Source organism: Manis pentadactyla, chromosome 4, assembly GCF_030020395.1.
Source record: "Manis pentadactyla isolate mManPen7 chromosome 4, mManPen7.hap1, whole genome shotgun sequence".
In the NCBI taxonomy this organism is placed as follows: domain Eukaryota; kingdom Metazoa; phylum Chordata; class Mammalia; order Pholidota; family Manidae; genus Manis; species Manis pentadactyla.
Window position 1 is genome coordinate 157037939 of NC_080022.1, and position 1129284 is coordinate 158167222.

At 38.8% G+C, this 1129284-nt stretch overlaps 12 protein-coding genes, 4 long non-coding RNA genes, 6 other non-coding genes and 4 pseudogenes across 48 annotated transcripts; 8 read left to right on the plus strand and 18 right to left on the minus strand.

The window, feature by feature from the left end:
- Window positions 1-1814: 1814 nt before the first annotated feature.
- Window positions 1815-63125, minus strand: CLTC (clathrin heavy chain). 2 transcript variants are annotated; one of them, XM_036879935.2, is made up of 33 exons: window positions 62669-63125; window positions 41833-42040; window positions 38952-39220; window positions 38239-38400; window positions 36134-36247; window positions 35532-35705; window positions 32198-32395; window positions 31246-31446; window positions 29004-29156; window positions 28418-28540; window positions 27429-27566; window positions 27021-27185; window positions 26689-26869; window positions 25192-25355; window positions 20558-20683; window positions 19487-19629; window positions 17533-17767; window positions 15277-15399; window positions 14462-14607; window positions 14045-14228; window positions 13651-13843; window positions 13052-13209; window positions 12684-12848; window positions 12451-12558; window positions 12200-12367; window positions 11934-12083; window positions 11711-11842; window positions 11035-11145; window positions 9926-10096; window positions 9344-9565; window positions 8069-8089; window positions 4354-4429; window positions 1815-2901 (listed from the first exon to the last, which is right to left on the minus strand). In XM_036879935.2, the coding sequence occupies exons 1-33, from the start codon at window positions 62708-62710 to the stop codon at window positions 2777-2779; spliced, it is 5049 nt and encodes a 1682-aa protein (XP_036735830.1). In that variant the 5' UTR covers window positions 62711-63125; the 3' UTR covers window positions 1815-2776. The 2 variants fall into 2 exon arrangements, with proteins under 2 accessions (XP_036735830.1, XP_036735831.1); XM_036879936.2 differs by lacking the exon at window positions 8069-8089 and having other exon boundaries at window positions 1860-2901; window positions 62669-63121.
- Window positions 63126-71349: 8224 nt separating this feature from the next.
- DHX40 (DEAH-box helicase 40) lies at window positions 71350-127224 on the minus strand. 2 transcript variants are annotated; one of them, XM_036879707.2, is made up of 18 exons: window positions 127045-127224; window positions 126051-126218; window positions 124865-125010; window positions 123271-123390; window positions 122853-123080; window positions 122571-122637; window positions 121500-121631; window positions 112323-112422; window positions 110475-110561; window positions 110161-110343; window positions 107495-107575; window positions 106719-106876; window positions 85702-85816; window positions 85084-85192; window positions 84314-84408; window positions 74097-74166; window positions 73600-73828; window positions 71350-72635 (listed from the first exon to the last, which is right to left on the minus strand). In XM_036879707.2, exons 1-18 carry the CDS (start codon window positions 127154-127156, stop codon window positions 72496-72498), a joined length of 2340 nt encoding a protein of 779 aa, XP_036735602.2. In that variant the 5' UTR covers window positions 127157-127224; the 3' UTR covers window positions 71350-72495. The 2 variants fall into 2 exon arrangements, with proteins under 2 accessions (XP_036735602.2, XP_036735603.2); XM_036879708.2 differs by lacking the exon at window positions 121500-121631.
- A 136432-nt stretch (window positions 127225-263656) lies between these two features.
- Window positions 263657-321508, minus strand: YPEL2 (yippee like 2). 3 transcript variants are annotated; one of them, XM_036879527.2, is made up of 5 exons: window positions 321343-321508; window positions 302654-302975; window positions 273105-273148; window positions 272017-272125; window positions 263657-268331 (listed from the first exon to the last, which is right to left on the minus strand). In XM_036879527.2, the coding sequence occupies exons 2-5, from the start codon at window positions 302768-302770 to the stop codon at window positions 268242-268244; spliced, it is 360 nt and encodes a 119-aa protein (XP_036735422.1). In that variant the 5' UTR covers window positions 302771-302975; window positions 321343-321508; the 3' UTR covers window positions 263657-268241. The 3 variants fall into 3 exon arrangements, with proteins under 3 accessions (XP_036735422.1, XP_036735423.1, XP_036735424.1); XM_036879528.2 differs by lacking the exon at window positions 321343-321508 and adding an exon at window positions 320764-320986; XM_036879529.2 differs by lacking the exon at window positions 321343-321508 and adding an exon at window positions 320437-320755.
- LOC130683551 (uncharacterized) lies at window positions 276526-299296 on the minus strand. Its single transcript, XR_008997318.1, has 3 exons — window positions 299196-299296; window positions 297376-297475; window positions 276526-278453 (listed from the first exon to the last, which is right to left on the minus strand). It is a non-coding gene; the product is annotated as an uncharacterized LOC130683551 (long non-coding RNA).
- A 68-nt stretch (window positions 321509-321576) lies between the features above and the next one.
- LOC118909378 (uncharacterized) lies at window positions 321577-326811 on the plus strand. 5 transcript variants are annotated; one of them, XR_008997315.1, is made up of 5 exons: window positions 321577-321797; window positions 322982-323056; window positions 323232-323439; window positions 324023-324044; window positions 324874-326811. It is a non-coding gene; the product is annotated as an uncharacterized LOC118909378 (long non-coding RNA). The 5 variants fall into 5 exon arrangements; XR_008997314.1 differs by having other exon boundaries at window positions 323232-323432; window positions 323945-324044; XR_005023603.2 differs by lacking the exon at window positions 324023-324044 and having other exon boundaries at window positions 323232-323432.
- Window positions 326812-356460: 29649 nt separating this feature from the next.
- On the plus strand, window positions 356461-368932 carry LOC130683550 (uncharacterized). Its single transcript, XR_008997317.1, has 4 exons — window positions 356461-359139; window positions 362557-362624; window positions 365075-365176; window positions 367444-368932. It is a non-coding gene; the product is annotated as an uncharacterized LOC130683550 (long non-coding RNA).
- On the minus strand, window positions 364495-422191 carry GDPD1 (glycerophosphodiester phosphodiesterase domain containing 1). The gene is made up of 10 exons (XM_036879793.2): window positions 421933-422191; window positions 404033-404075; window positions 392437-392572; window positions 390147-390192; window positions 384842-384960; window positions 384240-384329; window positions 374771-374904; window positions 371133-371192; window positions 367136-367187; window positions 364495-366736 (listed from the first exon to the last, which is right to left on the minus strand). The coding sequence occupies exons 1-10, from the start codon at window positions 422072-422074 to the stop codon at window positions 366614-366616; spliced, it is 945 nt and encodes a 314-aa protein (XP_036735688.1). The 5' UTR covers window positions 422075-422191; the 3' UTR covers window positions 364495-366613.
- Window positions 422192-425188: 2997 nt separating this feature from the next.
- On the minus strand, window positions 425189-433488 carry SMG8 (SMG8 nonsense mediated mRNA decay factor). The gene is made up of 4 exons (XM_036879790.2): window positions 431693-433488; window positions 431009-431154; window positions 429875-430747; window positions 425189-429460 (listed from the first exon to the last, which is right to left on the minus strand). The coding sequence occupies exons 1-4, from the start codon at window positions 433440-433442 to the stop codon at window positions 429263-429265; spliced, it is 2967 nt and encodes a 988-aa protein (XP_036735685.1). The 5' UTR covers window positions 433443-433488; the 3' UTR covers window positions 425189-429262.
- A 2317-nt stretch (window positions 433489-435805) lies between these two features.
- On the minus strand, window positions 435806-462598 carry PRR11 (proline rich 11). 2 transcript variants are annotated; one of them, XM_036879925.2, is made up of 10 exons: window positions 462500-462598; window positions 449037-449169; window positions 445560-445710; window positions 445208-445330; window positions 442393-442656; window positions 441347-441442; window positions 440892-441004; window positions 440017-440076; window positions 439832-439928; window positions 435806-438194 (listed from the first exon to the last, which is right to left on the minus strand). In XM_036879925.2, exons 2-10 carry the CDS (start codon window positions 449162-449164, stop codon window positions 438126-438128), a joined length of 1101 nt encoding a protein of 366 aa, XP_036735820.2. In that variant the 5' UTR covers window positions 449165-449169; window positions 462500-462598; the 3' UTR covers window positions 435806-438125. The 2 variants fall into 2 exon arrangements, with proteins under 2 accessions (XP_036735820.2, XP_036735818.2); XM_036879923.2 differs by lacking the exon at window positions 462500-462598 and adding an exon at window positions 462350-462484.
- A 412-nt stretch (window positions 462599-463010) lies between these two features.
- Window positions 463011-492375, plus strand: SKA2 (spindle and kinetochore associated complex subunit 2). Of its 9 annotated transcripts, XR_008997325.1 has the most exons (7): window positions 463011-463152; window positions 472823-473064; window positions 473428-473474; window positions 478933-479019; window positions 479815-479871; window positions 486321-486497; window positions 490196-492375. XR_008997325.1 is itself a non-coding variant. In XM_057501311.1 (5 exons), the coding sequence occupies exons 1-5, from the start codon at window positions 463120-463122 to the stop codon at window positions 490262-490264; spliced, it is 405 nt and encodes a 134-aa protein (XP_057357294.1). In that variant the 5' UTR covers window positions 463011-463119; the 3' UTR covers window positions 490265-492375. The 9 variants fall into 9 exon arrangements, 2 of the variants coding, with proteins under 2 accessions (XP_057357294.1, XP_036735641.1); XR_008997327.1 differs by lacking the exon at window positions 473428-473474; XR_008997328.1 differs by lacking the exon at window positions 472823-473064.
- A 2315-nt stretch (window positions 492376-494690) lies between these two features.
- Window positions 494691-655249, plus strand: TRIM37 (tripartite motif containing 37). 2 transcript variants are annotated; one of them, XM_036879657.2, is made up of 25 exons: window positions 494693-495098; window positions 496739-496840; window positions 506871-506911; window positions 516396-516512; window positions 518547-518634; window positions 521153-521275; window positions 522620-522743; window positions 523541-523608; window positions 528053-528177; window positions 531047-531097; window positions 532659-532740; window positions 538033-538109; window positions 565135-565314; window positions 568765-568879; window positions 569778-569996; window positions 570983-571119; window positions 583175-583260; window positions 605602-605796; window positions 612395-612703; window positions 618313-618441; window positions 618796-618985; window positions 620805-620923; window positions 641235-641345; window positions 642687-642765; window positions 654969-655249. In XM_036879657.2, exons 1-25 carry the CDS (start codon window positions 495078-495080, stop codon window positions 654970-654972), a joined length of 2892 nt encoding a protein of 963 aa, XP_036735552.1. In that variant the 5' UTR covers window positions 494693-495077; the 3' UTR covers window positions 654973-655249. The 2 variants fall into 2 exon arrangements, with proteins under 2 accessions (XP_036735553.1, XP_036735552.1); XM_036879658.2 differs by lacking the exons at window positions 612395-612703; window positions 654969-655249 and having other exon boundaries at window positions 494691-495098; window positions 642687-643941.
- Window positions 572244-572352, minus strand: LOC118909455 (U6 spliceosomal RNA). Its single transcript, XR_005023657.2, has one exon. It is a non-coding gene; the product is annotated as a U6 spliceosomal RNA (small nuclear RNA).
- Window positions 655250-655401: 152 nt separating the features above from the next.
- On the minus strand, window positions 655402-868277 carry PPM1E (protein phosphatase, Mg2+/Mn2+ dependent 1E). The gene is made up of 7 exons (XM_036879659.2): window positions 867610-868277; window positions 675573-675691; window positions 669363-669562; window positions 666021-666209; window positions 663554-663697; window positions 663223-663316; window positions 655402-657871 (listed from the first exon to the last, which is right to left on the minus strand). Exons 1-7 carry the CDS (start codon window positions 868086-868088, stop codon window positions 656799-656801), a joined length of 2298 nt encoding a protein of 765 aa, XP_036735554.2. The 5' UTR covers window positions 868089-868277; the 3' UTR covers window positions 655402-656798.
- Window positions 788111-789080, plus strand: LOC118909398 (interferon-inducible double-stranded RNA-dependent protein kinase activator A-like; annotated as a pseudogene).
- Window positions 868278-885548: 17271 nt separating the features above from the next.
- LOC118909380 (uncharacterized) lies at window positions 885549-904236 on the minus strand. 2 transcript variants are annotated; one of them, XR_005023604.2, is made up of 6 exons: window positions 904149-904230; window positions 897242-897373; window positions 892197-892263; window positions 891366-891426; window positions 886910-886970; window positions 885549-885936 (listed from the first exon to the last, which is right to left on the minus strand). It is a non-coding gene; the product is annotated as an uncharacterized LOC118909380 (long non-coding RNA). The 2 variants fall into 2 exon arrangements; XR_008997333.1 differs by lacking the exon at window positions 897242-897373 and having other exon boundaries at window positions 904149-904236.
- Window positions 904237-905502: 1266 nt separating this feature from the next.
- On the plus strand, window positions 905503-905662 carry LOC118909465 (U1 spliceosomal RNA). Its single transcript, XR_005023666.2, has one exon. It is a non-coding gene; the product is annotated as a U1 spliceosomal RNA (small nuclear RNA).
- An 805-nt stretch (window positions 905663-906467) lies between these two features.
- LOC130683734 (U1 spliceosomal RNA) lies at window positions 906468-906627 on the plus strand. The gene has a single exon (XR_008997610.1). It is a non-coding gene; the product is annotated as a U1 spliceosomal RNA (small nuclear RNA).
- Window positions 906628-906800: 173 nt separating this feature from the next.
- LOC118909265 (DNA ligase 3-like) lies at window positions 906801-925308 on the plus strand (annotated as a pseudogene).
- A 2457-nt stretch (window positions 925309-927765) lies between these two features.
- LOC130678843 (leucine-rich repeat-containing protein 37A2-like) lies at window positions 927766-973927 on the minus strand. Of its 5 annotated transcripts, XM_057501304.1 has the most exons (16): window positions 972619-973927; window positions 971570-972180; window positions 969146-969217; window positions 962114-962185; window positions 959118-959189; window positions 958262-958342; window positions 956528-956599; window positions 955885-955959; window positions 953691-953809; window positions 951498-951641; window positions 949954-950252; window positions 949477-949581; window positions 945499-945545; window positions 944121-944169; window positions 943930-944039; window positions 942932-943820 (listed from the first exon to the last, which is right to left on the minus strand). In XM_057501304.1, exons 1-16 carry the CDS (start codon window positions 972925-972927, stop codon window positions 943691-943693), a joined length of 2367 nt encoding a protein of 788 aa, XP_057357287.1. In that variant the 5' UTR covers window positions 972928-973927; the 3' UTR covers window positions 942932-943690. The 5 variants fall into 5 exon arrangements, with proteins under 5 accessions (XP_057357285.1, XP_057357284.1, XP_057357283.1 ...); XM_057501302.1 differs by lacking the exons at window positions 942932-943820; window positions 955885-955959; window positions 956528-956599; ... (4 more) ...; window positions 971570-972180; window positions 972619-973927 and adding an exon at window positions 927766-930500 and having other exon boundaries at window positions 943888-944039; window positions 949954-951641; window positions 953691-953803; XM_057501301.1 differs by lacking the exons at window positions 942932-943820; window positions 955885-955959; window positions 956528-956599; ... (4 more) ...; window positions 971570-972180; window positions 972619-973927 and adding an exon at window positions 927766-931984 and having other exon boundaries at window positions 943888-944039; window positions 949954-951641; window positions 953691-953803.
- A 5944-nt stretch (window positions 973928-979871) lies between these two features.
- Window positions 979872-980212, minus strand: LOC118909343 (60S ribosomal protein L39-like; annotated as a pseudogene).
- Window positions 980213-982471: 2259 nt separating this feature from the next.
- Window positions 982472-1004184, minus strand: LOC130683552 (septin-4). Of its 4 annotated transcripts, XM_057501296.1 has the most exons (14): window positions 1002591-1004184; window positions 1001892-1001936; window positions 1000680-1000687; window positions 988163-988441; window positions 987707-987800; window positions 987195-987281; window positions 986555-986678; window positions 984190-984324; window positions 983960-984077; window positions 983770-983871; window positions 983477-983573; window positions 983221-983383; window positions 982955-983054; window positions 982472-982696 (listed from the first exon to the last, which is right to left on the minus strand). In XM_057501296.1, exons 1-14 carry the CDS (start codon window positions 1004167-1004169, stop codon window positions 982637-982639), a joined length of 2991 nt encoding a protein of 996 aa, XP_057357279.1. In that variant the 5' UTR covers window positions 1004170-1004184; the 3' UTR covers window positions 982472-982636. The 4 variants fall into 4 exon arrangements, with proteins under 4 accessions (XP_057357279.1, XP_057357282.1, XP_057357280.1 ...); XM_057501299.1 differs by lacking the exons at window positions 1000680-1000687; window positions 1001892-1001936; window positions 1002591-1004184 and adding an exon at window positions 993260-993502; XM_057501297.1 differs by lacking the exons at window positions 1000680-1000687; window positions 1001892-1001936; window positions 1002591-1004184 and adding an exon at window positions 993260-993411 and having other exon boundaries at window positions 982955-983004.
- Window positions 1004185-1017349: 13165 nt separating this feature from the next.
- TEX14 (testis expressed 14, intercellular bridge forming factor) lies at window positions 1017350-1112650 on the minus strand. The gene is made up of 33 exons (XM_057501283.1): window positions 1112343-1112650; window positions 1101373-1101509; window positions 1068702-1068816; window positions 1065664-1065829; window positions 1064717-1064853; window positions 1061468-1061549; window positions 1060480-1060610; window positions 1059247-1059360; window positions 1058237-1058360; window positions 1056969-1057147; window positions 1052290-1052441; window positions 1051859-1052049; window positions 1051306-1051456; window positions 1048112-1049028; window positions 1045196-1045302; window positions 1042570-1042695; window positions 1042271-1042359; window positions 1040990-1041253; window positions 1040131-1040231; window positions 1038507-1038629; window positions 1036746-1036812; window positions 1034487-1034568; window positions 1032236-1032298; window positions 1031615-1031742; window positions 1030823-1031028; window positions 1029714-1029810; window positions 1028133-1028207; window positions 1025460-1025537; window positions 1024583-1024682; window positions 1021467-1021559; window positions 1019477-1019586; window positions 1018154-1018205; window positions 1017350-1017701 (listed from the first exon to the last, which is right to left on the minus strand). Exons 1-33 carry the CDS (start codon window positions 1112393-1112395, stop codon window positions 1017665-1017667), a joined length of 4647 nt encoding a protein of 1548 aa, XP_057357266.1. The 5' UTR covers window positions 1112396-1112650; the 3' UTR covers window positions 1017350-1017664.
- LOC118909450 (small nucleolar RNA U3) lies at window positions 1069556-1069770 on the minus strand. The gene has a single exon (XR_005023654.2). It is a non-coding gene; the product is annotated as a small nucleolar RNA U3 (small nucleolar RNA).
- Window positions 1082862-1083054, minus strand: LOC118909452 (small nucleolar RNA U3; annotated as a pseudogene).
- A 7556-nt stretch (window positions 1112651-1120206) lies between the features above and the next one.
- LOC118909464 (U1 spliceosomal RNA) lies at window positions 1120207-1120366 on the minus strand. The gene has a single exon (XR_005023665.2). It is a non-coding gene; the product is annotated as a U1 spliceosomal RNA (small nuclear RNA).
- Window positions 1120367-1121947: 1581 nt separating this feature from the next.
- On the minus strand, window positions 1121948-1122111 carry LOC118909459 (U1 spliceosomal RNA). The gene has a single exon (XR_005023660.2). It is a non-coding gene; the product is annotated as a U1 spliceosomal RNA (small nuclear RNA).
- Between the last annotated feature and the right edge of the window lie 7173 nt (window positions 1122112-1129284).

Sequence of the window (1129284 nt, forward strand, 5' to 3'; positions counted from 1 at the left end):
AAAGACCCAAAGTAAAGATAGACCAACGGATTTTAAATATAACAATACAAAAGTTCACTTTCATGGCTTCAGATTCAACATTTCAACTAACAACAAATATCTGTAAAAGCTATTAAAATACTCATTTTCTATTACATATCTGCGTGAGACCAGATTTTCTTCACTTAAACAACAGATTGAATGTACAGATAGGAGAATCCAGCAGTCTTCTGTTAAGACAAACTGTAGAGACTTGTAAAAAATAGTACAATGCCACTCTTCTCACTTCTGTTCTAGAAGGATAATTTATAATTGTTTATGTTAACATGCACTGAGTTTGTTAGTTATGTTTAAATGGAATAGTGATTTTCAAAAAGTGTTTTAACCACTAATACAGTAAATATCAATAGATACAACACCCTCTCTGTCAGCTAAAGCTCTGTGGGATCCTAAGTATTTAAGAGTATAAAAAGATCCTAAAAGTTTGAGGACCATTAGAGTGATAATGTCAACATGATTGAATCAATTACTGAAAAGTCAAGCAGGCCTAGTTGGAGGTCATCAGTCTCTTGCTATTGTACTAATGCCTGTGTTGAAACAGATGTCAACAAGTAGATTTTTTTGACAATGACTACAGTTGGATCCTAGGGAGGAAGATCATTTTAAGGCATGTTTACCTCCTGAAGTTTCCCATTAATCCCTTCTTCCATCCTGTTTAAGTCACATTTAGAGTTGTAAGAACTCTTAGGACCCTTATTTTCTGTTTTTAGTTCCTTTTCCTGGGCCATCATCCTCTTCAGAATATGTTAGGGAAGAGCTAGACATTTTGTGAGAAACATACTCCCTCATAGTGTTAACATGCACATGAGGAAATAAGCTCAGAAGTTTCAGCTTGCTAAGATTTAAACCTAAGTCATATACTACAGCAGTTTCTACTACAACCCATTATTTATGGTTTAAGTGGCAATTTAGTACCACAGGACACAGCACCAGACTAAAGCTTTTGTTTAAAAACAACAACAACAACAACACTGAAGTATGCCATAAGAGAAGGGTCCAGGGGAACAAATCTTGACTCTGAGAACAAGCTCCCAGACCATTACTATTCTCTCGATTTTGAGAATGATGAAGAAAGGGGGCAGAGATGCAGCAGAAACACAAGTACATCCAGAGCCTGAACAGCCAGATGTTTTCACTATGACAAATCAAAAAAGGAAAAGGGATTTTCCAGCTAATACTATAATTTCCTTTGTGAGAATAAGAGGATTGGGTGGTTAAAAGTGGGGAAGGGTAGGAGTTCTAAATTTTTTTAAAATGCTCCTGAGGAGCATCATCTGCCTGATGTTCAAGAAAAATACAAGGCTAGGTCTAACTAGGATTAATAGTGAAATGAACTTTAACATTCTTGGCCATGAACAAAAAAGAGATTCAAACACTGGTTAAAAACATCAACTACCCATAATTTGGGGAATCTTACAATTCGTGGAAAGGAACAGCATGGTAACTACATGCTTATACACTTGATGTCAAGTTAATATAATTTCACATCCATGATCTGGTTCAGTCAAGTTAATATAATTTCACATCCATGATCTGGTTCATTTAAGTGAAATGCTTTGATAAAACTTCAAGTGTCACTTGATTAAATGACAGAGATAGCCAAAATGTAGTCCACTTTAATATTGACTGGTTCTTTGGACACTGCATGTGCCTTATCAACTACAGGAATGCTCATGATGTAATACAATGTTTTCACATGTCCCAGTCCTCATTTCACTCTGCTCTCACTGCCTCCCCGTACAGACTCAGCATCCAGTATGAAACTACCACAACCATGGTTCTTAATTTGAGTTATTTAATTAAAACTGCCATTCTACATGTTATTTCCACAGTCCAGTAATTTATTTTAAATTTGAATAATTTCAAATTCCACAAACAAAACTGAAGAACAGCAATATTTTGTTTGAATTCTCTCTTCTGTACACTCAGTGATCTAAAACACCACAATATCCAACATACACAAACCTCAGGGAAGGGTTAGTAAATACACACAGATTGGAATTATGGTGCTCTTTTGTTCCTGAATGGAATGTCCCACAGAAAAAGCACAGGATACATACAGCACAACATAAGGGCACCTGTTACATATGAAGTGAGCAAAAACACACTAGCATTTTCTATATGCATAATGAGGAAACCTGCATAGGTTAGAGGGCCTTATATGCTCATTTAAAAGTCAGGCAAGTTGTCTAATACATTTTCAAATAATTTGGAGAGCACTGCAATCCAATGTAGGATATGCTGATTAGTGTTGTCTTTGTTGGTTGGCATTGACTTCCAGGGTCTTACATGGTCACATACCGAAATTTTTACTTTAGCTTTTCTTTGAATAAGAGATTTAAATGCATTTAGACAATACATATTGTAAGCTGTTTACATACACTAAATTTAAGAGATTCAATATTAGAGTTTTTTTTCTTTAAACACTACAGAGTGCAAATCAGGTTCTTCACAACAGATTGAATAGTAAGCAGTTCTTCAAAGAATGAGGGGGAAGAATAAAAGCCCAAGTGAATAAAACATTGAAACTATTCCCCTTGGAAAATAAACTCTAAAATGATGCGGAATGTGAAATAAGCTTTTAACATAAGTGATCCAAGTTTATAGTTAGAAACAAAAAGTAGTCCTTCATGAAATAAAGGTTACAAGAACATGTGCCTGTTTTCCTGTTATAAACTGAGAAGTGGGTAGAGATGTTTCAGTACGAAAATATGCGACGACAGATCTGCTCTCTGCCTCACATGCTGTACCCAAAGCCAGGCTGTGGCTGCCCATAGGGTGGTGCAGTATACCCATAGCCAAAAGGTGCCTGGGGAGGGACTGCAACACTGGGTCCTGCCGTCAGCATCAACTGGGGCTGACCTAAAGAAGAAAAACAGGAAGGGGCAGGGATGGGGGTTGAGGGGGAAGGAGATGGGAGAAACTGTTAGCACTGTAGAACTATCACACTCTACTCACCCCTAGTCCAGCCACACAATCCCAACTCAGAATGCATACTTTGTGGAGGTAATTTTAGCTGGCACAATTTTGGCATGACAGCCACCCTAAGAAGGGTCCTGCCTAAAAAGCCAATGGTTAGGGTAGAAGGCCAGAAGTGTAACAGGAGTCATGTTACTTTGTATCATATAAAGCAATATGCACATGCCTGCTCGACATGATGTATCAGGCAAGAAATCTGCCAGTAAGCTTATCACCATATGGTAATTTGCATATTTTATTGGGTGACAATATAATTCACATAGGAAAGTTTAATTTTTTAATGGACATGGTTTTAAAATAATTGTACTTTTAAAGTTAGATTTAAATTTCTGATTTAAATGTCTAAATGGTAATGAAACCTAACACATTTCCAGCAGAGTCCAGTACTAATTAAGAGAAGGCAATAAAAAATAAGACATTCAAATATGCATTAGGTATGAAATATGTTAGAGCATACCTCTTTCAAATACTATATTAACACTTACAAAATTTATATAGTTGTTGACCACATATAGAAAACAACCTGCAGAAAATCTGACTTTGAAGTTTAGAGGGAGAAAACCCGTAACACTTCTCCCCACACTCATCAAAATAAGTACCCTTAATCTCCCACTAGGTATCTAGAGCAAGATTTCTCCCAGCTAACTTGTGTCTCCTTTTTGTTAACAACCAAAATTGTCTTTAGTAAACAAATTCTTTTTGGAAGACAGCAGTTTATTAAAAAATCACTTCTAATCTTGATATTGACATCTTGAAATTCCAACCCCATTTTCAACTGCTAAACACCCTGAAGGCAGGGCAAAATTTAGTAGGTGCCCCAAATTATTACATCCACCTTGTTTTTGTCCCTACTATTCATCTCAAATATGTTGAAAAATTTGCTGCCATCTCTAACAATCTACTTTATCTTCCCCAACTGCCTCAAAACTACCCTGTTCTCTGAAGTCCCAAAGTCCTTTTTCCCTATGGTAAGAGGGAAATAATCCCATAATAGATTTGTAAATTATCATTTCCTTTAACAGGCTGAGACATATAATGGTCATAATTTTATGCCCTCCTCCAATAAATACTTGGTTATAACTTTCAAATTCATTGTTCAAATGAATCTGTTCACCAAGAGGGAAAATGGAAAGGGGAAGTGGTTCAGACATCCATATGTAAGAAGAAACTGCCTTAAATGTCCACAGAGAGTTTCAAGATTCTCTCTGCGAAGTTCTCAAATGGAAACTCTACCCAGTTCTCTAGCCCATTTAGAATCTAAAGAGAGGATGTAGAATCCCGAAAGAATGAAATGCTTGTCTACTCTATTTCTATGAGGTTAGAAAGAGAGATTACCATAAACAATAGGTTGTGTCTCTGTAGCTTGTTCTTCTTCTTTTCTCAGTGATTCCGAAGCATCTAACTTATCCACCTGGAGAAAAACAGGTAATGTTAATTAGCACCTCAAAAGTATTATAAACCTAGGTTTATGGCAGAAAGTGGAAAAGCCTTAGAATATTAAATTTTGTCAAAATAAAACAGACTAGAAAGAACATTCTCAGGCCCCCTCAAATTCAATGGCAATGTTCAGACTTCAAGGTGATTTTTAGCAGTCATTATAAACCCTCGGGAAGGAGGGATTTATAAATGCCATAAAAGCTCACGCCAGGCTAAAACTGGGCATGCTAGGATGCAGCCAGCCTGAGGGAGGGAGGTAACGAGAAGGAACCACTTTTTCAAAAATTTAAACCCTATCAAAGACAGTAATAATGAATTCATGACTTGGAAAGATTTCCCTCCCCAAAGAAAATGGTATTCAAAAAAGTGAAATGAGTCTGACTGGAAAAGTACTTGTGCAGAATAAGTTATTTTTGACAACTGTGCGTAGCTTCTACTGATACTGGTTACAAATACAGACTGAAGTTTTAAGACTCAAGTGGCTCCATATTCAATCTTTTTATATTAAAGGCAGGCTCAATGTTTTAATGTTCTGGTCTCTAGGAAGTAACTAGGAATGCCTGGTTTTGCCCCAACTTCTTTGGGGAAGAAATTTTTTGCTATAATTAAGCCAAAGAAGTAAATGGCTATTATACGCTAGCTACTCTGAATAAAGTGACTAGTATCAGACAGAAATAATACTGAAGAGGTGTTCAAATGTATTAGTGAAAGAAAGGAACTACAATACACAGGTCCTCCCACTAACGAGCTGTATGACCTTGGCAAACCAATGCACTGATTAAATTTCCTTGCCTATATAATGAGACACTTGAACGAGAATCTGCAAAGTTCCTTCTGGGACTAACATGATTTGATTTTGGAATTCTGTGAAGAATTGGGGAGAAATAATGTTAGGACACTGGATTAGGGAATGTCCACCATACAATTCCCAGTTGCCTTTTATACTATGTTCGTCTTTTAAGCTATATTTAAAAGTTGGTATCTTAACCTGAGCCTTATAGTTGGTCTATCATCATAAAGTAAAACTTTAAATCTTGATGTTTTTTATTACTAGTGGTTTTCAAAGTCATAACTGTGGTGGGTGACATGGGGTCACAGTGCAGGAAGGAACTTTTTATGAATGTTAACTACATATTCTTCAGAAAGGCAAACAGAGAAAAATCACTCACAAATGCAGATTTTAGTGAAAAAGCTACAAAGGTTAAAGCAGCCTCTAGTTTCCTCTAGTTTTCCAGACATAAACTACTTAAAACACTACTTAAAATAATGTGTTTGAGTCTTCACATAGGCCATTAAGGTTAGGACAATATTTTGTACACATTTTAATTATTTCATATTAAATTTCATAAATAATGGGTCTAATTCATCCCAGTCTGATAAGGAACAAAATTTGAGAAAAGCTGAGCAGACCCTAGACACCTTTAGATAAAATGTTCTTTTTTTTTTCACCCTAGGAAGATAGGTTAGTCTGCTTCTGTATACTATCTTCCTCTTTTATAGCCTACATGTTAATGTATTACAAATTACCCCAGTACAAAGTAAAAACTACTATGGAGTATAAGTACCATGAGAAATACCCAATGTTTGGCATCCAAACTTAAAAATTATCACAGCTGTATATATGTTAAAGCACAGTTTGTGCCATCAATGGTCAGATAAGGTTTTGAAACTTAAACAGTATCCAAGGGTGAGCCAAAGAGGTTATACAAAAAGAAAAAAAAACGATGGGTGTAAATTAATAACTTCTAAGTCATCAGAAGAAGAAAAAATGAAAACAAAAAGACCACCACAGCATAATACACTTCTAGACTTTCAAGGAAAAGAATCTAAAATGAACACATGTTTCAAAGTTCATGTCTGAGTCAAATGTTGAAGACAGAAGCCCTATTCTAGAAGTACAGTGAAGACTTAGAAGAGCTAGCACCACCACAATGCCCAGGCATTGACATGCGCAGGTTGGGCATAGGGGAAAAGAAAAACTCCAAAGGATTACTAGCATCAAGCTAAGCAAAAAAAAAACAGTTTTGATTTTTCTATATACTGGGACAGCCTCTGGCACAGCAACATACAATTTTTGTTTCCACTGACCCAATTTAGATTTCTCAAAAAGGAAAAGCAGAGAAGGCTTTTATGAACACAGGCTTTTGTTAAGAGCTGTAACAAAAGTTTCTGATCCTTGGATTTAAAAAGAAAAATTACTGTTAAGTGTTTGTCACTGAGTTCAGTTCCACCTGTACTATTGAAAATTCTCTATAATGTAAAAGGCTTTTCCACAAAGACTGCAATATGCTGCAGAGGAAAAGTTAACATGCAGTCAGTTATTTTGGTGTATGTGTGCATGAAAAAAAGGCAAAAGTACTGAAGCAGGAAGTGAGATCTGAAGATGACCGTTGTTCTACAGGCTCTCAAGAAACACACACAGCCCACAGCAATGCTTTAGGAGTTTCAAAAGTAGTATGACATAATTGCAATGACTACTGTACATGCTTGATTTAAAACAATGCATAACACTGCAGTTCAATTACCTGTTTTTCACACACACGCTTTCTAACTGCCTTGCTTACTAGCTGCTGAAGGGCCTCACACACAATGCATTTTACTCAGGTTTGCCCTAAGTTCCAATGGTGACTCCAGTTTGGTTCAACATTAATTCCAAGGCACTGTTGCCCACCCAGATTCTTTTAAATTTGTTTCCACTCTCCTTTACCTTCCCACCCTTTTCTTACCACAATTTGATACCAGACATAAGTTTGTTTCACTTATACTGAGATGAAGACAAGCCAATGAAGGAAGCAGCAACCAAAAGGTGCCTAAATTTGACCTTGGACAAGCCAATGGATGAGTAAGAGAGCAAATTTTAGGTAGCTTCAGAGGTGTGCTTATTAAAGAAAGTAGAAGTTAATATTGCTCCATTATATACAGAAATAATCCATGTTGCTTAGAGGTAATTACAGCAAGCTACTCTCATGATTTAGAAAGTTTTGATTCCTCTTGAAAATGGACTAGCACCATAAGAACTGGACACCTGGAGAAACATGAGGAAAGTCTCTTCGGAAGCAGCTAGTATCTCTTGTATCTACTTTCAGCAAAAAATTAGTAAGAATCAAGAGATCAGAAACTGGATCACAGTCCTTCAATACCCAAAAAAAAAAAAACCAAAAAGCCGTTTAGGGCATGTATATACAAATATAAATACAACAACTGTCAGGCAAGCTCATAAAATAAAACCAGAGGCTGTTTAAATTTATTTAGCATATTAAGAAAATCCTATTATGGTCCAGATACCCTGACAGGGAAGAGAAATTTCCTGAAACTTTGGAATTAATATGGAAACTCACCATGCTCAGTTTTTAATAATACATTTAAGAGAGACTGTGAACCAACTACTGATTAGCCTCCTGCCCTTCCTAAAGCCTAATAGCTGATTAGTAGCAAACATCTACTAATGTCCTACAGCTCTATTATAGTTATGTTTCAAGGGACTTGCAGAGGCTTTAGTGAAAATTTATTGGGAGGAAAAAGCAGCAGCAGCGTAGAAAAGGAAGGAAAAAAATCATGCAAATCCTTAGACTTAGTCCTCCAGACTTAAAGATGGAAAAGAATCAACTTTCACCTTTTCCTTTATTGCATCAACCTGCAAAGGAATTCAGAAGGTGCAGCTTAGAAAAAAAATCAAATTCCATATTGAGCATAAAAAGGTAGAATCAGCAACAAAGATTTAGGGGAGAAACATCTAACCACTAAAAAAGGCATGAGAAAAGGGAAAATAAAGGGTATACTGAAAGCAAAATCCAGAGTTTTTTAAACTTCAGAGCTTATTGCAGAAGAATATATGCTAGAGTCAGTGTGAAAGAAAGCAGCTTAATCACTAGTAGAATTTACAGCACTTTGGTTAACAGTAGCTTGGAGCCAGGTCTCACAAGTTGGCATTATGCAGGAGAAAAGAAGCTTTCTCATCTATGGCTAAGATAAGGCAACTGTTTTTTCTCTTACACTGGACTTTAAGCAATTTTTACAAAGAAATGCTAATTCTTAAAAAATAATTTAACACAATCATATCTAATTAGATGGTAGCCTAAGGAAATACTCAGTAAATTGGGGGTTTTTAGTAGTCCTTTCCCCCTTTACTCAGGCATGTTGAAGATATCAGATGTCAAACTCTGATTTTAATAAACATGTTTTGCTTTGACAAAATGGATCCTTTAGGACCATTTAAAAATGATCTATACCAAGAAAGCTAGTAACTGTTTTAAGAATCAGCTCAGTAAAAAAATACTCTGACATCAAGAAGGGACACTATGATAAATAAATGAATTTTGTAAGAGGATTATAACCTCAACTTGTTTAATTCACTTTTAGGAAATGTTATTCATTGTTAACCTTCCATGGTATTTTTCGATTAGGGGGTTAAACTATCAGAAATATTGAGAAGATTAATAGGATGTTAAGAACATAGGTGCAGCTTCCCTAGGGGAAAACCGCCACACTTACTAAAGCCAAGAACAACCAAATTAAAGGGAATCTACACTACTAAGTTATGGACATCTGAGTTAGGAGAACTGACTTGAGGAAGATGTTAATTTGGAAAAAAAAAATTTTTTTTTTATTCAAACGTTTCAAAAAAAACAAATATACAATACAGAATTACTACTGTTCATCCTCAAAAACACATTACATTGAGGGTAAAGAATTCTGACAAGTTATGTTTGAGTTTCCCTTTCCATTCAGTGTCACTGTCAGATATTAATAATTCCTAGAAACAGGAATATTTTATTATCAACTAAATGACTTATTTCTACTAGAGAAGAAGCATTTGAAATTTTAAGTCTGCACATGGAATGTTACATATCTGCCAGACAGCTCTGAATACACCCAGAAGCAGCATCACCTTTGTCAAGTATTCCTTCATGACCTGGATGAAATAGGGCATGGCAAAATCCATGATGTTGTGCCTCCACGCCGTCTCCAGGACGACATCTGGTCTCAAAAGATCATAACAGGTAAAGAGACAAGCTCCAAAGCACTCTCTTTTTTCTTCCTGCAAAAACCACTGTAGGAGTTCTTCCGCCAACTCAGTATCTTTAGATTCAGAGGCATACTGCATTGCATCCTATTCAAAGGAAAGGGTGAAGGCCAAACATTAAATTCAAATACACTGGACTTACAAACCAAGTAATACAATGGGGAAAAAAACCCTCCTAGTTACATCACTTAAAGATTTGTTGAAAGAAAAGGAAAACAGACAGGGGAAAGCATTTTTTTCTAAAAGAGATGCTTGACATGAACATAAGACAGCCTCTAGAATCAAGAAATTGCCTCAACTGCCATCTCACATGGGAGCTTAAAGGCAATTCTCATACTCAAAACACTAGTATTTTTATAGACCACACAACTTGAAATATACCATTTTAGGTTTAACACAGACCATCTAGTACTCGGTTTAACAGCCCCACCCCCCAACTTTATCCACCTTGTACAGGCTATCTTTCTTGCACAGCTCAACACTCTGTTTCCAGCGATTGTTGCCTTTGAAGAGATAAGCAGCAATTCTTCTGAACTCAATGAGTTCATGTTTTTCCAAACGCTGAGCAAGTGAGATATTGTCAAAGTTGTCATAAGCATCTATAGATGTTCTGAGAGCCTAAAAAAGGGTGGAGTGGGGAGAGAAGGCATCCAAATGCCAGATTAGTGTTTTTTAGCTTAAAATTTATGTTCCATCATTCTTAATCAATGAGTCATTACTGCATATGACTGACTGCATATGACATGATCAATATATTGGTATGATACATATGTATGTGACTTGAACAACGGGCCATTATTATAATACGACAGCCTTGATTCAAGCCTCAATCCACAAAGTTACAACGTGCGTAAGTATCAGAGTTCTTCAATCTACATGCATAACGATTAAGTCATCAAAGGTACTGTAAAATATTTAAAGGTGCAATTTTCTTGAAGGTTTTCAGTATCAAAGACTAACTTGAATGGTTATGAAATTGGGAGGATATCTAATTTGGAGATTTTATGTCCTAGGGGAACTATACAACTCAACATGATATTCAGTCATACAGATAAACATGGGATCTAAGCCTAAAAGAAAATCATGACAGTAGGAGAAAGAAAAATGGCAACTAGCTTAACTTTGTAAGGCTAATTAATTTTGTTTTTTAGAAATCCTTCACAAGGGATAGTTTACTAAAAAAAAAAAAAAAAAAAAAGATACTTATATGGTATAGGACAAGAAAAGCAGTAAATATGCACAGTTAATACCAATTAAGTTTTATGAATCAGTGAAGAGATCAAAGACTTTTTCAACCCTACTTACTAGGTATTTAGAGATAAGGCAGCCATGATACTTTATCTAAAACATTAACCTAGACAAGAGCTAAGCAAAATTCTATAAACTTGGTACTTAATCAGAGTTCAGATTTATCAATCTGAAAACCTCACTGAATTTAGATCCTATGCTTTACAATCCTAAGGGATAATGGGCTTTTTCACTCCAAAACATACCAACTTTACAATCCAATCATAACCTCAGTTTTGAGAATAGAAGCAAAAACCAAAAGGTTTTACCTGATAATCTTCTTCTGTAATAAAGAGGTTGTTCAGTGATTCATTCACAGATTTGTTGTTGTGGTTCTGAACTGAACGCAAATATGGTTTCACCAGTGGTAGCTGTTTAACCTTTAAAATAGAGAGTTTGATACTTAGTCTATAGGCACACACCTGACCATCATCTACATTTGCCCTCTTACAGCACTAAATTATGTTTTCTACCTTTATCTTGCATCTACCTACCACTTCAGCATTTTATTAAAAATAATAAAAATAATAATAATAAGGGAGAAATGTGGGATTCACATATAAATCAAGTAAAAAATCAAACGAAAAATCATATTTGACCTGATTGTTTATAGTTCATAATGCGTGATCAAAACTGAAAGTTTCTGTGATATGACTGCCCTTGCACTGTTCACCATGTAAGAACTTGTGCATTATGCTTCAGAAGATTGGAGACTGTTGAGAATTAGGCTTCGGGTTGATTAATGATTGTGCATTGAGTCCCCTATACAGAATTTTATTGTTGTTAACAACCATTTGATCAATAAATATGAGAGATGCCCTCTCAAAAAAAAATAAAAATAAAATAGAGAGTTTGTTGCGAATGTACCACGTCGTTAAAGTTCCATGGACAAAGGTTATCCCAGTATGTCTTAATTCCCTGCTATGAAGTTTTAAAAATTATTACCTTGCTGAAATAATTGACTGCACGAGTATGATCCAACCGTGGAGACAGCACCATCAGCAAATCATTTAACAACAGGGGCTTGAATTCTAGGTAAAACTGTATCGCTCTGTAGTATAGTTCCACATTGGCAACCTAAAATGGGAAAAACCCATAGAGAAGTCAGACCTATTTCCTAATGAGCTTTCTCCTTCCAACATCTTTGTCTTCTGAAGAAGGTGCACACCTTGGTAATGATATCTTTGAACTGCCCTTCTTTCCATGCATCAGTTGGATGATTCATCATGGTGATTATGGCATTATCATATTCTTCATACTTGTCATACAAAAACACCAATTCTGCCCAAAGATGAGCTTGTTCTGCAGCTCTTAGCACCTGTGTAAGGAAGATTTAGACATGGATCTCTAATTCTACCTAATAGCATAAAAAAACAAGATATTTTGTATTCCTTTTAGCAATAGGATTGCCTCACAATGTTAAAGGGTGGTTACCTTAGGAATATTAACTCTGGACCAGAACAGCTCCAGGTGCTCTCTCATTTTCTGTGGCTTAAATTTAGAATACAGAATAGCTAATTCGGTAAACATTCCCATATGAGCTCGCTCAAGTCCCAGTGCTGCTTCCAACATGGTTATCAGTTCTTCAAAATATCCACGATCCTAAATAAGGGAAATATGCAATTAAAGATAAGAGTATCTGCAGCAAAAGACCTCAATTACTACTGTAGACTCCTGGTCATTACCTGATAGTAGTTAATCAGTTCCTCCAATTCATCCGCATGTACTACAATATGAAGCCCACACATCTGAGCAAGACGGAACTCTTTCCCATCTACACAGGCAAAGCAGACCTATAATAAAAATTTTGATTATGTGAACTCAAATGTAAACATGGATGGTTACTTCAATTCATCAGTTTAAAGAGCATTCCTACATAGCATCTTAATTCTTCACTCGAAACTGGTGTTTAGATTACCTCTTTCCATGTTCGAGTACTGTTAGCTTTCCTAGCTCCATCAACAGCTGCCTGATATTCACCCAGGTGAACCAGGGTAGATGCCAAGCGTCCAAAATTAGAAACATTATTGTACAACAGCTTAGCTGCGTCATACATTTTTTCATCATAACAACGGTCACCAACCTGGAAAAAAAAAAGACAATCCATTTTCAGTAGGCCTAAACACAATCCTCCCTCCAAATTCACAACTCAATTTAATACTGAGAAACAGTAGTTTTCTTGTAAGAATTTTCTTAGAAATCTTCAGTTGTGATCCTACTAAGCTAATAAAATTGTTCAACTACTGATTTTTACATTCTTGAAAAAAATCTGAACAGGAAACCCACTTGTTGGATATGAGCATTATTTGGCCCATTGATGAACTCTTCTAACTCTGCAAGGCGGTTTGTTTTAGCCAGTGCAAATATCAATTCTGTCTCCACATAGGACTCACGAGCCTTCTTACGGGCCATCTGCAAGTACTTCACTAGTTCTTCCCAGTTTCCTAAGCATAGAAAAAAAAAATTATATATATCCAAACACCAACATCTTCAATGAAAGCTGCTATTAATGTCCTTTTCAAGTAAACATCATAGAGAACAAATATAAACAGTGACATGCATCTAAAATAGCAAAATTTCTATTATGTTTCTGTATTACTGACCAAATAGTGAATTATTTTTCCTTAAAATTGTAAGCTTAGAGCTCAATTGGAATTTTACAAGATTTCAAAACAAAAAAAATTAATCTTCTCCAGGGACTTTTAAGTTCACAAAATGTAGCCTCTCTCTATCTGGACCAGATGGATGCCTACATATTTTCATAAATAATGACTCAGTATTTAACTCCTACACAATTCAGAATAGACAGATACGTTAATATTAGCCTGTTCATAGCTTAGGTATATTTTCTGAGGTTGCAAATACATAAAAGTAAGAAGTCCTACCACTAGTATTGGCAGCCTGAACGACTTCCATGTAGGATGAAGGATCATCTGCTTTGATGTAAGAATCAATGGCTTCTTTGACCATTCCCTTCTGCAACTGGGCTTTTGCAAGCTGACTCCAAACAGCAGGTTCATTGCAGCGTTCAGCAAACTCATATGCCCGATCCAAGTTTCCAATATGTTCAATCAAGACCTAGCCAACCAATTTCCAAATGAGGGTTACAGTAAAATGACTCTTACAATTACAATAGTAACTAAATTTAAACAATCAGGATTTTACTGCTTTTCTTTGCCACAGCAATCAGTTTTGCCCATCCTAATAGGGTAATGCATACACTGATTCATGAGAAGGCATTACATTTTATAAATCAATGTAAGTAATCTGAAGATTTACCTGCACTGCTGAAGTATTGACATCAAATTTCCGGAAAATGGCAAATGCTTCCTCAAACAGTTCATTGCAGATGGCAATATTGGCAATGTCTGGGGCATCATAATTATCCAGGCGGTTAATGTACTCCATAACACGTGTACGGTCAGCCTTGATTGCAGTAAGAATGAGGAGGTTCTGCAGGTTCCTTTAAGAAAAAAAGACTTGAATGTACCATTTTAAAATTTATTAGTCCTAAAGAATAAACAGTGCGGCTATAAAGAGTTTTGTCTTAGGAGGAAGGGTGAGAAGAAGAGAGTATCAGAAGAGTGAGAATTCAGACAATATTCTCTTATCTTTGTCCCTTTGTTCCTCCCTAGACTGACAGGCCATAATTAAAGACTGAATACGAATAGCCAATGGACCACTCTCATAGCATACCTGTGTTCACTGAATACAGAGTTATCAAGGACAATTTTCTCCAGTAGCTCAATGAGTTCATTAGGAAGGTCTGCAGTCATAAAAGCTTTGACAGTTACTGACACCTCCTCAGGGTCCTGAGTCTCAGACAAGGCTGTCTGTACAACCTGCAGAGGACATATAGGGAATAAAGGTGGGTTTGAAGATATTATCTAATAAATTGGCCTCTCAGTAGAAAACGTGAAAAAAGTAGAAAAGAATGGAAGAAAAGTTATCTTTAAATTTACCACCCAAAAGTCTTTCTACATAAAATCCAAGTATTCCCATACCATGTGTACTTCCATCCTCTTGAAAAATCATCACCCTAATTATATTTCTATCTTCTCCCTGATTAAAACATTATGCATAATAACCACTCCTTATTATCATTTTTGGCTACATATAACTCAACTACATAGATGTGGCATTATATACTCAGTAATTTCTCTATTTCTGGCTATTTGCAAAGTTCCCAGATGCTGCAATGAGTATTTTTTTCCAGGAAGCTTTCTATCTATTTGGGAATTTTTCTCAGAAATGCTTCCCAGGAGAGGAATGAAAAATTATAGCCTTTAGTTTATTCTCCATCAGAAGAATTTATGAACCATTATAACACCCTTCAATTTTTATGGCTTTAAAAAATATTTTTAATTCATGATATATTTTTTAGTATAATTTTACTTTTCATTTTACTGACTTCTCTCACTGTTAAGTATGATCCATTTGAGTATATGAAGAGGGAAAAGGTTTTATTCGTAGTTTAAAAAGATGAACCAAAACACATCTTCCAATTTTACCTGGTCAATCAGGGGCCTCCTGTAAGGATTGCTTTCCAGCAGCACACTACCCCACAATTCTGGATCCTTTCGGCGTACCAGATAGCGGGAAAGACTTTTGAAGAGGGAATTCTCATTGCAAACCTAAATATGATATTAAAGATTAATTTCAAGGTAAAAAGTAGACTTTTTACAGACTGACTTTACTTTTAAAGGTATTTGTTGCAATTTATACACTATTTACTGTTTTATAGGAAAAAAAATTCATTACTTTTTATATATAATCTTGAATAGGTCACAATCAAGTTTTTCTTATTTAAATTCAACATGTAATTATCAACTAGAGTGGAAAAATTGCTATAAAGGACATTATTGGGTAAACTGACAAAAATGGAATAAAACAGATTTCTAAAAGTATTCTATCAGTGCCAAACTGACTGAAGTTGATATCTATAATGTGGTTATTAAGGAGAATATTCTTATTCTTAGGTAATACACACTAAGGAGGTTTAAGGTCATGATTTATGTAACTTATTTTTATATGGTTAAAAAGTTATATGTGTGATAGTGTGTATATGCATGTATGTATGAAACAGCTGTATGAGAACACAAGTGATAAATCTAGTGAGGTAAAAATGTTGATAGCTGAATATAACTCATGCATATATGGTCAATTAATATATGATAAAGGATCTGTGAATATACAATGGAAAAAAGACAGCCTCTTCAATAAATGGTTCTGGGACAACTGTATATAATGTATATAATGCAACTGGATTACTAACTCCATATACAAAATAAACTGGAAATGGATTAAAGACCTAAATATAGGACATGAAACTATAAAACTCTTAGAAGAAAAGATAGGCAAAAATCTCTTGCACATAAGCATGAGCAATTTTTTTCTGGATGCACCTCCCCAGGCAAGGGAAACAAAATAAAAAATGAACAAGAGGGACTACATCCAACTAAAAAGCTTCTGTACAGCAAAGGACACCATCAATAAAACAAAAAGGAAACCTATAGTATGGGAAAATATATTCATAAATGATTTATCTGAGAAGGGGTCAACATCCAGAATATATAAAAGAACACATATGCCTCAACAACCCCCCCACCAATACAAATAACCTTATTAAAAAACAGGCAGAGGACTGAACAGACATTTCTCCATAGAAGAAATACAGATTGCCAACAGGCACATGAAAGATGCTCCATGTCACTAATCATCAAGAAAATGCAAATCAAAACCACAGTGAGGTATCACCCCACACAAGTTAGAATAGCAAGAAATAACAAGTGTTGCCAAGGTGAGAAAAGGGAACCCTCCTACACTGTTGGTGGGAAGGTAAATTGGTACAGCTGCTGTGGAAAGTAGTGTGGTGATTCCTAAATAAACTAAAAATAGAAATACCACATGTCCCAGTAACTCCAATTCTAGAAATTTACTGGAAGAAGACAAAAATCTCTGATTTGAAAAGACATATGCACCCCTAATATTTATTGCCACATTATTTACAATAGCCAAGATATGGAAGCAATTCAAGCGTCCATCAACAGATGAATGAATCAAGAGTCAGTACATCCGCTATGGAATATTATTCAGCCATAAAAAGAAAGAAGTCCTGCCATTTGCAACAACATAGATGGACCTAGAGGGTATTATGCTCAGTGAAAAAAGCCAGGTGGAGAAAGACAAATACCATATAATTCACTTATTTGTGTAATCTAAAAACAAAACAAAGTGAACAAAGAGCAGCAGACTCACAGACACTGAGAAGTGACTGTTAGGTACCATGGGGGAAGGGTGGGGATAAAGGGTCACAAAAATTCTCAATCATAATGGAAGCTGGTCATGGGGATGGAAGGGCAACCTGGAGAATATAGTCAATGATTCAACATCTTTGTATCTTGACAGATGGTAACTATGCTAGCTGGGGAGAGGATTTAATAATGTGTATAACTGTTGAAACACTGTGTTGATACTTGAAACCAATGTAATACTGTGTATCAAATATACTTCAATAAAAAAATACACTAAAAAAATAAATAACCTATAAAAAAAAGTTGAATATAGACTTGATCTACTATTTTGACAGTATGACTTTGAGTTCATAATTATTGGCAAATGAAGTTTTTAAAAAACCATGTGTCTTCCAAAAAATGCTGTTTTACCTAAAACCAATTTGAAACTCTCAAAGTTCATTAATGTAACATCACATAACAGGTTTTAAAATATGTAGCCTTCTCTCTACATGTTCAGCTAGCAGTACTCACATTAATAAGTTCCAAATCACACTGACCACGTTCATAAGCAACACAGGCCAGGTGTGGATCTCTCTTCTCACAATACTTTCCAACAACACGACTGTCATAATAAGGATTTTCACGAAGAAATCTCTCGGGGTTGTTATTACTGTCTATGTAGATTTTGGCTAATGCATTGTGAGTAGCAGGCTCCTCACAGCCTTCATGAATTCTGGCCTCTAGCCAAGGCAGAAGCAGTTTTAATCTAGTAAAAAAAAAAAAAAAAAAAGGGCCATATATACACACACTGTATTGTAAGTAATGGACTCTTGACATGCTAACTATATAAGTTAAGTAATTTATGGTCTATAATGTGCTTTCCTATGCATTATTTTGAATTCTCAACAACCCTGTCACAAATTGGGAAATTAAGATTCAGAGAGGGTTAAATGATTCACCCAAGGGTGCATAAAAGATATATATGACTATCTTTATAGTCTCCTTTATATTACCTAGACAGGATATAGAAAGAAGACATTATAGATTCACAGAATGTTCTTTTTTACACTGGACAAAATAGACTTCAGGGTAAATTTTACTTAAGGGTAGAATGGCAATTTGGTATGAGAATACAAGCCAGATTATCTGGGGTTCCTTTCAATTTTAACAAAATTAACATACAACATTACCTACAACCAAAGGAAGCAGTACAACAAATACTGGGAACAAAATCTGGTAGCTTTAGAAGCTCTGGGTTTAATAATTCCACCAAGTATATTTACTCTACCAAGAGTCATGGTTTCACTAAGGTACTATAGCTTGTGTTCTAATGGTCCTGATGACAAAAACTCTTTTACCATTGTTTAAATATAAAAAGCACACAGAAAAAAAAATAGTAGACCATTATTTTGGCTATCAAATTCATGTGGTTATAACACACTCCCACTATGGTAAAGGTGCTTAACTTTTCTATTAATAAAGGCAAAAATCAAGCTCCAAGAAACGTGCAAGCTGAGCAGGTATGCTATATCAACTGAAAGAATAAAGATTAGCTAAGGCATATCTAGACTAGTGACTTACATGTGAATCTAATTTACTACAATATAATTTGTCACTGTAAGACCAAATCATCTAACTATAACCATTTGGCTATTTGCCTGGAATATAAAGCAAACAAGATTGTTTTCAGATATTCTTAAGACTCAACTGACACCACTTTCTCAATGTTAAATTGTTATGACCTACAATCAGTTCAAACTAGTTTTTCCATGTTTGAAACATTCAAACACCAATTTTATGAATGCGAACAGCAGGACACCTACACCAACTCAGGTTAAAATTAAACCACATAAGCTTTCTTGATTTTTTTTTATAATTAAAGTAACTTCCCACTGTTACACCAACCCACCAACCTCATTTACTACATCAGTACTTTCTAAACACTAGTTCATCGAAGTGTCCCAGCTAAAAAAGACTGAATAGTATGAAGAACTAGAAGCACTTACACTATATTCTCCTCTATTGCAAATTCATACTATCATATTAAGGTTTCAATTAAAAATCAGTTTGACCTGTAGTTACACAGAAAACTCTTTCTCTCATTATACTCAAGAATTTATCAAAGAATTAGTTACTAAATATGGTGGTATCATACCTAATTAAAAGGAAGCTTGTCATACAGTTTACATTAAAAACATATACAAAGTCAAACTGCATAGCTATATGTAGCTGTACTTCTAAACAGGGAAAAAAGTTAATAAGGTTAACAGATTTTCTATTTGACAACTGTAATACTTCAGAAAACAGATTTTTTTTTTCAGCACTACAGCTAGCTTCACTTCTAAATTAGCTGTCTCGAGGGAATTATGGACTGTGTGTTACTGAGTAGCTTTTAGGTTAACTGACAGGTTATATTTTGATCTACGACCATGCTGAGAGAGACTACTAGTTTATCCCAGGTATGAAGGTTAAAATGGTACTATACCTGTTTCTTTTTTCAACCTCAGCAACAAGCTCGTCAGTAGAGAATTGACCTCTTACAACCAGAATCAAGTTTTTAATGACATCTTCGGAGCAATCAACATCAAGTAATCCTCCAATAACCACAGGAAGTCGACTTGGATTCACCTTTGTTTAAAAAACACAGAAGACACTGAGAAGTGACTGGTGGTTACCACTGGGGAGGGGTTGAGGTGGGTGGGTGGGGAAGGTGAGGGGGATAAAGGTGCATAAAAATTCTCAATCATAATATAAGTTGGTCATGAGGTTGGTGGTATAGCACAGAGAATATACAATCGTTCTGTAACATCTTCCTATGATGAAAGATAGTAACTGCACTAGTAGGGGTGAGGATTTAATAATATATGTAACTGCTGAACCACTGTGTTGTACACTTGAAACCAATATAAGATTTTGTATCAATAAGACTCCAATAACAAAATAGAATGCCATTTTATTACTAATAAGAAAGGGAAAAAGGAGTTTTAAAAAATAAAACTCATATCCCTCTTGTAAGCCAAGTTTTCAAATTCAGTAATAAACTGAGTCTAAATATGCAACTAGACAGAATTCAACAGGAAATCTGCCTTGGTTAATTAATTACCTCAGCATTTCTCCAAAGGATAAATAAGTCCAAAGAAGCTAAAGTCATGGAATGACTATGAAAAACTATAAATAAAAAGGGCTCAGTTACAGCAAAACTGTCTATTTCTGGAATCAGAAGGTAAAGTTTCTAATATTTATATTTAAGATGGTTTTAAAACTATTTTGGTATCTCTGACCTCTGCATGGATCCCTTGGGGCTATCAAGCAAGTAGGATGTAGACCACCTAACTTTTTCAACTAAGTCAATTCTGTTCTGTTTTACATACTTAGCATGCATGTAAAATTTTAATCTAAGAAAGGATTCTGCTAAAAAAAGACACGTGAATGTGAAGTTACTGTAGCAGACCACTCTTACTGAGCAAAGAGTTTCAAAAGGATGAAGATCTACAAGAGTATAAGAAGTAAAATCTAAAATACGATTCTATTTTTAAGTTATCTATGTATTACTTACCTTCTGTACATAAATCTCTATATACTTCTGAAGATTATTTCTATATAAATAGAGCACCAAATCATGGACAAAGTCAAATCGATCACACACAATGATAAGCGGTAACTGATCTGTTAGCTTTGCTTCCTGAAAAAAGAACAAATGGATGTCTTAATTTTCTCCTGTGCGATATCATATCTATGTAAAATATGAAAACCTGTTCTACACTGGTGGGAGAGGTTCACATAAACTTGGCTCTCCTCTTGAAAAAAATGTCCCAGGAGCTGGAGAGTGACCATCCCCATTTTCAGCAAATTTTACAAAGCAATACTTTGATTCACAGCAAAATACCAGGTTCTTCTCCCCGCCCCCACCCTTTACCAAAAAAAAGTATATAAATTAAGATTTGTGAGCCACCAGTGATACTCAAGATATAAAATCATCACACTAGGCCTTTCATTAATAACAACACTTCAACTGAATTTGGAATTTATTTAAGAACTACAGTCACACAAAAACTCACATTTGTTTCAGTCTAATGACTTAATTTGTATGCCTCCCCCATTCCAATCTATATGGTCAGCCTTTAACACTCCATAACAATAAAGGCTGCAAGGCACAGCATGATGGGGACAGCTATGATAAATACACCACATGCTGCTGTAATAAGAAAAAGGTTAAAAAAAAAAAGCACTTAAAGAAAAGACATCTTAAAATTGCCAAATGCTTTTACCATTACAAGTACCAAACTATGATCCTTATAGATTGACAGAGATGTTACAGACAAGTGGGTAAGACCTGCACTGGGCATTTACCTGATACATGTCCTGTTATATTCCACAGACATAAGGTACAGCACAAAAAACAACAGTTTCCATCAGGAATTCATTTATACACAGACATTTCCTCAATAAAAAATTCCTCTATGATAAGTTTACTAAGGAAGTATAACTAAGCAGGATATGGCCTTTCCCAATGACAGCCACTGAGAACATTATTTCAAGGTTACAATAAAATGGTTTGCTAAGTCTAGCACATTTCAGTCACCCAATTATAAATAATTCCAAGATTAGTTTACAAAGTGTTCATAGAACACCAAACTAAATCTGAGGGTCATGAGAAATCTTGAATAAAATATCAAAATGGCTGTAAATCTGAAGTGGAAGTCCAGTTACAGATTTTTCACATTAAGGAAAGTCTAAAGCAAGTATTATTTACCACCATGGTAACTGTGCTAACAGCTGCGATCACTTCTAGAAAGAATGTTTGATCTACCTATGCAAGAGATTTCAGTCAGCCAAGTTTTTCCTTACTAAATAAATATCAAAGATGTAGTGGATCAATACACTAATCTTCTCTATTCTGTTTAATATACATATTCAACATTACATACTTTATTTTAACATTTAGGGAGACACCACACTTCCAGGTAATCGAGATTACTTGGTTATTCCATTCTCATGCATGTATGTTTAAGATCTCTGCTGGCGAAGACAATTATATTGTATTCCCAAAGGAAAAGGAAATTTAAGATTGAAAAAGCAGACACAAACTAGGATACTTTCTTGACTGCCTAAATTTGCACATGATTTCATACATGGAAATAATGCTATTCATATTTAAATTATTAACTAAAAGGTTACCCTCCAGCTACTATGGTTAAAGGTTTTAACATCAAAACTCAAAGTCATACAAACACTTTCACAGGTTTTCTTAAACATGAAGTTATTCATTTAACTCTTCTTTACTGAGTACCTATGTACCAGACACTGTTCTAATGCGCTGGAGATAGAGCAGGGATCAAAGTACGCATTGCTTCAAGAGACTTGCGTTCTAGTGTGAAGGGACAATGTCTAATAGTGGTTAAGTGCTACAAAGAAAATAAGGATATGGAGGAGGTGAGGATGGGATTGGATAGGTTTTATTTTAGATAGGGTATTTTGAGATGTCCCTTCCCATGACATTTGCTCAGAAATCTGAAAGAAAAGCTAAAGGAGCAGATCATGAAGGTCTGAGAGAAAAGTGGAAAAAGGCATAAGCAAAGGCCCTCTGCAGGAGAGGGATTGTGGAGTTCCGGGAATAGCAAGCAGGCCAGTGCCTCTGAAGCAAAACCAGTTAAGGAAGAATGATACAAAATAAGATAAAAGGTGGCATGGGTTCGAAGAAGTTTCATGCTTTCTACGGAGCAATAGTCCCACAGGGTTAGGGCACAAGCCAAATGCTGCCAATAAAACCATTGCATCTTGCTCACAGGCTACATCCTTTCTCACAGAAGAAATTATATTCACCAATCTGTCTTCTTGTGGCTCGCATATACCTGGCACTTGAATCTTCAAGATTAGATTCAAAGAAATATATTTCTTATCATCATCAAGTTCACATACAACACTAGTCAATCATCATACAGCTAGTATCTCCAAAATAGCAATGATGACATTGAGCATGCAGCTATGTACTCCTACAGGTAAGGAAAGTAAATGGTCTAGAATGCTCATTCACACAACTGGGGTGAAGGCTGACTACAACAGGAACATCTTATACTGTGAGCTTGCATCTCAGATTATTTAAAGATAAGACACTAGGGTTTACCTCTAACTCAGGCTGGAATTAAAATTCCTTCAAGGAGTCAGAAATAACTTAGACCAGGAAAGAAATAAAACGTGCCTATTAGAAAACATATGTAGGCCAACTCAAGTTTATTTCCAAAGTTTACCAATACAGTTTATTAACAACATTTATCACTTGATAACACAGCATGTGGTTGAAGAAACAGGCTGAAGCACTTTAGTTAATTTACCTAACAGCTAGCCACATACTGAAAAACAAACAATAGTTAATAATAGAAAGAAATGGAATTTGAACCAGATCTGACTGGTTCAAAAGCCCAAAATCTACATCTACTCCCTCCTCTATCAAGCTTGCACCTAATTCACAAGTATGGAAGAGGAATAATCATCTAATGAAGATTTCATGGGCTAATGACCTAAGGCTGCATCATCCTAGGATCAAGAAGATTTTTTTGGGAGCTCAAGAACATCATAATTAGGGGAAAACAGTTAATTTAGTCCTGCTTAACATATACATAACTCAAGTATTAAAACTCAATACTACGCTGATGGACAGTGACTGCAATGGGTTATGTTGGGGGAACTTGATAATATGGGTGAATGTAGTAACCACAACGTTGCTCATGTGAAACCTTTGTAAGAATGTCTATCAGTGATACCTTAATTTTAAAAAAAGCTACAGAAATTATAACTGAAGCAAAAAGCTGAGAGCTTAATAACAACATAAAGAAATCAGTGTAAGAATCCGGTAGTATTTTTAAAAAAAGGAAACGGTATTGATACTCAGAGGAACTGAACTGGTGTTGTGGGTATACCAGTCAAGCATACAGCAAGCATCAAATCTTTCTTATTTAGAGGTTCTGATGCCAGAAAGTCTTGGGTTCAAACCCATCGCTCTAGCCAGCCTACTCAGAATGTTCATGATGGCCCAGACATTTTAAAGTTATACTTTTATGGATATGGAAAGTTTAGCTTTTAATCTAAGATACAAAGCATCTTCAGCACTTTCAACACTTCATTACACTAAAACCCTGAAGGCGTTAACTATTTAATCTAGAGCCTAGGTAGTTAAGTTCTTCAAAGGAACAATCAGCTAATACAACTATAGATTATCTAAAAATGATGGCCATTAAGAGGTAGGATAAGCCTATTTTTTTCCTACAGAATTACATAATAAACATTTTGGTTTTAGTTCCAAAGACAAAAAATACTAAAGTACTATATCTCTGGAATAATTTCATATATATATATATATATATATATATATATATATATATATGTAAAATATATAATATATAAAATATTTGGCAGGGTAATCTGAATGTTCTTTGGTATTCTTGATTTTTATAGACAACTGCCAACTTTAAAGTTTTATTTCTTCACAATGTAACTAATAGGTATGAGAAAAAAGCTAAAGTTAACAAAAAAATGAACTGTCCTTATGTATGATTTAAAGAGCTACATGCTTTAAGCCATCACTTCTTCATTCCAACACAGGCAGTTCTTATTTCTCTATAAATTCATGTGTCACAAAGCTGAGGGTTTTTTTTGTTTGTTTGATCTTACTTCCAATTTGTGAATTATATATGATTAACATTTAGTTGCTTGAGTCAAGCTAATCTGATAATTTATGTCTTTTAAACAACAGACCCCTTTGCATATAGTAGATGTTCCTTAGGAGTTGATACTGAGGGCAAGCTTATCTTAATATTCAAAAGGTGCCTGTTGTACACCTGAAGTCGAATAATTTGTATATCAACTATATTTCAATTAAAAAAAGAGCCTAAATGACACTGAGAATATAATGACTTTTCAAAATTAAAATGAAAGAAAGGAAATTTCTTTGAAATAGTGCTATTTTTTTTCTTATTTTAAACAACAGATGGTCATTCTTAAGTATTACTTACCAATTTCCTTATTTCACAGGAAACCAGAGTATTAAATTTGGAAGAAATAATTCAGCACACAATTGAGAATGCTAAGAATCTCACATTTAAGGGAAAAAAGAATTTTAAAACTATGACCAACCCCTTGTAGAACTGCTGATCCTCAACCCAACCAGAAAATGCATTACCCAAAACCACTTACCTTGAGAAAATTCTTGACCCGCTCAGGATCATAGCAGTTGCTTTCTCTGCAGATTCTTTCAACTTCTTTGATCTGCCCAGTCTTGCAAGCTGCCTGAATATATTTAAAGTGCACATCTGGGTCCTGGCTGAAGTTAACAATGGATCCCAGAAAATAGAAGAGACCTTAAAGAAACAAATAATTGAAATTAAACATAGGTGCACCTTTGAGAATGACAGAGCTGAAAAATCTTCAAACAATTAAAAAACACTGTTAATTATACCACAATAAAAAAAAAACATTGTTACACTAAATACTCCCATATAAAAACTGGTTGCTCAAATGTTCAGTTAAGAATAGAAATTAACCCAGTAATTCAGGGTTCAATAAATGGATTTGCACTTTAATCTGTACAGAACAGAAAACTCAGTGCAATGTTTCTAGTAGTTGAGAAATAGTTTAGAAGGCAGCTACTTAATACAAAGCTAATTATCACACCATATTCCATGAGAAATTTTACATGAAGTTCCTTATAGCAGGTGTTTTTTCCACATACAATAGGAAAAATACAAAAGTCATCTGAAGAGAATTTAATGCAGTGCTATCCAACAGAACTTTTGCAATAACAAAAATGTTCTGTATCTGCGCTATCCAATACAGCAGCCACTAAACCACACGTGTGGCTACTGAGCACTTGAAATGTGGCTAGTATGACTGAAGCACCAAATTTTAGTCATATTCAATTTTAATTACTTTAAATATACATACATAACTACATGTGGCTATTGGGTACTGTACTGAATAGTATAAATTTAGTGCATAGTTAATATAGAGTAACTAAGAAAATTAAGAAAACTAGTAGAAATCTCTTATTCCTTCTGGCTAGAACAATACTACAAAAAGGAGGAAGAAAAGGTAATTGGGGACTGGAAGTTTTGCTAATGAAACTAAGAGTCATCCAACAATGATTACATTAGTACTTAGTATGGCACTGATTATCAGCTGAGGTTAATTTTCTTCCCCAGAGGCATTTGGCAATGTCTGGAGACATTTTTGATGGTCACAATTGGTGGAGCTGATGCTACTGTCATCTAGTGTGGGTAGAAGGTAGGGATGCTGCTAAGTAGCTTGCATGAACAACAACCTACCGTTTCCCTTCACCCCCAAGCAAATCACCCAGCCCAAAATATCTGTAGTACTGAGGTTGAGAAAACCTCAGTCACAGAATGTCCTTGGCTAGGAACATTTGCCATTTTAAGAGTCACACAAAGTAAACATGGAATCATCTTATTCCTGACCATTAGTACTTTTGTCATATATAATGACACAGCTACTGCAGTGAACAGTCTTATTCCCTAGTCTAAAACCTCACATAACAGATGCTTGGCAACATTTACTAATAGAACTTTAGCTGTTCCATAAAATTAAGCATGTAGAAAGAATTTCCAATAACCTAGTCATCATAATAAACCTCTTAGCTATCTTTAGTAATTAAAAACAAAACAAATTCCTAATTACCTTCAAAACTCTTGAAAGATTCAAAAAGCTCAATCAGAGACTGAGTTGATAGTTGTTCGTGATACTTAGAAGCCACCTGAACACAGATTTGCAGATTCTGACGAATATTGGCAGACAGCATGGCCCTGAGGCATTCTAGGGAGTCTTCTACTGATAAGGACCCAAAGTAATTCACTAACCACTAGAGGACAAAATAAATACATAAATAAATAAGTGAAATAATGATGAACCTAATGGTGGTATGAAATTACTATCTTCAGTACCACAAACACATTTTCAGTATATCAATTAATCACAATTAACAATAGCTGTTAGGTAAGAGACTAAAATACCTCAGGGTTAAGAAGATGGGTGTGAACAACTGCACGCTTTATATCATATAAATCAGTGAAGTGTTCTAATGCACGCTGCAGTAGGCCAGCCTTTTCACACAGCTGAGCAATATGAGCCCGGTCATAATGTGTGAACATCTGATTTCCTAGGATAGCATCTGCAACCTATAAAACCACAAATAGGATCAGTTTATTTTACCATCCCATTTATATCAGTAATTCCATATCCAGGTTACATATAAGATTTAACAGTGAACTGTTTAAGTAGAGAAAATGCAAAGGAATGTTTGCTACACTTTCTTCAATGAGGAACAGGCATCTCAGTAGCTTCAAATAACAATCCAAGCAGCTCTGTATAAGTACTAAAACAGTCTTGAAGACATGCCTAAAAAGTATGAAAACACGTACCTGAGGTGCATGCATTAGGTTCATCTCAAGTAACCGTGTCTGTAAAGGACCTTCAGATGGGCGATTATTCTTCAGGGCATCAAGCAAAAATGCAGTACATTGCTGAATTAGATTGTATTCCATAAAGACATCCACAATCTGCAAGAAAAAAGAACGAAAGGAAATTGTTGAGGCATTTAAAAATTGCTTTATAATGCTGATGAGCATAGTAAATGAAATTAAACATCTCTTTCTTTACATAAAAAACTTGCCAGACCAAATCCTCAGATTTAAAAACACTACTTGGACAACATAACTCCATAATTTAAGAATAAGTTTTCTGTAACAACTTTCTACGTTGAGAGATAGTAACCACACTAGAAACCAATGTAAGATTGTTTATCAGTGATGCTCCAATAAAAGAGTATATCAATGATGCTTCAATAAAAAAGTGTATCCATGATGCTTCAATTTAAAAAAAAGTATATAAATGATGCTTCAATAAAAAAAAGTAAGTTTTTGGCTTCTGCAGTTACTTTCAGTTCTGGTAAAAACAACTGCAAAATACTTCAAGACACCATGTAATAGCAAAATACAACCAAACAAATAGATTTAAAATTTTGATGAAACTATTAAAAATATACAAAAACATAAATATAAAGGAGTCTGTGACTCCCAATACCTACATGTATCTCTTCCTTCTCCCCTCACCCAGTGGCAGCATTATCCCTTGTGTTTTCCTATCCCCTTATATCTTTCTTATTTTTAATGCATATACATCTCTAAACAAGATGGTTTGTTTTGCATGTTTTAAAACTGTGTAAAAGTGGTGGCTTCCTGTCCATTCTCCTGCAACTTGCATTTCTGTAAGCTACTTAAGGTTTATCCATGTAATTTAGATAGATACAACACTAATTTCTACGAACTGAAAGGTTAACCCTTTTTTCTCCAAAGTTGTTGAAACTCAGATCTCCCCTATTCTTCTACAGAATATATTTTAATGCCTTTACCTGTGTGATATCAGCAAGAGGTTCTTCATCCTGAACTAACATTTGAGCAAACTGCTGTCCCTGATCTGGACTGATACGCATGACATTTCTCAGCAGAAAGATCCAGTCTGGAGTATATCCAACCTACAAATAAAAGAAATTTAAACTCCGCTGCAAAGATTCATTTTTATATCATTTAAAGGCTTCTACAACAGAATATTGCTAATATAAAACTACAGGTAGAAGTACCAATTCATTTTCTACTTAAGTAGATACCTTAGTGATAACATATTTCAATGAGGGAGAATTTTTGTAACTAGTTTAATTCACTTTTGATGCATGTCCATTTCAAAATGTTTGTTTTAAGAGATTAAACACGCTCCTCCCACTTTAAATTGTGATAAGCCATGCAAGAGTAACTGTCCCCATACTTTAAAAGGTGTAATTCTTTATGTGAAAGCTAAAATAAGGTTTTTATACTTTCCCAAGTATATAATAATTTAGGGAATCCACCATTAAAGTCACTATATAGTGAGTTATTATCAGCTAAATTCTTCCTTAATGTCTTAATGAAGTTATGTTGATAATTTTTTTTCACTGAACTCACTTTTTTAGCATATAAAACAATCTTCTGGACTTGACCTGTTTCTGCAAAGCACTGAATGACTTTATTTGGGACATTAGCCCTTAGGTACACGCTAAGTGCCAATGTAGGGTCCACAGATTTCACAAGGTCACCCAGTTCTTCAGAACATTCCAGCTGTCCAAAGGAAAAAGAGATTTAGTAATCCATGAGCTGTTTTATAAATGAGTAGTCGATACTACTTCCACTATAAAAAACTAATATGACAGGTACTTAGTAACTCAGTTGTCCCAGAATATATTATAAATATGCAAGGGTTGTGATTAGCAAAGACTCTTGATCTTGTATTCATAGTAATGTCTCAGCAGAATTCTCTACCTATCTTAAACAAAGATAAAAAGCCCACCAGAACTTCATGTTTATACACACTGTCAACTACCATGTTAGAAGACATTTAAACAGCAGAGCTTGTACTTCTAACCATATACAGATATCAGACACACATGGTGCCAACTTTTCAAAAACAATACAAATTTAATATAATGTTATCAAATGAAAATTTGAAATTTAAGGAACCAAATGAGGCTTACTGTAAGGACCATTATTAAAATTAGGGTATAATCTGTATGCCAGAAAAATCTAAGATTCATTATCCTCTCAACTTTTGGATTTAAAGTTGTATATCAGGACCCTCTAATTTCACAAGGTCAAGCAGACAAAAATCTAGAATTTTTAGGTGGCATATAAGCAGATATTCTCCTCTGTACTACTGAACCTACCTTACTCAGCTGCCCATCTGGAAAGCAGCTTCCCTCAGAGTTCTGCATTACGTACTAGTTTATATTCTACTTTTAATGGCTATGTCAGAGAATAGCACTTATTATTGGTAGTCAGTACTGAGAAGCAAAAAGTCTGATTAGTCTGTACCTGTTAACTGAACATGCTAACTAAAAAAGAGTCGACCAGTGTTCCTTTTACCACAAACGGATCCCATATGACCATTCACAAAAAATGGTAATGATACCCAAAAACGTTTCACACAGTTATATAGGTCAGTTACCCCAGCTATTTCCACCCTCCCTTATTTAAATAATTAGGACAGACCTCAAATACTCGCTGGTGTAGCTAGTAATTATTCTTCAGCAGACTCCTGTCCAAGCATCCTAACTATGAAGTACTATTCTCCAGTATCCTACAAAATTGCCAGAAGCTGGGTCAAGAAACAAGGACTTATAATTAGTAATGTAAAAATATTACCAATACATACTAAAGCTGAAAGACCTAACATTAAAAGTTATTCACTAATCAGAGTGCTTTGAACAGTATCGCCTCAGTTCTTGACAGTGGCATAAGACATGGCACCTCAGCATTGCCACTTTGTGGAGAAAGGCTTGTTATGGTGGTAGGAAAGGAATAATAACACTAATGAACTTTTAAGACTTGTTAATTGCTTTACAAATAATCAAGTTTTGCCATAATGTGCTCCAGAAAACCATAGTACCATTAGATGTTCTATGTAAAAAGAAATTAATTAGGTACTGAATGAATACAAAAGCATAGGAAAATCCTACAGTGAAGAAGTCTGGTAACAGCTTTTAAATGTTTTTATTTAAATAAATTTAAAGAAACTACTTAAATATTTTTCCATGTAATGCCAATTAAGATTCTATGAAATCACTTTGGAAATTACATCACTGCTAATTATAGACAGCCCTGCTGGGTGGTTAACACTGCTAAGACCCAACATTTTATTTAACAGTTTCCCTTGCATATCCAAAGATCGTTACTAGAAGCAAATAACACAATTTTAATGATACTTGGAGAGTTCTAAAAGAAAAGTTACAATATTTGTATGGTTGAAACTATGTGCCTATTGAGTGTGGGATGTGGGAGATAGGAATATATTCTTATGTCCAAATAAGTGTTACACATCTTGACAAATATAAATGCATACTGAAGTAGGCATCTTGTATTAAGCTTTTCTTAAAGCAAAAGGACAGCAATTTGCTTCCAGGTTACCCCGGTATCTTGGATTCTATTTAAAAAACTAAACAAAGATATCCTATACCTCAACCTACCATAAAAAAAGTAATTCATATTTGCAAAAGGAATTAAGTTTATGGATCTCATGCACTGTCTATTCTTGTTTGGTTCCTATAAGCAATAAATGGATGGAGAAGTTTTGGTGCAGACTAGAAGTTTTTTACTTGTTACCACGGTATTTAATGTAATCAAAGCGAAAGTATGTTAACACAAGTTAAGGTACCTTATCTTCTTTCAGCCATTTCTCCAAAAGCTGTTTCCGCCCTTGCTGAAGCACAGGCCTACACAGTTCTAAAGATTCATATTTGTTTAGCTGGCCCTGGTCCAAAAGGATTCCAAAGTATTGGAGGAGAGGAGAAGTTTGACCTGGCTGGGCTGGGACACTCTGGAACCGACGGATGGTGTCTGGGGTACGAAGGATTCCCTTTAAGAAAGAAAAATTGTTGAAGATTCCTTTCAAAGGTGATCCAACATCACATCAATAATTCCATGGGTTTCTTAGGTCAATCTTGAAAGAAAGATTACATTTACTAATACCAAATTTCAAATCTTCAATATACTGAACAGTAAAGATTCAGTCAATGTCTGTCATATCCCTGGCTCAATGTTAAGAAATTATTCAGAATCAGAATTACACCAACCTAATTACAACGCCACTGTGTAAGAAAATAAACATATCATAAAGTAGAGATAGCTATTTTTCCAGGTTCACATTAAGTGCAAATTTCATGATACTTGTTAGGATATAAGGTGTGAAGTCAGTCCAACATAACACAAGGGTGATGAGAATAAATTCACCTCAATTTCAGACAATGCCTCCTACCATAAACTGAAAAGGATCTGTTTAATCTTCACCTTTTGGAAATAAAATCAGTAGGATGAGGTGAAACAGTATTACAACTAAGTAACTAAACATTATTCCATCTATATAAATCATAGCATGCTAAACCTACATATCCTTCTAAAAAAGCTAACCAAATCTAGAGCACAGAAAAGTAATTAACCAAATCTAGAGGCACTGCCAAAGTAATTCTAGTCATATTCTACTACAGAAAACTATAAACTAAAAAAGATTAGTTTCTCTGTAGAGAGCTTGTTCCACTTCTGACAGTATCAGAAATAGAGCAAATTAAAATTAATCCAATCATGGCAACTTCATTTTCATAGCTATTTACCTTTGGTGCATTAGCAGCCACCTTTGCTGCCTCTGAATAATTTCCCTGGGCAAAAAGAGCATTAAATTTCCGGGCAAAAAGTTCTTCAGCACCAGCTAAGTTGTTACGTACAGCCATTCTCAGAGCCAAATCAGGATTTTGTAGAACATTAGTAATATAAGGAATTATGTTTTCTTCTTCCACACATACTGATAGAACCTGCAATTTAAAGATTAATGAATAGCTACAAATATTCATTTGAATATCAGTGATACCAAGTCTGTTTAGAGCCTATTACTACTGAGTCACAAAGGTAATAAAATTGTGATAGCTGTTCTCTATTGTCAGGAAAAAAAGATAAGAGAAAAAAGAAGAGTCCAGCAAAGAGAAGACTAATGGGTGGCAAGCCATTTGGGGGTCCCTAAAATATGGCTATTCTCTAATATATAAACTCCCTACACTTCACTGTCCAAACTCTAATTGCTTTGCTACCATCCATCCACTCTAAACATGGTAAAAATCAAAGATTAAGGCTCACATTTAATTGAGCTCTGGAGGACAATTTCATTCGGTTTACAGATTTTGGGGAAACAAAATCTTGACAACCTATAGAAAATGACTCTGAAGAAGCTATGGTATCTAAATGGGTTCTAGGGCTTGCCTTGAAGAAGTTTAAGGTACATATATTTCTTTTAACTCTAAGATATTTTTTTTCCACAAGGATTTTTCAGTAATTTTCTTTAATTACATTTACATTCCTAGAGGCCAGATTATATACCCAATAAGGGGTAGGGCCACTGAATCCTCATGCTGCTAATATAATGCAAGGCATAAAGCAGGTGATTAAATGTAGCATTGGCAAAGAGCACCTTCTAATTGCTTCTATTTGGAGAACAGTTATCCACCTTTAGTCTTCTTTAAGTCACTGCCACAGAATGCTGTCCTATGTGCCTAAAAGCTGAACTAATGTCACTTGCTACAGTGAAAGGGAATGCTTCCCTACTTATGCGTCCATTTCTCTCTCCAACACCAGAGATGGTTATACACCCCAGCTTACAAACTATTTATATTACCCGTACTTCTCATGCTATTACAATTTTTTGTTTGTTTCTCAGTCACTATTCCACATAAGGAAAGAGACTTAACTTTAATTGTGTGTAGTTAGCACTGGGCAGTGTCTAGCACAACGAAATGCTTAATATTTGTTAAATAAATAAACATGGGAAATTCCTGTCCCAAGATCAGAAAGAACTTGAGAACTCAATAACCAAATAGGTAATTGTCTATCCTGCCTGTCCTATGTAGTCCTTTTGAAGAAAATGAAAAAATCTTAACCTCCAAAATTCTTTCATTTCCACAGGTCAGATTCCCATCCCCAAGCCTTGCATTGTATCCTGTATACGCAATGTGTCACTTTACTTCATATTAAGACATACCTTTTAAAGGAAGCAAGCAATTACTTTCTTTATAGTTATTTATATTCCTGACCCAACCTTTAATTGTTGATTTGCCTAGGAAAATGAACAAATCCAGTTCCAACTACACTTTCTGAACTTCCTAATGATTGCTACCTTTATCTTTCCCAAACATCAAATCCAGTTTCATCATTAACCAGCTTTCAGACCACCCTAGCAAATTTCTAGCAACCAGTACTTAATATTTACAGGGGACAGAGAAGATTCCTATATCTTCTAAAGTACTCAGTTCTGCCAAGTCCAAAATTTAAGTTAGGTATTAGCAGTAGTATCTTGATTGTGATTTTTTTAACCAAAAAAAGTCACACACTCATTCTTTCAGTCATATGTCCAGCTGTAGTTGGCTTTGATCAAAAGAGCAAAGAAAAGCCCTGAGACCTAAGGTAACTGTAAACACTTATCTCCTTACTCAAAGCAGCCAGCATAGAAAATGTGTAGGGTAAGGGAAGAAGAACAATCAGTGTTCTAATGAATCAGTTATGAATATCAAATATATATGGTGAAATTATTTAAGACACTTCAGCTTAAGTGTTACCTCAAAAACGTAAGCACAGTAACAGAATAAAAAGGTCTCTGGCTTAACTTCATGATAATAAAATTATCACTAACGTAGTTCACAAAAAGTTCAATTCATTATTGATTTTTCCAAGAGGCACATGCAACTGAATAAATGAAAACTACTGAACTTTTTTTTGATATTGTTAATGTACAATTACTTGAACATCACAGTTACTAGACTCCCCCTATTATCAAGTCCCCCCACATACCCCATTACAGTCACTGTCCATCAGTGTAGTAAGATGCTATAGAATCATTACTTGTCTTCTCTATATATACTGCCTTTCCTGTGTCCCCCACCTCCACTACATTATGTGTGCTAATTGTAATGCCCTGGAAAACTACTGAATTTTTAAAGTCACTTTTGTGCCAGACACTGACTGGTGTAGAGACAGAACAAAGAAAAGCTCCTTTCCTAATGAAGAACAGGGGCTGAAGCAGTTAAACAAGCAATTGTAATCCATTGTGATAAGTGCTATGAGGCGGGCCACCTCAATTCTAGCAGCATAAAGCAGAAGCACCTAAACCAGGTGTAGAGTTGAGGTTAGGTGGACAGGTAAGGAGAGGCTCCCTTTCCCTAGAGTACTTGCCTCTTCATATACATACCATTTTCCAGAAATTAATAGAGCAAAGAAGAAAAATCCCTATCTACTTCCTTTGCTTACTATCAGGAAAAAATACTAATCTGGAGGAAAACTAGTAAAAGGCAACACCAGTAACAGTATTGTTTTTTGAAATTTTAATGATTTTTCAGAAAATAAGATATTCCTGGTAAAATATTTTTAATTACATTAAATACTAAGAAAACACAGGAAAAGCATCACTTGTTAGGTGAGATGAGGTTTGTCAAATGTGACAAACCCAGAACAGGTTAGTATTTTCTCTGCCTAATTGGATTAACTTTCCAGGTATGCTACAATAGCTACTGTAAGATACCACCTACCAACATTAAATATTTACTAATAAAGAGTTAGGAAAAGAGATGTAGGAAGAATTCTTTTCCTTGTAGTTGATAATCTGTCTTAGAGATCATAAGAAGAAAACCCCTATGTTCAAGGGTATAAAAAGAATACAAACATGACCTTAATAGTTTCTTTGCATGGAGAGTCATTCCTTTTGACAATAAAGACACATAAACACAACTCTGGGTGACTATACAGCAAATGATTTCTCTGGGACAGGATCAGAGAGATTCTGTATAGCATGTTTCTGTATTTTGGGGCATATATCATTTTCTGACATCCAAACTATTTACTTTTGGGAAAAAAAAAGTTAATGGTAATAAGTGTTATCTTATTTCTTAACTTTCAAGGTTTCCTTACTTGTCCCTTTCTGTTTACTCCAATTATTCCAGCGGTGGCTTCATGAGGTGCAGTAACAAAGATTGTTTCTCCACTGATTCTGTTCATGTAGATGCAGGTACCAGTCTCAAGATCATAGAGGTGGATATAACCATACTTAGTAATCAAGAATACTACATCATGCTTTTCACTGATCTGTATAAAGAAAATCAACACTTTAGTAAAATAATAAATCCACAAACAGAAAATTTAGTCCAATTGCATGTTAGAGATGGTGAAATTCTAGAACTTTGACAAGAGGCTTATATAGAAAATTAAAAGCTAATGTTTATGGTTTCCTCATTCTTACATCACATTTAAATGCGGGATTATCCCAAGCTTTACATAAAACACAAATATATGAATAAAATGTGTAAGCTAAAAAACATAATTTTGAACTCAGGGTAACCCTGTTTATACATTACATGAAAGTTTGAGTATTATTTTATAAAGTTTCACTAATGAATTTTTTTTTAAATAAAGGGTATTCTATGCACAAATTATATTGACTGTGAGTAGCAGTTTGGGGTTAATTTTTTTTAAGAGGAGGGATTTTAAAAGTCCATTTGTTTTGCTTAAAATACCTGCATTGCAACAGGGAAGTCATTTTGTGCTTCTGGAGGAAAGAAAACATCTACTGCCTTCTTTGGAAAGGGCTGGTTCCCCGTAGGTGGTGTGCCAACTTCAATGATATGTAACTATTCAAAAGAAAATAAAACATATAAATCTAGATCTTTTACATTTGATCATACAGCTTTATTTATAGTCCCAAACTGGGATCAACCAAAATGTCCTACAACAGGTGAACATTAAACTATAGTACAACCATACCACAGGATACTCAGTAATAAAAAGAACTCATATGGACATTATGCTGAGTGGGGGAAAAAAAACTAATCTCAAAAGGTCACATACTATGATTCCATTTATATAGTATTCTTGAAATGACAAAATTATAGAAATGGAGAGTAAATTAGTGGTTGTCAGGGATTAAAGACAATGGGGAAGACAGAGCGGGTATAACTATAAAGGGGTAACACGGGGGAATCTCTGTGGTGATGAACTAATGGTGCATATCTTGAAACTACTTGTGATAAAATGACAGACATGTCAATTATAAACTTAGTATTTCCAAATAGAAACCCAACTTAAGTTGTTAAATTCTTCTCTGACAGCACATCTACCCAAACACAGATGGAAAGTACACACCTAAGCTGAATTGTCTCTCTAATCACATACACCTCATAAACTGCATGAGAACATTTTGGTTTAATTATCCGCTCCTAAACACCAGCCAGGCAAGACAAAGTAAATAATGTCAATGAAAGAGTAGTATTTATATTTTGCTTAATTACGTCAGGAATGGACTCGGACAAAAAAATAATTCAGTTTTCAGGATATATATACCTGATCAAACTTAGAGGGTTCCCACAATTATTTAGGATGACTAGCCATACTGAAAAAATTATGGGTTCCTTCAAAAGCCATGGCAGACTACAAAAGATTTAGCCTACTGTACCAAGTAGGTCCAACAAACTGTAACAGTTCTTCAGATACTACAAAAACGTTATTTTTTTGAAAGATCCTATTGGAAAAAAACTGTCTCAGCCTTATGTCTTAACAATAACCTCTAGTTTCTAAAACCTATGTGTGTTTTTGTTTAAAGTCTATCAATTCAGATCTAAATATCAGCATTTTCTGTCCTTGTCATGTTGAGAGGTTGGAGGATCATTCCTTGGTTCAGTGAAATTTTAGCAGCATTGTAACTCTCTGTGCATATGCTCCCTCCCTGTTGAAAGGCTATAAGACCATCATAGTTTAAGCAATTTCTATCTTAATTTTTTTCACTACTTACCATGGAAAAATATTAAGACTTCAGAGATTTTACTCTGGCAGTGAGAAGAGCAGTCACACTGAGTTTCCAGGGACACCAGTGCTAACTGTGGCATCCAGCAGTGCAGTCAGAACAGCAGCGGAGTCCTCAGAGCCGGGGCAGGGCTTTTGGCTGGAGCCTGGCTGCTGTACATTCTCCCTTATTCTTCCTCATTTTCCACACTTGGTTCTAAACCTTCCTACCTACTGTAAACTATTCATTATCCTTTCACTAAATTTTTAATGTTCTGATCAACCAGACCTTGTTTCTGTTGTCTGCAACGATGAACCCTAACGTACAAGATCCTTCACTTTGTCCAGGTGATTCCAATGTACAGCTGGGGTTGAGAAGCTCTGACTTGAGGGAGTGTTACTCAAATTGTGGTTCACATTCTATCTAGTCACTTATGGTATTTAAAATTCAGATTATGAGCTCCATTTATTGAACCAGATGCTTTAGATGTAAGACACACAAATGCAGACTTCGGCAACCTTAGTGATTCTTATGCACAATAAAGTTGAAAAATATAAAATTAAGGCATTTGGTAAAAGCAATCAAAATAGTCTTATTCTAAACAGCTGATACAAAAAAGTTGTTAAAGAACATTACTCACTTTTAGACAACTATCACAAGAGAACATTGTTTTAGACAAGAATCACTAGAAGCAGAATTAAAACAAACTAAGTCACCACAAATCTGAATGTTAAAAACAAATCAACAAGAAAAGGAAAAGACTATTTTGAAATGAGGTGACTGATTTATAGGAAACAGTCAAAACAAATTCTCATTAAAATAATTTCCAAAGCCAAAACTCACCTTCCCTCCAGCTTGACCCCGTACTGCAAAACAAAATAATGTTGATTCTTCTGCATTTCCTTCCATTTTAAACTGTGCGAAGCTAGCTGCATGTCCTTCAATGGGCTGAGACACTTTCCTATCTACAGAATATAACTGCATAGCTCCCACCACACGATTTTGCTACAAAGGATCAAAGAGAATAAAGTTTGGGGACCCAGTGAACCAAATAACCCCAAATTAGTTAACTAGTAGAATTATTAGAATGCCTTCTCATCTTCAGCAGGATTTATAATTGTTATTTAGTTTTCAATGGAGAAGTGATACCTCTTAATTTAAAATTTAGCTCCAAACATTAGTAAATGTTAACATGAATGTTTAAAATGCACCTCATATACAACCATCTCTTTATTATCTTAAAAAAAAAGATAATAGAAATACTCATTCTATAGTAAATATTCACAACAAATTCCAAATCATTCATACAGGAACTCAATATCCACTTGACCTGCAAATAAGATCTAAAAACCCTTGGTAAGAGTACTCTGAAACTGTATGTCGGTATAAAGGCATTAGGCCAGCAATCTTTATTTCTTAAAAAAAGAAAAAAAGGTTTTCCAAAATAAGTCAGATTCAACAGGTCTGAGCATGTAAGATCTAATTTCAAAAAAACTGCATGCTGGGTACATTAGCTCTCTAGACCTTTTCTTTATTAAAAACTAGAAATACATTACCTGTGCAGATATGCCAGTCAGAAGTAACCACTTTTGCTTCGCATCTGTACGATAATTGATAATCTGGCACCCTGCAAGGCTAGAATGGCGATCAAACATTTTCACTGGCTGAGATTCTCCTTCCATACTCCAATGATATACTGCATTATCCGTAACAAGAGCAACTGTATTCAAAGAGATCCATTTCCAGAAGGTGACATCATCAGTCATGGTATGGGCTTTCATTTTACTTTTCATTTCAATGTTGAATATCTGAAGAGTTTTCCCAGCTAAAAACACAATTAAGAATTATGAATCACTAAGAAAGCAAAGTTCAGGAAAAATTAATATTTATCCTAGATAGCTAGACTAGCTCTGTAAGATCTGTAACTTCTAAATAAAATGGTTCTATCATGGGACTAATAACCAACTACAGAAGTCACAGTGATACAGCAATCACTGAAGAGAGAGCTGAGACTGAGCAAATAACTTACAGCTACATCTGAAGCAAAAGCCATATTACCTCTAATAAAGACATTTGAAACATATAGAATGATGTCCACAGAACTCTAAATCCCAAATTTAAAAGAGTCTAAAGAACAGCTCATGTAACAATGATGGGAAACATTTATACTTGTAATTAAGAATGCTTACACATGAACTAAGTTACCTACAGGTAGGAAGAACAAAGCAAATCTGATACAAACATGGGGAAAATGTCTACTTTTAATAGACAGTCATCCCCCATCCACCTAATTTTGTGGAAACTGCATTCTGGAAGAGGATTCACTCCGCCTTGTATCTCTAACACATAAGAGAAAGCGCATGCTATATTTAATTGGTTTAAAATACAAAAGGAAAGGTACAGGTGTTGGGGAGAAGGAGAAGGGGACCAAGGAGGACAGTTTCAGGTACAGTTAATCTACTAGAGGTAAGAACAAAGTTCAAGCTTCATCCAGTCAAGACAGCAAACATTTAATAAAAGAAGGGTAAGGTTTGCCTTGAGTGTTCAGAGTTCAGCAAAGGCTTGTACTTATAATGTGAAATCCATCACAGTCTGAAAAGTGACTTGATTTAAATTAAAAGAGGTCAAAACCCAACACTACCACTAGATTATCCAATCCAGATCCATTTTTGGAAACTACAGAAAACTCCATTCCTGAGCCACAGAGAATATGGCTCCTGAAGAACAAAAATTGTAAGATGATATGTGGGAGGACTGGGGGTGATGGGACAGGACACAAAACATACAGCTTTGTACTATGACCCTTCTTACCACATATGTAAAAACTTCTTCCATAAAACAAAGAATATTATTCCCATTCCACACAATATTTAAACCACAACCAGACTTGAACAATTGTGAGAGTTACAGTCCTGTTTATAAAAAGAAGCCAAGGGGTTTAAAACTGGCTTCAGAGGGAAGCAGTATTTGGGAATAACTTCCTTTCCTTTGCTGCCTTCCCCAACCCCTAGTTAATTAGACTTTTATTCTTTTAACATATAAAGGGTTGGCATGTATGTAGGTAGGGTGGTTTGGGGAGGTGGACAAGGGATGACATATAGGCACAAATCTATAATGTTATTATTGTACAATGCCCTGAAAAGCTTTCTCAATTTATTCTTTTTATAGAACAGGACAATAACTAATACAATCTAATTTAAGATAACTCACCATCTGCACACATAAGAAAGCATTAAGAAATGTGATAAGATAACAATAACATTAAAAATAGAAAAGAATTTTGAAAAAATAAAACGATGGCCTTTAATAGGTGTGAAAGTTGCTACACAGCTGAATTTAAATTATTTATAAAGAGGCTGAAGAGAGCTTAATACCTTAAAGTGTAACATTTATTGTTTAATAGAAAGCTTACTGCCACACACCATATGGTCCTAGGTGAAAGCTGGAACATCCTTCCTTGAGATGAGGTCAACTCCTACATTAGATATGTAATGGTGACTTATTTCTTTGACTATGCATGCCCTCCCCCCACCCCTTCATTTACTCTCAACCAGTATTATTACTAAGTACAAAATTTATATCATGTAATGAGAAGTCAATTTAAAAACTTCAGAACCTCTAACAACTCACCCACAAAATTTATCAATAAATTTCTAGGAATCTGAACACTTCCTCCTATTATATCAAGAAAAACAACAACGAAAAAATAGGCAATGAAATGCCTTTTCTAGAATGAACCAGACTGCAACCTAGCCCTCTTAAAAACTTGTTTTAAAGAGTCATTTACATTCTAAGTTCAAAGGGAAAAAATTAATATAGGCTCCCAGATAGTGAGGTCCTTTAAACTCTGTTTAGATTGATAGAGTTTATTCAGACTGACTTTTTAATTGTCACAATAGGGAACAGTACAACCAGCATCCTTGAGTCCAAAACTTTAATACCCACCTACATGTACACACACTTTTAACAATCAGTGTAAATTCAAGCCATTTTTAGAACTTGATTATCTAAATGAAATAAAAATCTTAAGTATTAAAAAAGCACGACAAGTCTATTGTAACAAAATTCTGCAGTGTTCATGTGCTAATATTAATAAAGTATATTTTATTCCAGAATATGAATTCCAAATTCCTTGTCTTCTGGTATGGAGTTATGTTTTTAGCAGTCTTATCACACTGTAAGTATAAATTTAACTTCATTTCATCTAAAATTTAAAATTCTTCCAAGTTGATCTATGCTGAGTAGAAAGACATTTCACAGAAGCATGCCATGAAGTCATGAAAGTAGTTAAAATCAAATCCACTAATAGCTTTAACTTTGCAGATCCATACAACCAATTTAATCGATACCAAAAAGGTAGATCCTAATTACTGTATTTAAATAAATTTTATATAGAAAGAGTTTTAAGAAAAAAAAACACCATAATCTTTTTATTACCTTTCAGTGCTATTACTTTGCTAGCTGGATTCATGATGGCGCTGTCTGCTGAAATTGGTCTTCGAATTGGATTACTTGGGTCATTCATGTCAATAATTACCACTTGGGCCTGCTCTCCTACTTTCTCTCTAATGCAGATGAATTTGTCCGACTCCATAGTCAGGGTACTAAAGCCAATATTTGCTGGGTTTATACCCAGATTCTGGAGCTAGGGGAAAAAACAAAGAACATTAATAAGCCATGTTACAAAATGAATTACAAAGACCTGATATTCATGTATTGTCACCATTACAAATCTTCATTCAACCATTAATGCTTCAAGGTCAACAGTGCACCTCCATTACATTGATTCAAGCGGACCTTCTGTTCTTCCAACAATTGTTTTGTTATAACCTTGTAGTTATAACTATAGATGTATAATCCTGTGGTTGTAAATAAGAGGCAGAACAAACAGATATAAAGATAAAGTACAGGTGAGAGCTAGAATTTTTGTTTCATGGGATGAGGTCATCAATGTTTCTTGTTTTAAGATCTTTAAACTATTGGATCTGTCCTCCCTTATCTCCTTTAACATTTAGTAGTTCTTCACATGCATTGAGGCTTCAGGAATCTAAAAATTAAGTTGTAGCATAAAAAGACAGATTTACAATTTCAGAGTTCTTTAGAGCTAAAGGAACTTGGACTCGCAAGAGCAGATAGGCAAGTAAACAAAGTTACAGTACTTTGCAAAAAGTGCCAAAACAAAGGTTTTAAGAGACTTTGTCAAAGAAGACCCACAGCTAAGGGAATGGGTTCGAGGGAGGTAGACTAGGGAAGGCTCAACAGATGGATGAACAAAGCTAAGGCCCATTGATGTGAAAGTGTGGTCTGCTATGGGAATATGAGCTATGAAAGGCTTGCAGAGTAGAGAGTAAGGTTATAGAGACAAGCAAAGGTCAGACTGACATGCTAAAGGTAGACCAGATAGAATCTTAAATTTATTCTATAGGCAAAGGCAGATACTTAATAATAAGGAAAATAATGGAATCAGATTTCCTTGGTGCACTGAAAAGATAGCGAAGTATTTGCTAAACAAAGAGAGGATCTAAGGATAGGGGGTCTTTGAAAACCAGTTAAGTATTTAAGAACAAAAAGCACTTGTTAGGAGAACTAAAACAGAGTGAGTCACATTAATACCCTGGGCTACTTAATTTAGTATTAACAGTTTAAGTCCCAATGAAAGGGGATCTTTTAGTATCTTTCCACTAATTCGAGAAAATATTCTAGGAAAGCCTAGAACTAAAAATGTAAAAGCAACAAGTTGCCTTATGAACTACTCTGTAAATTAAGAATTCCAAGTTTCTAAGTCACTAGTAAGCAATTCACCTAAGGCAATTTTGAGGCTTGATTAGCCTTGGCCAGACTCGTTTTTTTTTCCTTCCTTCAATGTATAATAAATTTACACACACAAAAATACAAACAAAAATGAAAACCACAGAAAAAAAAATCAAGTCTTCCTCCTGCCCTTGCAGCCCCCTCAGATATTCAATGTCCCTCCCCAGGAACCACCACCGTCACTATTCTCTTTATGGACTGGTTGAGTCAAGTTAATTGTACTTTATCTAAGTTCTTTTGTCAACCTCTTCTGTTTGACAAATAGATAGTGCTTAACTACAACTAGGCCAGGAATATGAACAAGATACAACATAAGATCAAGAGACTACATTTTACTTTCACTTTCCTCTTTATACCTCATTGACTGCAGGCACAACTAGTTATAAAGTGTAGTTACAGTAATCTAGTCACTGAATACCAGGGCAAGGAGTCAAGCAACTGTCTTAACTATTAATACAAACATAGAAATAAAGTAGAATGTTAACTAGCAGTTACAACCTCAAGTATACACAAGGCAAATACACAAGCTATGAGATATAATGAATTTGGCTACAATAAAACTTATTTTAATTTGTTCCTGTAAATTTTACAGTACTTTTAGTTCTAGAATTAATGGAGGAAGATTAATGCAGGAAGGTCCCCAGTAACATAGAATAGGGCTGTGGGAGTCTTCAGGGAGGCCTTATACAAACCAAGTTGTCTAGTTTCAGGGGTGGTGTATACATTTATTTTTCTGATTAGATGGTCCTCATATTTTCATAAATTTAATCCATAGTTACGTTCCCAATAGTTGGAAAAAATATTCCAGTAGCTCCTACAGCTATATATATAAAAGCAACAAATTATCTTCTGAACTACTCTTAAAGAATTCTAGTAGTATTTCCAAGTCACTACTATGCATTCACCTAAGGCAATTTTGAGTTTCAATTGTCACAGCTTAAAAGTTCTACAGTGTTTGAAAAAGAGTAAAAATAAATAGTGTTAGTCAAATAAATAAGTCAAACTAACTGACCCCACAAGTGATTCTAATAGATTCCTTTTTACCACTTTAACTTCAAAGGCAGGTACAAGACTAGAAGAAAAGACACTATTAGAAAAGACGGCGAAGAGGAAGAAAAAAGCAAAGTCAAGAAACCTGTTTCTTATATCTGGCTAGAATCCCCAGATAAATGCAGTAAGAAAAGCATGCAGTTAGCACTGACCGTCTGCAGCTCAAGGCTGTTTTTTCTACGCTGAGTAGAAAGACATTTCACAGAAACATGCCAAGTAAAAGTCATGAAAGTAGTTGAAATCAAATTTACTAAAATAGCTTTAACTTTGCAGATCCATGCAATTTAATCAATACTAAAAAAGGTAGATCCTAATCATTGTATTTGAATACATTCCAACTTCAAAGTTGGAGTAACTTGCAGAAAAAGCAAATATTTGGTTAAAAATGGGTGGAGTTCCTGCTTTCTTGGCAATCTATGTAATCCTTACATTCTTTTTCCATTAAATACAATCTCTGAAAAAAGCTATGCGTATATATCTTTGATCTCTATCAAGAATGTACTATTCAAAATACACCATGTGAAATATATACCTTTATTTAAAAAACACAAAATTAAACAAAAGGAAAGTGGCAAACTCTTACCAATTCCACATGTTCAAATATTTCAAAAAGCATACTTGTGATGCCCAGACACACAACTAAACAAGAAACTGCTCCTTCCTAAAGTCTCTCCCATTATTAGAATAAGTGACAGAACTTCAAGTGACCTGATCAGTTAACAGAAAGCTACATTTGCTTGCACCTCTTCAAAAAAAAAAAAAAAATCAGTAAGATTTTTTTCTCATTGGTAATACTTTTCAATGAGAATGCTAAGAGCATTCACCAATTTTCCCATATTTTCCTAAGACATGTTCAAAAGGGCAACATTCCAAAACACACAGTGAAAAGGCAAGTCACCATCATTAATCACAATTCTGGTTTAGGTGCATTCTTAGAACAGGATCATAAAAAAGGGTTATCATGTTAGATAACTAAATCCAGTAACATCTGTATAGATTAAAACTCTAAAAATGCAACATATATGCGAAGGGGATTAACAGGTACAAATTTCCAGTTATAAAAGAAGTTATGGGGATGGAAAGTACCACATAGGAAATAGTCAATAATATTATATAACTTTGTATGGTGATAGATGATAACTACACATACTGTATTGAGCATTTCATGACATACATAATTGTGGAATCACTACATTGTACATGTACAATAATGTATTGTATGTCAACTATAACTGAAAATTTTTTTAATTCAATATGTTTTAAAATGGGCTTCATTTTCAAAATAACACATACTAGCCATAAAATATTTTTTAGTTTTTTAAAATTGAGATACATAAAATAAAATGCACCAATATTAGTGTACAGCTTGATGAATTTTGACATGGATATATACACACATATAACCATCACCCTCGTCAAGGTACTAAACTTCCTAATTTTCTTCCCCTTCACTTATTTCACCCATTCTCACCCCTCCTCCCCAGTTCTATGGTAACCACCAGTCTGTTCTCAGGGTTTAAGAGTCTACTGCAGCTTTGTTCGTTTTGTTTTTTAGATTTCATATGTAAGTGAAATCACATGGTATTTGTCTTTATCTAACTTACTTCACTTAGTATAATACCCTCTAGGTCCATCCATGTTGTGCAAATGGCAATATTTCATTCTTTCCTATGTCTGAGTGATATTCCATTGTATATATCTACCACATCATCTTTATTCATCTACCAATGGACATTTAGGTCATTTCTCATATTCTGACTATTTTAAATAATGTTGCAATAAACACAGGAGTGCACATATACTTTCAGATTAGTGATTTTGTTTTCTTCAGCTAAGTTCCCAGAAGTGGAACTGCTGGGTTATATGATCTATTTCTAGTTTTTTGAGAAACCTCCATATTGCTTTCCATAGTGGCTTCATCAATTTGCAATCCCAACAGCAGTATATGAGGGCTCTCTTTTCGCCACATCCTCATCAACATTTCTTGTTTCTTGTCTTGTTATGTTAGCCATTCCGAATGGTGTGAGGTGATATCTTACCCTGGTAGAATGTTGCTACTGTTGAAGTGAGGTATATTCTATTTTGAGATATGCTTGGAAGTTTCTTTAATAAAGTTTTTTTTAATTTCAAAGAACTTTTATTTTGCTGTTATAAAAGAAGAAGAATATAGGGTCAATAAACTTAGGTCCAGGAAAACTGTTTTGTTTTGTTTTTAATAGTTACATGCATATGGTAATGTATTTAAACTGTACCATGCAAAGTTACCAAGTCCGTTTCCAGTAATACCACTCTCCCCCAGCAATTAAGAGATTCTTTTCCATCTCAGCTATCCGATGCATATAAAAGCACATATGTATACATTTCCATCTTTTTTGAAAACAGTGGCACATGCACAAAAGCATATAAATTGTAAGCTGCTCCCCCAAACTTTGTGATTCATTTGGTTTCTAGGCTAGATTTGGGACACTGGTCTGCAAGTGGCACTACTATTGGATTTGATACTTAAGCTTAGTTTAGATTCCAAAAAGAAGGTAGATTCACTGTTCATCAGCCAACCCAAAAGTCTGAAGTGCCCTGCAGTTACATGTTATCAAAGATACAAAAATGTTTCCTTTTTTTCCTTTCCTCCCACCTCACCCCAATCTGGATTAACATGCCTGGTGAAAAAAATTGAGAAATAGTATTTCAGAATGAGAGAATATAGAATATTCTTCCTTCAAGTAACCAATTACTGTACAAATTTTTAACTTTCAACATAAAGTACAAACGCCACCCAGAATTCATTAGTTCTGTGGATTTCTCGTAAGAGCCCAAATTCATTTAGTCTGTTTGCCATGTAAATTAAATAATCATGGGTCAATCAGTTATCTCTGTGTATCTGTTTCCTCATTTGAAACATCTGAGATGATAGTACTTTACCCCATAACTGTGAGGATTTAATGTGCAGTGCTTACAACAATGGCCCACACATAGTAAAGGCCAAAATACAATAGATACTATTAGTACATGAAACACATCAGTACTCAGGCCAGCTCCAGGTTAATTTTTTTGTATTTGCATTTTATTATCTGTTTAATTCAGCTGACCTAAACGGTTGAAACTCTGGGTGTGAATTTCTTTTGAAAACTGATAATAGATTAGTGGTTTCTCAATGCGTAACTTGCTCAGACACTGTGAAATGCTTTTTTTTTTTTTTTAAGAAAGGGAAATTACACTTAGAATTTTCCATTTTTCTCTTTAATTTGCCTGAGTAAAGTTAGGTAGAGACCAGAATCCTTGAAACTATGTAGTATTTTCACGTTAGATTACTCTATCTTAATTCCAACTTCTTTAAGGGCATTGTGCAACAGTACTGCTAAGGCTTTCTAACAAAACTTGACAGATTTGCCTCAACACCATTGCTGAGGGAGTAAGTAAGGATAGCTAGTGCAAATAGATGGCATAAAGGTATCATCAAAAATTCTCTTTGCTCCGAAGAGCTCAAGATTAAGAAATAGAAGATAAAATGAAAAGCGGACCCAGCATTTCTCTCCTCAATGTCCAGAAGAGTTGAAGCCATGTGGTTCAAAGACAGGCATATACACACACATTCTATACTACCTTTCCAAAACCAAGGTTTCCTCATGATTCCTAATCTGCCCATGCCTCACAATTCCAGTCAACTTACCCAACTAAACCTTAGCTCCTCAAATAAAATAACTTTCTTAAAGGTTGAAAGCCTCTTCCATCTCTGATCTTCAATACGCCTAACTAAAATTATAGAGGCCAGAATCATCTTACACATAAAGACAACATTCCTTTTACTGTAGCTATACTGTTAATTACCTTTCAGGACAATTAAAGTTTAAAAGAGATATATGAAATCTAGGAATCCACACTAACATCAATAAAAAATATAAATAATAAAAAACACACAGCTATTCCTCACATAAGAAAGCAAACAGAAATGGTTGAAGACTGATGAATGTTTTAAAAGTCACTATTTTGCAATCACCATAACAATTCAGGCAAGAATTATCAGTGGATACTAAAATTCATGAGCTGAAATTTTCAGAACAAATATTTACAAAGTCTCAAAGCATCTCCCCATAAGATACTTATTACAAAGGGAAAGGGAGTTTTAGAGTAAAAAAACCTGTCAGACACAATCTTCATCAAGTGATCAAACTTAACATAACTAGCAGGGGGTCTACTGACCCATTGTGCTTCTGACACAGTGTAGTACAAAGTACTGCCAAAAATATATAACCTGAATCTAATCACTATGACACATCTGATAAACCCAAATTAAGAAACATTCCACAAAGTAAATGATCTGTACTCTTCAAAAATACCTATGTCTTGAAGAACAAATAGAGTTCCAGCTTTAAAAACCTATATAGAGGCAGGACCACTCAATGCAACTCATGATACTGGGTTTTCTTTAGATAAAGAAAATCACTGGGACAATGGATGAAATCTGAATAAAGCCTGAGATTAGATAACAACACTGTCAAAATCAATTTCCTTACTTTGATAACTGAAGTGTGGCTATAAGACCATTTTGTTTTTCTAAGTAAATACACACTAGAATATGCAGTGGTAAAGAGTATCATGTCTGCAAATTATTTTCAAACAGTTCAATAAAAAATGTTTATAGAGACAAAAGAAGATAAACCAAATAAAATAAAAATTAAGAACTGATGAATCTTGGTAAAGGGTATATTTGGGAATTTTTTTGCTCCTTTCTTCCAACTTTTCTGTAAATCTGAAACTATAAAGCTAAAATATTTTTTAAAAGAAACTTGAAACATTAACTGAAAACAATATGTAGAACTGTGAATTACCTGTACTGTAATGACTTATTTATGTTCAATGTTCAGGACTTTCTATATGGACAGAAACCACTGTCACCTCCCGCTCTCAGCAGAGAATATTAGATAAGGACACATAACAGTTTGGGGAACTTTCATACAAATGCAGGATCAGAAATACTTGTCTAATATATTTCCATGACACATTTCCAGTCTTACCACTGAAAGTAAGAACAACAATGGAAAATAAGTTTTGCATGCAGAAAAATTTTCAAAGTATTGCTTAGATCCTGATTCAAACAACCAAATTACATTTGGGGATGATCAGAGAAATCTAAATATGGGCTGGTTTTCAGATATTGAGAGACTGTTAAATATTAGGAGGCTATAATGATATCATGATTATAAGAAAATTTATTTTCTAAAGATGCACACTGAAATATTTTGAGTGAAAATGTCATGATAGCCTGAATTTCTTTAATATGTTTAAAAGAAACAAAGTAAATACAGCAAAACATTACTAAAAATCTAGACGATTGGGTACATGGCTCTCCCCAGACCTATGAAAGCTTGCAAATTTTTTAAGCTTTTTTAAAAGGGATTTATCTCCACTCTTCTATAGTTCATGGAGCTTGAAAATTAAATTGTAAGGATTAGACTTTGGCAATTTACCTGTAGGGCAGGCAGGAAGGAAGAATACAACTTCAAAAGGTCAAGATGAAAATCAAGCCAGTCAGAGTGACAAAATTGCAGCACAGGCATTCATGTTCCATAAAGGAGCTCTCCATCGGATGTCTGCCCAGTCAGTAATGAGAGGCTTGCTGCACTATCCAGGCCACAGGCAGTTATTTAATTTTGTTAAATAAAAACTTAGTCCTTCAGTCACACTAGTCACATTTCAAGTATTCAACAACTACATGTGACTACTCCACTGGAAGGCACAGAATGTAGAACATTTATATTACTGCACAGTTTTATTGGGAGCACTGTTTTCAGGTGCTTTTCTTGGGAGTCCAACAAGAAAAGGAAAACTGTAACATTCAACTCTGGCAAAATATGAAGAGCTGGTAAAGAGATACCCTCATCTTATACAAGGATTTCACACACCCACGACAAGGAAAAGCAGGGAAAAAAATAGAACTTTCAAGTTTTAGAATCCAGATATCTGCAAGAGGTTTGGAGGGGGAAAAAAAAATTCTGCAAAGTTCAATGCCAGCAAAGTGAGGGCCTAAGGAAAAACTCCTCAATCGGGATGCCTCTTTCCCCTCAAGAAATTACTAAACATTCAAACAGCTAAGGCCCTCAGTTACAAGCAACTGAGAAGGGCTGAGAAGGACTGAGACTGTGCAAGATGTAATAAGATGCAATTTATTCAAAGAACATGAGAAAAGAGAGGCCCATATTGTGTGCCTGGTAAACTGCCCCGCCTCGATTTCTAAGATGTTCATCAATATCATAAAGCTTTCGGGTAAAGAGCACATAACTGCATGACGAATTCACAAATTCAAAGGGAGTAAGTGTGAAAGAGATTGCATTAAAATCAAAGTAATAAGGCTAAAAAATTTTAACTTCATCAATGTTATATTCAGAAATCTAAAAGCTAAAATGCTCATCAGTTTTTTAACACTTTAAGGCTTTGTTTTTCTTGTCTTGGTTTTTAAACTGTACTTAATTTTATTGTAAATGCGGCAAACAGAAAGAAGAAAGTGTCCATCCTTGCCTGAGGGCGAGCAAGGCATGCCTAGGTGCTGCATGAAAGGTTCAAGTGATTTGACACACATCAAGCACTTAAAACAGTGTGGGGATATATATTAGGGATTTTTGTCCTTTTACAGTTATCTTGCTCTGGGACTATGGTATCATGACATACACTGTTCTAAAACAGATTGGTTCTGATGTCATACTACCAACATTATAGAGTCACACCTATGGTTAGTCAATGTGCTTTGTTCTAAATATGTTACAAAGACAGCTAGGAAACGTGTATGGAAACCCAGTGATGGTGAGTCAGCACCTTATTAGAATACATTAGTGATCAAACTATGAAAATAATTGTTAAAGGGACCAAATGGACTATGGACATATTTAATCCAGTAGTATACACTTAATAAAAAGGGCAGAATATGCTCACAGAGTACAACCAAGTAAAATCACAAGCCCAATTCTTTGACTAGCTAAATAAAAGATTCTCCATTAGCATATCTCTATCTCAGCCATCAATTACAATTGTGTTTGTGTTGACAAACGTCATGTAATTAAAGGAGTAATAGGTTTGCTTTAAACTTACCAATTTCAACGAGCAGTTCCCACATTTGATCAAATAGGAATATGCACTGGAAACAGCCTTCTTTATAAGCATACCCGGGGAGTTTGCTTATTAATGAATGAGTAGTAAATGCAGAACAGAATTCATTTAACAGCTTTATCAGCTGAAAACCAAAATACATTAAAAAGTGTTTACGACAGCGTTAGTAAGACTTACATTTCACAATTAGTGCTTGGCTTTACAATTTCCAGATCCTTCCTCCTTCTTTCATCTGAATAGTTAGAATGTAAAGGAGTACGTACAAACTGCTGTATTTTGGATGAGACTACTTTGTAACATGCTCTATGTACAGTCCTGTTTATGCTAACTTTTCTGTAAATGAATCTTCTTTGATAAAGACTTAATAGGTGTTACCACTACAGAGTTAAGAAGTCAAAAATTTTAGAGAGACCTAATGCTTGGATTATCATCCAGTACAGATATTTTTAAGTAAGTGCCAAGTGCCTAAGATTTAGTTAACTTCCTATCCTAAGTATTTCACTCAGCATGATTTCCTTTAAAAGTTCCAAAACATTTTCTATCTTCACTAGTATCAATCATGGTGAATAAACTGCTGACAGCAGTCACTTCACCACCAAGCCCTTCCAGGAAACTAGCAGAATGTCAAGAAATGCAGTTGCTGTCTTCTACAGGAAATGAAGCAAAATGCTTAGAATGCAGCATTCCTTTAGTTCTTCCATCAACAGGATACCAGCCATTGTTTTCTGTATGCTCTACATTTCAAGCAACAAATAAAAATGCCTTTAACCCTTGCTGACCCCATACTTTAGCACACAGATTTGTTTCTGTCTATGTTAGCCTTTGAGGCAATCGCTTTCTCTTAAGAGAATTTTTGTTTGACTCTGGTCACCCACTCCAAAATTGTTAATACATCCAGGAAGGAACCATAGATGGTGACAGTGACTCTATTTATTAGCTTTGGTAAACTATCAGAAGACTCAAAGAGAACTTTTCCTACTGATAGCCAACTACTGCCTGGAAAATTTAAAAACCTTAAATTTGACCCATTCTTAAATACAGGTATGTTTTATGCCTCAAATTTTGCAGATGGCACTGACTCCCCAAGGTATGCCCTTTTCTGTATAAATGCCATTCAGGTGGCACAGAACTGAATGCTACCAAAGCTGAAACTGATTATAAGTATGTGTGTGTATTAGAGATAAGGAACATGTGGCAGAATGCAGAATTTATCCAAACATTCTTTCAAAGAACTAGAAATGAGGCTCACTTTGAGGGTTCAAGATTGTAATAAATACTTGGTGCTGACTTAACAAATACCTTCAAAGGATGACCTGAATGTCCAACAAGGACTTAATTTCCTGGAATGAAAAACTAAAACATCTGCTCTGTTTCCTTACTATCAAAATTCTAAGGTCTCAAAGAAACTTTCCAACGACTTCACAAAATGTATTTTTAAGTGGAAGCCCAGTGATTCACCTCAACCCCATCACTGCTGCATACCCATTTTCCTACTCTCTACTGACAGACTTAATAGGAAATTAGACATTATGCTGTATCACTCATTTTTCTGGTTGGATAAATCATTTAAAATATGATCAGAACCCACGTGCTACAAGTTATAAGACCAGAAACATTTTATTTTACATTTGAATCACTGGAATATTTCCATGTAAACCTAAATATCAGTTGAGTGAATGAAATAACTAATACTCAGCACAAAGACTTACAGGCTATCTCAAAATCATCCAATATTAACAAGTTCAGGGAGTTCAAAACAACATTAAAATAACTAAATGACTAAGATTTATTTTTTTATTAACACCTATTAAGTGTTATGTATGAAATTTTAATATCAATTCAATATTTAAAACCCGTTAAATACAAGTTTTGTGTGAAATTTTTCCTCTGTTCATGTGAAACTATAAACCCGTCATTACTACTGAGGTAACAACCTATAGAAGACAAAAACCGGGTTTTAGGCTCAGAGGATACTGAGGGCACAATTTGAGTTCATATCCTCTAAAAAAGAAGAAAAGAACTTTCTTCTTTCTTCAAAACCCTATAGATGCTACTTCACTGTTTTGACATTCAGCATTAAAAACTAAGACCGCCTTGATTATTTGGTCAGGGAAAGAGTATGACCTGGATGTTTGTAGGTGCCTTTTTTTTTTTTTAACACACGATACTGAAACTTCAGGCCTATCTTAAAACACTGAACCTATTTTAATGTTGCTGCTTCTTTTTTGTCTGGAAAAGCTTTCTTCCATTGTCTAAAAAAGAGCTGCTACTCCAATTATTTGGGTTTCTATAATCCTTAGATTTGTAATCTGTTCTGTCACATCTCATGTTTGTGATTTCTCTCTAAATTCAAAATCTTCCAAGGATAACCCCTTCAAGCTGGCCTTCCACACTGCTGATTTCCACAAGGGCAATTCTGTTAATTGCCCTCAGGATCAACTACTTCTCTACATATTCTGTTACTGTAACACTATCTCCATGAGTCTTTCTGTTCTGTATATCAAGTTGTTTTCTATGCCACAGATGATGCCAACATTTTTCTAAAGTTTTCTTCCATTTCTAGTAGAAAAAAAAACTTTTAAGTATTTCCTCAGGTTTCTTCCTAGTTCTGGAATATTTTTTCCCAATAATCAGACATTTGAGAACTTACTGAGCAGCTACTGTATGCCAGATACTATGCTAATACACAAATAATTCTACAGTAAATTGTAAAGAAATATGATCTCTTCTACTCAGTGCCTAAAGGCACACAGCAATTACAATGGTGCCATAAGGATACAAGGATGCATGCCTAGCCCAGATGTATGCAGGGGTATACCTGGTGTCCCAGAAGAAATGGAAATGCAATATAAAGCAAGACACATAATTTAAGGGAGGGCAGGGCTACAAAGCTTAGAAGAGAACACAGAAAACTAAAAATACCACGTATGCCCAAATAGGGTATTCATTTTCCCAAGGAGACTACTCCCAGACACCCAAAAAAGCTTTTGACAAGCACTGGAGAGAATGTGGAAAAATCAAAACTCTCATACATTGCTGGTAGGGACATAAAATGGTGCAGCTGCTGTACCAAACAGTCGTGCAGTCCCTCAAAAAGTTACTATAGTATTCCCATTTGACCCAGCAATTCCACTTCTAGTATACATCCAGAAGAACTGAAACAGGTGTTCAAACTATAACTTGTACATTCACGTTCATAGCAGCACTACTTACAACAGCCAAGAGGTATAAAGCAACCCAAATGTCCTTCAGTTGATGAAAGGACAAATAAAATGCAGCATTACCATGCAATGGAATGTTATTCATCCATAAAGGAATAAAGTACTGATTCATGCTACAACACAGATGACCCTCAAACATTATTAGCTTAGTGAAAGAAGTTAGACACAAAAAATCAGGTATTTTATGATTCCTTTTCAAGGAATAGATAAATCCACAGATAGAAAGCATATTAGTGACTGCCAGGGGATGGAAGGAGAGGGGAAGGACGGACTGCTTAATGGATACAGGGTTTCCTTTGGAAAAGGAATGCAGATGGTTTGGGGGTGATGAAAATGTTTTGGAACTAGACACAGGTGATGTCGCACAACATTGTGAATGTACTAAATACTACTAAATTGTTCACTTTATAATGGCTAATTCTAAGTTACATGAATTTTATCTCAACTTAAGGCTTTTGGTCCCATTAAAGTATAAACTCTTAGGGATAAAATATGCATAATTATAATTCAAGTAATCATTTGGCTTAGTTTATGCAGGTATTTTAAATTATAAAATAATTTACCTGGAAATGTTTTTCTACACTTCACATTTCAGTAATCATCTTAACTCTTCATAGGCATTTTTTTCTATCAGTCTGCATTAGTACTGCAATGTCATCTTCACTCAAAGTGTTCTTTAAAAAATCCATACGGTATAACGATGGGACTTTTAAAACATGTCTCAAATTTCTATTTGCATACTGAGTTGTTTTTTTCACTTGTTTTTCGATTACGATTTCCAGAAACATATCCCAAATAGATTGCTTTTTGAGGGATATTTAAAATGTTTGCTTATAGCATCCAACAATTCTGTGAGGCTCATACTGAGAGGGCAGTTAATGAGATGTGTTAATATACCTCCTCAATGCAGACGTTTTCAAGCCTTGTGGCAGCCTCCACTGAACAGTGTTACAGTATTCAAAGCAGAAGTAACTTAGGACTCAATAATAAGGAAGCTCAGGAAGGCTTTTAACATAAGGATACTCTTTCCTGAGGAATATCTTAGGAGGAAAAAAAGAAAACTGCCTTTGGTTTGCATAGTTCTGTAGGGCAGAATATAGAGTATTGCAGAAAATGGGGAAAGAGATGGCCTTTTGTAAACTCCCTATAGAATTTTTTCTCTATAATTATTTGTCCTCAAATAATAAGAACTACCCAAAGTCAGCTGTTTGCCAGGCTGAGCATATATGGACAGTCTTTGGTTTCACTCTGTCCGTTTTGGTAGTTTTTAAGCCCTCTCTCTCAGATGAGCAGCTGGTCATAAATAGATTAAAACAACTCTCAACCCAATTCCCATTCTTCATCCACTATGATTCCCACGGTCTCAAAGATGGCTGTCATCAAAAACTGCAATCTCCAGGACATCTAGTGTGCTTCACTATGAGCATTCTTCCCTTTGCTACTCAAGAAATGGATTGGATGTAGAAATAAGAAAGAGGAAGGAGTCTGTTATAATTCCACAATCGCAGCTTCTCTAACTGGGCAGACAGCAGTTTTCTCCTTTCGCATGGCATATACGTTCCACTCAACTGGATGAAAGGAGACCGTCCAGCACAGGGGCTAAGAATTAATTCTTGACTATTTGTATAAGTTAATTAAGTATTATGACATAAACACAAATACATACTACTGTCTATCGTTATAACTGCCAGAAAGTATTGTTTTAATAAATGAGGAAAGCTGAGAAAAGCTAAAAACATAGAACCTGAATTAAACATCTGAGACATTTTCCACAACAGCACACTGTAGAATTAAACTTTTTGTGATGAAATGGTTTTAACATTCAGTTCCTATTCTCTCAGAAGTAAGCTTTAAAATCTGCTTTACTTCAGAACTTAAAGTCCTTATTTATCCAATGATCCAATGATTCAGAAAAGGAAGTACTAATATTACTGGCAGTTCTTGTTCCAGCTGCACAATCCTGCAAGTTTGTAACCATTTTCCTCTCTATGATTATGCTATTCAAATAAAGCAAGGATGTTCTGCTTCCATTTTCTTCCCCTCCCAGACCCCAAGCACAACTGTCTTCCTTGCATTCTATTCAAGTTCTATATTAGTATAAACACAAAAACATGAATAATATAGTAAAGTAGAAAAGCGGGTTCCTGCTTTCACAAGTGGCTTCAGACTAGAATACGTTCACTCGTCATTAAGAAAAAGCCAACAGAGAAGCCTGAAAAGTTCAGCCTCATGACAGGGACATAGACAACCCTGGTTACATGTTAACCTGATCCCAACCATTCTGCAGAATTTTCTAGTGGGAACTTGGATAAGATTAAAAACATCACCAAAATAACTGCTTAAGGCATAGAAAAATCAAATGTTGGTTCACTGGCTCCTGCCTTTCTCATAATATAAAAACTGTTAACCTGAAAACAAACTACTAGTAGAATGTGTATATTAAAGATCACCACAGCACAGATAGAAACTGTGTACTTTGCATCTCAAATTATACAGATCATTCACCAAATAAGGCAGTGTGCCACACTGAAAGAAGAGTGAAAGTCTGACCACCCACTCACTAGCCATGTGGCTCTACAAGTTAACTGCTATGGACTTGTTTCCCCACCTGCAAAATAAGGCTAACACTACCTACCTGAAGGGGTTCCCTTGCTAATTAAATGAGATCATGAATATAAAATATTTGGCAGAGTTTTGGGCACACAGTATGCTCAAATAGCTTTCATGATTCGATTTATACTGATCTTGTAGATTTCAAGATAATTAACATTTGATGACTAGCCATTCCCTATAAACTAAAACAAAGTATCTTAAATTATGTCTTTCATAACACAAAAGAAGAGACACAAAATCCAAATATGACAGATGGGTTTTGCATAATACATTCAGATCCAAACCTGCTGCCATCACCTAGAGTTGACAGCATTAGCCACAAACACTTTGGTAACAGGGAAAAAAAGGCACCTAGAGTTGTAAACTTTGCCATGGTTTACAAGCTGACTTTATCAAGTAGCTTTAGCATGGCATATATGTAAATGAATCTAGGGAAACAGCCTCATTCTAATAAAAAGGAGTAAAATATCAGTTTATGAACTGATTTTCCATCTAAGTAAGAATATTCACCTCAACACTACCATCTTACAGGACATACCTAACAACATAAAAAAGGCCTGATTTGCATTCCATGTGGAGATTTTATCAGATATGATTAGGTTTCTCAAATACATTTGACCAAGGAATACTAATTACAGATGTAGCAATGGTACACAATGAGCACTTACAGGATATAATACAAGGCTAATTAAAAAAATTCTTTCTTTTGGGCAGTTTCAGAGTGGGATCAATTTTGTATCATATGAATATTTGTGCTAAATCCTGCACAATATCAAACATTCAATAACATCCGTAGTTGCAATTATGTATGGTCAGCCTTTGCCACCTAATCAATGCAAGCATGAATGCAAGCAGCAGTCAGTCTTCCCCATGCTGTGCCTAGTCTAACACCATGTTGTGCCTAGTCTAACACGGGTGCTGATATGTAGTAAGTAATCTTAGGTGAGTACCAAATATTTGTAAACCATAAAAATCTAGGCCTGCAAATAAAAAATTGTGTCATCAGTTGAGAGGAACCTGAATAAAAATGTACTGGACAAAAATTACATAGCTTATAAAATATTAATTATGTCCCTAAAGGCCTAGACCAAGGACTGTCACATACATCATCTCAGAGTTTCAGTACTTTGTGAGGCAGTATGACTATTTTACAGAGAAAAACAAAAGAGGTTAGTCTTAACCTGCAGTTCACCAACACAAGCCACATGTAGTACCGAGCGTCTGAAATTGTGGTTATTTTTTTCAAAATTTAGATTAATTAGGAGTAAATAGTAACTGACAATCAGTTCAATTATGGAAAACTTACGCATGTTTGGAATAACCTATGTAGGCAAAGCTGCTTTTCTTTTAACTGTTAATCTTAAACTAAACACAGATCTAATATTTCCAATGAAAACAGGGTAACTGAAATAGATGTACTCTAGGTGTAAAAAAATGTCAGATTTTGAAAATTCAGTACCCCTAAAAAGGAACGCAAAACATTTCACTTGAAAATTTTATACTGATTACATGTTGAAATTAACATGTTGAGTACACTGAATTAAACATTAATTTCACTTGTTTTTTACTTTTAATATGACTAGTGGAAAATGTAAAATTACATATGTGGCTCATATTAATTTTTCTACTGGACAGCACTGATCTCAACAACTTCCAAATCCCTGATATATTCTATCAAATCATTAATCACATTTTAAATCTGCAGAGAAGTCATTTCTCAGGGCAAAGTCCAACAGAAAAAAAACACTAGGATAAGGTATTACTTTTCCAGTTAAGGCCATTCATTCTATTTCTTTGAAACATTTTATGCCAGAAAACACTGTTTCAAATTGTGTTCTGACACTGTATTCTTTCGGGCACTACTTTTGAGTCTCACTTTCTTTAACTGTCTTACAAGGATGTCTGGGGGTAGTTAAGACCTGAAAGCACCCAGCCACACTGATAGGGAGTAACAGGCTCTCACAAGTCTGCTTCTCCCTCCATTCACAGCTACTTACTGTTCATCACCATTTCCCAAAGAGGAGGTAGTCAACTAACACTTTCAACTAATGAATGCTTTAATTTTAACAAAATGTTTAATTTTAACAAAATGCTGTAAACATATAAATAGAGGTGGTGAGCTAAATCTTCCCTCTTACAAAGGACATCATTATGGCCTATAATTGTGCAGTTCAATGTGATAGTCAATAGCCTCATGCAGCTATTTATATTTAAATTAATTAAAAAGAAACAAAAATAAAACCTCAGCTCCTCAGTCAAACCAGCCACATTTCAAGTGTTCAATATCCTTATGGAGCTAGTATAAATTTTAATTATGGAAGAAAGTTATTTTGGACAATAATTCTCAAAAAGCAAAGACCTCTTCAATAACAGTAACAGAAAAAACATCTTATTAATTGTAACTTTAAAATATCACAGGTTAAGTTTCCTAAAATTGTTATGTCATTCCAAACTAAAGTGAAAATGGTTGTGGTTCTACACACACTCAGAGTTCCATGTCTGAAATTATTTCCTAAACAGAGTGAAATCAAGTTCACTAGAACTAGCCACACCCTTTTAAGCTGAGTAAATTGATTAGGAAATTTTTTAAAACATGATACATCTTAAATTTAGGAGCTATTCCCAGGGTAGGAGGTTGCAGCATAGTTCCAGGCAGTATGCCTCTTCCAGGAAGTAAAGCACATAGTGCACCACACTAACACTTAACATTGCTTTCTTTTTGCAAACCACATAATTGTAACAAGAACCTTTACCATTTAACCCAACACCTTCCATGCCTGCTTTTATATATAGATCAAAGGGAAAAGAACACGGTGAATTTTTAACTGCAGACCCAAAGTAACTGGGAATACAGCGTAATGCGTCATTTAGCATAAAGATACTAATGTACCAAGGATTGAGAACTGCATGTAACATTTCATATGTAGCCTAAGATTTGTTTTCAAAATCTGCAACCCTAGGAACGTCTTGTTCAAATAGGCACTCATCTGTTGACTGCTATCAGCCTAAACTAAAAAAGAAAAAAAAAAACCTTCCTAACTTAAAATATTAACATTCATTTGATGTAGCTCTGAGCCTTGATGACAGACCCTCCAACTGGCAAAAGTAGTTATGTGGTGTAAACATAAAATCATTTACAGTTAACCTTTTGAAGCTTTCACAGGTTCCTCAATTCTTGTTACCAATTTTTATCCTAAGTGTTTCAGAAAGTTTTCTGCTACTTAGCAAACTGGCAGGGACTCAGATTTCAAAAACCTAAGATGCCAATCAAAACTATCCTTATTAGTTTTTTAAAAAGGGAAAGGATAAAAATGGTAACTCAGGAGACATGTTATCCTGGAAGAGGTTGGTCATCAGGGCTCTGTGCAATTAATCAGTATCAGCTGGAGTATAGTCACAACAGCAAGCTTAAGTCCAGGCATGGCTATTACTTCAAAAAATGGATAAATGAATTCTTCAAGTATATTTGCAAAGCTGCCTTACACTTTTCAAATTATTTGAGAAGGAAATGGCTTCACTGAAGTATTTGTGGAAACTTTGAACAACTCAGAAACCAGACCCATATTAAATCTGTCTTCAATTAGTGACAAGGTTGAATTCCAATATTTGGGATTATTTAACAATTCTGTCTCCTCTTTAATAGAAATGAAAAGCTATTGCTCAAACCACTAGTCAAGAAATAAGATTAACTGTATTGGCAGGCTATGCCCCAACTTGTAAAGTCAAAAGCAACTCTAGTGTATGATTTTACAAACATTTGTTTGCAGAAAGGTATTTTAGATGCTCTGTAGTGTGAGGACAAGGCTGTGTTTTCCCCTCACCCCCAAGAACATTATTTTCCTGACTCTCCACATGCATTTACATCCCACTTTAACAGAAGTAACCACAGCATTAAAACTCGGACTGAAACAGTAACTTCTTTGTGTTCACTCTGTCACCTAAGATTCTTTTAACCTTTTTGAAACAGTGTCCCATTACTTAAGATGAGTTCTGAAAACGACAGATTGAAGAAAGTGCATTACTTAACTAATTTTTTAAAGTAAAGATTTCTTATTCATTACATTTCAAGACTTAAATGAAAAGAATTTCTGGCTGATTCAAACAAAGGTGGTAATACCTATGAGGAAATATTAACTTATGTTACTGACAGCCTGCATATTAAGCCTTTTTTTTTAAACAGAAATCCGTTACATACATTGTATCAATGGGATAAAGTAAATAAAATGGCCCCAAATGATAAAGCGCCCAATAGGTCACTAACATTAGTGTCGTCAAACCACAGCAACTTTTATCATTATCAAATTAGTCTTTCAGGGGACTGAGTTGAGGCAGGCCTCTGTAAGAAGACATTTGGACATAAAGCAAAGTAACAGGAATAAATTATTTCAGTCAAAGTAAAACCAGAACTGTGAACCAGGAAAATGAGAAGCTCTTCTAGAAGGAGCTTAATTCAGTCAAGCCCTCCAATGATCACCTGCCTGTGTCCGCCACGGGCAAGCTGCCAGATAAGACAGTATGTTGCCTACAGGATAATGCACCATGGGGAAGAACTCCAGAAGCTACTAAAAGGAAGCCAATTACAGACCAAATAACTCTGCGAATCTCAGAGCAGGTGTGCTCTATCCCCAGGGCTCGGTTCAATTCCTCGCAATCCTGAGGAAAGTACTTATGCCAAGCCCATAAACACCAGCTAGACTCCGGTAGACCCCAAGATAACCTCTAGATAATTCTTTTCTACCTCCTGAACCAAAGAAGGGTAAGAGCTGCATCATGCCCAGAGAAATCAAGAAGGGAAACAACAGCGAGTTCCCCTAGGGACCTTGACCTCACGCACTCTGAGATTGACACCGCCCTGAGAAGTACGTTCCCCCATTTTATCCTCCTTCAGTTCCTTCAGTGACCTTAGGTTCCTACTGCCTTAAGGAAGGCAAGAGACAAGTCACCGCCGTTTCCCCCACCCCCAGGGGAAGGTGCCTTTCCCAGTTGAGAGCCGCAGAGTGAGGAAGAAAGAGGGTTGCTCCTCCCCAACCCACCCGCCCAACTCCTGGGTGCAGACACGATGGGGGAAAGGGAAGGGAAGAGCAATGGGAGGTGACAGCCCTGCACTGGCCTAGGGGATGAGAATACTCGCTCCTGGAGAAACGCGGGAGAATTCCCCACCCCCACCCCGCAATCTACCCAAATGAATGAACTGAATAAAACAAGGGAGAGGGAGTTAGAATGTGCCATCCAGGAAGCGAAAACAGAGGCCCTCCAACCCAGGCCTGGCCTCGCTGTCCTTAGCACCCCGACTCTCGTCCTTTCTAGCCAAGCCCCACACCACTTAACCATTTAAGCTTTCCAGGATAGCGCCCACATCCTGCATCTACCCTAGGCACCAATACCCACCCCCCTCCGACAGCTCTTTTTGCTTGGGCCCAGACTCGAGCTTCTTCCCACCATATCCTCCGCATCCCTCACCAGCTCTGGCCCAACCGCACCTGCAGATGCTCCTGAAAACGAATTGGCAGAATCTGGGCCATGGCGCTGTCGGGGGGTACGGTCTCCTCCTGTCACTGGGGCTGCGGGGCAGCGGCTGCCCGGGCTCTCCAAGGGAGAGGAGGAGAAGGGGGTGGGGGGAGGCTGGGCTCAGCAGGGTACTCTCCGGGGACGCAGGAAACTGGCAGGCAGACGAAAGAGCTCGGGTCGGGGGCGGAGGCTCCAGGGTCCAGGAGAGCCGCAATGGCGGAACCGGGCGCAGCGCAGACTCCGGAAACGGCAGAGCCCTGCGGAGGGATCCCGGCGACAGAACTCCGCCCAAGTCACCTCACACCCTCCGCCTTATGTACCCCTCCACGGAGCGCAACGGTGCAGTGGGGCGCAGGAATTCGGGGCGCAGTGCGCTGACATCCTGGATTATTGCTGCGACAACGAGGGTAAATAGACGAATCGGCGGGACTACTTTTTTGGACTCATCACTTTCTCCAAGCTCCCCCCACCATTTTTTCTTTTTCCTTTTTTTTTTTTTTTTTGCATTTTGCCACATCATGCGACTAGGGGAGACCGATGTCATTTCCGTGGACGCTATAGGTCCCACCCACGTACTTCCGGATGCACGTGATGCTGATCGGGAAGGGTCGGCCGTTTGCTGCCAGAATGCGGAGCGAGTTCTAGGGAGATGTGGCGTCTACGGGGAATGAGTGGCTGGCTGTTGGGTTGCCTTGAGGAATAGCGGTGCTGCTGCCTTCCCTGTGAGGCTTGCCTATTTAAACTGAGTCCCTTACGAAGACGTGGCGTGGGCAGACGGGCCCAGCCTCCCGCCCTCTCCGTGACTCAGGGAAACGGCCTCCCTGCAGAGCGCTCTGCTGGCAGCCGGCTGCAGCCCTCCTCCCCTGCCTAGTTGCAGACAGTGGGTGGTTTCTTAATGTCCCAGAGATGGAGTAGGGGATGCAATAAGGTTTAAAATCCTCCCTGCCCTTATGCACGCCCTTCTGACGGTTGGAGAAGCTGACGCTTGGGAATCCAACTAGAACTAGCAGCCTCTTTGGATGTTAGTTAAGTAATTGGCTCAAAAGACAAGCTGGCCTTGTGACAGTTTTTCTTAGGGTTTCAGCGGACATTTTGGCGGACGTGTGTATGGGTCTTCGCTTAGTAATTGGAGTTAAAGAATTTGAGTTATCATAAATATGCTACAGAACTGGACCAAAATTGTAGCAGGATTTTTTTTAGCCACATAAAAAACAATGTATCTCAAAGACTTAGATGATTAGGTTAAGAGTGGTTCGTAAAATTGTAAGGTTCTTCCTCGGTGTGTACACTCTTGGAGAAAGAATTTAATTGAGCGGTATGTTTCAGTGGGACCACCTCAACATTGTAAATTACCAGTGTTTGGGAATGTGAGCGCTTCAAAGCTGGGGAGCATCGTGTCTTCTAACCGCTTTAAGGTATCTACGGTATTATCGATTAATAACCTTCCCGGTACTTCATTCCTAAAATATAAACTGTAATAATATTTCATAGTAGCACAAACAAAAGGATCAAAGAATTTAATTATGTCTTTCACCTTTGAGATTTTTCCAGAAAGATCTTGAAAAAGCCAAGATCTTTACAGAACACTAATTTTTTTTTGTGCCCTTTTCAGTTAAAATAAAACCCTACTAGGTATACAGTAATTTTGGTGTGTTAAGCAGTTCTGCTTAGAGAAGTTTGCTGAATCATTTATATTGCTTTTAATGTTTTTCCCAAAATGTATCACATACTGAGGATGTGAGAAGAATCTTGTCTTGCAAAAACAACCCTTGCCACTTCATAAAAGTGAACATTTATGCTTGGCAAATTTCATTTTCTGTTAGGTCAAACACTTGAAGATGTTCTGTATTCTGCAACATTTGAAATGACCTTTCTAATACGAGTTTAATAGTAGCTGCTTTCAGTCCTTTTTGGAAGTAGACAAATTCTAAGTACTGTTTTATCACAGTAAAAGCAGTAATTGTTTTATTTTATTACAGTAAAATGGAACCTTAATCAGGTTACATTCCCAATCAGAATCTGGGATACAGGAGCTATATCATGAATGGACTTATTTTTAATATATTAGTAACTGTCTTGCATTTTTATACAGACCTGCAATTTTCAATACATTTAGAATTACCAAAGCACTTGATTTAGCTTGGATATATAGTGAAGTAACAAATCAAAAGTACACTGAGTTAGTGATTGCTGTGTCATCACACATAAAAATCTAATGAATGCATTGTGTTCATAAATCACTTAGGAAGAAAAATAGATTACAATAAACCAGCTCATTTTGAACACTATCAATAAATCCAAAATTTTTCAAGAGAAAAAAATGTCCAGATAAACGTTAAAAAAGAAAAAAGAAAGAAACCAAACCTGTGCCTTTTGAAAATCAGTTAATTTTGGCTTAGGTAATAGAGCGTTTTTTGTACTATGCTGTTCTTGATAATGAATGGTGTTGAGACAGGAAAAAAGGTGGTGGAAAAAAGGTGGTCCAATCTTTGGTTTGGAAGCCCCAAAGACAGGCTGAGTGACTATTAACAGTTACCAGAGCAGTAACTAAAGGCTTTGTTTTCAGGCACTACCTTAAGTTAGAGAAGATAACCTTAAAATAAATAAATAAATAAAAGGCTGTTTTTTTTTCTAACTATAACAAAGTCTTTTAATAAGTCTACTGCTATAAATCATCCTCACCTCAGCTTTTAGTTTCAGAAAATGTTTAGTAAGGTAGCCACGTTAATAAAATAAATGATTAAGGTCTTTCAATTTTAAGTTATTTTTATCAGAATGTCCAATGGAAGGTCCTTGCTGAGTCACAGCAAATGCCATTAGCAAAAAGTGCATTGTTATCTGGTATTTTGAGGAGTGCCAGTTTCTCTAAACATGTACAAGAGGCTTTTATTGTGCCCCTAACTATCTTATGCTGGGAACTATGATACATATTACCTCCAATGAGAATGACACCTCAGAAAACTTTTCATTGTAGGATTCCTCTGTAGTTACTCATCTTCAAGCAGCCCCTGAATTAAGGTCCCTGCTTTTGAACTTGACCTTTTAAAAACAGCATGAGCTAGCTCCATGGCAAAAGCCACAAAGTAAAGGCATTTCAAACATTAAGAGATTAATTTTAAAGCAGAACTTTAAACCTAGCCCACTGTACCAATTATTTAAAATTCAGATTTCAATGAAGCCAAGAAGGGTATACTTTAGCAATACCCAAGTAAAATAAGTGGTTTTGCCATTAAAAGAGTAGTTATGAACCATCTCAGCCCCCAGGACCACGGAATACCATCAGGCTTAAATAAAGAGAAGCACATCAAACACCAGTAAGTAGCTCAGTTATCAGTCAGCATACAGTGCCCACTTTATTTGGCCCTATACAAGGCACTGATAACAGACAAAGCTCTCCTGAAAAGATACATTTACAAAGCAAAAACATTTTTCATGGCTTTTAGTATGAAATGTATCTGAACTTACACTCAGTATTGTTCACTGCTCAGGCTTGTCCTAAATCTAATTGATGTAAACAAGTTTTATAATATATCATGGACAGCAATAAAATCTATACTAAATCTTTATTCTGTGTCAGGATTGAGCATGTTCCAAGCGATTGGCCTTGACCAGCACTATGGGAATACAATCTGGAATCAAATTATATAGGCTCCTCCCATGTTTTCTAAAGGTTAAATCAGATCCCAGCACAGGAATGAGACGGCTCATAAGATCACCTTAAAAAGCCATCTCAGGAAAGTGATGCACGGAGCATTGTGGACAGAAAACCTAGAATTATTATAGCCCTGCTGATCAATAGAGAGTCAATTCCACATCACAACATCCTTTTTACATCGAAAAACAAAGAAGTCACAAGAAATGAAAGACCTATAGAATGAAGGGGCAATAGGGTTAGGGTGTGGGAATGACTATCATGGGCTGTTTTTCCTTTTTCCTCCTTTCTAAATCTGTAGAACTGTGTCCCTTTATCGAGAGTTACTACTGTCTCCAATTCAAAGCAAGGTATGGCCCACAAACACATTCTCTCAGGAATCTTAATATCCCTGACACTCCAGGGACACTTCTACCAGGAGCAATGCACATATACAGCCTTGTCATGGTAGTAAATTCTTAGAACAGAATGGCAAAAGACAGCTTTGGTAAACAAAGTTTTGGCTGACTCAATAGTAACAAAGTTTCAAAACAGTATCATATAATTTGGCCAAAAAGTACTTTTCAGTTTGTACAATGAAAATTAAATACTCAGTGTTAAATTTTTTTTGAAAAGGATTTAAAAATAATTTTTATATGGGGAAAGCAATCCTGAATCTTAAAAGCCTCAGGTTCATCACTGTGAAATTACCTGCATATGAAGCCTGATCTAAATATGTACCAAATTTAGGACACAGTAGAAATTATTTTTAAAAAAATACATGAATGTGTCATGACAGACAAAAGTGGATTATGTAACACAAATTTTTAAAAACCTGATTATTTCCTTTCCCTAGTTGCTTGTATTCCAATAATATGAGTTTAATGTTGTACAGTATAAACCATACAAGGCACTGATTATATTTAGTGCATAACACTCCAGAAATGGAAGATATGTAGCATTCATATAAGCCTACTTCATATTTATTGATGTAAGTTTTACCTTCTTTTCTGAGCCAACCCTGTCAGCGCCAAGAGGTATGAAAGGGTCTCTTTAGGTTAGTCAAATACGAAGTTTTCCACAGAGTGAAAATAAAAACTAACCTGATAAAGACAGCCCTTTACTGTCTCTGTATTTTTAGACTATATGACTAAGCCATCATGAAAAGATTATACTCATTACTGAGGCCTTAAAAATTCGCTTTCTTGAAAGGGAACGAACGGAGCCACAGACTGGCCCACAATGGCAGACTAAGAGTGCTGCACACCACAAAAGGAAAGCCAGTCCAAGCCAACTTTCAAATTTTTCTATCTTTAGGAATGAGTGGCAAATTAGTCTTCATTTTACTCAGTTAGTGTGAACTTAAGTCACAGACTAGAAACCGCAAACCCCTTCTCAAGATGGCACTGATGATCTTACCATTGCTTAACTCTGATTCCTCTCCCCAACCACACAAATTCTTTTTTTTGTTCTAGTTCAAGTCCTACTCTTCCTTAAAAACGCAGCTTTTTACCTTACTACGCTGATGGACAGAGACTGTAATGGGGTATGTGGGGGGGACTTGGTGATGGGGGAGTCTAGTAAACATAATGTTCCTCATGTAATTGTAGATTGATACCAAAAAAAAAAAAACAACTCAGCTTCTTAAGCTATTACAACATTCAACATTTATAACATATAACACATTATAACATTTACTAACTGTTGCCACCTATTTAATTCAAGGCCTAGGCTAACTTAATATTGTTAATCACACCTGGAGTTAGAACAATCATTTATAAATACCTATCATATATGAAAAGCCCAAACTGGATGCTAGGCTATATTTTGAATAATCCCATCTCATTCCCTATGTTTTAGCTGAATACCAAGAAATATTAGGTTAAGAAATAGGTAGACTTTATCTGAACAAGTAATATAATACAAGCGAGTTTTGTATACTTTAAGGTTAAAGGAACTGCTAATAAGTAATACAGATTACTTTGAAAATATTTTGATTACAATTTAAATTTACTGATTCCTGACATTACACTCAATCCCATCATCTCTGCTATGAAGAAGAACACAAGTAAAAACTGGAAAAACCTGATATTCCATGAAATTAAGATTTTTTTCTTTCCAACAAAATAATTTGAATTTGAATAGGTATGTGAAAAATAGCTTTCCTGGATTAAAGTATAAGTGGTAAATAAATGAAATCAAAAGGATAATATTTCCTGGCATGTGAAAATTTTATGAAATTCAAATCACATTGTCTATAGTTTTACTGAATTACAACCATGCCCATTTATTTATTTTCTGTGGCTGTTTTTATACTACAATAGCAGAGTAGTTGCAGCAGAGACTATACGATCCGAAAGCCTAAAATATTTCCTATCTGTCCCTAACAGATTCAAATCAGTTACTTTTATTTCCTGTATATAATTTGACCATAAGGAAAAAGACTTGAATATCTAGATATGTAAATTAACATAATATGGAGGCACCTGTTTTTGTCTATAACTGGAAAATGCCTTTGAGGACTACGAAGCCACTGTAAAGACAGTTACTTTACTACATTGCTGTTAGGAATGCAAACTGGTCAACTGTTCTGCAAAACAGCTTAGGAGTTTAGGCATCAGGAGTCTCAGAAATCATTGCTGTAAATAAGTCAACTGTAAGAACATATCATAATTTATTCAGCCACTCCCTATTGATATATATATATATATAGTTTTCAATTTCCTATTAGAGATAATGAAGGATGTAACAATTTTATGAATGCTGTATTTAACATTTTTATGTATTTAACATCAGTCATCAACTGGCTAAATCTATGAAGTCAAATTTTATGTGGAACAGAATGTAGTCTATAATCTCAGGAGTTCCTTGGACATACATCTAAAGGTGAACTTGCTGGGTCACAGGTTGTGCACATCTTCAACTTCACAAGGTATTACCAAAATGTTCTCTAAAATCATAGTAATTTGTTCTATGCCAAGAAAGGCATATTAGTTGTTGCCAATCTGATGGAAAAGAATACCATCTGTTATTTTCAACTGTATTTCCCTAGTTACTAGTAAGATTATTTTCTTATCTTATTGACCATTCATGTTTCCTCTTTTATGAAATGACTGACCATGTACTCTGCCATTTTTCTATGTAACATTGTCTTCATTTGTTTGTGTTTCATTCAGTAGTTTGAAGATGAATCCTCATTCTTTTAAGGACAAAATTCTCTATAACCACCACCTTTCCTCCAAGGCTCCTCCTTCTACCTTCTTAACTAGATCCAGTAATTCCTCTCATACTTCGCTTCCAGTCCTCTCAACAGAGATCAGTTCTTCTTATCAATTCCATTGTCACAATTACCTTAAAGCTGTAATGACATTATTCTCCTCCAAAAATTCATATATAGTACAAAGTAAGTCCAAATTCCATAGTTTGGCTTCCAAAGCCTTCCATATTCTGTCATTAACGTTTTCAGCCTATTATTCTCCTGTATATTCTCTATGCACCAAATAAACTGGACTGTTTGCCACCCTCTCAAGTACCCCCTGGGCTTTCTAATTTTCTGTCTTGATCATTGCTGTTCCTAACACCCATCTGTTTATCAGAAATTCTTCTTCAAGGAAGGCTCTTCCTTACAATATAATGCCAACAAATAAATATAAGAAATAATTAGGAAAAAACCCCACCATTTTGCAACCATAAGATTAAAACTGACTCAGGGAAGAATCATCAGTTGATGATAAATCCAGAGGGTGATAACTTACGAGAAACAGGCTATTTCACAAAATCTCCAAATATCCTTTCCCCAAATTATTTATTTTAAGAGTAATTCAACTGAAGAAATAAAAAAATACCCTAAACAAGTAATCAAAATTAGTATCACCAATAAGGGGCAAATACCATGAACCTCCAGATTTGATGCCTTAGAAAAGATACTGTATCATTTATGCATCCAGTCAAAAATACATAACCATGAGGAAACCCAAATTGAGGACATTTTATAAAATAACTCTCCTGTATTATATAAAAATATCAAATGGAGCTAGAGGGTATTATGCTCAGTGAAATAAGCCAGGTGGACAAAGACAAGTATCAAATGATTTCACTCATCTGTGGAGCATAAGAACAGAAAAAAACTGAAGGAACAAAACAGCAGCAGACTCAGAGAACCCAAGAATGTACTAACAGTTACCAAAGGGAAAAGGACTGGGAAGGATGGGTGAGAAGGGAGGGATAAGAGGGGAAAAGGGGTATTACGATTAGCACACATAATGTAGCAGGGGGGGACATGGGAAAGGCAGTATATACAGAGAAGACAACTAATGATTCTACAGCATCTTACTATGCTCATGGACAGTGACTGTAATGGGGTATGTGGGGGGGACTTGATAATGACGGGGGTCTAGTGACCATTGTGTTTTTCAAGTGACTGTACATTAACCATACCAAAATAAGATAAATAAATAAAATATAAAAAATGTGAAATGTGAAACACAAAGACTGAGGACCTTTCCTAGGTTAAAAGAAATTAGATACAATACATGATTCTTGACTGGATCCTGAACTGGGGGGAAATGCTGTGAAGGGCATTATTGGGACAACTGATGAAATTTGAGTATGGACTACAGATTTAGCATGTGTGCTTAATAAATATTTACTGAAATAAAAGCTTTCATTCTAAGAATCCACATACATGCCCCCACCCCCACCCTCCATCACATTTAAGCAAATGCACTGATACATATACCTGAGAAGAGAAACCGATAGCAGGATTAATGTGCTGAAACAGTGTCTGGAGCACTGAAGATTAAAATGAACAAATTAACAATGCTAGGGACTGTTCAGAGAAACCACCACCACTCACCTTACTTAACAAATACATGAATTTGAGTCCTTGTGAGTTTTCAATAAAGGCTTCAAGTTTCTAATACTGAACAGAAGACTGTTTAGATGCTAAAGGAAATAACTTTATAGTTACCTATAAAAAATTTAGATTCTTAATTTTTTACAAAAAATATCTAAAAACACACATTATACTACCTTTTGAATTTTAATGACACTAAAAGCTTTATTTAACAAACACTGAGTGACTACTATGTGCAAACACTGTGCTAGGTGCCATGAAAGATACAAAGATGAAAAAGACATGGTCCCTGCCCACAAGGAGCGTATAATCTAGTGGAGAAGACAGACAAATACACAAATAACTGGAATACAAGGCAATTAACAACAGAGTGGGCAAATGCTGAGTGTGGCCTGAGTGTGATACTAACTAGCCTCGAGGTTCCAATCTGAAACACTGGTGATGTAGTATTGGCTGCTTCAAAAATCCCATCTCAAGATCAGCATAACAGATGTTTAAACGGTCCTACCCAAGCAGCTGGAGGCAAGAGAGTAGGCCAGATGGAGGGGCTGTTTGAAACACTGTCATACCTACATACATGGTGCTGATAACAAGTATGTAGGGACAGCTAAAAAAAGAACATATATATATATATCATCTGTCCTTTGGTTAATGGCTATAGCTACTGTTTTAAACAATATACTTTTATATAAAAAGGAATTTATATAATCCCAGAAAAATCAATTTAAGGATTAATATTAATTTAACAAAGAATCTTGCCATAGGCAATTTTCTTACTGATTAAGTCTCTTCTCTAAATATCTATAAAGCTCTGTAGCAATTAAATGGTTAGACATCTAAGTATTGCTGAGTAAAAACCTCTTATATTCAGCCTTCCGAAGGAAATGGTTACATACCTGATAACCTGATAAAATACTATTCTAAGAGCAACAAGAAGGCCTTAAAGAGATTTAAGGAAAATAATTTTTAATGCTTCAATGCAAATGGAATACACGCTGATTAAATACAATTCAGTGTTCTTTGAAAATATCTCAATGACAGCATTTGATACCAGTTAAGGCCAGCAAAACTGAATTAAGGAAAATATCACATGTATTGTTTTTCATTGGTTTCATATATTATTACCTATGACTGGCAACCCAACCTGAAAATTCCATTTATTGGTATTGATGAACTTGGATTTGCTTTTAGTTCATATACTAATTAACAGCTGCTGACCACTTCCTCTTGAGAGTGCTGTCTGACATAAGTGGCAAAGTAGAAGCATATTTCCTGGCTGCTTTTCCTACTTCCTGAATTGGAGGGTTCACTGCTTAGCCTGTTTCCTTCAGGGTGTCACTGTGATCTTGGGATCTCTGCTGCTTTCTCTCAAGGAAACGAGCACGTGCATCTGATATGGATTTATCATCATTTCTTCTTTGCATTTTCTTTAGGACTTCTTTTGATATTCCATCTGAAAACATTACAAATTAATACAGTAAAACTTTAGTTTTGAGATTTAGTACTAGAAATTTTAAGAGAGAGATGCTCTGATTTTTCAATGTTAAGGGAAAAACAAAGAAATTAAATTTTTCCCTCTCAAAAGAAATGATACAGTCTACAGTTTAAAATATAAGAGCATGGAGACTTAAGGAATCAGAACAATTGACTCTAATTCAAGCGTGTAGTACAATTACACAATCCAACAAAACATCTAGTGGCTAACATTTCTAAAGACTCTATGATTTTGGTCAAAATTCCCCACCGTTCCGTTCCTCAGTAATGTTAAATAAGGATAATATAATTTGCTCCAACAGTCAGCCTCAAAAGCTTTCCTGAAAAGATTTTTGTATATGTGAGCTGAGAATTAGGCTTTCTGTACTAGTTCAGCACCACATTTCATGGAAAAATATCCTGGAAAAAAAGACCTTCTGAGATAACAATTCACAAATTTTATAAACAAAATAAAAATAGTAATGGACTACTAGGAAGCAGTTTGGCATAATGGTAAGAGTATAGGCCACAAACTCAAGTCCCTTACATTTAAAATCCAGATTCACTAATTACTAACTAAGGGATTTTCAGCAAATTATTATATGCTGCTAAGTATTTCCTCATTTATAAAGTGGGAATATGTACATACCTCATAGGGTTATTATGAAAATTCAATGGGGTAATACTGAACAATTTTCAATTGTTAGCACATGGTAGAAGCTGAATAGACATCACTGTAATTAATAATGGTGTTTGGGGTTAAGGGGAACATGACTTAACTGGAAAGAAAGAAGGACATCAGAAGTCTGAGACATATAACAACTCTTTCTTTCTTAGAAGACAAAGTCACAATCTAAGCCCTGTAAGAATATTTCTGTAATTATATAGAATTTGGTCACTAATGCTCCCTGGACTTGTATCACTGGATCAAACGATTCACTCACCCTTTAGATGCTTTACATTTTCCTTATTTGTCCATCTCCTTCTTGCATCTTCTCTCACTTCACGTCGGGCCACACTGCTCAAATCATGTGCATTAAATTCATGCAACTTGGGTAACAAGTCTCTCACCCATTCATAACGGATTGGACACACAATTCTTGCGTAGACTTTGGTGGTAACTAATACCTCATGAAAAATGATCCATTCAAGTTTGGTTTCTTGTTCATGAAGCTACACAAAAGAATTCATTTAAGGATGGTATCTCAATAATCTGCCTTATTCCACACTGGACCAACCAAAATCTGATGCCCAAACTCTTCTGAATTCCTGTATTCTTTAATCAAACAGGAGGCATAAGCCAACCAGTACCTTTACAGCTTTATGTAATATAGATACACGCTAAACATAACCTCAAAGTGAAAAGTAGAAGACATTTGTATATTACTTATTCCCACACCTTTACAAAATCTGTTCCCTTTATTAAAAGTAAGGTACTTACTGCCGAGGAAGGATGAATGTGAACTGGGCTTCCACGACCATCCATTGTGCAAAACGTTCTCCCAACAGATCTGAAAACCGAAAAACAAAGAATAAAGAGATGAACAGTAAAACAATGAAATAAGTAAAGTACTAGGTCTAACAATGAATTATTATAATATGTTTTACTACAAAGAACGCTAAATGCAGAGGTATAAATGTATTCAAATTGTTACTATAACTTCTCTACCAATTCATCTTAAATTAGTGACATAACTTAAAGAATGATTTCAGTTAAGCATAAACATTTCTGGTTAATAAGTAGTGATATTAACAATATTGTTATATTTCTGCTTTAGTTTCCAAAATGCTTTTATAATAAAGCCTCAAAACAATCTATGAATTTTGAGAGCAAGGCGCTCTATTGAAAGGTCAAAACTGAGAATCAAATAAATTAGCTAGTTTCACAAGGTTACAAAGTGAATAACTGGAGAAAGCAAGTACCAAACATTAGTCTTCTGATTTACAGTATTATTTTTATTATATTATGCTACACTTCTTTTTACAGGTATAAATGATTTTCACTATTCTAAAATCTGACAATTAGAACATTTCATCTATCATTTTTTTCATTCATGTTTTTAATTCCAAATTCTTATCTCTTCTACACTTCCCTACATGTTATTCCAAAAACTTGTCAAAATATTAGTTCAATTACCACAACTGATTTCCTACAGTGCTTTTTATATATTCCTATTATGACCCATAAGAGACTGCATTGTAATAGTTTATATGTCTGCAAAGTATAGTATATATTTGTACAGTACAAACTTTTTTTTAGTTGAATCACTTGGGTTAGTTGCCAATGTTATGCCCCATCATCCCAAATACCTGAGAATGCATTTCCTATCATCAAAAACATTCTCCTATATAACCATAATATGATAGCGAAAACAAGGGAATTAACACTGTTACTAACATCTAATCTTCAAACCCCACTTTAGTTTTACCAAATGTCCTAAAAATATACTTAACAGTAAAAGGATCCAGTTCTGAATCATGACTTGCCTTTTCTTTTCATGTGTCCTTCATTCTGGAATACTCACCCCAAATCTTTCTTTGACCTTCATGATCTTGACACATTTAGGCTACTTATTTTGTACTATGTCCCTCAATTTGAGTTTGTCTGTTTCAGGATGATCAGATTCAGGTTATGCATCTTTGGCAGGGATATCACATAAGTGATGCTGTGCTTTCATTATATCCCATCAGGAAAAATATAATTTCAATTTGTTTCATTACTAATAATATTCACTTTGATTGCTTGATTTAGATAACACTTTCCATGTTTCTCCACTGAAAAGTTACTTTTTCTCTTTGTAATTCACAAGAATTTTTGGAGAGGTGTTCAACTATGTAAATCATTTATCATTAAACTTTAACTTATTTATTTTATGTGATTATAAACCCATTATTTCACATTTTATTCAGTGAATTATGTAATCCATTACCATCATCCTTTATTTTGATGTGCAAAATGTCCCATATTTGATCAGTTGGTGCTGATTTTTAAGCTGGCTCCTGTGTACTTCTGGTATGGCCTCAATCTTTGTTAATCACTCCTTCCTTGCTGGTGAAATGAGATGTTCCAGGCTCATTTTGTACTTCCCAGCCCTAATTCCCCAAAGAGCCCTGACTCCTTTATGTGCAGATGGTTGTTCCAAGTCAAGATCTGGGCACTAAGTATATTCATTGCCATTATGGTGTCATTACTCCCTGTCCATCCTGAAGCTAGGGTTTTTTAATATATAAATATTTGCACATATAAATACTTATTATATTCATATACAGTAACATGTTTTTATTCCTATAACTATGTATCCATCCATCCATCCAACTATAGTTGACCCTTAAACAACACTGTGTGGGTCCACTTAATATGTGGATTTTTTTCAATAGACATAATAGAACAGTTTTTAGAGATTTGCAAAAAGAAAAAACATTTTATTTTCTCTAGCTTACTTTATTGTAAGAATACAGTAGGCACATCACTAATCATCAAGGAAATGCAAATTAAAACCACAATGAGATATCACCTCACATGAGAAAGGATGGCCAGCATCGAAAAGACTAAGAACAACACATGCTGGCGAGGATGAGAAGAAAGGGGAACCTTAATACACTGCTGGTGGGAATGTAAGCTAGTTCAACCGTTGTGGAAAGCAATATGGAGGATCCTCAAAAAACTAAAAATAGCCACCCTCCTTACAGTTTTTCACAAAGTAGAAGAGGAGGGAATACTCCCAAACTCATTCTATGAGGCCAACATCACTCTAACACCAAAACCAGGAAAAGACGCCACAAAGAAAGAAAATTACACACCAATATCCCTGATGAACTTAGATGCAAATACACTCAACAAAATAGTACCAAACTGAATTCAAAAACACATCAAAAAGATCACCCATCATGATCAAGTGGGATTCATCCCAGGGATGCAAGGATGGTACAACATTCAACAATCCATCAACATCATCCACTACAACAACCAAAACCACATGATTATCTCCATAGATGCTGAAAAAGCATTTGACAAAATTCAACATCCATTCATGATAAAAACTGTCAACAAAATGGGTATACAGGGCAAGTACCTCAACATAATAAAGGCTACATATGACAAACCCACAGCCAACATTATTATACTTAACAGTGAGAAGCTGAAAGCTATTCCTTTAAGATTGGGAACAAGACAAGGATGCCCACTCTCCCCACTTTTATTCAACATAGTTCTGGAGGTCCTAGCCACAGCAATCAGACAACACAAAGAAATAAAAGGCATCCAGATAGGCAAGGAAGAAGTCAAACTGTCCCTGTTTGCAGATGACATGATATTGTACATAAAAAACCCTAAGGACTCTTCAACAGATGGTGCTGGCAAAACTGGACAGCTACATGTAGGAGAATGAAACTGGACCATTGTCTAACCCCATATACAAAAGTAAACTCAAAATGGATCAAAGACCTGAATGTAAGTCATGAAACCATTAAACTCTTGGAAGAAAACATAGGCAAAAACCTCTTAGACATAAACATGAGTGACCTCTTCTTGAACATATCTCCCCGGGCAAGGAAAACAACAGCAAAAATGAGTAAGTGGTAATATATTAAGCTGAAAAGCTTCTGTACAGCAAAAGACACCATCAATAGAACAAAAAGGATCCCTACAGTATGGGAGAATATATTTGAAAATGACACATCCAATAAAGGCTTGACGTCCAGAATATATAAAGAGCTCACACGCCTGCAACACATTGCAGCAACATGGATGGAGCTGGAGGGTATTATGCTCAGTGAAACAAGCCAAGCGGAGAAAGAGAAATACCAAATGATTTCACTTATCTGTGGAATATAAGAACAAAGGAAAAACTGAAGGAACAAAACAGCAGCAGAATCACAGAACTCAAGAATGGACTAACAGGTACCAAAGGGAAAGGGAGTGGGGAGGATGGGTGGGTGGGGAGGGATAAGGGGCGGGGAGAAGTAGGGGGGTACTAAGATTAGCATGCATGGGGGGGTGGGAGAAAGGGGAGGGCTGGACAACACGGAGAAGGCAAGTAGTGATTCTACAACATTTTGCTATGCTGATGGACAGTGACTGTAAGGGGGTTTGTGGGGGTTACCTGGTATGGGGGAGAGCCTAGTAAACATAATATTCGTCATGTAAGTGTAGATTAGTGATACCAAAAAAAAAAAGGGGGGGGGCAGTTCCTGTGTGGTAACCTCCAATGAGTTCTACACAAGAGTATAAAGGGCATATAAAAGTGTACGCAAAGGGTCTGTTTGTGTTTATACAGAGGATCAAAGCCTAATTGGGCTACTCCGAAAATGAACTAAGATACGATATGAAAAAGAACTTCCAACATCAGCACTCTCTGGAAGACTCATGCCAGAAGATGATCATCAAAAAACCCCAACAAAGATCCATGCACTGCTACAGCTGTAGATGCACTCATCCCACCAGTTCCTGGACTTGCCATGGGAATGAGGAAGGAGATATCTAAGCTGGCCTGTGCATACAGTAAAACAAATTTGACTGGATCTATACTGTTGGAACCCAATCAAGAATTAGGAGAAGTGCAAATTGTAGCGCTCCAAAATCTTACAACTACAGACTATTTACTGTTAAAAGAACATATGGCATGTGAACAGTCCCCAGGAATGGGTTGTTTTGATTTGTCTGATTTCTCTCAGACTGTTCAAATTCAGTTGGACAATATCCACCATATCATAGATAAGTTTTCACAAATGCCTAAGGTGCCTAACTGGTTTTCTTGGTTTCACTGGAGATGGCTGGTAATTACAGGTATGCTTTGGTTATGTAACTATACTCCTATTATGTTAATGTGTGTGCGCAATTTAAGTAGTAGCTTAAAACCTATACATGCTGAAGTTACTCTACAAGAAGATATGTCAAAGAAATAATCAATCTTCCCATGTTTTCTGCCACCTGCTACTTCTATAGCTTTTCTTCTTCCTTCCTAATTACAACCCTTAAATAGAATTTGTGCCTCATATCAAATTTACGGAGTATCATAATTCTTCCAAGTGGTAAAGACACCTCAAGACAAATGCTGGGCATAGAAGCTACAGGGCATAAATATGCAAAGAAATAAAAAGCTAACCATTTCAAACAATAAGGCTTCTCTCTCACTTACCAACTTTACATTTCCCTGTATGGCCCCGGAAGATGACTGGTTAGCCAGAGACGGGTAAGATTCCTCAAGGGAGGAACAACCTAAGACAGGCACAGTCGCAGGGGGGGTCATCAGGTGAGAAATTGGGGATCAACAGAGGTGAGGCTTAGAACCTCACCCCCCCTGTTCTGAGAGAGATCTTCTGCATACGTGGATGTTTTATTGCCCTTGTCCAGCTTGGATTAACACATAGTCTACAGGCACACACCTGATCATCTACATTTGCTCTCTTACAACACTAAACTATGTTTTCTACCTTTATCTTGTATCTACCTACCACTTCAGCATTTTATTAAAAATAATAATAATAAAGAGGGAAATGTGGTATCCACATATAAATCAAGTATAAAAATCAAATGAGTATTCATATTTGAACTGACTGTTTGTAGTTCATAATGCATGAGCAAAACCGAAGGTTTCTGTGATGGCTGCCCTTGTACTGTTCACCATTTAAGAACTTATTCACTATGTAAGAATTTGTTCTCCATGTAAGAACTTGATTGTTATGCCTCAGAAGACTGGAGACTGACGAAAATTAGGCTTGGGGTGGATTAATGATTGTGCATTGAGCATTGACTCCCCTATACAGAATTTTATTGTTGTTAACAACCATTTGATCAATAAATATGAGAGATGCCCTCACAAAAAAAAAAAAGTACACACTTCCAGTGGTAAAATAATAAGTAACCAGGATGTAATGAATATAGTCAAGATATTATAACAGCTTGGTATGGTGATAGCTGGTACCTAGAATTGTCATGTATATAAATGTTGAATCACTATGTTGTACACCTGAAACTAATGTAATGTAATACTGTGTGTCAACTACCCTTCAATAAAAAATAATTGTGTACAAAAAAAAAAAACCCTAAGGAATCCACTCCAAAACTACTAGATCTAATATCTGAATTCAGCAAAGTTGCAGGATACAAAATTAATACACAGAAATCTGTTGCATTCCTATACACTAAGGATGAACTAGCAGAAAGAGAAATCAGGAAAACAATTCCATTCACAATTGCATAAAATACTGTGGAATAAACTTAACCAAGGAAGTAAAAGACCTATACCCTGAAAACTATGGGACACTCTTAAGAGAAATTAAAGAGGACACTAATAAATGAAAATTCATCCCATGCTCTTGGCTAGGAAGAATTAATATGGTCAAAATGGCCATCCTGTCTAAAGCAATCTACAGATTCAATGCAATCCCTATCAAAATACCTACAGCATTCTTCAATGAACTACAGCAAATAGTTCTAAAATTCATATGGAATGACAAAAGACCCCGAATAGCCAAAGCAATCCTGAGAAGGAAGAATAAAGCAGGCAGAATTACACTCCCTGACTGCAAGCTCTACTACAAAGCCACAGTAATCCAAACAATTTGCTACTGGCACAAGAGCAGACCCATAGACCAGTGGAACAGAATAGAGAGTCCAGATGTAAACTCAAGCATATGTGGTCAATTAATATACAATAAAGGAGTCATGGATATACAATGGGGAAATTACAGCCTCTTCAACAGCTGGTGTTGGCAAAACGGGACAGCTACATGTAAGAGAATGAAACTGGATTATTGTATAACCCCGAACACAAAATTAAACTCAGAATGGATCAAAGACCTGAATGTAAGTCATGAAACCATAAATCTCTTAGAAAAAAACATAGGCAAAAATCTTTTGGACATAAACATGAGCGACTTCTTCATGAACATATCTCCCCAGGCAAGGGAAACAAAAGCAAAAATGAACAAGTGGGACTATATCAAACTAAAAAGCTTCTGTACAGCAAAGGATACCATCTGTAGAACAAACAAAAAGACATCCTACAGTATGGGAGAATATATTCATAAATGACATATTTGATAAGGGGTTGACATCCAAATTATATAAAGAGCTCACGCACCTCAACAAACAAAAAGCAAATAATCCAGTTAAAAAAGAGGCAGAGGAGATGAACAGAACTTCTCCAAAGAAATTCAGATCGCCAACAGACACATGAAAAGATGTTCCACATTGCTAATCATCAGAGAAATGCAAAATAAAACCACAATGAGCTATCACCTCACACCAGTAAGGATCGCCACCATCCAAAAGACTAAGAACAACAAATGCTGGTGAGGATGCAGAGAAAGGGGAACCCTCCTACACTGCTGGTGGGAATGTAAAATAGTTCAACCATTGTGGAAAGCAGTATGAAGGTTCCTCAAAAAACTCAAAACAGAAACACCATTAGACCCAGGAATTCCACTCCTAGGAATTTACCCTAAGAATGCACCAGCCCAGTTTGAAAAAGACAGTTGCACCCCTATGTTTATCGCAGCACTATTTACAATAGCCAAGAAATGGAAGCAACCTAAGTATCCATCAGTAGATGAATGGATAAAGAATATGTGGTACATATACACAATGGAATATTATTCAGCCATAAGAAGAAAACAAATCCTACCATTTGCAACAACATGGATGGAGCTAGAGGGTATTATGCTCAGTGAAATATGCCAGGCAGAGAAAGACAAGTATCAAATGATTTTACTTATCTGTGGAGTATAAGAACAAAGAAAAAACTGAAGGAACAAAACAGCAGCAGACTCACAGAACCCAAGAATGGACTAACAGTTACCAAGGGGAAAGGGACTGGGAAGGATGGGTGGGAAGGGAGGGATAAGGGAGATAAAGGGGCATTACGATTAGCACACATAATGTAGTAGGGGGGACATGGGAATAGCAGTATATACAGAGAAGACAAGTAATGATTCTATAGCATCTTACTACACTGATGGACAGTGACTGTAATGGGGTATGTGGGGGGGACTTGATAATGGGGGGAGTCTAGTAACCATAATGTTGTTCAAGTAATTGTACATTGATGATATCAAAATAAAAAAATAAAAATAAAAATAAAAACTAAAAATAGAAATACCATTTGACCCGGGAATCCCACTTCTTGGAATTTACCCAAAGAATACAACTTCTCAGATTCAAAAAGACATATGCACCCCTGTGTTTACTGCAGCACTATTTAAAGTAGCCAAGATACGGAAGCAACCTAAGTGTCCATCAGTAGATGAATGGATCAAGAAGATGTGGTACATATACAGAATGGAATACTACTTGGTCATAAGAAAGAAACAAATCCTACCATTTGCAACAACATGGATGGAGCTGGAGGACATTATGCTCAGTGAAATAAGCCAGGCGGAGAAAGACAAGTGCCAAATGATTTCCCTAGTTTGTGGAGTATAACAATGAAGCAAAACTGAAGGAATGCACCCCTATGTTTATCGCAGCGCTATTTACAATAGCCCAGTTATGGAAGCAACCTAAGTATCCATCAGTAGATGAATGGATAAAGAAGATGTGGTACATACACAATGGAATATTATTCAGCCATAAGAATAGCAGCAGACTCACAGACTCCAAGAATGACCTAGTGGTTACCAAGGGGGAGTGGTGTGGGAGGGTGGGTGGGGAGGGAGGGAGAAGGGGATTGAGGGGTATCATGTTTAGTACACATGGTGTGGGGGATCACGGGGAGAACAGTGTAGCACAGAGAAGGCACATAGTCGATCTGTGGCATTTTGCTTCAGTGATGGACAGTGACTGCACTGGGGTATGGGTGGGGACTTTATAATATGGGTAAATGTAGTAACCACATTGTTTTTTCATGTGAAACCTTCATAAGAGTGTAAATCAATCATACCTTAATAAAAAATTTAAAAAAAAAGAATACAGTAGGTAATACATACAAAATTTGTGTTAACTGACTGTTTATGTTATTGGTGAGGCTTCCAGTCAACAGTAGACTATTAGTAGTTAAGTTTTAGGGGAGTCAGAAATTACATACAACACCAAAAAGAACCAAATACCCAATTAAAAAATGGGCAAAGGACCTGAATAGACATTTCTCCAAGACATACAGATGGTCAACAGACACATAAAAAGATGCTCAACATCACTCATCATAAGGGAAATGCAAATCAAAACCACAATGAGGTATCATCTCACACCAGTCAGAATGACCACTATCCAGAAGACAAGTGTTGGTGAGGATGTGGAGAAAAGGGAACCCTCCTACCTTGGTGGGAATGCAAATTGGTCAAGCCACTGTGGAAAATAATATGGAGGTTCCTCAAGAAACTAAAAATAGAAATACCATACAATCTAGCAATTCCACTTCTAGAAATGTACCCAAAGAAAATAAAATCACTAATTTGAAAAGATATATGCACACCTGTGTTTACTGCAGCATTATTTACAATAGCCAAGACAGCCAAGAATCAACCCAAGTGGCCTTCAACAGATGAACTGATAAAGAAGATGTAATACAAATACATAAAAGAGTATTACTCAGCCATAAAAATGAAATCTTGCCATTTGCAAGAACATGGGTGGACCTAGAGAGTATCATGCTAAGCAAAATAAGTCGGAGAGAGAAAGAAAAATACCAAATGATTTTACTTGTATGTGGAATCTAAAACACAAAACACACAAACAAAAAAGAAATAGACCCATAAATACTGACAACAGACTGTTGTTTAGGGGAATGGGAGGGGGATGGGAGGATCAGTGAAATAGGTGAAGGGAATAAAGAGGTACAAACTTCAAATTATAAAATAGGAATGGAAGTACAGCATAGAGAATATAACCAATAATATACTGTATTATCTAGGTATGGTAACGGAGTAACTATACTCACCATGGCAAGCATTTAGTAATGTATATAATTACTGAGTCACTATGTTGTACCTCTGAAACCAATATAATATTGCATATCAACTACATTCAATAAAAAAGTTATATGCAGACTTCTGACTGTGTGAGGGTTTGGTGCCCCAATTCCCACATTGTTCAAGGGTCAACTGTATATTAAAAACTGTAAGTTCACAATGATACCCTGAAATTCCAACCCAACAACACAGAGCTCATTCTTATTTTCTACCTTTCAATATTGCTAATTCCCTTCACCATCCTTAATATATTTAATTATGTGATCAATTCCTCTGTATAGTGAATCTCCTATCACCCCCAGTTACCGCTTTCCCTACAAAAATGCCTGCCTCAACTCTGACACTCAACACCAGACAACTCCCATGTGAATCCCTTCCCTATCCTGCCAGAGCTCTGACATTCCACACCAAGCTGCCCTTCCTCAGGGAGGCCATCCTTAGTGTCTTTGGTTTTCACATTCCACACAGAGCCACCCCTCTGCAAGAAAACCTGTATCACTCAACTTAGGCACTGATACCCCATGCTGGACAGTTATCCTACAGACTCCCTCCTATCCCACTTAAGTTCCAATATCCCACTTTACGCACAGCAGCTCCCCCTGTACAAGTGACAATTATGAAAAGGGTTATTGATGTCATCATAATCACAGAGCTTAAATCAAACCATCAATCTTTAAAATTAAGTAGTTCAATATTGTAGTCAAATAGAGTAGTATTTCCATATTCATCTCTCAAACTCACATTGCTTACCTTCGAGCTACATTTTTGAAATAGCCTGCACAAAGACATCTTCGTAGTACTTCATGTTTAGGGCCTTCAAAGGTCTCTCTTGGGAAATCACTTTGCTATAGAAAGAATATATATACAGTTGTAAATTTCACAGACCAATTTGAAATCTTTTATTGTGAAAAAAAATCTACATTTCTAAAGACTTCTGTTTCTGGCAAAATGGAATGAGAGGGACCAGATTTACCCTTGTGATTGAAACAATCAAAAAATGGACAAAACATATTCAGTAGACTTCCAAAACATTGTATATCAAGTGATTTCTGAGAAATAACTGAAAGTAAAGCCAACAATTGCCCCAGCTTAGAGTCAACCTTGAGAGAGATTCCTGACCAAGGCCCAGAAAAGGAAAAAACCCAGGTGGAACCTGGAGAACCCCCTGAGTTAGAGAGAGAGCTGAGTCCAGGAAAACCAAGGTGGCTAAAGTTCACAGGGCAGAGTTCGGAGAGAAGAGTACTGCTTAGAAAGAGAACTCCAGAGATCTGCAGAAGGGTCTCCTCAAGTGTTTAGCTGAGTATTGATTAGCGTGTGAATAAGGAAACTACCCAAGACCAGGAAAAGAATCTACCAAAAGGATAAGAGGTAACAGTGGTTGGTGCTCACACAGGGTTTGGAATGGTGCCTGTTGCTACAAACCAGACTAGAAACATCTCATAATTTGTAAAGTTTGCAGTAGAGTAATCAAAGGGTCTTGCCACAATACTACTCAAGAAAAAAAATATTATAACAATCACCTGTTTAAGCTTCCTGATTAGTTCTCGAAGTTGAGCTTCAACACGAAATGCAGAAAACAAGCACCTCCAATGAATCCAATGTTTTTGGCACCATGAAGCTGGAGCTCCACTGCAAGACAAAAACACTGGTATCTTGAAAATATCTTCATAAGTGAAAGACAATCTAATATTCTCTTTCTATTACAAAACTGGAAACCCATAAGCAATTGTCAGTATTTCCATGAGACCTGCCCAATTACTGAAAAATTAAAGGAATTTGAAAAATTAATTCTTCTGAATGAATTCAAAAATAATTTGTAAATGTATTTCCTTTTATACATATATGCTTTAACAAACACCTAATCATTTTCACATTTAAGCTACTTATACAGAACCAAAATTTCATAAGGTCATTTTCAGGAAAGATTTAGGGAGAGAAGAAAGGAGAGAACTAGTATTATATAATAAATGCCAACTAAGTAACAGTCACCTGACATAGATAAATCTCACAAATGTTCACAAATATACCCTGAGGTCATTCTCATCCCCACTGAACCTTACTGTCTAAGGTCACATAAGTATATACTGGAGCTCTATATCACACTGACACATTTCAGTACACAGAACTACCTCACATACCTTGATTTGCACTGTTCAAAGATAACAGCTAAAGTTGCAAAGTCATTAAATCCTCCTGCTTTAGCTGCCAATTCTCGATGTCTCTGCTCAGCTTCCTTCTGGTACTCTGGATCAACTAAAATGACAATTAGCAAAGCAACTTAGTTCTACAAGGCTATAGGTGTCACACATAAAGTACCCTTTACTTCTAAAAATACCACAGTTAAAAAAAATAATTAAAATAAAAACTTTAAAACCAACCCAATGTTATTTTTAATTTGTTCCATTTTAAGGCAATGCTGTTTACCATCTAAAAAATTTTAATTTAATAACTCTCACTCCACTGTCTGACTTCTAAAGCAGTATTTATACTAGCAGATATTGTATACGGTTTACTATGGCAAGAGTGAGATTACTAAAAATGTTGACAGTATCATTTTATGTTTAAAATCTTTATTCAATGTTAGATCTGAAAATACTAGCCAGTTTTACCAATAAGCATATAATAAACTAAATTAGATGATGTACAATGACTAAGACCAAGCTAGAAAGGACTGCTTAACCTATAAGGACTATAAACGCACTCAGAAGCAGCTAGAAAGCCAATACACATTTTAGGTGTAACAAGATCTCAGGAAGTTAGATGCCCAAAAATGGAAGCTGCATTTTTCAGCAACTGAAGTTCCTGATGATCCAGGTTTAAAATTAAGCCTATATTACTTATGTATATAAGTATGGAATAAGATGGAATAAGGATGGAATAAGAAACTGGTAGTAGTTGTTGCCTCTAGGAATCAGACTTGGGGACATGTTTGGGAGGAAAAGACTTATTTTTCACTTAATTTTTTTTATAGTGTTTGAATTTTTAATTATACACATACGTTGGGAATGATGGTGTTGTAGAGTTAGGTAAAACCTCTCTCCCACAGAGATTATCTATTAAGCGAGTCAATATTGCCAAAGAAATCATTCAAAGTCCTTGGAGATTGACTGAATCTATGGAATTCAGTAAGAACAGCAGAATGCATTGCATTCAAGTTGGAACTACACTCATTCTCCAACAGCTCTGTGTGTGGAAGAACTGTTTCAGAGGACTTGGCAGTCTGAAAGTGTCACCCTTTCCCTCACCCCCAGTTCCTACTCTGAAGGAAAGATCAAGGTTGAACAGCTAATGAATGAAGGAACATCTAATGACAGTGCAGTCCCCCAATCCATTACAGAACTGCAGAAGCTCTGTATTGCATTAGAGCTGTTTCAGTAAGTTCAGTAGCCAAAGGTAGTTCCCACTACTCCCAGTTTCCTAGAGCTATTTCAGGGGTGTGTGTGTGGGGTGTGTGTGTGTGCGCACGCGCGCGCGCGCCACAGAACCCATCTTGCCAGGCTTTGTGCTGTAGATGTACACTGGGAAGTGGTGGTAGCTAAAGCACCATTTCCCATCACCTCCCACCCGGAGTTTCTGCTCCATAAAGAGGACCCAGGAAGGGCATCCAGTGAGGAACAGGTTCCTAATCAACCACTCCTGCACTATAGTAAAGAGGTTCTTCCCAATGGAGGGTGGGACCAAGCACTGTCAGACTGGCAATATTTTGCCTCTTCTAAGGGGCCCAACTTTATTTAGACCAGACTATGGTGCTCCAGGACACTGTGAAAAACAACAGAGCAATCAGCTACCAATCAGCAGAGACTAACACCTTGGTGTATTACCAAGCAACACAGACCGAAAAAATTTGAGGCAGACCAGCCAAAAATTTAATAGATCAGAGAAATTTGCTAAAACCATAGTTGTCCTAATCTTCTGGAAAACTATACAGATGCCCAAGGTTGTACCTTGAGGAAAAAAAGAAGAGGGAATGTCTGAGCCTGTGGTCTTTGGCTGAACATAGGACAAACTCATAAACTCCAACCACACAACACATATCCAACGTAAAGGTTGAAAACATCACTGGCTTAAGGAGCGCAGGTACAATCTCTGACTAATCAGAGGCTGACCGCTAGAGTTGATGTGTATGATAAACAAGATGAAAACTTCACTTAGTGTGGCTCAACTGTCGACATGGGATGGCAGAAGAATCAGCAAAATATAAATCAGGAGGGATTATGAAGAGAAAAAGGAATGAAGAAAAATGAGCAGTCTCAGAGAAAGGTGGGACATGATTAAGCATATCATACCAACATATGCATAATGAGAGTGCAGGAAAAATAGAGAGGCTGAAAAAATTTTGAGGAAATAATGGCTGAAACATCCCAAAACTTGAAAAACATTAATATACACATTTAAGAAGCTTAATGAACTCCAAGATGAAAGGAAAGAGATCTACAGATATGTAACAGTCAAAATATTGAAAGCAGAAAAAAAAAACTTATTGTGTGGATGAAAACCCCAATAAAATTAATAATTGACTTCTCATTAGAAATGATGGGGGCCACAAGATTGTGGGACGATATACAGTACTGAAAGAAAACAGCTGTTCAACTAAGAATCCTATATCCAACAAAAGTACCTTTCAAACTGAAGGCAAAATAAAGACATTCCCAGATAACAAAACCTGAAAGAATTCATTGCTAGCACACCTGCCTTACAAGAAATAATAAAGGTAGTTAGAAAGGAAGTGACACTAGATGGTAATTAGAATGATGCAAAAGAGCACTGGTAAAAATAAACATGTAGGCAAATAAATTTTTTAAAAGAGTATAACGGTTATTTCTTCTATTCTATACCCTTACATGATTTTAAAAGAAAATGCATGAAACATTATCTATAAAAGTGCACTGTTCCACCTATAACATAAAAATGCAATATATTTGCAATAACAACACATATATTATCTACTTTTTAAGAAGGATGCCTATGTCAGAGGCTAAGGAAAATGAACCCAATCCTGAGTTTGACAAAACAACAGAAAAAGGCCACTGCTTCATTTTGTTCTGTAGAATTTAGAAACACTAATAAATCTCTGAGCGACCTTAGTGCTTTGGGGGTAATTCATGTTTCACATTATTAACATCATGGACATCAAGTGCTTTAGAGGCAAGACTTAATAAAAAATTTTTCAACAAATAAAGCACAGACTACAAGGCATATTCCTACTGGCAATTATCTCAATATCGTAAATGATCAGATTGCCCTATGTCCATAAGGCCAAGTATTAGCCTAGTAAGGGGAAGTCTCCCTTTTCTTTGAATACCTATAAATGTAGTTCACTTTCAAAATAATGTTTTGCTAAAGTGTACTGCCAAATAAAGGCCTTCAAGATACCAAAACACCACCTCAAGGACCTGATAAAAAACAAAGAACACATAATTAAAACCTAAGACCTAAACAATCTTGAAGGCTAAAAACCTGAGTCAACAGACCAACCACAGAAGAATTATAAATAAAAATTTAAAAACCAAGTAAATCTTTTCAACAAAAGAAGTGAGAAAAGTAGATAGTCAGAGAAAATAAGTAACCTAGACCTCTATCTCATAACATACACAAAATTTAATTTCAAATAGACCACTATCCTAAAATCAAAAGCTAGACACTGTAAAGATTCTCTGTCAAAATATCAATGAAGATATGAGAGATAAGTATATTTTCATGATCTTGGCATAGGAAAAGATTTCTTCACAAGCAGAAGCAATAAACCACAGAAAACGCAAATAACTGATGTATTAGACTTTATCAAAATTCAAGACCTCTCATCAAAAGACATTTACATTAAGAAAGTAAACAGAAAAGCCACAGACTGGAGAAAAATACGTGCTACTCATATCTAACAACATATCCAGAATAAAAAGAACTCCCAGGGGCGGAGCCAAGATGGCGGCGTGAGTAGGACAGTTGGAAGCTCCTCCCAAAAACATACGTATTTTTGAAAATATAACAAATGCAACTATCCCTAAAAGACAGACCAGAAGATACAGGACAACAGCCAGACTCCATCCACACCTGCGAGAACCCAGCGCCTCGCGAAGGGGGCACGGACCTGCCATAGCAGAGCAGCAGCCTGAGGCTGGCCATACCCACAGCAAGGGAGCTTCCTCCATAGCGGCAGGGCAAGAAACAGAGACCCAGTCTATGCACAACTGCCCAACACAAGCCGCTAGGGGCCGCCATTGTCCCAGTAAAGAAAGGCCAGAAGCAAGTGGAAAGGTTCTTGGTTCTTCCAGCTGACAGATGAGCCAACAGCATACCACTGCATTTATTCACATGAAAAGGCAGAAAAATTTGATCCAGACCAGACTAAACCAGACATCCTCCACATCCTCCCCTGAGAAGGAATCTGGGAAGATAGATTTAACCAATCTTCTTGAAAAAGAATTCAAAATAAAAGACATAACCATGCTGATGAACTTGCAGAAAAATATGCAAGAGCTAAGGAGGGAGAATACAGAAATAAAACAATCTCTGGAGAGACTTCAAAGCAGAATGGACGAGATGCAAGAGACCGTTAATGGACTAGAAATCAGAGAACAGGAAGGCAGAGAAGTTGATGCAGAGAGAGATAAAAGGATCTCCAGGAATGAAACAATATTAAGAGAACTATGTGACCAATCTAAAAGGAACAATATTCGCATTATAGGACTACCAGAAGAAGAAGAGAGAGAAAAAGGGATAGAAAATGTCTTCGAAGAAATAATTGCTGAAAACTTCCCCAAACTTGGGGAGGAAATGGCCTCTCAGACCACGGAAGCACACAGAACTCCCAAGACAAGGGACCCAAGGAAGGCAACACCAAGACACATAATAATTAAAATGGCAAAGATCAAAGACAAGGACAGAGTATTAAAGGCAGCCAGAGAGGAAAAAAAAGGTCACCTACAAAGGAAAACCCATCAGGCTATCATCAGACTTCTCAACAGAAACCTTACAGGCCAGAAGAGAATGGCATGATATATTTAATGCAATGAAACAGAAGGGCCTTGAACCAAGAATACTGTATCCAGCATGATTATCATTTAAATATGAAGGAGGGATTAAACAATTCACAGACAAGCCAAAGTTGAGGGAATTTGCCTCCCACAAACCACCTCTACAGGGAATCTTACAGGGACTGCTCTAGATGGAAGCACTCCGAAAAAGAGCACAGAACAAAACACCCAACATATGAAGAATGGAGGAGGAGGAATAAGAAGGGAGAGAAATAAAGAATCATCAGACAGTGTTTATAATAGCTCAATAAGCGAGTTAAGTTAGACAGTAAGATAGTAAAGAAGCTATCCTTGAACCTCTGATAACCACAAACTTAAAGCCTGCAATGGCAATAAGTACATATCTTTCAATAATCACCCTAAATGTAAATGGAATGAATGCAGCAATCAAAAGACACAGAATAATAGAATGGATAAAAAAGCAAGACCCGTCTATATGCTGCTTATAAGAGACTCACCTCAAACCCAACGACATGCACAGATTAAAAGTCAAGGAATGGAAAAAGATATTTCATGCAAGCAACAGAGAGAAAAAAGCAGGTGTTGCAGTACTAGTATCAGACAAAACAGACTTCAAAACAAAGAAAATAACAAGAGATAAAGAAGGACGTTACATAATGATAAAGGGCTCAGTCCAACAAGAGGATATAACCATTATAAATATATATGCACCCAAAACAGGAGCACCAGCATATGTGAAACAAATACTAACAGAATTAAAGGAGGAAATAGAATGCAATGCATTCATTTTGGGAGACTTCAACACACCACTCACTCCAAAGGACAGATCCACCAGATAGAAAATAAGGACACAGAGGCACTGAACAACACACTAGAACAGATGGACCTAATAGATATCTATAGAACTCTACAGTCAAAAGCAACAGGATACACATTCTTCTCAAGTGCACATGGAACATTCTCCAGGGAACGAAAGACTGAAATCATACCAATGAACTTTTCAGACCACAAAGGTATAAAACTGGAAATAAATTGTACAAAGAAAGCAAAAAGGCTCACAAACACATGGAGGCTTAACAACATGCTCCTAAATAATCAATGGATCAACAACCAAATTAAAATGGAGATCCAGCAATATATGGAAACAAATGACAACAATACAAAGCCCCAAGTTCTGTGGGACACAGTGAAAGCAGTCTTAAGAGGAAAGTATATAGCAATCCAGGCATATTTAAGAAGGAAGAACAATCACAAATGAATAGTCTAATGTCACAATTATTGAATTTGGAAGAAGAATAAATGAGGCCCTAAGTCAGCAGAATGAGGGACATAATAAAGATCAGAGAAGAAATAAATAAAATTGAGAAGAATAAAACAATAGAAAAAATCAATTAAACCAAGAGCTGGTTCTTCAAGAGAATAAACAAAATAGATAAGCTTCTAGCCAAACTCATTAAGAGAAAAAGATAATCAACACACATCAACAGAATCAGAAACGAGAAAGGAAAAATCATGACGGATCCCACAGAAATACAAAGAATTATTAGAGAATACTATGAAAACCTATATGCTAACAAGCTGGGAAACCCAGGAGAAATGGACAACTTCCTAGAAAAATACAACCTTCCAAGAATGACCAAGGAAGTAACAGAAAATCTAAACAGACCAATTACCAGCAACGAAACTGAATCAGTAATCAAAAAACTACCAAAGAACAAAACCCCCGGGCCAGATGGATTTACCTAAGAATTTTATCAGACATGCAGAGAAGACATAATACCCATTCCCCTTAAAGTTTTCCAAAAAACAGAAGAGGAGGGAATACTCGAAAACTCATTCTATGAAGCCAACATCACCCTAATACCAAAACCAGGCAAAGACCCCACCAAAAAAGAAAACTACAGCCCAATATCCCTGATGAACGTAGATGCAAAAATACTCAACAAAATATTAGCAAACCGAATTCAGAAATACATGAAAAGGATCATACACCATGACCAAGTGGGATTCATCCCAGGGATGCAAGGATGATACAACATTTGAAAATTCATCAACATCATCCACCACATCAACAAAAAGAAGGACAAAAACTACATGATCATCTCCATAGATGCTGAAAATACATTCAACAAAATTCAACATCCATTCATGATAAAAACTGTCAACAAAATGGGTATACAGGGCAAGTACCTCAACATAATAAAGGTATTGATATGATAAATCAATATGACAAAACCCACAGCCAACATCATACTGAACAGCAAGAGGTTGAAAGCTTTTCCTCTGAGACCGGGAACAAGACAGGGATGCCCACTATCCCCACTGTTATTCAACATAATACTGGAGGTCCTAGCCACGGCAATTAGACAAAACAAAGAAATACAAGGAATCCAGATTGGTAAAGAAGAAGTTAAACTGTCACTATTTGAAGATGACATGATATTGTACATAAAAAACCCTAAAGACTCCACTCCAAAACTACTAGAACTAATATCAGAATTCAGCAAAGTTGCAGGATACAAAATTAACACACAGAAATCTGTGGCTTTCCTATACACTAACAATGAACTAGTAGAAAGTGAAATCAGGAAAACAATTCCATTCACAATTGCATCAAAAAGAATAAAATATCTAGGAATAAACCTAACCAAGGAAGTGAAAGATCTATATCCTGAAAACTATAAAACACTCTTAAGAGAAATTAAAGAAATCATTAACGAATGGAAACTCATACCATGCTCTTGGCTAGTAAGAATTAATATTGTCAAAATGGCCATCCTGCCCAAAACAATATACAGATTTGATGTAATCCCTATCAAATTACCAACAGCATTCTTCAACGAACTGGAACAAATAGTTCAAAAATTCATATGGAAACAACAAAGACCCCGAATAGTCAAAGCAATCCTGAGAAGGAAGAATAAAGTGGGAGGGATCTCACTCCCCAACTTCAAGCTCTACTACAAAGCCATAGTAATTAAGACAATTTGGTATTGGCACAAGAACAGAGCCACAGACAATGGAACAGAATAGAGACTCCAAACATTAACTCAAACATATATGGTCAATTAATATACGATAAAGGAGCCATGGACATACAATGGGGAAATGACAGTCTCTTCAACAGATGGTGCTGGCAAAACTGGACAACTACATGTAAGAGAATGAAACTGGATCACTGTCTAACCCCATACACAAAAGTAAATTCGAAATGGATCAAAGACTTGAACGTAAGTCATGAAACCATAAAACTCTTAGAAAAAAACATTGATAAAAGTCTCTTAGGAGGGGCGGAAGATGGCGGCGTGAGTAGAGCAGCGGAAATCTCCTCCCAAAACCACATATATCTATGAAAATATAACAAAGACAACCCTTCCTAGAATAAAGACCAGAGGACACAGGACAATATCCAGACCACATCCGCACCTGAGAGAACCCAGCGCCTCGCGAAGGGGGTAAGATACAAGCCCCGGCCCCGCGGGAGCCGAGCGCCCATCCCCCCAGCTCCCGGCGGGAGAAGAGCAGGCAGAGCGGGAGGGAGACGGAGCCCAGGGCTGCTGAACACCCAGCCCCAGCCATCCGGACCAGAGCGCAGACACAGTATGTGCCCAGGGGGCCCTGGATGCTAGAGAAACAGGGCAGCAAGAACAGTGAGCGGACACCGGTGCCCTGGCGCCGGAGGAAACCAGAAAAATGTGTGACCATTTTTTTTTTTTTTTTTTTTTTTGCTGTTTTGTTCTGGCGAGCGCTTTTTTGAAGTCTAAAAGGGATAGGGCCCCCAATACTAGGGAAACAGGGCAGCAAGACTGGTGAGGAGATGCCTGAGGCTGGCGCCGGAGAATAAAGAAAAACGAGCGACCACTTTTTTTTTTTTAATTAAAAAAAAAAATTTTTTTTTTTTTTTGTGGTCATTCTTTTGTTTTGGCAGGTGCTTTTTGGAAGTCTTAAAGGGGCAGGGTGGGACACTTAATCCAGAGGTAGGGAATCCGGGGATCTCTGGGCACCATAACCACTGGGCTGCAGGGAGCAGGGAGGCCCCTTACGGAGATAAATAGCCTCCAGGCCGCTCCCCCTCCAACGCGACTCCACCACTTTGGAGTAGCAGCCCGAGACAGGCCACACCCACAGCAACAGCGGATATAAACTCCATAGCAGCCCGGCAGGAAGCAGAAACCCTGTCTGCGTGCAGCTGCCCAGCACAAGCCACTAGAGGTCGCTGTTCTCCCAGGAGAGGAGGGCCACAAACCAACAAGAAGGGAAGTTCTTCCAGCCGTCACTCGTCCCAGCTCTTCAAACTATTCCTATCACCATGAAAAGGCAAAGCTACAGGCAGACAAAGATCACAGAGACAACAACAGAGAAGGAGACAGACCTAACCAGTCTTCCTGACAAGAATTCACAATAAGAATCATAAACATGCTGACAGAGATGCAGAGAAATACGCAAGAGAAATGGGATGAAGTCGGGAGGGAGATCACAGATTCCAGAAAGGAGATCACAGAAATGAAACAAACTCTGGAAGGGTTTATAAGCAGAATGGATAGGATGCAAGAGGCCATTGATGGAACTGAAACCAGAGAACAGGAACGCATAGAAGCTGACATAGAGAGAGACAAAAGGATCTCCAGGAATGAAACAATGTTAAGGAAACTGTGTGACCAATCCAAAAGGAACAATATCCGTATTATAGGGGTTCCAGAAGAAGAAGAGAGAGGAAAAGAGAAGGAAAGTATCTTAGAAGAAATAATTGCTGAAAACTTCCCCAAACTGGGGGAGGAAATAATCGAACAGACCACGGAAATACACAGAACCCCAAACAGAAAGGATCCAAGGAGGACAACACCAAGACACATAATAATTAAAATGGCAAAGATCAAGGACAAAGAAAGAGTTTTAAAGGCAGCTAGAGAGAAAAAGGTCACCTATAAAGGAAAACCTATCAGGCTAACATCAGACTTCTCGACAGAAACCCTACAGGCCAGAAGAGAATGGCATGATATATTTAATACAATGAAACAGAAGGGCCTTGAACCAAGGATACTGTATCCAGCACGACTATCATTCAAATATGACGGTGGGATTAAACAATTCCCAGACAAACAAAAGCTGAGGGAATTTGCTTCCCACAAACCACCTCTACAGAACATCTTACAGGGACTGCTCTAGATGGGAGCACTCCTAGAAAGAGCACAGCACAAAACACCCAACATATGAAGAATGGAGGAGGAGGAATAAGAAGGGAGAGAAGAAAAGAATCTCCAGACAGTATATATAACAGCTCAATAAGCGAGCTAAGTTAGGCAGTAAGATACTAAAGAGGCTAACCTTGAACCTCTGATAACCACAAACTTAAAGCCTGCAATGGCAATAAGTACATATCTTTCAATAGTCACCCTAAATGTTAATGGGCTGAATGCACCAATCAAAAGACATAGAGTAATATAATGGATAAAAAAGCAAGACCCATCTATATGCTGCTTACAAGAAACTCACCTCAAACCCAAAGACATGTACAGACTAAAAGTCAAGGGATGGAAAAACATACTTCAGGCAAACAACAGCAAGAAGAAAGCAGGGGTTGAAGTACTAATATCAGACAAAATTGACTTCAAAACAAAGAAAATAACAAGAGATAAAGAAGGACACTACATAATGATAAAGGGCTCAGTCTAACAAGAGGATATAACCATTCTAAATATATATGCACCCAACACAGGAGCACCAGCATATGTGAAACAAATACTAACAGAACTAAAGGGGGATATAGACTGCAATGCATTCATTCTAGGAGACTTCAACACACCACTCACCCCAAAGGATAGATCCACCGGGCAGAAAATAAGTAAGGACACGGAAGCACTGAACAACACAGTAGAGCAGATGGACCTAATAGACATCTATAGAACTCTACATCCAAAAGCAACAGGATATACATTCTTCTCAAGTGCACATGGAACATTCTCCAGAATAGACCACATACTAGGCCACAGAAAGAGCCTCAGTAAATTCCAAAAGATTGAAATCCTACCTACCAACTTTTCAGACCACAAAGGCATAAAACTAGAAATAAACTGTACAAATAAAGCAAAGAGGCTCACAAACTCATGGAGGCTTAACAACACGCTCCTAAATAATCAATGGATCAATGACCAAATCAAAATGGAGATCCAGCAATATATGGAAACAAATGACAACAACAACACTAAGCCCCAACTTCTGTGGGACACAGCAAAAGCAGTCTTAAGAGGAAAGTGTACAGCAATCCAAGCATATTTTAAAAAGGGAGAACAATCCCAAATGAATGATCTAATGTCACAATTATCGAAATTGGAAAAAGAAGAACAAATGAGGCCTAAGGTCAGCAGAATGAGGGATATAATAAAGATCAGAGAAGAAATAAATAAAATTGAGAAGAATAAAACAATAGCAAAAATCAATGAAAGCAAGAGCTGGTTCTTTGAGAAAATAAACAAAATAGATAAGCCTCTAGCCAGACTTATTAAGAAGAAAAGAGAGTCAACACAAATCAACAGTATCAGAAACAACAAAAGGAAAAATCACGATGGACCCCACAGAAATACAAAGAATTATTAGAGAATATTATGAAAACCTATATGCTAACAAGCTGGGAAACCTAGGAGAAATGGACAACTTCCTAGAAAAATACAACCTTCTAAGACTCACCCAGAAAGAAACAGAAAATCTAAACAGACCAATTACCAGCAACGAAATTGAAGCGGTAATCAAAAAACGACCAAAGAACAAAACCCCCGGGCCAGATGGATTTACCTCAGAATTTTATCAGACATACACGGAAGTCATAATACTCATTCTCCTTAGAGTTTTCCAAAAAATAGAGGAGGAGGGGATACTCCCAAACTCGTTCTATGAAGCTAACATCACCCTAATACCAAAACCAGGCAAAGACCCCACCAAAAAAGAAAACTACAGCCCAATATCCCTGATGAACGTAGATGCAAAAATACTCAACAAAATATTAGCAAACCGAATTCAAAAATACATCAAAAGGTTCATACACCATGACCAAGTGGGATTCATCCCAGGGATGCAAGGATAGTACAACATTTGAAAGTCCATCAACATCATACACAACATCAACAAAAGGAAAGACAAAAACCACATGATCATCTCCATAGATGCTGAAAAAGCATTTGACAAAGTTCAACATCCATTCATGATAAAAACTCTCAGCAAAATGGGAATAGAGGGCAAGTGCCTCAACATAATAAAGGCCATCTATGATAAACCCACAGCCAACATTATATTGAACAGCGAGAAGATGAAAGCATTTCCTCTGAGATCGGGAACTAGACAGGGATGCCCACTCTCTCCACTGTTATTTAACATAGTACTGGAGGTCCTAGCCACAGCAATCAGACAAAACAAAGAAATACAAGGAATCCAGATTGGTAAAGAAGAAGTTAAACTGTCACTATTTGCAGATGACATGATACTGTACATAAAAAACCCTAAAGACTCCACCCCAAAACTACTAGAACTGATATCGGAATACAGCAAAGTTGCAGGATACAAAATCAACACACAAAAATCTGTGGCTTTCCTATATACTAACAATGAACCAACAGAGAGAGAAATCAGGAAAACAACTCCATTCACAATTGCATCAAAAAAAATAAAATACCTAGGAATAAACCTAACCAAAGAAGTGAAAGACTTATACTCTGAAAACTACAAGTCACTCTTAAGAGAAATTAAAGGGGACACTAACAGATGGAAACTCATCCCATGCTCGTGGCAAGGAAGAATTAATATCGTCAAAATGGCCATCCTGCCCAAAGTAATATACAAATTTGATGCAATCCCTATGAAACTACCAGCAACATTCTTCAATGAACTGGAACAAATAATTCAAAAATTCATATGGAAACAACAAAGACCCCGAATAGCCAAAGCAATCCTGAGAAAGAAGAATAAAGTAGGGGGGATCTCACTCCCCAACTTCAAGCTCTACTATAAAGCCATAGTAATCAAGACAATTTGGTACTGGCACAAGAGCAGAGCCACAGACCAATGGAACAGACTAGAGAATCCAGACATTAACCCAGACATATATGGTCAATTAATATTTGATAAAGGAGCCATGGACATACAATGGCGAAATGACAGTCTCTTCAACAGATGGTGCTGGCAAAACTGGACAGCTACATGTAGGAGAATGAAACTGGACCATTGTCTAACCCCATATACAAAAGTAAACTCAAAATGGATCAAAGACCTGAATGTAAGTCATGAAACCATTAAACTCTTGGAAGAAAACATAGGCAAAAACCTCTTAGACATAAACATGAGTGACCTCTTCTTGAACATATCTCCCCGGGCAAGGAAAACAACAGCAAAAATGAGTAAGTGGTACTATATTAAGCTGAAAAGCTTCTGTACAGCAAAAGACACCATCAATAGAACAAAAAGGAACCCTACAGTATGGGAGAATATATTTGAAAATGACACATCCGATAAAGGCTTGACGTCCAGAATATATAAAGAGCTCACACGCCTCAACAAACAAAAAACAAATAACCCAATTAAAATATGGGCAGAGGAACTGAACAGACAGTTCTCCAAAACAGAAATACAGATGGCCAACAGACACATGAAAAGATGCTCCACATCGCTAATTATCAGAGAAATGCAAATTAAAACTACAATGAGGTATCACCTCACACCAGTAAGGATGGCTGCCATCCAAAAGACAGAGAACAACAAATGTTGGCGAGGCTGTGGAGAAAGGGGAACCCTCCTACACTGCTGGTGGGAATGTAAGTTAGTTCAACCATTGTGGAAAGCAGTATGGAGGTACATCAAAATGCTCAAAACAGACCTACCATTTGACCCAGGAATTGCACTCCTAGGAATTTACCCTAAGAATGCAGCAATCAAGTATGAGAAAGATCAGTGCACCCCTATGTTTATCGCAGCACTATTTACAATAGTCAAGAATTGGAAGCAACCTAAATGTCCATCGATAGATGAATGGATAAAGAAGATGTGGTACATATACACAATGGAATACTACTCAGCCATAAGAAAAGGGCAAATCCAACCATTTGCAGCAACATGGATGGAGCTGGAGGGTGTTATGCTCAGTGAAACAAGCCAAGCGGAGAAAGAGAAATACCAAATGATTTCACTTATCTGTGGAATATAAGAACAAAGGAAAAACTGAAGGAACAAAACAGCAGCAGAATCACAGAACTCAAGAATGGACTAACAGGTACCAAAGGGAAAGGGAGTGGGGAGGATGGGTGGGTGGGGAGGGATAAGGGGCGGGGAGAAGTAGGGGGGTACTAAGATTAGCATGCATGGGGGGGTGGGAGAAAGGGGAGGGCTGGACAACACGGAGAAGGCAAGTAGTGATTCTACAACATTTTGCTATGCTGATGGACAGTGACTGTAAGGGGGTTTGTGGGGGTTACCTGGTATGGGGGAGAGCCTAGTAAACATAATATTCGTCATGCAAGTGTAGATTAGTGATACCAAAAAAAAAAAAAAGGGAGGGGGGGGCAGTTCCTGTGTGGTAACCTCCAATGAGTTCTACACAAGAGTATAAAGGGCATATAAAAGTGTACGCAAAGGGTCTGTTTGTGTTTATACAGAGGATCAAAGCCTAATTGGGCTACCACGAAAATGAACTAAGATACGATATGAAAAAGAACTTCCAACATCAGCACTCTCTGGAAGACTCATGCCAGAAGATGATCATCAAAAAACCCCAACAAAGATCCACGCACTGCTACAGCTGTAGATGCACTCATCCCACCAGTTCCTGGACTTGCCATGGGAATGAGGAAGGAGATATCTAAGCTGGCCTGTGCATACAGTAAAACAAATTTGACTGGATCTATACTGTTGGAACCCAATCAAGAATTAGGAGAAGTGCAAATTGTAGCGCTCCAAAATCTTACAACTACAGACTATTTACTGTTAAAAGAACATAAGGGATGTGAACATTCCCCAGGAATGGGTTGTTTTGATTTGTCTGATTTCTCTCAGACTGTTCAAGTTCAGTTGGACAATATCCACCATATCATAGATAAGTTTTCACAAATGCCTAAGGTGCCTAACTGGTTTTCTTGGTTTCACTGGAGATGGCTGGTAATTACAGGTATGCTTTGGTTATGTAACTATACTCCTATTATGTTAATGTGTGTGCGCAATTTAAGTAGTAGCTTAAAACCTATACATGCTGAAGTTACTCTACAAGAAGATATGTCAATGAAATAATCAATCTTCCCATGTTTTCTGCCACATGCTACTTCTATAGCTTTTCTTCTTCCTTCCTAATTACAACCCTTAAATAGAATTCGTGCCTCATATCAAATTTACGGAGTATCATAATTCTTCCAAGTGGTAAAGATACCTCAAGACAAATGCTGGGCATAGAAGCTACAGGGCATAAATATGCAAAGAAATAAAAAGCTAACCTTTTCAAACAATAAGGCTTCTCTCTCACTTACCAACTTTACATTTCCCTGTATGGCCCCGGAAGATGACTGGTTAGCCAGAGACGGGTAAGATTCCTCAAGGGAGGAACAACCTAAGACAGGCACAGTCGCAGGGGGGTCATCAGGTGAGAAATTGGGGATCAACAGAGGTGAGGCTTAGAACCTCACCCCCCCGTTCTGAGAGAAATCTTCTGCATACGTGGATGTTTTATTGCCCTTGTCCAGCTTGGATTAACACATAGTCTACAGGCACACACCTGATCATCTACATTTGCTCTCTTACAACACTAAACTATGTTTTCTACCTTTATCTTGTATCTACCTACCACTTCAGCATTTTATTAAAAATAATAATAATAAAGAGAGAAATGTGGTATCCACATATAAATCAAGTATAAAAATCAAATGAGTATTCATATTTGAACTGACTGTTTATAGTTCATAATGCATGAGCAAAACCGAAGGTTTCTGTGATGGCTCCCCTTGTACTGTTCACCATGTAAGAACTTATTCACTATGTAAGAATTTGTTCTCCATGTAAGAACTTGTTTGTTATGCCTCAGAAGATTGGAGACTGACGAAAATTAGGCTTGGGGTGGATTAATGATTGTGCATTGAGCATTGACTCACCTATACAGAATTTTATTGTTGTTAACAACCATTTGATCAATAAATATGAGAGATGCCCTCACAAAAAAAAAAAAAAAAAAAAAAGAGTATTCACTTCCAATGGTAAAATAATAAGTAACCGGTATGTAATGAATATAGTCAAGATATTGTAACAGCTTGGTATGGTGATAGCTGGTACCTAGAATTGTCATGTATATAAATGTTGAATCACTATGTTGTACACCTGAAACTAATGTAATGTAATACCGTGTGTTAACTACCCTTCAATAAAAAAATAATTATCTACAAAAAAAAAAAAAAAAAAAAGTCTCTTAGACATAAACATGCGTGACTTCTTCTTGAACATATCTCCCCGAGCAAGGGAAACAAAAGCAACAATAAACAAGTGGGACTATATCAAGCTGAAAAGCTTCTGTACAGCAAAGGACACCATCAACAGAACAAAAAGGTATCCTACAGTATGGGAGAATACATTCATAAATGACAGATCCGATAAAGGGTTGACATCCAAAATACATAAAGAGCTCACACACCTCAACAAACAAAAAGCAAATAATCCAATTTAAAAATGGGCAGAGGAACTGAATAGACAGTTCTCTAAAGAAGAAATTCAGATGGCCAAAAGACACATGAAAAGATGCTCCACATCGCTTGTCATCAGAGAAATGCAAATTAAAACCACAATGAGATATCACCTCACACCAGTAAGGATCGCCACCATCCAAAAGACAAACAACTAGAAATGTTTGTGAGGTTGTGGAGAAAGGGGAACCTTCCTACACTGCTGGTGGGAATGTAAATTAGTTCAACCATTGTGGAAAGCAGTATGGAGGTTCCTCAGAATGCTCAAAATAGAAATACCATTTGACCCAGGAATTCCACTCCTAGGAATTTACCCTAAGAATGCAGCAGCCCAGTTTGAAAAAGACAGATGCACCCCTATGTTTATCGCAGCACTATTTACAATAGCCAACCTAAATGTCCATCAGTAGATGAATGGGTAAAGAAGATGTGATACATATACACAATGGGATACTACTCAGCCATAAGAAAAAAACAGATCCTACCATTCGCAACAACATGGATGGAGCTAGATGGTATTATGCTCAGTGAAATAAGCCAGGCGGAGAAAGACAAGTACCAATTGATTTCACTCATATGTGGAGTTTAAGAACAAAGGAAAACTGACGGAACAAAACAGCAGCAAAATCACAGAACCCAAGAATGGACTAACAGTTACCAAAGGGAAAGGGACTGGTGATGATGGGTGGGAAGGGAGGGATAAGGGCGGGGAAAAAGAAAGGGGGCATCATGATTAGCATGTATAGTGTTGTTGGGGGGTACGGGGAGGGCTGTGCAATACAGAGAAGACAGGTGGTGATTATACAGCATCTTACTACGCTGATGGACAGTGACTGTAGTCGTGTGTGTGTGGGGGTACTTGGTGAGGGGGGGAGCCTGGTAAACATAGTGTTCTTTATGTAATTGTAGATTAATGATAGCAAAAAAAAAAAAAAAAGAACTCCCAGATTCAGTAATTCTTAAAAAATTTAGAACAGCAAAATATCTTAATAGGCACTTCACAAAGGAAGACAGATAAATGGCCAATAATCACATGAAAAAGTGTTCAAAATTACTAGTCTCAGGAAACTGCAAAATAAAACCACAGAGGTATCACTAATACATAACAATGTATAAAATGAAAATGATTGGTAACACTAATGTTGAGGAGGACATGTAGTACAAGCTGTACTCTCCCATACTGCTGATAAGATTTTTAAATGGTACAGCCACTCTGGGAAAAGGGTCAGCAATTTCTTAAAGTTAAACATACACCTACTCAATAATGGAGCAATTTCTTTCTTAGGTATTTATCTAAGAGAAATACCAATAATCATCTACAAAAAACTTGCACAGGCATGTTCAAAATAGCTGTATTCATAAATAGCACCAAACAAGAAACAATTCAAATGTCCACCAGTAGGATAATGGTTAAGTTAATTGTAGTATGCTCATACAATGAATACTATACAACAATAAAAAGAACAAAGCACTAATGCATATAACCACATGGATGAATCTCACATCTTATGTTGACCAAGAAAGACCAAACAGAAAAAGTATCACTATAAAAGGCCAAACAGAAAAAGTATCACTATAATAAAGTACTGTATAAGTCTATGTAATTCTATTTATATGAAGTTTCAGAAGAGGTAAAACCTGAAAAAATCAGCAACGTGGCTGAGTTGGGGGACATGGAATGGCATCTAACTGGGAAGGTGAGGGAATTTTCTGAAGTGATAAAACTGTTCTATATCTTGATAGGGGTGTGGGTTATACAGGTGTATGTATTTCACAAACTGAATTATATATCTAAGATTTACATATTTCACTACATGTAAATTTTACTTCAAAAAAGAAACAAACTAGAAAGAAATACTGAACTCTAGTTATAAAGAGCTGCCTTTTGTGGTGATATAGCTTAGCAGTTTTGAAACTACTTTCGTACATTTGAGGGACAAGGACAACTTGAATATAGACTCTAGACTAGATAGTAGTATTGTATCAATGTTAAATTCCCTAATTTTATAAATGTCTTACAGTTATATAAGAGTTGCCCTTGTTCTTGGTAAATACACAGGTAAATATTTTGTGGTAAGGGAGCACAATGTTTCCAATTTATTCTCAAATGACTCAGAAAAGAACTAAAATGTGTATTTATAAATATATATGTATACATATACATACATATACACATTCATAATATATATATGTGTATATATATATATAGGAAATATAATAAAGCAAATGCAGCAAAATGTTTAAGACTCCTAAAACTAAATAAAAGGTGCACATACAAAGAGGTTCCTTTACTATTCTTTCAACATTTCTATAAATTTGAAATTGCATTACAACAAAAAAGTAAACCAATCTAGACCCAACACAGCCTAGAAAAGGGTACAGCCAGTGAGATAACACACACTCTATGGCTGGTCTTGGCTGCAGACAGAATACATCACACACTCAGAAACATTTTGATAAAAAAAATTATGATCCCCCTAGAAGGAAGCAAAGCTGACATGTAACGAACTAAGTTGTGTCCTATACTGACACATCAAGAAAGGAAAGCAGTTTCAAGACAAAACTATTTTCTAAGAGGTCAAGGGCTGAACTACAACTCCTTTGATTATAGAAAAAAAAAGGGTAATATATTACTATGTACTATAACAAGGCAAAGGTTCACCATACTATTTTCCTTTGCCAGTGCAAGGAAATTAACTCTCAGCCAGGAACTATTTCAAACAACTAAGTTAAAGGATAAGAAAATGTAAAAATTGTTTATCGTCAGTTTCATGTCAGGCTAGGTACAGGGTAACCAAAAAATGCTCAGTGAATTACTGGAGATATATCAAATGGAGATATTCCATGTACATAGATAGGAAGACTCAATACTGCCAAGATGTTAGTTCTTCCCAATTTGATCTATAGATTCAATACAATCCCAATTAAAGTCCCATAAGGTTCTTTTGTGGATATCAACAAACCAGTTCTAAGTATATACAGAAAAGGAAAATATGCAGGATAGAAAAATGGTGTCGAAAGGGAAGAGCATAGTCAGAGAACTCACCCTATTAAACTTCAGGAGTTACTATAAAGCTCCAAAAATAAAGACAGTGTGGTATTGACAGAAGAATAGAAAACTAGGTCAATGGAACAGAATACAGGGCCCAGAAACAGACCCACAAAAATATGGTCAAATGATCTTTGACAATGATAATGATCTTTCTCAGTGAAGAAAGGATGGCCTTTTGAACAAATGGGGCTGGAACAAATGGACATCCAACTCCTAGAAGATAACATAAGGGAAAATCTAGAGAATTTTGGGTATTGGTGATGACTTTTCAGATACAATACCAAAGTCATGACCCAAGAAAGAAATGATTCATAAGCTGGATTTCATTAAAATTAAAAAATTCTGCTCTTTGAAAGACAATCAAGATAATAAGAAAACAAGACACAGATTGGGAGAAAATATTTGCAAAAAATATATCTTATAAAGGACTCTTATCCAAAATATAAAAAGAAACCTTAAAACTCAACATTAAGAAAACAAACAACACAATTAAAAAAGATCTAGACAGACACCTTCCTAAAGAAGATTTACAAATGGGAAGTAAGCATATAAAAAGATGGTTAACATTCCATGTCATCAGGGAACTACAAATTAAAACAATGAGATACTGCCACACACCTATCAGAATGACCAAATCCAAAACAGTAACACACCCAAATGCTGGTGAGGATGTGAGGAGCAACAGGAATTCTCAAAGACTCGTTGCTGGCAGGAATACACTATGGTGCAGACACTTTGGAGGACAGTTTGACAGTTTTTTACAAATCTAAGCATATTCTTATATGCCCTAGCAATGAATTGAAAACCTATGTCCACACAAGAATCTGCACACAGATGTTCAAAGCAGCTTTATTCATAATTGCCAAAACTTGAAAGCAAGCTGTCCTTCAACAGGAGAATGGATAAACAAATTCCACATAATGGAATATTATCCAGCAAAAAAGGAAATAGCTATCATGCCACAAAAAGATATGGAGGAACCTTAAATGTATATTTCTAAGTTAAAGCAGCCAATCTGAAAAGGCTGTATACAGTATGATTCCAAATACATGACTTTCTGGAAAAGACAAAACTATGGAGACAGTAAAACAGTGATGATCGCACAGGGTTTGGAGGACGGAATGTAGGAATAAACAGAGCACAGGAGATGTTTAGAGCACTGAAACTATTTTGTATAACACTGTAATAGTGGTGTTATTACAGATTTGTCAAAACCATAGAATATGCCACACAAACAATGATCCTTTTAATTAATAATAATGTATCAATACTGGCTCATCAATTGCAACAAATGTACCAATGGAAGATGTTCATAATAAGGGAAATCGTGTGTCTGTACTTTCTCTCAATTTTTCTATAAACCTATAATTGTTCTATTAATAAAAAAAGAAAAAAATCATTAACAAACTTCCTACCAGGTCTAATAAAGACGTTTTCCACAGACAACATTGCTGCTATTGGAAGTAGTAGATCTTCACAGTCCAAAGAAGCAGCCTTTATTACTGCACATGTCAGATGTGGAGGGAGAGGAAATTCCACCATAGACAAACCCAATCTGGTCACATGGCCACTCCTTAATAGAAATAAAAAGTTCTTAAATCTTTTTACCTTGGGAAAGTACAAACAAAATGCTCATCATTCAGAATAAGGCAGGTGTAATTTAGATTACTTTAAATCACCTCCTGAAACTCAATTCAAGAAACATAATACACTGTGGTCATTCACAAGACAAACATAAAGATGATAAATTCCTAGCTGTCAAGGGTCAATATATTAAAAAACTAAATGATGAGTCAGAATAAGGTAGTATAATACAAGACACAAAAAGCTAAAGAAGAGGATGTCTTTGAAGAAATGAGAGAATGATAATTATCCAATCTTTCCCCATCATAATCATGAGCATAAGGACTCTGGTTCTCTTACCATTTTGATGTACCCAGCATAATGCCTGGTACTGAAATGGTACTCAGAAATTCTCTGTAAAATAATAACAGTACTAAACAATAATAATTTTATAGTTCAATTTTTAAATTCAGAATTGTGGTGAAGAAAGACTGAGGACAAATTCTAATTTCAGGTAAAACAATCCATTCAACTCCAACAAATCATTTCCTACTGATAAAGGAAAGAACCGTGTTTTTAAAAGATTAGTATCTGTTGTGGTTGGGGGTTTTATTGTTTTTGTTTTTACCTGTCAATAGCATCACACTGGTAAAGTTGTTTAAGAGCTTCCAAAATAAGTCTCTCATTAGGTGGATCCAAGTATGGAAATCTGTATATTTAAATGAGATATGAAATGAGATTCCATTCTTTGAACATGGTAAGATTTTAATATATATAGACTTAAAATTTTCCTAAATGGTTTTCTTCTATTTTTCAAGATCTCATCTTTTTCTTTTATTGAAGTTCATTGACATACAATCTTATAATGGTTTCAAATATACAACACAGAGGTTTAAGTTACCCATATTATTAAATCCCCACCCCCACTAGGGCAGTTACCATCTGCCAACATAGAAAGACGTTACAGAATCACAGATTATATTCTCCATGCTGTACTACCATCCCCGTGACCCACTTATATTATGATTGAGAATTTTTGTGCCCTTTTATCCTCCTCACCCTCCCCACTTACCCATCCCAACCCCTCCCCTACGGCGCCCACCAGTTACTTCTCGTGTCTATGAGTCTACTGCTGTTTTGTTCATTGTGTTTCGTTTTGTTTTTATATTCTGCAAGTAAGTGAAATCATAAATCTTCATCTGTTTTTTAAGCATTTTATGATCATGATCAGCATTCAGCAAAGGAAGTAATTTTTTCTGACTTACACTCTTCTATTTAATTCAACCACTTCTTTTTGATCCCTCTTAGTTGGAACACTCTTGCCATTCCTGTCTATTTATCATAATCCTGTCCCATTCTTCATAGCAAATTCTAGTCCATAATCTTTACTATGAATTTATAAAAGAGTGGAGGAAAATTAAGTGAAAGTTACCAAAAATTAAAAACTGTTTAATAGTACCTCAATATGTTTTTTTAATAAAATGCTAAGTATAGTCAATTAGTATTACCATATATGCTTTATGTATATACATATGTGTATGTACTTAATTTCTCCTGATCTGAAAACAAGTACAATGCCAATTTAACCCCAAAACACTTCAGCATGCAACCCCTGAAAATATGGACGTTCTCTTACATAACCACAATACCATTAATGAACATAAATAAGATAATGTTCACAAAGGATATATAACCAAGTTAAAAAAAAATTTTTTTAATAGGAACAATAATTACTTAACATTATCGGCACTGGGTTTTTATTCCACCTTAAGTCTTGAGATGATAAATCATCTTACTCCAATTTCTCACCTTGAAAAAGGTCCAACAAAGGACAAAAGTCCAACATATTAAACAAAAGTCCACTCCAGGATTGACAGCTCAATTTAAAACAAACAAAAATCTTGTGGATTGTTCTATGGGTTTCCTAAAACTTGTACCAACAAGTACTGCTATCTTCTAGAGCAAGAGTCTGCAAACACTTTCTATAAAGGGCCAGACAGTAAACATTTAAGTTTTGCATGCCATTTGGTCTCTATCACAATTACTCAACTCTGCTGTTATAGCAAAAGCAGCCATACATAAATGAATTGGCATGGCTGTATTCCAATAAAATTTTATTTACAAAAATGGTCAATGAGTCTGGACCATAGTCTGCAAAACCTGTAGCAGAACACTAACAAACTAGTCAGCTTCCTCCTCTATTTAAGAGCAACCCTTTCAGATTTGTAAAAACTACAATTATTTTTCTCCCTTTATTATACCAATTACCAATTCTATCAAGCACTCCTTGTGTTATTTGGTTTCTGAGAGATTCAGCATACCTAATTACCTCTTTTAGAAACACTCTCTTTTTGCCAAAGCCTTCATAAAACATGATATCCAAAACTGAGCTTCAAATATAGAGTGACCAACACAGAATAAAAATGTTGTAATTCAGTCATCTGACCATTGCAGTCTATTAATAGAATAAAAGCATATTTCAGTGGAATTTCTAAAATATTTTTTTAAATAGAATAACTGTAAGCTTATATTATATTTGTGATGATCTGATAATTTCAGATCTTTCCACATGAATTTCCTTAATATGTAACCAAAATACAGGATATAAGAGGTATCCCTTCAGACTTTCACCTTGTTGATTTTTACCCAAGGTTCTGTCCTGTTGAGATCATTCTTAATGTTGGTTTTAATCATCTACTGATTAGATATCAAGACATTTTCCAGCAATCTGATAATTATAACTTCAATATCCTTATTTAATATTTTTATTAAAAATGCTTATCAGGAAAGAGTGAATGTCAGCATACTACCAGTAAAACCTCCATTTAGGCTATGCTAAGCAATTAATTAATACTTTCTGGATTTGGCTATTTGGCAACTACACTCTATTCAGCAGCACTGTCACCTTCTTCTTCACAAAGATGTCAACTGTAATCTTGTTAAATACTATGTTGAAAACAAGAGACATTAGGTTATCAATGAACAAATTCAATAAATTCTTATGGTATACCATTATGTAGATCATCCTGTCTTCAAACTGAAAAGAAAATGGTTTATAATGACATATTCTTTGTGAACCACTTTTATTCATTCTGATTATGATAAATTACTACTAAATTCTCTTAAACCATTTTCCAATAAACTATTGCATAGTTTGCTAAAAATGAGTGTCAAGCTTACTGGACAATTGTTTCAAGAACTTGCCCTATTCTTAAATGGAAAAATCAAGATTTTCTGCGGAATAACCTGGTTCTACCCTAAGAAATTTTTCTTTCTTTCAAGTTGTCTACATACCTTATAACATCATGTATGGCAAGGCACTTTAAGGTCAGAACTACAGATGTCAAACTTGTTCTCTTAATTTCAGGGATCACATGGTCAGGCATACACTGGTTCCAAAAATCTTTACTATAGATTCGAAAGCACTTTCCTGAGGAAGTCCTGCCAGCTCGGCCACTGCGCTGTAATGCCTCACTCCTTTAGAAGAAAAAAAAAAGTCCTCAAAATGTTCTGTGAGTTTCCTAAGTAATTAACTTCCTACCCCAAATGAGCTAGACATTATCTAATCAACTGTTCTTTGAACAAAAAGGCTTGACATAAAGACTTACTTTGAAATCGGAACCACCTCCAGGATGTCCAACCCTAATCTGGGATTGTGATTTAACTGCTTCACAAAGCCACCATCTACCACGTATCTAAGGAGAATCAAGACAAGTTAAGTTTCTAGAAAATAAGGAAAAACTTGTTAATTTTTTACTACGTGGTTCTCCTTTTCTACCAAACTAACTACTACATGACTTAACTTTTATGTTAACTCTAAAACTTGAAAGTTAAGAAATTAGAATCCTCGTACATTGCTGGTGGAAATGCAAAATGGTTCAGCCAGTGTGGAAAGGTTTAAAGGTTCCATAAAACATAAAACACAGAATTACCATATGACACAGAAATTCCATTCTTATAGAATTCCATTCTTATAAGCAAAAGAACTGAAAACAAATACTCAACAATCACAGATGTTATGTTCATGGAAGCACTATTCATAAGCGCCAAAAGGTAGAAACAACCTAAATGTCCGTTAACCATTAAGGGGTGACTGAACAAATGTTGCAATAATGGAATATTATTGAGCCATAAAGGAAATGAAGTACTAATTATGCTATAATGTGAATGAACCTCAAAAACATGCTGAATGAAAGAAACCAGACAGAAAAGATCATAATTTTATGATTCCACTTATATGAAATATCCAGAATAGGATCTCTATTGAAATAGAAAATGTTTCTGTTGTTAGGAGCTGGGTGGACTGGGGAATGGGGAGTAACTTCTTAAAGGCTTTATTTTGGGGTGATGAAAATGTTTCAGAACTAGATAGAGGTGGTGATTGCACAACACTGTAAATGTACTAAATACTACTTAATTGTTCACTTTAAAATATTAATTTTGTGTTATGTGAATTTCTCCTTTAAAAATAATGAACTTGCAAGTCGGCTACAGACCACTCTAACAGGTTCAGAATCTACTCGAATTAGCCTTTAACAACACCATTTTAAGTCAATTAAATGGAGAACAAGTCAGGTAAAAAACTAAGTTAGGAATAGCAGAAAGTCGATCGTTTACTAAGGAAACATTCTGAAACACTATTTAATGGCCTTTTCCTTTGCTGGAAACAGAACATTGCAGAAGTTAATTTAACTAAGGAGAGCTGCTCCACTAAGCCCTCAGCGAAAACACTATTTTTAAAGTAAAGGAGATAAGCAGAGGAAATAAAACTTTCTCTCAGATCAAGGTGAAGAAACATAGGATCTTTGGGATTCCTGTGGCACAGAGACAGACTCAGTTAAGGGCAAAAATTTTATTGGGCAAACAATAAATATCCTAAAGGGATATGGTTGAACATTCTAAAAGAATTTCACATTAGCTATCAATATATACTTGAAATTTCCAGGTGTTTCTCTACTAAATGTACTAAAAAATTTGATGATATCACTGATTACCTTAAAAAAGAAGAGACCTGCTATAATTGATTTCACAAAAAGATGAATAGTGAGAAACCATACCTCAAGATAAACACTTGGATATTCAAAGCTTACTACTCTACCAAGTGGAGCTGCCAGGTGAGAGGGACTATCATATCATCTTTGATATATACTGGAAATAGGAGTATAGAAAAACATGTATGGCTTCCTATTTAACGAAACCTATGACATATTACATATAATAGTAAAGTTGGGAAGAGAAAGCTTGCCAAGTGTAAGTGATTAAAAAGTATGAACAGGAATGCTATATGTACCTCACACTCCATTTCCTATTCAAGGCAATCAATAATTACAAAAATGATAGGTGATTACAAGTAGGTGAGAAGGGAATTAGTGGAAGGCATAGAAAAGCAAACTCAATGCTTTATGATATAAGCTAAGTGGTTTCCTTGGCTTTAAAAGAAAACTTGAAAGTTGTACCTGATTCCATCTATTGTCAAAGATGTTGCAGAAATATTGGTGGATATGACACATTTTCTAATTCCAGGTGGAGGTGGCAAAAATATTCTCCTCTGTTGATCTAAAAATATGTATAAAAAGAAAATGCTAATTTACAGCATGCATTTGCCAAGCTCAAGTTTTGAAAAATTCATTTCTTTTCATTGTTTTCTTCACCTTCTTCAATTCAAAATATTAATAGCAAAAACTATTTTTTCCCACCTTTTACAGTTAAGACTTCTAGGAACAGGGAAAGACAGCATATTATTGCTAAAACAAACCCTACAGCAGAGTCCTTTATGTAGGTCACAGCCCTCTAAGAATATTTAACAACTGTGGACCTCTTCTCCATTAAAAGGCACAAGTGTCTACACACACACACAAAATTTCAAACAATTTGAGGAAGTTCAGGGACTCTCTGAAGTCTACCTATGGACTACAGATTAAGGACCTCTCTCTTCATTAAACACTGATTAGCTAAGCAGTTTTTACTTTTTCAGTTTTCTGCCCAATTCATAACTACCTCTCTATGCACAAGTAACACCCCACTCATTTGCACTACCCACACATTTGGAAGGGTGGGCCCCAGCAGCATCACCTGAGGTATGGTACCTTGCTCCAGGGGCCATAGTTTACGGCACCAAGAATATACATCTCCCCCCAAGCTGGGACAATCTGATTTTCCTGTGAATTTGGAATAAGGTTCAAGAGATGTCCAATTGGAGTAGGCTAGTCTTGTGCAAAGAGGAAAAATAAAGTTGTGAACCATAGGGAAGTGACTAATGTAACTGCAGGAAAAAAATTCTAAAGAGAGAAAAAAAATGAATCAGCCATGAGAGCTGACAAAAGAGTATTTCTCTGAGTTTTCTGACTTCTGAGGACTTAAGAGGCATTGGTGTAAAATAAGTAGAAAGATGGATTTGGCCAGATTTGCTCTCCTGCCAGGTTAAGCAGAGAATAGGATTAAAGAGTTAAGGATGTTTGCAAGTAAATGATTATAGAATGGGCTAGAGGAGATAAGTGAAGCCTGCTAAAGGAAAAGTGTCAACGTATGCTGAAAATTGTTAGGAACAGTACAGTGAGTTGGAAGAAACAGGAAGTAATTATGAGAAAGATGTTTAAAACTGAGATCAGAAATTATGGTAATGACAAAGTCTAGGACATAAGCTTTTGAATGAGTGGCTAAGGTGGGATGAGAAAAAGATTACTCAGGCTCAAAAGGTCACGGAACTTTGAAGCAAGGGATTTTGTGGCTCACCTATTTCAATGACCTCTAAAAATTAGGAGTAACTATTCCAGGGAATACATAAGTCAATCTATTGAGGTATAAAAGAAATTATTAGCTATGAAAGAAATTGTTAGCTTTTCAATTTACGTAACATTCTTTTAAATGTTTAATTTTATATGTGCTTACTATTGTACATTATATATTAGCACAGTAAGTATAAATGTGTACTTTAAAAAGAAAAAATTTTTAAATTCCTGGCTGCATTTGATTTCCATGAGATATGCCCATACTTGTTTAGAAAACTCACATTTTCTATGTGAGCGACCTCAAGTTATTTTCTTCTCAGCAGCCAAGAAAATCTTTTACAAAACCTGTTTTCAAATGAAAATCTTAAAAATCCATGTATTTCTATATTTCGTACTATAAAACATACCAACACTGAACTATTATGAGAAAAGGAGTGACACAGATGAGCACAGTTTTAAAGTCATGGAAATAGGCCAACCACCTCATTTTATAGATGGAAAACAAAAGCCCAGAGAGACCAAGTGGTTTGCCCAAGATTTACATATAGATAGGCAAATTTAAAGCCACACTGAGTAATGTTGCTACTCTCCCATGTCATTCTGAAATTAATTTCGCAAGTAAAAAAGTACTAGAAAGGCAGCTTATAAAAGATACCTGTAGAGAAGTTTTGATACAAATACAAAAATAATTCCAAAAAGATCAATTTCTTTTAGATTTGAAGAATCTGATGAAAAAAGTGTTAAAAATTATTTTTTTGGTATTTCTTAATTTAGGTAGTACATGTTTTTCAGATGATTCAAAGGAGTTACATGCTACTTTGAAGTTCAAATTATAGGTTTGTTTATACATTTATTTATTATCTATTTATTCTACTATAATGTAACTCTATGAAAACAAGGACTTTCTTTTATTCAAGAAATATCCCAGAACCTAGAACAATGCATGGACCATTAAGTGCTCAATGCAGCTGAATGAACTGATAAATTTAAAAATGCATTATGTAAATACACCCTCTGCCTTTAAATAAAATTCCACAACCCTAAAATTTTATATAAATTAGAAATGTCTTCTGAATATATATAACTATAATCAAGTCTGTTTTTTAATCAGCCCATTTCTAAGTACCTAATTTGTTTCAGTCTTCAGTACAAGCAAAATTTCAGTTTCATTTATGACTCTGTCACTATACTCAATTAAAAAGCCCTGAAAATGCTCTTTTGACAACGCTCACGTGTTTCACATTTGCATTCCCCACATACTTTAACACCATATTTCACAAGTGTAAACACATGCTAGTTCTATGTTTGTTTATAAAGGTGTGGAAAAAAGTTAAGTACACATATCCTAAAGCACATTCGTACTCTTTGGGAAGGAAAGGGGAAATTGAATACTTTAAGACATAGCCATTCTACTGATTACCTCCATTCCCTGATTATCCTACCTAACAAAGATTCTGATACACATACCCATCTATCCCTATACCAAGTATAGGTACTAAGATGTTACTAACAGGAGGTGTGGAGTGGCAGCAGGGTGAGGGGGGGCGGCAGTGGCAGAGATTGGCAATAAGGCATAAAAATGTTCCAAAGTCTAACAAGAAATAAGGATACTGAGGAGAGACCACTCAACACTCTTAATGGAGTAATGTTCCTAGATACACATATATGACATATTATATGTTAAGGCTAATTGAAACCTCCTCACAGAATTTCTTGTTCCAAATTCCCCCCAAAAGATCCCCAAACAGAAATATGTCTGATAATATATCTGTGTGTGCATCTAAAAGGAACATAACTTAAAGTAATAAATAGAAACTATTGATCAAAGAGGGAAAAAGATGATTCTGGAGCAGATCAGAGGGATACAACGTTGCTCAGCTCAAACTCTGCCCCTCCCCCAGAAGTCACTTTTCGGCGAGTCAAAACTACCTATAGCATTCTAACTAACACAGTTGAGAGTCAAACTTCTGCCACACAGAAAAGGCTTGCAGTAATTAGTAAATGCAGTTGAAAAAGAAAGTACTTAGAACAAAACTACAAAAATATGGAAGACAGGCAATCCAACATAAGAATAATTGGTACCCCTGAAGTAGGAAAACCAAATATATAAATAGACAAAAGATATTCAAAGATTTAACACAAGAGAATTCCCTAAAATAAAAAATTGAATTTGGAGATCAAAAGAGCATAGCAGAAAAGTTCACCTTGTTTGTGGTGGTGGTTACACAAGTATGTAAAACTCATGGAACTGTTCATAGTTCACTGTATTATACCTATTCACTAAATTATACCTCAATAAAGTTGAATTTTCAAAAGGGTACATTAAATTCCAGGAAATTTTCGTATTCAACACCAAAAAATACCCTAATTAAACTACTGAACTTTAAGGATAAAAGTAGAAAATTTCAGGCAATCAGAAAAAGCAAATCACTTACAAGGAGGGGGAAAAAATCAGGCTGGCCTCAGACTTCTCCGCAGCAACATTCAAAGTCAGAAGACAACTGGACAACGTCTACCAAGTTCTAAGGAAAAGAAAGCATGACCCAAGGACATAAAACCCAGCCAAGATGTAGTTCAAGTATAAAGGCAAAAGCCTCACTTTCTCAAACATAAAAGATAAACAACAACAAAAATACTCCAGAGCCCTTCTATTTAAAAAAATTAACATTCAGCCAATCTAAAATTAGCCAAAAATAAAACCTTAAGAATGGAAAAACTGTGGTAAAAGGATTGATGATGATCACTGAATACACCTGAACAAAGTAAAAATAATTAACAGCAGCCAGATGGGAGAATATAGAAGAGTAAAAAAAGTACTTAAGTCCTTGTCTTTCAAATGAGAAGTTGACAGACAAGATCTCCACTAAAACATGTCCTAATAAGAGGATATTAACTTCAGCTTCTTAGTATTTTCATCTTTTTATGCTTTAAACCAATCTTTTATAAAATATTATCTCGTGGTAAAGAAAGATGTGCTTGAAGTTTAAAATTCCTTCAAATAAAGTACAATTAAATATTTATTAAAAAGCAACTAATAGTATGATCTCCCTTTTAAGACGTATTTCTATCAAACTACCTACTTATCCTTTTAAATGTACATGCACACACACAGATCTGAATAATGTTTTTCTCAATGCTAAAGATGGTTATTTTCTGGATGCAGGAATTTGAGATGATTTTGTACACTGCTTGAGTTCGTTAGAATGAACCTGAAACATTTTCCCCCAGTTGAGTAATTTTTCTTAAGAGAAAACTGGAGCAATTATGCTGAGACACTAACAGTGTGTTAATTCTGCATAGTGGGAAATGGATTCTTTTTGTACTTTTTTTTACTTTAAAAATTTCTACAAAGGGCAAAAAGTAAAACATAAAAGAACATATGTTTATTTAATAGTTCTTTTAAACCATTTTTTGTTTAAAAAAACTAAACAAAACATATTTAAATGTATAAAGAAAAAGTTCAGAACAATATACCTCAAAATATGAACAGTGATTATCACTTAATCATATTGGTGGGATCTGAGTAAGTTTAATTATTTTTCTTACTTTGCTGACTTTATTTTTTTTAAGTATTCTTTTTTTAAGACAGAAGGAAAATTTCCCATTTGGGGAGATTCCACACAGAATAAAAGTTTTTGTGTGAAGCTCACCAGCCTCATTCCCCATATCTTTGATCTTAACATTTAAGGAAATTATCATAGACAAAGTCAAATTCCAGGTACTTGCCATACTGAGGTAGTTCCTGTTTTGCAGGAAGAAGAAAAAAAAATAAAACTATTTTTGACTTTATGGAATAATCTAAATGAGCAGTGTTTCCTCTTTCAAAATGTACACTAATCCAGGGTAAAGCTCCTTTCCTTTTCTTCGTGTATTCTGAAAACACATGTACTGTTATTTCACCCATTACTGAACAAATAGCCAGTTATCAAATGCAGATTATCATGTGACCTCAGGAACATCACCTAGCCTCTATTTATAAAGTAAAGAAGTTTAATTATCCAAAATAAATAAATAAAGGTATATGTGCGTTTTCCTAGAGAAAGAAGGCATGGCTTTTATTACCTTTTTAAAAGAATCTGAGACCTCAAAATCTTCAAAAAAAGGCTACCAAGCACCAAATTAGATAATTACTTCTAGTGCTAAAACTAATTCCATGCAAGTATTTGTCACTTACAAAGTAACAGGTATATTTCATTTTCAAATTTTTGTGGCCTTCAGCTGTCCCTAGATGTGTGACAAACCTGAAGAACTGTAATGCCTTGAACAAAAGGGAGAAGTCAGAAAAGTGAGAAGGTTTCAAAGAAATAAGAATAAGGTTCTAGACATACTGTTGATACCAGACATTAACAAATGTCCAGCAGAAACTAAAAAAATCTAGAACTCAGTTTAACAAATAATTAATTAGGCCTTGTTCAACGTACAGTACTTGCCCTCAAGAAATTCACAATCACAGACAGGGGATGAGATAACCACAACATGAGGCAAAATGTGTTAAGTGCCACAAGAGGTACAGCAAAACATCAGGAGATTCAAAGCCAGTTGTGAGAAGGAAAATCAGTAAAGGCTTTTATGGAATTGGTTGCACTTGTGAAACAAAATAGCAGGATTTCAGCTAGAGGGAAGAATAAAAGCAAAAGGAGGAATTCGAGTTAAAAAACCAGCAAACACAGAGTCAAAAAAAAGGTGTGGGAGGAAAAGCAATCAAAAATGCCTCCCACATTTTGAGCTTGAGAGAACATCACAAAGGATGGGAGTTGGAGTTTGGGGGAGTTTAGCCCAGGGAGCAGCAGGATCATATAACCTTGGCAATAGAGATACCACAGCATCTCATCACAGATGAGAACTTTTTACGTCAATAAGGGAGATATTTTAAAATATCCCTTTAGAACAGTCACCCTAAAGACTAGCCCAGAAATAAGAGCAAATATAAAATATTATCCACCTCAGAATATTTACTTATTCACTAAACCTAGGTATGCATCATTTTTAAACCCTCTTCACTACAGGCTACAAGCAGAGAAACCCTTTCTTTTGTCTGCTCACTCCCAAGTTTAAGTTTTCTGTTTCTAAAGCCCAATAGGAAGTGAAGGAAATAACAATAGTGTCTCTCCCACCACCCACAGTAGCAATAATAAAGAAAACAAGTGCTGTATTGTATTAACCAGTCTTAAAAAGAAAGCACAAGATCTTAAGAACCTGCCACTCTCTCCCTACTTTATCCAACTCCACCTTGCCCATTACTCAGTGACTCATCAGCTCCATCTGAATGCCTCTGTGCAACGTTATAATTATATTACAATTATAATATATACTGTAATAAATATTATTATGCTCATAATAGATCATCAATAACTATCTTTCTGGTGTCCTTTGAACCAGAGGGAAATTAAATAAACAAAACCTTTCAGTAAGGTTCTACTCATAACCAGTTCCACATCTTTACCACTTACATATATACATCAACACAGGAAATCACATACACTGGGAATTAAGGCTGAAAGCATGTTGAAGTCATGCTGAAAGGATAATGAATGCCAGATGATTAAATTGGTACTCAAATTCAGCTGGCAATAGGGAATGGCTAACAGTACCCAATAGGATACTGACATAACCACAGCTGTGCCTCTGAAAGATTACACTTACCACTGCAGATAGGATGGCAAATTAAATCAGGCAAAACAGGTTAGCAGCCTATGTTACCAACTCAGAAAAACAAACTGAGGATCCCAAGAATGACATTGAAAAAAAAAAGCAGAATGATACACAATGGAATACTATTCAGCCAAGAAAGAAACAAACCCTACCATTTGAAACAACATGGGTGGAGCTAGAAGGTATTATGCTCAGTGAAATAAGTCAGGCAGAGAAAGACAAATACCAAATGATTTCACTCATTTGTGGAGTATAACAATGAAGCAAAACTGAAGGAGCAAAACAGCAGCAGACTCACAAACTCCAAGAAGGGGCTAGCAGTTACCAAAGGAGAGGGGTGAGGAAGGGCAGGTGGGGAGGGAGGGAGAAGGGGATTGTGGGGTATCATCATTAGTGTACATGGTGTGTGTGGGGTCACGGGGAAGACAGTGCAGAACAAAGAAGACAAGTAAGGACTCTGTAGCATCTTTCTACACTGATGGACAGTGACCGCAAAGGGGTATGGGGGGAACTCAATAATAAGGGTGCATATAGTAACCACATTGTTTTTCTTGTGAAACCTTCATAAGAGTGTATATCAATGATACTTTAATAAAAAAAGAAAAAGAAAAAAAAGCAGAATGAATGGTCTGGACACAACAAGGAAAAAAGAAAACCTGAGGAGTTTCCACTTGTTAAAGTTGAAGGATTGAGGATGATGCAATGCACAGGCCAGTAAGCCCTGTGAGAAGACCCAGGAGGTCTGGGTGCAGTAGTAAGACTGAACCAGAGACGGCTTCCAGGAGTCCTCTACAGAGAAGTAACAGGGGAGTCAACATCCCAAAGCAGAGAATTCTAAGAAAACAGCAAGCTAAGGATTAAAAACCTTAGGAAACAGTCACATTTAAAGTGAAGAGAGGCTGATGAGGGCAAGAGGGCAGCAGCCATCTAGAAAAGAGCACTCAGGAGAACCAGATAATTAAATACTACCCCAGACAACAGCATTTCAAAAAGACTTAACTAATCACAAAATCGCAATACAAATGAATGCAAAAAAAAGCCATGAGATTTGAGAAATAAGAGGTCACTAGCAACCTTTAATAGTATAAAAACTGGATTGATTTCAGGGTGTTAAGAAGCAACAGCAGATACAGAATATTATTTTCAATGTAGCAGTAAGAATGAAATTACTTACTTTACTGAAATGTAAATATATGCATAAATGTAAATATATATGTATATACAGTGTTAATGGTTAATAACAAGGCAACAATAATTGGTTTTGAATTACCTTATCAGTTACAAAGTAAATTACAAAGGAGTCAGTGGATCAGATCTCCAGAAAACAATGAGAACCTTAAATATCTAATAATAACCCTAGGAATTCTCTTGAAGATATACAATTCTAAGAATAGATTTCAATATTGAGGCAAGGACCAAATATTATCACAAAAGAGATTTCTGGACTAGTATTATCACAAAAGAGCTTTCCAAAATAGTATGTGGTTATGGTTATTTACCAACAAATACACTCCTGAAATTTTTTAAATATAAGAACCACTTACTCAACAAAAACAAAATACCCATAAAATATAAAGATTTAAATGCTTTTTACATTACACTAAATGCTAACCCCAATTAAACTGTAAATATGAAAACTATGGTTAACTTCCCTTTAGTTTTACATATCAAACTCTGTAATAAAATAGCTTTGCAAAACAAATTCTAACCCTCATTCAACATTTTCTATGAACAAATATCAGAACAAGCAGTTTGCACTTGCTCTTTGAATTTACAAAAGAACAGCATTATTCTTGAAAAGCAGACTAACGTGTAGCTACATAAAAAGGAAACAATCCCTTGTGTTCAGTCTCAGACATATCTGTACATATATGATTTCTAGAAATTCTGTGGCAGTTGCAAATTAGATTTGACTTACAGTACTGCTGTCAAATTACAGTCCTCATTTCAAAATATTCAGAACAATATTTTTGTTCTGCTGGGAAAGGACATAGCTCACTCTTAACAATACTAAGGGGGATGTCCAAGGCACTTGGAAAAGTGAATGTGAAAAGAAATCACTTCTCTCAAGGGATGATGATGCTCTTAATGTTCTGTTTCATGTTTTTGGTGTGGGTTACAAAGGTGAATTCAGTTTGTGAAATTCATTGACCTAAACCCTTAGGATCTGTGCACTTTTCTGTACATATGCGATTATTTGATAAAAAGTTTTTTAAATAATCGGTCAAATTTTCTAGTCTAATGAGGAATTACCTGTTGTCATAGATCCATAGCACGGCAATATTAACAAGCCATCTAGAGTGGTATCTTGAACATCATAATCATAATCAACAGATTCTGCCATCTGAAAAAGTAACTCACAACTTTTTTCAATTTCAAACTGACCTGAAATGAGGGAGGGGAATAACAATTGAACAGCAAAATTAATTTAAGAATGGAGAAAAAAAAAGCCTTCTAGATTAAAATCAGTTTTGCATAATGATCTCTCATTTGATCTAAAGTAGATGAACAAGTAAGTTGTACCAAATCTCAACAATAAAAGTAAAAATAGAAGAAACACGTTTCCAAGGAATTAAAATCTCTATGGAATAAAAATGTCTATGATCATTAAGCCTTTCATCTTACTAACACAGTATTTGAGGAAGATTCAGCAAATTTAATCATTAACATAGAGGAATCTAGTCCAGCAGATACTGCCTCTAGGTGTATTTCAAAATAACCTCAAAAAAGCAGAGTCTCACTTCTGAATGTTTCACTTCTGAAATCAGTACAAGGCAGAGTAGGAGGTAAGTGATAAAGTGACTCATTTCTGTTAGTAGGATGCTGCTACTTGAAGAAACACACTAGCCTGGGGTTTAACTATTCTATTTTTGACTTCCAAAAAAGGCTTGCCTATGAGACATGGATTCCACACCTTATGCTATCACACAGTACCATCCCACCACTCAAAGAAAGGAGCTGGTAGGATCTCTTTTGAAATAATGGAATTAATCATTCAGATATAGGACTTTTCAGTGTGGTAACAGCTTTATATAAGATACTAATAAAAATATTAATAGTTTACCATTTAATATCTTTCCAACTAAAAGGTCAGTGTGTGTTACATGTTTGCTAATGAGACTGGTATTTTTTATGGAAGTGTAGAATAGAATTATCTTATGTATCTTACATAAGATGTAATTGCCAAAAATTGTCATATAATCATAAAAAGCTAGGGCAACATGAGTAGAGCTCAGATTTCCCAACAAAGGCAACACTCTTTTGTGATGCCACATTCCCCTCTAATAAATAGTAACATTTTAAAACCTGACACTCAGTGCTCACCAGTCAGAAAAACCAAGATGTCTCCAGCCATTTCACTCAAATGGATATCCATGGTCACTTTAACAATCTAAAGTATGAAACACAAGCATATAAAATGTTAGTGGAAGTATAGTCCCCACCCCCTACCACCTCCCCTTATTCCAAAGAAAAATTAAATTTGGTTCTCAAAAGTCCTAGGATTTATGAGTGCTGCCATTAAAATGGTAGGGAACAAATGAATTATTAAACTACTCAATCAACTAATCATAGATTTAAAAAAGACATAAAGTTGCCAAATAATACCGCTTGAATATATGCAGTGTTTTCTCTGTCTCGTGGGCCAATCAAATTGCAGAATTTTTCCCTGACTGGATAAAGCCTTCCAGGTATATCAAATATTGGACAATTTCCAAAAAATGCAGAGAGCTTGGCTAATTCCATAGTTGCTGACATCACCACGACCTTTAAATGCTCCTTCCTGTTAGGAGACTTCTCCTGAAACAGCTTCTTCAATAAACCGAATAAGATGTCCTAAAAGAAAAGTACATTTCTAGTAAGTACAAGTGTACCTAATAACCAACTTAAATATTTTCATTTCCTAATCAAAGAATTTCTATTTCAATAAATTGAAATGTTTAAGAGGAGGCAATTGTCTATACAGTGAAAAGCTACCCCAAAGAAATAAACTGCCTAAAAATAGCCAATATATTAAAATACTCACTGTAGTTAGAGTTCTCTCATGGGCTTCATCCAAAATAATGACACTGAACTTGGTAAGATTTGGATCTCCCAGAATATGTTTCAGTAAACATCCATCAGTCATATATTTGATTGCAGTTTCCTAATGTTCAAACAGCAGAGTACACTGACTTATACATATAGTATCACAGAAATTCACCCCTGCTTCATGGACTAAATTTCCCCCAAAATGTACTGACCTTCAGCAATCAAACTAATCTGATGAAATAAAAGGGTACATAAAATAGTCTAATACCAAGAATAGTAAATTATGAAACTTGTGACCTGTCCAGAGGCAGTAATAAGGAACTAAGATGGATGTACGGGGAGAAAGCAACAAAAGTGACAAATGAGGAGCTATAGTGAAGACAGCAGAAAGTGGCAACATAATGCAACGGCCTCAGGAGAGAAAGTTGTGGGAAACAACAATGAAATGGGATTCATCTCTCCCCATCAGCCACTATTTTAGAGGACTCAGGAGAAAAGTAGAGGAAATGGTTAGATGTGTGATTTCCTCACTTTCTTCTTCCCTGCCCATTCTATTAAAAAATAGTGTCAGTCAACTAGCATTAGAACAAAGTGAGAGTAAGTCCAAAGGCGGGGAGTTAACAGCAGTGATACCAATAAAACAAGGGAAGAAAAAAAAGAAAGAAAAATCCCCAGCAGTGACCACTAGGAAGACAAAGACAGTACTTGGGGGAGTCATTTTATGCCATAATTGACAGCCATTCCCTATTAGGGACCACAGAAAAATAACAGATTGTTTTATATCTGGCATAGGATCAAGAAAGCCTGGTAGAATGTAAATTGTAACTATTACCTATTAAAAAGAAGGCAATTTAACTTGCTAGCACCATGAATATAGAAGATGCTCAAAATATACTTGCTTACTGACATTATTAATTAAGTTGTCACTTTTCCATCCACTTCAAGAATATAAACCTACCACAAGGATAAACCTTGAAAACATGTTCAATGAAATAAGCCAAACATAAAGGACAGAATATTGTATGATTCCACTTATATAAGGTACTTAGAGCAGGCAAATGCACAAAGACAGAAAGTAGAATCAAACTTACCAGGAGCTGGGAGGAAGAGGGAATAGGAATTTACTGTTTAATAGATAAGGTTAATGTTTGGGATGATGAAAAACTTCTGAAAATAAATAGTGGTGATGGTTACACAACACTGTAAATGTATGTAATGCCACCAAATTGTACACACCTAACAGGTAAATTTTGTTGTGTACAGTTTCCTACAGTTAAAAAGTTTTTAAAAGAATACAAATGAAAGTTACAAATGTCAAGGATTCTTACAGCTAAAAAACATAAAAATAAGAGAGCCCTAAGAAAAATAAACAAGTGTCTCTTACAAAGTAATTGAAAAGGAAGAAAGTTGGATAAATATTGGACCCTTCAGAGCTAAAGGTTAACAATGGGCAACAAAAATTAATTCTAATCTGAGGTTTTCTTTGTTTAAAATATAAATGGAATTTTGAAGTTAAAATCTTTCATAACTTTCCCCACTCTTTCTGTAAGTTTATAGTACTTAAACAAATACCAAGAAAACTTTTGTACCTTAGAGCTGCAGTCATCAAAACGAACTTGGTATCCTACTTTGGATCCCAAAGTGCATTTCATTTCTTCAGCAACCCTCTGAGCAACTGATATAGCAGCTACTTTTCGTGGCTGAGTCACACCAATCATACCATGTTGGGAAAACCCTATCAAAAGCAGAGGTAAAAAACACAACAATATTAACAATTGTTTTCTTCTAGAGCTAAATTGTTTCTGTCAATCAATCCAAACTGTTCAAGTATTTCCACAAGAAAACTACAAATTAATAACTTTTTGTATCACACTGCACCATGGAAATGTAAGTATTAATTAAAAATAAGAATACATATTAACATTCAAAATGAACATATCTTAATGTTTGTTTCCAATTTCAGTGTACAGGTTTTACTCTAAAGAGTAAGCCAAGAATTTTTAATCCCTAGGAATCCATAAAATTCCTACACTTCCTAAAATAGATTTACTTTTGCTACAGAAATTTAAATATAACACCTTTCATAAATTTTATAGGCATTTTTTTTTACCACTTTAATACCTCTGAAAGGAAGATGCTTACAACTGACGGCTTTTTTTCTTTATTAACAATATGTAAAACAGTGGTATTTTACACCTAAAGAGATGGCATCTTGGATTTTATGCAGAATAAGTTAAAATAAGCTAATAAATTTTTGTTGATTTTTATATGAATAATATCCATATAAATACCTCTATATCAAACTTTGATAGAAAGCTTACCATAGCGAAAGGAAAGACACCTTAAGGGTAATTTGGTATCTGGTTTGGTGTTAGCAGAGTCAGGGAATAAAACATTACCTGATAATTCTCTGGAGAAAAAAAACCAAGAAATACTATATCAACAATAGATATCAATATATCCCTTCCTGCTGAAAATTATTTCAGTACCCAATAAACTGCAAGACAATCTTATTTGATAGCAGAGCATCAATATTTACCTATAATTCTATTTGGGATTATTATGGTAATTAAAAATGGAAAAATTGCCCTCTCAACAACTCCTGAATCTGAAATAAGACCATAAAGAAACAGGGAAGATGTATGGAAGGTGTGCCAAGAGAAGAACTGGGACTGTAAAACAAATGGTGGGCATCTGTGCAATACAGTTTGTCCTATAAGCCTTTAAGAAGATATTTTAAAAACTACTCCCAATGCTATCCCAAAACAAAATTACCTGCTTCATATAGATATTTTGGGAGTTGAGTTGTTTTGCCACTTCCTGTATTTCCAGTAACAATAAGGAATGAATTATCCCTCACAGCTTGAATAAGCTTTTTTCTTTGCTTTTGAATAGGAAAAGTTGGAGTAGTTCCTCCCTCCTGTGATGTGCATCCTTTCTCTTCTGCAACAACAGAAAAACAGTTGTGCAATTAAAAGGGCTGTAAAGATATCTGTGACTCAATTTCCCAGAACTGAAAAACGAAGATGATAGAAGTTATGGGGTGGAAGAGATCAATCCATGAATTCTCAGTTAAATCACTTATGCCCAGTTTGTAAGTGAGGCTTCTATAAGCCCATACCAACTCTTCAGTGAAATCTACCAACTTGAGCATTTGCTAAAGTATGACTCAAAGTACTTGCCAAAGTAAGCCTACCATAGGACTACGTATATGTAAGCATACCTATACAGAAGCACAAAACCCAATTTCATTAAATAGACGAAAAACTGTAATACAGCAGAAAACTGTTGAATTAAAGCCACCTGTGTTTGCTTCTGATTCATGGTTCAAGTTAGGTCCCTGTTCAGAGTGACTGATATCCCAGAAGGCCAAGTGGTGGGTAACCATGGAAACTGGCTCCTGGAAACTGGCTCCCTTCATATCGTACCCAAAGGCAGGCTGGCGGCCCGACGAAGGGGGGTGCGGGGGGATGGATGGGTAGAGAACAAAGACTTTATGAACCTGTTTACGAGCAGAATGTGTCTGGGCTTTGGGGTTCACTTTTTTGTCCCCCAGTAGGGTTTTCACCTAACTTGGGTCTGGGACCGCCCCCCTCTACAGCAAAGTGTTCATTGGACGCAAAGTTCGCCTCCGGCTTGGAGGGCGAAAAGAACGCTGCGGCCTCCTCTCCACTCTTCTCTGCCCGCCCAAGGAGGACTTTAATCCCCCTCCCAAAAAACCCGCATGCCGTAACTCCCGCTGGCCTCTGTAGCGTCCCGCGGACCGCACCTCTGTCAGCGGTGGAAACAGCCGAAGGACGCTCTTCCCGGAGGTCTCTTGACCGCTCACCCTCCTCCTGCCGCCTTGGCGCCCTGCCCGCTACGGCGGGAAACCGGGACATAGACCTGGCCCGGAGCGGAGGTGAGCACGTCCACAGATCTTGGAAGATGGGAGGAGAAAGGCGAAGACGCGCCCTGATGACGTCGAGGTGTTTACTTCCGCGCGTGCGACTCAAAGCAAGGGGAGGGGGAGCTGTTACGTGACGTGGCGCGCGGCGGCAGGAAAGCTCGCGGGCCCCCTCGACCCTGCTGAGCCCCCACGCGAGGGTTTCCCGCCATCTGTCGGCGCGCGCTGCGCCTCGAGCGCGAAGGCATCCCCAAGGTGCGGAAAGGCCCTCTCCTCTTTTCTTGTGCCCAAAAGAGCCAGGTGACACGACTTTTCTCAGCTACAGTGGTCACTGCAAACCTATTCTCCCTTCACACACCCAGCGTGATGGGACCCTTTGCCAGAAACTGGAACCCTCCTGGAGTGGCGTTCCTCAACATTCTCGCCTTGCTCATTCTGAAGTGGTATGTTTAAGGCACGCCAACTACTGAGTTGCGTGCCGGACTTAAAGTTCTTTAATGTCCAAAACTTGGGTCCGCACGCTTCTTTCCCCTCAAAGGACCCTGCATTTTCATTTATTTCCATGTTTATTTTCTTCCCCCTTTACCCCGTCTAGACACGAGGGCGGGAACTTTAGAAAACCACGGTATACTCAGAGCCCAGCAAAGTGATTAAAAATGGGCCATCAGTATTTGTTGAACTTGCTGAATATATGAATGAAAGATTAATCTCCGGAGGAATTAAACTCACTTTTAATGGATGTGGATTCCTTGGAAACCACAATAGCTGAAAAGTTAAGCACACATACAATAATCAGGTGGAGAGACTTTTCCAGAAAGGGCACTTTGGGGAGCAGATCTTTGTTATAGAAACTTCCAGTTTTGTAAATAGTGTCAGTTGTAACAAAATGAGTGCAAGAAGATTGTTTCTTGGACTTCCCAACCATTCTTGCTGTTAGAATTAACCAATACTTACTGCCAAAGAAGAAAACCCAAAGTTGTCACTTCACCATTACCTAAAGGCCACTACTCTTATATGACAGGCTTCAAAATACGTCACAGGACTCCAAGATTTTTCTGTGCTCATTAAAAATGTACTTATACTAACTGCTTGTGAGTGGGACTGACATCTCCTAAAATGCAAGTTCATCAGTTTTTGAATGACTCTAAACGAAGTGCAGCTTTCTAACAACTTTGTATCTCCAAAACCAGGGTGCTTATAGAAATTAATCTGGTAACACAAAAGAACATCCCAGATTTCTCTCATCCATTTAAAGAAAATTGCCAACCTTCTGGATTCTGTTAGAAATTTTAAATATTACAGATCAGAAAAACAAAGCAAAAAAATAAAAAATACATTTTTAGCCCAGGCATGGTAAGTACAGAGCAAGGTATTTGAGTACAGGGTAGCTGTATCAGTGACATAATAAAGCCACTTCCGAAGAACAGGAGCAGAATAATTTCAGACCAATAATAGTTACCATTTATTTATTGAGAACTTAATAGTCAAGCATTTAATATAATTCTCTTTCATTTAGTTTTTCACAAAAACCCAGAGAGGTAGGTTATTGTTATCCCTAAATTTTCACATGTGAGAACCAAGGCTCACATACTTGCCCAAGACAACAGAACAAAAAGGTGATAGGACCAGGAATCGAAGCCACACTACTAACCACTGTACTGTAATGGGAGAAGGAATTACCTTCTTTGATAATCAAAATTATCAGTTTTGGTGCCCAATTTATTTTCTTCCAGTGTTTGTAAATCAGGTATTATAGAATGATTTCAGTCTTGAATGAAAACCACCTAATAAGAGTATCCAGCATAAAACCTGCAAACCAAGAGTGAAGAAAAGTAAAAGTGAAAAACTCAAATGTTGTTTTAACATTGTCAGTTTTGAAACCAAGGACATTTAAAATATATTACTATTAATCACCATGTGCTTGAGGCTATTCCAAATTGAAAGATCAACAATTATTTCCTGCCCAGTGAGTTTAGAAATTACAATGGCAAACAAGATACAGAATAAAAATAGAAAATACATTGGTTGAGTCTGTGAAAGAAGGTCAGTGTTCCTAACAACATTGAATCTATTTCCTGCTATCTTTAAGTCACGGGATAAACTGAAAGAAATGACAAAGAAGTGAGAAAAGTATAAATTCCACCCTACTTCTATTACTTCATAAGCAGTCTTTGAAAAGGTTCTTGGATCCAAATAATTTGTTTCTGAGCATCCAAACAACAGGAAGGATGCTCAGTATTAGACATTTATGCAAATAGAATCTAATTTTTAAATCATCTTCAGGAAGAAAGCAAAGAAACAGTGTTTTAATTTAAATGAAATAACTGGAACAGAAAGAAAAATTATCAAATATATTAATACAATAAAATCCAGAAAGCTAAAAATGCCACTAGTAGTGATATGTAGAAAGCTAATCATAACAGGGATTCACAGAAAGAGAATGAACAATGGTGTCACAGTACATGGATTTTTAAAAATTCATGAATTTGACCAAAACAACACTTGTTTTGATAAAGAGAAGCAGAGAGAAGCCAGATTGTAAGTGAGTGGGAAGAGAATTAGGGAGCAAACTGTAAATGTACTTAATGCATTTGGAGATGTCTGCTTAGAATCAACTAAGGTAAATGAAAGGGAGAGAAAAGAATAGCCAGAAAAAGATGCTGGTGCTACAGTGTATGTATGATGATTTTAAAAAGACTTGGTCAGTGAAATTATTGGGGTGTAGTTACAAGGTGTATTTAGGAGAGTTGAAACAGAGGTACTCACGAGGGAGAAAAGTCAAGTGCACATTTTGAGAGATGACGCAAGACTGGAGGAAAGAGAAAAAACTTCTGGTCAAAGTAGGTACTATAAATCTGCATTTGTGGCATATTTGTATCACAAAATATGAATCTGATTGTTTCACTATATTTCCCTGCCCTATTTCTATCTTACTTGTAAACACAGGGCCTTTCTTTCTCCCCAGCCCTCACCTGAGCAGAAACAGAGATCCAAGGACATTGCTGAGCTCAGGGTCAAGACCAGAGCCTCCCGAGCATGCATGAACAACGGGTAATTTCCTCTCTCAGACAGGTAAGACTGGGCCTAGAGAGAGGGCACAGAGAAGGGAGAATGTAATAAGAAATACAGACCTGATATATGGAATTGAAGGCCCTCAAAGTAGGCAAGAGAAAGAGGATCTTTGGTTAGAAATTTCTAATTGAAAGAATTCTTAAAAGAATTCAAGATGAGTCATCCTCAGCTGTTGGTCACTCTTTTAAAAATAAATCAAAACCCATTTGAAAATCCATCAACATCATCCACCACATCAACAAAAAGGACAAAAACCACATGATTATCTCCACACATGCTGAAAAAGCATTTGACAAAATTCAATATCCATTCATGATAAAAACTCTCAACAAAATGAGTATACAGGGCAATTACTCAACATAATAAAGGCCATATATGACAAACCCACAGGCAACATCATACTTAACAGCGAGAAGCTGAAAGCTTTTCCTTTAAAATTGGGAACAAGACAAGGATGCCCACTCTCCACAGTTTTATTCAACATAGTTCTAGAGGTCCTAGCCACAGCAATCAGACAAAACAGAAATAAAAGGCATCCAGATAGGCAAAGAAGTTAAACTGTCACTATTTGGAGATGATATGATATTGTACATAAAAAACCCTAAAGAGGCTGCTCTCTCTCTCTCTCTCTCTCTCTCTCTCTCCCCCCCTCTCTCCCTCTCTCCCTCTCCCTCCCTCTGGGGGCAGCCACTTTCTCTTTCAGATAATAAAATCTCTTGCGTGGAAGAAAAAAAAAGAAAAAAACCCTAAAGACTCCACTCCAAAAGTACTAGATCTAATATCTGAATTCAGCAAAGTTGCAGGATACAAAATTAATACAGAGAAATCTGTTGCATTCCTATACACTAATGATGAACTAGCAGAAAGAGAAATCAGGAAAACAATTTCATTCACAATTGCATCAAAAAGAATAAAATACCTAGGAATAAACTTAACCAAGAAAGTGAAAGACCTATACTCTGAAAACTAAAAGACCCTCATGAGAGAAATTAAAGAAGATACCAATAAATGGAAACTTCCCGTGCTCATGGACAGGAAGAATTAATATTGTCAAAATGGCCATCCTGCCTAAAGCAATCTACAGATTCAATGCAATCCCTATCAAAATACCAACAGCATTCTTCAATGAACTAGAGCAAATAGTTCTAAAATTCATATGGAACCACAAAAGACCCCCAATAGCCAAAGCAATCCTGAGAAGGAAGAATAAAGCAGGGGGGATTATGCTCCCAGACTTCAAGCTCTACTACAAAGCCACATTAATCAAGACAATTTGGTACTGGCACAAGAACAGACCCATAGACCAATGGAACAGACTATAGAGAGCCCAGGTACAAACCCAAGCATATATGGTCAATTAATATACAATAAAGGAGCCATGGACATACAATGGGCAAATGACAGCCTCTTCAACAACTGGAGTTGGCAAAACTGGACAGCTACATTCAAGAGAATAAAACTGGATTATCGTCTAACTCCATACACAAAAGAAAACAAAATGGATCAAAGACATGAATGTATGTCATGAAACCACAAAACTCTTAGAAGAAAACATAGGCAAAAATCTCTTAAATATAAGCATGAGCAACTTTTTTCTGAACCCATCTCCTTAGGCAAGGGAAACAAAATAAAAAGTGAACAAATAGGACTACATCATGCTAAAAAGCTTCTGTATAGCAAAGGTCTCAGCAGAACAAAAAGGCATCCTACAGTATGGGAAAATGTATTTGTAAATGACATCTGACAAGGGGTTAACATCCAAAATACATAAAGAACTCACATTCCTCAACACCCAAAAAGCAAATAACCCTATTAAAAAATGGGTGGAGGATATGAATGGACACTTCTCCAAAGAAGAAATTCAGATGGCCAACAGGCACATGAAAAGATGCTCCACATCTCTATTTATCAGGGAAATGCAAATTAAAACCACAATGAGATATCACCTCACACCAGTTAGGATGGCCAACATAGAAAAGACTAGAAACAACAAATGCTGGCAAGGATGTGGAGAAAGAGGAACCCTCCTACACTGTTGGTGGGAATGTAAAATAGTTCAACCATTGTGGAAAGCAGTATGGAGGTTCCTCAAAAAACTCAAAATAGAAATACCATTTGACCCAGGAATCCCACTCCTAGGAAATTACCCTAAGAATGCAGGATCCCAGTTTCAAAAGACATATGCACCCCTGTGTTTATCACAGCACTTATTTACAATAGCCAAGAAATGGAAGCAACCTAAGTGTCCCATCAGTAGATGAATGGATAAAGAAGATGTGGTACATATACACAATGGAATATTATTCAGCCATAAGAAGAAAACAAATCCTACCATTTGCAACAACATAGATGGAAGTAGAGGGTATTTTGCTCAGTGAAATAAGCCAGGCAGAGAAAAACAAGTACCAAATGATTTCACTCATCTGTGAAGTATAACAACAAAGCAAAAACTGAAGGAACAAAACAGCAGCAGAATCACAGAACCCAAGAATGGACTAACAGTTACCAAAAGGAAAGGGACTGGGGAGAGTGGGTGGGAAGGCAGGGAGAAAGAGAATAAGGGGCATTATGATTAGCACACATAATGTAGGGGATGGGAACGGGTAAACAGTATAGCACAGAGAAGACAAGTTGTGACTCTATAGCATCTTACTATGCTGATGGACAGTGACTGTAATGGGGTATGTGGTGGGGACTTGATAATGGGGGAAATCTAGTAACCACAGTGTTGCTCATGTGATTATATATTAATGATACCAAAAAAAAAAAAAAAGAACAGGAGCTACCTACAAATAAATTAAATTAATCAAAATAAAGAAAAACCAAAACATATTACCAGTTTGTTACTTAGCAGTCCATAGGTAGGTATGGAAAGAAAGATAGAGGTGCTTGTACATTATAAAGGAAATGGAAACATGAAGAAGGACCTCATTACCTAAACCAGGTAGAATCACGCAGAAACACTTGGGAATTTTTCTATGAGTGAAGTGGTGGGGGACCCCACACCACTGTTACATATTCTATTAACATGCCTATAGGATCTCAGATTTGGAAGAAAGTAATTAGATGCCCATATCATAGAACTTAGAGAAGAGTACACTTTTCAGTCCAAAACTAAAAGATGTAATCATCACACTTTCTTTTCTTTCTTTTTAATCTTATGTTTCAGGTGTCCAGATATTAAGATTTGAATTAGTATGACAGGGCTGGTCACCAAGGAGTCATTAAATCATTCATCAATGATATAATTTAATTCAGAGATTAATAAAGATCAAGGCACTTCTAGCCATTGTCAGTGAAATTGATGCTTTATACATATGCATATAATCTTCTATAGATATGTGGAATTCCCATTATTTTATTAATAAAATAGGGCTTCTTTCAAATGAAGACTCAGTGATTACTCTAACTTCTTATTCATTCATTCACATATTCCTTAAGTAGGCATTAGGATGTACAACTCTTATATGTACCCTTTTTAATAGCCATACAAAGGCATAAAAATATGTGTAAGACATGATCACTACCTTCAATAACATTATAGTATTCAAGGAGATAAAATATTTAGAGGGAAAAAACTAGCTAGGGTTATCAGGGGAGGCTTTTTGGAGGTAATAGCATTTGAACTGAGCTTTGAAAGTTGGGAAGATTCCGGTAAATGCCAGGGAAAGATTCTGGGTAGAAGAAATCTCACAAACGCACTAACAGAGTGATCAAGACATTATTAAGTATGGATTGAGAAATTTGCAAAATTAATGTTCTGTCTCTGATGTTGGTCTCTGTAAATCTTTCACTTGCCTGAAGGTGGCAAGCTAGGTTTATTTCAGAAACTTCAGCATCAACATTATTTGAAAGAAAAATGAGAGTACTATTTCTCTGAAAAAAAAAGTGACATTTAACTCATAAAATCAAAGTGAAAAAAGATTGAAAATTACTAAAAATAATGTAAATACTGTGCATATTTGATATTACTTGTTTTAAAGCACATAGATTTTATACTGCAAATATTTTTCATTTTAATATTTTAATTTTTATTGTTCCTGTTTCTCAGTTATAATACAATTTTTTCATTGGAGAAAAATGGGAGGAAAAAAGCAGCTTATACTTTTAAGTATTACCATTAAAATCTGTGATAAGTATTATTTATGTCTTTTTTTGGCAGGGGGGGTGGTGAGCATATTTATTGAGACATAATTTCCAAGTGGTAAAACTCAACCTTTTTAGTGTATAGTTGTGACTTTTATAAATTTTGACAAGTGCATATGGTTTGTAACCACCACTATAATAAAGATAAAAAACAGTTTCATCACTCTAAAAAATTCCCCTGTGCTCCTTTGTGGTCAACCATTTTCTTCACCTCTAGGCTTTGACAACCACTGATTAGTTTTCTGTATCTATAGTTTTGCCTCTTCCAAATGTCATGTAAGTGGAATCATCTGGTATGTACTCTTTTTTTTGTTCTGGCTTCTTTCGTTAAATATAATGAGATATAATTCATGTACAGTTGAATATAGTTGTAGTGTATATCAATAATTCAATCCTTATTAGTGAGTAGTATTACATTGTATGAATGTTACCACAATCATTTACGAATGCATTAGTTGAGGGACATTTATGTTGTTTCTATGCATAAAGTCATTATAAACATTCACATACTGGTTTTTTATTGTACTATTTCATTTCTCTTGGGTAAATACCTAGAAATGGAGTTGCTGTGTCAAATTATAAATGTCTGTTTATAAGAAACTGCTAGAATCTAGAAAAGAAGAATAAATTAAGCCCAAAGTTAGTAGAAGGAGGGACATAATAAAGATCAGAGAAGAAATAAATAAAATAGAGAAGAATAAAACAATAGGGAAAAAAAATCAATGAAACCAGGAGCTGGTTCTTTGAGAAAATAAACAAAATAGATAGACCCCTAATCAGACTTACCAAGAAAAAAAAGAGAGTATATACACACAAACAAAATCAGAAACAAAGAAGGAATAATCACAATGCATACCATAGAAATACAAAGAATTATTAGAAAATACTATGAAAAATTATATACCAATAAACTAGACAACCTAGAAGAAATGGACAACTCCTGAGAAAAAATATAACCTTCCAAGACTGACCCAGGAAGAAACAAAATCTGAACAGACCGATTACCAGCAATGAAATTGAATTGGTAATCAAAAAACTCCCAAAAAACAAAACTCCCAGTCCAGATGGCTTCACAGCTGAATTCTAGGAAACATTTAAAGAAGAGCTAATACCCATCCTTCTTAAAGTATTCCAAAAACTAGAAGAAGAGGGAATACTTCCAAACTCATTCTATGAGGCCAGGTCACTTTAATAAAAAAAGCAAAGACACCACAAAAAAAGAAAATTATAGACCAATATCCCTAATGAACATAGATGCAAAAATCCTCAACAAAATATTAGCAAACTGAATCCAAAAATACATCAAAAAGATTATCCATCATGATCAAGTGGGATTTATTCCATGGATGCAAAGCTGGTACAATATTCTTAAATCAATCAATATCATACACCAAATCAACAAAAAAAATACAAATCACATGATTGTTTCAATGGATGCTGAAAAAGCATTTGACAAAATCCAGCATCCATTCATGATAAAAACTCTCAACAAAATGGGTATAGAGAGTACATACATCAACATAATAAAGGCCATATATGACAAACCCACAGCCAGTATCATACTTAACAGTAAAAAGCTGAAAGCTTTTCCTCTAAGATGAGGAACAAGACAAGGTTGCCCACTCTCACCACTTTTATTCAACATGGTACTGGAGGTCCTAGCCCCTGCAACCAGACAACACAAAAAAACAAAAGGTATCCAAATTGGTAAGAAAGAAGTTAAACTGTCATTATTTGCAGATGACATGATATTATACATATAAAACCCTACAGACTCTACCCAAACACTATGAGAACTAATAATAACTGAATTCAGCAAAGTTGCAGGATACAAAATTAATACACAGAAATCTATTCCATTTGTATAAACTAACAATGAAATAGCAAAGAGAAATCAAGAAAAAAAAACTCCATTTACAACTGCATCAAAAAGAATAGAATGCCTAGGAATAAACCTATTCCATGAAGGGGAAAGACCTGTACTCTGAAAACTATAAGACACTCATGAGATAAATTAAAGAAGGCACCAATAAATGGAAATCTATCCTGTGCTCATGCATAGGAAGAATTAATATTGTCAAAATGGCCATCCTTCCCAAAACAACTTAAATTCAATGCAATCCCTATTAAAATGCCAAGAGCAGTTCTAAAGAACTAGAACAAATAATTCTAAAATTCGTGTGGAACCTTAAAAGACCGCGAATAGCCAAAGCAATCCTTAGAAAGAACAACAAAGCTGAAGGATTACACTCCTTCCTTCAAGCTCTGTTAGAAAGTTACAGTAATCAAAACAATTTGGTACTGGCACAAAAATATATCAATGTAACAGAATAGAAAGCCCAGATATAAACCCATGCATATATGGTCGATTAATATAAAATAAAGGGACCATGAATATACAATGGGGAAAAGACAGGCTCTTCAATAACTGGTGTTGGGAAAACTGGACAGCTACATGTAAGAGAATGAAATTGGATTATTGTCTAACTCCATACACAAAAGTAAACTCAAAGTGGATCAAAGACCTGAATGTAAGTTTTGAAACCATAAAACTCAGAAGAAAACAGAGGCAAATATCTCTTGAGTATAAACATGAGTAACATTTTCCTGAACGCATCTCCTCACTCAAGAGAAACAAAAGCAAAAATGAATAAATGGGACTACATCAAACTAAAAAGCTTCTGTACAGCAAAGGACACCACCTGCAGAACAAAAAAGCATCCTACAGTATAGGATAATATATTCATAAAGGACATATTTGATAATGGATTAGCATCCAAAATATAAAAATCTCACACACCATTGTGAAAAGCAGTATGGAGGTTCCTCAGAATGCTCAAAATAGAAATACCATTTGACCCAGGAATTCCACTTCTAAGAATTTACCCTAAGAATGCAGCAGCCCAGTTTGAAAAAGACAGATGCACCCTGACGTTTATCGCAGCACTATTTACAATAGCCAAGAAATGAAAGCAACCTAAGTGTCCATCAGTAGATGAATGGATAAAGAAGATGTGGTACATATACACAATGGAATATTATTCAGCCATAAGAAGAAAACAAATCCTACCATTTGCAACAACATGGATGGAGCTAGAGGGTATTATGCTCAGTGAAATAAGCCAGGCATAGAAAGACAAGTACCAAATGATTTCACTCACATGTGGAGTATAAGAACAAAGAAAAACTGAAGGAACAAAACAGCAGCAGACTCACAGAACCCAAGAATGGACTAACAGTTACCAAAGGGAAAGGGACTGGGGAGGATGGGTAGGAAGGGAGGGATAAGGGCAGGGAAAAGAAAGGGAGCATTACAATTAGCATGTATAATGTGTGGGTGGGGGGCACGAGGAGGGCCGTACAACACAGAGAAGACAAGTAGTGAGTCTACAGCATCTTACTACGCTGATGGACAATGACTGTAATAGGGTTTGTAGGGGAGAATTGGTGAAGTGGGGAGCCTAGTAAACATAATGTTCTTCATGTAATACACACACACACTCAACAACCCAAAAGCAAATAACATGGCCAACAGGCATAAGAAAAGATGCTCGACATCGCAAATCATCAAGGAAATTCAAATTAAAACCACAATGAGATAACACTTCACACTAGTCAAAATGGCCACTATCCAAAAGACAAGAAAGAACAAATGCTAGTGAGGATGCAGAGAAATGGGAAACCTCCTACACTGTTGGTGGCAATGTAAATTGGTGCAACCGCTGTGGAAAGTAGTATGGAAGTTCCTCAAAAAACTAAAAATAGAAATAACATTTGATCCAGTAATTCCACTCCTAGGAATTTACCTGAAGAAAACAAATTCCCTCATTTGAAAAGATATATGCCCCCCTATGTTTATCACTGCACAATGTGCAATAGCCAAGATAGGGAAGCAACTTAAGTGTCCATCAATAAATGAATGGGTAAAGAAAATGTGGTACATATACACAATGGAATATTATTCAACCGCAAAAAGAAAAGAAATCCTGCCATTTGCACCAACATGGATGGAGTTAGAGGGTATTATGCTCAGTGAAATCAGCCAGGTGGAGAAAGACAAATACCATATGATTTCACTCATTTGTGAAATATAAAAACAAGGCAAGACAGAAGAAACAAAACAGCAGTAGACTAGCACTGAGAAGTGACTAGTGGTTAACAAGGGGGAGGGGTTGGGGCAGGTTTGCAGGAAGGGTGAGGGAGATAAAAGGCCACAAAATTTGCAATCACAGTGTAAGGTGACCATGGGGATGGTAGTGCAGCATGGAGAATATAGTCAATGATTCTGTAACATCTTTCTATGTTGATAGATAGTAACTGCATATAGGGCGAGGATTTAATAATAGGGGTAACTGTTGAACCACTGTGCTGCATATTTGAAACCAATATAAGAATGTATATTCGATACTTCAATTTGAGAAAAGAAAGAAAGGAACTGACAAAATGTTTTCCATAGAGTCTGGATCATTTTGCTTTTCTGCCAGCCATGTATGACAATTTCAGTTATTCCATATCTTTGCTAAGATTGGTATTGTCAGTTTGTTTTTTTGTTTTACCCATTCTAATAAGTAATAGTGGTATGTCATTATGGTTTTAATTTGCATATACCTATGATGATTGGGTTGTGCATCTTTTTGTGTATTTATTTGTAGTCCATATATCTTTTTTGGTGAAATGTCTGTTCAAATCTTTTGCCAATACATATGTGGGACAGAAGGGTTGCTTATTTTTTTATTGTTAAGTCTTGAGAATTTCTTATAGATTCTGGATTCAAATCCATAATCAGATATATGCTTTGCAAATATTTTGGCCCACTCTATGGCTTGTCTTTTAATTCTCTTAATTGTGTCTTTCAAGAAGAAATTCTTAATTCTGATGAAGTCCAATTTATCAACATTTTCTCTTTTTATTGTGCCTTTTGTGGTATCTAGGAAGTCTCCCATAATCCTAAGGTCACAAAGATTTGCTTATATGTGTTTTTCTAGAGTTTTATAGTTTTATGTTTTACATTTAGTTTTTAATCCATTTTGAGTAGGTTTTTGTATATGTTCTTATTTTTAATATAGATGTCCAATTGTTCAAGTACCATTTCCTCATAGTAGAAAATTTTAGCAAAGGCAGGGACTTTTGTTGTTAAATGATACAGTTAAAATCTGTGATAGATCTTGTTTGAGAGTTTTTTCAATTTTTTAAAAAAAGTTTTTAACTTTATTTTCCAAATATTACTACACCCTATTTAAAAAGAGCCATTTGTGTCTTGGTTCTTCCACCTCTCATTTTATTCCATTAGCAGTGTCAGGACCTTAAGGCATTTTTCAAATGATATTATCAATCTCTGCACTATCTAGAGTTACGGGATTTTCAACTGTAGAGACTGCCAGACCCCTTTTAGAGATGAGGAAACTGGGACGATCTTCAGTGACTTGCCCAAGGTGGTACAGCTAGATAGTGGCAGATCAAAGTCCAAGTACAGCTTTCCAAATCTCCAGGCCATTGCTCTTTCCACCAACTATTTATGGAGTCCCTACTGAGTGTGTCACTAACTTTCTCTTTATTAAATATAGATATTTGCTGCAATAGCAAGTTTTTATCTAAAATATCATTTTCATTGCTTTTGCAGCTAGTACATGAAATTTGACTGAGCAAAGTTAAACCCAATTCTTATCAAATACCTTTAAGCTTTATGCAATGCCACTGGGTTTTAAATCTATCATGAAATAAATATACTCACAAAAGAAATACAACCTAACAAAGGAAACAAATCTAATTAGTAATCTAGTGAGTACTAACATACTCTCTAAAAGGTGTCTGGCACTCTCTACAGTTGAAAATCCCGTAACTCTAGATAGCTCAGAGATTGATAATATCATTTGAAAAATGCCTTAAGGTCCTGACACTGCTAATAGAATAAAATGAGAGGTGGAAGAACCAAGACACAAATGGCTCTTTTTAAATAGGGTGTAGTAATATTTGGAAAATAAAGTTTAAAAACTTTTTTTAAAAAATTGAAAAAACTCTCAAACAAGATCTATCACAGATTTTAACTGTATCATTTAACAACAAAAGTCCCTGCCTTTGCTAAAATTTTCTCCTATGAGGAAATGGAGAATTTTAGTTGATAATTCTGACTTTACACATGTAATTTTTACTTTACATTAAATTAGCTACATCTCTCTTCATTCAATTATAAATCAGACAGTCAGACAGAAAATTCATCTTTTTTATTACATGGGACTTTCAGCAACTTGATGGATTAAATCTGAATAGTCCAGTCCTGCCTTATGCAACAACAACATAAATATGCTTGATGAAATATAAAAAAAGAGAAATCCCTAGAGGCCAGAAATGAATAGAGAATGCAAATCTACAGGAAAATTAAAAACTGTTCAAGGTACAAGGAATTCCAATGGAGTAAACATTCCCCACTGGAAATGAGATCACAACAAAAAATTACATATCACATGAAGAAATAAGCCATCATGAGATCAGTTAATCCAACAAACAGGAAAACTATAACCGAAGAACTAGAAATAATAGGAGAATCTAAAAGAAACTGTAAAATAAGTGTAGTTTAAAGCACTGGAAAAGTGAAATCATGGAAACCATAATGAAATGAGATAACATTATAAAAACAAATAGGCATGCTCAGCGAAATAAGCCAATAAGAGAAAGACAACTACCAAATTATTTCGTTCATATGTGGAGTATAAGAACAAAGAAAAACTGAAGGAAGAAAACAGCAGCAGAATCACAGAACCCACGAATGGACTAACAGTTACCAAAGGGAAAGGGACTGGGGAGGATGGGTGGGAAGGGAGGGATAAGGGCGGGAAAAAGAAAGGGGGCATTACGATTAGCATGTACAATGTATGGGGGGTACAGGGCAGGCTCTACAGCACAGAGAAGACAAGTAGTGATTTTACAGCATCTTACTATGCTGATAGACAGTGACTGTGAAGGGGATGTGGGGGGGACTTGGTGAAGGGGGAAGCTTAGTAAACATAATGTTCTTCATGTAATTGTAGATTAATGATACCAAAAAAATAAAACAAATAGGCAAATTTGAAAAAATAATAAAATTGAACATTTAAAAAATTCACTGAAATTAAAAACTCAACAGACAGTATAAAGAAATCAAGAGAAAATAATGAAGTAGAAGACAGAGCTGAGGAAATCACCAGAATGTAGCATATAACAATGAAGAGATGAAAATATGAAAGAAGAATTAAAAGATACAGAGGATAGAATGAGAAGACCCAACACATGTTTAAAGGAGTTCCAGAATGATGGAATAGACAGAATAGGAGAGAAGCAATATTTGAGTAGCTAATCTCTGAGCTCCATATACATAAAAGTAAAAATAATATACCTGAACAGAGTGAAACACAAAACACAGTGGAAAAAGAGGAAATCTTTAAAATAACAAAATAAAAAAGATTTCTTACAAAGGAACAATTCTTATTTTCAGCAGATTTTTCATCAACAAAAATTGAGAAAAGACTGTAGTATGGTAGGCATCACCACATTGTTAAGGGATAAAGATCAAGAAACCTATATTCAAACTGTCATGCAGGAGTGAAACTGAAATCAAGATGTTTTTCAGACAAATAGTAAAATAGTTTACTAGTAATAAATTATTGCTTGTAATATACTCAAATATATACTTCAAGATGAAGGAAATTAAATCCAGGAAAAAGGACTGGTGATAAAGTACCAATTGTGAAGAGAAACGATAGTAAAAAGGCTGGTATATCAAAATTAATACTTAGCATTAAAAAGCAATAATGATAAATATTTCTAAGTTGAGAGGGTTTTTGAAGAACTGAAATCAAATTATTATAATAATATAACTGATGGGAGAAGTGAATCGTCTAAAATTGTGTATTGTTCAAAAGAGGCTGATATCTAAGACCCAGTTGAGTGTGCATGTTATAAATTTAAGGGTAAACATTGAATGAATAAATAGAAAGTTGTATGTAGTTTTAAAAAAGGAAAGTATGTATCTTTATAAATGTAAAAGAGAAGCAAGTTGTTCATTTTACCACTATGAAGAAAATACACTTGACAACCACGAACTTCTCACCAAAGTATCGAAGGAAAAATGGATAAAACAACCTCCCCAAAAATGTTTAAAGTTTATAAATAATTACAGTAAAAAGGTTTCAAAACTGTGTAAGTCTGTAAGAAAATAGCAAGCTTTGTTTTCAATACTTTTCCTATATCACATAAAGCTTTATGTAAATAAACCTGAAACCCCACCTCTTTACCAGAGATTACCTTCTTAATCCCATAGTAAATAAAGGTTTATATTTCTTACTGTATAATGTCCAAGCCAGTAGAGGTGGTGGAAAAATAACTCAATAACTCAGGGAAGTATAGAAAAAAGAAGTGAAGAAAAAGCATAGTAAATAGAAACCAAGATAGTGGAAATAAATTCTACTCTAACCAGTAAAGTTACAAAAGTATGCTTACAACATGATACCACTTAGATAAAAATTAAAACGTATAAAAAAAATAACATTGCTTATGGACACATACCTATGTAGTAAAATTATAGAAACATGGGACACATAATAAGTTGTAGAGACTGGATACCTGTGGTAAGTAGGGAAAGGAATGAAGGAGGGTTGCTTCAACTTTATTAATAATTTTTATTTCTTTTAAAAAAATCAGAAATATATGGCAACATGGTAAGATCTGCTGTTGGATACATAGATGTTTATCATGTTATTTTCTATACTTTTTTCCTGTATATCTGAAATATTATCTCTATATTAAAAACTCCCAAAACATTATCTCAAAGAAAAACCTCAATAAATAAGCCTCTTTGTACAAACAAATAATTAAATACTTACAAACATCTTATCACTGTTTGTAAGGACATTGAAGGAGACTGAAAAGTTGTCTTTTCACATCAACTATAAACAGCACAGCTTATAGGAAAGGGAGTGTACCATACCACATGTTTCCCTGGTTAAGTCTAAAACCTTCTATACTGCTGCAGAGAAGTTGAAGGTAGAAGATCCTTGAGATGCAAGACTATATATTTCTATGTATTATGGTGCATCAAAAGCAGTCCCTTCAATGATGTTCAGTATTTTTTAAAGAAATAGAAGCATACAAAAGGTATACCCTTCCTGTAGTAGCTCTGGTGCTTCCGTGTTTTTGTTTCTCTATCTATAGGTTCAAGGCAATGTGGGTCTTTTGTCATTGGGAGAATTGGATAAATCTTCTCATGAGAGAGAAGACAGAGAATAGAGGAAGAGGCCAAATAAAAAAGAAATGGGATTAAAGTCCTCTAAATGAGAACTGGAATGCACTCTTCTTCAACATAACCCATCTCAAGCTTTCAATAGCAATTTTTGAAAGTCTGAAATTCTATTTTCATAAAGAGCCTCAAGGAGCAGCCTAAAATATGAAAGCACAAATTTCATTTTTTTCTTCTTGACAGTCATAATTTTTTTAAACACTATATATAACATATATAATTAGGGAACATTTGCCATACTCCCTCAAAAATAAATAAGCATTTTGTAAACCCATGTTCTCAGCTGTCTTTCAGAGAAGACAACTTACCTTATCAGGATTCACTCTGAAGGGTCTCTTCCATAGTGCAGAAAAGATGCTCTGTCTGCCATTAAGACAGAGCCATGCAGTGCCCTCCTTCTTCTAGTGAAGCAAGAGGATATAGAGAAAGCCTCTTCAGAGAGAGAAAGGGAGTAGAAGGTGAAGGGGGCCCTGAAAGGGGAAAAAGAAGTTAGACTCCTGCATCCTGTATGCTATTCCTCAGGGCAACTTCTAGAGGAGGAAGGTCCATTAAATGGCATGAGGAGAAAGCTGAAAGTAACAGGGTTCATGCCCTGCTTCTCTATGACTTGGTGCCACATCCAATATGGAAACTGCTCGGCAGTGACAAAGAGAAGTAGAAGTGGCAGATGAGCCTGATGCAGTGGTCCTGGCTCCTATGTGGCCTACTGGGGATGCTGGTGATGGACCACAGAAGTGGCGAAGAGTCCAGTAGAAGCTAAGATGCTGCAGTGTGTAGGGCAAATGACCTAAACCCCAGACCCATGATGATATCAACACACTGCCCAAAGGCCAGGTAAGTCTTGCTGCATCTCAAAGGGGCCCTCAATGGCCACCAGTCCACAGAGACACCATACTGCCACAGGAACAAATTTGCATCCTGAGACCCCAAAGGGATCTGAGGCCTTTCCTCTCCCAACCCCTATGCGGCCACAAATCCTTCCATACAGCCAGACACTATGTTGAAGGGAAGCAAGGTTAAGGGAGAAGAAATGTGAAAGATTTTCCACCTACCCAGAAGAAAATGTATTATTCACAAGTGACTATTTATTTAGACTGAAAGAGACTGTTACCTTGAATTGACAAGCTTGAAGTTCAGGGGGTTTTTTTTAGGGCTTTTTTCCCCTCCCACTATGGAAGCTTGCAAGGAAAATTAGGTCCGTCAAATAAAATAAAGGGCACTATTTCCTTTGCACGGTAGAATTACAGTGGGGGTAAATTTTGACCCCACTATACAAATGTTTATAGATTGTTTTTGTTTTTTCTCCTGATGTTAGTACCCTTTCTCAACTCGCATGTATTACCCCGTTTGAAATGAACTGTTGTCCGCATCGTATTGACCAAGGAGGCTCCAAATGCAGAGACGAGCTTTGTCTATTCTGGAATCAGCAGGTGTAAGGCATGAAGCAAGGGGCAGTGAGGTGAAGAATAGACTCAGTACTTTGTAATCACGAGAAAATGACCCCCAAGCCGTCTGCCCTTCTTTTTAATTTGTTCCTTTCCTCTGGTCTAAATGCACTTACAATTAGAACCATAGAAAGCCACATGCACTGCAACCACCGTTACTCGCCACTGTGACTGTTCCCCTGGGTAACGCTAAACATTTAATAGGCCTGTCCCAGAATCTAATAACAAAAGAAAAACACATGGCAGATCATGATAATGATTTTGTGTCTTTCTGTAATAATGAAAGAAAAACCTGATCCTGCATAATAATCGCTTTGTTATGCATGGAACTTAACTGGCATTTCCTCATGAATTTTAATGTGCCATTCATTTTCTCACTACTGATCCCCACAATTCTTTGTGAGCCTTTGCAGAACATTATTCTCTTGTCTCTTTTTTTTTTTCTTTCAATGATGTAATTATTCTACCTAAACCAAAAGGCTTTAGGATGTTGCCTTTTCACTGTATTGGCCAGAGAACTGGTCTAGGTTGACATTAAATAACCTGGGAAGATCGAGCTGCACACTTAGGATTTCTGCACTTTCCTATATGTGTTTTACTTAATTTTAAAAAGTTTACTTTTTGGTAATTATGTGGAACATCATGCAAACATAAATTTGTGCCTTTTAAAGGAAATCACCATTAGTAGAATTCATGAAGATACATGATTTTGTTCAGTGTTTTAAAAGTTACAAATCATTTGCAACATTTTTCTTCCTATTCCTCTTTAATGGGCATCATTCATATTGAAATTCAGTCCCATACTATTTGTAGACAAGTTATCTCAAAATTACACACAAGTTAGGCTAGTTTTTGAGCAGGATACAAACTATGTCTTACTTATCTTTGTAGTCTCTAAGGTAGCTAGCTCAAGGACTTCCCTCATAAATATTTGTGTAATAAATAAAAGTAAGTTTTGCAGAAAACAAATCAGTGGTTGACAGATCTCAGGGATGGAAGGATGGAATTGCCTGCAAAGGGGGTGTAAGGGAACATTTTACAGTGATGTCAATATTCTACATATTGATTGTGGTGGTGCATTTGTCAAAGATTGTATGTTGAAAATCGATTAATTTTGTTACATGTAAATTAACTGTAAGCTGATTAAAGAAAGGGTCTTGGGATCCTTGTCATGGTTTCCTTATAGGAAATAACTAACAACAAATGCTGTTAACAAATAACTAGGGCATTTTTTATATAATCAAATAACCTGGTTTTAGATTAACCTTGAAAATTTCTAATTTCTTGATTGAATGACCAACACTTTATTAAATACTATCATGTGTCTGGTTCCTATACCAGATGATATATGTTCTTTTAAAAATTCTTGCACCAAAAAGTACTATCAATAAGAATTGTTATTCCTATCTGCTATACCCTAAGGCTCAGAGAGGTTACATAAACTTGTCCAAGACCAGAAATTTTACTTTTTAAAACTCAGTGTATGCATAAAAATAGTTTCACATAGGCTAAACTAAACACTTATTTGTAGTTTATGATTTTTAGGGAGTCAAATGATATTTTCCAAAAAGTACCTACGTTAATAAAAATAAAAATTTTAATTCAGCAAACATTTGCCTATCAGTGACAGGCACTATGCTAGATATTTCAGGGAATGCAATGCTGAAAATATATAAATTTTGCTTTCAAAGTGTATACCATATTACATGTACATGAGATACATGAATAAATAGCAATCATACCAGGCGAAGTGTGGGGCTAGAAAAAGATGAGAAACAATCTTGTGTTTAAGAAGGAGGAAGTATCTTCAACTTCCAAGTTGATTAATTTAAAACATGAAGAAAGAGGCTTTTCAATAATTTTTAGATAAAAAAAAGAAAGGCAAATGCTTTTCTCCTTCCCTTGCTCTATTTATTTAGTCTTAGTTTGAAGCTAATCTACCAACCCAACCAACCTATGAACACGTATAGTTGAATGTAGTCCTTAGACTTTCACGGGGATACTTCTCTTATTTCATTCAGGTCTCTGCTTAGGTTTCTTTCATTGAGAGGCCTTTCCCATTATGCTATCTGAAAGAGTATTTCATCACTCTCTATCCCCTTCACTTTATTTGTCTTTGTATTATTTATTACATTTGATATTATATTAAATATTTCTGGTTTGTTTATTATCTGTCACCTCCAGTAGTACTTAAGCTCCTTGCAGAAGGACCCCTATTTCTTGTTTGCTGTAGTGTCTCCAGTATTATGATAGTGCTTTATACTCTTTGTTCAATGAATGAATGAAATGGTGAATGAATTTTAGATCTTTTTAACCACAATAACTCATCTCCATATCTTTCAGTCTTAACTTGAAGTTCTACCATTTTTTCATCTTATGCTTATTTACTTTGTTAGACATTAATATTTTAACTGTTTTAAAGTAGAAACATACTTCTTTGCAGTAAGACACATGAGAGGAGGGTTTGAACTCTAAAGTATGTCTATGGATTAGTGTAATCTTTCTGAAATTGAATTGTGACAACTTCTCCCTCTTCTCTGTGTCTTAGCCTGAGTTTTCTAGAAAACAAAGCCTGAGACAAAGCTTAGAGAGCTCATTTTCTTTGTGTGTGGGGGGTGGATGAAGAGAGGAGATGAGTGCAATTCCAGGGAAGGAAGAATAAGAAGGAAAGGGCCACAGCTTCTCAAAGAGGCAAAATTCTTGGCCACATGGGACATCTCAGAACAATCTGTTGGAAGACAGGAAAGAAGGGCAAACAATTCACCTCCCATGTATGTCTGACTTGTGTTACCTGGCTTCTCCAAGAAGCCCCAGGGTAGCCAGAGCCTATGTGGGTCCAGGCCGTGACACTAGGTTCCTGAAACTGCTGTTGCAGCCCAGTCATCACCCCCAGGAGGTTGCCTCACCCCCTCCTCATGGTTATAAGGCCCTTGACTCTGCTATCATCTCGTAATACCTCTCTGGTAAGGAAGCATGCCAAGTGGCTAAGCCCCAGGGCAGGTGGAGCCAAGCAGATCAGGGATGACATAAACTCTCAGAAATTATTCAGGGCAATTATTTCTAGACACCAAGGCCCCAGTCATATGTGTGATCTTTAGCTATACCTACCTACTATAGTGTCTTTTCCTACATATATATACAACAACAGTAATAGTATTATACAGAGTAGTAATAGTAGTATAACTCCATTCAGGTTGCTGGACCCAATTCCAATGTGTGTAAGTATGTGAGAGATATTCTTCCCATACATAAGACCAAGCAATTCTCAAACACTAGCAGGGTGTTGGAGAACTCAACTCAATTCTGATGCTATTTGCCCAGAGACAGCACCAGATTCCCCAGGTTAAGGGCTTTGTCCTAAAGACTGCCCTCCACCCCCACTGCAGACACCCGTCACAAGCCCCAGGCTGTTAACCTGTGCTTCTGACCTACCAGCTACAGACTGGAGGTTCCAGTGACCTCCCCATTAGGTTCAATTAATTTGCTAGAGAGGCTCACAGAACTCAGGAAAACACTTACCTATACCAGTTTAATAAAGGATACAAGCTAACAGCCAGATGAAGAGATACACAGGGCAAGGTCCCATGTAAAGGAGCATCTGTCCCCGTGGAGCTTGGCGCCTGGCTTGGAGCTTGGAGGCATTCTGGTTCCCCAATCATAGAAGCTGTCTCCCACAGAAAAGCAGGATCCAAGAGAGGGGCAGAATCTTTTCAGCTTTTTCTGAAGGCTTCATTGCACAGTTATGATTGACTAAATTATTGGCCATTGGCTGATTCAGCCTCCCAGCACCTGCCCTTGGGTGGGGGGTCCAAAGTCTCTCATTAACATGACAAGACATCCATTTCACCTTTAAGACTGCAGTGTTTTCAGGAACAGTGAACGAAGACCAAATATACATGGGAAATATATATCTGGTCATATTAATGACTATATATGTATTTCTTATGACTCATATCACACTGTATCCAAGTGTCCCCTCTTCAGTGGTATTCCAGTCTAAATTCCCTAATTCTGCACCTCATTTCTTCCACATGTCTATTCTGTTCCAAAGTAGTGGATTTTTTTTTAACTTTGAGAAATCTGTTCAGCAATTTGAATGCAGAATTGCATTAAACCCTATGCATGATATAATCTTGAATATTCTATAGATTCTACAGAATCCATCAAAAGATATTTATTAAGCACCTACACTATGTGTTAAGCGCTGTCTAAGCATGAGGATTACCACAGTGACTAAAACAGACAAAAAGTCCTGAATCATGGGGCATACCTCCTAGTGAGGGGAAACAGACAAATCATGGGTAAATATTTGTTATGTTGGATAATGATAAGTATTACAGAAAAATAAAGAAGGGAGAACTTTTTAACTCTTTCACTTTTAACTCAGTGATCTTTTTAACACACAACTATGACAACCTTCAGGGAGAAAGAGAAAGATGGGAATAGGATGTTTAGGGAAGAAGTTCAGTAGGATTGGAACTCTGCATTGGGCCTATGGCCAGGAAGTGAGGAAGCAGCCTGGGGAATGGTAGAGCAGCATGACTTCTTGGCACAAGACACACCGGATAACATCCTTCTCCAAGCAAGTTATAGTGAAGACACATTACACAGAGTATTGTATCCTGTGCAGGGATACAAATGCTGTTAACTCAGCTTTACTCCACAAGCAGATTATATGAAGTACACACTACAGAGAGGGGGCAATTCCTTCTATATAACTGAGATACAGCTGCCTGGTAATTCTGAATTACTCTTCAGGCTGACAAAAAGTACACAAGCTAAAGGACTGAATGCAGTACAGAGAAGCAACACTTTATTCTCCAAGGAGATTTCCTAAAGTACATGTGCACAGAGTTTTATATTCCTTCTCTATGTCAGATACAAATACTTGGATGTGAACCCTCATTTCCATGTAGAGTGCCTGAAATGTCCTTAACCAGGGAAGGAACTCAGAAAATCTAAAAAAGGCCCTGGCCAAGAGAGCTCAGGGGGAGAATTCTCCTGTGGTAAGAATCAGGTTGAAATTAGGTGGAGAAGAAAGACTTTTTAGGGAATCAGACAGCAGTCAGTTACTGATGACGAGCTAGATAGAGACAATCGAAAAATGAGATCTCCAAAGTAAACTCACAATGGATTAAGGACCTAAATATAAGACACGAAACCATAAAACTCTTAGAAGAAAACAGGCAAAAATCTCTTGAACATAAGCATGAGCAATTTTTTCTGGGCATGTCTCGCCAGACAAGGGAAGCAAAAGTAAAAATAAACAAATGGGACTTCATCAAACTAAAAAGCTCTGTATATCAAAGGACCCTTCAACAAAACAAAAAGGCAACCTACAGTATGGGAGATATATTCATAAATGATTTGTCTGATAAAGGCTTAGTATCCAAAATATATAAAGAACTCGTATGACTCAATACCAAAAAACCAAATAACCCAATTAAAAAATGGGCAGAGGAACTAAATGGACATTTCTCCAAAGAATAAATACAAAGGTCAACAGGCACATGAAAAGATGTCCACATCACTAATCATCGGGGAAATACAAATCAAAACCACAATGAGATATCACCTTGCACTAGTTAGAATGGCCATTATTCAAAAGACAAGAAATAACAAGTGTTGGTCAGGAGGTCAAGAAAAGGAAATCCTCCTATACTGTTAGTGGAAATGTTAATTGGTGCAGCACCTATGGAAAGCAGTATGGAGGTTCCTCAAAAAATTCAGGATTTCAAGATAGAAATACCATGCTACCCCTAAGAATTTACTTGAAGAAAACAAAATATCTGATTTGAAAACATACATGCACCCCTATGTTTATTGCTGCATTATTTACAATAGGTAAGATATGGAAGCAACCAAAGCATTCATCAATAGATGAATGAATAAAGAAGATTAATTCTTCTTTACATTCAATACATTTGGTGTACTCAATGGAATATTATTCAGCCATCCTGAAATCCTGCCATTTGTGACAACATGGATGAACTTAGAGGGTATTATGCTAAGTGAAATAAGCCAGGAGAAAGACAAATACCATATGATTTCACTTATATGTGGAATCTGAAAACAAAACAAAATGAACAAAAGAGCAGTAGAGTGATAGACACTGAGAAGTGGTTATCATCGGGGAGGGATTGGCGCAGGGAGTGAAATTGGTGAAGGGGATAAAGAGGCACAAAATCTCATTCATGATATAAATTAGTCACAGGAATGAAAGTACAGCATAGGGAATATAGACAATAATATCATAATATCTTTGCATATTGACAATGGTAACTACACTTATTGTGGTGAGCATTTAGTAATGTACATAATTGTCAAATCACTATGTTGTATACTTGAAACCAAGGTAATAGTGTATATCAATTACATTTCAGTTAAAAAATAAATAAAATTATTCCAAAATAAAAAAGTTTGCTAAAAAGAAGAAAGGGAGGAAGGAGTAGAAGAAGGAGGAGGAAGTGGAGGAGGAAGATGAGAAGAGGAGCAGAGTGATTTGAGAGACAGAGGCACCCAACCTAATCCGGGGGTCAGGGGAGGCTTTCAGGGGAAGTAATGTTTAAGCTGAGAACTGAAAGACAAACAGAAGTAAACCAGATAAAGATATATAGGAAGACAGGCAGAGCCAAGATGGCGGCGTGAGTAGAGCAGCAGAAATCTCCTCCCAAAACCACATACATTTTTGAAAATACAACAAAGACAACTACTCCTAAAAGAGAGACCAGCAGACACAGGACAACAGCCAGACCACATCCACACCTGCGAGAACCCAGCGCCTCACGAAGGGGGTAAGATACAAGCCCCAGCCCGGCGGGACCCAAGCGCCCCCCCACCCCAGCTCCCAGCAGGAGGAGAGGAGTTGGATCAGGGGGGGAGAGGGAGCCCAGGACTGCTGAACACCCAGCCCTAGCCACCCACACCAGAGCGCAGACACACAGTGCATGCGTGCAGTGCTGGAAACTAGGGAAGCAGGACAGTAAAGCCTGTGAGCGGGTCCCCGCAGCTGGCGCCCCAGGGACAAAGAAAAGCGAGTGCTTTTTGAAAGTCTTTAAGGGACAGGGACCCCACACCTGGATGGGAGCATCCCAGGACACTTACCCAGGAGCTGGGAATCTGGGGGAAGTCTGGGCACTCTAACCCCCTGGGCAGCAGGGCAGCTCAGAGGCCCCTCATGGAGATAACAACCTCCTGGCCTTTTCCCCTCAGACATGGCTCCACCATATCGGAGCGGAAGCCTGAGGCAGGCCACGCCCACAGCAACCGCAGAGCTTAACTTCACAGCAGCAGGACAAGAATCAGAAGCCCCGTCTGCACGCAGCTGCCCAGCACAAGCCGCTAGAGGTCGCTGTTCTCCCAGGAGAGGAAGGCCACAAACCAACAAGAAGGGACATTCTCCCAGCCATCACTCATGCCAGCTCTGCAAACTATCTCTTTTGCCATGAAAAGGCAAAATTTGAGGCAGACCAAGATCACAGAGTCAACCCCTGAGAAGGAGATAGACCTAACCAGTCTTCCTGAAAAAGAATTTAAAATAAAAATCATAAACATGCTGACGGAGAAATATACAAGAGCTAAGGGATGACATCCCGAGGGAGATTACAGAAGTGAAACAATCTCTGGAAGGATTTATAAGCAGAATGGATAATATGCAAGAGGACATTGATGGAATAGAAACCAGAGAACAGGAGCGCATAGAAGCTGACACAGAGAGAGATAAAAGGATCTCCAGTAATGAAACAATATTAAGAGAACTGTGTGATCAATCCAAAAGGAACAATATCCACATTATAGGGGTACCAGAAGAAGAAGAGAGAGAAAAAGGGATAGAAAGTGTCTTTGAAGAAATAATTGCCGAAAACTTCCCCAAACTGGGGGAGGAAATAATCGATCAGACCACGGAAGTATACAGAACTCCCAACAGAAGGGAACCAAGGAGGACAACACCAAAACACATAATAATTAAAATGGCAAAGATCAAGAACAAGGACAGAGTTGTAAAGGCAGCTACAGAGAGGAAAAAGGTCACCTAGAAAGGAAAACCCATCAGGTTATCATCAGACTTCTCAACAGAAACCTTACAGGCCAAAAGAGAATGGCATGATATATTTAATGTAATGAAACAGAAGGGCCTTGAACCAAGAATACTGTATCCAGCACGATTATCATTTAAATATGAAGGAGGGATTAAACAATTCCCAGAGAAGCAAAAGTTGAGGGAATTTGCCTCCCACAAACCACCTCTGCAGGATATTTTAGAGGGATTGTTCTAGACGGGAGCACTCCTAAGACTAAACAGATGTCACCAGAGAAAATAAAATCACAGCAAAGAAAGAAGACCAACCAAATACTAACTAAAGGCAAAAAATAAAATCAACTACCCACAAAAAGCAGTTAAAGGAAACACGAAAGAGTACAGAATAAAAGAACCAACATATAAAGAATGGAGGAGGAGGAATAAGAAGGGAGAGAAGAAAAGAATCCCCAGTGTATAAAATAGCTCAATAAGCGAGCTAAGTTAGGAAGTAAGATACTAAAGAAGCTAACCTTGAACCTTTGGTAACCACGAATCTAAAGCCTGCAATGGCAATAAGTACATATCTTTCAATAGTCACCCTAAATGTAAATGGACTGAATGCACCAATCAGAAGACACAGAGTAATAGAATGGATAAAAAAGCAAGACCCATCTATATGCTGCTTACAAGAAACTCACCTCAAACCCAAAGACATGCACAGACTAAAAGTCAAAGGATGGAAAAAGATATTTCATGCAAACAACAGGGAGAAGAAAGCAGGTGTTGCAGTACTAGTATCAGACAAAATAGACTTCAAAACAAAGAAAGGAACAAGAGATAAAGAAGGACATTACATAATGATAAAGGGCTCAGTCCAACAAGAGGATATAACCATTCTAAATATATATGCACCCAACACAGGAGCACCAGCGTATGTGAAACAAATACTAACAGAACTAAAGGAGGAAATGGAATGCAATGCATTCATTTTAGGGGACTTCAACACGCCACTCACCCCAAAGGATAGAGCCACTGGACAGAAAATAAGTAAGGACACGGATGCACTGAACAACACAGTAGAGCAGATGGACCTAATAGACATCTATAGAACCCTACATCCAAAAGCAACAGGATATACATTCTTCTCAAGTGCACATGGAACATTCTCCAGAATAGACCACATACTAGGCCACAGAAAGAGCCTCAGTAAATTCAAAAAGATTGAAATTCTACCAACCAACTTTTCAGACCACAAAGGTATAAAACTAGAAATAATTTGTACAAAGAAAACAAAAAGGCTCACAAACACATGGAGGCTTAACAACATGCTCCTAAATAATCAATGGATCAATGAACAAATTAAAATAGAGATCAGGGAATATGTGAAAACAAATGACAACAACAACACAAAGCCCCAACTTCTGTGGGACGCAGCAAAAGCAGTCTTAAGAGGAAAGCATATAGCAATCCAGGCACACTTAAAGAAGGAAGAACAATCCCAAATGAATGGTCTAACATCACAATTATCGAAACTGGAAAAAGAAGAACAAATGAGGCCTAAACTCAGCAGTAGGAGGGACATAATAAAGATCAGAGAAGAAATAAACAAAATTGAGAAGAATAAACGATAGAAAAAAATCAGTGAAACCAAGAGCTGTTTCTTCGAGAAGATAAACAAAATAGATAAGCCTCTAGCCAAACTTATTATGAGAAAAAGAGAATCAACACACATCAACAGAATCAGAAACGAGAATGGAAAAATCACGACAGACTCCACAGAAATACAAAGAATTATTAAAGAGTACTATGAAAACCTATATGCTAAAAAGTGGAAAACCTAGAAGAAATGGACAACTTCCTAGAAAAATACAACCTTCCAAGACTGACCAAGGAAGAAACACAAAGTTAAAGAAACCAATTATGAGCAAAGAAATTGAAGCAGTAATCAAAAAACTACCCAAGAAAAAACCCTGGGCCAGATGGATTTACCTCGGAATTTTATCAGACATACAGAGAAGACATAATACCCATTCTCCTTAAAGTTTTCCAAAAAATAGAAGAGGAGGGAATACTCTCAAACTCATTCTATGAAGCCAACATCACCCTAATACCAAAACCAGGCAAAGACCCCACCAAAAAAGAAAATTACAGACCAATATCCCTGATGAATGTAGATGCAAAAATACTCAATAAAATATTAGCAAACCGAATTCAAAAATATATCAAAAGGATCACACAACATAACCAAGTGGGATTCATCCCAGGGATGCATGGATGGTACAACATTCGAAAATCCATCAACATCATCCACCACATCAACAAAAAGAAGAACAAAAACCACATTATCATTTCCGTAGATCCTGAAAAAGCATTCAACAAAACTCAACATCCATTCATGATAAAAACTCTCAGCAAAGTGGGTATAAAGGGCAAGTACCTCAACATAATAAAGGCCATATATGATAAACCCACAGCCAACATCATACTGAACAGCAAGAAGCTGAAAGCTTTTCCTCTGAGATTGGGAACAAGACAGGGATGCCCACTCTCCCCACTGTTATTTAACATAGTACTGGAGGTCCTAGCCATGGCAACTAGACGAAACAAAGAAATACAAGGAATCCAGATTGGTAAAGAAGAAGTTAAACTGTCACTATTTGAAGATGACATGATACTGTACATAAAAATCCCTAAAGACTCCACTCCAAAACTACTAGAACTGATATTGGAATACAGCAAAGTTGCAGGATACAAAATTAACACACAGAAATCTGTGGCTTTCCTATACACTAACAATGAACCAATAGAAAGAGAAATTAGGAAAACAATTCCATTCACAATTGCATCAAAAAGAATAAAATACCTAGGAATAAACCTAACCAAGGAAGTGAAAGATCTATACCCTGAAAACTATAAGACACTCTTAAGAGAAATTAAAGAGGACACTAACAAATGGAAACTCATCCCATGCTCTTGGCTAGGAAGAATTAATATAGTCAAAATGGCCATCCTGCCCAAAGCAATAAGCAGATCTGTTGCAATCCCTATCAAATTAACAACAACATTCTTCAACGAACAAATAGTTCAAAAATTCATATGGAAACACCAAAGACCCTGAATAGCCAAAGCAATGCTGAGAAAGAAGAATAAAGTGGGGGAGATCTCATTCCCCAACTTCAAGCTCTACTACAAAGCCATAGTAATCAAGACAATTTGGTACTGGCACAGGAATAGAGCCACAGACCAATGGAACAGATTAGAGACTCCAGACATTAACCCAAACATATATGGTCAATTAATATTCGATACAGGAGCCATGGACATACAATGGGGAAATGACAGTCTCTTCAGCAGATGGTGCTGGCAAAACTGGACAGCTACATGTAAGAGAATGAAACTGGATCACTGTCTAACCCCATACACAAAAGGAAATTCTAAATGGATCAAAGACCTGAATGTAAGCCATGAAACCATAAAACTCCTAGAAAAAAACAGGCAAAAATCTCTTGGACATAAACATGAGCGACTTCTTCATGAACACATCTCCCCGGGCAAGGGAAACAAAAGCAAAAATAAACAAGTGGGACTATATCAAGCTGAAAAGCTTCTGTACAGCAAAGGACACCATCAATAGAACAAAAAGGTACCCTACAGTATGGGAGAATATATTCATAAATGACAGATCCAATAAAGGCTTCACATCCAAAATATATAAAGAGTTCACGCACCTCAACAAACAAAAAGCAAATAATCCAATTAAAAATGGGCAGAGGAACTGAACAGACAGTTCTCCAAAGAAGAAATTCAGATGGCCAACAGACACATGAAAAGATGCTCCACATCACTTGTCATCAAAGAAATGCAAATTAAAACCACAATGAGATATCACCTCACACCAGTAAGGATGGCTACCATCCAAAAGACAAACAACAACAAATGTTGGCGAGGTTGTGGAGAAAGGGGAACCCTCCTACACTGCTGGTGAGAATGTAAATTAGTTCAACCATTGTGGAAAGCAGTATGGAGGTTCCTCAAAATGCTCAAAATAGACTTATCATTTGACTCAGGAATTCCACTTCTAGGAATTTACCCTAAGAATGCAGGAGCCCAGTATGAAAAAGACAGATGCACCCCTATGTTTATCGCAGCACTATTTACAATAGCCAAGAAATGGAAGCAACCTAAGTGTCCATCAGTAGATGAATGGATAAAGAAGATGTGGTACATATACACAATGGAATATTATACAGCCATAAGAAGAAAATGAATCCTACAATTTGCAACAACATAGATGGAGCTAGAGGGTATTATGCTCAGTGAAATAAGCCAAGTGGAGAAAGACAAATACCAAATGATTTCACTCATCTGTGGAGTATAAGAACAAAGGAAAAACTGAAGGAACAAAACAGCAGCAGATTCACAGAACCCAAGAATGGACTAACAGTTACCAAAGGGAAAAAGACTGGGGAGAATGGAAGGGAAGGGAGGGATAAGGGTGGGGAAGAAGAAAGGGGGTATTATGATTAGCATGTGTAATGTGGGGGGTGGGGGAAAGGGGAGGGCTCTTCAACACAGAGAAGACAAGTAGTGATTCTACAACATCTTGCTATGCTGATGGACAGTGACTGTAATGGGGTTTGTTGGGGGGACTTGGTGTAGGGGAGAGCCTAGTAAACATAATGTTCTTCATGTAATTGTAGATTAATGTTAACAAAAAAAGGGGGGGATTACTCCCTGATAGGATAAAATTAACTGCAAATCAATGATTAAGGCATGCTTTACATATCCTTAATTTTGATCTTTTAAAGGGTGTTGGATGATCAGCTATGGAAGTACATTTTTCTGATAATATTTCTTTCTCTTAAAAAAAAAAGCAGTTCCTGTGTGGTGGTCTCCAGTAGGTTCTTCACAATGGTATAAAGGTCATATCAAAGTGTGGGCAAAGGGTTTGTTTGTGTTTATACAGAGGATCAAAGCCTTATTTGGCTACACAGAAAATGAATTAAGATAGGATATGAAGAAGAACTTCCAACATCAACATCCTCTGGAGGAGTCATTCCAGAAGATGATCATCAAAAAACTTCAACAAAGATCCTGGCGCTGTTGCAGTTGTAGCTGCACTCATCCACCAGTTCCTGGACTTGCCATTGGACTGCAGAAGGAGATATCTAAGCTGGCTTGTGCATACTGTAAAACAACAAATTTGACTGGTTCTGTATTGTTGGAACTCAACCAAGAATTAGGAGAAGTGCGAGTTGCAGTGCTTCAAAATTATGCTACTATAGACTATCTGTTGTTAAAAGAACATATGGGATGTGAACAGTTCCCAGGAATGTGTTGTTTTAATTTGTCTGATTTTTCTCAAACTATTCAAATTCAGTTAGACAATATCCATCATATTATTCATAAGTTTTCACAAATGCCTAGGGTACCTAACTGGTTTTCTTGGTTTCACTGGATATGGCTGGTAATTGTAGGTCTGCTTTTGTTATGTAGCTGTATTCCTATTCTGTTAATGTGTGTACACAATTTAATTAGTAGTTTGTTAAAACCTATACATGCTGAAGTTACTCTACAAGAAGATATGTCAAAGAAATAATCAATCTTCCCATGTTTTCTTCCATCTGCTACTTATATAGCTTTTCTTCTTCCTTTCTAATTACAGCCCTTTAGTAGAATTCATGCCTCATATCAAAAATTACCGAGTATCATAATTCTTCCAAGCGGTAAAGATACCTCAAGACAAATGCAGGGCATAGAAACCACAGGGCATAAATCTGCAAAGAAGTAAAAAGCTAACCTTTCCAAAGAATATTGCTTCTCTCTCACTTACCAACTTTACATTTCCCTGTATGGCCCTGGAAGACAGCTGGTTAGCCAGAGATGGGTAAGATTCCTCAAGGGATGAACAACCTAAGACAGGCACAATCGCAGGGGGGCCATCAGGTGAGAAATTGGGGATCAACAGAGGTGAGGCTTAGAACCTCACCCCCCTGTTTTGAGAGAAATCTTCTGCATCCGTGGATGTTTTGTTGCCCTTGTCTAGCTTGGATTAATACTTAGTCTATAGGCACAGACCTGATCATCTACATTGGCCCTTTTACAGCACTAAATTATGCTTTCTATCTTTATCTTGCATCTACCTACCACTTCAGCATTTTATTTAAGAAAAATAAGGGAGAAATGTGAGATTCACATATAAATCAAGTATAAAAATCAAGTGAATAATCATATCTGACTTGATTGTTTATAGTTCATGATGCATGATCAAAACCGAAAGTTTCTGTGATATGACTGCCCTTGCACTGTTCACCATGTAAGAACTTATTCACCATGTAAGAACTTGTTCACCATGTAAGAACTTGTTCATTATGCTTCAGAAGATTGGAGACTGTTTAGAGTTAGGCTTGGGATTGATTAATGATTGTGCATTGAGTCCCCTATATAGAATTTTATTGTTGATAACAGCCATTTGATCAATAAATATGAGAGATGCCCTCTCAAAAAAAAAAAAGACATATAGGAGGAGATGTTCAGAAATCGTATATAGAATGTTTAAAGGGCCAGAAACAAGAGAAAGCATGACAAACTCCAGAAACTGAGTAAAATTCAGTATGGCTGGAAATTAGAATAGAGTTTTGGGGGATGAGAGGAGTGGTGGAAGATAAAGCTAGAGTGGCAGGACACGAAGGACCTTAAAAACCATGTTGAGAAGTTTGCATTCTAGGGCAATTTCAAGATCAAATAAAAATGACCAAAAAACATGTTTTAAAACCTTCCACTTCTAGTAGTCAAAGAAATGGAAATTAAGGTAACTGGATAATACTTTAACATATTTAATTACAAAATATTTTCTAATTATAATATTCTTTGCTGCTGAGGGCATGAAGAGGTAGTTCCTTACACTGTGCTGGTAATAACCATCTTTCTGGAAAGCTATTTGTCAATTTAATAGCTACAAAAGTTTTCATATACCTTTATCCCTTCAGTTCTACTTCTGGGATGTTATTTTAAGAAACTAGTTGGAAACATGTTTTAAAAAAGCATGTTCTTCATCATTGTTTGTAACTATGAAATTATTAATAATCTAGGTGCTACAGAGAAGACAAGTAATGGCTCTATAGCATCTTACTACGCTGATGGACAGTGACTGCAACGTGGTATGTGGGAGGGACTTGATAATATGGGTGAATGTAGTAACCACAATATTGTTCATGTGAAACCTTCATAAGATTGTATATCAATGATACCTTAATTTAAAAAAAGATTGAGAAAAAATTCACAAAAATAGCAAAACAATAATAATCTAGGTGCTAAAAATGGGAACATAAATGATTGTTATAATATGATGAAATATTATGCAAGTATTAAAAATAACATTTACAAAGAATTTTAGAATATTAATGACATATTATAAATATATAATTTGCCAGGCCCAGTGCAAAATGAAAGTGCAGGACCTCTTATTCAAAAATTATTAATTATTCTGAGACAGCAATAGTAGAGCCTTAAACCAAATGTAGGACTCTTCTGAATATGTGTCCCATGTCCTTGAAACTGGACCTGTTAATAGAAAAAAGACTGAAAGAAAATATCCCAAAATGTCAACAGTGATCTTTGGGTTTGGTGATTACTGGTGATTTTTATTTCATGCATTTTATAAATTTTCACAATAGACGAGTATTACTTTTAAAATCAGGGAAAAAAGAGGATGTGTCTTTAATAACAATGAGAAAAGACCCAAATTATACTAAAAGCAGCCACAGTGAGTTCATTCTATTTTGTTTTGCTTTTAGGCTCTTTTAAATATCCATTTTGGGCCACTGGGAATAACAGATACTCTTTTTTTTAAAGATATAATTGATATACACTCTTATGAAGGTTTCATATGAAAAAGCAATGTGGTTACTACATTTACCCATATTATCAAGTCCCCACCCATACCCCAATGCAGTCACTGTCCATCAGTGAAGCAAGTTGCCAGAGATTCACTATGTCCCTTCTCTGTGATACACTGTTCTCCCCATGATCCCCCACACCATATGTAGTAAAAATAATACCCCTCAGTCCCCTTCTCTCTCCCTCCCCACCCGCCCTCCCACATCCCTCCCCTTTGGTAACCACTAGTTCATTCTTGGAGTCTCTGAGTCGGCTGCTATTTTATTCCTTCAGTTTTGCCTCATTGTTATACTCCACAAATGAGGGAAATCATTTGGCATTCGTCTTTCTCCACCTGGCTTATTTCACTGAGCATAATGTCCTCCAGCTCCATCCATATTGTTGCAAATGGTACGATTTGTTTCTTTCTTGTGGCTGAATAGTATTCCATTGTATATATGTACCACATCTTCTTTATCCATTCATCTACTAATGGACACTTAGGTTGCTTCCATATCTTAGCTATTGTAAAAAGTGCTGCAATGAACATAGGGGTGCATATGTCTTTTTTGAATCTGAGAAATTGTATTCTTTGGGTATATTCCAAGGAGTGGGATTCTGGGGTCAAATGGTATTTCTATTTTTAGTTTTTTGAGGGACCTCCCAATTGCTTTCCACAATGGTTGAACTAGCTTACATTTCCACCAGCAGTGTAGGAGGGTTCCCCTTTCTTTGCATCCTCGCAAACATTTGTTGTTCTTAGTCTTTTCAATGCTGGCCATCCTTACTGGTGTGAGGTGATATCTCATTGTGGTTTTAATCTGCATTTCCCTGATGATTAGTGATGTGGAGCATCTTTTCATGTGTCTGTTGGTCATCCGAATTTCCTCTTTGGAGAACCATCTCTTCATATCCTCTGCCCATTTGTTAATCGGGTTATTTGCTTTCTGGGTGCCAAGGTGTGTAAGTTCTTTATATATTTTGGATGTCATCCCCCTGTCAGATATGTCATTTACAAATATATTCTCCCATACTGTAGGATGCCTTTTTTTGTTGTTGATGATGTCTTTTGCCATACAAACCCTTTTTAATGTGATTTAGTCCCATGAGTTCATTTTTGCTTTTGCTTCCCATTCAGCCCTTGCTTTCATTGATTCTTTCTATTGTTTTATTCTTCTGGATTTTATTTATTTCTGCTCTACTCTTTATTATGTCCCTCATTCTACTGACTTTGGGCCTCATTTGTTGTTCTTTTTCTAGTTTCATTAATTGTGCATTTAGACTGCTCATATGGGATTGTTCTTCTTTCTTGAGGTAGGCTGTATTGCAATATACTTTCCTCTTAGCACAGCCTTGGCTGCATCCCACAGATTTTGTGGTGTTGAATTATTGTTGTCATTTGTCTCCATATATTGCTTCATCTCTGTTTTTATTTGTTCATTGATCCATTGGTTATTTAGGAGCATGTTGTAAAGCCTCCATGTGTTTGTGGGATTTTTCATTTTCTTTGCATAATTTATTTCTAGTTTCATAGCTTTGTGATCTGAGAAACTGGTTGGTACAATTTCAATATTTTTGAATTTACTGAGGCTCTTTTTGTGGCCTAGTATATGACCTATTCTTGAAAATGTTCCTTGTGCACTTGAAAAGAATGTGTGTTCTGCTGCTTTTGGGTGTAGAGTTCTGTAGATGTCTGTTAGGTCAATCTGTTCTATTCTGTTGTTCAGTGCCTCTGTGTCCTTACTTGTCTTCTGTCTGGTTGCTCTGTCCTTCAGAGTGAGTGGAGTGTTGAAGTCTCCTAGAATGAATGCATTGCATTCTGTTTCCCCTTTTAATTCTGTTAGTCTTTGGTTCACATATGTGGGTGCTCCTGTGTTGGGAGCATAGATATTTATAATGGTTATATCTTGTTGTTGGATTGACCCCTTTATCATTATGTAATGTCCTTCTTTGTCTCTTGTTACTTTCTGTGTTTTGAAGTCTATTTTGTCTGATACAAGTACTACAATTCCTGCTTTTTTCTCTCTTTTAGTTGCATGAAATATCTTTTTTCCATTCCTTCACTTTTAGTCTGTGTATGTCTTTGGGTTTAAAGTGAGTCTCTTGCAGGCAGCATACAGATGGGTCTTGTTTTTTTATCCATTCAGTGACTCTATGTCTTTTGATTGGTGCATTCCATCCATTTACATTTAGGGTGATTATCGATAGGTATGTACTTATCGCCATTGCAGGCTTTAGATTTGTGGTTACCAAAGGTTCAAGGTTAATTTCCTTACTATCTAAGAGTCTTATTTAACTCACTTAAGATGCTGTTACAAACACAACCTAAAGGTTCTTTTCTTTTTCTCCCCCTTTTTCTTCCTCCTCCATTCTTTATATATTAGGTATCATATTCTGTATTCTTTGTCTATCCCTTGATTGACGTTGGGGATAGTTAATTTAATTTTGCATTTGCTTAGTAATTAGCTGTTCTACTTTCTTCACCGTGGTTTTATTTCCTCTGGTGACAGCTATTAAACCTTAGAAACACTTCCATCTATAGCAGTCTCTCCAAAATAGACTGTAGAGATGGTTTGTGGGAGGTAAATTCTCTCAGCTTTTGCTTATCTGGAAATTGTTTAATCCCTCCTTCAAAATCAAATGATAATCTTGCCAGATAAAGTAATCTTAGTTCCAGGCCCTTCTGCTTCATTGCATTAAACACATCATGCCATTCCCTTCTGGCCTGTAAGGTTTCTCCTGAGAAGTCTGATGTTAGCCTGATGGGCTTTCCTTTGTATGTGATCTTATTTCTCTCTCTGGCTGCCCTTTAATAGTCTGTCCTTATCCTTGATCTTTGCCAATTTTATTACTATATGTCTTGGTGTTGTCTTCCTTGGGTTCCTTGTGTTGGGAGATCTGTGGATCTCCATGGCCTGAGAGACTATCTCCTTCCCCAGACTGGGGAAGTTTTCAGCAACTACCTCCTCAAAGACACTTTCTATCCCTTTCTCTTTCTCTTCTTCTTCTGGTATCCCTATAATGCAAATATTGTTCCACTTGGATTGGTCACACAGTTCTCTCAATATTCTTTCATTCTTAGAGATCCTTTTTTCTCTCTGTGCCTCAGCTTCTTTGTATTCCTCTTCTGTAGTTTCTATTTCATTTATCGTCTCCTCCATTGTATCCAACCTGCTTTTAATACCTTCCATCATGCTCTTCAGCCATTGGATCTCCAACCTGAATTCATTCCTGAGTTCTTGGATGTCTTTCCGTACCTCCATTAGCATGTTGATAATTTTTATTTTGAACTGTCTTTCAGGAAGAGTTGTAAAGTCCATATCATTTAAATCTTTCTCCAGAGTTATATTAATTTTACTCTGGACCAGGTTCTTTTGGCGTTTCATATTTGTATATGGCGCCCTCTAGTGTCCAGAAGCTCTACTATGGAGCTGCTCAGTCCCTGAAGCAATGTCGGGAGTCACAGGGGAGCAATATTGGTGCCTGGGGGGAGGAAAGCTGTTCCCTGCTTCCCGGCTGCTGTGCCTGTCTCCACTGCCTGAACCAGTGGGCCAAGCACACAGGTATAAGCTTTTGTCCCAGAGCAGCCAGATATGGATCCCTGCTTTCCACAATCGGCTGGAATCTCAGTCTCTCCAGGAATTCTGCCTGTATTAGCTTTCCAACCTGATAATCATGTGAGTATCATGAAAGCACCATGAAATATAGGTTTGTGCTCCCAGCGCAGATATCTGGAGTTAAGCAGTCCCAGGCCTCTACTCCCTCCCTGCTCCGTTTCTCTTCCTCCTGCCCATGAGCTGGGTTGGGGGAGGGGCTCGGGTCCTGTGGAGCCACAGCTCTGGTACGTTAACCCTGTTCCATGAGGTCTGCTCTTTTATCCAGGTGTGTGCAGTCTGGCACCGTCCTTGTTCCTGTTGCTCTCTCAGTATTAGTTGTGACAACTATATTTTCTAATTGTATACAGTTTTAGGAGGAAGCCTCTGTCTCTCCTCTCACGCCACCATCTTTAATCCAATCTAACAGATACTCTTTTTAAAGTTTCTAAACTATGTTTTTAAGTCAGTGTAGAGAACAGAGCAGGATATAAAAATGAAATCAGTTCTTTGCTAAGTCAAAAAGCAAGTGAAGCAGAACCACAAATAACACATTTCCACCTATTTTTGTCCCATCTAGAATTAGCTGTTTGGTTGGACATTGTACCTTTACTTGAGTAGTGCAATGCTGGAAACTTCTCCAGTGTCCTTAGATCTGCAGTCATATAATTGGCAGCTGACACTGGCAAAAGAAGGAAAGGCCTGCAGGAGGCCTATTGCATCTTGAGCACTTACTAGTTCAATGAAGGATTTAGCAATATATATATATTTTTAATAAAGGTTGTATCTAGAGGACAATAAAAGACACCTTAAATGAGATATCATTAAGTGAGTTAAAAATCAAACCCAAAATATTTGCAATGCATTCTTTTAGAAGTTACACAGAGAAACCTTAACAGATTGAGTTCTTAATGACTTGTAACTAGCTATTTTGGCACTAATGGCCAAGCAGATCACTTAATACAAAAAGCCCAGTACAAAAGCCAAGGCAAATCACTTAATGCTTTCAGTGCCCCAACAGACAATCAGGCTAAATACAAAGGACTGTCCCTGCAGACCCCTTGGGCACAGCCTTCAAATTTGGGTGTATTCTCTGTGTCGTACAATCAACCAATTTCCCCACTTGTGTAATGTCAAACAGAAGGAATATGAAAAAAGAATGAAAAATGCTTAATTATTTGCCTCCTTTCTCCCATGCTCTATTATTAGTATATCCTGAGAAAAGCCTTTCCGCAGAGTACTTACTGAAGAGAGGGATGCAAACTGAAGAAGCCAAAAGAGCCACTTGTTCCACTTTAGAAAGGAAAAGAGACCTAAAGGGGAAGGTCTTGGGGAGAAAGAGGAGGAGAAGAATTCAAAGTGTCAAAGACAGGAGGGGGGTTGAATAGATTTGAGAAAGAGAAAAGAAAAAGATGTGAGGCTGGTGTTTGAGAAACGTTAGGGAAAGAGAAATGCTCCTGTAGGTATTTAAAAGGTGCTACCAGTGGAGTATTATGGTTACTCTCTCTGTCCACCTTGAAACCTTCAGTAAAAAATTATTACTCACCAATATTTTTGCAGTGGGATGTCTATCATTTGGGTGAGATGACATTGGAGAGTGACCTCCATGGGGAATAAGAAAGGGCTATGGGATGTCAAGTACTTTCATGTTACAGCTTGGAGAGAGGAAAAGGGACTGCTTTCTTTTGCATTCTTTTCTTTTTTTCATAAGTGTAGGGAAGGATAAAAGTTTTCCTGGATTCTGGGTCCCTGGCTGGGTCTAAAAATCAAACTGGCAAAGACAGATTAACAGGAGAAAAGCATGCAAATTTATTTAATGTAAGTTCTATGTGACACAAGAGCCTTCATAAGGAAATAAAGACCAGAAGAAATAATTAGATCTGAGTATATTTATGCTAGGTTTGATGAAGAATAGCAGTTTTGTAGAAATATGATAGGCTAAGGAGTGTGAGGTAAGTGTGGCAAACTGGGGGAAAGTTAGCAAAGCCTGTTTATTAGGATTCTTCTTGGCATCACTCTGTCTTCAGACGTAAGGATGCTCCTTTACTCCAGGTATAGGGAGAGCACCTCTCACATGACAGTTTGTGGCTTTTTTCAGGGGAGAAGAATGAGAAGAAGGCCAGAGTGACTTTATTGCTTCTGCTACTTTTCCAAACTCCTTCAGCTTAAATTATTCAGTATGCCAAGGTGCCACATTTTGGGGTAGCATGTCCTGAATCCCATCACATCATTTTTTGTGTAAAAACAGCAAAGCAAAACATTTCAGACAATTTAATTATAAGCACATTGTGGTTTTATTATACTCTGACTACAAAGGAAAGGCTCCTAGTGGAACAATTCAAGGATTCAGTCTTGGTAGAAATATTTTAAAGGAAAATAGAAAGTTAATCGTTTTTAGGTTGTGTATAAAAGAATGTTCCTTTAAGGGTGCTCCAGTAAGTTAAATGGATGGGTGATTGGTCTTCCCAGAATAAATCCTAATCCAGATAAATTTCAGAAAACTCCTTAAACATTTTATCAGGAATACTGACTTCTTCCCAGTCCAATCTGGGGCAACTTTTCTCTTCTAGCATATTTTTAAAAGACATTTCAATGTACTTCTTCATCTCAATTTTTAGCTGTAAATAGATTCTATTTTCTTACATCAGTCTATATTTCAAACATAGTGATAATTTCTTTTTGTTGTGAAACAAGAGGCTGACATGGAGATCGCGTGAGTTCTAGTTTAAATAGAACTAGCAGGAAAGACTTCTCTGAGGAGTGATATTTAAGTTGAGGAAGTCATATTAGAGGTCTAAAAGAAGACAAAAACTAGTCAAGTGAGATGACAAGGTCCCTCTTATCTGCAGGGTATACATTCCAAGACTCCCAGTGGATGCCTGAAACTATGGATAAAACCAAAACCTATATATACTGCTTTTCCTATACATATGTACCTATGATAAAGTTTAATTTACAAAATAGACACAATAAGAGATTAACAATAATAACAAAATAAAATAGGGCAATTGTAACAAAATACTGTAATAAAAATTATGGGAATGTGGTCTCTCAACATATCTTATTGTACTGTACTCACCCTTCTTGTGATGATGTGAGATGATAAAATGTTCATGATGAGATGAAGCGAGGTGAATGATGTAGGCATTGTGATGTAGTGTTAGGCTACTATTGACCTTCTGAGGATCCATCAGAGGGAGGATCATCTGCTTGCAGACCAAGGTTGACTGGGGGAAACCTAGATCAAGGAAGGTGAAACTGTGGATAAGGGGGGACTATATTGTATCTAAGGAAGGGGACATAGATGATTGGATTCGATTCAAAAGTCTAGAGATGGACTCTAATTGGTCCATTCTGAGCCATATGCCAACCCCTGTGGGTAATGTACTATGAATAAAATGGGAGGAACTAGGATGAGGTGCTAAGAAGAGAAAGGAGATAAGAACTCAAGAAGGGAAGGGGTGGTGACTCTCCTTCACATTTCCATAAAAGAAAGACTTTTGTAGAAATTAATTATCTGAGATTCCCTGAGGGTACCATCCTTTTCTGTACTATCAGGTCAGAGTGACTTCTGTGATTAGAAACATCAGCCACTGGAAACAGCCACTGTGATTAGTAACATCAAACATTGGGGTATATAAATCGCTTATACCCCAGTTTGGTGTTCCTCTGCCACTACTTAATTAAATTACTCTTCTTAAAGAATATCTTTTTCATGAAATGAAACTCCGGATATTGAGAAAATGTGCACTGAGAAAGGGGGTCCAGAGGCTTACACCATCAACTAAGGTCGATATGCTCTCTGTTCTGATGGTGACGGGCTTATGACCCAGGTTCCCACCCTCTGCACTGCTGACTGAGGGAGTCTCTATGGGTGGGTTGGAAGGCCTAGACAAGAGGGAAATCGGGAGAAGCCCTGATTTAGCCTCATGCTAAAACTACATCTTTTTAACAGGTTTTACAAGGAAATCCTCTGTAGATCTGCTTTCCAGTGGGTTAGAATTTGAAGGGGAAGATAGGAGACCACCTGCAGATAGATTTTGATGAGATACATGAAAATCTTGAAACAGAGCTTGATTAGTCCAGACTCAATTATAAAGACAAAAATTCAACTCAAATTAGCTTAAGCAAAAAAATGTGGTGTATCTGCTCACATCCTGGGAATAACAGGAGTACATGTTGAATTAAAAGTTCCTGCCTCTCACTGCCGCTCTCTCCTTGGCAAGGCTTCATTCTCTTCCTTCATATCTTCGTATCTGCATTCTTGGTGCCTTCAGCTTTTCTCCACCTGGTGGGGAAGATGCCACGGCAGCCCCAGACCTGTACCGTAGCACACTACCCACGTCTCTCCAAACTTCTATTCATCATAGCTGAGGGAAGGTCTCTGGTTGGCCATGCTTGTTCGGGTCCTAGCCTCTGAACCAATCACTCCGGCCAGGGGGTGGGAATATAACTGGCCAGATCTTGGTAATGGGCCCTTTGCTGAGGCCGAGGCTGTCCAAGTACTGTGAAACTGGAAATCCTATGAAACTGGAGGAGTTAGTTCCCCAACGCCAAGGATGCTGGAGAGAAAAAAAGGACAAAAACCAGAATGGCAAGGGAAGTTAGGGATAAATTATCTTTATGAGAGCAGCACAAAAGAAGTATATAAATCGCTATACCTCAGTTTGGCGTCCCTCTGTCAGTACTTCATTAAATTACTCTTCTTAAAGAATATCTTTTTTATGAAATGAAACTCAGGATATTGAGAAAATGTAGCAGGACAAGAAATAATCTTGCTCTCCTCCTAAGAGATGTAGAGACGGGCAAGAACAGGAAGTAGGTAACCCACTGAGGTAAAATGGTCATAGAACAAGACAGAGAACTACAGGTGTTGGGACTAAATTTATTTTGGGAAGGTATAGCAAAAGACAGTAGGTTACAGTCCAAGAAAGCATGAGCCCAACACAAAAAAGCTGAAAGATCTCAGATGGCAGATGTTCAACGTTTTTGGCATAGATGATTTTCAAATATTGAGAGTCACCGTCTGTCAGGTATTTAAGCCGGGATTATGGCACATACCTTCAGTCCCTGGTACAATAAGAACAGGGACTGGTAAGAACGAGGCAGGGTCTGTAGGTCTGGGGAGAGTGTGGTTCTCAGCAGGTTTCTAAATCAGAGATTCTGGCACAGGGAACGAAGAGGTTCGTAGTTACGAGACCTGATTACCAGAAAATATGGTCTCAGAGACATATCCGAAGCCCAGTTATTGTAGCATGAAGTCAGAGCTGTCTAGCAGTGAGTGTAACTTGAGTACCAAGTCCCTGAGTGATGGGCAGGAGTGTCTTTCAGAGGCTGAGATTTCTTTTAAAGGGGCCAGATGGTAGGTATCTGTCGGAAGAGGGCAGATATAGAAACTGGGATTTAGGCAGGTTCTGACAGAGGAAAGATTATTTACTATGCAAGTTTAATAGAATGTGTTTTGGTCAGATCAAGTCCCAGGGCTGTATTAAAGTACTACTAGGGAGATATTTTTAAAGAAAGTCCACATCTGATTTGAAGCACCCAGGGTAGTGAAAAGACCATGACCAGCAAATACTAAGTACAATGTTGGGACACATTTAGATAAGAATAATTTGATATTTGTATTTATTCCCAAGATGTGCCTCTCTGTGAAGTCATATGGATAAAGATGAGGCTTCAGTTTCAAGCTGGAAACCTGGCACCATTTACTTACAAATTAAAAATACAAGCAAACCATTTACATATCTCCTAGAAACCAAGGATGTTATACCTCCAGTAATTTGTATAATGCTGTGGGTTGAATATTTTTCTTTTTTAAATTCTAATTAAGCCATCCATCACTTCAAGGTGACAATTTTCTCAAGTATGCTCTTCTTAAAACCATTGAATTTTATTTAGTCTCATACAGCATGAAAAATTTTGACTCCTAGGGGAAAATCTCATGTAAGTGGCCATCTGTTACTTTTGTGGGGGGAAGGTGTGGAGGAGTCTTCTCCCATTGTTTCCTTTCCTTTTGAAAGACATCACTCTCCCACTCCTCTGTATTCTGATGGGTCTGTCAGTTACATGGGTTTATGAACTAGGCTGTCCAATCAAAGTACTTAATTCCCCTAACACACTCTTGGTCCAGGAGGGAGCAAGTGACATAATCTAAATTCTTTCCAAAGATTGATGCAAAAACTGGGGCAGCCAAGAGTTGCACTCTTTTCTTTGGAAGTGCTAGCTGTGACAATAATATAAACATGAGCTCTTTGGTGGCTATCTTTGCTCCCAAATGGAGAAAGCCTGCCGGAAAATGAAGCTCACATAGTGGAAAGCAGAAGCTAAGAGGGAGAGATGCAAGAAGTGGAGAAGGAGAGATCAAATGATGTGATTTGCACACTTAGATCTAGTTATGCTGGAAGCAGGACCCTTACCTTGTAATTCCCATTCATTTTTGGGAGCCTATGCATTCTCTTGGTTGTTTAAATTAGATTGAGTTGAATTTCTGTCACTTACCATCAAAAGGGCCCATACATTAAAAAATCAACAATCCAGCCACATGGAGTGTCGTAACACTATCACTAGCCCTAGTCACCATGTGAATTTTGACCAGAGGTAAGTGTTACTAGTTTTTATTTTATTGAAGGGATATTTGGGAATCAATTTTATGTTAAATAATTTCCACCCTTAACCTCCATTTTCTATTTGTTGAAATTGAATGCAATGAGGGCACATAAAATAAATTGAATTGTAAATGACTTTAATTTTAATTTAGCACCAGGGAACTAATATCAAGCCACAAAACTTTAGACATGAACTTGCTTTTCTGGTCATCTTTGATGGTAAATTTTTGAAAGAATTTAGTGTGTCTATGTAAGGACTGATCTTGCATGGCATTGTAGATTGCTCTCTGTCCTTAGGTTTCTCTGTATCATCGGGCATTTGAAACAATGTATAAAAATCACATCACCAGGGCTCCTGACTGTTGTCTAACATAGTTCCAGCTTTGCTATTGGGAAGTTCGAAGCTGCTCTGACTCTTGATCCTTGCATGGGTTTTTTCCTCCTCTCCGGAAGCTTTGTCTCTGGTGTTCTAAAGTTTCACAATCATGTATCTTGATGTGAGTCTTTCTCTATTTTTTGTGTTGAGTAATCTTTTCATTCTAGAGACTGATTTTGTGTTATGCTGAGAATTTTATTGTATTTCTTTGATAATTTGCTCCTTTCCCTTTTCTCTGTTTTTTGTTTCTTCAACCCATTTCATTAAAAAATATTTATTGGGGATCTACTATATCTGGTTTTGTTCTAGGCAATGAACAAAACATACAAAATCCTTGCCCCAGAGGTTTTTGCACTTTAGGTAGAAAGTGGACATTCTGCAGTGATCCTAAACTATTCCTTTTTTTTCTCTCTTTCCAATTTCCATCCCTTTTTTTGTTTGTTTTTTCTTCTTTCTGGAAGATTCCTTGACTCTATCTTCCAAATCAATTATTAAAATTTTTCCTCCTGCTATAATATTTTCAGTTTCCATGGGCTCTTTATTAATTCATGAGTGCATATCCTCCCTTATCTCTCTGAGAATGTTTTTTAATAGTTTTATTTTTTATGTTTTTCTTTTGCTTCTTGCACTATTTCAATACCTCTGAATGTCTTTGTACTATTTGTTTTGGTCTCTGTTTTTTATAATGAGAACTTTCTTTCTCACCTATTCATATTTAATTTCATAATTGAAACTTATATTTACCTTTTAAGACCAATTATGTGCAGTGACAGCTTAACTTTGATGATTTGGTACTTAACAGATAGCTGCCTTTATTTTAGATGGAATTACATTTTTAACAGAAACCATTCTCATACTTTGCATATACTTCAGTTTTCTAAACAGGAAAGATAATTTGAGGGTTGAATATTTGCCTAATGAGTTCAATGGCACCAATTAAGATAATTTAGGTCAATAGAAAAAATAATTTAATATATGTTTCTCACTTAGCTAATTCACAAATTTAACAATCACTGATCTATTACAGCTATATACCAAAAAAGTCCAAAGTGAATTCAATCTTCTTCTAAGAGAAAAAAAATGCTATAAATTTTATTCAGAAATCATGTTTTAAAACTTCATTAATTATACAAAATAAACTGAAGTGGCTTTATCTATATAGATTTCAAGATTATCTTCTCAGTGTGAATAAAGATTTATTATAATGTTTAATTATAGATATTCACTACTTATATGAAAAGTCAATATTAACATCACTCTCAGGCAGCAGTTAAAATAAAAAGAGAAATTTCACTAGATAGAATATATACTAAAATGAGAATGTTGTAGAATCCAAAGTGTATCTTTTCATAAATATAGATTGTTTAATTCAGAAATTTTCCCTCTGAAGATTTTCAAATTAAATTAACATCTTACTTAAATATGTGAGGACTTACATGTGGAGAAATACATCTTAATGTTGAATTAAATTTAATATGGTATACTGCATTTATAAATGGAATAATTTTAATTGACTAGAAATATAGGTGATGAAGGAAATGATAATATTTATTGGGTGCTTAGCATACTCAAGAAGTCCTTCTAAGCACTTTATATGTTTCTCTCTTTTAATCTTCACAACAACCCTTTGAGGTATGTAGTATCATTATCCCCATTTTATAGGCAAGAGACCAGTAAGTGGTAGAGCTGGGATGGAACTCAGGCAGAGCTCCTGAGCCAGCCCTCTCAATGACAAAATGCCTCCCCTGTGTACAACACTAGTACAGCCGAGAGAATTTAAAGAAATAACAGGCATCATTCCTAACTTAAGTAGTATCTATTAGAGTCCTTTGGTTGCAAGAAACTAAAACTACTTCTGCAACTCAAGCAGAAGGAAGTTTGTTGGAAGTTATGTGATGAGCTTACAGAACCGATAGGAAGGCTGGAAAAGTAGCCTTAGATTCAATCCAGAAATAGAGCAGATCTGGAGGGTCAGGGGCAAGAGCTGCAGGAAAAGCTGTGGCACAGGTGGTCTTGTCAGGATCCCTCCCAACTGGGATGCACAGACTCCCAAACATTTGCAGCCTTTTCCTCCCATAGCATAGGGTAGGAATTATGGGGAGGGAGTGTTCAGTTGGATAGCTTGGCGCAGCTGGACTAGCAAGAGGGTGGGGGCCCGACTGCTATCTCGAGAGACTGTATCCAGTAGAGAAGAGGTTACTGCTATGAGAGCCAGACTTCTGGAATTAATATTAGCTTTAGTGTTTACCTAGTTGGGTGACATTGGTAATTAATCTCTCTGTGGCTTAGTTTGTACTTTTGTAAAATAGAAATAAGAATAATGTTGATCTCTTAGGGATGTTTAAGGAATAAACAAGCTAATATACATCAACCTCTTAAGAAAGTTGAAAATGTTTGCTTTGATTATATACAAAGCTAAGTTTACACATATATTAAGTACCAATTAAATAAAAAGAAGAGGCAAAGCTGTTTTTATTCCCCTTCTATCTCTCAAAACACTTCAAAGCTTTTTAGTGAGAATAAAGATATGCATCAGGAATGCAGCAATACATTGGAAATATTAGTCTTATTATTTTACTATCTGTGCTCACAGTCTTTTATTTTGCTTTCTCTGAATTTGTGATGATTTTGATCTGGGCCCCAACATTGAGAGAATTAGTAAGCTTTTCAGTGATCAAAAAATCTAATGCCAGTGGGAACAATGACAAATAGAACTGTCTCTGGAGGTCACTTTATATGGAGTTCTGTGCTAAAAAATAAAATGGGTCCTATGTATTCCTTTGAGCTGGTCTGAGAAATGTATTTTTCAGAACTAAACTTTTGACAAGTTATAAAATCCTCAATTTGGGCTTATTTAGAGAAAAATAAAAAAGGATATGCATGACTCAGAAATATTCATGTAGTTGTAGGAGGTATAAAAATCTCATTGGTTTAGATTAATGGGCATACTCAATAAGTAAAATTTATTAAAAATTTAGGAATTAAAAGATCTAATAAAGAAAAACACTTTATTATTAAATAAAGGTCTCATTACATTGGATAAGATAGATCTATTTGTAATCAGCAGAATTTCTTACATACTCCTAATTATGAGTATTGTAAAGAATAAGAAATATGAATATGTTTGTTCTAATCTAAGTAATTTAAATATCACCCTTCCAATATAATTTTCTTTAAAGATGGTTCAAGAGTAAGTATTATCCCAGTTTAGGGGAAATGATCACAAATTATAGTGGGGAAATTCATTGTCAAGATTGTTACCTGTGTCAAGAGATGACAAACCATTTTCATGTAGGAGGTCAGCTCCAGCACGTCAGTTGTAACTCCCAGAAGTGCTGGGTAGAGCATCTTGAGAACCCGCTCAGGGTCACTGAGAAAGAGAGTTCAAGTAGTGATTTTTGCTAAAGTGGGGCAGGAAGAAGTGGTACCATCTCTGCCAGAAACTGCTATTTGAGAGCTCAGAAGCCCTACATTAGAACTTACAGAGGGAAAAATGAAATGTAAAGGAAGTAAAAATATGTGCATGAGCCAAGAAAAGAAGCATTTGGAGAGTAAAAAGTGAGGAGCAATGAGAGAGTAGAAAACTGACAAAAAGAGAAAGGTGCAGTAGTTAATTTTGATGTGTAAGGCAAGGAGAAAATTATAAAGATGTTCAAAGTTTCCCTACCAATTGGATAGTGGGCAAAAAACATATTCTTAGGTACTATTATCTTAAAGGACTAATTCTTTCTCTTATTATAAAAGTATTCCATGTTTATTGTCAATTTTCAGAAAATGACAGAAAAAAATATTTTCACTTAAAACGCAGCCACTCTGCAGGCATTAATTTGCATGAGAATATGATTGAGAGAAAAGGAAAGGTGCTGGCGAGGTGGAAGCAGAGTGCTCAGGATGGGAGGAAGGACCTGTGGCTCCAGCATGTTAAACTTGCCACCCAAAAGCCACCAGGAATACACTTGGTGTCAAATAAAGTTAGGTTTGTTTAGAAGCTTGCTGCAGCCAAGCCAAATGCACACTCCAGGATCGGGGGAGGGGGCGGGGGGCGGGGAGTCTGGGTTGAGAACAAGGTGGGAGGGTCTTCTGAGGATCTGGGCTTGTGCTCAGTTTGGGGGGAAGCAAGGACTTGTTCTAGAATGAGTTCTGTCAAGAAGGAGGTATAATGTATGGATGGGTATCTAAATTTATACCTAGGAGGGTAGAGTCACTCACGTAGCTAGGACAGGAGAGTATTTTTGTGATTGTTTAATGTCCTTAGTTCTATGTTCAGTTATGATTACGGTGTGATCTTATTGTCTTATTCCAGCATGGTCACAGAGTTACTTTGTCTGATCATTGTTACTCTGTGAAAACTGTTTATCTTCAATGTTTATTTAAGGCACAGCTATTAACTAACTGAAAGCTATCGCCAGTCAGGGCCTTTTTTGTTTTCACTTTCTCAGTCAGTTATTAATCTTGGATTCTGACTTGTGCTCAAGTTTCCACATGGAACTCTACAAAACCCTGATGACAAAATATGACCAAGAGTATAGAAGAAGGATAGTCCCCTGTCTCTGTGTAGTTGCGATGCTGTTTTCAGAAATGCTCTTGGCCTGATGGGCAGCCTCCTCTCCAGGGCTGTGGTCAGGGGCGAGAGGGAGCTGCTGCCTCCCAGTGGTTTCCCAAGTAATTACACCAGTGGCTGTACAGCCTGCACAGAGGCTTCCGGATAACTTCCAGGAACACCTCCCGCAGGGCAGAAGAGGAAGGCAGATTTGCCTGGGAACAAGAGGCAGTAAAATTTCAGGTATTACTGTTAATGTGATCCAATCAGGACTCCCCACTTGATGAAACCTGGGGAAAATATGGACTACATGAATTTTAGATTTTCAGTGAGAGCGTAATGCTTTTATAACCAGAGAAAGAATAAAATAGAAGAATAAATATTTATGTTGAACTGAGAAAGGACCATGCAGTCTAAAAATGCAGAATAATTAACGATGAGGGGGTTAGAAGATGTTTTAATATCAAGGGTTATATAAATAAAGGTTAAAATTTTGCCTAAGTTGGGGAGGATGTTGAGAAATTGAAACCCTTGTGTTCTGCTGGTGGGAATGTAGATTAATGATACCAACATTAAAAAAATTAAAACAAAATATACATGACATAAAATTTACCATTTCAAGGACATTATGTTTACTAGGCTCTCCCCTTCACCAATGTAAAGTGCTGCAGCTGATGTGGAAAACAGCATGGCAGTTCCTCAAAAAATTAAACAGGATTATCATATGAACCAGGAATTTTACTTAGGTATGTAACCAAAAGAATCAAAAGCAGGGACTCAACCAGGTATTTCTGCCCCAACATTCATAGCAGCATTATTCACAATAGCCAGAAAGTAGAAACAACCCAGATGTATCAACAAATGAATGGATAAACAAAATGTGGCATATAAAGGCAATGGAATATTATTCAGCCTTTAAAAGGAAGGAAATTCTGACCCATGCTACAATATGAATGAAACTTGAGGGTGTTATGCTAAGTGAAATAATCCAGACACAAAAGACAAATATTGTATGATTCCATTTATAGGTGGTACCTAGAGGAGACATTCACAGAGACAGACAATATAAAAGAGGTTACCAGGGACTAAAGCGAATGAGAAATGGGGAGTTATTAATTAATGGGTGCAGAGTTTCTGTTTGGGCTGATGAAAAAGTTCTGAAAATAGCAGTGATAGTTACTCAACACTACACTAGAAATGTACGTAATGTCACTAAATTGTACACTTAAAAATAGTTGAAATGGTAAATTTTATGTCATGTATATTTTGTTTTAATTTTTTTAATGTTGGTATCATTAATCTACAATTACATGAAGGACATTATGTTTACTAGGCTCTCCCCTTCACCAAGTCCCCCCCACATACCCCTTCACAGTCACTGTCCATTAGCATAGTAAGATGCTGTAAAATCACTACTTGTCTTCTCTGTGTTGTACAGCCCTCCCCGTGCCCCCCCCCACACTATACGTGCTAATCATAATGCCCCCTTTCTTTTTCCCTGCCCTTATCCCTCCCTTCCCACCCATCCTCCCCAGTCCCTTTCCCTTTGGTAACTGTTAGTCCATTCTTGGGTTCTGTGATTCTGCTGCTGTTTTGTTCCTTCAGTTTTCCTTTGTTCTTATACTCCACATATGAGTGAAATCATTTGGTACTTGTCTTTCTACACCTGGCTTATTTCACTGAGCATAATACCCCCTAGCTCCATCCATGTTGTTGTAAATGGTAGGATCTGTTTTTTTCTTATGGCTGAATAATATGTCATGTATATTTTAAACTGAAAGAAATTAAAAATTTACATAGGAAAATGGATTTATTATTTTATCTTTAAAGAAAAATGAAATGTTTCTTTTGTTTGCTTTTTAAAAATTGTTTCTTGGACTTTATTGGCTGATTTTTATTACACAAAGAATACATTTTAAGAGCATTGCTATTACATACTTTAAAATAAAGTTTTAATTTTATGACCTTAGGCATAAATTCTTTAAGTTTGTCCCATGACCAGAAGAAATTAAATCAAAGGCTGGAGATTTTCTACCCATCTTTTACAGAAATAGCATTTTAAGTCTTTTCTGCAAATTTTTTTTATATACCAGATAGTTCTTGGTCTAAGGGTAAACAAATATACTATAAGTCAGCAATTCCTAATTAAATTAATAATTTGGATTGACTCAAGATTACTATATTCAACTTTGCTTATAATTAGAGAAAGTAAAGTGGTTTTGTTTAGTAATTTTACTCATTTTCTTAAAATGAATCTTTTCACAAAATTTCATTGGACAAATGTATAATTCTATACTTAAGATTGAAGAGAGAACATAAGATTCTAATATAAATTGTGCTTTTAGAGAAAAGTGAATTACACATTTAGCAAGATATTTCTTTGCCGAAGCCAATCTTTTCTGAAGACTGACATTTCCATTCAGTTGTCACAAATATCTAAATAACTTTTTAACCCAAGGCTTTATTTTAAAGCAATAATTGTAGAATAATTTCTTCCCAGATAAAATTATTTTAAAATAATAGATATGTAAACATTAAAAGCAATTAAAAAGCTTTTAATAATGAAATCTTAAAGTGACAAAACAAAAGGAAAATGAGTTATTTTTCTAGACATCTAAGTGCTTTATAAAAAAGGATTGTTTTGAAATATTTTATTGTCTTGATACAATAATCACAGACTATAGTGCCAGCCTACAAACTCAGAGATAAACCAAATTAAAGATGAAATAGGAAAAAATTTTAAATGTTTCCTATCTAAAATGAGAGAACTGGTGAATGTGAAGTAAAAAGTAATAGCTTTCTGTTCTAGGAGATTTTTTTATATACATGACATACAAATCTTCTAATGAGTTTTGAGTAAAAATTGTTCTTAGCAAAATAGGCTTAAGTGAGCTTCACACCTTTGAAGCATTTTTTTTCAGTATATACAAAAGCAACTCCCTTGATAGCTGTTCCTTCTTAGTCTCTACTGGTTCTTCATTTCTCTGACCTCTGAATGTGGGAGTGTCTCAGGAAACAGCCCTCATATCTCTTCTCTGTCTATATTCATGTTTCATTCAGTTTCACTGCTTTAAATACTGACTATGCACTGATGACTACCAAATACCTATGTCTACGCTCAACTTCTCCCCTGAATGTCTGAGTGTGAGATCTTGGATTACCTAATGGGCATCTCAAACTTAATAATAATAATAAAGGACTGTAATTTTACATCAAACCTCCAGTTGCTGGGACCACAAACCTTGGGAGTGATTCTTGGCCCCTCTCTTTTGCCTATCTCCTCCTCCAAATTCATGAGCAAATCCTATATACTCGATCTTCAAAATATACTCCATAACTGTCTACTTTTCTCCATTTCCACTGCTACCATGCTGCCCTAGCCCCCACCATGTCTCATCTGGATTACTGCATCTCGTAACTGGATGCCCTGCTTCTGCCCTTGCCCCTCTGTTCAACAACCGAATGAGTTCTCTGAAAATGTAAGGTAGTCCATGTCATTAAAAAAAAAAAAAGAGAAGGAGGCGGAGCCAACATGGCGGCGTGAGTAGGACAGTGGGAATCTCCTCCCAAAAACATATATACTTTTGAAAATACAACAAACACAACTAGCCCTAAAAGAGAGACCAGAAGACGCAGGACAGTGGCCAGACTGCAGCTACACCAGCGAGAACCCAGCGACTGGTGAAAGGGGTAAGATACAAGCCCCGGCCCGGCGGGACCCGAGCGCCCCTCCCCCCAGCTCCCGGCGGGAGAACAATAGGCAGAGCGGGAGGGAGAGGGAGCCCAGGACTGCCGAACACCCAGCCCCAGCCATCCGGGCCAGAGCGCAGACACAGTACATGCCCAGGGGGCACTGGATACTGGGGGAACAGGGAGTAAGACCTCTGAGCAGGTGCTGAAGCTGATGCCCCTGTGACAAAGAAAAGCGGGGGCTTTTTGAAAGTCTTAAAGGGACAGGGACTTAACAGCTTGACGGAAACAACCCAGGTCACAGTACAGCAGCTGGAAATTACAGGGAAAACCGGGTGCACTAACCCCCTGGGCAACAGCTCTGAGACCCCTCACGGAGGCAAACAGTCAAGCAGCGCCCCCATCCATTACCCCACCGGGCGCTGCGAAAGCAGAGAAGCAGCCTGAGACAAATTCCGCCCACAGAAAGGGAAATTTCTCCCTTCCAGCCAGGCAAGACACAAAGACCCACTCTACACGCAATTACCCAACACAAGCCACTAGGGGTCACAGTTGCCCCAGTAAAGAAAGGCCAGTAGCAAGTGAAAATTTTGGCCCTCCCAGTTGACAGTCAATAGCACCTGTCAACATGAAAAGGCAAAAAAATATGATCCAGACAAGACTAACCCAGACAGCTTCAGCATCTGCTACATCTTCCCCTGAGAAGGAATCTGGGGAGATAGATTTAGCCAGTCTACCTGAAAAAGAATTCAAAACAAAAGTCATAACCATGCTGATGGACTTGCAGAGAAATATGCAAGAACTAAGGAAGGAGAATTCAGAAATAAAACAAGCTCTGGAAGGACTTCAAAACAGAATGGACGAGATGCAAGAGACCATTAATGGACTAGAAAACAGAGAACAGGAACGCAGAGAAGCTGATGCAGAGAGAGATAAAAGGATCTCCAGGAATGAAAGAATTTTAAGAGAGCTGAGTGATCAATCTAAAAGGAATAATATAAGAATCATAGGCATTCCAGAAGAAGTAGAGAGAGAAAAGGGGATAGAAAATGTCTTTGAAGAAATAATTGCTGAAAATTTCCCCAAACTAGGGGAAGAAATGGCCTCTCAGACCACAGAGGTACACAGAACTCCCATGACAAGGGATCCAAGGAGGGCAACACCAAGACACATAATAATTAAAATGGCAAAGATCAAAGACAAGGACAAAGTATTACAAGCAGCCAGAGAGAAAAAAAAGGTTACCTACAAAGGAAAACCCATCAGGCTATCATCAGACTTCTCAACAGAAACCCTACAGGCCAGAAGAGAATGGCATGATATACTTAATGCAATGAAACAGAAGGGCCTCGAACCAAGACTACTGTATCCAGCACAAATATCATTTAAATATGAAGGAGGGATTAAACAATTCCCAGACAAGCAAAAGTTGAGGGAATTTGCCTCCCACAAACCACCTCTACAGGGCATCCTACAGGGACTGATCTAGATGGGAGCACTCCTAAAAAGAGCACACAACAAAACACCCAACATATGAAGAAGGGAGGAGGAGGAATAAGAAGGGAGAAAAATAAAGAATCATCAGATTGTGTTTATAATAGCTCAACAAGCGAGTTAAGTTAGACAGTAAGACAGTAAAGAAGCTAACCCTAAACCTTTGGTAACCACAAACTTAAAGCCTGCAATGGCAATAAATTCATACCTTTCAATAATCACCCTAAATGTAAATGGACTGAATGCACCAATCAAAAGACACAGAGTAATAGAATGGATAAAAAAGCAAGATCCATCCATATGCTGCTTACAAGAGACTCACCTCAAACCCAAAGACGCGCACAGACTTAAAGTCAAGGGATGGAAAAAGATATTTCAAGCAAACAACAGAGAGAAGAAAGCAGGTGTTGCAATTCTGGTATCAGACAAAACAGACTTCAAAATAAAGAAAGTAACAAAAGACAAAGAAGGACATTACATAATGATAAAGGGCTCAGTCCATCAAGAGGATATAACCATTATAAATATATATGCACCCAATACAGGAGCACCAACATACCTGAAACAAATATTAACAGAACTAAAGGAGGAAATAGAATGCAATGCATTCATTCTAGGAGACTTCAACACACCGCTCACTCCAAAGGACAGATCCACCAGACAGAAAATAAGTAAGGACACAGAGGCACTGAACAACACACTAGAACAGATGGACCTAATAGACATCTACAGAACTCTACATCCAAAAGCAACAGGATACACGTTCTTCTCAAGTGCACATGGAACATTCTCCAGGATAGACCACATACTAGGACACAAAAAGAGCCTCAGTAAATTCCAAAAGATTGAAATCCTACCAACCAACTTTTCAGACCACAAAGGCATTAAACTAGAAATAAACTGTTCAAAGAAAGCAAAAAGGCTCACAAACACATGGAGGCTAAACAACACGCTCCTAAATAATCAATGGATCAATGACCAAATCAAAATGGAGATCCAGCAATATATGGAAACAAATGACAACAACAACACTAAGCCCCAACTTCTGTGGGACGCAGCAAAAGCAGTCTTAAGAGGAAAGTATATAGCACTCCAAGCATATTTAAAAAAGGAAGAGCAATCCCAAATGAACGGTCTAATGTCACAACTATCAAAATTGGAAAAAGAAGAACAAATGAGGCCTAAGGTCAGCAGAAGGAGGGACATAATAAAGATCAGAGAAGAAATAAATAAAATTGAGAAGAATAAAACAATAGCAAAAATCAATGAAACCAAGAGCTGGTTCTTCGAGAAAATAAACAAAATAGATAAGCCTCTAGCCAGACTTATTAAGAGGAAAAGAGAGTCAACACAAATCAACAGTATCAGAAATGAGAAAGGAAAAATCACAACAGATCCCGCAGAAATACAAAGAATTATTAGAGACTACTATGAAAACCTATATGCTAACAAGCTGGGAAACCTAGGAGAAATGGACAACTTCCTAGAAAAATACAACCTTCCAAGACTGACCCAAAAAGAAACAGAAAATCTAAACAGACCAATTACCAGCAACGAAATGGAAGCGGTAATCAAAAAACTACCAAAGAACAAAACCCCCGGGCCAGATGGATTTACCTCGGAATTTTATCAGACATACAGGGAAGACATAATACCCATTCTCCTTAAAGTTTTCCAAGAAATAGAAGAGGAGGGGATACTCCCAAACTCATTCTATGAAGCTAACATCACCCAAATACCAAAACCAGGCAAAGACACCACCAAAAAAGAAAACTACAGACCAATATCCCTGATGAACGTAGACGCAAAAATACTCAACAAAATTTTAGCAAACCGAATTCAAAAATACATCAAAACCATCGTACACCATGACCAAGTGGGATTCATCCCAGGGATGCAAGGATGGCACAACATTCGAAAGTCCATCAATATCATCCACCACATCAACAAAAAGAAAGACAAAAACCACATGATCATCTCCATAGATGCTGAAAAAGCATTTGACAAAGTTCAACATCCATTCATGATAAAAACTCTCAGCAAAATGGGAATAGAGGGCAAGTACCTCAACATAATAAAGGCCATCTATGAAAAATCCACAGCCAACATTATATTGAATAGCGAGAAGCTGAAAGCATTTCCGCTGAGATCGGGAACTAGACAGGGATGCCCACTCTCCCCACTGTTATTTAACATTGTACTAGAGGTCCTAGCCACGGCAATCAGACAAAACAAAAAAATACAAGGAATCCAGATTGGCAAAGAAGAAGTCAAACTGTCACTATTTGCAGATGACATGATACTGTACATAAAAAATCCTAAAGACTCCACCCCAGAACTACTAGAACTGATATCGGAATACAGCAAAGTTGCAGGATACAAAATCAACACACAGAAATCTGTGGCTTTCCTATATACCAACAATGAACCAACAGAAAGAGAAATCAGGAAAACAACTCCATTCACAATTGCATCAAAAAAAATAAAATACCTAGGAATAAACCTAACCAAAGAAGTGAAAGACTTATATTCTGAAAACTACAAGTCACTCTTAAAAGAAATTAAAGGGACACTAACAGATGGAAACGCATCCCATGCTCATGGCTAGGAAGAATTAATATCGTCAAAATGGCCATCCTGCCCAAAGCAATATACAGATTTGATGCAATCCCTATGAAACTACCAGCAACATTCTTCAATGAACTGGAACAAATAATTCAAAAATTCATATGGAAACACCAAAGACCCCGAATAGCCAAAGCAATCCTGAGAAAGAAGAATAAAGTAGGGGGGATCTCACTCCCCAACTTCAAGCTCTATTATAAAGCCATAGTAATCAAGACAATTTGGTACTGGCACAAGAACAGAGCCACAGACCAATGGAACAGACTAGAGAATCCAGACATTAACTCAGACATATATGGTCAATTAATATTTGATAAAGGAGCCATGGACATACAATGGCGAAATGACAGTCTCTTCAACAGATGGTGCTGGCAAAACTGGACAGCTACATGTAGGAGAATGAAACTGGACCATCGTCTAACCCCATATACAAAAGTAAACTCAAAATGGATCAAAGACCTGAATGTAAGTCATGAAACCATTAAACTCTTGGAAGAAAACATAGGCACAAACCTCTTAGACATAAACATGAGTGACCTCTTCTTGAACATATCTCCCCGGGCAAGGAAAACAACAGCAAAAATGAACAAGTGGGACTATATTAAGCTGAAAAGCTTCTGTACAGCAAAAGACACCATCAATAGAACAAAAAGGAACCCTACAGTATGGGAGAATATCTTTGAAAATGACACATCCGATAAAGGCTTGACGTCCAGAATATATAAAGAGCTCACACGCCTCAACAAACAAAAAACAAATAACCCAATTAAAAAATGGGCAAAGGAACTGAACAGACGGTTCTCCAAAAAAGAAATACAGATGGCCAACAGACACATGAAAAGATGCTCCACATCGCTAATTATCAGAGAAATGCAAATTAAAACTACAATGAGGTATCACCTCACACCAGTAAGGATGGCTGCCATCCAAAAGACAAACAACAACAAATGTTGGCGAGGCTGTGGAGAAAGGGGAACCCTCCTACACTGCTGGTGGGAATGTAAGTTAGTTCAACCATTGTGGAAAGCAGTATGGAGGTACATCAAAATGCTCAAAACAGACTTACCATTTGACCCAGGAATTGCACTCCTAGGAATTTACCCTAAGAATGCAGCAATCAAGTATGAGAAAGATCAGTGCACCCCTATGTTTATCGCAGCACTATTTACAATAGCCAAGAATTGGAAGCAACCTAAATGTCCATCGATAGATGAATGGATAAAGAAGATGTGGTACATATACACAATGGAATACTACTCAGCCATAAGAAAAGGGCAAATCCAACCATTTGCAGCAACATGGATGGAGCTGGAGGGTATTTTGCTCAGTGAAACAAGCCAAGCAGAGAAAGAGAAATACCAAATGATTTCACTCATCTGTGGAATATAAGAACAAAGGAAAAACTGAAGGAACAAAACAGCAGCAGAATCACAGAACTCAAGAATGGACTAACAGGTACCAAAGGGAAAGGGACTGGGGAGGATGGGTGGGTAGGGAGGGATAAGGGGGGGAGAAGTAGGGGGGTATTAAGATTAGCATCCATAGCGGGGTGGGAGAAAGGGGAGGGCTGTACAACACAGAGAAGACAAGTAGTGATTCTACAACAGGTTGCTACGCTGATGGACAGTGACTGTAAAGGAGTATATAGGGGGGACCTGGTATAGGGGAGAGCCTAGTAAACAAAGTATTCGTCATGTAAGTGTAGATTAATGATTTAAAAAAAAAAATGCAGTTCCTATGTGGTGACCTCTAATGAGTTCTACACAATGATATAAAGGACATATAAAAGTATAGGCAAAGGGTCTGTTTGTGTTTATACAGAGGATCAAAGCCTAATTTGGCTACCCCGAAAATGAACTAAGATACGATATGAAAAAGAACTTCCAACATCAGCACTCTCGGGAAGACTCATGACAGAAGATGATCAGAAAAAAAAAAACAAAAAACAAAAAACAAAAAACTTCAACAAAGATCCACACACTGTCACAGGTGTAGATGCACTCATCCCACCAGTTCCTGGACTTGCCATGGGAAAGATGAAGGAGATATCTAAGCTGGCCTGTGCATGCAGTAAAACAAAAATAGGACTGGATCTATACTGTTGGAACTCAACCAAGAATTAGGAGAAGTGCAAATTGTAGCACTCCAAAATCTTACAACCACAGACTATTTATCGTTAAAAGAACATATGGGATATGAACAGTCCCCAGGAATGGGGTGTTCTAGTTTATCTGAATTCTCTCAGACTGTTTAAGTTCAGTCGGACAATATCCACCATATCATAGATAAGTTTTCACAAATGCCTAAGGTGCCTAACTGGTTTTCTTGGTTTCACTGGAGATGGCTGGTAATTACAGGTATGCTTTGGTTAGGTAACTATATTCCTATTATGTTAATGTGTGTGCACAATTTAATTAGTCGTTTAAAACCTATCCATGCTGAAGTTACTCTACAAGAAGATATGTCAAAGAAATAATCAATCTTCCCAGGTTTTCTTCTGCCTGCTACTTCTGTAGCTTTTCTTCTTCCTACCTAATCACAACCTTTAAATAGAACTCGTGCCACATGTCGAATTTACCGAGTATCATAATTCTTCCAAGTGGTAAAGACACCTCAAGACAAATGCTGGGCATAGAAGCCACAGGGCATAAATATGCAAAGAAGTAAAAAGCTAACCTTTTCAAACAATAAGGCTTCTCTCTCACTTACCAACTTAACATTTCCCTGTATGGCCCCGGAAGATGACTGGTTAGCCAGAGACGGGTAAGATTCCTCAAGGGAGGAACAACCTAAGACAGGCACAGTCGCAGGGGGCCATCTGGTGAGAAAATGGGGATCAACAGAGGTGAGGCTTAGAACCTCCCCCCTCATGTTCTGAGAGAAATCTTCTGCATACATGGATGTTTATTGCCCTCGTCTAGCGCGGATTAACACATAGTCTACAGGCACACACCTGATCATCTACATTTGCTCTCTTACAACACTAAACTCTGTTTTCTACCTTTATCTCGTATCTACCTACCACTTCAGCATTTTATTAAAAATAATAATAATAGAGAAATGTGGTATCCACATATAAATCAGGTTTAAAAATCAAATGAATATTCATATTTGAACTGACTGTGTATAGTTCATAATGCATGAACAAAACCAAAAGCTTCTGTGATGACTGCCCTTGCACTGTTCACCATGTAACTTATTCACTATGTAAGAATTTGTACTCCATGTAAGAATTTGTTCATTATGCATCAGAAGATTGGAGACTGATGAAAATTGGGCTTGGGGTGGATTAATGATTGTGCATTGAGTATTGACCCCCCTATACAGAGATTTGTTGTGGTTAACAACTATTTGATCAATAAATATGAGAGATGCCCTCACAATATATATATATATATATATATATATATATAAACACACTTCCAATTGTAAAATAAATAAGTAACCGGGATGTAATGTATAGCATAAGGAATATAGTCAAAATATTGTAACAACTTGGTATGGTGATACCTGGTACCTAGAAATATCATGTATATAAATGTTGAGTCGCTGTGTTGTACACCTGAAACTAATGTAATGCAATGCTGTTGTCAACTACCCTTCAATAAAAAATAAAAAAAAAAAAGACTCTCCAATGGAATCCCAGTCCACATTAAGGGAAACCACAAAGCTCAAAGGTTCTCAAAGGCCTGGATGATATGGGCCTACTGTTTCTCTGGCCTCATGTTCTATTCCCACCTCCTTGCTCATCCCACACCCAATACTTTGGTCTCATTTGCTGTGTGGACACATGCCTGTCTCAGGGCCTTTGGACTTACTGTTCCTTCTTCCTGGAACCCCCCCTGCCAATTACTGCATGGCTCAGTCCCTCAACATACCTTAGGTCTCTGCTCAAAGGCACCATATCAGTGATTCCTTCCCTGAGTACCCTGCAACATGTCTTTCCCCTTACCCAGCTTAATATTTTTTTCCCCTACAAAATTTATCACTAACTGACATACAATATCTACATTTTTTCTTTTTTTCTTCTTTTCTTCCCTCTAGAAGATTAAGTTCCAAATACAAGTTTCAGGCCAACAGAGAGTTACCTGTTTTGTTTACTGATACATTTTTGCACTGGAGTAATGACTGGCACACTGAAGTTACTCAATATTGACAGACTGAATGAATATCAGGAGTTTTTTATTTTCAAGTGATAGAAAACCCAGCTTAAATGATCTAAAAAAAGAAAAAAAGATGTACTGGCTTATGTAACTAAGAAGTCCAGGAATATATAGGCATATCTGGAGACAGGGTGGGGGAGGGTAAATGACATTATTAGGACCACAGCTCTCAATGTCTCTGCTTTTCCTCTCTGTGCTGGCTTTATTCTCAGGCATATTTTCACTTCATGGTAGGAAGACAATGACCAGCAGTAGAAGGTTAATATTATTATAGCTCCAAGCCTAAAAAGAAATGGCTTCTCATTCCCATCAGTATAAAGTCCTGGGTCTGACATGCATTGGCTTGGATTGGTCACATGTCCCCTCTCCCCAAACCAATCACTGTGGCTGAGAATGCAGCACTCTGTTTGGCCAGGTGCCATCACATGGCCCTTTCTGGAGCGGAGGGTGGAGACACCAGCACAAAATTCCATGGAAGAAAAGCATGGTGCTGTTAGCAGACTGACAGTCAATGGATGCTGGGTTAGCAAATAATACTGTCCATTACATTACCCATTGCCTAGACCAGGCAGTGTCTGAAATAGCCATATAGCAAAACCGTGATGCTAAGAAGATGGTGGAAGAACCCACTTACCTACTGGCATGGAATCCACAGGGAAGTTGCAGTCTGGTTTTGCTCAGATGGGTCAGCCACAGTGCACTTGCAGTGTTGGCAGTACAACCTAGGGACATGTCAGGATCCTCACAACATGACTCACAACTTCCTGAAAATTTTAAACGTGAGAACAAGACCTGAATATCCAGGATGCTTCTTAAAGTTATTACCATTTTGAGCATAAAATAATTTCCAACTTTAGGTTCCTCCTCAGTAAAATGCAAATAGTAATACCTGCCTCTGAGGGTAACTGTGAAGATTAAATGTGGAACATGAACAAACAGCCTGGGTGTGTTATCGTACTCCCTTGCCCAACTAAGAATGTACATGGACAGCCCAGGGTCTGGTAGCAACCCCAGCTGTGGTTACTGGTGGCTCAAACCCCTCAGAAGTAAAGGTTGTGTCCCACCACCATGTAAGTCACTGAGACCAGTAGAGATGATAGCTAAGGGCAAGTAAATTTAGAGTGGGTGGTAGAGAAGGCAGAAGATGAGTACTGGTTGTGGCCCCAAGACCAACTACAGTGACCAGGGCTAAAATTTATCCTACTGATCTCCTTCTAAGTTTCTCTGCAAGAAGAAAGGCCCACTGGAGCCCCAGAGGAGCTGCTTCTCAAATGTGAAAAGGTTGTAGACTGTAGCAGTCAGTAAGATGCACTGCTTGGATCTCCCTTCAAGAAAGAGTTTCCATCCAGCTGCCAGGAGAGCAATTAGCTGACAGTCTTCAGCTGCGGCATCTTCAGACTATACTTCAGTTTTTCTGTTTTTCCTGCATAGCCCCTAGAGAATAAATGAACACAATGGAAGAACTAGGGCCTATTTCTGCCCAACACATATCTCCTCTAATTGGCAGCCTTTGCTCAGGGCTTCCCATTGAGTTGGCCAAAACTTTGTCAGATCCACATTGTGTTCTGAGTCACTCCTCTTTCAATCCTGTTTCCTCCCCACTTCTCTTTCATGAGTGTCAGATCTGCATCATGGTCCAGAGGCTTTCCCTGTCTAACCCTGCTTCCTCCCACTTTTTTCTATCACAGGTATTTTCACCCAAATCATCAAATCATCTCCTTGCACTCTTAACCTTACCTCAGTATCTGCTTCCTAGAAGACACACTGGCACAGATGGTTATAAGAGATGGCTTCCTCCCCATGTGAGTTTGGGCAAGTAAGTTAAACTCTACGCTTTAGTTTTCTCAGATAAAATGAGGATATTATTACCTCTCTCATTGGGTTTTAGGGATCTTAACTATATAAAATATTTAAGGTTTTTATGAGAATTAGAGAATGCGTGTAAAATGTTTAGCAGACAACCTTAAACATTTGGTAAAAGTTAGCTGTTATGCTAATAGAGGAGATAAGGCAGACTATGAATGGGAATTTTTTAGCTTTCTTTCATCCTGGTGGATATGTTCATTTTTTCCCTGTTACCATTAACATCTTCACCTGCAGTGAGAAAAGAACTATTGGTAATGCCATACCAAGAAGGTAAGAGAAGACTCCAAGTAAAAGCAATAGTAATGGTTTCAATAAATGTGAATTTTAAAAATTGATATATTAATGATAACCAAACTTTGAGATGCAAATTGAATTGTGATTTTATAACTGAATGTAAACCTACATTTCAAAAAACATGAAAAACAGTGTACATTTTCCATGTCTAAAAATCCTGTTACAAGGGTGGGTAATTTATCCTCTTGCAATGAATTTTGATGTAGCATTCACAGGTCCATTATCTTGACACATTTCAGTTTTCAATAATACATGATTTCCTTTTTAAATTAAAACTTTTCATTTGATCTTATTCTTATGTATAAACATTTACACATCTATTTGGCTAAAGTTTTCAGAAAAGTAGAAAGAGGAATACCATTATGAACTTTATCCAAAAGGTTAGAAGAGTGTAACTCAGGAAAAAAATTTTTTTATCAGTCCAGTGGCTATAAATTTACTATGGTAACATTTACACTGACTTTAAGTCACATCTGAACTAAATTTATAGTACAAAGTATTTATTAAAGTACTTATCACTTCCTCTGGGGAGTCCTTTAGCTAGTAGAATTTTAAGACATGTAACCTGAAGGATTTACATAATTATATTCTGTATTTGATAATGGGGAAACCAATCATTTAAGTGCAGTAAGCCATGAGATAGATATAATTGTCCTTTAGAAGAGAAACTGACACCCTTTTATGTTTAATATGGTAATTTTCTGATAACCATGCCATTTTCTGCATCTGTTGCTTTTAAAATTAATTTTGAAGAGGTTTCCTTACTGTAGGTGGACAGTATGAGGATGAAAAATTCTCACCCCATGGAAGCATCCAGAGTACTGCATCTAACCTTTATTAATATAGTCCATTAAGAACCATCCCCCAACTCAGAATAATGAATTCACAAATTTGGATGCACATACTTTCTGAAAAAATATTATTTTTTTGAATTTCTGCCATACAGTCAATTAGAACAAAATGAATGCCTTTTTTCTTTCTTAGAATATCACACTAAATCTGTTTCAACCACTGTTCTAATCTCCTTGATGAACAAATACAATATCATAAAGATATACCTGGTTCAAAATAACAAGGAAACACACTGCCCCCACCCTTCTACTTGAAAAAGACATTAAAGCTTAACATTTATACAGTCTACATATTTCATACCTAGTCATTAGTTGCTACTCCACAAAAGTAAAGCCACCGGCATGTCCTGTAACATTGCTCCCTATTCCGCTTCTCCCTGCAACTGTTTGGAAGCTCTTCCTGTCCCTATACTTGTTTCCAACATTGCACACATTTTTTTCTCATGCTTAAAAATAAATGTCAAGTTCCTGATCTTTTGTTAAAGATTCGTTGCCAAAGATGGTTTCACAGCAGAAGCCTTCCTAGGGAGAGAGTTGGCTCACATTCCTGCTAAGAATGTAACCTGGGAATAATGGAAAAATAATTATAATCAATGTCAGAGAGCATATGAGTTTCCACCGAGAAGCCTGCCACATAAGACCCACACTAATCCTTCCCATCCACTATCTGTCAGTTGACTCAAGCAGACAAATTCCTCATATTTGGATAGATGAAAGCCCAAATCTCTCACATATTTCTCCCACATCTGAGAGATTTCTGAGAGAAACCAGTAAATGCCTTGTATTTCTTAAGCTGAGTTTCCATAAAACTACAGTTACTGTATTTTCATGCCTGTAAATGTGGAGCTGCCTTATTTCTACTTCATCCTTTATCCTGGGTGACCCATAAGGTCAGTCCACAGATAGGGAAAGAAATGAGGCCATTTTAATATATACATTGAAAAAAACACATTTTAAAAGCATTGCACTTTATGTGGATGTGTGGGTCAGCCCACAGTATGTGTCATTTCTAAGACGAATAACACTGAGCTGATTAAAGGAAGTAGAAACACCTGGTGCATATCATTATGGATAAGGTCCTGGGTGGTTTAATTAAGATCTGTAATATTATAAAGTGGCTTTCCAAGTATTTTTCCACTGAGATTATATTTCACTTTACCATCTACCCTGCTTTGCTTCTCTCAAGATATGTGCCATATGGTATGTAATTCTTTAGGAGAGAATTTTCTGTGGAATCTCAGAATACAGGGAAATCAGAGGCAGATAAGAATTTCCTCAAAACCTCTTTGTATTAAACACTTGGAGGTATAAGAGCAATTTATCTCTTTCCTACACAGTGAAAAGATGAAATCCAGCCTCTCTTAAACTGACATTCTTTTATTTTTCTAAACATAACAATCAATAAACACAATAAATATACTGTATGCCTTCTTGTTACACAACTTAGAGTAGACAAAGGGGGGACATTTGGTAGACAAAGGGGGGACATTATTATTAAATATTGGTAGTTCTTGTTTCCAATATTTAGAACATTTTAAGCAAAGACAAAAATGAATTGGAAATGAGGTTGCTGTTTGCTACTATGAAGTTTCATTCACAGATCTAGCTCTAAATTAACAAAGATACAATAAATTGGATGGCTGCTTCTTTGTCTGAAGGCCCCTCTGCTCCTATTGAGACATTCAGTGTAGCTGTCTGAGCATGGAAGTCATATTGTAAAATAGAAATTTTTAAAGAGTTACATATTGACATTATGACTCTCACAGCCATTGCAACCCAGCCCCAACCCCCACTGCTAAAGGTACAAAGATGAAATAACTTTTTCTCTGAAGTTCCTGTGGAGAAAGTGAAGGTTCCTATGGCCAGGATTCTCACCTGACCCTGATCAGCTTGCTCACTACACACGTGGGCAATACGTTGTTATTGACTCTATATAAAGAGCTCCACCCAGTGCTGTGGGCCACACGGTGGCATGGTTGCTGCACAGCTGCAAGGCTACAGGAGAGCAAAGGCTGGAGTGGTGGCAGTGCCAAGGGTATAGTTGGGTATAAATCTTTTCACCCCAAGAACGTTCCAATCATTTTTTCGGTCTCATTGAATCCATAGTGAATGTGTTTGGGTCTGAAACCCATTGGCAAGACAACTGCTTTATCAGCTTTTAAGAAGACTTGCATTTCACTTCTTATTTTTCCTCCAGCATATGTCTGTTAAACCTTACAAAAACTCCAAGTTGATCAATATCTTGAAAATCAACTGGGTGCAATTCTGTAATGTAAAATGAGGCAGAAATGGACATTCTCACACAGCAACTTCAGAGCAGTATGAAAATGAGAACTCAAAGACTTTAAGCATTTTTGACTCAGAAAAAAATAATAGCTGTATTTTCTCTGTAACTGGTTTGATAGACCTAAAAATCTAATTTGCCGATACTGGTCCAATGTATTTTCTGAGGATTGTACGTATATCATCAAAATGCTCCACTATTTGATTTATGAGATAGCCAAATAAGATCATAGGCATTTTCTTTTTCTTGAGTAGGCTCTATTGTGCTTATTAATAAAAACCAAAAACAAAAACAAAACTCACCCACTCCTTCACTCTAAAGGAAGGATCCAATGCCCTACTAAATTGTGTTCTCAAGGTTATTAGTAAGTTGGTTGTTTAGAAATCTGATTGATTTTTCCTTAGGCATAATTGTATTGGTATAAGTGGTAGTTAAATTCCAAGCAAAAACCCCAAATCAGATTGACCTCTAAGTGGCTAGGAGTCAACATTTGTGCTGAGGGTTCTCTATCAACAGCTCTGTGCTCTGGGAGGCTGGGCTACAAGGGATTCATTCACCTGGGTTCTCTTACTGGCTTGCTTTCAGATGGCTTCATCTAACAAGGGATCAGAGATGAGAGAATAAGAGAGGATAGGGTATTTCTTCATCTGTTCCTGTTCTCCTTAGGTGTTGCCAATCTGGCACTGGCTGTGTCCCTCCAAGACTACAGGTCTAGTGGGGTGGCCCCTCCTGCACAGCTCCAGCCCTCACTAAGCTCTGGAAACACCATTCATTCCCTCTCCTTGCCCCTCCTCAACCACTCCGTGTTCTTGCTTGTCTTTGGTATCTCAACATGCTGTGTTGGTTCTTTTAACCTTGCCCACACCTCAGTTAATAATCCCTTCATTAAAATGTCTTCATTCGTACTATTTGAGTGGAATTCCATGTACCTGATCCTGAGAGTGAAGGAAGAAGAAGAAAAACAGTTTCTTATTCCTTTTCTGGGTGTAGAAGTCACTGGCAGTATTTCAGGCAGGATCATTAATGTATCTAACAGGTATTAAATACTCCTCCTACGTGTCATTCATTGTGAACAAAACAGATATAGCCACTCCCTTCAAGGAATTTACTTTCTTAGTTGGAAGGGAAACTTAATAAATACACAGATGAATAAACAAAATAGTTCTGTGTTCTCGGAAACCTATGTAGGAAATAAACAGAGTATGGTGAGAGAGCATCATTGGTTGGCGAGGGCAATTTTGGGTAAGGTGCAAAATTTAAGGGAAGGCCACACTGAGAAGGTAACACTGAACTGAGACCTCAAGGTTGAGAAGGAAACGGCCACTGTACAAAGAGCTGGCAAAGGGTCAGCAAATGCATTCCAGGCAAAAGTAGCTGAAAGTAAAGGTGTGGAGTCGGGGAAAGAGCTTAGTGGGCAAACCAGGACCTATGGCAGCTGTTTGACTTCAGAGGAAAGTAAAGACAGATATTTGCAAGCCACTTGGGGAGCTGAAGAAAGAAAAGTGTGCCTGGAGTAAGGGCCAGGTGGAGAGTAGTCCAGGATGAGGCTGGACAGGTTGCTCAAGAACTCAGATGGGGCCCTATAGGCTGGATGAAGAGGATGGATTTTATTCCACATGTAACAAGAAGCCATAAAGAGTTTTAAAGAGCAAGGTGATGTGATCTGATTTATCCTTTTCAAAGCTCACTCTAGCTGCTGTATGGAGAAGGGCTTCAAGGAGAAACAAGAGAAGAATCTGAATGCTGTTAAAATAATCCCAGCAGAAGGTGACTGTGATTTTTCTAAAGAGGTGGGAGTGCAAATGTAGAAAAGCAGAACTCTTCAAGGTTTTTATCAGAGATATAGCTGATGGGTCTTGATAAGGATTAGGTATGAGGAGAGGCTAGGGGAAGGGAAGAATCAAGGATAACTCCAGGTTTATGGTGTGAGCCACTGACTGGACAGTGGAGCTGTTCATGGAGAGGAGGAAGCCTAGGGAAAGAATTGGCATGGGAAGATTGATAAGATGAGATTGTTTATGAGTCATGCAAGGAGAAATGTCAAGGAGGCAGATGGCTGCTAGAGCCTGGGGCTCAGACGACAGATTTTGAGCTGAGGGATCTCTTTTCCAGTCTCTTTTAATGGTCAAGCAGGTTTCTCAGGCCAACCTGGCTTAGGCCAAAAGGGGTCTATCTCCACCAGGCCTGGATGTACTCGCTAGAACTCTCCTTTGGGTTTAGATGTGATGACTCAGTATAAAGCATTCCTATACCTTGCCTTGTCATTAGTGAACATATTTCCTTTGAAGACCTCACAGAAAGAGATGGCTAGTTGAAAGCCAGATTTAATCATTCTTAGGTCCCTGAGTAAATATCATCATAATCTTGCCTGCAGAGTTCTAGTTTCAACATGACTTAATGGAATATTTAAAGAACAGCCCCCAGAATCCAGTTTGGCTGACATACAGTAATGTTCTTATGGGGAAGCATGTACCCACAGTAAAAGGTTCCAAGGCTTTTCATTCTGGTTGTCATAGCAACAGCAACAAGAGCTCTGGAGGTAGGAAGGAGGAATAGGGAGGAGAGAGGAGAAACCAGAAGCAGTGGTGGCTGTTAGTCTTCGGGAGATAATTGAAGACAGATATTTGTAAGCTGCCTGGAGAACACACCCTGTAAATCCAGGGCAGTCATAAGTACACAGTTTGTAAGTGGACAATTTGTTCATTTTAAGGACCAGAGATACACATGAAAGCTTCATCAGACTCGGGGAATAGAAGTACATCATGCATGTTTTCTCCCTTTTTGCCCATTGCACTGCCTGGGGTTCTATGAACTTGAATGAATGAGCAAATGAGGTCCCCAAAGAAAAATCAGTACTCAACTTATTTTATATGGGTTCTAAAGTTGCTAGGTGGCCAGATCCTTTAGTTAAATATTCTATTTTACATCAAAACCATATTCATATCATGGTCAGTGTATATAGGGTGACAAGCCTGAAAGAAAGACTTGCCCCCAAGCCAAAAGACCAAGTCAGGAAGTCTCACCCCATGGAGTTGATTCTGACAATCATTCCCTAACCATAGATGGGATATTATATAACTATATAGATCCTGTGAGGATCTACTGTAGAACAGATTTTGGATTAGATTCTTGAAGTGATTAAATATTATCTATAAACAGGGTCCTCAGTATATTGAAAGCTGTGATAGTGAGGAAAAGGGATGGTGTGACGACGAATACAGACAAATGGGCAGGGATTCCCATGAACCCTAAAAAACCTGGGGAGTGGAAATTTGTTTAAGGGTGTGAAGTATATCTGGAGCTCACAGATATCTATACATTCAAAAGAGAAAAACCCAATGATGTGTAAATCCCCAGGTAAAATATCCTTCAAGATATCCTTTAATTTGTCTTTACTCTAATTCTGTGCTCACTAACCAGCCAATATTTTAATTACTAATTCTTTTTCCTTTAGATGCTGAAAAGGGTATCCTAGATGAGAAACACAGATATTTAATAACTGGCAAAATATATCCCCTCTCCAAATTACACTGCGAATAAAATTGCAATGCCCATCCAAGATCTCCAGCCCCCCTGATCTGGCCCTTGCTGATTTCTCTGACCTCAACTCGCCTTGCTCTCCCCCTTCACTCTAGGCTCTAGCCACACTGGCCTTCTTTCCATTCCTGAAGCACCCTAAACTTTTTCCTGCCTTCCAGTCTCCCCCTTTCCAGTTCTGCCTTCCAGCAGTGCCCTTCTCCCAGATCTCCCCATGCTAGGTTACTTCCTACCAATCAGGCCTCCTTTCATGTCACCTCCCCACCACACTTTTCCTGATCTCTGTGCCTCTGGCTGCAGCCTTTCCCCTTTTATGTCCCTTTACAGTCACTATCTACCCCTCAGCCTGTGTTATTTATCACTAGACAGTATCTTATTTGTTTACTTACTTAGTATCTGATTCCCAAACTGGAATAAAAGTCCAACACAGCTGCAGCTGCAGCTGCAGCAATGAACACAGAGTAATTCTCGATATTCATTAATTTTTTGTTAAATGTGGGAGAAAACGAAATCTGATTGCTCCAGACTAGAGAGATGGGATACAAAGAGGGAGAGCCATCTGAGGTAAATGGACCCTTCCCTTGTGCCCACACTGTAACTTTCACAAAGCACCATTAAATCACCAGTCATTGCATATACAGTAGATACTTAACAACATGGGGGGAAGGGTTGCTGACCCCTGCAGTCCAAAATGTGCATAAAAGTTCTGACTCCCCTAAAACTTAACTCCTACTGTTTACCAGAATCTAGCGTAAGCCCTTGATTCACACATATTTTAAAGATTGTATGTATTATATTCTGTATTCTTACAATAAAATAAGCTAGAGAAACTCAATTTTTTCAAATTGTCACATATCTCCAAAAAAAATTTCCAATATATTTATTAGAAAAAAATCAATGTATAAAGAGCCACACAGTTCAAACCCATGTTCAAGTGTTAACTATATCTTACTTTTATTTTTGCATGTCCATTTACCCCCAACTCCACTTTAGACTATGAACAACCTAGGGATAAGGACCATCTCGTTCATATTGGCATCTCCAACATCCAAATAAATGTTTGTAAGATCTCTCAAGATGTTGCTGATGGAAATGGGAAGTTCAAAGAAAAATTAGACATTTTCTGTTGGATGAGCTTGGCTTAAGTGGCTAGGCAAGTGCCTGCCAGAACAAGCACTTTCAATAAGAAAACAGAAAGATGTGTATGAGTAGTGGGAGCACCAAAAGGTAGGGTGAGTCCTGTAGCCCTTCTTCCTCTGTTGCCTCCAGTATCACTCCCCAAGGAACCTCCAAAAAGATTCCAGGCAATTCCCCAACCACACTCGTGCCCTGACCTCTTCCGAATGTAGAAATGCTAGCACCACCTCTGTCTATGGAAGTCAGACAGGAGCAGCTTCCACTTGACAAAAGTCCAGGAAGACACTTGTGAAAACAGCCCAGCTGAAGGTAAGGGTGCACAAAGGAGGCCACTAAGGACGAGTGTTCAAAAAGGAGTGGCTGGAAAGGACTGTTTAATGTTTTAAACATTGCCAAGCTGAGTAACATGAGACCAGACTTGTTATTTAGTTCAACTATATATAGTTTGCATCCTGGAATTCACTCCTACTATATATAGTAGAGTTTTATTCATGCACTCGAACTGATTATGTGTGCTGGACTGAAGTATTCCAGTAGTGCCAGAAATGAAGAGAAAATGGAAATCTTCCATGGACCTATGGGTCTGTTCTTTACGCCCACTGCCATTTTCACTAATGCATGGTGGCGGCAGAAAGCTAATTGAGACCAGCCATGGAATAACAGGCTAGAACCTCCCCTGGAAAGAATGCCTCCTTTCATTCTTTTCTTTGTGGAGTATTTATTTATTTAAAGACTTGCTATGGTCATCGTTCAGAAATCATACATATTGAAAGAAGGTTTAAAGGCCCAAATAATTACTCAGCTTTTATAGCAAAAGAGTAACACAAAAATACTTTATTGTCTAACTCAAGAAAGGCATTTCTATTAAACTGGTCATCATTAACTATTTCATAAATTCCAGTCTTCAGGATATAAGCAGTTTTCATTTAAATCTGCTCTTTCTTGATGTAAAAATAGCAATTTTTCTGACCTGCTTTGAAAAGTAAAATGTTCCCTGAATAGCCTATTTCTCAGCCATTTTAATTCAGATATCTCAAATCTTTTTAAAAAGCAACTTGGTAGTCTCCCCAAAATTTGAGATGTCTGGTGGGAGTGAGCACTAAGAGTAAATTCCCTAAGAGATAGGAAGTCTTTCTGAGAGGGTGGGGGTGGTGGACACTTTGCATTTTTACTGCCTGGCATCTAACATCTCTTCCTGACGTGAAACCTGGTTTCAGTCTGAGGGAGTTATTCCTCTCCTTTCAATCTATGATCTATAGATGGAGCACACTTTAATCCTGCTTCCATAGTGGAGCATGTGACCTAGACTAAGCAGATGACAGCATGCTATCTCTCTGGTTACTGTGATTGCTTAGGAGATGGGCACATGATTCAGTAGGCCAATAAAAACCCATATGACCCAATTCTGGGACATTTTTTTTAGAGGGAAAGTGGATTTTCTGTAATTGGTATTGTGATGTTGACAGCCTGTATCTGCCAGGGACCACTGGCCGTGATAGAGCTGAACTGATTCTGAGGAAGTAGAGCTGAGGACTGGATCCTGCTGTTCTCTAGTTTAATGCCTGACTTAAGCTGTGCCTGGACTTTGTGGCTTACCTCAGTCAGTAAATTACCTTTTTTGCTTAGATCCATTTAGGTTGGGTTTTCCCGCATTTGCATCAAACACAGGTAGAGATGGCAGAAAATTTAGTACTTGAGCAAAAGAGGAGAGTAGGTTGAGGTTTCATGGGGCCAGTGGAAGCAATTTTCATGAGGGTCCGCCTGGAAAGGCCTAAATGTAACTTCATAGACCTCACTCTACCGACTGGGGATCCTGATCTTACCAGTAATTTTTATTTTAAGTTAGTATTTCATGACTCAAAAGTCAAAACTAAATACAAAGGTATACGCAAATAGATTCCAGTCCCTTCCTTGCCCTCTCCAGAACTTTTACTTCTTGGGTAACAATATTTATTGTTTTTTGTGTTTATTCTTCCAGTGTTTTCTTTATGCAAATATAATAAAATATGAATATGTTTTATTTCCCCCTTTTTGTTACACAACAGATAGCATGCTTGGCTCTGTTCTACATGCATTTTATTTCTTGAATATATGTTCATTCAAAGAGTGCCCTTCTTTTAAACTCGATAGTGCCTTTGATTATTCCTGGTTGCTTTCCAAGTAATATTTGAAATGGCTCAGAGCTTTACTTAGCATATCCCACCACTTCTCTGCTCTGTTACCCTGGAGACATCTTGGTTTAATACTGAAGAATCCTATTTTACCAGAACTAGAGCCAAAATGAAGGTCCAGCTCTAAACCAAAAAAAAAAAAAACATGTAGAAAGTCTAATCTGAATACTAACAAACAGGCTTGGTTTGTGGGGGGTAGTGGGGTAGAGAAGGAATAGCTATGAAAATAAAAATGCCAAGAAGTCTAAATTTTTAGAAGAAAAAGAGAGATTAGCATTGACAAGTACTTTGACAAATATTCTAGAAAAAGAAATGTATATTGCCACCAAATAATCCATGATTTTGAATAAATGTCAAATTCAGTCCTATTGGTCGAGCAAAACTCTCTGATCAAAGCAATACACTGACCCACATGACCTTAACGTTCATATATATCTTAGTAACCCTTTCAACAGAGAGTGGTTTAAACAGGGCTTTGATGAGGCCTGACAGCCTCAGAACGCAGGCCTGAAAACATGAGATAATTCACTGGGACTATGGGAAATAAAACATTTTCAAACTAACTCTCCACAATGGAAAATCTAAATATAACCTTTTTCTAAAACATTATATTTAGGTTTCCATATGAGAGAAAATGTCTAAAAGAATATGAAGTCAATGAAACAATGGGTTGAAAATGAAAGGCAATCTGCAGATACAGTTTCACTCCAGAGGGATCTGATAATTCACTGCACTCTCTGAGGCATGTGCATAGACTGAGCGCAGTGCTAGGCACACACTGGCTTCTGAATGACTCTTCGTGAGTGAATGAACAGGTGAATGTCAGTGTGCAGTGTGCTCACCGGTGTTTTCTCCTAATACCTGGAGGCAAAACCAACTGCAGATTTAACTTAGTTCACTTGGGTACTTGGAGCAAAAGTTTCTTAGCTATGTTTGGTAGGAAAAAACTACTTTAAGAAAAAGGAATTACCACTGGATCTTATTTTTTAGGTCATTTTTTCTTTTCTCATATTACAAAACTGTGTATTGACATGGCCACTGAAGGCTGTTTTCTCTGGATTGGTTACATTTCAATTGAGTTACATAAACACATTTCCATTTTTATGGGTCTATGCGGGTCTCAAGTAGCAGTAAATGAGTCAGGTGTTTGTTCTTTTATCATTAAAAAAATAGCATTTATTGCCTACTTTCCTTTTGACCTTCTAAAATTCCAATCGGGAAGTTAAAAGAGTCATGAGAAAAAATGTTTTTTTTCAAGTTTGTTATTTGTGTTTTATCAAGATACAAACCCCAATGACTAAATGAAAATTCAAAGCAGATATTCATACAGAAAAGAAGCCTTGTAACAATATACTACAATAGTCCCCTTTATCCACAGAGGGTACCCCAAGACCCCCAGTGGATGCCTGAAACCATGTATAGTACTTAACCCTACATATACAGTTTTTTCCTATACATACATAACCTGTGATAAAGTTTCATTTATAAATTAGGTACAGTAAGAGACTAACAGCAATACCTAATAATAAATAGAACCATTATAACAATATACTGTAACAAAAGTTAGGTGAATGTGGTCTCTCTCAAAATATCCTGTTGTACTGTCCTCACCTTCTTGTGATGATGTGAGATGCTAAAATGCCTGTGTGGTGAAATGAAATGAAGTGAATTACGTAGGCATTGTGATGTAGTTAGTCTAGTATTGACCTGACAATTCGTCAGAAAGAGGATCATCTGCTTCCTGACCACAGTGGTTGGCAGGGAATGACTGAAACTGCAGAAAGCAAAATCATGGATAAGTGGGGAATACTAGATAGTTTCCGTAAAACATAGCCTTAATAATTACGGGTTAAAACTTCATCTTTTCAGTCCTAAAAATGAAATCTTTGTTTGCTGGTCAGGTGATGTTGTGAATACATTTCTAGGTGTTGGGATCGGAGGAAACAATTATTGAACAAACTTTTTCCTCAAATATGTGCTATTATTTTTTAAAGTAAATGTTTTATGCTATTGTCAAATTTCAATAATTTCATTTTGGATGCAATAAAGCAACCAAAGAAAATATATTTTGGAGTTAATGCTATTATTCCAAGAAGGCTCACTTCATAAGAGTTAATTCAGCACTAGACTCACTAGTTATAAATCCTTAGACTCAAAATGTGATTTAGGTCATAGATTTATACTGGTAAAATGAACAAGGTTTCAATTAAAAATCAATAGGTTATGCCTAAGCACCAATTAATTATTGCCTTGGGGTACCTATCATTTCTACCATAAGTAGCCTAATAGAAAACGCTTTACTTTCAAAGTTTTGTTTCTTCACTAACACACCATGTGTGAAAAATACATTCTTGGCACAATATATCATACAGTGGAGTTTGATTACTTACATATGTTCCTGACGTTTACAATACCTGCATTGTCCTCATAAGGTAGCACAGAGTATATGAGGCTACAGACAACAAACAACAGAAAAACAAGTTGGTTCACAATTTAAATAGCCTGGAATGTGTAGCAAAGGAAGAATGGAAGCACTCCTTATTTGTGGCCTTTTTAGAATGTGGTAAACAACTGTGTTTCAGGAATGGGCCACCAACCAAAAATTCTGACAACAATAATAAGACTTGTAGAAGAGAAACTAGTACATTAGATGATTAATCCAAAGAGAAAAATAAAGGAGACAATGAACTCCATAAGAAGATTTGGCCATCAAGAAACCTGAACTTATGTACATTTACCTACTACTAAGTGCCTTTGGTTCTTTTATGATGCAGACGGACAGATCAGTGAAATTAAAAATAAACAACCACAATTACAACCTTGCCTGTTTTTCTTCTCACTTAACAGTTAACTACCCATTACAGAGCTTCCACTTCATCTTTCTTTGCTCAAGGACCTTTGATTCACTGTTACTCTTTACAAACGTAATTGACAATGAAGCTGTTATAAATACCAAATTACTCTTCATGAAATTATCTGCTTTCTAATGACTAAATGTCACCTTTAAGTTCTAAATCCATTTCCCTTATAAAAATGCCTTTATGGAATGAATCACTTTTCTTTCAGGGCTTCTTAGAGCTGAGAATGTCTTATCAGTCATAATTTTAAAAAATAGTATCAGGGTCTATTCTAGGTCTCAAATAATTTTATTGGGCATTTAAGTCATACATTTGTGCCTCTTCTGCATTTGTGTCAAGCCTATATTGTTTGTATTGGACCTGTGGTTTTACAAGGTAGTCAATGAGGGATTAAATTTAATTTAGATCAGGCTTTTGGCCATTGGCTATCATAATGATGCATTTTCTACTATGTGCATGTTTCTATGTATTTTCAGAACACCATGGTTTTGTTGTTTACTTTGTAGCATTTGTCACTCTGTGTCAGTTATCTTGGGGAGTTTTTTAATCCTTCAAACAAGTTTAAATTGCTTACATTTTAAAAATATAATGCATGTATTAAAAAGTAAATGTATACATTATGCCACCTTTGTGGAAAGAGGGAATACCTCCAAACTAAACTCAAGGATACTGGAAATTTCTTTGCCCTAGTTTAATTTACTTGCAGCAGAGAACTCTTTGTCCATGTCTGAAGGCAAAAAAGCAGCTCTAAAGATCAGTATTTCACAGAATTCTATCCAACAAGCTTAAATTGAGTTGCTTTTCTTGAATATTGTTTACATAGTTTAGGTAAAAAAGAAAATAGGAAATGTCTAGAAAAGAGGGATGGGGAAGAAATAAATTCCTGCAATGTTAAGTTCATGTATGTCCCCTCTAATGATTTAAACATTACTCAACACATGTGCTAGTCAGCTCAAGTTGCTAACTGAATATAGGTCCCTGGAGATTAATAAATGTACCTATCACCTTTGAAGAACTGTAGTAACAGATCAGCCATTTCCTCTTCCTGTCCCTGCCTCTCAGTAAGTGACTTCTGTTTCACATTATCCATAGTGGCCAAGTTCAACTTAAGTAAAACATCATGGTTCTTAATGAGAAATTTCAAACACATCTTGCCTTCATAGTTAGCTTTCAGTGAACAGCTAGGCCAGAAGAGCTGCTATGAAAAGGATGTGTTTTCTTTAGTCATTCTTGCACTGAGACTAAAGCACGTTTGGTTAAGGATGCTAAACTGAGACAGTTTCCTTCATAAGAAAAAAAAAAAAGATTAAGAACAGCTTCTGCAGTGTTATTATAATTCAAACTGAAAGCAAATGAATGTTCCACTTGTTAAGCACACACAAAAAAAGAATGAGTATATATTTATTCTGTTTATTTTTCAAGTTATTGCCAAGGAAAGATGATTCTTTACACAACCCTGTTTGGATTGAGTCTTAGGGACAAAAAATTGGATTAAGTAGATTAAGTATTTGTCTTAAGAGGGATGATGCTACAGACCCAAGAGAAGGCTGAGGGGTATTGACAGACTGGTTCGTTGTTCAGACTTGAGGGACTGTCTTTGAACAGAGATACTTTAGGATATGCGGTTTTTTTTAAATGATGAATACCTTCCATACTTCTCTGAAATTTTGCACAGCCAAATTCAGTTATTTTTATTCTCACTCACTCTTGAATGTTGCTCCCCGCTCTTCCTTTGTCTCATTTTACCCTCTCTTTGCTCTTTCTTGCCCTTCTCTGAACACTGTTTATTTACTCAGTGGTGTTCACAGGTTGCCTGTCATGTACCAAGCACATTTCGTAGTCTCAGGCCTTTCCTTTCATCTGCTCCTTATGGGCTCAATGGACTTACTGCCCAGTCCTGTTATTCCAGTATCCCTGTTGCCCTATTCGTCCCTTCTCAAAAGATAAAACGAGGACCTCTAATGCTGAGAACATATCCAATGAGAATGAAAATGAAAACCAGCCAAAGAAAATGACCCCATTTCCCCTACTTATGTTTATGAGGAAATACATGATGTGGGCCTACATCTGTGTTATCTCACTTAGTTTATACAGTTCGTGAGAGAAAGAGATTAGATTCCTGGCCTGTCCACTTATTGTCTGGGTGATCTTGCACAAATTACTTATCCAGATGCCTGAAATCCTTTCTGGAACAAGTCAGTGGTATAAATAAATAAATGATCTTGCTCAGACTTAACTTCCTAATTATACAGGAAAGATAGCTTAGAAGTTTAAGGCATGGGCTCTGGACTTAAATGGACTTGGGTGGGAGTCTGGGACTTTCCACCAACTTGATATAAGGTCTTAGTTTCCTCACCAGGTTGTTGTGAGCACTGAATGAGATAATGCATATAAAGCTTTTAACAGTACCTGGCACTCCATAAATGTTAACTATTATTATCACTGATGCTGTTATTTTTAGTAAGGTTCCATCATGACAATTAAAATCTTGGAGGCTCTATCACTAAGTTAAAAGTGAGCTACCATCTTACAGAAATAACTGATTGTGAAATAAATACATATATATATATATATCTGCCCCCAGTTCCTTGCACAGAGCTACTAAAATGCTTATAAATAGGGGTGGTAGAAGAATCTTTGAACATTTAGTCTTTGACCCCTGTAATGACACAGAGCTCCTAAGATCTTTATAATTTGCTGAGTGATAGAAGCAGCTGAAGCTAATCTAAATCCTTCAGAATTTCCTGGGTGATAGGAGTGTCTTTTGTTCTAATGAGGTGACTCTTGGTGGGTTTCTGGGTGGGGGCTGGTCACCAGAAAGTCCAAGCCATGATTAGAAGCTTAGAAATTTCAGCCCCACCCCCACCCCATTCTCCAGAGAATGGAGAGGGTTCAGAAATGGAATGAATGGTTAATCATGCCTATGTGATGAAGCCTCCATAAAAATCCCAATAATACAGGGTTCAGAGAGCTTCTGAGTTGGTGAACACATCTACATACCCTGGCATGTAGCACACACAATTCCTCAGGGACAGAAGCTCCTGAACTGGAACACTTCTGGACCTTGCCTTATGTATCTCTTCTGTCTGTTCATTCATACCTTTTATTATATCCTTTATAGTAAACCAGTAAACATAAGAAAGTGTTTCCTGACTTCTGTGAGCCATTCTGGCAAATTCTCAAACCCAAGGAAGAGGGCATGAGAACCCTAGTTCATAGCCAGTATTTCAGAAATATAGGTGACAGTCTGGGACTTGGGATCAGTATCTGAAGTGACAGCAGCCTTGCAGGGTTGAGCCCTCAAACTGTGGGATCCAGTCATAACTCCAGGCAGACAGGGTCAGAACAGAACTGAATTGCAGGACACCCAGCTGCTGTTGCAAATTATTGATGTGTGGAGAAATTTATACATTTGGAGTCAGAAGTATTATGGGGTAATAGTGTGAGAATAAGAGTTTTTCCAACTCACCTGTGTTAAAAGAATTCCAAACATATTTAAGTAATATTGACTCTACTTTTACTTATTAACACCCACTTTTTAAATAGATTTATTGTCTTTTCTTATTCTAGAAGTAAAAATACACTTGCTTGCAAGACTTCTATGTTCTTTTAGATTTTTTAAGTATACATGTGTATTTATTTTTACAAAACTAGGGTCACGTACATACTATTTAAAACCTGCCTTTTTCATTTAACAGTACATAATGGACATGTATCCATATAAACAAATATGAGACTCCATCATAATTTCTAATGTCTGTAAAGCACTCTAGCATATGGCTGTATCATCATTTATTTAACCAATTTCCTATTGTTGGGTAATTAGGACATCTGCAGTTTTGCTATTCTAAGCAATAATAAAATAACCAACTATGTATCCATATCTTGTTATCCATAGCTTGTTACCAATTTTTTTCTCTTAGAAAAAAATGTGAAATTTCTTGATTAAGAGTATGTACTTAAAAATAGATATATTTTAGTATACTACCAAACTGATGCTCAGGAAAAGCTGAGGCAATTTACTTGCAACAGTAGTGCATGAGAATGCCTATTTCCACACATCTACACCAACAGTGAGTCTTGGTAAATGTCGTACCTTTGCAAGTCTGACCACACTGGATCAACCAAGGAGTTGGCATATTACCAACTATTACCAACTTGGCCAATCAGCTTCTTTCCAGGGCTTTGAATCTCATCTGTAGCAAAACAGAAATGGAAAAAACTATAGAGGAGTTACTATTCTGGAAGTGCCAGGTTCCATTCTATCTTCTTGCCTTTTTGAACTCTCTTATTATTCAATAAAATTTCCTTTTCCCTAGGTAGCTAGAATTGTTTTTTGTAGCTTGTGACCAACCTGACATATCGTATAGGTTACTGAGTGTACACGTCTGGGGCTCAGTCCTGAAGGAGTCTGGGCAGGAGATGTACATTTGGTAGACACCAATAATACTGTGAACTCCAGAAGAAGTCAAACCTCTAGCTCCTAACCTACTTCTAAGTACAGCACTAATTTCTTTAGAATGAATTTTATTTTAATTTAACTTGCTGTCTTAGGCAGGAAACAGTAAACTAACCATACTGATTGGCTTAAGTATTATAAATATGTTTTGTGATGAAATATATAATTTCATATGTTCATATTTACATGCACACACACACACATACACACATACACACAGAGACACATAGGATAAACATAAAACTGGTGCCGTTTTTAAGGAGAAACATGATAAGCAAACAAAATTTTTGAACTGGAGTGCAGGTTTATCTGGGTCATTTCTTTAAAATTCAAATTAATTTCTCTTAGGCCCACATTCTCATCATTTTGCCTCAGCAAAGAAGACATTTGTTTTTGTTTCATTAAGCTCTTCTCATTTCCAGCCTGAGAACAAAGCCCAGACTCCAAATGTCAGTCCAGAAATGAGTACCAAGCAGTGTTGCATAAAATAATAAATGTATTTATTTTGGTAGCATTTTTGCCATGGAACTACCTGGAATTTAAAGCAAGCTTCCTTGATATTTATGTAGTCATGCCAGTTTCCTTGATATTTATGTACCCAAATGAATAGAGTTCAGGATTATCTATGGCAATTGCTGAATAAAAAGGCCTTTTCTTCAAAAAGATGAAATATTATGAAAGGAGTGTTCTGGTGCTGACTCCAGTAAGCCTGTGGATACATCAAGGGGGCTGGAGGGAGGAGCAGTGGGATGAGGGACAGTCTGCTGTGCTTCTGTCATGACTGAATTTGGATCAAGTTCCCTTAGATGATATAAGAACAGTGCCCAGAACATACAACTGGCCTGAGTTAAACATTTGTTTAAAGAATTCATGATGCTGTTTAAGTAAAAGTTTGCACAAAGTGAAAAACTGATCAATGATGTAAATATTTGCCTATTTGTTTTTATTGATTAGAAAAAGCTAGATCTAGGATTCTTAGAGGTGACCTAAGTCCTTTTCTACACCTCAATTCGTAAGTGGAAATGTGGATATCCAAAGAGGATTAATGACTTTTTCAGATAAAATACTCATGTGTTCAAAAAGTGCAAAACAATTTTATTGTTCTGCATATCCTTAATTTTGGTTCTTATATTTGATCAGTATTTCAGTTACTATTGCTGTATAACAAATTACTCCCAAAACATAGTGGTTTTGCTTGTGATTTTATGAGTCAGGAAATTGGGATCTCTCACCCCGCTGGAGTTAGATGTTGGCTGGGACTGCGGTCATCTGAAGGCGTGATGGGGCCAGACGTCAAGTTGGCTCAGTCCTGTGGCTGGCAGTTGGTGCTGGGTGGTCAGCTGGGAGCACAGCTTGGGCCGTCTCTGGCATTGTTTACACATGGCCTGTCCAGCAGGTGGGCTCTGGGGGGGCCACACTTCCTACACGGTGACTAACTCCCACAGAGCCAGCATCCTAGGAGAACCAGGAGAAAGCTGCAGCACCTTTTATAAGCCAGCATCAGAAGTCATACCATCACTTCCTGTGAATTCTGTGGGGAGGAGTAATCACAAATTCACCCAGATTCAAAAGGCGGATTCATAGAGCCCATCACTTAAAGTCAAGGAATTTGGGGGCCATAACTTTAATTACCATAGCCAGGTTGATAATTTTTGACATAGTCAGCCTACCCTTATAATTTGGTCTTGGGTGCAACTATCGCTAGGTTATGTGTTTAAACTTTTTATTAGAGAGAATTCCAAGCATACATGAAAGCAAACAGAATGGTATAATGAATTCCTGTGTCCCCATTACCCAGTTTCAAAAATTATCAACTCATGGCCAACTTTGTTTCATCTATACCTCCACTGCCTCCCTCCATTTCCAACTCCCATATTATTCTGAAGTAAATCTAAGATATCGTACTGATTTATCTGTAATTTGAATATATCTCAGAAAGTTAAGAATTTTTTTTAAAAGTCCTGATCAATCCAAATGATTAATAATTGCTTAATATCATCAAATACTTAGTTGGCATTTAAATTTTCAACATCTCATTAATGTCATTATTTTATTTAATATGTTTGCATCAGGATCAAAAGAAGAACTGCATATTGCAATGTGTCAATGCATCTTTAAGATCTCTTTAAATTTTAAATTCTCCCGCCATCCCATTTTTCTGCTGCTTGCAATTTATTAGTTGAATAAACTGGGTTGTTTGTCTTATAAAATTTCCCATTATCTGGATTTTGCTGACTGCACCCCTATGATGCAATTTTACCATTTAAAAAAATATCTGTATTTCCTATATATTGGTAGTTAGATAATGATGTTTAACCAGATTCAAGTTTGATTTTTTTGGCAATACTACTGTATAGGTGGTATTGAGTTCTTTCAGCAGGAGGCACATAATATCTGGTTGTTTCTTTAAGACATCAGCAGTCATTGATGCTCAGTGCTTAGACCCATTAATTCATTAAGAATTATAAAATGGTGAGTTTTTATTTTGATTCTTTTCTCACTTGTTATCTAGAAGAATTTCATAAAGAGAAATTTTTCCTTACCTACCACTTGGTTACCTGAGGATATAGTTAGAATAGGAAAAGCAGAATGACAGAATAAACATTTGTTTCATTCCCTTCATTTTCCAGTTTTCAAAATAGTGAGTCACAGATTACTTTAAAAAATCAAATAAGATTTATTTTGGGGAAAAAAAAACACCTTTAGAAGGTATAGTATATAAGCAGTAGTGGGGTTTTTTGGTTTTGTTTTTACATTTTAATGACACTTAAGAATAAAAGGCTAGGGATTCCCAGATTGGCAGTTGTGTACAGCCCCAGAGAACATTCTGCCCAGACAGGAGAATAAAGGAAGATCCTGCGATAGTTCTGGGGAAACAATGGAAGTGACATGTGTGAATATTTGGGAGACATTGCTGATATGTAGATGACAGGGTCATTGAAAGGCTTGGGGAAAAATTGGCTGGGTTCATGGACAAATGGGCAAATGAAGAAACACGGCAACTTCTAACACAGGAAAAAGGAAGATTATACAAGATAAGAGGTGTGGTTGAGAATACTATTTAGTTTGTCTGTCAACAATGTTTGCTTGGCCATAATAATGGTAAACTCGAGTGGCAAAATGCTTAGAAAAAGCCAATAAAGAAAAATACTTCAGAGATGATATTATACCATATCAAAATCCTTTTTGAACTGTTGGTGAATGATAGTAAAAAAACTTTTTCATAGTAGCTGCATTATTTGGTCATAGAAAAATCGTGTAAACACTAACTTTTGATATAACAAAAGGTGTTGATATGCTTATGTAAGGAATGGGATAGGAAAAAGAGAATGGGAAAGGTAGTACAGAGAAGCAAAGCCTTCATCTACTATGGTGGGAAATCAATAGATCATATCTAAATCAATCAGTAAATAAGTTGAATAAAAACATATTTAGAAAATGATGATACATATTAGAAGAAATGGCTTAAAGAGTTGAAGTGATTGATTGCCTGTGGGGGAAAAGAACTGAGAGGTTCTCAGGGACCTCTCAGGACTGATATTTTATTAGAAATCTTTAGGCAATGTTACCTTTTCGTACTATTATATGTGTGTGTGTGTGTGTGTGTGTGTGTGATATAAAAATAGAAATTAACCTAAAAATAAAAGGATAGATAGTTCATGCTATATGAAAAATATAGAAAAAAGAGCTGCAAAGTAAAATTTAAGGTCAGAGAAAAACTACACACAAAAGTATTTCAGCTTGCATTTTATCTGTAGAATTTACAATGGTCTCTTTCGCCCACTTGCAGTGGCTTTCTGCTGCCTTAAAAAAAACCTAGGATCAATACTTTTTCTCTACTTCTACTACCTTCTCAGTCATAATTGCTAGCTTCCACTTCAGTCCTTTGCAGATTATTCAAAATCACTGTATTTTACATCTCATTCCTAACTCTTAACATCTCATCCTAACTCTAAACCTGATTTCATCCCAAATCCTTTTCTGGAAATGGCCTATCAATTGCATTGATATCACTGGATTGCTGCAATCTATTATGGAATAGTGGTTAAGGGCCTGGGGTTCTGGAATCCAACAGATCCAGTTCTGTCCTTGCTGGGCCACCTGTGGGTTAGATGACCTTGGGGAAGTTGCTGTCTTTCCCTCAATGTCTTCATCTGTTCACGGGGATAGTAAGAGTACCTATCTCACAGGTACAAAGGTTAAAGGAGATACTTGTAAACACAGTAAGTCTTCTAAATAGGTATGGTATGACTTATTATTATCAAAGAGCAGATAGGCATGCAGTCAGAGGCATCTCTGCTAATTCTTATCTAGAGAAACTAAGTGCAGTGGTGTTTCTGTGCAGGTGACCAGGACAAGTTCATTTACAGAATGCCTGTGAGAGACTAGCATGTGGTAGGTACTGGAAGTATAAAATGAATAAGACCCATCCCTGCTTTCAAGAGGCCTAAAACTACAGGAGGAAGCAGACATATAATGTGGTAGGTGATAGAATAAAGGTAGACCAGGGAGCATGTTCACCATGACTGACTGACTGGGACCACCACCATTCCCCAGGTGGCAGCAGTTGTTTTGTGCCAGGGCATTTGGGAGGAGGTTGTGGTCTCTTCTCCTAGTGCCACAAAGAAAAACTCTTTTGTTAAGTAGATCCCCTCTCCAATGGTGGGATACAGACATGGAATCTGCTATCACAGTGGCAGGGATGGGTAAGATCTGTTAGGCTTACCATATATTGTATCAGGTATCTCCTTAGCTTCATTCCAAACTGCAGTGGACACATGTATGGTGGCAGCCCTGGGCTGGCCAGGAGAGACAGGGCCAGGAATATACTAATGAAACAAAGTAGCTGCGTAATGAAGGACTAACCTTACCCAAGAGAGGTCTGGCCTTTGCCCTCAGCTATGGACAGGTAATCTCTAGGCCCCTAGAATGTCCTGCCTGTAGGAGTGCTTTTGTTTCCCTGGGGACTCTGGCCATCGGATAGTCTAACAATGTGATTTATGACTGGGGCTTTGGGCCACACCATATCAGGTCCAACCTCCAGAAGGGGCTGGAGACTAAAGGTCAGCCAGGCAGGCAGTATGTGATCAAGCCCCAGGAGGAATTCTGGAGCAAAGGCTTGGGTGAGCTTTTCCTGCTGCCGCGCTCTGAGCGTCTTCACACGCCGTGGCCAGGACTTCTCCCAGGGAGAACACAATCAGAAGCTCCATGTTTGGGCCCCTTCTGCACTCTGCCCTGGCATCTCTTCCTTACTGATTTTAATTTGTGTTCTTTTGCTATAATAAAACTATACTCATAAGTAGAGTACTGCCTGAGCTTTGTGAGTAGTTCTAGCCAATTATAGAACTTGAGGGTGACTGTGAACCCCTGAATTTGTAGCTAACCAGTCTAAAGTGAGGGGATCCTGAGAACTAACAAACTTGTGGTTGGTATGTGAAGTGAAGGTAGTCTTGTGATTGTTCACTCAAAATGTACAGTTAGCTAAACTCATTGCAGTTGCTAAGCACTAGGAGGCTGTCAGGACAGGACAGACCACATGGGAACTGAAAGTCCTTACAGGTGAGTATGAGACCCTGCTTAATTCTCTAGGCTGTGCTGTGGCCCTCTCTCCATGCCTCTAACCACTGTGCAACTGCCTCAGGTTCAGCACCTCTTTCCTGCAGCCCCAAATCTCAGAGACCAATCCTGCCCTTAGATTTTAAAGTCAAAACCTTCATCAACAGATAGTCAGGGTCTCACTAGAAACAAGATAATTAAACAGCTTATTAGAAAGGAGTTTCTACAGAAGAGTGGGTCCCAGCAACCACAAAGGATAGGATATCAAGTCAAGAACAGCAGAGTGAGACTCAAAGACACAAAGGGAGGAAATGGACAGAGAAGATTCTGTAGAGACAGCCATTCTCTACACACAACCAACCAAAAGCGACCTCTCCTTCCTTCCCCTTATCTGCAGGGCTCTCCAGTAACAGACCCAGCTGGAGCTAAGGGACACGGAGGCATGACCTTCAGCCCATGCAGGTCATCCTCCAGGGTAGAGAAGATCAGAAAGCAGATCTGGGATAGATGGAAGATATTCTGCACCTGGGTTAAAATCCTTGCTCTGTACCTACCAGCTGTGTGCTCAACACGTCACATAAGCTCAGTTCCTTCTTTGATAAAACAGAGGGCTTTAGTAAGCAAGAACCAAAGAGAGGTAATGTACATCAAATGCTTGGTGTAGCACCTGGTTCATAGTAAGGACTCAGTGCCCGGCAAACAGTAGTACTAAGGAAGATTGCCTCTCTGCCTCTGCCTTTATGCCTGGCTCTCATAACTAGGCTTCTGACTTGCTTCTGAGATCTAGTTGTCCCCAGTTCTCCATCCAGATCATTGGTAACCGTGGAAACCTGCTGCCTTCATCAGGTCACTAAAGGCAAGTTAGTAACAGCCTGATGACAATGATGGGGAGAGAGGCTGAGAACAAAGCCTTTAGAACCCCGGGTTAGCAAAATCCATGCTCCATAGTTGGGGTTGAATATTTTGACTCCTCAAGAGAGTTGGCACCCTGCTCTACATTAGGGACCCCCTCTCTTAAGCTACAGTATACACAGGACAGAGTGTCTTTATGTGCAGGGCAGAGTTGGAAGTCCCCATGCCACTCTTCCTGCAGTCTTCCAGTGAGCTCTGCATACCTTTCAAGCTCTGCAGGAGCCATTTTGATTGAAAAGCTCTCCATAGCTCTACCTCCGCTTAGGCTTTGGTTAAGGAAACCAGGACTAGATTGACCAGAAGCAGAAAGGACAGATCTACAGTTGTAGAGAAAGGAAGTATATTCATCTTCTAGGCTGCTGTAACAAAGTACCACAAACTGGGTGGCTTCAACAACAGAAATTTATTGTGTCTCAGTTCTGGAAGCTAGAAGTCCTAGTCCAAGGGGTTGGTAGCATTGATTCTTTCTGAAGGCTACATGGAAGATTCTGTTCCCTAGCTTCTGGTGGCTTCCTGGCAATCTTTGGTGCTCCTTGTAGAAGCATCATCCTAATTTCTGCCTTTACCTTCCCATGGCATTCTCCCTGTGTGTGTGTCTCTGTGTCAAATTATTCCTTTTTATAAGGACACCAGTCATATTGGATTAAGGCCATCTTAATGACCTCATCTTAACTAATTACATCTGCAAGAACTCTATTTCCAAATGAGATCACTCTCTGATGTACTGGGACTTAGGACTTCAACATATGAATTTGGAGGATATACTCTTCAACCCATAACAGGGGTATAGGTGGGGAAAGGCCACCCCATGAGACCTGTCCTGGTTCTTAAATACTGACCGTTCTTGAATTTCTTACACTGGGCTACCTTCCTATCAGCAAGCCTCTGATATTCTGAGTGGTGCCTTTTGCCCAGTACCACCTAGTCTTGACCATCTCCATGCTCCCTGTCAGCAACCCAGCCCCCTCTCACCCTTGGGTGCCCATCTCTGTTTCACTGACCTTCCAATGTTAGTTCTGGCTCTCCGAAACAGTTGAGTGTCTTTTTCTTAGAAATGGCCTGACTCTGGGGTGCAGCAAATCCAGGTCTCTTGTTTCTTTAGCTGTGTCCCAGCCTATGCAGGTAGTGTGGCCAAACCCAGCTGTGTCATTACGGAAACCAGCCATGTTTGAAGTTCATGGAAGGGATGACATTTAGATCCAGGCAGACAAGGTTCAGTGCCACGTGGAAGAATTTACAGGTCAGCAGAGTTGTTAGATCTGAGTAGAGTTATAGATAATAGATCTAAGGGAGTTTACTCCTGTCCCCTTGTATGGCTGGCCCAGGCCCACAAACCTGGGTTACAGCCCTATGGAGGTCTGCACAAGTCCTGACCCAGAGTAAAGCAGGAACAGTCTGCTCACTAAGCCACAATTTCTGTATCTGTAAAATGAGATCCATAAAGAAAAATTATCTTACAGGATTTTTGTGAGGATTAAATGAATAATGAATATATAGCCTTAACTCAGTTTCTGGGGTTAAGTAAGCATCTAATGCATGTTAGCTGTGGTGACCACGATGGCCACTTATGGACGACGTTGCCCTTCCACAAAGTTCCATGATGTTGACAACTAGTTTCTGAGGATGACAGATCAGAACTGCTGCTCCCTTCTTCATGAAATTATACAGCCACACAAGATTGCACAAACTCCTGGGAAAATACTGGCTATCCTTAGGGATGTTTCTACACAATAGTATAGCTGGGTTATGATCACTGACCCAGGACAGGAGCTATCAATTTGTAATCTACCCAAATATTTTAAGTATCTTCCTGGGATTCCAGGAATGAGCAGGGAAAGGGTAACAGACATCACTGTCTTTCTCTCCAGAGAGGAGGAATTCTGTGGGTTCCTGAGATTTCTGGAATACTGGGCTCGAACGACGTCCTCTGAGTGCTAACAATTATCCTACACACTTCCTAACTTAGCTCCAAAATACCCACACTCTTTCTAACGAGGTCAGGAGCACCTGATCATTTTGAAAAGATAATTTCCTCAGATGAGAAGTGAACCACATAAGTAGTCATTATGTACATCCCCTTCTGCCCCTGCTCAGAAGCCAAAGTGTGATTTAATGTATTTTGGGAACCAAAGTTCAAAGTGTGAATTTCTTGTGTAGAAAAAAAAAATCTGTCAGAAAGCATTTAGGAAAAGGCCCAGAAGACAGATTAAATATGTTCAAAGATCTGTTCTTTGCTCTCTTTTCTGCTTTCCTTGACAATGTCATTTAAACTCCAGCTTGTGATGGAGGTCACTCCCCTGCTGGTGGCAGCCTTCTTGAGGCCTCCGGCGGGCTGGAGTCTCTGTCTCTGGCGCCCACAGGAAGATCCACCTACAGTATCTTAAAAGCAATAGATCTCAGATGGAAGTGATCATTTCTACTTTTTTCTAGCCAATCCCACCTCCCTACTTCTTGCCCGGGGACACCTTTTTCCTTGAATGCTGCTACTCTGCAGCTGGTCATGTAGGCTTGAAAGTGCTAAGTCAGTGATGCTTAAACTTTTTTGAACTCTCAGACACCTTTGAGATTGGATGGAAGTTATCAACTGTCTCCCCAGAAAAAGAAACATGGCTATTCACACAAATATTTACTCAAAATCTCAGGGGCGGGGTCTTCAGGCTCCCATATCTAAGCAATCTAGATGCCTCTCTTTTATTTCCTAATAATACTTGCTCAAAAACCTTTAGTGGCTCTCTACCTTGAATAAAATGTGTCCATATTCCTTAGTCCGGCATTTAGAGCACACCGTCTGACTGCAGCCCATCTTTCTAAAATCAGTGGGGTAATACATGCAAAGAACAGTACTTGGCACCCAGGGGGCACTGTAGAAGTGTTAGCTATTTTTATGTCCTTTGTTGCAGTCCAAACAATTTCTCACTTGTCTCTACCCTTGCATGTCCTGTGTTTGAGTCCCTATGTGTCTTTTTTTCTCTCCCCATCAGTCATGCACTCCCCGTGTCCCTAAGTCCAGCTTTCTCAGATCACAGTTCCCTTAACTTGAGCCCCCATCCTATGGGAAATTCAACTTCTTCCTCAATATTTCTGAATCTACCCCAGGGCTATTTTACCTCCTCCCAGTTGGGGCTTATCATCTCCTGCTGTGAACCCCTGTCCTGGCTTTTTCTCTGTTGGTTCTGGCTGTTGCACAGTTGTGGCCACTCCCCCCTCACCAGAAGGCTGGGCAGCCCTCTCCAAGACCCCACTAACACCATGTTACTGCATATAACCCAGCAGCCGAGCAATCTTTTTAAAATGAAAGTTAGTTCATGTCACTTGTCTAATCAAACCCTTCATTGCTTCCCAGCATACTTAGAAGAAAATTTAAATCCTTCCCTTAACCAACAAAGTCATAGCTATTTTTATACCCAGGGGCAGATATAAGCTTTGTAGGGCCTGAAATTTATACAGTTTATTTGTTGGGGGAGTAGGCTCTTAAGAAGAAAACAAAATCACAAGTGAAAAATTAAATTGAAAGCACCTGATCAACATGTGCACTCACATTACCAAAACTATATATTTTATCATCATCCTAATAAAAAATGTATTGTTATAGACACACTTCATTATGGAAATTAATCAGTGAAAAACAATTTATTGTTTTATAATTATTTTCTAATTTATAATTAGCATTTTATAACTATCTTATAACTTAATTGTCCTTAGATGAGAATAAATAAATAACTTATGCTAAATCTGTGTCATTGTAGTCTGGACTTAAATGTCTTTGTTAATCCATTTCACATAATACATTCAAAAAGTTCTCTTTTTTCCTTTAAGAAAAATTAAATTGAAAATGAATATTCATTTAGAATTTGTAAAGAAACCACAAGGAATTTCAAATTTACAAAAGCTTACAATCATTACAAATATCACCAAGGTCAGAAAAATAACAGAGTACAATACTTTTATAAATTAGCTGCTTAACACCACTATAATACTTCTCCTATATTTTTTGGCTACAGATTCTTTGTCCCTTCATATAACAACAAATTTTCAAATTATTTTAAATTTAATTTTCTAAGGAGAAGATAGAAAGATAATTTATATTTCATCTACAATGGTTGCTCAGAATTTGATTTTTATGATCTTTTTTATGAAGAAGAGTTTCTTCTGACTTCAAAACAACTTATTTTTATATAAAATTTTAGGACTGTTGTCAAATTTGGCCAAACCTCTATCAAGTTTCTATCATAAATGAGCTATAAGATTTCAGGGCATTTCAGGTTCTCTTGTTAAAAATTAATCATAAGCATTCTTTGGTTTGACAATACTGTCTAACTGGTCTGTTGTTGAAGTCCTTGTTTTAGTGGTAACTTCTAAGTGTTAGGTTACTTTTATTGACATCAATATTTCATATCAAAGAACAGAGAATCATTTTCTGATGGGTTCCCATGATTCCCTCATCTTCATTAACTGGATTATCAAACAGTCTAGGGGTTTATTTATTACATCTAAGTTTTGTCTCCTTTTAACACGTACTATCTGTAGGATCTGAAATTTTTGTTGTTGCTTAATCCACCTCTCAATGTCAGAGTATTTAGTATTGAATTAAGCATTCATCTTTATCTCTTTTGTTTAATATTTTACTAATTTTTAATCTGAAATTTTTTCAGTTTCTTCATAAATAAATGTAAAGATTTCAAAAGATGGTGACTTTCATATCCAAATCAGGAATCTATAACTTCTTACTTATTTATTGAAATGTTGCAAAATGTCATTCCATTGGCTTCATGGTAAATTAACTTCTGATTGCAGTGCATGCTCCTCAGTGTCCCTCTCACTATACTCCCAGCATTTGGCCATTTGGTTCTTTGGACAAGCCAAGGCTGTTCCAGCCTCAGGGCCTTTGCACTAGCTGAACACTCTCCCTGGAATGCTCTTTTTTCCAATCTTCACTTGCCTGGCTCTTGTAATTCAGACTTCAGCATCAGGAGATGTCCTCAGAGAGACCTTCTCTGGCCAACCTGTGCTAAGTAATCACAAACACTATCATGTCAATCTGTTTTAAAGTGTTACAAAGCAATTATTGCTGTCTAATCATTTATTTATTATCTGTTTCCCCCACTAGATTGCAAGCCCATGAGAGTAGAAACTTGATCAATCTTATTCATAATAGCTATTTGTTGAATAATTAATAATTTTTACTGAAAATTTTGGGATAATGGAGGTGTTTAATAGGTACTGCTGTTGCTGTCATTGGCCCCCTCTTAACAAGGGGAATTTAGTTACTGGCCACTTTTCATAACCAACAACCTGCTTCCCTATTGCTGACTGCTCTCTTTTCATAACATCTCATTATCTCCTTACTTCTCTGAGTTCTAAGCACCCCAAGAACTCCCATCCCAGGGCCTGCCCAAAGAAAGTAATATCATTTTACACTAGAACAACCTCTCTATCTCAAGGAATATACCAGGTTATTGGATTCTGCAGGGGAATTCAGCTTCTCTATTTTCCCTCTTTGCCATAGGCCTTGTTTTTCATAAACAAAAGGATTAGCAGTGATTTTTCCTAAAACAAAGAGGAAATCTGTAGCATTTCCCATGATGTGGAACTGTTGTCATCAATTTTTTTCTTTAATACTGGTAGTAATTTTCCCTTTCCATGATACTCTTATTTCTGCACATCCAACTTTCCCCCATCTCTCAATGCCCAAGTAGGAGGGCTAGTATGAGAGTTACCTGTTCCATAAGGCCCTTCTTAACTTTCCCAGTCAGAATAAACCTTTTCCTGAACCACAGCTGTATTTTTACTCTTTTGTCTTTTGTACTGTCTTAGTCCATTTAGGCTGTTACAACAAAAATACCACAGATTGGGTGGCTTAAACAATAGAATTCTATTTCTCACCATTCCGGAGGCTGGGAAGTCCAAGATCAAGGTGCTAACAGATTCAGTGTCTGGTGAGGCTCCTTCTTGGTTTATACATGGCCACCTTCTTGCTGTGTGTTCATATCACGGAAGGGGCAAGAGACCCCTTGAAAAGGGCACTAATCCTGTTCATGAGGGCTCCACCCTCATGACTTAATTGCCTTCCAAAGGCCCCACCTCCTAATATCATCACATTGGGGGTTAGTATTTCAAGATATAAATTTGGGGGAACATAAACATTCATTCTATAACATTTACTGCTTTCTATGCTATATTAATTTCTTTATAAACATGACTTATCTCCCCTATAAAATGTTAAACTCCTTGAGGGTGAATCTGTGTTCAGTTCATCTATATTGCAAATATAGTGACTTGCAAACAGTGGGTGTTGGCTTTAGAGTTCAACCTGGCCATGTGTAAGATTTCAAGGATAGTCCCAAAGTAGTGTTATGATCGTCTCAGCTGACATAGTTTCTACTTACTGGAGAAATTAAATGGAGTGATCTTTGAAAACAGTTTCACTGGTAAGTGTGTCAAGTGGTTTGAGTCTCTCCATTGTTTACTCAATGTTAAGGGATAAAACACCCCTCAGATTGGGGTCAGTTCCAGAGAAGACTTCCTAGTGAACACTTTTTTTAGTATCACTGTAATTTGTTAACAAAGAGGCCTCACTTCATTGTCAAAAATTAATACTAGAGGTAGGGACATCAGAAAATGGATGTACAATGAGAATATCATTAAATATGAAGCAAAACAACATTAATGTACTGGAAAATAGACTACCCAGGTGGATTGCTAAAACAGTAGGTGGATGGAGAGTGAGAACCCAGTATTTTTTCCTGTGTTCAGACAGGGAAACACAAAATAAACAATAATAATGAAGAGGAGGGGGGAAAGAAGAAGTAGTATTTATTTAGCAACTTGTATATTATCTCATTAATCCAGTGAGGTAGATAAAATTATCTTCATTACACAGGTCACTCGATAGAGGTCACTCAGCATAAGTCATGGTGCTGGGACTCAAACCCAGTCCTGTCTATTTCCAGAGCCCAAGTTTTGTTATTGCTGTTGTTTTGACTATGTAAATATTATGTCTATACAGTAATAAATATTTTAAAAGATAGCAAGCAGAATCTTGTAAATGATGGCCATTTTATGATAAAGACTTCTTTGTACTTTTTGTTGATCTGTTTAGAAATTTTGGGCTTGTGTCAACTTTACATTCAGTAAGTGCACATAAAACCATGTAGTTTTCAATGAATTTTCCCAGATAATCAACTATGAAATTTGACAGATGCCATGTGTCATGATGCTGTATCCCCCCCCCCCAATCCATCCTCATTTCAGAACTCTTAGGAATGGCTGAAATTTATCAGAGAAATCCCTACCATTTTGTGATTATAATGTATCCTGTGGTATACTGCCTACTCAGATTCTGCTCTTCAAGACTGTGACCTCATTACCTCACCTGCTGGGAGAGTTGGCTGACAATTCTCAAATGGGTGTCTCTCCAAGAATTGCCCTCCCTGAACTAAAGAACGATGTCTTACCCAAGGTCACGCCCCTCTCCTCGGCGGCAGCCAATGATGTGGGTAGTGCGGGACAGCCAAGTTTTTAGATGCTCAGTGAGCACACTGTGCTAGGAAGGCATGGGCTCCAGGTTCCAAAACAGCTAAAGATAACAGAACAGGGCAAAATCTCTCCCCTCAGTGGTCCCACCAGCAACTGCAGGCATCCCAGAACCCTTACTAAGCCCTCCATAAAGACTGTGCCTGGGGTTGTGAGGACCAGATGTGGGGGTCACCACCAAGGCTGAAGTAGAGGGCCTCACAACTTCAAAGCATTAGGTGATATTGGCTGGAATTGTTTGCCTTCACCTCTAGCTGGAAAAATGGAAGTTGCAGACAGAGGTATTTTTTTTTATGATGTGTGGCTGTGTGCCAGGAACAGTACGATTTAGCCATTAAGATGCAAAACAGCACAGTTTTTACAGGATGTTTTAGGTTTTGTTTTTAGTGTGGCTTTCTTGCTGAGTGCCAGACACTGTGCCAAAAGGTATGCATGCGTTATCTCATTTAATCTTTATAACAGCCCTTTAACACAAGTGTTATATTAACTGATTAAAAAACCTGGACCCACCATAGTAAAAAACATGCAGCAAGTGGAAGCTAGGTCTACCAGGAATTTCAGAGTTTTGACTATTGCTCTCTGCTGACTCCCCATGCGGTTGTAGCCCACCATAATTTTTGCCCCAAAAGCTCGTGTGATGAGCTTAGAAAGATCCAGCTACAGTCTTCCTATCAGCAATGCTTAGCACACTGTTTGCATGAAACTGAATTGAATTAAAAGGTGCTGACGGATCTCTTTAATAATAGATGTCAATGTGATAGACCACAAGCATACTGAAAAAGGCAGAGTCGACTTTTTATCCACACTGTGGAAAAGAACTGAAGTCCCATCCTCACTTGTCAGAGCCTTTTATTTCCTGTAACAAAGCAGAACTCCCCAAATCAGGATCCCACGGTGATGTGTTTTTTTCTCTAACTGAAATCACAAATGAGTCAAATGCTGTCATTGCTGTTTGAGACCAGTGGTTAGGTGGGCACATCTGCCTGCGTGAGCAGCCTCCTTCTGAGCAATTCCCCTGCCGTAAAGGGGTAAGAGAGCCTCAGCTGCCTGCTTTGGCTCCCCACTGTATCTCCAGCTGCTCACACAGTTCTGGCACTTAGGAGGCTTTGGGTAAATCTGTGCTGAAGGTCAATGCACTATTCTGTGGGAAGTCTTGAGGTTTAATTAAATTAAATTTCATTGAACACCCACTGAGCATCAGTACCATGCTAAGTGCTGAGTTACAAAAGTGGATACAAGACAGCTGCAAAATTTGCAGGGCCCAGGGAAAAATGAAAATGAGGGGCACCTGCACCTTGTTCAAAAATTAAAAATTTCAAGACAGTGATAGCAGAGCATTAAACCAAATGTGGAACCCTTCTGAGTCCTGACTGCACAGGTTGCTGGCCCTGGGTGAATTAGAAAGTTTCTGTATCAAAGGGGCTCTCAGCTCAGCAGGCAACACAAACACATGCACAATGATGACTTGGTATGATAACCAGTGTGGAGGGGGAAGGGATGCATGAGGTGTTATGAGAGCAAAGACTAAGGTAGACCTCACATAGATGTTATAATCTCCCTTTTCTTTTCCTAAAATATTTTTACTGGATTGCCTGTTTAACAGCTTTACTGAGATATAATTCACATACCATACAATCGGATTCACCCAGGAAAGTGTGCAGTTCAATAGTTTTTAGTATATTGATGGAGTGCTGCAACCATTACCACAATTTTAGAATGATTTCATCACCCCAAGAAGAAGCCCCATTCCCATGAGCAGCCACTCCCTATTTTCCTCCATCCCTCCCAGCCATAGGCAACCACTGATGTGCTTTCTGTCTTTGTGGATTTGCCCATTGCTGGGAATGAAATCGCTGTGTTATATGGTAACTCTGTGTCACTGAACTTTTTAAATAACAGCTTTATTGAAATATAATTCATATACCATAAAATGTACCCTCTTAAAATGTACATTTCTGTTTTTTACTATATTCACAGAGCTGTACAACCACTGTTACCTAATTCTAGAACACTTTCAACACCCCAAAAAGAAATTTCATACTCTTTTAACAATCACTCCCCATTTCCCCCTCCCTCCATCCCCTGGCATCCACTAATGTGCTTTCTGTCTCTGTGGATTTGCCTGTTGTAGATATTTCATACAAATGGAATCATACAATATGTGGCTTTTGTGTCTGGCTTCTTTCACTTGGCATAATGTTTTCAGGGTTCATCTGTATTGTAGCATGTATATAATCTCCTTTTCATAGATGGACAAACCAAGACTATGGGAAGCTAAATTATTTGCTCAAGGTCACATAGTTGTTAAGTATCAGTATTCTACTTTGCCCAAGACTGTCCTGATTCTGCATTGAACATCTCTTGTCTCAGGAAATCCCTTCACCCTGACTAAACCAGGACTAGTTGGGAATCAGCCTAGTCGGCCTGTGATACAACTGAAATGGCTTTGTGGATAAAGAGGTGAGGTATTCTTCAGGATGATACTAAACCAGCATATCCTAGAACAATGTAGAAAACTTGGACATTATCTCAATATCCCTTTGTGCTTCTTTCATTTACTTATCTAAGCCTCCACTTTAATATTCCCCAACTTGAGGCCTCACCCCCAAGCTATTTTTTCCATAACACTGCACAATTTACTACTTACTATGTTTATAGCTCTCTCTGCCCCACTGGAATATAAGTTCCTTTAGACCAGACATCACTGTTTTGTTCATTTAAGTATCCGAGTTGCCTAAAATAGTGTCTGTCTTATAGTAGGAACTCAGAATTTTTTTGCTGAATAATCCTTATGTGATACCTAAACCTTGCTTCAGGATGTCCAGCTAGCACATCTTAATATCTACCAGATGACTATGAAAATTGGTCACTATAATACTCTTAAAAATCCAAGACATAGAATGAAATACAAGACTTTTTCTCTCCTTTTTAGTTTTAAATCTCCAAACAAGTTGAAAGAATAGTTCAATAAACATTCTAAATCCTTTACATAGATTTATTAAGTATTAACATTTTGCCTCATTTGTCTCTGCGCACACACACACACACACATACACACACACACACACACACCACTATTTTCAAAAAGTAGGATGCAGCCATTATGACACTCCACCCCTAAATGTCTCAATATGGATCTCCTAGAAAAAGGACATTCTACTAAATAACCACAATACCACCAAGAAAATTAACATTCATTCAATAATACAATTTAATATACTATCTATATTCAAATTTCTCCAGTGGTTTTTAAAAATGTCTTTTATAACAGGCTTCCCCCTCTCAACATGGAATCTAATCAAGATTTACACATTTTCTTGGTTGTTATCACCTTACTCTCGTAGTCTAGAAAAATCTCCAACTTCCAGTGTTTTCCGTGATACTGAACTTTTTTAAGATTTCAAGTTGTCTTGCAGGTTTTTCCAAATTCTAGATTTACCTATTTCCTTATGTTGAGATTCACATTAAACATTCCAGCAAGAATTCTGCATAGGGAGTGTTGTGTGTCCTTTAGTACATAAGAGCAGAAAGCCACCCATTGTTTTACCACTGTTGATGCCAAGTTTGATCACTTGGGTAAGATGGCATCTACCATATCTCTCCATGATAAAGACAAAATTTTTCCTTTGGAATTACTAACTGATCTGTGTGGTGTTACTTTGAAACCATGTGATGATCTTGTTCCCCAACATCCTTTCACTCAAGGGCTTCAGCATCCATTAACGATTGTGCCCTGAAGCAATTATCATGTTGGCAGTTGCAAACTCTAATTCTGTAATTTGCCTGTGTTTACTAGCTGGCATGCTTCTGAATCACTGTGAACTCACAGATTTTTTACATTTCATGTAATATGTCATTATCCATTACCATAATTAATTTTTTTTTGATGCTCAAACTGTCTGACATTTGGCAACTGGGAGCTCTTAAAATCCAAGATTTAAAAAGTCTGCATAATAACCTAGTGTATATGTCACAAAACATGATAGTTTGGGGCACCATAAAACTCTAAAATGTGGGCTATATTCATATATTTTTAAATATTTCTTCTATACTTTGTTGGCATAAAATGTTTGCCACCTAAAGCAAGTTTAGAAAGAATTTATTGACAATACTTTTGGTTTTTTTAGAAACTATATTATAGAACATTTTCTTTGCATCTGATATTGATGTATTGGAATAGGACTTCTTCCCAAGAAAACCAGTGAGTTTTGATCTTTGTATATTATTTGAGTTTGTAGCAAGATTTTAAATGTCTTTAACCCAACAGGAAGAGATGGAAGTACAACTGCACTGGAGTCAGAAACTTCATTTCCTAGGCAATGTTGTTGGAGTGTGAGAATAGAGGGAAACTCTAAATAGCCCCAAATAGATAGAATTGTGTTGGGTTGCAAGTAATAGAACGCCAGGCAATAATGACTTTACCCCTGAAGATTATATTTTTTCTCATGAAATATGAAACCCTGAGGTGGTCAGTTCAGTGCTAGTGGAGCTGCTCAGGGACATCATCAAGCCTTCCTCTTTCTTTCCACTCCACCATCCTTAGTGTGTCACTCTTGTACTCCTGGTTAGAAGATGACTACTGAACTTCTAAGGTGTTCGTGTTCTAGGTCAGGAAGAGGGAAGGGATACGGGACAAAACCGCATCAGTCTTCATTGGGAAATGTTCTTAGAAGCCCCAAGCAGATACTTATGTTTACATCTTGTCCAGAATTGGAACATGGTCCCCTTACCTGCGTGGGAGTCTATAGTAAAAGAAAGCAAAGGAGAAGAGGACTACAAATAGCTTTCAGTACCCAATACACAGTGTCTACAGCCATGTAAATAGCTAGGTATCTTTAGTTGATATTTTATAAAAGTGACATCTCAAGAAATCAACATGGCCAAAGTCTGTATGCCTTCCATTCATAAGGAAAAAAATAATTTTTAGTATTTCTATGCACTCTTACTTCATTGAGAATATAAAGATGAAAATTTTATATTGCTTCATTTGTTCTCTTTATATTTTTGAAAGTTCCAACTAGTTAAGTCCTAGGACTCAGAGGACAACTCTAACAGTTTCAAACTCAATTAAAACAGGAACTGAAACACTCCATTGAGATAACTAGCTCGGTCAATGTTCTCCCGTGTAAATAGTTCTCTCTGTGAAAAATTATCCTAAATTAAATTCATATTCAGGCAGCCTTGCCAAACTAACTTCAGTAGTAACTTCAGACCAGCATTATTTCCAATGTTTATAGTAACTTGTTTATGTTTACAGGATAGTTATGGTAGTTTGTATTATGATATAATAGATAATGATACTAGAGATCAATGATTAGAGATAACTGATAATAGAGAGCTATTTTGAGTATCCTACTTACAAATATAAGTTAAAAATCACAGTGATATCACCCTAATTCCTTGTCTTAATAGGTAAAACATAAACATGTAGGTTTCCTTAAGGAAAATTGTTGCATTAGGCTGCAAGCTCTCTTAGAAAGAAAAAAGCTCAGGGATTGGCAAATTATATCCCATGGGCCAAATGTGTACTGCTGCCTATTGTAAATAAAGTCTACTGGAACACGGATGTACCCATTTGTTTATATTATCTAAGGCTGCTTTGCAACACAACTGGTAGAACTAAGTAGTTGTAATGGAGACTGTGTGGCCCTCAAAGCCCAAAATAATTACTATCTGGCCCTTTCTAGAAATAGTTTTATTTATCATTATTAAGCACATATTAGGTGCTCAATAAATGCTTATTGATTTATTGATTTAAGGCTTTCCAGCTGGGTATGAAAATTAACAAATCAACAAATCTAAATACAAAGCATTTTGTCCTTCCCCAATTAACTTGACGTTTTCTTATTTAATTGAGGCTTGCTATTGTTGACTCACAAGGATTGTTAGTGCTTTGATATTCCAGAATGTAAATTGCTCCTGATCCAAGTTTTCAAAGATTTGGCCTTTGGGCTAAATATGTCTCACTCACATGTTTTATTTGGCCCACACAGAGCTGCTGCTATTTGTTTTTAAACTAGCTTTAACTGCCAACATTTAAAAATAAAGAGACTTCACATAATAATCCAAATTTCCAGCTGCTCTTGAAAATTTGAAAGACCAGGCAATGTGGGTACACAATCTGGTTAGGGCCATACCGCCAGGGGATGAGTAGCTGTTGCCACATTAGATGGGGTAAGTGCTCTCCAGTTTACCACAGTCCCCACCACTCCCTACAATCTTATTCCTGGCTGCCCCTTACCATGCCTGTCTGCCTGGCCCTTCTGTAGACATTGTATCCTTACTCTAACAGTGTATCATCTGCTACAAAGGCCCCTCAACTACAACACTAGTCAACAGCTGTACCTTTGCTTCATTTTCCTGGCTTGAAAACACACTGGTACTTCTGAAGACAAAACAGGAAAGAATGATAATGCTATTAAGACCATTACCTTCACCCCAGCTAGAGCACAACTTCATTCTCCCACCCCCTCTTTCCTTTTTCAAACAATCCTAAGGACTCAGCCTGCTTCCCTTTCAGCTATTCATCTTCCTCCACCCACTCCATCTCCTGGACTCTTTTACCTCAAACCCTGGACTGTTGTCTCCCCAACTCCCTGCTTCCTTGCTGCCCTTGAAAACAAACAGCTCAGCCCTTTTTGTTTTTGGAATTTTACCGTTAATCACTACAAGGAAACAGACAGGAAATAACAATAAGGAGGAAATTACATTTTTAAAAGTCTTCTAATTCTTATAGTCATGGTCCCTGATTCCCTTAATGAGGTAGCACCTGGAATTACCCTATTTCATTCTTCCTGTTAGATTCTTATTGCTGGTGGTTTATATATAAAGGGCTTAAAGGTTCTGTAATATCCAAACGGTGCCAAGATTGCCTTGATAGAATAGAAGCCATTAGGTGGCAGCACAGGGCATATCTTTTCAGGTCTTTTTACAACAGGCTGGCACATGTGAGGCACCAAATCGTCCAGGAAGGGTAACTTACTACCTTATCAGGGCAAGTGTTTGGGCTGAGGCCTGTGAGCAGCTGAGAGGTTCCCAGGAGCAATGTGCTGTCACGTAGTGAGGTGTGGAATTCTTGTTCCCTCCTGTGGCTTTCCCTGATAATGCTCATTAGAGTCACAGACTATTGAGGATAGTAAGAATCTTCCAGTCTAATGCCCTGATTTTATAGACAAATAAACCAAAGTCCTGAGGGGCCTGATTTGCCCTCCTATTGACGTCTTTGCAGTTTCACTGACAAATGCCAGCTTATCCTTCTGGTCTGATTCCCCTAGTTAAAAAGTATTTATTCAAGTCTGCTTAGTATAGTTAGAATTTTCATAGTTTCAAAGGTGAAACTAAGAGGTGGTTTTTTGCCTCCAACAGAGTAGGACTTTACACAGGCTTAATGGACACAGGTAAAGAAGTACTTTATTTCTGTTCCACCTACCTACCCCACCTGGGAGAAAAATGAGGCCCCCTAGGCCAGATGGGGAGTTAGCAGCTCTCAGCACTCTATGCAGGGCAGCATGTGCTCCCTTTCCTGGGACCAGCTCGTATGATTGTGGCTCTTTTCAAGAACGGCCTAGCATGACAAAGTTGGGCCAGGTGCAACAAATAGCTCACCAATCATCTCAAATTACATTAAAAAAGCCACTCATATTCCTAGAATTTAAACACAAATTTACACACCTGGGTGGAGCCAAGATGGCGGCATGAGTAGGGCAGGGGAAATCTCCTCCCAAAACCATATATATTTTTGAAAATACAACAAATACAACTATGCATAACAGAGAGACCAGAAGATACAGCACAACAGGCAGACTACATCTACATCTACAAGAACTCAGCATTTCATGAAAAGGGTAAGATACAAGCCACGACTCAGTGGGACCTGAGCGCTCCCTCAACCCAGCTCTCCAGCGGGAGGAAAGGAGTCAGAGTGGGGAGGGAGTGGAAGCACAGGACTGCTAAATAAGCAGCCCTAGTAATCTGCACCGGGAGCACAGACACACATTGCATGGTGAACTGGAAATTAGAGAAATGGAAAAGTAAAATCTGCAAGCAGGTCCCCACAGCCAGCTCCCCTGGGACAAAAGAAAAGCGTGTGCTTTTTGAAAGTCTTAAAGGGACAGGGGCCTCACAGCTGGACGGAATCATCCTGGCATACTCAGCCCAGCAGTTGGGAATCCTAAGGAATTTCAAGTGCCCTAACCTCCTGGGTGGCAATGCAGCTCTGAAGCCCCTCACAGCGATAAGCAGCCTGCCATTCATTCCCCCTGGCCAGCACTGCAAACAAACCTGCTGAACCGCCATAGTGGTGGAGCAGCCAGAGAGCAGCCCTGCCCACAGCAACCACCCAGAGTCTCCTCCCAGCACGCAGCCTCCCGGGCCAGACACTGAGGCTGCCGCCGGTGTGCAGCTGCCCTGCGCAGACAGAGGAAGCTGGGGCAAGGTGCAAAGGGGCACTGTTTTCACAGGAGAGCACACCCTATGCGTCTGCCACTCCCTGCAGGGTTCGGGGCTACCCCGAAGGCAGCCCCACCCATGGCAACTCAGGAAATTAACCCAGAGACTGCTCCCTGTGTGCGGATAACTGGCACAGGCAGTGGAGAAGGGCAAGGTGACCAGCAAGCAGGAAAGGATTTTGTTCTCCCAGCTGAAACACACGCCACCTGCCTACAACTACCTCTATTGCCATAAAAAGGCAGAAGAATCTGGTAGAGTCAAGAATCACCCACACAACCCAGAGAGACGGCCTGGGGAGATAGATATAACCAATCTTCCTGAAAAAGAATTTAAAATAAAGGTCATGACCATGCTGATGGACTTGCAGAGAAATATGCAAGAGCTAAGGGATGAAGTCAGGAGGGAGATTATAGAAATGAAACAATCTCTGGAAGGACTTAAGAGCAGACTGGATGAGGTGCAACAGACTGTTAATGAAATAGAAGTCAGAGAACAGGAATACAGAGAAGCTGAGGCAGAGAGAGATAAAACGATCTCCAGGAATGAAACAATATTAAGAGAACTGTGTGACCAATCCAAACAGAACAATATTTGCATTATAGGGGTACCAGAAGAAGAGAGAGAAAAGGGGATAGAAAGTGTCTTTGAAGAAATAATTGCTGAAAACTTACCCAAACTGGGGGAGGAAATACTCGCTCAGACCGTGAAAGACCACAGATCTCCCAATACAAGGGACCCAAGGAGGACAACACCAAGACATATAATTAAATGGCAAAAATCAAAGACAAGGGCAGAGTATTAAAGGCAACCAGAGAGAGAAAAAGTCACCAACAAAGGAAAACCCATCAGACTTCTCAACAGAAACCTTACAGGCCAGAAGAGAATGGCATGATATATTTAATGCAATGAAACAGAAGGACTTTGAAATAAGAATACTGTATCCAGCACGATTACTATTTAAATATGGAGGAGGGATTAAACAATTCCCAGACAAGCAAAAGTTGAGGGAATTTGTCTCCCACAAACCACCTCTACAAGATATTTTAAAGGGAATGCTCTAGATGGAAGCACTCCTAAGGCTAAATAGATGTCACCAGAGAAAATAAAATCACACCAAAGAAAGCAGACTAACCAAATACTAACTAAAGGCAAAAAATAAAATCAACTATTCGCAAAAGCAGTTGAAGGAAACACAAAAGAGTACAGAATAAAACACCTAACATATAAAGAACGGAGGAGGAAGAATAAGAAGGGAGAGGAATAAAGAATCATCACACTGTGTTTATAATAGCTTAATAAGCAAGTTAAGTTCAATGGTTAGATAGTAAAGAAGCTAACCTTGAACCTTTGGTAACCACGAATCTAAAGCCTGCAATGGCAATAAGTACATATCTTTCAATAATCACTCTAAATGTAAATGGACTGAATGCACCAATCAAAAGACACAGAGTAATAGAATGGATAAAAAAGCAAGACCCGTCTATATGCTGCTTACAAGAGACTCACCTCAAACTGAAAGATATACACAGACTAAAAGTCAAGGGATGGAAAAAGATATTTCATGCGAACAACAAGGAGAAAAAAGCAGGTGTTGCAGTACTTGTATCAGACAAAATAGACTTCAAAACGAAGAAAGTAACAAGAGATAAAGAAGGACATTACATAACGATTAAGGGGGCAGTACAACAGAGGATATAACCATTATAAATATATATGCACCCAATACAGGAGCACCGACATATGTGAAACAAATACTAACAGAATTAAAGGAGGAAATAGAATGCAATGCATTCATTTTGGGAGACTTCAACACACCACTAACTCCAAAGGACAGATCCAGCAGACAGAAAACAAGTAAGGACATAGAGGCACTGAACAACACACTAGAACAGATGGACCTAATAGACATCTACAGAACTCTATACCCAAAAGCAGCAGGATACACATTCTTCTCAAGTGCACATGGAATAGTCTCCAGAATAGACCACATACTAGGCCACAAAAAGAGTCTTGGTAAATTCAAAAAGATTGAAATCCTACCAACCAACTTCTCAGACCACAAAGGTATAAAACTAGAAATAAGTTGTACAAAAAAACCAAAAAGGCTCACAAACACATGGAGGCTTAACAACATGCTCCTAAATAATCAATGGATCAAATTAAAACAGAGATCAAGCAATATATGGAGATAAATGACAACAACAGCACAAAGCCCCAACTTCTGTGGGACGCAGCGAAGGCAGTTCTAAGAGGAAAGTATATAGCAATCCAGGCATACTTAAAGAAGGAAAAACAATCCCAAATGAATAGTCTAAAGTCACCACTATTGAAACTGGAAAAAGAAGAACAAATGAGGCCCTAAATCAGCAGAAGGAGGGACATAATAAAGATCAGAGAAGAAATAAATAAAATTGAGAAGAATAAAACAATAGAAAAAATCAATGAAACCAAGAGATGGTTCTTTGAGAAAATAAACAAAGTAGATAAGCCCCTAGGCAGACTTATTAAGAGAAAAAGAGAATCAACACACCAACAGAATCAGAAACAAGAAAGGAAAAATCACGACGGACCCCACAGAACTACAAAGAATTATTAGAGAATACTATGAAAACCTATACGCTAACAAGCTGGAAAACCTAGAAGAAATGGACAGCTTCCTAGCAAAATACAACCTTCCAAGACTGACCAAAGAAGAAAAAGAAAATCTAAACAGCCCAATTACCAGCAACGAAATTGAATCAGTAATCAAAAAACTACCCAAGAGCAAAACACCCAGGCCAGATGGATTCGCTGCTGAATTTTATCAGACATATAGAGAAGACATAATACCCATTCTCCTTAAAGTTTTCCAAAAAAGAGAAGGGGAAGGTATACTTCCAAACTCATTCTATGAAGCCAGCATCTCTCTAATACCAAAACCAGGCAGAGACCCCACAAAAAAAGAAAATTACAGACCAACATCCCTGATGAACATAGATGCAAAAATACTAAACAAAATATTAGCAAACCAAATTTAAAAATACATCAAGAGGATCATACACTATGATCAAGTGGGATTCATCTCAGGGATGCAAGGATGGTACAACATTTGAAAATCCATCAACATCATCCACCACATCAACACAAAGAAGGACAAAAACCACATGATCATCTCCATAGATGCTGAAAAAGCACTCAACAAAATTCAACATCCATTCATGATAAAACTTCTCAATAAAATGGGTATAGAGGGCAAGTACCTCAACATAATAAAGGCCATATATGACGAACCCACAGCCAACATCATACTTAACAGCGAGAAGCTGAAAGCTTTTCCTCTAAGATTGGAAACAAGACAGGAATGCCCACTCTCCCCACTGTTATTCAACATAGTTCTGGAGGTCCTAGCCATGGCAATCAGACAAAACAAAGAAATACAAGGAATCTAGATTGGTAAAGAAGAAGTTAAACTGTCACTATTTGCAGATGACATGATATTGTACATAATAAAATCTGAAAGACTCCCCTGCAAAATACTACAACTAATATCTGAATTCAGCAAAGTTGTAGGATAAAAATTAATACACAGAAATCTGTTGCTTTCCTATACCCTAATGATGACCTAGCAGAAAGAGAAATCAGGAAAACAATTTCATTCACAATTGCATCAAAAAGAATAAAATACCTAGGAATAAACCTAACCAAGGAAGTGAAAGATCTATACCCTGAAAACTACAAGACACTCTTAAGAGAAATTAAAGAGGACACTAACAAATGGAAATTCATCCAATGCTCTTGGCTAGGAAGAATTAATATTGTCAAAATGACTATCCTGCCTAAAGTAATCTACAGATTCAATGCAATCCCTATGAAAATACCAACAGCATTCTTCAACAAACTGAAACAAATAGTTTTAAAATTCATATGGAACCACAAAAGACCCCGAATAGCCAAAGCAATCCTGGGAAGGAAGAATAAAGGAGGGGGGATCTCATTTCCCAACTTCAAGCTCTACTACAAAGCCACAGTAATCAAGACAATTTGGTACGGGCACAAGAACAGATCCACAGACCAGTGGAACAGAATAGAGAGTCCAGATATTAACCCAAACATATATGGTCAGTTACTATACAATAAAGGAGCCATGGACATACAATGGGGAAATGACAGCCTCTTCAACAGCTGGTGTTGGCAAAACTGGACAGCTACATGTAAGAGAATGAAACTGTATCATTGTCTAACCCCATACACAAAAGTAAATTCGAAATGAATCAAAGACCTGAAAGTAAGTCATGAAACCATAAAACTCTTAGAAAAAACATAGGAAAAAAATCTCTTGGACATAAACATGAGCAACTTCTTCATGAACATATCTCCCCAGGCAAGGGAAACAAAAGCAAAAATGAACAAGTGGGACTATAAGAAGCTGAAAAGCTTCTGTACAGCAAAGGATACCATCAATAGAACAAAAAGGCATCCTACAGTATGGGTGAATATATTCATAAATGACAGATCTGATAAGGGGTTGACATCCAAAATATATAAAGAGCTCACACTCCTCAACAAACAAAAAGCAAATAATCCACTTAAAAAATGGGCACAGGATCTGAACAGACACTTCTCCAAAGAAGAAATTCAGATGGCCAACAGACACATGAAAAGATGCTCCACATCGCTAATCATCAGAGAAATGCAAATTAAAACCACAATGAGATATCACCTCACACCAGTAAGGATCACCACCATCCAAAGGACAAACAACAACAGTTGATGAGGTTGTGGAGAAAGGGGAACCCTCCTACACTGCTGGTGGGAATGTAAATTAGTTCAGCCATTGTGGAAAGCAGTATGGAGGTTCCTCATAAAACTAAAAACAGAAATACCATTTGACCCAGGAATTCCACTGCTAGGAATTTACCCTAAGAATGCTGCAGCCCAGTTTTCAAAAGACATATGCACCCCTATGTTTATTGCAGCACTATTTACAATAGCCAAGAAATGGAAGCAACCTAAGTGTCCGTCAGTAGATGAATGCATAAAGAAGATGTGGTACATATACACAATGGAATATTATTCAGCCATAAGAAGAAAACAAATTCTACCATTTGCAACAACATGGATGGAGCTAGAGGGTATTATGCTCTGTGAAATAAGCCAGGTGAAAAAAGACAAGTATCAAATGATTTCACTCATCTGTGGAGTATAAAACAAAGAAAAAAAATGAAGGAACAAAACAGCAGCAGACTCACAGAAACCAAGAATGGACTGTTACCAAAGGGAAAGGGACTGGGGAGGATGGGTGGGAAGGGAGGGATAAGGGGGGAAAAAGGCGGGGGCATTACTATTAGCAGACATAATGTAATGGTTGGCACAGGGAGGGCTGTACAACGCAGAGAAGACAAGTAGTGATTCTATAGCACCTTACTATACTGATGGAGAGTGACTGTAATGGGGTATGTGGGGGGGACTTGGTGATGGGGGGAGTCTAGTAAACATAATGTTCCTCATGTAATTGTAGATTAATGATACCAAAATGTAAAAAATTATTTTAAGAAAAATCTACACACCTGCACTATAACAAAATCATGCCCTCAGGCTTCCATTTGTTTAGAGGACAGTCTAGTGATAGAAGGGAAAAAGGCCTTATTGGGAGGTAGCATTTGCTTAAAGGAGTCAGGCCTCAGAAGAGGAATTTTCCTGCGAACTACTACCACTCTAAAGTCTTACCTGTTTATGTTGGAGCACCATACTGGGTGTTGTAGGGACTTGCTACTGAATTGTGGTCTTCCAGCCAGCACCAATACCTGGGAGCTGGTTAGAAATGCAGAATCTTGGGCCCAACCCATTCCTGCTAAACCAGCAACTCCATTTAACAAGATCCCCTGTTGATTCTCATGCACGTTGAAGTTTGAGGAGCACTGCCTTAGGATACCCTAGAGAAAAGACCAAAAAAACCCCAGCAATAAACAAACAATACCCCCTTCCTCAAAGTAGTCTCTACCTCAAGGAGCTTATAGACTGGTTAGAAGCATAAACCACACATGCAAAAAACATCACGAAAATGACCATTGAGAAATATGCCATCAATGCCTTGTAGGTTTCCCAAGACATACAAGAACACACATTTTGAAAGGTTGCAAAAAAATGATTATAGTTAAGAATGGTCATACTGGGCAGTCTTCCCATAATTGGTAAGATTTTCATAGGCACATATTAATGGAGAGGGAGAAGACAGGGAAGTGCATTTCAAATGCACAGATCAGGATAAACTTGGGAAATGGTAAAGTACACATTCTAGGCAGTGGCCTACAGATTTTTTATCTTATGCATGTGCCTAGACTTTCACTGGATCCTTCCAGGACATCATATGTTGCTGTGGCTATTTATGCATATAACCATGTTTTATATTTTGGTTTAGCTAATGGTTCTCATGGGAATTCTTCAAATGTGCTCACCAGTATGCAAACTTTTTTCCTTTGGATTCAAACAGGCAGATCCTCACCCATTCCTTTCTTGTGCCATTGGCTGTGATCTCCAGTTCTTTTATAATCTGGCAAAAGGAAGTTCTTACATGTGCACTCTCCTAAACTGCTGGACTTCTAACATAGTGCAAGTCTTCTCTGTAACGCTCTTAAGCAGGTCTCATAAATGACTAGCCTGAATGTTTTCAGTTTCTAGATAAAGTTAATCATCTTTAGGGCCAGGAATGAACATGAAAATCAGGAACTTGCATGTTTTCCGTCTTTAGGTCTAGATTTGTTTTGCAAAGCAAAAGTGATTACATAGAAGATGAAGCCCAGAGTTTCAGTGTTTATTTTCCAAATGAGATGGTGTAATTGTAACCCTCTCCTCTTCACATACGTACCTGATAATCCAGAGTTGTACCCTGATGAAATGGTGGGTGTGAAATGGAGTGCAAGAGCGCCCCCGCTGGATGCCTGAGAGAGAGCACATAAGGAGGACCTGACTCCAGCTTCCAGAAGCTGCACAGGGAACCTGGAGACTCTGCAAGGAAGAAAAATATGATCATTTTGAGGAGATACTACCTTTTACATAATTTTTTAGAATAGTTCCACCGTAAGCTCAGGGGCTCTTCCCCTCCTCTGAGTACTGTTGCAAATTGCTGAAATCAGGATGGAGCTCCCAGTTTGCCCAGGTAAGTATCTGTGCCTTGACTTCCTGGCCTCAAATTCCTTTGCCCAGCAACACTATGGCAAGAAGGGCCTGGATTGCCCAGGAGCAGTGACTGCTCATCTCTTTCGGAGCCTAACAGCAAGCAGCTTGTCACCAGCTGCCTGGGTCACCCAGAAAAACTTCTCATATTCAGAGATAATTTGGGTTGATAGGAATAGCATCAAGGGAAGAGAATGGTGTCACCAAATCAAAACCTGAGCTCCACAAATTAATGTCTTAACTTTGGCTCTGTTTATATTCAGGAGGCCATTGCTCCCAGAGACTATAAATGGAACAGATATTTCACTCCCAGCAACAGCAAATTCCCTTCTCTTAAAGAGGAGTTAACTAGAGACTTGATATGTTAAAGAAAATTCATTGAGAACATCCATCATTGCCTATGAATTTTATAATGTTTATTGTGGAACATTTCTAGGAAATAATGTGGATAAGCTAAAAGAGGGGAGCTACTTGCCTGGCACGAATGCTAGTTATAAAAATGAATCTACACCCATGTTCGTTGCAGCATTATTCACAATAGCTAAAACATAAAAGCAACCCAAAGGTTCACTGACATGACTGATAAACAAAATATGGTATATACACACAATGAAATATTATTCATCCTTAAAAGGGAAGGGCATTCTGATATAAGCTACAATATAAATGAACCTTGAAGACATTATGCTAAAGGAAATCAGCTACTCACAAAAGGACAAATATTGTATGATTCCACTTATGTGAGCTACCTGGAGTAGTCAAGTACATAGAGACAGAAAGTAGAATGGTGGTTGTCAGGTTCTGGGGAAGAGGGGAGAATGGAAGTTAGTGTTTAATGGGTACAGAGTTCCAGTTTAGAAAGATGAAATCAAGTTCTGGAGATGGGTGGTGGTGATGGTTGCACAACAATGGTAAATGTATTTGTTGCCACTGAACTGTATACTTTAAAATGGTTGAAATGGTAACTATATTTTGCCACAATAGGAAAAAAATGTATCTTTCATCCATCAGTCAGAGAGCAAGCCCTTTATTTAAAGGGATCTCAACATCACTGGCTCCAAGATTTCTTGGAAATGTTCAGTATAGTAAAAATAGTTCAATCCCTGATGGAGTTTACTTTTAGACATAAATTCTGAATCATAGAGGTTGACAAAGCTGATCACATATCAATCAACCATGCATAACAGCATGAATCACAACATGGTGACGTATGGTTTACCAGCTAAGCAGTTTTCCTATCTTATAGACCAGGGCTTCTCAAACTTGAATGTGCATTGGAATTACCCAGGCATCTTGTTAAAAATTCAGATTCTGATTCAGTAAGTTTGGGGAGGAACTTGAGATTCTGTTTGTCTAACCAGCTTCCAGGCAATGCTGATTCTGCAGGTCCAGAGACCCCATTTGAAGTAGCAAGAGTGTAGACCTCTCTGCAGTTAAGATACCTGTCCACACCTTGGAGGTAACAGCCCCCTGGTTTAAATGTGAACACAAGCATCTGCAGATTTTAGTAGAAGGAGAGTCTCTGGGTGATATGAATTATTTCTGGGATGATCTTATTTGCTTCTTTCTGCCATCAAAAGTCAGGTCTCAGGGATCTGCAACTCCTTTATCTCCAACCCAAATATGGACAAAGCATAAATAAATCCCTTGCCCTTGAGGTATAGGCCAGATCAGCTGCAATTTCCAATGCTTACAGGAAGGAAGGAGAGAAGATGAGCAGTCCAAACAGAGAGACAGAGAGAAACAGAAGGGAGAATGGGAACAAAGAAAAAAAATCAAAAGCCAAAGACTTCCCTATGAAGTCCTCTATAAGAATCCTCCAGTGGCTCTCTGTGGTGTTCATGCTAAAAGTTCAGACACCGTAGAAGGCTTACAAGGACCTAATAAGGCCCCTGTCTACCTCTCCCAGCTCATCTCTTGCTGTTTCTCTCCATGCTGAGCAACAGTGAACTTATTCTCCCCTGACTTTACAGTTAATTTCTCTTTGATCTGGAATCTCGTCCCCTCACTGTGTCACCTGGCTCATGGTATCTTCTGAAAAAACGTCTTCAGCCATGTTGCTGTCCTCATTTTCTCCTCTCTTTGGGCTGACCTTCTCTGTCTCCAGTTGCACACAGTGCTTACCTGTATCATAGCACTTCACAGTATATTTTAATTGTATTCCTTGTCTATGTTCCCAACTGGAACGTGTGCTCTTGGAGGGATGGGAAGATGTGTTTTGTCCCTCACACAATGTCTAGAATATATGACGTTCTCAAACAGTGTTTGTTGGAAGAATGGGTAAATGCAAAAGAACTGTAACAGTGTATGACATTTGAAGAAGACATTACTTAGTTCCTAAAACACCATGAAGTTGCTCTCAGAATGACTTTACTAAAGGCCAAACATATTGACACTGATTTCTATGTTCCAGCAACTGCTACTGACCTCCCCTATTCTGATAAATTATATTTCCCCAGCTTATTCATTTTATAGTATCTTCTCTGGAAAACCAAAGAAATATACAAAGGGATAACAGTAGTTTTTTAATGGAATTTAGTGGAAGGCTAGAATCTCTTTGAATACTAGTATGCTAGTTGTACTCTTCTTATTGACAATTTGACCCTATGGTAAATATTTTTAAATGCAGGGGCTCCAAATTTGAGATGACTACCAAGCTCCAAATTGGTACATCTAAATGTGTTTCTATAGATTTTTACTTAGGTACTGGCTGCTTTATCCAAAGTACTATACCAGGGGCTGTGGGGATTATCAAATTCATGTCATCAAAAACTTTACCCTTTAGTGGCCTGGTTTGTGTCATTTAATTCCATGGCATCAGCACCTACCTATCCCCTGGCCAATCTTTAGTCCCTATCTCTCTCTCATCAACTCCAGCCAGTGGGGCTTTTCCACCTGTATGTCATGTGGGTATCTAAAGTGCAGTATGTCATTTTCTTTTTTCTTTTTATTTTATTTTGGTATCATTAATGTACAATTAGATGAACAACATTATGGTTACTAGACTCCCCCATTATCAAGTCCCCCCACATACCCCATTACAGTCACTGTCCATCAGCATAATAAGATGCTGTAGAATCACTACTTGTCTTCTCTGTGTTGTACGGCCTTCCCCGTACCCCCACCACATTATGTGTGCTAATCGTAATGCCCCTTTTCCCCCCTTATCCCTCCCTAGTATGTCATTTTCTCTCCTCCAAAACCTGTTCTTCTGTTACCTACCGTGGTTAATGGATCCTTCATTCCTTAGCTGTGCAGGCTGGTGACTTCTAAGTCATTCTTCCTTTCCCTCATCATCTCCCATCAAGCAGTTATCATCTTGTTGATTCAGTCTCTCAATTCTTCCTTGAATGCACTCTGTTCCCTCATCTTCAACCACCAAGACCTTGTCACTTCTCACCTAGATTATTGAAATAACCTTCCTGTTGATTTCTTTGCCTCCAATCCCCACCCTGCCATGCTGACCCCTCAGACTGCTGCCAGAATGTCTTCCTAAAGCCCAAACCTAATACTGTCCCTCCTTTCCTTAAAGTCCTTCAGCAAATCCATTTTATTTATAAAATAAAGTCCAAAGTCCATAGCAAGATCAACAAGGCTCTGTGTGACTTACCTTTTACCCCACTTATCTTTTCAGCCTCCTCTTCTGACACTCTCCCCGCATACCTTAAGATCCCCCCATACCAAACTCCTTACTCCTTCCACACATGCTGGCTCCTCCTTCAGGGATTTTCCAGATACTTGGAAATTTCAGCCTAGTAAACTCCTGTTATCTTCAAGAGCCACTCAAATCCTTCAAGAGTCACATCCTTTGGGACAGCTGCACCTACAAGCACTGAGCACATGTGTCAATTATAGCACCTCTCATGTTGTATTATGATTATCTTTTATGTGCCTCCTCCCTCACTGGACTGAACTCCTGCAATGTAGGGGCCATATCTCACTCTGGTTTGTATCGGCCTGTGACAGAGCACTTGGAGCATATCCCCAAACTTGCCAGAAATGTTCATTGAGTGACTGACCAAATAACTGAGTGAATAAATAATTGGCTGTGATAGGAGTCAGAATAACAAGAGCAGTAAGGCGGGTGCAAATAAACTGCTACTGTAAGGTCTTCGGAGGACTGAGTCACATTTATTTGGGAGACCAAAAAAAAAAGGCTGTGTGATTGATTGCAGTCTTTCAACTTAACCCTATATATCATTTATGCCTTAATGCAAGATTCATTCAGATCCAGGCATGGCCCACTCCTCCAACTTCCACACCAAAATGAAACTAGTTTTACCTTCTATTTCTGGTATAATAGTAAATCTTTAGTTCATTTTAGCTTTGCATATAATAATCTAGTTTCTTATAATAATTTACTTATTATAAGAAAATGGAGATCATTCTTTATTCTAAAAAGGATTTAAGTGGCAGCCTTGTGACTGGTGATGTTTCCACTATAGCTTCCTGTATAGAAGTACGCTTGTTGAATGCAGAAGTAAAAGATTGCTCATGCCCCACTGGTACTTTTGAATTGCTTGGCAAGCACTCATCCCTCTTGAGGACTAGCTGTGGTACTTAGCTGAAGCACTCTCTCTCCACCCTGCATGTTTCACTTCATTTCTGACCATTTTCAACTCCTTTGGGTTATATCTTGTTTCACACAATTATTTTAAACTTAGAACACTGAAGGCTTGTGTATCTTCATGGCCCATAGCTCCTGTAGTGTTGATCTGCCCCAGAGTGGTTAATGTTTAGCCCCTAAACCACAGGCTGAATGTCCTTAAGTCTGAAAGAATAACCAACGCCGGCCAGTGTAGCTTGAGTTTAGTTAGTGACAGGTGCTCTGTGGCTGTCACCTCAGCTATCCTTTTGGTGTCCCTCTCAGCCGCATGTATCCTCCTTGCCACAGAGAGAAAGGGATCACAAAGCAGGAGGATCCAACCCAAGGGCAGTTCCCCAGGGGCCCAGTCATGCAGCAAAGTCTATTAACTTCCAGAAACTTCCTAAGGGCCTGTTGTATATAGGCACCCTGCACAGAATATGGAACCCAAATTTCTGGAATCCCAGGCATGTGTTTGACTCACCAGGTCATAACAGGATGTCTGCATTTTCTGAAGGCTGGACTGTTCCCTCAGAGCAGAATTATCTTTTTATTTATTGCCTTTTCCTCCATCATGGACAGTTATTGGCTGCTGTCCCTTCTCTCTTCCTAATAGGTCCCCAAATTTCTGAGTCTTGTGGAAGGGGCCCAACTTTCCAGGGGTGGGCTCCTCTCAGTTTAAGCCCATCAGCAGATCCTCTCACACTGAGTCCCATCATTACTTTCGGGATGGTCTGTGATCTAAACGGGTCTAATCAGAGTGGATGTTGGGAGTTTGCAGGGAATATTGGGACTTGGACTCTTCTCAGCTGGTGCAGTACGTGTCTTATTCCTGCTGCCATAGTGGAAAGCTTGAAGCTGCCAGGAGAGAAGAGGGGTTGACTCATATGGTGACAGAAGAATGAATCTACCCAAGGGAAGCAGAGCCAAGAAATGGGTCCCTATTGTTTGAGTCCTGGATCAAACTGTGCCTGTATCTCTCATAAGCAGGTATGCTCTCTTCATTGCTTAAGCCTGTTGAGGTTGTTTTATGTCAGCTGGAACATTAAACTTTCTAACTGATAACCCTAGTTAGGTTATAAACTATGTGACTATGGAGCACCCAGCTGTGTCTGGATGATCACTCCTGTCCCCCTGGCACATAATAGACATTATAAGTAAGTTTGGGATGGATACATTTCAGCTGGAAGGAACATCTTCTGTAAACCCCCCTCTACTCATCTGCCTACTAAGGAATCTGGTGTTCTATAAGAAAGTAGTGAAGTAGATCTAGAAGCCAGGAACTACCCCAATACAAGGCTTTTTCTAACCACCAGGAAGTCTCCTAGTAAATATGTTGGGGTCTTTGAGGAGGCTCCAAAATAGTGGCCTCCCCCTTCTCTGCGAGTTTGGAACTAAATTAGAAGATAGCAGTAAGATGATCAAAAATAACCTTTATTACTAATAAAGCTGATACTAGAGAACATGGCTTATATCATCAGACAAATGAGCTTCCCAATACCCAACCTGCTGCTGTAAGGTGATCAGACAGATGACTCTCAGCCATAGGTGGCTGGGCCAGAACAGGCCTCCCCACACCGCCCTGCGCAAGCCCTGTGGACTCAGGAAGACAGGAGGAGAAGGTGGTACCAGGCAGTTCCTCCTTCCAAACTCTCCCATCAGATTAAACCACTTCCTAGGGAAGAATGGGGGTGGAGAGAAGCCTGGAGGGTTACACTAACCTGGCTCCTTTCACAGGGAAGAGCACTGCATGCGAGGGAAGTCAAAAGTCTCCCTAACCTATTTCAAGTGAGATTTGGTCAGATCGCTTGATTCTGCCTTGTTTTTAATCAAAATGGGTTGTTTTTCAAAGTGGTAGCATTTGTTCGCTGTCTGAAATATTCTTAATGGAATAACTCACACCGCAGTAATATCAAGGTCCCAAAGGAGTTAGAGATCTTCATTTAAAATCATGAAAAATTCAAAGAAATGATGGTAAAAATCACACAATCTGGGGCACTAAGGGCAATAATCTTGTGCTCACTCACCACGCCCATCAGAGGCCTTTCAAGAGCACTGAAGTCTCACTTCCCACGCTGCCGATTGTCAGTGTCTTTCTCGATGATCTCAGAGCCACACGGTGCCTATTAGTCACTAGGAAAGCAGAGCCAAAGTTTAACTCCTTGGTGGTGCAGGGAAAAAGGCACTTCAAATTGGATTCCAGGAAATAGAGGCAAATACTAGAAAGGAAGTCTGTTGCCACATTCCCAGTTTGCCCAATGTCAAGGCTGGGGCTCGGAGCACTTTTCAATAACGAATGGTCAGTCTAGCAGTGGGACTGTCTGCATGTGCTTTTGGTTTTACTTACCAAGACACTTTTTCCTGCTTCAGTTACTTATTTTTTTTTAAGGTAAACATTTACCATAGAATCTTCAAGAGTCTTTCCCAAAAAGCCATTGTTTTATAAATTTGAAGTTTGATGGAAAACAAATTACCAGACCAACTGAATTAGCCAACAGTATGTTTAAAATACAACAGGACTTATTAGAAACTGTGGTATTGGCTCTTGAACATGACCAAGCACAGTGAGAACCAGGATGCCCTAAACCCAGCATGGATCTCCTCAGGTCTGTCTGCTAAGACAAAGCTTTGCTCTCATCCTGTGCAGCTCCCGGGTGTTTTTTCTGGAGGCCCTTTAGGTCTGCCTGACCTGGCCTGGGACAGAACCCGAGCTTACAATGGAAACCCATGACATAGCGGATTGAAACAATATGTCCCCATTCTTTCTTCTCAAATGCAAAGCTTTTTTCTCATTTATTACATGCCCCTAATTTTAGCATCAGAAGCTCTCCAATGCCACTTCAGCTATTGATAATTGGCAGTGAGGTTTGCAGTTAACAGCTGCCCAGAATCAATTTCAAAGAACTGCACAGAAAAAAACAACTGCCAAAAAAGCAGATCTGGGGATTATGCAGCTGCTTGCCTGTCCTCCAACCCTTTTCTTACTCCACACATCATCTGTTAGATGAGTCTGAAGCCTGAACCAATTGCCTAAATGCCCCTTCCTGAGTATGTGGTAGATATTTTGAGGAATTCTCAGAATGACTGATGATTGACTGTTGAGTACCAAGAGAAAGGGAAGGGGAGGCTCCAGGAGGAATTGCTGTGTGATCCATAATGAAGAGCGATTTTCCTGCTGACTCATAGTGCCTTTCTAATTTCAGACCAAAGACCCCATGGAGGGATTTGGATAGGAAACTTGGCCTCAGGGAAAAACCACTGAAGTCTGTTGTTCTCCAGAAAGAAGCAATAGGGAATCACCAGCTGTGATGGGCACGTCTCAGTCTCTGCTGGTTTATCGCGTTCATCAGGGAACCTCTGTGAAGCTGAAATTTCCACCTTGCTTTACCCCAAGCCAGTTGGAGACACAACCCAAAGCTTTGGTTAGTCTCTCACAGCTTTGGCTCTGGTTCAGGGTGGAGAGACCCAGTCCTTTCCCCATGACCTCTAAATGACCCTCCCCCAAACTGAAGACTGTAGGTCCTCTAATCACTTGAGAACCAGGAGGCATAAATTTTGAGAGATGCTCTGTCATCTGGGCAGCCTTGAGTGGATTTTTAGCTCCCAGTCTGGTGGGTGGGGCAAGAGACCTTCCAAGGGCGACCTTGGAGGGAGCGCTTGCTAGTGCAAGAGGGCAGGCGAGAAGGGCGGCCAGCGGGAGCCTGGAGCTGCTCAAGCTCCTGGAGCCCCCAGCCTGCTCCCGCAGAGATTTATGGGCCTGCTCTTACCTCGTGAGTCCACATCGAGCTTTTTTAACTCAGCCTCAGCCAAGCAGCTAGCATGGGGCCTGGTGTTCATAGCAGAGACCAAGATAACAGAACCATGGAGATGCCACCCCCGCTTGTGTACTGACCCGGTGGCCAAGGCATCATCCCCTGAGCCGAGGGTGACCTTTGTTCTGTTTTCTCTGTGCAAAATGCCAGGATGCCTCTGCCTCGAGAGGTTGACTCTGTTGTCAGCTGTGGGAGAAAACAGCCAGAGTTGCTATTTACACCCTGAACTGCAAGCTGGATAAAAATAGCATTAGCAGTTTGGTCCAGCTTCAAATCCCACTGCAGAAAAGATTATTTTTGGAAGAGAAGATTTTCCTCCCCACCCACAGATTTGAAAATGGTCACCTCCCTGGAGGAAAAGAGAACCAATCCCACACGAAGGTGAAACATACCCCCGTGCCCCTCCCTGCACTCAGGGAAGCACACCAAGAGCCAGGTGAGCAATGCCTTCCCCTGACACCAGGCCAGGCCGCAGCACAGACCTGCAGATGACCTAGGTCAACGGACAGTGGGGATTAATTCACTTTGCCTACAGCAAGAGGAGGCAGCTGTTGGAACCTGGATGCTGCCCCCGTCCTGTTAGGCTATTTGTTTGCCTTTCAAAAAAGGAAGAATAAAGAATTGACCAAAAAAATACATTAAGACTCAAAAACAATAGCTCAGATTATCTACTAGCTAAGGGCTTGGAGATTACTCTCCAGCCCTCTCAAAATGGGCTATAATATGGCTCAATAATGATGAACAAATCCCCATAAGCCTGGCATGGTACCGCCTCCGTATTTGGGGTCCCCTGACATCTGGGGGCTGAAACTCTTCCCTCATGTACTTGCTAGAGCTTGGGACCTGGTGTCTGGGGTCCCAGGACCTCTTTCAGTTTCAGGAAGTGACCCGTATGACAATCAGTAGAAGGAAAATCCTTCTTTCTTTTCAGCAAAAGGGTATTTTATAGATACATGTAAGTAGGTAGATTATGACACCTGTGTAACCCTACGGAGATGTGCACATGGGATAGTTGCTAGGATATGTGAAAAACTGTGGAGAAAAATATCAGTTCAACAGAGTTATTAAATTCTTCTATCATTTGAAAGTATCCAGGCCACCCAGAACTGAGCCCAATAGGTGCTTAATAAATATTTTTAGGAAGGAAGGGGGAAAAAACCTGTATCCTATCTTCATCCAAACGTCTGTCTTCAGAGATACAGGAACCAAAATGAGTCTTCCACTTGGAGGAGACATACCTCAGCATGCCTAACCACCTGAAAGAGAGGTGACAGGATGGCAGCATACCACTCCAGCTTCTCCGCACCTCCCAGCGGACCACACACTGACCTTGCTCACCCCGACCTCAGTGTGGGTACTGGAGCCACAGTGGAGAGAGGCACCACTGGTCTCCACAGGAGAAACAGAGAAGATGGGGACGAGGCCCAGGCACAGAGGCAGCTCACTGCGGCCCGGCTGTTCCTCCGGCTTCAGACAGACCAGGGTTTTAGTCCTGGCTTTGTCCCCTGCTAGCTGTGTGACCTAGTCACTTTACTTTTCAAATCTCACTTTTTCTCCCTGAAAAGACAGGCAATGAAACCCACCTGTGGGGATTGTTGAGGACTAGCATCTAGCAGCAGCAAATGTAGAACATGTGCTCAGTGCCTGGTGTGCAGGGAGACTAGGAACCCAGCTTCCAGGGGCAGTTCTATTTTTCCTATGGCATAACATTGGCCAGACTTGGGAATCTATCCTGTTTCTCACTGCCAGATGATGGTGAATCTACCAAATGGATGGAGACTTAACTCCCTAGAAATGCAATGTGTTTATAGAAATTACTAAAAACTCTCTCCCACATATCAGGCCCTTGTGCACTATGCCCTGCATTCGCTGTGGACCTTCGCCTCTCTGCTTCCACCTTTCTGTAACACCCACTTCCCCAAGCCTTATCAAGGAGCCAGAAATAGAATCTCCCTACTCTGACATCTCTGCCAAGGGGAGCTCTGGCCAGCTAAGGGCTGGCTCAGCACTGGCTTCTTAGTTCAGGGAGGCCACAGAAATGTAGACCCAGTGCTCCTTTCCAAGTCCTGTTAACTGATGACATTGTGAAGCGGGGAGTCGCTGCTCTGCTGGGTCATAGCTACTTAAGCTATTTGTACTCAGGGCTCTGAGTCTCCCGAGGACCTGGGAAAGAGAGTTGTGTATTCCTTTGACTGGGACTGCTTCAGGTTTCTATTTCCAAAGTTGGGAAATCCAGATAGTGCTGACTCCAGCCCAGGAATAAAATGAGCTCGGGTCTCTCTCGCTGACCTCTTGCCGAGGATAGCAAGCCAAGGCAGCCAGGCTCTCCCCTCCAGCCTAAGTCAGCTTCCTCCTGAGTCAGCTTTCTTCACCTCCCTATTAATAGCCACTGCTTTGGCTGGCTCCACTCACAGTGTGATTACAGTTTAATAAAACATCTCAAATAAGGAAGCAGCAAGGTTCCTGGAGCTGGGTTGATGAAGGCCGGCAGAGCTCATGCTCGGTCCCAGCAGGCAGAGTCTCAGGTTCTACAGAAGGAACAGCTGGGGAGAGTTTGGGGTGACAAAGACAAGTTACTGCTCTGGGGTTTCTGTCTTACTGACTGCCCTTGGTTTAGGGCGGGAGACAAACAATGCAAGCTAACTTTCATTTTATTGGAGCTTTTATTTCCAATATTCCTGGACAGGGCTGAAAAAGTGTGGCTCTTATCCAGTAAGAGTTGTCAGCTACCCTGGATGGAAGTTCTGGTCCAAGCTGGGGTTAGTATCTACTGAAATCACCTTTTCTCCAATGCTGCAGTAGCAAGGTGGCCTATTTAGACAGGCTGGGACTGTCTCAATGGGACAGAGAAGATTGAATCCCAGCCAAAAAAATCTTTTCACACTGCCCTCCTTCCCCTCCTGTCTCTCCCCCAGAAAAGCAGACACACTAAACAATCTTTAGAGTTAGATTCATACTGTTAAGCAATACAGTCGAGTCACCCTGTAATTTGTTCCAGCATTCTTGTTCTCCGTGGGCCCTGGATAGGAAGAACACACAAGGTTAGGAGCCAGACACCTTGGGCTCAAATTCTGACTCAGTCTCTTAGCTGAGAGGGCTCAGTAAATTTATTCTACTTTTCCAAATCTCCATCTTCTCATGTATATAAAAGGAATAATCATCTCTCCTGAAATGTCTTAATGCAAATGACATGAGACAACTTTGGAAAATATGCCCAGTACAGTGCCCAGATATTAGGAGGTGATTAATAAACTGTCATCATTTTCTTTCTAGAAAAATAAAAGGTAGGAAGTGTGAGAGCAAACCAAGGCCACCTGACGCCCTCACATTAGTGGGAAAAAATGACCACATCTCTCTGTGTGCAGACCCAGGACATAAACATCTCTGATAGGAAGGCTCATGGGAACAACAATAACTTTGTTTTCCTTCTCAGATTCATACCATTTAGAAATCCCAAACAGAAGCCCTGTCTGGACGGTGGTGTATCTTGATGAGGCCTTAGTGAGGAGTCTCCTGGCTCCATTTACTGTCCCAAACGACATTTGTCAGAGGCCTCACAGTTCATAAACAAAGGATGGCATCAAGAATAATGGGTAGGCAATGGGTAGGAAGGGCATCCATCTGTTCCACTACTGTGTCCTTATCTACATTTCAAGGTCCCCTTAAAAGAACCGGGTCAACCAGTCCTCAAGAACCATCAGCAAGGCCGAAGGAGAACCAAAATACCATGCAAGCCCTGTTCTTCAATTTGTTAAGAAATAATCTGCCCACCCCACCCCCAATACTTGCTTATAAGATGGCAAACAATTGTCTCTAACCCAGTACCAGCTGGTTTCCCTTAGCCTCTACTTCAAGCCTGGTAACTGGCGGACTTTGCTCTGTCTACAGCTTGCTTCCTTCTTACTTGCCAGCCACCAGCATATAGCTGATGGGAGCCAGCTGGAGTTTCCTGGCAGCACAAAGTGGGGCAAGCCCCAGGATGACCGCCCCACCGTGTTCTGTCCCCAGCCGGGTGCTGACTGGGGCCTGGTGTCAGGGAAGAGAGAGTTAGGGGTAAGTCCAGGTTCATTTTCATAAAAACAGCCCTGAATTCCCTTCACCTCACTGGGTAAAGGAACAGGACTCCCCTGACACCTCTTGGGGAGTGGCCGTTATTTCCCCTTTGAACCTATCCTTGTCATTGACTCCAATCTGATTTTATCTTTATGCAAATGTTGAGGAGGATGAGCACACTCTAGTTTATTTACATGCCACAAAGACCACCCAATAATCAGTCACCTGGACACCACGCACTCCTTCAGTCACTTGACGAATGGTTGTGTCATCCACCTCACACCAGCACTGTTCTAGGTTCTGAATACACATCTGGTAGTAAAACAAAGATGGTCTCTGCCCTAGGGGGAAGTCAGACAATGAATATGAAAATTAATAAATATGCAATTACACATTGAGCAATGTTACTGAGAAAAGTACTCAGCTACAGTAACAGAGAATAATGATGGTGGGGGTGTCTGAGAAGGTCAGTTGAGAGGTCGGAGAAGGCTTCTCTGAGGAGGTGACACTTAAGGATTTGGTGAGATTTCAGCAGCAGTTACCCATGAAAGTCTCCCCTCTTGCTCAGCTAAGTTCCCTTCTCAATGAAAGATTCTCAGTAGAATGATAGGGTACCTCAGCCAGGGATACTGTGAAGAACGTTCTGGGAGAAGGGCCAGGGCTACAAAACCCTTCTTCCAAGTCCCCTGTCATGGACACATTTACTGCTCTTCCCTTTCTCTCCCCGCCCAGCCCCATACCCATCTGTCCTCTGTCCAGGCCCTTTCTGGTGCACTTGTTTCCCTACATGCTCTTCCTCGTTGGTGCCCCCCAGCAGTTCCCTTCACTGTGAGGATATCGCTGTCCCGGGCACAGTCCAGAGAAACCCTTCATGTCTTTGAAAATAGTTTTCTCCAAAGCCCCTATAGTCCTGCCCTTGAATCTCCAGAAGCCATGGAGCTCTGATGTGCTGTACACAAAACTCACCATCCCTGCTGCCCAGCAGGCTAATTACAGAATCTTTTATCACTTTATCTCAGGATTGTTTCCCTAAATTAGCATTAGCTAAGTCGATAGCAACACTATCTACCCCCTGCTTTAAGGAGTTGACCTCTCGATTGTTGTGGAACCAGCACAGACAGACTGGGTTTGAATCCCAGCTCCCAACTTTACCAGCTTTGTGACCTTGAACAAGTCAGAAGGCTTCTCTGGGCCCCAGGTTCCTTATAGGCAAGATGAGAAGGATAATACCTACTCTGCAGAGCTGGTGGAAAAATTAGCTAAGAGACATGCAAGATGGAGGGAATGTAGTAGGTGTACTACAAATGGGAATTATTCTTATTTGTCAGCTACAAAATAGCCTGAATAAAATTTTGGTGGTGCCTCCTTCAAAAAAGCGATGGATTGCTCTGTTAAGAATGATGACGGCCATGTCTCCATTTCACCAACCATTTGGCTGCAGTAGCTCTTTACTCTGTGTATTGCTAAGAGCCAGGTGAAAGGAGGACACTTCAGGACATGGTAAAGGGCACGGATCCCAGAATCTCGGATTGGAAGGAATCCTGAGAAAATTCTAGTCCAACTTTTTGCTATCGGGCAGGACTGAATTGAAAACTCAGACAGATGGGAGTCGTCTTTTCCAATACACAGTTGAGCAGCTGGCACCACATTGCCCCAGCAGTACGGCTTCTGTGATCACACACACACACTTTATCAGAATTCCTTTACTCAGTCACTCAGTCATTACTTCAATAAAGATTTATGGAGCGTTTACCAAGTACTGAGTGACATTCAAGGAACACAGGACATGGAAGCCAAAAAGCAAAGCCCTGCCCCTAATATGTAGAGATTAAAAAAGAAAGAGAGGAAGGGAAGAAGGAAGGAAGAAGAGAAAAAAGTAATATGAAGAAAATAAAACAAGGTAACAGGATAGAAGGATGGGGGACAGGGATAATGAGGTAGAGCAGCCAGAGAAGGCCTCCCTCAGATGACACCTGAGCAGAGAGCTGATGGGTGGGAAGAAGCCCGACATGGGAGGGTGAGGGGAAGAGCCTCCAGAGCAGCTGAGACCTCAATACAAAGTCCCTGAGCAGAAACAAGCTTGGTGCATTCAAGACACAGAAAGGATTTCCTTGTACTTGTGTGTCATGAAGTTGCAGGTGCCAGAATATGCAGTGCCTTGAAGGTTGTATGTTATTCTGATTGTAGCATTTTAAGCAGGGGGACCAGCAAGGTCTGATAAGATCCCTGCTGCTCTTCTTGGGAATGTGCCTGTAAAGGGCAGGAGTGAAAGTAAGGAAGCCAGTTAGGGAGGTTGTTGCAGGAGTCCAGGCAAGGTAGATGGTGGCTTGAACCAGGTTGTAGCCTTGGAGATGGTGAAAACTGGCCAGATTTGAAATGTATTTTTGGGGATAGAGTTAGCAAATGTTGTCTATGGTAGATATAGGGGAAGGGTGATAGAAAGAGGAATCAAAACTGAGTCCTATGCTTTTGAACCTAATAAACTGGGAAGATAGTAGTGCTGTTTAATAGACACAGAAAGGATTTCCTTGTACTTGTGTGTCGTGAATTTGCAGGTGCCACTGTTTTGGAGAAATTACTCATTCCATATCTTTCTTCTCTAGACTGTAAATTTCATGAGGGCAGGCCTCTAACTCTCTTGTTCACTGCTGTATGCTCAGTGTCTGGCAATGCCGGGCTTGCAGAAGCATAAAAGCAGCTACTAATAATTTAATGCTTAGGATATGCACAATTAGTACATGCTGTGCTCCATACTTCTGAAATGCTAACACATCCTCTTACTTTAATCTCTCTGCCCCCTTCTAGCTTCTCTACCTTTCTCTACTCCTTCCTTCCGTAACTGACCGAGTTGGAATTTGATGTCCATCTGATCATGTCATGTGTCTGTTCAAAGTTCTCTTACTTTTTGTTGCTCATGTGTTAAAACCCAAATTCCTGACAAGGCCCTTCAAGACCCGGCCCCACCCACCCAGTGTAGTCTTATCTTCCTCTTCTTTTTATTTCTTTTTATTTTTTATTTCTGTTTTATTTTTAATTTTCTTCACAAAGTGAAATTTTAAAAAATTTATTTTTAATTGAAGTATAGTTGACATACAACATTGTATTAATTTCAGGTATACAAAGTAGAGATTCAAGATTTATGTACATTACAAAATGATTACCACAATTAGTATAGTTATCATCTGTCACCATACAAAGTTGTTAAAATATTATTCACTATATTCCCTGTGTTGTACTTTACAGCCCTATGAATTACTTATTTTATAACTGGAAGTTTGTACTTCTTAATCCCCTTCACCTGTTTCACCCATCTCCCTGCCTACCTCCCCTCTGGCTACCAATAATTTGTTCTCTGTATTGGTTTCTGTTTTCTTTTGCTTATTCATTTGTCTTGTGTTTTAGATATAAGTGAAATCATATAGTATTTTGTCTTTGTCTGACTTTCTTCATTTAGTATATACCTTCTAGAGCCATCCATGTTGTTACAAATGATAAGTTTGTTCCTTTTTATGGCTGAGTAATATTCCATTGTGTATGTATACCACTTCTTTTTTTTTAAATTAAGGTATTATTGATATACACTCTTATGAAGGTTTCACATGAAAAAACAATGTGGTTACTACATTTACCCATATTATCAAGTCCCCACCCATACCCCAATGCAGTCACTGTCCATCAGTGCAGCAAATGCCACAGATCCACTATGTGCCTTCTCTGTGGTACACTGTTCTCCCCGTGATCCCCCACACCATGTGTACTAAATATAATACCCCTCAATCCCCTTCTCCCGCCCTCCCCACCCACCCTCCCACACCCTTCTCCTTTGGTAACCACTAGTTCATTTTTGGAGTCTCTGAGTCTGCTGCTATTTTGTTCCTTCAGTTTTGCTTCGTTGTTATACTCCACAAATGAGGGAAATCATTTGGCACTTGTCTTTCTCTGCCTGGCTTATTTCACTGAGCATAATGTCCTCCAGCTCCATCCATGTTGTTGCAAATGGTAGGATTTGTTTCTTTCTATGGCTGAATAGTATTCCATTGTGTATATGTACCACATCTTCTTCATCCATTCATCTACCAATGAACACTTAGGTTGCTTCCATATCTTGGCTATTGTAAAAAGTGCTGCGATGCATATAGGGGTGCGTATGTCTTATTGAATCTGAGAAGTTGTATTCTTTGGGTAAATTCCAAGGAGTGGGATTCCCGGGTCAAATGGTATGATTATTTTGAGTTTTTTGAGGAACCTCCCTATTGCTTTCCACAATGGTTGAACTAGCTTACATTCCCACCAGCAGTGTAGGAGGGTTCCCCTTTCTCTGCATCCTCACCAGCATTTGTTGTTCTTAGTCTTTTTGATGCTGGCCATCCTTACTGGTGTGAGGTGATATCTCATTGTGGTTTTAATTTGCATTTCCCTGATGATTAAGTGATGTGGAGCATCTTTTCATGTGTCTGTTGGCCATCTGAATTTCTTCTTTGGAGAACTCTCTTCATTTCCTCTGCCCATTTGTTAATTGGGTTATTTGCTTTTTGGTTGTTGAGGCATGTAAGTTCTTTATATATTTTGGATGTTAACCCCTTGTCGGATATGTCATTTACAAATATATTCTCCCATACTGTAGGATGCCTTTTTGTTCTGTTGATGGTGTCCTTTGCTGTACAGAAACTTTTTAGTTTGATGTAGTCCCATGAGTTCATTTTTGCTTTTGTTTCCCTTGCCCGAGGAGATGTGTTCAGGAAGAAGTTGCTCATGCTTATATTTAGGAGATTTTTCCTATTTTATCTTCTAAGAGTTTTATGGTTTCATGACTTACATTAAGGTCTTTGATCCATTTCGAGTTTACTTTTGTGTATGGGGTTAAACAATAATCCAGTTTCATTCTCTTGCATGTAGCTGTCCAGTTTTCCCAACACCAGCTGTTGAAGAGGCTGTCATTTCCCCATTGTATGTCCATGGCTCCTTTATCATATATTAATTGACCATATATGGTTGGGTTTATATCAGGGCTCTGTAGTCGGTTCCATTGGTCTATGAGTCTGTTCTTGTGCCAGTACCAAATTGTCTTGATTACTGTGGCTTTGTAGTAAAGCTTGAAGTTGGGGAGCATAATCACCCCCACTTTATTTTTCCTTCTCAGGATTGCTTTGGCTATTTGGGGTCTTTGACATTCCATATGAATTTTAGAACGATTTTCTCTAGTTCGTTGAAGAATGTTGTTGGTATTTTGATAGGAATTGCATTGAATCTGTAAATTGCTTTAGGCAGGATGGCCATTTTGACAATATTAATTCTTTCTATCCATGAGCATGGGATGTGTTTCCATTTATTGGTATCTTCTTTAATTTCTTTCATGAGTGTCTTGTAGTTTTCAGGGTATAGGTCTTTCACTTCCTTGGTTAGGTTTATTCCTAGGTATTTTATTCTTTTTGATGCATCTTATCTTCCTCTTCTGCTGTTTACCTTAAACCCTGAGTCCCAGGCATTACCAAACATGTGCTCTCTCAAGTTTGAATATGGGAACTGAGTTGTCCTCTCTACCCGGAATGCTTCTTCCTTTTCTCCTCTGTGTAACATGCTTTTCCAAATGCACATGCATGTACAAACACACATGCACGCTATCCATTGGTGAGTCCTCTTTATTCTTTGATACAGCTCCCGAGAAGCCTCCTCTGTGAAATCTTTTCTCACTCTGTCAGATTTAGACACATGTTCCTCCTCTTTGGTGTTGCCCTTCCATACCTCTGATGAAGCACATCACTTCTGTCATTGTAATTTTCTCTGTGCAAACTAACTCTCTTTAAAATGATAAGGTCCGTGAGGGCAGGAACCACAGTTATCTTGTTACTGTTGTATCCCCAGCATATGTACATGTTCAAAAATCATTGTTGAATGAAGAAATGTATGACTTGTTGAAATGAATTGATTTTTGAAGTAGATTTCAAAATCGAGACAACACTGTGTCCTCCCATTTTCCCAGTGTCGGACATCTACCTGGGGATTTGTGCTGCCATGGAGTTGGAGTTGTAGGCAGACTCTATAGGGTTAAGAATGAAGACTCCAGAGTCACATTACCTGGGTGTAAAACTTGGCTCTACAATCTGCTAGCTGTGGGCCCTTAGCATCACCATCTCATGAGGCCGAAGTTTTCTTCACTGTAAAACTGATTCAATAATAGGACCCACCTTATAGGGTCAATGTGAGGACTAGTGAAAAAGGAATACATGGGGCATTTGGTGGCTGGCACAGAGCTAGTGCTCAATACACATGAGCTATTAGTAGGGGCTGTTTTCCTGACAGCTTCACCTCACCCCATTGTGTCACCATCACTTTTTAAGCCAAATGTCTGGAGACTGGTCTCAAACATGGACACTCAATTTCAGCAGGTTTTTCATTTGCCATAGTACTGGGTTACCCTGGATACAGGACCTTAGGGAATGTGGATCCAGATAGTGGCTGAAACCAGGAGCAGCCTTTTCCTTGTAGTCATGATTTATTGCCTAGAAGTCAAAAGTAAGCATTGCCAACCTTTCAGCAGACTACCTGAATTCTTCAAAATTCCCAGCCCTCTGGCCCCTTGCTCTCCCTTGCCTTTGGAAAAAGAGATGTGATTGGTATAGGCAGTTCTGCAATTTCTCCATGGAGGAAAGTATATAGGATGTAGAGACTCTCAGGGGAGTGTATGGGTGTTTTGTTCCTTCTGTTCACTACACAGAGGTGTATTATAAGCAACCTGGGTAAACAGAGCCTCCCAGTGCATGACCCACACACAGGTGGGAGAAATGCCTTCCTTTCGATTCTCACGCAGAAGTCAGGGGCAAATAGTCTCTATTTCAGATCCCAGTTTAGAACATAGATCCTGATTCAAGCAGCCTCTTTTAGAGGTCATAATAGTCTCACTGGAGCCTTGAACTAAATGGCCATGATTATAAACTGCAGGATTATCCTGAAAAATGAGTATGCCAATGAAGTGAATGGGGAGTGACCAAGAAAAGGTCATAATTCCTCAGAAGGGTTCAAAGACTCTTCATGTCAAATCACTTTCTAAGGAACTAACAATTTTGGGTCATGGATGAGATCTTCCTTTAAATGTGAAATTTTCTTTTTTTACATAGGGCTATTTTAGCAATACTATCATCCTAACCATCTTTCTGTGAGAGGTAGCATTTCTGGTTTAAAGGAAAGTAGGTTAGAAAACAGGAGTTAACAAAAAGGTATCTGTTTTATAACCCATGCCCAGAGGAAGTGCATGTTTCCAAATGGATTAATCAGAAAATTTGGCCAAAGGGCATGCTTCCTGCTTAGATGGATGACAAAAAGGACTCGTATTAGAAAGGTTATGAGACCCCACACCTGGGTCCCTCTTCCCAACACCTCCTCTTTCACTACGTTTTTTCATTCTTGGCTTTGTGTTTTCTTATGAAGCAAATATATTTTTGCTTATTATATAAAGTCACTCTTAAATATTCTCTTGGCTCTTTACCTTGTTTGGTCAGATAGGATTTTCTGTACATTTACCCCAAAGGAGGAATGTGGTGTAAAAATGAGAAAAAAAAGAGAGAAAGAGAGAGTATTCCACATCCATCAGAGCAACTAAATTGAAAAATAGACAATTCCAAGTGCTGATAAGGATATGGAGCAAGTGGACCTCTCATGCACTGTTGGTGGGAATGCAAACTGGCATAACCAGTTTGGAAAAGCTGTTGTTAGTTTCTTCTAAATTTAAACATCCACTTGTTATGATCTAACAATCTCATTTCTAGGAACTTACCCAAAAGAAGTGAAAATATATAGGCAATATACACAAAAACCCATCCATAAAGTGTATAGCAGCTTTTTATAATAGCCAGAAACTGGAAACAACACAAATGTCCATCAACTGGCAAGCATACTGTCGTATATCCACACAGTGGAATACTATTCAGCAATAAAAAAGAACGACCTACTGACCCATGCAAAACATGGATGAATCTCTAAACCACTATACTATTATGAAAGCAGCCAGACTCAAAAGGCTACAAATTGTATGGTGTTCTGAAAAATGCAAAACCACAGGAACAGAAACCAATCAGTGGTTGTCAGGGCTGGGGAAAGGAGGAGGGAGTTCATTATGAAAGGCATAGGAAGGAACTTTTGAGGTGATAGAAATAGTCTATATCTTGATTTCGGTGATGGTTAAGTTATATGACTATATACATGTGTCAAAACTCAGAACTGTACATCTAAAAAGGGTGAATTTTCCTATTACATGAGTGACTAACAGTCACCTCACACTCCCTACCACTTGTATTTAGGTTGGATTGATTGAAACCATTTGAGAACCTTCAGAAGATGTACAACACATGCCAGCTTTAGTTTCCTTTCCTGTCTTCTAAACTTCTCTCTCTTCACCTTATTGTTGCCAGTGGACTAAAAATGAACACTAAAGCGATCTTTCCCCCACATACATTCGATAAGTATCACTAGTTTCCTTTTGGTTTGATGTTGAAAGGAATGATTCTTTTGTTGGATTATCCTTACATCCATACGATGATTTGTTCACAAACATTCACTGAGCTGCTCATCCGGCCAGCTGTGAAGAGTCGGGTGCCCACCCTGGAGACAGTCCTAGAGGAGGTAGACAGTGCAACCTGGTTCAGACCACGGCAGAGGCCTGGGTCAGGTGCACCAGGGACCCAATGGAAGAGGGCAGCAAGGGGTCTCTGGGAAGCTTTTATAGAACTATACATTTACCACAAGTAAGTGCTGTGGTAACTCCGACCTTTTCTTTGTTGGGCAACTACCCACTCCACCTTGTTAAGCAAGGGCTCCCCCATGGGACTGAGAAAACTCCCTGAGGACCGGGACCTTGTCTATGTATCCCTTAGCACAATGCCTGGCTCATAGGACTTGTTGAAAGAATGTAGATTATTGTCTTTGGGGATATTTAATATTTGCCAAATATAAAGAAATAGAAAATAAAATATGTTCAGAAAGTGCATACAAAGCAAAAGGATAGTTATAAACAATCCTACTATAATCCTTCTCATCTCCAGTGATTCACATGCATTTTTCCACTTTGAATGACATACATCCATGCCTTGCCTTCCCTGCTACGGAAGCAACAATAATCAACGTGTCTTCAGTTCTGGGGTCCCAGGCTCCATCTGGGCACTTGATGTGCATTATCTCAGTTGGGCCTCACAACAACCTTCTCTTACAGGTGAGTCAGCTGAGCCTCAAAAGATAAGCAACCTATCTACAGTCACACGGCTAACCTGAGCCTGGAAGCCTACTTTTTAATCCTCATGCATCAATTAGTCTCCTGCCCGTGGGCAGAAAAGATGTTTACAGGCATTCTCATGTAGAGAATTCTCATTCTCATGCCTATCTTATCACACTGCTTTTTCACGGTGACTTTCCCTCAGACTAAATCAGGCTAAACTTAAGTCTACCCAAGGCAAGATGAAATATCTGATGCATTGGACACAACAGGTCCAAACCAGTTTATCTCTGTGGTAACTGACCTTTTCTAAGCAAGATAACTGACTACCCATTTCCTCTTGTTAAACAGAAACTTCCAGAAATCCCTCCTACAGCTAGGGCCCCAGGAGGTCAGTGACTCTTCCTTTCCTCAATCCTCCTCCTTCAGATGACAGCATTCTCCCTGGTACTATTTCTTTATAATATTATTGGGATATAAAATGAAATGAAACTTGGGTAGGTCTCATCACCATGGAAACAATGTCAAGCCTGTGTGCCTCCTGAGGTGGGTGATGTCCTGGAAATAGGGGACTGGGCACAGGACAAAGCTAAAACAAGCCCCTGTTAGATTAGTGGCAGTTTTGGCAATAAACATGGCACCTTAACATAGGATTATGTCATTAGCAGCATCAGCCTATATGCTCAATTTTTGACAGAGTGCTGGCTTGGTACAGAACATTCCAGCCAGATGAATGACAGCTCAAATTCTCCTTTTGTGAAGGGACAATTTAAACTCTATTGAGGTGGCTCAAAGAATGTGGTAGGAAGAAAAAAAACTAATAAATTTCAAGAACATTCTGTAGATGAATTTTTGCTTCTGGGAATGGGAAGCCAAAGTTTTCCCAAGAGACTCCATTATTAAAACTATAAATAAAACGTCCCTGATGAACTGCTTGGTTGCTGTGCCTGTGTGGCCTCGCTCTGGAGAAGTGGCTCAGAATCGGAGGAAGGCAGTCCAGGGGAGGCCGAGGTGAGCAAGTCTGAGAGCACTGCCTCCTCCTGTGTGCAGCCTGCACATCGCAACAGGGCACAAGGAGAGCGAGCTTGATTGAAGACCGCTGAAGACGGTTCCTATAAACATTTTTAACAGCATCCAAAATGCAAGGATGTTTTCTTAGCTGACGACCTTTTTTCATTCTATAAACATACACGGTCTCCTCTAGAAGTACCAGCCAAGTAGTGTGATGCAGGCACCACTAACTAGCCTGACTGTCCAGATGCTCGAGGTTCCAGTCCAGTTCTGCTACCTACCAGGCCCAGGACCAAGTGTTGCTGACTCATACACCCCACTGGGTGTCAGTCTCCTTTGCAGATGTGGGTCACAGGATGAATGTTGGATCCTAAATATCCTATGTGTTATCAGTGCTCATCACAGTGAATTCCAATCACTCTGCAAAGAAAAAGACAAGTGACACTTGCTAAGGCCTGTTTTTTATCTAGGCAATGTGCTGGGCACTTTATGGCTATTACTTGATCCTCACAATAACTTATGAGTGGTTGATGTCATCCCTGATTTGTAAGTGATAGGAAGTAGTCCTGAGAATTGCAGAGACCTCCTCACAGTGGCTAATATACAGGCCTGCAGTCAGGCTTTAAGTCCCCATCTGTCCAACTCCAAAGCTAACCTTCTTTCTGCTTTGACCCTGCTAATTTCTGAGCTTGAGATAAAATATCAACATCATTTTAAATCAAAATAAATATAGCTCAATTGTTCTATCATTGTTTCCAAATAATTTCCTAATGCCTTGAAAAGTTCAGCTTCTCTAGCTATTCTGTCATTAAAATGATCCTGTATCACTGGGGAATTAGAAGTATCTTCATGTAGCATGAACTTTGAATTCTTAGCTTATTCTAAGCTAGCCTGTAGAGTTATCCCCAAATAGCCCCACAATGTTGTCATGCGCTGGATACTTCAGTCACTTCTACGTGGGCAAGTTTTTGGATTTTTATCTTTTAAATCTGTCTGAAAAACTGAAAGCAACACTCGTCCCCCCCCCCCAAAATAAGCACAAAATCATAGCACAGCAATCAATAGGCCTGAAATCCTATAAAATGAAGGCATAGTACAACTCAATCCTTACTCAGTTCTAAACTCTTGGTTCCCAATGGAAAAGCCAGGGTTTCCATTCCATAAAAGAAAAATAAAACATGATAGAACAAAATTGCCACGACATTTTGGGTGTGTGCTAGGTCAGATCTGCCAGAAAGTTTCCTATTTGATAGTTATGCCTGTTTCCTGAATGGCAGGCTGGGGCCACAGATAAGGTGTGGGCCTCTGAATCAAAACAAGAGTTAAAAAAATCCCAGATCTTCCATGGGCATGTTATTTATGCCCTTTGAGCCTCAGTTCATTCCCTTATAAAACAGGGATATTTGTTTCATAGGATTGTTGCAAAATGAAACAAATAGTGCATAAAGAGCAAACAGTCCTCTTCATCCCATTTCCAATTCAAAATAGACTTGAGGAATCTGTAATGTTAACAATCATTTTATTACTGACTCCCTACTATGTGCCAGGCCATGGGCCGAGCCTTTCTGTGCATTACCTTTTAACTAAGGGAAACCAGAATTTGAAACCAGGTGCTCTAACTCCAGAGCTTGCCCTGTGCCCTGCTCTAGGTTCTGATTAAAGGACTTATGAGCAATTGCTTCTGCAGGAAACAGCTGCCTGTGAGGGTGGTGGCTGATGTGGCTAGATATTTGGCCAACAATAGGTAGGCTACACATAACCCTTTGTTCTCCTCCTCTGCAGAATTAGCACTACTGATTTTCTGCTCCCTGGGGTTAGTTTCCTGACTAAAATGAAGTACATATTATATGTCAAAAAAAATGCTTGTTGAATAAATAAATGCATATGATGAACTGAGCACTCACAGTGAAACTATTTACTGTACGTTGGAACATTCAGTGCTAACCTCTTCTCCATTCTCCCCTTAGGGATACTAACACGTTAAACAGGTATTTTTTTAAAGCTGTTCATTCTCCACATCCACATTAATGCAATGTTCACCAAGCATTTATTAAGTACTACTATTAATTAAGGGGCCAAGGATTACAAACGCAATCCATTAGAGTATTAAAAAACAACAAAGCCCAGTTTATACTCAGCTATGAAATACACAGTATTTTTCATTAGCATTGATCTTTGTGGCTTTATTTATGTTAATTTTCTAATTTGCATTCCATTCCCCCAACCCTTAATCAACAGTCATAGTGGTGAGACTGGGAAAGTGTCCAGTAGTCACACTAGAACTGAGAAGGCTGGAGGGAGAGGCTGACATTTGGAACACAGTACAGGCAAAGAGCATAGGACTGTGAAGTCAGGCTATGATCCCTGGCCCTGTCACTAGCAATGAAACCTTGCAAAATTCAATTTCATCACCTTCAAAATGGGGGATAATAAGCATTTGTCACTGCGTCCCCACAGGGCAGTGAGGATCTCCTAGGATGATGTGAGGAAGGCTCTCTTTGCAAGGATCTTCAACGAGGTTGTGTAAGCAAAGCACCCAACACGGGCTGGCACAAATCAGACCTTCAGTGAAAACTAGTATTCTCACCTCACTTTCTCCCAGCCTGACCCCCAGGACAGCTGCTGCGGGATAAAAACTTGGAAGGGTGAGGACTCAAGGACTGCTGGTTTGAGACTAGCTGTCTTGGGCACATGTTATCTTTCCTCTCCTCCCGGTCTGCCCAAGAATGAAGTGCCAACAGGTATATCCACTGAAGCAAAACAGGTCACAGGAAGACGATAATACACTCAAGGGCATATCAAAGTTAACTGCATCCAAGCCCAGAAAATTCACAGGAAGTAGAGAAGGTGTTTCCTATTTTTTAGGAAATAGGCTTTTAAAGTATCATCACCAATGTGAAAACACACAAACCTATACACATACTTGTGTGGTTTTAATATCCTTTCTTTGCCATTTAGGTTGTCTATGCAAGGTGGGAGCTCTTTAAGTTATGGAGGCAAGCTTTTGAAAAAGTACTTTAAATTATAGTATAAATTGATGTCTAAGCAAAAATGTTTCATCATTAAATAAAGACACCAGAATATAAAATTGTACTTACAGCGACTAGCTATGCAAGGCTGTGTGCATGTGGGCAATACAGGAGGAAAGGTACTTGGAAAACAAACAGCTGATTTATTAGGATGGTTGAATTGCCTCACCCTGTGCCTGGAACCTAATAGATGTTTAATAAATATTTGTTCAGTGAGCAAAAACAGTTGATTTCCATGTATTATAACTGAATTTTACCTTTCTTTGTTAACCAATTATTCAGAGATAATGCTGCCTCTTTTTGACATAGTTTTATTGTTTTACTTATTTTTTCCCTTCACCTAATGCAATCTTATCTCCAAAGCAATCTAAAAATATGGGGTTTAGTAGACAGAAATAATAAAGTGCATTTCTGATATCTAAAGCCAGGAGCAGCATTTGTAGATAAGCAGGAGACATGATTGTTATTCATTACTGGCCAACTGTCCTTGAAAAAAATAACCCCTCAGGGTCTCAGCTGACAGATCTGTGAATGGGGTTAGACAGATGACCTCCTACAGGCCTTTTAGTTACTTTCAAAGTTCAATGTAAAGATAAAACATGCTGGGTCACTCGCACTGTTCACCATGTAAGAACTTGTTCGTTACGCTTCAGAAGATTGGAGACTGTTGAGAATTAGGCTTGGGGTTGATTAATGATTGTGCATTGAGTCCCCTATACAGAATTTTATTGTTGTTAACAACCATTTGATCAATAAATATGAGAGATGCCCTCTCAAAAAAAAAAAAAAACATGCTGGGTCAATTAAGACATGATCCCTCTAAAGAATTAGTATTTGAAAATTTTATTTTCTCAAATGAGCACCAACACAGATTGGAAACATGACAGAAACAATTCACTTTTCTCTAATACTGAATCACTAGGTACAAATACAGGAAAAAGGTGAAGACGAATTATTTGAAAATAATTATCTTTGTTATTGAAGCAATGTGACCTGAAAAATGCCACTACCACCACCAACAAAAAAGATAAAGAAAGAAAATAACAAAACCCAAACCCAACAAATACCGTTTGTAAACACAAGCACAGACAGACAGATTCTGTACTGAAAGATAGTCTCGCAGGTTGGAAAAGGGAACGGAGTCTTACTTTCACCAAAACGTTATACAAAACAAACGGGCAGACAGAATTTGGTAAAAATACAATAGCTTGTTTCTTCATGGCTTTACCTTTCACTGCTGGCAGATTTCATGACTGTATTTCAATTCAAAAATTAAAGATCTCTTTCCTTTACCTAGACCACTAGCATGTTTTCTCCTTTGAGGCAGACTCTTTTTTAAAATATACAAGTTAATTGTGTTCAAGATTTGATTTCCCAGCCTCTTTCTGAACCTGAGGCAATCTGACCTTAAAAAAAAAAAAAGCTGTTTACCTACAAGGTATGTGTATTATTTTATTCATGCTCTCTCAACCCAAACCAGTTAATAACGTTTAACATGACGTGGCATCTACCACAAGTGGAACCCTGGGAAACATGATGAATGCACACTCACATCTCAGTTAGAAACACAGACTTGGTTCTGCTTGATCTTCCTGAACAACAGATTTCCTTTATAGTCTGTAAAAGCTGAGAACACAAAGAAAACGGAGCCAATCAGCAGCAGCTCCCTGCTCAGGATGACAAAATCCCTATGGTTTGTGCTGCTGGTCCACTTGGAAACAAAACAACCAGAGAGACACAGAAGAAAGACCTTATGTGCCCAAGGTGTAAACTGTAACTGTAGGTATAGTGTCCTCAATTAACAAGAAAACAGGAGGCACAACCCAAAGTGCTTTGTACCACACACACACACACACACAAATACAAAACAAAATCCCAAATTGTTAGAAATTTTCCCACAAGAGGAATCCCTCTAAGTTGTTACTAAATTTTATTTTATTTTATTTTCTAGCCAGTACTGGTGCAAGAAAATATTTCAATTCTTAACCTGGTAATGTACTGCAGAGTCTGTGCCATTGGGGAAAAATGCAGAGAGACATTACTTTATTGCCTCTGTCCAGATTAAAGTGATAGAGATCTTTTTCTAAAAAAAAGAGTACATTGGTGATCACTGTTACTCTTAAAATATATTTCAAGAAATGTGGAGGAAACCATAAAATTAAAAAATGAAAATAAAAAGTGCTCTCAGGGGATCTGAGAAAACAGCACCAAATATATTATTTAAAAAATTAAATATTATTTACAAAAGTATATTTCACAAGCAACTGTTTCCTTTATATATATCCACTGGAAAATCTTTTGATAAAGGGGACACCTCTTTTTCATACACAGACCCACCAGTAAAGATTCATTCTATCCTGTCTCATGATTTCACTACTGTCGCAGGAGTTGAGGCAGCACTCAAGCCCAGCCAACAATCTGTGGGCGTTAAGTTTGGCTATATTTGATTCTTGTCAAGTCAACCCATCAGCAGCCTGAGACGAGTAATATCCCAGGGAACAAGGCCGCCAGGGCCGTATGAGCTCGGGTGGCACAGGGGAGATGGAAATAGTCTGCCCGCTGGACTTCAGCTGAAAATGAAGGCAGCTGCTGGCTGAGGTATAGAACTGCATGCCTTCCCCTTTCTCCCTTTCTCCTTCCAGACTCCCTGCACTCTGTCTAAGCTTTACCACCAAACTCCAATTCCCTGAACCTACCAGGAGTGAGTGGACGAGGTCTTTGGTTATGCTTTGAGTCAATAATTCGGTGAGGAAATTAAAGAATGAACTGAGGCCATGAGTTGATGGGTCTCCGTCACGGGGCGGTGGTCTCTCCAATACTGCTGGATGGTACATACACAAGCCATGAGTGGAGCTCAAGTTATAAGGAGCACTTTTGGTTTCACTGACACAAAGGGAAAGCCTAGTGAATTGTTTTTTTCCTGTAGTTATGGAAAAACCAACATTCTACTCAGATCTCTCCCACCAAGTATGCGCCATGTACCCACCAGATGCTCAATGGAGAGTCATCAGAAAAAAACAGAACCAGGGTCTAACTGGAGCCTGCTCTGATCCATGCAACAATCGGAGGTCCCATCCCCAAGGGACAACAGTGGCACACTGTTCTGCTCCTTGAAAACTGTAGGACACCCATGTCCCATTTCTGTGTCACCACACTCCATTTTTAGTTTTAAAGACAAAACACCTACCCATATTTAACCCCTATTTTCTTCCTACGTAAAGGAGTTTCAATAGCCAGGATATTCCCTGAGCAAAAAGGCTAATCAAAATCCATAAATGAAGGCCACTACCTTCACAGGGGACAGAGAAGGGAACCTCTGATTTCTATGCTGGCAAGCCAGCTTGGGAATGTGAAAGTGGAAAATATTTTTTATCGAAATCTTGGGCCTGGGAGCCAGAAGAACTGTTTCTCTGAGAGTGGAAATGAAATACTTCTTCTGAACCTTAGTCTGCTTTTTAGTAATGTGGAGAGAACAACTTAATCTCCCAGGGCTACTAAAGCACCAAACAAAACTCGATTTCTAAGAATCCTTTTGTCTCACAGAGGCCGTCTACGGGTAAACACAGAACTACCCCGCTTGCAGTCGGGCCTGCTGCCCACCACGGCCAGGCCAAGACCACGCCTAGCTCAGGTCCCCACTCTGCCATCAGTACACAGAGGCGCCACAAGGCATTTTCACCATGGACTCACCCACTGCGGGAATTTGGTTCAATTCTGAAAACGTCCTGGGTTGGCTGCTTGCATCTTGGTTAATCAATTTTATAATGCTTGTCTCCCTGAACTCTTTTATGACTTTTAGAGTGAACTTTCCTATAAATCAGACTACTTGGAACTTGAGATGCTGAGAATTACATAACATAACCTATACATATTTTAACAATAATAATATTTTCAGTCTAAGCAATGAAATTAACTCAGTTAAATGAGTATCAGTCATGCACCGTATACTGGCTGAACTGCTGCAGAACAGACTTCACAGTGTTGACTAAAATGTAATGAATTTTTCTCTTATGAGCCTTATAGGGATTTTTTCTCCATTTCCCAAACAGTGAACTTTGGATGGTGAGGTGTGTGTGGGGGGGGGGGGGTAGGAGGTAATGCTGGAATCTGTAACTTGATGTTTGACACCAAATCTAAGCCCTCCCTAATGCTGGACTGCTCTGACAGCTCTCTCTCAAACATTCAAGTCCAAGGAGAACAGCTAGGGACACGAGGAGTCTAGCAGCCAGGTCATCACTAAAGCTCAAAACCTTCGTACTTTGTTTTCCACAATCTACAGTAAATTGGAGAAAAACACCTAAAACTCTATGTACAAAGAATTGCTGACCTCACTGAAGCCACTGCATACCAGAGAAGATACACCTATCCCACAGTGGGTCAAATCCAAACTATCCCTGGCATCGCCCCACCCCACCCCTTTCCTTGCCACAATGCTCTTCTCTTATTAAGGGTCCAAAACAAAGGTCAGACACTCAGAATTGCTAACTGGTTCTACTTTTTATTTTTTCTGGCCCAATATCTGAGCTGTTTCTGCAGGAGCTCCCAAACAGCAATCCTCTTTGTTCCCTGTTCTGCTCAATTACTGCTTTGATTTGGTTGTTGGTAAAAACTTTTGGGATGTTTGACTCTTGCACCCATTGCAAATGGCCGTCCCCTTTCCTCTCACCTATGGTGGCTGAAGAGGCAAGAAGAATATTACCCAGAGGAGCATGAGGCACCAGAGCCATCAAAACCCATCCGGGCTTTTCCCAAGCCACTCATTGCTTCCAGGATACCCTCCCTCTGAGCCCAGGAGAACCAGGCCCCTGCCCCGCCAGCTGGAATCAGGGCCACTTCTCGCACTCACATGCTGGCCTGGCACATATGGTCAGAGAGAATGCAGTCATGAGGTATTTTTTTTTCTCTTCATTCTTTTAGACAAGTTGATTATTTCAAGCCTAAGTTACTGGGGCTCCAGGAGCAGCACAATTTTGTTCTTACCTCTACCTTCTCATCCCCTGCCCACCCCCAGGATTCTCAAGGTCCCCCCTTTCCCTTTCCCTTTTCCTCACACCCCCATGCTGTGCCACTGTTCTCCTGACAAGAGGCCATCAGGGAGCTCTCACGTGGGCCCTGAGACCCTTATCAAGGTGGGCTGCCGCCATGCGGTCTGTCCTTTCGTTGTTTTGTTTTCAGCCAACACTAGAACAGAGAGAGAAGCCAGGATCAACTCACAAACAGATACAAAGCAAAGAGACAGAGACAGCGATTTAGAGGCCAGTCACCAGAAAGACGGTGTCAGGGAGGGGGAATGCCCCAGATGGCAAGGCCCCTAAATGGATGGAACCGAGGGTTCAGTCACTCCCTCACGCTTGGGTAGAGTTCGGTTGGATGGCATTCACGTGGACACTGGGCTGGACGGATGCACTCCAATCAGTCCCAGCCATTGTCCTTGATCATGTGTGCTAGCTCAATGATGTATTTGCCTTCTTTATATTTCTGGCTGCTTTCAAATGCGTGTTCCTAGAAAACACAAAGAAAAAGAAAATACACTGAATGACCAAAGACAAGCAGCGGACATTTCTGAGACAGGGGCAGAGGTGAAGCCAATTGACAGGCATCAAGACCACTGAAGCCTGGCCCTAGCTTCATCCACACTCACCGAGAGAACTCACCCACTCAAGCACACTATACCCCCTTCACTTAACTACAGCACTAAGGAAACACTGGGACTTTCTCAGGATATACAACAGAATTGAAATATTTTTAAGTTGAAATATTCTGGATTTAAATGTTCTAAATATTTACAATAGAATTTCTTCAGGATCTTTGCTCATTCAAGTCTTTGTCCAAATGTCACCATCTCAGTAGGTCTTTCCCAGCTACTCTACTTAAGGTCCTAACTTCCACCCACCCCCTCTCTGCTTTCTTGTTTTATTTTCCTTCACTGTGCTTATCACTTTCCAGCAAACACTATAACTTGCATATCTGTTTTGTGTATTGTTTACCTCCCACTACTAAAATATAAACTTCCTGGGCAGCAGCGATTTTCATTTGTTCTCTTCACTGCTGTAACCCTAGTGCCCAGCAGACTGGCTGACACACGAGAGGTCTTCAGTATATAACTGCTAGGTGAATGAGTGCCTATGCAGCCTTAGAATCTTAGGGGAACTTGGTTTCGGATACTAACCAGAAATCTGCCCTATGGTTATATCCATAAAGTTTCTTTTGCCATATTTTACACTGTACTTTGTTAGGCTTAGATTCAAGACACTCAGGCAGAGGGGCAAAGTACTGTGAGGCCAGACAGGTCTCCTTTTAATTTCTTAGTGTTTCTATGGCAGATGTGTTGAGCCCATTTTAGTTTTGCTGCCTTTCTCTAGGGAGAAAGGAGCTACATGAATTCCAGGCTGAAGGACCCAGCAGCCCTCAAGCCCCTGCCAGCTTCCAGGCCTCCTGAGAACAACTCAGCAGAAACCACCCAACAGGTTACAGTCCCCAACGTATAGCCCTTATGGGCTCTCCCAGCTAATGAGCCCCACAGAAAGAAGGCCTGCACAGGTGTAGGATCAAAGGATATTTTACTTGCGGACACAGATATGTAAAAGTCCTGGTGTGCCAGCTGAGAAACACTGGTCCTCAGAGTGATGGGAGGGCTAAGCTCGCTGTGCGGAGGATGTGGACGTGAGCTCTTTCTTGAGTCCCCCGAATTAGTCAGTGACTAAATCCCACTCTGCATAGGTTCTGGGCAGCATTAATATGAACTGCATTTTCTGTCCTAGAGCTCAGGGGCTTTGGGTTTCAGAACAAGAGTTCAGACTTGAGTCTCTTGGGGAGAGGGCAATCATGCCACAAAGCAGGGAGAGGAGAAAAGAGAGGAGGGGCACCAACAAAGAAAGTGCCAACACATCACGCACACACAAGAGCCATGGGCTCAGCAGTAATTTCCCTGAAGCCTCATTATTCCTCAGCTCTGTGGGTTGTGTGATGTGCACACAACAGAGGAATGTGGTTCGGGAGTAAGACCTACTGTTCCACAGCAGTTTGCTCAGGGGAAGGGGAGGGAAAAACATAGCCAGGAGAGTGAGTGTATCCCCATTAAACAAACAAATAAAACCAAACAAAAACTAAACAAAAACAGCCCCCGAGCCACAGGGCACTTGCAGAATGTCACAACTGGACTCCAGTGGACAGAGCACGAGATGTGGAGTCTTACATCCCAGACTGAACTCAGCTTCTATTGCAGCCTAGCATTGGAAGTCTCACTTAACCACTCAGCTTCCATTTACAATTTATGAAATTGTAAACTTTTGATTTACAAAACTGGGATAATTACACTTACTTCACAGGGCTACTGTGAGGGGCAGAAGAAATGATGGAATGAAAGACTGGAGCACTGGGCCTGGCATACAGAGGTGATCAGTAATGTGGGGAGACAGACGTTTCTCAGTTTTCCTGTGCACATCACTATACCTTCAGGCTGTTTCATCTGTTTCCTGCTTTCCTCCTTGGTATCAGATTGTAAACACCCTGAGGGCAAGGACTGGATCTCATCCCCCTTTGTATCCAGCACAGACTTTCAATAAAGCTTTAACAAAGAGTGAATCATTTTACCTGAAGTTAGGAGCAAATCCAGCCCACCCAGATTTGCCTTCTGTCCGTAATCCTGCACTTCTTCAATGGAATAAGATGGCAAGAGGTTGAGAAAAAGAGAAGTGGCAGACCATTTCTAGATCATCAAAACCAGAACTGTGGCCCCGGCTTACCCAGAGGAGGCCAGTGACCACAGCGGGGGAGTATAACAGCAGAGGATGGCTTTTCCCACAAGGAACAACCAAGGTGGCCCCAGGGAGCTGTGGCTAAACCATCCTGGCATCATGAAAAACACTGTCCAGGATTTTTCTTTCTACTCCTGAACATGTCAAGGGAGATGTGAAAAAGAGGAATCTAAAAGCAGTGGTATAAGGTTTGTAAGCTGGTGCATTTTTGAACTTTATTTAAATGGAATCATACCTTTATGTCTGGCTTCTTTTGCTCAACATCTTTTTTTTAATAGGCTTCATATTTTTAGAGTTTAAGGTTCACAGAAAAAAGGACCAGAAGTTACAGAGACTTCCCCTACACTCCCTGCTCCCACACATGCAAAACCTCCTGCACCACCCCACTATCAAAATCCTGCAGAGTGGTACATATGTTACAATCAACACACCTATGCTATCACTCTGTGGGCAGTTGTGACTACTGCTGAGCTACCTAACTGTTCGCATGAGCCAGCCCCACACTGTCCCTGTACAACTGACAGGGCAGGGAATTTAGGGCATTTTACATGGAGTAAACTGTCCTCCCAAAGACAGGAGTGCATTTTTTTAATATCCCCACAATGGCAGAGCAGAGCAGAACATTGTGCAACTATGTGCCAACAATAACACAAGTTCATTTTCACTGAACACAGATACCTCCTCACCCTGGCAAAGAACTGCTCACTTTCCTGGGTACTAAGAAGATGTTAAACATATTTTTTGAGTTAAACAATGAAGGAATGAATGTCCAATTGAGAGAGTCCAGCCATGACTACATCGGACAGTGGACATTAAAGACCATAATGTTTGATGGTGCCTAGCACAGGGCCCAGGACCTAAGAGAGGCTCTGTGGACATTCACTGGGGCATCAGAGAGCATGTGCTCTGCGGGCAGAATACCACCTGGTCTCCTTTCCATGGTTTGGCTCTGCAGTGGCTGGGTAACACTGGACATACTACTGACCTACCTAAGCCTCAGTTTCCTCATCCATAACACAGGGATTAAAATATGACATCTTCTAGAGATGCTGTGAAGAAGAAATAAAATAACGTATGCCCAGAACACACAGTAAGTAGTCAGGAAATGCCATGTGCTATTGTTTAATGGAAAGGTAAAGGTAGGAAAGGTAGGTGTGTGTGTGTGTGTGTGTGTGTGTGTGTGTGTGTGTGTGTGTGTGTGTCTGTCTCAGGGGCAGGGGGAAGAAATGTGTAGCAGGAGGGGACTATCATGAAAAGGGAAGAATGAGTGTAGCAGACAGGAGTGTCAGGAACTGCTCTTTGGGCTCAGTTTCCTGTCCTGGTCAAAGACCACAGGCCGTAGAAAGCAAGTGGAAGAACAGCATTCTAGTGTGAGGCCCTCAGCTCCTCTCAGAGCCCTCTCTCTATCCACCAAACTCCTCAGTACTTACATATTTCCAGCCCAGGGTGGTTTTGCAGTTTTCACAGTAAATGTCTGCAACCGCATGCAGTCCCGTTAGCAGAACGCGCTCCTCGGCAGGCCCGCAGCCCACATTAACTCTACGCCAGGGACACAGAGAGAGAACATGTGATGAGTCCCGTGTCCATCATCAGCTGTTCAAGCTAGGCACCGAGCAAAAAATAACTGAGCACGGTTGCCTCAAGGGAAGCCAGCACTACAAAGAGCATCGTTTATAACCGAAAGCAATAACCACCCACAAAAAGGAGCCACGGGGAAACATCTCAGTTAAAATGAATTTAAGACCTGCAAGTTCTGATTCAGTGAGTCTATGAAAAGCCACCTTCATGGTTGAGACGTTGCTTGGAATTTTTCTAATAATGCTTCTTATCTTGGACTACTTAAGGGGATGAACTGACAGCCACAGGCACAGGTCCTCAGGGCTTACAAACTGGATGCAGCCAAAGATGCCCAATGTGACGATGTCCAACACAGCGGCATGGTCTTGTCCTGATCACGAGGATGAGTGAGCCTGGGTATCAAATACACTATCCTCCTTCCCAGATCACGAACTGTCTTAGGCTGGACACGCTAGACCTCTGTTTTCACAGTACATCAGGCTTACCCAGGCAAGAGGCTATAAACTGACGTGAGTGATACTGAGGGCCATGCTGGCCACGGCTGCAGTGGAAGACAGAGATTCCACTACCCGGGCCTGTCCTCCAGCCTGAGCTCCTGCTACAGATCACAGTGTCATTTGTTCGCCTTTTCTCTTCCCCAGTGACACATCTCAGACCGGGTTATGAGGCCCAATGTTGAGGCTCTTTCAGAAGCACTTCAGCTCCTTCCCTATGAGACTACAGCCCTCTGCTGTGCCTACTTCAGGGAATGAATATATTATTTTTAGCCAAAGATGCTGTCCCCCAAGTGCCCCAAAGACTCCTGGCTGCTAACTGCAGAGAGTAATGTTGCATGGGGTTTTTACTGTGGCAGAGAGAGCAGGGTCCATGGTTTAAGGGTTGCTCTTTCACCACCCCTCAAAATGTGCACCAGACAATGGATGTACATTCAGACACTCACACGGAGTTAAAGAGGTATGCTCGTCCTTGACTTCCTTGGAACAACTGAAATGCAAGAAAACAAATTCAGTTAGATACCCACTTCACCCACCCATCTGGGAAACCAGCCCCAAATTACAATAACCATGACTTTCTAGGACTGACACAGCAAAAAGGGAGCACTGGTCCAGTTAACAGTCCAGCTGGCAAACAGCACGGTGGGGTGGGGAAGGCAGAATAAACAGCCACAGAGCTCAGGCCAGACCATTCTTGGCTTGTTTCCTCTAGCGCAGGTGAGCAGATATAAAAAACCCAAACCCAACAATATCATTAAAAACTCCTTCCCTCCTGACATCGGCTGATATAAATAACCCACTTGGGATAATTAATCCCCATCGGCCTTTCCTCTACCCGCTTGATTTTAGCCGTCTGTGCTGGCCTCAGCTTCCCTTGAGTCGGAAACCAGTCAGAGCATCTATGCTTGCCCTCTTGGTCCAACTCTCCAGAAGACAGCATGGAATCCCCAATGCAAGAATAAACCACCAAACCCCTGCTTCTCACTTGTTTTGACTGATAGATCCCAACAGCCACGGCAGCTACAGTCCCCCTGAATGGGAGCACTAGAGCTCTGCTTGGGAGGTGTAAGCAACTCGGTCTCCAGATCACAGGAATGCTGCTTAAGCAGCAATTCCATTTCAACTAACAGCTTAAAGATGAGCTACTTTCTTCCAGCTAGAGGGTGGCAGTCAAGAGGAGAAGCAGGAGCTGGAGCTTACTATGCAGCTGGGTGTCTACTCCATTAACACAGGCCCTGTCCATGCTTTCCTCCTCTGGTTACACGGAAATGTCTGGCTGACATGAGCTGACCATGTTCTGGACTGCTGCCTGCATTTTTAATGTGTTCTGACAATCATACCCTGAATTAAACATCCCAGTCTGCTCTGAAAACCACTCTAACAAAGAAGCAAACAAGGGACTCTTCCCCTGACCTCTGTTACAGGATGGCTGGAGAGATCCTGTGGTGACTGGTTGGTTAATGGATGACCAGGAGTTGGGGAGAACGAGACAGGACACAGATCACTGTACACAAGACAGTCACTGTCCAAAGCACAGGGTTTTAGGGGTCTGTGCCACCAGCCAGGGAGAGAGGCAAAATTCTTGACTTGTAGAAAAACTGCCTTCGGAACAGCTATTGTTGGTTGCTTCCAACATGCAAATGCTCCAGAAGCCTTCGCTCCTGGGCATGCTCACGCACAGATGTTCCCCACTGCTGCTTGGACCTAAACTGGCTTTTCCCTTTGGCTCCTGGAGAACATCGGAGCACCCAGACTAGAACTGAGCATGAATATGCGTGTCGCAGCCTCGAAACCTGGAAGCTGGAGGTCCGTGCCAAGTGTCTGGATGAAACGATGTCCCAGGATGCAGGCCACAGACTCGGCCAGCCTGTTGGTTCAGCCTTGGAGCACCAGACACCAGCCCCAAGCACTGCCACGGGTGGCAAGAGCATCACAAACCGGCCCATCAGCCTCCGCGGTCTCTTCTCTTGCCACTGCCCCACTGTGTCCTCTGCTCTCGTCAGGCTGAACTGCACACGGTTTTTAGAACATGGCTTTCACCAACTTTGCCCAGACATCCCCTCAGACGGGGAGGCCATTCCACCAGACCAGTCCTGAGCCTCAGCTCAGCTGCCTCTCTTTCGTCAGGGTTTCCCTGACCTCCCCAAGAAGAGGCACCTGCTGGCACTGTGTTCTGGACCCTCTTGTTGCCTGAGTGTTCCTTTTTCCTTGCACTTAGCATACCGGACTTACATTGCTTACTGTCTCATCTCTCGCTAGATGGGGAGCTCGCTGAAGGCATGGCCATTTCTCGCTCACTCTCTCAATCCCCAACACAGAGCACGTAAACCTGGCATACAATAGGCACTTACTAAATAGTATTCCACAAGTGCACCACCTCTGGTTTCCTTTCTCCTTAAATGGCTTTATTGATGTAAACTGACATATAATAAACTGTACATATTTAAATTGTACTACTTGATGAGTTTTGAGATCTCTATATACCTGTGAAACCCTCACCACAATCAAGATTATGAACTGTCACAGCCAAGAAGTTTCCTCAGGCCCCTCCCTTCGTCACCCCCTTCCCACTCATCCACAGGCAGCCACTGCTTACTGTCACTACAGTTTCTATTTTCTGTAATTTTTTATAAATGGAATCATACAGGATGTAGTGATTTTTGTCTGGCTTCCTTCACACAGCATGATTCTTCTGAGCTTCATCCATGTTGCTACATGTATTAGTAGTTCATGCCCTTTTTATTGCTGAGTCATATTCCATTCTGTGGATCTATTAGACCTTATTTTTGGTTTGATTTTAGTACTGGATTTCGACTAGTTGACCTACAAGTCCCCTTCCAGCTCCAAAATTATATTCTCTTATGATTCCATGGTCCTACATCACAGGTATCAGGAGCATCATCCTCTAAGAAACATCTGTCAGTATCTTCAAGTTCAATGCACAGAAGTAGGTGGCTATGAGAAAACAAATTCTAGAAGAAAGCAGACAGGAAAATGATAACGACATAACAGAGGATCAACATTTATGACAGGAAGACATCTATTTCTCAGACACTCAGCAGATCCTCTCTCTGCTAGGCACAACTGGGAAAGCAGGGAGAGGGGCAAGCACTGTAAGACTTTTCAGGGCAGTGGTATCCCCTGAATGTATGTAAGACAATCCTCCAAGTACGGAGAAAATACAAGAAATTTATTTATTTTTACCTTTAAAGGAAAAAAAAAGCTTCACTAAACAGTCCATGGACTGCCACTGGGATCTTCCCTGAGGTAGTGTGTCACGTGTGTACAGTCACCCACTGTGTGTGTGTGTGTGTGTGTGTGTGTGTGTGTGTGTGTGTGTGTGTGTGTGTGTGTGTGTGTGTGTGTGGCATGTGGTGGGGTGGCAGGGATAGGTGACAGTAGCACCCTTCTTCTGCCTTTACTTTCAATGTAGGCTGAACACTGTTGTTTCTGTGCTCTAATACGTCAATAATGGAGACTGATCTCATAAAAACAGGATCTTTAAATAGGAAGATCCTTGCCATTTTTTTTATAATGGTCTAGAGTACCACAAAGAGGCCCATTACATCAAAGCACTTAACAATGTAAAGATAAATTATACATTTTTATTTTACAAAAAGAGGAGCATTCCAAACTAGCTGGTCTTTGTGGTAAAAAGTAGCTGGGATAATATGCTACTTTGCAATATTTTCCAAAAAATAAACACACTAAATCTGTCCTTTCAAAGTAAAAGGTGCCATTTTAACGGAGAATGGGAATGTAACTCCTTTTCAAAAGGAACTTGTGTTATGGAAAGAACTCATATTTGGCAATGTTTTCATTTTATATAATCTTTGTGGTTTAAAATTAATTCAAGATGGATGATATTTAGAAGAAAGTACAGGAGAAAAATCTTTAGAACTTTGTGTTAGAAAAGATTTCTTGGATACTACACCAAAAACACAATTTATAAAAGAAAAAAACTGCTAAATTGGACTTCATGAAAATTTTAACTTTTGCTCTGAAAAAGACACTATTAAGAGAATGAAAAGATAAGCCACAGACTGGGAGAAGATGTCTGCAAATCACTTATTTGACAAAGGACTTGTATCTGAAATAGATAAAGAACTCTCAAAACTCAACAAGAAGAAAAAATGTTTTAAATGGGCAGCAGATTTGAACAGACTTCACCAAAGATAAACAGATGGCAGATAGGCACATGAAAAGACATTTGACATCACTAGTCATTACGGGAAATCCAAATTAAAAACAGAATGAGGTATCACTGCACACCTAGGAGAATGGTTAAAATTTTCTTTTTAACAGATAAAACCAACTGCTGTCAAGAAAGTGTAGCAACTGGGACTCAACAGCATAGCACTTTGAACAAGAACGAATTTGGCAGTTTCATTTACCCAAGTGAAATGAAAACCTATGTTCACATAAAACCTGTATGAGAATGTTTTTAACAGCTTTATTCATAATCGTCCAAAACTGGAAACAACCTAAATGTCCCTCAACTGGTGAATGGATAAACAACTGATATATCCATGTAACAGTACTCTGTCATACAAAGGGATAAACAATTAATACACTTAACAACATGGATGAATTTGACATACACTAGGTTAAGAATAAAGATCAGCGGCTGCCAAGGTTATGGATAAGGAGGGAGCTCAAATACAGAGGGAACTGTTCTGTTTTCTTGATCATGGGGGTGGTTACAAGACTGTGTGTTTGTCAAAACTCTTAGGGCTATCTGCCAAAGAGTGAATCTTACCATGTACAATCACAAATAAATATTTAAAAAGCCAACAAAAGTTTCAAAATAATAAGCCATCTCTGAAAATCTCATGTATCTCCACACTGTACTGCTATATTTGTACAATTTTAGGAATTATAAAACAATTTCCTAATCTGTTTAAAAGCATTCCAAACAATGAATTTCAGAGGGGTTTGAAGCCTTGTTAAATTAAAAACACTTCTCTGAAAGTTTGCAAGAGCGCCTGTGAAGTTCAGCAGATACCTGGAAATCTGGAAGCAGATAAACTGAAAAACAGGATTCATGATTTTCATAAGCACAAAGATGCTAATGTTCCATTTAAATCTACCTTTCTTTGTGAGGAGCTCTGCAGCAAGAGACACTATTAAAATGAAGTACTAAAATACACACTCGTAGTACATACTTTGGAATTACTGTACCGGAAAGTGATAAACCAAGATTTTTTTCAAAAAGAACATATTCAATCACATATATACCTTGAATAAAATAAGATTAAAAACAAATTTATAATTGTTTTTTCTTCCATCCTTTAAAATTATATAAATTATTTAAAAAGTTTGATATGTGTTTATAATGTACATAGTACACAGAAGTACACATTAGGAGTATATCCTCAAACATTTTCCTGCCACAGGTGTGTGATTTCAAGAGCTTGGAGCCACTGCTCTGGGGGTTCCAGTCCACTGCAGGGCAGGGCCTAACAATCACTTTCTCTAGCCTCACAGATCAGAATTCCTAGAGAGCAGGGGCGAAGAAGGACGCAGGGCAGAGAAGAGAAGTGCCAGCCAGGCCCAGAGGTGCCGCGCAGGGCCTCTACGGTCCTTCCAGGCCTGTTCCGTGAGAGGGTGCTGGCGGAGGCCCACACTCGGGGAAGGGCCGTCTCGGTGCCAGTATCTCCAGGTACCTCCTGAGCAGCAGTGTCTGTGGACCCATTTCCTCAGCCTGGCACTCGGGACCAGCTGAATTTCCTGGGGCTGAACTCTGGAAGCTCTTCCACTATGGCTTCCACGCTGGGCCCCTGCCAAGTTGACATCTATGATGGGAAAAACAGCCAGGGAGAACAAGAGGCGTCTTGCAAATAGACACAGACAAGAATAGCCCCGGCTGGGTCACTGCATCCTGTGAGGCGCAGCCCAGCCTGGCGCAACCAGGCACAGCCTGGCACTCCCTTGAGTGAGGGTGGTACTGAAGGTGGGGAGGCTGAAAGGAAGTTAAGGAAGCAATTAGAATGAAGCAAGTAGAATTTCAGACCAGGAGATCCCAAACAGACTGTCAGACATATTTGTTTGCTGTCATTACTGCCAGGCAACAAGGCAGCTCTTCTCCACGTTGTGTACCAAACAACACTGGTGTTCAGGACTCCACTGATAGGGTTTCTGTTTTCCGTTTTTGAATTAAACACTTTTCTTCTGTCCTCCAAAGTAATGGTTCCAGGCCCAGCCCTTCTGGACAGCTCAAAGGAACGGAAAGCGCTTTGAGTTTCCTGTTTAGTATCCCAAACCACAGATTTCTGGCCCATTTGAAAGGCTGGAAGGCAGCAATTCCTTTTAAAAGTAGGAGGACCATTGAGAAATGAATACTTTTGTGAGGAGGTGGCAACAGAGCAAACATGTGGGCTCCCTTCCCTCCACAACAGGCGCAGGTCCGCACCCAGGTGCCCCGTTCCTGGAAGGGGCTAGGACAAGAAGTCCAAGCATGAAGCAAAGCCTCTGGAATTGAGACCCCATCGTAGCTACCCCACTAGAAAGTCAACCATTACCAGTGGAGCATATGCCGAGGAGGTGCACAGAGGGATGAGGGAAAGGGGTGTGCCCCGGGCCGCCCAGCTCCACAATCTGGGAGCTGGACACGTGTCTGCGTATGTCAGGACGACCTAGTCTTGGCATCAGAAATCCAGGATCAAACTTCAATTTACTAACTACTGACTTTGGGAGAATTATTTAGCCTCAGCTTCCACATCTTTTATACCTGTAGATAGAAACCATGCCTATTTCATAGGGTTGTTAAGAATGATAAATAAAACAAGGTAAATGAAGTACAGAGTAAAAAAAAAATCAGTTTCCTCTTCCTTCTCTGGCCTTTTCAGGAGCCTGGGGAAGAGAGATGAAAAGGCTGATTCTAACCTACTTGGTTCTTCAAAATCCCTTCCCTTGGCAGCCTTGGCTTCTCCTTTTCACTATTAGGACAAGAGGCAAGTCTTCCACTCTTTGCAACTCAATCTCCACAAAAATGGAGGAATGGAACTGAAACCCCCCAGGATCCTTTTCAGTTATACCATTCTGTGAATCTTTTAAAGCGCTTGCTTCTCCAGCCCGTCATCTATAGGCACATGTTGGTCACACGGGCTTCCAAGAGGCTGACTGCCAGTGTTGAGTCCTGGCTTTACCATATATGAGCTATGTCATTAACATGAGCAAGCCAGTTAACTCCTCTGAGACTCAATTTTCTAATCTGCAAAGTGGGCGCAATAAAATAGTATTCACACTCAAACCAGCTTTGTTTGAGAAATAAATGATAGTGTATATGAAATAAAGTGCTTCATAAACTTCAAGGCATTATATATATTTTGTTGTTAGAATTTGTTTTTATTATATAGCTATAAAAGAACTTAGTGGGACAAACATGAGGTCAAATTTTTTTTTAATGAAATTTAATTTGCATTACCATAAAAGTCATCCTTTTTTTTTATATAGTGTAATTCATGATCTTTGGTGGCTTTTGATAAAGTCACAGGGTGTACAACCATCACCCTATCTAATTCCAGAACATGTGCACATCCAAAAAGAAACCCCACATCATATAGCAGTCTCCTTCCGTTTCTGCTCTCCCTAGCCCCTAGCAACCACAAATCTACTTCAAGGCACTATATACCATCTCAGTGAGACGCTAGCAGAAGTGTCAGGTAGAGATCCAAAGAGTGGACAGTAAAACCCCTACCCTTGGGGTGCTGGCTAAACACCCCCACCTGACACATCTGACGTTCTGCTGGGAGGGTCAGGTCAGCCCTTTTGTTTTCCTCCTTATTTTCTTCATCTATGGTTATGCCTGGTGGAGTTTCCTATTTATAGAGTCAAATAAGCCACAGGTTTCATTCCGAAAAGCTGAAATGCAAGTAAAACAGGACTGGATCCTTTTGGATTTAGACCTTGAGGAAGGTTATGAAAAAGTGGGAAGGGTGATAACAAAGAACAATGAAAATGATGAAAACTTCCAGAATAGAACCTGAGTGCAACTTGAAGAAACTGAATATTTGACTAAGAGGAATGAAAATCACAAAGGTTTCTTCCATCTTCTCTGCAGTAAAAGGGTGGACTTACAAATAGGAAGGACTTGGGTTAATTATAAGGGAAGAATTTCCTGATCTGTACAACTGCCACACTAGGACACAGGTCATAAGACAAGGAAAGAATGGTCATTGGTATGTGTTTTTGGTTTACAAGAGCTTTTACTTACGTGTATAGAAATTCTGAGATGGGTAAAAAACCATGTGTGCTGCCTAGGGGCCGAAGCATGGCCTCCCAGAGCCTTCCTCCCCTGTCTTCGAGCTTTGGAAGGTCTCAATTCACCCTCACATTCCCTAAACAGATGGAGGGAGGGGAGGGGAAGGGACTGGCTCTAGAGGAGGAAATATCTGCTGTGTGGAGTCATGAAATTCCAAGGGCATGGGAGCAGACATAATGCAAACGATACTAGGAACAGAGCGGCAGAAACAAAAGGTGGTAAGGGGCCTGAGTGCTATGTTTTGCTGCTGAAAGGGAGAGAGTCTGGGGTCTAAGTCATTTAATGATCAGACCTTCAAATTCCCTTCCTGGTGATGAACATGAAATGGGCTGCTTTCAGGGATGGACCTAGATAGACGTGGAAAGGAATGGAGAAGGCTCCTGCAGGTGCATCCCTCACGCTGTCCTGTCTGCCTGACGCTCAGCAGGAAGGATGCAGGCTGGGCGAGGTCTTGGGTCCAGCCCTCAGCTGCGTAGGCTTGGCCAAGGCACCTCATCTTCCTGAGCCTCGGCGTCCCATCCACAAAAGGGAGAAACATGATGCCTACCCCACTTGGCCTTATCCCAAAGGATGCTGTGAGTCCGGTGAGTGCCTATAAATAAAGCACGGTGCCTGGCTCATAAGAAGCATTTAATGCAGGTTTATTTCCTTGTGTACCACCACAGGCTTTCAAGATTTAAAATGGGAGCTGCATGACTAGTCTGGGTGGGCTGGATGGTCTTACCAGAGCTTCCCCAGACTCTCCCCCCTACGGCTACAGACCCCCAGCTCCTCTCGCAGCTGTCCTAAGGGCCTCAGCTGTGGCTTGGGGCCATGTGGTTGTTCTCTGCTGAATCAAGAGCAGATAAGGCTCTCTACTCTGTGGCAAAGGGTCAGGACAGTAGACGCCAATGTAAACATGCAGCCAGTGGAAAAACAGATGCTGCCAGCTTTCAACATCCTGCATTCCCTCCTTGCTCTCCATAGAGGAGGCATGGAAAACAGTGGATTCTCCAGAAGGATAAAGACCAGGGGATTCCCATAATAAGACAACCCCTATTCTCTACAAAAGAAAGCCTGACACGTCATCCTCACTATGTCTGCTCAGAGACTAGCTTTTGAGTCGGAGAGTAGAGCGCTGGAATCAGGATGTAATGGCAGGCAGTCGTGTACAGTTGGGACCTCTGCAATTCAGTTCAAATATAAAACAAAAACTTTCATGGGGCTGAGTTATTGGAGCTCAAATTTCTCTCAAAACCATCAGGCCTTCCTTGGAAAACAATTCACTATGAGCTGCTGAAATTAAAAAAGATAATGCAAGTTAATATACTTAGGAAGGACAAACAGCAATTTTCTTGGATTTATGTTTCAGTGTACACTTCTATTTTCAGAGCCAGCTGGGCATTGGCCAATGAAAATGTCCTTACCCTATGTCGCTATCTGTAACGCCAGTGGACGAAACCTACAGATTCTCAAGGCAAGTCTTTCCCTGCAACCAATCCAGGCAAAAAGCCAGAAAAGGCTTCCCTCCAAGACTGAAGCCACATGCTGTGGAAGGGACCACTTTTAACATATTTTCTAACAAGCAATCACTACAGTGAAATTGGAGGGTTTATAGATGAGATTGAAGTGGCTCATTAAATTGGAAATTGTGAAATAACAGTGATGGCAGCTTTTTCATAGTGCTTACTATATATATGCCAGGCAAGATTCAAATTGTTTTATATAAACCAAGTAATGTGGTCTTCCTTCAATCATCTAAGGAGGTAGGTACAATTATCATCCCATTTACATTTACATCCCATTTTACAGATAAGAAAGATAAGGCAAGGAGAGCTGAAGACATATACCCTAGGTCAAACCACCAAAACATGACAGAGACCCAGGTAGTCTGACTTCAAAGTCTTCCAAGTCAAATGAAGACAAGGTAACAAGAGTGCTGTCCAATCCAGGCAAAAAGCCAGAAAAGGCTTCCCTCTAAGACTGAAGCCACATGCTATGGAAGGGACCACTTTTTAACTTATTTTCTAGCAAGTAATCATTACAGTGAAATTGGAGTGAAAAGAAGCCTTACAGAATTAGATACATATACAGGACATGAGAATGTACTAAACACCTTCACATACATTAACTGATTCAACCTCCAAAACAACAGAGGAGGAAACTGAAGCCCAGGGCTGTATGAGTGAACTTCTGCTATTTCACACATCTTGTAAGTCAAGGTCAGAACTTAAACCTATGACTTTTGACTCCAAATCCCTAGATTTTTCTAGAGTGTGTACACTTGGAAAACCTGTCTCTGTTGATAAAAAAGGATGGATCAAGCTGTCAGAACTGATGAAAATCTCTTAGGCTATTCAACTTCCTCTGCACCAATTCCTATTTACTTAGAAACTGCCTAAATTTAATTCTCTCACTCAAGGTTTGCCTTCAATGAAGGTAACACACAGTCCGTCCAAGTTTTCAAGATTATCTGTTTCACTGTAAATGAATTAGAATTCTGGTCTACCAATCAGCTTCCTATGAGTTGTGTTAGGGTGAAATCACTTCACCAGAGCTTGGTGAGAATAGATAGAATTAAATCTGTAAACCTACTGCAGTTTGGGTATAGCAGAGGATCTCAAAACAGAACAAAATGTACATAGGACTTTATCCAGTGTTAATTTCATAGACCAGTGGACTTGAAGGAGCCCCAAAGGTTGACTGTTCACCTGATACATGGCTCTTGTCCACAATTCTACCAAACCTCTGCTTAAATACTTCCAGGACAAGGAACTCACTACCTACCAAAGAAGCCCATCCTACTGGCAGTCACTCTGACAAGTACCAAAATTCCTCATACGAGCTGAACTCATTCACCTGAGAGTTCTCTGAATCCTTCATATATCCTTTAGCACCAAGTAACTCTTCATGTTCTCTCGTCTATATCAAGGTTTCCTTCTGTGGGCTAACCTTCTCCCAGTTTAGCAGCTTTACGAATAAGAATTATGGAGTGGGATGAACTGGATTCAAATCTCAGTTCTGGCATCTTCTCTACTATGTATTCTTGGTTATGTTCAGACTCTCTGTGTCTCAAGCTCTTTATCTGTCCAATGGTATAACACCCACCTCATGGAGAGGAGAGTGCCTGGAAGACAATGAGTCCTCAGTGAATGGTGGCATTCTTCCTTGTTCCTTCAAATTCTGTGTAGCATGGCTTTACCTTCACCAAATTTACCACTACCTCCTAAGCCTGATTTTTCATTTCAGACTAGGTGTTCCCTAAACATTTTCCTCTCCTAGAACTACTAATCAAAGCACAAGGCCTTACTTAAACTATTGGACTTCGGTTGCACATACCACCTAAAGTAGGTTTTGGTTAATGTGTTCTTCCCTGCTGTGGCCGTCGTCCAGCATTAGACTGGTCTCCAGTGAGCATATATGTCTACATTTCACCTCTGCGTTTATATACCTCCAGGGATTGGTTTAGGAGTAGAGTTATAAGAAATAGTTATTAAGGAAGAGACAATATTCCTTAAACGGGTGACGTGGGGCTTAAAGAAATAACCAAAGGGCTCTTACGAAAGAGACATGAGCATAGAAGTGTTAGCTTTGAGCCCAGGGTGCTTGCCGAATGCTGGGCACTGGTGATTCTCCACATTCCCTATAGAAAGAGAATATGGATGGGTCAGAATAACCAGACTCCCGGCCCTGCCAGGCAAGACTAGATCATCTGCCTCCAACTAGCGATCTGTCCTTGGCAGTTGCATCATGTGTGAGATGAGGGAGTTGAGTAAGTTCTCCTACAAGGGTGAACCTTCTGTAAGTCCATATTCTCAAGAGAATAGATGCCTTGCACAATAAGTGAACATCTCTGACTCAGAGTTAGACCTTTTCTCTCAAATTCTTAAACTTCTTGTTTATCTGCATAAAAGGTATTTTCTCCTCATCAACTGACCTATCTTATTTGATAATTCCTCAGTTAAGACTCTCATCCTGAAGAGACAGAGGCTTAAATCCCTTTCATATATTCTGGTGCTCAACCTCCTTCAGTGGCCAAGATAGAAGCCTCAGGCACATAGCGAAGTATCAGGAATCAGACAGTCATCTCCCAGACAAAAGAGTTTTGTGTCCAGCTAAAACAGTCTATGATATTTAAAAAATATGGGGGTAATCTCAATGTCCAATAATAAGGATATGGTCCTAGGAGGAATACTGTGCCTCCATTATTTTAAATCAAGAAGTATTCAGTGAGCAGCTGTGTCCCTGACCTTGGTAGGCACCATGGAATACGCAGTAAGCCAGTTCTGCCCTGAAGGAGCTTACAATCTAGCCAACTAGAAATGGGACTAAAACACAAAAAAGTATGTATAAAACAACATATATCACTGTAAAACATTAAGGGTGTTAAAGAAGGTTTGAGGACATGGATGGGACTAAAGAGGATGAGAACATTCTAGGTGGGCATGTATCAGCAGGGGCTTCCCTTGGAGAGGTCTTAGTACTGCCTGTCCACATCTCCATCTCTTTCCTAGGGAACGAAAATAACACCAAGAGAAGTATACAGCAGTCCCTAGATGTCTGCAACATATAATATGAAAAACATCACTATTTTCTATCTTCCACAGTTTGTCATCTGAGAGCACTGTCTCAAGTATTGATCTGTATTTTATAACAGAGGAAAGACAACAGCCAATGGGGGTGGAGCCACCTCTAGAAGCCTAATCTCATGAAGCCCCATGCCTCTCTTTAGGGAACCTACTTTGTTCTGAAGTATAAGCATTGTCTATTCTGCACACATCTAGTAGAGGGCATTCTTACCACTCCCCAATCCACTAATCTCCGTTCTTGATGGGGGTGGAGAGGATGTAGGATCCTTAACGGCACCAGGCAGCAAATCTGAAAGCAGAACTTGTTAGTTTTTAAACAAGGACCAGCCAGTTGGACCACAGAGTGGGTGTTTCCATGCAGATTCCAGCACTTTCAAGTTGCTCCATAAACTGAACCCAGTCAGGATAGCAAGCCTTGTTTTTTGCAGCCAGCTCTTTGATTAGGTCTAGAAAGGGACTCAATTAGCATCATGGAAACACAGAGCAGATTTCAGAAAGGAAAGGTCAGCTGTAAGCACTAGCATTTGCTATCAGCCATCTGCCAAGCAGGAAATGCTACTCAGATCTATTTTTAATCATCTTCCCTAGGCAAGGGCTCCTGGGAGAATGCAGAGGCCAGGCTTATTCCAAGATACACTTAATTGCTACCTTTCTGTCCACATTTTTAAACAGTTTCTGGATGCTCAAGACCAACTTATACACAGAGGCCCAGGTTTAGAGTTCTGTCACTCTGGTACCTACCTGCAGGGTTACCTTTGGAGAGCATAGATGGGGGTCCTTTTCTTTTTTTTTTTGTGAGGGCATCTCTCATATTTATTGATCAAATGGTTGTTAACAACAATAAAATTCTGTATAGGGGACTCAATGCTCAATGCACAATCATTAATCCACCCCAACCCTAATTCTCGTCAGTCTCCAATCTTCTGAAGCAAAACGAACAAGTTCTTACATGGAGAACAAATTCTTACATAGTGAATAAGTTCTTACATGGTGAACAGTGCAAGGGAAGTCATCACAGAAACTTTCGGTTTTGATCACGCATTATGAACTATAAACAATCAGGTCAAATATGAATATTCGTTTGATTTTTATACTTGATTTATATGTGAATCCCACATTTCTCCCTTATTATTATTATTATTATTTTAATAAAATGCTGAAGTGGTAGGTAGATGCAAGATAAAGGTAGAAAACATAGTTTAGTGCTGTAAAAGAGCAAATGTAGATGATCAGGTGTGTGCCTGTAGACTAAGTGTTAATCCAAGCTAGACAAGAGCAATAAAACATCCACGGATGCAGAAGATTTCTCTCAAAACAGGGGGGGTGAGGTTCTAAGCCTCACTTCTGTTGATCCCCAATTTCTCACCTGATGGCCCCCCTGCGACTGTGCCTGTCTTAGGTTGTTCCTCCCTTGAGGAATCTTAGGGGGTCCTTTTCTTGAGGGAATAACCTGAGACTGTTTGGAATATCGACTCATTCCATGTAACATAATAATCCCTATAACCAGGTTCCAGGTGATTGTTTGGGTCGCACGTGACAGAGAGGAGAAGGTACGGGCACTGAGTCCGGGAGGATGTGCTCATTCCCCAAAGCAGTGAGCCTGGTGGAGCTAACCTAGTCACTCCTATTTTTATTTAAAGTGAAGCTATCACTACTGAAAGGTAACTTAAACCCAGTTTGTCTGGCAGTACGTCATTTGCTACTCAAGCTATGGGCTGGCTGAGAGCAGGTTTCACCCCGATTTCCGGGGACCCAGCCTGTGCTGCGGCTGCTCCATCCACGCACAGGAACATTTTGTCCACTGGCTTCTTCCCCCTACCGACTAGCAGCAGCACTCGTGTCTCCATTCCACCCAGCCCAAGAAATGAAACATCTCTGCGAGGTCTGGACGGGAAGTCTGGCACGGCCACGGCAGATTGTGCAGAAACAGGCCCTGGCTCGGGAGCCCTTGCATTCTCCCAGCCCACACACTGAACACAGTTTCCTTGTCTCTTGACACTTACAAACTTTTAGCCTCCAATTTCCACCCTAAGGTAAAGCCTAAGCACATGTACAACTGTGCCTTAGCCGAGTCAAGCTCTATCTGCCAATAACGGACTGGGGCCAGGCAGCTAGCCATCACTCTGCGCCTGCCCACCCAACAGTACTGCAGAGCTGCAGGACCCACTGGGCCCCACAACAAGAGGCAAAAGGGTCTGCTCCAGGTTCTGCCCACCTATCCGCCCTCCCTCTTCCCCACTCTTGGGAGCTTATGTGTCAGTGCGCAGCCTATGGGAAGCTAAGCCAAAAGGGCACCTTGGCTGTGGAATCTTTGCCTGAGGATGGGAAATAAGAGACTGGGTATTTGGGACAACTTAACACCAGCAGGAGCCCAGCCAGAAGGCCAGGGAGGAAGGAACTGAGTAGGCAGCCATGGGCTTCAAGGGAAATCTAGCTCCCCCGCGGGGGCTGACACCGCCCCCCTCAGTGCCGTAGAACTCTGCTCTACTGAGCTGGGGCACACGTGTTCCTGGGGAAGAAAAAAAATAAAGGCCACTGTACAGGGTCACTCCCCCTGGCCCAGTTGGACCACAGACTACTTAGGCCTTCTGAGCCCCGCTGACTCTTGAGCTCTTCTTTCTGGTTTCAGGAGCAAAGGGAGTTAATCAGTAAACAGCGCAGGACAGAACAGCTCCTCTCACCCTCCTCCACCCTTCCCTGGCTTGCCGCAGCTCTGCGGGTCAGACGATCTATTATATAAAAAAAAAAAAAAGAGGCCATGGGATGCCATGTTTGGTCCAAGCACAAGACCCCCAAAACAGGGGGTTACCTGGAGATTTCAGAGCCTGCCTAGACAGGACCAAGGGAGTGGGCTGGGCAGGGTCCCTCTGCTCATTCAGAGCAGGAAATGGGCCACGCGGTAGAGCGCCAACGGGCGCGGACTGGGGGTCAGGCCTGAAGTCCAGTTCTGGTTCTACCGCTTCCTCACTTTCTTCATCTGAAAGTGGGAACAACAGTAGTACCTCTCCCTGAGTCGGCAGGAGACACAAGATGTGAGGCACGTAAGAAGTGCCCAGCACAGGGCTGGCGTTGGTAGGCGTCCAGGAAGGTGATGACTCTTGTTGCTGTTATCAGAAGGCCTCCACAGAGCTCGTCCCTTTTTCAAACAAATGTTAGTCAAGACCACCCTTTGGGCCTTAGGGAATGGAAAGGACTAGAAGGTAGACAGTGGACAGTAGGGGCATGGTATGTAGCTATATTCAAAACACCAAGAACGTTGGGCCTAGGGTGAGGCAAGCCAGAAAGCTAGGGCACAACATGGAAGCAGGCAGTCGCTCTGGAGCTTCCCCTGCACTGGCGCGGCCCTGAGTGGATGCCTCCTTCAACCTTGTGCCCTGGGTGACTTCCTTCCTCCCCCCGGTCAGGGCCCTGACTCCCAGTCACAGTCAGACCTACAGAACACGAATCTCTGGAAGCAGCTCTTGGTGATCAACTGTATGACCCCAGGTTTTGATGATGTGCTCTCAGATTTGGGGATCAGTGCCCACAAACCCCATTTTCTAATGTCAGTTTCAGCTACTTCCAGGCAGGTCCTTAAACACACAAAGACTGCAGAAGCCACTTACTGACCTTCCCTTTGCCCTGTCCCAAACCCCATGGCTACACCAAAAGCCATCTGAATTCTACAACTCAGTTCTCTCTTTCAGTAGAATAACTCATAAATGTGGGGTTGCAATTGCCAGCTTATGATGACTGAGTGAGTCCCAGAAGCCAGGAGGGTAGTGCAGGAGGGAGCACCTGGTCCTGCCAGCCGGGGAACCAAGGCCCTCGGGAACTCTGAACGATCCTCTTCTCAGACACACGTGTGTTTGGTGCTTGCCAGCGACCCATCTCCTGGTTGCTATTTAGCTGAAGGCATCACCAGGGAGGCAGTGAGTCAGGTTATTAATTATAGCCACTAGCTTAATTTTTGGTGCTTATTAACTTTATACAACATTTGTGTTCACACACAACTCGTGGATATATGATTTATAGGAGCTGGAAAGGAGTTGATTTTTCTAAAATAGGCCATGTTATACTATTCCAGCCCAATCTCAATCACACTCTATCACTCCCTTGCTTAAAACCTTTAAGTGGCCCCCTAGAGCATGCAGAGCTGAGTCTGAACTCCTTCAGCAGGCCTTCTGGGCCTGTGTGATCCACTCCTGCTGACCTCCCACACAACCTCCCCCTGTCTTACCTGTGGGTCCCTAGGCTTAACCTTCTCTAGAAGGTTTCTCTGCCTCTGCTTCAGAAGAGACTCCCCCATCTTGTTCACTTAGTAAACACTCATCCCACCCTCTTTGCTCCCATAGCACCTGGAACTATCACCTACTCAAAGCCTGGTTTCACTACATCTTATAATAATTACCTGTTTGTCTTCCCCACTATATCATAAGCTACTTAAGAGCAAGAATGTTGTGTCTATTTCTGTATCCCCAGCGCCTCATGCAGTAGTAGTCACCATACGTTGGTCAGAGAGGTTATGGGACTTATCCAACAGCACACAAAATAGTGGAAGAGCCAGGCCCAGAGCAGAGGAGGCCTGATCCTTCGTTTAGGACTTTTAAAGTGGTGCCACTGACTCTCCATCCACAGGCCCCCACACTGTAATGAGACAGTGAGAATGTATGTGCACTATCTGGCTTGGTCATCTTCTAACCTTTGGTGGGTGCTAAATGGCTGAGTCTGAAATGTGGCCTATGCAGCTAACTGACAACAGAGTGCCAAGTAGACGTTGTTAATAAGCACAATGCGCCGACTCCTACACTCTCCATACCAAATGGAACCACCATGTTGATGTGGGGTTCCTCCTGAAACCACAGTAACCCTTTTCTCCAACACTCATTTCACAACAGTCATTCCAAATGTATAGCTCGAGGGTGCAGCAAATTATGAACAAAGGCCAAATTGGGCCTCTTACCTGTTTTGTAAATAAAGTTTTACTGGAACACAGCCATGTTCATTTGTTTATGTATTCTCTATGGCTGCCAAGTCGAGCGGTTGCAACGATGTGCCCAGCAAAGCCTACAATATTTACCATCTGGCCTTCAGAAAAAATTCTGCTGAGCCCTGATCTAGCTACAGGAACAGGGGATGAAGACTCCAAACAGCCCTCCCTTCTACCAAGAGATTGGCTGCCCCCACTTTGGAAGTTAGTGGACCAACTGGCTTTTGCATGATGTCATTTCTTCTTTTAGCACTGCACATAGGCCTGGGGTCCAAGAGGAGACTTTGCCTGACAAAGACACCCCGGAACCCGCAACACTGAGCACGTGTGCCTGGCAGGTAAGGGTGCTTGCGAAATGTTTACTGAACAAACAAATGAAGACATGGGATGTCAGCCTGTCAGTACCCTGAACAAAAAATCCATCCTCCCTCCTGTCAGTTTCAAGGTGACTAGTCACACAGGTGCCTGGCAGCAGCCTGCTGACCTAGATTTGTCAGACCTTATCTTATCGGCTTTCCTTCCTTGTGTATTTAACCAGCACCTGCCCCCACAGTGCCTGGGGCAGACCAGCCTGTTGTTTTTAGAGAGAAGGAGACAGACAGGGAGGAGCTTTCCTCCCCCACAGATATATTTTGCTGTTTTTCTTTCTCCTGCTGAGGGAAGATCAAGAAATATGGGGACTTGGAAACCAAGGAGCTCCAGGAAGTGTAGTTTATCTCGCTTCCTCCCTCCTTGGGTTTCCTCAGTGAGGTTGTCTGGGGTGATCTTCAAAGGCCTGCTCAGAGCCCTACCTGTCATCTGGAACATTCTGCCTCCGAAGGGAAGGGGCCAGCTGAGGGCTAAGTCGGGCAGCTTTCAGCAGTAAACAAAGCAGCCACCACCTAATAGTGAGAGGTCTGGTTCTGAGAACAGACATTCCTCCAAAGACACATCAGGGACTGGCGGCTCTCATTCACTGGCCATCCCCAGCGACAGCAGCCACGCTGGTAGTTTTGTAGGCTTGGGGAGCTGGGCTGACACTGCAGGGACGCCAGGGGAAAAGCTGTCCACATTTGGGCATCTCATGAAAATCAGGCAAATTGGATGGAAATGCTGGCTTCTCAGCTGCCCTAAACAAGCCTGGGTACCAGGCTCAGGGCGGAGAGCCCCACTCCTACTGCCACCAGCTGCTCCTTCACACTGTGCGCTTTCCAGTAACCAAAGGGTACTGGGGACAAGCAGGTTGAAGGCAAGGCACACCATTTGCCACTGTGTCCCCAATATCTAACTCGTAAGAGGAGCTCACTAATGTGGAACAAACGATGGGGCTCAATGCAGGAGGTTTCTCTCTGGGATCATTTTTTTTAGCAAGGAAATAAATGCTTTGCTGTCCCCACATTTACCTGTTGGAGTTGTGGATACAGTGAATGTTCTTGGTGGGACCAGCCCAAACAGGGAGTAAAAGGGAGTTTCCTGGGCCCCCAAAGATGGATAATTTCCCTTTTGACAATCATAAGTTGTCCCCTCAAAGATCCAGAGGTGTTGGGGGGAGGGGAAAGCCACCTGTGCTGCCTCTTGACATCACTGTGGTCTCGAGGGGAGTTTATGGACTGATTAGATGCTGTCTATAGCAGCAGCTGGCAGAGACATCCCCTCATCCCCTCCTCTCCTTGCCCCTCTCTGAGTCACTGTCCACACGTAGCAGTAGGCACAGGCCGGGCGGGAGGCAGAGCACTAAAGCTGCCTTGGCTCAGCGGCCCTGACCCCAGAGACAACACCCCGAGTCAACAGGTCAGATCCTCCCCTCAAGAGCTGGCTGAGTCCTTTGGAAACAAAGGTTTAAGAGAATCTTTTCTGGTTTTGTTTTTTAAAGATAAGGAAAAATGGCTTCTTTTGAAAGAACCTCGCCCCACCCCCACCACGAAGCCACGCGGATGAACCCAGCTGACAAGCATTCTCAGCAACTGCTCCAAGGCACCCAGGCCGGAACTCTCTCCAGCTGTTTGCGCTGCTGTTGTCACAGTAGTTTGAAGTCTGTAGGGTCGATGTGTGGGTTTGAGGCAAAACAACCACCTGACAGACAAGAGGGAAAAGAGGCAGGCAAGATTTTTTCCATTTAAATTCTAGACAGGCCTCACTGGCTGTTTGCAGGTAAGGTCCCTGAGAGCAGAGTGAGGGCTGCGGCTCTGACACCTCCACAGACCTGCCACCCCGCTGCAGTTACAAAGAACAAGAGACTCGATGATTAGAGAGGACTCAGAAGACCACTGATGGTAACTGTATAGCTCAAGGGTAATTGCTGACACTCTCAGAAAATGACCGGGTAAATACATTAGGACTGCTATGGGTGTCAGGACCTGCTCATGTCTGAATGCCATGTTCTGTTTGGCTTTGCTTAATGAATATTCATAGATAATGATCAACATTTATTGAGCATTTATTATTTCAGGCACTGTGACAAGTACTGTATATTGAATACCTCTCTCAATTTCCACAAAAATCTCTTAGGCATCCAGTATTAATATTATTCCTATTTTCCCATTGAGGGCATCAAGACACAGAGAGGGTACCTAACTCGCATAACTGCTATGTGAAAAGGCCAGGGTTTGAACCCAGGTTGTCTGGCCCAGAGGTTATATTGTTAACCACTAAATTATGTTGCCTCATATCATCTTTGCTGCTATAATGGCATCAGAAGATGGGGGAGGTAGAAGGAACCTTTAATGACAATCTAATCTAATGGCTCATTTGGATGGATTTCAAAAAAGGAGAGCCAGAGAGAACAGCCTCGCCCAAGATTACACTGGTTGGATACTTTCATTCTGCCGGCTCCCAGCCCTCTCCTCCAGGGCTGCCTCCAGCATTTGCAAGCACCTGCTGTGTGCAAGACAGTAGGCGGGCAGTGTGGCAGGGATGAGGTGGTAAAGTACAACCAAGAGGCACTCAGTTTCTCTGGGCCTTGGTTCCTAATCTGTAAAATGAGGAGTTGACCTACAAAACCCAGGGTCAAAGGCCTTTCTAGTTCTAATGTTCTAAGAGCCTATGACTCTAGGTCATTTAGAATCTTATTAAGAAACAATACAGTTACATATAAAAAGTGGAGGTGACCACAAAAACACAGACCACATTATATAAGACAGTGTTATTAACAGCCAAATGAACAACCAGGCAGTGAGTTCCATGGATACTCAGTGGAGGAACAGAATCCTATAGTCCAGGAAGACATCCTAGAAAATACTTAAACTGGTCTTCAAGAATGGATAGAAATTGAATTGAGAGAAAGGATTCTCCAGGCAAGGGAAGTGCTGGAAAGGAAGATGGGGCAGGGTTTCCCTCCAGCATCACTGAGACACCAGGAAACGGTTGATGCCACAAGGAGCCAGCACAGCTGCAAAACAGGCCGGCTACGGTAAATCGGCAGGCATAGACCGGCTAGGTCTGTACCCCCAGGCTTCTTGGTAGCCTCTATGGCCTTAGGCAAGTCACTTAGTCCCCACCTTGAAGGGATATTGTTAAGTGAAGGAGTAGAGAAATGTCTGAAGAGTTCCTAGCATGTGGTAGATGTTAAATAAATAGCAGTTAATAGCAGCACTGTAGATTTTTCATCTTGTGAATTTTATGGCACAAACACAACCCCATCTGGAACATTCTTCTGCCCTCCATGGTGAGCCTGACATTCGCATGTACCCTCAAGATCACAGGCTCTGTGAGCGCAGGGATCATGCTGGCTTCACCTCCCTATCCCTGGCATCCAGCCTAGGTCCTAGCATATTTGAAACACAAAAAATGTATTTAACTGAACAATCAGTGTATGATGATGGATCCTGGTCAAGCCCCAAATACAAACAGCCAAACCAGCAATGGCGCAGCTTTACCATTCCAGAAACTGCAGGAATGCCAGCACTGAAACACAGCACAAGAGTAAGAGGCCTGCACCTACTTCTTGCTTCCCAGGGAGAACACCCTCTTCAAAGTGTTTCACTAGATTCTGACGAGGAGCACAAGCTTGCAAATCACCAGTGTCCTCTGAAGTGAATGCTGAGACACAAATGTACAAACCAATCTTATGAATGGAACCTTGCAGGCATTTGCAAACCACAAAGTTAATTTCCCAAGTACGCCTCATAGCTCAAGTCAGCATTTCCTTTTGGTATTGAAAGCAACCACATAGAAAGGATCACATTTGAGCAGGTTGGTGCTGCAGCTGCCTGCAGTTTACAGCAAAAAACACAGATGATGCACCAGACTTGGTCCCTGGCAGCTTCTTTGATAATAAATTGGTGAGCAATCAACTTGGGCCCAGATCATTAATTTTCACAGGGAGCAGGAAATTATGGGACAGGTCTGCCTCCCATGCACAGTGTGACTTCCTGAACTCAATTCCTCTTGCTCATGGCTACAAGTGATAAAAAGAGTCTTTTTTAAAACCCTAGAATACTCATATTTCTTTCCTAAGCAATGGTCAACAAGTATTTTCTGAATGATCACCATGTGCCCAAAGAACTTCAGACCACAGACCCTAGTTTCTCCATTTCTAGTCTTCTTTGGCAATTTGCCTACCACACCACGACATTTGACATCTCAAAGCAAACCTCTGGTCACCTCATTTCTTGCTCAAAAATCTTCAATGGCACCCAACTGCCACCAGGATGAAGTCAGAACTTCTATTCTCCCAACAGTCTGGCTTCAGCCTACTCTTCCCGTCTGTTTTCACAGTTCCCCAATATCTAACCCAAACAAATGGTTGCTCTCCACAAGCTTCCTACCTCCACCTCTTTGTTCATGGTGCCCTTTTTAACCAGCCCCTCCCTGTCCATTTCCACATGTCTAGGTTCTTGCTTCTAGGCACATCCCAATGTCACTTCTCCTATCACGTCTTCCCAGAACTTCAGTTTCTAGATAGATGGGCCATAAGGGTTTTTCTGTTCAACAACCCTTTGAGAACCTGATGAATGCTATGGAATTGAACCCTAGGAAAACATACATACACATAGAATTAAACACACAATTTTTTCAGGGATTCCTTGAAGCCAGTCCATAGTCCCCAGATTAAGAACCCCTTATCCAAGTGGTAAAGATACCTCAAGACAAATGCTGGGCATAGAAGCCACAGGACATAAATATGCAAAGAAGTAAAAAGCTAACCTTTTCAAACAATAAGGCTTCTCTCTCACTTACCAACTTAACATTTCCCTGTATGGCCCCGGAAGATGACTGGTTAGCCAGAGACGGGTAAGATTCCTCAAGGGAGGAACAACCTAAGACAGGCACAGTCGCAGGGGGCCATCTGGTGAGAAAATGGGGAGCAGCAGAGGTGAGGCTTAGAACCTCCCCCCTCTGTTCTGAGAGAAATCTTCTGCATACATGGATGTTTATTGCCCTCGTCTAGCTCGGCTTAACACATAGTCTACAGGCACACACCTGATCATCTACATTTGCTCTCTTACAACACTAAACTATGTTTTCTACCTTTATCTCTTATCTACCTACCACTTCAGCATTTTATTAAAAATAATAATAATAGAGAAATGTGGTATCCACATATAAATCAAGTTTAAAAATCAAATGAATATTCATATTTGAACTGACTGTGTATAGTTCATAATGCATGAACAAAACCGAAAGTTTCTGTGATGACTGCCCTTGCACTGTTCACCATGTAACTTATTCACTATGTAAGAATTTGTACTCCATGTAAGAACTTGTTCATTATGCATCAGAAGATTGGAGACTGACGAAAATTAGGCTTGGGGTGGATTAATGATTGTGCATTGAGTATTGACCCCCCTATACAGAAATTTATTGTGGTTAACAACTATTTGATCAATAAATATGAGAGATGCCCTCACAAAATATATATATATATACATATATATATATATATATATAAACACACTTCCAATTGTAAAATAAATAAGTAACCAGGATGTAATGTATAGCATAAGGAATATAGTCAAAATATTGTAACAGCTTGGTATGGTGATACCTGGTACCTAGAATTATCATGTATATAAATGTTGAATCACTGTGTTGTACACCTGAAACTAATGTAATGTAATACTGTGCGTCAATTACCCTTCAATTAAAAAAAAAAAAAAAAAAAAAAAAGAACCCCTTATGTCTCTCTCTACCTTAGAGTACTAATAAAAGTCATTTCCTTAGATATTTACTGAGAATCCAGTCTTTAGGAGCTGTGGGGGGTACCAGAGATACAAAGACGACATCACAATCCTCTACTCAAGTAGTTCTCAGGCTAATGGGAGACACGTGTCACTTCACTGTGAAATCTGCTTTAAGATAAACAGGAGGTGAAACACACACTTCCAGAAGGGAAGACTTAAGAACCTATTATCTCCCCACCTAGAGTTAAACTTCCTCGAGGAAAAATCCTTGAGGGTAGTACCCTAACACCCAGTACAGTGCTCCGCACAAGACACATTTAGTATAAGGGAGAACAGAGCCAGTCAACAAAAGAGCAAGTACAGGCCCAGTGCCTTCTGCCATCACTCTCACACCAGAGGCCTCCGGGAGCCAGTAAGGTGGCCCTGTCTTTGAGTAATTATGCTATACAAATTATCACAGCCTAATTTATGGCTTAGCTCACCCTGAGTTGATTTAACCAGTATCTCTATGGGGGAGGAGACCATAAGGTATTATACTTTACAGGCTCCAAATGGTTTATTTTCACCAAGAAACACTGTGATCTAACCACATTCCTTTGGAAATTTTCTGTATAGACTTGGTTCACCTGTCACCCCTTCCTGGGTGGTCAACAGAAGCTCTTTTGTACCCCTTCAGAATTAACACCTCATTAATAGAAGATGAGGGCTTTCAAAGGTCAAACAGTTGAAGAAAAGAAGTAAGGAATTTTAGGTTGCACATGTTGATTTTCTTTACAAACACTAAACTGACTGAATGTGTTTTCAAACTGGACTTACTGGCTTATGTTAGCACTCTTCCACAATGTAACACTTCTGCTTTTTCTGTACCTCAGAAATTGGGAACCTCTGAATAATGTTTAACAATGTTCTGCAAACACTGCAAAAAAAGCAGAGACACCCACTCTTGTAAGGACATTACATTGTGGTGGTTCTCAAATGGTTCTTTCCTAAAGCCCATCAATCACTCTGGTAAAAGCCTGGGTCCCACTGTGTGAGAAACAAAAAATTCACTTTTCATGATACAGACCATATATAATTTTACATACCTTTTCCCCTCCTGCTAAAATAGAATTTTATTGATGATAGTTTTCTAGAAATCATTGTCATATAACCACTGGGTATCAAAAATCACTCAATTAAAAAAATTAGAATTCAACATCTATTTTGCAAATTAGGCTGACAGAATTATCTTCAAGGGCCACATCTTATTATACATATTCTTTCTGAATTATACTGCTCAATGTAACATAGCAGGCACTAATACAATCTAATACTCACTGTAACACTTCCCCAACACTTAGAGAAAAAGAAAAGTGCATTTTTAGAGATTCTTGTATTTATTTTTCCCACAAAGTTTTCACAACACAAATAATTGCATTAATATTTATGTTAGCTTTATTATATACATAAAGACACTGCGGGTGGGTGGAGTAAGAGAAACAAATTCCTGACAAGTATTGTGGACAGGATGGAGTGGATCTCTGCACCTCACACCAGCATCCCCTCCATGTCCTCCACCTCTAAGCCACTGTGCTGGGGGTGCAAGTCTTCTTGAGAATCACTGATGGAGACCACGGTACTCGGACGCAGAGGGGGACAATGGGGCAGAGGGGGTCTCTCAGCCGCCACTGGATCAGTCCGAACTAGGCTCCCTCCCTGCCACTCCTCTTGGAGCAACGCTGCATCTAATGTCTAGGCAGGAAGGGAAAACCAAACCACCATCACCACCACCGTAAGCCCAGCGGAACCCCAGAGTGAACAAAAAAGACCTCCTAAAAGCTCCCAGCCTCGGCGCCTGGAAACAAGTCAAATGGGAGGTCCTCATCCAGGGTGCAGCTGAGGGGTGTGAGGTAGAGATGCCCGGTACTGGCGCAGTGTAACCCCGGGCTGGTGGTCCCTGGGTCACCTGTGGCCTGTTCCCTCGAGAGGGGCTGAGCTGGATGGTCTGCAATTCTGGGAATTCTGTATTTGTCACCAGAAGATAATCTGACCTGAAGATGTGACAATAATAACTTAAACAGTTTGAGGGTAAGCATGAGATTTCTTCCTTCTCCCTGCACTGGACACCCACCCCACAGCCTCCGACACCTTACCCCTAAGACCCAGCACACTACAGGATGCAACCACAGTCCCCAAAGTGGGTTTGCAAGAGATTAATCCAGTTCACCAGCCCTAAGTGGCTGCTCCACAATGCCCTCGAAGGGTCTGCAGGAGGGAAGCAAGGGAAGAACCACAGACAGAAAATGTTCATGGAACAGCTTTGTGAAGATCCAGGTTCCCATAATAGTATCCACTGAAATGAGCATCAGGTGGTTCTCACTCAGAGCAACTAACTGTTCCAACTGAAAAGCTATCATTATTTTATAACCAAAGTATATTTTTATACTGGGGCTTGCTCCATTAAGGGAGAAACAACAGTATGAGCAATTCTTCATGCCAACTCAAAATACCTCTGCGTGCAAACACTCCACCATTTAGACCACACCACCACCTAAGAAAGAAATTGTAGGATGCCTCAGCATATTCCCTAGATAGTTCTGTCATCAACTCAAAAAGCATCCCTACCCCCAACCATCCTACAGAGCAGATGTTCTTACCTTCCTGCAGACACACGTATCTTTGCTGTTATTTTCTTCTATTGCCTTTTCCTCTTAAATCCAACTCCTGTGCCTTGGGTTCTAAAAGGACACTGTCTTGGCTAAACTAAATCTGCATGGTGTCAGGCAGGACACACTTTTTTTTGTACAGCAAGGCCAAGAGAAGCAAAGGACTACTACATATTTGTATAGAGCTTTGTGATTTGCCAACCACCCACACATCCATGATCTCATCCAGCCTCATGACTACCCAGTGAGGTAAACCTGCTCCCCCCACCCTCAAAACATGCCTACCTCCTAGGACTGTTTCGGGGGTGGCACATAATAAGTGCACAGTAAACGCTAGCTAGTAGCCATTAGACACAGCAAAATATATCTTTTATTGAAGTATAGTTGATTTACAATATAGCAAATATTACCGTACTCATTTTGTTAGTGAGAAACTGAGGCTCAGAGGTTGGACAGCTGATTCCAGGCGACAAGGTCTCTTGGGACTGGGAGCAAGCTGGAAAGGCAGAAAGCCTAGTGCAGGGTTCTTTGCAACACTGTATCAATATAGAGCCTAATCATTCAAAGCTTTACAGCTACACATTTCCATGTAGCCACACTGATGACAGGAAGGGAGCCCAAAGCCCTGATTCTGTCCCCAGTTCTCTGCTGGCCGCATATTCAGAGCTTTAGGCCCTGGACCTTTGTGTTGCCTTCTCCATAATGAAGGCAGGCGTACTTTTTCTTTTTTCTTTTTTTTTTAAAACCAAACAATGGAATGTCAAGCTTCCAGATGAAAGGCTCTATTACAAGTACAAAGTATCATTTAATTACACTGCAGCTCCAGTTATCTGCTTCCCAGCTCCTAACTCCCACTGGGCAGATTCTGAAACTGCATAGGAGATTATGTCAAGAGGGGAGAACAGGAGAAACATTCTCTCCCTGAACTTTCTTAAATGGAAGAGAAAAACAGAATGAAAAGAAAGGCCCATTTTCCAAGGAGGGGGCTGGGGCAATGATCTTTCTGTTAAGCGGACCTGCATAAGAATCTATAGATTATTTAACACCAGGGGTGGTTGTGGAAGGAAATAAAGGAATCTTTGTGCAATGCCAGCCACAGTTCCCTCGCGTTTTCCCGCAGTCAGGCATCTAACCCAACTCTTTAAATCAGCAAGCTCTAATGCACCCCATCTGTGCACTGGTTGCAGCCAGTGAAACTGAAGCCTGTGCTGACTCTGGCTTGGCCTTATAAATGAGACTTCCTGCCCGCAAAGAGGCAGGAAGAAAGACAGGAGGCCAACAAAGTCTATTTTGCTCATCACTTGTCTTCTCCCAAGGCTCAAGCTCCATCCACTTATCATTTACTGAGCTCTTGCCATAGATCAGATCCTGACCCAGAGACACAAAGCTAGTGGGACATGGCCTCAGGTGGAAAACCATGTGTAACAGCTCCTGAGATAGGAAAAAGGGGAAGAAAAAGGGCTGCTCTTGGCGGAGGCACTGAGGCCTGAAACACCTTGTGTGCATTCAGTGGGTGTTGCTTTGTTCCAAGTGGTTGGAACATAAAGCGAGGAATTGGCAGGAGACCTAATCCAGGGGCTAAGCTCTGCCAAATCGTCCAAGGCCCTACATACCAGGCCAAAGAGATAAGACATCAATTTTGAAGGCCATTGTCATCTCCAAATAGTCACTTCTGCCCATCTTACAAGGCCCAGCTCGAATGCCACCTCTCCCGGAAATCCTTCTTGAACACACTCAATTGCTCGCTCTTTTTTGAGCCTCCAATTTCAGTTCATGGACAACTTGTATGAGTCTCAACTTCTCCATTCACATAAAATATGACTAACATCACATACCTTAAAGACTTCTTATGAGGATTCAGTGACAGAACACTTACGAAGTGTCAAATAGCAGTTTTTAGTCATAGAAAGAGCTAAAATACACTTTGTTACTTCAATTTCTTACAATACTTGGCAGTTCTTCCTGGTATTAAAAAGATGTCTTGGTTTCCATTTTCTCTGGAGGCGTCCAGAAGAAACAGGACAATTCACATTTCCCCTCCAAGCTTGCAGGCCCCCTTCCTAAAGCAAAGAGCACTGCTCTCTTCCCCCACTGACACAGCCCCTTTACAACCAAACTTCCAGACTGAAGGGGTTCCCAAAAGATTCAAGAGGAATCAGAGACGAGATGAGTTAATTGACAGAAAAGGAAGCAATATGCTGGCTGGAACATAAATAGCATAAAGGGGCGTGATTAGCAGAAACCTACAGAAGGGAAAGTGGGCTCAAGCTCTGCGGTCACCCTGGGCCCTGAAACAGGCCTAGAAGGAGTGTCCTGTCCTCAGTCCTGACTTGAGAATCCCCGTGCCCAGAGACAAGGCTGTTCAAGTGGCCTTCTTCACTCCTTGTCATGCCAGCCAGCTGGACAGCACCGTTCCAAACTAGCTGGGGCTAGCAAGCTGGAGGCAGGGAGAGTGGTGCCACCTTTCCTAGCAGTTCTTGAAAACAGATCAAGAATGCTTAAAGAAAATATTTTTTGACTTAGTCTGGGTCTGCTTAAAGGTTTGTTTGTTTCTTTTTTTTGACTTTAATGGCATGAAGTCCAGGTTCTGAGGAAGGACGCTTTTTAAGGGGGAAAGTCCCCGGTGACCTTCCTCCTTTCTATGCAGCCTAGTAAAACCTGTTTCTCCTCCCCTGGGAGTTTAGAGCCAGGAGGGAGGAATTCCCCTGAGAATGCTGCCTGAAGGAGCCAGTTCCTGGATTGTGCAACTGGGGTGTTGGGCTTGTTTATTTACTAGTAATCGCTCTGCCCCAAACTTTAGGAAGCAGTTGCCAGGGATCCTCAAAGAGAATTGGGTACAATTCTTTCTTCTGACTATGATCAAACATCATACCATATTTCCTCAGGTAGAAGCCCTAAGGGTCCCCACTGGCCAGTGGGGCAACTCTTCTCCAAGCCACTTTGGCCTCCCCAGGGACCCCCCATTTCAGTGATTCAGCAGTCTGGTGACCTTCTTGGGGGCTTGGGAGGCAATATCCTCTCTCATTTCAGCTAATGATCCCCTCCTACAAGAGATCCTGCCCGTGACCACCTTTCTCAGAACTCACTCTCCGGGCAGGCAGCTCTCTGTGTGGCATTCATCTGCCCACTTACGCCAAGCGAGCCTGGCCAATGTTCAGTCAGCATTCACCACCTACCTTCCAGTCTGGGAGCCATCAGCCCCGCCCCCACAGCTGCCAAAAGGATGGCATCTAATTTCCAAGTTACAAGTTAAATTAGTACACTCTCCCTCTGCCTCAGAGTTATTTCTCAATTGAGTGAGACAGCTATGGGGGTCATCCCTCCCTGTACAAGAGATGGAATACAAATATCCTGGGCTCCTTGGGTGAGCTTGTAAACCTCTTGCAACCTTAGGAGCCAGAAATGCTTTCCTCTGAGGTAGGTAAGAGAGGCCTGCGGGGAACATGTACCTTGGAAATTAGTTCATCATGATTGGCCAAGTGGGCCCTGCAGTGGATGCAGCTGTAAGTCCGGTGGCAGGAGGGCAGATATGCCTGGAAGGTCTTGGATCGCGTCATCTTCACCATTGGTGCTGCTGAGCGTGGGGCGAACTCCGGGGCGGCCCACGAGGCACCCCCACAGGATGGGTCGCACGGGAAGCACCGGAAGACACAGGTGAAGGCCGTGGTTTGGCAGGAGGTGGGTGTGGGGCAGGCTCCACACACTGGTGATGTCTTCAGAGGAGGGGCCCTCAAGCAGAGGTCTCGAGCTGGTTCTCAGCAGCCTGCAGAGCTAAGATAAGGGGAATATCATTAGCTGATGAGGCTGGGCTTCCTGCAAAGCAAGCACAGTCCAACTGCCACCCAAGAGAGAGGGCAACATTTACAGGATAAAATGACCCCTTTCGCAGTTTCTTGCACTGTGCCAAGAACCCCGAATAACAAGAATGAAACCCTTGGAGATTCCAGTAGAGTTGGGAATTCAGTACCAGCTCGCAGCTCTCCGCAGTTACCCTAGACACCCTCCACTGGCACCCAGCGAACTGGCATGATCACCATCCCAGGGAGCCCTAGAAATGGCCAGCCCAGAAAATGGGCTACCCAAGCCCCAGGGAAAGGACTCCTAAGAGCTCCCCTTCTTCCGAGCCAACCAAGATAAATGGCTAAAGGAAAAAGAGAAATTCGGTCTCTAGAGATTCACTGAATCAACAGTCAGACACGGATTCCTTATGTTTCCAGATGGGAGCCCTCCACTTGAAACCACCACCTACACAGGAACAACCCCAACACCACGCTTTGCTTATGGACTAAGCATGGGATAAAAAGGATCAAGTTCCCAATGAGCAGAGTCCCTCATGCCTAGTCTGCTCTTTCGGGAGATGTGTGATTCCCTTTGCAATAACCTGCCCAGAAGTAGATGCTTGGTACTTTTTGGAAGGGGTATCGGGGGAAGCAAGGGAGTGAATGAAACTAATGACAAAATCAGACTCTTGCATCTAAAATGCACAACAGTGAATTTTACCAGAATTTCTCCTCACCCTCAAACTTCCCATAACTCATTCCACAGAACTGAACACTCACTCTCCTGCCATAGCCTCAGCTCTTTTATTCTGTTGGGAACCAAGGACACTGAAAAAGTGGGCTGGCTCCCACGGTATGACCAGGTATAGGTCTGAGGGGAAAGCCCCAAGGTCCAAGTCTCACTCTCCTTCCCTGTGGCTCACCTGCCTGAAGCTTCTGGACCTGCCTAGTCCCTGGCTTCACTAATGGGGGTGGTGTTCCCACCAGCCTACTCCCCAGGAGAGCCAGAGTGTTAATTAACACTGCATCATGCTTTGAAGATAAAATTATTTCGAGACAAGGGAGGAAGACAAACAAAATCAGATCTTCCTTGCTGGATGAGGTCTGGGACCCATCCGGACCCAGCTGGATGTTTAGATGAAGTCTACAAATCATAGGCCTCTTTTTCCTCTAAGCCTCACAGGAACCAAGTCTTCCAATGGGAAACTACCCTCCTCCCTCACATCCTTCCCACTACGGCAGTCACTGAAGTGGGACACTATATCCTCCTGCCCGGCCAATGCCACTAGCCAGGGCTAGGCGGAAGGACAACGGTGGGCCTCAACCTGAGCATCCACCCATGCACAGCACTGAGTCAAGCAGGCTCCACATCCAGGGCGACCAGTTACTCATGAGCTGTCCAACCACTGGAGGCATTCAGACCTACAGGGGCCCAGGCATAATATCTTCCCTGCTCCGTCTCCCATCACTATTTTTAATAAAGATGTGAGATCAGGTTAAACTGAACATTATAGAAATACCCAAAGAATATGGAGGTTAAAATCAATTCCCCCAGCTCTGCCTCAGGGCCACGAGAGGAGATGAGGAAGGAAGACATGTGGGCCCTTGGACCCAGGCCCCTCTGTCTCACCTGAGCAAGCTGGTGGGCGAGGTGAGTGGTCACGACAAAAGCCCATGCAGACCAGTGCTGCAGGATGTTGAAGTGTTACAGGTGGTAAAAGAGCCAAGTACCCCCACGTGGGGCTTCCTGAAATACCCTTGACCTTCCCAATACTTCAGTCTCAGGAAGGTCAGGATTTCCAGGAAAGGAAGAGGCGGTAAGACAGGGTAAGGAATGGTGGAGACAGGCAGGGGAAGCGAGCGGGAGGCTTGCACCAGCCAAGCTTCTGAGGTCCGCAGCCTCAGCGGCTCGGTGGGGAGCACGAGCAACACTGGCCCCATCTGTCTTAGGCAAACACTGAGGAAGAAAAGGAAACAAGGAGCCCTGGCTGCCAGTCTGGGTTACAGAGCAGCCACAGAGTCTGTTTCCTTACACATGCAGATGGCTTCTACATCACGCTTTTCCCCAGAGTAGAATTATTTCTTCTCTCACTTCTCTTCCGTAGGAAACCCTAAAAAAGTTTATAGGCAGGGGTTTCTGGTTATGCTCAGCTTTAGATCTGAATCCCAAAACTTATTCAAAGCTACCTCCTGAAGAATAAGCATTCAGAGTCTGCGTTAAATGTGAGTATGTCACATACAAACACATACCTATGCACACACATTCATCACACACCAAAGCTCTGAACTTAAAAAGACAAGAAGTATGGACTATGTAAGCAATATCCGTGGCTGCCTGGTACTAGAGAAACCCGGGGGCGGCCCTGCCAGCAGGCGCGAGGTCGTGCTGCTCCAAGAAGAAAGGAGAGGAAGGTGGCTTGCTGAAATATGAGCCTTGTTCAAGTGCTACAGAGCAAATAGGAATGAGAAAGGGTAAGTGGAAAGCAAGGTGAAGCAGGATGAAGAGAGGGTCCTTGTGCCTGAGAAGAAAGGAGAAAGCAGGCTGAGTGACAGAAAAAGATGAGAGCGAGGGGCTGAAAAGTCATCTGGTACTGTCTTCCCTTAAGGGGAAATTTCAAAGCTGCTTCTTTGAGCTGATTCTTAGGAAGATAAAATAGGTGCTTTTTGTTGTTGTTTTAAGGAAGAAATTAAGGGTATGGGACTGCAGAACTCACCACATTCTAATTTTTGGACTTTGATACCTGTTAATGGCCACAGGCTCCATGGGGCTTCAGGAGTCCAACTCGCAGAACATACTGTGGAATCTAAATTGATTTCCAACAATAATCAAGTGAGCTCAATATTTAAAAGGCTTGGGGCACGTGTACAAATTAAACACCATTTTATGTGAAGTAATAATCCATCACAGTGGAAATTAAAGAAAGATTTGCTACCACCCCCAGTTGGTTCCTGCTGATCAGCATGGAAAGAAATGATGAGAACTATTATGATTAAAAACAAAGACTTTAGATACACCACTTTGATAGCCAAATGCATGCGGAGCGCACAGCAAACCCACCTCACGGACAGGCCTTTACCCAAGAAGCTGCCACTGCAGCTAGAACTCAAAACAGAGCCTCTAATAAGTCCCCAGGATGGAGGGGCAGGAGGTGCAGCATCTCCGGGGAAGCCACGAAAGAACTCAATGAATGATGTGGGAAACAAGACCGTATTGCCACACACAGAGCCACAAAAACGAGAAGGTGGAACTCACTAGGGGAAGGAACTCCGCCAGCCACAGGGCGGGACCACCCTTGAGTGCCTGCATGGTCCTGTTTTTGTGCAGTGTTTTGGTAGAGGGCAGACAGAGGCTGCCTGGCAAAGAAGTGGATCCTGGAATCACAAAACAGTTCTACTGAGTGACTTCCCAGCTGAGTGACTTTGAGTAAGTTGTTCAGTCACTCTGACTCTCAGCTTCCCCAACTCTAAAAATGCCGACATAGGGTTCTGAGGATTAAATGAGATGATGTCAGCGCATACACAGGGCTGGCACACAATAAATACATGCCAAAATGGTAGCTATTATTATTTTTAGTTGTCAAAAAGATAAAAGGTGACACTGTTGCTTAAAAAAAGAAGAAAAGGAAAAAGACACAGAATTTGCCTGCCACTTCCTTTAGGACCTTCTAGCTTGTCTTCAGACGCCACAAGAGATAGTACTGTTGGGATGACATCTCTCCAAACCTAGAATTCTCTTCCCCGGATTAGACAAGGTGGTGATGATACTGGAGGAACCACACAGGTATTCCCCTAACGGCCACTGAGGTCCTTCTGAGAGGTGGCTTCTCCGGTGGCAATGCTCCCACGGGCCTGAAAGCACTTCTGGGAACACAGCACCTGACTTACATGCAGCCCTGTAGGCCCATGCCTCTTTTCTCCCTTACATCCACTCCACATTTCAGCCAGTCTGTCTATGGGAAAGCAGATCTGACCATGCCACCACTCCATGACTTCAGAAAGGCAATCCCAGGCATTGGTTAAGAAGACGGGTTCTCAGGGTTTCACTGTCAGTTCTATCATTCACTACCTGTGAGATCTTGGGAAAGTTACTTAACCTCTTTGGACCCTGCTTTCCTCATCAAAAAAGCAGGAATAATAATCCCAACTTCATAAGGCTATTATGAAGTTTAACTAAGCTAATACATACAAAGTACCCAAGATATGCACCTGGCATGTAGTAAGTACACAATAAATTCCAAGTGTATAATCACTGACTGTCATCTACCACTGACACCCATGAACGGTTTCTGACCCAGCTCTACCACCTCATACCCTATACTCCATTTTTGAACTCACATTCAAGGGTCTACCATGTGTCAGGAACTCTCGTTAGTGCTCAGATTTGGCAACCAAACTCTTTGTAGTTCCCGCAGCATATTACCCTTGCATTCCATCCCTCCATGGTTCTGTTCATACCATTCCCTTGGCCTGACACACACTTCCCACCTCTCCTCACCAGGCCCTACTTGTCCATTAAGACTCAGCTCAGGTATCACCTCGGCATCGGGCTTAGTGGCTCCTCCTGTGTTCGCCTCTACTTTAACACTTAACCTAGTGACACTGAAAGCATCCTTTTCTGTCCCGGTATCACCTACTAGAGGTAAGCTCCAAGAGTGGGGTTCTCATTTCAGTCATTTTTATACCCCCCCCTGAACTCAATAGCACAGAGCATACAGCAGCGGCATACACACAGATGATCTGAACTCTCTCTGCCTCCCGCTGGGCTGCTGACAGACCAGTCTACCCACCTGAGGGGGAAGCAGACACGACCGAGGCCCTTCCCCAGCACCCCAAGTAATGAGGCAGGAGACAGTTACTCTGGGTCCCCAAGCCCCATGAAACTCCTATTCTCTAGCCCTGCTCAGGTCCTGTGCTGGGATGCCCAGAACTATGGTTCTTCTGGGCTACAGAAGAATTTTTTTTTTTAAGTCCTGAGAGTTGACCAACGGCCTGTCGTTAGCATCATACCCATTCTCTGCATTTGCAGGGTCTAGGCCAGAGCTGCTGCAGTGACAGCTGAACCATTTTCCAGCCTTTCCATCTCTTATTTATTCTAGAAACTCTTAAGAAAGTCTGAAGAAGACTTTATACTACCTATAAGGACAGGAGGGTAGGAGCAAGATCAATAGTCTGTTCCACCTGAGAGAGGAAAGAGAGAGCCCTGACTGGGGGCAATAAATAGGTGGCAGTGGAAAGGGAATAAGTGAGCCATTTCTGGGACTGGGAGATAGAAAGAGAGAGAGAGAAAGTGACTGTGGAAGGTCTCTCTCCCAGGATTATTCTCCTCCTTCCCCAGTCCTCATCTCGCCAGAATCCTGAACCCCTGGACCATGGAGCAGTGAGATCCAGTTTCGCTGGGCTGTCAGACGCGAGAGGCCGATCTAGCCTGCAGGCGAGGAGTGCAGACCTGGAGGGAGAGGGCCTTGGGGTCAGTCTCGGTTCTTCTCCCAAGCGGCATCGCCATCAGCCAAGTTCCCTGAGGAGGAGTAAGACATGTGCGGAGGCACACGAAGGATCAAAGGAGATAACGCAGGTGAAGCATTCAGCCCAGCCCCTGGCACCCGGCCAGTGCTCAGTGGCCCTGACCAGCTATAGTCCCCTTACCCATATGGGAGAGAAAGCATGGGAACCATTTTTATTCTCAAGACCCAGACAAGCAGTGTTCCTGTGTCCCAGGTTGACTCCTTAGGGCTCGAGGTTTAGGGCCTAAATGAATCCACTTAAAGTCACACTGTGGTTTAAGTAGGTTTTTGTGGCTTAGGGGACCTGGGATTCTTGCTATCTCATTGCAAACAACAGACCGCTCCTTTACTAGTGCAACAGGAAAGTTACCTCGGGACTGACTACTAATCCCAGGATGGGGCCACTACTGAAAACTTTAAAACGCCCCTGTTAAAACTGCCACAGAGCTGATGTGCAAGACACACAGGAAAATCAATGTCATTGTTTCAGAGTTACCCACTGCATAGCCCTGGGCCCAGTGGTACTTCGAATCCACCCAAATGATAATAAAAACCAGCTTAGATATTTAAGAAGCCACTCTCTTTCATAAACAAAACCAATCATTCATCTCAACCAGGGAGGGATACAGGACCTAGTCTTGATTTTAGGAAGATGATCTGTCAAATGATAATGCCACATGATCTCTAGGATTCCTTCGGCTCTGAAAGTCCTGATTCTGTGTTGTACTGTCTCTGCCAGCTGAATCACACCCAGAGCGGTGTCCATCAACCAACCTTCATTCTGTTAAGACCTTGATTTCAACAAGGTCACAAAGCATGCCAGCCTCATAGAGCCCACTCAGAGATGGCTGCTGGACAGGTCCTTTGCAACATTTGTTAGCAGAACAATGTGTTTGCCACATGGCCCTTAGTTTAGCGCTCTGCCTGGAGGGGCCCCCATCTGAGGCTTGCATCTGTGAGAACATCTGCAGAGAGAAGCAGCAGTTCCCCTGAACATCCTGAAAACTGGCATGTAATTTATTAGATATTAGATAGAAGTAGCTGTTGCTAGCTGTCTGTGAAGAGATCAGATACTACTTTGGGTTGTTTCCACAACTTCAATCAGAAGTAATGTTAAAAGCCCAAATGATCTGTCTGAAGATTAATTACCAAGGACACTTGGCTTAAGTTCATCCATGTCTTCTTTTTCTTATACAACTCCCAGCTCTAAAAAGATTTAGAGTGTCTTACAAGAACATAAACAATGTAATATTATTAAAATACATTAAGGAGGAGGAATGAAAGTACAAAAGGAGAGTTAGGACATAGAAATGCATGTTAAGTTGCTAAATATTTACAGAATTTCAATTGCTGATTTGGCCTTGAGCTCCCCAGTAAGCAAGGCTGAAGAAAATGTCAGCAGTTGTAAGCAACCCAGTGGACAAGATCCCCAGCACACACCAGTAGTCCCTACCATGTAAGCCTCTTGCAATACTGTTTCTCCGAGGTCCCTTCATGATGAAAACAGACAGCATAACAAACACCACAAGGGCAGTTCAGTAAAAGGGATGCTACCTGGGGTCAAAGCAGGGCAGCCCAAGAACGTGGCTTTCTGATGGTCTGGCTGATTCCAGTGATACAGACTCTCCAGAGGAATGGAAGAACGACAGAGCCTTCTGGCAATGCCCCAAGAATATCAGGCTTTTGAGTAACAAAAATATGGGCAGCCTCCAACATGCCAAGTCCAAACACTAATACTTTTGAATGCTAACACTCTGTGGCCCTGGTGCTGCACTCAGCTCTCTCTTGCGGGCTGCTTTTCCCTGAAACTCTCTCTCTCTCTTTTTTTCCCCCCACTTTTATTCATTTATTTATTTATTATTTTGGTATCATTAATGTACAGTTACATGAGCAACATTGTGGTTATTAGTCCCCCCATCATCAGTCCCCACCACATACCCCATTACAGTCACTGCCCGTCAGTGTTCCGCTGTCCTGAAACTCTCTCTCACGGGCCTCATCCTGCCTCTCCTGGTTCTTCTCTCACTCAGAGCCTCAATCTCCCCAGTGGCTCTTCTTCCACCCCCTGCTCCTTGAAGTCGCTTCCACCACGTGCCTGGTGGCCTGCTCTCCCAGGGCATTCTCACCCACACCCGTCTTCCAAACCCTGCCTCCCACTCCTGAAGCCTGGATCCCTTTCTAAAGGATGCCTCTATCTGGTTCCCAGGAGGGCACTTCTAACTAAACTCATCCAAAGCCAGCACCTTTCCCCTGGCCCTGCTCCTGTCACCTTCGCCCCAGCTCCCTTCCTTGCTCCTGAAGGCCTAGTCGCCAAAGCAGGAAACACTTCCTTCTCTCCACCTCCTGTGTCACATTCACCTGTCCCCTAGCCGGTTCTGCCTGGGCCATCCAGCACCCCGCCACCCTCCTCACAGTCTGGGCCAGCAGCAGGGGCAGGGGGAGCCTATCCTCTCAGCCCCAGTACCAGTTGCCGTGGGTACTTCCTGCACTCCTTCCCTGACTCAGCTCTTACCTCTCCAGCCCACTCTAGAATTCCATTTATGCAACACAATCTGATCACATCTCTCTCATGTTTCAAAACCTGCAGTGGTTTCCTAGCAGCCTACAGGACCAGGTCCAACCCCTCAGGTGGCACCAAGAACCCAGGCCTGGTTCTCCTTATCTTCTCGTCGCCTTCCCATCTCACTCCTAACCTGTTTTCCCAGCACTCCAAGCTTGTCCACTACCTTTTCTCAAGTTGTTTCAGCCTCCTGCAAAGCCTTGACCAGTCTTCTCTGCCTGGCAAATGCCTGCTCATCCCTAACACCCAGCTCAAGTAAGACCTGAAGCAGAGCTGAGGGCCCCCTTCTTCCAGCATGCAAAGCACTCTGAAATGGCACTTTATCACACAGGCGTCTGTCTCCCAGACCAGGAGCATCCTGCAGTCAGAAGTGCAGTCTTTACCCCCTTGTTTTCCCCAGCACTCCTAGTGTCCGGCACACTGGAGAGACCTGATAAATGTTCACTGAGTAAGATGAATGACCATCAGTGAAACTGCTGCTCCGTAAAGCTGATATTTAGTTTCCTTACTTACTTTGCCACTATCCAGCACATTTAAAATATCTAATTCTGTGGGACTCACACAGCATTCATGCTCCACAAAGCTAAAAAGTCAGCAAACAACTGTAACGTCAACTTTTTTGGGCTGGCAGATGGAGTCTCAAAGTCAGCGCTGTGGAGCCATGTCTCCAAGGAGCCACCAGCACAAGTGCATGACGGTGGCACCCTGTCTGATGGCAGGGACAGTTCCCATTCCACCTCCCCTGGCCCTTCACAACACCTGTATACCACCAAGGGTGGTGTCCCAAGGGACCCTCCCTGGGCTGGCACTGGCTTCTGCAACCCCTAGAGAAATCCTCAGACTGCAGCCCAAGAAACTTCTTTCTCTGAGGGTGTTCCCCACAAATCCCCCTGGGCAGTCTGGGATGTGCTGGACAGGATTTAGTCAGAGAAAAATGAAGTGTCAGACTCAGTTCAGGCCAAGAAGAAGAGGGGTCCCTTGACAGTGACTTTACTCCACGTGTGGAAGTCCTCCCGATCTGCCCTTTTCCTCCAACCCCAGGGACTGCCGCCCTCAGTATCAATCCTTTGTTCTATATTTGGCCATGCTCAGAAGATGATTATCCTGGTTAAAACAAAACAAATACATTTTCCCCATGATCTGGGACCTAGAGATGGATCAGGTCCATTCCTCTGCCCCCCAGACAGGGCTACATCTGAACTACAGTGTAAAACAGCCATTTAGAAGATCTATCAAGAAAATGTCTTGGAAAGCTGGGTAACAGATGTGGCCAATCTTCTGAAGTTACTTCACGAGGTGCCCTTACCTTTCTTCAGACCCCACTAAGTCAGTGCCCCATTCCATGCAGGTAGGACTTTTCACTGTTTTAGTTTTACTTTTATTGTGATGATTATTTGATTGTCATTTGTGTTCCATACACCCAAATATTATTTACTGAATAAATGAATGCATTTTGGACTATGGGTACTGTGTGTCCTTTATTTCCCTTTAACTGCTGCTCTTCCAGGGCACAGCCGGGGCCCCAGCTAGTTACAGACCATCCACCCCGGATCTGCCGACACTACTCTGTAGTTCAGCTGTCAGCGTGCCTTTGGCTTTCTCACTTTAATCTCCCAATTCAAACAAATCCAAAACTCTAGACACTGACATCTGTGGCTGGGCTCCTTGCCTTTCCACAATTGGATTTTGAAAATTGAACTTTAAACTCAAGAGGAAGAAAAGGGCAGAGGCACTTCCAAAAGGATGCCTGTATGTCTAAAGTCCCAGCCATCTCCAGCCCAGAGATGGATGTGTTTTGTTCTAAGAATTATTAAATTGTCATCTAATATTGTCATTTATTGAAGGAGAGTTGGCGGGGGGAGAGGCTGATTCTAGAACAAATATCTGGGTTTCTCCTGGTAGGGAAATGGCAGAGAAATTTTTGATAAGAATGACAGCTTCCTCTCCTTTCAGGCCGGGGAGCCATGCACATTGCCAAGGCTGCTTTTTCATAGAAGAAACCTCCACAAAGCTGGTGGTTTATGGGTCAGTCGTCCCACTAGACTGTGAGCCATTCCTGGCTAGAGACACTGTCTGGTTAATCATCCCTCATAACTAGCCCAAAGGCTGGCTCCCAGGAAGAGCCCAGAAAGTGCTGGTTGCAGGAAGGCGGGAAGTAAGGGGAGGAGGGAGGAGCTGTATGAGGGCCCAACTGTCAATAGCCTCCAGTACTCTACAGTTGATTAGTTCTCTGGTATGGGCCAATGAGGGGCCAGGCACGCAATGTGCATTATCTCAGTGAATCCTCACAACCACCCGGAGAGGCAGGCATTATTATGATTACCCCTATTTCAACGATGAAGACAAAGCTCAAGAGAAGTTACTTTGCCCAAGGTCACTCAATTACAAAGTGCCAGAACCAGGATTTGAATCCTGCAAACCAAACCCCTCTTCAACCCAAACAGGCCAGAGTGGGGTGGGAAGATGTGCAGGCTTGGTCCTGCAGCCCACTACAGTGACAAAGAGAGTATCTCCCCAAGTCTCAGTCAACTCATTGTAATGCAAAACAAGGACGTCAAACATCTTAAAACATCTTCAGTTCTCAGGGTTGGCTCAATGCTTCAACTCCTAATTGCAGAAACCTGAGAAAACAAAGAGGGAAGGGAACAAACCCCCTGACCAGAAAGCTGGCTCGGTTCTGGCCACACCCTCCTACTGATGGGACATTTAGCTTTAAGATTGCAGTCATGTGGGGGGATACTTTTTCTTCAAATCCTAAAGGGAACAAATTAAGAGCCACGTAAGCAAAACTAACCAAAAGCTGTATTTAACTTAGGTTTACATAACACACGTTTATACCATTAATACAGCAAATACCAAAAGGAAACACATTTCTACTTTTTGGTCCATTTGGCAGTGGGTCAATTTAGGGAGGGTCCCCAAAAGACAAAGATGACAGGTTAAAAAAAAAGAGAGAGAGAGAGAGAGAGAGGGAGAGAGAGAGAGGGAGGGAGAGAAAGGAGCAGCAAATATAATGGATGACACACACAGGATCAATATAAACAAAAGAGCAAAAGAGAAGGAAGCAGCAAAAATAGCCTAACAGAAAGGAGGCTAAAGGTCAAGGATGCTTAGCAGTTGGTTTCTGCCTCAAAGACGCACTACCTCAGTGGCATCCAGACCTCAGACGTGTGGGGTGGGCTGCATTAGACAAACATGGAAAATATTTTGGGGGGTTATTATTTGCTTGCTTTCATTAGATACCCTATTCTAAAATTTCTGATTTTGTAGACCTTTGGCTGGGCTAGGAATTATTATGGCAGCCAGGTTTAAGAATCCCTAGGGACAGTCTCAGTTCTGAGGATGCTTATCATCTATGCCACCTAGCCATTGTTCACAAGACTTCATCCTCAAGAGTTGTAGTGGGAATGAGAACCACAGTCCACATCCATGTAGTTATCTCATGTGCAGCGATAGTAACTGAAGCAATATCCCAGTATTCTTCCCACATCTCAGGAGCCTGCTGAACATTCCTGTTATACTGCCTTTTCCATTCATATCTCTGTGCCTTTGCACACACTGTTCCCCCTGGAATGTTTCTGTGTGTTTAAAACCTCTTTATTCCTTACAGCCCCATCTCCAACTGCTTCCCCTTCTCTCTGTAATGACTTTAAACTCTTAGTACCTTGTAGTCTGGTTATTGACACAGATGCCTTAATCACTCCTATTGGAACATATGCCCTTCCGAGCAAGGGCCGCATCTTAACTTATCTTTATCTCCCAACGTCTTATTATCTAACCAATGATGATTATTACCCAGGAAAAAACAAAACCAAGGCTAAGCTTCTGCCCCAGGCCTGAGGTTCCTCTTCTCTAGCTCAATATAGGAATCAAAATTTTCCTGACCCAGCCACGATGTATTCCAAGCCTACACTCTCTTGCCCCAGTCACTCCCAACCAGAACACCTGAAAACAGAACAAAACAAATCAGTATTTCCCATAACTAAATTTCACATCAGATAAAATAAAGCCACTTTCTTCAATCCAACCAAACTCAGCCACTGTTCATGTCTTGAAAACCTGTTTGAGCCTAGTGGCTCCCAGCTGCCACCTGGAGAGTCAGAGCCTTCCTTTCCTGTACAAAATAGACAAGAGAACTCCAGACAGTAGAGGTTAATTTCATTCTGGCAGTCTAGTCACATCAAAGCACTACGTCTGGACACATCGTATTCTCAAGACCCCAGGGGAGGGCTGGCTACCCTGAAGCTCAGAGACAGGAGAGCACAGTGCTGCCGACTCACCCAGGCTACAGGAACGCAGGTGGCACTGCCACACCGCAGGGGCAGAATGCTCCTTCGCCCCATCACAGAGAGGAGGTAGGCTCTGCCTAGTACTGAGACATTACTTAGGGCTTTAGCCAGGAGTGGGTATTCCTCCAGAATGTACAGGAGCAGAAAGAGCCCTGGGCCTGAGAAGCAGAAGGTATGGTTTATGGTCTGTGCTTTACCTTTCTTAAGCAAGTTTTCTATGCCTGTTTGAACCTCAATGTTTGTATCTCTGAAAGTGTAACACCACAAATGGATTTTAATACCCAATCCAGCATATATCTAATTAAAAGAGTTATAAATCATTAACTTGAAATTAGAGAGAAAATAAAAATCACAAGGTTAACTAACACCCAAGAAAATTAGGATGCAGAGACCTACAGGCACTAAAGTTAAGCCACAAAGTTGGCTCTGTGCTTCCTGACAGCCAAAGCAAAAAGAGAAACACTGATCATTATAAATTTCTAGTTGTCCACAAGGAAAAAACATACCAGTTCCTCAAGAGAGACAAAATTTTTTCCTGGCACTTGATTCTTAAAGAAATTTCTCCAATTAACTTCTTAAAGAGGACACATTAAGTGAAGTTGTAGCTTAATGCTTCAACAGTATAAACCCTTATAAGAAATGTAGTACTAAGTTATACAAAGGTATTTTGGACAGTGTTCCTCCATTAAAGCAAAATGTAGAACATCGAAGTTCATCTTACTGAAAACAGTTCTGGTGGGGCTGAGATAAAATGATCCAAGTATGCAGCTTTCAGTCGACCCAGCCTAATTCAAGGATAAAACAAAGAATGGTCAGAGGGACATGCAGACAACATGTCCTTGCAAAAGCTTCTATAAATAATACTTCAACATGGGTGTTTAATAAGAGCTGGGCAGCAGTTTGCAATAAGATGGTTTCTAAATTCCTGTCCAGTTCTGAAAGATCTAAGTGACGTTTTGGTCTTCATTTACTTATACAAATATAAGATTTGGTCATTTTTCCCCCCTCTTACTGCCCACTCCCAAATGAATGGATTGGGAATTTCTGCCAGAGAGGGGAGCTCTAACTATTAATGTTAGTGTTGTTATTACCAACGAAAGCCACCAAGTACCTATACGCCAGTCTCTGTGCTTGGTTTCCCCACGCATTCTCTCACGTGAGACTCCCATCAATCCCATGTCATAGTAACTCTGATTAGTCCCAGTTCATATACAAGGAAGAGAGATTTAGAGAATTTTAGCAAATTGCCCAAGGTCATAGAGCTAATTATCCAGATCTTTCTAGGTCCAGAGCCCAGGCTCTTAGTCCTACTTCAGAATGCCTCTAGTATTCATGAAATATAATTACTCATAGAAATGCTTAAGCCTGTCAACAGAAATGTGAGGCCATAATAAGGCTACCGGGGAGGAAAGAGTTGTTCTTAATAACAACAAAATAGCAACAGGGCTTTTAGAGACTTTGTCAACCTATAAAAAGTATAAAAGGATGAAAAATAATGTGAAAGGCAGAAATCCCCAGAGAAATTCCAAGGGAACACTATCCCATCCCAGGAAAAGGTTTCTAGAATGTGGAAGGTTTGTTTCTGTCATTGGGCCTTTCTATTGGTAGTCCCTCTTTCCAGAATGTCTTTTTTCCACATTTTTCATGATTGGCTTCTCTCACTTGGTTCTTACAGAGGTCCTCCCTTGATGGGTCATCTGGAACGGCTTCTCCCCTCTCTGCCCCTCACACTATCTTTAATCCCCTTAGCATAATATTTTTCAAAGCACTTTAATACCATAAAACTTCTTTTCCTCTTCTCTTGAAAATGAAGTTTTTCCTACCCAGAGACTCTAAACGTTGGCTTGCTTTAGTCATTCATTCATTCATTCCAAGATAGAGATTTATCCAGTGCTACTTCATGCCAGGCACTGTCAGCAGAGAGCAAGAGAGAGTTCTCAAAGCTTCCAATCTAGCCATCAAGTAGAAAATGTATTTCCAGATGGTATTAAAGTGCTTTGAAAAATATTATGCTAAGGGGATTAAAGATAGTGTGAGGGGCAGAGAGGGGAGAAGCCGTTCCAGATGACCCATCAAGGGAGGACCTCTGTAAGAACCAAGTGAGAGAAGCCAATCATGAAAAATGTGGAAAAAAGACATTCTGGAAAGAGGGACTACCAATAGAAAGGCCCAATGACAGAAACAAACCTTCCACATTCTAGAAACCTCAGGAAGGCTGGTGTAGTTGGAGCAGATGATAGTAAAAAGACCTGGTGGGATTGGCAGATGAGGTAGGAGAAACTGGGGGAAGGGGATAGGTCTTGCAAGGCCTATAGGGGAAGGAGTTGGATTTTATCTGAGGGCAATGGAAATCCACAGGAAAATTGTAAAACAGGGGAGTAGCATCATCTGATTTACTTTAAACCCTCCAGGGCTATATTCACAGTTCCTATAGGGAAATTCAAGTGGGTGTGGTCTTTAAAGATAAAAGTACAGCACCTTTTGTTAAGGATATTATCACTGAAAACAATCAATTCTAACAAAATACCTTTAGCCTTCACGCCCTGGCTATCCATCATTGGAGGCTAAAGTTAAAAAAGATGCTTCCTTTTCCAGAGCTTTATACTCCTTCACGCTAAAGCGCACAACTCTCAGAGCACCCAGTGCTTTGCCTGACAGACCCTTCGGAAATGCCAAGACAGTTTACAAAAGAAACTGATCCTGATCTTCTATTTGAAACCCACCTGAACATCTCTTTGCTCTGCTTTGCCTGTACTAGGATACCCTATCCTTCGTCATTCTTCTGTTGCTTTCTTTTTCCCATCAGTTCAAAACTAATCCTTCTAAATGTGAGCTGCTTGACCAAACTGAACATTATTAAAGTTAATTCCAACAATCCTACAGTTAGTGTTCCCATGGAAGGCATACCTAATAGGGCAGGAAGGACCACAGGTGAATTTTAATTTGATAATTTAGAGTTCTTTATGAAGCTAAAATTCCGGCTTTGACTCATTCAAGGAAATTTCTTTTACCAGCATGTCTGAACACAATAACTAACAGGGAAACATCCAATGTGTGACTGCATCAGGTGTGTGTACATTTGTGCTTGAAGGCAGAGATAAAGTTAACAGCATCAAACGGGATGACTAACAAGATCCACCTGATCCACCTGCGCACAGGAGCTGTCACCACAGGGAAGAGCCAGAGCTGAGGTAAGCAAGGAGGTAAGTGAAAGCTTGCCTCCTCTTATTAGCAACTGCTGACAGACAAGCCTCTGACGCCCCCACCCCTAGGCAAAAATAAAATCACCAGCCTACCCTTCTCCCAGGCTACACAGCCTGATTACCCAGATATTAATCAAATCAACCTTTTCTGCTGGCCAGCTGTCAATATTCCAGGCGTAATAACTGTGTCACTGCCTCGAAACCATTAAAAGCACTAAAACAGTGAAGATTCACATAATCCGTGAATAGTACAGCAAACTCATCAGCACTATTCACAACTCCAACCCCTTGCACCTAGAAACATCCGGTGGTCCGGAACAATGGACAGCAGCCCTCAAATGGGCTGGGCAGCATGACGTCGGCAAGGAGGCTGTGTCTTTCGGCCAGGGTTTCATGGCAGCCAAAGGCAAACACTGTACCCTTAGACTTTTCAAAGCTTAGGCTAGAGTGACTAGCAGATGAGTGATCTTGGGTTTGCACAGAGGGTGGGTCACATACTAAATTTGCCCACTTAAATTCAGGTTAATGCCTTTCATTGTTCATTGCCCCCAATTCCCATTAGATCATGGTTTCTCATCAACCACCTGCATCACAATCTCATGGTCCACTTATTAAAAATGTGCCCCAATGAGAATAAACATCCCTAGAATGGGCTGGCAAACTGCATTTTAAAAATACTACCCAAGTCTGCACATTTAACTTTAAGGACCTCTGCCTTAGGGCAATGTTCCTTAAATTGTGGGCCATGACATTTTGGCCAAGAAATCAAATGAATGACCAGCAGTTGATTTTATTTTAGTTAAGCAGGAAAAAATATAAAACAGAGTGCACTATAGGTACTAACAGCAGTTATTGTCTTCTGGGACTTAACACAGTTGTGGACCTCTGTGCAATGATGTAAATGTATTCCTTACTGTGAATCCTACTCTGTGAAAACCACTCTCCTAGAGGGAAGAAGGAAAACAGTATTCTTGTGCATAGTGTTTACTTTCTATCTTCCACCCCTAAATCCAAGCTTCTTGATTTTAGTTCAAGCACAAGATATCAAGACAGATCCCAGAAATGCTGTTATGAAATCCTAAAACAATGGACAAAGCCAAACTGAAGAGGGGAATGAGCCTAAGGCCCCCACTCTACTCCTGCCTGAAGCCCTCACGGAGCAGCGGATAAGGGATGGTGCCAAAGGTAAGTTTGCACAATTCTCCTCAGGCTGAACCTATTCCTCAGTCAGGAACTTAAGAGTCGTGTGTATCACAGTTCAGAAGAATTTAAATGGTCCTCATCAGAGGCAAGACTCAGTCTCAGCACTAAGGACTACGGAAAGGAGGGAAGGGATGGACGGAATCAGGTTCCACCTACCTTTGCAGCGCTGTGGCAATGATTAAGTCAAACGAAAGCCACCTAGGGGTGTATCCAAGCCCAGTGCTCACAAGGCCCAGAGTTCTCAGAACCAGGAGACCACTGGAGAGTATCCAGAATGTGTGGTCAAGTCCCACCCCAGAACCAGTGACATGAGTTACTTGGGTAAATCACTTCTCAACCCCCTAGGTGCCTTGAACCACTCCTGTTCTGTGAGCAAGTAGGGTGCAGAGAAGCAGACAGCGTCCCTTCTTGCCCAATGCTGTAGGACAGAGCCCCAACTTGCATATCTTGCTGGACCAGGAGAGAGGAAACAAGGGAGGAAGGAGACGAAAAAAGGATGAGCAACTGTCTTGCCAGCCTTTAGACTCACCACAAGCAAGAACTCTTTGAAAAGAGCCAGAAGACTCCAATACAGCAAGCTGACAAGAGGCCACAAAAACCCCAGCAAAGCCCAGGAGCAGCTTCGCAGGCCATTTGGCAGGACAGGGGGAGGATCAGCTACATGCAGAACTGAGAAAAACAGAGCACACTCACTCACGTGGCTTTTTAAGCTCTTGTTAGCTGAAGTCAGAGGTGGCAGTCTGCTGGGCTGGGTCCAAAAGAACAGGTGGTTCCCCCACACACACCCCAAAGGCAGAAAAGCCACCAGTTGGGTAAAGACACCCAACTGAGGAGTTCAGCGGCCAAGGGGGTTAACTTAAAGCAGTGAGAAGTCGGGGCTGCCCCTCAGCGCCGGTTCCTGGGAGGTGCTCGTTGGAGAGGCCCCAGCATTCCGTCGGGCAGGAGGGAACTCGCGCCCACCCCGTTGGCAAGGACACTGGGGAGGCGCCGGGAAGCGGCCAGGCAGGAACTCGGCTGCGGTTACCTCGGCCCAGGGCCGGCCAAGCGTTCCTGGGAGTTTCGAGGGCGGCTAGTCCCCAAGAGATGGGGGCCCCGAGGGCGGCGCCCCGGGACCCAGTATCTCCAGCGCAGACCCAGCGTCACCGGGTACAGAGAACAGCCAAAGCTTCCACCCTGGCCCTCACGGAGTCCGAACCCGCGGGAACTGTGCTAAGAAAGCAGCAGCGACCGGATCTGCAGGTTCCCCCACCCCAAACCCCCGCCGACCCGCGCAGCCCAGACTTGCCCGGCTCCTTGCACAGGTCCCGCGCTCCCACCCGCGCACCCGTGCCACCTCGGCTCCCTCCTGCGGGCGGCCTCCGGGGCCAGTGTTTGTAAACAAACCGGTCACGTGGCCCTGGCGGCCCGCTCCCCGCCCCCTGCGCCCGGGGACCCCACACCGGACCCCGCCTCGGCTATGCGGGCAGAGGGCGCCGCACGCTCCGCCAAAGCGGGGCCGGAGGGGCCGCGGGACCGGTCCCCAGGGCCGGGTGCCAGGCGCCCGCGCCGACAGCGCACCCACGCCCACGCGCGCCCGAGCCGCGCTGCGCTCCCCCTGGCTCACCCGGCCGCCGGCCGCCGCGTCCGGCCAGCGCAGGGCTCGGCTCCGCGGGGATGCGCAGCTGCGGGAGACCGCCAGGCTGGATCCCGGGCTCCGGGCACGCTCTTAAAGCCACAGTCCCCGCCACCGCCGCCGCCACTCCGCATCCCTCCGGCTCGGGCCGCGGGGGTGCTACCCTGTGATGGACGCGCCCCCGCACCTATCCTCTAGGTTCAGCACATAGCAACACGCTGCGGGTTGGCTCGGCACGGCCGCAGCCCATCCTCCCAGAGCCAACCAGCGAAGGACGGAACTCCGCCCCCCGCTTCCCCTGCCTCCCACCCCCCACCCCTCGGCTCTAGCCGGGCTTGGGTGCGGGGAGAGCCGTCAGCGCTGATTCTGGGGCGGCGAGGCTCTGCCGGCGGCGCCTGGCTAGTGAGGGCAACTGGCCTCAGGAACGGCGAGAAAGGGTAATGAGGGTGGGTGGGCTATCAGCACCTGGAAAGATACTGTTTATTTGGGTTTGGGGTTTGTCCCCAGGTCTAAGCTGGGAGCCGCAGAACCTGGGGTAGGCAAAGGGGAAGATTCATAGGGCTTCTGTTTTAAATGCCAAGTAGTGATTCCCTGCTTACGCCGCAGCCATGCCTACCTAACCCAGAGCCTTACCTGAAGAGGCCCTCCGGACCCGGGGCAGTTGAATTTAATAAAATAGTGCCAGACCCACACGGCCCAGCCAGGCCCTACTCCTAGAAGCAAGGTATTTCCCCTCTTCTGTGCTCTGCTAGTAATTTCCGAGAGTTAAAACTAGAAAAGAGGCCTTAGAGGAATTGAAAGGCGCCCAGCCCCCTAATGCTGCTGATTTTCCTAGGCTTTTAGAGGGGAATGAGGATGGTTAGCCTAGGAAAGTAGTGTTATCAGTGACCGGGGTAGGGGGTACCCCCCGTTCTGAGTCAATAGGGTGGTGCTTTTCAAGGAAGAGAAGATTCAAAAATAAGCCCAGAGCAGTCAGGAAATCCAGGAGGCACCAGGTGGGTGGAGTGGGGGCAGTCTCCCAACAGGAAAGCAGGTCAGTTTGAGAAAGAATGCTGGCAGTGGTCAGGGGAAGAGAGCGGCCCAGCCTTTCCACTGTTCCATGAGGCTCTATAATTCCTCAGAGAACAGAGGGAAACCCCATGTTTTCATTGAAAACTATCTGGATGTGAGATACTTCTGGGGCACCCGCTGACTTCAGCCCTCTTCCATACACTGGTTTGCACATAAATGGGGAATGGTACTGGAGTAGATCCCAGTAGCTCTAAATTCATCTGCAATTCCACCCAGCTGTCGGTAAAATATATTTGATTCAGTCATTATACATTGCATGGTTGGATGTGAATCCAGTCCTAATGTTAGTAAAAACAACAAAAATACCTCAAATACATCAGTCTCCTACATATGTATCAGTCTTGGTGTGAGCAGGAGTACATGTCACTTCACAACTGACACACTTGGTAAGTCTGAAACCGAAAAAAAAATGCTTTTCAGATAAGAAAGAATCATGATCAAGGAAGGTTTAACACACTTAATCCTTAATCTAAGAAGATGTAATGGATTCTTTAGATTGATTAAGAGCTTGAAGTCTAGCCCTGATCTGTCTCTTGAGCAAATTTCTTTGTCTCTCTAGGCCTTGGTTTCCACAGTTTATGACAAAGAAGATTGAAATAGGATAATCTCTAAAGGCCCTTCCAGCTCCAAAATTGTAAGTAGGGCCAGAAAGTCGAATTTGTTACGTTTCGGCAGTATTCTCCTAGTGAATATTTGTGTTGCCACCTCACACCACTCCACACCAGTAGATGCCCCATTAGTTTAGCACCCCAGGATATTGGTATGTTATGTAACAAGATTGGTGGCTACTGTTTCTGTTTAAATAAAAGACGTTATCTAAGGAGGACAAGCCTGATGCTGTGGTTCAGAGGGAAATCTGAGGCCCCCTGCAGGCCTGCTGTGTGTATGCAGGAGATTGGAAGAGGCACCAGGACCGGGACCAGGAGGCTGGAACCAGCCAGCCGGCCAACAAAAAAATGCGACTTAATAAGCTTCATCAGACCTCCTCCCAGCCAGAAGAGCCAAGCATTGTAAGTCGTTAAGCAAGAAGGTAGAAATGAAACAAAGAAGTAGAAGGGACTTATCTTCCTCTCTGAAAGTACTAGCACCTCTAATTGCCCCTCGGGACACATTTACTCAGTGCCTATTATGTGCAGAATTTCCTATCCTGTAAGGCAAAAAAGAGACGGTGAGATGTAGGGAGAGATATAGACAGATTTGTTCAGGTATGATTTGAGGGCTCATTTTTTAAAACTCTTGGAGTAAAAGGAACTTTGAGAGGTTCCCAGCCTCACAGGCAGGTTATCAGCCGGCTTGTCAGTGGCCAATACCCTTCTCCTCAGTGTGAGGCCGAATGCATTCATTCCCAGCCCTCACAACCATACTTGTCCGGCCTGCTCTCTCTCCCATGCCATGTTCCCACTTGTCGCCACATGGCTTTCACTACCCTGTTCACTTCCACGTGCTCGTTACAGCCAACTGCTAGCATTTGGCATGATGATCACGTCTTCCTTTCCTCACCCCGATACTAATCTATCAGCAGGTCCCATCAGCGTTGGTTCTACTTCAAAAACATATATTTGCTCTGAACATTTCTGTCTCTGCTGCCACCACGTTGGAGCCACCAGTATCTCTGGCCCAGAGTAAGCAATAGATCTCCCTGCTTCCAGTCATTCTCTACACAGCAGCTAAATGGTACTGCTTCAAAACAAACTCCTTACGATGACCCATGAGGTCCTACCTACCAGGTCTGCCAACCTCTCTCCTCTTCCCCATTGCTTCTTTGCTCATGCTGCTCCAGGCAAGCTGGCCACCTTTCTGTCTGCAAATACACCAGGCTTAGTCCTGTTAGAGTATTTGTATTTACTGTTCCCTTCAACTAGAGCACTTTGCCCTGTTAAAAGAAAACAGACCTAACATAGGGTCACTTCTAGGTAAAGTCACCAACCTGAGCCTTACTGTCCAACCTAATTGTAGTTTCAGCCTCTCCCAGGAGTGGAATTTTAAGTCAATCAGTTTGGAACTTCCAGTGAGGTAAACTGCATAAGACCTGCTGCTCCTCCTAAGGGAGGGTGACCTTACTGGAAACAATGCTAATCTAGTTTGCTAGTAACTGTTTGCCCCACTTTCCTGTCTATAAAAACCTTCCATTTTGTACAACTCCTCAGAGCATCTCTACTCGCTAGGTGGGATGCTGCCTGATTTGTGAGTCACTTAATAAAATCAATTAGATCTTCAAATTTACTTGACTGAATTTTGTTTTTTAACAGCCCCCAGATGACTGCCTCTCACCACTTAGTTCTCAGGTCAAATGCCTCCTCCAGAGAGGCCTCTGACCACCCAGTCCTACACGCCCCCCTCCCCACCTCAGCATACTCTGTCATACCTTCTCCCATCTTACTTTCTTTAGAACATATATCACTCTCAAAAATTACCTTGTTCATTTATTTCCTTGTTTTTTATCCCATGCAGCTCCAAAATGTAAACCACGGAGCATCAGGGACCTAGTCTGTCTTGCTTCCTGTTGGATCCCCAGTGCCAAGAACAGTGTCTAGCACTTGACCAATATTTGTTGAATAAATAACTGAACAAATGAATGCCTACGCCTCACACCCTTGTCCCAGCAGCCTCTTACTCTTGGGACATTGCTCTCTTTTCTATCCCCCTCCCCTCCTGCTCTGCTCTTCCCTCTACTCCTCACATCTCAAAGCCTTCTGTTTGATGCCTCAGTCCAATGATCAGATCAAATGTCACTTCTTTGGAGGAGTTTTCCCTAATCTCCCCAGAAAAATTACTTTTCCCCTCTTCAGTGCCCTCCATAGCACTTTATTTGTAGCTCTGTTACTTCGCTCAACACTGCCTGCCTATTAAGAGTTACTAGTTACCCATCCTCTCTGCCCATCCCTCCGGGGCTGGAACCTTATCAGATGCCTTTGTATTTTCAGCACCTGACATAGGGTAGGCCTCCCTCAAGGTTTATATCTGAGTTGAATCCAGTAGGGACCCAAGCAGGAATGGATAGGGTCTGTCCTCAAGAGTAAAACTGATCAACAGGCAGCAGTCTAACTTGGTAGCACGACAACATTAAACCTGAAACTTCAGGATATTCTATAATAAAAAGGACAGGCTACATTTTAAAATCACAGTACATGGGAAACTTGCTGACAGCTAAAGGTTATAGGCTCTCACACTACCATGCCACCTGGGAAAACATTCCCCTCTGTCTGTGTGGGCAGGGGGAGTTGCTCCTCCCAGGCCTCACCTCTTTCTCCCTGCTCCCCAACAAGTCAAGTCCCATGACATTACATCACAGAGGAGGCCCTGGTGCCATCTTCCTGCAGACAGATCATGGTAACAGTGCTTTGTGTCTTACGTACAATAAATGCTTTCTCTGATCCTTGTCCAAGTCCCTCATTTTCAGTCATGAAAGTGGCTGATTATGTACTAGTTTAGACTGTAAATGGAAAATGCTGTGCCACTGCCTCCTGAACACAAAAGAGCTGCTATTATTTATTGAGCACATGTTGTGTACAGATAAGTTTCTATTCTACCCAGTTATATTTAATCCTCAAAGCAACCTGCGAGACAGGTATTTTTCCCCATTTTTTAAAGAGCTGTTCGTATGGCATTTGAACCCTGATCTATCTGGTTTCAAAGCCCAGTCATTCTCTTCTATACCATCAAAGAGTAAAAGTGCTTCTCTCTTGTCTTACAAATCTCCCAATCACCTTTACAAGGAAACTCATCGACACATCAAACTGCCCCACAGAGTAAAACCATATGCTAAGGTAAAGGGCCCAGAAACAAGAGTTGTAAGGGCTTAGCGCTTCTATCTTAAGAACAACAATAATGATAATATTTATTAAGTGCCTCCTACGTTATAGGAGCTGGTGTAGACACTTTACATGCATTGTTAAATTTAACCCAATCTTCACAACAACCTTATGAAGAAGATACCACAGGTCTGCATACCTTAACCACAGTTCCAAAATCCAAACAGCTCTGCAAATCAAAAGTAAGTTTGATTTGACACAGCTCACATGGAACAGTAAGAGGGCAATAGTGTTCAATAACTAAAATCTGGAGGGTAGAAAATATTTGAGAGGATACAAGCAATTATATCTTCCTTCCTTTGTTCTCACAAGCTACTAATAGTGCCCTCATTGAATATCTTTTCATTTCTAGTCTTTCCCAGGTGGGTTAGTCTTCTCAATATTTCTCTAATCAACAGATTATATCTCACAGTCAGTTGTAATGCCATTGGGGATATCTCTCTTCTGCACAATTTTAGCTTTCAATAAACGGATGTAATAAAACATAAAAGATTTTCCTATGTGCCATTTAAAGGAAAACAAACATTTGACACAGCTCATTTGATGGCAAACTTCAACTGACCTGAGGTCATTTATAGGTTTTATTGATCCCATCTAGTATATTCATATGTTTCTTATAGGAATATTAATGTTTGAAAGAACTCATACTCCCTAAGGTTTTATGTAATATATAGTATATAAACTTTTAGAAATATATGAAGATAATTCTCCCTTGTACTCATTTCTTTATTTCTAGAAAAATTTAGAAATACATATAGTATATGAAAGCTTCTAGAATCTAAAACATGCCAAGATTTCAAATACTGGCTTGAGTGTGATATTACTATCCCTACTTTACAGACAAATAAATGTAGGTTCAGAGACATAAAGTGATTTTTCCAAGGTCACACAGCTAGTAAATAGTAGAGCTAGGATTGGAAAAATATCTGAAACCATTGGGAAAAAGAATTGGAGCACATATGACGGACAAGGGCTCATTTTTCTGAAGGCAAAGGATATGAAGTGTATGAAGTGACAATTCATGGTAGAAGAAAAAGAAGTAACTTGTAAACATATGAAAAAATAAGCATACTTGAAACAAGAAAAAAATGTAAATTACAATTACAATGATATGCTATTTTTATCTTATCAAATTGGAAGTTGTAAAAAGTTCACTAACATTGTTATTGCAGAAGATGTGCCGAAACAGCCACTCATATGTTGTTTGCCTTAAGATAAGTTGGTGAAATTTCTATGAAGGGCAATTAGGTAAGCTCTCTCAAAATTAGAAATTAATATACTCAAAAATTTCACTTCTAGGAATTTCTCCTTAAGATATACTCGCACACGTACACAAAGATGGATATAAAAGGATATTGTAACATTGTTAGTATCAGCAAAAACTCAAATTCTCTGAGGAATGTAATTTTGGAGTTGATTAAAGCCCAGACATTTTATAACTCTCTAAAACTGATAATGGGGGAATGATTACTTTTTTTCTGTCTAATAGAAGAGAACCTCAGAAGTTATTATTTTTACCCTGAAGGACATTGACCAGTTATGTATCAAAATTAGCAATTTTATTTTAAATTTCTTTTTCTCTACTAACTTTACAATTTCCAATTTTCACATTCTCTTTTGAACCAATGTTATCATCCTGGTGGTTTCTTCATTATGAATTAAAACCTTAATTAAATATGTACTTTCTATGCATTTATATTAGAAATATGCTTTTCATCTTTTGAGACTAATGCTTAGAAATAACCTAAATCCATCAGTGAAGGGCTGGTTGAATAAATTACAATGCCTCTGTACAGAGGAATACTATGCAGTCATTAAAAAGAGGGAGGACTGTATGTCGTTGCTCCATGAGGGCAAGGATCTTTGGTTCCCTAATGAACCTAGGCTCTTAGAATAGTGCCTGGGCACCTAGTAGTCTTAGTTTGCTTCTGACTTTGGTAACCAACAACCCAAAATTATCAGTGGCTTACACAAAAAACATTTCTTCTTCCTTCATGGAAATGAAGGGCAGCTATGGTGGCACTGTTTCAGGCTGAGGGTCACAAGTTGGGTTAGGTGGGCTTCCAGTATCTCTCACTTAGGAACCACTGACTACAAGAAGTACATGGAAACAATTGATGTCTTAAAGCCTTTACCGAGAACAATACACTGTCACGTCTACCTGTAATCCATTGGCCAAAGAGAATCATTTGGCCAAACCCAATGTCAAGAGAGAAGAGAAGTACACTATACCTTCTTTACTGAAAGAGTCTCTGAAGTCACGAGGCAGAGGACAGGATATGCAACTGCAGCCCGAGTAGGGAGCAGTAGTTCAGGCTCTCACAATGCTCAGTAAGTATATGTTGAATGGGTGAATGAAGAGGGAGCAAACTCCAAGAATTACATGGAGGAAAAGGCATGGTGCAGAACAGCTATACAAAGTACTCCAACATTTGTTTTTGAAAATATATTTACATATCATATGTGGACACATATGCTTAAATATGGCTTTACTAACTCTAGGAAAAGGCACAAGAAGCTGGTACCTGTGGTTGCTGCTGGGGAGAAAAACTGGGAGAGTGGGGATTAGGAATGACAGGGAGCTTTACCATTTAGTATCATGTGTATGTATGACCTATTAAAATTTGAATTAAATTCTCTATGGAGGGAATAAGAAGAGCAGTCCAACACTGTTTGACAATAGAGTCTAAACTCTAACACTTTGTGCTATACCTTTGGGCTAAGACATGGAACAAATGCTTCCTTTTGTTCTTAATTCACTGCAAACTGTGCCTGGGTCTCCTTTGTCTCTGGTTCCTGTGATCTTACTTCTAGTACAGCACCAGTTATAACAAAATTCCATGTCGATTTTTAAGTGGCTTAGAGCCACAATGTTCAAACTCAGTGGAAGTCTTCCCATTCCTGGGAAGCCTTGTAGTAGAAGTTTCTGGAAAGAGAGGGGTGAAACTAGTCCATCCTGTCCCCTGCAACTGAATCAACTTTGCTTTCAGCTGTTTTGCTTCTGGGGTTAAATAAAACCATCCTCCTAATAGTAAAATGTGGTGATGACTGTGACTCTCTCATATTAAACTTTGTGATTTTGTAGAGAGCAGTGTAGTCCTTAGCTACCCCGAAAACTTCCAATAAAGTTCCCCTCGGGGAGTAACAAAAAGGAGAATCGAAATGTGATGGAAGAGATTGAGTATCCGCACAAAAGATTCACCTAGTGGGCAAATGGGTAGAGACTTAGGACTGCTTTATCCATTTAGGGATTAGGGTACAATTTCTAAGCAAGCGCTATTGTATTTAATTATATACAATATTGTAGATTGCTATTGTATCCCAAGCTGTAAAATATTCTAGTCTCTGAGAGAATGTATTGTATTATATATTGTCTGAAGAATAGCCTCATTCATTACTGAGGTATCCCAGCAAACAACTGGAATTCTGTAGCTGGAAGCTTGACAGGGGCACCTCATTCTCTGGTTTCCTCTAAGCTTGCAGTTTACAGATTGTATTAGATTATAATATTCATAAAATGGACAAGGGCTTAGCAAGATTCCTGCAAAGAGACAATGAAAAAAGGTAATGCTAATAATGAAAGCAGAGGCAAACAAGAAAATGGGCTGCCGTACTGTTACCTTTAATGTAAGCTGTCAGCCACATTACTTAGTAAAAGCAATAACCTTCGTGTCAGACCTGACACGAAATGATACCAAAAAAATTCAAAATTAGCCACAGATGATTTGAAAAATGAAGTTACAACTTTTAATTTTCCTGTTAGGAACACACAATCAGAAAAGTCTGGAGACCCCTGGTTTGAAAAAGTGATCCCTGAAGAGCAAGAATTTGTCAGGGAATCTCTAATGTGGTCCAGACCCACCCAGAGCCTGGGTTATTTCATTCAGTTTAACTGGTCATCCTAAGGGAGACATAATGATTCCAGCTACTGAAGCTTGATGATACCATCTTTTAAGATCACCCAATTCATTCCTTAGTGACATCATTGATTTTCATGTATAATTTATGGTTCTAATGTGGCTCCCCCTGTTGTCTTTCTTAAAGGTAGAGAATGTACCATCCAGTGTTAATGGCTTGCCATTGCATAATTCAATATTGGACTCTTGGTTAATGTGGGTCCATCCTCAAGAGAGTGCTCACTTCTGAATGTTATGATGAAATGAATTCCTGGATTTGTCAAGGTGATTCCCAGACCGTAGAGGACAGGGACCCTCAGTTTCCCCAGCTGACTTCTCCATCTTGGTACTCTCTTCTGGCAGGCTGTAACCTAAATTCTTCCATCAAAGACCCTGAGAAGCAATACACAATAGGGACCTGGGTCTTGTTTCCAAAAGGAAGTTTGTGGCTCTGAATTGTATTAATTCTGTTGTACACCTAAGGTTATTCTTTTTTTTTTTTTTTTTTCACCTAAGGTTATTCTTGCTCAACAGTTTTTTCTTCTATGGCCTTAGTTTAATTTACTAACTCATAAACTCATTGTTGTTTGGGAGCACCAGTCTCCCAACAAAGGCTCTTCAGGTAACACAATAGTCAAGATAAACCAACTCAGAGCTGAGTTTATGAAGGCTAGAAGCAGCCTTTCTGCTATGCTGGCCTACTACTGAGGCAGAGCACTAAACATTGCACAGCCATCATCTGTCACATTCTCCCCCCCTCTACTGGACTCTTCCTTCTGTGGATAAAACTGAGAGACCCATTTCCTTTAGTCAAATGATGATATCATCAGCTGCCCTAGTAGACTTTTATTTGAGCCTCACTGCCTGATGACGATATTTCAACTCTAGCAATTTCTAGACGTGAGGAGCAGCCCAGCAGAAGAGTATGGTGGGCCCCATGGAATTGGTCTGACTCTGAAGCAATTAGGAAGGCAGTTCTCAGCTTTGGTTGCATATTAGAATCAACTGGAGAGCTTTCTAAACATAGCAACGCCTGTGCCCCACTCCTAGCAACTCTGATTTAATTGGTCTGGGGCAGAACGTGGGCATGGATGCCTTTAAAAGCTCCCCAGGTGATAAGGGCAGTCAGTGATGAAGACCACAGACTTGGCATCTTATATTCAGAGGGAGGATTTGAAGCTGACACGATTCTTTTCTAAGCCTTCTAATCTGAAGCTCCCCTCAGTCATCTCCACACATTCCATTTTGCAATTAGCTCACAGACATATATGCAAAAACTGCAAAAGTAAAAATGTGTTAATGATGCAATGCCATGCTTCACAGTTTGCAAGACATTATCTCATATATTCTTTCATTTGACTCTTAAAATAACCCAGTGAAGAAAACGCATCAGGTATTATTCTCCACAATTTTCTGGTAAGGAAATTGCTATCCTGGGCCAAATGAGGACCCAGACTTCTAGTTTTTTGTTCAACACTCTTTTAATTATGTAATACATATTCTACAGTATCAGTGAATAACCTTGGCTGTCACATATAGGGAGGAAAATTGCACAGAAGTTAAAAGCAAAGATTTTAGCATCAAATGTAAAAATTTGCATTTTAGTTTTGCCACTTGGTAGCTCTATAATCTTGGGCAGATACATAATCTCTTTGAGACTTAATTTTCTTGAGTTTTGAATAGAGAACTAGAAGTAGTACCAATTTCAAAGGGGTATCAGTTACATATAATCGTTGCTATTCTCTTTATATGATCATGCCACATTTGCCTACTTAATAGAATAGGAATAACCTGTAAGAATTGTTTAAATTAGTTGGGTTCCTTTATTCTATTCAGTTTTCTTTGGTATCAATCTTTGCCTTTCTCACCTGATACTGCTGTGTTAGGTGAGGGGCTTGATTGGTTCATGATGGTGGCATTTCTCATTACAGTCACAAATGATTCCTTTCAGATGGGAAATCAGAAGCCCAGGGAAGTCACCACTTTAAAGTCTTTCTTCATTTTACCAAGGCAGTGCTTGGTCAGGTGTATTTTTTTTTTGGTATCATTAATCTACAATTGCATGACAAACATTATGTTTACTAGACTCCCCCCATCACCAAGTCCCCCCCACAAACCCCATTACAGTCACTGTCCATGAGCATCGTAAGATGCTGTAGAATCACTACTTGTCTTCTCTGTGTTGTACAGTCCTCCCCATGCCACCCCCCACATTATACATGCTAATCGTAATGCCCCCTCCCCCGCCCTTATCCCTCCTTCCCACCCATCCTCCCCAGTCCCTTTCCCTTTGGTAACTGTTAGTCCATTCTTGGGTTCTGTGATTGTGCTGCTGTTTTGTTACTTCAGTTTTTCTTTATTCTTATACTCCACAGATGAGTGAAGTCATTTGATACTTGTCTTTCTCCACCTGGCTTATTTCACTGAGCATAATACCATCTAGCTCCATCCATGTTGTTGCAAATGGTAGGATTTGTTTTCTTCTTATGGCTGAATAATATTCCATTGTGTATATGTACCACATATTCTTTATCCATTCATCTACTGATGGACATTTCGGTTGCTTCCATTTCTTGGCTATTGTAAATAGTGCTGCAGTAAACATAAGGGTGCATCTGTCTTTTTCAAACTGGGCTGCTGCATTCTTAGGGTAAATTCCTAGAAGTGGAATTCCTGGGTCAAATGGTATTTCTATTTTGAGCATTTTGAGGAACCTCCATACTGCTTTCCACAATGGTTGAACTAATTTACATTCCCACCAGCAGTGTAGGAGGGTTCCCCTTTCTCCACAACCTCACCAACATTTGTTGTTGTTTGTCTTTTGGATGGTGGCGATCCTTACTGATGTGAGGTGATATCTCATTGTGGTTTTAATTTGCATTTCTCTGATGAGTAGCAATGTGGAGCATCTTTTCATGTGTCTGTTGGCCATCTGAATTTCTTCTTTAGAGAACTGTCTGTTCAGCTCCTCTGCACATTTTTTAATTGGATTATTTGCTTTTTGTTTGTTGAGGTGCATGAGCTTTTTATATTATTTTGGATGTCAACCCTTTATTGAATATGTCATTTATGAATATATTCACCCATACTGTAGGATACCTTTTTGTTGTATTGATGGTGTCCTTTGCCTTACAGAAGCTTTTCAGCTTGATATAGTCCCATTTGTTCATTTTTGCTTTTGTTTCCCTTGCCCAGGGAGATATGTTCATGAAGAAGTCGCTCATGTTTATGTCCAAGAGATTTTTGCCTATGTTTTTTTCTAAGAGTTTTATGGTTTCATAACTAACATTCAGGTCTTCGATCCATTTTGAATTTCCTTTTGTGTATGGGGTTAGATGGTAATTCAGTTTCATTCTCTTACATGTAGCTGTCCAGTTTTGCCAGCACCATCTGTTGAAGAGACTGTCATTTCCCCATTGTATGTCCATGGCTCCTTTATTATATATTAATTGACCATATATGTTTGGGTTAATGTTTGGAGTCTCTATTCTTTTCCACTGGTCTGTAGCTCTGTTCTTGTGCCAGTACCAAATTGTCTTGATTATTGTGGCTTTGTAGTAGAGCTTGAAGTTGGGGAGTGAGATCCCCCCCACTTTATTCTTCCTTCTCTAAATTGCTTTGGCTATTTGGGGTCTTTGGTATTTCCATATGAATGTTTGAACTATTTGTTCCATTTCACTGAAGAATGTTGTTGGTAATTTGATAGGGATTGCATCGAATCTGTATATTGCTTTGGGCAGGATGGCCATTTTGACGATATTAATTCTTCCTAGCCAGGAACATGGGATGAGTTTCCATTTGTTAGTGTCCTCTTTAATTTCTCTTAAGAGTGTCTTTGTCTTGTGGTTTTAAGGGTATAGGTCTTTCACTTCTTTTGTTAGGTTTATTCCTAGGTATTTTATTCTTTTTGATGGAATTGTTTTCCTGATTTCTCTTTCTCCTAGTTCATCATTAGTGTATAGGAAAGCCACAGATTTTTGTGTGTTAATTTTGTATCCTGTAACTTTCCTGTGTTCCGATATTAGTTGTAGTATTTTTGGAGTGGAGTCTTTTGGGCTTTTTATGTACAATGTCATGTCATTTGCAAATAGTGACAGTTTAACTTCTTTACCAATCTGGATTCCTTGTATTTCTTTGTTTTGTCTAATTGCCGTGGCTAGGACCTCCAGTACTATGTTAAATAACAGTGGAGAGAGTGGGCAACCCTGTCTTGTTCCCTATCTCAGAGGAAAAGCTTTCAGCTTCTCACTGTTCAGTATAATGTTGGCTGTGGGTTTATCAGATAAGGCCTTTATTATGTTGAGGTACTTGCTCTCTATACCCATTTTGTTGAGAGTTTTTATCATGAATGGATGTTGAATTTTGTTGAATGCTTTTCCAGTGTCTATGGAGATGATCATGTGGTTTTTGTCCTTCTTTTTGTTGATGTGGTGGATGATGTTGATGGATTTTCGAATATTGTACCATCCTTGCATCCCTGAGATGAATCCCACTTGGTCATGGTGTATGATCCTCTTGATGTATTTTTGAATTCAGTTTGCTAATATTTTGTTGAGTATTTTTGCATCTATGTTCATCAGGGATATTGGTCTGTAGTTTTCTTTTTTGGTGGGGTCTTTGCCTGGTTTTGGTATTAGGGTGATGTTGGCTTCATAGAATGAGTTTGGGAGTATTCCCTCCTCTTCTATTTTTTGGAAAAGTTTAAGGAGAATGGGTATTATGTCTTCTCTGTATGTCTGATAAAATTCCGTGATAAATCCATCTGGCCCAAGGGTTTTGTTCTTGGGTAGTTTTTTGATTACCACTTCAATTTCGTTGCTGGTAATTGGTTTTGTTTAGATTTTCTGTTTCTTCCTTGGTCAGTCTTGGAAGGTTGTATTTTTCTAAGTTGTCCATTTCTTCTAGGTTTTCCAGCTTGTTAGCATATAGGTTTTCATAGTATTCTCTAATAATTCCTTGTATTTCTGTAGGGTCCCTCGTGATTTTTCCTTTCTCATTTCTGATTCTGTTAATGTGTGTTGATTCTCTTTTTCTCTTAATAAGTCTGCCTAGGGGCTTATCTATTTTGTTTATTTTCTCAAAGAACCAGCTCTGGGTTTTATTGATTTTTGCTATTGTTTTATCCTTCTCAATTTTATTTATTTCTTCTCTGATCTTTATTATGTCCCTCCTTTTGCTGACTTTAGGCCTCATTTGTTCTTTTTCCCATTTTGATAATTGCGACATTAGACTACTGATTTGGGATTGTTTTTCCTTCTTCAAATATGCCTGGATTGCTATATACTTTCCTCTTAAGACTGCTTTCACTGCATCCCACAGAAGTTGGGGCTATGTGTTGTTGTCATTTGTTTCCATATATTGCTTGATCTCTATTTTAATTTGGTCGTTGATCCATTGATTATTTAGGATCATGTTGTTAAGCCTCCATGTGTTTGTGAGCCTTTTTGCTTTCTTTGTACAATTTATTTCTAGTTTTATACCTTTGTGGTCTGAAAGTTGGTTGGTAGGATTTCAATCTTTTTGAATTTACCGAGACTCTTTTTGTGGCCTAGTATGTGGTCTATTCTGGAGACTATTCCATGTGCACTTGAGAAGAATGTGTATCCTGTTGCTTTTGACTGTAGAGTTCTATAGATATCTATTAGGTCCATCTGTTCTAGTGTGTTGTTCAGTGCCTCTGTGTCCTTTATTTTCTGTCTGGTGGATCTATCCTTTGGAGTGAGTGGTGTGTTGAAGTCTCCCAAAATGAATGCATTACATTCTTTTTCCTCCTTTAATTCTGTTAGTATTTGTTCCACATATGCTGGTGCCCCTGTAAAGGGTGCACGTATATTTATAATGGTTATATCCTCTTGTTGGACTGAGCCCTTTATCCTTATGTACTGTCCTTCTTTATCTCTTGTTATTTTCTTTGTTTTGAAGTCCATTTGGTCTGATACTAGTACTGTAACACCTTTATTCTCCCTGTTGTTTGCATGAAATATCTTTTTCCATCCCTTGACGTTTAGTCTGTGCATGTCTTTGGGTTTGGGGTGAGCCTCTTTTAAGCAGCATATAAATGGGTCTTGCTTTTTTATCCATTCTATTACTCTGTGTCTTTTGATTGGTGCATTCAGTCCATTTACATTTAGGGTGATTATTGAAAGATATGTACTTATTGCCATTGCAGGCTTTAGATTCGTGGTTACCAAAGGTTCAAGGTTAGCTTCTTTACTATCTTACTGTCTAACTTAACTCACTTACTGAGCTATTATAAACACTGTCTGATGATTCTTTATTTCTCTCCCTTCTTATTCCTCCTCCTCCATTCTTCATATGTTGATGTTTTGTTTTGTGCTTTTTTGTGTTTCCTTTGACTGGTTTTGTGGGTAGTTGATTTTATTTTTTGTATTTAGTTAGTATTTGGTTCATCTGCTTTCTTTGCTGTGATTTTATTTTCTCTGGTGACATCTGTTTAGCCTTTGGAGTGCTCCCATCTAGAGCAGTCCCTCTAAAATACCCTGTAGAGGTGGTTTGTGGAAGGCAAATTCCCTCAACTTTTGCTTGTCTGGGAATTGTTTAATCCCTCCTTCATATTTAAATGATAACTGTGCTGGATACAGTATTCTTGGTTCAAGGCCCTTCTGTTTCATTGCATTAAATATATCATGCCATTCTCTTCTGGCCTGTAAGGTTTCTGTTGAGAAGTCTGATGATAGCCTGATGGGTTTTCCTTTGTAGGTGACCTTTTTCCTCTCTCAAGCTGCCTTTAATACTCTGTCCTTGTCCTTGATCTTTGCCATTTTTATTATTATGTGTCTTGGTGTTGTCCTTTTTGGGTCCCTTCTGTTGGGAGTTCTGTTTGCTTCCGTGGTCTAAGCAACTATTTCCTCCCCCAGTTTGGGGAAGTTTTCAGCAATTATTTCTTCAAAGACACTGTCTATCCCTTTTTCTCTCTCTTCTTCTGGTACCCCTATAATGCGAATATTGTTCTGTTTGGATTGGTCACACAATTGTCTTATTATTCTTTCATTCCTGGAGATCCTTTTATCTCTCTCTGCATCAGCTTCTCTGCGTTTCTGTTCTCTGATTTCTATTCCATTAACGGCCTCTTGCACCTCATCCAGTCTGCTCTTAAGTCCTTACAGAGGTTGTTTTGTTTCTGTATTCTCCCTCTGTACTTACTCCTTTAGCTCTTGCATATTTCTCTGCAGATCCATCAACATGGTTATGACCTTTATTTTGAATTCTTTTTCAGGGAGATTGGTTAGATCTATCTCCCCAAGCCCTCTTTCAGGAGTTGTCTGGACTATTTTGGACTGGACTAAATTCTTCTGCCTTTTAATGGTAATAGAGGTAGCTGTAGGCAGGTTGCACATGTGTCAGCTGGGAGAACAAAGTCCTTTCCTGCTTGCCAGTCACCTTGCCCTTCTCCGCTGCCTGTGTCGGTTACCCGCACTCCTTGAGCAGCCTCCAGATTAATCCCCTAAGCTGCTTTGGTCAGGGTCTCCGTCAGAGTAGCGCAGAGCTCTGTGGAGAGTGACAGGCATTCTAGGAGCACTCTCCCACAAAAGCAGTGCCTCTGCTGGGCAGCTGTGTGCCAGAAGTGGCCTTTGGGTCTGGCCCGGGTGGCTGTGTGCCAGGCTGAGATTCTGAGTGGCTGTTGGTGGTGCGGCTGCTCCTGGCCTGCTCCTCTGCCGCCGCCACCGCCAGCTCCCATGGGCCACACTCGGGCCCCTCTGCCACTGCCGCAGGGACGCGTGGACCACTCCTGTGCCCCTGGGGCGCCACTGCTGCCGGCGCACCTGGGCCACCCCCAGGCCACTTGGTTGCCGCCACCACAGGGTTGTGTGGGCCTCTCCCGGGCCCCTCTGGCACTGCCAGCCTCGGCGCGCGCTGCAGCTCTACCACTACTGGGCCGGTGTGTTGGGGTTCATGCCAGTTTGGGGAATGACTGGCAGGCTGCCTATTGCCATGAGGGCCTTCAGAGCTGCACTGCTGCCCAAGGGGTTAGGTCACCTAGAGTTCCCCGGGATTCCCAGGTGCTGGGTTGAGTGTGCCGGGACGACTTTGTCCAGCTGTGGGGTCCCTGTCCCTTTAAGAGTTGCAAAAAGCACTCAGTTTTCTTTGGTCTCAGGGGCACCAACTGCAGGGACCTGCTTGCAGGTTTTGCTTTTCTGTTTCTCTTATATCCAGCACCCCGTGCACCGTGTGTCTGTGCTCCCAGTGTGGATTTCTAGAGCTGGTTGTTTAGCAGTCCTGGGCTTTCACTCCCTCCCTGCTCTGACTCCTTTCTTCCCGCTGGGGTCTGGGAGAGGGGGGCATTCGGGTCCCGCTAGGCTGTGGCTTGTATCTTACCCCCTTGGTGTGATGCTGCGTTCTCACAGATGTAGGTGTAGCCTGGCTATTGTACTGTATCCACTGGTGTCTCTTTTAGGAATAGTTGTATTTGTTGTATTTTCAAAAATATATATGTTTTTGGGAGGAGATTTCCATTGAACTACTCATGCCGCCATCTTGGCTGCCCCCTCATCTTTTCTTGGGTAGTTTTTTGATTACCAATTCAATTTCTTTGCTGGTAATTGGTCTGTTTAGATTTTCTGTTTCTTCCTTGGTCAGTCTTGGAAGGTTGTATCTTTCTAGGAAGTTGCCCATTTCTTCTAGATTTTCCAGCTTGTTAGCATATAGATTCTCTTAGTATTCTCTAATGATTCTTTGTATTTCTGTGGGGTCCGTCGTGATTTTTCCTTCCTCGCTTCTGACTCTGTTGATGTGTGTAGATTCTCTTTTTTCTCTTAATAAGTCTGCCTAGGGGCTTATCTATTTTGTTTATTTTCTCAAAGAAGCAGCTCTTGGTTTCATTGATTTTTTTTCTATTGTTTTATTCTTCTCAATTTTATTTATTTCTTCTCTGATCTTTATTATGTCCCTCCTTCTGCTGACTTTGGGCTTCATTTGTTCTTCTTTTTCCAGTTTCAATAATTGTGACTTTAGAGTATTCATTTGGGATTGTTCTTCCTTCTTTAAATAGGTCTGGATTTCTATGTACTTTCCTCTTAGAACTGCCTTCCCTGCATCCCACAGAAGTTGGGGCTTTGTACTGTTGTTGTCATTTGTCTCCATATATTGCTTGATCTCTATTTTAATTTGGTCATTGATCCATTGATTATTTAGGAGCATGTTGTTAAGCCTCTATGTGTTTGCAAGCCTTTTTGTTTTCTTTGTACAATTTATTTCTAGTTTTATACCTTTGTGGTCTGAGAAGTTGATTGGTAGAATTTCAATCTTCTTGTATTTACTGAGGCTCTTTTTGTGGCCTACTATGTGGTGTATTCTGGAGAATGTTCCATGTGCACTTGAGAAGAATGTGTATCCTGCTGCTTTTGGGTGTAGAGTTCTTTATATGTGTATTAGGTCCATCTGTTCTAGTGTTGGTCAGGCGTATTTTTTAAAAATTAATAGATTTAAGTTTTTAGAGCAGTTTTAGATTTAAAGGAAAAATCAAGCGAGTACAAAGTTCTCATTGAACCTTGCCTCAGCACCCAGTTTCCCCTATTGACATTTTATATTAATATGGTACATTTATTTTAATTAATGAACCAATAATTTTTCTTTTCTTTTTTCATTAAGATATCATTGACGTACAATCTTATGAAGGTTTCACTTGAGCAACATTGTGGTTACTACATTCACCCATATAATCAAGTACCCCCCACATACCCCATTACAGTCACCGTCCATCAGCATAGTAAAATGGTATGGAGTCACTGTTTGTAATGAACCAATATTGATACTTATTATTAACCAAAATTCCTGGTTATTGAGAGTTCCTTAATGTTTACCGAATGTCCTTTTTCTGTTCCAGAATTTCACCAAGAATACCACCTTACATTTAGTTGTCATGTATCCAAGTTCCTCTTGGCTGAGAGAGTTTCTCAGGCTTTCCTTATTTTTAATGACTTTGACAGTTTTGAGGAGTTCCACTGAAGTATTTGTAGGATACCCCTCTATTGGAATTTGATGTTTTTCTCATGATGAGGCTGGGGTTATGGTTATAAGGCTTGGGGAGGAGGAGCACAGAAATAAAGTGCCATTTTCATCACATATCAAAGGGAAATACTATTGATATGATTTACCAGCTTCGATGTTGCTTATGATCACTGGGGTGAGGTTATGTCTGCTGTCTTTCTCTGCTGTACTCTCCTCTCCATATTGTACTCTTTTGCAGGCAGTCACTATGTACAGCCCACACTGTAGGGAGTTATGCTCCCCTTCTTTAGAATAGAATATCTACATAATTTATTTGGAATTCTTCTGCACAGGAATTGATCAAATGCTTTTGTTTGTAAACCTTTTGCTATTACCACCCACCAAATCAGGACAATTAACCTCTTCGGTGGTGGCCGTAGCCGGTTTTTTCCAGATTAGAACCATAATTTGGTCTAGGGAGACCTCTAGTGGTCCAATGAGGGCATAACCGGCCAACGACGGGTTTTCACCGTACGCCACTGACATTCCTTAAGGTACGGCGGTTCCCAACTAGGGACGATTTTGCCCGCTCAGCCCCAGGGAACATTTGGAAATAATCTGGAGACATTGATACTGGAGATACCACTCTTTCGTTATCGCACTTTGGTGGTGGCGGGGAAGCGGGGGGCGATGTTCCTGATGTCTAATGAGAAGAGGCCAGTAATGCCGCGAACCGTCCTACAATGTACAGGGTTCATACAACAAAGAACTGTTTGAGCAAACATGTCAGTGCTGAGGTTGAGAAGCCCGGGGTCAACAGCTGAGTACAGGTGTATAAAGGTTCCGGCTATGTTCAGAGGAATACCGTTCTAATCGAGGGTGGGACCCTGTTTTGTGCAAGAGGACACATTCTTCAATAAAATGTGCAGCTTAACAGTACTGATTTCAGCAGAGACAGAAGTGGTGAAGTGACTTCTGGGCATGTGCCACATCTATTTAGGCCAACCTTGTGCACGTGCTGTGGAGATTAACAGAAGCAGATGTAAATGGGAAGCCGTTCTGAACAGAAGAGGTGCAGGTACAGAAAGAAACTGGACTGGGGCCAGTGTTTTGAGAGGAAGGAAATGGTCATTTCAGATCATCTTTTCAAAAGTAAGAATGATTCTGAGGGGGAAGAACTGCAGTTAGTTCTGTTACAGTCTGCAGCTATTTTCAATGGCATTCCTGTACATACGTATGTTTATGCTTTTTACAGTCAATGAGTACAGCTGACCCTTGTACAACTCGGGCATTAAGGGCATGGACCCCACCCCCGCTCCTATCCCTGCAGCCAAAAATCTGCTTATAACTTTGACTTCCCCAAAACTTAGCCTACTGTTGACTGGAGGCCTTATCATTAACATAACTGGTTGACTAACACAGGTTTTGTATATTATATATATTATATACTGTATTCTTACAGTAAAGTATGCTAGGGAAAAGAAAATGTTTTTTAAATTGTCACAAATCTCCAAAAAACTTTCCAGTATATTTATCCAAAAAAAATCTGCATGTAAGTGGACCCGTGCTGTTCAAACCTATGTTGTTCAAGGACCAACTGTGCAACTATTTCATACTGTTTTTTTCACTGACTATTGTATCTGAAATATCTTTTCATATTCCTAGAGCCTCCATTATCTTTTTTAATGTCTACATGATATTCCATGCTGTAGGTGAACCATACTGTAGCCATTTTTCCATTATTAGACAACTGTATTGTTTCTCTTTCCTAACTAACATTGCAGTATAGTGGGGTTTTTTTTAAGTATTTTCTTAGGACACCTTTCTAGGAGTCAGATTCTAGGGTCAAAGAGAGTGAACTGTGTATGGCAACATGACCGAGTGGACAGGAACACAGAATTTGGAATTAGACAGCCTGGGTACACATCTTAGTTCTGCCCATTACTACCTATGTGGCTTGAATGATTTGCTTAAACTCTCTGATCCTCCAGGGATTGTGATAACAATTCAGTGAGATCCTGTATGCCAAGCACATGATTTGGAGCTTGGCAAATAGACAATTTGTTCTTCTTTTTCTTGTTTTCCTTGAAAGCTCTGGATACTTTTTGCCATATTGGCTTTCAAACGATTGTACCAACTTGCGATGCCATAGGCCGTGCGAACAGTGGCCAGTTTTTCTATGACCCCACAAATTGTTTTAAAGTTAGCTTAGTTCTTAGGAATAAGTTTAATTAGATAACGTTGCTTTCATGGATGAATTATCTTCCTAAAAGTGCAAATCTGTAGGTAAGGAATATTTTGAGGTCACTTTAACTAGGAAAAAGGGAGAGAGATGGGGTTTTATCACCCCCCCCACCCCCCCGAGAAGTTGCCTTGAGGTGAAGGAATGTACCTGACAGCATGGCAATTATGCAGGGCCTTCAGCTCCACAGCCTTGGCCTTGGATTAGGACTGACTTCCCTGCTAGAGGCCACGGCCCTTGCAGCTACGTTACCACATCCTCCTCTGGTAAACACCTCCGTTTCAGCCCTTCTTATCTCTCCTGGAAGCCGGTGAGGCTTCACTCCTTGCTGGGCCCTTGAGGTCACGCAGAACGGCAATCTTTATTAACTGAGGCTTTCAAGCAGAAAGAATATTCTCTGGCTCTCATTAGACTCTTCTAAGTGCTTTCTCTTAGGATATGTAGGCTATAATATAAAGACAGTAAAATACAAGAGTCAAATTGATAGCCTCTACCTTTGGTTCTGTGTTAAGGGCCAAAAGCCTGGGCTTGAAGTTAAGTCCTCACCACTTCCCGCTCTAGAAGTAGACTGCATTTCAAGGGTGAAGCAAGTCCCAGCTGGGTAGAGAAGTAAAGTAGTATAAAGTGGGTGTGTGTAATTACTTTTTCTTAGTCTCTGTATCTTTGTTCCTGAGACCATCAAATTTACATATACTATGTCTCTTTTTTTCTGAAAAAAATAGAACCACTTTAGAGTGTTTACCATCAGCTTTTTTCTATAAATATGTAATTTATGATTTTAAAAGTGAAGTTTGACTCATAAGGTGTATGCAGTGTTATCTGTTGCCTTTTCTCACTATTATATTATGAAACATCTACCCAGGTTCTCAAAAATACGGTTTTTATTGGTGCCATAAACTCTACCTTATAATTATATATCAGTTAATGATTCCACTATCATCATACATTCTGATCACTTCTAAATTTTCATCATTATGAGTAACTCAATGGTGAGTATCCTTGAACAAGTGATTTTATTCATATCAATTATTCCCCAAGGATAGTGTAATAGCTTGTGGGGGCTACCATAACAAACTACCACAAACTAGGTTGCTTTCAACAACAGAAATTTATTGTCTCACAGTGCTGGAGGCACTTCTGAACAGAAGTTCAGAAGCAAGGGTCAGCAGGGCCACACCCCTTCTGAAAACCGCAGGGGAAACCCTTTCTTGCCTCTTTCATTTTATCTTCTGTTGTTTGCTGGCGATGCTGAGCATCCCTTGGTTTATAGTAACTCATCACATTGTCTGCCTCTATAGCCAAAGACACCATATATCTGTCTCTGCCTTCACATGGCATATTCCTTTCTCATAAGGGCACTAATCACATTGAATTAGTAATCCTTCCTATTCCAGTATGACTTCATCTTAACTAATTACATCTGCAAGGGCCCTATCTCCAAATTAGGTTACATTCCAAGGAAGATGGAGTTAGTACTTCAACATATCACTTGGATAGAAACAATTTAACCCATAACAAATAGATCATATCTTCTTACTATTATCATACATGAATATACATGATCTGTTCATATATGAACATTTTCAAGACTCACTACCTTTTGCCAAATGCTCGTCAGAAGATCATACCAAATTTCTTCTTTATGCAAATGCCTGTTCTTATGATACATTTATTGGCATTAACCATTCTATTTTTTAATCCTAACCAATTTAATAATTAAAAATGTCATCTCATTAATTTAATTTAGCTGCATTAGATCAGTGAGGTTGAACCTTTTTTCATATGCTAGTAGCCATTAGCTATTTGCATTTGTCTTCTTTAAATTATTATGTATTTTGCCTATTTTCTATAATGTCTCTCTGATTGTATAGTCACCTATCACTATCCCATTTATTTTGTTCACCAGTTTTTTCTTGTTAACTTTCAATTTTTATTGATATGTTAAAGTTCATTATTTCTGTTTCCTTTTGTACTTAGTAATCCATTTTTAGAATTAAATATCTAAATATTAAATATTTTATTCTATACTTTATGCTTTTATTTTTTACATATACTTCTTTAAATTCTGGTCTTTATTTTCAGTAAATGGTGTGAGGTAAAGCCCCAATTGTATTTTTATCCAGCTTTCTTCACACAATTGATTATATCATTTCTTTTTTATTGTGATGCCTCCTTTATAAAATATTGATTTACTTAATCTCTTAAAAATCCTATGAGATAGGTAACTATTATTATCCACATTTAACTCCTAAGGAAATAGGCACAGAGAAGTTCGGTAACTTGTCCAAGGTCACACAGCTTGTAAATGGCAGAGAAAGAATCTGAACATAGGCAGTCTGGCTCCAAAGACCTAGTCTTAATTAAATTAGCTAAATTATAAATGGGTTAATATTTGTAAGAAATATAAGACACTGCTTGGCACATAGTAAGCTTTCTATAAATGTTTGTTTAATAAATACAATGAAAATTTCATGGACGTATCTATCCTAAGATCTTTTTCAGGGATACCTATTTATATTCCACTGATTTGTCATGGTTTCTGTTCTAGTTTAGATTATTGACATAGCATTTTAAAATGTCATAGGGCAAGGCCATGCCCACATCCCCTGTTCATTTGTAACAATTTCCTTGTTGTTCTTGCCAGCTCATTCTTCCAGATAGACTTTTGTTACCCATAATTAATTATGAAAATTTTCAAATATAAAGGAAAGTTGAAAGAATTGTACAGTGAACACCTGGATAAACTTTGTTTCAAAACACAAATAAAAGGATAAACAAACCAAAAAAATCCCCTTTGAGGATTTGATGAAAACGAATCCACCCTAAGAGTTAATTACATAGTATCAACATCTTTATCTGAATTAGTATTCTCGTTCAGAAGTATGGTTTATTTCTCCACCTATTCAGGTATTTCTTAGCACTTTTTATTAATATCTGGTTGTTTTGTTATGCATAATTCTTGTTAACATTAATCAGTGATATTTTTCTTTTGAATACTTTGGTGGGAATGGTGCAGAGGAAGGTCTTTTTCTTATGACATTTTCACTGGTTATTGTCAGGCATTGGGGATATAAATTAGTGTAGAAGTGTATAATCTAGTGGAGGGATACACTAGCCCCATAGAGGAATTGTTAATTAATTCACTCATCACAACACCTACTGAGCACATGTCATTGTGTGTATGCCAGGCTCTGAGGACATGTGGATGAATGTGCCCATTTCTTTGTCCTTGGGGTGCTGATAGACTCTTGGGAAAGATAAATAGATGGTCAACGTAATATAAAGCAGGGCAATGAAACACCACAGGAAAGGCTGATCAGCCTCCACCAAGCAGGTAATACTTGGCACACGATACCAGGTGAACAAAAGTTCACCAGGCTAAAGAAGGAGATAGTGCATTCCGTGGAGCAGAAAGAACCTGTGGAAAGGTCTGTCAAGTTGGGGCACTGCTGTGTGAAGTAAATGAAGATTGTTGCCGAGATGTTAAACAGTGCTGTCTGCACAGGGAACAGGGCACTTTTTTGGGGTAGCTGAAATTTTGGGTATTTGGAATGCCAGTGGATTCTGAAAAGGTGGGTAGAGGTATGATGTGTTAAGGAGTTTGAACTTTATCATAAAAGAAATAAGGTAAGCAAAGATTTTGAACCAGGAGCTTTGATCAGAATTAGTTTTTGACACAAATCATCTTGGCCCCCAGGATGGGTGGAATGGGAGAAGGGAAGGCCGGAAAGTGACAGAAGTCAGGTTGTAAAAGGCAGTGCATGCTTTTAGGCAGCTGCCCCTGCCCCTAGGACCTTAGCCTGCAGTCAGTGGAGTGGTGAGATCAAATAAGGAACAAGGTGGTAAAATGCTGTGATGATAACTGGCACAGGTAGTGACACGCCCAACTGTAGGCGTTCAGGGCGGGGAGGTATCACCATGGAGGAGGATAGTCTTGTCCTTGAAGTCCAACCTGGGTAGGAATCCTAGCTCCCCAATTCATCCTCTGTGAACAAATTTCATAGTGCTTTGAGCTTCAATGTCCTGACTTCTAATAAAACAACGTGGCTAATAATACCTAGCTGAATACCTGTTGTGAGGACTAAATGAGAAAAACCTATTCAATGCCAAATATATAGAAAGTGCTCAATAAATGTTATTTCCAACTATGCCAGCTCCTACGTTGATTGAGTTTATAGTTGAGAAATTTGTGTTTTTACTTGTCACTGTTTTCATGCTCTTGTACTTCTCATAATCCTCTACCCATTTCATTTTTCAGGTCTACAATTTTACACTTAAATTATACCTTAAGACAAATTTCTTTGTGTTGTGCCTTCCTTATTTTCCCATTGCATTTTACCTTCTAAATCAATGAGAGCATTCTAGGTGGGGAGGGACCACCCCTCCACCCTGTCCATTTTCTTATCATCACATTTCTTAAGATTTGCCCTGCTTATTCTTTCTACCTGGTTCCAGGGGCAAAGATGTTGACTATAGCACAAACAATTTAGCCTAGAGAGACAATGGCTTATTCATTTTCCTCTTCCTGCTTCTGAAAAAATAATACAGAACAACTCAACAATCTTGGGAGAGTGAGAAATATGAACCCACATCCCCCACTCTTCTACCTTCTTAGCTTTAGGCCCAGAAGTCAACCAACCAACCAATGTCTTTGTCAATAAACTCTCAGTGACTGCAATCAACCCAAAGACTGACATAATGGTCCCCAAACCCATTTTGCAATCTGCAGTTTGTAAATTAGTCAGAGTGCTGATTATCAGGAAACAGGAGGATCTCTTGTTTTCAGACAAAAATTGATTTGTAAGTAGATCCAGAGCTGAAGCTGCACTACAGTAATACATTTATTTAACAAATCTTATTAAGATCTTCTATGTGCCAAGCATTGTCCTCAAGCACTGAGATACAGCAGTAAACAAAGTTCTCACTCTCGTGGAGCTTACATCCTAGTGGGAAAGACAGATAATAAATAAACAAGTTGATACATATAAAACATTTCAGCTGGTGATATGTGCTATGGATAAAAATAAAATGGAGTAGGGGGAAAGGTGATGAGAAGGTATAAAGGGCTATTTTAGATAAGTGAATTTCACTTCTTTTATTTTTCTTTACTTAATTATCAGGACATAAACTGTAAAGTATGTAAAGTTATGGCTATGACCACTTGACGAATTCTCACATACATTCATGCAACCACTGCTCAGGTCAGGAAATGGAACATCTGCAGTGTCCCAGAAGGTTCTTTTTTGCCCCTTCCCAATCAGTGCCTTCCAAGAGCAAACTACGAATCTGAATTCCGTCACCATTGATAAGTTTTACCTGTTCTTGAGCTTCAAATAAATGATAATCCTAAAGGATATATCCATTTGTGGCTTGGCTTCTTCCACCAACATAATGTGTAAGATTAACCCATACTGTTGCAGAGTCTCTGTTCTCTTTATGGCTGTGTAGTATCCCATTTCATGACTAGATCACAATTTATCCATTCTCTTGTTGACATTTGGATTATTTCCAATTTGGGGCTATTATGAACACAGTTGCTATGAATGTTCTTGTCTTCTGGTGGGCATATGCACTCATTTCTCCAGGGTGTATGTATAGGGGTAGAATTGCTGGGTCATGAAGTAATATAAGTTTAGTTTCAGTAATTAATGACACAGTGATTGAACCAATTTACACTCCTGCCAGCAAAGTATGAAAGTTCAAGTTTCTCCACATCCCTGCTACCCCTTGATTGTGTCAGTCTTTTTCATATTAGCCATTCTTTGTGTTTGTTCAGTGGCTTTTAAACAAGACTTAAAGGCACTGTGCTTGGAACACTTTGCCCCTGGAAGAGAAGTACAAAGGCCTTAAGACAGAAGTGTGTCGTCTGAGAAGCAAAGAGGCCAGGGTGGCAGGAGCTGAGTAAGCAATGGGGAGAGAAATAGGATATGAGATCAAAGAAGTGGAGGTGGGGGAAGGATAAAGTAAGCCATCATGAGGCCTGTGGCTTTTATGCTGAAATAGGGAAGAAATCAGTGGAGGGCTCTGAGCAGAGAGCAGATGTGATCCGACTTCAGTTTTCAACTGCAGCACTTTGGCAGCTCTGTTGAGAATAGACGGAAGCAGGCCAGGGGGAGGCAGGGAGAGCTTTTGCAGTGATCCAGGACAGGGATGGTCTGGGCTTGTGTCAGGGTCAGGGTGTTGCGGGATGTTGCGGGAGGAAGTAGAAGGGATCTGACCCTGGGTCCACTGTGAAGGGAGACCTGACAGGGTTCTTTGATGGAATTGAATATAAGAGAGAGAGTGTGTCAAGCATAATTCCAGGTTTTCCACCTTGAGCAGGATGGGATTGAACCCAGGTCTTTTGTACAAATGTTTTGGTATAATTGATCACACACCGAGTCTGGCAGGGAGTGATTACTCCTTCAAACCTCAAGATAGTAACATCAGGTTTAGGAAATAGTCCATGTGACAGTACTTTGCTGGAATAGCCTTGAACCTACTTATACCTGTAATCAAAAAATCATCTCTCCTGGAGGAATTTAAGCCAGTTTACAATTATAACTGACAAAGAGTAGCTTTGTTTAATAATCTCCTCCAAGGGCTCCGTACACTTCACAAATGCCCCATGGCCAGTTGCTTCACCTCAAAAACAAAGGCATTTCAAAAGCAGAGGATTAAGAGGTGTGAAAGAAGCAGGAGAATCTAGGTCAGAAAACGAATGCCTTCTCATAAGAAAATAGCACAAAGCTATCAGCAATGCTTAGTTAAGATAAACAGAGCTCTGAGTCTTACAAAAGTGCTCAGAAATTATCTAAACAGGAAACAAAAGCACTCTTATTTCCCACTGCCAGAGCAAACCTATGGAAATTGCTTAGGGCATCCACAGAATGAAATGAGCCTGGTCAATAAAAAGTTCAAATTAATATTAGATATGCATAACACAGCTGCTTTGCTTTCCCATAAAATTATCCAAAGTGCTGACAAGTCAGTTTTCTTACAAGACACCAAAACTGCACAGGTGACTGCCTTTGCTGCCTTAATAAGGGGGTGTGAAGAGCACATTACAGTTTGTGTCACATACTCTGAAAAAGTAGAATTCAGAAACCTTCAAGTGACAGAAAAGTGTGAATAAATATCAGCAAGCAGTGCTAGGAATGGAAGTGTGAGGAAGTTCCTTCTTTTGCTGGCTTCTCCATGTGACAGCTAATGGCCCACATCTTTTTCACCAGCCAGAACTGAGAATGGAACTTGAGACTGCGATTGGTCCACCAGTACAGAGCCTTAGCCACGTAACAGTCCTGATTAACTGAAGTAACCACTCCTTCATAGAGGGGGTTGGCAAATTAGGACTCATGGGCCAAATCTAGCCTGTTTTTATATGGCCCATGAGTTAAGAATGGTTTTTACATTTTAAGATGGTTGGGGGAAAACAAAAGAATAATAATATTTTGTGATCTGTAAAAATTGCATGAAATGCAAATTTCAATGTTCATAAATAAAATTTTATTCGAACATTTAGTCAGGATCTATGGTTGCTTGTACAGTGTAACAGCAGAGTTGAGTGGTTGTGACAGAGACCCTACAACCTGAAAAGCCTAAAATATTTACTGTCTAGTCCTTTAAAGAAAAAGTTTGCCAACTCCCTGCTTGGTATCACACTGATGTATAAAAGGTAGAAGTAACAGTTGAAGGCACTTATATTTCCAAAATGCAATTGAGGAGGCATCCTGAAAATGGAAAAGCACAGAAACAAAACTAATGCTGCATGTGTTTAGCTTTTACCTGCAGCACTTGGCATTCATTCTTTCCAGGCAGTAGAAAGGAGAATGATCACTTTTCCAAGAAAGGAAAGGGATACTAATCCTTTTAATCAGCTAGAATCAGACACTATTATTGTTTTCTGCCCTTAGATTGTTCTTTTCCATGAAAAGAGTTAGTAAAAGAGAAAAGGGTGCTTAGTGTCAGGTAATACACAAAGGGGACTGTGGTCAACCCACACTGCACTGGATTAAAACTTTCAAAATGAAAGAGCAGAGACCTGCCTGCCTTTTTCACTACTGTATGTCTAGAAACTCCAGTGTGAGCACTCAAATACTTGTTGAGTGAATATAGGATAATAAACTCTTTTCACACACTTATGAAGAAAGTTGGCTACTGTATCTCCTGTTTCCTTCAAGCTTATGGTGTCGAACAAAACAAACCATTGTGGCTTTAATTGCTTTGTCTAGACTGAAGCAGCAACACTTGAGACCTCTGCTCAGCCTCAGCATAAGAGCACTCAGGAATGTAGTGGCCCCTTGTTCCTTCTCTGCTTATGTCAAAGGGCAAGTGTGGTGATGATTTAGTGGAGGCTCCACAGGAAGATTGATTACTGATTCCAGCTTATTGGGTTGTCCAACAGCAGACAGGCCTTGGGCCAGTATGAGTAGAGGCATGTGTACAGCCTTGCTCAACCTCCGTATCACCTCTTCTTGCCGTCAGAGCTCTTTCCTCCTTGAAGTGTTTTTCAAAGACTACAGATGATGTGAGAAGAAAATACTGACCTAAACAAAACAAAACCCAGACTGGAAAGCTCCTGTGTACACAAAGAAAGCTGTTTTGTCATTTACCAAATACTAAAAGAAGTTTGTAGCTGCCTTAGCTATTTTTTCTAATTGCAGATAGGTAATTAGCTAATTTATCTGAATTATTAACCCTAAAGAATGGTGATGATCTCTTCCCAAAAGGGAGAGGTTACATAACTCAGTTTCTCATTTTTTGCTCTTTTCAACTTGAAGTTTTAATGAGGATCTACCCTGTACCTCATATGCATTTTGCCAAGCTGGGAAAAAGGGAGATAGCAGAGGTGAGTAAGCTTCTGCACCCCAGAAGCTCAATATAATGAAAACTGTTTTTGGTACACGACTGCCACACCCCAAGGGAAAGTGAAATTTATATACCCATGCTACACACTGCAGACAAAACAATGTAAGAAATCTCTGCTCTATGGAACAGGATTTACTTTAGATTTATGACAACGAAAATTCCGACCAGAGCACTTTGGAGTTTTTACCCTATCACTTAAGATCTTTTAAAATTGTTGCCTAAGTAGTCTCAAGAGATAAATAGCCACAGGAAAATATTGGCTCTCCAAAATATTAAGTACAAATGCACTACCAGTTAAGAATGAAATTTTCCTTTTGACTGTCATAAAGAAGGAAGGAAATAAATCAAACCTTCAGGTCCTCTCCAAGTTCAGATACTAAATAAGAATCCTTATCGTATATATCATGAATTTTGCCATCGAAAAACCCCAGTTTGGATACTCTGTGATTTACTTGATCATCAGCTTGGGACAATTCTTGGAACTCTCTGAGCTTCTGTCTCTTCCTGACTACCTCACAGGACTTGTACAAGAATCAAAGAAGGTCATGTGTATAAAAATGCCTTATAAATTGTTCCCCCCCAGTTCCTCAAGAGTAGGTTACATCTTATTCCTTATTGAGTCTCCAACCTCTAGGACAGTGCCTAGTACATGGAAGATGCTTAATTTTGATTGAAGGAATACTTAACTATATGAATATCAGTTATGATATAGCAAATTTTACTATTATTTGTGGATTTATAATAGGGTAGTAATGAATATAAGATGGCAATTCTAAGTCTTTCTCTCTAAAATATGGTTTTCCTGATGGCAGGGCCCAACTACCATCACTAGGGCCAGGCCTTATGTTTTATGCACATTAGACACTCCATTTGTGTGTGTTAAACTAAAGAAAACTGAATGTGCACTTTAAGGAAAAAAGTCACTCCATGGCTGATAGTGTTGATGTCTTTTATTTTGAAGATAATTTTACTAACAATATCAGTTGGATATTAATGCAAGTTTTCTCAACAGTTTGCAATGAACGAGCCACATCATTTCTCTCAGGTTTCCTGTGAATAATGACACACATTTGTGAAGCAGATCTCCAGAGTTCCGTGTTATAAAACAGTTCTCAGCAAGAAGTGAAATCTTATAGGAATCAGTCATACTGGCATCTCACTAACTCAGGTTCCAGTTAGTTAAACTAGCCAGGCTATAAAATGACAGATAATCAGGCAAAAGATCAAGTAGGATTGGAGGCTCATGGATAATTTCTAAAGATCAAATGCCCTCAAAACCTCTGGTTTAAAACAAAAAAGTTATTTTCAAAGTGTTTTGTTTTTCTCTAGCTTGTCTATTTATATTATGTTCCCATTTCCTTTGGATTGTTCATCTTTTCCTTCTTCTGTTGCATAAACTGTATGTAAACTGAAGAACTTAATCTTTCAACTCTATGTGCTGCAGTTATTTTTTACAGTCTTTTGGCTTTATAGAGTGTTTTTGGACACAGGAGATTTAAAGTTTTAATAGCTCACTGAGATATAATTCAGATGGAATTCTAGAAGATTTAATTTTTATGTAGTCAAATATATCCAACTTCTCCTTCTTTGCTTTTGAATTTTGTTTTTAGGAAAGATTTTAAAATATCAGATAATACATAAATTTAGCCTTCTTTAAAAAGAGATTTTATTACATATGTGTGTATTATTAAACTTCATTTTTGACGTGTAAATCTTTACTCCATTTGGAATTTATTTTGGAATAAGATTGTGGCAGGGATTCTTCCTTATATTTTATTTCCCTAATGATTAGCCCACGATGTCACAGTACCATACACATAACAATTCCTTTTTCCCACTGGCTTGAAATATTAATTCACATTTGTTTCTAGAACCTATAGTTTTTATTTTTTAATGAAAAATAAGCTTTTAGTATTACAAAATCAGTTATGAGCATTGTAGAAAATTAGAAAATACAAAAACATTTTACTAATACAACCAAAATTACCTTACTGTATATTCTTTAGAGATATTTTTCTATGGGGAGCTACATGGTTATGGAGAGACATATTTCCATATGGATATCATATGGAAAATGAGACTATAGCCTGCTTCAATCTAATGATCTCTATGTTTTCATTTCAATAATTCTTCATGTCATTTAATACCCATATACAAATTTCACCACTCTCAGAATGCCCTTTCCAGATGGTTTACCCAGACCAGGATTTAATCCAGAACCGTGCGTCCCCTAAGTGTCTTCGTCTTGATGAAGTGGAAACACATTGCAGATCTTTCTTGTACAGAAAAGTTGTTGGGGATTCTCCTTCAGTCCTTGAGATTTTGTTCCTAGAGTACATAATGATGTTTCCATTTAGAATTTGATTGACTATGTCAGGAATGTCACAGAAAGTATTTCTACCAAGCCTGGCAGAATTTCAGACTTTACCCTAAACCAAATACCACTTGCATAGGAAAGCAGAGGTCAGGTAGCAAAGTTTAACATTTCAAATAGAATATAGAAGGAAGAGCATGGAAGAAGTGACCTCTATCTGATCTTGCAGAAAGAAGCAATTAACGTCCCAAGATGGAAGTAGGTTACAAGTGAGGCCACAGGATTTCTGTTGGTCAGGGATTGTTCAGGATTTAGTGTTAATAATTAGTGTCAAGAACCCAAAAGAAACATACCAGAAATTCAAAATACAGTAAAGCTCATTAACTTTTACATTCTCCTATGGGAGCTCTTCAAAAGCAATTTGTCTAATTTTATATTTGTTTTACCAGAGCTCATGTTTAGATATTCAAATCAAATCCTTGGTTTTTGAGAAAGTTCTCACAATTAAATAAGGAAGAGGTAAGACAGAACAGTACCATGAAAATCCTTTACAATCCAGTGTTGTAAACTATGTTTTCATTAGTGCCTCAAAATACCGTGAATAGAATACTTTTGGATAATTAAAACAATAGAATAGATTGCAAAATGGTTAAGCTATAGGGCACTATGAATAGTATGAAATCATTTGTGACAAAGATGGTATGATTTGTTTATACTTGAAAATATTCTGAACAAAATTTGTCATCTTTGGGACGTGGAACCAGAGAGATCCATTTCTTACTCTCTACATATATCGATAATTTTTGGATTTTAAAAACAACATTTTTACTCTCTGAAGTTTCCTGAAGATGAGAAGATATATACTAAAAAAGTGGTATGAGTTAGAACACAATTACTAATAGCACACTCATTAGTAAAGTGTAATCATTTTAATGGTGGTATCAGGATAGGACTGACTTAGTGCAACAAAATGACTATTTTATTAGGCTTTTCTCGTAGATGAGAGGTGAACAAAGCAGCAAAGCATAGAGAATTTGAATTGCAAACCAAAGCAGGCATCAAGGAGCTGAAATAGGTTGCTTTCTGCTGTGATGAGGGCTCCCAGTCAGTGGAAGAGCATTAGAGAGTAAATGCTCATCTAGCAGGGATAGAAAGTATTTCTGAGTAGGTAAGTTCAGAATAGATGATCAATGAATGCTAAAATTCTAAAAATGTTAAAAATCTAAAACATTTCCATTCTCTCAAATTCTGTCTAAAGAGAGGTGAAACTAACATTTATCTGCTCAAATTGTTAAGATCTTATTAGGCCTTCTAAATAATTTCAAAAAATTAAAAAATTTTTAATTGTGGTAAAATACACATAACAAAATTTACCATCTTAAACTTTTTTTTTTGGTGGAGTTTTAATAAAATGTCAGTTGGCCAGTTTTACACAGGTAAAACTTTCACGTTTTGTTTTCAAGTGAATGAGGTAGTGAGCTTTGGCAGAAATTACAGGTCCTCTTGAAACCTCTGGGGATGACTCTATAAATGGAAAGCCCTAATTATCCACTACCCCAAATTTATCAAATTAATTTTGAACTTCTTTTAAACCATAGTTTTACTTAATCGATCTTAACCATTTTTAAGTGTACAATTCAGTGGCATCTTACATTCATTCTTTTCTACCTCTACTTCCAGAATTCTTTTCATCTTGCAAAACTGAAACTCTATCTATTAAACAAGAACTCCCCATTTTCCGGTGCCCCAGTCCCTGGCATTCTACCTTTTATTTCTATGAATTTGACTACTCTAGTATTCAAATAGTATTTGAAAGCATATAATATTTTTATTTTTGTGACTGGCTTCTTTCACTTAACATAATATCCTCCAATTTCATCCATGTTGTAGCATATTGCTGAATTTCCTTCCTTTTTAAGATTGGATAATATTCCATTGCATGTACACAGCATTTTGTTTATCCATTCATCTGTAGGTGGACACTTGGACTGCTTCTACCTGTTGACTATTGTGATTCATGCTCTTATGAACATGGGTGTACAAATATCTTGATAAGTCCCTGCTTTCAATTCTTTAGTATATATAACCAGAAATGCAGTTGCTGGATCACAGGGTAATTGTATTTTGTATTTTTTTGAGGAATCACCTTACTACTTTTCCTAGCAGCCACATCATTTTGCATTCCCACCAACAGTGCACAAGGGTTCCAATTTCTCCACAACCTTGACAATACTTGTTATTTTATTTTTTGCTTTTTATAGTAGCCATTCCAATGATTGTGAACTGATTCTAATAACTATTTAAAACAAGTTTTTTAGGAGAAGTTACTCTAAAAACTGATGAATTTAGAAGAAGACACCTTTTTTTCCTGAGTAAAATGTTATCATAGTTCCTCTCAGCATTTTCCACCTGAGCCAAGAGGTATTTTTCTTTTAACATGATATCATTTATCTAAGTTTTTGATAGGTTAGTTTCAAATTGCTGTTGGTGATTAATAGGACCAGGAGTATCCTATTTCATTTTGCAAAACCACCTAAAACTTTATTTCAGAATTCATGCCTAAAAATGATGACTGCAGGAATATACCGAAGTAAAAGGGAAATGAATCATGTACAGAAAAGAAGGGAAGGGAAAGAACCAGTAAAGAGTTATATAACTCATTCTGAACTTTTACCTAAGTTTACAGAATTATAGCGTTGTCATTGGTAAGCTTTAATATTTGACCTCAAAGATCACAGAAGACATAAAAGGTGAAATTCCTGGATTTTTAAAAACTAAAATTTCTTTATTTCATAATATGGTGAAAGCAGTTAGTAAAAGAAAGTGAAAAAATCCTCTGTGTAACACATACAACGTTGGGAGAGGCCTACCACTGATGTATATTAAATATTAATTTGTTTAATCATAAATCTTGTTTGGAAGAGAAAACAATTATGTGTGAGCTAATTTGATTCCTTTAATCACACTCTTCTCCCTAAACTTGCCAACATTTATTATTTTTTGTTTTTTTATAGTAGTCATTCTAATGATTGTGAGCTGGTTCTAATAACTTTTTAAAACAAGTTATCAGGGAGAAGTTATTCTAAAAACTGATGAATTAAAAAAAGACTTTTTTCCCAAGAAAAATGTTATCATAGTTCCTCTCAGCATTTCCCACCTGAGCCAAGAGGTATTTTTCTTCTAAGATATCATTTACCTAAGTTTTTGATAGGTTATCTTCAATATGGTCGCATTTAAGAGGTCTGGTGACGAAGGTTACGGAGAAAGAACCAGCCTGTGACTAGCAGTTGTGTGTTGTAATAACAGCTTTGAATTTAGTCTCTGAAGAACTAGGTTTGTCAATCAGGTTTGTCACCTTACTAGCTGTACAATCTTGTATAAAGTCACTCAACCCATCCAAGCTGCAGTTTCCTCATTTATAAATCAGAGGTAATAGCACCTATTTCACAGGGCTGTGGTGAAGATTATATATGATAATAGCACCTGGCCTACAGAAGATACTGGATAAATGTTAACTTCATTCCTTTTTCCAGAGTAGGGTCAGAGTTGTCTAGTTATTTTGTTGAGATTATAGAATGCACAGTTGAACACTGGGATAGCATTTCTCAAAGTTACTTAAGTCAGAATTTTTAAATATTTTCTCCAGAAATATGTTTCTTTCCCATTCCAGTAAGTGGCTCTACTGCCCAACTATTCAGTTGTATAAGCCAAACCTACCAGTCAACCTAAAATTTTCCCCCTTTCTTCATCCACCAAGTCAATTGCTTCTACCTCCAAAATATATCTCAAATCTAGACACTTTCTTCCATCTGCACTCCCACTGCCATATCTCTACTTCTGTCTGTCCCTTGCCAATCTATTTCTACTCAGCATCAAGAATAAGCTTTAAAAAATATACTGCACATCACTCCTCTGCTTAAAACCCTTTAATGTGTCCTCATCAGAATAAAATGCAAATGCTTTACCTTGGCCTGCTGAAAAGACCCTGAATGATCTGATTCCTGCCTCGCTCTCTAGCCTGACTTTGCATCTCCAGTTTACTTTGCTCCAAGCACACTGCTTTCTTTTCTGTTCCATGAAAACACCAGGTGTTTTCCCACCTTTTTGCACTAGCAATTTCCTCTGCCTCAGACACTCTGCCCTCAGGTTTTCTCTCATAAGGCTGAAATGTCACCTCCTAAGAGAGAACTTCCCTGGTCCCTGCCCTCTAACCGTCTCTCATATCATAATTAGCCATAATTAAATTGCTTCCTTGTTTGCTGTCTGTCTTCTCCCAAAGGCAGAAACTGTGTCTTGTCACCACTATCCCCATAGCACCTTGCCCAGTGACTGGCACACAGGGCACTCAAATATCTGTTGAATGAATAACCAAGTGAAATAATGAAAAGAAAAAGTCTTGAAAGAAGAGAAGAGGCTTGAAAATTTGCATTCTGGCTAGCTTCTCGGGTAAATTGGTCAAGGAACAAGCAGGAGACTATGCACACTCAAATTAGAAAAATTTGAGTATTGTTTAATAAGAAATCATTTTCTAAAGTTATGAAGCCTCAAGCATAGTAAAATGCCCAAGGACTTATGTAGTAACAGAGTTCTTAGCACCTATAAAATGGAGAACTCAGTGGGGAGCTGTTACTGGAACCTAGAAGGAGAGAGTCCTTGAAACAAAGCCACCTTGAAATAAGCTTGTCCTTCAGTCAAGGAACTCAGGGAGCCCAAAGTGACTTTTATAGAGAAGCACCTGAGAAAATCCATACCAACCTTTCTCTCTCTTACCTCTCTGATCTTATACTAGGGCTCTGCACTGGGCAAATTGGAAGGAGAATGGGACTGGGGGTAGGGCTCCGATAACATTTTATCTCCAAGGTTTTATTTCTCCTTTTAGGAAACACTAAGGCATATATAATATTAAGCTGTAAGTTCTGGGTATTAGATTCACAAATGGTTAATATTATTTTTTGTTTTTATCTAAGATTTTTAAATTTCTCAAAAAGGTGGTGGTACAGTTTTCCATCTACTCCCGTGGACAATGGTTTCAGTTACTGAATACTGACCACTGAGCCCATCTCTAGTGCTATCAGTATTGTTTAAGCAATGTCAGAGAACAGTGAATACATTTGACATGTGGGAATTTTCTCTTTGCTAGCTTTTCTTTGGGAAGTTCAATTTTCATAGGTAGGATCATATTACAACCTCCCCTCCTACCTAGTTTTTGATGTTTCTCTCAGCGTTGAATGGTGAACTGGAGATAAATTAGAAAAATTGGTGGCAAGGTTGAGGTTAAGGTTAAGAAGACCATACCAGTTCTAGCCAGATGACCTTGTAAACTCCCTCAATTTCAGTTGTGTCTAAAAAATGGGAATCTGAGAACATCAAGTACTCTACCAGGTTGTTGAAAGAAACACTTGAGAATGTATGTAAAAGTGAATAAAATCTAAATACTTATATAAATGTCACGTATTACCATTATTCAGCAATACCAAACTTTCAAACTCATTGTTACTTGAAGCTTAATTTGAATTTAAACATTTAAGAAGGTTTCTTGTTTTTTTCTTCTCCAGCAATCTATGGCTTGTTTGGTATCAGCCATCTGTAAATCTCCAAGTAGGTATCCTAGGAGTCTAAAAAATAAACATCAGCTTCCTTCTGAGGATTCCAGGTCAGGTTAGATTTCCTCTCTATCCTAGTGCCTCCATGGTCCACAAGCACTTCCTCCTCCAAACTCTCTCATGTTTCCTCAACTTACCCTTCCCATCTCCATTCCCTGCCACACATAACCAGTTCTCCAGCTCTCCCTCTTTGACCCTCATTCCCACTTGTTGTGGACTCCTTGAATTTTGGGGGGACTGAATTTTGTTCCCTTTCAAAATTAATATGTTGAAGCTGTAACTCTCAATGTGACTGTATTTGAAGGTAGAGCCTTTAAGGAAGTAATTAAAGTTAAATGAGGTCATAAGGTAGGGCCTTAAACTGATAAGACTGATGTCCTTTTAAGAAGAACAGACACCAGAAACCTCTCTGTGTATATGCATGTAGAAGCAAGGCCATGTGAAGATAAAGTAAGAAGGTGCCTTCTGCAAGCCAGTAAGAGAGGTCTCACCAGACACCAGCCTTACTGGCATCATGATATTGGACTTAAAGCTTCCAGAACTGAGAAAATAAATGTGTTTAAGCCACCTAGTGTATGGTATTTTGCTATAGCAGCCCAAGTAGACTAATATACCACTTTTAGCTCTTCTATTCTCTTGGAAGTACAAAACATTCCAGTTTTTATATTCCCATCTACCCTAGAGAATAACGAAAAAAGATAGCTCTTCCTTCTCTTCTCTCAGTTACCTACTAACTAGACCACAGACACCAAAGAGGGCAGTTTATATGCCACCAGACACCTAGCTATAAACCAGGTGTCTGGCCTGACAGGCATTCATAAATATTTGTTGAATAAATTACAACACATTCAGTCTTGCAAGAGATCTTTGCTCACATGTCCTCTTTCTCCAATCTCTGGTCTCTCTCTACCATCTTGTTTTCACACATTTACAAACCTCCCCATTCAGAACACAACTCACTTGATAACTGGTGCCTCTTCAAATGTCCTGATTCTCTAATTCCTTTGATTAAGTGGCTGATTTTTATGAGCCTCATTTAGTACCATTAAGTTTTCTTCATCCCTTTGGAATCTGTTATCAATTCCATCAACTATGGAGATAAATAAACTATAGTTAAGGAGGCCTCCTTTTAACCAAATGCAGCCATCCTTTCCCACCCCTTGCCTTCCTGGATCTCAGTGCTCTGTTTTGGACACTGCTAATAACCACCTTTTTCTTAAACTGTCTACTTTCATGAGCTTGAGGACACTAAAGTTCCTACTTCTGTTTCCCGACCACACCTTCTCTGCCTCCTTGGGGCATATTGATACTAAGGCTTAATTCTCTGCTCACTCTTTTTCCCCACTCACTTTCTTCAAGAGTTTTTTTATTTTCTTAATTTAAATGATCAACTCTTCTGTTCTTGATTCTTGAGAAATCACAGCTGACTCGACTGATTTCATTTCAACTGTAGAACCTGAAGCCTCACATGAGCAGTCAGAACAGCTCAGGAGTGCCCCACTATGTTTCTCTAATAAGAACACATTCCCACTGCCTAAAATGGCCATGACAGACTATGACTCTCCTCGGACCTTTTGCATCCCTTTCTCCATTCTCTGTTTTAGCAAAGACCTGGGCTCACCTGTTATGTAAAAAAGTAGAAACTATTGGATGAAAACTCTCTAATCTTCCCACCACCAGAGCTACATGGCCCTGCTTTTATTGCACCTTAATTATTTTCATTTACAATGAAGGGAGAGTCCTTCCCATCAAAAGCCAATCTCTCCATATTTCTAACCCTCTCCTTTTTATTCTTAGTACCCACCAAGCTCTTCCTGCCTCAGGGCCTTAGCATAAACTCTTCCATATGCTTAGAGCACTCTTCTTCCTCCTTTGCATGGTTCATTCCTGTTGCTTTAGATCTCAGGATAAATGCCACCTCCTCAAACAGGCCCACCTTGACCATTTCACCTAAAATAAGCTTGATTTTATTATTTATCTCAGTCCTTCGTTTATGTCCTTCATAATATTTTCTTCAACTTGAAGTTAGCATGTTTATTCCTCTTGTTTGCATTCTCAAATTGAATGTAAGATCCATGAGTCTATACTATGTCTATCTTACCTACCATCATATTTCCAGATTTAACAGCTACAAAGCTACAGGAGGTGCTCAGTAAATATTTACTGCTATGTCAATAATAATATTAGTTTCTTTTTTCCTCCAGAGAGGAAATTCAGTGATAAGAGGATAAGAGAACAAAGAGAAATTTCACTGTATACTCTTTTTATACTCTATGAGCCAGTGAATATATTACTTATTAAAAGATAAATTACATTAAAATTAGAAAAAAGGAGGCAGTTCTATGGTTTCAGTCTAGAGATGACAGTGGCTTGTACTAGGATGGTGGCAGTGGGGTTGGAAAAATAGATTCACTATGTAGGATTTCATGATTATTTGTGTGTGAGGGCCTGAGATATATATAAGAATGTTCTTCACAACATTATTTATAATAAAAATTAGAAACAAATTTCTAATGTCAGGGAAATAGTTAAATTATGGCACATCGACTTGATTAAATAACATCTATCTTTTAAAAATTATTTGTAACATGAGAAAGTGTTCATGTAATATTAAATGGAAAAAAAAAGAAAATGTGAAAGTATATATATGGTATGATCATGACTATATAAAAACCCCAACAACTATGTACTGTAAAAAACAATAGAAGAAAATCGAGCAAAAATTATTAATAAGTAAATGTCTTTGAGCTGTAGATTTATGAATTTTCTAAAAAGGTACAGGTCAATCTCTGGATCACATCTAAACCAAAATCATAATCCCTCTTTCCTGATTTGTTTGGGAAGAGGGAGTGGCTTAGCAGGAAGTCTGGGTTCTTTTGTCAACCCCAAGTTGGAAGTTAAAGGTTTCTCTCTTCAAGAAAGAAACCAAAATTTGGAGAAGAGTCACCTGCAAACCCTGGACATCAAACAGTTCTGCAGTAGCTAAAAAGGTTTTTATTTTTTAATTAATTTTTATTAACTTTGATTAATTAAAATTTATCTTTTAATTGAAGGGAAGTTAGAAAACCTAGACAAATGAAAGTCACTCATAATAATTCTATCATCATTAAAAACCACAATTAACACTTCAGTAGGTACCATTTCACCTTTAAAATGAATATGTATAAATATTTTTGTTTACGCAGTATGCAGCTTTATGGCTTATTGTTTTCACTTAATCTCATATCAGTAGATACAGAACAGTAATATTTTTGTAATGATGTCATTACATGGGCCTACCATAATTTATTTAGCCAGTCCCTTAATGTTGCATATTTAGGTTGCTTCCAGTTTTTCACTCTGCATATGTACCTTTGGGCACTTGTCCTGCTATTTTCTTAGGCTATTATTCCTCACACTGGAATTTCTGAATGAAAAGATACTGTCAAATTGACCCTCAAAGTGTGCAGCTGATTCATATTCTCACCGGCAGGTCCTGCGTGCATCTCCCCAGGCCCCTCACCAACACTTCCACTCTCGCCACCTAAGAGTTGGAAACTGGTATGTCACCCAATATTGTTTTAATTTCTAGGTCTTTGATTAAACATTGTTTGTGGACTGTTTACACTTGCGGATTGCTTGTTTGTATTCTATGCTCCTCCCCACCCAGCCAATTCTTGAAAAGTTTTTGACAAGAAAGGGCCATGAACCCTTGAAGAACTGTTTGAAGTGAAAAGGGCGTAGAGTGAATTAGGAGGAAAAAAGGAAGAAGAGAGGTTCTGCTAAAGCCTGAAGGGGGAAAAAGATCTTAGATCAAAGATTATACAAGCAAAAAAAATTTTTTTTTGCGGAGAACTCCTATTTTAAATCAAACTTTATGTGGAACTCACATATGAAACAGAAGAAAGTAGAGCAGCTCTGGTCAAATTAGGAATGGATAACACACAGCTGTACCTGCTCAGCCTCCTCTTAATGTTAACCATCCCCACTCACCCAGCCAAAGCTTTCTAGGCCCCATCTTACTTTAGGGCTTCAAAAAACTTAATTTTAAAACTTCTGGACAAACAAGAGCAATGCATTTGTATTCTTTATAAACAATATAGTAAGTTAAGCCTTTTTCGATAGAGGTCTCTACTTTTTAAGGAAAAAGGCACATATAAGTGGGAAAGGATGTTGTCAGTCTCACTGTGGTATGAACCATGCTATTCACAACATAGGCTTCTGGCGGCATAGCAACCTATTCAAACTGCAAGTAGAATACTGAGTAGGAAACAAGGTCACCTCTAAGGTGCTAGGTTTGCAAACTCATGCCTATAAAGTACACAAAACTCCTAAATCTATCCCTCCAGACCTACCCTTTTTCATCCAAGGGCTAATATATCCAATGCATAGCAACTCAAATGTCCGTCGTTTCAAACTTTTTGTCCTTTCAAAGAACACCCACAGTCATCTGTTCCCCTCTTTAAGTTCCCCATTTTCTTGCAGCTTTGGAGTTAGTAATGACTTTCCCTTCTTCTTTTAAGCTCATCTAGTCACCAACACTTACTAATTCTTCCCTTACAGAGACACATATATTCATTGTTTCCCTACTTACATTGCCACTACTTTCAACCTCTTTATTTATTTTAAAACTTTTAATGAAGCATAATTTCATCTGGACCCTTATTACTTCATGCCTGGGTTGCTACAGGAGTCTCCCATCCTACAGACTATTGCCAAATTAATTTTTATGTAATCTAATGTCAATTAAATCTGCTTAGCCTTTTGACCTAGTTTCTAGACTGTTCTCTAGTCTAGGCTTGTATATTTATTTCAGATTATAGAACGATCCAACTTTCCAAACCTAAGTGTATTATATCTTCTGATGATGTTTTGGTCCCTGGTCTCAGACTGCTATTTACATTTGCCTTTTGGTCCTGAAATGATTACATCATATTATTGTCACAACTAAGCCTAGCAGTTTTGGTTCTTGTTTTAAGGTCCTGAGTTTAACCATCTACTTATGACCTATGCCTTTCAATTTGGAATAAACTCTTCAACCACGTATTCCTGGCTTTCCTTCAAATGGCACTCTTATCTACAGCAGATTTTCTCTCGATTTTTTTTTAATGCACCTTTCCAGGGCCACCATGTTGCACAGCTCTAAGACTCATTCACATTGTAGTCTATGTTAATGGTTTCCCATATTTGAACATACCATGATTTATGTTTTATGTTCTTTTTTCCCAAACTACTGCAGCATTCTTTCTCCACATTTGATGGCTACTAGATGCCCACCTATGTCAGAGTCCCACCCCAATTTCTAGAAGCAGTCCTGGCCAGAAACGAGAGGCTTAATAGTTCTGGGACTCAGTACCACTTTACCCCTAAAATTAGTCCAGTGTTATCACTCTGTTCTTCAGTTCTATAAATAAGTTTCTTCCCAAGACCTGGGTCCTTCTTCTGGTAGAGAAACTCTTAACTACTTCATGCTGAAACTCCCTCATGCCAACTGGTTGCTGAAATGCCTGCCAACTGCTCTCCACTGCCATGTCCTTGCCTTGCTTTGGCATGCTGACTAGGCCTTGGCTAGATCTGTCAAACCTAGTGCAGCCTCATCCCAGTAGAAGCATCTGAGTCCATCTTTTGACCATTTCTCCAGCCTTCCCCACCACGGCGATCACTGTGCCTAGCAGTAGCTCTAAATGAAAGGGGATTTAACCTCTTTTATTTATTTTAAAATTTTTATTGAAGCATAATTGACGTACACTCAGGAGTATAACTATTCAACCTCTTTTAAAATGTGATGCCCTAAATCAGAAAAGCAGTATTAAGATGTTATCTGACAATGAATATCAACTCTTGTTATAGTTACTATGCTTTTATTAAGTGAATTAAAATCACCTTGACTATGAAGTCATCAAACTTTTAAAACATGACTTTCTATACATTGTTACCATACTGGGTACTTTATGTTCTACTGGTTGATGCAAAATATATGCTGGCTCAATAATACGAACTGCTCTGAACAGATTCTGCTCATAACAATGTAAAATTTGGAAAGAAGAAGTAACAAAAATAATTATATCAATGATGATCAAAATGATCCCGAGCAACTATAACACAAAATTATAGTAAGTGAAAGTGAAAATGACTGACGTAATGGATTACCTGCCTGAGTTATTTGTTCAAATGCCAAGAGGCAACTTCTTTACCATAAAAGTGTTTCTATATTTTATTTTCCTTATGCTGGAGAGAAATCTCAGGTGCAGTTAACTCATATTATTAATTCATCACCTCATTAACTTCTGCAAAAAAAAAAATCTATAAAGCATATTTGGATTAGAGCTGCAAAAGAACAATGAGTAACCTTTATTTCATTCTTGTAAAACTTTATTTCCATTTAAAGAACAAAAAAACCAAATGTTATTTATGTCATTCAGGGACAGGTGGGAGAGTATGATCACCCTTCATCGCTGTTAGCTAGCAAACTCCAAATGACAGATGTCTTCTAGGTAAAAGACACTTATTATTCCAGATTTTATTTACCTCCCAAAGAGATAATGAAAATTAGTCAAAATGATTAAAAACAGATTTGCATGAAATCACCAGGAAAGCTGAGAAAGTGATGTCTAAAGCTTTAGGAAATTCTGTTTCCACTTAATACTCAAAGAATAAATTCTTGAAGATCAGGAACAGATGGTTCATACTCTAAGTATTAGAAACAATGATATGCATTTTCATCAGTTTCATGTGATCAGGAGTATTCAGGATCTTATTTAAAATCTAGATGTATGCCCAAACTGTTAGTCATTGCCAAAAATGGAAAATTTACATTTCTTTAGAGGAAACATAAAAATATGACTGTTTGGCTCTTGTCTTAATTTATAATTAATAAATCCAATTTTAATGTTTACAAAAAACAAAAATACATGGTAGCATAGTTACACACCTGAAAAAGATTCCAAATAAAATGTCCCCATTAACAAGCAACCAAGTAATCTATTTCAGGGTACAGATTTTATTTCTGATCAAGAAATCTTCAGTTAAATCTTTGAGTCTGCCTTCTGTTAATAATGCACAACTTGTCAGATAACTACAGCCCTGATTTCCAAGCTCTCCTTCCACTGTACTTTTTCCCTTTAACTAAGATGTGCCCAGAAACAACAAGACAACTCAGAATAGCTGTAATGGACTTCAATAATTTTCTTTTACTAATTAGTTATCTTATTCCAGTGAAGGCTAATGTCAAATCTATCCAGTAGTCTTTGATTTTAGAATTACTCATAACAGAATACTGCATCATATACAGACATCTTGATCAATAGTCCACTTACATCTCATAACCAGTTATCTTTCTAACCAATATACAAATGTAAAATATGCAATATTGTTTAAAATAAATATACAATATATATTTTCTACATTCTCAGACAGGCTTAAAAATGAGGTAATAAAAACTTAACTGATTAAACCTTTACCATTCTGGAAATGGCTTAGGGGAATGATGGCAAATTTTTTTCCTTAGGTCTTTTCATGTTTTCTTTGACTGTTTTTGAGTATCTCCTTTTTTATGTCGACAAATTATGTAAAAAATCCTTAAGCTTTGTTGGATAGTCTGTCATCACCCCAGTTGCTCCCAAATCAAAAGCTCTTTGATATTCTTGTTCTTCATTTAACACCCAAATATACACCTGAAAGTTAGAAGCATGAGAAGTATAAGAAGTTACTCTTATAATAGCATTGATCAATTACCATCTAAGCACATTTAGAAATAACCTTCTAAACCTGTAATTTTTAAGAAATCACCAAATCCTTTTAAAAAAAATTCTCCCTTACTCATTACATATGCACTATCCCACCCCTCTAGCTTCAGGTATTCTTGCCTATACGTGAGTGGACTTTAGTCACTGAAATGCCAATGCTTTCTTGTTAACTGTAAGGCACACATTAAGGTCTTCATATGTGAACCAGTAAAAACAGCAGCATCAGAGTCAGGGCCAAATTAGGTCAGTTAACAATTCCTGCCCCTTACACTTACTTTAAACTGGTGGCCTACAGCAGTTTACAAAATGCACATCCCAGAAACTTACCTGAATGCCTCGGGCAGTCAGGTGGTCAAACAAAGCTTTTCTCATTAGTAAACTAGAAGAGGAGAGTAGAACAGATTTAGGTACTTCTTAGTCCAAACAAAGACTAGGATTAGATTTTAGTCCTAATTTGGTCAATTCAGAGTTTATATTTCCTTGTTGAATCTAATCCCACTGCTTTAGACTAGAAGCAATGGCCTCAAGTAATAATAGCTGTTGTGGATGCACTTATGTCTTCACTGTTGCACCTGCTTCCACTGATGCTACTCGTTGGTAGACACCCAGAACCTCCTTTCTATTCCTTCTCCCAGTAGGTCCTCAGGAGACCATTCTCAATGGAGAAAAAGATTCCTCCATTTCCCTGCTGGCACCACAATGAGAGTGAAAAAAAGCACTGAGAGGTCTGTGTTCCTAACACTCCAAGTTAAAATAAGGCAGTGAACATGGGTCAAGTTCTATAGCATCATAGTTCATTTCCATAATTAGTCTTCTGTGAAGTATCCTGTGAACTATCTTAGAAGCTTAATGCGCATTAGTTACACTATCCTATATATATAGGAAAAGCACATTTTATTTTATTTCCAAATAGCTGACCTAAAAGTGACCTTTTAGAATACAAATCACTAAAGCAAGGTGGGAACTAATTGTTCTGGAAAGCTATACAAGTTATTTCTATACTGTTTATGTCCATTAGAATGATTAAGTGACAGAAACTAAAAATCATATGCATTTAACACCCATTAAAAATGCATTCTTGAACATAAAATACCCTAAGGAATCCACCCCAAAACTACTACAACTAATAATTTAATTCAGCGGTGGCAGCATACAAAATTGATACACAGAAATCTGTTGCATTTCTATATACTAACAATGAACTAGCAGAAAGAGAAATCAGGAAAATAATTCCATTCACAATTGCATTAAAAAGAATAAAATACCTAGGACTAAATCTAATCAAGGAGGTGAAAGACCTATACCCTGAAAACTACAAGACACTCATGAGAGAAATTAAAGAAGACATAATAAATGGAAATATATCCTGTGCTCATGGATAGGAAGAATTAATATTGTCAAGATGGCCATCTTGTCTAAATCAATCCCTATCAAAATACCAACAGCATTCTTCAACAAGCTAGAACAAATTGTTCTAAAATTCACATGGAACCACAAAAGCCCCTGAATAGTCCAAACAATCCTGACAAGGAAGAATAAAGCTGGGGGGATTATGCTGCCTGACTTCAAGCTCTACTACAAAGCCACAGTAATCAAGACAATTTGGTACTGGCACAAGAACAGACCCATAGACCAATGGAACTGAATAGAGAGCCCAGATAGAAACCCAAGCATATATAGTCAATTAATATATGATAAAGGAGCCAAGGATATACAGTGGGGAAATGACAGCCTCTACAACAGCTGGTGTTGGCAAAACTGGACACCTACATGCAAGAGAACAAAACTGGATTATTCTCTAACTCCATACACAAAAGTAAACACAAAGTGGATCAAAGACCTGAATCTAAGTCAGGAAACCATAAAAGTCAGAAGACAACACAGGCAAAAATCTCCTGAATATAAACATGAGCAACTTCTTCCTGAATGCATCTCCTTGAGCAAGGGAAACCAAAGCAAAAATGAACACATGGGAGTACATCAAACCAAAAAGCTTCTGTACGGCAAAGGACACCATCAACAGAACAAAAAGGCATCCTACAGTATGGGAGAATGTTTTTGTAAATGACATATCTGGCAAGGGGTTAACATCCAAAATATATAAAGAACTCACACGCCTCATCAAACAAAAAGCAAATAACCCGATTAAGAAATGGGCAGAAGATATGAAGACACTTCTCCAAAGAAAAATTCAGATGGCCAACAGACACATGAAAAGATGCTCCACATTGTTAATCATCAGGGAAATGCAAATTAAAACCACAGTGAGATATCACCTCACACCAGTAAGGATCGCCACCATCCAAAAGACAAACAACAACAAATGTTGGCAAGGTTGTGGAGAAAGGAGAACCCTCCTACACTGCTGGTGGGAATGTAAGCTAGTTCAACCATTGTGGAAAGCAGTATGGAGGTTCCTCAAAAAGCTCAAAATAGAAATACCATTTGACCCAGGAATTCCACTCCTAGGAATTTACCCTAAGAATGCACCAGCCCAGTTTGAAAAAGACATATGCACCCCTGTGTCTATCACAGCACTATTTACAATAGCCAAGAAATGGAAGTAACCTAAGTGTCCATCAGTAGATGAATGGATAAAGAAGATGTGGTACATATACACAATGGAATATTATTCAGCCATAAGAAGAAAACAAATCCTACCATTTGCAACAACACGGATGGAGCTAGAGGGTATTATGCTCAGTGAAATAAGCCAGGCAGAGAAAGAGAAATACCAAATGATTTCACTCATCTGTGGAGAATAAGAACAAAGAAAAAAACTGAAGGAACAAAACAGCAGCAGACTCACAGAACCCAAGAATGGACTAACAGTTACCAAAGAGAAAGGGACTGGGGAGGATGGGTGGGAAGGGAGGGATAAGGAAAAAAAGGGGGGGGGCATATTATTAGCAGACATAATGTAGTGGGGGTCACAGGGAGGGCTGTACAACACAGAGAAGACAAGTAGTGATTCTACAGCATCTTACTATGCTGATGGACAGCGACTGTAATGGGGTATGTGGGGGGGACTTAGTGATGGGAGGAGTCTAGTAAACATAATGTTGCTCATGTAACTGTAGATTAATGATACCAAAATAAAAAAAAAGAAGAAGAAAACAAATCCTACCATTTGCAACAACATGCAGGAAACCATAAAACTCAGAAGACAACATGGGTGGAGCTAGAGGGTATTATGCTCAGTGAAATAAGCCTGGCAGAGAAAGACAAGTACCAAATGATTTCTCTCATTTGTGGAGTATAACAACAAAGCAAAACTGAAGGAACAAAACAGCAGCAGACTCACAGACTCTGAGAAGGGACTAGCAGTTACTAAAGGGGAGGGGTGAGGGAGGGTGGGTGGGAAGGGAGGGAGAAGGGGATTGAGGGGCATTATAACTGGCACATACAGTGTGGGGGGATCATGGGGAAGACAGTACAGCACAGAGAAGACAAGTAGTGACTCTGTGGCATCTTACTATGCTGATGGACAGTGACTGCAATGGGGTGTGGGGGGGACTTGATAATATGGATGACTGTTGTAACCACCATGTTTTTCATGTTAAACCTTTACAAGAATGTATTATCAATGATACGTTAATAAAAAAATGCATCCTTGAAAACTATAATTCAAGCCAGGAATAAGGCAAAAAAGAATAAACCCTGTGGCAGTAAGAAAAGGCAAAATTAGTTTTTCAACTCTTTGAAAGAGGAGTTCAATAATAAAAGTTTGTCGTTTAGGACTGGTATTTAAGCATTCAAGGTACTATTTTAAAGCAAAATACAGCATACTAACTTTGTGGTTTTTAACTAAAATTAAACTTAACATGTCTTAGGAATTAAGGCATTTTCTTCCAAGTAGATGCCCACTTGAAAAGTGGGGCTTCCTCTCTACTATCAAGTCTTCATACACATTTTCTGAGACATGTGCCATTTGTCAGTACACAGTCCTATATATACTGTATTGCTGTACACAAGTCTTTTCACCATGTTTTTGACTATAGGCTAAAGGAAACAGCAAATAAGTAGAAGGGAATGGTTATATATCCCGGCTCTGCTACTAAATAGCCAGACAACCCCAGGTAAATCAGGTGCTCAGTTTTCTTCTGAAGTTGGATGAGATTGTCCTCAAGATTCCTCCTGAGGTTTTGTAACTAGAAATTAAACCAGTTCTAAATGATTCATACACATCCACTTAACATAGTAGGTGCTCAACACATCCTTGTTACAAATTACATGTAGAAAGCTTTCTCTAAATTATAAGCATAATATTTAACAGATAATAGCTAAAGCAATAATTTTTATATCAAGAAACTAAAATTCTTACGTATCAGAAAGCCAGATGAGAAATTTCTGACTTCTGGACATGGTGTGTGGTTCTTTCAGCCTATGGCAAAATAAAATTTGAATCATAAATTAGAAACAGAGGAATATATTAGTGTTAGAACATAACAAGTTCAACATCAAAAACAGTGCCTTGCACTGACTATGTGCCCAAAAAATATTTGTAAAAGGACAAAAATAAATTAAAGCCCATTTGGATTCTCTATTTCCATTGATTTAAAGCCAACTTTTTGCTACCACTATTCAAAGACAAAAATAAGTAAATAAAAGTTATCTTTTCAGAGACCCTGGGTGCCTGAGGCTTAATTGTAAGCCCTCTCAAAAAAAAAAAACTTTTTCTCTCTTCTCTTCTTTGGTGAAGCCTCTTTTTTTTCCTTTGTCTGGTATAATTTAGTATATAGTAGATTTAAACACACAACCAAACTTTATGGATTAGAAGATATTTGGGGTAAAAAGGAGACTAAAAAAACTAAAGTTGTGTTTTTTTCTTTCCCTTTCAATATCTGAAGTCCTAGGCCCTGTACTTTTTAATTATCTTTCCTATTTAAATATGTTTTAGACCAAAAAAAAAAGGGAAAGAAAATTAATTTATTAAATATGGTTTAGACCTATGCTGAGTTCCTTCTTTAATCTCTTCGATGCCTAGAGCGATACAACTCCCTGTGTCATTAACTTTGGGTTGTGCCCATAGGAAATCTCCAATTAGAGATTCTATTAGGAAGATTTCTCAGCTTCTAAGTTTAACTATACCTTGTGATTTTTATTCTTCCCAGGTCCTCATTTATTGCTTCCCTTCTAACTCTTAGGGTAATTCTGAGTTTCCACACTTAAGTTCATTTTTTTTCTTTCTGAATAAAATCTTTCTAAATAAAATCCTTTTTTTCCCTAACTCTCTAGTCCAAGTGGGAAGTCCTGGTTGCAATTTCAGGAATCTCATGGATTTAGTATCTCAAATACTAATTACCTTGTTGAACACAAATTATTATGTTTAGGAAGTGCCCACTGTCTTCCCTAAGAAAAATTAAAACACACAAAAACAATATTCTACCTGTTTCTTAATCCATGATCACTTTTTAGAAAAAGGAGTATGAAGATTGCATTTTAATAATATTTGCTTCTAAGTGGAACACATTGATGCAATCTAGAGAGCACAGTAGTCCATTCCAGTCCAGTGGAAAAACTAAGTGCTTTAGGAATACATGGTTAGGAATCGTTTTAATCTAGCAAATAAAAAATGGTTTCTTTGTAGATAAGAAGTGACTTCTGTTGTTTTGTCTGAGAAATAGCTACAAAGACTGCTAATAAATATAATTGGGAATAAATAAAATAAACATACTCATTACTGAGAAACCCAACTTAGAAAACAAGCATGGAACATAGAAGCTGAGTACAAAAGTACTGACTAAATTGTTTATCTTGCCAATATTTTCCAATGACTGCTGCACTAATGTTTGGCTTGATTTTTTTTCTTAAGTTCTATTTGGGGATGAAAAATGTTTTCATACAGGTGAAATCACATTTAAATGACCTCCCCAGAAGCTCCAAATTCCTTTGTCATGATGCAGTTATTATTAAAAATGTACAGTTAGAAATCACATTCTGAGAGTGCAGGATTGTGAGATGAAGCTATCTTTATTTAGTGAAAATGATAAAGATAATTTAACAATAAAAGCTATCATTTATTGCATGACTATTATTTGCCATGAAATGCTAAGTGTTGTTTTTTTTTTGAGAGGGCATCTCTCATATTTATTGATCAAATGGTTGTTAACAACAATAAAATTCTGTATAGGGGACTCAATGCACAATCATTAATCAACCCCAAGCCTAATCCTCAACAGTCTCCAATCTTCTGAAGTATAACGAACAAGTTCTTACATGGTGAACAAATTCTTACATAGTGAATAAGTTCTTACATGGTGAACAGTACAAGGGCAGTCATCACAGAAACTTTCGGTTTTGATCACACATTATGAACTATAAACAATCAGGTCAAATGTGAATATTCGTTTGATTTTTTAACTTAATTTATATGTGAATCCCACATTTCTCCCTTATTATTATTATTATTATTATTTTAAATAAAATGCTGAAGTGGTAGGTAAATGCAAGATAAAGGTAGAAAACATAATTTAGTGCTGTAAGAGGGGAAATGTAGATGATCAGGTGTGTGCCTCTAGACTAAGTATTAATCCAAGCTAGACAAGGGCAACAAAACATCCACGGATGCAGAAGATTTCTCTCAAAACAGGGGGGGTCAGGTTCTAAGCCTCACTTCTGTTGATCCCCAATTTCTCACCTGATGGCCCCCCTGCGACTGTGCCTGTCTTAGGTTGTTCCTCCCTTGAGGAATCTTACCCGTCTCTGGCTAGCCAGTCATCTTCCAGGGCCATACAGGGAAATGTAAAGTTGGTAAGTGAGAGAGAAGCAATATTCTTTGAAAAGGTTAGCTTTTTACTTCTTTGCAGATTTATGCCCTGTGGCTTCTATGCCCAGCATTTGTCTTGAGGTATCTTTACCACTTGGAAGAATTATGATACTCGGTAAATTTGATATGAGGCACAAATTCTACTTAAGGGTTGTAATTAGGAAGGAAGAAGAAAAGCTATAGAAGTAGCAGGCGGAAGAAAACATGGGAAGATTGATTATTTCTTTGACATATCTTCTTATAGTGTAACATAAGCATGTATAGGTTTTAAACGACTAATTAAATTGCGTGCACACATTAACATAATAGGAATACAGCTACATAACCAAAGCAGACCTACAATTACCAGCCATATCCAGTGAAACAAAAAAAACCAGTTAGGCACCCTAGGCATTTGTGAAAACTTATCAATGATATGATGGATATTGTCTAACTGAATTTGAATAGTTTGAGAAAAATTAGACAAATTAAAACAACACATTCCTGGGAACTGTTCACATCCCGTATGTTCTTTTAACAGTAGATAGTCTATAGTCGCAAGATTTTGGAGCGCTGCAACTTGCACTTCTCCTAATTCTTGGTTGAGTTCCAACAGCATAGATCCAGTAAGTGTTTTATATATTTTTATCTTGTACTAAATTAGTGTGTGAAAAGCAAGGCTTTATACCCAGTAGAGAAATTATATTAGTAAAGAAGTATCTTATATAAACTAATACTATCCTTTCCTTTCTATTACCTCCAGAGGTTTTTTTGGTTGTTGTTGTGGTGGTCTAGTGGTTTAGCTTCCTAAATGTATTAATACTAGTGGTGAATTTAAAGCTTAATGGAATTTCAATTGCAAGCTATCAAAGAAATAGAAAGGAAGTTGGAGGGCAATTGCTATTAGGTATTAGAATAAAAGAGTCATTAGCTTCTAAAATTAAGTCCAGTTCTTTTAACCTGACTTCTGAGTACTTCTTTTAACACGCACAGTTACTGTTTCCTGAAATGGGTCCAGATTAAATACTTATAATCCCTTATTCATTTTAGAGGAGGTGTCATAATTATATCAAAAAGCACTGTTAATACAGGTCAGCTGATCAAACACAGAAATAACTATAGCAAGCCATTCTTTATCACTGACAGTGTTATTAATGAGCCTTTATCTTAGTCCTCCTGTAATTGATAATTGATGAAAACAGGGAACCACTTACTTCAATATGATAGAAGGCATTGGGATTTCAAAAAACTGTTCTCGAATGGGCACAAATGGCAAGAGACCAGTGAAGAACAGGCCAAGAACAAGCAAAACACGTTGCACACTGAAGAGTATAGGAATATCTGAGTTCTAAAAGACACAAACAATATTATATGTTACTTTACAGCTGCTTGAATAAAAGAGGATTATTTCACACCCTCAAAATTCCCCAGGACTGCATCTTGACATTTGTTAAAGGTACTCCCTGAATTATCAATATCCATTCCCAAACACACCCCACTTAGAAACGGCGAGTCCTTGACCAGTGGACCGGAATCTACCATGGAGCCCTATATAGTTAATTGATGATATTAAAATTTATCTATTCCCTACTCTCTGCTTTTGCAACACCACTTCTCTCTGTTGGTGATAGTGTGTATCACTAAAGATTAAACATACTGAATCTAATGGAACAAAACAAAGAAATAAAGATATGAAATATTCAATAACCTTACTCCTATTTAAAAAAAGGTAACTATACATCTATACATATATCCATATATATTTAAATCTATATTCAGGTATAGCCATTTAGGTATTCATATTTATAGATATATACTTATATATACATATTTTTCTATTTTGGTATCATTAATCTAGAATTACATGAGCAACATTATGGTTACTCCCATCATCAGGTCTCCCCCACATAGCCCATTACAGTCACTGTCCATCAGCGCAGTAAGATGCTATAGAATCACTACTTGTCTTCTCTGTGTTGTACAGCCCTCCCTGTGACCCCCACTACATTATGTCTGCTAATAATAATTCCCCTTTTTTCCCCTTCTCCCTCCATTCCCAACCATCCTCCCCAGTCCCTTTCCCTTTGGTAACTGTTAGTCCATTCTTGGGTTCTGTGAGTCTGCTGCTATTTTGTTCCTTCAGTTTTTTCTTTGTTCTTATACTCCACAGATGAGTGAAATCATTTGGTACTTGTCTTTCTCCACCTGGCTTATTTCACTGAGCATAATACCCTCTAGCTCCATCCATGTTGTTGCAAATGGTAGGATCTGTTTTCTTCTTATGGCTGAATAATACTCCATTGTGTATATGTACCACATATTCTTTATCCATTCATCTACTGATGGACACTTAGGTTACTTCCATTTCTTGGCTATTGTAAATAGTGCTGCGATAAACATAGGGGTGCATATGCCTTTTTCAAACTGGGCTGGTGCATTCTTAGGGTAAATTCCTAGGAGTGAAATTCCTGGGTCAAATGGTATTTCTACTTTGAGCTTTTTGAGGAACCTCCATACTGCTTTCCACAATGGTTGAACTAACTTACATTCCCACCAGCAGTGTAGGAGGGTTCCCCTTTCCCCACAACCTTGCCAACATTTGTTGTTGTTTGTCTTTTGGATGGTGGCAATCCTTACTGGTGTGAGATGATATCTCATTGTGGTTTTAATTTGCATTTCTTTGATGATTAGTGATGTGGAGCATCTTTTCATGTGCCTGTTGGCCATCTGAATTTCTTCTTTGGAGAAGCATCTGTTCAGATCCTCCACCCATTTTTTAATTGGACTATGTGCTTTTTGTTTGTTGAGATGTGTGAGCTCTTTATATATTTTGTATGTCAACCCTTTATTGGATCTGTCATTTATGAATATGTTCTCCCATACTGTAGGATACCTTTTTGTTCTGTTGATGGTGTCCTTTGCTGTACAGAAGCTTTTCAGCTTCATATAGTCCCACTTGTTCATTTTTGCTTTTGTTTCCCTTGCCCGGGGAGATATGTTCATGAAGAAGTTGCTCCTGTTTATGTCCAAGAGATTTTTGCCTATGTTTTTTTCTAAGAGTTTTATGTATGACCTACATTCAGGTCTTTGATCCATTTCAAATTTACTTGTGTTTATAGGGTTAGACAGTGATCCAGTTTCATTCTCTTACATGTAGCTGACCAGTTTTGCCAAAACCAGCTGTTGAAGAGGCTGTCATTTCCCCATTGTATGTCCATGGCTCCTGTATCGTATATTAATTGACCATATATGTTTGGGTTAATATCTGGACTCTCTATTCTGTTCCACTGGTCTGTGGGTCTTCCTGTGCCAGTACCAAATTGTCTTGATTATTGTGGCTTTGTAGTAGAGCTTGAAGTTGGGAAGTGAGATCCCCCCTGCTTTATTCTTCCTCTCAGGATTGCTTTGGCTATTCAGGGGCTTTTGTGGTTCCATGTGAATTTTAGAACTATTTGTTCCAGTTCGTTGAAGAATGCTTTTGGTATTTTGATAGGAATTGCATTGAATCTGTAGATTGCTTTAGGCAGGATGGCCATTTTAACAATATTAATTCTTCCTAGCAAAGAGAATAGAATGAGTTTCCATTTGTTAGTGTCCTCTTTAATTCTCTTAAGAGTGTCTTGTGATTTTAAGGGTATAGGTCTTCACTTCCTTGGTTAGGTTTATTCCTAGGTATTTTATTCTTTTTGATGCAGTTGCGAATGGAATTGTTTTCCTGATTTCTCTTCCTGCTAGCTCATCATTAGTGTATAGGAAAGCAACAGATTTCTGTGTATTAATTTTGTATCCTGCAACTTTGCCGAATTCCGATATTAGCTCTAGTAGTTTCGGAGTGGAGTCTTTAGGGTTTTTTATGTACAATATCATGTCCTCTGCAAATAGTGACAGTTTGACTTCCTCTTTACCAATCTGGATTCCTTGTATTTCTGTTTTGTCTGATTGCCGTGGCTAGGACCTCCAGTACTATGCTGAATAACAGTGGGGGGAGTAGGCATCCCCATCTTGTTTCCAATCTTAGGAGAAAAGCTTTCAGCTTCTCCCTGTTAAGTATAATGAGGGCTGTTGGTTTGTCATATGTGGCCTTTATTATGTTGAGGTGCTTGCCCTCTATACCCATTTTGTTGAGAGTTTTTATCATGAATGGATGTTGAATTTTGTCAAATGCTTTTTCAGCATCTATGGAGATGATCATGTGGTTTTTGCCCTTCTTTTTGTTAATGTGGTGGATGATGTTGATAGATTTTCGAATGTTGTACCATCCCTGCATCCCTGAGATGAATCCCACTTGGTCATGGTGTATGATCCTCTTGATGTATTTTTGAATTCAGTTTGCTAATATTTTGTTGAGTATTTTTGCATCTGTGTTCATCAAGGATATTTGTCTGTAATTTTCTTTTTTTGTGTGGTCTTTGCCTGTTTTTGGTATTAGAATGATGCTGGCTTCATAGAATGAGTTTGGAAGTATTCCCTCCTCCTTTTTTTTTGGAAAACCTTAAGGAGAATGAGTATTATGTCTTCTCTATTTGTCTGATAAAATTCAGTGGTAATCCATTGGCCTGGGGGTTATGTTCTTGGGTAGTTTTTTGATTACCAATTAAATTTCATTGCTGGTAATTGGTATGTTTAGATTTTCTGTTCTTCCTTGGTCAGTCTTGGAAGGTTGTATTTTTCTAGGAAGTTGTCCATTTCTTCTAGGTTTTCCAGCTGGTTGGCATATAGATTTCCATAGTATCCTCTAATAAGTCCTTGTATTTCTGTGGGGTCCATCATGATTTTTCCTTTCACCTTTCTGATGATGTTTATGTGTGTAGATTCTCTTTTTCTCTTAGTAAGTCTGGCTAGGGGCTTATCTATTTTGTTTATTTTCTCAAAATACCAGCTCTAGGTTTCACTGATTTTTTCTACTATTTTATTCTTCTCAATTTTATTTATTTCTTCTCTGATCTTTATTATGTCCCTCCTTCTGCTGACTTTAGGCCTCATTTGTTCTTCTTTTTCCAGTTTCAATAATTGTGACTTTAGAGTATTCATTTGGGATTGTTCTTCCTTCTTTAAATAGGCTTGGATTGCTATATACTTTCCTCTAGAACTGCCTCTGCTGCTTCCCACAGAAGTTGGGGCTTTGTGCTGTTGTTGTCATTTTTCTCCATATACTGCTTGATCTCTGTTTTAATTTGGTGGTTGATCCACTGATTATTTAGAAGCATGTTGTTAAGCCTCCATGTGTTTGTGAGCCTTTTTGCTTTCTTTGTACAATTTATTTCTAGTTTTATATCTTTGTAGTCTGAGAAGTTGGTTGGTAGAATTTCAATCTTTTTCAATTTACTGAGGCTCTTTTTGTGGCCTAGTATGTGGTCTATTCTGGAAAATGTTCCATGTGTACTTGAGAAGGATGTGTATCCTGCTGCTTTTGGGTGTAGCATTCTGTAGATGTCTGTGAGGTTCACCTGTTCTAGTGTGTTGTTAAGTGCCTCTGTGTCCTTACTTATTTTCTGTCTAGTTGATCTCTCCTTTGGCAGTGAGTGGTGTGCTGAAGTCTCCCAAAATGAATCTATTTACTTATTTAATTCTGTTAGTATTTGTTTCACATATGTCAGTGCTCCTGTATTGGGTGCATATGTATTTATAATGGTTATATCCTCTTGTTGGACTGAGCCCTTTATCATTATGTAATGTCCTTCTTTATCTCTTGTTACTTTCTTTGTTTTGAAGTCTATTTTGTCTGATACAAGTACTGTAACACCTGCTTTTGTCTCCCTATTGTTTGCATGAAATATCTTTTTCCATCCCTTCACTTTTAGTCTATGTATATCTTTGGGTCTGAGGTGAGTCTCTTGTAAACAGCATATAGATGGGTTTTGCTTTTTTATCTATCCTATTACTCTGTGTCTTTTGATTGGTGCATTCAGTCCATTTACATTTAGAGTGATTATTGAAAGATATGTACTTATTGCCATTGCACGCTTTGGATTTGTGGTTACCAAAGGTTCAAAGGTAGCTTCTTTACTAACTAACCATCTAACTTAACTCTCTTATTAAGCTATTATAAACACAGTCTGATGATTCTTTATTTCTCTCCCTTCTTATTCTTCCTCCTCCACTCTTTATATGTTAGGTGTTTTATTCTGTACTCTTTTGTGTCTCCTTTGACTGCTTTTGTGGATAGTTAATTTTATTTTTTGCCTTTAGTTAGTATTTGGTTGGTCTGCTTTCTTTGCTGTGATTTTATTTTCTCTGGTGACACCTATTTAGCCTTAGGAGTGCTTCCATCCTGAGCAGTCCTTTTAAAATATCCTGTAGAGATGGTTTGTGGGAGGTAAATTTCTTCAGCTTTTGCTTGTCTGGAAATTGTTTAATCCCTCCTTCAAATTTAAATGATAATCATGCTGGATACAGTGTTCTTGGTTCAAGGCCCTTCTGTTACATTGCATTAAATATATTATGCTATTGTCTTTTGGCCTGTAAGGTTTCTGTTGAGAAGGCTGATGATAGCCTGATGGGTTTTCCTTTGTAGGTAATCTTTTTTCTCTCTCTGGCTGCCTTTAATACTCTGTCTTTGCCATTTTAATTATTATATGTCTTGGTGTTGCCCTCCTTGGGTCCCTTGTGTTAGGAGATCTGTGGGCTTCCATGGTCTCAGAAACTATTTCCTTCCCCAGCTTGGGGAAGTTTTTAGCAATTGTTTCTTCAAAGATACTTTCTATCCCTTTTTCTCTCTCTTCTTTTTCTGGTTCCCCTATTATGTGCATATTGTTCCATTTGGATTGGTAAACAGTCTCTTAATATTCTTTCATTCCTAGAGATCCTTTTATCTCTGCCTGAGCTTCTCTGTATTCCTGCTCTGATTTCTATTCCATTAACCGTCTGTTGCACCTTGTCCAGTCTGCTCTTAAAATCTTCTATTGAGTGTTTCCTTTCTGTTGTCTCTCCGGACTTCATCCCTTAGCTCTTGCATATTTCTCTGCAGGTCCATCAGCATGGTTATGACTTTTATTTTGAATTCTTTTTCAGGAAGATTGGTTATATCTATCTCACCAGGCCCTCTCTCTGGGGTTGTTTAAGTGATTTTTGACTGTACCAGATTCTTCTGCCTTTTCATGGCGATAGAAGTGATTGCAGGTAGATGTTATGTGTGTCAGCTGGGAGAACAAAGTCCCTTCTTGCTTGTTGGTTGCCCTGCCCCTCTCCGCTGCCTGTGCCGGTTACCCGCACACTGGGAGCAGTCTCTGGGATAATCTCCTGAGCTGCTGTGGGCGGGGTGGCCCTCGGGATAGCTAGTGCACTGCGGGGGATGGCAGCTGTGGTGGGTGTGTTCTCCTGTGAGAACAGCACCCCTTCATGCCTTCTGGACCTTGCTCCGGCTTCTGCTGCCTGTGCCATCTACCCACACACTGGGAGAGTCTCTGGAATAATCCCCTGAGCTGCCATGGGTGGAGCAGCCCTAGGGATAGCCTAGCTCACTGTGGGGGGGTTGCAGCCACCTTGTCAGGTGTGTTCTCCTGTGAGTATGGCACCCCTTCATGCTTTCTGGACCTTGCTCCGGCTTCCACTGCCTGTGCCAGTTACCCGCACACTGTGAGTAATCTCTGGGATAATCTCCTGAGCTGCCATGGTGGGACCACCCTCGGGATAGCCTAGCGCAGTGTGGGAGTCACAGCTGCGCTGGGTGTGTTCTCCTGCGAGAACGGCGCCCCTTCTGGACCTTGCTCTGGCTTCCACTGCCTGTGCCAGTTACCCGCACACTGGGAGCAGTGTCTAGGATAATCTCCTGAGTTGCCATGGGCGGGGTGTCCCTCGGGATAGCCTAGCGCACTGCAGGGGGTGGCAGACATGCCGGGTGTGTCTTCCTGTGAGAACGGAGCCCCTTTGTGCCTTCTGGACCTTGTTCTGTCTGGAACCAACTTCCTCCGTCTGTCCCAGTTAGCTGCACACTGGGGGGAGACTCTGTGTCGTTGCTGTGGGTAGGGCTGTTCTCCGGCTGCTCCACAGCTGTGGCATGTCAGCTGGTTTGCTTGCAGTACTGGCTGGGGGGAATTAATGGCAGGCTGCTTATTGCCGTGAGGGGCTTCGGGGCTGCTTTACCCCCCAGGGGGTTAGGGGGCCTGAAGTTCCTCAAGATTCCCAGCCTGCTGGGCTGAGTGTGATGGGATGATTTTGTCCAGCTGTTGAGCCCTTGTCCCTTTAAGACTTTTAAAAAGCACCCACTTTTCTTTTGTCCCAGGGGAGCTGGTTGTGGGGACCTGCTCGCAGTCTCTGTCTCAGAATTTACTTTTCCATTTCTCTAATATCCAGTACACCATGCAATGTGTGTCTGTGCTCCTGGGGGCAGATCACTAGGGCTGGTTATTTAGTAGTCCTGTGCTTCCACTCCCTCCCTACTCTGACTCTTTTGCTCTTGCCAGTGAGCTGGCATGGAGGGAGTGCTTGGGTCCCACCGGGTCATGGCTTTGTATCTTATCCTTTTCGTGAGATGCTGAATTCTCACAGATGTACATGTAGCCTGGCTGTAGTACTGTATCTTCTGGTCTCTCTTTTAGGAATAGTTGTATTTGTTGTATTTTCAAAAATATATATGGTTTTGGAAGGAGATTTCCGCTGCCCTACTCATGCCGGCATCTTGAGCCCCAATCCTACTTATATATTTTTAAATAGGATATGACAGATACGAATATCTATAAATAGATATTATATTTAAAAATATGAATATAGATATAAATATATACTATTGTAAATATCATCTTTCAGCTATATTAAGCACCAAATATAATATGAGTTTGTAATTTAATCCAAGAATCTAGTCAACCATTTAAAATTTCAATTGGAAAATGTGTTCAAGATCTCAAAACCCTTAGAATACAAGCTTACATATATACTATTTTCATCTTGCAAAACTGAAACTCTACATGTAAGAACTTATTCACTATGTAAGAATTTGTTCACCATGTAAGAACTTGTTCGTTATACTTCAGAAGATTGGAGACTGTTGAGGATTAGGCTTGGGGTTGATTAATGATTGTGCATTGAGTCCCCTATACAGAATTTTATTGTTGTTAACAACCATTTGATCAATAAATATAAGATATGCCCTCTCAAAAAATAAGTAAGTAAATAAATAAATAAATAAATAGGGATAATGACTAATTAAATTGTGGTATCATAGACTATTAAGCAAAACAGAATACTATATTCATAAAAGGATGTGTGAACTGTCAGTTGATTTGCAATGATATCCACTATGTATTTTTACTAAGAAAAGGACAATGCAAAGAAATATATAACTCTCCTTTTATTTTGCAATGAGAAAATCCCCATGTATATATGTTTGTATAATTAAAAGAGTAAGCAGAAGGTTAAAAAAAAAAAACAAAAACTGAAACTCTACACTTAGTAGACAACTACCCACACCACCCACCAACCCCAGGCCCTCTTAGATTTGTCTTTAAAACAAATAAAAATCATGGTAAAACTGAATTTTTCTATACAGCGATAACATACTGAAAAAATTATGCAAAAAATAATTAAAGTATCAACTCTAAATTACCCACTTCTTTATTGTTTGAGTACAAAAATTTAAGAATTTCTTTTCCCCTATGTTCACATGCTGCTTTGTGTTATTTTTGGTTTATTTATATACAGCTGTTTCACCTGCAACACAAAATACAAGTCCCTGAAACACCTTGATTTCTGCAAATTCATACACTAAGAAAAACACCTTATACTAACTGATAAACATGATCCTGGCTTAATTTGATTAATTCTATTTGATAAGGTACGGTAAAGAAAAGCTTAATCTACAGAACTGAAGGACTAAATACTTTCTTTAATTCAAAGTTGTATAATTATCTAACAAAAAACAGACATTAAAAGATAGGAACTATGTTTTGTTTATAATGTATATAATAAAATGTTGGCAAACAGCTGCTATTAGCATGTGAAAATAATAATTCTGTAAGCCAGTCCAATCATTTGAATTTAAGTTGTAGAGTCCATTATCTCTATCACAGTAGCGCCCCTTGCCTGTGGTTTCAGTTATGCGGGTCACCGCAGTCCAGGAGCAGGTGATCCTCCTCCTGACATATCATCAGGAGATCAGTAGTGGCCTAACACTACATCACAATGCCTATGCGTCACTTCACTTCATCTCATCACATGGGCATTTTATCATCTCACATCATCACAAGGAGAGTAAAACAGTACAAAGTATTTTTGAGAGACCACATTCACATGACTTGTATTACAGTATATAATTATTACTATGTATAATAATCATTATTTTATTATATTTGTTTTCATTGTATATATTGTCTATAATATATATAATTATAATATATAATTTTATTATTAGTTATTGCTATTAATCTCCTACTGTACCTCATTTACAAATTAAAGTTTATCACAGGTACATATGTGTAGGAAAAACCACAGTACATACAGGGGTATAGTACTATCTATGGTTTCAGGCACCCACTGTAGGTACTGGAACATATCCTCCTCAGATAAGGGGGGACTGCTATAAATCCATTATCTGTAAGTCCACTATCTCTATTAGTAAACTTCTGGTTAATGGCTTTCATCTGTCTTTGTATCAAAGCTATGAAATAAGTTAATTTTTAAAAATTATTACTGTAATTACATTTATACAACAACAAAGATGGATTATTCTGAATCATTTCTGAAGCTTACCTCTTTGTAGCACTTTTCTACAATTTCATAACTGGCATTACCCCACACCGTTATGTGTTCTCGTCTGTACTGCTTCACCAACTCTGAAACCTACATACAAAAATTCAAAAGTTGATGCATGTGCCTATTTGTAAACCCACTTATATTATTTCACTTAAAAATTGGATTACAATTAACTATCTGCCAGTGAATAGTAAAAATTTTGGAAGAACCGATATACAGACTATTTTATAAAATATAAGAAATTACTTACATTTTACTATTATATGATTTAGTTAATAGAATACAACTATATAGTAATTTGACTTAAACTACAACTACAAAGGAAACAAGTTAAACTAGAAGTTAATAATATTAATGTCAGAACAGTTGGTTCACAGGAGCTCACATTTATCCATGACTGAGACATGACAACTCACTCTGAAAATAGGCTTTCCTATGGTAAAGTGATCTCTTCTACAAGGGCATTATTCAAAACAATACTGATCCTTATAGTATCACATTTCCTTGAGCAATATTAATCTATGCAGTCACCTACTCTAGTTTTATTTAGTTTGTGAAATTGGATGCAACACACCCAGAGGAGGCAATGCCTTAAGTACCTTCTTAATCAGCACATTGTTGTTGACTTTGATATCGATGTTAATGGGAGTGTTAGGAAAGGCCTCAAAAACTTCCTTCAGTAATGGGATTCGGTTATCTTTTCCTTCACATTGGCATGCTGAGAAAGCAAGATTTTTAAAGGTATTTTTAAAAGATAACTTTTACTTTTTTGATGATTAGAAAAGTTATAGTATGTATTCATAGTAGGACATTTATAAAATGATGAAAAGTATAAAGAAAGGAAAAATTATCTAAAATCCAGCAACTTTGTGACCGTTTGGTGTACCTTCTCTACTCTTTTTTTCAATGTGTAATTTTAAAAAGTTGTAATATAGTGTACAATTGATTTTAACCTGATCTTTTTACATAAGTAAAGATAAGTATTGCATGTTATTACAGTATATAAATTATAACTTTTAAATTTGTTCATTAAACTTTTTGAGCTCTTGATTCACATGTAGTTGTAAGAAAAATACAGAGATCTGTGCATCCTTTACCCATATTTCCCAGCGGCAACTCCTTGTAAAACTATTATTACAGTATTATAACCATGATATTACACTGATAGAATCAATTGATCTTATTCTACAATTATTATTTTAAAAGGTTTAAAAATATTCCACTGAGTAGCTATACAACAGTTTAATTATTTTAATTTAATATCCCCCTTGAAGGGTAGCACAGTGCTGCTACAAAATGTGCCACTTAGGCATAAGGATTATTTTGAACTTAAGGAAACTAAGAAGACACAAGAAAAGCGCTCTGCCCTCCCCCATTTGACTAAAAACAAGACTTAAATTTGTACAAAATAATCACAAACAACTCTAGACCCCTATCAGCATCAAAGGAATCTACATAACATGCTACTGAACAGCCTTTATCTTCCATTATTCCCCCATATATTTACATTCCCCAAAATTGTCATCTTAGAAACTTAAAGTCCTTTTCCTTTGCCTTGTCACTTCTCTGAAAATTTGTTTTTTTAAAATGTTATAAAAACTCAAGTTCTAGAGGCTCCTTTGAGTTACTCATCCATGAGTCTCTCCTATGAGACATACATATTAATAAATTTGTTTGTTTTTCTCTTATTAATCTCGTTTCAGAGCACCAGCTGAGTATCTAGAAGGGTAGAAAGAAGAAATTGTTCTCCCTCCTCACATCCTACTAGTGGATATTGAGATTGTTTCTAAAATTTTGCTATGATATCAATGAATTTTTCAGAGATTGAGAATAATATATTCAGGCAAGGGAAATACAGGCTAATTTAGTAATGTGTTGAAGAACTATATCAATGCAGTTATTCAAAGAAAATTGGATCATGAAAAAATCAGAAGAGGATTTGAACGATTCTTTGTATTTCCTGAGGGCTATTTTCTTTATTCTTTCCTTAGTCCCTTTGCCTCTCATCATTTATATACTATACTATGCTATAAAACTATTATATACTATGTAGCTATTATAAAATTTATATGACATATATAACTATTATAAAATCATTTAACTATATACTGTGGAACTACTTTATAATTTTCCCTTCCATCTGAAACTTCAATTCCACTAATCTGTGAATAACAAAATGGTGAAAGACCCTTTATTTTGCCCTTACTAAAAGGCAAATCAAAACACAGAAGCATATCCAAAAAGTAAATTAAATCCATGTCAGAAAATCATTTATAATTAAGACTCATGTGAAAAGCAGCATGTGAATGAAAAAAATTGTTACTGTCTTGTCTCCTCTGTATTCTACTTTTGTTGCCTATTTCCTTCTCCTTGTAATTCAGGTGGGGCTCTGGATCATTCTGATGGGATTGTCAATCATTTGGCTCTGCTTCCCCGGCCACAGAGAGAGCATGTAACCCTTCAAGCATAACAGTATGGACACTAGGAGAGGTCTCCTAAAATCCTTGGATGAGTGGATCATGTACTTTATGATGCTGTCAGAAGTCCACCTGTATGTGCTGGTATGCCTGAGGACAACGCTGAGATCACAGATGAAACTGGGACCAAGAAATGGAGATAGAAACCAATTTTTACTTGAGTAAATGTAATCAGTCATGTCTGAAGACATATAACCTCTAGACTTTTTAGTTAGAAGAACCAATAAATTCTTATTAAAAAATTTTTTTGAACTACCTCGAGATGGATTTCTAACACTAATAACTGAAAGTTTAGACTTATCATAGACTATAGAATTGAACTATAACATTAATTACATAAGTACATAAAAATTTAGCTGTTGTTTTTACCTAGCCAGAATCCTTTCTTTCCTTGGAAAACTGCACCTCCTTTATTCCACATTGATCTGATTAAGCTGCCAAAAACAGGACCCATTCCCCATTTACACTCATGAGTAGGCAAATGGCCTATGTGTGGCCAATTATAATAGCCTATCTCTGTCCACAGTGAATATCTGAAGATGGACAGCTGACCCAAGCTGGGCCAATCTGTGTCTTTCTCTACAACTTTTCCTCACAGGGGAGATTGCCTTTTTCCCCTGTCATCACAAGGCACATAGAGTGTCAGCTGACAGTTGTCAGTGATCACATGGACCAAATCCATTTACAGAAGAGGGTAAGATCCAAGAGAAGCAGAACCATGGAATGAAGCAAAAAGAGCTCTTTTTGTGCCCCTGGTTCCAATAATGTTTAATGTCAGATTCACCATCATCCTAGACAGTTAATGATAGATCTTTTTTTCCCCTTAAGCTAGTGTAAACTGGTTTCTATCTTGTAATCTAAAAAGTCTGAACATGATGTTCTAGTCCTGCACAGTTCAATAGGGTAGCCACTAGCCACACAGGGCTATTAAAATTAAATTAAATAAAAAATTCCTTAGGTGCATCAGCCATATTTCAAGTGCTCAGTAGTCACATGAAGCTATTGGCTATTTTATCAGACAGTGCAAACATTCCTATCACTATGGAAAGTTCTATCTAGACAGTGCTATTCCAGTTAAGTATAAATTTTGTTAGCTTGTTAAGTGTGGAAAATTAAGTTAGCAGTCAAAAGACTTGCCAAGGGCAATAGCTATTCACACCCAAGTAAGATGTATGCAAGGATCAACTTAGGAAAAGGTCAAACAGACAAAACTATACAACAGCAAACTGACACATTAAAACTATGAATAATACTGCATCTAAAGGAAACTAAAGTGTGCTAAGAAAAGAAAATGTGTACTAAAGTGATGTGAAGATGTTTAAATTAGATGCCTCAGCCAGGATTGAATGTAGAAAAAGAATTGAGAAAGAAGATTGTTCCCAGTATTGTTCTGGGCAGAGGATAACCAGCTGGGAAAAACTACAAAAAGGGACAGAAGAAAATAACAGGAAAATAAGGATGCTGGGCAAGGAGTATGCCACAGGATGTGCTGGGTTTTGGGATGAGTGAGCAGCCTCTCTAGCATGCTAGAACTTTAAAACTGATCGCTATAGTCAACTCTAGACTATCCAAATTACGTATTTCCCATGAAAAAAAGCCTACTTTCAAGTAGGCAGGATAGCTCTTAATCCCTTTGGTTAACATATTACATTCCTTCTTTACATTTACTTTTTTAATGAAGCCTGTGGCACATCAAAGCACCTTTTAAAACAATTACTTCCCCAAGAAAGTTGTGAACCACAAAGAAAGCAAGAAGCCTGGACTTTGTATTCCTCTGAAAATCTCCCAGTATTTAATGAAAAGTGAGAGCAAGCATTCTGAGCAAAGGAATAGGACAGAGAAAAACTGAACAACTTTCTGCCTAATCTGAGTCAAGTTTTTATAGTAGTATATATTAGTCTGTTTCAAATGCAGTAAGCTTTACAATTAAGATACAGTCTTAAGTTAATTATGGTATGAGTTGAATGCGATCTGAATAAAAGTTAACTGTCCTTTACAGTTGTCTGGAACTTGAGAGTACATGGCATTGCTATTAATAAAGCATTTGGAGACACTCTTCACATGGAGAGGCAGTACTGTGCAGCTGAACACTGGCCTGGTAGGGAGCAGACAGAGTTCCAAGTTGTAGCTGTGTCATTTACTTGTTCTATGACCTCAATCTTTAGATCTCAGTTCCCTTGTCTATATGAGGAGGAGACAAAATTATATGGTCTTAAAGGTCTCTTCACATTCAAACGTTTAATGACTTTATGAGGAAGATATAAAACCAGAAAAAATTAAAACAGTTTTTCTCAAAAGTATCTTTCAATCTTTGTGAAGCTTTGGCTTTGTTCTACCTAGGCAAAAATAGGAAACAGTTCACTTAAATTTTATTAACCTCTACAAGTCCACAAATGAGACAAATGTTAGACTAGCTTGGCAAGTATCATACAATTACATTAATTACAAAAAGTTTAAAAAGTGTTTCCTCAAACCTGTATAACTTAATGATACTTACCTGGAAGGCAAAGTCAAATGAATATCAGATCTAAACATTGCTTACAGATAGCTAATTCAAACAATTCTCTAAGTTTTAATTTGGCTTCTAAAATTTCCCAATCAGGGAGAAACCACACTGGCCAATTTCAAATCTAGTTCACAGAGCAGTTACAGGTCTTTTTAATATCAGTATCAATAGATCCTTAACATCTAATCAAGTTGTAACTATATGTAAGCCATACCAAGGACCATGATTTGTAACATGTAGTTTTCACTGAGTTACATCTAAATCATTCAAAACATGAGGCAGAACTGTGATAGTGAGAGTGCCTATAACTGCTCAGCAACCTGTATCTCAAGGTGATATGTTTCCTTTCCAACATAATTAACTAAAAACCAACGGACATGTTTCTTTGTGAGCAATGTTTCCTCAAAAGAAAGAGAACTGCTATGCTGGTGATTAAAAAAGTGAAGATGACTAGGAAATTGTTTATCTGAGCAATAGAATTCTCTTTAATAATTTAAAATATGGGGCAGCTAAATGACATAGAATCAATGTTACAGAATCAGTAAGGATCTGAAAGAGGCCCATTTTTTTTCATTCATTCTTTTTATTTGTGATGGATGACTACTACAATTTATAGTCATATTCTATTATTTGAAGCGTTAGAAGTGGAAAGTATCTCTATAAATATCTGGGTTTCTTGTAATTAGTTTTTCAGGCTTAAATTAACTATATATAAGTTTAAATAGAATGAACCAGTTAAATCTCTGGGCTTTACCATCTCTGGGTCAAGATTTCAAATTTATAGGCCTAAGAGAATATGTTTTGAGGGTAGTACTTTAAGGCAGACCTTAGTACAACTAGTAAACACCCATATATATCTCATTTTCAGCATAAATGAATACACTTTAATGTAATGTTTATGCTGCAAATAAAAAATATTACCTCTTTGAAATGTGACGTCCAATTTGCCAAGGTAAGGTGGGAGTTCCTTCAAAAGATATTGAAAAAATGTTAGCTCTCAAAAAATAAAAAGCATGTCAGTGTCTAATTAAGACAGACAGATTTACTTCTTCAAAAAATAAAAGAACAAAATACTGCGTATGTTTACATAGGACACCCTTTAGCAGGACATCCCCAACAGCAAATCAGTCACATAATTATTTACTTTCACAACCTAAAAGAAATCTGTACTATTTAATATGGACCTTCTCTCAGTAATAAATATACAAAGATCAGTAGATAAATGTCAAGAACAGACAATTCAAAGAAAAAAAGAGAGAAAAATGACTAACAATCATGTAGAAAAATCTTTAAAGTCACAAATAATCAAATAAATGCTAATTAAGGTTTAATGGAACAAATCAGGACATTTTTGGTATAATTAATGCCCATTAATGATACATGTACAGCAAAATAGGAATTCTTCTAACACCAGATTATAGAACTCTTTTTAACTCTTAAAAAGCAAGCTGGCATAGGGAATACAGCCAGTATTGTAGTAACTTTGTGTGGTAACAAATGGTAACTACACTTATCATAGCATTTCATAGTGTAAATAAATGTTGAATCACTATGTTGTACACCTGAAACTAATATTATATGTTAATTATACTTCAATAAAAAATTGGGGGGAAAAAGTAAGCTGGTTAATAGCAACTTTCAATATATATTAAGATACTATAATATTCTTAACCTTTACCCTAATAATTTCTCTGCTGTGATTAGTTAAGGGAAAATTTTTTTAAATATAGAGATAACTTTATCTTTTTTTTTAATTAATTAATTTTTTATTAAGGTATCATTCATATAAACTCTTATGAAGGTTTCACAAGAAAAACAATGTGGTCACTACATTCACCCTTATTACTGAGTCTCCTCCCCATACCCCAGTGCAGTCACTGTCCATCAGTGTAGTAAGATGCCACAGAGTCCCTACTTGTCTTCTCTGTGCTACACTGTCTTCCCCGTGACCCCACACACACCATGTGCACTAGAGATAACTTTATCTTTTAATAAATATCTTTATATGTATGCTTTTATAAACATATATATTTTAAATAACTTTATATAAGCATCTAAATATAGAGAAAGCTTTATCTATATGCATAAAGATGTTCAGTGTAGTGTTATCTATAATGATGAAAACTTAGAACTAATTTAAATGTCCAATAGAGGAATGGTTAAAAATAACTATATATGCATTCAATGGAATACCTGCAATAATCTGAAATGTTTATGAAAAATAAGCATGGAATCTGAAATAGCTAACTACTGTACAACTTTAATTATATGACATTCTGAAAAAGGTAAAACTATGGAGACAATAAAAAGATCAGTGGTTATAGGGGTTAGCAGGGCAGGGAGGATGAAAAGGCAGAGCACAGATGATTTTTAGGGCAGAGCAGCTATTCTGTAATACACCAGAGTAATGGATACAGAGCCTATGGAATGTACAACACCAAGCGTGAACCCTAATGTAAACTATGGGTGACTCTGAGTGATGATAACGTATCAGGGTAGTTTCATCAGTTATGATAAAATGTACCAACTGGTGCAGAATACTGATAGTGGGGGAAGGCTGTGCCTGAATGTGGTCAGAGAGTATGTGGGAATCCTCTATATTTTCTGAACTTTACTGTGAACCTATAACTGATCTAAAAACTAAAGTCCATTGGAAAAAAAAAAACACAGAAAAATGTATATTGTGCCATAGTGTTAAGGCATTTAAAAACACAATATACATAATATACAATGGAATCACAACTATGGGTGTACATACAGATTTTGTTAACATAAGTTTTCTTTAGGTGGTAAAATTAGGCATTATTTTTCCTTCCATTTATCAGTATTTATTATAATGAGCATGTAAACTACTAAAATCAGATTTTTAAAGGGTTCTTTCCTATACTTGAAGACGAGTAAAACTAATTAATATATTTAATCTGAATCCAATAAATTGCAGAATACTTCAAGCAAGTTGAACTCTAGTGGTCTTATATTTGAGGAATTTGGTGATTTTTCTTAAAATACTTAATAAAAATAAGTCTATAGATGTATGAAGGGAGTACAAAGCCTCAGTGGAAATCAGAATCATTTTTTTCATTTCCTTTGACATTTGTTATTTAATTACTATAATATATTTATTATTTATTGAAGCATTGTCTGGCATTATGTGTTTTAAAAATCTTACAAGTCCTAATACCTGTTAGTTTATCATGCATTTTTTACTTACACAGTATTTGAGATCAGAGATGTTTACATTGACCCCAGTTGATCTCTTTAGATTTTCATCATGAGACACTACAACTTGTTCATCTTTTGTGATATGGCAGTCCAATTCCAGCATATCAGTTCCAATTGTAACTGCACTGAAGAAATACAAAGAAGAGTAATGACTGAAACTTCAGCGAACATTTAGGTTACATGCATAAGATGTAAAGATTCGGAGTTACAAATCAAACAGCAAAAAATCCCATAATACTAAAATTTCTCAATACTGTCAACTATTGTGATTTATTGATGTGAAAATATTCTAAGTGAATTTAGAATAAAATAATCATTTTCCTCCTTTCCATAACCAGCTATCCTTATTTCAGTCAACCCAATATAATGGAAAGAACACTGGAACCAGAAGTTAAGAGATCTGGATGCCAATGCCTGCTTTGCGGCAAACTTTAGGCAAATAAATGCCCTTCTCGGCATATAAAAGTGTAGGCAAAGGGTCTGTTTGTGTTTATACAGAGGATCAAAGCCTAATTGGGCTACCCAGAAAATGAACTAAGATACGATATGAAAAAGAACTTCCAACATCAGCACTCTCTGGAAGACTCATACCAGAAGATGATCATCAAAAAACCCCAACAAAGATCCACGCACTGCTACAGGTGTAGATGCACTCATCCCACCAGTTCCTGGACTTGCCATGGGAATGAGGAAGGAGATATCTAAGCTGGCCTGTGCATACAGTAAAACAACAAATTTGACTGGATCTATACTGTTGGAACTGTAGGAGAAGTGCAAATTGTAGCACTCCAAAATCTTACAACTACAGACTATTTACTGTTAAAAGAACATATGGGATGTGAACAGTCCCCAGGAATGGGTTGTTTTAATTTGTCTGATTTCTCTCAGACTGTTCAAGTTCAGTTGGACAATATCCACCATATCATAGATAAGTTTTCACAAATGCCTAAGGTGCCTAACTGGTTTTCTTGGTTTCACTGGAGATGGCTGGTAATTATAGGTCTGCTTTGGTTATGTCACTGTACTCCTATTATGTTAATGTGTGTGTGCAATTTAATTAGTAGTTTAAAACCTATACATGCTGAAGTTACTCTACAAGAAGATATGTCAACGAAATAATCAATCTTCCCATGTTTTCTGCCGCCTGCTACTTCTATAGCTTTTCTTCTTCCTTCCTAATTACAACCCTTAAATAGAATTCGTGCCTCATATCGAATTTACCGAGTATCATAATTCCTCCAAGTGGTAAAGATACCTCAAGACAAATGCTGGGCATAGAAGCCACAGGGCATAAATCTGCAAAGAAGTAAAAAGCTAACCTTTTCAAACAATAAGGCTTCTCTCTCACTTACCAACTTTACATTTACCTGTATGGCCCCGGAAGATGACTGGTTAGCCAGAGACGGGTAAGATTCCTCAAGGGAGGAACAACCTAAGACAGGCACAGTCGCAGGGGGGCCATCAGGTGAGAAATTGGGGATCAACAGAGGTGAGGCTTAGAACCTCACCCCCCCGTTAGGAGAGAAATCTTCTGCATCCGTGGATGTTTTGTTGCCCTTGTCTAGCTTGGATTAACACATAGTCTACAGGCACACACCTGATCATCTACATTTGCTCTCTTACAACACTAAACTATGTTTTCTACCTTTATCTTGCATCTACCTACCACTTCAGCATTTTATTAAAAATAATAATAATAAAGAGAGAAATGTGGTATCCACATATAAATCAAGTATAAAAATCAAACGAATATTCATATTTGAACTGATTGTTTATAGTTCATAAAGCATGAACAAAACTGAAAGTTTCTGTGATGACTGCCCTTGTACTGTTCACCATGTAACTTATTCACTATGTAAGAATTTGTTCACCATGTAAGAACTTGTTCGTTATGCTTCAGAAGATTGGAGACTGATGAAAATTAGGCTTGGGGTGGATTAATGATTGTGCATTGAGCATTGAGTCCCCTATACAGAATTTTATTGTTGTTAACAACCATTTGATCAATAAATATGAGAGATGCCCTCTCAAAAAAAAAAAAAAAAGTACAGACTTCCAATTGTAAAATAAATAAGTAACCGGGATGTAATGTATAGCATAAGGAATATAGTCAAAATATTGTAACAACTTGGTATGGTGATAGCTGCTAGCTAGAATTATCATGTATATAAATGTTGAATCACTGTGTTGTACACCTGAAACTAATGTAATACTGTGTGTCAACTACCCTTCAATAACTAACTAACTAACTAAATAAATAAATAAATGCACTTCTCTGGGCCTACATTTCCACATCTATAAAGTGAAAATATTAAAAAACAAGAAAAGGATGCCAGCTTTTGCCACTTTAATTCTAGATAGGATTAGAAATTTCTAGCCAGATCAATTAACCAAGAAAAAAAAGAAGGCATGCAAATTGGACAGGAAGAAGTAAAATTCTCTGTTTACAGATGACATGATCTTATATGAAGAAATCTTAAAGATTACACACAAACTGTTATGACTAATAAACTCAGTAAAGTTAAAGAATACAAAATTCAACACAATACAAAATCAAAACAGTTGTGTTTCTATACACTCACAATGAACAATCTGAAGAGAAAAATCAAACAATTCCTTTAGAACAGAATCAAAAGAATTTAAAAAAAAACTCAGGAATTAATCAGTAAGTAAGAAACTTATACAATGAAAAACTACAAAACATTGCCTAATGAAATGAGATAAGCTATAATATACATAAATGAAAAGCCATTCCATGTTCATAGCTTGGAACACTTAATATTGTTAAGATGTAAATAGTACATTGGTCTACAGATTCAGTGCAGTTCCTATCAAGATCCTAATGATGTTGCTTGCAAAAATAGAAAAGTCCATCATAAATTCATATGGAATCTCAAGGAACCTCAAATGGTCAGACACAATCTTGAAAAAGAATAAATTTGGAAGACTCATAGTTTCTGACTTCAAAAGTTGCTGCAAAGCTACAGTAACCAAAACAATATGGTACTGGCATAAAGACAGACACACAGACCAATGAATTAGAATAGAGAGTCCAGAAACAAACCCTCAAATATATGGTCAAATGATGTTGACAATAGTGCAAAATCATTCAATGGGGAAAGGACGGTCTTTTCAAAAAGTGGTGCTGGGAAAACCAGTTATCCACATGTAAATGAATGAATTTGGATTCTTACCTAACACATTATCCCAAAATAAACTCAAAATTCGTCAAAAACCTTACCATAGACCTAAAATGAAAAATCTCTTAGAAGAAAATACACAAGAAAAATTACATGACATTGGATTTGGCAATGATTTCTTAGATATGACACCAAAAGTACAAGCAACAAAAGATAAAACAGACAAATTGTACTTCACTGAAATTAAAAACTTTTATACATTAAAGGACACTATCAACAGAGTAAAAAAGGAACCAACAGAATAGGAGAAAATATCTGCAAATCATCTATCTGATATTAGTATCCACAATCATAAAGAACTCCTGAAACTCAAGAAATGACCCAATTCAAAATCAGCAAAGAACTTGAATAAACATTTCTCCAAAGATGTGTCAATAAGCACATGAAAAGATGCTCAATATCACTAATCATTAGGGAATTGCAATCAAAATCACAAGATACCTCTTCATACACATTTGGGATGGCTAATAAAAAAGAAGATGTAGAAGAAGAGGTGGAAGAGGAAGAAGAAGAGGAGGAGGAGGTGGAGGAGGAGGGAAAAGAGAGACTCACACAAAGAATGAAAGAAAGAGAAAGAAAACAAAAAGGGAAACACATGTATTGGTCAGGATGTGGAGAAATGGGAAACCTTGTGTGTTATTGGTGGGAATGTAAAATGATGCATCCACTGTGGAAAACAGTATGACACTTCCTTAAAAAAAATTAAACATAGAATTACCATATGATCCAGCACTTCCACTTCTGGGTACATACAGTAAAGAATGGAAGCAGGGACTCCTAGAGATACGTGAACATAGGAACATTGTCCATGTTCATACAAGCATTATTCATAATAGCCAAAGGCAGGAAGCAATCAAAATGTTTATCAACTGATGAATCTATTAACAAAAGTGATAGACATATAGAATGAAATATTATTCAGCCTTAAAAAGAAAGGAAATTCTGATATATGCCACAACATGTATGAACCTCTGAGACATTATGCTAGGTTAAATAAGCCAAAAAATAAAGTGCAAATATTTGATTATTCCACTTATATATAGGTACACAGAATAGTCAAATTAAAAGACAGGAAGTAGAATGGTGGTTAGCAGGGCCTTGAGGAAAGGGTTCAGGCAGTTATTATTTAATGGGTCGTTTCAGTATGGAACAATGAAAAAATTCTAGAGATAAATAGTTGAAGATAGTTGCATAAAAATGCAAATGCAAATGTATTTAATACCACTGAACTATATGGTTAAAATGGTAAATTTTATGTTATGTATTTTACTATGATAAAACAAAATTAAAAAAAATTTTTAAAAACAAAGGATTAGACCAGATAATCGTAAGGTCCTTTCACCTCTAAGATCCTATGACTTTTAGGGAGGGTGCACCACAGTGGTTAAAAGCACAAAGACTGGGGGAAAAAGGGGTGTAAATATGTGAAGTGATGGATGTGTTAATCAACTCAATGGTGGGAATCCTTTCACAATAATCCACATACTGAATCACCACATTGTATACTTTAAATATATTATAATTTGTCAATTATACCTCAATAAAGTGGTGGGTGTGGAGAAGAGCACAGACACTGAAGCCTGCATTCAAATCCTGCTCATCCACTTACTTGGGCAAGTCATTTAGCTTCTTTATACTTCAGTTTCCTTATTTGCAAAACAGTGATGATAATACTAGCTCTGCACATCTCCTCTCCACCTTGTACTTTACACTCCAAGCAGCCCCATGCTCTCTCACTACTCCCTCTACCTGAAATGTCTTTCAAAGAAAAACAATATACAATAATAGATAAAAACTTGAACAGGCACTTCACAAATGATTGTGGATTTCCAAATGGCCATTAAGAATATGAACAGTTAACATTAATGTTCAATTAGAGAAATGTAAATTAAAACCACAATGAGGGAGCACTACATACCCATACAAATGGCTAAAATTAAAAGGACTGACAAATTAGCAAGACAGTGGAGCAACTGGAACTCTCCTAACTATACAGCTACCCTAGGACCCAGCAATTACACTTCTGATTAGTATATTATCTCAGAGACATGAATGCATTTGGTGATTAAAAAACGTTCATTACAGATGAATCTTGCACATATAAACTGAAAGAAAGCCAGAGAAAAAAGGGTAAATACCAGATGATTACATTGTGCTATCAGGAACAGGCAAAATCAATCAATCAAAATAGAAATTAAAATAATGGTTTTCTAGGGTCAAGGAATGTGGACTGTGAAAGGACGTAAGAGTGTCTTCAGGGGTGTTCTATATCTTTCTCTGGGGGTGGTTACACAGATGTATATATAGGTTAAAAGTCACTGGGCTGCACACTTAAGATTTGTGCATATTGTTGAATGTATATTATACACACCACAGTAACAAGTTTTAAAGTCTTTCTTCCTTCCCTGATCTGCTAACTCTTCCTTGTCCTTCAGGTCTAAGCTTAGAAACCTCCTCTTCAGAATACCTTCCTTAATCCTCCCAAACTGGATTAGGTCACCAATTTACATAGAGTATTGATTGCCAAATTGCCAGGACTTCTTATACACCTTGTTTATCATAGTACTTGTACAGTACATGCTATTATGAAGGTATTTATCTAACTCTTATTTGCCCACCTAGACAGGAGCTCTTAGGAAAGGGTTTGTGAACTGTATCTTGTTTACTATTATATTCCTAGGGCTTAGGCACAGGGCCTTGCACTGCAGGTACTCCATAGTATTTGTTAAATACTGAATTAATGAATGAAAAGAGACAGCTCTCTGTATATGTAAAATACCTCCATAGCACCTTATGTATCAATTACTACAGATAACATTTCAAGATGAAGAAAAATTAAACATGGGTGGAGCAAGGAGAAAGTCTAAGAGAAGGTTCTTTCTAAAATTCAGGAATGGAAAGAGTAAGAGCCGGGGTGAGCAGAATAGGATGAGAAAATATAAAAATAGATAATTTACAGTTTGTATAATGTATTCCCATACCCTTAAATTATTTTCTAGTGGATCATATAAGGTCATGTCTCTACAACTAGATACTAAATTCCTGGACAGGAAAGGCCTATGTCTGTTCCATATTTTCTAATGTTCGTGATGTTAGGTATAATGTGGGTATTCAACACATTTCTAAATGAGTGGAATGAAGCCATGCTTTAGTTATCAACATCTATTAACACTTAAAATTTTAATGATCATCCAGTTGGCACCTAAATGTTAATCAATAATGATCTGTATCCACAGTATTATGCTTCAAAGAATCAAGTATTCACATTGACTGGCATTGTTGAACTGTATCTGAATAAAAAATAAATATAGAATGATCCCACTGATGGAAAATACAGTTTATATGTAATTTTTTAAAAGACTAGAAAGATATAGACCAAATCATTACAGTGGTTATCTCTCATAAGTGGTGTTACAGGGAATGGAATTAGAGATTTGAGCAGGCCAATTTTTTTGCTTCACATAAATTATTTGAATCTTTAGAAAAGAAACTTTTATAATAGAGAAATAAGGATACTTCCATTATGAATATATTTTTTCTGAAAGACATTTGGATACCAAGTTATCCTCCACCATCAACAGAATGAATTGCAGCAGGTATTTAAGAAAATTGAATATCCTTTTAAATACATAAACACTCATGATTCTTATTCTGCCTGTGTATCTCCTGAATTGGGTGAATATACCTTCTGTTTTATACTTGAACTTAAAATACATAATATACAAATATTACATATCAATTAAAGAATAAAGTTTTGGCAATTAAGTAAAAATTTCTTAATGTTTCTCAAAAATGAGTGGTAACTCATTTGGTTAAAAAAGAAAGAATGAAGTTGTAGGAAACACAAGTATCCAATGATGGGATCAGATGATTTTATTTTAGTATTAATTTTTTTTTTTAATATACAACTCAAATGCTTCTTATCTGCCAGGTATTGTCTGGAATATTTTACCTATATTAAATAACTCAATACCCATAACAACTCTAGGACATAGTGCTATTAATATTTATCTTTTCCAAATGGAAAACATGTCTTTATTTCCCCTTCATTTTTAAAGGATATTTTTGCTGGACATGCATTTTTTATGTCTTCTTTTCCTTTGTGCTTAAGATTTCAGATGAGTTTTTAAGATCCTTGGCCATCCAGATCTAATGGTTCAAAAATGATGCAGCCCTTGGGGCCAGCCATGTCCCCAGGGTCTCTTACTTTGCCTGCTTCAGGTGGTCCACTTCCATCAGCATCCCATCCCAAAACACCCAATGGTCACTTGCTGCCTTGTGCCAAAGTCTCATACTGCTCCCTGACTTCTCTTTAAGTAGCCCTTCCCTCCAGTGTACTGATTACTACTGTTGTTAGGGGAAAACAAACCTGGCTCCTTAAGGCAGTTCTTACTAAGATGTAAATAATTAAGTGGTTAACTTTGTGTTCTCTTCTAAAAGATATCCACCTTTACAAGAGACTATCTGTTTGACAATTGTGTATTTTGCAGAACCACAATGTGACAAATAAATCCAAAACGAAATAAGCAAACAAAAATAGTGTCTATGTTGGTAGAATTATTTTTCTGTTATTTTTAATATTCCTTAAATATTGTTGTTATACTGTGTTTAATTTTATTTAAAAAATATAGCAACTGTAAGCAACATATGTAGCCAGCACTCACTTTTGAAATAACATTCAAAGATCCTTTATATTGATACTACTGATTTTTGGTCACATGTATATTTTTCTTTTTCTTTTCTCTTGTTATTGTTTTATATGAGTGTGTGAAGGAAGGATAACAGCAGAGATTATCCATAGTTTCCTGTATTAAAAAAATTACACATATTACCTAAAAAAATCTTTCTAAGTATTAAGTTTGCCTTTAGCTGAAATGTTGGCTATTTTTAGAAAAATTTAGGAATTACATGAAAAATATTATCTATTTACTCTATACTTATCTCTTATTAATAAGCTAACAAGTAAACATTTAGAGCAATAGTAAGTACATCTAGGACAATTTGTAAATCATCCTAATAGAATTATCCCAAATTTGATACACAAAAGCTAGAACATAGCAAGAAACAAAAATTTTTATCACTTTAGCCTTCAAAATTTTCCATAAATAACATTATGCATCTACTTTACTGAAGCACCTGATATTTATAGCTTAATTCCAATAGGCTGATGACAAACACAGAAAAAAGTTAGGGAAGCCAGGGCTTCAACATTTCCAAAGAGAAAGAAAGAAAAACGCTAGCTCTAAAAGATGATGTGAAGTTACTTGAAACTCCACAGAATAATAATTTACAACAGACCCTATGTTAAGGAATTTATTTGACTCTCACAACTCACAACACTGAGGTTGTATTATTATTCCCGATTCATAGATGAGATAATTAGTATTGTATTAATTAGATATTCTAAAAAATTTATCATGAGAACCAGGCCACTGATTAATTACTTTGACTGTCTGCCAACTTACACTTTCAGCTACTGCTAAAACAATTTGTTTCTTTCTCTTACCATTCATGTTAATACCACAGGGATCAAATTGTCCTATGGGTATTTACAAAGGCGGCCTGGTTTAATAACCTAGTTTTATTAGCTCTTAAGAACCAGATTTTACATACTCAAGGGCTTAGTGTCTCTCTCCGTGTGTGTGTGTGTGTGTGTGTGTGTGTGTGTGTGTGTGTGTGTGTGTGTGTGTGTGTGTGTTATAATTCCTTGGTTTCTGGTTCTATGCTTATTATGGATGGAGTTCTGTCTCCTTCACCTGTCTTTTGCTAATATTCTGCTTTGTTCTTGAGTGCCCCATTCCATATGTAATTTAGTAAACAACTAGTTGAGATCCTATTAGCACTGCAGTTAGGTGTTAGGGACTGAGAGATGAATAAGGAAAGATTTTCGCTCCCAAGGAACCACAGAACTATATTCATAACCTAAGGTGATCATGAAAGCATTTTAAAACACATTTCAGGACTCTTCATAAATTGTGAGATGCAATTATTTCTCTGTCCTAATTCTTTAGCCCCACTATAATTCAATGAATGAATTTTCCATACATTCTTAAGGTTCTTTCCATTTCTTAGACATACCTTGTTCACATACAATCATATCTTAATCTGAAACATTTCACATTTTAAAAATAGCTTCCTTCCTTCTCTCCAAATGATAGCTCTTCTAGTCCTGGTAGCATTTCAATTTTCTGGTTGATCTTAACCAGACTTCCCACACAACTATTTACAATTTCTCTAATATCTTTTCGCCTTCACTTCCCCATCATAATATATACACTTTGTGAATAATAAATACAATCAAAACCCATTTATGTATAAATGTGTACAGAAATAAGATCTAAGTTTTAGCTGTTGGTTATATTTTTACTCTATTTCCCTCCACTACCTATCCTATTAATGACATACCATGATTAAGCACAGTGTTTGTCTTCTGCCACTTAGGTATTATTAACTATCTGTCTAATATATGGTACCTTGAAAATAGATGTTTTAAACAATGTTTCCTTATTGTTCATGAAGCAGATATGATTAAAAAAAACATCTAAATGTCCTATCAGTTACAGGGATAGTAGGATATTTGTAAATGAAAAAAAACTACTTATTGAAAAGAAGAGCACGGATGCTTAAGATATAAGAAAAAATAAAACCACCATCATGAACAAGAACAAATTTTAAATAGAGGTTAAAATCAAAGCCTATTTAAGTTTTATATCAATTTCAAAGGCAATTAACAAGCAGCTTTACAAATAAATACATCCAACAAGCACAATATCATGTGAAGAGTTGCTTTCTTTTTCTAATGTGCCAGAAAAATCTCCAAAAAACTGATACAGAGATTTACCACATGATAGTTAAAGAAAGCTGTCCCACTTATCAATAGTTACTGCTTGAACAAAACAATAAAAAAGCTGCTGAAGATGGGAAATGTATCTAGCAAGTAAAAACTGTCTAAATTCAATACTCAAAGAATAACTAACAGTTTCAGAGGGTCAAAATCTTCAAAGATAAAAATATTTGTGTACCATCCTTAGAAATGACTTTATAAATGTAGCATCTTTAGAAAGTCTATTATACAATCCTATGTTTTAATTTCAAAAACAGAGGTAGTTGGTAAAAATCTAACAAAAATATGGAGAAAAACTTACAAAATAATATGTCTTAAACACAAAAAATGCTAAAATCATTCAAAGTTATGAGCAGTTTTTCCCCAAGTATTATATATATCACTGTATCCCAGGCAACAAGCAACAAATATTTGATAAGTGATAGCAGGGTGGGGGGTGTGCACGTATGCATGTCTCAGTGGAAATTGTACACATAGAATTTTATATATATAGATACATACACACACACACACACACACACATATATATAGCTAGCTGGCTAGCTATATAGTATCAACAGAGAAGATAATTTAAATTAAAGTATTGTTTCAAAGAGTGTGACAGGAGGAAAGATTTACATTTTAGAGCTTTAAGAGACTCTAAAGCAATGGCAAATACAAGAGGATGGGGTTTAGATGAAACTAGAATATGCGGAAGCAGTGCCTTGGGACCTGGTAAAATAATCTCTAAGGTGTCTTTGAATGACAAGAAGCAGAACAAAAACTTAGGCCAAATTATCCTGATTTCTTAACCCCAATTAATTATATATATATAAATGGTTCAAAAATTATATAAGAAAATATTTTTCTTACTAAATATGGATAAGCAGTATCTTTCATGGGGTTTAATTTTTCACATTCCCTGTCTTATTTTTCAGGGAAAAGAAACTGTTCTCACCATTACCACAGTCTGATGATAATCATTTATTTTAAGGCAAGGACCAAGGTATCAATCAGCTTTCATTCCTGTCTCTCCTGCTGCTTCTCTGTGAGGTACTCTTGACATCTCAATGAAATATGAATGATTTAAAAATTGGAAAAAAAAATTAATCTACCTTATTCAAAAATAAGATCAACACTCATATAAGGCTTCAAAGAAGGAAGACCAGATTACAGGTTCAGGTTCTGTAGAAGAATTACTGGGTAAATACAGTCCTATTCATAAGCAGTGGCCAATGTAACACTTGTTTCATTTTCTCCTGTTCTCTTTCTCTCTAAAACTAATTAGCATTACACACAGTATGTTCCTTGTTACAAATGTCTTCTTTCAGCTTTGGAACTGTAGTATCTTTTGATTACCCACAACTCTGTCTAGTTTTAGTTATGCAGAAGCCAAACACTCTTTGTAACACTTCAGACTAACTGAATAAAAAAAGGGATTTTAATAAAATAGAAACAACTATAACAATTGGATGCTACATGTAACACTATCTTCACTTAGTGAATCATCATCACTTCAGAGATAAACTGTAAAAGAAAAGAATACAGTTTTATATACTTACTGCTGAAAAGCTGCCATTGTGTTCTCCAAATTTTCGCCAGCACCTGTGAAAACATTAAATTCAAACTTCATGTATTTAGCTAATTTGAGCATTTTACTTTTGCAGAAATTCATTTCAATAAGATACAGCTAGTGAATTTTGATGTTTGTATACTACGTAGACATTACAGTGTAAATGTTTTAAAGAGTGTAGTGGTATTTTGAAATGTTTTTTAGCCCACCAGGAAGAATCAAAGATTGAAACATGGCCACAGCAACGCAGGAGGGTTAGAAGAACCTAACCATGATTTTTAAGCTATCGTATCTGCTTATCACAGGAAAGACAGAGAACTTGGTATATATACACCTCCTCAGAAAACAGTTATAAACCATCTTTCCTCTGTATACCCATAGTATCTTATGCCCCTCTCTCCTATAGCATTTATCATATTATAGCATAAATTATTTCCTGTCTCTCGCCTCCCTTTTCCATGAATTACTAAAAGAAATAACTATTTCAATTACTTTGGCTGAATGCGGTATAGGGTAGTACTTGAGGGTGGTGGGACTCTGGAGTTAGGATCTCTGCTCTCAAATCTATCTGATATTTGTGTGACCTCGAGAAAGTTACCTAACCTCTCTGAGGCTGAGCTTCCTTATCTGTAAGAATGAGGGTAATGATGACCCCATCTCATGGGATTGGTATAATTAAATGAATTGACATGTCAAGTGCCAGAAGTCTGAAAAATGGTAGGTGTTCACTTGATATGTTTGAACTAGGGTACATTTTACAATGGATGGTGTGTAATAGTTTAATTGGCAAGATTTTCTCATTCTCAGTGCTACATAAAAAATTGTGCGTCTTATAACTAATGGCATTAGATTCAATGAAATAGCGAATATTCAGTAAAAGTAAAGGATTATTGCTATTACTACTACTGTTGTCATTATTATAGTAACTGATGCTTGGTGAATGTCCATTGACTGAAATAATAAATAATATTGCAATGACAAAAAGAACACATAAAAATATCTACTTATCTAACATACACAAGGTGGAATCAATTAGCATAACATGCTAGTCTTAAGGTTTTTAGTATTTTAAAACTAAAAGATTTCAGTATTATCAAATAATTAATGGAATGGATAGGACTGTAAACACTTTCCCAAATATTTAGGAAAAACAGCCAATTTCTTCTTAACAAAAAGAGGCACTTTAAATTTATGATACTGTTCAAGTATCAGCATTTAAAGGTTTTATATACAATACCATCTGAACCTATTTGTAAGAGTATCAAAATTTTCTCCTTTTGTATTATTAGATTGTATTTTTATAAAAACATAAATAATCAACTGAAACACAAGGTATGAAAAGATGAATATATTAATTTAATGCTCTAACGTTCCACTAGTTTAACAGATGGGAAGGGATACCCATGTAAAAAAAAAAAAAAGCTACTTTTACGTTCATTTTAGTTCCTAGAGTTGATGTACAACAGAAAACAGATGACATAAATATGGAGACTACAGTTTTTCAAAAGTGCTCTCTTGAGGTTAAATGACTTAGTACTTATTTTAATCAAAAACTATGGAAATATGTTTTACTCAGATAACCAATATTCAAGAACAAACCACTCTAGAATATATCCAAAAAGACAAGAGCACTAAAATAGTTATTAGTAGGTTAAGTTAAACTACCGACTGCTTATTGTACTAAAATACAAGGAAATTAAAAGTATACAGAAGCCAGCTTGATGCGACTCCCACTGGTCAACCCTGGGACAATGTCAGCATCAAAATGAAAGTAATAGATCTTAAGCCACTGAATAGTAAATTCTGAGTCCATTTTAATAAATATATTCAAAGTTTTATGAGGAATGGAGTATATAGTTTCAAAGTACCTCCCTACAAAAATACTTACTAATTACAAAGACAAAAATAATAACAATGAAAAAGTCTGGGAAACATCATGTTCTCCAAGTGACCAGTCAACATCATTAGCTCCTCTGAGTTGACTTCTGTGTGCTTTTAATTTCCTTGCTTTTTGGTACAAGAAGCAGTAAGAAGGAGTTTAACTAAACAAGTCAAATGAATAGCAATTAACTCCTGAGGTCAAAATACAAATGATTTCTAGTATGCATTCTTCCATACCTTTCAAAAACTTTAAGCACATGCCATATGCCTGGAACGTTCTCTTCACCATAGCCTCCCAACCTTTCTTATTTATTTATTTATTTGTTCCTATTTATTTATTTATTTTGGTATCATTAATCTACAATTACATGAGGAACATTATGTTTACTAGGATAACCCCTTCACCAACTCCCCCCAACAACCCCCATTACAGTCACTGTCCATCAGCGTAGTAAGATACTGTAGAATCACTACTTGTCTTCTCTGTGTTGCACAGCCCTCCCTGTGCTTCCCCCCGTATTGTACAAGCTAATTGCCCTTTCTTTCCCCCACCCCCCCATATCCCTCCCTTCCCACCCATCCTCCCCAGTCCCTTTCCCTTTGGTAACTGTTGTCCTTTCTTGGGTTCTGTGATTTTGCTGCTGTTTTGCTCCTTCAGTTTTTTCTTTGTTCTTATACTCCACATGAGTGAAATCATTTAGTACTTGTCTTTCTCCACCTGTCTTATTTCACTGAGCATAATACCCTCAAGCTCCATCCATGTTGTTGCAAATGGTAGAATTTGTTTTCTTCTTATGGCATTGTGTATATGTACCACATCTTCTTTATCCATTCACCTAGTGATGGACATGTAGGTTGCTTCCATTTCTTAGCTATTGTAAATAGTGCTGCGATAAACATAGGGTGCATCTGTTTTTTTCAAACTGGGCTATTGTATTCTTAGGATAAATTCCTAGAAGTGGAATTCCTGGGTCAAATGGTATTTCTATTTTGAGCTTTTTGAGGAACCTCCATACTGCTTTCCACAATGGTTGAACTAATTTACATTCCCACCAGCAGTGTAGGAGGGTTCCCCTTTCTCCACAACCTTGCCAACATTTGTTGTTGTTTGTCTTTTGGATGGTGGCGATCTGTACTGGTGAGAGGTGATATCCCATTGTGGTTTTAATTTGCATTTCACTGATGACAAGCGATGTGGAGCATCTTTTCATGTATCTGTTGGCCATCTGAATTTCTTCTTTGGAGAACTGTCTGCTCAGCTCCTCTGCTCATTTTTTAATTGGATTATTTGCTTTTTGTTTGTTGAGGTGCGTGAGCTCTTTATATATTTTGCATGTCAACCCTTTATCGGATCTGTCATTTATAAATATATTCTCCCATACTGTAGGATACCTTTTTGTTCTATTGATGGTGTCCTTTGCTGTACAGAAGCTTTTCAACTTGCTATAGTCCCACTTGTTCATTTTTGCTTTTGTTTCCCTTGTCCAGGGAGATATGTTCATGAAGAAGTCACTCATGTTTATGTCCAAGAGATTTTTGCCTATGTTTTTTTCTAAGAGTTTTATGGTTTCATGACTTACATTCAGGTCTTTGATCCATTTCGAATTTACTTTTGTGTACGGGGTTAGACAGTGATCCAGTTTCATTCTCTTACATGTATCTGTCCAGTTTTGCCAACACCAACTGTTGAAGAGACTGTCATTTCCCCATTGTATGTCCATGGCTCCTTTATCGTATATTAATTGGCCATATATGTTTGGGTTAAGTCTGGAGTTTCTATTCAGTTCCACTGGTCTGTGCATCTGTCCTTGTGCCAGTACCAAATTGTCTTGATTACTGTGGCTTTGTAGTAGAGCTTGAAGTTGGGGAGTGAGATCCCCCCCCCACTTTATTCTTCCTTCTCAGGATTGCTTTGGCTATTTGGCGTCTTTTGTGGTTCCATATGAATTTTAAAACTATTTGTTCCAGTTCGTTGAAGAATGTTGTTGGTAATTTGATAGGGATTGCACTAAATCTGTAGATTGCTTTGGGCAGGATGGCCATTTTGATGATATTAATTCTTCCTAGCCAAGAGCATGGGATGAGTTTCCATTTATTAGTGTCCTCTTTCTCTTAAAAGTGTCTTGTAGTTCTCAGGGTATAGGTCTTTCACTTCCTAGGTTTATTCCTAGGTATTTTATTCTTTTTGATGCAATTGTGAGTGGAATTGTTTTCCTGATTTCTCTTTCTGTTAGTTCATTGTTAGTGTATAGGAAAGCCACAGATTTCTGTGTATTAACTTTGTATCCTGTAATTTTGCTGAATTCAGATACTAGTTCTAGTAGTTTTGGAGTGGAGTCTTTAGGGTTTTTTTTGTACAATATCATGTCATCTGCAAATAGTGACAGTTCGACTTCTTCTTTACCAATCTGGATTCCTTGTATTTCTCTGTTTTGTCTAATTGCCATCGCTAGGACCTCCATTACTATGTTGAATTACAGTGGGGAGAGTGGGCATACCTGTCTTGTTCCTGATCTTAGAGGAAAAGCTTTCAGCTTCTTGCTGTTCAGTATGATGTTGACTGTGGGTTTATTATATATGGCTTTTATTATGTTGAGGTACTTCCCTCTATACCCATTTTATTGAGAGTTTTCATCATGAATGGATGTTGAATTTTATCAAATGCTTTTTCAGCATCTATGGAGATGATCATGTGATTTTTGTCCTTCTTTTTGTTGATGTGGTGGATGATGTTGATGGATTTTCAAATGTTGTACCATCCTTGCATCCCTGATATGAATCCCCCCACTTGGTCATGGTGTATGATCCTCTTGATGTATTTTTGAATTTGGTTTGCTAATATTTTGTTGAGATTTTTGCATCCATGTTCATCAAGGATATTTGGTCTGTAATTTTCTTTTTTGGTGAGGTCTTCGCCTGGTTTTGGTATTAGGGTGATGCAGGCTTCATAGAATGAGTTTGGGAGTATTCCCTCCTCTTCTATTTTTTGGAAAACTTTAAGGAGAATGGGTACTATGTCTTCTCTGTATGTCTAATAAAATTCCACGGTAAATCTATCTGGCCCGGGGATTTTGTTCTTGGGTAGTTTTTTGATTACCACTTCAATTTTGTTGCTGGTAATTGGTCTGTTTAGATTTTCTGTTTCTCCCTTGGTAAGTCTTGGAAGGTTGTATTTTTCTAGGAAGTTGTCCATTTCCTCTAGGTTTTCCAGCTTGTTAGCATATAGGTTTTCATAGTATTCTCTAATAATTCTTTGTATTTCTGTGGGGTCCCTCATGATTTTTCCTTTCTTGTTTCTGATTCTGTTGATGTGTGTTAATTCTCTTCTTCTCTTAATAAATCTGCCTAGGGGCTTATCTATTTTGTTTATTTTCTCAAAGAACCAGCTCTTGGTTTCATTGATTTTTGCTATTGTTTTATCCTTCTCAATTTTATTTATTTCTTCTCTGATCTTTATCCCAACTTCTGCTGACTTTGGGCCTCATTTGTTCTTCTTTTTCCAATTTTGATAATTGTGATGTTAGACTATTAATTTGGGATTGTTCTTCCTTCTTTAAATATGCCTGGATTGCTATATATACTTTCCTTTTAAGACTGCTTTCGCTGTGTCCCACAGAAGTTGGGGCCTTGTGTTGTTGTTGTCATTTGTTTCCATATATTGCTTGATCTCTATTTTAATTTGGTCATTGATCCATTGATTATTTAGGACCATGTTGTTAAGCTTCCATGTGTTTGTGAGCCTTTTTGCTTTCTTTGTACAATTTATTTCTAGTTTTATACCTTTGTGGTCTGACAAGTTGGGTGGTAGAATTTCAATCTTTTTGAATTTACTGAGGCTCTTTTTGTGGCCTAGTATGTGGTCTATTCTGGACAATGTTCCATGTGCACTTGAGAAGAATGTGTATTCTGTTGCTTTTGGGTGTAGAATTCTATAGATGTATATTAGGTCCATCTGTTCTAGTGTGTTGTTCAGTGCCTCTGTGTCCTTGCTTATTTTCTGTCTGGTGGATCTGTCCTTTGGAGTGAGTAGTGTGTTGAAGTCTCCCAAAATGAATGCATTGCATTCTATTTCCTCCTTTAATTCTGTTAGTATTTGTTTCACATATGTTGGTGTTCCTGTATTGGGTGCATATATATTTAGAATGGTTATATCCTCTTGTTGGACTGAGCCCTTTATCATTATGTAATGTCCTTCTTTATCTCATTACTTTCTTTGTTTTGAAGTCTATTTTGTCTGATACTAGTACTGCAACACCTGCTTTTTTCTCCTTGTTGTTTGCATGAAATATCTTTTTCCATCCCTTGACTTTTTGTCTGTGCATGTCTTTGGGTTTGAGGTGAGCCTCTTGTAAGCAGCATATAGATGGGTCTTGCTTTTTTATCCATTCTATTACTCTGTGTCTTCTGATTGGTGCATTCAGTCCATTTACATTTAGGGTGATTATTGAAAGGTATGTACTTATTGCCATTGCAGGCTTTAAGTTTGTGGTTACCAAAGGTTCAAGAGTAGCTTCTTTACTATCTTACTGTCTAACTTAACTCGCTTATTGAGCTATTATAAACACAGCCTGATGATTCTTCATTTCTCTCCCTTTTTATTCCTCCTCTTCCATTCTTTATGTGTTAGGTATTTTATTCTGTACTCTTTTGTGTTTCCTTTGACTGCTTTTGTGAATAGTTTATTTTATTTTTTGCCTTTAGTTAGTATTTGGTTGGTCTGCTTTCTGTGATGTGATTTTATTTTCTCTGGTTGACATCTGTTTAGCTTTAGGAATGCTCCCATCTAGAGCAGTCCCTCTAAAATACCCTGTAGAGGTGGTTTGTGGTAAGCAAATTCCCTCAACTTTTGCTTATCTGGGAATTGTTTAATCCCTCCTTCATATTTAAATGTTAATCTTGCTGGATACAGTATTCTTGGTTCAAGGCCCTTTTGTTTCATTGCATTAAATATATCATGCCATTCTCTTCTGGCCTGTAAGGTTTCTGTTGAGAAGTGTGATGATAGCCTGATGGATTTTCCTTTGTAGGTGACCTGATTTATCTCTCTAGCTGCCTTTAGTACTCTGTCCTTGTCCTTGATCTTTGCCATTTTAATTATTATGTGTCTTGGTGTTGTCCTCCTTGGGTCCCTTCTGTTGGGAGTTCTGTGTGCTTCTGTGGTCTGAGTGACTATTTCCTCCACCAGTTTGGGGAAGTTTTCAGCAATTATTTCTTCAAAGACACTTTCTATCCCTTTTTCTCTTCTTCTTCTGGTACCCCTATAATGCGGATATTGTTCCATTTGGATCAGTCACACAGTTCTCTTAATATTGTTTCATTCCTGGAGATCCTTTTATCCCTCTCTGCGTCAGCTTCTCTTCATTCCTGTTCTCTGATTTCTATTCCATTAATGGCCTCTTGCACCTCGTCCATTCTGCTTTTAAGTCCTTCCAGAGATTGTTTTATTTCTGTAATCTCCTTCTGGACGTCATCCCTTAGCTCTTGCATATTTCTCTGCAGCTCCATCAGCATGGTTATGACCTTTATTTTGAATTCTTTTTCAGGAAAATTGGTTAAATCTATCTCCCCAGGTTCCGTCTCAGGGGATGTGTGTTTGATTCTGGTCTGGATCAAATTCTTCTGCCTTTTCATGGCGATAGAGGTAGTCGTGGGCAGTTGGCGCATGTGTCAGCTGGGAGAACAAAGTCCCTTCCCACTTGCTCGTCACCTTCCTCTCCTGCGAGAACAGTGACCCCTTGTGGCTTGTGCTGGGCAGCTGCACACCGACGGGTTCTCTGAGTCTGGCCTGGGCGGCTGCAGAAGAGACTCTGCACGGCTGCTGTGGGTGTGGCCATTCTCAGGCTGCTCCTCCGCTATAGCGGGGCCACGCCAGAGGAGGAACGGGTGGGAGGGCTGTATATCACCGTGAGGGGCCTCAGAGCTGTGCTACCACCCAGGGGGAATGGGTGCCCAGAGTTCCCCAAGATTCCCAGCTGCTGGGCTGAGTGTGCTGGGAAGCTTTTGTCCAGCTGTGAGGCTCCTGTCCCTTTAAGACTTTTTCAAAAAGCACTCGCTTTTCTTTTATCCCAGGGACGCTGGCTGTGGGAACCCACTCACAGGTTTTACTGTTCCATTTCCCTAGAATGAAGCACACCACGCACTGTGTGTCTGTGCTCCCAGTGTGGATGACTAGGGCTGGGTCTTTAGCAGTCCTGGGCTCCCAGTCCCTCCCTGTTCCGACTCCTCTCCTCCCGCTGGGGAGCTGGGGTGGGGGGGCATGCTCGGGTCCCACCAGGCCGCGGCTTCTATCTTTCCCCTTTCATGAGGTGCTGGGTTCTCATAGGTGTAGATGTAGCCTGGCAGTTGTACTGTATCTTCTGGTCTCTCTTTTAGGAATAGTTGTATTTGTTGTATTTTCAAAAATATGTGTGCTTTTGGAAGGAGATTTCCGCTGCCCTACTCACGCCGCCAACTTTGCTCCTCCCCTCGACATAACATTTTATAAAAAATAACTATATTCCAAAAAAAGAGAGTGGCATTGTTTTACAATGTTTGCAAATCTCTTTAATGTCTGGGTTAATAAAAGGCAGCTGGATTTTCATATCTGCTTCATACATCTACATTAGCCTTCATATAGATAAGAATTGGAAAATAAAGATTCTCCTTTGATAGTGCACTAAAATTCAACACGTGGTAGTTTCTTAAAAGTTATTTGCAATGTGGAATCTGAACCGTATCAATGACCTTTTCATACTCTGTTACATAGAAGACCATCCATCCATTGTGAACTCTGAATGGATATTTCACCCCTGCATGGTTTCAGATGATCATGCACTGGTCTTCTGGAAAACATTGATTCACTAAATTATGCTGGTCTCAAATGTTGACACATTTCATTATACATTATTTTTTAAATCACATTTATTAATAATTGATCCCATCAGGTAAACCTTTAAGAATTGGCAAACTATTAATCTCACAGTGGAGGATACAAGTTTTCCAAAATTCTAATTTTTGCTTGAAAGCTCAAATTTAATAATTGGCACTGCCTTAAAAGAAGGCAGCTATATTATTTTTCTAATCTAGACAGACTCATTTTTTAATTTTCAAGAACATATCTGCTGAATACTCAAGTCTGAATAACCAGTTTCAGTTTTTTAAGTAAAAGCAGTGTTTTGTGGATAAAAAGTAAAGACTAATCAGCACACAACTCAAATGGTTGCACAAGAGCTTTTCCCCAAGACAACCATCACCTTACTTTGATATGCAGTGAAAGTGTTTTGTGTATACACATAGATTATTAGAAGTTATGTGTACTCAAGTGTTGATATTTAATAAAATTAGTAATTTTTACCATACATGAAGATATTTTTAAGTAAAACTGCTTTTTTTTTAACTGTGAGTGTATGATGGTGAAGATACCATGGCTCCTAGTACATCCACTGCTCTGTCATGCTCAAGTGACAGCAGTTTTACTCACTACTTCTTTTGCACAAATCATCAGCACAAATGTCAACAAAGTAAAAAAGGTAAATAATGTCTAAAGAAAAGAGTTTTGACCTCATAGATCCGTGAAGGGTCCTAGGACTTCCAGGAGTCCACAGACCACACTATGAAAACCATTGTCTTAAATAATCAACGATGATAAAAGTCAGAGGAGTGGTTATCTCTGGGGATGGAGGACGTCAGAATGGGAAGGGAACCAAGGGAATTTAAAGGAATTCTAAAATGTTCTGTGACTTGATCTGAGTGTGGCTAATTGGGTGTATATGTATTTTAAAAAATTAAAGCTGCATACTTTAGGTTAGTGCCACTACATGTATGCTATACCAAAATTTAAAAAAAAAGGGCCTTTGATTCTAAGTCTTACGGCTTTTGTATTCTGGTATTTTTGAAGGCAAGTATTGAACGGAATATCTAAACCCTACTACCTGTTTCCACCTTGTGAAGGAAAATTCCACTCTAGTCCCCAAGAAGGGAAGAGAATAGAAGGAACAGTTTTAACTCTTTTCTACTCCCTCCTATACTCCTCCCCATAGGAAAAGCAGTGAAGGAGAAATAGCTATCTGTCCATTTGTGACACAACCTTTCAGAGTCCTCTTAATTTCAAGTGGCCCACCTTCAGAAGGAATAAAATTTCTGCTCACCTATACAGAAAGATTGCCAGGGCAGGCCCTACCAATGCACAGAAAAGGCCTCCAGTTTTACTGTTAAGTTTTATGTAGAGAGGGTTGTGATAGGGTCCAAATTCAGCTCTATCAGTAATAAAGTTAATATTTTTACTTCCATTTTTCTGATACCTGCATATTATTTCTAGGTTGGTTCCAAATTTGGGAACGGAGAGTAAGCAGTGTTATTTTATTGGCTTTCTCAAATTCCAAGAGCAAGGACTTTATAATATACATCTTTTAGAATATTCCACAAAACAGTGTTCAATGAATATTTATTAAGTTTGAAATGATATGATATCTGAAATTCATTTCAAAATATCTGGGTGAGAAGAATGTGCTGGGATACAGAAGTAAGATGGGGCATGGATTGATAATTGTGTCTGTGTGACAGGTTCATGGAGTCTTACTCCTTTTGTATATATTTGAAATATGCCATAATACAAAGTTCAAAGGACACTTAACTGATCTTTTGGTTTGGGGGAAAAAAGGTAAACAAAGGTAGGATAGAGATTCAATACTCTGAAATAAATTTTCTGACAGTTAATAGGTTTTACTATTAATATTTACATTCAAAGTTGGCCTGCTTGCCTTTTATGTTTGCTTTCTGTATTAATCTTTTTTAAAAATTTTGGTATCATTAATATACAATTACATGAGCAACACTGTGGTTACTAGATTCCCCCCATTATCAAGTTCCCACCACATACCCCATTACAGTCACTGTCCATAAGTATAGTAAGATGCTATAGAATCACTACTTGTCTTCTCTGTGCTATACGGCCTTCCCCGTGCTCCCCCTACATTATGTGTGCTAATCGTAATGTCCCTTTTCCTCCTTTATCCCTCCCTTCCCACCCATCCTCCCAGTCCCTTTACCTTTGGTAACTGTTAGTCCATTCTTGGGTTCGTGAGTCTGCTGCTGTTTTGTTCCTTCACTTTTTGCTTTGTTGTTATACTCCACAGATGAGTGAAATCATTTAATACTTGTCTTTCTCTGCCTGGCTTATTTCACTGAGCATAATACCCTCTAGCTCCATCCATGTTGCTGCAAATGGTAGGATTTGTTTTCTTCTTATGGCTGAATAATACTCCATTGTGTATATGTACCACATCTTCTTTATCCATTCATCTACTGATGGACATTTAGGTTGCTTCCATTTCTTGGCTATTGTAAATAGTGCTGCGATAAACATAGGGGTGCATATGTCTTTTTCAAACTGGGCTCCTGCACTCTTAGGGCAAATTCCTAGGAGTGAAATTCCTGGGTCAAATGGTATTTCTATTTTTAGTTTTTTGAGGAACCTCCATATTGCTTTGCACAATGGTTGAACTATCCATATTAATCTTAATTGTAATTCATTTAAACCTAACAGCTTAAGCATGCAAGCATTATTACTTAAGATTGTTGATCTATTTTATGTTTGTGAAATTAATAGCCAGTACTAAACAAAATGTTTGAAGAGGTAGTCAAGGTATTAATAATTATCAGAAGCTAATACAGTGCTTAGCATTTATATATTATTTCATTAAAACCCCACTTCTATGGTATTATATCTCTAGAAAAAAAATTGGGTAAGGTCACATAGCCAACAAGGGGAACAGGGATTCAAGCACAAGCAGTATGATTTCAGATCTCACTCTTCTTACCACTAATTATGCTGCAGCTTCTATGCTGCCATTCATGCAACACTTTTATTTCAGTTCTACAGATAAGCTATTCATATTGGTCTTTATTCCCATATTCTTTTATTTGTAAAGCTTAAAGATAAATTCCACAATGATAATACTCACAAATTACTTGTTAGATTCATATGGTGAAATCCTGGAGAGTAACTAAGGGACTAATTAGGAAGCATGCCATTCCTCTCCAAGGAGTTACTTGGTGGTAGCTCTTTCATGAAATGATTTGAATTCCTTTTCTTTCCAGTTATCCTATCAGTCACAGAGCATGTTTGCCACTAATTTCTCTTTTTCCACAAAAAGCAGATTAAATAATTCCTGACTTTACAAATAACCACTCTATATATAAACATTTAACTTTTAATTAGTTATTTAGTTAATTAATTATGAAATGTGGAAGAGAGTATCACAGATTTACACTTGTTCACAATTCCTCTGCTGATGTTCTCTTGCCTCCCTCTTTGACAGTTCATATTTTTTTAGTTGAGAAAATCTTCTCTGAAAAAATTCCCATTTCACTTTATAGCTGCACTAAATACTTTCCAGTTTTTCATTCTATATTAACTTTTCATCTCTTATATAGTGTTTCATAATTACTTTGTGGTTGGCTTAATATCTGATAGAACAGGGAAAGTAAAAATTTTCTTTGGTATTTTTAATAAGATTTAAATTCTGTGAAGGAGAGAAATATCTGTTCAGTTTTCTCTTAACCTTCCAAATGTTTTAAATACTCATGAACACTCAATAAACATTGTAGACTTGTTTTACAATCATGCTCCAACCAGCATCATTAACATCTTTGTATACATGATATGTATGTGTGCATGTGTATGTGATGTTTACAAAACTAATGACAAATAGGGTAATGTGCATCAGACATACACACCCAAAAAAAACCAGACTTCAAAATTAAGTATTTTCTGGTACCGGAAAAGACAGCTTCGTGTAAATAAAACATATTCTAATGTTTGAAGATATTATCCTATCTCAACTCAAAGTGGAATTATTCAGTAAATCAAACAACAAAGTAAGTTCCTTCCTCATTTCTAAATTCATTTGTCCATTCAACATTTATGTTGCACCTTGGAAACAATATATATTATTTAAAAGGGTATAAAGACCTTGTAAGGACTGGAGATGGTACACACAAAAGAGCATTTCTCCATATGGATTCCCTGGAACACTGCAGAATTGTTTCTATATTTCAAGTGGAAAAAAACTAGGGAAATTTCTATTTGTAGATATAAGAAAAAAATTAAACACATCAATAGCACAGAAGCATAGAAGGAGGATATTCAAACTATATATTGGTACACAGCAATATTTACCAACTAACCACCACATGTATGCTCTCTCCAATAATAAATGGTTTTGGTTATGTATCTTGTCATAATGGCAAAGATTTTTCTGTAATGATATTTAATTTTTCTAAATTTGCATACAGTTCAAGAGATATCTATCTATATTGCTGAAAATAAGTACATATTAGTTTGCTTTATTAAGCAGGAAAGTATTGTTAAATAAATAAATAAGTGACTCTACTGCGAATAAGGTATCAGTAGGTATCAGTGAGTCAGTTGAAAAAAAAAGTCCTTACTGACAAGTGAGGAAGAGTTCTCTGAAAACAGGAATGAGGAAACAAGAGCTGAAGAGATAAAATCAATACTTTGATGTTCCACATGTTTCGGAGTGCCACTGCAGAATGCTACTTCCAGTGACACTTTGAGACTCAAGACTGGTGACTCAATTTCCTCCTTGAACAACCAATTAAAGTTGGGTCCAAGCAGCCAGTGTCCAAGAGCAATCCTTACCCTCAAACTTAGCACTTGCTAAATCAACAGGTGGAAGGATGCCCAGATTGTGACAGTACTCTGCTTGGAGACCAAAGGTGAAAGATTAGGAGAGAAGGTGGGATTTGATTAATTAGTGATTTTTAAAATTCTTTGGTCACTGAACCCTAATAAATAAACCTCTTTTTAAAAAGCCTGTTACTTAATTCAACTAGCCCACAGAGATAGGTTAGGGAGTATTATAGGAAGTTATTTCCCCACTCTTATTTCTAGCTAACTCATTGGGCATCTGAAATAAATGTATATACAGTCTGATTCAAATGTAGGAAAATACATACTTGGAGGAACTTCAAAATGTTAACAGAGATTATGTCTGAATAGTAAAAGATTTAAGAACTCTTCTTCATTTTTTCATTGCTATATTCTCCAAACTTCCCACAATAAACATGAGTTACTTATGCAATTGGGAAAAATATTAATGAAAGTCATAATTTCATAGAAAAATTAAGGAAATGGCTTTTGAGAATATTGCTTGTTCTACATTTAATCCAAAGTGTATATCTTTGGTCCTATTGGTCTTCCATCAATACATTGTAATTATAAAAAAGTATCCTTTGGTCAAATAAACTTAGTAAACACATAGCATTTAGCATGCAGTAGTTAATTAGCAGACAATAAGCTACTATTTAATTATGTTAGGAACAGTACTGTTGGCTAAAGACAAGAGCATTAATAAAATTGTCCCTTGAGGAATTCACAGTCTACTAAGGAATATTCACATATCCTATTACAATATAATACAATAAAATGTGTGCTTTAAAGAGGTAAGGACAAAACAAGCCTACAGCATTAAATTTTTGAAACAGTATTTTCCACTTTCAAGGACAACCAATCTTATTAAAGGGCAAAAACATTATTAAAAGTTTGAAAACGTAAGTATAGGGTGATTTCATTCCTTCAAAAGCAACTCAAAGTTCTATTGCAAAATTCAAATGTGAGTCCCTCTGTATCCATGCTTTTATTTCTAAACAGTTTTACAGTTTTCTAAGTGCTTTTTATACACCTAACCCTTATAACAACCCAAAGAGAAGCAGGGGAAACAGTCCCCTTTGATGGATAAGGAACCTAAGGCTTATTCCAAAGGCTAACTAGTGGCAAGTCCAGAATCTGACTCAGGTAATTATGCCTTCATTGCAAACATAATACAATACTCATTAAGGGTTTCAATTTATAGCATTTTAGGTGTATATACTTTACACACATATAATGACTAATGTTTCAATCTTGTAATGGTCATACATCCGGTTTACATGAAATATCAGGTATGTGCAGTTAGGGTGACAGAGAATTAGCCCAAATGTTAGTGAAATGGACAGAGAGGCTTAGTGATTGCTGTTATCAGTGTCCAGCAATAAAAAACAAGCAAGGAGTTGACTCCTTCCTATTCTATTATTTTCCAGAAATAGTATCTTGAGTTACAAAGTGTTTTTTAGTAAATACCTCCTTTATCACTCTGAATACATCTCTATTATTTGGTGCACATACTCAACAAAAGTGTATTAAGCACTAACACATAAGAACTTACTACAGTACATTAGGGACTTACTGCAGTGCATTAGGACCATCACGCAGGTAAACAGATTTCAAGTCTGCAGATATTTAGTTTCTCATGAAAGGTTCAGTTACATCTTTGAACATATAAATGCTGATGGCACATTTACAAGTAATTACCAATGGAAAATTTTATTTAAGGGGTGAAATTGAAAAAACTGAAATGACTTAATATCTAGGGAGAAAATATTTGTAAGGTATTTCCAAAAGTAAATGAGAATTATGAGATATCACCTCACACCAGTTAGGATGACCAACATCAAAGAGCCTAGAAACAATAAATGCTGGTAAGGATGTAGAGAAAGGGGAACCCTCCTACACTGCTGGTAGGAATGTAAATTAGTTCAACCATTGTGGAAAGCGATATGGAGGCTCCTCAAAAAACTAAAAATAGAAATACCATTTGACCCAGGAATTCCACTCCTAGGAATTTACCCAAAGAAAACAAGATCCCAGATTCAAAAAGACATATGCACCCATACATTTACTGAAGCACTGTTTACAATAACCAAGATACAGAAGCAACCTAAGTGTCCAACAGTAGATGAATGGATAAAGAAAATGTGGTACATATACACAATGGAATACTATTCAGCCATAAGAAGAAAAAAATCCTACCATTTGCAACAACATGGTGGAGCTAGAGAGTATTATGCTCAGTGAAATAAGCCAGATGGAGAAAGACAAGTACCAAATGATTCCACTCATCTGTGGAGTATAAGAACAAAGCAAAAACGGAAGGAACAAAACAGCAGCAGACTTACAGAACCCAAGAGTGGACTAGCAGTTACCAAAGGGAAAAGGGTTGGGGAGGGTGGGTGGGAAGGGAGGGATAAGGGGATTAAAGGGTATTATGATTAGCACAAATAATATAGGGGGGCACAGGGAAGGAAGTATAGCACAAACAAGACAAGTAGTGACTCTATAGCATCTTACTATGCTGATGGACTGACTGTAACGGGGTATGTGGTGGGGACTTGATAATATGGGTGAGTGTTGCTCATGTGAAATCTGAGCATAAGATTGTTTATCAATGATACCTTAATTAAAACAAAAAAATAGAAATACAAAAAAAAAAATAAGTAAATGAGAATTAGTGATCTAGCTTATCCTGGTTTTGATACTTGCTATGTTGATCTATTACACATTTTTTAAACATCTATGGAATGCTAGTTTTATTCCCCTGTAAAGTATCACAAATTTTCAAAGATTAACATGTATTTCTTCTAAAATAAAATTTAGATCATCCATAATTACAGTTTGGTTGGTTTTTTAAGAGGGCCTCGTTTTATTTTAGTTTGGTTTGGGTTTTTATTAAATACACTTTTCTTTTTTTAAATCAGTGAATGCAACTGTAATGTATACCACCTATCTCCAGAACAGGACTACTACCATTGAAAATTGCTTTGATGGCAACAGCTTAAACATTAGAAGCTGGTTTTGGCCTTAATGGTTGAAGCAACAGTAGTTTTATGGTATCCCACAGTTTACCTATGTATCTATTAAAACACAGATAAACTAAATAAGCAATAACTTGGCATTTAGCTGGTGACCCCTTACAACCTTTGATGCTTTTCATGACTGGTAGACTAGCATAACCACTTAAGTCTCTCTTTAGAACTATGTTTAACTATTAAAATTATACAGCTTATACAGAAGAAAACTAATGTATTATGTATTTTTGTGATATTTAAAACCTTATTCCTGGCCATTTCTTGTTAGAAAAGGAGTTGTGGAACTAAGTCAAGTTTTGGATTGTAAACTCCTTTCAAGCATTATATTGTATCCCAAGCAATTTTAATCTAGTTTAGCATTCATCTCTAAAGAACAGTTAAAATTGAAATAACTCAATTTCACATTTTATACATCAAGCTCGAAATGAAATACAGACACATCACTACACAATAATGAAGAGACAAAGGTTTGGCCCGCTGTCTGGGAACTCAGAGGACGGACTACCTAGGCTCCTTTTAAGAAGACACTTTTCCAAAAGAAACTTGTTTTCTTGAATCAATACTGTACTGTCATAAATTAAATTATCATTTTGTCTTTTGGAAATTTAGGTGTCATCGCTGGGGTGTAGGCTTGGGGCTAAAAAAAAAAGTGCAAGGTTTGCAGCGTTGGGAACTAGGACGCTCCAGTTTTGTCCCAGTCCAGCCCAAGCTCTACCTGTGACCTTGGGAGGTGTCCCCAGGTTTGGGACTTCCTTTCTTAATTATCAGTGCCCAGAGAGCGGGGTCGAGGCGGAGAGGGGGCCCCAGACCCCGGGGGATGCAACACGCTCTGTTCACGCAGTTCCTCATCCTTGGACGGGCGTCACCGCGCACCTCCGCACAGGCTCGGCCACCGGCTCGCTGGGCGCAGTCCGTCCCTGGTTTCCCCGCCCGGGTAACCCCGGCTCTGCCCGGCGCTCGCCCCTTGTGACCCACTCCTCGGAAGGGACCTTGCGATCATCCTTCCATCCGCCGAGAAACGCTCCCGTCTACCCTTCATTTTCACCCTGGTCTTTCCTTCTTCAGGGAACCCCGGGCCCCGCCACACTCGAGAGATCCCCCCTTGGCTCTGTCTCCAGACCCCTTTCCTGCCCTCAGGAGACTTCCCCTGCACACCGTCTTCACCGCCGAGGGGGGTCTCTATTCATGCATCCCCATTCTTCCTCAAACTCTCACGTTTATTCCACCCGCCTGTTTTGTGCTGAGCTCCAAATAACCCTCATCTCTAGTCGGAGAGAAAAGCTTCCCCCACCTCCGCCACCGGGTTTTGGGGACCCCTCTCACCTCCGCGGTGAGAGATGTGTTTACTGAGGAATCGCTGCTTCTTTCTCGGGTGCAGCAAGGTCGGGTATTTGAGCAACAAAAGCGAGGTTACCAAGTACCCTCCCAGGGTGGAGAGAAGGTAGAAGACCGCGGTGGACGACATCTCCGCCACCGTGCGGGAAGTCTCCCACCTCCGGGCCCTCTGAACTCCGCTGCGGCGGTCGCAACGGCGGCGACGGCGGCTCTAGGTTGCTCGCCCCCAGGCGGTGCCAGCAGCGCAGCGCGCTTGTCCCCGCCGGCCCACCACGCAGGCGCAGGCGGACCCTGCCGCACGAGCAACAAAGAGGCTCCGGCACGCAGGCGCGCCCCGGCTGCTTGGAAGGAGTCTGCGGAGGTCTTGGAGTGAGCGCTGGTCGCCTCGCTTTGTGGTTGGACCCGCTGCACTTCCGAGGGCCTGCAAACTGGGGTAAAAGCTTCGGAAGACCCTGCCGATGCCTTCGCCCTCACTCAGACAGAAGGAGCTACTCAAGGATAGCCTTCACAAAGGCTTGACATAATTAGAAAATCCGCATCAAAACGGAAAGATTCCAGGGTGCATCTAGGAAACCCAGAGAGCTAGTACGGATGGAGGAGTTAATACTTGCTGAAACAAATAGTAAGCCAAATCCATTTGTCTAGCCGAGAGAGAACGTCCACTGGTGTCACACATACCATGAAAGGCACTAGTTTATCAAATATTTGAGAGACAAACTCGTCTCTCATTTCACTGTGAAAATGCAATCCCCATGCCTTGTAAGGCTGTCAAGAAATGTTTGTTGACTTACAAAGTTCATTTAAAGTAAGAAAACGCTGGCAGAGTTATACGTTATCGCTTAAAAATCTTGGTTAAAATGGAAACAATTCCATTTGGCCCACCGGTTTCCCTTTTGACCCACACGTTCCAAACTACTGCTCTAAGAGCCACATTTAAATGCAAAAGATTTAATCCAGGGCTGAGGGAGAAATTCTGGCAAGAGTTAAGTCTCCCACAGAAGTAGATGGCAGAGAGATTATTTAAAATCTTGTGATTCTTGACTCTGGCCTTAAGCAAGAGTCTGTTTATCTGTACAATGAGGAAGTTTTTACCAAATGGTATCTTCCAATTCTCACATTGTATTAACGAACTTGGTTCCCAAAGTTTCTAGCTTTCTTTAAGAGTAAATAAATTTAGAAGATTCTTGAAAACAGGAGCCTTCATTAGACTTTAAAAAGTAGCTGAAACAGACTTTTGCATCAGTGTGCCATGGTTAGTAGTCTATTTCTTGATCTAACTCCAAAGTACCTAAAGAAATGTCAAGGCCTTTGTATAAGAATAAGAACTAAGGTTAAGAATCTTCAAACACACCCAATTTAAAACATTTTAAGGAAACTCACAAGTTGAAAAACACTGCCTTGTTAAACAGACACATTGTTAAGTATCTGTTTAGGACTGTCAAATTATATCCTATAGGTTAGCTGATACATATATTTCTGTTTCCCTTTTCCAAATCTCACCTGATAGCAACTATTCTTTAAATTATATGACTACTATTTATGATGAGTAGTATATATCAAAAATATCAAATCTGTGTAACTAAGAATATTTAACCTTCAAATATAGAGGCATTGGTGGCTTCAGAGTCCTGAACTTAGAATCTAAAGGGGTTCAGAACATGCCTCCCCAAAATGTGCCACTTTGGCACATGGACTATATTGAGCTGAGGTAATCAAGACCCCAAGGGCATAAGGGAAACTTATGCCCCTCCTATAACTACCTAAAAGAATTTAAATTGAGGGGTTTTCTCAGAATAGCAGTTATCACCAGAGATAAATTTTATCTCAATGACCCATCTGTATGGCAGGGCAAATCTGCCTGTGGACTGCCCTCGACCCTGTTTTTTGTTTCTTGTTTTTTTTTCACCTCCAAATAATAAAGATCTATTGTGTTCTGTTTCATTACACTAAAGTTAGCATTAGGATTTCATATAAGAAGAAATTGGATCAAATCAGTGTGGTATCATGAAGAGTTCTTAATGAGTTAGAAGTAGTTTCTTGTCTTTGTTCACTGTTTCTGGGCCTCAGTTTTCTTAGTTTCTCCATCCCTATGAAGAGGGAGTTGGACTGGAAGACTTCAGATTGTATAATCCTGTGCCCGTATTTTCAGATGAACCTTGGTACCAGAGCCTTTTGGGGGCTCCATCACATAGACACAGTTGACTGCCCACCTGCTTCCCTCCGCTTCGAAGTTCCAGGCCCTTATTCCATTCCTTAGCTCAAGGTGGCATTTATACCTCATTTTACCTTTCTGTCTTTGAACCTCTTATGTATGTAGGGTTCCTGTACGTGTAAAATTAAATTTGATTTTCTCTTGCTAATCTGTCCCATATCAATCTGATTCTTAGACCAGCAAGAACTTTGAAGGGTAGAGAAAATTTCTGCCTGTCAAGAAACCCATAGACATAGCTATACCATTTACAAGCTAAGTGACTTTGGGTGTATCACTTAATTTAAGCCTCAGTTTCCCCATCTATAAAATGGGGATAATAGTATCTAACCTCATAGGGTTGTTTTGAGGATCTAATGAAATAAAATGAAAGCATTAAAAGTATCCTATATAAGTAAATTATTATGTCAGAAGGAGAATTTTTTTCTCTAAAATATTACAAACATATTTGGGGAAAATGTACAAAATTATTCAAAATAAATAACCAAGCAGCAGCACGCAAACCATATTGGAAGCTCAAGAGCATTAAAGCTAATGAAAGAACAAGCAAACTGTAATAGAAGAGCATCTTTTGAATCTTGCACTATAAAATCAGATATGTCTTCCAAGATGAATGAGATCATATTTTGAGAGAAATTTACAAAGGGTGCCAAAGTTAATAAGACATTATTTAAACCAATAAAAGAAATTAGTACAAGCAGTCAATTATCACAGTCAATGTTGAAAAAGAAAAGGTGTCAGACACAGCCTGTTTCACTGGGTCTGAGAGATTAACTACTTTGCCCAAAATGACACGGCTAGTAGCTGATTTTATAACAGCATAGTTTAACTCTCTGTAGGACAATTTAGCAATACGTATCAAACTGTAAAATGTGTATATTTCTTGACCCATCAATCCTAGGTCTAAGAGTTTATTCTGCAAAGAAAACCTCACAAGCATTAATAAAGATGTAGGCACCATGGTGTTCCATCACTGTTTGTAGGAGCTCTAGATGGGAAATAATCTGAATATCAAACAATAAAGACAGATTATGTAAACTACGATAAAGGAAAATGATGCAGCCATTAACAGACTTTCATTTATTGACATGAAAAATAGCTACGTTGTATGCTTGAGTGAAAAAGAGATTACAGAACAGAGATGTATTTTGATTACAATTATGTAAAATTGAATAGATGTCAACATATGTATATATGCATAGAGATGTCTAGATGGGTATTCACTAAAATGTTGCGAATGGTTGGCAGAGCACTAGCAGAGGGGGAATTTCAGGGAGCTCTTGGTTTTAAAAAAATTCTTAAACAACAGATACAATGACTACATTTTTAGAAAAACAACAAACGTATGCCCCAGAACAAAAAACAATGTTTTAGACGGTATGAACAATTTAGTCTTACACTTATATAGAGAAAACAGCTAGGATAAAATATAAATATCACTGAATGCCAAGTACATAAAACTTAGTAGGAGAAAGGAGGTATTGACTGCTGTAATATAGTCCTCTAAGAGTGTTTGGAATACAAAGGAATCATGGGATATAATTTACACTTTAGAAATTTTTCTTATACCTATTCAAACAGAAATGTTTATTGTTATACCTATGGATAAGATTATTTTTTATTTTTAGCATGGAAAAATATTTAAATTGTATTTAGAAGACGATCGGGTCTGAGCTATCAGACAAGGAATAATAGCTATCCCTTATATTTATTCAACAGTTTAGAGTTTGTAAGCACTTTAATTAATATAATCTTTAACTGTTAGAAACCATGATTATCCTTTGAGATAAGGGAATTATTATCTCCATTTTACAGATCAGTAAGCTGAAGCTTTAGATGGGCTCCAAGGCTAAGAGATGCAGTTAACTACTTTAAGATACCAACCAATAACCTGCTGTGCTAACTTAAATATTACTAAGAGTTTTGAAAATTAAACACAGAGTATTAGCTGGCCCTTTTGCCATAATTTGGCATAATGTGCAAAATTATGCAGTGTTCCAAAAACTGAAGTTTTATTAGCCACATTGTAGGAAAGGCACAAAGTTGTCGAGACAGAACAGAAAAACAGCAATTATATGGCCAAAGGATTTAAGAGGTTGCTTTATATGAAGCATACACTGACAAAAACTAAACCCAGTTTGTAAAAGACCACAGAAAGACACAAGAGGAAAGAGACAAACTGCTACATGTCATGGTGCTTACCACAGTGTTTTGCATGTATTAGGCAGTTTACCTGATTATAAAAGGTAGGACGAATACTAACCAGGACTTAATACCACCTCTAACACTATTATGATACCTTTAAAAAGTAAATTTAAGATGAATTATAATTATTATCAAGATTTCATTAATGTATCCCTCTATTAGGAGCCTGTGTATACACCTTTAATCCTCACAATCACCCTTTGTGATAAACAGAAACTATCATTACCCTTTTAGAGAAAATAATACTCAAGGATTAAGTAAAACTGTCCAGATTTCCTATGTGATGGAGTCAAATTTTTTTTGGCTTCAGTGTATTACAGAACTATTTTAAACAGGAGAAAATATGGAATAGGAGGGAGTTTAAGAATAAAAAGTCTTGATATAGTTTGAGAATCAAGACTTTCAGTCTTAAAAGAAACTAAGATGTTTTGGGCCTACCACACTTGATCTTTCTAACGTTAGAAATTCACCCATTCACACTTCTTAAGACCAGAGTTAAAATATTCAGTTGGAGGAATTGGCATGTAGTTTTCATTCTTATATTTTCTAAGAAGCAGAACATAGAAAGAGTACAGATGTGAAATCAGAGCCCTCAATTTAAATTCTGACTTTGCTTCTCCTTAGCTATGTGATGTTTGACAACTTATTTAACCAATTCATGCTTTAATTTCCTCATCTATGAAATAGGGATAATACCTATCTTGCAGTGTATAGAAGATTAGAGGAAATGTATGCAAAATGCTTAGTTAAGTACCTAAGTATATATTTATGAAATACTTACTACAATTGTGTGCCATTCAATAAAGAATAACTACTGTTATTTTTTTCAATCAGGCTTCCCTAGTCCCACTTTCCTCATTTCCTTGGTATTCTGTTCCTTGCAGGTCTTCTTATTTTTTGCTAAGATATAGATTTATTGTTTAAGTAGTGCAGGGGAACCTAATTTTAAGTAAACCAACATGTGAAGCCATTAAAAAAATTTAGAATAATGTAATTTATTTTACAAAAAGATTTATCATGTTAGTCCTTTAGTCAGTACTCCTTGAATAAGATATGATTTACTTCCTACAAATTTTTATTCTATACAACTTTTAACAGACACATCAAAAGACTTACCAATAGGCCAAAGGATGTCCTGTGAAGTCCTTCTAACCGAGTTTAAAAACAATCAGTTGAAACATTTGCTTATATCTCAATTTAAAAAAGAGACATCTGCTAAGCAAAGGACAATGCAAGTGCTGCTATGGAAGAAATACAATATTTTTAGTAAAATCATCACTTCTAAAATTTGTTGAAGTAAGGTTTATATATGACTAAAGAGAAAAGCAGTAAGCAATACAAACTACATAGTCCACATTTCTCTAATGCAAGTCTGTACACCTACTTATGGATAAAAACAAAGAAGTGCTACAATCATCTTCTAAGCAGGTTATAAATACAAATAGCATAAAAATTTTTGTATTTAAAAATTCTAAAGAAATTCAAATTAGGGTGACCTCTGTAACCAAAAATAATTAAGCAAAATCATTTATTAATTTAAGCAGAAATGTAAAGTTGTTCGATAAAGAATGACACCAGAAAGGAAGCAAAAAGATACAAGTTTGTTCTTCTGACACTTACAAACTACTTTCTTACATTTTTCTGTAAGAAATACCTCAAAGAAATGCCTAAACAAACAATAGGTTCAAGCTTGACCTACAAGTTTACATACCTGTTATTCAAGTCTTAGAGGCTATTAAAAAAATAACTATTAGTGCATGTCCTACAGAACAATCTACTTGCATTTCCCAAATGCAGTGTGCTATTTAATAAAACCAACCAAAAAGTATGCTTAGTATGAAAGCAATTGTGGTTTTTAAAACTGATATGAAAGGAATGAAAATTATAAAAGAAAACAAGGAAGATGATGACTTTCATATTGGTTCACATTCTTCTTGTTCTAGTCAAACTATATAGTGAAAGGGGCATAAAAATACATCTAATTAATTTAGTTTTAAATTGGCTGCCAGTTCCATGTTTCTCCCTAGATATTTTAAAATAAAAACCTAAGTAACTGCTTTAAGCTGGTAGCCATACGTATTAAACAAATAGTGTATTTTAGATATAATGAGACTAAACTCTCCAATTCTATTTGCTCAGCATTTCAAAATCAATGTATTCCAGGGAAATATAATCAATCATACTTGAATTTTGGTACGTTAACTTATTTTGCACACTTATCTAATTGGTGATCTACCAGTGTCACCATGTTGAAGCTGGTGAAAGTTACTATAGATTATTAAGATCTGTATCAGTTGGAAAGTTGTTTCACAGTATAGTATAGGGATTTTTAAAGTGTGTATTAATATTCTGGATTAAAAGTTGAATTCAGATAGAATTCATTTAAAATATGACATCTCATCAGTCTGAGAATAAAATGGTAAGAACAAAACAATCGAACTCAGGTACCAGAATTGTGAGCCAAACAATTGGGCTTTTTTTGCAGTTATGTTCACATACCTTTATCAGATAACCTATTGAGTCATCTTGTTTTGAAGATAATTTCAGGAGCAACATCTTAAAGAAAATCCCAGCTAAAACACGTTTTAGCAAAAACAAAGTTTTGGTTCAACATGATAGAAAAAAAAGTTTTATTATGGACAGTGAAACAGAAATGAGAAAACAGGTATCAGTCATGTATTTTATGTTCTATTCTAAAATAAGCAATATTAGGAAGTTATCACCCCATTTACAATAAATATCACAATATCATGAAATAGTGGAAAAATTATTGTCCAAATACTGAACTCCTGTTACCCAAATACATTTTGGGTTCAAGAAAACAGAGTATACACATACCAAAAAAATAGCCCATACATAACATAACCAAAAACCAGCTCAAGTTTAGGACTAGCTGGAAAACACTTATTGTGTTACTGCTTTAAGGACCCCACGGAGCACCTTGTAACTCATCAACTGCACGTTTTCCTTTGGAGGGAAACAAGGTCCTCTCTCAGTCACATATGCATAAGGAAATCTCAAAACCCAGAGACCATCAGGTGGGAGAGTGATTTCTTGTTTTTCTGGGTAGAATACTGGACATGGTGGTGGGCCTGGTTGAACCTGAAAAACACAGGTAACAGAATTATTTTTACATTTTTCTGTAAGAAATACCTCAAAGATAAATGCCTAAACAAACAATAGGTTCAAAGAGCATATAAGATAAGTAGGTAATGGGTATTCCTAACTCTAACTATATTCAATATTACATTACTTGGTCTCAAATAATATCCTACTTTTCTATGGATTTTTAACTTCAGGTTCTGCCTCTGAAACCAAATAATGTGAATTGATGGTCTGAACTGATTAACACAATTTATTTTTTTCAGGAAGCAGAATATTAGGTACAAAAGGTACTTGAAATTGAGGCATGTTTAGTGAAATAATTGCTTTGATATTATCCTGTAATTTTTAAATAATCAAAACAAGCATCATCCTTTTTGTTTATTTGAGGATAGAGAGGGTCATATTTCTTACCTGAGGTATTAGGATTATCTGTAAAGGCGCATCAGGAACAACAACAAAAAGCCTCATAAGTTGAGCATAATGTGGTTTTAGCCCTCTTCCCTGAGAAGATGACAGAATATATAAGGGCATATCACTATTCAGGGCTTTTAAAGCTGATTCCTTTGGCCCACTTCCCATTACTTTCATTACTTTGTCAGGTCCTGAGCACATAAACCTCCGACCTCGAGAGTCTTCATATTCAAAGCCCACAAATGCCCGAGCTATGTCATCTCGCCGTCTTCCTCTTCCCATTACAACTGCACTTCTCTTTCCAGGAATAGCTTTATTTGGAGCAGGCCAAGAATTTGTGTCTAAGTCACCTTCATCTTCAGCTCTAGTCCTGATGACAATGTCCCAAGGCATAAGATAGTTTGTTCCCGGAACAAAGCCCTGTTGATCTAAACCTGTATGAAAGTTGTAAGACTTAGCAGGGCCCAGTTTAACCAAAGACCAGCTGGAGAACTTGGGAAGGAGACCTTTAGGGCAGTTTGAATGGAGCATGCCTGGCAGATACTCAACTGTGGATGCCTGTCTATCAACCAAGTTTGGTCTCTTCTCAGTTTTTACTTCTCCTTGACCATGAACTTCTGGATTATCTCCCCCAGCTTGTGGATCTGCTGGATAAGTACCTAAACTATCTGTGGACTGGCCTAAACTCAAAGCTAAACTTAGGCTTGTGCTCTCCCCTTGGGTTTGAGGTTCTTTTTCTTTAAGTTTATCAGCCTCTGCATCTGCAGGGGCAGGAGAAGATTCATTTTTGGCAGGAGCAGGATCTGGAGTACTTGGTTCAAATACTGGGAAATTGATATGATCCAATTTTCCACAACATTTTTCTTCCAGAAGCTATAGAGAAAGAAAAAACAAAAACCAACCCAGTGAACTTTTCATTTAAAATAACACATTCTTCACTCTAAAAAAAAAGCTTAACAATTAACGGCTAAGCAAATAATTACATACAAAGAACTTTGCCTTCTTTACATATCACACTGCAGTCACATTTACTTTTCTAGATATTTTGCTTCTGAAAATATGCATTTTTACTCAGGTAGTGGTTAACAACAACAACAACAACAAAAAAGAGACAGAAGAAAAAATTCAGTGTACCTGGTAAAAGTCATAGTTAGCTGCCTTAATATCAAAGGGATCATCTCGAGGTGCTTGTTTCCTTCCACAGTTACAGGCACCAGTAGACCGGGCTCGGCTATTGTGATATAGCACAGGAGGATTTCTATCAGCCTCTGGTTTTTCTCCTGGAAAATGTAAGTCACTATTAATTTCTCATACATAATGCAGAGTCAAATTTATTTTGCATTTCATAGTATTAAAACCCAAAATCTCTCCAACAGTACTTTGGAAAAGAAATGAAACAAACAAACACTCCACAAAACATAAAATACACATACCAGAAGCAGGTGAAAATACATAAAATAATGTATATTACTAATATAAAGTTTTAGAGTTTCTAAGTGAATTTATCATCATGGTAACCTTATACTTCATAATATTCATTTAACAAAAATCTCCAAGATAGAAATGTTAATATATTTCTGAAACTCTGTATTATTCAATAGTTCTTTTACTAATCCTACAGTGCATTCTTTAAATGCAAGGAAATAATTAGTAGCTGATATTTTTTTTACAGGACAGAAAAGTTTAATCTGATGTACCTAGATTTCTGTAGAGCTGTCTTTTCAAAATATCAATACATAGTGAACAAACTAAACTCTTAGAAGAAGAAAAATACAGCTCCAAGTTTTGATTTCAAAATGCTGAGAAAATTTGAGTTACCTGATTTAGGTAATGAGTGAAATTTATGTACACAGTGTTGATCAGTTAAACTCCTCTCCTCACAGAGCTGATGGCCATTACTCCAAAATTTGTAGCAGTCTTCATGTAACTGCATAGCGTATTTGTGGAAGGCTGGCCCCCTAGCATGTTGACTGTACACTCGAAGAGCCTGAGCAAGCTGATTCTTATGGACAGTCATTGTATAATTATGAGGCAAATTTGACTGATAAGCACTATGAGCCATGGGTAAAGCTTTTTGGCACCGGTTTTCTGAGAATTTGGTGTCAATATCCAAAAACCCTTCCAAAACTTTAATACTGCTTAAAATCTTAGATGTTAGCTCCCCAGTGGGAGACCCTAGGTCCTCCTCTTTCCCATCAATAGCTACTTCATACAGTTTTGAAGCTGCTGAGATCCACTTCTGATAAGTGGGAAGCTCAAAATGGGAAGGCTGTGGGTTCCTTCCCACACTGTCATCAAAACCTTTCTTGCTTAGAACTAGCTCCACGTGCTGCCATAGAAATTCCCGAAGAGTAAAATCCACTAGCTGCCCTGAAGAACTGGAACTGCTGCTGTCAATGTGGAAGGAAAGCTGCTGTCGGCTGTGCTGCCTCATCACTTGGTATCGCCTGGGCCCAGAGAGGGGTGCAGGCACCAGCAAAGATTCTGGGTCCTTCACGGTACAATGACTCCTAAGTTGGTCCAGCAACATGCCTACTGGGTCCTCCTCCTGGCTTCCGGGAACTATGTACACAAAAGCTTGGTTGGCAGGAACAGTAAAGAGACAGTTGATACTCTGATTGGTCAAAACTCGACTTTTCCGGAAGATTCGATAGATCTGGTCCTCTAGGGCATGCTGCAGTCTCCTTTTGGGAGAATGCTTCTTGGGCTTGTCTGGATGAGCTGGGTCTTGGCTGCGAGGGGGTTCCACCTTGAGGGCTCCATTGAGTTGGAAGAGGAAAAGGAGTCTAGGTGGGCAAGGTCGGCAGTTTAGCTTCCAATCTTTGCCAACTGGACAATCCTTAATGGCTGTTTTGAGGAGGGGCAATACTTTCTGTCTCAGTCCATCCAGCGCTCTGAACACTCGATCATAGGTGATGTCAAAGGAACAAGTGGGATGGACCAGCAGCAGAATGTGACAGACGGAGAAAAGGTAAAGGAGACTGAGGCACTGCAGCTTCTCTTGATGCTTCCAGAACTCGTGTGCTTCTGCATGAGGTAAAGAGAGACCACCTCCAGCTTCCCCGCTCTGAAGGGCCCGACAAGCCCGCAGAAGCTGGGAGTTATCACAGATTGAAGTGAGAAGAAGGTACAGAACTTTGCTTTCCTGATTGTAATAGGCCTGCAGAAGGCTGTAGTCCTGGGAACCTGGCTCAGTTCGGTTACCTTCCGCGGCAGCTACACCTGGATCCCCGGCCCCAGCGCCAGGGTCCCCGGCTTCACCAGCCTCCCCAGCAGCGCCAGACTCGGTCCTGATTGCCGGTTCTGGGTCCCCGGGATCTTGGTGGCGAAAAAGGGGAAAGATCTGTCGATCGCACACCGTGTTCACAAGGGAGAACTTGACGGAATTCAGCCGCAGAGCCGTTTTACCGAAGATTCCCACCACGCAGATCTCATCCTCACGCCAAGGAGGCTCCGGTCCGCTAGCCACGCTCGCCCCACCCTCTGCAGGGGACCCTTCGGGACTTTCAGGGCCAGTCCAGGCTGCAGCTCCCATTAGAAGCTCTTTCAAGCTGACAGGACCCGCCATGGTGCAGACTTCTCTAGAGTCCTTCCGGTCCGCCCTGTAAATCCAACCGGCTTTCGTCCAATGTTGAAATCCCTCCTCTTCTTCAGTTCCTGCTTCCCTCTCATTTCAGGTTCCCCTTTTCGTTCTTCCTTTCCTAGTGTTTCACCAAGGTATGCTGACCCAGAACTTGGCGTTTCAGCTAAAACGCCTTGTGATTTGTATACACTTTAGAGTTTGAGAAACAGAGCAAAATTGAACCGAAAGTGCAGAGAGTTCCCATGTACCCTCTGCCCCTACACAGGCATAGCCTTCCCCCACTGTCAGTACCTGACTCCAGAGTGGTACATTCGTTAGAATCTGCACATTGACACATCACACGTCATTATCACCACCAAATCCATGGTTTATGTTAGGGTTTATTTTTGGTGTTGCACATTCTGTGGGTTTGGAAAAATGTATAATGTCATACATTCACCATTATAGTATCACACACAATGGTTTCACTGCCCTAAAAATTCTGGGGACTCTGACTATTCATTTCCCCCTCCCCCTGACTCCTGGCCACCACTGTTCTTTTTACTGTCTCCATAGTTTGCTTTTTCCAGAATGTCACATAGTTGGAATCATACAGTACATAGCCTTTCCAAATTGGTTTCTTTCACTTAGTAACATGCATTTAAGTTTCCTTCATGTCTTTTCATGGTTTGGTAGCTATTTCCTTTTGGTGCTGAATAATAATAGTCCACGGTCTGGATGTACCTCTATTTATGTATCCATTCATCCACTGCAGGATGTCTTGGTTGCTCCCAAGTTTTGGAAATTATGAATAAAGCTGCTACAAACATCTGTATGCAGGTTTTGGGTGGACATCCTCTTTTATTTTCATATCTGTTTAAATTTTTCTACAATGAACTTTTTTCAATTTGTAATATTAAAAAATTATCCTTTTAAGAAATGTGCAAAGCTTTAACACTCAATATTTGATTTAGTTGGTTGGAGGTTTGAATGGCTAGATTTATTTTTTGAAACACTTTTGGCTTTAAAGTAGAAATGGAAGTGGATAATTTGTGTTCAATGTGTTATTTGGGATGTCAAATAATGACAATAATAATTGTCAAATGCAAATTACTGTGCAGCTCTGTGCTAAACCTTTATCAAGAATTATCTCATTTATGTATGATCTCATTTACATGTGGAATCTAGAAAAACCTAACTTAAAAATGGAGAACAGACTGGGGAGGATGGGGCGGAAATATGGGTGCAAGTGGTCAAAAGGCATATACTTCCAGTTATAAGATAAATAATTCTGGGGATGTAATGAACAGCATGGTGACTATACTTAATACTGTACTGTGTATTTCAAATTGGCTAAGAAAGTACTGTACTAGATGATGGATATTAACTAAATTTATTGTGGAAATCATCTTGGAATAGATACATGTATTAAATCCTTATGTTATATGCCTTAAAAATGATGTTATATGTCAATAATGTATCAACAAAACGGGGGGGGAAATAATTATCTCATTTAATTCTCAAAGGAAGAGTGGGACCCTATGCAACGGTGGTAGTATTTTTAATACATTAAACTATATTGGGCTTCTATAATTATTCTCAACCAACTCTTATTCACTAACAAGAATTTAGAAAGGAGTAGGGGTGGATTTTTTAATGTATTTTAAAAGTTTTTGTTTGTCTATTTTTTACTTCTTCCTTATCTGCTTCCACATGTCCAGATCCTATTTCTCTTTGAAAAGCCAACTAAAATATGAAGTTCTCTGTTTATCCACATAAATTATATTGTGATCCTCACCACATAGATTACTTGCTATGTTCAGTATGTGACTTTGCTGATATGAGATCATTTTAACAATCCTTTGACTTATAAATCAGGAAGAAATATTAACCACACAACTTGTAGAGATTGCCCAAGTAAACAAAATGTTGAAAAACCAAACAGAAAACTCTCTTAAAGAAAACAGGAACAAGAACTCTCATACTTTGCTAAAGGACCATGGATTGGTAAACCACTTGGAAAATCTATTGTTAACAAACTATATTTATACTTGAAAGCTGTTAAAGAGAGTAGATCTTAAATGTTCTCATCATACACACACACAAAATAGTAATTATGTGAAGTAATGGATGTGTTAACTAGTATTATCATGGTAATCATTTCACAATATATGTGTATCAAATCTTCACATTGTACTTACACAATGTATATGTCAATATTATCCCAATAAAGCTGGAAAAAAACTAAAAAAAAAAAGGATCTATAGCACTACACAATTAACATGGTTGAATCTTAAAAATATTGATTGAAAGAAGCCAAAAACAAATGACTATATAATGTATGCTTATATTTATATAGAGTCCAAAAACAAGCAAAACAAACTATAGCATTTAGGGATACATACTTAGAGGTAAAAGCAATGAAATACTTACTGTAACAAGTAGATCAGTAGCTAACTTTGAGGAAAGGGATTATGATAGGGAAAAGAGACAGGCAAGACTTCTAAAGACATTTAATAATGTCTCTTTCTTGATGGCTACATGAGTGTTTGCTTTATGATTTGTTAGCTTATATATTTATGCTTTATGCAGTTTTATTGATATGCTATATTTCTAGTAAAAAAAGTTAAAAAAGAAAAATCAAAGGTTTTTTATTACTCTTTATTTAAAAATATAACCAGATAAACCTTGGTACTATATTTTCTCTGGTTGTCAATCATTTTCAAAATGAACACTGGAAGCATATGGTCATCAACAGTTTAACGAAGCTGTAGCATTTACAGGATTCTCCAATGGGTGCAATAAAATATGTCATAAAAAATTAGTAAAAGATGCAAGGTAGTACACATGCAAGGTGGTACAATGGCAATAACAGCTTTACAAATGTTTACCTGTAGGATTTCTACAACACTTTAAATGAACCTTTATCCTATAAGAATGACCAAATCACTTACATTGATATAGTACATGGCAATTTATTAATGTTGTAAACATTGTAAGAGCCCATAAAATATAGTTACAAATATTCAACTGTTTCATTCCCAGTGAGCATTCCCTTCATCCTTACATTATATAAATATAGCTAGCAGGTTTTTTTTTTTTTTTTTAAACTTTTACTAGAAGCAGATATGTTCCTTGACTTCATTATCTGTTTCATTTTCATCCCTGAATGTGTTGTAAACATAAATGTAGGTCTTGCAAAAACATTGTCACCAGGTCAGCTTTCCAGTCTGGTGACTTTCCACAACACTGTTTGGTATCTCAAAGTGATATTTATCTGTGGAAATACCCACAATTCTGGGAAATTGCTAAAATATCTTTTGAGCCAAAGCTAAGCAGTCTATGTAGTTACTTCCCATCAGGCTGGGAAGTTCCGTGAAGATCTGAAACCCCTTGTTTCCTACTCATGAGGAGCTACTAACCTTATTCTTTGAACTGCAGTCATCAAAGCTAATCTATGCCTGTAGTCACACTCACCCTAATGAGAGTTCCCCTTTCTTTGTGATTCTAAGCACATTAGAGATGGGGATCCTGGCAGAAGCTATAGTTGGGTCCATTGCTAAACAGACATGTTTGACTAACCGGGGTCTCCCAGAGATACTTGGCAACTTTGCAGGTGACTGAATGATGGGGATGCCAAATAAAACAAAGGAAGCCCCGTTACATTTTAATTTCAGAGAAACAATAATTTTTTTTAGTATAAATGTGCCTCATGCAGTATTGGGGACGTATTTACATTTAAAAAAGTTTTCATTACTTAAAGGACATATTTTATTTAAAAGTTATTTGTTATTTATCTGAAATTCCAATTTGATATATTTACATTTGCTAAATCTGGCAACCCTGGACTGGCAGGAAAGAACAAAAAACCAGTGAGCTGTACATTATTACTGTTACTGAATTGACAGTCTGTTCAGGACAGGGAACCATGTCTCCCAGTGCATCTGCTATGGACCTCAGGGAATGCTTGGCAGGGCAGTGTGGAAAATACAAGGTTCATGCTGAGGTCTTTGTGAAATTTATATTCAGCTGTATGAATTTATAGTCAACAGATATCCAAGCAAGAAATACCTCAGACTTTAGTGAGCCAGTATAACTACTTATCTAAAATGCTAGAAATGATACATTCTAATTTTTAAGTTCACATTGGATGTTTTGCTTTGAATCCTTTTGGAAAATAGTTGGGGGATGGTCCTACCTCTTAAATTGTTTATAGTGAACAGAAATCCAATCTAGAGGGTCTTTTTAATAACCAAGCCTGTAGCATTTAATGCACAAGATTTCAAGGCTGAAAGAAATACTTTTCCATTACCTGAGAATACCCAAGATGAATGGGGACCAGGTTATTTTCTTAATGTCATAACTGCGTTTAAAGAGCACAGATTAGAGTTATATAGTTAAATTTGAATAACCTCTCCAACCTAAATTAGGTAATTCCATGATAAACATCACTTTGGGGATTACATTTTCCTATCTGTTTTCTTATTCATTGTGCAAACTAAAAAATATCCAAATACCTATATTCTACCACAGCATGTATGGGCTCCATACATACTTTAATTCTTCAAATGGAATTATATATTAGTATAATTATTTGTCATACCCTACTAGATATTTTTTAAAAAAGGACTCTGGTGATTTTATCTGTATATTTTATAGATCATCATATGGAGTCAGGCAAATTTGGCATCAGTTTTGTTCATCGAAGCTGCTTGTAAGAAGTGGCAGAGTTTGAACTGGGCTTCTAGGGTGAGCCAGCTATGAAAAAACAAAAGATCCCAATTATAATGTGAATTACATTCTTGTGGCTGACACAGATTTCCTTCTTCCTCATGAACAGAACCCAGATTTTGTGCATGGTAGCAATGCATCCAGACTCTAAAAATTACTTTTCCCAGCTTCCCTGATATGATCAGAAGTTCCAGGACAGCATTGTTTAAAGAGATGAGAGGTAATTTAGCTAGCACACCCTTAGGCCCTTTGCCCTTCTCCTTATTTTGCCTAGAATGTGGACATGAGGCTTCAGGAAGTATACCCATTCTGCACCATGAGGATAAAAACCACACATTAAGGATGGAAGAGCAGTGATGACATGGTAAAGCTGCTGTATCAGCTATGGACTGCCTACTTTCCCAGGGAATATGTAGGTAAGAAAAATAAACCCCTAGTTGATAAGCCACTGTAGTCAAATTTCTCTTATCTGTAGCGAAATGCAAAACCTAACTAATTCAGTTGTCGCAGAGTTAAAGGATAAAGGAAGTCTAAGGGCTGGGTGGGAAAAGTCATCCTATGTCTAACAGCATTTGTAGTAGGCACCTTCCTAGGCAGTGGATTTTTGAGAGCATAACGTATGGCATAGGTTTTATTTGTGATTTTTAATGTTGTTGCACAATATGTGGGTTTATTATATTTTCATTTGTTTCCACATGACTCAACTCACTATAGCAATTATGGGTTGGGCAGGGACAAAAATGACCCTAGAGTTCAGCAAGGAAAGGAAGGTCCTTCAGTGAGGCCTCTGCCCTCTGCCCCTGGCCTTCACAATCTGTGGTATCACCAAGAAATGTGATCTGGGTGTAGACTCCTATTGGATGTTCTAAAAGAAGAAAGAGGAATCTGGCCACACCTCCAAAGAAGGCTATACAGTTTCCAAGAGGAGCAAAGTTGATTGGCAAGAGGGAAACGAAGCTGTCCTGCAGAAGGCACTGATTGTTAATGATGGAGCAAAGGGAGGACAATATTGGGGTGGGAGGGTGTCAGCAAAGGACTGTGTGATATGTCCAGAGGCTGATGGAAATATAAGCTTCTTAGCCAAAGAAGCCAGCAGCCCTGTGTCTTAGCACTCTAGCAGGGGTAGAGGAAGGATGGCTGCTCCTTGAAGATCCTAACAGATCCAGTGATGGAGGTGATCAGGGAGATGATGGACAAATAGGGTTTGGAAGAAATCACATAACAGCCAGTTGATATACTGGATTTTGGTGTATGGGTCATACATCTTGGTGACAAACAAAGCTGCCCAGACCTTTTCCTATCAACTCCTCATGAGCTGACTCCTACCTGTATCTCCATCTCTGTCTTTTACTGCTGTCAGGCTTGCTTTTTTTTTTTTACAGCCACTGCCCACTTTTCAGGTCCTTGGAGAGGCCATGATCCCTCCCACCATGAGACCCTTGCACATTATTAAAGGAATTAATAAAACCAGACATTCATTGCTAAGGTGGAGATGTTAGTCCCAGCTATCTCATAGAATTTTACAAAGCTTAAATATGAAAATACTTTGTAAAGCACAAGGTGCCACTTAAAAATTATTATTACGAAAGATGTTTTAGATTATGATTTTCAACAAATGATTCTGAAGAAAAGAGACCAAAAAAATTTTTTTTCTAAAGGCTTACTTGAAACTTTCTCCTCAAGGCCCGGGTCATTACTGGAGTCAGCCCAGTTCCTGTTTCCATATTTTCTTTCTTGGTAAGTGGGGTCCCACCTGGGCTCCTACAAAGGTATTGAAAATATTAGGAGCTGTGTTTTATGCCAACTTTTCAAATGGATTTAGAAACATAAAGATAAGAGCAAGTATTACCTTTCTACATCAACTTTTCTAAGTAGTTTCCGCAAATCTATCTGGCTTTTTCCAGGAGTACTGATAAAATAAAGATATAAAGTTAGAGTTTCCCAAATTTCATCATTTTTCTCAAAGCAAAGCAGTCATTTCTATAGGCAATGCCCTAGAAAGTACCATAGTTCTGTTATGTTAAGAAACAGCAGTAGATGCTGATAGTAGCATAAAGTGCTATAATCATTCTAATACGTAATACTTCTTGACTCAAATTACATGTATAAGAATCCTTCTTAGGGGAAATGACTATGCATGCAGACGATAGACAAGGATGCTCTTTGAAGAGTTACAGAAATGGGTTTCTACCTATGAAATTTACATATAATGAGCTGCATACATCGAAGAAGTCAAAATGGTGCTTTAAACTAATTTTTACTAACATGGGGAAAAGTTCATGACCCATTAAACGGGAAAAGCTGTAACTGTATGGACAATATAATTATACACATACACGTACACAAACATATTTCACTGATTCCAAAACATACTAGTTTTCATATTTTATTATTTCTGAAATTGGACTGCTTTAAAAATTCTTAATGATATTTCCCTCCCAAATTTATTATTAAATCAATTGTGTAGCTTATAATAAATAACATCAGGAAATGGACATAAAAGAGTATATGCCTAGAACAAGACTAGAATGATAAAAACAATATGTTAACAGTGTCTGTCCCCAATGATAGGATTATTTGGATGAATTTTGTTTTCTTCTTTAAACTTCTCTGTGGATTTCCGTTTTTCTCAATGAGCATACATAACTTTTAAAGATAGAAATAAGCAAAAGAAACATCATTCTTTTAAGTAATGGTAGAGCATAATGCAGTGCAGTTCCTTACATTAAGACATTTGTGACTCGAGTTGACAACACTTTGGAGTTGGGTTTCAGGGCAACACGCTGTAGGTCAGAGACAGTAACTAGAGGACTCCGTGCCTTTGGTGAGGGTACAAGCTTTAATTACAAAATGAGACATTATTAAAAACACATTTAAAAATACAAAATTTAACATGCTGAACAATGACTATTTGAGTGCTGAGTATGTGTAAGATGTAGCCACTACTCTACTCAGTTTTTATGCCAAAGCTTCAAAGAATGCCTCTGTCTCTTCACACTAATGCCTAATTAAATAATTTTGGGATCTACACATTTTGTTGAGGCAATCCAAACTACTCAAATCAAATATCAAATAATTACCTTGGAATGGCTTCATAGATAAGACTTTATGCTTATTTTCCATGAAGGGACAAACAGGTTAAAAGCTAACAGGCCATGTGTTGGTCAATGACATCTTACCTTCTTTTCATCAAAGCTCTGTGTCTTCCTTAATTTCACAGTCAGTAGATCTTTAACTGTTATCTGCACAGGTCCATCTTTTTTTAATGGTCCAGTCTTAAAATACATGGGGAGGTTAGAATTCAAGTTGGAGCCAAGCTATCTAGTCAAATGCAAATCCAAATCTAGTTTTTAAAGATTCAGTTAAAAATTAACTCTTATTTAACCTAGGAACCTAGGAATCAAATTCTTTCTACTGAGCTAATTAAGAATGATCCTGTTTTCGGTACCCACGGACGTTTAAGGTCATTGGAAAGGATTCATCAAAACGTAGGACTTTGACAGTAAAATTTAAGAGATGGGCTAGTTCCCTGCAACTATACATCCTCCCCAGGAGTTACTGTAAGAGAGGAGTTGAAGGAGTTCCTAAAATCAAAGAAAAGTTTTGCCTGAACTACCTAAAAAGATAGCTCTGTTCCCATAGAGCAAGAATGTATAGTCAGAGAAGTATAATTGTGGAAAATATAACAATAGGCTCTAGATTTAACTCAGCCATTTTTAAACCAAATGTATCTGTAGTGAAATTCAGCAGATTTTTAAACAGGTTCGTGCCTATCTTAGGGATTCACAAATATTCCGGTTCCCTTGGTAGATAAGTGACTCTAATGGAGACTAGTTCTCCAGCCTACAGACACTATAATTTAGAATCCACCAACTCTTTTTATTCTGACTTAACTCCCTAAGTCACCTTCTATTCTTAATTTGGTTTCCCAGGGAGGTTTTCCTTTTAGTAAAAAGATATTCTGAGAAGCCATTAAGAATCTTCCAACCTACTGGGTCTCATCCATTTATCCTTAAAAAAATCACTTTGATTTCTAAATCCAGCTTCTGTGAGTTCCCATGGGACTGAGTTTTTAAAGACATAATAATTGAGATAATTAAAAAATGGAATCAGAAAAAAACGTAGCCTTCCTGTCAAAGCCCTCAGCCTAGTCTTAACAGGCCACCTGGCTTTACTCCTACATTACACGCTGACCAAAAGATACCTTTACTAGATTTTTTCTTACCTGAAGTGCTTTAGTGAGATGGGATTTTCTGAGCAGCAAAGGTGCTATTGGAGGTGGAGGCGGAGGCAAAGGAGGAGGGGGAGGGGGGGGGGGAGGGGAAGACAGAGGAGGAAGAAGATGGCTGGTGGGCTGCGGCAGCAGGGGAGGAAGTACAGCTCTGGATTCTCCAGGGGCAGTGAAAACACAGGCAGGCACACGTGTAAGTTTACCACTCATGTGACACATCTGACCACAGCTTGGACAGGAAGAATTTTCTGAGACAGTCTGGAAGAAGGCATTACATTTGTCAAATGAATAATAGATTAATTTGTTTCTTGTGGATAAGAGCCATCAAAATAAAATAAGAGCTCAATAAAAAGTATTGAATGCTTCCTCAATATACTACACACTTCATATTTTCTCATTTATCACAAGCTCATTCATTCACTCACTCATTTACTCATTCATACATCTGTTTGTGTATGCTATATGTCAGGCACTGTGGGTACCTCATGGAGCTGACAGTTTGGTGAGGAAGACAAACATTAAACACACATAAACACACTCAAAACAAAACAAAACAGTATTTTCATAAGAGCAATGAAATATGCTCTGAGCATGAATAGTTAGAAGCCTGGGAAGTGATATTTAGCCATAATCTCAAGGATTAATTGAGCTTACCATGTGAAGGGAGATAAGGTCTGGAGGAAGAGTTCTTAGCAGGGGGAAGAATCCTTAATGTATCCAAGAATACAGTATATTCAAGGACTGATAAAAAGGACATGACTATTGCAGGCTGAATTCGGTCATTCCCCCACTCCCTAGCAAATTCATATCTAGAAGCCCTAATCCTCAGAACCTTAGAATGATGTATTTGGAGATAGGGCCTTCAAAAGACGTGACTAAGTTAAAATGAGGCTGTTAGGGTGGGCTGTAATCCAATCTGACTGGTGTCCTTATAAAAGGAAGAATTGAACACACAGGAGAGACACCAGGGATGCATATGCACAGAAAAAAGACCATCTGAGGACACAGCCAGACACCAAAGCCAAAGGAAAGAGGCCTCATTAGAAAGCAGCCCTGCCAACACCTTGATCTTGGAATCCCAGCCTCCAGAACTGTGAGAAAATTAGTTTCTGTTACATATGTCACCTAGTCCATGCTACTTCGTTATGGCAGCCCACATAAACAAATACAATGACCCTCCCTGTGAAGTAAGATGGTGTGTTAAGTGTCTTATGGCTGCTGTAACAAATTATCAAAAACTTGGTGGCTTAAAGCAACTGAAATTCATTTTCTGACAGTGCTGGAGGGTAGAAGTCCTAAATCAAGGTGTCAGAAGTTGTCCCTTCCAAGGTGCTAGGGAAGGATCTGTTCCTTGCCTCTTCCAGCTTCTGAAAGGTATCAGCATTCCTCAGCGTGAGACCACATCACTCCAGGCTCTGCCTCTATGGTCCCTCTGCTCTTCCTTTTCTCTGTGCAGGTTCTGCTCTGTGCCTTCCTTTTATAAAGACACTTATCATTGGATTTATTGTCCACCTACATAATACAGGATGCACTCTTCACCTCAAAATCCTTAATTATATCTGCAAAGACGCTTCTCTCAAATAAGGTAATGTTTACAGTTTGAAAATTAACAAAGGGAAACCTCGCTGACAAGGTGCCAGGAGACCTGCAGGGGAAGCTCTCAACCCCATCACTCCTTGTAAACCTCAGGTCCCACTGGAAGAGAAATGGCCCGGCCAATGAGAGACCGGCACAACTCAGCCAATGAGAAGTCACAATATGTGTCACTCCTACTTTACTCGAACAGGACCGTTTGCTCAGAACAGCCATATCAACTCGGCCCTTTCCTCTATAAAAGGGTATACCTCTCTTTTGTCCTCTGGACATGCCCATGGATTTGTCATAGCTTGCATGCCCCAAATTGCAATTCTCTGCTATTCCTTAAAAAAACCATTTTTTTTTGATTGGTAAAATAACAGTTTTATTTTTAAGGTTGACAGGTTCCAGGAATTAGGACTGGGTTATATGTTGTGGAGCCACTATTCAGCCCAGGACAGATGGTATCTTCTCCATTTTATAGAAGAGGAAACTGAGGCTTAGAGAAGAGAGGTGATTTGCCTTTTTTCCTCTGACTAGTTTATCTGAGGTACAAATTCTGGGAGAAGGGGTGTAATCCTAGAAGCTTCTCTCCAAACCAACAAGTACAATGTTTATTCTTTGAATTTTAGACGTTGAAGATAGGGGCCTTGCTTAGGGGCATTTGGAAAGAATATTTGTAGTTTTTTTTCTGCCTATATCAGCCAAGATAATAGAAACCACCCTGAGTATTAAAAGAGGAGGAATGTAATGTAGGGAGTGGTGATACCACTAATGGAAGAGCTGAGAAGCACACAGAAGACAGGGAGATAGACCAGAGTCTGGGAACAGCCCCAAACCATGAACTCTCTGATGCCAGAGGGACAAAGGGCACAGCAGAATATCCAGATCTCCGGACCTGGATTGACCCAGAGAATCAAGAAACATGATGAGAAACTTACCTAGAGGGAACTGGAGTCAGGGAGACAACAACCTCCACTGGAGAAATCGCACAAGCAGAGAACTAAGGGGGAAAACACCCCATCTTCTCCTTCCCTCTACTCTCTTTTCAATCTCCCGTTAGCCCAGTACAACCTGGAGCTTGGGAAATACTGCTTGAGAGCAAACAGGCCCAGGATGAGCAATTGCCTGCAGCCATTCCCCCTCCTGGTAAAAGCACACTGGGATTCCTGTGGGTGACAACCCCTTCTTTCCTTATCTGATTACGGATTTGTTTTTACTGGAAAATACCAACCTTCAGTGCTTCTCGGAGCTTGCATAATTCACCTTCCAAAATGCAAAACCGTTGTTTTAGGCTGTGAAGTTCTCGGTGGCAGAAACGGGATGGCAAGATGGTATCTTTTAATACTTCTAAACTCTGAAAATAAAAAATAAACAAGTTTGTATCCAGTGAACAATATAAGGACAAGAAAGTGGTTTGATACATGTTTTATAGAAGTGAAGGCAGACTTGACCCCATAATTTCATCTTATCTGAACTTATGCTTGAGCGCTGTGCTGACCTGAGCACACAGACACATGGGAACACACGAGCCACATATGTAGAAAAACTGTACTATTTAAAATAGGTATGTCAAAAAAACATACCTGGGCCATACAGTTCTGGCACCAGTTGTATATAGACCACACTTTATTTGTCCATAGTTTTATCGCATCTTTGATATTGGGAAAGTTGAAGTTCCAGGATGATCTTAGCCAGCTTCTGCTAAGGGGTGTATCTATTGAAGGAATAACCACTCTGTAGGAAAAATAAAATCAAACACATCAAAAACTCCTGAGTTGGAATAACAGCCTCTAAATAACAAGATGGCTTTATAATATGACTTAGGAGCACAGACTACCTAAAGCCAAATTTTTCATTAAGCAATGAAGTTCTTCAGTCATCAATTCATTCTAGAATTCTGAGATTCGTTTATGCAACCAGTATTTTTTGACTAAATAAAAAAATAGTCTAGTAACCACAATGTTGCTCATGTAATTGAATATTAACGATACAATAAATAAATAAATATATAAATAAATAGGCATCAAGGATTCAGTAATGAACAAAATAGATAAAAGACTTGCCTCATGATGTTTACAGTCTCCTGGAAGAAAGTTGAAAATATGTAAATAAGCAATATATATGGGCTGTTAGTTAGTGAATACACATTAAAGAGAAAAAGATAAAGCAAGAGACAGGGAATGTGAAATGGTTGGTAGAGGTGAATTTTTAGATAGGGTCTCCAGGAGTCTCATTGAGAAGACACCTTTTGAAGAAAAAAACCTAAAGAAAGTAAAGAAGCTAGCAATGCAACTATCTAAGAGAAGAAAAATCTAGGTAAGAGCAATAGTGAGTGCAAAGGCCTGGAGGTGGAAGCTTATCTGAGATACCTGAGGAATAGCAAAGAAGCCAGGATGATGAGGGTGGAGAAACTGAAGGGAGGGGATTAGGTGATAATGTCTGAATCAGATCATTAAGGCCTTGTAGGTCATACACAGGACTTCACTTTTTACTCTGAGGGAGAAAGACATTGAAGAGTTTTAAGCAAAGAGTAATACGACATGATTGTAACAGGCTCACTCTGGCTGCCTTGTTGAATACACTGCAGAGGGGACAAGGCCAGAAGCAGGAAGACCAGGGTTAGAAAGAAACACACAGGCCCAAGATGGTGTCACTTCTGTTATGCCAAGTCACCAAACCAGGACCTAATCTTAAACCCAACTACGGTTTCAACCTCCCCCTTAAATGTAGTCAGGGATTTTCTGCTTACCATCAGGATACAATAATCTGTCACATGAGCCTTTTCTATCTTCCCTAAAAGAAGATGAGGTGATCTGCATTATAAGATCCCCTGTTTCCTCTAAGAGAAAGTGACCTTGCCTGAGAAAAAAATCCTTTCTTTTCTTATCTTTATTTTCCCACCTTCCTGTCTATAAAAACCTTCCATTTTGTACAATTCCTTGGAGCATCTCTCTAAATCCAATTCATGAATCACTCAATAAAGCCAATTAGATATTCAAATTTACTTGGATGGATTTTGTTTTTTAACACCAGTTAGGGAGCCTTTTCAATATTCAGGAGAGATAGAGAAAAGGATGATATCATGGTTACTGCTTTTCAAGGACCTATTTGTTTTAAAAGTTTTTCTATAAAGAAAGCTATCACAACAAAATGTGAAAAGGTATGTTATTGTGAAACCTAGTACCCGGGGGTTCCTATAACTTAGAGTCTCTTTTAATAACACATTTAAGTCCTCCGTCCCAGAGAATAAGGGGCCATACATTACCAAAATTAAGATTTAAATTCTAGTCCTATTCCTCTTTCATCACTTAGTTACCAGATTCATACAATTAAATTGAGTAGGAAAGGAGAAAATACACAACACAATTCCTTGCAATTGTTACTTTGTTTGAATTCCTAAACTGTGGATGCCACAGAAAATTCATGAAATTTTTCTCAGTTAAAATTTAATTTCAGATAAAGAATGAATAATTTCTTTGTATAAGTATATTGCAAATGTTGCATGGGACAATACTAAAGAATTATTCATTATTGTTAAAAAAAAACCCCATAGGTCCAACTGTTAGGCAGAAAAATAGATATGAGCATGTGGAGGATGAATGAATAAGGCCAGTAAAGCCCACTAAATGGGAATCAAAGAGTTAACTAGGTAAAATCAGAGAGCCAGAAAGGACTCACAGTTAATGACTCCTCCCTGGACCCAAACCCTTTGCGATGTAAGTTCATTCCACATACTTTGAATTTGGGCTGACCTTGAGACTTGCTCTAGCTAATGGAATGCAGGTGAGATAGGGCAGAGACATGGGACAAGCATCATGATTAATTTTCCTAAAAATATCAAGATATAAATAGCATAGTAAGAACAAGAGGGACTTATCTTAAGGCTAAGTTTCCATTTTAAAAGCAGAGCATTGGGAAGTTGGATTCCTAACATATTCTTTAGTAATCAGCCAAAAACCTATCTTAAGGCAAGGCATGCATGTTTTAACTGATTTATTTTCAGTGCTTGCAGGTATCCACTCTCTTGGAGAAGAACAGGATCAATAAATTCCTTGTGTTAGGTTTATCTTACAAAATTATCTAGAAGACTGACTAGATAATGACATAGTGTCTCTCACCAGAGATAGACATCATGAGATCCCATGAAAGCCTATGCCCCCTGACCCTTTATCCCATTCTTGAAAACCCTTAAAAGACAGAATCCCATATTTTGAGTGTGCCTCTTCTCTGAGGTTGCCCACAGTCCCCTTTCTTCGAGTGTATACCTTTTTGCCTTAAATAAACTTCTCACTGCTCAACTTACTATGTTTTGTCTCCGCACTCTTCCAGTAGAAGTAAGAGTCTTTGTTACTTTGCTATTTCCTTCTATTCTCCAGGCTTAAGCACAAATCTTCACTCTGTCTCTGTCCTACCTCAGATAAGTAGGGAGAACCTGCTGAAAGCTCTGATTTGAGCTTGTTAGTTCCCATTACCTCGGTGACCAGACGGAACTGCAGCTGTGCAATCATGCTCTTTAAGACCCTGCCTGGAAATCTCCTTTCTTTGCTTTGGGAAGTTCTCAGAACATAATCTCACTGCATCCAGTGCTCTGTGGCTCCCCCAAATCCTGGGGTGGTAGAGACTTAGTTCCCACACCGTGCAGATCCAAGTGGACACTGGATGCCAGGTGACACTGGCTTTAGTTGTTGGCAGGAGTTGTGCCCTATGCCGAGCAGGAGTTAATGAACTTCCTTTTTCTCTCTCTTCTTTACTCTCTGCTGACTGCAAGGTGGCTGCCATTCCCTGCTACTCTCACTTTAATGAATTATTTTCTCACCTTGTACTGACTTCCCTATAATGCCGAACCGAATTCCTCCCCAATACTGCAATTAAGTTGCTCTATGCCAGCAAACTAAGACTTACTACCAACCTAGCTTAGTTTCAGCCCCCCAGGAATGTAACCTTCAACTAGTCAAGTTCAAATTTAACTGGGCATTCTGTATTTTTATTTTCTAAATCTGGTAACTGTATCCTAAACCGATCAGATTAAAAATTTTTCTCTGTTGCTCATTATGCTTTACCTTTCTGGTGAGGGTGGTGGAGGGGGAGGTGTGATTAGCTTGGACTGAGAGCGAGAGGCTTCTTTTTTTTTGAATAATCTTTTTGCTTTTGCTTTTAGCTTTCTTCTTCGTTGCTTGAATTTGGGCATGACTTCTGTAGAGAAAAATTTGTTGATTTTTTTATTGAAAAATAACATACAGATATAGAAAATGCACAGATCTTAACTCTATACTTCAATGAATTATCACAAAGTGAACACACCCTTATAACCACCACCTAGGTTAGGAAAAAGGTCACTTACCAGAATCCCAGAAATCCCCTCAAGTGGAAAAAAGTTTAAACCCAGGTTTACACTGTCTCTAGAAGACCTTGGCTTTGCATTACTCTCTAATTTTGTTTTGCCTATCTTGCTTTTCTTCAGTAAGTCAAGTGAATTTCCCTTTCTTTATAACAGAGAAAACGGCCATAGCTGGGTTATAGTCAGTTACTAAAAGGAAGTAAATTTCTTTGCCAGTAACATTTACTGAGCACCCACTGTAACAGGTGGAGTTTGTCATGGAAGAAACAAAATTAACCATTTACTTTAAGTCCATTTACTTTTAGGCCCCTTCACAAACATTTTAATAATCCTTACTACCCTGCAGGACTGAGAAATAATTTTTATTCCGTTTTTTACATAAGAGTGAACTGCAACTTAGAAAGATTAAATGAACTGCCACTGTGATGCAATAAAGTATTAAGTCCACTACAGTGAATCTCCAAGGAGTCTCCGAGTCTCTAATACATGGAGGGGTTGTAAGTCTCGGGAGGGGAAATCCCAGGGCAAAATAACTCTAAAAGCCGAAATCAGTCAAAGGGAGAAATAAAGTTTAAAATCTGTTTATTGTTCACAAATTGCAGTGCGAGACCTCCTCTCTTCCCTGCTCTAGCAGAAGCAAAACCTGCTCTCCCCTCACCTCTCAGGTACGGATAAGCCCTCCTTGACCAGGTAATTACCCATTGATATGGAGATAAACTTCTCTCCACCCCCTGAGGAATGATGCAAATACATTAAAGCACTTGTTTCCACCGCTGAACGCCTATTGATATGCAGATGTTCTAAAACCAGGCAAGATATTCTGGAAATGTTACAATTTTACCCACAGGGGCGATAGTAAATTAAACAGGAGATACACAATGTGATAACAATTACCCTAAGCCTAAAAAAATGGATGTTTCAAAACACTTATTTTAAAGCATTTTTATGCAGTGTCCACGATATGTAGATTTTAATCCACTTCTTTTCTGAAGAAAATTAAGTCGGAGCTGCTTTGATGTAAAGAAGGGCTTTGCTGGTTTCACTTGTTGCTACTTTAGGAACAAAGACGTCGCTATTCAAGTAGAACTAAAAATGGTCTCAAGGGCTGGGCCTCCTTCCCTTCAAACTTACATTTGAATAGGAACAATCGGCCTTTTTAAAATACACATTCATTCCACTTTTGTTCACCCAGTACTTCCAGTACTTGGTATGCAGCTCCAGGTTAGCTCAGCTCTCAGATTCCACTGGCTGGAGAACAGAACCACTCTCCTCTCCACTGTGGGTTGTAAAACCTCAGAGATGGCCTACTGTAGTTCCATCCATTAGGGGTGATGCACCCCTAATGACAATGGGTGATGGTGCATATATCAATAGCCCATCCAGGAGAGAAAGTTCTTAAGAGCATCTTACTGAAATATTTGCCAGGTCTCAAATTATTGCCAGAGTTTTCCTTAATTGCTTCTAGAGGCTTGGGACACACACCAATAGTTAGCTGACTTCACCCTTATTATGTCACATTTCCTACCTGCTGAAATAATGAAGGAAGACTAAGCAGGGATTAATAAACACAAGGGATAGCTAAAGAATTGATTAAAAAACAAAACAAAAATATTCTGAATGAAGATGTTTAGGAGAGCCTTGGAGGAAACAACAATCATGTAAGTTGCCTAGAAAAAGGTTAAACTTCTTCAAATCCATGCCTATGATAATGACTGCGGAAGGCCCAGAGTTCACTGGTTGGTATTTTTCTGCCTAACAGGATCCCCCAAATCAGAGACTTCCATGGTAACCCCCCTTCCTTGTCTGCCATCTGCCCCCTTGCAGGCCTCCCCCTTTCTGTTCCCTCTCTCCCCTGGATGTCTTTTGTCAGAGATCTGACTGACACAGAGAACAGGCCTCTTGCCTTCTTTTTGCCGATATTCCTCAATCCGTGTTATAAAAATACTTTAGAAAGGAGCGGATGCTCTGGTTAAATTTGGTGGACTGACTCTGTTCCTTTATCTTCACCCTGGTGGTGTGCTGAGGTTGGCACACACTGTTACATTTGCAGGAAGTCTGTGAGTCAGTTTTAAACACATCCATCATTAAAATTAAGTTATATGAACTAAAAATTAGACCATTTATATTTAAAAAGGTAATACATATGCAAAACTCATCACTTCCTACTGATTTTATTATTACCTACATTCTTATTGTGTGTATATAGTGAAAATGCTATAGAATGGTGTTACTGATAATTTCTTCTCAACTCCACACTCAAATTTCCACACTGGAAACTTGAAATTGTCCTTGATGGAAGTATTTATGTTATTATAGTAACTGGATAAATAGACACGAGCAGGGAGGGGTTTGGGGACTTTGGCCCCGTAATAATGTGTTTACATTCAGTTAGACGCTTGTTTACAAGACTAAACATTCTGTGTAAACTGTTCTCTGGGGATGTGAGGATTGAGTGTACAGATACCAGACCTAACAAAAGTGACTAGTTCCTACACGGAGGAGCAGCTGGCCCTGAGGTCACCTCAGAGTGCATTATATGCTCAACAGCATACTAAAAATCACATCCCTTGGCACCATCACGGGTCTGAGGAAGAACCATATAAGGACAAAAAGAGGGTGTCACTCTGTTATCCCAGAAATCCCCTCCCTATTCCTAGAAAACACCACCTAACCCAATGAATATTCCACTCCTGCTTAAACTCCAGCTGTACGACCTTGTAACCCGAGCCCCACAGCACTGCCCGCCTCTGGATGAAGGACGTCGACACTCTCTTCCTTAGGGTGCACCACTTTGCTTTATTAAACTACTCCTCGTAGTACCTGCTTGACCTGCTTGTGAATTCTTTCGAGTCAGAGCCAAGAACCCTTCCACGGGTTGAGGTCTCACCTAGTGCACGGGGAGATCCCCCTGGATTGGATTGCCTGACATTTTGGCGACCACGAAGGGACTCAGCACAGTACTCGTTAGCGGTCTAAGGACGGACGAATCCTATGCTTCTTTAAGACACTCATTGTCTTTTTCTCTTGGATCCTTGGTGGTTTTTGCTGCTTGGTGGGCATGGCTGGATCACTTGAAAGCCATTAGCACGGTTGCTACCTACAATAAGTCTCCCGTGTGAAGGTAAGTTGGTCACGGAATGGGTTAGATTGGCTCTAGGCTACCTGCCAATCTCGAGACAATGTTTGTGCATCAAGGTACACTGAAGCAAAGCAACCCACCCAGCGGCACATTCTGCCTATCGGTTGCAGTCTCAATCTCAAGTCCATTTCCTCCACTCACGGCGCTCCCCGGCGCTTAGTCCACGCAGTCTAGCTTCCTCTCAGTTTCTTGTCTATCCCCGTGCCTGCGTTAGAGCAGGAAGGTGGTAAGATTCGAGGCAGCAGGAAGGGAGAGGTGGAAGTGGTAACCTTTCTAGGTGGGTTTATACCACACTGACTAAAATTCACGGCTCAAAGGCATTTAGTGTCTTTGAAGGTTTAGGACAGAGCTAAAATAGGATTGACTAAAATTTGCCAGATTGGATGCATCTCTGGAGTCTGTCCTCCAGCGCGGCAGCTTGCTGACTTTCATGTCTTCTTCAGTAAGATGGACAGGTTTATTCTGTGGAGAAGCTGAACCATTCAGGTGCTAAATTCTGGGCCACCAGACATACCAATAGCAAGACCATGTGTGTGTCAGCATACAGGAGATAAGGGAATGGTCTTGCACTGAGGGGAGACTTTTTTAATCCCCTTCCTTCAGCTCCCAGAACACAGGCCACCAGGTTTCATTTCCTTCCTCAAGCCACATCCCTCGTTCCCTGTACAGGAGACTAAAAAATTTCTCTCCAGGGAAATTGGCTGGCCCCAAAACAAAGACCTACAGATACTAACATTTGGGGTTCTCCCTTGAATGGTCAAGTCCTTGATCAAATACCCACTGTGGTGCCCACAGGTTGACAATACCCACCTCCCCTACTTTGAGCTTCCAATCTGAAGGGCCCCCACCCATAAGATGGCGAACTTCCTGCTTCTCTTCCGGGTCCTCGGTTCCCACCGGCGCCACCTGAAGCCTAATCACCCCTCGCCCCCTAATCCCAGCACCTAGCCAATAGCCACCAGCCCCGTAGAAGTGACTCCTCAATCAGCTCATGCCCCTTCCTATATAACCCAGCACCTTTCCCTAATAAAGCGGAATTCTCCGGTGAATTGCTGCTGTGTGTCGCTCCCTTCCTTTCATTGGTGCCGAAACCCGGGAGACGGGACACCCCAACTGGGCCCCGTCTTCCCCCGACACCAGCAGCAGCTTGCCCTCGTCCTCTTTTTCCGGCGCTGGCTCCTCACACTCACCACTCCTCTCTGGCCTTTGGGTAAGTTTTCCCCCGGAGCGGGCCGCTCTTCCCTGAGCTATTGCAGCGCCATTGACCGTGATCATCCGGCAAGGCCCTGACGCTCGGGGACGAGGAGGGAACTCTCCCCGCCTCAGGCCTTCACGGCTGCGGCGGACCCTCAGGCCCCTCCTCCAACAGCCATAAACGAGGTGACTCCTTTGCGGATGAGAACGCTCCCTTCCCCCCCTCCTCCTTCCGTTCCTTCCGCCAAAAATTCCTAGTACTAGGTTCCTCGTGACTCCAGTGCTCTGCCTTCTTAGAGAAGTCTGGGTGACGACCCACACTTCCTAAGAAACCGACTCGTATACGAGTTTCCGCAGACCCCCAAGGATCATCGGGGACGCCCTTTGTCTCCTTGCCGTCTGCTCCCAGTCCGAGGGTCTCCGTTCGTCTTCCCCTGTTTGTCTCCTTCTCTGTCCTTTAGCCATGGGAGCCTCCTCATCCCTCCCTGAAAGCTCACCTCTTGAATGCCTGCTCAAGCATCTAGCCACCCTCTCCCTGACACCTGATATAAAACCAAAACTTCTCTGCAAATACTGCTCCCAAGATTGGCCGACATACCCCCTAGACAATAACAACCAATGGCCCGCAGGGGGAACTCTTCATCCTAACATCACTCGCGATCTCTTTAACTACTGCCAGCGCCTGAAAAATGGAAGGAGATTCCCTATACTGAAGCTTTCCGCCTCCTCCTCCCGCCTCCCTCGCCACCGCCGCCTCCTCCTCCCCCCGCCTCCCCCCAAGTTCTCCCAGCCTGCAAGCCGTCTCCCCCGCAGAAGCCTCCCGCCCACTCCCTTCCCCCTCCTCTCCTACAACAGCCCCTCCCCCTTCCTCCCCCACCATCTCCTCCCCCACCTCACCCCCCTGCAGATCAAGCCTGAGCCTTTCAGCCCCCCTCTAAGTCCCAGGAGCCTCCTCCGTCTTTGCCCCCATCACCTGTTTCTCCCCCACAGACTGAGCCTGAACCCTTCAGTCCCCCACTGCCGTGGGTCTCTGCTCTCAAGATATCTTCACCTGCCGCTTAATAGCAGGTCTGAAAAAGGCAGCTCGTAAAGTAGTCAATTTTCAAAAGCTCCAAGACATAATTCAAAGGAGTGAGGAGACTCCCTCCGAGTTCTTAGACAGACTCACCCAAGCCCTATCACAGTGCACCAGCCTGGACCCAGAAACGCCTGATGGGAGACATGTCCTTATGACATACTTCCTAGCTCACAGCTACCCCGACATTAAAGCTAAACTCAAAAAGTTAGAACAGGGCCCTGCTACCCCACAGACTGAGATCCTAACAGTGGCCTTTAAAGTCTTCCATAACCGGGAGGAGGAGAGAGAATGCCGTAAACAAAAGGCTGATCAGGCCAATTTCCAAATGTTGGCCCAGCTGATAAAACCACAACCTGGGCGCCCTTCTACAAACAAGCCCTCCCCCAGGAGCTTGTTTCAAGTGCAGAAAAGAAGGACATTGGTCAAGGGCGTGCCCCTCCCCCAGATCTCCTACCACCCCATGCCCCAGATGCCACAAAAAGGGCCACTGGGGGTCTGATTGCCCAACCACCCAAAGGGGAGGCTGGATGAACAACCCCCATCCTAAGCCCGCCATAGTGGGGCTGGCAGAAGAAGATTGACGGCCCGGGGGCTTCTCGCCCGACCATTTCCATCACCAAACAGGAGCCCAGGGTTACTTTAATAGTAGATGGTTGCCCCATCTCCTTCCTCCTACATACAGGAGCCACCTTTTCAGTCTTGCAAGAATACTGGGGCCCTACCATGCCTGCCATTACTCCTATAGTCGGGGTAGGAGGTAAACAGATTTTCCCATTAAACCCCCCCCACCTTTTATGCACAATCCAAGACAATCCCATACTTTTCTCCCACTCCTTTCTGGTTATGCCCCAGTGTCCCATCCCTTTACTAGGACGGGACATCCTTTCTCTCCTCCATGTTTCCATAACTATATCCACTCCCAGAGCCCCCAGTACTCCCTTTCTGATGGCCCTCATAGCCGACGACTCCTCTCTACCCAATGAAAGCTCCAGTTCCGCCCTCATACACCCTGTAAATCCCAAAGTTTGGGACATTACAAGCCCCTCCGTGGCTCTATGTCCTCCTGCCTCTATCAAATTACGTGACCCCTCTCAGTATATCTGTCAGGCCCAATACCCCCTAACCACTTCAGCCCTCATAGGCCTTCAACCCATCATTCAAGATCTTTTAAACAAAAATTACCTCAGACCCACTCACTCCCCGTTTAATACCCCCATATTAGCTGTTAAAAAAAAAACAATGGATCTTTCCGCCTTGTCCAAGACCTTCGCCTCGTCACAATGGCCGTCGTCCCTATCCATCCCTTAGTTCCAAATCCATACACCCTTTTATCGTGGATCCCTGCCTCGGCCTCCCACTTCTCAGTCCTAGATCTCAAGGACGCATTTTTTTTTTCCTATCCCTCTGGACCCCTCCTCCCAAGATGTTTTATAGAAAATGGCTCCTCTCTGACCTGCCCGTTCCCAAAACCAAGACAGAAATCCTTTCCTTTCTAGGCCTGGCTGGGTATTTTAGAGTGTGGATCCCTAACTTCTCCCTGTTGGCAAGACCCCTATACGACCTCAGCAAGGGCCCCCCTGAAGAACCATTATCCTCCTCACCCCAACACTTCTTCATTAAGCTCCGTCAAGCCCTTGTGGAAGCCCCAGCTCTCCATCTTCCTGATTTGTCGAAGTCCTTCTCATTATACATTCATGAGAGGTCCAGTCAAGCTCTAGGAGTCCTAGGCCAACATTATGGCCCATCCTTTGCCCCAGTAGCTTATCTTTCCAAGCAATTAGACCCCACAGTTCGGGGATGGGCCCCCTGCCTACGGGCATTAGCCGCTGGACAGCTCTTGCAGAAGGAAGCTCATAAACTGACATTCGGGGCGCCCCTTACCATTCTGTCCCCACATCACCTAAAGGATCTCTTAACCTAGAAAAGTTTACAGGCTCTCCCTCCCTCCAGACTCCTGACCTTACTGCCCTCTTTCCTCCAAAATCCCGTTCACCCCCTTTGCCATCCATACCCGAATCATGACTTTTTCCTCCTTTACTGCTCTCTCGCTTTTTTCCTCATTCCTATTGTCTTCCCCGACACCCCAGCCTCCTTTGTATGGCGATTCAAAGTCAGACAGACTTACACACAGCAACAAACAAAAATTACTGCCCTCATTGCCACATCAGACTGCCCTCTGAAAGGCTGCTCCGAGCCTTTATACCTCCACTTTCCTCCCTCCACTGAAGTGTTCACTAGCAGCTACCTTTATTCTCCCTACCTCTGCTTCCTCTATGACCAAAAACAAGCCTGTTGCAGGCGATGGCCAGACACCTATGGGGATGTCCCTACTGGTCTTGCGCCATTCACTACATGGGTAACTCCCGGTACCCACAGTATTACTTCAATATTCTCTTCAATACTAACAAACCCCTTCCTTACCTGGCTTTGGCCCATTGCAGGCCCTATAATAATCATTCTCCTCGCCTGTCTCTTCTTGCCTTGTAAAGTTTATCAAATCCCAAGTCGGTAAAATCTCTAATCAAACTTTCAATCAGCTTTTACTCAGGAACTACCAGCTTTTAGCCACAGAAGATCCCTCACCCTCACGTAACCTCCTCACCACACGCTGAGATGGACCCCTCTCTCCGCTGGAAACTGTTCCTGGAAACAATGGCCGCAGACGCCTGGCTTCTGGCACCCGTATCCTCTTGGCACCATTAGAATCACCAAGTCCTCGACCTATGGTTACAGGGAACCTTCATTGATTTCCAACCTGAAGAAGTCCCCATCTACTCGTCCTTACTGTGGGGAGTCCTATCAACCCTTTCCTCCCAGTCCTCAAGCCCTCACTCCCTTCTCCGCCCCTGTTCAGCAGGAAGCAGTCAGAGAGAAAGCAACGTCCACAACCCCATAGAGGAGAAAGGGGGGAATTGAGGGCTCCCACCCATAAGATGGCGAACTTCCTGCTTCTCTTCCGGGTCCTTGGTTCCCGCCGGCGCCACCTGAAGCCCAATCACCCCTCGCACCCCTAATCCCAGCACCTAGCCAATAGCCACCAGCCCCGTAAAAGTGACAACACAATCACCCCATGCCCCTTCCTATATAACCCAGCACCTTTCCCTAATAAAGCGGAATTCTCCGGTGAATTGCTGCTGTGTGTCGCTCCTTTCCTTTCACAATCAATCATCTTTTTTGCACCTTCCTTTGACATAACAGCCAAGGATCATCAGTCATTTTAGGAACGTCTCTATCAAGAAAGAGATAAAAATAAACAAACAAAAAAAGTATTTTCAATTCAAAAGGAATGGTAAGAAAGTAAGAGCAGAAGGAAACTTAGGAAAAAAAGGAAATACATTCAGACAGTGAGATAATGCGTTCATAAAACAAGAATGATGAGAAAAAAAAATTAAAATAAAAAATGTAAAAGGTAACACAATGGTTTGAAGATAAAAGTTTTAGGAGGGAACACAGAAAATGGAGAGACTTTTATCAAATGAACAATACAAAAGTAATCCCCAGAACTGGAGGACTTGAATTTCCAGATTGAAATGATCCACTTAGCATAATGAATAAAAGAAGATGCACACTGAAGCATGTCATTTAGAACAAAAATAAAGAGGAGATTCTAAAAGCTTGAAAAACAGTCTAGATACAGAGGATTGAGAATAGAACGGCATCAGACTTCGACAGCCACACTGGAATTCTGAAAGAAAATGTTTTCAATCCTAGAATTCTACACCTGGCCAAACTTTGAAGTGTAAGGCCCAAATTAAGATGAACAATGGGAATATTCAGGAAAATGGTAACCACCAGTCACAGCTTTGCAGCTGGTTTAGGGCAGGGGCCAGCAAACCTTTTTTGTGAAGGGCCAGATAATAAACATTTTTGGGTTTGTAAACCATCTGGTTTCTGTTACAACTCAACTGTGCCACTATAGCACCAAAACATCTGCAAACAGTACTTAAATAAGTGTGGCTATGTCTCAACAAAATTTTATTTATGGTCAATGAAATTTAAATTTCATATAATTTGTATATGTAACAACATATTATTCTTTTAGTTTCTTTTTCAACTACTAAAAATTGTAAGAGCCATTCTTAGCTCATGACACCTAGAAAACAGTAGTTTGCTAATCCCTGGTTTAGAGCACACGCAGCCAGTGAAGTGAGCAGGAGTGGGAGTGGCTTCAGTAAAAATGTATCTAAGGAAAAAAAAAAATAGGTAAGTTACCTACTGTGGTGGACCATTCTGAACCAAGTTTACTGTTCTTCTGTAAATTTGGGGCCAAATTACTAGTAAGTGCTTAAGAAATGAAGTATATAGAAAATGGCTAGGAAAAAAATCATATAAGAAAAACACAATCACAGTTAACACTATGTTCAGCTGTTCCATAATATTTAGTAGTATAAACACTGAATGTTTAACCAAAAATGATGATATAGGTATATATTGAGAAGACGAGCGAAAGTGGAAATCAGTAATTGTCTAAATGTATATAATGTCTAAAACTGAAGAGTTTGGAAGAGCATTAGATACTCTGCAGAGAATAATTGTCCAACTAGATGAGTATACAGCCTTGTTTCTCTAGGTTCTAACACCTATACTTGTGCCCTTTCCAGAAGAGAATGAGACATACAAATTCTTTTTGCTGGATTAGGTGGGGTTCCAGTTGCTAACAATAAAAAGAAGCTCACTCATTCTTTCATGATTACCCAAATCATTTTTCCTATTTTTTTAATTGAAATGTGCTCTTCTTTCCTTTTTGCTTGCCTTGTTTTGAAAAGAATTTAAGGCCAATTAATAAAAACCTGTACCACAACATGTTAAAAAACAAACAGGCGAAATAGGTGAATTGATAAAGAGGTGCAAACTTCCAATTATAAAATATATAAGTCACAGGGATGAAAAGCACAACATAGAGAATATAATCAATATTGTAATACCTTTGGATGGTACTACACTCAAAGTGGTGAGCATTTTGTAATGTATGTAATTGTCTAATCACTATGTTGTACACCTGAAACCAATATGATATTGTGTATCAACCATGCTTCAATAAGAAAATTTTTATTAAATAAAGGAGACAATCTATAAGGAAAAAGGAAGTGAGGAAATTAGGATACTCCATTATAAAATATAATATATAAAATATATATTATATATCTATATTCAGATACATGAATCAGAACTACTAATTAATTCACCTTGTCCCTTCTCACTATTCCTCCCTTGTCTCCTAACTTCAGTTGCCTTGGCCATCCTTCCCGTTTTTGTCTTTTGCTATAGTCTATTTTCCCTACTCTTTTTATTTTGAAAAATTTCATAACACATTGAGAACATTTACTAGAAGAGTGTAATTAACACTCATATCATTCACCTAGATTCAGCAAATGTTACCTGTTAGTTATCTCTCCTTTTCTACAGGTGTGCATGTCTGTATAATATATAATATATTATAACATGTATTATACATAGTATACAAAGTATAGTATAACCGTATATTCATATATATCTTTATATGTAATTTATATAATTGTATATAATATAAACATATGTCATATATATATTTATACACACACACTCCTATACAGAAAGATAACAGTTGGTGAATATAGATGAATGATGTGTTTATTATACTACTGTTGTAAAATTTCCCAAGATTTTAAATTTTACAAAACAAAATATATAATATATACATGTATATAAATATATAAATATATATACATACATAAAAGCTTTTAGCTTTTGGCTGAGCAGTCAGCTGCAGATACCATGATACTTCATTCCTAGATACTTTAGTTGAGTTTCCTAACATAAACATGTACATTCTCCTACAAAACCACAATCAGAGGAAATTTAACCTTGATATTATCTAATAAATAGTCCATATTTAAATGATCCCAGTCATCTCCCTTTCCCTGTCCCCACAGCATTTAACTGTAGTGTCTTTTTAGTCCCCTTTAATTCATAATAGCTCTCCAGGCTTTTTTATATAAGTATTTGCCATTCTTCATATTTATATTTATAAGAACCCAGGCTAGCTTTTTTGGAAAATGTTGCCCAGATTGGATTTGTCTAAGTCTTCCTCCAGTGATCTTCTTGCATTCAGTCTTTCTCTCGGCCAGTTTCGTTTTCTACACTGTTAGAGTTCGTTTTTTAAACAAAAATGTGGTCCTGATAGAACCTTGCTTAAAAGTATTTGAGGGTTTCTTATCACCCACTGGATAAACCAAATTCCTTAGCATATCTTTCAAAGCTTTTCACAAGTTAGATCTAATGACCTTTTGCAGCCTCATCTCATTCAGTGATCAAGCAGTTTGTAGTCACATATACCAAAGACCAAATACTTCCTATAGTATTATCAGCCTTTCATTCTGCTTGGGGTATCCTTTTCCAGGCCATCTTATACATCCTTCAGAAAGATTCTGTTATTTTTTCTGATATTTTAGTGCTTATAATTCACCATGGTAAATGCATGGTAAGTAGGTATGGTAGGTTCTGGGATACAATTCTGAACAAGACCAATAATAGTCTCTGTCCTTATGGAATTTATCCTGGCTCAACATCCCTTTGCGCTTGCTTCTTTCAGCACTTTGCACACAACAGTTGTATTGCACTGTAATTTTTGTTTGCATTTTGTCACCTGCTGGACTGCAAGCTTTTCTAGAATATATTTTATTCATCTTTGTTTCCCCAGGACCTAGAGTATAGCAGGCATTAAATAATGTTTAATTATTTAATTAAATAATCATCCCTGCAAAGTGTTAGCTAGCAAGTGTTGTCTTTCAGTTTTGGAATATACTTTAATAAAATTAAATTACGGAAAAACTCTTGGTGAGGAGGGTTTTCAGTTCCTCACATCATACCATAACCTTCCTATGGTTAAAGGATTGGTCCAAAACTATTTCCAGAAGGAAGATGGAATAAATTAAGAGAGTAAGAATTACAATCATTGGCAGGAGTTGGCACTGCTGCTTCTATTAACACTACACCTGTGATACGAAAAGTGCTTTTAGTCAAGGGTCACTTCCAAAGCTGTGACAGCAATGGAATTGATAATTGCATTTCATTACCATTTTTCTAAAACACATCTCTATGGAGGTTTCTTACACTTTTACAGTTCTTACACAGTTCAACTAATTCTTCTTGAACATCCATAGAAGGTATTTCTGGTACTTTCTTATAATTTTATGTTTTATGCTGTGCAGCATTGCTTTTTTAGTTATTGTCTTGTTTCTCTAAAAGATTGCAGCTTTCTAACGCCTGACCCAGCACATTAGGCACAAGTAAACAGGGCACACTTTTAAAACCGAACTCTCACAGAACGTCAGGCAATATTAAGACTCTATCAAGGAACACAGTAATATTCCCTGTCAAGAAATGCATGTTTAACGTGCATAAGAATCACTGGGGGTTTCTTGTTCAAATGCTTATCTGATTCAATAGGTCTGCGTGGGGCCCGATAATTTGCATTTCTAACAAGCGCCCGAGTGATACATAGTTGCTGTTGGTCCGCAGACAGCACTTTGAGTAAGATGGAATGTGTGAAAGTAAGGTAGATGCGTTGCTCCAAAATATATTTTGCATAGCGTTAATTAAAAACAAGTAAGGTTAGGGTGGAGCCAGGCCGAGCACTACTTACCCACCCTCAAATCTCCTCTTCCCCGCTCCATCTCCCCTTCTGGTCCAGCTAAAGACCCCACCTCTAAAAACCGTAAGAACACAAGCAGCAACAAGCAGAGCTACGGAAGACACGAGCCCAGGTTACAAAGGAACATATCCCTGCACTTACTAGTTTAAGAGCCTGGGGATTAGATGGAGTCCAGGCAGTGGCCTTTCTCTCGCCGTAAAGAAAAATTCAAAATTAAAACCTTTTTGCGGAGGAACCAATCGTAGCTATGGTCTCTCCACAATTCGCTCTCCCAGTAGTGTGATTGGCTCAGGTTGCACCACGCTCCGGCCAATCAGAGCTGAGGCGCTTCTTGTATGAATAAGGGAAAGGCGGGAGCGAAGGGGAGGGGAAGCAGAGGAGGAAAGAAGGTGTGTCACGTCCCCGATGCTGTTTGTGGAAGCTTGTGTGTAACTGGTTAACTGTTCTTCTGATTGCACCAATTGCAGGCTCCTCTGCGGAGCCCTCACTATAAAACGGAAAGTGGAGATGAGGGTGCAGCCAATGGGAATAAAAATGTGTACGGCAGCCAATCCTCCTGCGGCGTTTTGTGTCTTTGCCCAACAGGAAAAGATGTTTCATGCGGTGGGGCGTTACCCAGTCGCCAATGGGCGGGCTCCGGGAAAGCTGAGGAACCAATGAATGTGAGACGTTGAGTGACAGCTGTCCAATAGGGACCCTCAGTGCTAGTATGGTTTGCGGCTTAAGCACCGCCGCGGTCTGAGGAATGTCAACTATTCAACATGGAGGCGGAGGTCGATAAGCTGGAACTGATGGTGAGTCTCAAGTGGAAATCTGCTGGGTAGTTTCTTTTTCTCAGATGGCCTCTAAGGTGGGACGCAGTTTGGAGTCACCGGAAACCCTGGGAGGCGGAGGCTGGATCAGACTCGAGTTTCCTTCTCCTGCATTAAAGGGAGTCGTCGCCGCCTTGTCTCCTTTAACCGCCGCGAGGGACGGGGTTACATCCGGGAAACTCGTGAGGGAAATGGCGGGAGATGCTGAGGTGGAGGGGCCTTTGGAATTCCTTGTTCCTTGCCCTCAGCTTTCCCCGCTCCTGGATTGTGGTTGGTGCAAACAGCATTCTGTGTATCTCCACCAAAAAGAGGTGACTAGGATGGTCTCCTAACCGAGCCTAGAAGGGGAGAGGTCGTTCACACTCTTAAAAAAGGGGGATGGAGGGTAGGGTGGGGAATAAGCCGAGGAGGGCGGAGAGAAATCCCATTAGGGCTGAACCGTTCACGTTCTCCAGGGCGGGTTGAGGAAGTCTGAGAAAGGATGCTAGACTTGGCATGAGCAACTAATAGCGGCGAGGGACCCCCTCGACCAGTTCCTGTTCGGCTCGACGGTGGCTGTCCTTGGGTCGGGGAGAGGTGTGAGCCTCGGGGATCTGCACCGCTAGCTCCTTTCCTGGAGCGCGGGCGGGACTGGGACTTGGAAGACATCCTGCTCTCAAGTTGCTTAGTTTCACTCATTTGTGAAATAAGGGGTGGGGGCTAGTAATTGGAAAGGTCTCCCGCGGCTGCTTGGCCTGCACGAAGGCGCCAAGCTGGAGGGCTGTCCTAGTTTTCTTCTGCTGATTCTTCTCTCACTTTTCCTCTTTATTCCTTCCCTCTCATCCCTGAACTACCAGTTTAATTGCCCGCGCTTTTTTTCTTCCCTTAGTTCCCTTGTTCTATCTTCAGTCCTTTCCCCCCTGCAATACCAATGTTTGGATTGCGCTGGCTTTCTTTAAGTGTGGCGTTTGGAGGACGCACCCTTCATCGAGCTCCTGTCGGTTTTTTTTTTTGTTAAAAAAAAATAAAAGATTAAATTAAATGCCAAGATCTTTCTTCATTGGAATCCGCCCCTCCTCCCCCTGCCGTTCCCTGGCATTACTCTTTCATTTGTCCCTGTGCTGCTCTCTCCAAGCTGAACCCTGGGTTATTTTAGCACCACCTGTAGTGATCCTGGAAGAAACTGAGTACCATCCTTCTCCCATTAGCACCCCCAGAAAATGTAAGACCTTGATATTTCTTAGTATTTTCTTCTGCTGTATTAATGAATTGTAGTGCCTCTCATATACAAATTCGACTTGAAGGCTTTCAGTAGCTTCCAATGTTTTGAGTTTTAATTTTCTTTCTGGGTGTGTGTGGGGGGATGGGGAGATAGCGAGAGAAATGGCTGCGAGTAAAGAAGAATTTTCTGCAGTCTTCCAAATCTTAATAAAGAAATTTCAGTGAACAGTTTTGTAGTTTTAACTGTCTTAAAGAAAAAAAACTTGTTACATATTGTAGTTTGATTCTATCAACAGGCATAAATGGTAACACTGCCTTGCCCTTCTCCATTCTGAATTTTTCCCTCCAGATCAATATTCCTGCCTAATTCTAAATGCTAAATGATACTAATACTGCTTTTAACAGATGGGGTAGTTTTTTTTTTTTTTTTTTTGGTATCATTAATCTACAATTACATGAGGAACATTATGTTTACTAGACTCCCCCTTTCACCAAGTCCCCCCACAAACAGATGGGGTAGTTTTTGTAAGAGAAGCAAGGTCTTTATTCTTAAATTCCTTCAAGTAACCTAGTGGTAGCTTTTTACCCCTATTCAAGTAATTAGTTTGTTTCCCTAATCATTAGGGTTTAGAAAATGTATTTTAACTATTATCATGGTTTCATTATTACTGCTTTGTATTGATTAGCTAGTAAAAAGAAGGTGCATCTCATTTTCAGATTTGTCATGTACTTCTATAAAAAAATGTTACATCTGTGAACCCATGTCGTTTCTAAGATTCTAAGGTAAATGATTTCCAGTACAGTCTCCTGATTTTTGGTTTTACATTATTTAAATAAAGGATTTGGTGAGGAACCAATGTTTCAATATTTAATTAAAAAATGCATATGATTAACTCAAAAGAAAATACTATCCTAATTTTGTAGGCTGCTTAATTTAAAAATATTTATTTTTCTTGTTTGTGTTAACTTCTAATTAAGAAAATTAAACATTTGTCTTTTATATACTTGTCTTTAAAAGCTGATCGTTGGCCAGCAGAATTGAAATAATGTCTGAGTTATCATGGCCTAGGATTTAAGGTCAAGACACTTTTGTTCAAGCTCAGTTCCCAGATCTGAGTTGATTTCTTAGTGAGTTCAATCCAAATGAGTAGCTGAACTGGACCATTTAAAGGAAGGTTGGTGAAAATAAAGGAAAGTATTTTTTGCATTAATTAACATTATGAATGGAGGAATAAACTCATTGTAGGGTAATCTGTGTTCTCTACCTTTTTTTCCTTCATTTATTGATTGGTTGGTATTTATCTAGGGCCCTTCTTTTGTGGTACCCCTAGTGATCATGCACAAAAGGTAGTGCATTGTGATACTAGGATACTATTTCTATTTCTGGGTTTACATGTGACTATTGAATGGTTTCTTATCAGTTAAAAGGTTAGGATATTAATTGGCTTAAATCCAAGGAAACCTGATTCTTAAATCTTGGAACCCCTCCCCCTCCTTTTATTATTTTCACCTTGATTTTCTATAGTATAAGAAATGGAGATGATTTCCTCTTATATTTAAGATGTTTTAGGGGTTAACAGACAGTTTAAAATCCTCTTCCATAGTTCAGTTAGGTAGGGCTACTGGTGTCCTGTTTAGGACACATTGATTTCCTGGAAGTCTATAAACTCTTGAGATAGAAAACCTTGACATGATGGTAAGTGCTTTTTGTATTGTAGTTTAGATTCCAGAGAGATATATTGGGTATATAGAAATTGGGAAACTTATTATTTTATTTTTCATTTGTTTTATAGTTTTACTTAAAAGGCTTGTTATATATGGCAGTTAATCAATTGCTGTGGAGGAGCTCACCAACACATTTTGGCAGAACAGAAATATTTTTTAAGACTTTGCCTTAGTAATAATTTTAACAGGTTTTGTTAATACCAGTCCTAAGGAATTAACAGTACCCATGATAATAACTTCTAAAGCTTAGGGTATATGTACAAAATTCCTTTCTACATCTCCACGTTTCTGTTTGAATATTAATCATAGGTCTGTCATCAAAAGACAGTATCACTTTGACATTTAAGTCCTATTCTTTTTCTTTTCCTAACATTGATATAAATGTTCTTGAGTTTTGGATGCCTTCTGTCCCAAATGGTAACCCCTCTTCAAATTCTTTTCACACTGAAGCTTCAGCTGATGCAAGAAGTTTTTGTGTTCCTTTCCTTCCCTATTACTGCTAACGAATGCTCTGACTTTATTGCACTACTGTACTTTACAGCTAGCAGTGCAATAGTATTGTCAAAGCATCTGAAAGCAGAATTCACATCAGAATTTTGATTCTTGCCTTACTTTCTTCAGTATCTGTGAGTATTTTACCACAGGCTATGTTGCTGGAAATGGTATAATTTTTTATTACCCAAAGTACATGTTTTAGAAAGTCATAATTTGAAAAATAAAATTTTTAACTAATTAAAAACTTATTACTGTACTGCTTTATGAAACACATTGAGAAACTACTTTTTATAGCTAAAGTTGTTATTGCTTGTCGGAATGAGTAGTAGTACTTTGTAATTTGCTTCTTCTGTAACAGATTGGGATAGGTTCTGGCAGATCTTGAGTTTTATTTCATTTCATTTTAAGATGAATTAGTAAGTGATGAAAGCAATCGCTGCTGTTTATTTCCTGTGGTAACTTGCCCCAAATCTTCATTGGTGTTAATGTTGTGTACTTATTAGTAAAATGCTTGAAATTAAAACTTAAGAATGCTTGTTTTAAAGTTCTTTTTTGTATTTAAGAGAGCTAATAAAGTGTGAATCCATTACTTTTTTTTGTAATCATTTTTATTGAGGTATGATTTACATACACTAAAACTTTCCCATTTTAGTTGTACAATCTGATGAGTTTTTTTACAATTGAAGTATAGTTTATATACAATATTAAATTGGTTTCAAGTATACCATACGATGATTGGACAGATGTCTACACTATTAAATGCTCACCCCAACTAGTATAGTTATTATCTGTCAACATAGAAAGATGTTACAGAACTATTGATTATATTCTCTATGCTGTACTTTCATACCATGACTAATTTATGATTGAGATGTTGTGCCCCTTTATTCCCTTCACCTATTTTACCCACCCATCCAACCCTTCCTCCACACTCTGATGAGTTTAGACATGGGTACAATAATGTAACCACCACCACAGCTGTGATATACATTTCCATCACCTTGAAGGGTTCCCTTATGCCCCTTTGCAGTTAACCCCCTCCTCATAAATTCCCTGGCAACCACTGATCATTAGTTTTGCTTTTCCTAGAAGTTCATATAATTGGAGTCATATACAGTTTACAGTCTTTTGTGTCTGACTTCTTGCACTTAGTATAATGCTTCTGAAATTCATTCATTTGTTGTGCATGTTAGTGGTTAGACTACTTTTATTATATATTGCTGAGTAGTATTCCATTGTATAAAATATCACATTGTTTATACATTCATCAGATTACAGATTTTGGATTGTTACCATTTTGCCTATTGTGAATAAAGTTGTTATAAATATTATATTACAAGTTTTATGTGGAGATAATGTTTTCATTTCTTCTGGGTAGCATGATGTATGCTTGCTCTTACAGGAAACTCCTAAAATCTTTTCCAAAACTATGTATTAGGGTTCTAGTTTCTCCATATCTTCATCAACGCTTGGTATTGTCAGTCTTCTTCATTTAGCCATTCTGATAATTTTGATAGATGTGTTGTGGTTTCTCACTATAGTTTCAGTTTGGCATTTCCTTACCACCATCATAGTGAACATCTTTTTATGTGCTTATTTGCAGTTGGTGTATCTTCTTTAGAGAAGTATCTTAAAATCTTTTGCCTATTTTCAAATTGAGATATTTGTCTTTTTATTATTATGACTCCCTTAGCTTTCTGTTATTTGTCTTCTCATGTCAAAAGTTTTGATGAAGTCCAGTTTTTACATTATTTTCTTCTGTATTTTATGCTTTCTGTTGTTCTAAGAAATATTTACCTAACTCAAGGTCGTAAATGTTTTCTCCCAGCAGATTTATAGTTTATGTTTTTAAGTTTAGATATCCATTTTGAGTTAATTTTTATGTATGCTATAAAGTAAGTGTAGAGGGTCTTTTTTTCTTTTTCTTTTTTTTTTTTTGCATAAGGACATCCCCTTTTTCTGGTACCATTTGTTGTAAAGAGCCCCATCGAATTACCTTGGCCCTTTTGTAACAAATCAATTGAGCATGTATGTATGGGTTGTTTTGTTTTTGAACTGTTTTGTTCCATGATATCATATCACACTGTATATATAGCTTTATAGTAAGTCTTGCAATCATCTAGTGTAAAGCCTCAAACTTTATTGTTGTTTTCCAAAACTTTTAAATTATTTTACATTTCCAAATAAGTTTTTTTGTCTATTTCCTCCCCAAAAAGCCTTCTGGGATTTTGTTTGGAATTATTTGGAATCTAAAAAACAATTAGGGGATAATTGATATTTTAACAATATTGAGTCTTCTGATGCATGAACATAGTCTCTCCATTTATTAGGTCTTCAAAAATTTCTCTCAACAGTGTTTTGCAGTTCTCAGCATATAGGTCTCATTTATAATTCTTTTTATAACCTGTTTAGTATGAGTTCTACTGGTGCTCTATATCTTAAATGTAGACCAAGAGCTATTAAAACGTGTCCTAAATGCATTGAATTTCGGAAAAAAAGTAAGCTATTTGTTAAGCAAATGTCTTTAAAAGATGGCTGGGAGAATAGATGCCAGAGGGAAGGAAGATACCTGAGATGTTAGGCATGGACTCAAGTATATCATTTGTAGGGAATGAAGAAAATAAAACCATTTTATTCCAAGATTTATATATAAATTTGGGATAAAATATTATGTATAAAATTTCTGTGAGAGTTAATTGCCCTGCTTTTTTTTAAGTGCAGCTGTTTGGCTTTCAGTTTCCTAGCATTCCCTAGTGGGTTGTTAGAGCAGTGGGTAGAATTGTGTGTTTTCTAAGTAACAGGACATCATGTGGGGAGGGACTGAGGGGAGAAACTGGTTAATTTGAGAATCTCATTTCTTCTCTCTGAAAAAGTGAATTGATCACACTGTAATCCATTTCTTTTTAGATATTATTGAATTTTCTCTCTATCCAGAGCTTGTACAACTATAAAGTTTTTGGGTAAAAAATTACATACTAGTAAATTAAGAATAAAAAATGTACCATTAATGAGGAGAGGGAAGGATTCTTCTGCTTTGAACTATATTTTGATGTGAGCACATCTAGGAATAGGGTTTTGAAAGGCCATACATATGAGCTCATATAAATTCAAGTGAGAAATTTTCTTCTTTCTTGGAGCAACAGTGGACTTGGTGAAAGTTTTACAACAAATATCTTTGTTACCCAAACATAATATGAAGTTTCAATATTAACAGTATCCCAGGTAAATAAAATTTATTTTTAACTAGATTTTTAAAGGTTATACTTCTAATTTATAACATTTTTAAAGTTTGGGTAGGTCAATCCTTGATTCTTTGGCTCACTGTTTTTCTCATTTTATAAATTAGGAAATAATAGTTTTTGCTAAGGTTTTCAGGTAGTGATTTAGTGATTATAAAATAAATTTAGTTTTTCAAAATAATTTAGTTTGTAAAGAAATGTGAGAGTTGTAGTTACTAGCTTTTATAAGTCTTTCCTCTCCCCACTTAATTTGCTTAATTGTAGATGACAGTACTTCATACTTTGACTAAGTGATGTGAGGGCAGACTAGTACTAACGGCTAAAGATATCAAGAAATTTATGTGGAAGGTATAGATAAATAAGTCCACTGAGACAGATGCAATGATAGAACAAGTAAATATCATATGTTATGGGGCACATTGGGAAGAGGTACCAAATCTGGAGAGGGCTTCTTATTAGAAGTGGGGTATAATCTGAGGCTTGAAGGATAAGTAGGGGTTAGCCAATGAAGGAAATGGGAAGTGTTTCAGGCAGAGGAATCAGTACCTATGAAAGCCCAGAGATGAGAGGTGTAACACAACTAAAGGAAACTGCAAGAGATTCAGCACAGTGTTGAGATGGGGGGCAGGAGGGCTGAGATGAAGAACCAGTAAATCAGTATGTTAGCTATCAAGCTGCAAATCTCTGCAACACTATTTTTCTTTATTACAGTCGTAAACATTTAAAATTATTTTCAGTATGTTGCATAGTAATCATGAACCTATATTCCTTAATTAAAAAAAAACCTCAATATAAACATCCAGTAAATGTTTGGATAAAACAGAGGGAAATTTAACAACTTGTGATTAAATCATATATTGATTTGTGTGTATGTCCTACACTCTTTATTGTCCTGTTATTTGGTGTAAGATACCGTAAGAAGTCTACAAAAAAATACTACACGAATTCTGAATATTCTTGTAGCAATACCAAGTCTGTCATTTATACCACAGTGACCTGCTGTTTTTGTCAAAAGAAAATAGAAGTATTCTAGAGAAGTGAATGATTTACCTTCTTTACTCTTTCTTGTCTGTATCTACTTTTTCAAAATTTGGAGACAAAATTGCCATATAACATTAATTTCAGTTGTACAACATAACGATTTGGTAATATATATGTTGTGAAATGATCAGCACAATAAGTCTAGTCAACATCCATCACCATGCAGTTACAAATATTTTTCTTATAATGAGAACTTTTAAGATCTACTCTTAGCAACTTTATTATAGTCACCATGCTTTACATGATTACATCCCGTGATTTATTTATTTTATAACTAGAAGATTGTACCTGTCTCTCCACATCTTTGTCGTGACTCCATGATGGGCAGAATACATTTTCCCTCTTGTGGATATGCTTTGGGCAAGGGCATGTGGGTAGATTTGACAGTGTTCCAGCTCTGAACTTGGTGCTGTAAAGGCTTTGTGCATTTCTGCTTACTCTTGCATTTTTACTCTCCCCATGAGAAGAATATCTGCTGGTTCAAGGAGGTTGGGAGATACCTGCAGCAAGGACTTACCAGGCAACTACAGAGCAGCAGTGAGAAGCAGAACCACCAAACTCAGCCCAGCGTAGAGTACCTGAACCTGGTCAAATTGTAGGTCCACCAGAAAAAATAATCGTTTTTAAGTCAAGGAGTCTTTTTGGCATCATGTGCCACAATTTTGAAGTATGTTGGTTTAATTAAGACTGTCATTTGAATTTAAAAACTTACTCTATTCATTTGATATTATGTTGTTTAATCCATTCCTAGTGAAGTCTAGTTATATGGCAATACTATCTTACAGGTAAAGAAAACATTTTTGTCCTGACTCTTAATGAGTGACCAAGGATAAAGCATATAAAGAGATGTTCCTGTGCCACTTGTCTGTCTGATCCTGTTTGATGTCATTTAAAGATCTCTTTAATTAGGTTTGCTAGACCTAGTAAATAAAATACAAGATGCCCAGTTAAATTTGAATTTGATAAGTGATGGAAAATTCTTTTACTGCAAGTATGTCCAAATATTGCATGAGACAAACATAGACTATTTTTTTTTTCGTTCTTCATCTGAATGTCCTGTATTTTATCTGGTAACCCTACTTTAAATGCCACATCAGAATGAGTTTTCATATAGTTATAAACAGTACATTAGACTAATGCTTTATTTATTGATCAAGTAATTACCAGCTATGACTTATTTCACCTATTGTTGTATATGAGGAACTGTGCTAAGCAAAGTTAAATATATAAACCAGCAAGAGGGACACATAAATCACAAAAAATCTGTATGAAGAAAAAGTACAGGGTGCTATGTCTCTGAACAAAAACACATAATGTAATCTGTCTTCTGTGGTCTCTTTGCCCAGTACATAGACAATTCAGGCAAGTAAAACAATTCAGGCAAGTAAATATGTTTATATTGGGTGAATAGGGGGAAGTAGAAGTTAACTTTAAAAAGATTCCTACCTTATATAATAGCATATTTCTTGTGAAGAATTTTAGAAATCCAAATTAACAAAAAAATAAAGAGCATCCTGCTACCCAGAGATAGAACTAAAATTTTGAGGAAAACATTTCTTTTTAGTGATTCTGTTTATCTCCTATTCTGGATTTAAAATTCTTTCCTAGGTATTTGCTGCTGAGGCATTTCATCTTCATTGTATCCCCTGAGGCCTAACTCTTCCAATTTTTTTCATGAACTCAGATAAGCTTTAAAATGAAGGGGGCAGTATTTGCCTTTTAAGTACCCAGCAATTTGCTTAGCATTTAGGTTTCAAAAGCAAGACGCTTTTTTGCATATGACAAAAAAACATTATCCCTTGGTATTTACTGTACTTTCCAATTTTCCCCTCTATTTTTAGTACAGAGATTCTGTTTATTTGGAAGTCTACTTTGTTACCTTTTCATTGACACTCTGACAGAAGCTACATTTTTCTTAAAGCAATGGTTTTTAATCTTTTTTTTTCCTTTAGGCCATGGATGCTTAGAGGAGCTCCATCTCACCAGAAAAATGTACACAGATAAATGAAACTGCCAACTCTTAAGCAGGGATTTGTAGATCTTTGCCCCCATAAGGTCATGGGCCTCTAAGAATATCTGCTATTCAACGGTTGGAGTGATTTGAGATTAAGTGACTATCTCCTTTTAAGTATCTTTGTAAGCAACAGTTGCTGCCAAGCATACTCCCTCAAGATTGTACTAAGTTCTGTTTCAAGTATGTGTACTATTCTAATTGTTTTGTGCAGTTGAGGAATGTAGCTGTTTTGTCATATTGGTGATACATTTTAAATATATACTCTGAAGACAGTTTATCATGAATATTTTATATACACATATACATTGCACAGTATTAAAATCTATTACACAATATTCTATATATATTACACAATATAGTATTTGAGAGTATGCTGTTTGTTAAGCACTATCAAAGATGAGTGATTTAAAAAAATAGCCTGGCATATTTGGGATAGTGAAATTCAATGTGGCTGAGGTATAAAATGTGTGTATAAAATCCTTCAGTGGAGAGAATGTTAATATTATCTTGTGAAGAATCATACTAAGAGTTGGAATTCTACAGGCCCTGGGAAACCCTAATGATCTTTACCTGAAGGGTGACTTCATATAGTATGCACTTCCACTTTTTAAAAATTTGCTTTAAGTAGTTGTTATACATGTAATACATGCTTGTTGTAATTTAATTAGAAGAAATGCTATAATTCTATGGCGATTAAGACTAAGTTGTATATTTTAGATTTTCTTATAGGTATGTCTTTAACCAGGTTCATTCAATATGTAGTCTATTATGTGTCCATAGCACAATTATGAATAACATACGATCCTGAAAGCTTTAAAAAAGTTAGACTACTTGAACTGATAAAACCAGTCATTTACGGGCAGGGGCTTCTAACTATTGTAGTACCCTAATAATTGTTCCATAAAGGCCTGAAGGTTAGGAACTGATGGACCTGGAGTTTCTGCTCACTTTTATTCTGCTTTGATGTTGCTATTTGTCTGAAATAACATACCTGTAACCTGGTGCTTGTGTATATTACTGTTTATCTGTTCACACAAATAGAGACATGCATTTGCTCTATCTAGAAGACAGTCAACTCTGCAGCAGAAATATACAAAAAACAATTTGTGCAAACAAAGGAGCTCTTCAATTTACTGGGAACTTGAACTATTTCTTAAAACAGGCATTAGAGGGTGGTTGAGTTCCCAGGCTGTTTGTTCTTTCAAATGAATAAATGTTCTTTTATCTATTCCCTTTTGTCATTGAGCATTAGGCTGTGATTAAAAACTAGGGATATAAAAATGAAAAGACAGGGCACTTGTCATCAAGAAAATAGAAATCAAATGGTGACACTACCATGTAAATGAATGATTATAATAATATAATACCTGAAATGGTAAGCTGGAGCCATGAACAAAAAATGAGAGTAGGTAAAGGGATTTCTAAGTCTGCATTGGAGAAGGCAATGTAAGGAAAGGGTTGTTTTAAGTGGATTTTTTAGTTAATACAGCTAACCTAGGTCTAGGAATACTGAGTCCTTATTCTTCCTTAAAACAATGTTTCTATGGAAAGTGTTTTTCTAAGCCTTACTCCTGAGTCCAGAACGTGTCTCTACCAACTCCTCTCACCATAGACAATACCGCCATATTTTTTCCCCTTCCCCTACATCTCTCATAAGAGGATGTGTTTGCTTTAAGAGCCCTGGTCCTTTTGAAGGGAGCATTATTATGGCAGTGAGAATCTATGGGTTGTTTGTAAAAAGGAAGTGTTTTTAAATTGTACTGCAAATACATTCTTCTCTCCTTGCTGTCAAATATTTGAGTGGTATGCCATTTACTTAAAACTTCTAGCTGGTCATAATAAAACTGGTATAACAGAGTATTATATGCTTATGAAATATGTACATAGCATGCTCTGTGAAACTCAAAATTATTCCTTGAACCATTCCATTTCCTATTTGTATGGTATCTTCCTTAGAATCCCAGTCTGCTTTCAAGGATGTCCAATTGGCAGAATGTAATTTGGCTATTTTGGGGGCTTTAATGTTGATTTCCATGAACTTTTCTCAGCCAAATTGTGTGTTTTATTTATAACTGTTAGTACTGGTATAAAACTTTTCCCATTTATTTTTATTATCTCTGTAGAAGAAAACTGTGATTTCTGAAATATGAATGTCTTATGCTTTTTTTTCAATGGTTTATTTGAAATTCTCTGATGCTTCTAAAAATAAGATAGGTAGCCAAGTTAATTAGACAGGAACCTCACTGTTTGCAAGGCTTCCAAGACACTAATTTATAATTGAGGAGGGTTGTGAATGAGGTTTATCAGTATCAGTTTGTTCCATTAATCAGACACTAATGAGTTTTGGAGACTATCATAATTCGTCAGTAAATTTTCAACCATGTAACTAAAAAGATTTTCTGTTTATCACCAGATCCTAGAACCCTATCGATATTGTCTCTGCTGTGTAAATAGCTCTGAGTAGTGCAATATTGCTTATAGGGTTTTGGTGTTTGGGAAGAACAATGGGCAGGTGGCAGGAACTATGTAGCTGATACTGAAGCAGCAATCATCTTTGGGAAGTAAACAAACAGTAGGATGAAGCTCTCGTTATAAATGTTAAAATCTGAAATTCAAATGTCAAATTTAATATATTATAGGAAGGAAACTTACCTTTTCTACATTTTAACATTTTGATAAATTAAATTTGGGCTTAGATTTCCAACTCTCTCATTTAATAGGAGAGATCCAAGGAGATGGAGTACTTACCTAAGGCCGCATAGCTGGTTAGTGATGCCAGGGCCAGAACATCTACCACATACATCAATCCTTTTATATATTTTTTTCTGTACCATACGACCAGGTTGTCTTCAGAGGAAATTTTTTTAATGGACATACTTCAGCAGTTTTAGATTAAAAACTTTTAAAAAAACTGTTTAGATTTAATTTTAGGTAAAGTATATACACTGGTTTCCCACCCCTCCATCTATGTTACTTTTACAGACTTTAATGGCATGTATAACTTTGGTCTAAATACATACAAAACAGAGTAATGACAATAGAACTAGAGACAAGTTACTTAGACCATTTCTTCATTTATAAAATGAAGGGTTCATATCAGAATCTTGGTTGTTTCCCTATTTTTCAACATTGCATTGGCATCTCTTCCTTTTTGTGCCTTGCTTATTCTCTAACCCACTAACTTCATTAATAAGTAAATACTTCCCTGTGTATTATCAGAAAATTCTTCATGGAGGGTAATATTCTACTCTCAAGGTGTTCTTTCTGACTTTGATTTGTTTTTTAAAATTTTAATTGTGGTAAAATCACATAACATAAAATTTGCCATTTTAACCATTTTAAGTACACAGTGCAGCAGTATTGTTGTGCAACCATCATTACCATGCATCTGCAGAACTTTTTCATCTTCCCAAACTAAAATTCCCTACGCATTAAATGACAACTCCCTATTCTCTCCTTCCTCTGTCTTTTAAACTCTGTTGAAAATACTGTTCTCTGAAATATTTTCCAAATGAGGGTGGGCACATTACTTAAATGGGGGCATGGGAATTTTAAAAAATCTTTTGAAAGCAGTGGAATATATATAAATATAGCTGGAAGGAAGAGGTGGGAAATCCTGGATTTTAGTGTTTGCCATTTTCCCTGGTGTAAATATTTCTGTCTTGGCCAATTTCAAGCAACCAGCATGATACCATGGAAAGTGGAGTTGGGAAGACATACTTAGTAGCAGATGATACAGTATTTTCATATATAGATAAGACAGACCTCATGAGCATAGATAACAGTAAAACATAGTAGGATACCTAGGAAGTTGTGGTTTTTGAGTATTTGTTTTTAATAATTGTAAATTCATGTAATTTAATTTTTAGTGATGCCTGTGTTTAACAACTGGCTTGCAAAAATTCTTGAAAATTTAGCTGGCTCCATTATACCGTTGATTTTGAAAGCACACTTTGGTTATCTTATTAAAATACATTACCTAAAAGCTAGAACCACTGTTTTTGGTACTATTTGATGATTTTAATACATTAGGACCTTCAGGTATTATTACAGGAAGCCATAGCTGAGACCATTCCTTTAAAAAGAAGACATTGTTAAATTGACTATGGAGTTTTGCTAGTTAAACTTTAAGCAGAACTAAAATATCAAGTTAAAAAGCAAACAGAATTTCTGTTTCATAAACAAAGGCTCCTAGAATAGAGATTCTGCTTTGACGTAACCGTGGAGCCACAAATCCCTGTAATCCTAAGAATTTTGTGATAATGAGTTTTAAAACTCATATTGCTTTACAATTTTCTATAAGGCCATGAATTATATATTAAGCTATAAATTGTGGTCTATCTAAGGAATTAAAACAAACTAGGTCCTGAATGCTTAGACCCTTTGTTTAATTTGACTTGCCTTCTGCACTGTCTCCCTTTCAACTGTCCCCCTTCCCATAGTCTCCATCCACATCTGTATAGGTTAGTGCACTTTTTTTTACGTTAAAGGAGAAGATAATTCCAAGCATGTTCTAATATGGGAGATTATGCCAACAGGAATTTCTTTATGCACGCATATACATATATAGTAATTATTTGTATGCTTAATGAAGTCTAGTTAGTGATTAATCATGCCATCTAACAAGTATAAGATAAATGAAAAGCCTCCTTTTTTGAAAAACACTTTAAATACATTTTTAAATTAAGAACTCCTACATTTGATTTTCTGGCCAATAGCCACTCCTGTTGTTAAGAGATACAAATCAAATACTGATTCATGAAAAATTTTAGAAAGAAAAAATGGCCTTTTCCACTCCAAAAGTTTTTGGTTATAAAGATAAAATTTTGGTAATTGGAAAGTTTTCCATTCAAATTTAGGCCAGTGATGAGAGAAATTATTAGTGATAGAAGCTTTAGTTTATCTCTTAATGAAATTCTGTTCAGTGATGACAGCTTCTGACCTTAAGAGTATTTTAACTTGTGACAGCTGTTTTGTTTTATTCTTCATTCTAAAGTAGAACCCTTGATTTACCTTTTGTGTAATAAAAACATCTGTACACTGTTTCATTATAACTGAGAACCTCTGTCAACAGTTTTTGCTGGTTTTTACCCTTTCCACTAAGGCTTCAAAATTTCAAAAACCAATCTTTAATCCAGAGCTTAAGTTCATAGTAAGGTCTGAATCCTCTCCCCAAAGCAGTATTCTCTGTTGACTAGGAATGGGAGACCATCCCCGAGGAAGTCGTTTTGCTTTCCATAGTAAACTCAAAGGACGATCATTGTTTCTTTGATAAATTCAAGGCAGTACATGCTTAAGATTATGGAAAAGATGCCAGAAATTAAGAGTAAGGTATAGATTTACCACATTCAGAAATAAACTACTTTTAATGCTGATAAATATATTCTTCCCAACTTTTCCATATGTGTAGAAACATATTTTACAACGTGTGGCAGTCTTCTTTTTCCTCCTGAACAGGTTTACTGCAAATCAAGGTCCTGTGTGAGGGCCCAGATTCCATAAACTGGGGACTGCTATTCCTTTTCTGTATGGAGCTTGTATAATTTGTGACTCTTTAAGCCCTTTAATTTTGGTCTCTGTGGTACAAATTTGTAGTTCTTTAGTTAATGAAATTGTAATAGTAACATTGCAAGTATATCTGAAAATGAATTTGTTCTGTGTTTTGAAACCCCATTTCCTACCAGAGGTAGAAATAGAAACACTGCCTAAGCAATGAGAGTGTCAGTGACCCTGCGGAATTCTTGAACCCATTGCTAGTTCTTGTATTAATATACGGCAGTGGCTATTTAATATCTTAATTTTGGCTTAAATGCTAAGAGAGATGCATAGAGGAACTTTGAAAATGTTAACTAGTTTAAAAAATGTTTAATAGAGCATGGGTATTATAGACAATGGAAGTTTTATATACTTTTCTATTTCCCTATTTTCAAAATGAGTGTATCACATTATTAAAATACTAAAAACAAAGAGAAAAGAAAAAGAGTTACAGTATTAAGTTTATTAGTATGTCTTTTGGATCACAAAATAATGATTTGTGCCGATCTTCAGTTCCAGAAAGCTGACTCTGATCTGGATTACATTCAATACAGGCTGGAATATGAAATCAAGACTAATTACCCTGATTCAGCAGGCAAGGTAATTTGCAAAATGAATGTCTTTTTTTAACAGAATTTTTATTAAAAGATTTTCTGGTAGTATTTCTAGTAGTAGTAGATAGTAACAATTACATTATTAAGTACTAAAATTATAGACTCTTAAGATCTTTTTGTGTGGAAACTTGGTCACAGCATACTAGAGGAGTTGTGCCCATACTCAAGGAAATTTATGGCTACTTTTTTTTTAACCCTTAAACAAGAATTATTGCGTCCAGAAATAGAAACCACTGTGGAAGCTTCTGAAATTCTGAGAGAGACCATAGGCACCTTTGGACAGAGGTTAAATAAGAAGGGAGAAATCCTAGCAGTCATGATATTCTCTGAGGAACATGATGATATACTATTAAATTTGTTATATGAATTGTGATTTTTGCGTAAAATTATATACTTAGTTATTCTAAGTTTAGGTTGATTAGAAATAGTAACTTTATATGCAATAAAATTACAACTACATGTTCACATGTAAAAGATAAAAGCAAACAATTTTGAAGCATTATCTGTTAACATTAATTTTACCTCTTAAATATTTATTTATCTTTGATAGCATTTGCCAGGAAATAAGAAATACCATATCTTACAGTTAAAATTTTTTTATATAATTGTTTTTGATTGGGTGGAAGTACAAACTAAAATATTTTACATAAAATTAGGAAAGCACTGTGAATGTTCAGTTTCTACTTTTATTTCATGGATTGTTAGAATCCTGGGAGTGTAGTTTGAGCTGATGTAATTCCTTAACTGACCTGACTTTGTCTTTCCTTTTTTATGTTTGAAGAAAAACCAGTTCTGGTCCAGGGGTCCCACCGAATGACTGGCCAAAGGACTCATTTGAGTCAGTATCTTTCAAGTACCCTGTGAAAGATATTTTATGTGGTACCTCTGCTTTTTTCCCATCTTCCATCTCTTATCTTTGTTCCACTTCCAGTTATTTTTCTCTTCTACACCTTTAAAAAAATTGCTTTATCGAGCTACTATTCACAAGAAATTCACTTTTAAAATGTACGTTTCAGTGGTTTTTAGTATATTCACAGGTGCATAGCCATCACCACAATTTACCTTCTTTCTATAATCTCTACAGATTTGCTCTCTGAACATCTCATATAAAGGAACTCATACAGTATGTGGCTTTTTATGTTTGGCTTCTTTGACTTAGAATGTTTTAAAGGTTCATCCATGTTATAGCATGGCTCATTCCTTTTTATAGCTGAATAATATTTCATTATGTGGCTCTAACATTTTTTTATTTATCAGTTAATAGACAGTTTGGTTCTGTCCTCCTTTTGATTATTATAATAATGGTACTATAAACATTATGTAAGTTTTTGTATGAACATTTTCATTTCTTGGGCATACCTTAGAGTGGAATTGCTGGCCATAATGGTAACTGTAATGTTTAATATTTTGAGGAATTACCAATTGTTTTCCAAAGTAGTCACACCATTTTACATTCTTAGTTTTGTTTTTATTTTTATTTTTTAGTTGTAATAAAATATATGTACATAAAATTTACCAATTTAACTTTCTTAAGTGTACAGTTCAGTGGTATTGAGTATATTCACACTATTGTGCAACCATCACCACCATCCATCTCTGAAACTTTATCATCTTTCCCAACTGAAACTCGGTGTCTACTCAACAATAACTCTCCATTCCCCATCTCTCCCCAACATCTGGCAGCCACCAATTTTACTTTTTCTATGAACTTGACTACTCCCAGGTACCTAAGCCAACTCATACAGTATTTGTCCTTTCATGACTGGGTTTTCATTTAGCATAATGTCCTAATGTTCATCATCGGTGTAGGATGTGTCAGAATTTCCCTCCCTTTTAAGGGTGGATACTGTTCCATTGTGTGTATACCACATTTTGTTTAGCTGTTCATCTGTCAATGGACAGACACTTTGGTTACTTCCATCTTTTGGATATCATAAATAATGTTGCTGTGTATGTACAAGGGTACACATATATCTGTTCCAGTTATTTTGTATGTATACCCAGAGTGGAATTGCTGGATTATATGGTAATTCTGTCAACTTTTGAGGAACTAGTGATTTTTGGAAACTATAAAATTTTAAAATCCAATGACTCACCTTTTTTGTATTACATCTGGGAAGAAAACAATGATCCTAAGTGTTTGTAGATTTCACTGGCATTAGTCCTAATTATTTTTTAATTGAAGTATAGTTGACATACAATATTATATCAGTTTCAGGTGTAGTGCATAATTACTTGACATTTATATACTTTACAAAATGCTCACCATAAGTGTAATTGCATTTGTCACCATAAAAAGTTATTACAATATTATTGCCTGTATTCCCTATGTTGTACTTTACATTCCCGTGACTTATTTATTTTATAACTGCAAGTTTGTACCTCTTAATCCCCTTTGCCTATTTCACCTATTACCCCACTTCTCTCCTCTCTGGCAACCATCAGTTTGTTCTCTGTACTTACACATCTGTTTCTGTTTTGCTTTGTTTTTTTAGATTCCATATATAAGTGAAATCATACAGTATTTGTCTTTGTATTACTTATTTCACTTAGCATAATACCCTCTAAGTCTATCCATGTTGTTGCAAATGGCAAAGATTCTTTTTTATGGCTGAGTAATATTCCTCTGCACGCACGTGTGTGTGTGTGTGTGTGTGTGTGTGTGTGTGTGTGTGTGTGTGTACCATCTCTTCATCCCTTCATTTATGGATGGACATTGAGGTTGCTTCCATATCTTGCTTATGGTAAATAATGCTTTTGAACATTATTTCCATATGAATGCATATGAACATAGGGGTGTGTTTATCCTTCTGAATTAGTGTTTTCTTTTCTTTGAGTAAATACCCAGAAGAATTGCTGAATGATAGTTCTACTTTTAATTTTATGAGGAACCACCATTCTGTTTTCCATTCGCACCAACAGTGCATGAGGGCTCCCTTTTCTCTATATCCTACAACCTGCTATTACTATGTTCTTCACCAAATTCTGTTTTATTTTATGGAGCATTTTCCCTGTAGATTCTTTTAAATTTAGTAACACAACTGATGGCATGTTTCCTCTTGCTGCTTTCAAAAGACTTGAGTTACCCTTTTCCCTCACATATTGGTTTTTTCATCGTTAGCACTATCATTAGCAGAGCTCTTCTTGTATGACCTATTTTAAGTGATCACCCACTTATAATAAAACCCTAAAAGGAATTATAGGTTATAGGCACAAAATTAAATGAAGTGCAGCATAGTTTACAAATACTAACAATACAGTGACTCTGGAGAAGCCAATCTCTCAAACAAAATAGGCTACATGCGCAACAGTTCTTTTCCTCAGTGGTATGATAAGAAGTCCTAAAACCATGTCATCCTGAACTCATCATTGCCATATAACTTTTATTAGATCCAGTTAATGCTGCAAAAACATGTAGTATGGGTAATTATGTAACTACCCTATCCTCTCAGCTCTAAGGCTGTTTATTCCTTATGCCTTACTCATCAATTCTTTCTTTTCCTAGATTGGGAGAAATCAAGGATTAGTTCTGCCACATTTTTTTTTCTTAAGAATTTGTGTTTGGGGAATTCATCATTTTGGGGATTTCAATGTACAGGTCTCTGGGCAATTCACTGCTGAGCTCCATGCTAGTTATCTGAGGACCATTTATACTTCCCTGACCCACTATCACCTCACAGTTCATGTCCTCTGCCCTTATACCATTTTCCTCCTAACTTTAAACTTTCATTTTTGTACAATTAGTTTTTATAAATAATTTGAAAAGTCACAAAAGTATAAAGCTTACAATTACAAACACTAAATCCTTGTTTCACACTTTCCCACCCTCAAGAAGGCCACCACGAAGTTAGTCACCACTTTATTTCAGCATCTTCTTACATTTACCTCTGTATTTCTAAATAGTGTGCTTATATTGCTGTTTTTTACCCTGATCTGAAATATCTTGATTTCCTGGATACAGACTATTGTAGTTTAAATCCCAGTTCTGTATTATGATCTTGTACAGTTCAGTTAACCTCTCTGTACTTAGTTTCCTCAACTGTGAAACAGGGATATTACTGCCTAATTCATAGGTTGAGAGAGAATAAAATTAGTAATATATATAGTGTGTTTCAAACAGTTTGGTCCAGAATATGTGCTATATTTTAGCTGTTATTATTAACGATAATTTCCTATTATGGAAGATAAAGATTAAATACTAGTAATTTTTAACCCCATCTTCACAATTTCTAAATATACCCATATTTAATATTTATTTATATTATTATCTCTTAGTCCATTTGGGCTGCTGTAACAGAATGCCACAGACTGGGTACCTTATAAACAAAAAGCTATTTTCACAGTTACAGTTCTGAAAGCTGAAAGTCAGAGATCAAGATGGTCAGGTCAGGGCCCTCTTCAGGGTTGCAGCTTTTGGTTGTATCCTCATGTGGTGGAAGGCAAAAACCTCTCTGGGGCTTCTTCTGTCAGAGTACTAAGCCCATTCATGATGGCTCTGCCCCTTGATGTAATCACATCTGAAAGGTCTCACCTAATTCCATCACCTTGGGGATTAGATCTCAACAAATGAATTTTGGAGGGACACATTAAGACTATAGAATTATTATACTGAAAATATTGCTTTTATCTAAGTCATATAGAGTACACTATGTTTGCTTTGCCTTTCTTACACAACTGGTTTTTCTGGAGCTAATAGTGTTTTTCTTTTTTTCTTCAGTTTGTTTAGCTTTTCTATTTCGGACTCAGACTTTCTAACAGAACTGTAAAACTTCTGTTAACATTGTCTGATACATAAAGTGACCCCTAAGTTTTATTTTCTTCTACATCCTTCTGGTGCAGTCTATCCTGCTCCAGTGTGACCTCCTGCTCTACAGGGCTCTTGCATGGTTGTGTTTCTGGGATTTGTTTACCATCATTTCAGTAATTCCTTTTGTTTTATTCCAAGTTTGTATCACATGTTCCACTCCTTTTTGGTTTATTTCCTTGATTGGATAAAGCATATCCTTTAGATGGCTTCCTGAGAAAGAGTACACAAAAGGTTGATTTTTTGAGGTGTCACATGTTTGAAAATGTCTTTTTTTAACCTTTATTTAATCCTTTAGCTGATGGATGATTTGGTTGAATATATAATTTTAGATTGGAGATTATGTTCTCTTAATTTTAATATCATTGCTTTATGGTTTTTCAGTTTCCAGTGTTCCTGTTGAGAAACAGATGCCATTCTAATTTCTGATCCTTTGTGTGTCTTAGTCCTTATTTGCCTTTTCCCCTCCCTTCAGCCATCTTGGAACTTCCGTAATGTTTTTATTCATGCTGTGAAATTTTATGGTTATTTTATATTTATGGTTTAGATCTTTCATTAATTGTGCTGTTATTTGGTAGGGCCCTTTAAATCTGAAAATGCGTGAATCTGGAGTCTTGTAACTTTTCTTACCTAAAAGAAGTCCTCTTTTATGGCCCTTCCCAAGATACTAGGCCTCCTGGATCTATCCTGTGTTTTCTTGTCTTTTCTTTCCTTTTCCACTTTTGTATTTTTTCCCCCATTTTTAGTATTTTTTTAAAAACCATATTTTCAAGTTTTTCTACACAGATCTTTTATCCAATTCAATGTCCAGCATGTAGAAACACCATGGGAAATGTATCCCTGAGGGTGAGGGGTCAGGTCTCAATGTCACTGGCATGTATACTGAATGTATACCAAAAGGCATCTTACTATACACTATTCCTAAATTTACCAGATATACATTTGGTGTCATTTATTAGTTTCTGTGCTCATACCAAACATACCACTAAGTTCTCTTAACTGTTTTCATGGTATAGCTCTTCTGTCCCTTTCCTGCTTACTGCTCATGCCATAGGTCTTGATCACTCCCTTCAGAATTATTCTAACAGTCTTTGTTAGACTTTTTGTTCTTATTCCTCTGTGTTTGAATCATCTTTATTTATCATTTCCATTATCAAAAGCCTAGAGAAAAATCTCCAAGGAAGAGGAGAGTAAAGGACCATAAGGTAGCCTCTGCCCATAGCCATTAGGTAGGATCCATGAAGGAGATATTTGAAGAGTAGGAAGATAACCAAGATAGTACAGTTTTATGGAAATCAATAATTCATTTTAAGGAACAGGAAGGAAATGAGAAACAAGAAGAGGGTATCAAAATTACATGCTTAATTATAATCCTAACCTTTGATCATTTAAAACAATTTGGCAAATGATACTACCCTATGGGATGTTAAACTGAGAAAGTGTATTAGTATAGAACCTAGAATGCTGGTAGCAAATGGAGTGAGAAAAATGAAACTGGTTTCAGAGGGAAAAGAGTCAAGAGAAGGAATAATTTTTCCTCCAGTATAGGGAAGATGTATATGTATTTGGAGTCTGTACAAAGGGAGATACTGAAAAGGTTATTGAAATACAGGAAGTTTAAATTTTGGAGGATATGGGGAGGAAACAATAATGATGGTATTGTTAGGGGCTGAGTAAGGATGAGAATGTCCACAGATGTATTCATTTTTGGATGAAAAGGCAGGAAGATGGAGTTTTTCTACTAGATGGTCTCTGTCTTCTCAGTAAAGTAGTTGGTGAGGTCTTGTGCCAAGAAGAGTGGACGGGAATTTTAGGGAGTGCAGAAGGTTTGGAATAGTTAGTATTGGAGGGTATATTAAGGAATCATTAGGAAATGAAAAGAATTACCAAGTGGCAGAAAAAAACCCAGTTGAAATGTCTTTTATGAAATGGTGGTTATTTATATTCCAAAGTGAATTTGAAAAACCAATGGAATTCATAAATATAGTTGCTTGAGTTGGCATGAATTTTGTAGAATGAGGTCAATATGTTGGTATTTTTACATACTTTAGCCCAATGACCATGGGTTCAAGAATTTTATGGTAAGTGGGTTCCAGTTTTCTTATTCTTTAAGAACAAATCAAAATAGTTCCTATAATCACCTTCTGAACAGCATTTAGAATTGTATTTTAGGAATGTTGTGTAATTAATTATTATGAACTATGTATGGTTTATATATATAATGTGACCTGAATTGCTTTTGAATATTGCTATTTTGTGTGTGTGAATTATTTTTGTACCTATGTTTACATTCTTTGAGAATAGGATCTAGGATTAATACATCTCTTTCTTTCCCTCATCCCATCCTGTCACACAGTTGCATAGTTAAACGAGGTGTTTGATTAAAGTGGATGGTAGAATGTGTTGTATATATTTTAATTTTTAAAAGAAGCTTATTTTTCCTTTCCACCATTTAATGTATGTTAATTTTTTTCCTGATGTAGAAAAATCCAGTTACACTCTTAAAGGAATTGTCAGCAATAAAGTCTAGATACAGAACGTTGCATGTACGCTTTAAACCAATTGCTGTTGAGCAGAAAGAAACTAAGAGCCGCATTTGTGCTACTTTCAGTAAGACTATGACCATGATACAAGAACTACAAAAGCAAACAGACCTAGAGGTAACATTTTCAGATTGACACGTTGGATTTATAGAGTTTTAATTCTGAATATTGCTTTGAAAGATAAATCCCATGAACTTTTTCATTTTGAAATTTAGCAGTCAGTTTGAACTGTTGATACAAAAGAGATTTTCTTGATTCTCTGAAGTGTGATAGTTCTTATCTCCTTTTATTGTAAAGAGAACATGTGGACTTACATGGTTAATGAAGCGGTGTGCTGTCTTGGATTATGTAGCCATAGCAGAAAAGAAAACTTGCTAATACTTAATTAAATCTACCAGCTCTGCTGGTTCCTATAAGAACTAGTGAGACTGAAAAATCTGGAAAGCATCTATACCAGTAACTTTTTCTTTTTAGTTTTCATTTTATAATTTGGGTTGTTAGGCTGGGGTAAGTCTGACCTTCATTCTCTCCCTCCATTTCCCATCCCCTTTTCATTTAGTATGAGAACCTTTGTAATTGTGAGCCTCTATCACTGATGTGTACTCTTCAGTATGTATCTTGGAGTAGAGAAAAGAATATAAGTTGTTGACCTAGGCACTAAAACTTGAACAGCTAAATGAAGGATTTGGTAGCATTTTAATTTACTAATAAGGCAAAGTTGGGGGCTTTCAAAAGAAAAGATAGTCTATATGTAGATGCAATCAGAGTATAACTTAATAACTTGTACCAAAGATGGCCAATAGGTTTTTATCTTTGTGCCAACTCCAATCAATTAACTGTTAATAACTGCTTAGAGTGCTATATTAAGGAACTGTGTCTGGGCATGGCAGAAGAGCTCTCTGCTATGGGCATGCTGCTAGGGGCAGCATACATGGTATTTATTTGCCAACTCTGAACTGAGTTATAGTTTAAGTTACTTGAATTATGGGCTTTTAGGGAGAATAAATCTCAAAGATTGATTATCCAAGTCAATTTGGTCAAGAATTCTTTATATTACCAATGGAGGAAAAGAGAACAATACCTGGTTAAAATTATAAAATGATGCCTTAGATACATTTGTTTTGTCATAGGCAGGTGAATAGTCGAGGAGGGAAGAGCAATTCAAAGGTGCATAGAAGGAATAGGGAGTAGGAATTCAAAATAGTAAGGGTGGTGTCATATGCTAATAAATAAAATGCAGAAAAGGTATGTATATAACCTTTTATGAATAGAATTCAAGTTCATTTTATGTGATCAGAGCCTGACAATGGAAGCATATAAACTTCTTCTAAGGAAACAAATCCTGAAGAGAGATTAAATATAATTCTGAATGTACATATTAACATATATGTATAGAAATCCATAAATTTATTGAAGCATGGAATAAATTTGGATGAGTGAACAAAAAGAAAAATGGTACTTTTTATTTTAACTAAAAAATGTCCCTGCTGGATATAACAGATGGTAGATTTTTAGATAGATTACAAAGTGTTACAAAGTGGTGCAGGTATTCCACTGATGCTCTGAATGAAATATTTGTATTAAAGAAGAAAATTTTCTCCAAATTTTAGGCTAATTCCTAGGAAAATTCTTTTAAGGTTTATTAAACAGATGGTCTGAAAACTTGTGAACAGTGATTACAAAGAGGAACATGGATTCATGGAGAACAAAGTCTTGTTGGAATAATACCATTTGGGGATAGAAGAGGGAAATTCTGTTAACTTTTTTTGGTTACAGTAAGGCATGATTTTCATTTTGTGCATGTGACCATTTTGGGCAAATGTTGGCTTGATCACCCAAACCAGCTGGGTTGTCTAATAGCCACATGTGCTATGTGAATTAAAATTAAATTAAAATTTAACACAGAAAAACACCAAAGGCCTATAAACAAATTAATAGAAATAATAGGAGTCTAGCAAGATGTCTGGCTTTAAGATCAATATACTATACAAAAATCAATTTCATTTCTATAAATTAGAAACAAATAGAAAATGTAATTTTAAAAAGACATCATTCATAATAACAAACACTATAGATTATTTTGGAATCAACTAATAAAAGATGCACAAGACCCTAAATGCAGAAAATAAAAAACTACTGAAAAATATTAAGGAAGACCCAAATAATTGGAGGATGTCACATGTTCATGAATAGAAATACTCAACTTCATAAATATATAAATTCTCTCTTAAATCACCTATTATTCAGTGAAACTCCCGTCAGAATTCCAACAGAGTTTTCACAGAACTTGACAAACTGATCCTAAACTTATAGGGAAGTACAAAAGTTCCAGAATAGCTAACATTCTCGTGAAGAACAATGGGGAGAGGAATCACTTGGCTGATGAGATATAAAGATTTGTTATAAAGCTATAAAAATTAAGACTGTAGTGTTGGCACAGGAGTAAATAAATTGATCCATAGGAAAAAATAGCCCTGAATCAGACGCATACAGCTATGGAACGCTGATTTAGGATCAAGATGCCATTGCAGATAAATGGGGAAAGAAAAAAAGAAATTAAATAAAATTAAATTCTTCATCTGCTGATAGGACAGTGCAGGTAGAGAATATTTTCAGCTTCACAGAAAGTTCTGTTGGACATTGCTGCCCTAGAGATTCTGGTTCTGTAGGCATGGGGTGTTCCAGATTTGACAGTTTCTCTAGAGATGACCTACATAGTTAGGCAGATTTGTAACTATTTCAGTGCTTCTTTAGGCTGTTCTGTTATTTCCCCCATTAACTCCTTGTTTTAGCCAGCCTGTATTTGGGTATTCTGTGAAAGTCCCTTAACAACTTCCCTTTACTTTTACTCCTGCTGCTTTTGGTGATTGTTTTCTACTTACCTTCTCCTGTTTGCTGTTTGTTTTCTCAACATCTGTTCTCCTTTCCTGTCTAACAGAGTACTGACATTCTTGAGATGTGTGCCTTAGGTAAAGTTGGTGGCATCCTTAGGTAAAGTTGGTTGCATCCGCAGCCTCAGGGGTGTACCTGATTGGCAAGGGGAATAGATTTTCCTTTAACTAACATTGATTCAGGAATGGGTTTGTAACCCAGGTGACATGTGAGGTGGGAAAATCTGAAGAGAAATTAGGAAGTTTTCTGACTGCTGACAGACCCCTGCAAAGAATTCTTCTCTTCTTTTAAGCATTGTTTATAGATAAAAAGCCTAGCACTACTAGAGCCATTTTCCTGTCAGCCTGAGCTGACATGAAAATTAAATTAAAGCCATCATCAAGGATATCAGAACTGTGAAAGGGCAAAAATTGAGTCCTTACACTGTTGAGCTGCTGAATGAACAAACCCTGAAGTCTGTCCTTCTGCATTTATTGTGCTATGATAATAAATTTTCTCATTATTTATCCATTTTGAAATGTTTCTACTTGCAAGAAAAGCATCTTAACTATCCTTCAAAATTTATTCTCTACTTCTGAGGAAACTTCTAGACTACTTTTGTTCATATTTCTTTTTCAGGATATTTTTAGAATATGTCATTCAAATGTGACTTCTTTGGTTCTGTTAAATTACAGTCCTAAAATTGCCTGATTTCCTGGTCTTGTTTCACCTTAGTCATGTTTTTTGGAAGCTCAAACATCAAAATTACCTTGTATGTACATAGCCAAGTATCTATTTTTTTCCCTGACTTCCTAAATTTGTGATCATATACATAGTACCAGCTTAAGGAAACATGTATTGGTATAACAAAGCAGAAGTTGACTAAATTAATTTAACAGTCTTGAAAAGTTTTTGAAATAAGTATTTTGTTATTTGTTTTCTAGCTATCACCACTGACCAAAGAAGAGAACACTGCAGCAGAACAATTAAAATCTTACATGTCAGACTTATGAAGAAATGAACTTGCAAAAGGGAACTCTAATGGAGAAGAGATCAATTCCAGGTTTAGGACTATGTCTTGCTAGCATTTAATGACTAGAAGTGAGGGAATAGCAAAGGAGATTTGGCTTAGGTGACTGCATAGTGATGCCTTTCATAAGAGAGGAGAATATAAGAAGGGCAGATGTTACATGAATAAAGTTCAGACATAAGGATGGAATGGGAATAAAGGGCTTTTTTTAAATGGACACACACACCTATTGTGATTTCAGGAAAAGAAACCTCTTAAAGCTATTTTGTATCTGTTTTTGTATAATCAGGATAACAGACATCCTTGCCTATTGTAAAAGAATATGTACTATCAGTCAGTCAAATGTAAATGAACATGTTTTGGTAGTTAAAGGATAGAAAAAGCTATTTGTATTATATATTACATATATGTATATAATTTTATTTTTGAAAATTTTGATTGCAGATGTGGTCACATTATTGGTGCTAATATGAGACTACTAGTATGTGGCCTATAGTCTCTTAAAAAAACCTTACTTCTCTGTGGTAGCCTCACCTTCTTTCCTGTTACTTCTGCCTGTTAATACTGAGCAGCATGAGCTCTGCTTTCAAATGTTATTTTAGCCTGTCCCTGTTGTAAATCAACACTACCTTTGTTCTCCTTTAGCCTATATTATTGTGATTGTTCTTTCTATATGAAAGCTAAGAAAAAGAAATCAGAGGACTTGCCAGTTGTGCGTGTGTATGTGTGTGTGTGTGTGTGTGTGAATTTCCCTATTTATTTTAAAGTAACTATTGGCAATAAGGTAATTGTCCTAAGTAGGGATAGATTGTGATACAAATGTTAATCACAGGGCTATTTATAATAGCAACACACATACACACACGTCTGGCTAATTGCAGGTAAACAGGCAAGTAAATCATGGTGTATCTATACAACAAGATGTCAGATTGCCAATAAATTATTATTAAATGTTCTGGGAAATGCTGAAGCTATATATAGCAGGGAGAGGGGAAGCAGATATTGCAGTTTTGTAGTTAAGATTGGGCTTTGGAGTTATATCTGAGATGTAAATAGGTTTTAAATTCTAGCTGTGTGACCGTGAGCTGATCATTTCTTTTTGTCAAAATGGATGGAAGAATGATGGGATGGTAAAGTGTTTGGGTTTGATATTGAGTTATTCTTCAATAAATGATATTTCCACATATGTAATAAAATGAGACATTGAAAAGACTAAGGAAAAACATGTCAAATGTTAGTTCTGCAGGTCGTAAAATTATATTTTTATGTAAGGAAATTGGTTACAAGCATGTTTTTGTCCATCAACAAACTTATTAGTACTTGACAAACAGGATTGAGAGAGTAGCTTCAGTTAAAATTGACCTGACTAGTTTGAATATTCGAAGAATGGAAAGCTCCCCTCTTTTTAAATTACAGAGAAATAAGTTACACCTTAGTAAAATAAGTTAATTTTCTTCAGTACTCAGACACTTTATTAAAGAAGTTAATGGGATGTCTCTGGAAGGTCATGTTGATTGGTGGGACTGAAAAATAGTATCCCAAAGTATCATGAAGAGGTCATAGCAAGTTTCAGGTGTGAAAGTGGTTTTGCTTTCTATCAGGAAAACCTAGATTTTACTATTTTTCCTCTGACTCCCTTCAGTTATCTTCTAAATATTGGTTCTTCCCCTCATAGTCTCTTCGAACTTTTTATATTTGTTTCCAAACTTCATTTATTGCCTTTAGGTGGCTGATTCCCAAATACAACTACTAGATCTGGATTCGTATTTTCCAATAAAAACCTCTATTTTAATAATCAGATCTAACATATCCAGAGCAGTTACTGATTTTGTTATTTTGTTAATGGCCACTATTCTGTTAGCTGGAATTAAAAGGTTTGTATCTCTTTATCCTAATAAATAAAGTCTATATAATTGTTTCTGAAATGTTCAGAGTATCCAGCCACCACTTTTTCCTCACTCTTACGACCCTAAATTTAGATATTTTATTTCTCATCTGGATAATTGTTTTCTTCTATGTGACTACAGTGTTTTTATATCTTAAGTTGTAAGGAATAAAAATTTTAATTAGGTTGCATTTAATACTTTTAACTTTTAAGAAATTAAAAAATAAAGTATGCTTATTCTCCAGAAGTAATCTGCAAACTCCTGAGGATTCTAGGTGGATGCAAATTAAATTTGTTTTACCAAAATAGACTGATAACAACAACAAAAAGGCTGATACCATACATTGTACTGCAGCTGCACTTAGTTTTTTTTCATTTTAAATATATTTTGACTGTCTTCATGTCACACATCTGCCATTCTTATGAGTGTACTGTAATTTTTACCATTTCCTTATGGATAGTCATTTAAACTTCCTAATAGGCAAGTTAGAAGATGGGGGGAGGAGAGCATGCTGGGGGAGAGCAGAAGGGTCAGCTCCTCCTTGTGGAATTGTGAGGAGCAGATCACAGGTTTCTCAGTCCACAGGATAGTGTAGCATCCTGCCAACTAAATTGTTTTCGCTTAAGTTAGCCAGAATCTGACTTTGTGCTTGCAACCAGTAACTTGTAATTAGTTGTAATGTTTCATTCTTGTGAGCTACTGCATAAATCTTTAAACATTTTTGCGTTCTTGGACAAACATCTATTAGAACCTATTAATACTTACCATGTTGTCTTGCCAATGGGTTTCAGCCCTGGGCAAGTTCGCTATGGATTCAATGTGACCAAAGAAATTGACAGTAAAACGTTCTTGGGGTGAAAGGGTTATACCCAACTTTATTTCCAGGTGGCAGGTCAGTCACTAACATCCCATTCACTCAGAGCGAGTCTGCATGCAGCAAGCTGGTCTCTGCCTCTGGGCCCGTCTGCCTGTACAGCCGTCCTGCATAGTCGTCCCGCACAGCCATCCTCTGGGCCTCTGCACAGCCGTCCCTCACAGCCGTCCTCTGGGCCTCTCTGCATAGTTATCCCGCACAGCCATCCTCTGGGCCTCTCTGCATAGCCGTTCCGCACAGCTGTCCTCTGGGCCTCTGTCCTCAGCGTTGCCACCACTCCAGCCTCTGCTCTCTGGTGGCCTTGTCACCCTGCCTCAGTGTCATGCCCAGAGCACTGGGCGGAGCTCTTTATATAGAGTCAACAGGCATGTATTGCCCACAGGTGTGCAGTGAGCTAGTCAACCACGGCCAGGTGAGAATCCTGGCCACAGGAACTCCATTTTATCCACGCATGTATTTGTAGTTTTTCTTGTTTTCAACTGTACTGGGTTGCAAGGACCAATTCTAATTACTCTTGATCCCAAGTGCAGTACTGTACCACAATTTTTTAAATAGAGGTGAAATTTGCAAAACAATTAGCCATTATTAAAGTGTATGACCAGACATTTTAGTACAAATGATGTGCAACCATCACCTCTAGTTCCAAGACGAATTGATTTTGGTGAAATTTTTCGGTCAGATTAATCTTACTAAATTCTTTGTCCGTGAGTCACGTAGTTAAAAAAAAATTGTCCACTACTTAGGCGAAAGTCCAAATGTTTTGATATTCTATAACTTCTTTCTAGATTATTATCTCGTGCACTCTAGGTTGGGTTAAATGGAATAACTTAGCAACAAACCAGGACGGAAAAATTAATGATTTGACACAAGCCCTTTGTTTTTCGATTCCCGCAATCTTTAAACATCTCTTAGGCTAGAAAATCGTAGAAAGCAGAGGCCAATATTGGGAAGCTGAATACAGCTGATACCTTTTTGCCCTTTTCATAGTCCCATGGCAACAGCTCCCTTCAAGCTGCAGGAGATGCAGGGCGGGCTGTCGTGGTGTGGGTCGGATTCTGCAGTCTGTTCCCATCCACTCACTCGAAAAAAACCACGGTTCTAGGCCACAATGTGGAGCTTTGCTTGGGTAGGTGTGACGAAAGTCTTTAAAAACCTGGGAATCTGGGCTTCCTCCAAGAGAAAACCACTAGCTACGAATCCTCTGCACCACGTTTCTCAAGGTGCTGGTTTCTCAAAGTGCCGGCCGCCTGCAGCCAGATCGCCCAGCATGGTAATCGGAAACGCCGACTTGGTGGAGCCCCAGCTTAGAATCACGGTGCCTGAATACCTAGGGACGTTACTCCGAAACCTGCATTTCCCACTAGCACTCCAGGTGGCTCCAGTCTTTGGCGCGGAAAAGTTTGAGACGAGTGGGCCCTGCCCCTCCCCGGTGGGCGGGGCACAGCGAAGCCGCACACTCTCCGCGGCCTGCGCGAGCCTGGGGCCGAAAGCACTCAATCCTGCGGGAGCAGGCCGCCAAATCTCGTGTGTGGCCCACACCGCGGGAACTACCGCCTCTCGGCTCCGCGCCCGTAACGAGCGCCCTGCGCGCATGCGCGCTACGCCTTTCCTCGGCGCCGCGCCTTCCGCTGCCCTGGTTACCGTTGGTGTTTGCGAATTTCCTGCAGCACCTTCTCTGGAGAGCAGCGCCGCCGGGCTCCAGCCTCAGTGCTATAGGCCCGCGCCCGCGTCACGTGGGCCGAGGCTCCCTCGAGGTGGCTGGCGGGCGGCTGAGTCCAGAGGAAGGAGCTGTGGCCGCCAGTCGCCGTCCCAACTGCGCCTAGGGGCAGGCGCGCGGATAAAAATGGCGAAGTGGGGGTAGCTGGCGCCAAACCTGAAGCGATGGGGCGTGCAGGTGGGGCGGTCGTCGGAGCTCCTTGACGTGGGCGCCAGGCTGTTCTCGGCGGCAGTCTGATCTGGCGACCTCGGGCCAGCATCTGATAGGTCGGACCACGGACTCCGCGGGTCGCCGAGGCCCCCGCCGAGAGCCGGAGGCAATGGATGAACAGAGCGTGGAGGTGAGGGGTTGAGAAGCGTGGTGGTTAGTCTCCCCCAGCCACCCGGTGAGCGTTCTTTATTTGGGGAGCCTTGCCCTAGTCCTCCTGTAGGGCACCTCCACCCAGCCGCTGAGGAGAGGGTTGGCCGGGTGCGAAGGACGCCGTGTTCGTTCTGTAGTTCTTTGGGTGCCTTATGCTCAGACCGTTCCCGCAGTCAGGTGGTGCGTATCCTGGCGTTTTCGTGATGTCTTGGCATCGGAAACTCATCCCCACTGGGATTTTGCAGACCACAGCTTGTGCAGAGCAAAATTGCAAATTCATTAGAAAGACCAGTTTTGCTCGGGTCCAAATCTCCCTCCGAATGGATAATCACTCTCTCCCAGCGGTATATTTGCAGATTTCTGTCCTTTCATTGAATGAGGATGACTCATTACTGTCATCCTATTTGACTGTAGTTTTCCAGAACAACCTATTTAGCATCTGACTCTTAGAAGCTGTGATTTCCAGTGGTTGGGATATTTATGTAAAGTCTAGGAACATTTAAAAGGATTGCTTATTGGACGTAATTATACAGTAATTGCCAACTTTTGAACCTTCTAAATACTAAAATAACTAAATCCTTGCTCCTTAGTAAGGATCAACTGTGTTACTGAGCTCTCGACTTCAAACTAGTTCACCCAATGGTCTTAATGTCCACCCCCCAGCATCTGCATCTCACAATTCTTCCTGACCCTGCAGAGGTTACAGTTAGATTCAGGAATAATTTTCTCCTTAATTATTCATGTGAAGTATTATAAAGGTTTTGTAACCTTTTCTTGGATTTAGGAGTTTAATGCTCCTGAAACTGAGTAAAAATAAATGTGAGTACTGTAAAAATAAAATACATAATAATCTACATTTAGTTATATCTGTTTTCTTGTCGGTTAACTTCCTAAATGAATTCATCTGAAGCTTCCAAAGATAATACTGTTCCATTTATTTAAGTTTTTTTTCCCCAAAACCTTCATAGAGGTACCATCAAAATTTTCAGTAGGGGCATAATCTTAGCCTCAAATAAGTATCTAGTTGGTTGCAGCATTAATGCAGAAATTGGGATTTCTGGATTCTGAAAATTAGTTTATTGATCAGAGTGTATGGCCATTAGGATATCTTTTTTAAAACTTTTAAAAATTATAAAAGCAATCCAGCTCCCTTGGGGAAATAGCAGAAAAGGCAAAAAGTTAATGTTTATTCAGTCATTTAGTCTGCCTTTTTTTCTTGCTGTTATATACCACAAGTATTTTTTCTGTATTATTCAAGAAATATTCTAGTGAATCATATCTATGTCAACTGCCATTATTTAATGTTTTCAACCTTTGTGCAGTAGCCACATTCTTGCCATTATAATTAGTGCTTCAGTGAAAATATTTGTATGTAAGTCTGAGTTTCATATCCTTTCCTTAGAATAGAAGCACAGGTGAAGCTTAGAAAAAAGAAAGCACTTTTTCTAGATGTTCTGAGGTATGCTGGATCTACACTAGCCCAAATCCTGATGTGCAGTATAGTTAAAACTGAGATGTTATCAGCCCAAAATAAATATGGAGTGAATTGTTTTAAGCATACTTTTTACTCTTGATTCAGTAACCTAAACTGGTAGGCCTTACATCTTTTATTATTTTCAGAGCATTGCTGAAGTTTTCCGATGTTTCATTTGTATGGAGAAATTGCGGGATGCACGCCTGTGTCCTCATTGTTCCAAGCTTTGTTGTTTCAGTTGTATCAGGGTAAGTTGTATTTCTTCTTACATGCATTCAGTGTATGCAGGATATATTGTGAAAAATAACTGTTTCTCTTATTTTACATTTTGTGTTCTTTTTTTAAAATGTCTTAAATGGATGTTCCTTAGTAGACCACCAATGCATATTGCTTATACTGAGATGAATAATCATCAAATAATAACTGCCATGAAATGTCTGGATACCAAAGTCCACTGTAATTTTAGTATATTTACATTATTAAATCACTGCACATTTAATAAGTACTTATAAAGTGCTTGCCTGCATTGTGTTTGGGTTTGAGGGATTCTAAGATAAATGAAGAAGTGCTTGCTCTGTTAAATCTGATTGAGAGAGTGGACTTTATGTTTATACTGAAGAATGTGTAGTGTCATAAGGCACTAACAAAGTGCTGTGAGACTCAGAGGAGGGAGAGTTTATACTTGTTTGATGGGTAAGATGGAGAATAAGCTAGTAATGGGTTCAAAGGCAAAGAGTAAAATCATGTAATTTTTTTCTGGTATCATTAATATACAATTACATGAGCAACATTGTGGTTACTAGACTCCCCCCATTATCAACTCCCCACCATATACCCCATTATAGTCACTGTCCATCTGTGCAGTGAGATGCTATAGAGTCACTACTTGTCTTCTCTGTGCTATAAAATCATATAATCTTATACGTAAAACAGATCTTAGAGATGAATGTAATCGATTTCTTTAAAACTTGAATATAGATGAACCCCTCAAACAAAATTATGAGGAAGCCTAAGATATAAAACAAAACATCTCATTTTGGTTGTATGTGTGGCTTCAATAGCAAATCTGCAGACCACAGTTGAAAACTGCCCTGCCCGCATTACTCTTAGATTATTTCCTTTACTGAGAAAATCAAACCCATCTAACAAGCTCTTCACCCTAAAATTTCTCTGTAGTTCCTTTCTCTGGCCTAAGGAAGATAAATACCCTTTTGTCAAGAGTAATGTCTGTAACACTTAAAATCATTTCTTCAGTCACACAGCTAGCAAATGACAGAGCTAGATTTGAACCAAGAAAGTCTGGCTCTAGAACCTGTATTTTTTGAAATGTGTGCAGAAGATGTATGTTATACATTATGCTAGTTTCCTAGTCATAAACTAAGAGACTGAATCTTAAGTTTTGTTTCCTCAGTTATAGAATGTGGGTAAAAATATCTGCCTCATGGGATGGTTGTGCCATTAAATGAAATAAGCTGAATAGTAATTTAGGAACTATAAAGTACTGTCCACTTGTAAGGTGCTATTGTTAAAACAGCAACTAATACACATATCATTATTTATGTTTTATAAATGGTGAAACTGAAGCTAGAAAAAGTAATTGGCTTGTAGTGTGGATCTGGACTAAACTTTTTTGATGAGGGTTTGTAATGACCTCTGTTTATTACCTTATACTTGTTTGAGTCTTTATTTCTTCACAGTTTCTTCTTCCTTCTCCTGCTCCTTAAAGGCATATATTTCTTTTTTCTTTAATTTTTATATATTTTTATTAAGGTATCATTGATATACACTCTTATGAAGGTTTCACATGAAAAATAATGTGGTTATCACATTCACCCATATTATCAGATACCCCACACACCCAATTGCAGTCACTGTCCATCAGCGTAGTAAGATGCCACAGAGTCACTACTTGTCTTCCTGTGCTACACTGTCTTCCCCATGATCCCCCCCACACCATGTATACTAATCATAATAACCCTTTACCCCTTCTCCCTCCCTCACCCCTCCCCTTTGGTAACCACTAGTCCCTTCTTGGAGTCTGTGAGTCTGCTGCTGTTTTGTTACTTCAGTTTTGCTTCGTTGTTACACTCCACAAATGAGGGAAATCATTTGGTATTTGTCTTTGTCTGTCTGACTTATTTTACTGAGCATAATACCCTGTAGCTCATGTTGTTGCAAATGGTAGGATTTCTTTCTTTCTTATGGCTGAATAGTATTCCATTGTGCACATGTACCACATCTTCCTTGTCCATTCATCTACTGATGGACACTTAGGTTGCTTCCATATCTTGGCTATTGTAAGTAGTGCTGCAGTAAACATAGGGGTGCATGCATCTTTTTGAATCTGAGAACTTGTTTTCTTTGGGTAAATTCCTAGGAGTGGAATTCCCAGGTCAAATGGTATTTCTGTTTTTAGTTTTTTGAGGAACCTCAGTATTGTTTTCTGCAATGGTTGAAATAATTTACATTCCTACCAGCAGTGTAGGAGAGTTCCCCTTTCTCTGCATCCTCGCCAGCATTTGTTGTTCTTAGTCCCCTCCTTCAAATTTAAATGAATAATCTTGCCGGTTTGAGTATTCTTGGCTTGAGGCCCTTCTCTTTCATTGCATTGAAAAGATCACGCCAGTCCCATCTGGCTTGTAAGGTTTCTGCTGAGAAATCTGATGATAGCCTCATGGGCTTTCCTTTGTATGTGATCTTTTTTCCTCTCTCTGGCTGGTTTTAATATTCTGTCCTTGTCCTTGATCTTTGCCATTTTAATTATTATATGTCTTGGTGTTGTCTTCCTTGGGTCCCTTGTGTTGGGAGATCTGTACACCTCCTTGGCCTGAGAGACTGTCTCCTTCCCCAGTTTGGGGAAGTTTTCAGCAATTACCTCCTGAAAGACACTTTCTATCCTGTTTTGTCTCTCTTCTTCTGGTATTCCTATAATGCCAGTATTATTCCAGCAAATGGTCACACAGTTCTCTCAATATTCTTTCATTCCTAGGGATCCCTTTTTAATCTCTGGGCCTCAGCTTCATTATATTCCTCTTATCTAATTTCTATTCCATTTACCATCTCCACTACATATAATCTGCTTTTAAATCCCTTCATTGTATGTTTCATTTCCCATATTGTATTCCTGAATGATTGAATCTCAGTCCTGAGTTTGTCCTTGAGTTCTTGAATTATTCTCTGTACCTCCATGGTTATGATTTTTATTTTGAAATCTCTTTCAGGAATATTGGTGAGTTCAGTTTCACTTTGGCCCTTTTAGGTGTTTGTGGGATTTTGGTTTGACTCAGGTTCCTTTGATGTTTCATATTTGTATGTGGTGCCCTCTAGTGCCCAGAAGCTCTACTCTGGAGCTGCTAAGCCCCTGGAGCAATGGCGGGGGTCACAGGAGAGTGGCTTTCGTGCCTGTGAGGAGGAAAGAGCTGTGTCCTGCTTCCTGGCTGCTGTGTCTGTCTCCACTGCCAGAACCAGTGGGCCAAACACACAGGTTTAAGCCTCTACTTTGCATTTGTAGCACCTGTAGGCAGAGTGTCCCTCTGGCTGGCCTGACGTGAAAGCAGGGGCTGCCATTTGTGAGCCGGTGCTGGCCAGCCGGTAGGAAGGCACAGCAAGCTGCATATCACAGTGAGGGGCCTCAGAGCTACATAGCCAGCCAGGGTTGCCTGCATAGCATAGCCAGTGCCTGAAGCTCCTGAAAGTTCCCAACCTTCTGGGCAGAGTGTGCCTGGACAATTTTGTCTACCTGTCCTTTCTCCTGAGCAGCAAGCTCTGTTCAATCCCTGCCCCTTTAGCAGCCCTCTCGCTTTTAGGAAGTCTCTGCCTGCCTTTCTTTTGTCCCAGAGCAGCGGATGTGGATCCCTGTTTTCCACAAGTGGCTGGAATCTTAGTCTGTCCAAGTATTCTGCTTATCTTAACTTCCCAACCACACTAATCTCCAGAGTACCATACAATGTAGGTTCAGGCTCCCAGAGCAGATCTCCAGAGCTAGGTGTTCAGTAGTCCCAGGCCTCCACTCCCTCTCTGCTCCATTTCTCTTCCTCCCGCCAGTGAGCTGGCGTGGTCAAAGGGCTTGGGTCCCACCAGATCACAGCTTTGATACATTACCCTGTTCTGTGAGGCCTTTTCTTTTCTCCAGGTGTATGCAGTCATTTCTTTCCTGTTGCTGTTTCAGGAATAGTTGTATTATATTTTCGTATTATATCTGGTTTTGGGAGGAGGCATCTGTCTCACCCCTCACTGCCATCTTTAATACCTCCCCAAAGGCATGTATTTCTTAAATATTGCTGCTGGCATGTGATACTCCGAAGTTTCTTGGAAAATTTCATCTGTTTTGGGGAAATTTGATCTACTCTTGCTGATTTAACTTTCATCTTTGTATGTATGGCTCCTGTATTTCTTCCTTCAGCTTTGACCTGTATGTGTCTTACCTGATTGTCCTTCTAGCATCTTGGACTTTGTTTCAGATAACATTCTTCCTATTGTTTTCTCAAATTGATTCCTTGAATTTTTTGTTCTCTTCTGTCAGTTGCTCAAACTTGAAACCTCTTAAACTAATGATTTTTAAGTCTTGTCAGGTATCTCCTAGTGTCACTTTTGTCTGTCCTTCCTTCCTTTCCATTACTCTTGCTACCGTCCTAATAGAGAAATACATGCATATCATTTTTTCCCTCCCAGAAGCATCACAGATTTATTGCCTACAGGATAAAGGCTAAGAACATTAGCCTTACATTCAGATCATACAGATGATTTGATTCTAACCTTTCTTTCTAGAGCTGTTTTATTTCCTGAATGTACCATTTATTCATTTGTTCATTCAACAAGTATTAATTGCATGCCTATTTGGAGTTAGGCATTGATTTTCCAAGGAGTTGAGTTATTTACTAGGTGGGATATAGACAAAAACATAAATAGATAGATGTTAGAAACTGGTAAGTGCTATGAAGAAAAATGAAACTGAATAAAAGTATTGAGTGGGGGTTTTGAGGAGGGTATGAGCAGTTGGTAGCTATTTTATGTAGGGTAGTGTGGGAAGGTCTTCCTGAGAAGATGACATTTGAGCAGAGGCCAGAAATATGGGAGTGATTTGAATACCTAGGAGGAGAAAAACCCAGGCAGAGAAATCTGAAGGGGCAAAGGCCATTAGAAATATGTTTAGAGTGTTGGGAAATAGTAAAGAAGCCAGTGTGGCTGGAGCAAAGTGGACAGAGGAAGAGCGGGAATGGAGATGTAGATAGGGGTCTTTGTGAAGACCTTTGTTTTTAAGTATGATGGTAGTCATTGAAAGCTTTTGAATGATATGAATTAATATTTTAAAAATGATCACTCTGGCTATTGTGTGGAAAGGAAACTAAGCAGGTGGGAGAGGAAATGAGGAGACCGTTTAGCAAGTGCTTTATTAGTGAATGGTGGTTTTGACTAAATGAATGGTGGTTTAAACTAGAATGCTAACAGTGGAGGTAATGAAAAATACGGCAATCCTACATATATCTTGAAGGTAGAACCAATGGATTTGTTTAGAGATGGAATGTGAGGAAGGTTTTGTATCACATTTGGCTGAATGAATGGTCTTCCAATTTTCTGAGATAGAAAAAAATTGGGGAGGAGCAGATTGGCTATAGATGTTAAAGTTTTGTTTTAAATGTGTCAAGTTTGAGATGTTAATTATATATAGAATGAAATATTGGCAATTGGAGATACGAATCTGGAGTTGAGGAAGGGGATGTTAGAGATCCTGAATTATTAGCATATAGGTAGTATTTAAAGCCAGGGGATTAGGTAAGATCACCAGATTACCTCCTCTGGGAAGAGAGTTTTAGGTCTGAACTCTGGGGTATTCAACAGTTAGAGGTCAGGAAGAAGAGGACTCAACAGAGAATAAGAAGAAGTTGCTATAAGTGAGGCATCACAAAATTCAAGTGGAAAACATGTTTCAGAGAGGAGTAGGTTAGTTATGTTCATTTGACCATGGAAATGTAATTATCTGTGACAATCTGGATACTTGTGTCATTGAATAAAAGAAAGGTTTAGACTGATGAATAGACTGGTTCAAAGTCATCTGGTAGTTGATGACAGACAAGGACTGGGCTTATTCCCAAGGCTGTTGCATTACTTAATCCTCCTCACAGCAAAAGGTGGGAACATTAGCTATGTTTTCAGGCCAGGTCTCCTTCATTCTTGTAGCTACACTCAGTTGCTTCTCTTTCATTTCTTGTTCATATTTTTGTATTTTCTCCCTTGCTTTTTCTTCCCCCTTTCTTTCTTATCCAGATTTTTTTGACCCTTTCTTGATTTTCAGCATTGGTAGCACTTCATGGTTGCCTGTAATTATTAAATTTGTTTTATTTTCAATTTTGCAGCCCTTTTTTTTTAACCTAGGTATAATTGACATACAATAAACTGTGTATGTTTAATGTGTATAGTTTGAAAAGTTTTGACAGATATATACACTTGAGAAAACATTACCACAGTCAGTACATGAACATATCTAATCCCCAAAAGTTTCTCTGTGCCTCTTGGTAATTCTTCCTTCCACTTGTCTCATTCCTAGGCAACCACTGATCTGCTTTCTCTCACTACAGATAAATTTGCTTTTTCTGGAATTTTGTAGATGTGGAATTTTAACAATATGTACTCATGTGTCTGTCTTTTTTAACTAAGCAAAATTATTTTAAGATGCATCTATGCTGTGTGTATCAATTCCATTCCTTTTTATTGGTGAATAGTAGCATGCCATTGTATGCATATGTCACAATTTGTTCATCCATTCATCTGTTGATGGACACAATGTTTGCTTCTAGGTTTTGGCATTTACATAGAAAACCACTATGAACATGTGTATACAAGTCTTTGAATGGACTTTTGCTGTCTTTTGGGTGAATAATTAGAATGGAATGGCTAGATCAGATGATAGTTATGTTTAACTGCTTAACAAACTGTCAAAATGTTTTCTAAAATAGTTGCATCATTTTGCATTCTCATCAGCAGTGTATGAGAGTTCCAGTTGTTCCACATTAATTTCAACACTTGGAATGTTCAGTCTTAAATTTTAGCCATTCTCATAAGTATGCAGTGGTACCTCAGCTTACTCTTAAGATGAAGGAAAAGACAAGGGTGCCCTACTTTCATTACTTCTATCCATTAACCTTTCCCTCAGCCCCTGGTAACCACTATTCTGTCTCTATTAATTTGTCTAGTCTAAGTGGAATCATAATAGAATAAATGGAATCATGTAATATTTGTCCTTTTGGGTTTATTTCTGAACTCACTAGTCTATTTCATTGGTCTCTTTTTCTGTCCATATGCCAGTACCAAACTGTTTTGGTTAATTGTAGCTTTGTAGTAAATTTTGAAATCAGTAAAATCTGAGTCCTCTAACATTGTTCTTTATTAAGAAGTGGAGATGTATGAATTTTAGGTGTACATGTTCTTTTTCAAGTTAGTATTGGCTACTTGGGGTCCCTTGATATTCCATTTGAATTTTAGAATGCTTTTTCCTGTTAAAAGCACCATTGGGATTTTGACAGGAATTGCATTGATTCTGTAGATTGCTTTGGGTAGCTTTGTCATCTTAACAATATTAAATTTTCTAGTCTATGAATATGGGATGTTTTTCCATTTACTTAGGACTTTAGTTTCCTTCAGCAATGTTTTAGTACCTTTCCATGCTCAAATCTTTCAACTCCTTGGCTAAATTTATTCTTAGGTATTCTACTTTCTTTTTTTGATGCAATTGCAAATGTATTCTTAATTTCCTCTTTGGATTCTTCATTGCTAGTGTAGAGAAAAGCAAGTGCTTTTTGTGTGTTGGTTTCGTATCCTGCAACTTTGGTGAATTTGCTTATTTTACAGTTTTTTCTGGAATTTTTAGGATTTTTTTCATAGGAGATATTATTGCAAACACATAATTTTACTTTTCCAATTTGAGTGCTTATTTCTTTTTCTTATTTAATTGCTCAGGCTGAAATTGTCAGTGTTGTGTTGACTAGAAGTGGTGAAAGCAGTTATCCTTGTTTTTTTTCCTGATCTTAAGGGAAAAGTTTTCAGTCTTACCATTGAATATGATGTTCAATGTAGATTTTTAAAAATATGAACTTCATCAAGGTGATGAAGTTCACCTATTTCTTAAGTGTTTTTATCATGAAAGGATATTGGATTTAATCAGATGTTTTTTCTCTAGCAATTGAGATGTTCATGTGGGTTTTCTCCTTTATTTTAGTTATTGTCATATTACATTGAATGGTTTTTGTATGTTGAACTATCCTTGCATTCCAGGAATAAATCCCACTTGGTCATGGTATATAGATTTTTAATAATACCTTTGCATTCAGTTTTCTAATTTTTTGCTGAGGATTTTCTTAGCACAGTTTTGCAGAGAAGGTATGTTGGTTTTCTTGTTGCATGTGAGGAAATGAGTTCAGTCACATGTCTGGTGTCTTGCAGTCTTAAGTACCAGAGTTCAGGTCCTAGTACTAATGCTTATGATTCTCCCATTTTAATGAAGGAGAGAAATTAATTTTAAAATTGAATGTGGGCAGTTGTTATAAAGATGTTCTTTTAACATTGCTTTTGCATTAATATTGTATCATTGGTTCTTTGGTTTTGGTTTGGGAGAAACATTGTTTTTCCCAAAGTATTAAAATTGTCATATGTATTTTGTGATTAATTTAGATTATGGAATACAAGGTAAAAATACAACAGATGTTCAGAGAAGAGAACACTAGCCTGGAATAGGCAGAAAAGTTTTATGTCAATGGACATTCCCATGGGACAGCACATGGAGAGAGAGACTAAATAATAGCAAATACACAAATATGTAATAAGCCTGTTTTGACTGGAAGGGAGGGACATATTTCAAAATATGAACTGGTCACTTCCTTTGATGGTCCTGATCTTTATAGAGCTTATACTCTGACAGGGAAGGGTAGACCAACAAATTAGTCAATGTAATAAAAGTGTTAAAAGCACAATGAAGGGAGAGGTATAGGTTGCTGTGGTAGAGCATAGCAGTGGTATTAAAGTAGTCTTTAGAGTCAGAGTAAGCTTCTGGAGGAAGTGACATATAAACTGAAATCTAAAAACTGACTAGGGATAACCTAGTTGAAGACAACACCTGGGCAGAGAGGTGAAACATAAGAAGTTGCTTAACTTGGGGCTCCTAGGGTGAGGTGGAAGATGAGGCTAGAGAGATGTGGGCTGAGACCAGCCTTGAAGGACTGCTATGACTTCAGCAGAGCACTATTTGAGGGGAAGAAACCTGACCCAAATCTTATTTTTGCTGAGGGACTGAAGAAATGATCAGGGTTATTAAGCATGGAGGAATCCTTTTCTATTTTCTTCTTCTTCCAGCTTTATTTGCTGTGCAGTACCTTTTTCCCTATTGCCTTTAATCTTTTACTGTGCTTTAAGGTTTCCTTGGGAATTTTATTTCTGAGTTAATTAGTTGACTTTAGGTAAGAATTTATGTTATATATAGAAGTAGAAAGGATAAACAGAAATAACAGGCATTGGGAGTATATGGGTATAGGCATGTATGGTTAATTACCTCTGAACCTGTTTACCAGATATTAAATATTTTGCCAGACAGTTAAAAGAAAGTATTTAACCATAGAGTTAGTGTGTTTAGAAAGATCAGTAAATCTTAGCATCTCCCTATCCAATATTTATTAAAATGACTAATTAATAGAATCTGAAGTTTAATAGGAACATTATTCTCTTATAAAACCATTTTATAATTATGAAGAAGCCAAGTTATGTAGATCTTTAAATTACTGAATTTTAGAACTCTTTTAAGACTCAAAGTTTTGCTATAATTGCTTACTCATATATTAGGCCTAATTTTTATATCCATAATCTATATACTTCAAAATTAGTTTGCTTTCCTAAAAAGGAATTTAGTAGTACCTTAAACTTAACTTTATGATAAGTTAGTTAGAAGTAAATCATCACTGTGGTTTATTTTTGGGAGTGGCAGTGACAGTGTCATTACTTTTGTGAAGATTATCCACATTTCTGGAAGATCCAGGTAGTCCTAGATCACTTTCTGTCCAATGAGAGAATAGCTTCTTAAAACTATTTTGGAGTGAGTTCTGTCCCTTTGAAATTTATGTCATGATGATAATGAGAGGAAGACAGTAGATTGCCTGTTTCTATAAGTATCTCTATAATTAATGTACACACTAGAGAGTTAAACTCATTAAATCTGGTATATGAGTATTCAATATGGACCAATTAAAGTAATGGTGTTTTATAATCAAAATCTGTTTTTTTTTTTTGCGTCCTTAGCGCTGGCTGACAGAGCAGAGAGCTCAGTGTCCTCATTGTCGGTAAGGGTTTTGCTATGATTATTTGTGAATTTGGAAAGTAGTAAGGTGGTAGGGTTGGAGTGTGCCCTAATTAACACTCATGAAGCTCTTTCTTAAGTCTGCCACCTTTCTCCTTTTTGTGAATACAACTGAGAAGATAAGCAAGCAGTTTAGATTAACAAATGCAGACTAATTTATCTGATTTAGAATTACATAGGATGCATTACATTGTTTATCATCTTTTAGAAAGTCATTGTGAAACTTTCAATTTACCTTTTATAATTAAAGAAGAAAAAATTGAGGTTTTTTTCCGCATAGTATATAGATAGATGTAAAATTAGGCTCCTATTTCTCATACTTCCAACCTAATCTTTTCATGAGATAACACTTTGGAAAGAAATTGTTAGGTTTGGTATCTATTCTTCTAGACATTTTTCTGTATATATACTGATGTTTATATGCAAATCTTTTCTGAAAACACACATAATACTGTTTCATTATTTGCTTTTTTCCCCCAATATAAAATACAGTGTTATGCTCCTTGATGGTAGGTGCACATGCCATTTTTCAAAAACTGTCTAAATAATGATCCACTCTGTGACTATGCTTTGATCTATTTATGCTTATACTGAAATACATTTAGTTTCTACTTTTGGGTATTTCAAATAATGATGTCAGATTGCACTGAAGGAAAGGTATTTACGTTACATTCTTAATAATAGATATAGAAGTGCCTTTTCCTCATAATCATGTCAACACTATATTACCAATCATTTTTTGTCATTCAGCTAAGTGGAAAATGGTATGTCATTTTTAATACGCTTTTTAAGAAAATGGTAGAAACTGAGCACCTTTTGTGAAGCATTTTTAGTTTATATTCTTTCTTACACTACCTTTTCACATACTTTTCCCATTTTTCTTCATGTATTGTTCATGTTTTTCATACCAACTTTTAAGATGACCAGCACTATCAAATAGAACTTTCTGTAATGATGCAAATGTTCTATATAGCTTTGTTGTCCAATTTGGTTGCCACTAGCTATATATGGCAATTGAGCACTTAAAATATATCTAATATGACTGTGTAATGAACTTTTCTTTTTATTTAATTAATTTGAATTTATATTTAAATAGTCACATGTGACTAGTGGTTATCATTTTGAACAGTAGATTTAGACTTAAGGAATTGAGATTTCAGTCTGTAATCTGAATTGTCAGTATTTTTTTCTTCAGTTATTTTTGTACATGATAGATTAATTTAAAAGTAAGTTGCAAACCATGCTTCATTGTGTCTGCTATTCTTTTTTTTTTTTTTTTTTTTTTAGATAATTATTTTTTATTGAAGGGTAGTTGACACACAGTATTACATTACATTAGTTTCAGGTGTACAACACAGTGATTCAACATTTATATACATGATAATTCTAAGTACCAGCTATCACCATACCAAGTTGTTACAATATTTTGACTATATTCCTTATGCTATACATTACATCCCGGTTGCTTATTTATTTTACAATTGGAAGTGTGTACTTTTTCTTGGTTGTTGTTGTTAGGGCATCTCTCATATTTATTGATCAAATGGTTGTTAACAACAATAAAATTCTGTATAGGGGAGTCAATGCTCAATGCACAATCATTAATCCACCCCAAGCCTAATTTTCGTCAGTCTCCAATCTTCTGAAGCATAATGAACAAGTTCTTACATGGAGAACAAATTCTTACATAGTGAATAAGTTACATGGTGAACAGTACAAGGGCAGTCATCACAGAAACTTTTGGTTTTGCTCATGCATTATGAACTATAAACAGTCAGTTCAAATATGAATACACATTTGATTTTTATACTTGATTTATATGTGGATACCACATTTCTCTCTTTATTATTTTTAATAAGATGCTGAAGTGGTAGGTAGATACAACATAAAGGTAGAAAACATAGTTTAGTGTTGTAAGAGAGCAAATGTAGATGATCAGGTGTGTGCCTGTAGACTATGTGTTAATCCAAGCTAGACAAGGGCAATAAAACATCCACATATGCAGAAGATTTCTCTCAGAACAGGGGGGGTGAGGTTCTAAGCCTCACCTCTGTTGATCCCCAATTTCTCACCTGATGACCCCCCTGCGACTGTGCCTGTCTTAGGTTGTTCCTCCCTTGAGGAATCTTACCCGTCTCTGGCTAACCAGTCATCTTCCGGGGCCATACAGGGAAATGTTAAGTTGGTAAGTGAGAGAGAAGCCTTATTGTTTGAAATGGTTAGCTTTTTATTTCTTTGCATATTTATGCCCTGTGGCTTCTATGCCCAGCATTTGTCTTGAGGTATCTTTACCACTTGGAGGAGTTATGATACTCGGTAAATTTGATATGAGGCACGAATTCTATTTAAGAATTTGTTGTAATTAGGAAGGAAGAAGAAAAGCTATAGAAGTAGCAGGCGGGAGAAAACATGGGAAGATTGATTATTTCTTTGACATATCTTCTTGTAGAGTAACTTCAGCATGTATATATTTTAAGCTACTACTTAAATTGCGCACACACATTAACATAATAGGAGTATAGTTACATAACCAAAGCATACCTGTAATTACCAGCCATCTCCAGTGAAACCAAGAAAACCAGTTAGGCACCTTAGGCATTTGTGAAAACTTATCAATGATATGATGGTTATTATCTAACTGAATTTGAATAGTTTGAGAAAAATCAGACAAATTAAAACAACCCATTCCTGGGCACTGTTCACATCCCATATGTTCTTTTAACAGTAAATAGTCTGTAGTTGTAAGATTTTGGAGCGCTACAATTTGCACTTCTCCTAATTCTTGGTTGAGTTCCAACAGTATAGATCCAGTCAAATTTGTTGTTTTACTGTATGCACAGGCCAGCTTAGATATCTCCTTCATTCCCATGGCAAGTCCAGGAGCTGGTGGGATGAGTGCATCTACAGCTGTAGCAGTGCGTGGATCTTTGTTGGGGTTTTTTGATGATCATCTTCTGGCATGAGTCTTCCCGAGAGTGCTGATGTTGGAAGTTCTCTTTCATATCGTTTCTTAGTTCATTTTCGGGGTAGCCAAATTAGGCTTTGATCCTCTGTATAAACACAAACAGACCCTTTGCCTACACTTTTATATGTCCTTTATATCATTGTGTAGAACTCATTAGAGGTCACCACATAGGAACTGCATTTTTTTTTTTTAATCATTAATCTACACTTACATGACGAATACTTACGAATACTTTGTTTACTAGGCTCTCCCCTATACCAGGTCCCCCCTATATACTCCTTTACAGTCACTGTCCATCAGCGTAGCAACCTGTTGTAGAATCACTACTTGTCTTCTCTGTGTTGTACAGCCCTCCCCTTTCTCCCACCCCGCTATGGATGCTAATCTTAATACCCCCCTACTTCTCCCCCCCTTATCCCTCCCTACCCACCCATCCTCCCCAGTCCCTTTCCCTTTGGTACCTGTTAGTCCATTCTTGAGTTCTGTGATTCTGCTGCTGTTTTGTTCCTTCAGTTTTTCCTTTGTTCTTATATTCCACAGATGAGTGAAATCATTTGGTATTTCTCTTTCTCTGCTTGGCTTGTTTCACTGAGCAAAATACCCTCCAGCTCCATCCATGTTGCTGCAAATGGTTGGATTTGCCCTTTTCTTATGGCTGAGTAGTATTCCATTGTGTATATGTACCACATCTTCTTTATCCATTCATCTATCGATGGACATTTAGGTTGCTTCCAATTCTTGGCTATTGTAAATAGTGCTGCAATAAACATAGGGGTGCACTGATCTTTCTCATACTTGATTGCTGCATTCTTAGGGTAAATTCCTAGGAGTGGAATTCCTGGGTCAAATGGTAAGTCTGTTTTGAGCATTTTGATGTACCTCCATACTGCTTTCCACAATGGTTGAACTAACTTACATTCCCACCAGCAGTGTAGGAGGGTTCCCCTTTCTCCACAGCCTCGCCAACATTTGTTGTTGTTTGTCTTTTGGATGGCAGCCATCCTTACTGGTGTGAGGTGATACCTCATTGTAGTTTTAATTTGCATTTCTCTGATAATTAGCGATGTGGAGCATCTTTTCATGTGTCTGTTGGCCATCTGTATTTCTTTTTTGGAGAACCGTCTGTTCAGTTCCTTTGCCCATTTTTTAATTGGGTTATTTGTTTTTTGTTTGTTGAGGCGTGTGAGCTCTTTATATATTCTGGACGTCAAGCCTTTATCGGATGTGTCATTTTCAAAGATATTCTCCCATACTGTAGGGTTTCTTTTTGTTCTATTGATGGTGTCTTTTGCTGTACAGAAGCTTTTCAGCTTAATATAGTCCCACTTGTTCATTTTTGCTGTTGTTTTCCTTGCCCGGGGAGATATGTTCAAGAAGAGGTCACTCATGTTTATGTCTAAGAGGTTTGTGCCTATGTTTTCTTCCAAGAGTTTAATGGTTTCATGACTTACATTCAGGTCTTTGATCCATTTTGAGTTTACTTTTGTATATGGGGTTAGACGATGGTCCAGTTTCATTCTCCTACATGTAGCTGTCCAGTTTTGCCAGCACCATCTGTTGAAGAGACTGTCATTTCGCCATTGTATGTCCATGGCTCCTTTATCAAATATTAATTGACCATATATGTCTGAGTTAATGTCTGGATTCTCTAGTCTGTTCCATTGGTCTGTGGCTCTGTTCTTGTGCCAGTACCAAATTGTCTTGATTACTATGGCTTTATAATAGAGCTTGAAGTTGGGGAGTGAGATCCCCCCTACTTTATTCTTCTTTCTCAGGATTGCTTTGGCTATTCGGGGTCTTTGGTGGTTCCATATGAATTTTTGAATTATTTGATCCAGTTCATTGAAGAATGTTGCTGGTAGTTTCATAGGGATTGCATCAAATCTGTATATTGCTTTGGGCAGGATGGCCATTTTGACGATATTAATTCTTCCTAGCCATGAGCATGGGATGCGTTTCCATCTGTTAGTGTCCCCTTTAATTTCTTTTAAGAGTGACTTGTAGTTTTCAGAATATAAGTCTTTCACTTCTTTGGTTAGGTTTATTCCTAGGTATTTTATTTTTTTTGATGCAATTGTGAATGGAGTTGTTTTCCTGATTTCTCTTTCTGTTGGTTCATTGTTGGTATATAGGAAAGCCACAGATTTCTGTGTGTTGATTTTGTATCCTGCAACTTTGCTGTATTCTGATATCAGTTCTAGTAGTTCTGGGGTGGAGTCTTTAGGGTTTTTTATGTACAGTATCATGTCATCTGCAAATAGTGACAGTTTGACTTCTTCTTTGCCAATCTGGATTCCTTGTATTTTTTTGTTTTGTCTGATTGCCGTGGCTAGGACCTCTAGTACAATGTTAAATAACAGTGGGGAGAGTGGGCATCCCTGTCTAGTTCCCGATCTCAGCGGAAATGCTTTCAGCTTCTCGCTATTCAATATAATGTTGGCTGTGGGTTTTTCATAGATGGCCTTTATTATGTTGAGGTACTTGCCCTCTATTCCCATTTTGCTGAGAGTTTTTATCATGAATGGATGTTGAACTTTGTCAAATGCTTTTTCAGCATCTATGGAGATGTTTTTGTCTTTCTTTTTGTTGATGTGGTGGATGATATTGATGGACTTTCGAATGTTGTGCCATCCTTGCATCCCTGGGATGAATCCCACTTGGTCATGGTGTACGATGGTTTTGATGTATTTTTGAATTCGGTTTGCTAAAATTTTGTTGAGTATTTTTGCGTCTACGTTCATCAGGGATATTGGTCTATAGTTTTCTTTTTTGGTGGTGTCTTTGCCTGGTTTTGGTATTAGGGTGATGTTAGCTTCATAGAATGAGTTTGGGAGTATCCCCTCCTCTTCTATTTCTTGGAAAACTTTAAGGAGAATGGGTATTATGTCTTCCCTGTCTGTCTGATAAAATTCCGAGGTAAATCCATCTGGCCTGGGGGTTTTGTTCTTTGGTAGTTTTTTGATTACCGCTTCAATTTCGTTGCTGGTAATTGGTCTGTTTAGATTTTCTGTTTCTTTTTGGGTCAGTCTTGGAAGGTTGTATTTTTCTAGGAAGTTGTCCATTTCTCCTAGGTTTCCCAGCTTGTTAGCATATAGGTTTTCATAGTAGTCTCTAAGAATTCTTTGTATTTCTGCGGGATCTGTTGTGATTTTTCCTTTCTCATTTCTGATACTGTTGATTTGTGTTGACTCTCTTTTCCTCTTAATAAGTCTGGCTAGAGGCTTATCTATTTTGTTTATTTTCTCGAAGAACCAGCTCTTGGTTTCATTGATTTTTGCTATTGTTTTATTCTTCTCAATTTTATTTATTTCTTCTCTGATCTTTATTATGTCCCTCCTTCTGCTGACCTTAGGCCTCATTTGTTCTTCTTTTTCCAATTTTGATAGTTGTGACATTAGACCGTTCATTTGGGATTGCTCTTCCTTTTTTAAATATGCTTGGAGTGCTATATACTTTCCTCTTAAGACTGCTTTTGCTGCGTCCCACAGAAGTTGGGGCTTAGTGTTGTTGTTGTCATTTGTTTCCATATATTGCTGGATCTCCATTTTGATTTGGTCATTGATCCATTGATTATTTAGGAGCGTGTTGTTTAGCCTCCATGTGTTTGTGAGCCTTTTTGCTTTCTTTGAACAGTTTATTTCTAGTTTAATGCCTTTGTGGTCTGAAAAGTTGGTTGGTAGGATTTCAATCTTTTGGAATTTACTGAGGCTCTTTTTGTGTCCTAGTATGTGGTCTATTCTGGAGAATGTTCCATGTGTACTTGAGAAGAACGTGTATCCTGTTGCTTTTGGATGTAGAGTTCTGTAGATGTCTATTAGGTCCATCTGTTCTAGTGTGTTGTTCAGTGCCTCTGTGTCCTTACTTATTTTCTGTCTGGTGGATCTGTCCTTTGGAGTGAGTGGTGTGTTGAAGTCTCCTAGAATGAATGCGTTGCATTCTATTTCCTCCTTTAGTTCTGTTAATATTTGTTTCAGGTATGTTGGTGCTCCTGTATTGGGTGCATATATATTTATAATGGTTATATCCTCTTGATGGACTGAGCCCTTTATCATTATGTAATGTCCTTCTTTGTCTTTTGTTACTTTCTTTATTTTGAAGTCTGTTTTGTCTGATACCAGAATTGCAACACCTGCTTTCTTCTCTCTGTTGTTTGCTTGAAATATCTTTTTCCATCCCTTGACTTTAAGTCTGTGCACGTCTTTGGGTTTGAGGTGAGTCTCTTGTAAGCAGCATATGGATGGATCTTGCTTTTTTATCCATTCTATTACTCTGTGTCTTTTGATTGGTGCATTCAGTCCATTTACATTTAGGGTGATTATTGAAAGGTATGAATTTATTGCCATTGCAGGCTTTAAGTTTGTGGTTACCAAAGGTTTAGGGTTAGCTTCTTTACTGTCTTACTGTCTAACTTAACTCGCTTATTGAGCTATTATAAACACAATCTGATGATTCTTTATTTCTCTCCCTTCTTATTCCTCCTCCTCCCTTCTTCATATGTTGGGTGTTTTGTTGTGTGCTCTTTTTAGGAGTGCTCCCATCTAGAGCAGTCCCTGTAGGATGCCCTGTAGAGGTGGTTTGTGGGAGGCAAATTCCCTCAACTTTTGCTTGTCTGGGAATTGTTTAATCCCTCCTTCGTATTTAAATGATATTCGTGCTGGATACAGTAGTCTTGGTTCGAGGCCCTTCTGTTTCATTGCATTAAGTATATCATGCCATTCTCTTCTGGCCTGTAGGGTTTCTGTTGAGAAGTCTGATGATAGCCTGATGGGTTTTCCTTTGTAGGTAACATTTTTTTTCTCTCTGGCTGCTTGTAATACTTTGTCCTTGTCTTTGATCTTTGCCATTTTAATTATTATGTGTCTTGGTGTTGCCCTCCTTGGATCCCTTGTCATGGGAGTTCTGTGTACCTCTGTGGTCTGAGAGGCCATTTCTTCCCCTAGTTTGGGGAAATTTTCAGCAATTATTTCTTCAAAGACATTTTCTATCCCCTTTTCTCTCTCTACTTCTTCTGGAATGCCTATGATTCTTATATTATTTCTTTTATATTGATCACTCAGCTCTCTTAAAATTCTTTCATTCCTGGAGATCCTTTTATCTCTCTCTGCATCAGCTTCTCTGCGTTCCTGTTCTCTGTTTTCTAGTCCATTAATGGTCTCTTGCATCTCGTCCATTCTGTTTTGAAGTCCTTCCAGAGCTTGTTTTATTTCTGAATTCTCCTTCCTTAGTTCTTGCATATTTCTCTGCAAGTCCATCAGCATGGTTATGACTTTTGTTTTGAATTCTTTTTCAGGTAGACTGGCTAAATCTATCTCCCCAGATTCCTTCTCAGGGGAAGATGTAGCAGATGCCGAAGCTGTCTGGGTTAGTCTTGTCTGAATCATATTTTTTTGCCTTTTCATGTTGACAGGTGCTATTGACTGTCAGCTGGGAGGGCCAAAATTTTCACTTACTACTGGCCTTTCTTTACTGGGGCAACTGCGACCCCCAGTGGCTTGTGTTGGGTAATTGCGTGTAGAGTGGGTCTTTGTGTCTTGCCTGGCTGGAAGGGAGAAATTTCCCTTTCTGTGGGCGGAATTTGTCTCAGGCTGCTTCTCTGCTTTCGCAGCGCCCGGTGGGGTGATGGATGGGGGGGCTGCTTGACTGTTTGCCTCCGTGAGGGGTCTCAGAGCTGTTGCCCAGGGGGTTAGTGCACCCGGTTTTCCCTGTAATTTCCAGCTGCTGTACTGTGACCTGGGTTGTTTCCGTCAAGCTGTTAAGTCCCTGTCCCTTTAAGACTTTCAAAAAGCCCCCGCTTTTCTTTGTCACAGGGGCATCAGCTTCAGCACCCGCTCTGAGGTCTTACCCCCTGTTCTCCCAGTATCCAGGGCCCCCTGGGCATATACTGTGTCTGCGCTCTGGCCCGGATGGCTGGGACTGGGTGTTCGGCAGTCCTGGGCTCCGTCTCCCTCCCGCTCTGCCTATTGTTCTCCCGCCGGGAGCTGGGGGGAGGGGCGCTCGGGTCCCGCAGGGCCGGGGCTTGTATCTTACCCCTTTCACCAGTCGCTGGGTTCTCGCTGGTGTAGCTGCAGTCTGGTCACTGTCCTGCGTCTTCTGGTCTCTCTTTTAGGGCTAGTTGTGTTTGTTGTATTTTCAAAAGTATATATGTTTTTGGGAGGAGATTCCCACTGTCCTACTCACGCCGCCATGTTGGCTCCGCCTCTGCTATTCTTTTAATAGCAATATGGTATGAATATGATTGTGAGCTCTATTGTGAGTGATGTGTTTATTTTTTCCTTGATTGATCATTTCTTTTTTTCGCTCCAGCATTATTGGGGTATAATTGACAAAATTGTAAGATATTTAAAGTGTACAACGTGATGATTTGATATACATGTACATTGTTAAAGGATTCCCCCATCGAGTTAATACATTCATCACTACACATTTACCTTTGAAATGTGTTTATTTTAGAAAATAATCTCAAATTCCTGAATTAGAATATATGTATATATTTCTTTTCTAGTGCTCCACTCCAGCTACGAGAACTAGTAAACTGTCGTTGGGCAGAGGAAGTAACACAACAGCTTGATACTCTTCAACTCTGCAGTCTCACCAAACATGAGGAAAATGAAAAGGACAAGTACGCCCTCAATTTCTTGCTTTCTTTTTTTCTTTTTCTTTTATATTGAGGTACATACAATGAAATGCACAAATCTTAGTGTACAGCTTGATGATTTTGACATGGGTATACAGTCATGTAACCATCATCCAGATCAAAATATCAAGTATTCTCACTAATTTTTAACTCCTTCACCTATTTTACCCACCCTCCCACCCCTACGGCCACCACCACTCTGTTCCCTGTGTTTATGAGTCTGTTTTAGTTTTGTTTATTCATTTGTTTGTTTTTTTTAGAATCCATGTATCAGTGAAATGGTGTTTGTTTTTCTCTGTATGACTTGTTTCACTGAGCATAATACCCTTTAGGTCCATCTGTTTGTTACAAATGGCAAGGTTTCACTCTTTTAATGGCTGAGTAATATTCCATTATATATGTATACCTCATCTTTTATCCATTCATCTATCCATGGACATTTAGGTTGTTTTCATATTTTTGCTATTGTAAATAATGTTGTGATAAACATAGAAGTGCGTATATCTTTTTTGGATTATTGATTTTGTTTTCTTTGGGTAAATTCCCAGAAGAAATTGCTGGGTCATATGGTGTTTCTATTTGTAGTTTTTTGAGAGACCTTCCATACCGCTTTCCATAGTGGCTGCACCAATTTGCAATCCCCCCAGCTGTGTATAAGGGTTCCCTTTATCCACATCCTCACCAACACTTGTTATTTCTTTGTCCTCAATTTCCTTCTTCATGTATTTCATAGAGTTTGCCATATCTTATTTTAATGACACTGTTGAAAGTTTCCTTTAGTTTCGTAGGGGGACACTTAGGTATTTTTCTTCTGGCATGGTATAGGTATCATTATTTGGAAGACCCTTTAACTTTCTTTTCTTTTAACTTCTTTATTAAGTTGGTTGCATAAAAGATGTGCATTCTCATACTGATAATTCTTGTCCTGAACAAAAGCAACAAAAAATAGGGCATTAGCAAGATGTGCTTTACATATGAATAATTTTGTGGTAAGGATAAGAAATCTGGCCCTGTAGAACAAAGATTAGGAAGCAAAATGTGAATAAACTGTGTACTCAGAATATACCCAAGTGTGTGGGCAGAGACTGCAGACCCCTTAGGTTCCTTGTTTATATGTATAATTCCTTAACCATTTGTGAAATAAGAGTGAACATTAAAAAACATGAAGTCAGATTTCATTTATTTTCACGAGTGCTAAACTCAAAATTACAAGATTATTGAATCTAAATATTTCAAAAGGAAAAGGCAATCTTAATTTTTTTAACCTTATGAATAGGATCTGCAAGAGAAGGTAGATTGTTTTACTCTACTTGCAAGGAGACAAGGTCTTTCTTTTCTTGTAAGGACTCCAATCCTGTTGGGTTAGGGCTCCATCGTTATGACCCCATTTAAGCATCATTACCTCCTTAAAGGCCCTATCTGCAAGTAGTTACATTAGAGCTTTAACATAGTAATTGAGGGGTGGGGATACAATTCAGTTCATAACCAGATCCAGCTTCATTCGTTTTACATGTAGATATCCATTTAAGAGAAAATTACTTTTTAAAATTGAGTTATTTTCATGAAGATTTGATATTCTGTGATTAATCACATGTGTCTTGATTATTTTAAGCATTAGCTTCATGTAGGAAAAATATTTGTGCATTTGTACATGCTCATGTTGGTATAGATTAAGAGTCTGATTTGCCTGAAACATAGTAGTAGGACAGAATATCATCTTCAGTGATATTAGAAAATGGTGTTATATTTATGTATGTATACTTAGAAACCAATCTGCATTTTCATGTGATTGTAAAGTCCTTATAGATTAATGGAAATAATATTTAAAAAAATTATGTCTGCATGTAATTCTCTAGCTTAATTTACAGAACCCATGGAATACATTTTATATTGTGTTTCCTGAGATATATTTGTTCAAAATTGACCAAACTTTGCCCAAACTTAGGATCTGTTGAGGTAATTATGTTCCGATTTTAATTTATTTAATTTGTAACTGTATTTTCTTTCCATAATGTATAGATGTGAAAATCACCATGAAAAACTTAGTGTATTTTGCTGGACTTGTAAGAAGTGTATCTGCCATCAGTGTGCACTTTGGGGAGGAATGGTGAGCAGAACACATTTAGCATATTATTTTGAATTAGAGACTAAAAAGCACTGAAATATTTGATTTAAATAGAAAATAACACTGTTTTACTCTGTTTATAGAATGAAAGTTGAATATATTTGCATTATAGCAGATGGTATCATATTTTCAGTTATTCCAGAAAAACTTTTGTAGGAGATTTTGATGTGGGAGGTATACCCTTACATAAATATTTTAACTGAAATGTGTAAAATGTATATTCATTTGCAGATTTATTATTGCAGAATCCAGGTGTTTTCTTTGAGTAAAGATCAGTTTCTCAAATGTTCTGGTCACAATTTCCAATTTTGGTTTCTTTAAAGTGGAACAGCAACTTTAGACATTTGTGAAACAATATGAATGCTAATGTGTAGATTTATTTATTTATTTATTTATTCATTCATTCATTCATTCCAATCTAACTCAAAAGTAGTTTTTAGGATAACCTACCTTTATGAGGTCTAAATATTCAAGTTAGTTCTCTTTAAAACAGCTTTTTATTTATATTCAACTGTTGTTTAATATTTATATTATGTGCTTCGTAATAAACTCAATTTGCATAAATAGTTTTGAGAATAAACAATTGGTTCTTGGTGGGGATTGTTAGTCATAGTGGGAGCAGAAATGGGTAGACATCTGTTGATGCTTGATAGCAATGAGAATTTTCATTCTTTGAATATCAGTCATCATATTTTAGGGGGAGAATGGCAGGCAAGTTGGTTGAATACAGCTCAATTTAGAGAGCTTTCTGTTTGAATTTGAATATTAATGTACTGACTAGAAAAAATAAAGTTCCCATAGTTTAGTACCTAAATACACAGGTTTTGCAAAAGCAATGGAAATTTTCTTTTCCATACTTAAGTGGACATGCAAAAATCCATATCTTTTTTATCTTAGAGATCATGGCTTGTTGTTTTGGTTGAATAAGACAATTCTAATAAGAATTATCTGTTGTAGAACGTTTCTTATAATAGAAATTTAAATTCTATTTGCCAATAAAAATAGTTATAAATTACAATACTAAAATTGGATAGAAAATTCGTTTTAGGTTAGCTTCAAAATATTATTTGTTTGAATTTGTATGGTCTTTCTATCTCCACAGTAACTTGTTGTGGAATGAGAAATGATTTCATTGCTTTTTGGGTAGTATAGCATGGGTCTTTTTCCTCAAATGTCTTAATAATTTATTCAGTTGTCCTAGACATGAGGGGTTCAATGAAGAACAAGACATATACCAAATAATTAGTTCTAGTTATTGTTGTGGTAGGCATTAAAAATAAGCGGGTGGGGAGGGAGGGAGAAGGAAATTGTGGGGTATCATGATTGGTGCACATGGTGTGTATGGGGTCACGGGGAAGACCGTGTATGGCGTCACAGGGAAGTAGCTCAGAGAAGACAAATAGGGACTCTGTGGCCTCTTACTCCACTGATGGGCAGTGACTGCAAAGGGGTGGGGGGAGACTTGATGATAAGGGCGAATGTAGTGACCACATTGTTTTTCTTGTGAAACCTTCATAAGAGTGTATATCAATGATACCTTAAAAAAAAATAAATAAGTGTACAGTGCCGATAAGAGTGAATATGGAACGTGACTTTGTAAACCTCAGGCAAGATCCAAAGGATGAGTACGAGTTAAGAGGTACGAGTTTGGGGAGGGAGGATGAAGGAAAATTAATTTTGAATAAGAAGAAGTTAATTTTGCAAAGGTCTGGTGAGAAGAAATTTGAGGACATGGAGGAAGAAGGCTAGTGCTGAGAAAGAGAAGATTGGTAGATATGGTTGTGTCAGATGTTTGGGCTATGTTCAATGATTTTGGTTTTCTAATGAGTAAAGATTTCTAGATAAGTAAACATTTTGGTAAAGTCCTTTATCTACAATCTTGAATTTCCTACATGGACCAAATGGTTTTAAGCAAGCTCTGGCCTATTTTTTTTTTTTTTTATTAAGGTATCATTGATATACACTCTTATGAAGGTTTCACAAGAAAAACAATGTGGTCTCCACACTCACCCTTATTATCAAGTCTCCCCCCACCCCTTTGCAGTCACTGTCCATCAGTGTAGTAAGATGCCACAGAGTCCCTACTTGTCTTCTCTTCGCTATACTATCTTCCCCATGACCCCACACACACCATGTGCACTAATCATGATACCCCCTCAATCCCCTTCTCCCTACCTCCCCACCCTCCCTCCCTCACCCCTCTGCTTTGGTAACCTCCAGTCCCTTCTTAGAGTCTGTGAGTCTGCTATTTTGCTCCTTCAGTTTTGCTTCATTGTTATACTCCACAAATGAGGGAAATCATTTGGTATTTGTCTTTCTCTGCCTGACTTATTTCACTGAAGCTCTGGCCTATTTTAACAAAAGAACAGCAGCCAGAAAGATAAAATTCATTTGAAAATATTAACCCATTTACCAGTGTCCATGAAGTCTTAATGAAGGAATGTAAATGTAGATGAGATAAATGAAAATTTTCTAAAACTATTCTTATTAATTTAAATAGCATGGTGGACATACCTTTAAACCTTTGGCAGAAATTTATGAGCAGCATGTTACTAAAGTGAATGAAGAGGTCGCCAAACTTCGTCGGCGTCTCATGGAACTGATCAGCTTAGTTCAAGAAGTGGTAAGACAGTTAAATTACTAGAAGGTCATTATCCCTATTATAGTCTAAGATGTTCAAATCAGGATTTGGAAATTTGATAAGATATATTTATAGTTAGTCTCACTAACTTCAAACTAGCTGAGGAATGTACATCCAGACCTCTGGCCTATTCCACAGTGGAGCCAAAATATTGTCTCCTCTTATGCAGAAATAGAGAATTAATAAATCAGTTAAATAAACCTGTTTGTTACAAAGTCAGTATTGACTTTTACAAAGTCATCAAGCCATTCATTCTTTGGACCCCCATCTTTTGGGAGAGTTTCTCCTACCGGGGAATGAGCTATTTCTGATGTCCGTAATTACACCACAGAAATGAAAGAATAATACTTAACACTACTATTCAGATACTTCATGGGTCAAATAACTTTGGTGAGCTATTTACCATTCGTAATATGGGGAAATGTGATAAGCTTCAAACATTTAATTACTAAATATACTTTTGGAATATATTTTGTTTAATGTTGCTAGAATAACAGTTGTTATTAGTGAGGTTTGTGAACTATTCCTAACGTAAGATGTCTTTATTTTACCCCTTCAGGAGTCAAAATCTACGTCATCATATATTATACACAGAAACTAGTGTTTTTGAGTTGCATGTATGCTACCTACAAACTAATTTTGGAATATAAACAAGTTTGATGGCTTCTATTTGGCCATTTAAGTTTTTTCCTATTACTTTCCCTTGGTAATCTTATAATTTGGTTATTAGGGAGGGTGCTCTAGGTTGAGATTCTCACTGCTTGTATTTATAGGAAATATAGGGAAGATTGTTTTTTATTTTTGGTGGTATGCTATTATGAAATCTATATGTACTCTGCAATCTCTGCAATCTCTATTTCTCTCTGTGTTTAGTTCTGAAAAACACATTTTTAAAAACTTTGTAAACTAGAGTACAAATGGTTTTTAAATTTTTTCATTTGCTTTAGGGCTTTGTATGATGTGAACTGACTTCACTGTGCTTTTTTGTTTTTGAATAGTGGTTTCCTATCAGAGATAGGATTGGGGCTTTGAGTATTTTATTTATGTTACCTAAACCAATTTTGTGTAATTACATATCTTTCTGTTTACTATTAAAATATCATGTACTTTATTATGATTTATTTTACAAATAATTTTTACTGATTCAGTTCAGTGTGGAATCTTTTAAAGGAATGAGTTTCCTTTGCTGTATGAATAATTAAAAAGTATTGGCTTATCATTTTTAAAGAGGAAATCAATTTAAGAAAAATTGTAGTGCTTACATTAATGTCTGTTTGCTTCTGTTTTAAAAATTCTTAAATATTTTTTTACCTGTTTATCTTACAGGAAAGAAATGTAGAAGCTGTAAGAAATGCAAAAGATGAGCGTGTTCGGGAAATTAGGAATGCAGTAGAGATGATGATTGCACGGTTAGACACACAGCTGAAGAATAAGCTTATAACACTGATGGGTGAGTGTTTTTCTGTGCTCTTGGAATACATGATGCTTAGAGCTTCCTTGAGGTTCAGACTTTGAAGAGTTAGTGTGGTGAGTTGTTATAGACTAGGAGAAGATTGGTTTCAAAAATAAAATTTCCATCTATTAAATGTCCTTCTGTGTCAAATGACATTACACCAAATTGCTGTAACTTATGCTAACTTCATGGGATATGCTTCCAGCTCTTCAGACACTGTGATTTACTTAGAAAATGGTCTGATTTGTCAAGCATGTCTACCTTGTCATTTTTTGTTTTTTGGGGGGAGTGTGGGAAACGTAAAACAGTTTCCTCCTTTTCTACAGTAACAATTTTTGTAATAATTCCGTTGTCTCTGTATGTTTTCAGCTTCTTGAGACTATTTTCCTCTTTGGGCATTTTTGTTTTTTACAGGTTCTTATAGTCACAGACTATATCGTTTAACATAAACATTTGACCTACTTATGACATTCCTCTCTTTAACTCACAATTAAAATTTTGGAAGAAATTATTTCAGAAGAGTTGAGTTAAAAATTTGTCTTTCCAGATCTTTATATTCCTTAGAAGGAGGAATAGCATTAATCTCATTTTATATTTCTTAGATGAATTTAATAGACCTAAATTGCATTTTGTCTAAAACTATAGTTAGGGTTGGTTTCTGAAATCCTCTTGTCCAAGCTACTACAATATTAGTTTCAATTTCTTAAAGCTCTAGAAAAGTATTTTAGTAGAAAGTTAATTTCATTCCTATACTGATAATGAGTCTGAATGTTGGTGTTTTGTTATTTTTAAAGGTCAGAAGACATCTCTAACACAAGAAACAGAGCTGTTGGAATCCTTACTTCAGGAGGTAGAGCACCAGGTGATGAAATATTAAATGTAATGAAATAAAGTCTTTTCCTTTTTTTGTCCATATACTTTGAAATTTTTTTTTGAGAGAGAGATCATATAAAATCAGAAGATCTGGGGATCTATGTGCTATAGTAGGGATTTTTATGAAATAGGAATCAGCTGATTCTTCTTAAGTTTTCTCCACCATGTTTAGGGTCTAGATAAAGTTAATAAGATTTATCCTATTTTGTAAAAATGGAATTTTTTTACTGAGAGTAGCCCATAGGAATCTGTATAATTGTCAATGATCAAAATCTTCTGGGGGCTCTCTTGTACCCTCCTGGCCTGAGCCAGGAACTCTGTCCTCTCGCTTTCTCTCTCTAAATAAAAGCCTCTGCCTTGCTCTCCTAAAAAAAAAAATAATAATAATAGTAAATAAATGAAATTAAATAAAATCTTCTGATGTTGTGAGTTAAGTGGTGGCTTCAAGATAGACTGTTACTGCCAGTTACATTCAGTGCTTCTTACAGAAAAGTTAGTGCTTCTTACAAAAAAAAAAGAAATTTTTATTTAGTAAGGAAATTTTTATTAAGTACCAAATAGATAGCAAACACTGTTTTAGATGTTTGGAGTACAGCAGTGGAAAAAATGTCAAAAAAATGTCCTCACAGAGTTTATAACAAAGGTGGGGTTTAGGTAGGGATAAGTACATAGTAAATGAATAAATAAAATGTAGAGTGCTGCGTAAATATTTGATATATTCATGTGTCTTGAATTTGTTTTTTGGAATTCTGAATTCCTCTCTATGCCTGATACACAGCTATTTCCTGAGTTGTTACCTACCATCCTATGAATTACTACCTTCATTTCTTTCTTGGGTTGAATCCTATGTTTCCTGATTCCCATGACTTCCACTCTCCTGATTTACTCACTTGTTTTGGTATTACACTTCCTTCTGTAGCTTTCCTGAAAGGGTAACTAGAATAAATTTTTCAAGACTTCATGTCTGAAAATATTTTTGTTTACTCTTTACATTTGATTGACAACTTGGTTGTCAGTTCAGTATATAAGTATTTATCTAAATACTCTGATTTTTCTCTTCAGTACTCCTGTTCTTAGCCATGCATGTTGTTTCCCCAGTCCAGAAACTTTATTTTATACCCTCCAAAGAATAAACTAGCAGCCTTCTGCTGGGGTGATGGGACAAACTGAAATCAGTAATGATGGAGTACGGATGGGGATCTGGGGATCTGTGTCCTTTTTTTTTTTTTTAACAGCTTTATTGAGGAATAATTGACAAAAAATAAACTCCATGTTATTTAAAGTGTATAATTTGGTAAGTTTTGCTGAATGTGGACACCTGTAAAACTGTCACCATACTCAAGATACTGAACACATTCATTATCCCCCAAATTTCATTATGCTGCTTTGTAAGCTCTCCTGGTTCTACCCATATTTTCCTCTCCAGGCAGCTCCCTAACTCCTTTCTGTCATTATAGATAAATTTGCGTTTTCTTGAGTTTTATATAATTGGAATCATACATTGTGTATTTGTTTTATGTCTGACTTCTTTCACTCAGCAAAATTACTTTGTGATTTGAACTGCTGAATAGCATTCCACTGTGTATAAACACCACAGTTTGTTTTTTCATTTACCACTTCATGGCCATTTTGGTTATTATAACTTTCTGTTTTTGGTTATTACAAATAAAGCTACAGTGAACACTCATGTACAAATCTATACATGGAAATTTATTTCCTTTTCTTTTGACCCTACCTAAGAATGGCTGGGTCAAATGGTAGGTCTATGATTAACTTTTTAATAATTGCCAACTATTTTCTGAAGTGATTTATCCTTCCATCAGTAGTCTATGATAATACCCATTCTTCCACATCCTTGGCAACACATGATACAGTCAATCTTTTGAATTGATAGGTATTTTCATAGGAGTGTCATGGAATTTCATTATGACTTTAATTTGCATTTGCCATATAACTGATGATGTTGAGCATCCTCTTCTGAACTTATTTGCCATCTGTATATCTTGTTTGTTGAGGTGTCTTTTCATATCTTTTGCCCATCATTTTATTGACTTGTTTTTCTTGTTGAGTTTTGGGAATTCCTTATATAAAAAGCTGGATATAAGTTCTTTTTTAGATATATGCAAAGATTTGCGTCAAGTCTGGCTTTTTTTCATTTTCTTAAAACTGCCTTTAGAATAGAATAATTTAAAAATTTAGATGAAGTATAAAGTCATCAGTTTATTCTTTTGGTGTCATAGCTAATAAATATTTACCTAAAATGACAAAGATTTTCTTCAGTGTTTTCTTCCAAAAGTTTTGTAGTTTCAGGTTTTATATTTAGGTCTATGTCTATTTGGAGGCTTCTTTTTTTGCCTAATGTGAGGTATGGATCCAAGGTAGTTTTGTTTTTGTTTGTTTTTCATGTATGGCTCTCCAGTTGTACCAGCACCATTTGTTGAAGACCAGCCTCTCTTCACTGACTTGCCTGTGTGTCTTTTTCAAAAATTAGTTGTGCTTTTTGTATTTTTGAGTGTGAGGGATATTAGATGGTAGTTTTCTTTTCTCAAGGTATATTTGTCTGTCTTTGTTATGTTGGCCTTAATGAATGAATCTTTAAGTACGCTCTCCTCAGTTTTGTGGAAGAAGTTGTATAGAATTTGTTTTTATTTGTTCCTTAGATGTTTGATAGCATTCACCATTTAGGCCTTGTTTTCTTTGTGTAGTGGTTTTCAAATACAAATTCAATTTTGTTTTAATAGATACTGGACAGTTCATATTATCTATTTCTTCTTGAGTGAGCATTGGTGGTTTGTGTCTTCATGGAATTCCATTTAATTTGAATTTGCCAAATTTATGGGCATAAAGTTTGTAATATTCCCTATTTTAAGATTTGTAGAATGCAGTGGTCACCTCTCTCTTTTCTGATACTGAGAATTTGTGTCTTCTTTCCTTTTGGCCTCATCAGTCTGGCTAGAGGGTACCTATTTTTGTCTATAACTTTTCAAATAATTAGGTTTTGGCTTTTCTATGTTTTTCTGTTTTCTGTTTCATTGACTTAAAATTTTGCTTTGATCTAATTATTTCTTTCTTTTGCTTGAGTTTACATTTGCTCTTTTTCTAAAATCTAAGATGGAAGCTGGGGTTGTTGATTTGCAACTTCAGTTCAGAATACTTTCTTACGTCCCTTGTGTTTTCTTCTTTGATCTGTGGGTTCTTTAGGATTGTGTTATTTAGTTTCTAAATATTTGGGGATTTTCCTGATAGTCTGTAATGTCATGAAGTCAAGTTGGTTGATGGTATTGTTCAAGTCTAATATATCCTTGCAAATTTCTGTCTACTTGTTTTATCAAGTATTGAAAGAGGGTTATTGAAATTTTTAGCGGTATTGTGGATTTGTCTATTCTGGCAGTTCTGTCAGTTTTTTTCTTCACATATTTTGAAGCATATGTATTAGGTGCATACATATCTAGGATTATAATGTTCTCTTGATTAATTCTTCCTGTTATCACTGTGAAATGACCTTCTTTATCCCTTGTAGTAATCTTTGCTTTCAAATCTGTTTTAAGCTTTCTTTTAACTAGTGTTACCATGATATTTCTTATTCTATCATTTTATTTTTAATGTATTTGTTTCTAAAATTTAAGATGTGTCTTGTAGGCAATATACAATTGAGTCTGACAGTCTTTGTTTACTGGGATGTTTAGGATATTCTCATTCATTGTGCTTATGGATAAGGTGAAGTTTCAATCTAACGTCTTGCTACTTGTTTTCTATTTGCCCCATCTGTTTTTTTGTTCCCTTGTTTTGGTTATTTTTGGATTCCTTGGGATAATTTGAGTATTTCTAGTTTGCATGTGAACTGACTCACAGAGTCATGTAATTAGGATGTGGCAGAATTAGGACTACATAATGGTTGTCATGCATACAAAATTGGTCTTCTAATTACCATATTTATTTCACTAACGTTTAATTTCTCACTTTGTACCTTAGGCATAACTTAAAAGTAGTGTGTTCTAAATCGGTATAGATTAAGAATTTTTTTGTGTGTGTTCCATCTCAACATTTCTCTGTTCCCTGGAATGCAGTTTAAGAAATCATTATTTGAAGGCTATTTGCATATAAGGATTTGTTCATAAGTATACATAATGGATTTGCTGTACCAGTCTAAAATATATTTGTAGTTGCTTAAAGTTGAATTTATTCTAATATATAAGCAGGAAAAAAATGCACTAAGATCAAGTACAGGTTCTCGGAGACTGTACCATTAGAATGAAAATAAAGCTAGATTCCATGTAGATTCTTAACTCTTAAACCCCCTTTGAAAGAGTCAGTCTATTTCTATCTCAATTTTTTTCAGTATGCAACCAAAATAATTCCTTCTTTATTAAGGATTTTGAGATGTCAGTTAATAGTAGTTTTGTTTATTCAATTACTTTTTTTTTCTTACACAGTTGCGATCTTGTAGTAAGAGTGAGTTGATATCTAAGAGCACAGAGATCCTCATGATGTTTCAGCAAGTTCATCGAAAGCCCATGGCATCCTTTGTTACCACTCCCGTTCCACCAGACTTTACCAGGTATGACACAATTTTTTAACGTCATTTTCATTTGACGTTTATGTGAAAATATACATACTTGTTTCAAAAGAATGTTGTTTTTCTTAATTATGTCTTTTTTAAGGTGTTTATAATGCTGTGGTCTGGAAAATTTCAGTTTATACATGTAAATCTGATTTTAAAAAAGTGGTGTGCTTAGACTTTTGACTATGAAGAGATGATAGTGAATTAGGAATTTGTTTCTTTCCTGAATCTTCATCTTCCACAAAAAAAAAGAATTGATCCCATTCAGTTTCATCACTGTCTTTTCATTCTTTTTTTTAAATTGAGATGTAATTGACATATAACATTAGTTTCAGGTGTACAATGTAATGATTTGGTATTTGTATATATTTTGAAATAATAATCACAATAAGTCACTATACATAGTTAAAGAACATTTATTTTTTCTCGTGATGAGAACTTTTAAGATCTGTTTTCTTGGCAATGTCCAAATAAGCAGTATTAACTATAGTCATCATGCTATACAGTACATTCCAATGACTTATTTTATAAAATTTATAATTTTATAATTGAAAGTTTGTACCTTTTGACTCCTTTTTTTAGATAACACGTAAAAGTGAGATCATATGGTGTTTGTCTTTCTGTCTTATTTCACTTAGCATAATGCCCTCAAGGTCCATCCATGTTGTAGCATGTTTGTTCTTTCATTTATCTTTTGAGTTTACTTATATCTCATCATACTGTGTTTATAACTCCTTCTTTACGTGTAGTTGCCAAAAACAAAACCCAGAAAATGGATAAATTGTCAAAATATTTTCAAAAGGTTTCGACATGGTGTTATCTCCAGATTGGAAAAGATAATGGGAGGAAATGGTTGCATTCTGTGCTTTTTTTTAGTTTTTATCTCATGCCATTTTAGAATTCTTCTGAACAGCATATTCTTCCAAGCATGTTTAGGATTACGCTGTGGTGTTACAACAGTGATTCTTAACACTGGCTATATGTTATTAGACTCCATTGGGATTCTTTGGAAATTACCTATGTGGCCCATCCCTCAGGTCTTTTGAGATAAAGTCTCTGTGGTGAGATTGGTCTACTTGGATTGCCATAACAAAATACAACAGACTGGGTGGCTTATACAACAGTTTATTCTCTCACAGTTCTGGAGACAAGAAGTCCAAGGTCAGGGTGCTAGAATATTCAATTTCTGGTGAGGCCTCTCTTCCTGGCTTGCAGATAGCTGCCGTCTCTCTGTGTCCTTGTATGACCTTTTCTCTGCATGCACAGAGATCAGTCTCTGTCTTTTCCTCTTCTAAGGACACAGAGCCAGCCATATTGGGTTAGGTTCCCACCCATTAGACCTCATTTAACCTTAATTACCTCCCTACAGGTCCTGTCTCCAAATCTGGTCACTCCTGGGGTTAGGGCTTAAACATACGAATTTTGGGGGACACAGTTTGGTCTGTAACATTGGTTCCAGCTAGGCATTTGCAGTTTGTTCTTTTCAAATCTCCTTAATTAATTCACAAGGTGAGACGTTAAACTGCTTCAGATAAATATATTGGTATGACAGAGTGTAATCTTCATCTAAGCATTAGAGATGGCTTATGGAATACTGTCAAGTTTTTTTAGTATGTTGAGGGCTCTGATATCTTTATGAAACAGCCTTTGTCATAAAAGTGTTATTATTTAGCTGCCTTTTTTTTTCCGTCTACTATGTGATGTCCACTACTGGGCACAGGGCATTGATTATACTATACTAGCCTGTGTAGTGTAAGCCAGGGTTTTCAGTCTTGCTATTGTTGACATTTGGAACTGGGTAATTCTTTGTGGGGTAGAGGGGGCTTTCCTGTTTATTATTGTAGGGTGTTTAGCAGTGTCCCAGTGGTGCCTCTCCCTTTACAGTTGTGACAGAAATATTTCCAGACAGTGCCACATTTGTTTAGGCACTATCACAGTGTGAAAATGCTATAGATGTGTCTTGTATCTCATTTGGTAATAACAAATTTTCATTTGAACTTTATAAAATGTATATGAAGATGTGGTAAAATAGCTTGCAGTTTATCTTTTTGTAAACTGAAAATTTTAAATGTATAACACTGTATTATAACACTATGTATGATACTATCTTTTCAAAAATATTTTACTCAGTCTGACTTTTGAGGTGTTCTGTTGATAGTACTACAGACTATTCACATGATATGGAAGGCATTTAGCTGCAAAATGAACTATCCTTTTGCTTGTCTCTGGTGGTTGTAGTTCTGTTCTCTTTGGAGAAAATTGTGGAGCTAATGTTGCCTGAGGTAATCTTTTTTGGCCAAGAACTGAAGTTCCATCCTATTTGCTCCGTATGTGATTACGTATTCTTATCCTATATAATTGTATAGGTTTATTTGCTAGTAAATAGTCTAAAAAATTTAGGGCCTATCAGTATTCCTCATAATTTGTTCAGAAAAAGGAAGTTTGGGGATTTATTGTGATGTCTTTTGTTTTTGCTATCTTTTTTGGGTTTGTTAAACCTGTTTATATCTGTTTCATATTTCAGGTTCCCAGCGTAATTTCTTCCTTTTCTTATTTCCATGAGTACTTATTAAATGTGTCTTATACTTATTTAATCTTAGTCATATATTGCCTTTTCCAAAAAAAGCTATTCTATAAAACATTTATTGAATCTCCAGTTTATTTGCAAGCTGTTGATGTCAACTTTTGGTGGTTTTATGAATTCATTTGATTAATGTTATGGTTAATAAGAATTTTTAAATATTTCTTAGGGACTTCTTTAATAAATTTTCAAGATATTACTGGGGGACTTAACTGTTTTTAGCTAAATGAAATTTTAAACTTAGATAAAAGTAAAATAATTTTTTTGGTTTTTGTTTCTTTTCAGTGAATTAGTACCATCTTATGATTCAGCTACTTTTGTTTTAGAGAATTTCAGGTAAGAGTTTTTGACAACTCTGGTTTTTTGTATATAAGTTAGAGCCAGAAAAGTATAATTCCTGTGTAGGATACAGATCTAATGAACTGTGTCACCCAGTGTGTAGTCTTAGAAGAAAGAAGTTTCCCGTTGGAAGCATAGAGGTCATTTGTCTAGATTGTATTGTCTTCAGGACAGATTCCCCTGGGAAAGGAACTATATATATATATATATATATATATATATATATATATATATATATATATATTTAAAGCAGGTCCATTTTGCTGATGGGCAGATGGAATACTAGAGATGGATGAGGCCCCCCTACCCATCTTCAGAAATAAGAGTGGTGTGAGGAAGTTCATTTGGGTCCATTTATCTTAGCTCAAAGTGAGGAATTGTAGATGAGAGGCCATTTTAAGAAATTTGTAAGCCTGTAACTTGCATGTTAATATGTTAGCTTTTTACGTATTTTTCTTTAAGATTAGAAGCAAAGATTTTAAAACACAAAGGACCTAGGGATTTGTCTTCAAGGGCAGCATGCAAATGGGGAACCAAGAATACAAGGTCTTACCTTGGGGAGATAACCATTGAAATGAGGCCAAAACTGAGAATTTATACCACTCCCATAAAATTTGTTTTTTCTTATGGGATAAACCTGTGGCAAAAATATAAACTTTCTGAGGATTTCTCCGCACATAGTAACATTTAGCACATGCTCTTCTGTTTTTTCATGTGAAAAAAGGATAATTATACTACAGGGATGTGAGGAAGAAACAGTTTTTTCTTTCATGGTGAAAGACTGCTTGCTGTAGTATTAAAGTCAGGACTCTTAGTTGTATGTTCCTTTTCTCCTAAATGTCACAGTTTTGAGATTTTTTTTTAACCTGAAACTGAAAAGGTAACTGCTGAGTATTTCAATATCATTAAATTTTCTTTTATCTCAATGTAAATATATATATATTTAGGTATACCTTATTTTATTGAGCTTCTCCTTATTGTACTTCACAGATAACTGCGTTTTTTACAAATTGAAGGTTCGTGGCAACCCTTCATTGAGCAAGTCTATAAGCACCACTTTTCCAACAGCATTTGCTCACTTCTTGTCTTGGTGTCACATTTTGGTTATTCTCACAGTATTGCAAACATTTTCATTATAATTGTATAAGTTATGGTGATCTGTGATCAGTGTTTACAACTCACTGAAAGCTCAGGTGATGAGTAGCATTTTTTAGCAATGAACTATTTTTTAATTAAGGTATGTACATTATCTTTTTAGACATAATGCTATTGCACACCTAATAGGCTACCTAGTTGTGTAAGCATAACCTTTATATGTCCCGGGAAACCAGAAAATTTATTTGGCTTGCTTTATTGTGATATTCTAAGCAATGCCCATAGTACCTCTGAGGTATGCTGACATAAATTCATATAGTGCAATCTTGACTCGTTCAGTCACCTTCATTTACTTGTTCAGCACTTCAAATAAGTAACATAAAATGGTTGGTTTTTGGTTTTGCTTGTTGCTATTTCACAAAAGTTTTGATCTTGGGCTTTGGTTTGTTTTCTTTTACTTCAGCACTTTGCGTCAGAGAGCAGATCCTGTTTATAGTCCACCTCTTCAAGTTTCAGGACTTTGTTGGAGGTTAAAAGTTTACCCAGTAAGTTTTTCATATTTCTCACATATTAAGAAGCCAAGGTTTTCTTCATGATTCAGTACTTCACTTTTTAGTGGAGTAAGGTATATTATTAAATCTATGAAAAAATAAATTAAATATGAACAGTATGAGCCCTGACATATTACTCAATCTTATTCCTTGTTTGTAGGAAGATATTTATTTTTAGAAGAAATGTTTAAATTTCTAAAATCATTTTTTAAATACAAACACAGATAGAGAAAGCCATCAAAAAAGACACATGTGCTGACTTCATATACTCATGGAGCATTTCAGTATGTTCCTTTAACCTGTGTATTTTCTACAAACTGGCAGTGGGATCCAGTGTAGTGGCATGATGAGATGCATAGTTTATTTCTACAGCAGGAACATAGTCAGTAGTGTGTTCTTTTATCACATCATGTCTATTTCCATCTCTTTTTGTGATACTGGCAGTTGTTGATGGTCATTGTCTACTATTAATTCACTGGGAGTTGCAAAATAGTGATATTCTTGTTTTATTGTTTCTTCTTCATTTATTAGTTGTAATACTTCTAGAAAGAGATGGTTCCTTTTGTCTGCTATTTGGTTACCCATTATTACAGTTTGTATAGAAGATACAGGATTCTTTCCTGTTATTTACCACTTTTACTTACTATTCTCTGAAAGTGAAAATTATACATTAAAATATTATTATGAACTCGTGGGTTTATAATACTTATATAATCTCTTTAAGTTGGCTTCTGTGTCACTTTTCCCTGACCCTAATAGTCCCTAGTAATGACCCGAATAGTTATCTTTTTTGTTCTCTTCCATGGCAAGATGTTCTAGGTTCATCTTGTACATTTCCTACTTTGTACCTTGAATGGGCCCTTCTATCCAAAGAGCCCTGATTACTTTTAGTAGGGAAATTGTATTTTAAGACCAAACTGGGTGTTAGAGGTGCTCATTTCTACCAGGCTGGTCACCTTCTAGGTTTGCTTAGTGAATCAAGCTAGGAAAATATAGGTAAATATGGGTGTTTGGAGGGTGTGTGTGTGTGGTAAAATACATATTTATTTATATAACAGGCTAGTTTTTAGAGCAGTTTTAGGGTAACAACAAAACTGAGTGGAAAGTACTGAGAGTTCCATACACTCTCAGATTCCATATTATGTATACCCTCCCCCACAGTCATCATATCCTGCACAAGGGTGGTATGTTTGTTGCATGAACTTATATTGACACATTATCAACTAAAGTCCTTTACATTAGAGTTCATGTTGTTGTGCATTTTATAGGGTTTTTTTGTTGTTTGATTTTAGGCCAAAGGCAATACTTTGATAAAAACTGGGTAGGAGTATGGATAAAAGTGGGTAAGCTCCAGAGATCTCAATAGAGAAAAAATATTTATGAATACTCTAAAATTGCCATATAATTGTAGAATATTGCTTTTTTTTAAATCACATGAATATATTTATGTTTTTAAAGATAAAATAACTCATGACTTAATACTCACATTTACAATTCAAATTCAGGACTATAGAGGGTTTTTTGTTTTGTTTTGTTTTAAAACATCTCTCTACATTATACCTGTATCTTCCTTCTTCCACTCTAGGAATCCTACTTCTTGAAGCCAAAGGAAATGATAGAATGAAAATATCTCATAGTCAATCAATCATTTGCTTTCTTTCATCTTACCAATAAAAATCTTAGAGTAGGACCTCTAATTCTACCCTTAGAATAGGACCTTTAATTTTACCCTCAGTTTGATTACTGAGAATTGTTTAAAAATGTTCTCGCATATACTCTCCATATTCCCCTACTCTGCCATGTCTATACAGCATTTTGGAAGTCCAAAGCTTGTTCTCTAGTAGATTCCACCAAAAGGGCTAATGGAAACAGTGTTCCTTGAGTTTTTGTATGTTGGAAACTGTGTGTCCTTTTTACTCTAAAGCCAGTATTGCTGGACATAAAGTCCTTGACTCATGTTTTCTTTCTTTGGATATCTTAAATATTAAATTCCATTATCTTTACATTAATTCTGATGATAAACTAACTAGTCCTTCAAAGGCATTTACTAATGTTATCTAGATAGATGCCCAAATAGTCTTTTTAAGTCTAGTAATTTACTTCTGTATGGTTGGGTTGTTCTGGGTCAGTAGTCTTCATTATATGCAGGACTCTTTCACTTTGTAGTTTTAGATTTTTTTTTTTTAAAGAAAATGTTTCCTAAATTACAGTTTGAAATATTTGTTATGTTCTTTTCTTTGGTTTTCTTTCCTGGGACTTGTATTATCTGCATTTGAATCTTTTCCTGTCTTCAGTATTTATCACTGTATCTAAACTTTTTTGCTCTTCATTTCTTGTCATTTGAAACACTTTAGTCATTTTAAGATATAAACTGTTGTGCTTATTTGCTCTTGTGTTCCTTTTAATTGTCTTTATTTCTTAAGTAACTTTTTATTTCTAATACTTTACTTAGTTCTATCATCTGATTTCTGAGTTTTTCTAATTTTGATTTATGTTATTCTTTCATGTCATATTCTTTTTTCTTCCTTTCTTCCTATGGGATGTCATATTATTTTCTTGGTATCTTTTGGGTTGTTTTGAAATAGGTTACAATTTTGATCTGGAGTGTTTTTTTTGTAGGGATGTTATTCTGCTTTTTATTCTTTCTTTTTTATTTTATTTTAGTAAGCAATGCATAACATAAAATCTCCTCTCTTAACCATTTCTAAGTGTCCGTGTAATATTGTTCAGTATATTTGCATTGGTGTGCAACCCATGTGCAGAACTTCTCAACTTACAAAATTGAAGCTTTCTGCCTAGTAAGCAGTAATTCCCCATTTCCCCTTCTCCCCAGCACTTGGCAGCCACCATTCTATTCTCTGTCTCTATGAAGTTGAGTACTCTAGATATCTCATGTATGTGGAATCATGCAGCATTTGTCTTTTTGTGACTGGCTTCTTTCACTTAGTATAATGTCCCTAAGGTTCATCCTCTTTTGTAGCAGGTGTCAGAATTCCTTTTGAAGACTGAATAATATTGCATTGTATATATGTTACACATTCATTTTGTTTATCCATGCATCTGTCAGTGGACACTTGGTTTGCTTCTTCCCCTTGGTTTCAGTGAATATGAGTGTGCAAAGATCCTGCTTTCAGTTCTTTTGGATATATACCCAGAAGTGAAATTGCTGGATCATATGGTAGTTTGGTTTTTAATTGTTTAGGAACTTCCATACTGTTTTCCACAGTGGCTGTACCATTTACATGCCCAGCAGTGCATAAGGGTCCCAGTTTCTCCATACCTTTTTCAATACTTGCTGCTTTCTTTTTGATAGTAACCATTCAAATGGGTGTGAGATAATACTTCCCTAATGAATAGTGATGTTGAGCATCTTTTCATATACTTGTTAGCCATTTGTATATCCTGTTTAAAGAAATGTGTATTCAAGTCCACTGCCCATTGTTTTTTAATCGGGTTTTTTGTTGTTTGGTTACAGGAGTTCTTTATATATTCACCCATTATTAGATATATGATTTATGCATTTTCTCCATTCTGTAGGTACCATTTTGCTCTGTTGACCTTAGATACACAGTTTCTAATTTTTATGTAGTCCAATTTGTCCATTTTGGTATCATTTCTGTGGAATCCTCATTACCAAATCCACTAGCCATGAACCTTTTTCTCTATGTTTGTTTCTAGGAGTTTAATAGCTTTAGGACTTAATGTGTTTAGGTCTTTATTTTGAATTAATTTTTGTATGTGTAGTAGGGGTACAGTTTCATTCTTTTGCATGTGGATATCCAGTGTGATATCACAATAGACAATACGGTGCCTTGCTTTCTGAGATACTTCCTGGCTTCTGCCCTGCACCTCATCTGGACCTTCTCCTCCCTTCATCTCTGTTATTTCTATACTCTTTATCTTTTATTTCACTCCTAGCAGTTTCTTTGCAATCCTGGATATTCATTTCTATAAATGTAGAGTCACTAGACTGCATTTGGTTTTCAGACTTCCTTATATTAGCCCCCTTGGACTTACATGGTATTATATTGAGCAGCTCTTTCCAGTTTCAGCTGTTGTGTTGTGTAGTTCATGATGCTTTTCAGCTACTCACTTTTGGCCATTTTGTAGTTTTCTGGTCGATTAGGTACTCCACTGCTTCCCTCATTTCTCCCACACAGATGCTGACATCATGCATGTCTCTGTGGTTATAACTGGTATATCTTTATCTGCTTGTGTTTGGGGGGATTGTGAAGATAAGCTGTATCTAGTTTTGTTGTAATTGCGGTTTGTCAGCTTTTGGTTTTGCTTGGATTTAGAGAGTTGTGAAAACTGTACTGCAATTGCAGTGAGTTCTCCAGAAGCCTCTGGCTAGTACAAAATCTTAAAACCAGTATTTTGTTAGAGGTGCAGCTGGCATATAAATAAGAGTAGTAAAAAATTTTTTTCTTTAAAATTGATAGGAATTGAAAAGAAATTTCTAATATTATTCACTGACAAAGAACAGGAGTGGAAAACTTTCATTTCTTTTATTAATTAATTAATTTTAATCCAGGAAAATTGTTCTAGGAACAAAATTCAAAAGAAGGAAGAAACCCCAGCTATTTGATCATGGATGTTAATTGATTTTTAAAGTCAGTGTAATTTGGGTTATAATGTAATATATTCAATAAAATTCACTTAATTTTTTTATTGAAGTATAGTTGACACACAATATCATATTGGTTTCAAGTGTACAACACAGTGGTTCATCAGTTACACATATTATTAAATGCTCACCCTTACTAGTGCAGCTACTATTATCAACATAGAAAGATGTTGAACCATTAACTATATTCCCCTTGCTGTACTTCCATCCCCGTTACCAACTTATATTATAATTGAGATTTTTTTGCCCCTTTATCCCCCTCACCAACCCTACCCACCCATCTCAACCCCTCCTCCATGGCAACCACCAGTCACTTTTCATTGTCTCTGAGTCTACTGCTGTTTTGTTCATTTGTTTTGCTTTGTTTTTAGATTCCTCTAATAAGTGAAATGATATGGTATTTGTCTTTCTCTGCCTGGCTTATTTTACTTACCATAATACCATTAGGTCCATCCATGTTGTCACAAATGGCAGGATTTCTTTTTTTTTATGGCTAAATAATATTCTGTTATGATATATGTACCATATCTTCTTTATCTTTTCCCTTTCCAAATACCAGATATTAATTTGCATTTGTTTGTTTTCATTATGGTTTAATTCTTTACATTTAAATTGATGTGGAGTTTGTTTTTATATAATATATTTTTCTTTTTTTCAAGGATGGAAATGGAGTAGTTCGTGGTTACTACTTATCTGTGTTTCTGGAACTCTCAGCTGGCTTGCCAGAAACTTCCAAGTAAGATATGCAATTAAATAACAAACTTTAGTGTGTGTTTACATACATTCTTCTTAGCATTTTTTATTAACAGTTTTTGTTACTGTATTGTTAAGTCTGTTATGATGTATACTAGTATGAAACCCCTGGCATAGTATGATAGTATAAACTGGTAGTTCTCAAACTATATGGGCCTTAGGACTCTATACTCTTAAATAGTATTGGGAAACCCAAGTATTTTTTTCTTTATGTGGTTTATACCCATGATAATTTCTGAATTGGGAATTAAAACTGACAAAACTTTAAAAATTTTATTTATTTTAAAATAATAATCTGTTATCAACATAAAAACATTTCCTTGAAAAGTAACTTTTTCTGAAGAAAAATAATATTTGAGAAAACGTAGTTTTGGCATTTTTGGAAGTCTCTTACTGTATGGCTTAAAGACAACTTCATTCTCACATGTACAGATTCTATATTCAGCTTGTTGTAATAAGTTGTTTTGATTGAAGTATATGTATAAAATCTGGCCTCAGTGATTTTCAATATCATGTAGTTGAGAAATTTTTTTAATCACATGTAATTCACATACCGTAAAATTCACCTGATAAATAAGTGCACAGTTCCATAGATTTTAGTGTATTCACTGAGTTCTGCAACCATAGCAGATAACCTAATTTGAGAACATTTTCATCACCCCACAAAGAAACCCTATACTCAGTAGCAGTCACATTTCATTGCCCTCCCAATAGTCTCTAGAAACTACTAATCTACTTTTTTTTTTTTTTTTTTTAAATAATTATTTTTTATTGAAGGGTAGTTGACACACAGTATTACATTACATGAGTTTCAAGTGTACAACACAGTGGTAGAACATTTATATACATAATTCTAGGTTCCAGCTATCACCCTACCAGGCTGTTACAATATCTTGACTATATTCCTTATGCTATACATTACATCCCGGTTACTAATTTATTTTACCATTGGAAGTCTGTCCTTTTTTTTTTTTTTTTTTTTTTTTTTTGTGAGGGCATCTCTCATATTTATTGATCAAATGGTTGTTAACGACAATAAAATTCTGTATAGGGGAGTCAATGCTCAATGCACAATCATTATTCCACCCCAAGCCTAATTTTTGTCAGTCTCCAATCTTCTGAGGCATAACAAACAAGTTTTTACATGTAGAACAAATTCTTACATAATGAATAAGTTACATAGTGAACAGTACAAGGGCAGTCATCACAGAAACTTTCGGTTTTGCTCATGCATTATGAACTATAAACAGTTCAAATATGAATACTCATTTGGTTTTTATACTTGATTTATACGTGGATACCACATTTCTCTCTTTATTATTATTATTTTTAATAAAATGCTGAAGTGGTAGGTAGATACAAGATAAAGGTAGAAAACATAGTTTAGTGTTGTAAGAGAGCACATGTAGATGATCAGGTGTGTGCCTGTAGACTATGTGTTAATCCAAGCTAGACCAGGGCAATAAAACATCCACGTATGCAGAAGATTTCTCTCAGAACGGGGGGGTGAGGTTCTAAGCCTCACCTCTGTTGATCCCCAATTTCTCACCTGATGGCCCCCCTGCGACTGTGCCTGTCTTAGGTTGTTCCTCCCTTGAGGAATCTTACCCGTCTCTGGCTAACCAGTCATCTTCCGGGGCCATACAGGGAAATGTGAAGTTGGTAAGTGAGAGAGAAGCCTTATTGTTTGAAAAAGTTAGCTTTTTACTTCTTTGCATATTTATGCCCTGTGGCTTCTATGCCCAGCATTTGTCTTGAGGTATCTTTACCACTTGGAAGAATTATGATACTCGGTAAATTTGATATGAGGCACGAATTCTATTTAAGGGTTGTAATTAGGAAGGAAGAAGAAAAGCTATAGAAGTAGCAGGCGGAAGAAAACATGGGAAGATTGATTATTTCTTTGATATATCTTCTTGTAGAGTAACTTCAGCATGTATAGGTTTTAAGCTACTACTTAAATTGCGCACACACATTAACATAATAGGAGTATAGTTACATAACCAAAGCATATCTGTAATTACCAGCCATCTGCAGTGAAACCAAGAAAACCAGTTAGGCACCTTAGGCATTTGTGAAAACTTATCTATGATATGGTGGATATTGTCCAAATGAACTTGAACAGTCTGAGAGAAATCAGACAAATTAAAACAACCCGTTCCTGGGGACTGTTCACATGCCATATGTTCTTTTAACAATAAATAGTTTGTAGTTGTAAGACTTTGGAGCGCTACAATTTGCACTTCTCCAAATTCTTGGTTGAGTTCCAACAGTATAGATCCAGTCCAATTTTGTTGTTTTACTGTATGCACAGGCCAGCTTAGATATCTCCTTCCTCATTCCCATGGCAGGTCCAGGAACTGGTGGGATGAGTGCATCTACAGCTGTAGCAGTGCGTGGATCTTTGTTGGGGTTTTTTGATGATCATCTTCTGGCATGAGTCTTCCAGAGGGTGCAGATGTTGGAAGTTCTTTTTCATATCGTATCTTAGTTCATTTTCGGGGTAGCCCAATTAGGCTTTGATCCTCTGTATAAACACAAACAGACCCTTTGCCTACACTTTTATATGCCCTTTATACCCTTGTGTAGAACTCGTTGGAGGTTACCACACAGGAACTGCCCTTTTTTTTTTTTTTTTTTGCTATCACTAATCTACACTTACATGACGAATATTATGTTTACTAGGCTCTCCCCTATACCAGGTCTCCCCTATAAACCCCTTTACAGTCACTGTCCATCAGCATAGCAAAATGTTGTAGAATCACTACTTGCCTTCTCTGTGTTGTACAGCCCTCCCTTTTCTCCTACCCCCCCATGCATGTTAATCTGAATACCCCCCTACTTCTCCCCCCCTTATCCCTCCCTACCCACCCATCCTCCCCAGTCCCTTTCCCTTTGGTACCTGTTAGTCCATTCTTGAGTTCTGTGATTCTGCTGCTGTTTTGTTCCTTCAGTTTTTCCTTTGTTCTTATATTCCACAGATAAGTGAAATCATTTGGTATTTCTCTTTCTCCGCTTGGCTTGTTTCACTGAGCATAATACCCTCCAGCTCCATCCATGTTGCTGCAAATGATTGGATTTGCCCTTTTCTTATAGCTGAGTAGTATTCCATTGTGTATATGTACCACATCTTCTTTATCCATTCATCTATTGATGGACATTTAGGTTGCTTCCAATTCTTGGCTATTGTAAATAGTGCTGCAATAAACATAGGGGTGCATCTGTCTTTCTCAAACTTGATTGCTGCATTCTTAGGGTAAATTCCTAGGAGTGCAATTCCTGGGTCAAATGGTAAGTCTGTTTTGAGCATTTTGATGTACCTCCATACTGCTTTCCACAATGGTTGAACTAACTTACATTCCCACCAGCAGTGTAGGAGGGTTCCCCTTTCTCCACAGCCTCGCCAACATTTGTTGTTGTTTGTCTTTTGGATGGCAGCCATCCTTACTGGTGTGAGGTGATACCTCATTGTAGTTTTAATTTGCATTTCTCTGATAATTAGCGATGTGGAGCATCTTTTCATGTGTCTGTTGGCCATCTGTATTTCTTTTTTGGAGAACTGTCTGTTCAGTTCCTCTGCCCATTTTTTAATTGGGTTATTTGTTTTTTGTTTGTTGAGGCGTGAGAGCTCCTTATATATTCTGGACGTCAAGCCTTTATCGGATGTGTCATTTTCAAATATATTCTCCCATACTGTAGGGATCCTTCTTGTTCTATTGATGGTGTCTTTTGCTGTACAGAAGCTTTTCAGCTTAATATAGTCCCACTTACTCATTTTTGCTGTTGTTTTCCTTGCCCGGGGAGATATGTTCAAGAAGAGGTCACTCATGTTTATGTCTAAGAGGTTTTCGCCTATGTTTTCTTCCAGGAGTTTAATGGTTTCATGGCTTACATTCAGGTCTTTGATCCATTTTGAGTTTACTTTTGTATATGGGGTTAGACAATGGTCCAGTTTCATTCTCCTACATGTAGCTGTCCAGTTTTGCCAGCACCACCTGTTGAAGAGACTGTCATTTCGCCATTGTATGTCCATGGCTCCTTTATCAAATATTAATTGACCATATATGCCTGGGTTAATGTCTGGATTCTCTAGTCTGTTCCATTGGTCTGTGGCTCTGCTCTTGTGCCAGTACCAAATTGTCTTGATTACTATGGCTTTATAGTAGAGCTTGAAGTTGGGGAGTGAGATCCCCCCTACTTTATTCTTCTTTCTCAGGATTGCTTTGGCTATTCGGGGTCTTTGGTGTTTCCATATGAATTTTTGAATTATTTGTTCCAGTTCATTGAAGAATGTTGCTGGTAGTTTCATAGGGATTGCATCAAATCTGTATATTGCTTTGGGCAGGATGGCCATTTTAACGATATTAATTCTTCCTAGCCACGAGCATGGGATGAGTTTCCATCTGTTAGTGTCCCCTTTAATTTCTCTTAAGAGTGACTTGTAGTTTTCAGAGTATAAGTCTTTCACTTCTTTGGTTAGGTTTATTCCTAGGTATTTTATTTTTTTTGATGCAATTGTGAATGGAGTTGTTTTCCTGATTTCTCTTTCTGTTGGTTCATTGTTAGTATATAGGAAAGCCACAGATTTCTGTGTGTTGATTTTGTATCCTGCAACTTTGCTGTATTCCGATATCAGTTCTAGTAGTTTTGGGGTGGAGTCTTTAGGGTTTTTTATGTACAGTATCATGTCATCTGCAAATAGTGACAGTTTAACTTCTTCTTTACCAATCTGGATTCCTTGTATTTCTTTATTTTGTCTGATTGCCGTGGCTAGGACCTCCAGTACTATGTTAAATAACAGTGGAGAGAGTGGGCATCCCTGTCTAGTTCCCGATCTCAGAGGAAATGCTTTCAGCTTCTCGCTGTTCAATATAATGTTGGCTGTGGGTTTATCATAGATGGCCTTTATTATGTTGAGGTACTTGCCCTCTATTCCCATTTTGCTGAGAGTTTTTAACATGAATGGATGTTGAACTTTGTCAAATGCTTTTTCAGCATCTATGGAGATGATCATGTGGTTTTTGTCTTTCTTTTTGTTGATGTGGTGGATGATGTTGATGGACTTTCGAATGTTGTACCATCCTTGCATCCCTGGGATGAATCCCACTTGGTCATGGTGTATGATCCTTTTGATGTATTTTTGAATTCGGTTTGCTAATATTTTGTTGAGTATTTTTGCATCTACGTTCATCAGGGATATTGGTCTGTAGTTTTCTTTTTTGGTGGGGTCTTTGCCTGGTTTTGGTATTAGGGTGATGTTAGCTTCATAGAATGAGTTTGGGAGTATCCCCTCCTCCTCTATTTTTTGGAAGACTTTAAGGAGAATGGGTATTATGTCTTCCCTGTATGTCTGATAAAATTCCGAGGTAAATCCATCTGGCCCGGGGGTTTTGTTCTTTGGTAGTTTTTTGATTACCTCTTCAATTTCGTTGCTGGTAATTGGTCTGTTTAGATTTTCTGTTTCTTCCTGGGTCAATCTTGGAAGGTTATATTTTTCTAGGAAGTTGTCCATTTCTCCTAGGTTTCCCAGCTTGTTAGCATATAGGTTTTCATAGTATTCTCCAATAATTCTTTGCATTTCCGTGGGGTCCGTCGTGATTTTTCCTTTCTCGTTTCTGATACTGTTGATTTGTGTTGACTCTCTTTTCTTCTTAATAAGTCTGGCTAGAGGCTTATCTATTTTGTTTATTTTCTCGAAGAACCAGCTCTTGGTTTCATTGATTTTTGCTATTGTTTTATTCTTCTCAATTTTATTTATTTCTTCTCTGATCTTTATTATGTCCCTCCTTCTGCTGACCTTAGGCCTCATCTGTTCTTCTTTTTCCAATTTCGATAATTGTGACATTAGACCTTTCATTTGGGATTGCTCTTCCTTTTTTAAATATGCTTGGATTGCTATATACTTTCCTCTTAAGACTGCTTTTGCTGTGTCCCACAGAAGTTGGGGCTTAGTGTTGTTGTTGTCATTTGTTTCCATATATTGCTGGATCTCCATTTTGATTTGGTCATTGATCCATTGATTATTTAGGAGCGTGTTGTTAAGCCTCCATGTGTTCGTGAGCCTCTTTGCTTTCTTTGTACAGTTTATTTCTAGTTTTATGCCTTTGTGGTCTGAAAAGTTGTTTGGTAGGATTTCAATCTTTTGGAATTTTCTGAGGCTCTTTTTGTGGCCTAGTATGTGGTCTATTCTGGAGAATGTTCCATGTGCACTTGAGAAGAATGTATATCCCGCTGCTTTTGGATGTAGAGTTCTATAGATGTCTATTAGGTCCATCTGTTCTACTGTGTTGTTCAGTGCTTCCGTGTCCTTACTTATTTTCTGCCCAGTGGATCTATCCTTTGGGGTGAGTGGTGTGTTGAAGTCTCCTAGAATGAATGCATTGCAGTCTATATCCCCCTTTAGTTCTGTTAGTATTTGTTTCACATATGCTGGTGCTCCTGTGTTGGGTGCATATATATTTAGAATGGTTATATCCTCTTGTTTGACTGAGCCCTTTATCATTATGTAGTGTCCTTCTTTATCTCTTGTTACTTTCTTTGTTTTGAAGTCTATTTTGTCTGATATTAGTACTGCAACCCCTGCTTTCTTCTCACTGTTGTTTGCTTGAAATATGTTTTTCCATCCCTTGACTTTTAGTCTGTACATGTCTTTGGGTTTGAGGTGAGTTTCTTGTAAGCAGCATATAGATGGGTCTTGCTTTTTTATCCATTCTGTTACTCTGTGTCTTTTGATTGGTGCATTCAACCCATTAACATTTAGGGTGACTATTGAAAGATATGTACTTATTGCCATTGCAGGCTTTAAATTCGTGGTTACCAAAGGTTCAAGGTTAGCCTCTTTAGTATCTTACTGCCTAACTTAGCTCGCTTATTGAGCTGTTATATACACTGTCTGGAGATTCTTTTCTTCTCTCCCTTCTTGTTCCTCCTCCTCGATTCTTCATATGTTGGGTGTTTTGTGCTGTGCTCTTTCTAGGAGTGCTCCCATCTAGAGCAGTCCCTGTAAGATGTTCTGTAGAGGTGGTTTGTGGAAAGCAAATTCCCTCAGCTTTTGTTTGTCTGGGAATTGTTTAATCCCACCGTCATATTTGAATGATAGTCGTGCTGGATACAGTATCCTTGGTTCAAGGCCCTTCTGTTTCATTGTATTAAATATATCATGCCATTCTCTTCTGGCCTGTAGGGTTTCTGTTGAGAAATCTGACGTTAGCCTGATGGGTTTCCCTTTATAGGTGACCTTTTTCTCTCTAGCTGCCTTTAACACTCTTTCCTTGTCCTTGATCTTTGACATTTTAATTATTATGTGTCTTGGTGTTGCCCTTCTTGGATCCTTTCTGTTGGGGGTTCTGTGTATTTCCGTGGTCTGTTTGATTACTTCCTCCCCCAGTGTGGGGAAGTTTTCAGCAATTATTTCTTCTAAGATACTTTCCATCTCTTTGCCTCTCTCTTCTTCTTCTGGGACCCCTATAATACGGATATTGCTCCTTTTAGATTGGTCACACAGTTCTCTTAATATTGTTTCATTCCTGGAGATCCTTTTGTCTCTCTCTATGTCAGCTTCCATGCGTTCCTGTTCTCTGATTTCAATTCCATCAATGGCCTCTTGCATTCTATCCATTCTGCTTATAAACCCTTCCAGAGTTTGTTTCATTTCTGCGATCTCCTTTCTGGCATCTGTGATCTCTTTCCGGACTTCATCCCATTTTTCTTGCGTATTTCTCTGCATCTCTGTCAGCATGTTTATGATTCTTATTTTGAATTCTTTGTCAGGAAGACTGGTTAGGTCTGTCTCCTTCTCTGGTGTTGTCTCTGTGATCTTTGTCTGCCTGTAGCTTTGCCTTTTCATGGTGATAGGAATAGTCTGCAGAACTGGGACGAGTGACGGCTGGAAGGACTTCCTTTCTTGTTGGTTTGTGGCCCTCCTCTCCTGGGAGAACAGCGGCCTCTAGTGGCTTGTGCTGCGCAGCTGCGCGCAGACAGGGTTTCTGCTTTCTGCCCGGCTGCTATGGAGTTAATCTCCGCTGTTGCTGTGGGCGTGGCCTGGCTCGGGCAGCTACTCCAAAATGGTGGAGTCGCGTTGGAGCAGGAGCTGCTGGGAGGCTATTTATCTCCGTAAGGGGCCTCCCTGCTCCCTGCAGCCCAGGGGTTAGGGTGCCCAGAGGTCCCGGATTCCCTACCTCTGGATTAAGTGGCCCGCCCTGCCCCTTTAAGACTTCCAAAAAGCACCCGCCAACACAAAACAACGACCACAAAAAAAAACAAGAAAAAAAATTTTTTTAATTAAAAAAAAAAAAAAAAATTTTTATTTAAAAAAAAAAAGGTGGTCGTTCGTTTTTCTTTATTCTCCGGTGCCAGCCTCAGGCCTCTGCTCACCGGTCTTTCTTCCCTGTTTCCCTAATATTGGGGTCCCTGTCCCTTTAAGACTTCCAAACAGCGCTCGCCAAAACAAAGCAGCAAAAAAGCAAAAAAAAAAAATGGTCGCGCGCTTTTCTTATGTCCTCTGTCGCCCAGCCTCCAGTGCCTGCTCACTGTTCTTGCTGCCCTGTTTTCCCAGTATCGAGGGCCCTGCACTCTGGCCCGGATGGCTGGGGCTGGGTGTTCGGCAGCCCTGAGCTCCGTCTCCCTCCCGCTCTGCCTGCTCTTCTCCCGCCGGGAGCTGGGGGGAGGGGCGCTCGGCTCCTGCGGGGCCGGGGCTTGTATCTTACCCCCTTCGCGAGGCGCTGGGTTCTCTCAGGTGTGGATGTGGTCTGGATATTGTCCTGTGTCCTCTGGTCTTTATTCTAGGAAGGGTTGTCTTTGTTATATTTTCATAGATATATGTTGTTTTGGGAGGAGATTTCCACTGCTCTACTCACGCCGCCATCTTCCGCCCCACCCCTAATCTACTTTTTGTTAAGGAGAAATATTTTAAAAAGCAGTTTTAGATCATTTTGAATCATCCTTGATATTACAGCAAAATAGAACAAGTGGTTGTTTATTAAATGTGACTTAGAATCTGGAACCTTTATCTTCCTCTGTTATGTTAGAATCTGTCTGTTAGCTTGATATGTATGGAATAAAAGGAGAAATCCCTTTCTCCCACAATAACCTAAATAACCAAAAGAAAAACAACATTTTCTAGATACTGGACATGAGATAACAAATGAAAGCAATCCCCAAGAAATGAGCTCTCTATGATGGTCCCAGCTTATATCCTTGAGAGAATTTTCAGACTGTGACAGAGGGAGAGGGAAGATAGTCTGGACTCCCAAAATTGAAGAGACAATGCTGAGTGTCCAGGAGGAACAAAACGGCTAGCATGTATTGGACAGAATACTGGAAAGGGGAGTGCTGTACAGGGGGGAGCTCCAGAGATCTGTAGATGGCTTCTTCACATATTCAGCAGATTACTGGTCAGAGTGCATGTGTGAAGAAACAGGTTACCTGAGTTTTGGGGAAAGAACCATCTGAAATGATTAGAGAAAGTGGTGCCTATTGTCCTACAGGGCCAGTAACTGTCCCACCACTACAGTGGAGAAACTTTCAATTCATGAGGCACTGGGTAGAGTGCTAAGGAAATTTTCACCTCAATAATGGGGAACAGTTAGTCCTAGAGTGAGCACTGCTCAGGACCCACCTAACAAATAAAAGCAAGACTTGAAAGAAAAGATGAAATTATTTCCAAATAATTTAAATGCATCCCAAAGCAAAGTCAAGAAACTTACAACATCACGAAAATATTTAAAACCACACGAAATAAAATGTACAACATATGGTGTTTAGTCAAAGATTAACTGGCATACAGAGAGGCAAGAAGGCATAACCAAAAATAAAGAAAGTAAGCAATCAATTGAAATTGGGGAAGAACTGTTTTTCTTAATGTAGATTATATCTATTGATAATGTAGGAATTGGAAATTGAAACAGATTTTTCAAAAATTTAATTTGCTAAAAACCCTATTACATATTAACATAACATTTTCATGAGTAATAACTTTTTCTAAAGGAAAATATTTGATGAGAAACTTGTTTTACATTTTTTGAATTCTCTGAATGTATAGCTTAAAAAAAGACAACTTAGGAGGGGGAAAAGATGGCAGAGAAGGAAGGCAAGGTGGAAACCTCCTGTCACGTACACACCAAGGAAGCGATTACAGCAAATACAGCTAACCCTGAAAACGACCTGAAGACTGCAAAACAGACCTACCATGTACATACATCTGGTGAAGAGGAGAATATCACATGGAGAAGGGTAAAGTGGCAGAGCTGTTATCCATCAGGACCCAAGCCCTTCCCTTATTACACCCCACAAGTGGAAGTAAGAGGAATGGAGTGGGGAGGGGATACGTACTCAGGAATCCTGCACACTGGACCCTGGAGATCTCTGGGAATATTAGCCGACATTGCACTGGGCTTTGGTGATTAATGGGGCTAGACACTAGGGAGAGTTGGAGCACTCTTGGAGGTTGAGACTGCAGTTGCTTGTGGAGGACAGGCACACTCTTTTGGTCCTGCTGGGACCCAACACAGAGGTGGCAGTGTGAAAGATTTACCAGCAGCAGGAGGGGTGCCAGAGGGGTGGGGGTTAGAGGGAGCTCTTTCAGGAGGAGAAAGGATAGGGCAGGTAGACAGCACTTCTCTGGCCTTCTCTCAGCCCAACTTGTTGGGTGCTCACAGTAGCCAGCCCCCAAAGCTCAACCCCATTGCTTGTGGTTCAGACCCTAGGTATTTCTCTGCACACCCATCTGCCCAACCACTTGGCCGGCTTGGCCCAGCATCTTTAGAATTTGCTGCCTGGCAGGCAGAAGGAAACTTTGCTGCATGGCAGGCAGAGGGAGACTTTGCTGCCTGGCAGGCAGAGGGAGGCTTTTCCAGCTTACCTGGCCCTCTCTCAGTCCAACTGAGGATGTGTCTATGGTAACCAGCTATAATGCTCCTTCTTCCTCACTGCTGGCCCAGCCCCATGCCACTTTCACTGCAGGGCAGGCAGAGGGGTGCCTGCTCACAACATTCCCAGCAAGAATTCTGCTGCAGGGCTCAAAAAGGGCTAGCTGAGGCAAGCTGCCAGTTGCGGTGGACTGAGGTCAGCCACTGGAGACATATGGGCAGAAAGCCCCACCCACAGTGATCCCAGCAGAGGTGCTGCTGCACAGATCCAAGGGCCTTGTTTGACAGAGATCAGCCACTGCCAGCAGACAGGCAGATAGGCTGCCTTGCCCACAGCTCATCAATAGCAACTGCAGCTCCACCACAAAGGAGAACCCAGCACTGGAGAGTAGACTTTTGAGCTTCTGGGTACCACAGGATGCCTTCTTCATAAAGCCATTACTTTGTAGACCAGGAGGCATAGCAGATCAATCTAACACAAAGAGAAAGAAACACAGAAACATAGACAAAATGGGAGTCAGAGGAATATGTTCCAAATGAACAGGCTAAGACACCAGAAAGAGGGTTAAATGAAATGAAGATCACCAATCTTCTTGTAAAGGTTTCAAAATAACAGTCATAAATATGCTTACTGATCTGCCAAAAAGTATTGACAATCTCAGGGAGGACTTCAACAAAGAGACAGAAGATTTTGAAAGTGGCCACTCAGAGCTGAAGAATACAGTAACTGAAATGAAAAATACAGTGGATGGAATGAATAACAGATTGCTGCAAGTAGAGTAGACAATCAGTGAGATGGATATTAGAGAACAGGAAAACAGCAAAGCTGAGGAACAGAGGAAAAAGAATCTCTTCTTTTGTAAGGATTCTTATAAAAACAAGAGGATGCTAAGAGAGCTGTGTGACAACTCTAAATGAAACAATATTTGTATAATAGGGGTACTATAAGGAAAAGAGACAGACAAAAGAGTAGAAAGTCTTTGAAGAAATAATTGCTGAAAATTTCCCCCATCGGGGGAAGGAAATAGACACCAAGTTCCCAGAAGCACAGCGACCCCCTAACAAAATAATTAAAAAGACAAAGATTGAGGATGAAGAGAGGGTATTATTGAAAGCAACTAGAGAGAGGCAAAAGATTATTTATAAAGGTAACCCTATAAGGCTGTCAGTAGTTTTCTCAGCAGGAACCTTACAGGGCAGAAGGGAGTGGCATGATATATTTGATGTATTGAAACAGAACGAAGTTCAACCAAGAATCCTCTACCAAGCAAGGTTATCATTCAGATTGAAGGAGAAATTCAAAAGTTTCCCAGATAAATGAAAGTTGAAAAAATTCACCACTACTAAACCAACCTTACAGAATATGTTAAAGGTACTTTTGTAGATGGAAATGTTCTTAAGCCTAAATATTTTTCACTAATGAAAATAAACCCACAGTAAAGGTGGTAGACCAATTGCTTACTTAAAAAATGTAGTAAAATTAATTGTACACAAAATCAGTCAAGGGATATACAAAAAAGTGCAGATTATGACATCTAATAAAGTAAGTGTGGAGAAGGAAGAGGAATAAAAAAGTACTTTAGACTGTGTTTGAAATAGAGCAGTCATCAACTTCTTTTAGACTGTTATATTGCTAGGAAGCTATCCTTGAACCTTATGATAACCACAAACCTAAAGCTATAGTAGAGAGACAAAAAAAATGAAAATTCAATCACAACACTAAAGAAAAGCATCAAATAGCAAGAAGAGTATGAGAGAGGAAGAAATGATCACAGAGGGACTACAAAAACAACCGGCAAACTATTACTAAAACCTACCAATAATTACCTTAAATGTAAATGGACTGACTGCACCAATCAATAGACATAGTGTGGTTGAATGGATAAGCAAGACCCATCAATATGTTCCCTACAAGAGACTCATTTCAGACCCAAAGACATACACAGACAAAACAGATTTCAAAACAAAGTAAAAAGAGACAAGAACATTACATAATGATAGAGGGATCAATCCAACAAGAGGATATAACAATTACAAATGTCTATCAACCCAACATAGGAGCACCTAAATATATAAAACAAATACTAACAGAACTAAAGAGAGAAATAAGCTGCAACTCAATCATATTAGGGAACTTTAACCCACCACTTATATCAATGGACAGATCAACCAGACAGAAAATAAATAAGGAAAGAACTGCATTGATCCACACTGGATCAAATGGACTTAACATATCTACAGAGCTTTCCACCCAAAAGCAGCAGGATGCACATTTTCCTCAAGTGTATGTGGAACCTCCTCCAGGATAGATCACATATTAGAACACAGAAAGAGCCTCAATAAACTAAAAAAGATTGAAATTGTTTCAAACATCTTTTTAGGTCACAATGGTAAGAAACTAGAAATAAATTACACAAAACAGAACAAAACCCCACAAACACATGGAGGCTAAACAACATGGTTCTAAAATAATCAGTGGACAATGGACAAATCAAAGAGGAAATCTAACAGTACATGGAGACAAATGAAAACAAAAATAAAACAGTTCAAAATATGTGGGATGCTGCAAAACATGTGGTTCTAAGAAGGAAGTAGAAAGTAATACAGGCCTACCTCAAGAAACAAGAACAATCCCAAGTTAACAGTTTAAACTCACAACTAAAGAGAGTAGAAAAGAAAGGAAAAATGAAACCCAGAGTTAGTGAAGGAGGGACATAATAAAGATCAGAGCAGAAATAAATAAAATAGAGACAAAACACCAAACAAAACAAAACCAAGATCTGTTTCTTTGAGAAAATAAACAAAATAGACAGTCCCTAGCCAGATAAACCAGAAAGAAGAAAACAGAGCACACAAACAAAATCACAAAGAAAGAAGGAATAGTTCAATTGACACCACAGAAATACAAAAACAGTTATTAGAGAATTCTATGAAAAATTATATGCCAATAAATTGGGCAACCTAGAAGAAATGGACAAATTCCTAGAAAAGTGCAGCATTCCAATTCTGACCTAGTAAGAAACAGAAAATCTGAACAGACCAATTACCGGTAACAAAATTGAATTTGTAATAAAAAAATCTCCCAGCCAACCAAATTCTGGAACCAGATGGCTTCTCAGCTGTATTCTATCAAACATTTCAAGAAGAGCTAACACCCATCCTTCTTAAAGTATTCCAAAAAGTAGAAGAGGAGGGAATACTTCCAAACTCATTCTATGTGGCCAGCCTCCCTCTAATACTGAAAGCAGACAAAGACACTACTAAAAAAGAAGATTTTAGACCGATATTCCTAATGAACATAGGTGCAGAAATCCTCAAAAAAATATAAGCAAACTGAATTTAAAAATACATCAAAATGAAGTAGAATTTATTCCAGGGATGCAAGGATGGTACAATACTTGTAAATCAGTCAGTATCACACACCATATTAACAAAACGGAGGATAAAAACCACACGATCATCTCAATAGATGCTGAAAAAGCATTTGATAAAATTCAACATCCACTCATGATAAAGCTTAACAAAATATGTATAGAGGGGTCATACCTCAACATAATAAAGGCCATATACACAAACCCACAGCTAACATTCTCAATAGCAAAAAGTTGAAAGCTTTGGCTGTAAGATCAGGAACAGGAACAAGGATGCCCACTCTCACTCTTATTCAACATAATATGGGAGTACCAGCCATAGCATTTAAACAAGATAAAGAGATAAAAGACATCCAAATTCATAAGGAAGAAGTAAAACTGTCACTGCAGATAACACGACACTGAATATAGAAAACCCTAAAAACTCCATCAGAAAATCTATTGGAACTAGTAATAACTGGATTCAGCAAAGTTGAACAAGGATGCCCACTCTCACTTTTATTCAGAATAATACGGGAGTACCAGCCACAGCATTTAGACAAGATAAAGAGATAAAGGGCATCCAAATTGATAAGGAAGAAGTAAAACTGTCACTGCAGATAACATGTTACTGTATATAGAAAACCCTAAAAACTCCATCAGAAAATCTATTGGAACTAATAATAACATGATTCAGCAAAATTGCAGGATATAAAATTAATTCACAGAAATCTGTTGCATTCCTGTATATTATCAACAAATTAGCAGAAGGCAAAATCAGGAAAACAATTCCATTTATAAGGAGGTAAAAGACCAACACTCTGAAAACTATAAGACACTCATGACAGAAATTAAAGAAAACACAAATAAATGGAAATCTATCCCGTGCTCGTGGATAGGAAGAATTAATATTGTCAAAATAGCTATCCTGACCAAAGCAATTTATAGGTTCAGTGCAATCCCTATCAATATACCAATAGCATTTTTTCAATTAATTAGAGCAAACAATCCTAAAATTCATAACAATAAAAGGCCCTAAATAGCCAAAACTATCCTGAGAAAGAAGAACAAAGCTGCTGGTATTTTTCTTCCTGACTTAAAGCTATACTGCAAAGCTATAGTAACCAAAACAATATGGTACTGGCTCAAGAACAGACGAATGGATCAATGGAACAGAATAGAGAGCTCAAATATAAATCCATGCATATATGATCAATTAATATATGATAAAGGGGGAATGAATGTACAACAGGGAAAAGACAGCCTTTTCAACAACTGATGTTGGGAAAACTGGACAGCTTACATGCAAGAGAATAAAACTGGATTACTGTTTAAATTCATATGAGTAAACTCAGAATGGAACAAAGTCCTAAATATAATGCATGAAACCATAAAACTCATAGAAAAAAACATAGGCAAAAATCTCTTAAACATAAACATGAGCAAGTTTTTCCTGGACGCATCTCATTGGGCAAGGAAATAAAAAATGAATTAAGTGAACTACATCAAACTAAAAGTCTTCTGTACAGCAAAGGACACCATCAGCAGAACAAAAAGGCAGTCTACAGTATGGGAAAATATATTCATGAATGATTTATCCAATAAGGGGTTAATATCCAAAATGTATAAAGAACTCGTACAACTCAACACCAAAAAAAAAACTAATGGAAAATTAGCAGAGGACCTGAACTGGAATTTTTCCTAAGAAGAAATATAGATGACCAATGGGCACATGAAAAGATGTTCCACATCACTAATTATCAGGTAAATGCAAATCAAAACACAATGAAATATCGTCTCACACCAGTTAGGCCACTGTCCAAAAGACAAGAAATAGCCAAAGTATTGGTGAGCATTCTACACTATTAGTAGGAATATAAGTTGGTATAGCCATTATTGGAAGCAGTATGGAGGATCCTTAAAAAAATAAAAATAGAAATAACCCAGTAATCTCACTTCTAGGAATTTAACTAAACAGAATGCCTCATTTGAAAAGATACTATGCACCCCTATGTTTATCACTCCATTATTTACAGTAGCCAAGATATGGAAGCAACCTAAGTGTCTATCAGTAGGTCAATGGATAAAGAAATTGTGGTACATATACAGTGAAATATATTTAACCATAAATAAAAGAAATCCTGCCATTTGCACCAGCATGGATGGACCTGGAGTGTATTATGCTCAATGAAATAAGCTAGGTGGAGAAAGACAAGTACCATATAATTTCACTTATTAGAGGAATCTAAAAATAAAACATAATGAACAAGACTGCAGTAGACTCATAGACACTGAGAAGTGACTGGTGGTTGGAAGGCTATGGTAGGGTGGTTGTGTGGGAAAGATGAGGGGGATAAACTTCACTGGATGGCGTGAATGACAGATCTGTTGAAAACTTCAAAACAACAGATTCAGGAAGCTCAGTGAACAACAAGTACATGAAAAATGAAGACACTAAAGCACATCATAAACTGCTGAAAACCAGTGATAAATGGAAAACTATTAAACTGGCAGTGAAAAAAAAAGATTTTATAGATAGAGGTACACAGATAAGGGTGAAATCAGATTTCTCACTGGAAACAATACAAGTGAAATGATAATAGAGCAACATCTTAAAAGGACTTAAAGGAAATATGTCAACCTGGGATATGGGAATTCCATACCCAGCAAAAATATCTTTTACAAAATAAAGGTGAAGTAAAGACATTTTCAGATACATTTGCAGACTGGGATGAAAGCACATGCTTCAGAATAGAAGGAAAGTAATACCAGTTGGACCTCTGAATGTAAACAAAGGAATGAAGAGCACCAGAAATGGAAATTGCATAGGTACTTAAAAATTTTTTTTTCTGCTATTAGGATAACTTTAAATGATAATTGACTGTTCAAACAAAATAATGACATTGTATTTTGGGATTTATAACATTATAAATAAAATACAGAAGCATAACAGATGGCAACAGAAGCATAACAGATGAGTAGAGCATGGAAAAAAAGGATTCTGACATTGTATTTTAAGTGGTATAATAATTAAAGCTAGACTGTGATGAATTAAATACATATACTATTATATTAATTTACTTTACCTGCTATAACAAATTACCACAAACTTGGCACTTAAAACCATGGAAATTTTTTCCCTCATAGTTCTAAAGGCCTGAAATCTATAAATTATTACTAGGCCAAAATCAAAGTTTCAGAAGGTTGTACTTGCTGCAGAGGCACTAGGAGAGAATCAATCACTTGCCCCTTTCAGCTTCTTGTGGCTTCTAGCATTCCTTTGCCTTGTGACCACATCACTCCTATCTGCCTTTGGTCACATTGCCTTGCCTATTTTTGTCTGTCAGATCCTTCCCTGCTTTTCTCTTTTAATGGCACTTGTGATTACATTCAGGGTTCACATGGATTGTCCAGGAATATTCCCCTCATGTCAAGATCACAGCTGTATACTCCCCCTTTTTTTTGCTGTGAAAGGTAACATTCACAGACTCCGCCAATTAGAATGTGGTTATCTTGGGGAGCGAGGGTAGGGGTTATTTTCAGTCTACCGCAACTGTAAAGTACAAAGCCACTGCTAAAAAGACAAGGACACATAGCTAATAAATTAACGAAGGGGATAAAATGTATATAATACCTAATCTTATAATAACAAAATGCTTAATCATGAAAGGACTGGAAAAGGTAACAGGTAATGAGATGGAACAGATATCAAGATGTGTTAATGTAAATGGTGTAAACACCTCAATTAAAAGGCAAAGATTGTCAAATTGGCTAAAAAAGCAAAACTAAAGAATATACTGTCCACAAGAAATGCACTTTAAATGTAGATATACCAAGCTAGTACTAGTCAAAGGCAAGTTGGAATTGCTACCTTAATATCAAAGTAGATTTCAAAGCAAAGGAGATTTTCTGAGGTAAAGAAGTTTATTTCAATGATAAAAAGATCAATTAATGAAGGATACATAATGATTCTAAGCACTTATGTTTATGGTCCTGGGAACAGATCTTGAAAATATATGAAGTAAAAACTAATAGAAGTACAGGAAGAAATAGACAAAAACTCTTCTCTCAGTTGATATAATAACAGGCAGAAAATCATCAAGTATATAGTATGTTTGAATAACACTACTGGCCTACCTGGCCTGATTGACATTTTTCGGTGGCTCAGTCCAACAATTGAAGAATACAAATTATTCTTAGTTGTGCACTAAATGTTTACCAAGAAATACTGTATTCTGGGACATAAAACATGTCTCATATTCAGAAAGATTCAACTGATTCAAAGTATGTTTTCTTACCGTAATGGAATTAATTTAGATACTAATAATGGTTTGAAAATCTGGAATATTTGGAAGTTAAATGACACAATTTTAACTGAACCCTGATCAAAGAGGAAGTCAGAATGTATTTTAAAAGAGTACCTTGAAGTGAATGAAAATGAAAATACAACATGCCAGAATTTCTAGTATGCTGCTAATGTGTAGGTAGGGGGAAATTTATAGCACGCTAAGTACCTATATAAATGAAAAACAGAATGGTCTCAAGTTGATCTTAATGTCTACTTTAATAAATTTTTAAAAAGTTAAATAGAAAGTAAGCAAAAGAAAGGAAATAGTAAAGATCAAAGAATGCAGTGATACAAAAAACAAAAGCAATAGAGAAAAATCATTGAAATAGAACAAAATTTGAAGCCTAAGACTACACAATTGTAAGAAGTATAATAAAGCTAAATACAGCATGGAGTTAGCATACAGATAGAAACATTGATCAGTAGAATATACTACAAGTCCAGAAATAAATCCACATTTACAAAGACAATTTCTTTTTGACAAAGATGCAAAGGCAATGCTATGGAGAAGTATAGTTTTTCAACAAGTGGTGTTGGAACATTTGGATATCCATGTACTAAAAAAACAAACAAACTTGGATCCATACATCACACTATAGATGTACATTAACTGAAGATTGATCATAAACCTAGTTTTAAGTCCTAAGACAATAATTATAGGAGAAAGCATAGGAGAAAAAATTGTGACTTTGGGTTGGGCAGTGAAATTTTAGTTATAATCCAAAACATAAGAGAATATATTTATAAAATACACTTTGAAAATTATAAAGTTCTCATCTTCAAATCACATAGACTTGTATCCATGCTATATAAGGAACTCTCAAAACTCAACAATAAAAGTAAACAAGCTCCCTTCCCTATGTGGGCAAAAAGTTTGTCAGGCACCTCACTAAGGAAAGTACAAGAACGGCAAAGTAAACCTATGTAAGATGTTTATTAGTATAAGTTATTAGTAGGGAAATGGAAATTTATCAACAGTACAACACCATTTTATCCTGTTAAAATGGCTAAAATAAAAAAGATCATGCTGAGTTTTGGCAAGAATATAGAAGTTTGAAGTCTTGTGTGTTCCTGTTAAGAATGTAAAATTATATATCCACTTTTGTAAACCATTTGATGGTTTCTTTAAAAAGATAAACATACACTTACTGTATGACTCAGATATACCACTCCTAGGTATTTCCCCAAGAGAAAAGGAACTGTATATCTATACAAATGTGCTTATTGGCCGTTTTTGTATCTTCTTTGGAGAAATGTCTGTTCAAGTCCATTGCCTATTTTTAAATTGGGTTGCTTGCCTTTCTGTTGTTAGTTATAAGAATTCTTTATATAATTTTGTGTTAAGCCCTTATCAGATAATGATTTGACAATGTTTTTTTCTGTGTGTGGTCTTTTCATTTTCTTGATAATGTCCTTTGATATACTAAAGATTTATATTTTTATGAAGCTCAAATTACTTAATTTTTCTTTTGTTGGTCATAGATTCTTTTGGAGTCAAATCTACCAATCTATTACCAAATTTGAATTCATGAACATTGACCATTATGTTTTTTTCTGAGAAAGTGATGACAGGATTTAACCCTTACGCTTAGGTCACTGATCCATTTTGAGTTAATTTTTGTATATGGAATCAGTTAGAGGTCCATCTTCATTCTTGTCATGTGCCTATCCATTGTGGTTACTACATTCACCCATATTATCAAGCCTATTCCAGTTTCTCAGCACCATTTAGAGTCAAAAAAAGTTGAAGAGACTTTTCTTCCCCCATTGAATGATCTTGCCACCATTGTAAAAAATCAATTGTGCATAAACATTCAGGTTTATTTCTAGACATTTAATGACACCCTTTGTACCTCATGACTTCAATAAAAATGTACAGCTTTTGTATTAGTTCTTTGTTCCATTAGTCTAGGTAGTGTTCTGTGGAGAGGTACTAGTATGGAAATCATTTGACAATACTAAACGCTTAAATATGTGATATTTGAGGGTAGAAAATCTGTAATTTTGTCTTGCCTTTGCCAGCAGAAATACCATTGTGTTCTATTTCATTTTTAATTTATCTCAGAAAAAGAGAAGCTTTATTACTACTTTTGAGTGTTCCTTCTCGTTATCTTTATTTCTTTACTTTGCTCTTGTAATAACAGTGCTTGCTTAATAAAAATGAGTTGGAGGACTCAAAACACTTTGATTTTTAAGATTATATAAAATAAGGAAATCTGAATATATTGACTTTCCCAATGTATATTTTGTTAGAAAATTTTATACATTTGAATTTCTGAAGAGACTATTAATTTATTATAACTTGAATTGGAAAAGTACAGTAGACTATTTGAAAATTTATTATTTGAAAATTGTTGATAAACCTCAAAGGAAATGGCAGAACATTTGTATGGAAGGAAATAAAAGTAAAGAAAATATGTAAAAATATATAACATTGCTAAAACAAAAGTAACTCTGAATGTACTATTTCATACAAAATCTGATTTTTGAGATGGTGGTTTATACCTATTACATTGGTAAACATTTAATTTTTTTATTTTCTTTTATTAAGGTATCATTGATATACACTCTTATGAAGGTTTCACATGAAAAACATTGTGGTTACTACATTCACCCATATTATCAAGTCGCCCCCATACCCCATTGCAGTCACTGTCCATCGGTGTATTTAGATGCTACAGAGTCACTACTTGTCTTCTCTGTGCTACACTATCTTCCCCGTGACCCCACCACACCATGTGTACTAACCATAATGCCCCTCAATCCCCTTCTCCCTCCCTTCCCACAAGCCCTCCCCCACCCCTCCCCTTTGGTAACAACTAGTGACTTCTTGGAGTCTGTGAGTCTGTTGCTGTTTTGTTCCTTCAGTTTTGCTTTGTTGTTACACTCCACAAATGAGCAAAATAATTCGGTACTTGTCTTTTTCCACCTGGCTTATTTCACTGAGCATAATACTCTCCAGCTCCATCCACGTTGTTGCAAATGGTAGGATTTGTTCTTATGGCTGAATAGTATTCCATTGTGTATATGTACCACATCATCTTTATCCATTCATCTACTGATGGACACTAGGTAGCTTCCATATCTTGGCTATTATAAATAGTGCTGTGATAAACATAGGAATATATATGTCTTTTTGGATCTGAGAACTTGTATTCTTTGCGTAAATTCCTAGGAGCGGAATTCCTGGGTCAAATGATATTTCTGTGTTTAGTTTTTGAGGAACCTCCATATTGATTTCCACATTGTTTAACTAATTTACATTCCCACCAGCAGTGTAGGAGGGTTCCCCTTTCTCTGCATCCTTGCTAGCATTTGTTGTTCTTAGTCTTTTCAATGCTGGCCATCCTTACTGGTGTGAGGTGATATCTCATTGTGGTTTTAATTTGCATTTCCCTATTTCCCTGATGATTAGTGATGTGAAGCATCTTTTCATGTGTCTGTTGGCCGTCTGAATTTCTTCTTTGAAAAACTGTCTCTTCATATCCTCTGCCCATTTGTTAATCGGGTTATTTGCTTTTTGGGTGTTGAGGCGTATAAGTTCTTTATATATTTTGAATGTTAACCCCTTGTCTGATATGTCATTTACAAATATATTTTCCCATACAGTAGGATGCCTTTTTGTTCTGTTGATGGTGTCCTTTGCTGTATAGAAACTTTTAAATTTGATGTAGTCCATGAGTTCATTTTTGCTTTTGTTTCCCTTGCTTGAGGAGATGCGTTTAGGAAGAAGTTGCTCATTCTTATATTCAGGAGATTTTTGCCTATGTTTTTTTCCCAAGAATTTTATGGTTTCATGACTTACATTCAGGTCTTTGATCCATTTCAAATTTACTTTTGTGTATGGGGTTAAACAATAATCCAGTTTCATTCTCTTACATGTAGCTGTCCAGTTTTGCCAACACCAGCTGTTGAAGAGGCTGTCATTTCCCCATTGTATGTCCATGGGTCCTTTATCATATATTAAATTACCAAATATGGTTGAGTTTATATCAGGGCTCTCTAGTCTGATCCATTGGTCTATGGGTCTGTTCTTCTGACAGAACCAAATTGTCTTGATTACTGTGGCTTTGTGGTAGAGCTGGAAGTTGGGGAGCATAATCCCCCCCGCTTTATTCTTCCTTCTCAGGATTGCTTTGGCTATTTGGAGTTTTTTGAGGTTCCATATGAATTTTAGAGTGATTTTCTCTAGTTCATTGAAGAATGCTTTTGGTATTTTGATAGGAATTGCATTGAATCTGTAGATTGCTTTAGGCAGGATGGCCATTTTGACAATATTAATTCTTTCAATCCATGAGCACGGGATGTGTTTCCATTTATTGGTTTCTTCTTTAATTTCTCTCATGAGTGTCTTGTAGTTTTCAGAGTATTGGTCTTTCACTTCCTTGTTTAGGTTTATTCCTAGGTATTTTTTTCTTTTTGATGCAATTGTGAATGGAATTGTTTTCCTGATTTCTCTCTCTGCTAGTTCATTGTTAGTATATAGGAATGCCACAGATTTCTGCGTATTAATTTTGTATCGTGCAACATTGCTGAATTCAGATATTAGATCTAGTAGTTTTGGAGTGTAGTCTTTAGGTTTTTTTATGTACAATATCATGTCATCTGCAACAGGGACAGTTTAACTTCTTCCTTCCCAGTCTGGATGCCTTTTATTTCTTTTATTTCTTTGTGTTGTCTGATTGCCATGGCTTGGAACTCCAGTACTATGTTGAATAGAAGTGGAAGGATGGGCATCCTTGTCTTGTTCCCAATTGTAAAGGAAAAGCTTTCGGTTTTTTTTTTTTTTTTTTTTTCTCATTTGTAATTCTGTTTGTGTAGAGTCTCTTTTTTTCTTGATAAGTCTGGCTATGGGTTTAACTGTCCTATTTTCTTGAAGAACCAGCTCCTGCTCTCAATGATTCTTTAGTTTTATTCTTCTCGATTTTATTTATTTATGCTTTAATCTTTATTATGTCCCTCCTTCTACTGACTTTGGGCCTCCTTTGTTCTTCTTTTTCCAGTTTCCTTAATTGTGAGTTTAGATTGTTCATTTGGGATTGCTCTTCTTTCTTGAGGTAAGCCTTTATTGCAACCTACTTATCTCTTAGCATGGCCTTTGCTGCGTCCCACAGATTTTTGCAGTGTTGAGTTATTGTCATTTGTCTCCATATATTGCTTGACCTCTGTTTTTATTTGGACATTGATCCATTGTTTATTTAGGAGCCTGTTGTTAAGCCTCCATGTGTTTTGGGGCTTTTTTTGTTTTCTTTGCATAATTTCTTTCTAATTTCATACCTTTGTGGTCTGAGAACCTTGTTGGTACAATTTCAATTTTTTAAAATTTATTGAGGCTCTTTTTGTGGCCTACTATATCATCTATTCTTGAAAATATTCCATGTGCACTTGAGAAGAATGTGTATTCTGCTGCTTTTGGGTAGAGAGTTCTGGATGTCTGTTAGGTCCATCTGTTGTAATGTGTTGTTCAGTGCCTCTGTCTCCTTACTTATTTTCTGTTTGGTTGGTCTGTCCTTTGGACTGAGTGGTGTGTTGAAGTCTCCTAAAATGAATGCATTGCATTCTCTTTCCCCCTTTAATTCTGTTAGTATTTGTTTCATATATGTATGTGCTCCTTTGTTGGGTGCACAGATATTTATAATGGTTATATCCTCTTGTTGGACTGAACCCTTTATAATGATGTAATGTCCTTCTTTATCTCTTGTGATTCTCTTTGTTTTGAAGTCTATTTTGTCTAATACTAGTATTGCAACACCTGCTTTTTACTCTCTGTTGTTTGCATGAAATATCTTTTTCCATCCCTTGACTTTTAATCTGTGCATGTCTTTGGGTTTGAGGTGAGTCTCTTGTAAGCAGCATATAGATGGGTCTTGCTTTTTTATCCATTCTATTACTCTGTGTCTTTTGACTGGTGCATTCAGTCCATTTACATTTAGGGTGATTATTGAAAGATATGTACCTATTGCCATTGCAGGCTTTAGATTCGTGGTTACCAAAGGTTCAAGGTTAGCTTGTTTACTACCTTATTGTATAACTTAACTCGCTTATTGAGCTATTATAAACACAGTCTGATGATTATTTTTCTCCCTTCTTATTCTTCCTCCTCCATTCTTCATATGTTGGGTGTTTTGTTCTGTGCTCTTTTTAGGAGTGCTCCCATCTAGAGCAATCCCTCTAAGATACCCTGTAGAGGTGGTTTGTGGGAGGCAAATTCCCTCAACTTTTGCTTGTCTGGGAATTGTTTAATCCCTCCTTCATATTTAAATGATAATCGTGCTGGATACAGTGTCCTTGGTTCAAGGCCCTTCTGTTTCATTGCATTAAATATATCATGCCATTCTCTTCTGGCCTGTAAGGTTTCTGTTGAGAAGTCTGATGATAGCCTGATGGGTTTTCCTTTGTAGGTGACCTTTTTTCTCTCTCTGGCTGCCTTTAATACTCTGTCCTTGTCCTTGATCTTTGCCATTTTAATTATTATGTGTCTTGGTGTTGTCCTCTTTGGGTCCCATCTCTCAGGAGTTCTGTGTGCCTCTGTAGCCTGAGCAACTATTTCCTCCCCCAGTTTGAGGAAGTTCTCAGCAATTACTTCTTCAAAGACACTTTCTATCCCTTTTTCTCTCTCTTCTTCTTCTAGTACCCCTATAATGTGGATATTATTCCGTTTGGATTGGTCACACAGTTCTCTTAATATTGTTTCATTCCTGGAGATCCTTTTATCTCTCTCTGCGTCAGCTTCTATGCATTCCTGTTCTCTGGTTTCTATTCCATCAATGGCCTATTGCATCTTATCCATTCTGCTTATAAATCCTTCCAGAGTTTGTTTCACTTCTGTAATCTCCCTCCAGATGTCTGTAATCTCCCTCCAGACTTCATCCCTTAGCTCTTGCATATTTCTCTGCCGCTCTGTCAGCATGTTTATGATTTTTATTTTGAATTCTTTTTCAAGGAGACTGGTTAGGTCTGTGTCTGCAGCTTCTCTCTCAGGTGTTGTCTGAACTATCTTGGACTGGACTAAATTTTTTTGCCTTTTCATGGTGATAGCGGTGGCTGTAGGCAGGTTGCGGGGGTGTCAGCTGGGAGAAGAAAGTCCTTTCCTGCTTGCTGGATGCCTTGCCCTTCTCTGCTGCCTGTGTCGGTTACCTGCACTCCTGGAGCAGCCACCGGGTTAGTCCCCTAAGCTGCTGTGGGTGGGGTCTCCGTCAGAGTGGCGCGGAGCCCTGCCGGGAGTGGCAGGCACGCCAGGTGCGCTCCTCCATGATAGAGGCGCCACTGCCGGGCAGCTGTGTGCCAGCAACAGCCTTTGGGTCTGGCCTGGGCGGCTGTGCGTTTGACTGGGATTCCGGTCGGCTGCTGGGAGTGCGCCTGCTCCCTCTGGCTCTGCTTCAGGTGCGCGCGGGGCTCTCCCCTGCGGGCCTCTACCGGGCTTCTCTGGGTCCACTGCCACCAGTGCGCGCAGGCCATACACGAGCTGTTCAGTTGCCGCCACTGCGGGCTCGCACAAGCCTCTCCTGGTCTCCTCTGGCACCGTTGGCACACGCAATCTGCTCCCGGTCCCTTCTGGCACAGCCTCCCCTGGCATGCGCTACCACTCTCCTGCTACTGGGCCGGTGTGTCGGGGTCCGCGCCAGTTGGAGGAACAACTGGCAGGCTGCTTAGTGCTGTGAGGGGCTTCAGAGCTGTGCTGCCTCCCTGGGGTTTAGGGCACCTATGGTTCCCCAGGATTCCCAGCTGCTGGCTAAGTGTGCCGGGACGACTTCTTCCAGCTATGGGGTCCCTGTCTCTTTAAGACTTGCAGAAAGCACTCGCTTTTCTTTCGTCTTGGTGGTGCCGGTTGCAGGGACCTGCCCACAGGTTTTGCTTTTCTGTTTCTCTAATATCCAGCACCCCCGTGCACCTTGTATCTGCGCTCTGGGTGCGGATTTCTAGAGCTGGTTGTTTAGCAGTCCTGGGCTTTTACTCCCTCCCCGTTCCAACTCCTTTCTTCCCGCCAGGTTCTGGGGTTGTGGAGCGTTCGGGTCCTGCCTGGCCGTGGCTTGTATCTTACCCCCTTCATGTGATGTTGAGTCCTCACAGATGTAGATGTATCTGGGCTGTTGTACTGCATCTGCTGGTGTCTCTTTTAGGAATAGTTGTATTTATTGTATTTTCATAAATATATATATTTTGGGGGGGAGATTTCCTCTGAAGTACTCATGCCGCCATCTTCCCGTGATCTCCCATCTGGTAAACATTTTTAAGAGGTAAATAACAACCTAGTGCCAGTTGGTTTGTCATAGTCTGTCTTTATAAACTGCTGTCTTTGTAAGTGATACAATGCAATCTGAAAGGAATGTAACTATATATTTATTCTCAGGTAATTACTTAATGACCTTAGTTACTGTTTTGATGAGTCTGTTTTTTAGTCTTCCTTTACTAACTCTTTATTAATAGCCTGTTTTTCACTTTTAGATATGAATATCGTGTAGAGATGGTTCATCAGTCCTGCAATGATCCTACCAAAAATATCATTCGAGAGTTTGCATCTGATTTTGAAGTTGGCGAATGCTGGGGTTATAATAGATTTTTCCGTTTGGATTTACTTGCAAATGAAGGATACTTGAATCGACAAAATGATACAGTGATTTTAAGGTAATAGGAAACATGATTTTGTTGTTTTATCATAGGGGATAACATCATCAGAACTTTATTTTAAAGTCTATTCATTAAACAAAGGTGAATATTGAAATTTATACCAATTAGTTCATACCCTGTTCTCAACCATTTCAGGAGTCCTGTGTAGTCAGTGAAAAATTTAACTTAGTCCAGAATGTGTTTGACATCTAGTTAGAAACTCCAAAGAAAGGAAACTACTGCTTCCAGTAAATGTAGTAATAATGTCTCATTTATCTATTTAACTTCTAGCAACCTCACCATTTGGAAATCAAAGAATAGTGAGGGATCAAGTATCACTTGACATTGTATATTATATTTGGGTGACTGGTTTTATAAGGTTAATTTCACAAGATTTTCAGTTTCTTCTAGATAATAGCAAATTAAAAGTAAGGATAGAGAGATGAAAATTGATGAAAACAAACTAAGTGATAGTAGTTTCTGTATTTGCAAGAAAAAACAGTATAAACAGCCCTATTTAATGTTCAGGTTACCTTTATAACTCAGAAGTTTGTGGGCATCATTATATAATATTTTAATTTGATCATCAAAATGAGAACTTGAGTATTTAAAAATATAAAATATGTTTTGAACTGAGAGGCTTCAGAGTGTTTAACTGTTTAGAAAGTTTCCATTAAAACTTTAAAAGGTTTGTTTCCTTGAAAGTGATTTGATGTATCCTTAAATTTCACTTATTCTGAGCTCTGTTTTTGAGCATATTGGATGAATTGCTACCATATCAATTTTTACTATTATGTATTCTTCGTTAACTTTCCTTGTAAAGTGAAAAAGAGTGTATTGCATTTTCAATATAGAAAAAAAACATTTGTGCTTTTGTCTTCTTTTGGGGGGTTATTTTAGTTACATTTTATAACTTTCAGGTTTCTGTATTTTTAAAAAATTATTCCCCCAAAGAAATAATTTGTTGCTTTGGCCATAGAAAGGATTGCAAAATTATTCAAACATCAATTTGACCAACTTACTACAAAGATATTTCTATAGCCTTACTCCTCTCTTTTTTGGATTCATAGTAATGAATCTGTCTGGTGGCAATCAGTGTGAGAAGTTTACTTTCTTTAATGCAGTTTAGCCCAACCTTTGATTCATTATTTAGGCCATTCCTGTTTATCATAAAATTTTTTCTTATAGACTTTAATATTACTATAGGAACATATTCCTATTTAATTATCATTTATTCTTTAATAGCGAGTTTGTGGCTGGCATTGTGCTAACATTAAGAAAGAGTAAGACATGGTTTTTGTCCTCAGGAAACTCAAGATGAAATGGGCAGATAAAAGAGAATTTATTCTGCAAGGTAGTGCTAAAATAGCAGCATAAACTTCTGTGGGATTCATGGAAAGGGGGCTTTTTATTATCCTATCACAATATTTGTTTAGTAAGAGGTTGCTGAAAATTTAAACCTTAATTCAAGATTCTGATGGAATTTTATATGAACTTAATTAGAAAGCTACTTAAGGCTTTTCTATAACTATATATGAATAAATACATACTTAGTTTATTCTTTTTTCATTAAAAGGGAGAGTTAAGGAATTTTACCTGCTCCTTTCTTTTGTTTTAATACTAAAAATAATGTGCAGTGTTGACCACAATTTCATTAGTGATTCAAAGATAATAATGCTCTTTAGAAGGTCTCACCAATGTCTTACCAATATATACTGTCTGGATAGTATGTACTTAGAATGGTGGTTGAATGAATAATCTACTCTGATGTATGAGCATCCTTGACTAAAAATAGTTAGCTGCTGCAAGTAATTATTAGAAGAGCAGTAGATTTTTACGCTAACTGTAAAATCCTTGAAAAAATGAAATAGTAGTTGAGGGTGGCAAGACTTAAGGGAGGATTTGTAGGCTTCTGAATTGTGACTGTTCCTTTCTTCAGAAACATCTTTACACATTACTGTAATTTTTTTCACTGTTAATGGAATCATGTTCTGCTATCTAACAAAGGTAGAAGATTTGTGTGTTTGTGTGTTCCTTTATAAAGACTAGTTTTTTTTAACGACAGGTAACTGAGTCGATAATGATCCTATTATTTAATATGCTTTAATATACTTGTTTTTTTCCTAACCCTACCTGAAATATGCCATATTGTGATACATAGAGAGTTATAATTTTAAGCTGATATCTGGAGGGAGTGGAAATACAGGTTATATAAAGCATGCAATTCTTTGGGAGACAGTAAAGCAATCCTGCGTAGTTGACCCTTTAAGTGATTTTTTAAATAAATTATCATTGATATACATTCTTATAAAGGCTTCACATGAGCAGCATTGTGGTTATTACATTCACCCATATTATCAAGTCCCCCCGATACTCCATTGAAGTCACTGTCCATCAGCATAGTAAGATACAACAGAGTCACTACTTGTCTTCTCTGTGGTACACTGTCTTCCCTGTGACCCCACACACACACCCTGTGTGCCAATCATAATGCCCCCTCAATCGCCTTCCCCCTCCGTCCCCTCCCTTTTGGTAACCACTGGTCCCTTCTTGGAGTCTGTCTGCTGCTATTTTGTTCCTTCAGTTTTGCTTCATTGTTATATTCCACAAATGAGGGAAATCATTTGGTACTTGTCTTTCTCCACCTGGCTTATTTCACTGAGCATCATACCCTCTAGCTCCATCCATGTTGTTGCAAATGGTAGGATTTGTTTTCTTCTTATGGCTGAATAATATTCCATTGTGTATATGTATCACTAGGTGATTTTTTTTACTGAGGAGCAGGAAATATGGAAACATGAAATGAAAGAGGGAAAGAGAAAGAGCAGTGCCTAAAACAAACTTTGCCTCTTTTGGGAAGGTCTGATCTGTGTAAGAAAGTGGAAGGAAATTTTTAACTTTCTCCTCCCTGCATAGTATGGTTTCTTCTCAACTCATGATCAGCATTGTAATTGAGCTAGGTTATTATTTTTTATATATATATTTATACACTAAATATATATATTTATAATTTATAAAGGTTATTATAATAGCTTTAGTAGGTTAGTTGGAGAGCTTAACTGTGATATGTATGTTACTGATTTAGAAGAGTACAGTTTGAGTTTAGACAACTGACTTACATGACTTTTCAGTATGAATGTTACAACTGTGGCCTACATGTGTAAATGTTGAAATTAAGGTCAATATAATATTATAATCTAAAAACCTTTTAAAAATTTTGCTGAGGATGTCCTTTGATCTAGGGTCCAATCCAGGATCACATGTTGCTTTTAGTTACTCTCTTTAGTCTGTTTTCAATTATGTCATTTAATCTTTTTTTCCTTAAAGCTCTGAGTTCAGTTTGAATTTCAACCTTATAATGTAATCAAATAAATTTGAAATTGTAAAATTTATGGTTACAAATTCAAGTCTTGGTTGATAATATTTTGCTGTTTGGATCATGTTTTTATGTGCAGCTATTCTTCTAAGGTTTCAGGTTCGTTCACCAACTTTCTTTCAAAAATGCCGGGACCAGCATTGGTATATTACTCAATTGGAAGCTGCACAGACTAGCTATATCCAACAAATAAATAACCTTAAAGAGGTAAGCAAAAAATGTATTTTTGGTTTAGTGGTTCATATTGTTTTATTAGCCTATTACCTTTGTAATTAGATTTTGGATATTTATTACTCTTTTAATTTTGTAGAAAAATCCAGTTATCTTATTTTTCATCCTTACTACTTTTGAGGTTCTAATTCTACATGGTCCAGTTCAGTAGCCACTAGCCACTACAGCTATGTAAACAATTAAAATAAAATATTTGTTCCTTATTTGCACTAACCACATTTTAAGTACTTATATTGAGCATTACAGATAAAGAATATTTCCATCATTAAATAAAAATTGTAATAGACAGTGCTGCCCTAGTTTGAGGTAAACTCTTTGTTTTTCTCAGTGAATCGGGTGTTTCTCTTCCTCAAGCAGTCTTAAATTTAGAGGATTCTAACCTATACAACAATTAAAAGTTGCCTCATCTTGAATTTTCACTATTGTTGAATGAAGTACTGGAGAGGATAGTTAATGAATTTTTTTACAAGAGTAAACTAAATTATGAAAAAAACTTTTCTGCCAATGGAAACTGGGAAGGGGTGAAAGATGTTTGAAAGTGCTGAGCGTGGTTAATAGGTGAGGGAGGAAATATTAATAAGTACATACTTTCAGATATTTTCATGTTAAGTGTGCTTTTTAAAACTGCTTGTTTTTACAATTTGTTTTTACAATTTGGTCTGGATATGAGGATAAGGATGAGAATAAATTGAACAGTTTTTCTGTCAGATTTTTCTATAACCAAAAGGCAGGAATGCATGAGAGAAACAGTTCAAGAAATGGTTTTGTGAACATGTGGATATATGGATATATTTTTTTACTTGAAATGTTTTTTACTGTATCAGGAAGCATTGCTTATGACTCACATTTGTGTGTGCTGTTCTTCTTTTAAAAGAGACTTACTATTGAGTTGTCTCGAACTCAGAAATCAAGAGATCTGTCACCACCAGATAATCATCTTAGTCCCCAAAATGATGACACTATTGAGACCCGAGCCAAGAAGTCTGGCTCAGGCCCTGACATACTTCTCCAGGATGGTCCCACTACAGCTTCTGGAAGAGAGGCCAAAGAGGAGGAAGAAGATGAGGAGAAGATTCAAAATGAAGATTACCATGTAATAGTTAGACCTCTTTAGATTCATTTTGTATTTGATAAGAGAAATGATAAGATCATGGTTTCTAACAGATGATGAAGGAGAATCAGTATGCTGAATATATTGTCTATTTATTTTCATTACTAGTATATGCATTTCTGTAATGTTAATGTTTGTAAGTCAGGAATTGTTGACTCAAAGTGTTCAAGGTTCTAAAAATTTATTATAGAAAGCTGCAGTATATAAAACAAATTGATGTACATTCTAGAAACATGGTTGTGGCTTTTTAAAATACACTCATATTCCTTCTATCATTGCGTATGTAGGTAGAGTGAGTTAGGATTTGGGAGATAGCCAGGTTTTGTCCCAGCTAAACAACAACCAGAAAGAGACTTCAAGAGGTGGCTGTTACTGTTTAAGGTAAGACAGGGATGCAGAGACAAGCTTTTTTGTTGTTGTAGTTGTTATTTTTAAGATGGGAGAGTTTAGGTGTAAAATGAAGGAATCAGTGAGGAGGGAGATTGAATATAAGGTTAGGGTATTGGCAAGACTATTTAAGGAAATAAAGGTTGGAATGGAGCACTCAGGTGAAGCAATTAACCTTTGATAGAAAGTTAACAGGGAGGGTGGAAAGGCAGCTCTAAATTGGAGGGATTTATGCTTAATAGCATGTTTTTATAATGACCTTGAAGATAACAGGTTAGGATGGTCTTGAGGAGTAGTGGTTTGAAATGCTACTGTGTGAGGAGCCTTACTGGAAGCTGATGTAGAATATATGTAGCATTTCCAGTTATATTGGAGGCCCAACTGAAATTGGCAGCAGCAAATTATTAGTGGTACCAGGTAATGTAGTTGTGTGGCTTTTTTCCTAGAGCTCAGCAACCTAGGCACAAGAACAGAGAATTCTGATGATTATATTATTTGATGTTTTAGTCCATGTGTTGGATAGGGTGATAACTGAGTGAGAACATTTGAAGTAATAACCTTATTTCTTTGCCTTGGTCTAGCATGAGCTTTCAGATGGCGATCTGGATCTGGACTTTGTTGGTGAGGATGAAGTAAATCACCTCGATGGCAGCAGCTCCTCTGCCAGTTCCACAGCAACAAGTAACACGGAAGAAAATGACATCGATGAAGAAACGATGTGAGTGTCTCACGCTAACTGCCACTGTAAAGCAGCTAAGTGGTAACTGCTAGAACATACTTTCCAGTTTAGGCCTAAAAGTGGGGATAGTCACATTTTTCATGTAAATAAAGTAACTTGAAAGACTGAGTTAGTTTCCTCCCTGTCATCTTTAGGTTCAAAACTGAGTTTTAGTTTTTGTTTTTACTTTTAATTGCAGTTATTTCATATTTAAGAAAAGTTGCAAAAATATTAGGAATTCCCATATTCTCTTCACCCAGGTTAATTCCCCAGATGTTAATGTTTTACTGTTATGTTTCTCTCTTTTCTCTCATTCTATATAATTTTTTGTGAGACTTTTGATCTAAGGGGAATACACTTCTTATTGTGTACTTTCTAAAAACGTTTTTGACGTAACTTGTCTTGCCAATGGATTTCAGCCCCAAGACAAGTTCCTATGGATTCAATGAGACCAAAGAAATGATAGTGGAATGTTCTTGGGGTGAAAGGATTTATACCCAACTTTATTCCCACAGTGGCAGGTCAGTCTCTAGAATCCCGTTCATTCAGAGCAAGTTTGCCTGCACCAAGCTGGCCCCTGCCTCTGGGCCTCCTTAGCCCCACAGCCATCTCAGTCTCTGTCCTCGGCACTACCACCACTCCAGTCCTGTCCTGTTTCTGCTCTCCTGCAGCCTTGCAGCTGTGTTCCCCAGTGCGCTGGGTGGAGCTCTTTATATAGAGTCAGTAATGACCTATTGCCCACACGTGTATAGTGAGCTGTCCAATCAGGGCCAGGTGAGAATCCTGGCCACAGGAGCCTTCACTTTATCCACACACTACAGTATAGTTCTTAAAATCAAGAAATTAATATTCATATAATATTATAATCTAAAAACCTTTTAAAAATTTTGCCAATGATATGCTTTGATCTAGGGTTCAATCCAGAATCACATGTTGCTTTTAGTTAAGTCTCTTTAGTCTACTTCTAACTAAATGACCCAGTTTGACAAAGTCAAAAATGACGTTGACATTTTTTTTCCCCAAATCAGTATGGCTTTTCTTGGATTTTTAAAATACACAAATAAGTCTAAGGAATAATCCGGCATCTCACTGTTGGTGTAGCTGCACAGCTTAGATCTTATTGAAAAAATACAGAACGCTTCACAAATTTGCGTGTCATCCTTGCACAGCAGCCATGCTAATGTTCTCTGTATCATTCCAGTTTTATAGTATATGTGCTGCCAAAGCGAGCACATGACTTTGACATGTTTGAGAAATATAGCAGCTATTTTATAGAAATTCCCCCAATTTGGAGTAGTCTGATACCTCACAATTAGATTATGTGCTTTTGGTGGGATACTACAAAAGTGATGATGTTGCCTTTTCAGTGCATCTTAAGAGGTGGAGGGGAGGGGCACATGTCTTCAATCTGCCCTATTACTATTAATTAATTTAGATCACTTGGTTAAGATGATGTGTACCAGGTGTCTTCACTCTAAAATTACTGGTTTTCCCTTTGTAATTGGTAAGTATCTTTTGGAGACATATTTTGAGACTGTAGGTATCTTATTTTTCCTTGTACTTTTGTCCACTAATTTTAGGATCCACTGATGATTCTTGCTTGAAAAAGGTTACTATGTTGATTGCCAAATGATGACTTCTAATTTCAGTATTTCTTTCACATTGAACAATTGGAATTCTACTTAAGGAAGAGCTTTCCCCTGTGCTCTTTCAATTAATTCACTAATTAATTTCATTAGCATGGACTTGCAGATTTTATATTATTAAATGATTTAATCCATTTATTATCATAATTTATTGCTTATATTATCCCAGATTTGGCCAATGGGAGCCTGTTAAAAATAACTCCTGTGTCTTCTTGAGATGTCCTCATCATTTCTCAAGCACTTTATTTTCTGCACTACAAAACATTATAGGTTCATCTTGTACTCTCTTTGTCCTTGCCCTGGCATCAGCCATTTCACAAGAGTAAGAATTCTAACCCCCTATTTGACCTTGCCTCCATTCTGACAAATTAGCTTCTCAAAAAAGACCATTGTCACTTAATGTTTCCCTTTTAGTATGTGTGGCAGTTTGTCCAAAAGGGTTAGCTATAATGTGTGAAGCATTAAGTCCCCAAACCAGAAATCATTACTACAGTGATATTTTTAGATATATAAAATACAACAGATAATTTGAATCAACATGGAAGATTCTTTTAGATGGTAATTAAGTAAAATGGAATCCACTTTGTTAATAGCTTAAATATACAGTTATATCCCAATTAATTTCTTTGTTAAGTCTTTCGACATTTTTGAAAGTTATCATGAGGGCAGTTGGGTTTTACATAAAATTTGATTCACAACCTTTCCTTAGATTGACTTTTTAATCCTTCTTTTAATAGAAGTCTTTTATGTCCTCTCTATATCCATACATCAACAATAGTATTATCAATTCAAACTATTTTGTATAATTCGTAGAAATAGCATGTTAATTGAGCTACTTTGAACATTACAGAATCATAAAATGTTAGATCTTAGAAATTAAGTTCACTTCCTTTTATAGGGAAGGAAATAAGCATGTAGTTTGTTTGGATAATGATCATAATAAATAGCTTTTAACTAGAACATATTGAATAAGCCTTTCTTTCCTCTGTCTCCTCTTTCTCCACCTTTTCCCTCCTTGGTCTTTCCACAATAGTGTTATATATTTTCTAACTCCTGTTTTTTTCTTTTTCTTTCTTTCTTTCTTTTTTTTTGAAATAACTGTAAATTCACATGCAGTTTTAAGAAATAATACAGAGATCTCATAAACTTTTTACCCAGTTTTCCCCAGTGGTAAGTAACATCTTGGAAAACTGTAGTACAACATTACAACCAGAATAATGATGTTGATATAATCGAGATACAGAACATTTCCATCACCCCAAGGATCCCTCATGTTGCCCTTTTATACCAGAGCCAGTTTCCTCCTACCTCAACCTCCAAAACCACTCATGTTTCACCTTTCTGTAATGTTGCCATTTAAAGAATATTATACAAGTGGTATCATACAGTAAGTAACCTTTAGGGACTGGCCTTTTTTATTCCACATAGTTTTCTGGCAATTCACATAGGTTATTGTATATATCAATAGATTGTTCCTTTTAATGCTGAGTAGTGTTCTATGTTGGGGATGTACTGTAATTTGTAACCATTCCCCCATTGAAGGACATCTGGATTGTTTCTGGATTTTGGCTATTATAAATAAGGCTAGTATAAACATTCATGTACAAGTTTTTGCAAGAATGTAAGTCTCCATTTTTCTAGGATAAATGCAATTGCTAGATTGTGTGGCAATTGAATGTTTTTTAGTTTTTGAAAAAACTGCCACAGTTTTCCGGAATGTCTATACTATTTTGCATTCCTATGAGCAATGTATGGAGTGAGTGACCCAGTTTCTCTGAAACTTCATTAGCAAGTAGTATTGTCACTGGACTTTGTCTTAGTCATTCTGATAGGTGTATAATGGTAGATATCTGATGGTGGTTTTAATTTGCATTCCCTAATGGCCAGTGATGTTTAACATCTTTTCATCTGCTTAATTTGCCATCTGTATATCTTAGTACATCATATTTCTCATCATGTCTTTTTGCCCATTTTCTAATTGGATTTTTTAAAACTGTTGAGCTTTTTAAAATAATGGAAAAATATACTAACAAAATTTACCATTTTAACCATTTCTAACTACAGTTCAGTGGCACTGGGTACGTTCACATTGTTGTGTAACCATTACCACCGTCCATCCCCAGAGCTTTTTTTCATCTTCCCAAACCAAAACTCTGTACTTACTAAACAATAACTCTGTCACCACTTTCCTCCACCCCCTAGTGGCTACTGTTGAGTTTTGATAGCTCTTTATATGTTTTAGATACTAGTCCTTTGTCACATACATTTTTTTGCAAATACTTTATCCCACACTGTAGCTTGTCTTTTTATCTTCTTAACAGAGTCTTCTGCCAAGCAAAAGATAATTAACCTTTCAACAATGTTATGTAGTTTTTGGAGTATATTGTTAAATTCATTCATAAGTATTTTATCCTTTTTCATGCTATTGTAAATGGAATTGATTTTTTTTTTTAATTTCCTTTTTGGATTGTTCTTCGCAAGTATATGAAAATCAATTGATTTTTCTCTGTTATTTTTGTATCCTGCAACATTGCTAACTTGTTTATTCGAATAGTTTCTTAGTGGATTTTTAAAGTTTTTCTTTTTTTTTCTGTCAGATGGTCTTTTTTTTTTTTTTTTTTTTGGTATCATTAATCAACAATTACATGAGGAACATTATGTTTACTAGACCCCCCCATCACCAAGTCACCCCCCCCACATACCCCATTACAGTCACTGTCCAGCAGCTTAGTAAGATGCTGTAGAATCACTACTTGTCTTCTCTGTGTTGTACAGCCCTCCCCGTGCCCCTGCCCACATTATACATGCTAACCATAATGCCCCCTCTCTTTCCCCTCACCCCTTATCCCTCCTTTCCCGCCCATCCTCCCCAGTCCCTTTCCCTTTGGTAACTGTTAGTCCATTCTTGGGTTCTGTGGGTCTGCTGCTGTTTTGTTCCTTCAGTTTTCTTTACTTTGTTCTTATACTCCACAGATGAGTGAAATCATTTGATACTTGTCTTTCTCCGCCTGGCTTATTTCACTGAGCATACCCTCTAGCTCCATCCATGTTGTTGCAAATGGTAGGATTTATTTTCTTCTTATGGCTGAATAATATTCCATTGTGTATATGTACCACATCTTCTTTATCCATTCATCTACTGATGGACACTTAGGTTGCTTCCATTTCTTGGCTACTGTAAATAGTGCTGCGATAAACATAGGGGTGCATATGTCTTTTTCAAACTGGGCTCCTGCATTCTTGGGGCAAATTCCTAGGAGTGGAATTCCTGGGTCAAATGGTATTTCTATTTTGAGTTTTTTTGAGGAACCTCCATACTGCTTTCCACAATGGTTGAACTAGCTTACATTCCCACCAGCAGTGTAGAAGAATTCCATTTCTCCACAACCTTGCCAACATTTGGTGTTGTTTGTCTTTTGGATGGTGGCAATCCTTACTGGTATGAGGTGATATCTCATTGAGGTTTTAATTTGCATTTCTCTGATGACTAGCGATGTGGAGCATCTTTTCATGTATCTGTTGGCCATCTTGAATTTCTTCTTAAGAGAACTGTCTGTTCAGCTCCTCTCCCCATTTTTTAATTGGATTATGTGCTTTTTGTTTGTTGAGGTGTGTGAACTCTTCACATATTTTGGATGTCAACCCTTTATCAGATCTGTCATTTATGAATATATTCTCCCATACTATAGGATGCCTTTTTGTTCTATTGGTGGTGTCCTTTCCTCTACAGAAGCTTTTCAGCTTGATATAGTCCCACTTGTTCATTTTTGCTTTTGTTTCCCTTGCCCAGGGAAATATGTTCATAAAGAAGTTGCTCATATTTATGTCCAAGAGATTTTTGCTCCTTTTTTCATATATTAATTGACCATATATGTTTAGGTTAATATCTGGACTCTCTGTTCTGTTCCACTGGTCTGTGGGTCTGTTCTTGTGCCAGTACCAAATTGTCTTGATTACTGTGGCTTTGTAGTAGAACTTGAAGTTGGGAAGTGAGATCCCCCCTGCTTTATTCTTCCTTCTCAGGATTGCTTTGGCTATTCAGGGTCTTTGATGGTTCTATATGAATTTTAAAACGATTTCTTCCAGTTCGTTGAAGAATGCTGTTGGTATTTTGGTAGGTATTGCATTGAATCTGTAGATTGCTTCAGGCAGGATAGCCATTTTGACAATATTAATTCTTCCTAGCCAAGAGCATGGGATGAGTTTCCATTTCTTAGTGTCCTCTTTAATTTCTCTTAAGAGTGTCTTGTAGTTTTCAGAGTATAGGTCTTTCCACTCCTTGGTTAGGTTTATTCTTAGGTATTTTATTCTTGTTGATGGAATTGTTTTCCTTATTTCTCTTTCTCCTAGTTCATCATTAGTGTATAGGAAAGCAACGGGTTTCTGTGTATTAATTTTGTATCCTGCAACATTGCTTAATTCAGATATTTGTTTTAGTAGTTTTGGAGTGGAATCTTTAGGGTTTTTTATGTACAATATCATGTCAAATGCAAATAGTGACAGTTTGACTTCTTCTTTACCAATCTGGATGCCTTGTATTTCTTTGTTTTGTCTAATTGCCGTGGCTAGGACATCCAGTACTATGTTGAATAACAGGGTAGAGTGTGGGCATCCCTGTCTTATTCCCGATCTTAGAGGAAAAGCTTTCAGCTCGCTGTTCAGTATGATGTTGGCTGCGGGTTTGTCATATATGGCCTTTATTATGTTGAGGTACTTGCCCTCTGTGCCCATTTTGTTGAGAGTTTTTATCATGAATGGATGTTGAATTTTGTCAAATGCTTTTTCAGTGTGTATGGAGATGATCGTGTGGTTTTTGTCCTTTTTGTTGATGTGGTGGATTATGTTGATGGATTTTCGAATGTTGTAGCATCTTTGCATCCCTGAGATGAATCCCACTTGATCATGGTGTATGATCCTTTTGATATATTTTTGAGTTCGGTTTGCTGATATTTTGTAGAGTATTTTTGCATCTATGGTCATCAGGGATATTGGTCTGTAATTTTCTTTTTTTGGTGGGGTCTTTGCCTGGTTTTGATATTAGAGTGATGCTGGCTTCATAGAATGAGTTTGGAAGTATTCCCTCGTCTTCTATATTTTGGAAAACTTTAAGGAGAATGGATCTTATGTCTTCTCTATACGTCTGATAAAATTCAGCAGTGAATCCATCTGGCCCGAGGATTTTGTTTTTAGGTAGTTTTTTGATTACTGATTCAATTTTGTTGCTGGTAATTGGTCTGTTTAGATTTTCTGTTTTTTCCTGGGTCAGTCTTGGAAAGTTGTATTTTTCTGGGACGTTATCCATTTCTTCTAGGTTTTCCAGCTTGTTAGCATACAGATTCTCATAGTATTCTCTAATAATTCTTATTTTTTTTCTGTGGGGTCTGTTGTGATTTTTCCTTTCTCGTTTCTGATTCTGTTGATGGGTGTAGATTCTCTTTTTCTCTTAATAAGTCTGGCTAGGGGTTTATCCATTTTGTTTATTTTCTCAAGGAACCAGCTCTTGGTTTTGTTGATTTTTTTCCTATTGTTTTATTCTTCTCAATTTTATTTATTTCTCCTCTGATCTTTATTATGTCCCTTCTTCTGCTGACTTTAGGCCTCATTTGTTCTTCTTTTTCCAGTTTCAATAATGGTGACTTTACACTATTCATTTGGGATTGTTCTTCCTTCTTTAAATAGACCTGGATTGCTATATACTTTACTGGTAGAACTGCCGTCTCTGCATCTCACAGAAGTTGGGGCTTTGTGCTGTTTTCATTTGTGTCCATATATTTCTTGGTCTCTGTTTTAATTTTGTCGTTGATCCATTGATTATTTAGGAGCATATTGTTAAGCCTCCATGTGTTTGTGAACCTTTCTGTTTTCTTTGTACAATTTATTTCTAGTTTTATACCTTTGTGATCTGAGAAGTTGGTTGGTAGAATTTCAGTCTTTTTGAATTTACTGAGGCTCTTTTTGTGGCCTAGTATGTGGTCTATTCTGGAAAATGTTCCATGTGCACTTGAGAAGAATGTGTATCCTGCTGCTTTTGGGTGTAGAGTTCTGTAGATGTCTGTTAGGTCCATCTGTTCTAGTGTGTTGTTCAGTGCCTCTGTGTCCTTACTTATTTTCTGTCTGGTCGATCTGTCATTTGGAGTGAGTGGTGTGTTGAAGTCTCCTAGAACAAATGCATTGCATTCTATTTCCTCCTTTAGTTCTTTTAGTATTTGTTTCACATATGTTGATGCTCCTGTATTGGGTAAATATATATTTATAATGGTTATATTCTCTTGTTGGACTGACCCCTTTATTATTATGTAATATCCTTCTTTATCTCTTGTTACTTTCTTTGTTTTGAAGTCTATTTTGTCTGATACAAGTACTACAACACCTGCTTTTTTCTCCCTATTGTTTGCATGAAATAGTTTTTTCCCTCCCTTGACTTTTAGTCTGTGCATGTCTTTGGGTTTGAGGTGAGTCTCTTGTAAGCAGCATATAGATGGGTCTTGCCTTTTTATCTATTCTATTACTCTGTGTCTTTTGATTGGTGCATTCAGTCCATTTACATTTAGGGTGATTATTGAAAGATAAGTAGTCATTGCCATTGCAGGCTTTAGATTTGTGGTTACCAGAGGTTCAATGGTAGCTTCTTTACTATCTAACCCTCTAATTTAACTCACTTATTAACTATTATAAACGCAGTCTGATGATTCTTCATTTCTCTCCCTTTTTATTCCTCCTCTTCCATTCTTTATGTGTTAGGTGTTTTATTCTGTAGTCCTTTGTGTTTCCTTTGACTACTTTTGTGAATAGTTGCTTTTATTTTTTGCCTTTCGTTAGTATTTGGTTGGTTTGCTTTCTTTGATGTGATTTTATTTTCTCTGGTGACATCTATTTAGCCTTAGGAGTGCTCCCATCTAGAGCAGTCCCTTTAAAATATCCTGTAGAGGTGGTTTGTGGGAGGTAAATTCCCTCAACTTTTGCTTGTCTGGGAATAGTTTAATCCCTCCTTCATATTTAAATGGTAATCGTGCTGGATACAGTATTTTGGTTCAAGGCCCTTCTGTTTCATTGCATTAAATATATCATGCCATTCTCTTCTGGCCTGTAAGGTTTCTGTTGAGGAGTCTGATGATAGCCTGATGGTTTTTCCTTTGTAGGTGACCTTTTCTCTCTCTCTGGCTGCCTTTAATATTCTGTCCTTGTCTTTGATCTTTGCCATTTTAATTATTGTATGTCTTGGTGTTGTCCTCCTTGGGTCCCTTGTGTTGGGAGATCTGTGTGCTTCCATGGTCTGAGAGACTATTTCCTCCTCCAGTTTTGGGAAGTTTTCAGCAATTATTTCTTCAAAGACACTTTCTATCCCTTTTTCTCTCTTCTTCTTCTTCTGGTACTCCTATAATGCGAATATTGTTCTGTTTGGATTGGTCACACAGTTCTCTTAATATTGTTTCATTCCTGGAGATCCTTTTATCTCTCTCTGCCTCAGCTTCTCTGTATTCCTGTTCTCTGATTTCTTTTCCATCAACAGTCTCTTGCTCCTTATCCAGTCTGCTCTTAAGTCCTTCCAGAGGTTGTTTTATTTCTGTATTCTCCCTCCTAACTTGATCCCTTAGCTCTTGCATGTTTCTGTGCAGGTCCATCAGCATGGTTATGACCTTTATTTTGAGTTCTTTTTCAGGAAGATTGGTTATATCTATCTCCCTAGGTCCTCTCTCGGGGGTTGTCTTGGTAATTCTGGACTGGGCCAAATTCTTCTGCCTTTTCATGGCAATAGAGGTAGTCATAGGCAGGTGGCACGTGTGTCAGCTCGGAGAACAAAGTCCCTTACTGCTTACTTGTCACCTTGCCCTTCTCCGCTGCCTGTGCCGGTTACCTGCACACCAGGAGCAGCCTCTGGGTTTGTGCCCTGAGCTGCTGTTGGTGTGGCAGCCCAGAGCCCTGCGGGAGAGGCAGGTACAGCAGGTGTGCTCTCCTGCGAGAGTGATGCCCCTTCGCACTTTGCCCGGGCTTTCTCTGCCTGCGCTGGGCAGGTGTGAGCCAGCGGCAGCCTCTGGGTCTGACCCCGGTGGCTGCGTGCTGGGAGGAGACTCTGGGTGGTTGCTGTTGGTGCGGCTGCTTGACCGCTGTGGCTGGGGAACAAATGGCAGGCTGCTTATTGCTGTGAGATACTTCAGAGCTGCGTTGCCACCCTGGGGGCTGGGGTGCCTGAAGTTCCTCAGGATTCCCAGCCTGCTGGACTGAGTGTGCCTGGACAGTTCCGTCCAGCTGTGAAGCCCCTGTCCCCTTAAGACTTTCAAAAAGCACTCCTTTTTTTTTGTCCCAGGGGAGCTGGCTGCGGGGACCCACTTGCAGATTTTCCTTTTCCGTTTCCCTAATATCCAACACAGGTGGAGTGAGGACAAAAGTCCGTGCTCCCAGTGCAGATGACTAGGGCTGGGTATTTAGCTGTCCTGGGCTTCCACTCCCTCCCTGCTCTGACTCTTCTCCTCCCACCCGTGTGCTGGGGTGGGGGGAGTGCTCGAGTCCTGCCAGGTCGCGGCTTGTATCTTACCCCCTTCGTGAGATGCTGGGTTCTCACAGATGTTGATGTAGCCTGGCTGTTGTACTGTATCCTCTGGTCTCTCTTTTAGAAATAATTGTATTTGTTGTATTTTCAAAAATATATATATGGTTTTGGGAGGAGATTTCCACTGCCCAACTCACACCGCCATCTTGGCTCCTCTAAATTTTTTTCTTATGTACAATATGTCATCTGTAAGTAGACTTAGTTTTAATTCTTTTTCAATCTGTTTGCCTTTTATTTTATTTTCCTGCCTAAGTTCACTGGCTAAAATGTCCAGTAGAATGTTGAATAGAATAGGTGGGAGTGGACCTCCTTGTCTTGTTTCTGGTCTTAAAGAGAAAACATCCAGTCTTTCACCATTAAGTGTGATGTTAATTGTGGGTTTTCAATAAAATTTATCCATTCTATTTGTAGTTTGAGTGCTTTTGTCATCAAAATCATGTTGGATTTTGTCAAATTCTCTTCTACATCTATTCAGATGATCATGTGGTTTTTGTTTTTATTGAATTGATATGGTATATTATATTAATTGATTTTTCTGATTTTAAAACAACTCTGCATTCCTGAGATATATCCCACTCCGCCGTGGTGTGTAATCCCTTTTGTTTTGCTGGGTTCCATTTGAGAATATTGACTGTCCTTCTTTTAGAATTACACATTTCTTTGTGGCTGTTTCACAGCCCCTTTCTCCTACCAGGCAAAACCAATGAACTACTCTGAAGCTGGAGTGAGGACAAAAGGTGTGGTAATTTCTCCTGCTTTAGAAGCTGAACCCATAGGGGTGGGGAGTTGGGGACTGCAGCCTCAGATCTTCTGAGCTTGTCTTCTCAGGACTGGGACCTCTGCTTTACAAATGAATTGGGCAAGAGTGATCTCCCCAGTATTCACAGCAAGCTGCACCTAAATAGACCTTGGGTCAGGGTGGAAGAAGAGAATTCCCACCTCTTGGCCACATATGTTCCTGACCTTAGTTCAGCAACAGGTGTCTGGGGGCTGGCTGAGAAGTGCTGTTATTTTGCCTCTCCTGGGAATAAAGCCTTTCTGTTGGGAGCTGTGGGAAATGGGAGCCCTGTGTTCTTGGCTCTGTCGATCTGGAGTGGAATTTCTGTATCAGTGAATGGGGAGAGGAAGAAGGAGGGAGTAGTCTTGGGTCAAGTGTCAGAAACTCAACTGTTACTACCAAATTGTAGTACATTTTCTTGAGAAGTTTTTTTTTTTTCTGTTTGCTCTTAGAACTATGTCCAGAGTAAATGGTTGTTTTAAAAGTAATTTTAACCAGTGTCACTGGAGAGTAGATCTGCAGGGCTCTCTCAGTGTCAAGCTGGGAACTGATCTTGAGATATCTTTAAATACCCCAAACTAGCATTGATGAGTGTTAGTCCACACAATACTTTGTCACAATAAAGAATGTTGTTCTTTGACATGAGTGACTTTGTGAGGACTTTCATAGGAGGTAACATCCTCTTTTCTGAAGTATTTTAAGAAAATAGTATTTAGTCACATACAGTAATTAGAGCATCTTTCTTTTTTTAGCCTTAAAATTCAGTGTTTTAGGCCTAATTTGTTACCATTAAATTACAAGTTCTTTGAAGCTATTATATCTTCTGCTTATAGTGGTTCTCAGATTTTCTACTTTAAAAATTCAGTGCTACCAACCTGTCTTGGAATTTTTAAAAGGTAGTTGAACATCAATATTACCCATACATGTGGTAATGACAAATCTTTTTCCTAATTTTTGTATTTAAAAATATTCTATCCTTACAGGAGAAAGCTATGTACTATATTATCATAAAATTCATTGAGGTGTAACTAATAATGTTAATTGTACTTAGTGTATGGGAATGATGAATTTGTATATTCTTAGGTCTGGCGAAAACGATGTGGAATACAACAACATGGAATTGGAAGAGGGAGAACTTATGGAAGATGCAGCCGCTGCAGGACCTCCAGGTATAGAGGCCAAGTCCCACAAGCCATTCTGTTTTCTCTTTACTCTTCTCTGAAAGGTTCATATTTTAGTATGTGGCAGCCACTGCTCTGAATGGCTCACTGGAGGTGCTATGTTTTATACATGGATTTTAGAGTGTATTACTAATGGTATTTAAAGCAGTAATGTTAACTAACATTTGATAAGTGTTCTTATGTATTAGGCAGTGGGCAAAAGTACTTAATGTGTTCCTTATCTCATTTATTTAGAAAATTCTATAAGGTAGGTTTTAATGTTACTTAACTTTTTTAGGGCTATTAAAACTGATGTGTAGAGAAATTAAGCAAGTTGCTGTCTTTTCACAGTTTAGTAGGTGAAAGAGTTCTAGGTTTGCCTGAACCCAAAGCTCATGGTCTTGTCTCCTAGTGTAAACCATCTTTTTATAAATATAAGTCTTGGTTGTATGTCTAGCTTGACTGTGGAATAATCTGAGTAGAATCATTGAGTCTTTGACTTATAGAGGACCTTTTAAGAGTTCAGTTTTTACATGGAGAAAACTTGAATATTTAGTTGTCTATATCACAGAAGTAGTAGTTAGTACAGCCAGGCTAGATTGTCTTTTTGGGACCTGGTTTTTTGCCAAACCACTCTGCTCCCAGGATGAATTGATGTAGATAGTGGTGTTTCATTTGTGTTCTTGGACCTGTTTAATTAGCATGTGAATCTTGGCTAGAAAAATTACAAGCTAGGTTGGTATTGCTTCTACTCTGCCAGTGTTGCCCTTGGTATGAACACTGGCATATTCTGTAACATGCTTGGATAGCTAAAGACCTCTTAAGTCTTAGTCCTCAGCATTTCAACTTCCATTTATGCCTTATCTCTTCCTACTACTCACTTTATTCCTAGGTGGTCTCAGTCACCTATATGTCAATTCTGTCTATATGCTGATTACTCTCTAAGTTCTATCCCTAGTCTTTTTATTTTTCTCATGTCTCCCAGACCCATGAAGCAGTCTGGTTTTGATGCCTCAGACTCAGCATCTCCCAAACAGGAAACAGAAATCATTATCTTTTCATCTGCTGGTCTATCAGTAATGGCCAGCATCTCATTGATTGATAGTGTTACACATCTTCATCTCTTTCTCTTGCTCAAACTCTGCCTTTAATATGTTACTAAAATCTATTGATTCTCCCTCCTAACTAATGCATGAAATCATCTGTTACTCTCCATTCTTTGGCCATTCCTACCCTAGGCCACTGTCTTTCAAAACAGCCTCTCATCTGGATTCCTTGCATCCGTTAGTGCTCTCCTCCATTGTACTTCCCACAGCATGTGTTCAAAGTGAGTTATTTTTCTTCAAATTATAACTGATCATGTCATTTCAGACCTGAGGAACCTAAGGAGAGATAATCAACTAGATATAACTTGATATTCTGATGGGTCCTTGAACACAAGAAAGACATTAGGGAAAAATTTAATCTGAATGAAGTATGGAATTTAGTTAATAATAACATCGGTATTGGCTCATTTGTTGTGATAAATGTACCATAGTATTAAAGGATGTTAACAGTGGAGAAACTGGGTATGGGATTTACAGGAATGCTCTGTATTATCATCTTTTCTATAAATCTAAAACTATTCTACAATAAAAAGGTATATTTAGTATATAAATCAGTGAACAAAAGTTGGATTGGGGTAAGGTGGGGCCGAGAGTGGAATGCATCATTGTTACACATTATGAAAAGTCCATTTCAAACCTGTCATGGTTAATACTTCGGAACCACATAATCATCCGAAGAATCACATCCATTAAGATGTTAAGTTGTCCATTAAGTAGATCTTTTTTATACAGAAGTTAAATATAAAGTAAATAGTATTAATTTCATTTTATAGGCAGTATTAAATAAGAATATAGCTTGAAACAAGAACTATTTAGTGACTCAGGTGGCCTCATTCCCACAGGAATTGCTTGTAGTTTATTCAGTTATTTTCATTTAGTTTCAAAAGAAGTTTTGCTTAAAACTATATGCTGAAAAGGTTGTTGGTATTATTATTCTAATCTAGAACATTAGCTAGTTGAATCAGCTGAGTAGGAAAAAAAAATCTGTATTTGCCTGCCTTGTGTGATTTATGGAACGTTGTAATACTTTTTTGAGAACTAAAAGGTTCTAGCAGTACAATATTTATAAAACAAATTGACATTGTGTATTGTTATATAACTCAAAAGATTTGTTACTTGTTTCAGGTTAAAGACGTTTAAGATTACTTGTTCCACAAATGTACAGTGAATGCTCACTAGGTATCAGGCACTGCATTAATTGGTATTATAAGATGAATGAGCATCACTTTTCCTAAATGAGAATCCAGCACTAGTCATTGCAAAACTTTATGATTGTAAATATAGCTACAGCTTGACACCAAATATTGAGGGAATAGCTAATTGAGAATAGGTGAAGAAGGTTTTCAGAATGGGAGTGATGCTTTATCCTGCTCTTGAAAGGTGAGCTACAAGTTCATTAGGGGAGCAGTGAAGTGATGACAAAAAAGAGCAAAGGCATTCTAGGCAGCAGACATAATATAGTTCATTTTGGAACTGCAAATAATTGAGACCTTAGTTTATATGTGGACAGAACAGTGGAAAATTGGTAGGAATCAAGATCAAGTAATAGAATGTCTTATTTGGCAGGCTAAGGAGTTTAGGCTTCATTTTGTAGAACCACTAAAGGTCTTTAAAAAGAAGTGTGATCAGATTTGATTACATAGTGGAAGGTGAATTAAAAGTAGATGAGACAAGTTTATTTAGAAAGCTACCAAAACATTCCAGGAGAGAAAATTGTAAGGACCTAAAATAAAGCAATAGCAATAGGGTGGAAAAGAAACCTTTTGAGAGAAGTTAAATAGATTCTGTAGGACTTAGACTCTAACTGAATGGATTGGAGTTGGTAGAGATGTAGGGATGATTCCTTAAGGTTCTTGGTTAGGCTGTGCCATTACATAAGATAGTGAGTCCAGGAGCAGAAGGTAATACATTCAGTTGATTTTGAAAGACCTGTGGGACACACCCATGTGTTGATCTCCAGACTGATTTATCTAACTGCTTAGAAGATCTCATGTGTACAGTCTGGTTAAGAAGTATATATTGATTTTTTTTTTACAAGCACCATCATTTTTATTAATCAGGATAAATGAATTGAAAATATTATCCAAAAGATGTGTCTATGATATATAAAGGACGTCTACAGATCAGTAAGAAAAACACAAGACTACCTTCTGGAACAAAAAGGCAAAAAAGACTGGAATACACACTTCACAAAGGAGGCTATCTAATAGGCAGTCGTATGCATTTTTAAAGGTGCTTGGCCTATTTGTCAGAGAAATGCAAATTATGATTTGTCTCAATGTGAATCTTTTGAGTTTATTTATCACTCATAACTCCTGTTATGTGTGTATTAGTACATTTGATGGGAACGCAGAGGTTTCTGGGACTCTTAATTTTTCTTCATTCTTTTTTCAGGAAGTGCCAGGTAAAAACCACAGTAAGATACCATTGCACACCCACTATAATAGCTGGTATTTGTTAAACTGACAATACTAAATGTTGAAAGCATGTGAAGAGATGGAAACTCTCATTCCCTGCTAGTAGGAATGAAAATTGATATCACTACTTTGGAAAAATGTTGGGCAGTCTGTACTAAAGCTGAACATACACAAACCTGTGGCTCTACCAGTTCCAGTAGAAATGTGAGCCAGTGTTTACCAGTGCATTTTTATCTTTTTATTTTTTATTTATTTATTTATTTATTTTATTGAAGGGTAGTTGACACACAGTATTACATTAGTTTCAGGTGTACAACACAGTGATTCAACATTTATATACATGATAATTCTAGGTACCAGCTATCACCATACCAAGTTGTTACAATATTTTGACTATATTCCTTATGCTATACATTACATCCCGGTTACTTATTTATTTTACAATTGGAAGTGCGTGTGTATATATATATATATATATATATATATATATATATATATATATTTTTTTTGTGTGTGTGTGAGGGCATCTCTCATATTTATTGATCAAATGGTTGTTGACAACAATAAAATTCTCTATAGGGGGGTCAATGCTAAATGCACAATCATTAATCCACCCCAAGCCTATTTTTCGTCAGTCTCCAATCTTTTGAAGATTAACGAACAAGTTCTTACATGGAGTACAAATTCTTACATAGTGAATAAGTTACATGGTGAACAATTACAGGGGCAGTCATCCAGAAGCTTTCGGTTTTGTCATGCATTATGAACTATAAACAGTCAGTTCAAATATGAATACACATTTGATTTTTATACTTGATTTATATGTGGATACCACATTTCTCTCTTTATTATTTTTAATAAGATGCTGAAGTGGTAGGTAGATACAACATAAAGGTAGAAAACATAGTTTAGTGTTGTAAGAGAGCAAATGTAGATGATCAGGTGTGTGCCTGTAGACTATGTGTTAATCCAAGCTAGACAAGGGCAATAAAACATCCACATATGCAGAAGATTTCTCTCAGAACAGGGGGGGTGAGGTTCTAAGCCTCACCTCTGTTGATCCCCAATTTCTCACCTGATGACCCCCCTGCGACTGTGCCTGTCTTAGGTTGTTCCTCCCTTGAGGAATCTTACCCGTCTCTGGCTAACCAGTCATCTTCCGGGGCCATACAGGGAAATGTAAAGTTGATCAGTGAGAGAGAAGCCTTATTGTTTGAAAAGGTTAGCTTTTTACTTCTTTGCATATTTATGCCCTGTGGCTTCTATGCCCAGTATTTGTCTTGAGGTGTCTTTACCCCTTGGAAGAATTATGATACTCGGTAAATTCGATATATGGCACGAATTCTATTTAAGGGTTGTAATTAGGAAGGAAGAAGAAAAGCTATAGAAGTAGCAGGTGGAAGAAAACCTGGGGAGATTGATTATTTCTTTGACATATCTTCTTGTAGAGTAACTTCAGCATGTATAGTTTTTAAACTACTAATTAAATTGCGCACACACATTAACATAATAGGAGTACAGTTACGTAACCAAAGCATACCTGTAATTACCAGCCATCTCCAGTGAAACCAAGAAAACCAGTTAGGCACCTTAGGCATTTGTGAAAACTTATCTATGATATGGTGGATATTGTCCAACTAACTTGAACAGTCTGAGAGAATTCAGATAAATTAAAACAACCCATTCCTGGGGACTGTTCACATCCCATATGTTCTTTTAACAGTAAATAGTCTGTAGTTGTAAGATTTTGGAGTGCTACAATTTGCACTTCTCCTAATTCTTGGTTGAGTTCCAACCGTATAGATCCAGTCAAATTTTTTGTTTTACTGTATGCACAGGCCAGCTTAGATATCTCCTCCTTCATTCCCATGGCAAGTCCAGGAATTGGTGGGATGAGTGCATCTACAGCTGTAGCAGTGCGTGGATCTTTGTTGGGGTTTTTTTGATGATCATCTTCTGGGATGAGTCCTCCCGAGAGTGCTGATGTTGAAAGTTCTTTTTCATATCGTATCTTAGTTCATTTTCGGGGTAGCCCAATTAGGCTTTGATCCTCTGTATAAACACAAACAGATCCTTTGCCTACACTTTTTTTTTTTTTTTAGATAATTATTATTTATTGAAGGGTAGTTGACGCACAGTATTACATTACATTAGTTTCAAGTGTACAACACAGTGATAAAACATTTATATACATAATTCTAGGTTCCAGCTATCACCCTACCAAGCTGTTACAATATCTTGACTATATTCCTTATGCTATACATTATATCCCGGTTACTTATTTATTTTACCATTGGAAGTCTGTCCTTTTCTTTTTTTTCTTTTTTATGAGGGCATCTCTCATATTTATTGATCAAATGGTTGTTAACGACAATAAAATTCTGTATAGGGGAGTCAGTGCTCAATGCACAATCATTAATCCACCCCAAGCCTAATTTTCGTCAGTCTCCAAACTTCTGAGGCATAACAAACAAGTTCTTACATGGAGAACAAATTCTTACGTAATGAATGTTACATAGTGAACAGTACAAGGGCAGTCATCACAGAAACTTTCGGTTTTGCTCACGCATTATGAACTATAAACAGTCAGTTCAAATATGAATACTCATTTGGTTTTTATACTTGATTTATATGTGGATACCACACTTCTCTCTTTATATTATTATTTTTAATAAAATGCTGAAGTGGTAGGTAGATACAAGATAAAGGTAGAAAACATAGTTTAGTGTTGTAAGAGAGCAAATGTAGATGATCAGGTATGTGCCTGCAGACTATGTGTTAATCCAAGCTAGACAAGGGCAATAAAACATCCACGTATGCAGAAGCTTTCTCTCAGAATGGGGGGGTGAGGTTCTAAGCCTCACCTCTGTTGATCCCCAGTTTCTCACCTGATGACACCCCTGCGACTGTGCCTGTCTTAAGTTGTTCCTCCCTTGAGGAATCTTACCCGTCTCTGGCTAACCAGTCATCTTCCGGGGCCATACAGGGAAATGTAAAGTTGGTAAGTGAGAGAGAAGCCTTATTGTTTGAAATGGTTAGCTTTTTATTTCTTTGCATATTTATGCCCTGTAGCTTCTATGCCCAGCATTTGTCTTGAAGTATCTTTACCACTTGGAAGAATTATGATACTCGGTAAATTTGATATGAGGCATGAATTCTATTTAAGAGTTGTAATTAGGAAGGAAGAAGAAAAGCTATAGAAGTAGCAGGCGGAAGAAAACATGGGAAGATTGATTATTTCTCTGACATATCTTCTTGTAGAGTAACTTCAGCATGTATAGGTTTTAAGCTACTACTTAAATTGCGCACACACATTAACATAATAGGAGTATAGTTACATAACCAAAGCATATCTGTAATTATCAGCCATCTCCAGTGAAACCAAGAAAACCAGTTAGGCACCTTAGGCATTTGTGAAAACTTATCTATGATATGGTGGATATTGTCCAACTGAACTTGAACAGTCTGAGAGAAATCAGGCAAATTAAAACAAGCCATTCCTGGGGAATGTTCACATCCCTTATGTTCTTTTAACAGTAAATAGTCTGTAGTTGTAAGATTTTGGAGAGCTACAATTTGCACTTCTCCTAATTCTTGGTTGAGTTCCAACAGTATAGATCCAGTCAAATTTGTTGTTTTACTGTATGCACAGGCCGGCTTAGATATCTCCTTCATTCCCATGGCAAGTCCAGGAGCTGGTGGGATGAGGGCATCTACAGCTGTAGCAGTGCGTGGATCTTTGTTGGGGTTTTTTGATGATCATCTTCTGGCATGAGTCTTCCAGAGAGTGCTGATGTTGGAAGTTCTCTTTCATATCGTATCTTAGTTCATTTTCGGGGTAGCCCAATTAGGCTTTGATCTCCTGTATAAACGCAAACAGACCCTTTGCCTACACTTTTATATGCCCTTTATACTCTTGTGTAGAACTCATTGGAGGTTACCACACAGGAACTGCTTTTTTTTTTTTTAACATTAATCTACACTTACATGATGAATACTTTGTTTACTAGGCTCACCCCTATACCAGGTCCCCCCTGTATACCCCTTTACAGTAACTGTCCATCAGCGTAGCAAAATGTTGCAGAATCACTACTTGTCTTCTCTGTGTTGTACAGCCCTCCCCTTTCTCCCACCCCCCTATGGATGCTAATCTTAATACCCCACTTTTTCTCCCCCCCCTTATCCCACCCTTCCCACCCATCCTCCCCAGTCCCTTTCCCTTTGGTAACTATTAGTCCATTCTTGGGTTCTGTGATTCTGCTGCTGTTTTGTTCCTTCAGTTTTTCTTTTGTTCTTACACTCCACAGATGAGTGAGATATTTGGTATTTCTCTTTCTCCGCTTGGCTTGTTTCACTGAGCATAATACCCTCCAGCTCCATCCATGTTGCTGCAAATGGTAGGATTTGCCCTTTTCTTATGGCTGAGTAGTATTCCATTGTGTATATGTACCACATCTTCTTTATCCATTCATCTATTGATGGACATTTAGGTTGCTTCCAATTCTTGGCTATTGTAAATAGTGCTGCGATAAACATAGGGGTGCATTGGTCTTTCTCATACTTGATTGCTGCATTCTTAGGGTAAATTCCTAGGAGTGCAATTCCTGGGTCAAATGGTATGTTTTTTTTGAGCATTTTGATGTACCTCCATACTGCTTTCCACAATGGTTGAACTAATTTACATTCCCACCAGCAGTGTAGGAGGGTTCCCCTTTCTCCACAGCCTCGCCAACATTTGTTGTTCTCTGTCTTTTGGATGGCAGCCATCCTTACTGGTGTGAGGTGATACCTCATTGTAGTTTTAATTTGCATTTCTCTGATAATTAGCGATGTGGAGCATCTTTTCATGTGTCTGTTGGCCATCTGTATTTCTTTTTTGGAGAACCGTCTGTTCAGTTCCTCTGCCCATTTTTTAATTGGGTTATTTGTTTTTTGTTTGTTGAGGCGTGTGAGCTCTTTATTTATTCTGGACGTCAGGCATTTATTGGATGTGTCATTTTCAAATATATTCTCCCATACTGTAGGGATCCTTTTTGTTCTATTGATGGTGTCTTTTGCTGTACAGAAGCTTTTCAGCTTAATATAGTCCCACTTGTTCATTTTTGCTGTTGTTTTCCTTGCCCGGGGAGATATGTTCAAGAAGAGGTCACTCATGTTTATGTCTAAGAGGTTTTTGCCTATGTTTTCTTCCAAGAGTTTAATGGTTTCATGACTTACATTCAGGTCTTTGATCCATTTTGAGTTTACTTTTGTATATGGGGTTAGACAATGGTCCAGTTTCATTCTCCTACATGTAGCTGTCCAGTTTTGCCAGCACCATCTGTTGAAGAGACTGTCATTTTGCCATTGTATGTCCATGGCTCCTTTGTCAAATATTAATTGACCATATATGTCTGGGTTAATGTCTGGATTGTCTAGTCTGTTCCATTGGTCTGTGGCTCTGTTCTTGTGCCAGTACCAAATTATCTTGATTACTACGGCTTTATAATAGAGCTTGAAGTTGGGGAGTGAGATCCCCCCTACTTTATTCTTCTTTCTCAGGATTGCTTTGGCTATTCGGGGTCTTTGGTGTTTCCATATGAATTTTTGAATTATCTGTTCCAGTTCATTGAAGAATTTTGCTGGTAGTTTCATAGGGATTGCATCAAATCTGTATATTGCTTTGGGCAGAATGGCCATTTTGATGATATTAATTCTTTCTAACCACGAGCACGGGATGCGTTTCCATCTGTTAGTGTCCCCTTTAATTTCTCTTAAGAGTGACTTGTAGTTTTCAGAGTATAAGTCTTTCACTTCTTTGGTTAGGTTTATTCCTAGGTATTTTATTTTTTTGATGCAATTGTGAATGGAGTTGTTTTCCTGATTTCTCTTTCTGTTGGTTCATTGTTAGTGTATAGGAAAGCCACAGATTTCTGTGTGTTGATTTTGTATCCTGCAACTTTGCTGTATTCCGATATCAGTTCTAGTAGTTTTGGGGTGGAGTCTTTAGGGTTTTTTATGTACAGTATCATGTCATCTGCAAATAGTGAGAGTTTAACTTCTTTACCAATCTGGATTCCTTGTATTTCTTTGTTTTGTCTGATTGCCGTGGCCAGGACCTCCAGTACTATGTTAAATAACAGTTGGGAGAGTGGGCATCCCTGTCTAGTTCCCGATCTCAGAGGAAAAACTTTCAGCTTCTCGCTGTTCAATATAATGTTGGCTGTGGGTTTTTCATAGATGGCCTTTATTATGTTGAGGTACTTGCCCTGTATTCCCATTTTGCTGAGAGTTTTTATCATGAATCGATGTTGAACTTTGTCAAATGCTTTTTCAGCATCTATGGAGATGATCATGTGGTTTTTGTCTTTCTTTTTGTTGATGTGGTGGATGATGTTGATGGACTTCTGAATGTTGTACCATCCTTGCATCGCTGGGATGAATCCCACTTGGTCATGGTGTACAATCTTTTTGATGTATTTTTGAATTCGGTTTCCAAAAATTCTATTTTCAATAGAGTTGAGTATTTTTGCATATACGTTCATCAGGGATATTGGTCTGTAGTTTTCTTTTTTGGTGGGGTCTTTGCCTGGTTTTGGTATTAGGGTGATGTTAGCTTCATAGAATGAGTTTGGGAGTATCCCCTCCTCTTATATTTTTTGGAAAACTTTAAGGAGAATGGGTATTATGTCTTCCCTGTATGTCTGATAAAATTCCGAGGTAAATCCATCAGGCCCAGGGGTTTTGTTCTTTGGTAGTTTTTTGATTACCGCTTCAATTTCGTTGCCGGTAATTGGTCTGTTTAGATTTTCTGTTTCTTTCTGGGTCAGTCTTGGAAGGTTGTATTTTTCTAGGAAGTTGTCCATTTCTAGGTTTTCATAGTACTCTCTAATAATTCTTTGTATTTCTGTGGGGTCCATTGTGATTTTTCCTTTCTCGTTTCTGATACTATTGATTTATGTTGACTCTCTTTTCATCTTAATAAGTCTGGCTAGAGGCTTATCTATTTTGTTTATTTTCTTGAAGAACCAGCTCTTGGTTTCATTGATTTTTGCTATTGTTTTATTCTTCTCAATTTTATTTATTTCTCCTCTGATCTTTATTATGTCCCTCCTTCTGCTGACCTTAGGCCTCATCTATTCTTCTTTTTCCAATTTCGATAATTGTGACATTAGACCATTCATTTGGGCTTGTTCTTCCTTTTTTAAATATGCTTGGATTGCTGTATACTTTCCTCTTAAGACTGCTTTTGCTGTGTCCCACAGAAGTTGGGGCTTAGTGTTGTTGTTGTCGTTTGTTTCCTTATATTGCTGGATCTCCATTTTGATTTGGTCATTGATCCATTGATTATTTAGGAGCGTGTTGTTTAGCCTCCATGTGTTTGTGAGCCTTTTTGCTTTCTTTGTACAGTTTATTTCTAATCTTATGCCTTTGTGGTCTGAAAAGTTGGTTGGTAGGATTTCAATCTTTTGGAATTTACTGAGGCTCTTTTTGTGGCCTAGTATGTGGTCTATTCTGGAGAATGTTCCACGTGCACTTGAGAAGAATGTGTATCCTGTTGCTTTTGGATGTAGAGTTCTGTAGATGTCTATTAGGTCCATCTGTTCTAATGTGTTGTTCAGTGCCTCTGTGTCCTTACTTATTTTCTTTCTGGTGGATCTGTCCTTTGGCGTGAGTGGTGTGTTGAAGTCTCCTAGAATGAATGCATTGCATTCTATTTCCTCCTTTAGTTCTGTTAGTATTTGTTTCACATATGTTGGTGCTCCTGTATTGGGTGCATATATATTTATAATGGTTATATCCTCTTGATGGACTGAGCCCTTTATCATTATGTAATGTCCTTCTTTGTCTTTTGTTACTTTCCTTATTTTGTTGTCTGTTTTGTCTGATACCAGAATTGCAACACCTGCTTTATTCTCTTTGTTGTTTGCATGAAATATCTTTTTCCATCCCTTGACTTTAAGTCTGTGCATGTCTTTGGATTTGAGGTGAGTCTCTTATAAGCAGCATATGGATGGATCTTGCTTTTTTATCTGTTCTATTACTCTGTGTCTTTTGATTGGTGCGTTCAGTCCATTTACATTTAGGGTGATTATTGAAAGGTGTGAATTTATTGCCATTGCAGGCTTTAAGTTTGTGGTTACCAAAGGTTCAGGGTTAGCTTGTTTACTATCTTACTGTCTAACTTAACTCGCTTATTGAGCTATTATAAACGCTGTCTGATGATTCTTTATTTCTCTCCCTTCTTATTCCTCCTCCTCCCTTCTTCATATGTTGGGTGTTTTGTTCTGTGCTCTTTTTAGGAGTGCTCCCATCTAGAGCAGTCCCTGTAGGATGCCCTGAAGAGGTGGTTTGTGGGAGGCAAATTCCCTCAATTTTTGTTTGTCTGGGAATTGTTTAATCCCTCCTTCATATTTAAATGATATTCATGCTGGATACAGTAGTCTTGGTTCAGGGCCCTTCTGTTTCATTGCATTAAGTATATCATGCCATTCTCTTCTGGCCTGTAGGGTTTCTGTTGAGAAGTCTGATGATAGCCTGATGGGTTTTCCTTTGTAGGTGACCTTTTTTTTTCTCTCTGTCTGCCTTTAATATTTTTTCCCTTGTCTTTGATCTTTGCCATTTTAATTATTATGTGTCTTGGTGTTGCCCTCCTAGGATCCCTTGTCATGGGAGTTCTGTGTACCTCTGTGGTCTCAGAGGCCATTTCTTCCCTTAGTTTGGGGAAGTTTTAGGCAATTATTTCTTCAAAGACATTTTCTATCCCTTTTTCTGCCTCTTGTCCTTCTGCTATTTCGATGATTCGTGTATTATTCCTTTTTGATTGGTCACTCAGCTCTCTTAAAATTGTTTCATTCCTGGAGATCCTTTTATCTCTCTCTGCATCAGCTTCTCTGCATTCCTGTTCTCTGTTTTCCAGTCCATTAATGGTCTCTTGCATCTTGTCCATTCTGTTTTGAAGTCCTTCCAGAGCTTGTTTTATTTCTGTATTCTCCTTCCTTAGTTCTTGCATATTTCTCTGCAAGTCCATCAGCATGGTTATGACTTTTGTTTTGAATTCTTTTTCAGGAAGACTGGTTAAATCTATCTCCCCAGGTTTCTTCTCAGGGGAAGATGTAGCAGATGCCGACGCTGATTGGGTTAGTCTTTTCTGGATCATATTTTTTTGCCTTTTCATGTTGACAGGTGCTATTGACTGTCGGCTGGGAGGGCCAAACTTTTCACTTGCTACTGGCCTTTCTTTACTGGGACAACTGCGACCTCTAGTGGCTTGTGTTGGGTAATTGTGAGTAGGCTGGGTCTTTGTGTCTTGCCTGGCTGATATGGATGGATCTCCCTTTCTGTGGGCGGGGTTTACCTTAGGCTGTTTCTCTCCTTTCGCAGCGCCAGGAGAGGTAATGGACCGGAGGGCTGTTTGGCTGTTTACCTCTGTGAGGGGTCTCAGAGCTGTTGCCCAGGGGGTTAGTGCGCCCGGTTTTCCCTGTAATTTCCTGCCACTGGGCTGTGACCTATGCTGTTTCCGTCCAGCTGTTAAATCCCTGTCCCTTTAAGACTTTCAAAAAGCCTCCGCTTTTCTTTGTCCCAGGGACATCAGCTTCGGCACCCGCTCAGAGGTCTTACTGCCCTATTTCTTTAGTTACCAGCCCTCTATACGCATGCACTGTGCCTCCGCTCTGGCCCGGATGGCTGGGGCTGGGTGTTTAGCAGTCCTGGGCTCCGTCTCCCTCCTGCTCTGCCTACTCTTCTCCCGCCGGGAGCTGGGGGGAGGGGTGCTCGGGTCCCGTCGGGCCGGGGCTTGTATCTTACCCCTTTCACCAGGCGCTGGGTTCTCGCTGGTGTAGTTGTATTCTGTCTGTTGTCCTGTGTCTTCTGGTCTCTCTTTTAGGATTAGTTGTATTTGTTGTATTTTCAAAAATATATATGTTTTTGGGAGGAGATTCCCACTGTCCTACTCATGCTGCCATGTTGCCTCCCCACCTACCAGTGCGTTTTTATAGAAATATTTAGAGCAGCATAATTCTTTCTTAGATTTTTTTAAATAATCATTTTTTCTGAAATATAGTTTATATTCAACATTATATTGGTTTCAGAGGAACAGCTTCATGATTTATCAATTATATACATTGTTAAATGCTCACTATGATAAATGTAGTTACCATCTATCACCATACTAAGATACTACAATATTAGGAGCCATATTCCCTATCTTACACTTGCATCCCTGTGACTAAATTATTTTATAATTTGAAATTTGTACCTCTATTCCCTTCACCTCTTTCACCTATCACTTCCCCCACCCCCATGGTAACCAACTGTCTGTTCTCGTGTTTGAGTCTGTTTCTGTTGTTGTTAGTTTTGTTTTTCAGATTCCACATATATGTGAAACCATATGGTATTTCTCTTTCTCTGACAGATTTATTTCACTTAGCATAATATCCTCTAGGTCCATTCATGTTGTCACAAATGGCTAGATTTCTTTCTTTTTTATGGCTGAATAACATTCCCTGTGTGTATGTACATCTTTATCCATTCATCTATTGATAGACAGTTGGGTTGCTTTTATATCTTAGCTATTATAAATAATGTTGCAGTGAACACAGGGGTGCACATATCTTTTCAAATTAATGATTTTGCTTTTTTCGAGTAGATTCCCTGAAGTGGAATTGCTGGGTCATATGGTGTTTCTGTTTCTAGTTTTTTAAGAAACCTCCATACTGCCTTCCATAGTTGCACCAATTTGGAATCCCGTCAACAGTGTTGGAGGGTTGTCTTTTCTCCACATCTTCACCAACACTTGTTATTTCTTGCCTTGTTGATGCTAGCCATTCTGGCTGGTGTGAGATGATATCTCAGTGTGATTTTGATTTGCATTTTCCTGGTAATCAGAGGGATTTAATATTTCTTCATGTGTCTGTAGGCCCTCTGTATGTCTTCTTTGGAAAAATGTCTATTCTGGTCCTCTGCCCATTTTTTAATCAGATTATTTGGTTTTTTTGGTGTTGAGTTTTATGAGTAATTTATTTATTTTGAATATTAGCCCCTTAATAGATACATTATTTACAAGTATATTCTCCCATACAGTAGGTTGCCTTTTTGTTTTGTTGATGGTTTCCTTTGCCATGCCTTTTAGTTCAGTGTAGTTTGCTTTTTAGTTTGATGTAGTCACAAGTGTTTATTTTTGCTTTAGTTTCCCTTCTCTGCGGAGGCATCCAGAAAAAACTTCTAATGTTGATGTTCAAGCGTTTGCTGCCTGTGTTTTCTTCTGGAAGGTTTGTTTTCAGGTCTTTATCCATTTCAAGTTTATTTTTATGTATTGTGTAAGACAATGATCCAGTTTCACTCTTGCAGGTAGCTATCTAGCTTTCCCAAAATCATTGATTGAAAAGAACTGTCTTCCCCCATTATATATTCCTGCCTCTTTGTCATGTATTAATTGATCATATAGGCATGGGTGTATTTCTGGGCTCTCTATGGTGTATTTGTGCTTGTACCAGTACCATGTTGTTTTGATTACATCGTTTTGTAGTACAGTTTTAAATCAGAGAGCTCCAGCTATGTTCTTTCTCAAGGTTGCTTTGGCTAATTGGAGGTCTTTTGTGGGTCTTTACAAATTTTAGTATTATTTGCTCCAGTTGTGTTTGAATGCCACTGGTGTTTTGGTAGGGATTGCACTGAATCCATAGATTGCTTTGAATAGTATGGAAATTTTAACATTAACCTCTGCACGAACATGAAATAACTTTCCATTTATTTGTATCATCTTCAGATTCTTTCATCAGTGTTTCATAGTTTTCAGAGTATAGGTATTTAACTCCTTAATTTGAGATAAATTTATTAATTAGAGGTTAGATTTATTGCTAGTATTTTATTATTTTGCTGCAATTGTAAATGGATTGTTTTCTTAATTTCTCTTTCTGTTCATTATTATAGAAGTGCAACTGATTTTATACATTTATTTTGTGTCCTGTGATTTTATTAATTCATTTATTAATTTTATAATTGAATTCATTTATTAATTTTAATTGTTTTTTTGGTGGAGATTTTAGGGTTTCCTACAGATAGTGTTGTCATTTGCAAATAGTGACAGTTTGACTTCTTCCTTACCAATTTGTATGCTTTTTATTTCTTTTTCTTGTCTGATTGCTGTTGCTAGGACTAAAGTAGTGAGAATGGGCATCCTTGTCTTGTTCCTGATCTTAAGGGAAAGTTTTCAGCTTTTTGCCACTGAGTTTTATGTTAGCTATGGGTTCATCATATAAGGACTTTATTATGTTGAGATATGTGCTCTCTATACCCATATTAGGAGTTTTTATCATGAATGGATGTTGAACTTTGTCAGATACTTTCAGCATCTGTTGAGATGATCATATGGTTATCCTTTTTGTTTATGTGATGTCACATTGATTTATATATACTGAACCATCCTTGCATCCTTGGGATAAATTGTACTTGATTGTATTGAATGATCCTTTAATGTATATTTTTATTTGGGTTAATGTATATATTTATTGGGTTAATGTATATATTTATCTGTTGAGGATTTTTGCATCTGTGTGCATCAGGGATATTGGTGTGTAATTTTCTTTTTTTTCAGGGTGATGCTGGGCTCATAGAATGAATTTGGCAGCTTTCCTTCCTCTTCGGTTTTTTGGAATAGTTTGAGTCAGAGAGGTACCAACTCTTATTTAAATGTTTGGTAGAATTCACTTGTGATGCCATCTTGTTACGGGATTTTATTTGTTGGAAGTTAATCTTGATTAACAGTTCAATTTCATTACTAGTAATTGTCTGTTCAAATTTTGTTTCTTCCTGGTTTTCAGTCTTTGGAAGATTGTGTGTTTCTAGGAATTTATCCATTTCTTCCAAGTTATCAAATTTTTGGTATATCATTTTCATAATGCTTTCTTATAATAATCAAGTGTATTTCTGTGGTGTCAGCTGTAACTTCTCTTTCATTTCTGATTTTGAATCCCCTCTCTTTTTCTTGATGAGTCTAGCTAAAGATTTATCTATTTTGTTTATTTTTTCAAAGAACCAGCTCTTAGTTTCATTGATCTTTTCTTTTTTTTTTAGTCTCTGTTTCGTTTATTTCCACTGTGATCTTTATTTCCTTTCTTCTAACTAACTTTGGGCTTTTTGTTTGTTCTTTATCTAGTTCCTTTAGGTGTCAGATTAGATGGTTTGTTGGAGATGTTTCTTGTACTTGAGGTATGCTTGTGTTGCTATAGACTTCCCTCTTAGGACTGCTTTTCATGCACCCAAGGATTTTGAACTATTGTATTTCTATTTTCTATTGTTCTGTTCTATGTTCTGTTTTCTATTGTATTCCTGTGTTCGTCAAGTGTATTTTGATTTTGATGACTCATTGGTTGGTTAGTAGTGTGCTGTTTAGCCTCCATGTTTATGTTTTTTCAATTTTTTTTCTTGTAATTGGCTCCATTTTCATAACATTGGGGTCAGAAAAGATGCTTGATATGATTTCAGTCTTCTTAAATTTATTGAGACTTTGTGCCCTCACATGTGATGATCTGTTCTGGAGAATGTTCCATGTGCATTTGAAAAGAATGTGTATTCTATTGTTGGGGGATGTAATGTTCTATATATGTATCTTAATTCCATTTGGGCTAAAATGTCATTCAAACCCAGTTTCCTTATTGGTTTTCTGTCTGGTTGATCTATTAATTGATGTAAGTGAGGTGTTAAAATCCCCTATTATTATTGTATTACTGTCAGTCTCTCCCTTTATGTCTATTAATATTTGCTTTACACATTTAGGTTCTTTTCTGTTGGGTTCATAGATATTTACAATTGTTAAATCTTCTTGCTGGATTGTGCCCTTAATCATTATATAATATCCTTCTTTGTCTCTTGTTACAGTCTTTGTTTTAAAGTCTTTTTTGTCCGATACAATTATTACTACTACAGCTTGTTTTTTTCATTGCTGTTTGCGTGGAATATCTTCTTCCACCCTTTAGTTTCAGTCTGGGTGTGTCCTTGGGTCTAAAGTGAGTTTCTCATAGGCAGCAAATAGGTGGGGTTTTTTTAAATCCATTTAATCACACTATGTCTTTTGGAGCATTTAGTCCATTTACATTTAAAATAATTATTTATAGATTTGTACTTATTGACATTTTGTTAAATGTTTCCTGGTTATTTTTGTTCTTTTCTGATCCTTTCTTCCTCTTTTGCTCTGTCCTCATGCAGTATGACTTCCTTTAGTGTTATGTTTGGATTCCCTTCTTTTTTATTTTTATGTATCCATTACAGGTTTTTTTGGCTTGTGGTTACCGTGGGGTTCTTATATGAAATCCTACATATATAGCAATCTATGATAAGTTGATGGTCATTTAAATTCAAACACATTCTAACAATGCTACATTTTTTTACTCTCCCTCTTCTGCATTTTATTTATATGATGCCTTTTTATTTAGTGATCCCCTTAACTCATTTTTAGATGTAACTGATTATACTACTTTTGTGTTTTGACCTTTATACTAGCCTTTAAGTAATTGATCTATTACCTCTGGTATAAGTTTTCTTTTACCAGTGAAATTTTCACTTTCATATTTTTCTTCTAGTTAGGAAAATACTTTTTTTTTTCCTCTTAAAGAAGAACCTTTAACATTTCTTATAAGGCTGGTTTAATGGTGGTCAACTCTTTTAACTTATGTTTATCTTTGAAGCTCTTCATCTGCCCTTCTGTTCTGAATGATAACCCTGCTGGATAGAGGATTCTTAGTTGGAAGTTTTTCTTACATCATGCCGCTCCCTTCTGGCCTGTAGAGTTTTTGCTTAAAAATCATCTGATAGCTTTATGGGGTTTCCCTTGTAGGTAACTCATTGCTTTCCTCTTGCTGCTTTTAAGATTTTCTCTTTGTCTTTGATGTTTATCATCTTAATTAACAGTGTTTCTTGGTGAACCTCCTTGAGTTTATCTTTTCTGGGGCTCTCTTTGCTTCCTGGACATGGATATCTCTTTCCTTCTCTAAGTTAGGAAAGTTTTCAGCTATTATTTCTTCAAATAAATTTTCTACTCCTCTCTCTTCTGCTCTAGACCTCCTATGATGCAGATGTTTGGCTGTTTGGTATTGTTCCAGAGCTCCTTTAACCGATATTCATCTTGTTTTTGTTTTTCTTCTTTCGCCATTCAGCTTGAGTGCTTTGATTACTCTGTTTTCCAAATCACCAAGTGTTCTGCATCCTTTCATCTGTTGTTGATTCCCTCTAGCATATTTTTCATTTCACTTATTGTATTCTTATCTCTGATTGATTTTGTTTCATATTTGTAGAGGTTCTCACTGAGTTCCTCCACTCTTTTCTCTCAAGTCTGGTGAGCATCTTTATAATCATCAATTCGACTCTTTATCTGGGAAGTTGCTTAACTCTCTTTCATTTAGTTCCTTTTCTGAAGTTTTGTTTCAGGCATATTTCTCTGTCTCCTCATTTTGTTTGGCTTTCTGTGCTTGATTCTGTGAATTAGTAGAAAAGGCTACCTTTCCCAATCTTGAAGTATTGGCCTTGTGTAGGGAAGATTCCCTGGGGAGATTGCGTGTGCCTGGTGATTTTGGTAGGCTGGTTGGAGGCCTTTTGAGCATGAGATTGAGGTATTCTGTTGTCAGGGCTCTTGGCATGGTTTGGGAAGGGTCCATTTGGAGGAATTGCTGTGTGAATACACTGTTGGGGTCTATGCTACTGGGGAGGCAGTGGGTCCAGGCACATTCTCCTGGAAAGCCCTGTCTCCACAGCTACTGGCTCCATGCCCATGGTGCAGTATAGTGGCCCAGGTGTGCTCTCCAAGGGTTGGAGTTGACTGTGGCTGCAGCCCAAATGTACTCTCTGGCTGACATATCTGGGTGTGGGCAGGGACTGGGAAGCTGCTGTGTCTCTGTCTTTCCTGCTGTGTTTTTATGTTATGTTTCTTTCCCTTGTTGTGTAGAAGGTATTTATCAGTCCTCAGTTCTTCCTCATGATGCGTTGCACTGTCTATAGTTGTAGATTCAGTGTGAAGGTGTGAGGAGATGGGTTCAGACTTTCTCTGTGCTGTCATCTTTCCCCCATAGGGCATTTTCTTGTCTGAAACAATACTGTCTGAGAATGAATCTGGTCAAAGTGGTGCTGCCATTAGATCTTTTCAAACTGTTCCTCTAGGTTTTGGGGGCCTCAGGTCATCACATCCATTAACAGAGACTCTGTGTAGGATCTGAGTCTGTGACATCACCTGGGAAAGGCTGCAGGCTCTGGAGCAGGAGCACAACCACCACTGATTCTGCTTTTTAATTTAAGAAAAAGAAGTGTAATTTATAAAAAAGCATGTGAAAAAAGTAGAGAAAGCTGGGGGAAAAAAAAGTAGCTTGAGACTAGACTGTGTAGTATAGGACCTTGAATGTCATGCTAATGCATATAGGCGTTGTGATAAAATCAAGGACTCAGGTAGACCAGTGTGACATGTTAGCAGTATTAATCTGGCTTGGCTCTGGAAGAAAGGAGCCCATCACTGATCTGTTTGCTTTTTTTATGAGGTGTAATACATTTTTTAAAATGTGAGCTTCAAGAGCATTTATCTGCTTATAAGTTCAGTAGCTTTATTTTTGGTAACCAAAAGCAACCCTATTTCTTTCCCAAGGGAGTAAAGAAATAAGTTGGATATATTCATATACTGAGGTACTGCACAGCAATAATGAAAATGAATAAACCACTACATAAAGCAACATAGAGGAATCTCATGAACATAATGTTGAGCAAAGAAGCAAGATGTAAGCGTACATACTCTATCATTACATTTATATGATGTTGAAGAACAAAATTAATCCCTGGGGTTTGACTCAGGATGGAGGCTATGGAGAAAGGTTCCTGAGCAGTTTTAGGAGGCATGGGGGATTCTGGGGTGCCAGTGCTTTGTGAACATTCATTAGGCTATAATCTCACATGAGACAGACACACCCAGAATGATGGCATTATTAAAAACACACACACACACCCAGAATGATGGCAATATTAGCTCTGAGAGAGGGAAACTGAACTAGATTCTAAAGTCTTTGTTGCTAGTGGATTAATATGATAGTAAAAAGGCTAGGAACATGTGCAGGAGGGAGTAGCCAAAGGGCATCAACCAGAAAGGAAAGGTGAAAGTAATGGCCTGGAAGGGCACTGAGAAACAGGAGACTGCTAACACTCCTTCCTGTACTATGTATGGGTCCATCTGACTTGGGAGAATGAGCAACTTTTATTTTTAAAGAAGAACCAGATATCAGGGCAGTAGATACCATACACTGGGCTACTGAGCTTGCTTATTATCCAATCAGAGCCACCTGAATATTTTTGGGAAAAAGGTCCTGGATCCCAGTCCAATATTCTTGCTTAGTACATCTGGGTTGGAGCCAGGGATCTGTAATTTTTAAAACTACTCCAGCTGATTGATATGCATCCTGATTTGGAGACTCTAGTATAGGAATAGGGTGAAGAAACAGTTTCAAGGTTGGCAGAGGGGATAGTTTTCTGCTATTTTAAATAGTACTTGCAGTGGGTATAGAACCAGAGAAGAAAAATTGGCAATGGGATAATCCTTGGAAGAGGAAAAAGAGTAAATAGAAGGTAAAGACATGAGGATGTGAATATAGATGAAAAACATGTAAGTAAATAATTATCTTAAAACTTTGAATAATTGAACTTTTTTCTAAGTTAATTTCCTGCTGCAACTCTTTGAAATATTCATGAATAGTCAGAACCTGATTATCTTATGTTATTTTTATGTTATCTCTATTAAAACTTCACTGAATGTAATGTTTTTTAACCTTGTATTTCTTTAGAAAATATTTAAATAGCTTTATTAAACGTTGTCACTTTTAACCAATATTTCCATACCTGAAATTTGTTAGGCATTGTACTAGGCAGTAGAGAAAAGTTAGATGGTTTCACTGGCTTAAGGAGCTGAGTCCAATATAGGTGATATATATAGGACCTTTGCTCACAGCTATCTATACTGTGCATCAGTCATTACAAGTTTAGTCTAAAAACTTCAAATTTTACTCCAGTATTTATTCAAGCTAGGACAAAAGTCTATCAAACTGTCATAGTATGTATGTTTTGCTGTCCAAAGGCCAGGAGAAGGGTCATATTTTGGTGTCTAGTTCCTTGGGATCAGTTTTACAATGGAGCTTTGTCTTCCAACTAAGACCACTTGGTTATGGGATATATTCTCCTTTTCCTCACCATCATCCCCCTAGTTGTAAATATTGTACACATTGTTACCTTTTTATTTCTAGGGTTCAGGTGGGGTTGAGTATTGCTCCTGAATTCTTTCTGGACACTAATGAGGTCATTGCTCAGTCCCTATATTTGTGTGTATCTCTCTGGCAATCTGGTTTCTTCTTTGTGCTTCACATCATAAACACCAATTCCTAGGAGACAAAGCCATAGACAAGTACAGTTGACCCTGGAAACAACATAGATTTGAACTGTAAGGGTCCACTTACAGATTTTTTTTTAATAAATATATTGGATAATTTTTTTGAAGAGTTGGTGACAATTTGAAAGGCTGTTTTCTTTTTTTTTAGGCTTTATTGTTAGAATACAGTATATAATAAAACATACAGAATATCTGTTAATTGATTAAGTTTTTGGTAAGGCTTCTAGTCAACAGTGGGCTGTTAGTAGTTCAGTTTCTGGGGAGTCAGAAGTTAATACCCAGATTTTTTACTGCATGGGGGAGCCAGCACTCCTAACCCCTGTCTTGTTCAAGGGCCAACTGTATTCAGACAATATTAATGAGCTTACTTTTTCTTTTAAGTATTCTTAAATTTGTGCAAATACATAGCATGCATTTTCTAACATCTCGGTTACTTTTGCAGGTAGTAACCAAGGCTATGTGGGTGCCAGTACCAGAATGTCAAGAAGAGCACATTTATGCTCTGCTGCTACCAGTAGTTTATTAGACATTGATCCTTTAATTTTAATACATTTGTTGGACCTTAAGGACCGGAGCAGTATGGAAAATTTGTGGGGCTTACAGCCTCGTCCACCTGCTTCACTTTTGCAGCCCACAGGTAAGATACTAACAATACTTACTCTTTTTTCTGTGGTTCTCCAAAAAAACTCTTGATTTTAAGCCAAGTATTTCATCTAAGTATAACATGGTATGTTCTTGTAGCAAATTGATTTTTCATTGAATGTCATAAAAAATGTCCTTTATATCGAATTAATTTTTGTTGTTGTTCAAAACTTTTTTGTGTAAAAATAATGTCAAAATGCCTGTAAGAAGGTTTTTAATATGATCTGCTATTTAGACTATGTCTAACTGACATTTGATCCATATGAAATAGTCTTCTTTGTGAATGACTTTAGAATTTTGCAGGCCTCATGGATACCCTAACATTCACATAGAACTGTGTCTAAACTAAATATAGAAAAAGATGGTTTACTCATGCTTTGATTGATTTTCAGTAGCCTAAAAATGTCTATCAGATCAGTGTTTTATTTGCAATGGTTATTAAAGGGAAATTACATTTGTGTTACTGTGATTGTGACGTACACATACACATAATCGATGGTAGGGTCTAAACCTGGATTTTTTCAAACTCTTAAGCATAGTTTTAAACAGCTAAGGATTTACCTTTAAATGGCACATTTTAAAAACCATTTTTATTGGAAACTTTTCTAAAATATACTGAATTTTTTCTTACCTTCTTAAATAATAGTATTATACAAATCAAATCAATGATTTAGAACAGTGATTTTGATGCTTCTTTAAAGCAACAAAACTCATTTTTCAAATATAGTCTAAGGCAAAGCCTCAGTGCAGAAAACAGAAGTAGAGCTGAGCTGCTCTAATAGGGGATGGACTCAGAGTATGGCTTATTTGGACATCCTTCCTAAGGTGTGCTTCCTAGAAGTCTGGGTCCTTAGTTTGAAAGTTTCCAGCCAGGTTATGACACAATTGCTTTTTATCTATATTCCAACTACATTTTGTATTAATACCTGACTTTTGTAGCACTTATGGCATAATTTAACATTTTTTCTAAGATATTTTTATTGTAGAAAAATTGGAAAGTACAGAAAATTGCAAAGAAAATAAAAATCACACATAGTTCTTCAGTGATCACATGTGATCTTGTGATCATTAAAAAAAAAACTTACCACATTGGCAAAAAGGTTTTGTTTAAAGTAGAACTAGTGTTGTTTTCAAAGACCTACTGAAACAAATAAGCTGTGACTCTGCAGGTAGATGTGTACAGTGGTTTAAACTTTTTGAGTAAAATTTTGTAGTAGGTTTAAAAATACCTCCATCCTTTCATCCTGTAATTTCACTTCTAGAAGTATATCCCAAAGATAAAACAATGAGTTGTTTGAAAATATCCATTAATGTAATTATGGCTGAAAAATTATAGTTTATCCGTACAATAAGCATATTTTATAGACATGTAAAAGCATGGTTTTGAAAAAAAATATTGTCTTTGGAAAAATGAATGCCAACTATATAAACAGGATAAAATCTCAGTTCTTCAAAAATTTAGTTTTCTATGTAAAACTAATAATATAAATGAGATGACCTGAGTTTCAAATCAAGGTAATTAAGATGCTAATGACAAGGAGGATGGGGAAAATAGAGAGCAAGAACAAGTCTTGGATTTAAACATCTTGAGTTGAACATACCATTGGGATGGCAAAGTAGAGAAGCTAGTAGACAGCTAAAACTTAACTGGAGTACAGGCAGTTACTTGCCTAGAAGTGTTACTATACACTTTAAACTAAGGGAGTAAAATTGCAGAAGAGAGAAGTTTTAAGAAAATTTTAAAAAGAAAAGGCCAGAGTAATCATGATGAATATCTGATTTTACTGAGTGTGCGAAAGATGAGCCAGATGAAGAACCATTGGAAAGGAGAAAGACCAAGAGAGCAGTCATGGAAGCCAAATGAAAATAACCTATTTGTGAGAGGGTATTAAAAGCTAATATTGCAGAAAGATTCAGTTTTCATTTTATTAAAATACTTGCTTGGGTTCCGAAGTTTATTTTATGTATTTGTTCCTTCTCGATTTGTATTATCTTCCATTTTCCTTTGTCTTACTGCTCCTGCTAGGACTTCCAGTATGATGTTGAAAAGAAGTGGTGAGAGGAGACATCATCCTTGCCTTGTTTCTGATCCTGGTGAGAAAGCTTCAGGTTTCTCACCACTAAGTATGATGCTAGCTGTAGGTGTTTTGAAGCTATTCTTTATGATTTGAGGAAGTTCCCCTCTGTTCCTGATTTACTGAGACTTTTTAAAATCATGAATAGGCATTGGATTTTATCAGATGCTTTTTCTGCATCTGTTGATATCATGTGATGCTTTACATTGATTTTCAAATGTTGAATCAGCTTTGTATACCTGGGATAAATCCCACTTGGTGGTGGTATATAATTCTGTACATTATTAGATGATATTCATTAATATACCTTTGAGGATTTGTGCATCTGTGTACATGAGAAATGTTGGTCTGTAGTTTTATTTTCTTGTAATAATGTCTTTGTGTGGTACTTAATGCTACAGTAATGCCGACCTCATAGATTGAGTTAGGAAGTACTCCCCTGCTTCTATCCTTGGAGATAATAGATACAGGCCTGTTTTTTTTTGTTTGTTTGTTTGTTTTTTGGTACAGGCCTTTTAAGATTGTGTCTTCTGTATTTTGACAGATTGTCTTTCAAGGAATTGGTCTATTATATCTAGGTTATCAAATTTATTGGCATAGAGCTGTTCATGGTATTCCTTTATTACTCTTTTATTCTTTCTTTCAACACATACTGAGTGAACACCTATTATGTATCAGACTCACTGTTAATTCATGTTCATAACCACTGTGCTGTAAAAGGAACATTGAAAGAGTCATCAGGGTATGAAAGACAGGTAATGTAGCTGAGCCAGATTTTAAGGTACCTGTAAGTAGTAAGTAGAACTAGAAGTCAAATTGGGTCTATTCTGTGAAGTGCTTTGCATGATAGCCTGAGGAATTCATTCATAGTGGGCAGTGGGGAGCTATTGTTTCATTTTAGGAGAGGTGTGGTTCAAGCTGTGTTTTAGAAAGCTGGCAGCATGGAGGAAACTATCAGAAATGGAAGTTTAATCAGGGTACTATTGTAGAAGTTTATGTCAGTGCTTCCTAGGATTAGAGGGCAAACTCATACACTTGTATTGACAAATCAGAAACTTCAGAGACCGAGAAAGCTCTGAAATTTAAGTGTTTATTGAAAGACAGTTACTTAAATTTACATTGACTGTAGATAAGGAGAGTAGGTCAACAGGAAGTGGGGAAGATCCAGGGATAGATGGTTAGTCCATAGATGAGGTTTATGGATTGGTTGTTGAATGACAGTCAGGGTCTGTTCACATGTAAGAGAAATGCAGTATTTCTGGGGCCTTCTTAGATAATTTTTGAAATGACTTCACTCAGGAATGTGGAATCTCATATATATATATATGGCTTAAGGTTATTGACTGGTTAACTTCCCTTGTCACTCTGGCCCTTATGTCAGTTGATTTTAGGACATCTCAAAATTTTTTCTTTATCACTGTGTATTTTCTCAATCAGCATATGATTAAAAATACATAGAACTGAGGTAAGGTCTTCAGAATATTTTGATATTATAAAAGTTCTAGTTAACATCTAGGGAATACATTAATCTAGGCACTATATAGTTAAGATTTTGCTTATGGTATGGCAGTGATATTTGGAACCTTGTGAAGTTAGAGTTTATATGGCTTGGTGACCAATTGGAATGTGGTAAAGCGGACTCTGAAGAAGTTTAGATAATCAGGAGAAGGGCGGCAGCTTTAACAAATACCAAGCTCTAGAGGAAAAGCTGTAGAGAACTGTCATTCCTGAGGGCGTTAACTGAATGATATGAAAGAAGTATTACAGGTGAGACTCTCAGTTCTCATTAATTTGACTTGGCAAATTCAGGAAGGTGTCTTTCTTCAGTGCAGTAAGTATAAGTTGTCAGGTTCCCCTGGTATAAGATCCCATAGCACTGTACACTTTCCTGTCTTGGCATTTATCACACAATAGTGAAATGGATTATTTTTCATTTTTCCCTGTTGGACTCTGAGCTTTGTAAGAGCAAAGATGATCATTCATCTTGTTCACTGTTGTTCCCCCTGTCCAGTCCAGTGCCTGGCATTTGAAACAGGCTTGGTAATTGTTTATCCATTTTCAGATAATGCAGGTATGTTTAAATATTTTTTTAATTTTCCCATTTGGGAAAATTTTTTACTTTTTAAAATTCTTATCAGTTTCTAGAAATAAACTGAGCCATATGGATTAATACAAATTTTCATATTTAAGTTCATGTAGCTGTAGTGGGAACCACAAAGATTTTATTTAGCAAAACATTTTGAGTATTTTGTGCCATACACTGTTTGGCCTGGAATATGAAGATCACTAAGATCCACTCTTTTTTTTTGGTATCATTAATGTACAATTACATAGCAACATCATGGTTACTAGACTCTGCCCAAGGATCCACTCTTAAGTTGTTCACAGTCCACGTTTGTCTTCTTTAACTGTAATGTGATAGGTGCTGCAGTAGATATATACTCCCTCTACTGTACAAAATTAGCTAAGAATTGATTTGGAATGAGGGGGACTATTGGTGGTTTAGGCAACTGGAAGAGGGGACATTTCATATTATAGCTAGTGAATTTGGGTTGTCAGAGAGCAAAGGGAATAGGACATATGAAGAGCATGAAGCATGATGGAGCATGATTGATGAATTAGGAAGAGTTGCAAGTAATTCCAAACGGTTGGGGTATGTTTGGGGTAGAGCAGAAGATAAGCATCAAGAGATAAGTTAGAGTCAGGTAATGTAGGGCCTCATTTGCCTGCTGGTGCTTTTCTAAATGATTCTGAGCAGGAAAATATCAGATGTTACTTTGGGTTTTAGAAAACTGCTCTGACATCTTAGAGGACAAAGGATTGGATGAAAACTGCTGTGGAGTGCTTTCACACCCTTCTGAGCCTCACGACAATCCTGTTATATGTATATTGTTATTATCATCGTTTTACAAATAAATAAATGGACTCAAAAGTTGGCAGACTTATAGATAGAAAGCTGGAGCAATGAAATGGTAGATCTGGACCAAATCCTGGGTTTATGAAATCTCTCCTCATTCTTTTGTGAGTGCTTTCAACTGCAAGTAACAAAATGCTGCTAATAATGGTGGCTTAACGAATAAGGGCACTTTATTATGCATTGTCAAGAAGTCTGGAGGTAGGTGATGGTAATAAGATGGTCTCATGGTAGTAAGATGACTGCCACAGCTCCAGACATCATATATTCACAAGAATGTGTAAGTGAAGATCACAGACTACTCTGGAGGCAAGCTCCTCAGTTTGAATTCAAGCTCCTCTACTTACTATAGTATGTTACATTGAGTATGCTATATAACTTTTCAAAGTCTGTCTTTACTCATTTATAAAATGAAGATAATAATAGTATGTACTTCAGAGGATTGATATGAGAGAAGTAAATGACTTAATACTTATAAAATGACACTCAGTGTAAGCCCTCTGTTAAATAAATACACAATAAATTCTCCCTATCAGGATAGCAGATCTGTCCCTGAAGTGAACCTCAACCCCCTCCCCCTCTTTGTTTAGACCTAGTCAGGTGTCCACCCTAAGTGCTGTCAAAGAGGAATGAGCTTAGACCAGTCCTGGACCTGTATCACCTGGGGCTGAAGGGGTGCCCCAGCCTCCCAGCACATTGCGGCCCACCTGATAGCTGAATACAGTCTGGGTCCCTTTGGCAGGTAGAAGTGAGGGAAGGGCTGTGATCACCTTTTTCTATATTTCCACTTGTATGGTAGAAGGTTGTTGCAGTGTCTAAGCAGGCTTAGCTATTGTTCTTGCTTATAAAGGACTTGTTCTTTGTCTTGTTGGATGCCCGTTGGTCCCTCATTTGGGGTTCTTGTGGGGCCTTGGCTTTTTGCTTTGAGTCAGTTGTAATGTTCTTTGATTTCCAAAATACCTACCTCTTTTTCCTTTCCTGCAATAGAAAGTCTGTATTTTCTTAGCTTGTGCCTGTTTTTTTAATATTTGGGTAGGGGGAGAAGAAATTAAAAACAGCTTCAACTACTTTCTCTGGGAAGAGAGAAAACATTGTTACTTTAGTGACAGCAAAGACTCAATGACAGGGAGCTACTCCTTTATGATGATTCATGGCACTTACCAGTTGCTGCTACATTATAATAGTTCAGTAAGTCAGCTTTTTGAATGTAGTATACCACATACAGCAAATCTGCCCATGTACTTAGCTTCTAGATTTTTTTTTTTCAATTTAAAATACAATAAAAGCTCAGTGTAGAATATTTAAGAAGACTGGGAAAGTATAAAGAAGAAAGCACAGGTGACAGGGCCGTTTTTTCAACTTTTAGAATTCACTATGTAATTCTGATTTGAGTGATTATAAGGTGGCCTAGATTCTAATTCGGAAGGTGTGAATAAAGTTAGGATACTTTTGGTTAATGGAATTTAATGCATTCTTTTATTGTTGATACCACCTAAAGAACCTCAACTTATTTATGACATCAAATTTGTATATCTTCACAGTATAAAGTGATTTCATGAGTATTAAAGTCTCTGTTAACATGACTTGTCACTTTCTCTCTGAAGCATCATATTCTCGAAAAGATAAAGATCAAAGGAAGCAGCAGGCAATGTGGCGAGTTCCCTCTGATTTAAAGATGCTAAAAAGACTCAAAACTCAAATGGCTGAAGTTCGATGTGTGAAAACTGATGTAAAGAACACACTTTCAGAAATAAAGAGCAGCAATGCTGCTTCTGGAGACATGCACACAAGCCTTTTTTCTGCTGACCAGGCAGCTCTGGCTGCATGTGGAACTGAAAACTCTGTCAGATTACAGGATTTGGGGATGGAACTCTTGGCAAAGTCATCAGTTGCCAGTTGTTACATACGAAACTGTAAGTGAAAAGGATACTACGAGTGTCCTTTCTCCACTTGTCATTTGGGAAGCTTGAGGATGTGTTATTTTCAGAATAATAATTTAAACATCTCTCTTACAATTAAGATTGTATTTATGTATAGTCTTTTCTCCCATTCAGAACTGACTGTATATTTTCTATATAATAAAGCTAACATTTTTGATTGCCTGTTCTATACTGGGCAATAAACAAGATGAAATCCTTAACCTCATGGATCTTGCATTTATGTATTCATGTGGTGGGAATTGGACATTAAAATGTGTAAAGATTTTACACATTAACACTTTACACTTTAAATAAAGATAATTTCAGTTGGTAAAATGCTGTGAAGGAAAAAACAGAGTAGTGGGGTGGGAAGAACAGGTAAGGAATGTGCTACTTTAGTTAGGGTGTCAGGGAAAGTCTGAAGAGGCAACATTTCAACTGAGACCTGGAGGTTAAGGTGGCAGCCATGCAGAGATCTGAGGGAAGCAGTATTCAGGGCAAACAGAACAGAAGATGCAAAGTCAGTGATACAGGATTTGCTCTGCATGTTTGAAGGCTCGAAGGAAGACCAATATGGCTGAATATGGTGGGAGGGGAGAATAATAGGAGATTAATCAAAGAGGTAGGCAGGATCTTGTAATAACTCAATACAGAGTTTGAGTTTTATTCTGGTTTTAGGAGGAAGTCTCTAGAGAATACAAATTAGGCTATTTATGATTTGATTTACTTTTTACAAAGATTACTTTGCTGGTGGTGTGGAGAAGGATCTTAAAAGTGTTGGGGGTGGGAGTCATGAGACCAGTAAACAGCATATAACAATAGCTTTTGTGAAATATGGTGGCTTATTCTGGAGTTATTGCAGTGGGTAGAAGGAGTTGCTCATATAGTCTAGCCATCTTTCTTGACTTAGGTTCCCATCTTTCTTAGTTCTTCTAAAGATGGCACAGAACTACTATTCTAGATATAGAGACAAGTTAATTCATTACATACAGTGGATATTTTAGACGTGGAGAGCTCAGTTCTTTCCCACAATCCTGCTAAGATTGTGTTTTAGGGATAGTGTTTTAGGGAAAGAAAAAAAACTAAGAATGATGTTGAAGTTTTTGGTCTAAGCAACTTAGCAACTGGTGTTACTGAGATGCAAATCAAATAAGGTTACCATTTTAACAATTTTTAAATGCACAGCTCAGTGGCATTAAGTACATTCACACTGTTGTACAACCATCTCCAGAAAAGTTCATCTCCAGAACCTTTTCCTCACCCCAAACTGAAATTCTTTATTCCCTTTTCTCCCAATCCCTGGTAACCCCTATTCTACTTTCTGTTTCTATGAACGTGTTATTCCAGATAGCTCATATAAGTGGAATCATAGAATATTTGTCTTTTTGTGTCTGGCTTATTTCACGTTAGTGTAATGTTTTCAAGTTTCATCCATATTGTAGCATGTTTCAGAATTTCCTTCTTTTCTGAAGCTGAATAATATTCCATGGCATGTATATACCAGGTTTTGTTTATCCATTCATCTGTTGATGGACATTTGGGTTATTTTCTGTCTTTTGGCTATCGTGAATAATGCTGCTATAAACTTGAGTGTACAAATATCTGTTCCAGTCTCTGCTTTCAGTTCTTTTGGGGGTATACCCAAAGTGGAATGGCTGGGCCATATGATAATTATATATTTAATTTTTTTGAAAAATTTTGAATCGTTAACAGTTAAACAAAAACAAAATTTATCATCTTAACCTTTTTAAAGTGTACAATTCAGTGGCATTAACTACATGCACACAGTTTTTGCTACCATCAGCACCATCCATCTGCAGAACTCTTTTCATCCTGCACAATTGAATCTCTGTACCTATTAAACAGTAACTCTCCATTCTTCCACCCTCCCAACACCTGGCAGCCACTTAACTTTCTGTTTCTGAATTTTCATTACTCGAGGTACATTGCATAAGTGGAAACACACTGTTTTCCCTTTTTCATCTGGCTTATTTGACTTCGCATAAGTGTCCTCAAGGTTCATCCATATTGTAGCACATGTCAGAATTCTCTTCCTTTTTGTAGGTGAATAATATTCTATTGTGTTTGTATGTAAACCACCTTGTGTTATCCATTCATCCTTTGAGTAGGCACCTATTTTTTGGCTATTGTAAATAATGCAGCTATGAAAATGGGGGGTTATCTCTTTGAGACCCTACTTTTCCATTTTTCTAGACATATATACCTAAAAGTGGGATTGTTGGATCATATGATAATTCAATTTTTAATTTTTTGAGGAACCACCATACTGTTTTCCATAGAGGCTGCACTGTTTTACATTCCCATCAACAGTGTACAAGGGTTCCAATCCTCTGTATCTTCCTCAACACTTAATATTTTCTGCTTTGTTTTGTTTTGATAATAGCCATACTAATGGGTATGAGGTGATATCTCATTGTGGTTTTGATTTACATTTCCCTAATGATTAGTGATGTTGAGTATCTTTTTATGTTTTATTGGTCTTCTGTATATATCTTCTCTGGAGAAATTATATTCAAGTCCTTTGCCCATTTTTTAATTGGTTTTTTTTTTGTTTTTGAGTTTTAAGAGTTCTTCATATATTCTGGGTATTAATCGCTTATCAGATATATGATTTGTGGATAATTTCTCCTGTGGGTTGTCTTTTTACTCTGTTGGTAGTGTCCTTTGATGCTAAATTTTTTTTTAATTGATGAAGTACAATTTATTTTTTTTCTTTTGTTGCCAGGCTTTTGGTGTCATATTCTTAGCATTGCTAAACCCATGTATTGTTTATCTACTACTCATCAGAGATAGACATTTGGATTTTTCCCCCCACTTCTGTCTCTTACAAATAATGCTATGAACATTCATGTACATGTCTTTGTATGGATATGTGTTTTTATTTATCTTGAGTATTAGGCATGGAATTGCTAGGTTGTATGGGAACTATGTTTAACTTTTTGAGGCACTGCGATACTGTTTCCAGAGCACCTTCACCATTTTATGTTCCTATCAGCAGTGTATAAGGGTTCTATTTTCTCTATATCCTTGTCAATACTTACTATTATCCATCTTTTTTTCTCTTTGCCCATTGAATTGTCTTGGCCTCTTTGTCATAATTTAATTGACCATAAATGTAAGGGTATATTGCTGGGCTCTTAATTAATTCTGTTCTATTAATCTATATTTCTGTCTTTACCCCAGTACCACACAGTCTTGATTGTTATAGTTTTATAGCAGGTTTTGAAATCAGAAGCATGAATCCTCTGTTCAAGATTGTTTTTGGATAGTCTGGAACCTCTGCATTTTCATAGAATTTTAGGATCAGCTTGTCAATTTCTGCAATTAAAAAAAAGACTGATGGAATTTTTATAGGGATTATATTGAATCTGTAGATTAAGTTTGGGAGTATTGCTGTTGTAACAATATTAAGTCTTCCAATCAGTGTACACAGAATACTTTTTCCCATCTTCACTTTCTTTCAACAATGTGTAAAAATTTTCAGTGTTTTCAGTCTTATGTATTATTTTGTTTATTGAGGCACATACAATAAAATGAATAAATCTTAGTGTACAGCTCTATGAATTTTGACATGTATATACACTCATGTAACCATCACCCAGATCAAGATATCAAACATCCTCACTAATTTCCCCTATGGTCACTACCAGTCTGTTTCTGTGTTTATGAATCTATTTGTTTTGTTTCTTAGATTTTACATATAAGTAAAATCATATGGTATTATCTTTCTCTGGCTTATTTCACTTAGCATAATACTCTCTAGTCCTCCATGTTGTTGCAAATGGCAAGATTTCATCATTTTTATGGCTGAGTAATATTGCACATATATATATATATATATATATACCATATCTTCTTTATATGGTCTTCTGTTGGTAGACATTTAGGTTGCTTCCATATCTTGGCTATTGTAAATAATGCCGCAGTGAACATAGGAGTACATATATCTTTTCAATTTAGTATTTTTCAGGGCTCTCACAGTGTGGTCTGGGGGTCCAGGGATCTTCCAAGTGGGCATTTGCTGGGGCCAATTCGGCAGGGCAGCTGGTGTTAGAGGGGTGCAATCTGGGGGTCTCCTGGGTGTGCAACAGGCTAGGGCCACACTTCTAGAGAGAACAGGGATGAAGGGGCATTGTCCGGAGGGCTCCCTGGATGAATGCTTCCAGGGACACGCTAATGGGGCAACTGGGGATGGAAAGGGCTTGGGTGGTGTGAATCATGGGGGCACCTTGCTAGTGCTCCCTTAGTGAGCTGGCTGGATCTCTGGTGGGCATGTTTGGGTGCAGACAGGGCCCAGGAGATCCCGATCTTGGTTAAGTCTGGAGCTGGTTTGTACGCCCTGATCCTACTCCCATGTACACTATGAATGTGTGGAGGGGAATGTAAACAATGGCACTCACCATGTTCCTATCAACACTACCGGTGTGCAAGGGGAACATAAACATTGGTGCCTACCAGCACCCCCACTCCCAGAGAGTGTTCTAGTAGTTCCCCTGCCACGTGGTGGGTTCTTTCATTCTAAAAATTGATTTCCTGCATTAATGGCGGGGTTGCCCTTTAAACTCTGTAAATTGCAACATATTTTCTGTGCCCCCTCAGAGGCGAATCTGTGCTCTGGCCCCTCATTGATAATCCTCACTACTTCAGGGCTGTATTGGGAGTGGGGCTCCATCCCTTGATGTGTCTGCATCTCTCCTGCCATTTTTTCTGTGGTCTTTTTATCCCTTCTTGTTCAGAAGGTGTTCACTCAGGCCTCAGTTATTCCTCAGAAAGAATTTGTTCTGTGTGTAGGTGTAGATTTGGTGTGTAAGTGGGAGGAACTGGGCTCAGGCTATTTCCACGCTGCCATCTCAGACCTGCCCTCGTCAAGCCTTACCTTTCGTTATTAAATTTTTTCCTAAATGTTTTATCCTATTTGGTGCTATTGTAAATGGAATTATTTTCTTAATTTCATTATTTTGTTCTTTGCTGTATAAAACGACAATCGATTATTGGTTTTATATCCTCCTACCTTTTAAATCTGTTTATTACCTTTTAATACATCTCTTCTACGTTTTGTTTTTTATTCTTTTTCTAGTTTCTTGAGTCTATGCAAGTTAAGCCATGTAGATTTAGTTTTTTCTAATTCATTTTAAGGCTATACATTTTCTTCTTACTATTGTTTTGGCCGCAAACATCTTTAAGTATTGCAATTTGGGTTTGTTTTTTCTCATTAAGCATTGATTTTCTTCTTAATCCAGTGATATGTTACAACTTCCAAGTGTTTGTGGGGGGAGCTTATGTTTTTTTATGTTAACACTTAGTTTAATTGCATTGAGATTGGTGTTCATGTCTGCTATGATTTTTCTTTTGGAGTTTACTTGTATTTTCTAGTTTTGTAAGTTAAGCAGCAAAGTAGAAGTAATTGTGGCATAAAACCCCAAATAACACCGGTTGGATCTAGTATGTCCTGTTTAGTTTTGGACATAGTAGGTAGGATACCTTCCATGCATGGTAAGATTAAACCTTTCCCTGACTGCTTAGGTGTAGTGAGTTATGTGCTATTTTATCATATTCAGGAGTGTTTTTAAATGTCTTTGCAGCCACAAATAAGAAGAGTAATTCACCCAAGGCAACTCGGTCCAGTATAGCAGGGAGTCTATCACTTCGAAGAGCAGTAGACTCTGGAGAAAATAGCCGTTCAAAGGGAGACTGTCAGACTCTGTCTGAAGGTAAATTTGGAGAGTTGAGAATGTAATGTCAGTGGAAAGATGTCTGTTTTTCTCAGTTAATCTTATGGCGTAGCTTTAGACCTTTAAGGCACCAACAGTGCTGTAACTTGATTTGAAAGTTCTTGATCTCAAACAGAACATACCCATTAGTGAGAAAATGCAGCCTTTAGACTGTATGTTCTGGAGACCTTAATTTTAAATACCCGGCATCAGAAAGAGTAGGAGGTATTTTAGCGATTTTTTTTTTTAGTTTTTCTGCAGTTTAAAAATGTATATATAGTAAAATCTTCTGCAGTGGAAAATAGAGAATGATTTACTTGTTTGCTTTCTTTCTCAATATCCCCTTGTCTGTAGGCTCCCCAGGAAGCTCTCAGTCAGGGAGCAGGCACAGTTCTTCCCGAGCCTTGACACATGGCAGTATTGGTGATATGCTGCCAAAATCCGAAGACCAGCACTGTCAAGCTCTGGATTCAGATGCTGTCGTGGTTGCAGTTTTCAGTGGCTTACCTACTGCTGAGAAAAGGAGGAAAATGGTCACATTGGGGTAAACTAAGTTACTGTGTTTACATAATGGGATAATAACTAAAAGCTTTGTTTGGCACTTTAAATCTACATTGTAATGACCAAAATAAATTTCTACTTTGTTAATTTCTTAGAAAGTTCATTTGTTATATTAAAATGTCACTGTTGAAGTATCAGGGACCTTACTTTTTTTCTTAATGGAAAGATATATTACTAGAAGTTCAGTTTGAATATGTTAAAGCTCATTTTCCCTGAAGTTAGGATAATAATAGTGTGTGACCTTCAGTGAGCTCTGCCTTGTTACTGTTTTTGTGCCTGTTAGCCTTTTTTTTCCGTCTGACTCACACTTTTCAAATACATTTGTACTTTGCTATATTATGTCTCATAGGTCTTTTACACATATTGTATATGGAACAAAGCACTTCTAGCAATCTTATTTTAACACTGCTTTTCTGCTTTTATCTCACCTTTTTCTCTCCTCTTATGAAAGTGCCTTGAAAAATCAGAGAGAATTTCCCCAAAGGATATATATGATAGTCAATACCTTTTTATCTCTCTCCCAGGAAGAACTAAAATCCCAGCCATGTCAATTAAATTTCCATCCTTTCAAAAGATAGAGTGATTGTGGAATGTATTGTCTATGAATGTGCTAGATGAGCCATTAATAACCATTTGCTGACTATTTTATGGCTATTAAATACATTTCTAAATTTAAACAGTAGAGTAGTTCTACCTTGGAGACTTAGAAAAGAACTTTGAATTAAATTTAGAGAAAAATTAACATCCCTTAAGTTTACTTAATTTTATACAGTTTTAAGATCTGGATAATTGCTAAATCTAACAGCAATTGGTGATTTAGTTTTCTATTTCTGCTCAAGTTCAGGCAGTGGAAGGTATTATAATCATAGGAGATTGTCTTGTTCTCCGTGTTACCTAGCCTGGTTTTATACATGCTCTTTTCAAGTTGAAGCTGCAGCTAGCTTTTATATTTTGTTATGGAGATAATTGCATCTGCCTTAAATCATAAAAATTAAATATATATGAAGATAGACTTTTTTCCTAGACTGTAAAATCCTTTATAATGTAGCCATGACTCTCATTTTAGAGTTAATTGTATCACCAGCCTGTTTCATGTGGTATTTTCCAGCTTGTTTTTTCTTTTTTCTTGCCTGATTTAAAGAGGTTTAAGCAAAAAATTTAAATACTAAGTAGTTCAAAATGGAAATTTAAAAAAAGAATATTAAGTGAAAATTCCCCTATCTTTGTCTCCCATCTACTTAGCTTTGCAACCCCCTGCCCACACACATCCCTACTGTTCTTAATTTTTTTTTTGATTTTTTATATATGGTGTTTTCTCACTTTTTATGCATATTTAAGCAATTGTGACTATATATAGTTTTTTTAATACAAAAGATGCACCTTGTTTTGTCATTCAACACATTTCAAAAGTCTTTCCATATTAGTGAGAACATACTATTTAGAACTTCTATTTTTCTATTTATTGGAATTTTCACTGAGATACCTATATATTCACATACAGTTATAAGAAATAATCAAGAGAAATCCTGTGTGCCTTATCCAGTTTCCCCTAAAGATAACATTTTGCAAAACTGATACAATATCACAACCAGGACACTGGCATTGATACAGTCCACCATTTTATTCCTTTTCATAGTGAGTCTTTCAGTGAATTAAAAAAAAAACCATGAAATTGAGTATTGTATACCATTGCCATATACTCAACTTAGTTTGATGCTCAGTTTTAGGACAAAAAGAAATACAGATTATTATATCACTGACTAGTTATACAAAAATACCAGGTTGTTTTCTTCCTCTTTGAGGGCTAATGCTAAAGGAGGTCATCTGGAAGGAATGCAAATGACTGATTTGGGCAATAATTCTGAAACTGGGGAATTACAGCCTATATTACCTGAAGGAGCTTCAGCTGTCCCTGAGGAAGGTAAGGAATGATAAAGGCCTAATGAGGTGGGAGGTGGAAATTATGTGTTGTTTTTTTTTTGGTGTTGGTGGTGGAAAGTACTTGGTTTAATAGAAAAGTTACTGAGACATTATCTATTATCTGACATGCTTGATCTGAACATAGCATTCATTGTGTTACTAGGAGAGTAAGTACAGGGGGAGGCAAAATGGATAATCAAGCACATAAAAGAACATGTCTTATTATAAAGGTAGAATAATTTTTGCATGACACAAAAATCTGCAGATAGTTAATCTGCTCATTCAGTAAATGCATTAAATCACCTTCTTACAGACAATGAATTTTTGGTAGATATGCAAAGATGAAATTAGATATGTTCACAGTCTTATGGGGAAGACATGCCCCTAAGCAACTAATTAGAATATTAAGTGTTAAGTACTTCATTTTTTAAAGCTGGTCTTGATTAATGTTTGTAACTTGGTTTGATCTTACAAAAGTATTCCAAACTTTAACCATTTAAAAAATCCTCTAGGGTAACCAATTTCATCTCTGTCAGTTCCCTCTGTTACATTTCCAGTGTTTTTCTGCATGTTCTTCCAGGCTTAGTTTTCTTTATCTAAAAGCGTGGAAGATTCTCTGTAATTTTGAATAACAGAAAGCACTTGAAACAAGGCTATGTGTGTTGCCCTTGCTGTGTCCTTTATTATGTTAGCAAAAAAGAATGTCAACTTTATTAATGATATTTCATTATTGGATTATTTCTTTTCTTAGTGAAACTGCCATCTTCCACCTCTGCACTCATTGTAGTTCAAAGGATATATGCAGGTGCTGGCATGCACCTCTGGCTGCCCTGTGAAAAAGGATATGTGGGTGGTGGAATTCTCAGGTTTTTCAGTTAAAGAACACTTTGGTCTTCCCTCTCAGTTGGTGCTCCTGTGGCAGGCAGCATTATTTCAGTAGAAGAAATTAAATAAAAAGGATTTTTTAAATGGAGCATTGATTGTTAAAACAGAAGAAAGAAATATTTTGATGATCTTTATAGAAAGGATCTGTAGGGATTACCTAGTTTTGATGTGTTTATATATACTGATTATGAATTACAGTGGCTTAAATTTTTATAGCATATGCTGGAATTACAGGCATCTTTTATAAATAAAACATTTATGAAATGCTTCTAATTTGCCTAGCATTGCATTTGATGCTGGTGATAAAGTAATTCCAGAGCCTGCTGTTTATTTCAGAGTTTCTTTACCTTGGCATTATTGACATTTTGAGCTAGATGGTTCTTTGTAGTGGGGGCTGCCCTGTACCTTGCAGGGTGGGTGTTCAGCGGCATTCTTTGCTTCAGCCACTAGATACCAGTAGTACTCCCTCTGGGTTACAGTAACCAAAAATGTCTCCAGACATTGCCAAATGTTCCCTGGGAGGCAAATCATCCTCATTTGAGAACCATTCACTGGTTGAGTTAAATGACTCCCCACCAGGGGTGAACAATCACTTTCCAGAGTGGGTCACAGTTACAAATGGGAGTAAGTTGTAGCTCCCAGGCATGCTGGATATATGTGGTGGTGGTGGGCGGGATCAAGGAGAATAATTGAAAACCACCAGTCAGGTGTCATACCGGTTATTGTCACTTTAGTATAGAGTGATGAGTGCTGAGATAGGGTATATTGGGAACTCAGAGAACAGGCATGTAGTAGTAAAAATAGTACATAACTGTTTACAAAGTCCTCATCATGTATTAGAGACTGTTAAAGACTTTAGCAGTGTTACCTTATATTTTCTAAAGACAGCCCTACATGATAGTTACTTTATTATCTTGATTTTACAAGTAATCCAGAGATCAAACTTATCTTACTCAAAGTTATGGCATTAGTAAATGGAAAGGATGGGATTTGAACTCAGAACCCATGCTCTTATCTGTCACCTCTCTACTAACTTAGTCCACCTTTGGAAAGGTCATTCTTAAGGGATGAGAAAAGGATAGCCGGGTGAAGACCGGTGAAAGATGTGGCCAGAGTGGAGGCAGAGGTCAGATCATGAAGGATTATATTATATGTCCTAGGTAGAATTTGGACTTTGTCCTTAAATGGGATCTAAGCAAGAAGGGAGATAATGAAGTCATTTTTTTTTAACTGTTTTTTTATTAAGGTATCATCGATACACACTCTTATGAAGGCCTCACATGAAAAACACTGCGGCCACTACATTCACCCATACATACCATCAAGTCCCCCCCCGACTCTACCGAAGTCACCATCCATCAGTGTAGCAAGATGCCACAAAGTCACCACCTGTCCACTCTGTGCCACACTGTCCTCCCCATGACTCCACACAGACCATGTGCACGAGTCATAATACCCCTCAATCCCCTTCGCCCTGCGCAGCCCCTCTGCTTTGGTAACTGCTAGTCCGTTCTTGGAGTCTGTGAGTCTGCTGCTGCTTTGTTCCTTCAGTTTTGCTTCATTCTTATACTCCACAAATGAGGGAAATCATTTGGTACTTGTCTTTCTCTGCCTGGCTTATTTCACTGAGCATAATATCCTCTAGCTCCATCTATGCTGTTGCAAATGGTAGGATTGTTTCTTTCTTATGGCTGAATAGTATTCCATTGTGTATATGTACCACATCTTCTTTATCCATTCATCTGCTGATGGACACTTAGGTTGCTTCCATATCTTGGCTATTGTAAATAGTGCTGCAGTAAACATAAGGGTGCATCTGTCTTTTTGAATCTGAGTAATTATATTCTTTGGGTAAATTCCTAGGAGTGGAATTCCTGGGTCAAATGGTATTTCTATTTTTAGGTTTTTGAGGAACTTCCATATTGCTTTTCACAATGGTTGAAATAATTTACATTCCCACCAACAGTGTAGGAGGGTTCCCCTTTCTCTACATCCTCGCCAGCATTTATTGTTCTTAGTCTTTTTGATGCTGACCACCCTAACTGGTGTGAGGTGATATCTCATTGAGGTTTTTATTTGCATTTCCCTGATAATTAGTGATGTGGAGCATCTTTTCATGTGCCTGTTGGCCATCTGAATTTCTTCCTTGGAGAATTGTCTATTCATCTCCTCAGCCCATTTTTTAATTGGGTTTTTTCCTTTTTTGTTGTTGAGACATCTGAGTTCTTTATGCATTTTGGTTGTTAACCCCTTGTTGGGTATGTCGTATACAAATATGTTCTCCCACACTGTAGGATGCCTTTTTGTTCTGTTGATGGTGTCCTTTGCCATACAAAAGCTTTTTAGTTCAATGGAGTCCCATGTGTTCATTTTTGCTTTTGTTTCCCTTGCTCAAGGAGATGCATCTACAAAAAAAGTTGCTCATGTTTATATTCAGGAGATTTTTGCCCATGTTGTCTTCTAAGAGCTTTATGGTTTCATGACTTACATTCAGGTCTTTTATCCATTTTGAGTTTACTTTTGTGTGTGGGGTTAAACAATAATCCAGTTTCTTTCTCTTGCATGTAGCTGTCCAGTTTTGCCAATGTCAGTTGTCATTTCCCCATTGTATGTCCATGGCTCCTTTGTAGTATATTAATTGACCATATATACTTGGGTTTATATCTGGGCTCTCTAGTCTGTTCCATTGGTCTATGTGTCTGTTCTTGTGCCAGTACCAAATGGTTTAGATGACTGTGGCTTTGTAGTAGAGCTTGAAGTCAGGGAGTGTAATCCCCCTAGTTTTATTTTTCCTTCTCAAGATTGCTTTGGCTATTTGGGATCTTTTGTGGTTCCATATGAATTTTAGAACTATTTGCTATAGTTCATTGAATAATGCTGTTGGTATTTTGATAGGAATTGCATTGAATCTGTAGATTGCTGTAGGCAGGTTGGCCATTATGACATTATTAATTCTGACATATAAGTTTTGACATATATGTCATATATGTCATATATTATGACATATAAGTTTAAGGAGGATGGGTATTAGGTCTTCACTAAGGGTTTTGTTCTTAGGTAGTTTTTTGATTACCAATTCAATTTCTTTGCCTAGTAATTGTTCTCTTCAGATTTTCTCTTTCTTTCTGATTCAGCTTTGGAAGGTTTTATTTTTCTAGAAAGCTGTCCATTTCTTCTAGAGGTTATCCAGTTTGTTAGCATATAATTTTTCATAGTATTCTCTAATAATTCTTTGTATTTCTGTGGTGTCCATAGTGATTTTTCCTTTCTCCTTTCTGATTCTGTTTATGTGTGTAGACTCTTTTTTTCTTGATAAGTCTGCCTAAGGGTTTATCTATTTTGTTTATTTTCTCAAATAACCAACTCCTGCCCTCATTGATTCTTTCTACTGTTTTATTTTTCTCAATTTTATTTATTTATGCTCTTATCTTTATTATGTCCCTTCTTCTACTGATATTGGGCCTCATTTGTTTTTCTTTTTCTAGTTTTGTTAATTGTGAGTTTAGACAGTTCATATGGGATTGTTCCTCTTTCCTGAGGTAGGCCTGTATTGCAGTATACTTCCCTCTTAGCACAGCCTTCGCTGTGTCCCACAGATTTTGCAGTGTTGAATTATTGTTGCCATTTGTCTCTGTATATTGCTTGATCTCCATTTTTATTTGGTCATTGATCTATTGGTTATTTAGGAGCATGTTTTTAAGCCTTCATGTGTTTCTGGGATTTTTCATTTTCTTTGCATAATTTATTTGTAGTTTCATACCTTTATAGTTGAGAAGCTGGTTTGTACAATTTCAAGTCTTTTTAAATTTACTGAGGCTCTGTTTGTGGCCTAGTATATGATCTGTTCTTGGAAACTTTCCATGTGCACTTGAGAAGAATGCATATTCTGCTGCTTTTGGGTGCAGAGCTCTGTAGATGTCTGTTAGGTCCATCTGTTCTAATGTGTTGTTCAGTGCCTCTGTCCTTACTTATTTTCTGTCTGGTGGATCTGTCCTTTAGAGTGAGTGGAGTGTTGAAGTCTCTTAGAATGAATGCATTGCCTTCTATTTTCCCTTTTAATTCTGTTAGTATTTGTTTCACATATGTTGGTTCTCCTGTGTTGGGTGCATAGATATTTATAATGGTTATAGCCTCTTGTTGGATTGTCCCCTTTATCATTATATAATGTCCTTTGTGTCTTGTGACTTTCTTTGTTGTGAAGTCCATTTTTTCTGATATAAGTACTGCAACTCCTGCTTTTTTCTCCCTATTAGTTGCATGAAATATCTTTTTCCATCCCTTCACTTTTAGTCTGTATATGTCTTTGGGTTTGAAGTGAGTCTCTTGTAGGCAGCATATAGTTGGGTCTTTTTATTTTAATCCATTCTCTGACTCTATGTCTTTTGATTGGTGCACTCAGGCTATTTACCTTTAGCATGATTATTGATAGGTAGGTATTTATCGCCATTGCAGGCTTTAGATTCATGTTTACCAAAGGTTCAAGGGTAATTTCCTTACTATCTAAGAGTCTAACTTAACTCACTTAGTGTGCTATTACAAACACAGTCTAAAGGTTCTTTTTTTTTTTCCTCCTCCTTTTCCTCCTCCATTTTTTATATATTAGGTATTATATTCTGTACTCTTTGTCTATCATTTGACTGACTTTGGGGGTAGTTGATTGAATTTTGCATTTGCTTAGTAATTAACTGTTCTACTTCCTTTACTGTGGTTTTATTTCCTCTGGTGACAGCTATTTAGCATTAGGAACACTTCCATCTATAGGAGTCCCTCCAAAATACAGTGTAGGGACAGTTTGTGGAAGGTAAATTCTCTCAGCTTTTGTATCTGGAAATTGTTTAATCCCTTTTTCAAATTTAAATGATCATCTTGCTGGATAGAATATTCTTGGTTCCAGGCCCTTCTGCTTCATTGCATTAAACATATCATGCCACTCCCTTCTGGCCTGTAAGGTTTCTGCTGAGAAGTCTGATGGTAGCCTGATGGATTTTCCTTTGTATGTTATCTTTTTTCTCTCTCTGGCTGCTTTTATAGTCTGTCCTTATTTGAGGAGGTAATTGTTTTCAGCAATTACCTCCTCAAAGACCCTTTCTATCCCTTTTACTCTCTCTTTTTCTTCTGGTACCCCTTTAATGTGAATATTGTTCCATTTGGATTGGTCACAGAGTTCTCTCAATATTTTTTCATTCCTAGAGATCCTTTTTTCTCTCTGTGCCTCAGGTTCTTTGTATTCCTCCTCTCTAATTTCTATTTCATTTATCGTCTCCTCCACTTATCTAATCTTCTTTTAAAACCCTCCATTTTGTTCCTTAACAATTGGATCTCCATGCTAAATTTGTTCCTGAATGAGTTCTTGAATACTCTTTTGTACCTCCAGGAGCATGTTTATGATTTTTATTTTGAAATCTCAGGAAGATTGAACAGTTCAGTTTCACTTGATCCTTTTTCTGGTGTTTGTGGGATTTTGGTTTAAACCAGGTTCCTTTGACGTTTCATATTTGTATGTGGCACTCTCTAGTGCCCAGAAGCTCTACTCTCTGGAGCAATGTCAGGGGTCACAGGGGAGCAGTGCTGGTGCCTTGGGGGAGGAAAGAGCTGTTTTCTGCTTCCTGGCTTCTCTGCCTGTCTTCACTGCCAGAACCAGTGGGCCGAACACACAGGTATAAGCCTCTATGCTTTGCGTTTGTAGCTGCTGTAGGCGGGGCTTCCCTCTGGCTGGCCAGGAGGAAGGCGCAGCAGTCTGCGTATCATGGTGGGGGGTCTTGGAGCTGTGTAGCCAGCCAAGGGGATGCAGTGCCTGAAGATCCTAAAAGTTTCCGACCTGCTGGGCAGAGTGTGCCTGGAGAATTTTGTCCACCTGTCCTTTCTCCTGAGCAGTAAGCTCTGTGCAATCCTTGCCCCTTTAGCAGCTCTCTTGCTGTTAGGAAGTCTCTCAGACTGCCCCCCAGAGCAGCTTTATATGGATTCCTGTTTTCCACAAGCAGCTGGAATCTCAGTCTCTCCAGGTATTCTGCCTCTTAGCTTTTCAATCTCACTAATCACCAGAGCACCATGCAATGTAGGTTTGTGCTCCCAGAGCAGATCTCCAGGGCTAGGTGTTGAGCAGTCCCAGGCCTCCACTCCCTCCCCACTCTGTTTTTCTTCCTCCCGCTGGTGAGCTGGCGTGGGCGAAGGGCTTGGGTCCCACCGGGTCACAGCTTTGATACTTTACCCTGGTCTGTGAGGTCTGTTCTTTTCTTCAGGTGTATGCGGTCTAGTACAGCCTTCTTTCCTGTTGCCCTTTCAGGATTAGTTGTATTAATTATATTTTCATATTATATGTGGTTTTAGGAGGAGGTCTCTGTCTCACCTCTCACGCCATCATCTTTAATCTCCAAAGTCATATTTTTTTAAGTTTCTACTCTAGTTGCTTTGTGGAGAATGGAGTGGGGGTGGGGGATGGGATGTATAACTCTGAAGGTAGAAAAACTGGTAAAGTGAATCTAGGTGAGAGATGCGTTCAATTTAATTTCAGCCTTCAACTCATAACTTCACATTATCTTAGCAACTTTTCTGTGTAAATAGCTAGCTAGCACAAAAAAAGGCTGAATGTTTCTGTCATCGGTTTCATTTTTTCCTTTTTTTTTTTAAATTGAGGTATAGTTGATACATTAGTTTTAAGTGTACAATACATTGGTTCAACTCATTTCTTATTAAAAGCTAATTATTGACACCTTACCCCAAACTAGAGAAAGCCCTTTGCTTGGCCACATTTAGGCTTTGCTATGCACTTTCAAGTCCTTGAAACTATGGGATTTAGAGTTAAGTGGTCAGTGTTACTCAGTAACACATTTTCTCTTCTTTGAGTATTGTGGTGGTGATATAAAGCACCTAGAACTCAATAAGAAGAGTTGCTGTAAACATGCAAATCAACAGTGCCACAGAACTACCCCTTGTACTTGGTATCTAAACAGTGTGCTTCCTGCTAGAGTCCTAGGATAGGCAGTGAGTAGGAGACTAACTGATAAGGCTGGATAGAGAGAATACAATGGACAAAGGGAACTCTGTGCCTTTTGGAATCTACTTTGTGAAAGGAGAAGAGGGTCTTACTCCCTGCTTGTGAATATTATTCTGTCATCAGCAGGAGTAAATTCTCAAGAAATCTTTGTTCTTCATACCAGTAAGACTTGGTAGAAAGTTGAGCAGATTTCCAGAAAGGGAAACAAAAGTGAAAATAACCAAGTGGGACTACATCAAACTAAAAAGTTTCTGCACAGCAATGGAAACAATCAACAAAACAAAAAGGCAACCTACTGAATGGGAGAATGTATTTGCAAATCATAATCCTGTAAGGGGCTGATACCCAAAATATATAAAGAACTCATACAAGTCAACACCAAAGAAAAATATATAATTTAAAAAGGAGCAGAGGACCAGAATAGACATTTTTACAAAGCATACATAGAGATGGCCAACAGACACATGAAAAGATGATGTTCAGCTTCATTGATTATCCGGAAATGCAAATCTAAACTGCAATGAGATACCACTCACAGCAGTAAGAATGGCTTCTATCATCAACACGATAAGAAATAGCAAGTGTTGGTGAGGATGTGGAGACACTGTTAGTGGGTGCAGCCACTATGGAAAGCAATTTGGAGGTTTCTCAAAAAAGAAGAAATAGAAATCACCATATAACCCAACAGTTCTTCTTGGAATTTACCGAAAGAAAAAGTTACTAATTTGAAAATACATATGTACTGCTGTGTTTAGTGAGGTATTATTTACAATAGCCAAGATATGGAAGTCCATTGATAGATGCTTGGATAAACGATATGCGGTATATATACACAGTGGAGTATTGCTCAGCCATAAAAAAAGAATGAAATCTTGCCATTTGTGACAATATGGATGGACGTAGAGGATATTACGCTAAGTGGAAAAAAACCAGGCAGAGAAAGACAAATACCATATGATTGCACTTATACATGGACTCTAAGAAACAAAGCAAAATGAACAAACAAAAGTGAAATAGACTCATAAATGCAGAGAACAGACTGGTGGTTACCATAGAGGAAAGGAGTAGGAGGATGGGTGAAATAGGTGAAAGGGGAAAAGGGAGTGTGTGATTCCTTGATCTGGATGATGATTACATGAGTATATACCCATGATGGAATTTATTGAACTGTACACTAAGATTTGTGCAGTTTATTATATGTACCTCAGTTAAAAAATGAAAAAAACCTAACACATTCCTGGAGAATGCCTAGCAAAAGAAAATAAAATCTTTAATGAAATTCTACTTAACGTACAAGTCATTAATATAAAAATATAAAACGCAGGAAGGTGGAGTGAATTTGTCTTATATCTGTGCTTAGATAAAACAAGACTCTTTGAGCAGCATATATAATAGAAAATTTTCTGTGTCACATCACTGTTGGTGTCTCCATCTTTTCCTCTTCCTCTCTTCTCTCCACTCACTCCCTTCTCTTTTCCTCAAGCTGTCTGAAGAAAGTTTAAGGCATTGGATATGTTAATAGCTGGGAATTTTGGATTATTAAAGTAGTCTCTTTAATGTTCTTAAACATCAATAAAGATGTTACTTTTCTTAGACATGACCATCATCAACAGGCCTTTGCCTTTCGAACTGGGACCGTATAGGACAACCAACCTTGTGTTAATCTTCTGATTAATGGTCTGTTGCTGAAAGCTTAGTCCCTCTGCCAACTCCCACCAGTTGGTACCTAACAAGACTCCTATAGGCTGATCAGTTTCTTCCTTATTCTGTCTGAAACTGGAGATTATGCTCTTAAAGAGTTTCTACTGGACTCATCTCTTTGAATTTATGTCAAGGGTATCAAAACACCCATCACAGGGAAAGGCCATGGCATACCTGTTACAAACCTTTCTGGCAGAGCATCTAAGAGGAAAACAAATTCTGATGCTCTGGTATTGCTGAACTCTTTTGGGATATCAGTTAAGAGCTTTAGCATACAACTCTTGTTGCTGGCTTAAACAAGAGGAAGATTTAGTCTCTTGTATTAATATGCAGTGTCACCTATCTATGGTGCTTCAGTTTCAGGATTGAGAAATTTAGCCACTCATTGTCATCAATAACTTGTTTTTTCCTCCATCTTTTGTTCTTCCATTCTCAGTAAGTGGGCTTAGCTCCCCTCAGGATGGTAATGTGGTTGCTGCAGTTCTAAACTTCGTTTGGAGTCAGGACACCATTCTGGGAGGAGGAGAGGATTATTTCATTCTATGTATCTTTGTCAACAAAGAAAACCTTTCTCAGAGCATCGTATCAACTTTCTAACTTCCTCTTACATCTCATTAATCACTGGCAAATAAAAAGGAAAGAAACTTGGAATGTGGGAGAGGGAAAGTAGCTGAACAGTACTGAGGTTCACTTAGAAAGGTAGAAGACAAATGAAGCATTAATGTCTGCTGCACCGGGAACAACTCTGAGGCATCTTCCATTTAATGGTGTTTTGTCATTACTATCAGTGACAGTTGTGTGAGACCTTTTGGCACCTTCTGGTGAGATCAAGATGTAAAATTCCACTGCTTTGCTTTAACCATAGTGTAATGCAGTGGGTAGGTGTCACAGTGTATGGGCCATGGCACAGCAGATAGCTTGTGAACTGTTGTCTGACAGCAGCTAGTTTCATTTAAGAAAAAATGAAAAGTATTTGACCTTATGCTGTATTTACTCTCTCTCTCACTTATTGAAGACAATCAATTGTACGAGACCTGTTGACCTACTAGGCCAACTGTGAAGCTAGAGGTCCAGAGACCAATTTTTCTTGCTCAAAGCTAGGGAACGTCCAGATAAAAAGACTTGACAAAAGACCAAGGAGTGTTTTCTTGCAGGGATTCTTTCCCAGCATTTCATGTTTTCCAGAATCCTGAGAAAAATGAGCCAAGAAATTTTTTAAAATGGAGAAGATTATTCTAATTCTTCTGTTAAAGTTAATCTTAACAGTCAGCAGAGAAACATTACTGGCTTGAAGAAATCCACTTATGGCAAATCGAAAATAAAAACCGGAAATGCTGATACTTGGAATCAAAGGTTAAGATCTGCAGAGCACCTTGGAAAGAAGCAATCACAATCAAATCAGTCCTGGTTATAGCTGTTGCCATTTTTAAGTATATGTTCATGGCCCTGTCTGTTACTGTGTAAATATTCATGAGTTTATATTACATAGGAATCCTATGAGTGATGTTCCAAGAAATAAGAAGTTTTGAAAGCAAAATAATACCTTAAATTGGCATATTCAACATGTGATTCTGTGCAGTGCTGTAAGCCTTGCTAAGAGTTCTAAATGTTACATTATTTGAATACTGCCCAATAACGTTCACAGTATTTTCCAGCTTTTGGATATTCACTGTATGCTACATTTCTTGCAAATAATATAAATTAAACAGTTTTTCAAAAGATAAGTAAAAGAGTTGGGAAAATTTTATTTTTAAAAGATAACTTAAGATTTTGGGAATTTCTGAGCATTCCAACTCCTTATTTGTGAATGCTGATGGTAATATCTCTCAGGAATTCAGAAACACGGTCTAATTTGTGCCTGGAATTTCAGTTAACTCGTGGCTTTTAGTGTTTTCAATGACAGTTTCATGAAAGGCCACAAGGTGGAGGTGGTGCTTCTCTGAAGTAGCTGGTTTAGTTATGGGCAATACTGAGCATATAAATGTGTGTGTGTGTGTGTATTACATACATACATATAATATATATATATATATTATATATATATATACACACACACACATACACACACACAGTTGTTAGCAAAAAAGGTGTTAGGTGACTGACAATAGAAATACCCAATTTCAGGGCCCACTGTTCACTCTTTAACAGCAAGCAAGTGTTCTTTGCTGACAAAGGATATTTCAGAAATGTCCATGTATCAAGCCTATATCTTCTAAATATTAAAAGGAGAAATAAATCTACCGAAACTCTTGTTGAAAACAGAAGAGGAATTAAAATCCATCTGGGGCTACAGTCTTCATTGTTGGAAATTAAACTGCATATTCTATTTCTTTATTAATAGTTAAAATACCCATTCAAATTATCTATTTTCACCTGAGTTTTGATAGTTTGTATTTATCAGTTTGTCCATTTCATCTGTGTTCTTGATTGCAAGAGCATAAAGATGTTTATACTACTCCCTTACTATTTTTTAATGTCTGTAGAATCTGTAGTAATGCTCCCTTTTATTCCTGTTACTTATCATTTTGTTTGCTCTTTTCTTAGTCTGCTGAGAAGCTTTTTGCTTTTATTGATCTTTAAAAAAACTCTCTCCTTGTGTCATTGATTTTTCTTTCACCTTTTTTTATTAAGGTATCACTGACATACAGTGTTGTAAAGGTATCACATGAGCAACATTGTGGTTTTTACATTCACCCATATTATCAAATACCCCCCACACCCCGTTGCAGTCACTGTCCATCAGCATAGTAAGATGCTATAGAGTCACTACTTGTCTTCTCTGTGCTATTCTGCCTTCCCCATGCCACCCCCCCACATTATGTGTGCTAATCATAATGCCCCTTAATACCCTTCTCCCTCCTCACTCCCTTCCCTTTGGTAACCGCTAGTCCATCCTTGGAGTCTGTGAGTCTGCTGCTGTTTGGTTTCTTCAGTTTTGCTTTGTTGTTACACTCTACAAATGAGAGAAATCATTTGGTACTTGCCTTTGTCCGCCTGGCTTATTTCACTGAGCATAATACATACCCTTTAGCTCCATCCATGTTGTTGCAAATGGTAGGGTTTGTTTTCTTCTTATGGCTGAATAATATTCCTTTGTGTATATGCACCACATCTTCTTTATCCATTCATCTACTGAAGGACACTTAGGTTGCTTCCATATCTTGGCTATTGTAAATAGTGCTGCAAAAAACATAGGGGTGCATCTATGTTTTTGAATATAGGATCTTGTTTTCTTAGGGTAAATTCCTAGGAGTGGAATTCCTGGGTCAAGTGGTATTTCTATTTTGAGTTTTTTGAGGAATCTCCATACTGCTTTCCATAATCGTTGAACTAATTTACATTCCCACCAACAGTGTAGGAGGGTTCCCCTTTCTCCACAACCTCACCAACATTTGTTGTTTGTCTTTTGGATGGTGGTGATCCTTACTGGTGTGAGGTGATATCTCACTGTGGTTTTAATTTGCATTTCCCTGATAATTAGGGATGTGGAGCATCTTTCATGTGCCTGTTGGCCATCTGAAATTTCTTCTTGGAGAATTGTCTGTTCAGATCCTCCACCCATTTTTTAAATTAGGTTATTTGTTTTTGGGTGTTGAGGCATGTGAGTTCTTTATATATTTTGGTTGTTAACCCTTATTGGATGTCGTTTACAAATATATTTTCCCATACTGTAGGATGTGTTTTTGTTCTACTGAGGGTGTCTTTGATGTACAAAAGCTTTTTAGTTTGATGTAGTCCCATTTGTTTGTTTTTGCTTTTGTTTCCTTTGCCTGAGGGGATGTGTTCAGGAAAAAGTTGCTCATGTTTATATTCAAGAGATTTTTGCCTATGTTTTCTTCTAAGAGTTTTGTGGTTTCATGACCTACATTCAACTCTTTGATCTATTTCAAGTTTACTTTTTTATATGGAGTTAGATATCCAGTTTCATTCTCTTACATGTAGCTGTCCAGTTTTGCCAACACCAGTTGTTGAAGAGGCTGTCATTTCCCCATTATATGTCCATGGCTCCTTTATTGTATACTAATTTGACATGTTTATTTGGGTATAAATCTGGGTTCTCTCTTCTGTTCCATTGGTCTATGTGTCTGTTCTTGTGCCAGTACCAAATTGTTTAGATGACTGTGGCTTTGTAGTAGAGCTTGAAGTTGGGTGAGTGTAATCCCCCAGCTTTATTTCTCCTTCTCAAGATGGCTTTGTCTATCTGGGGTCTTTTGTGGTTCCATATGAATTTTAGAACTGTTTGTTCTAGTTCATTGAAGAATGCTGTTGGTGTTTTGACAGGGATTGCATTGAATCTGTAGATTGCTTTAGGCAGGATGGCCATTTTGACAATATTAATTCTTCCTGTCCATGAGCACAGGATGTATTTCCACTCATTGGTGTCTTCTTTACTTTCTCTCATGAGTGTCTTGTAGTTTTCAGGGTATAGGTCTATTACTTCCTTGGTTAGGTTTATTCCTAAGTATTTTATTCTTTTGGATGCATTTGTGAATGGAACTGTTTTCCTGATTTCTCTTTCTGCTAGTTCATTGTTAGTAAGAATGCAATAGATTTCTGTGTATTTTGTATCCTGCAACTTTGCTGAATTCAGACATTAGTTCTAGTGGTTTTGGAGAGGATTCTTTAGGGCTTTTTATGTACAATATGTCATCTGCAAACAGGGACAGTTTAACTTCTTCCTTACCATTCCGGATGCCTTTTATTTCTTTGTGTTGTCTGATTGCCATGGCTAGGACCTCCAGTACTATGTTGAATAAAAGCGGGGAGAGTGGGCACCTTATCTTGTTCCTGATCTTTGGGGAAAAGCTTTCAGCTTCTCGCTGTGAACTATGATGTTGGCTGTGGGTTTGTCATATATGGCCTTTATTATGTTGAGATACTTGCCCTGTATACCCATTTTGTTGAGAATTTTTATCATGAATGGATGTTGAATTTTGTAGAATGCTTTTTCAGCATCTATGGAGATGATTGTGTGACTTTGTGCTTCTTTTTGTTGATATGGTGGGTGATGTTGATGGATTTTCAAATATTGTACCATCCTTGCATCCCTGGAATAAATCTCACTTGATCATGATGGATGATCTTTTTGATGTATTTTTGAATTCGGTTTGCTAATATTTTGTTGAGTATTTTTGCATCTATGTTCATCAGGGATATTGGTCTGTAATTTTCCTTTTTTGTGGTGTCTTTGTCTGGTTTTAGTATTAGAGTGATGCTGGCCTCACAGAATGAATGAATTTGGAAGTATTCCCTCCTCTTCTACTTTTTGGAAAAGTTTAAGGAGGATGGGTATTAGGTCTTCACTAAATGTTTGATAAAATTCAGTGGTGAAGGCATCTGCTCCAGGGGTTTTGTTCTTAGGTAGTTTTTTGATTACCAATTCAATTTCTTTGCCTGTTAATTGTTCTCTTCAGATTTTCTCTTTCTTTCTGATTCAGCTTTGGAAGGTTTTATTTTTCTAGAAAGCTGTCCATTTCTTCTAGAGGTTATCCAGTTTGTTAGCATGTAATTTTTCATAGTATTCTCTAATAATTCTTTGTATTTCTGTGGTGTCCATAGTGATTTTTCCTTTCTCCTTTCTGATTCTGTTTATGTGTGTAGACTCTTTTTTTCTTGATAAGTCTGCCTAAGGGTTTATCTATTTTGTTTATTTTCTTGAAGAACCAGCTCCTGCTCTCATTAATTCTTTCTACTGTTTTATTTTTCTCAATTTTATTTATTTATGCTCCACTCATTATTATGTCCCTCCTTCTACTGATATTGGGCCTCATTTGTTCTTTGTTTTCTAGTTTTGTTAATTGTGAGTTTAGACTGTTCATATGGGATTGTTCTTCTTTCCTGAGGTAGGCCTGTATTGCAGTATACTTCCCTCTTAGCATGGCCTTTGCTGCGTCCCACAGATTTTACGGTGTTGAATTATTGTTGCCATTTGTCTCTGTATATTGCTTGATCTCTGTTTTTATTTTGTCATTGATGTATTGGTTATTTAGGAGCATGTTTTTAAGCCTTCATGTGTTTCTGGGATTTTTCATTTTCTTTGCATAGTTTATTTCGAGTTTCATACCTTTGTTGTCTGAGAAGTTGGTTTGTACAATTTCAAGTCTTTTTAAATTTACTGAGGCTCTGTTTGTGGCCTAGTATATGATCTGTTCTTGGAAATGTTCCATGTACACCTGAGAGGAATGTGTATTCTGCTGCTTTTGGGTGTAGGGTTCTGTAGATGTCTGTTAGGTCCATCTGTTCTAATGTGTTGTTCAACGCCTCTGCCTCCTTACTTATTTTCTGTCTGGTGGGTCTGTCCTTTGGAGTGAGTGGTGTGTTGAAGTCCCCTAGAATGAATGCATTACATTCTATTTCCCCTTTTAATTCTGTTAGTATTTGTTTCACATATGTCAGTTCTCCTGCGTTGGGTGCATAGATATTTATAATAGTGATATCCTCTTGTTGGACTCATCTATCATTATATAAGGTCCTTTATCTCTTGTTACTTTTTTTGTTTTGAAGTCTATTTTTTCTGATACAAGTATTGCAACTCCTGCTTTTTTCTCCCTATTAGTTGCATGAAATATCTTTTTCCATCCTTTTACTTTTAGTCTGTGTATGTCTTTGGGTTTGAAATGAATCTGATGTAGGCAGCATATAGATGGGTCTTGATTTTTTACCTATTCTGTAACTCTGTCTTTTGATTGATGCATTCAGTCCCTTTACATTTAGGGTAATTATGAATGGATAATGTACTTACTGCCTCTGTAGGCTGTAGATTCATGGTTACCAAAGGTTCAAGGGCAGCTTCCTTACTATCTGACAGTCTAACTTAACTCGCTCATTTTGCTATTGCAAACATGATCTTAACAATTCTTTTTTTTTCTCCCTCCTTCTTTTTCCTCCTCCACTCTTTATATATTACGTGTCATATTCTGACTCTTTGTGTATACCTTGACTGCTTTTATGGGCACTTGATTTAATTTTTCATTTGCTTTATAATTAATTGGTCCACTTTCTTTACTGTGGTTTTATTTTCTCTGGTAACAGCTATTTAGCCTTAGGGGCACTTCCATAAATTGCAGTCCCTTTAAAATACACCGTAGAGATGGTTTGTGTGTGGTAAATTCCCTCAAGTTTTGCTTATCTGGAAGTTGTTTAATCCCTGCTTTAAATTTAAATGGTAATCTTGCTGGATAGAGTGTTCTTACTTCAAGGCCCTTCTGTTTCATTGTATTAGATTAATCATTCTACTCTCTTCTGGCCTGTAAAGGTACTGCTGAGAAATCTGCTGATAGCCTGATGGGCTTTCCCTTATATGTGATCCTTTTTCTCTGGTTGCTTTTAATACTCTCTCCTTGTCCTTGAATTTTGCCATTTTAATTATTACGTGTCTTGGTGTTGTCTTCCTTGGGTCCCTTGTTTTGGGAGATCTGTATACTCCATGGCCTGAGGGACTATTTCCTTCCCCAGATTGGGGAAGTTTTCAGCAATTATTTCCTTAGAGAAACTTTCTGTCCCTTTTCCTCTCTCTTCTTCTTTGGGTACCCCTATAATATGAATATTGTTCCATTTGGATCAGTCACACAGTTCTCTTAATATTCTTTCATTCCTCGAGATCTTTTTTCTCTCTCTGCCTCAGCTTCTTTGTATTCCTGTTCTGTAATTTCTGTTTCATTTACCATCTCCTCTACTTCATCTAATCTGCTTTTAAATCCCTCCATTTGATGCTTCATTTCTGATACTGAATTTTTCAGTTTCTTTCTCTTTCTTGAAGTCCTCCCTGAGATCTTGAATAGTTTTCTGTAGCTCCGTGGGCATGTTTATGATTTTTATTTTGAAATCTTTATCAGTAAGATTGGTGATTGCAGTTTCACTATCTCTCTCTCTGGTGTTTGAGGGATTCTGTTTTGTACAAGATTCTTTTGCCATTTCATTTGTGTAGGTGGCATCCGCTAGTGCCCAGACGCTCTACCCTGTAGAGCTGCCAAGCACCAGGAGTGATGGTGGGTATCGCAGGCAAGTCGGACCAGACTGCCGGGCGGAAAGAGCTCTCTCCTGCTTCCTGGCTGCAGTGCCTGCCTCCACTGCCCAGTCCAGTGGGCCAGTTGTGCAGGCTGGAGGCTCTGCGTTATGCCCCTTTAGCTGCCGTAGTTGTGGCTGCCCTCTGGATGGCCTGGTGTGATGGTGGGGTCAGCAGCTGTGCGGACTGGGTGCTGTCTAGGAGGAAGGAGTGGCAGGCTGCATATCACAGTTGAGGGCCTCGGCACTGCTTTGCCAGCCAGGGGGAAGGTGCATTTGAAGCTTCTGAAAATTCCCAACCTGCTGGACAGTGTGCCAAGACTATCTTGTCCACCTGACCTTTCTCCTGAGCAGAAAGCTCTGTGTAATCTTTGCCCCTTTAGCACCCATCTGCTATTGGGAAGTCTTTCAAAGTGCCTGCCTTTCTTTTGTCCTGGAGCGGCCAGTTGTGGGTACCTGTTCTCCACAAGCATCTGGAATCTCAGTCTCTCCAAGTATTCTGCCTGTCTTTGCTTTCCTTCCCCACCAATCTCCAGAGCACCATTTAATGTGGGTTCATGCTCCCAGAACAGATCTCCAGGGGTGGGTGTTTAGCAGTCCTGGGCTTCTACTCCCTCCCTGCTCCATTTCTTTTCCTCCCGCCTGTGAGCTGGGGTTGGGGGCAGGGCTTGGGTCCTGCCGAATCATGGCTTTGCTGCTTTATCCTTTTCTGTAAGGTGTTCTCTTTTTCCCAGATGTAGGCAGTCTGTTCTGCAGTCTTCGGATCGCTCTTTCAGGATTAGTTGTTTTTGCTGTATTTTCGTGTTATATGTGGTTCTGAGGAGAGATTTCTGCCTCACTTCTCGCACTGCCATCTTTTTCCTCCCATCTCCCAAACCATTCCCTCTTATACCCTTTTTTTTCAACCTCTTTTTATCATGTCATCTCATTTTTCTTTAGTATTCTGGTTAATTTCCTCAGTTCTACCTATTTGTTGTTAACTTCTTTTTCAACCTTGCATGAATCCATGTCATTAATTCTAATGACTATATCTTTTATTTCTAAAAAGTCTGTAGTAATTTTTAATAAATCTATCCATGTTTAATAAAATAATGTCATCTTTTAAAGGTTATTTCATTTTATGAAAAATTCAGGTGTTGTCATTATGTTTGTCTGCTTGACTCTTAACTTCAGGTGGATTGTCTGCCTTGTTTGGCTTTGTAAATTTGATTGGAACACATATTTTTGAGAGTTTTTTACCTATTATGAGAATTTTTTTTTTTCCTATGATAATTCTTGTGACCTGGATTGTGGAAGCATCCATCCAGAGAGGTTTTTTTAAACACATTTGAAGAGTAGTCACAAGCATTTTTATATTTGCTTTAAAGTCTATGTTAGATCATTTCAACATCTCTGTCTTTCAGCACTGATGTTTGTTGATTGTCTTTTCCTCATTTTTTATATGCTGAAGTAATTTTGGAGTGTATCCTGGACATTTTTAATATGATATTATGGGACTCTGGGTTTTGTTTAAATCTGCCAGTTTGGTGGCATTTAGGATTCTGGTCTACACCAATATGCCTGTTCCTTTTTGCATTGCAGTGTTCTAAATAACTGCTTTATGCATTCTGTTCAGGTTTATAGCAGCATTCAGTGGGAAAGACAATTGGGGGAAATGTGCTAACTGCATCTTACCTAGAACATTAACTACAGAGGATTTTATGTTTGCATTACTCAAATAACACTAGCTCTTGACCAATCTTTATGTTAATTTCTTGAGATTTGAACCTCAACTTCAAATCCCAAATTTAAGGTAGGTACATGGCCTTATTTTGAATTCTGAGGTAAGCTGGGATAGCGGAAGCAAAGCATCTTTTATATGCCAGCCAGCAGACTTTTTCTAGTATATTCTTTCAATCTGAATTTTAGCTTTATTTTGGGAGTGGAGTTACTCTATTTCAACTCCCTTTCTGTGGAGGGTCCAAAGTTTGTTTTTCTTTTCCTGAAGAGACTTTCACATCAAGCTCTGCAGTGCAGCATCTGACCCACTAGTTTTCCATATCTTTTTTTGTTTTGACATGTGTGGCTTTCCCTTCTTTCTTATTTAAAAGTCTGTCCATTAAAATACTACTGTAAGTTTGTTTTATCTAACGTTTATTATGTTTTATCTAGCGTTTAAACGGGTTTATAGCAAAAAGACATTCAGACTTTCTTGATCACTGTCTTGATGAAACAAATACTTTCTATAGAATTTTTCTTTTAACAATCAACTGATATACACAAAAACAAAATCGGAGGCCTAAATAGTAGTCATTCATTACTAGAATTACTGGAACTTTTTATACACACACAAGTATAAATGTGCTGTGTTTTGGGTCAGAAACAAATATATCTACATTGAATCAAAATTGATAGAGTTCCTGTTATATCTTATGACTCTAGTGTTTCTGCTTTAGAATAAATTCTATAATGAATTAATACCAGTTTCAAATTATAACTTTGATGTACTGTGGAAAGGGTAATTTTAATCTTTGAGAACAAAACTTAAAACCACTGCTGTAAATAACTAGAGAGACCAGAGGTTTGAATGGTTACCTTTTTCTTCGTTTTGTTTGTTGATGTCTTATATCATCTTGGTATTCAGTATGAAATTCAATAGGAAATTCTCTCTAATAGATAAAGATTTTGGTTTCCTTTCACCTGCAGTGGTTTTTTGTTAGAAACACGTTCTCCCCTTCCTTCTTGCCAGGAATGAGCAGCGACAGTGATATCGAGTGTGACACTGAAAACGAGGAGCAGGACGAGCACGCCTGCGTGGGCGGATTCCACGACTCACTCATGGCACAGCCCCCAGACGAAGGTGCAGCACGTGGTGTCATTTCACAGATAATCAAACCGCCTCTTCCGGCAGCTGCCGCCGCTTCTCTTGCTGTTGCTTCTGTTTCTGTTTCTGCTGGTTCTCCGCTGTTTCTGCTTCTTTTTCTTTTTCAATTATTGTCCTTTGTGAGACAACGTTCTATGGGGTAAACTAAATGGTGAGTACTGAGAAAATCTGGCAGGTAATACCTGGCTGGGCAGACACCTAATGGCTGCTGCTGAGGGGGAGCAGTAGGGGTCGGCAGCCTGCTCTGGTACAGCCTGAGACCCAAGGATAGTCTTCATGTTGTTAAAGAACTATAAGAAAACAAAAAACAGGAGAATTTTCGATAGACCATTTGAGGCCTGCAGTGCCTAAACATTTACTATTTGCTGCTTTATAGAAATTGTTTGCCAACCGCTCCGGAGGTTTCAGATGCTTAGTTTTTTTTTTTTTTAGAGCTATTTCTAGCCTAGTCAATAAGGTAGCTTTCATAAAAATAACTTTTTCTGATTTCTTAGAAATGCAGGCAGATTATGAAATCATTTTTTATTTCCTCTTCCTGCCAACAAAGTCTTAGGAAAAAAATTAACTGAGAGAAAACCATTTGTTTGTTTTTTTATTTTGCTTTGTTTTAGGAATATGACATAATTATTTGATTTATGTACATATTATGAAATGATTACCAGAAGTTTAGTTGACATCTATCACCCATTGTTAATATTTTATCTAGAGACTTAAAATCACCAATCTAAGCATTTCTCTCAAAATTTCCTGCAATGACACATTGTCAAACTTACGTGAATTATCAACTTTTATATTTTGCTTCCCTGTGTTCTAGTGTTTTTTTCAATACAAAGCCAAGCATTTGATGATTTTTAAGTATTAAGTTACTTTTAGTCATTTTCTCTGCCTCTAAAAGAAGCAGCCAAATTTTGGGTAGGTTATTTTCATCGCTGTTGGGTTTTTGTAGTGATATTTGCATGTGCAATTTAATTGGCTTTGAAACATGTTATGTTCATAAAGTCAGTCTTCAGAGTGCGTGGCACCATCATTTCTTGCCCCTTCGGTTGCTTCCACAGTGTCCGCAGGAGGACAGAGGCAGCAGTGCCTTTCATCTTCCAACTGTGGGTGTCTTCTGCACATTTTTTTTTTCCTTTATTTTCCCTTTGTGTTTGCTTATACCTGACTCAGATAACAAATTCTCTCAAGACAGATTTGTTCAAAGCCCAGAACATATTTATCACTTAAATAACATATTTGGTAAGATCATTTAAAGACATGGAAAAGAAAAATACTGATCTTTAGAAAATGATACCTGCTTTTAATTTTTTTTTACCTTAGATACACATTCCAGTTTTCCTGATGGTGAACAGATAGGCCCTGAAGATCTCAGCTTCAGTCCTGATGAAAACAGCCGGAGGTAATTTTCAAATCAAGGGAACTGACTTGCAAGCTACCTTGACCCTGAAGTTTGCTGTGGTTGGTGCTCAAATTTGCATTCAGTCAGATAATCAGATTTGGTTTTATTTTATTTTTTCCATCATCTCTACCTAAAATAAGTAATTCTGAAACTTCAGAAAGTAGTGCAATTCTAGTATAAGACATTAGTACACAGGAAAAATACTGGGAAGAATTCTGTGTAATGTAATGAAATAACAGTGTAGTCCTCTATTAATTTAGTAAATTAGTATATTCATAAAAAGCAGATTACTACAACAGAAGGGTGATTAACTGCCAGAAAATGTACCTAGAGACAGTGCATGTTCTCAGGAACTAGGTCAGCATCGGTGCTCTTCTGTCCTTGGCCAGATATTCAGTTGTGTTTAAATGACCACCTTTATATTTTGGGTTTTCATAAGTTTATAGTTTCCTTAGTTCCTATAGATCAGTGAACAGAAAATCACTTATGTGTGGATGCTTTCCTGTAGACACTTTAAGTGAATAAAATAACACTAGACTGAATCTCCTCTTTGGAGTATGTTGACTAAAGTTAATTTATCTTTTCTTCTTTGTTCGAGCGCAGGCACACTGATTAATGGCACATGATCTTTCTGTTGTTTGACTTTTGCAAATGTATTTTTGAATGAATTAAGTTAATGTGGGTTGATTATGTTCCTGGTCATGAACACACATGTAAGATCATTTGAAATTATTTCATTTGTTCTGCCTTTTACCAAACAATGATAATGCAACAAGTATTTAACACCATCTTTGTATTTTTATTAGTTGGACATCGATTTTGGTGTCAATATACACTTAAAAATTCATACATATTGCACAGTGGTTTAGGTAATACTGTGGTATAAAGTTTACTTTCATATTCACAATTAGCCCAAAATAATTGCCAAATTTTGTCATCGTTCTGCATTTGTGTTTGAGCTGCTATGCTGTTTGTGGAAATTACACTGAAAGTTGACTAAGGACTGTTGAAAAAGCATGAATATATATATATGAGTGACATCTCATCTGTTTGTATTTTACTTAATGAATATTGTTCACTTTTCCATGTCTAATATCTTGCTGAATGCTGATTCATAGTTTGCTTTTGTTCAAAACAGTTTGCACTTTTTGTTAATAAAATGAACTTGAGAAAATATTATGCCTCTGCAATTTATTAAAAGTGGACTGGAAGCCCCCTTTTTTTCCTTTTCATATTGCCAGTATTTAATAGAGGCTGTTGAGCTATGTAGACTGTTAACACATGCATGGGAAGGTTAGAAGGCTTTATTTATAATCATCATAGGATCATAGTATAAACTTTTTCTCCATAAAAGCTTTTTGGAAATATTTACATACTGTAATCATTAGAAGTACAAATTTAGCATTTGCTTACTAACACACTAGTGTTTGCATGCTGTTGTGTAGTAGTTTATCATGCAATGCTCTAAAACATTACTAATACATTCTTTAACACGTTTATTTAATTTTCTGTTAGATGGAAATGTATATATGTTTGTTATATTTTGATAAGAATTTATTTTTAATTGGTTTCTCTTATCTCTGTACTGTATTGTAATGGGTGAAACTGTAAGAATTTTGCACCTTTGTATCCAGAGCAAACCACTGTAAAAATTGATTAGTAGATTTTTTTTTTAATGAGACTCATTGGAATCCACAAACATAAGTGTGTTTGGCTCTACTTGGAATCTCTCACTATTACCTAGCCATTTCTTGCCTCTTTTTGTTATTGAACTGAGTGCTTTCTATGTACCTTTATAATTATTTTTATTTTCAGAATACGGAAAACCACATATGGTTTGAGTACTAAGAGAAGTCGGAAAATAGACTACTCATTTCATTTGGGACAATTTACTTGTAAACAGGCTTTTAGCATGCATGATTTAATCATGAGATTCTCTTGGGTCATTGTGAGGTATCCCTACCTTTGTTGGGGTGGAATCATAAATGTTCTTAATCTTTGCTCTTTTCACAAATTGAGGGTTTATTTTGGTCAGTGGATTCCCCAGAATGGCATTGTGTTATTTGGATCTTAACTGTTTTTCTGGCTCTTCTTACGGTCTCAGCTCATATATAAAAGCAATCAGGAATGCTGCCTTTATTTTAGATGAATTAAGGGTTGGTTGAGACCCTTTTAAATTGGAGTTTGAATTTACTATGTCAGGAAGACTTTTTGGTTGTTACAGCTGTAGGAAATTTTGAAGGTATTTACTTCTTTATGCTTGTATAAAAACTGTATAGGGCAGATTATTTGAACTTAACTGGTTTATTATGTTCTCAGGTGTTTGAGGAACCCAACCCATTTGTACCATATTCTGACTCCATATTTGGGAATAAATTCTATCTCTTGAAATGCAAAAACAACCTTCTAAAGATACGATATTGTAGCTGCCTCCTGGTATAAGAAGCTCCATTTTTATAATTAAAGTTGACAGGTTTCACCAAAAAACAAAACAAAACAAAACAATAACAACTAAAAGACAAACTGAGTACTCAAAAGCACTTCTCCCAGGATGAAGAAAACCATGTCTCTTGTGTTGGGCTCCAGATCACTTGAAGTAATGTCTGTGAATTCTAAAATAGTAAGAAATATGCAACATACACAGATTCAGAGTCCACTGAGGAAAACCTTTGGGATTCAACTAACAAGTATTTATATGACGTTTTCTCTAGGGGTAGTCAAATAACTATCCTTGGGCCAAATCCCTAGCACTAGTTTTGTAAATACAAAGTCCTACTGGAACATAGGCACCTCCATTCACTCACACGCTGTCAGCAGCAGCTTTGGCCCTACAAAGGCAGAATTGAGTAGCTTCTAAACCAACCTAATGGCTCTCAGAGCCTAAAATATTTATTCGCACACCCTTTACTGGTAAAGTTTGCTGACTTCTGCTCTCTCATTGATATTAATGGGAACTTCGTTTTTTCTTTTTTCAGTATAGAAGGTTTGGGTTTGAGAAAGCATGATTCGGGTTTGAGAAAGTCAGAAAGGTCAACCATTTGACTAGTTGTTTTCTGCTTGGTTCCCTGTTGGGCAGGGTGATGGGCAGCTTCTATCCCATTCATTCTAGACTCACAAGAGGGGCTGAAAGATTTCTTGGAACATGAGGTGCCTATTAGGTTTTAGTAGTGGGGTCTTTTGTAATGTTTCTTCGCCAGTTCCTAGCTGTGTTATATCCAAAAAATAAATCTGCACCCAGTTCCTCAGTGGTACCAGGAACCCCTGTGTTTTCCCTCTTCCTTGATATAGTTTGCCTGCCTGGGCTGCGCGAGATTTTAGGTAGCAGTGACTAAGAGAAGAGACATAGGAGAAGATCCTAGCTCCTTTTCCCTCTCCCCATTGGCTGTTCATGATCTAGTTTGCAAACAGCTCTCTCTCCCATTCTCCTGCTTGTAGGTGTCGTCACCCACAGTCTGCACAAGTCATGAGTAGTGGACCTAGATTTACAATCAGTGGCTCTACCCTGCTTGTCCTACTTTATGGATCCACACAGAATCCCCACTTATTTTCCTTCTTTAAATTGTTCCCCTTTTTCCTAAAGGGCATAGATTTTCTGAGTCTTTTCTTCCACTATTACCTTGCTTCAATATTTAGTGTTTTTATCCCAAGTTCATTCCTAAAAAATTTCTCCTTAATAGTGTTTTCTCTTAGGCCTCAAGATAGAACAATACTGTTTGCATTGTGCACAAGTATATTTTTTCTGGACAGTTTTGACCTACTATGTCATTGAATCCTTAAGTAACCTTTGAGGTAGGTGACTTGTGTGTCATACCAATTTGGCAGAGCAACATGGGGTTCAAGGAGGTTGTGTGATTCTCTCAAGGCTCAACACCACTGGCAGGATGGAATGAATTGCTGGTCTAGTACTTACTCCAATTCATCACACTTTAACTAAACCCAGCATTTTGATACCTAATAATTAAAAAGCTAAAGGTTGTCCTATTTTTTAACTTTCTGAGATAATTTTAGATTTACAAAAGATGCAAAAATCTTGAGTTCCTATATGCCCGTTACCCAGCTTCTCCTTGTGTCAACATCTTATGCAACCATAGAACACTGATCAGAGCTAAGAAATTATTAGCCTTGTTTACAGTACTGTTAACTAAACTACGGAATTTGTTCAGATTTTACCAGTTATTTCACTAATGTTCTTTTTCTGTTCCACAGTTCAGGATCCCACATTGCATTTTTATTTCCATAGTATCCCCCTGTATGTGACATTTCCTCAGTCTTTCATTGTCTTTCATGACCTTGACGTTTTTTTAAGAGGACCACTTATTTTATAGAATACTGAATGTGGGATTGTCTGATGGTTTTTCATATTCTGTTGAAATTCCGTGTAATTCGGAAGCCTACTGCAGAGGAGATGTGCCCTTCTCAGCACATTGTGTTAGAGGCTGTATGATGCAGGTATTTATTATTGGTGGTTAATCTTGATTACTTGTTTATGGTGGTGTCTGCCAGGATTCCCACTATTTACCATTTTTCTCCTTGTCATTACTAAATATTTGGGGCAGTGCAAATAACTCTGTTTCTGCTTAAACTCTTACCCACTAATTTTAGTGCCCACCAGTGGATCTTGCCTGTGAAAGCTACTACTGCTTCTAGTCCCTATTAGTGGATAGAACAGGAAACATATACTTAAGTCATGCAAGTACACACATCTGTATGTGTCTCTGAATGTGTGTATATATAAATGTTTTAAGAAGAAAAACCATGAGTCTAACTCCATAGCGCTCATTTTAGCCTCTCCTTTTTTTTATTATGTCTTTCTTTCTCTAATAGCCTTTCAATTCATTGTATTTACTTAGTAATTCAACCCTCGTATACAAACCAAGTCATTTCAGAACTGTTGACCTATAACCCACTACAGTACACTGTAGTTTTTTATTTTAAACCTTCCGGTATCATGTCAAAACACTTTTCCAAAGTTATTGAGGTCCTAAGATTCTGAGTTACAGTATTTCCTTTCTTCCTTATTCTCTTCATTGTGATTTAATTGAAGTATCATTGATATACAGTCTTACACTGATTTCAAATATACAACACAGTGGTTCAACAGTTACCCATATTATTAAATTCTTACTCCTTCTTGTGCAGTTACTGTCAACACAGAAAGATGTTACAGAATCGTTGGCTGTATTCTCCATGCTTTGCTACTATCCCTGTGGCCACCTTCTGTTATGATTGAGAATTTCTGTGCCCTTTATCCCCCGCACCTTCCCCACCCACCACCCAGCCCCTCCCCATTGTAACTAGTCACTTCTCAGTGTCTATGCTGTTTTGTTCACTCCATTTTGCTTTGTTTTGATATTCCACAAATAAGTGAAATCATATGGTATTTGTCTCTCTGCCTGACTTATTTCACTGAGCATAATACCCTGTAGATCCATCCATGCTGTTGCAAATGGCAGGATTTCTTTTCTTTTTATGGCTGAATAGTATTCCATTGTGTATGTGTACCACATTTCTTTATTGGTTCATCTGTTGATGGACACTTAGGGTGCTTGCGTATCTTGGCTGTTGTAAATAATGAGGCGGTAAACACAGGGGTGCCCATATCTTTAAATATCAGGGATTTTGTTTTCTTCAGGTAAATTCCTGGGGTGGAATTACTGGGTCAGATGGTATTTCTATTTTTAGTTTTTTGATGAACCTCCATACTGTTTCCACAGCAGTTGTACCAATTTACATTCTCATCAACAGTATAGGAGGGTTCCCATTTCTCCACATCCTCACCAACATTTGTTATTTCTTGTCTTTTGGATGGTGGCCTTATTCTAACTGGTGTGAGGTGATACCTCGTTGTGGTTTTGATTTGTATTTCCCTGGTTATTAATAATGTGCAACATCTTTTCATGTGTCTCTTGGCCATGTATACTTCTTCTTTGGAGAAATGTCTTTCTTTTCAGGTCCTCCACCCACTTTTTAATCAGATTGGTTTTGGGGTTTTTTTGGTGTTGAAGCATATGAATTCCTTATATATTTTGGGTATTAACCCTTTATTGGATGAGTCATTTATGTATATTCTCCCATACTGTAGGATACCTTTTTGTTCTGTTGCTGGTGTCCCTTTCTGTACAGAAGCTTTTTAATTTGATGTAGTCCCACTTCTTCATTTTTTGTTGTTTTCCCTTGCCTGAGGAGATATGTCCAGGAAAAAATTGCTCATACTTTATGTTCAAGAGATTTTTGCCTATGTTTTCTTCTAAGGGCTTTATGGTTTCATCTCTTACATTCAGGTCTTTTTTGAGTTTATTTTTGTTTATGGAGTTAGTCAGTAATCCAGTTTCATTCTCTTGCAAGTAGTTCTCCAGTTTTCTCAGCACCAGGTACTGAAGAGGCTGTCTTTTTCCCATTGTGTATTCATGGCTCCTTTATTGTTTATTAATTGAACATTTATGTGTGGGTTTATATCTGGGCTCTCTATTCTGTTCCATTAATCTGTGTGTCTGTTATTGTGCCAGTACCTTATTGTTTTGATTGCTGTAGCTTTGTAGTATAGCTTGAAGTCAGGGAGCATAATACACCCAGCTTTGTGTTCTTTCTGAGGATTGCTTTGGCTATTTGGGGTCTTTTGTGGTTTTATATGAATTTTAGAACTATTTGTTCTAGTTCATTGAAAAATGCTGGTATTTTGATAGAGAATGCACTGGATCTGTGAATTGCTTTGGGCAGGATGACCATTTTGACAATATTCTTCCTATCCATGAGTATGGGATGCATTTCCATTTATTTGCATTGTCTTTAATTTCTCTCATGCCTCTTTGGTTAGGTATATTCCTAGGTATTTTATTCTTTTGATGCAATTGTAAGTGGATGCTTTAGTGTGATTTTGTGATTCACTTAAAATACAGTTAGATTGATCTGTGGTTTTTAGATTTACATACATTAAAATTCAGTCTTTATAATATATACAGGTCTGTGGGTTGTGACAAATAACAGAGTCATGTATCAGCTACCATACTACTACGCGGAACAGTTTGATCACCCCCAAAATTCCCTTGTGCTAGCCCTTCATGGGTAAATTCCCCACCATCACTCCCAACCTCTTGACAACCATGACTTGTTCTCTGTCCATTTAGTTTTCCCTTTTCCAGAGTATCATATAATCACACAATATGTAGGCTTTAACTTCGCAAAATGCGGTTTTTATCCATCTTGTGTAAATCAGTACTTTGTTCCTTTTTATTGATGAGTAATATTTCAATTACTATACCACAGTTCATTCACTTACCCATTGGGAGACTTTTGGGTTATTTCCATTTTAGAGTAACTGAATTTTACGAAACATTTGTGCATAGATTTTTGTGTGAAAGCTAATATATGCCTTGGAGTGAAGTTGCTGGGTGTGTAATGAAGAATTTACCTGGCCCTTGTCTCTGATTCTTGGGATATAGCCTCTAAGTCCTTGGAATCTCCTGAGTGATAGAAGTGTCTTCATTATTTATGGTGGGTCCTGATAGTTTATGCTCATGAGATGATTGGGGATGGAGGCTAGCCATGCCAGAAAGACTAACCATGCGAGTGGAGAATTGGGGCTCTGAGTCACATGGTATCAGCCTGAATAATTCAGCCTCACTGCTAGTGAATTAATCATGCTTATATAATATCCCAAATAAAAAAGGTTGGGTGAGCTTCCCTGGTTAGCAATACTCTGTATTGTCATACATTGATGTTTGGAAGGATAATGTGACCTGATCAAAAGCAAGCTTCACACTGGGACCCTTCAGGACCTCAAACTATGTGTCTGTCCTTTGGTCTGGTTCTGATTTGTATCCTTTTGCTACAGTAATATTATAATTGTAAGTAAAGTATTCCTGAGTTCTGTGAGTTGTTTTAGTGAGTTATCAAACTATGGGCAGATAGAGGGAACCCCACCAAGTTTGTAGCCAACCCATCAGAATGAGGGTGGCCTAGAGACTCCGAAACTTGCAGTTGGTATCTGAAATGAGAGCAGTCTTGTGGAGGACTTTGCCCTTAACCTGTGAAGTTTGGCCTACTTTCAGGTAGCTGGTGTCAGAACTCATTGCACTAAGTCATGTGGTAAGTAAATACTTATCTTTATAAGAAACTGCCAGACTTTTCGGGAAGTGGCATTGCTATTTCACATTCCCAACAGCAACAAATGAGGGTTCCAGGTGCATCTCACAAACATTTGGCACTGTTACTGGTCCATAGTTGTATTGTTCTGTCTTTATCTGATTTGATGTCAGAGTTGTGCTAGCCTCATAAAATGAATCTTCCCTTTTCTGGAAGAGAATGTATAGAATCAGTATTATCTATTCTTTAGATATTTGGTAGAATTTACAAGTGAAACCATCTGGAAGATTTTTTTTTTCCTAGGTGTATATTTTTTGGTATTATGCTGCTTGGTGTTCTCTGAGCTCTTTGATCTATGGTTTGGTTTCTGTCATTAATTTTGGAAAAGTCTCAGCCATTATTTCTTCAGATATTTCTTCTGTGCCATTATCTTTCTGTTCTAGGATTCCAGTTATGCATATGTTAGACTGATGTTATCCCATAGTTCTTATGTATTCTTTTCTGGGTTTTCTTTCACTTATTTTTTTCCCCCTGCATGGTTCAGTTAGGGTAATTTTTATTGACTTGCCTTTAAGTTTACTGCCTCTCTCCTTAGCAACATAGAGTCCACTGATTAGCCAATCAATCAAGGACATTCATCATCTCTGTTAGATTATTTTTCACTTCTAGCATTTGTTTAGTGTCCATCTCTTTGCTGAAGTTACCCATATGATCTTGCATGTTTTCTACCATTTCTGTAACATAGTTAAAGTTCTTGGTCAGTTCCAAAATCTTTGTCATATTAGAGTCAGGGTCTGATCACTGCTTCCCTCTCTGCGGTACATTTTTTACATTTTTTCTTTTTTTCATATGCTCTGTATACTTTATTGAAAACACATCTTGTGTAGGGCAGTAGATAGTTTGGCAAATAGTTTTCACACCTAAAAATAGGAAGGCCTTTCATGCTGTTTAGACCTTAATTACAGAGTTTGAATTAATCTAACTGGAAGTTGTTCTTGGTTTGAGGTTCATTGCTGCTAAGATTAACCTTAGTGGCTTCATGTTCCTATAGTGATAACATTTCATTTCTGATTGGCCTTAGGTACAGAACAGTGCTGCTGCTTCAGAAAGAGATGTTCCTTTTGGACTAATACGATCTTTTCAAGTATAAATAATAACTATAAACTTACTTCTTTCATTCTGTTTTAGCAATACTTTAAAATATATGATTTTCAGACCTTCACTTTTTTCCCTCAATTCTTGCTTCTTTGGGTTCTATATAAAATCATACTAAGTGCTGAATGAATGTAGAGTTTAAGTTTGTTGTAAACCATGTGAAATTAGTTTTCCAGGACTTCGTGGTGGGGAGGAGGAGGCTGGTGCAGCACATCACTAGGCTGACTTGCCTGTCGGGTTTGACTCCACACCCTTGGGTGCCAGCGTCTTGCTGTATCGTCTTCACTTCTGTCCCCAGCATCCTCCTTTCTGTCTGTATCTCCTGTTACTCTCTAAACAGCAATCCCCCAGACTTTCAACTACAGTTCACCTGATTATTTCCTTTTTTTCCAGGGTAAGAAACTACACTAAAACTAAACTAAAAGGGGAAAGACTAAGTGAAAGGAAAAAACTTTGCTTGGATGCAGAGTTTGAATAATAAAGTAGTTGGGAGATTTGAGGAGTCAGCACTTAGCCCCTGTTCCTCATCTATTTTAGGAAACCTTTATCCCCCTACTCCCACTAAGTTTATGGAGAAAAACATGTAACATGAAATATCTCTTCTGGGTTTGGGGGGACGAACAGTTATAGCAGCACTTAGGAAACATTTTAAAAAGAAACTTTGTTGTTTTAAAGTTTAAGGAAACGACCTCAGGATTTTATTTTCTGTTCTGAGGCAGCCTAAACCTCAGCACTAGTAGCTCATCTTTCCTTTGAATAAAAAGACAAATAACTAGTGGCTTTAAATTGCTGGGTTTTATTAAGATATTGGCAAAATTTCAACATACTTCTTTCCCAAATGAACAGTTTTAATAAATATGAAGGATCACTCATGATTACAACTGAACTCAAAAGTGAGCTGGAGAGCAGGTCTGTAGATTGATAAATTTACTTGGTAAGAAATGATTTACTCCATTTGCTTCACTCCATAGAGAATTCTTTGCAGAGAAATGTTGTGAACAAGAGAACAAAGCCTCTCACCGAAAAGCACCTAGAGTGAGAGTTAACAATGATGTATCTGTGGGTTATCTAATACATCAAAGTTTATTAGAGTATTTCCTTTTCCAGAACAACTGCTGTGTCAGTCTGGAGTTCCCTATCTTACATCATACATTCTTGTTAGTACAATAAATAGTCCTTAAAATGCTGCTAGAGGAAGTAACAATTATTTTTCAACACAGTACCATTTGTCTGGAAAATAGTCATGTTATATATAATACTGGTGGTATCATGTTCTGAAAAAAACATCTAAGCCATTCACAGGTCAAAACAGAAGAGTGTATTTATCCTTTAACATCACATGATTTTAAAAGGTGAAAAGTATGTACTTTCTTTTGCTAGTTTATGATCCCCAAAAAAAATGTCCCAAATGATGACGGTGTGACCAAAATTATAGTGTCTCCTTTGATGGCCTCGCTTAGGTAAGAATGATCGTTGAGTGACCAAGTTATTTTTAAACATAAAAATAATAATTTAGATCACTTTTTCACAAAGCCTTGACAAGTCTTTAGTGCGGAAGGAAGTACTTGAACCACAGCAGTTCTATCTATAACACTGAACTTCTTTGAGCATCACTTCCATCTGCCCATTGGATGTACTTACTGGCACAGTGTCCCCACAATGGAGTGCGGTCGTCATGGAGATGCAGCGTGACACTCTATCATCATGTCAACATACCACTATAAACGTGGTCAGAATCAGACTCAGTGTTGACATTGTCCTTGGAAAAGGTATTACTTTCAAGGATCCTCCTAGTTAGATTAAATGCAAAAGTAACTTCTATAATTCAAGGACAATGGATGGCACTTCTAGGTAAAGAAAAAGGTATATACACATGTGTTTCCACCATCTTCTTTAGTACAGCCCCGGTGCTGTAATGTCACTTAACCTCAAAAGTACACATCCAGAAAGTAACAAAGGAAATCTTTCAATTGGAGACTGATTCCTTTGGAAACTCACAGTGAATGTACATGGAATCTTGGAAATCTGTTTCCTAACCAGTACTACACTTTCTTGTTTATATTTGTTTTACTATTTCCTATTCTAACAAAACTTTAGCAGGCAAACAAATTGATGCAGATCATATTAAATTGAAAAAGGGATACTGCCACTTTTACAGATTGAGTGCAGAACTTTCACCACCACTAAATTACACAATGAGTAAAAGTACAAAATACGTAATTCACAGACTATACCTCAGCATTAACAGTTAATATATATTATGTACTTTTATATCTGTTATTTTTACAATCACCAGATATACCATCATTAGATACAAGTTACAGAAATGTGTGGATACCATTAGTTAGAGGGGTTACTTATTGCTTACATCAGCAAGCAGCAAATAAGGGCACAGGATTTGAACTGAAGGGAACTACTTTCTATCACCAGTGGCATTAAGGTATAACACTGCATTTCACAAAGCACTGCTTTTTTACCTAGCTTATAGAACACCAAGAGCAGTATATATCAGACCAATAACCACTACTTTAATATGCATTACAGGATTTTAAATGACTTACCTTACAAATGGTACCTAACTACTCTATAAGTGCGTGTTGTGAACAAGTGAATAGTTATTTTTCACAATATTGGTTTATAACTTGACCACACTAGAACTACTTTGCTCTATTTTCTAGAGGGCTACTGGCATGAGGAATGGAGGTAACACTGCTTATCTAGTGAGACCTAGAAAATCCAGACCCTTACAGATGTGGTTGGTGTTTGTCCCGGTTTCATCCAACCATTTTTTCCCCACTGAAAAAAACCTATCACTTGCACCTTTTTTCCTTTAACCTTCTTTATTCTGATCAAAAACATTAGCAATAGACAACTACAGAAAATACCTAAGAATGTTTTTAACTTATCTAAGTGCTTTGGACTATGTGAACCAATATTCCACTGCCTCTATTTTCTTGTTTCCTTAGATAATTTGATCTGAAACAGACACTGCACCTGACGGGTTAACAAAACCAGGCTTCAGAAAATGGGCACGTGGGTGAGGTCCGTGTATGGGGTGAAGCATCAGGATGGAGGGGAGCTGCTGGAGCTGGAGCTGTGTTTACTCCCTCCTTTTCAACCATGTGTCACAGACTTGAGAAAAGAAAAAATGACTTCAAAATCAAGAGAAGAATACTGAAAATCTCTATACTTACATTCAAATTTTTAAAAATAAAATCTGTAGATTAACAATCTGATCATTGCTAAAGGTGAAGTTGCTCTCATTTATTTGATACAGCTGCACTGGTACCCAAGTTACGCTAACAGTCCTCTATGTTTTTAAAATCCAGGGCTTTTAGTCCTCCATCATGGGTCTAGGGAACAAAGTAATCAAATCATTATGGAAAAAACACAATCAGGCGGTGGACTAAGAGCATCTGGTGCCTTCTAATGGCAGGAATGAGCGAGCACCATGGTGCAGACCCTGCCCGGCAGCATGGCAGGCCCACGGGTGACCGGGGGTGGGGGGACATCACACGGAGGCAGTCATGATTCAGGGGATCAGAGGCTGCCTCATAGAATGTGTCTGATTATTGGCTTATTTGCTGTCTTTAGCTGAAAATGTGCTTCTGGCTTGAAAATGCAGAGATGGCAAAAAAAGACTATTTTGAAATAACAAATGAGTGAATATTGACACGAGAAACCCATGTGCTATCTCTGCAGTCTGAAGTTGCATGTAGCAGGATTCCTGGGTCTCCATTTCAAACTAAACAGACCTCAGTCTCCGTAATCTGTATTCTTCTGTATTTGGCGTCTGGGCTCACTTTAGGCAATACTTCAGCCTCTTTAACAACAGTTACTTCATTTCTTTGGGGGAAACAACTTTAGAGAAGTTAGAACCAGTATTGATTACTCTCCAAGACCATTTTTTATTTTATAGTAGTATGCCTTTGCTGTCAGTGAACTTAAAAAAGGCAGGAAAAACAAACACTATTTGATTTTTTTAAGTGGCAACCTGATTCTGGTATATTTGTACCCGATATCATCTCCATTAAACCAGCTTTATTCCTGACATGAAGGTACAGTGAAAAACATTAGCATCATAGGTTAAAATCATTTGACAGCAGTCTTCTAAAATGACACGTAGAAATTCCATCCAAAGCACCATAACAGGTTATGAAACTCCCAAACAGCTACAGCCCTAGGAAATACTTTGTAAGTCAAAATTTTTCAGTCTTTTATGTTACAGGAAAAAAAGTAAATATTTTTGTACTATATGCCACCTCACAAGTCTGAGAATGACATTTTTATGTTAGTTTTCTACTTTCGTTGTTACCAGTTAAAACCCATATGGCTTTTATTAGTCCTTTACCTACTGAAAAAAAGGGGAAAGGGGGCTTCCCTCATAGTTCCTGTCTTGAGGAACATTCCCCAACTAAATCTTAATTCTGCATTGTTTTCCACAGATACATTAGGCACATCAGACCAGATTTCAACTGTGTTGAGATTTCAACACTACATATATATACCCTGACGGAAATAACCGATTCACAAGCTTCCACTAGTGACAAGGGGTAGGGGGTGGGGGCTGAGTGGAGGTGTGGAGATACAGCACAGGGACCAGCTGTATAACTTTGCTAGTGAAACTGCCAATACTTTTTTTAAGATTGAAAACACTGTATTTTGAGTTTCCTAGAGATCTATTTACATTTAAGAATTGAACCACCCATGGTTTCATAATGAGCACATGTATGTCAGAAATGTCTACCTTGTTTCCACTCTGATAGTGGAGTCCTACTGGGGGAGAGCTAGCTAGCCTACTGGACAGAGGACTGCATCCTACAGCTCCCGGGAAGACCCGGGTGCGGAACAGCCTGACTCTTTCTGAGCTTCCTCCTCGTGTTTTCATTGTACCCTTTCCGACTATTTTGCCTCCACAGCGGAGAACTTAACATCCTGGTTCTCTTCCCACTTTGAATAAGGGAGGACAGGCTAGGGCCTATTTTGTGGGAAGGCTCTTGAGAAGAGCAAAATGAATAAAACTTTGGATTAAACCTGAATCCATGCCACCTCTTTGAATAATGATAGCGTAAATGAGACAATCTAGAAATTCTCTTCCCCAGAAATCTGAACTGTTCATTTTCCAACCTAGAACAAACAGGAGACAGGCTCTCCCTTCTGTATGTCTGCTGCCCTGTTGAACTCAAATTAATGGAAGAGGGAAACTCTCCAGCACCGCTCCATGCAGGCCATGATGACTGAACTGATTTTTTCTCCATTATTAGCTCATTATTAAGATTTGCTTTCTTTGGTGCACCAGGACCAAACATCTCAACTGGTGGCAAATACTGTGTACTGTAAGGCTTGCTTGCTTCTATTTGTGTGAGATCTAGGTAGCCTGGGTCCTCCAGCACGTTGATTTGGGACCCTGGGCTCAGGCTTGTTCTATCAGTGAATGAATCCACGCGCCCATCATAGCCTAGATCGGCTGGGGCTGAGCACTGGTGCTGAGGCCAAGGGCGTTTGCACTCTCCATGATTCTCCTTATCATCCCCACCATCTTCTTGCCCTCCTTGAAAAGAGTTCTCTGTCCAATCTGATTCCTCACTAACATTTACAGCTTTGTTCATGTCCCTCAGGAATACCACAATGACAGTGATGTTATCACTTGAGCCAGCATCACGAGCTGATGCCACTAATTTGTGGGCAACCATGCTGCTGTCTCCATTATTCTCTTTCAAGTGGTCAGACACAACTTTGACTGCCTCGTCAGGGTTCACGGTGTCATAGAAGCCGTCACAGGCCAGAATGAGGTAGTCTTCCGTCCCATCCAGAACAGTGGAGGCAGAGTCCGCATCCCCACAGATGTATGGCTTGTGCTCAGCATCTCCTGTGGGGATTGGAAAGAAGGTCAGATTTGGGTTTACCTTGCATGTTAGAATGTTTATGGCCAATGCTATGGCTCTGATCACAATTTACTGAATTGTAGATCTGATTTTGCGGGAGGGAATTTATAAACGGGTTTTAGCTAAAATACTTGAGTTCTCTGTTAGTCAAATGCACTCAACTCCTTACTCTCAGTTAAGAACTGCCATTCACTGGGCTTCATTTCTTACCTTAGCCTGGGTTTTTAATCTTTCGCCTTTCGCTGTGATTTAGGCTCAGCTAAATAAGTGTGGCAACAAACACCACATCTGAATTGGTTGCTGTGCTGGAAAATTCAGTCCCACCTGGGAAACTTCACTGACTTAGTATATCTGTGCTTTCACTGGTGGTTAGGTCTTATGTAATTGGGATTTGAGAACAAGTCCACATTGAAAACAAACCGACATTCTGATCACTCTCTTCATTAAACAAGTTTTGTTCTATCTTTGTTTACAAATCAGCGGCTTCATGCTGATTGACTTTTCCAATTCTCAAGCCAGGAAAAGTCATCATAAACTTCAGACAAGGGAACTGGAATGTAAGTCTTCCCAAATTTGCTTCCTGTTTTTTATTGCTGTTTAACTTGTAACTTCCAGAGAACAGTCTAAAGATGCATGACCATATTTCGTCCTCAGGACTAGCATATTCTTCTTGTTCTTCTTTGTATGTCTGACCATCCCCACCTTCTGTCTTCATCACTCTTGTTCACTCTCCATTTATGAACAACTGTGAAAAACCCCAAGTCCCTACTGGCCTTTATTTCTCTCTCTCCTTGCTTAGCTCATCCACTTACAGAAGGACATTTGAGAGCTGAGCCTTGAAGGCTATATGTTAGTTCTCATCAGGCAGAACTGGGCCTTTGGTTGAGGGACCAGCATTAGCAGAGACACAGAGGCAACCATTAGGGAATAATGTGTAGCTGAATATAGGGTTGAGACCTACATTTCTGTCAATAGACCACTGAGCCAATCGATCAGCACTTCCAGACCCATTCATAATTTCCCTGTAGGTGTTCGAAGAGGGCTTAGCAAAAGGGTTCTTAACCTGTTGGATAATCAGTAGCTTATTATAAGGGACTTTCGCTTCTTAATGTAAAAAACACAAAGTATTGAGCAAGAATTCCTAGATTAGGGCATCATAATTCATTGGTAAACAGCAGCTAAGAGAAACTTACAAAGTGCTTTATCATTTGCAAAGTAATGGCATATAGCTTCTCTAAGGATGCCCACTGCAGTTAGACTGCCTGGATAAAAATCCTGGCACATGTTACTTAAAACCCTCATCAACTACTGTCCTCACTGTACTAAAACTTCACTTTTTGATTAGGGGAAGATAAAATGAAGATATGTTCATGTAAGTGAGCTATTGTCACTGTTTCTGGGATCACTGTGACAGGCTCTGTCCTACCCAAGAGTAGTTCTCACCGACATTTCACATCCCTATTGAGTCCTCAGGCCCAGAAAGCCGAACGGGAGCCCGTGGGTAACTCCGCCAGACCAGTGAGGGCCACATCGCCCGTCCAGCAGCTTGCATGATGGGCTACCTTGAACAACAGACCCTTACTTAATATAATTACCTGCGTTAGTTTATCTCTAAGCTAAGAAACGGTCTTTTTCACACAGTAGCCAGACCCGTCTTCCTCAGCATGGTTTTGATTTTGTCACATTCACTTCTATACTATGATGCCTCCCAACAGCCTGTTTATTAAAACTTCCAATCATGGGATTATCCACTTTACTAACTTTTGCCATCCCCCACTCCATCTATTATTATCAGCATTATTATTTTCTGAATTCTAGCTCTAAAAATAAATGTGATCTGAGTCATACTGTTCCCAAAAATCTTGTTTTAGTGCTTCAATTAAAGGGCTACTGCAACTGTTAGTTTGGAACAGAACATACAAAGATTTGCACAGAGAAAATGCTGCCAAAATTCTGGCTTTTCACCTGCTCTACTGTTGGATGTCAAATTCATGACATTTCGCCCCCAAATTTGGTAGGAGGGCATGATTACCCGTTTCATGGTAGAAATGGCGACATCATTTTGTCTTCACCCTCCCTCTCCATAGACTAGGAAACATAATATGCCTCTGTCAACTTTGGATCATAAATCAAGGGCTCAGAAGGAGAAACAGCTGAAAAGCTTTTCATTTTTAAAGCTTTAAGTGTCACTGATTTTCTAAAAAGAGTAGAACTCTGCTCAGGAGTCCCTTTTTTTGTCCCTATTTAGCCCCTATTTTATTCCATGAGCTTTCTAAGTCCTCACATTCTTCAACTCCCTCTTCCAGTTAAACCACTGGATTTCAGTAGGTGGCCTGATTTCCTGCTTCAAAGAAAATTAAGTTACCAGGCACGAACTCCCTCAATCCCTACACCCCCGCCAGCCCCAGTGTTTCCTTTAGTCTGTAGAGAGTGACCTGCACTGGCCGCCATTGGCTGGGGAGTGAGGGGTGCCCTCCCCTCTTTGGGGCTCTGGCTGCTCACCTTCATGTGCTCTTCTACTGCTGTCTTTTTTTATCCTACATGTTCTGATCTAAAATCTCTCTAAAAACAAAAACAATAAAAGCAACTCTTTCCCAAATCAGCTTTTGCCTCAAGCTACCACTCTATTTCCCTTTACCACCAAGTTGCTAAATTGCTAAAAGAAACTCAAATCTGCACATTCCTTGATAGTGTTCATTTTATTTCACCTGATTGTTTTTTTTTCCACCTACTAATCCAAAACATTTCTCATCTGTTCCCAGTTATTTCCTATTTTCAAAATTCCATGTCTTTTTTTAACCCACGTCTCGCTTGACTTATAGCATGTGACCCTGTTCACCACTGACCCCTAGGAACCCTCTTCCCATAGCATCTGTGACGCCCCACTTGCTTCTCTGATCCCTCGATTTTTTTCACAGGCTCCTTCACTTAATAATACTACTTACTAACAAATGACTGTGTGCTAAGACTGTGCCATGCAGTTCTTAATGTGGTGTGTGTATTACACCCCTTAATACAAAACCTCCATGAGTTAGGCACTGTTACTGTTCCTACAAAGGAACAAACAGACATAGAGAAGTTAAGTAAATTTCCCAAGGCCCACATCTTGTAAAGCAGTAGGGCCAAGATACAAACCCAGAGAGCATGACCTTCACTACGTTGTTTTACCTCACATAACGAGTCTCATCTTTGGTCTCTCTTCACACTGACTATTGTACCTGCCTACAGTGTCAACTACTACATACATAACAGCTCACAAGTTGCTAATATTACTGCCAAAATAGGATCAGTTTCCAAATCTCTATATCCAACTCAGAGCTCTCTGCTAAGCTCCAGATCTGCATTTCCAACAGCATATAAATTATCTTCCAAGACATCCCACAGGTACCTAGAATATAAAACAAGTCCAAAGTGAACTCATTATCTGCCCTCCTCCCCACCCCCCAAACTGCTGCTGCTTTATAACAAATGATTTATCATCTTCTCAGTCATAAAGCCAGAAACCTGGAAGTTAGCTTTCCTCTTCCCCCACAAACTGTCATTCCTGTCTCATCAATTTATACCCTCCTCTGTATCTGTTTTTAGCTGTCCTCATCTCTGTAACAAATGGTATCAACAGCCTCCTGAACAACCTCTCATCTAGGCTTTGTACTCTAATCCATCATCCATAACATCATTACAGATATCAATAAATACAAATCTGATCCTGGTGCACATTCTCTCTGCGCATTCACCAGGTAAAATCCAGACTACTTATCTTGGCACATAGTCTTCACATTCTGGTGCACACACTTACCCTTCACCACTGCCACCTTCTGCCCCAGCCTCTTGTACACATTGCTGTTCCTAAAACCCAACATGCCCTTTCGGATGCCCACATATCTGTGCTTCTCTATACTTGGGATTTCCTCCCCTAAACACTATCTTCATATCCGACTAGGAAGTCGGTTCCTCTATGGAGTTTGCCTTGTTCTTGTACAGGGTCACTTACCCAAGGACATTCTCCCTGCTTTAGTTTCCCCTCGGGTTATATTTTTAGAAGCAAGAAAGAGCAGGTATCATCTAGTAAAGCTGGTTCCATAACAAGTATTAAAGGCGCCTCCCAGCACTCTGACGGAGACAGTAAGGTCAAGGGGAAGTCCAGGTCTTTGTGTGGAGTTATCAGAAGTTATTTTATACAGGGGTACATTTTTGAAATAAGAATTTCCCCTTTTTGGCCTTATTCCAGAGTTCCTAATAACTCCCTCAGTCTAAGGTAAAGCTAACTTGATTTTTCAGAGAGTATTTACAGAATCTCAGCTTTCTCTTTCCGTGAGCCTTCTGTTCACATTTGGGCCACTTCACAGCTTGCCACCACCACCCCAGTGAGTGGGAGGAACGTATATCAGTGGTGAGACTGAATCAGTCCTTTGAGATTTTGTTAATATTCTGCAATTATCTTATAATGATAAGCAAAGTTTAGAGATTGGATGTGAATTCCACGTATCCCGTGTTATCCCTGTCAGTCAAACTTCATTTCTTGAGGAGGCAGTGGCTAAGAACTGCAGGATGTATGCATATGGGCATATCACCCATATAGACACACTGATTTATTCTTTAAAGAAAAAAAACCAGAAAGGAAGTTAAACCACAAAGCCTAAAAATAATAAACCCAGGCTCCAAAGTGTAACAATGAAAAAGGATTATAGTCCAATTCTTTGAACTTATATCCTTACATTTCATCCAGTCATTTAGTTGTTCTCTAAGTTTTAGAGTTTCATTGACTTCCTCCTCCTTTTGAAGAATTCAGATCCCAAAGACAGATTCTTTGAAACCCTAGGGTTATCTGGCAACTTGCTATATTCCACATATAGAATATTGCTTTCATCTAAAAAGCACAATTGGTTTTCCTATGAAGTTATTCTCTGTTGCTTATGTCATTTTAGAATTCAATTCTAAAAAAGATTTTAAGATATAAGCAAAAAATATAGGGGAGGGGAGCCTTCCACTCTATGGAAAATACTAAATTTACGACTCAAAATGGAATGAAATGAGGATCACTGTGGTTTTAAGCAGATTGTGTATCAAAGATTAAAGGCTCTTATTTAAAAAAAAATTGAAACTAATAAACTGCATTTCTTAATATAGCTCTGTTTTAATAATGGGATTTAAATATATAAATGAGGTTAAATTAAATCAAATAATGAAAAGAGGCATTATCCAATTGTTATATTAAACAACAAACACTATGATAATACAAATCATTATCTTAGGTTCCCTTATATCAGAGTTAATGTAAGACAATGAACTAGAAGCAGACAGTCTAGAGAAACAAAAATTAATTGGTTTTTCCTACCAATAGCTCTGGAGACTGACAGACTTCCATTCACCCTCCAGGCACCAAACCATACTACACAACCTCCAAGGGCCTCAATTCGCTGCTTTTCATCCTAAACAGCAATGCATAGAAAGAAGCAAATAACTGGATTCAGTATTTATTCATCTATCTTAACAGTAAACAACAGACATAGTACTTATCAGCTTCCTAGAAAGGTTCTCTTTATTTCTCCTTTGGAAGGTGGGCATAGTTGCTGAGATAATGGCAATACTTATAATAATTAAGCAAATCTTAACAATTAGAAAACTGCATTTGTGGCATGTGTCCTAATAGAACAGATTATACTTACCTCTCTGTCTGGTTTGTGTGGCTTCATTAGTTCAACAGCTTGGCCCTTTCTCACAAGCATAACCTGGGAATCACCCACCCAGGCCACATGTAGCATGTTGCCTCTGATAAAAGTCACCACTCCTGTGGTCCCACATCTTAAGCTCTGAAAATAATGTAAATAAAAACTAGAGTCAGTAAAAATAAACAGACATCAAAGTCTTGCTGAGAATATAAACTTTTCAGTTGGGAATTAGATTTACAATAACTAGATTTCACAAATAAACAGGAATTCCAATTTCTCAGTGACTTTCTGTGAGCATGTATGCATTCATGTGATACACAGATGCATTTAATCTGTGCTGTGCAAAGCAAGGATGATCATTAACTCCATTCCATTTTATGCACAGGTTAAGAACTCTATGGCAGGGTCTGTGACTTGCCCAAGGGCAGATCACTGATTACTATACAAACCAGAACTGAAATTTTTTTTCCTCCTAGTTCTGTGCTAAATCTAGTATATCAACCCATAGAGTAAAGACTTCCATATTCTGGCCTCTGTTTTGTTACTGACCTACTGTATGCTCAGGAGGGAGTTCTAGCTTTACAAAATCACCTATAAACCATCTGACTGGTACACAGCAAATGCTTCCATACTAGGAGCCAAGAGATAACGTACATCCCTGGAGTGTTAAATTGCTTATACCTTTAAAAAAGGAAGAGAAAAACTCCACTATAATAATTTTAGGGGCTTTTGCATTTGGGACATTGCATAAAGAACTAACAGCCTGGAACTTCACTGCAGTAGCTCTTGATGCTACTATACTAAAATGACATCTCCATTTGACATGAGTCACCACCAAATGAGCATGACTTTCTGTTACTAGGGCCTTGGCCCAAATTAGAACCAATGCGTCAAAGGTGGTAAAAGGCCCCTTGTATCCAATGAGAAAAACAACTTCTCATTTTCCCTATATAGGGAAAGTTTGTTATAAATCGTCACCCACCGATAAAACATCTTCCCACACAGAATGTTCAAAAACTCAGCCCCCTGGAACACATGATAAAGACCCAGTGCATACACCCTGGAGGGCAGGAGGCAGGGCTGCTCCCCAACAGGAATAGCTGCTTTCTTCCCAGCAGTTAGCAGCACAGGGAAGCACAAGGAGAAAATTAACAGCTGAGACAAACCTGAATTATTCAGGAGAACTATTGGCAAGAAAGAGAGACCCTAGGATTGTGGCAAAGCAAATCAGATGAATATGATCCAAAAAAAAAACCCCATAATTTTGAGGACACAGAGATAAAGGGATATAACAGATGAAGAAAACAAACACGTGAGCGCCTCTCAGGGCGGAGGTCACAGATCGCCTCGCCGGGCCAGGCCCCTCCTCAGCGGGACGACAGTGGCAGCTCCACAGGGCGGAGCCAAGCAGTGGAGGCTCCCAAGAGACTGGGAAGGTCTGAGGTCAACGACTGTTTTGTTTTCTGGTTCCACCTCCATATGTAGACCCTAGTGATTACTGTTGTTGTATTTGCATATTAATCTAAACCTTGGGTGTGGGTGGGGAGACACAGAATATTTCCCTTAATACCAAATAGCTCTAAATTACTGTTTCATTAATTCCGATCGGCACAACTGCTGGGTAGTACAACTATGAGATCAAAGAAATGGACTGAACGTACCCTGTTCTCTCCAAGTCCCTTTCAAAATGGGCGTCACAGGGCAGGGTTTTCTGGATGTATGAAATTCTGTAATTACTATTAAAAATTACACTCTTTCTGTTGGCCCCCAGTTAGAATGAATATAAATTATTATAGTTATTATGTACCAATGCCAAGAAATATAATTAGATTAAAATTTTTACATCTAAATCTTAATATAGAGCCCCTGTCATTCAGAATAAATACCTTAGGTCTGATTAACCATAAGAAAATAGGACATGAGTTCTGACTTTTCTTCCTATTAAGAGAAAAATCAGTAAAGGATCATCTGAGGATTTACTCACTCCAAGCAAATTTTCCCTCAAGAGACACAACAGGAACACACTGCCAACCCATTTAGAAGCAAATGTATGGGAGTAATCCCAGCTTCTGTTTCTTTTTTAGACCATTGTTTTAATTACCATATCCAGATCTTGTCAGCAAAATTCTACTTGGAGAGATGGTACTGGTGTGAAGCTGACAGGCAGCAGTGAGTAAGAAAGGTGAGACTCACCTGCCAAATCCAGCAATGGGATTGCCTTTCCAGAAAACTACTGTTTGGGAGATTCTATGCAGACATCATAGCACCCCATTAAAACTGTTTTTGAAGAGGGAGTTAGAACTATAACAATCCAATACTGTGGGTCAAGAATACAGCCTTGAAGAGAACTTTAAATAATGCCTGCCCCCCCGCTCCAAAAAAAAGTGCAAAATAGCCCTTTAACCGCAAACCAAGTTGAGCTCGGCAGTCATTCACGGCTGGAATTTTTGAGAAAACGACATACCTCCCTGGCTGCTTTCTGTACAAACCGCTCATCAGTGACCCGGAAGGCCCTGCACAAGGCCTCAGCAGGATCATGGGGGAACATTTCTTGGCGTACTAAATTAACATGCAGGTGAATGGAGGCATAGATGGCAGCATCCACTCCCCCGTGGCCATCAAACACTGCAAAGTAAGCTTGTTCTTCCTGGTCCTGTCAAAGAAACAGAAGCATTTAAGGGAATTAGGTACAGCATGACTTGAATGAGTCAATGCCCTGCACTGCTGCCTGTCCTCCTCCCCTGCATTTGTCACCCAGATAATGAGACTAAATGTTTCCCTTTTCTGACATGCCTGATCAACAGCTAGAATACCTACAATATTAGGGCATCTGTGCTTAACACCAGAACACTGGAATGCATCATGTCCAAAAGCTCTGGCTGAAGGGCCCTCTCTCTGCGAAAGTTGTTGTCTTGTACCATGGAAACCACCCACACACATTTGCTTCAAAACGGCTGTGAAAAGTTGTGGGGTGGAGGAGGAAAGAGAAGGTCTGAGGAGGAATTGGGCAAGAGCTGTTCTGGATTAAGCAATTTTTCAAAATGAAAATATTTTAATAATAAAATTAGAAACTGAGAATAATAGGAAATAATTGCCCTTCCAGCACACAATTCCAGCACAACTATGTTAGGTTGTTTAAAATATTTGTATTTTAGAGATAATTAAAGTATACATATATTTCTAAATTATAACGTCTCCTTTATAAATCATTCATGGTCACATTGAATTCTTAGTGTAAATAAGAGTCTCTAAGCTGGTTAGCCAAACGCACACCACCTCTGATATCCAAAGGCCCTGAGACCACCTTTGCATGCCCCCTAATCCAAAGATTTCCTTGCCCACCCATTCCTTGAAGGGCTACTTAAGGCAACTGCCAAAGAAGGGTCTTCAAACCTGTGCTTGATGTTGACAAAGGAAGCCTAAGCACAGTTTAAGCCACAGTATTTAAAGCATTAAGTAGTTTCCTTCATCATCTTCAACTCAGGTTTAAATGTCAAATCTAGCTCATGTACGAGACCTGTCACTCTCCAAACTCTCCCTGAGTCCTGGGCTCCTACTTTAAGCAACAGCATGTACTGATTTTCATTTGCAAGCTTTGACTTCCTCCTTGGGCTCTAGGAGCTCAGAAGAGTCCAAGCCTTGTCATTCCAAGTATATTAAATACACAAAGTAAATCATATAGCTGTTTTGTGCTTGTTTTCTCCTCTGTTAGGCAGGGATGAGTTGCTATCTCATGGGGATTTAGAAGGACTATTAAAGCAACAGGTGTATTTGTGCTTTGAAATAGTTTTTTTAAAGAGTATACTACCTTTACAAAATATAAATGTCTGTAGGATAATGGTGACACCCAAGTATTATGAAATATACACCTAATAAAGACATTACAACTAGTTAGTTTAGCAATTTAATCAACACCTTCCATAATGCCATTGAAGATTAACTGGTTAAATAGAACTACCTAGGAGAAAAGTCCTGACATGCAGAATTTCTACTTGTACTAAAGCAGTACTCAGTTTTAAACAACTCAGTTGGCAGGATAGGGATAAAACTGAAAAACAGCATATCCAAGCAGTTTTTGAGTGATTAGTGAGCTGAAGAGGGGTCATCACAAAGAGGGGCAATAACAGCTTTATTGGGACATAAGAATATAACTTAATGTGATATTGGTAGGGAGGTTCTTTAACAATACAGCATCAGAAGGAACAGAAGCCAAGGGGAGCTCTTAAAATTAGTATAACTTCTTAAAGGGAAAAATAGGATGTTTTTCTGTTATAAATACAATGTATGTTTATTTAGACTAATAAAGAAGTGTAAAGGAAATAAATACATCTATAACCCCACCATCCACTGACAAGTTTTCTATACATATAAGTTTTTAAATTAGGATCATACTGTACATGAAATTTTATATCCTGCTTTTTGTCTTTTACTGTATCATTAGCATTTCCCCCATATCATCAACTATTGCTCACAGACATTATTTTAAGTGGATATGTATTATACATCTTATGAGTATATTATAGTTAACATTCCCCATATATAAAATAATACAAAATTACATTATGGAAAATGTTGCATAAAACATTTGTATCAAACAGAATATATATGTAAGACTTTTGTGCCTTTGTTTCCTTACAATATAAAAGTAAAACTAAATTATCAAATCAAAACGTGAAAATTCACAATGTTCCAAATATGTGTTGTTAAATTGCCCTCAAAGCCTGTCTCACTATATAGCAAGGTGCTCCTTTTTGAGTCAGGTCTTTGGGTTGATTTTGAGGCAAAATGAAAGCCACCCAGGTCAACAAAAAGCAATGATGCCCTTCGGCCTGAGTATGATCTTCAGGTGGGTGTGAGTGGTGTAAGGGTTGTTTATCACACAGCAACCTTTGGGTTACATCTGCCTGGGATGGGAACATTCAGGAACAAAGCTATCAGCTGATCTGTCTTCATAACATAAGCTTCAATTACCAGCCCACCATCACTGTTTATCAGATCTTATTAGCTAAAATTGAAATTTAGCTGCTAAATGAGGGAAATATCGTGCTCTGTATAACTTACTACATTGTAATTTTTAAGTTATGGACTTGTGTGAAGAAAAAAGGCAACTGGCAGGCAAAGGAAACAAACATACCTCTTCTTGCATTAACATAACAGTTTAATAGAAAAAAGGAAGATAACAAGAAAATGGTTGTTAAGTTGACAAGGCTGATACGATCCAATTTATTAGTCACTGAGATTCATAAAATGTAATTCCAGCTACCTTCCTATCTCAGAAAACATTTTTTTAAAAAATCACATGACATCAGCAAACTCAGGCTCAAATTCATCCTTTTATATTTGTTTTGTGTTGCTTCAGCAACATAGTAATTAATGTGGTAATTTAATAAACACCACTTGACTGTCCTATAGAAATAGTTTTTTTTTACAAAACAGCTTTATTGAGATAAACTATTTTCTTTTTTGCATGTATGTTTACAGAATAGCTCTGAGAGTTCACACAAGGAACTGGTAACTTCCCTTTCATTTTCATTGAAGGGAACTGAGAGAGACAAGGATAAGAGAGATTTTTATTTTCTAGCCTCTGAACCTTGTGAATGCATTCCCTATGCAAAGTAAGATAAAATAGATCATTCTTTTTCTGTTGTCTAATGCAAGCAAATGTGTGCTGCTTTGCCTTATTCCTACTCCAGCCTATCAGAGAGAGAAGTGTATCAGAAGTTCCCTTGTGAGAAAGCAGGACCATGCAGGTACTTGCTTTGTTTTGCTTTTTAAATCCCACAGACTCTTCAGAAGTGCCCTTTACCTCTAAATTGAAGAGCATATTAAAGTCAGGAATGCAGACATGTTTGTCCTCCATTTTCCTGCGCATGTTTTTGATGGCATGGATTGATGTCTCATAATATAGCTGTGGTCTTCTGCGGAGAGGGAACTCTTTCACCCAGCTGCAGCAAATCTCGTGGAGTTTGCTGAAGACAGAACGGGCCAATTTCACTGTCTCAATCTCTGTGAAAGAAACACAGAAACCCTCAATGAAGAGCCTTATAAAAATGCTTTTCACTTGCCTGCTTGATAAAGACAGAAGATGGTCACCTTAGTCAAGCTCCTCCTTCGAAGAAATTCCTCCTCCTCAAGAGAAAGGAAGTGTTGCTTCTGAAGAGGGGAAGTTTCAACCTATCTTGTAAAAAAAGTCATCAGCCAGCTGCTGCCACTAAGATACCCTTATGTGGTGAGAAGAAAACCTCTGGCCAGGACAGGATGGGTCCCGAGGCTGGCTCTGTTCCCGCAGTGAAAGCGCTCTGCAGCTGTGATCTAGTGCACAGGGCGGGTTGCCTTTCTGTTGGCTGCCATGGTTATTATCTGGAAAGCCAAGCCCCCTGTGCTTAGAAGAATGACTGAAGTAGGAGAATAGTGGTTATCCAGCTAATTGGAATATGAATAGTCTATGAAACAATTCATTTACAAACTGCTAATGAGAGTTTACTTTGATCACCAGGTTGTCTTTATCTTCCCTGTCTCTTTACTTCCCTCCAGTTCCCTAACTTTTCTCTCCTGTGACAGATCATAATTTGTGATTAAATTGTATATTTTTATTGGTAGGTATTTTTAATGAAGTTGATATACAATCTTATAATGGTTTCAAGTATACAACACAGTGGTCCAGCAGTTACCCATAGTATTAAATCCTCACCCCAGCTGGTGCGGTTACTATCTGTCAACACAGGAAGATGTCACAGAGCCGTTCTCTGGGCTGTACTCCCATCCCCACGACCAACAGTATGATTGAGAGTTTTTGGGCCCTTTTAGTTCAGTGTATAGGTTTTTTAAATTAACATTTTAGGCAATAGCTTAAATAGTTTGGCAAATGAAGTAAAGGTTTTATATGTCTCTAAGGAAAAAAGTACTTAAATTCTGTCCATGTGTGTAACCCCGGATAGAAAAAGATAGCAAACAGGATTCTTCACCCTAGACTATTGATCTACTACTTGACCCATTTAGTGGAGCAGACTAGTTGATTTCTGAGGATGACTTGAGTCCTTGGATGGATGGACAAATGTGGAAGCCTTTTAAGCAACACTAGATGGCATTGTGCACATTGTATCTCACATCATCTCCCCTCAGGTTGCCCTCTACTCAAGTTACCACTATTGAAATAAAAAAGGGGAGGTTAGGTTTTCTCAGGCGAGTATTATAAGAGATTCCTCCTACATCTTAGGTAAAAAAATTTGGAATTCTCAAACATTTTCTTCACTAAATCACATATAGCTTGTCAACTTGAGAAAATGTGTGCCAGATGGTCACTGGCCACACACGCCTCCTCCGATCTACAACACAATCCCACAGAAGAGAAACTGTGTTCCAGAACGGCCTGGGAATTTAGATTCCCATTTTTTATTCTCTCTGCCAATGCTTTTATCTGTGGCTACATCTAGTTGTTTTCTTATTTAAAATTCTTTTTTAAATGACTATATCCAGAAAGCTGATCTCAAGGTTTTTGTTGATTTTTTCTTCATTAACATAGCACGGGATGACAAACCATTTTTTGTGGCTTTGTCCCACTAGACATGTTTATATAACTGAAAACCAATGGTACACTTGAAAGAGAAAAGAAGTTTAAAGAGCAAATACAATCTAAAGATGTGTGTAGAAGAGGGAAACTGAGGCCAATTGACAACTTGGCCTTTTGATTATTTTGAGCAACTCCATTTTTTTTTTTTTAAGCACCAGTTGCCAGAGACTGTCTCTTTCAGCCAGCAATTATCTGTTTGTATCACTCCATCCCATCTGGTCTCTGCAACAGGAAAGTCCCCCAAATTCAGACCCTGAGTTTGGGTGCACATTTGATGATTGCAAAACAGTAAATGAATTCAGAAACTTTGAGGGAGAATTGGGTGGGGTGAAACAAATAGCTGATGTTAACTATCAGTATAGTTCCCAGATTCCAGATAATAAGGTATTATATCATTCTTTGGTTTTTATGTTACTCTTATTTTATAGACCTACACTGTTCAATAAAGTAGCTTACTAGCCACATGTGGCTAATGAACTTAAAATTAATTAAAATTAAATAAAAAAAAACTAAATTAAAAAAATCAGTTTTTGGTCCCACTGGCTATATTTCAAGTGCTCAGTAAGTACATATAGCCAATGGCTACCTCACTGGACAGTGCAGGTAGAGAACTTTCCACCATTGTGTCTGTCTATAGGACAGTGCAGATTAAATTGGTTAGGGAAAGCAATACCAGCTTCCTCTAATATTTAGCAAACCACTAGATCTGTCCCTACCTGCTCCCAGTTGCTCCTTCATGTTCCCATTACACTTTGCTTATACTGTCTAGTATAGCTGGTGGCCAGTGACCATCTGGCACACATTTTCTCAAGTTGACAAGCTATATGTGATTTAGTGAAGAAAAAAACCACATTTTGTAATAATAGATAACATTTGTTGGTCATTTGCTATATTCTGTGTCTCTGGAACATTTCACAAACAGGTAAAACCATTCTCAGTCCCAGGTCTGACTCTAACACCGATGCTTTCCGCTTCCAAATTAGACTGCGGATAGAGACTGTGTCTTAATTGCCCTTGGCTAGTTATAGTACAGACCTGGCAGACAGCAGGAGCTCATTTGATGTTTACTGGATAAATGAATGTGTACTTCTGTAAATTAAATAACCACTAAAATACTAAAATATTTGTATGCTTCTTGATCTGTTTTGCTTCACTGATCTCTCCATCTATTTCAGAAATGATGCCACTCCTAACTTTATAACATGTTTTAATACAAAGAGGACTAGTTTTCCTACCTATTATTCTTAATTTGAAAACACATAACATGTATATTTGAATGTTTATTCTTCCAGGTGAACTTTCTAATTATTTTGCCAAGTTTGAGGGGGGAGATCTGTTGCCTTGTGTTTGGGATCATATTGAATGTATAGAGTAATTTGGAAAAAGTTGACATTTTTTTCATATTGAGTCTTATCCAGGAACAAGTTATATTGTTTAATTTAAATGCTTTCTACATTGCTAAATAGAGTTGTAACATAGGCCCTTCATATTTCTTAATAAATATATTCCCACTTATTTTATTTGCTTTTTTGAGTCAGAACCTTGCTTTAATGTGATAATTGCCACCTAGCTAACATTCCTCTTTTTCCCAAGAACACTTCCTCCTCTACCATCAGTCCATGTGCTTCTAGGGGTAAAACACGTGATTCAGGTCTGGCCACCTAGAGAATCGCCTTCCTCTGGCCACAGTGATTGGTTCAGGAATGGGAAACAATCCAAGCTGGGCTAATTAGAGTGAATTTGTGATTTATGTAAGAGCAACTGAGTAAAGTCACTCTTACTTTCCTGCTGGATTTGAAGCTGAGCAGACGAAGACCTAGCACACCTAACAGTCCTTGCAGCCACAGGGAGACTGAAAATGAAGTCAAAATGCAAGAGTACATCTGAGAGTTGGAGAAATGCCGAGTTCAGATGCTGAGTTCAGTTCAAAGCCTTGAGTGTATCTGTGTAGGTACCTTGAAGGGTAGCCAATAAATTCTGTTTTGCTAAAGCCAATTTGAATTGTTAGTGGCCACTTGCAATAAAAAAAATTCTGTAATTCGTAAGTGCTATAAATCCATAAATGCTAAATTTTGGTTTTAGCCAAATTTTGTTCTACAATATCCAAGGTGTATCCATCTAGTTCAACTTTATTAAGCATATTTTTAAAATTAGGAATGGATATTGACTTTTATCAAATGCTCTTTGGGCATCTTTAGATATTGTTCTGGCTTTTTTTCTTTTGATCTATTAATATATAAATTATGGTAACAGACTTCCCAATATTTTTGTTTTGTTTACTGCTGTTTCCCTAGCACAGCGCTAAGCATATGGTAGGTCCTCAATAAAACACCATCAAATGAACTAACGGTTGTACTCAATATATTTTATAAATATTTAACTTAAGATTTTTACATTGATCTCTAAGACTAGCCTCTCATTTCCTTTGTTAGTTTTGCTTTTGGCAAGTTTTGGCATCAGTGTTCTGCTATGCAAATTTTCCTTCTTTGTGCAGTTGGATAATTCGTTTTAAAAAGCACTGGAACTGTATCTTTGAAAATGTTCACCTGTAGAATCACCTGCTCTTTGTCCTTTTAAGAAGATAGCTCCTTGGTAATCTTCTCAATTTAACTGTTATCAACTTAAATTGATAATTTAAAATTGCTTTTAATTTTTACATTGGGATATTTCAAATTGATTTTAGATTGTCTGGACAGGAATTACATCTGCTAAGTTAAATTTGTGCCAATGGCTACACAAGGTCATTTAGCAAATATTCTGTTAGGGATGACATAAACATGAAAAGAACTTTAAGGATTCTTTTTATTAAGTCTGTTTTGGAAACAACTAAGAGGAGAGAGAAAAGGCATTTCAGTGGGGACGTCAATGCCTTTAAGCCAGTGACAGCAGGACTTACTCAGTTGGCTCATTTCCCACTCTGATATATGGAGAAATACAATATGCCTGGTAGAGATTCTCAAGTGCAGTTCACACTGAGAAATTTGGGTTAAATAGATTAAGGACTTGCAAATAGTTTAGAAGTATAAAAGATCATTCTGAATCATACCAATGGCATGGAGACATTACTGGATAATCTCTCAGAAAAACAGAAAATCAGAATGACTAATAATATACGCCAAAAGAAAAACCCTTCATTACACATTTGCTATCTTATGGGGGTTCAGAAAATCTTCCAAAGTAGGCACATAGGGCAATACTTCAGTTTTGCTACGTTAAGTATTCTCCTTCTGCAGGGAGTGGTGTAGAACATCAGTATATAAATAATTGTTGCTTGAAATGGAAAAAAAATCTTAAAGGGTGTGAAAGAGAAAATTGTCCAAAGTAGCAGTCCGCCCCCTCACAGCTGTAAATTACTCATTAGTCGTTAATGTCACTGTACTGCGCTGGAGCTGAGTCAGCCATTACCCTGGCAGCAGTAAAGCAGAATTTAATCTCCCTCATCTTTTCATTACAGGGCTTTTGCTTCATGCATCTTTACAAACAGAGGAAAGACCAGTGCTTTTGTAGCAGGAATTCCATCCAACTTGACTCTGGAACAATTTGGTTCCAAGTGAATCAATTACTCTCACTAAACAAGCAGAGGAATTCCTTCCTTGCCAATTTTCTATCAAAAAGGATCTAGAGAGATAAAACAAGAATGTTTAATTTTATATGTTTCACATTCTCTGGAATCTAGAAATTCTGACTCATTAATATATGCTTTGTTCCTTCTGTACCATGTTTAAGGCAAATGTTTAAAACAGAATAAGCAGGATGAAATATAAAAATTCCTCAACAATTTTGAATAGTAATTCCCTGATTTTTATAAAAACTCGTATTTCTTTAGAGCCTGTCAAATATGAAAAGCCTAATGCATTAAATATGCCTTCATTAATAAAGCCTCATCATTTGCCTGGAAGAAAAATGTACAATGATGCATGCAATGAAATCGTGTTACAAAACTGTCATAAAAAGTTCTACCTATTTATTAGTAGATATAAAATTTAATAGAATTAAGTATAATACAATTAACGAGAATTTTTGTTACAACCAATTTCTTGAATTTTTATATCTCATTTTTATTTGGCTTTTAAAGGTAAGCTAAAAATTTTTAATAGGTTGTACTCAAACTTTTCCTCCCCTTACTCATTCATCTTTTCTATGGTGCCTTCACTCTTCTCACTTTACTCTTTCTATTTATCTAGATATTATTAATGATAATATCCTGTTATAACTTCTTGCTCCAATTATCTTCACATATTTTCAAAATATACCTGTATTTTTTACCTCCTTTTATTGGTTAGTTTGAAAAAAATTTTTTTTGCGTTTTTTCTCTTGCTACCACTATAAAAACAACTAGTGGCTAAAAATAATTAATTACTTTTAGTATTCTGCAGACTTAGATTCTGCAGATCACTCCACATGAGGAAATTTTAATATTTTTAAACAATGTAGAAAGGCACTCACCCACAGTCCCTTCACTGCCGTCCATTTCCTTTGGGATGCAATGGGCAGAAAGATCACTTTGAAGGACTTCATCTGATGTGGCTCTAGCTAAAGCAGCAGCCAAAAAGGAAGGGCAATTACTGAAAGAGAAAAATAAAAGGCTATTTCACAGAAAGAATTAGGAAATAATACATTTAACATTATTAATAATTTCTTATAGCACTGTCTCAAAACAAAATTGTATCTTTAAACAATATTCAACACGTATTTACTGAGGGCATATTATGTGCTAGGCTCTCTGCTTAGGCATTGGGTAGATATTAATATAATAAAGATATGGCTCCTGACCCAGTAGGGCTTACAATCTAGTTAGGGAGGCAAATGAAAAACAAGCAAACAAATAGGTTATAACTTAAAATTGGGATATATTTTATAAAGAAACAAACAGGATTCAGTGATAGATAGTAACAGAGGACTGTACCTACTTAAGTGTGACCAGGGATCCGTACCTTGAAGAATAAGTAAGACTCGGTTAAGTGGGAGTGGGAAGCTAGGAGAGAATATTCCAGGCAGAGAAAACAGCAGGTGTACAGACCTTTCTGAGAACTTGGTGTTTCAGGAACGGAAAGAAGTCCAGAGAAGATAAAGCCTAGAGTTGTAAGGGAGAAAGTGGCAGGGAATAAGGTCAGAGGAACAGGCAAAGGCCAGTTATATGGATCTTTTAGACCATGGTAAGGAATTTGGATTTTATCCTAGTACAGCAGGAAGTCACTGAAGATTGTGAGCAAGAAGGTGCAATAACCAGACATATTAATCAAAGTAATACTTTGCTGTGTCAAAGGAGCAAGAATGATGGAGGGTGACCAAGAAGGAGACTAGTGCAACCCAGGTGAGACTGGAAAAAAAAGTGAGCATATTTTAGAGAAAGGAAATATAAAACTTGCTGATTATTGGATGTAAAGGTAGGCAAGAGAAAATAACTAAAGCTGAGTCCTGGGTTTTGGTCTGAGCAACCAGGTGAATGTGGGATTATTTATCTAGATGGAGAAACCAGAAAAAGAACAGGTTTGTGAAGGAAAAGGGTAAAGTAGAAAACAAGAGTTACTTTTAGTATGTTAACTTGGAAATATCTGTAGATACCCTAATAAATGTTTAATTAGATATTCTAGTATGGAGCCCAGAGATTTTAGGCAACTTGGAAGTCATGAATGTATGGATGGTATTTAAAACTATGGAAATAGAACAGATCACATTGGGAGAAAATACAAAAAGAACTGCTATGGACCAGTGCCTCCTGTTTTTCCCTTTTGGAATAGGAAGGTTATTTTACAGTTCACCGTTGTACATTGGGTAGAGGTGGGGAGGGGGGTAGATAGTTTGCTCCTTTAGTCCCCAAGTTTTCAAATCAAGTGGGATTATGTTCAGGGAGCTCTCATCAGGAACTTACACCCAAGGAATCGCACCTGCTCCTGGACCTGGCCTCACTGAAGTCCTGAACCTCAAGCCTAAACCTAGTGTCAGTGAGAGAAGAAACTCTGGGAGACTTTGGGGGAAAGGGGTAAGTGTATTTTGCATGTGGGAAGAAATGTGAATTATGTGGCCAGAACAGACTCTGGCAGACTGTTTTTCTAAAGAAGGCCATGGTAATGGTCCCAGAACCTCTTTAAGAACCTTAACATTCCACATAAAGAGGCAGAGTCTGTTTCCCCTTCTTTGAAAGTGAGTGAGACCTGAAGGGGAAAAAAAAATGTGGCCAAAGTGATGCTGTGTGAGTCTGAGGTTTCAAGACCACATGGACTTCCCTTGGCTTTCTCTTTCTTCTCTCTTCCTCCCCTTCTTCCTCCCCTTCTTCCTCCTTCCCCTCCCCTTAGATGTGTGGATGTGAACTAAGGCTCCCAGGCAATTGCTTATTACCAACTGCTTGACACACAGTGGCCCAGGCTTTCAGATGATACCAGTCCTTGGCCTGCATCTTCCAGCTGAGGCATTAGACATCATGGAACAGAGATAAACTGATCCTGCTTTGCCCAGTCTGAATTTCTGGCATAAAGAAATTGTCAGCATTAATAACTGTTTTATGCAACTAAGGTTTATGTTAATTTGTTACACAGCCAAAGTAAGGGAAAACCCAACATTTAGAAACTTAGTAGAAGATAAGGAACCTATTAAATACTTAACATAATAAGTAAAAGGAGAAACAAGAGAGTAGAATGCTTGAAGAAGGGAATGGTCAATTGTGTCAAAACTGATGAGAAGTATTAAGAAGAAACAAGATAAGGGAAATTTGTCTGCTGGGTAGTAGTGGGGAAGGAGGTAGATAGGGAGAAGAAATAAGAGAAAAATTGAATATTGAATTTAATAATATGTAAATCATTGTTGACGGGTGCCAAGACAGTTCAATTGGGAAAGAACAGTCTTTTTCACAAATGGTGCTGAGACAACTAGATATCCATGCAAGGTAATCAAGTTAGAGTCTTTCCTGAAAGCAAGAACAAAAATTTACTCAAATGGATCATAAACCTAAATATAAAAGCTGAAACTATAAAAATCTTAAAAGAAAACCTAGGAGTAAAACCTCATGACCTTAGATTAAGTGGTAGTTTTCCTAAATATGACACCAAAAATAGGCAACAAAAGAAAAAAGAATTTGACTACATCAAAATTTAAAACTTTCATGCCATAAATAAGGAAAGTGGAAAGACAATTCATACATCTGTAGAAAAATATTTGTAAATCACGTATTTGGTGAGGGACTGGTATCCAGAATATATAAAGAAAATTACTCATAATAAAAAGACACCTCAATTTAAAAATGGGCCAAGGTTCTGAATAGGTATTTTTTCACAGATTACAAATGGCCAATAAGCACATAAAAAGATGCTGAACATAATTAGTCATTAGGGAAATGTTAATCAAAACCACAATGAGATACCATTTCATACCCAGTAGGATGACTATAATCAAAAAGAGAGGTAATTGTTATTAACTGTTATAACAAGTGTTGGCAACTATGTGGAAAAACTGGAACTCTCCTATACTTTTAGTGGGAATGTAAAATGGTGCAGCTGTTTTGGCAGTTTCTTAAGATGTCAAACATTGTTATATATGGCCCACCAATTCCACTCATAGGTATTTATCCAAGAGAAATAAAAACATACATCCATGCAAAAACTTGTACATGACTGTTCATAGCAGCATTGTTCATAATAGCCAAAAAGTAGGAACCAGATGTCCATCAACTCATCATGGATAAATGAAAGACAGTCTATTCATCCAAGGGAATATCATTCAGTCATAAAAAGAATGAAGAATTAACACATACTACAATGTGGATGAACCTTGAAAACATTATAATGACAAAAGCCAGTCACAAAAGACCATATATTTTATTATTCCATTGATAGTAAAGTCCAGAATAGGCACATCTATAGGAACAGAGGGTAGAATAGTGGTAGCCTGGGGCTGAGGGGTGAGGTAGGTAGGGAATAACTGCTAATGGGTTTGAGATTTCTTTTGGGAGTGATAAAAATTCTCTAAATTTTAGATTGTAGTGATGGCTAAACAATTTGAATATACTAAAACCATGAAATTGTACATTTTAAGTAAGTAACTTTAATGGCATGTGAATTATATCTCAATAAAGATGGTAAAAAGAAATCACTGACTTTGTCAAGAACCACTGAATAGTGGAGGTGAAAATCAGATTAGACTGGTGAGTGGGAAGCAAGAAGGTGTGGCAGTGAAGGACAAGAAAGAAATGGGACAGTAACTGAAAGGGGATATGGGACAGAAAAAGTCTGCTGTTCTGGAATGGCGTAGAATCTGACTGTGTACTAAACAGAATAGTCTAGCAGGGAGAGATAGATGGATAATGCAGGAGAGCAAAACTCTTGAATAGCCAAGAAGGGATGAGATCCAATCCACATACAGAAATACTAGCCTTTGATGGGATGAGGCACATTTCCTTCATTGGAAAAAGAAGGATGACAATGAGTACACATGCAGATAGTTTTCTAGATTTCTTAGTAGGAAAATAAGGGTGTTCCCATCTAACGGTTTGACTCAGCAATAACTTACTAAGGCTCACAGTGTTACAGGCACTGTTCTAGTGCTCAGGATACACATGACCAAAAAAGCTTTGGAGCTTACAATCTAGAGAATGGCTTCTCAACCAAGTATGAGGCTAGATCAGTAGTTTTCAAACTTTTGTGTGTATCAGAATCACCTGCAAGACTTGTTAAAGCACATTGCTGGGTCCCATCCCCAGAGTTCCTGACTCAGTAGGTCTCAAGTACAGCATGAGAATTTTTCATTTCTAATAAGTTCCCAGCTGATGTTCATGCTGCTAGTCTAGAGCCACACTTTGAGAACCACTGGGTTAGATAATCAGTGGGGTGGTGAGGGTAGAAAGCACATGGGGGAGGAGGTATGAAGAGAAAGTAGGTATGAAATAATCATACCAGGGAGGAGTAGGACTGTCAGGCAGCACTAAGAGATTGTTGGAAGTTTGAGAATTTTTCAATGATGCCAGTCTTTCTGGTTGCACAATTTTCTCCATTAGTGTTTATGTGCTGGAACACGTGCAGGTAAGAAGAACTGTCTAGTTAATCAGATTTGGGGTTTTACAAGGTTAGTACTATAAACTGAACAAGAGATAGGGGAACTGAGTGTCTTTTTAAGGATGTGATTACAATGTTAGACCATGAACTCTTAAGTTGGCTAAGAAAGAACAGAGGTGAGTTGCAAATCAATGTGGTCTAAATGTAATTAAGCAACTGTATTGGAGTGCTTTGGCACATAACCCAGAGGGATAAAATGTTGCCTGAGAACAGGATACTTGGGTGTATGATTTTGGAGCTAGTGCAGTTATTGTGATAACAAGGTTTAGGTGAGACCAAGAAAGCCAGTGGTTTAAAAACAGATAAAATGGCAGTATTTACATTCCAAGTCCCCAAGGTGGGACTGGGACCTGGAAAATTCTCTTTATCATTCACCAGTATTTTTAAATTTTAGATCAGGTTCCACTAGTGGATAATGAAATCAATTTGTGAATTGTGACCAGTATTTTTTAAAAAAGGAAATAGGTAAGACTATGAGATAAGGTTAAGTATTCCAGATATATATGTAAGTATGTACTGAATCCTGGTTATGATGAAAAAAATTGAAAGCCACTACCCTTTAACAATTATGAAATAAACTGATGACATCCCTTGAAATCCAAATGATTTATACACAGATCACCATTTCTTTCATGTTAAGTGAATTTTTCTTGATGCATTAAAATATTCCTTCATAGACCTAACCTCTTTGACAGCATTACTTATCTACATTTCTATCATGCTTTACTTTGATTAACTGGACACATTCAAGTATTTTGCCTAAGTGGACTTTAAGTATATAGCTGTAACATTTACTTGGTCCTTTTCTTTGTTTTAAAATTTACATTAAAAAATTATCTGAAAATCTTTATTGCAATCTTATTCCCTAAGAGTTCCAAAAAAAAAAAAAAAGGTATCTTTTGTGTAATTAGTAAGCTGTCTGGATCTAGGTTAACCAAAGGTAAGAATATGAAAACTTTAAAGAATAAGGCAAGAACCATTAGTCTCATTAATGTGTCATCTACATTTTTAGGCACAGTTAATGTAATTTTTTACTTTTTGTCAGACAGAATGAAAATATTTTCAGTGAAGTGTAGGGAGGAGGATTAGGTGACTAATAGCTAGATATAAAACATCAAGCTAGATGCGTCAGCCACATCAGCTATTCCGACATGTCAGAAAGCTGTAATACTTAGCATGAATAAATTCTTCTGGCTTTGACTCTGAATTGAAAGAGATTATTCCTGAAAAATCAGAATTGCAAATATATTTTAAAACATAGTCACATCAGAGAAGATTTGATACAACTCAAATAAAAGCTTATCATTAAAGCTTGTCATTTTTAAGAGAATTAGTAGGACTAACATCATAACATAGCAAACTGCTTTTTTCATCATTTCTTGTACAATGCTTGAAAGACCCTGATTCAGAAAATTTTAAAGCAAGTTTACATAGCAAACAGCAGAGGAGGGCCAATCTCAGGGCAGTCTACAGAACAGGGGTTACAAAATATTATTATGTTGAGAACACTGCTGAAGCAGAGTATTATTAGAAATTTTTTAACTTTTGCAGTGTGTATCATCATGGGGGACTGGCTCTTTTAACATCAAGTTAATCATGTTAGGCCCCTCAAATATATGTCAAGAACAATCCTTTGTTATTTAATATATAATAACAGATATGACTGAGGTGCTTACCATTCCTACCTTCAAGAAATACCTATCCTGAGAATAAAGGAAATGTTTTCTCATACATACCAATTTGTAGGGATCAAAGTACAGATTTTATACAGTCAGATAAAAATAAAATCCTTGTTTATGCCTAAGTCATATGTATCTATATGCATAAATACCTTTTGAAGAATGTTGAAATATCATTAATTTGGAATCCAGCTAGTTTTAATTTTTAAGTTTAGTCACATAAATAAAGCATGCTACTTCATTAAAGCTATTTATGTTAATGAATATATGAATGTGTATTTCAATTTCTGGGTATACTGACTTCCTCAGTGTTATATATTATAGAGCAGAAATCCAGAGTCCATTAAGCTTCATACACTGAACACTGTAAACAAAACACAGGTCTTGCTTTAAGCTAACAGTAGGTGTGTTCAACAGACACACACACAAAAATACATAAAGCTCAGATTCCTCAATGTTCTGACTGGTCTTCTCTGCTGCTCACAGTGACTAGTGCCACCTTTATCCTCAAAATATTTATCTGGGTAGGTCAGTCTTGACTCCTCAATTCTACTTTAAAAATACAGCCCAAAACATGCTTAGTGGAAGATTTTGAATTATAAAAATACAACTGCAACACTAAACAAATGCTGGTGAGGATGCAAAGAAAGCGGAACCCTCCTACACTGCTGGTGGGAATGTAAACTAGTTCAGCCATTGTGAAAAGCAATATGGAGGTTCCTAAAAAAACTAAAAATAGAAATACCATTTGACCTAGGAATTCCACTCCTAGGAATTTACCAAAGAAAACAAGTTCTCAGATTCAAAAAGAGATATGCAACCCTATGTTTATCACAGAACTATTTACAATAGCCAAATTATGGAAGCAACCAAGTGTCCATCAATAGATGAATGGATAAAGAAGATGTGGTACATATACACAATGGAATACTATTCAGCCATAAGAAAGAAACAAATCCTACCATTTGCAACAACATGGATGGACCTAGAGGGTATTATGCTCAGTGAAGTAAGTCAGGCAGAGAAAGACAAATACCAAATGATTTCCCTCATTTGTGGAGTATAATAATGAAGCAAAACTGAAGGAAGAAAATAGCAGCAGACTCACAGACTCCAAGAAGGGACTAGTGGTAACCGAAGGGGAGGGGTGGGGAAGGGAGGGAGATGGGGATTGTGGGGTATCATGACTGATGCATATGGTGTGTGTAGGGTCATGGGGAAGACAGTGTAGTTCAGAGAAGACAAATAGGGACTCTGTGGCATCTTACTATACTGATGGACAGTGACTCCAATGGGATATGGGGGGCAGTTGATAATATGGGTGAATGTAATAACCACATTGTTTTTCTTGTGAAACCTACGTAAGAGTGTATATCGATACCTTAAAATAAATAAATAAATACAAAGAAAAAATATATAACTGCATTCTGATGAACTTCCACAGTTCAGAATTTGTCAATGTCTATGCAAATTATTTTATTGTTTTATTTTAAGTCACTGTTTTCCAAAATTAGATATTTAAAAAGCCATTAAGTTATCTGGAAAGTATATTAAGAGTAAGGCATGGACACTAATAAATGGAAATACATCCCATGCTCTTGTGTAAGAAGAATTAATATTGTCAAAACGGCCATCCTGCCTAAAGTAATCTACAGATTCAATGCAATCTTATCAAACTACCAAGAACATTCTTCAATGAACTAGAACAAATAGTTCTAAAATTCATACGGAACCACAAAAGACCCCAAATAGCCAAAGCAATCCAGAGAAGGAAGAATAAAGCTGGGGGGATTACGCTCCCCGACTTCAAGCTCTACTACAAAGCCACAGTAATCAACACAATTTGGTACTGGCAGAAGAACAAACCCATAGACCAATGGAACAGACTAGAGAGCCCAGATATAAACCCACACATATATGGCCATTTAATATATGATAAAGGAGCATGAACATACAATGGGGAAATGACAGCCTCTTCAAAAACTGGTGTTGGCAAAACTGGACAGCTACATGTAAAAGAATGAAATTGGATAACTGTCTAACCCCAACTCGAAATGGATCAAAGACCGGAATGTAAGTCATGAAACCATTAAACTCTTAGAAGAAAACATAGGAAAAAATCTCTTGAATATAAACATGAGCAACTTTTTCATGAACATATCTCCTTGGGCAAGGGAAACAAAAGCAAAAATGAACGAGTGGGACTACATCAAAGTAAAAAGCATCTGGACAGCAAAGGACACTATCATTAGAACAAAAAGGCATCTTACAGTATGAGAGAGTATGTTCAAAAATGACATATCTGATATGGGGGTAACATCCTAATTATTTTATTTTCAGGTACTCACACATCTCAACACCCCAAAGCAAATTACCTGATTAAAAAATGGGCAGAGAATCTGAACAGACACTTCTCCAAAGAAGAAATTCAGATGGCCAACAGGCACACGAAAAGACGCTTCACATCCCTAATCATCAGAGAATGCAAATTAAAACCACAATGAGATATCACCTCACAACAGTTAGGATGGCCAGAATCCAAAAGACAAGCAACAACAAATGCTGATGAGGATGCAGAGAAAGTGAAATCCTTCTACACTGCTGGTGAGAATGTAAACTAGTTCAACCATTGTGGAAAGCAATATGGAGGTTCCTAAAAAAACTAAAAATAGAAATACCATTTGACCCAGGAATTCCACTCAGAGGATATTTGCCCTAAGAAAACAGGATGACAGATTCAAAAAGACATATGCACCCCTATGTTTATCACAGCACTATTTACAATAACCAAGAAATGGATGCAACCTAAGTGTCCATCAATAGATGAATGAATAAAGAAGATGTGGTACATATACACAATGGAGTACTATTCAGCTATAAGAAGAAAACAAATCCTACCATTTGCAACAACATGAATGGAGCTAGAGGGTATTATGCTCAGAGAAATAAACCAGGCAGAGAAAGACAAGTATCAAATGATTTCATTCATCTGTGGAGTTTAACAACAAAGCAAAAACTGAAGGAACAAAACAGCAGCAGACTCGACTTAAAATGGACTAGCAGTTCCCAAAGGGAAAGGGACTGCGGAGGGTGGGTGGAAAGGGAAGGAGAAGGGGATTAAGGGATATTATGATTAGTGCACATAATGTAGGGGGGTCACAGGAAGACAGTATAGCACAGAGAATACTCTTTAGCATCTTACTATGCTGATGGACAGTGACTGTAATGGGGTATGTGATGGGGACTTGATAGTAGGGGGGAATCTAGTACACAATGTTGCTCATGTGAAACCTGAGCATAAAATTGTATATCAATGATACCTTAATAAAAAAAAATGTTCACTATCCAAAAGACAAGAAACAACAAGCATTGGCATGGATGTGGAATAAAGGGAACCCTCCTGCACTGTTGGTGTGAATGTAAATTGGTGCAGCCACTGTGGAAAGCAGTGTGGAGGTTTCTCAAAAAACAAAGTAAAAATAGCATGTGACACAGTAATTCCACTTCTAGAAATTTACCTGAAGATAACAAAATCCCGGCTTGAAAAGACATATATATGCACCCTTATGTTTATCACCGCATTATTTGCAATAGCCAAGATATGGAAGCAACCTAAGTGTCCATCAGTAGATGAATGGATAAAGAAGATGCACATATATACAATGGAATATTATTCAGCCATGAAAAAGAAATCCTGCCATTTGCAACAACATGGATGGACCTAGAAGGTATTATGCCAAATGAAATAAGCCAGGCAGAGAAAGACAAATACCATATGATTTCATTTATTTGTGGAATATAAACACAAAGCAAAACAGATGGAACAAAATAGCAGTAGACTCAGACATGAGAAGTGACTGGCAGTTACCATGGGGGAGGGGTTAGGGTGGGTGGATGGGGTGGGTGAGGGAGATGAAGGGGCAATTCTCAATCATAATATAAGCTGATCACAAGGATAGTAGTATAGCATAGAGAATATAGCCAATGATTCTGTAACATCTTTCTATGTTTCTATGTAACTGCACTAAAGTTGAGGTGAGGACTTAATAATGTTGGTAACTGTTGAAGCACTATGTTGTATATTTGAAATCAATGTAAGATTGTATATAATGATATTTCAATTAAAAAAAGGCAGATGTTAAATTATTGTTATGTGTGTGTGTGTGTACCCTGCCACCTCTACAAACTCATATGTTGAAATTCTAACCCTCAATGTATTTGGGTGTGGAGCCTTTGGGAGGTAATGAGATCATGAGGATGGAGCCCTCCTGAATGGGATGAGTGCTGTTACAAAAGAGACTCCAGAGAGCTGTCACGCCCTTTCTACCACATGAGGACACCAGGAGAAGACAGTCATCTAGAGGCAGAGAGCCCCCCAACCCAGATACCAAATCTGCTACTGCCTTGTGAGAAATTTCTGCTGTTTATAAGCCATCTACGGTAATTTGTTATAGCAGCCCAAACGGGCTAAGACAATCGTTATGGGCACTTCCCCAAACATTACCATGATTAGCAGATCAGCATAGAAGCAAAATTTCAATACTGAGTATGTCCATTTGTTATGCTCTAGACAAGGACTGATTTCTTTAGATTTCATAATGGGGCCAAGTCATAGGAGAATCCCTAGCATTATTTAAGGAATTAATTAGTATATATTGGTCTTTCTTGCCTATAGATATTAAAAACTATTACTTACATACATGAGTATATCAGTCAGATATCACTTCAGCTTGTAATTTTTTTAAATCAAAGTATCATTGATACACAATCTTATATTAGTTTCAAGTAAACACAGTGGTTCACTAGTTACCCACATTATTAAATCCTCACCCCAACTAGTGCAGTTACTATCTGTCAACATAGAAAGATGTTAATCAGCTTATAATTTAAACATTGATTTTTTTATGTTACTACAAGAATTTTTTTAAATGATGAATAATAATTAGGGATCACTACCAACTTTGAAGCCTGGACATATATAGTTACACACTGAGGGAGACAGAATTTCTGCCAACTTATTTAGTTGCTATTCAACTAACTTGGAGACAAGAGGTTGTAGCAGAAATATAAAGAGTTGGAAAGCTGTTTCTATTTCTAGCTGGATAACCTTAGAAAAGATGCTAAAACTCTCTAAATTTCAGTTTCCTCAACTGGAAAATAAAGAAATTAGAATAAAACAACTCTGAAGTCTCTTCCAGTTCTAAAATTCTAATTCTATAGTTTTATTCCAAAAGTTTTGAATTTCAAAGATGGAACAAAGGCAGTTTTAAAGGTACAAATCAAACACACTTCTGATCCAAACAAATGTTCTTACATAAGCTAACAGAATGGAAAAAAACTGTATATTCTTTTGTAAGCAATAAGAGGATAATCTGCACCATGAACTAGCTGTATTCTTAAAAGTTGAATGTATATTTATTTTGATAAATGTAATCAATCTTTGCAGTGAATCCACTAGTTAAGAAAAAATTCTTCAGATTTTGTACAGCTTGTTTTCTTAAGGAGATACACCTATTCCATAAACACCATATAAAATAATGTTACCAACTGATTATGAAGCTTTGTATTTCAAACAAGGGAGTACTATTTCCATACCTTTAAAAATAGTTATTTATAGGAGCTCATGATTCTATCTCCACTCTATAGGCTGGCATAAGTCCATTCCACATTTTCCTCTAGAGAAACAGGAGTCAGATTGGAATTGAATACGAAAGCTCTCTTTCAGCACTGTGTTGCCATCTTGTTACAAAGCAAGCCACTGTAGATTATCTTAGCATAAAAACACTTAATTTGCATTCATTTTCAAATATCGTGGGTACATAAGTCCTATTAGATGGACAGGATAGTATTTCAGTCAGATCTTTTTCTAAGTTGACTTATTAATATATTCTGCATGCATATTAAGACAATATATACATTTTAAGACTGAAAACTGGATTTTTGTTATAAACCAGGCTAGGAAGCATTTTCATCACAATGCCAAACCTACACAAATCACTAAAGACATTATTAGATAAATTAGAGGTTTAAAAGTACATCCTTCCTGACACTGGGATTGTGGGCGTCGGCACAGCATGCACAGCTGTGTTTCAGCAATCTTGTCACAAAATCGCAGAGGGAATAAAAATTCCTGAAGGTGGGAAGTTTCCATCAATTAACTTTGAGAGAGACTCGTCTGGAGCAGCCTCATCTCAGCCCACATATTATGATGTTATCTACTCAAGATGCCCTTGCTAGGGTGACAGTGCTTAAATATTGAATTTCTGATTATCCCCACCCCCCAAGTTAATCATATGTATTTTAAATCTAGAATAACACAGTAAACTAAAAATACAGATGGCAAATTCTCCACCTGACTTGGGTTTTTTTTTCTTAGTGGACTAAATGGAGTTAAAAACCAGGGTTGAATATTTTCCTCTTTAAGCTATTTTCTTCCCATAGAAAACTCTAGGAATACCACCTGGAGTCAGTGTATTAGAATACCACACATCATAGATCCTCTTAGTTAGCCCTTCTGAACCTAAATAATGTTACCTACACCAAATGATTACTTCCTGCAGCTCTCAGTTTGGGGTTCTTACAACAGAAATCTCAGTCCTTACTGCTGCTATCAAGGTAGTCTCAACAACCCTTTGTTTACATAGATCAAGCCGACATTCAAGCAAAATCACCAGTATCTTAAATTTTGTGAAAAACAATCTAGATGTTACACATTTACCAAAGATCAAACTACGACTAGTGCCCAAGACCACAAAAAGAACTTAACAGCAACTGTTTTTCTTGTCATCTTTCCTCCATGACCAAAAGTAACTAAATAGCACTTTACTGAAACTAGTCAACATCACCAATGTGACCTTCCTACTGTTAAATCCTAGTCTGTTGTCAGGTCTGACTTGCTGAGGAGCATCTAACTGATGGTTCCCTCCACATACTTTGATGCAATTTCTTCTCTAAGCTTCCAGAACCTCATACTCTCCCACAGGGTTCTGTCTTCTCAGTCTCCTTTGATGGTTCTTCCTCTTCTCCCTGCACTTACAATTCCTTTATGTTATAAGTCTTTTCTTTCTTGCAAAGCCTTTATAAATTTCTATTATGCTATATGCATTTCTTATTTATTATATTTATTGTTTATGTCTCCATTCCTCTGCCCACTAGACCACAGATGTTTTTTGTCTGCTTCTGGTAACTGATGCCTAATGCCCAGATCAGTTCCTGGCACACATGATTGATAAGTATGTGCTGAATGAATTAACTTCTGTCTTTATGATTTAAATATATATTTAAGCTATTTTCTAACTCCTTAGAATGTTCTTTAAGAGTAAAAATCAATATACTTCTGAAAGAGTGTTACACTGACTGTAATGCTCTTACACGTGGCTGTGAAATTTGGGCTGGTATCAGTAAACAGGTGATACCCACTCACAGACAGGAATTAGAGTCATAGTTACACTTTTGTTGTCAACTCAAATAACTGGTTTATGGCCTCATTTATATTAAATAAGTGGCCTCATTTATGTTAGAGACTTTAGTCCCTCTCACTAAGAGATAATATATTTAAATTTCAAAAGTATATATGGCTTTTTAATAGGAACTCTATTTCAGCCAATATTGAACCAGTCTTACTGTGGGGACTTTACTGAAATGACACACAGTTATCCTTTGAAACACAACTAGAAATAGAACCCTACTTAATGGTTCTAGTAACCATATTACTATTCATGGATATTAACTTAGGTCATAAGCTGCTGCATCTACATTCTGAATATTCTAATACTAATACTAATACTGATACAACACAAATATCTTGTTTTTAGGAAAAATGAAAAGATTAGCTAACTTTTTGAGTTATTACATGCAGTTATTAAATTCTCTACATCTTTTCAAGTACCAAATGATTTCACTCATTTGTGGAGTATAACAACAAAGCAAAACTGAAGGAAAAAAACAGCAGCAGACTCACAGACTCCAAGAAGAGATTAGCAGTTACCAAAAGGAAGGGGGTAGGAAGAGTGGGTGGGGAGGGAGGGAGAAGGGGATTGAAGGGCATTATGATTAACACACATAATGTAGTGTCTTCACTACTTTACGGGAAGGCAGTATAACACAGAGAAGAAGAGTAGTGACTCTGTATCATCTTACTGGTGATGGACAGTGACTGCAATGGATTGGGGAGGACACTTGATAATATGGGTGAATGTAAACAGTGTTGCTCACGTGAAACCTTCATAAGATTGTATATCAACGATACCTTAAAAATAAATAAATTCTTTACATCTTTTATTTCTTTTAGTTCTTACAATAACACTGTGAAATAGGATGTATCTGAAATTCCTAACTAAAGAACTTGGCAACTAGAGAGGTTAATAAATGGAGCCACATTTTAAACTCAGGTTTGTGAATCTTGAAAGCTATATTGTAAATCTCTAACAGTATAATTTCTTGGTCCAAGAACACATGTGGTAATAATTATTCAGATTCTACTGACTGAGAAAACAGAGACACAAGATAATCTGCTCAAAGTTGTGTAGTTTCTTGATACAGTGGCTACAGAAAACGTGTTACCTGAATCCTAGGCCATGATTCTAGTTTTTCCATAAACATAGCTTGTGTATTTATTCATTTATTTTAATTTGAAAGTAATACATACCACATTCTTGTTGAAAAAAAGTCAAGAGAATACAGAAATACTGAAAGTAAGAAGGAAAGGTAACACTTATCAGTTTGTTATATCCTTCCAGCCTTTTTTCTGTGCATTTACAGACAAGCATAAAAAATATACCTTTGTTTGGATTTATGCAATATAAACGAAATGACATATGTACTACTATAAATTGAACTTCCCCCTTAGTGATGTTTTAGAGAACTGGGTCCCAGGAACACACACACACACACACACACACAACTTGTTTTAAGCTGTTACAAAGTCTATCATCAGACACTTAGGTCATTTATAATTCTTTAATACCGTAAACAGTGCTTCAGTGAACATCTTCACATGCCTTTCTGTGCACCCTACACAAAGATATATAATCCATTTCTTGTTAAATTTCTATTTTTATCAAAATATTGCAATCATATTCTTTAAAAAGTCGACTTTAACTAGAAGACTCATGATGAAAGACAGGAAATCCTTCCTTTTGCTTCTCTATGCTCTGGAGACCTCTGGCCTCAACTCTTCTCACCATTCTCCTGTGTTGCCATCTTTCTAAATAAAATGTTCACACTGATGTTTCTTAGTTTTCAGCATTGGGTATCAGATATATTATCTTCTCCCCCTGGTAGGTCTTCATTTATCCATACTAACAATAGCTCTTCTTCATGGCAGAGGTTTAATGCTGTTTTTTGCACAGACAACTTCCCTGTCAGCCAATACCTGGTTAACTCAGTGAGCTTTAAATTAGTACAGCTCTACAGAGTGTGACATTCAAACAGTATACTAAGACCACAGCTCCTTTCTTGTGAAACTATTTTTCCTAGAATTAACTGACTCATTTTATTTTTCATTTGCTTTCAACACACCTAGTTTTCCCCCAAAGCTCTAACATCATTGTGGCACACCATTCAAGAATATTTCCATATGCTCAAACAAATCAGTTCCCTTTTTTTTTTCCTGGAAAACTCCCTGGACTTTAAACTTGGTGTACAAATGACATCCTGGGACTTCCTTATGGAGCTCTTCAGTGTTAGCTCATTTGTTTTTCTAGATCCTGAGTTTTCTTTTCTGGACTTATTAACTTGGTTTTTACATTTTGCTAGAGTATGCCCTCCTTACATTTACCACCTTCTACTATCTACTCTCTGTTTATGTTCTCAATTCCTTTGAGTCATGTAATTTTTACACTTGTCAGAGTTTATAAATAAATTCCATACTAGAATAGTAAGCCTCTGCCCTGAATTCAGTGCTCACATGAGGTATTTTGCTATACTTTCCTTATCACTTAGTTATCCAAAACATGCCCTCTAGTAGTTTCTCAGGAAGGCATCAGGGAAATTATATTTTCTGAGTTCCTGCATATTCAAAAAGATTTCTTGCCTGTTCAACTGAACAACAGTTTAACTAGATATAAAATTCTTGGGCCAAAGAATTTTTGTCCCAAGGATTTTATAGATAGTTCCACTGTCTTCTGGCCCTAAACTCTTCTGAGAGTAAGTCTAAAGCCATTCTGAATCTTTCTGAATTCTTCTCCCCCATGTTTGTTCTTTTCCTCTGGAGTCTTTTTTTTTGCAGCCCAATAACATTACTAGATTGTGCCTTGATGTTAACTGTTTCATGTAAATTTTTCCTGGCTCACAATGTGCCCTCTCAAACTATAGATTCAAGACAGCATTTGTTTCTGAATAGTTCTCTTAAAAAATACATTCAAAACCAGGCAAGGACCCCACCAAAAAAGAAAATTACAGACCAATATCCCTGATGACCATAGATGCAAAAATACTCAATAAAATATTAGCAAACCGAATTCAAAAATATATCAAAAGGATCATACACCATGACCAAGTGGGATTCATCCCAGGGATGCAAGGATGGTACAACATTTGAAAATCCATCAACATCATCCACCACATCAACAAAAAGAAGGACAAAAACCACATGATCATCTCCATAGATGCTGAAAAAGCATTTGACAAAATTCAACATCCATTCATGATAAAAACTCTCAGCAAAATGGATATAGAGGGCAAGTACCTCAACATAATAAAGGCCATATATGATAAACCCACAGCCAACATCATACTGAACAGCGAGAAGCTGAAAGCTTTTCCTCTGAGATCAGGAACAAGGAAAGGGGAGGGCTGTGCAACACAGAGAAGACAAGTAGTGATTCTACAACATTTTGCTATGCTGATGGACAGTGACTGTAATGGGGTTTGTGGGGGGGACTTGGTATAGGCAAGAGCCTAGTAAACATAATATTCTTCATGTAATTGTAGATTAACGATAACAAAAAAGAAAAAGAGAGAAAGAAAAGGGGGATTACTAACTGATAGGATAAAAGTAACTGCAAATCAATGATTAATGCATGCTTTACATATCCTTAATTTTGATCTTTTAAAGGGTGTCAGCTGATCAGTTATGGAAGTACATTTTTCTGACAATATTCCTTTCTCTTAAAAAAAAAAAAGCATACCCCGAAAATGAACTAAGATATGATATGAAAAAGAACTTCCAACATCTGCACCCTCTGGAAGACTCATGCCAGAAGATGATCATCAAAAAACCCCAACAAAGATCCACGCACTGCTACAGCTGTAGATGCACTCATCCCACCAGTTCCTGGACCTGCCATGGGAATGAGGAAGGAGATATCTAAGCTGGCCTGTGCATACAGTAAAACAACAAAATTGGACTGGATCTATACTGTTGGAACTCAACCAAGAATTTGGAGAAGTGCAAATTGTAGCGCTCCAAAGTCTTACAACTACAAACTATTTATTGTTAAAAGAACATATGGCATGTGAACAGTCCCCAGGAATGGGTTGTTTTAATTTGTCTGATTTCTCTCAGACTGTTCAAGTTCATTTGGACAATATCCACCATATCATAGATAAGTTTTCACAAATGCCTAAGGTGCCTAACTGGTTTTCTTGGTTTCACTGCAGATGGCTGGTAATTACAGATATGCTTTGGTTATGTAACTATACTCCTATTATGTTAATGTGTGTGTGCAATTTAAGTAGTAGCTTAAAACCTATACATGCTGAAGTTACTCTACAAGAAGATATATCAAAGAAATAATCAATCTTCCCATGTTTTCTTCCGCCTGCTACTTCTATAGCTTTTCTTCTTCCTTCCTAATTACAACCCTTAAATAGAATTCGTGCCTCATATCAAATTTACCGAGTATCATAATTCTTCCAAGTGGTAAAGATACCTCAAGACAAATGCTGGGCATAGAAGCCACAGGGCATAAATATGCAAAGAAGTAAAAAGCTAACTTTTTCAAACAATAAGGCTTCTCTCTCACTTACCAACTTCACATTTCCCTGTATGGCCCCGGAAGATGACTGGTTAGCCAGAGACGGGTAAGATTCCTCAAGGGAGGAACAACCTAAGACAGGCACAGTCGCAGGGGGGCCATCAGGTGAGAAATTGGGGATCAACAGAGGTGAGGCTTAGAACCTCACCCCCCCGTTCTGAGAGAAATCTTCTGCATACGTGGATGTTTTATTGCCCTGGTCTAGCTTGGATTAACACATAGTCTACAGGCACACACCTGATCATCTACATGTGCTCTCTTACAACACTAAACTATGTTTTCTACCTTTATCTTGTATCTACCTACCACTTCAGCATTTTATTAAAAATAATAATAATAAAGAGAGAAATGTGGTATCCACATATAAATCAAGTATAAAAACCAAATCAGTATTCATATTTGAACTGACTGTTTATAGTTCATAATGTATGAGCAAAACCGAAAGTTTCTGTGATGACTGCCCTTGTACTGTTCACTATGTAACTTATTCATTATGTAAGAATTTGTTCTACATGTAAAAACTTGTTTGTTATGCCTCAGAAGATTGGAGACTGACAAAAATTAGGCTTGGGGTGGAATAATGATTGTGCATTGAGCATTGACTCCCCTATACAGAATTTTATTGTCGTTAACAACCATTTGATCAATAAATATGAGAGATGCCCTCACAAAAAAAAAAAAAAAAAGGACAGACTTCCAATGGTAAAATAAATTAGTAACCGGGATGTAATGTATAGCATAAGGAATATAGTCAAGATAATGTAACAGCTTGGTAGGGTGATAGCTGGAACCTAGAATTATGTATATAAATGTTCTACCACTGTGTTGTACACTTGAAACTCATGTAATGTAATACTGTGTGTCAACTACCCTTCAATAAAAAATAATTATTAAAATAAAAAAAAAAAAAAAAGCAGTTCCTGTGTGGTGATCTCCAATAGGTTTTTCACAATGGTATAAAGGTCATATCAAAGTGTGGGCAAAGGGTTTGTTTGTGTTTATACAGAGGATCAAAGCCTAATTTGGCTACCCAGGAAACGAATTAAGATACAATATGAAGAAGAACTTCCAACATCAACATCCTCTGGAAGAGTCATTCCAGAAGATGATCATCAAAAAACTTCAACAAAGATCCTGGCGCTGCTGCGGTTGTAGCTGCATTCATCCCACCGGTTCCTGGACTTGCCATTGGAATGAAGAAGGAGATATCTAAGCTGGCCTGTGCATACAGTAAAACAACAAATTTGACTGGATCTATACTGTTGGAACTCAACCAAGAATTAGGAGAAGTGCAAGTTGCAGTGCTCCAAAATCATGTGACTGTAGACTATCTACTGTTAAAAGAACATATGGGATGTGAACAGTTCCCAGGAATGTGTTGTTTTAATTTGTCTGATTTTTCTCAAACTATTCAAATTCAGTTAGACGATATCCATCATATCATTGATAAGTTTTCACAAATGCATAGGGTACCTAACTGGTTTTCTTGGTTTCACTGGATATGGCTGGTAATTGTAGGTATGCTTTGGTTATGTAGCTGTATTCCTATTATGTTGATGTGTGTACGCAATTTAATTAGTAGTTTAAAACCTATACATGCCTATGTTACTCTACAAGAAGATATGTCAAAGAAATAATCAATCTTCCCATGTTTTCTTCTGTCTGCTACTTCTATAGCTTTTCTTCTTCCTTCCTATTTACAACCCTTTAGTAGAATTTGTGCCTCATATCGAAAATTACCAAGTATCATAATTCTTCCAAGTGGTAAAGATACCTCAAGACAAATGCTGGGCATAGAAGCCACAGGGCATAAATCTGCAAAGAAGTAAAAAGCTAACCTTTTCAAACAATATTGCTTCTTTCTCACTTACCAACTTTACATTTCCCCGTATGGCCCCGGAAGACGGCTGGTTAGCCAGAGACGGGTAAGATTCCTCAAGGGAGGAACAACCTAAGACAGGCACAGTCACAGGGGGGCCATCAGGTGAGAAATTGGGGATCAACAGAGGTGAGGCTTAGAACCTCACCTCCCCTGTTTTGAGAGAAATCTTCTGCATCTGTGGATGTTTTGTTGCCCTTGTCTAGCTTGGATTAATACTTAGTCTATAGGCACAGACCTGATCATCTACATTTGCCCTCTTACAGCACTAAATTATGTTTTCTACCTTTATCTTGCATCTACCTACCACTTCAGCATTTCATTAAAATAATAATAATAAGGGAGAAATGTGGGATTCACATATAAATTGAGTATAAAAATCAAACAAATAATCATATCTGACTTGATTGTTTATAGTTCATGATGCATGATCAAAACTGAAAGTTTCTGTAATATTACTGCCCTTGCACTGTTGTTCACCATGTAAGAACTTGTTCGTTATGCTTCAGAAGATTGGAGACTGTTGAGAATTAGGCTTGGGGTTGATGAATGATTGTGCATTGAGTCCCCTATACAGAATTTTATTGTTGTTAACAACCATTTGATCAATAAATATGAGAGATGCTCTCTCAAAAAAAAAAAAGAATATTTGTGTAGACTTATCTACAATAAAGAATTTGAAATAATCTTAAAAAAATTACATTCTTCATTTTATTGGCAATTTTCCTCTTCCACTTATTTCCTGAGCTGTTAGCTAAGATTTGTCTTTTACACTAAATCTTTTTCTCCTTTCTCTGCTTGAAGTTATAATTTTATCAATGTTTGCAAAATTTTTAAAATTACCATTCAAGGCAACATATTTTATTAAAACTTTGGTCATCTCTGTTTTCATGATTCAACAGTGCTTTTCAATTACCATTTTTATTTCTGTTCAATTTAAAAAAATTTTTTACATAAAAATAGTTGATATATAATATATTGGTTTCACATATATAACACTGTGCTTCAACAGTTACACACATTGTTTTTTTATTAAAGTATCACTGATATATACTCTTATGAAGATTTCACATGAAAAACATTGTGGTTCCTACATTCATCCATATTATCGAGTCCTCGCCCATACCCCACTGCAGTCACTGCCCATCAGTGTAGTAAGATGTCACAGAGTCACTACTTGTCTTCTCTGTGCTACACTGTCTACCCCACGATCCCGCCCACACCATATGTACTAATCATAATACCCCTCAATCCCCTTCTCCCTCCTTCACCACCCACCCTCCACCACCCCTTCCCTTTGGTAAACACTAGTCCCTTCTTGGAGTCTGTGAGTCTGCCACTGTTTTGTTCCTTCAGTTTTGCTTTGTTGTTATACTCCACAAATGAGGGAAATCATCTGGTATTTGTCTTTCTCTGCATGGCTTATTTCACTGAGCATAATACCCTCTAGGTCCATCCATGTTATTGCAAATGGTAAGATTTGTTTCTTTCTTATGGCTGAATAGTATTCCACTGTGTATATGTAACACCTCTTCTTTATCCATTCATCTACTGATGGACAATTAGGTTGCTTCCATATTTTGGCTATTGTAAATAGTGAAGCAATAAACATAGGAGTGCTTATGTCTTTTGAATCTGAGAACTTGTTTTCTTTGGGTAAATTCCTAAAGCGGAATTCCCAGGTCAAATGGTATTTATATTTTTAGTTTTTTGAGGAACCTCCATATTGCTTTCCACAATGGTTGAACTAATTTGCATTCATACCAGCAGTGTAGGAGGGTTCCCCTTTCTCCACATCCTCACCAGCATTTGTTGTTCCTAGTCTTTTTTATCTTGACCATCCTAATCCCCCCAGCTTTATTCTTTCTTCTTAGGATTGCTTTGGCTATTTGGGTTTTTTTGTGATTCCATATAAATTTTAGAACTATTTGCTCTCATTCATTGAAGAATGCCCTTGTTATTTTGATAGGGATTTCACTGAATCTGTAGATTGCTTTAGGCAGGATGGCCATTTTGACAATATTAATTCTTCCTACCCAAGTGCATGGGATGTATTTCCATTTATTGGCATCTTCTTTAATTTCTCTCATGAATGTCTTGTAGTTTTCAGGGTATAGGTCTTTCATGTCCTTCATTAGGTTTATTGCTAGGTATTTTATTCTTTTGATGCAATTGTGAATGGAACTGTTTTCCTGTTTTCTCTCTCTGCTAGTTCATCATTAGTGTATAGGAATGCAACAGATTTCTGTGTATTAATTTGGTATCCTGCAACTTTGCTGAATTCAGATATTAGTTCTAGTAGTTTTGGAGTGGATTCTTTAGGGTTTTTTATGTACAATGTCATGTCATCTGCAAACAGTGACAGGTTTAACTTCTTCTTTACCAATCTGGATGCCTTTTATTTCTTTGTGTTGTCTGATTGCCATGGCTAGGACCTCCAGAACTATGTTGAATAAAAGTGGGGAGAGTGGGCATCCTTGTCTCCTTCCCAATCTTAAAGGAAAAGCTTTCAGCTTCTCACTGTTAAGTATGATGTTGGCTGTGGGTTTTTCATATATGGCCTTTATTATGTTGAGGTACTTGCCCTCTATATCCATTTTGTTAAGAGTTTTTATCATAAATGGAAGTTGAATTTTGTCGAATGCTTTTTCAGCATCTATGGAGATGATCATGTGGTTTTTGTCCTATTTGTTGATGTGGGGAATAATGTTGATGGATTTTCAAATATTGCACCATCCTTGCATTCCTGCAATAAAGCCTATTTGATCATGATGGATGATCTTTTTGATGTATTTTTGAATTTGGTTTGCTAATATTTTGTTGAGTACTTTTGCATCTATGTTCATCAGGGATATTGTTCTGTAATTTTCTTTTTTTGTGGTGCCTTTGCCTGGTTTTGGTATTAGAGTGATGCTTGCCTCATGGAATGAGTTTGGACATATTCCCTCCTCTTCTACTTTTGGAAAACTTTGAGGAGGATGGGTATTAGGTCTTCACTAAATGTTTGATAAAATTCAGCGGTGAAGCCATCTGGTCCAGGGTTTTGTTCTTAGGTAGTTTTCTGATTATCAATTCAATTTCATTACTGGTAATCGGTGTGTTCATATTTTCTGTTTCTTCCTGGGTCAGCAGTCTTGGAAGATTATATTTTTCTACAAAGTCATCCATTTCTTCTAGGTTATCCAGTTTGTTAGCATATAATTTTTCATAGTATTCTCTAATAATTCTTTGTATTTCTGTGGTGTCTGTAGTGATTTTCCCTTTCTCATTTCTGATTCTGTTTATGTGTGTACATTCTCTTTCTTTCTTGTTTAGTCTGGCTATGGGTTTATCTAGTTTGTTTTTTTCCTCAAAGATCCAGCTCTTGCTTTCATTGATTCTTTCTATTGTTTTATTCTTTTCAATTTTATTTATTTATGCTCTAATCTTTATTATGTCCCTCCTTCTACTGACTTTGGGCCTTGTTTGTTCTTCTTTTTCTTGTTTCATTAATTGTGAGTTTAGACTGCTCACATGGGATTGTTCTTCTTTCCTGAGGTAGGCCTGTATTTCTATATACTTCCCTCTTAGCACGGCCTTTGCAGTGTCACACAGATTTTGCGGTGTTGAATTATTGCTGTCATTTGTCTCCATATACTGCTTGGCCATTGATCCATTGATTATTTAGGAGCACGTTGTTAAGCCTCCGTGTGTGTGGGGACTTTTTCGTTTTCTTTGCTCAATTTCTAGTTTCATACCCTGTTACACACATTATTAAATCCTCACCCCAACTAGTGCAGTTACTATCTGTCAACAGAAAGATGTTACAAAACCATTGGCTATATTCTCCATGCTGTATTGCCATCTCCATGACCAACTTATGATTGAGATTTTTGTGCCCCTCTATCTCCCCTGCCCTCCCTACACAGTCATCCCAGACCCTCCCCCATGGTAACCACCAGTCACTTCTCAGTGTGTATGAGTCTAATGATATTTTTGTTCATTTTGTTTTGTTTTGATTTTAGATTCTACAAGCAAGTCATATTACTTGTGTTTCTCTGCCTGGCTTATTTCACTTAACATAATACCCTCTAGGTCCACCCATATTGTCACAAATGGCAGAATTTCTTTCTTTTCTATTGCTGAATATTATTCCATTGTGTATACGCACAATTTCTTCTTTATCCATTCATCTACTGATGGACAATTTGGTTGCTTCCATATCTTAGCTATTGAAAATAGTGCCGTGATAAACAGGGGTGCCTGTGTCTTTTCGGATCAGAGCTTTTATTTTCTTCAGGTTAATTCCTAGAAGTGGAATTACTTGGTTGTATGGTCTTCCTATTTCTAGTTTTTGAGGAACCTCCATACTGTTTTCCACAGTGGCTGCACCAATTTATGTTTCCACCAACAGTGCATGAGGGCCAATTTTTTTAAATGTAAGCTCTTCATATACATTCTGTGCTGGTTCACCTATAATAGTCATCTATAAATGAAATGCATTCTTCCTGGATCAGCTATTCATAAGAGGTTAACGTGAGAAAGGGGCCAGATCCATGGTCCAGGCTAGCAAGAATTCTCCCTAGTTCACAGTGAAGTTCCTGAGGACCCAAGGTTGTGTGAAAGTTAGTATTTTATTCTTAACTTCCCCCAGCCACCAGATTGGCAAGCACAAAGCTGCTAAAAATACAGGGTCTCTTTGCTCACACTGATTTCTAAAAATATAGTGTATTTCCCATTCCTCATTTGGCTTCTCCTCTCCTCCTTCTTGGTGCCAAAGTAGGTACTGAGAAGTTCTTGCTGGTAGCCGGTACTGAGAAGTTCCTGCTGGTAGTTCGAGAATTGTCTATTTGTCCCCTGAGAGCATACCACCCTGTTTGGAGTATACAGTCTATTGGCTCTCACTAAGACCTGCAGATGCAGGCTTTCTAGCTCATCAGTTTCTCCAGGCCAATGGCCTTTGTTGCATTTGGCAGCAAATTTGTGATTTAAATTTGCTTTTGTTAAAGATATTTCCTACTCTTACTGAAGATGGTGTTGGCATTTTTCTTTCTTGTTTATCCTCCAATTTTTTTCCAGGTGGTTTCTAAGAGAAGCAAACAATGTCATTACTACTCTACTATTTAAAAGCCTGTAATGAGCCCTTATTTTTCACTTGGGATTGAATTGCTTTTTGAGAGAGTGATAATTATTCTCAAAATGGAGAGACATGTATTAATCCTATTTTGATTTTTGAGTATAACAAATAAGATAAAATGATATTTCCTTAAAGGGATGCATATTCAATGAGTTAAATTAAATAACATTCAACTATGAAGCACAATAAATTAGGGGAGACATGATTCCCTAAGGAAAATTGATATGTGAGGAATCTGTAATCATAAACTCTTATGATATTTAATTTATGCTATGACCTTTTCCCCTCAGATTCTTCTCTGTAAAGTTTAAATATTTAGTTATCTGCTGTATGTATTTTGGTTAGAATTTAGAGATCCTGTTTAAATATAAATTTATAACAACTGAGTAATGTTGAAAATTAATATCAAATCCACCAAAATTGAAGAAGTGTTTAGAATTACTTTCCATTCTCCTTCCTGCCCTCTAATCATTCCAATAAGCCTAAGGAAAACTAAAGCCAGGCAAAATGTGTAGCAGGCTGGAGATTCCTTCATTCTAGTCTGTAGAGCTAAAATATGTGCAAATTCAACTGCATTCACCAGAATTTACATGAGGCACTGAGGAGAAAAGCTGTGATTTATTTTCCTACTTTATTTTAATCACATGTGATTATATAGAATTCCAACAAATGGTCTTGCAAATACTTGCTACTTATAAATTGTGAGAGAACCTCAAGTAAATTCTCAGGACATATACAGGAGGAAAATTTTCTAATATTGAAAATAATGGTAATTTATCCCATTTTAAAGACCTTCCAAACATGCTCTCAGAATCTGAAATGAGTTGAGATTAGATGAACAACCTAACTTCTCATTGATGTATATAAACAAAATAACATGGTAACATAAAGAAATCCAGCAGTGGTTCATACTAGTTCTGAAAAAACTTACATCCAGCCAGAAACATACTAAGTGACTTAACTTTCAGAGGTTAGTGCTTACTTTGTTTCACTCTGTGTAATACATAAGCAATTGATTTTTAGGGTATCAAATGCATTTTCCCTTCTCAGTACTCTACTATGAAAATTTTCAAATGTACAGAAAAGTTAAAAGAATTTTACAGTGAATATCCATATACTTATTTAGATTCTTCCATTATATTTTGCTACCTATCTAGCCTTAGATCAATCCATTGACCTATCTTATTTTTTATGTGTTTTAAAGTAACATACAGATATCAGTAAAATTCCCCTTAAATATTTCAGTATGCATATTATTAACTAGAATCCAATATTTATTTATAGGTTTTAGTAAAATTTACATAAAATATAAAAATCTTATATGTACTTAATGAATTTCAATGAATCATGTACCTGTGTAACTCAAATCTCTGTCATAATACAGGACATCATCATTACTTAAGAAAATTCCTTCATGCTCCTTTCTAGTCAATCCCCACACCCAGCCTCCCAGTGTTCTCATTTCTTTCCATCATATATTAGTTGTACCTCTTCTTAAACTTCATATAAATAGACTAGTATAGCATGTACTCTTTTTTTATAGAAATTCAGATGGCCAACAGGCACATGAAAAGATGCTCCACATCGTTAATTATCAGGGAAATGCAAATAAAAACCACAGTGAGATATCACCTCACACCAGTTAGGATGGCCAAGATTGAAAAGACTAGGAACAACAAATGGTGGCAAAGATGCGGAGAAAGGGGAACCCCATACACTGCTGGTGGGAATGTAAATTAGTTCAACCACTGTGGAAAGCAATATGGAGGTTCCTCAAAAACCTAAAAATAGAAATAACATTTGACCTGGAAATTCCACTCCTAGGAATTTACCCAAAGAATATAATTACTCAGATTCAAAAAGACATATGCATCCCTATGTTTATCACAGCACTATTTACAATAGCCAAGGTATGGAAGTAACCTAAGTGTCCATCAGTAGATAAATGGATAAAGAAGATGTGGTACATATATACAATGGAATACTATTCAACCATAAGAAAGAAACAAATCCTACCATTTGCAACAACAAGGATGGACCTAGAGGGTATTATGCTCAGTGAAATAAGTCAGGCAAAGAAAGACAAATACCAAATAATTTCCCTCATTTGTGGAGTATAACAACAAAGCAAAACTGAAGGAACAAAACAGCAGCAGACTCACAGACTCCAAGAAGGGACTAGTGGTTACCAAAGGGGAGGGGTTGGGGAGGGAGGGTGGCGATAGAGGGAGAAGGGGATTGAAGGGTATCATGATTGGTGCACATGTTTTGTGTGGGGTCACAGGGAAGACAGTGTAGCTCAGAGAAGACAAATAGGGACTCTGTGACATCTTATTACAATGATGGACAGTGACTGCAATGGGGTATGAGGGGGACTTGCTAATAATAAGGGTGAATGTAATAACCACATTGTTTTTCTTGTGAAACCTTCATAAGAGTGTCTATGAATGATACCTTAAAAAAAAAGAATCAATCCAGCCATGCCCTGTACCTCAGTTACTGTAGAGAAAAGAGAACAGGACAACTAATTGTGACATTCTGTGTTTAATTTTTAGAGAAATCACAGGCCTGGAGAGGAGCTGGAAAACATCCTGCCCAGACCCTGAGAACATCTGCGAGGCTCAAGTCCTGCTAACCAAGAGATGGAAATTCTTATACCTGCGACCTGCAACCCTCCCAGACCCTTGGGAACATCTGCTTAGCATAAGCCTGATTACTGTAAAACCCTAAACCATTTTCCTTTCAGCACTGTAGTCTCTCCAATTCAGCCCTTTGCTACCTTGTAGTGAAGTTTTCTATTAAATCTATTAAGTCACCATTAGGGACTCTTGCATATCCTTGGCTTTCTCAACCTAACAGTCATCACAAGAAACCAGTATCTGCCATGTAACCCCTACTTCACCAACTCTCATCTCCATTAAGCTCTGTATGTCCCTTCAACTGATCCACACTCACATCCCTCCTCTCCAACCTCCTCCACCCTTCCACAGGGCTCTGTGGAACTCAAGGTCTGTCATCAACAAATCTCCCATCTTCAGCCTCTTCTCTAAGCATTCCATTCCTTTCACCTTCTGACATTAGCAGATACTTGACTCCCTTGATGACTTTTTCCCTTGAACCCCTCTTAGACAGTGCCAGTTTTTTCTTTGATCCCTCAGATCACCTGACCTTGAAGTAGGTGAGGTCCTTGTTCCTCATTGTCACCTACTTTCTCCCTAAAAGCCCTCTTAAACTTAGTTATCAGGCTATTTCATTCATTACCAACTACCATCAGAGTTTTCAGCAGACCTCCACATTACAAGGCCTCATTACTCAAATATTTGAGCACCTACCTTACTATCACTCTTTCCACCAAACTTCATACATTTTTAGTGACTTCAATATCTACACAGATGATGCTTCTAATGACTCAGACATTTTAGTTCCTTGACCTCCTCACCTCCAATGTTCTTGTCCTTCACTTAGACTCAGTCCCATAATCATTCCCTAGGCTATGTCATAACTAATAACAAAATAACTTTTGTAATATCCATTTCAGTCATCTTGCTCTCCACCTACAGGCTCCTTTTTTTCCCAATATACTCCTTATAGAACATGGGCTTCAATAATTTTGAATTCATCAGGGCCTTTAATCCATTTTCCCCACAATTGTCATCACTCTCCTTCTGTGGTCCATCACTGTAATCACTCCCTTGCATACACTCTCAAATCCCTTATCCCTCTGTCAAACTCATTTTGTAAAACCTGGTTCATCTCTGTCTCTCCCCTTACTCCAGCTTTCACCCAAACAGCTGAATGTGACCAAAGTAAAATTCAAACATACTGACTTGTCTTCCTTTAATTCATGACCACTAACTTTAGAAGAGCCTTTAGTATTGCCTAACAACTCACTATATTTTTTCTTAATTAATTTACAATCTCCTCCTTCCCTCTCATTCCCATTGAGAAAGTAGAAGTCATTAGAACTCAGAAGAGCTCCCATCACCAAGTTACCAGACTCTGTGTACTTGTAACCATGAATCTGTCTTTCCTCCTATCACAATGGTAGAATTGTCCATACTCCTATCTAAGGCTACCTCTTTTATTTACTAAATTCCATCCCTAACCATCAACCAAGTATATCATTTCTGCAATTGTCTTCTTTCTCAATTATCAATGTTTCCAATTGTATAATGTATATCCAAGGTTAAAATACAAGTTTATCAACCAACATTTCACCTCCCAGCTAACATCCTATTTCTCTGCTGCCCATTACCAAACTTGAAAGAACAATCTATACTTGCTGTCTCTATTTTCTCTACTCTCACTGTCTCTTAAATTTTTTTATAGTGGTAAGATACACATAACATAAAATTTCCCAACTTAACCATTTTAGACTGCAGTTCAGTGGTGTTAAACACATTCACAATGTGCAACAATCATCACCATCTATCTCCAGAACTCTTCTCACCTTTCAAAACTGAAACTCTATAATCATTAAGCAATAACTTCCCATTCCTCCTGCTCCCAGCCCTTAGCAACCACTCTTTCTATCTCTATGACTTTGACTACACAACTTCCTATAACTGAAATCAACAGTATTTGTCTTTTTGTGACTGGCATATTTCACTTAGCACAATGTTATCAAGGTTCTTCCATGCTGTAGCTGTGTCAAAATTTCCTTCCTTTTTAAGGCTGAAAAATATTCCACTGTATGTATATACCATATTTTGCTTATCCAGTTATCTGTTAATAGATATTTGGATTACTTCCACATTGTAACTATTGTAAAAAATGCTGCTATGAATATGGGTGTACAAATTTCTCTTCGGGACCTTGCTTTCAGTTATTTTGAATATATAACTAGAAATGAAATTGCTGGCTCATATGGTAATCCTTTTAATTCTTTGAGGAACTACCACACTGTTTTCCACAGCAGACTTGTTCCCATGAACAGTGTACAAGAGTTCCATTTCCCCATATCCTCAAACAACACATATTATCCGTTTTCTTTCTGATAGGAGCCATCCTAATGGGTGTGAGGTGGTAGCTCACTGTAGTTTTGATTTGCATTTCCCTATTGATTTGTGATGTTGAGCATATTTTCACATGCTTATCGCCCATTTCCATATCTTCTTTGAAGAAAGGTCTATTCAAGTTCTTTGTCCATTTTTGAATTGTTTTTGTTGTTGAGTTTTAGAAATTCTCTAAAAAGTCTGAATATTAATTCCTTATCAGATACACAACTTACAAATATTTTCTTCCATTCTGTGGGTTGCCTTTTTATTCTATAGATAGTATATTTTGATGCATAAAATTTTAAATTTCCATTAAGTCTGAATTTGTCTATTTTTTCTTTTGTTGCCTGTGCCTTTACTGTCACATCTAAGAAATCACTGTAAAATTTAATGTCATAAGCTTTTTGCCCTAGATTTTCTTCTAGGAGTTCTAATGCTTTAGTCTTACATTTAGGTCTTTAATACATTTTTTTTTTAATAATTATTTTTTTATTGAAGGGTAGTTGACGCACAGTATTACATTACATTAGTTTCAAGTGTACAACACAGTGGTAGAACATTTATATACATAATTCGAGGTTCCAGCTATCACCCTACCAAGCTGTTACATTATCTTGACTATATTCCTTATGCTATACATTACATCCCGGTTACTTATTTATTTTACCATTGGAAGTCTGTCCTTTTTTTTTTTTTTTTTTTTTTTTTTGTGAGGGCATCTCTCATATTTATTGATCAAATGATTGTTAACGACAATAAAATTCTGTATAGGGGAGTCAATGCTCAATGCACAATCATTAATCCACCCCAAGCCTAATTTTCGTCAGTCTCCAATCTTCTGAGGCATAACAAACAAGTTCTTACATGGAGAACAAATTCTTACATAATGAATAAGTTACATAGTGAACAGTACAAGGGCAGTCATCACAGAAACTTTCAGTTTTGCTCATGCATTATGAACTCTAAACAGTCAGTTCAAATATGAATACTCATTTGGTTTTTATACTTGATTTATGTGTGGATACTACATTTCTCTCTTTATTATTATTATTTTTAATAAAATGCTGAAGTGGTAGGTAGATACAAGATAAAGGTAGAAAACATAGTTTAGTGTTGTAAGAGAGCAAATGTAGATGATCAGGTGTGTGCCTGTAGACTATGTGTTAATCCAAGCTAGACACGGGCAATAAAACATCCACGTATGCAGAAGATTTCTCTCAGAACAGGGGGGGTGAGGTTCTAAGCCTCACCTCTGTTGATCCCCAATTTCTCACCTGATGGCCCCCCTGCGACTGTGCCTGTCTTAGGTTGTTCCTCCCTTGAGGAATCTTACCCGTCTCTGGCTAACCAGTCAGCTTCCGGGGCCATACAGGGAAATGTGAAGTTGGTAAGTGAGAGAGAAGCCTTATTGTTTGAAAAGGTTAGCTTTTTACATCTTTGCAGATTTATGCCCTGTGGCTTCTATGCCCAGCATTTGTCTTGAGGTATCTTTACCACTTGGAAGAATTATGATACTCGATGAATTTGATACGAGGCACGAATTCTATTTAAGGGTTGTAGTTAGGAAGGAAGAAGAAAAGCTGTAGAAGTAGCAGGCGGAAGAAAACATGGGAAGATTGATTATTTCTTTGACATATCTTCTTGTAGAGTAACTTCAGCATGTATAGGTTTTAAGCTACTACTTAAATTGCGCACACACATTAACATAATAGGAGTATAGTTACATAACCAAAGTATATCTGTAATTACCAGCCATCTCCAGTGAAACCAAGAAAACCAGTTAGGCACCTTAGGCATTTGTGAAAACTTATCTATGACATGGTGGATATTGTCCAACTGAACTTGAACAGTCTGAGAGAAATCAGACAAATTAAAACAACCCATTCCTGGGGACTGTTCACATGCCATATGTTCTTTTAACAGTAAATAGTCTGTAGTTGTAAGACTTTGGAGCGCTACAATTTGCACTTCTCCAAATTCTTGGTTGAGTTCCAACAGTATAGATCCAGTCAAATTTGTTGTTTTACTGTATACACAGGTCAGCTTAGATATCTCCTTCCTCATTCCCATGGCAAGTCCAGGAACTGGTGGGATGAGTGCATCTACAGCTGTAGCATTGCGTGGATCTTTGTTGGGGTTTTTTGATGATCATCTTCTGGCAAGAGTCTTCCAGAGAGTGCTGATGTTGGAAGTTCTTTTTCATATCGTATCTTAGTTCATTTTTGGGGTAGCCCAATTAGGCTTTGATCCTCTGTATAAACACAAACAGACCCTTTGCCTACACCTTTATATGCCCTTTATACCCATGTGTAGAACTCGTTGGAGGTTACCACACAGGAACTGCCCTTTTTTTTTTTTTTCTTTGTTTTTGGTATCACTAATCTACACTTACATGACGAATATTATGCTTACTAGGCTCTCCCCTATACCAGGTCTCCCCTATAAACCCCTTTACAGTCATTGTCCATCAGCATAGCAAAATGTTGTAGAATCACTACTTGCCTTCTCTGTGTTGTACAGCCCTCCCTTTTCTCCTACCCCCCCTTGCATGTTAATCTTAATACCCCCCTACTTCTCCCCCCCTTATCCCTCCCTACCCACCCATCCTCCCCAGTCCCTTTCCCTTTGGTACCTGTTAGTCCATTCTTGAGTTCTGTGATTCTGCTGCTGTTTTGTTCCTTCAGTTTTTCCTTTGTTCTTATATTCCACAGATAAGTGAAATCATTTGGTATTTCTCTTTCTCTGCTTGGCTTGTTTCACTGAGCATAATACCCTCCAGCTCCATCCATGTTGCTGCAAATGATTGGATTTGCCCTTTTCTTATGGCTGAGTAGTATTCCATTGTGTATATGTACCACATCTTCTTTATCCATTCATCTATTGATGGACATTTAGGTTGCTTCCAATTCTTGGCTATTGTAAATAGTGCTGCAATAAACATAGGGGTGCATCTGTCTTTCTCAAACTTGATTGCTGCGTTCTTAGGGTAAATTCCTAGGAGTGCAATTCCTGGGTCAAATGGTAAGTCTGTTTTGAGCATTTTGATGTACCTCCATACTGCTTTCCACAATGGTTGAACTAACTTACATTCCCACCAGCAGTGTAGGAGGGTTCCCCTTTCTCCACAGCCTCGCCAACATTTGTTGTTGTTTGTCTTTTGGATGGCAGCCATCCTTACTGGTGTGAGGTGATACCTCATTGTAGTTTTAATTTGCATTTCTCTGATAATTAGCGATGTGGAGCATCTTTTCATGTGTCTGTTGGCCATCTGTATTTCTTTTTTGGAGAACTGTCTGTTCAGTTCCTCTGCCCATTTTTTAATTGGGTTATTTGTTTTTTGTTTGTTGAGGCGTGTGAGCTCCTTATATATTCTGGACGTCAAGCCTTTATCGGATGTGTCATTTTCAAATATATTCTCCCATACTGTAGGGATCCTTCTTGTTCTATTGATGGTGTCTTTTGCTGTACAGAAGCTTTTCAGCTTAATATAGTCCCACTTACTCATTTTTGCTGTTGTTTTCCTTGCCCGGGGAGATATGTTCAAGAAGAGGTCACTCATGTTTATGTCTAAGAGGTTTTCGCCTATGTTTTCTTCCAAGAGTTTAATGGTTTCATGGCTTACATTCAGGTCTTTGATCCATTTTGAGTTTACTTTTGTATATGGGGTTAGACAATGGTCCAGTTTCATTCTCCTACATGTAGCTGTCCAGTTTTGCCAGCACCACCTGTTGAAGAGACTGTCATTTCGCCATTGTATGTCCATGGCTCCTTTATCAAATATTAATTGACCATATATGTCTGGGTTAATGTGTGGATTCTCTAGTCTGTTCCATTGGTCTGTGGCTCTGCTCTTGTGCCAGTACCAAATTGTCTTGATTACTATGGCTTTATAGTAGAGCTTGAAGTTGGGGAGTGAGATCCCCCCTACTTTATTCTTCTTTCTCAGGATTGCTTTGGCTATTCGGGGTCTTTGGTGTTTTCATATGAATTTTTGAATTATTTGTTCCAGTTCATTGAAGAATGTTGCTGGTAGTTTCATAGGGATTGCATCAAATCTGTATATAGCTTTGGGCAGGATGGCCATTTTGACGATATTAATTCTTCCTAGCCACGAGCATGGGATGAGTTTCCATCTGTTAGTGTCCCCTTTAATTTCTCTTAAGAGTGACTTGTAGTTTTCAGAGTATAAGTCTTTCACTTCTTTGGTTAGGTTTATTCCTAGGTATTTTATTTTTTTTGATGCAATTGTGAATGGACTTGTTTTCCTGATTTCTCTTTCTGTTGGTTCATTGTTAGTATACAGGAAAGCCACAGATTTCTGTGTGTTGATTTTGTATCCTGCAACTTTGCTGTATTCTGATATCAGTTCTAGTAGTTTTGGGGTGGAGTCTTTAGGGTTTTTTATGTACAGTATCATGTCATCTGCAAATAGTGACAGTTTAACTTCTTCTTTACCAATCTGGATTCCTTGTATTTCTTTATTTTGTCTGATTGCCGTGGCTAGGACCTCCAGTACTATGTTAAATAACAGTGGAGAGAGTGGGCATCCCTGTCTAGTTCCTGATCTCAGAGGAAATGCTTTCAGCTTCTCGCTGTTCAATATAATGTTGGCTGTGGGTTTATCATAGATGGCTTTTATTATGTTGAGGTACTTGCCCTCTATTCCCATTTTGCTGAGAGTTTTTATCATGAATGGATGTTGAACTTTGTCAAATGCTTTTTCAGCATCTATGGAGATGATCATGTGGTTTTTGTCTTTCTTTTTGTTGATGTGGTGGATGATGTTGATGGACTTTCGAATGTTGTACCATCCTTGCATCCCTGGGATGAATCCCACTTGGTCATGGTGTATGATCCTTTTGATGTATTTTTGAATTCGGTTTGCTAATATTTTGTTGAGTATTTTTGCATCTACGTTCATCAGGGATATTGGTCTGTAGTTTTCTTTTTTGGTGGGGTCTTTGCCTGGTTTTGGTATTAGGGTGATGTTAGCTTCATAGAATGAGTTTGGGAGTATCCCTTCCTCCTCTATTTTTTGGAAAACTCTAAGGAGAATGGGTATTATGTCTTCCCTGTATGTCTGATAAAATTCCGAGGTAAATCCATCTGGCCCGGGAGTTTTGTTCTTTGGTAGTTTTTTGATTACCGCTTCAATTTGGTTGCTGGTAATTGGTCTGTTTAGATTTTCTGTTTCTTCCTGGGTCAATCTTGGAAGGTTATATTTTTCTAGGAAGTTGTCCATTTCTCCTAGGTTTCCCAGCTTGTTAGCATATAGGTTTTCATAGTATTCTCCAATAATTCTTTGCATTTCTGTGGGGTCCGTCGTGATTTTTCCTTTCTCGTTTCTGATACTGTTGATTTGTGTTGACTCTCTTTTCTTCTTAATAAGTCTGGCTAGAGGCTTATCTATTTTGTTTATTTTCTCGAAGAACCAGCTCTTGGTTTCATTGATTTTTGCTATTGTTTTAGTCTTCTCAATTTTATTTATTTCTTCTCTGATCTTTATTATGTCCCTCCTTCTGCTGACCTTAGGCCTCATCTGTTCTTCTTTTTCCAATTTCGATAATTGTGACATTAGACCATTCATTTGGGATTGCTCTTCCTTTTTTAAATATGCTTGGATTGCTATATACTTTCCTCTTAAGACTGCTTTTGCTGTGTCCCACAGAAGTTGGGGCTTAGTGTTGTTGTTGTCATTTGTTTCCATATATTGCTGGATCTCCATTTTGATTTGGTCATTGATCCATTGATTATTTAGGAGCGTGTTGTTAAGCCTCCATGTGTTCGTGAGCCTCTTTGCTTTCTTTGTACAGTTTATTTCTAGTTTTATGCCTTTGTGGTCTGAAAAGTTGGTTGGTAGGATTTCAATCTTTTGGAATTTTCTGAGGCTCTTTTTGTGGCCTAGTATGTGGTCTATTCTGGAGAATGTTCCATGTGCACTTGAGAAGAATGTATATCCCGCTGCTTTTGGATGTAGAGTTCTATAGATGTCTATTAGGTCCATCTGCTCTACTGTGTTGTTCAGTGCTTCCGTGTCCTTACTTATTTTCTGCCCAGTGGATCTATCCTTTGGGGTGAGTGGTGTGTTGAAGTCTCCTAGAATGAATGCATTGCAGTCTATATCCCCCTTTAGTTCTGTTAGTATTTGTTTCACATATGCTGGTGCTCCTGTGTTGGGTGCATATATATTTAGAATGGTTATATCCTCTTGTTTGACTGAGCCCTTTATCATTATGTAGTGTCCTTCTTTATCTCTTGTTACTTTCTTTGTTTTGAAGTCTATTTTGTCTGATATTAGTACTGCAACCCCTGCTTTCTTCTCACTGTTGTTTGCTTGAAATATGTTTTTCCATCCCTTGACTTTTAGTCTGTACATGTCTTTGGGTTTGAGGTGAGTTTCTTGTAAGCAGCATATAGATGGGTCTTGCTTTTTTATCCATTCTGTTACTCTGTGTCTTTTGATTGGTGCATTCAACCCATTAACATTTAGGGTGACTATTGAAAGATATGTACTTATTGCCATTGCAGGCTTTAAATTCATGGTTACCAAAGGTTCAAGGTTAGCCTCTTTAGTATCTTACTGCCTAACTTAGCTCGCTTATTGAGCTGTTATATACACTGTCTGGAGATTCTTTTCTTCTCTCCCTTCTTGTTCCTCCTCCTCGATTCTTCATATGTTGGGTGTTTTGTGCTGTGCTCTTTCTAGGAGTGCTCCCATCTAGAGCAGTCCCTGTAAGATGTTCTGTAGTGGTGGTTTGTGGAAAGCAAATTCCCTCAGCTTTTGTTTGTCTGGGAATTGTTTAATCCCACCGTCATATTTGAATGATAGTCGTGCTGGATACAGTATCCTTGGTTCAAGGCCCTTCTGTTTCATTGTATTAAATATATCATGCCATTCTCTTCTGGCCTGTAGGGTTTCTGTTGAGAAATCTGACGTTAGCCTGATGGGTTTCCCTTTATAGGTGACCTTTTTCTCTCTAGCTGCCTTTAACACTCTTTCCTTGTCCTTGATCTTTGCCATTTTAATTATTATGTGTCTTGGTGTTGTCCTTCTTGGATCCTTTCTGTTGGGGGTTCTGTGTATTTCCGTGGTCTGTTCGATTACTTCCTCCCCCAGTGTGGGGAAGTTTTCAGCAATTATTTCTTCTAAGATACTTTCCATCTCTTTTCCTCTCTCTTCTTCTTCTGGGACCCCTATTATACGGATATTGTTCCTTTTGGATTGGTCACACAGTTCTCTTAACATTGTTTCATTCCTGGAGATCCTTTTGTCTCTCTCTATGTCAGCTTCTATGCGTTCCTGTTCTCTGATTTCAATTCCATCAATGGCCTCTTGCATTCTATCCATTCTGCTTATAAACCCTTCCAGAGTTTGTTTCATTTCTGCCATCTCCTTTCTGGCATCTGTGATCTCCTTCCGGACTTCATCCCATTTCTCTTGCGTATTTCTCTGCATCTCTGTCAGCATGTTTATGATTCTTATTTTGAATTCTTTGTCAGGAAGACTGGTTAGGTCTGTCTCCTTCTCTGGTGTTGTCTCTGTGATCTTTGTCTGCCTGTAGCTTTGCCTTTTCATGGTGATAGGAATAGTCTGCAGAACTGGGACGAGTGACGGCTGGAAGGACTTCCTTTCTTGTTGGTTTGTGGCCCTCCTCTCCTGGGATAACAGCGACCTCTAGTGGCTTGTGCTGCGCAGCTGCGTGCAGACAGGGCTTCTGCTTCCTGCGCGGCTGCTATGGAGTTAATCTCCGCTGTTGCCATGGGCGTGGCCTGGCTCGGGCAGCTACTCCAAAATGGTGGAGTCGCGTTGGAGCAGGAGCTGCTGGGAGGCTGTTTATCTCCGTAAGGGGCCTCCCTGCTCCCTGCAGCCCAGGGGTTAGGGTGCCCAGAGATCCTGGATTCCCTACCTCTGGATTAAGTGACCCGCCCTGCCCCTTTAAGACTTCCAAAAAGCACCCGCCAAAACAAAACAACGACCACACACACAAAAAAATAATAATAATAAAAAAAAATTTTTTAATTAAAAAAAAAAAGTTTTTAATAAGAAAAAAAAAAAAAAAAAAGGGGGGTGGTCATTCGTTTTTCTTTATTCTCCGGTGCCAGCCTCAGGCCTCTGCTCACCGGTCTTTCTGCCCTGTTTCCCTAGTATTGGGGTCCCTATCCCTTTAAGACTTCCAAAAAGCGCTCGCCAAAACAAAACAGCAAAAAAGCAAAAAAAAAATGGTCGCGCGCTTTTCTTACGTCCTCTGTCGCCCAGCCTCCAGTGCCCGCTCACTGTTCTTGCTGCCCTGTTTCCCTAGTATTGGGGTCCCTATCCCTTTAAGACTTCCAAAAAGCGCTCGCCAAAACAAAACAGCAAAAAAGCAAAAAAAAAAAATGGTCGCGCGCTTTTCTTATGTCCTCTGTCACCCAGCCTCCAGTGCCTGCTCACTGTTCTTGCTGCCCTGTTTCCCTAGTATTGGGGTCCCTATCCCTTTAAGACTTCCAAAAAGCGCTCGCCAAAACAAAACAGCAAAAAAGCAAAAAAAAAAAATGGTCGCGCGCTTTTCTTATGTCCTCTGTCACCCAGCCTCCAGTGCCTGCTCACTGTTCTTGCTGCCCTGTTTCCCTAGTATTGGGGTCCCTATCCCTTTAAGACTTCCAAAAAGCGCTCGCCAAAACAAAACAGCAAAAAAGCAAAAAAAAAAATAATGGTTGCGCGCTTTTCTTATGTCCTCTGTCGCCCAGCCTCCAGTGCCTGCTCACTGTTCTTGCTGCCCTGTTTCCCTAGTATTGGGGTCCCTATCCCTTTAAGACTTCCAAAAAGCGCTCGCCAAAACAAAACAGCAAAAAAGCAAAAAAAAAAAAATGGTCGCGCGCTTTTCTTATGCCCTCTGTCTCCCAGCCTCCAGTGCCTGCTCACTGTTCTTGCTGCCCTGTTTTCCTAGTATTGAGCGCCCTGCACTCTGGCCCGGATGGCTGGGGCTGGGTGTTCGGCAGTCCTGGGCTCCGTCTCCCTCCCGCTCTGCCTGCTCTTCTCCCGCCGGGAGCTGGGGGGAGGGGCGCTCAGCTCCCACGGGGCCGGGGCTTGTATCTTACCCCCTTCGCGAGGCGCTGGGTTCTCTCAGGTGCGGATGTGGTCTGGATATTGTCCTGTGTCCTCTGGTCTTTATTCTAGGAAGGGTTGTCTTTGTTCTATTTTCATAGATATATGTGGTTTTGGGAGGAGATTTCCGCTGCTCTACTCACGCCGCCATCTTCCGCCCCCCTCCCCTTTAATACATTTTGTATATGTTGTTAGATAAGAATCCAACTTCATTCTTTTGCATGTGAATATCCAGTTTTCCCAACACCATTTGTTGAAAAGACTATCTTTTGCCTATTGAATGGTCTTGGCACCCTTGTCAAAAATAATTTGACCACATGTACAAGGGTTTATTTCTGGGCTTTCTATTCTATTTCATTGGTCTATACATCTGTCTTTATGCTAGCACCACACTGTTTTGATTACTACAGCATTAAGTAAGCTTTAAAATCATGAAGTGTGAGTCCTCTGATTTTGTTCTTCTTTTTCAAGATTATTTTGGCTATTTGGGGTCCCATGAGATTCCATATGAATTTTAGGGTAGGTTTTTCTATTTCTGCAAAAAACATCATTGGGATTTTGATAAGGATTACACTGAATCTGTATTTTGCTTTGGGTAGTATTAGCAGACTAACAATATTATGTATTCTAGTCCATGAATATGGGATATTTTCCTAAAATATTTATATGCCTTCTTTAATTTCTTTCATTGTACAAGTTTTTCACCTCCTTTGGTAGGTTAATTTCTAAGTATTTTATTCTTTTTGATGCTATTTTTAAATGAAATTGTTTTTGTAATTTCCTTTTCAGATTGTTCATTGTTCATGTGTGGAAATGCAACTGATTTTTGTGTGTTGACTCTGAATCCTGCTAGTTTGCAGAATTCACTTATTAATTCTAACAGTTTTTTGTGTGGAATCTTCAGAGTTTTCTACAAATAACGTCGTAACATCTGCACACAGATCATTTTACTTCATTTCCAATTTGGATGCCTTTTATTTCATTTTCTTGGCTAACTGCTCTGACTAGGATATCTAGTAATGTGTTGCACAGAAGTGGTAAAAGCAGGCAGTACTATGTTGATTAGAAGTGGTAATAGCTCTGCTCTCATTTATGATTCAGTTAGAATGCTTGGAGTCTTAAAGATATCAAGATCCCAGCTTATTTAGATAAAATTTAAGACCTCAGAACTATAGCTCATAAAAACAATGTCTTCTCTGTGTTTTATCTAGATTTAGATTTTGGATTCAAGAAGCAAACATCATGGCTGAATCCAAATCTATAAAAGTATCTGAATAAATATTTCTTACTCAGTTTTTCAGAAGGCTGCATTTTTAAAGTATGTATTGTTAGTGAAAGCTATTTAGGAAATTTATGGTAGCTAAAAAGCACCCCTAAAAAATCATAAATTAAATACTATAAATTAGAATGAAATAGTACATTAAATCTGGCCTTACACGAATGAGAATTTTCTTCTGCTTGACACCAATTTCAGGCATCTAAGTAATCTCTGCCTGAGAAAGTAATATGCCCTTAGGAATTCTACTGGTTAAATGGTTTAATTTCTGAAGGAACTATTTAAAAATAAGCCTTAAATATGCACCAAACACCCAATACAGTTGGCAGCTTCATAAAAGCTTAATTACCATCCTATTATTTTAACCATCTAAAGAAACCAATCCAGTGACTACCATAGCACTTATTACCTGCTGTGAACACAGTCAAATGACTTCCCCACTGTTAAACTCAGAAAATAAACTAGGGAAGGGAAAAAAAAAGAAAAGAAACAGGAGTGCTGACAAAGGAAGTAACAAAATACAGCAACCATGAATAATATGAGAATTTTAGCCTGGCTTTTGATACTGAGAAAGATCTGAGAAAGTATTTTCAGGAATTGTATGAAAAGTGTCTAGGAAAATGCCTTTGTCCATAGTGGTGAAATAAAATTCAGACCAAGGAGAGAGTAATCTGCTACAATTTTCTTTAAATGCTACTTCTTAGGAAACCAGAAAATAAAATTACAATTTGACTTTGAAATGTGCTGGTAGGGTGAGTAAATAAAACCTGAAAAAACAACAACAAAAAATTGATGGGTCATAAAACCTTTTTTTCTTTGGCAAAAGAACCAGAACAGTACACAGTATATATTATTCTCTTAATGAGATGAAATAATTGGGAGTAGACACTATACCAGGGCTCAAAATCATTTTGCTTTTCAGCTATAGCTTTCCTTCTGAAGCCACCATAAAATTGGTTCTGTGCTGCTCAAGTTAAACCAAGAGTAGTGCACCATGCTGAGTGAATCTGATTGCAGAGAGCTGTATATTTTTAAATGGTTTTAAGAAAGTCATCTCCTTAATGGAAATGCTGAATTACAAACTTAACCATAGCCAACACCTCTGGGCATTGCCTTAGGAAAATCTATCAGAGAAGTAAATGCACTGGAAGAAACAGGAGAATGTATGCTATATAAAAAAGTGCTATAAGAATATAGTCAACAGTTATGTGATAGACAGTAACTACACTAGTAGGGGTGAGCATTTAGTAATGTTCATAACTGCTGAATTAGTATGTTGTATACTTGAAACCAATACAATATTGTATATAAACTATACTTCAATTTAAAAAATACATTTTACAAGAGAAAATTTAAAAAATACATTTTACAAAAGCAATCCTGAGAAGGAATAATAAAGCTGGGGCAATTATGCTCCTGGACTTCAAGCTCTACTACAAAGCCATAGTAATCAAGACAATTTGGTACTGGGCCAAGAACAGAACCATAGACCAGTGGAACAGACTAGAGAGCCAAGATATAAACCCAAGCATATATGGCCAATTAATATATGATAAAGGAGCCTTGGGCATACAATGGGAAAATGACAGCCTCTTTAACATCTGGTGTTGGCAAAACTGGACAGCTACATGTAAGAGAATGAACCTGGATCATTGTCTAACCCCATACGCCAAAGTAAACTTGAAACGGATCAAAGACCTGAATGTAAGTCATGAAACAATAAAACTCTTAGAAGAAAACATAGGCAAAAATCTCTTGAATATAAACATGAGCAAATTTTTCCTGAATGCACCTCCTTGGGCAAGAGAAACAAAAGTAAAAATGAACAAATGGGACTACATCAAACTGAAAAGCTTCTGTACAGCAAAGGACACCATCAACAGAACAAAAAGGCATCCTACAGTATGGGAGAATATATTTGTAAATGGCTTATCTGACAAGGGGTTAACATCCAAAATATGTAAAGAACTCACACGCCTCAACACCCAAAGAACAAATAACCTGATTAAGAAATGGGCAGAGGATATGAACAGACAATTCTCCAAGGAAGAAATTCAGATGGCCAACAAGCACATGAAAAGATGCTCCACATCACTAATCATCAGGGAAATGCAAATTAAAACCACAATGAGATATCACCTCACACCAGTTAGGATGGCCAACATCCAAAATGCTGGTGAGGATGCGGAGAAAGGGGAACTCTCCTACACTGTTGGTGGGAATGTAAATTAGTTCAACCATTGTGGAAAGCAATATGGAGGTCCCTTAAAAAACTAAAAATACAAATACCATTTGACCCAGTAATTCCACTCCTAGGAATTTACCCAAAGAATATAATTACTCAGATTCAAAAAGACATATGCATCCCTAAGTTTACTGCAGCACTATTTACAATAGCCAAGATATGGAAGCAACCTAACTGTCCATCAGTAGATAAATGGATAAAGAAGATGTGTTACATATATACAATGGAATACTATTCAGCCATAAAAAGAAACAAATCCTACCATTTGCAACAACATGGATGGAGCTAGAGGGTATTATGCTCAGTGAAATAAGCCAGGCAGAGACACACAGACTCCAAGAAGGGACTAGCAGTTACCAAGGGTGACGGGTGGGGAGGAAGGGAGAAGGGGATTGAGGGGTATTATGATTGGTACACATGGTATGTAGAGGGTCATGATGAAGACAGTGTAGCACAGAGAAAAGAAGTAGTGACTCTATGGCATCTTACTACACTGATGGACAATGACTTCAATGGGGTATGGGGGGGACTCGATAATATGGTGAATGTAGTAACCACATTGTTTTTCATGTGAAACCTTTGTAAGCGTGTATATCAATGATACCTTAATTAAAAAATCAATAATGAAAAAAATAAAAAATGTGTTTTAAAAAGTGCTATAATCGTCTAGCTAAGAAAACAAAACTTCATGAAACAAACCTAAAACAAAACCTTTAATAAACAACAGAGACAATAGCAACACTTATAATAATAATAAATTCTAGGTCTCACCAGAAAAAAAATCTCAACACATCAGATGTACCCTTTAATCTCTAGTGAATACAGACAGTTCTTATAGTTACTGAAGGAATGTCTGTTAACCAGTGATTTAGTGGTATATAGCATCTTATATTGTATGGTACTTTACATCTACAAAGGGTTTTCAAATACATTATCTTGGTTACCCTTATCATCAAACCCTGTGAGGTACATGTAGGTAATGATTACAACATAAAATCATAGGGAAGGAACCATAGAAGTCATCTAGTCAACCTTCAATTTTTAAGTAGGGATTTTCTCTAGAGTATCCCTAACATTTGATTAGTCAGCTTCTGTTATATAATTTCTTTACCAACAGTTAATTATCAAAGGTTTACGAAAAATGAACAAAGCTTAACTGAATATTTACTTAAATAGGATCAAGAAAACAGCAATAGGAAATTCTACCTCTATCAACTATTTTCTATTCATTGAGAATATATCATGTGCCAGACATTGTCTTTATATACCCAATTATCTTATTTAATCTTTATAACAACCTGTAAAGAACAGCTAATTGCTGCTTAATTGAAATATTTAGCTCAAAACTATTTTTTCACCAACTATTTAAGGGCCTTTAAAATCTGTTTAAATGGAGCACCTCTAAGAATGCATGATGAATAGCAGGCACAGCTAAAGATAATCTGTGATTATTCCCAATTTTATAGATGTGAAAAACAAATTAAATGAATGTCATATTTAGGAAGTAATGGGACAGGAACTAGAACACAGATCTTCAGTCCTTGAATCCAATATTAATTCCATTCCACAATGCAAAGTAGGAAAGCTACAGTGCATTTTAATACAGGTAATATATTTTATATTATATGAGGTAACAGAGATCAACATTTTATTAAATGTCCCTTAAATCTGCAACAAAAATAAAACCTTTTGGGATATAATAATAATGTTTAATACAGCCAACTCTGAGTTGAATGAGAGTTATGCAGATGTGAAGTTCAGAACTTTTACAAATTAACAAGCTCCTTGAATTACCATATGTAATTCAATATAGTTTTTCGTCACTGCAACTACTAATGTGATGTACTTGAGGATTATTACAAAAACAGGCAAAAACAAAGACAAAGCCTGCCTCCTTCTCTTTTCTCTCTCTGTCTCTCTCTGTTTCTCTCTCTCACACACACACACACCACAAAATAACAATTGTTGACTCTAAGTAGTGAATAATTGTGGAAGATACGGAGAAATGTCAAAAAATCTAGATTTAAATTAACTTTGCCACGGATTATATGTACTTTTTAGTGGGTACTGATAGAATCCAGACCTGAGCACCACCTTTTGAATAAGCCCACCCATGATCTCGGAGAGACCTAGGTGTCATCTTCCCTAGGCTACAAGCATTCTCCAGAGGACACATCAGCAAGCCACAAGCCCACCTGTCCCCTGGCCCCTCCCCTCAAAGAGCCCACCAAAAACCCTGACCACAAAAAGCCTCTTGACCTGTTAGAGACTTTCCTTTGTTCTGCTGGCCAGGACAGAGGGGGCCCTCTCAGGTTCAGCAATAAACCTGCCTGGACTGTTGAGTTTGCATCCCTTCTCTTCTTTTAGGTACGGTCTATAGAAAAATTATAAAGTGGACAAAGCTTTCTGGAAAATCAGGTCTTGTTCACATGCTATCTCTATATAATAAGCTGTTCAACCCATCGTATTATATCAACAGGATTTACTACGGGTAATACTAACTTTGATCATTTGATTAAGACAGTGTTTGCCAGATTTCCCTATATCCTTTAATTTGAGCCAATCCTCAAGGTGGATGTGGGGTTAACTCTACCTTCTGGAAAAAGGCACTTCACATCTGTGTATTCTTCTCAAAAACCTATAACCACCGTCTAGTCATTTAGAAAATATTACCAGATAAACCCAACTAAAGAACATTTATAAAACACCCAGCCAGAGTGCCTTAAGGGTGCCAAGGTCATAAAAAACAAGGCAAAACTGAGAAACTTCCATAGACCAGAGGAGACTAAGGAGATATGGTGATTAAATGCAATACTGAACAAGAGACATATAAAAAGATGCTCAACTTCACTAATCATCAGGGAAGTGCAAATCAAAACCTCACACTAGTAAAAATGGCTAATATGAACAAGACAATAAATAAATATTGGTAAGGATGTGGAGAAAAGGAACCCTTGTACACTGCTGAAGGGACTGCAAATTGGTTTAACAACTATGGAAAGCTGTATGGAGGTTTCTCAAAAAACTATAAATAGGAATGCCATATGATCTAGTCATTCCACTTCTGGGAATCTACCCAAAGAAAACAAAGTCAGTAATCCAAAAAAATTAATGCACTCTTATGTTTATTGCAGTATTATTTATAATAGCCAAGGTATGGAAGCAACCCAACTGTCCCTGGATATATAAATGATAAAAAAGATGAAGTACATATATAAAATGGAATATTACTCAGCCATAAAAAAAGTATGAAATCTTGCCATTTGAGACAACATGAATGGACCTAGAAGGTATTATACTAAGTGAAATAAGTCCGAGAAAAACAAATACCACATGATTTCACTTACATGTGAATTCTAAAGAACAAAACAAAGGAACAGATAAAATAGAAACAGACACATAAACACAAAGAACAGACTGGTGGTTGCCATAGGGGAAGGACATGGGGGGGATGGGTGAAATAGGTGAAGGAGGAAAAAATTAGTGATAATATTTGATATCTTGATCTAGGCAATGGTTACATGAGTGTATACCCATGTCAAAATTCATCAAGTTTACACTAAGATTTGAGCATTTTATTGTATATATCTCAATAAAATGTTTCAAAAAATAATAAATGCAATATGGTATTCTGGATTTTAGAAAAGGGACATGAATGGAAAAAGTATGAAATCCAAATTAAGTCTGAAATTTAGTTAACAGTTATGCACTAATACTAATGCTGGTTTATGTTAATGTTAAGGGAAACTGGGAAAGAGGTAGATGAGAATATTATCTTAACAGCTTCCTGTAAATCAAAAATTATTCCTCCCAAAAGCTGATTTTAAAAGAATCTGTTCAAGGCCACAGACATGCTTACCAACTCACTCATTACCTTGCTGACCATCTCCTACAATTCTATTCTTTCCTCAATCCACTCCAGCCTTATTGGCCTCTTTGTTATTCCTCAAAAATACCAATCATGCATTTACATCAGGCCCTTTGTTTTTATCATTTGCTCTGCCCGGAATGATCTTTCTTCAGACATTCATACAGCTCACTCTTACTTTCTTCAAGTCTTTGTCAAGGTGACATAACATTATTAAAGAAGATTTTACAACCCATTCTATTAAAAAAAAAAGCCAAAACAGCTCCTTACCATATTTCTTATTACTTATTGGTAAATACACTGTCTGTCTTCCTTTGTCCTCCACAGGGGCACAGTTACTTTTGTTCACTGCTTTATCTCCAGCACCTACAACAGTACCTAGTATCCATAAGTATTGGCAGAATGAATAGATGACTTCCTATTAGAAACAGATTTTACAAATCCTTCAGGGATATCTGCTTCTTAACAGGAACAAAACATTAAGCCAAAGGAACAGACTGCTGGTGTTATAATTTTAGACATCATTATAGCCAGTAGAAGTGTTTAATAATACAACAAAACAATCTTCAGACCACCTCTTGAAACCATGTGTAAATTACTTATTTGGTCCTAAGGCCCACTCAATTCTCTCATGAGGCCCACATTATTCTTTAATACACAGGAAGGCAGTTAAAGGTTATCCCCTATTCCTATGTTTCAATGCAAACACAGAGAAGAAATGTAGAGAGAATTATTTAAGTCAATATGATCAGAGCCAAAGTAGGAAATTAAAGCTTTCTTTTTTTATTATAAGCATTATGGAGAGGTATTCTCAAACAACTTTAAAATAGTGGTATTTCTCAATATGAAGTGTTCTCTATCTCAAAGCTCATTTTTCAGATTTGGTAGCTGGCATGTTATTCAAATAATAATGGTGCCAAATCATATTATATCCTATAATTTCAAATTTTAACTTGGAAGACCAAAGCCTAAGAGCTAGTTTTAATTTTAATTGTCATATTAAAATCTTCCTGTTTCTAACATATTTTACAGCATCTGGCATGGTATCTCATCTGTACCTATACCAAGCATCACAAACTCAAAATGTTCTTGCATCAGCAAGCCAACTGCTTCCACTGTATCACATTCCACTCTTTGCCAAACTGTTTACACATAAGGCAATGTTGCTAAAAATGAACTAAAATGGTTCTCAGAAGCAAAAAGTGCCATTAAGATCCAAGATGCAGTACACCTCAGATGACCTCAAAGGTATCAAGACAACTGAAATTACTAACAAAGCTGTACCAGCCTACATGTTCCTGTTGCAGGTTTATAATGGCTGAAAAGCCTGATGAATCATTAATTTATTCACCTAATATTTACTAAGTGCCTGAGAACATACACTATAGGTGGATCCCTATTTCTGCTGGAGGGCATAGAAAGATACAATCCAGTGACTTCCCTCAAGTAATTTATGGTTCATTAAGATAATTATAACATTCAATTTACAAGCTTTTCTTATACAGTATTTCACTTGATCAGGCTTGGCTGCTAGTATCATCTCAATTTGCTAGATGAGGAAATTTCAGTTGGAAGAAGTTTAGAATCTTGCCCAACCACACAGAGCAAATGGTAGAATAGTAGAGTCATAATCTAGGAGATCAGAGGAAGAAGAAATTACTTCTAGCAAGGGTAGTATTTTTTCCTACTGGCTGGTATTTTTATACTTTAAATCTGATTTACAGGCCTAATTTTCAACAGGATTACTTCTGCCCCAAATCCAAGAGGTCTTTCTTACAGGAGTGCCACTACCCTTCTCCCAAATTAACTGCTGTCTAGAAGAATTTATCAGCAATTACACCATAATTAAAAGCACTGGCTTTGAATCTGGATTAAAATGTGTGTTCTGATACTTACAACCTTTGTGACTTTGAACAAGTCACTTAAACTCCTGAGCTTTTTATTCATCTGTAAAATGGGCCTACTACTACTTACCTTTCAGGGGTGTTAATGAGAATTAAATACATAATTAATATATAGTACGTAATATACAGAGCTACAGTACTTAGTACTATGCCTGGCTTATAGTAAATACTTAAAAAGTAATGATAACATTATTTCATTTAGAGAGTTTCCTATGGTGGTAATTATGTGGGACTTTACTCTGTATCAACTATTAACTCATCCTTTCTTATCCTTTATACTTAGTTTATTAGTCCAAGAAATGTTATTTCAGATCTGTTTTGTGCTCTGTCACCCCATCAACCTAATCTCCACTCCTGGTCACTCCATCACAGCTTCTATCAAAATGCGTAATCATCTTATTTGTTTTGGTTTATTATCTGGCTATCTGTTAGACCACAAACTCAGACTAGGTGAAAGTAGAGACTTTATCTTTCTAGTGCCTGGTGAGTAGACAATACTGATGTATTTGTTGACTGGCTGAATGAATAAATGAATTGAATGAATAGGTCATGGTCTCTTCTCTTGAGAAAAGCAGAGTCTTCTGGGGAGGATACACCAGTTAAACAGATAAAAATGTAAGGTAGACTTATGCATTGGTTGCAACAGAAATCCAAAAGATGGCTAGAAATTTTTCCTGAAAGAGATGATATCTCCTAGCTCTTTAAAACATATTTTGCTTTCTTTCTAAAGTTCAGTTTGCCCTTTCCCTCTGGGGTGGGCGGGGGAGCAAACTAACATTTATTCAACCTCTATAATGTTCCAAACACCATTTTTAGTGCTTCTCATTTAATAACTCAATCTTCAAAACAATTCTATGAGACAGAAACTGTTATAGTTGAAACTGATGTACACAAAGTGTTAAGTAACTTGCCAAAAGGTCACATGATTGAAAATTGGGCATTCTGCTGTTAGCCACTTCAATAAGTTGTCTCTCAAAATTAATCAAAATACTTTTTTTAATAGAAGAACACAAAAGTGATTTTATAAGGAGGTTTTCTTTAGAAGGAAGGAGTTTATACTATATAGATTAAGAACCTAGCTCTGCAACAAAATATTAACAAAGTGAATCCAAAAAAGTAAAAAAAGAATTGTACATCAAGACCAACTGGGATTTATCTTACATAGGTAAGGCTGGTTCAACCTTTGAAAATCAATTCGTGTCAACAGACTAAAAAAGAAAAATCACACCATCATGTCAGTAGATGCACAAAGGGCATTTGATAAAAATCTAACACTTATTCATTATAAAAACTCTCTAACTAGGTTAGAGGGGAACTTCCTCAACTTGATAAAGAATATCTACAAAAAAACTATATCTAACATCATTCTTAATGGTGAGAACCTGAAGCTTTCCCACTAAGATCAGGTACAAGGCAAGGATGTCCCCTCCCTCAACTCCTTTCCAACATCATATGGAAGTCCTTGCTAATATAATACAAGAAAAGGAAAACAAAAGGTATACAGATGTGGAAGATGTAAAAGAACCTAGTTGCAGGCCCCTCATTTTCTGAAGAATGGTAAGTTCTCACTCACTAGTTTTCACACTATGATAACTCTGCAACTCAAACTTCTCATAACATGATTCTTTTAGCTCAATATATTCTCTAAAGAGAATGCCAGATTTAAAATAATACATCAATGGAATTGTTAGTATATACTCACAGTGCTGAATGAGATAATAAAGAATTTTAAATGTCATTTATCTTGTGGGATTTTTTTCCCCCACTATCATTGAATTCACAAGGGAATTTATCTTGGCTATTCATGAGATAATTCCCATAGAAAAAGGGATTTCTGGGTCTACCAATAAGCCTTTTGTCTATGAAGAATTCCCACATGTTCATTGGTCAACCATAATTTATCCTATTTTATATCTCTTTCACTCTTGGTTAAAGAGACAGAACCCCAGGTACTGTCCCTAGTTTTTCATGCATCATAAATTTTCCTAATAGATTATTCTATTAGCATGTAAGTATGCTATGAAAGCTCCAATCTTTTTCTTTTAAAGGTTGTTATTTCCTTATTTCACTACTCCACTATACAACTAAATTCCTTGAAAGAATGATCTATTCTTACTGTCTTTAATTCCTTTCTTTCCATTTTCTCTTCAACCAACTAATCACTGAAATTGTTTTTGTCAAGGTCACTGGTGATTTACCAATCCAATTATAGTTTCTTAGATCTCATTTTACTTGACTTATTGGTAGCATTTGGTAACAACTGATCTCTCCCCTCCCTCTTGATAGACTTTCTAGGCCACCACTCCCTCTTCATTTCCCTAATAGTGATACCTTCTCAGTCTCCTTTGCTGGTTCCTCCTCCTATTCCTGACTTCCAAACACTGGAGGAATACCCCAGCAGTCAGTCCTCGAACTTCTATTATTGTCTTTCCACACCTACTCCCTACATCTCATCTCATCTCATGGCTTTAAGCATATTTCCTTATGACTCCTGATTAATTTATATCTAGACTAAACTCACCTAAACCCCAGGCCTTTATTTTCTCCTCCTTACTCAATAACTCAACTTGAAAGTCTGTGTTTTAAATTTAATATTACTAAAGCCCAAATTCCTTATTTTCAACTCCCAAACCTGACCTTTCTACCATGTTCCCAGTCTCAGCAAATGGCAACTCCATTTACTGACAAAAGCTTTCAAGTCATTTTTAACTCTTCTTTCTCAGTCATACATCAGCAGATACAGGTAACTTTTTCTTCGAAACATATCCAGACTGACTACTACTCCACATCACCACAGCTTTCACCCTAGTCCATCTCTCCTGTGAAAGTCTAATAGCTGGAATCCGTCCCCACCATAAACTTACAGTCTGCTTTCACACTGTAACCAAATAGATCTTTTCAAAGTGTATTTCAAATTCCAGCGGAAGGATAAATTCAGGCAAGAATCATTAATGGACATCTACATCAATAGAACAAATTGTATTGTGGTTATATAAGTGAATATGTTTATTTCTAGGGATGAAGTGTTGTGATATCTGCTACTTTCAAATGGTTCAGAAAAGACAGAAAAAACAAGTAAGTCAAAGTGTCAATAGCTGTTGAAACCAGGGGGTGGGCAAATGGATTCTTATTTTATTATTTTTACAAGTTTTTTGAATGTTTGGAAATTTTCATAATAAAAAGTTGGGAAAAAAGGAAGTCAAATAATGTCTTACTCTGTTCAAAACTCAGTGGCTTCCCAATACATTCAAAGTAAAAGACAAAGTTCTCACAATAGGGTGCAAGGTCCTAAATAATCTAGTTCTATCCCCCACTCCCACTCTTAGCCCTAACTCTCCCCATTACTCATTCCTTCATAAGCACACTGACACCTGTTTCTCAAACATAGCAGGCACTCAAGACATGTGCATGTGTTATTGTTCTACCAGAAACAACCTTCTCTCCTCTCTCTGAGAGAAGTATATCCTCACTTCATATGAGACACACCCCTTTTTTCCATGTTATGCCCCAATCACTGGTGCTTCTTCTGACACTTACCTTCCTGTATTTTTCTTCACAAACTCATCCTACCTGATATATTATATCTTTGTTTTTGTTTATTCTCTGTTCCCTCAAACTAGTGCCCTCCATGAAGGCCAGAATTTAATCTGTTCATTGCTACATCCCCAATATAAAGGACAGTATCTGACAGACAAAATGGGCAAATAACTAATGTTTGTTAAGTGAAGAAAGATTATGAATAAGTAATAAAAGTTATTAGGCAACATAATTTGTTTTTCTGATTATTCATTTAGATAATAATAGCCATAAAGAAATGTACAGCACAAAATTTAAAACAAAAAAATGGACATATAAGGACCCACATATTTTTCCTTAGAAATTCAGCAATAACAATACAATAATAATAATATTATTATTATTATCTTTATATTCCTATTATCTTTATCCTTATGCTTTTTATCCTTTCACTTTCCACAATGAAAAATAAAATAAAAATTCTCGCAGGTTCACATACTGAAATTCATACTAAAACATTCTTGTCAGGGAAATGCAAATCACAACCACAATGAGATATCACCTCATACTAGTCAGAATGGCCACTATCCAAAAGATAAGAAATAACAAGTGCCGGTGAGAATGTGGAGAAATGGGAACCCTCCTACACTGTTGGTTGGAATATAAATTGGTACAGCCACTGTGGAAAGCATATGGAGGTTCCTAAAAATAAAAATGGAAATACCATATGACCCTATAATTAAACTTCTAGGAATCTACCCAAAGAAAACAAAATCCCTGATTCAAAAAGATATATGCACCACTGTTTATTGCCATATTATTTCCAATAGCCAAGATATGGAAGCAACCAACAGGTCCATTAATAGATGAATGGATGAAGAAGATGTGCTACATATACAAAATGGAATATTATGCTGCCATAAAAAGAAAAGAAATCCTGCCATTTGCAACAACATGGATGGACCTAGAGGATATTACTCTCAGTGAAATAAGCCAGGTGAAGAAAGATAAATACCATATGATTTCACTTATTTGTGGAATTTAAAAGCACAACAAAACAAAATGAACAAAATAGCTGTAGACTCAGACACACTGAGAAGTGACTGGTGGCTATTATGCAGGAGGGGTTAGATGGGTGGGTGAGGGACATAAAGGACCAAAAAAAAATCTCAATCATAATGTAAGCTGGTCACAGGGATGGTAGTACAGCATGGAGAATAGTCAACGGTTCTGTAACATCTTCCTATGCTGACAGATAGTAACTGCACCTAGTTAGGGTGAGGACTTAATGTGTGGGTAACTTGTGAACCACTGTGTTGTATACTTGAAACTAATACAAGACTGTATATTAACTATATTCATTAAAAAAATTATTGGTCATTCCATGTATAAAATATCACATTCACATTTTTTTAAAAAACTATAGCTTAGAAAACTAGAAGAAAAACCAATGATCCTGAAAAATAAAATTCCAAGTATAACAAACTAATTTGGGTTATATTAGTGTAAAACAACCAACTGATGTTGATTATAAAATAAGTATATTTAATACACTTAAAAAAACTTTCTATGGTTTCCTATGGGAACTTATTAGAGGCTGAATAACAGAGGAGAGAGAAAAACATACTTTTTACTGTGTACTCACTTGTATCTTTTGAATTTTATATCATGTGAAATATTTTAAAATATTTTTGAATGTTATATATAAACAGACTTCCAGCATGAGTGTAGGTATAGACTCTTTCACTGGAAGTAACTAAAAATGCTATTAAAATTCTTCTTTAACATATCCATAAGTTAGCAAAAATTATGGAATACTCACACCAAAAAACCGAGAGGAAAAAGGACCAAACCAAACTTTCAGAAATCAAAAATGTAAATTCAACGCAGCAGAATAAACCAGTTGAAAGAATACCAGTGAATTGGAATATAAATCTTAAAAAAAAACTCTCCATAATGCAACACAGAGAAGCAAGAGGTGAAAAACATAAGGGAATTAAGAGACATGGAAGATTCAGAGATATAATCAGACTTCCAGAAAGAGAGGGGAAACAATGAAGAAAAGGCAACATGAAAAAGGCTGAGTACTGGTTAGGTATAAACATGATAAATTTTATAAGAAACTGCCCAACCTGTTTTCAAAATAACTATTTCTGTCTTTTTGACATCTTTCCATTATCCTTCACCACTTTTCCTTACCTTTCAGGTACAAGATGTTCCTGGATCATCTTGTACATCCTTGCCCTAGCATGGAATCAGCCCAACTTGAGCCCCAACAATCAATGCCAGGATGCCCTCTCATAGGGACACCCTCTGACAGCCTGTGCCAAGATGCCCCCACGTGGACACCTTCCTCATCCTGTTTGGGTGCTGATATCCCATAATAGGACAATGCTACTGTTTCTGTGGCCTCACACAAACATCTTTCTCCCTATGCCAGGCTATTCTCCTACACAAATGCTCCCCTTACTCCACTAGGTCACCTCCCTATGCAGATACCCACCCATGCAGATACCTCAACACCAGCATCAAACTGCCCCTCTACGTAGACATTCTCACTTAACTCAGGCTTCAATACCCTGTGTTAGAAATTACACAGAATATTTTCTCATACCACAGTGAACTTAAGCTAAAAACATCAATATTTAAAAGATAACTGGGAAAATCACAATTTGTTTGAAAATTACATAATTTGCTTCTAAATGATCCATGAGTCAAATATAATCACAAGGGAAAACAGAAAATATTTTGAACCAATGAAAGCAAAAAACGCTATATATCAAAATTTGTGGGAAATAGTTAAAACCATACTTAGAAGAAATTTATAGCTCCAAATGGATATAGTAGGAATGAAGGCTAAAAGATAACCAATGTTCTAAGCATTTATCTCAAGAGAATAAGGAACAGAAAATTAAACCTAAAAAGGGAGAAGGAAGGAAATAATAAAGAGAAGAGACTAGTAAATGAAAAAGTTAACAAAAAACAGCAAAGATGACCAAGATCAATGAAAAGACTAATAAAAAAGACTAGATTTGAAAAAAGATGGTGGTGTGAGAAGTGAGGCAGAAATCTCTTTCCAAAACCACATATAATATGAAAATACAGCAAATACAGCTATTCCTGAAAGAGTGACCAGAAGTAAGATTGCACCAGCCATTCTACAGATGCGAAAAGAGAACATCTCACAGAAAAGGGTAAAGCAGTAAATCCGTGACCAGGTGGGACCCGAGCACTACCCCCACCCCAGCTCGCTGGCAGGAGGAAGAGAAACAGAGAGGGGAGGAAGTAGAAACCCAGGACTGCTAAATACTCAGCCCTAGAAATCTACTCCAGGAGCACAAACCCACACTGCATAGTGAGTGCTCTGGACATCAGAGTGGTTGAAAATCAGTCAGAGACTGAGGTTCAGCCACTTGTGGCAAGCAAACAGATTCCCACAACTGGCTGCTCTATGACAAAAGAAAGGCAGGTGGTTTGAAAGACTTTCCAACAGTGAGAGGGCTGCTAAAGGGGCAAGGATTCACAAGAAGGAACAGGTGGACAAAATCGTCCCAGCACACTCAGCCCAGCATGTTGCAAATTTTCAGGAGCTTCAGGCATGCCATCCCCCTGGCTGGCAATGCAGCCCCAAAGCCCCCAACCACGATAAGCAGCCTGCTGCTCATTCCTCCTGGCTGGCACCTGTACGCAAACCTGTGACCCATGTCATCAGGTCGGGCCAGCCATAGGGCAGCCCAGAGTACAGCAACTACAGCAGTTTAATACAGAGCCCACTCCTTGTGCACAGCTAACTGGCCCTGACAGTGGAGGCAGGCATTGTGGCTGGGAGACAGGAAAGAGCTCTGTTCTCCCAGCTCACCTGTGAACCCCGCTATCGCTCTAGGCCAGCAGGAGAGCAGCCCCACATACGGCAGCTAGGGGCTTAAATTAACACAGAGGCAGCTCCCTGCACATGGCTCACTGGCCCTGACAATGGTGGCAGGCCCTGCAGCAGGGAAGCAGTTAAGAGCTCTTTCATTAGGGTAGGCACTGGCACCACTCGCCTGTGACCACTACCATCACTCCAGGGCTCGGAAGCTCCAAAGAACAGAACTTCTGGGCACTAGAGGGTGCTGGGTACACAAACCTAATATGTCTCATTAGCTAACAGGATTATGAAAAGGCAGAAGAATGTTGTTCAATCCAAAATCCCTCAAACACTGGAAATAGGGCTCAGTTAAACCAAAATCTCCAATCTTCCTGAAAAAAAGAATTCAAAATAAAAGTCAAAAGCATGTGAATGGAGCTACAGAAAAATATTCAAGACTTAAGGAACAAATTCAGGAGGGAGAAAAGACACCTTAAAAAATACAGTAGGTAAAATGAAACATACAATGGAGGGGTTTAAAAGCAGATTAGAAGAGAGAGAGGAGAAGGTAAATGGAACAGAAATTAGAGAACAGGAATACAAAGAAGCTGAGGCACAGAGAGAAAAAAAGATTTCTAGGAATGAAAGAATATAAGAGAACTGAGTGATGAATCCAAACAGAACAATATTTACATTTTAGGGGTACAAGAAGAAGAAGAAGAGAGAGATAAAGGGATAGACAGTGTCTTTGCGGAGGTAATTGCTGAAAAATTCCTGAATCTGGGGAAGGAAATAGTCTCTCAGACCATGGAAGTCCACAGATCTCCCAACACAAGGGACCTAAGGAAGACAACACTAAGACATATAATAATTAAAATGGCAAAAATCAACAAGGACAGAGTATTAAAAGCAGCCAGAGAGAAAAAAAGATCATCTACAAAGGAAAACCCATCAGACTATCAGACTTCTCAGCAGAAACCTTACAGACCAAAAGGGAGTGGCATGATATACTCAGTGCAATGAAACAGAATGGTCTTGAACTGAAAATATGCTACCCAGCAAGATTATCATTTAAATTTGAAGGGGGGAATAAACAATTTCCAGATAAGCAAAAGTTGAGGGAATTTGCCTCCCACAAACCATCTCTACAGTCTCCCAGCCGCAGTGCCTGCCTCCACTGTCAGGACCAGTTAGCTGTGCAGATGTAGAGCATGCTTTTTAAAGGGACTGCTCTAGACTGAAGTGCTCCTAAGGTTAAACAGCTGTCACCAGAGAAAATAAATCCACAGTAAAGGAAGTAGATCAATTAATTACTAACCAAATGCAAAATTAAATCAGCCACCCACAAAGTCAGTCAGTCAAGGGATACAGAAGGAGTACAGAATATGACACCTAACATAAAAAGAGTGGAGGAGGTAGAAAAAGAAGGGAGAAAGAAAAAAGAATCTTCAGACTGTTTATAATAGCGTAATTGACATAAGTTAGACTATTAGATAGTAAAGAAGTTGCGCATAAACCTTTGGTAACCACGAATCCAAAGCCTGCAATGGCAATAAGTACATATCTATCAATGATCACCCTAAATGTAAATGGACTGAATGCACCAAACAAAAGAAATAGAATGGTTAAAAAAAAAAAAGACCCATCTATATACTGCCCACATCAGACTCACTTCAAAACCAATGACATATACAGAATAAAAGTGAAGAGATGGAAAAAGATATTTCATTCAACTAATAGGGAGAAAAAAGCAGGAGTTGCAATACTTGTATCGGATAAAATAGACTTTAAAACAAAGAAAGTAAGAGACAAAGAAGGACATCATATAATGATAAAGGGGTCAGTCCAACAAGAGGATATAACCATTATAAATATCTATGCACCCAACACAGGAGCACCTACATATGTGAAACAAATACTAACAGAATTAAAGGGGGAAATAGAAGGCAGTGCATTCATTTTAGGAGACTTGAACACACCACTCACTCCAAAGGAAAGATCAACCAGAGAGAAAATAAGTAAGGAGACAAAGGTACTGAACAACACATTAGAACAGACGGACCTAACAGACAACTGCAAAACACTCCACCCATAAACAACAGAATACATGTTCTTCTCAAGTGTACATGGAACATTTTCCAGAATAGATAACATATTAGGATACAAAAAGAGCCTCAGTACTGTAAAAAAGATTGAAATTGTATCAGCCAACTCCTCAGATCACAAAGGTGTGAAACTAGAAATAAATTGTACAAAGAAAACAAAAAGACCCACAAACACATGGAGGCTTAACAACATGCTCCTAAATAATCAATGGCTCAATGACCAAATTAAAACAGAGATCAAGCAATATATACAGACAAATGAAAACAACAGCTCAATGTCCCAACATCTGTGGGATGCAGTGAAGGCAGTTCTTAGAGGAAAGTATACAGCAATTCAGGCCTATTTCAAGAAGGAAGAACAATCCCAAATGAACAGTCTAATTTCACAATTAATTAAACTGGGAAAAAAACAAATGAGATCCAAAGTCAGTAGAAGGAGGGACATAATAAAGATCAGAGAAGAAAAAAATGAAATTGAGAAGAATAAAACAATAGAAAGAATTAATGAAACAAGAGCTGGTTCTTTGAGAAAATAAACAAAATAGATAAACCCTTAGCCAGGCTTATCAAGAAAGAAAGAGAATCTATAGACATAAAAGAATCAGAATTGAGAAATGAAAAATATATTATAGACACCACAGAAATACAAAGAATTATTAGAGAATACTATGAAAAATTATATGCTAACAAACTGAGTAATCCACAAGAAATGGACAACTTTCTAGAAAAATACAATCTCCAACACTGACCCAGGAAGAAACAAAATCTGAACACACTAATTACCAGCAGTGAAATTGAACTGCTAATCAAAAAACTACCTAAGAACAAAACCTTCAAACCAGATGGCTTCACTGCTGAATTTTATTAAACATTTAGTGAAGACCTAATACCCATCCTCCTTAAACTTTTCCAAAAAGTAGAAGAGGAGGGAATACTTCCAAACTCATTCCATGAGGCCAGCATCACTCTAGTACCAAAACCAGGTAAAGACACCACAAAAAAAATTACAGACCAATATCCCTGATGAACATAACATAGACGCAAAAATAGTCAACAAAATATTAGCAAACTGAATTCAAAAATAGATCAAAAAGATCATCCATCATTATCAAGTAGGATTTATTCCAGGGATGTAAGGATGGTACAATATTTGAAAATCCATCAACATCATACACCACATCAATAAAAAGAAGGACAAAAAACACATGATCATCTCCATAGATGCTGAAAAAGCATTTGACAAAATTCAACATCCATTCATGATAAAAACTCTCAAAAATGGGCATAGAGGGCAAGTATCTCCAGATAATAAAGGCCATATATAACAAATCCACAGCCAACATGATACTTAACAGTGAAAAGCTGAAAGCTTTTCCTCTAAGATCGGGAACAAGACAAGGATGCCCACTCTCCCCACCTTTATTCAACATAGTAATGGAGGTCTTAGCCATGGCAATAAGACAACACAAAGAAACAAAAGGCATCCAGATTGGTAAGGAAGAAGTCAAACTGTCACTGTTTGCAGATGACATGATATTGTACATAAAAAACCCTAAAGAATCCCCTCCAAAACTACTAGAACTAATATCTGAATTCAACAAAGTTGTAGGACACAAAATTAATACACAGAAATCTATTGCATTCCTAGACACTAATGATGAACTAGCAGAGAGAGAAATCAGGAAAACAATTCCATTCACAATTGCATCAAAAAGAATAAAACACCTAGGAATACACCTAACCAAGGAAGTGAAAGACCTATACCCTGAAAACTACAAGACATTCATGAGAGAAATTAAAGAAGATACCAATAAATGGAAAAACATCCTGTGCTCATGGATAGGAAGAATTAATATTGTCCAAATGGCCATTCTGCCTAAAGTAATTTATAGATTCAATGTAATCCCTATCAAAATACCAATGGCATTCTTTAATGAACTAGAAAAAATAGTTCTAAAATTCATATGGAACCAAAAAAAAAAAACAAACCCAAATAGCCAAAACAATCCTTAGAAGGAAGTAAAAAGCAGGGGGCATTATGCTCCCCGACTTCAAGCTCTACTACAAAACCACAGTAATCAAGACAATTTGGTACTGGCACAAAAACAGTACTGATCAATGGAACAGACTAGAGAGCACAGATATAAACCCACACATATATGGCCAATTAATATATGATAAAGGAGCTATAAATATACAACAGGGAAATGGCAGCCTCTTCAGCAGCTGGTGTTGGCAAAACTGGACAGCTACATGTAAGAGAATGAAACTGGATTCCTGTCTAACTGCATACAGAAAATTAAACTCAAAATGTATCAAAGACCTGAATGTAAGTCATGAAACAATAAAACTCTTAGAAGAAAACAGGCAAAAATCTCTTGAATATAAACATGAGCAATTTTTTCCTGAACACTTCTCTTTGGGCAAGGGAAACAAAAGCAAAAATGAACAAGTGGGACTATATCAAACTAAAAAGCTTCTGTACAGCAAAGGATGACACCATGAGAACAAAAAGGCATCCTATGGTAAGGGAGAATATATTCATAAGTGACATATCCAATAAGGGGTTAATATCCAAAATATATAAAGAACTCAGACACCTCAACACCCAAAAAGCAAATAACCTGATTAAAATATGGGCAGAGGATCTGAAAAGGCACATCTCCAAGGAAGAAATTCAGATGGTCAACAGGCACTTGAAAAGATGCTCCACATTGTTAATCATCAGAGAAATGCAAATTAAAACCACAATGAGATATTCCCTTATACCAGTTAGGATGGCCAACATCCAAAAGACAAGCAACAACAAATGCTGGCGAGGATGCAGAGAAAGGGGAACCTTCCTACACTGCTGGTGGGAATGTAAACTAGTTCAGCCATTGTGGAAAGCAATATGGAGGTTCCTCAAAAAACTAAAAATAGAAATACCATTTGACCCAGGAATTCCACTCCAGGGAATTTACCCAAAGAAAACAACTCAGATTCAAAAAGACATATGCACTCCTATGTTTACCACAGCACTATTTACAATAGTCAAGATACGGAAGCAACCTAAGTGTCCATCAGTAGATGAATGCATAAAGAAGATGTAGTAAATATACACAATGGAATATTATTCAGCCAAAAGAAAGAAACAAATCCTACCATTTGCAACAACATGGATGGACCTAGAGGGTATTATGCTCAGTGAAATAAGTCAGGCAGAGAAAGACAAATACCAAATGATTTCCCTCATTTGTGGAGAATAACAATGAAGCAAAACTGAAGGAACAAAATAGCAGGAGACTCAAAGACTCCAAGAAGGGACTAGTGTTTACCAAAGGGGAGGGATCAGGGAGGGTGGGTGCAGAGGGAGGGAGTAGGGGACTGTGGGGTATCATGACTGGTACATATGGTGTGTGTGTGGTCATAGGGAAGACAGTGCAGCTCAGAGAAGACAAATAGGGACTCTGTGGCATCTTACTACACTGATGGACAGTGACTCCAATGGGGTATGGGGGGACTTGATAATAAGGGTGAATGTAATAATTACATTGTTTTTCTTGTGAAACCTTCATAAGAGTGTCTATCAATGATACCTTAATTTAAAAAAAGTATTCCAGCAAACAATATTAGCTTGAAATTAGGAAATCAATATTCACAACCTTGAGGTAGACAAAGTTTTCTTAAACAGGACACAAAAAAACACTAACCCTTAAGAGAAACTATTGACACATTTGACTATATGAAAGTTAAAAATTTTTATGCATCGAAATAAAGCTTTAAAAATTCTTTTAAAAAAATTTAGGAGAGACTGAGAAGTTAGTAAATGGAGACAAATCTTTTGAGAAGTTTGGCCTCACAGGAGAATAAAGTGTGATAGTAACTGGAAGAGGGATTTTTTTTTAAGATGGGGAGACTAGAGGGTTATTTTTGAATACTAATAGCAAAGATAGCTTTTTTTTTTTTTAAATGGAGAAGCTAAAGATGCAGAAGAGGTAATAACCAATGGAATTAGGTTTCTAACAAAGCAGAAAAAGATGGAATTTAGGCCATGTGTGGAGGGGTCAGTCTTTGAAAGGAGAAGATGGACCAATGGGAGCCTACAGAACTGGTGTGTGCATAGAGAAAACATTTTCATTTGATAACTATTTTCTCTATGAACTATAAGGCAAGATGCAGTAAGGGAGGGCATTAGGAGGTCTCTCAGAAGACAAAGTATGAAAAAGAAAATATGGAATGCAAGAGAGTGAATTTTAACTAGAGAAAATGAGTAAATGACTACTCAGTTGAGGTTGTTTACCATGATTTTATAGTGACCCTACAAACCAGGTTATGTGATTTTTCTTTAACAATGTTTAATTGTTTGCATGTAGTCACAGAGCAAGTGGGGGCTGAGGTTTTACTAGGGCAGATGGTATAAACAAAGAGAAGGCCAAAGGGCCTGATGGTATTTATAAGAACTTGACTGAAGAATGGCAAAATCTAGGTTGAATAAATTTGGAAAGAAAAGGAAAAGGGAACCAACAGAATGAAGCTTTTAACAAAATAAAAAAATGGTTGCAGTAGTGTACCTGAAATAAATTTGAAGCATAGGAGGATGCGGCTGATGAATGGGATGTACGAGTTAGTAATTTTGGAGGTGGGGCAATTCCTGGTAATGACAAGATTTGGGGGCAGAGATAACACTTCGGCAGGTGAGAGGAAGAAAATGCTAAGAACTGAGGCTAAGATGATCTTTGTTTATTAGCAGTTACTTAAACTGCTGTTTCTTATGAGAGTGCCTGGAGGAAGGTTAAGTCCACATGTTAAGCACAGTTAAGCAATTACATTCCATCAGAAGCAAATTCAGGTTGATCTGTAAATATGTATCACACCAATTAATAACCTGCAATTAATAATAACAGTAGGCTGATATAAGGGCAAATAAAATAATCTGGATAGATATAAATTTATCTTACCTGTATGACATCTCTTTCTTACATTTGAATAATTAAAGTTGATAATCAACCCCTTCCAGTTTGAATATATATATAATAATAAAAACTGTAAGTTTAAGTGATTATTACTATTTGCTCCTTACCCTGAGGTGTTTGCTTCTAACAAGTCAGTGCAACAAATGCCATTTAAAAGCAGAAGCACTGGGACTTTTGGCAATGCAAATTTTATATCTACTTGCTGAACAAGTGAGAAATGCCTCATCCCAGATTATTTTATTGTACTTCAACAGTATAATTTTAAAGTTTTGATTTATATATGGAATTGAAAAGGAAAGAAAGTTTCATGTTAGTTTAAACTATCATCTTTTTTCAAAATGGAAATATCTTCATTGTTTTTATTATAAAAGTATGAATATACTCATTACAAAAATCACAGTAAATGTAAGAATAAAAACTCAAGCTGTCAGTGTTCTACAAAAAATAGCTAAGACAAACAAAATGTAAAATGAAGGACATAGAGTTTAACTTTTTTTTTAATTTAGTTGAGCTTTCAACTTTCATTTTGTTCCCTGAAAATTTTAATAGTTTCTCACTGTTATCTATTGGTTCCCACTTTATCTAGCGTAAGTGGCATAATAGCTATGGTCTTCCTTACCTTCCCACTAGCTACAATCAAGAAAAGTTGGCACACCATTTGTAAACACTGATTAAACTAATGAAAACAAAGACATTAACCCTGCTTGCTTTGGATAAGGACATAGGCTAATTAGTAGCCACCCTTGGTAGACAAATGGTTACAATTATACTAGGTTTTCCAGTAGCTGAAGTTTTTAAATACTTCCTAGATGTAACTGACTTTTATTACATGACATTTGACTGTACCCGGTTGCTTAGAGCTATCTTAGAATAAGCAGCCAGGTCCAGGAGAAAATGTGTAATATTTAGAAGAAAACAACAGAGAATAGGAGAGTCAAGCAGAGAACATAAAGGAGCGTCATCTGGAGATCACTCAGAGATGGCATAAAAGCAGATGCACTTTCAAAATTTAGAGATGTATATCTACACAATATCTCTTAACCCACTAACAGAGATGGTGCAGGATTCCCCTTGTGTTCATTGTCCACTGAGGTTTTCTGTGCTACTGGTGCCTTCCCACTGGTATGAAAAGCAAAAGGTATGTTTTATTATTCTTATGAGTATCCCTGTTGATTAGCAACTATCAAGGCACTTCAACAAGTTAAAGAGAAAACTATTTATTTCTATCTGCTTGGAACTCAGTTACTCTGGAAAGTCAAAATTATTTGATCTCTTCCTAATAATACCATCAACCATGAAAGAAGTGTATTTTTCAGTTTTCACTGAAATTTACTGAAAAATTTAACATAAAATCATTACTATCTTGAGTTTTAAGAAATTGCTGAGTATCAAGAAATCATACCTACCTATATATTTACATGTTAATTCAAAATATTCTACAGTATACAAGACATATTAGTATTTGTTTAGCTGTACAATGCTATATTATCTAATGTATAAAGGGTAAACTGCAAAGAAGCTGTACTTGGTAGCTAACTAGGGAGAAGTTTGAACAAATGGTTAAGGTAGAATGACTGATTATTTAAAACAGTTCTCAAGTATTCAAATAAATTTCGTCACTTTCATAGTGTATGTTTATAACTGATTTTGATGCTTAATAAAAATCATTCTTAAAACTGCTTTTCTTCACTTTTTTTTTTCTCCAAATGTATGTATTTCATTCTATTGAGTAACACCACCATTACCTCAATTGCTCAATAGCACATTTGCCATTAGTGGTTCAATAGAACTAAATTATATGTAATAAGAAGTAATTGAAAATTAGCAACAAGATAATGAAATATCAAGGTAGCTCTTATTTGGATGTCATGATGGTGCTAAGAGATAGTTCCTCCATTAGACAGTACTATAAGGAAGTTACAATTAGCTACATAAGAGTTAGGGTAAATTTAACAAAATAATAAAGGGAGGCATTATAATAAATTTCTTCCAAGTTTAGTTCTCTAGAGAGGTCTTCAGTGGTAAGATTATTGGAGCAGAAAGCAAAAGGCCCCCAGGCACCTTAACTTAGCATATCTGGCCCCTGCTGTCTCTCTGCCTTCAACCTATACCTCCCATGTACACTTTGCATCAGCCATATGGAGCTACGTACATAACCATGTGTTATGTTGTTTTATGCCAACACAAACTCACAGATGCTATTTCCTCAGCTTGAAATACCCTTATTTTCTTCATTTAGTCAACAACACTTACCGGACTCTAAAATACTTATTTAAAGTAATACATTTTTCAGGAAGCTTCTTTGATTTCTTTCCTTCCATATGTATGCCTTCATAGCATCTTTTTTATTCATTACACTAAAATTATTCATTTACTCATATATTTTTCACCAATCTGCAAGATCCTTGAGGGCAAAGACATGTTACATTCAAATTTATTCTCTATCTCAGATCTCCAAATAGGATAAGTTCTCATTAATGACTACTGAGTGTTCTTGAAATAATTTTAAATTCAAGTAAAAGTCATAATAATGCTAACAGATCTGGTTTTTAGTACTTACTATACATCTGTGGCACTTTGTTATTCCTCAGTGTCTACTGGAAATACACAATAATGATATATTTTGTTTCAGAGACATTAGATTATTGGATAAATGATTGAGGAAAAAAGCTTATGTGACTGGATGCTTTACTCTGATTTTTTACTGCAAGTAAGATATATCCAAGTTGCCCACTTTTTTAGTCATGTATCAATTATTCATAAATATAAATTCATCTATAATAATCTAGGGCCTCTTCCTACCAGTACTCAATAAAAACTGAACAGCTCAGAAGTAGCCCTAGGTGGAAATAGGAGGTGACATGTGTATGTGTCTATGAGTGTATATGTAAGAGTTGTAGAGTAGCTTACTAAGATTTTAATTTGCATTTTGTTATTTACTTATTTTTTCTCCATTTATTTTTAACCTTTCCCTGTTCTAAAGAGGTAATCAAGTCTTCTGGGCTCCATTATTTATGGAAGATCTGAGTTACCAAGTAGAAAACAGAAGTTACTCATGGATAATCTGCCTTATGAATTTTATTTTTGGGAGCTTGAGTTAAAGGTAAAGCCTTTGAGGGCTGTCAGGGAGACTGGGAAAAAGCTTCTGAAGCCCAACTTTTCCAAACTGGAAAAGGTTCAGCAATATCAGGCATAACAGAGACCTGAATCTTATTCCTAGTTGTGCTTCAAATAAATGGCAAGACCACAGAGGAGAATGGTTACATGGACCACCTTGGGAGGCTACATGCTAGGTCCAGCGAGCTCAGAATCAGCAGAGACTCTCATGCACAAGGTTGGCCAAACAGCAGTGATGTCACCTTACTTTAAAAAACAAATAGGCTTATTTAATAAGGAGATCAGCTGTGACCATGATAAACTGCAGACAAGCAGGCCCATTCCACTTTTGAAAGAACCAGATTCTTGGGTTAGGGAGGAGATTGGAAGGAAAGGAAGGGAGCCTCATTCTTCTCCATGTGCTTCCATAATGACTGATATGAATCCCCATCTTACCAGGTTGGACAATTCCAAGTCAGACTTAATTGAACTTAAGGGAAATAAAGTAATTTTATATATTTCTTACATATAAGTTATCCAACTACACACAATTATATGAATCTGTATATGTACTTTAATATACATTCTTCATTGTTCAATATTTATATTATTTGTGCTTCACAATCCCTATAGCAGAATGACTGAAGTGGCTGCATTTTGAAAGTCTAAGTTTTTCTTTGGAAGCAAAACAATGATGGCTTTTGGGGCAGAATTGATTATGGCTATCAATAAGTTCATCATCATAAGAAATATATTATTACAAGGTAAATTTATGATTTGGATTCAGGACAAAACATCTGAAAGAGGAGAGAAAAAGTAATCTCATTAAATGTCCCCTAGAAAGACCTACACATAGAGACTGACTCCTTTCAGAAATGCTTCACATCCCACATGCTAGACTAAAGGAATGATACTTTATTAAACAAACAAACAAAAACACTGAAGGATCCCTAGCATCCTTAAATCTACACCTATGAGCTTACTTGGAAAAGAATTCAGGGAAGTGGCTACAATGGGAAGGAGGAGCAGGCAAAAAAGGGTATGTAGACAAGAAAGGGTACATAGGGGTCTTCAACTTGGATCTGTAATACTTAGTTTTTTAAAAAATCCTTAAATAAATATGGCCAAACATTAAATATGACAAACAAGGTCATGGCTATATGGGTATTTGCTTTGCTATTTATTCAATACCAGTCTGTATTTTTGGCATATTTCAAAATTAAAATCTAGCATAAGCATATATCCTAATTTTTACCCAAGTTTAAACTTTCTCCTCTGCAGTGTAGAATCAGGATAATTTAATACAGAGCCTAGTGCATTACTGAGCTTTGAAAGCCTTTGAATAGAACTTAAAAGGTAATGTAAAATTGATTATCTGGTTCATTATTCATTCTTTTCAAATAAGGCAGCTTCAGCCAAATGAAAAAAGAATTAACAATGAAGATAACAAGAGATGTTCACTGCTATAAAATGTATAACTATTTCCATTTTAAATAGTCTGCAATTAGAATTAAGATAAACTCATTAAAATAATATATGTATATATATATATATATTATGTATATATATATATATATACACATTTACAGAGAGGCTTAATTGATTCATTCATCTAAAATTTACTTAATTTCAACTATGTGACAGAACAGAGGTTAAGTACTCAGGGTACAAAGATAAACAAGAAAATAATTAACATAACATATGAAATGTTATAAAGAGGAATTTACAAAGTTGATGAGATCATTCAATGAGTATTAGAGGAAATGCTAATTCTGAGAAAATGGGAAAGGTTGCAGAGAGAGGGTAACATTTGAGCTGGGACTTGAATAATAACTAGGTCAACCGAGAGCAAAGAAAGGAAAATGTGTTTCAGTCAGGAATGAAAAAAAATATACACACACACACACACACACACACACACAGTCAGTCCTCATTATTCATACAGTCTATATTTGCAAATTCACCTATCACTAAAATGTGTTCCTAACCCTAAAGTCAATACCTTTGTGGTCATTCATGGACATACACAGAGTGAGGAACAATTTAAATTGTCTGAAGCACGTGCTCCTGGCTGAGGTCAAACAAGGCAACCCTTACCTTCATACTTGTTAAATGTCCTTTGCACAATTTATTTAGTGGTGTGTTTTCTGCATTTGGCAATTTATCTGTTTAAAATGGTCCTCAAGTGTGCTGAAGTTCTGTCTAGTATTTCTAAGTACAAGAAAGTTGTGATGTGCCTTATGGAAAAGAATACATATATATTCAATAACCTTCATTCAGGCATAAGTTACAGTGCTGTTGGCTGTGAGTTCAATGTTAATGAAAGAATAGTATGTACTAAATAAGGATCATTAAGCACAAACACACATAAAAAAAGGCTGAACTGATTCGTTGATGAAAATGTAACCAAGATGCTCACAGGAACCAAACTCTGTATTTCCCCTAGGAAAAATGGCTCAATATTCACTAATTCAGTGTTTGTGGTTACTTTATACAACATAACAAGTGTGAATAACAAGAATCAACTGTGTTTAATTCAACTGTGTGTACATGTGTGTATTCACCACTTAACAAAATGTTTCCTTTAATAAAATTTATTTACAGAAACTACAGACTATTTTGATTAGGTATACATATAGTGTGGCACCTTGTACTGAATAAGTAATGAATAATCAACTGTAATGAAGGTAACTGGCAGCTTATTATACATACTTACAGTCTTTAAAGACTTAAAATAGCATGGTATCATGAGGTAATTTGAAGTTTCTAATAGGGGCAAAAAGACTCAAAGACAGCTAATATACTTGCACCCACTTAAAAGATGGAGTAGAAATTCACAGAAGAAGATTTAGCATAGTTTTACTGATTTAATTATTTCTACAAGGCATTATTGTGGATAATTGCAAAAGCAGTATGGTAAACACTGTGTAGTATAAAAAATTCTAATGATTTTTAAAGGTTTCCTCAATTGACTAACAAAATTGAACTGTTACTTTCCCAAAGTGATTCCAATGAACAAATAACAGGAGATCCCACACACAGATTAGCTCACTATAATGACAATGAAGCAGGTAATATCCTTAAATCCCCATGTTGCTTTATATAAAAGTAGAACAAGTGAGGTATATTAGTTAATATTTTATGAAAACTTTTTTTAACAGCAATATTCCTGTAATAATGATTCTAATAACTTTGAAGTACATAGTTCAAAAATTCATATTTCCTTTTATAAGAATAGAGAAAATGAAAAACTAAAATTAACCTAAAAGAATAGTGTAGATACTAAGGTCATGACTGAGAGTGATGCCATAAATCTACATCTGTGTAAAATGTTGCATGTTAAGTCCATAATGTCATCTTTTCTATCTTTGCTGAATGGCCTGCACCTCTTAAATTATATTCAACAGTCTAGCAATTAAGAGCTACATATTGCACATCTTAAATATCCATTTATAGTTTGGGAACTAACTGTGTATGGAGATTGACAATGCGAACAGACAAGAGACTTCTGATAATTTCAAATTGTATTTAAAAACACAGGAAAGAAATCAGGATGAAAATTATTGTTTAAAGAGAAGAGACCACAAGTGAAGAGATCAATCAGTATTCCATAATGCAAGAAGAAAACAGAATAAGTTCTTATTGTATGCATAGATAAAATAGTAGAGCCAATTTCATGGATACCATTTATTTATAATGCTTAAATGTGTTATTTACAGTCATACCACCCTTCTGAACTTCAGAACCAAATATCCAACTACACATACTCAATGCTTCCACTTACATAGTGCCACAATCTTAATGTGTCCAAAATCAACTTCTTGATTTTCCCTGTAAGCCTGCTCTTTCCCAATCCTTCTCCATTTAAGCAAATAGCTATTCTGTTCTTCAAATTGCCCCAGCCAAAATCCTTGGATTTGTCCTTGATTCCTTTCCTTTCTCATATAATACATATACAAATCCTACTGTTTCTTCCTCTAAAATATACCCAGAACCTGACCACTTCTTCCTGCTTCCGAGATTACCTCTTTATTCTAAGCCATCATCACTTCTTACTTTGGCAACTGTAGTAGCCTATTAATTGCTCTCCCTTTTTCTACAGTACCCACAGTGATCCATTAAAAATGTAAATCATATATATATGTAATGGTATATATATGTGTGTGTGTATATATGTATAATATTATACAGTACATAAATATGCAATGTTTTTATTAAAGGACAATAACTGAGGTATCATAAATACTACTACCAACTTTAAAAAAAAGAACTGTTGTGCATTAATGATACCAAAATAAAGAAAATAAAAATAAAAATAAAAATTGAAAAAAAAGAACGGTTTTCACAACAGAATTAAATTTTCTCCTTATAACTACACTTTTGGGAAGTCTGTAATTCTAGTCAAAAAATTACAAATTCAGGAGATATTACCAGATTTTTCCTAAAAGATTATTAGAGACTCTCACTGCTCTATTCTGGCAAAGTTTTTGTATTTATACCTTTTTCCCCTTATTTATTTATTTATTTATTTATTTTTGGTATCATTAATATACAATTACATGAGCAACACTGTGGTTACTGGATTACTGTCTAACTCCATACACAAAAGTAAACTCAAAATGGATCAAAGACCTGAATGTAAGTCATAAAACCATAAAACTCTTAGAAAAAAACATACACAAAACTCTCTTGAATATAAACATGAACAACTTCTTCATGAACATACCTCCCTGGGCAAGGAAAATAAAAGCAAAAATGAACAAGTGGGACTATAACAACTAAAAAGCTTCTGTACAGCAAAGAACACCATCAGTAGAAAAAAAGGCATCCTACAGTATGGGAGAATATATTCATAAATGACGTATCTGATAAAGGGTTGACATCCAAAATATACAAAGAGCTCACATGCCTCAACAAACAAAAAGTAAATACTCCAATTAAAAAATGGGCTGAGGATCTGAACAAACCCTTCTCCAAAGAAGAAATTCAGATGGCCAACAGACACATGAAAAGATGCCCAACATCGCTAATCATCAGAGAAATGCAAATTAAAACCACGATGAGATATCACCTCACACCAGATAGGATGGCCAACATCCAAAAGACAAACAACAACAAATGTTGGCGAGGATGTGGAGAAAGGGGGACCCTCCTGCACTGCTGGTAGGAATGTAAATTAGTTCAACCATTGTGGAAAGCAGTATGGAGGTTCCACAAAAAACTCAAAATAGAAATACCATTTGACCCAGGAATTCCACTCCTACGAATTTACCCTAAGAATGCAGGAGCACAGTGTGAAAAAGACATATGCACCCCTATGCTTATCGCAGCACTATTTACAATAGACAAGAAATGGAAGTAACCTATGTGTCCATCACTAGATGAATGGATAAAGAAGATGTGGTACATATACACAATGGATTATCATCCATAAGAAGAAAACAAATCCTACCATTTTCAACAACATGGATGGAGCTAGAGGGTATTATGCTCAGTGAAATAAGCCAGGTGGAGAAAGACAAGTATCAAATGATTCCACTCATCTGTGGAATATAAGAACAAAGGAAAAACTGAAGGAACAAAACAGCAACAGATTCACAGAACCCAAGAATGGACTAACAGTTACTAAAGGGAAAGGGACTGGGCAGGATGGCTGGGAAGGGAGGGATAAAGGGAAAAAGGAGCATTACAATTAGCACACATAATGTGGGGGGCAGAAGAGGGGGCATGGGAAGGCAGTATAACACAGAGAAGACAAGTAGTGATTCTATAGCATCTTACTATGCTGATGGACAGTGACTGTAATGGGGTATGCGGTGGGGAGTTGATAATGGGGGGAGTCTAGTAACCATAATGTTGCTCATGTAATTGTATATTAATGATACCAAAATAAAAAAAAAATTGAAGATAAAATATCCACATATACCTGCAAATCCAGAGCTCTTTCATGGCAAAATGGCTGTTCTGTTGTGGACTTATGAATACTGGCTCATGTCCAGTTTGTATAAGAGATTAACTTTATCAAAGTCTCTGAAGATAAAGGCTCAGGCCAATTCATGTGACTGTGGTCCCAATAGCATGGCCAATGTAGATAAGCTGACAGAGCAACAAAGACTGCCTCACTCACGGTGAAAGACATCTATGCATAACCATAGCAAGTCTCAGCTATGCAAGAAAAAATTGGCAGAATTACTTGACTGTGGTCACCAAAACCAATTCCATTTTTTATGGAACTGGTATTGTGAACACTGGTTAGATAAGGAAAGAAAAGCCTCCAGGACTTAGAGAAAAACATTTTCCATCAATTGATGAAACACTGCTACAGCATAAAACATCCTTCTTTCTAAGCAGAAAAATATATGTATCTTCAAAGTGTTTCTAATTCTGTGAGCAAATTCTTTGATGCACAATTTGCAACATTATCAGAAGATTCAATTAAGATCTTCCACTAAAAATTCTATTTGTACAAAGAGTAAAACTAAATAATCTGAACGCATTTTAGCTCAACGCATTTTAGCTGCCAAATTCCAGCGTCTGGATTATCGATGGAACATCTTGTTGTCATCTCTAGCAAGAGTCCAGAAGGAAGAAAGAGAAAAATAACTGGTATATTGGGAAAAATAAAATCATTACAGGTTTGCACCTCTTTTGGATAACTCATTAGCTTCATATTACCATTTATTTATCTAGAAGCAATATTCAACTGAATTACTAAAAAGAAGAATTAAACAGCATCCTTGTTTTGTCTCCCAAAATTGAACAGCAAAAGCCAGTTTTCTTAAATATTTTCTAGTTAATACATTTTATAACTCTCTAATCTTTAAATTCATAAAGTATTCTTAACTTTCAAATGATCACCTATTCTACATTTGCCATTTGTGATTTTTTTCCATAGGTAGCAGATTAAGATACTTTATTGGATTTAGTAAAGTGATGGCTTACTTGACATATTTATCATAACAAATACAAACAACTGAGTCACTCCTTCCTTACTTGGAAGCTTTTTCACAAACTGCAATTCCCTTTGGATTTTTATTTTATTTTTTTGGTAACAGCTTCACTGAAGTAGAAATCACATATTAAAACTCTTATTATTTATGGTTCTATTTACCATAATCTTTCAACTGTCTTCTAACTACTAAAGCTATTATCCCTAAGAATAGTACTGTATTAGCAAAAGAAAGTTGGAAGTTTTGACAAAAAATTAGAAATAATGGGTTTGTAAGTCTCCTTTAAAGTCCTCTTAGAATTTCCACACAGGTCTCCTAGTTCTACCATTCAAACTATGCTTTTCTTCAATTACTAGCATTCAACTTAATACAAAATCTTTAAAACAACTCTTCATTCCTTACTACTTTACAGGTTTAAATACTTTTGTGGACTAGCTTGGAAATAAATCTACCATCATTCACAACACATTCTATGAGAAAATGCATTAAAAACCCTAAAATAAATTTAAACAAATTTTAAAGTGCAATTTGTTTGAAAATTGAGGTTTTCTATAATGTAGACCAGACTACTCCCAACAACCTATATAAATCATTGTGAAGATGTATTTATCCCTTTGGTGGGGAATCCATATAATAAGAAGCATAATATCTGAGCCAGTTATCCTTTGAAAAATAGAAATTGAACAAGAGAATTTAAAAAACAGTATCTTGATTTTCTTCTTTTTTTTTTAATTTAAGGTAATCTTATTCTTACCCTTTTCAGTAACAGTGGGAAAAAAGCTTCACTTTCCCTAATGATGTGCCAAGGCTATCTGTGTTGGCTATGCAAATAGTACTACATTGTTACACTTTTTAAGCAAAACGTGTTATATCTACTTCAAATATCATCTTAGATTTAAATACTATAGATTTTTAAAATGATAAGTAGTTCACATTTTTCATTTGGGAGATATGTTTTAACCAATTACTTTGTGAAAATGTCTCATAAATTTCCAAGTTCTTCAGCTACTTTCTCAATCATTATGATGTCTTAATTATCTTCGCTCTTGATTTACTATTAGTTTCTGACTTACTTGGTAAGTAGAAGTTTAAATTTTAATTCCTTACATTTCAAGAAGAGGATTAGATATGACAAGTAGCCTACCCATCCATTAAATATTTCTACCTTGTCAGTATTTCAGTTTTCTGTAAAAAGACCAAAAAATACATCACTATATCATCATTACAGCAGATTTCAAAATATTACTCTCAGATGAAAAGAATTCCCTTCTGACTGTTATTTTGATTATCTGCAGGAAAGCCAAAAACTGAAAGCAACATGAAGATTAAATAGAGGGAAATCTTTCCTAATTTTCTGATAAAATGAGGACCATAGTTCTTGTGTCTATAAATACAAAAAAAAATGCTCTAAAACTCAATAAAAAAGTCAAGGATAATAAAAATATAGTTCCTTCAGAAATTAATCAAGATCACAGAAATTTTATCTATATATAAATTGTATCTCTATACAGAAATATAATAAAATTTTTATCCTTGGAGATGAAATTTTATAGAACATGCTACAAATTACAAATACGCCTACTACTAAATGAGTAGTATTTTGAGTGCCTCCTGAAGGCAAAAACAACATTTTTGAAGTAAAATATGTTCATAATACATTTAAATCGCATACCATAGCACTCTTCATGTAGTTTAACAAGAAAACATTCCAACAACAGAAAAACACTCTTTTTATCCCCTGACAAGATAAAGTCATGGGTATTCTGTGGAGTCACTCTTCAGATGAGGTCTTTGTACATGCTCTCTCATTAAGGACAGGCAGATGTGCTCACATCTGTGGGATTTTTCACTAAGAGTCAAGCTAGCTGTTTTCCACCTCGTGGGTCTCTTTTTTTGATGGCTGCATTTACCCTCTTTCTTGTATTATCCCTGGTGTTAGTGATTAGAACTAAAACAGATTTAATTACAGTACCTTTTAAATAAGGTACTAAATGTAGTTCTGTGTTCAGTCAACTGTGATTGTCCATGAGAATCACCTAAGTACTTAAAAGATGCATAGGATTCTATTAAATTATATTCTGGGGCCCAAGCTATTATACAGGGCTACTGAAGCAATAATCTTGTCATTCACAGGCTGAAAATCCTTTAGTAACTTCCTAAATCACTTAAAATAAAATCTAACCTTATCAATAGTCTAATAAAGGCCCTACATAGTTGAACCCCTGCCTCTGTTTTTAGTCTTATCACATATCTTATCATAATCACCTTCTTCTTCACTCACTAATGCCCTATTCATATCAGTATCCTTCAGGTCCTCAAACAAGCCAAGCTATTTTGTTCTCAGGATATTTATTTATGTTCTTTTCCCCTTGTTATATTTTCTGTAATTTTCCTTTAAAATACTTCAGTATACAGTGAGATGACTTGTTTAAAGCTCCTCTACTGCTTTTCAGTAAGGTTGGGGGTGAGACTGGGTGGTAAATAGTGGAGGTGGTATGCTCCCACATAGGGCATTTGGAAATGTCTACATGGAGGAGCAGTTTTTGTTACTACCATACAGCTGTGGGGTGAGTGTGGGAGAGTGTCACTGGTTTTATGGGCAGGATTCAGGGATACTAAATATCCTACAGTACCTAAGATGGCCCTGCCTAATGAAGAACTGCCCTACTCAAAATCCCAGTAGCACATTCTTTCTCCCTTTTATAAGAAACATGGATCCACACTCTAAGGGCAGTAAATATTTGAAGCAACAGAATTCAGGAAAACCTATTACAGGGTATTTGAATGACTTTAGTAAAGAAACAACAAAACAAAAACTACCATCTAAATTTTAGAGTTTGGTCCATTCATGTTTAATATAATTACCAATAAGGTTGTATTTATTTTTGCTATTTTGCTGCTTTCTGTATGTCTTACAGCTTTTTAGTTTCTCTGTTCCACTTTTACTGCCATTATGGTAAGCAATATTTTTAGTATAACATTTTAATTTCTCTTATTTTTAAACTATAATCCTGAGTTGTTTTCTTCTACATCTTTCTTAGTTGCTATAGAGATTACAATATGTATCTTACCACAATCTACTTAATGTTAATAACTTAATTCTGGTAAAATACAGGAACTTGGCTAAAACATAGCTTCATTTCCTTTTCTCCTATTATCATATATACAACATCTATATACATTATAAATCCAACAAATGGTATTACAATTATTGTTACATACAATCTTATATTTTTAAAAGATATGAAGAAAAAATACATATTTATTCCATCTGTCATATTTACCCAAATACTTACCATTTCTGGTGTTCCTATTTCTGTGGATTTGAGTTATTGTCTGATAATGTTTCACTTTAGCCTGAAGTACATCTTTGGTATTTCTTGCAATTTTCTAATTTTTATCTGGGATTATCTTTATTTCATGGTTCTGCTGGATATGGAAATCTTGATTGACAGTATTTACTCCTGCCCAGCACTTTGAATATACTATTCCACTGCCTTCTGGACTCCACCATTTCTAAGGAGAAATCAGCTCTTATACATTTTGTTGTTCCTTTGCACACAAGGAGTCTTATTTCTCTTAATGCTTTCACTTTCTGTTTGTTTTTGGCTCTTGGTAGTTTGTCTATGATATATCTAGGCATAGATCTCTGTGTTTTTCTTACTTGGGCCTTGGGGATTTGCTTAGCTCTACAGATCCACAGATTAATGTTTTTCATAAAATTTGAGAAGTTTTCAACCATTATGTCTGCAAATACTTATTCTGCCTCTTTCACTCCTCCTTCTGGGATTCCTATTACACTTACATGGGCAGACACTTGATGTTATTCACAAGTCTCAGATTCAGTTCATTTTTCTTTAGGTTTTTATTCTCTTTTATACAGACTACGTAACTACTCTTGATCTATATTTCAATTCATTGATTCATTCTTCTGCCTTCTCTATTAGTCCATCTAACAAATCTTCTGTAAGTCCATCTATTGAATTTCATTTCAATTATAGTACATTTCAAATCTAGAATTTCCATTTGATTTAGTTTCTAATTGTTGATTTAATAACTGAATATATTTTAATAGCTGTTTCAAAATCTTTATCTGCTAAATCCATCATCTGGGCCTAATCTGAATTAATTTCCATTGGCTGTCTTTTCTCTCACATACAGCTTACATTTTCCTGTTTCTTGCATGTCTTGTATAGTTTTTTCTTGAAAACTGGAAATTTAAAATAATAAATTGTAGCAACTCTGGATTCTGATTTTCTTTTCCTGGGGGTTGTTTTTAGATGGACTTAATCTGTAGAAACTGCCTTCTCCATGCTGCTGTTAATGTGTGTACTGTTTGTTTTTCTTTCTTTTATTATTTTTAACCTAATTTCCCAGGGGTCACCTCTGTGACTGCACAGCTTAGTGACCACCAATGACTGAACAGAAGATGTGCTCAAACATCTCAAACCCATCAGGTTTCCACTTTCTCATGAATTTGTATATGGGTTGAGGGGTGCATTCAAAGTGCTGGCTGTTTTGAAGTATGTCTCAATTTTTACTGTCTGCTGGGTTCCTTCAATTCTCTCCTGTGCTTTCATGCATCCTTCCAGATACTGGATGGATAGCTTATCTAGCCCTTTTATGGCTTTCTCATTTCCAGTTCTGCCCTTCAAATTTCTGGCTAGTCCTCCATTCACCCCAGTTGGGACTGGAACTTCAGGCTAGCAGAGTTTCAGGTTTGCATTTCTTATCAAATTTGCTATCTAATTTAACTTCCTATCAAATTTTTACTGATAATATTGACATCCTCTGCCCCAAATCAGATCTGCCCCCTCTAGTAATAAAGCTTCCAGGTTTCAAGGTGTTGCTACTGCATCCTGGTAAAACTATCAAGCCAACAAAGTTGGTGAGGTAAGGGATGGAAACAGGCCCAGAAAAGGTCACAGACTCCCACTGTTTTCTTAAGTTATAGCAGTTTTTCATGAGTAAATGCTTCTGTTTTTGTTTGCCTTTTCCAGAGCACTAAAACCATTAATAGTTGTTTTTGAAAATGCACAGTTTCATAATTTGAGAGATTATATGATGACCTCTTCACTCTTTCATACTTAGAAGTTCCCTACACCTTGAAGTTTACAGCTGTGCTATTTAAAACAGTAGAGAACTAGTCACTGTAACTAGTAAGCACTTTATGGCTAGTCCAAACTTAGATGTATTGTTAAGTATAAGATATACATCAGATTTCAAAGTTTTACTTAAGCCAGTATATCCAAAATATTATCATTTCAATATGTAATTAATATAAAAACTTTGAGATATTTTACATATATTTGCATTAAAACCTTGAGATCTGATGTATACCTTATTCTTACCATACATCTCAGTTTGGACTAGCCATACTTCAAGTGCTCAGTAGTCATAATGGCAACTGGCAGAACAAGTTCTAAGAGAACAAGGAGAGGCCACAATGTCTTTTATAAGACAACCTTTAAAGTTATATGTTTCTATCATATTCTGTTGGTTAGACAGGCCAACCACAGTGAAATATGAAGAGGACTACACAAGGGCATAAACATAGGAGATGGGATCACTGGGGGCCATAATAAAGGTTGGCTACCCCAGACAGAAGGTTGGTTATCCCAAATAGAATTTGTATAGGCAGTTTAATATTTGCAGAACATGGTGTAATCTAGGGACTCAATAATGACACCACAGAATTACAATTCTATAAACCATCCTATGTTCACATCTTACTGGAAGATTTTGTTACTTGAGTCCCCTGAGAAGGTTCTATGAATTCTGCTGCTAGAATATTATCCTATCAGCCTTAAATAAACTTTTCACACAAAGTGTTTTCAGGATGCTTAAGAACAGAAATCTAACACTTTATCAAGCATATAAAACAGGTTGTGTGACTGTTTATGTCTGCTTATAATATTTCTATTATAAGAGAATATGGTTTGAGATTTGCTTTTATTGTAATATATTATCTAATATAGAGTTGTGTGGGAAGAGATTTTTAACCCCGTGAACTGTTGGAGGCTATATGTACCTACTAAAATGATTAAAGATGTGAACAACCAAAATGGCTTTAGGGCAGTTCACAATGGCTCTTTGCATTCCTAACTTTTTATTATTATTATTTAGGTTTCAACTAAAATGGCACGTGCACAGAATCCCTTATGGCATCCAATCCATTAGGTCAACTACGCTCTTCCACTGATTCTCTATCACTGTAACTTAGTAAGTGGTAATTCCAGAATTTCTATTAAGGGTGGCAATCTGATAGGGTTGGGGAGGTTCTGGAAAGTTGTCTTGAAGCTGTGCCTACTTAGAAAACAAAATATTTTTAACCTACATTGAAGATCCATAGAGAGAGATAAATGTTCAAAATAACCTTTTTTCACACTTCATAAGAAATTGAAAAATCAAAACATCAATAGCTGAGAATAATTATTGTTTTTATTGAGATGGTGGCCTTTAAGAAGACTAAAACCCCAACTACTCCTTTTTGCTGCCACTGGAGTTATCTTCTTCACTTTCTTTGAAGCAATTATAATCTGTATATTTACTTTTACTTATTTTATTTACTTATTAGTTTAGTTTATTTAGTTAGATATATTTGCCACTGAAAACTGGCAACTTGAGCAATGGCTGGCATATAGTAAGCACTCATATATGTTAAATGAATACTGAACCAATTGTTGTATAATTGGGTGAGTCTACTTAGTTCTGCCTATCTGATAATAATCTAATTCATCCAAAAAAATGATCATTCAGAATCTGTTATTTTTCCAAAACTTGCACTAAGTGTTTAGTAAGGAAGACTGACATGTAAGAATTACCTTATAGTCACAACAAATTATGTCACATCTGTAATAGGATGGGTCTCTCTAAAAGATAAGCAAAACTATTTGAGTCATAAGAAAGAAATCATTTCCCAAGGAATCCTCAGAATCTAAATGTTTTCCCTACTGCTGTTTATTTTACAATCTTTATAACCCACTATTCTTCAAGATTCACATGAATAAAATACTAATAAAAATTATTCAAATTGACAAACACTCTTTATATAAAAATAAATTAGATAAATCTATTGCCAAAGGTGTAAGAATTTTAAGCAATGTCTTACAAACAATAAAATCTACTTTAAATGCCCAAAGTACCTAACTTCCTCTTAAGAATCAGTAGAGGTTAAAATGCACAGGCTTTTAAACAGATCTGTACTCCATTCCTTCCTCTGTCCAAGCAACCTGACTTTGGACAAGTTACTTAAACAAACCCATTTTCAAATCTGAAAATCAGGTAATAATAGAATCAACCTTATACGATTCTCTTAAACATTTTTAAAGTACTTAGCAAATGCACAAAATAAGCACTCAATATATGTTAGCTATTATAATTAACAGACTTTAGTAATACATCAAGAGGTTCAATCCAGTTTACCCCTCAAAGTAGATGCAGTTTAAAGGCAGATTCTGGCTGGCAGTGTAATTGGTTGAACACCTATTGTTTCCCTTCCTAGATTGCAAATTCATGAAAGACCTAAGACATCAATGCCAAGTATAATAAACAACAAGCCCCATAGATTGGCTACTATTTCCTTAAATGCTACCAGTAACCAATAAACAATGTTCCAAATTGATTAGTACAAAATTGGAGGTAATTAAGCTGATTGTCCCAAAAGGGATGGCTTCTCCTATGCTTTGAGAATGAAAAATTGTGTGGTCTAACCTTAGGAAAGTTGTTGGATCCCCAGAGGAATAAATGATTGCTTGCTCAACAGTTAGCATTAGAATCAGAATCTTTCAGATGCTAGTCTTTTACATGGAAATGAACATGTGTGCAGGGCTGGTCAAAGATCTCCAATAGCCAAACTGGGCATGAGGCAGTACTATCATTTTTCCTTGCTCTGCCACTGCATGGTTATACTGTTTATGGCATAAGCCTAAGAGAATCTTGTTTTAGTTGGAACCAGAGTGCCAGATAGGTAGAGGAAAACTAGTGCTTAACAGCTAAACTGGCTGAGCAAAGGACAAATAGCAGAAGAGTGACCTGAGACATCTCAGGACACCTAGAACTCATGCAAGACCAGAGGAAAGGAGAAAAATGTCAGAACATATGTGATACTGGTCTTCTTGATAACTTCTTAAGAGGGTTTAAGACTATTTGATTTTATTTCAAAAATAAAGAAATATGGCATTTCTTGCACTTAGGGTATCATGAAGCTATTAATTACATATTACAATTGGCAATGGAAAATTACTGAAGATCTTTTGGGAGAGACCTACCTAATCACACTGTGTACTTAAACTTGCAGTGGTAAGCACAATGGATTAAAAGAGGAAAAGCAGGAGTCCCAAATCAGGAAGGATTTACTATGTGGAGCTAGAGTAAATTAACTGAAATCAATGGGAGAAGGGAAGTAAATTAATTAGTTTTATGGGCCATTAGTTGCTGTGCTGGATATTTCCATACATAGTAATCTTCAATTCCTACAACTACTCTTTGTGGTATTATAATGCCCCCCTTTTTTTTAGAAGAGAAAACTGAAGGTTAGGCTAAGTAGCTTATTCAGTCACACAACTAGTTATTAACAGTCAGACTGCAAATCTAGTTAGTTTGATTATAGGGGTCAATTATTTCCTATTATATATAGCATGTTGAAGTGGTAGGGTATCCATGTGAGAGACATGCAAGGAGAAAATTCATTAGACCAGGTAAATTATTAAAGAAAAAAAGAGGTCAAGTTTGATACTAAAACTTGGGTGCCTAAGAATTTGGAGAAAGGCTTATCACTAAGGTATAGATGAAGGATAGAATGCAATAAAGTAAAAGGATGTGTGCAAGGAATCATAGAAGAAAAGATAGAAACATTTCTTTGGGGAGCTTTGGAAACATTTTTGAAGGAAGAAGACTACAATATGAACAAGATTTAAATAAAAGAATTTTCTAGCTACATATATCTCAGTTGGAGTTAGCATAAATATAGTGTATAGTGGGGCCAGCTACCAAAAAGTGGAGCAGTAACTTGTTGAGGTTCAGCTCTGTGAACAGGATCAAGAAAGTAAAAGGGGATTTCTCAAGATGGCAGCATGAGTAGGGTGGTGGAAATCTCCAAAAACCATATATATTTTGAAAATACAGCAAATACAGCTATTCCTAAAAGAGTGACCAGAAGATACAGTACAACAGCCAGGCTACATCTACATCTGCGAGAACTCAGCACCTCACGAAAAGGGTAAGATACAAAGCTGTGACCCGGCAGGACCTGAGCACCCTCCCAACCCCAGCTCATGAGCGGAAGGAAAAGAATCAGAGTGGGGAGGGAGTGGAAGCACAGGACTGCTAAATAACCAGCCCTAGTAATATGCACTGGGAGCACAGACACATGTTGTATGGTGTACTGAATATTAGAGGAATGGAAAAGCAAAATCCAAGACTAAGACTGCAAACAGGTTCCCACAGCCGGCTGCCCTGGGACAAAAGAAAAGTGGGTACTTTAAAAGTCTTAAAGGGACAAGGGCTTAACAGGTGGACAAAATTGTCCTGGCACACTCAGCCCAGCAGGCTGGGAACTTTAAGGAGCTTCAGGCACCCTAACTCCCTGGGTGGCAATGCAGCTCTGAAACCCCTCATGGTGATAAGCAGCCTACCATTCATTCCCTGCCACCAGCACTACAAGTGAACCGGCTGACCTGCCATTGTTGCGGAGCAACTGGGGAGCAGCCCTGTCCACAGCAACCACACAGAGGCTTCTCCCAGTGCACAGCTAACCAGGCCAGACCCAGAGGCTGCCCCCACCCACAACAGACCAACACAGACAACGGAGACCAGCGCAGAGTCTGGAAGGCACAAAGGGTCTTTATTCTTGCGGCAAATACAAGCTGCTCGCCTGCAACTCCCACCAGTGCCCTAGGCCATCCTGACAGCCGCCCAACTCATGGCAGCTCAGGAGATTAATCCAGAGGCTGCCCCTGTATGCGGACGACTGGCACAGGCAGAAGAAGATGGCATGGAGTCTGCAAAGCATGCAAGGTGATCTGTTACCGCAGCAAACATGCGCTGATTGCCTGCAACCACTGCCATTGACCTAGGCCATCCCAAGGGCTGCCCTGTCCATAGTACCTCAGGGGATTAACCCAGAGGCTGCCCCCTGCACCTGGTTTACTGGCACAGGCAGAGGAAACCAGCGTGGACTCCACGAAGCACATAGGGGCTCTGTTATTGCGGTGAACATGTGCTACTCCCCTTCAACCACCGCCAGTGCCCCAGGCCATGCCGAGGACCACACCACCTGTGACAGCTCAGGGGATCAACCCAGAGGCTGCTCCCTGTGTGCGATTTCCTGGCACAGGCAGCAGAGACCAGTGCAGAGTCCGGAAAGCACAAAGGGGCACCGTTCTTATAGGAGAACACATGCCACTTGGTTGTGTCCCCTGCGAGTGCCCTAAGCCATCCTGAGGGCCTACCCACCCATGGCAGCTAAGGGAATTAACCCAGACGCTGCTCTGTGGATGCAGTTGAATGGCACAGGCAGCAGAGACGGGCAAGGCGACCAGCAAGCAAGAAGGGACCTTGTTCTCACAGCTGACACATGCACCACTCGTCAGCGATCACTTCCATGACCATGAAAAGGCAGAAAAAACTTGTTCAGTCCGAAATCCCTCAAACACCAGAGAGAGGGCCTGTTGAGACTGAAATCACCACTCTTCCTGAAATAAAAGTAATAGTAAAATAAAAGCAAAATAAAAGTAATAGCATGTTGATGGAATTACAGGAAAATATGCAAGAGCTAAAAGATGAATTCCAAAAGGAGATAACAGAAATGAAACAAACAATGGAAGGACTTAAGAGCAGACTGGATGAGGTGCAAGAGGCTGTTGATGGAATACAAATCAAAGAACATGAATACAGAGAAACTTAGACAGAGAAAGATAACAGGATCTCTAGGAATGAAAGAATATTAAGACAACTGTGTGACCAATCCAAATGGAAAAATATTCACATTGTAGGGGTACCAGAAGAAGAAGAGAGAGAAAAAGGGAAGAAACTGTCTTTGAAGAAAAAATTGCTGAAAACTTCCCCAATCTGGGGAAGGAAATAGTCTCTCAGACATGGAAGTCCACAGATCTCCGAACACAAGGGACCCAAGAAGAACAACACCAAGATATGTAATAGTTAAAATGGCAAAAATCAAAGACAAGGACAGAGAATTAAAAGCAGCCAGAGAGAGAAAAAGATCACCCTCAAAGGAAAACCCATTAGGCTATCATCAGACTTCTCAGCAGAAACTTTACAGGCCAGAAGATAATGGCATTATATATTCAATGCAATGAAACAGAAGGGCCTTGAACCAAGAATACTGTATCCAGCAAGATTATCATATAAATTTGAAGGAGAGATTGAACAATTCCCAGATAAGCAAAATTTGAGGGAATTTGCCTTCCCACAAAACGTCTCTACAGTGTATTTTAAAGTGACTGCTGTAAATGGAAGTGCTCCTAAGGCTAAACAGATGTCACTAGAGAAAATAAAACCACAGCAAAGAAAGTAGACCAACCAAATACTAACTAAATGTAAAATAAAATCAGCTATCCACAAAATCAGTCAAGGGAAACACAAAAGAGTACAGAATAAAACACCTAACATATAAAGAGTGGGGGAGGAAGAAAAATAAGGGAGAGAAATAAAGAATCATCAGACTGTGTTTATAATAGCATAAGTGAGTTAAGCTAGACAGTTGGACAGTAAAGAAGCTACCCTTGAACCTTTGGTAACCATGAATCCAAAGTCTGCAATAGCAATAAGTAAACATCTAATAGATAATCACACCCTAAATGTAAATGGACTGAATGCACCAATCAAAAGACACAGAGTAATAGATTGGATGAAAAAGCAAGACCCATCTATATGATGCCCAGAAGAAACTCACCTTAAACCCAAAGACACACACAGACTAAAAGTGAAGGGATGGAAAAAGATCTTTCATGCAAACAATAGGAAGAAAAAAGCAGGTGTTGCAGTACTTGTTTCAGACAAAATAGACTTCAAAACAAAGAAGGTAGTATTCACTATGTAAGAATTTGTACTCCATGTAAGAACTTGTTCGTTAAGCTTCAAAAGATTGGAGACTGATGAAAATTAGGCTTGGGGTGGATTAATGATTGTGCATTGAGCATTGACCCCCCCTATAGAGAATTTTATTGTTGTCAACAACCATTTGATCAATAAATATGAGAGATGCCCTCACCAAAAAAAAAATATATATATATATATATACACGCACTTCCAATTGTAAAATAAATAAGTAACCGGGATGTAATGTATAGCATAAGGAATATAGTCAAAATATTATAACAACGTGGTATGGTGATAGCTGGTACCTAGAATTATCATGTATATAAATGTTGAATCACTGTGTTGTACATCTGAAACTAATGTAATACTGTGTGTCAAGTACCCTTCAATAAAAAAAAAAATGTTATATAAGCTTTTAAATAAAATAAGATTGATGAGTTAAAAAAAAAAACAAAGAAGGTAAAAAGAGTAAAGAAGGACATTACATAATGATAAATGGGTCAGTCCAACAGGATATAATCATTATAAATATCTATGCACCCAACACAGGAGCACCAACATATGTGAAACAAATACGAACAGAATTAAAGGGGGAAATAGAATGCAATGCATTCATTTTAGAAGACTTCAACACACCACTCACTAAAAAGGACAGATCAACCAGAAAGAAAATAAGTAAGGACATAGAGGCACTGAACAACACACTAGAACAGATGAACCTAACAGACATCTACAGAACTCTACACCCAAAAGCAGCAGGATACACATTCTTCTCAATTGCACATGGAACATTTTCCAAAATTGACCACATACTAGGCCACAAAAAGAGCCTCAATGAATTAAAAAAGACTGAAATTCTACCAACCAACTTCTCAGATCACAAAGGTATAAAACTAGAAATAAATTGTACAAAGAAAACAAAAAGACTCACAAACACATGGAGGCTTAACAACATGCTCCTAAACAATCAATGGATCAATGACCAAATTAAAACAGAGAATATATGGAGACAAATGAAAACAACATAACAACAACTGAACTTCTTTGGGATGTAGCAGAGACAGTTCTAGGAGGAAAGTATATAGCAATCCAGGCCTATGAAAGAGGGAAGAACAATCCGAAATGAATAATCTAAAGTCACAATTATTGAAACTGGATAAAGAACAAATGAGGCCTAAAGTCAGCAGATGGAGGGACATAATAAAGATCAGAGAAGAAATAAATAAAACTGAGAAGAATAAAACAATAGAAGAAATCAATGAAACCAAGAGCTGGTTCTTTGAGAAAATAAACAAAATAGATAAACCCCTGGACAGACTTATTAATAGAAAAAGAGAATATACACACATAAACAGAATCAGAAATGAGAAAGGAAAAATTACTATGGACACCACAGAAATACAAAGAATTATTAGAGAATACTATGAAAATCCATATGCTAAAAAACTGGAAAACCTAGAGGAAATGGACAACTTCCTAGAAAAATACAACCTTCCAAGACTGACCAAGGAAGAAACAGAAAATCTAAATGGACCAATTACCAGCAATGAAATTTAAGTGGTAATCAGAAAACTACCCACGAACAAAATCCCTGGACCAGGTGGATTCACCACTGAATTTTATCAGACATTTCAGGACGACATAATACCCATTCCCCTTGAAGTTTTCCAAAAAATGGAAGAGGAGGGAATACTCCCAAACTCATTCTATGAAGGCCAAATCACTTTAATACCAAAACCAGGCAAACATACCACACACACAAAAAAAACTACAGGTCAATATCCCTGATGAACATAGATGCAAAAATACTCGACTAAATATTAGCAGACGGAATTCAAAAATATATCAAGAGGATCATACACCATGATTAAGAGGGATTCATCTCACAGATGCAAGGGTAGTACAACATTCGAAAATCCATCAACATCATCCACCACATCAACAAAAAGAAGGACCAAAACCACATGATCATCTCCACAGATGCTGAAAAAGCATTCTACAAAATTCAACATCCGTTCATTATAAAAACTCTCAACAAAATGGGTATAGAGGGCAAGTACCTCGACATAATAATGGCCATATATGACAAACAGACAGTCAACATCACACTTAACAGAGAGAAGCAGAAAGCTTTTCCTCAAAGATCAGGAACAAGACAAGGATGCCCACTCTCCACGCTTTATATAACATAGTACTGGAGGTCCTAGGCACGGCAATCAGACAACACAAAGAAATAAAAGACATCCAGATTGGTAAGGAAGAAGTCAAACTACCCCTGTTTGCAGATGACATGATATTGTACATAAAAAACCCTAACGAAGGCTTCAAAACTACTCAAAATAATAATATGAATTCAGCAAAGTTTCAGGATACAAAATTAATACAAAGAAATCTGTTGCTTTCCTATACACTAACGAGGAACTAGCAGAAAGAGAAATCAGGGAAACAATTCCATTCACAATTGCATCAAACAGAATAAAATATCTAGGAATAAACCTAACCAAGGAAGTGAAAGACCTATCCCCTGAAAACTACAAGACACTCTTAAGAGAAATTAAAGAGGACACTAATAAATGGAAACTCATCCCATGCTCTTGGGTTGAAGAATTAATATTGTCAAAATGGGTAGACTGCCTAAAGCAATATACAGATTCAATGCAATCCCTATCAAAATACCAACAGCATTCTTCAATGAACTGGAACAAATAGTTTCAAAATTCATATGGAACCACAAAAGACCCTGAATAGCCAAAGCAATCCTTGAGAAGGAAGAATAAAGCAGGGGGCGGGGGTGGGTCTTGCTTCCCAACTTCAAGCTCTACTACAAAGCCACAGTAATCAAGACAATTTGGTACTGGCAGAAGAACAGACCCATAGACCAGTGGAACAGAACAGAGAGCCCAGAGATTAACCCAAGCATATATGGTCAATTAACATATGATAAAGGAGCTATGGACATACAATGGAGAAATGACAGCCTCTTCAACAACTGGTGTTGTCAAAACTGGACAGCTCCATGTAAGAGAATGAAACTGGATCATTGTCTATCCCCATACACAAAAGGAAACTCAAAATGCATCAAAGACCTGAATGTAAGTCATGAAACCATAAAACTCTTAGGAAAAAACACAGGCAAAAATCTCTTGGACATAAACATGAGCAACTTCTTCATGAACATATCTCCCTGGGCAAGGGAAACAAAAGCAAAAATGAACAAGTCGGACTATATCAAACTAAAAAGCTTCTGTACAGCAAAGGACACCATCAGTAGAACAAAAAGGCATCCTACAGTATGGGAGAATATATTCATAAATGACATATCTGATAAGGGGTTGACATCCAAATTATATAAAGAGCTCACACACTTCAACAAACAAAAAGGAAATAAGCCAATTTAAAAATGGGCAGAGGAGCTGAACAGACACTTCTCCAGAGAAGAAATTCAGATGGCCAATAGGCACATGAAAAGATGCTCCACATCCCTGATTATCAGAGAAATGCAAATTAAAACCACAATGAGATATCACCTCACACCAGATAGGATGGCCAACATCCAAAAGACAAACAACAAATGTTGGCGAGGATGTGGAGAAAGGGGAACCCTCCTACACTGCTGGTGGGAATGTAAATTAGTTCAACCATTGTGGAAAGCAGTATGGAGGTTCCTCAAAAAACTCAAAATAGAAATACCATTTGACCCAGGAATTCCACTCCTAGGAATTTACCCTAAGAATGCAGGAGCACAGTGTGAAAAAGACATATGCATCCCTATGTTTATTGCAGCACTATTTACAATAGTCAAGAAATGGAAGCAACCTAAGTGTCCATCAGTAGATGAATGGATAAAGAAGATGTGGTAAATATACACAATGGAATATTATTCACCATAAGAAGAAAACAAATCCTACCATTTTCAACAACATGGATGGAGCTAGAGGGCATTATGCTCAGTTAAATAAGCCAGGCGGAGAAAGACAAGTACTAAATGATTCCACTCATCTGTGGAGAATAAGAACAAAGAAAAAACTGAAGGAACAAAACAGCAACAGACTCACAGAACCCAAGAATGGACTAACAGGTACCAAAGGGAAAGGAACTGGGGAGGATGGCTGGAAAGGGAGGGATAAGTTGAAAAAGGGACATTACGATTAGCATGTATAATATAGGGGGGGAGACATGGGGAAGGCAGCATGACACAGAGAAGACGAGTAGTGATTCTATAGCATCTTACTATGCTGATGGACAGTGACTGTAACGGGGTGTGTGGTAGGGCTTGATAATAGGGGGAGTCTAGTAACTGTAATGTTGTTCATGTAATTGTACATTAATGATATCATTAATTGTACATTAATGATAGCCATCTGGAGCCTCAGAGTGTAACTTATGGAGAAAGAGGTCTTTGCAGAAGTAATTAACTAAGATGAGGTTATACTGGTAAGGGTGGACCCTAAATCCAATGACTGGTGCTCTTACAAGAAGACCATGTAAATGCACAGAAACACAGAGCAGATACACACACAGAGGAAGACAGCCATATGAAGACAGAGGCAGAGAATGGAGTTACGCTGCCACAACACAAGGAAAAGCATGGATTACCAGCAAAAACCAAAAGCTATGATAGACACATGGGATAGTTTCTTCCTCAGAGCATGCCCCAGCCACACTTTGATTTCTGACTACTTGTCTACATAACTGTAGGAGAACAAATTACCACTCATTGTATAGTAATGTTACTGTAGCCCTAAGAAATGAATACAAATATCAAGTGATTAGTAAAGACATAGAGCAACAAAATCTCTCATACATTGTTTATGGCAATGTAAAATGGTACTATCAATCTGAAAAACTGTTTGGCAGTTTCTCATAAAGTTAAATACTACACAACTCAGCAATCACACTCCTGGGTATTTACCTTAGAGAATTAAGAACTTACGTTCACATAGAAATCTTTACATGAATGTTCATAGTAGCTTATTTGTAACAATCAAAAGCTGGAAACAACCCAAATAACCTTCAGTGGATGAATGGATAAATAAACAAACTGTGGGGAATACTATTCAGCAATAAAAAGGAATGAACTCTTTGTACACAAAACACTGCAGATGGACCTCAAGGACATTGTGCTAAGTGGGAGAAAAAAAACAATCTCAAAATCACATATTGTATGATGCCATGTATATAACACTCTGAAAATGATGAAATTATAGTGATAAAGAATAGATCAGTGGTTGCTGGGAGTTAGGGTTGGGATGTGCCCTTAAAGGGATGGCATGTGTGAGTTTTTTTTGGGAGTTCTATATCTCAATTTTGGTGATGGAATGAATGTAAAATTTAGAGAAATCCAAATAACGTCTGTAGTTTAACAAATAGTATTGTATGAATTCCAGTTTCTGGTTTTAATAATTATACTATGGCTATGTAGTTTATTCATCATACAGTTCTTTCATTTGGTATTTTAACAAAATGTATACCCATAGATACAGTAAGTAATACAATTACATTCATTTACACTCCTATCTGAATTTGGCTTTGGACTTTTTAGTCCTGTCATTTGCATTTATATGTTGGTAGAAATGTATGCTTCAGAGGCTCAGCCAAGAAAGCAGACTTGCCTTGTCTTTCTTCCACACTTTTACTGAAAACATTCAATCTGTGTATTAAGGATATAGAGACAGTTGTCATCGGAGAACCTGAATGAAGAGTACATGTGAACTCTTTGTACTATTTTAGCAACTTCTACAAGAGTCTAAAATTATTTCAAACAAAGTTTAAAAAATTATTTTTACTTTATTATGCAAAGTAAATTTAACTGTCAATCTAAAACCCAAATGATTATACTGGGAGTGGTGGGGTGGAAATGGGGAGGAGAGTAAGTGGAAGCAGGAGTTTTATAATATTATGAAAGCTTTACCTTCTACAATAGGAAATAAAGAGTCAATGTCTATAGACAAAAAGAATAACATCCTAGGAATAAATCTAACCAAAAAGGTGAAATTCTGTACTCAGAAAACTATAAGACACTGATGGAGAAACAAGATGATGGGAGTAGGAAGAAGGCAAGGCAGATACCTACGTCCATACACCCACCAGGGAAGCAACTACACCAAATACAGCTAACCCTGAAAATGACCTGAAGACTGCAGAACAGACTACCCAGTAGAAAGAGATGACCACATAGAGAAGGGTAAGTGGCAGAGCCATGATCAGTCTGGACCCCAGCCCTTCCCTTATCCCAGCCCAAGGCAGGAGGAAGAGAAACAGAGAGGGAAGTAGATAGGCACTCAGGAACTCTGTACACCTGGCCCTGGAGTTTTGCACTGGATACATGAGTCCACATTGCACTGGGTTCTGGTGATTAGCAGGGCTGGACACCAGGAAGAGTTGGAGCACTCTTGGAAGCTGAGACTCCAGCTGTTTATGGAATACAGGCCCACTCCATTGAATCTGCTGAGATGCAAAACAGAGACGGTAGTTTAAAAGATTTTCCAGCAGCGTGACAGGTGCCAGAGGGGTAAGGGGTTGGACAGAGCTCTCTCTGCAGAAGAAAAGGGAGGTGGATGACACTTCCACAGGTCTCCCTTGGCCCTATAGGTCAGGCACTCTCAGGAGCCTCAGCTCCATGCCCCTCACTAGCAGTTCAGCCTTGAGGCACTTCCTTGGGCACTTCAGGCATCCAGCCCACTCAGCCCAGCCTAGTCTCAGACATTGCTGCCTGGCAGTAAGAGGGTGGCTTCCCCAACTGTCTCAACTCTGTCTCAGTCCAACTAGAGACATGCCTGCAGAGCCGGCTCCAAGCACTCCTTCCTCCTTGAGAGCAGCCCAGCCCCAAGCCTGTGCCCTGCCAACATGAATAAACCTGCACCTGCCCAGAGGCATTAACACAGAAACCCCACCATTGCTGCAGGACAGGCAGAAAGTGGCCCTACCCACAACAATTCCAGCAGAAGCCCCTGACTGATCACAAAGGGCTGGCTTAGGAAATCTTCTGTCCACAGTGCACTGATATAAACCACGGCTGGCAGCCAGACAGAAAGGCAGCCCTGCCCACGCCCACCAACAGCAACTAGCTCCACCACAAAGGAGAACCAGGCACAGGAGAGTAAAGACTCTTGAGCTTTTGGGCACCACAGGACACCTTCTTCATGAAGTCATTGCTCTGTAGACCAGGAAGCACAGAAGATCTAATACAAAGAAACACAGAAACCCAACAAAATGAAGAGGCAGAAGAGGAATATGTTCCAAATGAAAGAAGAGGATTAAGACACCAGAAAAGCTGTTGAATGAAATGGAGATCACCAATCTTCATGATAAAGATTTCAAAATAAGTCATAAATATGCTCACCAATCTGTGTAAAGGTACTTACAATCTCAGGAAGGATTTCAACAAAGAGTAGAGCTGAAAAAGAGCCACTCAGAGCTAAGGAATACATAACTGAAATGAAAAATATAAAGGAGGGAATAAATAACAGATTGCTGCAATTAGAGGAGACAATCAATGAGATAGAAATTAGAGAACAGGAAAACAACAAAGCTGAGGAACAGAGAGAAAAAAGAATCTGTAGGAATGAAAGAATGCTAAGAGAGCTGTATGACAACTTGTAACTCCAGGGAGACAAAATTTTGGGGCAAAATACCTCTAAAACCGAAATCAGTCAAAGGGAGAAATAAAGTTAAAAACCTGTTTATTGCTTACAAACTATGGTCTGGGGCCATATCTTTCCTGCTGGGGCAGAAGCAAGTAAGACCTCCCCCTAACCTCTCAGGTTCAGATAAGCCCTTGGTTGCCTTGGTTACCCATTGATATGGAGATGAACTCTCTCCACTCCTGAGGAATGCCTGTTGATATACAGATGCACTAAAGTCAGGAAATACTAGAATTTTACCCACACAACTCCAAACAAAACAATATTCACATAATAGGGGTACCAGAAGTAGAAGATAGAGACAAAGGGGTAGAAAGTCTCTTTGAGGAAATAATTGCTGACAACCTCCCCAATATGGGGAAAGAAATATACACTCAGGTCATGGAAGTGCAGAGAACCCCTAAGAAAAGGGACCACAAGTATATAATAAGTAAAATGACAAAGCTTAAGGATAAAGAAGCTAGAAAGAGGCAAAAGATTACTTATAAGGGAAACCTCATCAGACTATTAGCAGATTTTCAGCAGAAACTTTACAGGCCAGAAGAGAGTGGCATGAAATATTTAATGTATTGAAACAGAAGGACCTCCAACCAAGAATCCTCTACTCAGCAAGATAATCATTCCAATTTGAAGGAGAGATTAAATATTTCCCAGATAAACAAAAGCTGAAGGAATTTATAAGCACTAAACAGGCATTATAGGACATATTAAAGGGACTTTTGTAGATAGAAATGTTCTTAAGCCTAAGTAGTTTACCCCATTGAAAATAAACCCACATTAAAGGCAGTAAACCAATTACTTACTAAGCAAATACAAAGTTTAAAAAAATAGTAAAATCAACTACACACTAAATCAGTCAAGACATACACAAAATAATGCATATTATGACATCTAATACATAAAGTGTGGAGGAGGAAAAGAAATAAAAAAGAAGTACTTTTAGACTGTGTTAGAAACAGAGTAACAATCAACTTTATATAGACTGTTACATTGCTAGGAAGCTATCTCTGAATCCTTGAACCTTATGGTAACCAGAAACCTGAAGCCTGTAATAGATACACAAAAAATTAAAAAAAGAAAAATCCAATCACAATACTGAAAAAAAAAATCAAGTAACAGAGTATAAGAGAGAAAGACAGGATCAGAGAGGAACTACAAAAACAACCAGAAAACAATTAATAAAATTGCAATTAGTGCATGCCTATCAATAATTACCTTAAATGTAAATGGACTGAATGCATCAATCAACAGACATAGGGTGGCAGAATGGATAAACAAGATCCATCTATAGGCTTCCTACAAGGGGCTCATTTCAGACCTAAACAAATACATAGACTGAAAGTGAAGGGATGGAAAAAGGGATTTCATACAAATAATAGGGAGAAAAAAGCAGGAGTAGCAGCACTTATATCAGACAAAATAGATTTCAAAACAAAGAAAAGGAACAAGAGACAAGGAAATTACATAATAATAAAAGGGATCAGTCCAGCAAGAGGATATAACCATTACAAATATCTATGCACCCAACATAAAAGCACCTAAATATGTAAAACAAATACTAACAGAACTAAAGGAATAGATTGTAACTCAATCATATCAGGGGACTTGTTTTAAAACACCGCTTACATCAATGGACCAAACAACCAGACAGAAAATAAATAAGGAAACAGAGGCACTGAACAGCACATTAGATCAGATGGACTTAACAGATACCAACAGAACATTCCACCCAAAAGCAGCAGGTTATACATTTTTCTTAAGTGTACATGGAATGTTTTCCAGGATAGATCACATATTAGGACATGAAAAGAGCCTCAGTAAATTAAAAAAGATTGAAATTGCATCAAACAACTTCTCAGGTCACAATGGTATGAAACTAGAAATAAATTACACAAAGAAAACAAAAAGCCCCACAAACACATGGAGGCTAAACAGCATGCTTCTAAATAATTAATGGATCAATGAACCAATCAAAGAGGAAATCTAACAGTCTGTGAAGCCAAATGAAAACAAAACTACAACAGTTTAAAATATGTGAGACACTGCAAAAGTGGCTTTAAGAGAAGTACATAGCAATACAGGCCTATCTCAAGAAATAAGAACAATTCTAAAAAAACCAGTTTAAGAAACTAGAAAAAAAGGACAAATGAAACTGAAAGTTAGTAGAAGAAGGGACATAATAAAGATCAGAGAGTAAATAAGTAAAATAGAGAGGAATAAAACAATAAAAAAATCAATGAAACCAGGAGCTGGTTCTCTGAGAAAATAAACAAAGACAAACCCCCAGCCAGACTTACCAAGAGAGGACACAAATAAGCAAAATCAGAAGCAAAAAAGGATAATCACAACAAACCACAGAAATATGAAGAATTACAACAGAATTTTATGAAAAATTATATGCCAATGAATTGGACAACCTAGAAAAAATGGACAAATTCCCAGAAAAGTACAACCTTCCAAGACTGATCCAGAAAAAAACAGAAAATCCGAACAGACCAGTTACCAGAAATGAAATTGAACTGGTAATCAAAAAACTTCCAACAAACAAAATTTCAGGACCAGATCACTTCTACCAAACATTTAAAGAAGAGCTAATACCCATCCTTCCTAAAGTATTCCAAAAGACAGAAGAGGAGGGAATACTTCCAAACTCATTCTATGAGACCAGCCTGACTCTAATACCAAAAGTAGGCAAAGACACTATAAAAAAGAAAATTTTAGACCAACATCCCTGATGAACATAGATGCAAAAATCCTCAACAAAATATTAGCAAACCAGATTGATGCACATGGTGTGTGTGGGGTTATGGGGAAGACAGTATAGCTCAGGGAAGGCAAATAGGGACTACGTGGCATCTTACCACACTGATAGACAGTGACTGCAATGGGGTATGGGGGGGGGGGCATTTGCTAATAAGGGTGAATGTAATAACCACATTGTTTTTCTTGTGAAACCTTCGTAAGAGTATATATCAATGATACCTTAATAAAAAAATATTAGCAAACCAAATTCAAAAATACATCAAAAAGATCATGACTACATGTGGGATTTATTCCAGGTATGCAAGGATAGTACACTATTCATAAATCAATCAGTAAGTCATACACTGCACTAACAAAAAGAAGGATAAAAACCACATGATCATCTCAATAGATGTGAAAAATCATTTGACAAAATTCAACATCCAATCATGATAAAAACTCTCAAGAAAATGGGCATAGAAAGCACGCACCTCAACATAATAAAGGCCCTATACAACAAACCCGCAGCTGACATCATACTCAATGGCAAAAAGCTGAAAACTTTTCTTCTAAAATCAGGAACAAGACAAAGATGCTCACTCTCACCACTTTAATTCAACCTAGTACTGGAGGTCCTAGCCATGAGAGTCAAACAAGACAAAGAAATAAAAGGCATCCAAATTGGTACAGAAGAGGTGAAACTGTCACTATTTGCAGATGACATGATGTTATACACAAAAAACCCTAAAAACTCCACCAAAAAACTATTTGAAGTAGTAATTGAATTCAGCAAAATTGCAAAATACAGAATTAATACACAGAAATCTGTTGCATTCCTATATACTAACAATAAACTAGCAGAAAGAGAAATCAGGAAAACAATTCCATTTACAATTGCATCAAAAAGAATAAAATACCTAGGAATAAACTTAACCAACGTGATGAAAAAGACCTGTACTCTGAAAACCATGAGACACTGACAAAGAAATGCAAGGAGGCACCAATAAATGGAAATCTATCCCACACTCATAGATAGGAAGAATTAATATTGTCAAAATGGTCATCTTGTGAAAGCAACTTAGAGTCAGTGCAATCCCTATCAAAATAACAATGGCATTTTCCAATGAACTTCAACAAAGAGCAAATAATCCTAAAATTCATATGGAATGACAAGAGACTCTGAATAGTCAAAGCAATCCCAAGAAAGAAGAACAAAGCTGGGGGTATTATGCTCCCCGACATCAAGCTATACTACAAAGCTACAGTAATCAAAACAGTATTGTACTGGCACAAGGACAAACCCATTGATCAATGGAACAGAATAGAGAGCCCAGATATAAACCCATGCATATATGGTCAATTAATGTATGATAGAGGAGCCATGAATATACAATGGGGACAAGACAGCTTCTGGAGAGGTACATGCAAGAGAATGAAGCTGGGTTACTGTCTCACTCCATACACAAAAGTAAATTTGAAATGGATCAAAGATCCGAATGTAAGACAAAAAAACATTGGCAAAAATCTCCTGAACACAAGCATGGACAAATTTTTTCTGGACACATCTCCCTAGGAAAGGGAAACAAAATAAAAAATGGACAAGTGGGACTACATCAAATTAAAAAGCTTCTATACAGCAAAGGATACCATCCACAGAACAAAACACAGCCTGCAATATGGGAGAATATACTCATAAATGATTTATCTGATAAGGGGTTAATACCCAAACATACAGAGAACCCATGCACCTCAACACCAAAAAAAAACAAATAACCTGATTAAAAAATGGGTGGAGACCCTGAACAGAAATTTTTCCAAATAAGAAATATAGATGGCCAACAGGCAAATGAAAAGATGCTCCACATCACTAATCACCAGGGAAATGCAAATCAAAACCACAATGAATCACCTCACACCAGTCAGAATTGCCACCATCCAAAAGGCAAGAAATAAGTGTTGGCAAGGATATGAACAGGGAACCCTCCTATACTGTTGGTGGGAGATGTAGATTGTTGCAGCCACTGTGGAAAGCAGTATGGATGTTCCTCAAAGAAACAAAAAATAGAAATACCAATTGACCCAGGAATTCCACTCCTAGGAATTTACCCAAAGAAAACAAAATCCCTGATTCAAAAAGACATATGCACCCCTATGTTTACTGCAGCACTATTTACAATAGCCAAGAAATGGAAGCAACCTAAGTGTCCATCAGTAGATGAATGGATAAAGAAAATGTGGTACATATACACAATGGAATATTATTCAGCCATAAAAGAAAAGAAATCCTGCCATTTGCAATAACATGGATGGATCTCGAGGGTATTATGCTCAGTGAAACAAACCAGGCAGAGAAAGACAAATACATATGATTTCATTTATTTGCGGAATCTAAAATCAAAACAGAAGGAACAAAATAGCAGTGGACTCATAGACAGTGCAAAGGGACTAGTGGCTACCTAGGGGGAGGGTTTGGAATGGGTCGGGGAGCGACAGTGGAGAGAATAAAGGGGCACAATAATTTGCTATCAATATAAGTTGGTCACAGGGACGGTAGTATAGCATGGAGAATATAGTCATTTATTCTGTAACATCTTTCTATGTTGACAGATAGTAATGGTAACTGGTAAGCCACTGTGGTGTACACTTGAAACTAATATAAGATTCTTTATCAACTATACTTCAATAAAAAAATAAGCTGCTAATCAACTGATACATGCTGCAAAATAAACCTTTTTTTAAAAAATGCATACTCAAAAACTCAGACCACTCAAGACTGACATTTATCATCTAACTATTTTTAGTCATTTTAATGGAACCAATACAATCATTTTGAAGAGAAAAGATTCAGTTGTAAATATGTTTCTTAATGAATTTAGGTTGCATTAGTTACTGAAAAATTTTGTTTTAGGTAAATACCAGTGTTTACTTCTTTGTGTACTGTCTTACATTTTTAAACTATGGATAGAAGATATTCATTTGAAATATCTAAATCTATTATCAATTCAAAAAATTTTGATAGCTTAGAAAACTTTGTTATCATTATAGCATCTTCAGTAAACAACACAATGAAAATGCAGTAATTTTCTATTTTATGACTTTTATAGTTTATAGTACACTTCTATATTTAAAATGCAGAATGTTTTAATGGCCCCTGGCATTTTCTTAACTTTATTCAGAGCAACTGAAAACTACTTTAGTATTCTTATAAAAGAAATTTAACTGGACAGATCCAGCTGATACATTTATAAATAGCTACAGATGTCTGCAGCAATAAACGGTTTACTCAAGTTGTTATGGCAACTAAATTTCAGCAAAACCTCAAAGATAAGTTATATTGAACAATTACATTAAAGGTATATTTAATCCAATTATATGAATTATTGGTTATTCTCTATCATTTTTACATTGCAAGAGAGAAATTAGTTTCAACTTGTCAGTGTAACTTAGGATTCTTAACATACAAAAAGTTCTATTACTTACTGTCTGTAAGGTATTTACATACATACTTCTAAGGAGGATTTTTGTGATGGTCGTAGACTGTATTGACCCATGTAAAGTCTCTCTTGATAATCTTTATAATGACTTGGATGTTTATTCAAATCTGGCTCAGATTAAGGGTGCATTTTTGAATCCATAGAATAATGCAAAGCTTACATGGGGCTTTAAATCTATGATCTTACACTAGTATTTATCCTACTGAACTAACTAGTTGAAATATTTTAAGGCCATTCAAATTAGTAGTTCCATTTAGAGAATGTTACATAGTAAGCCTGGGAGTAGAACACTGCATCTGAAGATTTTGAAAATTTTTATTTGTATTCACTATAATACATGTGCAATTTCTTAGTGTAAAGTGACACAGTATACTATAAAGCTTATAGTAAAAAAGAGCCATCTTTTACTCTATTCTCTACACCCAAACCATTCTCAGAGGCATCTGTTTTTAATTCCTTCCTTCCGGGGTTTACCTCTGTATCTCTAAAGTATGTTTCTATTGTTTTTTCTTGCTTTTTCAATTTTGGACATTAACTCTTTTTTTATTGAAGTACAGTTAATATATAATAATATATTGGTTTCAGATGTACAACACAGTGATCTACATTTATACACATTACTAAATTTAACCATAAGTGTAGTTATCATCTGTCAACTAAGATAGTAAAACATTACTGCTTATATTCCTATATTGTAGTTTCATCCTGTGACTAATTTATTTTGTAACTGAAAGTTTGTACCTCTTTATCCCCTTCACCTATTTTGCCCAGCTCCCCACCTGCTTTTCCTACAGCAACCACCAGTCTGTTCTCTATGTTTATGAGTCTATTTCAGTTTTATTTGGTTGTTTGCTTTTTAGAGTCCACATGTAAGTGAAATCATATGGTATTTGTCTTTCTCTGGTTTATTTCACTTAGCATAATACCCTCTAGGTTCATTCATATTGTCACAAATGGCAATATTTCATTCTTTCTTATGGCTGAGGAATATTGCACTGTATACATGTATACAGTGGATAGGTCTTCTCTATCCATTCATCTATTGATGGACACTTAGGCTGCTTCCATATCTTTACTATTGTAAATAATTATCTGATAAACATAGGAGTACATATATCTTTTCAAACTAGTGATTTTGTTTCCTTTGCAAATTCCCAGATTGAAATCACTGGATAATTTGGTATTTCTACTTTTAATTTTCTGAGACACCTCCACACTGCTTTCCATAATGGCTGTATTGATTTACATTCCCACAAGCAGTGCACAAAGGTTCCCTTTTCCCTACATCCTCAGCAACACATGTTACATGTTGTCATTTTGGTAATAACAGTTGTAACAGGTATGCTATCTCATTGCAGTTTTGATTTGCATTTCTCTGATGATTAGTGATGTTGAGCACAGCTTAATGTACTGTTGGCTATGTGTATATCTTGTTTGGAAAAATTTCTATTCAGATCCTCTGCCTATTTTTAATTAGATTATTTGGGGTTTCTGATGTTGTGTCAGTTTATATTCTCTATATACTACTATAAAGATATTAGCTCCTTATTAGGCATATCATTTGCAAATTTACTCTCCCATTTAGTAGGCTGCCTATTCATATTGTTGATGGTTTCCTTTGCTGTGTGAAAGCATTTTAGTTTGTTGTAGTTTTGCTTGTTTATTTTGCTTTTGTTTCCCTTGCCTGGGGAGATATATGCAGAAAAAAGTTACTAATGCCAATGTTTCAAGAGTTTACTGCCTGTGTTTTATTCTAGGAGTTTTATACTTTCGGATCTTATACTCAGCTCTTTAATCCATTTCAAGTTTATTTTTATGTACCATGTAAGACAGTGATCCAGTTCATTCATTTGTATGTAGTTGTCCAGTTTTCCCAAAACCATTTATTGAAGGTAGTCTTTTCCCCATTGATATTCTCACCTCCTTTGCCATGTATTAATTGACCATTTAAGTGTGGGTTTATTTCTGGGCTCTCTGAAGTATCTGTTCTTGTGCCAACACCATACTGTTTTGATTACTATAGCTTTGTAATAGTTAGAAATCAAGGAGCTTGATACCTCCAGCTTTGTTCTTCTTACTGAAGATAAACATAGGGGTGTACATATTTCTTTGAGACAGAGATTTTGTTTTCTTCAGGTAAATTTATAAAAGTAGAATTAATGGGTCGTATAGCATTTCTTTCTTTTTTTCAATATATATAAAGTATCATTGACATATAATCTTCTGTTGGTTTCAAGTCTACAACACAATGGTTCAAGTTACCCATATTATTAAATCCTCACCTCCACTAATGCGATTATTATTAACATAGTAAGATGTGCAGAATCATTGACTATATTCTCCATGCTGTACTACTGTCCTCATAACCAACTTATATTGATTGTGAATTATTGTGCCCCTTTATCGTCTCCACTGTGGGAAGAAGTTTCCACCCTGCCTTCCTACTCAGCAATGTTTTTCACTGGAAATCACCTTAACAGTTTCTTAGATGGGATCTGTGCCTATGCTACAGTCTCAAAAAGTGTTGGCTCAACCAATCACTCATATTAAGACTCTTCAGGATAACCTACAGTTTTTACCCACAGGAAATACAAGTTTTAAATTATATATAAGTAATTTATCAACCAAAACTTACGACAAACATTTACTATCCTGCATTGAGATTCCTATGTGCTCATACACTTTCAAACCCTTCCCCAACTATAACTTATATGTTTTAAAAGCATATATAATACAGGCATATCTCAGAGATACTGCAGGTTTCCTTCCATAAGACTGCAATAAGGGGAGTCAAATTAATTTTTTTGGTTTCCCAGCACATATAAAAGTAATGTTTATACTACACTGTAGTCTAAGTGTGTAACAGCACTATGTCTAAGAAAAACAATGTACATTTCAATTTAAAAATATTTTATTGCTAAAAAATGTTAACCATCATCTGAACTTTCAGCAAGTCATAATCATGCAGATAACAGATCACCATAAAAAATACAATGAAAAAGTTTGAAATATTGTGAGAATTACCAAAATGTGACACAGAGACATGAAGTGAGCAAATGCTGATGGAAAAATGATGCCAATAGACTTCTTGATGCAGAGTTGCCACAAACCTTCAATTTGTAAAACACACACAATAACTGTAAAGCACAATTAAGTGAACTCAGTAAGATGAGTCATGCCTATATCTTGCACATCAGTATATTTGGGGATAGTCTATAAATTTGTATGAAAAATAATTTTCACAGCTTGCCTACATTTAATCTAGTCTATGCTTAATTTTATACTAATTATTTAAAAATAAATAATGTACAAAAGCCAATTTCCTAGGGGAAAAATCTAAGAACCAAACAACAGGCAATCCAAATAGCAGAAGCAATGTTATTTCTAATTTTAAATAAATACAGATGCACAAGAACCATTCTCCTATATTAACTGCTGTTGTATTTTGCTTTAAAAAAATATCCAATTGTTAAATCACGTCTTTTCCCTTTCACCTAAATCTTTCAGGGAACAGCATAATCAAAATCTTAAGAGGTCATTTCTGCGCCTGGAATTTCAAGTCTGCCTGCCTTTCATGTAAGTACCCACATGATTATTTTTCCCATTACTTTAATAGTTCCTTTCCTGCCCATTTCATTCTTAGAACAATTCATCAGAAGTGCTTACATGACAGGAATATGCCCATTTAAACTTTTATTCAATAGATCTAATTGGGTGACATAAATGAGGATTTTAGTTTTATACTTTGCCTTTACAATTTAAAAAGTACTCACATATACTATATTACCTGATGCACAAATAATGTTTTGACACAGGCAAGAGAGATATTATTCTCATTTTGATAATCAGAAAAAAATTAGTCTGGAAGGGTTTGCCTTAGGTCAAACAAGAAGAGTAAGAATAATCAAAATTCAGTTCTTTTGATATACCTTTTACACAACACTGCTGCCTCACTACTTTATAAATGACAAGGAGAGAGTGGGGCAACTGACTTTGGCAGCCTGCAGTTGTTACAGACCCTGAACAATAGAATCAATTATAATCTATGTTCTCCAACAGCAAGTCCTAACAGTACAGGCAGACCTGTATGATATCAGAGCTTTATCAACTACAGGCTTAAATTTATGATTGTTACAATTTCCCTTCAGAAAAAAAAAATCACATTTTATTCCAGAAAAGAGCACCTATTAGATCCAAATTTTCTCATTTTCTATTCATGGCCAATCAGTGTTTAAAATATGAATTATCTTAATCCAAGAGCAATTTTACAAATGTCTATGGGCTACACCTTTAGGAATGTGAACACACTCTATTTTTAGGAAACAATCCTACTATAAGGCGAGAACACAAGGGAAATAGAAATTGGCTCCAACTCTGACATTCTTCCTAGCAGCTAACAATACAACAAATACCTATAAGATGTTCTAACCATAATTATCAGGTCAACCCATAAGAAAATTAGAAGTAGGCTCATAATCTATATTCTCGCTTACTTTGGAGAGACAGAGATTTGAGACTCCCTTTCCAAGAAAAATCAGATTTAGCAACTATACATCTAAGTAACAACCCACACTGCTGCTCATGTTTTATAATGCCTGCTCCTATTCACATACTTGTCTTTTATTCAGTGCCATGTTTCACTGCCTCCTTCCTTTGATCTATTTTCCACTCTCTTTGCTCTTGTTACTTGCCATACTCCATTACTGTATCTTTCATTTCATCTATTTTTTGGTAATCTCATCTTTATCTGGGCTGTCTTTGTCTTCTGTCTGCCAGATTCCTTTCTGATGCTGCCACCTCAATTCTCACTTAAAGCCTTGCCTTCATCAACAACTTATGCTTTAAAAATACATTAAAAGTATCTCTTACTTTTCCCTTGATTTCCTTTCAAAATGTCATTACCATGATGTATTTCAGTTAGAAAAGCTAGTTGATTCAAAGCAAAACTGAAAGATCACAACAGCAGCAAACTCACAGATTCTAAGAAGGGACTAGCAGTTACCAAAGGGAAGGGGTAGGGGAAGGTGGGAGAAGGGGATTAACGGACATTATGACTGGCACACATGGTGTGGGTGGAGGGGGTCACAGGGAAGGCAGTATAGCAAAGAGAAGACAAGAGCGACTCTATAGCATCTAACTACACTGATGGACAGTGACTGCAATAGGATGGGGGGGTATTCGATAATATGGGTGAATGTAGTAACCACAATGTTTTTAATGTAAAACCTTCATAAGAGTGTATATCAATGATACTTTAATAAAACAAAAAGCTAGTTGATTAAACTTGTTCATACTAAAAGTTGCATAACTCTTGAATAATTGGTGTCATTTGAGACTGAATGGGAGAGAAATTTGTATTTTCACACAATTAGGCCTACTCTCGTTGCTGCCTCTAGCAAAGAATATTGAAGTTAGTAATTACAGGAAAAACCTTTTACCAATCCCATCAACTCTCAAAACAAGTTCACTTCACTATTGAAGAGAATAGACTTCAGTTATTCTATTTCTATCTCTTCTACTAGCTACCTGAAGCCCTAATATTCACTCTTCAATGAAGGAAGTTGATTTCTATTACACTGGAAAAGCACCCACCCTACACTAAACTAAGTTAAATCAAACACCTGAAAATATGTGATTTTTTTGGTCCCTGAGTAGCACCCATTTAAAAAGGACTTAAATGTAGGAATCAGAGATAGACAAATACATATGATTTCACTTTTATGTGGAATCTGAAAAACAAACAAAACAGAAATAGACTCTAGATTCTGAAAACTGATAGCTCCAGTTATAAAATAAATAAAACACAGGAATGTAATGAACAGCATCTGGAATATAGTCAAAGATATTGTAACAACCTAATAAGGTGACAGATGGCAACTAAACTTATGGTTGTAACCATTTCATAATGTATATAAATACTGAATGTTGTACACCTGAAACAATATTGTATGTCAGTTATTCTTCAATTTAAAAAAACTTATAAAATGGAACAGCTTCTTTTCCTCATTAATTCCCTTCCTCCCTCTGAACCATACCAGGTAACTATAAAACTAGGCAGTTAAATTGGTTTTAGCTAAAGGCACCTAATATTAATTATATATGACATAATCATCAGTCCTTACAATTAGACTTAAGTACATCATTAAATGTTTCAGGTTATGTTTTATTTTCTCATAACACAGAATTTGTATCTATTCAGTCTTCATAGTTTGTTGTTCATACAACACAGTAATCTGTTTATCTAAAATTAGTAGGGATATTACTACTACTTAATAATGACTAACTCCCACAAGTAATTTCTTTTATCTATGATATACTTTATATGTATTTCTTTTTAAATAATTGTTTGTATACATAAACTATGACTTAGTGCATAGATAATAATTCTGTTGAGCTTCTAGCACAATTTGGACACTGTAATATAATAATAGTCATTGATGGTAATTCAAAAATGGATTACAGACTTCAATGTAATACCTGAAACCATAAAACTCCTAAAAGAAAATATAGGGGAAAAGCTGTTTGACATTGGTCTTGGCAATGAGTTTTTTGGACTTGCCACCAGACCCATTATTAACAAAATAAATAGTTAATAAACTAAAAAGTTCTGTCCATTAAAGGAAACCATGAACAAATTGAAAAGACAACCTATGGAATGGGAGAAAACATTAGAAGTAAAATACCTGATAAAAGGTTAATATCCAAAATATGTAAGAAATTCGTATGACTCAATAGCAAAAATACCCAACTGATTACAAATAGACAAAAGACCTGAATAGAAATTTTCCCAAGAAAATGGCCAACTGGTACATGAAAAGATGTTCAACATCACTAATTATCAGGGAAATACAAATTAAGACTGCAATGAGATGGTCTTAATTTGTATTAAGACTTCATACCTATTAGAATGGCAATTGTCAAAAAGTCAAAAGAGAATAAGTGTTGGTGAGGATGTGAAGAAAAGGGAGCCTTTGTGTACTGTTGGAATGTAAATTGGTACAGCCATTATGAAAACAGTACAGAAGTTCCTCAAAAAATGAAAAATGGGGTCCAAACTGAATCAAAATTAAAACTTTAATCTGCAAAATACCCTGTTAAAAAGACAGAAAGGCAATCTATAGTCTGGAAGAAAATATTTGCAAACCACATAGAGTTAATGTGTGATTTGGAGAGAACTGCACTCTATTATAAAGGTTTGTTACTTTCATTTTTACCTATTACCTCCAGAGGTATTTATTCAAATATTGTATGAAACTATACTTTTTACTTAAAAATATGAAAAAATAATAGAGGCCCAAGATGGTGGCTAAAGCAGATCCTGAACTCACCTCCACCCATGGACTCACCAAATCTACAGCCGCATATGGAATAATTCCTTCTGAAAAAGAATTGAAAACTATTCTTGGTTTCACTGGATATGGCTGGTAATTGTAGGTCTGCTTTGGTTATGTAGCTGTATTCCTATTCTGTTAATGTGTGTACGCAATTTAATTAGTAGTTTGTTAAAACCTATACATGCTTATGTTACTCTACAAGAAGTTATGTCAATGAAATAATCAATCTTCCCATGTTTTCTTCTGTCTGCTACTTCTATAGCTTTTCTTCTTCCTTCCTAATTACAGCCCTTTCATTAGAATTCGTGCCTCATATAGAAAATTACCGAGTATCATAATTCTTCCAAGTGGTAAAGATACCTCAAGACAAATGCTGGGCATAGAAGCCACAGGGCATAAATCTGCAAAGAAGTAAAAAGCTAACCTTTTCAAACAATATTGCTTCTCTCTCACTTACCAACTTTACATTTCCCTGTATGGCCCCAGAAGATGACTGGTTAGCCAGAGATGGGTAAGATTCCTCAAGGGAAGAACAACCTAAGACAGGCACAGTCGCAGGGGGGCCATCAGGTGAGAAATTGGGGATCAACAGAGGTGAGGCTTAGAACCTCACCCCCCCTGTTTTGAGAGAAATCTTCTGCATCTGTGGATGTTTTGTTGCCCTTGTCTAGCTTGGATTAATACTCAGTCTATAGGCACACACCTGATCATCTACATTTGCCCTCTTACAGCAATAAATTATGTTTTCTACCTTTATCTTGCATCTACCTACCACTTCAGCATTTCATTAAAAAACAAAAAAGGGAGAAATGTGGGATTCACATATAAATCAAGTATAAAAATCAAATGAATAATCATATCTGACTTGATTGTTTATAGTTCATGATGCGTGATCAAAACCAAAAGTCTCTGTGATATGACTGCCCTTGCACTGTTCACCATGTAAGAACTTATTCACTATGTAAGAACTTGTTCACCATGTAAGAACTTGTTCGTTATGCTTCAGAAGATTGGAGACTGTTGAGAATTAGGCTTGGGGTTGATTAATGATTGCGCATTGAGTCCCCTATACAGAATTTTATTGTTGTTAACAGCCATTTGATCAATAAATATGAGAGATGCCCTCTCAAAAATAAATTTAAAAAAAAAAGAATTGAAAACTAGCCAAACTACTACTCCACAACAAAGCATAAAAGGACCACATCCAGAAGGTAGGAGAGGCAGATGTGTGGTTTCACCAAAAACCTACCCTCAGGGTACAGCAACCCACAATAGGGAGGGATCTCACAAGTCTGGAGCTTCTCCCACATCAGACAGTCCAACCTTTGGGACCTACAGTGGAAAGACAAGCCCCCCAAATGACAGCCTTAGTAAAACTAAAGAGGTTTATGTCCAAAGACCCAAAGAGCTGTAGGGAACTGAGAGTCTCCTCTTAAAGGGCTTGCTTGGGGTCTCGCTTGCCCAAAAACCCAGCAAAAAAGCAGCAGTTTGAAAAGTGCCTAGAGTATATGTGAAGAAGATTCATTTCTTAAAGTATCTGCTAGAGGGGCAGGGGACAATTGGGACACTCTCTAGAGACAGAGGTGCTGGCAGACTCCATCTGTGAACCCTCCCTCTTCCCTACTGGTGCAGGTGGGTGCAATGTACTCAGCACCGTCCTGCTGCCTTCCTAAGGCACTATTCCACTGCGTTACTGAAGCCATTGAGGGCAGGCAGTTCAGCACGTCCCTGCTTCCTGGCTGGGCCATCAAACACAAGTCGTCGCGGCCTTCTTCCACTCCCTGGCTGAAGGAGGCAGATGCACACAGACAAGGTACTCTCCCATGCATTGTTCAAGCCAGCCAGTGCCTGCAGCTAAGGTATTTTCCTGCTACCTTACTGAAGCCAGTGAGTAAGCCCCACACCTGCTCTCCAGCTGCCTCACGAAAGCTAGAAGAGGCATGAAATCCACACAAGGGTCACCCCATAATTGCCAGGCTCTGGAGGCTAAGGGGGCCTGTGTTCATGGGCTCCAAAGGACTGAACAATTGCAAAGAAAAGTTCTTGGCATGCTACCATCCTCAGTGCACTGCACAGACACTAGATTAAAACACACCCTCAGTGAAAAAGGCCTATTTACTTGTTCTGGAGTTTCAGCCTCAGGGACAGGCTAGAGGCTCTGAGGGGATGAAAGCAGAAGACACCATCCTACTGTACTCTCTTGGCTTCATTACAGCTTAGTGGTATCTCCCAGGAAGCAGCTTATACACTCACCTGGTGCCCAAATTTTTCCAAATGTTACTTAAGGGACAAATCTGATTTGGAGACCAGCAGGATTTACAATGTAGCCCCACAGGACAGTATATATTTGCATTGTTTAAAACTTGCTGCCAGGACAATAGATTAAATATGGTGGCATGGCAAGTGAAACAGAGGCCTCCTCCCAAAACCACATATAATACAAAAATACAATTAATACAACTAACCCTGAAAGAGCAACAGGAAAGAAGGCTGCGCTAGACTGCATACACCTGGAGAAAAGAACAGACCTCACGGAACAGGGTAACGTACCAAAGCCATGGTCCAGCGGGACCCAAGCCCTTCCCCAACCCAGCTCACTGAAGGGAAGAAAAGAAATGGAGCAGGGAGTGGAGGCCTGAGACTGCTCAACACCTAGCCCTGGAGATTGCTCTGGGAGCATGAACCTACATTGCATGGTGCTCTGGTGATTAGTGGGGTTGAAAAGCTAAGACAACAGGAACACCTGGACAGATTGAGCTTTCAGCCACTTGTAGAAAACAGGGATGCATATCCAGCTGCTCTGGGACAAAAGAAAGGCAGGCCATCTGAGAGACTTCCTAACAGCAAGGGGTATGCTAAAGGGGCAAGGATTGCACAGAGCTTATGCTCAAAAGAAAGAACAAGTAGACAAAATTTTCTGGGCTCACTCTGCCCAGCAGGTTGGGAGTTTTCAGGAGCTTCATGTGCTTGATCCCACTGGCTGGCTATGCAGCTCCAAGGCCCCCCACTGTGATATGCAGGACACCCCTGGCTCCCGGCCAGTCTGCACCTGGCTTGCAAACAGGGAGCCCCCGCCCTGGCATCAGATCAGTCAGAGGGAAGCCTGGCCTATGGCAGCTACAAACACAAAGCATAGAGATGTACACCTGTGTGTTCTGCCCACTGGTTCTGGCAGTGGAGACAGTCATAGCAGCCAGGAAGCAAGAAACAGCTCTTTCCTCCCCACAGGCACCAGCACTGCTTCCCTGAAAAGCCTGACATTGATCCAAGGGCTGAGCAGCTCAAGAGAGTACAGTTTCTGGGCACTAGAGGGTGCCATATAGAAATATGAAATGTCAAAGGAACCGGGTTCAAACCAAAATCCAACAAAACCCAGAAAAAGGGTCAAGAGAAATTGAATTCATCAATCTTCCTGAAAGAGATTTCAAAAGAAAAGTCATAAACATGCTCATGAAGGTACAGAAAAATATTCTAGAACACAGGAACAAATTCAGGATAGCAATCCAATAATTTCAGAATATAATGGAGGGATTTAAAAGCAGATTAGAAAGAGTGTAGGAGATGACAAATGAAACAGAAATTAGAGAAGAGGAATACAAAGAAGCTGAAGCATAGAGAGAAAAAAGGATCTCTAAAAATGAAAAAATATTAAGAAAACTGTGTGACCAAACCAAACGCAACAATATTTGCATTACAGGGGTGCCAGAAGAAGAAGAGAGAGAAAAGGGGATAGAAACTATCTTTGAGGAGGTAATTGCTGAAAAATTCCCCAATCTGGGGAAGGAAATAGTCTCTCAGAGCATGGAACTCCACAGATCTCCCAACACAAGGGACGCAACGAAGACAACACCAAGACATATACTAATTAAAATGGCAAAGATCAAGGATAAGGACAGACTACTAAAAGCAGCCAGAGAGAGAAAACGATCACACACAAAGGAAAAACCTCATTAGGCTATCATCAGACTTCTCAGCAGAAACTTTACAGGCCAGAAGAGAGTGGCATGATATATTTAATGCAATGAAGCAGAAGGGCCTCAAATCAAGAATACTCTATGTGGAAAGACTATCATTTAAATTTGAAGGAGAGATTAAACAATTTCCAGATAAGCAAAAGCAGAGAGAATTTTCCACCCACAAACCATCTCTCCACTGTACTTTGGAGGCACTGCTATAGATGGAAGTGCTCCTAAGTCTAAATAGCTGTCACCACAAGTAATAAAACCACTGTAAAGAAAGTAGAACAATTAATTACTAAGCAAATGCAAAATTATATCAACTACCCCAAACTCAGTCAAATGATAGACAAAGAGTACAGAATATAATACCTAATATATAAAAAATGGAGGAGGAGAAAAAATACAGAACCTTTAGATTGTGTTTGCAATAGCATACTAAGTGAGTCAAGTTGACTCTTAGATAATAAGGAAGTTACCCGTGAACCTTTGGTAACCACGAATCTAAAGCCTGCAATGGCAATAAGTACGTACCTATTGATAATCATTCTAAATGTAAATGGTCTGAATGCACCAATCAAAAGACACAGAGTCACTGAATGGATAAAAAAAACAAGACCCATCTATATGCTGCCTACAAGAGACTCACTTCAAACCTGAAGACATACACAGACTAAAAGTGAAGGGATGGAAAAAAATATTTCATGCAATAGGGAGAAAAAAGCAGGAGTTGCAGTACTTGTATCAGACAAAATAGACTTCAAAACAAAGAAAGTCACAAAAGACAAAGAAGGACATTACATAATGATAAAGGAGTCAATCCAACAAGAGGATATAATCATTATAAATATCTATGCTCCCAGCACAGGAGCACCTACATGTGTGAAACAAACACTAATAGAATTAAAAGGAGAAATAGAATACACATTCATTCTAAGAGACTTCAACACTCCACTCACTCCAAAGGACAGATCAACCAGACAGAAAATAAGTAAGGAGACAGAGGCACTGAACAACACATTACAACAGATGGACCTAACAGACATCTACAGAACTCTCAACCCAAAAGCAGCAGGCTGCACATTCTTCTCAAGTGCACATGGAACATTTTCAAGAATAGATCATATACTAGGCCACAAAAAGAGCCTCAGTAAATTAAAAAAGATTGAAATTGTACCAACCAGTTTCTCAGACCACAAAGGTATAAAACTAGAGATAAATCATGCAAAGAAAATGAAAAATCCCACAAACACATGGAGGCTTCACAACAGACTCCTAAATAACCAATGGATCAATGAACAAACTGAAACAGAGATAAAGCAATATATGGAGACAAATGACAACAATAATTCAACACCACAAATCTGTAGATGCAGCAAAGGCTGTGCTAAGAGGGAGGTATATTGCAACACAGGCCTACCTCAGGAAAGAAGAACAATCCCATATGGATGGTCTAAACTCACAAATAACAGAACAAGAAAAAAGAAGAACAAATGACACCTGAAGTCAGTAGAAGGAGGGACATAATAAAGATTAGAGCAGAAATAAAATCCAGAAGAATAAAACAATAGAAAAAAAATCAATGAAAGCAGGAGCTGGTTCTTACAGAAAATTAACAAAATAGATAAACCCCTAGACAGACTTATCAAGAAAAAAAGAGAGTCTACACACATAAATAGAGACAGAAATGAGAAAGGGAAAATCACTATGGACACCACAGAAATACAAAGAATTATTAGAGAATGCTATGAGAAATAATATGCTAACAAACTGGATAACCTAGAAGAAATGGACAACTTTCTAGAAAAATACAACCTTCCAAGGCTGACCAAGGAAAAAACAGAAAATCTGAACAGACCAATTACCAGCAATGAAATTGAACTGGAATCAAAAAACTACCTAAGAACAAAACTCCTGGACCAGATGGCTTCACCGCTGAATTTTATCATACATTTAGTGAAGACCTAATACCCCTCCTCCTTAAACTTTTCGGAAAAGTAGAAGAGGAGCGAATACCTCCAAACTCATTCTATGAGGCCAGTATCACTCTAATACCAAAACCAGGCAAAGGCACCACAAAAAAAGAAAATTACAGACCAAAATCCAATGAACATAGATGCAAAAATAATCAACAAAACATTAGCAAACCAAATACAAAAATACATAAGAAAAGATCACCCATCACAGGGAGAAGAGGGGAGTGGGAGGGGAGGAAGGGGAGGAGGCGGCAGTGGCGGCGCTGGAGCTGGAGCACTCCTCTCGGGCACCAGCCGTACCAGGGAGCAAAAACATTACTCTGTACCGCTCTTCCTCCTGCCGCCGCACTGTCCTTTCTGACCATGTCCCAGAGCAGGCATCATGCCGTGGCCCCGCCACTCGAGCACAAGGACAGCAGGACCTTCATTTTGGGGAAGATGATTACAGCTAAACCGGGGAAAACACTGATTCGGGTATTACACGAACACAGCGTGAAGACCAAGAATGTCCCAGTCTGTGAATGTGAAAGATCTGATGTGCAAGTACACAGACCCACCTTCACCTTCCAAGTAACTGTTGGTGACATAACCTGCACACACTTTTTTTTAACCTTACTTCAGGTGAAAGGTACAAGTAAGAAACTGGCAAAACAGAGCTGCAGAGGCTGCCATAAACATTTTGAAAGCCAATGCAAGTATTTGCTTTGCAGTTCCTGACCCCTCAATGCCTGACCCTTCCAAGCAACCAAAGAACCAACTTAATCCTATTGGTTCATTACAGGAATTGGCTACTCATCATGGCTGGAGACTTTCTGAATATACCCTTTCCCAGGAGGGAGGGCCTACTCATAAGAGAGAATATACCACAATTTCAGGCTAGAATCTTTTATGGAAACTGGAAAGGGAGCATCAAAAAAAAAAATGCTGCTGAGAAATAAATTTCTTGCAAAAATTCAGTAATATTTCCCAGAGAACCACATTTCTTTAAGAAATGTAGTGGGACTTTCCTTAGAATGTACTTGGCATTCCTTGAGGAATTCTCCTGGTGAAAAGGTCAACTTACTGAAAAGAAGCCTCCTCAGCATTCCAAATACAGATTATATCCATCTGCTTAGTGAAATCATCAAGGAACAAGGTTTTAACATAACATTATTTGGATATAGGTATGATTTTTTCCAACAAAACCTCTACTAAAATTTATTTCAATGAAAAAAAAATGATTACCCATCATGATCAAGTAGGATTTATTTCAGGGATGCAATGATGGTACAATATTAAAAAATCCATCAAAATCACCAACCACATCAACAAAAAGGACAAAAACTACATGATCATCTCCATAGATGCTGAAAAAGCATTGAACAAAATTCAACATCCATTCGTGATAAAAGCTCTCAACAAAACGGGTACAGAGAGCAAGTACCTCAACATAATAAAGGGCTTATGTGACAAATGTACAACCAACATCATACTTAACAGCAAGAAGCTGAAAGCCTTTCATTTAAGATAGGGAACAAGACAAGGATGCCCATTCTCCACTTTTATTCAACATAGTTCTGGCAGTCCTTGGTATGGCAATCAGACAACACAGAGAAATAAAAGGCATCCAGATTGCTAAAGAAGAAGTTAAACTGTCACTGTTTGCAGATGACAGGGTATTGTACATAAAGAACCCTAACGAATCCACTCAAACACTACTAGAACTAATATCTGAATTCAGCAAAGTTGCAGGATACAAAATTAATACACAGAAATCTGTTGCATTCCTATACACTAATGATTAACTAGCAGAAATGAAATCAGGAAAACAATTCCATTCACAATTGCATCAAAAAGAATGAAATACCTAGGAATAAACCTAACCAAGGAAGTGAAAGACCTATACTCTGAAAACTACAAGACACTCATGAGAGAAATTAAAGAAGATACCAATAAATGGAAACACATCCGTGCTCTTGGCTAGAAAGAATTAATATTGTCAAAATGGCCATCCTGCCTAAAGCAATCTACAGATTCAATGTAAGCACTATCAAAATACTGATAGCATCCTTCAATGAACTAGAGCAAATAGTTATAAAATTCAAGTGGAATCTCAAAAGACCCCAAATAACCAAAGCAATCCTGAGAAGGAAGAATAAAGCAAGGGGGATTACACTCCCAACTTCAAGCTCTACTACAAAGCCACAGTAATTAAGACAATTTGGTACTGGCACAAGAACAGACCTATAGACCAATGGAACAGAATAGAGAGCTCAGATATAAACCCAAGCATATACGGTCAATTAATATATGATAAAGGAGCCATGGACATACAATGGGGGAAATGACAGCCTCTTTAACAACTGGTGTTGGCAAAACTGGACAGCTACATGTAAGAGAATGAAACTGGATTATTGTCTAACCACATACACAAAACTAAACTCAGAATGGATCAAAGGCCTGAATATAAGTCATGAAACAATAAAACTCTTAGAAGAAAACATAGGCAAAAATCTCTTGAATATAAACATGAGAAACTTTTCCCTGAATGCATCTCCTTGGGCAAGGAAAACAAAATAAAAAATGAACAAATGGAACTACATCAAGCTAATAATCCTCTGTACAGCAAAGGACACCATCAGCAGAACAAAAAGGCATCCATCCTACAGTATGGGAGAATATATTTGTAAATGGCATATCTGACAAGGAGTTAACATGCAAAATATATAAAGAACTCACACACCTCAACACCCAAAAAGCAAATAACACTATTAAAAAATGGGCAGAGAATATGAACAGTTCTCCAAAGAAGAAATTCAGATGGCCAACAGGCAAATGAAAAGATGCTCCACACTGCTAATTATCAGATAAATGCAAATTAAAACCACAATGACATATCCCCTCACACCAGTTAGAATGGCCAACATTGAAAAGACTAGGAACAACAAATGCTGGAGAGGATGCGGAGAAAGGGGAACCCTCCTATACTGCTGGTGGGAATATAAACTATTTCAAACATTGTGGAAAGCAGTATGGAGGCTCCTCATAAAACTAAAAATAGAAATACCATTTGACCCAGGAATTCCACTCCTAGGTTACCCAAAGTAAACAACTTCTCAAATTCAAAAAGACATATGCACCCGTATGTTTATTGCAGCACTATTTACAATAGCCAAGATATGGAAACAACCTAAGTGTCCATCAGCAGATGACTGGATAAAGAAGATGTGGTACATATACACAATGGAATACTATTCAGCCATAAGAAACAAACAAATCCTACCATTTGCAACAACATAGATGGAGCTGGAGGACATTATGCTCAGTGAAATAAGCCAGGCAGAGAAAGATAAGTACTAAATGATTTCCCTCATTTGTGGAGTATAACAACGTAGCTAAACTGAAGGAACAAAACAGCAGCAGACTCACAGACTCCAAGAAGGGACGAGCAGTTACCAAAGGTGAGGGGTTGGGGAGGGCAGGTGGGGATGGAGGGAGAGGTGGATTGAGGGGTATTATGATTGGTACACATGGTGTGGAGGGGATCATGGGGAAGACAGTGTAGCACAGAGAAGGCAAATAGTGACTCTGTGGCACCTTACTACACTGATAGATAGTGACTGCAATGGGGTAAGGGGGGGGACTCGATAATATGGTGAATGTAGTAACCATATTGTTTTTCATGTGAAACCTTCATAAGGGTGTATATCAGTAATACCTTAATTTTAAAAATCTGTACATAGAGACCACAAAAAAAAAGTTGCTGCCAGAGGGTCTGGCTTCCTATCAGCCTGAAACTAGCTGATAAATAAGACCCTCCCCATTGGCACACTGAAAGGTCTTGGAACACCCTCAACACTGGGGATAAGAATAATCAGGCTACTTATACAATCATGAGGGCTCAAGAGACAACTAAAAGTTAGGGCAAGGTCAAACAATAAAGTTCATAACCTATACAAGGTCACTCCTTCAAGATTGAGAGAGACAGCTGTTATGCCTAAAACACAGATGCAAACAGGGAGTCAAGCAAAATAAGGAAACAGAGGAATATATTCCAAACAGAAGAAAAAACAACCAGAAAAAGACCTTAATGAAATGGAGGTAAGTAATCTACCAGATAAAAATTCAAAGTAATAGTCTTAAAGATGCTCGCCAAACTCAGGAGACGAATGCATGAAAACAGTGAGAACTTCAACAAAGCAATAGACAATTAGAAGAAAGTACCAAACAGAAGTCACAGAGCTGAGGGATACAATAACTGAACTGGAAAATATACTAGAGAGTTTCAACAATGGACTAGATAAAAAGAATAGATCAGCAATCTGAAAGACAGAGCAATGGAACTCATCCAAACAGAGCAGCAAAAAGAAAAAAGAATTTTAAAAAGTAAAGATAGCTTACAGGAACTATTAAAACAACACAGGTGGAATACCATTTGCATTATGGGGGTCCCAGAATGAGAAAAAGAAGAGAAAAGGGCAAAAAACTTATTTAAGAAATAATGGCTGAACAAAAATTCTCAATCATAATATAAGTTGGTCATGGGGATGGTAATACAGCATGGAGAATACAGCTGAAGATTCTGTAACATCTTCCTATGTTGACAGATAGTACCTGCACTAGTGTGGGTGAGAATTTAATAACATGGCTAACTGTCGAACCACTGTGTTGTACACTTGAAACCAATATGACTGAATATCAACTATACTTCAATTTTTAAAAAAAGAAAGAATGGCTGATAACAATTCAACTAAATTCTCCAATCTAAAGATACGGAGTTGCTGAATGGATAAAAAACAAGACTTATCTATGCTGCCTACAAGAGACTCATTTTAGATGTAAGGACACATAAAGACTGAAAAAGAAGGGATGGATATAAATATTCCATGCAAATGAAAGTGAAAAAAAAAAAGCTAGAAGGGCATTACATAATAATAAAGGGATCAATTCAACAAGATGATATAACATTTGTAAATATATATGCACCAACATATAAGTACCAAAATATATAAAGCAAATATAACAGACCTAATGGGATAAACTGACATAATACAATAATAGTACGGGACTTTAACACCCACTTACATCAGTGGATAGGTCATCTAGACAGAAAATCAATAAGGGAACACCAGCCTTAAATGACACTTTAGACCAGATGGACTTTATAGATATATATACAGAGCATTCCCCCCAAAAGCAGCAAAATTCACATTCTTCGCAAATGCACATGGAACATAAAGCAAGCTGGATCACATATCAGGCCACAAAACAAGTTCCAATAAATTTAAGAGGATTTAAATTATATCAAACATCTTTTCTGACCACAATGGTATGAAACTAGGAATCAATTACAAGAAAACTGGAAAAATTTACAAATATGTGGAGATTGAACAACATGCTACTCAACAACCACTGGGCCACTAAATAAATCAAAAAAATAAAAATAAATACTTAGAGACAAATTAAAATGGACATATGATGTACCAAAATCTATGAGATGCAGCAAAAGCAGTTCTAAGAGGGAAGTTCATAGTAATACAGACCTACCTCAAGAAATGAGAAAAATCTCATATAAACCATTTACTTTAGACATAAAGGAACTAGAAATTGAAGAACCAACAAAGCCCAAAGTCTGTAGAGGGAAAAAAATATCAGAGTAGAAATGAATTAACTGGAGACTAAAAAGACAATAGGAAAGATCGGTGAAACTAAGAGCTGGTTCTCTGAAAAGATAAAACTGACCAACCTTTGCTGATGGTCACCAGATAAAAAGAAATCAAAGTAAACTTACAAATAATATCACTGAAATACAAAGGATCACAAGAAACTACTATGAACAGTTATATGCCAACAAATTGGACAACTTAGAAGATATGGATAAATTCTTAGAATCATATAATATTTCAAGGCTGAATCAGGAAGAAATAGAAAATCTGAATAGAAGGACTACTCGTACAGAGACTGAATCAGTAATCAACAACCTCCCAAAAACTGAAGTCCAAAACCAGAAGGCTTCACCAGTGAATTCTACCAAATAGTCAAAGAAGATTTAATACCTATCCTTCTCAAATTCTCCCAAAAAACTGAAAAGGAGGGGCTGCTTCCAAACTCATTTTATAAGACCTGCATTACTGAGATACCAAAACAAGGCAAGGACATTACAAAAAATAAAATTACAGGCCAATATCCCTGATGAACATAGATGCAATAATCCTTAACAAAATATTAGCAAATCTAATTCAGCAATACTTTAAAAGGATCATACAACATAATCAAGTAGAATTTATTCCAGGGAATAAATTCTGGAAGAAATTATCAAGTAGAATTTATACACAGATGGCTGAACAACCAAAAATCAATCAACATGATACACTGCATTAACAAAATGAGGGATAAAAGTCATATGGTCATCTCAATAGATGCAGAAAAGGCATTTGACAAAATTGAACATCTATTTATGATTTTAAAAAAAACACTCAACTATCTGGATATAAAAGGAATATACCACAACATAATAAAGGTCATATATGACAAGCCCACAGCTAACATCATACTCAAAGGTAAAAAGCTGAAATATTTTCCTCTAAGATCAGAACAAGACAAGCTAAGTGCACTCTCCCCACTTTTATTCAACAAGGTATGGGAAGTCCTTGCCAGAGCAATTAAAGAAAATGAAAAGCATCCAAAATGGAAATGAAGAAGCAAAACTGACTATTTCTGAATGACATGATTGTAAATACAGAAAATTCTAAACACTCCACATAAAAATCTGTTAGAATAAACAAATGCAGTGAAATGATAGGGTACAAAATCAATAAACAAAAATCACCTGCATTTCTATAAACTAACAATGAACTATCAGAGAAATTAAGAAAACATTTATAATTACATCAAAATATATAAAAATATATAAACATAAATATATATAAATCCTATTGACAATTGCATCAAAAATAAAACATCTAGGAATACTTTTAACCAAGGGGGTGAAAGACCTGTATGCTGGAAAACTGTAAGTTTTCTTGTGTTCCGTGGATTGGAGCTATTCTTTTCCATGGATTGGAAGAATTAATGTTAACATGTCCATATTATCTAAAGCAATACACAGATTCAATGTAATCCCTATCAAAATTTAGATTACATTTTTCACAGAAATAAAGCAAACAATCCTAAAACTTGTATGGAATCATGGAAGAACCCAAATAACCACAGCAATCTTGAGAAGGAAGAACAAATCTGGAGGCATCATGATCCCTGATTTCAAACTGTATCACTAAACTACAGTAATAAAAAAATCTGGTGTTGGCATAAAAACAGACACATAGATCAATGGAACAGAACAGAGAACCAGAAATAAACCCACACATATATGGTCAATTAATTGATGACAAAGGAGGCAATAATTTACAATGTGGAAAGTACAGTTTTTTCAATAAATAGTGTTGGAAAACTGGACACATACCAAAAGTGAAACTAGATCACTATCCTGCCCCACACAAAAATTAACTCAACACAGATTAAAGACTTGAAAAACCACCTGAAACCCATAAAACTCCTAGAAGAAAACATGGGCAGTAAGCTCCTTGATACTGGTTTTGGCAATGAATTTATGGATCTACTTCAAAAGCAAAAGCAACCAAAGCTAAAACAAACAAGTGGAACCACATCGAACTGCACAAAAAAGAAACTATTGAAAGAAATATTTTTTGATATATACATGATGCTTTGACATATGAATACACTGTAAAGTAATTACAATAAAGCTTATCAACATGTCCATCACCTCCCCATAGTTACTTTTTCTGTGTCTTTGTGAAAACACTTGACATTTACTCTCTTATTTAAAATATATAATACATTATCATTAACTATATTCACCTATAGGTGCAGATTACATCTGTACATCAAACAAAACCATAAAAAAATGAAATGAAATGGCAATTTATCAAATGGGAGAAAATATTTGCAAATCATATATCTGGTTATGGGATAATTTCTAAAATATATAAAGAACTCTTAATAAATCTCAGTAGCAAAAAAGACAATCTGATTAAAAAATGGGCAGAGGATCTGAATAGATATCTGTCCAACAAAAAACATACAGATGGCCAACAGGCACATGAAAAGATGCTCAGCATCACTAACCATCAAGGAAGTCAAAACCACAACGGAATACCACCTCAGAACTTTTAAAATGGCTACTATAAAAAAGACAAGAAATAAAAAGTATCGGCAAGAATGTGGAGAAAAAGGAACTTATAGTGCACTATGGAAAGCACACATACACACCAATGGAAGAGTACCCAGCCATAGAAAAATTGGAATCTTGCCATTTATGTCAACATGGATGAACTTTGAGGGAGTTCTGCTAAGCAAACTAAGCTGCAGTAAGACAAATTCTGTATTATTTCACTTATATATGGAATCTAAAAAAACAAACAAAATAAAAATCAGAGATACAGAGAACAGAATGATGGTTGCCAGAAGGCAGCAGGGTGGGGGGTTGGACAAAATGGGTAAAGGAGTCAAGAGGTACAAACTTCCAGCTATAAAATACATAAGTCATGGGGATATAAGGTACAGCATGGTAGCTACAATCAGTATTATTATAAAGCATACTTGAAAGTTGCCCAGAGAGTAAAATCTTAATAGTCAACTTTGTATGGTAACTAGCCTTATTGTGGTGATCATTTTGTAATGTGAACAAATATTGAATCATTATTTTGTATACCTGAAACCAATATAATCCTATATGCCAATCATACCTAAATAAAAAAATTTTTGATTAAAAATAGAACTCCCACTTCTGGGTATATAGCCAAAGGAAATAAAATCACTATCTTGCAGTTATTTTCCCTCCCATGTTCACTGCAGCATTATTCATAGTAGCCAAGATATGGAAAGAACTTAAATATCCATGGACAGATGAATGGATGAAGAAAATGTTACATATGTAAATGTCATATATGTGTGTGCGTGTATACACACACATACACAATATTACTTACCATTTAAAAAGAAGGAAATTTTGCCACTTGTGACAACATAGGTGAATCTGGAGGACATTAAGTGAAATAAGTCAGATGCGGAAAGCCATGTATCACATTACCTCAGTTATACATGGAATCTTAAAATAACAAGTAGATCTCATACCAACAGAGTAGAATGGTAGTTACTAAAAGCTGGGGATAGGAGAAAAGGAGAGATACTGATCTAAGGGTATAAACTTTCAGTTATAAGAATAATAAATACTAGAGATCTAATGTACAGCACGGTAACTACAGTTAATGATAATGTATTATATATTTGAAATTTAATAAGTCAGTAAATTTCAAGTGTTTTCACAAAGACACATAAAAAGTAACTATGGGAGGTGATGGATATGTTAGTTTTCTTGTGGTAATTATTTTACAATGTACTCATATATCAAAACATCATGCACATACCTTAAGTATATACAATTTTGTCAAAAACAAATTAAAAATTAATAAAAATTTAGTCACTGATGTGTATTCAGCCTCTATTTTATTCATTCTAACTTACTCAGATATTCCTCCAGTGTTTTAAATATATATATATATACTTATTTTCCATTTATAGCCTAACAGGTACATTCCTTTAGGACACTGATTATGTCTTGTACAGCTGAATCCTAAGTAATTTGAAGCAGAAAAAGAACATTTATTACACATTAAAATGGCTCCTTCACTTAGTTTAGACATCACACATATTATCTTCTTTAATACTCCCAGCAATCCTGTGAGGTAGGTACTATTACCCAACCCCATTTTTCTGATGAGGTATGAGAGGTTAAGTACCTTGCTCAAAGTCACATAATTAGTAAGTGGAGGAGGATGAATTCCAACTCTGCCTGACACCAAAATCAATGCCCTTTATCACTTTATCGCCCTTTATCACTTTATTTATCACTTTATTATATTGTTTCTCACATATTTTTAAAAAATGTAATTACAAGTATAGCTATGGAAAATTAGGGGGCACAGATCAACAACCATAACAATAGTTACAGTATAAGATTTCATCATCTTATTTGATAAGGATTTATAAAAAGAAAACAGATTTTGACATATTCACTCAATATTTACTGAGCACTTATTATATACCAAGCACAGTTCGAAGATTCCTGCCCTTATGGAGTTCATATAAAGAAGGCTTTCCACGGGTATTATGCTCAGTGAAATAAGACAGGCAAAGACAAATACCAAATGATTTCCTTTATTTGTGGAGTACAAAAACAAAGCAAAGCAGAAGGAACAAAATAGAAGTAGACTCATAGACACCAAAAGGGACAAGTGGTTACCAAAGGAGAGGTGTTGGGGAGGGTAGGGGGACAGGGGAAAGTGGGTTAAGGGGCACAATAATTTGCAATCACAATGTAAGCTGGTCACAGGGACAGCAGTAAACATGGTCAATACAGTTAATGATTCTGTAACATCTTACTATGTTGATACATAGTGACCGCACTGGAGGGAATGAGGACTTGATACCACTGTGTTGAGTATTTGAAACCACTGTAAGATTGTATATAAATGATACTTTACTAAAAAAATATGAAACAAGTTAGACAAGAAAATTAACAATAATAAATACAGAGGTCTTTCCGTGAAGCAAGGAATAGGAAAAAGGCACTGTAAAATGACAACAAACAAAATGGAGATGGTATCCATTAGTAGTAAATTTTACCAAAGTATAGATGATTTATGGGTTACCAGTGCAGGAAATACCAAGAATACAGTGACCTTGTGGCCTATATTAGAAGCTTACACTAATTAAAACCTATATAAGGAAGCCAGTACCCTCAGATTTCTCTAATAAAATCCGATTGTTTCCCTGTATCCATACAATAGTAAAATTAAGAGGTTTGGGCTCATCTTTTTTGTAAGCTCCTTAAAATAGAAATAAAGATACATTATCTTTGTCACTCCCTACAAGTAGTCACTAAAATATGCTTTTGTTTAAAGATGTTCTGAATCAAATATGAATCTACTAACTCATTATTGTGTGACTTTAGGTGAATTACTTAACCTCTATGCGTGCAAGTTTCTCATGTGTTACATAAAGACAAGAAGAGTTTATAGGTTGTTGTGAGGGTTACATTAGATAACCTGTTACAGGATCTGTCACACAGTAAGTACTCAATAAAATTTAACTGTTATTAAATTCTGCCTATATTTTTTCCTGTTAAATACTATTTACTTTTTAAGCAAGGTACTGATAATGGACTAGACCCAGATTTAACTTTAGAAAAACAATAGTTTTTTCTTCTTCAGAAGTCCTATCTTCTAGGAGATAAGCAAAATACAGTTTTATTATCATATAAATTTCAGAATGCTTGGGAATCTTAAGTGTTAACTAGTTTGAGAAGTGGCATGATTTATTTATAACGTGTTTTACTTGCTGGAATGTAAAAATTTTTCTAGTGTCTCAGTGAATGTATCACAAAGAAATCAGTATTTAATATTCCAAATTTGGAAAAATGAAAAATACTAAAAAGGCAAGTCTAGAAATGTTTCTGCCCCAAATCATAACACATTTGTGAAATTTCCAGACATTTTCATATGTTAAAATTAAAAAGTTAGCATTTTCAAAATAAAGTAATAAAAAGCCTTCCAAAGCTATCTGTTAAAATGCAATACATGGTATATAGTCACAGTGAAAAGGTTTGGCAGTTTTTCAAAAAGTTAAACATAGAATTACCATATGATCCAACAATTCTATTCCTAGGCATATACCCCAAAGAATTAAAAACAGGGACTCCAAGAGATAGTGTATATGTTATTTACAATAGTTAACCAAATGGTGAACACAGTGTAAATATCCATTAATAGAGGAATAGATAAACAAAATACACTATTCCCAATGTTAATATTATTTACCCATTAAAAAAGAGAGATGGACACATGCTAGAACATGGATAACCTCCAAAACAGTATGCTGAGTGAAATAAAACAGACACAAAAGGACATATATTGCATGATTCCACTTATATGACGTACTCAGAAGAGACACATTTATACTGACAGGAAGTAGAATAGAGGTTACCAGGGACAAGGGAAATGAATAGTTATTGTTAATGTCCACAGAATTTCTGTTTGAGATGATTAAAAAGTTCTGTAGATAGATAGTGGTGATAGTCCCACACACTGTAAATGTATTTAATGTCACTGAATTATACACTTAATAATAGCTAAAGTGGTAAATCTTATGTTATATGTATTTTACAACAATAAAGATAGTTTGAAGAAAATAATGCAGGCAGAATATATGTAATATTATAATAGAGTAAAGAAAAGGAAATATTTTATTTCATAGTTAAAATGACAACTATAAAAATTTATCACTGAGAGTGGGAGAATTATGTATGGCAATTCAGTATTACAATTGTCTCACAACAATGATGACAATATACAATATTCTAAAAAGAACTTTTTATTATTCCTAAACCACGACTCAAAAGCAATCTCAAATTCAGCCCAGTAGATAATTAGCACTGGGTTTACATAATCTAATATGAAAACTCTTCAAAGCAGTGAGGAAAAAAAACATCAAAAATATTCTTTGAAAGGAATACCATTAACAACACTGTAACTACATAAAAGCAAGAGAAAGCCCATAGTCTCTCAGTCCTTTCTGGGTATCTCTACTAGAACATATGCTTTTTCTCAGTTATTAACTGTATTTCAGGAATGATACAGTGGCAGTCTGACAAAAACTATATGGTGGGGATCAAAATCAGGATAGCACTACTACCATATGCTAATTCTGCAGAGACTCAGCACTCTATTGTCCAGGTAAAAATCCTAGTATGCAAAAGTAATACAAATCACATGAAATGCTGAATAGTAACATCAATTAAGGCTTCAGGCTCCTTATCATGTTGTGTTTAACACTGCTGGACATGGTAGCACTTGGTTATAACAATGTCCCAGCAGTAACTTCTAAATAACACAGATTTTTAGGAGTCCAAAACAACACTCATATATTATCACTCTCACACACCTAATTATAATTAATTTGACAGAAGGGTAGTTTTTATTTTCCTACTGAGAATTCTGAAGGGCAAAGATTTCAACAGTTTACCCAAGAATTCTATGGCCATGCCTTTAAGAGGGAAGATAGGAAAGTGGATGCACTGTTATCATTGAGCATCCATGTGTACTAAGCAAGAAACAGTCTGTGCTATAAATATTTCTTCCAGCTTATGTAATTTATTCCTTAAAACAACCTATGCCACATAATGCACAGCTCAAGGGTACACCATTCACATCCTGGTCTGTGTCAGGGCTAAGCAAACCTCCATCTGTGGGCAAATCTGGCCCAATATCTATTTTTGTAAGTGAAATCTTATTAGAATATAGCCACACCCATTTGTTTACACTTTGCCAGTGGTTGTTTTTGTGTTACAACAGCAGGGTTAAGCAGTTGTGGCAAGTACTTATGGCCTGCAGAAAGCCTAACATATTTACTACCAGGCCCTTTATAGAAAAAAAGTTGCTAATTCCTGGTCTGTGTGAATATCGCCCTTGGAATAATGCAGTGCACAAGCCTATGCAGCAGCCCTGAAACAACTTAGTGAAGAAGGTATTATCCTTATTTGACAGATGAGAAAGCTAATACATAGTAATGTCATGGAATGTGTCTGAGGTCATGTAGTTTTTGAGTGACAGTCAACTTTCAAAACCACATCCTTCAGCTAAATCACGTAAGACCTTGTATACAATGAGGATAGTAATAATATCTCCCATAGCTATTCTTGCTGTCTTAAACATGCACATGAAAATATTAGAGAAAGTTATTAATATTACTACAGCATAAAAATTAAACACTCATACACTTTGGCCTTTTCTCCTTTATCCTTCCACAAAATTGGGTCTTTGGTCATGCATGCCTCCATATTTACCAGAACCTCAAAATGTGATCTGCACACTCTTACTCCCAACATCCTCCCTCTATCCAAATACTACTCCTTTTCCAGAATCAATGTAAATGTCAGATCTGTAGTGATGCCTTCTGATTCTCTTATCAATTTTCACTGTCCTTTCCAGTGTTGCCCTAGAGCAAGCTGGAGCAAACTCTGTTTAACATGTCTCATTTTATTTTTATATGATTTACTGATTTATTTCTCCCACTGGATTTGACATGGTTTAAGAGACTATTTCTTATTCATCCTTACATCCACCTCAACCTCCCTTCCTCACTAAAGTGTCTATCAAAGTTCCTTGTATGTAGCAAATATATTTTGGACACCCTGAATTGGACACCCTGAACTTGTACACTATGTTCCAATTTGTTGTTTATCATACCAAGCTAGGCTGCCTCCAGCACATCTGTCCACTGTTCAAAACGGCAAGAGGAAAGCTAGAAACTCTTCTAAATGAAATACACACAGAATTTTCAATTTCTACAATTTCAGTATGACATTCAATACTCTAAATGTAAAGTCTTCTCTGTAACTCAGTAATTTTTCTTTAAAAGACTAATGATTTCATCAGGTTTATCAACAGAATTTTACCCCATTTAATCTTCAAATTTTTCATACTCAAATCCTCTTGCAAACAAACACAATGTTCCAATTCGGTTGTCGGCGGCAGACTGCTCAAAATGAACCACCCCTACTATCCTGGCAAGAATTATAGGATTAGCTAAATTACAGTACAGTCTTCCATATCTGTTTTCACTAGTAGAAGGAACAATCTGGGTATTGAAAAAGCAAATGGCCCAGAAAGACATCTTAGGATTTTTCCACAAACATGGATGTCCTACTAAGTCAAGTTAAATTTGGCTTTGCTCTACAATGTGCACAACTTTTCTATGATAGTAAGACAAATGCCAAGGATGAGGTTTTCATGACAAATAGGATAAAAAGATCCCACTGTACAAGCCAGCCATGGTTAAAGTATTTTGAATAAACTGAAGATTTATATGGGTTCAAAGTTTGACAAAAAGAAGACAGAGTTCTATAAATAAAATAGAAAACAGTCTCTGCCATAAAAGAACTTGGATTTTCTTTGGGGGAGAATAAGTGAACATGAAATAACTTGAGAATAATGATGAACAGCATGTCTTATAGGCAGTAACTCAAAATATTTCTCTCACCTCACTGGTACATCACAATTATTATGACTACTGCCCTAAAGAAACCATTCAGCACTATTTGGTTCTTAAGATTGAGACATAGATATTTAAGGGAAGAAGATTACTCTTCATTTTTCATGAGTTATATTCTACTTGCTTCTGAAAGGACTTGAGAATACCTGCAGAGTAAAACTGTGCTATTTCAACTTAAAACAAAATATATCAAACAATATAATAAATACATCACCTGAGGTGAGCAGCTTACATTCGGACCCAAAAATGAAACTTCAATCTCCTACTAGTTTCTTACAACAGAATGTAAAGCTAAAATCAAATATAACTTTTGCTATAAATTCATCATTATAAACATGCTGTACAGACTATATTAGAGATCCCCATTTTTAGGGAATTTGGAGAATAAATAAATAAAATGGAATTCTGAGACATCTATCCTACCTTTATCTTTAGTCCCTCATCTTTTAATGACAAAGGATGACAAAGTTAATGAATAAAATTTTATATACATATTTTCTTCTCAAGCTAATGATATGAACTGCAAAAAGAAAACTGTACAATTAGGGGAACTTCACAAATTCATTTACTTTATACCAGCTAATCAATGATTATTAACATCTTCTAGAAATAGGTAAAACAGGACACTTTATAGTCAAATAGATCCTACAGTTTAAGTTAACAAAAGAAAAAAAAGTCTCGATTTTTTCCTATTAATTATATTCTGAATATACAAAAAGTAATAACAGATTTTGAGGATGTAAAACAATCTGACTGCCAAGAAGATTCATTTTTGAGGCAAGAGTATAAATAACAAATCTAAAGTTTTATTTCAAAAAGTAGAGTCCCATTTTATATTCTTTTTTTTTTTTTTTTTTTTTAATAATTATTTTTTATTGAAGGGTAGTTGACACACAGTATTACATTACATGAGTTTCAAGTGTACAACACAGTGGTAGAACATTTATATACATAATTCTAGGTTCCAGCTATCACCCTACCAGGCTGTTACAATATCTTGACTATATTCCTTATGCTATACATTACATCCCGGTTACTAATTTATTTTACCATTGGAAGTCTGTCCTTTTTTTTTTTTTTTTTTTTTGTTTTGTGAGGGCATCTCTCATATTTATTGATCAAATGGTTGTTAACGACAATAAAATTCTGTATAGGGGAGTCAATGCTCAATGCACAATCATTATTCCACCCCAAGCCTAATTTTTGTCAGTCTCCAATCTTCTGAGGCATAACAAACAAGTTTTTACATGTAGAACAAATTCTTACATAATGAATAAGTTAAATAGTGAACAGTACAAGGGCAGTCATCACAGAAACTTTCGGTTTTGCTCATGCATTATGAACTATAAACAGTCGGTTCAAATATGAATACTCATTTGGTTTTTATACTTGATTTATATGTGGATACCACATTTCTCTCTTTATTATTATTATTTTTAATAAAATGCTGAAGTAGTAGGTAGATACAAGATAAAGGTAGAAAACATAGTTTAGTGTTGTAAGAGAGCACATGTAGATGATCAGGTGTGTGCCTGTAGACTATGTGTTAATCCAAGCTAGACCAGGGCAATAAAACATCCACGTATGCAGATGATTTCTCTCAGAACAGGGGGGGTGAGGTTCTAAGCCTCACCTCTGTTGATCCCCAATTTCTCACCTGATGGCCCCCCTGCGACTGTGCCTGTCTTAGGTTGTTCCTCCCTTGAGGAATCTTACCCGTCTCTGGCTAACCAGTCATCTTCCGGGGCCATACAGGGAAATGTGAAGTTGGTAAGTGAGAGAGAAGCCTTATTGTTTGAAAAAGTTAGCTTTTTACTTCTTTGCATATTTATGCCCTGTGGCTTCTATGCCCAGCATTTGTCTTGAGGTATCTTTACCACTTGGAAGAATTATGATACTCGGTAGATTTGATATGAGGCACGAATTCTATTTAAGGGTTGTAATTAGGAAGGAAGAAGAAAAGCTATAGAAGTAGCAGGCGGAAGAAAACATGGGAAGATTGATTATTTCTTTGATATATCTTCTTGTAGAGTAACTTCAGCATGTATAGGTTTTAAGCTACTACTTAAATTGCACACACACATTAACATAATAGGAGTATAGTTACATAACCAAAGCATATCTGTAATTACCAGCCATCTGCAGTGAAACCAAGAAAACCAGTTAGGCACCTTAGGCATTTGTGAAAACTTATCTATGATATGGTGGATATTGTCCAAATGAACTTGAACAGTCTGAGAGAAATCAGACAAATTAAAACAACCCATTCCTGGGGACTGTTCACATGCCATATGTTCTTTTAACAATAAATAGTTTGTAGTTGTAAGACTTTGGAGCGCTACAATTTGCACTTCTCCATATTCTTGGTTGAGTTCCAACAGTATAGATCCAGTCCAATTTTGTTGTTTTACTGTATGCACAGGCCAGCTTAGATATCTCCTTCCTCATTCCCATGGCAAGTCCAGGAACTGGTGGGATGAGTGCATCTACAGCTGTAGCAGTGCGTGGATCTTTGTTGGGGTTTTTTGATGATCATCTTCTGGCATGAGTCTTCCAGAGGGTGCAGATGTTGGAAGTTCTTTTTCATATCGTATCTTAGTTCATTTTCAGGGTAGCCCAATTAGGCTTTGATCCTCTGTATAAACACAAACAGACCCTTTGCCTACACTTTTATATGCCCTTTATACCCTTGTGTAGAACTCGTTGGAGGTTACCACACAGGAACTGCCCTTTTTTTTTTTTTTTTTTTTTTTTGCTATCACTAATCTACACTTACATGACGAATATTATGTTTACTAGGCTCTCCCCTATACCAGGTCTCCCCTATAAACCCCTTTACAGTCACTGTCCATCAGCATAGCAAAATGTTGTAGAATCACTACTTGCCTTCTCTGTGTTGTACAGCCCTCCCTTTTCTCCTACCCCCCCATGCATGTTAATCTTAATACCCCCCTACTTCTCCCCCCCTTATCCCTCCCTACCCACCCATCCTCCCCAGTCCCTTTCCCTTTGGTACCTGTTAGTCCATTCTTGAGTTCTGTGATTCTGCTGCTGTTTTGTTCCTTTGTTCTTATATTCCACAGATAAGTGAAATCATTTGGTATTTCTCTTTCTCCGCTTGGCTTGTTTCACTGAGCATAATACCCTCCAGCTCCATCCATGTTGCTGCAAATGATTGGATTTGCCCTTTTCTTATAGCTGAGTAGTATTCCATTGTGTATATGTACCACATCTTCTTTATCCATTCATCTATTGATGGACATTTAGGTTGCTTCCAATTCTTGGCTATTGTAAATAGTGCTGCAATAAACATAGGGGTGCATCTGTCTTTCTCAAACTTGATTGCTGCATTCTTAGGGTAAATTCCTAGGAGTGCAATTCCTGGGTCAAATGGTAAGTCTGTTTTGAGCATTTTGATGTACCTCCATACTGCTTTCCACAATGGTTGAACTAACTTACATTCCCACCAGCAGTGTAGGAGGGTTCCCCTTTCTCCACAGCCTCGCCAACATTTGTTGTTGTTTGTCTTTTGGATGGCAGCCATCCTTACTGGTGTGAGGTGATACCTCATTGTAGTTTTAATTTGCATTTCTCTGATAATTAGCGATGTGGAGCATCTTTTCATGTGTCTGTTGGCCATCTGTATTTCTTTTTTGGAGAACTGTCTGTTCAGTTCCTCTGCCCATTTTTTAATTGGGTTATTTGTTTTTTGTTTGTTGAGGCGTGAGAGCTCCTTATATATTCTGGACGTCAAGCCTTTATCGGATGTGTCATTTTCAAATATATTCTCCCATACTGTAGGGATCCTTCTTGTTCTATTGATGGTGTCTTTTGCTGTACAGAAGCTTTTCAGCTTAATATAGTCCCACTTACTCATTTTTGCTGTTGTTTTCCTTGCCCGGGGAGATATGTTCAAGAAGAGGTCACTCATGTTTATGTCTAAGAGGTTTTCGCCTATGTTTTCTTCCAGGAGTTTAATGGTTTCATGGCTTACATTCAGGTCTTTGATCCATTTTGAGTTTACTTTTGTATATGGGGTTAGACAATGGTCCAGTTTCATTCTCCTACATGTAGCTGTCCAGTTTTTCCAGCACCACCTGTTGAAGAGACTGTCATTTCGCCATTGTATGTCCATGGCTCCTTTATCAAATATTAATTGACCATATATGTCTGGGTTAATGTCTGGATTCTCTAGTCTGTTCCATTGGTCTGTGGCTCTGCTCTTGTGCCAGTACCAAATTGTCTTGATTACTATGGCTTTATAGTAGAGCTTGAAGTTGGGGAGTGAGATCCCCCCTACTTTATTCTTCTTTCTCAGGATTGCTTTGGCTATTCGGGGTCTTTGGTGTTTCCATATGAATTTTTGAATTATTTGTTCCAGTTCATTGAAGAATGTTGCTGGTAGTTTCATAGGGATTGCATCAAATCTGTATATTGCTTTGGGCAGGATGGCCATTTTAACGATATTAATTCTTCCTAGCCACGAGCATGGGATGAGTTTCCATCTGTTAGTGTCCCCTTTAATTTCTCTTAAGAGTGACTTGTAGTTTTCAGAGTATAAGTCTTTCACTTCTTTGGTTAGGTTTATTCCTAGGTATTTTATTTTTTTTGATGCAATTGTGAATGGAGTTGTTTTCCTGATTTCTCTCTCTGTTGGTTCATTGTTAGTATATAGGAAAGCCACAGATTTCTGTGTGTTGATTTTGTATCCTGCAACTTTGCTGTATTCCGATATCAGTTCTAGTAGTTTTGGGGTGGAGTCTTTAGGGTTTTTTATGTACAGTATCATGTCATCTGCAAATAGTGACAGTTTAACTTCTTCTTTACCAATCGGGATTCCTTGTATTTCTTTATTTTGTCTGATTGCCGTGGCTAGGACCTCCAGTACTATGTTAAATAACAGTGGAGAGAGTGGGCATCCCTGTCTAGTTCCCGATCTCAGAGGAAATGCTTTCAGCTTCTCGCTGTTCAATATAATGTTGGCTGTGGGTTTATTATAGATGGCCTTTATTATGTTGAGGTACTTGCCCTCTATTCCCATTTTGCTGAGAGTTTTTAACATGAATGGATGTTGAACTTTGTCAAATGCTTTTTCAGCATCTATGGAGATGATCATGTGGTTTTTGTCTTTCTTTTTGTTGATGTGGTGGATGATGTTGATGGACTTTCGAATGTTGTACCATCCTTGCATCCCTGGAATGAATCCCACTTGGTCATGGTGTATGATCCTTTTGATGTATTTTTGAATTCGGTTTGCTAATATTTTGTTGAGTATTTTTGCATCTACGTTCATCAGGGATATTGGTCTGTAGTTTTCTTTTTTGGTGGGGTCTTTGCCTGGTTTTGGTATTAGGGTGATGTTAGCTTCATAGAATGAGTTTGGGAGTATCCCCTCCTCCTCTATTTTTTGGAAGACTTTAAGGAGAATGGGTATTATGTCTTCCCTGTATGTCTGATAAAATTCCGAGGTAAATCCATCTGGCCCGGGGGTTTTGTTCTTTGGTAGTTTTTTGATTACCTCTTCAATTTCATTGCTGGTAATTGGTCTGTTTAGATTTTCTGTTTCTTCCTGGGTCAATCTTGGAAGGTTATATTTTTCTAGGAAGTTGTCCATTTCTCCTAGGTTTCCCAGCTTGTTAGCATATAGGTTTTCATAGTATTCTCCAATAATTCTTTGCATTTCCGTGGGGTCCGTCGTGATTTTTCCTTTCTCGTTTCTGATACTGTTGATTTGTGTTGACTCTCTTTTCTTCTTAATAAGTCTGGCTAGAGGCTTATCTATTTTGTTTATTTTCTCGAAGAACCAGCTCTTGGTTTCATTGATTTTTGCTATTGTTTTATTCTTCTCAATTTTATTTATTTCTTCTCTGATCTTTATTATGTCCCTCCTTCTGCTGACCTTAGGCCTCATCTGTTCTTCTTTTTCCAATTTCGATAATTGTGACATTAGACCATTCATTTGGGATTGCTCTTCCTTTTTTAAATATGCTTGGATTGCTATATACTTTCCTCTTAAGACTGCTTTTGCTGTGTCCCACAGAAGTTGGGGCTTAGTGTTGTTGTTGTCATTTGTTTCCATATATTGCTGGATCTCCATTTTGATTTGGTCATTGATCCATTGATTATTTAGGAGCGTGTTGTTAAGCCTCCATGTGTTCGTGAGCCTCTTTGCTTTCTTTGTACAGTTTATTTCTAGTTTTATGCCTTTGTGGTCTGAAAAGTTGGTTGGTAGGATTTCAATCTTTTGGAATTTTCTGAGGCTCTTTTTGTGGCCTAGTATGTGGTCTATTCTGGAGAATGTTCCATGTGCACTTGAGAAGAATGTATATCCCGCTGCTTTTGGATGTAGAGTTCTATAGATGTCTATTAGGTCCATCTGCTCTACTGTGTTGTTCAGTGTTTCCGTGTCCTTACTTATTTTCTGCCCAGTGGATCTATCCTTTGGGGTGAGTGGTGTGTTGAAGTCTCCTAGAATGAATGCATTGCAGTCTATATCCCCCTTTAGTTCTGTTAGTATTTGTTTCACATATGCTGGTGCTCCTGTGTTGGGTGCATATATATTTAGAATGGTTATATCCTCTTGTTTGACTGAGCCCTTTATCATTATGTAGTGTCCTTCTTTATCTCTTGTTACTTTCTTTGTTTTGAAGTCTATTTTGTCTGATATTAGTACTGCAACCCCTGCTTTCTTCTCACTGTTGTTTGCTTGAAATATGTTTTTCCATCCCTTGACTTTTAGTCTGTACATGTCTTTGGGTTTGAGGTGAGTTTCTTGTAAGCAGCATATAGATGGGTCTTGCTTTTTTATCCATTCTGTTACTCTGTGTCTTTTGATTGGTGCATTCAACCCATTAACATTTAGGGTGACTATTGAAAGATATGTACTTATTGCCATTGCAGGCTTTAAATTCGTGGTTACCAAAGGTTCAAGGTTAGCCTCTTTAGTATCTTACTGCCTAACTTAGCTCGCTTATTGAGCTGTTATATACACTGTCTGGAGATTCTTTTCTTCTCTCCCTTCTTGTTCCTCCTCCTCGATTCTTCATATGTTGGGTGTTTTGTGCTGTGCTCCTTCTAGGAGTGCTCCCATCTAGAGCAGTCCCTGTAAGATGTTCTGTAGAGGTGGTTTGTGGAAAGCAAATTCCCTCAGCTTTTGTTTGTCTGGGAATTGTTTAATCCCACCGTCATATTTGAATGATAGTCGTGCTGGATACAGTATCCTTGGTTCAAGGCCCTTCTGTTTCATTGTATTAAATATATCATGCCATTCTCTTCTGGCTTGTAGGGTTTCTGTTGAGAAATCTGACGTTAGCCTGATGGGTTTCCCTTTATAGGTGACCTTTTTCTCTCTAGCTGCCTTTAACACTCTTTCCTTGTCCTTGATCTTTGCCATTTTAATTATTATGTGTCTTGGTGTTGCCCTTCTTGGATCCTTTCTGTTGGGGGTTCTGTGTATTTCCGTGGTCTGTTTGATTACTTCCTCCCCCAGTGTGGGGAAGTTTTCAGCAATTATTTCTTCTAAGATACTTTCCATCTCTTTGCCTCTCTCTTCTTCTTCTGGGACCCCTATAATACGGATATTGCTCCTTTTAGATTGGTCACACAGTTCTCTTAATATTGTTTCATTCCTGGAGATCCTTTTGTCTCTCTCTATGTCAGCTTCCATGCGTTCCTGTTCTCTGATTTCAATTCCATCAATGGCCTCTTGCATTCTATCCATTCTGCTTATAAACCCTTCCAGAGTTTGTTTCATTTCTGCGATCTCCTTTCTGGCATCTGTGATCTCTTTCCGGACTTCATCCCATTTTTCTTGCGTATTTCTCTGCATCTCTGTCAGCATGTTTATGATTCTTATTTTGAATTCTTTGTCAGGAAGACTGGTTAGGTCTGTCTCCTTCTCTGGTGTTGTCTCTGTGATCTTTGTCTGCCTGTAGCTTTGCCTTTTCATGGTGATAGGAATAGTCTGCAGAACTGGGACGAGTGACGGCTGGAAGGACTTCCTTTCTTGTTGGTTTGTGGCCCTCCTCTCCTGGGAGAACAGCGGCCTCTAGTGGCTTGTGCTGCGCAGCTGCGCGCAGACAGGGCTTCTGCTTCCTGCCCGGCTGCTATGGAGTTAATCTCCGCTGTTGCTGTGGGCGTGGCCTGGCTCGGGCAGCTACTCCAAAATGGTGGAGTCGCGTTGGAGCAGGAGCTGCTGGGAGGCTATTTATCTCCGTAAGGGGCCTCCCTGCTCCCTGCAGCCCAGGGGTTAGGGTGCCCAGAGGTCCCGGATTCCCTACCTCTGGATTAAGTGGCCCGCCCTGCCCCTTTAAGACTTCCAAAAAGCACCCGCCAAAACAAAACAACGACCACAAAAAAAAACAAGAAAAAAAATTTTTTTAATTAAAAAAAAAAAAAAAATTTTTTATTTAAAAAAAAAAAAAAAAAGGTGGTCGTTCGTTTTTCTTTATTCTCCGGTGTCAGCCTCAGGCCTCTGCTCACCGGTCTTTCTGCCCTGTTTCCCTAATATTGGGGTCCCTGTCCCTTTAAGACTTCCAAACAGCGCTCGCCAAAACAAAGCAGCAAAAAAGCAAAAAAAAAAAAAAAAAATGGTCGCGCGCTTTTCTTATGTCCTCTGTCGCCCAGCCTCCAGTGCCTGCTCACTGTTCTTGCTGCCCTGTTTTCCCAGTATCGAGGGCCCTACACTCTGGCCCGGATGGCTGGGGCTGGGTGTTCGGCAGCCCTGGGCTCCGTCTCCCTCCCGCTCTGCCTGCTCTTCTCCCGCCGGGAGCTGGGGGGAGGGGCGCTCGGCTCCCGCGGGGCCGGGGCTTGTATCTTACCCCCTTCGCGAGGCGCTGGGTTCTCTCAGGTGTGGATGTGGTCTGGATATTGTCCTGTGTCCTCTGGTCTTTATTCTAGGAAGGGTTGTCTTTGTTATATTTTCATAGATATATGTTGTTTTGGGAGGAGATTTCCGCTGCTCTACTCACGCCGCCATCTTCCGCCCCCCTCCCATTTTATATTCTTATAGGTGTATTATTTCTATTTTTTCTAACTAACTAAAAATATTTCCTCTTCCATTTCAGGAAAATAGAATACTAATTTACCCTGAAAAAAAATCTTAATGTAAGTCACCTAAAAATTCTGGCTAACCTACCCCTATGTTTATCGCTGCACTATTTACAATAGCCAAGATATGGAAGCAACCTAAATGTCCATCAGTAGATGAATGGATAAAGAAGATGTGGCACATATATACAATGGAATATTACTCAGCTATAAGAAAAAAACAGATCCTACCATTTGAAACAACATGGATGGAGCTAAAGGGTATTATGCTCAGTGAAATAAGCCAGGCAGAGAAAGACAAGTACCAAATGATTTCACTCATATGTGGAGTATAAGAACAAAAGAAAACTGAAGGAACAAAACAGCAGCAGAAGCACAGAACCCAAGAATGGACTAACAGTTACCAAAGGTAAAGGGACTGGGGAGGACGGGTGGGAAGGGAGGGATAAGGGTGGGAAAAAAGAAAGAGGGCATTACGATTAACATGTATAGTGGGGGGGCGGTATGGGGTGGGCTGTGCAACACAGAGAAGACGAGTAGTGATTTTACAGCATCTTACTATGTTGATGGACAGTGAGTGTGAACGGGTATGTGTGGGGGGACTTGGTGAGGGGGGGAGCCTAGTGAACATAATGTCCTTCATGTAATTGTAGATAAATGATACCAAAATAAAATTTAAAAAATAAATAAATAAAAATTCTGGCTAACCTATAAAAATCATTTTGAGATAAATGCACATAAACACATAATCAAAGTCACAAAACATATAAAGCAAGCCACTATGATTAAGCTTAGCAGAAATACTAAATGTGATACAGACACAAAAAGATGGTGGAAATACTGACTACAGAATAACACTTAAGAAGACAAGAAAGAATACAAAAATATGACTAAGGAGCAAGTCTCTAGTCGATGAGCAGCAGATTTAAAAAGGAACCTAATAGAATTTCTGGAAACTGACATAATAATTAAAATTAGACATATAACAATTAAACTTAGTAGACAGTTAAACAGCAGAGTAAATGAATCTGAATTGAGAATTCAGTTTGAATTGGAAGAGAGATTTGAAGAATTTACACAGATACAAAGTGGAGACATAAAAGAGGTGAAGTTAAAAGACAAGGAAGAGGATTAAAGATGGCAACATGAGTGGTGAGACAGAGGCTTCCTCCCAAAACCACATATAATACGAAAATATAATTAACACAACTAATCCTGAAAGAGCAACAGGAAAGAGGACTGCGCCAGACTTCATACACCTGGAGAAAAGAAAAGACCTCGCAGAACAGGGTAACGTACCAAAACTGTGGCCCGGCGAGACCGAAGCCCTGCCCCTACCCCAGCTCACCAGTGGGAGGAAGAGAAACAGAGTGGGGAGGGAGTGGAGGCCTGGGACTGCTGAATACCTAACTCTGGAGATCTGCTCTGGGAACACAAACCTACATTTCATGGTTAGGGGGTTGAAAAGCTAAGACAGGCAGAATTCCTGGAGAGACTGAGATTCCAGCCACTTGTGGAAAGCAGGGATCCATATCTGGCTGCTCTGGGACAAAAGAAAGGCAGGCAGTCTGAGAGACTTCCTAACAAGGAAGCCCTTAGCAAGAGGGCTGCTAAAGGGGCAAGTATTGCACAGAGCTTACTGCTCAGGAGAAAGGACAGGTAGACAAAATTTTCCATGAGCAGTCTGCCCAGCAGACTGGGAGCTTTCACAATTTCCAGGTGCTTCAGCTCCCTGGCTGGCTACACAGCTACAAGGACCCCTCCATGATAGGCAGCCTACAGGGCCTTTCTCCCAGCCAGCTCCAACTGGCTCGCAAACCAGCAAACCCTACCCTGGCGTTAGGCCAGCCAGAGGGAAGATCTGTCTACAGCAACTACAAACACAAAGCATAGAGGCTTATAGCTGTGCGCGCGGCCCACTGGTTCAGGCAGAGGAGACAGGCATAGCAGCCGGAAAGCAGAAAACAGCTCTTTCCTCCCCCTAGGCACCAATACCACTCTCCTGCGACCCCCAACATTGCTTCAGGGGCTGAACAGGTACAGAGAGTAGAGCTTCTGGACACTAGAGGGCGCCATATACAAATATGAAATGCCAAATGAACCTGGTTCAGAGTAAAATTCATATAACTCCTGAGAAAGATGACATGGACCTCATGACTCTTCCTGAAAGGGAGTTCAAAATAAAAATAAAGATCATTAAGATGCTCATAGAGGTAGGGAAAGATATTCAAGAACTCAGGAATGAATTCTGGTCGGACATTCAATTCTTGAAGAGCACAATGGAGGGTATTAAAAGCAGATTTGATATGGTGGAGGACACGATAAATGAAATAGAAACTAGAGAAGAGGAATACAAAGAAGCTGAGGCACAATTCTAAGAATGAAAGAATATTAAGAGAACTGTGTGACTAATCCAAACGGAACAATATTCGCATTATAGGGGTACCAGAAGAAGAAGAAGAGAAAAAGGGATAGAAAGTGTCTTTGAGGAGTTAATTGCTGGAAACTTCTCCATATCTGAGGAAGGAGATAGTCTCTCAGGCTATGGAGATCCACAGATCTCTGAACACAAGGGACGCAATGAAGAGAACACCAAGACATATAGTAATTAAAATGGCAAAGATCAAGAATAAGGACAGACTACTAAAAGCAGCCAGAGACAGAAATAAGATCACATACAAAGGAAAGCCCATCAGGCTAACACCAGCCTTCTCAGCAGAAACCTTACAGGGCAGAAGAGAGTGGCATGATGTATTTAATGCAATGAAGCAGAAGAGCCTAGAATCAAGATTACTTTCTCTGGAGAGATTATCATTTAAATTTGAGGAGGGATTAAACAATTTCCAGATAAGCAAATACTGAGAGTACTGACTTCCCACAAACCGTCTCTATAGTGTATTTTGGAGGAGCTGCTATAGATGGAAGTGTTCCTAAGGTTTAATAGCTGTCACCAGAGGTAATAAAATCACAGTAATGAAAGTAGAACAGCTAATTACTAAGCAAATGCAAAATTAAATTAACTATCCCCAAAGTCAATCAAGGGATAGACAAAGAATACAGAATATGATACCTAATATATAAAGAATGGAGGAGGAAGAAAAAAGAAGAGAAAAAGAACCTTTAGATTGTGTTTGTAATAGCATATTAAGTGAGTTAAGTTAGACTCTTAGATAGTAAGGAAGTTAACATTGAACCTTTGGTAACCACAAATCTGAAGTCTGCAATGGCAATAAGTACATACCTATTGATAATCACCCTAAATGTAATGTACTGAACGCACCAATCAAAAGACATACAGACACTAAATAGATTAAAAAAACAAGACCATCTATATGCTGCCTACAAGAGACTCACTTTAAACCCAAAGACATACACAGACTAAAAGTGAAGGGATGGAAAAAGATATTTCCTGCAACTAATAGAGAGAAAAAAAGTATGTGTTGCTGTACTTGTATCAGACAAAATGGACTTCAAAACAAAGAGAGTCACAAGAGACAAAGAAGGACATTAAATAATGATAAAGGGGTCAATCCAACAAGAAGATATAACCATTATAAACATCTATGCTCCCAACACAGGAGCACCTAAATATGTGAAACAAATACTAACTGAAATAAAAGGGGAAATAGAATGCAATGCATTCATTCTAGGGGACTTCAACACTCCACTCACTCCAAAGGACAGATCAACCAGACAGAAAATAAGTAAGGACACAGAGGCACTAAACACACTAGAAGAGATGGACCTAACAGACATCTACAGAACTCTACACCCAAAAGCAGCAGAATACACATTCTTCTCAAGTGCACATGGAACATTTTCAAGAATAGGTCATATACTAGGCCACAAAAAGAGCCTCAGTAAATTTAAAAAATTGAAATTGTACCAACGAGTTTCTCAGACCACAAAGGTATGAAACAAGAAATAAATTACACGAAAATGAAAAATCCCACAAACCACAAACACATGGAGGCTTCACAACATGCTCCTAAATAACCAATGGATTAATGACCAAATAAAAACAGAGATGAAGCAATATATGGAGACAAATGACAACAATAATTCAACACCGCAAAAATCCGTGGGACACAGCCAAGGCCATGCTAAGAGGAAAGTATATTGTAATACAGGCCTACCTCAGGAAAGAAGAACAACCCCATATAAGCAGTCTAAATTCACAATTAATGAGACTAGAAAAAGAAGAACAAATGAGGCCCAAAGTCAGTAGAAGGAGGGACATAATAAAGGTTAGAGCAGAAATAAATAAAATCCAGAAGAATAAAACAATAGAAAGAATCAATGAGAGCAAGAACTGGTACTTTGAGAAAATAAACAAAATAGATAAACCCCAAGCCAGACTTATCAAGAAAAAAAGAGAGTCTACACACATAAACAGAATCAGAAATGAGAAAGGAAAAATCACTATGGACACCACAGAAATACAAAGAATTATTAGAGTATATTATGAAAAATTATATGCTAAAAAACTGGATAACCTAGAAGAAATGGACAACTTTCTAGAAAAAATACAACCTTCCAAGGCTGACCAAGGAAGAAACAGAAAATCTGAACAGACCAATTACCAGCAACGAAATTGAACTGGTAATCAAAAAACTACCTGAGAACAAAACCCCTGGACCAGATGGCTTCACCGCTGAATTTTATCAAACATTTAGGGAAGACCTAATACCCATCCTCCTTAAACTTTTCCAAAGAGCAGAAGAAGAGGGAATTCTTCCGAACTCATTCTATAAGGCCAGCATCACTCTAATACCAAAACCAAGCAAAGACACCACAAAAAAAGAAAATTACAGACCAATATCCAAAAATACAGAACATAGATGCAAAAATACTCAAGAAAACATTAGCAAACTGAATTCAAAAATACATCAAAAAGATCATCCATCATGATCAAGTAGGATTTATTCCAGAGATGCAAGGATGGTACAATATTTGAAAATCCATCAACATCATTCACCACATCAACAAAAAAGGACAAATATCACGATTACCTCCATAGACGCTGAAAAAGCATTTGACAAAATTCAACATCCATTCATGATAAAACTCTCAACAAAATGGGTATAGAGGGCAAGTACCTCAACATAATAAAGACCATATATGACAAACCCACAGACAACCTTATACTTAACAGCGAGAAGCTGAAAGCTTTTCCTTTAAGATCAGGAAGAAGACAGGGATGCCCACTCTCCCCACTTCTTTTCAACATAATACTGGAGGTCCTAGCCATGGCAATCAGAGAAAACAAAGAAATAAAAGGCATCCAGATTGGCAAGGAAGATGTTAAACTGTCCCTGTTTGCAGATGACATGATATTGAACATAAAAAACCCAAAAGAATCTACTCCAAAACTACTAGAACTAATATCTGAATTCAGCAAAGTTGCAGGATACAATATTAATACACAGAAACCTGTGGCATTCCTATACACTAAAAATGAACCAGCAGAGAGAGAAATCAGGAAAACAATTCCATGCACAGTTGCATTAAATTTGCATGCTCTTGGCTAGGAAGAATTAATATTGTCAAAATGGCCATCCTGCCTAAAGCAGTCTACAGATTCAATGCAATCCCTATCAAACTACCAACAGCATTCTTTAATGAACTGGAACAAATAGTTTCAAAATTCATATGGAACCACCAAAGACCCAGAATAGCCAAAACAATCCTGAGAAGGAAGAATAAAGTGGGGTGGATCTCACTCCCCAACTTCAAGCTCTCCTACAAAGCCGCAGTAATTAAGACAAGTTGGTACTGGCACAAGAACAGACCCACAGACCAGTGGAACAGAATAGAGACCCCAGACATTAACCCAAACATATATGGTCAATTAACATACAATAAAGGAGACATGGACATACAATGGGGAAATGACAGCCTCTTCAACAATTGGTGTTGGCAAAACTGGACAGCTCCATCTAAGAGAATGAAACTGACCATTGTCTAACCCCATACACAAAAGCAAATTCGAAGTGGATCAAAGACCTGAATGTAAGTCATGAAACCATAAAACTCTTAGAAAAAAACATAGCCAAAAATCACTTGGACATAAACATGAGTGACTTCTTCATGAACATATCTCCCAGCAAGGGAAACAAAAGCAAAAATGAACAAATGGGACTATATCAAGCTGAAAAGCTTCAGTAAAGCAAAGGACACCATCAACAGAACAAAAAGGCATTGTACAGTATGGGAGAATATATTCATAGATGACAGATCCGATAAAGGGTTGACATCCAAAATATATAAAGAGCTCACGCACCTCAACAAACAAAAAGCAAATAATCCAATTAAAATATGGGCAGAGGAACTGAACAGACAGTTCTCCAAAGAAGAAATTCAGATGGCCAACAGACACATGAAAAGATGCTCCACATGGGTAGTCATCAGAGAAATGCAAATTAAAACTACAATGAGATATCACCTCACACCAGTAAGGATCACCACCATCCAAAAGACAAACAACAACAAATGTTGGCGAGGTTGTGGAGAAAAGGGAACCCTCCTACACTGCTGGTGGGAATGTAAATTAGTTCAACCATTGTGGAAAGCAGTATGGAGGTTCCTCAAAAAGCTCAAAATAGAAATACCATTTGACCCAGGAATTCCACTCCTAGGAATTTACCCTAAGAATATAGCAGCCCAGTTTGAAAAAGACTTATGCACCCCTATGTTTATCGCAGCACTATTTACAATAGCCAAGAAATGGAAGCAACCTAAGTGTCCATCAGTAGATGAATGGATAAAGAAGATGTGGTACATATACACAATGGAATATTATTCAGCCATAAGAAGAAAACAAGTCCTACCTTTTGCAACAACATGGATGGAGCTAGAGGGTATTATGCTCAGTGAAATAAGCCAGGTGGAGAAAGACAAGTATCAAATGATTTCACTCATCTGTAGAGTATAAGAACATAGAAAAAAACTGAAGGAACAAAACAGCAGCAGAATCACAGAACCCAAGAATGGACTAACAGTTACCAAAGGGAAAGGGACTGGGGAGGATGGGTGGGAAGGGAGGGATAAGGGGGGGGGAAAGAAAGGGGCCATTAAGATTAGCATGTATAATGTGGGGGGAGGCATGGGAGGGCTGCACAACACAGAGAAGATAAGTAGTGATTCTACAGCATCTTACTATGCTGATAGACAGTTACTGTAATGGGGTTTGTTGGGGGGACTTGGTGAAGGGGGGAGTTTAGTAAACATAATGTCCCTCATGTAATTGTAGATTAATGATACCAAAATAAAAAATAAAAAATAAAAAAAAGAATAAAATACCTAGAAATAAACCTAACCAAGGAGGTGAAAGACCTATACTCTGAAAACTACAAAGAAACTCATGAAAGAAATTAAAGAAGATACCAATAAATGGAAACACATCCCATGCTCATGGATAGGAAGAATTAATATTGTCAAAATGGCCATCCTGCTTAAAGTGATCTACAGAGTCAATGCAATTCCTATCAAAATACCAACAGCATTCTTCAACGAACTAGAGAAAATCATTCTAAAATTCATATGGAACCACAAAAGACCTCAAATAGCCAAAGCAATTCTGAGAAGGAAGAATAAAGCTGGGGGAATTATGCTCCCCAACTTCAAGCTCTACTACAAAGCCACAGTAATCAAGACAATTTGGTACTGGCACAAGAACAGACCCATAGACCAATGGAACAGACTAGGGAACCCTGATATAAAACCAATCATATATGGTGAATTAATATAAGATAAAGGAGCCCTGGTCACACAATGGGGAAATGACAGCCTCTTCAACAGCTGGTGTTGGGAAAACTGTACAGCTACATGCAACAGAATGAAACTGGATTATTGTTTAACCACATACACAAAAGTAAACTTGAAATGGATTAAAGACTTGAATGTAAGTCATGAAACCATAAAACTCTTAGAGGACAACATATGCAAAAATCTCCTGAATGTAAGCATGAGCAACTTCTTCCTCAGCGCATCTCCTCGAGCAAGGGAAACAAAAACAGAAATGAACTCATGGGACTACATCAAACTAAAAAGTTTCTGTACAGCAAAGGACACCATCAACAGAACATAAAGGCATCCTACAGTATGGGAGAATATATTTGTAAATGACATATCCGACAAGGGGTTAACATCCAAAATATATAAAGAACTTACATGCCTCAACAACCAAAAAGCAAATAACCCAATTAACAAATGGGCAGAGGAAATGAAGAGAGTTCTCCAAAGAAGAAATTCAGATGGCCAACAGACACATGAAAAGATGCTCCACATCACTTAATCATCAGGGAAATGCAAATTAAAACCACAATGAGATATCACCTCACACCAGTAAGGATGGCCAGCATCAAAAAGACTAAGAACAACAAATGCTGGCAAGGATGTGGAGAAAAGGGAACCCTCCTACACTGCTGGTGGGAATGTAAGCTAGTTCAACATTGTGGAAAGCAATATGGAGGTTCCTTAGAAAACTAAAAATAGAAATACCATTTGACTCGGGAATCCCACTCCTTAGAATTTACCCAAAGAATACAACTTCTCAGATTCAAAATGACATATACACCCTTATGTTTATTGCATCACTTTTTACAATAGCAAAGATATGGAAGCAACCTAAGTATTCATCAGAAGATGAATCGATAAAGAAGATATGGTACATATATACAATGGAATACTATTCAGCCATAAGAAAGAAACAAATTCTACCATTTGCAACAACATGGATGGAGCTGGAGGACATTATGCTCAGTGAAATAAGCCAGGTGGATAAAGTCAAGTGCCAAATGATTTCCCTCATTTGTGGAGTATAACAATGAAGCAAAACTGAAAGAACAAAATAGTATCAGACTCAGAAATTCCAAGAATGAACTAGTGGTTACTACAGGGGAGGGGTGTGGGAGGGTGGGTGGGGAGGGAGGGAGAAGGGGACTGAGGGGTATTATGTTTAGTACACATGGTGTGGGGGATCATGGGGAGAACAGTGTATCACAGAGAAGGGACATAGTGGATCTCTGGCAACTTGCTGCATTGAAGGACAGTGACTGCACTGGGGTATGGGTGGGGACTTGATAATATGGGTAAATGTAGCAACCACATTGTTTTTTCATGTGAAACCTTCATAAGAGTGTGTATGAATAATACCTCAATAAAAATTTTTTTAAAAGATGGGATTAAGAATGTTTAGGGCATATCAAAGTGTGGGCAAAGGGTTTGTTTGTGTTTATACAGAGGATCAAAGCCTAATTTGGCTACCCAGAAAACGAATTAAGATACAATATGAAGAAGAACTTCCAACATCAACATTCTCTGGAAGAGTCATTCCAGAAGACGATCATCAAAAAACTTCAACAAAGATCCTGGTGCTGTTGCAGTTGTAGCTGCATTCATCCCACCAGTTCCTGGACTTGGCATTGGAATGAAGAAGGAGATATCTAAGCTGGCCTGTGCATACAGTAAAACAACAAATTTGACTGGATCTATACCGTCAGAGCTCAACCAAGAATTAGGAGAAGTGCAAGCTGCAGTGCTCCAAAATCTTGCGACTATAGACTATCTACTGTTAAAAGAGCATATGGGATGTGAACAGTTCCCAGGAATGTGTTGTTTTAATTTGTCTGATTTTTCTCAAAATATTCAAATTCAATTAGACAATATCCATCATATCATTGATAAGTTTTCACAAATGCCTAGGGTGCCTAACTGGTTTTCTTGGTTTCACTGGATATGGCTGGTAATGTAGGTCTGCTTTGGTTATGTAGCTGTATTCCTACTATGTTAATGTGTGCACGCAATTTAATTAGTAATTTAAAACCTATACACGCTTATGTTACACTACAAGAAGATATGTCAAAGAAATAATCAATCTTCCCATGTTTTCTCCCATCTGCTACTTCTATGGCTTCTCTTCTTCCTTCATAATTACAACCCCTAAGTAGAATTCGTGCCTCATATCGAAATTACCGAGTACCATAATCCTTCCAAGTGGTAAAGATACCTCAAGACAAATGCTGGGCATAGAAGCCACAGGGCATAAATATGCAAAAAAGTAAAAAGCTAACCTTTTCAAACAATATTGCTTCTCTCTCACTTACCAACTTTACATTTCCCTGTATGGCCCCAGAAGATGACTGGTAAGCCAGAGACGGGTAAGATTCCTCAAGGGAGGAACAACCTAAGACAGGCACAGTCGCAGGGGGGCCATCAGGTGAGAAATTGGGGATCAACAGAGGTGAGGCTTAAAACCTCACCCCTCCTGTTTTGAGAGAAATCTTCTGCATCCGTGGATGTTTTGTTGCCCTTGTCTAGCTTGGTTTAATACTTAGTCTATAGGCACACACCTGATCATCTACATTTGCCCTCTTACAGCACTAAACTATGTTTTCTACCTTTATCTTGCATCTACCTACCACTTTAGCATTTTATTAAAAACTATATATATAATAATAATAATAATATGGGAGAAATGTGGGTTTCACATATAAATCAAGTATAAAAATCAAACGAATAATCATAATTGACTGATTGTTTATAGTTCATGATGCGTGATCAAAACCGAAAGTTTCTGTGACATGACTGCCCTTGCACTGTTCACCATGTAAGAACTTATTCACTATGTAAGAACTTGTTCACCATGTAAGAACTTGTTCGTTATGCTTCAGAAGATTGGAGACTGTTGAGAATTAGGTTTGGGGTTGATTAATGATTGTGCATTGAGTCCCCTATACAGAATTTTATTGTTGTTAACAACCATATGATCAATAAATATGAGAGATGCCCTCTCAAAAAAAAATGTTTAATACATCTATTTAGAGTTCCAGATGAAGAAAACAGAGGAACTAAGGGGCAATATTTGAAGAAATAATGGTTAAGAATTTTTCAAGCTTGATGAAAACCATAGATTCTCAGATTCAGGGAGCTAACAAATCACAACCACATTAAATAGAAAGAAAAACACCCTATTATAGATTGTAGCTAAACTGGAAAACACCAAAGACAAAGAAAATATTTTAAATCTTCCCATGTTTTCTTCCGCCTGCTACCTCTATAGCTTTTCTTCTTCCTTCCTAACTACAACCCTTAAATAGAATTCGTGCCTCATATCGAATTTACCGAGTATCATAATTCTTCCAAGTGGTAAAGATACCTCAAGACAAATGCTGGGCATAGAAGCTACAGGGCATAAATATGCAAAGAAGTAAAAAGCTAACCTTTTCAAACAATAAGGCTTCTCTCTCACTTGCCAACTTAACATTTCCCTGTATGGCCCCGAAAGATGACTGGTTAGCCAGAGACGGGTAAGATTCCTCAAGGGAGGAACAACCTAAGACAGGCACAGTCGCAGTGGGGCCATCAGGTGAGAAAAAGGGGGATCAACAGAGGTGAGGCTTAGAACCTCCTCCCCTCCCCATTCTGAGAGAAATCTTCTGCATACGTGGATGTTTTATGGCCCTTGTCTAGCTTGGATTAACACATAGTCTACAGGCACACACCTGATCATCTACATTTGCTCTCTTACAACACTAAACTATGTTTTCTACCTTTATCTTGTATCTACCTACCACTTCAGCATTTTATTAAAAATAATAATGAGAGAAATGTGGTATCCACATATAAATCAAGTATAAAAATCAAATGAGTATTCATATTTGAACTGTTTATAGTTCATAATGCATAAGCAAAACCGAAAGCTTCTGTGATGACTGCCCTTGTAATGTTCACCATGTAACTTATTCACTATGTAAGAATTTTTTCTCCATGTAAGAACTTGTTCATTATGCTTCAGAAGATTGGAGACTGACAAAAATTAGGCTTGGGGTGGATTAATGATTGTGCATTGAGCATTGACCCCCCTATATAGAAGTTTATTGTTGTTAACAACCATTTGATCAATAAATATGAGAGATGCCCTCACACAAAATATATATATATATATATACACACTTCCAATTGTAAAATAAATAAGTAACCGGGATATAATGTATAGCGTAAGGAATATAGTCAAAATATTATAACAACTTGGTATGGTGATAGCTGGTACCTAGAATTATCATGTATATAAATGTTGAATCACTGTGTTGTAAAAAAAAAAGTGATTGTGTAAAGCACTGTGAAAGATTATAAAACATGGGAATTCAGGATTTAACAAGGCAAAAAAAAAAAAAAGAAAATATTTTAGAGGCCACAAAAAGACAGATACCTGATAAATAGACTGAAACTGATTTCTCAAAAAAAATGAAACTCAGAAGACAGAGGAATAACAACTAAAAAGAGCTATAAAGAGAAAATAACCATCAACCTGGAGTTGAAATAGGAAAATGAACTTTAAAGTATGAGAGCAAATAATGACATGTTTAAACAAACTCTGATACATTAATTACTAAGAGACTTTCTTCTTTAAATGCACTTTTAAATTACGTACTTCAGCAAGAAAGCAACTTGGAGGAAAGGTCTATCTTGAGATGCTGGAATCCTAACAACAACAACAAAAAAAGATAAACACAAATAAAGATAAACATTGATTTGATTGCATAAAATGATAATTGATGTCTAATTTGTAGAATTAAATTAAATATGGAACTAAAATATCATACAACAAACACTCCACCTTTATTTAAGAAGATTCTAAGAATTTAAACATTCAGAAATCCTTATCATATAAGGAAGTTGGGTAAATATTGATAACTTTGGATTTTAAGTTGAATATTCATGTTAACATTTTCAGAATAACCAATAAAAGAAATATAGTGTGTATAATTTTCAAAGGACAAGAAAAAGAAAATGAAGAAGGGGGAAAAAAGGAAGACAAGAATCACAAGGAAATAAAGACTAACAACAACAGAGAAAGTGTGACAATAAAAAACATAAAAGATGGTAGAACTAAACCTGTTATCTTAGTAATAACAAAAGTGTAAATGTACTAACATCACAATTAAAAGTCAGTCTAGATTTTTAAAAAATTAAAATCCAACTACCTGTTTTCCCAAAGGCTTATTTAAAATATAAGAGAAAAGACTGAAAGTAAAAGGATGAATAAAGTTGTACCAGATAATACAACCAAAAGACACTGGTTAGAGATGTTACTATCAAACAAGATAAAGTTTTATTCAAAAAATATTACTAGGGTAATAATAGTCACTGCATAATGATGAAAGTTTCAATATACCAGGAAGATGTAACAATTCTAAACTTGTATATAGCTAATAGCTAAACTCCAGAATACATAAAGCAAGTATCAATAGAAATTACATGAATAGGTCAATAAATCCACTACCACAATGGCAGAAATTAACTCATTTCCTTTAGCAATTGATAATCAGACAAAAAATCAGTAAGGCTATTAAAAACTTGAATAATTTAATTAACAAGTTTTATTTTATAACCATACACCCAACAACTGGAACACACAAATCCTGTTCAAGCACACATGAAATGTTTTTGAAAACTGACCATAAAGTATGCCATAAAGAGTCAACAGATTTTAAAAGCTGTGTCATATATGGATCACATTTTCTAAGCACTATTCAATTAAGTTAAAAATTAGTACCAAAAAGTTTAACTATGATATAAAACACTTTGAATAGAAAAGTAACCAAACTGAGGAGGGAATATTCTCTATGGAACAGTCAGCTTAATGAGAGAATTAGACAATCACCATTTTTAATCATTAATGAAAAATGAATGTACGCAATGATCATCAGTGCAGCTAAAACCAGAAGGTTAAAGGCTAGTGGGGGACCGAATGATCAGGCTGGCAATACCTACCTGAACCTTTAGGGAAGCCTTGACATCACAAAAAAAGAAAAAGACATAGTCTCCCATTGTAATGCAACATAAAGCACACAGCACCTGTAATGAATTGCTCTTGATGAGACTCATACCTAAGTTAGATCAAGCCTCTAGATCTACACTGTCCAATCTGGGAGCCACTAGTCACATGTGGCTGCTGAGCACCTAAAATGTATCCACTCTGAATTGAGATAGACTGTAAGTATAAAGTACACAACAGATTTAAAAAAACACCCTATCTCATTAATATTTATATTAATATACTAAAATAGCATTTTTGAAAAGCTGGGTTGAATGAAATATCATTAAAATTAACTTCACCTTTTTAACTTTTTTTAATGCAGCTACTAGAAAATTTTGAATTACTTACGTGGCTTGCATGTATGGCTCGTTACATTTCTACTGGAGAACATGTGTTGCTCTAGAACTAACTATGGTAGTTCCCCGTATCCATGGGGGATTCATTCCAAGATACCCAGTATATGCCTGAAACCACGGATAGTATCAGATCCTATTTGTACTTTTTTATGTATATATACCCCTATGATAAAGTTTAATTTATAAATTAGGCACAATACGATATTAACAATAACAACATGAGAGTAATTAGCACAATATAATGAAAATTAAATGAATGTGATCTTCTCTCTCTCAAAATATACTGTATTCACTCTTCTTGTAATGTGAGATGATAAAATGCTGATGTGATGAGAGGAAGTGCAGTGAATGAAATAGGCATTGTAACATAGCTGAGGCTACAATTGACTTTCTGACAATACGTCAGAAGGAGGATCATGTTTCCAGGTGGCAATTGACCGCGGGTAACTAAAACTGAGGAAAGCGAAACTATAGGTAACGGAACTACTATACCACTTTACAGAAAATATGACAGATATAAAAAAATATTAAACAGAGTCATAGGAATGCAATTAGCTAAATTCAGATTGTGAGAAAGTCTACCCACAAATGATCTCATGTCTTCAAAAAATACATGGCAAAAAAAGGAAGGATAGAGAATTGTTATAGATTAAAAGAGATTTAAGAGACATATCAAACTAAGGCAATGTATGGCTTATTTTAAATACTACTTTGAATATTAACTGGACATTAGATGATACTAAAATATTACTATTCTTTTTACATGTGATAATGTTATTGTAATTAATATATATTTTTAAGTCCTTACACTTTGGGGACACAAATTGACATACTTAAGAAGTGAAATTATGTCTGAGGTTTGTTTTAAAATAATCAGGGGAGGGGTGAGATAGAATTTGGAAGAAACAGAAAACAAAATTGACCATATTGGTTGTTTCAGAATCATTATTCTTCTATTCTCTTGACATTTGTTGGTTTACTTTTAAATGTCTATAACAAAAAGATTTTTTTTAGTGTGTGTTCACTAGATTAATAGCCACCTGAGACCAGGGGTGGAAACAAAGAGTGCCAATGGGCACAAGGTTTCTTTTTTGAGTGATGGAAATGTTCTAAAATTAGATTGTGGTAACTGCGCAACTCTGCAAATTTACTAAAAATCATTTAACTTTACACTTACAATGGTTGAATTTTATGGTATGTAAATTTTACCTCAATAAAGCTATTTTTTAAATCAACATTATTCTCTCTCTAGCCCTCCCTACCACCCCTTCCTTTCCCTCTCTTACAACACACACTCTGAGGAATATATCTAACAGTATGAGATCATTATAGAGAAAAGTATAAAATTCTACTGAGATAGTAAGGATGACTTAAACAAATGAGAAGTATAGTATCTTTGTGAACATTCTTTTCAAAATGATCCGTAAGTTCAAAGTAATTCAATATAAATTCGATAATAATCCAGTAGGACTTCTCATAAGACTTGACAAGCTGGCCCTAAATAAGGTTTATATGGAAGAGCAAAGGACCATGAATAGCCAAAATGCTTCTGAAGTTGTTGACCCTACTAGACATTAAAACATTTTAAAACTATAGTAAGTAAGCCAAAATAAAATTGGTGCATAGATAAATTTAAAATAACAGAGCCCAGAAATAGACCCATGAAAATATGAAAACTTGTTATAGGTGGCATTACAGATCAATGAGGATAGTACAGAATACCCATATATAGGTGTGTACACACACACACACACACACACTCCCCAAGGAGAATTGCTTGATCAGAGGGCATATGCACTTCCAATTTTACCAAATACCAAAATATTTTCCAAAGTTGTACCAGTTAACATTCCCATCAGCTGTACATAAGGATTCTTGTTCTTCTACATCTTTATCAATACTTGGGATGATCCAACTTTTTAATTTCTGCAAATCTGGTAAGTGTAAAAAGTTTCTTTCATTGAGTTTATAGTTTGCATTTCTTTTATCTCTGAGGAGTTGAGCATCTTTTTAATATATTTCTTGACTTTTCTTGTTCCTTCTTTGTGAAATGCCTTATTCCTGTTATTTGTCTATTTATCCAGAGAATTGTCTTTTCCTTATTGATTTGTGGGAGTTCTTTGGTTTCTCAGTTACATGTGTTCCAAATATTTTCTCCCAGTTTTTGACTTATCTTTGCAATTAAAAAAAATTTTTAATTGGGATATAATTTACATAAAATAAAATACCTCCATCTATCCATAAACCTCCATCTATCAAAGTTCAACAATACTTTTACTCATTTAAAGTATATAATTCAATGTTTTTTAGTATATCCAGAGTTCTACAACCAGCACCACTAACTCCAGAACATTTTCTCACCTTGACAGAATTAGCCAAAAAGCATATTTTCACTTTATATACTAACTGCTGCTTAAATATTACTTACATTTAAAATTGAGCATCTAGATATTCAATTTAATTCAGATGTTTATTCACTGAGTGTAAGACATTCTGAAAAATACAATAAAAACAAGACATAGTTCTGACATCCCAGGATTTGAGGGGTAGTCTAAAAATCAAGTATGTTCACCAAAATATTTCTTAAAAAACCTTTTTATTATGGAAAATATCAAACATATATAAAAGAAGAGAGAACAACATAATAAACCTCTATCTATCCAAGCCTAATGCTGCTACGATTAGGAGCTACCAGCATTCACTTGAAGATTTGAGTACCTCCACTGAAAAGTCTTTTTTTTCTTTTATTTCATGCAACCGTGACAGGGAACAAAGGAGAAAACATGAATATGATTAGACTATCCTGCGGTGGCTACTTTCACATTCCCTCTATCTCATCCGTCTCTCAGTTCCCTATTACAAATCCCTAAAGACCTAGGCTGACAAATGTTGAGGAGGAGGGCTGAAAGGAGGAGAAAGAGAAGAAATGTAATTAGCAAAGGCAGAACTGTCATTAGCACACAGGAAGAACAGAAGGCTGCAAACGCTCAAACACTGAGTTTTTTTCCCATCACATTTTGTACCATTTTTTATTTATATTTATTTATTTGTTTGTTTTAGAATGGGCCTGCACAGAGAAAGCTTCCATGCTGTAAAAACAATATCCAGTTTAATTTTTTAAAATTTTGGTATCATTAATATACAATCACATGAGTAACACTGTGGTTACTAGACTCCCCCCATTACACATTTTTTATCATTTTTTAGAAAAGGGATAAAATTACTCTTTCAACTCAGGCCCTATGTTGTCAATGAACTTTTTCCATCTATAGCTCTTTTTCCACATAGTTTACATTTTTTATATTAATTTTCTCAGCAAAATAGTAATAAAGAACAGATATTGGAGTCAGTTGGTATGAATCTCAATTCTGCTGCTACAAGTTGTATGACCTTAGCAAATTATTTTAATTTCTGATGCCTGTTTGCTTTTCTGCAAAACTGAGATACTTCCCACTTACAGAGGACTGTTAAAGGAGTTAAATGAGGTGAGTACATATAGCACTCGATAATTAAGTCCTATTGATTCTCCTTTCTTCTCAAGTCCTGTCAGATGGCACTTACCTTGGCCAATTTACATAAAAGTTTTCCCTCCTTGGTATGAACAATTCATCTTGCTTCAACCATTCATACATATATAAATGACAAAAGCATCACCTTTGAATCATTAAGTAATCACCAGAATAATCTTTACATTTTCTAAGCTTATATGAACATAAAGCACATAAACAACTCAAAATCACTAATCGAGATTTTTTAAATTATCATAGCAGCTTTATTTCTGGCTTACTGCTAATAAAGTATGGTATACTTCATACCATTAATAGTAATAAGCACTTGCTATATGCCAGGCACTGTGCTAAGAGCTTTGCATATAATTTGATCACTTAATGTAATAACCATATCATTATTTCATAGATGAAGAAACTGAGGCTTAAAGAAGTTAGCTAACAGGCCCAATGATACTTGGACCTGGTCCAATGCTACCTTGGCAGAGCTGGCATAGGTCTATCTGATATTGGGCTCTTGTTCATTATTATTCATGATTATTCCATTATAATGGCTCTTATCACCATCTAAGATTTCTTCTTGTTGGCTGCGGACATACAAGGAAAACTCTGAACAGACTAAAAGTTTTAAAACTAGATGCACACACAACAATTTCTTAAAGAAAAAAAAGACAAGCCAAACCAAGAGAATTCCTCTAGTACTATGCAACCAGTTATCTGAGATCCCCAAACTCAGCAGAATCTGACTTAACATTGCAATATTGGATTTGAAAAGCTAGCCCATGTTCTTCTGGAAGTAGTAGCGGTGGTTTTTCTCAAGAATAGTAAAATGCTTAGGACACTACAGAAGAAAAGGCACTCCTGGTTTTCCTACTTTTAATAGTTAAAAATGTATTAGAGTTCCAGGTATACAGTAGAACTAAGTCTATGTAATACATAGCTTAATAAATGTTTCATACCATTTGACATCACAGAGTATCACTAGATTAAATGCATCTTTCTTACAGAAATGTCCTTTCCTTTGCCTAGATGACTCTCTAATGGGATTTATTTATGGTTAGTGAATAATGTTTCTAAACTCCAAAACTTACCACATGAACTGCTACTGTCATAAATGAGTACATTTAGGGGCTTTAAAAAAAAAAAAAAACATTTGGAAAAATGGTCTTGATTTAAATAGTTTAATTTTTTTCTATTCAAAATTTACCCTACATGTTTTAAATTCCACATTTCTCTTAGGTAATGATAATTACTAAAAATATTTTACATTTTTGTATTGCATTTTCTTCACATACTTGCTGGCAAAGTAGAGTTAACACTAGTACTAAGTAAGTATTCTGCTCATTATCTACACTTATCGTTTTCCTTCCTGAAACCATGATTTTTGGATTCTGTTGTCTTTTCCACAGAGAGGAAGACAAGCCAAATTGAAATAAGATAACAAAGAAAATATCATAATATAAGTACTAGGTATTCAAACTCAATTCATTCATTGAAAATCATAATACATTGAAAAAAATGAATTATCAGTTCTCATCCTAATAAACTGTAACAGTACCCTCTTATCCGCAGGAGGTATGTTCCAAGACCCCCAAGTGGATGCCTGAAACTGTGGATACTATATATTTTTTCCTAAACTATCACCTATGATAAAGTTTAATTTATAAATTAGGCACAGTAGATTAACAACAATAACTATTAACATAACAGAACAATTACAATACACTTTAATAGAAGTTATGTGAATATGATCTCTCTCTCAAAATCTTATTGCACTATACTCATCCTTCTTGTGATGATGTGAAATGATAAAATACCTACATGAGATAAAGTGAGGTGAGTAACACAGACATGGTGACATAGCATTAGGCTACTACTGACCTGATGATAGTCAGGAGGATCATTTGCTTCCAGATTGCAGTTGACTGCATGTAACTGAAATCACAGAAAGTGAAACTGTGGGTATGGTGTGAATGCGCATAAAATGACTCCTCCTTCACACTTACGCTGCTGCATTTGCAGAGTCCAAAACATGCACTTACATAAAAACCAGGTACTGTTTATTTTAAAAAATATGATATTTAAAAGAAAAACAAATCTTTTAAAATGTTAATTAGTTTCATAGGTCTACAGCACTACTCCTTTAGTAGACAGGATCATATGAGCCACTCCTCTCATTTGACAAGTTGAACTTGTTTTTACAAAAAGACCGTGTCAAGATCAATACATTATTTGAGCAGAACTCAAACTGAGGTACGAGCCTCACCCTGAAATGTTACCAGAACTAGTCTGGATCCATTTATCTAATCATATTTATTTAGGTTGCCTATTCTTAAATGTAAGTGTGATGATTTGATAATGACAGAAGGAAAACATATTTGCTTCCTTCATATTAAAAGAAAAAAATATTTCCAGATCTTTAATGATCAGAAAATGACAGTACACACTTTTTCTGATACCTGTAACACTCGAGTATGATAACTTTCCTTCTGTTCAGGGCTATTTTGGTGAAGTCACATCACAGAATATCTGTAATGAAATTATATCAGTACATACAAGTAGATCTGTGTATTTATTTAAGGATAACAGCACCATTTGAGAGTAATGGCAAGAAGATCCTGTAATAACAGGGTGTATTTTAACTATTATTTTCTCAAACAATTTGAGTATCAAAGAACTATTATACCTGACCATAATATTTGAAAACTGTAAAAGTAGATGGGCTATCTTTAAAACATCAAATTTATTATAATAATAATGATGAAACAAATAAATCACATGTGCAGTCAAAATATTATTATGCACTTGAAATGCCATTCTCATTCCCCGTATAATTCACTAAAAGCTTGCTGACAATTTAATCTAGTCAGAGAAAAATGTTTTGGTAAGAAAAAGAAAATAAAATAGGAAGTCAGAGGGCATATTCTCAGTGTATAGTGGGCTAATAGCAAAAGGTATAGAATACACCAAATTAGAGACCCAAAAAGAGAGAACAGAGATGGAACCAAAACTATGTGAAGACATTAAAGACCAAAAATTTCCCAAATTTTCTGAAAGACATCAATTTTCAGATTCAAAACCTTTGTGAACCCAAGCAGGAGAAATACACAGATAACCACATCTTAGTCAAAGTGATAAAAATCAAGTATGATGAGAAATTCATTAAACCTGACAGAAAAAAACCTACAGAATTCAGCCTCCTAATGACTTCTCATCAAAAACAATGGAGATCAGAAGACAATGAAATGATATCTTATCTTTAAAGTCATGTAAGATTTTTTTAAATTGTCAATCCATAATATCCAGTGACAACATCTTTCAAAAATGACAAAAGAACTAGAGAAATTTTAGATAAATGAAGACCAAGAGAATTTGCTGGTGCAGTACTACAAGAAATGCTTAAAGGTAGTACTTCAGACTGAAAGAAAAAGGAAATCTGGAACTTCAGGAAGAAATGATGAGCAGCAGAAATAATAGTAACTATGTGAGCAAGTAGAAGACAATTTTCTCTTAGTTTCTTTAAATACAGATGACTACTGAAAGTAAAATTTAACCATGTATTAAAAGTTTGTATATGTAAGCTAAAGAGACTTAGATTTAAGAGCTAATAAATTAAAATGGAATCTAAAATCAAATATTTAATTAATGCAAAGAAAGGTAGGAAAGAAGGAAAGTGGAACAATAGCAGATGAAATACAAAGAAAAATGTAAAATAGAAAGCCTAAACCTAATCATTTAAACAATTTAATGTAAGCTGACAAAATACTCCAAATAAAAGACTTTATCAAAATAGAGTTTTAAAAAGCAGGAGGCAACTATATGCTATCTATTAGAAGCATACTTTAAATATAAAGACAAAAACACAGATAAATGGATGAAAAAAGATATGAAGCATAAAAAGCCTAGAATGACTATATTAACATCAGATAAAATAGTCCTCAAGACAGAATACTACCTAAGAAGAGAAGGATATCTCATAAAAATAAAATAATCAATTCATAAGAAACAAAAATCATAAATAAAGCTTCAAAATACATGAAGCAAACAGACAGAATTAAAGGGACAAATTGACAAAGTAACACTCATAGTTGGGGATTTAAACACCCCTTTCTGACTTAACAACCAGATCAAAAATATAAAAACATATAAGATCTGAAAAACACTATCAACCACCTTGACCTAATTGATATTGATAGACTACTACATCCAACAAGTACAGGACACTTCATCTTTTCAAGGCACATGGCATGTCCACCAAGATACACCTTATAAAATGACATAAGTTTTAATAAAAAAAGAATTAAAAGCATACAGACTACATTCTCTGACCACCATGGGATTAAATAATTAGAAAGCAATAAGATAGCTAAGAAAAACTCTTTGGAAACTAAACAACACACTTCTAAATAATGCATAGGTCAAAAAAATATATAAATTGAATAGTAATGAAAATACAACATATCAAAATTTGTGAGATGCAGCTAATACTTAGGGAGCAATTTGTAGCTTTAAATGCTGCTATTAGAAAACAAGAAAATAAATGACCTAAGATTCAACTTAAAAAGCTAGAAAAACAAGAGCAAACCCAGAATAAATAAAAGAAAAATAATAAATAACTGCTATCAATGAAGTAGAAATTAAGCAAATAATAGAAAAAAGTAATAAAGCCAAGAATTGTTCTTTGAAAAGATCAATAAAATTGATAACATCAACAAAATTTCTAACATCCTAGGTAGCCTAGTGAAGAAAGAAAAAAAGAAAACCAGTGTGAGAAATTAAAGAGGATATTACCCTACAGCCTATTGTTATTAAAAGAATAAAGGAATATTATGAACAATTTTATGCCAATGAGTTTGACAACTTAGATGAAATAGACAAATTCCTTGAAAAATACCACTTATCAAACTTACATAAGATGAAATAATAAATCTGAATAGCCCTATATCTATTAAAGACATTGAACTTGTTTTCAAAAACCTGTCCACAAAGGAAACTCCAAGCTAACATGGTTTAACTGGTAAATTCTACCAAACAAAGAAAAAACATCAATCTTAAAAACTCCTTCAGAAAATGGAAGAGAACTCTTTTCAACATCTCATGAGGTCAGTATAATCCAGAAAGAAATGTAAATCAAAACCACAATGAGATATTCACCTCATACCAGTCAGAGTGGCTAATATTAACAAGACAAGAAATAACAATTGTTGGTGAGGATGTGGAGAAAAGGGAACACCTTGTACACTGGGATTATAAACTGGTGCAGCCACTATGTAAAACAGTTTGCAGTTTTGTCAAGACTAAAAATAGAAATATAATATGACCCAGTAATTCCATTGCTGGGGATTTACCCAAAGAAAACATCATTAATTCCAAAATATATATGCACCCCTATGTTTATTACAGCATTAATTATGATAGCCAAAATATGGAAACAACTTAAGCATCCATCAATAGATGAACAGATGAAGAAGATACAGTACATACATACAATGGAATATTATTCAACCATAAATAAGAATGAAGTCTTGCCATTTGTGACAGCATGGATAGACCTAGCAGGTATTTATGCTAAGTGAAGGAAGACAGACAAGGACACATACCATTTTGATTTCACTTATGTATGGAATCTAAAAGACAAAACAAAACAAAAATAGACTCATAAACACAGAGAACAAACTGGTGGTTGCCATAGGAGAGGGGTGTGTGGGATGAGTGAAAGTGATGAAGGGGATTAAGAGGTACAAAATTCCAATTAAAATAAACTAGTCATGGGAATGAAAGTACAGCATAGGGGATATAGATAATAATATTGTAGTATCTTTGTATGTTAACAGACGGCAACTACACTTATCAAGGTAAGCATTTAGTAATGTATATAATGGTTGAATCACTATGTTGTACACCTGAAACCAATATAATACTGTATGTCAACTATATTTCAATTAAAAAAATAAATAAAACCAATAGTTCAAAAAGACAGATTTGTATGAGTCTATAGCAAGAATCATAGTAAGAAATGATAGTAAGAAAAAGCTTAACAGGGAGGAAAAAAAGTCTTTCTCAGCACTTAATTTTTCTCATAAATGTTCCTGTAAAGTATGAGAATGTGTAAAACTGGCCATGCAAACCCTAATGACTCAAGCATCATAGATAAATTTCATAGGTCCTAAGTACTACTGTATCATCATTTAAGAATTCAAAAATAATCTTGATGACAAACAATGACAAGCAATAACAGCCTTCAGGGAAGGAAAAAAAGACAGTAACTATGTTCAACTTAGCAAACAGTGGGTACCTTGACAAATGGTGGAGGTTCACCTACTTTTGAGATTCCAGCACACACAATCACAATTTATCATACAGTTCCAACATAACATACAGTCCACAGACCAGATAGAAGATATCTTTTACCAATAAAGATATTGGTACCAAGCTCAGATAAACATAAAGCCCTAGAACTGTGTGAAATAGGTAAAGGAGGTCAAAAGGTACAAACTTCCAGTTATAAAATAAATTAAGTCATGGGGATGTAATGGACAACATGGTGACTAAAGTTACTTATATTGTATATTTAAAAGTTGCTAAGAGAGTAGATCTTAAAAGTTCTCATCACAAGAAAAAAACTTGTAACTGTGGGGTGATGATTGTTAACTAGTCTAACCATGGTGACCATTTTGCTATACAAATATCAAATCACATTATACGTCTAAAACTAATACATCAATTATATCTCAACTAATTAAAAAGCAGTGGATATTCAATATAGTGTGATATGTGCTGTATAGAACATTGGTGAGATGTCTACCCCAGTCTCAGGTAATGGGGATGTGGGGGTAGCAGAGTTAAGGAAGAGATCCTCACCAACGCCTGAGAAATTAGGTTACTTGATAAATTGAGAGTATGGGATTAAACTATAACACTTGTTGAATGTCTGAAATAGGCAACAGAGTTCTTGTGTGTCACATCAGGAGAAGGCAAGAGCCTAGGATCACAAGGACCATGCAAAGAGATGACTTCTAGTTGTGACCAAGTGAAAGAATGAAAATAAAGATGGCTTTTGTTGAGACAGCAGGTAGATGTCAAGTTAGCAAGATAAGCACTACAGGATCATATCTGATTCTTCTGATACAACATCCTACATTCAGAAAAAGAGGTTAGCTAGTGAATTTTGCGGAGTTCCTGGGATTACTTCAGAGACACACATGATCAAAGCAGTGTAAATTAGTCTATTATTTGAGAGAAGAATGTAAGCAAGAAAACAACTAGAAAGCAGAGTAATGGAGACCTGAACTATGGTGACTACACTAAGAATGGAGAGAGAATCTGAGACACATTTCAGAAAGTGACAGAATGAAAGGGGCAAATAACTAAATAGAAGTGGCGATGACAAAGAATGACATGACTGTGAACCTTTAGAAACTCTAAAGAGGTGTTGTTTAGTAAGTAAAGAGGCAGAATCCCGATTTGGAGGCATTGAAACTGTTGTTTCCTATGTCCTCTTGGAAATAGGTGATTGAGTTCCAGTTGGAGGATGAGGTTAGAGGTGTAGAAGTCTATCATAAAAGAGAGGAAAAAAAGGTCACTTAACTGCTTTTACTAGGCTATCTTTGAGACAAAACAGATATAAATTTCTATGTTATGTTTAATAGTCCCTTTTGTGGTCTGCCAGTAAGAAAACTGTCTATTTTGAGGATATGAAGGCAACATTGCTGAAGCATCCGCCACCTCATTGTTAGGATTAACTCAGCTAATTGGGCTTGTTAGGTGTGCTCTGACTGGGTCATTGACCAAAAGAAAATTTACCAAAAATCATTCACTCTAAAGACCAATTGATTGAATTCACCTTAACTATTTAGTTGATAGGATTTGTCTTCATAATAGCATTTAAAAGAATGTTCAATTTGTTTGCCCTAACTCCCTGCTACTGTCACCAGAGACTGACCAACAAAGGAAGAAGACTAGGCCTAAAGTCTTCAAATTCTCCAGTAATTAAGAACACATTTATCACAATTATATCCTTGAATATGGAAAATTCTTCTCTGCCCACCGTAACAGCAGTAAGGAATTGTTACAGAAACAAACTGACCATTCTTTTAAATGCTACTAGAACATGAAAACTGATCAACTACCTCTAGTTAAAGAGGCAAATTGAGGTAATTAGCAGTTGATGAAATGGACTGTTGGCTGTTAAGTAAATGTACCATTTTTCCCTCACAAATATATGTGAATCCCTCTTTAAGCTACACCCTGATAAAAGACTACTATTCTACCAACTGCTCATTTTTAAACAGTTTTAAACAGTCATTCTTCTGTCTAGGTCATACAAATAACTCCAGGTGCTGTTAATCTTGAAGAAATAATCTCTTCAGATGGAAATCAAGGAAAGAAAGATTATGCAGTTTGAAGTGTTGAAAGACTGCAAAATAAAACCTAGAGCAAAAATCTGTATAAAGAACTGGCATCTTCATGCTTTAAAGACAACTTTTCTCTCTGAATGTGGCAGAAGCCATCTTCTTCAGACTATTAGCATTTAAAAATTACTTTTTTTTGAGCACCATTTTATTTTTATAACTGTGATTTTCTTCCTCATAGTTCAGACTCTAGCAATAATTAAGAGTTGCAGATAATTACATCAGGTGCTAAATATGTTGAATGACTCTATAATTGAAATAGCTACTGAATTATACTCCATATAGGATTTAGTTTTGATCAAAAATGCTATTCTGTATATTCTCCCCAAAACACTAAAATTTATACCTTTAAGACAACAGGAAATTTTGATTTACATTTTAATATTAAATTTTTCTAATTCATTTTTCATTTTTTTTATTGCAGCATTTATTTAATAAAGTGAAGAAACAATTTCTGTATTGGTTATATATGCTCTCTAGACCCTCTGGAATGACAAACACTACATGAATGGAAATATGATTAGTTTATGGGCTCCAAGAATAATGAATTACTAAACGTACAGAAAATATTCAGTCATTAGCTGCCCATTTATAAACAGGTTTCAGGCCAATAATGCATTAGTACTTTGGTTATGTGTATTAAGAGAACTCCTGCAAAAAATATCAAATCTCATAGTCAGCCTACTTCTGTAGGAATCTTGCCATTATAATTGTATAAATCCAATCTGGAAGCCAGTGGAGTTTTGGAGTCATATATGCCTGTATGCGATCTTTGTCATTTATTAGTTTTACAACTTTTCTAAGCCTTCAATCCCTTATCTAATCAAATTTATAGAAGAATTAAATACAACTATGCACACAAACTGGCACATTGACTCATGGTCAGAAGTATCAGCTGCTACTGTTACATTAAACGAGCCTACACCACCACCATCACACATCCCAGAATGCCCCAAATCAAAACTAAGTAACAAACTAGTCTCTAGCTGGTTTTCAATATAAGTGTGGAAGAAATCCTTCCAGAAATTTATCTAAGGAAATTATCCAACAGAAGGCTAAAAGCTTATGCACCGATTATAATTTCAACAACATTAAATAAAAAATTAAAGTAAACCCAAAGTAGTGTTAGTTGCTTTTGCTTGTTAAAATAAAAACTCTGCTGTAATATACAATTGTATAATTTTATAATTATCTTTGAGTGCTTCCCAATTTCCCTAGTCTGGTCATAAGGTCATGACTATTCTGTGTTCACTTTTTAAAAGTTTTCATCCTACAATCTAGCTTATGTATGTATGTGGCTACTTTCAGAGTTCTCTATCCCAGCTACAACAAACGCTGTAATAATATGTTCACTTTGTCTCCAAAGGTTTCTTTCATTCTTATACACCAAGCAATTCTTCCTCACTGACTATGCAGCAGTATCCTTCATTATTACATCCTTTACCTACCCTTATATTATTTTTCACTAACTTTTTTGTTGATAAAAAATTTTTTTAATTTAAATATTTTAAATATTTAGAAAATATTTAAATAGAAAAAAAATTTTAATATTTCTGAAATCTTACCATTTAGAGAAAATCATTGCTAATAATTTGGTATATATCCATCAAGACCTTTTCTAATACAAATATATAAGTATTTTCCTCTTATATTCTAGGAGAGAAAATGTCAGCAAGGCCAGAATTTGTCAAACAGCTAGTGTTATAGTTCAAATGAACCTGATTGGCCGTCAATCCTGAGAAATTTGCAATTATGTTTAAATGTTTTCCTACCCAAAAATCATCTACCCTTATTCCAACTGCTTATAAATCTTACATTCTCACTCTAGCCAACTATATTTACCATCAATTCAAGCACTTTAACAAAATTAGGAGTCCCTTCAGAAATGCACTAATCTTCCTAATTATGAGTTGTTTCAATTATCAAAAGTAATGAATAGATATATCAATTTTAAGTAGCTAAGTATAACAGTATCCAGTATAAAATTTCTCAATGAATAAACATAAAAAACTATAAATATTCAGAGGAAAATATAAGAAAACAGGTGGAAGGTTAGTTATACCCTTTAAAACATGACACAAATCTCAAAAGCCATAAAGGAAAAAAAAAAGCTGATTTGATCAAGTACAAGAATGTCAACTTCTATACAGAAAATGATTCCCTAATAAATTTTCAGAAGATAAGTCACAGACTGAGAGAAACCAACTGTAACACCTAACACTCATGAGACTAATATCCATAATAGATAAATATTTCCTACAAATCAATAATAAAATGCAAAAACTCCACAAAGGATATAAACAAGCATTCATAGAAGGAATACAAATTGCTACTAAGCATATTAAAAGATGCTAAACCCATACATTCAAATTAAACAGATCTTATTGCCCATCAGATTGGCAGAAAATCAAGGTTGAAAGTAGCTAGTGTTGGCAAAGACAAGTAACTCTACAGCATCTCACTACACTGAAGGACAACAACTGCAATGGGGTGTGTGGTGGGGACTTGATAATATGGGTGAATGTTGTAACCACAATATTGCTCATGTGAAACCTTCGCAAGATAGTATACCAATGATACCTTAATTAATAAAAAAAAGAAAGAAAATATCTAGTGTTACCAACAAAATAAAATGACAACCTACTGAATGAGAGAAGATATTTACAAATCATATATCCAATTAGGGATTAATATCTAAAATATATAAAGAATTCATAGAACACCAAAACCAAAACAATCTGATTAAAAAAAGAGCAGAGGACCTGCACAGACATTTTTCCAAAAACATGTAAGATGGCCAACAGGCACTTGAAAAGATGCTCATCATCCTAGTCATCAGGGAAATGCATATCAAAACCACAATGAGATCACCTCACACCAGTCAAAATGGCTACTATAGAAAAGACAAGAAATAACAAGTGTTGGTGAGGATGTGAAGAAAGGGATCCCTTGTGCACTGCTGGTGGGAATGTAAACTGGCACAGCCACTATGGAAAACTGTACGGAGGTTTCTCAAAAAACTAAAAATAGAACTACTATGTATGGCCAAGCAATTCCACTTCTGGGAATTTACCTGAAGAAAAAGAAAAGATTAATTTGAAAAGATATATGCACCCCTATGTTCACTGCAGCATTATTTACAATGGTCAAAATATGGAGGCAACTTAAATAGCCATCAATAAATGAATGGATAAAGGAGACAATATATATATACACAGCCATAAAAAATGAAATCTTACCATTTGCAAGAACATGGATGGACCTAGAGAGTATTTATGTTAAGTGAAATAAGTCAAAGAAAGATGAATACCATAAGATTTCACTTGTATGTAGAATCTAAAAATAACAAATGAACAAAGAAAACCAAACAGACTCACAAATACAGAGAACAAACAAGTGTTTGCCAGAGAGGAGGAGGGAGATGGGGGTCTGGGAGAAATAGGAGGAGGTGATTAAGAGGTACAAAATTCTAGTCGTAAAATAATAAATCACAATTACTAAATAAAACCACATGATGTTAAAGTACAGCATAGGAAATATAGTCAATAATATTGTAATAACTATGTATGGTGATAGATGGTAACTAGACTTACCGTGATCATTTCATAGTGTATAGAAATGTCAACTGTGTTGTACAATATAATACTATATGTCAATTCTACATCAATTAAAAAAATATATATATATACAGGATGAACAAGACAGGGAAATCTTTTTTCTCACATACTACTGGAGGTTGTGCAAACTGATTTAAACTTTTTGAAGGGTACTTCACAGAATTATTTTAAAAATTCTTAAATGTGTATAACCTATTATTCCAACATTCTCAATTACAGGAATTCATTCTACAATACATGCAGAGGTACAAAAAAAATCTATCTGTAAGACTGGGCACTGAATGGGAGTGTAGTGTACAGTATAGGTAAAACAGTCGATAATATTATATTAGCTTTGTGTGATGACAGACAGTAACTAGAATGAATCACAGAATACTCCTACAAGAGAAGATCACTTTTCCAATTGCAGGCTGTAGCCCATTACTGAGAATGCAAAATGAATTTGGAGGGATGTGACAATGATACTTTTAAAAATATCAGAATGAAACACAGTAACTACTGCTTTATAATTTTTTAATACAATTAAGTATTTATGTGTAGTCTAAATCAAAAAGTAAAATATATTTCCTGCTGTGGGTTTTGAGCAAAACACACTGAGACCTTAACAACGTTTTAGCATGTTTGAAGGAATGACTTAGAAAAATGCTCACTTGAAAGTGCTAAATGAAAGCAGGGCACAAAACCATATGTTCACATATAAAAGTATGATTTCAATTTAATTATAAATGTTTGTATAAAAAAGGACCAGAGGAAAATATACTCAAAGAATGGCTATTTGAAGTGGCAAAATACAAGTAATTTTTCTGTCCTCTCATGTAGTTTCAAACTTTCCTACAATAAGCATGTTTTTTATCTAATCAGAAATAAAAACTCTATTTAAAACATGTTGTTACAAGTATTTTATAATTAAAAAATGTGTAAGAATATATTTGTTCATTCATTAAGTACTTAGTGAAAACCTACAATGTAATAAGTCTTCAGTATTTTAGGTATTGAGGATAGGGTAATGAGGAAGGCAAAACAAAATTCCTGCCTTCATGGAGCTTATATTCTAGCAGGCAAATATATATAAAATGAGTAAATACAGAATAACTTCCTTGTATCATAAATTAAAATTCTATATATTTGAGAAATAGGACATTATTAAATGCCTTATGTATTCTTCCAAAGGAACTTGTTAGGCACCCCTCTTAACTATGCTTGACTCCTCCAAGCCATTAGGTAAAATAGCACTTCAGTACCACAAATCTTACATTTATATTTTTAAAACTTAAATACTTAGAGTAAGTTTCATACTGGTATCAAATTTAGAAAGAAAATATTTTGTTGATTAAAAAAATGTCCATGCTTTTCCCACTACTAACAAAACAATAAAACATAGATCAAAAGATAAAAGGAAAAGAACTATTTTTCCCCATGTAAAATATACTAACCATTCTTTTAAGAGTTCCACAGATAATTCAATGTTCACATTGCTTTACACTTTACACTAGATTACCAATTTGCATTGAAAAAAAATCTTAATTATGCTATTAAGAGCAACATAATCGGGCATACCCATAATCCTCTTGTTCAAGATACCTAGAGCCCACCTCCTTTTTTTAAGAACCTAAGGGTAAATCGTTTTTATTTTTCATTCTTTATTTTCCATTCTCAGTTTCTCTCTAGGTCTCCTCTTCTTCTGAGCTGTCCTGATTATAACAGAGTCTGGTGGTATTCAATTAAACCTGTTAAGCAAGTTGGTATTTTGAAGGGACAAACTTTGAAACATGACGTATTACAGCAGAGCCTAATTAATACATGGAATTCATAAATTAGATATTTTTACAAGGTGGTTAAATCATCTACAGTATTTATTTATTGAAACAAAGCAATTAATTACATCTAAATGACCAATTTGTAGAATTAAAAATGAAGAAATGACACAGATCAATGACAAAAATATTTTATTCACATGTACTACAGAAACATCAATAAAAAATGCATTCTTGTAGAGAATGCTTCAATAACCTTTATCATAGAGAATATTTATTACTAAGCATCTCTTGTACATATTATTTTTATATCTATCAGTAAGCAAATTTATCAACCTTTTTTATTTCATAAAGGTCTCTTGTTGAGTATTCCAATAACCATTAAAATTAAAATTTATGGACTTTTACTTGGGTCAATCAGTGCTGAGATAGCAATATCTAACCCCTCCCATTTTATTTTACTATACGTGATCATTTACTGAAATCAGAAACATCAAAAATGACATGCTAAAACAATCTTTTGACATTCAGCTAATTTTAAGTAAAGAAACCTTGATATTACTACATATAATCTGTAAAAGCAGAAATGGCATTAAGACAATTCAAAAAAGATAGTTTATTGCTGGGAAGTGCTTCCGATAAGGAAAAAGACAAAGTCATATTAACTGTTAGTTTAAAACATTATTGTAGAGTGGTTAACAGTGCCGATTCTACAAAATTCATCAAACTCTACACTAAGTTTTGTGCATTTTATTGTCTGTAACTCAATTTAAAGAAAGTGCTGACTCTGAAGCTACACAGTATGGGTTCATTTCCTACTCACTCACCAGCCGTGTGAACCTTGACAAATTTCTTACTCAATACCTGTTTCCTTACCTGTAATGTGAAGTTGATACCTGTAATGTGAGGTTGATAACAAAGCCTTCTTCATTTGGATGTTCTAAGCATTAAATGAATTAATGTGTGCAAAGTACCTAGACCAGGGTATACATCACAAGCATTATTTAAGCATTTATTATCCTCATTACTATTATAAAAACAGCTTTAGTTTATAATAAACTACTGCCTATCATATTAGAAATTTAAAAACTACCTGGATAAAGATCTATACTGGACTTGTTTCCACAGTATATACTAGTCCTTATCAACTTCAGCAGTGCATAAGCCAAGATAGTTGGCATTCTATCAACAATTTCATATTTTAAAAAATCACAGGTAAAACATTCATAGACAAGTAAATCTAAAACATAATATGTTGTTAAAGAAAGATAAGGAGACCCAATGCTATGTAAACCACACTACTTCTCATAATAAAACTTAGTCACATCAAGCTGAGATTAAAGATGGCAGCATGAGAAGTGAGACAGAGGCATCCTCCCAAAACCACATATAATATGAAAATATAGTTAATACAACTAATCATGAAACAGCAACAGGAAAGAAGTATGCGCCAGACAGCATACACCTGGAGAAAAGAACAGACCTCATGGAACAGGGTAACATACCAAAGCCATGATCTGGCAAGACACAAGCCCTTCCCCCACCCCAGCTACAGAAAGGAGGAAGAGAAACAGAAGAAGGAGGGGAATGGAGGCCTATGACTGCTGAACATGCAGCCCTGGAGATCTGCTCTGGGAGCACAAACCTACATTGCATGGTGCTCTGGAGATTAGTGGAGTTGGAAAGCTAAGACAAGACAGGTGGAATACTTGGAGAGATTGAGATACCAGTCACTTGTGGAAAACAGGGATTCACATCCCACTGCCCTGGGACAAAAGAAAGGGGGGCAGTCTGAAAGACTTCCTAACAGTGAAAGGGCTACTAAAGGGATAAGGATTGTACAGAGCTTGCTGCTCAGGAGAAAGGACATGTGGACAAAATTGTCCAGGCGCACTCTATCAAGGAGGCTGGAACTTTCAGGACCTTCAGATGCACCATCCCCATGGCTGGCTATGCAGCTCTGAGGCCCTTCACCATGACATACAGCCTGCTGCGCCTTCCTCACACCTGGCCGACACCAGCATGCAAACTGGTAGCCCCAGCCCTGGTGTCAGGTCATTCACAAAGAATCACCACCTACACCAGCTACAAACGCAAAGCATAGAGGCTTACATCTGTGCAATCGGCCCACTAGTTCTGGCAGTGGAGACAAGAACAGCAGCTAGAAAGCAGTAAACAGCTCTTTCGTCCCCCCAGGCAACAACTCTGCTCCCCTGTGACTCCCAACATCACTCCAGGGGCTGAGCAGCTCCAGGGAGTAGAGCTTCAGGGCACTAGAAGGCGCCACATACAAATATGAAACTCAAAAACCTGGTTCAAATAAAAATCCCACAAACACCAGAAAGAGGACCAAGTGAAACAGAACTCACCAATCTTCCTGAAAAAGATTTCAAAATAAAAATCATAAACATGTTCATGGAGGTAAAGAAAAACATTCAAGAACTCAGGAATGAATTCAGGATGGAGATCCAATCATTACAGAATACAATCGAGGGATTAAAAGCAGATTGCAAATGGTGAAGAAATGAAATAGAAATTAGAGGAGATAAATATAAAGAAGCTGATGCACAGAAAGAAAAAAGGATCTCTAGGAATGAAAGAATATTGAGAGAACTCTGTGACCAATCCAAACAGAACAATATTCACATTATAGGGGTACCAGAAGAAGAAGAGAGAGAAAGAGGGATAGAAACTGTCTTTGAGGAGGTAATTGTTGAAAACTTCCCCAATCTGGGGAAGGAGATAGTCTCTCAGGCCATGGAGGTGCACAGACCTCCCAACACAAGGAACCCAAGGAGGACAACACCAAGACATATAATAATTAAAATGGCAAAGATCAAAGACAAGGACAAAGTATTAAGAGCAACCAGAGAGAGAAAAAAATCACATACAAAGAAAAACCCATCAGGCTATCATGAGACTTCTCAGCAGAAACCTAACAGGCCAGAAGGGAGAGGCATGATATATTTAATGCAATGAAGCAGAAGGGCCTCGAACCAAGTATACTCTGCATAGCAAGATTATCATTTAAATTTGAAAGAGGGCTTTAACAATTTCCAGATAAGCAAAAGCTGACAGAATTTACTTCCCACAAACCACCTCTACAGTATATTTTGGAAGGATTGCTAAAGATGGAAGTATCCCTAAGGCTAAAAAGCTGTCACCAGGGGAAATATAAAAAACAGTAAAGAAAGTAGAAAACATTAACTACTAATCAGATGCAAAATTGATTCAACTACCCCCAAAGTCAGTCAAAGGACAGACAAAGAGTACAGAATGTGATATGTAATATATAAAGAATAGAAGAGGGATGTGGAGAAAGGGGAACTCTACTACACTGCTGGTGGGAATGTTAATTAGTTCAACCATTGCGGAAAGCAGTATGGAGGTTCCTTAAAAAACTAAAGATAGAAATACTATTTGACCCAGGAATTCCACTCCTAGGAATTTACTCTAAGAATGCAGGAGCACAGTTTGAAAAAGACATATACACCTTTATGTTTATCGCACTATTTACAATAGCCAAGAAATGGAAGCAACCTAAGTGTCCATCAGTAGATGAATGGATAAAGAAGATGTGGTACATATACACAATGGAATATTATTCAGCCATAAGAAGAAAACAAATCCTACCATTTGCAACAACATGGATGGAGCTAGAGGGTATTATGCTCAGTGAAATAAGCCAGGCAGACAAAGACAAGTATCAAATGATATCACTCATCTGTGGAGTATAAGAACAAAGAAAAAACTGAAGGAACAAAACAGCAGCAAACTCACAGAGCCCAAGAATGGATTAACAGTTGCCAAAGGGAAAGGGACTAGGGAGAATAGGTGGGAAGGGAGGGATAAGGGGAAAGGGGGGCATTACGTTCAGACACATAATGTGGGGGATGGCACAGGGAAGGAAGTATAGCACAGAGAAGACAAATAGTGATTCTATAGCATCTTACTACGCTGATGGACAGTGACTGTAATGGGGTATGTGGTGAGAACTTGATAATGGGGGGAATCTATAATCCACAATGTTGTTCATGTAAGTGTATATTAATGACAACAAAAATAAAAAATAAAAAATAAAAGAATAGAAGAGGATGAAAAAGGAGGAAAAAAAAAGAAGAACCTTTAGATTGTGTTTGTAGTACCATACTAAATGAGTTATATTACACTGTTAGATAGTAAGGAATTTTCCCTTAATCCTTTGGTAAGCACGAATCTAAAGCCTGCAATGGCAATAAGTACATACCTATCGATAATCACCCTAAATGTAAATGGTATGAATGCACCAATCAAAAGACATAGAGTCAATGAATGCATAAAAAAATTAAGACTCCTCTATATGCTGCCTACAAGAGACTCACTTCAAACCCAAACACATACACAGACTGAAAGTGAAGGGATGGAAAAAGATATTTCATGCAAACAGGGAGAAAAAAGCAGGTGTTGCAGTACTTGTATCAGACAAAACAGACTTCAAAACAAAGAAAGTAACAAGAGACAAAGAAGGACATTACATAATGATAAAAGGGTCAGTCCAAAAAGAGGATACAACAATTATAAATCCCTATGTACCCAACACAGGAGCATCTACATATGTGCAACAAATACTAATAGAAATAAAGGGGGAAATAAAATGCAATGCATTCATTTTAGGAGACTTCAACAAACCACTCACGCTAATGGACAGATCAACCAGACAGAAAATAAGGAAGACAGAGGCACTGAATAACACATTACAACAGATGGACCTAGCAGACATCTGCAGAAGACTCCATCCAAAAGCAGTAGGATACACATTCTTCTCAAGTGCACATGGAACATTTTCAAGAATAGGTCATATACTAGGCCACAAAAAGAGCCTCAGTAAATTAAAAAAATTGAAATTGTACCAACGAGTTTCTCAGACCACAAAGGTATGAAACAAGAAATAAATTATGCAAAGAAAATGAAAAATCCCACAAACACATGGAGGCTTAACAACACACTCCTAAATAACCAATGGATCAATGAACAAATAAAAACAGAGATTATGCAATATATGGAGAAAAATGACAATAATAATTCAACACTGCAAAATCTGTGGGACACAGCAAAGGCTGTACTAAGAAGGAAGTATACTGCAATACAGGCCAACCTCAGGAAAGAAGAACAATCCCACATGAATGGTCTAAACTCACAATGAAACTAGAAAAATAAGAACAAATGAGGCTGAAAGTCAGGAGAACGAGGGAAATAATAAAGATAAGAATAGAAATAAACTAAGTCAAGAAGAATAAAATAATAAAAAGAATCAATGAAAACAGGAGCTGGTTCTTTCAGAAAATAAACAAAATGGATAAACCCCTAGCTAGACTTATCAAGAAAAAGAGAATCTACACACATAAACAGAATCAGAAATGAGAAAGGAACCACCGAAATATGGACACCACAGAAATACAAATAATTATGAGAGAATACTATGGAAAATTATATGGTAACAAACTGGATAATCTAGGAGAAATGGACAACTTTCTAGAAAAATACAACCTTCCAAGGCTGACTCAGGAAGAAACAGAAAATCTGAACAGACCAATTACCAGCAGTGAAATTGAACTGGTCACCAAAAGACTACCTAAGAACAAAATGCCTGTACTAGAATGGCTTCACCACTGAATTTTATCAAACATTTAGTGAACACCTAATACCCACCTTCCTTAAAGTTTACCAAAAAATAGAAGAGGAGGGAATACTTCCAAACTCATTATATGAGGCCAGCATCACTCTGCTACCAAAACCAAAGATACCACAAAAAAAAGAAAATTACAGACCAATATTCCTGATGAACATATTTGCAAAAATAATCAACAAAATACTAGCAAACTGAGTTGAAAAATATATCAAAAAGATCATTCATCGTGATCAAGAAGGATTTATTCCAGGGATGCAGGTATGGTACAGTATTAGAAAATCCATCAACGTCATCCACCACATCAACAAAAAGAAGGACATAAACCACATGATCATCTCCATAGATGCTGAAAAAGCATTCGACAAAATTCAACTACCATTCGTGATAAAAACTCTCAACAAAATGGGTATAGAGGGCAAGTACCTCAACATAATAAAGGCCATATATGACAAACCCACAGCCAACATCATACTTAACAGCGAGAAGCTGAAAGCCTTTCATTTAAGATCAGGAACAAGACAAGGATGCCCACTCTCCCCACTTTTATTCAACATAGCTCTAGAGGTCCAAGCCACAGCAATCAGACAACACAAAGAAATAAAAGGAATCTGGATTTGTAAGGAAGAAGTTAAACAGTCACTGTTTGCAGATGACATGATATTGTACATAAAAAATGCTAAAGAATCCACTCCAAAACTCCTAGATCTAATATCTGATTTCAGCAAAGTTGCAGAACACAAAATTAATACACAGAAATCTGTTGCATTCCTAGACACTAATGATGAGCTGGCCAAAGAGAAATCAGGAAAACAATTCCATTCACAACTGCATCAAAAAGAATAAAATACCTAGGAATAAACCTAACCAAAGAAGTGAAAGACCAATGCCTGAAAACTACAAGACATTCATGAGAGAAATTAAAGAGGACACTAACAAATGGAAATTCACCCCATGCTCTCAGCTAGGAAGAATTAATATTGTAAAAATGGCCATCCTGCCTAAAGCAATCTACAGATTCAATTTAATACCTATCAAAATACTGACAGCATTCTTCAATGAATTAGAACAAGTAGTTCTAAAATTCATATGAAACCACAAAAGACCCCAAATAGCCAAAGCAATCCTGAGAAGGAAGAATAAAGCCGGGGGGATTATGCTCCCCGCCTTTAAGCCCTACTACAAAGCCACCGTAATCAAGACAATTTGATACTGGCACAAGAACAGACCCATAGACTAATAGAACAGACTAGAGAGCCCTGATATAAACCCAACCATATATGGTCAACTAATATACGATAAAGGAACCATGGACATAAAACGGGGAAATGACAGCCTCTTCAACAGCTGGTGTTGGCAAAACTGGACAGCTACATGTAAGAGAATGAAACTGGATTACTGTCTAACTCCACAAAAGTAAACTCGAAATGGATCAAACACATGAATGTAAGTCATGAAACCATAAACCACTTACAAGAAAACATAGGCAAAACTCTCTAGAATAAAAACATGAGCAACTTTTTCAGGAACATATCTCCTCAGGCAAGGGAAACAAAAGCAAAAATGAACAAGTGGGACTATATCAAACTAAAAAGCTTCTGTACAGCAAAGGACACCATCAGCAGAACATAAAGGCATCCTACAATATGGGAGAATATATTCATAAATGACTTATCTGATAAGGGATTGACATTCAAAATATATAAAGAGCTCATGCGCCTCAACAACCAAAAAGCAGATAACCTGATTCAAAAATGGGCAGAGGATCTTAGCAGACACTTCTCCAAAGAAGAAATTCAGATGGCCAACAGGCACATGAAAAGATGCTCCACATCGCATATTATCAAGGAAATGCAAATTTAAATCACAATGAGATATCACCTCACACCAGGTAGGATGGCCAACATCCAAAAGACAAGGAACAATTAAATGCTGGGAAGGATGTGGAGAAAGGGGAGCCCTACTACACTGCTGGTTGGAATGTAAACTAGTTCAACCATTGTCGAAAGCAGTATGTAGGTTCCTCAAAAAACTAAAAATACCACTTCAGCATTTTATTAAAAATAATAATGAGAGAAATGTGGTATCCACATATAAATCAAGTATAAAAATCTAATGAGTATTCATATTTGAACTGACTGTTTATAGTTCATAATGCATGAGCAAAACCGAAGGTTTCTGTGATGGCTGCCCTTGTACTGTTCACCATGTAAGAACTTATTCACTATGTAAGAATTTGTTCTCCATGTAAGAACTTGTTTGTTATGCCTCAGAAGATTGGAGACTGACGAAAATTAGGCTTAGGGTGGATTAATGATTGTGCATCGAGCATTGACTCCCCTATACAGAATTTTATTGTTGTTAACAACCATTTGATCAATAAATATGAGAGATGCCCTCACAAAAAAAAAAAAACTAAAAATAGAAATATCATTTGACCTGGGAGTTCCACTCCGAGGAATATACCCAATGAAAACAAATTCTCAGATTCAAAAAGACATATGCACCCCTATGTTTACTGCAGCACTATTTACAATAGCCAAGAAATGGAAGCAACCTAAGCGTCCATCAGTAGATGAATGGATAAAGAAGATGTGGTACATATACACAATGGAATACTATTCAGCCATAAGAAAGAAACAAATCCTACCATTTGCAACAATATTGCTGGAGCTAGAGGAATTATGCTCAGTGAACTAAGTCAGACAGAGACAAACACCAAACGATTTCCCTCATTTGTGTAGTCTAACAATGAAGCAAAACTGAAGTAACAAACCTGCATCAGACTCACAGATTTCAAGAAGGGCCTAGAGGTTACCAAGGGAGGGGTGGCGTAGGGCGTGTGGGGAGGGAGGGCGAAGGGGATTGAGGGGTATTATGATTAGTACACATGCTGTGTGTGGGGATCATGGGAAGACAGTGTAGCACGGAGAAGACAAGTAGTGACTGTGGAATCTTACTACACTGTTGGACAGTGACTGCAATGGGGTATGTGGGGGGACTAGATAATGAGGGTGAAAGTAGTAACCACATTGTTTTTCATGTGTAACCTTCATAGAGTATACATTGATATCTTAATAAAAAAATAGATCAACAAAAAAAAAACTCGTAGTCACAAGCTGTATTATAGGAAATCATGCCTTAAAAAACATCTATGCATACTGCAATATAAATGTGCAGATTAGCAAATGCAGTGCTTTTTTCTTATTCTTTAGTTATAAAACCATGGTCCTTTAGTTCAAATGCATTCATAGAAAACAGTTAACAATATTCAAAATTATTTACATCTAAATATGCTTTTGAAGACCGCAAGTTCCAAAATACTGAACATTAATCTTCACTGACATATAGAAAAAGTGCACTGAAAGTATCTTCCTGTTCATTTTCTTATACTTTACACCCTGCTATGTATGAAATGTTAATTATTTTTAACATTAAGCATATCTGCAATTTCCTATAAATTTAATTTAAATGTGAATTCTTACATTCTCCCTAATTCAAGGGGTTCTCAAACTTTATTGTGCATTAAGATTACCTAGAGTTTTTACGAAAACAAGATTCCTGGAACCCACAGAAATTTTCATTCAGTAGGTGTGTGCAAAAGCACAGGAAATTACATTTTCAATAAAACATTCCAGATGATTCTGAAGTAGGTATTTCATATCCAACACTTTAAGAAACACTGCTCTCATGATTTAGTTTATGCTATAGATACTTTGCTTTTACTCATTAAATATTAGTTCAGTGCCTTATATGTACAAAGCTCAGTGCTGTGGATTAAACATGAATTTTGCTTCAAGGAAGGTATGAATAGTTTAACAGAAGAGCTAAGACATGCATATAAATGCCACAGTAAAAAGAAAGAAATTATTTAATGTTTTTTAAAAAGATACACATAAAATACTGGGAGTTCAGGGGAGGGAATAATTGCTTCCAGCTGACCTCAGTGAAATTCGTCTAGCAGGAGACAGCACTTGAAATGACGGTTGAAGGCTGTGTCTTTAAATTGTAAAGATGGAGAAGATAAACTGATAATTAATTCTCTCACTCCTTTAAACTCAGAAAAACCATTCCCTACCTCCTAAATTTTATGTGTTAATTTATAATGTGGGTCATAGTCTTGTGTTGTCCTGTATATCCATTTGGTATCTTGGTGTGCTTCCATCTCTGCAGACATGTGCTTGAAAGGAACTGTTTTAGTATTTTTAGTACACTTATCCTCTGAAAGACAAGGTCACACAACGGATACTGATGTATAGAAACATACTTACCCTGTCATAAATCTTTAGGAACTAAATAGGGTTTAAGGATAGTTGAAATGAGAATACTTTAGGCAGTCTTCAGTTCTAAAATCTCCATACAGGTTGGCATCAGGTAGAATGAGGAGGAAAATGATCAGAAAAAAAAAGAGTGAAAGACAGAAGTTTTACAATTTAGAAGCCATTGCTCTAAAAGTCAAATAAAACAGAGGACAGAAGAAAGCATTAAGGCTCTTCCATTTCCTGATTATATAGCATTTTGTTTAACATTAGTGGCATTTCTATGAGTTGTACTTTTAAAAATTCCAGTATCTTCCCAGAGATGCAGTGAATACAGAGTCTACAGTGGCCTACAGTGACTGGATAAATGAATGAATGGATGACTTTTGGTTTATTTCTCCAGTCGTTCTTGCAGGTTTACCCTCCTTTATTCAGAGAAATAAGTTAGACAGACAAGACCCAAACGGGCTATGCTGCCTCATCTCCATGACTTTACACACAGTAGTCTCTCTGCTTTTCAGCTCCCTCCTTCCCTTGGCTAATTCCTATTCAGTATCCTAGTTAAGCTCCCCCTTCCACAATCTAACAGCCTACATTGGTACACTTGCCTCAGTGTCCCCCCAAAATCCCATGTATCACTGTGTCTTAACTTTTATCAGTATTTAGAGGCAGCAAGATAACAAACTTTGGAGTCTAACACATCTGAGTTCAAATTCCGATTCTACCATTTCCTATGTGACCTTCAACAAGTTACCTAATGTTGCTAAATATTAATTTTCTGATTGAAAAATAGAAAACAGCAGCATGTAACGTACTTAGTCCATCACCTCATACATCAGAGTTAATAATTTCTATTACACTCACATTGTACGGTACTTGTTGGGTAACTTGTCTGGCTTTTCCTCTAATTCTTGAGAACACCGCACACCTCAATTCTTGAGGAAAGGAACATGTATTTTATTTCTGTAGGGGTAGCAGTTAACAGTGTTTGGTATATGGTAGGTACTTAATGTTTTTTGATGACTAAGTAAATATTACTCCCACATAGTAAAATGAATTTGCCACTTGAAATTCTTTCTGTAATGAGGTGGAAAACAAGTAAATTAAGTAAAGAAACTCCATTAATGTTAGCTTCAAAAAAGGATACTGTCTTTAATCATATTGTTTTAGGATTTACTGTTAATTACACATATTAAAAAACAACAAATGACTCATTATCTTGCTTGAACACAAGTAACCATATATGCCTCAAGCATTGCATACCTACAATAATTTTTTCATAATAATAATAATGTTTTCAATTTCATGGTATATATTAACCATAAAATTAGCAAGCCACACATAAAGCTATCTTTATTGAAACAATCACTTTGAAAGTTAAATTTAAATAAACAGCTTTTTAAAGCCAAATAAACTCTTAAAATAGCAAAGCTTAATTAAAAATCTCCTTTTATAGTGCTTGGGGAGATAGAAAAAATTCAGTTTCATGGTCTGGTAATTTTGACCTATGTTAAAAGTATAAAAATGTACTGGTTACTTAATGAAACATTTAATGGACTTTTCCATTTAATATTTAATTAGTTGGTTTGAGTAAGAGTATCTGTAAGGCCTCATTCTGAGAAAATATTTTTATATTTGATCTTCAATATATTTTATAGACCCAAATTAAAAGTTGATAACATTTACTCTATTTCTTCCTCTTTTCCTTGATAGTCAAGGTGCTACTTTAGCATTAACTGTTGAACATAAACTGAATATTTTAATATATAAAATGGAACTTTGAGGACAATCTTTACTTTGAGCCATTTCTTAACGCATTATGCAAAGGAATAATGATTTTACAATGATAACGATTCTAAAAACTACTTTACAGCATATGGACCCAGTGGTGGAAACTGTAATCCATGACACTTCTAGAATACAAATGTTCATTGCTTTATGTTAATTTATAATCCACAGTTTATTAATGACCAGTACATATTTTACTGCCTTCTAAAAGATCTCATACTCAATATATGACACTAATACAAACTGTAAACTAACTGAACAACTGTATTTCTCTTCTCTTTTTAAAAAGGTTAAAAAGGACTTCTTTCCAAAAGAGACAGTATATTGAGTAGATGGCTTTTTCATTAAGTATTAAAACTGAATAGACAATAGGTGCCTTTGGCAACTTCAACAATAATGAAGTAGAAAAATCTAAATAGACTGCAGGATTAGTCAAGTACAAAATGGAAAAATATCTGCAGGCACCTTAGTGAATGAACAGTGGTGTTTCTTTGTTTGCCATTGTTATGAACTATACACCAAGTTGCAACCTATGTTTTCTTTAGTCGATTGTTTAAGGAATTTCTGGATTTCAAATTTTTAGTAAGCAGCACCAACTGTTCATTTTTTCTTTTCTTTCACCAGAGGTGAGAGTTGAGAAAAATATTTGGTGCAAAAAATCTTAGACTGCTCTTTATTTATATGTAATACCTGAGTGAGATGAACTTTTTGGGTAGAAGATAAAACAAAAATCCAACCATCCCTCAAAAAGATTAGTTATAGTCAGCCAGGAAAGTGGATGTTCCCAGAAGAAGAAACTGCATCTACAAAGGAAGAGAGGCAAGGAATAACTTGACACCCTTAGAAAACTGTAGTGAATTCAATTATGCTAGAAAATCCAGTGAGGCTAGATTAGAGGGAAAAGAGACTAATGGTTGGAAAGCTCCTTAAATAATCAAGGCAAGAAGTGCTATGAGCCTGAACTAAGCTATGGCAGTGATCAAAATTCAGACAATTGAATTTCATGTTCACTGAGATTTTTCTCTATAGAAATATGTTTGAACAGCTTGAAAATCAGAAAATGAACTTCATAGCTATAACCTTTTGAGTCAGTCTGCCAGGACTCACATCTTAGTGACAATGCTGATGGTAGAAACTTGAAGAATTTCTTTAAACTTTCTGTGCCTTGACTTTCACATCTAATGTGCAAAATGAAATAATAATAGGACCTCATATCAGATACTTTTTGTGAAGATAAATGAAGTAATAAACATAAAACAGCCCTTGAATTAAGTTCCCAAATGTAGTAGCAACATCAGAAACAAGAGCAGCTTATTACTACTATTAATTCTACAATTTTATTTCAGACAATGCTGACCCTCTCCAGATTTATGCTGTTAACTAAATCTCATAGAAAGATATTTCTATTAATCCATAATTAGAGAATATCCTGGCAAAGGGCATTTAAAAGCAAATGTGTGTTGATCTCTTTTAAAAGACTGAAAGTTGTTTCTAAAGCAAAGTTACCGTTCCATACGACCTTGAAAAGTTAAAAATATTCTTGTTCCCTTTATTGTGTATAAGTAGATCATGAATAAGACAAGCCTCTTTCCAAGTAATAGACAAGACTGTACTTATAAGTTGCCTTAAACTAGCCTATATGGACTAATAAATATTCAGTGCTGCCAGAAATCAAATCCCAAAATTTCAGAGGTCACTCCTATTGAAGAATCAGTGAAAACTTGATTTAATGATTGTCACCGCTCACATTTATGTGATAACTTCTTAGGTCCAAAAAGAACACGTTCACAACATAATTCTCTAGAATTTTAATCTGAGAAAGAATTTTATGTGTCACATACCTCAAAAACAATTTTATAAATACTATATATATTACCGTAAGGGCATTGCATTTGTTTTTCCAGGTAGTTTTCTCAAGTTATTGGCTTTTGCTCACTTTTGTTCTGCATTAGGTATATAAGAGTATTTATAATTTCAAAATATTAACAGATGAGTAAGGCTTTCCATCTGCAGGATCTTATTTTTTCTCTTTCATATTGCACAAGCAGCAAAAAGAAATAGTCTGTATCTAAAATTTTGAGGTTGTGGTCTTATTGTTGCAATAATATTACTGTAACATTTGAGAAATTCCCTTTCAAGTGAAATCTCAATAGGGTATCTTTAAAAGCTGGATGACGAGATAATGTGAATCCAAGGCAGAGCAGATACATTTTCAGTATTAATGAATTGCATAATGACATGGTCAGAAGCCCAGTACATAAATCTTCAACCGAAGGATGCAAAAATCCTAATTTTGCCTAAATTCTACCAGAGCTTGCAGAGGTGAAGTCTCCAGGCAAGGGCATTACATTTTATTATTTGTTGTTTATTTGTTTTAATGCAAAGGTATTAGCTGTAGCACAACATATTTCTCAAAAAACAGACTAATTAAAAAGCATTACTGCTGTAGTTTTTCTATTTGGATCACAAAGGAGAAAAATATGAGAAAGAAATTATAAGAATCTAAGACTAGAAGTTGTGCCTTGTGGTAGAAGTAGGTCAAATACTTCAAATCCATTAAAGAATTGAAATGTTTCTGTAGGAATCTTATAAATCATTATGGGCCTAAATCATCAGGAAAACAATAATCTTTGTTATTTCTAACCAGCAGATTAGTCATTTTCTTTTGATGACTTAAATTAAGGAAGTCATGGACTGGTCTTACACAAAACTATAAGCTAGAAGGTAAAAAGTGAAAACATATACAAGGAATTAAGAACACTCTCAATCTTTTAACTCACTCATTACTCTCTATATAGTATTATCTTTCAAACTTGTCATTGTTCACAATATTCTCAAAGAATTTACATGACAATACTCTTTCAAGTCCATGAAGTGTTCACTTACAAAACTGTGAAGTGTTAATCAGTATGAGAACAACAAACCTATTTCTGCAACTAGTTGACAATATTAAACACACCAACAATAACATGAAATAGGAAGCCAAGCTTCTCTATCATTCAGAGAGCAGAGGGAGAAAATACTAATGAAGAGAATGGGAATGAGAAAAACCCTATAAAAATCTGGAAAGGAAACAATCTGATAAGTCAAAGCAGAGAAAAAGTTTAAGATTTATTCATTTAGTCAACAAGTATTTATTGAGTTCCTACTATGTGACTGTACTATTGTACTACTGAGTGCTAGGTGCTAGATACACAAAGGTGAACAAAACATTCTTTATCTGTTGCCCTCAGTCTGGGGAAGAGACATTAAGTAATATAGGTATAAATGGTGACAGGTAGATATTAAAAAAAAAGAAAAGGAGGCTATGAAAAACAAGAGCAAGACTTAATTTAGACACCTACAGGTAAGGAAACATCTCTCTGAGGAAGAGTTAAAGTAAGACCTAATGGGTGAGTTAGATAGCTGGGGAGAAGGGTAAAGTTGCTTGGGCAAAGAAAACAAAAGTGCAGAAGCCCTGAGGCAGGAGAGAGCATGGCAGGTTCCGGAAACGAAATAAACACCACTGTAAACCACAATCACTGAACAAGAAGCAGAGGCTCATCAAGGTGAGACCAAGCAATTGCCGTGTGGAAAACTGAAGGGAGGGCAGTGTAGAACGAGAAATGGCAGGTTAAGAGAGTAATGGTACAGCCAGCCAAGAGATGCTGGAAACTTGGGACTGGTGCAAGCAGAGACAAAAAGAAATGGGCGAAGTATTTTTCTTTCATTTAGAAGTGAAATTAAAAGACCTCTAAATGCATCTTGCTTCTCTACTGTGGTACAAAGAATTACTAAAATGGTCTCCCAAAGACGCCCTACTCTAATCACCAAAATCTGTGAATACTAACAAGATAATCACTCCTGTAATTTTGTTTACAGCCAGTTGATTTTAAGATAGCGAGATTATCTCAGTGGGGCTGGACCTGATCTAATTACATGAGCTCTGAAAAGCAGAGAGCTTTCTCTGGTTGGAAGCAGAAGCCAGAGATATTTGAAGCAGAAGTACTTGACATGCCATTGCTGGTTTGAAAATTGAGAGGGCTATGTGAGAAGGAACATGAGTGACTTCTAGGAGTAATAATCAGCCCCTACCTGATAGCCAGCAAGGAAGTATGGACATCAGATTTATAAAAGGATCTACATTCTGTTAACAACCTGAATAGGCTTGGGAAGTGGAGTCCTCCCCTGAGCCTTCATCAAGAGACCAGCCTGGCTAACACTTTGACTTAAGCCTTGACTTGAGACCTTTAAGCAGAACACCCAGCTGGACATTCCTGGACTTCTGACCTACAGAACTGTAAGATAATAAATAGGTGGTGTTTTAAGCCACCAAGTTTTGGTAACATGTTGCACAACAAAGAAAACTACTACCCCGTAAACTGTGTGAGGAGAAATTAACAATTCAATAATCTAAATCTAAAATCATATTATTCTCTAATCATAGAACAAAATCTAGGAAAAATAAATTCAGCGTGCTATTCCTCTAAAGGCCAAAGATATACTTGGTGATTAGAATGACTCATTTAAATATGACTTTGAAATTAAATGTCACATACATGTTATAGAATTAAAGTTTTAGTTGATAACTCTAAGTCTGTGGTATTCGATATGATTGCCAGTAGTCCCATGTGGCTACTAAATATTTGAAATGTGATATTCCAAATTGAGATGTGCTAGAAGTGGAAAATATACACAGGACTTTGAAAACTTTGTATAAAAAATGTAAATATCTCATTAGTAATAATGTAATACTGATTACATGTTTAAATGGTATTACACTTGGAGATATTATTTGGACATTGGGTTAAATAAAAGATGGAAACTAAATTCAAGTGTCTCTTCAATTTTTACAATGTGGTTATTAATAGAAACTTTTAAATTATATATGTGGCTCAATTATTTTCCTATTGGACAATGCTGATACAGACTGTCAAACAAGTGTCCTCTTCCAAAACGCCCTAAATCACAGTCACAGTCAGCTCTAAGTATTCTCCTTTTTCCAACATGGTTCATTGGCATTAGTGGCACACAGCTGTGTAAAAATACAAGATGAGTGGTACAGAAATTCAAATATTAGTGAGGACATGAAGAAACTAGACCTCTCATACAATGCTTTTGGACAAAGTAATTGGTAATATCTAACAACATAAATAGTGTTCATAACTTCAATCTGACAATTCCACTTTCAGGTAATCCCACTTCATACACCCAAGAAATATATGAATATATGCATAACAAGAGATATCCAGACTGTAGAAGTACTTATAAAACAGAGAATGTCAGCTCTCCACCAAGGTTCTGTGTTACTTTTCTAGAGTGGAGTTGTTTCTTAAATTAACTGCCAAGCCAGCAACTACATTTCCCAGTTTTGTTTGCTGGGAAATGTGGGTCTTGGGTGGTGCCACATGACTTGAATTCTAGTCAGTGAAAAATGAACAGGATTTTATATGGCACTTCTAAGGACTGGCCTCCAAAAACTTCCAACACCATTCTCCACTCGTATGTTTGCTGGATGGATATTAATGCCTAAAACAACTTTGGAAACCACAGACTGAAGTTGACAGGCCATCTATTAGCCTGGGCCTCTTAATTACTCCATAGAACACAGCCCTTCTCCATTTGAAGGTACTCTGAGCAAGAAATAAACTAACATATGTTAAGCTTCTGAGATTTTAGGATTTGGCCATTAGAGCAGCTAGTATTAACTAATACAGTGCGTAATATGCAAAAATCAGAAACAACCCAAATGTCTATCAATAGGAGATTGGTTAAATAAATCATAGTACAATCATACAATGGAATGCTACGTAGTAGCCAAAATTTAAAAATCTAGATCTGTATGTATCAACATGAATTATCTCTTTTTAAAAGGTTAGTCACAAAATAACCAGTTATGAAACCAAAAATAAATAAAAAGCCTACCCTATATTATATTGACCATACAATTTCAAGTGTACTAGAAACATAAAAATATAGGCCAGAAGGATACATTCCCAGAATTCCCAGCTTACCTCTGGGAAGAAAGAAAAGGGAACAGGTTCAGAGAGAAGAGTGACAACAAAGTCTTCAACTCCATCTGAAATGTTTTATTTCCTTAGCATAATCTTCAGCAAATACGATAATCTGTTGCAACTAGACACTGCTTTATTATTCTGTTATTTTCCAAATGTTTAAATTATTTCATAATACCAATAATCTCTTTTTATATATACCTGCTTAGAGGTAAACCATTGCTAGAACACATTTAAAAAGTATGTATCAAAAGCCTTAAATTTGTGAATATCTTTTAACATAGTCCTGACACTAGAAATACACTAAGAAAAGGATGACTATCACAGTATTCTTAAGGTCACCAAAAATTGGTACCACCTAAAACATCCAATAGAATTTGGACTAAATTACTGAGTATTCATTTAAAAAATTTCATAGACTATGATGGGAGGTAGGGTAAAATGTGGGGAAGTATAGATGATTGGCTACAAACTGATCAAAAACTGATCAGTGCTCAAGCTGGGTGACAAGTACACTATTTCATCTTTTATATACTATACATTTTCTATAATGAAAAGTTTTAAAATGTGGAAATATAAAAATCTACAGTTTTTTTAAAGCAGTTTAAAATAATAAGGGTGATATCTTTTTTTTAAATCTCTTAGCTCATTAGTTGGATCAGCAAACACTTGTGTGTTGTAAATGTGCCTGATGTAGAAATACAATGGCAAAAATGTAGCAAATGATCTAATGCAATTGCCTCCAAACACTTGCTCAACACCCTACCGAAAAATCTGAAGCATCATGAACTCCCAGTGTATGTATACTTTTCTCTCCCTCTCGCATACTACATATATTTTTGTGTGTGTATATATATATATGTACACATATATAAATTATATATACAACCCTGCATGCATGCATGCGTATATGCACACAACTTTCACCAGTAATATTTCAGCACTTTGACTAAGCTATATTTCACATAATCTGTTTAATAATTCCATTTTTGCTGATCTCTCATCAGATATGGTTGATAAAATTGATCACAGACATCTTTAAAAACAAATCTAATGTACCTAAGGATGGGAGAAGTATAGGCACTTAAGTTCTGTTGTTTCTTATGCTTGCATTACAAATATGTTCAACCTATGATTTTCTAGCAGGAATTTTTAGAGCCAACTGTCCATTTTGTGAGGGTTTACTTTGTTAAAACCAGGAAATAGAGTTAATAAATCCATGTAGTAACATGGGTAAACTGCTATACTTTCTAAAGTTCTGAAAATTGGAGGGAGGGTACCATTGTCAACTCATCTAGAGCACGAAACTTGCACTTTGTCAGATACCTCACTTACCATACCTGGCATGAAATCAATCGTCATACAGAACAAGCTGCTAATCTCAATCAATACATCATATATTAATAGCACTTAATTCCACATTTTGTATACAAGTAAATAGATTTTAATATTTTATTCCTTCACCCCAATAGATTATTTTGGGTACAAGGCACTTTGAAGACCACTGGTTTAGTAAAAGATAGAAGTATTTGTTGACAAAAAAATTATGAATTAAGCAAGTGCTACAAGAGGAATAGCATTAGACGTTCTGGAAGGGCACACAGAAGAGAAATCTAACTCACTGAGTGTGGGGATGGTGAACAAAGGAAGTAATGTTGAATGGAGACCTAAAGAATGGGTAAGATATTGGACTGGGTGAGACAGAGTAAGAGAACATGGTGTTCCAAGCAGAATGAATAACATATTACATACACAGCATTACAATAACAAACAGCATATTTAAACTAATATATTAGTAGTCTAATATAGCTAGAGTGCAGTTTCTAGAGGTGTAGAGGTGGAATGGAATGGGTAGACAGTGATGCAGAGGTAAGTATGATGAGATAAGATTACAAAGCCATGTTTGCATTTTATTTGGAAGGCAATGGAAAGATAGGCGAAGAAGGTGTAGTAAAGAATCTGGCCTTGCCCAAAGAGAGGTCTGGCCTTTATCCCCAGGTCCTGGGAGGTAATCTCTAAACCCTTCTAATTTCTGGACTTATACAAATATCTGTGTTATTCATAGTAGGGCCCTAAGAACACATGGTAATCAGCCTGACATCTGGGGAGGGGGACTGGAAACTAAATTCAACAAATCAGTAAATCCCACTAAAAACTCTGGACACCAAAGCTCAGGTGAGCTTCTTGGGCTGACAATACTCCATGTATACTGCCACACATGCATTCTGAGTGGGTAACACATCTCTGAGGACAATGGAAGCTTCACATTTGAAACCCTCCTAGACTGAGCCCCATCAATCGCTTCCTTTGGCTGGTTCCAAGTGGTATATTTTCCCAATAATGAACCACCGTATCTGTTAGTATAATAGATTTGAGTGAGTTCTGTAAGTCTCTCTAGTGAATTATCAAATTTGGGGATGGTTTTGAGAAACTCCCAAATTTATTACTGGTATCAGAAGGGAGGGGGGTTTTATGTGGACTCTTCCCTCAAACTCTGTAATTGGACCCTACCTCCTTGCAACTGGGGTCAGAAGTCTTGAGCAGAGATGGCGGAATGGAATACTGTGCCTTTAACCTTGCAGTTTGGCTACCTCTGGGTAAGGAGTAAATATGTTTAAGCAATGGGTGATACACTATCAACATAATCCAGATTCTAGAAAAACCAAGTTGGCTAGACCAGGGAGAATATATTGAAGATAAGACTGGCAAGAGATGACAGTGACAGTCGGAATGGAGAAAGATGTATTTATGAGATATTTACAATGCAAATTGACTGGATGTGACGGGTGAGGAGGAGATCAGGGATGGACCCACAGGAAGGAGCATCCGATCTTAGTTTTGTTTGTTACAGGAGACCCAGAGGCAGTTGGAGCATTGAATTCAGTTTTGGGCAGTTTAAGAAGCATTTTAGATATCTAGGTAGAGCCATTCCATCAGCAGTCAAAGCAGGGATGAGATAAGAGTTGGGAGCCACTAATATAACTACAGTAACCAAAGTCACAGGAGATATTGATATCCACTACAGACAATAAATCATCCAAACTGGAAAAAGTCAAGGACCAAACATCAATATGAAAGGATAGGCAATGTGTTAAAAGGGACAGAGAAGTGGCAGCCTGAGAGGCAGGAGAAAAACCTCAAAAGTATGGTTAACACTGAGTGGTTGGTATTTTCTTCTTTTTGCTAATATGAATTTTCTCCTTTTATACTGAACACATATCTTTTTAATAAAAAAGGTGTAGTTTTAAGTGAGTGACATATAACTTACATCCATGTATTTTTCCATTTATATATGTACAAGTGAGACACAGTTTAACGGTTTCTCACTTATCTTAAAGTCATCAATGATATACATAATTCAATAAAACTGAATTATTACTGTCTATATCAATGTTTTTCTTTTCTAAGGTATTTTTTAAATGCCCACCCTCATTACTACTGTAAGCCATGTAAAACCACTTAACTTTGCCAGACTACTGGAATATCTGTATCCCCTTGAAAAGTTTAACCCAAATTAAATGATAGACTTAGGGAAAAACTGCTCTAAAAATTTCGTGACATATAGCTCTAGTAAAGACTTCAGAATATGTGTTTCTTCTGGATTAAAAAAGATGCATCCCCAGTATAGCAGAGAGAAATACAACACAATATTGACCCATGCAACCTATCCAAGTAGACTCGTATTCACATGTGCTGTTAAGATGGGTTATAAATTTTTTATCTGCCAATTATTTCAAAGCTTTAAAATATCTCACCTCCATCTTTCTAAAGAGATTCTCTCATGAACCTCAGAAATCCTAATACGTCATTAGAAAATATTTAATCTCTTGGGGGACATTCAAGTTTAGATAAAGGAGTAAAACACAGATTTTTATACTAAAGATTCCAAATTATTGCAACTTTTTATTGACAAGAGACTAATTTAGTAAAAACAATTCTAAAGTATCACAAGACCTATTATTGATTCTTAAGGTTTAATAACTAAAACAAAATTGTTTATATGATCCTTTAAAAAGTATTTATAGCCTACAACAGAGGTCTTTCTCATTCAAGGTGATTTTTGCCATTTTTTAATTATTATTTTTCTTTCAAAATGTTACATGTTTTTATGTAGTAGGGAAGGAGCTTACGTATCTCCCATTTTTAAGTCTAAAAGCAAAAACTTACCCCAAATACTGCTTTCAAAAACTATTAAGTTACTAATTATAATTATATTTTGTTATATAACTATAAAAGGATTACTTTTGTCCATTTGATCCTTTACTTACCTAAGTAACTGGTTATCTCAAGCTAGTTCCTGAACTGAGTTTACCAAAATGAACTCTGTAAAATAAAGAGCTTGGACAGAAAAATTATCTATCTCTACAGTGTCTTCCAGTATTGATTCTTGTGACACGTGATATGATTTTCTTTATAAATAACCAAATAACTAAAAGTGTTAAAAGTATTTTTGTTTTTTACTCCAAGGGTTTTTTTGTTTTGTTTTGGTTTTTTGGTTTTCCTAACCTGTTAAAGATACTTTACATAAATAAGCCTGCCATTTTATATCTGAATAAAAATACATTAATAGCTATTGCACAGAACACAGTATAAATGATGAAATCTCTGATTTAAGGTGAAATAATATTTTTCAACTTTAATTTTGCTAGTTTTACTTCAAATGCAAACTTCTGTTCTCAACTGGCCACTTTATCATTTGAATACTTTTTCTAGTTTATATGGGTATTGAAATTAAAACTGATTCCTTTCCAATTGGAAAAGCACACATCTACTTACTATCATCGTTATATAGCTTCCATTTTTTAAAAAAGCTTGAATGGCAAATGTTCATGGTGGGTCTAAATTAATGACTTTTTAAAATGGGCCTTCACTAATGTTTAAATGTGGGTTTCTTTAATTCTGTAAGTGCATTTGTAAAGATCAGAATTGTCAAAACAGAATTAGTCGGATGCTGAGATAAATTCTTCCACTTCGGTAAACATTTCCATTCTATTTTAAGCAGAAAGTTTTAAGTGTCTTTATAAATCGAGTTTAAAAATGACCTAACCCTTTTCCTATGATAGTTTACAAACACTAGGAAGAAGAAATACTCTTAAGATGTCAATACTGTTTATCTCTGGGTGGTGGTATTACATGCCATTTTTTACATTTCCCAAAAGCATTATTACACGTAAGCGGATAGTATTTCAAAATTAGATTTTAAAAAGTTTATAAAGTGTGGGACATCAACACAATCCACTTCTGCAGGAGATATGTTAAATGCCTTTTTCCTAGCCACAAGCTAGGGAAACATTCTATCAGGAAGAATGTTTTGAGGGGGTGTCTGTCGGCTGGTTTAGATGAAGTTTATTTTCCAGGCCCTTCTTAGGCTTTTGAGAAAATTCAAGAAGCAAGTTTGAACTTAACTGCAGTGAATCTTGTAGCAGTAAACTTTTTGGGGGGCCAGAGAAACACCTTTCATCACAACTATCCGCAGAATGGCAAAAGACTTCCAGGTTTATCACTGTTTTCAGACGTGTTCGTACTCTCATCTGTCATTATTTCAGAACAATTTCATTTAGAATGAAACGCAATTATAAACCGTTTCTACTTCAAGCCCATAAAAAGCAAAACTGGCATCAAAGGTAAACAAAGCCTTCACCTTTCTATTTCAGACTTTCATCTGTGTAGGTAAACTAAACCATCTGCTTTCTCTCCCCTACCCCATCTACTTAAAGGACTGAAAATACTGCGCCTAATTGCAATTTATCAAACCAGTCTGACTTCGCCACTTTAACGAATTGCCACTCTTTCACCTGAAGGCTCGCTTGTAAAATTTTGCTTCCCATTCCCTCCCAATTCCTCCCCACCTGCCTCGATTGTGAACTATCAATATCTTTAAGACCCCAGATTTCCGTGTATTAAGCCATCTAAAGAGCTCTTCACTTTCAACGCTGAGCGCCTGACGGACAAGCTACTCCAGCCTCCCCCCTTGTGGACACGGGGCCGTTATTATCACCACTGCTGCGGTCACGCAGAAGAAGGCACCTCGCAGCTCAGCCTAGGAAGGAGTCGCGTCTCTCCGCCACCAAACAAGGGGCTCAGATGGAGGACAGACAGACCCAGTGGGAGGAAACCTCCCAGAGGAAGAGGGGGGAGCTGTCAGCCTGGAGGGGGACCTTCTGAGGCACGAAGGGGAAAGGGTGCGTGAAGCGGAGCAAGAAGTGGGCGGCCGAGGCCGAGCGAGAAGGGGCCGGGGCCGGGGTCGGCGAGGAGGCGCGGCGCCCGGCGGGCGGGGCAGCTCGCCGGCCACCGCCGAGTACGAGCAGCGGGGCGCGCGGGTGCGGGTGGAAGAGCGGGAAAGAGTGGTCGGGTCCGCGGGGGCCGCGGCGGGGACAGCGGGCCCACCCCGGCCGAGCCCCGCTACTTAACTATTTGTAGAGCTGCTGCAGGCACAGGTCCAGGCTCTCGCCCTCCGCCTCCTCGCGGGTGATACGCTCCGACAGCGGCCGCGGGAGCGGCGGCAGAGGCGGCAGCTGGGGCTGCGGCGGCAGCGGCGGCAGCACGGCCGGCTGCCCCCGGGCTTTCGCCGCCTCCCCCTCGCCCTCCGCCGCCGCCGCGTCTTCCTCCGCCTCTTCCTCCTCGGGCTCGGGGTCTCGCTCCTGCTCTTGCTCCTCCTCCTCCGTCGCGGCTCCCGCGGCCGCCTCCTCCCCGGGGTTCTCGGCTGCAGCCTCGGCCGCTTCGGCGACTCCCAGCTCGGGCTCGGGATCCGGCTCGGGCTCCGACTCGGGCTCGGGCTCAGGCTCCGGCTCCGGCTCCGGCTCGCCGCCACCGCAGGGTCCGCGAAACTCGCCCAGGAAGAGCTCCAGGAAGCGCCGGTAAGTTTTCTCCTCAGGGCTGCAGACGGCCATCGTGGCTCGTGCCCCGGGGCCGACCGGGAAGTGGGTGGGGGGAAGCCCGGCAAGGGGAGGGGGCTGCTCTTGAGCTCCGGGCTCCCGCAAGGGCGGTGAACCGCCGCACCGGCACGAGCGATCAGCACCAGGCTGCCTGGAGAGGGCTCCCGCAGGCGTGCGCGCCGCCGAGCGAGGACGTGCGCGGCCCGGGGGCGGGGCGGGGGCGGGGCGGAGCGCGCCTCCCCGGTCGGATCTGGAGGGAAAGTTGGTGGCGGGCGCGCGCGCAGGGTCCCGCGGCGGCCCACCCTCTAGCCCTACGGAGGCTTAGCCCACGCTGCCTAGAGACTGTCACCATAGCAACCGGCTCTAAAGAAGAATTTCAGGGTCCCTCCCGTCGAGTCCACAGAGTCGAAAGGACACGCGCGCTTCGCCCGCTCTCCAACTCTGAACGTGTTTATTGTATGGATAGCATGGCTTCAAGCAGCTCCGGGCCGACTAAGACGTCTCCAAGTGTAGCTGTTGCTTTCCACTCGGATTGGATTTACCTCAGTTTTCCTTAGCGGTTCCTGCCTTGCTTTAGCTTCCTTGGATCTGTTGGAAGGCACCACAGTGTGAATTCCTTTTGCTGTTGACACTAATAAGCAGTGGGGTGAGGGTGGGAGTCGGGGCATCAAACACTACCAAGTGGTAGGTTCCTTTGGGTACATTCTCCCATTTAATTCTGTGACGAAGTGGTGTTTTACACGTTTCTCAGAAAAATGTAACAGATTATGTCCTTGCTTCAAACTGTCAAATCTACCAGCCAGGACCTGGGAATTAGAACCCAGGTTGTTACCCTCTAAAGCCTTCAGATCTTTGTCCTTCACTGTCATCAGCCTCTGAAGGTTCCACAGGGCAATATGTCTAGAAGCCTTGTTTTTATACGGCTTTATAATTTACAATCCTTACAATAGCGCCTCAAGGTATAAGACATTACCATGACTCCATTTTATAGATGAGGGCAGTCAGCGAGAAATTGTAACTTTGCTCAAGGTCACACACAAGTGATGCAACAAGGACTAAATCCAGGTCTTTTCATTAATTTTCCAGCACACCAAAGGCATTAATTTTCCAGCACACCAAAGCACCCTGTTTAATCTTTGCATAATACATATACTTTATTATGTAACATGTATTTTCTTGTACATTTTGGTTGCTCTTCTTCCCCCCCCCAAGCCTCTCTTCTTTCTTAGATTGAAACTAAAATGACTTTAAATTATTCTAATTTTCTTACCAAACTCCACACAAACCTATTATTTTCAACCCTCACTTAGGGGGGTGAGGGAGAGAGAAGCTGTGTTGTCATACAGCTGTATAGATGGAAGCGTCATTACTGCATACTGCCATGTCCATGACAACATGTAATTCAGCAAAAACATAGTGATTCTTTCTTTAGTTTGAAAAATATGTTTACAAATTACCCACCCCATCCTCTCCATCTCTCCATTTATGGTTTTTGGGTTTCAGTTGGATTTAGGGTCTGAAATATACCATTTCTAGTCAGTTATTAATGAAAGAAGGAGTCTCCCTGCCAACTGTTTTCACATAATACTGTATTCTACATCCCTCACCTGATACTGTTATTTTAAGATTAAGTGGGTTGAACTCACTAATGTACGTTACGGCATCATGTAAAATAGACATCCATTCTCTCTCCTAGCTTGAGATTAAATAATACATGATAGAAAATGTATAGTGGATGCACATGAGTTCTCTACAACTACTTATTTTTGTCTCAAAAGTAAATGGAAAGACCCAGTACATAAGTCTGTTTCCAGACAAGCTAAATGTATTTATACATGTTTTGTTTAAAACATCACCAGTGTAGAGCAATTTCTCTGAGATTCCAAGAAAGTCTTTAAACTCATTTGCCTTTGTTTTCAATCCACCTGTTCATTTCCATTTCAGAATTTCTAGAAAAGACTGACAAAACTTCTAAGGTTGCAAACCTAAATGTCACAATTTTTATTGTGTCTAAGGTTGAAAACCTAAATGTCCAAAATTCCAACAACTATTTAATATCTCAGAGTTTGATGTGATGGCATTCGGTTCAAGAGTACATAGCTGTCAACTGTAATGATTCCTATCAAGCTACGCCTTCCTACTTTGCAGTTGCCTCCCTCGTCTAGGTGACATTAATTTATGACTCAACCCACATACCAAAGGGAAGTGTTACATGTTGGGGAAACATTACTACTAAGAGCAAAAGAACAAGCCCACACCTCTATATTACTATAAATCAGAGGTGTATTTGCTTATATTAATAAAGATATTCCTACACAGAAGATCAACATGGACCCTATCGCATCCTTTTAAGACAGTAGCTTTGCCAGAAGGTTGCTGATAACAGTGCTGGGATCTCAGAGCAGCTGTGTAGGATGATTTTGCCATTATCAAGAAGTCTTTTTCATCATTATTTTGCATTGCTTTACTTTCCTTTTCAGTCTTTCTCCTCTTACACTTACCTAATCCCCTTTCTTACTACCTATTAAAAAATACTGAGGTATGGAAAGCATATATATGAGAGGTATTTAAATTTTGAGTTTTTTTCCTCATAAAAATTGTTCTCCCTGTAGCCCGTAGCTCTTTGGAGGAAATGCACAATGTCCTTTCATGCACATTCATGGTAATGATAATATTTATAAGCTTAAAAATAATTATTGAGTTTAGCAGTTTCTTATCATATGACCCAGCAATTCCTCTACTAGATATTTACCCACAAGAAATGAAAATATGCCCACCAAACACATACACACAAAAAGACCTTGTACAAAAATGTTCACAAGTTTTATTTATAATAGCTCAAACTTGGCAATAAACCAAATGTCCATCAAGAGGTAAATGGATAAACAAATTGCGGGGTATTCATTCAGATAATGTACTAAGCAAGAAAAAGAAATGAAATACTGATAAATACAACATAAATGAATCTCAAAAACATACAGAGTGAAAAAAAAATCCAGGCACAAGGGTGCATACTATACGATTCCATGTATATGAAATTCTAGAACAGTCAAAAACTACTCTGTAGTGACGGAAAGCAGATTGGAACTGAGGTAGGTGGGGGATTCATGGCAAAGGAGTAAGAGGGAACTTGTGGCGTGATTTAAACATTCTATGTCTTGACTGGGTGGTTACATAGGTAGATTCATTTGTCAAGAATTATCAAAGTGTACATTTTAGGTAAATGTCCTGTAAGTAAATTTTACCTCAATACAGTTGATGATAAAAGCTAAAAACGATTGATTACTGTATTAGTCGCTGCCCTCTTTGTTCTCATAGCCATTCCTGCTCCCTTGCTCTGCTCTGTATTGCAGGGGAGCTGACCCTTTCAGGCTGTATTCACCAGATTCCTTGACCACTGACGCCCAGCTGTGATTTGCCCATTGGGAGGCACTGGCAGGAAATAAGGTGGGAAGGAAGAAGAAAGGCTAGGGCCTTCCTTCCCTGTCCCCAGCCTCAGTCCTAATGCCTGCTGCATCTCCTTTGTAGCTTTGCTCCCCCAAACATGTCCACTGTGTTTCCAGCTTTTTTGCCTGTGATACCAGCTGCTGAGTTCCAGAAACATCTTCCATTGCCTGCTATGGACTGAATATCTGTGTTCTCCTAAAATTCTTATGTTGAAATCCTAACCTCCAAGATAACAGTATTAAGAGGTGGTGTGCTGGGGAGGTGATTAGGTCATGAGGGCAGAGCCCTCATGAATGGAATTAGTGTCCTTAAAAAAAAGGTCCAAGATGGCTGGTTAGCCAGAGACGGGTAAGATTCCTCAAGGGAGGAACAACCTAAGACAGGCACAGTCGCAGGTGAGAAATTGGGGATCAACAGAGGTGAGGCTTAGAACCTCACCCACCCCCCTGGTTTGAGAGAAATCTTCTGTATCCGTGGATATTTTGTTGCCCTTGTCTAGCTTGGATTAATACTTAGTCGATAAGCACGGACTTGATCATCTACATTTGCCCTCTTACAGCACTAAATTATGTTTTCTACCTTTATCTTGCATCTATCTACCACTTCAGCATTTTATTTTAATAAATAAATAAATAAATAAGGGAGAAATGTGGGATTCACATATAAATCAAGTATAAAAATCAAATGAATAATCATATCTGACTTGATTCTTTATAGTTCATGATGTGTGATCAAAACCGAAAGTCTCTGTGATATGACTGCCCTTGCACTGTTCACCATGTAAGAACTTATTCACTATGTAAGAACTTGTTCACTATGTAAGAACTTGTTCGTTATGCTTCAGAAGATTGGAAACTGTTGAGAATTAGGCTCGGGGTTGATTAATGATTGTGCATTGAGTCCTCTATACAGAATTTTATTGTTGTTAACAACCATTTGATCAATGAATATGAGAGATGCCCTCTCAAAAAAAAAATTTTTTTAACTAAAAAAAAAAAAAGGTCCAAAAGAGACCCCTCTCCCCTTCTTGCATGTGAGGACACAGTAAAAAGACAGCTGTGAATCAGACACTGAATCTGCCAGAGTCCTGATCTTGGACCTCTCAGCCTCCAAAACTGTGAGAAATAAACTTCTCTTGTTTATAAGCCACCCCGTTCTTGGTATTTTTGTTCCAGCAGCCCAAATGGACTAAATTCTGTCTCTCCTTCCCTTCTGGCATTTTAAGCTCTTCTTGTGCTTGTGTAACCAATTCCCTGTATGTATTCTATTCTCTCTTTCTTAACTGGATCTTGATTGATACAATAACAAATAATTCTCTAAAGACCTTTAAAATGGATTATATATATATATATATATATATATATATATATATATATATATATACTATAAATGGATTAAGCTGACATTAAAGCAAGTTTAGGTCTCCAAAGGTACTACCAGAACACTGAACCTACTTGAAGTTAGCAGTAAATTATTTCCTAGAATTATAGTAACTTCACTAGTGGGGAAAAGGATTTAATAATACAGGTAACTGTTGAACCACAGTGTTGTATCCTTGAAATCAATATATGATGGTATATCAATACTTCAATTAAAAATATATATTTCCTAGAATTAAAAGCCACAGATAGGTTACAAGGGGTTGAAAGGGAGGAAGGGAAGGATGAATAGGTGGAACACAGGGAATTTTTAGGGCAGCAAAAACCATTCTGTATGATATAAAATGTGGATACCTATCATTAGATATTTGTCAAAACCCCCAGGTTATACAGCACAGAGTGAACCCTAATGTAAACTATGTACTTTAGCTAATAATAATGTATCAATATTGGCTCATCAATTGTAACAAATTTACCTCACTACTGTAAGATGTTAATAATTGGGGAAATTGGCTGTGGGAAGAGGGCATATAAGGGAACACTCAGTCCTTTCAACTCTTTTACTTATAAATCTAAAACTGCTCTTAAAAAGTATATTAACTTATAGTTAATAAAATATTTGATATATGGTGAATAACTGGTGCTATAACTAAGAAAAAACTATTCTCAATTTACATCTGGTTAGTACTTGCTTGGTTATGCAAGTCTAGAACATTCTGTCTATTCTAAAGCGTGACTGTTTTCTCTCTTTGTAAGCAAAAAACAAATATGTCCAAAAAAAGGCCTCACTTCTGTTATTGCTAATTGCAGTAACAGTTTATGGATTTGGAGCTGATGCCAAAACTAAGATGATACCAAAAAATATAATAAAACATTTTTTATTTTTGAGAAAGTGTAATAACAAAGTGTATATATATTACATAAAATCTGATCTAGAGCCAATGTTTAAGCCTAGGCCTAATGATGACTGTTAAATCACAAATTTGAAAGGATAACTGGTATATAAGTACTTTTTAAGATAGTAATTCAATTGCGTTATCAAACTGACTAGTAGGGAACAACAGAATACCTGACAACTGAAAAAACTGGGCACACAGAAATGTTTTCAAAGAACTTCCTCTTCATTTCTCCTCAGTGTACCCTAGCTACATCTTCTACAACCTAGATCAATAATATAACTTTAAAATCATCTCCATTTGCCAAGAATGGTACTGCTATATTAATTTTTATTCCTTTTCTATTGCCGGCTAATACGGTCATATTACAACAGTCCAAAGCTATCAAAATTAAAATTCACATCAGGTAATAACAGACCCAGATGATTTCAACAGGTTAAAAAAGAAGTGCCCCAAACAGGTTCTAACTTTCCTTCCTAATGCTTTAACCATTAATGATGGCATAGTTGTTTGAGGAGACGAAAAGAATTTTAACTTATGATGACAAGTTTATAAAAGAGGAAAAAGGCAGAAGTTGATGGTAATTTCTGATGAAGGTACTACAAATGACTAATGTGTGGTATGCTCCTTCTATAATTATGGTTCTTCTAAAATGAATTGACTTTATTTAAAAAATCCACTTCAATATTTTGCCATAGGTTTTCACCTTATAAAAACCAAAAAGTGCTTTGTGGTGGTAAAAATCTATGTTATTATCATCTAGTTTTTAATTCCTTTATGTATATATTCTTTATAAATATATATATTTACTTTGAATACATGCAAGAATTGAGAGTGATATTGATCATGCTCTGTCTTAGGCAGCAGATGCCCATTACCCATTCTGGAACATTGGTCAAAAAATCCAATTGCTTTTTTAAATGGAAATGAAGCAGGCAGCTACATATGAAAACTCTTCACAAAGGTGTCTTCTACGTTCAGATCATACTGAACACTGTACTCTTCGTTGAATGTGGAGCTGATGGAATTGAGCCACAATGACATTTGTGACTAGAAGGGAAGATGGAAATGATTCCATTAACCTAGAGTGCTGCAACATGGTAATCATAGGTGGTAGAATAGCTATGTTGGACAAAGGTAGAAGTGACTAAGCCATGCGGCACAGACATTATCAATTACCACACATGGTAACCATGCTGACACAATGTATCTTCTCCAGAAAGGAAGTAATTTGGGCATAGGAAGTGGTTTGCTGCCTTAGGAAAGAGTGATCTACAAATGACGGATCTGGCACCAATATAGCACAGGTGGTTTCCAGTACTCTACAGGTTGACAACTATTAAGATTTGATGAATCTCCATATACTTAAATAACAGTACAACATATTGCAGTCACTTGTACAAAGGCAGCAAATCAAAATATGCAAAATAAATTTGGGTTCTTCAGATATACAATTATTTATTTTCAAAATGGCTTTTTAAAATTGTAACATAAAATTCTGGAATTTTGTATCTCTGGAAATATGTGCCAATAATTTTCATGATTCTTTAAGGTATAAAGCCTATGGGCATGGGAAAATATTCAAGATTAAATCTAAGCTGTACTGGGAGATGAAATTAATACAATTTGTTCCAAGTATTGGCAAAAATACTGAATTTGAAAAGAACATGATGAAAACTGTGTTTTAAGAAAATTTAATATACATTTTTTCTGATGAGTGCAGGGTGGATTGAAGAAGAGAAATGGAAGGCTGAACGATCAGCTGGGCAATGGGATAGGACAAGATGCAGAAGAGAATGGTGTCGGTGGGAATGAAGATGAACAGAAGTAGCTAAAAGACACTAAGACACTATACAGGGAGATCTGAAACACCAGGAAGGTATCTGAAGACACAACCTAGGAAGTCCTGGCAACCCACCTAGAGAGGCTCTCATGTGGCTCTCCTCCCTCTCTCTTGCTGCATGACAAACTACCTCAAAATTTAATGGCCAGGACAAAAACCATTTTGCTTATTTTGCAGCTCTGTCGGTTGACTGGGCTCAGCTAAGTGGTTCTTATTTGCAGGTCTCATGATGCTGCAGTTACAGCAGTTGTTCAGGGATAAAGTCATCTGAAGGCTCAAGTGCGCTACATGTCCAGGTAACTCACTCACATTGTAATTTATTTATATTGAAAAATTTGAGTGGATCAGTAACGGATATGTAAATTGTGTTCAAGATATTAGTTTGATTGTGTTGCCAAACTGGTAGTAGAGCTCAGCCCCAGCTGTCGATGTTAATGCCCACACAAAACATCTCTAACATGATGGCCTTAGGGTACTCAGACTTCTTACCTGGTGGCTCAGGATTCCAAGAACGAGTGTTCCAGTGAATAAGGCAGAAGGGATATAACCTTCTATGGCCTGCTGTCATAAGTCAATAGCATTACTTCCATAGGACTCTGTTGGTCAAAGCAGTGACAGGCCCATTCAGGTTCAAAAGGAAGGGGCATGTCATACCCCACCTCCTGATGGGAGAAGTATCAAAGAATCTGTTCTAAAACTACCATAGTGACATTTACCTGCATGAATTTATGAGAAAGTTTAGCAACTTGAACTTGGAAGCTCTTTAGTTTGAGTGTTTCAAACTTAAGTACATGGAGGGATATCCTCTAAAAAATCTCTTAAGAAACTGATATATAAAAATCACAATGATGGGGGTGGGGCATGGGTGAAATAGGGAAAGGGGAAAAAATTAGAATGTTTGATATCTTGATCTGGGTGATGGTTACCTGAGTGCATACACATGTCAAAATGCACTGATCTGTACACTAAGATTTGTGCATTGTATGTACCTCAAAAAAAATTTTAATGAAAAAATTGTCAACACACACACACAAATCACAATGACAATGTATACATTTACAGTAACTATTACTTCCATTGAGACCAGACATTCATATTGACCTGGCTGTAACTAAAGTACCTGGGATCAAATTATCATCAGGTTAATAACTGATGTGTATGGAATCAGGTAAGAGTTCATTATGCTTCAAATACTTAATAACATCAAACTGAGATTGCCTGATGTCACTATTTCCACAATAGGATCCGGTAACGGGACCAATCGAAGAGGGGCCCTCACCCCCTTGACCAGGGCTTCAATGGTTACATAGAAGGTCGCTCCATTTTGGCCCTCATTTTTCTACTATACTGTATCGCTTACCACCACTTCTTCTGATTGACAAACGTTAAAGATAGCACCACAAGCCATTTCTCAATTAGAATTTCTAACCTCAGCATTATTATTATTTTTGTTAAAAATCATTGATATACAATCTTATGAAGGTTTCACATGAACAACACTGTAGTTTCAACATTCACCCACATTATCAAGTCCCCACGCCCCCCACCCCACTGCAGTCACTGTCAGCATAGTGAGATGCCATAGTGATTACATGTCTTCTCATGCAGTACTGCCTTCCCAGTGACCTGCCTATATTGTGACTGCTAATCATAATGCCCCTTAAACCTCTTCTCCCTTCCTCCCCACCCATGCTCCTGAACCCCTTCTCTTTGGTAACTGCTAGTCCCTTCTTGCAGTCTGTCAGTTTGCTGCTGTTTGTTCCCTCAGTTTTGCTTTGTTGTTATATTCCAGAAATAAGTGAAATCACTTGGTACTTTTCTCTGTACACCTGGCTTATTTCATTGAGGATAATACCCTCAAGATCTATCCATGTTGTTGCAAATGGCAGGATTTCCTTTTCTTTTATGGCTGAATAGAGTTCCATTGTATATATGAACCACTTCTACTTTTGTCATTCATCTACTGATGGACACTTAGGATGCTTCCATATCCTGGCTATTGCAAATAGGGTGGTGATAAACATAGGGGTGCATATGTCTTTTTGAATAAGGGATCTTGTTTTTTTTGTGTGTAAATTCCTAGGAGTGGAGTTCTGGGGTCAAATGGTATTTCTATTTTTAGTTTTTTGAGGAACCTCCATATTGCTTTCCACAATGTTTAAACTAATTTACATTCATACCAACAGTGTAGAAGGGTTCCCCTTTCTCCATATCCTTGTCGGCATTTGCTGTTCCTTGTCTTTTGAATCTTGGCCAGCCTAACTGGTGTAAGGTGATATCTCATTGGGGTTTTAATTTGCATTTCCCTGATGCTTAGTGATGGGGAGCATCTTTTCATGTGCCTATTTGCCATTCGAATTTCTTCTATGGACAATTGTCTTTTCAGAACCTCTGTCCTGTTTTTAATAGGGGGAGGTTCCTCAAAAAACTAAAAATTGAAATACCATTTGTCCCAGGAATTACACTCCTAGGAATTTACCCTAAGAATGCAGGAGCCCAGTTTCAAAAAGACATATGCACCCCTATGTTTATCGCAGCACTATTTACAATAGCCAAGAAATGGAAGCAACCTAAGTATCCATCAGTAGATGAATGGATAAAAAAGATGTGGTACATACACACAATGGAATATTATTCAGACATAAGAAGAAAACAAATCCTACCATTTGCAACAACATGGATGGAGCTAGAGGGTATTATGCTCAGTGAAATAAGCCAGGTGGATAAAAACAAGTAGCAAATGATTTCATTCATCTGTGGAGTATAAGAACAAAGCAAAAACTGAAGGCTCAAAACAGCAGCAGACTCACAGAACCCAAGAATGGACTAACAGTTAACAAAGGGAAAGGGACTGGGAGGATGGGTGGGAAGGGAGGGATAAGGGGGGAAAAGGGGTATTATGATTAGCACACATAATGTAGTGGGGGGGTCACACGGGGAAGGCAGTATAGCACAGAGAAGACAAGTAGTGATTCTATAGCATCTTACTATGTTGATGGACTGAGACTGTAATGGGGTATGTGGGGGGGATTTGATAATAGGGGTAGTCTAGTAACCATAATGTTGCTCATGTAATTGTACATTAATAATACCAAAATAAAAAAAATACATTTTTTCTGTAAGAAAACAGAATCATCACAGAGTCGGAACGTCTAAATAGGACACAACACTCAGAAACAAAAGTGAGAAGTTCACTATATAAAAATCAAACTTCTAGGAGGCCAAAAGTAAGACAAACTGGGGAAAATATCTGCCATATCAGGAAGGCCTAATACATTACTTCCTTCACATGTAAAAAACTTCTGCAAGTTAACAAAAGATCAACTACCCAATTGAAAAATATGAACAGCCAGGTCATAGAAAGGGAAACAGTAATTTAAAAGCAGATGAAAAGATGTCCAATCTCACTAATAAAAAGAGAAAGGAAGAAAATGTGTTAGCACATTACAATATGTCATTTTTATAAACTTATCAAATTGACAAATAAGATAAAATACTGTGTTGACAAGGGCTTGGAGAAGCAACAACAACTACTCGCAAACATCGCTGGTGGAGGTATAAAGTGGTACTTTATCTTGATGATAATCTGGGCAACATCTACTGAAATTTTAAATGCATATACACTCTGACCAATTCCTTATATCTTCATAAAATTTTTGATTAACCTAAACATCTATCAATAAAAAGTGATTAAATAATAGTATATTTGCACAAAGAAGTACCACACAAGAATTTTTTAACTGAGAAAAGTCTGATGTACCCATACAAAAATAAGATACAGATTCAGGTGTTGAAATTAAGATTTGGGGGCTGAAGAAGCAATATATTTTAGATACATGAATTAGTTCTGAAAAGTCACACAAGAAACTGGTAGTGATGCTTGTCTCCTAAAAATAAAATGAGTGACAAATGGACAGGGGAGGAAAAAAGTCTTACTTTCCATTGAATTTAAAATCTCATGCACATATTACTTATTTTTAAAAAGTAATTAATTAAAAAAGCAAAGACCAGAAAAAAAATTTTTCTCTTGAAGAACTGGTATTCTTCCTATCATTAGAACAAAAGAATTATACAAACAATTGTTTTTCACTTTGCCCTGGTTTATGGTTTAATACAAATTCTCTTTACTTTGCTACTTTGTTTGTCTTTTATCTGTGATAATTTTTTATTTTGGAAGTAGGTAGGACATAACTTCTGAGTTCTGAAGCCCTTCTGAGGGAACCCTACTTTTTATATTCTCGTAAAATAAGCTACATATATAATTATCACAGTAATGATGTGTTTAAAAAGTCACATCTTACTTAATGAGAATCAAATGATAGTTGAAGCACAGAAAAGCCAATGTCACTGGGGAACTAAATCTAAAAATAGACAAAGAAGTATATCATGGTCAAAAATACATGAAATCCTGTCAACATGTTTTATGCCAAAATCAGTTCTGAGGGAGCAAAATGTTCTGTAAATTTTAGCAGTAACAGTAAATTTAGGCACTGACGTTAACTAAAAATACATATTATCAACAGCCAGCCTCTCTTCCGCAACTCAATGTTTTTGTTTCTAAGCAATAGAACATTTCAGCATTATGTCTCAAAACTGAAATGTAATGAATTGGAATGAAAACTATTATTATTGATTTTGAAAATAAAAATGTAAATTTCACTTTTCCGTATTTCCAGTATTGCTCAAAGTGTGTATTTAATTATGCCTCTACAATAGCAGAAACCACTTCAAACAATGAATATAGCAACCATTTAGTCGTATGTTGGTTTAAATAAGGGAAAGGAATGAGAAAATAAAGTGCCAAAGTTGACATGGCTTATACTAATAAGTCTCAGCTAGAATTAGAAAGCAAGTCTTCCAACTCTAGTCTTACGTTCTTTCTACCAAATTATGGTACTTTCTACCACATTATAATGGATGGATGAATAGATGGAAGGAACTGAAATGTTATCACTGATAACTAGTTGTAAATATTTTAGTAAGAATATTATTTAAAAGAAAAATAAAATATAGCAATTACAGGGAAAATAAAAATAGCTGGTAGAAGACATAAAAATAAATCTATTAGGGTTAAAATTTAAGTTAGTAGGAACAGTTTGAAAAAATGCCAAATATAAGTCAACAGTCCCAAACTTGATAAACAATAAAAGTCAATGAAAGTTTCAGGAAACAAAAAGTTACTCATATAAATTTAAAAGCTGTTAAAAAAACACTATTAGAAGCAACCCAAATATCCACCAAGAGATGAATGAATAAACAAAATGTAGTATTTACATACAATAGGAAGTTATTCAGCCATAAAAAGGATTGAAGTTCTTAACACATGCTACAACATGAATGAACCCTGAAAACATGGCAAGTGAAATTAAACAGGTACAAAATAAAAATAATGCATGAGTCCACCTACATGAAATATATATATGCAATAGGCAAATTCATAGAAGCAGTAAGTGGATTAGAAACAACTGGAAACTGGGAAGAGGAGAAAACAGAGTTACTGCTTAATGGGTATAGAGTTTGTCTGGGGTGATGAAAAGTTTTAGGAATAGTGGTGATGGTTGCACAATGTGAATATAATCAATGCCATTGAACTGTACATTTAAGAATGGTTAAAATGGCAATTTTGTTATTTTATCTATTTTTATCACAATTCTAAAAAGCACAAAATTAAAATTAAAAACTATTTTATCACAATTCTAAAAAACAGCAAATTAAAATTAAAAACACTATATTTGTTTCATAATAATAAAAAGTGTCCAGAAATACCATCTTATGCATGACCAAAAAAACATCTGGCCATTTGAAAAGCATAATTTATTCTAAATCTTATTTGAAATATTTATTCATTGAATAAGCAATTGTTAAATGTGCATGTAATTTGCCTTTAGATCAATGGATGATGGAGGGAACAAAAGCAGACAGACCAGGCTCATTTACAGAGTTGCTAGAAGGATCAAATTAAGTAATAGTGTTTAATAAAAATCCTAATGTAATGTTTTTAAGTCATATATCCCCAAAATTCAAGCAAAGAGTCATTATACTCTGTGAAAATATACAATTTAAAAAAGGGGTAAAATGTTTGTAAAACCAAGAATTCATTTAAAAAAGTTATCTGCATGTTTGAAAAATTACAGACTTATGCCTTAGATATTGGTGGGATGATCTCTAAGGTTTCCTCTAATAGAAGTCTATAGTATTTGCATTTAAAACATTAAGCGTAAAAATAAACCAAAACAAAACCCAAATCCTCGGGTCATGTGAGCTTTAATCTATCTTTGTTGGGGGAGCATTGTGCTTTTTCCTCAGTCCTTGTCCCCACCACAACAAAGAATTGAAGGGTAGAGACACAGTAGTGAAGCTGAGTAAAAGTTTTATTTAAAGCTACTTAAAGAGAGAAAAAGTGCAGGTCACCTCAGCAAGGAGAGGTGCCTTGAAAGTTTGGAGAAAGTTTAAGATGAAAAGGTTACACACTTGGAAAGTGTGGGCAACCTCAGAGACTGGAGTGCCCTGAAAGGTTGGCAGTTCCCACTTTTAAGGATTCTTCAGGAATTTGGCTAAGGGCTGGGGGTGCAGGCTTTTTATTTATTAAGATATTATTGATATACACTCTTATGAAGGTTTTACATGAAAAAACAATGTGGCTACTACATTTACCCATACTATCAAGCCCCCACTCATACCCCAGTGCAGTCACTGTCCATCAGTGCAGCAAGATGCCACAGATCCACTATGTGCCTTCTCTGTGCTACACTGTTCTCCCCGTGACCCCCCACACCATGGGTACTAAACATAATACACCTCAATCCCTTTCTGCCTCCCTCCCCACCCGCCCTCCCCTTTGGTAACCACTGGTATCTTCTTGGAGTTTCTGAGTCGGCTGCTATTTTGTTCCTTCAGTTTTGCTTCATTGTTATACTCCACAAACGAGGGAAATCATTTGGCACTTGTCTTTCTCCACCTGATTTATTTCACTGAGCGTAACGTCCTCCAGTTCCATCCATGTTGTTGCAAATGGTAGGATTTGTTTCTTATGGCTGAGTGGTATTCCATTGTGTATATGTACCACCTCTTCTTTATGCATTCATCTACAGATGGACACTTAGGTTGTTTCCATATCTTGGCTATTGTAAAAAGTGCTGCAATAAACATAGGGGTACATTTGTCTTTTTGAATCTGTGAAGTTGTATTCTTTGGGTAAATTCCAAGGAGTGGGATTCCCAGGTCAAATAGTATTTCTGTTTTCAGTTTTCTGAGGAATCTCCATATTGCTTTCCACAATGGTTGAACTAGTTTACATTCCTACCAGGGTTGGGGGTGCAGACTTGTTAATTGGTCTTTGAATACTTAGAATGAACACAAGGAACTTCCTGCTCTGATTTCTCCGGTGTCTTGGTCTGGGAGCATATCAGACAAGACTGTCTGCCCAGCCCCCAAGGTGTGCTGAGTTATTGTGTTTCCTAAAGAGTAAGTTAAGAATCTTACTTCTCAACTTCCTGGGTATTAAAATGCAATCTTTAAGATGGAATCCTTCCTGCCTTTTACTATGTTGTTCACAGCTGGGCCTGCATGCTAAATTAGTTGCCTTGGTTGCAAACTACTTGATTACCACTGAAGGAGAAAAAAACCAGCATATAGGTAAAGTTAAAAATAAGCTGGGCCTGCATGATAAACACAATAAAGACATGGGCTATGCTGAGGTACTACCCTCCTTTATCTGGGGAATATTAAAATATTCCAGGCCAAGTTACTCCTGTCTTTTTGAGCTTTAACTGATTAACTCTGGGCTTTCCTGGCCTTATTCTATCCCCAGGGAAGATGCTACCCTGCTGTCTTTGAAGATGGGCTGTGGTCCAAGGATGCAGGTGGCCTCTTAAACATAGAAAAGACAAGGAAATGGATATCCCCCTAGACCCTACAGAAGGAGTACAGGACGGCTGACTCCTTTAGCCCTGTTAGCATCTTCCAGTCACTCTCTCTGTTTCCACTGCCTTCTCACTGTGACCCTCTGCTTCTCTTTTATAAGGACACATGTGACTACATTTAGGGCCCAGGCCAATAGTACAGGTTAATCTCCCTATCAAGTACCTTAATCACATTAGTATTCACAAATTCCAGGATTAGGTTGTAAATAGTTTACAGTCTCCAGAACTGTAAGATAATAAATTCATCCTCTTTTAACCCACTAAGTCTGTGGTGATTTATTATAGCAGCATAGGAAATTAATATAAATCATAATTTCCACTTTAAAATGAACTTATATGCTTCTTAGAAGCACTGTTTATAAGAACAAAAATAAAACTCCAAATATAAAAATCATGCATAACCATTCAATACTACCACAGAAAAATTTAATTGTGTTGCACATGAGGTTATATCAGGGTCTTTAAAAAGCAGGTTACAATATAATTTTTTTAAATGCTATGTGTTTTCTTTAGTGCTAAAGACTTGTCTCCCCAAAATTCATATATTGAAGCCCTAACCTCTAATGTGACAAATATAATTTAAAAAACTAAATTTTTAAATTTGGAGATGGGACTTTTAGGTTAATTGTTAAATGAGGTTGTAAGGGTGGAATCCTAATCTGATAGGATCGGAGGCCTTATAAGAAGATGGAGAGAAAGATCTCTCCACGCACATTCACTGAGGAAGGCCTGGTAAGCACAGAGAGAAGGCACCTGTCTGCAAGCAAGGAAAAAAAGCCCTCACTTGAACCAGACCAACCTGGCACACTGATGTCAGACTTCCAACTTCTAATACTGTGAGAAAATCTGTTGTTTAAGTCTACGGGACTTTGTAACTGCACACCAAGCAGACTAAGATATAAGTGTATATTGTAACCAGAAAAATATTTTTTCAGCAATAGCAATAACTTTGAAAACTGTATGTAAATGTTATTTACAAACAGTTGCAAACAATAAGAAATACACTGGGCTTTGTTTGTATTCAAGGTCTTAAGAGTTAACATACAGTGTTACGATGTTTTATAAAGTGAGATCCTACAGTATCTGATGCCTGATAATACTGAGGTTTTATCACTTATAACCCCCTCACCCTCTGGATTTTGTTATTAGAGCAGATAGAATATAAAATAATGGGTTAACTGTTTTACAATTACTGTATTTATAATAATAAAAATATATACCAAAGGCATTAAAAAATGACCTAAAATCAGTTGTCGTACTCTAAAGTAGTCATCTGAAATTAGTCTTATATAATCAGGCTGATTTGCATATCAATATGCCTAATTTGCCTGGTACAGTCCTGGTCTATGTCCACTGTCTTGGTGTAATTATTAGCAGTGCCTGCTCTCAAAAGAGTCCTGGCAAACTATGGTTATTCTATGTATAATCAATTGCAGAATAATTATATTTTAAAATTTATATAAATTTAGTGTCCTGTCTGGGACAGGAAAGACTATCACTAAAATCTGGAAAATACGGTTATCACGGTATATAATATTATTAAATAATTTTCTTCCACTGGGAACTGAAGTGAATTTTGTGAATGGATTGAGTACTAAGATAAATCACATGCCAAAACATTTTTAAATGATTTTGAAATAACTCAAGAATCCAAAATTTTATTTTACTCAAAGGAAGATGTCCGTACACCCAGGACTCTAAAGTCCTTCCTTTAACATTATAAAATAACACAAAAAAATAAATGAATGGTTTAGATTTTAGGATTGGGGTCACTAAAATCAGATTGGTCATCTAAAATTTGTATCCTAACTATAAAAGTGAATATAAATGATATGCCCATTGGTGTTGGCTTTTCTTGCAATAATAAAAATGGGTCATTTTAAAGAATTATCAAAGTTATATATAAAGAAGAGAACACAATAGGAGTGTGAAAAAAATCTTTTCTTCTTAGGATTCTCTAGCAATTAGCAAAGAAAGGAGGAAAAAAATGGTCTGAATGATAAATTCAGACTGGCCACAGAAGAGCAGTTTCCACATCTGCAAAACATACTATCAATAGCATCTCTACTGAATGTTACCAAAAATGAAAACAGGGCAAGATATAATTGTAGAATACTCGTGTAGAAAAACTCCACAGAGAAGCATATTCATTAAGTATTTTTCCCATTCACTTCATATATGTGTGTTTTTATTTTAAAGTAACAAGTCTACTACTTGTATAAGTCGCATCTCACAGCATCAATGCATATATACACTTTGAGCCTAGTCTTTGGATTCCTGTTCTTCCTCTAAGTCTCTTGACCATTTCCGGGAATTTGATGAACCTTCTGTTTGCAATGAACACACGGTAGCAACAGCATCTCTAAATCCCTGAGGCTGGAAGATGAAAAATATAGAAATATTGCTTGAAGGACACCTAAAAGAATTATCGGTCTTGCAAATATTTTAAAGTAATTAATAAGAGAACTACTTTATTCTTGGGATAGAAGTTACCAACCACTGTGAGTGAAGAGGATAAACATCATGGGTAAGTTAAGAAGCCAGGGCTGTACTATAGTATTTTATAGCTAGAGTATATTATGTATGTTTATTTATACATACACATACACACACAAAGAAATAACATTGAATTGCAAAGATGTCCTCTAAAAGACAATCTCAACAATCTTTATGTTGACTCTCTTGGAAAGGTGAAAGGAAGTAACATGTACTAATTACTTAGGTGTTTATATAAATTTACTTTCACAATTAAATATTCTAAAATAAAGTTTGCAATTAGGATACTTTAAATGTACCTGGCTAGTGCAGAGCCAAAATGGTAACTGTTTCAGAACGTCTTTCTATTTCTGCTTTTACCCTTAAAAAAATGAGATGTCAAGAATATATTTGGCTCAACACTATTGGTAAATACGTATATTTCAGCCAAAATGTGTTCTATGATGTAAAATTACAGGAACATTAACTTCTAAAACTGGAATATATTTGGTGGCTATGATAGATCTATAATATCTATAGAACAAAATGAGTAACACTGGTATTTTTTCTTGGAAAATCTTTTAACAACTTTCACTTTAAAAATCTTTAATATCCTAACATTACATATGGCAAGGAACACACTAGTCTACAAGTAAGTATTTCCTCTGTTCTTCAGAATAAATTTCAGTCCAATTTGTGGCTAGAATATTCTGTATACATACTACTATTTTGGGCATAATGTTCTAAGCATCAAAAGCTGTCCTCAAATATGCTTGCTGCCTACAGAAGTTATCAGAAGCAATTTGTAAAAGCTCTCTTCAGATAATTACTGCCCACCAACAAGAAAATCCCACTCTAATCAAATAATACTGACTGTGATTTCAAACAGTATTGTAGATTCCTTCTGGCTTGGTGATTTGTACAATGTTGCCAACCTGCTTAGAGAAAAAGAATAAATATACACAAACACATGATCTTAACTAATTAATTAGTTCAGGTGAATGGTTTCATAATACAAACTTATAGTTTTTTACTGTAATTCAATTATTTTGTTCTCTAAGGACACAGAAAGCAAAGAAACATAAAAAATATTCTCCACAAACAGCAGCTATATGTATATATAAAATAATTGTCATACATAAGAGTTGTTTATATAAGTGAAATTTTAAAGGAACCTAAAAATCTAATGACTGATTCAAATAAATTATTTTATTCATGACAAGATACATTTATGGTTCAGAAAACAAGGTGGAAGAAAATATTTAATGAAATAGCATAGTATTAATAATATAGAATGCAAATTTATGCTGTATGAGCCCACATTTACATATACATACATATGCAGAAAAATTACTTGAAGACTATAATAAAATCAAACTTGTTATTACAAGATAAAGGGGGCTTTTTATTTATATTTTTCACACCTTCCAAAACAATAGTGTATTCTTTTGTTGTTATAAGTATCAAAACAATTTCTTGGGATACAAATGAGGAATACATACTCATATTATGCTAAAAAAAATAAGCTAGGGAAGACACATTCTTTCAAAATGATTATGTCCAAGAAAATCACTGTCATATAACAGAACAAAGTCTGTTTAGGTGTGATTTCATTAAATACTCTATAAAGTAAGTAATATAAAACTGCAAGCCAAAAGTTTCTGAGAAACAAAATTCTAAGCTTTATTATGTTCAAATAGTGTAACAGCAACAAGTAAAAGCAAAAACTTTTAAAGTGCCTTTTAAATTTACTTTAAAATTATTTAACTTACTCACAATAGCCAAAAGGTAGAAACAACCCAACTGTCTGACAAATGAAAAAACAAAATGTGCTATAATGGAGTTTTATTCAGTCTCAAAGAGGAAAGAAATTCTGACAAATGCTATAGTGAACCTTACAGACATTAGGCTAAGTGCAATAAAGCCAGCCATATAGGGAAAATATGGTATGATTACACTTACATGAGGTACCTAGGGTAGCCACACAGAGAATGTAGAACGGTTAACAGAGGATGGGGGAAGACAGAAGGAAGTTACTGTTTAATGGGTATGGAGTTTCAGTTTGGGAAGATGAAAAATTTCTGGAGATGGATAGTGGTGATCACGGTACAATAATGAGAATGGACTTCATGCCCCTGAACTGTACACTTAAAATGGTGAATTTTATCATGTACACCTTACCACAATTTTAAAAAGTTGATATAACTGCACAAAATACAGATTCCAACCTAGAGAAAAATCATAGGTCATTTATTTACATATAATTAATGTTCATTTGTTTTCAAAGACAATTCAAAAAGGACATCTTGGTTTATGATGTTACTCTCTTATGGTTGATATTCTATTTTTAATGCAAAAATAACAGAAGCGGCATAGTATATTTTAACCCACCTGAATAAGAAATCACATTTTGATTCAATAAAATAAAAATTAGCTAACTTTCTGAAAAATCACTATCTAAATCATCTTTCATCACCGTATGTCCAAAAATGCACCAGGGCTTCTGACTTTTCTGGGAAAAATATTAAAAACTAAATAAGCTTTTTAATGTTTATTAAGAATCCTGAAGTCAAGTGGGCATTAAGTATTCAGGTTGAAAATCTTCAAAATCTTAGTTAAAAATAAAACTTTCTATTTCATGTCTACATCTGAAGAGACCTTTCTGACAATAAACTAAACCGAAGAATCACTTGGCTCACGGCCCCAGCTGAGAAGCTTAACATATGGCTGAACTACACAGTTTGGGTCAGGAAGAAATAAGACAGAAGCACAATTTGTGCTCTAAAGCTGAGCACACATATGAAACACTGTGTGGGGGTGTTGATACATTACTCTACTCTACCACCAGCTCTTCTTGGCAAAGAGTAGTGAACAGTCGTGCCCTTATACTATCATGAATATGCAAACTAGAGTAAAACCAGCACAATATAGAGGACAGAGACAAAAGTATTTCTTTTGATAACTGTTGGAAAGATATTCCATTGTTAGTCAAAAGGTAAAAATCAGGTGTTTCTGGTGAAGGATGGGGTCTAGAACACGAGATGGGAGAGCAAAGTTCAATTCTCAATTTGAATTTGGCTCGTTGAAGTTTTTAGTTTTCTGCTCAAACTGGAAGTGTTCATTTTAATAACTATATACACCCCAGGGGTAATTTCTATTTCCATCATTTCAAGATAAACTAAATTTTAAAACATATACGAGATTCCATGCAACTTTAATGACCTAAAGATAGCTGGCTTCAAACAACGAACGATGTTTTCATTTTGTTAAATAAGGTCATCTTATTCTGATTATAATAATAAAGTATGGATATTACTTACCATATACCCACTGCCTGGAGTAGAAACAGTTTGGGGAAAAGGATTTTACCTTAAAAGGAGGATAAGAGCTATACCTTCAGATTTGCTGGCAATCAATACAACACTATAATTATATTCTTGAAATAGCTATAATAGGAGAAAAAGGATGAACTCTCTTATAGAATTAGCTATAAATGTGGAGACTACTACCTATTTCCAGAGTTATTGGGAAAACAAGATATATACACACATATACATATACACAGTGCTTAGCATAATAAAAGAAAGTTAATAAATACTCAATAAATGGTAGCTCTTATTAACTACTTAATCTTTCTGGGTCTTTGCCTTCTGACTGTTAATGATAATAGGTACAGATTCTTCAAAGAGTTATTGAAAGGATTATATGAAATGCTGTATATAAAGTGCCCAGTTAAATATCTATACAAGCAAGTGCTCACTACAATTATATGGTATATAGGAAAATTTTTATAGAACAGCAGGTTTCCCCTACATCTGTCTAGTAAATGTCAGTGTTCTACACGATTCTCTGATTTCTTGGAAAGGATAATAGGAAGCTGAAATCTTACAATGGTTAACTCTTAAATATTAAGCATGATTTTCTGATCTCATGAGTATCTAACCAATGTTGACCTCCAGAACTTGACAAAAAAGGCAAACTTCTCCTGTTAGGTAACTAAAAGGATGGAACATCTTGCTAAGTTCTTTTTTTTTTTTTAATTTTTTACATGTACTCTCTTACTGTGTATTTAATAATAGGGTATAATAGTGGAAGACTACTAGTGTATACTAGCTCAAGAGGAATCCCTAAGAACATTTAAATAGTGAGCTGCACCTTACAGAAAACCTAAATCTGGGAAAGTAGAAGCAATATGTTCAAAAGATTCTCGTCTAGAGAACTATTGCCAAATCTTTACAGTGGGGTGTTTTGCTGAGAAAGAACTCCTTTGGAGAATCCAGTTTCCAATGATTTATTTACAGAACTGAAGGGGCAAGAATCAATCGTAAAGCAGTACATACTATGAAAAAAGTTACCTGAGCTCTTTGGAAATGCCATTATGAGTTAGTTGCATAAGATGTAAATAAGTGTAATTGGTTGTTATGAGCTCAGAGTCTGTAAAACCTAACTCATGCAGGCATGATATTTTTCAGCTCGTAGAAGAACAAAGAAATGGAGATAAAGAATAAACAATAGCACTACCCATACCCAATATGCTTTTTTCCATCTTTGCCCACATGCTGTCTCAATTTCTGCCTTTTATTAGAGCATTTCCAAAGCAAGTTCTCTGAGTTGTACCAATTAATCTTTCAAAGCAGAGAGGCTGGCATAAATCTGACATTTCAAGAAGTGTAGAATAAAAGATTCCACAGCTTTCAATCGCTTATTTTAAAGAAAATGAAAGCTGGTTTGTTCACTTGCTCAGCAGCTTTAAAAACAAAGACAAAGGTTTCATGCTGCCACAGTTTTATTTTAAAGAACAATACTTGTGAAATGCAGGTAAGTAACTGGGTAACAAAAGTAGGACAGGGAAATATAAAAGAAAACAAAAATAGACACAATTTCATACCATAAATGTATTAAGCAACTAAGAAAAGCCATCCTATTTTCCACATAAATTAGTCCTAACTCTAACTCAAAAGTTGTCTTTTGTCCTGATTTTTTAATTCTTTCAATTCCTTCCAGGAACACAGATTACCCATCTCCTTCTGCATGGCTAATAAACAATACTTGATTTCAAGAACTTCAGAAGGTAGCATTCCTTGGCCACCTACTCTTATCAGGTGCACCCCATCATTTAAATATTCCAAAGAATTTCCTATGTTGCTAAATGTGCAGTATAACAACATGCTTCCATGTTTGCTCTAGGTGATAAAGGGCAAGGCATTAAAAGCTTTAATTTAGTCCATGGGGCACTGCAGACCTCATCCACTGGACTAGATCTAAGAAACTGGTTAAGTTCAGTGTAATTAACTGAAGACTCAGCATTATCAACTTGTTTCTACACTGACCCTTGCTTTTGGTCCCAATGAAAGATTAGCCATATGGTAGCAGCATGTCCCCAGCTTTCTCCTGAGAGAAAAAGAACGTTAACAATGGTATACTGCCTTCCTGAGTAGGTTATATGCGTCTCAGAATGCCTCAAATATAGTTTGACTTCACCCAATTTAATGTAACAAGAGTATGCTTGGTTTCAAAAAACCTGGTACTTGTTACTTCTGAGATTAACAGATTTTTACCTATCTATGGAAATATTACAGATCATTATCCTCCATTTACTTTTAGAAAACTACAGTTTTAGTCAACATATTTGTCAATCTTCTACACCATCAGGCCCACTAAACATATTCCTGAACACCAGAAGAAAAAGAAAAACTCTGACAGAGTATTCTTCAAGATTTTAGTAGAAATAAATCCTGAAGCATTGTGTTCTAACAAAGCCTTGACTGAAGTTAGAAAGTCATAGATCTATTCACTGTAGTGTGGTTTGTATTTAAATGGATTCATCCTTCCTCCTACCTAACACTGCAAGCTTTCTGAGGATGAGTCATCTAATGAATATCTATACACTCATTACCTGAAGCAATAGTTGCCAGATAGTAGCTGCTCAGTAAATATTTGTTAAATAACTGAAAGGAAGAGTCAGTATCTAAGGGAACTGTGCTTGATGTTAAGATTTGTAAGACAGATAAAGTCTTACAAATCTAAGCTAAATAACGCTAAAATCAGTAAGACAGACACAGTCTTGGCTTCCATGGAGCTTACGGCACTCAACAAGCATCAAATGAAAGAGGCAGAAAAAATGTGTTTAACTAAAAATGTTTATCTGATTGATTACCCACCCAATGCAGGAACTAGCAAGGCCTTATTTCTGTCAATCTTTGTTGTCATCTGATTGGTTCAAACTACCTAAAAAAACAAAATGTGAGAAAATTAGGTGAGTCTCCCCTAAAATTACCAAGTAAATAGTTTTGTTATTTTAGTAATCTGAATATAACTAAGACATGTAGATAATGAAAACTTTTGATAAATTTTTTAAAATTTACCCATAAAAATGAGCAGTTATCTGAAAATATGATTCTACTGAACATAAAACATTTTTCAACGGACAAGAACAAAGAAGCTTACATTGTGAAAATGGAAGAATAAAAATATAATAGATAATGCATAAAGGTCTAAAGAGACCATGTGTAAAAACTTTATAACTGGGAGCATCAGAAAAACCACACTTTTGAAATTTTAATTTTGTGTAAGTCAATAGGAAAAATCAGATCAATAGTAACATCAGGAGTGGTAACAAACATTTACTGAGTATTTAATACATGCCAGAAACTATTCTAAGTGCTTTACCTCATTATCCTATCTAATATTCATTATTAGATGAATAATTCTACAAATGAGTAGAATTTATTCTCATTCCACTTTAACACATAAGAAATCAGAAGATTAGAAAGATTGCATGTGTGTTCTTTACCACTATTTTCTCTCTAAATGTATTTATTCAAAGGAATATGAAATCCATAATAACTCAATGTTTGCATTTTTGGGGAAGAGATATAGTAAGTACTATCATTTACAATTTTATGGGGAAAAAACTGAGGCAAAGAATTATGAGATGAGACCTAAAATCATAAAGAAAATACAATGTAAGTGGAAGAACTGGGAAAAAATGAAACCGAGTAAACAGGCCAAATGATCCCAAATTATAACTATGCTAGTCTACTGATAATAGAGATGGGCATTGCTTCACTCAGATGGCCCTCAAAGCTAAAAATGCTGCTAATTGTTTCTGATTAAATAGTGGCTTTTAAAACAGATTCCACGTTTTGAAAGATAGTAATTTTTAAGTGGAGAAAATGAAAGTGTTTAAGGCTGGCTCAATACAGTGAACACCTGGCACCTTCTCATCCAAAATTCTCTAGAAACAGTTATGTTAAATATTCTCCCAATATAGATCTTCCCACCAGAAATAAGACACATACTATTGCAAGTGGAAAGTGATAAAGAACTTCTACGAAAAGCAATGAGAAAAGGTACCTAATCTGAAAAGTTATCAGTTCCACAAGAAAACCGAGAAAGAAAAAGGTGGTTTGGCTGTTCCCACTGCAGTGGTAACACCCTCAAATTTTTTGTTTTAGAAGTCAGTGATCCATCTAGATTCCAATTAGGCACCACCTGGATGACATGACTTCCTTCTAGTTCCTCTCCCTTTAAGTGCTATAGCGGCTTCCCCAAGCATCTCACCTCACACTAGGCATCTCAGAACAAGGAATTTAAACTGGGAATTAACTGAAATATATGACTAATGGCATCACAGCATGCTGAATAATACCATTACTGTACATACAACCACAATTAGAGTCCCCAACAAGCTGAATAATACCCTTTACAGGACATACTACCAAGGATTTAAGCTCTAGCAACTGGAATATTTACTCACACTTTTTGGTTAGAGGTGCACTGTCCAATTCTGCAGCCATTAGCTCATATAGTTTTTTAAATTAAAATTAGAAATTCAGTTCTTTAGTAGCATTAGCCATATTTCAAGTGCTCAATAGCCATGCAACTACTGTATTAAACTGAGCGTTTTCATCTTTACAGAAAGTTCTATCTCAGCACTCGTTTAGAGTGTACAGGCTTCCACTGCTTTTTGAAGGTTCACATTAATGCCATTTTGCTTTTATGAAAAGACCACATTAGTCTCGGATTTTGCTAACTGAAGGAGATCCATAGAGAATTTCCGCTTTTATGAAAAAAGGTGAAAAGCAAAAATAGCATTCAGCATTTGTTTTGCAGTGAGCTGTTACAGACGCAGGGTGCAACCTGAGCAGTGACATGGGTACTGCCAGCTCCCTTCCTGGGAGCTACACCCAGCTTCTCAACAGCAAACCACCATAAGCTTTGAGCTGTATCTGTGAGCATCTGTGCTATAATTTGATTTATTTTGTGCATCTGTTAGCAAGATGTGTCCTAAGATATCAGAACAGCCTAAAAGAGGTTGCTTTTTGGATATGGAAAATCTAAAAAATGTTTCCATATAAATTAATAGTGATTGCTTCTTTGCTTTATGCCATGTTGGCATACAAAAGGTTTCACTGCAACACTCTACTTTCAGACAGCCGGGGAAACCTGTATTTAGTTTTTCTGTTACATTCTTTTTTCTATTAATATACAATACTGTATTGGTTTCAAGCATACATGTAGTGTTTCGATAGTTATCTACATTATAAAATGCCCACCCTAACTAGTGTAGTTAATATCTGTCAACATAGAAAGATATTACAGAACTATTGACTATAATCTCCATGCTGTACTTTCACCCCTGTGACTAATTTATATTATGATTGAGATTTTGTGCCTCTTTATCCCTTACACATCCATTACATATTTTGAAGAGAATGTAAATAGATGTACTGGCTTAACAACTGTTCAATAACCCAAAATTAGAATTTGCACTGTCAGCAAATATTTATAAAACAATTACACTACTTCTGCAAAAATGTTGGCCTTACCACAATACAAATGAACACTACTGTATGGTTAGTACAAACTCTTAAAGAATTAGTCTTTAAAATAGTGATGTAACAATCAACTTGAAATTATGAGCTTCATTGCCTTAAAAATTCTTCCACTGCCCAAATGTCCTTTAATTGATGAACAGATAAACAAAATGTGTTATATCAAGAAAATGCAAAATTATTCAGTTATAAAAAGAATATTGACATACACTGCAGCATGGATGAAAACATGCTAAGAAGCCACACATACAAGACCACATATTGTATGCTCTTATTTATATAAAATACCAGAGCAGACAAACCCATGGAGATACAAAGGAGACAAGTGATTATTAGGGACCAAAGGGAAGATGCAATGGGGAGTGATGGCTAATGGGTAAGGGATTTATTTTCTGGGATGATGGAAATGTTCTAAAATTAGATAGTAGTGATGGTTGCACAACTCTGAATATACTAAAAACAACTGTACTATTCCAAATTTTACAGTGTATCTCAATAAAGCTGTTAAAAAAAAACCTTTCTGCTAATGAATAAATATATCTCTGAAAGGACTCTCTCCATATCAGGTTGGCCAAGACTGAGGACTCAAAGTTCACTGTGATGTGGGAAAACAAGAATTGCCATTCATTGCTGTGGATAACATATTTTGGAACACGTTTTCTGAAGGGAATTTGATAATATATAAACAAAATGTTTAAAAATAGAGATATCCCTTTGGCTTAATACTTTCAGAAATAACTGGACAAATGGACAAAGAAACATACAAAAGTTGCTGATTGCAGTGTTTTAAGTGGTGAGAAACTGGAGCCAACTTTAAAGACAATCAATAGGAAGGTAGTATTATAATCCTACAATGGAATACTGTGTAGTTGTCAAGGTGAGGTAGGTTTATAAAGTAGTATATAAGGAAAGATGTTCACAAGCTACTAAGTGAAAAACAAAAAACTGCTTTGTATATCAATAGGTATGATATGATCTCACTTTAAAAAACATGTATGTATGCATAGCATTAGTCTGGAAAAATATGTACAACATGAATAATCACCACTGGGTTATAGATAATTGCTTACTTTCTACATTATTATTTAGAACTTTCCTTACAGCAAGCTATATATCTTAAAAGTATAAACTGTATCTTTTATCAAAAGTCATACATGCTCCTATACATGCTAACTGGGAAATTAAAAATCAAACAAAGAAGAATTTATAAGTAAGAGGGGAAAATATGCCTTCAACCCCACAGAATCCTATCCCTGGAAGTAACCACTGTGAACGTTTTGGTCCTTCCGGATTTTTTTCTCCATATATGTAAATATAAATGGACATACATAATTTTAATTTTTCCCCAAAGAGGGATTACACTAAATATACTGTCATGTAACTTAAATTTTTTCACTTAATCATATATTTGGATATATATTATTTGACATTAGTATGTTATATTTATACTGCTCTTCTTAAACATTGCATAGTATTCCACAATACTGTTTAGATTACTTTCTTAATCAGAAAAGATGAAGCTATCTTTCTACTAAGAACAAGCAAAAACCTAAGGAACTACACAACCCATTAGTCTTGAGTGCCCCCTATTGGGGATTCTGCAGTGATATTAACAGAATGACAAATTACAAATTCATGAAAGATATTCAAAGACAGGCCACTACAATTTTCAGCAAGTGGCAAAGAAATCTAAAAACTCAAAAGATGTATGTTTTGAAATAATTTTATCAAGGAGTTCTTTATTTACTTAAGATGTGTTACAGCTACATGACAAGGACCCTCTAACTAGGGTAAAGCCAAGAAAACCAAGTTAAGTAGTTTGACCATTTCCCATTTCCTCCCAGGCAAGTGTGAATATTTGTGTGAGTGGTGGGATGGGGTTGCAGAGTGGGAAGTGACAGCAAACAGAAAGTAAAAACGTTTTTATCTCACTCCTTTTTATCTGTTCACTTCCAAACTTATCTTTACCTCTCTTGACATTTCAAATCAAGAAGAGTTAGCTTGACTCCAAACATCTAATTGCCTACACCATGTAATTTTTCTATCCTTCTGAACCTGTGATTGAGCACTATGTAACAATCAAAGACTCAGGGTAAAAAAAAACCAGTGGTGTTGGAAGGGCTTACCTGGAAAAACATCAAGTGTACTTAGACAAAAAAAATACTGCAACTACCAAAGGTAGTTATGCTTGTTATTTTCCAGGACACTGAAACAGAATGCTTGTGACTGGAATTTTTAATGAAAACCAAAACAAAACAAAACTACATTCAAAACCGTATGTCAGTATCATTTAGTCAGGCAAATTCTATTTTGCTATTTATATACAAGCTTGACTTGAGTATGAAATTATCTTAACTAGTAATACTTACAGCTAATCTGTGATTACTTGCAAGGCTCATCATTTGCTGGGCAAGGCCATTTAGTAATCGAGTTTGAAAGGATAGGTCATCTAGGTCATGATGAAAAGGAAAAACAATACTGTCCACTATCACTAATCGAACCTAAATACAGAAGAGACAATGATACCGGGTTTGAAATTAAAATTAAATTTTTAAAATGGCATTCCAAAAGCATGGTCCATTGCAAACAAAACAAAATTAAAATCCAGGGTTCTAGACTCTGCAAAGGCTTTATTTTGGTGACTGTAAATCTGTTCAACTAACGCTTTCTGCACTTTTCACCAAAAATTTAAATGCACTCTGGTTTCATAATTTATCAACTTAAAGAAGTAATTCAATGAAAAGAAAAAGGAGCAATTATAATTTTCTTATAATCTGCCACAATACACAGTCTTTACAGAGATATATTAACACTGGTGAAAAATACTTTTGAAGTCTTAGTAAAACAAGTTTCTCAAATATGTCAATTATACTTTCAGAGTTCTTTTTATGTTAAAAAATAAAAGTCTTTAAATGGTAAAATACCTTCTTCCAAAACTTAATATTCATTTATTTTTTTCCCTTTAAATTGTGTGGGTTTTTTTGCCTTTTTATATTTTTATAACTGAAAACATTGATACACAATAGATAACAATATTTCAAACCAATATCATATTGGTTTCAGTTTTTCTCCTGAATTTTAGATATACTATAGGATAACCAAGCATTACCGAATTCAGCATGAGGCAGGTTTCTCTTGAATTCCAATTAAGAGGCTTACTTATAAACATTTCCATGACAGTTTCGTTTCAAACATAATCGAAGTAATTGCCCCTACAGTGATGTTCAGTAGTATCGGTTAACCCTTGACAATGTGGGTGTTAGGGGCTGTGGCCCCTGCCTGCCCCCTGCAGCAGAAAAACTACATATAACTTTTGATTCCCCAAATATTTCACTACCAATAGCCTACTGTTGACCAAAGTCTTACCTGTAACATAAACAGTCAATTTAAGACATTTGTATATGTTATGTATTACAAACTGTATTCTTACAATAGAGTAAGACAGAGAAAAGAAATGTTATTAAGAAAATCATAAGGAAGAGAAAATACATTTTCAGTACCATATAGTATTTATTGAAAAAATCCACAATTGTATATAAACCTAAGATCCAAGAGATCCAAGAACAAACAGAATCTGGAAACTAATCCAAATACTAACAAACAAAAAACTATAAAATCATGTATTTTTCTATCTAATAAAGGATCAAACTACAGAGGATTTTTGAAGCAATGTCTAAATAAGCAATTTTCATACCTTTTATTCAGAGTATTCATTCCTCCATTCAGTAAATATTTATTGACATCTACTATATGGGAGTCACTGCTCCAGGCATTGGGGAACCAGAGACAGGATCCCTACTCTCTTGAAGTTCACATACTAATGGAGTGAGGGACAATTAACGTTTAAGCAAATATATGAATAAGATAATTTCTGGTAATTATAAGAGCCACAAAGAAACTAAAACTGGATGAAGTGATAATAAGCAGGTAATAGAGAGGGAGAGGCTAACAGACTAAACGTGAGGGAACGCATCAATGAGGAGGCAGGCAACAGAACTGAGTCCTGGATAAGTACCTCTAGGATGGAAAGACAACCTATGTATAAGGAACAGGGAAGGCAAAGATCCTAGAACACAAGTTTGGCATGATTAAGGGTAAAAAAAGAAAAAAATAGTGAGGGGAGTGGTAGGAAATTATACAAGAAAGGTACAGTGCTGTGCTGAAGCCAAATCCTACACAAAAATACAGCAAATAAAATGAATCCTGAAAAAGGGATCCAAAGAATGTAGAATAGACTGTCTATGTTTAGGGAAAAGAGAAGATCTCATAACAAAGGGTAAAGTAGCAAACTCACGATCCAGCAGGACCCAAGGCCTGCCTCCACACCAGCCCACAGGCCAAAGGAAGAGAAACAGCGGGGAGGGAGTAGAAGGCCAGGACTGCTGAACACCCAGCCCTGGAGATCTGCTCTGGGAGCATAAACCCACATCACATGGAGCTCTGGAGATTACTGGGGTTACAAAGCAACGATGGGCAGAACACTCAAACAAACTGAGATTCCAGCTGCTTGTGGAGAAGAGGTACACAGTACTGGCACCCCTGGGATAAAAGAAAGAAGGGCAGGTTGAAGGATTTCCCAGCAGAGAGAGGGGTACTAAAGGGGCCAAGATTACACACAGCTCTCTGCTCAGGAGAAAATGCAGGTGGACAAAACAATCTGGGCACACTCAGTACAGCAGGTTGGGAACTCTCAGGAGCTTCAGATGCTACATCCCCCTGGCTGGCAACACCACTCCAAGACCCACCACTTTGGTGTACAGCTTGTGGCTCTTTCCCTCTGGCAGGCCGCGTGTCCCTGCCCATGGTAGCTATAGGAGCACAGCACATAGGATGCTCCCTGTCCACTCGGTGCACTGGACCTGGCAGTGGAGGCAGGCGTTGCAGGCGGGAGGGCAGGAAACCCTCCAGGCCAAGCTCTTTTCTCCCTGTATGTGCCGGTTCAGCTAGCCTGTGACCCCTGCCTCTGCTGCAGGCACATGGCAGTGCCAGAGAGTAGAGTTTCTGAGCACTACAGGGCGCCATCTACACAAAGTTATTAATCCATTGGAAACACTAAAAAAATGAAGCAGCAAACAAATTTGGTCGAAACAAAATTACAAGAAAAAACGCTAGAAAGAGGAGTTAGTGAAACTGAAGTCACCAATGCTCTTGATTAAGATTCCAAAATAAAAGCCATAAACAAGCTCATGGACCTACAGAAAAATACTCAAGATCTCAATGAGGACTTCAACAAAGAGATAGAAATACTTAAAAATACAGTATTTGAAATGAAACATCCAATGGGGGGATTTAAAAGTAGATTAGTTGAGGTAGAAGAGAAGGTAAATGAAACAGAAATTAGAGAACAGGAATACAAAGATGCTGAGGCAAAGAGAGAAAAAAGAATCTCTAGGAATGAAAGAATAGTAAGAGAGATATGCAAACAATTCAAATGGAACAATATCTGTATTATAGGGATACCAGAAGGAGAAGAGAGAGACAATGGAAAGAAAGTTCTTTGTGGAAATAATTGTTGAAAACATCCCCAATCTGGGGAAGGAAATAGTCCCTCAGGTCATGGAAGTGCAGAGATCTCCCGAGGCAGACAACATTAAGACATAGAATAATTAAAATGGCAAAGATCAGGGACAAGGAGAGAGTATTGAAAGCAGCCAGAGACAGAAAAAAGACCACTTATAAAGGAAATGCCATCAGGTTATCAGCAGAAACCTTACATGCCAGAAGGGAGTGGCATGATATATTTAATGCAATGAAATGGAAGGGCCTCCAACCAGGAATACTCTACCTCACAAGATTATCATTTACATTTGAAGCAGGGATTAACAGTCTCCAGATAAGCAAAAATTGAGGGAATTCACCACCCACAAACTCTCTCTACAGTGCATCTTAGATGGAAGTGCTCATCAGGCTAAATAGCTGTCATTAGACAAAATAAACCATAGTAAATGAAGTAGATCAATTAGTAACTAAGCAAATAAATACAAAATTAAACCAACTATTCACAAAGTAGTCAGGGAATTTGGTCCAAACACAAAGGGATACAAAAGAATACAGAATATGACACCTAGCATGTAAAGGGTAGAGGAGGAAGAAGAAGAAGGGGAGAAAAACAACAAAAAAAGAACCTTTACACTGTGTTTGAAATAGCATAATAAGCGAATTAAGATAGACTGTTAGAAGGTAAGGAAGCTGCCCATGAACCTTTGGTAATCACAAATCTAAAGCCTATAATGGCAATAAGTACACATCTATAGATAATTACCCTAAATGTAAACGGACTGAATCCACCAATCAAAAGACATAGAGTTACAGAATGTATAAAAAACAAGACCCATCTATATGCTGCCTACAAGAAACTCACTTTGAACCCAGACATACACAGACTAAAAGTGAAGAGATGGAAAAAGATATTTCATGCAAATAATAGGGAGAAAAGAGCAGGAATAGCAGTAGTTATATCAGACAAAATAGACTTCAAAACAAAGAAAATAACAAGAGCCCAAGAAGGACATTACGTAATGATAAAGGGGTCAGTCCAACAAGATGACATAACCATTCTAAATACATATGCACCCAACACAGGAGCACCAGCATATGTGAAACAAATACGAACAGAATTAAAGGGGGAAATAGAATGCAACGCACTCATCTTAGGAGACTTCAACATACCGCTCACACCAAAAGACAGATCAACCAGACAAAAAATAAGTAAGGAGACAGAAGCACTGAACAGATAGATCTAACAGAATCTACAGAAGACCCCACCCAAAAGTCCCACAATACACACTCTCACATGGAACATTTTCCAGAAAGATCACATATGAGGCCACAAAAAGAGCCTCAGTAAATTAAAAAAGATTGAAATTGTGCCAACTAGATTCTCAGACCACAAGGTATGAAACAGGAAATCGATTATGCAAAGAAAACAAAAAAGCCCACAAACACATGGAGGCTTAACAACACGCTCCTAAATGATCAATGTATCAATGACCAAATTAAAACAGAGATAAAGCAATATATGGAGACAAATGACAACAAGTCAGCCCAAAACCTGTGGGAAGTAGCGAAGGCAGTTCTAAGAGGAAAACATATAGCAATACAGGCTTACCTCAAGAAAGAAGAGCAAACCCCAAATGAGCAGTCTAAACTCACAATTAATGAAACTAGAAAAAGAAGAGCAAATGAAGCCCAAAGTCAGTAGAAGGAGAGTCATAATAAAGATCAGAGCAGAAAGAAATAAAATTGAGAAGAATAAAATAATAGAAAGACTCAATGAAACCAGGAGCTAGTTCTTTGAGAAAATAAATAAAATAGGTAAATCCCTAGCCAGACTTAATCAAGAAAAAAAGAGAGTTTACACACATAAACAGAATCAGAAATGAGAAAGGAAAACAATTACTATGGACACCATAGAAATACAAAAATTATGAGAGAATACTATGAAAAATTATGCCAACAAATTGGATAACCTAGAAGAAATGGGACAACTTTCTAGAAAAACACAACCTTCCAAGACTGACCCAAGAAGAAACAGATAATCTAAACAGATCAGTTACCAGCAATGAAATTGAACTGGTAATCAAAAAACTGCCCAAGAACATACCTGGCCAGATGGCTTCATGGCTGAATTTTATCAAACATTTGAAGAAGAGCTCATTCTCCTTAAAGTTTTCCAAAGGTAGGAGAGGAGGGAATACTTACAAACTCATTCTATGAGGCCAGCATCACTCTAATATGAAAACCAGGCAAAGACACCACAAAAAAAGAAAACTACAGACCAATATCCCTGATGAACATAGATGCAAAAATCCTCAAAAAATATTAGGAAACAGAATTCAAAAAAACATGATGAAAAAGCACACTGAAGGAACAAAAGAGCAGCAGACTCACAGGCTCCAAGAAGAGACTAGAGTTACCAAAGGGAAAGGATTGGGGAGGGTAATGGGGATTAAGGGACAGTATAATTAGCAATCACAATATAGGTACATCACAGAGAAGTCAAGCTGTGACTCTATAGCATCTTACTACACTGACAGTGACTGCAATGCGGGTGTGAGGACTTGATAATACGGGTGAATGTTGAAACCACATGTTGTTCATGTGAAACCTTCATAAGATTGTGTATCAATGATACTTTAATAAAAAAAAGCATCACCTGAGTTCAAGTCATTTTCAACAAGTTGTCATCTTTTTGCTGGTGCAGGGCTTTGCCTCAGTATTGATGGCTGCTGACTCATGAGGGTGGTGGCGGCAAAAGGCTGGGGTGGCTGTGGCAATAAGTAAGACAGCAATGAGGTGTGCTGCGTTGATGTACTCTTCCCTTCATGAACAATTTCTCTGTAGCATTAGATGCTGTTTGATCACCTTTCACCCACAGAACTTATTTCAAAATTGGAATCAATTCTTCTAAAACTTGCCATTGCTTTACCAAGTATGTTTATGTAATATTCTAAATACTTTGTTGCCATTTCAACAATCTTTACAGCATCTTCTCCAAGAGTAGTAGATTCCATCTCAAGAAAACATTTTCTTTGCTCATCTGTAAGAAGCAACTCCTTTAAGGTTTTACCATGAGATTTCAGCAATTCAAATATAATAATAATGAAAAAGTTATAAATACTGCAAAAATTATCAAAAAGTGACACATAAAAATGAAATCAGAAAATCCTGTTGGAAAAATGGCACTGACCAATTTGCTTGACACAGGGCTGCCACAAATCTTCAATTGGTAAAACACACAGTTATCTTTGAAGTGCCATAAAAGAAGGTTACCTGTAGGAAGATATGCTATATTCATGGATTATAAGATTAAATATCATTATAATCTACAGATTCACCATAATTTCTGTCAAAATCTCAAACACATTTCTGCAGAAATGGACAAATTGATCAAATTCATATGGAATTGAGAGGATACTGAATAACCACAACAATCTTGACAAGAAAACAAAATTGAGAACTCAGATGTCTCAATTTCAAAGCTTACTATCAAGCACAGTAATCAAAACAATGTGATCCTGGCATAAAAAGAGACACATACATCAATAGAACAGAGCCCAGAAATTAACCTACACTTCTATGGTCAACTAATGTTCAATAAGGACACCAAGCCCATTCAATGGGGAAAGAATAGTCTTTTCAACAAATAGTGCTGGGACAAGAAAGGAAGAAATTACTGAATTATTTTATGCCAATGTACTATTTACATATTTTTCATGCTAATCAAACACTTCCAAAGATCCTTGGTTAGTTATAATTCAGGAGTGTGAGCCATACCTTTGAGTGTTCTGAAAGGAAGTCTGGAAGGAGATAAACTTGTGCCAGTAGCTCTATGTAGTCATGACAAAGAAAATATTAAATATTAGAAAGAATATTTAACTATTTTTAAGTGTACAGTTCAGTAGCATTAATTGTATTCACAGTGTTTTGCAAGTGCTTTCCAGAACTTTGTCTCACAAACCTGAAACTCTACCCATTAAACAACCCCCCAGTTCCCCTTTCCCTTCCCCTAGCCAAGTGGTAGCCACCACCTCCTGAAAATTCCTCCATATTGTAGCATGTGTCAGAATTTTCACTTTTGAGGCTCAGTAATATTCCATTGTATGTCTCTACCAGATTGTTTGCTTATCCATCTGTGGGTGGACACTTGGGTTGCTTCTACCTCTTGGCTGTTATGAATAATGCTGCTGTGTACATGGGTGTACATCCTTTCCCACTTTTTAACTGGGCTACTTTTACTTTAAAATACATATTTGTAATAGGTCTACTTTTATTATTATGAGAAACAATAAGTAATAATTTTTGTGCTTACTGTGGGCCAGGTATTCTGCTCATCTTGGGCATTTTTAGTTATGAGCCTGGGAGGCTCTAAAGACCCGTCAAAACAAAATTTATTTTTGCTTTGGAGAGGGGACACTGATGAGGAAGGTGGTTTCCAACGGTGAGGGCCATCATCGCATCGCGGGCTGCGCGGGTCCCTGTGAATTCTCCAAACACGTGTGTAGGTGGGGGCGCTGTGGGCGCTTTTCCCTAGTTTGCTCCGATCAAAATTAGAATCAGTGTTTGTGCAACTGATCTTTCACTTAAAGGTGATTATTTGCTGCAGATTTGAAAGAGCATGTTTTATACTTGTCGGTGAAGCTTTGAATGAACAACTTATTTTTGGTAATACGTTGACTGAATTTACAGATTGTAGTTCTGCCAAATTTCACCTTCTTAGAGTTGCTCTTTCAGTGACGTGATAGCTGCTTTTGAAGTGCGCCAGACATCAGTGACGTCTCTAGCGCCGAACCCTTGAAGGAACTAATTTGTTTCCCTTTAAATCCGGGGAGCGTCTTTCCAGTTTTATGGGAACACCACTTACTGAGCAAAGACGCGCTAAATGAGATCAGCAAAAGGGGTGAGGAATATGTAGATTAGCGCAGTGACTGCTGGTCATGCTTAACACTAGGCATATATTTCCCAAGATTTTGGCTACATGCAGGTATGCAAACTAGTGCCTTCTGGTAGTTATCGTCTGGAGACTCTTTATTCCAGAAAGAAGGGGAACGGTAGGCTGCATGAGAAAAGTGCCCCTCTCTTCATAGTGATTTGAATCTGAGGGTGAGGGGCCATTCACGCTCTGTATTTTATACTTAGCAGAGAAAACACCATGATCACGAAAGTGGTTTTCCTGTTGTGTGGCTTATTCTTTGCACTTTGGGTTTGTTGACTCCTGTGATTTCCTTAAATGTAGGAAACCCAGCTGCATAATTTCTTATAGTGGGGAACTGCACCTTTTTACTTCCTCTTGATTTCCTCTGTACGTTTAGAGGACTGTGCTGCACTTAGTTTTATAGTAACTCAAAGAGGTGTTTGAATGTGAGTTAAAGAGCACCTGGAAACTCATGTATTTTAGGAGTTATTCAGATCGATTTCTGTGTTTTCCATTTCAAAGCTTCTTAGTTTTATTGTTACTCTAGTGTATTTGCCCCGGGTTTCCAGCAAGTTCGAAGAAATAAATCAAGCTTCGTGAGGTGTAAAGTAAGGGTTGGGGCTTTCTTTCTTCTAGTGGAGAGCTTCCTTACTTTTCCCAAGCTTCCGGAAGCTCGCTCTCTCACTCCCTTGTTCGTAGTTCTCGTTTCTGACATTTGTTTCTTTGGCCTTTCTGCTGCCTTCCTGAGAGCCCCGACCTTGATAATTTTAGATACTCCCACCTAAAATCTTTGGTCACATCAGCAAAATTCTTTTTGCCCCAGAGATATATTAACAGGTTCCAGGGATTAGGGCATGTGGGACGTTTTTTTGGTGGGCCGTTCATTATTTAGCCCACCACATCAACCAAACCTGCAGATTTCAGGAGCTGTAGTGAGGTCACCAGAAGTTGCTCAGAGTAGGTAAATGAGCCCAGTGTCTGTCTGCTGGTCGTGTTCAGGATTGTATTTATGTGTTTACGATTTTTGCAAATTTCCCAGTATCCTACTGTTACTGTGTAGGTTCTACAGTTTGGAGAACTCTTGTTTCGTGACAGTGTAGAGCTTGCCTGATGAAAGTGACCCTTTGTGTTCAGTGTTTGGAATCCAATGGGGAGGTGCCAGGAAGCAGGGGGTTTTCTTTGTACTTACCTGGCAGGGGAGATACTTGATCATGAAGGTGGTTTTCCCAGAGTGGGGTTCATCCATCGCACACAGGTGTGCTGACTCCTGCAAATTTCCCCAGTGGGAAGCTTGGCTACATACTTTGTGGCAGTGGGGGACTGCGCTCCTGTTTTCCTTATCAACTTGCATTTTAGAAGACACTCTAGTCTAAGGGGTTTATTCAAGACAACCCCTTGAGTTAGGTGCTGTTATTGTCTGTATTTTGCAGTTGAGGAAATTAAGGAATGGAGAGGTTAAGTAACCTACACAGGTTACACAGCTAAGGAGTCAGGATTTGAACCCAAGCAGTCTGGTTCTAGGCTTTGTTTGATTGCCTCATGAAATAGGGCTTCTGACTGAATCACAGATCTCTATGTTGGCCTAATTATTTTCTGAGCATGACATTTAAAACTTCATGAACATAATTTTTCTTGGTTATTAAAAAGAAACTTCAGAATCTTATAATACTGAAGGGCCATCATCCATTAAAAGCTTTTATGTCATTTGGAGTCTCTTAATTGTGATTTGCTAGATAAACATTTGAATGTTAGATAACTGAATGCCCTTTTGCAAATGGAATTTTCCTCTATTGAAACTCTTCTTCATCCTGTAGGCAGTAGATCTTTAATACTTTGGGAAGTGTTTGATCAGTTCGTATGGACTGTGTTAGGACTTTGGCTTTTGAGGAAAGTGGAAGCCTAGCTCCTTTTTTTTCTCTCACCTGGTCTGCCTCTCACCCTTTCATGCAGCTATATGACTTTGACTTTCAAGACCCTCTTCCTGCCAGTCCTCCGTGCACTCAGCCGAAAAGAGCAACATCATTGGCCTGGCATAAGACAACTCTGCCAGTGGTCAGAAACAGATCTGCTTTATGGGTGCTGCCCCCTCCAGAGAAGGAAGCCTGCTCTGTCATTCCAGGACGGCAGTCTAAGACCGCTTGCCACTTGCCTTGTTTTCTTGCCAGGATCGCATGTTGGACTCTGCAGTGGCCCCTGTGAGATGGCTGAGCAACGGCTCTGTGTGGACTATGCCAAGCGTGGCACAGCTACCTGCAAAAAATGCAAGGAAAAGATTGTGAAGGGTGTCTGCCGAATCGGCAAAGTGGTGCCCAATCCCTTCTCCGAGTCCGGGGGCAATATGAAACAGTGGTACCACATTAAATGTATGTTTGAGAAACTAGAGTGGGCCCAGGCCACCACAAAAAAAATTGCGGACCTCGCAGAGCTGGAAGGCTGGGAAGAGCTGGAAGATAACGAGAAGGAACAGTAAGCCAGCACATTGCAGGTGGAGTAGGGAATACTGCTTTCTCATCTCACTGGTGCTGAGAGAAAAAGGGATAAGGAGAGTAGAGTCCTATTTTTTTTTCCTCCTTCCTTCCTCCCTCCCTTCCTCCCTCTTTTTATTTGGAAATAATTTCAACCTCACAGAAGAGTGACAAGATTAAAACAGTATAAAAAACACTCCTACCCCTTTTACCCAGATTTGTCTATTAACATTTTGTTCTTTATCATTTGTGTTCATTAGTGCACACATTTTCTCCTTCCGCACCCACGTACAGTTTTCTTCCTCAACCATTTGAAAGTAAGTTGCATACATCATGGCCCTTGGTTCTAAATACTTCCATATGTACATTTTAAGAATAGGACTATTCTCTTACATTACTGTAGTGCAACTATCAACTTCAGCAAATTAACCCTTGATACATTTTACTTTATTCTAGTTTTGTCAATTAATCAAATAATATCTTTTATAGTTTACCCCCTCCAGAATCCCAATTTAGAATCAGGTTTTGCATTTAGTTGTTATGTTTTTTTGGCCTCCATTAATCTAGAACATTTCCATAGTCTTTATGACACTGACATGTTTTGAAGAATAGAGTACCTTCCACCACCCCCTTTTACTTACCAATTTATCTGTGTGGACTCATAGATTACTTTCTCCTGATGGTTTATAATTTTACTGTACTTGATTAATTTGGTACTTAAATCGTACCATATTTGGCCAGTGTGGAGCCCCTTTGAGCTGGTTTCTGTGTCCTACACGCTCTCATCATTTTTAAAAATGCTTTAAGGTATGACTGGCATAATAGTAGGCTTTTAGGCTTCCTTTGTGTGTATCTATCCCCAGCCCTGGAATCAGCCATTTCTGAGGAGCACTGGTCCCCATTAGGGAGAATGGCATTCAAGACCAAAATCCAGATGCTGCGTGTCCATGAGGACAAGAACTAGAGAACATGTGTAATGTATATACACAAAACACACATAAATGCATACACAGATACATATATATGCTCATATACATGCATATTTTAGAAATCTTACATTGATACTACCAAATCCAATTAATTATAACCCTCAGTATCTTCATCTTTAATATAGCTTCAATTAAGTATAGGTCTAGTCATTGTAGGAGGACTCTAACAGTGGCTCAAAAAATGGGTATCCTTGTTTTTTGAGAGGAAAAAAGACTTCCAAGAGGGAAAAACTACTCATCTATTCCTTGAAGACTCCTTCACGTTCCCTAGCTTGCACTGCCCTTAGCCATTGGCCTCACCTTTGTTACCTCTTGACCCACCTCATTCAGAGGTAGAGGAGTGCAGGTAGGTAAACTGTCTCACTGCTCAAATATCAGTAGGTGGAAGCTCTCCTGCCTCGGCCAAACCAACGTGCTCTGTTACTCATCTTTGTTTTACCTTCTTGTTCATCTACAAATTGGGGTAATTCCATGGAACTGAGGTCTTTTGAGGTGTGATTTCTGGTTTCCCCCCAAATCATCTGGAGATTCTTACATATAAGAGGTGCAGAGTGTTCATGAAATTTTAAGTTACTAATAGAAGTAAAGGGTAACTGGGTCTTTATCCCCAGAGCACTCGTCCCCCAGTACCCTGTTACCCTCTGCTTCTACTCAGAAGGACCAACCAGCTGGCAACCTGCCCTGGGGAAATGCCACGGCATAGTAACTTACCAAGCAAGGCTTAAGAGCAGTTGAGAAATTCCTTGGAAGCTTTTTCAGGGATCTTTCGCTGAAGGATATTTTCCCTTTTGGGGTCTGCAGATCTGGCTTCTAAGTCAGGAAGCACACCAAAGAAGAAAACCGCTGTCCAGGCTAAGCTGACAGCCGCTGGCCAGGTGACATCACCAATACCAATCCTCAGAAATTTTCCGGCTTTTCCGGTAATACAGGTCAGAGCTACTTCAGCTGTTACGTTCTTCCTTTTAGTCTGGTATCCTATTTGGGACTCTCGCTAAAAATGAAAATTCTGGTCTACCTAGTCTAATTAATAATTTACTTCCATCTGAGCAGAGACAGCTAATGGCTAATTATAATGCTCTACTTATATAGTATTTTGCTGTATACTTTAATTTCTGTTGAAGCAGAAAAGATGCTTGTTTTATCAATATTTCTTCCCACTTAAGTAGGACCTGTCAGAGATTATTATAACCTGCCTTTAACTTTGTTTATTTGATAATGAAAGAGTTTTGAAAAATTGCATCCCTGACCTTTCTCAAAGCAGAGATGAAAGTATGGAAGAAGGGAGATGTCGTGCATGACTGTGTGTCATTGACAGTGTTGGGCTAGGGGGTTTTGCATGTGTAGCTTCATTTGTCCTTCAGTTAACCTTGGGGAGTACTTTTATTAGGTCCATTTTATGAACGAAAAAGCTGATGTTCTGGTTCATTGTGGAGTATTTTCACTTTTTTTTTAACTCTAAACTTCTTTAACCCTCTACTTTAACTCTATCATCTGTGCTCTTTTACCTGAAACCCTGTTGCCTCTTTTATTTGGAGACATTCTTGTCTGACTCAGGTAAAAAAAAAAACAACCAAAACACATGGACTCAGAATTTGTTTGGGGACGTGGTTTATATGAGTGAAAAAAGCCTAAATTTGAGGTCAGGAGACCTGGTCATGGTTCAGCACTGTCACCTGACAGCTTGCCCAGGGCAGGAAGTTACTTGACCTCTGAGTCTCTGTGGCCTCATCTGAAGTGGGAAAGACAGTGCATGCCTCATTTCCCCACAGTATTCTCACCAGGACTAAGGAAGTTACGGTTGCAAGAATGGTGCTGATTCTGGGATTTTTAGTATTTTAAAACTCTGAGGTTTGATTGTTCTAATGGCAGGCCAAATATAGACATACAGAATTCCAGATTACAGTAAAGACAGCATGTTTTTGGAAGGGCCCTGATCCTGGGTAGGGAATTTTGCAGTTGAGAGAAATGGGGTGTTCTATTTCTAGCAACCTGCTGAACATCAGTGCTTTGGAGAATTTGTCCCCTAAAAAAGTCCTCTTTAGACTCCAGGTCAGACATGGGGATGGATTTATAATTTACAAACTCCAGAAAAGAAGAAGCTTACATCAGCAGCCTGCTTGCTAATGGCTCTGCTGCAAGCCTGAAGAATGAAATTTGCTTCTTGAATGGTTGCAAAGAGAAAAGAGGGTATCACTAAATCACTAAGAGTTGTACAGTTACTTTGGGGTATCTGGAGGAAAGCCCTGCTCATTGACAGCTTTTCAGTTTTCTTGACAATAAGACAAGAACGTGGGGATGGGGAGGTAGGAGTAGTGAGGGTCTGGGAATCTCTCCTCAGGCCTGCTCTCCTAATCCGAAAGAAGAGGTTGAACTAGATCATCTTTAAGGCTTCTTCCAGCTCCGACAATCTGTGAAAGCAGTGGTTTCACGTTGACTAACACGTCCCTTGATTTCTCCCCCTTCCTTATCCTGACTTTTCTGGGATCAGCTTTATAACTGCCCTGAAATCCTCCTGACCACTTTTGGCATGAAGGTGATCTTCTTCTGTGAAGAGCTCATATAGAGATGCACATCAGCTAGATCTCTGCCTGCGTCTGAGGCCACTATTTCTTCCTTTTCTTTTGGTATCATTAATATACAATTACATGAGCAACATTGTGGTTACTAGATTCCCCCATTATCAAGTCCCCCCCACATACCCCATTACATTCACTGTCCATTGGCAAAGTAAGATGCTATAGAATCACTACTTGTCTTCTTTGTGCTATACTGCCTTCCCTGTGCCCCCAGGTCACTGTTTCTTTACCTGTAAGATGGGTGTAATTATATCTACCCCAGTAGGGCTATGCGGGACAGGGTGTTAAATGAGGTTCCATACAGAGAACCAGCAGAGCATCTGTTATTTTCCCTTTCTAACTTCTCAACAAGGCATAGTGAATTGTCTCTCCTGTTTCTCTCTCCCTTTTGCTTTCTCCACCAGCCAAGCCCAATAACTCTGGGGAAACTCACTCAAGCCCTATCCCTAAGGCAAGTCTGTCCTCAAGCAAATGTGACCCCAAGCACAAGGACTGTCTACTGCGTGAGTTTCGGAAGTTGTGTGCCACGGTTGCTGAAAATCCTACCTACAATACCAACCCAGATCGTCCAGGATTCCCTTCCTATGCCCTAGGGTCAGGGTTAGGGTTAGGGTGAGGTTGAGGGTGAGGGTTAGAGTTACGGTTAGGGTTACAGTTATGATTAGGCTTAGGGTTAGGATTAGGGTTAGGGTTAGCAGGAGGTGGGGACTAGAGCATCCTGGATGGTCTTTTCCTCCAAGGAGCTCAGAGCCATGCCACCTTCATGAGAATGTGAACTGTACATTTGCACAGGGTCCCATGCTTGGTTTAATGCCGTGTTATTGCCTTCTAATAATTTTGAACAAAGTCCATTTTTATTTTGACCTGGGTCCCCACAAAGTATTTAGCCAGTTCCTTTCAGAACACATTGGCATATTTCTTTGGCCCTCATCTGCCTTCAGGAGGCTAGAAAAGCCTATCCCATTTGGCCAAGAGGAAAATTCACTATCCTGCATGTTAAGTTTTTGTGAACCATGTGCATAGCTTGGAAGCTTGGAATAGAATCTTCCAACTTTTCTTTCATGTAACAAGTCATCCCTGAGGATCTATAATGTCATCTCTGGGGACACTGAAGTGAAAGTCATGGTTCTGCCCCACGGGAGCTCATCCAGGGGCTACAGAGGAGGCAGATAGATAAGCCACCAGCACCGAACGCTGTGGCCTCTGCCAGAGTGAAGTGCACGGGGTACCGTGGCAGCACAGGCAGCGAGGTAGACACCTCTTCAGTTCCTCAAGTTATGTATTTGTTGAAGTTCTTGTTTCTCAAGAAGGGTTCCTTTCTTCTGCATCCAGATGGTTTCCACGGTGATGTGTACTTAACAGTGAAGCTGCTGCTACCAGGTGTTATTAAGAGTGTTTACAACTTGAATGATAAGCAGATTGTTAAGCTTTTCAGCTGCGTTTTTAACTGCAACCCAGTTGATATGGCACGAGACCTAGAGCAGGTCAGAGGAAAGGGAGGGCATTGGGGGTGGGGGTCCCAGACTGAGGAGCACCTGCAACCTTTTTTCTCTGGTTGGGGCACACTGTTTTTAGGAAACCAGAAACCACGTAAGTAAGCTTCCGTTATGAAAGGAGCTGAATGTGAGGCTACAGCTGTTGGTTTCACTAGGTTCTGAGGACTGGAATCACACTGCTGAACCACAGGAGGCCTAGAACTCAAGGGTCAGGATTTGAGACTTCCTGTCTCTCGGGCTCTCGTTCTGGACACTGATTTTTCTTGCTTTTACCCCCTGTGACTTGGGCTCACCATTCTGCTTTGGTTCGTTCATGAGCCCAGCCTTGGCACCTTGGAAAGTCTCTAAGCACCCCTTTTAGCTGATGACTATGTATATCTATCAGTTCACATCCTAACGAATCACATTGGCTCAGCCCTGGATCAGTCCTTGTTTCTCTTCTCAGCTAGGGCAGGTGCCCAGATTCTGGGGTGGATAGAACTGCCCTTTCTAGGAACTGTGGGTGGGATAGACTCTGAGAAGTGAGGTCAGTATGTGTGATCTGCGGACAGAAGTGATGATTTAGATATCTGACTCACTTTTAGTCCTGAGGTCTTCGGGGACGATGTACTTGACCACTCGGGGGTTGCAGCAGTGGCATGTTGGTTTTTGGAGACAGGGTGATGTGTCGGAGACAATCCGAGTCTTCTTTGAGCAGAGCAAGTCTTTCCCCCCAGCTGCCAAGAGCCTCCTTACCATCCAGGAGGTGGATGAATTCCTCCTGCAGCTCTCCAAACTCACCAGGGAGGATGAGCAGCAACAGGCCCTACAGGACACTGCCTCCAGGTGGGGGAGCTGCCATGGGGATGGACTTGGGGAAGGAAGGTGTGGGGGTCCAGAGCTCTTCAGAGACCAAGTTGAATGTGCCTCAGCCCCCTAGGTGTACAGCCAATGACCTTAAGTGCATCATCAGGCTTAGCAAACATGATCGAAGATGAACTCAGGTGCAAAACATGTGTAAGTACCAGCTCGTCTGACAGCCGTAGCTGCCAACAGCCCTTACTGCCAGCTGGTATCAAGATCTTGGGGTCCTGATCTGGATTAGAATCCTGATTCTCCCTTCCTTTCTTGGGACCTGTCACTTGACCTCATGTAGCCTCTGTTTCTCATGTAAAATAGCAATACCCTTCTCACAGTTTGTTACAATTGAAAATACATAATATGTTCAGTAAGTATAGTATGAATTACTTATTCACTCCAGTCCCCTCTTTGCTTAAGGTGTCATCCATGTAGGCACAGAATCTCAAAAGAGCTGAGTTTTCCAAGAGCTTTTTCTAATACAACGTAACCCATTCCCCCATATATTGGGATTCTGCCTCTCTGAGGACAGACTGCTATCCAAGGAATAATGTTAAAATCAGTGGTTTTTGTTTCCTTGTTTCTGTCTGCCTTGGCAGGTTAGATGCCCTTGACCCCAATGCCTATGAAGCCTTCAAAGCCTCATGTAACCTACAGGACGTGGAAGAGCGGTTCCACCGTAATGAGCAGGAGGTGGAGAAGGAGCCAGGGCAGAGACGACTTTGAGCGTCCAGGCTGCGCTGATGACCCCAGTGCAGCCCATGCTGGTAAGGATGCTGCTCTGGGCCTGCTTTCCACTCTGCTCCGAGCATCCCATCCTTCCGCGTGAGATCTGGTAGGGTATGAGAGCTGAGAGCCCTTGCAGTTGACTGGAGGTGTTTGAGGAAGGAAGAACACAGATGCAGAGGGTTGTTTCTCAGTGGAGAAGTAAAGGCAAAGGAAAAGATAGAATGAGATAGTGGAAATTCCTGAACTCTAGGCCCAGGTCTCCCCCCAGTAAGCTGTAGAATCTTCGATGAGTTACCTAGCCTCTCTCGGCCTTTGGTTTCCTTGTGTGAATGATATCTGAAACTCTGCAGGAACTACTAGAATGTCTTATGTGTCATCTTTCCTGAAGATAGGTGGGTGTGATCGGTAACTCCTGGGGTTCTGTGACCTGCCCCAAAGTGCTCTGGTAGTTGGTGGCAGAGCCAGGCTTCCTATGACTTGGGTCTCCTCTTCTGGAAAGCGGGAGTTTAAGGAATGAAGACCAGCTCTGATTATTTTCTCATTTTATGAGAAGTGAGATTTACATTCTGGCATTGGTTTACCTACATAGCAGAACCCTCTGTGCATGCTTCCATGCCACTGTGAGAACCTGTGGGTTGTTTCAGTGGTATCCAGTGCTTTGTATGCAACCGTCTTGTGTGTTAAACTAAAGCCTTGCTGCTGTAGGGTCCTGGGTTTGGGATGGGGATGTGTTCTCTCCCTCCTAGGAATGTGCAATGGCCAGCACCAAAATTATGAGATCTCCATCCCAGGGACAGGACCCGAGTCACCTGCAGTAGGTGACTGTTATAAGAATTATTCCTGGAGTCTGTTCTACAACCCTTCATTTGAAGAGTGGCATGGGCTATGTAGCTTGGTGGTTGACCACATAGGCTTTAGAGTTGGGCCTAGATTCAAACCTCCTTCCTGCCATGTACTAGCTGTGTCACCCTAAGTAAGTACTTAATCCTCTTTGAACTTCAGTTTTCTCACCCATAAAATGAAAATGGTATCTATCATATAAAATATCATGTCAAGGATGGAATGAGATTGTGTATATGATCTGCCGCACATAAATACCCCAAAATCGTAGCCACTGTTGTTACATCCAGATGGTGTAGGTATGTGAATAAGCACTCCTGTCATGTCCTGTCTCAGGGATCCTTGATCACCACTAGCCTGTCACCTGCACTCTTTAATCTAACTTCTGTGTGCCTCTTTTGCTGAGATAAATGATGTGCTATAATGAGAAGCCAGAGGCCCTGTAAGATCCTAAATTATTGGGAAAAAAAATGAAATGCTACTTCAGTAGAATTTTATTTGCTTTACAATGAACTGCATTGATATTCCTTAAAATGCAAGCTCCTGTGTCAACTCTGGTGATGCTTTTACAGTCAGAATACAACACTGCCTAGCCTCGTCTGTTCTCAGCACGTCTCCAATGACCTGCCCTGAAGGTGTGCTCTGGCAGTCCATCCCCAGGACCTGAGCTCTTGGGCTGTCCCTGTTAAGTAGCCCCTCACTGGAAGAGCACCTCTAAGTGTCCAGGGATTTCTTTCCCTGCCCCAAGGCCGAGGCCTGCAAGTCCATCGAGTACGCAATGAAGAAATGTCCTAACGGCATGTTCTCTGAGATCAAGTATGATGGAGAGCGAGTTCAGGTGCGTAAGAACGGGGACCACTTCAGCTACTTCAGCCGCAGTCTCAAGCCTGTCCTGCCTCACAAGGTATGGGTCGCTTCCCTTCTGCCAGGACTCGTTTCCTTCCTGCCTCTGAGAACCTCAAGGCCAGAGGCCCCTAGCCATTCCAGTGCTTTTGTGCAATAGGTTTGTTTTGTATTTGTTGGATGAATTCATCTATTCATTTTCAGAGTCTTCTCTCAGTGAGCGGCTGCTCAGTAGGGCCGGCCCAGGAGCCCAGATGTGGGTTAGGCAGCACAGAGGGGACGGGCAGGAATGCTTCCCTTGCCCACAGTGACGTTGGGACAGCAAGCTCACCCAGAAGTAGCTTATAGTGCTTATCTTTGGTGTTTCTGTGTCTTCTGTGCTCCCTCTCGCCCCCACTAAGCTAAATTACAACTCGGTATAGAGGGCTGTTGGGCTGTCATTCAGTATTTAACAAACGTTTCTCAGGTGCTTACCTTGTGCAAGGCACTGTTCGAGGTAGTGGGCATACTGCAGTTTTAAAGAAATGGACGGAAGTTCTAGCCCTCCAGAACCTTACTTTCTGATGTAAACATAATCCCATGGGGACAGCTGGGAGCCCAGACTCTGCCCTTAATTAGGAGGCAATGATAACCTTGCTCCTCAGCCCTTCTCAACTCCCAGGGCCTCTGTGAGCCTTTGGGCGTGTCTTCTGAGAAAAGCAGCTAGAATATGTGGCTGCAGACGGACTTTCTGTCCTACCTCTTCTTTCCTAGCTCAGACTCCGTTTTTCAGAGCCCCCAGGGTGAAGGGGACATTTCCTGTGGCTGAGGTTTGTTTTGGGTGCCCCAGAGGCAAGTAAGCTGTGGCTCCCCATGGAGCAGGCTCACTTGCTCAGTGGGTCACAGTGACGCCACCGCGGAACTGTTCGTGGTAAGGTTGTCCAGTGGGCACTTCCTGGTTCTCAGGAAGAAGTCTGAGCACAGCTTTCCAGCATTAGCGAACGTTTCCTTAATCTCCTCACCAAAGCTTGATTCATCCCTTGTCTCTTCCGTGCTTTTGGTTTGTGAAGCGCTGGTCAGGGATTGAAGCAGAGCGGGATGGCTGTGCAGGCCTTTCCTGGCCCTGCTCCAAGCTTCACAGATAATGATGATCCGTGCGCCCTGCTTGGGAGCCGGACTGCAGTCACGCTCTCCAAACCTCCCTGCTGCCATCACTTGGCAGGAGCTGCTGCAGGCTACAATCCGGCCTCTCCCTGTCCAGGACCGTCAGAGACTAGGGCTTTGCCTTGAACAGGAAAAACATCTAATTCCAAACATCCTTTCCTGCTCATTTTGAAGACAGCCGTGGGTTCAGAGCTCCCACTCAGAAGACTGTCCTCACATTGCCTTGCTGCGCTCCTACCAGGGTTCATGTTTTCTGTCCATCTTTTTTTCCAGCCAGTCTGTTCTCCCCCACAGACCTTTTTCATCCTGCCTGTCCTCCCTCCCTCCCGTGGTTGTCCCCACTTGCTTCCCCACATGCTCACTCTGGTTTTTCCTTTTCCTCAAACTCTCCTTCTCTGCAGCCCACAGGAAGTGATTCGACATGGGCCGGCCTCTACGGGTCCAGACAGAGGCCCTGAAACATACCCTCCTCCTCTTTTCTGGGAGGCTGATGAGGCTTAGGTCTGAGTGTCTGCACAGTAGCTGGGCTTCCCCATGTGTGTGTTCTTTGTTCCTTCTGGGGCCTGGGTTTTGCTTTCTGTGGCTCAACTTTAGGTCCCTGCCACCCATTCCTCCCTCACCTAAATGGCCTTTCTGCCTTCAGGTGGCCCACTTTAAGGACTACATCCCCCAGGCTTTCCCTGGGGCCACAGCATGACCTTGGACTCTGAGGTGCTCCTGATTGACAACAAGACAGGCAAACCACTGCCCTTTGGGACTCTGGGAGTGCACAAGGTACTGGCTTAGGGCCAAATGTGTAAGAATGAGTGTGCACGTGCATATACGTGTATGTTGTAGGTCTGAATGGGAGGAGTACATCACTTTAGAGTTGGGCTTGTTCTTTGTTTCTAAACTGTTTCTGAATTTAGCCAAGTTTTTGCACAAAAGGAGCTAGTATTGGGATCTAACTTAAAATTGGGTTGGTTTTCCTTCAGGACCACCTGCTAAGTGCCCTTAAGGCCCAAGGGCTTCAAAACACAAATAGGACTTTTTTTATCAGGTGCTTCAGAGGGTTCTCCAGAAATGGACTGGTACTCCCCATTTTTCATGCCCTTATTTTTGTCCCTCATGTACCTATGGACTCATTTTCCCTTACAGAAAGCTGCCTTCCCAGATGCTAATGTCTGCCTGTTTGTTTTTGATTGTATCTACTTCAATGATGTCAGCTTGATGGACAGGTGAGGAATCTATTTCCAGTCCCCGGATGGGGAGGGTGGGGGTGAGACTGAGGAGGAGATGAGGGGAGGGCCTGAGCATGTACCTCCTGGCACCCAGGGGCAGGGCAGGAGGGCTGAGAGGCAGCGCACTTGCTTCACAGTCGCTCCTCATGCAGCGTCAGGAAGAGCCGATGTGCTGAGAGCTTAAGGCAGAGAGGAAACCCAAACCCCCATAGAAATTCTCTGCTCCAGCAAAATGGACTGTTGACAAGAAACGGACTATGAACTCAGGAGAGTTCCAGTTTATTTCTCCAACAGCACCCATGAGGCAAAAGGCAGATGGTTTTCAGGTCAGAGCTTTTACTTTTGGATGAGACAAACAGGAAGGACATGATTGTAGGGGGACTGTAGGTGGGACCATCTTAGGGAGAAGTAGCAGTCCTGACTTACCTGCATCCAAATCCTTGGGGCCAAGTACCAGGCAGTACTGGCCCTTCCACCAGGGAAATGCATCCCTGCTCTCCCCCACCCCCACTGGCCCACGTGTCTGAGTATAGGAGGGGAAGGATGCAAAAGAAAGAATTGTTGTGGGCAGGAGTTGGCGTTTGGGCCTTAGGTCCTGAGGCCTTTCAGCCTGCTGAGCCCAGAGTCAGCCAGCCTTGGACCTGGGGTGAGCAGGGTGCAGAGTCATTTTTCAAGTGGGACCAGAATTTATGCAGTCTGGGCTAGAGGCCAGTTCTCCTGGGCTTGACACAACAGCAACAGGATCCGACGGTGAGGGTGCTCTGTCCCAGAGCCACGATGGGGCCCTCGGCAGCCAGGGCATCAGGCACGGGGCTTTGTGCCATGGCAACCCCCTCACGGAGCAACGGTTGATTGTAACCCTCTCTCCGAGAACTCCTGATGGGGTGGGAGGATCCTCGCCTGACCACAGCTGTCTTGTCCCCTAAGGCCTCTGTGTGAGCGGCGGAAGTTTCTTCATGATAGTATGGTTGAAATTCCCAATAGTATTGTGTTCTCAGAAATGAAGCAAGTCAAGGTGAGCAAAGACCCCACTCTAGGCAGCATCCTAGTGGTTTGAAAGCAGAGCAAAGACCCCTCGGGTCAGATGTGACTGGGAGAATGAGTCTTCATTTTCTTTTGGGGTTGCTGGTGCACAGAGGGTGTCCACTAGTCTCCACCGAGGAGGGAAACATCTTCCCAGATGGACTCCCTGTGTCTCAAAGCCATAGCAGCTCGCTGGTTCGGAGAGTCCCTACTTTGTGAGCCCTTTGTTCTTGTGTTCAAGTCGGGAAGCTTCCAGCTGGCACCTTAGTAGTGTGCAAAATGGACAACTTTCCACCTCACTCCCACTGCACTCTCTTCTCACACCAGCCTCAATACTTCTCCTGCTTTCCCTCAGAGAGCTGCAGACTTGGCCGGTATGATAAACCGGGTGATCCGAGAGGGGTTGGAAGGGCTGGTGCTGCAGGATGTGAAGGTGAGATGGTCCCATCCTTTGCTTTCTCCTGCGGACTCTTCAGTCCTCCCCTGAGCCTTTCCAGCCCTGGCCAGGAGATGGCGGTGGCGGTCTGGGGTGGCTGGGAGTGGGTGCTGAGGGGCGCCTTTCCAAGGTTTGGCCAGCTGTGTTCTGCGTCTGTCGGGTGAGTTTGCCCGTCTCCTGCAGAGGCTGACGCCTAAGGGTTCTCGCCCAGTGCACTGTGATAGATGGGGTACATCATGTGAAGAGGTGGATCCCACCCGCACGGAGTTCCCATCCTAGTTTGTGGTCTCTCTCTTGCTTCCCCTCAGGGTACATATGAGCCCGGGAAGCGGCACTGGCTAAAAGTGAAGAAAGACTATTTGAACGAAGGGGCCACAGCAGACACAGCTGACCTGGTGGTCCCTGGAGCCTTTTATGGGCAAGGAAGCAGAAGTCGGCATGGCCTTCTGGCCTTTGGGATGGTACTTCTTTAGACAGCACCACTCAACAAACAGGCTGGCCTTTTTACAGGCTTGATCTCCCAGCATGGCCAGTTGTGTCTTCCAAAGTTCTGGGATTGGGGGCCCCAACCCGGCCCATGTCACCCCAGTCAGGCAGGGACATTTGAGAGCTACACAGTTAGGCAGCAAGCGGACAGGCAAGAACACCCCGTGCTGGTGCAGCACCGAGAAGCTCACGACCGGCTAGTCCTTCAGGGCCTGGCAGGTTTCTCCTCGGGAAGAGTAGCTCCTGACTGGAGGGGAAGCTGGGATCCGAGGAACTAGTACACTTGACCCTCAAATAACATGGGTTTGAACTGTGCAGGTCCACTTACATGCAGATTTTTTTCAATAAATATATTGGAAAGTTTTTTTTGAGATTTGTAACAATTTGAAAAAACATGAACCATGTAGCTCAGAAATTAAAAAAATTAAGGAGTTCTGGAAGTCATGAATGCATAAACTGTGTATAGATAATCTATTTTATCATTTGCTACCATAAAGTCAACAGTAGACTATTAGTAGTTAAGTTTTGGGGGAGTCAAAACTTACTCATGGTTTTCTTGACTGTGTGGGGGTCAGCACCCCTGTCCCTGAGGGGTTCAGGCATGAGCTGTATTTTCAGGCCATCTGCTATGTGCCTGAATATCACTATTCAGTTCCTTTTATTCCTCACGAGAGACCAAGGTTACGTATGATCATCCCTAAGTTACTGAAGAGGAAATTGGGGCTCATAAAGGTTAAACTTACACAGCTAGTAACAGGTAGATCCCAGAGGTGAACTCTGCACTCTGACGTCAAGGCCCAGGCTCTTTCCTCTCCAGCAGGCTGCCTCTTCCTGGGCACGGGGGGTTGGCAGAGGCTCCCTCCTCCCACAGCTTAGCCCATCCCCCTCCCGGGCGGCATGATGTCTATCTTCCTCATGGGCTGCCATGACCCGAGCACCCAGAAGTGGTGCACGGTCACCAAGTGTTCGGGAGGCCATGATGATGTGACGCCTGCACGCCTGCAGAGGGAACTGGACATGGTGAAGATCAGAAAGGTGAGGAAGGGGCCTGGTTGGCCTGGCCCCCAGACCGGCTGGCATTGCCGAGACAGGCTGCACCTTGGGAACGCAGGTATCGTTCCTCTCTGCGAAAGGAGAGCTGCTGCTTGGCCAGGGAGCAACCCTCAAAAGTCTCTAAGTGCCTACTTGTGGAAACTGGCCAACATGCCCTCTGGGCAGGGGGCATTCCACGGGGTAAGGGGCAGCCTTTCGTGAGCAGTCCCCCTCTTCCCAAGCCCATGACCAAGAGGTGGTTTAAGTCTTGTTTTCCCTTGGGAACAGCCTGGGAATGGTGTCTTTTCTCTTCCAGGTTCCCAGCAAGATACCCAGCTGGCTAAAAATCAACAAGATCTACCAACCTGACTTCATAATCCCGGACCCAAAGGTATCAGCTAGTGGCCTGGGGTCCTCTGGTCCACAGAACACACAGGTTCTCTGGTGCCACAAAGACACCGTCTCACCCTCACTGATGGTCCATCCAGATAGGATCTGGACTGTTGCTGAGTGACAGGCCCAGGGACAGCCTGTTAGCACTAAGGTTTCCTCAGTAGAGAAAGGGAAGTGACTGCCTATCCCCTAGTCACAGCGGGTCTGCTCTAAAAGTGACCTGGCCAGTCCCTTGTACTGACGGAGAAACCAAGGCTCAGAGGAGAAAGGACATTCCTAAGGTCATCATAGGGTCAGCGGGAGCAGGACCACAGCCCTCTTTCACCTGTTACCCAGTGCATGGGTGGTGGTTTTAAGTGTTCTGTGTTGCCTCTAGTTGGTTGGGAGATGTTTTCTTCATAACCACTGAGTGACCTGACTTAACTACTGACAGAAAGCTACCGTGTGGGAGATCACAGGGGCTGAATTCTCCAAATCTGAGGCGAACACAGCTGATGGGATCTCCATCCGATTCCCTCGCTGCACCTGACTCCGTGATGATAAAGACTGGAAATCTGCAACTAACCTCCCCCAGCTTAAGGTACCAGCTCTTCGGCTGCATGTGTCTTCTGCCCCACTACCCGGCCTCGGCTCTGTGGGCGTCTGGTCTGTTCACATGTCCTCTGTCTTCTCCTTTCCCCCATTCCACTGAGACAGGGCAAGGAGGGCAGTCAGACCAAACTGTTGCAGGGCCAGGAGCCGAGGCACAAGGCCCCCACCCACATTTCCCAGTAGAGAACCCTGCCTTCCCCAAGCCACTGGGCAGCCCTGGGTCCTGGAGAGGGAGAGTCCTACTCTCAAAGCTTCCTGTGGAAGGCTCGGTCCCAGGCCACAGTCTCAGTGTTCTGCTAAGAGCTGGGCCCAGAGCACAGTGGTTTGCACTGGTTACTCCAGGAACAGGGACAAAGTATAGAAAAGTACCAGGGAAGCCTGCTTCCTTTCCCTGCTCGTTGTCTTTCTTCCCTCTTTTCCCCTTTTGGTTCCCCAACCACATTCCTGACCCACCACACAGCCAGCCTCTGGGGCCCGTGGCTGGAAGGGATGGGTACACTTGACGTTCTCTCCCCTTCCTCAGAAGCTGGACCAGCTGTCCAAGGAGAAGGCAGACTTCACTGTAGTGGCTGGAGATGAGGGGAGCTCCTCTGCAGGGGGCAGCGGCAGCGAGAATGAGGGCAACTCTGGGCCTGCTGTGTCTTGCAAGGCCTCTGGAGCCTCCCCCAAAATCAAGAAGGCAGGAGGGAAGCTGAGTAGCCCCAAGAACAAAGGCAGTAAGGAGAAAGCAGAGGCTCGGGTGATGAAGAGCATGGTGTGAGGGCAGGGATCGAAAGACAGGGACCCCTTACATTCCAGCTCTGAGATCCTTTAATTCTACTGCAACTGATGTTGATTGCATTCCTGGTATGTATTCAGCCCTGGGCCAGAAACCGTTCTGCTGGGCGAACCCCATCTGCTCAGTAAACCTGAGTATCAGGACCCAGGGAGAGCCCGTCTGACCCAGGGATAAGCCACCTCCGACTTACCCATGCTCATCGCACAGGAAGAGCCAAGCCCTTCTCTTTGCTGCCCTAACTTCAGGGGCCATTATCAGCTTCCCCTCCCCTCTTCTGACTCTTATCTTTCCTGCAGGCGGCAAGCCAACTATGAAATCTTCTTCCTGGAGAGTCGGGGAAAAGCGGAAGGCTCCCGATGAGACCCCCTGACAAGCAAAGGTGAGGGCATGAACAGCAGTGGGGGGCTGGTTTGGCCCCGGGCCTCATGTTCCCAACCCTCTGCACTGAACTCCAAGAGACGAGCAAAGGTGTTTCGGGGACTAGGGGGCCAAGCCCGCTCCCCTCTGGCAGCTGCTCCTCTTCCTGGGCGTGACCAGCAGTGCCACTGCTCCATCTGTGCCCTCTTGTTGCCTTGCAGAGGCGGCCAGCCAGTCAGCAGAGAGGAAGGAGAGCTGTGCCAGCGGGCAGGAGATAGAACAGCTGGAGAGGCAGCAGAGGCAGCAGGGAGAGCCCAGTCTGGGTGTGGGAATGCAGCAGAGGGCCTGTGCTCAGGGTCGGAGCAGGGCCAGCCAGCGAGGGGGGACAGGCACTGGCTGGGTGACTGTCCTCCCGCCTAAGGAGCATTTTCCCTTTTGTACTCCCTACTGAGGCCAGTTACTAAGCTCAACCCCAGTGGAGCTGGTGGCCCAGAGGGCAGATAGAGAAGTACACATGCGATCACCACAAGGTGTGATCCCATCCCCACAGCCCCACGAGCTGAGAGTAAGGACAAGCCTTGAGCCCAGTCCCCAGGAGACCTGTGGAACCTTCCCTATATTTCCCTACCTGAAGCCACTGAATCCATCCACAGTAATGAGAAGGGCTCCTGGCCCCTTGGCCTGGCTGATGTGCACAGTGGACTCTGATGAGCGACATCAGAGTCGGATAGCCCCTGGACCTGCTCACCAGGATGGCTCCGGGAGACCGTACTTTTCCCTCCTCTAGGTCCCCAGTGTTGGGACCCATCCCCTCTCCCTTTTTCCTCTAGGCAGGGATAGAGTGTAATCTGGAGGATGGGGGTTTTGATGACTGTGCCTTTTCTCTGATAAACTCTTTCTGCTCAAGTCCTGACCACTAGGCCCCTGGTCTCTGGCCCCTGTTCAGACCTTATTCCATGGCCTAGGTAGAGACCCATCTGCCCCCAGCACAGGTCTGGCCCCACCTCTGACCCTACCCTGACTCTTGTGCCTTTGCAGGTGCTGCTGGACATCTTCACTGGGGTATGGCTCTACCTGCCGCCCTCCACACCAGACTTCAGCCGTCTCAGACGCTACTTTGTGGCATTCGACGGGGACCTGGTGCAGGAATTTGACATGGCCTCAGCCACACACGTGCTAGGTAGCAGGGACAAGAACTCTGAGGCCCAGCAGTTCCCCCGGAGTGGATTTGGGCATGTATCTGCAAATGGAGACTGGTAGCTCCCTGCTAGGACAGTTGCTCCCCTCTCCATAGCACCTACCACACTACCAGACTGGGCTTTGGCTGGGTAGATGGACAGGGTGGCTGGGCTGCTTCTCCAAGCAGTGCGTCTGCTGGAGCCCACCAAGCAGGCATGGTCTCCTCCTGGCTGGGAAGTCAGTTTGTTCTGCTGGTTTACAGAAATCTTTCAGGTCTGGGTGCTGGTTTGTCATCTTCAAAAAGTTTTGGGGTTTTGGTTTTGTTCTGTGTTTAGTGTCTTGCAGTTACCTCTGTCCTGTCCTTTCCTCTTCATCCCTGTAATTTCCCTAGTGGTTAAGGGGTAAAGGCCATCCTGAAGCTGTGCACAGAGCCAGACCTGGTGGCAGTCTTCTGTCCCTTGCTGCCTGCCCCTTTAACTTACAGGCTCATTTTAAAGTTGTATTTAAAAGGCTGCCCTCAGAAATGCTTATGTGTGGCAAAACTTGTGGTTTGCCTGGCCTTTTTGTCAGGAATGAAGCCTCACTTGAAATAAACCAAAATGAATTTTATGACTGAATTCTCTGTGTCCTCCTATTACAGGGTGTGGGTCCTGGTTTGAAGGGAGGGAATCAGGATCAGGTAGGAAAATGGGGCTTTTAAGAAGGGAGGTTGTTGGTTGGGGCTGCTTCTTGGGGGTTTATTTACAGAGCTCCAGAAAGATCTGCTTCCCTAAAATTGGGCACCAAGGCTGCTCTTTTAAGATAAAAACAGACCTGAGGACAAATGTACACAGCCTGCTGACAAAGAATGGCTCCTGTGCCACCTGATGCTGATTTAACTGAATGGGGGAAAACCATTTAGAGGAGCTGTTCAGAACCTCTTGCGACAGTGGAAACATCTGTAAATCTTCACTGTGCAATATGAACTTGAAATGTGGCTAACACAACTGAGGAACTGAAGTTTTCATTTTAATTCAACTTTAAATGGTCTCATGTGGCTAGTGAGTCCCACTCTGGACAGTGCAGATGTAGTCAGACCAGTTTCAAATCCTGAAGCTTTCAAAGCCCTGAAACGTAATAGCTATAACCTTTGTCAAATTATTTAACATCTGAGCCTCTATTCCTCCAAAAGAAATGGGGATAGGAAGTGTATCTAGTCACAGGGTTGCTGTAAAGAGTAAATGAACAAAAGATATATAAAACACTTAGCACAGAGCCTAGCACATGGTTATCCAGAGTTGGGAAAATCAACGTTGGCTTGCATGTCCAGACCCTACCCAGGAGAGAGGGGTCCTTGGTCTCTAACTTCAGAATCGTGTCAGACCACTTCCACCAGCTCACATCCGCATGCAGGTCTGAGTGCAGGCTGCTCAGGTCACCACCTGGTTATAGACTGGCATTTGTGTCCTCAGTCCTGTTAACTTCTGAGGGTCAGTTCTTTTTCCTTATCAACAAAGTGGCAAGCTTGCTTTGTCCGCTGTGGGTTAGGTTAATGTGATTCAACTTCTGGAGCATACTTGAGTGTCTGGGCCTCTAAGATTGAGGACTACTACCTCTCACCAAGCTCTCCTTCCAGTGTGCCCGACTTGAGTATCAAGGTAATACTCCTCTGGGAGGCTGCCTGCCAGTCAGTTTGGAGGCCAACTTACCCTGATTGACCTGGTTTCCACCTGTTGGTTAAAATGTGTTGGGAGGAAGGGGCAGGAACTAGAGATGCCCTGACTCTAGTCCAGAACTTTTAGTGTTTTTTAACAGGCACCATTCTGCCTGGCTTCAGCATTGAGAGTAAAACATTCTTTTTATTCTAATCTCTGGAGTAAAAATGCTCCTCCTCTGATCACTGACCACATAAATTTCCATCCCCCTCTCCAGCCTCCTCAACTCAAGCCACTGGACAGGCAGCAGAGCAAGGCTCTCCCCTCAGGTTTCTGCCAAATAACACTGGCGCTGCCTTCTGGCTCGGCTGACCTAGACCCAGCCCCACCTGCCCTTACTGGTCACTTACCCTGAGGTGCAACCTCACAGCGAAGGGGCCTGCCAGCTGCAGGGGATCATCAGTAATGAGCTCAGCCCTTTGGCCCTTCCCTGCCTTGCTGGCTACTATCTTCAATTCACTGTTAAAGGTGTTTTGTCTATTTCTCAGTCTGACACCTTTTTCCTTAGTGCTGTGATTATACTGTATATAAAGTTTTACATCTTTTTGTGTATTTCCACAGATCCTAAGCAGCAGCATCTTACACCTGCCCAGAATACTGGAGGTTTGCCCCCATTGAGCCTTTGTTTACAAGCCACTGGTTGGCAGCAGACAAGCGGCCATCCTGTGTGCTCAACAGGACAGCCACCCAGACCAGTGAGGACAAAGCGCTGTGGCTCAGCCTCCAGCCTTTGTGCCCTTTGGGCCATATTCCTTCCTCTCCTTGGTCACATGGAAGATCTACATACAATCTAGCTCACCCAAAGTCTGTACTCGTCAGGAGTCCCCTCACCTAGGCACCTGGTCAGGGAGGTGTACAGGTGGCAGACAACAGTCTAGACTGCCCATGAGGCTGGGCCAGCCTCTGAACCACACTCCAACTACTATATAGCTGTATCCAGAAACTACGATCCATCTCCGAGGGTTACCTGAAGACTTAACTGTCCACACCAGCTGTCCCTCAGATTCCTTTCTACCCACATACTTAAGGCCCATCTCTACCAAATCACTGTCAATGTTTGACCTCACTTGGTGCTTCCCATTTGGTTTTAGGATTGGTCCTTTTCCTACCCAGCTTCTAGGCCGGCCCATGGCCTCTCCCACATATGCGTTGTGAGATCTTAGACGAGTCACACCACCATCAAGCTTCAGTTTCTTCATCTATTGAAGAGGGACTTCTTGACCAAGGCCACATGGCCCAAGCATCCCCAAGGCAATCTCCCAAGAGCACGCCCATGTGCACACAGCCTGGGATGGGCCTGGGATTTATCAACTCTTGTCAGCCTTAGGCTATCGGACCTCATTTGGCATCCTCACACCAGATCAGACAGGCATCTATATTGAAACTTTATTACAAAATTATAAAGCAGAGCTCTGTAACAAAAAATACACCTTGGGGTTTGCTTTAACACCCAAGTTAAGTCTGAGAGAATTTTAATATAAGCCACTTTTACATGCAAAAGATCAACAAATGTACACAATATATATTGAGCACTAATTCCTGTACACATCCTTCTTACCAGTTTGGATCCAACCATTTCAACATATTATGAACCAGTCAGCTATCCAAGTCTTTTAAAACAAGTCTCAAGTGAAATTTCAGAACAATCACAGCAAAGCCACAGAATCATTGTGAATTAGATGTTTCCATGATAATTAAGACCAAGGAACTATGAGAGGCAGGAGGGAGCATTCAAGGATAAAAATCATGTTTTCTACCTAGGTGAGACAGTCACTGAAATGGGATCTTAGAATTCTTTTATTTGGTATAATAATAAGGTACCTGTCCACCACCCCCTTCCCCCACCAAACAAAAACCAGGGTTATTTAACACCATTTTTCCTAAGGGAAACCTTCACCAAAAGAAGAAGTTAGAAGAATTAAAGGCAACTTCTTTCTCCACAGTAACATCAGTTCTAATTCTTACTGAGGTCACTAACCAAGCATCAGGATATTATTTTTAATTCATGTCTTAGAGGGAAATTGAGAGGTAGGGAGAGGTAAGGTCTCAGCAGAGAATTTTAAGTAGGGAGAGAGCCAACTTCTGCCCCACAGTTATTGCTATATCTTAACTGAGCTGCACATATGTAAACCTGTTTCACAATACAACTGAGTAGCAGCTAAATCTTTTGCTAAACTGGTAGGCATTGTAAACTATAGGATTTACCATCCAGCAGAAAGGTGAGATGATACCTTCACAGAGAGATCGCTTGATTTCCCCCAGATGCCTACAAAGGCTGTAGCCCAGATCAAATCATCCAGGACTTGGTAAAATGTTGAGATAAGTTCCCCAATATTTAGATGACAACTACGTTATGAAATTATTTCATTCTTCCAGAGGGGATTAGTGGTTGAAGATGGCAGGAAAACCTCAGTATGTCTGCACTGGTAAACAAGTCCCCTTACAGGTTTCCTGCTGCTTTCCAATGTCATGATTGGTTCGTCTAGACTGAAAGACCTTGGCTGCATCATGGGGGCATCTGCCAAGGCCCTCAGGTGTTTAGGGTTTGCATAGTTCATCCAGTGGTTAATGGTAGCACACAGCTCTTTAACAGCCTGTGCTTGTGCTTGGCTAAACTTCTCCAGCAAACTTTAAGTCCTTTGGCTCGTTAGTGATATAAAGGTCCTAAGAGGACTCAAAAGCATCACCTACTCATCGCATGGTCCTTCCTATAGGGACTAGAGAATGCTGCTTCCTAACCTGCACCCAACTCAGTAGGCTGAGAACTGAAATGGGAGAGAGACAGAGTCCTCACCCACCTGGGGAAGTGAGACTTCCAGCTGTCTGCCCAAGAGCTGAATCCAGCCTCGTTTAGTCCCTTCTGATAACTCCTAGGTGCTCTGCCTTACATGCTGTCTCCAGGAATTTCACGAGAAGTTTAGCTGGAGAAGATAAAGGCTCTTTGCCTAAGTCTCCATGCTTCAGTGAGGCCATGTTTAGAACCTCCATAGGAAAGAGGGACTTATATTCAAGGGAAGGTGTTTTAAGACTCCTGTCCGCTGGAGAAGTCAAAGTTAGGCAAAAAACTCATTGTTTCCACCCAACATTTTCCCTTTGCTCAAACTAAAATTAAGGATGGTGTAAAAGTCAGGCCCCAAGAAAAGCAGAGGTGAACTATGTGCCATCTCTTGCATAGAGAGACAAATTTCCCAGCAGGTTAGAAGATGCTTTGCTGGCTCCCAAGATCATGGCAAGGGACAGAGCTTCCAGTCCCAACCCTTAACAAAGCAACTCTTAATGACTGAAAAATTTCAATAGCATTCGTGTTTCATTTCTCATCTAAAATCAGTTTGCTGGTCCAAACTCTGTCCTAAGGAGGATCACCATTGATCTGCTAAACTAACATCTTTTTGGTCTGAAGAAACAAATGGATTTTAGGCAATGTAGTAAGAGACTTTAGCAAAGGTAGGTTAAAGCACAGAAGGCCAGAGAGACGAGAAATGAATTCAAAATGAAAGCAAATGTGCTAGAGAGGAGAGTCATTCTACCAGATGTCTGATTGGCGAAATAGAGGCAAGCAGCTCAGTTGGTGTCAGTGGGGTAGAGAAGGATGGGCAAAACTGTTTAGGTTCTCAGAGGAAGATCTGGTCTAAGTTACGGAAGTCCTCTTTTCATCTACTACCATCATCACATCAAGATCACTGAACCATGGACTTGCCCATGGGATCTATACCTGTTCCCATTGGCCTCAGGCTCTGCCAGCCAAAAGGTGCACCCACATGACAAGACTGGCATGCACAGAAGTGACACAGCATTTTTGCTTGCCCTGGTCTGGGGAACACTTCAGATTTTCTTGTCAGCCTACCCTCTTTGCAGTGGGCCAATCCTGAGCCCAGACACCTCAAGCTATGTCTCTGTAAGGCACTGAAGGAGCCGGTCCAAGCCCTCAGGATCAGAAGACGTGCACACCTCGAATCACGTACTGCCGGCAGATGGGACATTCATTCATGCGCTTGCCACACTTGGTACAGGTTACCATGTGGCCACACTCCAGCAGAACACAGTCAATGGGTGAGTCCATGCAGATCCTACACAGGTTCTCCTCCAGTCTGGGTGGCACTTCTCCCCCTGTACAAACACAGGGCAGAGGGGACAGTAAGAAGTGTCTAAGTGTATGGAGCAGTGGGGGGATGGAGGTGGGGCAGAACAGGCACACTGTGAAGAAACCCCTAAATCCACATACTTTCTTCAAAGAATTCCCAAAAAACATTTCCCCAGTAACCAATTCCAGATGCTTGTTCAAATCTATAGCCTGACTTGCAGAGGTGCAGATGAAGAGTTAAATATTTGTAGCTCTGATATATCCCAGAACATGAGAACTAAATATGGCAAAGTCCTCAAAGCTTGAAAGAAATAATTTTCAGACAACTGAGACTGTAATATATAGTGAGTGGGTGGTACTTAGGGGCTCATTATTCCCTGAGGCAGAACATGCTGAAAAAATAAAACTGGTTCAGATAAGTTCAGATATAAACGGAACTATAACGTACGGTTCATTAAGGATTGCAAGGCTTACCTGTAAGCCAGCTTAATAAATTAATACATTTATTGACTTTAAATTTTATAAAGCCAAGGCTCATAAGCACCCCCACCACCAATCTACCTCCAGGCCTCCTCTGAGGAGACATCCTGGTGGAAGGGCCCAGCGGAGATCACAGCTCCTTTCCTGTGCTGCCCCCACAGAATTGTATTCATAGCCCCATGGCTGCTCATCGCACTGGATTAGAATTTTTAAGTTTAACTGATTTCCACCCCCTATTCTATAGGCTCCTTAATTCAGCAAATTCAATCAGTTTCAACAGTTATATGCTTAGCATTTATTCACTATGTGCTCTGAGGTCAGATAATCCTCTTTGAATCCCTAACAGGCCGGCACACAGTAGGTGTTCTCTAAATGTCTGAGAAATAGACATCTTCCAAGGCAATGATAACAGCACACATTTACTGAATGGTCACGGGTACCAGGCAGTGTCCTGAGGGCTTTGTTTTTCAGGACAACTCCTGGAAAAAGTTTTTCACAACCTCCAAGTGTTTCTCCAGTCACCTCTGGGGATAAGTGGATGTCACCAGCATCCAGCACCCCATCTGCTTTCCAGCTAGAAGGACACCTTTCAGGTTTCTGACTTAGCTAGCTCTTTTACAGAGACTTGAGCACCCACAAGCCTACAAAAAAACTAGGATGCTAGGATCCCTGTGAGTACAGGTGGGGTCTTCTCACCATACTTGTAATATGGAGGATGCTGAATAGCACTGGTTGGCTCTTGACACCAATTTCTGCCCCTTCTCTGCAGGTGCTGGAAGCCCAGGAACCACATTTCACAGATTCCCTTGACAGCAGGGTTCTGCCAATAAAATGTACTTGTGTGAAATCTGGAGGGTAGAAAGGAGGTGGAAACCATTCTTTCCTCCTCTGCGGCGGCAGATATACAGGCTGTATGTTGGCCTCCATACTCCCCTGCCAGTCACCAGCCTTGTGGCTATGGGGCAGCAATGACCTCACCAGTAGTTTCCAGAAGTTTCCTGGGTTCTGAGTGGCAGCAGCAACTGTGAATCTGTGGAAGCAGCTACAGCAAAGTAAACTGAAAGCTAGTGGGTGCAGTACTCCTGCCCTTAACTTTTACCACCACTAGCCCCTCCAATAATGAGCAACAATTTCTTGTATCAAGTCTTTTTTTTTTTTTTTGCTTGAAATATCTACAGTGGTTTCTGTTCCCCCATCTATGGTAGCTGTAAAATATGTCTGCAAATTCTTTGATTCTTCTTTCTTCAAAAGGTTTGAATGTGAGCTGGATTTACTGACTGACTTCTTTTTTTTTTTTTTTAAATAATTATTTTTTATTGAAGGGTAGTTGACGCACAGTATTACATTACATTAGTTTCAAGTGTACAACACAGTGGTAAAACATTTATATACATAATTCTAGGTTCCAGCTATCACCCTACCAGGCTGTTACAATATCTTGACTATATTCCTTATGCTATACATTACATCCCGGTTACTTATTTATTTTACCATTGGAAGTCTGTCCTTTTTTTTTTTTTTTTTTTTGTGAGGGCATCTCTCATATTTATTGATCAAATGGTTGTTAACGACAATAAAATTCTGTATAGGGGAGTCAATGCTCAATGCACAATCATTAATCCACCCCAAGCCTAATTTTCGTCAGTCTCCAATCTTCTGAGGCATAACAAACAAGTTCTTACATGGAGAACAAATTCTTACATAGTGAATAAGTTACATGGTGAACAGTACAAGGGCAGTCATCACAGAAACTTTCGGTTTTGCTCATGCATTATGAACTCTAAACAGTCAGTTCAAATATGAATACTCATTTGGTTTTTATACTTGATTTATATGTGGATACCACATTTCTCTTTATTATTATTATTTTTAATAAAATGCTGAAGTGGTAGGTAGATACAAGATAAAGGTAGAAAACATAGTTTAGTGTTGTAAGAGAGCAAATGTAGATGATCAGGTGTGTGCCTGTAGACTATGTGTTAATCCAAGTTAGACCAGGGCAATAAAACATCCACGTATGCAGAAGATTTCTCTCAGAACGGGGGGGTGAGGTTCTAAGCCTCACCTCTGTTGATACCCAATTTCTCACCTGATGGCCCCCCTGAGACTGTGCCTGTCTTAGGTTGTTCCTCCCTTGAGGAATCTTACCCGTCTCTAGCTAACCAGTCATCTTCCGGGGCCATACAGGGAGATGTAAAGTTGGTAAGTGAGAGAGAAGCCATATTGTTTGAAAAGGTTAGCTTTTTACTTCTTTGCATATTTATGCCCTGTGGCTTCTATGCCCAGCATTTGTCTTGAGGTATCTTTACCACTTGGAAGAATTATGATACTCGGTAAATTTGATATGAGGCACGAATTCTATTTAAGGGTTGTAATTAGGAAGGAAGAAGAAAAGCTATAGAAGTAGCAGGCAGAAGAAAACATGGGAAGATTGATTATTTCTTTGACATATCTTCTTGTAGAGTAACTTCAGCATGTATAGGTTTTAAGCTACTACTTAAATTGCGCACACACAATAACATAATAGGAGTATAGTTACATAACCAAAGCATATCTGTAATTACCAGCCATCTCCAGTGAAACCAAGAAAACCAGTTAGGCACCTTAGGCATTTGTGAAAACTTATCTATGATATGGTGGATATTGTCCAACTGAACTTGAACAGTCTGAGAGAAATCAGACAAATTAAAACAACCCATTCATGGGGACTGTTCACATGCCATATGTTCTCTTAACAGTAAATAGTCTGTAGTTGTAAGACTTTGGAGTGCTACAATTTGCACTTCTCCAAATTCTTGGTTGAGTTCCAACAGTATAGATCCAGTCAAATTTGTTCTTTTACTGTATGCACAGGTCAGCTTAGATATCTCCTTCCTCATTCCCATGGCAAGTCCAGGAACTGGTGGGATGAGTGCATCTACAGCTGTAGCAGTGCGTGGATCTTTGTTGGGGTTTTTTGATGATCATCTTCTGGCATGAGTCTTCCAGAGAGTGCAGATGTTGGAAGTTCTTTTTCATATCGTATCTTAGTTCATTTTTGGGGTAGCCCAATTAGGCTTTGATCCTCCGTATAAACACAAACAGACCCTTTGCCTACACTTTTATATGCCCTTTATACCCTTGTGTAGAACTCGTTGGAGGTTACCACACAGAAACTGCCCTTTTTTTTTTTGCTTTGTTTTTGGTATCACTAATCTACACTTACATGACAAATATTATGTTTACTAGGCTCTCCCCTATACCAGGTCTCCCCTATAAACCCCTTTACAGTCACTGTCCATCAGCATAGCAAAATGTTGTAGAATCACTACTTGCCTTCTCTGTGTTGTATAGCCCTCCCTTTTCTCCTACCCCCCCATGCATGTTAATCTTAATAGCCCCCTACTTCTCCCCCCCTTATCCCTCCCTACCCACCCATCCTCCCCTGTCCCTTTCCCTTTGGTACCTGTTAGTCCATTCTTGAGTTCTGTGATTCTGCTGCTGTTTTGTTCCTTCAGTTTTTCCTTTGTTCTTATATTCCACAGATAAGTGAAATCATTTGGTATTTCTCTTTCTCCGCTTGGCTTGTTTCACTGAGCATAATACCCTCCAGCTCCATCCATGTTGCTGCAAATGATTGGATTTGCCCTTTTCTTATGGCTGAGTAGTATTCCATTGTATATATGTACCACATCTTCTTTATCCATTCATCTATTGATGGACATTTAGGTTGCTTCCAATTCTTGGCTATTGTAAATAGTGCTGCAATAAACATAGGGGTGCATCTGTCTTTCTCAAACTTGATTGCTGCGTTCTTAGGGTAAATTCCTAGGAGTGCAATTCCTGGGTCAAATGGTAAGTCTGTTTTGAGCATTTTGATGTACCTCCATACTGCTTTCCACAATGGTTGAACTAACTTACATTCCCACCAGCAGTGTAGGAGGGTTCCCCTTTCTCCACAGCCTCGCCAACATTTGTTGTTGTTTGTCTTTTGGATGGCAGCCATCCTTACTGGTGTGAGGTGATACCTCATTGTAGTTTTAATTTGCATTTCTCTGATAATTAGCGATGTGGAGCATCTTTTCATGTGTCTGTTGGCCATCTGTATTTCTTTTTTGGAGAACTGTCTGTTCAGTTCCTCTGCCCATTTTTTAATTGGGTTATTTGTTTATTGTTTGTTGAGGCGTGTGAGCTCTTTATATATTCTGGACGTCAAGCCTTTATCGGATGTGTCATTTTCAAATATATTCTCCCATACTGTAGGGATCCTTCTTGTTCTATTGATGGTGTCTTTTGCTGTACAGAAGCTTTTCAGCTTAATATAGTCCCACTTACTCATTTTTGCTGTTGTTTTCCTTGCCCGGGGAGATATGTTCAAGAAGAGGTCACTCATGTTTATGTCTAAGAGGTTTGTGCCTATGTTTTCTTCCAAGAGTTTAATGGTTTCATGACTTACATTCAGGTCTTTGATCCATTTTGAGTTTACTTTTGTATATGGGGTTAGACAATGGTCCAGTTTCATTCTCCTACATGTAGCTGTCCAGTTTTGCCAGCACCACCTGTTGAAGAGACTATCATTTCACCATTGTATGTCCATGGCTCCTTTATCAAATATTAATTGACCATATATGTCTGGGTTAATGTCTGGATTCTCTAGTCTGTTCCATTGGTCTGTGGCTCTGCTCTTGTGCCAGTACCAAATCGTCTTGATTACTATGGCTTTATAGTAGAGCTTGAAGTTGGGGAGTGAGATCCCCCCTACTTTATTCTTCTTTCTCAGGATTGCTTTGGCTATTCGGGGTCTTTGGTGTTTCCATATGAATTTTTGAATTATTTGTTCCAGTTCATTGAAGAATGTTGCTGGTAGTTTCATAGGGATTGCATCAAATCTGTATATTGCTTTGGGCAGGATGGCCATTTTGACGATATTAATTCTTCCTAGCCACGGGCATGGGATGAGTTTCCATCTGTTAGTGTCCCCTTTAATTTCTCTTAAGAGTGACTTGTAGTTTTCAGAGTATAAGTCTTTCACTTCTTTGGTTAGCTTTATTCCTAGGTATTTTATTTTTTTTGATGCAATTGTGAATGGAGTTGTTTTCCTGATTTCTCTTTCTGTTGGTTCATTGTTAGTATATAGGAAAGCCACAGATTTCTGTGTGTTGATGTTGTGTCCTGCAACTTTGCTGTATTCCGACATCAGTTCTAGTAGTTTTGGGGTGGAGTCTTTAGGGTTTTTTATGTACAGTATCATGTCATCTGCAAATAGTGACAGTTTAAATTCTTCTTTACCAATCTGGATTCCTTGTATTTCTTTATTTTGTCTGATTGCCGTGGCTAGGACCTCCACTACTATGTTAAATAACAGTGGAGAGAGTGGGCATCCCTGTCTAGTTCCCGATCTCAGAGGAAATGCATTCAGCTTCTCGCTGTTCAATATAATGTTGGCTGTGGGTTTATCATAGATGGCCTTTATTATGTTGAGGTACTTGCCCTCTATTACCATTTTGCTGAGAGTTTTTAACATGAATGGATGTTGAACTTTGTCAAATGCTTTTTCAGCATCTATGGAGATGATCATGTGGTTTTGGTCTTTCTTTTTGTTGATGTGGTGGATGATGTTGATGGACTTTCGATGTTGTACCATCCTTGCATCCCTGGGATGAATCCCACTTGGTCATGGTGTATGATCCTTTTGATGTATTTTTGAATTCGGTTTGCTAATATTTTGTTGAGTATTTTTGCATCTACGTTCATCAGGGATATTGGTCTGTAGTTTTCTTTTTTGGTGGGGTCTTTGCCTGGTTTTGGTATTAGGGTGATGTTAGCTTCATAGAATGAGTTTGGGAGTATCCCCTCCTCCTCTATTTTTTGGAAAACTTTAAGGAGAATGGGTATTATGTCTTCCCTGTATTTCTGATAAAATTCCGAGGTAAATCCATCTGGCCCGGGGGTTTTGTTCTTTGGTAGTTTTTTGATTACCGCTTCAATTTCGTTGCTGGTAATTGGTCTGATTAGATTTTCTGTTTCCTCCTGGGTCAATCTTGGAAGGTTATATTTTTCTAGGAAGTTGTCCATTTCTCCTAGGTTTCCCAGCTTGTTAGCATATAGGTTTTCATAGTATTCTCCAATAATTCTTTGTATTTCTGTGGGGTCCATCATGATTTTTCCTTTCTCGTTTCTGATACTGTTGATTTGTGTTGACTCTCTTTTCTTCTTAATAAGTCTGGCTAGAGGCTTATCTATTCTGTTTATTTTCTCGAAGAACCAGCTCTTGGTTTCACTGATTTTTGCTATTGTTTTATTCTTCTCAATTTTATTTATTTCTTCTCTGATCTTTATTATGTCCCTCCTTCTGCTGACCTTAGGCCTCATCTGTTCTTCTTTTTCCAATTTCGATAATTGTGGCATTAGACCATTCATTTGGGATTGCTCTTCCTTTTTTAAATATGCTTGGATTGCTATATACTTTCCTCTTAAGACTGCTTTTGCTGTGTCCCACAGAAGTTGGGGCTTAGTGTTGTTGTTGTCATTTGTTTCCATATATTGCTGGATCTCCATTTTGATTTGGTCATTGATCCATTGATTATTTAGGAGCGTGTTGTTAAGCCTCCATGTGTTTGTGAGCCTCTTTGCTTTCTTTGTACAGTTTATTTCTAGTTTTATGCCTTTGTGGTCTGAAAAGTTGGTTGGTAGGATTTCAATCTTTTGGAATTTTCTGAGGCTCTTTTTGTGGCCTAGTATGTGGTCTATTCTGGAGAATGTTCCATGTGCACTTGAGAAGAATGTATATCCTGTTGCTTTTGGATGTAGAGTTCTATAGATGTCTATTAGGTCCATCTGCTCTACTGTGTTGTTCAGTGCTTCCGTGTCCTTACTTATTTTCTGCCCAGTGGATCTATCCTTTGGGGTGAGTGGTGTGTTGAAGTCTCCTAGAATGAATGCATTGCAGTCTATTTCCCCCTTTAGTTCTGTTAGTATTTGTTTCACATATGCTGGTGCTCCTGTGTTGGGTGCATATATATTTAGAATGGTTATATCCTCTTGTTTGACTGAGCCCTTTATCATTATGTAGTGTCCTTCTTTATCTCTTGTTACTTTCTTTGTTTTGAAGTCTATTTTGTCTGATATTAGTACTGCAACCCCTGCTTTCTTCTTGCTGTTGTTTGCTTGAAATATGTTTTTCCATCCCTTGACTTTTAGTCTGTACATGTCTTTGGGTTTGAGGTGAGTTTCTTGTAAGCAGCATATAGATGGGTCTTGCTTTTTTATCCATTCTGTTACTCTGTGTCTTTTGATTGGTGCATTCAAACCATTAACATTTAGGGTGACTATTGAAAGATATGTACTTATTGCCATTGCAGGCTTTAAATTCGTGGTTACCAAAGGTTCAAGGTTAGCCTCTTTAGTATCTTACTGCCTAACTTAGCTCGCTTATTGACCTGTTATATACACTGTCTGGAGATTCTTTTCTTCTCTCCCTTCTTATTCCTCCTCCTCCATTCTTCATATGTTGGGTGTTTTGTGCTGTGCTCTGTCTAGGAGTGCTCCCATCTAGAGCAGTCCCTGTAAGATGTTCTGTAGAGGTGGTTTGTGGAAAGTAAATTCCCTCAGCTTTTGTTTGTCTGGGAATTGTTTAATCCCACCATCATATTTGAATGATAGTCGTGCTGGATACAGTATCCTTGGTTCAAGGCCCTTCTGTTTCATTGTATTAAATATATCATGCCATTCTCTTCTGGCCTGTAGGGTTTCTGTTGAGAAATCTGATGTTAGCCTGATGGGTTTCCCTTTATAGGTGACCTTTTTCTCTCTAGCTGCCTTTAACACTCTTTCCTTGTCCTTGATCTTTGCCATTTTGATTATTATGTGTCTTGGTGTTGCCCTTCTTGGATCCTTTCTGTTGGGGGTTCTGTGTATTTCCGTGGTCTGTTCGATTACTTCCTCCCCCAGTGTGGTGCAGTTTTCAGCAATTATTTCTTCTAAGATACTTTCCATCTCTTTTCCTCTCTCTTCCTCTTCTGGGACCCCTATAATACGGATATTGTTCCTTTTGGATTGGTCACACAGTTCTCTTAATATTGTTTCATTCCTGGAGATCCTTTTGTCTCTCTCTATGTCAGCTTCTATGCGTTCCTGTTCTCTGATTTCAATTCCATCAATGGCCTCTTGCATTCTATCCATTCTGCTTATAAACCCTTCCAGAGTTTGTTTCATTTCTGTGATCTCCTTTCTGGCATCTGTGATCTCCTTCCGGACTTCATCCCATTTCTCTTGCGTATTTCTCTGCATCTCTGTCAGCATGTTTATGATTCTTATTTTGAATTCTTTTTCAGGAAGACTGGTTAGGTCTGTCTCCTTCTCTGGTGTTGTCTCTGTGATCTTTGTCTACCTGTAGCTTTGCCTTTTCGTGGTGATAGGAATAGTTGCAGAGCTGGGACGAGTGACGGCTGGAAGGACTTCCTTTCTTGTTGGTTTGTGGCCCTCCTCTCCTGGGAGAACAGCGACCTCTAGTGGGTTGTGCTGGGCAGCTGCGTGCAGACAGGGTTTCTGCTTCCTGCCCGGCTGCTATGGAGTTAATCTCCGCTGTTGCTGTGGGCGTGGCCTGGCTCGGGCAGCTACTCCAAGATGGTGGAGTCGCGTTGGAGCAGGAGCTGCTGGGAGGCTATTTATCTCCGTAAGGGGCCTCCCTGCTCCCTGCAGCCCAGGGGTTAGGGTGCCCAGAGATCCTGGATTCCCTACCTCTGGATTAAGTGACCCGCCCTGCCCCTTTAAGACTTCCAAAAAGCACCCGCCAGAACAAAACAACGACCACCAAAAAAAAAAAAAAAAAAAAGAAAAAAAAATTTTTTTTAATTAAAAAAAAGTTTTTAATTAAGAAAAAAAAAAAAAAGGTGGTCGCTCGTTTTTCTTTATTCTCTGGTGCCAGCTTCAGGCCTCTGCTCACCGGTCTTTCTGCCCTGTTTCCCTAGTATTGGGGTCCCTATCCGTTTAAGACTTCCAAAAAGCGCTCGCCAAAACAAAACAGCAAAAAAGCAAAAAAAAAATGGTCGCGCGCTTTTCTTATGTCCTCTGGCGCCCAGCCTCCAGTGCCCGCTCACTGTTCTTGCTGCCCTGTTTTCCTAGTATCCAGGGCCCTGCACTCTGACCCGGATGGCTGGGGCTGGGTGTTCGGCAGTCCTGGGCTCCATCTCCCTCCCGCTCTGCCTGCTCTTCTCCCGCCGGGAGCTGGGGGGAGGGGTGCTCGGCTCCCGCGGGGCCGGGGCTTGTATCTTACCCCCTTCGCGAGGCGCTGGGTTCTCTCAGGTGCGGATGTGGTCTGGGTATTGTCCTGTGTCCTCTGGTCTTTATTCTAGGAAGGGTTGTCTTTGTTATATTTTCATAGATATATGTGGTTTTGGGAGGAGATTTCCGCTGCTCTACTCACGCCGCCATCTTCCGCCCCTCCTCCTACTGACTGACTTCTAACCATTCATGCTAGGTGACAGAAGTGATGCTATGTGCTTTCTGAGACTAGGTCATAAACAGGATAATTTCCATCTGTCTCCCTCTCTGGATTGCTCACTCTGGAGGAGGCCAGTCATCATGCTGTGGGGACATTCAATCATGGAGCACGGGAACAGGCCCGTATGGGGAGGCCTGAGGTTCCCTCCAGCATCCGGCACCACTGTGGGATCCATGTAAGAGAGCAGCAAACCACCTCAGAAGTGGACTTCCAGCCTGTCAAGCCTTCAGATCTGCAGCCCTGGCAGAGATCTTGAGACCCTCATGAAAGACCCAGAGCCAGAACTGCCCAAACTACTCCTGAATTCTTGGCTCACAGAAATTGTGAGCAATGTTTACTGTTGTGTCAAGCCATTATTTTGGTGTAAGCCATTATTTGGTTGCATACACCAGATAATTAATACACCGTCTGATGCAGGGTTTGAACCAGGCAGATGTGAGACTCTCTGAGCTGATAGATTAATGAACGACACCCTTGAATGGTTGGAGACTTTGGTTCTAAGCTCTAGCTCTTCTCTACCATAATATATTTGCCATGTCAACAACCCATAGGTATTCCTGGGCACAAAATTCCTTGACCCTTGTTATGTGAAGAGGACAGCAGTACGAAATGTGCAAATATAAAGTAGGGTTTTACTGTTTCTCAGGGAAACTTACAAAGAGAATGGTAACAGGGGATTGGGCCAGACTTAGCTGGCCCAGGTGCCCATTGGCTAGGGGTCCTGTAGGGAGGGAGCCTGCCTGGAATGTATCATGCTTATATGATGGCAAGGCAGGAACATCTATGCCACTAACAGTGGAAACTGCAATGAAGAAAGAAATGATCTCATTAGAAAGATGAAGACTATTTTTCCATTGAGGTGGTTGGTACCTGCTGAACTAGTTCTCTGCTGAGCTTCTGAAAGGGGAAAGGAAATGAATCTCCAGGACTGTCCAACTGGCTTCACCTCCTAGATTCCCGACACCTCACTGATCCCCATTCCTAGGTGATGCATGAACCTTATCATCATCTAGAATGTTCAGTCTTTCACTCTCTGAACATAAGCTCTTGTCCTTCCAGTTCTCACTCAAGTAGATCCACTGTCCCAAGTTCTTCACCTGCATCAAAACCTCCTATCTGGTGCCCCATTTTCTCCTAGTTCCTACTTATCTAACCCCCCAAGTGGCCTCTGTACTTCTAGGCCACCATCAAATTACTCCTCCTACAACTCAAGCTGGATCTTGTCTCTTCTCTGCCTAAAACATCAGTAGTTCTCGCTTTGTAGTTCTTATTTGCTAATAAGAATTGTGCAAATTTGAGGTAGTGTTATATAAAAAAGATATTATCTAATCCTCACTTTATGTACCCACTATGAAATAAGGCAACTGTCCCAGAATAGGAACCTGGAGCTGCCGGCAATCCCGGCCCACACGTTGGGAAGCCCAGCGGTACAAGACTTTCTGTTCTTGGTTTTCTTCAGCTCCCTATCTTTGTGTCCACCTGTCTTATTAGGATCAACCCCGTACTCATACAGAGTCTGAGCCAGCCTGGGGAGTTTCTGCCCTTGTGACCTAACAGTGTAACCAAAGTGCCTGGGACAATACCTGGCCCACAGAAGGGGCTCCGTCAGCAGTAGCTGCCATCATGCTTTATTCATATTGTTTTGACTCTTTGAGGACGACCGTGGCTTATAATTCTCTGAATCCCTATGCCCTCCAATGGGGCAGTGTAATGGTCAGCAGGCTTTGGAGTCTAACAGTGCTGAGTTTAAGCCTAAATTTGCAGTTTTGGATGGTGACCTGGTGCACTTGAGCAGGTTACCTACATTCTTTAAGTCCTGTTTCCTTATGTGTCAAATGAGGATAACAACATATGCTTCAATGGATTGTTGGGCTAAGTGAAACTGTAAAATGCCTAAGCTGGGGAAGCAAATAGTAAATGTTAGTTGCTGCTTCCTATTATTACTGCTATTTAGTTTTCTGCTTGAAGCACAGTAAATATTTGTTGGCTCACTGAAGTCACCACACAGAGGAAAACACCTGTCACTCAGTAAGAAGCTTGGGAGGTAGCTTGGTCAGGCACCAAGGGAGCAGGGGTCCCTCGCCCAGCATCAGCAAACGAATAAACCAGATGAGGAACGACAGGCTGCTCGCTTTGCTTGGAACGCCGCCTCACCAGCAAACATGCTGGGCTGTTTCTCCCTAGCACTGCGATGCTGGGAGCTCTGGGCTGTGGTCCCATGGTTGGCACCACTTTCTCTGTTGTCGTTAGTAAACCACCAGCATTTATTTGTGGTCATTTAGGTAGATTATCAAAGCTTGTTCACTCAGAGTTTCTTTTACTAATTTATTTAACTTACTGACTTAACTAAAAATAATTTATTAATGAATGTCTTTGCAGAAAGAGTGGAGGAACGTTTGCATCTTTTACAGATTACACTGTATTATTATCACTTGGAATCATGCGGCAGGGGATCTGTATTGGATAAGGCAGGAAGTAGGTAGCTGGGCTGAGCTGGACGGAGCCGAGCAGCATGCACCTGACCCTCAGTGGGGTCAGGAGAGTCCAGGGCAGTACAGGTGACTGGACATTTTCTGAAAGAAGGCCTGCTCAGGGCAGTCTTGGGCAATTACTGCCTTTACCCTATCCCTCCAACACCTCCGTGCCAGCTAGCTATTCAAGGGCTTCGATTTTTTAAAAGAAAAAAAAAAACCCAATGTGAATCTTCCACTGGCTGATGAGGGTGAAGAACCCCCTACTACCCAGCTAGGGCCCCTGCACTGCACACGTGTGAAAGCCTGAGAAAACAGGCCTTGGCCCCGCAGTGGTGCCAGGCTCAGAGATCCCAGTCTCCTGGCAACAGCAAGGACCCTGTGAGGGTCCAGAAGTGGGTGATCCTCTGGCAGGAGGGCAGGAGGTTGTAAAGAACTGGTACTTGATGAACCAGGGGACAGAGAGCCCCAGAATAAACTGTTATATGATTTAATAATCTACACTCCTTGAGGATGATATGCTTCCCAGTTCCCAGGGACTGACGATATTGGGGAAATGAGGGAGGGAAACCTCATTTGTCCTTTGCCTGCATTACCTCTGTGGAAGGAATGGCTGCCGCGAGGGATTCTGGCCTCAGCCCTGCTTTTCGTGCCTATGGCACTTGTTATTTGCATGTAAGTATTTAACAATTTATACTTTAATTCCTTACCAGATGGCTAGGATTGGTTATGAGTTCATGCACTTCAATGAGAGAAAGTAACGTATTTTATTGAGAAGCCAATATTAGAAACGTTGCAGGTGGCGCGGGGCAGGCTGGGGCTCTCTCTGTGGTGGTATCTTGGGCTTCACTCTCCTCCCTTCGGCAGCAGACCCTGAAGTCACATCCTTCTCTATTAGGACTTCACTGAGCTCTCTGGGACAAGGAGAATAATGCCAAATCTTTTACTCTTAAAAGGAATAATAAAACTTTTTGTTATTACCTCATTTTAGATAAGAATTTTAAATTGTTCCTAATCTTTTACCCTCCATCCTTCTCACGTAGCATCTGCGCCAGGATTTTATCACGTGAGGCACTGAGGCTTCTGTACTTATCCCTGAGCCAAAGTGACTGCCTTCTCCAGAAAAATCCCTCCTAAAAAAACAGAAAGGAGATATTAATTCTATACTTCCCCTGCTTTCTCCAGCCACAGTACTTGATTCTCCTCAAATTTACCTGATTCGCACCCTCTTCTGAGGGTTTATCCAGAAGTAGAAAGAAGCCCCTTGGAGGAAAACACACACAATAATTAGTGATTCATGCTATTTTTTACGTCTCTCACAATGTGTATCTCTGTCTTATTAAGACTAACTGGGTAGCTCAGTCCATCATCACAAGCAAAATCTCTACAGACCTGGGATCCTGAAAATCATTCTGTGCATCCTGAGCTTCAGAACTTCTCTGTATCTGCCCATTATAGCCCCACAGTGTCTCTGGGGAGACCTTTGTATGTGGCTTGGCATGGAGTGTAGGCAGGATTTCAGCCCCACTCACCTTCTTGGCCACTGGCCAAGTGCCCTTGTGCAGTAAGCGAACTGCTCAAGCACACCGGGCAGAAGCGTTTCACTCTCTCCAGAGGCATTTTACACCAGTATCCTTTGGACTCAGTCTCACATGACATGTGTCACTTGCTGGTGGGTGGGGGAGAAGGTGCTTCTATTTTCCTAGCTGCTTTATCCTATAAGTTGAATCACACCAAGTTATTGCTGAGTCCAACTAGCTCACTAACTTTCATATGTCAGACTCTCACCGATGAGTGAATGGGTCATGAAATCAGCTTAAAGGTCATGACCAGCACTGAATCACAAAATATTCTTTTCAATACAAATGGAATAGAAAAAAGTCAGAGTGCATAATAAGCTTGTTTTAGAAACCACTTATGCCTATATGGTACGTGTAGTGGGTCATGACATAAAATGGAGCTCACAGCCCAAGCACAATGATCAGTGGAGAAGTCCCCAGTGGGAAGGAACCATCTTCTTCCTGCTACTCACTCTCAGTATGACCATGGGGCAAGATCGTTTCCTTTCCTCCTTCTCCATTTCTTTCTTGTAAGAAGTAGAGATAAACTCCTGTCTGAGGTCTCTCCCAGTTAAAATTCTGTGAGGTTTGGTTAAAGGCAATAGAGACTGGGGGCCCATAAGCCAGTAGGATGAGAAGGGATGACTGACAGGAAGGGCTCACATATTCGACCTTCCATCAGCTTTGAAGGAGACTAGCATCCAGGACCATGTGGCCTTCTCTGCCCTTTCCCCAGAGCCTCTGGGCAGTCCTCTGGCCAGGCCTCATGTCCACCCCCAGCAGGAAGAGGTACAACCAAAACCTTTCCCCTCCAGTCACTTTCCTTCCAGGCCTAGTGACAGCAGATGCATCTGTGCCAGTCGCATTCTAACTCAGTTTTGGCTGGGGAGCTGCTTCTGAGAGGCATTAGGGTAAGTACTCTTCCTGCCTTTGATGGTTTCCTCACCGTAAAATGATGTGATTGAAATAGATGAGTTCTAAGCTTTCCTCTAGTTCTAAAATTCTACTTTGGAATGGCCAGATCAGTATTTACCTTGAGCTTCCTTCTTCATCCAACGCTGCCCTTCTACGGGAGCACATCTGTTTTGAAAGAAAACATGATCATGATTATCCATCATGATGGGCACTATTTCCAAATCTTTACTCATCTTTTTATTTCAAATCTCATCTACCAGTGGGATGATAACCTTTTGGAGGACAGGAATTCTATTTAACAGTCCTTGGACTCTCCCAAAGTACATAACTTGAGATCATGTAGGTAGCTTGCAATATATTTCACTGGTTGTTTTAGATAACTTTCAACAGATAATCCCTAATAAAAACTCTTGGAAATAGGAAAAGAAATTATCTGCGAGGATCCTAACAGCATCATTGTTTTAAAGTCAAGAACAAGAGTAGAAAAAAAAAAGAACAAGAGTAGGGCACCTATTATTACTGCTACTATCCATTATTGTTGAGGAGGTCCTAATCAATGTGATAAGAAAAACGAAGCATTGTAAGGGAAGAGACAAACATATTTGCATTTGAAGTGATGAACAACCTAAAAAGCCCAAGAGGATCAACTAAAATTTTATTGGAAATAATATGAGAATTCTCTAAGATACAAAATCAAGAGATCAATATACAAATCTCAAAAGCATTCCTATATACCATGGGTAACTAATTTTAAAATGAAAGAAAGATCCCATTTACATCAGCAAAAATGCATAAAGTACCTCAGGGTAAACTTAACAAAAAACGTTTAAGACCTATGTGATGAAAACATTAAAACTCCTCTGAAGGACTTTAAGAAGATATGAATACATGACCCTGAGATACCATATTCCTAAATTGTTGCAAAGGTAAAAGTTCTCCTCAAATTTACCTACTAATATAAAGCAATCTTATTCAAATCCCATGATAATTTCTAAATTAAAAATCTAGCCAGCTAATATTTTGCTGGAAAATATTAGAAAATATGAAGGAAAAGCTATGAAATGTATGAAGAAGATCAAAGGGCAGGAGCTCACTCCATCAGATATCAAAATAAGTTGTTAAGCACCTGGAATTAAATAGTGTGTTTCTAGGACAAGAAAAGGTAACTGGATCAACACAATAGAGTCCAGACACAGATAGTATTTTTGATCAGTGAAGAAAGAATGAACCACTCAGTACAGGATTTTAAAACAGTTGGATCTTCATGTGGGAGAAAAGGTTAAGATTCTCTGCCTCAAACACAGTAAACAGCAAATAAAACAAATTCTAGATGGATTAAAAAATGCAACAACACATGTTAACCAGAAGAAAATATCAGACACTATTTTTATACCATCAGGTGGCAGAGGCCTTCCTGCAAACCCGCACCCGCCGGGCCCTGCGGTGGGACTGGGGGTGGGGCCGGCATGCCTCCTGCTCTTGCCAGTGTACTTCTCTCCTCTGGATCGTTTGTCTTACTCCAGATTTAGAAAACTTTTACATTAAATATACTAATCCTTTCAGTGGCTTTCATTGAATTTCAGTGTTTCAAATATTTCTCAGGGTTTTTATCTTCAAGGAGGAAAAACAACCATGGATGAAGGAGCACAGACTTTGCAGTTGAGCACCACTGGGTTCTACCTTTGTTTGGGGCCTTAAGTTGATCTCCCTCATCTGTAAAAGAGAGACGGTAATATCATCCTCACAGGAGTGTGGGGATTAAATCAGAAGATGTATGGCAAATGTAGTCTGAAGTTTGGCATAAATCAGTACTAAGTTCACTAATGGTGTCAAAGGCAAGGTGACCAAATCTATCAAAGGCATCTGCTTGTCATATCAGGCTTAGAAAGCTCTTTCCCACCACAAGATATAAAAATATTACTTTTTGCCTCTATTTTTTTCTAATACTTTCATGGGTTCTTCTTTTCTTTTTGCTGAAATATGTTTATTTAAGGTGATAAATAGAGATCTGCTGTTATTTCCCCCCCATATAGTTACGGAGCTGTTCTATTACCATTTATTCATCTTCTTCCACTAATGAGAATATTAAAAGGGGACATTTCATAAGTCCTAGGAACACACGGGTCAGTCTATTGCTGGACACCGTATGCTACTTCAGATCATTGTTAGGTGGCATTGTTCCTTACTGTGGAACTGACATTGCCTCCTCTTTCCCCCTTGAACACCATTCTTGTCTACCACAGGAAAAACATTACACGGTCTCTGTCCTCAAAAAGCTTATCATCTAAGTGAGGAGAAGAAATAATGAAACCATATACATATTTACATATATATAAATGCAAGGTTAAACTACATGGACATTAAAAGCACTATGGAAGCTTATATAAATTCCCAAACAGCAAAAGGTCTTTTCCACCTGGAGGTACAGTGGTCACTGCCAGGGCAATGGCCAATGACTCCCTTCCCAGAGGCCTTGGCAAGCTGACCCCATGCTAGTTACCAGTCTCCTAGGCTCAGAGACTCGCCGAGAGAGAACTCTCTCAGTGCAATCTCAACTGATTAGTATCACAGCATTGATAAAAAGTCAGAATGCCAGAGTATGACTTGACAATGAGAAATATATCTGTTCCACAGACAGACTAGCTGTATCTAGACAATCAGGGGGTTTCTGGTCATCACCAGGGCGAGGCCTCTGGCACACTAAGGTGACCTGACCAAGTGACCTGCAGGTACACGTTTCTCTTTAGCAGTTCATCCATCCAGTCAGGTTTTACTCAAGATGGATAGGCCAGGAAGCCATTTGGTACTTAAATATCTCTACTCTGAAGTTTTGCCCTCAAGGCTGTGGTCTTGTTCGCTTTTTATTGCCCTAGACTGAATGATTATATTATTGTACAAAAGACAGAAGTGCACTTTAAAATATTTAGTACACTTAAATGTTTCCATATTTATAAAAGAAATATTTCAACATTTGTGTTCTGTTCAATAAAGAAAATTTATTATAACCCTGTAAAAAAATATCTTTGCTCTGCTCTACCATGTGTTGACCTTGGTGTTTCTCTCTTGGGGAGATGCCATTTAAAAAATTGCTTATTGTATTAACATTGCAGGGAAGAGGAATGCCTCACCATGGCCTCTAAGAAATGGTAACAAGTCTCACAGAAGGACTAGGACCAGGAGGACTGGAGTATTTAGGCAAGGGTTCATGAAGAAACATGAACTTGAGTTGGCTTTGAGAGACTCAAGGGACTTCTACAGAGTGCAACAAGGGAATTTTAATGGGAAAAGGAACAGACAAAAGTAGGAATGGGCATGTGACTGGGCATCCTGGGGAGCCACTCTGGCTGGAAAGAGGGCTGCCATGACAGTTAGAAAAGGTAAATAAAGAAAATGAGGTTGGGTTGGTAGGGTAGAGTCAGGATTACCAGCTAATTAAATCACTGTTGTTGTCAGCCCTGCCTGTTGGGAAAAGTAACAAACCATTCTGTTAGTGAACAAAAGGCAGGCAGGCAAGCCAGCTCCAGAAGGACGGTTAATACCAAGTGCTTTAGAAACCCTGACACGGGCTTTGGCTGCAGTGATCTGACTGAACCTATTTCCCCAATGCCTTACGTGATGGGGAAGAAAGTTGCTAAGTAAATCTAATGAATCAACAAGATCACACATTTATCTTTTAGCCGTGTCCTTTCTTCCAGGGTGACTGATTGCTCACAAGGGTGGAGATTACACATCCCTCATAATTCCAGTCAACAAGGAAAGAAATCAGTGGTAGGACGGGAATGACTGGTGTCAAACTGACATAGTTTTGAGTTGATATTTTACTGTCAAGTCGACTCTGTCCTCCTTAAACCTCTCAAAACAGTCTAATGGCTTGTTATCTGGCATCAGTTCCACAGAGATCTCCTGCAAGGGGGGTTCCTTTAAAAATCCCTGGCATATACTTTGCAGGAAAAGAATAAAGCATATCTCAGTCCTTGTGACTAAAAAGGAATATCAAGTAGTAAGAAGTGGGAGAGAGGCTTTGATTTTCAGTTTGTGGATTCTGAATCTAAAGACATACTATCCTCTGGAAGCCTGAACTAATTGTCGTCCTTACCTCAATGAGACAGAAAACTGCAATCAATGCCATCACTACTCCTGCCACTGATGATGCCAAGATGACTTTGATGTGATAGTCATGCCCCAGAACTTCTTTTGTGAACTGAAAATATAATGGAACAGACTTTTTAAAAACAAAGAGGTGGAAAGGATGAAAGCTAACTATTGTAAAATCTCATTCTTTCAGGCAGGTAACATAAATGTTTTTGAAGAACGTACCAAATATAATGCTAATGATAAATCAGCATTTTCTTGGTTTATCTTGGGTGTTAGGTCCCCTCCTCGTCTACCCCAGCCATTGTGACATCATTGTCTGAATGAGCACAGTGGGAGATCCCTGTCTTCCCCAAAGGCCAAGGCCAAGACAAGAGACAGACTAGGGGCCGTGGCCGCGGTCTTCCTGCCGGGGTGCTTCAATGGCACATCCTAAACTGACTAACAGGCTGGGGATCCACGTTTTGGGAGTTATCCTCACCTCATGGATCTCCTGCTCTTCCTGTTCACTCTGGGCTTCTGGACTCTCATTGATGTAGTTTTCTGTTCTCCACTGGTCTGTATCCCAGTCTGCCCTGGGCTCCTTTGCTTCTTGCTGCTCGCTGAGAAGCTTCATCAGGAGGCCGGTTTGGGAGATGAGCCTGGCACAGGCCGGTTTCAGGTGGGTCTCCGAGCAGCCCGTTTTCAAAGTCCAGATAACATGAGAAATGAGCCTTCTCACATCACTGTTGGTGATGAGGGACCGCAGCTGCTCGTTTAGCTGAGCTTCGGGGTGGTCACCTGGAGATGAGCTCCCTGGGAAAGGGAAGGCCGGGGATGTGGAGGGAACGTCAGTGCCCACACTGTCGTGTTCCTGTTGTGTTTCCTTGCTGAGTTTGGGAGTTGGCATAAAGTTGTCTACAGTCACCGCAGAATCTGCAGCAGAACCCTTACGGGCAGTGACTTCAGGGGTAGGTTCTTCTGGCACAGTAGGGTTTTCTGTAGCCTGATCCAAAAGAGAAAATGGTTCCAGAAAAGGATTTTCCTGAGAAGTCAGTTCTGATGATGACAAAGCCTCTTGTGAAGGGTAGTTCATACGGCTCATTGCAGCGAATGGAGGCTTGATCACAACCATCGGGCCATTGTGTGAACCTTTATTGCTGAACTGTCTACTCATTTTGGCCTGGAGTATTTTGTGAACCACATCCCACCACGTTTCAGGAAAGAGGTACTTTTCTCTGAAATGTGAGGTTGGTTCAGAAGCCTTCATATTTCTCATTCCAGCACTTGCAGCTTCTGAAACAAAAATACTACCAGTTAGGTCTTTTGATTTTGATGTAATCTCAGGTAGAGATTTTGGGGTGCTGGAAGCAGAAGGGCTGCCCATCAAGTACTGGACAGAAGGGACAGCTGCCTCCTGTTCCCTTCGGGATGAAGACTCTGGGTTGAAGGAGCTTCCTGCGGTCTCCCTGGGGGGCTGCTCCACGTGAGGCTGCTCCAGCGCCCATGGGGATGGCATCGTGAGCCCTTTGTCTTCGGCCGTGCTCTCCGCAAGGAGCTGGGCCCTCTGCTTCCTGTTGATGCCTGCCTTCCTCATTTGTGTGAGTTGCCTCTTCCGTATGCCCTTTGGGCCCTTGATGGCCACCTTCATGCTCCGCAGCCTCTTCCCTACACTCTGAATCTCTGGTGGGCTGTTTTCTTGTGATTGGGCAGTTTCCAATTTTTTGGCAGAGATTTGGTGTTGAAAGTTGGGACCCAGATGTTTGGAATGTAGAAGCGTGGCATGTAAGATATCTTCCGGAACAGAGATTTTTCCCCATTTATTTTTGTCAGCGGAAATGCTGGATCCAAGTGGAAGAGAAGTGTTCTCTGCGTTGTTTTGCAAATGCCCCACAGGCTCATCTTCCCCTTGTAAGTTTGAAAGAAGAAGTTTAATGAATTGTAATAACGCTAATTCTGCACCTTCCAGATATCCATCAGAGAAATAAGGTAATACGTAGTTTAGTGCACTAACAACACTTTCATTGCTAAAGTCTCCTTGCTCACTTTTGAAGGCTGACAAACTGATGGCATTTTTGTCTGCGGCCACCTTCTCTGGCTCGATAGTCAGCTCAGGGCTGCTACTCTTCTTCCGGGATAGTAATGCCTTCATGAACGACCCTTCTGGGTTCCCTATAGATGTTTCATCATCTGTCAAAAAGAAGAGATTGCTTTTCATCTTACTACACTGATGGACAGTGACTGAAATGGGGTTGAGTGTGGGGAGGGACTTGATATTATGGGTGAAGGTCGAAACCACAATGTTGCTCATGTGAAACCTTCAGAAGATATCAATGATACCTCAATTTAAAAAAAAGGAGAGACTGCTTTTGATAATGAAAGACTGATGAGACAGCTTTTTGTCAGTCCACAGCTATATATCCCAGTCAAATAAATTGGGAATCAGCAAACATTTGAGGTTCGATTAGGAGAAAAATGAACACAAACTTAAACCTTTGGTCGGCAACAACAAAAGGAGAGGAATATGTCTTTTGAAGACGCGGCTTCCTGCTAGGAACACTCCATAGTGCAAAATACACCGTGCAGGATTATTCCATTGGTCCCTGAGGAATAATTGTCTGTGCTCAAGAGAAGCCGAGGCTAGAAGACAAATACTCCCCCTCAGCTAGATTCTCTGCAGATCTAACACGGACTCCTCACGTTCACATACCCCATCCTGTAGTGCTTCACATGCAAAGGGAGTGTGAAGCTTTCTCTCCCCACCTCTGCAGTGTGTTCCTGTTCTTGATACCATCACAGATGACCACACCACCACCCACTGCAAACAAGTTCTCTTCTGCATATGCCCTTCTCCACCTACCCACCTATTCCTTTGCTTGGTCCCTGCTTCCATATATCCCAGCCCCCATAAGAGAAGGCTCTATGCAGGGGAAAAAAACAAAAAACCACCATGTCTACCCTGGCTCTTTGCTTAAATTTGAGCAGGGATCTCGGGTGTGGGATAAGAGAGCTGTCAGGTTGTTATGTCAATGTGGAATATTCAATAAACCAATGGAATAATACTGAGGTCCTAAAATGCAAAACGGAAAAAACAAAACTTTTTCAGATGCCTGCTTTGCTTTCATTTAATTTCAATTCTAGTATTTCCAGCTTTACTTGGGGAACCATCCATAGCTTCTGACTACCTGAAGGTCGAGGGCAGCGGCAAAAGTTCACTGGCCAGCTGGGTTTATTTTCCAGAAGAATTACAAGTATTTTTGGTGGTGGTGGTGAGGGTCAGAGGAGGAGGTAAGGGTCATGAGGAAGGAGGAGCATGGGCTTGCAGAGAGCCCCAAGCTGAGGCTAGCAGACCTGAGCACTAGGCTACAATATATAACACTTGGATCCCATTTTTTCTCACCTATAAAAGTAGAATGAAAATGCCTGTTTTGCCCATCTTTAGTGGGAGAAGGGAGTGATATAACTGGCAAAAAAAATTTTTTTTAAATAACCAACATTGTATTTATACAAGAAGCAAAGTATTATTTATGATGTGCCCCGGATCATTTTATGATCTGCATATTCAAGCGACCTGGGCATGAAAGCACATTTTGGAAGTTATCAGGTTAGTGCCAATAAAACCTACTATACAGAAAAATACTTAAAAGCACCTGAGTGCTTTGGGGATAGAAAGGCTTAAGTTCAGAGCAAATTTAGAGTTGGACAGTCTAAGAACAGAAGAGCCTTCCCATCCATTAGGAGGGCTGAGCAGCAGCTTCTGCTATAGAACCAGAAACTCTCAGGTTCCAAAGAAAACTTTTATAAAATAGCACCACTTGTACTCTTCTATAAAAATTGCAAAAACAAAATAAACAAAAATACATCTATACTTATCCTACAAGACAAAGGGCACGTGAGACCTAATGCATATAAAATCAGTTTGTGAACTGTAATACGTGTATGAGTAAGTTCTCATTCAGGGGTTAAGCACCAGGCAGAGAGCACAGTACACAGGATGTGGCCACTAATGTTCATTCTTTCCCCTTCCATTCCTTTCTCTTGTTCCTTTAAGTATGTGGATTGCTGTCACTGTTAGCTTAATAATGTAACTGAGAATCTGACTTTTAGCAAATGAGTAGTTAGAAATGCAGGGAGTTGAACTCTTACTGAATTAATAAAAATAGTGCAATTAATACCATTAGTTTGAAAATTAACAGTTAAAACATAAATAAAACTTATCATCGGGTAATGGTAACTCACCACAATATGTGGTGCTTGTCAGACATTCACTGTCACAATGCAGCTTGACTGTGTTGCAGAAGACCTCAATATTATTCTTAAATTGGCAGAGGCAGCAGACCATACGGCTAGGTAAAATCCTATAAAATGAAACACAGAATTAAATCAGTGGTAAAGGAGTTACTGGGGAGAAGAGGCAGGCCCAGGCCACCCACAGGGCTGTGCAAAAGGAGTTCTTGGAACATATGGCCTGTGAAGTTGGGTAGGGATGAGTTGGCCAACTGCTATTCTTGAATACTCTAAATAAACAGGAGGACAGAGATGCCTAACAGTAGGGTAAGAATGGAAGTGGGTATCTGTAGGCCTAGAATAAAGGTGATAGGGATTAGAACTGGGTGACACTGATCTGTTAAAAATAAATGATATAACAAAACCGAAAGTTTCTGTGATGACTGCCCTTGTACTGTTCACCATGTAAGAACTTATTCACTATGTAAGAATTTGTTCACCATGTAAGAACTTGTTTGTTATGCTTTAGAAGATTGGAGACTGATGAGAATTAGGCTTGGGGTGGATTAATGATTGTGCATTGAGTCCCCTATACAGAATTTTATTGTTGTTAACAACCATTTGATCAATAAATATGAGAGATACCCTCTCAAAAAATACATAAATAAATAAAAATAAATGATATAATTGAGACAACTGAGGAAATTTGAATATCAGCTCTTCATTAGATAACATTACGCATAGGAATTTCACTTCAGTGTGTTTTTAGTATTTTAAGTATATAGGGAAATGATTTGGATACCCAGAGAGGAAGGCATGTAGCTGACAAGAGAGGGACTGACTGGCAGACGCTGTGGGACATTGATGAAGACGAGGCTAGAGCAGGGGCCAGTAGATCCGACGGTGAGAGGAAGACAGTCATTTCTCAGCTGCCCTGACAAAAATGGCGAGAGCAGACTGCTAAATGCAGGGGCCTTTCCCATAGTAATCTTGTGTAAGGCCATCAGTTAGCCTTAGCATAATACCAAATTTCTGTTAGCTTGCCACATTGGAGAGGGATGGCACAATTTAAGGTGCAGTAAGTTGTGTAATAAATTGTCAGGAAGCCCTACAGAAACATATTTTTAAAACTACAAAGATAAAAAATGAAATTTGACCCTTACTTCAGATTGTATGTGAAAACAAACTAATAAAAATGGATCATAGATAGACCTAAATTAATTAACCTACAAATATTCAACTTATTAAAAGAAAACATAGGAGACAAATCTTTGTGACTTTGGATCTGGCAGTGGGTTCCCAGACAAAGATTTCTTAGATAAGACACAAAAAAGGCACAAACCCTATAAGAAAAACTACTAAATTAGAGCTAATCAAAATTCAAAAATTAAAGACTTCTGGTCTTCAGAGATACTTTTAAAAGAATGAAGACAAGTTATAACCTGAGAGAGGATATTTGCTGAACACATATCTGAGAGGAAGGACTTTTTCCAGAATATATAAAGCACTCTTAAAACTCAACAGTAAGATAAATATCCAATTAAAAAATAGATTTGAACAGACATGTCATTAAAGAAGATGTCTGCACATGTATAGGCAACATCATCAGAGATTAGAGATCTATTAGAGAAATGCAAATGAAAACCATACCCAGCATACGATGCAGCAAAAACATGTTCACACAAAGACCTGCATATGAATGTTTTTCATAGCTTTTTATAGCCAAAACTAGAAACAACTCAAATGTTCGTTAATTAATGACTGGTATGGAACTCTCCTCAGCGATAAAAGGGAGGGACAGCTGTAACAACATGGATGACTCACAAAAAGATTATGCTAAGTAAAAAGAGCCAAACACAAAAGGTTACATGCAATGTGAGTTCACTGATAAGACCTTCTGGAAAAGGCAAAAACTGCTGGAATGACTGATGGGATGAAAATCAGACTGGTGGTGGCCCCGGGCTGGTGGTGGGAGGAAGGGTTTGCCTGCAAACGGCCATGAGGGGCCTTTTTGGAGTCACACGGGTTCTGCATTTCAAATGGTGGTGGTTACATAACTATACATTTGTCAAAATTCATCAAACTGTACACTTAGAAAGCGAATTTTATTACATGAAAATCATACTTCAATAAGCCCGACTTAATAAAATAATGAAACTTAAAAAAATCAACTAAGTGAAAATAAATATAAGAAAAATCAACTTACAGTTTTTCTACCTTGGGGCTCATCATGACAATGCTCTCCACTGTTTTAAGTGTCACTTGGGTTTTTCCCATGTCTCTGAAGGAAAAAGCACAAACACTTATGATATGAACCCAAAGACAAAAGCTCTATACTTAAAAAGATACTTAATGACACATTATTACTTCAGTTTTGGCTTCTTTGTCTAGCCAGTTCGAGTTCACTTGCCACAGATAATAATTCCAGAGAGAAATTACTGAAGAAATTTAAATTTATTTGCATCATCAAATTAATGACCTTAGCCCTGAACACTACGATCTTTTTGTCATCGCCCTGCTTCTCATTCTCACCTGCACCCACCACTCTAGAGTATTTACTTTTTAAAAATACACCTTATTCCTCCTTGCGTTCTGGGATAAATTATATTTCTACATGCATCTACACATCCCATATCTATGTGCGTTCTTCAGCACCACTCTCTTTCTCTGATAGCGGTCTTGCACATATACATTCTTTCTTAATCCTTTCTTTGCCCAAAACTCTTATTTCAATAACCCAGTTAAAATATAAATTATTCCTTCTTAGCGAAAATGCAAAATACTAAACTTTGATGAAAGTAAAAGAGCAGAAATCATCTCATAAGCCATGAGATTGTTGCAATACTTACAAATATTTTAATGCTGTCAATTTGAAAAAATAAGAATCTTCAACAGTTGTCAGAAGATTATGACTGAGATTTCTGAAAAAATTCAATGGAATTAAAATTATATGCATTTCATGAAACATTCATTTTTTTTTTTGCATGGGACTTAAAGGTTAAAAGGAAAAATCGTTATCTGTCTTTACCTATAAATTACACTTAGAGTAGTCTATAAAGCATTCTTCCTTTGGGAACTACCTACCTAGGTCTCTGGGTGATAAAGGGGAGAAGAGAAAGAGGAGTAACACAGAAAAAGTGGGAAGCAAAGACTTTTCAGATTGAGAATCCCACAAAGTGACTATGCTGGGAGGAAATCCCCTTGCTCTGAAGGAAATGGTATTCCTAGGTCCTCCATAATTCAAGATGCTTTTCTTTCAGTTCTGGAAATTAAAACAGTTCCACAGTTTAAACCATGCAGTGACAGCAGGACCAATTCCTTGGTATTGGATCCAAAGAGACAGGGATAAACCTGAGAGGAGGCGGTAAAACCCCTGTTCCCGTCACAGCCTTGGCTACACTGCACGCAATCACCAGGTCACTTGTCAGTCTCCTGGATTGTCAGCTCCTTGAGGGCAGGGACCACACTTTACTGTCAGTGTCACTCCTGTGCCTGACATGGTGCCTGGTGTTTACTAGGTATTTAATAAATGTTTTTTGAATAAATAAATAACATTTTGCTTATGCATCAATAAAATGAACAAATTCATTTTTGATGCAAATTTGTATTCCAAAATGCTGAGATTTTCTTCTCAGTTCTTTAAAACAAAAAACAGAGCAAAAAAAAACAAAACAGGAAGGAAAAATCTTCTTGTAAATTAACTTTACTCAAGAATCATTAGTGCATTTTGTAGAATATTATTATCACAACTAAATCTATTGGGCTGCCAGGCATCTGCAGTCAGCTTTTCACATTTAATCCTCACAATAACCCTCTGTGCTACATATTATTATTATTATTACCCCATTTTACAAGTGAGGAAACTGCGGGTTTATATAACTTGTCCTGAATTATCAAGCTAGTACTAAAAAGCAGAACTGAAATCTGAACTCAGTTCTCGTTCCAAAGCCGGGGTTTAACTTGTGGGGGGGAAAGGGGTTTAAGACAGCTTTTACTTTAACCTCAATTTTGAGAGCACTAAATATAGAAATAGCTTTTCAAACTTGATCTACCCGTCTGGGAAACCTCTACGAGAATTACATTTTCTCTTTTTATTCCTTTTCCCTAATCACCTCCCATGCTTAAATATCTAATTAGCCTGTCGTCATTAAGACTTTAGAGATTTAAAACCATGTTGCAGGCGAATCAGTGAAAATGATGGAGTAAGGACATGTGAAAATTTATCCTATAAAGGAAGAACAACAAAAACTAGCAAGAAATGGTCAAACCAGCTTTTTCAGAACTCTGGATATTTAATCAGTGGGCTTACAGCAATGTGGGGAGCATTTATTCAAGAAAAACATTAATGTTGCAGGCGTGGGTGTTACATGATGGAGTGTGGTCGTTGCCTGTGCAAAAGATCAGGAAAGTGTAGCCTGCCATGTATGACTCAGACATGTCTCCTGTCCCCTCTGTACCTTAGTTTCCTCATTGGAAAAAAAAAATGGATCTTACAAATTTTTCAGAGCTCATAGTGAGCTTACCCCCAGCTAACTAGTAACTGTATCATGTTTTTACACATATTCATCGTCTATTCAACTTACATTGTGTGTAAGAACTGCATTCCATGCCAGGCCTGAAATGTTCCAAAGCTCAGTTCTGCAATTAGATTGCAGCCAAGATTTCTACAAGAAAAAGAAGAAAAAAATTATTTCAGAACATTTATCCTTTGGCAGGGATTCTAACCTGTATATGATGAAACATAACCTCAATACTTCCTCATACACTAAAGAAATCTCACTGTGGAAGATATTTGTTTTGTTTTTAATATTTGTATGAAAACATAGATTGTGTATCAAGTATACTTGTTTTATAAAAAAGAGAAAGATGGATTAGAAATTGACATCTTCTTGTTTTTTTCCTGGTATCAGTGGTATTATTACAGAAAATACAAATAAAATAAATAAAATATATTTGTATGAAAGATTTATACTTTCATGTTTATACATGTATTGCTAGATACAAAGGAATAAGTGCCCAGAACACTTGTCTAAGTGATCTTTAATTCTCTAGAAAAGGGTTCCATGACTGCACTGCTGACATCTTGGGCTGGATAATCCTTGTTGTGGGCGCTGTTCTGGGCACGGTAGGCTGTTGAGCAGCATCTCTGGCCTCTGCCCCCTAGATGCCAGCAGCATAGCTACAGTTCTGACAACCAAAATGTGTCCAGACACGGCCTAGTATCATCGCCTGGGCAGAAAATCACCCTACTTGAGAACCCCTGCTCTAGAATGAGTCACTCTGATCCATATGATAATTTTTACACTAGTGCTTCCTAGAGACAAAAAGGATGTGGCCACATAATTTTAGTAGCTCTCCATTTAAAATATTTCAACATAAGAGGTTTACAATTAAGTTTATAAAAATTCCAAACATAGTTAAATTGTATTTGTAACTTACATAAACTGCAGAAAAGGTAGTGATTCGAATGTGCGTCTTTCAATAGCCTGTATTTTATTGCAGGATAAATCTCTGGGAAAAGGAAAAAGAAAAATATTGTCTCAGCTATCAGATATCTAATTAGCAGAGATAACTAGTAGAGGTTAGAATAATCACATTGAATAAGTAGCTCTTATCTAAACTCTACACCTTAGAAATTATTACGTAACCTTCCAGACCTCCTATCCCTGCCCTCACCCAAGTCTCACTTTCATTATCTTCATAAATAAAATACACAACCATAGATCTTGAGAGATTGTTGAGATAATCCTTCCTGAGAGCAGAAGGACTGATTAGAGCAACTTTTGTGGTCTCATCAAATTCCACAGTAGGAGCTCAAAAGCTTTTATCTCCATATATAATTTCCAATATTGAAAGGAATATTCTCACATTTACAAACCTCCCTGGTTTTATTCTTTCTAGGCCATTTCAGCACCAGAAAAAATAAAAGATGCTCTTTCACAAAATTTGAAAGGAAGTTACACCTCTAATTATAATTACTTTGAACTAATTCAGAATTATACTTTCTATTATTTTAACAGAAGCTCACTTTTGGTTTCCATTGCTATATTTCCATGAATTAAACTGCTCCAGTTGTACAGTGGTGGGACAACAAAAAACAACAACATGCTATTGGATTTTTATTTTAAATCACTCACTCTTGACTATTAGAGATGACTCTCTTATTTCTATTGATTCAGGCTTAATCCCTCACTTTTCACCTAGACGCGTATTAACTCTTCTGAAGGGTATGTCTGCCTCTGATTTATTCCTTTCTAATCTATCCTGCACAAAGTCACCACATTAACTCTCCATGAGTGGTTCTCAAATACCAGCATCGCTTGGGAATTTATCGAAGATGTAAATTCTCGGCCCTACTCGGGACCAACTGAATCAGTAACTGTGGGGTGGGTGCTTGGGCAGTGAGAAGCCCTCCAAGTGATCTTCCAGCAGGCTGAAGTTTGTCCTAGAGTGCTGCCGAGATAACAAGACAGCTTGTTACCCTTGGCTTGGCCTTCGAAGCCCCAGAAGGTCTGGCCCTAACACCCAATGTACTCTATAAGACAAGGTATTTTTCCCATGTGCTGCCTTTCTGCCACTCTTCTTTGCAAACTTATTCTTCCCAAGATGTCTGTCTGACGATACCCAAAAACCCCTCAAGCTGCTGCTCTAACAGTGTTGCTCTTGTAGCATCTTTTTCTCTAACTTGAAGTCTTTTTCCCCTCATTTGTGCTCCCCGAACAATTCATACCTCTCACTGCCCACATCCATTTCCTCTTTTTAATATAGTTATTTTTACACCCCATTTCCTCTCAGTATAAACTCCCTTAAAGTATGGACAAGGTCTTACTTACCTGCATTGTCTACCATGTTTAAAACTGACACATGGACATAAATTCAAATATTTATAAAATGAATGAAGAAAAGGGATCATTTAAAAATAAATGGCTTTTCAAATAGCTCCCTCTTCTGTGCCTCTTCAGCACTTTGTCATTCATTCAGTGCTTATACATGGTGGTCTGAGTTGGCAAGTGCATTTCCCCTGTGAGATCATGAGTTTCTAGAAGGGTAGGAACCCTGTCTTACCCACTTTTGTGCCTATAATACTAGGCACAGTGGTTGTCATATACTTTTTTGCCTTTTTATTGATTGGCATTTTTTTTAAGTAATGACAATACTTATGATAATGAAATACTTAGCTTACAAAACATTTTACAATAGAAGAAATGAAGGGCCTAATCCACTGAGCAGTTATCTCACTTGTGTTCGGAAGGTTTGGAGCCCAGATGGCAGAGGTACCTAAGATCAATACAAAAGTGTCCCTTGTGGCTTGAAAGGTTTGAAAACTCAAAGGACTATTTTTATTGTCATGTAAGACCCTTTATATCTGACTCCCTTAGGTTTCTATATTTGCAAGAAGAATCTTTTTGCAAAAGAGCATCATTAATTAGGGTAATAAGGATGACATATACAGTTCTGCATGCAAAAGACAAAGAATAAACACTGAGCTTTTATAGCAACTCAGTATCTCCCTACTTCTAAACAAAAAGAAGTACTATGTAGGCATTACTTCCTTGACAATGAGACTGGAGAGATTTTTAGTTGGTAATTAGAGAAGTTAGGGCCATTTCTGATGTGCTTATTTAGTGTAAATGTAGACATTTCCAACTATATCAGTTAATCACCACTTCAAATATCTGTTTTTTAATATTAGTATAACAATTCCTGCATTGAAATCCTAAACACCAGTCTCTTCTCTGGGTAACTATATTCTTGATAATGTTGTTTACATAAATCATCTACTTAAGTACTTAATATTTCAATGTTAATTTAGATTAAATTATAAAAATATTCTGGGTTAATGGCATTCACATTAATATAAGTATTCTATATTTTCTTGTCTTTTAGGTGACAATATGGTTACCTTTAATTCCTCTCATCTCACTAAACCAACTTTTACAAATCTTTTCTGTAAAGGCTCGAAAGTAAGTATTTTAGGCTTTTCAGGCTACATAGAGTCTCTGTTGCGTCTTTTTCTTTCTTCCTTTTCTTTTTTCCTTTTACAGCCCTTTAACAAAAGGGCTGTATAAAAATGGACCATGGGCTGGATTTGATCCATAGGCCATAAATTACATGTTAATATAAACAGAGGGCATAGGAACACTTACATACCAAGGCTCCTATGGGTGTCTGTAATTGCTCAGACCTCATTACCACTTTTCCTCTGTAACTGAAGGGTTTTTCTATCTATAGCTTGTCCATATAATTAAATAATTGAGAACACATAGGAGGTATTTAATGCTAGAGAGTGGCTAGTGCCCTCCCTACACAGACTTACAGAATTATAAATTTTTATTGTTGGGAGAAATTATAGAAATTGTCTAATTTAAACCCCTTATTTATGTTATAGATAATATAACTAAAAGCTCATAAATAAGTGTGAGTATCTAACTTACAAATACTGGAGGGATAGCAGGCCTTCAAATGAGTCCTTATGTAATTCACTGAACTGATTGTCACTGAGAATTCTGAAAGATGGAAGGTTACTTCTGAATCAAATGCAAAATAATTACAACTATTTACATACAGGACTAATTTCTACATGTGGGGGAGACCTGAATAATGATAATGGTACCACCTAAACACCCTAGTTCTTATTAATTTAGGGATGGTCATCTCTGTTTTCATTCAGATCTTTCTTGTCATGTCCTCCTCTGTGTCCTCTCTCTCCCTCACACACACACACACACACACACACACACACACACACACACACACACACACACAACTATCCATCCACTCTTCACACCAAAATGTGTATTTAATACCTACTCTCTTGATCCCCAAGTCTCTTTCAGAACCCAACTGTGGGTGGCACCATCGTCAGCAGAACTGCCATCTCCTGAACCTTAGTATGGGAGCCCCAAACAGAACTACGTCAAGGCTGCAAGTGAAGCTGTTCAATTTTCCTCCCATTGAAAATATTGTTTCAGGGAACTAAAAAGTGCATTAAGATGTGCATCCAGTTTAATACAGCAGCAGACTCACAGACTCTGAGAAGGGACTAGCGGTTACTAAAGGGGAGGGGTGGGGAAGGCTGGGTGGGGAGGGGCAGAGAAGGGGATTGAGGGGTACTATGATTGGTACACATGGTGTGTGTGGGGGTCACAGGGAAGACAGTGTAGCACACAGAAGACAAGTAGTGACTCTCTGGCATCTTACTACGCTGATGGACAGTGACTTCAATGGGGTATGAGGGGACTTGATAATATGGGTGAATATAGTAAACAATGTTTTTCATGTGAAATCTTCATAAGAGTGTATATCAATGATATCTTAATTTAAAAAAGTTAAAATGTCCACGTTAATAATTATAAAGCAAATACTCATGTAACACCATTCATGTCAAGAACACTGCCAGCATCCCAGAAGCCCTCAGTGTGCCCCTTTCCCATCACAAACTGATCTCTGACCCACTAGAGGTAACCACTGTCCTGACTTTTTAACTCACCTCCCTGCTTTTGGAATGTGGTCTTACCTTTGATGTGTCAGCCATAAACAACATAGTGCAGTATTGCCACTTCCTGAACTTAGTATATAAATGGAATCATATTATATATGTATTATTTTCTACATTGCTTCTTTCATTCAGCCCTACCTTGCAAATTCATTCTATCCTCAGGTGTAGCTGAAGTTGGTTCACTTTAAGGCCTACTGTTACATGCTCGGCTACATGTGGCTACTGAGTACTTGAAAGTGGCTAGTGTGACTGAGAAGCTGAAGTTTAATTTAATTAGTTTTACCTATTTTAAAAGTTAAATTCAAAATTGATATTTGGTGTAGTTATTGGAAAACATTTCAGTATTTTGCAATAACCTGGCCATATGATGCTATTTTTCCAACTGTAAATTTTATGATATCTAAAGAGAGATCGAGTAACTTCTGATAAAAATCTTGCAACTAAACTGAGATTTTATAGACTTAATATGGAAAAAAGAATATGAATGCATAAGTTTCATACCAATTGCATGTAGAAATTATAATACTTTGGATATTTTAAAGACCGTATGAAAAAAATGTAGACAATCTTAACAATGTATATAATGATTACATGTTGAAATATTATTATTTTGGACATAAAGGTTAAATAAAATGCGTTCACATTACATCTGTTTCTTTTTACTTTTATTTTTTAAGTGGCTACCAGAAAATTAAAGATTACTTATGTGCTGGCATTATGTTTCTAAAGAATAATATTCCATTGTATAACTATGCTAGGCTTTATTTGTTCACTCTACTGTTGGGGGATATCAAGATTTTTCTAGCCTTCGTTACTACAAAGAATGCTGCTTTAAACTTTCTTATACTTGTATTTTGATATGCATTTGCCTTAGTTTCTCTAGGATCCAGTAGGGATACAAAACTGTTCTCCTAAGAAGTTGTGCTATTTCAAATTGACAAATGGGTAAATGCCAAGTCTCTACTCCTCCAACCACCAGCAAAATCCCTAAGAATGATGGAAAAGACATGATTTAAAAATCCACAACCTTACCTCAAAGTGTGGGAGCAGCTCCACACATGCTCCCCTACCAGAAATGGCCTGGAATTACCCAGAGTGATGAGCTGAAATGCTGCTGCAGGAGCAGGGGCAGCACGTGGACCCACATCCTTCCTCCTCAGGCCAGAGAGCAAAGGGCATCTTCCTCCAGGTAGGAGCATCGGTTTTCAACAGGCCAGGGGCCCAGAACCTGGGGGAAGGGTGTGTGCTCTGTCTAGCCACCAGAAGCCACCTCCCACCTCCTCTGACTTTCAGGGAGTCCTTTAGGAACAACAGCCCCAGTAGGTCATGTCACCTCTGTCCGAGAGCCAGGAAACACAAGCAGGAGAATCTCAACTCAAAGATGAACTGCACTCAGGAATGACCAAATGACAAAGACAGACAGCTCCATCATGGACAGAAAACAAAAGCAGGTGAGCTGATAGTCAATGAACCAGAGCAAAGAGAGGAAGCACGAGGGGACTTTAGAATGGCGTAACTGATATCCTGAGTCAGATAGTGCATCCGTGAAAAAGAATCAACTCAGGATTACATGAATGAAAAGTGTTATTATTAACAATAAAAAACCCCCCTCAATATATGCACCTTTGAAGAATCAATTAGAAAACAGAGATCCTGCCAATGATTTCTCCAGAATGCAGAATGAAGGGAACAGAAATAATCCACGACAAGCCTGACACCTGAGTTTGCCCAAGAATGTTCATGCCTTTGCTTCACCTAGTCCCACAGGAAAGACAACATGCCTGGCAGGATGGTTTGCACCCATTTCTTAACACCTGATGAGCAGGAGAGTATACAGCCAGTGTCTCCCAGAGTGGAGTAAGGGAGTGATAAGAGATCCACTACAGAAGAAAGTCTTTAAGATTTCAAAAGCAAATTTCCCTTCCCTGGGAATCACCTTCCTGGGAGGTAATATTAACAGTTTTACATCCTTCAAGCACCTTGGGGATCCAAGAACATGCTATGTTGCTTTGTGAACTATTTCCACCAAGTTCTGCATATAAACATTCTGCTTTCCCTCACAGGGTCTGTTAGTCACCTATATTAATTCCACCTCACTGATTAATTCCTTTCTCATAGCTTACAACAATTCAATTACTACTCCCTGGAAACTATGCATCTGAAAACAAGGGCAATCTCTGTTATACGGTGGTTCATATTACACAGAATATAGTCACATACATTTAAAAGGATCCCAAGACAAAAAAACTTTCATTCCCACAAACAACTCCTGGAGCCCTGAGAATGCCTCAAAGACCCTGACCTCGCCTGGAAATGCACCACATTACAAGGAACAGCAGTGGTGGCCAGAATGTGTGAAGGGGGAATGGTCACCAGGTGATGCTATGACTGTTCTCCCATCTCTGTCAGGTAATGGTTTCCTATTTCCATGGAAATGATCCAAAGAGAAAAAACAAATCAATATGTCCAACACTGTTTATCGTAACCCTTTTCATAACAATAGACAGTTGGAAAAAACTCTACCTCCCCCATATCACATGACAAAACTTATGTGTACACTGTCGATGACATGCAAAAAGGTCATAGGAAATGATGGTAAATGAAAAAAATCAGGACAAATATGAAACTTGTATACTAATTTTAACTTAAAAATTATAAATACTGACAAGGTTTCAATAGGAACAGAAAAGAGATGGAGGCGGAAACTCAGCTGTTGATGGCAGTGTCTTCTCTGATTGGCTGATGCCCTTGTCAGACTGTTCGGTTCAGGAGAGAATATCATGGTAAGACAGGGAGTAACTAAAGAGTGTGTATTTTCAATTAATGGCATTTGTTTTGGTGAAAGTTGTTTGGATGACATGATAGTAAAAAAATTTTTTAATTACCCTAATAAATTCAACCTTAAAGGAAAGTTTAGACTGAGAATGAGTGTCATCAAAAAATTACCCCAAAAAGGAGCTTCACATAAGCAACAACCTGGAATAAAACATACTGATCTGTAGAACTCCAAATATTTTTTGACTAAAGCAAAAAAAATGTAGAACTATAGGGAATCAGAGCTAAGGGGGATCTAAAATTTTCTTACACAGTGAAAACATCAAAACCAGGTATGAACTAACATTAGAGAAATATTCATGTTTAACTTCTGATCAGACTTCCTTTCAGTAAAGCGATCTTCTGAATTTTGCAATATTCATTCTTGATTCTACATTACTGGCAAATATCCTTCTCCCCACCTCTGTAACTTCTAGGAAATTGACAGGACATAGAGTGGTGTGTTTTTTTTTGGCTTAACTATACATACATGCCAACAGTAGGCCATTCTGGAATTGATTTACTCACCTTCCCCTGCTTGCTTTCTCTCCAAAGCATTTATCATTACTTGAAATTATACCTATCTATTATAGTTAATCTATTTATTTTTATATTACATATTTGTAAATCCCTTCAGAACTGGGATATTTGGTCGTTTGTTCTTGGGCTTGTATCCCTAGTACATAAAACAGTTCTTGGCACATACTAGATGCTCTGTAAATATTTGTTAAATGAATTCAAAGTGACAGGTATTGATTTTCAGATATACTACCTCCTTTATTTAAAGCAAATCATCCCTTTATTATCATGTGCATAAGTACAACTTTACAGGAAAAAGAAATGTCTTTCTTTTCATTTGCACTTGTGACTCAATCTTTTGAGACAAGAACCCTCTGAGAATTTCATAAGAGCTATGAACCCTTTTCCTAGAAAACTTCCCTTTCTTGAATATACGCAAAAGCATGCATGCAATTTCCATGCACAGGTCTGTGAACAGAATGGCTTGAATGCAGGTTACAAACCTGAATGGGAAATCATGTCTGTTTCTATTTTCAAAAACCTCTAAATTGGCATTTCCTTCCATCATGACTATAGGCAACAAACCACAACAGTCAGTATAGCAGTCAGTATAGCTCATCTGACCCCCAGTAGAAATCAGATAAGTTCATATCATGTCTTTGTTGCAGACATCTCAAAATTCCTTTATTCTCATCACTACCTTGATATTATAATTACCACTTACAATAAATACCACTACATATAATGATTACCATTATTATAACTACCTCTACATATTGTTAATGTAAGAAAAGCAGATTTATTCCTATATCACTAGTAACTATTCTTTAAGAGTATTTCAATGTAATTGGTTTTCTTTGTTTTCATATGTATTTTAACCTATTATACATTTAAAAACATCTCTTCATAGGTAGGCTTCTGTCGATCGCCAAACAGATACATGGAAAACAAAAGGTTAAGAAATCCTGCCCTGGGGACCATTGACTCCAAGTTAGGAACCTCTGTCTTACCAAGTATAAATCTCAAACTGACTTGGAAATCTTCTAACCTTACCAGACTCATGTTATATTGTATAAACTCTACAACACATGCGATTTAAAAATTAATGTTTAAACTTCAGTTTCTTTAAAAAATATATATATATATATAATACATATTTATATGGCTCAAACTTCCAAAGGTATAATGTACACAATCCAAAAGAGTTTTCCTTCGCCTGCCCCTCAGCCTACCCTCACGCTCGACTCTACTCCCCAGTGGGAACTGCTGTTATTTACTTCTTGTGTCAAGTTACTTTCATTTTTCTTAGAAGTCTGGGAAATAAAATCTCCATGTCATATATTATCATGAGAAATATAAACTTTATATAGTATTTAAGAAATTCATAAATTAAAAAAAACAACTGTCTGGTTCTAGCATTTTTTCCTTACGAATAAGATATCCGATGAAGGGGGATCTATTTTTAGGGTGGTCATAATCCCTATTTTTAGGATACTATGACTGTGATGTCTTTTAATATTAGTTCACAGGTCATTTGACTTGTCCAAGTTGAACAAATGACTAATGATACAATAGTCTTGAAAAATGCCAGTTATTTACTTTGAATATAAGCATTTTTTCCAAAATCACTTGTATCTAAACTGACTTTTCTACAAATCAATAAAAAAAATTACAGACAACAAATAAACTGGCAAAGAACAGACAATTCTGAGAATACAAATGTTTGGTAGGCATATAATGATATTTAAATTCCCAAGTAATCAGAAAAATTCAAATTCAGATGGGGCCCCTCTTAGTCACCCACCCATCACACATCAGCCAAAAAAATACCCAGTGGCAGAGGGTGTAGGAAAATGGAGCTGTCATGTCCTGTTGATTAGAGTATAAATTGGCACAACCGTTTTTAGGGCAATTCAGATTTTCTATCTACATAGTCTTAATCCCAACAATTCCACTTCTAGATATCTCTTTTACAGAGATACTTGCTCATGTTGACAAACATGCGAGTACAAGGATATTCATTGGAGCGATGCATGTGACAAGAAAACAACAGAATCTAAGCATCCAGCAACACAGGAAGTATTAACTGTGATAAATCTATACCATAAAATATTATGCAGGAGTTTAATAAATGGGGTAGCCTTCTATGTGGTGGGAAGAAATCTAAATCATATCAAAAGGTAAAAGCATTCAGTCATAGGATGTTACCCTTCAGGTAGAAAAGCTAAGTAAATCACGCAACAAACTTATCTTGCTATCTGTAAATCCTTACGTAGACACATGCATGGACAAAGATCTGGAAGGCTATATACTAAATTCAGAGTAGTGGTTACCTCAGGGATGTGGGGTTAGGGCACAAGGAGGGTTTTCACTCTTCCTGTTATTTCATTTTTATATATTGAGAGTATAATTGTGTGTTCCTTGCATACTATAAAGAAAGTTTAAGATGACTCTTAAAGAGAATCCACCAAGTTTAGTATTTAAAATAAACAGAATTGCAATCAGTAGAGGTCAACTTGAGACATGGAGAGGAAAATACCTTTTCTCAGAACTACTGACCTCAAAACTCTGGACCAAGAAACATCTTACAATGCAGTTAGTTTTTTGTGTTCATATTTGGAGAGAATATACTCACAGTTTCTCAACCCAAGTGTATGACTTCCATGTATTTTCATCCACGTAAGAAATAGAGTTTCCTTGGAAATTTCTGTGAAGAAACACAGTTCATATCCTTGAATAGGTAGGAAAAGAATGAACAGAATGAGCAAACGAATCATGGCAACCTTATCATGGCAACCAGGGGAATATTCAAATGCAGAAAATACCAGCTTTCTAGTGTCCACAGCCATCAGCTTACCAGTTTGCACAGCTAATAAAGATATAACACGGGGCACAAACAACAAGGCATCTCCTCAGAACCTGAACTTCCTATCTGTCTAACTTCTTGGGCAGATAATGCCAGTTAATTACCTTGAAAGTAAGTATTTTTTCCTAAAATCACGTAGGTATCTCAAATGACTCCTTCCAAAGAGAAAATGATAAACAATTAAGCAAAAAAAATGGCAAAAATTTATCATCAACAATAAATATAGAGAAACACTATGCCAGGTAATACCAAAGATTTGGCTCAGTGCCCGCTGTTGAGATCTCTCCAGCTGTTAGAAGAAGGGCAATTAGAATTTAGAGGGACTAATATGGAAAGATCTCTCAGAGACAGTGCATAGGGAAACGCATAAATCACCGAGCAAGGAATAATGTATTATCTCCCTGGGGGGAAATGCAAAGGGAAGAGACTGGAAGGCAGGACACACACCAAAATGGTAACAGGAGTTATCTTATGGGTGGTAGGCAGGGTGGAGTGGGATTTCCACATTTTATCCTATATACTTCAGTGCCTTTTTCCTTTTTTTAAACGTGGAGAATGTATCCATAAATTACACGTGTTTAAAAGAAGCTGTTAAATGCTTGAGGTTCAGTTTCAACCACTACCTCTCTGGGTGACTTTGAATCTTTCCCTTTAGCTTCTCTTCCCTCAGCAACAAGTTCCCTATTTTTCAGGGCAGTCAGAAATAGGTCTCCTCCTCTGCCTAGTGGAAATTCCCACTCAATCAGAAGCCTTCTGCGTGCCTTACGCTCACCGATAAAAGGCACCTACAACTGAACTCATCTCCCTCAAACGGGCTCTCCTTCCCAGCTGCTGTATTTCCCCCTGTTCTACCACCATCATTCTCCTCATCACCCAGGACAGAAACTTTATCAAATTTGATTTTTCTCTTTTCCTGCACATCCCACCCTCCAGCTCTAGTCGGTCACTTAGGAAGTCCTACTGACTCTTCCTTTGTCGTGCTCTCAGGATTTTCTTTCTACTCCCAGCGCCAGCATTCTGATTCAGCCCCTTTTCACTTCACTCCTAGGCTTTGCTAGTACATCCTGTTTGGTCTCCCTGAATCAAGCTCTCCTCTCTAGATCACGCTACATATGGAATCTAAAACAACCCCCTTGGTTTAATCATTTGTCTCTCTTGCTTGAAAACTTTCAATGGCTCTCCATTTCTCATACTGCAACTTTCAAACCCCTACAGCTGATAGTCAAGGTTTTTCAAAATCTTTCATTGCTTCCTAACCAATTCTTTACAGTCAGACTGGTCTATGAAATCCTGATCATTCCTGCAGCCATGCCTTTGCCTATTTTTCCCCCTATATTTTTTTCCCCTATTTAACAAATTACAGCTACTCTTTAAGTCCCAGCTAAAATTGTCACTTATCCAGTGAGGCTTTCACTGACCTCCACATCCCAGTGATTACAGGTTCTGGTGAATTACAGTACCTAGAGTCTGTATCTCTTTTAGTACTTAATTATCACCTCCCTTTTAATGCATATTCTTTCTTTCTACCTATCACTGTCAGGTTCTGGAGACAATGTTTACACATCTGTGGCTCCCACAGTACTTATCCCTGGGTTGTGCAAAAAAAATGGGTGCTTTATATAAAAAGCCAGAGGAAAAAGTTTTGGACATAACTGAGGGACCAAATAATAACAGTTAACACTCATATATACACTAGGCACATATAAAAGGGCTTTACATGTATTAACTCATCTAAATCTCACAACAATCTTATGGGATGGTAACTACCATAATCCCCACTTTACAGACTAGGAAATTGAGTCACAAAGCTAATAAATGACAGACTTGGGTTCAAACCCAGGCAGTCTAGCTCCAGAATCTTTACTCTTAACCAGTGAAATGAGGATAGGGACATGTTACTATAAAGAAAATGGACTAAGAATGATAGGAAAATGGTAGAATAGAGGTTAAAGACTTAAATGACAGAACTAAAAAAGGCGGGTAAGGAAAAAGAATAAGGGCAATTACAAGTGAAAGACTGGAGAAGGGAGAACAATATTAAGAAGGAAAAGGAAGACAAGGAATAGTTAACAAAAGATAAAAACAGAAAATCAGTCCGCACAGGGTATGGAAATGAGGGTCAGGAAGTCCTTGAGGAAAATGCTGCCAGGTCAGGCAGGATGCAGAGAACAAATGAAGAGAGGCGGTTCTTACAAGATCGTGAAGGTGCCATTGTGAGCGTTGGGCTCTGGCACGGGCACACTCTGGAGCTTCCGCTCTGGGCTGAGACCAACGCACGCCAGCGTCTCGTCTGTGCAGCTACAGAGCTCACATATGTTGTTTGTGGTGGTGTTCATGACCGAATTCTGAGTCAGTGAAGGAAAACCTGTCTCAGACGGCTCTAGACCTAGAGGTGGAGGTTCCGGAATCATGCTGAGCTCCAGGCCAACAGGTTCCACAGTGACACTGGGCAAGTCTGAATCCTGAGGTTGATTCTGCCCCATAGCTGGAACTGGCACCTCATCATAGACTGGAGGTTGTGCTACAACTTCCTCAAATGGGTCTGGAGGCCAAGCTGGAGACTCCTGCTGGGTTTGAGAAGATTCTGCCGCATTAGAGGGCTCTGGAGGCTGAGCTGGGGCTTCCTCCTGGACTGGAGGCTCAGCCTCTTCAGGAGTGTAGGAAGGCTCACTCAGGGCCGCCTGCAGGTTTGCAGGGTTTTCATCTGTCTCCGGGGGCTCTGCAGGCTGAGACGAAGCCTCCTGCTTCAATGGAAGTGGTTCCAGCTCTTCAGGGGACTCTGGATGCTGACCCTGGGAATCCACCTGGGGAGAGAAAGATTCAGCCTCCTCAACTTTCTGTCCATGATGAATGGGGACACTTTTCTGGGAGAAAGCTTCAACTTCCACAGGGCCTGGAGGTTGATGTGGGCCACCCAGAAACTCTACAGGTAGCTTCTCCTTAGCATAGACAACATCCCTATTGGGATCTAAGTAATTATCGTGCAATTGTTGGTTTAGATGTTTCTTTGCAAATCAGCCTGGAGTTCCAATGAGAACTTTGGTAAGCCGTCGTTACTGAGCTACATCTTTCTTCGAGTTTGGAGGTGAAACAATAAACCTTGTTGGTTTTGAACTATCACTACCTAGAGGTGGAACAAGTATTTCAAATGACTGGTGTTCAGCCTGATCTACATTTATAGTTTTAGTCTCAGTTTTGAGTCAAGGAGGCAGATGTAGGACCTGATTCTGGTCTCAACTTACCACCGGAACCACCTCTGGGAGACTTTGATGCTGGCCAGGCTTGTCCCAAAGATCTGGCCCTGGGGGCAGCTCTCCAGCTGAACCAGTGTACAGGAAAGGAACCACAGGATGCATCAGTTGTTGATGTGGATGGGGAAATTCAAGAGGGAGATTGGAGGGATCCGAAGACCAGGACTCGGTTGGCCCTAGGGGTCTGGGGGTCAGCTGCACAGGGTCCAGGGCCCAACCCGGAGGCTGAGCTGCCTGGACCAGCAGCCACAATGGTAGCAACACAAGAAGCCACGGGGCCCAGAAACGCAGCCAGGACATGGCAGCAAAGGCTCCAGGGCACAATGAGCCAGAGGACCAGAGCAGCTCCCTTAAGCCAGAGCAGAACCATTATGACAGCTCTCTGATGCTCACATATCCTTAGCAACTGCGTGCCCCTCCCCTGCCTAGTCCCTCCCTTCATTTATGACACATTAGGCTCAGGCTGAGATCGGCTCCACACCACCTGAGCAAGTCCTTGCTGAGAATCAGGGAGTCCAAGCGTCCCCTCCCCGATCAAAAGCTACAGACACCTCCCTCCAGAACCCCCTTCCCACTGAGAGAGACAGGATTTGGGCTGCACATCTGGGTGGCCCTGGCTTCTGGCAGCCCAGGGATAGTGGGGGTTGGTTAAGAGAAGGGTAAGGGTGGAGGTGGTGCAGAGTTTCCCAAGGAAGCCACTGGGTCTGGCATCATGGGAAATTCAAAAGTGCTCCTTCAGTCCTGGCAACTGAACTCTTCCTCTTCAAAGCTAAAGTCTGAGACATTCTGCTTCCAGGAAAAGTAGCTTACCTGCAAAACAAACACCTATTAAGGCAGTGGAGAGGGAAATACACTTTACAGTTATTCTAAAATGTTGCCATTTTCTTTAAACTCTCAGTATATCCATGTCTGATTATTAATTCACCACTCTATTATATGAGGACTACCACTGAATCAGTGATTACTCCAAAATTGCTATAGGAAGGGCCCTGGGGGGTGAACAATCCATTCTGGGAGAGTCTGAAACCTTTCAGTGACTAGTGAATAGCCCTCTACATTGGTGTGAGAAACCCTCCACATCCCACCGTGGCTCATCAGAGCTACTAACCTACAAGAACACCACTGCTTCTCGGAGGTCTACCCTGTGTGCACACATGGAGAAGATACATAGGATATTTAAGTCAGAATGGTTAAACGATTTTCTTGAAATAATGTAACCAGCACCCAGTTGCTTCCTTCACAGCCCTTTTTTATAATCTATTGTATTTCAGTCTTTGTTGCCTGTTACAACCTCTAGCATGTAAATGCCAAGACAGAAGAGGCTTCATCTTATTGCTAGTGTCTAGTATATAGTAATGGTTTTTGAGTGGGGTTGATTCCCAACTGGCCTTAGAAATGAATCTGTTGTTACAATCAGGTTTCTGAAATCTTTAGCATCAATACTGAATCCCTTTCTCACAAGAAGCTAGACTTCTTAAAGCCCAAACTTGGATAAGTTTGAAATATCCTTGACTGATTTTTAAAAATTGTATTTAGAATATTATTTTGCACAGAAACACTTCAAAGACTTTTTTTCTCATCATAACCACCTTTCTTTCTTTACTTCCTTTCAAAATAAACTTCTCAAACTTTGGCATGAGTTAAATACAGCTAACCCTTGAACAATGCAGGAGTTAGAAGTGTTGACCCTAATGCAATTGCAAATCAGTGTACAACTTTTGACTCTCCCAAAACTTAACTGCTAATAACCTATTGTTGACCATACCAGCAACATAGTCAATTAACATGCACTTTGTCTATGTATTATATACTGTATTCTTACAGTAAAATAGTTTTAATTTGCAGCAAATCTCCAAAATCTTTTTCTAATATATTTATGAATAAAAAACCCACATATAAGTGGACCCAGGTAGTTCAAACCTGTGCAATTCACAAAGGTCAACTGTGATCTAGCCCCAAGTTAAGCTCTCAATGACATGAAGCACATTTTCTGGTCCTTTTATTTTTAACATCCTAGTGTAATACATTAGTATTTTGTTTCAGAAATTACTTTGGAAACTTAATCCTTAATTCAGGGCATCCATATTATTAATTTATAGAAAGGTTCTTCAGCAACACATTTCATACAAGACATATAGGAGATACTGAGATCGGGGTTATACACCTTATCGGAAAGGCATAATAGTTTTCAAATGCTGTAGCATAATCACACTTAGTGCAAGAGTTACTTTATTTCCCAAATCCCCGGGATCCTGACTGAGAGAAGTCCTAAAAGGCAGGTGTCTCCTTCTGTGTCCACGACTGTAGCAGTACTCTGATGGCCCTCAATCGTGCTCTCCAAATTTTAAATACGGAGTCAGAGCCAAGGGCGAGAACTTCAGGAAAAGCCCCAGAAATTCCCTGCAATCAAAAGCAGTGGCAAAGTTCTCCATTTTCCAAAGGATGATGCAGTTGACTGCACGTTGCAAATATGTCCGAGTCCTGCTGTTTGCTGTGAATCATGGGTACACGGCCTGGACACCGCTGAAACATTTATCTTTACATATTCACATTAAATCCTGATTCCTCTTCCGTTCTGGCTTCTGTGGTCTCTTCATACGATTTTTATTTTATTTTATTTTTTTATGGATCCAGAGGCTTTTATTACAAATCTAACGATCATTTAAAGGAGAACTTATTACATGAAGTGTACAAGCAAGTGGAAGAGACCCAATATTTACTTTTCCCAGTATTTTGTCCAGCAACAATATATTACTCCCAAAGACAGAGGGATAGAATGAAACTTTTATTTATTGAATATCCACCACATGTAAGACTGAGTGCTTTTATTTTCTCAGCTACACTCAGGACCAAAGACCACAGCTGACGGTGAGGTTGGGATGGTTGGAGGCACTCAAGAAACGCCCCAGGCCTTCCCGAGGCAGTCACAGTGCCGGCACCCACCACGGACCTCAGACTCGGGGCTATTCTCGGTGGTAAAGGGGCAGGCCTGCGGTCTGAAGCGCCTCTTTCTGCCCCCAGGGCTCTGCAGCCCGTTCCGGGGTCTCGGGACGCTGGGCACGGCAGAGTGGCGGCGGGCGAGGGGCCTCGGCAAGGAGCTGGGCGGTGAGCTCTCCCCGCGGGAGCTCCGCCTCTGCCTGAGCGGGAGGAGCGCGCGTGCGCGGAGAGCTGCTCCCCGCGGCGCTGCGGGTCTGCGCGGCCGGCCCACAGCGACGGCCGCCCCCAGCTGGTCTCCCGCGGCCGGAGGCTCACCCTGCGGGCCTCCTCCCAGGATGAGGCCGAGGACCGGCTGGACCGCGTGCGGCAGGCCCTGCGGAAGTGCCGGCCCCGGCAGGACTGGGTGAGCCTGCAGTACCCAGAGCAGCCGGAGGAGCCCGCGGAGGCGCCCCAGGCCAGGCTCCCCACCCTCTGGGACCTGCTCACGGAGCCCGGACATCCCCGCGGCACGCGGTTTGACCGGTCCTCTGCCCAAGCTCCTGAGCCAGACGCTATTAAAGAATCCCTTCCGTACCTGTACACGGTCAGGAGCAGGACGCCCTCTTTTTTGCCCCCTGTCCTTGTTGTCTCTGAAATGCTTCCGCGTGAGAAACAACGAGAAGACGTTAAGTGACAGCCATGGAGTTGAGATCATCCGTGATGCTCTGCCAGACACGAGCCTCGGGAGCCCATCCTTCTTCGAAATCATCGCGGCCAAGGCCGTCCTGAAGCTGAGGGCCGGAACGCCGAGAGGCCGCCCCGTGGAGCGATCTGGTGCGCAAGGCCCTGGTGTCCTACTCGGAGGTGGCCGAGGAGGCAGTGACACTCGGCGGGCGTCCGGATGAAAACTGTCAGGGGGTGCTGACCACGCGGGAGAAGGCCTTCCTGCTGCAGTACCTGGTGGCCATCCCCACGGAGAAAGGCCTCGACCCCCAGGGCTGCCTCTGTGCAGGTGCCGACTCGCTGTCCCTCCACCCGCAGCCTGCCAGCCCCGCTCTGCCTCCTGTGGGGTTCCTGCCTTAGGCTCCCACCCCTGCCTGGCTCCCCAGGATGAGTGCCTTCATCCCAGCCCTAGGATGTTGTAGCAAATGAGGCCGCTGCAGTCAGTAGCCTCTGCTCCTCCCCAGCAGACACTGGGGCCTGCACCCCGGCTTGTGGGGGCCCCTCCTGCCACCATCTGCTGCAGGGGTAGGACCTGTGGGTAGCAGTTCTGTGGCATGCTGCTCTCTGCTCGGGGAGTTCCAGGGAGTTAAGTTTACCCCCATTCATTGTCATGTTCCTATATTTACTATATTCCTTCGGAGCAGAGACATGGTACCCCTCCATATATTTCTGCATGCTTTTCAAGTACACACAATTTTTTTTTAATTACAAAAATAGGCTCGAACTATTTAGCACTATTGAGTAGAACTCTCTATGGTGATGAATATGGTTTAGATCTTTGCTCTCCAATTCGGGAGCTATATGTGACTACTGAGTATTTAAAGTGTGGCTGGTGTAACTATGGAACTAAATTTCCCATTTTATTTAATTTAAATGGGCACCTGTGGCTGGTGGCCCCCATACTGCACAGCACAGCTCTATGTAGTGTTTGCACCGTGGCTTTCCCTCCTTAAGAATATGTCACAGATGTTATTCTAAGTCAGTACAGCTGTTGTGTCATATTGTTGGGAGAGCGTTGTGTATTTTCCTCGGTTCTTGTCCCCGATGCCACAAAGAACCGTCCTCTGCAGAGAGGCAGAGACACAGTAGTGAAGCAGAGTAAAAGTTTTATTTAAAGTTACTTAAAGGGAAAAAGTACAGGCCACCTGAGCGAGGAGAGGCACCCAGAAGGGTTGGAGAGGGAAAGAAAGATTAAAAGGTTACGCACTTAGCAGTTGCTGGAGACTTCAGAGAGAGGAGTGCCCTGAAAGGTTGGGGGGTTCCTCCTCTTAAGGATTCTTCAGGAATGTGACTAAGGGCCGGGGTGCAAACTTATTAAGTGATCTTTCAATACTTGGAATTAACTTAACACAAGGAACTTCCTGCTCTGATTCCTCCCTGGGATACTGGGGTCTTGGTCTGGGAGCATATCAAACAAGACTGCCTTCCCAGCCCACAAGTTGGGCGGAGTTACTGTCTTTATTTGCTAAAGAGTAAGTTAAGAATCTTACTTCTTAACTTCCTGGGTTATTAAAATGCAATCTTATTTTTAAGATGGAATCCTTCCTGCCTTTTACTATGTTGTTTTCAGCTAAAGAGTAAGTTAAGAATCTTACTTCTTAACTTCCTGGGTTATTAAAATGCAATCTTATTTTTAAGATGGAATTCTTCCTGCCTTTCACTATGTTGTTTTCAGCTGGGCCTGCATGCTAAATTAGTTGCCTCGGTTGCAAACTACTTGATTAGGGCCGAAGGGGGGTAAAAAAACAGTATATAGGTAAAATTTTTAAAAAAGCTGGGCCTGCATGATTAACACAATAGACATGGGCTATTCTGAGGTACCATCCCTTATCTGGGGAATATTCAAACATTCCAGGCCAAGTTGCTCCTGGCTTTTTGAGCAATTAACTCTGGGTCTTTTAGGTGGGCTTTCCTAGCCTTATTCTCTTTCCACCCTGCTCATATCTATTTCCCTGCCTAACAATATCACCATCAACTCTGATTCCTCCATGCTGGGCACAAGGCCCAGTGCTTATTTGGATCATCTCATTCAGTCCTCACAATAACTTTCCAGAGATCAGTACCAGTATGTTCTCTGTTCATAGCTGAAGAAACTGAGTCACAGAGATGGGCAGAACTCTGTCCCAGATTTGCACAGCTCGGAAGTTGCAGGGCCAGATGGGAACCTTGTTGGCTCCAGAACCTCTCAGCGACACTCAGGACCAAAGTCCACCAGCTGACAGTGAGGTTGGGATGGTTGGAGGCACTTAAAAAACGCCCCACACCTTCCTGAGGCAGTCACAGTGCCAGCACCCACCACAGACCTCATTTTTCAAGACCTGTGATATTATATGTTCCATTTTTAGTTCCTCTCCCCAATCCAGACACCATTTCCATCACCCCGGGCTCACCAGGTGCATGGTGAGGAGGTTGCCCCGCTGCAGTGCCAAAGCGAGAGGCCTGGCTGGAAGCGCTTTAGGAGCTGTCCTGCCCGGGGCAGCCGGTGGGACTGTAGGGGAAAGCCTGCTCCCGTCACCTGGAAGGAAGCGGTCTGTGGTTGGTGGCCCTGGAGGATGGAAGCTAGGCCGAGCACAGCTGCCTGCAGAAAACACCCTCAAGCTCTACTCTCCCCTCACCCCCCACTAGCCTCTAACACTCACACTCTGACCTGCAGCCTGTGAGTGTCAGGCTCAGGCCCCCAGGGCTTGTGAGGAGGGTTCTCCTTGTGGGTGTGAATATGCCCGGGGGCAGCTGTCCCTGTGTCTGCCCACCCGCCAGCCTGCTGGCTGAGACTGAAACTGTGGAGCTTCGGCTTCCTTTCCATTACAGGCACAGCCCAGTGGCCAGGCAGTCGCCAGCTGCTGACAGCTGCCTTGTATTTCATAGTTTGCAGGGCACTTTGAAAGTCTTGTCTCATTTAAACTTTGTAAAAACTCAACAAAAGAGCAAACAGTAGCTGAATTTTACAGGTACTGCAACGGAGTCTTGCAAAAATTCAGTGAAGGTTAGGATGAGGCAGCTGGTAAGCAGAAGAGCTGGTCCTTCTAGTCCAGAGAGTGAAGGGACTCTGCCTTTGTCCTGGCACCCCCACTCCCTCTGGTGTCTCTGGAGGGACTCCAGCAGAGAGGCCAGATCTGGGCCCTGCACCACCGTCCTGGGGGCTCAGGTAGGTCTGGCTTCAAGCTGGCACCAGGCAATGTCCAGACTGAACTGCCTCTAGCTGGCTTTCCCACCCATACCCTGTGACCAGCCCCATGTCCGCAGCCCATTCCCTGCTTGCTGAGTCCCTGGCTTAATTGCTTTCATTTCTGGGCCCCAGCGGAGGGGTGGATCCAGAGGAGGAGGCTGGCACTGGTGAGCAAGCAGTGGGAGCACTGAACAGAGGCAGCTAGGGACAACCCAACCCAACTGCTGAGTCGCAGCTGTGCCACTCAACTCTGGTGTGACAGGGCGGGCTTCCTAACCTCTCTGCACAATTTTCTCAGCTGTAATCTGGTGATGATAATCCTTATGGTGTCTTACTGTACAGGTCAACTAGTAGCCAACTGAAGGGGGTTGTTGCTGAGTGGTGGGAACATGAGTGATGGATGTTTTTATCTTTGCGTCCTCTTTTTTTTTAAAAAAAAAAACATTTCATGTATTTATTACTGAATAAACAGAGTAGCGCAGAGGCACAAAAACGAAAAAATCACTTCCCTAATAAAACACACCCTATTACCCCGATAGTAGCAATGTTTAGAGAGTGGAGTGAGATGGTAAGAGCACGTGACTTTGATACAGCATAAATGTGTGTGCCATCTTATGTGTGACTCTATAGACCCAGCTTGGTTCTTCTCCAATGTCTCCTCTTGGACTTGTAACAGATTTTATTATCAGTTTTCATCCGAATCCACTGGGGAATGGGACGATTCTGCTTTTGTTTCTTGGCCAGGAATTGCTTGATCCTGAAAGTCTAGTGAGAAGACATGGTAGGAACAGAGTCAACAGGCACCACCGAGATGGCCGAGGAAAGGAGAGTCTTGTGTCCTTTTAGATCCTCATTCTCTCCTTAAGCAGCAGGACCTCTGCCTTAGTCGCTCTGTGTAATTCAGGAGCTGCCACCAGCCGTGCCGCCACCCCTCACTCTCCCACCTCCTTCTCCAGGCTGCTCCTGGCAGATTGGCTTCTCATTCGTATGACCCAAGCTCTGGCCTTTGCTGGCCTTTATCACTGTGACATCTGCCACCAAGATGATGCCTGGGTGATTCCAGCCAGGATCATCCACACCTGGGACCTCACCAAGCGCCTGGTAAGTTGTGGCCACACAGGTGACAGAGTGACAGAGGAGTGGTCTCTCCTCTTTGCTGCTGCTCTTCTTCTGTCTGGTGGAGCTTGGCTCTAGGGAAGCCAGGGTCACTAGCCTGACCCCGTGATGTCAGGGAAGTGACCAAGAATAAAACCTTGGTGCTGAAAGACAGCAGAGCTCTGTCAATGCATGCCTGGGTCCTCAGGCAGGAGACACATGGTTCTCTGCAGCTCCTCACGGCTACAGACAAAACTGTTCAAGGCACCAGCAATTAGATAGATAGATATTGATAGGAAGCAGGGGTAGATAGGATTAGATATACAGATGGACGGGCCGGTGGGTGGACAGCGTGGTGGGCTAGCCAGCTGCCTGAATGTCTCCCTCGAGCAGTCAGCCTTTTCTGTGTGTCTGTTTACACACACATCTACTTTTATTGAAGCTGGGATCACACCGGACTCATACTGCCTTGTAACATCCTTTGCTCACTTAGTATTACATCTTGGGTACTTCTTTATGTTCACCAAATGTTTTTGAATAAGATGTATTCTCTTTCTTTCACATTCCCCTCTCCTCCAACTGAGCTTACCCACTCATCTAGCCATGGTACCATGAGCAAATTATTTAACATCAGTTTCTTCATCAGACAAGGGGACGGATAAGTGTCTGCCTTGTTGGGACTGTTGGTGGGCCAAAGGAGACATTACCAATTGGTCACAGCCGTGCCTTACAAGAGCGACCTTCCCTCTCCTGAGTCCTGTCACACCCATCGGTTTCCTGTTTGGGTCTCGCTGCGGTCATCCCCTCCTAAAGCCAGAGGGAGGAAAGACCTCTCAGGCTGAGAGGAGCTGGGCCTGAGGCTCCCACTTGGTCTTCAGCTGGCGGTGGGAGGGTTTCCCCTCTTTGCCTTGATAGGTCCCCCAACCCTCACTTTTCACCGGTGGACCCCGTGACATCCTTGACGACCTGGATGGTGCCATCAGGCCTGAGTGAAGACCTCTCACCTGACAGATGGGACAGCTGGAGCTGAGACTGCCACTAGATAACTGCCACCTCCTGGTAAGGGGAGTGGGGCACATGAGTCTCCGAGGACACAGTTCTTGGCTCCACCCTTCCTCTTTCCCCTGGGGAGCCAGAGCCGGCAGCAGGGCCGAGGGCAGCCGCCGGAGGTCCCCGTGGGCCCACGACACCACCAACCTAACAAACGGAGAAAGTTCATTCAGTCTCAGCCTTACAGCTTCAGTTAGAAGGTGGGCCCGAATGCTTTAATACCAGGACCCGGGGCCAAAATGTCTTCACATATAGAACGTTTACAGAACGTTGGAACTTTTACTACTGTTAGTAAATTTCTGGAAAATAGGAACCTGGCCTGTGCTCCCTCCTTTAACTCCAGGGTCTGGAACAGTGTCTACAGCCTAACTGAGGCTTAATAAATACCTGTTAAATGAGTACTGAACTCCTCCAGGACAATGACCATATTTAATATTCATTCCCAGGGCTCCCTATAGGGTTTGCTGCTTACAGGAGTTTCAGCGTTTGCTGAGTGCTCTATCACAAGCTCCCTAGAGTGCAGAGCTTAATCCTGCGTGTCCGGTCCCTCAACTGAAATGGGAAGTCAGGGGGCTGCAGGCAGTTGAAGCCTTATTTTCCCAAGGTTACATATCAGATCCACAACTTTTGTAGATCTGAAAGTACTGTACGTGGGGAAGATGGAGAGAGCCTCAGGCCCCAGATAACATGGACAGGAGATACACGGTCAACAAGGTGGAGAGCCAGGCTGGATTCCAGGCAGGGACGGAACCCTGTCATGGGAGGGGAAATCACTCCCCACTCGCCCTTCCCTACTAAAAACACAGAAACCAGCAGCCCTTCAAAACTGGGTCCTAGGATCTCCTCGGTCTCCAGGAGGTAGTAAACATACAGACAGTGACACCAAAAACCACCTAGAGATTTGTTAAACTTTATTTCCTCCGAGTCTCTGGGGAGGCAGCAGGGAAATGCGACGAAGTGGCAAGTAGCGTGAGGGGCCTGAGCGTGGCAGGAGCTGGCAGGGGCTGGCTTAGGCAGGACGGAGAGAAGGACATGTAAGTACCCAGGGCTGAGAGCCAGCTAATGGGTCTTCTTCATCTGTCTTTGGATTTTGCGCAGCATCTCCTGCATCCGCCGCAGCTGGAACAGGCACATGCATCAAAATGGGGCCTTCAGAGTCCTGTAGTGTCAGGGAAGTGCCCCTACACTCGAATCCCTTGAGCCAGGGCCTTGGTAGCCCTGAGGTGGGTTGGAGACCCTGGGTAGAACCACTAACCCACCAATCCAAGACCTGCATATGCACCAAGGCCAGGGCCCAAACCAAGAGATACCGAGGTTTATGATCAAGCAGGGGATCTTCTAGGCTGCCAACCCCTACCATCCCCTCATTGCTCTCACCTCCTCATCTTTCTCTTGGATCAGCCTCTCTGTTTCTGGATCTGTCCCTGCTGGGACAGCAGGGATGGGGAAGTCAGTACCACTCTCTCGAGTCAGTTTGCTGAGGGGAAGGGGAAAGGGGGGTTGTTAAGGCTAGAGGGACCCCAGAACCTGTTTGGATTGAGCCCAGGGCCAGCAGAAGAACAAAGTAAGGGCTTGGTCTCACCACCCAGGGCTGTGCTTGGGATCCCCCCCACCCCCAGCTATATCTCAGCTTCTGGCCATACTTGCGATTCCGTTCTTTCGCCACAAGGCGGGTCATGCTCTGGATGCACTGTGCCCGGTAGTTCTCATAATGTGTCTCCCGCGTCACGTCCTTCAGGTCCTGCATGTGAGTGCGCACCAGCATTGTCCTCAGCTTCACAAAGTCGCAGTGCCCTGGGTTTTCAACTGTGTAGCAAGGCTACTAGTCAGACAAGGGCATGGGTAAGGGAGAGCCACTGAGGGCAAGGAGATACCTTGGTCACAAGCTGGGTGCTTTACCTTCCACGATGCCCCAGGGGTAGAGCCGGCCTCGAACCCGCCGCCCTCGGGCCTCCACTACAGTGTTGCTGCCAATTACAGCAAATGGGATGCTTTCCTGGAAGGAGGTAGGGGTGCCTGTCAACAGCCCCATTCTCACCTGTGCCTTTCTGCCGTATCTTCGTCTTCTTTGCTTCACTCTGGGGAACCGGGGTCCTGTCCCACCCCAATAACCTACCCTTCCATAGAATTCTGCTTCCCTCTTCTGCTCGAAGGAAACAAGTTGGGAAAGGGGTGCCCCAGGGTGGCCCCACCTTCAGGGCTTGGTCCTGTAATTTGAAGTCCTCATCCTCATCAGAGTCACAGTCTGGAAACTGGTAGACCTTGATTCCAAAGTGCTCAATCTCCTCTCGGATCTGGCAAACACAGGAGGGGCCCACAGCTCTGGGGACCCCATTTTTCCAGAAGCCCACCTGCTCCCCTCCCCCCACCAGCTTCCCTCACTTTGTGTTTCTTGTGCTCCACTTCTGGAGGTGTCAGTGTGTCCGCCTTTGCCAAGATAGGCACGATGTTGACCCGCTGATGCAGGGCCTTCATGAATTCAACATCCAACGGCCGGAGCCTGGGGAACAGGGATCTGTGACCGCCTGCTAGTGGCAGCCCTCCCCGGGTGTCTCAGCCTGTTCCCTTGGCGGCACACGGTGGTGTCAGGAGCCTCAGGCTCCGAGCTTTACCCGTGGCCGAAGGGCGAGATGAAGTACAGGCAGCAGTGCACCCTGTTGTCTTGGATGTTCTTGCGGTTCAGGCCACTCTCATCTCGGAAATACTGCTCAAACTGCTGGTCGATGTATTCTGCCACAGGCTTCCAGCTGCAGCAGGGACAGACAAGCACAGTAACTGTGGGAGTGGGGGCTGCCTAGCGAGCTCTGGGACTGCAGGGTAGCCCATGCCTGAGCAGCGTTTCCAAGACTTTGTTATTCCCCAGCTTACTTTACTACATCTTCAAGGAGGTGCCTGGGTGGGACAGGGGTGCATCTCACATGTCCCGATAGAAAATCAGACCAAGCACACAGGCAGAGTTCCATGTAAACTAGTTTGATGAGGGGGAAAGGGCCCAAGTGACCAAAAAAGCAATAATATCATGGTGCCTGCAGGCGAATACCAAATGGAAGCTGAGGCAGCCCGAAGCCAGGTTCACGGTACAGCCTCAGAACTTTCGTTCATGTGAGTCCACCCTCTCCAGCTGTCCAAACCCATTCCACCTCTCAAACCACATCCAAGAACCACCTCTTCCATGAAGGCCCCTTTCACCACACTAATGCACACTGCTCTCCCCTTCTCTTCGAGACACACACACACACACACACACACACACACAAAAGAACATCAAGTCTGAAGTCCTGTGCTCTTCTGGTTTCTAGTTTAATCTTCACTGACAGGTGCCAGAATAGGTGGACATTATGAGCATCATTAGTCTCATTTTAAACATGAAGAAACTAAACCCACAGGAGCTAAGAGACATAATCCAGATCATTTTGCCTAACCAATTCTCTACCCACCCAAGTCCCTGGACTTCTGACTCCCAGCAGAGTATGCTTGCTACTGCGCTGCCTGTCCTATTTGCTGACTTGTAACCTGATTGACACGTTAGAGAACTCCTGCCCCCCACTTCCTCACCCTTGTGCCACAGACTGTAAGCCTCTTGGAAACAAGGATCATTCATACTTGTTTTACATCCCTGAAAATGTCCAGCACAGGATGGACCCCCTAATATGTGCTCAATAAATTCCTGCTGGTCGACTGAATGAATATATGTGGAGGTGCACTATAAGCTATGAGGTGCCCAGCAAATGAAATTATTATTATTATTATTATTATTATGGCAGGTAAGAGGAAGGAAGAATGAAGAAGGGGGTGGTATTTGCTATGGTAGGAACCAGGTGCTTGGCTGGGGCTAGAGTTTCAAAGCAAGCCCAGTTCACTAGACATCTTTCTAGAGCAAGAAGGGTGATGATGACATGGAGGCCACCTCAACCCACCAGGAGGATTTATGGAGACCATGTACCATGTACTAGCACAGCGCTAGTACTGGCACAGCTACCCCTGCCAAGAATGTAAGAAATGGCCCTTCCCTTAAGGCTCAGATGACGAAGTTGAAGATGAACCGGTGTGCTGAGCTCAAAGGCTTGTGCTGTAATGATGAAGCATGTGATGGGGATTCAGAGCACAGAAAAGTGTGTAAGGGTCTGATTAGTCTGTGAGGGAATTACCCATGGTCAGCTTCATGGGCACATGACCTCTGTGGTCACCCAGGGCCCCATACTTAGAAGGGCCCACACTTGGTTTGATTCTCTACTGGGGCTATCTTGGAATTCTTAATGATTTTGAATAAGAGCCCTACATTTTTGTTTTGCACTGGCCTGCAACTGTCATCTTAAAATTCATGAGTGTAATGTCAAGAGCCCTTTACTCTTTGATTTCACACGCATCATTCTGGTGATTGTTCAGATCAACTAGGTGAGGTGGTAGGGGCCAGGATGCAGTCATTTGCGAGATCACACAGTTACTCATGCTGAATCAAGATCTGAACTCCTAAGGCTGAGGGTTTTAGCACCACCCTAATTTCGTCAAAGGTGGCATCTTGTCTCCTCATCTACTCACCCAGGTCTGGCCATTATCTAAGAACCCCCAAGATCTTGGGAAAGAAAAACAAGCCAGGGATGATGGGGGGTGGGGGTGGAGGGAGGTGTGTGGCACAGCCACCTTTTCTTTTGACAGGTAGCCTAGAGGGTGACCTTTATTGAGCACCTAGTAGATGTCAGGCCCTGTGCTATCAGTGTTCACATGTGTTTGCTTTTCTGAGGCTCTTCTTAGCTTGTGTCTTTACCCTTATTGTAGAATCATAAGGGACATTAGACATCATCTATTCCAATCCTTTCCCTCTAATTTTACAGAGGAGACAGCTTTCTCCTAGGGGGCAGTGGCATGCTCAAGGTCACAAGCCTCTACCTGCTAACAATTTTGGGCATGTCTGTGCACCTACGTGTGTGTATGAAATGGGGGGAGGGAGCAGCTAGGGTTGTGCTTGGTCAGACATACCACTCTGTGTTGTTGACTGCATCCCCAAAACCTGGTGTGTCCACAATGGTGAGCCGCAGCCTCACACCCTTCTCTTCTATGTCCACTGCATGTTTAGTGATCTCCGCAGTTTGCATGATCCGCTCTGGAGAAGGGGGAAACTGAGGCCAGGGCCAGGGCAAGGGCAAGGACCTGCCCAGTCAGGGCAAACCTCCCACCCCAACCAGCTTTCCTGCCCAGACTGCCTCTTCCACACTGCCCCTCTTCCCACCCTCAGGCTGCTGGGGGGCCTTTTCTCTGGGAACCAGCAAGGAGAACATTTCCCAACACAGGAAATGCCGGTGGCTGTTGGCTCTGGCCCCAGCCTCTTCTCTGCTCCCGGCTCTTTTCTTGGATTCCTGGAATCCTTTGGGGGTCGGAGACTCACTCAGAGGACAGAATTCTGGTCCCTTCCCCTGGCCTGCTTCAGCACCCAAATCTTTAGGGAGCTGGCTGGTGGGCTGCCAGGCTGGAAAGGCCTGCAGAGAGATGCTGTCCGTCTCTCTGGGAAGCCATGGTTTCCTGCATGCTGGGGAAGGCCCCATCCCCCGACTCTGGAGTGAGTTTGGTTTCCCAAGTCAGGTTGGCCAGCTGGCCCGTCTTCATGTTCCTCCTCCCTTACCTTCAGCATTGAGGAGTTTCCGGTCCTGGTACAGATCAGTGAGGAAGAGGCTATTGACCAGAGTAGATTTCCCTAGACCAGACTCTCCTGAAAGGGAAGAGAGGACAGAAGCACCATCAGAGGGTAATATCTGCAGACGAGAAGCAACCCCACTGGACTAAGGCGTGGTTGGGAGCTGCTTTCTTAGATCTAATTAGGAGGAGATTAACCAAACCCAGAAAGAGCTGGAAGTAAGCAGAGTTCATAACAGCTTGTCCAGTCTTCTCACTTGAATGAGGCCAGGAGAGGTAAGAGATTACCCAAGGTCACAAAGAAAACTGCAAATACTAGAAAACTGCTGGTCAAGTGCTCCTTGTACCACTTCACCTCCCTGTACCCCATGGCTCCTGGCTCTTTTGCAAAAAAGCACAGCTGCTTCCTACTTTCCCCTTCCCTATCCATAGCCCTCCCCACACACTAACCATCAGCCCCTGAAATAGCCCCTGCCCAGTCTGGCCCTGCCCGTGCTCTACCTGCCACCATGAGGGTGAAGTCAAAGCCCTTCTTCACGGACTTTCGGTGGACTTGATTGGGGAGCGTGGCAAAGCCCACATACTCCTTGTCATCCTAGTGGACGAAAAGCAAAGTATATGATGGCGAGAGGCAGGAAGAACCCCAGGACCCAAGGGCCTCCCTCCTGTATCTCTGCCCCAGCCTTAGAGAATAGTGCCAGACTCCTTTGAGGCCCTTTCTGGGGCCACCAGCTGCGCTTCAGTCCCTGATGATATGTCAGGTTTCCAGTGCACCTGGCATCACAGAGCTGGGGCCAACCCAGGACAGAAAGAGGCCCCCGCTCAACATCCACACATGTGCGCACGCGCACACACACACACACACACACACACACACACTCTCTCTCTCTCTCTCTCTCTCTCTCTCTCTCTCAGCTCCCTCCCACTGAGAGGCAAAGGCAGGGTTGGAGGCTCTACCTCAGAGGAGTCATAGGGATCAAGCTTGCCCCACGGGCTGCGGGGCCGGGCTGAGGGGCTGAGAGGGGCTGAGGCAGAGAAGTACTGCTGGCTGGCAGAGGTCTGGGGCCACGAGGGCGGTGTGAACTCCAGGTCATCCTGGCAGAGGTCCAGGGCCTGGGGCTTTGGCTCCAGGATTTGGGGCCTGGCCTCTGGTTGGTGGCAGGTCTTGCCTCCTGGGTAATCCTTCACAAACTTGTTCAGTTCTGTATCATCCGAGTCCTCTAGGAAGCGTTTGATCTGGGGGTTTGGAGGGTTGGGTGGGGTAGGTGGGCAGATGACAGGAATGAAGGAGGAAGACCAGAGAAGGCAAAAGGGAGAGAGAGGAGAGCACCTGTGGTTAGGAGGGAAGGAAAGGGCACTAGCCCCCAAGCCAGAGGAAGTGCTCATCACCCTCCCTCAGCTGTTCCCGCCTCCCCAGTCTGAGCTGCCAGGACAGGCCCAGCGTGCAGGAGCAGCCTGGGCAGTCCCCAGAGCCCTGGCACTTGCTTGTGGGAACTGAGCAGCTCCAGTCCTGGTGCTCCCTCTCAACAGGGTATTTGTTGAGGCAGCCCTTCCTGGGGGTCTGGCCAGCCCAGGGGCCAGGGACTGCCTCAAGGCCAGGAAGTCAGATTGAATAGGGGGAGCAGACAGAGGCACTAGAGCTGAGCAGAATGTGGCTCATGATTCAAGGAGAGTACAAAGTCAGAGTGGGGCAGGGGGCAGGGGGCAGGAGGGAACAGAGGGGGGAAAGGGGAGTTGCCAGTCCAGGTAAATCGAGAGCCAGCAGGGGGCTCTGCGGGCCCTGCAGGTTGGTAAGTTCTGGGACTGAGGTGCACACTGCACTCCCCGGGGCTCAGGGCTCGCTGCTCGGGCTCAGCATAGCTGACCCGACCGGCCTCATTCCAGACGCCCGGGCACACCGGAGCCTGAGTCTGGGCCCCAGAAGAGAAAGGGAAGCCTGCAGTGGGTTCTGAGTGTGCGGAAAGGGAGGCTGAGAGGGACCAGGTAAAGGACTATGGGAGGACACCGGGCCTCCAGAGCTGCAGACAGCCCCCAACTGTGAGGGACACATAGGGGGAAGCACCCCTCAGCTACTCCTTGCCACCTGTGCCTGGAGCTAGGCTTTACCCCACAGTATAGGGCCTGAACTGCAAACCACAGGGGTGTTAGGCAGAGAATGGCTGGCTCCAATAGAGACCAGTTCCACTCTATCTCCAGCTTGGAAGAGAGGCCATTTCCCCCAGTCTCACCGTCAGCTCTAGATCCTAAAGCTTCTCTCCTTTGGAGGCCAGACCCCTTTGTGGAGTGCCTGGCAGTGCTGGGCTCAGCTCTGCCTCACAATATCCACATGCCACCCCCAGACAATGAACAAGGACAGGCTTCAGAGGTTGACTCACCCTCTGGGGATTGGCCAAGCCATGGGGGGCTACTCCAGCTACTGTGGAGTTCTGGCCAAGGTCGGGGTGGGAGGAATATGACCACAGCCTTCCTGCAGGTCCCCATTTTACAAGGGAAGAACTGAGGGAGGCAGACATGCACGTTGCCAGGTTTATGCCACAGGGATGCAATTAAGATAGGGAGGCCAGAGGGAGAAGTCCCTTAAAAGTTACTTCTAGGCTGCCGCTTCTCAGTCCCCACTCTGCTTACAGCCATAGTTTCCAGGGCTCACCTGAACAGAGGGGAAGAACACAGGCCCTTTAGCCTGAAATCTGAACCAGCATGTGGGGGCTTAGTACCAGAAGAGGCCATCCTGAGGCAAGCCTGGCTGAACAGGATTTTCTCACCCATAATATTTATGGGGTACAATGGGGTGACCATATATCCCAGTTTCTTAGTGTAGCATAATGACTTATTGTGCCCTTCTCACTCTCAAAGGTGTCCCCGCTTGGATGACTGGTTATATGGCAACACGGAAGGGAAAACAGCAGGTCTTGTTTTCTGGCAGCTAAAAGTCTGGGGAATTCCAGGAAATCCTGCCCCTCTGCACAACCCCACAGTGACCCAGCAGTTGGTCTGGGGTCAGATGCAGGGTAGGGTGGGGAGAGGACTGTGCTCTGCTTGGTTTCCCCAGGGACTGAGCAGAGGTGCCGCAGGGAGGGGGAAAGGGAAGGCAGCGAGGGAGGCCCCTAGCTCCCACATTCTCCCAGCAGAGCAACCAAGGACCCAGCTCCTTTCTCCCCTCCAGCCCTGGCCGGTCATCAGCACAAAGCACGAATGGGCCCACAGGGGCTCTGGACAAGGAGTCAGGATACCGGGGTCCTCACCTCCTGTCTGCCCTTCCCCTCCCCCAGCTCTGCCGGTGACCAAATCATTTTCTGACTTTGAGTCCCAAGCGCAGCCAAGGCAGGGGGAAGACAGGTCAGGTCCGCCCATCTCCCAGAGCAGCCCCTCACCCAAGCTTCAGTCCTGTCCGCAGGGACAGAACTGCCTTGCCATCCCAGTGAACAGTCCACGTCCCATGCTCCAGACTCCCTGTCAGCAAGCTCGAGGTCTAATTTTATCTCCCAGGCAAAGTTCCTGACACACAGAAACAGCCTCATCTTGATGCTCTTGTAATCCCGCTTCCTGGCTTGCTCCTTTCCCTTCTATTTGACACCCTGCCCTCCACCCCAGTGTCTGCCAGGAGCCAAAAGCCCTGTGGAATGTCCTTCCTCAGCTCCTCCGCCTCCCCTTCCTGGGCTCCCACCCTCTAAGGACAGCTCAGCAGCAGCAGGATCACCTGGTTTCTCTGCAGTCCCCCGTTCCTCGGAACGGCTGCTCCATGATGCCAGCTGCTGCCTACCTGGGTGGGCACAGCACCAGCGCCCCTGATCCGTCTGCAGTACAGGATGTTGATCCACTTGGCCTCTCCTCTTAATCCTCAAGGACACCAAGGCCTGTCAGAGGGTCATGAGCTATCCCCAAGGTGACCTGGCCCATCAGTACACGGGGACAGCCACCTAGGAGACTCCACTCCCGAAGATTCCAATCTTTTGCACCTTAACTTTAAGCAGTTCTGAAGAAGGGTGGGACGTTCTAAAAACCCCTGGATATACATTCCCCTGAAATGCCCCACTCTTCTTTCCAAATGCCCTTGCATTCTCCCAGAAGAGAACCCCGCTATCTTCAGAAATCTGCCCCTAGACTTCCCTGCAGACAACCCAAGCCACAGAGAGACTCTACCCAACCTAGGACACCTGACCTCTGACTCATGGGGACCTGTATGACTTAAATCACCCCATCACTCCCAGAAACTTCATGAAGGAACTGGTCTCTGAAGGGCATGAGTTCAGGCTGACAGGAGGCTGGCATCCTGGGGGCTCCAGAGTTGCTGGTTAGATGACAAATCAAGAAGCCTGGCTGGGAGTGTGCAGATGGAGCACTTGACTAGGAGTCAGGAGGCCAGTGCTTCTGGTTTGGCCAGGAACACCCCTTGTGACTTTGAATAGGGTCTTAATTTTAGGGTCTAATGTCCAATTGGGAATGGCCCTTCCTTGCCTTCCAGGAAGGCTGGGCAGAGAAAGTACTCCAAGATGACAAATACTTCAAGCAACTTTGAACTTGAGAAGGTGCGTCTTAAGTCACAGGATGGTTATTAATGTTGGCCCATCATTCTTTTTGCATGGAACTGAGCATCACTGGGGCTTTTGGGCTGGAGAGCTCTGCCCACTGATCTACAAACAATGTGGGACACTGATCTCCTTTCACAAGGAGACCACCCTCATAGAGGAGTCTGGCTTGACATGAACCAGTCAGCCGAAGGGACAGGCTGGCTTGAGGGCAGGGGCCTGAGGCTGAGGACTCTGGTGGTGGTGGAGCGTCTTTAGTTACAGAGGAACAGGGTGGCCTCAGCCAAGCTGAAAGCACCAAGACCTCGGCTGAACTGAACTTAGTGTGTGGCAGAAAAAGCCCCTCTTGGCCCTTGCCGGGCTTGGCACTGGAGAAATCGGTGCTCTCCAGGCTTCCATCCCTGAAACAATCAGTCTGTCCATTCCCATGTGGGGAGAAGGAGGGGGACATGGATAAAGACAAGCACCACTTGGCCTCTCCCAGGAACCCCCCTTTGGGGAAGGTCCCAGGGTCACCAAGACTTGGGCCTCAGCCTGGAAATAGCTTAAGAGACAACAGCCCAAAAGGTTGGCCTTTCCAGACCTGGAGGCTGCCCACAGCCAACATCCTGCCCCAGAGGCTGGTCACTGTTCTCCTCCTACTATAAACTGCCTGTGCTTCCCAATGCAGAGGGCAAAATCTTTTGGGCTTCCGGATGGGGAGGAGCGGCTGGCATGGGGCCTGGAGACCCTGATACGTGGCATAATGTGTTGCGGAAGCTCTGGCAAGGATGGCAGGAGAGCTGGCACTCTCACAGCCAAACATCAAAACCTACCCAGGGACCTGCAGGGAGGCTGGCTGGGGCTGTTCCTTCTCCCACTACAGGCAGGTGGCAGGAATGAGCTCCTACCACTGCAGAGGAACCTGGGTTGGGAGGGGTGATGTAGGGTGCAGCAGAAGGAAGCTTCCACATGGTTCGTAACTCAGAGGCAGAGGGATACGGCTGATCCCAGCGGCTAGGATGGTGGAGTGGGCTTCCTGGGCTGTGGGAAGGGCCTAGGAGCTGCCCTCTGCCAGGCTGTGGGAGGGAAGGCCCAAGCGTCTCACCATCCCTCTTGGGTAGGCAAGTGTGGTGGGCCCGCTCTGTGTGTTTTCCAAAGGAAGTTGGTTCTGGTCCCTGAGCCCACGGTGGCCCGGTGAGGAGGGGTCACCAAGGTACTGCTGGGCCAAGCAAGGGCGGGGACCCTCCGCTAGGTTCACCGCTGACGAGCATTCCCGGGACCAACGTGCATGTCTCGACCGGCGCCCCCGGCCCCCCAGCATGGTCCCGCTCCTTCGCCCCCAAGAACGCCGGCAGCACCCCGGGGGTCGGGAGCGGCTCCGCCGCCGCTCGGATCAGAGGGAGAAACTTGGGAGCGGCGACGCGGCACCGTCCGCCAGCTGCGCCTGCCTGTGCCCGCGGCCAGCGACAGCGCCTCCCGCCCCGCACCGCTGGGACTACGCCGCCACCGGCCCTGCCGGCCCAGCCCTGCCGCGCGCCCGCCTTACCATGGCTGCAGCCCTGGCCGGACTGGCTCCGCCTGGACAGCGCCCGAGCGGTCGCAACAGCAGCTGCGCGCCGACCTCGCGCGACCGCCGGCCCCGCCGCCTGAGGGAGGACAGGCCGGGGGCGGGGCCTACACCTAGGCCGGGCGGGGCGCGGGTGCGGGCCTCGTAGGGGTGGGCCTGGCAGCCCGAGACCCCACGCGCAGAGGGTGGAGAGGCGCTCAGTACAGGGCTGCACGGGTCACTCTTCAGGCAGCGCCATCACCGTGGGGGCTTCAGGCAGTCCCCCCCAGAAAGGAAGGGCCCACCTGGCATCCCCAGGAGCAGAAGCCTTTGGGAGGAGCCAGGGTTTGCCCCAAGAGAAGAAGACAAAGCATTAGTTACCCCCCGAGATACCGCAAGGTTTACGTGAAGCGGACTGACGCCCAAGTTCCTCACTGTCCGTACGCTCCACACCCCCTAAGCTGGAATGTGCGACATTCTCCACTTCTACCCAGGCTGCTGTGAACACTTTGGGCAGCACCCCAGGTTAAAGATTAAAAAGGATTTGCTGCATAAATTATCCAGGGATCATCTGTTGGGAGAGGCTGGGTGGGCTTTACTGGGCAGTGCTGCCTTGCCTGGAGCTGAGGAAAGTGGGGAGGGCTTCGGGAGAGGCCAACCCAAGCATGACAATGGGCTATGCTGGGCAAGCAGATGAGGTGCTGTGGTGACTGATGCCCCAGCAGCTTCAGAGGATTGGAGGCTCAGGAGGGTCAGCAGCCGCCAGAGGGAAGTAGATGCTTAGGGGGTGGGGTGTTGGTGGGGATTTCCTGAGCTGTATTACAGGTCTCAGCTGGTCAGGCTTCTGTGGAAGGTTCCAAAAGCAAGCCCCTCCCTGACTCCCAAGAGCCTTCTCCCAGGGCAGGCTGATGCTTGGGACAAAACTAAGGCCCCTATAGGCATGGCCCTATTGGTGGAAGTGCCAGAGGTTTGCCTACCCTTAGTTGGATCTGTGACTCGGTGGTCATGGTTGGGATCAAGTTAGAACTCAGTGGCGGGAGGGAGCGGGGCCCGGGTAGGGCAGATGAGAAAGGCTCAGAAAACCCAGGGCCGCTACTGGAGATGTTATTGGGCATTTGGCACAGTCGGACTGGAGGACAAAAGGGGGGTCACTGCCTAAAGAACTCACAGGCATTCACGAGCTAGAAAACTGAGGAGATGCCTTTCTAGCTGGGTGACCTTGAACTCACGTCACCTCTCTGGGCCTCAGCTTCCAGACCCAAAAATGAGGGAATTAAACTTGAATACCAGCCAGCAGCTTGGCTCCAACAAGAGGGAACCTCTGAACGTACACAGAGACTCCCGGGAAAGGACTGAGGTACATGAGCAGATCTGAAGCTCTACTCAGGGGAGCAAAGACATAAAGGACACCAATTGCCCAGGCCCCAGAGAGTCCCAGTGTCCTGAAGCATACTGGTGCCAGCTTGCTTTGATGAAAGTGAGGCCCCAACAGAGTCCTGGAACCATGGAACTTATTTCAAAGTCAAGAATCTTGGGGTCTTGATGGTCACAATGTCTTTGCAATCACTTCATCACAGGCCCAGCATGAGGCATGATGGGCAAACCGAAAGCCTCAGACAGACTTTGAGCCATTCTGCCTGCACAAGTCCTGTACAGTGACTCGGCAGCGTTCAGCAGGGATCTTGGCCTGGGCGTGGGTTCCCATGACAGCTTGGTGATTATCTCACTGCCCCCAAAGTCCCTTCCCTCCCTGGGCCTTTGTTTCCCCCACTGCAAGAGAAGACTAGACTGCCCCCAGCTCTAGCTCTCCTGTTCTGTTTTGGTGCAGGTACTCTACGCCTGATCAGAAGCGGGGCCAAGTCACAGCAGCCCTTGTGTGACCACTGACCACTGAGTGCTCTTCCCCACCTCTAGCCAGCTGGTGGCCTGGCAAGCCTGGCCTCAGTGCCCCTCAGCTCTGAGAGCTCTGGCTCTCCTTTAAAATTCAACATCCTACCAGGCATTGATGTCCTTGACCACACTAGTTTCCCAGGCCTGCTGCAGTGGGCTATTCAAGCCAACTGTCTGAGCAGTGGTGCTTACTTTGGCATGAAGGGTGACTCTAATGGGTAACTCAGGTCCGCGACGACAGCTCCAGCCTGCCATCCTTTGCTTAGGCCAGGCCAACGTGATCTGTATGGTAAAACTCCTGGCCCCTGCCACTGATCTTTACTACCTACCCATGGGTGAAAGTTGTGTGACAAGGATGCTGGACTTGAGCCAAGCTGGGCCCAGATACAAGGCCAAGAATAAAGAGTGATTACCACAGGAAATCAGGAGCTCAGATCTCCATGACTAGCAAAAGCCGCTTTTGCCTCCTGGTAGCAGAGTTTCCCTTAAGTGGTATGAGAACTAATTGTATGTCCCCTCCCCAGAGGTGATGAGACACTCGTGATACATTCAGAGAGCCCTGGTTGGGCCAAAGGGCTATCAGTGGATTGTGTCCTTCAAGGAAACCTCAGCCAGTCTGTCCCGCAAGGTCTGCAGAGGGAAGAAACCAAAATACCCTAAGCCTCATCCCTCTCCCTGCTGTTCCTCAGAGTCCCATGATCCTGAGGCAGGCTGAGATATGGGTGGTAAGGCTAGAGCACTGCGTTTCCTGGCATCTGCACAACAGCTGCAGTGAGGTGCAGTTCTAGAGCTGGCAGGGTGCTAGAAGCCAGCCAGAGGGCCCTTGCAGCACCATCTCCACAGCAGGGCAGGGCACAGGAGCTCAGGGACGGAAGGGACTTATATTCGTCCTAATGCCACTACCCACTGGGGAATGCCTGCCTTTAAGTGCACCCCTACCCACCCCACCTCTTCAGCCTCTGCTTGAACACCTCCTGTAGCCAAAATCTCACTGACTCTAACAACTGCCCTTCAGTCTTTGGGCAGTGAGTTACCAAGGTCTTCATTATACCAGGCCAAAATTTATGTCCCCGGGGACTTTATCTTCCATGTGCTTCCATGCTAGAAGCTTTGCTGACTCATTTCACTGGACTTTGTCCTTTGATGGCCACACTCCTACAAGTGGCCCATCTGTATACTTTTCTCCTCCAAATTTACCACAAGCCCCTCAAGGACAGGGAGTGTGTCTTCTATTTTAACCTCTACTCACTTCCAGTTCAACAAACATGTAAATATGATGTGTGCCTGGGTGACCAGGCTTCTGCCCCCAGGAGATGTCTGATCAATACGGACCGACTGAAAGGATTCACTGATTCGTTTCCCACTGATTCTGGAGCACAGCAGGCCTCAAGGTTCTGGGCTTGGTTCACCCATAACGTGCCCTTCATTCTCGCTGTTTACAAGCACATACCCACCTCCCAGCCTCAGAGTTTACATGCAAAGGTACAAACTTTACCCACACTAAATCCTTTACCTGCATAATTTTTGATATCTAAAGGTGCTGCTGAGATATCGAGAACTTATGTTCCAGGAATATGTGGCTATAGGCAGAAGGGTTTCTTCACTGCATATCAACCCCTACAGAAGGCTGGCCCCTAAAGTGCTCCCAGTTTTGAGGAGCCAGCTCTGGAGCTTCAGTTTCTTCATCTGTGAAATAGGGAGAAAAATGTCTACCTCATAGGGTTGTGATGAAGATTCACTAAAGTCTGAATGGGTGGTAATCTGAGTGGTAACTATTATCTCAGCTAAACAAGAAAATTATCAACACGAAATCACAGCTGTCAGCTGTGACTATTTCAAATGCCTCCCCTCCAAAGGACTAGGCATGTTATGTGTAATGGGTGTAGAGGGATGGGCAAAGAGCCTTAAAGTAGTAAGTGACACTCGAGTGCCCGTGCTGTGACCATGTTTCTCCAGCTGGAAGCCATTTCATCTCTAGAAAACAGGTCTTGGCTTAATTCCCAAGAACAGCCACCGTGGAGACTCCTGGAGCTAAATGACTTGGCCTGTGGTGGGCACACCAAGGAAGGGACTGTGGCTGGCCCAGGCCCCCACCTGCAGTTCAGAGCCTGAGCTTCTCTCAGGAATGCCTCACATTCTGTCCCCCTCCTCCAGGGCCTCGTTCAGCCCCCAAGGCACAGCTGTGTCTTAACTCTCCCCTTGTGACAGCTGGGCCAAAGGCAGCTGAGAAGAGGGTGAAGGGACGTGGTCATTTCTGTCACTTGGGACAGCCTACCACTGGCTGCGTAGTCAGGGTGGCCTCTGTGTCACACACTTTTCTTTCTCATCCAAGTGTGCCCCTGCCCCCTGAAGCCAAGCTTCCTAGTCGACCCAAGCTCACTGTTCCTCCTCCCCACTGAAAAACCCATTTCAAACACTGCCGAGTCACTCAGACAGTCAGATGTAACATTGGAGGTGGGTTCCTGGTAGGGAACCAAGTAGTTTCTGGAAAAACATCCGATAGTTCAAAATGGATGTGGTAGATTCTTCCCATGTGGGATCACTGTGGGCAGAACAAAAAGCTAAGGGATTCTGGCCTCATTTGTGCCGTCATGCCTTAGAGGGAGGCACAGCGTTGCCTGCTGTAGGCAAAGAGAGAGAGAGAAACCCCCCAGGCCTCAACGTGAAGGTGGGACATCATCCCTGCCCTGTGCTTCCAGTGGCTCTTGCTGAGCAGTAGCTCCACAGCCTGTCCTGCGGTGCCCAATTGTCCTAGTTTGCCCACGACTGGGGGGGTTCCCAGGACGCAGGACTTCCAATACTAAAACTGAGAACATTCAGGATAAACCCCACTGAGTTAGTCAACCGAGCTGGTCCCCAAAATAGCAAGTCTGGGCCAGAGGCCATCAGCCTCCCATCCTGATCTGGAAATGCACAAGGCACCATCTGACAGGAAAAGACCCTGGGTGGCGAGGGTCAGGCTGCTGTGAGAAGCCTCCTGAGGTGCCCTGCCCCACTTTCAGCAGCTCTGCTCCACACCTGCAGCAATTCCCTTCCTCTCAAGAAGCCTCCACACCAAGTAGAAGAAAATGAGGGAGTGGAAAGATGGTTCTAGGGTTCCTTTCCGACAGCCCATACCCCGGGATTCTCTTCACATCCCCGTGAACGCAGAGCCTCCCTGTGTTTCTTCTAGGCTCTGGGTTTCTGCCAAACAAGTCTACCTGAGGAAAACTTCCCAGTGGCTCAGGAGCCAACAGAAGGCTAGGCATACCAGCCCCCAGGGGCCAATGACACATCACACTAAGGATGCTCAAGTCTCCCAAGGCATGACTGAGATGGCATCTCTGCTTCCTGGCCTGTTTTCCAGAGTTGGCTTCTTGAATAATTGATAGAGATGCCAGGGAGTAAACCACCTTGTCTGCTGATAGCCTGAGAAGTCACGACCAAGGGTGGGTAGGTTAGGGGTCTTAAGGACATAGGATCTTAGGGCCAGGACAGCCCCATCCATCAGGAGCATGGCAGCCCCTCCCATCAAGAGCTGCTTTATTCCAGGGAATTCCCCAGGATGTGTGAGAAGGCAGGCCCTGCTGACCCCACAGGGAAACCTCAGGACCTGCCTGTTGACCTGCTAGCTTTGATACAAAAAAAAAAATAAGCCTATCAAGAATGCTTCTGTCAGTCCAGCATAATCCACTCTGAGGAGGATCCAGCCCCTAATGTCCCAATCCAGGGATGAGACGCATCTGTCCACCCCGCTCCTTAGACAAAGAAGCCTTAAGGAGCTCTTGGCAGGACCCTGACACTCGTGAAGCTCAACAACAAACATAAGCCAGGCACTGCGCGGCTGGAACACCAGAGAATTCCTGCCAGGGATGGACTCTGGACCGACTCTACACTCATCCATTCCCAGAGCAGAGGAACCAAAGGCCTTGGGCACCAGCACCATGGTCTCCATTCTGCAACCACCTGTGGGCCATGCAGCCTGGGGGACAGGCTGAGGAGGGCCTAGTGCTCTCGTGCTTGGCCAGGACTACCCGGCCCACCTCCATGCCATCCCATTTCCCCAGCAGGCCCAGCTGCCTGTCTTCTCTTCCGGGCTTCTGTGGAGCAGCTCTGCTGCTGAACAGGGCTGGAGAGCTGCAATTACAGAGACAGCATAAGAGCTCCTTTGGGAAGGAGCCACCCTGCTGCCAAGGCTTTTGACGTCCTAAACTCAAACAAGAAGCACAAAGAAAGGGGGTGAGGGTGGGAGAGAACAGGGAGGAACTTGCTCAATCAAAAATATCACATCCTGAAGGAGGGGAAATACTAACCCCTTCTCAAAGGTATAGATTTGCATCAAGGGGGGAGCAAGAGGCTAGCTGTTAAGATGCTCCCCTGGCTTTGGGAGGGAGGGTGTAACTGACCACCCCTCTCCAACCCTCCGCTGACTCCCTCTCTCCTAAGACCTCCAAGAGCACTCACTCAACGTGTCCCAATCATTTGGACATTTGAGGGGAGACTATTTCATATTGTTTAGTATTTCCTGTCCATGTGTTATCTTCCCTTCCACATGGTAAATTTCTCAAGGCCAAAGAATTTGCGTGCTGTGAGGCTTCAATGCTTTCCCCAACAGGGCCTAGCAGAGTGCTAATGAAAATTGCTTATGGGAGGAAGGGAGAGAGGGAGGAAGGAAGGAGAGAAGGACTTACTGTTTTGCATGGAGATAATCCCTAGCAGCAGCTGCTCCCACCCAAGCTGAGCTCAGAGCACAAGGCTGGATAAGAAGCCATGACAGAGCAGGTGGCAGGTGCTCTGGCCTCTCCCCTTCAGCTGTTTTGGTATCTGAACTCAGGCTGTCCTGCCATCCACCCCTCTTGTTTTCCATCTGTACTCAACTGTCCATGCTGGACTAGCCCATGAAGGAGACCCATTGGAGGATATACTAGGCTTTGGGGAAGAAAAGAGACATGGCAAGAAAAAAATGAAGGCAGGAAGAACGCAGACTATCTTATCAAACGTGAGCCAAGAAGAACTCAAGTACTTATGGGAACAATGCACTGTGAAACCAGGACACTCTTTGCCAAATTGAGGACATAGGGCTGCCAAGTTCACAATGTACCTTTCCAAGTTGAGGACTCAAATAATGTGTAACCCAGAAAAGTATACCCTTTCTGGAGTCCCCTAGGCTGGAGACACGGGAGCCAAATAGGGACTAGTCAATCCTGTGGCTTCCCAGACAACCTTCCCACAGAGCACTTGGCAAGATTCATCATCTGCCAAAAGTTCTCTACACTTTCTCTCTAGGGCTGCAGCTGGCTTATATAGCACCTTGGTGCAGATCCCCTGTGGGCAGACACAGCCCTACAGATGTATAGCTTGGCAAGTGGAACACAGGCTAGCTTTGAGCCCCTGCTTGCCCTCTGCCAGGTGCTCTTGTGCAGGGAACAACCTGCCCAACCATAGGGAGTAGTTGTGTCTCTCTCCACACCTGCTTCCAACAGAGTAAGAGAGGGACTGGGGTAAGGGGAGCACAGGAACACGGGCAGTACCTTCCCAGGGGCGTTCTTACCTCCTCATCTGTCATAATGGAGAAGTAGAAGCCAGGCATTCCCAGGGGGCAGCAAAAGGAATTCACAGGGTGCCAATAGGAGGGGAAAAAGAGAATTTTACTAAAGATGTCCAGTGGACCTGGCCCAAATTCCTTCCTAGGGCAAGTGGCCCAAGTAACAACAGCCAGCATTTGCTGAGTGCTCGCTGTCACTAGGCACTGGGATAAGTGATCTACATCCAGCAGCTTGGTTAGTCCTCACAAGAACCATAAGAGGAAGCCATTGTGGCCTTAACAGATGAGAAAACTAATGACTGGAGAGGTAAACTCATTTACCCAAGGTCACAGTCAGAAAATAGTGGGCACAGAGCCCAAACCCAACAGTATAACCCCAGAGTCTGTATCTACTGAACCTCCACTTCTTGGAGCTTTGCTCCTTCTGAGGGGCAGCGCTGCCCTTCTCTGCCTTTGCTGCCCATCACTCAGAGGGCTTACACTGGCTGAGACTGGATTGCGTTCCCAGGGCTCTGCCCTCCAGGAACTTCCTCACCGCAGTATATGTGGGGCCATGGTGCTTAAGGCAGGAACTCCTTGCCAGTAAGATTCACTACATGAGGGATGGTCCCTACCTCCCCTGCCACCAGAAGGGTCAGGAGCACAATGGGTCAGGGAGGGCGTCACCAGGCCCTGGGGACACTTCTCTTAAGCACTCTAGCGTTGGCAGCCTGACCCACTGACGGCTTCAGGGCAGAGACCCAGACATCCCTGGATCCTGCCTGGGCAGCAGGTCCTGGGATAGGGCTTGAGGGGGGCTCTGAGGAACCAGGGAGACACATGAAGAGATGCCTCAACCTGCATTAGTGTGGGGTTAGCCCTGAGGAAGACTGTGAAGCAGGTAGTTTGTTTTGGTGGCTTTTCTTTGTTTTTTAAATCACATGATAGGTAAAGACCAGCTAAGCTGGAAGGCCACGGGCTTAAATTGTTCTCCATTCTAGCAGTGACTACTTCCCACTGAAAAGAGGCTCTTGAAAATGAAACCGATTCCAAGTCCTAAACAAACGACTCTAATGGTGAAATTATAGGCAAGATGAGGAGTTCCTCTGCTTCAAGTCAAAACCTAGCAAGTACTGTCATAAAAGACCCAGGTCTGCACATACACAGAATCCACCCGCCCAATTGTCCTCCTGCCTCCCAAACCTCCCAGGTGGACCCCCAGGAGGGAAAAGCACAGACCTTTTAGCCACCAGATGACATGATTGTGCATTTCCTCAGAGACATCTGAAAGTAAGAGAGTTGCTTTTGACTCTTCTGTGGGATGCACATCCCCTCTCCCCAGTACTCAACATGTCCCTTTCTAGCTCTACATTTCTCCACCCAAAGGTGCCCTCCGCCCTGAATCCTCTCCAAGAAGCTCCTCCAGCGTAAGACTAAATGTCATATTCCCACTCCTCCCTCCCTTTTTCCCACCCCTCTTTGTGCCACTGTCAATGCCTTTCCCCTCTTGGAAGTCTAAGTCCCAGTGTATCTATGTTCATCTTCCACTCTGTGGCCAGAATATTTCCTGAGGACCTTATTCCCTTTACTAGCCCTTCGCAGCCCCGCCCCAGCTCAGATCTTCATCTCCACTCTCAGGAAGCAGTTTCCCATCCTGCACACCACTCTCTACTACCTTCCATTGAAAGGCTAAGCAGCATTGCCTGAAGAGTCTAATGCCTGATGCTGGCCCGAGCATCATCAGCAGTGTCATTAGCGTGGAGCTCAGGGAAGCTGGCAAAGAAGAATGGAGCAATGAGCTCAAGGATGGGACTACCTTTGGCACTGGCAGGAGGGCAGCTCTAAGGCCCAAAACAGAAAGGAGGCCTTTCCTGCCCACCCCAGTGTCCCATCTCACTAAATCGGGGCTGCACCTGGGCAGTCCGCTTCTTCACATACCCAAGATGAAAGCACTAAACCTTTGAATGGGTTTTTCGGAGGCGTGCTTGGGGGCCTGTGGCACTTCCCTCAGTGGTGCCCGGTTTGGAGACTCCTTTGGTGCTGGTGCTGGTGGCAGTGATGGACTTGCCTTCTCTCTCTGGAACATCTGATCTTTACAGAAAAGGCCTGAGTCCATTTCAAAAGAGGGCGATAAAAGGTCTAAGGCAGGAGGACACTTAGGCTTGAAATCAGGTGCTGTTGGCCGGCTGTGGCACGTTTCAGCATCAAGACTGAGTAAGGCCCACCACGAGGAGTCGGGCCCATACTTCGGTAAGGACCGAGGGGGTAAGGGCCGAGGGGTCAGTTCCAGTTCTGCACGGAGAGAGGGCTTTTGGGAGGGTTCTGGATACCTAAGTGTAGGTCCTGGGGACACGTAGGCACCTTCTGAGGGTCTTTGGGCGGGCTGTTTATAGATGGGCTCTGGCATGACAAACGCAGATCTGTGGGGCCTCTCAGGCACTGCTCGAAATGTCACACGGTGAACTGACTGTACTGACTGTCCCCTTGGGGAGATGGTGACCCTGCGGCCCACCTCGCTGTCTCCTCGGATTGAGGACTTCATGCTGGACTCCACTTCTGATGACACTAAGATCTCTGAGGAGGGCTTGGTTTCCGTGTAGGCAGACGGCTTGCAGATACACTCTGGCCCTGGACGAACACAAACTTGGTGTTCACCATCCAAATCTTTAAGGACAGAGAGTCTGAGGGATTCCAAGTTCATTTTCCTATGCAGTGCCTTGGGTTCGGTATTCCCTGAGCTGTGATGACCCATTTCAGACTCTTGACCGGGGATCCTTCTCCGGGCTCTCTGACAGTTGGCAGAGATGTGGCTGCTGGCATGTTTTGGGCTAGAGGGTCTCGTTGGAGATCTCATCTCAGCAGCAGATGTCATCTCAACACCCGGACTTGCTCTTGAACTCTTTCGGATGGGCTCAGTTTGAACTGCTTTATCCTTTGGGCAAACCAAAGGCCTGTATGGAACTCTGACCCCTTGTGGATACTGGACTTTGGAGGGTGGATCTTCTTCTAAGATCTGTAAATTATCCTTCTGGTCTATAAAACTCAACCGGCGAGATTTCCTATCTGTGGTTAATGAGTAGCGATTACTGCTATCACACCCTGACTTGCTCTCAACCCCCCTTTGTGTTGATTCGTGTCTGGATGGACTGACATTCCCTGGCATCTGGGTGGCGTGAGAAGCTGATGTCTGAGTTTGCTGGACCTTCCTTGCAAGAGAAGGATGGCGGTATACTTTTGATTTTGATCGGGCTTCAGTTCCCTTAGGGATGGATGGTGCAGAGAAGCTGGGCCCTGACTCGGGGGAGACAGGTTGAGAATATTCTGACACCAAATTGGGAGTGATAGGATGCCCAGGGTCGGCTCTTCGATGGGACGATGGGCTCAGGGAGACTGTAGCGCTTGGCTGGCTTGAGGCAAGAATGTACCAATGTCCCCGCTGAGGGGTTGTGTTAGTAATCTGAGACCCTTTCTGTGCTGAAAGCACTACCTTGGACCCAGTCTTGTTCATCTTGACCATCTGATAGGCTCTGCTACTCTGTGTAGATCCCATATTTTCACGGCTGGCTTGTATTGAGGATCCTAATGAAACCTATTTACCCTCCACTTTAAAAGCTGCTGTCTTTGCACTCCCACATAAGTGGATGTTGTTCTAAGAGTATCTCAAGTAGCCCCCTTAGCTACCTGCCTGGTGATGTCACAAAGGAAGGAGCTTCCTATTAAACATCCTGGCATACAGCCAGAATCCTTCAGAGACTCTCAAGCAGTAACTAAAAGGAAACCCAATTTGTCTTTGTGGAGTTGATGCCACCCAAGCTTTGGCCACATTTTTAGCAAAAAATGAGGATTTCCTCATGTTTAAGGAAGGCTCCAGACCCTTCCTCACTCTCCCCAGATCCTAAGAATTTTCAGAAACTCATCCAAAGAAGGAAATATCCCCAAATATCCTACTAAGCAAAGCTACTCAAATTAATCACGCTGTGTTAGTCCCAGTTTTAATAAGTTACAAGGTACAAAGTTGTCCCAATTTGGTTGGAACCACACTGTACACAGGTAAAAAAAATAGAGCTCCAGCCTTTTCCAGGTTTCGTCGGTGGTTTGGTTGACCCTTGGGTAAAAATCAGCTTTCTCAAACCAGAAATTCTCACATTCATGGCCCAGGAGTGAGTGTAGAATTGTAGAAGGAATGTAGAGTTAGTCATTGGTTTTAACCACAAATGACTGGCTGAGCATCTTGGACAAGTTACATGACTTGCCTGAGCCTTGGTTTCTTCATTTGGATACCACTGCCCAGTAGGTGGGTGTTACACAATGTATGTTTTTCTCACGATCCTCTCCTCTCAGCTATCCTAATCATCTGGACTCCAGTTCTTTCTTGATTTGACGAGTGACTTTCCAATTTGGATGAGCATTTTGGACAAGAAAGACACGGTCATCTTACTTTCCCTTTCACATACTGCCAGGCACAGACCCTTACTCTATCCAACATTCTACTACTGACTCTGAGCGGGTCATTGTGGTTGAAGCACGGTCAGATTGTTTCGGGATCTTTAAATTCAGCCTTGATTAGAGACAAGGTTGAAATGAAAATCCACATTTTTGAGTAACAGGAATCGCTAAAGACTGAGGAACTTTGTGCCACAGGCCTAAGTCATTAAAATATAAAACACTCAGCTTACCATTTTATCTGGTTTTATAGAAAAAGATAAAAGTGGGAGAATATTTATAAGTCATGCATCTTGAAGATGCTGGGGGTAAGCCAGGCTGAAGTGAAGATTGTTCTTATTGGTTTATACTTTGACATCTTATCATCATAAAATTGACACAAGCTGACTTCAACAAAGCTTCCCTATGAGATTCTACTGTAAATATGATGGTTTATTGATATATAACCTATAACCATGAGACTATAATGCTTATTTGGCTTCTAAGTTGGTTAACAGAAAATGTGAATTTCCCCATCAAGGTTGTCTGCTTTCATTTTTCTGATCTTATTAAAATCAGCTCATTTTGAATAATTTTTTATATTCTCTTAATACTGAGGAAAGTATATTCTTTTTTTCCAGCATTCAGTTTCAGTAAAAAAGGTGATTTTAGCACAAATCTCACAAAGCACAGCACAGGATCTTGACATTTTCCTCATCATGAATAGTCTAATTCCAATCAATCCACGTCTGAGAAACAAATGTGTCCTGAGGGTGATCCCCATTTCTCTTTGCTCTCCTTACTGGCAGGGCTGTGATGAAGATAAAATGTGATGACAGATGTAAAAGCTACAGTATACTGTTTTAGTTTGAGTGAAAGGCACCCAGTGAGGTACAGGTGTGCGAGGGATGGCCACTTGATGTGGTAGCCAGTCTCTCCAACATGGCCCCCAGTGAGCCTCACCTCCTGGTATTCATGTTTTTGTGTAGTCCCATCTTATTCTGAATCAGGACTTGCCCTGTGTGACCAACAGAATATAGCATATATGACAGTTTGTGACTTCTGGAGCTACATCGTAACAGCACTGCAACTTTTGCCTTGGTCCCTTGGATTGCTCACTCTCAGGGAGCCAACTGCCATGTGCTGAGGACACTCAATGGGAGACGTCTGTGGAAAGGAACTGAGGTCCCTAGACAGAGACCAAGACCAATTTTCTAGTTATGTGAGTGAGCCAATTTGGAAATGCATCAAAATGCAGCCTCACGAGAGACCCTGAGCCTCAACTACTTGGCTGAGCCACTTCCAAATTCCTGACACACACAAACTGTTAGAGATAATAAATCATTATTGTTTTTGTTTAAGTAAAAAAGTTCTTTTTTAAATTTTTTCCACAGCAATAGATTATGCAGGACCCACTTCTCTCATGTAGACTCTCATTAACCAAGCACAGAGCCCAACATATAAACCAGAACAGCAACTTACTAATATACTTTGAGACACACAACTGTTAAGATGATTGGAAAACCAGGTCATTCTCACCCTATAGACACATTTAAGAGGCACAAAAGTTGGTGAACATGGAATTGGATCAAGAGGTTAGCTTGATGAGCCACAAGAGGGCAACATCTGCCAGAGAGCTCTAGGCATACCTAGTGCCCCCCAAACACCTACCCACAATGCATGAGTTGGACAGTCCCAGCGTCTGGCTCCTAAAGCTTCATTTTCCTACGCTTTACACTAACCATGCCTTTCTGTTAAACAGCTTTTCTTCAAATGAGTTCTAATTTTGATTAAGCTTATGGTTATTTCATTATAATGACATTCTAGTCCTGTCTCCCAGTGATTTGACTTTTAAGTATTCCTAAACCCTTTCTACTCCACAAAATAAAAACTGCCCTACAGAGAATTATAAAAAGTTGACATCACCTCAAAGGACCACTTCACTATTTTAATAAGGATCTTTCCAAATCTCTCTCTATGCATATACCACATACAGACATCTATTAGTAAATTTTCATAAATGGGATCCTATTATATGTACTAGCATACTACTACTAGCATTATTCCATAATATGTTATGGATACCTTTCTGTGTCAATAAAACTATGTCTATGACATAATTTCTATATCTTGTGGGTGTTCCATAATTTTTAGTAAGTATTGTGGTAAAATACACATGCATTAACATTTGCCATCTTAACCATTTTAAGTGTACAGTTCAGTGGTATTAAATACACTCACGTTATTGTAAAACTATCACCATAACTCTTCTCAACTTGTAAACTTACCATTTTAACCATTTTTAAATGTACAATGCATTGGTGTTAAGTATATTAACGATGTTGTGCAACCATCGCCACTAACCATTTCCAGAACTTTTTCATCATCCCGAACAAAAACTCCACGTGCTTCAAACAATAACTGCCTTTTCCCATCCCCTCAGCCAGACAACTGCCATTATACTTCCCATTATTTTGACTACTCTAACCTCATATAAGTGGAATCATTCAGTGTTTTCTTCTTGTGATTGGCTTATTTCACTCAGCATAATGTCCTCAAGGTTCATCCATGTGGTAACACATTGCAGAATCTTTCCTTTATAAGACTAAATAAGATTCCATTTTATTTACCAATTTTGCTTATCCATTCATCCACTTGATGGACACTTTGAGTTGCTTCCGCTTTTCATCTATGATGCTGCTATGAACAAATAATCTGCGTAAGTCCCTGTTTTCCATTGTCTGGCTGTTCTATTCTCCAATTATTATTATAGAACTGTCTGTTTCTTCTTCCAGTTCTGTCACTGTTCACTTCATATTTTTGATGGTCTTCACTAGATGCCTAAGTATGTCTTCTTTCTGTATTGAACGTTTTATTAATATTGTCCTTCTTTGTCTCTTGTGACCTTTTAATTTAAAGTCTACTTTGTCTGGTACTAACACAGGCACCTGTGTTCTCCTTTGGTTACTCTTCACATAGATTATTTTTTTCCATCTTTTCACTTTCAACCTGTTGGTGTTGTTGGATTACAAGTGCACCTCTAGACAGTGTATATTTGAATCATGTGCTTTTATCCATTCTGCCAATTTCTATGTTTGTTTTGGAGTTTGATTCATTTACATTTAAACTAATTACTGATACTGAGTTCTTACTTCTGTCATGCTATTTGCTTTCTGTATGCCTTATAGCTTTTCTATATTTCCAGCATTCTGTCTTGTGATTAGTTGATTTTCTGTTTCTGTAGTGAAATGTTTAAATTCCTTTCTCATTTCCTTCAATGTATATTATATAGCTATTTTCTTTGTGGTAACCATGGGAATTATGTTTAGCATTGCTAAACTTGTAACATTTTCGTTTGAATTTATACCAGCTTAACTTCAGTAGCATTAAAAAACTGCTCCTTTATAGTTCATCCTCACCTCTTTCAGCTGTTGTCACAAAATTACATGTTTATACATAGAGTCCCCCAAAACATAATTCTTTTAAATGTATTCATCTCTTAAACTATGTTAAAAAAATTTGGAGTTACATACCATTACAGTGATACTAGCTTTTATACTAGCAACTGCTGTTTTCTTTCTTTAAATGTATTTACCTCTTAAATAGTGTGGGAAGTAAAAAGTACAGTTACAAATCATTGTTATAATAATACTAGTTTTTAAAATTGCCCATGTACTTACCTTTAGTGAGAGCACTTTTTCTCCATATGGCTTTGAACTACTGTCTAGTGTCCTTTCATTGCACCTTCTAGGACTCCCTCAAGCATTTCCTGCAGGGAGACTCCAGTCGTCACAAAACTCCTTCAGTTTTTATCTGGTTTTCTCTTCATTTCTCCCTCATTTTGAAGGGCAACTTTTGCTGATACAGGATTTTTGATTGGCCAGTTTTTTCTTTTAGCACTTTGAATATATTGGCTCAGTGTTTTCTGGCCCTTTAACTTTCTGATGAGAAATCTGCTCATTTCTTATTGAGGATCCCTTGTATGTAAAAATTCACTGTTCTCTTTCAAGATTGTATTTTGGAAGTTCAATTATAATGTGTCTCAGAGAACAGACTGGTGGTTGCCATAGGGGAAAGGGGTGGGGAGAGTGGGTGAAATAATTGAAGTGGGAAAAATTAGTGAGAATGTTCAATATCTTAATATGAGTGATGGTTCCTTGAGTATATTTTACACATGTCAAAATTCATCTAGCTGTACATTAAGATTTGTGCATTTTATTGCACGTGCCTCTTTGTATACATATATTTTATATCCAATATTTTAAAAATAATTATAATGTATCTTGGTGTGGGTCTCTTTGAAGTCATCCAACTTGGAGTTTGAGTTTCCTGAATGTTTATATCCATGCATTTCATCAAATTTGGTAGGTTTTCAGCCATTATTTCTTCAAATATTCTCTTTCCCCCGTTCTCTCTTCTTCTAGGATTCCCAGGCTGCTATGTTGAGTCCCTTGATAGTACACCATAGGTCCTTTAGGCTATGTTCACTTTTCTTTAATCTTTTCTCTTTCTGTTCCTCAGGCCTGGTAATTTCCATTGTCCTATGTTCAAGTTTGCTTATTCTTTCTACTCATTGCTCAAATCTGCTTCTGAATCCCTCTAGAGAATTTTTCATTTCAGTTATTGTTCTTTTTGGTTCCAGAATTTCTGTTTAGATTTACTGTATTTTTATTGATATTTCAATTTTGTTCACACATTTTCTTGATGCTCCACATCTTCGGTTAATTCTCTGAACATCTTCTAAAATTATTTTAACATCTTTGTCTAGTACATATGTCATCAGGTATTTTTCAGGGACTGTTTCTTGATTTATTTTTTGCTATGAATGGGCTATACTTTTGTGTGTGTGTGTGTGTGTGTGTGTGTGTGTGTGTGTGTGTGTGTGTGTGTGTGTGTGTGCGCATGCGCACACACTCGCCTTATTTTTATTGTTGAACCTGAGAAACGCTGCTGTAACTCTGGAAATCAGATTCTCCTTCTTTGCTGCTGTTTTTGCTTTAAATTGTAGGCTGGCTCTGTGCAGATCAGCCTGAGATATAAACTTAAGGTCACCTCTGATCTTTTCTAAGCTTTCCCTGGGCAGGCACAGTCACTTTCTATTTTTCCCCATATATGCAATTGTTTTTCAAAGCCCTAGCCTTTAACAACTAGCTCCCAAAAGAGGAAAAAGTGGAAAATGAAGTGAGGGAATGAGGTGCTGGCTTTTAGAATCCCATGGAAGTCATTTCAGCTGGAGGTGGAGGGGCTTGCAGCAGTGGGGGAGGTACAATAACAAAAGCAGTTGCCCTGTCTGCAGCTCTGTGATCTGAAGCAGCAATCAATTCCCAGAACACAGATCCCTGGTATTTGGAGGGCAGGGTCCTTTCGCCCATCCTGCCTCTCACAAGCTGTGTCGAGGTGCTCTAGGAACACATGCACAGCTACCTGCCACATGGCTGGGGTGGGGGATGAGCAGCAGCTTAGAGCTGAAATTGACCAAAATGAACCATCCCAACTCTTTCCCTGGGAGTTGCAGCTTTAACAGACTCCAGAGTCCCAATAAGACACATTCTGCCAGTGTATTGCTGACTAGAGTGGGAACAGATTCTTCGTACTTCCTACTCCACCATCTTCCCAGAATCCTCCCTGTTCCATAATTTTAAAAACCTGTCCTTTTTTTGCTGGGCATATTGGTTGTTTCCTACTATATTATATATATATATATATATATATATATATTATATAGGTTGTGTGTGTGTGTGTGTGTATATATATATATATAAAATGTAACATTCCTTATTTAAATATCTCTGTGTACAGTGTACAGTTCAGTTTTCTCTTTAGGACAGTGGTCCTTAGTCCTGGCTGCACATTAGAATCACTTGGAGAATCTTTAAAAGCCCATGCTGTACCCCATACTAAATAAACTGGATAATTTGGGGGTAGGGCCTGAGCATCAGTGTTTTTTTTTAATTCCTCAGACGGTTCTAAGGTGCAGACAGAGTTGAAAACCACTGCATGAGAACAGTGACGTTTTCTGAAGCCTCTGCTCAGAGTGTGGTATATGAACCAGCATCATCAGCCAACACTGGAGGACATGCAGAAGCTTGGCTCCCAACCCAGACCTACTAAAGCAGAATCTGTGTTTTAACAAGACATCTAGTGATTCCTATGCACAATGAAATTTGTGAAGAATTGGTCTAAATAGAATGTCTGGGTCAAAAAATACGAACACTTAAAATACATACCAAGAAATATCCCTCCAGAAAAGTGACACCAGTTTCTACCTTTAAACACTGAATGAATGTTTCCCCACATTCTCACCAACCTTGAATGTTATCAATGTTTTCCTCTTTGTGGTCAGTTATGTGAAAAACAATACCCTGTTTTAATTTACATTTCTTTGATTACTAGCAAAATGGAACATCTTTTAATATAAGACAAATTGGCCATGTGTATTGCTTCATTTGTGAATTGTTCTTTGACCATATTTCTATTGAGGCATTATGTCTTTTTCTAACTAGTTATTAGAATGCTGTGTATTAGGGATATAAATCTTGTGTTTATCCAGTATACTGCAATTATTTCCAACCAGTTTGTTGACTTTACCCTTGTTCAGGGGTTTGTAAAGTCTTACATTTTTTTGTACTGAAGTCCATCAATCTCTTCTCACTTTGAGGTCATGGCTTAGAAAAAAGCTTTTCCACTCCAAGATTATTAAAGAGTCACCTGTATTTTCTTAACTTTTATGTACTTAAAAAAATCATATTTAAATCTTTAATTCAACAGACATTTATTTTTTGCTACAAGGACTTAGCTTTTTATTTTTCCAAACGGCTGGCTGGTCAGTTATCCCACCATTTGTTAAATAATCCAGTTTGACAATATGTTATCTCATATTTCCAAACTTTATACCTTGGTATATTTTTAGGCTATTATGTTCTGTAAATCTTTCCATTCCTGTGCCAATACCATCCTCTGTTAATTACTGCAGACTTTACACTGTTTTGTAAGTCTCTCCTCTTTACGTTTTCAGTATTGTTCCAAATGTCTGTTAAGCCACACATTTACAGAAAGTCCTCTAATTTTACTCCACTTACAACTTATAATATTCAGTATATGAGATAAAAGAATGGATTTTACTTATTAATTCGCCAAGGACCAATTTATTTCTCAGCTTTTGGGAGGCACCTCACTATAACCAGCTTCTAATAGCAACATATACATCACTATAAGTATGCAGAAAGGGGCCAAAAGTAATATATTTGGAAAAAAGCAACTGAAATTGAATTTGGAAATTTCTAAGAATCCAGTTTCCCAAGGGGGCCCCAGTAATTTCATTGAACAGTGAGCCAACACTTACTAGTCACTTACTATGTGTCTGGAACTCTATATATTCTCTGTTTCTCCATATTAAGGAAAAGTAAAGAACTCCATAAGCCCCCAAAACTCAGCACCCAACCCAAAGAAAAGATGTGGGACTGGGGACCAGGTTCATAAAGGCTACATCACCATCAGTCTTAACCTGAAGTTGGCTCTTGGTTCACTTCCACAATCCTTATACTTTGCTCAGGGCTCTCGTGAACCAGGCTCAGTGAAAGGTACTGTGTTTTACTCTAAGTGTACAAACATGTTTCTCTAGTATAATCCTGGGCAGGTCATGGAACTCTGCCTGGGCCAGTTTCCTCTTTGGTGAGCAGGGATAATAATCCAACTTATAGTGTTGTTGGAGAATTAAAAATAATCGATCAGTTAAACATTTGCTGAACACCTAGTATGTACAGGTTCTCTGTCAGTAGCATAAGATACCTCAGTGAGCAATCCAGACATGACCCCTGGCCTTGTGGTGTTTACAACTGTATGGGGATGCATGGGGATGGAGCAGTCTACTGGTTTGTAAGTGAGCTACATATGTGCTATGAAATAAAGACATGACCTATGTGTGGGGCCAGGAGAGCAGGTCGATACTATAGGAGAACCTTAGAGAAGGCCCTAACCTAGTCTGAGGTTCAGGGACTTCCAGAAGACTCCCTGAGGAAATTAACTGTAAGTTGTAAACTGAATGATGAGGCACTTAAGTGAAGAGAAACAGCATTCTGGGCAGGGAGAACACAGATTGTACATGATGGAGCTGGAGAACTGAGAAAAGTCCAGAATTTTGGAGAAGAATTGAGGTAGAGCAGCAACATGGGACAAGCACAATTAATTTTTCCTGCCTATGATGAAAAATGCTGAGATATATACAGGAAGGACGGGAGGGACTCCATCTTAAGGCTAAGATTCCATTATAAAAACCAGGGAGTTAGGAGGTAAGATTCCTATGGTATTTAGCCAGCAACCGAACCTATCTTAAGGCAGGGCAAGCAGTCCTAAATGGTGTGTCCCCACTGCTTGAGAATAACCACCATCTTGGAGAAGAACAGGATCAAAAAATTCCTCATGTTAAGTTTATCTTACAGAATATTTAGCAGACTATGGACGATGACATAATGTCTCTCACTGGAGACAGACATCATGAGACCACATTTTGAGCCTATGCCCCCTGGCCCTTTGTCCCATTCTTTAAATCCTTAGAAGACAGAACCCCAAGTCTTTAAGCATGCCTCATCTCTGAGGTTGCCTACACTTCCCTTTCTTGAGGTATGTACTATGCCTTAAATAAAAGCTTGTTGTTGCTCAACGTACTGCATTTTATCTCTGTGCTCTTCCAAGCCACTTGGGAGGTTAATAAGAGACCTCTTTCCCCACTGATAAGCCTCTTTGTTACTTCACTATTTCATTCAATTTTCTAGATTTAAGCACAAGTCTTCACTCTCTCTGTCCTAGTAGGGAGGGGCTACTGAGATTTCTGATTTGGGCTTGCAAGTTCCCATCTGGGTGACCCGGACAGGACTGCAGCTGTACCATCATGCTTTTCAGTAGCCTGCCTGAAAATCTCCTTTCTTTGCCTTTGGGAAGTTCTCAGAACATAATCTATCTCCATCCAGTACTCCGCAGCTCCCCCAAATCCTGGGCTTAGTTCCCATGCCATGCAGATTCAAGCAGACAGTGGACGCCAGGTGACCCTGGCTTCGGGAGTTGGGAAGGGATCAACCCTATGCCAAGCATGAGTTCAATGAACTTTCCTTTTCTCCCTCTGTTCTTCCTTGCTCTCTACAGCTTGCACAGCCACGGCCACCCACTACTACTCTCGCTTTAATGAACCCCTTTCTTACCTACACTCTTCTGACCTGCTTGAGAATTCTTTCTCAATCAGATTCAAGAATCCTCCCTCTGTCCAGGTTGAGGTTTCACCTAGTATGCAGGGAGAGACCTCCACGGACACAGCTGCCCAACAATAGTAAGCAGAGATCTCATCAAGTAAATGGAATGATGTTTCCATGTTAAAAAGATCACCGTGGAGAAAAAACTTAGAGAGGAGCAAGAATACCAAAGAAATCTTTTAAAAAGCCAGTCGGTTTTACCCTACTCTCTGCCCCCTTGCTTAGCACTCTCCATTGGATTCCCACTTTTCACCCTGGTCTATAATGCCGCTGGCTCAACCTCCAGCCTCACTGCACCTTCTGCCAGCTTCCCACAACTTACTTTGTTCAACCACACTAGCTTGGGGTTTCCTGTGGGGCCTTTGTACTGGCTTTTCCCCTGCTGGGATGCTCATCCTCAGTCACAAGACTGGCTCCTTCTCTTTATTCCAATCTGAAGTTCAAAGGTCATTTTTTCAGAGCAGCTTTCCTTTGAGTATCTTTTCTAATGTTAAGTGACCCCACCCCCACCTCCAGCACCCTACTCCCAGCAATCATTATCACTTTACCCTACTTTTTTCACAGCATTTGGCACTACTAAAATCATATGTTTGTTCATTTAATGACTATAGACTCAAGGAAGCAGGAATTCTGCTTTGTTCAGTTTCTCCAAGGCTTAGAGTGCTGCCTGGCACACAGGAGTCATTCAAAAAAGATTTACTGGATGAGGCACTGGATGCTGGAGGCCACTTGAGAGGCTACTGCAATGGCCCAAGTAGAGTTACGAGTGGTTCTGATGAGGACAGCTGCAGTAGAGAGAGACAGAAGTGGGTATACGGACATGTATTTTGGAGATGAAAACAAGTAAGTCTTAATGACTGATATAGTGTAAAGAGTGAAGGAATGAGAGGGGTCAAGAAAGGACGGCTCCTGGGTTTCCAGTCTGAGTATACAGTAACATCATTAACTGGCAGGAGAATGGTGGAGAGGGAGGTTTTTGTTAAGACCATGAGTTTATTTTTTGGCATATCAGTAAGATACCTGAAAGAAAACAAAGTGGAGACATCAAATATATGGGTAGACAAAGGAGCACAGAGGAGGTCTGTTCTTAGACTCCCGGTACAAATCTGGAAGTGGTCAGCATATACAGGCTGACCAAAGCAACGGGCACGGACAAAGTCTCTTAGGAGGAAAGCCCCAAAGAAGGCTAAGGTGGAGAAACCAGAGAGAAAGAAAACCAGATTATAACATCAGAGAGCCAAGAGAATAGGCTGAGAGGGCAAATGGACAATGAGGCCAGAAAAGTTAATCCCAGGGGGGATTTAGGAGTATGTTAATCACAGGTGACCTAAGGATTGCTAGAGAGTGGAAGGAATGGGATTCAGATTATCCTGGGCTGTGGAGTGAGTGGGAGGTAAGGCACTAAAGATAGCAATGTAGACAACTCTTTGAGGAACTCCAACTGCAGTGGGAGGAAAGAGATGGGGCAGTGGCTGGAAAAGGAGGTGGGATCCAGGAAATACTTCTGAAAGATGGGAAGAATCCAAGTGTGTTGTTAAGTGATGACAAGAAGCGATTAAGAAGGGGTTGAAGCATTGAAGAGAGAGATGATAACCTGAGCAGGATAACCGAGGAAGATGAGATGGGCCCTGGACAGGAAGAGTGATTCCCTTTCAGTGTAACAGGAAGTAGAAAGAATAGGTACAGAACAGGTCCATCTTTAGTTTAGGATAGAATGTGTACCTGTAACTGTTCGAGAGAGACAGATGTGGTCATGTTAGCAGTTTTGGTGGTTGGAAGCTGAGTTAGTTCCTACATCTGATGGCTTCTATTTTCTCTGTAAAGTTGGAGGTAAAGTCATCTCTCAAATGTTGATGGGAAGTAAAGGACGGAAGTTTGAAATAATAGCTGCTCAGAGTGGGAGAAGCAGCATACTCTATACAGTGGGGCTGCCAGGTTTAGGGAAAGGATTCATGTATATAAAGTACCTGGCACATAACAGCTGCTCTATAACCAATAAACAATATCTACCAACATGATTATTGTTAACATTGGTCAATATCATATAGTCACTGGACAACTAGAAGAGTCTGCTCTGCCAGCCGTGCAGACAAAATATTACAAACCACATCAGTGGGAGTTTGTGCAGCCTTTATGAATACTAGCAATGCTATAATATAACAACTCACCATTTCTCATGATGTGTGTATTAGCCCTTATATATATTTTTATGTATGTTGGTTTTGTCTCCCTAATTAGTTTTTGGAGAGGAAGAACTGTGTGTTATAAGTCTCTGTATCCCTCAAAGATTCTTATACATAGTATTACCTGTAATTGGTTTTGGTTTCCCTCTGGTTACAATGACAAGCAACTGTTTTCCTTTCTTTAAAATGAATGGTCAGATTTGTACTTTCCTGTTTTATTTGTGCAGGGTAAAACTCTGGGGAGCTAAGAACTACATGAATATGACCATCCACAACAGGAACTGTTCTGTTTTCATGAACAAAAACTCTACTACTTACTTACCAAGACAGAATAAAATGTTAGCTGACTAGCACCACACAACAGCACAATAGCTTCCAAAAGGTTTGTATTCGTATGTGAAGGCTCCAAACGGGAGGCAGATGAAGGTGTATCAATCCTCTAAAAACCAGGCTAGACTCACATGTATACATCTGGCCAGTAGTCACAAGAGGCTAAATTAGAAAAAATTCCTCTAAGACCCTAATGATGTGAGGTATAGAGTCTGAAATATACAGAGATGACTTTTGTTCACCTTAAAGAGTCCAAAATATCTTGGGCTTTTAGTCCTACTTGAACTTTCACTGTGTAAGTCAATTCTAGCTGGAATGGGAATATGTCAATCCCAGCCCAGAGGAGATTTATAAAACATGGACAACTGGTGCCAATAAATCATGGAGATTTATAAAACAAAAGCATAGTTGCTTAGTTGTCAAACTTCATAACAGAAATTGAAGCCTCTTTGAGTGGTTGTTCCTCTCCTAGTAACTAAAACACAGAAATGTACCTCACACAACTGGAACCTAATTAGTGTTAAAAGTAAACATTTTATTTTGTAACAGGAGTTAAAGGTTTTCAACAAAACTAAAAGCCATTTTGGGAACAAATGAGAAATTTTTACAATCGAACCTACTTTTCACTTTTCAGAAATCTGATTGAAAACAAGAGGCTACATGTGCTGCAAACAGACAGGGCCAAATTGTTCAGTCTATTGTAGCAGCTGAACAAAGCTTGAGGTATAGACTCACTGCCCTGATGGTGACTGACGCGGACGAGGGGAGGAGGGAGCTCACAAGCTGGATGTTCAAACTCAGGGAGGGCAGAAGTCCATTCACGACCCAATTCCAGTCAGTCTGACAAGTCACTCTGATCCAGTACGATTATCCTGCACGTTTAAAAAAAAGAAAAACAGAAAAGGGAGTTTTGAGTTGGTGTATATGTTTTTAAAGATACAAACAACAACCTCTTTCCACTCAACTGAATTCAAGGGAAAGGGATTTTGATCTTTTTATAGTCAAGGGACATTATGATCAACTAGTGTATCATAGAAATGCAAACATGACTGCAAAGAAATTGGCAGCAGCATCTTCATACCCCTCTAAAACGGTTCTTGTGCTGACTCTACCAATTACTTAATCAAAGTTGGCATTAATTTTACCTCATATTTTAATTATCTATAAACATTAACAATATTAACTCTAACATATAAACATTGACCAACTCTGAATTCAAGTCTTTGTCATTAATGTTTATTTAGATGCTGGTAAATGGTTAAAGTCTGCTCATATTGTCTATTAACAGTGAACGCTGACCTACAAACATATGATATCTCATTACCTGGATGGTTCCGACCAACCCAGTCGCTTCCAAGAACAGGGTTTTAGTTCCTCTTGATGAAACATAGGAGGAAGAAAAAGCAACCTGATTACTTCCTAGGTCAAAGGGTACCAGTGTTCAGAAGTCACACTGGTGCTCTCTAGTTTAGGGCAGACTGTTTTACCTGTAGCAATTATTTTCTTCTACAGATTTTTTTCTAAACACACAGTTAGTGGGCTTCCCCTCCTAACATTCTGCAGCTTCCTGTCATTGCAATGGACACTAATGATGCTAATTCACAAAGTCCCTGCATTATGTTCTCAGTGAATTCAATACTAGATAAATGCTTACACATTCTGAGCCCTGAGCCAGTCGCGGTCCTGGAGGAAACAGAATGTACCACTGGGCCCTTTAATGAGGTGACTTCTTACAGACATGTAGTCAGAGTGAATGGAGCAATCAAGGGATGGCAAGGCACCCAGGGACTAGTAGAAATGGGAAGCCACTATCACTTCTAAACCTGAAGAAACTTGGCAGCAGAGTGAGGCAGGACAGTTACTGGAACCCAGTGACAGCTGGAACTGGGAAGGACGGGCTGCCTTACAGAAATTGTTCTTGGGAAGGACACAGTTCTATGTAGAAACGAGCTACCACAGTAGGCAAGCAGGAGAAGAAATACCCCAACTGCTCTCCCGCTCTCTTCTCACTGGTCAATGGGAAGTCAGCTGACCAGGAAGCCTGGGGCATACAGTGTACAAGGGTCAGCATTCTGGGGCACAAAGCAGGGCAGAGAAAGGAGGAGAATGAGAATGCACTGGGAAAGGGTTGAAGAGGATACCAGATGATTTGGAAGTGTTAATGTCTCTATATCTCTAACTTCCTGAGTGCAGTAACTTAAAATATAGGAAGGCATCAGTTGTGAATGGTGCTTAATGCTCTATTAAAATAGTTCTGAAGCTAAAGTTAATTTATACCTTTCACATTACTTTGTAGACCCTAAATTCCACAATTCATGGTTTCATACTGGGCCCTGCAGCCTCTGGGTGAGCTAAATTTAGAACTCTTTTGAGGACACTAGACAATTAGAAGCAAAACATCTTTCCAGACAACCTGCACAATAAAGGGCGGTGAGACTGGCTGAGAGCTTGCTTTAAAAATACAAATAGATATTATTACTGTTTTATGGTGAAGATATGATTGGCAATCAACAGAAAATCTGGGCTGAACTACAGGGGGAAAATGTGTAGGAGGATTATGTATAGCCTCTGGAAAACACTTCTAAATAACTTTGATGCTCATCAAAGCCCAGGGACTCCAGGTTACATTATAAACATTCATTTATACCTTCTTCAGAAGTTCCTAAAAAAATGTCTAATTTCCTTCTCTCTGGCTTGATGCCTTCTTCCCCTTTTCTCTTCTTTTCACCAACTTCTTGATCTTTGGTAAGTGTCTCCCTTAAATGACAATGATATTGAGCATCAAACCACATGCACAATAGCCAGAGAAACAGGACTGCACTCCAGAGGAAACAACCTAAGAGTTCGCACTCATGGAGTGTTCCCCGTGAGCCAGGCATCAATTCAAGTGCCATAATGTTTATCAACTCATTTAATTCTAATCACGACTATATCAGGTAGTTATTGCTACCAGCCCCATAAACTGATGAGGAGACTGAGGCAGGGAGAAGTTAAACTGCATTCCTACTAAGTCCTAGAGCTGGGATCCCACCCAGGCAGTCTGTCTCAGACTCTGCTCTCAACCACTGGACTAGACTGTCCCAAAGAAAACAAGCAATACACTTACACTTAATTGGTATCCTTTTCACAGCCACCATGTATTACCTCATCTTCATTTCCTGAAATTCTCTCTCTGAAGTGAAACATCCTAATTGAAGTATCTAATGATTTAAGACTGTATTTGTCAAGCTAATAAGGAGAACCATCTCTCCACTCAACTATAAGCTCTTTAAGAGAAGACACGTCCTATCCCTGTGCACCTCCAACCCCTAGCAGACTTGGCTCACTGTCAGTGCTCAGTAGATGCTGGCTGAACCAAATTGGCACTCTAGGGAATTTTCTTCTCTTTTTATTCGGTAAATATTCAAAAAAAATCTAGGTAAAATGACAAAATAAAGCTGGCTAGGGCAAAAAGGACTTCTTCCCTCCTAGCCTCTTACCACTAACAGAATCATAAGTTCTAGAGTTGGAGGAGGTCTTCAGGTTATCTCCTACCTCTGTCCAAATGCCTCAAACAGGAGTCATTCAGCCTGTGCTTGAGTGGGAAGAAGATGCCAATAAAGTATGAATAAAGGCAGGTGTTTTCTCTATCAGAAAGCTATGGCTCTTAGAAAGTTTGTGCTTTCCTGAAAAAAAATCTCTTACTCTGCAGTTCTAGCCACTAGCTCTGTCCTCTGGTACAGAGTCAGCTGACTCTCTTCACTTCACAATATTTCAGATATTTGAGGGTAGCTATCAAATTCTCTGCCCCATCTGCCCTTCTCAGGCTGAGCCTCCCCAGCTCCTTCAGCTGTTCTCACATGACATGGTTTCTAGAACTCTGACTGTTCTGTGGCCACTGTCTTTGAATCTCCCTTTTAAAACATCATGCCCAGAAAGCAGCCCTTTCTGGCTAGGAGTCTAGCCAGCATGAGACATCACCTTGTTCTGGACATTTCACTTCTGTCTGTTTGGCATTAATGCATTGACTTTGTCAGCCACTGCATCACACTGAGGCCTCATGGAGTTGCTGAACATACCTTTTTCAAGAAAATTTCTTGAATTCTTACCATGTCTCAAAATGCGTGCTAGATGTTATGCTGAGAAAAACAAGACATGCTTCCTGCCTTCAATGAATTATAGTGAGTCACAGCTTCCAGTCCAAACTTCTCCTGCATTCTATACTTTTGGATCTGAATGCTCACCTTCATCTTTTAGAAAAATCTAACAATTTCACCTGTCAAGACTATTCTGAATGTACAGTCTATCACCCATTACATAAGCATTCATTCTTAGATTTGTGTTATCTAAACATTTGATAAGCATGCCTTTTCTGATTTAATTCAAATGACTGGTGAAAATGCTAAAGGTGATAGGGCGAAGACACAGCATCTTAAAGGGCTCTCGCTGTACTGATACCAATCTGCTAATGGATATTTAAAGCACTGAGGGTGGCTGCAGGAAGAAGAGCAGACAGGAGTCAGGGCTGGCTAATCTACAGCAATGTGATCCCAACACCAGACACTTTTCTCCAAGGAGTCTAGGTATTTCTTAAAAACTAAAATCTAGTCTCCTTTCCCGAAAAAGAAGAAAACGAGCCTCTGATGGTGAACAATAACCTTGCAGAGCTCCTAGGAAGATCCTGTAGCCTCATGCTGTCGTCAGGTGGCTGCAGCCATCGTTCCAGGTCCTCGTCGAGGGTAGAGTGAGCTCTGTCCAGGGCAAGTGAAGAGAATTGAGAGAACAGTCACTTCCCCTCTCCCTTGACAACGAGGCACAGTGCTTTAGAGAGGGAAAGGACCTTCCAGTTTGTGCTTTCACTATTAACGTGGGAAAACAAAAGCTCGGTAAGGGTGTATCAGGAGTTGCAGAGGTCACTTAGATATGATTTAAATCATGACAAAACCCGCCTTCAGCCCCTGACAAGAAGTCTCAGCACCCGATGAGAGCACCACCTTCCAAACTGCAGTGCTCTCTATCTCAATTCTAGGTCATTAAGTCCATTTCTATCACTAGAACTGCACACTCATTCCTACAACTTTTTTGGATGAAGAACTGCCTGTGAGGTCAAAGGATGCAGAGAGTGTATGTATTTTCAGAAAGCCTAAAAAATCCCACCCATCTGAAAAGATATTCTATCTTTTGGCCTGGTGCCAAGGACTGAGCTGACTGAGCATCTGCGGGCATCTCTCTGTATCTAGCAGAGAGGAGACAACAGTAACAGTAGTTAACTTTTGATCATGTGCAAAGCATTTTATGTTTATATAACCAAATGTAACCTGGCCTTCATGAGCTATTCTCCTTTTACCTTGAATAACGGTGTAGATTTTTACTGATGGTTTTTTGGGGAAATGGAAGGAGTGAAGTTACATCACACACTAAAGACATAAGATTTCTAAAACTTAAAAAAAATCTATCTTCCTCTCCTTTGCCTCTTTATCTTCTGTTTCTCCCCACACCCTTGCAGGTCCCAGGGCTCTAGTCTCCTCCTCCACTGCCCAGACCTTCCCTTCTGCATTACTCTTTTCCTTCCTTAGAGAAAATAATTCAGCCCTTGAAGAGTGTGACAGGAACTGGAGTCACTACCCAAAAGTTCTTTGTTACACTCTTTTCTCTTGCCTTCCTCTTCTATAGCAGCTAAAAAGCTAAAAACTCAATTTCCAGTCTCCCTTGTGACCAAGGGTGGTCATGTATCACATTTGGCCAATGAGATGTTAAGTGGGCATTTGCTGGGAAGGGCTTCTGGGAAAATTTTTGCTTTCCAGATAAAAAGGGGCAGAGTGAGCTAAAATATTCCTTTAGTTCACCCTCTTATCTCTGCTTGGTGTGTGGACAACAGTCATCTTGCAACCCAGAGGTGACAAGTCTAAAAATAAAGGCTGACATGCTATGGGTGGCAAAGCAGGAAGATCAAAAGAGCCTAAATGGCATCGCTGAGCTGCCCCACCTGCCAACCCGTGGGCCTCTTCTGAGACACAAACTCATTTAAGCATCATGGTGGGCTTTTCTATCATTTGCAGCTGGAAGAATTCTGTGGGGCTCCCCTAAGGATCCACAGGACCAGGATTATGATGAGGTAAGTGGTGCAAGGGCAGATCCAGATCCTGTCTTACTTAAAAATTCAGACGTTTTTTGGAAAAAAAATTTTTTTGATTTAGGGGTTTTTTGCATTATTTTTTATTTTTTAAAATATTGCATTAACATAGCACTTTTCTTAACTCCTGCATATTTTGGAGCCTCCTTTAATTTTGTGCCCAAGGAGTATGTCTCCCTTGTCTCAAAAGAGTCCTGGCCCTGAATGACAGCTAGGCAGGCAAAAGAAGGCAGGAGACAAAGGAGGTGAGCTCAAGCGGTTTACCTTTCAACACAGGTCAAAGGAAAGCTCCAAATCAGGAACGGGACAGGGTTTCTTAAGGCAACCTTGTGTTTTTAGCTGGAATTGTCGGGATGACTGCCCCCATTTTCTCTTACTGACTTGGCTAGGAAGATCTAAAAATTCTCTCCCAAAGCTTTTAACTAAAATGTTCTGAAAGAAGACAAAACCTCACAAAATGAAGTAAAAGCAAACAAAAACAAAAAACAACTTGACAAGAAAGAAAACAAATAATCCTATTAAAAAGGAGCAAAGAACTTAAAAAGATATTTCTCCAAAGAAGATATACAAATAGCCATCGAGCACACAGAAAGATGCACAACATCACTCATCATCAGGGAAATGCAAATCAAAACCACAACAAGATATCACCTCACACCTGTTAGGATGGCTACTATCAAAAAAAGAAAAGAAAGAAGAAAGGGAAGAAAAGGAAGAAAGGAAGAAAAGGGAGGGAGGAGGGAAGGAAGGAAGGGAGGGAAGAAGGAAGGAAGGGAGGCCCCAGAAAGTAACAGAAGTATTGGGAAGGACGTGGAGAAAGTGGAGCCTTTCTGTACTGTTGGTGGGAATGTAAAATGCTGTGTGGAAAACAGTATGGTATTTCCTCAAAAAATTAAGAATAGATTTACCATATGATCCAGCAATACCATTTCAGGGAATATATCCAAAAGAACTGAAAGCAGGGTGTCTTGAAGAGAGATGTGTACACCCATGTTGATAGCGGCACTATTCACAATAGCCAAAAGGTAGGAAGCAGCCCAGTGTCACCAACAGATGAATAAACAAAATGTGATGCTTGAGCGTCCTCATGCATGTGCATATGCGCGCATGCACACAAACACACACACACACAATGGAATACAGCCTTAAAAAGGAAGGAAATTCTGACGCATGCTACATGGATGAACCTTGATAACGTTATGCTGACAAAAATAAGCCAGTTACAAAAAGACTGTTTGATTCCACTTTTATGAGGCATCAGGAGTAGTCAAACTCATAGAAACAGAAAGTAGAATGGTGGTTATGAGGGACTGAGGGGAGGGGGAAATGGGAAGTTGTTGTTTAATGGGTAAAGAGTTTCAGTTTTGCAAGACATAAAAGTTCTGGAGACTGGCTGCACAACAATGTGAATGTACTTAACACTAGGGAACTGTATGCTTAAAATTTTTATGTTATGTGTATTTTATCACAGTTAAGAATTAAAACAAAACAAAACAAAAAGCCTTTTAGGAATAGGGCCTATTAAGATAGCAGGAAAAAGACCATTTTTTTTGTCCATCTCACTTGCCAATATCAGAAGAAAAACTAACACAAACTAACAGAGTATTTTAAATCCTTTCAAAGGCCAGCTTTTTCTGTTACCTCTCTGTGTCCTTGTCTAGATCCTGAGTTTCTTTGGTCCAAAGCAAACTGCTATCTTCTTTTTTACTGTTACTTTCTTGTTCTTCTAAGTGTCTTCGATCTAAAAACAGTAGAAAGACTTAACTGTATTAGAACAGCAACAACAAAAATAATGGAGAACGCCTGCCTTAAAATGGAGTGCAAAAAATTAAGGCTAGTCAGTGGCCTCTGAAGTATGCAATGCACTGGTTCCCCTCTTCTGAGGAGAGCAGGGGGCCAGGTGGCAGTCTGCAGGGCGCCTGTATTCACAGCAGCTGCTTCTGGCATCCTGGGAGCTCTTTGGTGCCAGGTGAAACTACAGGAAACCTTGCCTGTGCAAAGATTTCTCAATGAGACTGAGAAAGCAGAGAAAATAAAGGGCACATAAAAGAGGAGGCAAGAGACACTGAAAACATACTGCAAAGACTTACGTTGGGGGACCACTCTGTTCTCACTTGCTAGAGGTTCCTAGGTTGGAACCAAAGGGAAGGAATCTGGGTGGGGAAGGTTAGTATCCTTTAATATATACCAGGCATTTTACATATGCTATCTCATTTCATCCTGCCAGCAGTCCTATGAAGGGGAGGGGGCCCACATTTATTTAGTATCTTATAATGTACCAGGCACTGTGAATGGAGCTATTATGTACATCATGAACTAGGAATTATCATCTCCATTTTACAAATGAGGATGACTGAGGCTCAGAGCATTAAACAGGTTGCCATACAAAAGTGGTGGAGTCAGAATTGAGGTGGAGTTGTGCCTGACCTCAAAGTCCACACTCCCTAAATGTACCAGTGCTGCCGTGGACAGCACTGCAGCAAGAACCTGATGAAAAAGACCTGGGTAGTGGGCTTACCATTTGCAGTTGTGCCAGGATGACTTGCAGCATTCTCGCCTGACACTGAGGGTGAGGCCTCCTGCTGCTTCAAGCGCTCTGTCACAATGCAAAAGCAGAAAGCAACTTACTTCTTCGCATGTCATACAATTCTCTAGGGCAGTGGTTCTCAAAGGGTGGTCCTCAGACCAGCAGCCCCAGCATACTCAGTTATAATCTGAGAACCTGGTATTCATGTGCCTCATCCCAGACCAACTGAATCAGAAACTCTGGGGGTGGGTCCAGGATTTCTGTGTTTTAAACAAGCCCTCCTTGTTTTTGAGGCCTGATAGAGCTTGAGAACCGCTGCTTTGGGGTATTCAATCCCATACACACTAAAAATAAAAATGATGATAGGTAACATCTGCAGATACTGTTTCTAACTTACATTTACTAATTCAAGATTAATGTTTCACAATTAATCCTCACAACAGCCCTGAGAGATTGATCATGTTATTGTTATTCATGTTCAACAGATAAAGAAATGAAGGTAAGACAGGTTAAGGAACTTACCTAGAATCACACAGACAGTAAAAGGGAGAACTAGGATTTCAATCCAGGCAGGCTAGCTCTAAGATTTGTACTCTTCATCTCTATTTTATACTCTCCCACAAAGTTTGTAACAACATCAAAGCAATCCCAAATTTCCCCCATCTCTACTGGCCTATATTTCATATTTTCTCCTAATTTATGGGAAGACAGCAGGCAAAGAATGTTTACATAATTTCCAATTCCTAAAGAACTGATCATAGACCACGACAAGCGTCTGCTCAGCTCTGTACACTGTGTTGCATTTGTTAGGTGCTTGGTCTCCTCCAAGTGCTCCCGGAGCAGAGACAGCAGGGAGGCAGCACAGAAAGGAACCCTGGGCTTGCTGGCAAGGCCCTGTTGTGTGCATGTACAGGTCTCCCCTTTTGTGCTGATCCAGAAACGGGCTCTACCAGGCAGCTCCTGGGCATCAAGGGGCCCCATCAGATCATTTAATATAATTTGAAATAAAAAAAAACATTTCTTAGCCAAGGATAAAAAAGGATAATCTATATCCTAAGTTTCTAAAGGATCCTCCTCTTTAGGCCCTTGCCAGAACACTACCCTACAACTTTGGATGTGGGCCCTCCAAATGTGCAGGTGTCGGCTCCAGGTCACTTCCCAAGGGTCTCTCGAGAGGGAACAAGTGATGATATACAATAATTGGGTGGGAGCACCCATTATGAGGAGAAACTACCCATGTGCCCTCTGCCCTTTGTCCTTCTGGGAAATTACTGACCCATCTCAAAGTGCAGACTTCACCTAGAAACCTGGCCCAGATAAATTCCTTATGTAAAATGGGGGAGGTTTTCGGTAAAGTGTGTGGGAAGAAGCTATTACCAGGAGGAAGCCATGTGGTGACTGAAGAGAGAAGACAAGCAGGATCCAGAAGAAAAGTATCCCAATGGTCAAACTGCAAAGGAGCCTACAAGTGCTGCCTTCAGCCGTGACCAAGCAACAGATGCCACTGAGAATCTCCCGAGCAGGCCATGTGCGGGCAGCCTCTGCTCTCACAAGCAGCAGTTCTGCTATTGTATCAAGAAGAGCAACTGGAGAGGAGGAATGTGCAAGGATGCCTTAGGGAGCTCCAGAGAAGGAAAGAGCCTGAGCCAACAGCCCTGTGACCTGTATAACCCTGTGGCACTGGGGGAGGGGTGTGGTGAGGCAAGAAGGGATGACTACAGAAAAAGAAAAAAAACCAAGGAAGTTCTACCAGCTCTCATTGGTTCCAACCAAGTTCATCAGGCCAGTGCGTAGGGGCTGCAGTTGTGATAGTCTGGACGGTAGCTGCCCACTGACTCAGACCAGGTAGTCTTAGTCACTTACCTCCCTCTTCCTGATGAGACACAAAACCTTGCAGACCCTGAAAACCATGTGGTGCACCTCAAATAATTCTCTAAAGGTCCTATACCAAAAATTGGACTGTCAGAGGTCCGGTAAGACACATCCTCTGAGAGTGAGGGGCTGGTCAGCCAGGCTGTCAAGAAGACAGCAGTCAGGTCTTCCCTGGCGAAGGAAACCACCTGCCCCAAATACCTCTAAAACCATGCACATCTCACTCTCAGCATCAGCTCAGCTGGGCATGGCCAGCCCATCCAGCTACAACTAAAACTGATCTGGTATCACTCAGTCTCTGCGTCTCTGCCTGAAATGGAAAATTCTGGTCTCATCAAGTGTTGTGCCACTGTCTTCTCTACCCTTGGGAAAGTGACTCATCCACAATGCCAATACCTTTAATAAACTGAAAGTATAGGGTATCTTGGCCTCAGTCGCCAGACTTCAGGCCTCCAGGCTATGGCTGGTTTGGTTCAATAAAGAGATAAGAGAATCCTTTAGTAAAAGAAGTTCATCATAACAAGCCATTTGAATGTTATTTCCTCTTAGAATCATTACCCATAGACCCTTTAAGTAACAAAATGACCTCAGACACAGGCCAATGATCCTGGCCAGGCTTTAGTAGTAATCTGAGGCCCAGTTTATTGGAAAACTGCCCTTTCCTGAATTCTGTACACTTAATCAGACTTTTATAGGGGCCTTTTGTACTAGTGCTCACACCTGAGACACAGAACCATGTTGTGCGGTAACTAATAGGGTCACAGAGTACATTCTGTACTGAACGTCCCTTACCAACTTCATCAAGTAGCTCCTGTGATGGTGGTGGTAGCTCATCGATGTGACACTGTGAGATGGCTTCTACTAGTTCTTAAAAAAGATAAAGGGAACAACAAAGCAAAAACTGAAGGAACAAAACAGCAGCAGACTCACAGAACCCAAGAATGGACTAACAGTTACCAAAGGGAAAGGGACTGGGGAGGGTGGGTGGAAGGGAGGGATATGGGGATTAAGGGGCATTACAATTAGCACACATATTGTGGTGGTGGTGGGGCACGGGAAAGGCAGTATAGCACAGAAGACAGGTAGTGACTCTATAGCATGTTACTATGCTGATGGACAGTGACTGTAATGGGGTATGTGGTGGGGACTTGATAATAGGGGGAATCCAGTAAACACAGTGTTGCTCATGTGATTGTATATCAATGATACCATTAAAACAAAAAAAAAAACAAAAAAGAACATTAATGAAAAATGACTTAAGAGCTTCCTAGACCTGAATCTGCATTTTCTAGGCCTCCACATGGATTTGACTTAGGATTTCTCAATGATGAAACAAACAAAAGCAGGAAGAAACTCTTACATTACATTAACAGTCCTAGTGGAGACCTGCTAATAGGACAATGGCTTTTCTCCCCCTTTTACTCCAAATCTTTTCCCATATCACCTCTTCTCCCAGTACTGCTTGACCTGTGCCCCTCCCCTGGGATAATTCTGTTCCAAGGACTGGGGTAGGTAAGGTACAAATTCTTACCAAGAGGCCAGGAGCCCAATCTGGAATGGAGCTGTTGGAGGGACATAGAGGCTCTGGACCAGTCAAAATGAACAAAACACAAAGTGCGAGGACTTTTTCTATAGATCATCAGGCAGGGGATACAGGGGCAATGATACTTTGGGCCATTCTCTAAGTGCTCAATTATAACATTAACTAAACCCCTCAGCATAATTTACAAAATACCTATCCCCCTGAGGGAGATTCTAAGAATTGTACCAAAGAACAAAGAGAAAAGACATTAAATTCATGTAGCAAAGGCAGATGCCTCAAGGGCTGTTAATACTCTCATAACGTTTGAATTGGAAATCGTCTTCTAAGACATCCATTGTAATGAAAGGATCAGAGGTACAAATAAAGACTTTTGCATAAAGAGCAAAAATTGGAAAACAATATAAATCATTAACCTAAGGGCATGGTTAAGCAACATATGTATAATGGACAGTTACGTAGCAGTTACACATATTTAGGAGCAATTTTTACTGATGAGGGGAAAATCCTCAAAACATATCAACAAAGAAAAAAGGTAGGTCTGAGCCAAATACACTATAATCTCAACTATGCTGAGTATTTGTATATTTCTAAAAGATGAAAAGATATGTACCAAAACAGCACAAGAGGTTAAAAAATTGTGGTAGAATTAAATGGCGGCTTCCTCTTTTAAGCTCTTCTTTATTCTCCTAGTTTTCTATAATGAGTATGTTTTATAGTACAAAAATATAGCATTTTTGTTCGACTCTCATGTAGCATCAAAGATGAGACTAAGGCTCCCTTAAGCTGGCTCACTGTTAAGGACTTGAAGTCTGATGGCGAACACAGGGTACCTTGTGGAGGGCTTCTCCTCTGGGTGGCAGGGGTCGGTGAGTCTGGTGCCTGAGCAGCGCTGGAGGAATGAGCCCCAGTAAATGTAGACAATCTTTTCTATAGGTAAGACATGAACATGGTAATTGACATGTGTACTGGGCTAAAAAAAGAGGCCCATGATTGAAATGAGCTCAAACATTTTCAAGATTAAGCTTGTGTATCATTGCTGGAAGAAGCCATTTTGGTTGATGGAATCAAACTCATTCAAATGTCCCCTCCTCTGGAAAGCCTTCTCACCCCTCTTTGCCTCCACAATATCCAGTCTTACCTCTGTGTTACATCACACCAGTCTTTCTCACTAGGAGGTGAGCTTAGTCATGGCAGTGTCTCTCTTATCCACATTTGGATGCCTAGAAGAGGGCCTGGCATGGTGCCTGGCACTTAGAATCTGCCCAACTAATGATTTGTTGAATGCAAGTATAAAATTCTTTGTCTGTACTTTAGAGTGAAACCTTTTGTGAGTCACATGCCCAAAGTCAGTTAAGAGGAGGCCAATTTTTTATTAAGGGCCAAAGTAAGTAGTCATTCTGCCTCTAGAATGGCCAGTCAATAGGATTTTAATGAGTGGTACCAAGTAAGGAACTTGTAGTTTTCTTGAAGACACTACACATATGAAATATGAGGGAGGGAGAGAGAAGAAAGAACAGCAGGGGGAGGGGAAGCAGAGGAGAAGGTAATATACAATTAAGTGTTTTTTACTGCAGACTACTAGTTCAGGAGTTCAGAGAAGGTGGAGATCAATCAAAACTCTCAGGGAACTAACTGGAGATTTCAAGGAAGAAGAACTCAAGCCTCCTCAAGTAGGCAGAATATGGTTAGACAGAACAGTGCAGGTGAGGTAGCATCATAAGCTACGGCAGAGGTTGGCTCTTTAGAGAAATTACCAAACATTATCTCTGGGATAAAAAGGGCAGAGAAGCCCAGGATGCACCCTACCATGCAGACTCAGAAAGGAGCCAGCTTATTTCTTGCTTTCCTTGTGAAATGATTTTGGAGAAATATTGGCATTTTGGACCACCGAGCTTTGGGTTGACTCCATGAGTATGTAACACAGAACTGGTTTACTTACAAGATCAATCAATCCTGAAGGAAGAGTTTCAGAGGAAGTAAGAAGGGAATCTAGGTTCTCTGCTTTCTCTCGGACAGTTGTAAATTTATCAGACAATGTTTGAACAGATTCCTGACTGTTCCAGCATGAGGTAGATCCTGTTTTAACCTGAAATGTGATACTTTCAAGGCAGTCTTTATACCGACTGGCAACGGAAGAACATGACCCTGTTGTAGAAAAGAGGACAGTTAGTGTCTGAACCCTTTATTTAAAAACAAAAACACAAAACTTTATACCTATACCAGGATTCTCCAAATTGTTAATAACTAATGGAATCACTGATCTGATAGGCAGCTCAAGGTGTTAAAAAAAATGACAGTCTCTAAACTTGGCCATTATTTGAACTACAAATATACTGGAAATAAGGACTCTAGAGAGAGGATATTTGGTGCTGTCTGCAGTTGCAGGCCTTAGAACTACATATATTTAAGCACAAGGTACTGTTTTAACTTACGAACTCTAGAGAATCCAATATGTTTGCACTAAATTCAATAGTGCTTAGAGTACAAAGTAGACTTTGCATTTGTGCATCTCTACTGCTGAAGTAAAAGACCTCTTTATAGCTGCTTACTAACCACCATCACCCATACTGTTCTCCCATGGAATTATCCCCTTCAGCTCTGGCCCTAAAGAAACACCTCTGCACTGTGAGAAAACACCCCCCAGGTCTCCTCCTGTGGCCTGGCTTCTCAGAGTCAATAGGGCAGAGGCTCTTAGTTCCTCTCCCCAAATGCTTCTCCCACAGGTGGCTACCTGGGCTGAGCGGAGTGCTGACACTAGTGGGTGCGTGGCGCATTTTCGGTGTTTTGCATGAGACTTCCTTAAAAGAACTATCTTGTTCATAGGAGATACTAGACAGGTCTTGAATGTCTGTCAGTGATCTAAAAAATTAAAAGCACACAGTAATTAAGAGAAGATGTTTAGAAAAATCAGTGTACTCCTAAGAGGTATATTTTAAGGATGCTCTTAACAAAAATCTTTATTGGCAACAGGCCAGAGTTAGAGAATATCTTAGAATATCTTAGAGTAAGGAGAATATCAAAGAATAATGAGACACTAACGAAACATTATCTTAGCATCTAAAATAAACTTATTTTCACAGATCAAAGTATATTCATGTGGAGAACAGATTTAGTTTACCTCAAGTAAAAACTTAGATTTTTTGTATTACTGTTATGACTGTATTTTTTTGACTGTAAGATGCTGTTAATTTAGATCTCATCATTTTACAGCTTTTTGGTAAAAGAAGAAACATGCTCACATTGAATGTATACATAAAAATGGGAAGAATGTCAACTCAGACAAACAAGGAAATACTATTGCCCTAAAACTAAGACTTCACAGCCTCTTTAGGCAACCCTCTGGCAGCCATACATGTCTTTCTCTTCCACTTCCTCTTGTGGCTCCTTTAACGTCTCCTCTTGGTCACCACCGGTACTGTAAGAAAAAGTGAGAAAAATCCATGGATCTGTCAGCAGAGGACACTAACTAGGTAAAAGAGACCTGTTTTATCAGCCCAGGGTGAGAACCAGTGGGAAGAGCACTAAGCTCAGAAGCAGAAAGTGTGGGTACTGGTCCTGGCTGCTACTGACTAGCCAGCCGTAGGTTCTCAGGCACGTCTATGCCTTCATTTCCTCTCCAGAGATCGAATAAGTATTCTCTAAGGACCAGCCCATCTGAAATCAGGCAGTGATGATCTATGACAGTGAGAAAAGTTCCTGCGAAAAATCACTAGAGCACAGGAACTTTGCTGTGAAAATCACTAGAGCACAGGAACTTTGCTGTGGTTGGAGACTGGAGCAAGGGGTACAGACACGGGCCTTAGCAACAGCTTCCTGGCATGAAACATCAGGAGTCCCCAAGAGAGGACTGTGCCAAAAAATGGCCAGAGAGGAATGCTGAAGACAAACTTAACCTGTTTTTACTTTAACCAATTGTTTAGGATTCAATTTCAATACTTGTTGAACACAAACTACAAGCCAGATCCCATACTGAACCCTTTCCTATGTTTTCGCATTTTTTAATTTTGCCACAGTCCTGTGAGATCACTGCTATAAAGAGCATGGATTTTTTTATTGAGTTGTAACTTTATTAATTCTGTTCACTAAAATATTTGTTTCTCCTTCCGAGCATATAGTAGGACAGTGCTTTTTTGCCCTTCTAAGGCACATAAATGGACAGAGGACTTGTGTTAACCAGTGAAATGTCAGTGAAGGTAAGGTGGGTCATTTTAGGCAGACAGTATATAAAGGCCAGTGTGCAATTCACCTTGTTCCCGTTGTACTGCCCCAGCAATCAAGAAAGCACAAAGATGAAGTCTACCTCAGCCTTGACCTCTGACAGAAGGTATTACAGCACAGAACACTCCTGGCCAACCCATGATGGACATGCAGCATGCGCAAAAAGTAAACTTTTTCTTGTTTTAAGCCGCCAAAATCTGGGGATTGTTTGTTATGTAGCATAATCTAGCCTATCCTAACTGATAAAGCTACTTACAAACTGTGCAATCTCAGGGAAAAAAACTCGAAACTTTGCTTCCCTTACTGGCAAAATGGAGATAACACTATGTACCTCAGTGGGTTGTTATATGAATTAAATTTCATGAAACAGAATACCTGGCATATAATAGCTGCTACAGAAATGCTAACTATAATTATTATAGATAAGGAACTGAGGCCTAGGGGGAAAATAAATTGAATATTATTGTACCAGGCACTTTACATCTTATTGGTTTCTTTGAACTTTTTATTTTGAGATAATTGTATATTTACATTCAGTCTTAAGAACTACACTCTACCCAGTTTCCCTCAGAGGTAGCATCTTGTAAATCTTAGAACAGTATCACAATCAAGATATCCACATTGACAGAGTCAAGATTCAAAACATTTCCAGCACCACAAGGATCCCTCATGTTGCCCTTCTATAGCCATGTCTACTTCCCTCCCGCTCCCAACCTCTTCCTTAGTCCCTGGGAACCATTCATTTTTCCTTTATTTCTATGATTTTATCATTTCAAGAAGGTTATACAAGCAGAATCATACAGTAAGTAACTTTCTGGATTGCTTTTTCCACTCAGCATATTCTTTAGAGTTTTATCTAGATGGTTGCATGTACCAACAGTTCATTCTTTTTCACTGCAGAGGCATATTCCATGGTATGGATGTTAAATCATGCACTTGTTAAACAACATCTGCATTTCCAGTTTTTGACTATTAAAAATAAATTTGTTAAAAATGTTCAAGTCTGTATTTTTGTATGACCATAAGTCTTCATTGTCTGAGACAAATAAATGCCCAGGCATTATTTTATTATTTTTAATCCCTACATCAACGTTCTCAGTAAGGATTCTTATTTCTGTTCTGTAAGTGGGGAAATAGAAGAGAGGGCTTGAGAAACTTGACCCCACAGATAGAAAGACAGAGTCAGGATCTGAATACAGATTACTCTGCATACAGACCCTCACAATTCTGCTGAACAAGTCCTAACAAACTGAGCTGCCCAAAGCTAATTTTTATAACATGGTGGCTAACAGATTTGAAGACAACAATATACGAAGACAAGGCATTATCACCATTTAACATTACTTCTCTGAGTCTCAAACTGTGAATAAAATAATAGCACATACATTTGTATAGGTTGGAATTGAGACCCAGTCAAAATCTCAGCATTCTTTCCAAGACTTTTTCTCATTTGGAATTTTTCCTCACCTGAAAATATAAAGAAATGCATTTTTAGTGAATGTTTGCCAACCCAAATTATTATTTTCATTCCCGAGAATTTTCCTTGGTCTGGTCCAGGATGAGAAATAATTTGGATAAACAAAGTGCTTCCTAAATGGGTTTGAACTGAATGCTGTAGGAGAAGAGGTTTTTGCCCATGAAAGTTTATTTTCCTTGCTCAGAGGGGAGAGTATATTCTGACACTAAATACAATCAAGTCATTTACTGGCCTTTCAATTATAATTGCACAGTTATTTCTGAAGACAAATGTTTTGTATTTTCAGGAAGGCAAACTGACCTGGTTGTTGTCAACAGACAGCAGGGGGCGTTGAAACCAATAACTGTTCACTATTCCAAACAGAAAAGACCATTAGCTGGGCATTCCCACAGTGCTAACTGTGCCTATTGGCCTCAAACACCACTTAAAGAGTTGGGGTGGTGTTCTGAGTTCTAAGTAGCTAATTCAACTGTCTTCCTTTCTCTTTGGCATCAAGAGTCTGAAGATACTTTGCAGGCCTTGGCACATAGGGCCAGTATCCATTTTCCCTCTCATCAATATACTGCTCAGGTTTACAGAGAAGGAGACAGACAGAGGAGCCTGCCCTGTCATGATCCCCCTAACACTCCTTTGGAGTAGGTAGTCTGGTGGGCAAGTGGGAGGCCCACCGGAACAGTGCCATGGTTAGCAGGTATCAAGAAGCTCTGAAATACCACCAGTGGAGAAACGGGGGTTCTTCTTCCCATGACCCTCTTTTAAATACCTAGAAAGCACAAACAAATTCCTAGGAAGCACAATTGAGAGCTGGGGGAGAACTTAGGGATTTTAGAGTATGATCCTCTCCTTTGCTTTATACGAGGGGAGAGTGGAACCCTGGGGTAAAGTGACTTGCCCAAGGTTGTGCAGAAGAATATCAGCGGCAGAGCTGGGCTTGGAACCCATCATATGCCCAATTTTTGGCCCTGTTGCACCATCTGGTGTGGATGGGGAAGATACCAGAGCCCTAGTGGAAAAGGGGGAAGAGAAGGGCTAAAAGAAAGAAACCAAGTCAGAGACTTCTTCACGTACTCCACATGTTTGTGTCAAACTAGTCCTGGTTTTCTGACCCGCCTGCCCCATAACTTCTTTGTCCCACTCAACCCTCTTCCAAACAGAAGTGAAATGGCTATGTGCAAGCCAAGCTCACAGAGAAAGTGGTCATGGGCAGAGGCTCCACAGAAAGAAGTAGGTGGCCCAAGACCCAGGTCTGGGGACTTTTAATATATACTTTCCTGAGAATTTAGCTTCATCTAAAAGCTTACAGCTTCTTAAAATGCTCCTGACTGTGACAGGGGCCTGAATCAGGTTAGAGATGTAAGTTGAAGTCTGCAGCAGGACAAAGGGAGTAAGTTCAGAACTGAAGCCTGCCCTGCTGTGATTCAGAACGCTGAGATATGACTGTGGACAGCTACATGGGTTGGTAGGTGGACACCTCTGGTTTTAAAGTAGACTGCTGCATACCCTTAAAGAGCAAAACTGCACAATGTTTTAAATGTCTGCATCAGAACCACTTACATCTTATCTTGTGCCACACTGGCTGCTTATCCAAGGTTAACTTCCCATATAACAGAAAGCAGTTGCTAAGTTATACAGAACCCAAGGCCTCCCAGGGGAAGGAATCTATGTTGCTCTGCATTATTGGTTATTAACTCTTTGCTAAGATGCTAAGCAAACATAGGAAAACAATAGTGAAACTTCACCTTTTGGGATGGAAAAGGACATGGGAATCTAATTGCAGTTTTTGTTGTCACAATAACTAGTGGCTTGGGCAAATAACTGTGTGTGGTTCGGACAAATTCCTCAGGTCACCCAGCAAAGATAACCTGCTCTACATCATGAAGGAGCCCGAAATCTAGTGAGAAACTAGAGGAAAAAAAAGAAGCAATGGCTATAATGTATAAGAACGCAAGGGGAGGAATAAGTATCATGATGTGTAGATGTCATGAGGCTGCTGAGGGGTAGGGGATGCAGTCTCCTGAGGGGACATCACAGAGCTTAGGTTTCCTTGTCTGTAAAATGAAAGGTCTGGAGGAGGTTATCTCTAAGGACCTGCCAGCTCTAAACATCTGTGATCTGACAGAGTAAAGACAAGTGATTCTCAATGGAATCTGCCCTAAGGGCTTATTACCCGAGCCTTGAGGTTGGGGAAATGCATCTTGTATTCCTTCAAAGTCCTCTTCTATGGGACTTGACCTCTACAAAATAAAGATCGAAGAAAGGAGTTAATTGAAAGAAGATATCCATTGAAAGGTCAAGAGAGAATTTCTTGATGTTTTTAAACCTTGAAAATCTTCATGAAGTTCCTGCATTTTTTATAGAAAAAGCACAAATCTGCCTTGCTGACATTAAGTGCTCTATGTTCCTTCTCAAACCAAGCCCTCTTCCACCCCACCACTGTGAGGAGGAATTACTGACTATTCCCTTCCTCGTATCATTATCCCCTCCACGCCCCAACCTTCCAACTAAGATGTCTGATTCCTGGGACCTTTATCAGGAGAACCAAAGGCGGCTGGAAAAATGGCCCAGACTATAAAGCTGCTCTATGGGGGTAAAGAAGTCAGAACACTGGCTCCTTTGAGGGGGAGGCAGTGATTGGGAGGTGGCCCAAGGGGGACTTTTGGGGAACCAGTAACACTATGTTTCTTGATCTGGGTGCTGGTTACATGAATTGTCTTCACCTTCTAAAAGTTCATGAGCTGTACAATTAAGAGCTGTGTGCTTTTCTCTGTGATACTTTTTAAATATATGTATGTACATATATATGTATATATACTTTATAGCTTTTAATTAAAGATTTTCTAAATGTCCTAGTCTGCTTGCTCATAGTAAAATCAAGAATTTTAAGTCCGGGGAGGGGAAATCCCAGGGCAAAATACCTCTAAAAACCGAAATCAGTCAAAGGGAGAAATGAAGTTTAAAATCCGTTTATTGCTTACAAACTGCAGTCTGGGGCCGTTTCTCTTTCCTGCTCCAGCAAAAGCAAAACAGGCCCTCCTCTCTCCTCTCAGGTACAGATAAAACCTCTTTGACCAGGTAAACCCACTGATATGGAGATGAACCTCTCTCCACCCCTGAGGAATGAGGCAAATGCACTAAAGCCATACTTCTTCCCACCTCTGAACGCCTATTGATATGCAGATGTACCGAAGCCAGGCAAGATATTCTGGAAATGTTACAATTTTACCCAAAAGAATGTTTAAACGATTAATAATGGAAAATTGCTCTGAGTTTTCAGAAGCTCAGACAAGTGTAAATGACACTTTTTGATGCATCACTGAACTCTTCTTGTCAGTCAGATGTTGTAACCGACATGTACTATTCCCCCTTTTTTTCTATCCCACCTTCCATGTTGGTAAAAGACCCCAAAAAAAGGTGGCATGTTAGTGGGGAGGTGAGGTAGAAGTTACATATATAAATAAGAGAATTCTATGAGTTTCATTTTATAAATGAAAATGCTATGTACAAATAGGTTCTTACAAAAGCTAGGCAGATTCCCAGTGTACTGGACAGCCTCATGTTCACCACTGAACTGTTGCCTCTACTCCTGGTTCTCCCACCATAAAACTTGGCAGGCCAGGGCTAATTCCCTGCATCTACAGATCACCAGTTCTTCACAAGGAATGACAGCAGGACTTTTCTTCCCCACAGAAGGGTAAGTGAATTTAGTTAACATAAAGGAAAGTTTTGAAAAGAAGTCAAAATACAAGAAACACAATTTTGGGAGAAATTGCATATGACCTGCCATTCTCAAAAATCTTATTTTTCAGGTATTTTCTCAAAACACATGAAAACACTGATAAGTCAACATCATATACTTTAATGTGTAAGCTTTTTCTTGATAATTTTAAAAGAGTAAAGCAATGCAGAATGCCTGAACTGTGATTTTTACCTCTAGAGCTATGTTTTCTTGAGCAGTTGAGGAGTAAAAATATTCACGGTCTGGAGTTAAAAATTCACCTTCTGTTACATCCTCAGAAGACTCCGGTGAACAAGTTGACTGCATGAACTGATCCTATTAGTAATGTAGGAAATCACTTTTAAGTTGGTGTTCATTATAAACAAATCCCTTTATAGTTGTATGTAGTGTTAATCATGGGGTTATCTAAAATTACCAGCAATCATGGTGACACCCTCTGAGCCAGCCCTCCCTGCTTGCTTGTGCACCTGCCTCTGCCCTCCTTCCCCACAGTGAGCTGTGAACCTCCTGGAGCAAGTGTGGCAAATGAATTCCTGAGTCAGTGTCCTCATCTGTACAATGGAGGGAAGGAGGGTTTAGGCGATGCTTCTGCTCTAAAATTTTCCAAAAGAAGAAAGGCCCTGGACAACTCAAGCTGGTGACTGAATTTAAGCACCGATTCTTAAGGGCACAGATGCAGCCCGTGTTGGCACTGTCCTCCAGATGAAGAGGCTGAGGCTGCTCAGAACCAGTTTTTCTTCAGGAATTAGTTAAAAGGCAAGTGAAGGAGCAAGATTTTTAAAACTGCAATGCAATCTCAGTAATAAGAATAAAATTAGAAATTTAAAAAGCAAGTTATTTCTTCAGCATCTCCACTTCCTTTTCTGCTTATTTCTCTATGCTCAGGCTCGGATCACCATATGGCTAGATGACTGGCTCCTTGCCTCATCTCCAGTCATCCCTTTGTAGAGGTTTTGTGGTTTATTTCCTTGGACATGGTTTTTGCCACACACTTCCTCTTACTGTGCACTTAGCAGCTGTCCTCCCTTACCACTCATAGCAGGTGGAAACTTCTCAGACAAGCCTGGCCTCCCATACCTCCCCCACTTCCCTGATAGACCTTCTCCAGCCAAGTCAATTTGTTTAAACATACATCTGTCCAGCCCTTGTGAGAAAGAAAGAATAAATTGTCCTTGTGGGTAGTTTGTGTGCTGTAATTAAATATAACAGTACGTTTTTCAAAAGACCTCAAATGTTATCACAATTGTATTTTTATTTGTTTCACTTTCAATTGCTGTTTATATTGATTGTGGCCTCATGTCAGCGATGATAAAAAATTTTGCTGCTTTTGTCTGGCTGGACTGTGGCCCAACTGCATGCAGCAAGGCTGAACACATTCCTTCCACTGAATCTGGGTCCTACAGGACATTCCAGACCAACACACTCTCACCACAACCCTGGCCTTATTTTTCCTAATACAATCTGACCTCAGTCACCTGCTGTGCTACAAGCTTGCTATCTGACTTCACACTGTGCTTCCAGAGCTGGTCTTGTGTCCCCAACCAGACGGGAAGCTCATCGAGTGCCAGGGCTGAATCTGACACATCGGTGCTCCCCTCAAGATCCAAGAGAAGGAACACTTTGAACTGAACTGACTTAGAAAGTATCACGCAGGGAGGAAAGACTTCTTCACTCATGTCAGAGACATGAGGGCACATACGCCAACAAAAAAGACCTATTATAGATACAATTTCAGTACCTCAGTATGTAACATCACCTCTGTGCTACTTTACCAGGTCCTTGGGCTCAACCTGGCTTCCCAGGCCATATTACTTACACTGGAAGATTTCTCAGTGGCCACAGATGCATCAGAACTTGCTTGAAACACTTCACTATGCTCTGGCTGCTCCTTTTTTCTGGGGGATGGGTGCCTGATACCTAATGATTGTAACACAACCAGGGGCACAGTCATTCAGTGATATTTGGTCAGCACAGAAGAGACAAAGGCAGGGCTTTAAGAGAAGAGATTCATGTGTATTTTGCCAAGGGTGGCTCAAAACGCAGCCCTAGGTCATCTTTCCTTTTGCCCACCTCTTCAAGAATAATGCTTGATGAGGAACAGATCATAACCAAAGAAATCCAAGCCAACAGCTTTTCTACCTAAATGATAATTTTAGATGTACATTTCTTTGACTTGCAAACAACTGTGAAATAATATCCCATGTCCTGACTGCAAGCAAATTACCAGGTGAAAATACACAGCCTTCCATTTTAATTTGCAAATCTATAAAGTGATGACAGTCAATGTCACTCATCTCCAGGTTCTTCTGGGAGCCAGTGGAGTTTTTTCAGCTTAAAATTTCACAAAGAAATGGGCAAAAAAGGAGTGGCCATTCACCACTACCATCAAGGAAGGGAAGTTCCATTCCTTGCCAGGTTAGACTCAGGACCAGGGTCAATGCATGGAGATTATTTCACTTCCTTTGAGCATATGGGTCTACTCCTGTAACAGAAAAACTCATGAATCTCTGGATTTCCTTACCCATGATAAGCTGTTTTGCCCTGGCATTCAATATTACCAGACAGATGGGAGAGGAGAGAAGACCGAGCAAAGGAAACATTCCAGGTTTACTTTTTATTGAGTTCTGTTTAACTTGATAGAGCTCACCTACCCTGATTCTTCCAAGAGAACTTACCAGTGAAACTTTGAGGCCCAGGCTGTCTGCCATGCTGGTCACCGTCACAGTCACTGTTGCCCATTTTGTAACACTTGCCATCTCCTTCCGGCTCATCATTTTTCCTGGGATACTCTACAGCTCGCTGCCAATCCACATTCTCAGGGTCCCTAATGGGCAGCAGGGAATCAGCCTCAGCCTCTAAGGTCACACTACTGCGAGGATGCCAAGGAGGTACTGCCAGTTGCCCGGTGGCTGCTTTCTCTGCCATTTCTTTCACCTCCGCTGGACAGAAGAGAAAGCAGCATCTAAAAACAGCACCATGAACACTGGAAACAAAAGGTTTCGATTCTTAAAGAGCTATGTAAATTTTTTATAGCTCATACTGTCACACCAACTGCCTTTTTAGAATCGCATCATCCTTAGCTTGACGGAGACTGTTAGTTCAGTCTGCCCTGTTTAGCCTGAAAGGGAGGACACAGGGGAACTGATGACAGAGAGGGAAGGGCGGAATTTCAGTTAGTTACAGCCTTTACTGATGAATTCTGGAGTGGAAGGCAGCAGAAAACTTGTAGATAGACTTTGCTGTGAAGATTTTACAAGGAAATGACATCTGAAGCCCTAGACTATACAGACTAGTGGAAAGGATTCGTTTGAGTCTGGCCTTTCTAGACTACACTGATCTCTTATTTTGGGAGTGTGTATATATGTGTTTTCATTCCAAATGTTCTATACTTTTGCTCATGTCAGTTAAAATTAGTATTAGAAAACACATTTTATCTTTTTAAGATTATAAGAAAAAACTGATACGGAAGGATAATGACCTCAGGATATGGGAAAGTGACACTGCATGCTCCTACTTTAATAATGTTATATATTAAATACATTGTACATTGTTTTGCTACACTTGGTATATAATATACAGTAATATATACAATAGAAACATTTCCTATAAAGTCCAGAAATGAAAAAAGCACCTCTCCACTCCCACCCAAGAAAATCAGTAAACAGTATACACCATAGTGGGCCTGATGGTCTCTTTTCTTTGGACTAATAACATGGAATGTGTTCACTTCAACAGTATTAGAAGACCCATCCTAATAAATGCTTATTTTTCCTGACTAGGTAAAAAGAAAAAAACATTTCCATCCTGCCATTTGTAATCAGAAAGGCCCTGCTTTTAAAATGTAATGATCTAACAGATGAAAAGAATGTGGGAGAATAGTGCAATTACAGGTGGTGTATTTAGCAATACACTTTAACTTTCATTTTGACCAACAGAAGTCATGGCTTTATACTCACTCTTCCATTTTAAGTGTACCTCTCCATCATCTTCATTATTTCTTGACTTTGTATTACAGTTTTCAGAAGATACAGATTCCACACTGGTCCTAAATTGTATAGGTTTTTTTAGGGAGTTGGGGGGCAGGGTGGACACAAACACATCAATTTGGTCAAGTTCCTGACACAACCCAGAACTCACCAGCCCTCCCAGAGGATGCCCCACCTCCTCTCTGAGCCATTTCTGAGGTCGCACTGACCCCTGCCCACTGCTGCCCACCTGCCAGACTCCCCACTGTTCAGACCACAAGACTCCTTACCTAGTAGGGCCCTGGCCAGGGCTGAGTGACACTAGAGGTCCCTGAGGGGGACCGGACACAGTGAAGAGGCCACTATTTAGCTGTGTAACTTGGGCTTGGATGCTGCACTCTCCAGGCCTTCCCTGGCTAAGAAATGAAAATAACTGGATTAGACGATCTGGGTTTTTTTGTTTTTTGTTTTTTTCAGTTTCCAAGTTCAGATTTCATGATTTTAAAAGTACTCTTGGGAAACTTTCAGAGGTAGAAGAAACTGACTGAAATAAAATTTCCCCAGACAGATTCCTAGTCCCTGAGCTGTTGCAGAAATCCCAGCCAACCCTCCAAAAATGCCTCAGAATGCAAGTGATGGTTCAGAACTGATCCTGCCCTTTGATCAGAATCCTCTGGCAACAGACACACCTGCCTATCAGTGATAGCACAATAACTAACATTTGTAAAGATGGTTCGAAGGCACCTAGGAGTCTGAAAAACATTCAGGGATCTTCAGCCTAGTTTCACAGAGCTCTAAAACCCTGACCTGTCATTAACTAACTGTCTGACTCTGGCAAACTTCAATCTATCTGGGCCAAAGCTTTTTAATCTGCAAAACAAGGGTGTCTTTTTTCCTTTAAATATCCATGATTTTATATTACTCTTTATTAAACTAACTTTGAAAATATGTGCTTGTGGCATGTACACAGGTTCCTAATTATCCAGAGTGCCCTACTCCCCCATTGGACCAGAAAGAAGAAGTCTGTTCAATCAGAACGGTCAGATCTGATCAGTTTATTTCTTTAAAGAACAATTCGGCAGTAGCTATCAAGAATCAATAAGAATTTCAAACCCTTTTATCTAGTAACTCTGCTTCTAGGAGTCTATTGAGGATATAATCCAAAATGCAGAAAAGGCACAAGTCCCTGTGGTCTTATTCATAACAGAAAAAGAATCCACCTAAAATTCAACTATGGGGGAAATCCAACAATTTCAAAGTAAGTGCACAGGTGTTATTTAATAATGTGAAATAATGCTCATGTTCTAATGTAAAGTGAAAAATCAGGATATAAAAATTGCCAACACATACATAATAATTTCATTTTTTTAAAGCATACAAAAAGACCAGGTAGATTGGTAGCAAAATGTTAAATGTTCCTTTGGTGTGTTTTTTATTTTTTGGGGGGAAGAAGGTGGAGCTGGACAGGGATGCCCACTACTATGGCTTTTGTTTTATCATCTAATGGCTATCCCACCACCCCATCTGCTTCTGTCAATGATGTGAGCACTAACCCTCTGATGCCAGTTAGGTAGCTCTTTGGTAATTCCCTTAGTAAGCCCCTATTATAAAATACAGTAGTCCCCCATTACATGGAAGGGATACATCCCAAGACCCCCAGTGAAAATATGCATAGTACACAACCTGACTGTTTTTCTTTCCTTAAGTCAAGAATTTTCGTCTTTTTACTTAAATAAAAGAGGCATTTCACAGCTTCTCTGTGGCGTATGTGAATTGTCAGCATTTGTCACTACTCTTGTGCTTTGGGGCCATTATTAAGTAAAATAAAGGTTACTTCAATAGAAACAGTGTGACACCTCAATAGACAATCTGATAACCAAGTCACCTACTAGGTGACTAACAGGCAGGCCAGTAGTGAATACAGAATGGATATTGCAGACTACAGGATGATTCATGTCTATCCTGGGCAGGATGATCAAGAGAGGAAGATTTCATCACACTACTCAGAACGGTGCATAATTTAAGAGTTATGAACTCTTTCTGGAATTTTCCACTTAAGAGTTTATCTAGAACATGGTTGACCATGGGTAACTGAAACTGTGGAAAGTGAAACCACGGCTAAGCAAGAACCGCTGTACACTCAACTAAAATGGGCGTTTTCCTTGATTCTCCCTTAAGGTCCACATATCTATCAGATTTGTCATTAGTCTCAGTCACCACTGGGGGAGAAACAAAAAGTTGCTTTTTTCCAAGAGAACTGACTTTAAAGCTGTGGATTAATCCTGCCATTTAACCACACAAAAAATAACTAAAATTGATACACCATACACCACTCTGTCTTGAAACACGTTTACTGGCCCTTTAATAACTGGCCCTATGCAAACCAAAATTTGTTTCATTTATGTTCTTCTAAACCGAGTGTACACACATGCTCTCCTTTCAGTGATATGTGCTAAAGCCAGTTCATTTCTTTTATCTAGCTGGAAATCAGAGGCTAAAGGGTAACTTTAGTACTGTTCAACCCCTGCTCTGGAGTCAGCAACACTTATTTTGAATCCTGGTTCCTAAATAGTTTGGTTTCTGTAGCACTGGCAAATGGAGTACCTGGCATTTCTTTTATGAGACAAAAACAACATGGGCAGCTTTGGAAAGGCAAGATGTTTTGCTTTTGACAACTGGTGAGTTCTGTCTGAGTAACCTGCCAGTCACTTTACCTCTGGTGTCTCCTACCAGTTTCCATTATACTATTCTTTCCACTCCCTTAAAGGGGAGAAACTGCCAAGAGCTGTTTCTGTGTTACTATTTTTCATCACTCAGTCTCTTTGTCACTAGACATAGAAAGATCATTAAATGGGTTTGGGGTCACATGGGAGTCTAAAAGCATGGTGACAAAAGAACAATAAGATGTTAACCTACCTGCTGGTGTTCTGGTTCCTACTTCTTTCCAAAGTGTCCTTGGCTCCCTCAGTGGGCTGAAAGTGTCCACCTATGCTCTGTTTTTGAGGGCCAAAAAGAGGTGACAGCTTTAAAAGCAATCAACATGTTTAGTGCTTTGAGGAAAGAATTGGCATTCCTCTTCTCCTCACTTTCATATTGTTTTTAAAGCCATTCTTGTTAAATGTGGAGAAATGATCAGACCTAACAAGGGTCTTTCCATACTTCAAATCTAGCAATTCACGTCTTACCTGGAGGCCTTCCATAGAGATGCTGGCCTCTAGGAACCCAGTCCATAAAGGGCGCAAGTGAAGAATGAGCAACCAAAATAGACATAAAAAATCCAAAAATTTCCCCCTATATTAAGGCAGTAGGCTTTGTGGTAGGAGCCCTAGACCCTGTGTTCTACTCTAATCCCTACTCAGACTAATCTACAAGCATCTTATGCTTCAGTTTCCTCATCCATAAAGCAGGGACAAATATCTGCCTGAATCCACGAATAGGGATGCTATGAAAATAAAACACAATAAAATAAAGGCTACAATACTTTGGAAATAATAGAAGAAAAATACATTAAAGCCTATGCCCTTTATCCAAAAGGGAGACTTTTGGATATGCTTATCCCAATTTAACAAACTTAATTACATTCCCTAATCTACAGCAAATCAAAGGTAACAAATGTGGGGCTCGGGGACAGCAGGATACCTAAAACTGAGAGGATGCATGGAAATGATCACAAGCTCCCTGAAGTATGAGCTCCAGGGACTTTTGTGTGGAGGTGAAGACTCCTCAGCAGAGGCTGAAGGCAGCACTGAGTCATGGAGCATCATGATAACAGATACTCAGAAAAATGTCATGATCACCAAGAAAAGGTTAGAATCTATTTAGAATATACTCAAAATAGGTATTAGAATGATGATACATTTGTTTCATCAGTATGACTAGAAATTTAAAAACTGAGAAGTTAATGAGTTTCAATTGTCTGAAAATTTCTCTTAGGTGAAAATACCTTATCCCTTTTTATCTAGAAAACCAGGGTGGACTTCTTAAAGAAAAATAAAATATGGTGTAACTGTTTTATGCACAGTCACATGTACTAACAGAAGATTTCCAACGATGGCTGCCACCAATTCCTTCCTCCTTATCCAAACTGCCATCTGAGCTGGCCTCCTGAATGACCAACCGAGAGCAGCAGCAGGGACACTGTCTCAGGGCTGGGACTGGTTTTCAGGAGGCTTAGCAGCTTCAGCGACAGCAGGGAAGCTTTCAGGGACAGCTTTCACTTGGGAAGCCAGCCGCCTGCTGTAGAAACTATTCACTGGATGATGAGAAGCCAAGTGCAGAGAGAGGGCACCTGGAGAAGCCCAAGGCACCAGGTTAAGTGGACCCTTCTGGGACCTTCTCACCCAGCCTGCAGCTGAATGCAGTGGAGGGAGTGCTGTGGCCCATGCCATGCGGGGTGGAAGAATTGCCCAGGTAAGCCCTGTCATATCCCTGACCCCACAGAATCATGATAAATAATAAACCATTGTTATTTTAAGCCACTAAGTTCATGTTGTTGTTACACAGCAATAATCAAAACATAATATGCAAGAAAAGTTATTCCTAATAGTTTTCTAGCAATCTCTAATTTTCAAAAGAAATGGAAACATTAAAGTCTAAGTAAAATCTCTATGCCTTCTCTTTATAGGAAAACAAATGCTGACATTTTGCTAAATATTTTGAGGACTGAAGCCTCACTGAAACGCAGCAGGGTGCAGGGAAAGAACACTGGTCTTGGAATCAGGAAACCTACCCTTAACCAACTGCTAGTCTTGACAGTAGCATAATAAAGGGTGCTGGTGGTGGGTACTGTCTGCCCTCCGTAGGCAATAGTGGGGGTGGCACCACAGGTGGAGAATTTTAAAACAATAATAAAACCCACTAAAAGCTTGCCTGCTTTTTATCACCATAGACCAGGAATTCTAAATATAATTTCAGCAATAAAACCCTCCTTCCAGTGAGGCTGGCCACTCCCACCGTACCCCCATCTACCATCTACCTTGGGAAGAACCTACCTTATAGACCTTGCAAAGTTTAAGCTACTGAGCTTGAGCTTCACACTGCAAAACGGGGTCGATCCAGCTCGAAAATTCTGTGATTCAAGAGGCAGTGTGCTCTCTATGTATAAACTTGTTCAAATTCATTCACTAACTCATACTCTCAATGACAACTTATCAAGTACCTTGTATGCACCAGGCACCTTGCTAGATGTTAGGGCCCAGGATGAGTAAGACCTAGGCCCCGTCCTCAAGGAACTCACATAGAAGTCACTCTGCAACCTCACTAAGCCTCAGGCTAAACCTCCCAGGCCAGCTCCCATGGTGTCTCCTCACCTCCTCTTAAGCATTTTCTTTGATAATCAGGTCCCTCTGTCCCCCACTGGTAGTTGTACTACTCACAGACAGAGCTTGTGGCTCATTTACCATCATATCCTAGGGTCTAATATATGGCTTCTGGCTCTATAAATGTTTGCTGAATTAATGAATGAGTGAATGAATGAATAAGCAATTTAGAATGGGGATTAATACCTGCCCAAGATACCACATTTACTAAGTTGAACCATGTAAAACTGGCAATACTTGATTATTTTGACTTATAACACAGAAATTTCATATGGTTCAACCTGATGCAGAGAATTTACAAGGAAGGACATCTGCTGTGTGCTGGGTTTGGGAGGGAAGCTGAAGAGTATCTACCTTGGAATTCCATCCTAAGAGGCCTTGTTTCCCAAAGCCAAGAGGACCTTGCTATGAGTTAGCTGTATTTATGTCAGTCCTTGCACATGAGTTAGGGGCAATGTTGAACATGGCTCCAGATCCTGCTCAGGCTGCCCTGCCTCCCCTTTCTTATCTGTACCTGATGGCTCTTCTCTGACTGATCCCCAGTGCTTTCTTCAGAGACTTGGGTGAGAGCTTTCCAGCCACAGCCACTTCTTTTCCTGCACCTTTTGCCAAAATGTCCCCCTCGAAAGTGTCTCACTATTCTTGGAGACCCTGCTAGGGTCAGGCTGTTGCCAGCAGAGTGCAGCTGCTGTTCCCCCTGCAGCTGTGTGACAGGAGGAACATAGTTGGCTGTTGGGGGTCCCAAGGCTAAAGGCAAGTCGAAGACATCTGCAAACTCTCTTGAGGAAGCCCATGAAGACATGCGCTCCTCCCGCTCCTTCTGCATCATCTCAACTTCATCTAGCTTCTGTTGGATAGACCTTAGCAAATCAGTATTCTGGTGCATTAACGTCTGTGCAATCTTCAGATTCAGCACACACTTACTAATGTACTCTTCAGTCAAGGACCTGTTGCTCATATTGCCCTTGGCCTCTCTGGCCGGCTCAGGGAGGCTGGGTGAATCGAGAGAACCATTCTGCCAGTCCCAGTCATCAAAAGAGAACTCTGTGTCAGCCTCTGAAGAACTCTCGTCCTCATCGCAAAAACAGAATGCCTCTCTCTCCATCTTTTCCAACTCTTCTCCCAAGGACTTCAACCCATCTACCTGGTTTGGTCTAGTCCCTTTGAGAGATGAACCCACTCCCGGGGGCTCTTCCTCTTTGTCATCTCCCATGTCCAGGAAGCCTGAGTAGATTTCATTGATTTCAAAGCTGCAGAGGCTCGCCAGGCCTGGGCTGGGGCTCCTGGCCTCTTCCGGCACAGAGCAAGCAGAAGCAGCAGCATCTTGGTTCTGAGTCTCCTTGGCTGTCAAACTTGGATCTGGGACCTGAGGATCTGGCGTTGCTTTCTCAGTGGGAGGAGAGTGACCCCTTGGTGACTGAGGTTGACTGCCTGTTGAAAAGAACAGCAACATGCACCTGACTAAAGTGATCACATGAGGTAGCTACACAGCCTCAGCTTATTGCTCAAGGGGGCATGAGAATGTAGGAAAAAGCTTGTTATTTTCCCACTCCCTCCCTAGTTGTAGAAGACTACTGGATATACCCAGAGGATGAAAGAGTATTTCTAACATGGGCCAAAGTTCCCATTTTGACGTGAGTTGAGATAGAAAATTTGGCAGCCATCAAACTAGTGCAGGGCAGGGACAGGAGACAAACATCAGGATTAATTTTCCAAAAAGCTGACATATAAACAGTATAGTTAAGAACAGGAAGGAGTCCATCTTAAGGCTAAGATTCCATTTTAAAAACCAGGAAGTGAGGAGGTAAGATTCCTAACATATTCTTGGATAAACAGACAATAACTCAACCCACTTTGGGGGCAGGCCTGGCAGTCTTGATTGTATGTTCCCAGAGGAAGCTGCTATCCTAGAGAGGAACTGACCCATTTCTTGTATTAGGTTAATTTTGCAGAATTACCTAGAGGACTGACAATAGAAGATAATGTCTCCCGCTGGAGATAAGCATTTGAGACCACTTTACAAGTCTATACCCCCTAGCCCTTTGGCACATTCCTGAAAAATCTTTAAAAGACAGAACCCCCAGCCTTTCAGTGTGCTTCCTCTCTGAGGAGAGCCTCACTTTTTCTGTAAGTGTGTACCTTTAAATAAAGCTTTCTCACTGCCTGATTTATTGTGTTTTATCTTTTTGCTATTTCATTCTGTTTCCAAGTCTCCAATTTACCCCTGATAAGTAGGGAGGGGCTGCTGAGAGTTCTGATCTGGCCCTGCAAGTTCCCGTAGCCTGGGTGACCCTATACAGTGAGCTTCCTCTACCTCCCTCTGCATTTTCCTGCTCTCAGCTGCCTGCAAGCCACTGCCATTCATTTCTCCTTTCGCTTTAATGAATTCCTTCCTTACCTACACTCTTCCAACTTGCTCGAGAATTACTCATTCAGAGTCAAGAACCCTCCCTCGTCCAGGTTGACGTTTCACCTGGTGCACACAGAGACCTCCCCTGTCAAGACATGCGAATTACAGGCCCCTGAATCTAAGTACTAAATTCATAGCTCTCTTTACACAAATACGAGTTCAAATATTCATGTCAGTTAAAGTTATATTCTTGGTGAGTACCTGACGAAAGTAAGAGACACTACCTAAGAAGCCACTGTGTCATGGGAAGAATACTACCTCAAAAAACACCACCAGGACTAACCACCCATCACTCCTGGCTGATGACATACAGCGTGAGGAGAATGGGAAGGAGAGGCCAAAGTAGAGAGAGCTTATTCTGGAGGCCTCCAGCCCTGTCCAAAGAGAATCAGAGAAAATGTTCACTTGGCCTGGCTCCTCACTCTGAAGCAAGCTCTGGAATCCTGAGCAAGCCACAATCTCTCTGAACCTTAGTTTTCTCATCCAGAGTATGAGAATATTAAGCCAGATGATTGCAACATCCTTTCCAGCTCTGAATCCTAAGGTTGCTATAAATGTATTAAAAAGCTGTAAGGCTATATAGGAAAATGCTGGAAGGAAACACCAAAATGTTAACAAATTATTTCTGAGTGGCAGAATTAAAATGGTAATTTTCTTCTTTGTATTTTGTTAAATTTCCTATAATGAGCACATAACAGTGTGAGTAAAATTGTAATATTTCCAGAGTATCTCACCTGGCTTTACTGCATTTGCCTATCCTCAGGGGTGGAGAGAAGTTCATCTCCATATCAAAGGGTAATTACCTGGGCAACCAAGGGCTTATCTGAACCTCAGAGGTTAGGGGGAGGTCCTTGTTTGCTTCTGCCAGAGTAGGAGAGAGAGAAGGCTCCGTCCAGACTGCAGTTTGTAAGCAATAAATGGATTTTAAACCTTATTCCTCCCTTTGACTGATTTCGGTTTTAGAGGTATTTTGCCCTGGGATTTCTTCTCCCCAGACTTAGAAATCGTTTTTAAGTTTTGAAAATCATCATTTTTGTGAACAAATAAGATAAATTCCTAAGGGTAATCATGCTAGCAATAAACTGGTTGTTACTGCTTACTTCTGGATCCAACCAACGTGTATATAGAGCCCCAAAAGTTTAACTTAATAATTTTAGTGATCTTGGTTTTCCCCTAAGGCATCCTCTTTTCCCAGTTTAAGTGTCATGTACAGTTCAGAGGAGGTGATTAGTTGCAGCTTGTGACTCTTAGAGCACATTCATGTCAAATAATGCTTAACCTGTGGGTTAAGGCCATACCTGTTTCCTTCAGTTCTTTTAATTGCAAGTCAGGGGGCTCTTTTGGATGATCTGAAGTCAGTCCTTGATAGACACTGACATCAGGATGGAGTTCACATCTCTGCACCCTGGAGAACTCGGTTGGCTGAGTTCTCCGACTTCCAATAAAATCCTGTAACAAGGGAAATACTGTCAATCATCTGAATGTCACTGGTGTTTCTGAAACAAACCTAGATTTCAAATGAATTCCCTCACTCCTGTAAGGTTGACTGACTCTAGTCTTCATTAGCCAATTCATTGTTATTATCAACATTTCAAAAGAAGTAACAATTGCTGCCATTCATTGCATCGCACTATGTGCCTACAGGGTGCCCCTCCCAGCTTTCCTCACTAATGCCCTGCTGCCTTCACCAAGTTCAGCAGCAGGCTTTTCTCGTGAATGCGAAAGGGTGTAATTAAATGAGGATTTCCAAAACTTCTTACAACTTGGCCTCTAACTTCTTCTTGGTGTGTAATTCCCTACTTCCCTGAGATGAGTAAGCAGAAATGAACCCCTAACAGCTTTAGAGCTTACCTTTAAGTCATTCTTCAGAATATACTGGATATCTTGAAGGTTCATAGTTCGATCTTTCTGCTTGACCTGGATGCCTGACTTAACAATATCATAATAAGGTTTTGGAAGCCTGCTGTCAGCTTCTAAATAATTTCCCAAAACAATGGCTTCTTTGATGACTGAGCCAACTAAGCCATTCCAGGGTATGTTGTCTGTTAAGGAAAAAGTTGTAAGAAGGAGTAACATTAAGAAATCAAATGAAATTGGATAACCTTAGTCAAGTCACTTAACCCCTACAACTACTATTTTCTCTGTAAAAACTACATGAAATTCCAATCACAAAGCAGAAGCCACTTTACCCAATTATCAGGGAAATCCTTGCTACAGAGACAGGAAAAAGTAGTGTCAGAATCGAGTACACATGGTCACGGTCAATATGCTCTTTCATCTACCTGTTAGAATCTCCTGTATGATCACTGAAAAGCTGTAGACATCTGACTTCACTGTGGCTGCCTTCTGTAAGATCACCTCTGGGGCTGCCCAGTTGTACAGCTGGGCCGGAAGAGGTATGCAAGTCAGGTCCCTGTGTCCACCTCCGTCCTGGCTACAGAAGGAAACACAAGGTAGGGCTTATGTCTTCAAGGATCATTATGATCAGCGCACAGTATATTTGTGAAACATTTGCCTGTGAAGACTGGCAACCTCCTTGAGCTTCTACAAACCCAGCTAGATCCTGAGGTAACTCTCGCTGCTGGCCATTTCAACACTTGCAATTCCTTACTGTTCCTACCTGAGTGGGCCCTTACCACCCTCCCACCTCATCGCTTCCTCCTGCTTGCTCACTCCACTCAAGGCACAGGGGCCCCCTCTCAGTTTCTCCAAGCACCTCACCACTTCAGGTCTTTGTACTGGCACCATCATCTGCATGGCGTACTCTGCCTATAGATCCTGGTGCAACTGGCTGCTTCTGGTAACAGAGGCATTAGTTCGAAAATCTCCTCCTCAGAGAGGCCTTCCCCAAACACCTACTCTAAAGTAGTCCCATTTTGTGGGTGGAAAGGTAAGGCGGATAAAGAAGCACAAAAATCTCAGTCATAATGTAAGTTGGTCACGGGGATAGTAGTGCAGCATGGAGATTAGAGCCAATGGTTTGGTAACATCTTTCTGTGTTAACAGATAGTAACTGCACTAGGCGGTGAGGATTTCATATTGTGTGTAACTGTTGAACCACTGTGTGATATTCTTGAAACCAATATAATATTGTGTATTCACTATACTTCAATAAAAAAAACAGTCCCGTTTTGTTGGCTTCAGAGCACTTATCTGAATTTTTTGTTCATTTATTGTTTATTATGTCTCCCCTCCACTCCTAGAGAGTAGGCACCTCATCTTTTATATCTCCATTAAGTCCAAACTCACACCAGAGCCTCAATGCTTACTTTTGCAAATATGAATATAAGACTCTTTCAAGGCCTCCCTCAAGCTCCATCTGCTTATCAAAGCCTTCTGGAACTCCTCCAACAACTTGTGATTGCTTCTTTTCTGACTCTGCCTTCCAGTGAATGAGCCCTCTCAGTGAAGCACTCAAAGGTTCACTGACTGGCTTGAATAACTCAACTTGCCAACCAGGCTCCCTGAGAACCAGGGTGCTGAGAGTCCATTAAATGTCTTCTGGGCCACCAAGGGTCCTCAGGGTGAGGTCAGTGCTCACTTCTGCCCACAGCTGTCATGTACATCAAATAAGATCATGTGTGTGGAAACACTCTGTGAGCCATAAAGCACTACGTTTTAAGTAGGAAATTAATACAAATGGTATGGTAAGCATCTGGTTGCCGGTTAATAATTAATAATTAAGTTTTTAAAAAGCCAAGTGGCCAGACATTCTTTTCTGGTCTGGCAAAGGATAGATTTTAGAGGATGGGATGGGCTTCTCAGAATTTGAGCAAACTTCCCTAAATAATATTTCCTACAGCAGACTTTCTGATAGATGGCAGTGAGTTCAGGAAGCTGTGAAGTTAGAAAAGCTGGCATTGACTTTTCAGTTCTATTTCTGAATAGTCAGGTGTGGCCTGGTGTAATGTGAACAGCCTGGATATACATGCCAATATCATATTAATATCACAGGAAAAGCAAGGAGTGTTTTCTTGTCAGAGATATATTCTGAGGCCCTAACATGCTTGGCTCTTCATGTTGTGCAGTGATTCTCTAAGTGAAATCACCTCCCTTCCAGGCCTCTCAGGCTTGTCTAAGGCTCTGATAAGGGACATGTCACCTACAACCAGGATTTATATCCTTTCTCTTTCAACCCCCTTCACTTTCCCCTCTTACCCTTCTCTGTTAAAACTTCTTTTCTGGTTGTCATTCTAGGGCAGTTATTTTTCTGGGTTTCAGCTCTGACACCATTAAAATTACATTTGGCTACAGCTATGTGATACCACCTGCAAGGTCAATTCCAACTCCAAAGAATCCAACAAGGAGGAGCTGAAGAACAGGAGAGACTTGTTGTATCATTTTTTACACCAAGCGACAGAGTTCCACCCTTGACAATGACATTCAACAAACCAACCTGCTCAAAGAGAGTGTTACCAAAAACAAAAGTGGAATTGAAAGCTATTTTGCATTCTTGGATAATCAACTGTCTGAGGTTGGATAATCAGCTGTCAAAGCAGCATACACTGTTGCAACTACAATTGCTTGCTGACTGACACTTCTGCCTGAAGTTCCAATCTGAGGACAAGCCCAAAGGGGAACTCACACCTTCCTACCCAGTTACCTCCTGGCCCCTCACTTGACCAATCTGTGGACCCCAGTTCCTCAGTGCATATCACATCTTTCCCTTCTATTTTGGTTCCTTAGTCACCACCAAGCCCTGCCTGGGGCCTCTTAGCTGCTCTTCCTACCCCAACCACAAATCCATCCTGCCCCCAAAGCTAGAAAACATCCTCTTCCACGTGGGTCTAGCCACAGCTGGGTAACTACATACTATCTCTTCACCTCTCTGGGCCTCAGTTTCCTCATCTATTAAAGGACAGGGTTGAACTGGGCCCTTTCCAAAGCTCCATTTTAACTCTAGGATTCACAGAAAAACTGTTATTTATCCCCATCAACAACAGATGGCATCCCACCACTGGCCAACACCTTGGGTTCTGTTACAGCCTTCCTGAAAAGTCCTTGTCACCAGCAACAAAAATGTCCAGACCCCTCAGCTTCCACTACTCCTGAACATGCAGCTGAAGTGTCAACTTGTTCTTAACTGCTTCAAGTTTTCCCTTCATCTAGACTCATCCATTCACTTAATGAACATTTACTGAGCAATTACTGTGTGGCAGGCCCTGAGCTGGGTGCTGAAGATGAACAAGCATGGTCCCTGCCATCTTGGAGCTCGCCATCTGGCAGAGCAGACACACCTGACTGCGGAGAAGGGGAATGTGCAGTGTGCCGGTAACAAGGGCTTCAGTATGGGCCCTCTTGGGGTGTAAGGGAAACTGTGTCTGAGGTGAGTTTAAAAGGGTAAACAGGTGAGTGCCAAGTATGCCAGATGCAGGGAGCAGCACCATGGTGTGGCATGAACTGCACGTGGCTTCAGATGGTCAGAAGGGAGTATTAAGAGATGAGGTTGGCCCTGTGCAGAGCCCCGCCTTGGAAGGCTTCCAAACCCAGCAAAGTGCCTGGACTTTGTAAGCAATGGGGAACCACTGAAGGTTTTAACTGGGATTCAGAATGGACCAAACCTGAAGCTGAGCAACTTGACAGTTGTCTAGTCTCCACCAGTTCTCCATGGATAGCTGCTGCACTCACACCCTAAATGCTCCCTGCCTCTCTCGTCACCTTACAGCCTCCTCTCCACATGCAGGGGTGAGAGGACCTTCCTAAAACTAAATTACCCAGCATACCATCCTGCTTAAAAAACCCTTCAGAGCATCCCAGTGTTCTTCAGACAGGATTCAAACTCTTCTGAACGCCCACAGGCTTAAGCACAATCTGGCCCCTGCTCTCCTCTCCAGTTAGAGGGACAGGAGGCACTGGAGGGCTGGGAAGTAAGTATTTCTGTTTCACTCATTTGAAAAACATGCTGTGCACCCACTTGTGTGAAGGCCTGTTCTAGGCATCTGAGATAGAGCAATGGATTAAACAGAAATCTCTGCCATCACAAAGCTTCTCACACAGTAAGAAAAGTACATTATGGAATATGTAGGAAGCCTGCTGAGCCTCAGTGATCGGAGACTGGGTGGTGATGAGGTAGGCAGGTCTAAGCAAGGGGCTTGCTCAGTGGCTGAAGCTTCACAGCAGAGCAGAACCAACACTGGGCCAAAGCCTCAGAGCTGTGGACGGCACGAGGGGGCACAGGGGAGCTCCTCTGCCTTTCAGCGTTTAAGGGCGACAGATGGAGGTCAATCCCCAGCTCCCAGGAGGGCCATGACCCCTGCTAACAGGAAATGAAGCCCATCCGACCATCCTTGAATGACAGTGTCATTTTTGTCACTGCCTCCCTCACTGCACCGAGCCCCTTGAAGACAAGGAATACGCGCCCACCCAGCCCAGTGTCCGGCTCAGGTGTAGGAAGTGATGGACTGACTGTAAGGCTCGTCAGCACCCGTCTCCTTCTCTCTCCTTCTTGGCTGCACAGCTATGGCACGTTTCCTGGCCTCCTTGCAGTGAGAAACTGAGTAAGCCCCGCCACTGCAAGGCAGGAAGCCATGACAGAGCCACTTCAGGCTGGCCCGAAACACCATGCGCCCCTCATGCCCTCTCTTGCTCAATGGCTGGCAATACAGAGGACACAGAAGGGGACGGAGGCCTGGAAGACAGCAGAGCCACAAATGGGAAGAACTCAGAATGGTGACTGTGCCCTCCAATACACACACTTGATGGAAATTTAAGTGGGAAAAGCCACTTAAAATTTTGGAGTGGACTGTTAGAGCATTTACACATACACATTAGCTAATACGGGCTCTTACTTGTTAAATGTTTATCAAAATGAGAATGTCCTGAGCAGAAGTAATTTCGCCAAAGTCCCTCTCACCTTGGCTGATAGGGCAAGGCATGTGGGCAACCTCTTTCCCAAACGATGGACGACTCAGCCCACCCATGAGGAGTCCCGCCCAGATCAGATTCTCTTTACAGTGCCCACCTTTCCATCATGTACTCCAGGTTGGTCAGCCTTGCTTCCCATGTGGAAACGATGTGGATGGCATAGGAGCTGAGGGAGCGGTGGATAAAGCCCCGGGAATGCAGGTACCTCAGGGCATCAGCGATCTGGAGCAGCAGGTTCACTATCACCTCCATGTGCAGCATGGGGAACTGGGACCTCTGCAGGCAAGACAGATGGCCAGGAACAGGACAGGCCCGGCCCCATGCTATACAACGCTTCCCATGTCCTTTAATTGACCCTCTCAGCTACCTAGTGTCCCCATTTTACAGATGGGGAACCTAAAGCTCAGGGAGGGTAAGTGACTGGCCCAAGGCTCCAATGACCCAGGCCCTCCTGGTCCCAAGCTTGGGCTCCTTTCCCTCAGCTGAGCTACTCACACCACAAAGAACAGGGAGAAAGTTCCCAAAGCCTGGTTGTGCGTCCAGGATGGGCCCACGGCCACCACGGACAATGAACCTGCCCTGCACCCCCATCTAAGGCTATGCAGTTAGGAGGACATGGAAGATTACAGGGCCAATCCAGCTCCTTTCCCAGTCAGATGACCAAGAAAGTTCATCCTAAGAGGACAGAAATTCACTCACAGGAACGTACTCAGCTGCTTAAAGTCATAATGTTTCCCCAGAGAAATGGCATTTTAAGGTAATGCCCTCATCAAAGGAGAGGGGAAGGGCAGAGAGAGAAGGAAAAAGAGAATACTCCTAGGAGGTCCTCACGGAGGAGGAATGGCTAGCCATTCTGGGGGAGGGCCCTTCCAGAGGGTCTCTTCTCACTCCCGCCACGAGCCTTAAACAAAGTCATGGAGAAGGAAAAAAAAATGCTTTAGGACCTCTCCAAAGCCACACCTCAGCCCAAGGCATATGTCCCAGTAAGTCTGGGGGCCTGGAGGATGTCCCCACGAGGAAATTGAAAAGTGAAAGAGGCCTGATAAAGGCCTGTAAGTAAACAAACTTCTCTCCAAGAACAGCCCGTAAAAGCACAGGTGGAAATGTAGGAAAATAAAGCCAGCTGTTTGATTAGTGAGGTAGATGTGTTTTCTGGGTCTGCTGAGCTCTTCAATGTCTAACAAAGCAGGATAGACAATAATAAAAGCACACTCGTTCCAATCAGGTGCTTATCAGCCTTATAGAGTTCACAAGTGAAGAGTTCAGAGACTTATCCTACATTTGCCAAAGTGTGAACTCTGTTGCTGGGGCAGGGGAAGAGGGGAGGACAGGGCAGCAAAAGCAAATCTGTGGAACCACCATTACCCGTTCATGGAGGACACCAAACAGTGTGCCAACAGTGACACGCTCATACACCAGGTGGGTCTTCTCCAGCTCCTGAGACAGGCACACAGCCATCAGCTGCAGTAGGTGGGGGTGCCGCAGCTTGCTACAGAAGAAAAGGCGGTCGGTACAGCCCAGGCAAGGAGGACATGATGAAAAAATGGGCACTTTCCTTTCTCCTAGGCCCCTTGAACACATTCTAAACAAATACCATTTGAACGTGTTTTTCTAAGACGACCGGATGGGTGGTTGGTGTTGAATGGCAGGGGTACCTGTGGGTGAATCTATGGCTTCTCACTGATCAGACCCTGAGGGCTTAGAGTCATCAGTGCCAATGTCACTAAGAGCTACTGATCAAGGCACTTTACACTGATCATCACCATCCCAACAACCACCTGTAAGAAAGGTATCAACTACTTGTTTTGGAGATGAGGAAACCAAGGACAGGGAGGTGTCAGACACTTCCCTAGACCACACCCCCCCCACGGTCTCATGTCCAAGTCCACACTGTGTCTTAAGTCCTTCCAGCCTCCTGGGGCCCCTTTAGACTGAGAGCTGAGTGGCCTCCTCAGGAACCTAGGTCCACTCCAAGGCCTCAGCAGCCCCGTTGTGAAATCATGAAGCTCCTGCCTCAGCATGAGCTGACCGACTATCCCTGGAGCCACAGGAAACCTAAGGTACTGAGACATGGGCATGCCCTCAGTGGCAGAGACATGGCTCCGCAGACCTGTGAATCTCATGCACGGCCATGCTTTGTGAATGGGTTATGGGAAGTCAATCAGCTGACTGCACTGAGCTCCTTGCCACCATCATCCCCACCCCTCAACCTATTAATTAACTCCTTTTTCTCTCTTGCGGTAGCCCTTGGAAATCCATGGATTTCAACAGTCAGGAAATCCTGAGGCTGAGAGAACCTGATCTCCACACCCCAGAGGACAGCCCAGCCTGAACCAGGACTGCAACATGCCCAGGTCCTTGGGCTTCCTTCTCACCTGCTGTGCTCCTGCTCAGCAATTAGTAAGTCGGCGAGCCGCAGCCTGCTGCAGTGCGGGTGGGTGGGGAGGTTCAGCTCCTTCACTGTGACCCTGTTCCCATTCCACACCAGGCTATAAGGGCAGGAGAGTTCAAGCAGATGGGGGTGAGCAGCTACTTCTGCGATACGGACCTCTCCCAGCCAGAGGCACAGAAGTGGTGTTTACACAGCATCGAGTGTTACACAGCCCCATGGGATACTTTGGGTCCTCCCTCCCCCTCACCCTGGGTCCTAATGAATCCTGGGCAACTTAACATAGGCAGAAGGAAGTCACTGAAGGATTTCACTGAAGCATTTCAGGGAGGGAGTGGCTCTGTTGGGTTTGTATTTTAGAAAGACAACTGTATCAGCAGTGTGGGGAATAGCAGGAAGGGGTGGTCTGGAGAATGGAGGGCCAGTTAAGAGGCCAGTGACTTGGTCTGGTGACTTGCAGTGGGACAGAGAGAGGGGACCTGACAACGGATCTGTGGCACAGGCAGGAAAGCAAGGAACCTGTCTTTTGCAAATGGAGGGACCCTGAGTGTCTGGCAGAGGCCTTTTTGGAAAGATGTTTCTTCTAAGCAGGGAAGAAGCATCCAGGTTCAAGGAGGCCAAGCAATCTTGGCCAGGACAACTGCTGTGACCCCACAGGGGCCAGGTCTCTGGGGACTGAGAACACAGTAGGGACATCTGTCATAGCCATATCCAGTCACTGCTGCCTCTGCTGTGGCTGGCTGCTGAGAACTGCCCTGATGCCTGCTCCACTCCTACAGGGCCCTCAGTACCCTTTGCTCTACAGGGATCACAGGCAGTCACCACTAAGCTGCCTCTATCCACTGTCAGGAGTCATCTTGCCAAGAAGTCGTCCTCAGAGAAGGACCATTGGCATATGTGGAAACATTCTGGTTGTCACAATCACAGTTGTGGCGGGTGGGAGTGGGGGCATTGGGGGGCTGCCACTGGCATCTAATGAGGAGAGACCAGGGATGCTCCTAAACACCCTACAGGGTACACGATGGCTCCCCCCAACTCCCACTAGGATATCCAGCCAAAAATGTCAAAGTTGTCCAGGTGGAGAAACCTTCATTTAGACATACATTCTTCAGTGTTTCCTTGTGTTTAGGTAGAAACCCTCCACACGTAAGAAAGTCATGTGAAGCCCATTCGTTCCATGGAACTAAATCAGACCCCCCACTGGCCAGCCTCTGCTTACTTGGTCATGACCATGTAAGGGCCACTGAAGAAAGAGAAGGTAGGTTCATCATTAGCTTGAATCACTTCCTTCTCTCCAATTACTGGAAGACATCCTAGATAGGCCAGCTGTGTACCCCCTGTGAGATAAAACTGAAAGCAAAGCAGAGCTTCAAATTGTGGGCAGAAAAGAGGCAAAGTAAAATATCTCCTCAATCTTATCAGCCAGCTACAAATAATGACAGCTGCTGTTTACTAACCTGCTGGATACCCCTATGCAGTGGCCATTATTCGTTATATTATCTTTAACCTTCCTAGAAACCTGCAAGGTTATAATATTCTTACCCTTTTACTAGTCAGGAAACCAGGGCTCACAGAAGGAGGTCAGATGCTTGCCTGAAGCACTGGGCTGGATTGCTTCTGTGCAGCCAAAACCCATATTCCCTTTGCCCCGGCCCCCACCAGCCTGCCTCTGCACAACCAAGAGACACAGTGGTGGGGGCTGAGCTACTGGCAAACATCATGCAGCCACTTAGCAAGGTTTCCCAACAGTTTTCTGTAATGGATGGAATCAAGAACCCCAAAGAGGCTATTTTCCCTCAAAACATTTCTCAGTTTAAAAATCTCAATTCCTTTAAGGCATTCCAACAATGCTCATCAACTTGTGGAGGGCAAGGTCAGCCACAAGTAGGACCCACGTGGTCGGCGCAGCTGTCCACTTCTCTTCAGAGGGAACATGTCTGGGGCCCTCGATGGGAATTAAAGGATCATTCTCTAAACTCCCCAAATATAGCCCAAGGTTGTATAGGGGAACTCTCCAGGATTTTCACCATTTTAATAAGGACAGGAACACTAAAAAAAAGGAGTTAAGTAGTAAAGAAAAAAAATTAATACTTTGGAGAAGATAGGGAAGGAAGAATTGGACAGTCATGGGAGATGGGGCCAGAGCCGTGGGCAGGTGATTCTTCAGTTAGTCCAGCAAATGCTGGCTGTCAGGGGCAATCTCTTACCTTCCCAAAGCCAAAGCTGTAGATATTTTGGGCAGAAATGATTCCAGCTTTAAGCAGTCGGTTAGGAGAGCCATTAGGGTTTCTAAAAGTATTTAAAAGAAGAAAAAAAGGTAAGAATTAACTACCCATACCCAGAAGAACAATGCTGAACCAAGCTGTCAGAACGTGTAGTAGTTTTGTCTTTACTACTTGATTTTTCATCATGGAATGAGAGATGACACAATAGCCAGCCTCTGAGAGGGACCCTGTGATCCCCACCTCCATGAGTGGTATTCATGCCCTTGTGAAGCCCCTGACAGGTCAGAGAGGGCTGATCTGTTAACCCAACAGGACACTGCAGAAATGACAGCATGTTTGATTTCTAAGGCTAGGGCTTCTGCCTTGATCCCTCTTGGATCACATGGTCTGGAGGAAGCCAGCTGCCATGCTGTGAGGATATTCCAGCAGCCCTATGGAAAAGCCCAGCAGCCAGCACCAATCTGCCAGCCTTGTGAGTATGCCACCTTGCAACTGGATCTCCCAGCCCCAGTCAAGCCTTCAGATAACTGCAACCCCAACATCTTGACTGCAACTTCATGAGAAATTCAGCCAGAATCACCCAGCTAAGCCAGTTCCTGAGTCCTGATCCACTGAAATTGTTTGACACAAATATTTATTGTTGCTTAAAGCTGCTAAGTTTGGTGGGAGTGTGGACTCAGATGATCAAAGTCTGAAAGACACATAAAACAGATCTTGTCTAACTTCCAAATTTTATAGATGGGAAAAATGGAGTCCAGAGAGAGGAAATCTACTGGCTGGGGGTCACAGGGCTGCAGCAGGGACCAGGCCCTGATATTGCCCTTCCAGCCACTGTGGTTCCCACATACACACCCAAACCACCACTTGCACACCAGAGCCCCCATTAACTGGAGGTGATTTGAAAGGAGGGGCTTATATTTCTTTGGCTCCCAGGCCTGACACGGTGCCATGCATGCAGCAGCTGCTCAGTTAATGCTTGTTGACTGAGTGGTTTTGGCTCAGACTGAAGGAAAAAGACATTTTGCTATGGTGGAGCCACTTTCCCTTCCTTGGCAAATGGCAAAGGAGCTGCGGGTGACATGTATACTCAGCCCCACCCCACTGGTCTGTGAGGCCCCACGTACCTACTCTTCGTGAACAGATGTGAATGCTTTACTTCTGCTTTCGGAAGTACTTTTAGGCTCTCCTGCCTCTGCAACCCATTATGGCCAGGTGTTCTTTCCCCACTTTAAGCCACTGTGCTATTTAAGTGTAGACTCCACAGTCTGGACTGAGGGAAACTAGGACACCCCAATTTACACCTGGTACTCTGGCATCATTAGTGATAGCATCCCTTTCTCTCTCCAAACCACCCAGTATGGAGGATAAGCTATCTGGTCACCATAATCCAGTGGACAGGCTCCTTTCTTACACCATATCCTCCATCTCCTCCAGAAACACAGCCTATATGCTTAGGCCTCCAAGATCCTGGAGACAGGGGACCATTTCCTGCCCAGGGGAGCAGATTTGGAGCTGACAGTGGGGGCAGGACTCCCCAGCAGCAGGGGAACAGAAGGGTATCACTGACAGGTCCCCCTTCCCACCTGGGGGCCTCTGGTGGCGTGGTGGCTCTTTGGTGGGTAGGTGTTCTGTTTAAACAAAGGAGCTGGCTGTTCTCTAACAGGGACATGGAAGACACCTGCAAGTCAGACCAACCTACATTTCTCAGGCCCCACATACCCACTCTTCATGAACAGATGTAACTAAACTCAGCTGGGTGGAGGGAGAAAAAACTGACTCCAGTTATCTGCAACCATAGAACCATCTGTTCTTCTCAATTAGGTGCTCTTGTTTTCTTTCCCCAAACTGAGCTCTGTGTAAACACACCTGTGAGGAATCTTACCTGACATGGCACCACTCACAGGTCTGAGGACAATTCTTATTTCAAGGATTCATATGGTTTCCTTACATTACAAAGGGAGTGGGGGGATGCACTTCCATCCTACTTTCTATTAAGCATTGTATGGTCCAACCACCTAACGAGAATAATGTTTCATCTCATTAGAAAAGAGATGGTATGTCTAGACTAGTCATTGAAATCCTTATCAACACTTAAACTTGGGTTTCCCTCTCAGGCTGGCCCACGTATCCCCAGGCCTCATACTTAGCCCTACCACACATCAGGCAGTGAAAGGCTGCCGATGAGCAAGACAGACACAGGCCCTGCCCTCTTGGCGTTCACAGTTTAGTCAGAAAAACAAAGTATATAAATAAAATAACTACAAACTGCAACAAGTCTCCCAACCTCATACAAGGGGAGGAGCAGCGGCAGGTGAGGAGGTTAGAGAGGTGGGAGGAGCTGGATGGACCAAGCGGGCCTCCAAGGCCAGGTCAAGTATTTGGGAGGTGATCCTGACAGCCATGGAGAATGCCCTAAAGGGTTTTTAGCAGAGGGACACAGGCTAATTTCCATTTTTAAAAGGTCAAAGGTCATTCTGGATGCTGAGTAAAGAACCAAGACATGCAAGAGTGGCAGCCGGGAGAGCAGTTCGGAGTAACAAGTACTTGAAGGGAGGAATCATGAACTTCTCCTGCCCTGGAACCAGTGGCATCCAGGTCATCCAATGAAAACAAGGATTCAACATGCACGGAAGGACAGCCCTATGAGAGCACGACAAGTCTAGCAACCCTGATTATGGAAAGAGATGTCATCAGAGAAGATTAAAATAGGAAGAATCATCCGCATACACACCCTAAGTCAAAAAAGTCCCCAAATTTAAAAGAACTGTCCCTGAGCTTGGGCCCACCTCCTGTAGCTGTGATGGGGCTGGTGGAGTGCCCACCCTGCTAGCAACAAGTCTCTTACACAGCTTAAAATAGCCAGAGGAACAGTAAATTAAGCATTTGTGGTTTTTGCAACCTTAGTAATAAAGAAACACTCTTTCCATGGTTCAGGAGATGACAAGAGCCAGCTAGCTGCTCCCGGGCTCCTCATACCTGAAAAGTTCCTTCTCTGCTGACCCTGGGATGGTTCCCCCTGGAGCCTAGAACTCAATTCCCTCGGATGTTCCTAGGGCAGGGCGGAGACAGCTGAAGGCTCCTCTGTGGCCACATCCTCTCCTTCATACCTACCAATTTAGGTGGGCCAGCTGCTGGAGGGGATGGACATGGAGGGGGACCAAGGTGGCCCACATTCCGATGAGGAAGGCTGGGGTGATGCAAACATTCCACTCTGCTCAAGGCAGCACTCACCCCTGCACGAGGCCCCCAAACCGGGGCAGGCTGCAGATGAGCTGCCGAGGGGAGTCAATCTTCTTCAGGAGGTCACAGGAGAAACCCTGGATGATGGCCTGCATGTGGGAGGTGCAACGCTGCATGAACTCCACCATCTGCAACACACCAGAGATGCTCAGTGCTGGCGCAGTTAGGGGCTACCTGACCTTCACTGGCACTGGAAGGGTCTGAGGACTTGAAGCCCCAGGGAGGGAAATCTCTGGAAAGAGAAGGGCCCAAGTGATTTTGTAAAGGTATGAAATGTTATGAGGGAGATGTTTTGACAATAATTTTCTCCAACTCCCTCCTTCAACAGATAAGAAAACTAGGGCTGAGAGGTGAAATCACTTGTCCAAGGCCCAACAGCTAATGAACAGGAGAACCAGAAGGAGGAAAGAGAGGACTCTGCCCACCTCCCCCTTTCTTCCAGGTGCCCAGGACTGTCACTGCATGCCATTGGGCTTCACATTTGTTATGCTTTTTAGTCCTCATCAGAATACATCACACCTGGCAGTCAGTGTGTGACCTCAGCAAGTTAATGTCAGTGGGCCTCGGTTTCCCCATCTGTAAAAATGGGGGATAACAGTCTCTTCCTGAGAAGGTTGCCATGAAGATTAAATTATTTAACATTTAACAATTTAATTCAGAACATCTGATGTGCATGCAGTAAGTGCTAATTAAAGGTTGGGCAAAATTGTAAATGTTCTTCCTCCCCACTGAATGAATGACCAGAAAGTTTCACTAGAATTGCCCGAGGTTTTACCACTGGTTAACTTGCTGCAACCCAGTGCTGCATGTCCAGTCCCAATGGCAAGGCCACGGCAAGCCCCGTGCCATCCCTGGAGCTGGCCCCTGGCCCCAGAGTTCCTGAGTTCCAGCTCAGCGCCCTACAGGCAGGGCCATAGCCGCGGGGTGGGGGTCCTTACCGCAGTGCTGCGCTCCTTCCCTGCTGACAGAGCCCAGATCTGTGGGTTTTGACCCTTCTCGTCGTGGAGTCGAAGGTCACCCCCTGCATCCAGCAGTTTGCTGAGGATCCACTGATTGCCTGAAAAGGCTGCTGCATGGACAGGGGTGCTCCCATCAAAGCAGCGGCTGGAAGGGGTGGTGGAATGAGTGCCCAGAGCATGGGGAGGGCAAGCCAGTGGGTGACACACACTCCCTTTCCAGAAAGTGATCTTCAGTGATGAGGATTCTAATACCACCATTTGTGGGGCCCCTGGTCTTCAAGGTGGTATCATTTCCCAATTTACAGATGATGAATCAAAAGGGCAAATCTGAGACTCATACCCAGACAGGGGTCTGGTTCCAAATCGGGTGTTCTTTCCTTCACTGCCCCCTTGATACTGGCTGCCCTGACACAATTTACCCATGTCTTAGTGTCTCCAAGTTAGGCTGATGAAGATGGGTCATGTGAGAATGTCTTGCTCTCCCAAACCCTATGGCTGAGGCCCACAAAACCTTGGCATCAGCAATTTGGTCAAGAATCTGCAACTCAGAAGAATTTAACCAAAGCTCATAAACAATCTGAGATGTGAAATGATGGCTTTGTTGCATCCAGGATACAGTGAGGTACGATATGTAACCATGGTTTCCTAACCTGGTTGTAAATCAGGATCACCTGGAGAGCTTGTCCTCTTTAATTGAAAAAGAAACACAAGTGGCAGAAGGGGAAAGAGAAGAAATAAAATGAAGAAGGAAAAGAAAAGAAAAAGGAAAGACTCCCAACTTCAGACCCATTCTCTTGCCAGTTTTTGTATCCTTCCAGAAATGCTCTGTGCATACACAAGTAGGAATAAGAATACACTATATAAACTGTTATGCATCTAAATTTTTTCACTTAACAATGGATTTGGGAAAAATTTCCATGTGATAAACATATAAGCCACCTCAGTTATTCACTTCATAGAATTCCAATGTAAGGATGTATCATAATTCACTTAATGAGCCACTGGTATACTTACCAAAAATACAGATTCTCAGACTATACACCAGACTGAATCAGAATCTGCAAGCATGGGGCCCAGGAATATATACTTTTTACAAGTGCCTCAGGTGCTGCCAAAGAGGCTGGCCTGCACCCGAGCATCCACTGGAATATCTCACTGTGAGCTCTCAGCTAATGCTGGCTCAGATAAACAGTCCAGCACATTGCACTGTGGGAACCATAACATCCTCCTGGAGATTTAATCTGAAGGCCTACAGACTGATCTGGCTATCTAGAGGCAGGTTTTATTTGGTCCACAGTTTAAAAAAAAAAAAGGAATTTAAATAATGGACAATATTTAACATTTGAGAGATTTCACATTAAAAATTGAGATTTCCAGCCTCTTGGAAATTTGGAAGATCCAGCCTCCCTGGCTCCCCTTCCTTCCCAGAAGCAGCAGATGCCTGACCCTCCTTAGATAGAGCTTGACCTACTCACCCCAACTGGTCCCACAGGCATCTGACTTTGTGACATCAATAGGTCCAGATTATAACAGCATTTCCACTGAGTACTCAGGAATACAACCTCCTCCCAGAAATTTCCCCTTCATCTTGATCAGAAGATATTTTTAGTCATGTGGAAATGGTCCTACCACAACTATCACAAAGTATGAAGCCGTGGGGTTTTGCCTTTCTTCCCTTGACAATGTCCTTCCCACCTCCCCCTGGCATCATGGGGAATTCTAAAAAGGGAATGTCAAATTCTAGGTTCTTCAAGGGCTAGGTTCCTGGTCTCAGCTTTATTATTAACATAATGCACCATTATGGGCCAGCTACTTCAACTCTCTAGGCCTCAGTTGCCTAACCTAGAATATTAAAGGTTTGAATGATTTGATCTTTAAAGAACCCAGCTCTAAGCCTCCACAAAACAGATGAAACTGCAGATAACTGGAAACTGTTGCATTTCTGCTGAGAAACTCCAGGGGGTCCCAATATGGCCTCCCTACAAAGCTATTAACCTTCAAACATCAGGTGAGCTAGCCCTTTCTTTCCAGACTTTAAAATTAAAATATTAACACTGCAGAGACACAAGAGTGTATGGGAGTCCAGAAAAATTCAGGAAGGAAACACGTCAAAATGTTCACTGTGTTAGTTATATTTGGATTATAAAATTCACATACTGATTGTCTTTTTTTCCTCTACACTTTTGCAAGCTTCCAAGTTTTCTCCCACTTACAGCAAGTGGGAGAAATCTTGTAACAAAAAACAATCTTGCAATCTTATAACAAAAAAATAAAACAAAAAAACCCCCAAATCTATCGATATCAATATTTTCTTTAAGTACATTAAGCAAGGTCTCCTTATGTAAGATGGGAAAGCTATTTATGACTGTTCACAATCTAGAGTTTCTTGTAAAAATTAGCTGGAATCATGTAAGTGCTCATAACTTGTTCTGGTTCTGTGAAATTGGAGCTGTAAAAATATTTGCTGTCCCCTCCCTGTCAAGGACTGAGCAAGCAGATGGCTGGGAAGGCCTTGGGAATAGCAAAAGTGTTATCCAAGGAGGAGGGATGTTCATGGGTAGCTGATTCACTACAGTGTGTTTGCTGCTGTTCCATATCAAAATTTGGATGGAGGAATTATTGGATTCAGCAGATTCTTTTAAACCACAAGAGCCAGGCAAAAGTCTTTCTAACAAAATGAAGCCAAGGATATTCATTAGTGAAGAACTTGGTTGTAGAGTATGTTAAATTGCATAAGCAAATCATACAAATTATAACTTGGAGTGGAAATGCAGACTGTGCTGTTAATGACTAATTACTTAATGACTAGTAAGTTCCATTTACTTCATAGGGCCTAGTAAAACTGCTGAGAAAACTTTTTTTTAGCAATTAAAAGTATGTTTCAACATATGTACACAACTGTATTTCCTTAATATAGTGAAGGTTCCTTTAATATCTCATCAAATTATTTTCCGAATACCCCAATTCATCTTAAGAGCGGGTTATTTATTTTCGAGATACAGATGTTATTTACTTACTGATTTGGATCTGATCCATAATCCACCAGAACATCAACTAACTTTCTAAGGCCTAATAGTGCAGCAACGAAAAGCGCAGTCTGGCCCAGGGAGTTAGCAGCATCGACATAAATTCCTGCAAAGCAAGTACCAGGATCAATGCAAATATCAGGGAGTTACCTATGATAAAACTAGGAAAACTCAGAATAAAAAGTTACAATTTCCTGCAAAGCAAGTACCAGGATCAATGCAAATATCAGGGAGTTACCTATGATAAAACTAGGAAAACTCAGAATAAAAAGTTACAATTCCTATATACAGTACTTTCAAATATTACTATTGTACTTAACAAAAAAAGGAAAAAGAAAGCCTTCCTTAGCCACACAAACACAAAGGATACAGATCAACTAGGAGGCAACCAGCATCTATTCAACAAAGGCATATACAGAAAGCTGCATTAAAGCATTTCACCCCACTCTAGTAAAAGAAAAAATGGACTGAAATAGCTCTCAACCTTCCGAAGGCATAATAAGGTTAGGGGGGTTAATAATACTTTGCAATGGTGAGGAACAAGGCTCACTCTGCCTTTATGCACCACTAACACAACGACTTGACAAAGGAAAAAAACTAAAGAACCTACCTCAAACATTTCAAGAAAAGTGAACAAAGGAAACCAAAGATACAAATATCAAGCACCAAAACAAAACTGGGAGAAAACAAAAGATTTCCTTTTTACCTCCCAAGTAATAAAATCCACAAAAGAGATATAAAGTAGAACACTCAGAATTTAAGCCCTAAACCACACCTTACAAATTACACTGCAAGGAATAAAACAACTCATATCTAGCTCTCTTTCAACACACCAAAAAGAAGAAACCACTCAGACTGCGATCTCTCCCTCTCACTCCCCTGAACGGAAAGTGAAAACGATCATCAACGGCAAAAGGCTGCTGCAAAAGCAACACCCACTGCCTAATTCACGCTCAGGAGAAACCACTGCACCTCCTCCTCGTGGTTTCGGGTGCTCTACACGTTCAGAGAAACTTCTCTAGTAACAAACTATAGAAATGATCCCTGAAAGTATAGTCTTAACAGAAAACAATCTGCCTTTCCAAACTGGACGAAACCCATTCATATTACACTGACGGTGAGTATTTCTCAAGGCACTATTTTTCCCATATGTACGCTGACATGTTTTCGAAAGACTCTTTATGTTAAAAAAAAGCTCGACAAAGAGTTTTGAACCCTCTTGCTTTTCCAGTTAGTTCAAGCCTTCACTTAATTAACATACAGTTGCTGAACAGCCAATCACAGGCCACTTATTTCGAACCCCATCCCGTTTCCAGCAATAGATCCGCAGCGCCAGGTGTACGTAGAACGCTGACGACCACAAAGCGCGCCACAGCGCCAGGACACGCCCCAGTTTAAACCGGTGGAGGCAGCGTGGTGGCTTTCAGCAAGAAAAATGGAAAAGAAAAAAGTGGGTGGTGAAATGTTGACCGAAAGCCAAAGACAGTGACATCTGAAATGCGCTTCCTATTGTTAAACTTTATACCGTGATCAAAATACCGGATAGATAAATGTTCTTTTGTATTTTCCAAATCAAGTAATTTTTACTTACCTAAGTAAATGGATTTAAACAAGGAGGACAATACGTCATTCCCGTACTTAAAGCCTCAGCAGTTTCCCAGCTCCTGGGCTGAACACAAAACCTCTACGAACTTACAAGGCCCTGCATTGTCTAGCCCACACCTACATCTCCAGCCTTATTTTGTACAAAATTTCCCCCCACTGCAGCTATACTGAACTTACAGGTCCTCATACTTGTCATGTTCCCTTCTGCCACAGGGCCTTTTCCTCCCACCCTTTCCCCAACTTAATTTCAATTCATCATTAAGACATCTGTCCAAGTATCAGTATCTCAGAGTACCATTCTGTAACACCGGCGGGGGGTGGGGGAGGATATTTTCCCAGACTCGGCAAAATACCTTTGAAATCAGTGAAAAGGAGAAATAAAGTGGGAGAAACCTGTTTATTGCTTACAAGCATTCGTCCACTTCTGCTTGCCCATGCCTCTTGCTACCCAGCTACAAAAAAGGGACCCCAACCAACCTCTCCTATCCAGATATGCCCTGGCTCCCTTCATGGTTACCTATTGATATGGACATGGACTACTTCTCTTCACCCCTTGGAAACACCTACTGATATGGAGATGCACTAAGGCCAGGTGAGGGATTCTGGAAATATTGCAATTTTACCCACACCTTCCCTGACCTCCTTACCAGATCAAACTTCTTTTCTGTGTGATTATCTGATTAATGCCTGCCCCCTGCATTAGACTATATTTCACAAGGGCAGAGACTTAAATGGCTTTGTGTATCCACAGTATTCCAAGCACCTAGTACTGAATGAATGAATCCAAGCAAAGGTGTCCATTGCACAAAACTGGTCATTACCGTTGGTCATTTTAAACCCCACAACTTCCATAAACACCCCTTCGGTGACTTCCTAGTATTAAAAAACGTTTCATTAATTCATTCAACAAATATTTATTTCAGGCCAGTATTGTACCCATGCTGTGGCTGATACCAAAGTGACTAAAGTAAGTCTCCCAAGAAGTGCCTAAAGGTAGCTTTGATCAAAGACTGACAAAAAGGGTCAAGAGACTAGGGTTCAAGTGTTGAAGTCCTAATGAACACCCTTTCTTAGCCATAGGCCTCCATTTGGGTCACTCACCTAACCTCTGGGCCTCTTAGGAGGCAAAACCTGATATTAATAATGATGTGTGCCAGGCACCCATCTAAGTCAATCTTCACAACAGCTCAACAGGATAACTACTGTTATTATTGTTTTATGGATGGAGAAACTAAGTTACAGAGAGGTTAAGCAATTTTCCAGGGGTCACAAAGTAATCTGGCTCTAAAGTCCAAAGTCCATGCACTATACCATACTGTCTCCCTTCATCCTAATTTCTCAGCCTTGCTGCTCAGAATTGCAGAAGGCTTTTATTACTAGCAATGCTGTTCACTGCATTAAACACAGGGGGGAGATAAAGTATTAATTTCTAAGAGAAAGGAACTTAGATAACTTTGAGGGAAAGTAGGAAGACAGAAGGGCGACAAGGGAATACAACAAATAAGCTATGTATAGGAAGAATGGATATCTCACCCAACTCTGCAATGTTCAGTAAAACAACACAACATGGTACCTGGGTTAAAAGAGTGGAAAAGAAGGTAAACTTCCTGTGAAGCTTGAAAAAAATGAGAAAACATTCAGTGCTGGAGAAGAGATAGAAAACAGACATTCTTAAATGCAGCTGGGAATGTGAACTGTTATAAAGCTTTTGGAAAGCAATATGGCAATATCTATTACAAGTCTGACTCTGAAATCCCACTGGAAATATAAGAAAACCTGTTATATAAAGATACATTACAAAATATTTTACCAAAGCATTGTTTCTGGTGATACAAACAAGAAAAAAAGAAAAAATCTTAATGTCTGATAGGAGTACAGCTGAATAAATTATGGTACATACATAATTATGAACCAAATATATGTCAAAATATTAAGCAGTTATTAAAATGAATGATTTAGATCTCTTTATCAGTTGGCCTAGAGATGGACAGGAAGCACTGTTAAATGGGAAAAGCAAATTGCAGAATGTGTACACTATGATACACTTTGAAGGCAGATTAGCAACTTTCAAAAATATGTATCTTTGACTCCACTGGTTGAAATAACCTATGGCTTTTTTTTTTTTTAAGCATCACCCAAGGAAGCATGTTCTAGATGTTTCCTAAGGAGTTTGCAGTGAGTTTTTAAGCCATGAGCTCAGGTGGAAAAGTGAGGCTAGGAGAAAGTTAATCCAAATTTTAAGAACAGGGACTGGGCTAGTGACAGACAAGTGAAAATGCAAAGAGAAAACAGTGGCTTTACTCACTGACATGAGAACTGAATTCGCTGAATATACACAGTTTCCCGGGTTTTAGGGAAGTTTTCAAGGGCACTAACACTTTCAATAGGAAATGAAGTGTGTTTTTACCTAAAATGAACTAGATGTAATATGAGTCAGTAGAATCAGATTTTGATTTTTCTAACCCAATGTGCAATGACAGGCATTGATGTATTAAGAGACCCAGTGTAAAGATAAAGTATAATTTAAAGGTAAGGTGCAAAAATCAAAGAAAATATTCCTTTCCTAATATTCAGATTATGAAAGGGAAAAAAAGTCAGCACACCAGACAAAAGAGGATGATTTAAAACTACAGTTAACTAAAGCAACATAACTGAAAGGAATAAGCACTAGGGGGAAAAAATAAACACCTTGAAAATAATTTGTAAAACATGGCGACTATGTCTTCAAACTACTTTAAATCACTTTTGTACATAATTCCTAAGTTATCTATACCTTTACTCTACACCCCATTGATCAGAACAAGATACGTGAAAAACAAGCATTCCCACACCACAGAAAACCTAACTAAAAACAACATTACGTATAAAGGAAAAAACTAACAAGTTTCACCAGGTCCTGAATACCTTTTCTACTATCATACCAGAGAAGCAAAAAAACCACTCAGATGGTACACTGGCAAGTGGTGGTAACAGAAACACCAGCAGCCAGCTTCATGCTCAGGAGACAATGCTCCTCTTGGTTTCAAGTGCTGCATGCTGTTGAAGAAATTTTTCTAATGACTGACTAGATGTGATTCTTGACATTATAGTCTTAACCACAAGTTCTCAGCATCTGCTGGGTCTAGTGAAGCTGTGCACTTCTTACTGAGGGTCAAATAGGGTCTCTATTTTGGGTTACACTGGAAAATGAAAGAGGCTTTGCAATACAGTCTTCCAAATGCTATCACGTACAAGGGCTTTATAAAGTTTTAAATGGAAAGTTTTAAAAACTTCAAAGTTTTAAAAAACTTTTTTTTTAAAATTTTGGTATCATTAATCGACAATTACATGAGGAACACTGTTTATTACGCTACCCCCTTCGCCAAGTCCCCTCCACAAACCCCGTTTCAGTCACTGTCCATCAGCGTAGTAAGATGCTGTAGAATCACTACTTGTCTTCTCTGTGTTGCACAGCCCTCCTCATGCCTCCCCCAACATTATACATGCTATTTGTAATCCCCCTTTCTTTTTCCCCCTCCTTATGCCTCACTTCCCACCCATCCTCCCCACTCCCTTTTCCTTTGGTAACTGTTAGCCCATTGTCAGGTTCTCTGATTCTGCTGCTGTTTTGTTCTTTCAGTTTTTTCTTTGTTCTTATACTCCAGATATCACTGAAATCATCTGGTACTTGGCTTATTTCACTGAGCATAATACCCTCTAGCTCCATCCATGTTGTTGCAAATGGTAGGATTTGTTTTCTTCTTATGGCTGAATAATATTCCATTGTGTATATGTACCACATCTTCTTTATCCATTCATCTACTGATGGACACTAAGGTTGCTTCCAATTCTTGGCTATTGTAAATAGTGCTGCGATAAACATAGGGGTGCATCTGTCTTTTTCAAACTTTGCTGTATTCTTAGGGTAAATTCCTAGAAGTGGAATTCCTGGGTCAAATGGTATTTCTATTTTGAGCTTTCTGAGGAACCTCCATATTGCTTTCCACAATGGTTGAACTAGTTTACATTCCCACCACCAGTGTAGGAGGGTTCCCTTTTCTCCACAACCTCGCCAACATTTGTTGTTGTTTGTCTTTTGGATGGTGGCGATCCTTACTGGTGTGAGGTGATATCTCATTGTGGTTTTAATTTGCATTTCTCTGACGACAAGTGATGTGGAGCATCTTTTCTTATGTCTGTTGGCCATCTGAATTTCTTCTTTGGAGAACTATCTGTTTAGCTCCTCTGCCCACTTTTTAATCGGATTATTTGCTTTTTGTTTGCTGATGTGCATGAGCTCTATATATATTTTGGATGTCAACCCTTTATCGGATCTGTCATTTATGAATATATTCTCCCATACTGTAGGATGCCTTTTTGTTCTGTTGATGGTGTTCTTTGCTGTACAGAAGATTTTCAGCTTCATATAGTTACACTTACTCATTTTTGCTTTTGTTTCCCTTGCCCGGGGAGATATGTTCATGAAGAAGTTGCTCATGTTTATGTCCAAGAGATTTCTGCCTATGTTTTTTTCTAAGAGTTTTATGGTTTTATGACTTACTTTCAGGTCTTTGATCCATTTCAAATTTACTTTGTGTATGGGGTTAGAAAGTGATCCAGTTTCATTCTCTTAACATGTATCTGTCCAGTTTTGCCAGCACCAACTGTTGAAGAGGCTGTCATTTTCCCATTGTATGTCCATGGCTCCTTTATCGTATATTAATTGACCATATATGTTTGGGTTAATGTCTGGAGTCTCTATTCTGTTCCACTGGTCTGTGGCTCTGTTCTTGTGTCAGTACCAAATTGCCTTGGTTACTGTGGCTTTGTAGTAGAACTTGAAGTTGAGGAGTGAGATCCCACCCACTTTATTCTTCCTTCTCAGGATTGCTTTGGCTATTTGGGGTCCTGGGTGGTTCCACATGAATTTTAGAACTATTTGTTCCAGTTCGTTGAAGAATGCAATGCTGTTGGTCATTTGATAGGGATTGCATTGAATCTGTAGATTGCTTAGGGCAGCATGGACATTTTGACTATATTAATTCTTCCTAGCCAAGAGCATGGGATGAGTTTCCATTTGTTAGTGTCCTCTTCAATTTCTCTTAAGAATGTCTTGTAGTTTTCAGGGTATATGTCTTTCACTTCCTTGGTTAGGTTTATTCCTAGGTTTTTTATTCTTTTTGATGCCATTGTGAATGGAACTGTTTTCCTGATTTCTCTCTCTGTCAGTTCATTGTTAGTGTATAGGAAAGCCACAGATTTCTGTGTATTAATTTTGTATCCTGCAACTTTGCTGAATTCAGATGTTAGTTCTAGTAGTTTTGGAGTGGAATCTTTAGGGATTTTTATGTACAATATCATGTCATCTGCAAATAGTGACAGTTTAACAACTTCTTTACCAATCTGGATTCCTTGTATTTCTTTGTTTTGTCTAATTGCCGTGGCTAGGACCTCCAGTACTATGTTGAATAACAGTGGGGAGAGTGGGCATCCCTGTCTTGTTCCCGATCGCAGAGGAAAAGCTTTCAGCTTCTCACTTTTCAGTATGATGTTGGCTGTGGGTTTATCATATATGGCCTTTATTATGTTGAGGTACTTGTCCTCTATACCCATTTTGTTGAGAGTTTTTATCATGAATGGACGTTGAATTTTGTCAAATGCTTTTTCAGCATCTATGGAGATGATCATGTGGTTTTTGTCCTTTTTATTTATGTGGTGGATGATGTTGATGGATTTTCAAATGTAGTACCATCCTTGCATCCCTGGGATGAATCCCACTTGGTCATGGTGTATGATCCTTTTGATGTATTTTTGAATTCAGTTTGCTAATATTTTGTTGAGTATTTTTGCATCTACGTTCATGAGGGATACTGGTCTGTAATTTTCTTTTTTGGTGGGGTCTTTTCCTGGTTTTGGTATTAGGGTGATGTTGGCTTCATAGAATGAGTTTGGGAGTATTCTCCCCTCTTCTATTTTTTGGAAAACTTAAAGAAGAATGGGTATTATGTCTTCCCTGTATGTCTGATAAAATTCCGAGGTAAATCCATCTGGCCCCAGGGGTTTTGCTCTTGGGTAGTTTTTTGATCACTGCTTCAATTTTGTTGCTGGTAATTGGTCTGCTTAGATTTTCTGTTTCTTCCTTGGTCAGTCTTGGAAGGTTGTATTTTTCTAGGAAGTTGTCCATTTCTCCTAGGTTTTCCAGCTTGTTAGCATGTAGGTTTTCATAGTACCCTCTAATAATTCTTTGTATTTCTGTGGGGTCCATCATGATTTTTCCTTTCTCGATTCTGATTCTGTTGATGTGTGTTAATTCTCTTTTTCTCTTAATAAGTCTGGCTAGAGGCTTACCTATTTTATTTTCTCAATGAACCAGCTCTTGGTTTCATTGATTTCTTCTATTGTTTTATTCTTCTCAATTTTATTTATTTCTTCTCTGATCTTTATTATGTCCCTCCTTCTGCTGACTTTAGGCCTCATTTGTTCTTCTTTTTCCAATTCATATTCGGGATTGTTCTTCTTTCTTTAAATATGCCTGGATTGCTATATACTTTCCTCTTAAGACTGCTTTTGCTGTGTCCCACAGAAGTTGGGGCTTTGTGTTGTTATTGTCATTTGTTTCCATATATTGCTGGATCTCTATTTTAATTTGTTCATTGATCCATTGATTATTTAGAAGCATGTTGTTAAGCCTCCATGTGTTTGTGAGCCTTTTTGTTTTCTTTGTACAATTTATTTCTAGTTTTATACCTTTGGGGTCTGAGAAGTTCATGGTAGAATTTCAATCTTTTCGAATTTACTGAGGCTCTTTTTGTGGCCTAGTATGTGGTCTATTCTGGAGAATGTTCCATGTGCACTTGAGAAGAATGTGTATCCTGTTGCTTTTGGGTATAGAGTTCTATAGATGTCTAATAGGTCCATCCATTCTAGTGTGTTGTTCAGTGCCTCTGTGTCCTTACTTATTTTCTGTCTGGTAGATCTATCCTTTGGAATGAGTGGTGTGTTGAAGTCTCCTGGAATGAGTGCATTGCATTCTATTTCCTCCTTTAATTCTGTTAGTATTGGTTTCAAGTATGTTGGTGCTCCTGTATTGGGTGCATATATATTTATAATGGTTATATCCTCTTGTTGGACTGAGCCCTTTATCATTATGTAATGTCCTGCTTTATCTCTTATTCCTTTCTTTGTTTTGAAGTCTATTTTGTCTGATATTAGTACTGCAACTCCTGCTTTTTTCTCCCTGTTGTTTGCATGGAGTATCTTTTCCCATCCCTTGACTTTTAGTCTGTGCATGTCTTTGGGTTTGAGGTGAGTCTCTTGTAAGCAGCATATAGATGGGTCTTGCTTTTTTATCCATTCTATTACTCTGTGTCTTCTGATTGGTGCATTCAGTCCATTTACATTTAGGGCGATTATTGAAAGATATGTACTTATTGCCATTGCAGGCTTTAGATTTGTGGTTACCAAAGGTTCAAGGTTAGCTTCTTTACTATCTTACTAACTTAACTCGCTTATTGAGCTATTATAACACAGTCTGATGATTCTTTATTTCTCTCCCTTCTTATTCCTCCTTCTCAATTCCTTATATGTTAGGTGTTTTTTCTGTGTTTGTTCTGTGTTCTTATATGTTTATTCTGTGTTCTTTTGTGTTTCCTTTGACTGCTTTTGTGGGTAGTTGATTTTATTTTTTTCCTTTAGTTAGTATTTGGTTGGTCTGCTTTCTTTGCTGTGATTTTATTTTCTCTGGTGACATCTATTTAGCCTTAGGAGTGCTTCCATCTAGAGCAGTCCCTCTAAAATACCTCGTAGAGGTGGTTTGTGGGAGGCAAATTCCCTCAACTTTTGCTTGCCTGGGAATTGTTTAATCCCTCCTTCATATTTAAATGATAATCATGCTGGGTACAGTATCCTGGGTTCAAGGTCCTTCTGTTTCATTGCATTAAATAAATCATGCCATTCTCTTCTGTCCTGTAAGGTTTCTGCTGATAGGTCTGATGATAGCCTAATGGATTTTCCTTTGTAGGTGACCTTTTTTCTCTCTCTGGCTGCCTTTAATATTCTGTCCTTGTCCTTGAACTTTGCCATTTTAATTATTATGTGTCTTGGTGTTGTCCTCCTTGGGTCCCTTCTGTTGGGAGTTCTGTGGGCTTCCGTGGTCTGATGAACTATTTCCTCCCCCAGTTTGGGGAAGTTTTCAGCAATTATTTCTTCAAAGACACTTTCTATCCCTTTTTCTCTCTTCTTCTTCTTCTGGTACACCTATAATGAGGATATTGTTCCATTTGGATAGGTCACACAGTTCTCTTAATATTCTTTCATTCCTGGAGATCCTTTTATCTCTCTCTGTGTCAGCTTCTCTGTGTTCCTGTTCTTTGATTTCTATTCCATTAATGGCCTCTTGCATCTCGTCCATTCTGCTTTTAAGTCCTTCCAGAGATTGTTTTATTTCTGTATTCTCCCTCCCAAGTTTATCCGTTAGCTCTTGCATATTTCTCTGCAGCTCCATCAGCATGGTTATGACCTTTATTTTGAATTCTTTCTCAGGAAGATTGGTTAAGTCTATCTCCCCAGGCTCCTTCTCAGGGGTTGTCTCTGTGATTTTGGTCTGGATCAAATTCTTCTGCCTTTTCATAGCGATAGAGGTAGTCATGGGCAGTTGGCACGTGTGTCAGCTGGGAGAACAAAGTCCATTCCTGCTTGCCGGTCGCCTTCTTCTCCCCCTTCATGAGGAGCTGGGTTCTCACAGGTGTAGATGTAACCTGGCTGTTGTACTGTATCATCTGGTCTCTCTTTTAGAAATGGTTGTATTTGTTGTATTTTCAAAAACATATATATGGTTTTGGGAGGAGATTTCCACTGCCTACTCACACTGCCATCTTGCCAAGCCTTTAAAAAACTTTTTTAACAGCCATGCCTAATTAACATAATACTGAATGACAACCAGTAACACCCTTTATCTTTCTCCACACTTCCGGTAAAATAACCTCTTCCCAGAAAATCAAAGGCAATGGAGACTTTCGCCTTTGTCAGTGAGACCCAAGCTGATGCGAATGATAAGTAATTCAGCAGTTGCGCCCACCCATTGTCCTAAGTTTGACTTTCAAACTCTGGTGTAAGTTAGACTTTGTGGCAGGGTGGGGAAATGGGTGTCTGAGAACCGGTGCTGGGAAACCAAACTTTCTGGTTTTTGTACCACGTTGTACTACCTGTTCACGCTTTTTGAATTTTTTAAATTAAGCTAGTTGTTTGGTGGAGTTAACATCCCTTCTTCCCTCAGCAAATAACATCAGTGCCAACTATAACAATAGTAGCTACTATTTATCGGGGGCTTGCCAGGTACCAGGCATCATTCTAAGCGCTTTACATATGAGAAAAATACAATTGTTAATAATCCCAGTTCTATGGATGGAGAAACTTTAAGGCACAGAAAGATTAGGTAATTTTCCAGTCAGGTAACTAGGCAGGCAGACAGCTGTTAAATAGTAGAGCTGTAGGTCACTATTCTAGTACTGGGCATACAGAGGTAGAGAGGGGAGTAAAGGCCTCTACTCTCAGACAGAGCTTATATTCTAGTGATGGGGAGAGAAGATGGTAAAAAATATCCAATAGGATGTCACTTAATGAGGTATGTAAGGATTTTAAGCGTTGAAACAGAAAGAGACGTGGCTATTTTAGATGTGGGTGATGAGATAGGGCCTCATTTTGGAGGTTATATTTTAACAGAGAAAACAACTAATGCAAAGTCCCAAAGCAAGGAACAATGTGACTTGTTTCAGTACCTCAAAGACAGCTAGAGAGCATAGGGTATGAGATACAGGCAGGGCCAAACAGCTGATGGTTTTCTAGGGAAAGGTGAGGCCAGGGAAGTCTGGATTTTAAGTGTGAAGGGAAGCCACTGGGACGTCTGAAGCTGTGGAGACCAGTTCTGAGGCCACTGAAAGATGTCTGTGGGAGAGATCATGGGGGCTTGCATTTGGACGTAGTAAGGAAGGACACACTTAGGCTGTTTTGGAAGTCAACAAAATGGGACTCACTGATAGATCTGCTCTTGGCGGGGAGGCAGGGGGGCGGCAGGGGTCAGGGAAAGAGGTTTCAAAAGTGACATGTTGGTTTTGTGCCTGGAATAACTACCTTGGTAGATGGTCCTCATACAGGGAACACTGGGGAAAAGACAGGGATTTCTTCTCTAAGGGAGGGAGGGGCTTTTTCAGAATAGAGGAAAGGAGTGTTCAGCTACTCCACTTGCTTTACCTGATTTAACCCTTACAAAAACCCATGTGTTGATGCTATTACTATCACTGGAGATGGTTCTTTGGTCTTGTGGAGAGAAAGAATTCAAGAATGGGTGCATAAAGCCATTGAGCATTAAGAGTTTATTGGAAAATGAGAAATTTAGAAAAAGGCAAGAGTACACACCTGAGATTTGGGGCAGGGGCAGACCCAGAGCAGGTCACTCTGAGGGAAAAATAAGGAGCCTTTTTTATCCAGAGATGAAAACTGACTGAGATTAGGTCCCAAAGGGAACAGGTATGGTTTTCTCAGAGTTGAGGCATGCTCCATTCTCACTTTGGCAGGAGAGATTTTTTTTTACTGTATTTGGTCCCCATTGGCACTGTCATGGTGCTGAGAGGTATGACTTTTACTATACTAATGATGGAGCCATGTGATTTTTACTATGTTAATGGATTTTGGGGTGAAGTTTGGGTCAATTTCTCCAGCATGTTGGAACCAGCAAGATTTGGCCATTCTATTACCCATACCCTCACTCCACATCCCAAGGGAACAGCTTGCACGGAATGTGGAGCGTGTAAGCAAGCATCTGATCCAAGTCCCCCCTCCCTCATCCTGCTTAAGTCTAGCTATCAACCTACTCTAACATGGCTACTATATCTACCTACTTTACAGAAGAATAGACTGGTGGTGAAGGAACTTCCCAATTACCCTCAACTAGTAAATAACAGACCAAAGAGCGAACTCTCAAGTATATACTGCTTCCCTCACAGCCCCCAACCTTGAAAGAGGACCAACAACGGTCTAGGGCTCACAGTGAAAGCTTGGCCACTAAAGATACAGGAGGAAATCAAGAAGGAACTACATGGTATATAGCCAGAGTGGAAGAAACAGAAATTAACTATCAGGGGAGATGCAATCAAGACCAGAAAGCAATCCCAAAGCTTCAAAAGCAGGCAAGCAGATGGGGGCACACTCTCAAGATGTGCCTCTTCTTCAACTGCTCTCTAGGATGATTATTTAATTCCTTCTTTATTTTCAACACCCCTGCTCCTTCTCACCAGCCTCCCTCAGCAATGATCTTGCCTCATACTTGACACTGAAAAGCCATCAGTTGAAAAACCCTCAATGTGGTCTCATTACATGAACAAACCCACCTACAACTGCACTCCCCATCTTTTCTGGCTCCCTCCTGCCTCCTGAGAGCTGCTCTCCCCGACCTCTCATTTCTCCTGCTCTGCTCAGACTTTCCATCTGCATAAGAGTTGTTTGTCCATCTTTAATTAAACCCCGTCAGGATCTGGCATCTCCCCTCTCTTCCCCAGCTGACTGCACACCCACCTCTATACTCTCCACCACAGCCTGACTTCTGGGATCTCTTTCTTCCCAGTGACGAGCCCTCACGTTCCTTCAGTGATCAGTCCACCCAAACCAGTTTGTCCCACCACAGGACCAAAAAGGTCACATCTAAATGCCATGGATACCTTTCTACATACATCTTCATCTCCCACCTGTTTTCTACACACTTCACTGTCCCAATTCCATTCCTTAGCTTCCACCAGAAGCACACTCCAGTTTCTTGGCTGCTCTCATGTTGCTCTTTCTCAGTCAGCTTCTGCTGTTCCATCTCTTTTGCCTTTCATCTGTTAAAGGTCAGAAATAGTCCTTAAATGTGCCCTACAGCTGAGCTCTGCCATCACTTCCCACCCCACTGGCCTAATTCAGTTCCTCCCTTTTCCCCATTTTAACATGGAACCATTGTCCACCCATTTGTTCAAGCCCTAAAACCTGACAATTATCCTTGACAACCGGTCTCACGCATATCTACATGGAATCAATCCCCAAGTCCTGACAATTTTACTGCTTACATATCTTTCAGATCTGGTTAATTTCCTTGATCACCGCAACAATCTTCTTTGTAGCTAAATGCAGGTGCCTAACCCAGCACTCCTCCCTGCCCCCTGTATTTAATCTCCACATAGCAGTTAGTGACGGTAAACTGTACACATCACTTTCCTGGAGAGTAACACTATCTCCAGCTCTCCCTCTCCCCACTGGTGTGTGACCAGGGCTGAGACAGGAAGAAATGATCATAAAGAACAAGTAGCAGGATAAACAGATCACAGATAATAGCAGGATAAAGAAGACAAACCTTGTATTTCAGTAACCTCAGATTACTGCCAAATTCACACATGGCCTTCCTTGGACACAGTACCCCACAGGTCATTACAACCCCACCAATGGACATGCAGCTACCAAGAATGCTCCTTGCACTTTAGTATATTGTGTTAACTGCAAACACCTACAACAGTAACAACAAAAGGAACTCCGCAAGCTGAAACCACTCAGACAGCGCCTTCTCTTCTTCTGAAAGAAGAGAAGAACGATCATCAACGGCAAACAGGTGTTACAAAGGCAACACCAAAAGCCGGCTTCATGCTGCGCCTCCTCCTTGTGGTTTCGGGTGCTCTGCACGTTCAGAGAAACCTCTCTAGTAACGAACTATAGAAATGATCCCTGAAAGTATAGTCTTAGTTGCAGCTTCTCCACATCTGCTGGGTCTATGGAAACGCACACTTAGGTTGATGGCGAAATTTTTTCCACGTTCCTAGCTTTTCAGAAATCTTATAAATTACTTTTCAAAGTGTCATTTTATATACAATTAAAAACACCTCTCAGTACTCTTAAGCGGTTTGCTCTTTCAGAAACTTAAGACTTCAAGTTCTTAATTAACCTATCACGGATCGATAGCCAATCAGAAGCTCTTGTCCTTTCGTCTCCAAAAACACTACCACTTCTGGTTTAGGATAAGACCATGCCGTGCTCAGGTGTCGAATTAGTTTTCTAATTATAAATATGACAGCAGTGTATGTGGGCGAGTTTTTTTTTAATCTCTTGAGACCCTGAATTTCAAAAGCTACTAAGTGGCTTTATTTGGCCCTTTTACTTTGGGATCATCTGCCCTTTACTCACTTGAGTGTGGACCTAAGGGGGCAAAATCAGGCTCAACTGGCTAGCTTTTCAAACTCATGTACCAGGCCAATCTTAAATGGGGAAGGGAGTTTATTTTGAAAAACAGTTCTCTCTCCCTCTCCTTTTTAATTAGGTAAAGGTAGAAAACTGTAGTGCAGTTACTTTGGAACATTTTGGTCGGGGGTGGGGGAAGGGTCTGCCTTATTGGTAATTTTGTATGTTTTTGTCCTGTTTGAATTTTTTTACCCTTAGATGGTATCACCTTTATTTTTAAATATCAGCACGTATATTGAGACAGACATCACAGCTCAATCTGTTTGCTTCTTTGTACCTCAATAATAAAAATAAAAATCCAACCTAAGACATTATTTTTTTAATTAAAGTATCTTTAATATACAATCTTATGTTGGTTGGTTTCAAAAGTACATCACAGTGGTTCAACAGTCCCGGTGATAAAATTATATTGCAACTGCAAATTATTCTGCCCCATTATCCGCCCCACCCCAACCTACCCCAAGCCCTCCCCTCCCATTTGGTAACCACTAGTTACTAGTTACTTCTCAGTATCTACGTTTCTACTGCTCTTTTGTTTCTTCTGTTTACTCTCTTTCTATATTCCACAAATAAGTGAAATCATATGGTATTTCTCTTTCTCTGACTGGCTTATTTCACTGACCACAATACTCTCAAGATCCATCCATGTTGTTGCAAATAGCAGGATTTCTTTTCTTTTTATGGCTGAATAATATTCCATTCTGTATATATACCACCTCTTCTTTATCCATTCATCTATTGATGGACACTTAGGTTGCTTCCACATCCTTGGTACTGCAAATAGGGCGGAAATAAACATAAGGGTGCATAAATATCTTTTTGAATCAGGTATCCTGTTTGCTTCAGCTAAATTATTAGGAGTGGAATTACTGGATCAAATGGTATTTCTTATTTTTAGTTTTTTGAAGAAACTCCATACTGCTTTCCACAATGGTTACACCAATTTGCAGCCCCACCAACAGTGCAGGAGGGTTCCTGTTTCTCTACATCCTCGCCAGCACTCGTTGTTTCTTGTCTTTTGGATAGTGGCTATTCTAACTGGTGTGCAGTGGTATCTCATTGTGGCTTTAATTTGCATTTCCCTTATGATTAATGACATGGAGCATCTTTTCATGTGCTTATTGGCCATTTGCATTTCTTCTCTGGAGAAGAGTCTTGTTCAGGTCCTCCGCCCATTTCTTAATCAGGTTGTTTTCTGGATGTTGAGGCAAATGAGTTCTTTATATATTTTGGATGTTAATCCCTTATCAGAGGAGTAATTTATGAACATATTCTCCCATACTGCAGGATGCCTTTTTGTTCTGCTGATGGTGTCCTTTACTATTCAGAAGCTTTTTAGTTCAATGCAGTCCCACTTACTCATTTTTTATTTTGTTTCCCTTACATGAGGAGATGTGTCCAGGAAAAAGTTGCTCATGCTGATATTCAAGAGATTTTTGCCTATGTTTTCTTATATGAGTTCTATGGTTTCATGACTTACGTTGAGGTCTTTGATCCATTTCAAGTTTACTTTTGTTTATGGAGTTAGACAATAATCTAGTTTCATTCTCTTACATATGTCCAGTTTTCCCAACATCAGTGGTTAAAGCAACTACTCCCAATTGTATAGTCATGGCTCCTTTATCATGTATTAACTGACCACATATGCATGGGTTTATATCTGGGCTGTCTACTCTGTTCCATTCATCTACAGGTCTGGTCTTCAGCCAGTACCAAGTTGTTTTGATTTCTATGGCTTTGTAGTAGAGCTTGAAATTCGGGAGTGTAATCCCACCAAGCTTTGTTCTTCCTTCTCAGGATTGCTTCTCAGACTGTTCGGGGCCTCTTGTGGTTCTATATGAATTTTAGAACTATTTCTTCTACTTCACTGAAGAATGCTGTTGGTATTTTGATAGGGATTGCATTGAATCTGTAGACTGCTTTAGAAGCAGCATGGCCATTTTGACAATATTAATTCTTCCTATCCATGAGCACAGGATGTATTTCCATTTATTGGTGTTTCCTTTAATTTCTTTCATAAGTGTCTTGTAGTTTTCAGGGTACAGGTCTTTCACCTCCTTGGTTAGGTTTATTCCTAGGTATTTTAAACCTAGGTATTTTATCCTTTTTGATGCAATTGTAAATGGAGTTATTTTCCTGATTTCTCTTTATGCTCATTAGTTGTTAGTATACAGGAGTGCAACAGATTTCTGTGTATTAATTTTGTATCCTGCAACATTGCTGAATTCAGTTATTACTTCTAATAGTTTTTTGGTGGGAGTTTTTAGGGTTTTCTATGTATGAGGTCATCTGCAAACAGTGAGAGTTTAACTTCTTCCTTACAAATTTAGATGCCTTTTATTTATTTGTTTTGTCTAACTGCCATGGTTGAGACCTCCAGTACTATGTTGAATAAAAGTGGTCAGAATGGGCATCCTTGCCTTGCTCCCGATCTTAGAAGAAAAGCTTTTGGATTTTTGTTGTTGAGTCTGATGTTGGCTGTGGGTCTGTCATATATGGCCTTTATTAAGCTGAGATACTACCCCTGTATACATATTTTATTGAGAATTTTTATCATGAATGGATGTTGGATTTTGTCAAATGTTTTTTCACCATCTATTGAGATGATCATATGATTTTTGTACTTCTTATTTTTGAGGTGGTGTATGATATTGATTTGTTTGTGAATATTGTACCATTCTTACATCCCTGCAATAAATCCCACATGGTCATGATGGATAATCTTTTTGCTGTATTTTTAATTTGGTTTGCTAATATTTTATTGGGGATTTTTACATCTATGTTCATTAAGGACATTGGTCTGCAATTTTCTTTTTGTAGTGCCTTTGTTTGATTTTGGTATTAGAGTGATGTTGGCCTCATAGAATGAGTTTTAAGTATTTCCTTCTCTTCTATCTGGAATACTTTAAGAAGGATGGGTATTAGCTCTTCTTTAAATGTTTGATAGAATTTAGCCGTGAAGCCATCTGGTCCAGCCGTTTTGTTCTTAGGTAGTTTTTTGATTACCAGTTCAATTTCGTTGCTGGTAATTGATCTGTTCAGATTTTCTGTTTCTTCCTGGGTCAGCTTTGGAAGGTTGTATTTTTCTAGAAAGTTTTCCATTTCTTCTAGGTTGTCCAATTTGTTGGCATGTAATTTTTCATAGTATTCTCTAATAATTTTTTGTATTTCCATGATGTCTGTTGTGATTTTTCCTTATTCATTTCTGATTCTGTTGATGTGAGTACACTCTCTTTGTTCCTTGATAAGTCTGGCTAGCAGGTTATCTATTTTGTTTACTTTCTCAAAGAACCGCTCCTGGTTTCATTGATTCTTTCTATCATTTTATTCTTCTCAATTTGATTTATTTCTGCTCTGATCTTTATTATGTCCCTCCTTCTAGAGACTCCTCATTTGTTCCGCTTTTTCTAGTTTCATTAATTGCTCATTTGTCTCCATATACTGCTTGATCTGTTTTAATTTGGTCATTGATCCATTGATCAGTTAGGAGCATGTTGTTAAGCCTCCATGTGTTTGTGGGCTTTTTAGTTTTCTTTGCATGATTTATTTCTATTTTCATACCTGTATGGTATGAGAAGCTGGTTGGCACAATTTCAATCTTTTTGAATTTGCTGAGGCTCTTTTTATGGCCTAGTATGTGATCCATTCTGGAAAATGTTCCATGTGCACTTGAGAAGAATGTATATCCTGTGGCTTTTGGGTGCAGTGTTCTGTTAAGTCCATCTGTTCTAATGCATTGTTCAGTGACTCTGTCTCCTTACTTATTTTCTGTCTGGTTGACCTGGCTTTTGGTGTTAGTGGTGTAATTGAAGTCTTCTAAGATGAGTGTGTTGCATTCTATTTCCTGCTCTAATTCTGTTAGTATTTGTTTCACATATGTTGGTGCTCTTAGAGTGGGTGCATAGATATTTATAAAGGTTATATCCTCTTGTTGGACTGACCCCTTTATCATTGCAATGTCCTTTGTCTCTTGTTACTTTCTTTGTTTTGAAATTTATTTTGTCTGATATAAATACTGCTACTCCTGCTCTTTTCCATCCCTTCACTTTTAGTCTGTGTATGTCTTTGGGTTTGAAGTGAGTCTCCTGCAGGCAGCATACAGATGGGTCTTGATATTTTATCCATTCTGTAACTCTGTGTCTTTTGATTGGTGCATTCAGTCCATTTACATTTAGGTGATTATTGATAAATATGTACTTATTGCCATTGTAGGCTTTAGATTTGTGGTTACCAAAGGTTCAAGGGCAGCTTCCTTACTATCTAACACACTGTCTTAACTCGCTTGTAATGCTATTTCAAGCACAATCTAAAGGTTATTTTTTTTTCTCTCCCCTTCTTATTCCTCCTCAACCCTTTATATATTAGGTGTCATATTCTGTACTCTTAGTGTATCCCTTGATTTTGCGTGTAGTTGATTTCCTTGTGCTTAATAATTAATTGGCCTACTTCCTTTACTGTGGTTTTATTTTCTCAAGTGACAGCTATTTAGCCTTACGAGCACTTCCATCTAGAGCAATCCCTTTAAAATGCACTGTAGAGACAGGTTATGGGAGGTAAATTCCCTCAACTTTTTGCTTATCTGGAAATTCTTTAATCCCTGCTTCAAATTTAAATGATACTCTTGCTGGGTAGAGTATTCTTGGTTGGAGGCCCTTCTGTTTCATTACAGTAAATATATAGTGCCTCTCCCTTCTGGCCTGTAAGGTTTCTGCTGAGAAGTCTGCTGATAGCCTGATGGGGCTTCCTTTATAAGTGATCTTTTTTTTCTCTCTGGTTACTTTCAATACTCTTTCCGTATCCTTGATCTTTGCCATTTTAATTATTCTATGTCTTGGGGTTGTCTTCCTAGTGTTCCTTGTGTTAGGAAATCTCTGCACTTCCATGACCTGAGTGTCTATTCCTTCCCAAGATTGGGGAAGTTTTCAACATTTCCTTGGAGAGACTTTTTTTCCCTTTCTCTTTCTCTTCTCCTTCTGGTACCCCTATCATGTGAATATCGTTTGTTTGGGTTGGTCACATAGCTTTCTTACCATTCTTTCATTTGTAGAGATCCCTTTTTATCTCTATTCCTCAGCTTCTTTGTTTTCCTGTTCTTCTAAATTCCATTTCATTTACCATCTCCTCTACACAATCGAATCCACTTTTAAATCCCTCCATTGTATGTTTCATTTCAGATACTGTGTTCTTCAGCTCTGATGGCTCTTTTTCAGATTTTCTATCACTTTGTTGAAGTCCTCCCTGAGATCTTGAATACTTCTCTGTAAATCTGTGAACATGTCTTTGGCTTTTATTCTGAAATCTTTATCAAGAATATTGATGATCTCTGTTTCATGTAACCCTCTTTCTGGGGTTCTGTCTTGTAGTTTTGTCTGAATTATAGTCCTCTGACTATTCATTTTGTCAGGGTTTCTGTGTTTCTTTATTTGTATTAAATGTTGTTGCTATGCTTTCTGGCCTATAGAGTGACAGCTTAATGAGGAAGGCATATGGTACCCAGAAGCTCAAGATTCTTTACTCTCTAATGCCTGGTTCTATTTTAGGGGTGCCCCAGCTTGGCGTGCCATGGGCCAGGCATCTTTCTGACTTCTGTAGTGGTCTAAGTCTAGGCACACAGTTTGCTTCCACTGTTGCCTTTGTAATCAGCTCAGGAATCTCTGCTGAGCTTGCTGTGGGAAGAGCCACCCTTTGCCTGGCCTGCACCAATGGCAGGGATGCAGGGATAATGGGGTGGGTGGGCCAATGTGAGGCTCTGTCCCAGCTGGACCCACAGCACTGGGTTTGGACACCTGCAGGGAGGAAGGAGCTCTTGGGGCTGGCTTCTGGAGGCAACTCCCTGGTTGGGATGATATGGAGCCAAGGAAGTGGAGAGATTCTCCCTCCACCTGCCAGGCTGCAAAGTCTGATGCTGTCGCTGGGCCAAGTGGGCTGGATTGTGGCAGCATGAGCAGGTAGGAGCCTAGGGGCTTTGTTGCCAGCAAGGGATGGAGCATCTGGGACTCCCGAGAGTTCCCAATCTTTTGGGTCGAGGAAGGGCTGGGGAGGTATCCTCCACCTTCCCTTTCACCTGAGGAGAGAGTTCTGTCCAATCCTTGCCCTTCTGATACCCATCCTACTGCTGGCAAGTCTTTCAAACTTCCACCTCTGCTTTGGGTCTCAGGACTGGTGGAGCAGGCCTGCCCTCCAGAGCCCTGCTAATCACCAGAACCCAATGTAATGTGGACTTGTGCTCCTAGAGTAGATCTCTAGGGCCAGGTGTACACCACTCCTGGGCTCCTATCCCCTCCACGCTCTATTCCTCTTTCTCCTGCCTGTAGGCTGGGATAGGGTGAGGGGTTGGGTCCACTCAATCTTAGCTTTGCCACTTCACCCTTTTCTGTCTGGTTCCCTTTTCTTGCTTAGGTGTAGGTGGTCTGTTCTGCAGTTTTCAGGTCTAGTTGCATTTGCTGTATTTCCTCTTTTATGTGTTTTCAGGTGGAGGTTTCTGTCTTGCCTTCCTAGTCTACCACCTTTCAGAATTAAGTCATTAAAAAAAAAATTTGCTAGGTGAGTCTGAGTCTGAAAGGTTACATACATACCTCTATCTTCCCCACAAAAAAAAACCCTGAATAAATGTGATTTCTCTTGTTCATTAAAAAAATTAAAAGACAAAAAAGCTACCATTTCTCCAGCACTTTACTATGTCCCAGACCTTCTACTAAACTCTTTACATGCATCACCCCATTTATTTTTAGGAAATAACCCTAAAAGGTTGAAGAAACAGAAACTTAGAATGTTAAGTGGCTCATCCAGGCCACAAGGCTCTCTCCTGTTGCCTTGAGCACTAATGCTCCTCTCTTCTGTATCTTGTGAGTCCTGATCTCCTTTCATGTAACCTACAGTAAAGGCTCTTTGTATTTTGCCTTAGAGGTTGTAGATATGATTTAAGAAACTGATCTGACTGAAGTAAACCCATAAGGAGAGAAGCATGCAGTGGAAGTACTAAGGGGAATGCAGAGATTAAAAGGGGACCAAAGGGGGAATCTGGGTGTAATGTCTGAGGACCAGTGAGACATCATTTAGGCATTTCTCACAAATGCTAAGGAAGCAAATCATAGGGCAATCATTCCCTGGATTCACCTTAGAAACTGTGGCTGAGGAGAAACCACTTTCAATGGGAGCTGGCTTACCAACCAGAAGTGCCAGGAAGAGCAAAAGGCTAAGGATATAGTCTGTATCCTGACCTGAGGCCTTCTGGCCATTTCCTAGCAAACAACAGCCCAGTACTTTCCCAGTGAACAAGCACTCACACCTCTGTGACAGATCAAAGGGAAAATAAGACCCCAAACTCCTGTCCTCAGGGAGATTACCTAAAAGCAGCTATTCTTCAGTAGATACAGTGAGTTATCAACTGGGTACTAAGACAAACTAGGCCTTGTTGGAGGAAGCTGAGACCTTCTCCTGTACATCTCACACCCATGTGATGTACACACACCAAAATACTCCAGTTCTGAGTACTAAAGACAGAGCTGGGCAAAGTTGTGGAGGACAAAGAGAGAAGGAGAGATAGAAACACAATTCTTAACTATAAAATGTCAAAATAAGGAATTGGACTAAATGGCCTACTTTGTAAGTTCCTTCCCATTCTGATAGTCTCAAATTACCTCATTTAATACAACGACACTAAGAGGAAGGTTATTACTATTACCCCTGTTTTACACACAAGGAAATGGAAGCACAGAAAAGTTAACAAATTCTACTTGGTCAAACATAGTGCCAGATCAAGATTTCGATCCAGGAGATCTGACTGTGGCATACAGTGCATATAATAGCCACTGTACCTCAGTTATAGATCTGCCTATCTGACATCTAGGTGACTGACATCTTGAATTGAAAGTCTCAAAGGCACCTCAAACTCAGCATGCCCAAATTGAACTACTCTTGCCCACTCCCTACAAGTAGGCCTCTTAAATTTCCTACCTCAGTGATGGCACACCTGTCCATCATCCCAGGGCACAAACCAGAAAACAAAGGTCGTCTATGACACCTTCCTTCACACCAACCTGTCATTAGTGCTGATTATTTATCTTTCTAAATACCCCTCAAATTCATCCACCTTTCTCCAGCTCTACCACCTCCCTGGCTGGTCAAGTGATCATCTTTCAGCTGGATATAGCTTGGCCTACATTTACCATTGCCCTTCACCAATCCATTTTCCAAGAAACAGCTGGCTTCCCTTTTGAAGTTTAAATCCAGGCATGTCACCTTTGAGAGTAAATTCTCCATGACTCTCACATTTCTGCATGTCAGCCTTTATTGTGGAGTATCTTCTCAAGGATGTTTGCATAGTGAACAGACTTGGAAGCTAGAGACAGTATCTTCCTCCAGAGCAAACAGCATGTTTGTTTCCTATCCAGCATAATAAAGATATGTCTCCCTCTGGGGAAGAGGTCAGGCAGGCTTATGCCCATTGAAAGGATTCAGGATCCCTACACTTGGGTTTCCAAAGCCTCTCTCCTGTCATGCAAGCCAGGCTGTATGCAGCCATCACTTGGCCCTCTTGGCATCACCCTCTGGGAATTGGGCCTTGGCACAAAAATGACAATATATTAGCTACTGTTATCACTGGGAGTAATAAATTGTCATTTGTCTCTAACCCAGGAGTCTATTATTTTCTGCCAGCATCCAGAGAACTGACAGGCTAGCTTGGTAGCTTGCAAGTAGGGTAAAATGGATCTTGACAGTTACTTCACTCGCTTACCTCTACCCTGCTGAAAATACCTCAGTGGCACCTCATTATTTTCAGGATGAAGGTGAAACAGCTTGAAATGGCTTATAAAGCCCTCTGTGTCTTGGCTCTTCCCCTTTTTCACCAATCTCATGCTTTAATTTAGCTCACACCTCCTCTTCTCACCATCCCACACTCACCCACTTTCTTGGAGTCTCTCAGATTCATTATGCTTCTACCAAAAAAGACCTTCACACTTGTTGTTACCTTTGCTTGAAATGCATCTCCTTGCTCTCCTTCCCTGGTTACTTGTGATATTGTGGTATAGTAAGAAATATGTATTTTGGTCTTCATCCTGGTTCCTGGCCAGGGCTCTAAAACTTTTATGATTTCTTAAGTAATAAAGGAGGTACCAGGAAGTTCTTTTTGTTCTAATATTTGGTGTTTGACCCCGGTTCCTAACACATTTCCTGGGTGACAGAAGTGTCTTTTGTTCTAACAGGACAACTTTTGGTGGGATCCTGGATAGCTTAAGAATGCAGGCTGAGGCGGAGAAAGACAAGTGCCAAATGATTTCCCTCATTTGTGGAGCATAACAACAAAGCAAAACTGAAGGAACAAAATAGCAGCAGACTCAGAGACTCCAAGAAGGGACTAGTGGTTGCCAAAGGGGAGGGGTGTAGGAGGGAGGGTAGGGAGTAAGGGAGAAGGGAATTGAGGGGTACTATGTTTAGTACATGGTGTGGGGGATCACGGGGAAAACAGTGTAGCAGAGAGAAGGGAAATAGTGAATCTGTGGCATCTTACTACACTGATGGACAGTGACTGCATTGGGGTATGGGTGGGGACTTGATAATATGAGTAAATGTAGTAACCACATTGTTTTTTCATGTGAAACCTTCATAAGAGTGTGTATCAATAATACCTTAATAAAAAATAAAAAAGAGTGGAGAAGGAAGAAAAAGAAAGGGAGAGAAAAAAGAATCATCAGACTGTGTTTATAATAGCATTACAAGTGAGTTAAGGCAGACTGCTAGATTAGTAAAGAAGCTACCCTTGTACCTTTCGTAGCCATGAATCAAAAGCCTGCAAGGGCAAAAAGTACATATCTATCGATAATCACCCTAAATGTAAACAGACTAAATGCACCAATCAAAAGACACAGAGTTACACAGTGGATAAAAAAGCAAGACCCATCTATATGCTGCCTATAAGAGACTCACTTCAAACCCAAAGACATACACAGACTAAAAGTCAAGGGATGGAAAAAGATATTTCATGTAAATAATAGGGAGAAAAAAGCAGGAGTTGCAGTACTTCTTTCAGACAAAATAGACTTCAAAACAAAGAAAATCACAAAAGACAAAGAAGGACATTACATAATGATAAAGGGGTCAGTCCAACAAGAGGATATATCCATTATAAATATATAGGCACCCAACACAGGAGCACCTACATACATGAAACAAATACTAACAGAAATAAAGGGGGAAATTTTAGGAGATTTCAACACACCACTCACCCCAATGGACAGATCAACCAAACAGAAAATAAGTAAGGAGACAGAGGCACTGAACAACACATTAGAACAGATGGACTTAACAGCCATCTACAGAATACTCTACAGAAAAGCAGCAGGATACACATTCTTCTCAAGGCATATGGAACATTTTTCATAATAGACCATACACTAGGCCACAAAAAGAGCCTCAGCAAATTAAAAAAGATTGAAATTGTACCAATGACCTTCTGAGATCACAAAGGTATAAAACTACAAATACATTGTACAAAGAAAACAAAAAGAACTCACAAACACATGAGCTTAACATGCTCCTAAATAATCAATGAATCAAGGACCAAATTAAAACAAAGATCAAGCAATATATGGAGACAAGTGAAAACAACAGCGCTACGCCCCAACTTCTGTTGGACACAGCGAGGGCAGTTCTAAGAGGAAAGTATGGCCTATTTAAAGAAGGAAGAACAATCCCAATGAATAGTCTAAAGTCACAATTATTGAAACTGGAAAAAGAAGAACAAATGAGGCCCAAAGTCATCAGAAGGAGGGATATAATAAAGATCACAGAAAACATAAGTAAAATTGAGAATAAAAGATTAGAAAAAATTAATGAAGCCAAGAGCTGGTTGAGAAAACAAACAAAATCAGTAAACCCCTAGCCAGACATATTAAGAGAAAAAGAGAATCTACACACATAAACAGAATCAATAATGAGAAAGGAAAAATCACAATGGACACCACAGAAATACAAAGAATTATTAGAGAACACTATGAAAATCTGTGTGCTAATAAACTGGATAACCTAGAAGAAATAGACAACTTTCTAGAAAAATACAACCTTCCAAGTCTGCCCAGAAACACAAAATCAAAACAAATGAATTACCAGCAATAAAACTGAATCGGTAATCAAAAAACTACCCCAGAACAAAACTGCTGGACCAGAAGGATTCACTGCTCAATTCTATCAGACATTTAGAGAAGACATAATAGCTATTCTCCTTAAAGTTTTCCAAAAAATAGAAGAGGAGGGAATACTTCCAAACCCATTCTGTGAAGCCAGCATCACTCTAATACCAAAATGAGGCAAAGACACCACAAAAAAAGAAAATTATGGACCAATATCCCTGATGAACATAGGTGCAAAAATACTCAACAAAATATTAGCAAACCGAATTCAAAAATATATCAAAAAGATCATCTATCATTATCATGTAGGATTTATTCCAGGGATGCAAGGATGGTACAACATTTGAAAATCCATCATCATCCACCACATCAACAAAAAGGACAATAAACACATGATCATCTCCACAGATGCTGAAAAAGCATTTAACAAAATTCAACATTCATTCATGATAAAAATTCTCAACAAAATGGGTATAGAGGGCAAGTATCTCAACATAATAAAGGCCATATATGACAAACCCACAGCCACCATTAACAGCAAGAGGCTGAAAGCTTTTCCTTTAAGATCTGGAACAAGATAAGGGTGTCCACTCTCCCCACTTTAATTCACTATAGTTCTGGAGGTCCAAGCCACGGCTATCAGACAACACAAAGAAATAAAAGGCATTTGGATTGGTAAGGAAGAAGTTACACTGTCATTGTTTGCAGATGGCATGATATTGTACATAAAAAACCCTAAAGAATCCACTCCAAAACTACTAGAACTAATATCTGAATTCAGCAAAGTTGCAGGATACAAAACTAATACACAGAAATCTGTTGCTTTCCTATATACTAACGATGGACTAGCAGAAAGATAAATCAGGAAAACAATTCCATTCACAATTACATCAAAAAGAATAAAATACCTAAGAATAAACCTAACCAAGGAAGTGAAAGACCTGTACCCTGAAAACTACAAGACACTATTGAGAGAAATTAAAGAGGACACTAATAAATGGAAATTCATCCCATGCTCTTGGGTAGGAAGAACTAATATAGTCAAAATGGCCATCCTGCCTAAAGCAATCTACAGATTCAATGCAATCCCTATCAAAATACCAACAGCATTCTTCAACAAACTGGAACAAATAGGTCTAAAATTCATATGGAACTACAAAAGACCTCGAATAGCCAAAGCAATCCTGAGAAGGAAGAATGAAGCAGGGGGGATGTCGCTTCCCAACTTCAAGCTCTACTACAAAGCAACAGTAATCAAGACAATTTGGTACTGGCACAAGAAAAGATCCATAGACCAGTGGAACAGAACAGAGAGTCCAGATATTAACTCACACATATATGGTCAATTAATATATGATAAAGGAGCCATGGATATACAATAGGGAAATGACAGCCTCTTTAACTGCTGGTGTTGGCAAAACTGGACAGCTACATATAAGAGAATGAAACTGGATTACTGTCTAACTCCATACACAAAAGTAAACTCGAAATGGATCAAAGAACTGAATGTAAGTCATGAAACCATAAAACTCTTAGAAGAAAACATAGGCAACACTCTCTTGAATATAAACATGAACAACTTCTTCATGAACATATCTCCATGGGCAAGGGAAACAAAACCAAAAATGAACAAGTGGGACTATAACAAACTAAAAAGCTTCTGTGCAGCAAAGGACACCATCAGTAGAAGAAAAAGGCTTCCTACACTATAGGAGAACATATTCAGAAATGACATATCTAATAAGGGGCTGACATCCAAAATATACAAAGAGCTCACATACCTCAACAAACAAAAAGCAAATAATCCAATTAAAAAATGGGCAGAGGACCTGAACAGACACTTCTCCAAAGAAGAAATTCAGATGGCCAACAGGCACATGAAAAGATGCTCCACATCACTAATCATCAGGGAAATGCAAATTAAAGCCACAATGAGGTATCACCTCACACCAGTTAGGATGGCCAACATCCAAAGACAAACAATAACAAACGCTGGAGAGGATGCGAAGAAAGGGGAACCCTCCTACACTGCCTGTGGAAATGTAAATTGTTCAACCATTGTGGAAAGTAGTATGGAGGTTCCTCAAAAAACTAAAAATAGAAGTACCATTTGGCCCAGGAATTCCACTCCTAGGAATTCAGCCAGGATCCCAGATTCAAAAAGACATATATATCCCTATCGCAGCACTATTTACAATAGCCAAGATAAGGAAGCAACCTAAGTGTTCATCAGTAGATGAATGGATAAAGAAGAGGTGGTACATATACACAATGGAATATTATTCAGCCTTAAGAAGAAAACAAATCCTACCATTTGCAACAACATGGATGGAGCTAGAGGGTATTATGCTCAGTGAAATAAGCCAGGCAGAGAAACACAAGTACCAAAATGATTTCACTCATATGTGGAGTATAAGAACAAAGCAAAAACTGAAGAAACAAAACAGCAGCAGACTCACAGAACCCAAGAATGGACTAACAGTTACCAAAGGGAAAGAGGCTGAGGAGGGTGGGTGGGAAGGAAGGGATAAGGGGATTAAGGGGATTATGATTAGCACACATAATGTAGGTGGGGCACACGAAAGGCAGTATAGCACAGAGAAGACAAGTATTGACTCTGTAGCATCTTACTATGCTGATGGATAGTGACTGCAATGGGGTATGTGGTGGGGACTTGATAATGAATGAGGGAATCTAGTAACTACAATGTTGGTCATTTTCTTCTCTAGGGCCTCTTCATCCTCAGGGCTTTTGCATCCCTTTAATTCCCCTATTGCCTCTTATGTGTACCTTTTATTCTGACTTCTACTTTTACCTTAACTTCTTTTTTTTCCTTAAGGAAAAACATCACTTTCTCTCATGTGATTGTATATTAATGATAACAAAATTTTAAAAAGTGATACACCTACACTATGTAAAAAAAAAAGAAAGAAACATTGACTGATGGTAGTAGTTCTTCAGGCTGTAGGTGACTCAGAACTTCAAAAAAGAATGGAAAGCAACAGAAATGGTAAATGCATAGTGCAATGTAAAAGATTGCTTTTCATTTTCATTTCTTTAAAGTATGATGATTCTTTAAAACAAAAATTATAAAACAATATGGGATTCATAACTCATACAGATATAATACTTATGACATCTTTAATACAAAAAACAGTGTAGGGGGAGAAATGAGCCTATATGGTTATATATTATATGTCAGGTGGTACAATATTAATCTAGGTAGGCTGTAAAAAATTAAAGATATATATTATAATCACTAAAAAACTAATACACAAAATACGACTAAAAAGCCAAAAGCTAAATTAAAATGTAATTCTAAAAAATAATTAAGTCAAAAGAAGGAAGAAACAAAAACAGTACAAAAAGAAAACAAAAAATAAAATGTTCTAAACCCAAGCACATCAATAATTACATTAGATATTAACGGACTAAACACTGATTAAAAGGCAGAGAGTAAGAGAATAGAATTTTACAATGCAAGTCTCAACTATATGGTCTCTACAGAAGACAGATTTTAACTATAAAGATATAGGTAATTCCATGCAACAGTAAGTAAAAGGGGGATGACAGGACTATTTGATATCAGATAAAACAGATTTCAAGATAAGTATAACCAGAGAAGAAGAGCGACACCTCACAGTGGCAACAGGATCAATTCATCAAGAAAATGTAACAATCCTAAATATGTATACACCTAACACCAAAATCCTTCCAACAGCCCATGAAGTCTTGTCTAGCTGGAGCTTGCCTTGCCAGCTTCACCCACATCACCATCTCCCACCCTTTGTTCTCTCTTCCAACTCAAGTCATTCAGACCCTTTTCTTCTCTAGGGTCTCTTCATACTCAGGGCTTTTGCATCCCTTTAATTCCCCCATTGCCTCTTACATGTACCTTTTATTCTGACTTCTACTTTTACCTTAACTTCTTTTTTTCCTTAAGGAAAAATATCGCTTTCTCTACAGGTTTCCCTTAGTGTGCTCCCTTTGCCTCCTGCCCTTCTCAGTATCTGAACTACTAAATCATATCTGTTTCTTCTGCTGGCTTACATTCCTGGAAAACAGGCCATACATATTTCCTTGGCAGCTCTAAACCCAAGGCTCAATTAATATATGTGTAATTAAAAAATGAATAAAGGTTGATGTTCTGGAACTCATTGTAACATTTCTAGAGCATCTTGCCTGGCTTTAGTGCATTTACATATCCTTGGGTGGAGAGAAGTTCATCTCCATATCGATGGGTAATTACTTGGGCAACTGAGGAGGACATGTATGAACCTGAGAGTTTAAAGGGAGCAGCTGGCTTGCTTGCTTGTTTGCTTCTTCCGGAGGGAGTAGAGGAGACAGACGGCCCTGGACTGCGGTTAGTAAGCAATAAACGGGTTTTAAACTTTATTTCTCCCTTTGCCTGATTTTGGTTTTTAGAGGTATTTTGCCCTCGGATTTCCTCTCCCCGGACTTACACATCTTTTGGGTTTAGAACTCATACAATCTGTGGTAACTGGTCTTCTGGATGGGCTGAACTAAGAAGGATCCAATCAAGAAACAATTTTTTTCCCTATAACTGTAGGGATACACTCTGTCAGATACACTCTGTCAGTCCCCTTCCCTTCCCTTTTTCTTTCCCCACTCCCAAGAGGCAGATTCCAGTTTTCTAGTCATTTTGAGGTATTCCAGTAGACTCTCATTTCAGGTAATAAACTTTCCAGTGCTTTTGAAATCAAAACCTCATTCTTGCCCTTCCACTCTTCTCATCTCAAAGGCTATTTTTGGCAACTCCAGAGCTAAATTAGGGGCAGAACCAAGGGGATGACGAGGGATGCCTTGGAACTCAACTTTGCAGCTTTTGGCTTCATCCTAATGCCTGCACCTTTGTGGGAGGGGCTAATGAGTCCTTCGGGTACCTCCTCTCCATTGTACAGGGCCCTGATACAAGCCAGTGCCCTCTCCTGCTGACTTCGTGCCACATCTGCAGCCTCTCTGTTGGGATTCTCCCTTCCTTTATAGGTGAATTCCCTTTAGATGGCTCAGCTATCTGCTACAGAGACTACTTATCCCACCAACTGGTAGAAGTGTAGCTAATCCAACTGCTGGTCTCCCATGTTCACCCAGCCATCAAGAACTGCTCCAGCTAACAGGTAAATGGTAGTCCTCCTGACCCCTAAGTTTCAAGTAACATACCAGGTTCTCTTAACGCCAACTTTGTGGCAGCTGGGGTAGCTGACATGTTCCTAGTGTTCAGCAGGTTGGGACACAGGCTCCCAACTCTCCTGCTTGCAAACACCACAATTCTCTCCATGAGGTCACCTGAAGGGCCTCTTACTTGGCTGGAAGCTAGAAAGAAAGGAGAAGCTACAGAGTTCTGTTCCTGTGAATACCTTTTAAGGAGTCTTTCCTACTGACATCCCACCACTACCCCACCACCCTTCTTTAGAGAGGTCCAAGAAGGGTGATGGGAGCTGAAGGTCCAAGGACCATTTGGCCATCTCCTGAGAAGCCCTGCTTTAGACTGTGGGGAAAATGTCACCCCTTGTTCTCCACTCTGAGGCTTTAGATGAAATTCCCAGACACAGATATTCTGCTTCATACTCAGTTACACCTGTCAATCGCATCCCCCGCCCTAGCTTTGTGTCAAGAATTTCAAGATGCAGAAGCTCAGGAGATGTCTAAGAGATAATAAATGTCCTACAATTTTGCTTCTCACACTGGAGAAGGTAGATAAGACAGACACTAGAAGTCATAACATACCTATCTTGAACATCAATTTTTCTGTTAACATACATATGAATGTATTATGAAGTAAAATACAAAATTTTGAGGGGGAAAAAAAATACCCCAGGACATTTCAAATCAAGTATTTGAGCTCACTATCAGCTAATCTACAGACATGAGGGATGGTACATGCAAACATAGGAGAATTTTTTGAGGGAATTATTTTGTGAAATAATTGGGATTACCCTTCTGAGAGTCCTCAGGAATGCTACTGAGGCAAATGAAGAGAATACTGTAGAGAAATTTGGTCACCCTGACTGTTCCACAAACCAGCTGACAGAAGCTTCATAAGCTTCCCTTTCAACATTAAGAAGGGGGAGGGAGAGTCCAGCAGAACTTCTAACAAAAGCAGGTCTGGATCTCTAGATCAGAGGCCAAATACCAGCAGAGGTTTTGTTAGTATGTGGTTTTTTTAGTGTTTGCTTGATTTTTTGAAGATTGCCTGGACTATGTTTGCTGTTTCTGTGCCCTGTAGGCTGAGCTGTCTGTAGCCTCCAGCAAAAAAAACAACAAATAACCTGGAAACAAAAGCACAAGTGCCTGGAAGGAGCAACAAGGGGAAGAGCTATAAGAGTTGGTCTCTTCATTCTACCACAGGCCTCAGAGGACTCAGGGGACTGAACAGACTGAAGAAGAAAAGGTGATCAGGCAGAAGCAAAAGTGGGTGCCTGAGGAGAAACCTTGGGAGCCTAACAGTTGGAAGATTTTTATGGTTTCCTAGCACAAGCACAAAACAAAATGGCCCCCAAATAGCAATTCACGACCTCATCTAGACGGTATGGCCGCACTGGTAGAGGACATCTCATCTCTAAACTTAACTTCTGATTTCCCCCAAGAATTCATAGTTTCACATGCCTGGTTTTCCTTCCAACACTATTCAGAAATGTGGACCAAGTACATCTGGCATTTCAAATGGTGCTTACCTTTCTTGAGAATCTTCTTCACTTTCACGTAGTTTCCTTGTCTGACATAATCATGAAGCTGAGCTTCCAGGGAGTCATTGCTTATAGAACCAAGCTGTACGGGACAGGGGACTGGAAGATGAACAGCCCGAGACATCCTGTTCCAAAAGAAAGCAACATGCTTATTGTAATTGAGTCAGAAATGCAAGGAACCAACAGGGATTCTTTCACATTTCTTTTTTTGTCTACTTTCATTTATAATGAACAGAATTAGGGGAACAATTACTGAAATTCTACAAGATTAATGTTCATTTTCAATGTTACTGTTGAAATTGAAGAACTGACTAATTATCATTAATTTCTGGCACTGAAAAAGCAACGACTTACTAGGAAGTAAAATTAGTATACATGTTTCCTGTATTAAGACAACTAGGACAGTATTAACTTTGAAAAATTAGTACGCAAATGGAGTCATTACATAGGAACATAGATAGTATAATGTAGTAAGTTGCATTCATAGTTCAGACTCTGAAGTTCTGGTCTTGGCTCTGTCACCTCCCTAACTGTGTGACCTTGGAGAAATTTAACCTTGACAGGCCTCAATTACTTCATCTGTAAAAGGGATAATAATAACCAGAGCATTGCTGAGAGGTCTTAATAAGGTAGTAAGTATGAAGTGCTCAGAACTGTGCCTGGCACCAAGAGAGCTCTCTGAAGTTGTTAGCTGTTACTCTACACAATTAAGAGCCATGCAGAGAAATTTTAACTTCCCACATGTGGCATCCTCACCTAATCATTATACAATTAAGAGACATGCCTACCATGTCTCTCAAATGTGACAGGTGCTGTGTAAGATAGCTAAAACCTGACCCTTGCCATCACAATGCTTGGTCTAGCAGGGCAGACAAGTGGCACCACGTTGGTGAGCCCTACCTAATGGATAAGAAAAGAAAGTCCCATCGATGAGAATCAACAAACATGCATATCAGGGGCATAACTAATGCCTCATGGAAAGACCCAGAGTGGGTGAAATGAGGTGAAGTGACAGAAAAAGCCAAGAAGGCAGACACTTTCAGTGGGTCTTCACCAGCCAGGAGGCTTTTAGGTTACTGAGAAGTAACACCTTCATCTATCCATTGACAAGTATAGAGAGTGCTAATAACTTGAGTATCTTAACTTCATTTTCTTTGTATTTGACTACAAACATCATCCTAGCAATCCAGTATCACAACATTCAAAAGTGACTCGGAAAATATTAACTGAAGCTTTTTAGCAATCTGTCATCCCTGCCACCCCGCACTCCCCGACCACAACTGCCATTCTGGTTCTCTTCTACTTCCAGGTATAAAAAAGAGGGGCAGGTTTCCCATATGATTTAAATGTCTTATTGTTGTGGGTTGAATTGTATTACCTCTTCCCAAAATTCATTATGTTGAAGCCCTACCTCCCAGCCCCTCAGGAACTGAATATGTTTGGAGATAAGGTCTTTAAAGAGATGATTAGGTTAAAATGAGGTTGTTAGAATAGGGCCATAATCCAATATGACCAGTGTCCTTGTAACAAGAGGAAGAGACACCAGGGGCACATGCACAGAGTTGGCCACCTGCAAGCCAAGGAATGAGGCCTCAGAAGAACCCAATCCTGCCAGCACCTTTGAGATGGGGCAGAGACAGGAGATAAGCATCATAGCTAACTTTCCCTGCCGATGATGAAAAATGCTCTGATATAAACAGTATAGGAAGAACAGGAAGGATTCCATCTTAAAGCTAAGACTCCATTTTAAAAACCAGGAAGTTAAGAGGTAAGATTCCTAACATAATTCTTTAGCAAACAGACAATAACTCAATCCACTTTGGGGGCAGGGTGGGCAGTCCTATTGGGATGTTCCCAGAGGGAAGCTGCTATCCTGGAAGAAGAACTGACCAATTTCTTGTGTTGTTAATTTTGCAGGATTACCTGGAGGACTGATAACAGAAGAGACTTAAGGTCTCTCACCAGAGATAAGCATTCTGAGACCATTTTACAAGTTTATACATCCTGGCCCTTTGGAAAATCCTTAAAAAAGGGTACCCCAGTCTTTTAGCATGCCTTCTCTCTGAGGACGCCTGCACTTTTCCTTTCTTTAAGTCCGTACCTTTAAATAAAGCTTTCTCACTGCTCAACTTACTGCGTTTTGTCTTTTTTTTATTTCATTCTAGTTCCAAGTCTCCATTTTACCCCGTAAGTAGGGAGGGCCTGTTGACAGTTCAGATTTGGGCCTGCATATTCCCAAGGCCTGGGTGACCCGGACAGAACTGCAGCTGCAGGAGCCTACCTGGAAATCTCCTTTCTTTAGGAAGTTCTCAGAACATAATTTCACTCCATCCCATGCTCCGCGGCTCCCCAAATCCTGGGGTGGTAGGGGCTAGTCCCCACGCAGTGCAGATCCAAGTGGACACGCGATGCCCTGGCTTTAAGAGATGGCAAGGGAACCATTTTTCTATACCAAGAAAATGTTAAGCAAACTTTCCCTCTGCACCTCTGCATTTTCCTGCTCTCAGCTGCCTGCAAGGCCGCTGCTATTCATTTCTACTCTTGCTCTAAGGAATTCCTACACTCGTCTGACTTGCTTGAGAATTCTTTCCCGTTCAGGGTCAAGAACCCTCCCCTGTACAAGTTGAGGGTTCACCTGGTGCACAGGGAGAGACCTCCCAGATGCAGCTGCCTACAACACCTTGACCTGGGATTGCAGCCTCAAAAACTGGGAGAAAATTAATTACTGTAGTTTAAGCCATCCAGTCTGCGGTATTTTGTTATGTCAGACCTAGCAAACTAATACACTAGCAGCAAGTTATGTTATATGAATATGCATTTAATTTTACCTTAGTTAAGAAAGCCATGGGACAGATTTTAATTATAAAACGTGGAAAACATTATTGAAAGGGGAGTCTACAGTTACTATGTCCACTTCATTCATCCATTCAGCTGGATTGTACCTGCAACTGAGGGCCTATAGGGAAGTGTTATTCTTCCCTATACACCTGACACTGGGCTGCTGGCAAAAGTCCCTAATATTTTCTTACACCTGAACAAATTCAATGTGTATTTTCAGGCTCTGTCATACAAATGTTTTCCTGCATGTGACACTGTCACTCGATCTTTTATTTTCTTTATTTATTGTGATAAAATATACATGACATAAAAATTATCATTTTAAACACTTTTAAGTGTTCACTTCAGTGACACTGAGTATATTCACATTGTTGTGTAACTAGCCATCCATCTCCAGTACTTTTTCATCTTCCCAAACTGGAACTCCACACTGCATTAAGCACTAACTCCCCACTTTCTCCTCCTCCCACTACCCTACTTTCTATGTCTATGAATTTGACTAATCTCAGTACCTCATAGGAATGGCAAGAACTCGTCCCTTTATGCCCGGCTTATTTCACTCTGTTCTCAATGTTCATCCATTTTGTAACATGTGTCAGAATTTCCTTCCCTTTTTAAGGCTGGATGATATTCCTGTGTGTGTGTGTGTGTGTGTGTGTGTGTCCCATTTTGTTTATCCATTCATCCACCGATGGACACTTGGGTTGATATCCCACCTTTGGACAGTGTGAATAATGCTGCTATGAACATGGGTGTACAAGAACCTGTTCAAGTCACTGCTTTCACTTCTTTTGGGTATATATTCAGAAGTGGAATTGCTGGATCATTCTGTTTAATATTTTGAGGAACCACCATACTGTTTTGCATAGCAGTAGCAACATTTTATATTGCCACCAGCAGAACACAAGGGTTCCAGTCTTTCTAGATCCTCACCAACACCTATTATTTCCTGTTTTTCTTTTAATAATAGCCATCTTAATGGTTTTTGATTTCTTTAAAATTATGTCTTTACATAAATACATAACAACATTCTTGACATAAAAAGTTCAAATAATACAGAAAAAAAAACCCAGACCCACTTCATGTCATAGGATTTTTGTCCTCTACAGCTCCAGAACACACACTTCCCCAACGAATGAAGCATGGATTGTGTTCACTATTTGCATACTAACATCTACTCCCTAGCATTTCTACTCTTAACTTTCTTTTCATCTTCAGTCACCCTCAGAGCTTATTCTGCTTTATGAAACTAGCATCTAGGGAGTACCTGGGCTTTAAAACATCCAAAGTTCTTAACAATGCTGAAGCAAGGTGAGGCAGTTTTGTAAGCAGCCAGCTCCTTCAGCTACCTGACATGGTATTTCATTCAGTTGTAGCTACATTTTACTACTTGAGATTCAGCAGTTTTCCTTTTATGTAACACCAGCATCCCACAAACAGAATACTATAAATACTAAACTAGCAAATTCATCTGGGTGTAAATACATAAATTTTTAAAAGATTGGGAATTTAACTTTCTGCCCCACATCACAGAACTCTCAGTACAATACTGGATATCCTCACAAACAGAGTAAAGTATACAAGGAACACATAAAATAACCCACCCCAACTAACCCCACCCCTAACCCCCCAACAGAAAATTACTCTGCAAAAAAAGTGGGCACATATCACAGGAAAGGCAAGTGGGCCTTTGAAACCCGTAACACAAAGACTAACAAGTTACCCCACAAAACACTGCTTTTAAGAAAACCCAAAAGACAAAGAAATGCTGCAAGTACCTTTTCAACACTGAATTTTCACAGGAAGGCACGAACACAGTTCCCAGCAAGTTCCCCACATTTGGGGAAATTTCAGGGATCAGCACATCCGGAGTGCAATGGATGAGCCTCAACATGGTAAATCCACCTTCATGACCATGTTATCTCCCCTGCCAGGTAAGGAGAAGTTGCTGTCCTTGCCTGGCATCTCACTTTCTTCCTCAACACACTATATACTCACAGTCAATTACATTCCAAGTTCTTGGGTTCGAAATTGTAGGGTTATTCATATGACACTGACCAGAGTACCTCCTTTTGGATATTCAGTGGGAATTCTGCCTGGCAAAGAATGAACTCGAACCTGCAGTCACCGGGCCCCTCATCTCCATATCCCTGCCTCTTCTCACTTGTCATTCTTCATGTGCTCTGCTTCTTGGAGAAATGGATGAACTGGCTCTACCTGTGCCTCGAGACGATCCCAAACATGATCACCGACAGGTGTAGTTGGGAACATTTTTAAATTCCTTGCCTTCCTAGGTATGCAAAGGTTCTGGTGTGGATTTCTTCCCAAGAGCCTGAACTGTGTGCTGCAGAGCAGGGCAGGGCAGTTTGAGAGGCGGCTGCAGAGAAGGCAGCACAATGGTTTACAACCGTTCTGAATTGCTGCTCCACTCTAGGACCATGTCACACCCTCAGTCTCCATTTCCCCAAATCCTAAAGTGGGAATAATACTGCTTGACTCCCACACAATTTCTATGCGGACTGACTAGCAGACTGCATGGATGCAGTCTGGAGCCGCTCCACCACCACCCAGGCCATTCCACTCCTAGACTGGTGCCCAAGGTGATGGGGACCCAAAGCCAGCTTCACCAAGATTCAAGTCCCCACACTTCTCTGCTTAAAGGGAAGCAGCATCCGGGTCAGGATTTGGTAACACACCCAGTACTCCTCCCTTCTTTTCAGACAAGGAAAACAGATGACACAATGGTGTTTTCCTTTCTGCCCTTGCTGGCTAGGTACTCTGGTCAAAATGGTTGCATGATATAGAAGCAAAACTTAATTAACCTCCATCCTGGCTGCGCCAGAAAATTTAACTGGCACAGACAGTTTAGCAGGATAAAAGCATATGAATTTATTTAACATTAGTTTACCTGACACAGGAGCCCTCATAAGGAAATAAGGACCCAAAGAAGAGGCAAAACCTAAATGCTTTTATATGAGGGTGAAAAAAGGCAATTGTGGAAAAGAAACTAACATATATGGGAAGGCTAAAGGTAGATAAGAATTATGTTAACAAGGTCTGTTTGTACAGAATTCTCTGGGCTTTGACTCCCCTTCTTTGGGAATGTTTCCTTCCCCCTGGTATAGGGAGGACGTCCATCAGACGGGAGTGTTGCCTCCTGATTTCTGGAAGAAAAGGGGAGGCCAGGACACTCTTTTTATACCTGCTGTTTTGTAAATGCTTTTAGCTGAAAATAATCCTTATGCTGAAGTGCCGATTTTGGGGAAGTGTTTTTTTGCAATGTTTCAGTAGTATTTCAATCATAGTTCACATGATTTTTAAAAAAGCTTTGTTTTGGCTGACTCACAAACTCCAAAAAGGAACTAAAGGTTACCAAAGGGGAAGGGTGGGGGGAGAGAGAAGGGGAATGAGGGGTATTATGATTAGTACACACTGTGTGGGGAGGATCATGGGGAAGACAGTGCAGCACAGAGAAGACAAGTAGTGACTCTGTAGCATCTGACTACACTGACAGAGAGTAACTGCAATGGGGTCCAGGGGTGGACTCGATAATATGGGTGAATGTAGTAACCCCGTTGTTTTTCATGTGAAACCTTCATAACAGTGTATATCAATGATATATTAATTTTAAAAAAGAGCTTTGCTTTGTTTTAATTTTTTTGGAGGGTATTTTTAATAATTTAAATATTAAAACAATTTATAATAATAGTGATAAATGTCCCTTGTGGATAATTTGGAAAAGACAGGTATTTTGAAAAAATAAAGTCATAATTCCACTACAATATTACCACTATTAACACTTTGCTGTTAAAGATGATAATTCCAATTCTTTATGCAGAAATATTTTAGAATTAAAGTTCATGTGCTGTTTTACCTTTTCCATTCATTTTGCTCTATTTTGGGTCATAGACAATTTATATAATCAACATTCTACTGCTTTCATTTTACTGCCATTATAACTGCAAAGAACAGCCTTGTAGATACATCTTTTTGAACAATTAATGCTGACTTCTTAGAGTAATTTCTAGTAGTTTTCCCCGTTATTTTAATACTTTAGTCATTTTAAGGAGTATCTTAAATTACTTGGGGGCGTAGAGGTGACATATGATAAACATTTCTAAATTCTTTAGAAACTGTGGGGGGGAGTTGGTGAAGGGGGGAGTATAGTAAACATAATGTTCCTCATGTAATTGTACATTAAGGATACCAAAAAATCAAAAAAAAAATTAAATTCTTTAGAAACAACTTTTCCCTATTCCCTTTATCTTTCAAAGTCAAGATCAATTTCTAATTTCAGACTTCATAGTTAATTAAAAATAGAATTTATAATCCTCAAGTTTCTTGAGATTGAGAGGGAAGCCTAAACTGTATAGCACTGCATACAAAGACAGCAGCATTTAAAATTGAATATATGCTAGATTAAAACTATTTCTAAAAAGGCAAGGTTTTAGAGACTTAAGGGAAATGTAATTTGCCAAAATGCAAACTAACATAATTATGTGAGTGTCAATAGCGAACTATGGACTGACGTTTTTCTTCCTAAATATTCTGTAACATGACTATGATACCGTGGTAAAAAAAAATTTATATACATCTCATGCCTAATTATATACATCTAGTGCCAAAAAATGTTCATACCTTTTGACCTAGAAATTTCTTTTAATTTACCTAAAAGAAGTAATGCTAGAGAAAGACAATGTTCTATATACAAGGGTGTTCATACAGATTTACTTACAATGGTAAAAAACCAAAATCACCCCAAAACTCTAGATATCAAAGCACTACAGAAATGGAATATTAAGCAAACATAGTAACAAAATGATTAACAACATGAAAAAATTGTTATTATAGAAGGTTAATAGGAAAAAAGGATATGAAATGGCATGTATACTATGACTACAATTTTGTAAAAATGTATGTCCTTAAGAAAAATTACTAGGAGAAAATGCACTAAAATGATATAAATGTTACTGGTTGTGAGATACAGGTTACAGACTTTCAATAATACTATTATATTTTTTTTTGTTTTTTTAAGAAGACGACCAAATCTTGGTTGAATTACCACAGGCGTATCTTAAATACTATTTAGAGAGTTCTGAACACAGGGTTTAGCATCAGATAGATGTAGATTTAAACTCTGATTTTACCATATTTTACTTCTCAGTGTTTGACTTTACCCTCTAGGAACAATGATAATTATCAGTAATTCTACACACACAGAATAAAATCACCAACTACAATCATCAATTGACTCAAGGGCCAAGATGGAGGAACACAGCCCCTCCCTCAGTATGGTTAAGTATGTGGAGAGTCCCCACGTACCTGGGGAAGGGCACACCTGCCGAACCCTCTCAGGTCATGGCTGCTCCTGCTAACTCACATGTTCTGTTCCAACAAATATGACCCTCAGTCTGTGAGTACCACCCCATCTCTGAATTTCCACCCATTTCTTAGCCTATTGGGGGTCAGAGAAGGGTTGATGCTCAAAATGAGGGTGGCATTACACTAAATTTGTTTGTTGTTGTTAAAACACAGAATCTTTATTTTCCAGGTAGTTAACCTATAAAGTAAAGAAAAACCTTTCACGATCTTACCAAGAACAGAACAATAGTCCAATAAAACTGTGTTCTTTTACAAGTAGTGATCCTATAGCATCTTACTATGCTGATGGACAGTGACTGTAATGGGGTATGTGGTGGGACTAGATAATGGGGGGAATCTAGTAACCACAATGTTGCTCATGATTTTACATTAAGGATACCAAAATAAATAAATATATATATAAAAACAAAAATCTTTGTTCTTTTAGCAGATGAAAGAAAATTTAGTTTCAAACTGTTTTATGTAAGTGTACTATTAAAGCTGTTTTAAAACCCTGATAATAAATCGGTATTAGCCAGCTTTGACTTCACAACACAAAATTTCTTTTCCACAGTCCTCTGCAACTTTCTATATCCATTTAGGCCCAGTCCTAATCTTTCTCCTTCCTTATTCCGAGATTAACCAGTGATTTTAGTTTAGACAATGTTACTCTCTTTTTCCTTAACAAAAACACATTCTATATTCCCTGCATACTCTGCATATAAAAATAATCCCATTTTCTTCCCTTCTTTTGCATTGTTCTTAATTTTTAAAAGCTGAGTTTGTTATTTAAGTTCATAATGCAGGTCTGCCAAGAAGACCATGGTGCCAACACAATTTAATCTAAATGTCTACCACCAGGAAAGCATGAGCAACTACAGCCACTCTATATGCCCTAGGTTGCAGGGATCTGAGCCCATTCACTCCTGACACACACTGGCCCTGATTCTGCATTTCCCGTCATAGAGCTCTGCAATATAAACCAGTCATTTTCTATTTAGACATTTTCTAGATACGCTCATCCAAAAAGTATGAGCCAGCTCACCTCACTTATATAATATTATCTCATTACTGAACTACCTTCTTAATCTAATTCAATTCCAGAAGGTTTGATTTTACAGGAGGAAGGTAACACTTGGGCTGTTGCCATGGTATCCATAAATTCCAGGCTGGCCACAACCCTGAGACCTCTAGGACTATTTGTGTGCACCACAGATTAGATTTCACAGATACTCAAAGGCTCTTTTTGCTATGCTGCAAAAATTGTATTTCTGATAACCACACTGCTTACTCAGTATTTTCAGCATTCACAAAGTATTCTCTTGAATTTTTATGAGTGCTGCTAATGATAAAATAAAAATCAGTTCTCAAGTCATTACTTACATGTATATAGTGCATACTTCTCATTCACAACCACTTAAACTTTGAAGGTGCCAGCCACTAAAGTTACTAAGAGGAATAATGCAGAGATGAATAAGAAGATCACAATATGTAGGGAAAACAGACATGCCAGAACTATAGGTAAAGAGTGGCGAGCACAAATAAAATGGGTAAGAATTAAGTTCAGTCAGGACTACATTATGACTTTGAAGGGTCCTACACACCTTTGCCCTCACGGGGCCCTTTCCTCCATAAAAAATAACAACAAAATCACAACATAACAAAATCGTATGACTGCACTGATTAATAAAATGGATATAATATATATGACATTTTCTTCCTCCTAAACTTTCTCTTCTGATTTTAAAAGAAGTAAGGTGCCTTAGGCACTGTGCCTACAGTACCTAAGGTTTAAGTCCATCTTGGGCTCACTGGCAGTTGGGGTGGACCCCAGGCAGCTTCACAATAAGAGGTGAATGAATTATGCATTTTCCAGGTTGATGAGGGAAGGAAAGGCATTCTAGTTAGAGCGAGCACGTGTTACTCCAAGAGCGACTTGGAGTAACACAGCAATGCCTAGAAACTTTTCCATAAGGCAGCAAGTACTGGTATAACATAAGCAACATATGTAACTTAAAGTTTTAGTAACCACATTTAAAGTGGTAAAAAGAAGCAGTCGAAGTTAATTTTAATAACGTTTTACTTACACCAACATATCTGAAATGTTGTAACTGAAATGTTATCATACAAAACAAAACATAGACACCCTAAAGAACTAAGACAAGGTAATATCCCTTCTTCTCATACCACATCTTCAAAATTCTTTGTATACTTCGCCTTGGCCCCTTCCCAACACGGCCAACTAAGATCCCAAACATCGCGACATTTTGTTGACAGAAAAAACGATCTCACAGTAGTCTCACTACTAAAAAAAAAAAAATTTAATTTTCTTTCCACATTAGTGTGTCAATTATGGTCTACAAGGTTCCTACACAACAATATTAAGCCATAAAAACCCAAATGAGCCACAAATCGAACGACCACGACCCTCTGTGAATCTGCTTTGGTGTCATCAGTAAAAAAAAAAAAAATGACAGCAGTCACCAACTACCACAAATCACATACTAGGATCACAGAAATTAGCACAGATATTACAACAAAAGAAATTCTCTGAGAAAAAACACCTCGGAGACCACAGTACTCTCTCTGCTGTATTAATGCGACTTGAATTTGATCCCCGCACTGCCACCTGCTGTGCACACCACCCTAAGGTTCGGGTCATTCCTGAAATGCCTCTAACTGGCCTCCTTCGACATATAACGACCCGAAACACCAGATTCTCGCACTATAGCTTAGTACTGATAATAGCAATTACTCACGCATAACTTTCCAGGGAAGGCGGCTCCAAAATGCCCAGAGGCTTAACCGACATACCCCACCTCCCGGATTAGGTCACGGCGGGGCAGCTTCACGCACAGGCTGCTTCGGAAGACCGACCGGCTCGCGCCGACCGAAGTGACATCAGATGGTTCTCCTGACAGGAATCCAGCCTCCTCCCAACTTTCAGCGAAGCCGAGGTCATCGGATCTCCCCGGGTGCAGTCCCCTTGAGCAAAAGGACAAGCGACTTCAGTCCCTCTGGGGCACCTGCGCCAGCAGAGGCGGCACGGGACGTCCGCCGAGAGCGTCTGGCCACGTGCTGGCGGGGCGTACTGCGAGGACGGAGGGCCCGAGAGGCCACCATCTTGGCTGTGATTCACTGTCCACACTATGCGACTCTAGATAAACTTCCAGCCTCCGAATCTGTTCCCCAGTTTCTACAGAATGCGGAGGAACCCCATCCAGCTCAGGCCCCTGCCCCTGGCGGCTAATACCCAGCCCCCGAGCACCTGAGGATGGACAGATGTCCTCGGGCACACACCCTGGCTGTCCCTACCTCTCCCCTCTGGATTTTTTTCTTTCTCCTAATCTGTTTCTCTTTTTTTGCTAGATAAATAATATATTTGAAAAACCTGTTCTGTTGCTGTTCCATCTTGCGGGTATTTTATGTGTTTCAAACCAGGGCAAATTTCTTTTGGCTTTAAGTCTATTTACTCCCAGAAAGGGGAATCGAACTTTTCAGTTCATTTGCTTTTTCAGACCCCAGAAACCACGTGACTCACTAGCCCCATTCCCCCCGCTGCCCCCAACCCTCTCATCTTGCTGCCTTTACACTGCAGCACAGCACACTTCCTCTATCTTGTCCTTGATCCAGCAACACTCACCTCAACTCCCATTTCCCCCAGCACTGCTGGAGAACTTGGGACCCTCCAAATTCTTGTAAATCACAACCACGTCCTCACCACTACCTACCTGGCTTTCCTTTTACACATACCAGTTAAGTTCCCTCTACCCTGCTGTTGAAACCTCTCCACCTAAATCACTGGTTCTCAGTGACTGTGTCACCACTACCAAGGGACAGCTTTCAAAAATCTGTGGGGACATTTGTTTCCTTGTGTAGCCATGCCAAGCATTTATATATTAAAATATTGTATTACAACATTTTATTTCTCCTTTATATTATAGTTAGGACTTTATACTATTTGTAGGGGAGGTAAAGGTAGCTTATATTTTCTATTAACATCTTCAGGATAGTAAAGGGAACATTACCATTTGTTATAAAAGGGAACTCTGGGTTTCACAGAATTGAGAGCCACAACCCTAATCCAATCACACCTGTTAAAAACAAAGATGTGGGCCCAACATGGTGTCACTTCTGTTAGGCCAAGTCACCAAACGAGGGCCTAATACTTAAACCTAATTACAGTTCCAACCTCCCCCTGAAATGTAGTCAGGAACTTTCTGGCCACCATCATCAACAAAATAATCTCTCATGAATAAAATAAGCCCTCTCCAGCTTCCCTAAAAGAAAATGGGGATTGTATGCATTTTAAGACCCCCGGCTCTTCCCCCTATAAGAAAGTGACCTGACCTTGCCTGAAACAACCCCTTCCTTTCCCTTGCTAGTAACTCCCCCACCCACTCTTGTCTATGAAAACCTTGCACTTTGTACAATTCACCAGAGCACCTCTCTGCTCCCTAGAGGGGGATTCTGCCGGATTCATGAATCACTTAATAAAGCCAATTAGATCTTCAAATCTACTTGGATGAATTTAGTTTAACACACGCATATATTCTTTTTACAGGAATGAGAATAATTTAGCTGCTTTTTTATTTCAAAGGTACAATGAACGCTATTTCCCACCAGTGTTCCTCAAAGTGCAAGCCATAACCAACTACCGAATTAGGTCTGCAGATGAGACCAGGGTGTGTGAACTTTTAGCATGCTTTCCAGGTAATTCTTACACTCTGAAGCTTGAGAACCACTGGCCCTGGCTTTTCTGTTGTGTCAGAGGAAGAAAGATCACCTTTCTCATTCAACCTCTCATTCTGCATGCTCCCAATTTCATCTTCTCTGACTTCCCTCACTCCTCTGCCCTGGATGTATCTCCTCTTCGTTCAAACACACACAGGATTCCTTTATCCAGACAAGAAATCTTTATCAATTCCACAGACCCCTATTTTACTAGTCTATTGCTTTCTTTTAATTTATTTGGATCTTAGGGGTTAATTCATTGGTTTAACATCATATTTACAGAATAGCTCCTACTTGTCAGACACCGTTCTATGGTTTTACAGATATTATCTCATTTAATTCTCACAGTGCTTTTCTTCACTTGGTAAAAAACAGGTGAGCATGAGTGTGGAGGTCACTGAAAATCCTCAGAATAGCTACTTCTGGGAGCTAGGAAGGACCGGAATAAACCATACCCTGAAACTGAAACACCATCAGCAGCACAATAAGCCGCCTAAACACATACTCCAGCTGTCAGCAAGAGATTCTCAGAAACATTGCTAGGGAGACTTTAGGGACACCCGGGTCCAATCCCAGTGTAGCATCCTACAATAAAGGAGAGTTCTACAATAAAGAAAGAAGAGTCGAATGTGTTCAACTTAACTGATAACTGTCTGTAGAAAGGCTTCACACAAGATGGTGGTCTCCTGAAACAAATGGCTGCACTGTAGAGAAAAATAGCTGTTTCAAAGGATAATATACCCTAGTTATTTCAACACACTCAAAAGTCCAGATCTCAAACTTATCCTAGAGAACAACAAACAAGCCAGATATGCCTTAATTCTCCTTTCTTACCAGTATAAAATCAGGAGAAAAAGCAAATAAAGTTAGCATTCCTTTGCCATAAATTAGTCAGTCCAGGTTTCCATGCTCGAGTAAAACACTGAATAACAGGAAAGTGAAGAATGACAGAATAATATTTTAGCAAAAAAAGGAACAAAATAGTGATAAATGTAATAAGGTGGATGAATCTCAAAAACATGCTACGTGAAAGCAGTCACAAAATACTGTATGATTCCATGTTATATAATATTTCTAAACAAGGCAAATCTAGAGAGTCAGAAAGGAGTTCAGCTGTTGCCTATGGGTAGTGTTGGGGCAACTGCCAGTGGGCACAGGGAAATTTTAGAGGCGGTTATAAAAATGTTCTAATATTGGGTTATGGTTGGGCAATTGTATAAAAATCATTAAACTACGTAGTGGGTGAATGTTATGTGTATATTATACCTCAATAAACACTGCGAAAAAGCATGTCAAAGAGAAAACAGAGCAATTATCTTTAGAGATACTTGTTTAGAGGCACAAATGCTTAGAATTACTTGCCTTTAGAGGCACAAGTGCAAACAGCTTCTAGGGCTTTGGAGGAGAGCTGCTTACACTCGTCTGCCACCATGTGGCCACAGAGTGGGAACTCATCCACTTTTGCCTTTTTCCGATACAGGTCAAAGATGTGTATCTTGGCATCAGGGACACCTTGGCAGAAGGGAGACTTTGAGTATGGCTTGTTCTTAGAATACCTGTGACACCTGGTGGGGAGGTGGCCCATGGTGATACCATGATCTTCAGTGGCGCACCGAAGGGAAAGAATCTATTTTATGAACCAGCACTACTCTGATACCTAAACCAGATAAAACCTATATAAGAAGACTACAGACTATGATTCCTCATGGACACACACACAAAATTCCTTTAATTCTTTTAAAGTTGCAAACCAAATTCAGCAATATACAAAAAGGAGCAATACATCACAATCAAGTGGGGTTTATCCCAGGAATGCAAAGCTGTTTCACATTAGAAAATTATTCAGGCAGACATGACATTATACATAGAAAACCATAAGGAATCCACCAAAAAACTACTAGAACTAAAAACTGAATTCAGCAAAGTTGCAGGATACAAAATTAATACACAGAAATCTGTTGCATTCCTATTTACTAACAACAAACTAACAGAAAGAAAATTAGGAAAACAACTCCATTTATAATTACATCAAAAAGAATAAAATACCTAGGAATAAACCTACCAAAGGAGGGGAAAGACCTATATTCTGAAAACTAAGACACTCATGAGAGAAATTAAAGGAGACTCCAATAAATGGAAATCTATCCCATGCTCATGGAAAGGAAGAATTAATATTGTCAAAATGGCCACCCTGCCCAAAGCAATGTACAGATTCAATGCAAACCCTATCAGAATGCCAACAGCTCTCCTCAGTGAACTGGAACAAATGGTTCTAAAATTCATATGGAACCACAATAGGCCCCAAAAGCCAAAACAATTCTGAGGAAAAAGTACAAAGCTGAAGGGGTTACACTCCCTGACTTCAAGCTTTATTACAAAGCTACAGTAATCAAAACAATTTGGTACTGGCAGAAGACCAGACCCATAGATCAATGGAACAGAACAGCCCAGATATAACCCATCCATATTTGGTCAGTTAATACATGATCAAGGAGCCATAGATATACAACAGAGAAAAGTCAGCCCCTTAACAAATGGTGTTGGCAAAACTGGACAGCTACATATGAGAATGAACTGGATTGTCTAACTCATATACAAAAGTAAACTCTAAATGGATCAATGAACTGAATGTAAGTCATGAAACCATAAAAGTCTTAGAACAGAACATAGGCAAAAATCTCTTTAATATAAGCATGAGCACTTTTTTTCCTGGACACGTCTCCTCAGTCTAGGGAAACAAAATAAAAAAAGAACAAGTGGGACTATATCAAAGTAAAACGCTTCTGTACAGCAAAGGACACCATCAGCAGAACAAAAAGGCATCCTACATATGGGAGAATATCTGTAAGAGGTTAACATCCAAAATACATAAACAGCTCATATGCCTCAACACCCAAAAAACAAATAACCCAATTAAAGAATGGGTGGAGGACCTGAACAGACACTTCTCCAAAGAAGCAATACAAATGGCCAACAGGCACATGAAGAGATGCTCCACATCGCTAAATCATCAGGAAAATGCAAATTAAAGCCACAATGAAATATCACCACACACCAGGTAGAAGGGTCCTATCTGAAACACAAGAAATACCAACTGTTGGCAAGGATGCAGGGAAATAGAAACCCTCCTACACTGTTGGTGGGAATTGAAATTGGTGCAACTGCTGTGAAAAGCAGTACAGAGGTTCCTCAAAAAATTAAAAATAGAAATATCACATTACACAGTTACTCAACTTCAAGAGATTTATCTGAAGAAAACAAAGTCCCTGATTCGAAAAGTTATATGCACCCCTATGTTAATTGCAGCACTATTTGCAATAGCCAAGATATGGAAGCAACCTAAGTGTCCATCAATTGATGAATGGAGAAAGAAGAAGTGGTACATATACACAATGGAATGGTATACAGCCATAAAAAGAAAAAAAATCCTGTCATTTGCAACAATGTAGATGTACCTCATGGGTATCATGCTCGGTGAAATAAGCCATGCATAGAAACACAAATACAATGTGATTACAGTTATTTTTGGAGTATAAAAACAAAGCAAAACAGAAGGAACAAAACAGCAGTAGACTATCATAGACACTGAGAAGTGATTAGTGGTTACCAATGGGGAAGAGTTGGGGTAGACTGGCAAGGATGATGAGGGGGATAAAGGAGCACAATAATTGGCAATCACAATATAAATCTGTCACGTGGATGGTAGAACAGCATGGAGAACACAGTCAACGATTCTGTAACATCTTTATATGTGGACAGTTAGTAACCGCCCTAGAGGGGGGTGAGGACTTAGTAGTATGGGTAACTGTTGAACGACTGTGTTGTACATGTGAAGCAAACATAAAATTGTACATGAATGATACTTCAACAAAAAAAAATTTTTTAATTAAAATAAAAGAACATCAGTCTCTATAATTCATCATATGAACTGATTAAGAAGTAGGTGCAGAAAAATTCATTAATAAAGTTCCACAGCCATTTATGACTAAAAGAAAAAACTTAGCAAAATACGATGGCTTCAGAAATGTTACCTATAAAAATCCATACACTAATACACTTCATGGTGCAGACTGAATGCTTTTCCCTCAGATTAGGAACAAGAAAAAAACATGACTACTTTAGGCATCTTTATTCAAAATTGTACTGGAAGTCCTAGCTAGAGCATAAGGCAAAGACATAAGTAAAAGCTGTAGTTTGGAAGTGAAAATATCTTTATTCACATATGACATGACTGCATAGAAAATGGCAAAGCATTTACCTAAAACATCCTATAAAACTCATAACTAAATTTAGCAAAGTCAAAGGATACAATATAAATACATGAATATCAACTGTATCTAGATACTAGCAATGAACACTTACAAAATGAAAAATTTAAGTGGGAGAAAGACAATTACTTCATGATGTTGCTTATATGTGGAATCTAAAAAACAAAACAAAACAAAACCCAGAGTCAATAGATACAGAGAACAGCTTGGTGGTTGCCAGAGGGAAGGAGTTAGGGGATGAGTGGATGTAGGGGATTAGGTGAGAAGTACAATTTCCACCTATAAAATAAGTCATGGGCATGTAATGTAATGCATGGGTAACACAGTCAGCAATATTGTATTAGCTTTGTAAGATAATGATGATAACTAGACTTACTGGTGACCATTATGCAATGAATACAAAAGTCAAATCCCTATGTTGTACATCTGAAACAATATACTGTTGTAATTAATTATATATATATCAATAAACAGCAAAACAAGAAAATGAAATTTACAAATCAATACTATTTACAAGTGGTAAATACTGTACACTTTCTTACCAGTAACATTTCTCCCTGCCCTTTCTTCTATCACCCCACAATATTATATAAATTATGTGTCAAGCAATACAGTCTACAACATTAATAAATTATTTTTATGGGTGGACAGGGCAAAATCATAACATTTTCTTTTAAAATCCCAAAGCCTTGTTAATATATTCATCTTTTCAAGTGAGGAGTCAACAAATAATAAAAGGATATGACTTAAAGTTATTAAGGGACCTGATGGAAGAACTAGAAATTGTTCCATAAATATAATGAAAGGACAGAGGAGGGACAGTACTGAGATGGGAAATATCAGCTAAACCTTTAGTATAAATACAGCACACACAAATTATTTATTGATGTAACTGAAGAAGCAGATGAAAGAATTTTAAAAGTAGTGCTCTGAGGAGAGTGGATGGGGCAGGATGAGAAAGGGTGGGTTAGCTGTTGTTTTTCAGGTTGAGCCCTTCTATATGATGTTTTTAAAATCACGAGCACACTACTACTTCAATAGAAAAGTTATTTTGGGAAAACAAAAACAATACACAAGTCTACGAGAAAACACAAAACACTGTTATCAGCAGAGATTGTATTGTAGCCCAGTTTCTCATTTTGGGGGAAATTTAAGGCAACAGCTCATAGGGGACATTCTTGAAAAGGAGTGAAAAGCCCCTCTGAACTCAGAACCGCTCAGCTCCGGAAAGTGTAAGTGGTACATTATAAACTCCCAGACTTTTGGTAAGTAGGCCGACGTTTCACGGTGCTACTCAACAAACTGAAGACAGCCCCTTAAGGTTTTCACCACCTTCTGTCCTATGTGCATTCCTTTGCTCAGTCTTCCCCAGAAGCCTCTTCTTTTCCCTACACATCCTGGTAACTACAGCAACAAATGCAGAGCTTAAGGTTATGCAGTCAGCCCTCTAGCCTTCAGGAGAAAAAGGCAATTCCCAATTCCGCCCACAAAGCAAGCAAGCAGGAAGGATCACCCACACTAAATTATACAACGGCTAAATATAGAGTGAAGTGCAGACGCTGCATTAACAACAAATCAACAACTAGTTTACTCATGACTGTCTTTTAAAATGCAAGTTTGATAAGGAAAAGCAGAAACACAGTTCCCCACTGACACAAAGTATGCAGCCAAGCCTCCCACTTTGGGGAAATTTGCAGGAGTCAGCACATCTTGAATGGATGAACCCCACTCAGGGAAAACCACCTTCATGATCATAGCATCTTCCCCTGCCAGGTAAGTACAAAAAAACCCTGCTTCCTGGCACCTCCCCATCAGATTCCAAACACTGGACACAAAGGGTCACTCTCATCAGGTAAGCTCTATACTGTCATGAAACAGTTCTCCGAACTGTAGAAGCTACCCAGTAACAGTTGGATACTGGGAAATTTGCAAAAACCGTAAACACATAAATACAATCCTTAAGACGACCAGCAGACACTGTGCTCATTTACCTACTCTGAGCAACTTCTGGTGACCTCACTACAGCTCCTGAAATCTGCAGGTTTGGTTGATGTGGTGGGCTAAATAATGAACGGCCCACTGCCAAAAACGATCCACGTCCTAATTTCTGGAGCCTGTGAATATATCTCTGGGGCAAAAAGAATTTTGCTGGTGTGACCAAGGATTTTAGATGGGAGTATCTCAAATTATCCAGGTAGGCCTAATGTAATTACAGGACTCTCAGGAAGGAAGCAGGAAGGCCAAAGAAACAGATGCCAGAAGCGAGGTTTTAAATGGCGGAAGGAGAGGACTATGAATAAGGGAGTAAGAGAGAGCGCTGCTTGAAAATTGGGAAAAGTAAGGAAGCTCTCCACTAGAAAAAAGGTAGCCCCCCCATTTACTTTTGACCTCAAAAGCCAGAAGATGAATTTACTGGAAACTGGGACAAATATACTAGAACACCAATAAACATATAAGACCTTGAAACAAAAACAACAAGCTCTCCACAAGAAAGGTAGCCCCCACCCTTTACTTTTTCTTTTTTTATCATTAATGTACAATTACATGAACATTATGGTTACTAGAATCCCACTTATTATCAAGTCCCCAGCACATATCCCATTACAGTCACTATCCATCAGCGTAGTAAGATGCTATGGAATCACTACTTTTCTTCTCTGTTATACTGCCTTCCCCGTGTCCTCATCCCCTATATTATATGTGCTAATCGTATTGCCCCTTTTTCTCCCTTATCCCTCCCTTCCCACCCATCCTCCCCAGTCCCTTTCCCTTTGGTAACATTCTTAGGTTCTAAGAGACTGCTGCCGTTTTGTTCCTTCAGTTTTTTTCTTTGTTCTTATACTCCACAGATGAGTGAAATCATTTGGTACTTGTCTTTCTCTGCCTGGCTTATTTCACTGAGCATAATATCCTCAAGCTCCATCCACGTTGTTGCAAATGGTAGGATTTGTTTTCTCCTTATGGCTGAATAATATTCCATTGTGTATATGTAACACATCTTTATCCATTCATCTACTGATGGACACTTAGGTTACTTCCATTTCTTGGCTATTGTAAATAGTGCTGCAATAAACATAGACCCCACCTCTTACTTTGGGCCTCCAGAACCAGAAGCTGGATTAATTTACTGGAACCTGGGGGAAATATACTAGAACATCGCCAATATTACCGGACCTTGAAAAGATAAAAACAAAAATAGGTCTGAATACATTGTAGAATACATAAGCAGTTTCTTTATACCCAAAGAATTTAACAAGTTTAAAAGCACCGCTTCAGCTTCTGCAAACACCTATTTACTGTATTATCTCATGAACAACTATAAAACAATCTGAACACATACCTATTTTTCATACAGACAGAATCAGGGGAAAGCACAAACGCAGTCCCCCACTACCACAAATTATGCAGTCGAGTTTCTCACGTTTGAGAAAATCGCAGGGATCAGCACATCCAGAGTGCAATGGATAAGCCTCGCCCTGGGAAAACCACCTTCGTGATCATAGTATCCCCTCTGCCAGGTAAGTATGAGTTGCTCAGCGGGCCCGGCACCTCACCCTCAGATTCAAATCACTATGAACAGAGGGGCGCTTTTCTCATGCAGCCTACCGTTCCCCTTCTTTCTGGAATAAAGAGAATCCAGACTATTCCTAACAGGAGGCACTAGTTTGCATACCGGCATATTGCCAAAATCTTGGGAAATATATGCCTAGTGTAAGCATGACCAGCAGTCACTGCGCCAATCTACATATTCCACACCCCTTTTGCTGATCTCATTTAGCGCGTCTTTGCTCAGTAAGTGGTGTTCCCATAAAACTGGAAAGACGCTCTACGGATTTAAAGGGAAACAAATTAGTTCCTTCAAGTGCTCGGCGCTAAAGACGCCACTGATGTTTGGCGCACTTCAAAAGCAGCTATCACGTAGCTGAAAGAGCAACTCTAAAAAGGTGAAATTTGGCAAAACTACAATCTGTAAAATCCAGTCCACGTATTACCAAAAATAAGTTGTTCGTTCAAAGCTTCACCGACAAGTATAAAACATGCTCTTTCAAATCTGCAGCAAATAATCACCTTTAAGTGAAAGATCAGTTGCACAAACACTGATTCTAATTTTGATCGGAGCAAACTAGCGAAAAGCTCCCACAGCGCCCCCACCTACACACGTGTTTGGAGAATTCACAGGGACCCGCGCAGCCCGCGATGCGATGATGGCCCTCACCGTTGGAAACCACCTTCCTCATCAGAGTGTCTCCTCTCCAAAGCAAAAATAAATTGTATTTTGACGGGTCTTTAGAGCCTCCCAAGCTCATAACTAAAAATACACAAGATGAGCAGAATACCTGGCCCACAGTAAGCACAAAAATTATTACTTATTGTTTCTCATAATAATAAAAGTAGACCTATTACAAATATGTATTTTAAAGTAAAAGTAGCCCAGTTAAAAAGTGGGAAAGGATGTACACAGCAGCATTATTCATAACAGCCAAGAGGTAGAAGAAACCCAAGGGTCCACCCATAGATGGATAAGCAAACAATCTGGTATAGACATACAATGGAATATTACTGAGCCTCAAAAGAGAAAATTCTGACACATGCTACAATATGGAGGAATTTTCAGGAAGTGGTGGTTGCCACTGGCTAGGGGAAGGGGAAGGGGAACTGGGAGTTGTTTAATGGGTAGAGTTTCAGGTTTGTGAGACACATTTCTGGAAAGCAGTTGCACAACACTGAATACAATTAATGCTACTGAATTGTACAGTTAAAAATAGTTAAGATCGTAAATTTTATGTTATGTGCATTTTACCACTATTAAAAATTACATTACAGTAGCCAAGAAATGGAAGCAACTTAAATGTTCATCAATAGATGAATGGATAAAGAAGAGGTGGTACATATACACAATGGAATACTATTCAGCCATAAAAAGAAAACAAATCCTACCATTTGCAACAACATGGATAGAGCTAGAGGGTATTATGCTCAGTGTAATTAGCCAGGCAGAGAAAGACAAGTATCAAATGATTTCACTCATCTGTGGAGTATGAGAACAAAGAAAAAACAGAAAGAACAAAACAGCAGCAGACTCACAGAACCCAAGAATGGACTAACAGTTACCAAAGGGAAAGGGACTGGGGAGGATGGGTGGGGAGGGATAAGGGGGAAAAGGGGGCATTTCATTTCAATTAGCACACATAATGTAGGGGGATGGGGGACGAGGAAGGCTATACAACACAGAGAAGACAAGTAGTGATTCTACAGCATCTTACTATGCTGATGGACAGTGACTGCAATGGGGTATGTGAGGGGGACTTGATAATGGGGGGAATCTAGTAAACATAATGTCGCTTATGTAATTGTACATTAATGATACCAAAATATAAAAATTAAAAAAAAGTAAATGTACAAAAGCACTAAAAGAAAAAATTACAAGTTGGCAAAGGATATAGATAGTTGCAGTGATAAAATTTATTTGGCCAATTAAATTATATGAAAAGATTTTTAACCTCCCTTAGTAATAAGAGATAATCATGATTTAAAGTCAATTGTACCTCAATTAAAAAGAAAAAAAAAGGACTGTTAAGGGCCAATGCTGGGTTGAAGGTGGGAAAAGAAGCCCTCATACTTTATTAGTAGAAGTGTAAGTGATACAAACATTTGGCAGTATGATTCAAAATGAAAATATGCACACTCTTTGACCCGGCAATTCTACTTCAAAGAATGTTTCCAAAGAGAGAGAAAGGAAAGGGTGGAGAGGTAGAAGGAGAAGGAGAGAGAAAGAACGCCCACATCATTATAACAAAAAAATGGAAATAATTCAACTGTCCAATTATAGGGCACTCATCACAAAGACAGGCCTCCGGACAGAATAGTACACATGCATTGGATCAACTTTCAAATAATTTTAAATTACATGGGAGAAAACTTTTCAGAAAATAGTAAGTGAAAAACAAGATACACATTTCTTCTCCATTTGACCACAACTATGTAAAATGAATACATTAGAGGAATTTGTAGAAAGATTAAAATAAACTGAAATGTTAATATTATCTCGAGATTTTTTTCCTTGTTAATATTTTCTGTATTTTCTTTGTTTTCTACCCATTAGCTACTTCCTACAAGTACATATTTTCCACCATATTTAAGGGGACAAAACATAAAAATAGAGGGAGTGAGCAGCAAGTCAATTATCTAAGAACCAACTCCTTTGACACATTTTTACTGAGGCATACACTGGTCCACAGGCTTTAGGAAAACAGCACTGATGGTCCCCACTCTGAGGAATTTTTCAGTCTACTTCCAGAGACATGTTAAATAAATGATCATATAGACACATTTGCTGCTATGAGAGCCTTAAAGGGGAGATTTGAACTAGGTTTGAGGGGATTTGTTGGAGGTAGAGGTTCAAGGTCAGAGAAAGGGTCAATGAATGCTGAGATTTGAAGGATAAATAGTACTTAATTGAGTTTAGCAGAGAGGTAATAGTACAGGCATGTGCAAAGCCTGTGTTGTGGGATAAATTCTGGCACACAAAAGGAATTAAGGCCAGAGTGGCTGGAATATAGAGAATAAAGGGTCAGAAGGAAAGGATTTAGCTAGAGGTAAACAGAAGGCAGAAGACACAAGGCTTTTTGTAAATCTAAGAAATTTGGTCTTAAGATCCTAAAAGCAAAAGAGGGACTGACATGAACTGAAATGTACTGTAGAAAGAATATTCTAGCTGCAGCATCGGGGAACAGACTAGAGGGGAGAGGAAGACAAGATGCAGAGGAACCAGCTAAAAGGCTCTCGTGATAACAGAAGAGAAATGGTGGGAGCTTGGTCTACAGAAGGAGACATGAACATAACCAGTATTTTAGAGAGAAAATTGATAGGATTTGTGCCGACATTGAACATGGAGAGTGAAAGGGAAGAAAGTGCTAAGGGTGATTCCTAGGTTTCTGGTTTGTGCAAATGGAAGGACAGATAATCAGTTCAGGTAGGTTGGAATGTAGGAAGAAGACAAAGTTTGGTGATTGGGCTGAAGATAATGACTTAGGTTTAAGACAGGCTGAGTTAGAGACTTTGCATTGTCCAGTAGCCAATGGGATATTTGCATCTGGAGGTCAGAGAACAACAGGTCAGGGACAGAAATATAAATTCTAAGAATTATTGGCATATACATGGTTACTGAACAGTAAATGTGAGGAAGATAACAGAGGAAGGTTTGGGGAAAAGAGAGAGGGAGAAAGAGAGAAGAGGGGAGAAAAGAAGACAGAGCTGTCAGCAAAATGTCCACTATGGGGCATTTCCTGCCCAGGTTATGGAGGATGAGCTTGCAAGGGAGACAAAAAAGCCAGATGGATAGGAAGGAAATCAGAAGTCTGGCATCACAGAAGTGAGAGGAGTGTTTCAAGAGTTTATGATAACAAATATATATTGAGCTTCTACTGTGTATAAGGCCTTGTGCAATTGATATTGCTACTCCAAATATATATGTCTGACACCTGAAGCTTTATCATTAACCACCTCTAAAGCTAAGCCTTGTCTCAGAGTTCTTTCCAGTGCAAACAGAACTCATTTCTCTCTCCTATTCCCAAAGAACTTAAACATGCAAGGTCGCCATTTTTAAAAGTTGTATGTTCTTAAGTGTGGGATTCATATATAAATCAAGTACAGAAATCAAATGTATAATCATATATGACTTGATTATTTTTCCTGTAAATTCCTGATAAGTGATAACAAGACCAAAACAGTTTCTGTGACCTAATTGCCCTTGCTATGGTTTCAATACCATGTAAGACTTAGCGCCCCAGGAGACTGGAGACTGCCGAGGATTAAGTTTAGAGTTAGTTAATGGTTGTCTATTAAGTCCCCCACACAGAATTCTATTGTTGTTAACATGTATTTGCTCAATGAATAGGAAGGGTGCCCTCTCAGCACCACTCTTGTGCTGTTACGCCTTGAGTCCCCTGGCTGGCCCTTTCAGATCTTTGATATCTCATTACATCTCCTCTCTTGTCTGCGGGTCAGAAGCAGGGAGGGGACCGACATTAGGCTGAAAGAAAATAAATTCCTCAACTCTAACAGAAATACTCATATTATTCCTCTCCCACATGTCTAGAGAACAGCCCAACCAGCATGAAAATGTCTGCTTATTTGAATAGGCAGGTTAACTACAGATACTGACAGCAATAGTTCATTCCTACCCTTAGCATTATTATACCTAGATAGCAATGCAAGTTGGAAATGCAACACAAATCAGACATACTCAAAAATAATTCTGATTGATTATGGGCTACATGAAGGAAGAGACTCTGTCTTGGCTGCCTTGTTATCCTGCACATAAACAGCACTTTTATTTATTCTTACCTCATTGTAATCCAGTCTTCACAGTGCTAATCTTAAATGGCGACCCAAGTAAACTGTTCACAGTATTACTATAAGGATCAAGTCAAATAAAATGAATTACATAAAACCACTTTTCTTTGGCCCTTTACAACTGTAGGTATTTTCAAAATGTCTCACAGCATTAGCCTTCTGCTGGGCTAGGTATTCAATAAGGCTTGATTCAACTGAATACTACACATAGAAACTATTAAGAGGAGAAAGAAAATAAGATTTATTATGAACCTTTTCAGTATTAAATACTTTATATTTATTAATTTAATCTTTCCAATAACCCCATGGAATATTACCTTTTACTTGCAGGTGAGGACACTGAGAAGCTTGTTGAAAGTCTCACAGTTGGTCATTTCCAGAGATATGACAGAAAGCCAAATTTGTATGACTCCAAAGCTCATGCTTATTTGCCCATAGCAGTGCCTCTCAAAACTTTTCATCAAGTAACCTCAAATTGTAAAGGAAAATAAAACATATTCCCAGGAGGCTTTGGGAGACTACTGAAGTATCCAGTTTCAATAGGACCTTTCTTCAAAGTCTTATGTACACCTAAAAACGTTGTTGTTCCCACTTTTCTCTACATTAACGCTTATTTAACAGAAAACATTTTTAAATGGCTTACCAATTAAGTCATTCAAGTCTTCCCTCTCAAAAAAAGTAATATTTGTAAGAGCTTGACAAAGGAAGGTGCACCTTCCATAAAAAATCCCACAGCTTTGTTGAGCTCTGGGGCCTGGCTTCCTAAACCTGGATCCGTTTGAAAGCCTGACTACAGAGCAAACTGCACTAAAGAAATCTTAAGAACGATGATGAAAACTATAATTATTGGCAACTCACGGGTGAGAGTAAGTTATGAGTAGCACATAATTGTATAGCTACAGAGTTGACTACTTTCTTAACTCTCCACTGCCAATGAAACAAAATTCTAAACACCACGGATTTCATGGAGTTTGACCAAACTAACCGAGGAGCTATTCCTGAATATGTTAACACCATCTCTTTCTTCTGCCCCTGCCTGCTTTATAAGCAAAAAGCTAAACTCTGCCTGAGGACAACATTTATGTAATGCCTTCTGTGTACCCAGATGTCACTCATACTCGAAGCTAAGCAGTATACCGAGCGGCACACAAACCATATTTCACCAATCCTGCCAGATTTTCCTTGACCTACCAAATGGGGGACAAACACTTCTAGAATTCAACTTCCCACCCGCCACACCAAAAGCGTCTCTCAATTTGGAGGTAGGTCGCAGTAAAAAAAAACGGTACAAGGGTTTGAGTTGTGCTTCAAGAAAACTGTGCTGAGCTTCTATGTCCTTATTTTCCTCGTGGCACGGTTGTGAGCATTTGAAATGTGTGGCATTTGCTAAAGTGCTCAACAGGCTTCCTTCCTTAGATCTTACCTACTTAAAGAGCTCGGATTTGTAGTATTTAGGGAATTCCTTTATGCTAGGAAGAAAGTCAAGGTTAAGAATCGTCGCCGAAAGTAGGGGATGAGTTACTCCCCAAAATAAACCACACTCACCTAGACGAGGAAAGACATCATAAACTGAGACAGGGACCATGGGCTTAGACAGAGTAGGGTGAGGGCCTCCGGAAAAAAACAAAGCAAGATAATCCATTGTGGGATTTGCTTTGGCCTGCTGGAGGGCCCAGCTTGTTTTTCTGACTTTACTCAGGTGCTGCTTTTCTTCCTCAAGCCCTAAACAAATGATTTGCAACCTGGACAATGTAGCAAGCAAGCAAGCCCAAAACAACGTAGTTAAAACAGGAAGGATTCCATCTTAAAAATAAGATTTGCGTCTTAAAACCCAATTAGTTAAAAAGTAAGTTTCTTAACAAACAGACAATAATTCAGCCCACCTCAGGGGCAAAGAAGGCAGCCTTGAGTGATATGCTCCCAGACCAGGAAGCTTCTATCCTGGAAGGAAATCAGAGCAGTAAAATTCTTGAAAATAACCAGGAAGACTAATAATAAACTGAATGTCTCTTCAAAGATAAACATTTTGGGACCACTTAGCAGGTGTACATCCCTAGCTCTTTGTCTCTCAACTGCCTATAAAATCCCTAGACAACACACCAACCCGGGCCTCTCTTGTTCCCTCCTGGCCTGCGCCATGAGCTCTGTCCGCTCCCTTTATCTCTAAATAAAGCCTCTGCCTTGCTCTCCTACCTTGAGTGTTTGCCAAGTTCATTCTTCGACTCCACCAACAAGAGCCTGGGCATCAAAACCACCTTTCAAACCGCCAAAGTTCTCTATTTTAGAAGCCGCCTCTTCTCAAATCTGCATCAGAGCAAGAGCTCTTGCGCAGCCCAACTACCAC

Bases quoted from the DNA above. Each gene is read 5' to 3' on its own strand.
- CLTC (XM_036879935.2), bottom strand. From the start codon at position 62,710: ATGGCCCAGATTCTGCCAATTCGTTTTCAGGAGCATCTGCAG. The intron at 17,768-19,486 runs GTATAGTACCAT...TTTTTTTACTAG, and splicing joins GAGGTTGAAAAAAGAAACAG to ATTAAAACTGCTTCTGCCTT. The intron at 12,849-13,051 runs GTGGGTTTCCTG...TTTTTTTTCCAG, and splicing joins ATAATGCTCATATCCAACAA to GTTGGTGACCGTTGTTATGA.
- DHX40 (XM_036879707.2), bottom strand. From the start codon at position 127,156: ATGTCCCGGTTTCCCGCCGTAGCGGGCAGGGCGCCAAGGCGGCAGGAG. The intron at 122,638-122,852 runs GTATTATTTGGC...TTCATACTTTAG, and splicing joins ACACTGCATATATTCAAGCG to ATTGTTAAAGTGACCATGGA. The intron at 74,167-84,313 runs GTAAGCAATGTG...TTCGGTTTTCAG, and splicing joins TTCAAAAATGTAGCTCGAAG to ATCTGTTGGGAGAACGTTTT.
- YPEL2 (XM_036879527.2), bottom strand. From the start codon at position 302,770: ATGGTGAAGATGACGCGATCCAAGACCTTCCAGGCATATCTGCCCTCC. The intron at 273,149-302,653 runs GTACATGTTCCC...CTTGCATTTCAG, and splicing joins ATGATGAACTAATTTCCAAG to TTGTTCCAAGGAAGTCAAGG. The intron at 272,126-273,104 runs GTGAGTGTCTGA...TCCCTGGCGTAG, and splicing joins GCATACCTCTTTAACTCCGT to AGTTAATGTGGGCTGCGGGC.
- GDPD1 (XM_036879793.2), bottom strand. From the start codon at position 422,074: ATGTCGTCCACCGCGGTCTTCTACCTTCTCTCCACCCTGGGAGGGTAC. The intron at 384,330-384,841 runs GTACTTAAGGCA...TTTTGTATGTAG, and splicing joins ACAATGTGCTGATTAAGAAG to GTTTCAGAGTTGGTGAAGCA. The intron at 367,188-371,132 runs GTAAGAATTTTA...CTCCTCTTCTAG, and splicing joins CTCATCTGGCTTTCTGATAC to TTTACTAATGAGAAAAGCTT.
- SMG8 (XM_036879790.2), bottom strand. From the start codon at position 433,442: ATGGCGGGTCCTGTCAGCTTGAAAGAGCTTCTAATGGGAGCTGCAGCC. The intron at 431,155-431,692 runs GTAACTCAAATT...TACATTTTCCAG, and splicing joins TCACTCATTACCTAAATCAG to GAGAAAAACCAGAGGCTGAT. The intron at 429,461-429,874 runs GTAAGAAATATG...TGTGTTTTTCAG, and splicing joins AGATAATCCTAATACCTCAG to GTTCAACCAGGCCCACCACC.
- PRR11 (XM_036879923.2), bottom strand. From the start codon at position 462,380: ATGGAGCGGGGAAGAGGAGATTTGAGGGTGG. The intron at 445,331-445,559 runs GTATGTTTTTTT...TTTTATTTTCAG, and splicing joins GCCAGAACTGTATGGCCCAG to AGTTTAGAAGTATTAAAAGA. The intron at 439,929-440,016 runs GTAATACTTGCT...ATACCTTTGTAG, and splicing joins AGAAAAGTTGATGTAGAAAG to GAGCCCAGGTGGGACCCCAC.
- SKA2 (XM_057501311.1), top strand. From the start codon at position 463,120: ATGGAGGCGGAGGTCGATAAGCTGGAACTGATG. The intron at 463,153-478,932 runs GTGAGTCTCAAG...GCCGATCTTCAG, and splicing joins TCGATAAGCTGGAACTGATG to TTCCAGAAAGCTGACTCTGA. The intron at 486,498-490,195 runs GTAACATTTTCA...TTTGTTTTCTAG, and splicing joins AAAAGCAAACAGACCTAGAG to CTATCACCACTGACCAAAGA.
- TRIM37 (XM_036879657.2), top strand. From the start codon at position 495,078: ATGGATGAACAGAGCGTGGAG. The intron at 516,513-518,546 runs GTACGCCCTCAA...CATAATGTATAG, and splicing joins GAGGAAAATGAAAAGGACAA to ATGTGAAAATCACCATGAAA. The intron at 605,797-612,394 runs GTAAGATACTAA...TTCTCTCTGAAG, and splicing joins TTCACTTTTGCAGCCCACAG to CATCATATTCTCGAAAAGAT.
- PPM1E (XM_036879659.2), bottom strand. From the start codon at position 868,088: ATGGCCGTCTGCAGCCCTGAGGAGAAAACTTACCGGCGCTTCCTGGAG. The intron at 669,563-675,572 runs GTGAGTGCCTTT...TTTCTTTCACAG, and splicing joins CGGCAGTGAAGGGACTGTGG to AGATTGAGACAGTGAAATTG. The intron at 663,698-666,020 runs GTATGTCGTTTT...CATTATTTTCAG, and splicing joins TACAGAAAGCAGCCAGGGAG to AGCTTAAGATGTGGGACCAC.
- LOC130678843 (XM_057501304.1), bottom strand. From the start codon at position 972,927: ATGTCCTGGCTGCGTTTCTGGGCCCCGTGGCTTCTTGTGTTGCTACCA. The intron at 972,181-972,618 runs GTAAGTTGAGAC...TTCTCTCCCCAG, and splicing joins TCCCAGAGGTGGTTCCGGTG to GTGGATTCCCAGGGTCAGCA. The intron at 944,040-944,120 runs GTAAATTTGAGG...CTGTTTTTTTAG, and splicing joins CAGAAGAGGGTGCGAATCAG to GAGGGATTTTTCTGGAGAAG.
- LOC130683552 (XM_057501296.1), bottom strand. From the start codon at position 1,004,169: ATGGTCAAGATGAACAAGACTGGGTCCAAGGTAGTGCTTTCAGCACAG. The intron at 984,325-986,554 runs GTATGTCTGACC...TCCCTGCTGCAG, and splicing joins GCAGTCAACAACACAGAGTG to CTGGAAGCCTGTGGCAGAAT. The intron at 983,384-983,476 runs GTAAAGCACCCA...CTTGCTACACAG, and splicing joins CCCCTGGGGCATCGTGGAAG to TTGAAAACCCAGGGCACTGC.
- TEX14 (XM_057501283.1), bottom strand. From the start codon at position 1,112,395: ATGTCGGTTAAGCCTCTGGGCATTTTGGAGCCGCCTTCCCTGGAAAGT. The intron at 1,052,442-1,056,968 runs GTGGGCACTGTA...TTCCTTCTGTAG, and splicing joins CTGGAGTACATGATGGAAAG to CCAGGACGGAGGTGGACACA. The intron at 1,032,299-1,034,486 runs GTATGTGCTATT...TTTTTCTTACAG, and splicing joins CAATTCCAACCTATACAAAT to TACCGGTGGTGACCAAGAGG.